At 43.3% G+C, this 1,147,306-nt stretch overlaps 5 protein-coding genes, 1 long non-coding RNA gene, 1 other non-coding gene and 1 pseudogene across 12 annotated transcripts; 4 read left to right on the forward strand and 4 right to left on the reverse strand.

The window, feature by feature from the left end:
* Nucleotides 1-630: 630 nt before the first annotated feature.
* LOC128351826 (uncharacterized) lies at nucleotides 631-59,693 on the reverse strand. The gene is made up of 5 exons (XR_008320064.1): nucleotides 59,588-59,693; nucleotides 44,186-44,262; nucleotides 41,509-41,623; nucleotides 875-989; nucleotides 631-741 (listed from the first exon to the last, which is right to left on the reverse strand). It is a non-coding gene; the product is annotated as an uncharacterized LOC128351826 (long non-coding RNA).
* Nucleotides 59,694-137,028: 77,335 nt separating this feature from the next.
* Nucleotides 137,029-847,221, reverse strand: LOC128350372 (glypican-5-like). Of its 2 annotated transcripts, XM_053308592.1 has the most exons (9): nucleotides 846,390-847,221; nucleotides 791,958-792,119; nucleotides 665,586-666,280; nucleotides 589,686-589,819; nucleotides 585,735-585,794; nucleotides 582,789-582,914; nucleotides 430,538-430,658; nucleotides 318,082-318,232; nucleotides 137,029-140,850 (listed from the first exon to the last, which is right to left on the reverse strand). In XM_053308592.1, the coding sequence occupies exons 1-9, from the start codon at nucleotides 846,580-846,582 to the stop codon at nucleotides 140,660-140,662; spliced, it is 1,833 nt and encodes a 610-aa protein (XP_053164567.1). In that variant the 5' UTR covers nucleotides 846,583-847,221; the 3' UTR covers nucleotides 137,029-140,659. The 2 variants fall into 2 exon arrangements, with proteins under 2 accessions (XP_053164567.1, XP_053164570.1); XM_053308595.1 differs by lacking the exon at nucleotides 585,735-585,794.
* On the forward strand, nucleotides 301,806-306,826 carry LOC128350373 (uncharacterized). Its single transcript, XM_053308596.1, has 2 exons — nucleotides 301,806-302,283; nucleotides 305,827-306,826. Exons 1-2 carry the CDS (start codon nucleotides 301,839-301,841, stop codon nucleotides 306,456-306,458), a joined length of 1,077 nt encoding a protein of 358 aa, XP_053164571.1. The 5' UTR covers nucleotides 301,806-301,838; the 3' UTR covers nucleotides 306,459-306,826.
* Nucleotides 847,222-871,687: 24,466 nt separating the features above from the next.
* Nucleotides 871,688-871,929, reverse strand: LOC128352712 (small nucleolar RNA U85). Its single transcript, XR_008320606.1, has one exon. It is a non-coding gene; the product is annotated as a small nucleolar RNA U85 (small nucleolar RNA).
* Nucleotides 871,930-930,510: 58,581 nt separating this feature from the next.
* Nucleotides 930,511-1,015,901, forward strand: OTOS (otospiralin). 5 transcript variants are annotated; one of them, XR_008320479.1, is made up of 5 exons: nucleotides 930,511-930,998; nucleotides 935,187-935,385; nucleotides 940,410-940,494; nucleotides 940,939-941,033; nucleotides 970,453-970,649. XR_008320479.1 is itself a non-coding variant. In XM_053313225.1 (5 exons), the coding sequence occupies exons 3-5, from the start codon at nucleotides 1,011,771-1,011,773 to the stop codon at nucleotides 1,015,287-1,015,289; spliced, it is 270 nt and encodes an 89-aa protein (XP_053169200.1). In that variant the 5' UTR covers nucleotides 970,654-970,666; nucleotides 974,397-974,473; nucleotides 1,011,742-1,011,770; the 3' UTR covers nucleotides 1,015,290-1,015,901. The 5 variants fall into 5 exon arrangements, 3 of the variants coding, with proteins under 3 accessions (XP_053169201.1, XP_053169200.1, XP_053169199.1); XM_053313225.1 differs by lacking the exons at nucleotides 930,511-930,998; nucleotides 935,187-935,385; nucleotides 940,410-940,494; nucleotides 940,939-941,033; nucleotides 970,453-970,649 and adding exons at nucleotides 970,654-970,666; nucleotides 974,397-974,473; nucleotides 1,011,742-1,011,828; nucleotides 1,012,229-1,012,255; nucleotides 1,015,105-1,015,901; XR_008320480.1 differs by lacking the exons at nucleotides 930,511-930,998; nucleotides 970,453-970,649 and adding an exon at nucleotides 932,476-932,515.
* A 1,076-nt stretch (nucleotides 1,015,902-1,016,977) lies between these two features.
* On the forward strand, nucleotides 1,016,978-1,022,573 carry COPS9 (COP9 signalosome subunit 9). The gene is made up of 3 exons (XM_053309373.1): nucleotides 1,016,978-1,017,132; nucleotides 1,018,694-1,018,766; nucleotides 1,022,326-1,022,573. The coding sequence occupies exons 1-3, from the start codon at nucleotides 1,017,070-1,017,072 to the stop codon at nucleotides 1,022,361-1,022,363; spliced, it is 174 nt and encodes a 57-aa protein (XP_053165348.1). The 5' UTR covers nucleotides 1,016,978-1,017,069; the 3' UTR covers nucleotides 1,022,364-1,022,573.
* A 16,717-nt stretch (nucleotides 1,022,574-1,039,290) lies between these two features.
* On the reverse strand, nucleotides 1,039,291-1,048,917 carry LOC128351966 (adiponectin-like). The gene is made up of 3 exons (XM_053312069.1): nucleotides 1,048,658-1,048,917; nucleotides 1,044,437-1,044,667; nucleotides 1,039,291-1,042,297 (listed from the first exon to the last, which is right to left on the reverse strand). Exons 2-3 carry the CDS (start codon nucleotides 1,044,651-1,044,653, stop codon nucleotides 1,041,759-1,041,761), a joined length of 756 nt encoding a protein of 251 aa, XP_053168044.1. The 5' UTR covers nucleotides 1,044,654-1,044,667; nucleotides 1,048,658-1,048,917; the 3' UTR covers nucleotides 1,039,291-1,041,758.
* A 10,432-nt stretch (nucleotides 1,048,918-1,059,349) lies between these two features.
* On the forward strand, nucleotides 1,059,350-1,061,170 carry LOC128351734 (importin subunit alpha-5-like; annotated as a pseudogene).
* The last annotated feature ends 86,136 nt before the right edge of the window (nucleotides 1,061,171-1,147,306 follow it).

Raw genomic sequence — 1,147,306 nt, forward strand, 5'->3', positions numbered from 1 at the left:
CCAGCACTATTCTTTGTTCCGACTGTTAACATTCCCAGCTCAGTGTTTTAGCAGACTTGGTGTATGTGGTACCTCACATCTTTATTCCTTCATTAGAGAGGGATTTATTCAATTGTGTTGGCACAATGTTGTGTCATGAATTCTAAGTTCTGAAATCAGTGTCTGGAGATCATGTAGGTATGCTGCAATATGGACATATTTTGTGCAAAAGTCCATAGCAAGACAGTTGTCAGAAGCTAGACGAGACCCTAGATTTACATCAGACTTTGTCCTGCTGCAGTCACTTCATTTTTATTTAGGGATTTTTAGCTCACCTTTCAGGCCTTAATGGGTGCCCACTCAAAGATAGCTCACCATCACTTCCACCACCAATCAATGCAATGCAATATTTATGTGCCTGCCCAGGCACATACTTTATGTACCTGCCCAGGTAATTTACCTGCACAACTGATACCTTCCCCACCTCTTTCTTTCCTGGGTTGATCCAGAGTACCAGTTTTTTTCACAGTTCAGTGATTTTTAAATAACCACTAGTCAAATCTACAGATAACTTGATTTCCTGGTCAGATTTATTTATGTATGCTTTTCAGCAAAAAAAAAATAATAATAATAATAATACAAAATCTCAAAGTAATTTACACAGAACGAGGAGGAACCCTCTTCCCAAAGGGCTCAGTCATACCACCAATAATCACTGGAGGGATGCTGTGCTGGGGGTGAATATAGTCAGTTGCTTTCCCCCTGCAAAATATACAAAGAACATCACTTTGAATGTTGTTTCAGTTAGCAGATGTGATCAGTTCAGATGATAACATTTTTAGGAAGCCAGATTTTAAAATCATAACTAAATCAAAGTCTTTGGGCATGTGTTTACCCTTTCAGCTGATCCTGTTTCCTATGGATCCTGTTGTACACTGCGAATCATGGAGGGAAGATTGGTCATCTCATCAACCCCATCCCTCTATCAGCTCATCTCCCAGTGAAGTTTCCTGTGGGAGAGCAGTTTTTAAAATCAAGTGTCATATTCCAAGGGGGAGGAGGTGTGTTCCTGGCCCTTTTATACTCCAGAATAGCAGGGTGAGAACAGCCAAAGCCAGCCTCAGAGTAAGCCAGGGGAGGAGGGTACCTCATTATAGGCTTGCCAACTGTCCCGATCTATGCGAGATGCCCCATATTTCAGGGAGGAAATGTGTGTCCCATTCGGGACCACTCTCCCCCCACACTTTGGTGGTGGGCAGCAGTGGCATGCATGGCCAGCATCAGTGCCGCTGCCACCACCTACGGCTCCCAACTCCATCCTCCCCCCCCCAGGTGCAGCACACATGCACATCCAGCAGCAACCCACTCCAAGCCCTGCCCCCTCCCTGGTCTCACATCCTGCTTCCTGCCATGCCTAACATGGCGGCCAAACTGGAGCTGTTCCCTGCAGCTCTCCCTGCCTCACCTGCTCAACCCCACTGCAACCTGACCAGCCTAGAACCATCTCACTTCTGCTCCCTTCAGGAGAAGACAGAAGCCCCAAAGGAAGGACGCTGCACTCTCTGCTGGACTCCAAAGGGCCATGCAGGCAACCAGGTAATGCGGCATCCCAACATCAAGGTCACATCACTTTGTTCAGAATGGATCCTTTAATTCTGGCTCTCAGAAACCTGAAAGCATCCCTACATAGCAACAAAAGTGTTCCAATAAATGCAACAATCTTTCTCACACTGTGAGACAAATAGTACACCAGAGAGCCAGACACCTGTCCTAAAGATATGGAGCCAACATATTTTTCTGGAAGAAGTATGCGTTCTGGGCTACTTCTAGCCAAACACTTTTAGAGAATTGGTTCCCAGTGGATTGCTGTGGTGTATGTCTGCTGCTGGAGTTTTGAACTTTTAAACTTTTGCTTGACAACATACTGTAATTACCATGTTTCCTTCTGCATCTGTGCTGCAGAATCCTCCCTTGTGCGTCAGACACTGTGGCTGGCTTAGTAGATCACAATAACAGCCCTTAGGTAGATATCCCATATGTTAGCTAACTGTTCAGCTGCTAGCAACATGTTCTAACCAATGTGTTGATGCACTAGACAACGCTATCTTAACATAATTATTTTCCTGGGTGTATTCACCAAGATTCTTTAAGTAATCCTTCATCTTTAAAGTTCTTTTAATCACTAACACTTTCAGAATCCTCTCATAATGCCCTTTTTCATAGATAAGATGGCCTGGGAATATTTTTCTCCAGATCCCTTAAGGAATTGTGGCTGGAGATGACTGAATTCATAGTTTAATAGAGGCTGGAGTGTTCTAATGAGCAATAATGCAAGCTGTTGGGATGTGGACTTCATAGAAGGCCTACATCATTAAACAATACAGGCTGCCCACTACCCATTAGGTAACACAATTCACAATGCACAGCTAGGGTTGCCAACTTTCCAGGATTAGCCTAGAGTCTCAAGGAATTGGCATGACTTTCTAGATGACAATTGAAAGCAATCCTGGAAATTTTAATAACTTGATATAGTGGGGCGGGGGAGAGAATGGGAAAAATGAGAAATGATCTATACTCCTTGTATAGATAATTTTTGACTAGTGTCTTTAATTAATTAATTAACAGATCCAGTATGTGTGTCTCTCTGTGTGGTTTAATTTCTCTCCCAACTTCCCTTTATTCTTTTTTCTTCTGCCAGAAGTACTGAAATAGGTATGTGGGTGCAGTAGCGGAGCCAGGCCAATGGCAGCCCATGTTCAGCCACCATAGTGGCCTCGTTCACCCCGCTCCCTACGTCTGATGTCAGACATGGGGGTTAGCCATGCCTCCCATGTCTGATGCCAGACACGGGGGGTGGGGGGACACATGGTCTGACTCCCTAACAGGCCTACACAGCAGGGTTGCCAGAACCTAAGGGGTATACTCATGAGTCAAATGGGCCGTAAGCCAGAATTTGGCTTTTTAAAAGCCAAATCTGGCCACCTAGCTACACAGCCCCATTCAGAAGCTAGATTGGGGTCAGTGCTGCATTCACAGCACGGCCAGATGAGACGCTCCCTGAGGGAGAGTCACTCCGGGCCATGAAGTGAATGCAGAGCTGGACATTTAACTCACGAATGGTGCCACATGGCCCCGCTTGGGAGCTAAACCAGCCCCCCCACCTGATATCAGATGCCGGGGGCATGCTGGGGCCACAAGGCATGGCCCCTGAGGGGCAGCGGCCCAGGTTCTTTGAACCCGGTCACCCAATGGTCGCTATGCCCCTGTGTAGGTGGGTATTCTGGGTTTGCAATAGAAAATATTTATTTATTTTTTATTTAACCTATTTAAATAAAACACGAGCGTCTGGGTGGTTTACAACAAAACAATAAAAACAACAAATAACAAGGTTAAAACGTTACAATAATTTAAAATTTAAAACATTAAAACTTTTAAAAATCATCAAAGTATGGTATTTTATTATTTTTGTTTCATTTAGCATATAAATATGCTAAGTGAAACAAAGATTAAAATGTGTATTGCTTGTTTATGAAATTTATTCCAATAATATGTTAACAACATCAAAAAGGAATCCTGCTGGATCAGATCAAAGACAATATGCTTCAAAGCTTGGCATTCGTTGGTCAATAAGTGCTTCTGGGAAGCCCACCCAAGGGCATGAAGACAATCGCCGCCCTCTTCTGTTGCCCTTCCAGCAACTGTTATTCAGATGTAATATTGCTTCTGAACAGGGAGGTTCCACATACACATTATTACTAATAATCAGTGGCAGACCTCTCCTCTGTGAATTTGTTGAATCCCCCTTCAAGACCATTAGGCTAGTAATAATTGCATCCTGTGGCAGTGAATTCTATACAATAATTATGCACTGTGTGAAGAAATACATTCCTTTTTCTTTCCTGAATCTTTGTCCAATCAATTTCAGTGGATGACCCTGAGTTCTAGTATTATGACAGAGGGAGAACAAAAGAGATGATGATGCAGTGCAGCTGAGATCAGGCAGCAGGTTTTTCTTATTAGTAAGTTGTCATGGTGGTAGAAGAAATAAGGTGCCTAGACTCTGCCTCCAGAGTTTCCTGTTTGAGAGCCTCAGCAACTTACGATGAAATTTTGAAAATGTGATGGTGTTAGCTGTCCACTGGTCCTCAGTTTTCCGTGGGCTTTCAACAGTCAGTGCCTTTGAATGCTTCTGAAAATATCATCCCTAATTGCTTCACAGCTTTAAATGCAATAAATTAAACTGACATGGCAAGAATGTTCAAGTTACACGAATATATGACTACTCTTAATATTTCAAAAACAACAATCTAGCTTGATGAAAGGAGAATAAAAGCGAACAATAATCCTTTTATGTTTTTGTGGAATATTATATGGATTAGGTAAACTAGCTATGATCTGCCCCCAGTTAGTTTCCTTTGATTCTCAACAAGTCCTTTCATGTAGCGGAGATGGTGGAATTGCCAAGAACCTACAAAATATTATATAGTAAGAATGATGTTGAATAGATGTGCAAGTTGACTAGAATAGTACAAATCAGGTTCTTAATTTAGTGGCTGATCCCACAAACACATTGATAGGCCCATGTATAATAAGCCTGTGCTCATTCAGAAAATCTGGACTTGAATTCGACCCAATCCTAATTTGACAATATCAGATCCAGATTCTATGGGTTCTAGTGATATCAGATTGGATTTGGAATTCAAATTTGAAACTTGCCACAAATGTGGGGAAGGAGCTAGGGGCCTCCTGTAGACAACTGGTGATTTTTAGCACACACACACCTGCCCATTTCTCCATTCATCTCTAGGGGGCAAATCCTATTCTATTTTGCTAATTCTGAAGTATTTCTGAAATTAATTTTGATATTTTGGAATTAATTCCAACTTTACTGATCAAATATTTAAAAACAGGGGAAAAAATCAGATTCAGATTTTACCAACTTTTACTGATTTTGGCCAATTTCAGATAAAATCCGAATGTTTGAATCTGAATTTGCACAGGCCTAATCCTTAACACAGCTGTAAAGTCTTATGTAGTCTGTGGATGACTAGGAAATGTTTCTGTGACTACAGTTAATATAAGCAGGTACTCAACAGAGCATATTTTGGAACAGCTAATTTGGTTTTCAACAAAGTTCCTCAAAAGATAATGTCAGTATCAATATGTCAGTATGTATCTCTTTTTCTCATTAAAATTCTATCACACACATCGTATCACACTGAGTTCACTCTTTCAACATTTCAACATACAATTGTATATACACACACACACACACACACACACACACACTTTACATACAGCTAAAGCAATACTGGCTGCAGTAAATTCATATAACTATTATTTAAAAATAACTGAGGGCAGCTTCACACGATCACCTGGCAGTCCGGTTTCTGATAGTAATTTCTTCTAAACCCACCAACCACTAGTTTCCAAGCCCTCCACCCATCTTTTGTACAACATTCTTCAGCCAACTCCAAATCTCAGTTACAGAAGTTGGGTGGAGGGCTCAGGAACTAGTGATTGGTGGGTTGGATGACACACCCGTGGGGAGTGTGCACTCCCTGGGATCCAGAATTTCCGGTGATGGTGCAAAGCCCCCCTGAGTGTCACTGTGATGCTGCTTTGTGGCAGGTACTCTTCCTCATCATATTCAAATGAACCAATTATTCTGGGCAGTCTCCTATATGCAGATTATTTATTTATTTATTTATTTATTTATTTATTTATTTATTTAACATGTTTTTATATTACCCAAAACCTACGTCTCTGGGCGGTTTATAACAAAATAAAAACAGAAAGTAAAACATTAGTTAAAACAAAAGCAAAAAATTTAAAACATTACAACAATTTAAAAAATTTTAAACAATATTTTATAACAGCATTAAAACAATCAAAACAGTATCAGTTAAAAGCCTGGGTGGACAGATGTATCTTTAAAGACTTTTAAAAAGCTGTCAGAGATGGGGAGGCTCGAGGGAGCACATTCCAAAGCCTCAGAGCAGCAGCAGAGAAGGCCAGTCTCTGAGTGACCACCAGACGAGCTGGTGGCAAATGCAGACGGACCTCTCCAGATTATTTCAGTGGGTGGTGGGGTTCATAACGAAGAAGACGTTCTCTTAAATACCCAGGGCCCAAGCTGTTTAGGACTTTATAGGTTATAACACCTTGTATTTTGCCTGGAAACATATTGGCAGCCAGTGTAGCTCCTTCAATACAGGAGTTATATGGTCTCTCTGAGATGATCCAGAGACCAACCTGACTGCTGCATTCTGGACCAACTGTAGTTTCCGGACTACATACAAGGGCAGCCCATGTCTTTGAATTAGCAACCATTAGACAACTGTGGATTGCCCACAAAACAAATCAATTCTTTACTTGTTCTTGTTCAATTCTTTACTTGTTCTATCACTTGGTTGCAAAAAGAATTTTTTCTTCATTCTTTGAATGAAGTATACTGTATCCCACAGATCAAGTTATGGCAAGCAGGATTGGCTTCACAAGCTATGTTTAAGTTGTCCCTGAATCTGCATCACTCTGTATTTCTGGCCAGTCAACTTTATGAAATACATGGATGTGTTCTCTTTTGAATGTTGGTACCCATAAAGTTCACCATCAGCCACACTGGTTCTCTGCATTCTACCAAAAAGGTTTGCCTGTTCCTTTCTGAGTTGTGCTGCATCCTTATTTATAGGATGCTCCTAGCATGATCTAGACATTGGGAAAAGGAGCATCCTAGTGCTGTGCACATACACCTCCTCTTCAGTTTTTCCCTTTTGTCACATTGAGGCTTTGCCTAGGGATATTCTAGTATATATTTATAGCATACTTGTAGGTGAGGCCTGTTGTTGACCTATCAAAGTCATTATGTGTGGTTTACACTTTTAGGAAAGTTCAAGAAATTATTATTATTATTATTATTATTATTATTATTTTGCATTTATATCCCGCTCTTCCTCCAAGGAGCCCAATTAAATATATGCATAGGGTTTTTGCAAAAGAACAGTTTGAAATGTGTAATTAAATATATTAAATTAAATATATGTAATAGAGTGCTTGCAAAAGAACAGTTTGAAATGTGTAGGATTTTAACTTCAAACATTATTCATTTTATTGAATAATTACCATATATGGTACTTTTGAATCATAGTAAATTTGAATCTGAGAAAGATCTAATTATCTTGGGCATTATGTCATTTTGGAATAATTGATCTGATTATTGAGTGCTAAAAATATGTTGAGAACAATTACAGTTAAAGTATGATGGTTATATTCAGAATTTCTTCTTTAAAAACCCCAAAAACTTTCACCCAAGAATATTTCAGTGTAAAAACGTGGCAGGACTGTTCATGCAAATTTTAGTCTCTGCAGGTAATCAGGAAGTATGATATTCAGAATGTCTTCTAAAAAACACCAAAAATTATTGAAGCTTTCAGCAGGCATACTCCAGTGTAAAAAGTACTGTATTCCGCTAATTTCAGTAGCAGGATTTGTGGTATCACAGAAAATTTGGAATCTGTGGGTCATCAGGAAGTATGACTTTATTTCCAACCAACCAACCAACCAACCAACCAACCAACTCTTCAAAATATGTAATAGATATTTAGTTGAGGGAAATCTCATTTTTTATTTAAAAATGCTATCCTAGCATGAAATCTAAGTTAAGACTTGAATCACAGGCTTTAAAAGAATGGCTTACAATGCTATGCTATTTTTCTATGATGGTGAAGAATTTACAGTATGTAAAATAAACCTTATATGGGAAAAAATCATCAGTTACCATGTAAATTAAAAAACACAAAAAGGTTTTGTGAAAATGTCTCAGCTTGTGCAGGTAGCCCATGTCAGTTGTGACAATCACTTGGTGCTATCAGACATTGCTCCTGAGTGGTCCTTTTCTTTGTTGTAAATATGGATATAAGTGCCTTTATTATGGTGTGCATTTCCTTAGAATTTATTGGTTATTATTCTGTAATTGAATATGCCCCCAGTTTGTTCCAAGTGACATTTTTGTCACAAATCCCACCCTAAGTATGTATACTTGATGTGCAGAAATTTTTTCCTAAGTATTTGGCAAGATGATACAGACAACCAGGTTTCCTAGAATGAGAGAGCTTGTCTGTATGTATGAGTGTTTTATCATACCAGGAATAAAACATTTGCTTTTGATCATCAGTTACTAGAGCAGATAAAGTTGAAACCTAAATGATTAATTTTCATAATACTGTCTTGAAAACTGCATTGTAGACACTGTCTGAAATTCCGTGTCATGATAGCAGAGATTCAACGGTTGCTGAATGCTTTGTAAGATGTAGGATGGAGCTGACATATATGCTGACATGGTATGGATTGTTTGACATTAATTTAGAAGCTGTCAGTCAGAAGGGTATATTGACACAAAATCAGACATTACATCCTCTATGTGGCTCCATAACCAGGAACTCTCAGACAGCTCCGTGTGGAACAATTTGCTGTCTAAATTATCCATATGCCTCATTCAAAGAAAAATCCAAAGATAAGTGTTCATTGCCTAGATCAAAACTTATCAAAATACAATGGGTAGGGATATTTACTCCAACTTTGATTTTTGAGCAGAAAATAGCCATATCAGAGCGGTAGGCATTTTTCTTGAAAAACACTTTGATTGTGTATTAAGTTACGTTTTTTCAATCCTATCTGGCCAGACAGTTTTCTGAAATAAGTGACTTTGGCTTTGTTTTGTCTTTTTCATTTTGAGAATGCTGGTGTGCTTTCCTTGTTTTCCCTTGCTGCTGCTGCTGCTTCTTATTTTCCCTTCCAGAATTAGCTACACTGATGGTCCCAGCCAATTGTGGATTGTCTTGGATGATTTCATGGTGCTGTGTAGCCAATAAGCTCTGGCAGCACTGGTCACTCATTGAGGTCATTCATACAATCAAAGGAGCTATTCACATGACAATTTGGGAAGGTGGGTGGTGGTGGTGGTGGGAAGACTGGGAAACCTTCCCTTCCCTCAGAACAATCCTTTGGACATTGCTGGGAGTGCGGACCATGCTTCCAGATGAGCAGCACTGCACCTCAGAAGTTTTTTCTGAGGTGTGAATTCTCATTCTATCATAGCAAATGAATTTTTTTCAATTAAACAACTCTCATGACCCCACTTTCACTTTTTCACACTCTCAATTACTATGAATATGAGGAAGTAGTCAATTTAGCACACTTCACCTTATGAAGACAAACCTCAGAAATTCACCAAAATTCACTCCTCTGCCCAATCACTCTGAAATTGGGGATGGGTGGTAGCCTCCACCCATTAGGCACTATCTACCAGCCCCCCCCACTCCTTTGGGGCAGATCCACTTTCTGCCCCCAATCTGCCCCAAGACACCAAAACTTCAAAAATTCCCAAAAAACCAGCCCTCTGCCCAATCCCCCTGAAATTGGGGTGGTAGCCTCCACCCATTAGGCACTACCACCCCACCCCACTCTTTTGGGGCAGATCCACTTTCTGCCCCCAAACTTCCCCAAAGTCACTAAAACTTCAAAAATTCCCCAAAAATCAGCCCTTTGCCCAATTCCCCTGAAATTGGGGTGGTAGACTCCACCCATTGGGCAATACCACCCCACCCCAAAATTTTGCCCCTGGGCCCCTTTTTAACCCCCCTAATCGATTCAGATTCGGATTAAATCAGAATCTGAACCGAATCAAGGGTGATTCGGGTGGCCCATATTCTGGCACAAAACAGAACAGGGGTGATTCGGTTCGGGTCCCGAACCGAATCACTGAATACCCGAATTGCACACCCCTAGTCCCAGCCTCCAGGTATTGCCCAATGCACCACATGCTGAGATTCCTTGAACTGTGGGCAGTCCGAGGAGATACACAATCCCAGCAGCTGGGTTAAGGGAGTTCTTGCTCCCTTAACCTTGGCTAAGAGCCTGGCTTAAAAGTGTGGTTTGGCTGGGTGGGAATGCCAGGATTTGTGCAGATCCCGGCAGTCCACATGAGCAGCCTAGGCCAGGCTCGGATGCTCATGAGAATAGCTTCAAAAACTGTGCTCTACCCTGGTTTGGGAGCTGTGTGTGCTCCCAATTTTTGGTTTTGTAGAAGCAAGTTAGCAGGAAATCCTGGGTAGCTTTTCCTCCTACTTTGCTTCCACACAACCAAAAATTGGGGAGCACACACAGCTCACAAACGCCTGTAGAACACAGTTTTTGATTCTGCGAATGACCTAAATGAATTAAAATGTGGACAATCACGTGTGAAGGCTGCTGTGTACTACTTATTTAAGAGGCAAGCTCAGAAAGCCTTTGGCTGATACAGACCATGTATCAAACTAGAAGCTGAAATAGTTTCCGTTTTGTAGTAGAGGCCTGTTTGAGTGTTTGGTTCTATGTGATCTTCTCAGGGCCTGTACAGTCCTAGGTCCAGATAGGCAGGCCTCCAATAAGTTGTTTGCATCACCAATCTGAGTTTTTTTGCCTTGGCCTTTCTGGTATTTTGTAAGCAATAAATAGTTAAGTTATTAGAAGTAGTCTAGAGTGTGCTGCTGTTCTCATATACGTAAAAGGACAAATTGCCTCTGGAAGAAATGAATGATCTGCTGGATGTGCCTATATTCTTCATGTATATATGGAATAATTTACTGTTGTCTGAACAAGTCCTTATTTATTTATTTAAAACATTTATACCCCACCCCTCCAGTACACTATATAAATATGATACAATACATACATACATACATACATATTTTGTTTTATTGCATGTAGAATTTGCCAAGAGCCTGACTACTTTGTATTAGGTTTTTATACAGTGTTAATTATTGTTTATTGTATTTTTTTTGTCATTGACTGTAATAAAGAATCTATCTATCTATCTATCTATCTATCTATCTATCTATGCAAAGGTAAAGGTAAAGTGTGCCATCGAGTCAATGTCGACTCCTGGCAACCACAGAGCCCTGTGGTTGTCATTGGTAGAATACAGGAGGGGTTTACCATTGCATCCTCCTGCGCAGTGTGAGATGATGCCTTTCAGCATCTTCCTATATCGCTGCTGCCCGATATAGGTGTTTGGGAAACATACCAGCGGGGATTTGAACCGGCAACCTCTGGCTTGCTAGCCAAGTTATTTTTCCACTGCGCCATTAGGTGGACAGCCTATATTTTCCAGGAGCTACACATGGCTGTGTAGTGGATCTATGTGGGTTATGCCATGTAGCCTCCAGGAACTAGGTGCACTGAATGAAAGTACCTACTTATCTCACAAAGGCAAAATATGACATGCTTACTTGCATCACTGTTTCTTTTGTTTCTGATTAAGGAAGCCTAACGTCAGGACTTTGGCTAATAGGTAGGACTTTATATACATACATACTTGCCTATTGTAAAGAGACTGCAGATCTAATACTAAATTTGATTGATTGATTAAGTGCCGTCAAGTCAGTGTTGATTCTTACTGACCACATATGATCTGTCTTCAACTTGGCCTTTAAGGTTTCTCAGTGGTGCATTCATTGTTGTCATAATTGAGTCCATCCACTTTGCTGCTGGTTGTCCTCTTTTTCTCTTTTCTTCAACTTTCCCCAGCATTATGGACTTCTCAAGGGAGCTGGGTTTTCACATAATGTGTCCAAAAGTATGATTGTTTGTCTGTTTTCCTGGCTGTCCATGGTATCTTCTCCAGCACCAAAGTTCAAAGGCGTCAATATTTTTTCTATCTTGCTCCTTCAAAGTGCAGCTTTCGCATCCACAGATTTTCACAGGAAAAACCATTGTCTGAACAATTCTAATCTTTGTAGGTATAGACACATCACGACATCTAAATATCCTTTCTAAGGCCTTCATTGCAACCCTACCAAGTGCTAGTCCGTGGCATATTTCTTGACTGCTGGATCCTTTACTTTTAATGGTCGATCATAAAAGGCAGAAGCTATCCACCATTTCAATGTCTCCATTATCAATTCTGAGGCTGCTTGCTGTCCTCATTGTCATTAGTTTAGTCTTCTTTACATTTAGTCATAGTCCCATTTTTTTCACTGTGCTCTCTGACTTTCATTACTAGAGCTTGCAGATCACCCACATTCTCAGCTATCAGAGTGGTGTCATCAGCATAGCACAAGTTATTGATGTTTCTTCCTCCAACTTTAAAACCACACTCATCTTCTTCCAATCCAGCTTCTCTCCGTATATGTTCAGCATATAAGTTGAATAAATAAGGAGAAGGGATACAGCTTTGCCTTACTCCTTTGCTGATCTGGAACCATTCTGTTTAACCATGTTCCATCTGGACTGAGGCTTCCTGTCCTGTGTATAGGTTTCTCATGAGAACAATGAGGTGTTCTGGGATGTCCATTTGCCTATGGATATTCCACGACTTGCCATGGTCAACACAATCAAAGGCCTTTCTGTAGTTAATAAAGCACATATTGACTTCTTTTTGGTATTCTTTGGCTTTCTCAATTATCCAGTGTGAATCAGCAGTGATGTCTCTTGTTCCTTGGCATTTTCTGAAACCAGCTCGAACATCCGGCATTTCCTTTTCCACATAGGGCTCTAATCTGCATTGTATGATTGCATTATTACTAAATTTTGTGTTTTACAAAATAAAATTTAAGTTTGGAAATTGTATATAATTGTATATTATAAACAATTGTCTATAATATTTCTGTTTTCTATTTCTCCATGTCAACGTCATCAGGAGAAGGCATAACCTCCCTAAATGCCTGCCTGGAGGCAGTGACGGGCTGGATGAGAGGTAACAAGCTGAGACTGAATCCAGATAAGATGGAGGTACTTATTGTGCGAGGTCGGAACTCGGGAGATGATTTTGATCTGCCTGTTCTGGATGGGGTCACACTTCCCCAGAAGGAACAGGCACGCAGTCTGGGGGTGCTTCTGGACACAAAACTCTCCCTGGTGTCCCAGGTTGAGTCCGTGGCCAGAGGTGCCTTTTATCAGCTTCGGCTGATATGCCAGCTGCGTTCATTTCTTGAGATAAATGACCTCAGAACAGTAGTACATCTGCTGGTCACCTCCAGACTTGACTACTGCAATACACTCTATGTGGGGCTGCCTTTGTACGTAGTCTGGAAACTGCAGTTAGTCCAGAATGCAGCGGCCAGATTGGTCTCTGGGTTATCTCGGAGAGACCATATCACTCCTATCGTAAAACATCTACACTGGCTGCCGGTAAGTTTCCGGGCAGAGTACAAGGTTTTGGTTATAACCTATAAAGCCCTAAACAGCTTGGGCCCTGGTTATTTAAGAGAATATCTTCTTTGCTATGAACCACACCGCCCATTGAGATCATCTGGAGAGGTTTGTCTGCAGTTGCCACTGGCTCGTCTGGTAGCTACTCGGGGATGGGCCTTCTCCATTGCTGCCCCAAGACTTTGGAACACACTTCTTGTTGAAATAAGAGCCTCCTCATCTCTTACAACTTTTAAAAGGGCAGTCAAGACGCATTTGTTCACCCAGGCTTTTAATTAGATGCTGTTTTAATTGTGTTTTAATAGTTTTAACTTTTTAATTTTAATTGTTGAAATGTTTTAATCTTTTATTGGCTGTTTTTATTGTTTTGTAAACCGCCCAGAGAGCTTGCATTTTGGGCGGTATATAAATTTATTGAAGAAAATAAATAAATAAAATAATTATAATTGTAAATATACAATTGTAAATAAGGCTTACACAATTTATGTGTTTCTGCATGATATTGAGATGTTCTTGATATACCAGGACCAAAAGTTTGATAGACTGGCATATATGATTAAATAGCAGTGTCTGAGAATATGCCAGTACTGCACTGCCCTTTCTATAATTCCATGTTGCATGGTTGAATATGCAGCTGACATATCTTGGCAGCGAATCTAATCTTTTAGCCCAAGACAAACAGATAAAACACCAGGATTTTATTCTGTATTTTTATTTAAGCCTAGATGTTGAATTGTGTTGTACCTTTCTTAAGGAAATCCCCCCCACTCCCAAATTTCTCATTGAAGACAGAAAGGAGGATTGTTGTGAGACTCCTGTCTGGATCAGACAGAGATGTTTCTGTCTTTGCTGAGATTGCCTAAGTTCTCTGTGTTGCATTTTATACACAGTCTGTCTGAATGTGATTACTTTTCTTAAAGATCAGTTCTTAGTGAATTATGTTCCCAAGATCCTGCTTCTATTACATTACCACAGGGAGATTTGCCTCTCTGAGTCAAAGAAAGTCTGGTTAGAAGGACCTCAGCTTAAGAGTATCTAGCAATTAGTGACAGTTACTAATTGTATTTGTAGAGCAAACATCTTGGAAAATGTGGCATGTTACACTTCTACTGTTAATCTTTTGCTTTTGTTACATTTGCTCCTGGTTTATAGGCCTCAGAGGAGGATAAATGATCAAGGCATGCACTTTTATTGTTGATTGTCTGTGGAACGATACACATACTCAGCACTAAACAAAAGTTATTTTTCATGGAGAGTAGAGTGTTCAGACTTTTCAAGGTCAGGAGGCTTCAAGAAAGAGGGCGTGCAATTGTATCTGGCTCATTACTGCCAACTTTCCTCTTTTTAACTAAAATTGCACATTGAGATAGCCTGGGGTGAGGTCCTCAGCAGCTTAAGATGCCTGAAGGAAGAGCTTATGTTGAAGCAATTCTATTAGCATCTTTGTTTTCAGCACAGTTCAGAAATAGGAAGTAGAATAAATCCTCCTCTCCAGTTTCCTGAATCTTGGATAAAGACATGGGATGTGTGTGTGTGTGTGCACACGTGCGCGCACACCCAACACACACACTCAGGAAGCATTCGATAAAATAGAGTGAAGAAGCGTCCTCTTTTTAAGTGGAAATCTCTCATAAGAATATTGGATGAATCCCACTAAAGAAAGCTTATAGCTGAAATGCATTGGGCACATCTGTGCATGTTAATAAAGATGTTTGTCTATATTTCTGAGCATCTTAAGACTGGGGCTTTCTGACTGGCCATTGAGTCTTGGATAACAAAATTCCTAGTTATCCAAACTCACTTTATGTCCCACATTCCCATGTTAAACTCTATACAAACAGTTCAGCTGCTCATATTATACAAATGTTTTAGATATCTCCCTCCTTCAATGATGCTCAGACACTTGGGATGGAGTAAATATAGTAACAGGATGAGTCGACTCTCATGATGATGTAATACAGCTAATTTATGTCCCAGAGAAGTACTAATTCATGATACAGTTGTTTATAGGTACACTGAGGGGGTGAGGTGGGGTGGAATCACAGTTAAAACTAGAGCCTCTTAAGGATAAACATATGGTACACTAATTACATTAATGAATGGGCAGATATTTCCAGGCTTTCATTGAATAAGGACTGTTATTTTGTGTATGCTGAGCATGATAAACATTTTCTAAATAGTAATATCATAATAAGGGATGCAGTGATGTGTATGCTTTTTGGGTCAGCCACTGCATCTTCATTAGACGTATATACGTTGTTTGCATAATGAAGCCTTGATTCACGACTCTTGTCCCTCGGCAATTCTGTTATACAAATAATAGTCTCAACTAGAGTTGTTGCTGCAGTGCAAGTTCATTTATCAAGATGGCCTGGGGTATAATAAAAACCTCCAGATTATAAGAATTTCAGATAGGAATTAAATGTATATTGTTGCTTATTTATTACATTTGTATCCCTCTCCAAGGAGCTCAGGGCAGCTTACACAGAATTGTTCCATTTACAGATAACTGTTTCTCCATAACATCTCTGTGTGGTATGGCAAAGTAAAACAGAGTTGCCAAAAGCTACTTGTGAAATGAGTAGCTGGGGTAGGATTTGAACCCAGGCCTCAGTCCATCTGACACTCTTATCCACTAAAACCTATTCATTAGCAAAGCTATGCACACAGAGATTTATATTGACCCAGGTCTGCATGGAAGACAATGCAACTGACTCGCTATGGAAAATAATCCTCTGCAATTCTTTTTATGCAAGTCTCATTGAAATAAATGGGAGATTTGCAGGAACATGCCCATAGGGATTTTGCTCTAGGTGTTTTAATTAACTGCGGTTCTTTTAAAATGATTGCATACTTCACTGTAATGCATTTTTGAACAGGGTTTGTAGAGAAATTCCACAGTTATAGCCAGAACGATTCTTTAAAATGTTGGGGAAAGCTAAGAAACCCCACTGTTTGTCAAACTTTGACAAGCAAAAATAGCTAACATTTGTTCCTTTCAGAAATACAGCCATCAATATCCCTTCCTTTCTCCCTTAAGCTGGTCCCATTTCAAGCAAAAAGGAAAGTTTCTTCAAGGAGACTTGAGAAGCCTTAGCCTTTTGTAAAATTTGAACACTAGGGCAATGTCAAAGAAAAATGAAAAACAACAACAACAAACAACCTATATTGCCAAAGTAGATATTAGATAGTGCCTAGTGCCAAATATCTGCTTTCTGAATCCCCCAAAGATAGCTCCATTCAGTTGGAAGGTTGTATCACTGATTAATTAAACACAAAGGATGCCTTGAGAGGGTTTTTTCCCCCTTCATACCACGTGATTGCCCTTTGCTTTTGTGTATTTTTCGCCTCCCGGTATTTGATTTTAAATCTGATGAGGAAAGTAGGAAAATTGATATACAATGGTCCTGAATTATTTGCTCAAATCTTTCTGTATTTAAATTAGGTTATTTGAATAAAAATATTTTATTCAAAGTTGTACACAATTGTTTAGATATCAGTAATACATTTAGAAAATATTAACCAACTGGCCAACATCCAGACAACCTTCCAGCAACTCCAGATTTTTCTGTTGGATGAAGGCAGGGAGCTTTCACATATATGCTGATGAGATCTGAGCTGTCAGTAACTGAACAGGAGAGAGATCTTGGAGTTGTGGTGGACAGCTCATTGAAAACATCAACTCAGTGCACGACAGTGATAAAAGAGCAAATTCCATGTTAGAGATCATTAGGAAGGGGATTGAAAATTTAAAAAATGCTAATATTATAATGCTCTTATACAAGTCTGTGGTGCGGCCATATTTGGATTACTACATACAGTTCTGGTCCTCACATCTAAAGAAGGGCATTGTAGAACTGGAAAAGGTGCAGAAGAGGGCAACCAAGATGATCAGGAGCCTGGAGCACCTTTCATATGAGGCAAGGCTACAGCAATGCATCTGGAGCTCTTTAGTTTGGAAAAGGGGCAACTATGGGGAGACATGATAGAGGTGTATAAGATTATGCATGGAATAGAGAGAGGGAACAGAGACATTTTTCTCCTTCTCTCACAACACTAGAACCATGGGTCACACCATGAAACTGAAGCTTGTGAAATTTAGGACCAACAAAAGAAAGTACTTTTTCACACAGCATGTAATTAATCTATGGAATTCTTTGCCATGGGATGTGGTGATGGCCACTAGCTTGGATGGCTTTAAAAGGGACTTAGAGAAATGGTGGCTGTAGGCCACCTCCAGCCTCAGAGGCAAGATTTATCTCAATACCAATTGCAGGGGAGCAACAGCAGGAGAGAGGGCATGCCCTCACGTCTTGCCTGTGGGCTTCTCAGAGGCATCTGGTGGACTGTGTGTGAAACAGGAGGCTGGACTAGATATCCAGCAGGGTAGAGGGGGCAGTGCTGTCATCATACTGCCTGTCCAAGACTCTGCAGGTTGCTATCCCTTGCATCAAATCATTGCACTGCAGCACCTCCTTTATCCTTTGAGGCTCTAGGCAAGCCTCACCATATGGGATCATCCCTTGGCTTTCCCCTGTAACAGGAAGGCTAAAAGGTTTCCTACCTGACGTAGACCTTGCCTCAGTATCAAGGTCTCCTTGTTCTGGTGCTTCTCCTGGCTACCAGCTTGTCTTCTGCTGCCTGATGGCCTGACTGTAGCCCGCTGGCCTGATCCCCGAACCCTAACAGATTGCCTGACTCTCCCAGTCCTGGATATGTGCCCCCTAGTGACTGCTGCCTATGGCTCAGCTCCTGACTGATGTGATTTTTTCTGATCTCCTTTTCTCTCTGAGAATTCCCCAACCTAAGAGCAGCTGCAGAGAGAAGAGGAGAATGCCCCAAATCACCCTTTCTCCTTCATGCATGCAATAGAAAAACATTTTGTGCGGGTGGAGGTATTTATTATCTCGGCCATTGCATTTGCTTCATTGGGAAGGTGAAGGAGATATTTCAGTGAATCCCTGGATGGAGGAAAGATGAATGTCAACAAATTAATGAATTAACAGAAGAGCAAGAAAGAAGAGGTATGAAAAGGATCCACACAGTGTGAAACAGCTGAATTATCATGCTTCTTACTTATTTCTCACAAAGGTGGATCTAAGACAACTTTGATCACATTATCACAGAAGCATGGGATGTGTTTGGGATTTAAAGGAAAATGTCAGCAAGCCTGTTTTTAGCATCAGGCAGCTTACTGTACTAAACTAAACCATGAACGATTAAATCTTTAAAAATGTGCCATTGAGTCGGTGTCAACTCCTGGCAAACACAGAGCTTGTAGTTTTCTTTGGTAGAATACAGGAGGGGTTTACCATTGCCATCTCCTGTGCTGTATGAGAGGATGCCTCTCCGCATCTTCCTATATCACTACAGCCTGATATAGGTGTTTCCCATAGTCTGGGAAACATCCCAGCGGGGATTGAACCAGCAACATCTTGCTCCCTAGGGAAGTTACTTCCCTGCTGTGCCATTAGGTGGTTTAATAGCTAAGAATTTATCACCTACATAAAAGTTTCCATATAAAGAAATGAAAATAAAACAAATGGATATATTTCATAAAGGTGGTTCTGTTGCTCTGCTAAAGCAAAAACAACAGCAAAAACAACAGCAAAAACACAGAATTCTCTTGTTTTCCCAGTGGATATATTTATCAGTTCAATGGGAGCCCAATGATAGATACAAGCAGAATGGAATCCCCCAGATTCAGTGGCTTATTCAGCTATAGCTAGCCAAGCTATTCCTTGTACAAAATATGAAGGGCTGAATCAAACATTAGTGATCTCCCAGAAGTATCACTGGGCAATTTCCCCCTGTTTTCTTGCTCCACATGGAAGTAAATTTCCCTGATTTCTCAGGTTGAGGCAGTGGCAGTAGTCAGTGGCCTGACTACTGCAATGCACTCTACACTGAGCTTCCTTTGTATATAGTTCGGAAACTGCATTAATACAGAATGCAGCAGCCAGGTTGGTCTCCAGGGTTGCCCAAAGAGATCATATTGCACTCATTTTAAAAGAACTACAAGGGCTGCCAATAAGTTTCCGGGAGAAATACAAAGTGCTGGTTATTACCTATAAAGCTCTGAACAGCTTGGGTCCGAGGTATTTAAGAGAACGCCTTCTTCTTCATCAACCCCACCTCCTGTTAAGATCATCTGGGGAAGTCTGGTTGTGGTTACCACCAGCTCGGTTGGTGGCCACTCAAAACCAGGCTTTTTCGAGAACTGTCCCGGGACTCTGGAATGCACTTCCTAATGAGAGTTTCCCCTTCTCTGAATGTTTTTAAGGAAAACGTAAAAACATACCTGTTTGGTCTGGCTCTTAGTTTATAGTTTTAAAGCTTTGATTTTTAGAGTTTTTATTGTATTTTAAATAGTTTTAATTTTGTTAATGTTTAAATGGTCTTTATATTGGGAAGCGCCCAGGTAGTTTTCTCTCTCTATAGGACAGTATACAAATGTACTAAACAAACAAACAAACAAATGAATGAATGAATGTGTTCATGTAAATGCATAGTTTCCCATGCTATTGCAGCACTTCCCTGGGGTCTGCTGTACTGGTGTACACAGATACAACAGATGTATATAGTAGGAACCTTGTAGACACTCTTGGAGAAAACTGACTATATAGATCCATTTCAGTCAGGCTTCTGGCCTGGCTTTGGAACAGAAACTGCTTTGGTCACCCTGTGGGATGACTTATGTAGAGAGAAACAGGGGGAGTGCAACCCTGTTAATTCTCTTGGATCTCTCAGAAGTTTTCGATACCATTGACCATGGTATCCTTTTGGACAAGCTGGCTGAGTTGGGTGTGAGAGGCACTGCATGGAGGTGGTTCCATTCCTACCTCAAGGCCCATTCCCAAAAGGTAGTGCTGGGGGACTACTGCGCAACCCCTTGGTAGTTATGCTATGGGGTTCTGCAAAGTCCCATTCTTTCCCCTATGCTGTTTAACATCTACATGAAGCTGCTGGGAGAGGTCATCAGGAGATTTGGCTTGAGGTGTCATCAATATGCAGATGACACTCAGTTGTGTCTCTCTTTTTCATCAGATGTAGGTGAAGTGGTGACTGTCCCGAATCTTTGCTTGGATGCAGTAATGGACTGGATAAGGGTGAATAAGCTGAGACTCAATCCAGACAAGACTGAAGTATTGTTGGTTGGTGGTTTCTCTGCCTGGGTTAATGATGTTCAGCCTGTTCTAGATGGGGTTGCAGGACCAGGTTTGCAGTCTGGGAGTGCTCATCGATCCAGCATTGTCACGAGAGGCTCAAGTGGCCTCTGTGGCTTGGAGCACCTTTTATCAGCTTTGGCTGATACACCAACTGCAACCTTACCTGGACAGAGATAGCTTGGCCACACTTACTCACACTCTGGTAACCTCTTGCTTAGATTACAGCAAATGCATTATACGTGGGGCTGCCTTTGAAAACAGTCCGAAAACTGCAGCTGGTACATAATAGAACTGCAAAATTATTAACTGGGACTGCACATTTTGATCATATTACACCAGTGCTTAATGTGTGGATCCCAGTCTGTTTCCCAATTCAAAGTGCTGGTTTTAACCTTTAAAGCCCTGAATGGCTTGAGACTGGGTTACCTGAGAGAGTGCCCTGCCCCATATATCCCCACCCGTAAGAACATAAGAACAGCCCTGCTGGATCAGGCCCAAGGCCCATCTAGTCCAGCATCCTGTTTCATACAGTGGCCCACCAGATGCCTCTGGAAGCCACAGGCAGGAGTTGAGGGCGTGCCCTTTCACCTGCCATTACTCCCCTGCAACTGGTACTCAGCGGCGTCCTGCCTTTGAGGCTGGAGGTGGCCCACAGCCCTCTGACTAGTAGCCATTGATAGACCTCTCCTCCATGAAGTTATCCAAACCCCTCTTAAAGCCATCCAGGTTGTTGGCTGTCACCACATCCTGTGGCAGACATTTCCACAAGTGGATCGCACGTTGTGTGAAACAATACTTCCGTTTGTTGGTCCTAGACCTCCTGGCAATCAATTTCATGGAGTGACCCCTGGTTCTAGTGTTAGGTGAGAGGGAAAAGAATTTCTCTCTCTCCACTTTCTCCACACCATGCATGATTTTATAGACCTCTAACATGTCTGCCCGCAGTCATCTTTTTTCTAAACTAAAAAGCCCCAGGTGTTGTAGTCTTGCCTCATAAGAAAGGTGCTCTAGGCCCCTGATCATCTTGGTTGCCCTCTTGTGTAGCTTTTCCAGTTCTACAATGTCCTTTTTAAGATGTGGTGACCAGAATTGTGCGCAGTACTCCAAGTGTGGCCGCACCATAGTTTTGTATAATGGCATTATAATATTAGCAGTTTTATTTTCAATCCCCTTCCTAATGATCCCTAGCATGGAATTGGCCTTTTTAACAGCTTTTTAACTTTGAGTTGACACTTTCAATGAGCTGTCCACCACGACCCCAAGATCCTTCTCCTGGTCAATCACCAACAAACAGCTCAGATCCCATCAGCATATACTTGAAGTTGGGGTTTTCTCGTCCCAATGTGCACCACCTTACACTTGCTAACACTGAACCGCATTTGCCATTTTGTCGCCCACTCCCCCAGTCTGGAGAGATCCTTTTGGAGCTCCTCACAATCCGTTTTGGATTTCACTACCCGGAAGAGTTTGGTGTCATCTGCAAATTTGGCAACCTCGCTGCTTACCCTTGCTTCTAGATCATTTGTGAATAAATTAAAAAGCACCGGTCCCAGTACAGATCCCTGGGGGACCCCACTTCTTACTTCCCTCCATTGTGAAAACTCTCCATTTATACCTACCCTTGGTTTCCTGTCTTTCAACCAGTTAGCAATCCACACATGAACTTGTCCTCTTATCCCTTGACCGCTAAGTTTCCTCAGGAGTCTTTGAAGAGGAACTTTGTCAAAAGCTTATTGGAAGTCTAGGTATACTATGTCAACTGGATCACCTTGATCCACACTTGTTGACACTCTCAAAGGCAAGATATACCTTTACAGAAGCCATGCTGGCTCACTCCCAGCAGGGCTTGTTCTTCTAGGTGCTTTACAATTTTATCCTTGAGGATGCTTCCATCCTTAGGCTAAGCAGCCTGTAATTTCCCGGATCGCCCCTGGACCCCTTTTTGAAAATCGGTGTTACATTTGCTACTCTCCAGTCCTCTGGTACAGAGTCCTATTTCAAGGATAAGTTATATATTTTAGCAAGGAGGTCGGCAATTTCACATTTGAGTTCTTTGAGGACTCTTGGATGGATGCCATACGGCCCTGGTTATTTGTTAGCTTTCAGTTTTCCAGACAGTTTAAAACATCATCTCTTGCCACGTCTGTCTTCACGGCAGAGGATACTGAGTATATATATGTTCCTGAACCAGGCTCTTTAGGGATGGAGGCTAGAGAGACTCAGCTCTCTAGCCTCCATCCCTAAAGAGCCTGGTTCAGGAACAGATATATACTCAGTATCCTCTGCCGTGAAGACAGACGCAAAGAACTCATTCAGCTTCTCTGCAACCTCCATATCCTCCTTAATAATCCCTTTCACTCCTTCATTGTCTAATGGTCCAACCGCCTCACTGGCAGGTTTCCTGCTTCTGATGTATTTAAAGAAGTTTTTGTTATTCCCCTTGATACTTTTGGCTAAATGTTCTTCAAACTCTCTTTTTGCCTCCCTTATTGTCACCTTGCATTTCTTTTGCCAGGGTTCGTGTTCATTTATGTTTTCTTCATTTGGACAGGCCTTCCAATTTTGGAAGGAAGTCTTCTTCCCTTTTATGGCTTCCTTGATGGTACCTGTTAGCCATGCTGGCATCCTCCTGGAATTAGTGGTACCTTTCCTTTGTATACCTTTGGGTATACAATCTAACTGGGCTTCTAGTATTGTGGTTTCAAGTAAACTCCATGCACTCTAGAGCGAAGTGACTCTCTTGATTTTCCCTTTCAGCTTTCTTTTCACCATACTCTTCATTTGGGAGAAGTTTCCTCTTCTGGAATTCAAAATGACTGTGTTAGACGTCCTTGGTGATTCTTTCCCCACATGTATGCTGAATTTGATGGCACTATGGTCACTGTTCCCTAAAGGGTCAATGACACTGACATCATGCACCAGGTCCTGGGTGCCACTCAGATTTAGGTCCAAGGTCGCCTTCTCTCTGATTGGTTCTAAGACCAACTGTTCTAGGGCACAGTCATTTAGCGTATCTAGAAATTTGACCTCTTTGTCCTGACCTGACTGTGAATTTACCCAGTCTATGTGTGGGTAATTGAAGTCACTCATGATTACAGCCCTGCCTGTCCTTGACGCCTCCCTGATTTCCTCCTGCAACTCCCAATTAACAGCATTGCTTTTAATTTTGGGTTTTAAAATTGTGTTGATGTTTGTCATCATAACGATCAGGTAGTAACAGGCTTTCCTTTCCTGTAAAGAGTGAACCAGAAGTGTACCCTGTTCTGATTGACAGGCTAGGGATTAGCCACTCAGCTACAGTGGCTGTAGGCTAAAGTGGCTCAGATACAGTGGCTAAAATGGTTTAAACAGGAAAAATCATTAAAAACAGATTCAAAATATTCCTTGGAAGACAAGGATTTACAAAGCCTTTTAAAAACTCATAGGGAGAGAGACTGGTGAAGCTCCTCTGGGAGGGCATTTCAAACATGTAGGACCACTACTGAGAAGGCCCTGGCCCTAACCCACACCAACCAGAACTGTGTCAGAGGCAAGGCTGAGAGTAGAACCTGTGAGGAGGAACAATGGATCCTGGTAAAATCATATGGACGAATGAGGTCTAACAGATGCCCTGGTCCCAAGCTGCATCAAGCTTTGAAGCATCTCACCTGAGATGAGATTCTAAATGCTCCCTTGCCCCACAACCCTGGTGGGTTCCAGCCCCCTTGTAAGCTTCAAAAGAGGTACGGGGATGCTTCTTGCAAGCTCTGCAGGGAGTATGAGAAGAGGTGTTCCTTGCAAAGCTTGGGGTTGCCCCTGGATGATGCCCCAGTAATCTGCTGTCTGAGGTGACTGCCTCATGTATCCTCATGAAAGAAGTGCCCCAGCTTTAAAGATTAAAACTATCACTTTAAATCTGGCAGCCAGTGTGAAGCTACCATAGGATAGGTGTAACATGTCTGTAGGAATGAGCACCCACAAGCATCCTTGAGGAAGCATTCAAAACCAGTTAGTTACTTGTATTATTATCAGGTGTGTAGTTGTAATTGAGCAGATGGGTTCAAGGAACCCAGCCCCCCTGAGGGTCCCCCAGGTCCACCCCTCACTATTTTCTTCATTATCTCCCTCACTCTGATGGGCAACCGGCAAGAGGGGCCATGGGCCTCCTCTCCCCTAGCTACATCCCTGATTATTATATTAAGCATTTCTTCCCCTCCCCTGAAGATTGTTATGTAAGATAGTTGTAGAAGGCTGCTGTATAATATCTTAGCCATACTATACATTCTTAACCTCTTTTTTTCTTCCCAGATATCTTTTCAGCCAGTTAATTGCTATTCTGCTCTCTCAGCTTCCTTCAATTTGTCTTCATTTCTCTCATATTGCTATGCCCATAACTTAATACAGTTTTTGTAGGAGTTCAATGGGAAGAGGCTATCAGCGCTCTGCTTTTATGATGGGATGCCTCTGCTTCTGGAACCTAAAATTACACTGACCTTTTGAGCAACTTCATTGCATTGCAAAGTCACAGATGATTCTGTCTTCCAGTGTAATATCTAAATGTCTCTTAGAATTGCTGTTGAATAACTGTGCAGGGTCTTGTTTCATTAGCCTACTTTGGTTGCTTTGCTTATGTTTAAGCTGGCCATTTCATTTTTGGCTCATAATTACATTTGTTATATTTCTAAATGCATTAGCACTTAACATAGATTCTGCTTTGGAATCATTTAGATATTTTTCTTATTTCCTCTAGAATACTAGCAAAAATGTCAAAGGGAAACACAGAACCATTTTTTCGTCGTGTCTCTACTGTAATATACAATTTGTTTTCCTTTAAACAACCAACAAGCATTTTATTCTTGCCCTGATATTTTTTAAAAGATCTGAAACAACATCTCTCCCTCTTAAGAAAATAGTTATGAGAATGGGTAGGTGTGTTCTAGAAACACTTTCTAAAAGTTAAAAAAGGAAAAGCTTCAGTAATGGAGAGTGATGGGGGAAGGACTGGAATTTATTTATTTATTTATTGTATTTTTATATCGCCCAATATGCACATCTCTAGGTGGTGTACAAAATTTAAAATATTTAAAAGTCACAGATTAAAATACATGACACAATTAAAAAATAACATAAAAGTTATTAAAACAAATTATTAAAATTATTAAAATTGATACTAATTAAAATACTGCGAGAACAGGAGAGTCTTGAGGGTCTTCCTGAAAACAAACAGAGAAGGAGATGCTCTTATTTCATCAGGGAGCATATTCCAGAGCCCTGGGGCAGCCACAGAGAAAACCCAGTCCAGGGTCACCACCAAACGAGCTGGTGGCAACTGTAACTAGAGCTCTCCAGAAGATTGTAAAGGGCAGCAGGGTTTATGACAAAGGAGGCACTCTCTTAAATAGCCTGGACCCAAGCCATTAAGAGCTTTATAGGTAATAACCAATAATTTGTACTTCGCCCAGAAACATATCAGCAGCCAGTACAGTTCTTTCAAAACTGATGTTATCTGATCCCTTCATGTTGTCCCAGAGACCAATCTAGCTGCCGCATTCTGTACCAATTGTAGTTTCCGGATTACTTACAAAGGTAGCCCCATGTAGAGTGCATTACAGTAGTCAAGCCTGGAGGTTAGCAGCATATATACAACTGTTTTAAGGTCATTCACCTCTAGAGATGGACATATAGTAGCTGATGTATCAGCTGAAGCTGGTAAAAAGCGCTCCTGGCCACTGCCTCAACCTGAGAAACCAGGGAAAGCTTTGGGTACAGGAGGACTCCCAAGCTACATACCTGATCTTTCAGGAGGAGTGTAAACCCATTCAGAACAGGCAGATCTAAACCATCATTTGGGTCCTGGCCCACCACAGTCATTACCTCAATCTGATTTGTATTCAAATCAAACATATTTGAGTTTGTTATTCCTTATCCAGCCCATTACTGCCTCTAGGCAGGCATTTAGGGAAGATATGCTATTTCCTGATGAGGTCAGCATGGAGAAGTAGATCTGGGTGTCATCAGCATATTGATAACATACAGCACCAAACCTCCTGATGATTTCTCCCAGTGGTTTCATGTAGATGTAGAGGTTAAAGAGCATTGGACACAGTATGTAGCCTTGTGGAACTCCACACTTTAGTTCTCGCTTAGAAGATCAACAGTCTCCAAATGACACCATCTGGAATCTACCAGAGAGGTAGGAATAGAACTATTGTAAAACTGCCACCCAATCCCACCTCTCTTAGGTGGTCCAGAAAGATACCATCATCAATGGCATTGAAAGCCACAGAGAGATTCAAAGGGATCAGCAGAGTCATACTCCTTCTGTTGATAACCAGTCGGAGATCATCCATCAGGCCAACCAAGACAGTATCAACTCCATAGCCCACTCAAAAGCTGGTTTGAAATGGGTCTAGATAATCTGCATCATCCAAAACTGCCTGGAGCTGAACTGAACCACCACCCGCTCAATCACCTTGCCCAACCGTGGACTATTAGAAACAGGTCTGTAATTAGCTAACTCTGAGGGACACTGCAAGGCATTTGTCCAAACATAAGCAAGAGACACAATGGCTTTATACGTCAATGGATCATATGTAACATGAAACCAGAGTTTGGGGAACCTGCAATTTCAATTTGGAACTGTAAATCACACCACAGACGTTTGTCAAACCATGGCCAGCCAAACTCCAGTTGCAGGGGAGGGTAGCCCCTCTCTGCTGCTCAGCCGCTGAGGCTGGTCCCTGCAAGCTCCACAGCCAGACTGCGGGTAGAGTATTGGCACAGCAGGGGAGTGTCTGCGATTGCCCACAATCTCGAAGGGGGCATACCAAACGTAATCTTGCTTTTTCAGAGTGGCAAGGAAATTGTATTTAAATCCCTTTAAATGCCCTGCTCTGCCATGTCATGGCAGCGCTTATTCTGGCAGGGATGGCACCAGTGACTCTTCAAGAGCCCTACACCCTGGTAGACTTGTGGGGAGGGGGTACGGAGGGATATTTCCCCGTTACTCTGGGAATGGAGGGGAACACTGAGACTCCCTAGGAGAGGATATGTAGATGAGAGAGGGTACTGTGGGCGTGTCCCATCATAACCTTGGATGATGTTGTGAGGGGTCACCCGACCAAAGAAGTCCATCGAGACCCAAGAAACATCCTGCTCCACTGGCAGGTTGCTACCAGTGGGCTTGCCTTCTCATGAGAGGGCCAGTCTTCTGAGGAGACCAATGCGGCTGTGAAGGCTCTAGTCACCCCGCGGACTACAAACTCAAGAGTTGAGCCACCCCATCCACCCTACTCAAGGGGGCCCTGCTTCTGTGGACTCCTGACTCTCCATGGTAAAAGATAGAACAGATGCTTGGCAACCTCCCCTCCCCCATTCCCTGTGAAGACTTTTACGTACCCAAAGGTGATCTAGATGCTCCATGTGCCATAGCCTGACCGCATGCACTGAGCGGGGAATCACTGGGATGGACCTTAAAAGCCATTCAGAATTCAAGGGCCCAGTCTGGCATCGAACAGTATGCAGATCTGCTGGTGTGGGGAATTGCGGAACAGGGGAGCCCCCATTTTCAAGTGACTCTGGGAAAGCAGGGTCACAGTTTCAGGGCACTGGCAAAGTTGCACCTGTCCACATGGGCAGGTGAATTGGCAGGGGGCACTGTTTAATAACTACTTGGTGGCAGTTGCCAAGACTTGGGAAACAGTTGCCGAGATACCCGTCCCTACCACTTTCTTCCATAGTGCTTCCTGGATTGATTTAGAGCCCCGATGGTTGGCTCGCTCATGAGAAACATCGGGTTCTGAGACAGAACTTTAAGCCCATTCAAAATTCCTGGGTCTGTTTTGGCATTGTGCCGTATGCAGATCTACAGGTGCGAGGATTCAAGGGAAAGGGGAGCCTTCATTTCTCACTGCCCCGGGACAGTGGGGTCACCTTTCAGGGGCACAGGCAAGGGTGCACATGGTATAATGGGTGGTACGCATGAGAGTACCACTTAGTCTATTTGACAATGTTCCCAGATGGCCCTTCTCATGAGTCAGCATAGGTAGCAAATCCCCCCCTCCCGGGAAGGGGCTGGGCCCCCTTTCCCCAAACCTTTCTGTGTAAAAAGTAGCAATTGGCGGCTCCAGAATCCCTTCTTTGGGCTGCTTTTAACACCCAGCCAAGAGCATCCCTTTCCAAAGCATTTGTGCTGACCGGAGAAACAACGGTTCTGGAACGGACCTTTAAACAATTCAAAATTCCCAGGTCTGGTTCAGCATTGTGCTGAATGCAGATCTACTAGTGTGGGGATTTGAGGGAGAGGGCAACCCCAGTTTCCCACTGTCCCGGGCAGGGGCGTAACTATAATAGGGCAAGGGGAGTCAGTTGTCTGGGGGCCCACTGCCTTGGCGCCCCCCCCTGAGGCAAGTCACATGATTGACTCCCCCAGCTGTGCACTCACCCAGGCTTCCTTCAGTTGTATTCATCCTCCAAAACTGATGTGAGTGTTAAGACCTGGAGCTACCCGAACAGCATGTCATTCTCTAGTACCATTAAATGACTTGCATCGTCCACAATTTACAAAACCTTAAAAAAAATAATTTAGGATGATGTTCTATTGTGGCACATAGGTTTATATATATATTACTATGCTTTTTGTTACCACTATTCAGACTCATTCAAGATTTCTTTACTTCACGAGCTGAGCTTCAGTGAGGGGGTGCATTTTAAAATCTTGTCTCTGGGCCCACTACGACCTTGCTACACTCCTGGCCCCGGGACAGTGGAGTTGCCCTTCAGGGGTGCAGGCAAATAGCAATAGCAATAGCAATAGCACTTACATTTATATACCGCTCTATAGCTGAAGCTCTCTAAGCAGTTTACAATGATTTAGCATATTGCCCCCAACATTCTGGGTACTCATTTTACCAACCTCGGAAGGATGGAAGGCCGAGTCAACCTTGAGCCCCTGGTCAGGATCGAACTTGTAACCTTCTGGTTACAGGGCGGCAGTTTTACCACTGCACCACCAGGGGCTCTATAATATGTACAATATGTGCAAAGGAGCAATATGTGCAAAGGAGCACATATCCACATGGGTGGGCAGACTGACAAGGTGCACGCTCTGACAGCTACTCGGCGGCAGTTGCCAGGACCAGGACAGCACTTGCCAAGGTACTTGGCCCCACAGCTTTCCTCCATAGAGCATCCTGGCTTGAACTCGAGCACCAGGTGGTCTTGCACTCTCACGAGGGAGTGGTCCTTGGAATAATGGGTGGCAAATGCTCAAAAACCAACCAGTACATTTCAAATTAATTCTCATGGACAAGAAGGGTTGCAGAATGCAACAAGAGCACCTCGGATCACCCCTCCCACTCCTCACAGATGGTTCTTCTCATGCGTAAGCCTAGGGACCAATAACTACCCCAAAGGGAAGGGGCCAGGCCCACCCTTCTTCTACCTTTCTATAAAAAAACCCAAGGCATCTGTACAAGGCATCTGTACACCACCTTGGCATCTGTACACTGCCTAGAGATTAACATATCAGGCAGTATAAAAATATGATAAATAAAATAAATAATAAAAAACATAGAGCTTGGCTGCTCCAAGAGCCCTGCTTGGGACTGCCTTTTAAACCCAATCACACACACACACACCCAGCATGCCAAATTTCTCCCTACCAGTGCTGTGATGAGGTGCCCTGCTTATGTTGCCACCTGGAGTATTTGTGCTTGTGAATATATAGCACTGTCGCTTACTTCTTAGGGAGCAAAGCACTTGGCGCCTGTGCTGTCATCCCATCCCCTTTCCCTCCTGCTTGCCAGGTGAGGGGAGCAAGAGACAGAGCTGGAATAGGGAATGCCCATTGAGAGGATGGCAAGGCTGCAATGGGACATGGCCACATCTTTGTTGCTGGGCAACTCCATAGCTGCAGTGCATAGGTGACAGGAGGGACAGTGCTGGTTCTCCAAGAGGTGGCCAGCAGTAAGCACCACTCGCATAAAGCAGCCACATCCCTGGGTGGGTCTACGCTGCCCCTATGATTCTGGTTTGAAAATCGGTGTGAAACTATGGTCATGGCAGTGTTCACTTTGGCAGCCGAACCAGAGGTCTTGGCTTCAAACATTTGTGCAAACCAAAAGTTCAAACTGGAGTTTGCAGAGACAAACCAGAGGTTGCTTTTGCCGCAAAACTGCGGTTTCATTCACTCAGACGTACAGGAGTTCCAACTTCTGCCACATTTAACTCCAGTTTGGCATTATGTCTGAAATGGACCAATACCTGTTAAGAAACTGCAGTAAAGTGCTATTTGGGATAGATCATACAATGAAGGATGGGCTGCGCAAAACATTGGTGATACTTCTAGGTACAAACCAGGCTAAAAGTGTTTGGACTGTATGTAACTTTAAAAATTGAAAAATCAAAACAAAATGCACTACCACAGCTAAAAACCTATTTCACCTCAACTCAGAAGCAGAAGTCCCCTGAGATCATTCCTACTTAGTTTCTTCCATGCAGATCCTTAAATCTGAGCTGCCACATTACAATAGGGTCTGTTGATGTCTCAAGAGAAAGAAGGAGATTGTTCAGAACTCTAGCTGAAAAGTCTTCCTACATGTCCTACAGTTTTTAAAGACAATGGTGTGCTTCTTTCACAGTGTTTATTCAAGCACCTGTTTTCTAACTAGGTTAAAAAAAAAGCAGGCTTCAGCATAAAATGTATTCCAAACACATATCAACCTTTACAACATCTCAGTCAGAACATATATATATATTCTGGACACAGCTATCCTTTTATGGTGTGATCAATTGATATCACTGGCTTTTCCTTCCTCCGTGCATTTGGGACTAGGAGCCATCCGCCAGTCTCTTTTACATGATTTGTGTATGAATATCAATTCTTGAGTGGCAAAGAGCAGACTACATATGATTTATTGTTAGTTTACATACAAGGATATTCTCAGAGACTGCAAGGACTGCATTTTTATTCCAATGCTGTTTTTTTCTGGAGCCTGAAACCTAATCCTCTACAAATATTGAAGTACCTGGTTGATTTTCAGACTTTACTAGACCTGGGTAAGTGGGTGGAGAGCTGGTCTTACAGTAGCAAGCATGACTTGTCCCCTTAGCTAAGCAGGGTCCACCCAGGTTGCATATGAATGGGAGACTACGTATGTGAGCACTGTAAGATATTCCCTTTAGGGAATGGAACTGCTCTGGGAAGAGCATCTAGGTTCCAAGTTCCCTCCCTGGCATCTCCCAGGTCCCCTCTCTGTCATCTCCGGATAGGGCTGAGAGAGATTCCTGCCTGCAGCCTTGGAGAAGCTGCTGCCAGTCTGTGTAGACAATACTGAACTAGATGGACCAGTGGTCTGACTCGGTATATGGCAGTTTCCTATGTTTCTATATCCTTGCTGTCTCCTCACTCATTATTTCAGAGACCTGAGATTCTTAGGATATATGTATTGTGTGGTCTCGTGAGTTTGTATAAGTATCGTATAAATATTTTCTCCAAAATCCAAGAGTTCAGTCCAATCTATGCTCAGACATCTATACCTAGATTCAAATATGTGAACTTATGATGAATGAAATAGAGTTGACACAGATCTGGAAATGGGTAATATAATACACATTTCCCATTCCTATCTTGCAACCATATCCTATGACAGTCTATATAAGGCATTCCACATAAACCATATCTTGTAGCTCAGTGAGTGAGGCATTTCCTTTAAGTTCCCTTATCCAGATACAAATAGACATCTGCCCAAATCCTACCCACACAGTGCATCACACAGACTTGTCAATGCCTTCATTGACTTGTGAACCCTTCTCCCACTCATCGTGGGAAGGCAAATGGTTTATATAATCAACTAAAGCAGCTTTGGAGAGTTGTTTGATTAGAATTATTAGTGCAGTTTTCTTGAACTTTCAGTCTTGTGGAAAGAGTTGGATGCAATACATATCTTCTTTAAAATTAAATTTTCAGTATGGAAAATGAAGAGTCAGATATTAATAGCAAAGAAGTTTAATGTCAAATGGTATAGCAATAAATACAGTATCTGTAACATGATTGCTTCCTTAAGTATAGCTTTCGTGAAACAGGAAAGTGCAGATTTCAAATTCATACACATGTAACAAGTGACCTGATCCAGAGACTGCTGCATGCCATGATCTTTGTACTAAACAGAGGAAGTGCCTCTTCATCCCCAAATGGGTGATTGGCCTTTTTGGAGCTGATATCATCACCTCTTTGGTGTGGTGTGCCCACAGCTCCAAGATGGAATGAGCACTGTGTAGAGCCCAGAATGCTGGATTTGTCATTCTACCCTCCCCCACCAGTACCTTTTGCTCATTATTGATCAGTGTATTTATACTGGGTTGTGCATACATGTTGAAATAGACATTTATCAATAAATCTCATTTTGCTTCTTCTAACTATAGTAAATAACATATGCTGTAAATTGCCGTTTTTCTGTTCTTCTATTTCACACTCTTGTAAATCTCGACAAGTACTTTAAAAGCATTCATTTGGTTTATTGTAACTTGTTAGCATTACATGTAAGGCAGAAATTAATTCCTTCATAATTTCTCCACAAACCATTTGCTACGAATAACCTATCAACAGTTCATTTCTGTATTGACAAAGTCCATGTCACTGGCCTGTTTCACCCTAGCCATAACTGACAGGTTGATACTGATAAAGTTAATTATTTGTTGATAATTTCTAGAAAATACTCCATAATAAAATTATATTCATTCATTCATTCATTCATTCATTCCATTTTTATACTGCCCTTGTCTCAGGGCGGTTTACAATTAAAACAAAACCATTAAAATCAACTAACAATTAAAACAGAGATTATAAAACACCATCAAACAACAAATAAACAATCAAAACAGTTTTAAACCCTGAAAAACCAGGTTACAACATTAAAACCATTTACAACAATTTAAAAACTCTGGATGGCCAGCAGTCATGACAGCTATCTGTTACATCAGGGAGGCGATTCTCACGGTCGGGCAAAATCAGGCTAAGGGAGCCTAGCCCAGTTTTGCCCATGTGTGAGAACCACTCAGCCTGCAGCCGAGCCTGGTCTCACCAAAGTGGGTACCCTGCTGAAGTTACCCTCCCCTAAGCCCCGGCTAGCGGAGTGAGTGCTCTGCTAACCTGGGCTTTCAGATCGTGTGTTGCCACAGTGAGGCTCCGCAGCGTGGCAACGCACGAGTAGACCCCTGACCGGGAGGCTAAAAAGCAGCCTCTCGGCTTGGGTGGTCTCTCCAGCATGCCCTGCACGCTCGCACAGGGCCTGCTGGAACTTCCGGGGGCCACGCAGCCCTCGATCCCCACAGCCCCCGTTGGCTCTGTGATGGAGCCGGCAGTCATGTGCGCTCTGCGGGCGCTTGTCTGCGGGCCCACTCTCCCCGCTCAACCCCATCTGGCGGTTCCCACTGATCATGGGAACCACCTCAGGATATCCTGGAGATGATGTTGGAAAGATAATGTAGGAATTAGGTACAAGGCTTCTCTACACCACCTTTTTTTTAGGAAGGTTAGTTTTCTGGCTAGCATCTGAGTTAGCATTTCATGCTGCAAAGGAATCCTGTGCTTTTAGGATTAAGACCTCTCAAAAGGAGAGGAGGATGATTTGGTTTTATGTAGAGTTGGTCTTCTCCCAGTGAGCTGGTAGGCCAGAGGCATCTGGCTAAAAGGCAAAGCAAAGCTGTAGGTTGGAGAGGTAAGCTGAGATCAACAACTATGTGTGCAAAAAGAGTCAATGAATTATTTGAGATTGGAGCAGAACCTGTCTCCAAGATCTCCCCCATGTGTTAGGTCATGTGATCAGAGCTACATACCTGATAACCATGCCTTTGTGCCAGACAGCCTTGTTGCAACTGGCAGCATTGATGAGCTATTCTGACTCCCTTTTAAAAAAATTTTCCCCCCAATATACCACCCCATACAAAAAAGTCCCTGGGCAGTTTACAATATAAAACCATTAAACCTTAAGATAATTAAAATAATTTAAAATACCATAAAAAAACTCCAGAACCAAAGTTTTAAAACTATGAACTAAAAGCCTGACTAAACAGGTATGATTTTAGGTCCTTCTTAAAATATTCAGAGAACAGGAGACTCTAATTTCATTAGGAAGTGTGTTCCAGAGTCCTAGGGCAACTCTAGAAAAGGCCCAGTTTCGAGTTGCCACCAGTTGAGCCGGTGGCAACCGCAACTGGACCTGCCTAGATTATCTTAACAGGCAGTGGGGTTGATGAAGAAGAAGGAGCTCTCTTAAATACCTTGGTCCCAGCCATTTTTCACGTTTTATGAGCCTTGTTCATAAGTCATAAAACTGTGGATGCTGTGCCCAGATACAGTACCAAGGTATTCAGCATTCTCAAATATTGTTTTTTTACATTTAATATTGACTACATTTTTATGCCACTTTTCTACCCAAAGCATAACAAACACAGAGAAATATCATTTCAAACACTATTCAGATCATACTGTATCCTGACAAAGTGAGTTCAGAGTGGCCACTAAAATTACAGTGGAGGGCTGAAAAATTGGCTCAACATCTGGCAAACTCTTGCCTACAGAAAAAGTGTCTACTGCTTGGCAAAGGGCTGCCAGAGAAGGGGGTTGCTGGATCTAAGGGGGGGGGGTCCATAACCTCAGTGCCACCACCATAAGAACATAAGAACAGCCCTGCTGGATCAGGCCCAAGGCCTATCTAGTCCAGCATCCTGTTTCTCACAGTGGCCCACCAGATGCCACTGGAAGCCACAGGCAGGAGGTGAGGACATGCCCTCTCTCTTGCTGTTACTCCCCTGCAACTGGTACTCAGAGGCATCCTGCCTTTGAGGATGGAGGTGGCCTATAGCCCTCCGACTAGTAGCCGTTGATAGACCTCTCCTCCATGAAGTTATCCAAACCCCTCTTAAAGCTATCCTGGTTGTTGGCTGTCACCACATCTTGTGGCAGAGAATTCCACAAGTTGATTATGTGTTGTGTGAAAAAGTACCTCCGTTTGTTGGTCCTAGATTTCCCGGCAATAAATTTCATGGGATGACCCCTGGTTCTAGTGTTATGGGAGAGGGAGAAGAATTTCTCTCTATCCACTTCCTCCACACCATGCATAATTTTAAATAAGAAATTGTGAGGCATCAAGAAGGCTATGTATCAGGTCTCTCCCATGTGAATATCTGAGGGTGTTGAGACCTGAAGAGACTTCTAACCCATGGGGTATGGGGTTCTCTTGTTTCTGAGGTATTGAGTGTGGATTCTATGATAGCAAATGAGATTTTCAATGAGACACCATGAATCCACTCTAATATGCTATCATAGAATCCACACTCAATACCTCAGAAACAAGAGAACCCAGAACCCCATGGGTTAGAAACCCATGGTGGTGGTTGGCACCCTATGTGCACTACACCACCACTCGCTCTGGGCCACCCCAGCAGCCCCCAAGTGCACTTATGGGGCTGCTGAAAGCTCCATTATAACTTATTATGAGGAAAAACCTTAAAGACGCGTAAACTTCAACAATTAACCAAAAATCACCCTTTTCCCCAATTCCTTTCAAATAATTCAGGTAGCTTCCTTGCCCACCCTAGGAACTACCACCCACCACACTCCACTCTACGACACCCCTTTCCCCCCGACGTGAAGCTATACATTTGCTGCAATCCTCATTATTCTCTATGAGGAATTCAAAAATACTTTAACAATTCACCAATAATCAGAGGACTGTCCAATTGCCTTGGGATTTTTTGGGTGGTAGGCACCCCTGCCTGTCTACAACCCACCCCGCTTTTGTGCCCCTAGGTGCTCCACAATAGGGGATATGGACTGGTTCGGGTCCCATTATACTCTATGAGAAAAATAATTAAAATATTTCAAATATTCATAAAATATCATAGGGGTGTCTGATTGCTTCAGGGTTTGCATGGTTGTTGGCACCCATGGGTGCTCCACAATAAAGAATAATGGCCTGGTTGAGTCCCATTATATCCTATGAGAAAAAAAATAAAAATATTTTTCAAAAATTCATAAAAAATCGTACGAGTGTCCAATTGCTTTGGGGTTTGGGTGACAGGTACCCCTGGGTGACAGCTACCATCCTAGCTACTTTTGGATCCGAACCGAACCAGGGGGTGGTTCGGACAAAACCAAAACCGAACCACCCCCTCCTGGTTTGGACCCGGTTCGGATCCGAACCGAACCAGATGAACCAGTTTTGTGCACATCCCTAATATTCTTTGATGCACCTGTATAGTCTAGTTTTCATTATAATCAGCCTTGCATACAATAGGCTATTTATACCTCATCCTACCCAGGAAAGACGATCAGACGAAGTGCATTCCATGCCAGCCCATCCGGGTTCTTCTATTCAGCAAAAAGACAAAAGAAATATGCCTCTGAGACACGTTTCGGGATATAAGTATCCCTGACTCCATGACCCAGTGTGTTCCCCTTTCCATCCTACTGGGGACTCCATTGTGTGCTCCCTTGTGCTTTACACTGGGGACTCAAACTGCAAGACATCTTTGTTCTCCCTTTGTGCTTTACACTGGGGACTCCACTGCCACAAATATTCCCCTCTCCAATGGTGCCACCTGAGCGGAAATCACTACCTACCTGGCCAATTCGCTGCCCTCACGCCAAGGCTCAGTCCATTGTGCCTGGTTTTAGATTGCTTCCCCTGCTGATCTATCCAGCTGGCCTCACGCTGGAACCTTCCTCATGAGGAACCCACTAACTCCTTCAACTCTTCTGCTCCCCACTTTGCCTCCCTAGATGGATGCTAGTCTCTAGCTACCCGAGTCAAATCTTCGTGAGGACAGGTGATATAACCTCTTGCCCGCCTCCTTTAGGGCTGAATCTATCCTTTTCTCTTATTTCTGAAAACGTATTTCCGCTATCTTAAAGTAATTCTCTCTAGCCCACCTGGGAACCTACACATAATTCGGAACTTCAAGCTAAATGTGCCTTACAATAGTCTTTTTAAATACATATTTGTATTGCTTTTACATTAGGACCACCTAGTAACTTAGTTGTACTATCTCTCTCTCTCTCTCTTTATTTTATTTTATTTATTTGATTTCTATACCGCCCTTCCAAAAATGGCTCAGAACGGTTTACATTAAAACAAAACTAAAATCAATTAACTATTAAATTTTAAAAAAACTGTATAAACAACATAAAACCATTATTTAAAAAATTAAAACAGTTTTTAAAACCCTGGAAAACCAGGTCAAACATTTACAGTTTAAAAACCGTGGAAGGCAAGGCCAAAAAATAGGTCTTAAGGGCTCTCCTGAAGGCCAATAATTAATTCAGATTACAGATTTCTGCTGGAAGTGCATTCCACAGTCCAGGAGCAGCTACAGAGAAGGCCCGCCTCTGAGTCACCACCAGATGTGTTGGTGGTAACTGAAGACGGACCTCCTCCGATGACCTTAACGTGTGGTGGGGATCGTGAAGAAGATGGCGCTCTCTAAGATAACTCGGACTTTTATTATTTTTCTTTCAATAGACTCCTTTTTGATTTTATTAAAACCTCTCTCTCATGCCAGTTTCTAGAGTTCAGACGCTTGCACAAATTAAAACTGCTTGGAATTGTCTCTCCTTTTGAGCTACATTCCCCTGAACTGGGGGTGCTGACCAAATACCCCGAGGCAGTTCCATCAACAGCAAATAAAAGAAAACACATGATCAGTGATAATTCTACAGGACTATATTAACCTGTAAGAAATAATTTCTGTGTAAGAAATTGAATTTGGATGTGGTGCCACAGATCTGAGAGAAGGGACTTTAATAAATACTGAGGGACTGCATGGAAGACTCCCATACTTAATACTAATTTAAAAATGGTAATGTGTGAAAAAGCACAATACCAAGGAGTTAATGTAATCATCATCAATTAAATTAGCATATGCCCTATTGAGATGGATAACGGAGTACTTACACTAATTTATCTCTAGCCATTTGCAAAATTACGTGCTTGGCTACTCTCCAAATATGCAAAAGAAGTTAAAAAAATATTCTATGGGAAATATCAAACATTTAACATTGAATTCTTAGAGACTGAATTGATGGGAGTCTGACTGTCATCACAGAACCAGTGAAATAATGCCATTGTAGCAACCATTAGTGGGGCTGAGATATCAATGTTGGGACTGGTGAGACTATTACATTTTGCAGAGGCTCTCTGAGTGACTTTGTAATAACTAGGGACTAATGGGTACCCTAATATAATGAAAATGATGTATTACAGTTGGAAACATGATCAAAGACCAATCTCTTTCCCTTTCCTAACTCCCCACCCACTCAACAAAAATGAAGAAAAGGCATGAGTAGGGGGTATAAAAACTTGAATCAACAGGAGAGCTGGTCTTGTGGTAGCAAGCATGACTTGTTCCATTAGCTAAGCAGGGTCCATCCTGGTTGCATATGAATGGGAGACTTGATGCATGCACACTGTAAGATATTCCTCTTAGGGGATGGAGCCACTCTGGGAAAAGCAGAAGGTTCTACATTCCCTCCCTGGCATTTCCAAGATAGGCCTGAAAGGGACTCTTGCCTGCAACCTTGGAGAAGCCACTGCCAGTCTATGTAGACAATACAGAGCTAGATGGACCTATGGTCTGACTCTGTATATGGCAGGTTGCTATGTTTCTCTGTTCCTAGCAATAAATAAATGTGAAAAGCTTAAGCAGCTCTGAATACCAAGTGCATCAGTTTCAGGGGCCTTGGCATATTAGATCACAAGATTCTAGGCCTAGGAGAACTTTATAAAGTCACATGTTCTATCCTTTCAGCCTTTAAGCAAGGTGGATTCATTAGATGAACTTAGGTTATATTCCTTAGATGGAACATTGTCTTTTGCCCAGAATATCTCTGTATGATTCAGGAAATTGTCAGTAGGTTTACTAAGGGAAGTTAAACCGGATCAAAGGTGTGACTTACATATCTAAGCTTGTTAGGCAGTCTGATCAGTCAGCCATTCACTCAATATTTGGCATATACATCTGAAAACCTTTGCAGACATTCTGGTACAAGTTTTTTTTAATAACAGAAATCTGCCTGCTTCTTATACAACCTGCTTGGGGGGGTTGTGGACTCTTTTTCTTTGGAAGTTTAATGATGGATGGGCCATTTGATACAAAATAAGATAAAGAAATAAAAATATGATAGATATTTATCTATCTATAGAGATGGGTGAACTTCCCTAATCTCAATTCAAAATGGGCTCATTTGTTCTGGGCTCATTCCTTCTGAGCATTTTCAAACAATTCTTGAAAAATGTTTTCTAAAATTACAGAAGGATGTGGCCCATTCAAAATGTTTTCCTGCTGGCTCTCTATCCAACAACTTGGATTCCCTGCAACTTCCCTGCAACTAGGTCTCCTCCTCCTCGGCTTCCTCTTGTGAGCCTCTTCCCCCAAATTTATCTGGCTGCAGCAGCAATGCAGGGAGACCAATAGGACACCTGGAGGTCATTCACACAATCAAAAACTGTGTTCTACCTGGGTTTGAGAGCTGTGTGTGCTCCCAATTCTTGACTGTGTGGAAGCAATGTAAGAGGAAGACCTGGGTAGAAGTGACTGTGTGAAAGCAAAGAAGGAGGAAAAGCTACCTAGGCTTTCCTCCTACCTTGCTTCTACACAATAACTTCTACCCAGGTTTTCCTCCTACCTTGAACATAAGAAGAGTCTTTTTTTTAAACAAAAAGCTTTTTAGCATCTTGGCTAGGAGGCTTCTGGCACTGGAATATAAGCTATACGCTGAATCTCATCTGAATCCTTTGCACCCTTGAATTTTAAAGAATGGCGTTTGCCGAACCGGATACTGCCCAGCTCCCATCGGCCATTCACCAGGAGTCATTTTAAAAGCTGCTCTGCAACCTCTTTGATTTTAAGTGCCAGCAGTCTGGTTCCATCTTGGTTCAAGTGCAGCCCATCCCTTTTGTACAGGCCTTGCTTGCCCCAAAATGTACCCCAGTGCCTAACAAATCTAAACTCCTCCTCTCAGCACCAACATCTCATCCACGCATTGAAACCCCTCAGCTCTGCCTGTCTCACTCTACCTGCGCGTGAAACAGGTTGCATTTTGATAAGGCTACCTTGGGGGTCCTGGACTTCAAAATGCTACCTATCAGCCTAAATTTGGCTTCCAGGACCTCCCGACTACATTTCCCCACATTGTTGGTGCCGACATGCACCACTACAGCTGTCTCCTCCCCAGCACTGCCTAAGACCCTATCTAGATGCTGCGTGATGTCTGCAATCTTCATACCAGGCAGGCAAGTCACTGTGCGGTCAACACATGGGTCACAAACCCATCTCTCTATACCTCTGATGATTAAATCACCCACTACAAGGAGGCCCCCACCCCCCGCAGGAGTATCCCTGTGTGAGAGGGTATGGGCTCATCTTCCACAGAAGGGATCACTTCTAAAGGAGCATTTCCCTCTTTCTCAGACTGATGTCCTTTCCCCCCCGAGACCTTCATTCTCCCCGACAGCAGAGTAGCTGTCAGCCCTGGAGTGGGATGCCTGAAGGTCTCATCCACATGCCTCTCTGTCTCTCTGAGCTTCTCCAGATTCTCCAGAGCTTCCACACAACTGAAAATTGAGAGCACACACACCTCCCAAATCCAGGTAGAACACAGTTTTTGATTGTGTGAATGACCTCCTGCTCTTTGGGCCTTCATTGGGCTCAAACATCTTGCAAAAAGGAAATTTCCACTGCAAAGATTTCTAGGAATTGTAGTTTTCCAGAGCTTCTGAGTCTTCTTAATAGTCCTGAATACAACTGAATGTTTGCATACCTCGGAAGTCTAGGAGAGAAATAACCTCAAGGACCTTTAGGCCGAACAAACATTTTAAATCTATGTAATCAAGTTTTTCATTTGTCTAGGCAAACTTGAAACTACGTCAGTCATTCTTTTAAAATAAATGCATATTTATAGATTAAATATTTTAATCTATATAATCAAGTTCCTCATTTGTCTAGGCTTGAAACCATGTCAGTCATTCTTTTGTAAATGCCAATTAAACTTCTGAAAATAAATATTGTAGACAAGACATTTCACTCCGTTTGCCTATACGTTGACATTAGGCATTTAGTCTCAGAGCAGAGGTCACTAAGACAGAGAATATCAGTATTCAGGAACGAAGAAAATAGCTTTTAATTAGATCCTTACCTCAAGCCACAGCTGTGAGGGATGATTTACAGGTATCCAATGATACCCCCAAGATACATGTTACTTTTTGTGTAGTAACATTAAGCTACACAGTTGCTGATTGGATGGTGGAACCCTGGAGGCAAAATGAAGATTGGTAATTGTAGTTATTTGCTTAGCATCATGGGATTCATGCACTTGATACTTGCTCTGTCTAATTTCTGTGCAATTGAAAGAATATCCTCAGGAATCAAGCACATTGCACATTTGTTTGTGCAACTGAAATGTTCTAACATGCCCTGACATTCAGTATTTGTTGTCATGCAGTTTTAAATAAATGGATGACATTTCACAAAAGTATTTTCAAGCACGCAAGCATATTTGTACAAGGGAGAGCTACACTTTTGTCTGTTAAATTACAGCAAATTATATCCAATTACCATTTTCATTGTCAAATATGTTATGGTATGCCAATTTAAAAGCAAAATACTGTCAAAAGAACTGAGAATATGTTACAGATTTAGTGAGAAAGCAGCTTTAGGTGAGAAAGAGCATCCTAGCTTAGTTAAAATATCTGTTTACATATTTTGGGAAAATGTAATATGATTTAAGCCTTTGCAGGGCTGGCTTAAACAAACACATGGGATCCTTATTTTCCCTATGTGATTCATGCAATTTAGGAAACAGGACAGAGAAATCTTTAAGAGTACCAGGCTGCATTTCCATAACCACGGTGAGTTGTGCCACTTAATAGTGCAGGGAGAGCATTATCTATATATTTATTTCTCTAAGACGTACCCGTGGCTAATCCCAAGTGTGGCAGCTCTCATGAGAGTTCATGAGCAGCTGCTGATTAGCCACAGGGATGGGGAGTTGCGCCGGCTGGCTAGAGGGGGAAAAAAAGATGGTGGGGGCTGGCAGGCAGAGAAAACAGTGGCGGGTGGAAGGAGGCGATGGAGGAGGGGAAGCAGCAGCCCTGGAGGGCAAGCGGTGGCCAGGCAGGCCACAAAAGATAAGTGGCGGCCAGGCTGGCCGCAAGGGAGAAATGGGGGCCCAGCTGGCCAGCTGCAAGGGAGAAGTGGCACTGAGGGAAAGGGTAAGCCAGGCTGCCAAGGGAGAACAGACTGGGGGGGGCAAATGAGAGGAGAGACAGGGAGAACTAGGGGCACAGATGCTCTGTGCCAGGTCAGCTAGTACATTTTAATGGTTCTTGGCATCAACGTGCTCATTGGCAGAGGTGCTTTGAGGACCAGGTCACAGGGATCTGGCCCAGTCCTCAACCACCTGGCGAGGGCCTCCAAATGCTCCCCTCCGTAGTGCTGGCAGCAGTGGCCATCTGTGCAAGCTGCCGCAGTAATGTGTGAATTGTGGGTGGGGACGGGGCTGCTTTGCAGCCGCCGCAGGACTTGGGAGCAGCCACTAGGCTTGACCACTCGGCTTCCTTGCAGTACTCATGAGGAACGATGCTCTGGAACTCCTCACAGTTCTTAAGGGCCACTGGGCCAAGAGGTCGAGCCCAGCGACTGCCACCAGGTCCAGAGGGGTGGGGGAGGCCTGCTTGGCTCACCCCCACACTTCCAGCCATGCCCATGGCATGGCTTGAATGTTTGAAGGGGCGGTGGCGTGGCAGGAGGTAGGAGGCTCCCCAGACCTTGGAGCCCCGCTAGACCTTTCGGCGCCGGTTTGCAGCAGGTAAAACTTACATCTTGGCCTCTGGATATCCCACAACACACCGCACCGCAAGCGTGGTGCACTGATGGGATCCTCTGTCAGACAGGTGCTCTGGGCACCATCTTTGTGTCTTTCAGGCTGTGTGCAGCTCAAGTGGACACACAGTCCCAGCAGTTGGGTCAAGGGAGCGCTTGCTCCCTTAACCTCGGCTAAGAGCCAGGTTTAGGAGGAGGGCAAGGTCGGGCGGGAGCACTGGGATCCACATGGATCCTGGCGTTCCACATGAGCATCCTAGCCCAGGCTAGGATGCTCATGAGAACAGCCTCATTTTATTTAAAAAGCTAGCACATCAAGGAGACAGTCTGACCAAAGGTCTTCTCTCTGACATACTAACATTTTATATGCAGGGAGCATGGGAGACTACTCGAATATGCAACCCCCTCCTCAGCAACAGTCAGAGGTGGCATGTTCAAGAAGAGTTGTTATGTATGTTTCTTCTGCACATTTGAATTGACTCTTGAACATAGTGGCCAACATCAAGAGCAACGAACTGCATGCGGAATGAACAAAGTTGCACTAGCGCAAAAGGATGACTTAGTTGCACTAGAAATTGAGATTTGCATAATTGTGCTGTTGCACTATTGCACAAAAGTTCTTAAAACAAATAAGGTGTTATGTAGTTGTGCAACTGTTGCTTAACTGCAAGTATGCTTGTGGTTGTGCAATACTAATCTGGAATGCAAGCTAACAAGCAGTTAGTGTAACAGCTTTGATCTAGTGCAAAGTCCTTCCAAATGTGATTTGTTGCTCTGGATTTTGGCCAGTAATTCCAGTCCTATTTATTTAATATGCTTCTTTAGATTATTCCCAATAATATAGAAAGATCTCATTGACAGATATTGTTCGAAGGTAACAGGATCCTTCCATTTCCTCAAAGCACCCTGAAACGACATGCTAATTTTGAGCTCCACCACAAAGGAAAATACTGTGATGAATCTGGTCATGTGACAGAATAGCAAATACTTACAGCAGTCAACAGGATAGTGACAAGGAGAGGAGTTTCTCCATCCTATATAACTCCAGATACAATGCAGTTTGAGTAACCTGAAAAAAAAAGGCTCTGTAAGTTCCATCATACAATTTCTTATATAGCTTTTGCAGTTTCACCATGTCATCTTATATCATGGTGAGCTACATCTCGTGCTCTTCTTCAATAAAATGACATGGAACATCATGAGTGATATAATACGTGGCTCATCAAAATCTGAAGTTACAGTATCTTCATGAATGTGATCTTCATATGTAAGGGTCAAACCAGCTTGTTGATGATACACATGGCTTTCTGCTGCAGTTAACCGATGTAGCATTTCACAACTAAACAGGAAAACTGGGACCTGGGACCCATTTCTGAGAAAATTGGTAAGTGGTGTCCTCTCTTTGGCAGATGATGCAGCCCTGGTCTTAGCATATGTTACAGTCCCATAGTGTGGCATTTCTTCCATGACACCCCCCCCCGCCACCTAAGGTTGGTTCAGACATCGAAATTCTGTCCACACAAATAATCCCTGGTGACTCAGGGATGTGGCCACATGGGGAACAGAACATCTGGCTAGTTACAGCTATTGTTTCTCAGGTTTATATGAGTGTAGTGACTGAACAATGTGACCATGCTCATGTGAATCACATGAAGCAATGGCTGTAACTGGAAAAACACTAAATCAGACATAGTTCCTCCATGTTGCCTTGGGCTATCTGTTTGAAAATCCATCCAAAGTCTAAACCAGTCTTGGGAACCTCATCGGGAACACTTGAACACTTCTGCTATTCCCTTTCCAGATCGGCTACCATGCTCCCAGGCTACTTTATAGAGTATACTTCCTCCCTATTCCTACATTCTGCAAACACCATAAGAACATAAAAACAAAAGAACAGCCCTGCTGGATAAGCCCAAGGCCCATCTAGTCCAGCATCCTGTTTCACACAGTGGCCCACCAGATGCAACTGGAAGCCTACAGGCAGGAGTTGAGGGCCTTTTTCACAGCTGCCACACATTGAGTCGACACTTCCAACAAGCTGTCCACCACAACCCCAAGATCCCTCTCCTGGTCAGTCACCAACAGCTCAGGTCCCATCAACGTATACTTAGTTGGGGGTTTTCGTCCCAATGTGCATCACTTTACACTTGCCAATACTGAACCACATTTGCCATTTTGTCGTCCACTCACCCCATTTGGAGAGATCCTTTTAGAACTCCTCACAATCCATTTTGGATTTTACTACCTGAAAGAGTTTGGTATCATCTGTAAATCTGGCCACTTCACTGTTTACCCCTACTTCTAGATCATTTATGAATAAATTAAAAAGCACCAATCCCAGGACAGATCACTGGAGGACCCCACTTCTTACTTCCCTCCATTGTGAAAACTCTCCATTTATACCTGCTCTCTGTTTCCTGTTCTTCAACCAGTTAGTAATCCACACATGTACTTGTCCCCTTATCCCATGACTGCTAGGTTTTCTCAGGAGTCTTTGATAAGGAACCTTGCCAAAATCAAGGCTTTTGGAAGTCCAGATATACTATGTCAACTGGATCACCTTGATCCACACACTTGTTGACACTCTCAAAGAACTCCAAAAGTTTGGTAAGGCAAGATTTACCTTTGCAGAAGCCATGCTGGCTCACTCCCAGCAGGGCCTGTTCTTCTAGGTGCTTTACAATTTTATCCTTGAGGATGCTTTCCATCAATTTGCCTGGAACGGACATTAATCTAACTGGCCTATAATTTCCTGGATCATCCCTTGATCCTTTCTTGAAAACCAGTGTTACATTTGCTAATTTCTGGTACAGAGTCTGATTGCAGGGATAAGTTATATATTTTAGCAAGGAGGTCGGCAACTTCACATTTGAGTTCTTTGAGGACTCTTGGATGAATGCCATCCATTCCTGGCAATTTGCTAGTTTTCAGTTTTTCCAGACAGTTTAGAACATCATCTCTTGTCAACTCTATCTTTTAAAAAAAATTTAATAAGACAATACATAAACATGAATAGTAAAACTGATACATAATAACACCCATTAACCATCCTTCCACATATGTAAATAATTAGATGGAGGAGAATGACTAAAATTATCTTGATTTGTTAACAGAATGAAATCTGACCATATCATGAAAAAATAATTAGAATTTGCTTGACCCGCTCGAAGACGAATAATATGGGTCAATTCAGATATGGCAATATGCCACATAGACTGATATCAAGATGTCAGAGATATGGTTTTATGCTTCCAGTATTATACAATGGATAATCTAGCCACAGTTAACATAAAAACTATAAGATCCTTAGAAAATAATGCCAAATTAGCTCCCAAAAATACATTTAATAGAGCCAATTCTGGTCTCATATCTAACCTCTGTTGTGTAATTTTACCCATTTCTAAAAATACCTCTGTCCCAAAGCAGAAAATACTGGGACAAGAACACCATAGATGGAAGTATGTCACCCTATTTCCACAGCTGTTCCAGCATAGAGAGGACAAACTCTTATTAATGTGGGATAATCTAGAAGGGGTCAAATACCACCTGTGAAAGAGCTTAACAAAGTTCTCTCTAATTGGGAAGAGGTAGAAAACACCGGCTTCTATTTCAGTATTCCATTCCATTGTGAGTCGCTAATAGTTTGCTGTAGGTCATTTTCCCAGGCCAAATTAAGGCCAATTAATGGATCAGATGTTTGCATTATTAGAATCTCGTAAAATCTAGAAATAAATCCCTTAGAAACTTCTGAAGCCTTTAATATTAATTCCTCAAACATAGTCAAATTCCTATTAGCCTGCTTAACTATATCAGGATGTAAAATAAAGGACAGAAACGGAAGAAAATTTAACCAAGAGTAAGGCTTAGTCATAAACTTCTCCCAAATTAGTTCTAAATCAATTGGCTTAACCAAATAATAAAAATTCTTTAATCTGTTTGCAATACCTCCAAAGACACCAAATAATCGAGAGGGTGAGTCTAAAGCTGGAAATTTATTATTACTACAAATGGCTACAAGGGGGAATATGGGAGTGGGGGATTTTATGCCATTTCCCCCAGATCTTAAAAGTGATTCTTAAAAATGGATTTATAACAGATGGACTCTTGGATGGATGCCATCTGGCCCTGGCAATTTGCTATTTTTCAGTTTTTTCAGACAGATTATCTCTTTCACTTCTATCTGACTAAGTTCTTTAGTCTCCATCCCCGAAAAGCCTGGTTCAGGAACAGGTATATGCTCAGTATCATCTGACGTGAAGAAGGACGCAAGGAACTCGTTTAGCTTCTCTACAACCTCCATATCCTGCTTAATAATCCCTTTCATGCCCTCATTGTCCAATGGTCCAACTGCCTCCCTGGCACGTTTCCTGCTTCTTATGTATTTAAAGACATTTTTGTTATTCACTTTGATGCTTTTAGCTAAATGTTCCTCAAACTCTCTTTTCACCTCCTTTATTGTCACCTTGCATTTCTTTTGTCATAGTTTGTGTTCTCCCCCCACCCCTTTATTTAGACAGGCCTTCGAATTTTGGAAGGAAGTCTTCTCCCCTTTTTTACCTGTTAGCCATGCTGGAATACTCCTGGAAATAGTGGTACCTTTCCTCCTTTTGGGCATACAATCTAACTCGGCTTCTAGTATTGTGGTTCTGAGTAAACTCCATGCATTCTGGAGTGAAGTGGTTCTCCTGATTTTCCCTTTCAGTGTTCTTTTCACCATACTCCTCATTTTGGAAAAGTTTCCACTTCTGAAATTTAAAGTGTCTGTATTAGAATTCCTTGGTGATTCTCTCCCCACATGTATGCTGGATTTGATCGCACCATGGTCACTGTTCCCTAAAGGGTCAATGACACTGATATCCTGCACTAGGCCCTGGGTGCCACTCAGGATTAAGTCCAAGGTCGCCATCTCTCTGGTTGGTTCCAAGACCAACTGTTCTAGAGCACAGTCATTCAGCGTATCTAGAAATTTGACCTCTTTGTCATTACCTGACTGTGAATTTACCCAGCCTATGTGTGGGTAATTGAAGTCACCCATTATTACTGCCTTGCCTCTCCTTGACGCCTCCCTGATTTCCTCCTGCAACTCATAATCACTGTCAGCGTTATGATCAAGAGGGCGATAGCATGTCCCCAGTAGCACATTTCCTTTCAGTTTTTGTATTGTCACCCACAGGGTTTCTGTGGAGGACTCCCGTCCTAGGTTTTCTACCTTGTTAGATTCTATGCCTTCTTAAACATACAGTGCTACTCCACCTCCAAGGCGCCCCTCCCTGACCTTTCTATAGAGTTGATATCCAGGGTTAACAGTGTCCCACTGGTTCTCACTGTTCCACTGTGTTTCTGTTATGCCCACTCTATCTATTTCTGTGTTGGCAACCAAGCACTCTGGCTCATCCATCTTGGCTTGGAGGCTTCCAGCATTGGCATATAAGCATCTATATGCTGAATCTCTCACCTGATGTATGCTATCTTTCTTTTGACTCTGTTACCAGCTAGCATAGCCTTCTGCTGTTCTTTATGCGGTACTGCTCTGTCCCCTTCTGTATTATCTGAACCTTTTACACCCTTGAACCTTACGGGATGGTTTTTCCGAACCAGATACTGCCCAGCTCCTGTTGGCTATACCCCAGGTGTCATTTTAAAAGCTGCTCTGCAACCTTTTTGATTTTAAGTGCCAGCAATCTGGTTTCATCTTGGTTCAAGTGCAGCCCATCCCTTTTGTACAGTGCCTAACAAATCTAAACCCCTCCTCATGGCACCAACATCTCATCCACACATTGAAACTCCTCAGCTCTGCCTATCTCACTGAACCTGCGTGTGGAACAGGTAGGATTTCTGAGAATGCTACCTTGGGGGTCCTGGACTTCAATACGCTACCTATCAGCCTAAATTTGGCTTCCAGGACCTCCCAACTACATTTCCTCATATCCTTGGTACCGACGTGCACCACAACAGCTGTCTCCTCCCCAGCAGAGCCTATCTAGATGCTGCATGATGGCCCCAACCTTCGCACCAGGCAGGCAAGTCACAGTGTGGTCAACATGTGGGTCACAAACCCATCTCTCTGTACCTTTAATTATTGAATTGCCCACTACAAGGAGGCCCCCACCCCCCAGAGGAGTATCCCCTGTGCGAGAGGATATGGGCTCATCTTCCATGGAAAGGGGTCCCTTCTAAAGGAGCATTTCCCTCTTCCTCAGACCGATGTCCTCCTTGCCCAAGACCTTCATTCTCCCTGACAACAGAGGAGCTATCAGCCCTGGAGTGGGATGCCTCTACCACATCCCTCTACAATTTCTCCCTGGCATCTCCAAACCTGCTTGCCATGTATCATTTCACCAATATAGTACAAAACAGTGTTGCAGGAGTCAAGGGAATTACCATCCAATCTCCAGCATTACTGCAACCCTCATTGTAGAAATCCCTACCCTGACTATTAATAAAATAAGGTATTTAACATATTTATATACTGCACTTCAACTGCATTGCCAGAGCAGTTTACAACAATATCATAAAAACCACAATAAAAAGCACAAAATAAACAATTGCAGGAATTAAAACAGCAGTAAAACTAGCAGCTAAAATGTTTGACATCTGAAAAGCACCAGTCCTTTGAATTGTACTCGAATGAGGGCTTTGAATGAGGGCTCTGGCACTCATTCGGCCTCTGTGCATGTGTGGAGGCCATTTGTGTAGTCAGCATGATGTTGCTGACCATGCAAATTGCCTCTGTGCATGCGCAGGGGTCACATGAGTGCTTGAGTCAAGGCACTGCTGTGCGGGATGCTCGGTGGAGTGCCTCTGCTCGTGCCAGCTTGCAGGTGCCAGATCCAGTGAAGTTCTTTGTTCTTTTGACACAGCTGAGAGTCACCCAGTCCCACACCCAGTCCCAGTTAGTAATATGACATCTGTATTTTGAACTATTTGCTAGGGATTTGCATTAAAGATACTTTATGTCTAATTCTGAGTTTGGAACAGAACACAAAATCCTTGGAACATCCCATCAGAAGAACCAGTTGAGTCAGTTGTTGCGATGGAATGACCCTGTTTCAACTCAGAATGTTCCAAGCACCATTTTGGACTCCAAAATGGCTCACTTCTGGCCTCTGCACAAGCGCAGCAGCCATTTGCCTAGTGGTGCTGACTAGGCAAATGGCTGCTGCATGTGCACAGAGACCAGAAGAGTCCAAAATGGCACTCAGAACATTCTGAATCAAAACGGGGTAATTCTGTTCTGAGTTTGGAACAGTCCTTTCATTTGAAAGGTGTTCTGTTCTGAACTTGGAACACTTGGAATGGCCTGGTTTGCGGTCAGCACATGCCAAATGCAAACCGTTCTGCACATCCCTGCTAATTGCATTTTCTTCAAAGGCAGCTCCACATACATCCCATTACTGTGGCCAATCCTGGTAATTAACAGAGTTTGGACAACCAGGAAGTTGTCTTGGAAGTTATCAGAGCCAGTGGACAAGCTGTCTCTCTCCAGGACAGGCCACAGCTGGCACACCAGCCTCCGCTTGAGCAAGGCATTCTGTGCTACAGAGGTTACTTGGGCCTCTAATGACCAAGTTGGATCCAGGAGCCACCAAACTATGAAACCTATCCTTTAGGGGGAGCTTAATCTCATAATCCTGATCAAGTGAACCATTCACTCAAAGAACCTCCATCTTGTTGAGATTGACCCTCAGATAATTGGTTCTCATTACTGTCTCTAGACATTAGGGCTGTTTCATAGCAGGGAATAGGGTAGGAGAAGCCTCTGACCAGTGGCAGATGGTGAAGGTGGCGCTGGTGGTGGTCATAGCAGTGAGAGGTACCTTTAAAATTAAATTAGAAAGTGTTCACCAGAGGTACCGCCAACATCTGCAAGCTGCCGCAAGCAGTATGCTCTGCATAGCATCCCATGCGGTGGTGCAGTGGCTCTGGCACTCATTCGGCCTCTGTGCATGTGTGGAGGCCATTTGTGTAGTCAGCATGATGTTGCCGACCATGCAAATTGCCTCTGTGCATGCGCATGGGTCACATGAGTGCTGGAGTCAAGGCACTGCTGTGCGGGATGCTCGGTGGAGCGCCTCTGCTCGTGTCAGCTTGCAGGTGCCAGCAGTACCTCTGGTGAACTCTTCCAAATTTAATTTTAAAGGTACCTCTCACCACCCACAGTGCTGCCCTCACTGGCTGCCACTGCCTCCAACCCAAATACAAGAGTCATGAACACTCCCGATTGGCCATCGTGAGAATTCTATGTGCAATTCTACATGCAAGAACAAAGCTAGTCTCCTTCGTTCAGACTGGGAGATTGATTGCTGACCCCCACCTCTTCTGCCCAGCCAGAAGATCAGATTTGCTCTGCTCTACTCTTGCTCGGCTGCCTTAGGAACAGAGGGAGCTGCCATATACTGCGTCATTGGTCCAGCTAGCTCATTATTCTCTCTCAGCCTTATCTTGGAGATGCCAGGGATACAAAGCCAGAATTACACAACACAGGCAGAATCCCCAATTCCAGTCGAATCAGAGACGTTTCTACCAAAGCATAGAAGGAGAAACTGCAAGAAACCTAGAAACACCAAATAAAGAAGAAACAGTGCAATTCTGGGGGAAATTATGGGACAATCCAATAGATTATAATAAAAAAGCAGACTGGGTGAAAGAGGTCGAAAAATGTGACCAACAAATGCAAGATCTAATAATAACACCAGAATTAATAAGTGAAAGAGCAAAGAAAATTAAAAATTGGACTGTGCCAGGCGATGATGAACTGCATGGCTTTTGGCTTAAACACCTAACAAGCCTTCATAAACAACTATCAAAATATTTCAATCACATTTTGCAAGGAGGTGATATTGAACAATGGCTAACAACTGGGAAAACTCATCTCATAATGAAAGACACAGCAAAAGGTGTAGTTCCAAGTAATTATAGACCGATAACTTGCCAGCCAACCATGTTCAAATTATTAACTGGAATAATAGCAGATGAAGTGATGCAACACTTATTAACTAACAAACAGCTTCCAGTTGAACAGAAAGGAAATTGACCGAACACCAGAGGCACAAAAGACCAGCTGCTAATTGACAAAATGATTTTAGAAAATTGCAAGAGAAGAAAAACAAGTCTAAGTGTTGCATGGATTGACTACAAGAAAGCCTTTGACTCATTGCCTCACACATGGATACTAAAATGTTTAGAAACAACTGGTGTCAGCAAAAACATTCAGATATTTATTTATTTTAAAGCAATGAGCATGTGGAGTACACAGTTAACAATCAATGGTGAGACACTTGGACAGGTTAGCATTAGAAGAGGTATTTTCCAAGGGGACTCACTATCCCCTCTGTTGTTTGTAATCGCCATGACCCCACTTTCACAAATACTAAGCAAAACAGGCCTCGGATACCAAACATCTAAAACATCAAGTAAATAAACCATCTGCTTTACATGGACGATCTGAAGTTGTATGGAAAGTCCCAGTCAGAAATGGAATCATTGCTAAACACTGTCCATATATTCAGTAGTGATATAGCAATGGAGTTTGGACTAGACAAGTGTGCTGCATTAATAATGAAGAGAGGAAAAATAACAAAAACAGAAGGAATAGAACTGCCCAATGGAAGCAAGATCAAGAACCTGGAAGAGAAAGAACATTACAAATACCTGGGCATTCTCCAGGCTGATAACATCGCACACACTGAAATTAAAAGAAAAATTGGAAGTGAATACATCAGGAGAGTTAGAAAAATCCTAAAGTCCAAACTCAATGGCGGGAACACCATAAAAGCCATAAACACCTGGGCTATACATGTTATCAGATACACTGCAGGAATAACAGACTGGACCCAGGCTGAGCTAGAGATCATAAGACCAGGAAAATAATGACCATCAATCATGCTCTGCACCCCTGCAGTGATGTAGATAGGCTATACCTCCCTCACAGCTCAGGTGGAAGAGGAATGCTGCAAGTCCATCAAACAGTAGAGGAGGAGAAAAGAGGCCTTGAAGATGCACTTAAAATGGTCAATAATGAGAAACTATTCAACACCAATGAAACAAAGCAGGCCTACAAGGAAGAAAAAGTTAAGAACCGAGCAGAAAAATTGAAAAAATAAGACACTGCATGGTCAATATTTGCACAATATAAGTGGAAAATCAGACATCACCAAGACCTGGCAATGGCTTAAGAATGGCAACTGGAAGAAAGAAACAGAGGGTTTAATACTGGCTGCACAAGAACAGGCACTAAGAACAAATGCAATAAGAGCAAAAGTCGAAAAATCCACCACAAACAGCAAGTGCCGCCTTTGTAAAGAAGCAGATGAAACAGTGGACCACCTAAGCAGCTGTTGTAAAAAGATCGAACAGACTGACTACAAACAAAGGCATGACAAGGTAGCAGGGACGATACACTGGAACATCTGCAAAAAATACAAGCTACCTGTAGCCAAAAATTGGTGGGAACCATAAAATTGAAAAAGTTGTAGAAAATGAAGATGCAAAAATATTACGGAACTCCCGACTACAAATACAATACACCAGATATAACTGTAATTGAGAAGAAAGAAAGAAAGTTGAAATAATCGACATAGCAATACCAGGGGATAGCAGAATAGAAGAAAAAGGAATAGAAAAAACAAAACAAAAAACAAAATACAATGATCTACAAATTGAAATTGAAAGGCTGTGGCAGAAAAAGACCAAAGTAATCCCAGTGGTAATTGGCACCCTAGGTGCAATTCCAAAAGAACTTGAAGAGCACCTCAACACCATTGGGGCCACAGAAATCACCATCAGCCAATTACAAAAAGCAACTTTACTGGCAACAGCCTATATTCTGCGACGATATCTATAATAACAGCAACAACATTGATAATAAAATTCTGGTATCCCAGGTCCTTGGGAAGGACTTGATGTCTGGATAAAACAAACCAGTCAATAACACCTGTCTGACTGTGTAAACAAGAAATCATCATCATCATCATCATCATCCTAGAGCAGCTCCATCCCCTAAGGGAAATATCTTACGGTGCTCACACATGTAGTCTTCCATTCATATGCAACTAGGGTGGATCCTGCTTAGATAAGGGGACAAGTCATGCTTGCTACCACAAGACCAGCTCTCCTCCCTTGGAGCTGTGGCCTTCCTCCATGATTGCCTGATTAGCTGCACCCGTGTGCATTAATTACCATCAGCCAAGTCTCAGAGTCTCTTGTGAGAGGCGATGCTCTGGGTTTCTGGAGCTTATAAGGAAGGAGAGCGCACCAGAAGCTCATCCAGCAGTGAGGCTGACAGTAGGTGGCCAGCCTGTAGGTGACTGGTCTCTAGGTGGCCGCCAAAGCTGGCCACCAAAAGGGTCTGGCCTTTGATGCCAGGCCTTAGGTGTGGGACTGAGGAGTGGGGCAGAGTATATTCTTTTATGGATGTTTTAGAAGCTGAAGCTGTTGTTTAGATATCTTGTTTCTGTTGTTTGAGTCTTAGGAGAGATTAGTCTACCATATGTCTAGGCTTGTCTGGAGATGGGGAGACAGGGGCACATGTCCACTGATTATGGGGAGGCTATTCTATTTGTGGTGGTGAATAGTAGAAGTAAGATGGCAGGTCAGCAGGCCATTACAGGGGAGGGGGGAATAAAAAATCTAATAGCTGTTTCTCCTTCTGGCTGTACTGCCAACTCTTTGATCTCGGGAAGCAGTGCCAACAACCCACAGAGCCTCACCTTGCTCCTTTGTAATGCCAGGTCAGTCCAATATAAACCACAAATCATCCATAATCTGATTATGGATGAGGGGGGCAACTTGGTAGGTATGTATCACAGAGACTTGGTTGGGGGAGGCTGGTGGCCCAGTCTGGTCCCAGGTTCTCCCTCCAGAATACTCTGTTGAGGAGCAGGTGAGAGGACATGAGCGAGGTGGTGGAATAGCTGTGGTCTTCAAGAATAACATCACCCTTACCAGGATCCTTGTCAAAGTGTCTGACCAAATTGAATGTGTGTACAGTAGTCCCTTGCCAACCACGAGGGTTCCGTTCCTGGAAACCGAATTTGTGATAGGCGAGACATAGACTTTAATGGGAAACAGGGGATTAGGGGAATTGCGAGAGTGAAAGTGCCCCAAAATACCAAAAAAAGTGAAAAAATCCCCCTGACCCCTGGAAATGTCCCCAGACCCCTGGAAATGACCCCTGACCTCCAGAAATGACCCCTGACCCTCAGAAGCTCCCCATGACCCCAGAAATTGACCTCAAAACTGCCCAAAATTAAAAAATAATGGCACCAAACCACAAATATTTGGGTTGTGGTTGGTGAGGGTGGTGACAATTTTCCAATTACAGATACTCAAATACAAAAACTGGCAAAAAACACAACTGGCAAGGGACGACTGTACTTGTGGACCAGGGAGAGACTGGGACTTTTGTTGGTGTACTGATCATCCTGCTGCCCAACAGAGTCCCTAACTGACATTGAGTCTCCCAGGCTTATGGTGGTGGGGAACTTCAATGTTCATTTCGAGACCAATTTGTCTGCTGTGGCTCAGGAGTTTATAGTGGCCATGACAACTATTGGCCTATCCCAGGCAGCCTCAGGACTGATGCACGTTGCTGGCCACATGCTTGATCTGGTATTTTACTAGGGATGTGCACGGAAACACGGAGGCGCGGTCCGGCACTGGGGGGTATGGAGCTTTAAGGGGGGGTAGTACTTACCCCTCCCGCCGCTTTCCCACCTCTGGCGCTCGACTTTATTGCAAGGTTTTTGGGGCGGCAGCGTTCCTCCCTGCTGCCCCTGCCTCCGTCATTGCCCGGCAAAACAGGAAAGGGGCGCATGTGTACACTCAACTTGCTGTTTTTCCGGGCAATTACGGGGGCAGGGGCGGCAGGGAGGAACTCTGCTGCCTCAAAAACTTTGCAATAAAGTCTAGCGCCAGAGGGTGGAAAGCGGCAGGAGGCGTAAGTACTACCCCCCGCCGTTAAAGCTCCATACCCCACCCCTGCCAGACCGGCCCCAATCCGGACCAGTTCAGAGGCCTCTACCACGGCCCCGGACCGGTCCAGTGCACATCCCTATATTTTACTCTGATCAGGGTGGTGTTCCATGGGTGGGGACTCCTGTGATTTCCCCATTGTCATGGATGGACCACCATCTGGTAAACGGGACTCACAATCCCATTCCACCTCCGCAGGGGTGAGAGGTCTATTAAGATGGTCCTCCCAAGAAGCTTATTGGATCCAATAAGATTCCAAGAAGCCTTGGATGGATTTAGTGTTTTCTCTGCCAGTGATCCTGTTGAGTCTCTGGGGGAGAACTGGAACAACAAACTCACCAGAGCAGTAGACATGATTGCTCCTAAGCGTCCTCTCTTGCCCACTTCAGAATTGGCTCCTTGGTATACAGAAGAATTATGGGAGCTAAAGTGTCAAGGTAGACAACTGTAGCGCACTTGGAGGAAGACTCGACCCAGATCTGACAGATTACAACAGAGTACATTTGAAGATCTATGCTCAGGCAATATGTGTGGCAAAGAAGAAATTATTTTCTGCCCATATTGCATCTGCAAACTCTCATCCAGTGGAGCTGTTTAGAGTTATGAGAAGGCTAGTTCATGCCCTTCCTCCCTTGAATCAGAATTTGGAACCCTCAATTACCCATTGTGATGTTTTAAATGAGTAATTTGTGGATAAAATCTCTCTTATTTGGGTCAACTCAGACCGCACAATTCTTGCAGAGTCTAATGCAGAGGTGTCCAGTAACTCCTATTATGTGTTTTTTTGGGATCAGTTTCAGTATGAATCCTGATGATGTGCATAAGCTGCTTGGAATGGTGTGGCCCACCACCTGTTCTCTTGACCCTTGTCCGACATGGCTTATACTATCTGACAGGGGGGTTGTTGTAAAAAGCCTGGTAGATATTATAAATGCTCCTCTAAGGGAGGGCAGGATGCCTTCCTGTCTTAACGAGTCAATCATTAGACCTTTTCTGAAGAAGCCTATATTGGATCCTTCAGGTTTAAGCAACTATAGGCCTGTCTCCAACCTTTCATGGTTGGGCAAAGTAATTGAGACGGTGATGGCCTCCTAGCTCCAAACAATCTTGGAGGAAACTGATTTTCTAGACCCATTTCAAACTGGTTTACAGGTGGGCTATGGGATGGAGACTACCTTGGTCAGCCTGATGGTCCTGATGGATGATCTCTAATGGAGAATTGAAAGGGGGAATGTGGTCTTTTTGGATCTCTTGGCGGCTTTCAATACTATCAACCATAGCATCCTTCTGGACCATCTGAGGGGGGTTGTGAGCGGGAGGTACTGCTTTGCAGTGGTTCTGCTCCTACCTCTTGGGGCAAATTCCAGATGGTGTCCTTTGGAGACTGTTGTTCTTCAAAATGTGAAATTTTATAGGGCATTCCCCCAGGGCTCCATACTGTCTCCAAAGCTCTTTAACAACTGCATGAAACCACTGAGAGAGATGCTCAGAAGATTTGGTGCAGGGTGTTATCAGTATGCTGATGGCACCCAAATCAATTTCTCCATGTCAGCATCATCAGGATAAGGTATAACCTCCCTAAATAACCTTCCACTGTGATCAGCTGGATGGACAAACTGAGACCGAATCCAGATAAGATGGAGGTACCTATTGTGTAGGGTTGGAACTCAGAAGATGATTTTGATCTGCAGGTGATTTTGATCTGAATGGGGTCACACTTTCCCAGAAGGAATAGGTCTAGGGAGTGCTTCAGGATCCAAACCTCTCCCTGGTGTCTCAAGTTGAGGCAGTGGCCAGAGGTGCTTTCTATCCGCTTCGGCTGATATGCCAGCTGTGTTTCTTGAGATAAACAACCTCAGAATATTGGTGCATATGCTTGTAACCTATAGATATGACTACAGCAGTGCACTTTATGTTGGGCTGCCTTTGTACGTGGTCTGGAAACTGCAGTTGTTACAGAATGTGGTAGCCAGGTTTGTCTCTGGGTCATCTTGGAGAGCCCATATTACACCTATATTAAAAGAACTATGGGCTAGCAATACTTTCCCAGGCAAAATACAAGATGCTGGTTATAACCTATAAAGCCTGAAACAGCTTAGGCCCATGGTATTTAAGAAAACATCTTCATTATGAGCCCTGCTGCCCATTAAGATCATCCAGAGAGGTTCATCTGCAGTTGCCACCAGCTCGTCTGGTAGCTACATAGGAATGGGCCTTCTGTATCACCTCCCCGAGACTCTGGAATGTGCTCCCTGCTGAAATAAGAGCCTCTCCATCTCTGACAACTTTTAGAAAATCTCTAAAGACACATTTATTCACCCAAGCATTTAAACTAGACTTGCTTTAAATTGTTTTAAACTTTTAATTTATGTTTTCATTTGTTTTATGTTGCTGTAAACCACCCACAGACGGACGTTTGGGGTGGTGTACAAATAAACTAGCTGACCTGCCGCAGAGCATCTGTACCCCTAGTACTCCCTGTCTCTCCTCTCTCCCTTCAGCCCCAGTCTGTTCTCCTCCTCCCAGTCTGCTTTCCCTTCCCTCCCCATCCGCTGGCCTGGCCGGCACCCAGCCAGGGGAGCAGCAAAGTTGGAGTGGGCCCAGAGACAAGATTTTAAAATGGCACACCCCCCCCAAAGTCCAGGGCCTCCGCACACCCCAGGCCCTCAAGGATTAAGTCTGATATTTCAAAATAAGTATGCTGCCTAGAAATACATTTCACTGAATACACACACAAACTTCACAATATATAGTGATATACATTGAGTACTAAAATATTTGTGCTACTTTTAATTCCTAGAACACACTAGAAACACTAATTATTAAAATAGGACCCTCGCTGCAGATTAGCAAAGGAGACTTTCAACCATGCAGTGTGAGCCTATGTATGTTTTCTCAGAATTCTGAACAAATTCAGTAAAGTTTGATTGCAGGAAATTTTTCACAGGAGGCTTTTAAAGCCCTTTAACACACATCTCCTCTGGAATGGAGGTGCTGCATTCACATGCTGGCCAGATTTACCCTGAAGTCCTTGCAAGTTATTGGCGAGCAGTTCACACACAAGAAAAATAAAATAAAAGCACAACACGTGCTTCACAGTTCTCACACAGACCTTCTGGGTTGCAAAACAACTTGAACATAAGTGCATTTATAAATGAATGAATGAATGAATGAATAAAATCAATATAATATTGTTTGTTCCAGAAGTTTTTATAATTTTTTTGCCATGAAACAAGCCACTTATAGGACTTTTTAGATAGTTTTTTAAGCCAGCAAATTTTCCAAGCTGTTTTAAATTAAATATTCAGAGACTTCTCAGTCTCTCCCCCACCCACATATCAAAGCCCTATGGCAAGCAGATCCCTATATATCCGGGGGGGGGGGGGGGCGGGTTTGACCACAAAAAGGAGTTCATATTCTACCTGGCAAATGCTGGGCTGGGCAGAGGGTCTGCTGCAGAGAGCTGTGTGGGCCACTCTGCCTGCTTGCTTGCCTGCCTCCTTCCTTCCTTCCTTGCTTGGGGCCTCCCTGCAAGCCTACTCCAGTTCAGGCTTCACGGAGGCCTACACAGAGGCCTCCCTGTAAGCCCCGCCCACCCGCTGATCAGCTGAGAGGCAGGGATCAAAGGAGCTCTTTGCAGCTTGCCTGCTGCTTCGATTGGGTGGCCAGGAGGACAAGCAGGAGAGAAGGCAAACAGAGCAAGTGGCTGAGGGGCCTTGGGGCTGGGCAGGGGGCAATGGGGAGTCATGTGAGGTGTCTCTGGGGGGGCCCCAAGGCAGTGGGGCCCCCAGACAATTGTCTCTCCTTGCCTAATGGTAGTTCTGCCCATGCACCCAGCGCTTTCCCTTGTTGCCGGCTGGCAAAGTGGCGGCGCTTTCCCTCGCCACCTGGCAGCGGGCACTTTCCCTTGCCACTGGCCAGCCCAGCAGGTGCTTTCTCTCACCACTGCCTGGCCAGCCTGGTGGTGGCGCTTTCCCTCGCTGCTGGCTGGCCTGGCAGGCACTTCCCCTTGCCGTTGGCTGGCCCAGAGGTGGTGCTTTCCCTCGCTGCCTTGTGGCACTGCTTTCCCTTGCTGCCAGCGGCTGGAGGCAGCATACTCGTGGCTGTCTGGCAGCTGCTCGCAAACTCTCACGAGAGCTGCCACTCATGGGATTAGCCACGGGTATGCCTTAGAGAATTAAATACATAGATGAATGAAGAAATTAAGATAAGCGGAAAGGAAAATGTTCTTTTGCAAGCAAGGTACAGAGGCGGGAGGCACAAGGAGTGCTTCCCCTCCACCCTCACTCTGGAGCTGGGTTCTAGCCCATCCCCAGATGACCTCTCCCAGCTTGCTTCTTTGTTTTGTGAGTTGGGATAGCTAAGCCACAGGGGACATTTTAGTCTTTACTACACAATGGAGTGACAATGGAGCAGGTATTACCAGCTTTACCATTCCCCAGCTTGTATTTTTTCCACATTTATTAACAAGTTCACCTTGACATGACTGCTTTAGCAGAGTATGGCAAACATTAGCACTACATACAGCACAGTAAAAATAACAGTGCAAATAATGAGCCATGCCTAGTTCTAGTAGAAAGTGTATACTTTAGAATATTTCCATTATTTAATCTTGCCTTCTTGTGAGGGAGATTATAATGCATTTCACGCTGGAAACTGATGCTGCCACCCAGGCAAAATGACTCAAACTGGACTTTATCACTCTTTTCTGTGGAGGAAGTAATTACCATCATGTCATGGTTGTTCTATTCACACTGAAGTGTGACTCAGCTAATTATTACTATTCTCCAGCCTCATATCTCTTCAGTCAGTTACTTGGACTAACCGACATCATTGATTTGATAAGTGCTCTGCTGGATCAGGGCCTAAGTACATGAGTAACTGTAAGGGCATCGTTTTACAAGCTCCTAGTGACTTCAGTGGACATTGAGTCAGGCCCATTGATCTCCATGAAGCTACATATGTGCTCGAATTTATGCACATGCTTAAGTGTTTTGTTGGCTTGAGGCCATGATATCTGCTTACTGGCACTTGAAGGTTCTTCATTTCTGGAGTAGCTTCTTGTTCAATCGGAGCATTTCCAGGGAAATGTCTAAAGGGTATATCGAAGGCTCTACGGCAGTTTTAGCTAAAGTTATAATTCCATTTTGCTGCACAGGCTGAAGATATGCTACTGTATATCTGTAACATTTCATTATGCCATAGATCTTTCAACAAAGATCTTTCAACAAAGGTTTAAGCAATGCTCCTGGAATCAGCTAATTGCAGAGCAGATCTATGAGCAAGAATGCCTTGGAATGAACAGCTTCAGGACTAGGAGAATGAAAACTAGAGACCACACAGGATTTCACATGGAGCTTGAACTATGGGTTTTTGAAATGACAGTCACTGACCCAATCTGCACACATTCACTAGATTGCCAGCACAGTTCCTACATATATAGGTTTGTCAGCATGACTGTAGCCCTGTTTTTTGCAATGTCCTGAACTACACAAAGACTATTAATGTCTACTTTGTATGCATGGAAGAACTGAGCCGACAGTCTAGTCATGTGTGGGGGTTAAAACCTGCCTCCACAATCCTGCTCTCTTTATGTGCATTCATTGTATGCTCTTCAGACATCTGAAGAAGGCTACACTAGGCACTTTTTTCATATGGGGTTTCTAAGCACAAATGAACTGCTGAATGTAACTTGAGATAGCCGAAACAAATTTGCTCTCAAATATTCTCACAGAATTCTGTTCTGCAAACTTTAATGTCAAGTATTCTCCAAGAATGCTCTGACCACACAAATATTATCCGAATACTTGGCATCTGTATTTGACACCAATGATATGATATGATTTTGTTACTAGGAAGGAGGTCATTTTTTGAAATAAGCAATAAAATAAAATAAAAATGGCACTAATATTGCAGTTGCTGCAGAGAGGCTGCCACCATTTGAACAGCCAGTACGAGAAGGCATGAGTTACTTTAATATGCATTGAAGGATATGGGTCCGGCTGAGCTGTGGGCAGCAGGACTCAGAAGTTGGGACCAGAAGAGTTAGGTGGACAACCAAGAACCAGGAGGCAGGAGATGAGGTCACAATGAGAATTATGCTGGGGGCAAACAAAACAAAACAAAACAAAACAAAACAAAACAACAACCAAGGTATACTGATCAGACTCATGCAGCAAGCCATAGGCCAAGAAAATCCAGATCTAAGTCTAGCAGGCAACTCAGACGCCAGGGGTCAAGCAGTATGCCAAAGGTGAAGAACAGAATCCAGGGTAGACAAACAAAAAGCCACGGGTCAAGTGGCAAACCAAAAGGTCAGAGCCAAAGTTCAGGGAAGCCAAGTTGTCAATCTGGAGAGAACAGACACCACATAAGAACCAAGGACACCTTGAAACTGATGCAATGCTTGCTTCAGGCAGAAAGCTACTTATTGGAAGAATAACTGAAGAATAAGCTACTTGCAATTGAAAGCTGAAGGCTGAGCCCACTGGGTGAGGCTTGCCCAGGACTTAGAGGCTCAAAAGCCTACTGCAGTGCTGCAGGCTGTCACAAAGAGGCAGCAACATGAAAAACCTCAGCCCAAGTAGACCATAACAATGTGTATCCAGAAGTTTTCACCCTGTAGTGTGCTCCCCGAAGGGGTTGGGGGTGGGGATGTGGAAAAAAGCTTCCCAAACATTTACTGAAAGTGGGAACTTTCACAGGGGGCAGGATGGCAAACATGTTTACATTCAAAATGCAAACTGGAATTTTAGTTTAAAATTTTTCTTTTAAAATTTGAACACCTGCCATATTCTAAACAGTTGTGAATATTCACTTCAGTTCTAGTAAAGTCCCTGAAGTGGGACTGAGTGAAGAGTGAAAGCTTAGTAAAAGCATTTGGGATAGCTGAAAGGGTATGAACAGCTGGATTTTCTGTGCTTCCAAAATTTTGACTTTGTAGCTTATTTCTTTTTCAGTGTAAATCACAAATGACTTCTACCCTCTTTTCAAATATGCCAAATGTGTGAGATCAGTTATGCATAAATTCTGTACCCCTCCACACATGCCTTCATCAGTTCATGCACTTATAAATGAATGCCCACAATCCTTTGTTCTGTAACATCAAAGGATACTGGTAAAGATACTACATTAATGATTTTTTTCTGTTGTTGGCTATTGGAACTGGCAACTCTCATAGGTATTAATAAGATAAGCCTTTGGCTTTGGGTAATTTTATTTCCCTCCCCAGTCCCGTAAAAATTGAGTAGAATTGGACTGTGTATTTAGAAGTACTAGGAAACTGGCAGTTATATAATTCTCATATTTAATAAATTATAAGTCAATAATCCTGAAGAATATGACTTTAAACATGTCATATAATGGAGCCATTAAATATTAACATTTCCATAATGTTTATCTTTGTTTGTATTTGTATTTACTGAGGGCCTAAAAATATCATCTTAATTATGTCTTCCCTAAACATTTCCAGTGAAAATGACAAAAGCCAAATAAAATGAACATTTTACTTGATGCACAAAACTCCATATCATACCTCTGTTTGTCCATGTATGGTATAAATTCTTTACATCCATTTAAATGTTGAAAGCATTATGACCCCCAAGAGAGAACTTATTTCTTTGGCCCGGCACTAATCGAGAATACTTCAAATGGATTATTTTATTATTAAGAAGGCCCCTGTGAATTATGATGCAGATTTTTAGCTATCTAAAAATGGTAGACTTTCTCTCTCTCTTAAGTGCTTCTGCTGTCTATGAAATATGTAGGCTTTAATGAAAATAGAGTTTGGCTGTAGTTGCATTTCTTTCAATAAAAATGTATATCAAGATGGATGTACATTCACAGGTTAAAAATATTTTTCTTTAGATGGCCATTAAGAGTCAAAACTAGACATCAGACTAGGTGTTTTAAACATTAAATAGCAGCCAGTTTGCACCCCCAAGATTTGGACTATGGGTGGAAGGGGGACTTTGACCCTCCCCCTGCTATGATCCCAATCCAGATAGAAGGTGGAGAGGGGCTTATTAGCCAAGGGGAAAACACTCCTATTGGCGCCAATGGGAGGGTTTTTTGCCATTGGAAATAATAGCCATGGAGGCATTTTGGACTGGAACCATAGTGGGCAAGGGTGGTTAAACCTTCTTTCTCATGGGGGGGGGCCTGATAAAGTTGCTACTTAGTGAAAACCAAACCAAACCAAACCACTACATACTTACAAAGCACATGGTTAAAGTAATGTTTTGTTTGATCCCCAAAATGTACAGTCATCCCTCTCCAATCGTGGTTTTGTCAACCACGGTTTTGTATATATACAAATGGATATTTGTGGTTGGGCTCACCTACCATGACCCAAGTATACACTATTTCTCATGTGAACTGGGTCATGATACTTGTGAGACCTGCAAGGCTTGCAACCAGCAGTGTGTGTGTGTGTGTGTGTGTGTGTGTGTGTGTGTGTGTGTGTGTGAGAGAGAGAGAGAGAGAGAGAGAGAGAGAGAGAGAGAGAGAGTTAACAACAGGGTTCCCAAGCATGCCAGAAAGGGAGGGGAAGGTGCTGTTGCTAAGCGGCCAAGACATGTGATGTTCCTGGTGGACAAGATCAAAGTCCTGGACCTCTTGAGGAAAGGCCAAAGCAACAGCACACTTGGAAGATTGTTCGGTGTAAATGAATCCACCATTCGCACGGTCGAGAAAAATGAGACCACATCTCTCTAAAAGTGTCCTACATGCCACAAGACCTCAACATCGAAAAGATGGAGAAGGCCCTGAACATCTGGATGGTGTACCAAACCCAGAAAAAAGTTTCTCTCAGCATCCGCATGATCTGCAGCAAGGCAAGGAAAATCTACAAGCATCTGGTAGGATCTGGAGAGGGAGAACCAGAGAAGTTCTAAGCAAACAAGGCTGGTTTGAAAACTTCAAATATTTCAGCCTCCACAGTGTGAAATTGGTTGGGGAAATTGCATCAGCAGACCAGGAGGCTGAAGCCACTTTTCCTGCAGGGTTGAGGAAACTGATCCAGGAAAAGGGCTATTTGCCTGACCAGGTCTTCAACGCTGATGAGACTGGACTCTTTTGGAAGAGGATGCCTGACTGCACCTTCATTGCCAAGGAGGAGAGAAGGGCTCCAGGATTCAAGGCTGCCAAGGACAGGCTGACCCTGCTCTTCTGTTCCAGTGCTTCAGGTAGCCTAATGGTGAAGCCCATGTTCATCTACAGATCCTTGAATCCACAGGCACTGAAAGGCAAGAACAAGAACCTCCTCCCTGTGTTCTGGAGAGCAAACATGAAGGCCTGGGTAATCAACACCCTCTTCATGTCATGGTTCAATGACTGTTTCATCCACAAGCTGGGGCACTATATGAGGGAGAATAACCTGGCTTTCAAAGTGCTGCCACAGCTGCACAACACTCCTGGGCATCCTCAGGACCTGCTGCTTGCCCACCCCAAATGTGGAAGTGCTTTTCCTGCCTCCAAACTCCCTGTTGCTCATCCAGCCTTGGGACCGAGGCATCACTCAGGCCTTCAAGAGCTACTACACCAGGTGAAACTCCGAGCACTTTGCTGATGTGATGGAGAGCAACCCTTACTTTACCCTGAAGGAAGCATGGAAGGAATACAGCATTACCCATGCTTTGACCTTCGTCAAGGAAGTGATGGATGAGATCAAGACCAGCACCCTGAATGCCTGCTGGAGGAGGCATGTGGAAGGAGGCCATGAAGGATTCCAGTGCTGTGCCTGCTGTGGAGGAAGAGGTTAGGAGGATTGTGACTTCAGCCAGATGACTTGGTGGTGAGAGATTTGAGGACTTCCAGCTGACTGACACGGCTGAATTCCTGAATCACACTCTGAAGAGCTCACAGAACAAGACCTGAAGGACCTGGCTGAACCATTCAGTGATGAGGAAGAAGGTGAGGGAGAAGAGGAAGTCTGCAGAGCCACAGTGAAGTTGACCCTGGACAAGCTGAACAGCTTCATCAAGCATGCCTCAAAGCTGGCAGATGAGGCAGTGGATATGGACCAGAGGCGTAACTAGGGAAAACGGCACCCGGGGCAAGCATTGAAATGGTGCCCCCCCCGTGCCCCCAACATACTACATTATACTTAGGTTTTTACTCACAAGCGCCCGCCGCTGCCGCAAAGCCAGGCCACAAACTGGCCGCCAGGCGCCAGCAAAGCAATGGGGGGGGGGGCGCGCGGGCAGTGCGGAAGGGACCGCTCGTGGGGGAGGGGGCGCCGACGCGCTCCCTTGACTGCTGCAGCGCTGCTGCACTGAGCAGGAAACATTTGTATTAACAAAAATTTTTAAAAAAAATTAAAAAATTTTTTTTGTCATGGCGGCGCCCCCCATGTGACCAAAAAAGATGGCGCCCGGGGCACGTGCCCCCCTGCCCCCCCTATAGTTACGCCTCTGATATGGACCCCTTCATGGAGAGCAGCTTGACATTCAGGTAAAGACTGAATGAACTGATGGGTCCAAAAAGACGAGGGATCCAAAAAGACTTGAGTAAGGAGATGGCACAGCTTACCCTGCTGATAACAGAGTCCACAGAGGAACCTGGCACTTCAGAAAAAGGCTGTCAGCTGGAGGAGGGGTGCAGGTAGCCCTTCTTCCCCATCTCCCCCTGACCCCCAGCTCCCTTCCCCTTGAATCCACCCCACCCATCCCACCTCATCCCTCCTACCCCTCCTTTTAATCATCATCCTGAACATGTGAATGGCAGTTGGGTTGGAGAACTTCTTCATTATGTTTTTTACTGATTTTTAGTGTAAATGTAATAATAATAATAATAATAATAATTATTATTATTATTATTATTACTTCTTTCAAACAGAGCTCTAGAACTCCCTTTGCATTACATGTAAGTAAATATGACAGCCACAAGCTGAAGGGGATGGTGGGTGGCGGGGGGTGGGGGAAAACCAAGCAGTCAGTTGTGAAGGGAACAGTGAAATAGATATGGCTTTTTGGGGCAATTAACCAGTCTGGGTCAGGACCAGCAGTAGACGGTCTTTGTTTTATTTATTAACGATTAGCTGAGCTATGCTGGTGTGTGCTATTCAACCAACCTTCCACCACAACTAAGCATTCTGTAGGTTCTTCCTGGCAAGGGGTGGGTTGATCCCCCCCCCCCCGCTGATGATTCACTGCTATCAATCAAAGATGCTTTTTGGATGCAATAATGCATCATATTATTTCATCCACTTGAACTCTACTGTCATTTAGATGGAACAGCTCATAAGAGATTGAGCAGATTGTGAGTGGTCTGTTGGAAGTCCTGTTACACTCATGGTGAGAGATTTACATGGCATTCATGTTACCATAGGCTGAACTAGCAGAAAAATGAGGCAGTAAGAAACTGTGTTCCCAGGACCACAGAATTTTGAACTCTTAATAGAGCTTTTAAAAATGAAAGATTTTAACAGAACTCAGAACTTTAAATAGAAAATGAAGTTTAGAATAACTTCACACACTTACAGAAAGCCATTTTTTCTCAAGCTTCTCATACCCTTGTGTTGTGCAGCTTCTAGAAGATAAGGGGAGAGTGGGATGCTGTGAGATAGTGGTGGGGAGTTCAATACAAAGTTGTGTGAATGGAAGTAGAAGCAGTGGCTGCAGGAGAAGCGGAGGCACCAAGCAGCCAGATGCAAAGTAGAGGTGAGCCCCACTTCCTGGGGTGTATGATCAGGCAAACAAACAAGCAAACAAGCAAACAAGCAAGCAAACAAACAAACAAACAAACAAACAAACAAACAAACAAACAAACAAACAAACCCCTTACAGTCAAGCCTGATTGATAAAGAAGAGGGAGAGGTACAGTCCTTCCCTAGGATCCAGCAGCCAACAGCAGAGCCTTGTTTCCTGTGCCTTGGAGCAGGGCTTAGCAGTGGAGAGAGCAGCTGAGCTGAGGAGACAGAATGAGTAGAGAGGGAGGGAGGGAGGGAGGGAGGGTTGGCTGAGTTTCAGAGTGGAGAGCCTGAGCACTGAACCGCGGGTTTCTAGTTCAAACCCACTTTATAATATCCATGAACTTTTTTTTCAGTACAGTTGGGATCTCTTTTGAATTTAGTTTTTAATATTGGGCCCATTTATTTACAGCTTCCCCTCCCCTTTTAAAAGAGAGCCTGCATATAATTGAACTGCCCTATTCCATGCATGTTCACTCAGAAGTAAGTCCCACTGTGTTCAGTGAGACTTACTCCCAGGTGAGTGTACACAGGCTATCAGCTAATTTAATAAATAACTGTGCTGCCTCAGACCATGCTGGGTAAATTGTATTGTCTGCAGACTGGAGGGAAGTAAGATATGCCTTGCCCCTTGTATTTTCCTATAAGGCTATTCACACACACATCCTATAGGGCAGTTGAGCCTGGGTTAAGCTGCACGTCTGAAGCTCTGGGATCCATGCAGATCCCGGCACTGCCAGCCTGCCTCACCCACTAGACAGGCAAATGCACCCTTAACCCTGTGGCAGGGATTGTGTGTTTGCTTGGGCTGTAGGCAGCCCAAGCAGACACAGAGACAGACTCCCAGAGTGCCTATCTCACATGGGTATCTTCCAATCCATGCTTGCCGCATGGTGCATTGTTGGATATCCAGAGACTGGGACCCAGTCAGAGGCGCACTAACCCCCAGACCTTGGGGACCCGGACTTGTCCTCCAAGGTTGGGGGGGCCTCCAAATGCTATTCCCTGCTAGATATAGGTTAGACACCCCTGCTAACTTGGCAAAGAGGCACATTTTAACATGGTGATTCTCTTTATTTAGCAGGGGGAGAGTAACTGGCCCTATCCACCCCCAGCACAGTACGTCCAGTAACTGTTGCTGGTATCTATCTTATGTTTCTTTTTAGATTATGAGCCCTTTGGGGACAGGGAGCCATCTTATTTATTTATTATGTCTCTATGCAAACTGCCCTGAGCCATTTTTTGGAAGGGCGGTATAGAAATCGAATGATTGAATGAATGAAATGTCTGGGGCTGGGAGCTTCCAGCAGCCACTCCGTGCCTGCCCCACCAAACCTCAATTTTTAAAAAGTATTATTACCACGGCTGAGGGGTGGCTGCTGGTGGGGGGGAGGAGTGGAGCAGTCCTTCTCCCTTCTCCCCTCCCCTCCCCACCGGCTGCGGGGCCCGGAGCAATGCTGGGCCCATCCGTTTGGGCCGGCGTCTTTTGCCAACTGCGAGGCACGCCTGCGCAGTTGAGAGTTCGTCACAAGCCCATGACGTCACGGGCTTGTGATGATCTCTCAACTTCACAGGCGTGCCTCGCAGTTGGCAAAAGACGCCGGCCCAAACAGACAGGTCCAGCATCACTCTGGCCCCTGCTGCTGGGGGAGATGGGAGGGGAAAAGGGAGAAGGACTGCTCCACCCCCCCCCAGCAGCCACCCCTCGGCCATGGTAATAATAATAATAAACACAGAGGTTTGGTGGGGCACGCTGCAGCAGTAATTAAAAAAAAATGGAGGTTCAGTGACAGGCCCCCAGTAGGAGGTTTCAGGGCCCTCACACGGGCAGGCCCCCCCGTGGCTGAGTGGTCTGGGCACCCAAATTACCTAGGTGAACCCCTGGACCCAGTGTCCTGGTCTCCAGAGATCCGCACAGCCAGAAGCAGCATGGATTGTGTGGGCATATGGTGGTGCACCAAAGAATGAACCTGCGATCACCTGGAGGAAGGTAAATGAGCCCTCCTGCCCACCCTCCAGATCGTGTGCATAGCCTTTATAATTTTTATTTTGATCAATTCATTCTTAGATTTCTTTCCTTTTCCTACTGCTTCTTTCCTTTTTTATTCTACTGTGTATACAATTGTGATTAACCCATTTCAACAATATTGAATGTGATAAATTGTAATTTTATATTACTCATTAAATATGCAGATCACATGCATAGGATTGCACTGTAAGTTATTTTTAGCAAAAGCTAATCATGGCTACTTCATTATCATATACTATGACCTTCCTTTTCTTTTTAAGTACAATGTGTTGAATTCATTGGGATGGTGATTTGGGAGTGCATTGTGCAAAGTTGCATTGTTTAGGGGAAAACAGAAAATATCCAGGGTAAACATGCAAAGTACTATTTGACAGTGAGGGAGGGTGCTAGTTTAGATGCATTATTAGGTAGGTTCCTGTTCTGGTGCTATCAGAATGCCATTTTAGATTAATTTCCCTGCATATACCAAATCTGAATGCATAATAAATATTTAAACAATCTAATTGCAGTAAATGGACTTTGGGGGGATTAAAAAGGACTAAATTATTTTTCATTAGTGTATAATATTATTTGCCCAGAACAATGCCATCAACTATTGCCACTAAACCAACTATAGCTGTAATCAGTTCATAGTCCTGCAATACAGTTGCAGTTCTTGTGTATTTGGAATAATAAAGTGTACGTTGCTTTAGAGAGGTTAACATCCTTCCCAGTAATTAAAAAAATGTTGCTTTTAAAAATGTATAATGATAAGCAACAGAGCTTTAAAACAAGAAGGAAATTTATTTTACTGGCTGACATAAGGAATGTTATTCAAAGTTGTCCCATTGAAATTAAAAGGACAATTACACGGTGCCTAATTTGTCCTTTTAATTTCAATTGGAATACTATGAGTAATTTTCCTCATCGTGTCAGCCAATATGTGAAAATCACTTTAGATTACACAAAATAATATTTAAAATACTTTAGATTACAAAAATATATTGGCTGACGTGATCTACAGCCATCCAGGAGAGCTATGGAGGGGTTGCAGATCTGTAAGCTGCCTTCAGTGTCCTTGCGCTGAAGGGAGGCTGCTTGCACAGCGAACTGAGAAGAAAGCGGGAAGGACGAGTGATTTTCCCATTTCTCCCCTCTCTCCCAGGAAGCCCTTCCGTAACCCTCAGGAACAGATTTATACAGGTAGAAAGGGCTTTAGGAGAGAGAAAAGAGACACAAATGTCACTCCCCTTCTCCCCTCACCTGTACAAAGCAGCTTTCAGTGCAGGGACACTGAAGGCTGGTTGTGGATCCACAACCCTTATTCTTGAAGGGCCCATAATGATACCCCAAATGCCCTCTTGCAGATCCTATCAGTCATTGCCCATCATAATATGGGGAAACAGAAGTTAAAATCACCCACAGAATGTTTTCTTGGTGACTGCTGGCTTCAGGAAACTCCCGAAGACTTGTGCTGCTGGCAATGTCATTTCTCCTCTGCACATTTAATTTGGAAAGGGATATGTTTTGAGTAGCTCTTAAATTAGTTCAATTTACTCATGTTTGATCCAAGTTGTATTTCCTGCAATTGACTCATGAGTCAGAAGCATCCCAAAACTTACACCAAAGCTGAACAAGTAAGGCTATAGGGGAGTGCAGTTTGCGTGGTCATGCAAATGGCCTCTGCAAATGCATGGAGTTCGCTAAAATATCCCCCACGTGGGCACAGAGGCCTGAACCTGGCCAGAGAAGGCTTGAACTGGGCCGCCGCTGGCCCAAGCTACTCAGAGAAAGGACAGCAGGAGTGGGGAGGAGCTGCCTCTGCCCCCCCCATGGCTGCCGCCACAGATTGTACTTGTGAGTACAGATTTACTCCCCTCCCACCCCTTCTATACTTAGGACAGCCCCCCTGCCCCTGTACTGGTAAAGGGGAATCCTCACCAGATTCCCTTTTACCAGTATAACTCCAAGCCTGTCAAACCAGTTCAGTCTGAACTTGACCTGGGTCCAGATTGACTGGGCCCAAACCAAACAGGGTTGGGTTGGCTCGAATCTGGGTGGATTTGAGTTGGCAAAACTGGTTTTGTGCACATCGCTGTATGGCTGCAATCCTATGCTAGAAAAGCCTATAAATTTTCCCCAGAAAAGCTGTATAACACAGACTGGTGGAACACCTCCCCACCACCACTGCATACAACTTATCTGTGGACCATCTCTAGTTTCTAGTCCATTTGGAACTAGGACTGTTCTGGCCCCTAAGGAGATCATACAAACCAAAGCATTCTGACAGACATCTCCTGCAAAACTGGAATTGTCTCCCCTATTATTTCACATGGGCTCCATCTGGACTGCATGAAAACGCAGGTAGACAAAGTTGTAGTTAATCTGTGAAGCCGGGAATCATGCTGCAGATGATTGACTGATGGGCTTCTGGGCAGAGGAACCCCCTCCCTCTTCCTAGTCCACCCAGGCTGCATCCCAGCAAGCTCCATTCTGCTTATGTCACCAGACTGTGGGCAAGGCATCAGCACACTAGTGAAGCTGCAACCACTGGCCATGATGTTAGAAGGGCATGCTCAGTGTGATCATGCCTGTTTTGGCAGTATTTGCCTGCCCTCGGAAGCGCAAAGACATCTTAACCCTTTCCTTGCACCATTGTCTTCCGCAGTAGGGAAGGAAGGGTCATGTGCCCCTCCTTCCCTCCTCTGGGAAGAGAGGATTGGGCTTCTCTCTTCCCACTTGTACTGGTTAAAGTTAGACTGCACAAGCATTCCCTCTACTTTTTCTCATATGTTCGCAGAATGAGTTTGTTACCAGCAGTGGCCATTAGTGACACACCCACACCAGCCCATTCTCCAGCAAATATGCCAGGTGATGCAGGCCCCCCTTCCCCATTTCTCCGAGAATTTCTATTTTTAACTCTTCCAGACCCCCATTCCTATCCCATATATGAGTGCTTATGTGTATGGATGTATAGGATGAAACTGCTAGGAATAAGTCAAGGTTATTTAGGATTTGCCCTTCCAATTTTTGGTAGTATTATGCAATTTTTTGTACAAGATTGAAGGGCCCAGCCCCTTCCCTTGGTTGCAAGCATGCTTAGTCTCGGCCAAACCTCATGAGTACAATCATCCATCCAGAGCAGGATTAAATCACACAAGAGATTCTTCTTGTGTGACAAAGACGGATAGTGCTCCAGAGCGGACCACTCTGTCATGTGAGTGTCCAGCCATAGAGACGCACAGGCAGGCTGGAGAGCTTTTACTGCCTGGCCCAGTTGACAGTTGCACCAAAGCCCCAGGAAGGGTCCCGCGGCAACATACCTCCCAGTCCTGGCGACTGTTTGGAACCAAGAATATAAGTGCTCCTTAAAAGAGTCTGGTCTCCCCACAACACAACTCCATGCTCAGTTTAGCTTTTCACGGTCTCTTGGCTAGCTATGGACCATTCAATTCTAATCCATGGGTGTCTTCTTTCAGGATGCCCCACTGTGGCTGGTTTGCATTCACTGCAGCGTTGGGCCCAGCTGGTACTGAACAGCTTGCAATGTAGGATTCATCCCTGGTCTCTCCTTGTCTGCCCACCCAACCTGAATCTGTTCAAATACCTGAAGCAGCCCAGACTACTCTGAAGTCTGGAAGGGTTGGGTACAAGGGGGAAGGTGCAGAGTATGAGTTCTATTGTTAACCAGTGGGGCCCCCTATAGATGGAAGGCTTACCTCATGATAGTGCAGTCAAAAGGAGAGCTGATACACATTGGTGTTTCTGTTTTCTCCGGTGGACTGCCCTCTCATGAGAAGGCTAACCTCTCAGCCAGCAAGCTGGTATGAGGATGAGAGTGTGTTGGGTCTTTCTCAGTGTTTTGTCCGGATCTTTTAGCCTAGTGGCACTCTTGTTTACAGTGAACCAAACCCCAGGATCTTTTGTCTGCCTTAATATATGTTGGAAGTGAAGGACTTTGCGCTGTCTCATGCCTCAATGACAGAGGGGGACAGACTAGTGAGTCAGAGGGCTAGAGGGGTCAAGATATTGGTCATTCCTCCTCTCTACTGCTCTGACACTATCCCTTTGATATGTAAATTGCCACTATCAGGGACTTCCTTTCTTCCTGCCTCCCTCCCTCCCTCCCTTCTTCCTTCTTCTCCCTAACACACATGCTTGCCTCTCTCTGCACCATGTGTGTACAGCGATGCAGACAGCATCTGTCTGCATCCAGCTAGCTAGCTAGATTAGAGATACTATCTCTCCACTTTCCTATCTAGAATGGAGTTCTCCAGTAAAGACTCCTCATATTGATTTGAAACTATGAACTGGCTCCAAGTTTCTTTTGGTTCGTAGCTGACAAGCATGCCTGGGCAGACTCTGCTGTGTTTTGCCTCTGTGCATTCTGCTGTAATAGAAGGGTATCTCTTACCAGAGAGAATTCCCAACAATATACATATTCCCTCCTAGGCAATCAATAAGATTTGTTCTTGGAGTATCAGATTACCAGTCCCACCCTTCCATGGTCCAGCAAATGGTGTCTTCCCTCAGGATTCTTGGGAATGTCCCTTGGTCTGATCCCCTCCACCCGCACCTTTGTGTACATTTAGACAAAAGAAACTACATACCATTTATAACAACTGAGAGCCCCAAGAATGGGTCTAGACTAAGTGTTAGGTCAATGCAAGGGCTCCTAATATCTGTGTCTATTCTCCTTTTATTTAAAGTGTGCTTTCTCCAATGCCATTCTGTCACTTTAAAAGCAGGAACTGCAGTGACGCAGCATCCCTTTTGCCAAGCAGTGGCAGGAGAAGCAAGGAGAGGGCAGAGGGCAGGGCATCAGCTCCGAGTGGTGGACAGTAAGAAACGTGACCACCTTAGTACTGATTCATTTATGGGCTGCTCTGAGCTGGCTTCTGGATTGTGGCAGGAGGAGCTTGTGCATGAAACCCATGTTATGGTGGCGGCAGAATTTGGACGACACAATGCTGCCTTCTAAACTCAGGTTTCAGCAGTGGAACTCATTACAAACCAAGGGTTCCAATTCAGGTTTGGGAGTAAAAATGGAGTCGTGATTGGGTGATGAAACTGAGGCTTCACGCTTTCGGACAATCACAAACTGAAACCTCTGGCATGCTTACATCTGGTTTGGCATTATGCCCAAATGGGGCAATTGCCTTCCCATCCTGAAACCTTCAGGGTTTACCTTTTGCCTCGTAAAGAGGCAGCATGAAATAGTCAGTTCTGTTGAACATTCACTTATTGCTGAGTAAACATGCTTAGGATTGTGCTGTATGTATTTGATGCTGTTATATAGCTGTTAATGTTTCCGTATTGATGATGAAGTTATCTATCTATCATATTTATATACCACCTGTGAAAGACTAGTGACTAAACATTTGATGCTAGTGCCTTGAAATATGAAATATTTTCCAACCAAAAATAATACTAGTTTCTTTAAACTTAACCTGTTGAACATCATAACTACATAAAATGCAAAGGGCTACCCTGTCAAGTTGTAGAGAACATTTTACTTTATGTTCATTCATTAGGAAAGTTTCTTAAGAACAACTTTTTGCTGGAGGACAAACTTTTGCATTTTTCTTTTTGGTGAGAAACTATACAGTGGCAGAAAGTTCGTGAAAATGTGAACTCTTCCTAAATCTTAGAAGGTGTTAGGAAGTATTAGAGCATTGCTCTGCCCTCAAAGATTCAGAGCAAAGGGAAAAATTGACAAAAAAGAGAGAGAACCAACTGCACAGAAATGTCAATTGCACTTATAAGATTGTGATAAAAGCGTTAGTGAAAGATATATCAATAAGACCAGTTTCCTTGCCTTGAGTGGAAACCTGTTGTGAATAATTGACATGGGCTAGCAGGAAGATGTTGCTGAGATTTTGGCATAAAGTGAAGGGATGGAAAAGCTAAGCCATGTTCTTGAAAGCAGCATTTCTTAAAAATAAACAAAACACACAAAAACAAACCAGGCAGGATTTAATTTTTACACTGCATAACCAAGTCTGGCCTTGAGTTACACTCACCAATGGAGTGTCTTGCCTGCTGAGAATTCTGTAGACTCCCCCACCAACAGTCCAAGAAAGCTGGAGGATTCTACTGTCTGAAATCTTGACTCAGGGACCCTGGCAGCAGGGCTTGGGCACCTCACAGTCTGCACCACAGAGACAATTCACAGGGAGATGGTCTGACTCCTGAGCCTTTCTGTTCCGCAGTGTGCCCCCACCCCCGACAATGGCAGGAAGGGCAATTGCAGGCTACTAGCCCAAGAATGATCAGGTGACCTGAAGAGCCAAGAGTGTCTCTGTTGACCCTTTACAAGAGCTCCTTTCAGCTTGGCTCCCCAGCTGGAATTTCTTATATTTGGAGAAAGGTGCTAAACTGCCTGGCCTGCTCTGGAATTGGACCACCAGATTTTCTTAGACTGCCTCTCAGATCCCAGTTCGTCTATGCTAGACCTGTGAAGTTGATCTTAGACTGCATCATCTTCTTTTGGCCCTTTGGAACATCATTTGCCTGCTCTGTAAGCTAACCACCATCTGATTTGACCTTTGTGGACCCTGGCAATCACATAGCAATCACACACCCAGAAAGAAAAAGGAGCTGCTGGCTGCTCCCCTCCATTTGTTGATTATCACCCTTTTATCTCTCATCTTAGCAGCTAACTTCCCTCACTCCTTCTCCTCCCAAATCCAAGGGAAAGTTAGCTGCTAAGGGGAATACTGTCTTATAGGTGATAAGATGACAATGTTCAAACAGCATATCCTCTTTCAATGCAGGTGTGATTTCTATTGTCCTGCTGCCTGTTGGTGAAAAGACCGTTCAGAATTTTCAACAGACCGAGATGCTGCTGCTGCTCTCACATGGGGTGTATTAATATATGCACAGGCTCTTATGCCATTTGGCTGTGTTTTATTGTTCAAATAACTGCAATTCCATGCATCCCCTGTAGTTGTGGTGATGGTTGTGCTGCTTCAGCTGCAAGACAGTGAGGTCATTCACACAATCAAAAACTGTGTTCTACCTGGGTTTGGGCGCTGTGTGTGCTCCCAATGTTTGGTTGTGTGGAAACAAGGCAAGAGGAAAACCTGGGTAGAAGTGATTCCGTGGAAAAAAGGTAGAAGAAAAACCTGGGTAGCCTTTCCTCCTACCTTGCTTTCACACAACTGAAAACTGGGAGCACACACAGCTCCCAAACCTAGGTAGAACATAGTGAGGCTATTCTCATGACCACTCTAAAGAGGGCTAAGGGAGCCCAGCCCGCTTTCGAGCAGTCACAAGAACCACCGGGCTTGTGGGCGAGCCTGGTAGTTAAGCAGCGGCTAGCCCGCCTAAATACCCCTCCCCTAAAATGAGGTTAGTGGAGCAAGCACTCTGCTAACCCCGTTTCTGTGATCATGAGTCGCCATAGCATGGCTTTGTGCCGTGGTGACTCATGAGGAGACCCCCAATCGGGAGGCTAAAACAAGCCTACTGGCTTTGGGGGTTCTCCCCAGAATGGCCCACGCATTCAGCAGGGCATTCTGGGACTTCCAGGGGCCATGCGGCCCCTGATCCCCACAGCCCCAACCGGCTCTGTGATGGTGCCAGTAATCATGTGAGCGGCCGATCTGATTGCCCAGGGCTAACCCCCTGATCATCTGTGGGGAGAGCGGGCTTGACCCGCTCTCCCCACAGAACCCTATTAGGCTCTATACAGCAATCGTGTATAAAGCCTCAGTTTTTGATTGTGTGAATGACCTCAGTGTTCCATTCCCTGTCCAGGGTAGCACTGCAAACCTTTCTTGCAGAAGTACTATTTATCTGAGCAGGGCTAGGATAGGCAGACCCAGGTCAGAACCTGATGGATCAGGAGTGGAGGCTGAAGGTATCTGGTAGGCTGGGGTGGTGGTGAAGCCGGGATGGAATCTGAATGTTATCAGGTTTTCAGCTTCCATTATTGATGTCACAACACCATTTTAGTGGTCAGGACAGTAGAACACTTGCAGTTAGTTGCTGCTGAAGTTTATCTGTCCATAGTCTCTTTTGTTCTAGTGCTTGCTCATGGCATCTTGCTGCCTTAAGCAGAGTACCAAATCACACTCCCTCCCTTTATCTTTTTTCTAAGAAGAGAAACTACCTCCAATTTCTTCTTCAAAAGCTTCTCCACTTCCTAATAGAAAAGGAAGGAAGGGGTTGAGCAAAAGCAGAGGGGTGCCATTTCCTGCCTCTGCAGGCCATTTGTGGGGAGGATGCTGAGTAGGCTGCTGTGATTTCCTTGATAACCGGCCCATGATTTGCTGCCTGAAGCTGCCATCTCTGTCCTGCTTCGCTGCTGTGTTAAATAAAGTTGCCAGTTGGTTTTGCACCTTCTGTGTGATGTTGTTGTCGTCATCCTCCTCCATACTAGGATGCCTGAAGTAAAAGCTGAGAAGGTACAAAGCTATGAGCATTGTTTGGAACAGGATCATATCATAGCATGTAAAACTGATCTTTCTAACAAGCAATAGCCAGATGCCTTTTTTACACATGCAAAATTCAGGAAGGAATTGAGAAAATATATGGGGCAACGTCATATAATCAGATTGGCTCTACATTCAGAGGATTTGGTCTTCATAAATGATGCTATAAACTGCTATTGCAAATCAGAATTAAAATGCAGATCTTGCATTTTGGCAAGGACTAGGCTACTGTCTCTTGCAGGTTGGTATATGAAAGCCTCCTTTAATCATTTTTGCTTTTACACCTAAATTGAATAAGTTATATAGGAAGATCCACTATAGAGTAGATTGTTCTGTCTCTCAGAGAAGAATCTACATTAGTGTTTTATTACCAGAAACATTGCAGTTTCATAAAATCTTTATGAAATGACAGCCCATAACAGAACCAGTCACTTTAAAGCAGATCTTCAGTGTAGTTAAACCACCAGTCTCTTTAGTGATAACTATTCTTATGTTATTGTGACCATAGTTGACGAACTGTCTTGTAAACTCTGGGAAATATCATCTCCAAGAAATAATGATTGCTTCATTTGTAAGAGTCACATTATCTATGGAATGCTATTTGTCAAAATTCTATTATCATGTACTCTAACAGAAATGGGCAATGTAATGAATACATTATAGGCCAAAAAGCCCCAGGCGACACAAACTTATATAAAAGGTTCATAATTTTTCCATTCAGTTTCATAATAGAGATAGAAATTTAAAATTATCTCACTGTTACTGGGCACAGTGTTAGCTCCCCATTCTTCAGCCTGTTGCTAATGTGTGACTTTATCCACGGGGCTCTGAAAGATGACTAGAACTCATGATAGCAGGAGCCACCATTACCATGACTGGTTGACATGATCCGCAGGTGATGGTGAAAACCGTGTCGGGGCTGCTGCGGACTCATAAGGCAGCTCCAATGCTGTTGAGAATAAGTGGCTGTGCAAGCAGCACCACCACAGTTATACCCAGTCACCACAATGGGAATAACTGCAGCAGCGCTACTTGCACAACTGCTTGCTCTCAGTAGTGTCAGGGCTGCCTTACAAGTTTGCAGCAGCCCCAGCATGGTTTGCAACGATTGCTGGCACACTGAGCATTATGTTGGCCAATGTTTGGACCTGGGGTTTTACCCTAACAACCACAAGGCCTTGCCTTCCACTCCATTGTTCAGCCTTGTGACCCTAGTCGATGCAGTGCCCTGCAGTATAAGTCACTGACATGGTGGCAGGGAGGCGCAAGGGGTCAGCTGAGTCATGAGGGCCCGGGGCACAGATTGAGGAAGCAATAGGCCTGGTTTGTGATGCCAGGCTTCAGCCTCACAACCAGAAAAACCTTGAATGCATGACCTGCAGACCCAAGATCCCCCAGAAGCTGCAACCCTTGAGCCAGATTCCAGTATTTTTACCCATAATGTCCTCATTCTTCATTGAACCTATTCACTAATGCAGGCAATGCACCCAGCAAGAAATAGCAGAGGCAACAGAGCACTAGTCTCTAGGCCAGAAGCTGTCCCTTTGAGGCACTGTAAGGGAACAGAACTTGGAAGGGATGGTGGTGAAGACCAGGGAATACAAAAAGGCAAGACTCAAGGTCTTTTTGGAGATCTTGTGCTTCCCACCTGATTCTACTTGTCATGACTGACTATGATTGGAATGTTCCCCATGGAATCCTTTCTTGTCCCATTAGCTGCCGTTCAGGATTAGGCACTCTAGCCAGGTATACCACACTTCTAATGCTCGCTCAGATACTTTTCTGTGAACAGCATTTTTTTCATCAAACCCAGAGCCAGTCCTAGGAAAAGCAGTGCCCTGAATGAGGAGTGGCTTTAGAGCTCCCCCACAATATTAGTTTATCAGTATAGCCATTCCCCCTGCCCTCTCCAGTTCACTGCAGACTGTACAATCAACAAATAGCAAGCCACCAAGCTTAGCTTGGCAACCACTCCAGTTAATGCCCTGGGTGGCTGCTCAGCCTGGCCACCCCTAAGTCAAGCCCTGACCTGACCTTATAGGTTTCTAGGCAAACATTCAACCTTCAAAAATCCAAGAACACAACAAAACATGAAGGAGATCCAGGAAATGAAAGATTTGGACAGAAAGTGCTGGAAACACCAATTCTGTAGAAAAATGGACTCCTCACCTACAGATGAGAAACCCTCCACGTGACTCTGACTTGTTTAGCTTCCTGGCTCCTTATCAGATTTGCTTATAACACAAGCACCTTCTGTGAGTTGAGAAATCTACTACTACTACAAATATGTATGAACCACTTTACAACAAATGTTCTCAAAGCAGTTTACATAGAAAAACAACAAACATAATAACTAAATAAGGAGGTTCCCTGTCCCAAAAAGCTCACAATCTAAAAAGAAACATAAACACCAGCAACAACCACTTGGGGGATGCTGTGTTGGGATTAGATAGGAATAGTTATGCTCTCCCTGCTAAATATAAGAGAATCACCACTTTAAAAGGCATCTATTTGCTTGGTTAGCAGGGAAATCCTATTTTTCTAATGTCCAGAACCATTGCCCTTGTTGCCTGAGTTTATCCCACTTCCTGGCAAAAGCAGCAGGAACAGATATTAAATTTAAAGTCATCGTAAGTAGGCAATGCTTGTCACCAGCCTTCATTTTCCTGATTTAATCTCTTATGAAGACAACAGAGGAGTGATTACTGGAGTCCATTACACTGGCAGACAGGTTCAATTCACAAAACTACTTTTGATGAGAAAATTCATGAGAAGATAGTTAAAAGTGGAGGCACCTGCTCAATGAAGGCATGGAAACAAATCAGTCCACAGTTTTAAATTCATTGGACTGGATCTCACGATCAGTGAGACCCGGTTTGGGGCGGTGAGCAGGGAGGGAGCCCTGGGCAGCCGGATCATCTGCCCACATGATTGCCGGCTCTGTGACAGAGCTGGCGGGAGCTGTGGGGAGCAGGGGCTGATTGGCTCTCGCAAGCTTGAGCATGACCTGTGCGAGCGCACAGGGCATGCTGGCAAGACCCCTGGAGCCAGGAGGCGGCTTTTCACCTCCCCTCCGGGAGTCTCCTCATGAGTAGCCGCGGTGCAGAACCGTGCTGCAGCTATTCACGATCAGAAAGCCCGGGTTTGTGGAGTGCTCGCTCTGCAAACCTGGGCTTTAGGGAGGGCTACATGAGCGGGTTACCCGCTCGTAAATCACTGGGCTCGCCTGCGAGCCCGGTGGTTTACATGATCAACAAAAATCGGGCTAGGCTCTCCTAGCCCGATTTTTGTTGATCATGAGAATAGCCCCATTCATTCATTCATTCATTCATTCATTCAATACCACCCTTCTAAAAATGGCTCAGGGTGGTTTACACAGAGAAATAATAAATAAATAAGGTGGATCCCTGTCCCCAAAGGGCTCACAATCTAAAAAGAAACATAAGATAGACACCAGCAACAGTCACTGGAGGTACTGTGCTGGGGGTAGACAGGGCCAGTTACTCTCCCACGTGTTAAAAGGTGCCTCTTTGCCAAGTTAGCAGGGGTAAATGAGCTTACAAAGAAGATAGATCTGTCAGTACTGTGTAAAATAGCAATAAAGGCATCTTACCATTCATTAAGATATCACCTTAAGTGGCGCAGCAGGGAAATGCTTGACTAACAAGGAGAAGGTTGCCGGTTTGAATTCCCGCTGGTATTATATTGGGCAGCAGCGATATAGGAAGAAGCTGAAAGGCATCATCTCATACTCTGCAGGAGATGGCAATAGTAAACCCCTCCTTATTCTACCAAAGAAAACCACAGGGATCTATGGGCGCCAGGAGTCGAAATCGACTTGATGGCACACTTTACTTTTACCATGCATTATCATTAGTATTTGGACTCGGTTACTATTGCATGGTGGTAACCATGGAATAAATATGAGACCCTGTAAAACAGTTACACATTTTGACTATGTTATACTCCTAATCTTTACACAATTAGCAATAAAGAATCACTTGATTCTGTCAGCCAGAACATTTTCTTGTTGCTTGGTTAATTCTGATAAGCATTGTGTCTTAATGTCTAACATCAGTCTCAGTCGATTAGCCTTCAGTTTATCAACCTAATTTTATCATTCAAACTATTTTATGCTCCATTACTAAAATGCTTTCCCTCCTCTGGCTCAGGACTGCAAGACATTAAGATGGGCCTGGAGTACAGGAATTTCTTGTCCTGGCTAGAGTCTTGGACAACTTCTGTTCTGCCAAAAATAAACTAGCATAACTTTATGGATTATGGGCTCTTGGGCCTAGCTCACAGTTTCTTCCTGTGATGTATGTAGATTTTTGTATATTTCTCCCCCATTTCTGCATTGCTTAATGAGGTCGATTGAAACTAGCATAAAACATACTATAATGAAAACCATTAACAAATGTAATATTAGTGACAGGCAGAAAGCACCATCTGATCAGTTTTCACAGTTCAGCTGCTGAAAACATTCTCCAGACATCATAACAAAGAAACACAAAGGCAAGCCTCCTCTGGTAGCTCACTCCATAGCCCTGGGCTTCTTCTGGAAAAGGCTCTGCTCATTTATGCCATTGTACCCATTTCTTTAGATGACAGGATTCCAAGCATTCTACCCATTAATTTTCAACTGATGGTGGATTCCTGTAGCGGATTATAGCCTTTGTCTCAGAGCAAGCTCACGTGAGGGAAAGAAATGCTGAATCACCTCTGCTGAGCTGCATGACTAGGTTTCTCCTAAAACTCTTCTATATTTTTGGTAGGTCAAACCATTCAAAAATGGCTGCCACCACCTCCCCTCTTTATTACAGAGCTTGAACCTCCCTGGGCATGGGGTGGAATCCTAGGGGAAACTCTCTTTATTTTGCTATTAGACAAGTACAAAAATCTTCCACATGCAAGCCTACACGTGGTGAGAAAACTGATAGCTGCTGAACACCTGAGGAGACGTGTTTGCACCAGAGAAATCCCCCATTAGCCATCACTTCCTGAGTTAAAAACCAACTCAGAGAGGCTTGTAAAATAGAAGAATAAAAAGAAACAGTTTTATTTCAAGTACTACAGATTGCTTCCATCTGAGGCTTACTCAGCTTTTAGTTACAGATAAAAATACTCTGTAGATTACAAGAATACTTCAAAAGCATCCTGAATGATGTTGGGGTGGCACACTTTAAAAACCTTGGTTACCCAGTTAAAGAACAGGTACGTAGGAAAATGCAAAAGCACACTTAAATGCATACAGATTCTTTTGCTATGCCCTAGGTGTATGGAGTGTAAGCTAGTGTTTCTTATTTCAATAACATTGTAGGTAAACTGTAATAGAACAGTATCAGGAATATGCAAAACACACCACAAAAGGAAGATAACTTCTAATGCAAAGTCTTACTAAACCACTTTCTCCTGCCCGAAACTTCCAAAGCCCAAACCCAGGCTTCCTTTTCTTGAACTCACCAAACCCTGGTTGAGAATTCAAGCCTCCTGGCTTTCCAGGACCTGCAATGTCATTTTCCTGCAGCCATCCTTCCTGGCCACATGTCCATCTGTAACAAAGAACTCTCTTCTTCCTCCCAACAGCTCTTTATGTCCCACCCACCTGGTGTGCTGATTGGCTGAGCCCTGGAGTTCACCAGCCTGTCAGGATGGTTTCACTTCTGTAATTCTTTAGGGAGAGGGGGGGACTGATCACTACCATTCCTATGAGGCCTTCTCTAAGATATGCATATTCTAAGTTGAGATGCATCAATCTCTTGGCTTGCATCGCAAGATCAGGTTGCTAAAAATAGGGAAGCCCCAGCTGCAAATCTGAATACTTCTAGACATAACTGGATATTTCAAGCACAGTTGAGCATATGAACCATTCACTCAGTGCATTCAGTGTTTATGTTTGATCATGGGAACCATGAACAATCAAGTCTTCACTTGCAATGCATGAATCAGTCAGTATAGCCAGCTCCCTGCATTGATTGATTGATTGATTAAGTGCCATCAAGTCAGTGTTGACTCTTAGCGACCACATAGATAGATTCTCTCCAGGATGATCTGTCTTCAGCTTGGCCTTTAAGGTCTCTCAGTGGTGCATTCATTACTGTTGTGATCGAGTCCATCCATCTTGCTGCTGGTCGTCCTCTTCTTCTCTTTCCTTCAACTTTTCCTAGCATTATGGACTTCTCAAGGGAGCTGGGTTTTCGCATAAAATGTCCAAAGTATGATAATTTTAGCCTGGTCATTTATGCCTCGACTGAAAATTCTGGATTGATTTGTTCTATGATCCATTTGTTTGTTTTCCTGTATGTCCATGGCATCCTCAAAAGTCTTCTCCAGCACCAAAGTTCAAAAGCGTCAATGCTTTTGCTACCTTGCTTCTTCGAAATCCAGCTTTTTCACCCATAGAGTGTCACAGGGAAAACCATTGTCTGAACGATTCTAATCTTTGTAGGTGTAGACAAGTCATGGCATCTAAATATCCTTTCCAAGGCCTTCATTGCAACCCTACCAAGTGCTAGTCCACGGCATATTTCTTGACTGCTGGACCCTTTACTGTTAATGGTCAATCCTAAAAGGCGGAAGCTATCAACCACTTCAGCGTCTTCATTATCAATTCTGAGGCTGGTTGCTGTACCCATTGTCATTCGTTTAGTCTTCTTTACATTTACAGTGGTCCCTCGACTTATGAAGCACTCGACATCCGAAGATTTCGACATACGAACGACAAAAAATACCGGAAGTCGTTGCCGGTTTAGATGCGGCTTCCTTGACCTACGAATTTTTAGATGCGGTTTCCTCGACTTACGAGTGTTTCCGGACCTCCGTGGATGCGCTTTTCGACTTACGAAAATTCCGACCTATGAACGTGCGTTCGGATCGGATTATCTTCGTAAGTCGAGGGACCACTGTAATTGTATCCCCATTTTTTCACTGTGAATACTCACTGTGCATGCTCCCTGTGCATGCTCCACTCCCTGTCCGTGCTTCCCTGTGCATGCTTCCCTGTGCATGCTTCCCTGCATACGCCATCTCAATTTCTTCCCCTTTTCTTGGTTATTTCCCGTGTGTTAATATCTAGACTATAAGCCCCTCTGGACAGGGTCCTGTTTTCTTGTTCTTTGAACAGAACCATATACATAGACGGCACTATATTAATAACAGCAACAACAACCAGAACACCACCACCGCTACTAAAGTACTTAGATTACAAGTAGTCACATCCATTGTTCAGCAACTTACAGTTCTGGCACATACAGCATGGTGGTTTCAAATCATTGCTTCAGTTTGCCTTGATGGTTCTTTGACCTTCCATTATTAAGAGCAGGCTGACTCCTTGTAGTCATTGCAGAATCAGAGAGGTTAGACCACAAACTTACTGAAGCGCAAAATAGATTTTGTGAGACCTAGGAAAGGGGGATCAATATTTGAAAAATTCGGAGAAAAAATATGACTAGCTTTTCCTAAAACATTTTTGCACGTAACCAGGGAGTGCTATTACTTAGTTGTGTATATTTTTCAAAGATTGGGTACTTGAGAACATAAATAATTGATTTCTCATTTTTGGAAAAGCAATGTCAACTGAGGTTTATATAACTCAGCTTGTGGCTTCAGCTTCACACAGAAACGTATTTCAGGGAAGGTGCACACATAGTCTGATATGTCTTTTGCTTTAAATCTTGCAGGCACTTCTTCAAACAGGCTGGTGTTGCAAAGCTGAAGTCATTTTCCTTCTGTCAGGACTGAGGATTGCTACTAGGGTGTAATTTCCAGGAGATGGTTCTGTGAGGAAGAGCTCATTTGTATCTTTGATATAAATTCTCCTTCATAATAATATCTCAGAGCAGCCTCTTTTTATTGTTTCTTGTTTATCTGCTTTTGTGTGGATTTCTGCCCGAAGTGACATGCCTGAGGGAATTATGGTCAAACTACACATGGTGTGAAGTGTGTCATTTGTGCTTTTGTTTTTTAAAATTAAAATATCAGCTGCAAATAGTGTTCAGGGGAGAGATCAGAACTGGAAACATGATGCATAGAGAGGTAGTATTTAAAGCTTACCCTCACATCATGAAAATCCCCCCTTGCCCTCCACATACAGCTTCTATTAGTCCTGGGAAAGAAGCTGTTATATGTGCTGAAGAAAGAAACATTGTTGGGTCAGATTTTTTATTTCTTCTTTGTGAATTTGCCACATTTCTGTGTACAAAGCAGCATGCAAACACACACAGAGATAGCTTTGTTTGGCTATTGCCCATCCATAAAGAAACAATGTGCTATCACAGTTCTTGGTTTCAGAGGGAATATGTTGTAATGTGTTATTTTGCCTTGTTCCTTTATATTGATAGAGACTTGTGGCACATATTTTAAAAGTGTTAATGTATCATTCAGGAGCTCTTATCAATGACTGGCTGCCGGTCCTCTTAGTCTGTATGTGAAAGGAATTGAAACGCAGTCCAGTTTGGTTAAGGCTTTGTTGGTATTAATTGTTAATATGGTACTGTCACTTTAAAAAGGAAAGCCTAGTGGAACCCTGGGAAAAGGGAGGAGGGGAACTCAGAATAGTTCTAGAGTTGGCCTAAACAGAGTGCAGAGCTTGTAAAGGTCTGCTGAACTGTGTAGCAATAAAGGTTTGATTTTTTTTCCACAGTCTCCTTGCATTGCGATGTAACATTTTGGCAAGCCAGGCAGGAAGGTGAATTTAACAGATTTCACCCCCAAGAGATAAACATTTCCAGTTCTAGTGGAGCAAGTACTATGAGGGAATTTCTGAAGTACTACAAGAGGGAATACAGTAAGAGGGGCCTTGTTAAGAATTGCACCGGCAAGAGGTATTATTGCTGGTAATGGTTTAGATTGAAAGCCTGCTTATGGAGGAGCAGCCAGTTAAAAGAAGCGTGTGACTCCTTGAGCATTTCTGGGCCAAATTTCTCTAAGATTACAAGCAAGAGCCATTTTGCTTTACTCAAATATGTAGTGTAACATTTGAAGAGTACTGAATAAAGAGAATTAGAAGATGAGGGCCTATACACATTATTGAATGTGAAAGATAAGATTGCGGTGTTCAGAATTGTAAAGAAAGAGAAGGGACTACAGAAGCAGTATCTTGAGAAAGTAAAACTATTAGATCAGCTCCAGAAAAAAAATGGAGATAGGAAACTTTTGGAGGAGATAAAGTGACCTGTGGGAGTGGAACCAAAACACAGGAAAGATTTTAAGATAACTTAAGATTTTAAGATAAGATAGGTAACCCTCTGCAAAAGAACAGATTGAGCTGATCGCTGGAAAGCGGGCTAAAGGAGCTCGCTTTCTAACAGTTGTGAGAACCACTGGGCTTGCCCACTGGCTAGCTTGCTTAATTTCCCCCTCCTCTAAAATGAGGTTAGGCCCATTTTCCTGATTGTGAGTTGCCATGGCGACTCACGAGGAAGCCCCCGACCAGGAGGCAACGACAAGTCTCCCGGGGGGGAGGCTTGTTGTTGTTGGTCTCCCCAGAATGCCGCGCACACTTACTTGTGATCCCTATTGGCTCCCTGTCGGAGCCGGTAATCGTGTGGGCAGCTGATCCAGCCGCCCGGGAGTGCAGAGTGCTTGTGTGCGGGGAGAGTGGGCCAAGCCCACTCTCCCCACCAAACCTTCCTCAGCTTTCCACTAGGGATGTGCGAACTGGTTCGAATCCGAACCGGGGTGGTTCAGAGGTTCGGATTTGAACCGAACCAGCCATCAGGTTCGAGCTGCAGGTTCGCATTCGAAATGAACCAGGGAGTGGTTCGGTTTGAACTGGATAGAACCGGTTTGGACACCCAAAAATTGGTAGGATGGTAGCTGGCACCCAGGGGTACCTGTCACCCAAACCCCAAAGCAATTGGACACTTGTACAATTTTTTATGAATTTTTGAAAATTATCTTTATTTTTTTCTCATAGGATATAATGGGACTCGAACCAGGCCATTATTCCTTATTGTGGAGCACCCATGGGTGCCAAAAACCACCCAAACCCTGTAGCAATAGGACAGTCCTACGATATTTAATGAATATTTGAAATATTTTAAATTATTTTTCTCATAGAGTATAATGGGACCCGAACCAGTCCATATCCCCTATTGTGGAGCACCTAGGAGCACAAAAGTGGGGTGGGTGGTAGACAGACAGGGGTTCCTACCACCCAAAAAACCCCAAGGCAATTGGACACTCCTCTGATTATTGGTGAATTGTTAAAGTATTTTTGAATTCCTCATAGAGAATAACTAGGATTGTAGCAAATGTATAGCTTCACGTCGGGGGGAAAGGGGTGTTGTAGAGTGGAGTGTGGTGGGTGGTAGTTCCTAGGGTGGGCAAGGAAGCTATCAGAATTATTTGAAAGGAATTGGGCAAAGGGCTGATTTTTAAGTGATGTTTGAAGTTTAAGGTTTTTCTCCATAAAGAAGCATGGAGGTGTCAGCAAATGTATAGCTTCATGTCAGGGGCAAAGGGGTGGCCTAGAGCAGTGTGGGGTTGGTGGTAGTGCCAGGTAGGGGCAAGGAAGCTAGCTGAATTTTTTCAAAGGATTTGGGCAGAGGGCTGATTTTTGGTGAATTGTTGAAGTTTACGCGTCTTTAAGGTTTTTCCTCATAAGCTATAATGGAGCTTTGAGCAGCCCCATTAGTGCACTTGGGGGGTTCTGGGGTGACCCAGAGCGAGTGGTGGTGTATGGCACATAGGGTGCCAACCACCCCCATGGGTTGCTAACCCATGGCGTACGGGGTTCTGTTGTTTCTGAGGTGTTCTGAGTGTGGATTCTATGATAGCAAATGAGAGTGAGTAGATTAATGGTGTCTCATTGAAAATCTCATTTGCTATCATAGAATCCACACTCAGAACACCTCAGAAACAACAGAACCAAGTACCCCATCGGTTAGAAACCCATGGGGGTGGTTGGCACCCTATGTGCACTACATCACCACTCGCTCGTTCAGGGTTTGGGTGGTTGTTGGCACCCATGGGTGCTCCACAATAAGGAATAATGGCCTGGTTCGAGTCCCATTATATCCTATGAGAAAAAAATAAAAATAATTTTCAAAAATTCATACAACATCGTACGAGTGTCCGATTGCATTGGGGTTTGGGTGACAGATACCCCTGGGTGCCAGCTACCATCCTACCAATTTTTGGTGGTCCAAACTGGTCTGAACTGGTTCGAATCCGAACCGAACCAGGGGGTGGTTCGAACAAAACCAAAACCGAACCACCCCCTCCTGGTTCGAACCCGGTTCGAATCCGAACCGAACCGGGCGAACCAGTTTTGTGCACATCCCTACTTTCCACACTGCTCGTGTGGAGAGCCTCACTGAATTTCACTAGCTTGGACTATCAGATTGAGGGTAGAGGCCAAAAGGGTTACAGTGAGGCAGAAATAATAGAAGCTGAAATTAAGGCTATTTCCCTTGCACTTCGTCTCAGAAGCTATCTGGAAGGGAAAAGAGACCTTTGCCTAGCAAAGCTGAGACACATCATGAGATCCTACCACCAGGCAAAAGATGCAACAGATAAAGAGAAATAGAAATCTGTTGCATCTTTTCCCAAAAGCAGTGCAAGAACCCCCAAGAGACACCCAAGATTTCCTAGTCAGACTAATGAATTTGAGACAAAAAAATTCTGTTTGCCTCACAGGAAGCAGACTCTGGCTTAAAGTATGACCCTGCCCTTGTATGGGGTGGGGTGGGCTTAAGATTGATAATATCTGGATCTTGATGCAACCTCACTTAAAGGATGGCCAGATCTATCACTGATGACCTTTTATTTGAAAACCCGAACATGGTTGTCAGTAAGGAATGAGAAAAGAACCAGAAATGGGGAAGCAGGGCCCAGGCTAAGACTGCAGAAACTTTGACTGTACAATACTTGCATCTAGAACCTGAGCCTGAGGGGAGTGCAGTATTACCACCCAAACAAAAAAGCAATCCCTTGCTGAATAAGGCAAATCAATTAATGTTTATTTCGATCAAAGATAACATACAGAGTTTAAAATAAACAAGCAATAAATACATAAAATATTACAACCAACTGGATCATGATTGTACCAATTGTCATATTTTTACTGCTGCTACACAAAGTTTAGCTACCGTGCAGGTTATGGTTTGATTTGTATCAGAGAGCATTAGCTTGGTATAGAACCCCTCCAATTTGTCTGGATACCTCTGCAATAGAGGGAAAATATATCTTGTGTGGGAGTCCTTATAGAAGGGGCACTATAACAGGACATGGGCAGATTCTATTAGCCAATGGCACTTTGGAGTATCTACCCTGCTGGAGTGTGGAGGGGAGAACATTATGTCATGCCTTGAAAAATTCATTTGGCAGCCCGGGGAAGGAAAGCAATAAATAACTCGCAGGTTCCCATACAAAATTTATTGCCCAGTCCCTCGTGTACCGGGTCAATCCAGCTGAATGAGATGAAGGAACTGAAAGCCATTCTTGAAGAAATTAAAGAGGTTAGCATTTAAGTCAACCTTTTAAAGCAAGCTGTTCAGAGTGCCAACCAATGTCCAAACTATGGGAATATAAGAGACACTGATAGCCCGTATCAAAGAAGGGGTTTCAGAACCTGCCAACAGACTGGTCAAGGGGACACATGCAATTGTTGTTTCCAGTGTGGAAGTGAGGGACACCAGCAGTCAGGGAGTCGTGCCAGGAGATTACCTCAGGAAATTACTCAGGCGGGAAACTTCAGAAGGCCAAAGGGACCAGGAGTAACCACTCAGACAGCATGGTCCCAGAATCAAAACAAGCACATGGCTAGGATCCTGCCTGTACAGCTCGATTTGGAAAGAGCTACTTATGTTTGCCATCTCACCCCCCAAACATAAAGCCAGAATGGTCCACTTGGTGAGAGAGAAATGTATTATTTGGTGTTTCATCAACCAAGTCAAGACCCCAGCTTTGTAGGATACGGGTGCACAAATGTTCATGGTGTCTAGCCAGTGGGCAAAGGATAATCTTATTTATTATTATTTATTTATTTGATTTATATACTGCCCTTCCAAAATGGCTTCCAGGAATTCCTCTGAGGAAGCTTGGAGAACTGCTAGAAACATACAGCAATCTGAATCTGAAAGCAGTAAATGGGATTCCAATACCCTATGAGGGATGGACCGAGGCCCAGTTTCAGTTATCCTTAGATGATGATATCTTGACAGTTCCCATGCTTGTCAGTTCATATGAAATGGAGCATGTGATCATTGGCTTAAATGTTAATGAGGAGGTTGTAAAATGTCATAGTAGCAGTTCAACCAGGAAAGCACCTACATCCAATTTCCTCAGCAGAATGAAGCCCACATATTGACACTGGAAAGGTGGAGACTTTAGTAAACCTCATTAAAGGAAACAATTCTGGTCAATTATGTGACCTTAAGGTAGGGAAAATGGATGTATGGATTCCTTTTTTTTTTTTTTTTTAAAGACCATATATGTGGAATGTTGGACCCATGTACAACCTCGCCAGGAAAGCCTGACTACTATATTTGAAACAGACCCAACTGCATTGTGGCCTGAGGACCTGAAGAAACATTGGTCTGGATGGATACCAAGAAAAGAAACACCCTACCAAATAAATATCCGAATTAGTAACCCTGTAAAACATGATATCCTCTTAAGAGAATGAACCCCACTGGGAAGCCTCTACTAGATCAAGTCTGAAACCCCAGTGGATATTCAGGGACTGAAAATATTTCAAGTAACTTCAGACTCAAGTGCCAATAGCATAGGCCTACACATTCTGAATCTCATCAGATGAATGGAGAAGAGGAAAATACATTGTTTGAACCAACAACATTTCCCTACAGAGGGAAATGGCCCAAAATATGTTGAAAGAAGAATCAGGAACATTTTTAAGAGATGAGGGAGACATGGGACAAATCCCCACACTACAGATGCATATAAATCTCCATGACTAACAATCAGTTCAGAAGACATACATCTCAACCCCACACCCATTATATAAAGAAGTAAAGGAATATCTGCAAGACCTCCTTAGCAAAGAATACATTACAAAATCAAAATCTTCACACTCATCTCCTGTGGCCTGTGTTTGGAAAAAAAGATGAGAGCCTCCATCTCTGTGTGGACTATGGGGAATTGAACAGGAAGACAATATCAGATAGACAGCCTATTCCCCGAATTCAGGATGTGCTTAACGGATTAGGGGGGGAACTTGGTTCTCTGTTTTGGACCAATGAAAGGCCTATCACCAAGGATACATCACTGAACAAAGTTGACACCTGAATGCTTTCATCGTCCCCTAGGGGCTATTTGAATGGATCTGGATCCCATTTGGATTGGCTAATGCACCTGCAGCCTCCCAGATGTGTATGAAGGAATGCCTAGAAGGACTCAGGGATATTTGCATTCCATACTTAGACGATGTCCTAGTTTACAGTGGTAATTTGAGGAACATGTGGAAAATATGAGAAGGGCGTTACAGAAGCTACAGAAATATGGCATCAAACTCAAAGCTTCTAAGTGCAATCTCTTTAAAAGAGCTGCACTATTTGGGGAAGGTTATAGAATGGATCCTGCTGACACTCTGGCACTTCGCACCCTGGCAGAACAAGCTCCAAAGACCCTTGGGGAACTTCATAAACTAGAAGGGTTTCTTACTTACTATCGGAAGTATATGTCACCTGATCCTAGGGAGGCAGTGGATGTCCTGAATCAGGGGCTGGAGGCCGTGATGGGTTGGATGTGTGCTAACAAACTGAAATTGAATCCGGATAAGACGGAGGTACTGTTGGTCAGTAGGAGAGCCAATCGGGATGAGGAGATTTTACCGGTTCTGGATGGGGTTGCACTCCCCTTGAAGGAGCAAGTACGCAGCTTGGGGGTACTACTGGACCCGGCTCTGCTTTTGGAAGCTCAGGTGGAGGCGGTGGCCAGGGGTGCCTTTGCACGGCTTCGGCTGGTGCGCCAGCTGCGTCCCTTTCTCGAGAAGGCAGATCTGGCCACGGTTACCCACGCCTTAGTCACGTCGCGGCTGGATTACTGTAACGCGCTCTACATGGGGCTGCCCTTGAAGAATATTCGGAAACTGCAGCTAGTGCAAAATGTGGCAGCTAGAATTTTATCTGGAGCTGCCCACTGGAATCGCATCACACCCATTTTGAAAGAGCCGCACTGGCTACCAGTTTGTTTCCGGGTCCAATTCAAGGTACTGTTTTTGAGCTTTAAAGACCTTAAAGGTTTGGGCGCTGGATACCTAAGGGACTGCCTGCTCCCAAGGGTTGCTGCCCACTTCATGAGGTCATCTGAGGGGGCTCTGCTCCAGGTGCCAACAATGAGGGAGGCTCAGTTGTCGTGCACTCGGGACAGGGCCTTCTCTGTTGCTGCCCCCAGACTCTGGAATGCTCTCCCAGTGGCTATTTACTAAGTCTCCATCATAGTTTTTAGAAAGTGTGTTAAATCTTGGCTTTTTACCCAGGCTTTTAGATGATTGTCTCTATTGCTGGTTATTTGTATATTGTATATTGTATTTTGTATGGTTATTTTATGCTTGTATTTTAAATCTTTAGTCAGATTCATGTTTTTATATTTTAGCTTAATATTTTAATTGTGTATTTTTATAGTCTTGTTTTAATTTTTCTGTGAACCGCCTTTGGATTGTTTTATGAAAGGCAGTATATAAATTTAACAATAAATACATAACTATCCAAGATTTTTCTTGAATAGCTAAACCTTGGTATGACTCGTTAAATTCTCCTTTAGGATCTGACATGAATGATTCTCATAGAGTGATCAAAAAGGCAAAAAGAGAGCAAGAACACAATGGATTTCAGGGCCTATGCCCTCCAAACAACCAATCACTTGGACTGAACATCATCAACGGGTATGATGATTTGACCATCTAGTGAAACTCAGATGTGTCATTGTCCCTTATTTTACATGCAGATGCCTCCAACAAAGTACCTGGTGCAGTTCTCTTATCAACGACAGGAAGGCTGACTCATGTAATTGGGTATGGGTCAAGGACATTAACAGCAACAGGGAAAAATTATCATATACACTCAAGGAAACTAGAGTTTCTGGCCCTGAAGTGGGCAGTCACAGACAAGTTTTGAGACAATCTATATTATGCCCCCTCTTTCACAGTGTACAATGATAATGACCCATTAACAGATATTTTTTATTTCTGCAGGACTCAGTGCCAGAACTCCTTGATGGGTAGGAGAACTGGCTGGCTTTAATTTCGGCATAAAGTATCACCCAGGAAAATCAAATGTGAATGCTGATGCATTATTTAGGATGCTTATTGCTATGGAGAGTTACATGACACAGTGTACTAAAGAAACAACTACTGATATTGTGGATGCCATTTTACAAACTGCAAATAGGCAGGAAGAGGGCACTGTATCTTGGGTGATGGCTGTGACCTGCAATCCGGTGGTAGTGGATGAGTTGAGGAAGATGTGAACTGTAAGCTGCATCGGATCTCATGGTAAGAACTCCAAGCAGCCCAGAGAACTGATCCTGACATTTCTTGCATTCTATGTCATAAGACCTTGGGGCAGAAGCCCACCAACTCTGCCTATACTAAGGAAAGTCTTATTTTACTGTGGGAATAGCATTGATTGTATGTGAACTCTATCCTACTACCAGTAAGTCTGGGAGGACAGCAGTGGACAAAATCTTCAATTATTTTATTCTGCAAATTTGTTTTCCCAAACGACTACTTCATGATCAAAGTGAAGAGTTTGAAAACCATCTTTCCAAAAGACTTCAGCATTATTGCAACATCAGCTCCTCCCATATGGCACCATATCATCCTCAAGGTAATGTTCAAGTAGAGAGAATGAAATGTACACTTCTGGCTATGTTTCACACTTTGCCAGATAACCAAAAAGCCAGTTGGAAAGACTCCCTTAACAAGGTGGTCCATGCCTACAATTGTACACAGCACGAAGCCACTGGATTATCTCCCTTTTATTTGTTGTTTGGGAGATCACCATACTTAACAATAGACAATGCATTTGGGCTTTCTGTCATAAGCCCCAAGTCTGACATGGAGGAGTCCTAGGATGAAGCGGTCATCGACCCTGAGCTGGACTCCAGGGGCTCTTGAGGTGAAATGGTTATGACCCCTGAGCCTGACTCTGACCCAGAGGACTCACAGGACAAGGCAAGCTTTGAGGGTTCCTCACCCCCACAATGGAAATGCCAGCAACACACCCTTGCATGTGTCCTCTGAGTCAGAGGATGAACCCGAAGTACCCCAAACCTCACCAGCAGCCACCCAGCTCTGCTGCAACCAGCGCTTATGATATAGGGCACAACCCCTTTAAGACATTCCAGGCTCGGGTGGGGCTGCAGTATAGGCTTTGTATTTAAGGCCTCAGTTTGCCTCCACCATTTGTTGAAGCAGCTATGTTGTGGGTGTGTGTTAACTTGCTCCTGGTTTTCCTGGCCTCTGACTCTACTTGTTTTTGGACTTCAACCCTGCCTGGTCTTAATGGACTGCTCTTTGGCTTCTCACCTTTTGCCTGTTTTGACTCAGACTTGCCTGCCCCTACTGGGCCCCTCTTTGGCTCCTGATCTCCTGCTTGTTTGACTTTGCCTTGCCTGCTCTAATGGACTGATCTCTGGTTCCTGACCTCGTGCTTGTTTGGTTTCGCCTTGCCTGCTCCCAGGTATGACACTTCTGTCAAGCACTGCATCATCATCATCAAAAGGACACATTCCTTATATAGACAGATGGAAACAGCAGCTGAAAGAAGCATATCAATTGGCATCACAATATTCTCAAACATCTGCTCTCCAGGGAAAATGCTGTTATGCCCAGGGAGTACATGATACTATCCTTAGTCCGGGAGTCAGAGTGGTAGTTTGGAATATTTCTGGAAGAGGAGGCCCTGGCAAACTGAGAGCTTATTGGGAAGAGAAAATACATGTCATGCTCCAGAGGAAAGGTGATAGCCCTGTACATGCAGTGCTAGAGGAAAATAGCAATGGGGACACTAAGGTTCTTCTCTGTAATCTATTACATCCCTGCCACCTTTAACCACAGAAAGAAGCTTCAGTCACCCATAAATTACAGAACACATGGGAGATAGCACTCTTGACCAAAATACACAAACCCTTTCTCCTCCTGATGAACTAGAGCTTACTCCTGCCACCCCTGACCTTTCCAACACTGCAGATCAACCTATCAATTTACCTGAAGATGTAGAAATGTTGGAATCTTCTGCAGCACCTGAGGTTGGGAAGGTGCTAGAGACAGAGTCCAGTGTGAGAGAAACAGACCCCACCCATGACCAATTATGAATGTTCTCCTACCAATGCCTTCCTTCAACTGTAACACACATGGCTTGGTGTTACCCACAAAGTGACCTGCCATGTTATTGTCCAGTTCCAGTATTTTATCCTGGTTGACATGTACCAATGTAAAATGTGGGGTATTCATTTATTTTGGGTGGAGTGTAAAAGGAGTTGAAATGCAATCCAGTTTGGATAAGTCTTTGTTGGTGTTAATTGTTGACATGGTACTGTCACAATAAGAAGGAAAGCCTAATGAAACTCTGCGGAAAGGGAGGGGAAAATGCCAGAATAGTTCTAGTGTTGGCCTAGACAGAGAGCAACAAGCTTATAAAAATATCTGCTGAGCTGTGAAGCAATAAAGATTTGATTCCTCCCCCACCCCCACAATATCCTTGCATTGTGGTGTAATATGTATGTGCAGTGCCAATAATCCGTGAATTGGTTTGTAGACTGGTTTTAAAATTCATGCCTATGTGCTGTAGAGAACCATGGGAATTGTAACTCTGTAAATGAGGGATCAGACTAGAGATATCTAAAAGGGTATTCTTAGCACAGTTTCCAAAATTAAATTCCTAGAATGCTTTGAGGATACAGTGATAGTTAAATTGATATAAAACAGATATACGTTGTATGTATAGAGAGCCAGCATAGCGTAGTGGTTAGAGTGCTGGACTAGGACCGAGAAGAGCTGAGTTTGAATCCCCATTCAACCATGAAACTCGCTGGGTGACTCTGGGCCAATCATGTATCTCTCTGCCTAACCTACCTTACAGGGTTGTTGTGAAGATAAAAATAACCATGTATACGTCTCTGAGCTCCTTGGAGGAAAAACGGGATATAAGTGTGAAAATAAATAAATAAATGTTGATAGATGCTTATAGGAAAGCTGCCCCAGACATATTTAGCCCCCTGTCCCACCTTCTTGTATCAGAACAAATTAGTTTTGGCAAGTGTTCAAATCGCCTCATACTCTGAAATGCTAACACACACACACATGAAGTAGAATACCTGGTCTACCTTGTTGTAGTTTTTTGTATTTCTAAATGGCCTTTGGAATAAAAGTCTTGTCAGTAATGAAAGCTTTCTTGAAATCGTTTCCCTTCATTTTCCTTTAAATTCAATGGAATTTATTTTCAAGTAAGTGTCTTCTAATGTCAACTAAGTTTGAAAGATTCATTCTATTTGTAAATACCTGAGGAAGAGCAATTTGTTAACTATTCCTAAATAAACAGAATGGCAATGATATCCATTGTATTTCCAGTGTTAGGTTTTGCAAAGCAGCCTTAAACCACTAGACAGGTCTTCACAGAGCACACAGAAGTGAACACACCCACCCACATATTCTACTGAAACATCTGTTGTCAATCCCTAGTTTTAAAGCACAAAGAGGGTAAAGACAACTGGAAGCAGCTAAGCAACAAAACCCACCAGTTGTATTTTGAGATAATAAAATGTATCTTTTGTTCCAGAAGTAGGGCTCTTGCCTTAAACAATTTGCACCTGGCAAATGTTATTGTTCACGATCCTTCAGAGAGTCCTTAGAGTATAGAACACATTCAAAGCTAATGTTTCAATTCATTGCCCTTTGCTACATAAATGCAAGTGATTTAAGTGAAAGTCAAACATATGCCCACTGGGATTTAATAATGATAAATTATTATAATCCTCTTAGTGGTGGGCAAAATGGGATAGCAACCACACTCAGGAGAGCCTGGGACTTTAAGAACAGTTTATAATGGTGGACAAAAGTAAAGCAAGAAACCCGCAGATACAGAATGAAGCAGAGAAATGTGCAATGATTGATATTCTCAAAAAGAAGAAAAGGAAAGACAATCACATAGCACCCAGAAAGATATTTTTGTGGTTTGAAAGGCTTTTAAAAATAAAAGCAATGGGTTTCCTTTAATAACGTGCCTATTTTGCAAAAGAAGGTAGGGTGGCAAAGTGTGCGGGCAAGAATATTGGAAATAAATTACAGTTGAACGCACATGTATTTTGTGATACAAAAATTTAAATCTTGAAATTGTTCCTTTGTCTGTTTTGTGTGTGTGTGTCATGGGATACAGTACTGTATTTTGGAAGAGGTGCCATGTTTTCTGAGTAGCAGACCAACATGACAGAGGTCTCATCTGCTGAGCACCATTGATGTACAATATTCACATACATTGAAGCTATTCGCACGGATGTGCAAAACCAGGCTCAGGAAGCCCAGCCCAGTTTTGCATGCATGCATGTATCACTGAGATCCTGGTGGAGCTAACCAGACCCCAGCGATGCTGCAGCGGCAAACCAACCCACGGAGCCACCATCCAAAATGAGCACTCTCCTAACACCGTTTCTACGGTTGTCTGCCAGCCATGGCTGCTTGGGTGCTCCAGGGGTGGCAATGTGTCCGGCACCCTGATCTTCGGAGCTACTGATAGTTGCCGGTAATTGTCTGGGTGGGTGATCTGACCGCCCAAAGGAAAGCACCAGATTATTTGTGGGGAGGTAAGCTTTTTAAGGCTTCCTCCCTGCTAGCCCTCTTGCCTTTTCTCACTGCTCATGAGAAAGGGCTCATTCTAAACAGTACGAATATAACAAACTTATTGCAGCTTCCTGGGATGTTTTCTCCCATTTCCTGCCTCTCCCTTAGAGTTTTGGGATGCACATCAAATGTTGGTTTAGTGTCAAACACTGCTGTACCTGCATTCTACAGAGATGGTGAAGTGCATATTGCTGGACATAAATGTGAGTGATAAGAACATAAGAACAGCCCTGCTGGATCAGGCCCAAGGCCCATCTAGTCCAACATCCCGTTTCGCACAGTGGCCCACCAGATGCCACTGAAAGCCACAGGCAGGAGTTGAGGGCATGCCGTCTCTCCTGCTGTTACTCCCCCGCAACTGGTAACCAGAGGCACACCGGCACCGAGGCTGGAGGTGGCCTACAGTCCTCCAACAAGTAGCCATCAATAGACCTCTCCTCCATGAAATTATCTAAACCCCTCTTAAAGCCATCAAGGTTGTTGGCTGTCATCTTGTGGCAGAGAATTCCACAAGCTGATTATGCATTGTGTGAAAAAGTACTTCTCTTTGCTCGTCCTAGATTTCCTGGCAATCAGTTTCCTGGGAAGACCCCTGGTTCTAGTGTTATGAGAGAGGGAGAAGAATTTCTCTCTATCCACTTTCTCCACCCCATGCATTATTTTATAGACCTCTATCATGTCTCCCTGCAGTTGTCTTTTTTCTAAACTAAATAGCCCCAGGTGTTGTAGCCTAGCCTCATAAGAAAGGTGCTCTAGGCCCTTTATCATCTTGGTTGCCCTCTTCTGCACTTTTCCAGTTGTCCTTTTTAAGATGTGGTGACCAGAATTGTACGCAGTACTCCAGGTGTGGCCACACCATAGTTTTGTATAATGGCATTATAATATTATCAGTTTTATTTTCAATCCCCTTCCTAATAATCCCTAGCATGGAATTGGCCTTTTTAACAGCTGCCACACATTGAGTCGACACTTTCAACGAGCTGTACACCATGACCCCAAGATCCCTCTCCTTGTCAGTGGCCGACAGCTCAGATCCCATCAGCATGTACTTGAAGTTGGGGTTCTTCGTTCCAATGTGCATCACTTTATACTTGCCAGCATTGAACAGCATTTGCCACTTTGTCACCCACTCACCCAGTTTGGAGAGATCCTTTTGGAGCTCTTCACAATCAGTTATGGATTAGACTACCCGAAAGAGTTTGGTATCATCTGCAAATTTGGCCACCTCGCTGCTTACTCCCGCTTCAAGATCATTTATGAATAAATTAAAAAGCACCGGTCCCGGTACAGATCCCTGGGGGACCACACTTCTTACTTTCCTCCATTGCAAAAACTCTCCATTTATACCTACCTTCTGTTTCCTGTCTTTCAACCAGTTAGCAATCCACACATGTACTTGTCCCCGTATCCCATGACCGCTAAGTTTCCTCAGGAGTCTTTGATGAGGAACTCTGTCAAAAGCTTTTTGTAAGTCCAGGTATATGATGTCAGCTGGATCACCTTGATCCACACACTTGTTGACACTCTCAAAGAACTCCAAAAGGTTGGTCAGGCAAGATTTACCTTTGCGGAAGCCATGCTGGTTCACTCCCAGCAGGGCCTGTTCTTCTATGTGCTTTACAATTTTATCCTTGAGGATGCTTTCCATCAATTTGCCTGGAACTGATGTAATTTTCTGGATCACCCCTGGATCCCTTCTTGAAAATCAGTGTTACATTTGCTACTCTCCAGTCCTCTGGTACAGACAGAACCTGATTGCAGGGATAAGTTATATATTTTAGCAAGGAGGTCGGCAATTTCACATTTGAGTTCTTTGAGGACTCTTGGATGGATGCAATCTGGCTCTGGTGATTTGTTAGTTTTCAGTTTTTCCAGACAGTTTAGAACATCATGAGCCAGGTGTCATGACCTGTGAGACCCGGATCGGGGAAGTGAGTGGGAAGAGCAGGCTAAGCCCGCTCTCCCCGCTCACCAGCGGGGAGGGAGCCCTGGGTGGCCGGATTGACCGCCCACACGATTGCCGGCTCCGAGACAGAGCCAGCGGGGGCTGGGGAGCTCGGGGGCCATGTGGCCCCCGGAAGCCCCAGTATGCCCTGCATGAACGCGCAGGGCATACTGGGGAGACCCCCGAGCCGGGAGGCTGCTTTTCAGCCTCCCATCCAGAGGTCTACTCACGCGTAGCCACAGCGTGGAGCCGTGCCACGGCTACTCACGAGCAGATCGCTTGGAGTTGCGGAGTGCTTGCTCTGCAAACCCGGGCTAAGGGGCGGGCTACAGGAGCCGGTTAGCCGCTCCAGAACCACTGGGCTCGGCTGCGAGCCTGGTGGTTCTGACGACCCGCAAAAATCGGGCTAGGCTTTCCTAGCCCAATTTTTGTGATCATCAGACTAGTCCCCATCTCTCGTCACTTCTATCTGGCTCAGTTCTTTAGCCGCTATCCCCAAAAAGCCTGGTTCAGGAACAGGTATATGCTCAGTATCCTCTGCCGTGAAGACGGACACAAAGAACTTATTTAGCTTCTCTGCAACCTCCATATTCTCCTTAATAATCCCTTTCACTCCCTCATTGTCTAATGGTCCAACTGCCTCCCTGGCAGGTTTCCTGCTTCTGATGTATTTAAAGAAGTTTTTGTTATTCCCACTCTCTTTTCGCCTCCCTTATTGTTGCCTTGCATTTCTTTTGCCAGAGTTCATGTTCCTTTCTGTTCTCTTTATTTGGACAGGCCTTCCAATCTCTGAAGGAACTCTTCTTCCCTTTTATGGCTTCCTTGACAGTACCCGTTAGCCATGCTGGCATCTTCCTGGACTTAGTGGTACCCTTCCTCTTTTTGGGTATACAATCTAACTGGGCTTCTAGTATTGTGGTTTTGAGTAAACTCCATGCATTCTGGAGCGAAGTGACTCTCCTGATTTTCCCTTTCAGCTTTCTTTTCACCATACACTTCATTCTGGAGAAGTTTCCTCTTCTGAAATTCAAAGTATATGTGTTAGACTTCTTTGGTGATTCTCTCCCCACATGTATGCTGAACTTATTGGCACTATGGTCACTGTTCCCTAAAGGGTCAATGATACTGACATCATGCACCAGGTCCTGGATGCCACTCAGAATTAAGTCCAAGATTGCCTTCTCTCTGGTCGGTTCCAAGACCAACTGTTCTAGGGCACAGTCATTTAGCGTATCTAGAAATTTGACCTCTTTGTCCTGACCTGACTGTGAATTTACCCAGTCTATGTGTGGGTAATTGAAGTCACCCATGATTACAGCCTTGCCTCTCCTTGACACCTCCCTGATTTCCTGCTGCAACTCACAGTCACTGTCAGCATTTTGATCTGGAGGGCAATAGCACGTCCCCAGTAGCATGCTCCCTTTCAGGCCTTGTACTGTCACCCACAGGGTTTCTGTGGAGGACTCCAGTCCACCTAGGTTTTCTAGCTTGTTAGATTCTATCCCTTCCTTAACATACAGTGCTATTCCACCTCCAAGGCTCCCCTCCCTGTCCTTTCTATAGAGTTTATATCCAGGGATAACAGTGTCCCACTGGTTCTCACTGTTCCACCATGTTTCTGTTATGCCCACTATATCTATTTCTGCATTAGCCACCAAGCACTCCAGCTCACCCATTTGGCCTCAGAGGCTTCTGGCATTGGCATATAAGCACCTATACGCTGAATCTCTCACCTGATGTATGCTATCTATCTTTTGACTCTTTGACCAGCTGGCACAGTCTCCCATCTGCTCTTTATGCAGTTCTGCTCTGTCCCCTTCTGTTTTATCTGAATCCTTTGCACCCTCGCACTTTAAAGGATGGCTTTTGCCCAACGAGATACTGCCCAGCTCCCATCGGCTGTTCCCCAGGCGTCATTCTAAAAGCTGCTCTGCAACCTTTTAAATTTTAAATTCAGTCCATGCTGTCCTGCATTTATTTGTTTATACATGATATTTCTGTCCTGCTTTTTGATCCATATAGGTCCATAAATCATCTTACAAAAGATATTAGCAGTATAATCAGAAAATAAAATGGATTAATAACAATACAACCCAAGAAAATTAGCAGAAACCAACAGCAGTTAAACAGATAAACATGAGTAAATCTATCCCAAGCATCGTCTGAAAAAAAATGTCTTAATCTAAAATCTAAATTTAGAAGGGACTTTACACATTAGGCTTTCTAGGAAATGAGTTCCATAGCTTTGGTGCCAACATTGAGAAAGCTCTGAGGTAACACCTTCTACATGGTAAGGTGTGAGGCAAGCCCATGTGTGTCTACCACTATGCAAATGAAGCCACATATGCCCTGGATGATATGCCCTTTGCTCATATCCCATCAAAAATGCAGTTGAGAAGACTAATAAAAACTAGGCATATACATATTGGGGAATAATAATAATTAGCCGACCCCACACAGAGCATCTGTGCACTCTTTGGGGCTGGCTGTTACCTCTCCCCCTTCTGCCCTAGTCTCTGCTTCCGGGCCCAGCCACCTCTCCTCCCCACTGCCACTTCTGCCCCCCTCCCCACTTTCTGACTTTCTTCCCCCCCTCCTGAGCCTTGCCTCCGTGGCCGGGCTGGGCCCGCCACTTCTGGCCTCCATGGCCGGGCCACGGTGGCGACAACCAATCCTCCTGGGGGTGCCTCAGCCAATAAGGTGCGTCTGCCGCCCAGCCAATCAGCTGGGCTCTGGGACGCACATTCCAAGGCACACCCAGGAGAATTAATATAATAATAATCACTTGTATATGACTTTTTGAGAGTGCAAAGTGCTTTACACATTATCTTGATGTAAATCTCACAACAACCTTGTAAGCTGGTGATTTTTCTTATCTATTTATTCCCCCCATATTGCAACTGGGGAGTTGAGGCTGAGAGGGAGGGGCTTGCCTAAGGCCCTCTGGTGAGGTCATGGCAGAAGTGACATTTGAACAAAAGTTCTGAATGAACCACAGCTCATCCAAGAGTTGTGTGTGTTCAATGCACAATGGCATTGCGCATGTGGAGGCTAAGCAGCCAACAACAAATTCAGGTGGACAACTTGTTACATGAAGCTAATGGCATGGGGTGGGGCAAAGAGTCATGCAGCCCGAGCACCCACACAACCCTGGCGTTGGGGTTAAGGGTGCGCTTATGCACTTAACCCTTGCTAAAGCCTGGGGTTAAAAGTAGGGTAAGGCTGGACAGGAGTGCCAGGACTGGGAGAAATCCTGGCGCTGCACATGAGCAGCCCAGCCCAGGCTTTCTATAGCCTTTCTATGTGATATTCCTTGTGAAGAAGCATGTTCTATATAAGGAAGCATAGTAAGCCTGTGCTTGCCTTCCTCTGTGTCTCTCCAGCATTTTCCTTGCTGTCTTCTCACCTCCCAGTCCTATTTTAGAGCCTGCTAATTAGAGCATATTCCATCCCTTTGTGTTCTTATACAGAGCAGCTTGACACTGCAGTACTCTGCTGATTGCTTTGTGAAATCAAAGCATTGGTCTGGGGGTGGGGGGGTTGTATTTCGCAGGTGATAATTGAACATGTATTCACTTCCATCAAAATGTTAAATATTAGATTAATGAAGTTGGAGTGATTATTATTTTTTTTTTAAAAGAAAGACTTCCCAGTGTTCCTGATTCTGTGCTCAGTGGCAAAACAGAAATGTAAGAAGCACTGGCTGACATCTAGATTAATGCTGCATGCATGCAATGGATGAGGGGCAATTTTTTTCAATAGCAAATTAGAGTGGATTCATGGTGTGTCATTGAAAATCTCATTTGCTATCATAGAATCCACACTCAGAATACCTCAGAAACAACAGAACCCTGTACGCCATGGGTTAGAAACCCATGGGGGTGGTTGGCACCCTATGTGCACTACACTACCACTCGCTCTAGGCCACCCCAGCACCCCCCCCCAAGTGCAGTTATGGGGCTGCTGAAAGCTCCATGTATACCCTATGAGGAAAAACCTTAAAGATGCGTAAACTTTAACAATTCCCCAAAAATCAGCCCTCTGCCCAAATCCTTTGAAAAAATTCAGGTAGCTTCCTTGACCCTACCTGGCACTACCACCAACCCCAAACTGCTCTAGGCCACCCCTTTGCCCCCCGCGTGAAGCTATCCATTTGCTGACACCTCAATGCTTGTCTATGGGGAAAAACCTTAAAGATGCGTAAACTTCAACAATTCCTCAAAAATGAGCCCTCTGCCCAATCACTCTGAAATTGGGGTGGTAGCCTCCACCCATTAGGCACTACCACCCCACCCCACTATTTTTGCCCAGATCCCACGCTATGCCTCCGAACTGCCCCAAAGACACTAAAACTTCAAAAATTTCCCAAAAATCAGCCCTTTGCCCAATTCCCCTGAAATTTGGGTGGTAGCCTCCATCCATTGGGCACTACCACGCCACCCCACTATTTTGCCCCTGGGACCCATTTTTCATACCCAAATCGATTCGGATTCAGATTCGGATTTTATCCAAATCCGAACTGAATCGGGGTGATTCGGGTAGCCCAGATTCGGGCACAGAACAGAATGGGGGTGATTTGGTTTGGGTCCCAAACCGAATCATCGAAAACCTGAATTGCACACCCCTATTTACAATGGCCTCCAAAACGTTTCGGGCACAAGCCTACTCTCCTCCATGAAGTTATCCAAACCCCTCTTAAAGTCATCCAGTTTGTTGGCTGTCACTACATCTTGTAGCAGAGATTTCCATAAGTTGATTATGCGTTATGTGAAAAAGTACTTCTGTTTGTTGGTCCTAAATTTTCTGGAAATCAGTTTCATGGGATGACCCCTGGTTCTAGGGTTATGTGAGAGGGAGAAGATTTTCCCTCTATCCACTATCTCCACACTATGCATGATATTATATACCTCTATCATGTCTCCCCACAGTTGTCTTTTTTCTAAACTAAATATCCCCAGGTGTTGTAGCCTTGCCTCATAAGAAAGGTGCTCTAGGCCCCTGATCATCTTGGTTGCCCTCTTCTGCACCTTTTCCTGTTCTACAATGTCTGTTTTTAGATGTGGTGAGGATGCATTCCATCAATTTGCCTGGAATGGACATTAAGCCAACTGGCCTGTAATTTCCCGGTTCACCCCTGGATCCCTTTTTGAAAATTGGTGTTACATTTGCTACTTTCCAGTCCTCCGGTACAGAGCCTGATTGCAGGGATAAGTTGGTTTTTTGGGGGTGGGTGGGTGCAAGGAGGTTGGCAATTTCACATTTGAGTAAAAGGGAAGAAGGAAGTCTTCCTTTTATGGCTTCCTTGACTTTACCTGTTACCAATGCAGGCATCCTCCTGGACTTAGTGGTACCCTTCCTCCTTTTGGGTATACTATCTAACTGGACTTCTAGTATTGTGGTTTTGAGTAAACTCCATGCATTCTGGAGTGACGTGACTCTCCTGATTTTCCCTTTCAGCTTTCTTTTCACCATACTCTTCATTTTGGAGAAGTTTCCTCTTCTGAAATTCAAAGTATATGTGTTAGACTTCCTTGGTGATTCTCTCCCTGCATGTATGCTGAATTTGATCGCACTATGGTCACTGTTCCCTAAAGGGTCAATGACACTGACATCACTCACTAGGTCCTGGGTGCCACTCAGGTTTAAGTCCAAAGTCGCCTTCTCTCTGGTTGGTTCCAAGACCAACTGTTCTAGGGCACAATCATTCAGCATATCTAGAAATTTGACCTCTTTGTCATGACCTGACTGTGAATTTACCCAGTCTATGTGTGGGTAATTGAAATCACCCATTATTACTGCCCTGTCTCTCCTTGACATCTCCCTGATTTCCAGCTGCAACTCAGTCACTGTCAGCATTTTGATTTGGAGATTGATAGCATGTCCCCAGTAGCACATTTCCTTTCAGGCCTTGAATTGTTACCCACAGTGTTTCTATGGAGATTTTCCTAGATTTTCTATAGAGATTATCCTAGATTTTCTACCCTGTTAAATTCTATCCCTTTAACATTTCCCCCTGACACAATCTTACCATGCAGCACTCTGACCCAATAGTGGCAGTTCTCCTCCCCTTTCCCTTTCCCCTTCCCTTTCCCCTTCCGCTTCCCCTTTTCCTCCTCCTCCTCCTCCTCCTCCTCCACCATACCATTTTCCAACAAAAATTCTCAAAGCGGTTTAAATAGACAAAGAATTCTCTCCATAATCCTCACATGAGGCTGGCCTGATGATGAGCTTTGGCTATTGATGTGTGTCATGTGTCTGATGGAATGAGACGTATAGTACTAAACATAACAATCACATCAGCAACTCAATGATCAAATGATCAACCATAGATAGAAGCCACCTTTACTGCTGAATGAGAAACTTTGTTGTCTCCCAGTTTTGTTCTGTCTGAGCCATGAAGTGCACTGACATTTCTCCTCGTCATGAGTAGCTGTTCAACAACTGGGTCTTTAACATAACAAATGCCAGGATGATATTTTGTCATGTTTTTATGATGTAGAATCACTGTTTCAGTTATAATGTTATTGGCAAATGTCTTTGTGCTGCCCATTCCCCTTCCGTGCATTTAGTTTACTTAGTTGGAAGGCCATCTCAAAAGGAGATGGTGAAAAGTGCTTTGAGGATTTCAGCTTCCAGCAGTGGTCGGCACCCTAACCCTGACACCTGGCTTCACAAGTACAGAATCTGTTCTCTTGAGTCCAAGTTGGGAGGTGTAAAAGAAAAGCAGAAGTGTTCCACGGAAGACAGACATGTGAAAGTGGGTAATCCCTAGGGCATTTAAAGATTACCGCCTATATATTTTAAATCATATCATTAATCAGGTCTTTTAAAGGCTAATCCCCTATCCCCAACATGAGCTTGCCAAGAGAACACTCAGGGAGAAGTGAATTGCTTTTAAAGAGGCTGTTAAGATATTTTGCAACCATGTTATTTAAGAGCATTTAAAACATTTTAAACAGATTGTCTGTGGTTGCCAGTGGACAGTACATGTGGAAATGAATGTTGCTCTTTCAGAAATTAAGGTATTGTCTGTTACCCAGTCATTGTGTGTGACAGATTTATGAGGTTCAAATACAGTGCTAGTATTGTATTGGAGAGGGGCCATCGTCCAGTGGTAAAAGATCCCAAATTCAATCACCATTATCTCTGTTCAGAAGGGAAAGAAGCCTTGGAGAACTGCTCCGCTCAGCAGACATTACTTGGCTAGTTGGACCAATGGTCTGACTCAGTATAAGGTAGCTGTGTATATTCATTTATTGATACACTAGTATTTTTAAGCCCGTTAAAATAACGGGTGCTAGACCACCTGCCAGCTCGCCTTCCTTGCTGCGGCCGCGGCCGCTGGCTCCCCTTCCCCGCTTCGTCCACCGGCTGGCCTTGGCCGCCGGCTGGCCTCCGGCGCCGCTGCGGCCGCTGGCTTGCCTGTGCTGCCGCTGCGGCCGCCGGCTCGCCTCCGCCGACTTCCCCTCCCGGCCCCCTCCCGGTTCCCACATGTCGGCATTTGAGCTCCATACGGCTGCTTCAGCGGCAGGGCCGGCCCCGCCGCTGCCGCCTCCACCCTCCCCGGTCCCTGCTCCTCCTCCTTTCGCGCGGAGAGGCAACATGGCCGTCTGGTGCCTGCGGCCATATCTTTCTCGGATGTTCTGGGCATGCGCTCCGCGCATGCCCAGAACAGCCAAGAAAAACACAGGCAGACACAGGATTACACCTAAGCCTTTTATTATAGAGGATTGGTCTCCTATGAAGAACGTACTTGCCACCGTAATTTAGGAGATATTGAAGCATCGACACATGCCAATTTTATCGAGATATACGGCATAAATTCCTCCTTTTATGAGATGTCATCCAGGTTGTACAGATTCTTTTTATCTTGATTATCTCTTAGCTGAACAGAACAATTCAATAGGATTATAATGTGGCTAAATTCTGTTCAATAGCCAATAAAATTTGCCAGGAGCTCATTAAGAACCCAATTTAGTTGTTCTGTTTTGATGATTAACTCTGTATGTAACTATCATTATACTGGTCTGTGACTGTAGTAAAGTACTTGATTGGCTACATTGGGGCTCTTCACACAATGACTCCAATGTCCGTTTGGTAGAAAACAGAGTTTCCTGCTGCATGTGTGAAAATCAAAATCCAATTCTGAATTTTTCCCTGAAATAAAAAATGTTGCACTTGTATACAACATCTGTCTCCTAAGTAAAAAATAATTGGCATATTCTGTACTATGCAAAACAGCCAAGGTGTTTGCTTTAGCACTCCTTGTCTGTCCTACCTGCATTGAAATGAAAATGGTCATTTGCTTATGGCAGAGGTTCCCAGCCATATGTCCTCAGAGGTGTCGGACTACAACTATCATTTCTTCCAGGCCCAATGGCCAAAAGTCTACCTCTGAGAACCCCTGGTTTTGGGGATTATTGGCATCAAGGTTGTATGCCTTCTTGGTCAGTTCCCTATGCCATCCACTGATGGAAAGCAACAGCAACCTCAAGTTGTTCAAGGGGCCCTGCTTTTGTGTATAACTGGAGATAGTTAAGGAAGTCTGTAGCCCTTTTGATCGCTGAAAGCCTTGCAACGTTGATGGCTTCTCAGTAGTTAACTGTTTAGGGACATTATTTTACTGTTAATTAGTATCCATATGATCTATCCTTGGATGTGCCTGCAGAATTTGTTAGTTTTGCTAAAGTAAAACATGTGGAATCTGAAACAGCAGAATAATAAAATAAACATTTACATAGAAAGGGCAAAATTCATGAGGAAGACTATTGTTCATCTCACCTTTAAATATCCCTAAATCAGAAAATATTAGCTATGGCTGCATGGATGGGATTTGCACTATTTTAAAAGAGATTTAAAAAATTAATTTCATTGTTGTTTGTTTATTATGTTTATTTATTAAAATAATATCTTATTAAAATAAGAACTATGTTAGATCTTATTTTAGAAATGATTATCAGACTTTTGTAGTAATTATGCAAGACCTTCGCAACAAAACAACACATATTCATATAAGACCAGTTGCAACAGCTTTCATTGGGATCGATTTTTGCATTCTTTCTATTTATTCATCATTTTTCCATTTTACTTTTTATTTATCATTTCCCCATGAAGACAAAGAATAAATTCAACAACATAAATAAATGAAATGAATTCAACAACAACATAAACAACAGCAACAACAACAGTTATTAAGAAGTCAGCTTTCACTAGTAGTCATACTAAATAAAGCTACTATTAAAGCACAGATGTTCTATGCCAAAATAGAGCAGAACAGAAAATAAATCTCCCTATACCCAATGTGTATAGCCTTACATCTTCAGGCTATACACACTAAGGCTCTTCACACAAGCAGTGTGAAGTGCCAAAAGTCGCAGTCAGGAACTGGCCAGGGGTCCAGGACCTTCAGAAGGCCCACAGTCCGGGCCAGAGGCCCTATTCACATTCTAACTCAATTGAGAGCTTTGGTGGCAGTAACAGTGGTGCACCTAGGTAATTTTGGATCCTGGATCTGAAGGACTTTGGAGGTCTGGTAAGTAATGCTGTCAGAGAGAGTGACTTCCATGATGTGCAGTTCTCTGTCACCAGGATGAGGCCTGTTGGTATGTGAGAAGCCTTCAACGTCCCTGCACTGAGGACTTCCCTCCAGAAATCCTTTCTATGTTTATAAATCAGTTCCTGAAGGATGCACAACCCTTAGGAACAGATTTATACTTGTAGAAAGAGTGTTTGGAGGGAGGGAGCAGAAAATTGCTCCTGCCTCTCCCTCCACACCCAGTCAGTGCAGGGATGCTGAAGCCTTCAGTGCAAGGATGCTAAAAGCTTCTTGTGGACTCACAACCTTCCTCCTGGGGGCAGAGGGTTGGATATTATGTAAGCCACCAAACCTAAACCTAAACCTTTATATTATAGAAAGACAGGCCAGCTGAGCAGATGGGCTGGGTGGGGAGAAGACAGATATATCCCCCCCCCTTTCAGAACATGTTACTGTATTCTTTTTTTCAGCAGCACTTATATTTTGGGCCAATTTATAGATACTACATACTGAATGACTGCTGTAGTAAAAATTCTAGGAATGCATGCCAAAAGCACAAATCACATTGCTTTTTGAAAAAAGAGAATTACTGATCTGTGTCATTACATTTTTACAATTATACTATATGAAAATCGTAAACACAACAAATGGTCTTAAAATATGAGCTTCCCCCATTTATTGTTGAATGTAAGAGCATGCCCTTAAATCTTGCCAAGAATCTTGTCCTACCATTGAAATCTCAAATGGTGCCCCTGCAACTGGATGTGCCAGAAAATGTTCAACTGGAGCATTTGCTCCCCTGCAACTGGATGTGCCAGAAAATGCTCAGAAAATGCTCATACACTTGGCACTGAAATATGAATTAAGCATATTGCTTAATATCTTGTTGGCTTTTTATGGGGTGACTTGCAGGAAAACATACCATGGGGATGCAAGAGCAGGCAACATACAAACCAGAATATATTCTCTCCCTCCTTCCCTCCCTCTGGAATGCCCAAGCAGATTGACATTTTGTGGAGAGAAATACTGAAGATAACTCCTGCTCCTACAGTGAATGAGCCTGGTTTGGAAGACTGTGAAATCATTAGGTCCATGTCATTAACAGTGGTAATCACGCTGAGATTTTCAATAGTGCATCTGTTCCTATAGGGGTTTACGTGATTTAGCATTCTGCCCTAGGAGAATAAGTACTAAACCATCTATTTTAGCCAAATGAGGAGTAGGTCAACACAGAATCAAAGCATTGTTGTCCCCTTGAGCAGTAACCCGTGATTTCACAGCAGCTAGAGGCAAAAGCTACAGTTCCCTCCCCATAAATAAAACAAAACAAAATAAAATAAAACACCTTTTGTTTTATATGCTGTTCACAGAGAAGCTGGAAGCAAGCTGGGCAAAAAATTACACAGTCTAATGGAAAAGTAGGTGATTTAATATTATAATAAAATGGCTGTGATGATAGTTGAGAATCAGTGGGAAAGTTCTTTCAATAATCAATCTGTAATAAAATAAAACATGGAGAAATAAAAAGTAAGCCTTTCAGCAGCTATAGACAAGTAGAAGTAAAGAAGGAAAAGGTTTCTGTATATTCATTTTAATAAATGGGACTAGTTGACTCATATGCTTTGTAATGTTATATGAACCGCAGAGACATCCATAATAAATATTCTGAGGATTTAGTTATGTTTCCTATGCTTTTCTTCCATGGGCAACTCTAGAACTAGTTTGGGGAAGGGGGGCAAAGGGGGGGGGAAAGAAAAGTATTAGGGGAGCAAGAATTGTACTATATATTAAATACTAATTGATGGGAAGCATACTTAAGGACAAAATTGTTAAGCATATAGGAGAAAAAGTGTTGTTGAAGGAGAACCAGCATGGCTTCTGCAAGGGAAAGTCTTGCCTCACTAAACTTTTAGAGTTCTTTGAGAGTGTCAACAGGCATGTGGATAAAGGTGATCCGGTTGACATAGTATACTTGGACTTCCAAAAAGCTTTTGATAAAGTTCCCCAGCAAAGGCTCTTGAGTAAACATAGCAGCCATGGAATAAGGGGATAGGTTCATGTGTGGATCGGTAATTGGTTGAAGGACAGGAAACAGAGAGTAGGAATAAATTGACAGTTTTCACAATGGAGGAAGGTAGGAAGTGGGGTCCCCCATGGATCGGTACTGGGACCAGTGCTCTTTAACTTGTTCATAAACAATCTAGAAGTTGGGGTAAGCAGCAAAGTGGCCAAATTTGCAGATGATACTAAACTATTTAGGGCAGTGAAATCCACAATGTACTGTGAGGAGCTACAAAAAGATCTCTCCAAACTGGCTGAGTGGGTGACAAATGGCAAATGTGATTCAGTGTAAGCAAGAACATAAGAACATAAGAACAGCCCTGCTGGATCAGGCCCAAGGCCCATCTAGTCCAGCATCCTGTTTCGCACTGTGGCTCACCAGATGCTGCTGGAAGCCACAGACAGGAGTTGAGGGCATGCCCTCTCTCCTGCCATTACTCCCCTGCAACTGGTACTCAGAGGCAACCTGCCCTTGAGGCTGGAGGTGGCCCACAGTCCTCTGACTAGTAGCCATTGATAGACCTCTCCTCCATGAAGTCATCCAAACCCCTCTTAAAGCCATCCAGGTTGTTGGCTGTCACCACATCCTGTGGCAGAGTTCCACAAGTGGATCACGCGTTGTGTGAAAAAGTACTTCCATTTGTTGGTCCTAGACCTCCTGGCAATTAATTTCATGGAGTGACCCCTGGTTCTAGTGTTGTGTGAGAGGGAAAAGAATCTCTTTCTCTTCACTTTCTCCATACCATGCATGACCTTATAGACCTCTATCATGTCTCCCCGCAGTCGTCTTTTTTCTAAACTAAAGAGCCCCAGGTGTTGTAGTCTTGCCTCATAAGAAAGGTGCTCTAGGCCCCTGATCATCTTGGTTGCCCTCTTCTGTACCTTCTCCAGTTCAACAATGTCCTTTTAAAGATGTGGTGACCAGAATTGTACGCAGTACTCCAAGTGTGGTCGCACCATAGTTTTGTATAAGAGCATTATAATGTTAGCCGTTTTATTTTCAATCCCCTTTCTAATGATCCCTAGCATGGAATTTGCCTTTTCCACAGCTGCCGCACATTGAGTCGACACTTTCAACGAGCTGTCCACCACAACCCCAAGATCCCTCTCCTGGTCTGTCACTGACAGCTTGGATCCCATCAGCATATACTTGAAGTTGGGGTTTTTCGTCCCAATGTGCATCACTTTACACTTGCTAACATTGAACCGCATTTGCCATTTTGTCGCCCACACATCCAGTTTGGAGAGATCCTTTTGGAGCTGCTCACAGTCCGTTTTGGATTTCACTACCCGGAAGAGTTTGGTATCATCTGCAAATTTGGCCACATCGCTGCTTACCCCTGCTTCTAGATCATTTATGAATAAATTAAAAAGCTCCGGTCCCAGTACAGATCCCTGGGAGACCCCACTTCTTACTTTCCTCCATTGTGAAAACTCTCCATTTATACCTACCCTCTGTTTCCAAGTGTAAGCAATGTGCATCACTATGCACACTGGGGCAAAAACCACCAACTTCACACATATGCTGATGGGATCTGAGCTGTCAATGACTGACTAGGAGAGAGATCTTGGGGTCATGGTGGACAGCTAATTGAAAGTGTTGTCTCAGTGTGCGGTAGCTGTGAAAAAGACTAATTCCATACTAGGAATCATTAGGAAGGGGATTGAAAATAAAAATGCTAATATTATAATGCCCTTATACAAATCTATGGTGCAGCCACATATGGAGCACTGTGTACAGCTTTGGTCACCGCATCTTAAGAAGGATATTGTAGAACTGGAAAAGGTGCAGAAGAGGGCAACCAAAATGACCAGGGGCTTGGAGCACCTTCTTTATGAGGCAAGGCCACAGCATCTGGGGCTCTTTACCTTGGAAAAGAGGTGACTAAGGGGAGACATGATCGAGGTGTATGAAATTATGCATGGAGTAGAGAGAGTGGACAGAGATAAATTTTTATCCCTCTCTCACTACACTAGAACCAGAGGTCACCTCAAATCACCCCAAGTGAATAACCCAAATCGCCCCAATTTGAGCTTGAATTGATTCAACTTGAATCAATTTGCACATCTCTGTTATATTATAGAGGTAAGATAATTAATGTTGTTAGTTCATTTACCTTATTAATGAATCTTGATTCACATTTTCAGACATTCAGAAAATGGGCTGGATCCTTCTTAGAAAATACTGTCTGTAGTGACCAGCCACCCCTAAAGAGTTAACCAGAAGTGAACCCTGTCCTGACTGACAGGCTGGTGAACTCCAGGGATCAGCCAACCAGCACACCAGGTGGGTGGGACCTAGAGGGTCATTGGAGAGAGAGAAGGGTTTCTTTGTTAGAAGAAACTAGGCTGGAGGTGAGGGAAGCATGGGTGAAGTGAGGAGCAATGCAGTGTTGCTCCCTCATGGTCAAAAGCTAGCCCGGAGATTTCTCTCATGGAATGACCTCTGCAGCCCCTTGAAAGACAGGAGGGCAGGAAGCTTGAATTCTCACCCAGGATTTGGTGAGTTCAAGACAAAGAAGCCAGGACTTTGGCTTCTGGAAGTTTAGTTTAGGGAAAGTTTGTTTAGTCAGACTTTGCATTAGTCTTTCTGTTTTCTTTTGTGGGTGCTTTGTATATCCCTGATACTAGACTATTATTGTTTATCTGCAATGTAACTAAACTAAGAAACACTAGCCTTCACCCATCCAGCCAGGGCATTGTAAAAGACTGTAACTTTTAATTGTGCTTTTGTATTTTCCTACATCCGTGTTCTTTGCAACAATTTTTAAAGTGTGCCACCCCAAATTCATCCGGGGTGCTTTTTGAAGTATTTTTGTAACCTATTGAGTATTTTTACCTGTAACTACAAGCTGGGAAAGCCTCCGACAGAAGCAGTCTGTGGCACATGAATAAAACTGTTTTTCTTTTTGTTCTTATTTTTTTATAAGCCTCATCCGAGTGGCTTTTTAACTCAGGAGAAAGGGGTGGGGCTGAAAGGGGGCTCCCCCCCCTTCTGGTGCAAACACGCCTCAGTCTCAGTCCACTTGGATCAGTTTTTTTCACCACATGGAGGATTGCACATGGAGGATTTTTGTGTACTTTTCCAATAGCAAAATAAAGAGAGTTTCCCTGGGATTTCCACCCCAAGCCCAGGGAAGGTCAAGCTCTGTGGTAAAGGGTGGTCGCAGCCATTTTTGAAATACCAGAAATACAGGAATGTTTAAGGTGAAGCCTTGCTCAGAAAGCATAGAGGGGATTATTCAGCATTCCCCCCCCCCCCACATGGGCTTGCTCTGAGACAAAGGCTTTTAGTCTTTTTGGATTAGGTCAAACCCTCCAGTCTGCTTTCCAGGCTAGTTTTCTTTTCCTGTTCAAGATCATATGGCAAGAAATGCTGGGGTGGGGAGAGGTCAGTTCCAAGCCCTGCACCCATCTGCACACATGGTCTTACCCAAACCAGTTCCTGGCGAGAAAGATATCTGAGGGGATGGCCTGGCTCCTGGGAGACTAGAGGACTCTTCTACCTACCCTGTTGCACTGGCTTCTACTGATTGTTCTGAGGCAGAAGAGAGGGTGAATGAGACTTCTTTACACAATGGAGGCCTTCAAAAATAATTAATTCAGGCTATAGGTCCACAGTATACTATGACAGTATTGTCTGACACTTTGCTGTACAGTGTGGTGAATGGGGGAGCAGGAAATATTTTGGGGAGTGTCTGCTAACCCTTGGAGTCATCTCTGTTCCTTGCTATTGGTTTGCTCCAAGCACCATCAGGACAATTGAATATTGCTCTAGTGGAATATCAGGCTCCAGTGGAATACCTTCCTGCTTCAGTAGTACATATCCTGAAATTAGGGCTTCAATGGTTTATCAATTATTTGGTTAGATCAATTAAATTTAAAAAATTGACAACAAATTCAATTAATTGGGTAGCATATTTTAAAATATATATCATATTCTATATAAGGACTTATAAACAATGGTAGATGGCAAGCACCATCTTAAAAAGAAGCAGCCCCGATTTTCTCCCATGCAGGAGGAAATGCTTCTTCTAAGATGATGTCTGCGGTAACACACACATGCATTGTCGAAAATGCATATGCATCACCTCAGTCCAAGTCATTGTGGCATAATGGTTAGAGCGCTGGACTAGAATTGAGGAGACTTGGGTTCATTCAAAACCCTGTTTAGCCATGAAGCTCATTAGGCAGCTTTGGGCCAGTCACATTTGCCCTGTTCAGGCCTTCAGGAGAACATTGCTGAACATGCTTTCAGGGCTACAAACAAGTAGGAAGTCCTGCCCCCAGCCCATCACTCACTCTCCCAGCCCCACTCTTCACATTTACTGCAGCTGAATGAGATGAATGCTGTAAACATGATTGTGTGCCTTCTTGGGAGACCCACCTGTGTTCCACCTTGAGACTTCTTAGAGGAAAGGTGAGATAAAAATGTAAAGTTGTAGTGTCGAGTTGGTGTCAACTCCTGGCGACCACAGAGCCCTGTGGTAGTCATTGGTAGAATACAGTTGGAATTACCATTGCCATCTCTTGCACAGTCTGAGATGATGCCTTTCAGCATCTTCCTTTATTGCTGCTGCCCAATATAGGTGTTTCCCATAGTCTGGGAAACATATGAGTGGGGATTCGAACTGGCAGCTTCTTGCTTCCTAGGCAGGTTGCTTCCCCGTTTCGCTATTAGGTGGTGAGATAAAAATTTAATTAGTGTAAATGTTTAAAATATACATTATTTCTTCCTAACGATTATTTTACTAAAATGCAAATTGAATTAATTGATTGACTAAGATTTCCTTAATTGGGTGACCTCAAATAAATAATGAAATATGAAGCCGCATCAATATAAATCCAAGCATTTTGATATCCACTTATCTTGTTAATTTCATTTTCCAGCTCATCTTTGTCCTAAAGTACAAGTGTAGTTGAATTCCCAGCTGGATAACTTAGCTGCACCAATATTTCAGAAAAACATGAGTTATATTGGTCTATGGTATAAATATTTGCTTCAGGATGGATAATTAAGCCTCTAAATTGCACATCCATATTCCTTTTGTGGAAGAAAATGAATGTCAATAAGCACCTAACCAATATTAATCACAACACTGTATACACTGCTAGGAGGCAGGCACAGCACATCTATTCCATTAGTGTGGTAGAATTGTCATAACTGGGAATCTTGGGCATAATTTAAAACAAGTTTCTGGCCCTCTTAGATTTGTACTATAGCTTGGAAATGTCATGGCAGTGAGGGCAAAAAGTTCATAAGGGGCCCAATTATGGCTTCAATGGACAGGGGGAAAGGCTCTTTTGTAGGCTAGTCCTATAGATACACAAAGCTACAATGACACACACATTTTCACATGCCCAAATAGTCACAGTAGCATACTATGAGAGGTAAGTGGGACAAGCACTTGGAAGCATAATTTGTCTCCTTACATTTTGTACATTTGTACATTTTCCCTAGGAACATAAAAAGTTATTGGTCAGAGCATTGGTCTATCTAGCTCAGTATTGTCTACGCAGACTGACAGTGGGGCTATTCTCATGATCTGCAAAAATCAGGCTAGGTTCTCCTAGCCCGATTTTTGCAGATTGTAAGAACCACCGGGTTCGGCTGCGAGCCTGGTGGTTCTAGAGCGGGTAACCCTCTCAAGAACCCCAGCCCTAAAACCAGGTTTGCGGAGTGAGCGCTCTGCAAACCTGGTTTTCTAGATCATGAGTAGCCGCAGCGTGGCTTTGTGCCGCACCTACTCATAAGGAGACCCCGTAGGGGAGGCGAAAAGCAGCCTCCCAGCTCCGGGGGGTCTCACCAGCATGCCCTGCACGCTCGTGCAGGGCATGTTGGAGCTTGCGGGGCCGATTGGCCCCCACTCCCCCCAGCTCCTGCCGGCTCCATCACAGAGCTGGCAATCGTGTGGGTGGCCGATCTGGCTGCCCAGGGCTCTCTCCCCGCTCACTGCCCCAAACCAGGTCTCACTGATCGTGAGACCCGGTCCAGTGTCTTCTTTAAGGTTACAGGCAGGAGTCTCTCCTAGCCTTACTTGGAGATGCTAGGGAGGGAACTTGGAACATATAAATGCTCTTCCCAAAGTGGCACCATCCCCTAAGGGGAATATGTTACAGTACTCACACATGTAGTCTCCCATTCAAATGCAAACTGTGGGGGAACCTGCTTAGCAAAGGGGACAAGTCAAGCTTGCTACCACAAGACCAACTCTCCAGCTTTTCTATCCTTCACTAAGCTGCAAGCCCTGACCTTTAGAGAGAGATGTTTGGAGCTCAATCCAGACACTCGGGCAAGTGAATGCGTAACTCACTTATTAAAGCCTTAATACAGCCAAGCCTCCAGATTTCTCCTTTCCCCATATCCCTTAGACTACTAGTAGAAACCCTGTGCAGGCCGAGGTTAGGAGTCCCGCCAGGTTAATTCTAAACAAATCAGATAAGTTACCAATACCAACACATACAGCTGTGGCTCCTGAATTCAGTAGTTGGCAGACAATACAGAAACTGCGCTCTCATATGGAAGCCCAGACCCCTAAATCTCATAGGGGTGTGTGTGTGTGTGTGTTTGTGTGTGTGGTTTTTCTGTGGTGAGGCAAATGTCTCCCTCCATTATCTCACGCACAGGGCTCCTCAAATGAGTTAATGACTCTTAATCAATCAATCAATTTATTTCCTTGGGAATATGATCCTTTTTTGATGAGTCTCTTGCAGTGCTCCTTAATGGCCTTTCTTGCTCAGGGTGTGTGTAGGAGAGGCCTCTTTTCTAGCTCCAGCTGTCCCCGCTTAGTCCTGGAGCACTAAAAAGAGAAGTTTACTTTGGCTGGTCAGAAACTGGAGAGCGGCTTGTCCTAGTGCAAACCATTTGCAAACCAGCTAACTGTGTGCACAGTGGGATAAATATAAACACTGATGGGAAGAGATAAAGCCATTTCCATAAAGGACTGTTTATTATGACTCTCCTGGACTTGATGTGCCATGCTGCATTTCTTGCACCATGCAGTTAGTTACTGTGCAGGAGAACAGTTTGAAAGGGCAAGCATTGTTGTGTGATACCTTTTCCTCGTAGACTGAGTCATTAGGGAAGTTCCTACAGGTATAATAGGTGCTCTGCTTGGCTCACAGAGCATACAAGAAATCTTTCCACTCCCATTACATTCCAGACAGCAAGAAACCATCCATTAATTAACTGGATAGCTGTGCATCCTATTCTTTCTTTGATCAATAAGTCATCATCATTCACAAAAGCTGTTAGATCCAGCAGCCGCAGCTTTCCAATTGCCAGGAATACCCTCTATTCAGAAAGATAATGCTCACTTTCAAGTAGGATAGAGTTTCTTGTTGCTGTATAGAAATATAGGCAATTGCCTCCAACTCCCATCCTATTGCTGAAGCAAATGAGTTTATTTTTGTCTGCTAGTGTATGGTATAAACCATTTTTGTTCCTTGTCACCAAGGCGAGAAGAGAAGAAGAGAAGAGGAGAGGAGGGCAGTTTCGCTATTGGCTAGATTTCAGAGCTGTGTCTATAATGGACAGCATTCCCCTCTATGAACCATATTTTTCCTTCAGAAAATATTAGCAAAATATTGCATATTTGTTCATCAGGGTCTCATTAGTTTTTGAACATTCTTTTGGCGATAGTGTAAAAATGCTGGCCTCCAGTTGGTTTTTTTAAAAAAAATAATTTTTTTTAAGATGGTCCAGTGTGTTTTGACTAGTGGTTTTTCCCAGGGGCGAAGGGTCTTCATGGGTCTTCTCAAGATTGTTTTTTGTATACCAGAATAAGGCACATGAAGCTCCTCTGCTCTGAGGAAGACCAGTGCTTGGAATGCAGTGGGCATTCTTCACAACATAACATACGACTTTTAGGGCATGCCTCTTTCTTGCTCCCCTGTTTGTTTGTTTTTTAAATGCTGTCCTGCATACAGTAAAATGTCCCCTAATTATGGAAACTCTAAGAACCATCAACAGTGCTCATCTACCCATCATCTTAGGGCCAGGGACTGCATGCACCCTTATGAACCTGCCAGGGCCCTCCATTCTACATCTCAGGCCCTGCTCACGGCCCCACCGTTGATTGAGATCTGGTTGGTCCACAACCTTTTCAGCTGTGGACTGTTGGCTTTGGAATGCATCTTGGAGAAGCTTTGCCATGCTCCCTCCCTTGGAGTTTTAAAGAGGAACTCATTTTTTTAGAGAGGTGTTTGTCCGTTTCTAGTAGGTTTTAAATCTATGAACTTGGTTTTAATTCGGTCATGTTTTTAACTGAATTTTATTGATTTTATATTATTTTATTAGTTTTATTGCCTGCAAACCACCCTGCACAGTATTGCGGGATACAAAATATTGTGAATGAATAAATAAATAATAAATCACACAGGGAAGAAACTTTTTTCAGATTGATTGGTTCAGATTTTGCAAAAGCCCAGTAACTGCTACAATGTGACAAGACATTTGCTGAATTATGAGGGTGTCTGCTGCTTTCAATATATGCATATATGTGCTCGCCGTTAGTAAGTGACATCCAGATGAGTTTACTCATTAGAAGCCCCACTGAAAATAGTGGGACAAGTTAGTCATGACTGAAACAAATAATTTAGTGAGACGAATTAGACATGATTTAATATGTGATTTGTATAGCATCAGTTCTATAAAACAAATATTGGAAATTAGGAAATATCCCCTGTGTGGGAGCTAACTTTCGCGGACAGCTGGTCCATTATTAGAAGCTCCTTCTGTGATCAAAAGGAGCTTCCAGTGACTCCAAAGGAGTGGACATCTGCTGTTGAAAGTTAGGTTTCAGCCCTATGATTTTGCTGTATTAGGCACACTGACATGTTTTATCTGAACTCAAGAACGAAAACAATTCTGCAACTTTTTTTGGCAAATTGGCAATTATGAATGACTGGAAACACAAAACTTGTGCAATTGCAGGGAGAGGAGAGCTGGTCTTGTGGTAGCAAGCATGACTTGTCCCTATAGCTAAGCAGGGTCTGCCCTGGTTGCATCTGAATGGGAGACTTGATGTGTGAGCACTGCAAGATATTCCCCTCAGGGGATGAAGCCACTTTGGGAAGAGCAGAAGGTTTCAAGTTCCCTCCCTGGCTTCTCCAAGATAGGGCTGAGAGAGATTCCTGCCTGCAACCTTGCAGAAGCCGCTGCTAGTCTGTGAAGACAATACTGAGCTAGATAGACCAATGGTCTGACTCAGTATATGGCAGTTTCCTATGTTCCTATGCTCATATTTAACCATGTTTAACATGTAAAAATGTTTAACATGTAGCAATGCAACTTATGTAGAGCATTAACAAGTACTAGCTGACTTGGCATAGAGCATCTGCCCCCCTAGTTCTCCTTGTCTCCGCCCCTTCAGCCCCATTTTGTTCTTCCCTCCCAGACCCATTTAGTTCTCCGCCCCCATCCCAGTTTGTTCTCCCCCCACCCATGAGCTTGTTCTCCCTTAGTGATCAGTCTGCCTGACCGTCACTTCTCCTCCGTGGCAGGCCGGCTGGGCCGCCGCTTCTCTGTGGCCTCTGCCTCCTCCTTCCACCCACCTGTCCCCGCTGACACCTCCTTCCACCTGCCTGTCATTGTTTTCTCCGCTGGCTGGTCCCCGCCACCATTTTTTCTCCCAGCCAGCCGGCCAGCGCCACCATTTTCTTCCACCTGTGGCTATCCGGCAGCTCTCCAAAGTCTCGCGAGAGCTGCCACACATGGTGGCACACGTATGTCTTAGAGAAATATATATATATATAAAGTTTATAATTTTAAAAATCAATGGCAGCTGACATGCTTTAGTGTGTACGCATACCAGCCATGGGAACAAATTACTACATGGACAATGTAGTAATTCCACACCCTGGACCTGGCCAGGTTGCCAGGTCTAGATGGTGAAAAAAAGTTGATATACTTAACCAAAAGAAGTGGAAATAGAGGATGCTTTCCACAAAAAAGGGTCTCCAGACAGTTTTCACTTTGCATAACATTTGCATATGTTTATTGGTATTATATATGCATATTTTGACAAAAATTAGATAATTTGCGAATAAATACAGCTCATCACTGAGAAGTGGGCACCTGCCAGGCCCATGTATCCACACTCCTGCATCATGTGGCTCTGCAATTTGCAACGGAAGCAGAACCTCCCCTCTGGCTTCCCCATTAGATGGATGGTCACTAGGTAAGGGAAGCAGACAGAGGAAGAGAAGCTGCTCATGAGAGCAAAGTGTTCCAGCTGTTCTCCAGAACTTTGAACACCACACCACATGCAAAAAAAGTTGTTTGGTCCCCAAAATAGTCTCTATTCCTCCTAATGCAAAAAAAAATTAAAATAAAAAAATTGCTCTCCTCCCTACAAATGGTCACATGTCCTCTATAAAGGTTCCTAGTTGGCAACCCTAATAGAATATTGGTAAGGGGGGGATTTGAAGGAGGCAACGAGGGAGGTCTTTTAATCAGAAGGAAAAAGGAATAAAGGTAGAAGGGCTAGCAAAGGCTCAGAATGATGGCAAATGGATGATTGCTTGTAAGAAAATGGGGCTATGGACAGGAACAAACGTCACTACTGAAAGGCATGATGCCTGAATTTAAGGGCCCACAAAATAGATTGACGGTGGATAAAACCAGCAGGATAAAATTCAGGCAAAGTTTCCTTAATGAACTCTCCTTCTCCAGGGACAAACTCTTATTTCAGATATTTGCCTTAATCATAGTTTGTTATGTGAGTTCTGTTTATTGAATATATATATGGAAGATATTTAAAATCTAACCCCCCCCCCCTTTTTTGGCACATGAAGACAATGGGGATAGAATTCTCCACAAGAACATGCTATCCAGTTGGTTAATCTTATATAGAGTGACAGTGCAGCAATATTTGTTTATGTGGTAAGTGAAAGGACCATATTTATAGAATCCTAAAAGCAAAGGTTGTTAAAGTTTGTTGTATGGTTTTGTTCTGTCCAGTTAGCATATTGAATGTCCTAATCTTTGTTTATATATTTAGATTTATATACTACCTTTCATAACAACTATCTCAAACAACTCTGAATAACAGTAAAACTAATAAAAACTAATAACTAAAACAGTAAAATTCACACAAAACATCAACCATAAACAGACCAGTAGCTGCAATAGCCAAATCCACCTATCATCACATCAAAAGGTGTTTTTAGGTATTAGCATTTGCAGATCAATTGAAAACCAGTTTCTCTTCTCTTATTTTCTTCTTCCCCATGCATGACTGTGGAGGAGATAATACTGCAGGTAAGGGATCCTGACAGATAGCTATTTCAACAAGCTGCTCTAACCATAACCATGCAACATCACTACCTCCTATATCAAAGGGGGAGAAAGAGTTTCTAGTGAAATTAATCTCAAGTGAAATTGGGAGCAGATGTGGGGGACTGGAATGACATGTGGATAGAATTTTGGGGTAAAGAGAGGAATTCTGATAAAATTAGCAATATTTCTTGCGTGTGCATGCATGTGCACATCTACATTGATAATCTATTTCCTTCATATTGGGGGAGTCATATGAACATATGACATTACTTTATATGGATTCGGGTCATTTGTCTATCCAGCTCTGACTGGCAGTGGTTTTTCCGCAGGGGTGTCGCTACCAGTGTTCAAAGGTTTCCAATGAAAACAGGCCACCATGCCCCTAGGGGCCCTCAGAGTCCTGCCATCTGCCCCTGTGACCTGACGCCACGGCTTGCCTCCAGCCCTGCTGCTCCTCACTGCTGCTGCTTTTTGCTTCTGCTGCTTGGTAGCTAGTTTGCACAGTGGTGGTGGGGTGTTCCATGGCTTCTCTCCTCACTTGAATGAGAAGATAAGCCATAGAATCCCTCAGCACTTTGTGAGCCAGCTAAGAAATGAAAGCTGCACATGCTCCCTGATGCCTAATCCCGGCACACATATGCTGTCCATTTTGTAGCCAGTCATACTGCAGTAAAGGGTTCTATGCCTTCTCTCCTTGTTTGATCGAGGAGAGAAGCCATGGAACCCGCCCCCCACCCAGCTGCATGAACCAGATTCTGAGTGGCCTCATTACTGACCTTGCTACACCCCTCAGATAAAGGTTTTCCCCAACTTGGAGATTTGTTTACCTAGAGATGACAGATGTTGGACATGGGACCTTTTCCCTTGGATCTGCTCACCAGGGACCTCCCTGCTGAACCTGGGAACTGTGGTTTGAGGTCTGGTCCAAATTCGGTGCAGCGCTTCAAGGCGGTGCCAGCGGGGGAGCGGGGGGTGGTAGCTAGTGGCACCTTTAAAAGTATAGACACAGGTCCTTATCCACATGACTGCTGATCCAGGCAGCTTCCTCCTGCTGCTGCAGCAGTGCTCCCCCAGCAGCGTGCTTAGTGGTGGTGAGGCTCCATCATTCACCTGGCCTCTGCCTGTGAGGACCTGTGTCTATACTTTTAAAGGTGCCATTCACCGTTCCCCCCCCTCCCCGCTCCAGCGCTGCCTTAAACCATTGGACTGGAACTTCAAGACGGGTGCTAACTGAACAAAGAGGCACCTCTTTAAAGTGGTGGGTCTCTTTATTGAGAGAGGGGGAGAGCAATTGGCCCTATCTAGCCCCAGCACAGCACAGTGGCTGTTGCTGGTGTCTTTCTTATGTTTCTTTTTAGACTGTGAGCCCTTGGGGGACAGGGTTCCACCTTTATTTATTTTTATTTCTCTATGTGAACTGTTTTGGGAACTTTTGCTGAAAAGCAATATATAAATATTTGTTGTTATCAAGGTTTGGTCGAACCGGTTTGTTGGACTGGTCTGAATTTGGACCAAACCTCATACTGTGGTCTGCGCACACCCATCTGCCTTTAGCTCAGACCAGCTGAGCAGCTGTTACTGCCTGAGTAGCTGAATTTAACACATTACCTTGGGAAAATAAATGCTTCTCTTTTTGACTTCAGAACTAGAATTCCAAATAGAAATTATTCAAGCAGGGACCAAAGATAACACTTTCTGCGTTGTTCACTATGATGTTTGTGTTTATATTTGAGCTTCAACCCGGGGAACATCATTTCTTGTTCCTGTAGATGCTTACTATTGGAGAAATTGTCATGGTACAATTTTCCCACCAATCCTTCGAAAATCTTTACTTAGAATAGACTAACCAAACTAGCAATTTGTCATGCAATACTCCCTAATCATGAGTAAAATTTCCCTCCCAGGGCCCCAAATCCTTGTGCAGAAACAAGGTTGCTATTGCTTAGAACAAGCTCTGAGAATCAATGTAGAAAAAACAAACAAACAAACCGCGTAATCTTTGAGAATTCCTGGAGAACAGGTAAGGTGCCAGAAGACTAGAGACAGGGACAGCATATGTTCATCTTCAGAAAGAGGGGAAAGGAAGAGTTGGAAACTACCAAGCAACTAGCTTGACACTGATACCCAGCACTATCCTAGAAGACATTATTAAGCAGTCTGTCTATGGGCATTTGGAAAAAAAAATCTGGTGAGAAGTAGGAGCCAGTATGGATTTGTCAAGAACAAATCATGCCAGACTAATCTCATCTCTCTCTCTCTCTCTCTTTTTTTACATTTAATAGTTTAGCAGAGCATGAGAATACTGTGGCCATAGTGTTTTTCGATTTCAACAGAATTGACCATGTAAATTGGGCACTAAATTGTGCAATAAGTATCCACATCAGTGTACTGCCTGCCCTCTAGCAGGGTGCCAACACACTGAAAGTGTGTGTTTTACAGTAGCCATGATGTGCTTGTAACATCACAAGTTAACCAAAGCCTTTTATAGTAGAGGCACACCAATGCTGGTGTGTGATTGTGTCTAATGATGGCCTCATTTTCTTGGTGTTTACTGAATCATAGGAGAAAATGGGTCTTGCAGCTAGAAGTTTCCAGCCTGAAGAAGAAAAGCTGTATCTAACTCCTTGAGACTGTTTAAGCAAGTTTGCATGATGTTTTGTAACTAGAACAATAGAAGAAAAAGTTGCATCGTCTTAAAAAAAATAAAAATCAAGAGCCATATTAAAGTAGGTGCCTTGCCATTTTAGTATTCTTTTTAAATATTTGCAGAATAAATAAATATCACTACTAAGTTTGTATAGGTATAGTGGGGTATACAGAAGCAAGAAATAAAAGCCACATATATTAAAATCAAGTTCCTAATGTGGAATATAACGGGTGGGGGGGACACCATGACTCTTAGGATAGTATAGTAAGGCTAGTGGGAATAAACCTCCTGAAGTGAATATAATCTGAATTTCAGAGTAAGTAAAACAGTTTTAGAGATTGTGACAGCCACTTAATTAGAGGATAAATGCAGAGCCTTCAGTTTAAAATGTCTTTTCTGAGGCAGCAGTTTGTAGAACAAGCATTCTTCTTCCCTCAGCAGGGGAGAAACTATACCAATACCTTTTGAATTAGGTCATAACATCTCTCAGGTCCAGCTATTCCATTGAGTTCATTTTGCACAGGCAGTGAGTTAAGAGTTTTACATCTAACTAAAGATCAGTCATTGGTGGGATTTGTTTGGCGGGGGTAGGGGGGTGGGGGGAAGGGAGGGGGAGCCTGGCCATAGGAGACATGTTGTGGTAACAAGGCTTATTCCTTGTGCCAGTATTGAAAGCTCTGCGGAGTCCTGGGGGAAAATAAGACTTCAAGAAGGAGAAAGCTGATTTAGGAATACGTGAATATAGAGCTGTGCAAAGCTGAGTATTGTGTCAAAATTTGCTTATTCATTGTTGGGGAACTGCAAAGCAAATCCCATGAAAACCCACAAATATTTATCTATTTTTGTCCGAATCCTGGACCCTAGTCATAGATCCATTACAGCTGTGCAAAAGCCCATAAGACTTATTTTTAAACCTCCAGGGAACTGTGCAGAATTAGCTCAGAGGGCACAGGGACAGCTCAGGATAGTCATCCTGAGCCTTGGAAGAGAAGAGGCTAGGGCCCCCTTCAGACACAACGGCAAACTACGGGTCGAATAGGCAATCACAATCAAGTCTGGCAAAGGGGTGCTGGCAAAGGGGGAAGGACTAGGTGTGCAGGCTTCCTCCAACCCTGTGAAGACAGACTGTACCAGCCAATGGGATGACAGCACACTGGAGGAGCTTCCTCCCTTAACTCCGGTTTGGGGTGAAATCCCAATTCAGCTGTAACAGTGGGAGGGAACAGACTCTTGGTTGTGTGAATGGAACTCACTACAAACCAAGGGTTCATTCCTCATTACAAACCAAGGGTTCATTTGGAGGCAAAATTGGAACCACGGTTCAAATCATTTGGACATCACAAACCTGAGGTGAGTTTGCCTCCAGTTTGGTGTGATGTCTGAAGGTGGCCTGTGCAATTTTTGAGCTTGTCCAACCATTTCAGGGAAGGTTCCAGACTAACCAAGCTAAAGGCTAGAGTCACAGAGTCTACTGTTTTGCCAGTGCACTGGAGTATCTCAACTAGAATTTGCTACTGAACTGAGATGAATTTGGACAGTCCTGCCCAAGAATTGTGGTAAGTAAGGCATAATTTCCTAGCCTTGCAGACAGTTGTAAGTGGCTCATTTACACCCCACCCACAACTGCAAATTGGAATGAATGAGGTGTGGTTGCCTATTCCACAAGACTAAGGCTTCCAGGGAATACCCTTTCCTTGCTGGGGATCACTCTTGGGTCATACCTAACATATTGACTGATGGAAATGAACTGAGTCACCAGTATATCAAAAATCCCCAAGAAACATACAAACTCCAGCAGATGATATGATTTCTGATTATTTATTATTTGTTATCATACAGACATTGGTGTAACTTACAAATCATCACAGGATCACAATTTTTCAGTGTTTTCTTCCTAGTCATTGCTACGACAATATTAGTCTTGATTGCTTTAAAAATTTAAATTCCACACTCAGAATACACCAGAAATTGTTGATCAGTTTGCTCAGCAACATGTCACTGTTTGAAAATGGTGAGGAGATAAACTCATCTTATTTGGAGCATTAAATATTAGCAATGAAATCAATGTAAAAATCTTTAAATGGTCAAATTAATTTCTATAAAATGTTTTTAAAATAGGCCAGGAAATAAATTTTAGATATATATGCCTAAACTGTAATGCTGCATGTCATTGTGGTCTCAGTCCCATAGAATTCTAAAGCCAGAATTCAGGGAGCATTGTGTTCATTCATTCCAAAAGTGCTTCTGTGTATGTCTTGAGAGCTTGATTCTTTTCACTTTTGACAGCAGACCCTTGCACATTAAAGTTATAAACTGCTTTTGAAAACTGGTGCAGAAAAGTTGTTTGTAGGGTATGTTTAACCATATTAACTAGTTTCACAGATGACAGTTCATCTTTTTTAAAATTATAAACATTAGATGTACTGATTTCATGGATGAGCCTTGAAAGCTGCAATTTTGACTTGCTGTCATAAAATTTTTCAGTGACTGACTACCAATAATGCCTTGGTGTCTGCATTTTCTGCTAGTTGTAGTCCTGCAATCAAAAACTTGTCCTCTTGCTCTTTCTTACCCATAATAGTGTGTCAGCAATGATTCAGATTGTGGTCTCCATGTTTGTGTTAACATAATGCCATACAATTCCATCTGTATGCCCATGATAAAGTTACAGTAGATGGGGGCTATTTCATTCATACAGTCCAATGCCAATGGGAAACCATTGGAGTTTGTCTACATGTGCACACACCCTTTCATGGCACCCCTGCATCAACTACTACTAAATTCTTCTCAAATTGTCCCAAACAAGATATAGGTTGCCTTCACCCAGGACAGAGTTGCTAATAAAATAGATTTCGTTGTTGGTGGTATAAAATACTTTTTTTGTACTTCCAAACTGGTGATATATTTAAAAAGGAGGAAGTAGAAGACTCTTTGGGGCAGAAGTTGAGGTCAGCCTTGTGGTGAGCTGACAGCACAGCCAGAATCCATGCTACATACCATGCTATGCAAATGCCCTATAGTATTTATTTTGGCGTAATGGGTGTACAGATTTTGACACAACTGCAACACGGGAAGGCCAATAGTCTTATAATATACTTGGCAGCTGCATGTGGGTGGTGATCACCATTATTTTGTGGCAGCCACCCCTCACCCCTGCCCAGATGTGCCTTTAAGATATGTCTGAGCAGAGTAGAGGGGAAAAAGGCATCTGCTAGGAGGTGACCAATGACCACCCATATGCGGTCTGGGTTGCTGCTTTTTGCTGCTTGCAAAATGTACTGTTGTTTTCTCAAAAACACAAAAGAAAAATGAGTAGCAAATATGATTCATTATGCAAAATGAATAAAATGGACCCTATTAGGTCGTTCATTGAGTGTGCAGAGCTGCATCCTCCATCCACTGCCATCTGGTTGATGTGCAGGCAGCTGTAACCATGTGCTTGGTGGGAAGATCTTTGTATGTTGCAAAGTGTTTAGAGCACCACTGATGGGCATAAGGATCTCTGCAGTCTAGGGAAGGTACTTTCCAAGACTTAGAAGAGGTAGGAGTGCTCAAGAATGATGACAATGGGGCAAGTAGGAGGGAAAGATTCCCCAAGCCTTATTTGTATGCATAGCCTTACCTGACAGCAAAATGTTGATATTTACTATTGTAATAGCAGTGTGAAAAATTACTATAGATATCATACTGTCATGTGAAAAAGAATGACTCAATTGATTCCATTAACTGTTAGAATTAGATTAGGCAACACAAGACTTGAAGACATCTGGGCCTATTCTGGATATTTAGCTCTGTAAAAAAGGCAGGGAGGAAATGGTGGCCAGGTGGAGGAGCTAAGCCACCTCCTCTTGAACCGGTGGCTTTGAGAGATAGGCTACATTTGCATGTAGCATGAAACCAAAGGTCACTGGACCTGTTGCTAATTTTTCTAACCATGAATTGCTTCACAGATGTTTGTCTAACCATGGTCTGGCAACCTCTATTTTCAGGGCAGGAGACCCCCTCTATCTTCCTGATCCGCTGAAGCCGCATCTCAGCAAGCTCCATAGCGCTTGCACTGCGAGGGTGTGAGCAAGGCATCAGCACATCCCAAGAGCAGCAGCCACTGGCTACAAACTTGAAAGGGGCATGCCGAGCACGATTGTGTCTTTTTGCAATGGTCTGCCCATCCTCAGCAGGGAAAGGGCATTTAAATCCCTTTAAATACCATACCATGCAAGCCCTTCTTCTCACAGTGATTGCACCGCTGGTATTGTAAGAGCCCCCAAACAAAACTGTCTTGCACAAACACATTTTTTTTGTGGGGGGGGGACTTATTTTCCTGTTACTCAGGAAAGGAAAGGGAGCATGATGACTTCCTAGGAGGGGGTATGTATATGAGGGAGGACAAAGGATCCTGGGATCTGGCCATATGTGACCACGGATGCTCATGCGAGGGCTCACCCCTGCAAAGCTGTCCATGGAGACCAAACCATACTACTTTCCCTGTGGTGGCTTGCCACCAGGGAACTAGCACTCTCATGAGAGGGCGGGTCTACTAGGGAGGACCTTACACTCACTAAAACCTTTGGTCTTCCATCAAATTGCATGCTCATGAGTTGAGCTCACCCAACAAAGAGCCCCACACTTGAGTGGGACCCCACACTCTCTTGTTAATGATAGAACTTTTGCACAGTGACCCCCTCCTCTCCAGGGAAGCTTTTCACACACCCAAGGGAGATTCTGGTGCTCCAGACTGGGGAAACACTGGGGCTGGGGACAGATTTTACTCTGATTCAAAGTTCCCAGGATCAGTCTGCCGCTGTGCTGTATGCAGATCTTCTGCTGCAGGGAATTGTGGGAGAGGGGAGACCCAATTTCCAATGACCAAAGGAGAGTGGGGTAACCGTTCTGGGCAAAAACAAAGATGGACATGTTCAAATGGGTGGACGGGCTGGCAGAGGGCATGCTTTTACAGCTTCTTCATGGCAGTCACCAAGGCAGTCGCGGTTGGTGGGGTACTGGTCCCCGCAGCTTGCTTGTTTAGAACAACTTGACTGGGCAGCATCTGCCATCTGGTTCCCATGGCCTGACACTGTTGTGAAAGAGTGGCCCATGGGAGAAAGGATTGTCATCACACATTAATAGCTATTCTGCCCAACACCCCTGTCCCCACAGACAGTTCTTCTCATGAGTTGTGAAGGGGTATCCCCATAGTCTTACACTCTCATGAATGAGCAGTCTGCTCAGGAACAGCATCTGTCATCATCATATATGTCGAATTGTTCCTTTCATTGGGGCAGTGTTGAGAAGTAAACCTAGGGACCACACAGGTACCCACAAGGGGAAGGGACTGGGCTTCCCTTTCCTAACAGCTTTATACGAAAAACAGTCATGAGGCATTCAAGAATTGCTTCTTATGGCTGCCTTTTAAACCTGACTCCGGGCACCACCACCCTGCCATATGTTTCTGCCCCAGTGCACTAGTGAGGTGCCCTGTTTATGATGCCACCTGGAGTGCATGTGCTTGTGAACATACATCTTTGTCACTCAGGGAGCAAAGCACATTGTGCCTGTCTTGCCTTCCTATCCAAAGCACATTGTGCCTGTCTTTCCTGCCCATCCCCTTTCTCTCCTGATTGCTAGGAAGGGGGAGCAAGGGTCTGAGTGGGAAGAGGGCATGCCCCTGTGTGAAGCTGCCATTTGATCGGTTGCCAAGCGGCATCCCTGTTGCCGGGCAACTACTTCACTGGATCAGAGATAGGGGGCAGGCAGGGTGAGTGCTCAGAGAGATTGCCAGAAATAAGTGCTGTAGGCATGGAGCGGGTGCAATCAAGGGCACGTCTACACCACCATCTCTATTATTACCTCTCCAGAAAGAGAATGAAACTGTGGTTATGGCAGCATTTGAGTTCGGCTGTAACGCTGACGCTGAAAACCCAAGGTTATGGTGGCAAAATTCACTACAAACCAAAGGTTCATATTGGAGTTTGGTGAAACCACCATTGAATGCATTTGGATGTAACCAAAATGTGCCAAACTATGCTCCATTTACCTCTGGTTTCGCATTGTGTGCGGATGCTGCCATAGTCTGGTAGAGGGCACAACTATTAAAGGTGGTGTTAATGTTAAGGTTAAAACGTTGAATTGCCTCATACGCTGCATTGCTTCAGTACAAGACCATTGCAATTAATGGAATTAATGGAGTTATTTTCCTTTTTTTAAAACATTCCTTTTACTATAGTGGAAATAATTTTGCTTTCAGCTATGTCTGTGCACAATGCATGGCTAAGGACCGAATCAAGCTGGTTTTGATTTTGGATTCAAGCTTTCAATCCTGGTAATTAATATCCTCCCAGGCCATTGCTATGAGTTAACTCACACCATCACCCAAGTGGTCCTTAGGCCTTAATTCCCATGGCACAACTATATGTGCACTGTGTTCTAAATGTGGGTATGTTAGAATTGACTTTTTCAAGAGTATGGGGTCCCTAAAATGCCCATGCTGCCACTGTTTAAAATGTATTTTGAATTTATAGTTTAAATGGTGGCATTCCAGTCATAAGAACATAAGAACAGCCCTGCTGGATCAGGCCCAAGGTCCATCTAGTCCAGCATCCTGTTTCACACAGTGGCCCACCAGATGCCACCGGGAGCCCACAGACAAGAGGTGTGTGCATGCCCTCTCTCCTGCTGTTACTTCCCTGCAACTGGTACTCAGAGGCATCCTGCCTTTGAGGCTGGAGGTGGCCTATAGCCCTCCAACTAGTAGCCGATGATAGACCTTTTCTCCATGAAGTTATCCAAACCCCTCTTATAAAAACAGCCCTGCTGGATCAGGCCCAAGGCCCATCAAGTCCAGCATCCTATTTCACACAGTAAAGCCCAAGAGATGCTGTAGAAGCACCAGGGGGTTGTAGGGGCACCATGTTATGTATAAAGACTGGGACAGAAGCAAGAGAATGTTCATGGGGCAACAAGCCCTTTATTTGGGCCCAAATCCTGCCTCTCTCTGTAAACCTTTCAGTAGTTTGCGAAATTTAAAACAGAGAAACTAGAATCACTGTCTTGGGTCTCATGAATTAACTAAAACCAATTTACATCTACCATGGAGGATCTCTTCATCTGTAACCAGTCAGGATCAAAAACAAATGGAAAACATTCATTTCCATTTGAAAACACTGTATGTATAATTAGCTGGCAAATGTCCAGTGTTGGGATTCTTGCTAGGAACTTCAGTGTTCATCTGTTTTGAAATAATAGTCATGTCTATCAGATTCAAAATTTAGATTAGTATTGTGGCCCTAAATGGTTTTTGCAGTTGTTCCAGCCAGTGATGCTATCATTTTGTTTGTTATATTTGTATCCCACTTTTTTTTAAAGCAAGGTGCCCTTAGTGGCCAAAGATGACAACTTCCCCTGCAAGACTCATACAACTACAATGTTAATTTGTGAATTTTCACAGGCATCACTTTGAATACATCTAGTGCAGGGATTCTCAAACTTGGGTCCTCAGGTGTTATTGGACTTCAACTCCCATAATCCCCAGCCTCAGTGGCCTTTGCTTGAGGATTATGGGAGTTGAAGTCCAATAACACCTGAGGACCCAAGTTTGAGAATCACTGATCTAGTGCAAAGCACTTGTGTCCATCCACAGTACACCTTACCCTTAAAAATGAATGTAGATGTGTTTAAATCAGTGTGACTCTGTTTTCATGAGTTCAGTAAGAAAATTCTTGAGACTCCATCACTGTTTCTCTTGCAATCAGCAGAAGAATCGCTTAATTGTACTTTTCTAATAGTACATTTGTGTTGCTGTTTGTACTGATAGTACAAACAGCAAAACATCCCATTACAAAGTAAATCAGGCATGTTGCACAAGTGTAATTGTGGGTAAAAGGTTAACACAGCCATTTTAAAAGCCTACTATGTGAGAACATGGTTCTAGCAAAAAAGTATTTTGCAAGTGTACAGTTGCAAATAATGTATAAAATTAGCAGTACATTCCTTTTTTCCAAGGTAAATGTTCATTGCTTAGAGAGCAATTCAAGCTACTTAATAGGTGCACAGAAAGGGCATAGTGGACAAATTATATATCCTCTTCTAACAGACAAAGTGAGCAAATGTTAATTGCTTATACCATGCAACAAATGACTTCTAGCATGGCAGCATTACATTAGGTGCAATAGTATAATTGCAAATGTTTGTTTAACAAAAAAGATAAAATGTAGAGATAAGCTGCAAACTGTGTAGTTTTGCATGATGGCTTTAATGCATTCTGCATAGAGATGAAATAATTGATGGTTGTTCTGGAATGGAGTTCCTGTGTATTTCATGAAATTGTTTAGCTGTAATGTACCTACCTGGTTTGAGGTATCATAGCCACAAACCAATTTTTGGAGAGCTCCATGCCCACAAAGCACCCCCCATTCACTTTTCTGAAAAGGAGAATGCTTGGCATGCAGCAGAAAATTCCTGCATATATATTCCACAAAAGGAAACAGGAAGCACCAGTCTGTAATTCTCAATAGGGCTTTGCACTGCGGCCTACAACTGTAGAGTTAGAGGCATGCAAGATCGCTCTTGACAAATTTTATTTGGATTTGGGAGCCAGTACAAAAACTGAGGAGCCAGACAAAGCAAGCTTGACAAAATTATTGGACACAGCGATGGACATCATGGGGTGGGGGGGAAGATATATGGGCTTCTCTTTATTCCCTTTACAAGTAACATACTTGGAACATAAACTGGGCTGCCTGCGACAAATAAAGATTGTATTGAATAACTCTGAATATCTAGGTACCACGGTTAAATTTCTAGGCACTATGCTTCCGTGGTAGGGATGTGTATGGAACCGGGGCCTGCCGGTCCGAAGGTGGATGGTATAACTTTAAGGGTGGGGGAAGGGTGCTCTTACCCCCTCCCGCCATGTTCCCCCCACCAGTGCTGTGTATTCAAACCATCCAGCAAGGTGGCAGCTTACCTCCCTGCTGCCCCATTGCTTCCTCGGACTGGAAGTTCCCAGAAGTTCCCAGTGTGCGTGCCCATGTTGTGCATGCGCATTCTTGCGTGCACATGTATGTGTGCACACGCACTGGCAACCGTGGAAGCAATGGGGCTGCAGGGAGGTATGCTGCTGCCCTGCTGGACCATTTGAATACACAGTGCCATTGGGGGAAACACGATGGGAGGGGTAAGACCACCCTCCCCCTGCTCTTAAAGTTATCCCCCCCACCAGCTTTGAACTGGCTCAAACGCCGCTCCGCGGGACTGGTTTGGCGCTCCTAGAATGGAGTACCAAACGGTTCAATGCACACCCCTATTCCCTGGTGCCTGAGATTTGTGAAGCCCTAAGGTAAAAGCATTTGCTTCAATCCTGCAACATATACACTGAGGTTATACACACGACCTCCTGGCTGCCACTCTGGAGGGCTGCAGGGATGAGCGCGGACCATTTATGCCTTTGCTGTGCCATGTGCCCACCTGAGCAGAGGCACAGAGAAGAGCTGGGAGCGGGAGGACGTCCCCCTCCCACATCCCTGGGTGCTCCTAGTGCGGCGGGCAGCTGCTTGCGTTAGCGCTCCTGTTTGAGCAATCTTAATATGTTATTAGCTGCTCCTTCTCCCCAACTCACTGCCGGAAATGGTGGCAGGCCAAGGAAACCCATCTGACTTGGCGGCGATCATGCACACGATCAGGACTTAACCTCAGTTAACAGCTGGGGCAGAAAGGGCTAATGGGGGTGGGAGTGCAGGGATCAGGACAGGCAGCCAATCCCAGGCTAGGCTGCCCTAGCCTGGGCTAGGCTGCTCGTGTGTCCTGCCTTATTCTGTTGTTCATGAACCATCTTAATATGTTACAAGCACCAGTCTCCAAGGATGGTGACTGTGCAGTATATATGGAAACCTTTAGCATTTAAAATAAATCAATGAAGTATCAAAGTCAATTTTAGGTCACAAACCCTGTTTCAGCCAGTTCAGTGGGATGTGAAGAGTTTTAAGTGGCCTGGGGCTTGCGTTTGCAGTGACCTTGAAATGGATGCTTCTCTTAGGCTGGACACAGTTGTTTTTAAGACAGTCCTTCTTCATAAAGGAATTGCTGCTCATGATGTCTACACAAACTCATCCCACTTTGCTTCTGGAAAAAGGTTTTGCAAGCTTTCTTGGTATTGTTTCAAATATATAGATCAGCCACAATAAATGTGGTTACACCATGGGATGCCACACTGATCTCAAAATATCTTTAAAAACTATGGCCTGTTTGCAGCCTTGTACAAAGTAAATGTTCAAAGGGGCCAATCTGGATATTCATCATGGTTCTAATGCTACTGATGCTATCACAATATTACAAAGAGTAGAGGGCTAATACCAGGGATACAGCAAGCATTCCACCAGGCACTTAACATTCCGCACATGCTGCCATATGCAGTTTTCCTCTTCCAGTAGATATTTGAAAGGTTGGGATATTTTGGAGGTGATAATAATCGAGCAACTTTTTATTTTTATTTTTCATGTCCATAAATGAAATGTTCTTGTTCCAAAACTGATAGAAGCCCAGTGGAAAAGATTATTATTATTTTGAGAAAAGTGAGACATTTCTGAAATCTCAAAGAAACTTCTTTCTTTGCATGTTGTATTTTATTTTAAGTACAGTTGTGCCATATATAATAATTCCTAAGGGTGACCTCTTGACTAAATTACTCAGTCATGTTAATTTCAGTGGGACTTCCATTGAGTAATTTAGTCAATAGCGGCCAGTGTGTGAAGAATTCTAGAAAGCCTGTCACTCTCACCAGCTAAGTCTCCCATCCAGCTAGAGTGACCAAAAAAATAAATTTTAAAAATCGGGTATTGTATCTTGAGCACAGTGGTGCTCAAGATACAAAGAATGGCTGAAAGGTTATAAGATATTTTTTAAAATGCTACTATGTATGGTAGACTTTTGGATCTGAGTTTCTACTGAGAAACCAGAGTTTCTACTCTGAGTTTCTACTTCTAATCTTCTGGTTTCAACTGTATATGATGGCTGGTTCCTAATAAGCCTTCTAGTTTCTGAGCTTTTTGAACATAGGAGCTTATGTACAATGCAGTGCCCTGCAGATCCAAGAGTGAGGCACACACACTGCTTCTGAGCGACTGAATGGCCTGTTCTTGTAGCTTGCAAATGTAAGGCTGTTCCATACCTCTCAAGAGGGTCATCACTGCTGCACTGCTACAGCTATTGGGAATAATGAAAGCAGCTACACAGTTGCAATGACGCACTCCTTAGGAGGAACGGAAGAGCCCTATATTTGCAAGTGGTGAGAATGGGCTGTTCACTGGCTCAGAAGCAGCATGCATGCCCTGCTCCTGAATTTGTGGGGCACTAAAGAGTGTGGCTGCATGCAACATGGAACCAGGGTCCAATGGATGCACAGCTCCACACCTCCCCTCCCCCCTCTCCCATCCAAATTTGGACATAATGAAGAGTGTTCTCTCTGCAGTCAGTGAGACTGCAGAGAGGAAGGGGAGCTAGCTGTCTGGGCTTCCTTCTTGACTGAAGGACAGCCCGCACAGCCAATCATGCCAGAGTTGAGGGAGGAGCTTCCTCCCTCAACTCCAGTTCCAGTGGATGCAGCCTGCAGCTCCATATTCAGACATACCACAGGCTGCATCCAACCCTGGGTTGCGGCGATGAAACTCACTACAACCTGAGGGTTTATATTGGAGTTCCAAATTTTAACCCTTGGTTTTGTGGCCAGGCCTATCTCCAGTTGCCCGCATTTGGATGTAATGCTTGCAGAACCGCTAGCTCCTTCAACTGTGGGTCCGCATTACAAGAGAATGTGGCCACTGTCTCATATTTCCCCATTAGATTAGAAAATTAAGGCATAATCTAGATCAAAACAAATATTTTGTCCCATTGCTTTGAGTGCATGCTTAATTTTCCCACTGAAATAATCCAGACAAAAGTGCTTATGTTTAGTATTGTGTCCATACCTTTAAAAATGGGAACAAAGTCCTCAGGAATCCAATGATAAGAACTCAATTGCAGACTAAAAGCAGTGCTCTATCTTGCATACACCTATGTATGCTTTGCTCATACAGAGTATCTTGCACTTAAGAAATGTGTGCTTTGAATGTGTCATTGAAGTGAATAGGGAAGCCCTTAAGGGCAAGCAATTCTGTATGCACACAGTTGTCTGGTTGTGTCTTACACTTTGATTCTAAACACATTTGCTTCCTAGAAATGGCACATTAAACTAAGCCTATCTTTTTCAAACCAAATTCCCAAAGGAATTTGTTTTTTACACACAGACATATATACCAAAGGCAAATATTTTACATTATATCTTAGAAAACTGTACATTGTAATATACTGCATCATGAAAACAACTATTCAGCTATGTGAATGACTAGCTTTGTTAGTAAATATAAATCTGAGACATAATGATTGTTATCATTGTTAATTCTACTCGGATTGTATTGTATAGATTTTCAATGGCATTGTAAAAACAGTTGTCAAAAATACATGTATAAGCCCTCTCCTTTCTAATGGTGGTATGGTAACTTCTTGTCAGGCTGTAAAACATATCCATTGAGTTAAACAATGATTAAAAGCCCTTATTACAATAAAACCAAGGGGTGGGGGGGAGGGATGAAAATACATAAGAGGCAGAAAGTAGCAAATAACTGTATTTATCATTCTAGGTTCTTTCATATTTTTTTTCTATTATAGCACAATAAAACATAAATGTGAACTGGTAATTGTTTATAGGACACACTGTACTTCAGAGATCTACAATGCAACAATATCCATCTTGTCTCTGATAGCTGGGTAAAAACTTTTGCCCCAATTCAGCAAGGGCAATCTGTGCATAGATCCTTGCTGGATCATGCCCGGTTTTTGCAAAAGAGTTTTGTTGCTTTGAGTGGGGGGGTGGGAATGTGAGACTTCTTGCTGGATCTAGGTCATGGGAACATCTACAACACCTGGTGGTCAGGATCTCAGCTGACAATGCTGATCACCCAACATGTGATGGATATTGATTCCAGGCACTGCCTTTCCTCTTCAACTGGCAAAGACCTCATTGTTGTATGTGAGCATTATAGGGAAGCCAGAGGGAGCCCACCCCTTTTACCATTTGCAATACTTCTCTTAGTTACTGTATTTACAGGGCTATATAAGGAAACCATGGTTTTGCTAAAACTGAGAGGAATAGAGTTTGTAATTTCTTTAAGGGCTGTCTCCCTTACCTCTCCTGCCCCTATAGTTCAAGCACTGGTAAGGATCTCTGGACTGGTGTTTTGCTTTTACACTGTGCAGGCAAGAGATTCTTGAACTAGATAACTTGTGTGTATCTGTCAAACGCTCTCCCTACCCAGCAATCTTTCCATTTGTCAGACAGTAATATAGTACAGTCTTAAGTATTTGGTAATTAAATACATGGGTGGGAAAACACATTTGCATGTTTTAAAATAACTTGGAAGTGTTTCTACATTTGCTAAATGGTTAAGGCAACTATACGGATACATTAGACACAGCATATTCTTTCATATATTGCTGTCTACATTCTAAACATTATGAAAGAAAACAGATTCAAACATGCAATGATTTTCTTGAACACTTAGGAATTTAATCCAGCTGGTAGACAGTGCTGTTGTTTGCTTAATTATATATTGTGGCTGATCCCTAGTGATATAACTTATTTTAATCTGTACCTGAAAACTGATAATTCAATGAAACTGATATGAATGAGCAAACAAATAGACAACAGTCCATTATCCAATGAAGAAAAAGGGGGAAATTCCAACATATTAATTTACAACTTTAACATTCTTAATTGTATCTATCACAATAACTTAATCTACTCAGGTCTCCTGTCTTCATCCTTTTTACATCTTGAGTAGATAAGGTGTTATCAAGAACCATCTCCAGGCACCATGTACACACTGATGCTTGCTGTTAGCCAGTCCCAGACTAATGTTTAGCATTTATACTAACATACCATAATACTAGAAGTGCAGCGCACCATTTAGAGAGCCATTTAACTTTGTTTTCACTTGGATAAGGCTGTAGGTATAAATGACAGAGAGCAGAAATTCTTGCACAGTTACTGCAACATAATGCAGCTATGACAAAGAATGCCACAAAACTGCAAGGGCAGTGCTAATGAAGAGCAAGGAACTTGAAGCTCGATTGCCCGTAACTTTGTCCTTTGTGTTTGAAGGAGCTGATTTTACAGTGGCTGTAGTTGTGGTGTCCATCTGTTTCACAGTTGCTTTGGGCTCATTCCTATCACCTGGATTAGATCCGAGAACATCTGGGGGGAAAGCAAAGAAACAACTTTATTTGCTTGCTTACGTTATGCTGGAAACAAAACTATCGTTTTCATAGTACTACCACCTCTATCGTCTGTCACCAGGAAATGGGGCATGCAGAAATGGAAGCCCAAGAACTGTGCATGCCTAAGGCAGGGTGCTAATTTTTTAAATTTTTAAAATTTTAATGTGTTATTAATGTGTGTTTAATCTATTATGATTTTATCTTTTTATGAATTTTAAATGTGATGTTTTATGTTTTTAATTATGTACACAGCCTAGAGATTTTTATACTAGGCAGTATATAAATTCAATTAATAGTAACAGTAACAGTAATAATATAATAATAAATGCCATCCTGCTTGCATGGACCCTCCCCCCCAAAAACAGAGGGCAAGAGCACATCTTGCTACCTCACTGGCCCCTCAATAATCTGCTTCCTGAGGTGACTTCCTCACCTTGCCTCATGGAAGGGCTACCCCAGCACGCAGCATATTTTTAAACTTGTTTACTCAGAAGGAAATCTCACTAAGCTCAGTTGAATTCACTCTTTAAAGTTTGTTTAGGACTTTATGTTTGGGTTGTAATCTTAGGTAAATTTATTTGGAACTAAGTCCCCTTCAACTCTTTGGGATCTACTTCTGAGTACACATGCATAAGACTGGTTTTTTAAATCTGTGATTCATAAACCAGCTAAAGTCAACTATATGGATTTAATAGCTTAGTGTTACTGAGTGCAGTTGCATTCCCTTCAAGTCAGAGGCAAAACATGCATTGATTTTAATGATCTGCATTACAGCAATTTACTTCAGGGTCACTAAACCAGTTTAATCCAAACAGCCCAGATTAACTAGTTAATGGATTTGTCTGCAGGACTCATCAGAACATGTGTGGTGGAATAAACCGAGTCTTAAGAAAAGAGCCGGTAGAGATCACTGCTTTGTCATGTTCTAAACTTTCCATCTTCTATAGTTGGGTTATTATTTTCCAGAGGATATTCACCAGTTCTTCGGTCATTAGCCTTCCAATAATTAGCTAAAGTCAATAGAGCTTTTCACACCTGTAAACATTTGAAGAGTTATCTTTGAGAACTGCTGAGATTTCAGTCATCTGGGAACTTGATTTTAGCTAATCCAAATGCAGCTCAATCCTATGCATGTCAACTCCTATTTTGATCAATGGGACTTACTTGGAAGTAAGTGTTTAGGTTTTCAACATCTTCTGTATATATAATTCTCTCAAACGTACCCGTCGCTAATCCCATGCATGGCAGCTCTTGCAAGAGTTTGCGAGCAGCTGCCAGTTAGGATAGTGATGGGGATGGCAGAGAAAATAGCGATGCCGGCTGGCAGCCGCAGCAACAGGCCGGCTTGGTCAGCGGGAGCAGGAGGCAGTAGCCCAGCCCGGCCACCGGGAGCAAGAGGTGGAGGCCTGGCCAGAGGAAGGAGGTGGCTGCTGCCGGAAGTTGGCGGGTGGGCAAGAGGAGGTGGCGGGCTGGCTTTCCAGCTGGCCCACCAGCCAGAAAGCTCTGGGGGGGGGGGCAGAGAAGGGAAGGAGATGAAGCGGGACGGCTGGCCAGCCTGCCAGAAAGCACCGGGGGGGGGCATGGTGGCCAAGAAGCGGGTGGCGGGAGAAGTGGGCCGGCTGGCCAGCCAGAAAGCCAGGCAGCCGGGGGGGGGGGGAGGCAGTGGTAGTGGAGGGGCCAGCCAGAGGCGCAGATGTTTTGTGCCCAGCCCAGCTAGTTTGTATGTAATTTGGAAATAGTCAAACAGTACACACACACTTTAAGAACATCATGACAAATTCCAGAGAAATGGCTTTTAAGTCAATTGTCTGATGAGAACATCTGCAAATTTTGCAAATGTGATAGAAAGTCTTAAGTTACACGTGACACATTTGTGAAATTCAAAAATTGCTTTTCTAATAATTTTAGCTCTGCATTTACTGGCAAACTAGGTTGTAAATCCTTATAGACTGCTTCCTTTGGCTGATTCTTATACTGCATTTAGTGTTCGAGATGTATTTTGAAGAGGTCACATGACAGATACACATGGAAAAGTTAGGTCATGTGACAAAGAACTTTATAACAGACTTTGATAATCAGATACACTTTTTCCAGCTAAATCAGTGAGAAGTTGTCAATGGAAACTGCTAAGTGGGCAAAGAAGCACTTTTTAAAGTGGTAGCTCTCTTATATTTAGTGAACAGGGATGGCAATTGTGCTCTGTTCAACCCCAACACAATGTCCCTCCAGTGGCTGTTGCTGCTGATCTACCTTGTGTTCTTTTTACATTGTGAGTTCTTTGGGTACAGGTAATCATCTTATTATTTAAGAACAGAAAAGAAAATGAGATTTGTTGTTGTTGAAAAGAGATATATAAATAATAATTCTTCTTAAGGGATTAGAATCTCCCAGGGAGAGTTTACACAGATAACCAATTACAATTTAAGAATTTACCATGTACAGGTGAAACTTGAAAAATTAGAATATCGTGCAAAAGTTCATTAATTTCAGTAATGCAAATTAAAAGGTGAAACTGATATATGAGATAGACGCATTACATGCAAAGCGAGATGAGTCAAGCCTTAATTTGTTATAATTGTGATGATCATGGCGTACAGCTCATGAGAACCCCAAATCCACAATCCCAGAAAATTAGAATATTGTGAAAAGGTTCAACAGTCTAGGCTCCAGGTGTCCCACTCCAATCAGCTAAGCAATCCATAACACCTGCAAAGGGTTCCTGAGCCTTTAAATGGTCTCTCAGTCTGGTTCATTAGGAATCACAATCATGAGAAAGACTGCTGACTTGACAATTGTGCAGAAAACCATCATTGACACCCTCCATAAGGAGGGAAAGCCTCAAAAGGTAATTGCAAAAGAAGTTGGATGTTCCCAAAGTGCTGTATCAAAGCACATTAATAGAAAAATATGTGGAAGGGGAAAGTGTGGAAGAAAAAGGTGCACAAGCAGCAGGGATGACCTCAGCCTCGAGAGGATTGTCAGGAAAAGGCCATTCAAAAGTGTTGGGGACTTTCACAAGGAGTGGACTGAGGCTGGAGTTAGTGCATCAAGAGCCACCACACACAGACGGATCCTGGACATGGGCTTCAAATGTCGTATTCCTCTTGTCAAGCCGCTCCTGAACAACAAACGACGTCAGAAGCGTCTTACCTGGGCTCAAGAAAAAAAGAACTGGTCTGTTGCTCAGTGGTCCAAAGTCCTCTTTTCTGATGAGAGCAACTTTTGCATCTCATTTGGAAACCAAGGACCCAGAGTCTGGAGGAAGAATGGAGAGGCACACAATGCAAGATGCTTGAAGTCCAGTGTGAAGTTTCCACAGTCTGTGTTGATTTGGGGAGCCATGTCATCTGCTGGTGCTGGTCCACTGTGCTTCATTAAGTCCAGGGTCAAAGCAGCCGTCTATCAGGAGATTTTGGAGCACTTCATGCTTCCTTCCGCAGATGAGCTGTATGGGGATGCTGACTTCATTTTCCAGCAGGACTTGGCACCTGCCCACACTGTCAAAAGTACCAAAACCTGGTTCAATGACCATGGGATTACTGTGCTTGATTGGCCAGCAAACTCGCCTGACCTGAACCCCATAGAGAATCTATGGGGCATTGCCAAGAGAAGGTTGGGAGACATGAGACCAAACAATGCAGAAGAGCTGAAGGCCGCTATTGAAGCATCCTGGTCTTCCATAACACCTCAGCAGTGCCACAGGCTGATAGCATCCCTGCCACACCGCATTGAGGCAGTAATTGCTGCAAAAGGGGCCCAAACCAAGTACTGAATACATATGCATGCTTATACTTTTCAGAGGTCCGATATTGTTCTATTTACAATCCTTGTTTTATTGGTTTCATGTAATATTCTAATTTTCTGGGATTGTGGATTTGGGGTTCTCATGAGCTGTACGCCATGATCATCACAATTATAACAAATTAAGGCTTGACTTATCTCGCTTTGCATGTAATGCGTCTATCTCATATATCAGATTCACCTTTTAATTTGCATTACTGAAATTAATGAACTTTTGCACAATATTCTAATTTTTCAAGTTTCACCTGTACATACTAATTGGATTACTTCCAACAATCATCCCAGGAATGACAAAACATCGTCAGATCATGCTGATTGTTTCCCACTGAGGATAATGGAGAACTCTGTATAGTCTAGTATTCTATCAGAACAATTGCCATATTGGTATAGTTTTTTTGCCACTATACTGAAGTGTATAATCAAAGCTATTGACATTCCCACTATACATAATAACGTTTAAGTGATATTTTCATACAGTATAAACTGATTACACAACTGCAATGGATATCAGAAACATCAAGATGTATGTGTACTTCATGCATTCGTACTCACATGTATGGTCACACACTGTCCTTAGTGAGAACAGACAATAATAAACATGAAAGTATTTTTTCCAGCTGGATGTATAAATCTACAGAATTTTCATTTCAGAGCAAATTTCTTCTGTGCCCAACTGCAATTCCCTTTTTAATCAAATTTATTCACTGAATCAGAGACTAATTTTGTTTTGTGTTTGTACAGCCATACTAAAATCCTGGTCTGCATCTGGACACCCAAGCACCACTGCAATAAATAACAATTATTACCCGTAACTGCTCAGAAAACCATATCATAAATATGCCATTTTTAAAAATGCATCAGCCCTATTATAAGGCTAAAAATTAAGCTCTGAACGTTAGAAGTGAATTCCTGGCAGAAACTGGTTAGGTGGCAAGGATTCCAGAAATGTAAATGTAATCTGAGATCACTGAGTGCAAGCCAGTAGCTTCAGAGAACTATCAATAAACTCTCTCTGGATCATAAAAATGAGTTTATTCTATTTGAAAATACAATCTCTCAGCCATATAAATCATGAAAGAAGTGCAGTGTTCCCCCTCAGCTTTATCATAATATCAACATTCATCTGGGGAAAGACTAATGGCTTCTAGAATGTACTCAAGGTTTGCTGCAGGTAATGGCTGCATAAGAGAACAGGACAGCTGCAACCTCTGCTTCATGGCTGAGAATTTAGTTACAGACACACCTTCCCTTTCAGTGATATCCCATGCTGGAGTTCACACAAAGGAAAAAAAGTCGGCAGGAAATATTTAGGAGGGAAAAAACGCAGTATTAGGAGAACAGTTAAGAAAAATGGACATCCTTCAGATTGTCATTAAAGTAAATTGAGAATAAATCATGGGAATAGGTGGTTTTGTGACAGCCCTTGGTCCCCCTTTCCATCACTGTCATCCTCCCTTTTGACTGCGGTAAAGGCACAATTTCTTCACAGCCTCTTATATCATCTGGGCCTGCTGACTTCAGCTCTCTTCAGCTGGCTGATTAAATAAAGACCTCTCTCTGCTAAACCTTTCCCTCTCTTTCACTTGGCCATGTCCAGCATAGTAACATGATTGGCCTCTAAAAATTGAGCAGGTTGGAGTGTATTAATTCATTTATTTTTCTGATATTGACTTAACCAAACATCTAGATACGATTGAATGCTATCCAAAAAGAAGAAGAGGAGCCATTGGCTTTTAAAAGCCTTCTCCCCTCAGTGCTGACTGCTTAATGCACTACATAACAAGCGTTAAATAATACATTAGGAAAACCTGCAGTTAACCTTTCTAAGGAAAGAACGACAATGTTCATTTTCTCTTTCACTGTGGTTCCATAGCAAAGATTATTCCATGTGATGGTATGCACAGCCATTTAGAATTTGGAAAGGTAGAAGGTTAGATGTGCCAACAGGACATTTTGTAAATCTCTCTTTAAAAATTAAATAGGTAGTGTTTGATAAAGTATTGTAATCAGGCAGGGCTATCCTTTCATAGTAGAAACCAACTCTTAGCAGGTACGCTATGTTTCATTCATTTTTGATAGGAATTTTATCTGAGACAGAAAAGGAAGCTTCCTCTCTTAAATCCTGGACACATCTGGGGCTCTGGGGATGAAGCCACAGCTCAGTGGTAGAGTGCTTGCTTTGCAGGCAGGAGTACCCACATTCAATCCCTGGCATTTCCAAGCAGGGTTAAGAAAGATCTCTGTCTCTGGACAGTCACTGCCAGTCATTGTGGACAATACTGAACTGGATGGACCATTGGTCTGGCTTAGTAGAAGGCAGCTTCCTAGGTTTATACGTTTATAAATACAGTCAAGTATTGGGTGGTTGCCTTCTTGGGTGGTTGCCTTCTGGCCCTGAGGTTTGTAAATTTTAAAATTTTCAAGACAGAACATCCTCTCTCATCACCCCAAATCTCCAAAAGTCTTGGAGAGCCTCTGCCAGTCAGTGTAGGCAGTACTGAGGTCAATGGATCAAGTGTCAATATAAGGCAGCTTCTGATGTTCCCTATGATTGTTCAAGAGAAGTCCTTTTGCATGTTGAAATGACTTGCTTGGAATAGCATAGAAATGCTCAAACCATGCTGTTTTTATGCTGCATCTTAGATAATGAAGCTATTCCCACCATCTATAGAAAGCAGGCTAAGGGAACCTAGCCCATTTTCTACTGATCGTCGGAACCACCGGGCTCGCGGGTCAGCCCGGTGGTTCCAAGGTGGCTAGCTCCCCTAATTCCCCCTCCCCTTAAATGAGGTTAATGGAGCAAGTGCTCCGTTAACCTCATTTTGTTGCTTGTGTGCCACAGTGGCGCACGGTGACTCAAGAGTAGACCCTCGACCAGGATGCTGCAACCAGACTCCTGGCCTTGGGGCGGGGGGCATGTCTCTCCAGAATGCTGCATGCAATCGCTTGGGGCATCCTGGAACTTCTGGGGGCCAGGTGGCCCTCGAGCCCCGCAGCCTCCACCGGTTCCATGACGGAGCCAGCAGTTTTGTGGGCAGCCGATCCAGCTGCCCAGGGCTTGGAGGCTGCTCGTTTGCAGGGAAGAGCATCATGAGAAGAGCTTCCCTGTCACAGCTAGCACTAAACCTTGTGTTTCTAGAATAGGAAGGTCACTGTAATGTTATTTAGAAAGGAGAGACTCTTCAGTTTAAACAAACACAATTCTTTGATTGAAGATCTCTCTTTAGGAGAGAGCTCAGCTTGCTTGCATTTAGCACACACTCCCACATGCTTCTGATGGGCCAGACTCAGACACTGCTAATCAATAACGAAACCAAACTCTTAAAAGAGCAGTGTAGTATTCCCACAGTCACCAAGACTTTTGCTCTCTATTCTTTATGCAGCATATGTGCAGTTAATTGACAACTGAAGTGTTCGTTTACATAAGAAGTGATGGATCATTATGTTAGACAAGCGTATCAGCCCTGTGGGGTTTGGAAGAGAGATGCAAATTTTGTTTTGAATAAAAGCAAACACAGACTAATTGTAGGTGCTGTCAGCCAATTCAAACATTCTCTGGCTGAAAGGGTTGAGAACCACTTGCCTCAGTGATGGTGGGTTTTGACATTGTCCAATGTCAAATGACATTCACTTTTCTGCAGATGACTCTCCACCTGAAAATGGAGATGGACAAAATCCTGTGATGGGACAGTCCCATACAAGGATGCTTGAATAAGTAATGTGTGTTTCATCTTAGCAGTGCAGGAAAGAGACATGAAGGTCATTCTTACAACCAGCTGCAGCAGAGCAGGAATGGGAAACCCTGGGTTGTGAGGTCTGTGTGGAGCCTTGGTATCCTTTCCTGCCCTGTAGCACCAGAGCAGGGCTTCCTTGTTTTTCAGTCCGTGCTTTAACTGAGATTAAAGGCAGGGGGCAAAGACCCATCTAACCTTTGCAGCCCCAATCATGTGTGTGATCAGGGCTGTGTTCTGCAGCTCCTTGCAGCCGAGCGCCCTGAAGATCACAGAGTGCTGATAGAGAATGGCTGGGCGCAGTTGGGAGCTGCAGCATTGCCACAGGCAGCCTCTCAGATTCCTGCTCAATGCATTGTGGAATACTGGAGGACTTCCTTCTCCAGATCCCCAGTGTATTCAGCTTCACTGCAACAATCGTGTGGGTGCATGGCATGGTGGAGTGCTAGGGTAAGTGTGGGGGAAGGCAGGTATATTCCTGCCTTCTTCCAGCCCTCCCTTGCCACCAGGGATTTTGGCAGTGTGCACGACCTCATGGTCTAACTACGGAACCTGGGCAGGTAGATATTTAGAAGAAAGGTCTCATTGTATATTTAAGGGGCTGGGAAGAAAAATTGGTGAACTTTTCCTGGCTTAAAAGCTGTTATCTTTTATGATGTGGCCATCTTTGTATGAAATGGAAAGGATTCCAAATGTTAGTGTCTACAGAGATTTTCTTCAAAAGATATATAACATGCCATAAAACTACATTAGTCCACGACATAACTATGTTACTCCACAATTGCCTCATTGTATTTTAACAGGACAATTCTGCTCTAAGTGGCTTATGAACTCAAGGCTATACGCACCTACGTTTCACAGGAACTGCTCACACGCCTATTTTCATATGAAGCCCCCCTTCCCATTGCTGAAAGATCTATTCTGCATTCTCTGTTCATTTATTTGGCGGCAGTCTATCCTCCACTAATATAAAAACCAAGATAGTGATTGCTTTTTGAGTTAAAGATATACCAGAAAAACATATACCTTAAAATATGTTATCAGTAACTTAAAATATACTGCAGCAGCTGCTGTGTGTGAAATGGCAGGTTGTGTGCTGCAGGGTGCCATAGTGTTCATGCACATGCATTGAACTACATGTAAATTAGAGACAAGATGCACATTAAATTTTTTAAATAACATTTAGAATAGCCACCCACTCACCCAGATATTTTACTTCTAGAGACCCTAGGGAGGGAACTGAGGAATTATGCATAGGATTGGGCAGCACAAGTTTGTGCCACAGCCTTGCTAAGTTATCACAAAGAGAATAAAAGCCATATGACATTTCCCAATCTAGAGGGGAAGGCAAGCACCTGTTTATGGTGATATTCAGTAACTTGATGAGCCCTCATCTGATCAAAGAGACTGTTTTGGTTGACAGCTTTGTGGTCAAATTAAAGAAAAGTGCAACCTGGTGGAACAGGCTCTTAAATTACAGTAGATTCTGCACCACTGTTATTACATTTTTATCACCTTTGGTATCACTAGCTGAAATTGCTTTTACATATCCAAAACAGGAAGCCCTCAAAACAAGGTAATAACTGTGAAATGTGCAGTTTTCCAATTGTGCCAAACAGTTTCCAAATGATGCATTATCCTGACATAATGACCAATACTAATTATTTTCAAATGTGGCTGTAGCAGACAAATGGGAGAAATGAAAGATTACGCCTCTTAGAATGAAAGTGGAAATTAGAGAACCCTCAAATGGTCATGCCTGTAGAATTCATAATACAGTTCTGGGGTCCTAATGAATTCTTTTCTGCAGAAGAACTGGTAGGGGTAGACACTTGATATTTATTAATGCAGTAGCATGCATGATTAATAAGCATGGTTCGGATGCTTCTTCTACTAGTTTCAAGCTTTTCACCTTCAGAAAACTTTCATCTTTTCATCTTCAGAATTAAAGTAGAACATTCCCAAGGCCTGCTTCTATATCAGTAATCATTTTGCCCCCATATGGAAAGATATACAGGTGGACCTCATTATCCATGGGGGTTCCATTCCTGCATATTACAGCGGGTAATGAAACCACAGAAAATGAGGCATTGAGTCTATGGGATTGTGGGGGTTAGGTTCCCAGAGTTTTGAAAAAATAGCTCCAAATTGCCAGAACACACACATGAAAGGCTAAATGCTAAATAAAGTGTCCTACCATGCTCCACAGGCCTTCAGGAGTCCAAGGATGCACCCCACGCCACCGTCCAAAAGTCTTTGAAATTTCACAAAACACGTTTATTTCAATTTTTTTAATGAATGAGCCACAAAATGGCTCTTCTCCACAAAATGGCAGCTAGAAATGACCTCCAAGATCATAGACAGCCACTCCCAACCCGTGGGCATGCGGAATTAACCCCCTTTCTGCCATTTTGTTTTTGCATATGCCAAGGTCGGGTGTCTATTACCTACAGTGAGGTCCACCTGTATAAACATACACACATATATTTATAGTGGCTGACATGATCAGCAGCCCTCTGATGATGGAACTGGAACAGATACAAGTGGGGGGGGGGAATCTCCTTCTCTCTGCTTGGTCTGCTGCACAGGAATGCTGAAGACTCCTTGTAGATCCGCAGCCCTCCTTCTGTCACTGGAGGGCTGCACATCATGTTGGCCAATATATTCATAAATATAGACTGGAGTAAAGGCTTCCAGTACTAAAAGCCAGGAGTAGAAATCATGAGCTCCAATTACAAGGGCAGAACTCAATACACAGGAGTTGTCAGCTTTCTCCAGCTTTTCTCCAGCCCCATTCAGACATATATGAATGTGTGAGGAAAAGATGAGATCATGCTATCAAGTCCCCTGGCTGTGCTGAACATGTAGTTGCCAGAGAGCGTTTGTCTGCGCATGGTGAATCAAAACATGTGGAAGATTCCTCAAGTGATTTGGAACCCTGATGAATCAGGAAACATTGGCAGTAGGGGTAACAAGTGCCATCCTGCTGTGCCTCACACATTCAGTTTTGCCTGAACTGGGTTTTATTAGTCAAGATTCTGCCAGATTATCTAGGACCAGATAAACCAAATATACAAGCCTTATTCACACATTATGTTCAGGGCATGTTCAAGCTGTGCACAGATCTGTATGCATGTACAGTTTTTCACACATTATGCACACACAGTAATGTACTTCCTATATTTAGCTTGCATTTCAAGGGGCTGTACCTGGGTTCACTTTTAAAGCAGCACACACAGTCATTCACACAAATGCATGTACATTTGTACAGACATCTGTATGCATGTACAAAATAATGAAAAGAGCTGCAGCTAAACACTAATGTCAATACAAATACTTCAATGCAGATGATAAAAAAAGAAATAACAATATAAACATCAAGACTACTGCTTTAACCATCAGAAATGCAATCATACTGTCTGCTTTGTTAAATGTTAGCCATGAGTTTAAGGATGGGTGTTGACAGAACAAAATACTAGATGTTCCCCAAGTATAGTATATTAGAACAAAAAATGCTCATTTTTCATTAACTGGAAGAATGTAGATCAGAAAAGAGGAACAGGAAAGATGGGGAAGAGTAATGTTTATATTTTCTTTGTCAGTTGCACTGTGCAATGTTTTAACATTCCAAAATGAGAGTAGCTGACATGAAGAAATATAATCACTCTTCCTTTTTAAACAAATGTTGAGTGAATTGTAAAGATGGCACTAGATAAGCACTAAAGAAAATCAAGGCCCATTCTTTGTACTTTCCTAATCAGTTTTTTATAAATTGTTTTTTAAAAATAACTTTTTAATTGTAATTTTTTTTTAAAAAATCACAAACTTTCCCCCCCATGAACCCCAAATACAACGTAGTTTTAATACAGTAAATGGCATACATAAAATAATCAGGAAACAAAATCTACAAAAAGGATGACAAAGTGAGTTGCAATCTGTAAATGGATCAAATAACGGAGCAAAGAGAAACAAGGCATAATGCAGTGAACACTTTGCATAATGAAAATAGACTACAGAATTAATGAAGAAACAGATATTACAAGCCTTTAACATCTGTAAATAGTGTTGTATTTTTTGGGAGAGTGATGCTTATCTATCAACCATTGTGGTATACTTTATTTAATGGACTGATGGAAAGTGGAGAGGTCTCTGATTCAACTCTATCATTAATAAGGAAGAAAAAGAGAATTGCAGTAAGGGAATCCTGGGAACGGTTATATGCAGCCTCCAGAGTGAAAGACTCGAGAGCATTCTGGACAATTATGTCAGCCAGTTTTAGTGGGAACTCCTCCAGGCTGGGGTGTTACATTTGGGCAGACACCTGGGTGGCACATTTTAAGACCCTTTACTTGGCCAATGATACCAGGGATACATCCCTTTTGCTTCATTTAGACTCTCCCCCTGCTTGGTCTCCTGTCACCACCCACGAAATTGTTAGCTTAGTGTCCCAGTTAAAATCAGGCAAAGCACCTGGACTAGATCTGATCCCTGCAGAGCTATTAAAAGATCTGATCCCTGCAGAGCTATTAATTGAGTGGTGGGCCCTGGTATTGGCAAATCTTTTCTCCTATATCGATCGGGTACAGGCCTGTAGGGAGGCCAGCGGCGATCCATGTTTACCTGCCGCGGTGGCTCCCCTGCCCCACCCCCTGCATTTGATGTCAGATGCAAGGGGTGGGGCAGGGGCACAAGGCATGGGCCTTATGGGGCGCAGCCTGGGTTCTTTAAATCTATTCATGCAGTGGTGGCTCTGCCCCTGATCAGGTAGCTCGCATACCAGGAGAATGGGGTACTGCAGTTATTGTCCCTAACTATAAGAAAGGTCAGTCCATCTAACTATCGCCCAATAAGCTTGCTGAGCATAGTTAGTAAAATGTATGCCAGACATCTCTGTAACAAGCTTATTGATTGGGCGGAACAAGAGAATATGCTTAGGGATGAGTGTGCTGGGTTCCAAGTTGGGCGATCCACATTGGACCAGGCCTTGGTTTTACAGCATTTAACTGAAACCCTCCTCCTCTCTATATGTATCATTTATTGATTTTAAAGCTGCTTTCAACTCCATCCCTAGATCACAACTCTAGAGAAAACTGGCCAACACCTCCATAGATGCATGATTACTCCTGCTCATCCGTATGCTATATAAAAACACCTCACTGAGACTGAAGTGTAATAATAAAGGTCATCTGTCCAAATCTATAGCCACACAGAAGGGGGTTAAGCAAGGATGAATCCTTGCTCCTTTTCTGTTTAATTTCAATATCAATTTTTTAATTCCCCTTCTGGATAATCTTAACCTTCACCTGCCTATATTAGCAGGCAGACCCATCTCAATCCTACTTTATGCCAATGATGTGGCTATATTATCGAGGACATTGGTTGACATGAGGAAAGCGCTGCAATGATTTACACAGTTCTGCAAAGATGAGTCCCTATCATAAATACTCAAAAGACTACATTTGTTGTATTTGCTGAAAGGCCGGGTGTAGAGTTGAGCAGATTAGGAGCTATAAGTACTTGGGCACAGTATTCCATGCAAATGGTACATGGGGTACACAAGAGCATTATAATATTATAATGCCTTTATTTAAAAAACTATGGTGCGGCCACACCTGGAGTACTGCATACAATTATGGTCACCACATCTAAAAAAAGACATTGTAGAACTGGAAAAGGTGCAGAAGAGGGCAACCAAGATGATCAGGGGCTTCCTTATGAGGCAAGGCTACAACACCTGGGGCTTTTTAGTTTAGAAAAAAGAAGATTCCAGGGAGACATGATAGAAGTCTATAAAATCATGCATGGTGTAGAGAAAGTGGACAGAGAGAAATTTCTCTCTCACACACATAACACTAGAACCAAGGCTCATCCCACAAAATTGGTTGCCAAGAAATTTAGGTCCAACAAACGGAAGTACTTTTAAACACAACACATAATTAACCTGTGGAATTTTCTGTCACAAGATGTGGTGTTGGCTACTAGTTTGGATGGCTTTAAGAGGGGTTTGGATAACTTCATGGAGGAGAGGTCTATCAATGGCTAATAGTCGTAGGGCTATATGCCACCTCCAGCTTCAGAGGCAGGATGCCTCTGAAAACCAGTTGCAGGGGAGTAACAGCAGGAGAGAGGGCATGCCCTCAACTCCTGCCTGTAGGCTTCCAGCGGCATCTGGTGGGCCACTGTGTGAAACAGGATGCTGGACTAGATGGACCTTGGGCTTGATCCAGCAGGGCTGTTCTTATGTTCAGATCTATTCCACCTGCAACCTCAAACTCATGGCAGTAATTCAGTCTAGATTCCTTTGTGCCATATTCCAGGCGCCTAGATGTGTTTCAAATGCCATCCTAGGCTTAGAGGTGTGTCTAACCAGAGTTGTGGCCCAGGGGTGGCTTCACACATTTAATTACTGGATCAAATTATATTTTTGCCATCAGGGTCTGGCCCCCCTGGTATTGAAAGATGAGTTCCATTCCAATTGGTGTAAGCGACTCCATGACAAATTGGGCAGATACAGTCTCTCTCCACAATATCTACTCTGATTGGGACATGATGCCACCAAAGAAATTATTAAACACCGTATTATGGATATGGAGAAGCAATCTGATGTACGTCTTGTTAACCTTAGTAGCATTCCAAGTGGCTTCTCATACTACCCTCAGCCAGCACCATACCTTACAAATCTGACCACTTTAAATCAGAGGAGAGCGTTTTCATTGGCACTGTTTAATGCCGTGCCTTCTGCCATTCTGGATGGCAGATTTAAGAGAATACTGCTCAGGATCTGGCTATGTCCATGTGATTCGGGCAGTATCGAGTCCATCTCACATGTGCTTTTATACTGTTTATATTATAAGGACATTCACATTGCCTGGATCGAACCACTTATAAAAAGCATGCCAGGTTGATCAGAAGACTATTTACATTTCCTTCCTTCTGGAAGACCAGTATACAGCAGTTACAGCTAGGGTAGCAAGATTCCGTGCTGCAGACTGGGACGGGAGTAGTTGATGAATTATAACTGAGACCTCTGTATTTATATGTTTTGATACTCTCCTGTTTTTGATTTTATTTTACTCTAATTTTATTTTCAATTTTATTTTTTGATTGCTGGTCACTGACTGTAATAATAAAATCCATTCATTCATTCATTCTGATTCAGCTCTGTCCGTAATGATTTTTCTTTCACATTAACTCTTTTCAGCAATGAGGAAGTCCCATGCATTGCCAAATCTCATGATTTTGATGGACCTTGGACTAGTTCAAACGATATGGCTGGTAGCACACATGAAGAAGGGGCGTGTCAAGAGTGTGCCCATCAGGATGCCCTCCACATCCCATGCCTCTTGGTGGGTCCCTACATCGCACATGGGGACTGTAAATCTGAATGCCCCCCAAATACATGCTCCAAGAATAAGTTTAAACTAGTACTTGGAGGCTGTATCATTTGAACCAGTCCGTTTGCAAATTGCTAAACCTCCCTGAGTTTCTTTTCCCTTTGCCTTGCATGCCACCTTTCCAGTTTGGGGCCTCTGCTATTTCCAGTCACTGTTGTGCTAAGTAATAGAAAATACCATTAACAACAGAGGTGATGCAAATTGTCTTCAGGTGACACACAAAAGTTATTCATAATTTATACTTCTGTCTTTTCCTTGCATATGACAAAGCGCAAGGCAGTTTCAATGTATACCCATGTTGAAAGTTAAATCTTCTTTGAGGTGGCAAGAAAACCTACAAGTGTTTTATGTTTCTATTGATATACAACTGCTAGAGCAAACAATGGTGATTTTCATGAGGTACAATAAAATTATATTAGCTTTAAAAAATAAAAATAAGCCCACATAGATAACTATTGTGTGATAAAAATGCCAATTTCTTTTTCTTTCTTTTGGAACTGATAATTCAAAACCACAACCAAGAGGCTGATAGTATGCCAAATTGTGCATTGTGAAAACAAATAAATCAGATCTCTGCATTGTACAGAATCTATATGAAGGGCAACCTGAAATAAATGGGCCCAGAAGAAAGCAAATAGGGCATGGAATGTCTTTGAAACATCTGGCTTGTGAATACAGGTTATTGACATTTCAGATTTGGATATGTAGGGTTTGCTGTTATTTTATTGGACAAAGATACAAGCATATGTTTGCAAACTAACAGCCATTACTGTATGTCCTGACATATAATGTAGGAGCCATGATAAAACATGATGTTCCCAATAGCTGTATTGTACCTTCCATTTGTAAAGAAAAAGCAACCAAAGATCACAATGTAACCAAGCTCCTGACATCACGGCCGTGAACTGTGAAGTCTAAACATTCTCTTATCATAGAAAAGGCTCAGTTCCTCATCCTGCATGCATTCAACCACTCCATAAAATCCATTACATTTAATGAGTGTTGTGGGGGTGGGTGGGTTCCAGGAATGTGGGAGGGGCTTCTGTGGTTACACAGAAATGCCTGCTGCTAACTTCAAAGACAAGGCACTCCTGCCAGCCTAAGCACTTGGAAATGATCACAGACTGAGCACTAAATACATCTGCTAAATATCACTCTACAGCTATGGGCTGCAATTAAGAAGGGAAAATATTAGTAATAATTGAAAATGCTATGGCTGTTGACTGGGTCCTGATGATCTCATTAGCTTTGGGCCAAAACCAGGCTTCTCTTCAGATAAAGTGGGATGGACATTGCTTGTGTTCCTGTTAGAGACATATTTTCTTGTTAATTTTTATTGCTAGATGCAAAGGTCAACTAAGAAGGGTAATTAAATTGTTTATGGAGACCATTTTGGATTGGGGAACAGAAGTAGTTCCTACTTCATTTCTGTCCCTTTCCCATGTTTTCCAGTGTTTGAAGGTGAGAAAACAAACTTACACTTGGTATTAATTATCTGCAGAAAATGATCACAAAAAAACCCCAAACCTACAGTGTTAGAAGTTTAACATTGTGTATATATCTGTTCATGGATTTAATGACCTTGCATTTATTATTTATTATTAAATGCATGCTAACTGAGCAAAGTTAGCACCTCCCTAAGCTATTTGTGGATGAGCAGTATATAAATCCAATCAATCAGTCAGTCAATCAATCAATCAATCAAGTCTGCTGGATTACAAGGCTGTTCTCATGAGCAGCCAAACCCAGGCTAGGGCAGCCCAGCTGGGTTAGGCTACTCATGTGCAGCACTGGGATCAACCCACCTTTTGACCCAGCCTTTAGTGAGGGTTAAAGGCACAAGCATGTTCTTAACCCCGTGGCTGGGACCATGTGTTTGCTCAGGATGCTTCCAGCCCAAACAGACACAGGTGCCTAGAGTGCCTGTCTGGTGAGGGAATCCCTAATGCACCACTTTTCTCATGATGCATTGTGGGATTCCTGGAGGCCAGGATGCATTGTCCCAGCCTCCAGAAAGTCGCATGGCTCCTGGGAGAGCCACTCATGTGCGCAGCTGAGCCCTGTGGCCAGGAGGCAGCAGGAAGGGCAAGAAGATCATTGGTGGGGTGGGTGGGGGTGGGAAGGTAAGTTCAGTGCAGCCTTCCCCCCCGCCTGCCCCACCTCTGGTTGTATGAATCTCTGCCCTTTATCTCTGTCTACATGCTTGCTGTCTAGCAAACTCCAAAAGTAGGAGTTTCTTTTGTAGAAGCCATGTTTATTTTTCCTCAGCAAGTCTGTTTTTAATTATTCCAGCTTTAAAAAAGTGTTCTATAAATTTATTTGGGACGATCGTAGGGTAATGAGCCTGTAATTTCTTAGCTCCTCTATGAATCTCCTTTCTAAAAAAACCTGATTTTATTAGCCACTTTCCAGTAGGGAGGACAATTTTAGTGACTAATGGCATATTTTTATTAGATTAACATTTTGCTTTTGAGTTCTTTAATAACACTTGTGTGTTTACCCGAGGCTCAGCTCTTGGCTATAGTTCTGAATGAAAAAGGCAGGTGAGTTCTGGGTTGTTCTTGGCCTCCCCCGCCCTCACTGTGGTAGCAGTTGTGTCTCTTGAAAGATACCTCAAGAAATTGTTCCAAAGAGATAATAATGTAAATACTCACTGAGGAAAAGCAGACAAAGGAAATAATAGAGGCTTGGGAATTTGGTTTGATCTACAGAAAATAGCTCCATTAGTAAGGCAGACGTTCTCAACTATATTGTATAGCAGGTTGAAGACCAGCTAGAGTCTGTATTTTACAGTATACAAACTGCTGATACATTCACTATTTCTGAGCCATCTTGGATCATTTTTGATAGGAACAGAGAGAGACAGTTCTCTTAGATGAAAAGCAGAAGTCACAAGCCCTTAACAACACTGTCAAGTGCTTTGGTTTGTGTGTAGGTATAGAGATAAGTCTTAGAGGTATCCAGTTGCCAAAACAAGCCAGTCTAAACATCCTAGTCTTAGACTTAGAGGTGACAGGTAGGATAGATAAATCTTTTTGGGACCTAGTCCATATTAATATGATAGATTAACATGGGGAAAAACATACCTGAGCTTTTTATTGCATCTGTTAAATGAGCTTGCAGAAACTATTCACTCTAAGGTCAAAAGGAAAAGTTAGTTCTCTGAATGTGGATTGTGTGTTTACCTTCAGTGAGAGGTGACATAATTAAAAACAATCATTCAGAAAGAAAATGTTTTTGAGTAAGCAAGTTCAATGCTGGATCTAACCTAATGAAAAGAAAGCATCAAACTAAATCAGGCAGGCTGTGGCACAAAACATTTAGCAGTGGGTTTTCTCAGGCATTAGTTTGGCAAATATTCAGCGTGCATCTCCGTATTTCACATTGACAAGTTTATCCGGCCAACCAGAACCTTAGCTCTATCACAGTTGACAGTTATTGACAGAGGGGTTGATTAGCACCATCAGGCTGTTGAATATCTGTATTGAGAAGAGCGCATTTCATGTAGCAACACTAAACCGGTTAGAAACATTATCTTATTAATAGCGTGCTGTGAAACCAATGAACCCTTATCTCATCCAGTCGGATGAAGAATACCCAAATCAACACAGATGTAATGAAGGTAAACAAGCAAGAAGAAGAAAAAATAGCTTTATTTTGGAATAAATGCTTTATAGAATAAGGCCACATTCAATACGTTGCTGTTTTCTACACACTGATATTCTTGCGCAATGCTTATCTAGGCAAATGAAAATGCAGTGGGGGTGGCAGGTGGATGTGAGGCATTACCATTTCAGTTATTCATTCCCACTTTTGGAATGAAGAACTCTAGAGACATTGAATTAACGACACAGCAAATTTTCATTTCAACTCTACATATGTGGGGTGCAATCTATAACAAGCTAGTGTGCCTGGACCCCACTGAAGCAAATTGGTAGGGCTATGTGAAGCTTCAGGTGCCAATTTGAGACCAAGCTGAATCACACGCAGTTTGATCCAGGCTGGATGTCAAATTGGGTCTAATTCCGTCTGCTTCCATTGCACTTTGATTCAGTCCAATTGGCCCCTCTCTCCTCTTTCTGCTCTCCTGATCCCTTCACTTATTTACTCAGCAGGAGATAGGACAGAATTTTCTTTATTTTCAGTCTGGCAGTGAGGGAATCATGTCGTCTGTGGCCTGACTCCCAGTACAGTCTCTCTCTCTCTCTCTCTCTCTCTCTCTCTCTCTCTCTCTCTCTCTCTCTCTCTCTCTCTCTCTCTCACACACACACACACACACACACACACACACACACACACACACACACACACACACACACACACACGCAGCAGCCCCTGCAATGACTATAGTTCCCAAAACACCTCACACCTTTCCCAGGACTGCAGGGAGTCATTTCAAAAAGTCAAGCCATGGAAGACACTTCTTCCTCACTGCTGGAAGTGAAAATAAAGGAAACCACATCCTGTGAGATAACTAAGCAAAGGGATTGGGAACATATCAAAGCAGGGGGAAGAAAGAGAGGACAAAACATTGGTCCTAAACAAAGCAATGCTATGTATGAATTTTCCCAGTGCAGATTGGATCCCTTAGAAGTACTGAATCAAATTGGAGGCCCCTTTGAAGCACTGAGGTGGCTCCCAGGTTTTGCAATGCTTTACATCATCCTACAAATTGGATTTAAGATACAATTCAAAACACTTATTTGGGAGTAAATCACATCGAATTCTGTTGCATATACTTCTAAACAAGTGTGTCATTTAGGGAAATGGGGGCTAACTGCTCCCTCTCCCTTACAGGTGAAACTCAGAAAATTAGAATATCATGCAAAAGTCCATTAATTTCAGTAATGCAAATTAAAAGGTGAAAGTGATATATGAGACAGACGCATTACATGCAAAGCGAGATAAGTCAAGCCTTAATTTGTTATAATTGTGATGATCATGGCATACAGCTCATGAAAACCCCAAATCCACAATCTCAGAAAATTAGAATATTACATGGAACCAAGAAGACAAGGATTGAAGAATAGAACAATATCGGACCTCTGAAAAGTATAAGCATGCACATGTATTCAGTACTTGGTTTGGGCCCCTTTTGCAGCAATTACTGCCTCAATGCGGCGTGGCATGGATGCTATCAGCTTGTGGCACTGATGAGGTATTATGGAAGACCAGGATGCTTCATTAGCGGCCTTCAGCAATTCTGCATTGTTTGGTCTCATGTCTCTCATCCTTCTCTTGGCAATGCCCCATAGATTCTCTATGGGGTCAGGTCAGGCGAGTTTGCTGGCCAATCAAGCACAGTACACTGTATACTTTTCAGAGGTCCGATATTGTTCTATTCTTCAATCCTTGTCTTCTTGGTTCCATGTAATATTCTAATTTTCTGAGATTGTGGATTTGGGGTTTTCATGAGCTGTACGCCATGATCATCACAATTATAACAAATTAAGGCTTGACTTATCTCGCTTTGCATGTAATGCGTCTGTCTCATATATCAGTTTCACCTTTTAATTTGCATTACTGAAATTAATGGACTTTTGCACGATATTCTAATTTTCTGAGTTTCACCTGTATATTTCAGAACACTTGTGATTATTTGTTAGGAGCACAATACTGTATATGTGGTTATTGCAAAGTCTAAAAGAAACCACAATAAATGTTCTTACAATGCACTGTTTTGCAGTTTAATCTTGATTATACCCTGGAGCAGGCCTTTGAACCTTGGTATGAATTTTGCCTTACCCTAAAAACCTATAACTCCTTGCTTTCAAGTAAATATGCATAGGATCAAGCTGCAAAACATTTATCTGTGTGACAACTTCACTGATTTCAGAGGAAGTAAACCAAAATGTTCTCTGAGGCTGTTCTCATGAGCAGCCAAGACCGGACTAGGGCAGCTAAGCCTGGGCTTGGCTGCTTGTGAGAACCAGCAGGAGACCAGCGGCTCCTGCCATGCCATGGCAGCAAACCCATCTATGGAGCCCACCAGTTAGCCAAGGTTAAGGGCACAAGTGCACCTTTAACTCAAGCTAACTGCTCATGTGTGAGCGCCGACTACTCCCAGCCAGTGCTGGCACAGGAGCGGGGTCTCAGCTGTTGCTGAGGAGATCCCCAAAATGAACCATGCACTCACATGGTACATGGTGGGATTTCCAGGGGGCCAGGACCACTTATCCTGAACCCCACACCTCTGTTCCTGGGGCTGCAGTGGACTGTCGGGTGCATGATCCACACACCCCTACCTGCCCAGACCTGGCAGCCGGATCGTCTGGAGGGAAGGCAAGCTTTTACTGACTTCCTTGTTGCTCACCCTCAAGCTCCCTCATGCGAATGGAAGAAAAGGCTCTCTGTATTTTATCTGGAGTTGCTAGTCTTCCAAGAAAATATCAGCTACCAAAGAGTGACTTCCTGCTTGTGGCGGTATCACTAAACTGTTAGTCTAATCTACCTCCCAGGGTTGTTGTAAACAGGAGGAGATGTTTGTGCTACCTTAAAGTCTTTAGAAGGAGAATGGGATAAATAATGATCTCTTCTTTGAATCTGTACTTTTCTGGCCATTTGTCCACAGATATTTTAAGGTGCAAATTCATTTCCCTATTCAGACAAGTGGCACTAATATTGAGGAAATCAAGCAAGTACCCAAAAGAAATCAAGAAATGAACCCAAAAGTGTGTGTAGTTACGGCATGTATTATAGCACCTGCTTATTACTGGCTTTGTTCAGATAAAAGTGATATCACACATATTTTTGAAGTAAATCAGTTATTACCAATTTCCATATCAAGAAAGGACTTTATAAGGCAAAGGAAAGTGTTCGTGAATGTTACAAGAGCTGACACTATACTGTCTTCACTTTGTTGCCCTTGCTCTGTTTTATTATGCAAAGTGTGTCAATGGACACCTCAACACATAAATTATGCAAATTTCTATTAAGAGTTTAAGAAATGCAGATCAATCACTTAATATATGGAGCAAATGAGGAAGAAAAAATCACAAACCTCAGTGTATGAAACAAATGACACCTAGATATGGTACTGAATATATGTTGCAGAAGTTAGCTGCCATGAAATGCTAAGATACTTGTGTTGTTATAGTTGATCCTTCACCTGATCTAATGAGTCTCAGTGAGGGCACTTCATAATTGTGGGGCAGACTGTGGAAATACTTCTCTTGTTGCCCTAATGTAGCAAACAGTGCACAGATGGTATAATAAAGAAGTCTTGTGTAAGAGCACAGAAGTTATAACAGATGTAGGTGAAGAAGCAGATACCTACATAGATAGGGGCCAAGATATTTAAAGCTATAGGAAGCCAATGCATCTGATAAAGCCCTGGCAGATTGTGCTGCTGCAGTTTCCTGAAAACTCATCAGTGGTAACTGAGAGTGAAAATAGCCCTTGATGGACTGATGTCAAATTCAAAGAGTAGTTACTGGGTCTTACCAGATGCACAGCACCCACAGGCAATAAGGACTGCAAATTAGCTTACCTCAGTCAGATCTGAATTCAACTTCAGTTGTCTGACTCATAGAACCCACTACCAGGGAGAGAGTTAACTGAAGACTGTGCAATTCCACTTAGAGCTGATGAGCATCTCTTCCAGGGGCATAGCCACCATTAAGCAAACAGGTTCAAAGAACCTGGGCCACCAATGAAAAGGGCTGCCAAAGCCCACAAGGGAGCATGGCTTGGGCTCTGGAGGAACCCAGAGCAAACTCCCCCATCTCACGCCAAGTGAGCTCTCAGCTTGTCATTTCAGGCAGCTCCGGCTACCTGATAAGATGTTTTCCCCTTTCTCTCCCTGGAGGAGAGAAAGGGGAAAACATCCTATCGGGCAGCCAGCGCTGCCTGAAATAACAAACAGAGAGTTTGCTCAGGCTCTCAGCAGCCCGGTCCACACACCCTTTTCACGTGACGTCATGCTCAAAGGGGGCATGACCCAGGCTTCCGAGAGCCCAAGCGAGCTCTCTGTTATGCAGGACATAACATAACTGTTTTTTCCTGCATAAAACAGTTGCACTGGATGCTGATATATTTCCAGACAAAATACAAAGTGCTGATTATTACCTTTAAAGCCTTGAACAGCTTGGGTCTGGGTTGCCTTAGAGAGCACCTTCTTCTGCATGATCCCCATCTAACATTGAGGTCATCTGGAGAGGTCCGTCTCCAGTTACCACCAGTATGTCTGGTGGTGACTCAGAACCAGAACTGCTTATATATTGTTATGAGCAGTGAGGCTATTCTCACTCGCACAAGAAACCGGGCTAAGGGAGCCCAGCCCGGTTTCCTTCAAGCGTGTGAACTGCTGGGACTCATGCGGCTTCCGGCAGTAAGCCTGTTTAATCCCCCCTTAAATGAGGTTATCGGAGCAAGCACTCCACTAAGCCCATTTTTGTGATTGTGAATCACGAGGTGTGGATCTGCTCCATGGTGACTCCCAAGGAGACCCGCAACCAGGAGGCTACAACAAGCCTCCCGGTGCCGGAGGGCTCCCTAAAATGCCTCGTGCACTCCCATGGGGCATTCTGGGACTTCCAGGGGCCAGGCAGCCCCCAATCCCGACCACCCAAACCGGCTCTGTCTTGGAGCTGGTAATCCTGTGGGTGGCTGATCTGGCTGCCCAGGGAGGGCTGGGTGCTTGTGTGTGGGGAGAGCGGTTTAAGCCCACTCTCTCTGCCAAGCCCCTTCCAACTCTCCGCACTGCTCATGTGGAGAGCCTTCGTGTGCTTTAAATGGTGTTTGTTTTGATGTCTTTTTACACTTGTGCACCACCCTGAGCCTTTGGATGGGTGGTCTATAAATGTAATAAATAGTAATAATAATAATAAAGTCTGTTCCAAACACACCTACAAAACGTCCACATGTGTACACTTGTCTGTATATAGGCAGTGCTCCATGTGATTGGAAACTGAAAAAAACAGGGTTCCATGGAATGCTGTCTAAATGTGCATATTCTTGTTCATGCAGAGGCATGCTTCCGACATGCTTTGAATATACATAAAGTGGAGCTGAGCTTAGGGTCTCCTGCTCTACACACTTTCACTGTGCATGCAGAAGATGGGCAAGTAACTTCTGTATAGAGTTATAGACGTTGTTGCTAGCAGAACTCTGAGTAGCAGTCAATAAGTTGTTTGGCTAATAATTCTGGAGATACTGGGGTAGGTGTGGGGGGAAATGTCACCAAACACCTGCTTATTTTAATAATTCAGTCAAACAAAGGAAGACATTTGATGGATTCCATGATTCATTGGGCAAACTGCTATTTTATTGGCCTCAGTTAAAGGTGGGGGAGGGGATAATCAAGAGTGTTGAAGCGGGATGAACTTTGCTGTCAAGGCCACTCTCTCACAGGTAAGCCAAGCTGTCTGGTATGATAAAAGAGATTCTGCTTTCTCAGTCCTTCCAGACTGATTGACTGATAAGGTAGAAAACCAAATTTAGCTGAGAGCAGAGTAAACTAACAAATTGTTAAGAGTGGGCCTGCATGCATTATAGATATCAGCAAGTAAACTGTTGTACAGTTGCTATGTTGATAGTAAAAGTTATAAAACAAAGGTCTGTACTTTGTTTGAAATGAATTCTGTTTTATTAAGGTTAGAGACCAGACGCTCTGTGTAATCTATCTTCACTCACTTCCCAATTTGAGGTAACTCTGAATTTGTGGTATGGTTCTAAGAAATTGTACTTTTTTGGAGAAGCAAATAAGAAGGTATGTGTGAGGAAATGAATGCAATATTCTAGGCCCACACTGTGAACTTCATAGCAAGATATTCCCACCCCATGAAAGAGAGAATCGAAGCAATTAGTAAGGTTTTTCTCATGACCAATCCTGGGGCGGGGAGGGCAGTGGAGGGTGGAAAGGCAGGGATGAACCTACCTTCTCTCCAGATGATCTATGTATGTTGGTGGACTGCATGGACACACGATGGCCACACGATCCACACTACTCTGAGAAGTGCAGATCTCTGGAGGCCCCGGCAATGCATCCCAACCTCCAGATAACCCACAATGCACTGCACTATGAGCACTGTGCCTTGGGGGAATTCCCTGTGAATCTGGCACTCTAGGTGCCTGATTCTGTGTGCACTCAGGCGGCATGCAGCCCAAGCACACACATGCTCCGGGCCCCGGGGTTAAGGACCAGCTCATGCCATTAAACTCTGGCTAAAAGCCAGGGTAAAAAGTTGGGCTAATGCAAGGGCAGTACCAGGATCGGGATCGATCCTGGTACTCCACATGAATAGCCCAACCCAAGCTGAGCTGCCCTAGTCTGGGTTGGGCTGTTCATGAAAACAGCCTTAGTGAGTTCCTGTCACAGTAAGATAAACAACTGATTTTTTTCCATTGTGTTATACACAACACAATATAAGGACTTCTTAAAATGTAAGTTGTACGAATATCTATTAAGGGGCTTTGCAAAATGTAGATTTATTTGAAGGAGAAATTGACTAGAGACTTGATGATGAAGATGAGAGAGATTGATTCTACCCAGTCTTTTTTTTTTTTAAGCTTTTTTGATTCTTCACCAACTATTACCATTTTCTCTTCTTCCTTTCCTCTCCACATCACTTGACCAATTTGTTCTCAATGTTTCAGTTTTCTTCTTTCAAATTATTATTTTAAGAACATAAGAACAGCCCTGCTGGAGCAGACCCAAGGCCCATCCAGCCCAGCATCCTGTTTCACACAGTGGCCCACCAGATGCCTCTGGGAAGCCCACAGGCAAGAGGTGAGGGCATGCCCTCTTTCCTGCTGTTGCTCCCCTGCAGCTGGCATTGAGAGGCATCTTGCCTCTGAGGCTGGAGGTAGCCATTAGCCTGGTTGTTTGTCGCTTTCCCATCTGGCTTTCAACCTTGGCCTCTGCTCTGTGTGATAATGCTCTGTGTCAAATCTCTAATGGCCTTCTATGTATTACTAAAAAGGAATCTCTTCTATTCTTATTCTTGGTCGTTCATCTGCTTTTAAAACAGCTAATACAGCTCTGCTTTTCAGTTCTCTTCAGTATAAGGGTTTGATGGTACTAGCTTTCCCCAGTTTCACTCCTATCTCACAAATTGTTCTTTTAGAGTCACAACCGTATTTACCTGAATCCAAGATAGTTTTTGATTTTAACTCTTAATTGATTTTAATGGTTTTTATTTTAATGTAAACCACCCTGAGCCATTTTTGGAAGGGTGGTATAGAAAGCAAATAAATAATAATAAATAAGATGAGCCCCCCCCCCCACCAATTCGTTCCTGTTAAATATATGGGAAATATATAATTCAATTGTCTTGAATTTTTAAACTTCCTATCTTTTAAGTCATCGACTTAGATTCAGAGTCACCTTCTGTTCTGGTAGATGGTTCTTGCTTTAATGTTCTTGATACTTAATGTTCTTGTTTTTCTTGCTTTAATGTTCTCGGTGGCTCTTTTTCTTCTCCATTTCTTCTTAGGGCTCTTAAGAGTTCAGAGGTTTGGCCCCTTCTCTTTACATGTCTTTCTTGCAAACTGATTGCTTCTTTTGGCTTGCAATTTCTTTATGTTGACTATATCCAGTTCCCCCTTTCTGTTATCTCCTTCTCCTCTTTTCCAGGAGTTACTTCCAGGAATTATTTCCAGGAATTACAGCTCTGTCTGGTTGTTGGATCATTCATTATCTTAATATGAAGAAATCAAAATGTATTGTGTTTCCTCCTAAGCCTTCACTTTGCCTTCTCTTTCTCTTTTAATTGGAAATGCCACTCTTCCATCTTTTCCATACGTTTATTATTTATTTATTTATCATATTTTTATACCACCTGATATGTACTGTACATCTCTAGGCGGTGTATAGAATTTAAAATATTTAAAAGTAAACACAGATTAAGATACACAACACAATAAAAACAAGAGCATAAACAGTTATTAAAACAAATTATTAAAAATTATTAAAAATAATTCTAATAAAAAGCCTGCGAGAACACGAGAGTCTTGAGGGTCTTCCTGAAAACAAACAGAGAAGGAGATGCTCTTAATTCAGCAGGGAGCATATTCCAAAGCCCTGAGGCAGCCACAGAGAAAGCCTGATCCCTGGGTCACCACCAAACGAGCTGGTGGCAACCGTAACTGGACCTCTCCAGAAGATCATAACAGGTGGCAGGGTTTATGACAAAGGAGGCACTCTCTTAAATAGTCTGGACCCAAGCCATTAAGGAGGACCCTGCATCAAACTCCATTCATCGAACGCTAATCTTCTTATGAAACCTTGACTCCCTTGTGCTCTTTCTAGAGCTGATCTGAATGAGGACTAAAATTTTAGCGACCCTATTCACAGAAAAATAATGGGGGGACTTTTTGGCAACTGGGTGGTTGAAATTCTAAAGAATGGGGGTGGCTGGGTAGCTTACTGGAACTTGGTGGTGGTAGAGCTTCTTTCTTTCTGTTTTATGCTGCACCTCTGTGGGGAGCGATGGCTGCAGCAATGCTGATAATTTTCCTGGCTTCTTCTTGTCTTTTTCTTTTTAAAAATTTGACTATGCTGCAAAATAATGCTGTGATGTGATGTAAAATCATTCCTGGTGCATTCTTGGGGGTGCAGGGAGATGGCCTCCTGGGCTTTTTTGGCATCTCAAAAGAAAAAGATGTTTTTGTTCTTCCTCTGGTTTGTAGAATGCTCTGATTACTTTCTCAATATATTGAGCTACAGTTTGTTGTTTTTTTAAACAAAACACAAACACAATTGGTCTTGGTGTATATATTTATCTATGACCATATTAAAGTATTCAGAAAACAGAAAACAGAAATTTTAAAATCTTGCTCCAGTAAGTCCATAGGCCTATAAGACTCCCCCAGAAGACAGGTGCTCTAGGTGCCCGACTCTGTGGCCGTGTGGCCTGCAAGCAGCCCACATGGTCACAGGACCGTGGAGCCTGGATTAAGGGAGTGCTCACATGCTCAGACTAAAACGCCGGGCTAGGCAATGCTGTCCCACCAGGATCAGGCCCAATTTTGGAGATTTTCACACACAGCCTAATCCAGGATGGGCTTTACTAGCTTGGGTTAGGCTGCACATGAGAACAGTCTCTCAGTGTTAGATGCCTCTTCAATCACCTTTGGAAAGACTATAGTGAGGTTATTCACATAATCAAAAAACGTGTTCTTCCCAGATTTGGGAGCTGCGCGTGTGTGCTCCCAATTTTCGGTTGTGTGGAAGCAAGCTAGGACAAAAACCTGGGTAGAAGTGATTGTGTGGAAGCCAGGCAGAAGGAAAAGCTACCCAGGTTTCCCTCCTACCTTCCTTCCACACCACTGAAAATTGGGAACACACACAGCTCCCAAACCTGTGTAGAACACAGTTTTTGATTGTGTAGATGATGTCAGTGTTTCCTTCCAACTTATGGGCCCCACAAAACATTGGTAGGGACATCCTTATTGATCCTCTAATGCAAGAAACAAACCTTAATTGAATTAAAATGCTTTCCAGAAACTTTTGCTCCTAAATTTCATGAAAGTTCACAAGATTTTTGATCTCATTCATTTAATTCCCTTAGATAGAGTAACAGACCTAACTTTGCTAGAAAAACACACACATTTTGAAGACAATCCTATTATCAAGGCAGAGATGCCAAAACAATGCAAAGTCAGAAAGGAAAAGGTATGAGAAATGTATTATTTAGCAGTATTACTTAAGAGCATCTCTGTGGTGTAGATCACCAGGCTAGGTGATGTGCCAGAAGCAGCATAGCCAACAGCATCACAAAGGAAGGCTACAGATCAATGGCAGAGCATGTTTTCCTTGCAGGAAGTCCCAGGTTCAGAGACTGCCATCTGCAGCTGCAAGGATTTGAAGCAGCACCGCTGGGTGGTGGTGGTGGGAACCTTCCCGATAGCAAGTTACTGCCAGCCAAACTAGACCACAGTACAGGACTAGACTGATCAATGGTCTGACAGCATAAGGCAGTCTCATATTTAAGGTGAACCCTGTCAGAGATGAATGAGAGAGGGTACGGCTAAGATGACTAAGAAGTGTACAGAAGTGTACATTGATTATTATTTTTGTTGCTATTGTTTGTATTACTATTTTATCACTTTTCAGGAAAAATGTTCTCAAAGTATTTTACATAGGAAAAAAGAAGGTGGTGGTCTGATACAAATGTGTCCCTGTGTTTCATTAAGGGAGGGGTTAATTAGTCAGTGTACCACTTTGGATGATAACTTGCTGGCCCATTAGGAAGGGGTTGTGCCAAGACTGTGCCCATCATAATATATTCTGTGGATGTCCTGATGCGCTCCCAGAACAATGCTTTATCACAGGGGTGTGTGTGCTGTTCAATCTTTGGAGCATGTGTAGAGCTGCCATTCGGAAGAACACCTCCCCCCTCCACACACACACACACACACACACACACACCATAAAGGCACTTGCAGGAAGGGTGTTAGGACATCCATGGAAACCATGATGGACGTGCTCTTGGCACATCCCCTTTCAAATCACATGGGTTGGTAAGGTATTGTCCAAACTGGCCAATTGACATAGTAACCTCATTCATTGAAAACATGTAAAGGGAAGCAGGCCAGCACCCTCAATGTGTGGAAGACAAGGACTGAAAAGATCTGATGACTTTTTGCCTTCTGAGTCATTGTTACTCATGTGGATGGCTGCTTTATATTTTATGCCTTTCTTCAATGCAAGTTACTTCTGTATAACAACATTCTATCCACACACAGAATCTCACACATCAGTGATGATCTCACAGGCATTTGGGAGCATGGGAGTATTTTGTGATGTGTAAATGTACATGAAATCTTGCTGCATGGCAATGGTGATCTAAATGTGGATTCTGTGTTGCTGCCTATGCAGAATAACATTTCAGATAGAAACTTGTAATATATGTAGCATCTCTCTCTCTCTCTCTCTCTCTCTCTCTCTCTCTCTCTCTCTCTCTCTCTCTCTCAATGTTTACAATACAGCTGGTATAGAATTTTCCAGCTTTGTGCTTCCTGGAAACTTCCCTGAGGGATGGTGCAGTCATTATTAGCTGTTCTGTACTTGCAGGAAAGATTTACCCCCTAATCTCTGCATAACAGATTTTCACACTCCTGCATTCCCTGTTGGAAAGGCCACACAGTTCCCTACTCATTCTGATAGTTAACTCATAATAAACGCACCACATAATTGTACAAAGTTGTCACTTTTTCTTTTCCATGAGGAGTATGGCAGAAAATGGCTTATATATCCATTCCTCATAGCAAAATTTATTTATTTTGGTTGTAGGGGGACTGACCTCTACATTACAACCTGCATGTGTGTACAATCATTCAAAGAAAATGGCAAATACTGGATTCAATGACTTGGGGAATTAAACTGCAATATTCAGCTTTAAAATGCTGAGTGAAAACGTCTTGTTGTTGATCATGGGGCATTCTTGGCAGAATGACTATAGAACAGCTATCAGTACTGATGAAAGCTGCAAGTGATAGAAGGTTGACAGGCCCCCCAAAACCCCAAACTGTTGAGGGCCAGAAATGCCTAATTGGTCAAGTAATAAAATGCCAAGCTTGCAGCCCAGGCCAGGCAAAGAGGAGCACATGGGTTCATTAAGCTGGGCTTGTGGAAGGGAAGGGCATTTCCTTCTATTTTTTCAACCCTTGGTCAAGTATGCCTACAGACTTGTCCCCTTAGCTAAGCAGGGTCTGCCCTGGTTGCATATAAAAGGGAGACCAGAAGTGTGAGCACTATGAGATCTTCCCCTCAGGGGATGGAGCCGCTCTGGGAAGAGCAGAAGGTTCCAAGTTCCCTCCCTGGCTTCTCCAAGATAGGGCTGAGAGAGATTCCTGCCTGCAACCTTGGAGAAGCCGCTGCCAGTCTGTGAAGACAATACTGAGCTAGATAGACCAATGGTCTGACTCAGTATATGGCAGCTTCCTATGTTCCTACGTTCCTATGTACTACTAGGACTACTACTATTTATATACTGCTTTTCAACAAAGGTTCTCAAAGAGGCTTACATAGAAAAATAAATAATAAGATGGTTCCCTGTCTCAGAAGGGCTCACAATCTAAAAAGAAACACAAGGTAGACATCACTGGAGAGATGCTGTGCTGGGGTTGGATAGGGACAGTTGCTCTACCCTTGCCAAATACAAGAGAATAGCCACTTTAAAAGGTGCCTCTTTGTTCAGTTAGTAGGTGTATAGCATCCCAGTGCTAGAATTCTTGACCATGGTATCACTAGGATTGTGGATGGGTTTGCAATAAGCCACCATCACAAGGAATGTGTACCATTTAGACCCTCTGCTGTTAGTTGTTTTCCTTTCAAAGTGTGCATAGCAACACATTTATATTACCAGACAAGGATATTAGTCATCTATTGTCTTCTCAAGGGCATGGATAACTCTTTCCCCATACAGTTTAGTTTCTTTCCCTCTCCAGACATTCCTTCCTCCACTGCAGGATAACAGATGCAGGGACAGTCACTTTGAATCTAGGTTAATTTGCTAGGAGATTGCTTGCTACAATTAAGCACATTTTTTCTTGGCCAGAAGGCTTTTACCATTTTCCATCAAGCCAAATTGCACTGACATGTATCTGCCACAAGCTTATAGAAAATATTCTGGCTTTACCAGGAGGTAAAGTTTTGCTCACAGTTCTGAAGGGAGTCTGCAAAATTAAAACTGATGGAGGACAAACAGAGGAAATTATTTTGCAGTTGATTTTGGTAGTCATGAGAAAATTCCCAGGTTTAGCAGGAAGTCTGTACTACAAGATCAGGAATGTGACTTCTTTAACCATCTTAGAGATGCTCAAAATAACCTTGAATAAACCTTTAAGACATATAGTTATAACTGAAAGTAAGGAGTTAGCAATTCTTTAAAATTGCTTGTTTCTTTATATATTAAAAATAAGGAAGGAAAGAATAGGTCAAAAAAGGAAGGAAAATAATAAAAGATGCAATCCAGCTCTATTAAAATCAATCTGAGTCTTGTCAAGGGCTTCAATAGTACGACTGAATCCTAGATGTGATCCACAAATGTTTAATGACCCCATCCATGACCCCTACTAACTTGGCAAAGAGGCACCTTTTAACGTGGTGATTCTCTGTATTTAGCAGGGTGAAAGTAACTGGCCCTGTCCACCCCCAGCACAGTACCTCCAGTGACTGTTGCTGGTGTCCATTTTATGTGTTTCTTTTTAGATTGTGAGCCCTTTGGGGAGAGGGATCCATCTTATTTGTTTGTTATTTCTCTGTATAAACCACCCTGAGCCATTTTTGGAAGGGTGGTATAGAAATCAAATTAATAATAATAATAATAATAATAATAATAATAATAATAATAATAGGACAGTGAAGAAGATGCACTTAAAATGATCAATAATGTGAAACTATTCAACACCAATGAAAGAAAGTTGAGGAGAAAGAAAAACAAGTGAAAATAATCGACATAGCAATACCAGGGGATAGCAGAATAGAAGAAAAAGAAATAGAAAAAAATCACCAAATACAAAGATCTACAAATTGAAATTGAAAGGCTGTGGCAGAAAAAGACCAAAATAATCCCAGTGGTAATTGGTGCCCTGGGTGCAGTTCCAAAAGACCTTGAAGAGCACCTCAACACCATAGGGGCCACAGAAATCACCATCAGCCAATTACAAAAAGCAGCTTTACTGGGAACAGCCTATATTCTGTGACGATATCTATAACAACTGACAATAAAATTCTGGCATCCCAGGTCCTTGGGAAGGACTCGATGTCTGGATGAAACAAACCAGTCAATAACACCTGTCTGACTGTGTAAACAAGAGATATAATATAATAATATAACCCCCAGTGAGGCACTACCTTGGCGTGGTTGTGGGGCTTGTGTGCTCTGAGGAAGGTGAGAGCTATGCCAGAGGTCCAACCATACTGGACAGGTCTCACCAGAGGAGCCAGACAAATAGTGCCTCTCCCATCAACAATATGGTGAGACGTAACTTTTATAAATCTATACCGGATTGGTCATCGCCCGGGTCAAGAAGGACCTCGCCAGGTGCTATAGTCCCTGGACATCTGGTGGCAAGTGGGCAACAGGACTCAGGATCTTCAGTCGAGCAACCAGGGCTGAAGACAGCAAAGTTACTGGAAGAAATGTTGCTTAACCGAAAAAAATATACGAAAAATGCCAACAAGGAAATAATGATCTGCTATTACAAGTCTAGTCCAACTAGAAGAGGTTATTTAAAAAGAATGTACCAAATTTGGAAAGAGAAGCATCCAGATACAGAAATAACAGAACAAAGGCTAGCAGACCAGAGAAGATACATAATAAGAAATAAAGTATTCACAGGAGTTGAGCTGGAAGAACTGCAAAGAGCAACACAGGCTCAAGATATGGAAGAAGAATTACCACCAACTGAAGCAGTTGCTCAGGCGCAGGTGGAGGAGGTGTTGGAAATCAAGGATGCCACTGTTACTGAACTGTTTCAAAATCAAAACCAGGCAACCACCCCTTTGCCTTTACCTCAAAAACCCAAATGCCGTTTAACAGAAAAGCAACAAGCACTAAAGCAAAAAATAACTGAGCACATGAACCAAACAACCACCAGGGTTCGACTTCCAGCTCTAAAAACAGTTGCCAAAAAACAACTTGCTCATGCATTAAAAGATGTCAATGCTGCACTTGCAGAAATAACAACCAATAATTTGCAAGAAACAAACCAACTAATGTACAGTGCAGCAACAATAACAACACAAGAGCTCGGATATAAGATCAGTGGACCTGTCAAAAAAGAAAGCAGTACATCACCTAAATGGAAGATTAAATTAGAAAATAAAATCTCCAGGCTTAGCTCAGATGCTAGTAAATTGAAAGATATGAAAGAGAAGAAGCTGAAGAATGAAAACACCAAACAGCATCTGATCCAAAAATACCACCTAGATTCAAGGAAAATTAGAGAAGTCCTGGAAATAATAAAGCAGCAAATAAAAGCAGTGTCAAAGAAGATTAGCAGGTATGAAGCCAGAATTACACAACACAGGCAGAATCTCCAATTCCAGTTGAATCAGAGACGTTTCTACCAAAGCATAGAAGGAGAAACTGCAAGAAACGTAGAAACACCAAATAAAGAAGAAACAGTGCAATTCGGGGGAAATTATGGGACAATCTAATAGACTAAAACAAAAAAGTAGGCTGAATGAAAGAGGTCAAAAAATGTAACGAACAAATGCAAGCTATAATAATAACACCAGAATTAATAAGTGAAAGAGCAAAGAAAATTAAAAATTGGACTGCGCCAGGCGACGATGAACTGCATGGCTTTTGGCTTAAACACCTAACAAGCCTTCATAAACAACTATCAAAACAGTTCAATCACATTTTGCAAGGAGGTGATATTGAACAATGGCTAACAACTGGGAAAACTCATCTCATCATGAAAGACCCAGCAAAAGGTGCAGTTCCAAGTAATTATAGACCGATAACCTGCCTGCCAACCATGTTCAAATTATTAACTGGAATAATAGCAGATGAAGTGATGAAACACTTATTAACTAACAAACAGCTTCCAGTTGAACATAAAGGAAATTGCCCGAACACCAGAGGCACAAAAGACCAGCTGCTGATTGACAAAATGATTTTAGAAAACTGCAAGAGAAGAAAAACAAATCTAAGTGTTGCATGGATTGACTACAAGAAAGCCTTCGATTCATTGCCTCACACATGGATACTAAAATGTTTAGAAACAACTGGTGTCAGCAAAAACATTCAGATATTTATAAAAAAAGCAATGAGCATGTGGAGTACACAGTTAACAATCAATGGCGAGACACTTGGACAGGTTAGCATTAGAAGAGGCATTTTCCAAGGGGACTCACTATCCTCTCTGTTGTTTGTAATCGCCATGACCCCACTTTCACAAATACTAAACAAAACAGGCCTCGGATACCGAACATCTAAAACATCAAGTAAAATCAACCATCTGCTGTACATGGACGATCTGAAGTTGTATGGAACGTCCCAGTCAGAAATCGAATCACTGCTAAACGCTGTCCATATATTCAGTAGCGATATAGCAATGGAGTTTGGACTAGACAAGTGTGCTGCATTAATAATGAACAGAGGGAAAATAACAAAAACAGAAGGCATAGAACTGCCCAATGGAAGCAAGATCAAGAACCTGGAAGAGAAAGAACCTTACAAATACTTGGGCATTCTCCAGGCTGATAACAACGCACACACTGAAGTTAAAAGAAAAATTGGAAGTGAATACATCAGGAGAGTTAGAAAAATCCTCAAGTCCAAACTCAATGGCGGGAACACCATACAAGCCATAAACACCTGGGCTATACCTGTTAGCAGATACATTGCAGGAATAATAGACTGGACCCAGGCAGAGCTAGAGACGCTGGATCGTAAGACCAGGAAAATCATGACCATCAATCATGCTCTGCACCCCCGCAGTGATGTCGATAGGCTATACCTCCCTCGCAGCTCAGGTGGAAGAGGAATGCTGCAAGTCCATCAAACAGTAGAGGAGGAGAAAAGAGGCCTTGAAGAATATATCAAGGACAGTGAAGAAGATGCACTTCAAATGGTCAGTAACGAGAAACTATTCAACACCAATGAAAGAAAGCAGGCTTACAAGAAAGAACAAGTCAAAAACCGAGCAGAAAAATGGAGAAATAAGCCACTGCATGGTCAATATTTGCACAATATAAGTGGAAAATCAGACATCACCAAGACCTGGCAATGGCTTAAGAATGGCAACTTGAAGAAAGAAACAGAGGGTTTAATACTGGTTGCACAAGAACAGGCACTAAGAACAAATGCAATAAGAGCAAAAGTAGAAAAATCAACCACAAACAGCAAGTGCCGCCTTTGTAAACAAGCAGATGAAACTGTGGACCACCTAATCAGCTGTTGTAAAAAGATCACACAGACTGCCTACAAACAAAGGCATGACAAGGTAGCAGGGATGATACACTGGAACATCTGCAAAAAATACAAGCTACCTGTAGCCAAACATTGGTGGGACCATAAAATTGAAAAAGTTGTAGAAAATGAAGATGTAAAAATATTATGGGACTTCCGACTACAAACAGACAAACATCTGCCACACAATACACCAGATATAACAGTGGTCGAGAAGAAAGAAAAACAAGTGAAAATAATCGACATAGCAATACCAGGGGATAGCAGAATAGAAGAAAAAGAAATAGAAAAAAATCACCAAATACAAAGATCTACAAATTGAAATTGAAAGGCTGTGGCAGAAGAAGACCAAAATAATCCCAGTGGTAATTGGCGCCCTGGGTGCAGTTCCAAAAGACCTTGAAGAGCACCTCAACACAGGGGCGTAACTATAATAGGGCTAGGGGAGAAAGTTGTCTGGGGGCCCACTGCCTTGGGGGGCCCCCCAGAGGCAAGTCACATGACTGACTCCCCCAGCCGCGCACCCGCCTGGGCTTCCTTCCGTTGTATTCATCCTCCGAAATTGATGTGAGTGTTAAACACACACACACACACACACACACACACACACACACACACTATTGAGGGGGGGACCATTTTAAAATCTTATCTCTGGGCCCACTCCAACCTTGCTACGCCCCTGCCTCAACACCATAGGGGCCACAGAAATCACCATCAGCCAATTACAAAAAGCAGCTTTACTGGGAACAGCCTATATTCTGCGACAATATCTATAACAATTGACAATAAAATTCAGCCATCCCAGGTCCTTGGGAAGGATTCGATGTCTGGATAGAACAAACCAGTCAATAACACCTGTCTGACTGTGTTAACAAGAAATAATAAATAATGTATATGATCTATGCAGATTTACTCCTTCATTAATCTGAAGAACCAGCTTTCTGTTGTGAAAGTAGGGGAAACAAAGTCTTCTAGTCATGTTTTGATGGGCATGAGTACACAGTGGTGTTATACTACAGTAGCATTTTATGTCTAGGTTAACATGGGGCCTACAGTGATGACAGTAGGCTCTCATCACTAGATGAGAGATCATCTAGTAAAGGCATGGAATAGAGAAGTGGCATGCTCCTTGGTGATAGGGCTTGCAATCTACATTAGACTGACCAAACAGAAATTGAGTTAATGGGGGTGGGGGAGTGAAATGTAATGTCAAGAAAGTATGTCCACTGAAGCACAAACCAATAAAGAAAATGACTGTGCAATTATGAAGGCAAAACAAGCTATGGGGTGGATTCTCTCTCTCTCTGTGTAATGAAAATGAGATGAAGAGCAATCAAAGTAGTTCAGGCTAAGATGGAATCACCACTCCTTACAGAGTGTTGTATACTAGGGAGGGGGAAACATTATTTACTCATGTTGAAATGGTTCCCTCTTTTATAAATATATATAAAAATATTTATTATTATCTATTTATTGAATTTATATACCGCCTAGTATAAAAATCTCTAGGCGGTTAGCCTTACCAAAAAAAAAAGCTACGTATACTTGGTAAGCATCTTTCTAAAAAATGTTGGAATAATAAGTTTTATTTGTTTACATTTTAACATGCGTATCTTAACATGTGGCCCCTCGTGCGGCCCCTTCAGGAGCTACTTAGGCTGGCGCTGCATTCACAGCACAGCCAGGAGCAGCTCTTCCCTGCCTTAAAGGCCGCTCCTGGCCATGCCGCAAATGCAGCGGCCATTTAACTCTCAAACAGGGGCCACGTAGCCCTCGCTCGGGAGCTAAACCAGCACCCCCGCGTCTGATGTCATACACAGGGGGCGTGTTGCGGCCATGAGGCGTGGCCCCTGATTGGGCACGGCCCAGGTTCTTTGAACCCGTTGGCCCAATGGTGGCTCTGCCCCTGCCTCTCTGTCTTCTTGCCAGGTCTCTGGCCATCTCTGCCTTCCTTCTCTCCCTGAACTCTCTCAGGTCTCTCTCCTTGCCTCCTCAGTCCCAAGCAAGTTCTCCAGACCAGCTCTTTGTTCCTTTTCTATCCAAGCTCTTTTAGAATATTTTCCTCTCTGCCTTTGGCCTCCCTTCTGGTTCTTCAACCAACATCATTCTCTTCCCGATTCCCCCTGGGTCAATTTACTGGATTCTGCCAATAAACAAACCACCCCACACCACTTCCTTTCCCCATACCCCGCTCTATAATAAACACACACCAAACAGTTATATCAGAGATAAAACAATGAACGCAGACATGTGCACATCTTGAGCTGGTTCACATGTACAAATTAAATGCAATTAGCACTAACTGGAGTTAAAATCCCGAACAGCAATTCACGCCGCAGACATACAACTCATGTTAGTCTAACTGGAGTTGAAGGAGAGGAGAACCCGAAACATCAAGATCAGATCTGAAACAGGCTGTGGCTGTAAAGGGCACAGGTGTCATGAAATAGTAGCTGTTTTTCTGAGTTTTGAGAACAGTTTGCTGGGATGACTCAGAAGTAATTGATTCAGTTCAATGGGCTTCCTCTTAAGTAAGTGACAGTTCTCTCTCCCTGCCCTGGACTGCTCTGTTGCCTTGTAGTAAACAAATGAGATTGCACAGAAGTAAATTATTTAGTTCAGTGGGCTTCCTCTTAAGTAAAAGTGCAGAGAATTACAGCTGTAGAAGTGTGGCTTGCTTTTAATTTTACTTTACTGGGAAACAAAATACTTTATAATGCCTTGAAGCAGCAATTAGTAGGAGGTTTGTGACTCTTTAAATTTCATGACACATGTTGCTGTTGCCAGACAGAACAGGGAAGAGAGGGAAGGATGTGGGGGCGGGACTGAATCTCCGAGATGTGATTGCTGTCAGACAGAGGTGCTTAACTTCAGTTCTAGGTTCGGGAGTACAGATTCGGTGGCATAACTGCTGTTATTGGAGGAAACTAAGATAGGAAAGATCTTGGGTACAAATTGAAGTTAGTCAGGGGAGATTGGAGTTAACTTTTTAGGCTTAACAGCGGTTTTTCATGTTTGGACATACTGCTGTTACAATCGCTGTTAGTGTTAAATACAATTAAGCTGTATGTGTGAACTAGTCACTTGTGCATCTGCATAACATGGGAATCCCCTTGTTAACTTCAAAGTCAAACCGACTTTTTACTCAAGAAAACAACTTTTATTTGGACTTTTAAACCTGTGGTTGTGATTTTCTTGGGAAGCTACCTGCTTTATAATCACACTTAAAAGGTCTCACAAGGGGATAAAAAGTTCTCCTTGTAACATTACTGATTTTAAGGTGTATTAGAGGGTTGTTGTTTTTTTAAAAAAATGTTTATTTGTATGATAATGTTATTTTATTAATTTGATTGTAGTACACCTTGAATGCTCATGTAGAAAGGCAGGGTAAAAATCTAACACAATGGAAGCTTTTGAGAATTTCAGAACTACACTCCCTCCCCCATCTCCACTAGGAATCCTGAAATCTGTAGTTTTCATTCTTTTGGGCTCAGTCAGCCAGGAGATGTTAAAAGTACAGACGCCCTGTCAAATCATAGTGGGGCAGTGACACATAAAGTGTCTGAGGAGATTCTCACGATCAGCAAGAAGTGGGCTAAGCGAGCCTAGCCCACTTTTTGCTGATCGTCTGCTGCCACGGGAGCCGTGTGGCTCCTGGCAGCAAACCCTCCAAATGCCCCCTCCCCTTAGCCGAGGTTAGTAGAGCGCTCTGCTAACCTGGGTTTTGCGGTCATGTATTGCCGTGGCGCGACTCCACGCCATGGCAACACACGAGGAGACCCCCCATCTGGGATGCTGCTCCCGGGCTCGTCGGTCTCTCCAGCTTCCAGGAGCAACGCCGCCCCCGATCCTCACAGCTCCTGCAGGCTCCATGACCGATCTGGCCACCGATCCTCCTCCCAATCTGTCTGCCCAGGGCTGCAGCAGTGCTCATCTGCGAGGAGAGAGGGCTGAGCCTGCTCTTCCTGAAAACCTCATTTTTGCGAGTCTCACCAATTGTGAGACTTGCCTCTCTGTGTTTGCTCTAACAGCAAGGAAACAGAGCTAAATTTGTGGGGACCTTGCTGGGGAGCAGTTTAATTCTTTTACCTGCATTTTTAAAATTTTGCTAATTGGGCAATACCTCTGCTAACTGGGCAAAGAGATTCCTTTTCATGTTGTGGTTCTCTTACAAATAACAGAGGGAGAGCAACTGCTGGTGTCTCATGCTGGTGATTTAAGATTGTGAGCAATCGTGGGACAGGGAACCAACTTCTATTTTCTTTTGCTATGTAAATCACTTTGAGAACATTTTGTTGGAAAATGATATAAATATTTGTAATAATAATAGTTTTTAAATTTGCATATGATCTGTTGATTTGTTCTATATATATGTTCTTTCCTTTTTTTTGGTCATGGCCTTTGGCTATACAAATTTGGCTACAGATGCCAGTGTTTTCGATGTAATGAAGAAAAGTCTCCATTGTTTGGCAATGGGCCTCCATTGTGCAGCTGAGACCCAAAGCTGCTGCCAATAGTTTCCCTTTTCTTCTCCAGTGCAAGTTTGGAGAAGTGCAGCAGAGGACGAGAGGGATACTGGTCCAGGAGGGACTACAGATGGCTAGCTAGAAGCTCCTAAATGGGCCTGGTCTTTCTGCCCTTTCAAAGAAATGTTGGGGAAAGCCCAAGCTTTTCTCATACATCTTTGTAAAGGCTCTGAAAGTTCAAGCCCATTCTGAATCAGTATGGTTGAGTTGGACCATCTCGAGACAGCACCTGTCGGTGTGGCATGTGATCCAAAGAGGATTTTGTTAATCATTTATGGATATGCCCTTTGTTCTCCAAAATCAGGGGGGAGATGTCTGAATCCAGTTTTGGTAGCAATTTTCATATACTGGACATTCAACGAAAAATAGTGCAGGAAAATCATTTTTTACCAATGGGATACTCACTAGGAAATGTTCTGTGAACACAGAAAATAGGATGAAATCATTAGTTACTAGCTTAACCTGTGCCGAGCATCTGCGCACTAGTGCTGGATTCCTCCCCTCACTGCCTGCCACAGCCCCCCTCACCTCAGAGATCTCTCCACCCTCACCTGATCCATACTTCTGCCTGTCCTCCTCCATCTCATTGCTGCCATCCCCCTCACCCCTCTTGGTCGTGGCTGCAGCATTGCTGGTGCCTATTGGCCAAGCTGCACCCCGCTATCCCCAGAGATCTCCCCACCCTCACCCAAGCCCCGCTCCTGCTTCTCCCACAGGAGGAGTAGCGGCAGCAGTTGACCAGGCCCTTGCTTGCTGCTGTCACCACCATAGCTGCTCATTCCCCTCAGACCACTGACAGGCCTGTCCCTTGCCTGCCTGCCTCCCTCCACCAATGGCCTTGGTAGCCCCAAACAGCAGCAGTGGTTGACTGGGTCCTTCCTTGCTGCTGCCGCCGCCATGGCCACTTGTTCCCCGCAGGCTGCTGACTCGTGCCCATCCATTGCCCTTCCTTCTTTCTCTCTTCCCCTCCCTTCTTTTTCTCTCTTTCTCTCTCCTCCACTCATTCTTCCCCTGTCTGTCTGTCTGTCTGTCTGTCTTTCTTCCCTCCCTTCCTCTCTTCCTGAGTTAACAGATCTTGTTCATCTTGTTTCCTCATCTAATTCACACAATGACAACCTCCTTCTCCTCTTTCCTCTCTCACAACCACTCTCTTCACAGACCCCTGCCATCTATCTATCTATCTATCTATCTATCTATCTATCTATCTATCTATCTATCTATCTATCTATCTACCTCTCCTCTACAGTCAAGAACATCTCCTGACCAGTAACAGCTGCATTCCAACTGACCTTAACCATCATCACAGGCTCTTCCTCCTTGCATATGGAATCCACACTGCCCAATCACCATGGTGCCACAGGCTCCTCCTCCCTATCTGCATATGGAATCTCCACTGCCCAATCACCATGGTGCTTCTGCTCTCACAGGCTCCTCCTTCCTATCTGCATATGGAATCACCACTGTCCAATCTGCATGGTGCTTCTGCTTGTGAACTCTCGCAAGAGCTGCCACACACAGGATTAGCCATGGGTACGCCTTAGAGAATTATGTGTATAGATAGTTTTTAATGTGACTTCAAACTGAAGTTCCTATCAGTGGTGAAATTTAAATTTTTACATACTGAAAGAGATATTTGTAGCAATTCCATAAACAACACCCTGAACCAAAGCAAGTTTGAGTGGCACTTACGTCTAGGTAAATGTGTTTAGTTTCAGCATCTAAATCTAGATAATGAAGTTAATATATTTGAGCTTCAGTCTACATACACTTCCTTTAGCATATGGATTGCTTATTATTTTGCCCTGGTGATAGCATTTAAACTACTACAATTAAAAATATAAGCTTGTTTTATAGCTAACGAAAAGTACTCGTTTAATGGTTCTTGTGCTTATTTCATTTTTAAAAGGACTGTCAGAAAATAAAACCAAAGCAAGCAATAAAATGAGACTAAAACCCTGCAAATATTTAAACGTTAAAAAGATCTGTACCATAATGAGATCCTCTAATTCTGTTTGAAAGGTACAGAAGCCAAGTAATCTTCAAATGGAATATGTTTTGTAGATTTGAGCTTACAGCAGGGTGCTGCTTTCGGCTGAAGATCAGGCCTTCATGTAGAACACTGCCAAGTCCTGTGAGGCAGCATACAGGATCAGCTGGTACCTGAATGCCAGTCCATAACCTCTCTGTACTGATTTTAGCCACTGTCTATTTTACTTGCCTGCTTCACTCTCAGCTAGTTATCCAGTCCTACATATTTTAGTCACCCCTTTCTATAGTTTACATATTTTACATTTTATCCTCTCATAGACAGAGGCATACAACCTTGAATATAAATGTAGTGATCTTGTACTCATACTTTTGCTTCTGTTCTCTCCGTATTTTAATACATTTTACTATAGTAATTATAGTTTATAACCTCTAGTAATTATTAGTAATTTTATAGTAATCATTTTATAGTAATTATAGTTTATAATTTTATAGTAATCATTTTATAGTAATTATAGTTTAATGCAATAATTTTAATGTAGTAATTTTAATGTAATATGGGTTTATTGTTTTATAATCTGCTCTATCCTAATGTATGTTTTCCCCATAATTACTGCCTCATGCTATCTTATGCTGATCTTGGACCGTAATAAAGATGATTGATTGATTGTTTTGTAGATTATATTTCCATTCCAGATATGGATTATTTTTCCATATCACTTGTCATTCTAGATTTAGTTTGGCTATGCAAATCAAATTTTCTTTTGTCTTTGTACAGAGAATGCTGTTGTAGACATAATATGCTTTCACAACACATAGATATCAACACACAGAGAATGAAAATAGAATTGTTTGGATTTCCCAATCCACTGCACCTTTCCAGTCTAACTTGTTTCTTGTACAACCAATGTAGAAGCAATGAAGATGAGGGAAGGACAATTTCCTCTCCATCTTTGTGGGGATGTAGGAGTTTCTTAGTCCTTCTCATACATTTCCAGAGCACAAGCCAATGCAAGGTCTGCTTCCTTAAGGAAAACAGTAGTGTTTCCCACTTACTGCTCTTGGAACATTTTTCTGAAGGTAGAGCTGCCAGAATGCAAATCAGATGGATGCTTGCTACCAACCTGTTAGGCCGCTTCATCTCAGTTCATTTACCCACTGCCAATGGTGTGTGCTGAAGTTGCTATCATCCCTCTTCTAGGACCTCCTCCCAGCATAAGTCTGGTCGGAATTACAATGAAGTCAACTCTCCAAGGGCACAATAAATTGTTCATCTCCACTTGAACTCACAAGTCAGTCTCTGATTTGTCTGTTCATTTGCAGATGAATTGAGACTTGAGGCTCTTCCAGATGACATTAAGCACTACTGTTCCTTTGCTGTTCCAAGTGGGATTTTACTCAGCTTTCACTTCAGGGGGCTTGTGTTGTCACTTCAGGTGCAAACTAACACTCTGTCCATATGCACAGCAGGGTCCATGCACAATTTTAGCAACTCCACCTGATGGCCAGTTCATTCTTTCCAAAGAGAACCACAATTCACAAAGGTAGATCAGTAAAATTGTGCTTGGAACAACTCTGGACCAGTACTGCTTTATGTCAAATGGAAGAGACTATTAAGATCATCTGGGGAGGTCTGGTTGCAGTTGTCACCAGCTTGGTTGGTAGTGACATGAAACCGAGCCTTTTCTAGGGTTTCCTCAGGACTTTGGAACACACTTAATGAAATTTGAGCCTCCCCTTCTCTGCGTGTTTTTAAGAAGGACCTGAAAACATACCTATTTAGTCAGGCTTTTAGTTTATAGTTTTAATGTTTTAGAGTTTTTATCTGTATTTTAAACTGTTTTACTTGTGTTAATATTTTAATTGTTGTGTTTTTAGATTATGAATCACCTAGAGACTTGTGTATGGGGTGGTATTTAAAAAAGTGTTAAATAAATAAATAAATAAAAGTAAGAGACCTTGATGGGAGATGAAAGAGAGTCAGGTTGCATTTATACAATCACGGTAATCTTGGTTAAAGAGTTAACTAGGATCACTGAGCCCAGTGGAGCTGTTTGTGAGCACTCAGAATTTCTGGGCAATTCTTGTTGCTGTGATTAGCTCATATTTAACCAGGATAGATAACCAGGATCTGCTGGCTTACAGAACACAGTTTAATAGTTAGCTACATCCAGATGGTGCCACTCTTGTTAAATATACCTGGAGAGTGTAGTGCCATTAATTTTAAAATTGTGAATCAAGCACAGCAAGATCCATCTCAAAATCATTTGTAGATTATCTGATTCTGATTCTTCTTCATCATCATCATCATCATCATCATCATCATCATCATCATCTTAATGCAATACAAGGCTTCAGAAACATGTAATGGAACACCATATCTACTGTTGCTAGCCTAACCTGCAACATGATAATATTTTGCTCATTTCCAAGCCCAGAGCAGAATAAGATTGGCTGTTATTCAACTTTTCCATACTTTCCCAGGCTATTAAGCATAAGTTACATTCTAAATATATATTCAAGAACAGATTGTGCCTTAAAGGTTTATTTTGGTGAAGAGGCCAAGTCACAGCATCCTTCCACAAGAAGCTGGAGGAATAAGGGAGATATGCATATTGCATCAATCTTATGGGCAGTTGCAGACCTTTCTTCACAGCTCCTATCTGGTGCTTGGGATCTGCTTGAAGAACAAAAAATCTGATCTAGTCATCTACCACAGGGGAAATGTATGTGAGAGATTCCCTCAGCCCATGAACAAGCATGCAAACTGTTTGTAAAGAGATTATGGTTGATCTGATAAAAAGAGAAACACAAGTTGTTCTAGTAAGAACTAATCTGCCTACTTTCCTTTCACTATCTCTACAACTGGACTAAATTTGGTTCAAATAGAGGTCCACAAGTTAGATCTTTTGTGCCTCAAAAGTTTATGTGTCCACCATTTTGAATTGGGGTGGTTGACATGATTACAAACTACACCATTGAGGTGTCCCTGTGTGTTGCTCACTACAACTGTACCGGTTCACAAATCAGTCCACTTGCACCTCAAAAGTTCATGTGTCTGCCATTTTGAATGGGGTGGATGACATCATCACAAACTATGCCATTGAGATTTTCCTCTGTGTCACTCACTACAACTGTATCTCATTTGGTTCAAATTGGTTAGACAGTCCACAAGTTAGCCCACTTGCGCCTCAAACATTCATGTGTCCACCATCTTGGATTGGGATACAGGGCATCACAAACTATGCCACTGAGGTTTACTCACGTGCCCATACAACTATAGCAAACTGGTTCAAATTGGTTAGGTGGTTCACAGGTTAGCCCAGTTACACTTCAAAAGTTTAGGCATCTGCCATCTTAAATTGGGGTGGATGACATCAGAGACTACGCCATTGAGGTGTCCTGATGTGTCCCTACAACTGTATCCAAATTGGTTCATATTGGTCCAGGCGTTTTGAAGTTGATGAGGGGCACATACACACTGACACACAGAATGCCAGGTGATCTCATAAGCAGAGGCGTAACTATAGGGGGGGCAGGGGGGGCATGTGCCCCGGGCGCCATCTTTTCTGGTCACGTGGGGGGCGCCGCCATGACCAATATATTTTTTTTAAAAAAATTAATTCTTTGTTAATACAAATGTTTCCTGCTCAGTGCAGCAGCGCTGCAGCAGTCAAGGGAGCGTGTCAGTGCCCCCTTCCCCACGAGCGGTCCCTTCCGCGCCGCCTGCGCCCCCCCCATTGCTTTGCTGGCGCCTGGCGGCCAGTCAGTGGCCTGGCTTGGCAGCGGCGGCGGGCGCTTGTAAGGAAAAACCTAAGTATAATGTAGTATGTTGGGGGGGCGGTGGGGGGGGCGGTGGGGGGGGCGCCATTTCAGTGCTTGCCCTGGGCACCGTTTTCCCTAGTTACGCCTCTGCTCATAAGTCTACTGGAAATTAGGCTAATGAAGTGTGACTGTAATGCATTAGGAACATAGGAAGCTGCCATATACTGAGTGAGGCCATAGGTCCATCTCTCTCAGTTCTACACAAACTGGCAGCAGCCTCTCCAAGGTTGCAGGCAGGACTCTCTCTCAGGTCTATCCTGGAGATGCCAGGGAGGGAACTTGGAACCTAGATGCTCTTTCTAGAGCGGCTGCATCCCCTAAGGTGAATATCTTAAGTGCTCACACTTCTAGTCTCTCTTTCCTGTGCAACCACGGTGTACCCTGCTTAGCTAAGGGGGCAAGTCATGCTTGCTACCAAAAGACCAGCTCTCAATGCAGTCTGCTGTTAGATGAGAAAGGATTCTGAGGAACAATGGACAAAGCTTTTCTGCCAGATGAGTTAGGTCTCTAACTTCCTTCATTCCCCCAAATGTTTTTAATATCCCTTTCTTTTTCCCAATCTGCATATCTTTTAAAAATTGTATTTTCTTTTGCTCTGTGTTACCCTCACTGCTCTCCCTGGCAGTGGCATATAGCACTGAAGCCCTCCCTCAAAAAGTGCAGCACTTGCAGGGGGAAACTCCCTAAAATGGAAGCCCACAACCGTTGTGTTCTTCTTCGCCATAGAAAAGAACACAAAATGGAATCTTGCATGAGAAATTCAAACAGGCAATATGTACTAGATGGCTGAGATCAAAACAGATCTGGATTGGTCATTTGTCATCTGGCCACGCATGTGCACTCATGGCCTGGCCACACAGATGGCCAGTGTGCATGCACGGTGGCCTCCAAAATGGCTGCCACCAGGGTAGAAAGGCCAGGTATGGGCTGAAAACAGCCTGAAATGGGCCATTTGAGAATGAGGGTAGGCCGGTGGTGGTGGGGAGGAACCTCAGAACCCCCTCCTGCAGCCACAGTAGTATCCAGAAGCCCCACAATGGTGGTATGTCTGCAATTTAAAAAAACAACAAACCTGCCCCAGCCTGGTGGGTTTGGCTTGACCTCATGCTGAACCGTGCCCAATCTGGCTTGAGGGCATGGCTTGACCTTGACTTGACCTTGCCAGCTCGCACATCCCTACAGTCATGGGTCAATTCACAGAATACTATCTCTGGCAATACAGATGCTTCATAAGGCAGTACAGGAGCAGGACAATGTGGGGCTTCTTTGCTGGTGCCAGGCACTTCATCTTCCCCATCTGGGCTGGAATGATTTGAGCTGGAAAAGTGTGGGTGCATGAAGGGCAAGTTGGAAACAAGCACAATTTGTGACATTGTACAACTTCATTACTGATTATGTTGCACATCTGTTAAGGCATCAGCCTTAGGTTCCAACTTCTGGGCTTTGTGGATTTTGGGTAAGATTATAATCCAGTCATTTTAGATCAATTTTAGTTAAAATCCCAAAGTTTTGGAAATTGATAGATGTTAAGGACACTGTTAGAAGTCCTTATTGTTACGACTTGTAAAAATGGCCACCAAAGATAGTTTTTTCACATATATCTCACAAATGGTTGCTGCAACGGGGAAATGTTAAATACAAACACGTTAAATTGTAGAGCATCAAATTCTCAATAAAAATGTTGGACTTTGCTTCTTTGTTTTTAGTTTCAAGTGTATGAAGATGCGTGGCTGTGTCATCCTGGTCAATATTATCTTCATCTGCTTTAGACAATTCTGATGGGTTTGCATTTAGGCATGACTGTCCATGAGTGATGGAAGAGTTTTCTTTCTCAACTCCAGTTCCATGGGGCCCAAACTATGGTGCTAGCGTTCAGATGTAATGCTGGTACTGCAGAAATGGAGTTTGTTGCGGTTAAACTCCACTCAGACAGAAGTTTTGTCAGGAGTTTTGTGAGGGAAACCATGGGTTGCTTCTCCCCGCAAACTCCATTTCCCCAAATTTGGACATTCAGGTTAGGAAACCAGAAGTGAAGGGACCTCCAATTTCCTGCAAGGTCCTGGCTGCGAGCCCGGTGGTTCTTGAGCGGGTAATCCGCTCAAGTAGCCCGCCCCTTAAACCAGGTTTGTGGAGCGAGCACTCTGCAAACCCAGTTTTTGGGATTGTGAGTAGCCTCAGCGCAGCTCTGCGCTGCAGCTACTCACAAGTAGACCCCTGGCGGGAGGCTGAAAAGCAGCCTCCCAGCTCGGGTGTCTCCCCAGTATGCCCTGCGCGCTCGCGCAGGACATACTGGAGCTTCCGGGGGTCGCGCGGCCCCCAAATTCCCCAGCCCCCATCAGCTTTGTCACAGAGCCAGCAGTTGTGTGAGTGGCTGATCAGGCCGCCCAGGGCTCCCGCCCTGCTCGTCTGCGGGGAGAGCAGGCTTAGCCTGCTCTCCCCGGTTAGCTTCACAAACCGGGTCTCACTGATCATGAGACCCAGCTCATATACTTTAATGGAGCAGGAGAACATAAGAACAGCCCTGTTGGATCAGGCCCAAGGTCCATCTAGTCCAGCATCTTGTTTCACAAAGTGGCCCACCACATGAACCTTAATAACTTTTGAACCACTGTTCCAAACTTCATCAAACCAATAAAGAATTGCCTTCCTAGACAAGTCAGAACAAATTCCTAGACAAGTCAGAAAAAATTACATCAGTTATTTCATCAAAATCTGAAATAAATATATGTGCATGGGGGGGGAGGGAGGTCAAAGTGTCATTTTCCAGCACTTTTTAACTTGCTGTAGCTGTTAGATCAACCGCACAGTTTCATGTTATTATCCCAACAGATGTCATATTTATAAGCAGATACACACACACACACACACACACACACACACACACACACACACACACTTGCCTTAACTAAAGGGGCACTCCCATGCCCATTTAATAACATCTCATCTGGATCGCTACCAAAGTAAGCAGGAAGTTGAATTTTTCAAATCTATTCTTAGTGACTGTGAGATATCTTTTACTACGTTATGCATTGTCCTATAATGGCTGACAATGAGTACAGACAGGTACTCATGAATATAATTACCATTTGATAACAGGGATTATATTCTGTCCTGTATCTGCACTTTCCCTCTTGAGCAAGTGTGGTTGGATGAGTAGTATTCAATAGGATTGAACTTATCAGTGTTTTGCCCTGACACCAATTGTTCCCTCTGTAGCGCCTTTTCAATGATTTGCATTAGAAGTAGAAATAATTCCGCCACTACACCCTGGAGATTAAAGGGACGTGATTTGTGTTGCAGTCAGAGAACACGAGATACACTTTGCTAATTGCCGATTACCAAAACAGCACAGGCATGAGCCGTAAACGGGAAATAGCATTAGCATCAATATCACATCAATAGAGAAAATGAAACGGCAAACAGAACTACAGCCATAGCTGATGAGCCCTACTGTGACATTCATTATTTATTGCAGCAATGAGGGTTTGATTTTATTCAAATAGCTGAGCTGACTCCCTTGCTTTTCATAAATATGGGCAAAAGTAAAAGGAGCAAATCTCTCTCTCTCTCTCTCTCTCTCTCTCTCTCTCTCTCTCTCTCTCTCCACACACACACACACACACACACACACTTACTTTCATTCTACTAAGCGGTATTAGGATACTTGTCCAGCAAAGATATCTATCTACACACACACACACACACACACACACACACACGGCTTGATGCACCTAAGCACTAGCTTGTGACATTGTTCAGGGCAGTTTATATTGCACACACAGTACAATGTATTCAGTATTGCACATACAGCTGTGACACACAAATGGTTTGTTGTATGAACATACCAGCCATAGGGAGCAGTTCAAAGTGGCCCATTTTGTGTCCATACACAGTGGCACAATGATCATACAATTTATTACATGCAAAACAGTAAAACATTGTAAACTAGTTCTTAAAATCATATTAGCAGAGGGCTGCAGAATTTTGACCCTCCTGCAGATGTAGGACTACAACTCACATCATCCCTGACTATTGGCTATTGTGGCAGAGGATGATGGGAACTTTAGTCTCCAGAACACAAAGTTGTGCAATCCTGATATTATGGTGGCAAATAGTGGTATTTTGATAAGGTTTTCGCTCCAATCACAAGCTTAAATTCTTCTAATAAAACACCTTTCTAGCTTAGTAAGCCACAGGCAACTTCTACTAGCTTGTGATTCTGTGTAGGACCAGTGACCTGCAGCTTCCTTTCTATACAACTATCAATACTCCTCTATACAGGGTACAAGCCAATGAGCCAATGCGTGAGTAGTTTACAAATCCATATTCCTCACTTGATGACTATGGTGACTTGTATGTGTGAGGCAGCCATCACAAATCCAAAAAGACAGCTAGAACGTTCACGTCTCCTCTCATCTCCTCAGACACAATGCTTTTCATTGGAGTCAGTTCACATATTGAGCTGTGAGTCATCAAATGCTGAATAATAAAGTGCTGAGATACCACTTAAGATATAGTTACTTGTATGTGTGGGCCAGGATTTCTGTCACATTGCTGTATTCACTGCAGTACTAAAGTTGACATGGCTTGACTTGGGACCTAAGACTTTGTAGGCTTGAGATGATTAGCAAAACTGGCTGTTACGAAAAGATAGCTGAGTTTGGTTTTCAGGGATTACTTTCAGTTAACTCTGATTCACAATAAACACCTAACAGGGGCCCATAGTAACAAAAACTGATTTTCTTGGAAGACCCATGATCTTTTTTTACTGGAGACTCCCATGAAGCTACACATCTCCTTCTTAAAGAGAGGTCCTATAATAAATTGCATGAATGTAGGTTCCAAAGAAAGGGGTAGTCCTTTGCCAAGGTATAAATGAGTTCACTTTGATTATTTTAAACATTCCTTAATCTCCACGAGTATGCCACTTGCTTAAAAACCCTGGGGTTTTTTGAACCATGTACCTATGTATGTATCTGTGGCTGAGTTCAGATGTAACACAAAACCAGAGGTCCCTCCAGTTTCACTAACTGAACATCCGAATGTGGTGAATTGCAGTTAAAGGAAAAAATGGGCCCATGGTTTCCCTCCCCAAACTCCATTTGTCACCTTCAGTTATCTCTAAGCTTCCTTGTCCCAACTTCCGGTTTGGTGTTACATCCAAACATTGGCACCACTGTTAGCCTTCTCCGCAACCAGAGATGAGGAAGGAAGCTCCTCCCTTGCTCCGGCTGCTATTGGCTGTGCGGGCTGTCCTTCATGAAAGAAGGAAGCCCGCACAGCCAGCTCCCCCACCTCTCTGCAGTCTCACTGACTGCAGAGAGGCCCTGCTTCCCAACAGCCAAATGCAGACAGGAGAGTGGGGCGAGGGGGCATAGAACTGTGGGTCCACTGGGCCTGCAGTTCCATGTTGTCTGAATGTGGCCTGTCTGTCTGTCTCTCTGTATGTCTGTTTCCATAGAGGCTGAAGCTTGAGTTGATGAGAACTCAAGCCCAAATGAAGGCCAGCCGGTTTCTGATAGTGTGAAGAGGCCCTAAGGGTTGATTCACCTGTTAAACAATCCTACTTATTTTCTCTTCCTTTAAGCTCATGTCAGAGATCCACTTGTATGAGTAGTGTAATATACAACATGAGAATTGATGTATGACAACAGCAATTTCCTTGATTTATTAGGCACGTTTTGGAGCTCCCCTGATCATAGAAAGTTGCTGCTGTCCTGTTGCATTTGTTCCCTACTGTACTGCTCATATAAAATGGGAAGCGCATCAGAGCAATGGAAACCAGTTGGTGAATGTAATGTGTACATTTGCTTTAAATATATTAGCCTTCAATTTGAAAACTTCCTGTCTACAATACAACTTTGGGTTCAGTCAGTACTCCAAACCAGCTGTTTTAAGTGTGTGGGGGAGGAGTATGGACATGCCCATCTTCCCCTTAGCTGGAGCACCATCTCCTAGGCAGTGGGAGGTGGTGGTGGTGGTGGCGGTGGTGGGGTTCACACAAACTGGCCCTTGCATGATTAGGAAGTAGTGTGCTGGGTTTGGGCACTGAGACATGTGTGTCCAATCTCCTACTTCATGCATTTAAGATGGTCGATTAGGAGCATTGTGTGAACTGCCCTTCTGTTTCTAAAATAGCAGATCCTCCCAAGCATGCTAAGCAAGTCTGTGATTTCATATATTAAATAAAACATGGTCAAAATTTTTCTTTCCTGTGATTTCTCTCCATTCTACCCTCAGTCAGGAGGGGCAAAGACAGAGTTCCTCTTCTGACCATCATTATATATGGGAACAAGAGGTGTCATATCATATCCCCTCCCTCCCAGTTCTAATCTGTTTTGCTGATCAATGAACAGCAAGATCTGTGTTACAGTGAACTGGGTATGCTACTGTTATAAGCAGACTGCCCACTAAATTTGTGGGTTTGTACAAATGGGAGATGGGCTGTTAAAATATATTGCACCCAACTACTGCTCCTGCAGAAAAATGGACTAACTGTGGATACTTCTGTAATCAAATCTTATTGGATTACATCTGCAGCAAGAAACAAGCTAGTGATGGTGTGTGTACGCGCCTGTGTGCACATGTGAAGAGTGGCAGACTTGCCAATTGCAACAAAGGATTAAAGCGAGAAAGAAAATGTATAGGCAAAAATGGAGAAATTACATAGAGGTGAAATTGTTTGACCTTTTTTCTTAACAAGAAAATTCAATTGTTGATATCCTGATTCACTGCCTTGGCAGAAAACAGGATAGCACAGAGAAAACACAAAGTGCTTATTAAATACACTTACAATACCCAAATGTTACAACTGTTGTAACTCACCCTATTGAAAGCAACACAAGTTCTGCCATCAATCAATAGTAGAGGAAGGAATATCTGGGCCAGACTGTGATGTAAAATAGTCTCTCATTTATGAAGCAAGCCCTTGAAGCTTATACTTCAAGTGACAGGCTGTGGCCTTAAAGAAAAATATACTGTATTTGTATTTGCTGAATACCATTCAGTTTTTAACATGGCCTGGAAACTGCAGGGGAAAAGAGAGCTATATGGCTTGGCATGCAGTTTCCTTACACATGTGGTTATGGATTATATATATATACAGTATAACACACTTTATCACCCAGAGAAGTAGTGCTGATTACCCTTCAGTGTTTTTAATTTTCAGCTCATTTGATGGGAATTCACACTATTGCAATACAATATTCCAAAGATCAAGGAAGTATGAAGTAAAAATTACTTTTTTAAGCCTACTTTCCTTAAGAAAAGTAAGCTTATGAGATCACCGAGCATCCTGTGAGCCTCTTCTCATGATTATAGAGAAGGGCTCCAGAGCGGGATGCGGGGGGAGCGGGTTAGACTTACTCTCCCCGCAGATTATCCCACTTGCATTGCTGAGTGCGCTTCCCGCACGCCCGGATGATTCCCCACATGCCAAGGCAGCGGGGAGGATCGGGATGTGTTGTCCTGTCCCCCAGAACTACCAGGATGCACAGCATGAATGTGCGATGCATCATGGGGAGCCCCCTCCCCTCCCTGGGCTCCCAGCTGTGGTTGCCACATGATCAAGAAAAGAAGGTTAAGGGAGCGCTCGCACCCTTAACCTCATTTGGTAGGGTGGCTATTTAGGTGGGTTTGCCACCATGGAGCCGCCAGGAGCAGCCCGATCCTGGCAGTTCACACATGCTTGCAAAACCGGACTGGGCTCCCTTAGCCCAGCCCACTTTCTTGTGGTCATGGGAACCTCCAGGAGCCGTGCAGCTCCTGGTGGTTAGCCCACTTAGGTTCCTCCACTTATATGAGGCTAGTGGAGTGAGTGCTCCACTAACCCCATTTTGTGGATTGTATGTTGCCGCGGCGCAGCACTGCACCATGGTGACACACAAATAGACCACCTGACTGGGAGGCTACAAGCAGCCTCCTGGCCTGGGGGGTCTCTACAGAATGCCCCACACACTCATGTGGGACATCCTGGGACTTCTGGAGGCCAGGCAGCCCCTGATCCCAGCTGCCCCTACTGGCTCTGTGATGGAGCCGGTAGTTATTTGGACAGCTGATCCGGACTAAGAGTGGGCTAAGCCCCACAGAGTCCAATAAGGTTCTCCACACTGCTCATGTGGAGAGGACCCCCCATGTGTGTGTATCTGTCTGTCAGTTTGTCCATGTGTGCATCCCCCTGCTATCAACTTTGCAGTGCCTGGAGCAATATGAACAAAATTGGGTACAGCTGTAGGGACACATAGGGAAACCTCGATGATGTAGTTTTGTGATGATGTCATCCACCCCTATTCAATTTGGCAAATGCATGAATGGTTGAGGCACAAGTGGGCTAACTTGTGGACTGCCTAACTGATTTGAACCAAATTTGGTATACTTATCATGAGTGACACATAGGAACACCTCAATGACACAATATGTGATGATGTCACCCACCCCAATTCAAGATGGTGGATGTGTGAACATTTAACGCTGAAGTGGGATAATATGTGAAGATGGTAATTATCAATTAAGATTATAGTGAAAGGTAAGCAGGCAGATTAGTTATTACCAGAACAAGTTGTTTTTGCTTTAAAACTATCTCAGCACTCTGAAACTTTGGACCATTTTTTTAAAAAAGTTTCAAGAAAATTCCAAAGATTCAAGGAAGGAAGAAAAGGAAAGAAAAATTATCTCAATGTACAAATAAACAGGTAGGGTTCCCTACTAACTGATCCAAAGAGGCATCTTTTAAGTGGTTGTAGCAGATTTAATCCAGACTTTTTCTCAAGGCAAGCTCACATGAGGGGAAGAAAAATGCTGAATCATTCCCTCCATGATTGCTCAACAAAGACTGTTCCTTTAAACTTAAACTGATTCTTCAGTAGCACTGCCACCACACCCACTTTTTAACAGAGTTTATTCCCCCCCCCCACTTGGTGTGGGTGAAATTCCAGGGAAACTCTCCTTCTCTTTACCAATGGAAAAGTACAAAAAACTCTTCCACATGCAGATTCTATGTGGTGAGAAAACTTGGTAGTGAGTGGCTGAGCAATCAAACTTGATATGTGCTTGCACCAGAGTAAAACCCCTTTTCCTGAGTTAAAAATCCATTCAGAGGCAGGTAAAATACAAAGAAGAAAAAGAGAAAAGCTTTATTCAAAATACTACAGACTGCTTCCGTCTGAGGCTTTCTCAGCTTCTAGTTACAGGTAAAAGAAATATTCATTAGTGCAAGAATACTTCAAAAAGCACCCCAGTTGCAACGAACAGGGATATAGGAACCTTTAAAAGCCCCTTTAGGTTACCGAGACCTTTAAAGAGCCCTGGATGGACTTGGGCACAGTTTTAGCATTTCTTAGGTTACAGATAAACAAACTTAGAACAATTGTAAGGATTTGCAAAGCACACCAAAAGAAAGTAATCTAACATGAGCTGACTAACAAACTGTTCCCTGGCTAAACCCCTCCAGAAGCCAAAATCCCTGGCTTCCTTCCCCCTTGAACTCATCCCAAACTCCAGGAGAGAATTCAAGCTTCCTGCAATCCTATCTCTCAAGGATCTGCAGATGTCCTTCCATGAAAGAATTTTCCAGGCTAGCTGTTAACTATGAGGCAGCAAAACTCCCTTGCTGCTCACTAAGCCTTCCGCCCATCCTCTCTCTTCTCCAGCATAGTTCCTTCTGCCCAAAGACATGCTTCTCTTCTTGCCTCATGACCCTCAAGGTCCCACCCACCATGTGCTTAGTGGCTGATCTCTAGCCTGTCAGTCAGGACAGGGTATACTTCCGGTTCACTCTTTACAGGAAGGAAAGGAAAGGCTGTTACTGCCTGATTGTTATAGTGGTGATTCTCTTATATTTAGCAGAGGAGAACAACTGGCCCTTTCCAACTCCAGGACAGAATCTCTTCAGTGGTTGTTGCTGGTCTCTACGATATGTTTCTTTTAGACAGTGAGCCCTTTGGGGACAGGGACCATCTAGTTTATTATTTATTTTTCTATGTAAATTGCTTTGAGAACCTTTTGGTTGAAAAGCAGAATATAAATATTTGTAGCAGTGGGAGCAGGGGAAGGAAAGCTGGATTGTGCCTGCTCAGCCCAATCCTGATAGCTATGCCTTTGAGGTTCCATTTGCACAAGGTTTATGCAGAATCAGTATCCTTCATTTTGTGGCGTTTGGCTTGTGCAGGGCTGCTAGTTTGCCAGAAAGCTGTTTCTCCAGCATTTTTTCCAAAGCAGATGAGTGGCAAATGTTAATCTCAGGCCATGTTAGGACTGCCACTGAACGCTGCCCTGGTACGGCCCCCCCATCCCTGTTTTCAAGGGCTGTCAGTCTTGTGACATCAGGCTCCGCCTCAGAAATCTCAGTTGTTGGGAGGCATCTCACCTGGCACCCCTAGGCACACATGTAGCCCCCTGTGCAAGGTCGGGGGGGGGGCAGTCAGCACAATCCCAACTGACCTTCCATTTGTTTATTCTATGACATCCATGCAGGGGTCCTGAACAGTAACAAATATTATGGGCACTACAGCTAATTTTCAGTTTGTTTTAAGAATTTATTGCTGTAGTATATTTTCGTACATGTAACAGTTTAATCTTTTGAATAATAATTGGGTTAGCAGAAACAGGATTTCTTCAGTAAACAGATGTCTGATGAATCTGACTGTTACAGAAAACTTCAAAGCAGAGATAAACATGAATAAATTGATCCAAGGCTACTCAGAGCCTACTTTGGGAAATATATTTGCAGGGTTGATGAAAACAAAGGTGGTCAACATTTTGTGCATTTTAGGTGAAAGCAAAGCTTGTGAACATTTTGGTTAGACTGGGAAGCAGTTAACCCATTTATACTGACTTTTGATTAAAGGATAAGACTGTGAAGAATGTATTTATTCCAGTTTTGTTTTAGTTTTTGGCTAAACTGTGCATATTTTCTTTAAGTCCCACCTCCAGCCTTGAGGATTACTAAGCATTCCCTCGTTTAATTGTTTGAACACATATAATGGACTGTATCCAAAGTAGCACAAGCAGACCCTGATCATGCTTTCTTGCCCCCCTTCCCTCCAGAGCATTCTGTGTCCCAGAAAATCTGCTCTTGAGGGTCAGGGGAGTTTCCAGGGTAATGTATAATGTAGTATTTCTAGGCAGTGTACACAATTTAAAAAAACAAATATAAAACAGTAAAAACAAAGCAATTTCACTGAATAATTTTTTAAAAACAATTTCATAAGATAAACACAATTTTAACAGTTTAAAATTGATTTCAGTTAAAAGCCTGAGAAAACAAGTGTTAGGGTCTTCCTAAAAGAAATCAAAGATGGAGATGCTCTTATTTCACCAAGGAGCATACTCCTTGAGGCAGCCCCAGAGAAGGCCCAAGTCACCACCAAACAAGTCAATGGCAATCATAACCAGACCTGCCCGATGATCTTAATAGGTTAATAGGGTTTATGACAAAGAAGGCACTCTCTTAAGTACCCTGGACCCAAGCTGTTGATGGCTTTAAGGGTAATAACCAGCACTTTGTATTTCACTTGGAAACATTGTATTGGAAACATTGTATTTCACTTGGAAACATAGTACTTGGCCAATTCTACTTGGAAGCCAGTAGAATTATTTTAAATTTGGTGTTTTATGGACCCTTGGGGTTATCCCAGAGACCACTCTGGCTGCCACATTCTGTACCAATTGTAGTTCCAGACTACCTACAAAGCAGCCCCATGCAGAGTACATTACAGTAGTCAAGCCTAGTGGTTACCAGTATATGCACTAAGTTCATTTACTTCCAGAAATGGGTGTAGCTGACATAGCCAAAGCTGATAAAAAGCACTCCCGGCCAGTGCCTCAACCTGAGAAACGAGGGAGAGCTTTGGGTCCAGGAACAGTTTCAAGCTAACCTGATCTTTCATGGGGAGTGAAACCTCATCCAGAACAGGCAGATCTAAACCATCTCTTGGGTCCTGCCCCCTCTCCCAGTCAGTACCTCTGTCTTATTTGGATCCCACTTCAGTTTGCTATCCCTCATCCAGCCCATTACAATCTCCAGGCAGGCATTTCTGGAAGTTATGCCATTTCTTGATGAGGTCGATATGGAGAAATATATCAGCATATTGATATCACCCTGCATCAAACCTCCTGATGATCTCTCCCAACAATTTCATGTAAACACTAAAAAGCATTGGAGACATTATGGAGCCTTGTGAAACTCCACACTTTTGTTCTGGCTTTGCAGAGCAGCAGTCTCCAAGTGACATGATCTGGAATCTACCAGAGAGGTAGGAAAACAGTAAAACAGTGCCAACCAATCCCACCTCCCTCAGGAGACCCAGAAGGATACCATGGTTGATGAGATCGAAAGCTGCAGAGAGATCCAAAAGGACCAGCAGAGTCACACTCCCTCTGTCAGTAGCCAATTGGAGATCATCCATCAGGCCAACCAAGGCAATTTCATTCCCATAGCCCACCAGATGTGTAACTATAGGGGGGCAGGCAGGGCACGTGCCCTGGGTGCCACTCTGGTGGGCCATGTGGGGGGGGGCGCCAAAAAGTGCCATGACACCACCCCCCAAAGTGCCATGACCCTTCCCCACAAAAAAAATTTTTTTTCAGGACGGAGTCGTCTTGTGCCCCCTAGGATGGCTTGTGGGGAGTGTGAGCGCGGTGGTGGTGGGCGGCGGTGGATCGCCTGCTCAGCCATGGTGCCCAGCGGAGGAGGAGGCCGCGGGGAGCAAGAAGATGACGGCAGTGCGGATGATGAGGAGCGCTGTGGGTGGCAGAGTCAGTCCCCTGTGGGTGGGAGAGAGCAGCCCGGCTGCTACCAGAGCCGCTCAAGGGCAGGCGGTGGCGGCGGGCACGCCATGATGGCTTCTCCCCACACCAGTCGGCAAGCTGCAGTTCCAAGCCGGAGGCCGCGCCTGTTCCTTCTCCTCTCTCCAGGCGCCACCCACACCACGCTCGGAGGTGAAAGGGAGGACCCGCATGCAAGTCCCGCCTGGGATGGCCCAGGAGTGAGCACGGTGGTGGTGTGGTGGATCGCCCAGTACAGAGCGACGCCGAGGCCTGCCGTCTGGCCCGGCATCGCTTCCCAACTGCGAGGCGCACCTGCGCAGTTGGGAAGCGACGCCGGGCCAGACGGCAGGCCTCGGCGTCGCTCTGTACTTGGCTCGGCGATCCGCCGTGCCACCGCCCACCACGCTCACTCCCGGGCCATCCCGGGCGGGACTTGCATGCAGGTCCTCCCCTTCACCTCCAAGCATGGCGTGGGTGGTGCCTGGAGAGAGGAGAAGGAACAGGCGCGGCCTCCGGCTTGGAACTGCAGCTTGCCGACTGGTGTGGGGAGAAGCCATCATGGCGCGCCCGCCGCCGCCTGCCCTTGGGCGGCTCTGGTAGCAGCCAGGCTGCTCTCTCCCACCCACAGGGGACTGACTCTGCCACCCACAGCGCTCCTCATCATCCGCACTGCCGTCATCTTCTCGCTCCCCGCGGCCGCCTCCTCCGCTGGGCGCCATGGCTGAGCAGGAGATCCACTGCCGCCCGCCACCACCGTGCTCACACTCCCCACAAGCCATCCCAGGGGGCACAAGACGACTCCGTCGGCGGCTAGGGCACAGGTATAGGGTTGGGGGGGCGCAATTTCAGAGGCAGAGCTTGCCCTGGGTGCCGTTTTCCCCAGTTACGCCTCTGTAGCCCACTCAAAAGCTGGTTTGAAATGGGTCTAGATAATCTGTAACATCCAAAACTGCCTGGAGCTGAGAGGCCACCACCTGCTCAATCATCTTGCCCAACCATGTAAGATTGGAAATGGGTCTGTAATTAGCTAACCCTGATGGATCCAATACAGGTTTCTTCAAATAAGATCTAATAATAACCTCCTTAAGACAAGGAAGCATCCTGTCCTCCCTCGGAGAAGCATTTATAACACTTACCAGACCATCTCTGATCATTCAGTTACCAGGTGAAGTAAGCCAAGTTGGGCAAGAGTCAAGAGAACAGATTGTAGGATGTACAGTCCAAAGCAGTTTGTCCACATCTTCAGGATTCACAAACTGAAAGTGATGTGTGTGCGTGCGAACATTCAATGAGATCAGTCCACCTGCTGATTTTTAATGAATCTTTAAGTTTTTAATTTTAAAAAATCATTAAAAATCAACAGGTAAACAGACCTCATTGAATATCTGCCAATTTTAATTCTATCATCATGTAGGAACTCAATTAAGTCATTCACACAATCAAAAACTGTGTTCTACCCAGATTTGGGAGCTGTGTGTGTACTCCCAATTTTTGGTTGTGTGGAAGCAAGGTAAGAGAAAAACCTGGGTAGAAATGATTGTGTGGAAGCAAGGTAGGAGGAAAAGCTACCAGGTTTTCCTCCTAGCTTGCTTCCACACGATCACTTCTACCCAGGTTTTCCTCCTTTCATGCTTCCACACAACTGAAAACTGGGAGCACACATAGCTTCCAAACCCGGATAAAACACCGTTTTTGATTGTGTTAATTACCTCCAAGTGGAATTTCTGGGCTTTTGGCCCAGCCATTCAGAATATATTAATATTTCAGAGTTTCTCATTGATCCTTATGGGGACATTATTATTTAAATTGGAAATTCTGGTGCAGTTCCCCTTAGTGGTGGCCCATATTTGCTCAATTGTAGATCCACCCCTTACCTGATTGCTATCATTTCTGTGATCAGCAGGCTGGGGTGCCCCAACCTGTTGATCATGACAGCAACAGCAGTCACGCTTAGGACATTTGCCTCTTCAGACAAATGCCCTAAGTGTCTAGAAAGCCAGCAGCAGGATAATTGACACACCCAGAGATGTGCTGGGGGTGGGTGGGTGGTGGGACTTCTAATTCCTTTTTCCTGCTGCACACACTTACAATGAGCTTCACTACAAATGTCTGAAAAGGGATATTATCTAGACAAATTGCACAGTGAGGTTGCTCAATAGACTACTGTGGTTTCCCAAGGCCTCATATGCCCAGTTTCAGCAGTGAAATATTCTTGTAGTGCACGAGAAAGCAGAGCTACCATTACATATTTAGATAAGCTCAATTAAAATAGAAATGCAGTCTAATTTTACAAGGCTCTGTTGAAGACCCCAGTCATCATTTCTGTATCAGCTACCTTCAGTCCAAATGTATCCTTCAACATTTAACTGCATGGCACAGTGTAAAATAATCTACTCTTACTTGAAAAGCCTTCAGATAACTTTCCCTTATCTTGGCTTCATAGCACTGTCCTTGTCTCTGGATTTGTAAAAGGGCTATAGTGTGTTTGTCTCATTCCGCAAAAACACATGAGAGAATGGTTTAGTGAAGATTAATTGCATTCCTTTTGACGTGGGATTCTTCACGAAATGTGTTTGTTCTCATCATTCTGTCTTACTCGAAATGACAGTCTTCTGATAAACATGCAGAGTTTGTACAATTCATCAGGAATTTAGACAAACATTGTCTCAAACTTCCCATTTACTCCTCTTCGTCCCACAGGTGTGCTCCAAATATCAGTGTTTTGACACAAAACGCAAGGCCTTTTTTGGGAGTGGGTGTTTGTGCTAAGCTTCAACAAAACTTAGAATAGCAGTTGCATACACATCTTGGAAAACAAAGCCAAACTGAAGTAAAGTGCACCCAAGTTTAATGGCCTGAGGACATGTTATTACAGGACAAGAGACTGAAGTTTATATGACCTGACCATTTGTTTGTTTGAATATATGACTGACTAATTTTTCAATTATAACTGGAGGGAGGGTGTGGGGTAGAGTGAGGGTCAGTAGAGTTAAGAGACTGAAGCATGGAGTGGCAGCTGCAGCAGCATTCACTTCAACGTGGGATTCTCACTTCAGTGTTTTCATTATTCGTTTATTTGAAATATTTGTACCCATCCCTCCAGTGTGATACTGCTCAGGGCATCCAACAAAGACAATAAAGCAGATGAAGCAATATAAAATAAAGAAAATTCAGTTAAAACCTAGACCCAGATAAAACCAAATTTACAGATGAAAAAGCTACTGAAAACAAAGAATAAAAACAAGAAAATACCTCTAAAAATATGGGATTTCATGTGTTTCTTAAAAACCCTGAGGGAGGAAGAATGATGAAACTTGTCCAGGAGGGCATTCCAAAGTCAAGGGGCAAGAACCGAAAAGGCCCTGTAGCTTAGTCCCCACCAACTGGATCTCAGTCAATGGTGGGTTTGTGAGAAGGGCCTGAGTTGTGGAATGGCAGATTCATATGGGAGAATGTGGTCCAATAGATACTCTAGGCCTAAACCATGTAGGGCTTTAAAGATCAAAAATGGCACTTTGAATCTACAGGTGAAACTCGGAAAATTAGAATATCATGTAAAAGTCCATTAATTTCAGTAAAGCAAATTAAAAGGTGAAACTGATATATGAGACAGACGCATTACATGCAAAGCGAGATAAGTCAAGCCTTAATTTGTTATAATTGTGATGATCATGGCGTACAGCTCATGAAAACCCCAAATCCACAATCCCAGAAAATTAGAATATTACATGGAACCAAGAAGACAAGGATTGTAGAATAGAACAATATCGGACCTCTGAAAAGTATAAGCATGCATATGTATTCAGTACTTGGTTTGGGCCCCTTTTGCAGCAATTACTGCCTCAATGCGGCGTGGCATGGATGCTATCAGCCTGTGGCACTGATGAGGTATTATGGAAGGCCAGGATGCTTCATTAGCGGCCTTCAGCTCTTCTGCATTGTTTGGTCTCATGTCTCTCATCCTTCTCTTGGCAATGCCCCATAGATTCTCTATGGGGTCAGGTCAGGCGAGTTTGCTGGCCAATCAAGCACAGTACACTGTATACTTTTCAGAGGTCCGATATTGTTCTATTCTACAATCATGACAATTATAACAAATTAAGGCTTGACTTATCTCGCTTTGCATGTAATGCGTCTGTCTCATATATCAGTTTCACCTTTTAATTTGCATTACTGAAATTAATGGACTTTTGCACGATATTCTAATTTTCCGAGTTTCACCTGTAGACTGGAAGCAAATTGATAACCTGCCACAGGATGGGTGTAATACTCGTGAAATGACTAGTACCCACAAGCATCCTTGCAGCAGCATTCTGGATCAGCTGAAGCTTCTGAACTGTCTTCAAAGGAAACCCCATATATTACTGCTTTGCAGTAAACAAATCCAGATGTCACCACTGCATACCATTTGCACACCACCACTACCTGTACCTCCAAGGACAGTATTGGTCTCAGAAACTGTGAATTTGGTCTCTTGCGGAGTGTGATCCCATCTAAGACCAGATCTACCTCATTCTTCAAATAAAGTTTTACCAACCCAAAGCACCCTAATCTTATCTGGATTAAGTTTCAGTTTACTTGCCCCCTTCTAACCCAGAACAGCCTCCAGACATCCAATGCCTCCCTTGTATCTGCTGACTGAAATGATATATAGAGCTGGGTGTCATCAGAATATTGATGACATCGCAGTCCATTACTACAGATGACTTCTCCCAGTCCCAGTAGTTTCATGAAGATGTTAACAGTGTGTGAGTCAAAACAGATCCCTGTGGTACTCCATAGTCCAATGGCCATGGAGTGGAGCAGGCATCTCTCAGTACCACCTTGTGAATATGACCCTCCGGGTAAAACTGGAACCACTTTATAACTGTGCCCCTACATCCCAGCCCAGAGAGACAACTCAGGGGGATACCATAGTCGATGGTATTGAAAATCGCTGAGAGAGCCAGGAGAATCAACAGAGTCACACTCCATCTGTCTATCTCCTGTCAAAGGTCATCAGGGTGACCAAGGTAGTTTACTTGCCATACCTGGGACAGAAGCCAGACTGGAAAAGGTATAAATAATCAGTTTTATTCAGAGCCACCTGAAGCTGAGATGCCACTCAGGTCTCAGACTTTCAAGCAGTCTGTTCACTTCCTCAGGCAGCACAACCTGAAATTTAAGAAGACCAACGGGTTGACGAGGGTTCAGTTTAATGGTCTTATGGGCCCTCATTTAGAAGCCCTTGAACCACTCAAAAAAGCTCCACTGGCATTTAGTGGATATAATTATGATGTAGTAAGATTTCTTTGTCAACGATACTGTTGATATTTCTTCAGTAGAGAATACTCTTCTACCTGGTAGCACTGAACACTGTAAGAGGGGAGAGCAAGGAATAGGCTAACTAAATTGTTTTGCTTGCCTCCCCTCCCACTGATGGTGCAGGCTAAAGACTGGACTGTAACCTTCATGTCCTCCAGCGGGATGGGCTAAGAGAGATGGTAGAATGTGTGGATATATTGGTTTAGACTGCTAGGAGCAGGCTAAGGTGATTCAGGATTTGCCCTTTTGGTTTTTGTTAGTTGGTTCTATTTTTTGTACCAGGAGGTTGGGGAAAGGTGTCCAGCCCCTTCCCCAAGGGGAAAGAATGCTTAGTCTCAGCCAAACTTCAAAAGCAGAACAGTCCATCCAGAGCATGATTTCATCACAAAGAGATGCTTTTCATGCAACAAAGATAGATCCTGCTTCACAGTGGACCACTCTTTCATGAGAGTGCCTGGCCATAGAGTCACGTATGTGGGCTAAGAAGGCTTTTACCATCCAGTTAGATTGAGAAGTGCCATCTAAGCCCCAGGCAGGGTCCCACAGTAACATCTCTCTTTGTCTTAGTGAATGCCACAAACCGAGAACATAAACACCCCTTCTAAGAGTCTGGTCTCCCCACAACACATCCGCACTCTCAATTTGGCTGTTAACGGTCACCTGGTTAGCCAGGGACTGCTCTAATCCACAGGTGTCCAGCCCCAGGGTTCCCCGCGGTGACTGATTTGCATCCGCCACAACGTCGGGCCCAGCCGGACCTGACCACCCCTCAAATATAGGATTCATTCCTAGTCTTTTCTAAGCTGCCTACTCAAAGCTGCTTGGACACCTGAAGTGACCCAAACCACCTTGGAAGTCTGGAGGGGTAGAGTGGAAAGGGGAAGGTACAGAGCGTGAGTTAACCAGAGGTACCAGGAACCTCACATCGGGGGCAGGGGGAGGTCTATATTTGAAAAGGGTACCTCATGAGGGTGCAGTCAAATGGGAGACCTGAAACACTTGGTGCTTCTGTCCTCTCTGGTGGACTGGCCCTCTCATGAGAAAGCCAATCTTTGGCTGGCAAGCCACCATTAGGCCAAGCAGGTGTTGGGTTTCGCTGAACTGCATGGCCTGGGTCTGCTAGTCTAAGAACGTCCTTAGTTATGGCATACCAACTCCCAGGGTCCTTTGCTCGCCATCATATATGAATACGATGAATATGAAGAGTGCTCATTTACATAACTGCACCTAGGAAGTTCATCTAAACTTTTTCTCGGGTACTGGATAACTGGCCTTCTTCTGGTCTGACACCCAGTGTCTTCCCTGGGAGTATTAGGCACATCCTCCCCCGTCTCTCACCAGATAATCTAAACTCCATTGCTAACATTAGAGAGACCAATGATTTGTCGTAGACATACATTTACTTTGCTTTATTAGCGGGTAAGATTTTTATTAGTGCTTAAGGCTCTTTATTAGTGAAAAGTGTTAAACTTTATAAATCAATGTTTTGACATGCAGGTTGACTTGTGTGTACATCTGTTAAGTGGGAATGCCCACTTACCCCTTTGTTTTTTAATTTCCCCTCAACATTTTGGACTTTTACTGTGTATGTAATTGTCTCAAACAACCCTGCCAGCTTATCATCCAGGGGAGGAAGAGGACCCCGCTCGTAACAGAGGCAGGATTCGAATGAGCAGCTTCCTTTTTGTAGGGCAGTGTCTTAGTCCCTATGCTACACTAGCTTTGGAGAATAGAGCATCTGCTGCTGTAAAGGTAAAGTGTGCTATTGAGTGGGTGATGACTCCTGGCAACCACAGAGCCATGTGGTTGTCTTTGATAAAATATAGGAGGGGTTTACCATTGCCATCTCCCGTGCAGTATGAGATGATGCCTTTCAGCATATTCCTATATTGCTGCTGCCTATTTAGGTGTTTTCCATGGTCTGGGAAACATACCAGCAGGGATTTGAACCGGCAACCTCTGGCTTGCTAATCAAGTCATTTCCCTGCTGTGCCATTAGGCAGCTTATCTGATGCAGTAGCTTTGTGTTTATAATGTGTTTATACATGGATAGTGTGAACAGGCATCACAAAGGTGCAGAAGCATGAAGCAATCATACAAGCAGGCAGTGGTAGTTTGAAAACAACATCAGTACCAACACCGGTACTTTGAACCTGCTCCTCTCTAGGTACCTCATACCAGCTCTGTCACACGGGGCAACACTGATTTCAGATTCAAAACCTGACAATGTGATTCAGTGACAAAGCATTTATTGTTTTTGTCAATTGTCTATTATAATCTTTCCCACAGAGAAGAACAGGGACAACCTTGTGACATTCCTAGTCTCATGCCAAGGTTCACTACTGGAGCCCCCATTACACACGGCTGAAGGCTGTGCTTTGACTGTATATCAAACTGTATGTGATTAGGCAATTTGGGGTGGCCTGCATGTTGCTTGCCTTTACATGCATGTGTACTAGAGTCAAGATGTATCTACCCTCATTGTAGATGGGGGGAAAAAAACAACACCCTATCAAGACACCAGGTTGTAAAAAAGACCGCATTTGGAATTATTTTAATGACATTTCTCAACCTGTGGTTAAGGCAGGTATGAGTTGTAAAATGCAAACAGTAAAAACTTTTATTTGTTGAATATATCCAGAATATAGTGCATAATTCTGGATATTCTTCAGAATAGTGGCCCACACACTATACAGGATAATCTCGGTGGCTGGGGCACTGCTCACATCTATGTCTGTGTTTAAGCACCACAGATGTTGATGTGCTACAGGCAACTCCACCCTGATATAAAGTTGCGCAAATGCAGTTGCGCAACGCCGACTGGAAATAATGGATGTTGAATTGTGCAACTGTGTTTGCGTAACTTTATGCTGGGGTAGAAGTGCCTGTAGCGCAACACCATGGGCAGTGTTTACACAGATGCAGGGGCTGAGGAAGGGCCCCAACTGCCCACATTACCCTGCGTGGTATGTCAGCCTGTTGTTTCAGATATTGGTACAATTTAAAAGTCTGTTTGATGATAGTGGTTGTCACTGTCTCGAAAATGGACGGTGGTCCTAACACCGTCTGGAAAACATATCCCCCAGATAAGCTTGATTCAGTAGCTGAATTGGAGATGATTCACCTTCCAACAATTTCACAACTATCTGCTTCAGTTAGCTTTAGTACTAAACACAATTACCAAGTCATCATTCTTTCTTGATGTAGCTGCCAATCTGAAAATATTCAGATTGAAAAATCATCTGAATCTGAAAAAAACCACACCAAAATAAATAGTTGCTTAAGATATAAAAAGGTCTTTCTCATGACCAGCTCTACCCAGGCTAGGGTGGTCCTACCTGTGTAGAGTTGGCCGTGAGAAGCACCGGTATCAGTTCAGATTGTGGCGCTCCTTGACCGGGTAGCCCTTTTAAAAATCCATGGTAAAAGTGAGGTAGGAAGGTGTGCACATGCTCTCCTACCATACTCCCTGGTTGTGTGAATTATCAGACTGCTAGCAGCTGTTCCTGGGCTGCCATCCACCATGTTGTCCATAGAGGCTGGGGGAAAGAGCGACTCAGCCTCAGGAATTCCTACAATGCTCCACACAATGGAGGATTCCTGAAGGTCTGGATCCTTCCCCAGCCTCTTCATTGGTGCATAAATCACTGTAATGCTGATCATGTGGGTGTGGAAATGGCTATGCCTGCATGTACCCCACAGTCGTGTAGGAGGAAGATAGGTTGTATCCTGCCTTCCCCCAAGGCCTCTCTGGCTCTGGGTATGATGGTCATGAGAATGACCTAAGAATGTGTATCTGACTTCCAAAAATAAAACCTACTTCTGTGTCTGAGCAGTGAAGAATATGTATTAAAATCATATCAAACAAGAAGTATGCACTCTTATTAAAAAAAAAATGCTTAAATTGAGTCTTCCTGACAAGTGGTTTAAATCATGAAAATTGCATTTTCCTAACTAGTGATTTAAAGCATGACTTTAATTGATTTGATTTAAACGAAATCCACCCAGACTGTAACAATTACAGTAAGCAAACTTTACAATGTACTCAGTTCAATATAAAAATATTTATCTTGAGATAAAACTAAGGTAAGCTCCATTACTTTTAACAAATCCTTACAAACATTTTACCTAAAGAACCAAACAAATGGCATTCCATTACCCACTCAAAGTCACTCTGCCTACGTAAGAGGAGTCCTGTTGGATCAGATCAAGACCTATCCTGTTCAGCATCCTGTTTTGCACAGTGGCCAACCAGAATGCCTCTCCAGAGCCCATGTGCAGGAGATGAACGCATGCCCCCTCTACTGCCAGTGCTCTCTTGCAAATGGTATTCAGAGGCACACTACATTTTCCAAATGTTTGGTATACCATTTGAAAGACACAAGGTTTTCCAAACCCTATCCTTTTCAGTTGGTATATAATTCTTTTTAAAGATCTAAATAGGAACAGAAGACTACTGTAATCCAGCTCACTTTCTAGTCAGTACAATAAAAAAATGCCATGCCTGTTTTAGCAAATGGCAGCAGAAATGCAATACAAGGAGCAAAAACACTAATACAGAAATCAATATCTATTACAGTTTAAATCACATTTTGGTCCTTTAGCAATCCTTTAAAAGCTATTGCTGATCCTGTTTGTATTAGAAATCATTTCAGTATCTTTCAGGCTTTTAATTCTCTTACTTGAAACATTGCCACGTAAAAGCCAAGCTGCCCACACCATACCATCTCCTCCCTGCACCCTCTAAACAAGATGTAACCAGTAAACAAATCATTGTCTTTGCTACATATTTAAGGGATAGAAGACAGACATCTTAAAAGATGTGGCTATTGGTATTCAGACCCTATTGAAATGTTATGTTTTTAGATAGCATTAGTAGACAAGATCTATTATTACTGCTTTCTGTATGAAAAGTTACACGGAAGTCTGGCAGAAGCCCGGGGGCCATGCAGACCCCCTGGATTTTTTTTTAATTTTAAAAAACAACAGTCTCCTTGTCTTGCTCATCATCTGGCTTCCTTTAAACATTCTAAAGTTCAGAAAGACTTGATTGATCCTACTGCCATCACCTCAATTGTTTCAGACCTTTTAAGGTGCCACACATGCTCTTCTGAATGCTACTCTACATCTGGTTACTAGGAGTGAGTAGCAATACCAGGCATAGGTAGGCACAAATTTATGGAACAATCATAGAGCAAGGCCGCATTAACACGTAACCTGAAACCAGAGGTTGCCGAATGTGCGGTTAATTTGTATTTATTATTTATTTAGTACATTTCTATACTGCCCCATTCAGAAGTCCCTGAGTAGTTACATAGGAAGATAGGAAGCTGCCATATACTGAGTCAGACCATTGGTCTATCTAGCTCAGTATTGTCTTCACAGACTGGCAGCGGCTTCTCCAAGGTTGCAGGCAGGAATCTCTCTCTCTTGAAACCTTTTGCTCTTCCCAGAGTGGCTCCATCCCCGAAGGGAATATCTTACAGTGCTCACACTTCTAGTCTCCCTTTCACATGCAACTAGGGTGGACCCTGCTTAGCTAAGGGGACAAATCATGCTTGCTACCACAAGACCCGCTCTCCTCTCCTTAATTCACAATCTAAAAGCAACCATTAAAACATTAACACGATTAAAACAATTTAAAATACAAATAAAAACTCTAAAACCCAAAGCTTTAAAACTATAAACTAAAAGCCTGGGTACACATTATGTTTTCAGGTCTTTCTTAAAAACATTCAGAGAAGAGGAAACTCTAAGTGCGTTAGGAAGTGTGTTCTAGAGTCCAAGCGTTTTTGAAACTCTGGGACTCTGTGTTTTTGGAAGCACATTCCAGAGATTTTGAAACCATAAATCGCATTGCAGACGTTCGTCCAAACTGGTTTCAGGGTAGGGAGCCACTCTGTCTTCCACCGAGGCTTCATCCCAGCAAGCTCTGTAGGACCCGTAACGCCAGGCTGTGGGCAAGGCGTCATATTGTCTGCAGGGCTGTAGCCCTTGGCCATGAACTTCATGGGGGCGTGCAGAGCACCATCATACCTTTTGGGAATGGACCACCCATTTGGCTGGGAAAGGGCATTTAAATCCCTTTAAATGGCATGCAAGCTCTTCTCCTGACAGCAATGGTGCAGCTGCCCTCATAAGAGCCCTGCATCAAAATAATCTTGCACAAGCACAATTACTGGCAACCGGGAGATGCTGAGGGGCATTATTTTTCTGTTACCTCAGGAAGGGATAGGAACATAGGAAGCTGCCATATACTGAGTCAGACCATTGGTCCATCTCACACAGCTAGTCTCCCATTCATATGCAACCAGGGTGGATCCTGCTTAGCTAACGGGACAATTCATGCTTTCTACCACAAGACCAGCTCATGATGACTTCCTAGGAGGGAATATGTATATGAGGGCAAAGGATCTTGGGGCCTGGTCCACTGTGACCAAGAATGCTCTTGCAATGACAGATCCCGGCAAGGCAGTCCAGGAACACCCAAGCATACTCCTGCCCCCGTGTTGGCTTGCTGACCAAGAATTAACTCTCTCTCATGAGAGGGCCAATCCACTGGGGAGGACCAGAGGCTCAGTGAGACTGCACTCTCATGAGTTAGGCCATCCAAATCATTGGGGTCTCGCTTGTGTGGAGCCCCTGTTCTCTGTGGTAAATAATAGAATATTTACACCATGTCCTCTCCTCTCCAGGCAATCCTTCCCAGGCAACTACTCCCAAGGAATAGTGGCCACTCCATATGTCTGGGCCATACTGGGTGGGCAGACTAGGGAAACATTGGGATTGGGGTAGATCTAGGGATGTGCTAGAACTGGTTCAGCCCCTGCATCCAAACTGGTTTGGTGGTATGGGGATCAGTTCCTTTAAAATCCAGATAAGCAGGTCCTTACCTGCTCCTCTACTGTCCCACCACTTTTCCAAGCACGGCACTCTGTCCAAAAGGCTGTGTGTGCTGCAACCACACAGTTTATGGTGCCACCACAACTTCACGAGCTTGTGAACATAGTTCTTTATTGATTCATTTATTGATTCATTTTTGGAAAGCAAAACACATAGTTTCTGTCTTGCCATCCCATCCCCTTTCTCTAATGATTGCTGGAAGGGGGGAACATAGGAACATAGGTACCTGTCATATACTGATTCAGACCATAGGTCCATCTATTTCAGTATTATCTACCCAGACTGGCAGCAGCTTCTCTAAGGCTGCAGGCAGGAATCTCTCTCAGCCCTATCTTGGAGATGCCAGGGAGGGAACCTGGAACCTTCTGCTCTTCCCAGAGTGGCTCCATCCTCTAAGGGGAATATCTTACAGTGCTCACACATCAAGTCTCCCATTCATATGCAACCAGGGTGGAGCCTGCTTAGCTAAGTGGACAAGTCATGTCTGCTACCACAAGATCAGCTCTCCTCTCCGGTGAGAAAGAACATGCAACAAGAGACACAGTGGAAAGTGACTTTTCCCTTTGAAAGACTTAGAAGCTGGGGATGGGACAAGGCTGCATCCCCGTGGCCAGGCAACAGCTTGAGGAGTGCGGAGATGGGGCGAGGCAAGTGCTCGGAGAGGTGGCCAGTGAGAAGTGTGTCCGGCAGGGAGAGGGTGCATTCCTGGGTGGGTCTGGGCCGTCCTCTATATGATTTCGGTTCCAGAAACAACACAAAACCCCGGTTATGGTGGCATCTCTGTTTGAACGTAACACTGTTGCCTTCTTCGACGCCTCAGGTTGGAGCAGCGGAACTCACTACAAACTGAAGTTTCAAACTGGAATTTGTTGAGGGAAACCACAGGCTGCTTTTGCTATGAAATTTCAGCTTCATGCATTCAGATGTACACAAATGCCTTTTGCCCCCATTCAATGCTGGTTTGGCATTATGTGCAAATGGGACATCTAATAGGATAAAAATAATAAAGGAAATCATGTGACTTGCCCCCAAATGGAAAAAGAGGCGAAGCACAGCTCAGCTAACTTAATTTGTTAGAGCTAGTTTCCAAAGCTGCGTTTCAAGGCCTGGGAAGTAAAGAATGCCTATGCAATCTGAACACATTAGTCCAAACATCAAGATAGCAAGGGGGCATTCACTCTATGACTAGGAAGTTCCAACTGCACTGGAACATGGACTCTGAATCTCCTGGGCAACCAGATTCTGCCTTTTAATGAGAAACCCCTTCCCAAAGAGCAAAGGATACCCACTATCTGTAATGGAAGTTACAGATAATGGAAGCTGGAATGAGTGACAGCTAGAGAGCGAGAAGGAATGTTCAGCAGAGTAGAGTGAGTGACAGGCGGGAGTGATAGTTAGGATAAAGGTTGACTGAAAGAGGCTGATGAAGAAAAAAGCAATAGAATAATAATACTGGCTATTGTATAGGTTATTTATTAGAACACAGGGACATAGGAAGTTGCCATATCCCGAGTCAGTCCATTGGTCCATCTAGCTCAGTAGTGTCTACACAGAGTGGCAGTGGCTTCTCCAAGGTTACAGGCAGGAATCTCTTTAAGTCCTATCTTAGTCCTTGAAGAAGAAGGCGCTCTCTTAAACAGGGGGACAACTCACGCTTGCTACCACAAGTTCAACTCCCCTCCAATGGCCAACATGATGCTTAATGTCTCATTGATGCTGCAGACTATCCCAGGGCTGCTGCGGACTTGTAAGGCAGCTCTGACATTGTTGGTCCACACATCACTGATCACCCCCCCACCAGCACAGCATCAGGGGGCGGGGCCAACACTGGCTCTCTTGCAACCTCTCCACGCTTCCCCATCAGTGCAGGGATGCATTTTAAACTTCAGGTATGACAGTGAGGTAGGAAGGACCTCCTTTTCACCCCACTGGTGAACCTGCAGATTAAAACACATCTCTGCAGCAATGGGGAAGGACGATGGGGTGCCCAGGAGTGGCAGGCAGGTGAGGGGACACCTAGGCAGTGCCGCACTCACTGCTCTATTGCAGAGTTGCTGTCTGAGGCTGTCATCTAACCTCACCTCATTAGTGAACCAACCCATTTGTCACAATGGGAGAGACAGCAACAGTTCTCATCCTCAACAGCGTCAGGGCTGAATCCTGATTCTGCAGCATCAAGAAGACACTGTGCATCATGCTGGCCATTATATTCTCTGTTTGTTAATGACTGCAAGTTCCTGCTGTCATGTCCTCTAAACATAAATCCTGTACTCTTTTTCTAAAATGGTTACTTGTGGTCTGGATATATTCTGAATTTAATAATATAGCCCATCCCATGTTCCTGCCAGTACTTGATATATTCTAGGAGAGTCCTGCTGATTTCTAACTCAGTAGTATAGTGGCAGCTATTTATTTTGGGGATAGGTCTTAATCTGGCTTACTAGTTGACCCCTGGGGGCCAGAGCCTTGAGTACATGGGCAATAAACTCCTGAACTAATTGAACAGCTTACATAATTTCATTTCCAGGCAATCAAAACACATGGTCATTGCTGTGTGAAACGTGAGGCATGAAATATACTCCTTCAACCCTGTTGACTGTCCTCTGTTCTCTCTGTCAGGCAGGCACTAAATGGTTACCAGTAGGGATGTGCACGAATCAATTTTTACAATTTGATTTGTGCCTGAATTGAATCACCCCGATTTGTTTTGTGTCCAAATATCCCCCCAATCACTCCAGATTCAATATGGATTTGATTCAATTTGGTTTGGATTCAGATTGATTTGGACCACTTATAAAGGCCCTAGGGGCACCAGATTAGGGTGGTGGGCGTGTCCCCATGGGTGCCACCTACCAGCCAAATTTCAAGGCAGTGGGGCATTTGGTTGATTTTTAATTATTTCTTTTAGTTTTTACTGATTTTGTATAATTCCACCATAGGAAATAATGGGGATTTGAAGTTGTCCTATCCTAACCCTAACATGGATCCCCAACTTCCATTTTTGAAAAAGAGCTAAGTTAGACCTTGTGGAAGTGGAGTTATGGAGCAAAATGTGCAGTCACTATTTTTCAAGTGTTTGGATTCTTTGGAGTATAATAACTTTCCCTCATAATGAATCCCTATGAGGATTCATTATACACCGTCATTTCTTCTGTTCATTTTGACTGTCATTGGACAGTGCCAGCTGTCAACTGCCATGTGTCAACTACACACACACACACACACACACACACACACACACACACGCACACACAAACAAACTAGGGTACTCAGTTTATTTTTTAGGGATTTTGAAGTGTTTAGATTCTTTGGTGTTAGATTCTTTGGTCTCTTCATTACACACCTTCATTTCTTCTGTTCATTTTGATGCCACTACTTTGGGGGTGGGAAATTAGTGGCATCCCATGTGCCAACTACCCCCAACATGCAAGCCACTGCATACTCAGTTTATATTTTAGGAATTTTTGAAGTGCTTAGACTCTTTGGTGTGTAATGAATCCTCTTAGGGATTCATTATGAGGAAAGGTGATTAGACACCAAAGAGTCTAAACACTTGGGGGGAAAAGCCTAGAACATAAACTGAGTAGTACCTCACTGCCTTGTGAGTGGGAGGGGGTGTAGTTAGCCAATGGCAATTGACAGTTGGCACTGTCCAAAGACAGTCAAAATGAATAGAAGAAATGAAGGTGTGTAATGAATCCTCACAGGGATTCATTGAGGAAAAGTTATTATGCACCAAAGAATCCAAACACTTGAAAAACAGTGACCACACATTTTGCTCCATCACTTCTACAAGGGCTAGAACTTAGCCTTAAAAAAAAAAAGAGAAAACTGGGAATCTGGTGAAATTTATAGGAGGAATCCAAATCTCAAATCAATTTGAATTGACTCTGGCACAATTTGATTTGGACCCAAATCTTGCCAATAGACCACAGGGGCAATTTGTTCCGTCTCCAAATTGCCTGAATCAGCTAGATTTGAGTCCAAATCTATTTGTACCCAAATCAATTCACATAGGCCTAGTTACCAGACTCCAATTTGCCTCAATGCCCCAAGGTGCCATTCACAGCCTGAAATCTGCCTGCCACAGTAAAAAGACATATGAGAGACGACTGCTTCAGACTTGAGAATGCAGATTGAGTGGATCAGAGTACGGATATGCAACAGACCAATTTGGTTCTGTGAATTAGCTGTCTTGAAATGGGTGCATAAACTATAAAAGTGAGTCATTGCATGCAGATGTTTGCATGAATCCATTCAAAACACACAGCATACTATTTTGTTCAATCAGTCGGTCACGAGGTGGGCATTTTCATCTTTAATGGTTTCTCTGGACAAATCATAGTCAAACTCTGAACCTGTTTTCACAAGGGGCATTAATTTGCTTTTCATTTCCTGTATGTGTAAATTGGAATGCAATGCCTGAGTTGTTAGAATGTACATTTAATCTAAGATTGGCTCCTTTCTATTTTCTACCCTGAATCAGCAGTGCTAGTAAGTGATGCAACCCAGGTTACAATGTGGTTCTAGCATCGTGTGTGTGTGTGTGTGTGTGGTGGGAAGGACCTACAGGATACAGAATTTGGATTATACCAATTATAGTTTAGATAGCTGTGTTAGTATATAGTAAAAACAATAAGGGAAACTGGTAGTACTATGTAGAATGTCAAGAGGTTTTAGCAATATATTTGAGCATGAGCTTTCGTGGGCAACAGCTTTATCAAATGCAAAGTAGGAACCCACAAAATATCTCATTAAAGCATCTTGACAGTTAGTCTACATAGTCTACAAGTTTTCCTTATTGTTTTTACAACAGTTATACTGTCTGTGTTGCAGCGAGTTTTGGTTTGGACAGTAAAATGAAACAAATGTTTGTGTTATGCTTTCCTTATCCTGAGCTCAGCTTCCCTACTGACTTCACAAGGTTTTGACTAAGCTCATTAACAATGTTTTTGAAAAACATTAACAAATAATATCCAATTAAAACAAAAAGACAAGTGAATAAATTGTATACATCAACCAGTGCAATAAACCTCTTATAATTATGTGTTTTTAATTCTTATAATCTGTAGGAGGTTAAATTAATCATTACTATAGAAGCATATTAATATTGGACTCTAGTGACATCTTTCTGCTGTTCAATATGCCTTGAGGAATCATAAAAATGATTTTTACAACCACTGGAGCTGGCTTGGATTGTAAGCAGTCTGCAATGAAACCAAGATGAGTTTCACTTAGAAAAATAACCACTGGAAAGATACTATAAAATTGCATGTTAATATTTATTAAATATAATATTTATTGTAATATGCAATTACATTTAATTGCATATTAAATATTTATTTTTGAAAGTGCACATAAGCAATCAGGACATCACCTCTTTATGAGAAATGAGAGCCTGGGAGCAGACATGACAAATTAGAAATGAATCCTTCTCATACTTCGTTCCAGCCCTTCACCCTTCACTTAGTCAGGCTATTCATTTATTTATTTTATTTAACATATTTGTATACCACCCAAAACTCGCATCTCTGGGCGGTTTACAGTTAAAATCATTTAAAACTGTAGTAGTAGTAGTAGTAGTAGTAGCAGCAGCAGTAGCAGCAGCAAGTTTATTATGGTCTAAGACCAAAGATACATTTAAGAATAGAACATTTATAGTTTACAAAATATTCAAGTTGCTAATACAATCTCTATGAAGTTTGGCTGCAACAAAACAAAACTTGGCCACATGAATAGAGATAACAAATTTAAAATTCCACAGCAGCAATTCCAAGTAGAATTGGTTCGTATGGCCAGGACAATACTTTAAGAGAGGAGCAATGAATTTAATACTGGCAACCCTATAATCAAACAATTAAAATCATTTAAACTTTAAAATAATTTAAAACCAACATTAAAAATTAAAACCGTAAATCTAATTAAAATTAGATCATTAGTCTAACACAGGCCTTGTGTTTGTAAATGATAAACAACTCGTGGTCAGAGAAAAAAACAGTGTAAACACCAACTGTGCACATACACAAAGCTATTAGAAATTCTTTAGTTGCTATCCAAATTTTGTGTGTGTGTGTGTGTGTGTGTGTGTGTGTGTGAATGCAATGTTTGGAGGCAATGCAAGTTGGGAGCTAAAGGTGGAAGGCTGGATGGTGGTACAGGAGGTGTACACAGACCTCCTGTTTTTCTAGTGTCAAGCTGTTGATACCAAGGAGTAAGAGGAGCTTTCTGCTGTCCTATGGGGGCACTTCCATGTGGAGGTATTCTGCCAGTGGTGGACTGAGTTGATCTCTGTGTGTGGCACATTGGTACATCTTGCTTATTAACACACACACACACACACACTTTGGATAGCAACTAAAGAATATCTAATGGCTTTGTGTATGTGCACAGTTGGTGTTTACACTGTTACTTCTCTGACCATGAGTTGTTTATCATTTACAAACACAAGCCCTGTGTTAGACTAATATTAGAAATATGTAGGCAGCAAACCACCTGCTGTTTCCAGGTAATACATCCTTCTAATTAATTACCCACAATGTTTTGGAGTACCTGGCTATTATAATGGGAAAGGTCCAATGCATGTGACAAGGTGTTTCAGATTCTCAGCCAAAATGGTGTCTAACTGAATCTGAACCCAATCCCAAAAACCGGCTTGGAGAGGTTGAACTAGAACTGAACCCAGACCTAAATTATCTTGGTTGCCTTTGGAATAGAAACTGGGCCCCCTAAACACAAAATGTGGCAAGGGGTTCAAAGTAACTGATTCAATAAGCAGGCATTCAACTTTCAATTGGATGATGCATAACTGCCAGGGAAGATATGGACCAAGGAAGTGTAAAGTGATGCATAATGAGTTTCCAACTGCCCAATAAAACTTCATCTATTTTTATTCCATCTCCTGAATGCTAACTACAGCTGTGCCAAAGCCCCTCTTTAACAAAGGCAGATATTTAAGGTTCAAAAGAATTGTGCAGACTTGAATTATTGGCTCACAGGGCACAACTCAGGGAAGTTCCCAAGTCTTGAGAATAAGATAATCCCGGAGTACATCTAACCCAGGGAGGCTCCCCAACTTGAATGAAAAAGAGAGCTGTGCAGTCCCTGGTTGCATGCAGTGACCTTTGGTTGAGGGTGCTGGGAGCTGCAATCAACAACGTCTGGGATTCCTTGTTACAGGGAACACTGCATCTAAACCAGGGAGGCTCCCCAACCTGAATAAACTTCCGAGTGCCTAGGCATCATTTTTAGCTGCGGTTTTGCAGACCTCTCCTGTGTGGGAGTGTGCCCTTTTTCTTCCTGTTACCCCTTCTATTTATTTGGGGTAAGGCTTTCTGTTCTTTCTTTCGTTTTTTGCTTAGAGAAGGTGGAACTTGCATGGAGGGCAAGAGAGCAGTGGAGGCTGGATGCAAGCCCCATTGCAAACTGGTCCCAGATTCAAGGGGACCCAGCTGAAAAATGGCCTAGATTTTTTGAGTGAGGGAGTTTGTATTGTTCAGTTCCTTCCCTTCAAATACACTGTTCCTGTTGAAAATCTGGAACTGTATCTCCTACAGTGATGTGGAGGCAGCTAGCATAATGAAATATAACAACAGGAGAAATTGTGCACTTGAACCGCCTGACCTACATACCACAATAGTGGATAAACATCATATAGCCCTGCTGGATCAGGTCCACACCCATCCAGTACAGCATCCTGTTTCACACAATGGCCCACCAGATGCCTCTGAGAAGCCCACAGGCAAGAGGTGAGGGCGTGCCCTCTCTCTTGATGTTGCTCCTCTGCAACTGGTATTTAGAGGCATCTTGCCTGAGGGTGGAGGTGGCCTATTACCAGCCTAGGAGGTGGAGGTGGCCTACTACCAGACTAGTAGCCATTGACAGACCTGTCCTCCATGAATTTGTCTAAGCCCCTTTTAAAGCCATTCAATACTGGACATCACCACATCCTGTGGCAGAGAATTCCATAGATTAATTACATACTGTGTGGAAAACGTACTTCCTTTTTATGGTCCTAAAATGCCTAGCCTTCAGTTTCATGGGATGACCCCTGGTTCTAGTGTTGTGAGAGAGGGAGAAAATTTTCTCTGTGTCCACTCTCTCTACTCCATGCATAATTGTATACATCCTGTAGTCACCTCTTTTCCAAACTAAAAAGCCCCAGATGCTGTAGCCTTGCCTCACAAGGAAGGTGCTCCAGGCCCCTGATCATCCTGGTTGCCCTCTTCTGTACCTTTTCCAATTTCACAATGGTGACCAGAATTGCACACAGTATTCCAGATGTGGCTACACCATAGATTTGTATACGGCCATTATAATAATAGCATTTTTATTTTCAATTCCCTTCCTAATGATTCCTAGCATGCAATTTGCCTTTTTCTCAGCTTCCGCACACTGAGTTGACACTTTCAATGAGCTGCCCACCATGACCCCAAGATCTCTCTCCTGGTCAGTCACTGACAGCTCAGACCCCATCAGTGTATATGTGAAGTTGGGGTTTTTTTGCCCCTAATATTTTTTGCCCCTAACTTTACACTTCCTTACATTGAACAGCATTTGCCATTTTGTTCACTCAACCAGTTTGGAGGGATCCTTTTGGAGCTCCTCACAATCTGTTTTGGATTTCACTATCCTAAATAGTTTAGTGTCATCTGCAGATTTGGCCAGTTTGCCGCTTACCCAACTTCTAGATCATTTATGAACAAGTTAAAGAGCACTGGTCCCAGTAGTCCTGGGGTACCCCACTTCTTCCCTCCATCATGAAAACTGTCCATTTATTCCTACCTTCTCTCTCCTGTCCTTCAACCAGTTACCAGTCAACACATGATCCCCTTATCCCGTGACTGCTAAGTTCCCTCAAGAGTAAGGGAATGAGGAACTTTCTGAAAGCATTTTACTATGTCAGCTGGATCACCTTTATCCACATGCCTGTTGACACTCTCAGAGAACTCCAAAAGGTTAGTGACGCAAGACTTGCCCTTGCAGAAGCCATGCTGGTTCTTCTTCAGCAAGGCCTGTTCTTCTATATGTTTAACAACTTTGCCCTTATGTATGCTTTCCATCAATTTGCCCAGCATAGAAGTTAAGCTAACCGGTCAGTAATTTCCTGGATTCCCCCCTGGATCCCTTTTAGAAGATTGGAGTTACATTGGCTACCTTCCAGTCCTCTGGTGCAGAGCCTGACTGTAGGGACAAATTACATATTTTTGCTAGGAGATCAGCAATTTCATATTTGAGCTCCTTCAGAACTCTTGGATGGATGCTATCTGGCCCTGGCAATTTGTTAACTTTTAGTTTTTCAAGACAGTTTAGAACATTGTCTCTCATCACCTCAAATTGGCCCAATTCTTCAGCCTCCAAACTTGAGAACCTCAGGATCAACAATACATTAACAAACTACAAAATCTATAACACATATTGTTAAAGATAGAAGTGATAATAAAATATCAGAAAATGCAGCACTGTATTTAATTGTTTGCAATATACAACCATGGCTTTATTGCCCTTTTCAGAGAGATCTAGTAGAGTGGGGTTACAGTGGCAGGCGCTATGCCCCGACTGCACATTCAATTGATTTTGAGGAAAAAACCCTTACACATATGCTGTAAGTGTGTAGGCTTTCCCACACAATGGGGAACCCTGCAGAGTATGTTGATCTCAGAAAGATTGTGTGCTTAAGTTAAAATCATCAATATAATATAATTATAATAAAGAATAATAATTTTATTCTTTTTATTGAAGTACTTGAAATTATATTTCACACCAAACATTACCCTTTACTTTTTAAAGTATCACACATAACATTAGATTTCAGTGGAATCTAATGGAATCCTTTTCAATCCTTGTTTATTACTCCACCATTTTTTCTAGGTATAGTGGACTCAGAGGCGTATCTAGGGAAAATAGCACCTAGGGCAAGCACTGAAATTGTGCCCCCTGTCCAAACATCTGACACCCATCTTTCAGATAACTTTACCATAATATCAGCTGAAAAAGACAAGTCAAACTGGTTAATCTTTTAATATTTCAAAAACTATTTAGCAATTGATGTAGTCAGATCAAAAAATGCTGGAAAACTACAAATTTCAGTATGCTGAGGCTCATGAAATACCCAAATACTATGTGGAGGTGTACTTGGAAAACTAAACAGAAGTGCCTGTCTAATTCTCTACAATGGATTGTAGCATCACTATTACATAAGTTTTAAAAATAAATGGGGAATTTGACTTTTCCCAGATACTCTGAAAATAATTAAAGGATATGCAGAGTAAACTGTATTCACTGCTTGAAATATATTCTAATATTTCAGAAAGACATTTAAAATGAGAGAAAGAGAGCAAGAAACTCCCAGTGGGCCTTAATACTAAGGATTTCACACTGATTCAAAGACAAACTCACCATTAATATTATTGACATCACATTTAACTAACTTATCATAAGAAGCAAAGTAAGAGCAAATGAATACAATCCTAGCTCATAAGCTTCAGCTCAGTATACACAAGCCCTGATTCTCTGTACATAGTGCCAATCTGAATATGTGTACAGTGACTTATATTATATTAATTTTTTAAATTTTTTTTTACCTGTAGCCCCTTTGGGGGGCTTCCTAAAATCCGTGGGGGGGGTCTTCAAAGGTTTCCCTTCCCCCCACTGGCCTCTAGGGCCTCACAGGGACCATTTAAGCATGTGCAGTGGCCATATTTTAAAATAAAAATTTTCAAAAAAGTGGCAGCTGGAAACAAAATGGCCACCATGCATGCTCAAATGGCCTCTGCGAGACCTGGCATGCCCTAGGGCCTCACAAAGGCCATTTGGGCATGTGCGGTGGCCATCTTGTTTTCATTGGCCATTTTTAAAAAACAAATTTAATTTTAAAAAATGGCGCCCCCTTCAAGTGGCGCCTGGGGCCCTGCCGTGCCCTGCCTGCCCCACCTTAGATACGCCCCTAAGTGGACTAGAAGGGGTACTAAAAGTTCATGAAGAGCCTGATACTTTGCCCTCAGTTACCCTGGCTTGCGTCCTTCTCCTAGAGCCCAACTATTTCACGATTTTCTTAATCTTTACATATAACTCCAGACATTTCCATCACACAGCCCCAGAATGCATCTTTGGATAAGGGGGTTCACAAAAAATGAAGCTGTCAGAGTTTCTCAAACTTGGATCACCAGGTGCTTTTGGACCATAACTCCCATCATTCTCAGCCAAAGGCCATTGTGGCTGGGAAAGACAGGAGGTGTAGTCCAACAACAGTTTGAAAAAGCTAGAGGTACATAAGAACAGCCCTGCTGGATCAGGCCCAAGGCCCATCTAGTACAGCATCCTGTTTCACGCAGTGGCCCACCAGATGCCACTGGAAGCCTACAGCAGGAGTTGAGGGCATGCCCTCTCTCCTGCTGTTACTCCCCTGCAACTGGTACTCGGAGGCATCCTGCCTTTGAGTCTGGAGGTGGTCTATAGCCCTCCAACTAGTAGCTGTTGATAGACCTCTCCTCCTTGGAAACCCATAGATGTTTAGGGGTTCTCACAACTTATCCCTTTGGAAAATATAGTATTGTTGTGTAAATATTAAAGCAAATGTAACTTGGTGATGGCATTAAGGGTAAAGTGTGTTGTTGAGTTGGTGTCGTCGACTCCTGACGACCACAGAGCCATGTGGAACATAGGAAGCTGCCATATGCTGAGTGACACTATTGTTCTATCTAGCTCAGTATTGTCTTCACAGACAGGTAGCGGCTTCTCCAAGGTTGCAGGCAGGAATCTCTCTCAGCCCTATCTTGAAGAAGCCAGGGAGGGAACTTGAAACCTTCTGCTCTCCCCAGAGCAGCTCCATCCTGTAAAGGGAATATCTTACAGCACTCACACTTCTAGTCTCCCTTTCATATGCAACCAGGGCAGACCCTGCTTAGCTAAGGGGACAAGTCATGCTTGCTACCACAAGACCAGCTCTCCTCTCCAGCTCTGTGGTTGTGTTTGGTAGAATACAGGAGGGGTTTACCATTACCATCTTCTGTGCAGTATGAGATGATGCCTTCCAGCATCTTCCTATATCGCTGCTGCCCGATTTAGGTGTTTCGCATAGTCTGGGAGACATACCAGTGAGGATTTGAACTGGCAACCTCTGGCTTGGTAGTCAAGCCATTTCTCTGCTGCACCATTAGGTGGTGATGGCATTACCTCAATTCATTTATTAGTCATGATCTCCCAGGTGAGTCAACTTGACTATAATCACAGTTGTCTGATCCTGCAGGCTTACTTCCCTCATAGGAAATGTTAAACACAAGGGATTAGCCTGGTCACAGTATGAAGTGTGGATGCGAGTCTGATCAAGAAGACAGACTTATCTACCTAATAAGCCTATTCTATAAGAGGAGCTGCCAATACACTGTGCAGCAGGCAACTGAGAGAAGATACATAGGTATTGATTGGCACCTTCAGGGGGTGAGAAGAAGCCTGATTATGGTTCTCATGAGAACAGAGCCCACCCGTCATGGCTGCCAGTAATAACCTTCATCTTGTGGTACCAGCAGCACAGATTTTTCAGTGAAGCGCTGCAAAGAGTGACAAAGACTTTTCCGTAGCAACAAAAAAGCCCACCATTTTAAAAATAGATCAATTAAATTAAACCCCGACCCCACATTTTGTGGCAGGTGGGCCTTTGTGCAAAAGAAAAATGCTGCCGACCAGAGTGACTTCTTGTCTCCAGAGCTGCCTGCTCAAAAATGCAGAAACTAATTCTTATTGACGTGTTAAATGTCACTTCGTCACAATGTGTGATATTCCTCCTTGCATGTGAAATAAACACATTGAGCAGCTGCAGACATTTTGTACTACTTATATTAAAATGTTCAGTTCCTGAAGGGATAGGGAAGCGATTCCAAGTGTGTAGGAAGGGAAGGAGAAGAAGAGGGTTAGACACATTTGCATGGTGATAAGAGCTTTAAAAAGCAGGCTGAAATAAGCAAGATGTTATTTTTGTGAGCAAAACACCACAAACACAGTGCCTATAATTATAAATAGAACACATGCCAGATATGTTGTATGAACTAACATTTCTGTATACTGTACTCTGATTTTGCCTTAGAGACATGTGCTGGAAATATTTCTCAAAAAAGGATTCAGTACTCTCCCCTACCAAGTCTTATGTACTTGTACTGGTATAGAACAGAAGTTATTGTCAGAAAAAATTGTAGGAATGATGTTTCTGAAATATGCTCCTGACTCAGGAGCACCAAGGAACAATGGAGAAGTCTGATCTGCGTTTTGTGGTTCTTGTGGCAAACCACTGAGGTTGCAGAAAGAAGGTATTTTCTGAAGTAAAGGTAAAGTTGTGCTGTCGAGTCGGTGTCGACTCCTGGCACCCACAGAGCCCTGTGGTTTTCTTTGGTAGAATACAGGAGGGGTCTACCATTGCCATCTCCTGCTCAGTATGAGATGATGCCTTTCAGCACCTTCCAATATTGCTGCTGCCCGATATAGGTGTTTCCCATAGTCTAGGAAACATACCACTAGGGATTTGAACTGGCAACCTCTTGCTCCCTAGGCAAGTTACTTCTTTGCTGAGCCAGTTTAAGCATTTTCTCAGGTTCTTCCAGTAGTCCTCCATCTATCCATGCGTCCCTTGTCTTGGCTACAAATATTTATGAGCCAGCCATTGGTCTTTGCCTGGGCAACAGCCAGATTCTGTTCTTGACTGTGAGACTATCCAAGGTGCTTTCCAATTCCTGGTATTCTACCTTTATTGCATATTTCTCAGTGTCTAACCCTTCTCAGAATTTATCTGAGAGCAGGATAGTGGGAATGCACAAAACCAAACACCACATATAAAGTCTGAAAATGCCCTCCCACATAGCACTTGTATACATGTGGGTCGGGTCTTCTCTCCCTTATTTTTCAGGATTCCTGATCACTTGGTGAAAGCTGTACAGCTGTATGCACTATAACTAGGTTTTGATTTTTGTAAATTACTACAAAAACTAGGTAGGGGGGTTGGACATAGAATAATTGACAGAGTCATTCAAAAACAAATCAAATATATATACATTAGCCCTCCTTTTTTGAGGATCACAGTTTGGATGTAAACTGAACAACAATACTTGTGAACAATAGTAAACACAGAAGCTGCAGTCTTCCAGTTACAATAACACACAGTTCCATTAAAATGAATAGGACATGCACACGCATAACTGGGTGCTGGGTTTTTTTTAACCACTAGTGTCTAAGAACTACCCAGTGCTTGCTTCACTTTTACACTGATGGTCCAGTCTCTCTTTTGCACTGTGGAAGGATCACTCATAGGATTAGGCTTTATGGGTTCTACACCAGCAGAAACCATGGTGCAAGTATGGTAGCACCACTCAGATTTGTTGGAAAGTCATTAACGCTCGATTTTTTATTTCACTGTATGCCATTCTACTCCCCTAGAAGCTGCAGAAATTGGGATATATATGCTCCAGATGTTTCTAGGAGCAATGTGAAATGTTCTAATATGGGCAGAGCCAACTAGCTCTATCCTTTTTGCGAGGTAGAAAGAAGGGAAGCTTTACTGCTGTCGTAAAAATCATAGCTCCGTTTATTTTTTTTAATGTTACTATGATATTCTTGTATTTATATTTTTTATACCAAGGCTTTTTTAATGGCAGGAATGAAATAATGTAAGAAATTATGTTTGATATCCTGAAGCGGGGGGAATACCCCAAAATGATGATAAAATGATTTAACAGAAGTTGGGACAGAGGTGTGTTTAATGTAGCAATTATTTTATGGGAATGATTGCAAGAGATTAGTGTGACATGCTACAGGGACCTATCATGTACAAATGGCTAAGGGACATGGAATATACTGTACAGATGGCACTGGAATTAACATGGAACAGAACAGAGATTTGGGCTAATGTCTCTGTATTTCATGCACATAGGAACACTGCCAGCAGAGGAGAAAAATATTTGGGGGGGGGGCGGTATGTGTGAAAAAATATTTGGGGGGGTATTGTGATGGTGGTTTTGATTAATATTCACAAATCCTTTGAAACTGAACTTTCAAGCCCTTTGAAAGTGAACAGTGACTTCTTGAAGAGTCACTGACTTGTCTTGAACACCATCTGGTCCTGTTGTTTTGGATAAGCTTCAGCTGGTGCAGCCTGATGTTATGGGTGGGATACTCTGCAGTGCAAGAGTGACATCATGCACTCTTGATTCTTGCCCATCTTGGCCAAGTTTGAGATGGTGAGTGGTCAGAAGATCATATATACATCCTTGACAATTACCAGCTAGTTTCTAATCTCCCTTTCTGGGTGAGATGATTGAGAGTGTGGTGGCTTCTCAACTGTAGAGTCTTGGATGACATGGGCCATCCTGACTCATTTCAGTCCAGCTTCTTCTCAGAGTTTGGAACAGAAACTGCCTTGGTCAATGGATGACCCTCTCCGGGAACAACAACTTCTACTATGACTACTACTACTACTATGAATATATATTACACTTCAACAAAATTCTCAAAGTGGTTTACATAGAAAAATAAATAATATATAAAGGAACTAGACAGGGGACTGCATTCCTGTTGATTGTGCTTAACCTCTTAGAAGTCTTTGATACCATTGACCATCTGGATATCCTTCTAGATTGATTTGCAGGGCTAGGGTGGGGTGGTCTGTTTCTAGACTGGTTCCAGTCCTACCTTGGGGGTTCAGAAGTTGGTACAGGAGCGGGCTATGTTGCACATGAGACTGCCTTTGAAGAATATTCAGAAACTTCAGCTAGTGCAAAACAATGTGGCCAGAGCATTATCAGAGGCCAGGTGGTGTGACCATATCACCCCAGTTTGGAATGAATTGCACGGCTGCCAGTTCCGAGTCCAATTCAAAGTGCTGGTTTTAACTTAAAGCCCAAACAGCTTGAGCTCTGTAAACCTGAAGGACTGTCTGTTCCCAGCAGAATCTGCCCTTCACATGAGATCAGCTGAGCTGGGTGGGCAGGGCTCTTCCATATGTCAACAGCAGCTGAGGCCACTTTCTCATGTACATGATTGTTTTCTTGATGATTGTACCTGGATCTGGAATGCCTTTCCCAGAGAAGTTCATATTCTCCCAATCTGTTCAGTTTTCTACCACCAGTAAAAGTCCTTGCTCTATACCCAGATGGGATCATCTGCTCTTTAAAGTGATTCTGTTTTTATACTTTGAGTATTAACTGCTGCTTTTGAACATCTGTTAATACATTCTATAACTAACTAACTAACTAACTAAAGAACCTGATATTCTGATGCAATTTAGTAAGCATGTTTGACTAAGTATTGTGTTATAAGCGACTAGGTAGTGTGACCATATTCTCCCCAATTTTGAAGCAGTTGCCAGAGCATGGTGCAGTGTTCAGTGTATGGCTAACTGGATGGGAAAATACCTTAAAAGATGCTGCATATCAAGAGAGAAAAATAAATATTAACAATAAGACTAGTGATAGCTTGTCAATCAGCAAATGTACTTCTTGTTGTGACACTAGATTGTAAAGGTGCTGACAGAAGGATGTCCCTAGCTGGAAATTGCTAGGAAAGTATATGTCAGTCAGTATGATTTTCAGAATGGGCAGACAAACGTCCATGTTACTGAGTTTCTTGCATTCATGGGAGAGTTTCACATTTTTTGATCTCTCAGCAAACATTGACTTTGTAAAAAAGTTAAAGCCTGCCTGATAGTTAGGCTAATGGCACCTGAGGCCATATCTTCAAGATGTATTTTGCGGTGTGTGTGTATGTGTGTGTGTGTGTGTGATATTTCCTTAGGGTTCAATATTTTTAGCTCTCTTGCCCAGTTTAAGTTTCCAACATAACAGGCTTTGCTGCCCAATCCAGAGTTCTTAAGGATCTCTCTTCCCTGTTCATACTAAAGTCATATATGCCATGATTAGAATAGGTTCAGGGCCAAATCCCACATTGGGCAAGTTCAGACATTGTACAGAACCTATGTTAACATTTTGTCAAAACAGCAGTCAAACCATTTGTTCCAATGGAACAAAACCTGAAATGTTTCGAGTGTTTTGGCCATAGGGGCCAATGCAAACAGCCCATTGCTCCCCATGGGTAGCCCCTAGGAACACCAAAGTTGGTTGTGTGATAGAGCATGATGCGTACTACCTACCACTTAACCCACAAAAGAAATGAGCAAGCAAGCAATTTTAAACAAATTTTTAACCTTTTACCCAAATCCTCATAGGATCTGTCAAAACATTTTGACTCGAAATGGCTTGTTTTGTTCCAAGCTCAAAACAGGTCCTTTATTTAAAGGGTGTTTTGTTTCAGGCTCAAAACACTTGCAATGGCCCATTTCAAGTCATCAAAAGGTTCCAGATCCCTAGAAGTTGTGTTGCCAGAGTTGCAAACAGCTGCTAATTCCAGTTTTGTACTGAAAAGCAAAGTTTTAAAAAATCTTAAAGAAGCAATGTTATTATTATTTAAAATATTTATCTACTGCTTCTTAACAAAAGAGGTCACAAAGCACTTTACAAAACAAAAGGAATAAAGAAATTGTTCCCAACCCCAAAGGGATCATGGTCTGAAGAGAAATATATCAGCTGAAGGGATGCTACGTTGGGATAAATAAACAGTTGCCATCCCTGTGCTAAATATAAGAAAACCATCATTTTAAACGGTGCCTCTTTGCCCATTAAAATAAAGGTAAAGTTGTGCCATTGAGTCAGTGTTGACTCTTGGCATCCACAGAACCATGTGGTTTTCTTTTGGTAGAATACAGAAGGGGTTTACCATTGCCATTTCCCATGCAATATGAGATTATGCCTTTCAGCATCTTCCTATATTGTTGCTGCCCGATACAGGTGTTTCCCATAGTCTGGGAAATCTGCCAGTGGGGATTCAAACTAGCAACCTCTTGCTCCCTAGGTAAGTTACTTCCCAGTTCCACCATTAAGTGGCTGGTTCTTTGCCCATTAGCAGGAGTTAAATACTTCATTTATTTATACTTACAGCTGACCAATGACCGTAATAAAGTATATTGTATCATATCGTATAAGTTCTTTAAACTAGAAATGCCTTAATAATTTTCACTTTGTCTTGTATAAATATATTGGGTTGTATTCAAGGAAAGTTAGTTATGACAAATTTTTCAATGGAATTTATTAGACTTGAGCTACAATGAACTTGTTTCACAAATACAACTTGTGTACTTCTTACATTTCACTTCTAAATACAGGTGGTCGTCGTTATCTGCAGTTTTAGCACTCACGATTTTGCATATCTGTGATCAGGCAATTTTTATACGGCCTTGTTATCCATGGTACACAGCTTCGCGTATCCGTGGTTCAGCCACACAGTTCTGCCCTTACATAGTTGTGCTCTTGCTGCACATGCTTGTGGATTGTGAGAGGAATTTGGAAGAGAACAGTGAAGTGCTTTGGTTTGCATGTTTGGGGGGGGGGGTTGTGCTTCTAAAAGCCATTTGGGGCAGCACTCAGTATCCTTGGGAGCCATTGGGAGCCTTCAGGAACCATTGCTCTGGAGCTTCTGGGGGCATTTCTGTGGAGCCTTTGGGAGCCTTTTCTGAGCCATTCCCATGGAGCATCTTGGAGCCATTTTCTGGAGCGTTGCATTGTGCTGCCCTTTAAAGATGCTAATTATCACTTTTATAAATTTAATTTTAATTTTGATGCAACTTTATTTTTAATTAAAAGTTTCAAATTATAAATTCTAACTTTTATAACTACAGTACTGTATCAATCAATTAATTAATTAATTAATTGCTATTAAAATTCAATTTTAAAATAAAAAATTGATTTTAACTATCCATTGAAATTGATTCTCTCAATCCTGTGTGTGTTTATTTGAATTGGATTTAATTTTGTGCTGTCCTCTTTGGCCAACCTACCACCCAATCAGGCAAAGGGCCTTGCCCTGCTAAGTGCTGGTCTTCAACAGTGGGGTGAGGAACCATCATGGTTACGCATTACTGGAGAAGCTGGGGGGCATGGCTGGAGGAGCTGGAGACTGGGATTGCGGGAGAGCTGAGGTGGCCACGGTACAGTGCTCTACTCCATCCTTATTTCTGCTTTTACCCTATCTTTTTGGTGATTTTTCAGTCATTTTCCTGGGCTGCAGAACCTAACCCTTCAATTCCCATTGACTTAAGGTTTTATTATCTGCAGTTTTGTTATCTGCAGTTGTAGGCCAAAACGGAACCCCAGCGAATAACATGTTCCACCTGTTGTTCTGCCTGCAACAGTGTCAGTATTACATCTTTTGATTCTTGTAATATCTTCCATGCCCATGTAGTTGTTGACATGATCCATCCAGCTACTTATATAGTGCAGTTACCCCTCACTGTCAAGCCCCAAATGTTACATTTAAATACAATGCAATTGCCATTGTATTCTATCATTAGCATTAGACCTACATTCATCCCAGAGAGCAGTATTTCCCCTTTTTAATTTATGTGTAGTCACAATCTAAGTACAATTTAAAACCTCCCTGCATGCACTCCTAAAAGACAGGTAGTGTGAAAAAAATATGATGAATTACCCTGCTTAATATTTCATTTTCTGAAAGGTCAGGGAGCAATTTTATATTTATAGAAAACCAATAATTATGAACAGTCTTCATAGATGGAAGTGGAGTCTCCAAGGCATTTGTATGCACTTGGATTGTACCGTGCTGTCCTTAACGGAGTCACTTGATAATGTTGGCTGATGTAGTCTCTCACCTATTAAGCATTAACAAGGATAGTAACTAATTTACTAAATAGAAGCCCTAATGATTCACTAAATTACAGCCATTCCTACCTTTACACGCTGGCATTTAAGAGTTCTATATTGATATATTTTAGCATCCCAGCCTGCTAGAGTCATCTTCTAATATGCTTCATGCTCAAATCAATAAATATTAGTAACAATCATAATGCCACTGATAGGAGCTGTTCACAATTTGCAGCATTTGCTTTGTGGCTCAGGGCTGCAACTTAAAACTATCTTAAGTAAAGTCATGCAAAACGTCTCAAGGTAGGCTTCTTCTCTCAGGATACAGTGAAACCAGAGCAGTGAAGCCATATTCTGTGCAGAAATAAGTGCTGAAATAATTCATTTAGAATCTGTAAAAATCCATGTAGCTGTCTGTAGCAGTAACATAGTAATGTTGGCAGTGGCCCATGACTAGATTTTTTGGTGCCAACCTGTTGCTAACCCACCATAGCCCCTCGTCCCCCACTGCTGGCCTCTGCACACTGTCTTGCCTCCCTTTACCAGCTGTGATAAAATATAATTATATCACCACCTCGGCATGAGCCCACCTCAGCAAAACAAGTGCTGGGGTAGTGACTTCATTATGCTGTGTCATGGCCAGGAAAGGGAGGCAAGCTGTCAACAATGGTGGTGGTTAGCCATTACTGTTGATGCCAGGGCAGGTGGGCAGGGGGCTGTGGAGGCCAGCAGCAGGTGAGTGCGGTGTCCCCCCCCCCCCGGTCCCATTGACCCATGTGCATAGCACACAGTTGCTTAACTATGGATCTGTTCCTGGTCTACAGAAAATCAACATATCAATTCAAATTTTGATTACTTTTCTTTGTACACAAATTCCTTCAATAGGATCTGCTATTGTATCTTGTATACACTATTGTATACAAGATTGTACCTGTATGCTATTGTATCTTGTATACACGGAATTCACTCACATTTATATAATATTGCATAGCAGGCCTTGTGCCCTCCAGGTAGAACATAGAGTTCTAGCATGTTTGCTTCATGGCTCAGTATTACAAAAATGAAGCTGATTTAGTACAAAAAGATTTGAAATGTTGCCATGAGTTGAAAGTATGGCATAAAAAGGATAAAATGTGAGAAGACAACCATTGTGAGAATGCTTGTAAACATAAGAATAAAAACTTATTAGCAAGTATCAGCTTATAATAAGGCATTATAAATGGATTTTGCCATGGCCACTACAATGTTTAGATTAGAATGTAGAATTGGTGCAAACACACTATTTGCAATGCAATCCACTTTGGGGGCAGGAGCCAGACTAAGTTAGACAAGGCTAAGCACCACTGAAATAAATGAGATAAGCTAATCATTAAGTCCCATTAATTTCAGGTCTGGATGAAGACCTGAAATGATTTTAAAATTGCCCTTTGATTTTAAAATGTAGATTTATGAGACAAATCTAGATTTATGGACAACAATGTATATAGCCATCATCTGTTATACTGCTAGCCGATCACCATGGCTGGCACTGGCTAACTGGGAGGCTGGCTAGTGTTTAGCATGAAATTGGCTGGATGATCTAGAAAGCTGATATCCGGGGGTGGGGGGTGGGGGGAGGATGTCAAGCAACTATCTTAAGTGGTTCACTCTTGTCAAGGAGCCACATCTAGCCTGAAATTCAGTGACTGGACAACAGTTTTATACTTATGGATGCTTCTTGTGGCTAAGAATCAGCAAGGGAAGACTGAGCACTCTGTTAGTAGCAATTCTGGGAATGAATGAAAGGTGTTGTTCTATCATCCTTGAATCAGATTGTTGGTCCCCCACCCTACAAAAAAGGGAGCTGAAGGATGGATTGCTCAAGAGAGGACAACACAGCATGATGTTCTATTTCATATCCTTAGCATGGTGTTCTATTTCTGGGGTTCCCAACCTGTTGTACTCCAGATGTTGCTGCACTACAACTACAATAAATTGTGGCTGGGGATGATGGGAGTTGTAGTTCAGCAACATCTGGAATACCAGGTTGGGAACCTATTTGATGAGAACCTAAAAGGCATAAAGAAAAAGAGATCTACTTATGTTAAAATTCTCTTTTCACAAAACTCTGCAAAAATAACAGCTATTATGATAGGAACATGTTATTAAAAAAACAACAACTTATGCCATGGTAACCAAAAATATCATTGTTCATAAAGTAGGGATTTGATAATAAAATACAGATTATTCTTGCAGAAGAATAAGCCTTTGACGCTGAGAGATGTTGACAAAAACTGTGAAGTCTGGGAAAGCATATAGCCTACATAAGTGCTGGTAGACAAATTACAATGCAACTAAAAGTAGATAAACAAGAAGGTGTCATGTATATATCATGTAAAGCAAGTACAAGCATTCAACATGAAATATAGACAGTAGCCTATTGCAAGTCGTATCTTGCCAGGTACATATCAATTGTCCACCTCTAAACAGGACCAGGGGATACACATCTTCTAAATGATACAACAGCAAAATAGTCCCATAAGCCTCACCTTGTATCTCATCTTCCAATATAATTTAATCTATATGGGGCCAATCCTATTTCCATTCAGAACTGTTTTTAGTATCTGTAAAAAGGGGCCATTTATTTAGATGACACTTTCTACAATTCTAATCATTAAATGCATTGAATAATTTTAGAAAACATAAATTTAGAAGCACCTAAGACAAACTGATCAGTAAAGATACAATCATTTAGTTGATGGCATCAAAAGATAACCAATATCTCTTTTTCATGATACATGATTATAGGGTACACAGAATATCATATCTGATATAATTTATAAACCACTTATTAACATAATTCTAAGTCATTAATAATAACAATTAAATAAATAAATTTAAAATACAATTAGGAAAGAATGAAGACCATCATTATTCTGGCTTAAATTTAAAATAAACTCAGCCCAGTGCCCTCTGAAATGAGTCTTTACTTGCCTCCTAGATGCCAGTAAAGAAGCCAAGCAAACCTCCTTGGGCACTGAGAAAGCTCTAGATCTTATAGCTACCTGAGACACTTTGGGTGGCAGGGGCACATGCAAAATAGTAAGGTAAGAAGAGCCCTGCTGGAGCAGGCCCAAGGCCTATCTAGTCCAGCATCCTATTTCACATAGTAGCCCATCAAATGCCTCTGGGAAGCCCACAGACAGGAGATGATGGCATTTCTCCTCTCCTATCATTGCTCCCCTGCAGCTGTCATTTAGAGGCACCCATCACCTCCTCATCACCCCCATCACCCTCATCACCCATCACCTCCTCATCACCACCACGGCCCGCCGTGGCTGGGTATCTTAGTATTTTCGGCCCTTTTGGGCCTCTGTACGAGTACGCGGCCACCATTTTGGCGGCCACTGCGCATGCGCCAATGCCCTCTGTGAGGCCGGCCTCGCAGAGGGCATTGGAACATGCGCGGCAGCCACCAAAATGGCAGCCGCGCGCTCATATGGAGGCCTCAGCAAGCCCCCCAAAGCGGCTAAAGGTATTTAAATTATACTTTAATTTTTTAAAAAATTTGTGGACCGGTCCAGAACCGGACCGGACTGGGGGGGTGTTAGACGGGGGCCAGACCAAATCGGTCTGGTTCGGTTCGAGGCCAGTGCAGCCTAGAACTGAACCGGGCCAGTCGGTTCCATGCATACCCCTTGCAGGAAACAGTCTGTTAAAGATGTAAGCCATAAGGACAGGCTTGAAGGAAGATTTGAATTGGTTTGATGAACAAGGATGTTGCAGGCATAAGAAGCACCACTAGAAAAGGTATGAAGATGGAAAGCAACTGATGAATTTGTGCAGAGTGGAGGGAACAAAAATGGGCATACCAGGTGACCAAGGAGGAGTTGAGCAGTAAAGGATGAAGACGAATGCCCTGTTCAGGCATCGTCGAAGTGGAATGTTTGGGCATCCCAGTGTTCTGCACCATGGGAAATATCTGTCCATGAGTACAGTGTTTACATGCTGTAACTGTGGAAAATGAGTGGGTGGGACCTCTGAGAGTGTCCGCGCAGGGTGGGGCTTGCAACCATGTTCTTGGGAATGCTTATGTGAACACAGAATTCCTAGTTTCTTTCCTCCCTAAAGAAGGCTGTAGAGAGCTTTAAACGTATGGAATAAAAGCATGAAATTGATGTAGACTGTGACAAGTCTTAAAAAGAGTGAATGATCATAGCTATTGGAGAGAAAAATGACCTTGGCATCCATTCTAGCCAATGCTTTACATGTGCTCTTCACCTGACTCTGTCCTTTCTTCAACTGAATTGGAATTCGCAGGGGGCTTGTAATCAGTCACCTGGGACAGCAGAGTAATTGGTTAGAAGGCAGCACCTTCCCCTGCCAGTCCTTAAAACAAATTAGAATTCAAGTGCCTGGGCTGACCTACACTGCAAATCAGTCTAATACAGAATAATGAATTAACAGTCTAATAATTTAATTAGAAAAGTTGACTAGTCATCAGAGTGAAGAAGGCTGGAAATCAGCTGGATCCCATGTAATAACCTTTCCCAGTTGACAGCTCATCAGTCTGTACCATTAGACTTTTCATTTAATTTCCCCCCTAAAAACTACCTTAGAACAAGTCTGACCATGAGAAACAGTTTTCATCTTGTGGTACTTATAATGCATATCCTATTCTAAAAATAGATTTTTCTAGTATCCAGAAAAAGTAAGCACTTACGACTACACCCAAGCTAAATCAAATGATTCATTCTGATTATTGACAGATGTAGCATTTCACATCATTTCGGTATCTTCCATGGGAAAATACTAGGCGCTCGTTTTCAAGACAACTCTTCAAATGTCCTTAAGATTTCTCACTGTTTGTCTACAATCCAACTGCAAGCGGGTGGAAGAGCTCTGTGATGGAGCATGAAGTCCCAGTTTCAATCACTGGCACCTCCAGGTAGTGTAGGGAAAGACCCCTGCCTGAAACCCTGGAGATATGCTGCCGGTCACTGCAGACAACACTTAGCCAGAGGGATGGTTTGATTTAGTACAAGGCAGCTGCACATGTTCATATACAGTATATGCTCATCTAGTCCAAAGCAAAACACCCTAACAATGTCTAATCTTAATTTCATTGCAATGGATTGTACAGTTATTGAAAGGATACTTACACAGAAAGGATTTGGATATCTTTTCAATGTGAAAGCTTCTAGCATAATGATACAATGAGATAAAATGAAAATGAAAAAGGGAGGAGGAGAAGGAGCTTCTATAGACAGGTTGCATATCTTAATCCCATGGCTTTCTGCTGCCAAGAAGGAATCATTTTGAAGGAGCAGCTTCTATGGACGAAGTCTGTAGAACCAGCCTCTAAATTAATTTTTCATTTAGATGTGGAATATGGAGGGTGTGTTCATTTACTTTTTCCACATCAAGCGAGGAAGCATCCTTTGTGTTGAAACAGTGTATGTCAAAATTTCTTCTTCAGTTAACATCATGCTTCACTACCTGTCCCTTGACAAAGCCCACCCGATCAGGGTTAAATAATTTTTAAAGCTTTCTTTGCAGCTGCTTGCCAGAATTCTGCCCACACACCTGCAGGGAGCATTAATCAAGGGCACCAGCCTACTCCTGCAGGTCTATTGCTCTTAGCAGCTTTATGAATTAATTGTTACAGCAGGGATCTGGCTGGTAAAGGCTTCTAGGAACAAAGGGTCCAGCTGCTTGTAGTGGCAACAGAATTTATATCAGCTCTAGTGCTTTCCAGGGGAGCTGCCCTTACCAGCCCTCTCTTAGAGCAAGCTCAGTTCCTACTTTTGTGATTAGATTATTCATGTATTTCTGTACCATCCAAGTGCAGCAGTTTGATACTGTTCAGAAACTCCCCAGTCGCTGCTGGGTTACAAAGAGGATGAAGCACATGGCTGTTCATGAAAGCCCATGAAAGATTGGTTTACCACTTTGGATCCTTCGTTCCTGTTTCCCTGGGTAGAGTTGTTGCATATCAAATTACAGGGGCATTTGTTGTAGAATCTTCTTTTCAATCATTCCCATATGCCGTATTACTGTACAGCCCAGCAAATTAGAAAAAGGCTGCAGTTTGATTATTTAACATTTGCTGCAAACATAATGAGCCTTGACACATGGTCATTTTGGTGGTAAGTAGTGTGGTGGTGAGTGGCACGAGTAGGGGTGAGCACAGACCACAGTTTGAGGTCCTGTCCAAATCTGAACCAGTCTGCAGTCTGGCAAACCAGTTTGGCCAAACATCAAACTGGTTGGATAGTTTAAGGAGGTGGGGGCGGGTTATATTCATATTCATATTTACCATGCCAGTGTCCCAAGTGCCAGGATGCCTGGGTACTGTAGTTTTTCAAGGCTTGTGAGTCGTCATTAGGAATTCAGCAATGTTATTATTCAAAGTGGAGTGTTAAGGAAAGGGGAGATTTGGGGAATAAGGACAGCTGGGTGGGAAGAAGGGGAGGGGTAAGCAACTTCTGAAATGGGACTAGCTCAGGCAAGTTACTTCCATTTTTTAAAAGGGTAGCTCAGCTTATTTTACAAGTGAATCTGACATGAAGGTCAGGGAAGTTGCCCTCACTAACTAAAACTAGGGACTGCATCAAATACAGAGCCTATTGTCACGACCAAAGATTCCTGGGTATGAGGGGGTTAGCCCAGGAATCGGTGGTCATCTGAGGCACCAGGAGTCTTTCCAACCCAACAGCTCTAAACCTGGGTAGCCCAAATCTGTCATCCAGGTTAAAAGTGTGGTAGAACACAAAGAGATACTACCTTTTTCTTTTGGTTGCCTGCAGCACTGCTGTGTTTCAAAGTTTTCCTGAGAGCCAGGGGCCATGTTTGCCAAAGAGTGTTGTAGTTTGTAGGGCCAGTCAGAGTGGAGCTGCTGCAGTACTGTGGGAACCTGATCATGTGGGGGGTTGGGTAAGTAAACCCAACTGGGGGCTTGGGTCATTTGGAAGGCATGGAGTTTGAGCATATCGCCCATATGGTCATGAAAACAGGCTCAATATCTAGTTTTTTCATTTTAATTCTATTTTATGACCAAAATGGGGGAGGAGATATGATGAGTAGCAATCTCCCCAAACACTCTGAATTGTCTGAATACCATTTTTCAAAACCAATGTGGTTATTGTTTCTCTTAGCTGCTCCTGTTTTTGTGCTATTTCTCCCATGGAAGTTTTCATACTCAGCTTTTAGTTCGCACCTCCTCTGGAATGGAGCGGGTCCATTCACATATTGGCCAAATTTACCCTGAAGTCCATGTGAGCTATCAGGGAGCACAATCCGGGTATTTTTAAATTGTATGTTAGAGTGTAGCCAGATTTATAGCTGGGGTAAACAAATCCACTTTTTGTGTCTGGGTTTTCTTGGCAAATTCAAACTTGCAGTAAAAACTTACCTGTGGTAAAGCCTACTATCTGGGAAAGCTCCTGGTTACTGCTTCTTTCTCCTTCTTAGACAGGAACATAGGAAGCTACCATATACTGAGTCAGACCATTGGTCTATCTAGATCAGTATTGTCTTCACAGACTGGCAGTAGCTTCTCCAAGGTTGCAGGAAGGAGTTTCTCTCAGCTCTATCTTGGAGAAGCCAGAGAGGGAATTTGAAACCTTCTGCTCTTCCCAGAGCGGCTCCATCCCCTAAGGGGAATATCTTACAGTGCTCACACTTCTAGTCTCCCATTCATATGCAACCAGGGAAGACCCTGCTTAGCTAAGGGGACAAGTCATGCTTGCTATCACAAGACCAGCTCTCCTCTCAGACCAGTTCTCTTTATACACAAGGGCTGTCTCAGAAATTAATGATTGCATGTTGGATATTATCACAGTACTATATAACCAATCAGTCAGGGATGGCACTGGATTTTGGAACTGGGCAGTTTGGAAATGAGCTTCCTCAGCTTGGAAAACTTAGGCCGGTTATGAAGGAAGCCAACAAATCCCTTGTCTCACTTTAATGTCAGTCATCCTGCTGGTGCTTTCACTTCTCCCTCATGCTCCCTTACAAAGTAAGTTTAGGGATAAAGTGGGGAGGAAACAACTGGTGACACGAAAGGTCCCCACCTATGATACAAGTTTTTCTTAACTTTCAGATAATTCTTGGAAAGATTCACTTTCCTGAGAATTCTCTCAGAAAGACCAGCTGCTTTCCAAACCAAAATGGGGCTTAACACAACAACAACAACAACAACAACAACCCATCACTAATCAGTTCTGGGTATGTGATGATGACACAAATGAAAGCAAATTAAGTCAATTGAGAGGAAAGAAGAGAGAACGATGTAAACAAAGAAGCAAACTTTTTTTTTTTTTTGCAAACAATGCCAACAAATCATTGAAAAATAAAGCAATTGTTGACATGGCTGAAAATATACCCTTCACATGGTGAGTAGTTTGGGTTGATCCCAAATTGAAACCAATGTGATATGTTTAAGGATACATACTATTAATGTGAGTAGGAATTGGGGATATTTTCATAAGCAAAGAGTTTGGTAACTGACATAGAAGAATCTGGAAATGAAGAGTGGTTCATTCTGAGAAGACAATACAGAAAAGAAATTGTAACCAGAGTTGCTGGGAGTTATAGTCCAAGAACAGCCAGAGAGTCTTAGGATGGCCACCAATGTGATAAAGTCTATACTTATTCTACATAAGAATCCTGGAATGTACATGAGCTTCCTTCTTCTCTAATGTTGTCTTCTCAAACTGAACAAGCCTCAACTGTGCAAGAATTTATTTATGTTAAGGGGGGAAACTGCTTAATTATGTAGATTACATATGCACAAAAATCTCTGTTGGAAAAGTGCCCACTTTGTATTAAAAACATAAAAGAATGAGCTGCCTTCTCAGAATGATTAGCAGAGGGCTGACACTTTGTACATTGCCTGAGGGGAGTAGTGTTGTGTAACACTCACAACAGGATTAAATGTGTTTTTAAAATTAGCATCAGAAATCAAGATTGGAATTTTAAACTTCATATTTTTCCTAGCTTAAATTCCACATTACCCTCCTTTCCATGGATCCTGCAATGTTTTGATTTGACTTATACAGTAGATACATGTTAAATTATTCATTGCACGTGTAGCCAGTAAATACATTCTTTTTCTGAACGATGCATATAAATGCATTGTTTTCTGTAATTTGAAAGAAATATTAGGAAGCGGGATGCAGTGCAATAGATGGAAGTGCCCCCTTCATTTTTAAACCTCTTCTCTAATTATATCATTTGATACAAAGTTTAGTTCAAAATATTTAGCTCTCTCTGGACTCTTTCTTGTTAGAGTCCACTAGATAAAGACAATGGTGCAGCATTTGAGAAATTGTGTCTGTTTAAGAAAAAATCCATATACAGACATGAAGAAAAACTTCCATGCCCCAGTGATGAAAGCTTTCTTATTTATATGCTGTTTGCATGGGTTCCTACCCACTAACCTAGAAAAATAAATAGCATCCTAAAGTGCTCAGAGAGAAGTACAGCAAAATACCATTAACTGTAAGAAGCCCTAACAGCTTCCTTGAGAGACATTCTGGTATCCATTACCTTCCTCTCATCCAATGCAGTTCTTGTTGGTTATAATTAGGTGCACTTTAGATTTATGCCAGAGTGCCTTCCAGGACAAGAGCAGATTCTTACTCTTGGGCAGCTGGTAGAGCAGACAATATCTATGAACTACCAAATGAGTAGCCTTCTCGACACCAGCAGGTATTTTATGATTGAACACTTCCTTTTGTAGTAAAGCATCCATCTGGTTTGCCAGGACATCTGCAGCCAAGATGGTTTTGAAAGAATGTTTTTCTGTTTGGTGGCCACTTCAATATTTAGGGCACATTGTACCAGAAAGTATTCCTGCTTAAGCTTCATTGAAATGAATGGAAACAATGCAAGAACTTTGGGGGCATGTGTGTGAGAAGTTCCCAGGAGAATGTGTCTTTGCTAACTACATTATCCTAACTACGTAGAGGGTCAGTTTGTCCACAGCATGAAGCCAGTTGTTGGAATACATCATCAATATATCTAAAAGAGCTGGGACCAATGACCAAGTGTGACAAAAAGGAACAGGTTATATAATGCACTACAATGGTACTCAGTAGTCCTGTCTTCTTGTGGAACATGATTTGAGCTCCACATGATATCCTGACATTTCTAAAGGAATGGGCATACTCAATGAGACTTGGATGACTGTTCTCATTCATATCAGTGAGTGTGAATGTCCACATGCATTGGGTAAGAATTGTGTATGGGAATAACCACAAAATTCCTTCAGATGGAACATACATGGGAGCGGTTTCAGGGTCGGTAATTGCATGCAATAATCCGTCAGTAACCTCTACTGGGAATTCAATCTTCAGGGATCTTTCCAAAGTTCTAATGGCTTGGTTCACACATAATGGCAAACAGGAGCAGAGGTTGGAATGGGGCAGAGGGCTCCCAGTATGTATGAACACCAGTATATACGAATGCACGAAACTGCGGTTCCACGGCAATAGTGAATGCTGGTTTACCTTTCCAATCTCCAAACTGAATGTTGCACAAAGGTTCACCGCTGAGACCTCTGGTTTGGCAGTCAAAGCTTTATGTCCGACACTGGATAGCGTCATAACCACAGTTTCCTGCTGATTTTCAAAATTCAGTCATAGAGGCAGTGTTGCAGACTCACTCAGGGATGTGGTTGCTCTACGCCAGCAGCACTTCTTGCTGGCCACCTCTTGGAGAACCATCTCCACCCTCCCAGTCACCTAATCAGCTATGGAGTTGCCTGGCAACATGGACACTGGCACGTCCCATTTGCAGCCTTGTCATCCTCTCAATGGGCATTCCCTATTCCAACTCTGTCCCTTGCTCCCCCGCACCTGGCAAGCAGGAGGGAAAGGGGATGGGATGACAGCACAGGCACCAAGTGCTTTTCTCCCTGAGAAGCAAGTGACAGTGATGTGTGTTCACAAGCACAAACACTCCAGGTGACTACGTAAGTAGGGCACCACATCATAGTGCTGGATGAGGAACATCTGGCATGAGTAGAGAGGGTTCCCATGGTTGGGTTTAAAAGGCTGCCCCAAGCACGGATCCTGGAGTGGCTGTTCTATTTTTTTCACAGAAAGGTTGGAAAATGGGGGCCCAGCCCCTTCCCCTTGAAGGTTATTGGTTCCTAGGCTTACTCATGAGAAGAACCATCTGTGAGGAGTGGGGGGGGGGTGTTGCTCTGAGGTGCTCTTGTTGCATTCTGCAACATTTCCCATCTTTGAACACTAATTTCAAATTTACGGGGTGGTATTCAAGCGCTTGCCACCCATTATTCCATGGACCACTCTCTCATAAGAGTGCCAGGCCATCGGGGCTCAGTAACTGTGTACGGATGCTCAATGGTGAAAAAACACAGGGACGGGTGCTTCAGCGAGTGCTGCCCCGGTCCTGGTGACTGCGGCCAAACAGTTGTTAAACCATGTGCCCTGTCAACCTGTCCACCCATGTGCATCCTTGCCTGAGCCCCAAAATGGCGACCCTACTGTTCTGGGGCCATTAGAAACCGGGCCTCCCCTCCCCTTGCCAGGAAATCTGCATACAGTGCAACACTAGATTGTGGCTGGGGTTTAAAGGTTTGTGGTTGGTGTCTCTCCCATCTGCACACGCAGGCAGACCCTGACACAAGGGGCATCAAACCCTGCTATGGGTGTGCACAAAGCTTTATGGAGAAGGGCGGGTTGGATGCCCCCCACAAGCCCCCCTATAGAGGGATTAGCTTAACCCATGAATGTTTGGTCCTGAAAGAGACCGGGAGCAGACACCCCTTGGTCCTCCCCAGTAGATAGCCCTTCTCATGGGAGGGATAGCCAGCATGAGCAGGGCACCCCATCGCTTGGAGGGAAGTAAATTGTTTGGGTTGTTTTTGTTCTTGCTCCTGGACGGGTTTAAAGGCAACCCCAAGGAGGAATTCTGTTTTTTTCACTGAAATGTTGGCGAAGTGGGATGGGGGCTGCCTCTTCCCCTTTGGAGATTTGTGCTCCCTGGGCTTACTCATGAACAAGGGTCAACAGGGTCACCAGGGTTGGTCACCAGGGTCAGTAGTGCTCCAGTCTTAGGAGAGTGTACAACTGCTCAAGACAAATTTGTCCAACCTGGGGCGGACCACTCGCTCATGGGTGTGCCAGGCCATGGGGGCATACGCCCATGGACACAACCCATGAGAAGAACCATCAGAGGGGAGGGGAAAGAAATTCTGAGCAAATTCATTCATTATGCCTGATGGCAAAACATCTCTTCTCCCACAGACTGTTTCCTCACAGAAGTGCCAGGTCACTGAAGCTCTAAATTGAGACAGGTTGCTGTGTGGAGGAAAGCTATGGGGAGGGATACACTGGAGACTACTTTCCTTGCCTTGGCAACTGCTGCCAAATTGCTGTCAAGGTGTGCCCCCTGCCAGTTCATCTGCCCATGTAGACATTTGCACTCTGGCCAGTGGCTCGAAATGGCGACCCCACTGTCCTGGAGTCACTGCATAATGCAGGCTTTCCTCTTCCGTGATTCCCTCTGCTGTCAGATCTGCATATGGTGTGATGCTGGACTGGGCCCTTGAATTCTGCATGGGTTCAAAGGTCCATCCCAGTGTCCCACCCTTCCAAAAATGGCCCAGGGCAGTCTACACAGGGAAACAATATACAAACAAGATGGCTCCCTGTCCCCAAAGAGCTCACAATCTAAAAAGAAACATAAGATAGACACCAGCAACAGTCACTGGAGGTACTGTGCTGGGGTGGATAGGGCCAGTTACTCTCCCCCTGCTAAATAAACAGAATCACCACTTTTAAAAGGTGCCTCTTTGCTTAGTTAACAGGGCATTTAAAGGGATTTAAATGCTCTTTCCCTACCAAGGACAGTTTGAGCTCTCCAAAAAGGCATGATCATGCTTGGCACACCCACTTTGAGATCATGGCCAATCGCAGCCGCTCCGTTGACATGCCAAAGCTTGCCCACAGTCTGGCCGTGGAGCTTGCAGGATTGGCCTTAGTGGCCGAGCAGCAGGGAGGGGGAACTCCTCTTCTGGAACTGGAGTTTGGTAGGCAAACATCTGCAGTGCGATTCACAGTTCCAAGTTGAAACTGCGGGTTCACTGACCCCCAGTTTTATGTTACATATGAACCGGGCCAAGAAGTGGAAATCTTTTCAATGAGTTATCTGAGCTGAATTCAGCAGCAAGAGGCACAATGGTTTTGAACAAAGCTACGCTTACCTCCAACCAAAGCGGGCCTGGGCTCATTAAGTATATACAAATAAAGCAGGAGGGGTATATTTACCTTTGCTGTTTTCATAATACACAAAATGTTATATACTTTTAATTGCTAGTTAATCAATGCATTGCAAAATAAATGAATCATTTCAGTTTCACTTAGCTCTGATGCAACTTAAAATAGCATGAACATTATATGCTCATTTTCCCTGGAGGCCTCTGCAGTTGTAGGCCATTTCAAGATGAAACAATTTACCCAGAACCCTTCATTTCAGCATAATCAAAAGCCCACAGTAGAATATATGTGTAGGAATTACAAGAGAATTTTTTTTAAATAAAAAGAACATCAGTTGGGAAACTAGAACATAGAAGAACAACCACTTTGGGGGATAACTTTCTCTTCCAATTCACTATACAGTGCCAGGATTCCTAAATAACACATTGCAGAGAAATGTACAGGCTTCCATACCCGCCAACACAGAAAAATATGATAGTTTTCTGTCATAAGTCCTGTTCTTCAAGAGAGAAACTACAGACCTTCCATTTATACTCTTCTTTTTGATATTGTGCTTGTTAAAATGAATGTTTTTATTTGGATTATTATCCTACAGTGTCTTAGGGAGATTTCATCCACATTTCCATCCATATTTCAATCATCCATATTTTCATTATTTAGCCACTTTATTGTGGTCCAATGAAAAAGATAGCTACAAGTTAACATATAATCATGTTTAATATGAATATGCTACAATACCAGCTGACCCTTCTTGATCAGACTCTTGCAAAACTAAAACAGATCCAAAACAATGAATTGGAATTGTTACATTCAAAACAATGACCCACTGCAATTCTATCTTGTAGGAGGGTAAGGCATTTTAAAATTGCAGAACACTCTGCCCCAATCCATGCTGCATCACTGAAGCACAATAACCATGTACTGTCTTTCTTGATTTAACCCATGTGAACAAAATGGTCCCACATAGGGCTAAATCCTTACAGCCATCATTTGGGGCTTTGTTCATAGTGAACACTGCTTTGCTGAATTGGGTCATTCACTCCAAAGAACCAACAATGTGGTACCCCACTGCCTGATGTCACCCATATTACTTTTACATTGCTGGTGAATACAAATCAGGGGCATAGCAACAGGGGGCTTTTGAGGTTTAGAATAACACATTTAATTTTTTAAATTTAAAATACTTATAAGACACTTATCTATAAGAAAAATTCAATGCTGAGTAGGGATGTGCAAATCGATTCAGGTATAAATAAATGTGTACCTGAATCTAGCTGATTTGGGTGATTTGGAGACAGAACAAATTGCCCCTCTGGTCCATTGGCTAGATTCAGGTCCAAATCGAAGCATGCCAGATTAGATTTGAATCAATTCGAGATTTGGATTCCTCCTATTAAGTTCTCCAGATTCCTAGCTTTCTTTCATTTTTTAAAAGTTAAGCTCTAGCCCTTGTAGAAGTGGAGTTATGGAGCAAAATGTGTGGTCACTATTTTTCAAGTGTTTGGATTCTTTGGTGTATAATAACTTTTCCTCAATGAATCCCTATGAGGATTCATTACACACCTTCATTTCTTCTATTAATTTTTACTGTCTTCAGACAGTGCCAAATGTCATGTGCCAACTCCCCCCCGCACAAACACACACAAGGCAGTGGAGTATTCAGTTTATTTTTTAGGAATATTGAAAAGTTTAGATTCTTTGGTGTCTAATAAAATTTCCTCGTACCTGAATAACTTGTACCCAAATCGATTCACATCCATACTCAGCATGGAAAAACATACTGGCAGCATTGTACCCACTTGCTCACCAAGAAGTAAACTAGCTTCCACATTCCAATGTTCTGGTCAATGAGTGCAAAGCCAGTGGAATGACAGGCAAGGATGATCTATATTATTACTATTATTTAAATGAATTTGCAAAAGTAAATGTTGTTGTTTTACTATTTAATACAATTAAATCATTTTAAACATCTTAGTACGCATATTCCCAATGTTCTACAACAATACCTTGCTCCTGCACCACAAAAATTCTGGCAATATACCAGATACAAATAATAGAATGTTAGCACTCGGAGGGCCTCTGTTTGAAAGTTGAGTTGCCCACCAAAGCAGAGTCAACCACCTCACAAGGCAGACTGTTCTACTGTTAAACAGCTCTTACAGTTGAGAGTGTTCTTCTAATGTCTACCCTAAATCTGTTTCCTTGTAATTGGTCCTAATCCTGTCCTCTTGGGCAATAAAGAACAAGTGTGCTCTGTCTTCTGTATGACAGCCCTTCAGATATTTGAAAAGGCTGTTGGATCCTTTTTGCCATCTCTTCTCATACCCAGCTCCTTCAACTGTTCCTCATAGGACTTGGTTTCCAGTCCTCTCACCATCATTGTTGCCCTCCTCTGAACCTGTTTTATCAATATTCTTAAAATGTGGTGTCCAGTACTGGGCACAGTATTCCAAGTGGGGTCTGACTAGTGCAGAATAGAATGGAACAATTATGATCTGGACACTATGCCTTTGTCAATGCAACCTAGGATTTAACTATCTTTTTTAGTGGCTGTATCACACTGTGGTCTTATGTTCAACTTGTTCACTAGGACACCCAAGTTCCTTTTCACAGGTGCTGCTCCAAAGGCAGTTTTCTCCATCCTATACTTGTGCATTTGATTTTGATTACCCAAATGCAGGACTGTCTTTACAACTGTTTCTGTTTAAATTAATTTTGTTGGTTTGTGCCCAATATTTGAGTCTGTCTAAGGAACACTGAATCTTAATTCTGTCTTCTAAGGGCAAATTCACATTTGCCAAGTGGTTAAGTGGCAATGCGCACTTAATTAATTGGGAAGCTTTTCATCTGTATTGTCCTGCCAAGGGACAGAGAAGATTTAATTACTCTACCTTAGATGAACCACTTACCAAATGGTTACCTGCATTCTCATAATCTTGATTCACCCTGCATGGGCTCTGTTCATTACTCTATATATTTTAAAAGGTTTTTGAGGGGGGAAATGTAACTATTCAGAAGATTAGTACCTATGTACAGTGTGCCCAGGTACAGAGGGTTGTGGCTAGACATGGCCCCAGCCCCGATGTGCTCAGTAGCAATGCCCTTCTGTTGTCCCTAAATTCTATGCTTGCTTGAAGAAGCAAGTTGGTTGGCCAACATTCCAGATCTCTCCCCTGATAAACAAGTGCTGAACCCAGGGACAGTAGGGGGATGGCCACAGAGTAAGTTGACGTTGGGAGCCATGGCCAACTCTCATTTTTCCATTCCCCCTTAAACTGTATACAGGAGAACCTCGATAGTTGCGGGGATTTCGTTCCCCACTGCAACTGCAGATATTGAAACCATGACTATCGAGTCATTGGGGCTATGGGATTGCAGGGTTTAGGTTCCTGGGGGTTGGGAAAATAATCAAAAATCGACTAAATTTTGGGGGAGGAATGTGGGGGAAAGCTGCCTACCATGCTTTACTGGTCCCCTTTAGTTGAGATGTGCCCTGAGTGGCTGAAAATTTGCCAAAAATTGTGGGTTTTTAAATATTTTAATTTTAAAAACAAAGCTATTTTGAGGCTCCCAAACACAAAATGGCAGCCAGAAATTACCTCTGAGGTCATTTCCACCCACCCCCAACCCACAGATACGCGGAATTAACCCCTTATTTGCTGATTTCCTCCACATATACCAAGGTTGGGTGTCACCCGACCACGGATACACGAATCTGCAGATGTGGAGTCCGTGGATATCAAGGTTCTCCTGTACTGTTTATGCAGGTAGAGGACAACTCTACAAATGAACAGCTTTCTGAGCGGTTACAGGGGCATACCCATCACCTCTATTCACCCTGCATGGGTTCTATTTGTCAGTCTGTAGTTTTAAAGGTTTTCAAGAGAGAAAATTTACATCTACAGATGTAAGCAAAGCTAACTTAAATCAAAACATTGCCATCAGTTTGATGGAAACCACTTTTCTTGCTATCAGCCTAGATGAGAAAATCATAAGCATGCTACCCTAATGGTGTTGGACGCTTCCCATTTCTCTTGTGAGAAGTTCTACAGGTACAGAAGCAATACTCTGGTTTTGTTTTCTTTGGATTAGAGAGTGCTGGAGACTTAAGGTGTTTTAATATTATTTGCTTTATTGGTAAGTATCAAAATAGAGCATAAGTGGAGGTAAGAAACATGCAGATTCCAGTCAGGCAGCACATTGACTGCCTCATATGAGATCCTCAAAGAGAAAACCTACATCCCATGACATGCTTTCAGCCTTCATAAATAACACCAACACCCACACCCACACCCTTGCCCTCGATCTTTAGCTGGAGTGGGTGGAATGTATCACCTTTCCTGAACTCTGATGGTGCTCCCATCTAAAATAAGGCTGGAAACAACATTTCTGTTTAAAGAAATTTGAATGTATGTCTCTCTAGCAAGGGGAGAGCAACTGGTCCTATCCAGCCCCAGCACAGCATCTCTCCAGTGGCTGTTGCTGGTATCTGCCTTATGTTTCTTTTTAGATTGTGAGCCCTTTGGGGACAGGGGACCATTTCTTAAAATGTATTTCCCCTTGTGGACCATTTTGTAAAATGTATTTCCCCTTGTCGATCGCTTTGTGAACTTTGGATGAAGAGCGATATATAAATATTCATAGTAGTAGTAATAGTAATCGTATGTATCATATTTGTATACTACCCAAAACTCATGTCTCTGGGTGGTTTACAATAAACACAGATTAAAAACTAATTTAAAACATTAAAACAATTTTAGGGTTCTTCCCAAGGAGAGAGTTTCACCCAAGGAGAAACTGCAAAGAATTTCCTCAGATTGTTCATTCACATTCCATTAAGGAAACGTTAAGTTAGTTCCATTAAGGAAACTATTTACAAGCAATCTGCCCCACACAAGAATCCTTGGCCTTTAACTGTGGCAATATATATGCAGCACACACTAGTTCTACCTGCTGAAAAATGGGGGAAATGGTTGCACTTCCCATGTTGTATGCATCTGGGCTATGTTTGGCTGTGGTTGAAGAAACAGCTGCCCCAGGGCCTCTCAACACTGGCAGGCCGAATAGGACAGCATATGAATGAGAGTTCATTTTGTATTTAAAGTAGAAGTTGGGTACATGCCCTTCCTGCAGTTTCATTATATTTCATTCATAAATCATCATTAAAGTTATGCACATGCTTCCTCTTCACTCACTAGCATTCAGTTATGCAGCTCTTTGTTTAAATAAAACCTCCACTTAAGGCAATATTAAAATACTGTGCCAGGAACATAGTGAGCACTTGCTTTACCTAAAACCAAAATTAAAGCAGAAAGATGGGAAGAGAAGGAGGAGGAGGAGGTTGGCCTGCTATGAAGCTGTGGTGTCCAAAATGTATTTTAATGTGTAAGGCAACTCTAAAACAAGGAGCAGCTTAAGACCCTCAGGGGATTCTGGCAGCCTTAGAACTAAACTATTTGTACGTTAAAGACATGGTGTGGCCCCATGAATTATTTTGTTCCTTGTAAATGGCAGGTGTGGAAAATCCGTATTAGGTCTGTATCTCAGAGAGAGGGGCCCTTTAACCCCTTCCTTTTGAGCTACAGTCCTGATGAAACTTGCTCCCCTTCAAAACTGCAATTGGCTCTGGGAGGGAACTTGCCATTGGTGGTAATGACAACTCCCTCCCTCCCCAAGGTGAAACTTATGGGTTCAATTTTCATTGGGATTGTGGTACAAGAGGAAAGGTTAACCCTTTCTCCTCATGCTCAGTGGTCCTAATCCTAATTCCTCCCTTAACTACTAGCTATTTCCAGAGGAAAAAAGAAATAACCAGAGCCAAATTATTTATTTATTCTAGCATGTAATTTGGCCCACATTTGAATGGTGTGGTGGGAGAATCTGAGGTTTCCCCGTTAAGTCCAAAAGCGGCCTGTGAATAGCAGCCACATGAAGGGACTAATCAGGATTGGGACTGCAGAAAGAGGAGAGTTTTCAATTCATTTCCCACATTGTGATCCCATTAAAATTTATCCAGGAGCCTATCTGCTCAGGATGGAAGCTGTTACTGGCACCACTTTTCATCAGGATCATACTGCCAAAGAATTAGTCAAATCCTTCCCACCTCTGTTCTGATTGGCCAGCTGCTTTTCCTATTTAAAAATAAAAACACAATGGCAAACTTTTACATAAAATGTAGTTTGGCTGTGAGTCAGAATATAAAGAAAGAAGTGGGGTAGGTAAATGAGCATCCCATTCATCCTGGCCATTAGGCCTGTGGGAAGCAGTCCTACTTTGCTATGGGAAACATCATAGAGCTTCTGCAGTCTTTTCTATTTGCTTTGGGTCCCCCTTTGATCTGTTTTAATGGAGCCTACTTTGATTTGAGTTGAACCCTTTGACCACTCAGAACTTTGCTTGCAATCACCCTACTTACTAGGACTAGCAGGGATCATGAAAAAAGCCTTTATTCTCCCTCTTTCCTCCTGGCCATGAAGGAGCGAGCAGTCTCCCTCCATGGCTTGATTTAAGAGACACATTTCCCCTCACAACAATCCCACCAGACAGCACCTCACAGTGGGCTGAAGGGAGCTGAAGTAGTTCAATGTAGCCTGAACCTGAATAGTTTCCTAATGCTTCACAGTCCTACTGGCCATATTCACTTCTGACTGGGCTGAGCTGAGCAGGGTGGGGAGGTGCCGTATGTCCCCCACAATGGTGGTGCCCCACGAAATGATTCTGACAAAGGCTGAAAACAACTTATCTTGGAGGGAAGACAATATTTGTAATGCACACCAACCAAATTAAGACCTGGATAACTAGGTGTAACCTGAAGATTTCCCCATCTTCTACTATGTAAGTTGGTCCAGATTTGTCTCTCAGTACTGCCTCACAGCTGTGAAATGCCTGTCCTAAGATTTAGTAGTGCGAAGCAGAGAGCAAATTCCAATCTATTCCATTCAGCATGCAAGGTAGCACATAAATAAAATATACTCTGTGTGGACCTTTCCCCTTGTGAATTGTCTGATCTTCCCTCACTTAAGGCATGAATACGATGTCTTAATTTAGCCTATTACCAATACTCTCTGCAAAGGTCTGTAAAATGCAAATAAGAGCTCTTATCAAGTGGTTTATCAACTGAAAAATAGAGAGCTGGAAAAACAGGCCTCAAAACTGTACTTTCCCCCGGAGAGAACCGGTGTACCAATTGGATTCAGCAGGTAGTGGACTGGCCTGATGTGCCAAGTTTGGAGCAGAGGGCTGGTCTACCTGCTAACCCCAACTGGTAGACCAGCTCATCATGAAAAAACAATGCCATTTTGAGGCCCATTTATTATTTTCATTCATAAAGGGTTATAAAGATTGGTGCCAAAAGCCTGGTTTTCATTTCAGGCACACTGTATGTATGTTAGGTTTTCAGGCACACTGTTTGTATGTTAAGCATAACTTATAGTGGCTAGAGATTTTTAGGGGGTGGGGGAATACTAATCCAAAAATATCCACTCACAGAAGCATAGACTCACAGCCCAACAACAGATGGTTGGGCACTTGATCAGATGATCAGTGCTATAAGTGTTGCTAATCATCCACTCAGTACTGTACTGTGGTTCTGAGAAACAGATGTGAAGCCTTGAGTCATCATCAGAACCTGCATAGTTTCAGTAGGAACTGGCTTCGATATGCAGGTTATCCTCAGGGGATCAAGGTTAATGTTAGAGGTGTGCATGGATCAGATTCTTCTATTCGAGCTTGAAACGAATTGCAGAATCATCAGATTGATTTGTCCAAAAGAGTTGGCTTGGCTGTCTGTCTTGGCAAATCACCCTCGAATCGCTCAAATTGATTAAGGTGATTTGAGTGCCATTTTGAGGCCTGTTTTTCTGGGGAGAGCTGGAAAAATATTCCTCAAAATAGCATTGTTTTTCTGGGGAGAGCTGGTCTACCTGCTCCTACGTAGCTTGCTGCAGCAGGGAGCTGCAGCATCACAATACATTCCTTAGTACCCCTTGTATGCTCCCTATCACCCCTCATGTGCTAGGCTATGTATATGCTGTCACCGTGCAAAGGGTGCTGAGGAGTGCCACAGTTTCCTGCTGAAGTGAATGGTGGGGGAACAGATATGGGTCTGCTCTCCTCGCTCTTAAAGGTTCCCCGCTGTACCTTCCAAATCTGTGCACAAATTGTGATTTAGGCACATTCCAAACTGAATCACCCTCGATACAACCCAAATTGATTCGAGGTCAAATCTAATTGCACATTTCTAGTAATGTGTATATGCCCTACTGTTCTACTGAATCAGCATCAAATTTCACACCAGAGATAATGTCAAGAACCATTTTGGCAGAGAGACTACTCAGAGTGCAATTTAGTCTGCTCTCCATTCTATATATGGTGGAAGAAAACTGAAATGTTGCCTTTATTTATCTATTTGCATGTATAGTTTGCCTCCTTCCGAATTATGCCTGGCAAGGATTTGTTCAAGACCAAAGATACAATTAGTTCAGACAGATATGTGTGCAGTCTGAGGGGACTGATAAAGTCAGCATAGGGATGAAAGGATTTTCTATAGGAATTCATTTATTGTCCTCCAGTTTATTTTGTTCCACTCCTGAATTCTTGTTTAACCAATAGAATTTCTAACATTAATTCTAGAACTGAAGGATGTGTAACTTGCCTCAGCTTTCAGCACCTTAAGATTTCCCCCTCTGTGTTACTGATGTGAATGTGTACTCGATTCCTTTGTGCAGTGGTTTATTATATGCACTGATAAAGTACTACACAAATCTTGATGCAATCATGCATGTGATGACATCAATGTTGCTTTTTTGCAGTGTTTTATCAATGTGCACTGGTAATGCAAAGACATGTATGCACTGAAAACATTGGAATCTGCAATGAACTGTACATCACAGGGTTCTGTCCAAAATTCAGAAAAAAAATAAAATAAAAATAAAGCAATGGATAATTTCTGTGCATTGGTTCCACTTTGGAAATGAGACCAGTGGAAGTAAAATATTTTAACAAAATTAATTTTGCAGTAATCCCTAGGTCAGTGCAGGAGGCAGAGACCTTCAAGGTGGAAAGGTGTGCACACCTAGCACAAAATGGCAGTAAAAGGTGACATGCTTCATAATTTTGCATATATGTGCCACTAAAGCAACGAACTGGAAGCAAAGACCCAGCCAGAGAATGAATAATGTAAATCAAGATAATCCATTTATTTCTCAATCCGCTCAACCCTGATGGCTGAGATGGACATCTGTTGTTGAAATCCCATCTCTATCTCATTCATAGGTGCCCACAAAGCATCATGGTAGAGGCAGCTATCACAAACTGAGCTTCAAAAAGAGAAAGACAGATTAAAGGCTGGTTCAGATGCTACTTTCTGAGCGGACACACTCCCATGTGATAAAACCCGAGTGTGCAGTCTCCTCCCCCACAGCATGCCATTTCTTAATCATGAGAGTGTGTGCTTAATCTGAACCACCCCACTATCCATGGGTCCAAATACTACTTTAAAGTAGTGTTTGGACTGAATGTTGCACTGGAGGAGGGGAAAATGTGTGGTCATCGGCGTCGCACACCCACATCTGAATTACGCTGAAGCAGGGCCAGTCAGAAAGTATTGTCCATACTGGCTCGAAGTGAGACACAGATATTATCTGCACCAGTGTTCCCTCTAACAGGGATTCCTAAAGGTTGCTGACTACAACTCCCAGAATCCCTAATTGCAATGGTTTTTGCTTGGGGATTATGGGAGTTGTAGTCAACAATGTCTGGGAATCCCTGTTAGAAGTAACACTGATCTGCACCAGTGTACCCTCTAACAAGAATTCCCAGATGTTGTTGACTACAGCTCCCACAATCCCCAGCCAAAGGTCATGGCAGCTGTGGATGCTGGGAGTTCCCAACATCTGGGAATCTCTGTTAGAGGGAACACTGATCTGCACTTGCTGGTTTGTATAAGATTTTATCATCACACACACAAACACTCACAGCACATGCAGCTTGAGTCTGCAAAATGGCCACAAATCGCAGTGTTTGATATGTAGCACAGATATATGCGTGGTTTAAGGTTTCAAATAATATCTTAAAGTGCTCACAGATAGCCCCCCAAATGGGTCAAAGGGGACAAACAACAAAGGCCATATTATCCCACTTATTAAACTGTTGGTGCTACATTAGCCACTATTATACTATGTTAAAAACAACCACCATGCTACATTAAATCTAAAAACCTTGAGAAAGTTTGTATTTCCACCACCAGACAGCATGGTGCAGTGGTTAGAGTGCTGGACTAGGTCCAGGGAGACCCGAGTTCAAATCCCCATTCATCCATGATACTTGCTGGCTGACTCTGGGCCAGTCACTTCTCTCTCAGCCTAAGTATGTAGTACTTACACTCTGGGCTCCTTGGAAGAAGAGTGGGATATAAAATGAAATAAATAAATACATTTCTTCATTGAAAAATATTTTTATACATCAACAGCTTTTTACTCTTGACTAACAAAGACATCTCTAAAACAACCAAACTACTTGGAAGCAAAACACTGTGCACAAAACAGAACAAGGCTTTTTGTACTTTAGAGCTGTCTAAATGGTGGCATGTATATAATTTCCCTCACACTGTGTTGCCTTCTTGTTTCTCTGCTTGTTTAAACACCGTAGGGCTGTTAACCTGTAGAGAGTGACTCCGGAGCTGGCAATACAAAGGCACTTAAAGATATTTTAGTTTCACACATGAGTAGCTGAGGCTTTTAAATAATGGTAACATGCACTAATTGCAACAGAACAGAACATTTCCCCACTACTGTCTATGTATTGTATAAGTAACAACAACAGACAGCAAAGGCTGTCATTTCCTGAGGACTTCATACGGTAAAATAAAATAAGACAGCAGCAGAAGCTACACATAATTATCTTATTCTAAAGTGTTCCAGGGTACATTCTGCATATTCAGCTATTCACAGGGAATAGATTGATAGCAATACATCCAACTTCTTCTACAGTTTGTTCCAAGTGGTCTCGTAACGGAATTCCCAACCACTGGCCAACATGATACTCAGTAGTAAGTCAGCAGGAGAAGGGCTGCACGTTTGCAAAAAGCTTTCAGCATTCCTGTGCTGAAAGCTTCTTGCACAGCCAAGTGGGAGGGGAAAGGGGCAGTGATTTTTTGCTTTCTCTCCCCCTCATTGCAAAAGACCTTTCCACTTGCATAAATATGTGCCTGGGGGTTGCATGACCTTCAAGCACATATTTATTCAAGTGGAAAGGTGGTTTTGGTTTATTTGCAATGAGAGGAAAGACACCAAAATCACTCCTCCTCCCCACCTGCTCAGCTGCCTTCAATGCAAAGATGCTGAAGTTTCTTTGCAAATAGGCAGCCCTTCTTCTACTAACTTACTCCTGTGTATCATATTGGTTACTTTTAGCACAGTGAAGGCATACAGAGAAGCATTCTAAGTAAGTAATTTTCACCCACCCACCTGGGGCTCCATTACTCTGGGAGTCCAGCACAGCTAAGATATCAATATCTTTCTGGGAGTTGTAGTCCAACAGCATCCTGGGACCAAAGGTTGGGAACCACTGCTGTAGTCACTGCTATTCGTTATGTATTTGTATCATCACTAGATCCTTCTGGTGTTTTCTGTGGGTTTCCCCCCCCCCCATGTCTACCTAACAATTTCATTTCCACATTTTACTGCTTAGCTTGTTTATCCAGTGTTGAAAATTTCAACATTAACAAAGTAATGAGGTCAATGATTATTTGGTGGGCTTGGGGTAGAGAAGGTTCACACCAGTCAGACCTGTAATGTCAAATTGTCTTGAAGAATTGGGTCACTCAGTTCATTTTATATTCTGTTAATAAGTCAGTTTTCCACACATTTTAATGTTTTCAAAAAATAAATAAATTGTGAAATAAAACCAAAAAGAGATTATTACAACAAACCAATTTATGGAACTGGAATGGTGGCATATATTCCTTATTTCTACATGGTCTCTCTCCAGCTGGTACTCTAAATCACTATAGTCCTCAAACCACTTGATCCAAAATATTGGATCATGAAAACCAATGGTTCTGTCTCAGAGTAGGCAACCTGAAGAATTAAATGGGAGAATTCAAAAGCTGGAAAAAGTGGTACACCTTCACTTTATAACTTTCCTTGCAGGAAGCTCTGATACTCAACTATCAGTTAGTTGCCCAACGTACCATGTGAAACATACAATTATATGATGTGAAGAAATCAAAGACAGGACTGAACTGCATCCTAAAATATCAATTCAGCCAAGAGAACTAAGCTAATAAGTCAAAATGTTTCCTTAGGCAATAATCAAATTTGTTCAGGAGAACTGCAACTGCAGACTGTAAAAGCATATCCCTTTCTTACAAGGCCTTTTCCAGGATTCAGAATGTCTTCAGAGCTAAAATTATACCTATGTACAAATGACATTCAAAACACAATGTAGTTCTCTATCAGCTTTAAAATAAAGTTAATTAATGGCAACGATGTACAGTGCACTTGGAGAAGGGCACTTGTTTTGTTTATGTGTAGACCATTCCAATATATTTTAGTTTTTGCAAGAATGGAATGATGAAAAATGAAAAGAATGAAATTCTTTTCTTTTAAGTAAAGCTGATAAAAAGCAAATTTCTGGTTCATGAAAAACACCTTCTCACTTGCTGCCTTATTCTGAAGTTGAGTAAAATTGAGGATCTTTTGTCAAAGTGAAAAACTGCAGAAATTTCCAAAATTGGTATTTCACTCACATCCCTACACTCCTGAATAACAATATGGCAAGACTCAGAAGCTATCAGAAGAAGAGTGGACAGTATGAAGAGAGGCCCAATGAGGGAAAGAAATGGTCTCTAAAGTATGTTGGGTTGGGCCTCTGTCTCATCTGATTTTAGAAGTCAAAACACCCTGAATTGTACACTCAACACTACCATTGATGGCAAAATAGGGTTTGTGTGGCATGAAGAAAAATCACCCTATCTATTTGGTAAGCCACCACACACAAACAGCTTACCACATGGCGACAGCCAGCATACGAAACAATTCAAAGCAGCATCCATGTGGCAGCCATACAATTATTTTAAACAAAACCCTATTTCAAAATCAAGGTGCCCATGAGCATATGCAGCATTAAACAAGGGAGGAGGCGCCAAAACTAAATATTCACAGGTGTTCAAAACAAAAAAAATAAATGTTCATCAAAATATAAAAAGATACAAATTGCAGTCACATATGCCAGTCTGATTAAAATCAGCCAACACTTCTGTTTGTAGTTGGATTTTGAAAGTGGGTAGTTCCATTAAAATATATATTTGCATAAGGCTGAAAGGTTTTATACAAATCCAACAAAAACAGAATGTTAAAAATGTTTTAAAAATAAGCCTGCTTCATAGTTGAGCCTGCAAATGATTTGGCCCTTCTTTCAAAGTTGCGGTTTCAGTGGATACAAATAAAAGATGACACAACAGCACGATACAACTGTGTTGCATTATCCACAACTCTCCAGGATATCAGCAAAATAAAAATACAGGAACTTTCTCTCAGAAGCCAGAGGTTATTTTGCTATCTGGAAACCATTTGTGCATTTTGCAGATTTAGGGCTGCTGTTACTTCCCAGCAGCTGAATCCATGCAGAGCAGTTGTGAACAGAGATACCTATTAAGAAGATGCACACTGCTGTCCACAGGATACTTTATAATAAGCTGTTACAAAGCTGCTGTGTCAAATCCTGCTCTCATGACCAGCTGATATCAAAGGGCCATTAAAATATAAATCGAGAGTTTCATCCAGTAGGACATTTTCCTAATATAATCTATGGTATGTCAAACTAATCTAGAGTGCTTCTCTTCCTTCCTCCAAGATATGTCACTTCAATTATATTTTATTTGGCACATCAAGTTACATACAGGGTGTCATCAAACCTAAGATGCGTTTAGATTAACTCCTGAATAGCTATCAAGAATGAGTCCCATTTACTCTTTATTTTTTCTGTGCCGTTTGTCATTACGCAGATCTTCCAAAATGTTCCATCATCATTTTACCTTATTACAGAACCAGGGTGTTTATTTTTTACAAGACAGAGGTTATTATTATTTAATAGCAGTATTTATGACTAGACCTACCCCTCAGATTTCAAAGGCTTCTTACTGACAATTTCCCCACTTTTCAATTCCTTCTATCAGTCACTGCTTATTTAGATGCACCATCTAAACTCCCCTGCACATCTGAGGGATTGTGGTAAGGAAATGGGGCTGCTGCATGTGCCCTAATCATAAACAGCTTTACTGAACATTAGTTTTTATTGCCTATATTTTAAGAGAGCAATCTGCCTATCCTAAACACCTTTGGTTTTAAATTAGAACTAAGATGCTTAAGATATGAAAATTCAAAATGAACCTACTGACCTTTTGGGCCCTGTCATACTACCACATTCTCTCCTATATTAATTTTGACTTTAGAAATTAGCCTCTGTGTAGACACATTTTGCTTCAGCTTTCACCTCCACATCAGCCTAAGGGGTGATGCATATACCTTCACAAATCAGTATCAGATTTACCATATGATTTGTGAAATGAGAGAGAACAAGGGAGGGAGGGAGGATCCTCTTAATCCTTCTGGCCAGCAGTCAACTGTGCAAAGATACAGACACTGTGTTTCTTGTGGGCAAAAGAGTGACCTGAAAGACTTCAACTCTTTCTATCTGATGTGTGCCGCAGGGTTCATCGTTATTTGAATAGGAAGTTAAAATGCAGAGTTCCAAGCTTAATACCAGCAAAAATACTGACTGGATGGTTACCAAAAAAACACAGAGGTCATTCACATGGCCAAGTGGGCGGGGCAGTGGGTGGGTGGAAGCGAAGGCTGGTTGAACTCCCCTCCTCCCCCCCAGACGAATGTTTGACCTTGCTGGGACTGCAGATTGTGCTCCCAAATAATCTGTGCTGTGTGGTGAAATGAGGAGCTCTGGAGCCGGACTGCAGATATCCCACAATGCACTGTGTGACATGCATGATGCATTGGGGGATTCCCCCAGGAGACAGGCACTCTAGGGGCCCATCTCTGTGTCCCCTGGGGCTGAAGGTAGCTCCAGCAAACACATGATCCTGGAGCTTGGGTTAAGGACTCATCAAGCCCTTAACCCTGGCTAAGTGCTAGGTTTCAAAGTGGGGCTAGGCGGTGCTGCCCTGACAGGATTGTGCCTGATCCCAGTTGTTCTCATGTGCAGCCTAACCCAGGCTGGCTTCTTTATCCAGGGTTAGCATGTGCATGAGAACAGCCTCGTAGTCTATTATGCAACTGAATTTTTGAGTACCAACAGAATGACAAAAACACAACATTACCAAAAAAATCAAGCTGATTTCTGGTTATCAACCATGGGTTGAATTTTAAATGCTTACATATCTGACATTTTTGAAGCAATCTCCACAATATTTGTATAGCTCATAGTGCTTCTCACCTAGTTAACTTGTGCAAAGTTTTGAGGCAACTGGACATACGCTTTATATTTCATGAGTCACACAGCATAAAAAACCATAGTGAATGCACATAGGAAAACAACTGACTTTTTTATCTTATAGTGGATGACTGTGCCACTATAATAATGTGAAGGCATCTTTTTGATAATTTTATTTATGGGTGTAAAAAACTACAATCTGGATTATCTGACACAAGTATTCATCTATATCCAAAAGAGTATGCGTGCTTTGCAGGAGTGTACCATGGTACAATGTTCCATAGCTGCAGCAGTTGGAGGTGTTGCCTCTTGGCCGGGGTGAGCAGTGGGGTGGAGGAGACCTTTGAATAGTAAACTTGCATTCTATTGGACAAGACTTCCTCATGTATGACAGAGAAGATGGCTTAGGCCCTGGGTATCTAAGAGAACGTCTTCTTCATTATGATCCCCACCGCCCATTGAGGTCATCCGGAGAGGTCCGTCTCCAGCTGCCGCCTGCTCGGCTGGTGGCCACCCGGGGACGGGCTTTCTCGGTTGCTGCCCCGAGACTATGGAATGTGCACCCTGCTGAGATACGATCCTCCCCATCACTGACAATTTTTAGAAAGCATTTGAAAACCCACCTCTTCACCCAAGCCTTTTCTGTTCTTTAAATTTTAAGGTTTTAATTCATGGTTGATTTTTATATTGTTAAATTGTTTTTAAGTTTTTGTATATATTTTAACTTGTTTTATACTATTGTTAACCGCCCAGAGAAGAAAGTTTGGGGCGGTGTACAAATGTAATAAATAAATAAATAAATAAATAAATAAATAAGAAAGATTGCAAGCCATCACTGATATTAAAGCATTGTTGCTGCTTTAAGTGTAGTAGTGGTCCTAGAGCTGAGAGAGGAACAACAGCCCCATTGCCGATCAACAGTGAAATGTTCCCTGGTCTCACAGGAGATGAGAGTTATATTAACACTTGGGAGGAAGCAGGAAATGGGTGTTGGCTAGGTGGCAACTTTTAAGGGGGAAAAACTGACAGCTCAGTGAAGATTCCCTTAAAACTTTGCTGGATGCTTACAAGTCAAACTGGAGAAGAGAAGAGGGAAATCTGGATGCTGAAACAGCATCACTGTTTAAATGTACCTTCTTCTATAGCACATCTAATAGAGAATGTTCTCTTTCTTCAATTCACAAGAAGTTGTTTTTTAAAAAAAAATCATCTGAAAAACAGCATTGTGATCAGAGGCACTATAACCCCAAGACCTTGGGGACCTGGTCCGGTCCTCCAAGGTCCAGGGGGGCCTCCAAACGGTCAGGGCTGGGGGCCTCTGGCAGCCACCCCACACCTGCCCAACCAAACGTCCATGTTTATTATTATTATTATTATTACCGCTGTCCTTCTCCCTTCTCTCCCCTCCCTCAGCAGTGCCAGGAGCTGGAGCAACACTGGGTCCATCTGTTCGGGCCAGCGTCTTTTGCCAACTGCGAGGCACGCCTGTGCAGTTGGAAGATTGTCGCAAGCCTGTGATGTCACAGCTTGAGGCGATCTCTCCACTGCACAGGTGCACCTCACAGTTGGTAAAAGACGCTGGTCCGAATGGATGGGCCCAGCAGCGCTCCAACCCCCGCCATCACCGGGGGAGGGCAGAGAGGTGAGAAGGACTGCTCTGCTTCCCCCTCCAGCAGCCACCCCTTGGCCGTGGTAATATTTTTTTAAAAGACCATGGAGGTTTGGTGGGGCATGCGGCGGCTGTAATAATTTTTTAAAACCACAGAGGTTTGGCAACGGGCTCCAAAAGGCAGTTTCAGGGGACTGCACGGGGTGGTGGGGCTGCGGCTGGGCGGTCCGGGTGCCCAAATTACCTAGGTGTGCCCCTAATTGTGATGCTTTAATAATCTGCAGGTGCTGCTGACTTCCTTCGAGTTCTATTAAGCCAGTAGCTCTGCGATTACAAAGGTTCTGCTACAGCTGCCATCTACCATTCAGCTATTTGCTCAGAGGCAATTGCTACTTTTCCAGCTAAGAGGACATGCAGCTGATTGCAAGGTTGTCCTAAACCAATCACATTGTATTATCCCACAGGAGTTATTCCACTTGTTGATACATTTATGCCATGAAGCATGAAGATTAATAGCCTCGGTTAGCATTAATTGTGGTGCCTGGAAGGGACATCTTTGCTTCCATTCCATTTATTTTTGCCTGACAATATCAAATTTCTTATTTGTCCCAGACAGCTCATTTGAGAGGAGCCATATTTTTTGTGTGAAAGGTATTAATGCTCTTAGTAACTACATATTTCAAATCCCTCTGCCTTCTTTTCAGTCTCCTGTTCCAAAGAAGGGATGGCTGTTATGATCGATCCCCCGTCTCAGAAATAAGAGTCTTAGAAGAAGGAATCTTCAGGTGTTCAGATGCCACAAAAGATTTTGTATTAGAAAATCATAGAACCTGTACTTGATTCCATGAGGGAGCCAGCTAGGTTGGCATTATTCTATGCAGCCACCTGACCAGGGGGGTAGCAAGGTTGGAGTGGGCCCAGAGACAAGATTTTTAACATGCCCCCCCCTCACTGAAGTAAAATTTATAACAGAACCCAAAATTATTTTTTAAAAAGTTTTGTAAATTGTGGACGATGCAAGTCATTTAATGGCACTAGAGAAAGACATGCTGTTCTGGTAGCTCCAGGTCTTAACACTCACATCAATTTCAGAGGGTGAATACAACTGAAGGAAGCCCGGGCAGATGCGCGGCTGGGGGAGTCAGTCATGTGACTTGCCTCTGGGGTGCCCCCCAAGGCAGTGGGCCCACAGACAACTGTCTCCACTTGACCTATTAGAGTTACGCCCCTGCACCTGACACTGAACTAGCAATGGATAGAGTAGGAAACAAGGGGTTGAAAATCTAACTAGAAGATTTGTGCATTTCCTAGATGGAATGCCCTACTACCACCTAAGAGCTTTTTTCTGCCTGTCATATCTATATATTTAATTCTCTAGGGACATGCATGCCCAGGATTTGGTGGCGGAACTCTTGCAACACGTTGCGAGAGTTCCGAAGTGAGGACTGAGGAGGAGAGGGGGAAGAAAGTGCTGGTGGTGGCTGGCCTGCGGGTGGAGGAGAGGGGAGAGAAAGCTGGCGGTGGGCCATAGGTGGGGAGGGGGAGAAAAAGGTAGAGGTGGGCTGTGGGTGGGGGGAGAGAAAGGCGGTGGTGGGCCGTGGGCAGGGGGAGAGAAAGGTGGCGGGGGGGAGAAAGGCGGAGGCGGGCAGCGGGTGGGGGGAGAGAAAGGCGGCGGGCAGTGGGGGGGGGAGAGAAAAGCCACGGCGGTGGCAGGAGAGTGGGGGAGAGGAAAAACTGTGGAGGCGGGGCCCATCTTGGCTGCCCATGGCTCTGTGTGTGTGGGAGGAACATGAGGGGAGGAGGGCTGGAAAGCGCGGGGATGGAGGGAAGGAGGAAGAGAAGAGAGACCAGGGCAGGAGGAAGAGGGAGGGGGAAACAGCCAGCCACAAAGCCCCGCACAGATGCTCTGCGCGGTGTTGGCTTCTATACTTTATTATACTGGCACAATGGTGCCAGTATAGTTAAAATGAGGAGTACTTTCAACATTCCATCATTATAAGGGTTGAACATTTTATTGCTTATAAAGCTATCTACCCACTTCAACAAAGGGACAAGAGACACCACCCCTCTGCATTCGGTGCAAATCCATTACAGCAGTTGAGGTTTTAACATTGTGTAGTGGTTAGAGTGCTGGACTAGGACCGGGGAGACCCAAGTTCAAATCCCCATTCAGCCATGATACTTGCTGGGTGACTCTGGGCCATTCACTTCTCTCTCAGCCTAACCTACTTCACAGGGTTGTTGTGAAAGAGAAACTCAAGTATGTAGTACAGGGCCAGACCGAACTGGCCTGGTCCGGTTCCAGTTCACAACCCAAGGAAGACAGAGGTACCCATGGTAAGGGGTCATACTTAAAGTGACGTGATAGATCTTCCTGTTCTGGGTGGGGTTGCACAAAGGAAAAGGTACGTAGCTTAGGATTGCTTCCGGACCCAGATCTCACACTGGTTTCTCAGGTTGAGGCTATGGCCAGAAGTGCTTTCTATCAACTTCAGCTGCATCCGATTTTTTATGCAGCTGCCTTTGTATGCAGTTCGTAAACTTCAGTTGGTTCAAAACACAGTGGCTAGACTGGACTCCGGGGTGTTTCAGAGAGCCCATATTATGCCTGTTTTAAAGCAATTGCATTAGGTTTCCAAGCAAAATACAAAATGCTGGTAATTACCTTTAAACCTCTAAACAGCTTAAGATTGGGTTACTTGGGAGAGCGCCTCCTTCTGCACGATCCCCACTGCACATTAAGATCATCGAGCGAGGTCTGTCTCCATATACCGCCAGCTTGTCTGGCAGTGACTTGAGAGTGGGCCTTCTCTGTAGTCGCTCCTAGGCTGAGGAATGCACTCCCTATAGACATTTGTGGTTTAACCAGCCTTCAAAAGAGCCCTTAAGACACATTTTTTAAGACAGGCTTTTAGTAATCTCTGAATTTAAATTTTAAATTGCTGTTTAGATTTTTTAATTGCTGTAATTTCTGAATGTTTTAAATTTTTAAATTTCTGTTTTAATAGCTGGTTTTGTTTGTCTCTATTTTTGTGAACCGCCTGGAGACCTTGGAGTCATAAAAACATAAGAACAGCCCTGCTGGATCAGGCCCAAGGCCCATCTAGTCCAGCATCCTGTTTCACACAGTGGCCCACCAGATGCCACTGGAAGCCTACAGGCAGGAGTTGAGGGCGTGTCCTCTTTCCAGCTGTTACTCCCCTGCAACTGGTATTCAGAATCAGATGGTATATAATTTAATTAATTAAATAAAACTTAGCATTGGAAAAGTTAGCCTGGAATACAGAAACAGTGATTAATCAAAACAGGGGTGCTCAATAAAGCAAGCACTCTGGTTCACATTATTAGAAGAGGGCATTGCACCCCCAGCCCCAATGAAGACAGGACACGCTTAGTTGGAGTAAAACAGGGCCACTTTATTAATGTACAGCAGAATAAGACTTGCAACGAGGTACCTAAGTATCTAGAGTGCGGGTACTCCTCTCATGTGGGACCGCCTCCTAGGGAGGGCCGTCCCACACCAGGGCGAAGGGCCGGGTACTGAGTCGGTCAGGTGCCATGTCCTGACTTCCTCTCACTGCATGGCTTTTCCCCGCTTGGGGTGGGGGGCAATGCAGTCCACTCCCAACTCAAGCTGCCAAAGCTCTGAGTTGGTGAGTCAAGCCACCCCCCGAGCATGGGCTCTTCTCAACCCTCCAGGCCCCCTCACCCCAAATGGCCCTCCATCTGAACACCGTTAATCTACCTACCTACCCAACACCCGCACTCTCCTGCCCCTGCCCCCCCTACCTCATTGTGCTGGTGCTGTGGCGGGGACAGGCAATTTGAGGTTGACAGCCCCCTTACAGCTTGCCATTACTCAATCTGGGCTTGCACAGCACATTTGCTGTTTCTAGCTTAGAATCATGGGTTCAGAAGTGCCCACAGAATTTATTTACAAATGGAATGCAGTTCTGTGCATGGACTTGCAGCAATGGCAGACTGAGATTATGACTGCTTGCAAGTGCCTACTACCTTGGGCTGTAAAGAAAGTCCTTACATAGGGAGCCGCAAAGAGATGCGCTTGCGCGCTCTCTCTCTCTCTCTCCCTCTCTCACACACACACACACTTACTTCTCCTCGGCTGTGCAGAGCTGCTTGATAACTGCAGTCTGAGATCATGGTGTTTGCAAGCACTCATCTCAGGCTGCAAATTACACTCCTGCCCTCCTCCTTCTTTGCTTCTCTAGCCTTCCACAACTTGTTACACACACACACACACACACACCCACCCCAAGTTAAGAATTTTTTCCCCCTTCAGGGAGATGTGGAAGACAGGGGAGTGGAGGACACAAGAAATGGTTGGGCTGTTTGAGAAGCCACCAATGGCTTTCGGGGGGTGGGGATGGGGGAAGAGTATTCAACTTGAATAGTTGAGCAGCCCAATTGATTTGTGGGTCAATCAAGCAGATTATCATACATTCCTCAGTGGAATGATTTGAAAGCTGGACGGTTGTTGAAGCTCTGTTTTGCAGAGAAATTTCCATGGAAATGAAGGACATAACAGATAAATTAATGTTTGCCAGGCTATTTAATGAACTCATGCAATAAATAAATATCCAGATTATTTTAATCATATTCGACAATGACAGAGGATTCTGTGGAATAATCCTTCCCCCTGGCTCTCCAAGCTGAAATAGCTTCAGTGAGATGCAGTATTAGGAAACTGAATGTAGACGGTGCTTGGAAAATATGGCAACTAGTGCAGTCCTTCACTCTCCCAGTTAATCCTGTTAAACTCCTATACCGGGGTGGATACTCTGAGACTTTCAAGCTGTTGTTGGACTACAACTCCCACCATCCCCAGCCACAATAGCAAACACACTCTAGTATGAATTCGATGAGCCCCAGCCCTCCTGAGCTTGGAGCCCAGTAGTGGGTGTGGGATCATTCTTGATGTCATGCTGTGCTTCTGAAGTACTTAAAAAAAAAAAAATTCCACAGTGCAGCTTGAGTGGGGGATGACCCACCCTTCTCACCCTCCCAGCATTAGCTGGGATACTTCTGTGTCACAGCATGCTTTCAAAGTGTTCTGAGACATTTGGAAAGGCAGTGTCACATGAATGAGCTCCATATCTCCTACTACATTTCTAGCTAAGGAAGAGAGTGGAGGATCATCCCTGCTGCACTTTAGAAGACTGCAACTATTTTGGAACAAGTGGAAAATTCAACCAAATTTGGTCCTTACTGTCTAATTTCATTTAATGGAATGAATGTGATTGAATAAATGAAGGATGGAACAAATGGGGGCTTAAACCTGCTAACTGGGCAAAGAGGCACCTTTTAACGTGGTGATTCTCTTTATTTCGCAGGAGGAGAGTAACTGGCCCTATCCACCCCCAGCACAGTACCTCCAGTGACTGTTGCTGGTGTCTATCTTATGTTTCTTTTTAGATTGTGAGCCCTTTGGGGACAGGGATCAATCTTATCTTAATTATTATTTCTTTGTGTAAACCGCCCTGAGCCACTTTTGGAAGGGTGGTATAGAAATCATCATCATCATCATCATCATCATCATCATCATCATCATCATCATCATCGACATAGCAATACCAGGGGATAGCAGAATAGAAGAAAAAGAAATAGAAAAAAAATCACAAAATACAAAGATCTACAAATTGAAATTGAAAGGCTGTGGCAGAAAAAGACCAAAATAATCCCAGTGGTAATTGGCGCCGTGGGTGCAGTTCCAAAAGACCTTGAAGAGCACCTCAACACCATAGGGGCCACAGAAATCACCATCAGCCAATTACAAAAAGCAGCTTTACTGGGAACAGCCTATATTCTGCGACGATATCTATAACAACAGCAACAACATTGACAATAAAATTCAGCCATCCCAGGTCCTTGGGAAGGACTCAATGTCTGGATAAAACAAACCAGTCAATAACATCTGTCTGACTGGGTAAATAAATAAATAAATAATAAACAATGACAATAAACAAAATGCTGAACTCAGAAAAATCTCACACATCTCACCTGTGCTTTCAAGGCACTGAGCATGTCAAAACTTCAATGTGATGCCAAAGACAAGATCCTGCTCCTCTCCTAATAGTCACAAATTTTGGCTGGCGACCAAAGCAAGCCAAAACCTGTGGACTAAGATACTACTGTTACTACTACGACTATTATATACTGCTTTTCAATGAAAAAAGTTCTCAAAGCTGGTAACATATTATACTGATTTGACCAATAAAGCAATGTTCATTGGCAACTCTATTCCAGTGCATCTCTTAGTAATCTGAATAATCCAAAAATTCCAATCTCTTGTTTAAAAGACCAATACAGATGCAAGTAGAGTTTCATGCAGAGATGCATGTAGAATTTCATAAGGTGGGGTAAAATACAATGGCAGAATAACCTAGCGGCACTCTCCCCCACTCCACCCAAAGTGAGGAATACACTTACAAAAAATGTATAAGTATATATCTTATATTAAAATTAAATAATTTAAATCAGAAAAAATAATAATGTGCAGGGAGATCAAGTTGTGTGACAGAGTATTACAGAAGGAAGATGGAGTCAAATAGTTTAATGATATGAGTCCTACAAGTATATAGGGAAATTACCTCATAGAGCTATATGTTAAATCAGATCTAAATCTTTCAAATATTTCTAAAAGTAACTGCTTCTGAAAATCTTACAATCTTTTCATATATCACGCTTAATTGGCTTTTATATTTTCTTCTTTCATAATTCAGATGCAATACGGAATGTACATTCAGTTTTAAAATAGGGTTCTTCTTCTTTTTGTCCTGCATGGGCCATTAACTATAGGCACTAGATTTTACAGCAAATTCTGTATGACATGAGAAAGTGGAAACATGGCAAACGAAGAAAACTAGAGCTTCTGAAGAGGGACGATATTTTTAAACCAAGGTTTTGTCAGCTTTTGTCAGCAACCTCTTTCTGATTCTGGTGAGGAGGGGCTGTGAATATGAGTGAAATGGGTGATCAAAACACCCCTGTTTTGATCGCCCATTTAGAGAAGAGCAGGAAGCATGACCCTCACTCTAACTTGGTTTTGTGATTATGCAGATTCAATTGGCTATGTGGCACATAAAGTTCAGTACACGATCTGTATTTGGTGGAGATCACTTAGGAAAAGATATAGGAAAGGAAAATATGCAACAGCAGCAGAGATGGGAAACAATGGCTGTGCACATCTTCAAACAGCATTGGAAAAAGATACACATAAGGGTATGAGGGGGATATTTTGCCCCTCTCTAAGCTGCTCTTTTATTCCAAGAACATTCATGGATCAACATTTGATTCAAATCTAGCTAAAATATATGGGAACTGCAGTTCCTTGAACCACAGGGAGTCGTGAAAATTAGAAAACGGTGTCAAAGCCATTTCCATGGGACCTTCCATATGTGCTTTTGTGATTATTTCTATTTCCTTCAAAACCTCATTAATTTGAAGCACAGTTGCTGCTCCCAAGCAAGAAGCCTGGGCCTGACTTCACTCTTCACAACATATTACAAGCAGGCAATTCAGTGCAGCCTGGAGGTAAAGCAACATTGGCTCAAAAAGCAGGACTGCAAAAATGAAAACTGAGGAGTGAACACACTGTATATTTCAAACATTTAATCCAAAAATTGGGTTCACACTTTAGCTTGTAAATATATAGTGATTCATGAGGCACATACTCCTGAAACTGCAGCATGCAACAGTTTTAAATAACAAAGCAGTGATAAAGGTAGGGATGGGTAGAACAAGGTCTGCTCCGGCAAGTTTTGGCAGAAAGCAAAATTAACTATATTAATCCACCAAAAAAATTTGGAGTGAACTGCAGAAACCATTCTGGTCTCCGTAATTCATTGTGGTCATTAATCTCACTCTTTTATCATGGAAAGAGGAGCAGACTCAACAGCAAAGGAGAGAGAATTTTCAAGACAGCTAAGAGCAGTAGCAGTCAGTGAGGGCCGCGCTGGGGCGGGGGGCGATGAGGAGGAGAGATGCCTTTAAAAATAAATGAACAGGTGCCTACTGATGTTAGGGCAGGACCTGCAAGCTGCCTCAAGCAGCAGCACTCCACCCAAGATCCAGTAGAGCATGGCCCTGGTGGGGCGGGGCAGCAGCATGGCCCATGCGGAGTCTCTGTGCACAAGCAGAGGCCAGGGCCACGATGCTGTCCTGCAAGTACGCCGGGCAGAGTGCCACTGCTTGAGGCAGCTGGCAGATGCGGCCCTAATGTTGGTAAACACCTGTTAATTTGTTTTTAAAGGCGTCTATCCCCATCCCGCCCCCAGCACTGCCCTCACCAGACTACTGGCTAGGAGAAGATAAAAGCACTGCCTCCTCTCTTATTTAGAAAGGCACTAGAAGCAAAGGGCAACATAGGCAGCTGCCATATACTGAGTCAGACCATTGGTCTACCTAGCTCAGTATTATCTTCACAGACTGGCAGCAGCTTCTCCAAGGTTGCAGGCAGGGGTCTCTCTCAGCCCTATCTTGGTGATACCAGGGAGGGAACTTGAAACCTTCTGCTCTTCTCAGAGTGGCTCCATCCCCTGAGGGGAATATCTGACAGTGCTCACTCTTCTAGTCTCCCATTCATATGTAACCAGGGCAGACTCTGCGTAGCTAAGGGGACAAGTCATGTTTGCTACCACAAGACCCGCTCTCCTGGTCTTTAGCACAATGTGCTCTGCAGCCCATGAGAGAAAATATCTGAAGAAGGAAGTGGTGGAGGGGGATCTAGTGTAGATTGGAAGCTGTGCTAAATCCCACTTGCTTCCAGAATATCTCTAAATCCGGTAAGGGAATGGTGTTCAGCCCTTCACGGTACTGGAAACTTTTCATCATGGTGTGTGAAGTCTGCTATGCAGCCCAGAAGGAAGATCTCCCAAGGAGTAAGGAAAATGTCAAAACACCACCTCTTGCTGCCTTGGAAAGTCATCAGAAGCAGTCAAAAAGGAAAGTCATCAGAGAGGTCTATCAATGGCTACTAGTCGGAGGGCTATAGGCCACCTCTAGCCTCAAAGGCTGGATGCCTCTGAGTACCAGTTGCAGGGGAGTAATGGCAGGAGAGAGGGCACGCCCTCAACTCCTGCCTGTAGGCTCCCTGTGGCATCTGGTGAGCCACTGTGCTAAACAGAATGCTGGACTAGATGGGCCTTGGGCCTGATCCAGCAGGGCTGTTCTTATGTAAGCACTGAGGTCATCTGAGGAGATCCGTCTCCAGTTACCACCGACTCATTTGGTGGCTACACAGAGACGGGCCTTCTTGGTCGCTGCCCTGAGATTGTGGAATGTGCTCCCTGCTGAGATACGATCCTCCCCATCTCTGGCAATTTTCAAAAAAACACCTGAAAACCCATCTCTTCACCCAAGCTTACTCAGCATCCTAAATTTGGGGGTTTTTAAAATCTGGTTTATTTTAAAATTTAAAACCTGATTTCAGGGTTTTTAAATTACTGTAATGGTTTAATTGTTGTTTTAAAATGTTTTTAAATTGTTAGTTGTTATATTGTTTTTTAATTTGTTTTAGCTCTTTACTGTTTTAGTGGCTTGTTTTTAACTGTAAACCGCCCTGAGCCATTTTGGAAGGGCGGTATATAAATCAAATAAATAAATAGAGAAATAAATAAATAAATAAATAATAAGCAGAGGTAGTGGTCTAGCACAGTCCAGATAGCTGTACTAGACAGCTCCCTCAAGGCTTCCATGTCTGAGAAGGGGAAGCAAAAACATCTTCCTTTCCCTGTCTTGGAGGCCTCCCTTCAATTATGGCACAGGTTCAGAACCCACTGCATAGCAAAAAAGCAACAGATGCTGGGTCTGTTTTGGAAATGCTTCCACCCCTACAGGCCCAAGTTTTGATGGGTGTGAATCTCTGTCCCATTCCTTATATATCCACAACATTCTATTTACAAAACAGTTTGAAAGAGGCTGCTTTCTTTGGCATTCATACTATGTGGGACATCCAAACACTGAAAATGCTATCCTTGCAAGACATTTTTGTATAGATTCAGTTAGGGGGCCTGGACTGGCTGGGTTCCTCACACATGGGTTGAGGAACATTTTCAGATGATGATGCAGAGTAAAACTTGGCAGGTGACTGCTGCTTCCTGAAGCCAAGATGTGCAGGAGAGAGTGTCATTGTTTATTGACAGCTATACACCATAAATATTATCCCTTTTGGCCTTATGCTGTGTTATATTAAGAGAACTAATACATTAATTTAGTCATCCAAAAAATTTCAGTTTAAGAGAAGAGTTAGGATGCTTTCTATTTTTGCTCATGCTTTAAAAAGCATTGCAATTGCAAGAATATATGCGATTGTACAATGTATTTACAGTTTATATGGCATACAAGTTAAAATGGGCACCTTAGCTTTTAATTTCCATGCTTTTTAAAGCATGAGTGAAATTGAAAGCACCATAACTCTCATATTAAACCAAAACCAAAGGGTTTTGAATGGATTAATTCACAAACTTTTTGAAAAGAAAAATCTGATTGGGCACTGAGGGAAAGAAAGTTTAACAGTGGCCCTTACGCGTGCTGGCTACGTGGAGCCTCCATATTCATATGATATACTGCTTATGAACAGAAAGTTCATATTCAAAGACAGACTGTCACCAGCTTGTGTTTCCTTGCACGCACACTTCGCCACCTTGCTGCTGCCTCATATTCCTTCTGATGTCCATTTGCCACCTCACCATACCTTGTATTAGGGGTGTGCAAACAGGTTCAAATTCAAACTGGCTTGACTTGAACATGTCCAGTTTGAGGGTTCAACATTGAGCCAGCCTTGAACCAAACCAACACCCCCAACCAGTTTGGGGTTTCTGGTTAATTTTTTTAAAAAATTGGAACTCACTGCCTCTGGGGGTGCTGCCGCGGCCATGGGGAGGTGGTCTCCAGTGGTTCCCCTTTCCCCGCCAGCCTCCCCTGGTGTCATTAAACCAGTTTGGGTGGTTTTCGATGACCTGGCCATAGAGAGGCCCATTGTGCATGCATGGTGGCCTCCAAAATGGCCACCACAACTATACAGAGGCCTGGAATGGGCCCCAAACCACCTGAACCGGGCCATAATGACACCTGGGCAGGCTAGAAGGGGAAGGGGAAACCTCCGGAGATCCTTCTGACACAGCAGCAGTGCCCCCAGAAGCGGTAAGTACCAGTTTTAAAAGATTGTTTTAAAAGTAGAACCCCCGAACTTGAACCAAACTGGGGGTTTGGGCGTGTTCGGGTGTGTACAAAACCAAACATGCCTGGTCCAGTTCAAGTCTTTTTTGGACTCAAACCAAACCAGGCATACTGGTTTTGTGCACACCCCTATCTTGTATGTCCTCTCAAGGCCCCTGCCACCTTGCTGCTGCCTCAGTGAAGAGAGAAAATAAAAGCCCATAAAAGAAAAGCAGGGGAAAGGGAACATTTTCCTTAACTCTAGAAGTGCCAGAGTGTTCCTAGACTCGCCTTATGGGGCAACTACATTCATAGCAGGAATTCACTCTTCGGAACTTGCCAGGACTTGCTTCTCTTGGCTCTGGCATTAGAATTCTCAGTGGGCAAAACTGATGATCAGTGCCCTTAATTCATTTTACTCTGTTATTACGAGGACTTCAGAGACTAAGCACTCAGGAAATACTGGATCATTTTGTTTTCAAAACATAAGTTTATACTCTAGCAATATACCTGATTAAAAAAACAAACAAACACCTAAAGGGAAATTACACACACACCTCTGCTTGGGCGTCATTCACTCACTTACTGACATGAAATTCCCAGACTCCATTCTCTCCATTCATGAACTCCATTCTCTCTTTCATTCTCTCTCTTTCATTCATGAACTCCATTCTCTCTTTCTCAAAAAAGAGAGAATGAAAATTTCAAAACAAAAGTTTAATTTGCTGGAAAATGTAGAAAAACTCTCCCATTGGAAAACCATAGGGAATGATACCTTTTGACAAATTTTAGCAGTTTTCCTGGGTACTTTTTGAGACACAAAGTCCAGGCACTCACTGAATTATGAAGCAACAAACTATATATTTTTTCCCCTGTTCACTGCATTTCAATCCATGTTGGATTTGTACGAAAATGTCTTAAGAATTCCAAAAACATGAAAAAACTTAAGTGCTAAATAGACAAACACAGTTTTCTAAACACAAACTCTTCTACACATCAACTAACAATGAGTGAAGGGATAGTGCATGTTCATTTTGTGCTGCAGGAGGAATGCTTGCAAACTGCAAGCCCATTTTACGTGTGTGTGTGGACACACTTCTCATGCACAGCCTAACCCAGACTAGGGATGCCCAGCCTGGGTTAGGCTGTGCATAAGAACTACCAGGATCCATGCTGATCCTGGTGGTGCCTTGGCAGCAAACCAAGAAGCCTGCCAGTTAGCCAAGGTTAAGTAAGGGTGCACTCGTGCCCATAACTGTATCTAACTGCTTGAGTGTCAGTACCAGCTTGTACACTTGTACAATGCATGGTAGGATTTTCCGGGGCAGGGGCAATGTGTCCTGACCCCTGCACCTCCATGCTGCCAGAGACAGCAGCAGGATCATCTGGGAAAGATAAGTTCCTGCAGCTTCCGCTGCCGCCCACCTTCAAGCCCTCTCATGGGATCATGAGAAAGGGCTCACTATGTTATCTGATGGGAAAGAAGGTAGCCAACAAGTGAAACCCCTCTTTTTAGGAGTTGATATTTATACTCTTGTATGTCAATCATTTTTCAATGGATCTGCACAAAATTTGGAGGGGCGGTTTCTCTCATCACCTATCTGACATCTGCAGATGATCAGCCAGATTTGACAGATGGTTTTGATTTTATGACCAACAGAATGATCAGGGCTTATAATGGTAGAAAACATCTCACTAACTATACCTGGCACTACCATGCCAGTATAAAAACACCTTCAAAGAATGAAGAGACATCACAATGCTGAAATTAATTCTGACAAAGGAATGTTCTGTTTTACATGTAAGAATCAGAGGAGATGAAATACTGTAATTTATAGAGTTGCTGCTGAGTCATCTTATGAAATGAAAATCTGAGGCAAAAACATTTGTGATTTCTGTTTAATAAAAGTATCAAAGAAATGTCAAGGGAAGCATCAAGAGTTTTCATAAAATTAGCAAAATGTCTCAATTGTTCATATGTCACATGGAATCACATCTAAAAGCCTGCTTCTCTACAGCATGCTTGAGCCTCAGAAGTATGTGCTCCCCCATCTCAGCCCATGTGAGCCTCCTAGCATTTCTACTTCCAATTTAGCTTAGAAAGAAACCAAGATTGGTCATGAGGTCCTGATCTTTATTTATTCTAACCAACTTGCTTAAAATAAACTTTGATATGAAACTCACTTTCAACATTGGGCTCAAGGTAGGAGGGAAGTAAAAGACCAGTACACACCAGTGAAATGCTTCATTGTTCTAAAGCCAGATTTTTACGAAATCTGGAGGGTTCTAATCTTTGTTCAAAAAAAGAAGAGAAAAGCCTTTCCAGTTTGGAGTTAGTGGCAATACCATACTTCTCTAAGTCTCTCTCGCAACAAAGGAAAATAATAAATTAACTTTTAACAAAAATTACATTTACTGGATGTACAGGTTTTTCTACAATCTAGTCTGAATTCTGGAGTAGATATTCTTTGCTCTGAAAATGTTTTCTTCCTACCCACCTACTTAATAACACAAAACTCCTTATTGTCATGGTTGCACAACTGTATTAAATCCCATCTTTGCCATCAATATGCTGAAACATATAGGAGAGATCTGATGGACTTTTGTTTTTGCTTTGAGGGCTGTTATGCTGCCTATACTGAAACAACAAGGATGATTTAACTCACAGCAGTTAGGGGGGAAACCACCCAGCTGATAAAACCTATTCAGCCCTATCCCTTTACTAAATCCTTGCTTTCTCAGTGATCTATTTACTGAATTGCTTTAGTCTCAAATTATCTTGAAGGAGTGGATAGGCAGAAGTTATGAATATAGAAAGCGACCTTCTGCATGAAAGCATGCAGGTGCTCTTCTCAGAGCGTCCCCATCCCCTAAGGGAAATATCTTACATTGCTCACACATGAAGTCTCCCATTCAAATGCTATCAGGGCAGATCCAGCTTAGCAAAGGGGACAATTCATGCTTCCTGCCACAAGACCAGCTCTCCTCCCACTCCTCCCTCTCTCACAATATTAGAACCAAGGGTCATCCCATGAAAATGATTGCCAGGATATTGAAGACCGACGAAAGGAAGTACTTTTTCAAACAGTGCACAATTAATCTATGGAATTTTGTGTCACAGGATGTGGTGATGGCCCCCAGTTCTTAGCAAGAATGGGAATAAATACAGTGACACTTAGAGCACTACCACTGGTCCTCTCAGTGGCCCCACTCAATGGCGCACCTAGGTCATTTTGGAGCCCGGACCTGAAGGGTTTTGGAGGACCTCCCCACCATAGGGCCCCCCCACAATGAGCCCCCCCTTTTTTTAAAAAAAAGAAACCTGTCACAAGTCTGCCATCGCCCCACTGCTGCCTTGCTGCACCAGTCTTTGCCATTTTCACTGCCATTTGCATGGCCAAAGGGACACGGGCTTGCAACACTCGATACCCCCATGGCACAGATGCACCCAGATAGACAGGCCCACCAGCAACAGCGCCCGCCACCGCTACCATGGGGGAGGCCTGCTCGGCTCACCTCCCACCCCAAGTCATGTAAATAGCGGTGAAAATGGCTTAGATCAGCGGGGTGGGGCAGCGTTGGGGTGGATGCAGGGTGGGCGTGGGATGGCGGTAAGCCTCTGGGGAAGCCTCCCAGAACATTTGGAGGTTCCCCCGGGGACAGGAGCCCATGGACCAGATCCCCAAGGTCCGTGGGAAAGATTGCCTCTGGCCCCACTACTTTCAGGTTTCCAGTGGCTGTGGCACTGATATCTTCTATACCCATAAATACTGCATATCACATCAGCCACTGAAAAATAGGTGGCAATAGCTATTAGCTTGGATGTCTATTAGCTTGAGTTAAGAGGATCAGACAACTTCATGGAGGATTGGCTAAAAGCTATTAACTATAATAGCTAAATGGACCTTCCAAGGTTCAGAAGACACATGCCTCAGAATACCAGTTGCTGGAGCACCTGAACCTTTGGCCTGATCCAGCAAAGCTCTCCTTAGATTCTTATGACTCTAATTGTAGATGCTGGCCCTTGGATGAATTCTGGCTCTCCTCTCATGAGGCTAAAGCCAGAAACAGAAATAAAACAACAACAACAAACAGAAATCACAACAGCATTAAACAGCTGAGCTGTTGCTGGATCAAGCTGAGCTGTTGCTGGGTCTGAGCTACTGTCCTAAGAACCCACTGCTGTCCTAAGAGCAGAGGCGTAACTAGGGAAAACGGTGCCTGGGGCAAGCACTGAAATTGCGCCCCCCCCCGTTGTGCCCCCCGCCGCCCCCCCCAACATACATCTGACTGACACACATGTGTTTTTTCCTCACAACAACCCTGTGAAGTTGGCTTGTATCTCAAGCATCAGAATTATGATGCAATGATGATACATACTACATTATACTTAGGTTTTTCCTCACAACAACCCTGTGAAGTTGGCCTGTATCTCAAACATCAGAATTATGATGCAATGATGATACATACTACATTATACTTAGGTTTTCCTCATAACAACCCTGTGGAGTTGGCTTGTATCTCAAACATCAGAATTATGATGCTAAAAGCCCATTAGTAATTCTGCATTTGCGTATCTCTTTTTAAAAAAGAAATGTCTAATTGAACTCCAAATTGACAATTTTTTACCCATTCTGGTCCACCTCATGCCATCCTTTTAAATCCATGTACTAATTGTAATTCCATTAAAGCAGATATAATTTTATTAGTATTCACAGTTCATCAAGCTAGCAATAATGGCTGTTATTGTTGAGTTTAGAGAAAAATAAAAACTGCAAAACAATTTGTTTACTCCGATGTTTAACACAACTTGTGAACAAAACTTCCATGGCTAAATGTGGGTTTGTAAATCTAAGATTAAATACATGCTTCCATCAATATGTATACACACCATACACAACATGAAGGTGCACACCACACATTCAGAGACTACCACAGGATTTAAAAACCAACCATATAACATAATCCTTGAAGACAGAAATACATATATCCATTTTGGGGTTAAATATAGAGGCTATTTAGAATTCACCAAAACCAAATTCAAGCATTCACAGAGGAAATAAAATATTTCTAACTCAGAACCATATATTCCTTAGGACCTTTAAAAAAAATTCCCCATAAACTTAACCCTAACCCTAAACCATTTTTGGTGCCCCCCATGTGACCTGCTGGGGTGGCGCCCAGGGCACGTGCCCCCCCTGCCCCCCCTATAGTTACGACCCTGCCTAAGAGCTAGGGTAGTGCAGAACATTCCAAGTTCAGAACAGGCCGCCCCCAATGTTCCGAACTCAAAACAGAACACCATTAGGGGGTCCTGCTCCAAGCCCATTCATTTGGAATGTTCTGAGTGTTCTGGATTATTTATTTATTTATTTATTTATTTACCCAGTCAGACAGATGTTATTGACTGGTTTGTTTTATCCAGACATTGAGTCCTTCCCAAGGACCTGGGGTGGCTGAATTTTATTGTCAATGTTGTTGCTGTTGTTATAGATATCGTCGCAGAATATAGGCTGTTCCCAGTAAAGCTGCTTTTTGTAATTAGCAGATGGTGATTTCTGTGGCCCCTATGGTGTTGAGGTGCAATTCAAGGTGGTTTGGAATTGCACCTAGGGTGCCAATTACCACTGGGATTATTTTGGTCTTCTTCTGCCACAGCCTTTCAATTTCAATTTGTAGATCTTTGTATTTTGTTATTTTTTCTATTTCTTTTTCTTCTATTCTGCTGTCCCCTGGTATTGCTATGTCGATTATTTTGACTTGTTTTTCTTTCTTCTCGACTACTGTTATATCTGGTGTATTGTGTGGCAGATGTTTGTCTGTTTGTAGTTGGAAGTCCCATAATATTTTTACATTTTCATTTTCAACAACATTTTCAATGTTATGGTCCCACCAATTTTTGCCTACTGGTAGCTTGTATTTTTTGCAGATGTTCCAGTGTATCATCCCTGCTACCTTGTCATGCCTTTGTTTGTAGTCAGTCTGTGCAATCTTCTTACAACAGCTGATCAGGTGGTCCACTGTTTCATCTGCTTCTTTACAAAGGCGGCACTTGCTGTTTGTTGTGGATTTTTCGACTTTTGCTCTTATTGCATTTGTTCTTAGTGCCTGTTCTTGTGCAACCAGTATTAAACCCTCTGTTTCTTTCTTCAAGTTGCCATTCTTAAGCCATTGCCAGGTCTTGGTGATGTCTGATTTTCCACTTATATTGTGCAAATATTGACCATGCAGTGGCTTATTTTCCCATTTTCCTGCTCAGTTCTTGACTTGTTATTTCTTGTAGGCCTGCTTTCTTTCATTGGTGTTGAATTGTTTCGCGTTATTGACCATTTGAAGTGCATCTTCTTCACTGTCCTTGATATATTCTTCAAGGCCTCTTTTCTCCTCCTCTACTGTTTGATGGAGTTGCGGCATTCCTCTTCCACCTGAGCTGCGAGGGAGGTATAGCCTATCTACATCACTGCAGGGGTACAGAGCATGATTGATGGTCATGATTTTCCTGGTCTTACGATCTAGCGTCTCTAGCTCTGCCTGGGTCCAGTCTATTATTCCTGCAGTGTATCTGATAACAGATATAGCCCAGGTGTTTATGGCTTGTATTGTGTTCCCGCCATTGAGTTTGGACTTTAGGATTTTTCTAACTCTCCTGAAGTATTCACTTCCAATTTTTCTTTTAACTTCAGTGTGTGCGATGTTATCAGCCTAGAATATGCCCAAGTATTTGTAATGTTTTTTCTCTTCCAGGTTCTTGATGTTGCTTCCATTGGGCAGTTCTATTGCTTCAGTTTTTCTTATTTTTCCTCTGTTCATTATTCATACAGCACACATGTCTAGTCCAAATTCCATTGCTATATCGCTACTGAATATACGGGCAGTATTTAGCAGTGATTCGATTTCTGACTGGGACTTTCCATAAAACTTCAGATCGTCCATGTAGAGCAGATGGTTGTTGTTGTTGTTGTTATTATTATTATTATAGTGAGGGTGGCACTGGGGATAGCAAGAGTTATCTTTACCATTAAATTAATGGAAGTACTTACAGGTACCTTTAAAACTGAATTGATTGAAGTGCTCTCTTACCACCAGTGGTAATGTTGGCACTGTACAAGCCATGGTGGTGATGCTCCGGCCGGCATCCCACACAGTGGCAATGCTTCTCCGAGCAGAGCTCGCCTAGCTTCTGAGCATGAGTGGAAGCCAGGTGAGCTACTACAACAAATATTTATATACCACTTTTCAACAAAAGTTCCTAAAGCGGTTTACATAAATAAATAAATAAATAAATAAATAAATAAATAAATAAATAAATAAATGATGGTTCCCTATCCCCAAAGGGCTCACTATCTAAAAAGAAATATATGATAGACACTAGCATCAGCCACTGGAGGGATGCTGTGCTGGGGTTGGATAGGGCCAATTGCTTTCCTCCTGCTCAATAAAGTGAATAACCACTTTTAAAAGGTGCTTCTGTGCTCAGTTAGTAGTTCCACTCCAAGATGTGCTGCCATCATGCAGGATGCTGGCCAGAGCACCAAAGCAGCAGCTTGAGCAGTGCCGGCATTACTGGTGGAGGTAAGAAAGAGCTTCAGTTAATTTCATTTTTAAGGTACTGGTAAGTGCTTCCATTAATTTAACGTCAAAGGTACATCCCACTGCACCCCAGTGGCATCATCACTACTTTCATTTTAAAAAGAAAAGTTGGAATGTTCTGAACGGAATGTTCTGAACTTCCCGGGTGTTTTGGTTGGAACATTCAGGCCATTTTGCATTCTGTTCCAAGTGTTCTGTGCTTGGAATGGAACACAAAGCCCTTTCTGAGCATACTTCTTCTAAGAACTTGCTTTCAGCTACCGCAGTTGCTTCTGTCTTAGCTGTTGCCTCACTACTGAGCTTGAGGAACTAAGTAATTCCTTTCAGCCCAGTCAGTCCCCTTCCACAGCCCAGCTGCACTTCCAACTGTAGAACAGGACAGCAGAATGCATTTCATTTCGCAAGGGCGATATCGCCACTGGAAATAAGCTTTTGTAAGAAATCATTTCTGGACATTCATAACTTTTTTGAGTGATTACATTAGGACCAAAATTACTTCTGTGATGCAGCAAGATCATGAAAATTGACACTTCAAAATGGGTACACAAAATATCAACATGTTGAGTAGCCCAGCTCGTATTAGGTGAATAGGCATTGGGTCAGCAGGGAGATTTGAATAATGAGAACACATTGTACAGTGCACAGATGGACCTTTCTTTACAATCCATTTATTGTGTAGTACATGCACATTTGCTTTTAGTTTCCTGGGCACCATCCTCATACCTTCGATTGAGGCTGCATTTCAAGTTTGGACTTAATAGGTGGACTCTGTGCCAGGGTTATCACATTTTCTGAGCAAAGTACAATATTTTGTACCTAGGGAAATGCACATCTTTGGTAGTTGTGAGAGTGGACTTTTCTTGTGATATAATTAATGATAAACAACAGATCATTTCCCTTAATATGCCTGCAACATTTGTAAAAAGATAATCTTTGGCAGCTGTGCGATTTCTACTGTATGACCTTCCATACGATGTCATCCTTTCTTTAAATAGGAAATTCTTAATGCATTTTTGACTCTGGAGGGTTTTGTTTTGCTTTCCCTGTCCTGCTTTGAAACACACATCTAGCGAGAGAGTATAAGCAATGGAGGTGAACAGCAGTTTATTTCCCCACTGCCTATATTACATGCAGATGAGATACAATGATACGAACAAATTTGACTGACTGTATAGAGAGCCCCTAAGCATTCTCTTGTTCTATGGAGACAGCTGCCATTTTACGACAGATGTTCTCTTTATTATTTGGGTATTTCTAATGCTCAATGCCATTCAGAGGAGGAATAAAGGCAGATTCTGCACAGGGAAGTCTGTTGCTATAATATTTACGTAATACTGAAGAAGATGGACATTTAGGGGAAAAAGAGAGATTGTTCTGAGAATTTTTTTTTTAACGTTATAGGAAGTCCACACAATACCTTAGGATGGATGCAGTTCAGGATTGTCCTTCAAGTCATACTGTAAATTTATATCATAAATTTTGTATTCTCCCACCACCACTTTTTTGGTCTGTTATGATTTAATCTGTTGTGTGTTTAATCTCATGTTTTAAAGTTGTGTTGTAAGCTGCCCAGAGAACAATTTGTTATGGGGCAGCTAACAAATAAAGTTTCTCTCTGTCCCTCTCCCTTCTTCATGAGGAAGTTAAAAGGATTTTCTTCCAAGCAATTTATGGCAAATGGGATATTTATTAAGAAAGGTCTGCTGCATCAGTGGGAGTTACTTCCAAATAAATAAGAATGGAGTGGAAATGGACTGTGGTTGCATGGACAAAGGTTCCCTTGGCCATTCTCTGCTTGTGATGCATTAGAAATGAAATGTTTGCAAGCTGTGTTCTTCAGTTATATGGCACAAACATTTAGTTACAGAGCGAACGGCTTCAGACTATGGGGTTGCAGTGGATTAGTGAGTCAAAAAATCTGAGCTGTAGGAATGGGATCTGGTGGCAGGCAGTGCAAGTGAGAGATATGTTCTGCTTCCTTCTGTTGTCTTCAAATGTTTCCCCAGCTGACCAGGATAATATTTATTTCAAGATTCTGGGATTAATTCCCCCAGAACTAATAGAAATGCTTTGGAGCTAAATGCATGCATAGAAGGTTTTCTTGTTTGGTGCTTATTATGGACAGGCAACTGAGTGATCAATATTGATCAGTATTTATATACTGATTCTGCTCAGACTTGCACACCTGAATATCTTTACCCTTATTATCCATTAAATATTTGTAAAAGTTGGGTCTTTTTAACTCCTCTACACACACTTTTGTGAGACCATTTCATTTTACTTTTGTGCATTTTCATTACCTTAAATCACTCCAATAAAAGGAAAGTTATAGAAAATCTCATTTATACTAGGCAGCTTAAGCCTGCATCAATTTAAATTTACTGCAATAATCAGTTCTTTTTGTGATGGTGCTCCACCTGGGGACTTTGGCAGGTTTAGGAGTATTGTGAGCCAGGTCAGGAGAAAAGGGTGGAATTGGAAGGCACTACTGCTGACTAGAGATTTGATGTGTTGCTGAGGCAAGTTAGAAATAATCAAAAAGATGGAATGTCTTGACGTGAAGGATAGGACAGGGAGTAGAGGACATCTGAGATATATTGATGATATTTGAAAGGTATGCTGAGAGTGGCAGGGTGTATATAAAGCCTTTTTTAGAACTCAGTTTTCTGTTAGAAAATATATTTGTATTATTTGTCCTGGTGACTTGCTTGCCCTGCCTTGTCCCATTCTTAATTTCAAGGAAGAAAAAAGTGCAAAGTGTAGGCCAAGGGAAGACATAACACAATAAGGTTTGTAACTGAAAGAATGAACCACAGAAAACCTGAGTCTTTCATGCTCACCCTACTCTTTCCTCATCCTTCTCACAATGATGGTAGGGGGAAGTGTAAAGCTTCCATTTTTAATAAGCCGTCATTTCATCCCCCCCCCCGCCCTTTTGTCTCCCTCCTGCTTCAGAGTGAGGATAATGGGAAAGATTCATTTGCTCCTGATGTCGGCACATATGCAAATTTGATTGGCTTTCTGGCACTATTACATCATGTGCTTACTTACAGTGGTTGCTGCTAGTGTCTACCCTGTTTCTTTTTAGATTGTGAGCCCTTTTGGGACAGGAAGCCATCTTTTTTTATTAGTTGTTATTTTTCTATGTAAACTGCCTTGAGAACTTATATAAATATTTGTAGTAATAGAAGTATTATTGTTATTGTAACGATTTTATAAATGTTGTGAGCCGCCCTGAAAAGTAATGTACTTCAGGAATGGGGTATAAATATTTTAAATAAATAATAAATAGTAGTAGTATATGATCTCTTACTGGATGCCATCTTGCAATGAAAAAGCCCTTTTGAGTAAAATAAATAAATAAATTGGTTCCAAGCATTACCACATGAAGCATAACTCTGAAAAGATGCAAAAAATCAGTAAAATATTAGAAAGTAGGAATTGTTTTCTGTGAGCATCTCTCCCCCCAATAAACATGACACAGGGAAAACTGGCACTCATGAAAGTTTGGTGTAGCACTACGTGTGTGTGTGTGTGTGTGTGTGTGTGTGTGTGTGTGTGTGAGAGAGAGAGAGAGAGAGAGAGAGAGAGAGAGAGAGAGAGAGAATGAGGGAGAAAACGAGAGAGCAAGAGTGAGTGGTAGTGGTTGGAGTGCTGGAATATGACTGGGGAGACCCTACTTCAAATCACCATTCAGCCATGATACTTGCTGGGTGACTCTGGGCCACTCACTTCTCTCTCAGCCTAATCTACTTCACAGTGTTGTGAGGAGAAAGTATGTAGTACACCGCTCTGGGCCCAACAAACCACAACAAACAGCAAGTGCCGTCTTTGTAAACAAGCAGATAAAACAGTAGACAACCTAATCAGCTGTTGTAAAAAGATCGCGCAGACTGACTACAAACAAAGGCATGACAAGGTAGCAGGGATGATACACTGGAACATCTGGAAAAAATACAAGCTACCAGTAGCCAAAAATTGGTGGGACCATAAAATTGAAAAAGTTGAAGAAAATGAAGATGTTAAAATATTATGGAACTTCCGACTACAAACAGACAAACATCTGCCACACAATACACCAGATATAACTGTAGTCGAGAAGAAAGAAAAACAAGTCAAAATAATCGACATAGCAATAGCAGAGGATAGCAGAATAGAAGAAAAAGAAATAGAAAAAATAACAAAATACAGAGATCTACAAATTGAAATTGAAAGGCTGTGGCAGAAAAAGACCAAAGCAATCCCAATGGTAATTGGTGCCCTGGGTGCAGTTCCAAAAGACCTTGAAGAGCACCTCAACACCATAGGGGCCACAGAAATCACCATCAGCCAATTACAAAAAGAAACTTTACTGGGAACAGCCTATATTCTGTGACGATATCTATAACAACAGCAACAACATTGACAATAAAATTCAGCCATCCCAGGTCCTTGGGAAGGACTCGATGTCTGGACAAAACAAACCAGTCAATAACACCTGTCTGACTGTGTAAATAAATATAAAAAAAATTAAAAATTGGACTGCTCCAGGCGATGATGAACTACATGGCTTATGGCTTAAACACCTAACAAGCCTTCATAAACAACTATCAAAACAGTTCAATCACATTTTGCAAGGAGGTGATATTGAACAATGGCTAACAACTGGGAAAACTCATCTCATCATGAAAGACCCAGCAAAAGGTGCAGTTCCAAGTAATTACAGACCCATAACCTGCCTGCCAACCATGTTCAAATTATTAACTGGAATAATAGCAGATGAAGTGATGCAACACTTATTACCTAACAAACAGCTTCCAGTTGAACAGAAAGGAAATTGCCCGAACACCAGAGGCACAAAAGACCAGCTGCTGATTGACAAAATGATTTTAGAAAATTGCAAGAGAAGAAAAACAAATCTAAGTGTTCCATGGATTGACTACAAGAAAGCCTTCGACTCATTGCCTCACACATGGATACTAAAATGTTTAGAAACAACTGGTGTCAGCAAAAACATTCAGATATTTATAAAAAAAGCGATGAGCATGTGGAGTACACACTTAACAATCAATGGTGAGACACTTGGACAGGTTAGCATTAGAAGAGGCATTTTCCAAGGGGACTCACTATCCCCTCTTGTTTGTAACCACCATGACCCCACTTTCACAAATACTAAACAAAACAGGCCTTGGATAACAAACATCTAAAACATCAAGTAAAATCAACCATCTGCTGTACATGGATGATCTGAAATTGTATGGAAAGTCCCAGTCAGAAATCGAATCACAACTAAAGTCTGTCCGTATATTCAGTAGCGATATAGCAATGGAGGAAAAATAACAAAAACAGAAAGAAAAGAACTGCCCAATGGAAGCAACATCAAGAACCTGGAAGAGAAAAAACATTGCAAATACTTGGGCAATCTCCAGGCGGATAACATCACACACACTGAAGTTAAAAGAAAAATTGGAAGTGAATACATCAGGAGAGTTAGAAAAATCCTAAAGTCCAAACTCAATGGTGGGAAGACCATACAAGCCATAAACACCTGGGCTATACCTGTTATTAGATACACTGCAGGCATAATACACTGGACCCAGGCAGAGCTAGAGACGCTAGATCGTAAGACCAGGAAAATCATGACCATCAATCATGCTTTACACCCCCGCAGTGATGTAGATAGGCTATACAACCCTCGCAGCTCAGGTGGAAGAGGAATGCTGCAAGGCCATCAGACAGTAGAGGAGGAGGGAAGAGGCCTTGAGAATATATCAAGGACAGTGAAGAAGATGCACTTCAAATGGTCAATAACGCGAAACTATTCAACACCAATGAAACAAAGCAAAGTTGTCGAAAATTAAGATGCAAAAATATTATGGGACTTCCGACTACAAATAGACAAACATCTGCCACACAATACACCTGATATAACTGTAGTTGAGAAGAAAATAAAACAAGTCAAAATAATCAACATAGCAATACCATGGGATAGCAGAATAGCAATAGCAATAGCAATAGCACTTACATTTATATACCACTCTATAGCCGAAGCTCTCTAAGCGGTTTACAATGATTTAGCATATTGCCCCCAACATTCTGGGTACTCATTTTACCGACCTCGGAAGGATGGAAGGCTGAGTCAACCTTGAGCCCCTGGTCAGGATCAAACTTGTAACCTTCAGGTTACAGGGCAGCAGTTTTACCACTGCACCACCAGGGGCTAGAAGAAATAGAAGAATAGAATAGAAGAAAAAGAAACAGAAAAAAATAACAAAATACAAAGATCTACAAATTGAAATTGAACGGCTGTGGCAGAAAAAGACCCAAATAATCCCAGCGGTAATTGGCACCCTGGGTGCAGTTCCAAAAGACCTTGAGGAGCACCTCAACACCATCGGGGCCACAGAAATCACCATCAGCCAATTACAAAAAGCAGCTTTACTGGGAACAGCCTATATTCTATAACGATATCTATAACAACAACAACAACAACTATATTGATAATAAAATTCAGCCATCCCAGGTCCTTGGGAAGGACCTGATGTCTGGACAAAACAAACCAGTCAATAACACCTGTCTTACTGTGTAAACAAGAAATAATAATGTGTGTGTTAGTTACAGCAGGAATAGACATAGGACACATTTGCACATGAAACCGGACCAGTGGTTAATTTTTCTAACCTTGAATCGCATCACAGATGTTCAACCAACTGTAGTCTGGCAACCTCCGTTTTCAGGGTAGGGGAGCCCCTCCCTCTTCTTGATCTGCCAAGGCTGCATCCTCCATAGTGCTCAAATTGCCAGACTGTGGGTATGGTGTCAGAAAGTCTCCAGGGTGGCAGCCATTGCCACAATTTTGAAGGGGGCATGCCAAGCATACTTGTGCCTTTTTGGAATGGTCTGCCCACCCTCGGCAGGGAAAGGGCATTTAGAAAGGGCATTTAAATCCTTTTAAATGCTATGCCATACAATCCCTTCTTCTTCTAGCAATTGTACCACCACCCTCATAACAGCCCTGAAACAAAATTGTCTTGCACCAGCACAATTTATTGGGGGGAGGGTCTGGGGGCACTATTTTCCTGTTACTCAGGAAAGGAGAAGGAACATGTCTTCCTAGGAAAGGATATGTATATGAGGGAGGGCAAAAGATCCTGGGATCTGGCCCACTGTGACCAAGGATGGTCTTGTGAGGGCTCACCCCAGCAATTTGGACATAACAGAATTTCAGCCTCTGCCCTGTTTACCTATGGTTTTGTGGTATGTGCAAATGCAGCCATCAGGTCCAGGCTATAGTCAAGTTGGCAGATCTAGGTTGGTGAATGCTACAGCCAAAGGAGAGCTGGAACAGTCCAGGTGTTTTCTCAAGATCAATATCTTTCTAAAAAATGAGAGGGCTGGAGGTCCTTCCCCATAATCCCATCATAGGTAGAAAGGAGTGTTTTTAGTTACTCATTGCTAAGAGAAAGGCACCCTGCTTGAAGCAAGAAGCCATGGCTGTACAGGGAACATGACAGGGAAAACCTTATTGGTACATGGGACTGTGGCAAAAAGAATGAAACCGTTCCAAAACTCTTGCAATACAAACATGCAGCTCTTAAGAAACCATTTTGTATTCTAGCTAGTTCACCTGATGCTTACACATAAAGCCAGCTACAATGCTCATGAATCTGTACTGCATCACTCCAAATCAAGTTCTAAAGAACATTTAGAAAGGTCCTTAGCAAGTCACCCAGGTACAGCAGGGAAGTAACTTACTAGGGAGCCAGAGGTTGCCAGTTCGAATTCCCGCTGGTATGTTTCCCAGACTATGGGAAAAATCGATATTGGGCAGCAGCGATATAGGAAAGATGCTGAAAGACATAATCTCATACTGCATGGGAGATGGCAATGGTGAACTCCTCCTGTATTCTGCCAAGAAAATCACAGGGCTCTATGGTCGCCAGGAGTCAACACCGACTTGACGGCACAACTTTTTAGCAACATAAACTCTAAACTTGTTTATGTTGCTAAAAAGTTGTGTCGTCACGTCAGTAAGTGGATTAACGCTTATTAGTGGAATAACACTTATAAATTTTGCTTTAAGATAGAAAAGAGACACCATCACCAAAGATAAGCACTGTTATATTCCAGCTGGGCTACACTAAAACAGGTTGCAACAGAAAATGCAACATGTTCTGGGAAAGTGGCTTACAAAGAAATTCCAAGGTGTTATCAATGCACTTTTCCTGGTGACAGTAGCCTGAATGGCTTTTGGAGAGCCACTGTTTCACAGCATACCCAAGTTCAGAGAAACAGTATGGTACTGAGGGGGCTCAAACTTAATAGGCTTTGAAGTGATATTATAATAGCATAAGCCCTAGATGAATGCTAAAATATAAGCCTTTTTGATTGATAAATGTAGGATCTAAATTACATTGCTGCAAATAGACATCTGAGGTTCAGCTTTGTGTATATATATGAGCTGTAATTATGCAAAAGAGAATATATTGTGTTATGATTAGTAGCTGTTTTTAGGTTATTAACTATTTTAAATGCAGAGACTAAAAATCTTAAATATCTTAAATTTGGTACAATATTACAAGCTTATACTGATTTATTTTAAGTGTGTTTATTTTTCTTGCAAATATAAAAATGAAAATGATATGGAAGAGTGCTTAGGCACTCACAGGGAAAGAAAGGTCCATTGTAACTAATGGGACTTGCATCCAAGTCATGTGTATAGGGTTCTGGTGTTGAACTATATGTAAAGAAACTGTAATATACTTTTCCTAAGTAGTGCAAGCATTACTTCAGGCTAATGAATCAATCTTTAATAATATCACTGTCAAAATGTAGTTTTAGGAGCAAGGTGGGAGTGCCTTTCTGCCTCATCCATTAGCATTTTTCTTTGCTGAATGTTACTTAAGAATTTAGCAGTCAAACAGTTGATGAGGGGTATTTAAAGGCATTAACACTGACAAATTTCTCTAGTTACTTTCCAGTATAAATCTCCTTAAGTGTCTAGTGTCTTAACACTTCAGAAGACTAAAGACCTTGCATTCTGAGACTTTAATGGGAAAATGTTAACATACAATGCAACACCCTGTTTTGTTACTGCACATTGTATATGACCCCAAGAGAGAATTCTTTAATGCCACAGAAGCAATTTAAGCATTTCTATTAACTCAGGGCTTGTTTACATGATTACCTACCCTTGGAGAGAAATCTTTAATTCACTTCAGCCTTAGGTGCCCTTTAAACATTATCCCGGTTGCATGGGTACCATTTCCCCCCCCCCCATTTCCCCCCCATGTAGTGGGGACAGCATTTAAATTACCCAGCTACATGGGCAATGGCCAGCCACATGGGTCTTTTAATGGAATTGGCACACTCTCCTAGCAAGTTGGAACCTGTGTGATCAGTCCCCACCCATGCTGAGTTTCGTTTCAATTTACAGAATTGCTTTTCAGACCATATCAACAGACACATACTCTTAAAATACACAGAATTACATAGGTCAAACAATAAACACATCTAAAAGTTATATTTAAAACACATACACAGAATATGCAAAAACTAATATTGTTTATTGGATGTGATTTTTTATATATATATATATATATATATATATATATATATATATATATATATATATATATAACATTTATACACACACACGTCTTCAGCTGATTGGTCATCAGAATCAGCATGACAATCAACAGCCATTGATGCTAAAATAAATTTGACCTAATTATGGGGGCATTTACATTGAATAAAGCTACTCTTTGGTTCTCTCTTTGCAATAAAAATGTTAACTTCCCCTTGACACCCTCTACCACATCTGGATGATTTAAATATTACCCCAGCTGGATGTGAGTTCAGTAGCATAGGCACCATTGAGCCAGGGTGTGAGGTGCACCCAGGCTGCTGGTGCCTGCGGGCTGCTATTCTTGCTGCATCTCCTGTTTCCAGGGCACTTGTCCTCACCTTCATATCCCTCCCCATGTGCTCACCCCAACTCCATTGGTGAAGTCTCCAATCCCAGTGAGAACAGGTGGCCCTTTAAAGCAGGCCTGTTCTCACTGGCAGTTGAAGCGAGTGTGGCCAGGCAGACAGGAAGTGGCGAGCAGGTGGGGGGCAGAGAATGAGCAGCAAGTGAGGGGTCATAGGTGGCCCCCCAGGCCACCTCCAACCTTGCTATACCACTATGGGAGCTTCTCACACAGTGGAAAAGTCATTTCTACATTACTTAAAGCATTCCTCATTTAAACTGAAATCTGAACCACTGAATGATGGGGGGAAAAACAGACAAATACAGCTGTATATGTCAAGTCTTTCTATATACATCTTTCCAACTTTCATCTATTTTCACCTAGAGACAATTTGCCAAGAAGACAGTCACTTGGAAATAGGATGGAGTTCATAACGCACAGTGTGTAGAGGCATCTGCGAATAACAGGAGGCTTGATAAAACACTTACATGAGCCCTGCATTTGTTAACAACTCAAGGACTTTGCGAGAAGGCGAACAGCAGATATGTCTGTATCTCAGTTGTTCCACTTCAGAATGAAGATGAGAACTCACTTCATGGAATGCTTCTCTCCCCCCGCCCTCCAATTCCTATACATAGAAAGCTAGCATAAAACTTCCAATTGAAGGCTAGACTATAACACTTATCCCTGACATCTTGTTTTCCATGGTTTTTTTAATTCAAATAATAAAATAAAACAAATAAAATAAAATAAAATAAAAAGTGCTTCAGATTTGATGTAATCCTTACAGCCACCCTGTAAGGTAATGAATTATCATTATATCCATATTGAAGTTGTGGAGCTGAGGCTTGCTTAAGGGCACCAGTTCATGGCAGTGGCAAGCTTTGAACCAGGAAAGTCTTGAGTTGTAGCCCTGCTTTTTAGCCACTACACCACATCAGCTCTGTATGAAGGAATATTCTTATGAATCCCCACCTGCATTGTGAAGGAGTACAGTTAAGAAACCAGCCCACTGCCTCATTTATTCTTTGTGAGAATTAGGCTGAGAGAGTTCCTAGTTTAAGATACTGTGCTCACTCACGCAGAGAAACAATATGGCCTAACCATTAACTACAGGAGCACCTAAGTCTCAGAGCACCTTCTCTCTGTAGCCCTCTTCAGGTATTTTACAACTGGGCACGCAGTGTGCTAAACTTGGGTATAGGGCAAATGGGAGTTCATCAAGTGCCAATGCATCCCATACCCACTCCCCTGCTCTCCCTGCGCTCAGTGCTTGTCTGTAGAGGATGCAGTTCTCGGGGAGTCACAATCAGCTACATTGTTGGGAGTCACAGTCAGCTACAGGGCAAAGAGGAGATGGATGAAAACCGCCCCTCACCCATAGCGTGTGCTATGCATCCATGATATGGTTTTGAGACAAGTTTTATGTTTATGAGATAAGTAAGATTATAAGACAATGGTGTGAGTTTGCATAAGAATTGGTGTTAACATATGTTTTAACTTTTATTATTTTATAAAACTCCTGATGAAAGATCACAAATCCAAAACGCATTGGGCTAATAAAAAGACATTTTTTAGGCACTTTGAGAATTTTCTTCTTCTTCTGGGTGTCTTCTTTTTGTTGTTTGAGATATTAAAATGGTCACATTACTGGACCTCAGCCATAACACAGAAAACAAAACAAAATAGAAATAAATAAAAGGAAATGCAGCGATGTTTTAAGCTTGTTCTTTTGCTAGGATTGCACAGGGAGTTTTAAATTGATGATTTGATTTTTAACAAGATGCAGAGAGTTTGCACATGGTTAGTCAATAGTAAAGTACTTTACATAAATGCTTTACAAATGGTGACAGTAATTACAATTCCAGCAAATGGTTATTATTCTGCCTGTTCTAAATTTTCCAGACTAAGTAGAAATTTCATGCATACTGAGTAACTAGTTCAATTCATTTTCTCCCCCCGCCCGCCCAAAATGATTTTATAAGGTAAGAATAATATTAATTTCAAATTACTATTCAAATGTTATATGCATTCATTTATCACAAGTTACATTTTAAAGAAAGTGAGGCTGCACAGTAAGCATATTCTGTGTTTGCATAATCCCTTAGAGAAATTTATTCCACCAATTTGCTATTTGCATATTTCTTACAAACCTTCATTTGATGTAATCTGTTCATTGATTTTTTTTCAATGTACATATGTATTTATTCACACATATTTTAATGTTTCATTTTTGCCAGTGAATACTTTTTCAAGTTTGCAATATTTTTACAAATTTTGCAACATAGGTTTGGGACTGATCTACAGAAACAAAAGCTCTGTTCAGATGTCCCTGAGACTGCACTTGAGAGCCCCACATGGGAAGCCTAATCCCCTACCCTAAATGCTATCAGCATTTGTGTGCAGACAAACCCATGAAGAGACCTTCCCTGTGATGTGGAGCAATGAGTTGCTGCAGCACTCTGATCATGCGTACAGCATCTCCTGCTTGCATAACACCTGAACAGGGCTAAAGAGTTCCACCTATCCCTAGACATTGGGATACTTTATGCAACCCAATTTGTTCTTCTCAAGTGCAGTATACTACAACTACAAAATATTTATATACCGCTCTTCACCCAAAGTTCTCAATGCAGTACAGTAGTGTTCCTTTATCCACTGTCACAAATGATCATCCTCCAGTCTATGGGTAAAATATTTCTACCAGATTAATGAGGCAAGTACAGATGAGCAAAATACAAGCTTGCTATAAAAGAGTTAAGAGGACTATGAGGCAGAGTGGGCCCTTTGAGTAAGTCAGGTATTGTGGTTGAGTTAAAAGGTAGATTCTGAGACTGAGACTCACACGCAGCCTAATCCAGTAGCGGCTCGTGAATGCACCGCTGGGGCGGTGGCGGGAGGCATCTTTAAGGGAAAAGAAAGTCGCTGCTTACCTCCGCAGCATACCTCCCAGCAGCCCCTGCGGCGGGGAATCGCCGCCACCACTCACCTGGCATAAATGGAGCAGCCAGGTGAGTGGCAGCGGCGATTCCCCGCCACAGGGGCTGCTGGGAGGCACGCTGCGGAGGTAAGCAGCGACTTTCTTTTCCCTTAAAGATGCCTCCCGCTGCCCCCCCAGCCGCGCATTCATGAGCCGCTACTGGCCTAACCCAGGCTACAGACCCCCAACCTGGGTTAGGCTGCACTTGAGAACTGCCGGGATCGGGCCTGATCCTGGCAAGGCAGCCCCACCTATCCCCGCCATTTATCCTGGCTGTTAGCCGAAGTTAAGGGAGCAAGCACTCCCTTAACCCCAGCTATTTGTTTGTGTGCAGGCACGGGCTGCTTCCCGCCTGACCGCTCACAGAGATGGGTGTCAAGAGCGCCTCTCTGTTGCAGGATTACCCCAATGAAGAGGCATCCACAGAGGCCGGGGCAATGTGTCCCAGCCTCAGATCAATCTGCCCTGCTCTGCACGGCATGGAGCAGGGCTAATCGTGTGGAAGCGTAGAGCGCGCTCCCACCAAAAAAACAACGATCATCTGAGGTGAAGACAAGGTTTGGGATGCCTCCCCACTGTATGCCAGCCCACCTGCCCAGTAGGTCATCTGAAGGGCCCCTCTGTAACAGAAGTAACAATGTCACTTCCAGGAGCAAAGGCTTCCATTAGCATGAAGGGATTTACAGGTCAAATGACATTTTATCTATGATGTGTGGGCTACTCAATAGTTTTCCTTTTTATTTGCAAGGTTATTACAAAAAGCCACAAGCTTTTTGGTAGATTATAAGAGTTTTTGTTCCTCACACTCATTATTTTTTTATGATGAGTGATAAAAACATACTTGCTTTTCTGGCAAAATACCAAACTGTTGTAACGACGTAGTTCCCCAACTGCTTGCTTTTTCTGTAGCTAACAGCTCATTTTTAAACCATGCCACAAACTCAATGAATTTTTAGCTCAATGAGTCATAAAGAAACAGGAATAAAGGATGTGAAAGTGTGTGTGTGTGTGTGTGTGTGTGTGTTTTATAAGAGAACCTGTTCTATATTCAGAGGGCAAAGATGTAGTAGGGTTGATTCTTAGATACCAGATTACCTGGTCTTGATTTGCAAGTGGAACTAATACATTATAAATCTTCTGGGGTTTTTTAAATTTCAGAATGTCTGTAGAGTGCCATGCATGTCAGCAGCTGTGGCTTTCAGTTTCTGCATAAGCAGCTGCTGCTTTCAGTGTCTTCAGTTCATTCATATATTTTTCACTCATGTGTGCTACTGATGTACAGGTGCACATAGACAGAACATTGCAGAGAGATATGCAATCTTGAAGTGATTGAATGGATGGTTGTGTCAAATTTCCTTTTCTGTGGTATTTATTTTACTCACGCACTAGAGTGCACATGTGCATCAGTAAACGTGAACAAAAAGAACCTTGACAATGCAGTCATAGAGACAGTCACCTCAGGATTGCTTTTCGGCAATGTTTTATCAATGCAGATCTGAGCATCTGTAGACAGAGGGCAAAAGGGATGCAAATGAACCAAAAGAACTGAAAGCTATGCAAACTGTGCATGGTCTAATTTCAGAATTAATCTTACAGATTATCCTGGATAAACCAGAATTCAGGAGGAGTACAATGCAGGACAGAGTAAACGCATGTAACAGAGGACCAGCAGATCAGATGATATCTTTTTCTCTGGTCCAGCAGACTACATGGAGAAGAGCTTGCAGGTCCTCCTCACCTATTCAGCACGCTGCTTCTGTCCCTGGCCATCCTGCATGTACATAAGGGGACTGAACATCTGGATGTGACCTAATCACATGGTTGAGTTACTTCTTTAATGTAGTAAATCAACAGCCTGATAAGACGGGATGCGGATGTTCCAGGTGGGGACAGCACACTATGTGGGTAGGAAGGAGCTGTGCACACTCCTCCCCATGCAATGGGGATCCAGATCAAGGCAGATGTATTGCCTGGCCCAATAAAGCAATAGAATGAAGGAAAGGTGATCCTTTCTAGTACTTAGAGGAGTTGCAACAGCTGCACTGGATGCATAGAACTCGGATATGCTGGCTTTGGCTGCTTGTGTTGAGGTTAGGAGAGGGAGGGGCCGGTGCAGCTCAGCATTTGAGCAGATGGTACCCTAATGCCCAAAGTATCAGAGTCTACAATCAGGAACCACTTACTTGAGAGTATTTCTACTGTTATCTCAGTGCAAAGACTGCAGATTTAAATCGGGGATCACAGCCACAAAATGTCATGTTGTTTGGGACAATAGTCGTGCTAGCTTATTTTATCTTACAATTGCTTTTTTGTGATTAGCACTGTGAATAGTTAGTATCTCAGCAACTATCATGAGTACAAATGATACGTTTAAACCATTACTTACTCAGTAAGTAATGCAAAGCTGTATACAACAGAAGAGTCTGCCAAGTCTGTTATTTAAATTACTGGGATAATTTTTAAATTCTAGAGCTTTTAATCTGTATTTTTAATTGTTTTAATTGTTGTGTTTTTTAGATTGTGAACCATCCAGGGACTTGTGTATGGGGTAGTATGAAAATGTGTTTGTTTAAATAAATAAATAAATAAATAAATACATACATACATACATACATACATAAAAACTGCTAAAATTAAAAGCTAAATACCCATTGACCTCATCACAGTTACCTTTCTCACCACTCAGATAATCCTGTAGTGAAAAATGCTATGAAAACAAACAAAATCTTACTAAGCTCCTGAAAATAAATCCTCACAATAGCAGCAATTTTTGGCGCTATGCTGACCTAAGTCTATTTTAAAAAAATATCCTTCTGAAAAGTAATAAGAACCATTCAATAGAAAACTAGCATTTCAGAGCCCATGAGCTCTAAGTATTGTCTAAGAGATTGATTTCTTGTTAACAGCAGGGCTTGTTAATTAAATGATTTTTCAAAACTTGATTCTAAACTCTCCTCTCATTTTCTCTGCCAAATTCCCCGGTGGAGAAAATGGGAGGGGGGAGGGGCAATGTCTCAAATTTGATGGGTGTGGGGGGAGAGAGTGGGAAATTCTGATAGATTTCTCAGCCCATTGGATATCACCACTTCCTTCTAAAAGCCTGTTTGGAATGACACAACAGGCTGGTTCAGGTCATCTGTCCAAGTGGTGCCCTATTGCATGCAGTGAAACAAGAGTACACCCCTCTTCCCCTGCCCAGGATGCTGTCCCTAGCTCTGCATAATTACATGGGGCTGGAAGATCCAAAGCAGCCCCTAACTGCATGGTTTGAATTCAATTTTAAATAGAAAAAAGAAAGAAAGAAAGAACGCTATCGCTGTCACCAAAAGCAATAAGTTGCCTCCCTTGAAACCTTACAAGGATTTCTTACCCACCTGACATTTCTCATCCACCCCCATTTTATTACTCCCCATTTGTATCCTTGAATTTCATCAAAATGGCTTCTAATATCATTTCTGGACCGATTCTAACCTGATGTAATCCTTTTCAAATGAACTGCCAACTGTGGGCAACGCTTTTGTTGAAAATAGGCTACAATTTCCTTTTTGAGAATATTTTATGACTTTCAAAAAAAGTAATAAAAGGAAATTAAGGGCCAATTATTACTCTTGTTGGCTTTCTAGAAGTCAGTGTTTCTCAAGGTTTTTGGAGTCATGGACCGGTACATTATTTGTGTGCAGTTTCCCGGACCAGCCGTTAGTAAGGGGGGTCACCCCCTTCACCTCCAACCCAACCACTTGGCACTCCTCCCCCCCATAATTTCGGGCAGCTCTCTGGAGCTCATTTCCAGGCAGTCCTCACTGCTGGATAATGTTCATATCAAGGAAGTGAAATCAATGTTATCCAGCAGCAAGGGTTGCCTGGAAATAAGCCAGAGAGCTCCTGCCGGCCCCCAATTTTTGGGCGGTGATGGTTTTTATTAGTGATGCCTCATGGACCGGTACCCAATACCTTGTGGATTGGCAATGGTCTGCAGACCAGTGGTTGAAAAACACTGTTCTAGATCACATTTGCTTAACTTCCATGCTGCAAAGCTTATTTTATCACTGAAAGCATCTGAACATAACTTCAAATAAAAGCTTAAGTGCTGCCAGAATCTTATCCAACACTTGTTCAAAGGTTGATTTTTTTTCTATTACATTACTGCTCTCACCTTCAGCTATGTGTTATTCTATTGTTGGTTTTTTTATAAGCTCAACTCTAGAGGCACACATATAATTCTGAACAGGAAAGCTAACCAGGTAATATTTGCTGTGTGTGGGGTGGTTTTGTTTTAAAAAAAAAACAAAAAACCACTGCCTTGATCAAGAAAAATGTGTTACACTCTCAGGAAGCACAAAATCAGGAAGTGGGAATTTATTTACCTGAAATGAAATATAGATTGTGGACTTCAGGGATATATCCATTTGGAAGACGAACAAACTGTAGAGTTGACATTGGGCACTTGGGTATAAGAAAAGAGGATTTATCTTCAGTTTCGAGTTGTAATTCAATCAAAGTGTCCTCCTCATAGGGTATTTTATGTCCTGGCATGATTCCCACATGATTTCAGTTTTATTGGCCAGCAGGAGCAAGCTCAGAAAACAGCAACAAAACAGTTCCTGGGACTGGGGCAAATGAACAGTGAAGACATAGCGGTGTTGCCGTCCTCAGATCAATTACTCTGGTAATGAATTCTGAAGGACTAGTCAGATGGACGCGGTTTCTGGATTGGAGACTCACAGCCCAATCCCAACCATGTTTACTTGGAAGTTGTTTATAATTCATAGGGATACATTCCCAAATTATGCTTAGATCTGCAGCCCTCAGGGCAGAATTACATGTCCTTAAAAATCTCATTTGCCGAATTAAAACAAATGGAGAACGACACTTGTAGGGATGGGTTAGTCACAGTGGGTGGGTGGGGTGCTTAAACCCTTCCCATGCCTGCCACCAGGCTGCTGCATATGCTCTGCTGGCCATTTCCCTTCTCAGTCACACACATTTTGGAGTTCAGCAGAAGAAACTGAGTTGACATGGCCTGGAAGCCATCTACAGGAGACAGTACAGGGGAAAGTACTCCTGCCCACCCTTTGCCTCTGCATTATAATTTCAAAGCAAACATAGGATTGGGGCCCTCGTGTCCCAAAGCAAGTAGTTTTATCCTTGAGCTGCATAACCTGCAAAGCAGGCCCATACTTATCAGAGAAGAAAAGCATTAATCTCTTATTCTTTCTCTCTCTTAAATTATTCTCCTGCGTGCATTGGAATTTGTACATAGGCATCAGAAAACTACAAGGGACAACTTTTATAACAAACGAAAGGTGACAATCAATGGAACAGGCTTACCTATGAGAATATGAAGTTACATATTTGGACCATTAACCCAGTACTACTATCTCCTCTGGTAGTAGCTCTCCAAAGCCTTTTCTACCCTTGCTCCCTATTATCTTGCTCTCCAAGTCTGAGATAGATGGTTCCAATACTGGTAGAAAAGCTGCAGGTGTAAAAGTGCACGTTGCTCTACGATATGGTGTTTTCCAGAGTATCAGTCTAGGCAAACATCTCATCCTGCAGTTAAACTGTTCATGGACTGTACCACTGCAGATGGCAGGTGTGACACTGTGTGGCGGGATGCTGCCCCATCTAATAAGGCTGTTCACACAAGCAGTCTTACCGGGCTTGCGCAGCCCTACCAGGATAGGGCTGCTTGTGTGAAGCACCTGGGATTGAAGCTGTCCCACTGGGTAGCCTGGGGTCCCCTCCCTGGGATTTTACCCAGGTAGAAGGGCATGAACATGCCCTTCTCCCTGGATTCCCGGTTGTGTGTCTGCTCAGGCTGCAGACACTAGAGCACCCGGCTTGCGGGAGAATCCCCCAATGAACTGCACTCCTCACCCAGTGCATTGAGGGATATCTGGAGACTGGGCTGCATTCAGCACTCCAGAATGGCAGCTCTGGGCAGTGCAGCTCATGTGGGCATACGATCTGCATGTCCCACAGAAGAATGAAGATCATCTGGGGGGAAGGTAGGTACTATCTACCTAAAATAAACATGCCAGAAAGAAAAATTCTATTCCTATCCCCTTTTGTGTGTGTGTGTGTGTGTGTGTGTGTGTGTGTGTGTCTACAGGCAAGCATGGGATCCTTCACCAGCAGTATGAACAGTCCGACATTTTTTGTGTAGCCTGCTTATTTGTATAGGCTGACCATTATCGATCCATTAAGATAGAAGAGGTACCACTGTAGCTGTTCAGCCGGGGCAAAAACAAAAAAACAAAACCCAGTTCATTCCACCCAATGCATGTGTATGGAAATGCAAACATGATTGATTGTGACTACTACTTATTGGCATTGATTTGCTGAAATAAATAAATTAGCATATTTGAGAAAACTTAGACAAAATCATAGGAATGGCTGAAATAACTTCATTTCTGCAGATTTTGGAAACTTCCCCCAGCCCCACCTGCCTGACGAATGAGTAAACTTTGCAGATGAAGATGAAATTGGATCATCTGTTATGGGGGCTTGATAGTTAGTCCCCATAAGAGCACCTTCCTTATGAGGCAAGACTATAGCACCTGGGGCTTTTTAGTTTAGAAAAAGGACGACTGCGGATAGACATGATAGAGGTCTATAAAATCCTGCATGGTGTGGAGAAAGTGGATAGAGAGAAATTCTTCTCCCTCTCACATAACGCTAGAACCAGGGGTCATCCCATAATCTAGGACCAATACAAATGGAAGTATTTTTTCACACAATACATAATCAACTTGTGGAATTCTCTGTCACAAGATGTGATGACAGCCAACAATCTGGATGGCTTTAAGAGGGGTTTGGATAACTTCTTCTTCTATATAATTTTTTTTATTTGAACATTTAAAAAGACAAAAACGATGACATAGTTATCTCTCAAGCTTCCAAATACAGTAATTATATACAATTTGTCACAATAAATATCCATAGTTCACCTCATCCCTTCTTCCAGCTTTGCCCTATAACAAAAATTACAAAACAGTATAAGCAATTGATAAGCCAACCCTCCATGTAAAAAAAGCGGGGGAAAGCTAAACCTAGAGTGCGGATGCAAACCTTGAACTATATTAAAGTTTATAAAAGGCTCCCAAGCTGTTACAAATGTTTCTAATGAAACATTCCGCAGGTAAGCTGTCACCATAGCCATTGAAGTATATTTCCATAATTTTAATAGCCAATCATCTAAGGTCGGAATTGTCAGTAACCACCAATTAGCAGCATAAAAAATCCTGGCAGCAGTAATCATGTATAAGGATAGCTCCATATATTTAGTAGGTATAGTGGATTTAGTCATGTTTAACAAAAAGAGTTCAGGTGAGTAAGGGAAATTTGTTTAGAATTTGCTGCATACAAGTGGATTTCCCCCCCAGAATCCCCCTCCCCTTGCCTCGTGCAAGTGGGAGGGTGTTTGTCCCAGCCCGGGATTCACAAGCCCAAGAAGAAGCCTGATTGGTTGGCTGGCTCGTGGTGGGCGGGGCTTGCTGAGAGGCCGAGCGTTTCCCCGCTCTGGCCTCTCAGTCGGCTGTTTGTTTCCGATTAGGAAGGAGCTCAGTCCGGGAGCTCCTTCCTCGAAGGCCTTAGTTGGGGGGGTGCGCCCGACAAGCGGGCGAGGCGGCATTCGGCGGCGTTCCGTCGAGGGGGCCATAGTGTCAGCGGTGGCCCCGCTGGTAGGGGGGTACTCCCGGGACTGCTCCCGGCTGGGTTGCAGCTGCAGCAGCAGCGTCTTTGGGCCTCTTCAGCGCGGCGTCGGCACTCGGCTTCCTGGGCGTGGTTCTCCTTCTGGGCGTTTGCCCTTTTGGTTTGTGGGGTATTTGGGGGGTTTCCATCAGCCTGGGTGGCTGGGCAGCGGCCCCTTTTCCGTTCCCTGGAGCACTACTTTTGATGCCAACATTCTTTTATTTGTTTGGTGGGTAGCAGGTGGGTGTTTGTGCTCATCGGTGCCCTGGTGGGCCTGGCCTGGTTGAGAGTCAAAAGGCCTTTTCAAGCCTTCTCCTTGGGTGGGGGGCTCTGGTGCTTTCCTGGATAGGATTGAGTATTGTTTTTGATTCAGGACAAGGGCTTGGCTTTTGTTCTATATCCTTGCTACCTTCATTCTGTGTGTGGTTGGCGCTTTTTTTTTCTTTCTTTTTTTCTTTTCTCCAACCCCTTTTGGAATCCCACTATTTGGAGGCAGTATGCCGGGGAAGGCCAAGGGCAAGAAAGGGGGGCGCCCTGTTAAGCAGCCCAAGAGGCCTGCTCCCCCGCAGTCCTCCTCGGAGGAGGAGGATGAGGAGATGACTCTGATACGGGGGTTAATTAATAGGATGGAAGCTTTAGAGAAAGCAAAAGCAGCCCCCTCCGACAAAGGTGCGGGTCCTTCAGGTGTGGGGGGGGTGCCTCCTCCTAAGGTCCCTCGGAGGACCAGGGGTTCTGTGAAAAGCCAGCTGCTAACTTCTCTCTCTAGTAGGCTGGCTGCGCTGGAAGAAGGGCTGAACCCTGCTGGACCGGGCCCTTCTGCTCCTGCGTTACCGCTTCCTGAACCTGAGTCTCCAGTTCCGGAGTCGCCTTCACCATTGCTACCTCCGCCTGCGGCACCAGTTGTTCAGCCTCCAGTGGATACGGCTACTCCTTTGGCCCAGGGTGAGCCTGCAGCACCTACACCGCCCGGCGTCACCGGCCAGTGGCTTTGTCCCTGGACGATGCCTGCCATGGGTGGATGGGGCCCAGCTTCTTACTGGCTCCCATATACACAACCTTGGGTGGCGGGTTCCCCGCCGGTTTTTCCTGGAGTTATTGCAGGCTTACAAGGCGCTGCGGAGCAGGTCTGGTTGGGCAACCGGCCCTCCAGCGGGTCGCTCCCACTCCCGGGGGTGGCCTCCTCTGCTGGATCTGCCACGGGGGTGCAGGCGGGTTATTATCCGATGGGGATTCTGCCGTCACCTCAGCATGCGCCCTATGGTAGCATGGGCCTCCCGTTAGGGGATCACTTACTCCCTTCTACAAAAGAAAAAATCCTTAAAGGTGAATATGTGGACATTTTTAGCTTGTTGTTCAGGGAACCTGAGGTTGAGCATAAAGAGGGGGGATCTTGTAAGGAGCACGAAGCCACCAAGAGAAAGCCGGTCGAAAAGACTTGGAATAATTGGCTTTCTGGCTTCACGATTTATATGGGGGTTATTGTCCAAGCCCAGCCCGCAAGGGGCCCTGCCCTGTTAAAATACATGGATATAATTCACAGGGCGGTCTCCGACTTTGCTGGATCTTCCTGGGTACGGTACGATGAGAGTTTTAGAATGAGGGCTGCCCTTGACCCCACATTGCCCTGGGATGCTCCGTTGCAGGAGTTGTGGCTGGTTACTATGTCTCCAGCCCGGCCCATAGAGGGAGATAGGTCTGACAGTGGGCATTTGCTTTCTAAACCATCGGGGGTTTTGCCCTCAGGGAGTCCTGGGCAACAGTGGGTTCAACCCCACCTTGTTTGCTGGGAGTTTAACTCCAATGGCAAGTGCTCCTGTTCCCCTTGTCGGTTTAAGCATGCCTGCGGGGTCTGTGGGGCGAGGCACCCCAGTTCCTCCTGCCCCAGGGCCAAGTTTGGGGGTTCCGGGGCTAAGTATAGGCAGGGGAGCAGTAAAAAGGGTGGCCCTCCTCCACCCGCTCCGAATAAAGGGTCCTAGCCCTATCAAGGTGAAGGTGCTTGAGCAGCTGTTGCTGGACTATCCTGACCAGTCAGCAGCTTCTTATTTGTTATGTGGCTTCCGGGATGGTTTCAGAATTCCCTCTTCGGCCCGGAGGGGATTAGGCAGTTCTCGCAATCTGAGATCAGTGGTTGGTAAGGAGGAAGTCGTTGTTAGGAAAATTGGTAAGGAGGTGGCTGCGGGCAGGGTGATGGGGCCTTTTGCCAGTCTCCCCTTCCCCAGCCTTAGGGTCTCCCCATTAGGGGTGGTCCCTAAAAAGGTTCCTGGTGAATTTAGGTTGATTCACCACCTTTCTCATCCCAGGGGGTCCTCAGTAAATGATGGCATCCCTGATAGCTTATGCTCTGTACGTTATACCTCATTTGATGAGGCCGTGGAAGTGGTCAGGGGTAGGGGCCCCGGGGCCCTTTTGGCGAAGTGTGATATTGAATCCGCCTTTCGCCTGTTGCCGGTACATCCAAATGACTTCGAGCTGCTGGGCTTTGCATTTGCTGGCCAATTTTATTTTGATAGGGCTTTGCCTATGGGCTGCTCGATTTCCTGCGCAGCATTCGAAACATTCAGCTCCTTTTTGGAGTGGGCAGTTAGGCGCCAGGCGGGTCTTCCCTACACGGCTCATTTTTAGATGATTTTCTTTTTACAGGCAGGGGGAATTCGAGGGAGTGCCACCATTTACTTCGCTCCTTCATGGAGCTAACAGACCGGCTAGGTGTCCCTTTGGCACGGGATAAGACGGAGGGGCCGGTCACGTGCCTCGCCTTTTTGGGGATTGAGTTGGACACTGTTGCCGGTTGCTCCAGGCTGCCTCAGGCCAAGCTGCGGGTTTTATTGGACATGGTTAGGTCCCTTGGTCGCGCCCGTAAGGTCTCCCTTAGGGATCTCCAGGTTGTTTTGGGTCACCTCAATTTTGCCTGCAAAGTGGTGGCTCCGGGCCGGGCCTTTTTGCGCCGGTTATGCGACCTGACTGTGGGCGTTAGGGCTCCCCATCACAGAGTACGAATTACGGAGGGTGCCCGGGCCGACCTGGCTCTTTGGGAAGCATTTCTCACTGATTTTAATGGGGTGTCTTTCTGGCGGGATGTTAGACTTCTGGAAACCGACCTGCAGGTCCACTCTGACGCTGCAGGTGGAATAGGTTTCGGGGTTTATTTCAGGGGACGTTGGTGTTCCGCCAGGTGGCCCGAGGACTGGTTCAGGCAGGGGGTTTCCCGGGACCTGACTTTCCTAGAGCTCTTTCCAATTGTGGTGGCCGTGCATATTTGGTCCGCTGAGTTTGCCAACTCCTCAGTTGTGTTTTGGTGTGACAATCTGGCAGTTGTTCAGATTGTCAATAGTCAGACTTCCCAGTCCCCGAGGGTCATGGTTTTGGTTAGGGCATTGGTATTGCAGTGTCTGCGGGCTAACATCCTTTTCCGGTCCCGCCATGTTCCGGGTATCCGGAATGACATAGCTGACGCTTTGTCTCGTTTTCAGTTAAACAGGTTCAGAGCGTTAGCGCCCGAGGCCGCCCTTCACCCGGAACCCATGCCAGCTTTTCTGTGGGAACTTGGCAGGCGGAGGCACAGCGGGCCATAGCGGCATCTCTGGCGCCTAGCACCAGAGTGAGCTACACAGCCAAGCTTGAGGCTTTCTCTCTTTTTCGAAAGACTGAAGGTTTGGCGGAGGTGTGGCCGGTCCCTGTAGAGCAACTTCAGCAGTTTTTGGTCTTCCTCCGCAGGGCGGGGCGTGCGGTATCCACTTTGGGGGGCTATCTTGCCGCGTTAGCTTTTGAAGCCCAGGTTTGTGGGGTTGGTGATTCCTCCTCCGACCCGCGGGTGCGGCGCATGTTGGAGGGTTGGGCTAGGGGGGAGCCGAGGACTAGGGACCCCAGACGCCCTTTTACTCTGGAGTTGGTGGCTTCAACGCTGGGCCACCTAGTGGGGTGCTGCTCTGGCCCATGGGAGGTGTCGCTGTTTAGGGCTGCACTGTTGGTTGCCTTTTTTGGGGCCTTCCGTCCAGGGGAGTTGCTTCCCCGCAGCGGGTCTTCCCCCAGGGACCGCTGCTTGCAATATTCTGATTTATCGTTCGGTGACGGGGAGGTGCGTTTGCTCCTTCGTCGCTCCAAGACGGATCAGAGGGGCAGAGGCCAGACGGTTCGCCTCGCGGCGGCCGGGAATATCAATGTATGCCCCGTGGTGGCCCTGAGGCAGTACGCTGGGCTGGGCCCCTTTTCGGGGGGATGTCTTTTTACCCGCAGCAATCAGACTCCTCTGACGCAGTATCAATTCTTGGCGGTGGTGAGGAAGGCTCTGTTGGCCGCGGGGGTTGCGCTCCAGGGGCTTACTCTACATTCATTTCGTATTGGTGCGGCCACCACCGCTACACGTATGGGGCTTCAGGAGGTCGAAGTTCAGAGGATTGGACGTTGGAGGTCCGTGGCGGTCAGGCGTTATGTGCGCTGACAGCGGACAGGTGTGGGCTCTACTGACCTGTTGCTTTCTTTTGGCAGGTGCTGGCGGGGCGGCGGTCCCGGTCCGAGTCCTGATGTGTGGCCATTCGTTGGTCTTCTGGGCTTTCAAGCGGGCCAGCACCACCCGCTGGGGATCCCAGTTGGGTTTAGGAAGCAAGGCTTCAGTTTATTGGTTGGGCATGAGGGGCATGCTCTGGAATCAGTTGCTTCCAGCATTGAGGGAGCATTTAGATAGGTTTCCCATTCCCGACATCCTGGTTCTTCATTTAGGGGAGAATGATTTGGGCCGGCGGCCTGGCCTCGCCATCCTTCAGCAAGCCTCCTCGGATTTGTCTATTTTGCGCAGCTGGATGCCTGGCGTGCGCATAATATGGGTTAATTGGCTCCAGCGCAGGGTGTGGCGGGGTGCTCATTCTTGCCTTAGCTTGGAAAAGGCACGCAGGAAGATTTCAGCCGCAATAGGTAAAGTGGTTTTGGCGGCCGGGGGGTCTGTGGTGCGGCAGCCAGATATAGCTGCTCGCTTTCCCGAGTTATTCCGCCCTGACGGGGTCCACCTGTCTGAGAAAGGTTGTGATTTGTATCTGCATAATATCCGGGAAGTGCTTGCTGAAGGTTTGGAGGGGGTGGGGCAGGAAGGTCAAGCGAGGGCTAACCTTCCTGGGTGGCGGTAACAGTGCGGGCTGTGGGTAAGGAGGTCTAGATTTCGGTGAGCACCCTTGGACATTTTAAGGTGGATTGGTCAATTGCTTCCTTGTGGCCTGTGCGGCACGGGAAGAATTACATTGCCAAGAAACCTGCTTCAGGACTTCACCTACCTTTGGGCTGTGCGGTCCGGGGAGGTAAAGATCTGAAGCTGTCCAGATCCCCTCTTCTAAAAGGGGTGGTTGGCTTTGAAGGAATTGGGCGGGAGCTACCTGCCTCTTTCCTGAGCCAGGGTGTGTCGCCCTTGCAGGCGATGGGTAGGACGTTTTGAATCCTAGCCCACGCCTAGGTGCCCGCACTGTTTTTATGTTGGTGATTAATCACCTTGTTTCCAGTCTGCCACAAATGTTGTTATATTAATAAAGCGTGGCCCGTTTCTCCCATTAAAAAATGTCTCTGTGTCTTCTTGGGCTGGGGTCTGGGTACAATTGTTGGTCTTTTGTGCAGGTCCACCACATGTGGTAAAATGTCCCCGGATGCTGTTTATATTTCCAACAATTTCCTGGGTATTTACTGTTGTCATGGCCCAGACCTCCGAATCAGAAGAGTCAGAGGAGGAGCGGGAGGACTTGGCTGGGAGAGCAGGCTCAGAAGCACAGCAGGAGGACTTGGCTGTGAGAACAGACTCTGAAGCTAGGCTGGAAAAGCCAAGTCCTCCTGCTGTGCTTCTGATCCTGCTCTCCCAACCAAGTCCTCCTGCTAGTCATGTGCACGGACCGGTTCGGAGGCCATTCTAAAGGCCTCCAGACCGGTCCGGACACGGGGTGGTTTTGGTTCAGGAAGATGGGGTGGGGGGTTACAATAAGGACGGGGGGGGCTTTACTTACCCCTCCCAAGAACGGCACCGTATTTCATTGAGCAATCGGGCGGCAGGATATCTCCCTGCCGCCCGCTTCATTCCCCGCTCGGCGCGGCGGCTCCTCCTTTTGAATTCAGAATTGGGCGGCAGGATATCTCGCAGTCCCTGCCGCCCCCTTCAAAGCCCCGCTCGGCTGGCAGCCGCCCCCTTCAAGCCCCCTGCAGCCCCCAAGACCCTGCCGCCCCTTCCCTTCCCATTGCAAGAGGTCGGCAGGAGAACTCCCCTGCTGTCCCCTTCCCCTTTGCCAGCTGGGCTGCAAATGGCTTCTTAGAAGCCATTTGCAGCCCAGCTGGCAAAGGGGACGGCAGGGAGTTCTCCTGCCGCTCGTTTTAGAAAAAACGGCAAAGGGGAAGGGGTCGGCAGGGGAGTTCTCCTGCCGACCTCTTGCAACGGGAAGGGAAGGGGCGGCAGGGGTCTTGGGGGTTGCAGGGGGCTTGAAGGGGGCGGCAGGGACTGGGAGATATCCTGCCGCCCGATTCTGAATTCAAAAGGAGGAGCCGCCGCGCCGAGCGGGGACTGAAGCGGGCGGCAGGGAGATATCCTGCCGCCCGATTGCTCAATGAAATACGGTGCCATTCTTGGGAGGGGTAAGTAAAGCCCCCCCGTCCTTATTGGAACCCCCCACCCCAGTGCCGGACCACAGCTCCGCGGTTCCGTGCACACCCTATCTCCTGCTCCTCCTCTGACTCTTCTGAGGTCTGGGCCATGATACCTGTCCATCTTACTGATAGTCATAGGAGTTATATACCAATGGAAATACATCTTGTACCAGTTTTCTCTTAAAAGACTATTTGCTGTAAATTTAATATTCACTTTCCATTGGTATTCCCAATTTTGCATATCAATTGTTTTATTTAAGTTTCGCATCCGTTTAATCATACAATCTTTAACTTCTTCTGCTTCTGTGTCGTATTTCAGCAACAACCTATATATTAGCCCCAATAAATGGTCAGCACGTTTGGTTATCAATATTTCAAATTCTGTTAAATCTCTGAGCTTTCCTCCTTGTTTTTGTATCTCTGTCTGCACAATCAAGATAATTTGTAAGTACTGGAACCATGAAAGTTCCTCAGGCTATTCTCGTGTAAGAATTTGGATTGATTTAGGTTTTATATTTCCAATGGTTAAATTGTGCAAGCTATATGCCTTCTCTCTCCAAAAGTCATATTTATTAGCTTTTTTCTTCTCTATGAAAGAAAATATTCAAAATAGATGCCAGTGTTGATATATTCAGGCTAATCCTTTTCTTATATTTATCCAAAACATTCAACAAGCTGTTTCTAATTATATGGGATTTTATCTCTGGTTTGTTCCTTTTTGTAGTAATCCATAACAATTTATGTAATCCTTCTAGTAAATATGATTCCTCTAAGTCCATGAATGAACCATATGGTACTGTAATCCAATCTGAAATCCATGTCAAGCAACTGGCATGGTAATACAATTTCCAGTTAGGAACAGCCAGTCCTAGCCATTACTTGACATCTTGCATAATCTTGAACTTGACTCTTGGTTTCTTGCGAACCCAAATAAAAGAGTTTATATACCTCTGCCAAAGATTCAATGTTTTATTTTCAATCCTAACCGGAATCATTTGAAATAAAAAGTTCATTTTTGGTAGAATATTCATTTTGACTGATGCTGTCTTTCCTAACCAAGAAAGATTTAAACTTTTCCATATATCTAGCTCTGTTAGGACAGATTTCCACACTGGCAAATAGTTGTTCTTAAACAAATCTTCGCTATTTCCAGTTAGGTTTATTGGATAACTTCATGGAGGAGAGGTCTATCAACGGTTACTAGCTGGAAGGCTATAGACCACCACCAGCCTCAGAAGCATGTGAATACCAGTTGCAGGGGAGTAACAGCAGGAAAGAGGGCATGCCCTCAACTCCTGCTGTAGGCTTCCAGTGGCATCTGGTGGGCCACTGCATGAAACAGGATGCTGGATTAGATAGGCCTCGGGCCTGATCCAGCAGGGCTGTTCTTATGTTTGTTTCTTATGTTTCTTATAGTTTGTGAGATGCACTGCTAAATGGCAAAACATTATGGTTTCAAAAGATGTGTTTGTTTTATACAATTACAACTTGAGAACCACAGTTTTAATTTGCTTTCTAAATTTAGTGCAAAATAATTCTGCTTTAACAATATAGTAGACTTTTTTTGCCCTAAATTTAGAGAATAAATTTTTTAAAAATGTATTTGGCATGTTGCAGTGGCCAGGCAATGTGGAAATTTCTAGATTAAAAATACACTCAGGGAAAGTATAAATGAGACTTTGAGGCTGCTCTCACATGCATCCTAATACAGACTAGGCATGCCCAACACAGATTAGGCTGTGTGTGAGAACAGCCAGGGTCGAGCCTGATCCCAGCTGGCGAGCACCATCTGGATTTAAGCCCGGCTGTTTGCCAAGGTGAAGGGAGCAAGTGCTCCCTTACCCCCAGGTGTGAGCATGGGCTGCTTCTAGCCTGGCTTCACACAGAGACAGGTGCTTAGAGTGACCATCGGGTGAATCTCCCAATGCATTGAGGAATTCATGGAGGCTGAGAGTAGTCATCCCGGCCTCAGATCAACCCAGCCTGCTCTGCGCTGCACAGAGCAGGGCTGATTGTGTGGGAGTGCAGAGTGCAAACCCACTGAGCAATGAAAGCAGGGGCGTAGCAAGGTTGGAGTGGGCCCAGAGTCAAGATTTAACAGTGGGCTCCCAGTGAGTGCCACAACAGAACATCATCCTAAATTATTTTTTTAAAGGTTTAGTAAATTGTGGACGACGCAAGTCATTTAAGGGTACTAGAGAAAGACATGCTGTTCTGGTAGCTCCATGTCTTAACACTCACATCAATTTCAGAGGGTGAATACAACTGAAGGAAGCCTGAGTGGGTGCGCGGCTGGGGGAGTCAATCATGTGACTTGCCTCTGGGGGGGGGCCAAGGCAGTAGGCCCCCAGACAACTGTCTCCCCTTGCCCTATTATAGTTATGCCCCTGAATGAAAGATCATTTGGGGGGAAGGCAATGTTTGGGGAGCCTTTCCCCCACCCGCCCACCTGGTAGATCGTGTGAATGGCCCCATTGTTTAAAACTTGACATTTCATTTCCATGAAGGAAATTTTCATTTTCATTTCATTCAAACTGAAGTGATTCAGGTTCTCAGCATGTTACCTGATTTTTTTTCACCATAGCTTTCATCTTCTAATGACAAATGACTGATGGTACCATGTTTCAAATTAGAAAAGGGAACACTTTGATAAGGCCTTTACAAAAACATTCAGTCAACTCAAAGATAATCAATTCATATTAATCGGGGTTTTTTGGCTATTTGTGGTTTGCCAGATTATTTTAATATTCAGTTTGTATTTCACATGTTTTAGTAACTGACTTCTATTAGATTTCTGTGCATCAGTGGTGTTGTTCCTTGTTGCCAATGAAGCTCTCTGAGAAAATGGTTTTTGTTCTGAAAGCTAAGAAAAACATTATGGCTCAGCACTAAGCAAGCATTCATATACAAAGTTTATTAACTGAAGCTTCAGGATATTAAAGCCATCTGTAACTGCAATTATGGTGCCACTATGCTAAAAAGTACTGCAGTGATAAAAAGGTATTATCAAAAGACTTTGGGCGGGATCCAGACTAGTCCTGCTGAAATTAATGGAAATTAATGGAACTTAAGTTTAATAATGACTAAATAGTGTCACTAATTTCAATGGTCCTTAGTAATTTCTAGCTTAGTCTGTATCCCCTGTGACTAGAAATCTATTATTTTAAATGGAAATATGAAAAAAAAACCACCCATGATCCCCTTCTTTGAAGGGAGATATTGGGCATTTGCTATTTGCACCACAGATTCTTTGCTTGTATGTGCTTGTATCCAACAGTGTTCTATAAGACTTTGCTTTCCTTCTCCTACCACTCACTCATGTGTGTGCATGGGCACTTGTGCAGATGGCATAATGAATGTTAAGGGGAATGGGAGATCTGTGTTCTGGCCAAGCATGAGTAAATTACGTTGGGCAGAGAGGGAGGCTGAATGGGTACCTGATCTCCCCTAATGTTCCTGCACTACCCCTTCAGGGGATGGAGGAAAGTCCTATTGAGATGCTCCATGCACAGGTGCTTCTCCTGCAAGTGCTGATGGCTCATACTCCTTGTACCTGAATTCAAGGGATCCTATGCAGATGTGACACTAGCATATTTACCTACAAGACAGAGAGAACTTGAATAAAAGCATGCTTTCTGTAGCTGTACTGGAATATGGCAGTTTTGGAGGGAAGGTTGCAAAAGGTCAACAGGACATGAATATTGTGCTATAAGGCAGAGCTCACCACTGCTCATGTGTCTGGCACATTGGTAGGCTTAATCCATCTTTTCAACACTCAGCTATAATGACTAATGAGGCCTGTTAGATCATTTCCTCTGAGCTGTGGGTGTCACTTAGAAGTGGGTATCTCCACTTCCTTTCCTCACATGGGATGCTGCAATAGCTGTTGCCTCTCTTTGCAGCAAAAGGCAGTAGTAGCAGGGGATAGGATTAGGTAAGCATTCTGGACATACAGCTGCTACCTGTATAAAGGAAAAAAATACAGAGCAGCATCCAAGTTAAGGTTTGGTATCGACTACAGCAGTGTGAAATTACTAAGCCAATGTATTTCCTCACTGGAATTGAAGCCATTTCCATATCAACCATCTTTGCTCTATTTTGTTTGTTTGTTTTTCTTTTTGGTGGGTTTCCTCCCTTAATTTGTGTGCCATTTTCCTTCACCAACTTGTAAGCTGTCTGACTTGAACATAAGAACACCCCTGCTAGATTGGGCCCAAGCCCATCTAGTTCAGCATCCTGTTTCACAAAATGGCCCACCAGATGCCACTGGAAGCCTACTGCAGGAGTTGAGGGCATGGCCTCTCTCCTGCTGTTACTCCCCTGTAACTGGTACTCAGAGGCATCCTGCCTTTGAGGCTGGAGGTGGCCCTCCGACTAGTAGCCGTTGATAGACCTCTCCTCCATGAAGTTATCCAAGCCCCTCTTAAAGCCATCCAGGTTGTTGGCTGTCACGACATCTTGTGACAGAGAATTCCACTAGTTGATTATGCGCTGTGTGAAAAAATACTTTCGTTTGCTGATCCTAAATTTCCCAACAATCAATTTCATGGGATGACCCCTGGTTCTAGTGTTATGTGAGAGGGAGAAAAATTTCTCTCTATACACTTTCTCCACTCCATTCATGCTATTATAGACCTCCATCATGTCTCCCCGCAGTCATCTTTTTTCTAAACTAAAAAGTCCCAAGTGTTGTAGCCTTGCCTCATAAGAAAGATGTTTTAGGCCCCTGATAATCTTGGTTGCCCTCTTCTGCTCCTTTTCCAGTTCTACAATGTCCTTTTTGAGATGTGGTGACCAGAATTGTACACAGTACTCCAGGTGTGGCCGCACCATAGTTTTGTATAAGGGGATTATAATATTAGCAGTTCTATTTTCAATCCCCTTCCTAATGATCCCTAGCATGGAATTGGCCCTTTTCACAGCTGCCACACACTGAGTCAACACTTTCAATGAGCTGTCCACCACGACCCCAGGTTCCCTCTCCTGTTCAGTCACCGACAGCTCAGATCCCATCAACGTATACTTGAAGTTGGGGTTATTCGTCCCAATGTGCATCACTTTACACTTGACAACACTGAACCACATTTGCCATTTTGTCACCCACTCCCCCAGTTTGAAGAAATCCTTTCGGAGCGCCTCAGAATCTGTTTTGGATTTCACTACCCAAAAGAGTTTGGTATCATCTGCAAATCTGGCCACCTCACTGCTTACCCCTGCTTCTAGATCATTTATGAATAAATTAAAAAGCACCGGTCCCAGTACAGATCCCTGGGGGACCCCACTTCTTACTTCCCTCCATTGTGAAAATTCTCCATTTATACCTACCCTATGTTTCCTGTCTTTCAACCAGTTAGCAATCCAGATATGTACTTGTCCCCTTATCCCATAACTGCTAAGTTTCCTCAGGAGTCTTTGATGAGGAACTTTGTCAAAAGCTTTTTGGAAGTCCAGGTATACTATGTCAACTGGATCACCTTGATTCAAACACTTGTTGACATTCTCAAAGAACTCCAAAAGGTTTGTGAGGCAAGATTTTCCTTTGCAGAAGCCATGCTGGTCCCCACCCCCAAGCAGGGCCTGTTCTTCTATGCACTTTACAACTTTTTCCTTGAGGATGCTTTCCATCAGTTTGCCTGGAACAGACGTTAAGCTAACCATCCTGTAATTTCCTGGATTGCCCCTGGATCTTTTTGAAAATGTTACATTTGCTACTTTCCATTCCTCCAGTACAGAGCCTGATTTCAGGGATAAGTTATATATTTTAGCAAGGAGGCTGGCAATTTCGCATTTGACTTGCTACAAACTGTCTAGAAAGCAAACTCACTGTGTTGATAATGGGACCCGATTCAGTTTCACTGCTGGGGGTTCTCCAAAGGGCCACATGTTGCCATGAGAGATTAGACTGGCACTCAGGAATCTACCTTCCCGGTGTGGCTGTTGTCAGTCCCTCCCAGCCATGAAGGGAGCATCTGCCTGGCCACTACAGAATAGCAGAGCACTGTCACTTGAAGACAGTGAGTCATCGCAGGATCAAGGGCAACTCACACGCAATCTTGGCCTGAGTTCTCACAAGACTTGCCCCACCTGCTAAGGTTTATATAAACCAGAGCTGGCCAGGGATGAAGGGCTAGTCCAGGAGAGCTGCAGGAAGAAGAAGCATTGTGACTCCCTTGGAGAGCTGGAGGCCACAGTTCCCTGGGGCAGTCTGTGAAAGGAAAAGATTGCTGGATGGTGGAATAATGCTCTCCCAGTGATCATAATTCTGAGGCCATCTGGAACCCTCTTTACACGAGGAGGTGGAACATTGCATCCACTTAGGAAAAACAGAAATACTTCTACTCAAGAACCTAAGATGCCAAATAACTGGGGGACGGGAGAGGTTTTAAGTAGAAAATGAAGCTCTTTCTGAACAGAATGGTCCATTTATAATGATATGACACTGAAATCATTTGTAAAGACTGAGTCAGAAACAAGATTCCTCATGAAACACAGGATACAAAGAAGGCTGTACTCCTGGAATGATGTGTGATGTTGAAAATTCTAATGATAGAAGCAGAGAAGAATATTGGAGAATTCAATAGTATGATAATTTTCAAGGAAGCTGGAGACCTGTGGAGATGAGAATCCAGTAGCTGTGGCATGCTGCCAGCAGATGTTACTCTTGGAATATTGATGGAATCATCATTAGAAAAAAAATCACCAGCTGTACTATTACATATTTGGATACATACATGCCTAAGTGTAACTAGAGAACACGACACATGGGAATGAAGACTGATTAAGATGACAATTTATACAGTACATTGGTGAGAAGAGGCATGGAAGTATTAGCCGATAAGAACATAATGAGGGCTAAAGGGTTCCTGACATGCAAAAAAAGACTTCTAATGATAGCATTCATGAACAATGAGAGAAATACATTAATTTTCAACAGCTGTTGAGCTGTGATATAAATCAGGCAGGGAGATGTCAAGAACGGGGGGGAAAAACCCATGCTAATTCATCTGCATATCAAAAGAGAATACTGAAAAAAATGTTCATAATTTTTGAAATGCTAACTCATGCTTTTTCCTTGGCTGTTACATATGCATGCGGCTTCAAAACTGGCTTAAAAAACAACTGGTTTAGTTAGTTCCCACAATTCTGACACATATATTCATACATACAGAAAAGCCCAGACAATGGCAATATCTTAAGACATGCACAATCCCCATGAAATATATTAGTGATCTTTCTGCCTCCCTGATTCCATTGAAGTAATGCATAGTTACACATCTGAATGTGGGTGTTGTCCATCCACATTGCATCATTTTTCTGTTTAGGTTTGACATGAATATTCAAAAAGAATTTTATGTTTCCTCCCAAGATCTGAAACATCTGATCATTTTCAAGGGAAGCCAAATGAGTCCCTATATGACAAGTGAAATTTCTCAAGCGAGTTCTATACATCCCTACTTTCAACTTTCCAACTACAGGATGTTCCAAATGCACATCCCCACCCCATCCTTCACCAATAGTCAATTAAGCATAACTGGCTCCATTGCTTCAGCAATGGGGACATGTTCCCTCTTCCCCAGAACACCTGCTCCCTTGTGGACATCTTTATGCCTTTTCATAAAGGCATGGAACTCTCCAAAAGGGAAGCGTATTTTGCAGGTAGCAAAAATATTCATAAACGTGTGTTTTGGCTGAGCAGTAGTACTGAATGTTTAAATGGCATATTATTGCAGACAAATATCTGAATACTTGAAATTGTGTTTATCTTCTCAGCTATATGGATTCAAATTAAATATACTCATGTGGACCTGTATATGTAATTAACTACATTATGCTTAAATATCTAAATGGTGGTTTTAAGAGCTAATAATTGCCTTGGCTATAAAGGCTTATTTGCAATTATAGTAAACAAAATACTGGCTTTCTACAAATCTTAATGGAAGAGATCAAGCAAAGTAGTGAAATACATTGATAATACTTTTAGATTCATGGCATTAAGGGAAAAAAGCTTGATAAGTGGAAAGTGTTGTGGAAAGAAATGTAAAAATGTTTCTCTCTATATTAATTTAGCAAGCAGTTTTACTCTAAATTGGATTCTGTCGGCACTTGTGGAAAGGGCAGTCAATGGACCATCCAGTCCAGTTTTGACAATGCCCCTGAGAATGTACAGTACTTTGCTTTACTACTGCATAACTACAAAAGGTTAAATGTACCGTCAAGTCAATTTCAACTCCTGGCATCCACAGAGCCCTGTGGTTTTCTTTTGGTAGAATACAGGAGGGGTTTGCCATTGCCTCCTCCCATGTGGTATGAGATGATGCCATTCAGCACCTTCCTATATCACTGCTGCCCGATATAAGATTAGTGGGGATTCGAACCGGCAACCTTCTGCTTGTTAGTAAAGGTGTGCATAGAACCGGCTGGCCCGGTTTGGTTCGAGTCTGAACTGGACTCGAACCTGACTGGCACAGTTTGGTTTTGCACCCCCTAGAACCCCCGCCTATCCAGTTCGGTCCGGGGGGGGGGTTCGTGATTAAATTTATATATATATACTTGTTAGTCAAGCATTTCCCCACAGCAGTGGCTGCAAACCAGCCTTAAAATAAAGGTTGGCACCAACATTTCTAAAAAGTGAAATACGAAACCAGTTTCAGGGCCTCTCCATGCTGAACCAAAATGATAATGGATATTAACTTGTCTAGAAATTTCTAATTTTGCATTTAATTGTTCTAAAAGATGAATGGTAAGATTGCTGAGAAATTTTTCAGAACTTATCAGCTCATTTCTCCTAAAAGAACATAGCCCATGCACTTAATGACCTCTTTCTTGTGAAATTCTTTGTGTCCTCAACATCTGATTCCAGATAATCCCCCAAATCCTTCATTCAGATTGGGGAGTGTTCTGATAAGAGCGGGTGGTAGAAACCCATGTTCTAAGTAGTGCTGACAAGTTATTTTTTTAATTTCGCAGAGGTAAGGGGGAGCAAAGATTGTGGGAGTGTCTCCGGCTGCAAAATATACTCATTCACAACTCAGTACCAATTTAGATGGACCAAGATTTGTTGCATTATGCAAAACTGATGCTAAATGAAATTGCTGGAGTTTTGAAAAATCATACTACGGCTATAGCAAAGCAGCCCTTTAATTAGATTACTCCCCTCTCCCTCTCTTAATTGCATCAAGATATGCAAAACAGATTTACAGCTAGCGGCCTAAACACATAACAGTACTTTAAAGTTAATTACAAAATACCATTATAATTTTCTCAAGATGGAATTGCTGCTCTTAATGTTACAAACTAAAGCAGTCACTAAAATTTATCCGGACAATATTTTTAGTGGAAAAGGTTCCTTCCAAATAATTGCATCACTAGTTATGAAATATCTCCACAGCTGTATTACATGACAGGGAGAAAGAATGTACAGATACTGTGCTGCTGAGATTTACTGTGAAGCAAGTTTTAAATGCATTTTCATTTCACATTACAGGGTGTCTGTAAGACAATAGTCTTGGTATATTTTGGCAAAGCAATAGCATATAAATAGATTAGTAGTCAATTAAAAAGTGCTTAGAAACACCTGGCTGCTATTTAATTTGTACCACTTTGAAGAGAAAACATGTTACTTAAAACATTTAGCAAATACAATATGAATTCCTGGTTGAAGAACACAGAAAGGCAAACATGAAAGACTTCAGAGAATGAACATTAAAATGAAAATGTATTATTGTTTTGACTGCAGTAATACCTAAGACGAGTAACTGGTGATCCTTGAAGAACCATGAACAATAGTTCCCGCCCTACAAAACTGTATACCACTTTAGTTAAACCTTTTGCTTCAACAAAGATAACCACAGTGCATAAAAATGAGTAGGCCATCAAATCCTTGTGAGAGCAGGAAGAACATCAAGAAGAAATAATGATATGGACAGACTAGACAGTAAGCTTTTGGCACATGACACAACTATATTGGACTTCTATGTCCACTTGTTTCTACTATGTTAAAACCAATAACACTATAGTTGGGAGAATGGTTGAGATGCAGTTCTATCAGTGAGCTATGCAATGAAATGATGACTCAGACAAACACAGCTTTGGCAATTTTTTTGAAGTACCTCAATGCAAAATTATTACCCCTACCTTTTGCGTGGCTCTTGTCACCAGACCCTTGACATCCGTCCTCATCATCACAATCTCCACTGGATTCCATCTCTTCATTCATTCTGTCTCCACTGCCACTATCCCTGATGGCCCATCTTTCAGATTTCAAATTTGTCTTCTCCATCTCCAGCTACAATGCAAAATTAACATCAGTGATGGTTTTAATGTCTTCCTAGAATTCAATTCAAACAGCAAAAATTATTAAAGCACTTGTGTCAGCCTTAGCTTCCTCATATCATTGACCAAATGTTTCCATTAGAACCTAAAACATAAGAAAAGCCCTGCTGGATCAGGCACAAGGCCCATCTAGTCCAGCATCCTGTTTCACACAGTGGCCCACCAGATGTCTCTGGGGAACCCACAGGCAAGAGGTGAGGGCATGACCTCTCTCCTGATGTTGCTCCCCTGCAACGGGTATTGAGAGGCATCATGCCTCTGAGGCTGGAGATGGCCCACAGCCACCAGACGAGCAGCCATTGATAGACCTGTCCACCATGAATCTGTCTAAGCCCCCTTTAAATCCAAGCTGGTGGCCACCATGGCAAAGAATTCCATAGATTAATTATGTGCTGTGTGAAAAAGTACTTTCTCTTGTCGGTCCTAAATTTCCCAACCTTGCGTTTCATGCAGTGACCCCTGGTTCTAGCGTTGTGAGGGAGGGGAAAAAAATTCTGTCTGTCTACCCTCTCCACTCCATGCATAATTTTATACACTTCAATCATGTCTCCCCTTAGTCACCTCTTTTCCAAGGTAAAGACCCTCAGACGCTGTAGCCTAGCCTCATAAGCAATAGCCTCATTTATTCCTACTCTCTGTTTCCTGTCCTTCAACCAGTTACCGATCCACACATGAACCTGTCCCCTTATTCCATGGCTGCTAAGTTTACTCAAGAGCCTTTGGTGGGGAACTTTATCAAAAGCTTTTTGGAAGTCCAAGTATACTATGTCAACTGGATCACCTTTATCCACATGCCTGTTGACACTCTCAAAGAACTCCAAAAGGTTAGTGAGGCAAGACTTTCCCTTGCAGCGACCATGCTGGTTCTCCTTCAACAAGACCTGTTCTTCTATAGGCTTAACAATTTTGCCCTTAAGTAGGCTTTCCATCCATTTACCTGGCACCGAAGTTAAGATGACTGGCCTGTAATTTCCCAGATCCCCCCTGGATCCCTTCTTGAAAATTGGAGTCACATTGGCTACTTTCCAGTCCTCTGGTACAGAGCCTGATTGCAGGGACAAGTTATATATTTTTGCTAGGAGATCAGCAATTTCACATTTGAGTTCCTTCAGAACTCTTGGGTGGATGTCATCTGGCCCTGGCAATTTGATAATTTTTAGCTTTTCAAGGCAGTCTTCTCTTGTCACCTCAAATTCGCCCAGTTCCTTAGCCGCTAAACCTGATAAACTCAATTCTGGAGAAGGTATATGGTCAGCATCCTCCGCCATTAAGACAAATGCAAAGAACTCATTTAGCTTCTCTGCGGTCTCCTTATCCTCCTTAACAATCCCTAAAGTCTCTCCATTTTTTATCACTTAAAATTAAAAACAGCACAGAATCACTGGATTGTAGATGGAGGTTATTCAACAGCTCATAACATAGGTTCTAAGCATTTTAGCTTCCTGGACACACACCTGGGTCAGTGGAATCTCATTTCTCCCTCTCCAGGTTCACCCTCTCATTTTACGGTTGCTTTCACCACTAATATATTTACTGAAAGTTTCATTGGATTCTAGCAGATTCAGTTGGCTTCTAACTGACACGCTTCTCAGCCTTGAGATAGCATGGGCATGTAGTCAGCATTTTCTGCCAAGTGCTTCCTCTTTTGCCCGACTTTCCAGAACCAGAAAGTGCACTCACCAGAGTGGCAAATTAGTAAGGAAAACCTGAAGATGAGAAGCTCTAGGTATGGCTTCTTTCTGTGGAACCACAGCATGCCCAACCACCAGGGCAAAACACATACACTGTAAGATTTATTGATAAGGGGGAAACTTTAATAGTATTGATAAGTATGGATAAGATATTAGCTTGCCTTGGCCAAGGTTTTAGGCTTTAAAAGAGACAGAATGCCTGTCCTTGCCCTTTTGTTCAACTTACTGTACAGGGTAGCTGTTACTCACAGGAAGTTCCTAGATTAAGATGTCCCAACCCTGTCTAGCAGGTAGACATTGCTCCTGAAGTATTAGGCATCACAACAGAGACAGGACAAAGGGGGATTTCCACACGGTCACAGAAAAACAAAAATAACAGGTGCCACACAGTTGATGTAAAGGCAAATAAGTCAAATTTGGGAAAACCAAAATGTTAGTAACAAACCAGGTTTGTGAACAATAGTGAATAACCAATCAGGGGTACACGTAAAATGAGGAACCTGGATTTTATCCAATCAATGTCTATCTATCTGTCTGTTTGTCCGTCTATACCACCTGATACATGCATCTCTAGGCGGTGTACAAAGTTAAAATATAACAAATGTAAAACACAATAAAACAGTTAAAATTCACAAAACAAATAAAAACAATCTCAGGAGATAAAAACACATTAAATAGTTTAAAATTAATTTCAGTTAAAAGCATGAGAAAACAGGTGCATCTTGAGGGTCTTCCTAAAAGCAAACAGAGAAGGAGATGCCATTAGTTAAACAGGGAGCATGTTCCAAAGACCCGGGGCAGCCACAGAGAAGGCCCGGTACCAAGTTGCCACCAAACAAGATGGCGGCAGCCATAACATGACCTCTCCATATCATCTTAAATGGCAACAGAATGACAAAGAAGGCACTCGTTTAAGTACCTTGGACCCAAGCTGCTGAGGACTTATAGGTAGTAATATTATTATTTCTTGTTTACACAGTCAGACAGGTGTTATTGACTGGTTTGTTTTATCCAGACATCGAGGCCGTCCCAAGGACCTGGGATGGCTGAATATTATTGTCAATGTTGTTGCTGTTGTTATAGATATCTTTGCAAAATATAGGCTGTTCCCAGTAAAGCTGCTTTTTGTAATTGGCTGATGGTGATTTCTGTGGCCCCTATGGTGTTGAGGTGCTCTTCAAGGTCTTTTGGAACTGCACCCAGGGTGCCAGTTACCACTGGGATTATTTGGGTCTTTTTCTGCCACAGCCTTTCAATTTCAGTTTGTAGACCTTTGTATTATGTGATTTTTTTCTATTTCTTTTTCTTCTATTCTGCTGTCCTCTGGTATTGCTATGTCGATTATTTTGACTTGTTTTCTTCTTCTTCTTGACTACAGTTATATCTGGTGTATTGTGTGGCAGATGTTTGTCTGTTTGTAGTCGGAAGTTCCATAATATTTTAACATTTTCATTTTCTACAACTTTTTCAATTTTATGGTCCCACCAATTTTTGGCTACTGGTAGCTTGTATTTTTTCCAGATGTTCCAGTGCATCATCCCTGCTACCTTGTCATGCCTTTGTTTGTAGTCAGTCTGTGCGATCCTTTTACAACAGCTGATTAGGTGGTCCACTGTTTCATCTGCTTCTTTACAAAGGCGGCACTTGCTGTTTGTGGTGGATTTTTCGACATTTGCTCTTATTGCATTTGTTCTTAGTGCCTGTTCTTGTGCAACCAGTATTAAGTCCTCTGTTTCTTTCTTCAAGTTGCCATTCTTAAGCCATTGCCAGGTCTTGGTGATGTCTGATTTTCCACTTATATTGTGCAAATATTGACCATGCAGTGGCTTATTTTTCCATTTTTCTGCTCGGTTCTTGACTTGTTCTTTCTTGTAGGCCTGCTTGGTTTCATTGGTGTTGAATAGTTTCTTGTTATTGACCATTTGAAGTGTACCTTCTTCACTGTCCTTGATATATTCTTTAAGGCCTCTTTTCTCCTCATCTACTGTTTGATGGACTTGCAGCATTCCTCATCCACCTGAACTGAGAGGAAGGTATAGTATATCTACATCACTGCGGGGGTGCAGAGCATGATTGATGGTCATTATTTTCCTGGTCTTACAATCTAGCATTTCTAGCTATGCCTGGGTCCAGTCTATTATTCCTGCGGTGTATCTGATAACAGGTATAGCCCAGGTGTTTATGGCTTGTATGGTGTTCCCGCCATTGAGTTTAGATTTAGGATTTTTCTAACTCTCCTGATGTATTCACTTCCAATTTTTCTTTTAACTTCAGTGTGTGCAACGTTATCAGCCTGGAGAATCCCCAAGTATTTGTAATTTGTAATTCTCTTCCAGGTTCTTGATCTTGCTTCCATTGGGCGGTTCTATTCCTTCTGTTTTTGTTCTTTTTCCTCAGTTCATTATTAATGCAGCACACTTGTCTAGTCCAAATTCCACTGCTGTATCGCTACTGAATATACGGACAGTGTTTAGCAGTGATTCAATTTCTGATTGGGACTTTCCATACAACTTCAGATCGTCCATGTACAGCAGATGGTCTATTTTACTTGATGTTTTAGATGTTTGGTATCTGAGGCTTGTTTTGTTTAGTATTTGTGAAAGTGGAGTCATGGTGATTACAAACAACAGAGGGGACAGTGAGTCCCCTTGGAAAATACCTCTTCTAATGGTAACCTGTCCAAGTGTTTCGCCATTGATTGTTAACTGTGTACTCCACATGCTCATTGCTTTTTTTTATAGCCGAATGTTTTTGCTGACACCAGTTGATTCTAAACATTTTAGTATCCATGTGTGAGGCAATGAATCGAAGGCTTTCTTGTAGTCAATCCATGGAACACTTAGATTTGTTTTTCTTCTCTTGCAATTTTCTAAAATCATTTTGTCAATCAGCAGCTGGTCTTTTGTGCCTCTGGTGTTCGGGCAATTTCCTTTCTGTTCAACTGGGAGCTGTTTGTTAGTTAATAAGTGTTGCATCACTTCATCTGCTATTATTCCAGTTAATAATTTGAACATGGTTGGCAGGCAGGTTATCGGTCTATAATTACTTGGAACTGCACCTTTTGCTGGGTCTTTCATGATGAGATGAGTTTTCCTGGTTGTTAGCCATTGTTCAATATCACCTCCTTGCAAAATGTGATTGAACTGTTTCGATAGTTGTTTATGAAGGCTTGTTAGGTGTTTAAGCCAAAAGCCATGCAGTTCATCGTCACCTGCCGCAGTCCAATTTTTAATTTTCTTTGCTCTTTCACTTATTAATTCTGGTGTTATTATTAGATCTTGCATTTGTTGGTCACATTTTTGACCTCTTTCATTCAGCCTGCTTTTTTATTATAATCTATTGGACTGTCCCTTAATTTCCCCCAGAATTGCACTGTTTCTTCTTTATTTGGTGTTTCTAGGTTTCTTGCAGTTTCTCCTTCTATGCTTTGGTAGAAACGTCTCTGATTCGACTGGAATTGGAGAATCTGCCTGTGTTGTGTAATTCTGGCTTCGCATCTGCTAATCTTCTTTGACACTGCTGTTATTTGCTGCTTTATTATTTCCAGGACTTCTCTAATTTTCCTTGAATCTAGGTGGTATTTTTGGATCAGATACTGTTTGGTTTTTTCATTCTTCAGCTTCTTGTCTTTCATATCTTTCAGTTTACTAGCATCTGATCTAAGCCTGGAGATTTTATTTTTTAATCTAATCTTCCATTTAGGTGATGTACTACTTTCTTCTTTTACAGGTCCATTGATCTTATATCCAAGCTCTTGTGTTGCTATTGTTGCTGCACTGTACATTAGTTGGTTTGTTTCTTGCAAATTATTGGTTGTTATTTCTGCAAGTGCTGCATTTATATCTTTTAATGCCTGAGCAAGTTGTTTTTTGGCAACTGTTTTTAGAGCTGGAGGTTGAACCCTGGTGGTTGTTTGGTTCATGTGCTCAGTTATTTTTTTGCTTTAGTTCTTGCTTTTCTGTTAAACAGGATTCAGGTTTTTGAGGTGAAGGCAAAGGGGAGGTTGCCTGGTTTTGATTTTGAAACAGTTCAGCAACAGTGGCATCCTCTATTTCCAACACCTCCTCCACCTGCGCCTGAGCAACTGCTTCAGTTGGTGGTAATTCTTCTTCCTTATCTTGAGCCTGTGTTGCTCTTTGCAGTTCTTCCAGCTCAACTCCTGTGAATACTTTATTTCTTATTATGAATCTTCTCTGGTCTGCTAGCTAGCCTTTGTTCTGTTATTTCTGTATCTGGATGCTTCTCTTTCCAAATTTGGTACATTCTTTTTAAATAAGCTCTTTTAGTTGGACTAGACTTGTAATAGCAGATCATTATTTCCTTGTTGGCATTTTTCGTATATTTTTTCCGGTTAAGCGACGTTTCTTCCAGTAACCTTTCAGTCTCCAGCCCTGGTTGCTCAACTGAAGATCCTGAGTCCTGTTGCCCACTTTCCACCAGATGTCCAGGGACTATAGCACCTGGCACGGTCCTTGTTGACCCGGGCAATGACCGATCCGGTATAGATTTATTAAAGTTACGTCTCACCATATTGTTAATGGGAGAGGCACTCTTTGTCTGGCTCCTCTGCTGAGACCTGTCCAGTATGGTTGGACCTCTGGCATAGCTCTCACCTTCCTCAGAGCACACAAGCCCCACAACCACGCCAGGGAGTGCCTAATAATAATAATAATAATAATAATAATAATAATAATAATTATTATTATTATTATTATTATTATTATTATTTCGGTTTCTATACTGCCGTTCCAAAAATAGCTCAGGGTGGTTTACAAAGAGAAATAACAAATAAATAAGATGGCTCCCTGTTCCCAAAGGGCTCACATTCTAAAACGAAACATAAGATAGACACCAGCAACAGTCACTGGAAGTACTGTGCTGGGGGGTGGATAGGGCCAGTTATTCTCCCCCTGCTAAATAAAGAGAATCACCACGGTAAAAGGTGCCTCTTTGCCCAGTTAGTAGGGGTAATAATTAACCAGCACTTTGTATTTTGCTCAGAAACATATCAGCGGCTAGTGCAGTTCTTTTAAAATCGGTGTTATATGGTCATTCAGGTTGTCCTGGAGACCAATCTGGCTACCGCATTCTGTACCAATTATTTTCCCTGGACTATGTACAAAGGCAGCCTCAAGTAGCATGCATTACAGCAGTCAAGCCTAGATGTTACCAGCAAATGCACCACTGTTTTAAAGTCATTTACCTCCAGAAATGGGTGTAGCTGACATATCAGCCGAAGCTGATAAAAAGCACTCCTGGCCACTGCCTCAACCTGGGGAAGAGTTTTGGATCCATGAACACTCCCAAGAGACATACTTGATATTTCAGGGGGAGTACAACCCCATCTGGAACAGGCAGTTCTAAACCATCTCTACTAGCTGGGCAAAGAGGCACCTTTTAAACATGGTTATTCTCTTGATTGAGCAGGGAGTAAATGGCCCTATCCACCCCCAGCGCAGTACCTCCAGTGACTGTTGCTGGTGTCTATCATGTTTCTTTTGGGATTGTGAGCGCTTTGGGGACAAGGATCCATTTTATTCGTTCATTCATTCATTCATTATTTCTCTATGTAAACTGCTTTGGGACCTTTTGTTGTAAAGTGGTATATAAATATTTGTTATTATTATTATCATCTCTTGGGTCCCAAGTCAGTATCTCTGTCTTATTTGAATTTAACTTCAATTTGTTATCCCTCATCCAGCCCCTTACTACCTCCAGGCAGGTATTTAGGGAGATTATGCAGTTTCATGGTATGGATAAATAGATCTGATATGGAAGTTGATATGCATGCATAGATCTGGGTGTCATCAGCATATTGATAACAACACTCTGCCCCAAATCTCTTAATGATCTCTTCTGGCAGTTTCACGTAGATGTTAAAGAGCATCTTTCATGTATTTTCATGTAGATGTTAAAGGCCATTCTTAAGGACTAGTCATCTTCAGCTAGCTGAAAAAGCAAATTTCTCTTCTGTCTTCTGTCACTGAGATTGTGGTAAGCACAATAAATTTTTCTGTGTATTGTTAACTGATCAGATGTGTGTGACCATTTTTCCTGTGGGCTAAGTGTGCAAGTGGTTCTGGTGGACCTAGCTATTTACTTTCATTGCACTTCTGCTATGGTAATGGCTATGTCCCAGTAGATGATAGTGAAGTTTCTAATATTAATATTTTAATTTCTTACAGCATGCACACAAAAGGTGCATTACTTTTCACTTAATTCCCCCCCCCCACAAGATGGGTGGTCCCTGGTGGTGCTGGTGGGCGGAGCAACGCTCTAGGTGGAGTGATGTCACGGGCTTGAGCTGATCTATTTGAACTGCACAGGCATACCTCATGGTTTTCGAGGGCTGCTGGGCCGGTTGGACAGGCCCAGAGGCCATTCCACCTGCTACTGCCCCGGGGGAGGGGCTGCTCAGCTCGGCTCATCCCCCACCCCCGCACATGGCAGCTAAAATTACAGAAAAGCCATAGTTTGGTGCAGCTGGGCCTTGAGGAGTTGGGGAGAGGCCTTGGGGGGAGGGCTCACAGCAGCAGCAATCCAGGTGCCAAAATCAGCTAGGTGCACCACTACCCCCCGCTGCCCCTTTGTTGTAGATTTTCCCATCCCCATCCCTTTACTTGTAAGGCTGAATCCTCATCGGATTCCCCTTTACAACTATTGTCAACCTGCTGAACTGCTTTGGTCAAATGGACCAGGCCGGCAGGCCAGTTCAACCGAACCTGTTTGGCAGCATGCGATTCAGTTTGAATTTGAACTGAGCCATGAGTTCTGCTTTGTGCACACCGCTATCAGCTACCATTGTCTAGTCTCTTGTCTACGGTTTCAGCCGGGCTTTCCCTGCAAAACTAACACTTCTGGGCATCTCTTGTGGTCCCTCCCAACACCTCCAAATGTCCCTACTCTCTTAACAAGAGCTTGCAGAGGCTCTATGCTTATCCACACATTCTCTTAGCAGGCCAAAATATATTAATAGATTATCAGCTTAAGGACAGTTTTTACTTCTCCTTTTTCTCCATCAGAAAAGAGATGGAAACCACCAGCTTTGCTTTTGTATAAGACTTTTCATAAGTAGCTCTGATGTGTCCACTAGCTTTGTGAAATCTCTCTAGAGACTGAACAATGATAGCCACTGGAAGAACTGGACAATGCATTCTCTTGTGCCTGCAACATTCAAACAATGGAGGAGGTAGGTGGCAAGATTTGATACATACTACATCCTTTGACGTCTATTTGCATTACACATCACTCAATGAGTCAGTGCAATCCTCTTTGGGAGATAACAAAAGCATGCATCAACAACAAATGCTCTTTTGTTTTGGAAGGGGTGAAAAGGCAATTATTCAGCCCTATTTTTAAAAGTTCATGGTGTCACTTTATATAGGTTATTTCATTTATGGGTGTGGTAAGCATGGTTTCTGCAAATGAGAATATCCAATTGTAGTTCAATTTTATTTTTAAACAAGCAGCTTGATGTTCATCATTGCTATTATTCATGAACTGAAAGTCTGATGTCATGCAGACATGGTAGGGCAAACTTGCCTTTTACAAAGCTTTCTACACATTACAAAGGATTGCTTAGTTGTCTCACAGATTTCCATTGTGTTTTGGCTGCATTTGAACTATATACATCCAGTGTACTAATGCCTTCGAATGAATACAGGCTTCAGTTTTACAGATCCAACGAAAATAAGGGTTTCAGTGAAAAAAGAAGTATTTATTCTCTTTGAAAGGTAGAAAATCTTGTTAGATTCATTTTTGCACTCATGGCACAAGTCTTGACCTTGACTCAGACTGAATAATATTTGCAGTCTGATTTTAACCATGTTCATTCAGAAGTCCTACAGAGCTCAGTGGCACACACTTAATAATTTCACATAGGATGGCAATCTAAATGTACTCCACTTGCACCTTCATTTATGCATGTGTACATCGCAGCGGGAAATGACTTGCCTAGCAAGCATGAGGTTGTCGGTTCAAATCCCTGCTGATATGTTTCCCAGACTATGAGAAACACGTATATTGGGCAGCAGCAATATAGGAAGATGCTGAAAGGCATCATCTCATACTGTGCGGCAGATGGCAATGGGTGTGGCTCCTCTGCTGTTTGCCATCTGCTGCTGCTGCTGCCGCCTGTGGGACTTCTGCCTGCCAGCTCTGTTACAGCTGAGTGTTGGCAGGACTGGGGTTCGGGGCTTCCATCTGCCCGCCCCTGGGCTACTTAAGAGACTGCTAGTGGCTGGGACTGTAGCTGCCTGCTGCCTGTTCCCCGTGCCCAGCAGAGGAGCAAGACCATCCACGAGCAAGAGGCACAGGGTGAGAGCCTGTGCTGGGTGTGGCTCCTCTGCTGTTTGCCATCTGCTGCTGCTGCTGCCGCCTGTGGGACTTCTGGTTGTTTTGTGGGTGGGTGGATATTTTGGGTTAAGTATTGTTTTTATTGCCCTGAGTTTTGCCAGGCCTAGTTGACGAGATGTGTTTGGGCTCTCCTGGGGGGGGATAATGCAGGGGTTGCGCCTGGCAGCCTTGGGGCAGCTATTGCTGTAGTGGTGGGGAATAGAAGAATTGGCGCTGCCAGAACATCTGGCCGTTACAGGGGAAGAGAAATTAGTAATTTAGTAACTATTTCTACTTCCAACTGTTCTGTCAACTCTCAGGCCTTGGGGAGCAGCACCAACAACCCACAGAGCCTGGCCTTGCTCCTTTGTAATGCCAGGTCAGTTCAAAACAAGACCGAAATTGTTCATGATTTGATCATGGATAAGGGAGCTGACCTGGCATGTATAACTGAGACCTGGTTGGGGGAAGCGAGTGGCCCAGTATGGGCTCAGCTTCTCCCTCCAGGTTACTCTGTTGTGGAGCAGGTTAGGGGAAGTGGGCGGGGGGGGGGGGGGTGGTGGAGTGGCTGTGGTCCATAAAAATACTATCTCCCTTACCAGGGCCCCTGTGAGACAGTTGACCTATATTGAGTGTGTATTCTTGAGGCTGGGAACTAGGGATAGATTGGGGATTCTGTTGGTGTACCGTTCACCCCGCTGCCCAACTGACTCCCTAACTGAGCTGACGGAGCTGGTCGCGGAGTTGGTGTTGAAGTCCCCTAGGCTCTTGGTGCTGGGGGACTTCAATATCCACTGTGGGACTGGCTTGTCTGGTGCGGCTCAGGAGTTCATAGCGGCCATGACAACTATGGGCCTATCCCAATTAATTTTTGAACCAACTCATGTTGCCTGCCACACACTGGATTTGGTCTTCTGTTTGGATCAGGGGGGTGTTCCGTGGGTGGGGAATCTGGTGGTTACCCTATTGTCATGGACGGATCACTACCTGGTTAAGGTTGGTATCACGGTCACAATCCACCCCTGCAGGGGTGATGGACCTATTAGGATGGTCCGCCCAAAAAGGCTGCTGGACCCAGCAGGTTTCCAAAAGGCCTTGGAGGGTTTTGATGTTGGTGCAGCCGGTGATTCTGTCGATGCCCTGGTGGGAACATGGAATAGAGAACTCACCAGGGCAGTAGATACTATCGCTCCTAAGCGTCCCTCCAGGCCTGCTTCTAAGATGGCCCCCTGGTACACGGAGGATTTGCGGGGGATGAAGCGTCTTGGTAGGTGACTGGAATACAAGTGGAGGGGAACTCGGCTCGAATCTGACAGGATGCAGCATAGAACCCATTTGAAAACCTATGCAATGGCAGTGCACGCAGCAAAAAAGCGTTTTTGGTCGGCGCGCATTGCGTCTGCAGGTTCACGTTCGGCAGAGTTGTCCCGGATGGTGAGGAGTATAATCTCTGCTCCTTCTGCCTCAAATCAGCTCCCAGAGACACTCTGCTGTGACGCCTTTAGTGGGTTCTTTGCGAATAAAATCTCCTGTATTCGGGCCGACTTGGACTCCACTATTTCTGCAGGGTCTGTGAGGAGGTATCCAGCAATCCCTCTTGCAGTGTTAGGTTGGATCAGTTTCAATCTGTGACTCCTAATGATGTGGACAAGCTGCTTGGAGCAGTATGGCCTACCACTTGTTCTCTGGATCTTTGCCCGACCTGGCTGCTTCGATCTAGTGGAGAGATTGTTGGAGATGGCTTAGTTAATATCATAAATGCATTGCTGGGGGAGGGTAGGGTGCCTCCTTGTCTGAAGGAGGCAATAGTTAGACCTCTTCTTAAGAAGCCTACCCTGGATCCCTCAGCGATGGATAGTTATAGGCCAATCTCCAATCTCCCCTGGCTGGGCAAGGTAATCGAGAGGGTGGTGGCTAACCAGCTCCAGGCGGTTTGGGAGGAAACTGATTATCTAGACCCATTTCAAACTGGCTTTATTGCTGGCTATGGGGTTGAGACAGCCTTGGTCGGCCTGATGGATGACCTTTACCGGGGAATCGACAGAGGGAGTGTGACCCTGTTGGTCCTCTTGGATCTCTTGGCGGCGTTTGATACCATCGACCATGGTATCCTTCTGGGTCGCCTGAAGGGGCTGGGAATAGGGGGCACTGCTTTGCAGTGGTTCTGTTCCTATCTCTCGGGTAGATCCCAGATGGTGGAGCTTGGTGACAGTCGCTCCTCAAAGCAGGAGCTCTTATAGGGAGTCCCTCAGGGCTCCATTCTGTCACCAATGCTTTTTAATATCTACATGAAACTGCTGGGTGAGGTCATCAGGAGATTTGGTGCTGGGTGTTATCAGTATGTTGATGACACCCAAATCTATTTCTCCTTTTCATCTTCAGGAAATGGCACCCACTCTTTAAATGCCTGCCTACAGGCAGTAATGGGCTGGATGAGGGAGAACAAATTGAAGCTGAATCCAAGAAAGACGGAGGTGCTCTGTCAAGATATATCACTGTGAGATGTTGTTGTGTGTATAGCTTTAAGTAATAAGTGCAAGTCACTGTGGTTTCAGTAAGTGGCGACTGGCAACATGTGAGGCCAACTGACAGGTGATGAGGGCTCAAGTACTGACCTAGAGTGATTGGCCAAAGCCAGTATAAGAACAAGGCTCAAAGAAGAGCTAACTGTCCACAGTGGTAAATGCTGCACCACTGTGGTCCACCCGGCTGCTATACCTATGCTGTATCTACGTGCCTGATGTATATATATGCCTATGTGTAACTGGACTTACTGAGCTGATATATCATGTAAGTGTCCTCTACCACAATATATTCTTCAGTTTGAAAGTTACCTGTGTCGGGGTGTTTTTTGCTAAGCCTAGTGGGGTACAAGTCATTAACTCTGCAATTGAGGCACAGCACCAACATGCTCATGGGGGCTCAGAATCTGAGGAGTGAGTTAGATCTCCCTGTGCTGGATGGAGTCACACTCCCCCAGAAGGAGCAGGTGCGCAGCTTGAGAGTACTCCTAGACCCAGGCCTCACCCTGGTTTCTCAGGTGGAGGCCATGGCCAGGAGTGCTTTCTATCAGCTTCGCCTGATTCGACAGTTGCGTCCATTCCTTGAGGAGGATGACCTCAAAACAGTGGTGCACCAGCTGGTAACCTCCCAGCTTGACGATTGCAATGTGCTCTTCGTGAGGCTGCCTTTGTACGTAGTTCGGAAACTTCAATTAGTTCAGAATGCGGCAGCCAGATTGGTCTCTGGGGTAACCCGGAGAGACCATATTACACCTATTTTGAAACAATTGCACTGGCTGCCGATATGTTTCCGGGCAAAATACAAAGTGCTGGTGATTACCTTTAAAGCCCTGAACAGCTTAGGCCCGAGTTACCTTAGAGAGCGCCTTCTTCTGCGTGATCCCCACCGCACATTAAGGTCATCTGAGGAGGTCCACCTCCAGTTACCACCAGCTCGTCTGGTGGCGACTCAGAGGCGGGCCTTCTCTATGGCTGCTCCGGGGCTGTGGAATGCACTCCCTGCGGAAATCCGTAATTTGAATTCTCTGTTAGCTTTCAGGAGAGCCCTTAAAATGTATTTGTTTGGCCTGGCTTTCCAGGGTTTTTAAATTTTAACCCGATTTGGAGGCTTTTAATTACTGTAAACTGTTTAATCCTATTTTAAAATGTTTTTATATTGTTAATTTTATATTGTTAATGTTTTTAATTTGTTTTAGTTTTTATTGTTTTAGTGGCTTGTTTTAATTGTAAACTGCCCTGAGCCATTTTGGAAGGGCGGTATATATATATATATATTTTTAAAGGTAAACCCCTCCTGTATTCTACCAAATAGCAATAGCAATAGCAATAGCACTTACATTTATATACCGCTCTATAGCCGGAGCTCTCTAAGCGGTTTACAATGATTTAGCATATTGCCCCCAACATTCTGGGTACTCATTTTACCGACCTCAGAAGGATGGAAGGCTGAGTCAACCTTGAGCCCCTGGTTAGGATCGAACTTGTAACCTTCTGGTTACAGGGCGGCAGTTTTACCACTGCGCCACCAGGGGCTCTGTGACAACCACAGGGCTCTGTGGTCGCCAGGAGTTGACATTGACTCGATGGTACACTTTACCTTACATCACAGGATAACTAAGCACAGGGCTATTTTCATGAATGTGACTGTGCAGCTTTTTAGCACAGTGGGCTGGTTCAGAAGACTCAACCTATGGTTTGTTTGGTCATGAATATGACCTAAATATTCCTGCACATGTGCACTCCCCCTCTCCTTACGCCTCTGCTCACACACCTCTAACTTCCTGGTAAGTTTAAATAACAGCTCCATGTGTTGTCTGAACCAGGAGCTGCTGTTTAATTGTGATTCGCATAAGCCAGTTTTGGATGCCACATGAGCTCTATTGCTACGTTATTTATAAAGAAGGGAGGGAGTGTGCAGGTTCAGGAGTGTGCTTTCTTCCGCTCACTCGGTGGAGCATGGCCAGTGCCTGGAAGGGAGGGACTGCATCCCCCCCCCTCCCATTCGGTGAGCAAAGGGCCGGCTGGGTGCTTCCTTTCTCTGTCTCAATTGCACTCCCACCCCATTGTCCATTGATCACCTCGGGACACTCATCATAAGCAAAACCTTGTTATGTCTAGATTAGAGGACAGTGGAATCCTTCCTAAAAGACAGTGAACTCTGAATCCCGAAAAAGGGATATTGAACAACACAGTAGGATTAGAAGTGAAAAATACTGACATGGAAGAAGAGTGGGGAGTTTGCCAGGAGACTGTCAGTGATAGTTTATTGTCTTTCATTTTGTGGAAGGCTTTAGGATTACAAAACAGCCAGAGCATGTAGCATCAGGTTTTTAATCTTACACTCTCCCTCACTGGAAATAGAAATAGCATGTCCAGATGCACTATCCTCTATCTTCACAACAAGGCAGGGGCTCATTGTGATCTTACAGATGAGAAACTTCAAACAAATACTGATCAAGCCCAGGCTTCGTTGATATATGGGACCTAATAAAGTACACCGCTTAGTTGCAAAAAGTAAATGTTGCCTGAAATATTACAGGGAAAGCTGATATATCTACACATGAGAGTAAGCCAGCGGGATAGTGTTGAACCACATTAATAGCCTGTAATGAAAGGATTCTATAGTCATATCAAGCTGTTCCATCACCTATGGAAGACTGACAGGTAGTGTATTTTCCACTCACAGATTGTTCTGGTGCTCCTTGGGGGCCTTAAAGTCATCGGTTGGCATCCAGAATTGTGTATCACAGCAGGCCAATCAACCTGTAGTGCTGCAGGCTTGCAGTAAAACGCTGGCAGTTTTGTGCTTTTGTACAAGAGTGCAAATACTTCTGAGTAATGCACCCACACTCCAGAAGTGCTAGTTAGATGGGAGACATGTTGCCAATGGTCAAGCAATGTGTTTCCAATCTGACTAGTGCTCCTAGAATGCAAGTCACACTAATTGAAGTATTTGTGCTCTTGTGCAAAAGTGCAAGAACAATACAAATACAACAAATATTTATATTTGTTGTTGCTTTTCAACAAAAGTTCCCAAAACAGTTTACAGAGATATAAATAAATAAAGATGGCTCCCTGTCCCCAAAGGGCTTTTGTTATAATCACACATTAGATATACACAGGAAGTAGGGGTGTGCAATTTGGGTTTTCGGTGATTCAGTTCGGGACCCGAACCGAATCACCCCCGTTCTGTTCTGTGCCCGAATCTGGGCTACCAGAATCACCCCTGATTCGGTTCAGATTAGGATTAAATCCGAATCTGAATTGATTCGGGTATGAAAAATGGGTCCCAGGGGCAAAATAGTGGGGTGTGGTGGTAGTGCCCAATCGTTGGAGGCTACCACCCAAATTTCAGGGGAATTGGGCAAAGGGCTGATTTTTGGGGAATTTTTGAAGTTTTAGTGTCTTTGGGGCAGATCGGGGGCATAGCATGGGATCTGGGCAAAAAGAGTGGGGTGGGGTGGTAGTGCCTAATGGGTGGAGGCTACCACCCCAATTTCAGAGTGATTGGGCAGAGGGCTGATATTTGGGGAATTGTTGGTTTACGCGTCTTTAAGGTTTTTCCCCATAGAGAAGCATTGAGGTGTCAGCAAATGTATAGCTTCACGCGGGGGGCAAAGGGGTGGCCTAGAGCAGTGTGGGTTTGGTGGTAGTGCCAGGTAGGGTCAAGGAAGCTACCTGAATTTTTTCAAAGGATTTGGGCAGAGGGCTGATTTTTCACTCTGAAATTGGGGTGGTAGCCTCCACCCATTAGGCACTACCACCCCACCTCACTCTTTTTGCCCAGATCCCACGCTATGCCCCCAAACTGCCCCAAAGACACTAAAACTTCAAAAATTCCCCAAATATCAGCCCTTTGCCCAATTCCCCTGAAATTTGGGTGGTAGCCTCCATCCATTAGGCACTACCACCCCACCCCACTATTTTGCCCCTGGGACCCAAAATTCGAGCTGACCATCACATCAGACCTTTTTGCATTCAAATCAATGGAGGCAAAAAGGTGGGAAATTCAAAGAGATGTCAGCCCAAATCACCCGAATTTTTCGGGCCCGAATCAGGGGTGATTCGGCTCGGGCCCGAAAAATATTGGGGGACATCGGGGGTGATTCGGTTCGGACCCGAATCACCCGAAATTGCTCGTTTCGGGCACAGATTGATCTGTGCCCGAAATCTTTTGCACATCTCTAACAGGAAGTAATTTAATTGCTGCCTAATACATATAGTTTGGCTTCTTCCTTCTTTCCTAACATCTTTGACTTTTAACATTTTTGGGGACAAGGCGGCAGAAGATGCACATTTGCTTTGGGGAATGTCAACAGAACAATGTTGTTCTGTTGTTCTATCCTTCCCAAACAGCTAACAGAAGATAGAACTCAGATCCTGTGTACCCTGAATGACTTAATATCCTGAGCTAATTTTGATAAATAAAAGACAATATCCAGAGTATAACAGGAATAGACACGTTTTGTGATCCAGGAGACTCAATGGACATCAAAGGATGAAACCACTATAAGAAGGAGTCTCTGGACATGGCAAATTAGGAAGCTTTGCCTAACAAGCAGATATTTGCTCAAGAGCCACCCCAGAGTTTGCTACTAAAGCCGCGGGGCTCAAAGCAGGAACTCTTTCCATGGACAGGGACTGTTGGTGACTTCTGCTGCATAGTGAGAGGTCAAGACTTCCCCAGCCATGGTGCTCTCACTCTCCACCTTGCTCTGAGCAATCGACCACCAGCCTGCTTGACCACTTGAAGACTGCATCACTTCCAAGCTCCTGATATCCAGCACCAGCCTTCTTGCAGCTGAAGCCTGCACCGCTCTCAAGCTCCAGCAATGAACAAATCCCTTGAAGCCCTCTTGGTGAACCTGTTGAGATGCCCAACCAATGCACAGCCCAGCCTGCTTCCCCGCTTCCCTCTTCCCTACTAATCACTGCCATTCCCTACCTGAGCCCTCCCTTCTTCCTTCTTCTCTCTCTATTTCTCTCTAAATTCTTTATTAGGATTTATTAGACAGCTGCAATTACTGATTGCACACACATATGATGGCTAGGCACACTGAATCAGAGACATGTTTGACTGTTTTGAATTTTATCCTGATGAGCAACTTTCTATAATAAAGCCCATTGAATCATTTAGGAGTGTTTTGGGGTCTTCTTTCTACCTTCATGTCCAGACTATACATGGTCACCGTATAAAAAAACTGGTCACTTTGAGACACTGATGAAACAAGCCTAATTTCATATGCTAGCTCCAGAGCATATCTAGTACACAAATCAGGCTTGGTTCACACAACACAGCCACTGGAGGGATGCTGTGCTGGGGCTGGATAAGGCCAGTTGCTCTCCTCCTGGTCAATAAAAAGAACTGCCACTTTAAAAAGGTGCCTCTTTGCTCAGTTAGCAAGATCACTGGCCCTTGACTGTGAGCCTGCAGCAGTGGGAGTGGCATAGCACTGCCTGCATTATACTAGACTGGATGTCAACCACTGTTTTGTAGAAACATGCCTCCTTTTTTTTTTAATAAGCATGCCCATGCAGAAGCTTCCGGTAGAGCTGCCTCAGTGCATCAAGGAGAGGGCACAGTTCCTCTACCCCTCTACTATCCTCTACTATCACAAAAAAAGCTATCGTGATGCATGGGGGTTGGTGCATCATTATTCAGTATTATTATTATTATTATTATTATTATTATTATTATTAATTTTTTACATTTATATCCCGCTCTTCATCCAAGGAGCCCAGAGCGGTGCACTACATACTTAAGTTTCTCCTCACAACAACCCTGTGAAGTAGGTTAGGCTGAGAGAGAGGTGACTGGCCCAGAGTCACCCAGCTAGTCTCATGGCTGAATGGGGATTTGAACTCGGGTCTCCCCGGTCCTAGTCTAGCCCTCTAACCACTACACCAGTTCATATAACCTGGGCTGACTTCTAATTGGTCAAGTTTGTTGTGTGGATACCTGGGGATGAGAATTGTTACTCTGCAGCTTTCAGTGATTAGCTACTCTTGCATGTCATGACAAAAATCTCATTGGGACGGGCCCCAAACATGCTCAACCAGCTACAGATATGAGCTCCAATGTGTGTATTGAACTCTACATGTGAATTGATCTTCCCCATTTACTTAAATATTGGAGAGCTGTGTGCATTCAGTAGGATGTACATAAAGAGCTATATGCACAGTGAACGGACACTGAAATATATATCATTTATTATTTATTCGTCATATTTTTTACCTTCTGATATGGCCATGTACAAAATTTAAAATATATAAAAGTCACGGATTAAAATATATTACACAACAAAAAGATAAAATAATTATTAAAACAAGTTTTTAAAATTATTAAAATGAATTCTAATTAAAAGCCTGTGAAAACAGGAAAGTCTTGGGGGTCTTCCTGAAACAAAACAGAGAAGGAGATGCTCTTATTTCAGCAGGGAGCATATTCCAAAGACCTGGGGCAGCCACAGAGAAAGCCCAGTTCTGGGTCAGCATCAAACGAGCTGGTGGCATCCATTACCGGACCTCTCCAGAAGATCGTAAGAGGCAGCAGGGTTTATGACAATGGAGGCGCTCTCTTAAATAGCCTGAACCCGAGCCATTAAGGGCTTTATAGGTAATAACCAGTACTTTGTATTTTGCTCGGAAACATATCAGCAGCCAGTGCAGTTCTTTTAGAACTGGTGTTATGTGGTCCCTTCATGTTGTCCCAGAGACCAATCTGGCTGCTGCATTCTGTACCAATTTTAGTTTCCGGACTACGTACAAAGGCAGCCCCACATAGAGCACATTACAGTAGTCAAACCTAGAGGTTACCAGCATATTTACCACTTTTAAGGTCATTCACTTCTAGAATTGGATGTAGCTGAGGTATCAGTCAAAGCTGATAAAAAGCACTCCTGGCCACCATCTCAGCCTGAGAAACCAGGGAGAGCTTTGGGTCCAGGAGCACTCCCAAGCTATATGTACCCGATGGAGCTTAGAGGAACTCCACACTTTAGGTCTCGCTTAGAACAGTCTCCAAGCTACACCATCTGGAATCTACCAGAGAGAGAGGAATGGAACCACTGTAAAACAGTGCCGCCCAATCCCACCTCCCTCAGGTGGTTGAAAAAGATACAATGGTTGATAGTATCGAAAGCCGCAGAAAGATCCAAAAGGATCAGCAGAGTCACACTCCCCCTGTTGATAGCCAACTGGAGATCATCCATCAGGCCGACCAAGACAGTCTCAACCCCACAGCCCTCATGAAAGCCACTTTGAAACAAGTCTAGATAATCTGCATCATCCAAAACTGCCTGAAGCTGAGAGGCCACTACGCACTCAGCTTGCCCAACCATGGAAGATTAGAAATAGGTCTATAATTAGCTAACTCTAAGGGATCCAGTGTAGCTTTCTTCAAAAGTGGTCTAATAATAGCTGCCTTAAGACAAGGAGGCATCCTACCCTCCCTCAGAGAAACATTATAGAAGATAATCAGAAAAGTATATAGGGAAAGTTTAGGGTTTAGGGAGCTGCATGTCCATTTCTTGATTCATGGATGTATCCATAGACTTTTGGCCTCGGGGTATGGCATTGGTGGGCAGCTGCCGAGGGAGCAGAGCCCTCATAAGGTCTCACTGCTGATCTTAGAAACCATCTCTGCGTTGCCCATAGCCTTTATGTGGTGGATGGAGTGACTGTCTTGGGGTTCACTCAGGTAGGAGAGCAACTTGCCAAGGACTCCTTGAAACCTGGAGTCAGCCCTGCTGAAATGTTCAATATAATTCTGAGAACAGCCTACAACAATAATGGAAAAAATGGAATTGTTTACTTTTGAAATACTTGAAATTGGAGTAGCTTTAGAGTAGAAATGAGATGGTTCCCATGTATAGCCTACCTGGGGCTATACATGGTGTATAGTAGGGATTCTCAACATTGGGTCCCCAGTAGTTACTGGACTTCAACTCCCATAATCCCCAGCCCCAGTGGCCTTTGGTTGGGGATTTTGGGAGTTGAAGTCCAATAACATCTGGGGACCCAAGGCTGAGAATCCCTGGTGTATAGCACCATATAGGCTATACATGGGGGATAACCTACAAGAATTCAGTTTGATTAAAGTTAGCTAGTAAAACAAGCTTAAAATATTGAGAGACTTTTTTTAAAAGGTCACAGTATAGTTTAACATGAATATAAGAAAACATTTGTATTTAAATTTTCCAATAACTAGTCATTGCAATTTTTGTTGAGAACAAGCAAGAACTGTGATCAACTTGTTAATGATCTACAAAGATTCTGAGTGAAATCCTGGCTCTCATTTGCAGAGGCTTTCATGAAGACCAAAAAGACATTTGGCATGGATAATTTAGTAACCAAAAGCATGATCTTTTAGCAAGACTTTGGCAGTTAATTTTCTTTTTAATATGCTGTAGCAAATTATGTGTTGGCATCTAGTAGGATGAGCAAATGCTGCTGCTGACTTGTGCACAAATGATGTAAAAATGCACCCTTGTGTAAAGTCATAAGTGACTCAATCATGTTTGTTAGAAATGTTATCCATCCAGTTGTACACTGCATCCAAGACTACATAGGCAGATGCTTGAGCATTTGCACTCACATTTAATTAGTTCAAGCTGTCCCTTCTGCTAAGTCAAGGGTTCTCGACCTTGGGTCTCCAGATGAAGATGGACTACAACCCCCATCATCCCCAAATACAATGGACCAATATGACTGGGGATGATGGGGGTCATAGTCCTTTATAATTTGGGGATCCAAGGTTGGCAACTCTTGTTTTAAGTGTATAGAAGCAAGAGCTGTTTTATCAATCTCCTGTAACACAGCCTGTGTACTATGTATGAGTGCTAATTCTACAAAATCCATTGTACTTCTCTTTTACTCATCAGGCATTCTAACAGGTAAAACAAGAGGTTCTTAATAAGGGTATTCACACAACTGGGAGGTTGGAAGGTGGGGAGGGTGGGTGGGGAAAGGCTGTGCTAAACTTACCTTCACCCCAGACAATCCTTTCATGTTGGTGGGAAGAGCACACCGCGTTCCCACATGATCTGCACTGCTACATGCAGCGTAGACCTCTGGAGGCTGGGAAAATGTGTCCCGGCCTCCACAAATCCCACAATGCACCACACGATGAGGCTGCCATCTCAGCGTCACCAAGCCTTTTATGCACCATGCTGTACAGAGTGGCTTTACTTGAGTGGCAGAAGACCTTCCTTACATGCAGAAGGTCCAGGCTCAATTATCTCGGACAGCAGACATTACTGGGATAGATGAATAGGTGGTCTGACTTAGAATGAGAACATATGAAGCTGCCTTATACTGATTGGACTCAGTATAAAGCAGCTTCATACATTTTAGCTCAGTGTTTTCTACACTGACTGGCAGTGGCTCTCCAGAATTGCAGAGGATTGCTCTCCAGAATTGTCCTATCTGGAGATACCAAGCATTGAACCTGGAAACTTCTACATATAAAACATGTGCTCTACCACTAAGCTACAACCCCATGTTAGTTTGTTAGCCACCTTAAATATCTTACTGACAGGAAAGTGGGTTATTATAAATAAAGGTAAAGTGTGCCGGCAAGTCTATTTCAACTCCTGGTGCCCACAGAGCCCTGTGGTTTTCTTTGGTAGAATACAGGAGGGGTTTTCAGCATCTTCCTATATTGCTGCTGCCCAATATAGTACCAGCGGGGATTCGAACCAGCAACCTTCTGCTTGTTAGTCAAGCATTTCCCCGCTGCACCACTTAAGGTGTACTAATGTAATAATAGCAGCAGCAGCCATAGTTAAATGGAACTTCCATGTTCAGTTGCAGTATTCCTCTGAATATCAAAAGTGGGGGGTAGACAACAAGGAATTGCTGTTGCCTTTGTTCCCTTTTTGTGTACTTTCTGGCAGCATCTGACTGGACAGTGTTAGAAACAGAATGCTGAACAGAATGCTCTTTGGTTTGAACCAGCAGGGCGCTTATTATCAAACTGAAATGAAAATGACTCACATCCAGTAGTGTGGTTGTCAGTGGGCCTGTGCAGGTATGAGGGCAGAGAAATGTCTGAAATAATGCTAGATCAGGTTTAGCCTGTGATAAAGTTGTACTGCTGAAACATTCACACCTGTCAGCTTTTAGACTTGTAATAGGAGGCAAGAACATTCGGTTTGATCAGACCTAGGAAGTGTGAAATGAGAAGTGTCTGCAATCAGGAGGCTCGTCTCACTCCATCAGTCCCTGAATGGCACCATTTTGAGAAGGCATGTTCCAAAGGGTTAAGTGAGTAAACAGTGGCTCCCTCCAATTTGTCTGATGGAAGCGAACCAAACGTTATTGCTTTGTACTCAGACAGCAATTACCTTTCTTGTTTGCTGAAGAAAATGCTCATGACATGCTCTAGTGCATGTTAATTCTGTTTCATGTTCTTGGATAATTATCTCTCTCAAAGCTCTGCATTAGTGCAGATCATTTTCATGACAATATGAAAAGTTTGACATTTCTTCTTCAAGACTGGGGGTGGGGTGTGTCTCACTATTTATAGCAGCAAGATCTCAGGCAGTGTCAAGTTAATAAAACCACACAACACTATGCTGAGCTACTAAGAAAATGGATGACTTTGAATGTGAACCTTGAAGTAGTGAGAATAAATTTCATTTAATGAAGATGAAAATATACAAATCATTGTTTATGCAAACTTCCTTGGTCTCAGTCTGGGAGTGGAAATCAGCTAGGCCTACCAGAGTTTATTCTACCAATGTAGCACAGGATACATGTATACATATATGTACAAATGAGATTTGCTTCAAAGAATTTATCTTTGTGCAGCAATTTGTACGTTATGATTGAGCAACTATTTTTTCTTTTTGTCTTATCCTTCCCCCCTCCATGAATGAGCTATGTGTCATGTGTCAAGCCAGGCAGGAACTGCACTGGCAGCAGGCACCTCGGTGGTCGGGGGAGGCCCAAAATGTACTTTCCTGGTCATCAAAATAGCTGCTGCAGTCAATGGCTGACATCCAGAACAATTTGCACACTTGTGAAACAAGTAGGTTTGTGCTAGCGTAAGAAGTTGCACACAAAGAAGGGGGATTTGTGGAATTGTGCTACAGTGCTCATGCACAAAAGTTCCCACTGAATTAAAAAATGAGGTGTGCCACAGTTGCACAACTGTTTCAAAACCCCAAGCATACAAGTGCAACACTAGTCTGGAGTGAGCTCCAATCTTAGTACAACTAGCTAGAACAATGGCTACTAGTCTGGTATCTATGGGCCACCTCCAGCCTCAGAGGCACAATGCCTCTGAATACCAGTTGCAGGGGAGCAACAGCGAGAAAGCGTTCCCTGTGGGCTTCCCGGAGGCATCTGGTGGGCCACTGTATAAAACAGGATGCTGGACTAGATGGGCCTTGGGCCTGATCCAGCTGAGCTGTTCTGATGTATAACAGTTTTGTGCTAGCCCAGCAACCTCCCACAAGTGTTCCATTCCTCTTCATGCCAGCTGTTATTCCCACATGACATGGAGAATAGATGGCTTGTGTGAACTGAGAAAACAGAAAAGCAGCGTCACCTTTGGAGAGCCAGGTCCAAACCCCACTTAGCCATAAACTCATTGGGTAACTTTGGGCCAGTTACTTTCTCTTAGGCTAACCTACCTTATGGGATTGTTGAGCAGAAAAAATGTTGAGGACATATGCATTGCCCTGAGCTCCTTGGGAGAAGGGTGGGATAAAATATAATAATATTATATTATTATTTTTATTATTTTTTATTATTATTTATTATTACTATAATATAAACCTCACTGACTGACATGAAACTGCCAGACCAAACAACAACAAAAGAGAGGAACATGCCTTTTCACAGGTAGGTTCCAGAACTTGCCCAGACTACCAAAAAAACCCCAAACCCGGAAAAATGCATTACTTTATCAGAAAATCCAGGAAAACTCTCCCACTGGAAAGCATGGGGAACAATACCTCATAGAGATAGCAAAAGACTAGAGAGATAAGATGTTAATATGCTTGCAAACAGCAAGTCCTCACTGACTCACTCACTGACATGAAACTCCTAGACCAACCCACGAAGTATAGAAACATGCCATTTTTGCAGATAGGTTCCGGACCTTGCCCAGACTACCAGAAAAATATTTAATGTCCTAGAAAACGCAGGAAAAACTCTCCCATTGAAATGTATGGAGAATGATACCTCATACAACTAGAAAAATACTAGAATCACCATGAGATAAAACATTCACACTCTTGCAGAATACCAACCTTCACTGACTAAGCTGTTCTCATGGGTAGCCTAGACTGGGCTAGGCTGCTAGTGTGGAGCACCAGAATCTGCGCAGATCTCAGTGTTCCCACCATAAGAAGAACATAAGAACAGCCCTGCTGGATCAGGCACAAGGCACATCTAGTCCAGCATCCTGTTTCACACAGTGGCCCACCAGATGCCTCTGCGGAGCCCACAGGCAAGATGTACAGTGTATGTATGCCCTCTCTCCTGCTGTTGCTCCCCTGCAACTGGTATTGAGAGGCTTTGTGCCTCTGAGGCTGGAGGTGGCCCACAGCCATCACACTAGTAGCCATTGATAGACCTGTCCTCCATGAATCTGTCTAAGCCCCTTTTAAAGCCATCCAAGCTGGTGGCCATTAGGGATGTGAGTGGAACCGGTTCAGAGGCCCTTTATTGGCCTCCAAACTGGTTCGAAGGCGGTGGGGGTGCCACTCCCTCCTCCGCTAGCATCCTTTGTTTCAAAAGCTAATCAGGATGGCAGCATACCTCCCTGCTGCCCCGTTGCCCCCATTGGCAGGATATGGCTGGAGGTCCCCAATGTGCCCATGCACGTGAGCACATGCCAGTGCATGCAGGTGCGTCGGGGACTTCCAGCCATATCCGGTCAACGGGGCGGCAGGGAGGTATGCTGCCACCCTGATTAGCTTTCTAAACAAAGTACGTTGGCAGGGGAAAATCAGCGGGAGGGGTAAGTGCACCCTCCCCTGCTCTTAAAGTGGCACCCTCGCCACCTTCGAGCCTCCCTGCCACAGTTCTGTGCACATCCTTAATGGCCATCACCACATCCCATGGCAAGGAATTCCATAGATTAATTATGTGCTGTGTGAAAAAGTACTTCTTCTTGTTGGTCCAAAATTTCCCAACCTTCAGTTTCATGGGGTGAACCCTGGTTCTAGTGCTGTGAGAGAAGGAGAAAAAATTCTCTCTACCCTCTCCACTCTCTACCCTCTCCACATAATTTTATACACTTCAATCATGACTCCCCTTAGTCGCCTCTTTTCTAAGGTAAAGAGCCCCAGATGCTGTAGCCTAGCTGCATAAGGAATGTGCTCCAGGCCCCTGGTCACCCTGCCTAACCCCACTCCCTTAACCTGGCTGCCTGGATCATGTGTCTCCTTGGGCTGCATGCAACCCAAGCAGACACAGAGATGGGCACCTAGAGCACCCGTCTGATGGGGGAATCCCACAATGCACCACACTCATGGCATGGTGCATTGTGGGATATCTGGAGGCCAGGATGAATCATCCTGGCCTCTGGAGCTCTACACTGCGTGGCGCAGCATGGATTATCTGGGAGCGTGGGCCGTGCTCCCAGCAGCATCTCTTTAATCGTCTGGGGAGAAGTTGAGTTGGACTGCCCTGTCATGTGAATGGCTCCACTGACTGTCATGAAACTCCCAAATCGAACCACAAAAGAACAGCAATTCCTGTCCAAATGTCTTCAGTGCCAAAGAACGCACAGGTAGATCATTTCCCAAACCAATGTGAATGGGGAAGAGAGGCTGCAGCTTGTGAGGCTCCATATGAACGTATGAAGATGCCTCATCCTGAGTGAGACCATTGGTCCACTGAGATCCATTTTGGAGCATCTGAGAGCCAGAAGGTGTCAGGTAGACATTGTCCTCAGCCCTGCTGATATAGATCCTTTAAGGCAATCCTTGGGATTTTAACTGCAGCTTTCTGCATGCAAGATATGCAGTCTATCATCATACTATATACAACACATAGAACATACTAAAATATAATATAAAGCCTTTAACTGTGAACACATCTAAAATGCATGTGTTTGCATCCTGCTACACATTACTGCTGCTAAAGATGCCTGATGAAATAAAATTATATCACTTTGTCTCTAAATACTTGGTATGAAAGTTTATTATCTCGTTACTATGCAGACATACTAGCAGAAAATGTAGTCAGAGCAAACAGATTCAATGCAGCCAAAGCTACACTGAATACTGTATTTTTCCAGCACTACTTTAACATGTTAATAATGATGCACAGCCCTGTGAAATAGCTGCATTGGGGGGGTGGGGGAAAGTATGATAGGTTTGGGAATTTTTGCTATTAAATAAGCAATTGTTTATTGTGGAGAAATAATGCAGTCCTAATAATCACCAGAATTACAACAAATCCTTCCTATTTATCCTACTTATTTAAATATTCACAAATATCCCATTACACACTAACTCTTTAGACAAACACACAGACTGTATGGGAAGTCACAATTATTTGTTAAAACAAAAGATCATTTATGCAAACAAGATGAGGGCTTCCATACAGTTAACTTGTCAGTAATATTAAAGATCCACTTCTACATTAGCTGTCTTGGTTTAGCCTTAGGCAGTTCTCTCACAGCTACTCATTAAATACCAAGAAAGAGATGGCACATAGAGATTATGATTTACATTTAAAGTGTACTTAAAATTTCTAATGTTTACCATCTAGTAATAGCCTTCCTTCTTCCCCAGTAACTTGGGGCTTATCTCAAAGTGATTGCTTAGTCCTGGGTTTCTGCATGTTTTACACATGTGTGGGTCTGCTGGACAGAACACTGGGTAATAATAAAATCCCTTGACCACTCTAAAAGGCTGTGATACATGTAATGTCTTTTAGCATGTACCTGTGCCCTACATTGTAAAAACACTGGTGTGTTAAAACATATATGTAGATCAAGGTACACACCTTAACCATTTTGCTTCCTGCTCTAAGTTACATGTTGCCTAAATACAGGGAAATGCACTTCTGATTAGCAAGGGCTTCAACTGGTAGGTGTCCAACTAGAAAAATGTGTTAATCTCACAATGTGTGAAGCAGGCGTTTCTGTGTTCTTCTGAGATCAGTGGCACATTTGATTCCTGTGGTTAAGAGAGTGCAAGCTTCCCAACACATGCTGCTGCAGCCTCATCCATCTGCACTACAGCTGGAGTTTAAGGTGGTGCAGCATGGCTGACACAGTTTATATGCTAGCAGCAGCAATCCCAGTATGGAGTTCTCTTTAGTGACTTCCACTTATGCAACCCCATTAAAGTTATTGGTAGAACTAGTCATTGCATCACTGAATGAATACTGGCACGACAGCTGAAGCATTAAGTATTTTTGCAAAAACAGAGTGTGTTTAGCAAGATTATTGAAGCATATAATGATTACCAGAATTGAGCATATATTGATGCTAATTAAAGGTTGTGTAAAGCAAGGAAAGGAAGGAATGCTGGTTGTTGTTTTTTAGCTTAATCACATAACCTAGTTTAATTCGTACTGCACTGGTTAAAATATGCATTTCATTTAATGATCTTTACACTATGTGATTACAGTTGGACTAAAAGCAGAAGCACATTAACAGTAAGAAATCTTGAAGAAAAAGGCAGTTATAATTAAGGACAATGGCCAACATTCAGAACAATTTTCACTTTCCCTTGGAAACAATGGAAGTAGCACTGCACAGAATTTCTTGAATCTGTTCAATTTGTTGTAGGAGAGGACTGCTTTTTACTAGGGATGTGCAGAAACGGTTTGACTATGAACTGGACCACAACATACCGGTTCAAGCTGGTTTGTTGAACTGACCAGCCCAGCTGATTGGTTCGATTGAACTGATTCACATACCCATGGCTCAGTCCAAGTTTGGTTCAAATTTGGATCAAACTGTGCCAAACAGTCCATGCACACCCCAACTTTTTACTTGCTTTGGATTCTCCCATGCTGTGTTGAATAAGATCACTTAGGAGTTATCTAGTTCTTCTACCAATGAATCAATATGTTGAAATGGTGACTGTGCATAACCCCCCACTTCATGAAATATACACTAGAAATATGTGTCTAACTGGAAGTTTTACAGTGCATATTTAACATATAATTCATCCGATCGACCAGGCAAATTTTAAAAACAGGGTCAATTAGTCTTCAACTAAGACCTATGTAAAAGACACACCGCAGGAGGACATGTGCAACCAATTCAACCTCATCAGAGTTACAGGGGCAATATCTCTGCTCAACCAGAATTCTACTGTATCGACCAGCTAATAGTTCCGAAGGGAGGCATTCATACATGCCCTCGAGAAAGCCTATCTATGTTTAGGGAAGGTAAGGAAGAATAGATAATCTATTGGGCGAGTTCTTATCACACCCCTAGGCAGGTGAAATACCCTAGATGTCCTCAACGGATCATTCTGAAACTCAATATCCCAGTTCCTTCATTTAATCAGTTCTTTGGCCCTGTCCAGTCTCACAGAGAGGACTGCTTCTGGTGAAAGACCGTAGGTATGGAGTTTCCTTAAACAGTTCTCCCAGCAACTTGGACTAGTGCCTATATGAGGGAAGAAGGCCTGAGGGTGTTTAAGTTGACTCTTACCCAGTTTATTAATATTAAATACTAAGCTCTGGTCTCTATCAAGATGACACACAATTCCAGTCTCAGAGTGGCATTAGAAATACATTTAGAGGTCAGAAATAATGCTCTTAAGAACCTGGCTTGAACGTACTCCAAAACGGTATAGTTAGCTCAAGCGCCCCTTAACCCCATTTCTGAGGTTGTGTGACTGCTCAGACTGTTCGCAGCTCAAGAGGACATAGAGATGGGTAACTTGAGTGCCCATCACACAGGAGGTACCCCCAATGCATGGCACAACAAGTGGGATATTGTGGGACACGTGGAGGCCGGGACAATGTGTGCAGAATCGATCATGTGGGAGCATGGTCTGTGCTTCCCATCACCATTGACTGATATCTGGGGTGGGGGAGTAAGTTTGGCCCAACCTTCTCCCTGCCCGCCCCCCCCCGGCCTCCTGGTCATGTGCATAGCTTTCACCAATCTCAATTATGATGTGGATACTGCAGGTTCTCTGGAGTGGTAAACATATCCCAGATCCTTCTTATGTCCACATATATTATAATATCACACACACACACACACACATCAGACCATGGATGTGAAAACTCTTGTACATGCTTTTTATAGAAAATATGATACAGCTGGATGCACAACGTTTTACACAATGGTTGACATTTGTGAGAGCAAGGGTGAAATTGACAGAGTCGCTGATCCTTGCAGGGAATTCTGCAGAGGATTTCCTTCACTGCTCAGTAGAAATTTAAAAGGTGTTTTTTTAAATCTATTGTCAATTTCACCTGTAGAGTGAAGGGGCTTCTCTAGACTCAAGCTTTGTAGTGACAGGGACTACACAATGAGCAATATGAGCTTAGAGATATGCCAGCAAAAGGCCACAAAGAGCAGTTGTGAAACTGGCAAGCTTTTCTCCTACCACTGCAGATTGTCTGTAGAAGCTCCTTCAGTGTAATGGTAAATTTGACTGGGGGAAGGTGGTATTGCAAATTTCCCCTGTAGAGGGAAGGCTATTTTCCCCAATTGCTGAGGGATTCTTAGCTAACTTACCATGTTCACTAACATACCAGGTCTGAAGCTATACAGATACAAAGGAAAGCTACAGGTTCAGGTGGGTTCTATGACATGGTTTCAGATCTAGCAGATTGGGGGCCTTAGGAAACAAACATATAAAAAATAGGTCAGGAGATAGTGTTGGGAACCTGTAAGTACCCATAAAGCTGTCTGTATTGCATTGAATAGGAGGTGATAGGAGATCTGTTCACTCAGCAACTCTGCATTTAACACATGGATTCAAGGTCTACCCCCTGGCAACTTCCTAAGACTTCTCTGAGAGATTTGTTTCACAGGATGGGAACCATTAATCAAAATGAATCTTGACACTCTGCCTGTTCCTGGAAGCTGCCCACCCTAAAATTCCATATCACTGTTGACCGTTTACCATTTTCATACATTTAATTAATTTTGACATCTGTAAATATAACACTTGCCCTTTTCTTGACAAAGAATCAGACAGGTGGGCAGAAGAAAAGAGAGTGAGAAAATTATTGTTTAAAACTTACTGAGTGGCAATTTAAGTACTGTCTGCTTTAGTCATTCCTCCTAAATTTGCAGCCTACCAGCTTAGTTTTGCAACTCTCATCCTTGTAAAATGTTCCTAGACAGCCCACCTGCTCTCATGGCTCTAAGCTCTGTCTGGTTCTTACCCCACTTCCTCCTTTCTCCACCTCCACCCTCTCCCCTAATTGTTTCAAAGCTACTGACTCATCACTCATTCATTCAGTGAATTCCCCCAACCCTGCACCTAATTTTCTGAGCTCTGAACCTGCCAGTACTTGTCTTAAGATTTGCTCCTGCAAATATGCAATATGGCTGTACAAGCGTCCAACTGAACTCACAAATGGCAGAAGCAATCTGGGAAGGACTGTGAAAAGTTGTTTGGTTTAACATGCAGAGCTACATACCTTATGGTTTCTAGCAATTCCCTCCCCACACCCACACCCTAAATTCAACCTTTCCTACTGTGTGTGTTAGCTCAAGATAATACTTGAAAATAATGTCACTGACTGTAATTTCCTATTGGATTGCTCCAGTTATTTCTTCATTCAATACATGGATGAATGGAGAGATAGGCAGATTAAACAGATAGTACAATGTCCATACAACAGTTAATGAATCAGTGTATTTTAATAAGGGAAGCACAGCCTAATTCTGCTCATTAGATAGCTCAGGATTTTCTTCCTACTCCAATCTGATTGTTTTTATTCCAGAGGAATTATCCTAAAATGGTACAAGTTGAGGTATACCATGAATGTATGCATACACAATTCAGGGGTGTGTGTGTGTGTGTGTGTGTGCGCGCGCGCGCGCGCGCGCACACACACACACACACACACACACACACGTGCTGGGATAGCTGATAATGGTGAAACCTTAATAAAGAACCTTCTGGTGCCAAGTTTTATCATTGAGAAGTCTTGGATTAATATGAAATGCACAGCTGAGGTACCTGTGGTTTGAAGTGCTTGAGAGACTCTTTTAATTGCCACAATCTGTTGTGCCTCTCAGATCTGTTTGGAAAGGTGTTCAGCAAGGCATGTGTTTTGTTGATGAGCCACTCTATGTCTTGTAAAGCAGAAATGTTTTGGCTTGTGTCAGATGTTAGCACTGCTGATACTTAAATGTTAGAAGAGGAAATGAAAGGATGAAGACTGTATGATAACAAAAAGAGAGGCACAAATACAAGAGCGGTTGTTTGAAGTAATGGCATGGGATAGGTTGTTGTTTTGTGTGTGTTCTGTCCTCTATACTAACCACAACCAGAAGCTAGAAACTGCCAGCACAACATTTTTTGAAGCAGAGTGAGCCAAGCTGCCCAAGTATGCTTTGTCCCCAAATCATGTCTGTTTGTATTGGCAAACATGCTTTGTTTGCTAGATTCTCCCAAGCTACCAAACATGGTTTTAGGGTTATCTTTTAAGATAAATACATAGTGTCACCATATCTTGTGTCAGAGAATTCCATAGGTTAAGTATGCATTGTGTGAAAAAGTACTTCTTTTGTCAGTCCAAAATTTCTTGGAAAATTTCTAGGCCCCTGATCATCTTGGTTTCCCTCTTCTGCACATTCTCCAGTTCTATAATGTCCTTTCTGAGGTATGGTGACAAGATCTGTACACGGTACTCCAAATGTGGCCACACCATAGGTTTGTATAAGGGCATTATAATATTAGCAGTTTTATTTTCAATCCCCTTCCTAATTATTCCAAGCATGGAATTGGCCTTTTTCACAGCTGCAGCGCATTGAGTTGACACTTCCAACGAGCTATCCACCATGACTCCAGGAGCCCTCACCTAGTCAGTCACCGACAGCTCAGACCCCATCAGTGTAGTATATGCGAAGTTGGGGAGTTTTGCCCCATCTCTTTACACTTGCTAACACTGAACTGCATCGGTCATTTTGTTTCCACTCTCCCAGTTTGGAGAGATTCTCCTCACAATCACTTTTGGATTTCACTACCCTAAATAGTTTGGAGTCATCTGCAAATTAGGCCACCTTGTGGCTTACCTCAACTTCTAGATCATTTATGCATACATTAAAGAGCACTGGGCCCAGTAGAGATCCCTGGAGGACCTAACTTCTTACTTCCCTCCATTAGAGAACTGTACATTTATACCTACCCTCATTTTCCTGTCTGTCAACCAGTTACCAATCTACACATGAACCTGTCTCCTTGTCCCATGACTCCTAAGTTGTCTCAAGAGTCTTTGGTGAGGAACTTTTTGAAATCTTTTTGAAAGTGCAAGTATACTATGTCAACTGGATCACCTTTATCCACATGCCTGCTGACACTCTCAAAGAACTCCAAAAGGTTGGTGAGGTAAGATTTTTATTTGCAGAAGCCATGCTGGTTCACTTTCAGCAAGGGCTGTTCTTCTATATGCTTAAATAATAATTTTATCTTTGAGAATGCTTTCCATCAATTTGCCCAGAACAAAAGTTAAGCTAAAGCAACTGTAATTTCCCAGATCAGCCCTGGATCCCTTTTTGAAAAACAGTGTTATATTGGTTACTTTCCAGTCTTCCGATACAGAGCCTGATTGTAGGGATAAGTTGCATATTTTTTCAAGGACGTCGGCATTTTCACATTTGAGTTCTTTAAGGATTCTCAGGTGGGTGCCATCTGGTTAATTTGTTATTTTTTAATTTTTACAGACAGCTTAGAATGTCACCTCTCATCACCTCTATCTGACTCAGTTCTTTAGCCTCTGTCCCTGAAAAGCTTGGTTCAGACACAGGTATATGCTCAGTATCCTCTGCAGGGGCGTATCAAGGCTGGAGTGGGCCCAAAGACAAAATTTTTAAATGGCCCCTCACTGACACACACACACACACACACACACTCTCTCTCTCTCTCTCTTCACAATATATAGTCATGTGACTTGCCTCTGGGGGGGCCCTTGAGGCGTGGGGCCCCCCAGGTAGCTGCCTCCCCTTGCCTAATAGTAGTTACACCCCTGATCCTCTGCCATGAAGACAAATGCAAAGAACTCATTTGGCTTCTTTGCAGTCTCCATTTCCTCCTTAATAATCCCTTTCACTCCCTCATAATCTAACAGACCAACAGTTTTCCTGAGAATTTATCATTCTCTGGAATGTTTTAAAACTTCTGATAAGTATTTAGTTTACAACACCATCCATGCTAACCAAACTGCATTTGACTGAGTTTTCCTAGCTGTTTGATGGCATGTGTCAATGTTTTTAAGCTATGTATTTATGTACTTGTGATAGAAAAAATATAATTAAAAATATGCTAGTTTGAAAAATCGATGTAGTTCTGGTGAGTATTCTGGGAGAGACATTTTTAATGGAAGCCTTTTACATCTCTGTTGACATGTCATACTGGTTTCTCACAGTTTTGTTTTGTAATTCAGTTGTTTCTCCCAGTCTTTACTTGCATTTCAGCAACACATTCACTCATGGTTTTATTCTTATTTCAAACACCAGCTCTTCAGATTAAAGCTATGCTTCACTCAGTAATGAACACCTTTTCCCTTAGATGGAATTGTGCGTCTATAAAAGAACCCAACACACAATCTACAAATAGATTTTCTTGCTTCATTACGGGGATCTTGTTGACACTTGGGCAGCACATTTTCAGTGGAGATTCCAGTTCCTCATATATAAACTTGAAACCTTTGATCACTACAGAGAGTCATGTGACTTGAGCCCACATACAATAATTAACTATTCCAGCCCATTTTCAGCAAGTAGTTATACAAGACTTAAAATATCAGCCGAAGATTGGTGGTGCTTTGCCAGGACTACATTTGCAGTTATGTGCCAGAATAATCGTTGGCACTCAAATACTACGAGTGTGAAAACAGAATTTCACAGGTTGGAATAAAGAGAAAAAGTAGTAGAGGGAACAATAAAAACTGTAAACAATATGAATTTAATCACAAGTGAGAATATGCTGCTGGCTGATATTTATTATTTATTTATTTATTAAAACATTTTTATGCCGCCTAAAACTTACGTCTCTGGGTGGTTTACAATAGAATTTAAAAAAAGAAAAACATTCGTTAAGACAAAAATGGTGGGGGGGACACACACACTACAACAATTTTAAAATTTTAAAATAATATTTTAAAACAGCATTAAAACCATTAAAACAACATTAATTAAAAGCCTGGGTGAAGAAATGTGTTTTTAAAGACTTTTTAAAAGCTGTCAGAGATGGGGAGGCTCTTATTTCACTAGGGAGCGCATTCCAAAGCCTCGGGGCAGCAGCGGAGAAGGCCCGTCCCTGAGTGGCCACCAGACGAGCCGGTGGCAGCTGCAGACGGACCTCTCCAGCAGATCTCAGTGGGGTTCATGCAGAAGAAGGCATTCCCTTAAATACCCAGGGCCCAAACTGTTTAGGGCTTTATAGGTTATAACCAGCACCTTGTATTTTGCCTGGAAACATATCAGCAGCCAGTGTAGCTCCTTCAATACAGGAGTTATATGGTCTCTCCGAGATGACCCAGAGACCAGTCTGGCTGCCGCATTCTGGACCAGCTGTAGTTTCCGGACTACATACAAGGGCAGCCCCACATAGAGCGCATTACAGTAATCCAGTCTGGAGGTTACCAGAAGATGTACCACCGTTTTGAGGTCATTCATCTCAAGAAACGGACACAGCTGGCGTATCAGCTGAAGCTGATAGAAGGCACTTCTGGCCACTGCCTCAGCCTGGGACACCATGGAGAGGCTCAGATCCAGAAGCACCCCTAGACTGCATACCTGTTCCTTCTGGGGAAGTGTGACCCCATCTAGAACAGGCAGATCAAAATCATCTCTTGAGATCCGACCCTGGACAATGAGTACCTCCGTCTTAGCCGGATATCTAGGGGCTACATCCTCAGATGATTCTGTAAAAGAGATATCTCTAAATGAAGTCAGTGAAAACATTCATGAAGTTAATTCACTCCAAAAAATAGGTATATGGCTTTTCTGCATCGTGGGTAGGCACACTTCTGTGTAGTCAGTATATCTGATAAGCACAGTATATTGAAAAATACCATAGCTCAATGGCCCCATATTCTAACTTGGATGTCTCCAGTTAAAAGATCACAGGTAGCAAGGTTGGAAAAGACCCGGGCTGACATGCTTTGTTTGTGCAAGGAGATTGCATTAGCACAAGGTTGTCGTGCTAGCTAGTTGTGCTAAGTCTGGAGCTTGCATACAACAGCAGCAACAAATATTTATATACTGTTTTTCAACAAAAGTTTCCAAAGTGGTTTACATAGAAAAATAATAAATAAATAAGACCAGTGTTACGCTATCACAAGCATGTCTGTACTCACGCAACAGGTGCACAACCTGTAGCACACCTAATATGCTTAAACGATTTTTCGTGCAATTGTGCAATTTTGAAAATCCCTGTAGCTTTGTGCAGTGATCTGCTTGCACTAGAGCAGCCTTGTACAAGCACAGCATTAGTCTGGATGTCAGTCCTGAAAAGTGGCTGCTACCAATCAAGGTTGACAGTCCTGGATGAGATACCCATTCATTTGATTCCAAGTGAGCTAATTTCTTATATCCTATATGATTATATAGGTAAGTTTGAGGTTCTTCTGGCTAACTACCTTGTGCTTGGCTGAATGCCCTCCCCCCATTCTGCTCAGTTCAGATTGCAGAATAATCTGTCATAAATACAAAAATATAATTGAGTATGCCATGCATACAACATTCTTATTAAGGGCAAGATGGTAGCATGCAACATTTCATTTTGTACTCATGAGATGACCAAAAGAAGTGTGCTAAGTGTGTGTTGAGATATTTTACTATACACTGCTAAGTCCTGCTGCAATCTGAACCATAGTAATTCACTGGGAAATATTTGAAATAGTTTTTTAGATTGACTTCTTGAGTGGAAAAGGGTTCTAGAAGTCAGGGATCTAATAACAGATAGCCAGTCCATATTAGTTTTCAAAATTGTGTTTGATTTCCTGAGGGCAGATTAATATAGTTCTGCAGCAGAGAAATGAAGAGTGTAGCCAGATCCTATGCATATCTACTCAGAAGTAGGTTCCACCAAGTTCAATGGGACTTTCTCCTGGGTAAAACTTGTAGTCTTAGTTTCTTCATCACTCAGACTTTTTATCTCTTTAGTTGAAGCACTCTAGCTTGGAATGTGTGAAAACTTTGCACTTTCTTTTAAAAGATCTTCATTTCTTTTGTCATTTCTGATAATGTGGGTTTACCCTTTAGGCTCACTTTGTATTCATCAAGTATGAGCAAAGTGGTCATTCCAGTTGGTCTCCAAATAGCAGCCACTTGCTCCTCCCTGATGTATTCATGGGGGGAAACTAATATTCTCCCTCAATTCTTGCCAAAGGAACAAAGCAGACAATGTATTATATCCTTCAAATGTTCCGAAGATTTTTTTTAGAGAGAAAATTTCATTTGAGGTAACATTTACACTACAAAACCTGCCAGCTTAACTATCATGGTTTCTCATGAGGTAACCCCAACTTCCTCATAGAACAGATTAAATATGGGAAATGTAGATATATGCCATAGTTGGCATCCTCACTAATGGTGCGCATGTGCAGCGAAGAAACCACACACACATAGTGCAGATAATCACACAGGGGTGGTTTTTTTTTTTTTTTTTGGCCAATCCTCCCTCTCCCCAGAACAGAGGTGGGCAAACTTGACATTTCTGATGTTGTTGGACTACAACTCCCATCATCCTCAGACACAATTTATTGTAGCTGGGGAAGTGGGAGTTGTAGTGCAACAGTTAGTGGGCCAAGTGTGCCCACCGCAGCCCTAGAAGCATGCCATACAATGTGGAAGTCAGAGGGTCACACAGCCCTCAGGGACTTACTTCTGGGTAGCACAGAGTGCTTCTGAGAGGAAGGTGGATTGGCAAAAATGGCCCACACAACTCACACTTCAGAGGTGGAGCTACTAGTGGTGCATGCGTGGTTTCTTTGCTGAAAGTGCAGAGTATTAGAAACAGTCTTCTTGGCTTGGGTGTCCTGCACATGTACCAATGGAGAATAGTGTGATGATTACTTTATTTAACAGCATACTTTTGCACGCAAACACATTTCAATCTCTCAGATAGTGCGATACAGAGCAGGAGGTATACTAGCATTCTGTCAGTATACCTCCATGGCTGAGGCCACAATTGTGTATGTCCAAAGCTGCGGAGGGTTGAAGTGGACAAATCAGCTAAGATATTAAAAAGTGCAACTGATCACATTTGATGCAACAATCAATTAACCTGAACAGACAAGGAGCAATCAAGTAATGCAACCCAATGACAGATCTGAATAATAAAAACCATACCCTACATACTTCACAATCAAATCTCCATGATCTATCTAAACTGATCAGCAATGAAGTTGAATTAGAATAATGATGTATTTGTACGATGTGATTCAATTCTTCTGAAGTGATAAGAATAGTTTGTAAAACTAATGTTCAGATTTCTCAACATGCAAAAAGCTTTGTTGTAGGAAAGATGTGTGTTGAGCAGGGGTTTGTGTGCTGAAGACCTCCAAGATCCAGTCCAGGTCTAACATGCTATGATTCTGTGAGTCCAGACCTCCTCCTTCCCTCCAGCTATATTTTAAGCCTCCACTCTTGACTTATTGAAGTAAATGCCAAATAATGGCTACCACTGGCTGAAAAGGCAACTCAGGCATCGACAAGGAAAAGAAAATGAAATTCTCTCAGGTGGTAAAAAGATATGACCAGTGTTTCTTCATTGCTCAATGAATAATTCCACTAGCTGTGAAATGCAAAAATTTTCCTTTCACAAAGAACCTGAAGCCAGCCTGCTGGGTTAATTAGCTTATTTGCTGCTTTTGGAAATGAGCCCCTTCAAGCAGAAACTAGAAAAATCAATACGGCTTAGACAAATGATCAAGTGTGCCGATACGGGCACAATCTGCTCCCTTTAAGTCTAAGCTATTCCACCAGCAGACTGTGCTCTACCCTTATATCACTTGAGACTGTGTGTCATCACCCAAGAGTTTTTGGCATGACTTTCGATGCTCATGACAGAATTACTTAAGCAAGGCCTTCTTTTTAACTCTTCTTTGACATTTACATAACCTTAAACATGGTCTTATTTTATCAAGGGCACATAAAATCCACTTTCCTGCAGTATTAGTGGATCTTATCCTGTGCTTTTGGCAGGCACAGCTCAAAGCTGAATGCAGAGTTGTGTTTTGTTCTGTGTGTGAGACATACCCAAAGAGCTGTGATTAGGGCTGTTGCTATTCTGACTGGATGGTGATATCTAATATAAATTGTCTAAATTGGGGTTGATTTGGAATTCCCCACGCATTTTGAGCTTGCTTTTCATTTTCTCAAAATACCCTCTTTTCAAGCTCACCCTCCCCAGCATTGCTAGGGACATTTTCATTCATTTCCAGCAAATATTTGAATTATGTGGTTCATGACCCCCAAACCTGCCGCTGGGGAGAATGAACTCAAAATAATTTGGGTGTGTGTGTGCTGAGAAAGCTTCCTGTAAAGAGAACCAAGCTCTTTGAAACCACCACCCCAAATTCTTCTCTGCTCAAAAAAGTGTTTTGTATCTTGCCAGCATGCTGTGGCTTCAATGCTTTTTCATATCAAGACTTGGGGGAGAGGAGGAGGGATGAAAGACTGTGCAATTAACATTTGGTTAACTGAATTTCCAAGTTACACATGAAACCACTCCTTTAGGTTGACTTGTTTATTTTATTTTATTGGGGGATTATTATGCAGCATGAAATGCAATTGTATTCAATTTTTTCTAAAAAAAAAAAAAAGTGCTTATGATTTTCTTACTGTAGCTTGATCTTGTTGATTTGAAAAAGTTTGTCCATTAAAAATGACACTTAAATTATAATCAGAGAGCAAAAGCCATAAGCTAACTTCAACCCATTTTGGTGCTATGCAGGATTTAAGGGTAGGGGTGAGTGTGTTATTCAAGAGTGGGGGCAAGCAGTGAGGGCTTTTTGAGGGGCAGGGAATTTCCTGAGCTTCAGATTGGCTCAGAAAAGTATCTGATCATTGGGGTAAGACCTCAATTTCTGAGCAAATTTGAGGCAACCTCTCAGAATCACACACATCATTCTCTAGTGATGTCTTCATATTATGCATGATCATATTTGCCACATCATATATGACTGGCTTGTCCATCTCATATTTGCACAAGAAAACATGATACCACGTAACTATCTGATGCAATATGACTGGTATTTCAATTTCATTTCCTAACTATTAATATTCATTTCTGGTTTTAAAAAAAGTATAGGATAACCACTTGATTCTGGTATGGCTCTGAACATAATGAAGCACCATGATGTTTGGCTGAGCTGGCAGTTACCATTTGTAGCACAACAACAGGCTGAAACCAAAGCAAGAAAATGTTAATGCACAATATGCAATGATGATTTGCTACTGTGATCTTCCTTGCCTGCAGTGCTGGATGGAGAAGAGATGGTCTGTCAGGGTCATCTAGCTGAGCATCCTATGAACAACAACACTTAAACTTCCTCTGAGAGATGCTCATCCCAGTTTTCTGTTAAACAAACATTTCAAAGGAAAGGGCATTTGAGGGTAGGCTGCTCCATTGTCAACTCTTCTTACAATAAGCTGTCACTGCCTACATTTGAGTACCTAACATTGGAATCCTTTCCTTTTTATCCTTTCCTCAATTATTCTTTATTTATGCCAATCTTCTGTATTGTTGGAAAATGTGATCATGTGGCCGTTATCAATACCCTTTCAGTGAGTAATCTAAACATGCTTGGTTATTTCAGCCTGACTTCATAGCTGATAGGGACCAGTATTCTCTCTAATTCCATCTGTGTGAGGAATACAGCCACACGTGCTGATAGCTGCAGTGCGCATCTGCTTTGCCCCAACTCTCTATGAGGGCACGAAGCTTCCCGGCTTCCCCTGCAGCCATTGGCTGAGAGGCTGCCAGGGGTGGGGCCAGGCTGTCCTGAATGGCCCGGCAGGGCCATTCCTCTTCAGTCTTGCCGAGAGCAGCAACCAGGCAACATCTCTGGTGCTGCTCTCGGACCACGAGCGCCAGGCCATGTAGGAGCAGGGACAATGGGGGCTTCCCCTGGAGCGGCAATCAGCCCAGTGGTGAGCAGCATGAGAACTGGGAAGTGCACCAGCCCTGCTGCGGCCTCCCAACCACAGGATGATGGGGGCTCCATGGCAGCCACCAGCGGATGGACGGGGAAGCGTGGAGGCCTTCCCGATCAGGCTGAGTCGGCATTTGGAGTTTTTACGCTCCTGAGGATTGGCCGGGTGGGGGGCGGCCACTGGGGTGGCCTGGTGAGCTGTGTGTGGGGTTGGGTCTTTGCCGGCCCAGCCAGGTCTTGTTCCACGGGCTTTGGGGCTTCCCACAGAAATTTTCCCCTGCCCGGCCAGGGCCCCTCCCTGTGGCATTCAGAGCTCTTAAGCTCCTGGGAATTAGCTATTAGGCCTTTGGGCTCTTGAGCAATCAGAGCTCTTAAGCTCCAGGTGATCTACTGCATGGGGGGCGGGGTTTGGCCTACTTATTGGCCTGGCGAGCTGGGTGCAGGGTCGGGGTTTTCCAGCCTGCTGAGGTTTTCTAGCCTCGGGATAGTGGCCTTGGCCCCCTTCTTCCTGCACGCCTGAGTCATCGGGTGCAGAAGGGGTTAAGGGGCCTTATAGGTTGGTCCTTCTAGCGGCTTATTTGGGGGTGGGGGCTTCAGCCTCATTAGTTGTTTTTTTTTAAAGGAGGGAAAGCAGTGCTACAGCCAGCCCATTCTCTACCTTTTAGCAAGGGTTAGTGCAATGCCTCCCAAGAAGGCCGGAGATAAGACCGAAGGCCCAGCTAGTAGGCTTGCGTTCCTTGGGATAGAATTAGACACTGTGGGCGGCTGCTCCCGGTTGCTAGGGGAGAAGCTGGAGGTCTTGAGAGGGCTGGTTTACCAGAGTTTGGGGGCCAAGAAGCTTACTCTCCGCCAGCTACAGGTCCTCCTGGGTCATCTGAACTTTGCTTGCATGGTGGTGGCCCCGAGCAGAGCCTTCCACCTGTCTGGCACCTGTCTGATGCCTTGGTGGGCCCTCAGAAGCCTCATCACAGGGTTTGGGTCTCAGTGGGTATGCAGGTGGAATTGCAAGTCTGGGCTTCCTTCCTTGATTCTTTTAATGGGGTTTCCTTCTGGAGGGGGGAGCAGCACTTAGAAGCAGGCGTGCTCTGATGCGGCGGGGGGCCATGGCTATGCGGCAGGGGGCCATGGTCTACTTCAGGAGACGGTGGTGCATGGCTGCCTGGCCCACAGATTGGGAAGCACAGGAAGTAACTAGAGATCTTACACTTTTAGAGTTTTTCCCCATTGGCATGGCTGTGCACATTTGGGCTGGGGATTTTGCTAACTCAGTGGTGCACTTCTGATGCAACATTATGGCCATGGTGCATGTCGTAAACTCCCTCACCTCCAAGTCATTGCAGGTAATAGCAATAGCAATAGCAATAGCAATAGCAATAGCAATAGCAATAGCACTTACATTTATATACCGCTCTATAGCCGAAGCTCTCTAAGCGGTTTACAATGATTTAGCATATTGCCCCCAACATTCTGGGTACTCATTTTACCGACCTCGGAAGGATGGAAGGCTGAGTCAACCTTGAGCCCCTGGTCAGGATCGAACTTGTAACCTTCTGGTTGCAGGGTGGCAGTTTTACCACTGCGCCACCAGGGGCTCATGTCCCTGATCAAACCCTTTGTGTTACAGTGCCTTCACAATAATATTTTGTTTAGGACTCACCACGTTCCAGGCGTGGACAATGGCATTGCGGATATGCTCTCTCGTTCGCAGGAGGTGCGTTTCTGTCAGCTAGCCCCTGGGGCATACCGGGAACCGGATCCCATGCTGTCTGGGCTCTGGAGCCTTGGCGAAGAAAAGCCCACAATGTCATCTGGTCATCCTTAGCTCCCAGCACCAGGGTGGCATACAATAGGAAGGTCAGGTTTTTCCTGCACTTCAGGTCTCAGGTAGTGTTGGATGACTGCTGGCCTGCCCCACCCAAGCACATCATGCAATTCCTGGTTCACCTTAGAGCCTCAGGCCTGTCTTCCACCACTGTGGCAGGCTATTTGGCAGCCCTTGCCTTTGTCTTCAAGGCAAGGGGCCTGGGCAACACCACCCTCGATTTCCAGGTAAACTGTATGTTGGAGGGCTGGTCCCAGGCCAGCTCGCCTGTACCCGACTCCTGGCGCCCATTAATGCCCGATATTATTGAGGCCCTGATAGGTTTTCTGCCTGCAGTCTGCGGGTCCCCCTTAGAAATCTCCCTTTTCTACGCTGCCATCATTGTGGCCTTCTTTGGGGCCTTTCGGGCCTCGGAGCTTTTTGTTAGAGGCAGAGCAGGGCCTAGGGAATGCGTTGTGCAAAGGAGCGATTTGGTCATCTTTGCCCAGCACATGACATTGAGGCTTTGTTACTCTAAAACTGACCAGAGGGGCTGGGGCAGCTGGTCACCCTGCACCGGGTGGCAGGCACAGTGATTTGTCCAGTGGCGGCCCTTGAACGCTATGTCTCCATGGCTGGGACTGCACGGGGGTACCTTTTCCAGCATGAGGAAGGCTCACCTCTCACCCAGTTTCAGCTCTGGGTGGTGCTACTATGTGCCCTGAAGAAATGGGGCTGGCCCATGAGGGTTTTTTTCCCTTGCACTCCTTCCATATTGGCGTGGCATCCACCACGGCCAGACTGGACCTCACAGAGCCCGTGGTGCAGAGAATTGGGCGCTGGCGCTCCAAGGCCTATAAGACTTACATGCGGGATCTCAATGTTTGATGTTTACCTTTTCTCTTTCTCTCAGCAGGTCCTGCTAGGCCACAGCGGACTGCCAGGGTGTTGATAGTGGGACATTCTATTGTTTTTTGGGGCCCACAAGCTGATCCGAGAATCCAGATGGGGAACTCAGCTTGGATTGGGCAGCCGAGCATCTATTTCATGGATTGGTACGAGGGGCATGGTTTTCGGCCAGCTCTTTGCTGGTCATCCATGAGTTCTTGGCTTCTTCTTTGCCCTCTGATGTCCTCCTGTTGCACTTGAGGGAAAATGATTTGGTGAGCAAGACAGGGAAGGCCATGTCCCAGCAGGCAGGCAGGGATATCAAAACCATTAGGTCCTGGATCCCAGGTGTGAGGGTGCTCTGGTCCAATTTGTTACAGCGTAGAGTTTGGCAAGGGGCCCTGAAGCCTGGCCAGGTGGACAAAGCCCATAGGAAGGTTAATCAAGCTCTGGGCGCTTTCGTGCGGGCAACAGGGAGCACGTATATAGCACACCCTGGCATATATTTTTCCCATCCCGAGTTGTTTCGGGGGGGGGGGGGCATTCACTTGTCACCTGCTGGATGTGACATCTTCATAGGAGACTTGCAGGGAGGATTGGTGGGGTTTTTGGACGTTTGGTGGGCAGGAGAGGTGCCAAGCTGAGTTGACCCTCACAGTGGCAAGAGCAGTGTGGTAAGCTGGAGCAGTACATTTTCTGGTGAGCACCTTAAAGCAAAGGTATGACATCAGGAGGAGTCCTTGGCAGTCCATAGAGGCTTCACAGCTCAAGAAGAGCTGGCTCTAGAGTTACTCCTTCCTGCAGGGTTTCACTCTCTTTAAAGGGCCTTCATGGCTTGAAGGGGGTGAGATCCAGGCAGGCTGCTTTGACACAGGTTGGCTAAGATGGCAGCAGTCACACAGGGATGATGCTCGCCCGCTCTCCATAGGGAATTCACTGGGATCCGTAAATAGTAAGCTTCCGGACTGCAAGGGGGCGGGGTTTGGAGTGCCAATCCTCCTCGTGATGTTTAACTCACATTTAACTCCATACCCCGTGTCTCGTGTCTTCATTGGTCTGGGTGCAATGAGTTTTGTTCTGGGTGGCAGTATCAAGGCAGTGTGTGTGCACATGCATTCAGACAGAGTGGGACCTTCCTGATTAAACCTGATTGGGATCGAAAATTAACTGAGCAGACATCAAAAACCATTGAAGCACACACATATGCACATGACTTAGAGGGAACACTGAGGTTCATGCACAGGTTTAGTGCCAAACCGGTTTGGGTGAGGTCTGAACAGGTTCGGTGCCACTGGGGGAGGGGGGAGTAGCAAGTGGGACCTTTTAAAACGTCCTTACCTGCTTTCCACCACCCCATGTAGCTTCCTGCTGCAACTGTGCTCCCTCCAAGAACTTGCGCATGGCAACAGCACACACACGGCCTCCGTGCATGCCGTGCCACATATGGGTTGTTGGGGGAGAACCCATCAGGAAGCTGCATGGGTCAGCAGAGAGGTGGTAAGGACCTGCTCTCCTCCTCTTTAAAGGTTCCACTCACAGTTCCACCCACCCCTCCCCAGAGGTGCCAAACCTCAGTTCATGCACATCCCTAATACTAGGTGCAAGGAGTGCAGACAGCAGGCATGCTTGAGGAACAACTCCACATTTAATGTCTTTGCAGAAGAAATACAATTTTTTGCATGGGTGGGGGGAGAAAAATATGTTTTGGGAAAGGAAGATATGGTTTATTAGGTTTGGTTGTGGTTTAGTAAAACGAGGCAGGGACTCATCAAATGCTTAGCAGGAATCTGTACCCCTGGTTGGTGCATTCCAAATGTAATCTTCTTTATAAATATTCTTTAAGCTAGGCATAAATAACTTCTGAGCCATAATCCACCCCCAGCACAGTACTTCAAGTGACTGTTGCTGGTGTCTGTCTTATGTCTCTTTTTAGATTGTGAGCCCTTTGGGGACAGGGATCCATCTTATTTATTTATTATTTCTCTATGTAAATTGCTTTGGAAACTTTTGTTGAAAAGCAGTATATAAATATTTGTTGTTGTTGTTGTTGTTGTTGTAAACCAGCAGTTATTTATGTCTTGCCCACCAGTAAACATCCTGGCTTTGCTACCTGTTTGAAATGGCAAAGAGAAGGTTACATTACTACTACTACTACTACACTGTTTTTCAACAAAAAAATTTTTACAAATCAGTTTACACAGAAAAACAAAAATAAGAAGAGGTTATCGAGCACCTGGCAGGCCACAATACAAGGCTGATGGGCTTAAAATGAGTCGACGGGTCATGGATTGTACAGGCCTGCTCTAAGTTCACTTCCATTTTTAAATTGCACTGGAGCCTAACTCAATGAGCGACCTTGGACCAGTCTTTTAGCCTAACCTATGCAACTCTTAGGAACATATTTCGTGATGCACAGTTAGCTTCAGAGGGAATAAGGAGATCATTGAAAATTGCCCCTTCCCCTGCTCACACTACAGCATAGCAGTAGTCTGGATCACAGCACTGCAGTGCTAGTGTAGATGTCAGCCAGCAAGAGTTACCTCTGAATAAACCTGGTTAGCACTATAGTGTGCATGTTCAACACAAAAACCTACTAGGGATCTCAGCAAGAATTGTTAAGGACACAGGGGCTACATATTTCATTCTTACTTAAAAATAATAACCATATCATACATAATCTTGCAGGCACAAAGCTTATTGAATACAGCATAAGATTCCAAGGAAAAGCAGTCACCATTTGATTTATACTAGCAATATCATGTCCTCCCTGCATGAACTTCAGAAGTACAAGATAATAGGCAATGAATCTGAGGAAGGATGGAGGGATCCCTGGTTAACTGGCTCAGTTTCAATAAAATGTGTAAGGATGAAGCAAACATTTCAGGTGTGATTTCAAATCTCACTCTCTGTATAGCTAAGAACTGCAATATGTCATTATCGGCTAACATTTTAAAAAATGATTCACTTTAGTTATTTGAAGGCAAATGTAATAAATACAATGAAGTGCCTTCTACAATATTCTTTAAATTTTTCATATATGGGTGCTATTAATTGCACAACTCCCAACAGCACCGTAAAATTATATTCAAAAAGTCAAGAGGCAGGGATACTTTAGAAATGCTAAAAACCTTGTGCATACACAACTCAGACATGAGAGGAAACTCAACTGTCCATGTAACCAGCATACAGTTTTCTTCAGGCTGGCTAGCTGATTTTAATTACAATATGTTCTTTGAAGTCCACAGCATGTTCTGGGGTGGGTGGGTGAGTTTAACCCATATGTTTATTGGGCCAAACAATGTGTTTATGATTTTGATGTTTAGCCCTTCACTAAAAGAAATTAAAAAACCTAATATTTGTTGGTTCTACAAAAAGTTTAAATGGGCTCCTTTTCTTTATTTCTAAATTACTTTTCATGTTAAATGAAGCTCAGATGCTTTGTGCTTCCCGTGAGTGGCTGATGCATCAACATCTGCAGGAGGAGTAGAACCATGAAAATGGTTTGCCTCTGGAGGCCTAGTTTCCAGAGAGATTTGGGGGATTATTTAGCTTCTCCAGCTATCTGCCCTGTCATAACCTTATTGACTCCTTGAACAGGGAGTTGTCTTAAACTGACATGTTAGCTCATTGGAACCTCTTTTCTCACTTTCCATGTAGAAATCAGTGTTCCCATGATTTAAGGAGGTGCCAAATGTGCTGAAGTAGCAGAGACCATGACTTGGGTAAAAGCACAGGATTATGTGTGATCAATCCAATCAAATATGACTTAGAGCTCATTTGAAGGCAGTGAAGAAATTTGTCACCACTTGTCCACACAATCCTGCATAAGCGATGGTTGGTTGGACAATCAGGTGACCATTTGTGCAACGGTATTTGTGCAACCATTCATTTCTAGACCCCTTTCTTCAGAAGACTCAGAATCTTCAGTTGCTTTTTGTGACAGTTTTGTAGGGTGTTTGCAGAAAGAATTGTTCACATCCACTCTGAATTTGAGTGCATACAGTACAGAGTATAGTTTTAAAAAATCCTGACCCTATTAGTTATTTTGTGTAACAATCTTGTTAATGTCTGTATGCATTCATTCGTAGGTAGTTGAACTTGTGGATTGTCATGCAGTTACCTTTTTCATTTTCTGACTGCTCTATTTTTATCCCTGTTGGTTTCAATGAGGGAATGACCTCCATTTCTCCTGCCCATCACTTTGCGGGTTTCCAGTCATTATGCATGCACAAATGAATAGCTTTATTACAATAATAGATCAGACATAAACACAACAAATTACAAAACATTCAGATAAGAAATATATCATACAATACACCAACAAAGCAAACGTTTTATGGTAATATCTAAAAGGCAGAAATTAATTGTTGGTGGATCTTAACAGTGGCCACACAAAATTTAGCAACCATATGTGTAATAGAAGATTTCTTATCTGCAAGAAATGTAGAATTCATAACGTAAAATTCATCAGTTCAGCCGGGGTAATGTAATAACAAGGGAGTAATAAGACTATGTCGACTGTCATTATAAAAGGAACAATATAGCAACATGTGGTGGATGGATTCAACATCACCCAAATCACAAGGGCAGATCTGACTGGCCAGGGGAATTTCCCATTAAAAAAACTGCCGATGGTAAGGCATCATATCTTGATCTAAGGAACACTCTTTCATGGTTGGGCAAAGACAATAAATAAGTGGCTAGTTCATGGCTGAGATTGCCAAGGCAACCTCTTATGGTCTGCAGGATGACACCTAGGTCATTCTGATGCTCAGTGTCCAAGATCCTCTGTTTGAGGATCTTCTTGGCTTGATTATATCCTAATAGTAACAAATATTCTAAAGAGAAGCCAAGTGATGAGAATTTTGTCAGCAGTGCTTGCGTCCAGGAAGATCATTATACATTATTTTTTTCCAAGGTTTTGAGAATACCTATCACACGTCAAATTTCACGTAGCTATAATGAAGAAGACACTTTTTAGAGGATACTGAAAGAGTCATACGTACTAGAAGCGTGACATTGGTTTCTATGCAGAACCCAGATCCAGTTATCCTCTCCAGAATGGCATGGTTTTTAAACTTCACCCCTCTCCGAAAAAACAGAACAAAACCCCCAGAAATATGTAAAAAGAAACACTGTGCAACAGCCCTGGCAGGTCCCTAAGGCTGATGTTTCACAGCACAGAATGTTGGGCACTGTCTAAATTGTGATTATCAAATTGTCCTAGTATAAATAAAAGAAAGTAATTCTAAACAGAACTGATGGAGCCTCCTTCCCCCTGGTTTCCACATGGTGAAGCTTACAACACTCCCCATCTCTATCCCCTTAACCTTTCCCATGTAACCCCTTCCGTGTACTATAAGTTTGGTTTGCACTGGACTGTAAACACATGAGTTCTAAAGCAATGGTGCTTCTAATTTGAGTTTGAAAGAAAAACAACCCCATTGGGATAAGAACATAAGAACAGCCCTGCTGGATCAGGCACAAGGCCCATCTAGTCCAGCATCCTGTTTTACACAGTGGCCCACTAGATGCCTCTGGCGAGTCCACAGGCAAAAGAGGACCCCCTAGGGACCCCCACAGGCAAAAGAGGGTCCCCTAGGACCCCTTCCCATGCACTTTGAATTTAATCATTGGACACACACACACACACACACACACACACACACACACACCAATCTCATATGCCTCCTTCCCTTTCGAAAGTAGGCTAAAAAACAGACACAAACTTTTCACATGCAGCAATTGAGTTTCTTTACCACAGCTACAAAGTGTTGTATAGGTTAAAAATGACAATATCCAGGAATCCAACTCTGTGCACACAACAATCTGTACTGAATTAGGCTCATGTATGCATACCCTAAAAGATGGTCAGATTACTCAGCTTTGACAGAATAATCACCTGTTAAGAAGAGGAAGGGGGCTTTGTTATTTAACAGATTTATTTCCTGCTTTACCACCAATTCAAGGCAGCTTAGTTACAAATACGTTTGAATCAAGCTTTCAATTCCAGATGGATGGACTGTTCTAGAGCAGAAACTCTAGAACAAACCAGTGGGTTCATATTCTTTGAAGCTATCCTCCAGTGATCCCCCAGCAATGGTAGAAAGGCGAAGAACAAGCCCTTCCCAGAAGCACTCATTCTCCAGACCAAGCTGGGAGAAGAGCAGATAACAATGTGAGTCAGGTCAGGACTGCTCCTGCTACACAATTCTACCCACAGACAGCTGGCTTGATGCCAGTTAGAATCCTCACAGGAGGACTTGCCCTTCTCTCTTGACAATATTGGTGGCAGTTCTGGCCATCTCCTCCCCAGCAGCGAGGCAAAGAACAAGCCCTTCCTGGAAGCACCTACCCACAAACCACTCTGGAAGCAGATAAGATAACAGAGTCCAAGTTAGGGCTGCTCCTGCCGCACAATTCTTCCCACAGACAGCTTTCCATAACCCTTTCCCCTCTTCAGACACCTTCACACCATGACTAGTGCTGTCCATCAAGATTGTGGGCCACCTATATAGCACACATAGGCATAGCAAGCGTTGTGCACAGGAGCCCTCTGCTGCTCACAAAGACTTTGGGCTGCTGCCCGCAGCGAAAATATGCAGTTACTTAGCAAGTTGATGAGGGTCTCTAAATATTAAACATGCTTTACATCTAGATATTTCACCAGCTGCCATACAGCTCTAAGCATTAAATATTTAAAAAGCTGCCTTTCATAGCTGCTGAATGCCTACATTTTAACTCTTCATGAGGTTTTTCCGTTTTCCCTGAGTAAACCTTATGAGAATGCAGTGAGCTGTTAAAACAAAATTAAATTTTTTAATGGCTAGATATTTCTGCTTGACTAGAATGGTATGAGCAGTGCTAATGAAGACACACCCAATAAGAAGAGGAATGGAAGAATTTGGTAGTACCGGTTGTGGATGAAGTAGATGAGCAAAATAATATTTTTGAGGGGGGAAAATTAATGGTAGATATAAAATTTTGGTTTATATTTGGTTGGGGTGTGTGTGTGTGTGTGTGTGTGTGTGTGTGTGTGTGAGAGAGAGAGAGAGAGAGAGAGAGAGAGAGAGAGAGAGAGAGAGAGAGAGAGAACACAACTGTGCAGGCTTGAATGGAGCAAAGCAGACCAAGTCAGAATCAAAGTGAAAAGGCATCTAATTGGGTGCTGATGTCTCACTCTGGAGATCTGAACAGTGAACATGCTGCTTGGTAGTAGGGATGTGCACAAAGCGTTTCAGCACCTCTGTTTCAAGGTACCAAAATGCTTCCCCCGCTGAAACATTTCAGTGGGGGTGAGTGAGCTCTTTAAAAGAAGGAAAGCTTACCTGTTCCTTCATGGCCCCCCGCCATCAGGATTAAATGTCCCGCAACTCGGCTGCATGACTGTTCCTAGCAGCGCCATGCTGATACTCAAGATGGTGCCTGCACATGCTCAGATGCTATTTCTGTGCCGATGCCATCCTGTACGCTGCTGGGAGCAACCCTGCAACTGAGCACTGGGGCATTTAATCCAGACAGTGCCACGCTGAGGTGGTGGCGGGTGGCGGGGGGTGGCATGAAGGAGCAGGTAAGACCTGCTTTCCTCCTCTTAAGGTATTGACATGTGGCATCCCCCAGGGGGCTATTCTCTCACCCTTGCTGTTCAATGTTTATATGTGGCCTTTAGCAAAGCTGGTGAGGAGTTTTGGGCTAGGGTGCCATCAATATGTGGATGACACCCAGCTTTTTCTGCTGATGGATGGCAGGGCTGAAGACACCATAGCCCAGCTGACCAGGATCTTGGAGGCGCTCATAGACTGGCTGAAGAAAAGTCATCTACGGCAAGGGTGGGGAACCTTGCCCCTCCAGCTGTTGTTGAACTACAACTCCGCTGGGGATGGTGGGAGTTGTAGTTCAAAAACAGCTGGAGGGCCAAGGTTCCCCACACCTGGTCTATGGCTTAATCCGGATAAGACTGAAGTTCTGTGGCTGGGCCCAAAGAGGTCAGGGGGGAGTTTCCAATTACCAACCCTTGATAGTGCTTGTTTGATACCTCAGCCTACAGTGAAGAGTCTGGGTGTGATTCTTGATGCCTCTTTGAATATGGAGGCTCAGATCATGGAGGTCGCTCGAAAGGCCTTTTTTCAGTTACGCCAAATACGGCGGCTAGCCCCTTATCTGTCTCCTCCAGATTTGGCCACTGTGATCCATGCAACAGTCACTTCTAGTTTAGATTATTGCAACTCGCTTTATGTGGGGCTGCCACTGTGCTTAACTCAGAGATTGCAACTGGTGTAGAATGCAGCAGCCAAGGTCCTTACTAAGGCACCTTGGCGAGCACATGTGACACATTTGCTCTTTCAGCTGCACTGGTTGCCGGTTGAATCCCGGGTTAGGTTTAAGGTATTAACTTCAACATTTAAAGCCCTACACGGTATGGGCCCTCCATACCTCCAGGACTGCCTTGTTTGATATGTCCCTCACTGGGTCCTGAGATCGGCCACAAGTAATACCTTGGTGATCCCAAGCCCTAGGGATATTAAACTGTAATCAACAAGAGCCAGGGCCTTCTCAGTGGTGGCCCCAGCTCCATGGAATAGTCTCCCGGATAATATCAGAGCCCTCCATGATCCATTGGCTTTCCGTAAGGCATGTAAGACTGAAATGTTCCATCGGGTATTTGGTCGCTGAGATATCTGGTCGTAGAGTGATCTTGTAATCCATGGTTACTATGTCATGTGGAATGAGTACTGTATGGGGTTGGGATTATGACGTTATGTAAGATGTATTTTATAGAACTGTGTTGCTGTGTATGTTATTGCTTGTAAGCCGCCCTGAGTCCTATGGGAGTCAGCGAGTCATATAAATCTAACTAAATAAATAAAGTGTTTGCTCTCTGCCCCTCAGGATGTACACGAAACAGTTCATGCACATCCCTACTTGGTAGGAGTACATGCTGTTGCCTCCACCAATGCTCTACTTGTATATTTGTAAATATTACTGAAATGCCATCCACCTCCAGTGCTTTCTCCTTCAAAAGGAAACCAAACAGTGCCACTCTCTAGGATTTCTTGCTGCTCAGGGAAGTGGAGAGTGTGCACAACACCACTAAAACACTTAAATGGAAGTTGAAGATTTTCTTATTTCAGCACATCTTCCCCCCAACACTCACTCACTCAAATATTTTAAAGACAAATAAAAACAGAATGCACGTCACACATATAGAAAAGTTCATAACCCTTAAATACATCCTTGGTCAAAAACTTCCTCACTGCTTCTAGAAGACATCCAGACCCTTTTTCTGGCAGAACTTCAGAGAAACACCATCCCTGGCTTGGGCAGAGGCTACCGAATACAAAGCTCTACGTGCAAACATTATGTATCTCTGACTCAGAGGACATAACCATTACTTGGCAGCAGGGATTGCACTGGAACTTTACAAGGAAAAAAATGGTCTCAGTACATAGGGCTCAATCCTTTTATGAGTCTGCAAATCAACTCCAGTATTTTGAATTGTGCCTGTGTCGACCCACAGGAGGCTGGAGGGTGGGAGCAAAGAGTATGAGACAACTAAGTCTTTGCCTGTCTCTTTTCACATGGTTGGAAATTCTGTAGGCTTAGCTCATGGAGGTGGCACAGATTTGTGCCCACTGTTCTTGCTTCCCTCCTCCATGCGTTCATACAGAGCTTAGGCACATACAAATGTTATGTGTGTGGGCTCTCGTCATGCCATCAGTGACCTTGCTTTTTGTACATAGCTTATTTATTTACTGATCATATTTTTATACCGCCTGATATGTACATCTCTAGGCAGTGTACAAAACTTAAAATATTTAAAATTGCAGATTAAAATACATTACATCATAATTTATTATTAGAACTATTATTATTAAAACAATTTATTATTAAAACAAGTTTTTAAAATTATTAAAATGAATTCTAATTAAAAGCCTGTGAAAACAGGAGAGTCTTGAGGTTATTCCTGAAAACAAACAGAGAAGCAGATGCTCTTATTTCAGCAGGCAGCATATCCCATTATGTACTATGAGAAGAGCAGATCTTCCCCATTCCTCTACTTTGCTTTTTCATGGGTTTGCTCTATCCTGTTTTCCACTCCTTCTAAATTCCAGTTTAACACAAACTTCTTCACTATGAGCCCCACTGCTCATTGAGGTCATCTGAGGAGGTCCGTCTCCAGTTACTGCCAACTCGTTTGGTGGCTACACAGAGACGGGCCTTCTCGGTCGCTGCCCCAAGATTGTGGAATGCGCTCCCTGCTGAGATACAATCCTCCCCATCTCTGGCAATTTTCAAAAAACATCTGAAAACCCATCTTTTCACCCAAGCTTTCTCAGCTTCCTAAAATATTTAGGTTTTACTCTCTTGTATATTTTTAAATTGTTTTACGTTTTTGTATATGTTTTTAACTTGTTTTATGCTATTGTTAACCACCCAGATACGAAGGTTTGGGGCGGTGTACAAATTTGATAGACAAACAAACAAACAAACAAACAAACAAAGCCATTTTGGATTATATTGCCTGTCCAAATGTGCAATGAAAGACTTGTTTACAACCTGTTTCTGCTTCACATCAGGTGGAAGAGATGGAATGTCTGAACTTCCCATCACAATGAGTTGCATTTAAATCACACAGTTCATAATCATGTGGTAGGGTGGAACAGCTGAAGTGGTAGGAACGCCAGGTGATGGGAGGAGATGTGCATGCTCTTACCCTTGTTATTTGGCAGGTTGGTTAGGTAGTATCATCCAAACTGGTCCAATGACTTATTAAAAAAAAGTTCTAGAATAGGAGCATGCATAATTTGCCAAAACTTTCAGTGTACCTGCATCCTTTGCCTGGATTGTGCTACTGATGAAGAAATGAACACAGACACTTAAGCATTGCAACACACACACATACACAAAACACTGATGCAATTATGCAGATTGCACCATTTTGTGCTGTTTTACTGATACATATATTAGAGTTGTGCATAGCATCAGGCTGACAATTCGACCTGATGCAATGCAGACTGTATCGGACAATTTTTCATTGGATGAGACTGAAGACAAACTTGTCTGAACATTTTTCTGACAACCCAATCCAATCTGATCAATTACAAGGGTGTCCAGCACAGCCTGGGGAGTTGCAGGGGGTGGGGTGGGGGTTCTTACCTGGCATCAGAGTATCATGTTTCCCTTCTATGGGCAGCAGCAGTTGCATTTAAAAAATGCCACTTTCATTACCCAACAGATGGGCCTTAATAAGAACAGATCTGCTGGGTCATGCCCAAGGTTTATCTAGTCCAGCATTCTATTTCACACAGTGGGCCATAAGTTGCCTCTGAGAAGCCCACAGGCAAGAGGTGAGTGCATGTCCTCTCTCTTGCTGTTGCTCCCCTGCAAATGGTATCCAGAGGCATCTTGCCACCAGATTAGCAACCATTGATAGACTCCAGTCCAATGAATTTGTCTAATACTCTTTTAAAGCCATCCAGTCTATTGGCCAATGGCTATCGCCACAGCCCGTGGCAGAGACTTCCATAGATTATGCCCTGTGTAAAAAGGACTTCCTTTTGTCACTCCATGCATGATTTTATACACCTCTATTTTGTCTCCCTGTAGTCACCTCTTTCCAAACTAAAAGGTGCCAGATGTGTCCTTGCCTCATAGGGAGGGAAGGTGCTCTAGCCCCCTGATCATCTTGGTTTTCCTCTTCTGTACCTTCTCCAGTTCTACAATGTCCTTTCTGTGGCATGGTGACAAGATCTGTAGACAGTACTCCAAGTGTGGGCACAAGATTTGTATAAGGGCATTATAATATTAGCAATTTTATTTTCAATCTCCTTCCTAATGATCCTTAGCATGAAATTGGCTTTTTCACAGTTGCCGCACATTGTGTTGACACTCGCAATGCGCTGTCCACCATGACCCCAAGATCCTGGTCAATTACTGACAGATCAGACCCCATCAGTGTATATGTGAAGTTGAGTTTTTTTCCCCATTATACATCACTTTACACTTGCTAATTTTGAACTGCATCTGCCATTTTGTTGCCCACTCTCCCAGTTTGGGGAGATTCTCCTCACAATCTCTTTTGGATTTCACTACCCTAAACAGTTTGGTGTCATCTGCAAATTTGGCTACAAGCACTGGTCCCAGTACAGATCCCTGGGGGACCTCACTTCTTACTTCCCTCCATTAGAGAATTGTCCATTTATACCTACTTTTTGTTTCCTGTCCTTCAACCAGTTACCAATCCACACATGAACCTGTCCCCTTATCCCATGACTGCTAAGTTTTCTCAAGAGTCTTTGATGAGGAACTTTTTGAAAGTGCAAGTATACTATGTCAACTGGATCACCTTTATCCACACACCTGCTGACACTCTCAAAGAATACCAAAAGGTTGGTGAGGCAAGATTTTTTCTTTGCAGACACCATGCTGGTTCTCCTTCAACAGGACCTGTTCTTTTGTATGCTTAACAATTCTATCCCTGAAAATGCTTTCCATCAATTTGCCCGGAACATATGTTAAGCTAACTGGCCTGTAATTTATTGGATCAGCCCTGGGGCCTTTTTTGAAAATCGGGGTTTACATTGTCAACTTTCCAGTACTCTGGTACAGAGCTTGATTGTAGGGATAAGTTACATATTTTTGCAATGAGGCCAGTAGTTTAACATTTGAGTTCTTTAGGGACTCTTGGGTGAATGCCATCTGGCCATGGTGATTTGTAAATTTTTAAGTGTTCCAGACAGTTTAGAATGTCATATCGCATCACCTTTATCTGACTCAATTCCTTAGCTTCTGTCCCAGAGAAACTTGGTTCAGGCATAGGTATATGCTCAGTATCCTCTGCCATGAAGATAGATGCTTCTTGTCTAGCTTCTCTGCAATCTCCATAATAATCTCCTTAATTATTTCTTGTTTACACAGTCAGACAGGTGTTATTGACTGGTTTGTTTTATCCAGACATTGAGTCCTTCCCAAGGACCTGGGATGGCTGAATTTTATTGTCAATGTTGTTGCTGTTATAGATATCGTCGCAGAATATAGGCTGTTCCCAGTAAAGTTGCTTTTTGTAATCAGCTAATGGTGATTTCTGTGGCCCCTATGGTGTTGAGGTGCTCTTCAAGGTCTTTTGGAACTGCACCCAGGGCACCAAGTACCACTGGGATTACTTTGGTCTTTTTCTGCCACAGTCTTTCGATTTCAATTTGTAGATGTTTGTATTTTGTGATTTTTTCTATTTCTTGGTCTTCTATTCTGCTATCCCCTGGTATTGCTATGTTGATTATTTTCACTTGTTTTTCTTTCTTCTCAACTACAGTTCTATCTGGTGTATTGTGTGGCAGATGTTTGTCTGTTTGTAGTCGGAAGTCAGGGTTCTCCATGACCCCTCCCGATATGGTATGAATTTGATTCATATTTAATTTTAAACACAAAAAAGTTATTCAAGAGGGTCACACAGACACAAACACAGATACACATAGACCTGGTGATCTCATAAGCTTTCTTCCCTTTGCAAAGTACATGAAAAATATAGAGCTCTGCAATAATTGATCCAGTGGAATGGATTGCAAATATCATTATCCAGTAACATTTTCACAATCAACTTCCTATCTCCCTCTCACCTCTGCTTCCCTGTTTGTTTTCAGGACTTATGCACTCTTGGGGTAGTCATGTTGAGTATCTGTCTATTATCAAGTCAGAAATTTCTGCAAAGGGGAAAAAAATACAGATCAGTGTTGTCTACTAAGCTAAGAACCAGAAGAAATAGATTCTCTGTAGACACAATTCTTACCGCCAGTAATTCAAATATATACAAACCAATTTGGGCTTATGAAGTATGGTGGTAGTAATAAAAATTTACAAAAGGATCAATGATAGTTTCTTGTTGTTGTGGGGAAAAAATCTTTACAGTGTACTATAAGAGGTTGTGCTTGCCAATGCAGATATTAGCTCTCTATGAATTAGCAAAAAGCAGTTACATATATCTTCCCCCTCCTTTTTTCATTTTTTGGACTCCTGCTTGTGCTGAAGGAGGGACCAATGTTATTACATTGCCCCATGGGGTTTGTTTAGTCCCTTCCATGCTGTGGATAAGACTATAATAGGTAAGAAATATATTTCTTCCTCCTTCCAACACCCCAGTGGGACCCATCTTGTACCTCCCTGAAGCAAACATTTGGCCAGGTCTAACATAGTTGAAAAAGGTCCAGTCACAATCATGCTTTATAGACAGAACAAACAAAGAATAAAGGATGAGAAGACTGCAGTCAGAAAAGGGCAATGTTTATATGAGGACATCACAATTTTCCAGTCCCTTCTGAAATTATTGCTTCTCTTAGCAGTGTGAAGCGCCATAAAGGGGTTTGTGGGGAGAGCAAACTTGACCCGCTCTCCCCACACACAAGCAAGCAGCTCGCCCTGGGTGGCTGGAATGGCTGCCTGCATGATTACTGGCTCTGTCACGGAGCTGGTTGGGATGGTGGGGGTTGGGGGCCTCCTGGCCCCCAGAAGTCCCATAACAACAACAACAACAACTTGATTTCTATTCCGCCCTTCCAAAAATGGCTCAGGGCAGTTTACAAAGAGAAATAACAAATAAGATGGCTCCCTGTCCCCAAAGGGCTTACATTCTAAAAAGAAACACAAGATAGACACCAGCAACAGTCACTGGAGGTACTGTGCTGGGGTGGATAGGGCCAGTTACTCTCCCCCTGCTAAATAAAGAGAATCACCACAGTAAAAGGTGCCTCTTTGCCCAGTTAGCAGGGTGTGTGTTATAAGTGTGTGGGGCATTCTGGATAGCTCCCCAGTGCCAGGAGGCTTGTTAACGCCTCCCTGTGAGGATCTACTCAAGAGCTCCATGGCATGGAGCTGTGCTGCAGTGACACCCCCCCCCAAAAAACCCTGGGGTTTAATTTTGAGTTAACCTCATTTAATGGGGGGCATTGTAGAGGGCTCGCTGCTGGGAGCCATGTGGCTCCCATTACAGCACACGGCCATCCAAAACTGGCCTGGCCTCCCTTAGGCCAGTTTTGGCTGATCATGAGAATAGCCTCATAGTCTGTCATCAAGAACTTGAAAATTTCATCTGTGATCTCTCTTACTTCTGTGACAGATGAACTAACTTACAAGGTGACAGAAGATTCAAATTGCCCTTCTTTTCTGTTTAAAGAAATGAAGGCAACCTTAGGCTAGAAAGCTACTTGAGATGTAATCAGATGTAATTTTTTCTAGTTCCATTGATTTAAGTCTTTAGACTGTCAATGGACTACCACGGTTTCAAAAGCTTAATTGTTTGGGTTTTAATAAATTGATTAAGTCTGCATATGAACGATAATTCTGATTGAAAAGCACTGAAAATGCCCATTCATATCACAGTAGGCACCATCATGGAAGAGGTATTCCCTTCTTTGTGTGCAAGAAGAATACCTCTTTTAGGATGACATTTGCCACCTATGGTTTTTAATGTTTGAATGTTAAAAATAATTATTTTTGTTTAATGATGCCTGAATAATTAGGGGCACATTTTTAACTGATCAAAAGACATTTAATTTGTTAATCTTACCTATTAACTGACTAAAGGTTGCAGGCCTTGGACAAATATATTTAGGATGAGGCTGTACATATAAATTTTGCTTTACTATCCTGCACCCCCTTACAAGTTTTTACTGTGGATCAGAAATGGTGGGATGGGTGAGAGGAGGAGAAATTCCTTCTCATAAAGACACTCACTTGTAATAAAAACTTGTTGCTACTATAAACCACACTGTAATTTCATGGCAATAAGGAAGGGGTCAATTGGAGTCATTTAGATTTTTGGCAACCACTGTTTCATGTGCTTTACAAGTGAATGTATTAGCTTAGAAAATTGTAGTCTTCCTTATTATAGCATTCACTATGTAAGCTAAATTACAGAATGTCAACGTTTGAAACTTCTAAACAAAGAATTTGCCATTCTCAGAAGTTAAATGCCATGTTTGACACCAACATTTCAAAAGCAGTTATGACATTTTTTTTTACAAAGATGACAACTGTTTTCACCAAGCTTTAGAAAAACATTCATTAACTTATGTACTTCTTAACAACTGACGCAATTCAGCACTTTGAGTGGGAGAGAGGAGGGGTAGCTATTTGCCATTAATCTGTTTTCGAGACAAGTCCTCTTGACTCATTCTGAAAACAGTGGGAAAAGAGGCACAAATACAATTTCTATTGCTTTATATCTGGTGCAGTCTGTATGCTTACATGAGAAGTGAACCATGCATTACTTCTCTACGCTTACTTAACAGAGTTTTGAATTCAATTTGTACGTAGTGCAGTGAGATTCTTGCATGTATTCAAGACTTTTACAAATCTTACCCAGGGCCGGACTGGGGGCACTGAGAAGGTGGTAGAATGTATGTGGGGAGGGTGCCAGGTTTTGAACAGAATGGGTGGGCTTCACCATACCTTTTTGGCTTCATTTAATAATTAATTTTTTCTGTTAACTTTTGATATCTGACCTCTGTTTTCTGTTACTTATAGGTTACTATAAATACTTCAAATGAAGTATCACTTGCAACTATTAGGAAAGCACAATTCTATACTAATAAGATAGTTTGGATATATGTGTTCCCATGTAGCCCAGTTCATGCAGGATAGTTAGAAAATGAAGTGGATGGCATCTGAATTCACCCTATGAGTCACTCCACAATCTCCCCTTCAGTCCTACAATAGCACTCTCCCCAATAGTTCTCTCCCCCCACCAATTTCCACAAGATGCCTGCCCTATCACCCGTGTTCCCTCTAATTCTTACCATTAGTGAGCAGAAAGAGTTTTGTTCTGGGCAGCACTATCAAGGCAGTGTGTGCACATCACTCTCTCACATATATATGTAAATAATGCACCACGCACAGTGTGGCGCACAAAAACATTTTATTATTATTTATTATGTATTTGATTTCTAGACCGCCCTTACAGAACAGCTCAGGGCGGTTTACAAATACCACAATACAGTTAAAAATCAATCAATAATCAAAACCAGAAACTTTTAAAAAATACAATAAGACAGCTAAAAACAAACAATTAAAAACCTTATAAGAAGCCCAATACATAAAGAACCCTTTAAAACAATTTAAAAACCCTGGAAGGCCAGGACGAACAGATAAGTCTTTAGGGCTCTCCTAAATGCCAATAAAGAATTCAAATTACGGATTTCTGCAGGGAGTGCATTCCACAGTCTAGGAGAGGCTACAGAGAAGGCCCGCCTCTGAGTTGCCACCGGATGAACTGGTGGCATCTGGAGCTGGACCTCTCAAGATGATCTTAGAGAATGGTGGGGATCAGACCGAAGAAGGCACTCTCTAAGGTAACCTGGACCTAACCCCCAGCCCCACACCTCTGGCTCAGACTTTACCAGAAATAAGGTCTCCAGGATAGCTGAGAAGAGATAAGTATCAGCCTCTCAAGCTATATTATTTTAAGGCATATAGTAGAACAGGCTCATTTCACATGGGGTTATGAAATCTCAAGGCTCCTCTCTGTCCCTTACAGATACATGTATACACATGCTACATGGAAGATGTTGAAAGGCATCATCTCATACTGCGCGGGAGATGGCAATGGTAAACCCCTCCTGTATTCTATCTAAGACAACCATAGGGCTCTGAGGTCACCACGACTCAAAATCAACTTGATGGCACACTTTACCTTTACATGTCCAGAACTCGTGTTTGTGTGTGTGTGTGTGTGTGTGTGTGTGTGTGTGTGAGAGAGAGAGAGAGGGGGGGGGGGGGAGGGGGGTTGTATGTGTATCCTTTAAACTATGGTGTAAGATATAAGTAAGGTTTGCATTTCATAGAAATTCACGGGCCAAAATGAACAACCACCTTCACAAAATTCTTCTTACTCCCCTCCATCTCATCACTGAAACTTACACAAGATTACACCCAGGCTTTTTACTTAGTGCCAATTAGTCTCAAATAAGTACTATAGAGGATCTGTCTTCACAATTACTAATGCAAATTATATTTTCCACTTCACTCTAAGTGTGCATTGAAACAGTGAGGAGGGAACACAAACACTTCTCTCATTCCTCAGCCACTATGGCTGCAAGTACAAGGTAGTGGGTGGGGGAGGGGAGGAGGAGCTAAAAAGTTCACATTAAGTCATCTTGAATATGTGATCTGAGCTGAAATTTGGATCCAGGAGAGAGAGCACGTGCCAGATTTCTAAAAGGCTGTCCTTTATTTTGGGGGCAACAGCCTCTTTAATGGAAGGTCATTTCAAAAGTAATCTTTTGAAAGTAATGGCCAAAACATGCTTTTTCTCTCCCTTAGGTGGCTGAGAAGGGCAGGCTTTATTTAAGATGAGTTTCTCCAGTGGAGTACCACACTAACAGGCAGGTAGGTAGGAAGGAAACAGGAACAGTAAACAGTACAGACAGTTTACTGAAGAGTACATCCGGACACATTTTGAGTAAAAACTCTTCTACGGGGAAGTAGTTTAGAAGGCATAATATGCCTTGTAAGCTACTTCTCGTACAGCTGTAGCAGATTTGGTTCAAACTGATTAGGCAGTTAAGTTAGTCCACGTGTCTCAAACGTTCATGCGTCCGCCATATTGAACTGGGGTGGATTATATCACAAACTATGCCATTGAGGTGTCCCTATGTGTACCCAATTTGGTTCATACTGGTACAAGCATTGCGAAGTTGATAATGGGAGGGAGGATGGGAGGCACGGACACATATGTGCGTGCGTACGTAAACACAGAATTCCAGGCGATATCATGAGGTCACTTTCCTTAAGGCAAGTAGGCTAAAAAGGACAAGGCACATATACATTTAATTATCTGTTTTCCCAGTGTTCTTTTTCATACTATTTCTAAATGCCTGTGGCCATTAAGTTGATAGGCCAGCCACAATTTGAAGCAGTTCCAGCAAAGCTGTGTTTTCTAAGTAAGCATTATGAGACAGGTTGGGGAGGAAATGGAAAACCTTGTGGTTCTGTCTCCTGAAATGTAACCATCAGGTTTGGCAAAAGTATGCACAACAGCCCCACCCGCCCCCCCACCACCACCACTGTGGCACATGAACCAGTTAATGGACAGGATTCCAGACCAACTTAGTCACATGAAATTAATGGACCTTAAGTTAATCATGACTAACTTGTCTCATTTATTTCTATGGTGCTTAGTCATGACTAACTTAGCCTGGATCCTGCATACTATTTTACATCTTAGAAATGGCAAAAGGCTAAGCTTTTGAAACTTCAATCAAGGAAGCATATGCTAATAAGAGGTCCCATTCCTCATGCTAATGAAGGATAATTTCAATCTAAATGCTGGTAGACCAAGTAGGAGTTAATGAGGCTATTCTGACGATCATCAGAAAGTGAGCTAAGGGAGCCTAGCCCAATTTCTGGTGCTCGTTGCTACCGGGCTCATGGGTGAGCCTGGTGGTTCCATGGCAGCTAGCCCACCACACTACCCCTAACCCTAAACAAAGTTAATGGAGTGAGCACTCAGTTAACCTTGTTTGATCGTGTGTCAGCCATGGCTGCTTGCAACCACAGTTGACACATTGGTCCCAAAGACAATGGGTGGAAAGAAGAGGGGAGAGGCAGACAGAGTTTGCAGTCTAAGCAAAGGAATCATTCTCCCCCCCCCCGCCAAAAAAAACCACAACACCACACAGAACAAAATGGTGTAATAGGGATATGCAGAAACTCTGAAAAATTAACTTATATAAAAAAACTCAGGCTTCCCTTGAAAAATCCAGATGTTTCTCCTGAGGTGGCAACACTAAATCCATTTTCAATTTCAGTTTTCTCAGAATTTTGGTAGCAACCGTAGTATCAGATTTCCCAAAATGGAATGTTGCCCTTTGTAAAATGAAAGCTACTGGTGTCAAATTGACCAATGTTGAGCCTAGTTCATTACACAGTTTGTGTGTGGACCTTCTACAGCAAGGACCTTCTGTAGCTACCTGTACAGGAGTGAAAGGTTTTCATGTAATGAGATGGTAGTTCTGGAAGAGAAACAAGCATGCAGCCTTCTATGGTGCTCAATTTTCTGGAATGCAATGACTGTGAGCACAAGCCTTAAACTCCTGACTTGTTAGGGCTGCAAGGGGTAATGTTCTCTCCTGGCTTCGGGAGGGGTTTGTTCCATCAGCCCTAAAAGAGGCGGTGGTCTACCCTCTATTGAAGAAGCTTTCTTTTGACCCTGAAAATCGAGATAACTATCATCTGATCTCTACTCTTCTTTTTCTTGGTAAGATTTTGGAGAAGGTGGTTTGTGCTCAGATGATGAAAGTCCTGGAGGAAACTGTTTTTCTGGACCCTTGCCAATAAGGTTTTAGGCTTCAGCATAGCACAGAAACAGCAATGGTCGCCCTGTTGGATGACCTTGCTTAAGTGGGCTGGGCCTTGGGAGTCCTGTTCTTCAGTGGTTCTGGTCCTATCTCACTGGGCGATTCCAGGCAATGAAGATTGGGGGCAAGTGTTCTGCACCCTGGCCCCTTTTTTGTGGGGTTCCACAGGTCTCACTTGTTGCTCCCATTCTCTTTAGCATCTACATGAAGCCACTGGGTCAGATCATCTATCAGTTTGGGATAAGTTTTCATCAATATGCTGATGATACTAAGCTTTATATCTCTACCCCTGGCCAAACAGGTGATGCTGTCCATGTGCTGGCTCAGTGATTGAAGGCTGTCAGGACTTGGATGGGCCACAATAAGTTCAGACCTAATCTGAGTTTATCTCTTGACAGGGTTGCGCTTCCCTTGAGAGAGAGATGGTTCGTGATCTGGGGGTTCTTCTGGACTCACAGCTCCAGCTTGAACAGCAGGTGTAGGCTGTGGCCAGGGGTGCCTTTGCCCAGCTTCAGCTGGTTCTCCATTTACTGGCTGAGAGAGGTGATCCCTGAGATATACAGGTGCTAAGCCTATAATAGCAATAGCAATAGCAATAGCACTTACATTTATATACCGCTCTCTAGCCGGAGCTCTCTAAGCGGTTTACAATGATTTAGCATATTGCCCCCAACATTCTGGGTACTCATTTTACCGACCTCGGAAGGATGGAAGGCTGAGTCAACCTTGAGCCCCTGGTCAGGATCGAACTTGTAACCTTCTGGTTACAGGGCGGCAGTTTTACCACTATAACTATAAGGGTTTACTATAAGGGTTTTGTATGCCATTTACTGCCTTTTCTCGACTGGCAGGCCCTGGCAACAGTAACTCATGCCTTTGTAACCTCTTGCTTGGATTACTGTAACACACTCTACCTAGAGTTGCCTTTGAAAAATTATTCAAAAGCTTCAACTAGTCTAGAATACAGTGGCCCGCCTCCTCATGGGTGGCCATAGGTTTGATAGTGTCACACCTCTTTTATGGTCACTGCACTGGTTGCCTGTTCACTTCTGGATCCAATTCAAAGTGCTGGTTCTTACAAAGAAAACCCTTACAGGCTTAGCACCTGTATATCTCCGGGATCACCTCTCTCGGCCAGTTGTACCCTGTCCTGTGAAGTCTTCTCAGCTGGCCCTCCTTAGTGTCCCGGGCCCTGGTGTAGTGTGTGGTGCCTGGGCCTGTAGTAGGGCCATCTCTGTGGCCACCTTTCTTCTTTAGAACACTCTTTCCCCCACCCCCAGATTCGTTCAGCCCCCTCTTTAGTTGCTGTTAAGGCCCTTCTTAAGACCAACCTGTTTCACTAGGCTTTTGCCCTTTTCTTTTTTAAAAAAATTGTTATTGGTATTGTTCATCGCCTAGAGTCTTTGAAGGAGCCGGTATACAAGAATTTTTAAATAAATTAAATAAATATCCTTTGGGCTTTCCTATCTGTTCTCTCTATAATATTTAAATAAAACTAATATTGTATATTTACTCATTTACCCGGCACCCGTGGTTGGGTCCTAGGGATGCAGTTTCTTTATTCATGGGCAAAAAAGGGGCTATTTTTTAATTCTTGAGTGGCTGAAAATGACTTCTGATGTCATCTCCTGCTGCCATCTTATAGAGGTGAGCCATTTTGTGGCTCTTTTCTGCAAAAAGAAAACCCACCCTCAAAAAGCAACACAAATCAGAGGATTTGAAGGTTTGGGGAGCATTGCTGGAGAACAAAGTACTGTATTTATTTCTGCTCCCCCACCCTGCCTTTTCTTGTGATTTTCAGCACACAGCAGTATGCTTAGGAACCTAACCCTCCAATCCCCAAAGGGTTAAGGTTTCTTTATTCACGGTTTCATTATCCATGGAAATTGGCAGGAATGGAAGCCCCATGAATAGCGAGAGCCAGCTGTACCACCCAAAACTCACATCTCTGGGTGATTTACAATAAAACACAAATTAAAACAAAATTATAGCTTTAAAATATTAAAACAATTTAAAATGTAAACAATGTTAAATTCTATTAGCCTAATTATATTTAATGATTTCTCGAATCATGCTGATGGGTTTGCTATTCTTTGGCCTTGTTCTTATTGGAGAGGAATGTCTCTTACACTATTCTTCAGTAATTTTGGTATAATTTCAGTAGCAAACAGACTAGGAACCATCTTTTTAAATGCATATATTTGAGGGTTTAGTGTTATACGTTAATGCAATTTTTTCCAAGTGATGGGGGGGGGAAATCGAGCAATCTATCAGAAGAGAGCAGTATGGAAATTACAGGAACATGACTGAAATTCAGATAGAATGGGAAGGGAGAGAGCCATATGTCCCTAAGTAGTTGATAGGCTAGTTTGGGAGATTTTTCATGACTTCATTTCATTAGATTTTTTAAATTCTTCCATCTGCTTTAGCTTGTTCCTCCTGAAACTGTGCCCTGAAGGTTGGGGGATCATCAGGGACATAGTTTAGGGACGATAATACATCTGAGTTGGCCCACTTATAACAAAATTATAAGGGATACACAAGCATGGCCCTTTCCCTCTCCTGGTGTGCTTTCTTCCTCCTCCCAATTGTGTGGTAGGGGTTTGCCAAAAGCATCCCCTCACATGCATTAATGTAGTTTTAGATGACATTCAAGAGGGTGGTTCAGATAAACCATCTCTCCATGTGGTTAAAAGGGGAACATGCACCAGGATAGGGAATAGGATATTCTCGTGCATGACTTGTGCAGTGGGTGAGTTGGCTCAGACTTGAGCTGAACTAGCTCCATATTTTATTGCTGGGTGGTTGTGTACAACTTTTGCCACTTTATTTTACCTTGATCAAAAACAAACAAAAAACCCAACCTGAATTTGCCAAGACATGATATGTTTTCTGATTTCTCTCTGCCTGTCAAAGTCCCTGTGGAACTTTGCACTATTGTGCATTCCCTAATTTTAAGTAAAACTTCGCTTACAATAGAAATCTTAAATTTGGATTTCAGAGGTCAAGATGTTATCTCTCACAGCAAGTGCTAATCTTGGTTTTGCCTCTGGCAATATTTAACTTTTGGGTCAATAAATCTTCCTGTTCTTTTCAGTGTGAGTCAATATCTGCTTAATATTTCATTATATAACTAACTGTTGAGAACCAAATAAATTTGCTTCCTGAGGCTGTGGAAAGTGGAACAGGGGTAATACAAATGACCTGTGAGAACTTCTGCAAGAGCGTTTAAGTTTACCCACAGGTGGAATAGCACACATTTCCATCTTACTCCAAATTATATCTTTTGGTTATTTATTATAAATACGGAGCGAATCTACTGCCATGGCCACCACTGTCAACAAAAGACAAATAACTACCAAGTACCAATATTTAGTTCTTGGGGTATTTTAGGCAACAACTCTCAAATTACTAACTCTAGAGTTTTTACTGAGATTTGTCCTAGCTGAACAGAATAGCTCATCAATGGTGAGAACAGCTAATAATTATTATTAGATCCAGAAACTGCAGCTTAAAATGCTATTGTTATGCCCACTGGCTATTACATTGGAATAAATAACAGTACTAATACATATGTCACACATACTTCAATCAGTTTAGAATGTCAATGCCAGAGAAGAACCATCTTAGTGTCTTGATGACTTATCTGCAGATAATCTCTATAAAACAATAGTAAATCTTCTACTTGTGTAAATGGCTCAAAGTCTTATCTGTCTGTTCAAAAACATAGATAACATAGATTCCCCCCACCTTGTGACCCTGTGTTAAACCTTGTCCATATAATCACTCTGGCCTTGAGGACAAGAAGCAGGATAGCAGTGGATGTTGTGAAAGGCTAAAATCCTGTCTCCCATGCATCATTAAATCAATGTTCTGGAGTCCACAAAACCATCTTATGCCACATAAAATGGGTAGTTTTTAAGGAGTATCTGCTGTTTTTCCTATAGAACACAAAGACAGCTACCTCTGAAATTTTCTGCTCTACTCATATCTCTTTTGTGGTATGGGAGCTGCAGCCACCTGCATGGCTTCCTCCCTTATGGCTGTAGTTGCTGTGCTGCAAAGATAATGTAAGAATAGACATTTAAATACCTGTTTAGGAGTAAGACTGAATTGGCTGTATTAATGTAGTTAGTGCACAAAAACAAAAAATAAAACCCAAAAGCCCCCAAAGAGAAAACACTTTATCTTAATATACCTTGGTTTTCACCATCACCTGTGTTAGCTGCCTCCTAGTGGATGATACCTTGAACACCCTCATTGCCATGGAATGATGCTGCATCCCAGGGCTGCACAGTTATTCAAGAAACTGCCCAACAGGAGGATGCTGAGATTGCAGCTCTTGGCAATAACGCAAACAGTAACAAAAAATAAGGCAACAAATTCTCTCTCTTTCACAGACACGCTGGGATTCCAAAACAAATCAATGCCCTGCAAGGGTAACGCAAGCCATTGTGTTGGTATTGACTCCTGCCGACCACAGAACCATGTGGTTGTCTTTAATAGAATACAGGAGGGGTTTACCATTGCTTGCTTCCTCCCATGCAGTATGAGATGATGCCTTTCAGCATCTTCCTATATTGCTGCTGCCCAATATAGGTGCTTCCCATAATCTGGGAAACAGTGAGAATTCGAACCGGCAACCTCTGGTAATAATCAAGTCATTTCCTCACTGCACCATTAGGTGCCTAAATTAATGGTACAGGTACTCAAATAAATAAAAATGTAAGTAATTAATATGAATGGGGTTCCAAAATCGATGGGGGGGGGTAATACCCCTAATTACTTGTGTCTGTAATTGTGTACTTGCAGTATATTCTATGAAGTTTTTATTCATTTGACCTTGACCTCTCTGATTAATCTCTATTGGTCAGACAAATGATGAAGCTCAGATAAAATGATGTTCCTGTACCAAGGTGGTCAATGAATTGTTTGAATTTTGTGCAAAATAAAAGCCCTGTTCAGACAGTATTTTAAAAAAATTGAAGAACACTCACATGCAGTGTTCCCCAGAGTACACTCTGAAGCCCTGTACTGTCACTGTTCACAGTTACAGTGTTTGTTGGCAGAGATAAATGCTGTGCTCATGGACAGATTCTTCCATTCTCTTACAAGTCTTGCAACTGCCAGAAGGACCGTAATGTTTCAAATCCTCTTCCTGTATGTACTATCTTACATAGCCAAATAAAACTAGTTTTGGTTCATAGGGTAGTTCATATCCAGCCATATGCTTAATCTCAAAAATTACTTCATTCTAAAAGTTACCAATAATTGGGCACGATCAAAACATATCCATGTTTCATTCACACTGAATCTCCAACATCATCAGAAAGAAGGTAGATGTATTTAATGTGAGATAAAACCCTCATGTTTCTGACAAACTCCCACAGGGCTCACACAAAAGTGTGGGGAAAACCCCCGCCATTTTCACTGCCCTCAAAAATAGTGGAGGAAATGGCAAGGGATGGGGGAGAGTTTCAATCCAGCCCTATGTGAAACAATGAGGAATTCTGCAAAACCAAAGGAGCTTCAATAAACTGTTTCTTCCTTCAGAAAGAAACAGTTGAAGATGTACCTTTTAAATCAGGCCTTTTATTTAACAAGTTTTGAAGTTTATATTTTAAATGTTAATCACTTTAATATTTTATTGTCATTGGTTGTTTTAAATTGGTTTTAATGTGCAAACTGCCCAAAGATGTACTGTATATACTGGGACTAGCAAAATTTCTCTAGGAAGAAGTGGAGTGGGTGGTGGTGGTCATACATCCTTAAGTTGCCACCAAATTCCAGTTTAAGCAAGTTTGGAGGTTTCTGTTTGGGAAAAACTGCTGAGATGTCAAAAGAGTTTTGACAGAAGTTGTAACATTTTTAAGCAGACTTTTTTAAAAGGCAAAAAAAAAAGCTCCACCAGCCCAATTCCACAGCTTCATTTGCAGGTAGCATAACTGGGGCCATTTCAGGGATGAGGGACAATATGCTTGGGTGGTCTCATGAGTTGTGGCAAGAAGGCTGCAAGCCTAGGGGCCGATTCCACCTGCCCCATTTCAGCCCAAGCTGAATGCAAAATTCAAGTTGATAGTTCTTAGGTAAGAACTTTTAGCTCAGTCCTAGATCTTATGAAACTCTAACAGAGGTACAACAGAAGGGAATTACCCAGATTTCCCCCCAGTAAAAGTGCTATAGTAGCTGAAGGGAGGGCAGCAGGGATACCCTCAGAGGAACTGTACACATTTATTCAGTTTTCATTGTGAACTGGGCCTTCTGCATGAACACCTGTTCATACAGAAATCCTGCTTGCTCAATGAGTCAGCTCAAATGATTCAGTCCAGCAACACATGGACAGAAGGGGATATGCTGAGAGTACCAGTCAGGATGTCCTCCATGGATGTCCAGACACCCTTCTGGTACACCCTTGATCTTGTGTGGGAGCTGTTTGTCTGAATGGCCCCTAAATTGTGCTCCAAATACATGTTCAAACAGGGCATTGCAGTGACCACAGAGGTCATCCTGAAAGAGGCGTTCTCAGTACTCTTGGCATGCCCCTTCCTGGCCTACATCGTTGCAACTGGCCCATTGTGTGAACTGGGCCTCAGTATGATTGGGTGCTCACAGAGAGGGCCTAGTTCATACCTCAGGGTAAGTAGTGGTAGGAAAGGCTTCCTGACTTTTCCACTATGCTATTACAGCATTGTTAAAAACTAGCTAAATATGTGAACTGGGGTAAGTCTCTAGATTTAACTGCTCTTTTGCTTGCTTTCATCTTTATAAGCTTCCTTGAAAATCAAAGGCAAAATGAGGCACGGAGGAGCTTAATTGCATCTAAAGTAGTGATGAGTCACACTGTTCTACTTATTTAGTACACAACTGTTTGTGCCCCCAGCAGAAAGGATCAATGGGAAAATTCCCTGCCTGGGAAATGTGATGTTTGTGATTAATCCGTTCCTTAAACCAGGTCAGTATTTTAGGATGTCCTGGGTTAATCACAGGTTAGTCCAACCCAGGACTTGGATTAGACCAGAAAAGCAAGAGATGTTCTAGAAAGAAGAATACCAGTCTGTTTGTTGCTGTGTGCAAAGAAGGAACTTGAACACTAAGCCCTGCATGTGCTATTCTGCATTCTGAGAACCACTCCTCAAGGTCCTTGACCATCTAATTACTGCAAGAGAGTCCCATGCTGAGAATGAGGAGCCCACCATGCAGATTGTACATCCCCCACCAGCCTGGCCAAAAGGCTTCGTCTAGGACCAGCATGAGCTGAAAGCCTCTGTGTTTAGGGATGCTGTAGATAAGAACCACAGCAAGGATTTAACCAGTCTCTCAAATTAAATACCTTGCATATCTGCTCTTACATGCAGATCTGCAATGCTTCAGTTCAGGGCAGATTTTGCATGTTAGATGTGATGAATGGGAGGATCCTCTAAAAAATAATAATAATACTTAGTGAGAAGCCTGTGCCTTTTGCCCACAAAACTAGCCCCCCCCCCCGGCTTCTCCTAATGCACTCCAAATGGAGTGTACATTTATTTCCTATACAGGCTTTTGTAGATCAAGTCCTTATTTGCTTTCATACAATTCCATGAAGTGTAGTCACCAAAGGAGAGCTCTCACATAGCACCTTTTAGCACACCTTATACCTTTGTATTGGCATGAAGATTCTCTGATTATGGGAACACCAACAAAGGATCATAGAGCTCAGTTAGCTAAGCATTTCCCCACATAGTGTCACTGGCCTTGCTATACTCCATCTTTCTAGTTCTGAGGGGCAAAAAGAACGTCAAGACAATTTAAAAGCAAATTGCATGGTCTTGCTAGCATCTAAAAAGAGAGTCTGAAAATATCAATGGACACAATAGGAATTTGTTTGCAGACAAAAAAACCCTGACAATTATTATTCAAGAAAATAATTCAAGAAGATGATACCACATTTCGAGGAGACACAAAACCCATATTAGGGATGCGCTTGAAGCATTCCAGCAACTCTCTTTTCAGGTGCCAAAATGCTTTGAGTGGCCTCATCCGAATCATTTCAGCTGGAGATGAGCAGACATTTTAAGGGGAGGAAGGCAGGTTGTAGCTGCTCTTCTGTTGCACCTTCGCTGCTGCCTGCCACCCCAGAGTGCAGCTAGCAGCTAGGCTCTCTATCTGCCTGGCTGCATTTGCTTAGGAACAGGAAGCTCCCTGTTCCAGGCAGGAAATGGCGTCTGAACATATGCCGACACTGTCTTGAGTGGTCAGAACTCAAGATGGTATTTGCACATGCTCAGACTCCTTTTCCTGCTAGGAACAGGGAACTCCTGTTTCTAAGCAAATGCAGCTGGGCAAACAGAGAGCCTGGGGGCTTGATATAAACAGCGCCACTCTGGAGCTGCGGGGGGCAGTGAACGTGCAACAGAAGAGTAGGTACAACCTGCCTTCCTCCCTTTAAAGTGTCTGCTCCCCGCTGCCTCGCATGTGCACAAAACACTTCGTGCACAACCCTAACCCATATGACAATGATCTCCCAATTCCACATTTTAAAGATTGAGATTTAGAGGAAAATAGCTAATGCAATTGGCCAGGATAGGGAGGGTAACAAAGGAGACAATCTGAATTACAGAATGCCCTAACCAGAAAGAATGTATCTTAGAGAGTACAAATGGTGAGGAGTCAGGTTGTAATGATGTCCATATAAGCACAGTGCTGAGGTAACCGTTGCACCAGCAATAAGAAAGAAGTTTAAAAGCAATGTCAGTTATTAAGGGTTGATACATCCTCATGAATATGGAGAAGGAATGTAATCTTACCTTTCCTGTTTCATTCTTGTATTCTCTGTCAGCCCCTTTTGTAACTGGGCACTTATCTCCCCTATAGTGAACAGAGCTTCATTATGTGGAAGGCTGCAGAATTTTAATGAATTGCAAAATATAGCTAATTATGAAGGGCGAAAGCATCTTCTGCTCTTTCTCATGCAAATAAGACAAATTAATTGGCGTTCAGGGGCTTTAAAAAAATGCACGAGGCCTTGGAGGGAACCACTGGAGGCGGGGGGCAGCAACTCAGTATCATGTAAATGGTAAGTTAATAAAGACAAACAAGGGTGTTTCAAATATGTTGGACAATTCCTATTTAGACCTCTGGGAAATGTAAGACTTTGTTTTTAAAAGCAGTTCATTTCTTGTACAAGTTTCTCATGCTTAGGGATATGAACCTTGATCCAAAATGCCTCACACACAGAAGCAGAGTGTACCCCCGCCACACACACACACACACACACACACACACACACACACACACACACACACACACACACACTGATACTGTGAGATTATGAGGGCTGTCAGCTCCTGTTGAGTGGTCAGGAAGTGTGGGAGCAGGTGCCTGAGCTCCTGCAGGACCACCTCTGTCTCCACATTTCTTCCACTGGATGAGGGTGTGGGAGGAAGGTCAATGGGCAATTTATAGAAACCAAACGACCACCTTAGGGACAGATATTGGGTGAAATAGTTCCCACGCTGTGTTGTGAACACATCTCCTTTCCAAGTGTCCCTTTTATGCTGCAATCAGTTGAACCCTGATTAGGGATGCACAAACAGCCCTCGGCTCAGCCCCAAGAGGACTTTTTTGCACATGTTCCAAGTATATGTGGGTAAATCTTCAAGGCGTTGGAAGCAATTGATGCACTTCCTCAAATGTGCCCACCTCTGCTGCCACCTCCAGCCTCCCACATCCTTAAGTCATCTAGAAGTTTGCCTTGGGACAAGGGGAAGGGGCAGAGTCAGCAGCTGCTCCAAGCCCTTTGGGTGGTCACCAGCTCCCCTTCTTCTTTTCCCACAGTACCTAAAACCTATTCTGGGGCAGTGGGGAAATGGAGGTTGCAACAGAGATGGCCACAGTGAGTAATCCAAGCCCCACTGAAGAACCCTCTCCATGGCCGGTCTCGGCCTCCTAGTTCCAGCAGCCCCTTCAACAAAGTCTTGCTCTGTGTACCTTACCCAGTAAGAGAAGGGCTGGAGTCTCAGTCCAGCTCTGGCATGGAAGAGACCCTCTGCTGGAGCCTGGAATACCCACCATCACCAGCTCGACTGCCCCGCAGTAGGTTTCTGGGTGCCTTGGGGCAGGGGGAAAGGATGATGCCAAGAGGGGGGGGGGGTACCCAGATCAGGCTATGTTCACCCTGATCCTGCTATCAATCAATCACATAGGAAGCTGCCTTATACCAAGTCAGACCATAGGTCCATCTAGCTCAGCATAGTCTACACAGACTGGCAGCAGCTATCCAAAGATTCAGACAGGAGTCTCTCCCAGCCCTACTTGGAGATGCCAGGGAGTGAACCAGGGACCATCTGCATGCAAGCATGCAGACACTCTTCCACTGAGCTATGGCCCCATTCCCTAAGGGGAATATCTTACAAAGTTCACATGTAGCCTCTCATCCAAATACAAACCAAGGTAGACCCTGCTTAGCAAAGGAGACAATTCATGCTTGCTACCACAAGACCAGCTCTCCTTCTCAGACCAGTTGAAATATTTTGACCACCATGATCAACTGTTCATGACATCTCTATCCAAAATAAATACTCAATCCAAACATACCCATAGAATTATATAGCATATGGATAGTGCAGTCAGGAGTACTGTATGATTTGGGGTCTTTCCAAAGAGTTCATTTGTATGCTGTTGGCTGACTCAATATTATCATACAAGATATTAACAGTATATATATATCTCTCTCTCTATATATATGTATATGTATATAATTCTCTAAGACATACCCGTGGCTAATCCCATGTGTGGCAGCTCTCGCAAGAATTTGTGAGCAAGGGGAGGGGGAGAGGAAAGCGATGGAAGCAGGGAACATAAGGCCAACAGACAGGCCAGTGAATGGGCAGGCAGGCAGGCGAGTGGAGAGAGAAAGTGGTGGCGGCTGCTGTGGGGGGAGATAAAGCAGTGGCGGTGGAGGGGCAAGAAAGCGGTGCGGGGAGAAAGCAACAGGCAGTCAGAAAAAGTGGGTGGCCAGGTGCCAACACTGGAGGGAGGAAGAGAAGGGTGGAGGGCTGTGAATGAGGGAGTGGGCCAAGAAAGAGGGAGAACTAAAGGCACAGATGCTCTGTGCCCAGGCCAACTAGTTACAAAGTAATACACTAGTGATTCGCCAGGAAAAAATTTCTATGCACCCTTGCCATTCTTCACTTTCTTGGACCTACCTTGTTCATCTCTCACTTTCCACTGTTCACTCCTTCGCTAACTTATCTCACTGATTACAGCCCACTTCTTCACTGTAGATTGTCAGTAAAAATGGAATTCATCTCTAACCTTCCATTCACCTTTTATTCTACTCCCTTGGCCACTGTTCTTTGCTCAGACTACACATTTGCCTGCACTGAGATCTTGTTCACAACTCTATCATTATACACTTCTATAAGTAACATAAACTGCCTATGACCTGACTTGTGACACAGGATCTGTATACTTTTGGGCTGAATGGTGGATTGTGGGCTGGTGGAAGTCTATGGGCCTATTCTGACAATCAGCAAAAATCAGGCTAGCCTCCGCTAGCCCGATTTTTGCTGATCGTCAGACTCACCGGGCTCGCAGCCGATTCTAGTGGTTCTAGAGTGGCTAACCCGCTCTTGTAGCCCGCCCCTTAGCCCGGGTTTGCGGAGCAAGCACTCCGCAAACCTGGGCTATCTGCTCTTGAGTAGCCGCGGCGCAGCTCTGCACCACAGCTACTCATGAGTAGACCCCCAACCGGGAGGCAAAAAGCCACCTCCCGGCTTGGGGGTCTCCCCAGTATGCCCTGCATGCTTGCGCAGGGCATACTGGGGCTTCCGGGAGCTGCATGGCCCCCGAGCTCTCCGGCTCGGAGCCGGCAATCATGTCGGTGGCCAATCCGGCCACCCAGGGCTCCCTTCCCGCTCACAGCCCCAAACTGGGTCTCACGGATTGTTAGACCCGGTCCTATATCTGTTTAGGGCTGCCCTTCACCCTGTTTTCCATCACTACCTTTTCTGATGTAGTCCATGGTGGAGTGTGTGTTTGTGTGTAAATGTTTTGCAGCCAGGTGCTCAGTCCTACCTCCTTTTCATCTATCCCTAAAGCTTCAAGTGTTAATTGCTGTTGAGGAATCAGTTTAATGTTTTCATCAGTATGGAACAGATCATAAGGATATGCTCATGAGCAGCCCTACCCCGGTTAGGGAAGCCTTACCTGAGGAGGGTTGCTCGTGTGCAGCATGAGGATCAAGGCCAATCCTGGCACTGCCTCCCCCACAAGTCCATTTTGTACTCCAGCTTTTACCTGGGATAAAGGGAGTGAATGAGCACTTTACCCCAGGTATGGGAGGTGTATACACAAAGTTGGGCACCTAGAGTGCTTCCTGGGGGAATCTGCTCATCACACAGTGCATTGTGGGATTCCTGGAGGCAGGAAAAATGGGCCCCAGCCTCCAGAGATCTGTACTGCTTTGTTCAGTGTGAACCGTATGGGTGCGCAGTGGGACGCCAACGGAACTAACAGTGATCATCTGGGGCGGAGGGGGGGAGGTAGGTTCCACCTTGTCTTCTTACCCACCCATGAGATTAGGCTTAATATCTGACAGTGAATGCTATACATTTATTGTGTGTATGTGTGTGTGTGTCTGTGTACATACACACACACCGACAATGATCAGCAGATTAACAGATTCAGTGCAACTTCCCCCTTCTTTCCTCAGGAGAGTTAGGAACATAGAAAGCTGACATATACTGAGTCAGACCATTGGTCTATCTAGCTCAGTACTGTCTTCACAGACTGGCAGCAGCTTCTCCAAGGTTGCAGGCAGGAATCTCTCTCAGCCCTATCTTGGAGATACCAGAGAGGGATGCTGGGGAGGGGACTAACTCCCCACACCCAAGGGCTTCAGATGTGTCAAATGCCTTCCTGAGGAAAGGCTGGTGAGAAAACTAAGACTTTTAGACACCGCCCCCCTCAGAAGCAGAAGGGGTTGTGATTGTCTTGAGGAAGTATTCTGCAAGCTGAGAAATTTCTCAATGCTTTTGTTCAAACCCCACGACCACCACCACAACCACTCAATTCCCTTGGCTTAACCCACCTGGTTGTCTATTAACTGCCCTCTGAGTCCACAAACATTCTGCTAGGGATGTCCTAAACGACCAATTTTGGGTGATTCGGAGCTGAATCGAATCACCCATGATGAGACCGGATAATTTTCGGACCTGAAACGAATCACCCCTGTTTCGGGTCCGAATTTTTCGGGTGTTTTGGGTCTCCTTTTTGTGCCCTAGAAAAGTGCCAGCCTTGTCTTCTTCTTCCCCCTCCGTTTTCAGTTTGACGTCTCTTTGAATTTCCCGCCTTTTTGGCTCCATTGATTTCAATGCAGAAATTGCTTTCCTTTTACTTTAATTGAAAAGGTCCTGGGGCCAAAAGAGTGGGGTGGGGTGGTAGTGCCTAATGGGTGGAGGCTACCACCCCAATTGCAGAGGGATTGGGCAAAGGGCTGATTTTTGGTGAATTTCTGAAGTATTAGTGTCTTTGGGGCAGATAGGGGGCATAACGTGGGATCTGGGCCAAAAGAGTGGGGTGGGGTGGTAGTGCCTAATGGGTGGAGGCTACCACCCCAATTAGGTAGTGCCTAATGGGTGGAGGCTACCTCCCCAATTGGAGGCTACCACTCCCAATGGGTGGAGGCTACCACCCCAAAAGAGTGACTGGGCAGAGGGCTGATTTTTGGTGAATTCCTGAAGTTTACGCATCTTTAAGGTTTCCCCCCATTAAGTATAATGGAGGGTGTATCGCTTCACGTCGGGGGGAAAGGGGTGGCCTAGAGCGGTGTGGGGTTGGTGGTAGTGCCGGGTAGGGACAGGGAAGCTACCTGAATTTTTTCAAAGGATCTGGGCAGAGGGCTGATTTTTGGTTAATTGTTGAAGTTTACACATCTTTAAGGTTTTTCCTCATAAGTTATAATAGAATGGAGCTTTCAGCAGCCCCATAAGTGCACTTGGGGGGTGCTGGGGTGGCCCAGAGCGAGTGGTGGTGTAGTGCACATAGGGTGCCAACCACCCCCATGGGTTTCTAACCCATGGCGTACAGGGTTCTGTTGTTTCTGAGGTATTCTGAGTGTGGATTCTATGATAGCAAATGAGATTTTCAATGACACACCATGAATCCACTCTAATTTGCTATCATAGAATCTAAACCTTAAAGACATGAACTTCAACAATTAACCAAAAATCAGCCCTCTGCCCAAATCCTTTGAAAAAATTCAGGTAGCTTCCTTGCCCCTACCCGGCACTACCACCAACCCCACACCACTCTAGGCCACCCCTTTCCCCCCCGACGTGAAGCGATACACCCCCCATTCTACCTAATGGGGAAAAACCTTAAAAATGCATAAACTTCAGAAATTCACCAAAAATCAGCCCTCTGCCCAATCACTCTGCAATTGGGGTGGTAGCCTCCACCCATTGGACACTACCACCCCACCCCACTCTTTTGGCCCCAGGACCCGTTTTTCTTACCCGAATCGGGGATGATTTGGGTGAGCAAAATTCGGGCACAGAACAGAACAGGGGTGTTTCGGTTCGGGTCTGAACCAAAACACCGAAAATACCGAATTGCACACCCCTACATTCTGCTCTATTGAGTTACAATGGGCCAGTTGGGAATACATACAGTTCTTAACATTTCCACCTCTTTTGGAAAAAGACCTCTCTAAATGCTAGCTTGGAATCAGTAATGGGCTGGATGTGGGAGAACAAACTGAAGTTGAATCCAAACAAGATGGAGGTACTTGTTGTGGGAGGCAGAACTTAGGAAGTGGTTTAGATCTGCCTGTTCTGGATGGGGTTACACTCCCCTTGAAAGATCAGGTACTTAGCTTGGGAATGCTCCTGGACCCAAACCTCTCCATGATATATCTGGTTGAGGCAGTGGCTTCGACTGATATGCAAGCTATGTCCATTTCTCAAGACAAATGACCTTAAGACAGTGGTGCATATGCTGGTAATATCCAGGCTTGACTACTGCCATGAGTTCTACATTGGACTGCTTTTGTACATAGATTGGAAACTGGTGCAGAATGTGGCATCCAGGTTGGTTTCCAGGGCCACCCATAGAGACCATATGACTCCTATTTTAAAAACTACACTGGCTGCTAATTAGTTTCTGGGCAAAATACAGAGTGCTGGTTATTACCTATAGCCTGAATGGCTTAGGCCCAGGGTATTTAAGTGAGTGCTGCCTTCTTTACGAACCCCTCTGCCTATTAAGATTATGGGGGTCCAGTTGCAGTTGCCACCGGCTCACTTGGTGGTGACCCAAAATCGGGCCTTTTCTAGGGTTGCCCTGGGGCTCTGGAACCCACTCCCAAATGACAGCAGAATTTTCAGATCTCTGATTGTTTTTGAAAGACTTTTGAAAATACACTTGTTTTATCAGGCTTTTAGTTCATGATATTTTGAAGTTATAAAGCATTGTTTATGGTGATTTAAATCTGTTTTACATGATTTTTAGGTTTTACTTGCTATTTTTTTAAAAAATTGTAAACCACCCTGAGATTTTATATAGGGTGGTATATAAATGTGACTCATACATACAATGTATGCAGACAGCAAGGGATGAATTGCTCCAGGAGCTGTGACTCCTTGTGATTCAGCAGGAGTGATAAGAACAAAGGTCTCTGCATTGATTCTTTCCATCGTAAGAACTGTAAGGGGTCAAGGCTATGGAACTCAGAACCACATATGAAGGCAAATTCCTTTTCCATATGGTTTATAACAGGGTATATATCTGAGTAAACCACATGCCAGATCAGAATAAAGACTTGAGTTTTACAGATGCTGTACTAATAAACTAATTAATTAATTCACTAATTAATCTTTGTGGCATCCCCCACAAGGCAAGTACTGGAGGGGAATTTCACATTTTAGAGAACAGGAAGAACGAACTGTCTAGATATAATAAATTCCAACATTTAGGGGAACTAAAACCTCAGAAAGGAAAATGAAGATGAAAGTGATGGAAGAATGATAAATGCTATGCTTTTATCAAGGTAACACAGTTCAAAGCAATGTGAACCACTGCTAATATTAACTGAAGGGAAAAGAGAACGCCCTACGGATATTACAGCTGGCTTCAAAAACTGATTGATTTGAAAAGAGCATTTTTTTAAAACAATTTTTTGATAGACATGGAGGAGAGTGGGTTTCTGTTTTGTTGGGTTTTTTTTTTTTAAATGACAGACTGTGAATCATGAGCAGGTTGCACGGTAGTAATGATTAACTAAATAAAATGTGAAAGGATGATGGCATGACTATGATAGAAACCACTAACTAACATCCTGAGCCTTGCAAAACAGTGACCCTGATCCAGTAGCTGCTGGCTCACTTCAAAGTTTGAATAGTTTCATTGATTCATAAGACTCAAGATTGTAATATACAATATACTGGAAGAGGACCAAAGCTTTAGTGCACACATAGAAGTGTTTGTGCGCGTGCGCACATGTGCACAAAGCCTCCTCTCAGTGTGCTTCTTCAGCCTCCTCGTTGGGGTGGGGGGGGGACTCTGCATATTCAGTGAGCTTGCTTTACAGAAAAGGAGCAGAATGCACAAGCATTTGAGCTTACTTGAAGAACAGCTCTGCAAAGCTTACATACATTCATCAGCAGGGTCCATTCTCATAAACTGACGACAATATGATACTTCAAGGGCCCTGATGGCCAGGGAGTTTCCTGATCTGAACTAGTATTTTAAGGGTTTAAGGTATCCTTGTTTGTCTGCAAATGTGTCCAATGACTGAAGGGGACCATTGTGGTGCACACCAAATGAAGAACAAAGGTATCTTTTCTTAAAATTGTAGTTGGGAATGCAAGAGGAAGAAACAAAGCACTAAAATTGATTGCTGTTCATTGTTTGGTACTACTAGTAAGAGAAGCTCACTACTCACACCATCACGATGTAACCAGCCAACTTCACTCCTATTATTATACAGTGCTGAGAAAAGCCTTGTAAACCCCAAGTAGAATAATGAGATTCAAGCTGCAAGGTCTTAGCAGGATACCCTTGCATAACTGAAACCAGTCTTTCCTAATGCAATAAAAGGGCATGAATTAATCAATGCTGTGGTTCTTGAGACACAATAAGGTACAAAGTGGGAACAATAAGACTAATTCAGGATCAGTGTGTGAGATAGTAAGTGAGCCCCTAGTGTCCTAAGCACAGTTAATGGACTAATCACAATCAGGTGCCTAACTAAATGGATAACAAGAAAACCAGCCTGTGAAGGAAAGCTGCATGACTGAGTTTGGGCATCTGGTCTTGAATCATGTCATGGGAACTTATTATGCCATGATCACAAGAAATTCCAGAGGACCTATGAAAAATTAGTGGTTAATGCTAATGTTTTTGGACAGGGTTACAAAGCCATTTCTAAGCAGCTGGGGTTCTAGCCATCCACAGTCAGAGAGTCTACAATTGGAAAAGGTTGAAGACTACAGTGACTACCCAGGAGCAGCCATCCTGCCGAGATCACCCCAAGAGCAATCCGGAAAATCATCCACAAAGCCACAAAAAACTTTAACATCTAAAGATCTGCAGGACTCTCTTGCTGTGGCTGATGTGAGAATTCATGCATCAACCATCAGGAAAAAGATGAATGGAAATGGTGTTCATGGGAGGATAGCAAGGAAGAAACCACTGCTCTCTAAAAATAACATTGCTGCCCAGCTTAGGTTTGCCAAGGAGCATTTGGATGACCCACAAGGAGAATGAAATTCTCTGGACAGATGAACCCAAAATTGAGTTTTCCAGACACAATCACAGTGTTTGATGAAACCAAACACCACTTTCCAAAGTAAGGTCTTCATTCTGACTGTCAAGCATGGTGATGGAGGCATAATGGTTTGGGGGTGCTTTGCTGCATCAGGACTTGGATGGCCTGCCATGATTGATGCAACCATGAATTCAGCTCATATCTGAAAATTCAAGGGGACAATGTCAGGCCACCTCTTCCAGAGCTGACGCTGAGCCAAAAGCGGGTCATGCAGCAATACAGTGACCCTAAACACTCAAGTGTTTAATTTCTATACAGCTTTTCATTAAAGTTATTCCAAAGTGGTTCGCAGTATAATTAAAACAAAGCACAATTAAAAGTACAAATATATTAAATTTAAATCATATTTAAATGTATGGTTTGTGAACTGCCTAGAGCATTTGGACAAAATATGAAAATGATATCTATATATTGAGAGAGAGAGATTGAGTTCTGTGCTTAAAAACCTATATAAAACAGTAACACACAAAACACAGAGCAGCAACAGCAAAAAGCAGTTGCCCTTAGGGAAGGGCTGACCCTGTAGACAGCTCTCTACGATGATATTGCTGTTTGTGGCTTATATAAAAATGCAATGTCTTCCACTGTCTTCTCCATTTTGAATGTAATTATTTCTCATAAGTCTGCATGCTATCAGCTTAAAATGACAAAGAAAAAGATCCCTCTCAGAATTAGTTCAGTTTGGCATGAATACGTTGGGGCAGAAACTACATTTTCATCTTTATCCTGATGGTGGCTTCCAAATAATGTGGTTAATCTTCAAATGCTACAGCATCAGAGAGCTTATGAAGACTGCTCTTTGCTGTGTGTGTGTGTGTGTCTTTAAATGTGCACATCTCAAGTCCCCGGTGTCTAAATTCAAATTTGGTTTAATGGACTTAATTCAATTGAAGGGCAAGTGCCACATATTCTGCAGCACACTTCAATCTTATATGCCAGACAGAGCTAGAGTAATCACTCATAATGCTGTCGATTAAAAAGGTGTGTGGTTTTAGACCTCAGGCCTGCACTACCAGGGTCAGTGCCATTGAGAACAGTAGAAGCAGCATTAGTCCCATCAGGATAAATTAAACCTTCCTAGAAATGATTACAAAGCTGATGTTGATTAAAGGAAACACCATGGAATAGCTCAGGTTGCAAATTTAAAATCATAACCTCTGAGGGACACATGAATGTCAAATAGATTACCTTGCAAGATGGTAATTTATGACAAATGTAATTCTCTCACTCAAAGTGTGCCCTCTGCAGAGAAATTATTCCATGTCTTTTCCTGCTAACAGAGAAGCTTCTCTCGCTTCCAATGAGCTCCAGAGCAGGCCTCCAGTCTTTTCAGTACTGTGCCAACACCCTAGAAAAAGCTAATTGGTACCTACTGTTCATTGTTGCTTCTCTGAAGAGGATTCCTGCTGTAGCTCAGAAGTGGGTTGATGCCCAACAGCATAACTACTGCATACTCCTGTTGCACGGATTATAAAATTAATCATTGCAAAGTTCTTTGAACATGCAAAGCACGCTATAAATGGCAACCTATAATCTTCTCAGATAAGGAAAAGCACAGCAGGTGAGATTTTTAAGCCAAAGCAGAAATACTGTAACTAATTAACATTCTTGAGCCAAGTTACTGAGGATTGCTTACTTTTGACTAGAGAGAGATCAGGGTCACCATCACAGTATGGATTTACTACAATGCCTGTTATAAGCCTGAAGCCATATGAACATCAATGTATATCCAATACATTGATCAAAAGCACCACTAGGCTCCGATGTGCACACAGAGCTCCTGGTACAAATAAAGGTTTCCCCTTCACCTCCATGTAAAGATAGCTCTGTGCATCTAGTGTGGATGAGCATGTGAAACTGTCCCCAACACTGACATGAAGGGGGAGGCCTCTGCTTGTGTAGAAGATTCGTATACACACCAGAGCCGGCACTGGAGTTATAATATATACTGGTTTGGGAATAGTCTCCAAAGACTGTGGGCTATATGTTGCCATGCAATCAGCGATTGGTTTTAGGAATCTTTCCCTTATGCTTTGATAATTACGACATTTTTTAATCGTACCCTTCTTCCAAAGATCGCAGAGCAGCAAACACACTTCCTTCTACACCATGTGTCATGGCCTGGTCTCAACCAGCCCCACGACCTTAAGCTTCACCACTGTGACCAAGTAACTTTTGTATTTTTTCTGGCTGTGTCTACAAAAACAGCCTTCCAAACCTCTGTTTCTATCAAAGTTAGCTAGGGTGGAACAGCTTCTAAGCGTGGGGTGGGGAAAACAGACAGAGGCTACAGTTTGTTTAAAAAAGAAAAAAGAAATTTTAGTTTTAAATAGTTCAATGTAAAACAATGGTTCTTTTGGAAAATTTAGTACACAACAGCAGCAGTTTGAGCACAAGGAACAAATAAAATATGAGGGAAAAAATGCATTCAGTCTAACTTGCATCTAATACTGTGCCTTAACATAGAACCTTACCAGGAGTTTTCTTATAAGCACCTCCAATCAGCTTCTGCAGCAAGCCTCGCTTTCCCTTTTCTCAGCTTCAGGTCTTGATCTTCCTTTCCAGTACTGGAGGTCCAATTCCAGACTGGTCCTTCAGCTGCTTTGAGGGTGATTCAGTTCTCAGGAGAGTTTTGAGCCTAACTCTCCCAGTCATTTCTCATAGTGGTATGCACGGAACCACGGGGCGCGGTCCAGCACTGAGGGGTGGGGTCTACCTTTAAGGGCGGGGGTAGAACTTACCCCTCCCGCCGCTCTTCCCCCTCCGGCGCTGTGTTTTAAATTGAAGTTTTCGGGGCGGCAGTGTTCCTCCCTGCCGCCCCTGCCCCCGCCGTTGCCCGGAAGAAGCAGTAATACAAGCACGCATGCACGCGTCACAGCGCGTGTGCCTGTCGCCGCTGTGCGTGCGCCACATACGTCACACGCACGCTGCTTGTGACGTATGCGGCGCACGTGCGCACCAGTGACAGGCACACACGTGCCATGATGCACACATGCGTGCTTGTATTACTGCTTCTTCCGGGCAACGACGGGGGCAGGGGCGGCAGGGAGGAATGCTGCCGCCCCGAAAACTTCAATTTAAAACACAGCGCCGGAGGGGGAAGAGCGGCGGGAGGGGTAAGTTCTACCCCCCCGCCCCTAAAGGTAGGCCCCCCCTCAGTGCCAGACCGCCGGACCGGTCCGTTTCCAAACCGGTTCGGAGGCCTCCAACATGGCCTCCGAACCGGTTCGTGCACATCCCTAATTTCTCAGCTCTAACTTCAGTAGCTCTTCTCAGCACTTCTCTCCTGGCTCTTCAAGACTCCAACTTGAACTAACTCCAGCTTCAGTCCTTCAGCTCTCCCTCTTTTCAACTCTCTGACTCCTTTTATTTTCTTCCACCCTCCCTCCAAATTTCTCTAAACCAGCCAATCAGGACAACTCAAGTTCTCTCCATTATTTTAAAGCACACCCGATCAAATCAAACCCTCTCTTCCCTCCAAAGGTTAACCAGTAAAACTCTTTTTCCTCCTGAACCTAACTGTAAAACAGAAGCTGTGAACTTTTGATGCCTGCACAGCTTTTTAACACTGAATATAGGGAATAAGCAAATAAAATCGCAGTACAGAAATCTGTAACTCAAAAAGAGGTGGTTCAGGCCTCATTCCTTCACACCATGTTATCTTGACAACAACAGTGTGGGCTGTGTGAGGAATAGTTTTAACCTTTACTTTTACAGGCTTTAACAGCCTTGTTATTTTAAAGACGCACACACAGATGGGACAAGCAGAAGGATCACAAAAGTAAAGGTGTCAACCTTTTCACTAGTAATGCTCCTGTGGCAAGCAAAAGTGTAGTGAGCAATATCTTTCCCATCAGTTCATCACCATGCTGGGAAACGCTTCACCTCAAATCCTGCTTGCCATGCAGGACTTAAAGGCAAAGAAGCCTTACCTTAAAAAAAAACTACTTGGCTCTGTTCCTGAAGCTTTCATATCTCCATCATTACTTATAAGTTCTTAAGTAGCCTTCATTGCTCAAGAGAATTTATTCTTATAGAAAACCCAGATCCCCAAGTAGATCCCCATTACATTTAAAATGAAAGATGTACAAGCAGGTATGAGTTTTACAAGCCTAGCCTAGTACAATAACTACTTTCAAGCCTCATAACAAAAATCTCTTTTGAAGGTTTACCGTCATCTGCATGCTTCATTTTTATTTACTGTACTCCTGACTCATCTTGTTAACTGGCCCACTGCCAGGAGCAGGAGCAAAAGCAAAGGTGCCGAAACACCTAAGAAGTGCTAGTTCTCATATGATAATCATTGCAGCTTTGTAGATTCGAAAGACAGAGAGCAGTCATATGCACACATGCACCTGGCCCCCCAACAAATGCAGTTGCTTGCTTCCCTAGATTCATGAAAACTCGTTTAAATTACCTGTTCATTCATCATAGCTCGAGACTTCTCAGTCAAGTTGAAAAGCACTGCAAACTTCCCCAGCCCCATCCTGTTCACCTTTTGTTTCCTGGATATAAGACAGTTTTCCATCTCAATCTCACCTCCTCCTCTGTGACTTTGGTTTTGCCTGTGGTCTTCAGCAGTCAATCCTGATAAAGGTCACAAGAACTCTAAAATGTAACTATAGTAAGAGTTCAGTTCCTCCTGCTTACGCATAGTATATGGCTCTGGATGACAGTTTTCACCAAAAACAAATCTAAAGGGAAAATATTGGAACTGTCAATGGCATCTCTCTCTCTCTCTCTCTGTAGCTGCCTGTGTACTGCAACTATCTATATCTGATTTAATAAATATATGCTCTGTTAAGTTTCAAGGCACAATGTAATGACTAGGGATAATTACATTTTGCGATAAAATTGTAGATGTATAATTATAAATGTATATGATGTGTGAAGTGCAGATGCTGTTGGATGGCTGAAATGCAAATGTAATAAACACTGAACAGTCTCCCAGCATGCCAGCTCTTCCTGTCTACCCAAGCCCCTGTGGCTGTCTGAGTGTTGCCCAAACAAAGTCCTCCCATCTCCAGTTCTTTTTGTAAGAAAGCTAGGCAAATAAAAGCAATGTTTGTTTTTAACTGTACAAGTGTCCATACCCTTGCCAATTATATTAATATAAGAAAGCATACCTATAAGTCAATCCACAGACGGCAAGCAATCATATTTGCCTCTGGGCCATTTGGGGACAAAGTCCAAGACAGGAAGATGAGTTAAGAAGCCATTACTAAGAAGCATAATTAAGAAGCATAACTCTGAACATAATCACAAGTGATGTAAAACAAAACTATGATGGCTGAGTGCACAGGCTCCAACTGTCCCTATTTCCTGGAATCTGTCCCCAGTAAATCATTGTCCCTATGTTTGCCTCTTGGGATGCCTTGTTCAGATCCCCATATGAGTTGCTAGGGTTGTAATTTTTCAAGATTCAGCTCCCTTCCCAGTCCCTTGAAATTAAACGTCCAAGTGGGTGGGTGGATGCATCGTGTCTCTAGCAGACTTGTAGGTAAATGAGTACACAACATGAAGGCACTTAAGTAGTGCACAGCATATAGTGGGTGAAATCCAGTCCCTTGCAATGGGCTGTGTAGTAATCCGTGGTATGAAAATAGTTTGTTGCAAGTCTATCCCTATTTTGCTCTGCAAAAACGTACAGGTACAGGCTTGGCTCATCTGCTTTGGTAATCTGAAACAATGTCCTCTGTAGGCACTTCATTACCTGCTTTCCATATGTGACATGCTTGTAGTCAGAACGGTATGCCATGCCTCCCAGTTTATTTGGTCAAACCCCTACACATTCACAAGACAGTCCCTGTCCTCATTGGTGAAAGGGTGGAGGGTATGTGAGTGGCTGAGGGCAAAATCTTGTGCTAAATTTATGCTGAGCAATCTTGTGCTTAATTTATGAGTGTTTAGATGTTGGTTCAACTCCCCTGCACTGGCAGATCCTGAATATACACCACTGCTGTAATGTCACAGATACCTGAGAAAAATCCAGAAATCAGCACCAATCTCCTGGTGGTTATTGAAAGAAATCTTGGAGATTTTAATGGCTTAATATTGTAAACACTGGGGGAAAACGCCCCAGAAATGGCCATAGGCAGAGTTGGCAGGCTACTCTTCTTTCCATTAAGTGGAGACACAACATTGCACTAGTGATGCTTGACTGAGACTAGTGTCAACGTATAGAGCAGGGATGGCCAACACTTGTTGGACTGCAACTCCCATTGTTAATCAATTGAATTTATATTGCAACTCCCAATACAGTAAATTGCAGCTGTGGATGATGGGAACTGTAGTCCAACAATAGCTGGAGAGTCTCAAGTTGCCTGTTCCTGATATAGTGCTAGGAGAGAAGGGAAGGCTTTTCTCTGTGCACCTGAAAATCCTACAGGAAGGAGGTAAGGGAATAGGAATTAATGTCAGATGGAATGAGGTTGGCCAGCTTCTGCAACATCTCCAGCCTTAAACAAAATCTGCATTTGAAATTCATCTTGTAAGCCTGAAAAGAGCTGACTCCAGGTTTGGAAGAGATCTTGGGAAGGATACCTTCAGTGGACCCTCCTCTTGGAGTTCGTTCAGCCTCTCCTTGTCACTGTCGCCATTACCCTCTCCCTGTGGGTTCAAATCATCACCACAGGTAGCAACGTGAGCAGAGGCTGCTGCTCCTTTTCCCTCTCTCTTTTTACTCATAGTGAGCTTGGAATGGGCAGTGACAGCAAGGAGCAGCAGCACTAGGGCTGCTTTTATATGGGGTGGGTGGGTGGTGGTCTCTAGTTTAGAAAAAGATGACTAAGGGCAACTAAGGGGGGACATGATTGAGGCATATGAAATTATGCATGGTGAGCAGAGGATGGTTAGAAAGTGGTTCTCCCTCTCTCATTGCATTAGGAGTCATCCAATGAAGCTGATTGGCAGGAGATTTAGGATGGACAAAAGAAAATGCTTCTTCACACAGTGCATAAGAGATGTACATATCAGCTGGTACAGAAATATGATAGATAAATATATAAATAAAGTAAGTAAGTAAGTAATCTATGGAAACCACTGCCAGAAAATGTGGTGATGGCCACTAACTTAAATGGTTTTAAAAGAGGATTAGACAAATTCATGAAGGACTAGTTTATCAATGGCTATGAGGACTGATGGCTGTAAGCTACCTCCTGGTTCAAAGACAGAATGTTTCTGAACACTAGCAATGGCAGGAAAAGGGTCATACTTCATCTCCTGCTAGCGGGCTTCCCAGAGGCATCTAGTTGGCCACTGTGGGAAACTGGATGCTGGACTAGACAAACCTTGGGCCTGATTCAGCAAGGCACCACTTATGCCTTGCTGAATCAGGTAGGGTCAAGCAGTGAGCTGAGTTGCCAGCCCTGATCCTGAAGTCAGATATTCAAAACTGAGTATTTCAAGAATGCTTATATTAAAATATACATCCAGAGGTGGTAAGATCCATAAAAGGGAATTGAGACGCATCTTAATCAGTTATTTTTAAAAGCCTATGTAATGAAAATCTAATTGATGCAAACTTCTAATATCAACTACCTAGGTCAGGAGACTTTTCTACTATCTCAATTTTGTTGAATGCCATTTAAAATGGTTGATATTTTGGTCTTATGCTATTATTTTAAATGAAAATATTTCAAATTATGCCAGGTTTTAAACATCAGCAACACTTCACTACAGATCAATGTACCTTCCTATTTCACCTTGATGCATGGTTAAGTGAAAGAATACAGGAAATGTCATACATTGTCTTGGCTTTATTTCATTCTGGGCACTGCTTAGCAAGACTTATTTCTGCTAATCATAATTCATAAAAACTACACACAATTGCTAGCTCTGATAAAGCGGAGTTACTCCTGAAAGAACTGTATTATGAAGTTGATCGAGAAGGCTCCTCTGATGGGGAAAAAGCTTTTATATATGTGGAATGATTAATTTGAATAATCATATCCAAATATACAACACGTAACAGACAGATGTCAACTCTGTGATTCAACCCTCAATTATACAATTTAACAGTTTATAATTTAATGATGTGTTCAGTAATAAAGTGAACAGTGCAAGATAAAATTAATGTTGAGTGTGACATCCAATATAAATGTCAATGCCTGAGCTCTTAATTTATCCTTCCTAGAAATCCTGAATGTCTGCTATTTGTGGCAATGTGAGACAATCTGAGGCACCTTTTAAAAATGGTGATTCTCTTTAATGAGCAGGTGGAGAGCAACTGGCCCTATCCATCCCCAGCACAGCATCCCTCCAGTGTCTGTTGCTGGTGTCTATCTTAAGTTTCTTTTTAAGACTGTGAGCCTTTTGGGGACAGGGAGCCATCTTATTTATTTATTTATATCTACGTGGACTGCTTTGGGAACTATGGTTGAAAAGCGATATATGAGTAATAGTCATATTAGTATGTGGCATCAACTATAACTAGTTAGTAACCACTGTGCTGCTCAGAACTCCAGTGCTGACTAGTGAGGGCACTACATAAATAGCCACAGGTAGCATCTGCTCAGGTGAGAAGTGATGGGGAAGAATGGCAGTTCAGTCCCCAAATAGCAGAGCAAAAACCAGTTTGGTGATAAAGCAGCAAAGCAGTAGTCACTGTGAGACACTGCAGCTGAGAGCTGATGCTGCCAGGGTCCTAACTCCAACAAGAAGACCGGGCGATCTGGGCCTAGTACTTCGTAACAAACCTCCAGGACAAGGGGGCTATTTGCTTATGGCCCCTACAGGTCCAGGTCCAGCAAGGCAACAGTGGCAATAGAGTTGGGGAGAAGACTTTTAGCAGCACTGTTACTCCAATGTCTCCAAAAGCCTCCCCCACTGAGCTTCCCAACATCCAGGAGCAACTAAGAGCATATGTCACATGAAGCCTACAGGACAACAAACATCCTGTTTATGGAAGTGTGCAGATGAAATTAGTGAAAACTTCAGAATTAAGGTGTGAGATAATATTTTAATTGTTGCCCATTTTTCCTAGGTAAACTACTCAGAGAACTTCTGGTTGAAAGGTAGCATATAAAAAGCATGTGTGTGTTTAGCTTATTTATCTATACTATGCCGCCTTTCCCCAGCAATAGGTTCTTGGGATACCTTACTTAAAAATGAAATTGCTATAAATTATAATGCTTTTCACAGTACATCTGTGAAACCAGGAGAGCTGGTCTTGTGGTAGCAAGCATGACTTGTTCCCTCTACTAAGCAGGGTCTGCCCTGGTTGCATGGGCAAGGAGACAACATGTGTGAGCACTGTAAGATATTCCTCTTAGGGGATGGAGCGGCTCTGGGAAGAGCACCTACATGCTTGCATGCAGAAGGTTCCAAGTTCCCTCCCTGGCTTCTCCAAGAAAGGGCTGAGAGAGATTCCTGCCTGCAACCTTGGAGAAGCCACTGCCAGTTTGTGTAGACAATGGGGCTATTCTCACGATCAGCAAAAATCAGGCTAGGAGAGCCTAGCCCGATTTTTGCTGATCGTGTAAACCACCGGGCTCGCAGGTGAGCCCAGTGGCTTTCAAGCGGCTAGCCTGCTTTTGTAGCCCTCCCCTTAGCCCGGGTTTGTGGAGCAAGTGCTCCGCAAACCCAGGCTTCCCGATTGTGAGTAGTGTCACGCCCTTGATCTCAGACAGTGAGGAGGAAGGGGAAACTGTCAACTTTTTGGCTGATGCAGGGGTGTCTGAGGGGCAAAGCCCGGCTGTCAGTTTCCAAGAAATGGCTGAGGCGGATCCGGCTGATGATTCAGTGCAGGCATAACAACCTGAGACAGCAGAAACCGTGACGGACCAATCAGAAGAGGAGCTATGCAAGCAACCTCCACTGACTCCACAACAGAGGCGTGTTACAAGACGAAGAACACAGCTATAAACTATCAGGAGCAGTAAACACCTCTTGCAGAGGGCTGATAAGCCTTGAATTCCTGCCAGCTGGGAGCTCTCAGCTTGTACTATAAATTACATCACCAGCTTTCTATTGACTGCTGGAAAGCAACGTTTGTCAACTTTCGTGTCGACAGCTTGCAGCCAAGCCCGATAAAGAAGAACTGTTCCAAGCCGTATCTTGTTTCTGCAGCTCAGTTTGGTACTGTGAACTTCCCTGCCAGGTGGCCAGATACTGACAAGTAGCTGCAGCGTGGCTCTGTGATGCAGCTACTCACAAGGAGACCCTGGAGGGGAGGCGAAAAGCCACCTCCCGGCTCCAGGGGTCTTGCCAGCATGCCCTGCGTGCTCGCACAGGGCATGCTCGAGCTTCTGGGGGCCGACCGGCCCCTGCTCCCCCTAGCCCCCACTGGCTCCATCACAGAGCTGGCAATCATGTGGGCGGCCGATCCGGCCACCCAGGGCTCCCTCCCTGCTTGTGTGTGGGGAGAGTGGGCTTAGCTCGCTCTCCTCACGCACTCACAAAACCTGGGTCTCACTGATTGTGAGACCCGGCTCAATATTGAGCTAGATGTTCCTATGACTGTGTCAGAGAGACAGAACTTAAGCCATGCTAAATAAGAAAATCTCACAGAAACCTGAAGTTCCACAGCATCTCTTATTCCAAGGGATTCAAACTAACATTCCACATGAGCACTGGGGCATTTATGAATGATTGCAAAGAATGCAATATATATATGTGCCAGATTGATTCTGTTATCCTTGGTTCCTCTACTTGAAGGCTGCTTGACACATTTCTGCAACTCTCTCAAGAGAGACACTAGTCACGATTGTGGATGCTGGAGAGTTGATAACTCTCCAGAATTGCCCAGATTCCCTAGGAATTGCAACCAATCCCCTGGTGGACTAATGAAGCAGTCCTGGAGACTTTAATGGCTTGATATTGGGAAAAGTCATGGGGCAGGGGGAGTCCCAGTCAGAATTTACAGCTCTAGAATGTTGAAAGGATGAAAACACTAACATGGAAAATAGTCACACATGTGGGAAGAGGCCTTCAGTGAAGTCTGGATAGTAAAAGCAATAATATTAAAAGGATTTCTTTCATGGCTGTATTCAGATTACTCAGTGACATAACATGCTCTGAAGGGGCCTGTGTACAAGAACTAAATAAGAGCCCCATCAGATAATTTCCCCAAAGGGAGCAACGGGGAACTCAAAAATATTAATACCTTCTGAATGGCTGGGCAGAATACCCTGAAATTTAACATGGAGTTCCTACATGATGATAGCATTAAATATGTGGATGTTCAAGGAGATCAGTCCACTCATGGATTTTTAATGGATTTTAAAAAAAGTTTTTAATTTTTTTAAAATCAAATTGGCAATTCAGGCACAGCTCTCCCTAGTGGTGGCCTATGTTCATTGCTCGCATTACTCAACTGACGATCCACCCCTGGATTACTGTTTGAGGATCTCTCTGAACCATATGCCATAACATTAGAGACTGTTTTCACAAAAGCCATGATTCTAGATAACTCAATATTAGTTGTATTGATTGATTGATTGGATTGGATTTATATACTGCCCTTCCAAAAATGGCTCAGTTTTTCACTTAGCACTTTTCAGAAAAATTCCATGGAGAATCAGTACCTGGAAGGGAAGTGAGACTGCAGTAGCAGGTCCCAACATTTGGACCTCCACACATTTATCTGCTCTGTGGTTATAGCATATACATGCTGCCCTAAATTCCTTGGAGAAAGGGTAGGATAAAATACATACATGTTAATCTAGTATAAGAAACATATTTGAAATATGCAGACATGAACACTCTCTTGAATTACATCCCTGTGCTCGGGGGCATATCCAACAGTCAGCAAAAATTGATTTTATGTGCACTTTTTAGTAGCCAAAGGAATACTACAAAACTGGAGGGCCAATTCTCACCCATCGGTACACCAATGAAGACCTCACCATATTTATTTATTTGAATTTACTGCATGCAGACACTTAGTCACCACATAGTCACTAGATGGACTGAATATTCCAGTACCTAAGCATGACTGCTCTCTGGTTTATTTATTCATTATTCAATTTATATGCCACCTTTCATAAAACCTATCTCAAAGGCAGTTTACAAAGTTCAATAAAATTCCCCAAAACCACATTAAACTATTAAAATACATTAATATTGATTTTATCAATAAGACCATAAGACATAAAAACACCAAAAAGCAACAGCCATTAAAAAATAAAACAAAAACTGAGTGGCCTGGAAGGAGAGACTGGCAACCCCTGAGGGGTAAAAGTCTGAACAAATAAAAGAGTTTTCAGTTGCTTTTCAAAAGCAGCCACAGACACGAGAGAACAGACACCCACTGGGAAAGCATTCCAGAGCCTGGGGGCAACAATAGAGAAGGCTGTGTCCTGCATGCATGACAACTGAGCCACCCTCAATGTCGGCACATGAAGTAAAGCACACTCTAATGACTTGGATGGGTGGGAAGAAACCATTGGGAGCAGACGGGCCTTCAGATAACCTGGGCCAAGCTATTAAGAGTAATAACCAGCGCCTTGAATAAGTGTAATATGTTCTGAATGAGGGGTGCAGACAGAACCCTAGCCAATGGATTCTGCATAAACTGGTTTCCAAATATTCTGCAAGGGCAGCCCTACATAAAGCTCATTGAAATAATCCAACCATGACATGACTAATGCACGGGTAACTGCGGCCAGATCTGTCTTCTCAAGGAAGAGATGCAGTCGATTGTAGAGATCAAAATATAATTGACATAGTATCAGCTCCCATAACTTGCAGGTTGCATTGTGGTCACCCACCTACTCATGCCCTTTCTCTTCCCTTTTTTGTTGTTTGTTGATAGTTTTGATTTCATTTGTAATCGCTAAACACCTGGAAAAGTATACATTTTTTAAAAAAAAACAAGGTTTCATGGCGGCTTGTACAGAACTGCTTTCTCTGCAGTTTTAGTTTATCTGAATTAAAATGTTCAAATAGGCTCACTTTTCACACATGTTTATTCATTTCATATTGTGCAGATTCCCCTTTGAAACTTAGTTTGAAAGCATGTCTTCAAAGGAAGAGATTTCAGGATAAAAAAGTCTGTTTTGTGTCTCTGTGTTTTGCTGTCTGATATTAGGATTCTAGGTTTATAAATTAAAGCAGATCCTCTGTTTTAAGCAACATTTCTCTGCATATTTATTATTATCACCACTATGGATTAAGATGAAATACAAATTATTTAATAACGATAGAGGCTTAACCATAAATTTCCAATAATGTGATGCATGACAGTTTCTGAACTTGGCCTTCAGAATTAAGATTGTACCATAAAATTAATGAGAACACTGCAGAGCTAAATTAAGATAGATCATTTATGTTAAGAATATGCTTTTAAAAATAAACCAAATACACTGGTTTTATTTAGATATCTCAGAGCTAAATTGTCAATTGTTACATTTTCCCATTATCAGATAACATATCACATTACCACTTATAGTAGGTGTTTGGTAATTTTTCAGTTCACTAAAGAATTTGCACTGATCATTAAAACCAAATGTAAAAAACCCAAAACATTAGAGATCTTCATTCTAACCAATAATTGATACAACCTGCATAATATAACATTGATACAATAACAGCATTATATTATTTCACTAGGGGCAAGGTGGGGGGCTTTAGAAATGTCCCCTCATAATAGTCCAGTCCTCAGCACCATGGACAGTAACCTGGAAGCATAGAAGCCGCAGGCCTCAGAGGCCCCACATCCCCAAAGACTGCACACATCAAGGCACACTCAGAAGAACAACCACATACCAAAGACAGAGAAGCCCTATTCAAACATTATGTTCAACACTTGTGCAATCTCAGTTATTTACTTCATATTTTATGTTGAACACAGGTACAGTAGTACACTTCTCATTTGTACCAAACATTTGAGGAACCTGTACCTGGGCTGACATTTAAAATTTATTTATTTTTATTTATTTGTTGTTGAATTTATATACCGCTTTTCATTAAAAACAATCCCAAGGGGGTTTACAAAAATTAAAAAAACATACAATAAAATGACAAAATATTAAGCTAAAAATATAAAACAAATCTAATTTAAAATCTATAAATTACACGCATAAAAACTATACACGGGTAAAAACACATAGAAGCAGCAATAGAAAACAATCATGTAAAATGAATACAGGTAGAATCATTCATTCAAAAACAGCTTTTTAAAGGACCTCTGTAATGTACAAATATATGGTTAAAGAAACAGGTGTTCAAGATAGCAGACATCTCAATGTAAAACATCAGCCTTGTAGCACTGAGGCTGTTTCACATCAAAACATTTGCTTGAACACCTGGGTTTTTTTCGAAAACATATATTGGTGCATTGAAGAAGTCTCAAAAAAAAGCTTGTGAATTGTGGAAAATGCATATTTCATTGTCATTATATAATCTCATTCGCACAAAAACATGTATACAGACATCTGAACGCAGGTACAACATAGTGAGGCAGTTCCCAAAATCAGTGGGAGCCGCCTGGGGATGGTGAGCGGGGAGAGCGGGCTTAGCTCACTCTCCCTGCACACGAACAGACAGTCTGCTCTGGGTGGCCGCAGCGGCCACACACACGACTGCCTGCTCCGTCATGGAGCCGGCGTGGGCTGGGGAGTTCGGGCACCGCGCGGCCCCCAGAATCTCCAGCATGCCCTGCACGAGCGCTTTTCAGCCTCCCGGTCGGGGGTCTCCTCATGAGTAGCTGCGGCGCAGAGCCATGCCACAACAACTCACACTCCGCAAACCCAGTTTAATTGCTGGGCTACTTAAGTGGGTGACCCACTTAAGAACCATCGGGCTCGCTAGCCCGAAGTGAATAGCTTCAGTGTCTGTTTGGGGCTACTGAGAGATTTTCAACATGGCTCTGTTCCATGGCCAGACTTCAGACCACTCAAGCAAAGATTCCATACCCAGCTACCACATATTCCACCTAAGATCCTTATTTCCTATGCTGTAAGTCACCTCCTGAAATGACAGAAGAAACTCTAGAAGCATTGTAGTGGTATTAGAGCATCAGGTTACAGGCCAAGGGTCTTCCACTTCAAGTCTAGTCCACTGTTGAGGGGCAGAACCTTCACAGTAATCAAGCCTTACTCTAATATCAAACTGGGCAATGTCTCTTGACAAAATACTGCCTGTGATACCTATGAGTTCTCATGTGTTTTTAACCCTCCTAACCATAATGTGATCCTTGGTGCTGTCCATGTTGCTTCGGGACCCTGACCAGTATCGCCTGTAACAGGGATTCTCAGATGTTGACTACAACTCCCAGAATCCCAAGCTACAATGGCTTTTGTTTGGGGATTATGGGACTTGTAGTCAACAACATCTGGAAATCTCTGTTAAAGGGAACATTGACCCTAACCCCAAGTTTTTTCCTGTTGTAATTCTTATATTCTATTCTAAGGAGCCTCAACAGTTGGATTATAATTGGGGGTTGGAGGGGGGACAGTTAATTGAATGAAAATGCACATGAGTCATATAAAATTGTGTATTTTTTTGCACATGCACAAGCTCTGAAGTTTCAGATTACAGGCAGGAGTTGAGGGCATGCCCTCTCTCCTGCTGTTATTCCCCTGCAACTGGTACTCAATGGCATCCTGCCTTTGAGGCTGGAGGTGGCCTATAGCTCTCCAGCTAGGAGCCGATGAAAGACCTCTCCTCCATCAAGTTATCCAAACCCCTCTTAAAGCCATCCAGGTTGTTGGCTATCACCACATCTTGTAGCAGAGAATTCCACAAGTTGATTATGCATTTTAAAAAATACTTCTGTTTGCTGGTCCTAAATTTCCTGGCAACAAGTGTCATGGGATGACCCCTGGTTCTAGTATTATGTGACAGGGAGAAGAATTTCTCTCTATCCACTTTCTCCACACCATGCATGATTTTATAGACCTCTGTCATGTCTCCCCACAGTCATCTTTTTCTAAATAGCCCCAGGTGCTGTAGCCTTGCCTCATAAGAAATGTACTCTAGATCATCTTGGTTGCCCTCTTCTGCACCTTTTCCAGTTCTATAATGTCCTTTGTTAGATGCAGTGACTAGAATTGTATGCAGTACTCCAGGTGTGGCCGCACCATAGTCTTGTATAAGGGAATTATAATATTAGCAGTTTTATTTTCAATGCCCTTCCTGAATGATACCTAGCATGGAATTGGCCTTTTTCACAGCTGCCGCACATTGAGTCGACACTTCCAATGAGCTGTCCACCACGGCCCCAAGATACTGGAGCTTCCGGGGGCTGCACAGCCCCCAAGCTCCCCAGCCTCCACTGGCTCCATCACAGAGCCAGCAGTCGTGTGGGCGGCCGATCCGGCCACTCAGGGCTCCCTCCCTGCTCATGTGCGGGGAGAACAGGCTTAGCCCGCTCTCCCTGTGCACTCTCCAGAACCAGGTCTCACTGATCGTGAGACCCGGCTCCTTGTGTGGGTAATTGAAGTCACCCATTATTACTGCTCTGCCTCTCCTTGAAGCCTCCCTGATTTCCTCCTGCAACTCCTAGTCACTGTCAGCGTTTTGATCTGGAGGGTAATAGCACGTTCCCAGTAGCACATTTCCTTTCAGGCTTTGTAATGTCACCCACAGGGTTTCTGTGAAGGACTCCAGTCCACCTAGGTTTTCTACTTTGTTAGATTCTATCCCTTCTTTAACATATAGTGCTACTCCACCTCCATGGCACCCCTCCCTGTCCTTTCTATAGAGTTTCTATCGAGGGATAACAGTGTCCCACTGGTTCTCACTGTTCCACCATGTTTCTGTTATGCCCACTATATATATTTCTGTGTTAGCAACCAAGCACTCCAACTCACCCATCTTGGCTCAGAGGCTTCTGGCATTGGCATATAAGCACTTATACACTGAATCTCTTCTCTGGTGTATGCTATCTTTCTTTTGATTCTTTGACCAGCTGGCACAGCCTTCTGTCTGCTCTTTATGTGGTTCTGCTCTGTCCCCTTCTGTTTTATCTGAATCCTTTGCACCCTTGCACTTTAAAGGACGGCATTTGCCGAACCAGATACTGCCCAGCTCCTGTCGGCTATTTTTCAGGCATCATTTTAAAAGCTGCCCTGCAACCTTTTTTATTTTAAGCACCAGCAATCTGGTTCCATCGTCATTCAAGTGCAGCCCATCCCTTTTATACAAGCCTTGCTTGCCCCAAAATGTATCCCATTTCCTAACAAATCTAAACTCCTCCTCCCGGCACCAACGTCTCATCCACACATTGACACCCCTCAGCTCTGCCTGTCTCACTGTACCTGCAGGTAGGATTTTTGAGAATGCTACCTTGGGGGTCCTGGACTTCAATACACTACCTGACAGCCTAAATTTGTCTTCTAGGACCTACCGACTACATTTCCCCACATAGTTGGTGCTGATGTGCACCACCACGACAGCTGTCTCCTCCCCAGCACTGCCTAACAGCCTATCTAGGCACTGCATGACGTCCACAACATTTGCACCAGGCAGGCAAGTCACGTGTGGTCAACACGCAGGTCACAAACCCATCTCTCTATACCTCTAATGATTGAATCTCCCACTTCATGTCTTAACAAGATATCTTTAGGTCGTTTATATTAGTAAAACTATTTGGTGCCCTGATAACAAGGACATGTTTATTTTGATCGTGTCTTTACAGAGAAACATCAGTCCCAAATGGCAGCAAACTCTAAGTTTAGGACTTCATCCAGGAATGCTTCCACTACAAGCAAGGCCAAATTCACTAGATTTCCATTTATCATTCATTTTGATTAGGTTATCTTTCTCAAATGCCACATCAAATATGGTGTTAGTGCAGTGGAGCACAAATCATGCTTCTTTATATTATCCAATTATTACCTCGCTTGTCTGCCAGATCACTCCCATAAATATGCCTTTTTGACAAATTTGACTAAGAAAGGCTTCATTTGTGGGAGTATTAGGAGGAACAAACAAATTAGAACAGAGAGCATCCAAATGACATTGAATACCCTCATAAGTGAATGCCTCATACTCATTAAACATATTGCTATGTCAAATTGTTATAAAACAAAGGCAATCAATGCATGCCCTTCTGGCCATACTGGGTCTGCCAAACCCCTGTCCCTCCCCCTGCATTCCAGAGTCTGTTTTTTCTCATCACAGTTTTTACCTTACAAGTTCCAGGAGGACATGAGAAAACAGGCCTGGAGACAAACATTAATGGACTGTATATAGCCTTTATGGAATCATTTACACATTCCTGCTATACAATGTACATGTTCAAAGGAAAACCTCTGGACAATAAAAAGGACACACTAGATGCCCTGCCAGTTTCAACCATAGACTCACTTATAGTCAGTATGCTGCTCCTATTTGCCTCCATTTTAAATTCCATACTGCCCCTGACCATATTGCCCCAGATCCTCTTCAACTACCTTATGTCCCAGTGTTGACAACAGAATTTCTACTTTAAATCAAGACTTTCTCTAAGATGACCACTTCCTGTAGACATCAGTAAACTCTGTGCCTACTCTCTAGATGGTTGAAGTAACCCAATTTTGCTGACTTCCCATAAGAATGTGGCTTCATTCTGGCATTCAGCCATATATTGGCTCAGTTCACATCCCCAACCAGTAGGCAAAACTATAGGTTATGCAATTAGCTACAGAAAGCATTCCAAATAAACAATTTCCCCTCCATTGCTTTCTGTACTCTTCTTGTATATTTCTGATATGAAAGATGTGCCGTCGAGTCGGTTACGACTCCTGGCAACCACAGAGCCATCTGGTTTTCTTGGTAGAGTACAGGAGGGGTTTGCCATTGCCATCTACTGCAGTATGAGATGATGCCTTTTAGCATCTTCCTATATCACTGCTGCCCGATATAGGTGTTTCCCATAGTCTGAGAAACCTACCAGCAGAGATTCAAACCAGCAACCTCTTGCTCCCTAGACAAGTTACTTCCCCGCTATGCCATTAGGTGGCTTACACCAGAGTAAAATGGTGTAGCAGCCAACTGCATCAGACTGATGTATATTCAATGAAATATCATTCTATCCTTAATCAACAAACTCTAATAATACATTTAAATAATGCTCATTTTTTCCTTGATGAAAATTTCATCTAGGGCCACATCCACGTAATGATATCTTATTTTAGCTGGCTACAAATTAAGGAAGGGAGAAACAGAAATCAAGTAAGACTAATCAATGCAAGCATACCATAATTAAGTTGTAGTACTTGCTGACAACTCTAGCTATAAGCAGAAGATAAATTCTCAATTCTCAAGCAGGCAGAAACAGCATCACGAATCACAGCAGGTGCTGATGCTGCAACAGCCTGGCTGTCTAAAAACTGTGGGAACATCTGCATGCCAATTTATGGTCTGTGCATGTGTGGGCAGGGAGGGTATGAGATCCTAGAGTACATCCCATATTGTTTCTCCTACCCATTCCACTTGCCAGATTGGGTGACTTCTCACTTTTGGTGAAGGCAAGAGGGAATTCCCAAAGGAAAGGTAGCAACATTTTCAAGGAGCATCCTTCATTATGGGCAGAGATGAACCAGAAGTGTGGCTCACTGCTACTTGAATGTGCCCTAGGAATTTTGGCCTCTGCAAATGCAGCATCTCTGGCATACCCTGTCTGCAGGGTCACAATTCAAGAAGAGCAGAGGGACAACTTCCCCGGCTCCCATGTTTCGCATCATATGCAATTATTAATCAACTCTCTCTCTCTCTCTCTCTCTCTCTCTCTCTCTCTCTCTCTCTCTAACACATTGGCTACTTGCTATGAACAATTAAATGGTTGTACATACGAGATATGGACATCAAAGTCAAAAGTCCCTTGACTGGAAAAGGAGGCAAATTTAGTTTGTATTGTTTGCATTGCCACAATTACTAAAACGATTAAAGCCAAAACAATCATAATGTCTTTTGACTAGGACTGAGATAGGGAGCATTTTCATGAATACTTTTGGCAGTGGAAAAATGTTATTCATCTGTTCATTTTTCGAGAGTCTTGTTGAAAGGGGCCGAAGAGTACACTGAGTAAGAGTGACTGCACTGCAGTTTAAAAACAAATTCTCTCTGTTGTTTGCCCTCATAGATACAGCCATGTAGTCAAATATGACTGACTATGTAGGATTGAGACAAGCAGAATGTTTACTTTGTGATTGTGACCATGATTGGCTCAGATCACTCCAAGGACTGAGAGTAGCCCTCAAGAACCAGCAGCAAAATAGCTGCAGTTAGGGATAGGAGAACTACAGTATGCCTGCAAACAGCCATGAACAATCATGTGCACAGTACATTTACAGCGTCTAGGAGAAATTTCATCTCCCCCGGATCCAAATCAGCAAACATTTGGTGAGGCACTAATCTTGTCTCACTCCCCCAAATCTGAAATGAAACCCATTTCTGCTAGATTGACCTAACGTACACTGGAAGACTTGGAGCAACTGGGATTCTCATCCTCCATCTTCCCTCTCTAAAAAATGAATCATGCTTTCTTAAGAATGCAATGATCAATCTTGACTTTCTGTATTTCACTTTATAAACAGGCTCTTAAAAACTGGAAATGAGCAATGAACTTTGGTAGAAGGAAGCTGATCAATTATTCCTCTGATGCTTGATCTTGTGACCTTATTTTCTCCTTTAAAGACTACACTATAAAGCAAGGGAGCTTGTCTGACCTTTCCTTGCACTTATGGCATAGTCATTTTTTCTAAAAAGAATACATGATTTATTATACAAAAATAAATGGCATCAAACTGCTTCACAGTTTCCAGTCTCATTGTATAATATAATTACAGTTAGATAAATTCTTCAAGAATGGCTGAGTAGCCTAATATTATGACCAACTTCATTCTAAACAGTCACAAAAGGAATTGGGTGGAATAAGAAAAAAGATAAAGATTCTGCTTTCTTGGCATGGCGTGCAAATTATCCAACAGAGGTTTATGAACTTCCAAAGGTCTGATAGACAGGAAAAGAAGAGTTTAATTATCCTGCCTAAGCTACATGATTGGCACCGCCCACTGCTCATCTGAGTAGGTCAGAGGCGTAACTATAGGGGGGGCACGTGCCCCGGGCGCCATCTTTTCTGGTCACGTGGGGGGCGCCGCCATGACCAAATTTTTTTTTAATTTTTAAATTTTTTTTGTTAATACAAATGTTTCCTGCTCAGTGCAGCAGCACTGCAGCAGTCAAGGGAGCGCATCAGTGCCCCCTTCCCCACGAGCGGTCCCTTCCGCACTGCCTGCGCCCCCCCCATTGCTTTGCTGGCGCCTGGCAGCCAGTCAGTGGCCTGGCTTAGTGGCGGTGGCGGGCGCTTGTGAGGAAAAACCTAAGTATAATGTAGTATGTTGGGGGGGCGGCGGGGGGCACGTGGGGGGGGGGGCGCCATTTCAGTGCTTGCCCCGGGCACCGTTTTCCCTAGTTACGCCTCTGGAGTAGGTGGTAAGGACTTAGCACCGAAAACTCTCCCTAGAAATTGGGGGAGGGCTGGGTGATGAAGTGGGATGAAACTGCTTCCTTGCTCATTATGAAATTTCACAGTGGCACTTATCCCAATGGTTGAAATGCTGATGCTCTTCCTGCCAGCTGGTGGCTACCACTTTATTTATTAATCCCTGCCACCACATATTTATATACCACACAAAACCTGCAATTCTGGGTGGTGTACAACAAAAACAATACAAATTAAACAAAATTAAAAATGATTAAAATATTAAAATAATTAAAAACCCAACACTAAAAACTATTAAAACTGTAAATCTAATTAAAAGCCTGGGTGAACAAATGTGACTCCAGTGCCATTTAAAAGGTTGCCAGAGATGGGGAGGATCTTCTTTCAACAGGGAGTGCATTCCAAAGCCCAGGGACAGCAACGGAGAAGGCCTGTCCCCAAGTAGCCACCAGACAAGCCGGTGGCAACTGGAGACAAACCTCTCCAGATGATCTCAACGGGCAATGGGGCTCATGGCAAAGATGATGTTAAATACCCAGGGATAAGTTGTTTAGGGCTTTATAGGTAATAACCAGAATCTTTTATTTTGCCTGGAAACTTATCGGCAGCCAATGTAGCTCTTTCAACACAGGAGTAATATGGTCTCTCTCCAAGATGACTCAGAGACCAACATGGCCACCACATTCTGTACCAACTGCAGTTTCTGGACTATGTACAAAGTCAGCCTCAAATACAGCCCATTGCAGTAGTCCAGCCTGGAGGTTACCAGCATATGTACCACGGTTCGAAGGTAATTCATCTTAAGAAACGGATGCAGCTGGCATATCAGCCAAAGCTGATAGAAAGCACTTCTGGCCACTACCTCAACCTGGGATACCAGGGAGAGGTTTGGATCCAGAAACATTCCCAGACTGTGTACCTATTCCTTCCTGGGGTGTGTGACCCCATCCAGAACTGGCAGATAAAAATCATCTTCCTATTTCTGTCCCCGCATAATAAGTACCTCTGTCTTATCTGGATTCAGCTTCAGTTTGTTATCCCTCATCCAGTCCCACACTGCCTCTAGGCAGGGGCATATCTAGGGTAGGGCAGGAAGGGCACGTGGCCCGGGTACCTCTTGAAGGGGGGGCACCATTTTTTAAAATTTTAAAATTTTAAAAATGGCAGCTGAAAACAAAATGCCCACCATGCATGCTCAAATGGCCTCTGTGAGGCCCTACAGGGGGGAGGGGAACCTTTGCAGACACCCCCCACAGCCTTTAGGAAGCCCCCCATAGGGGCTACAGGTAAAAAATTTTTTTAAAAAGTCACTGTACACTTGTTCAGTTTGGCACTATGTACAGAGAATCAGGGCTTGTGAATACTGAGCTGAAGCTTATGAGCTAGGATTGTATTCATTTGCTGTTACTTTGCTTCTTGTGATAAGTGAATTAAATTTGATGTCTTAATAATATGGCTCTTAATGGTGAGTTTGTCTTTGAATCAGTGTGAAATCCTTAGTATTAAGACCCACTGGGAGTTTCTTGCTCTCTTTCTCTCATTTTAAATGTCTTTCTGAAATACTAGAATATATTCCAAGCAGTGGAATAGTTTACTCTGCATATCCTTTAATTATTTCCAGAGTATCTGGGAAAAATCAAATTCTCCATTTATTTTTAAAACAGATGTAATAGTGATGCTACAATGCATAGTAGAGAATAAGACAGGCACTTCTGTTTAGTTTTCCAAGTACACCTCCACATAGTATTTGGGTATTTCATGAGCCCCAGCATACTGAAATTTGTAGTTTTCCAGCATTTTTTGGTCTGGCTACGTCCACTGTTAAATAGTTTTTGAAATATTAAAAGTTTAATGAGCTTGACTTGTATTTTTCAGCTGATATTATGGTAAAGTTATCTGAAAGATGGGCGTCAGATGTTTGGACAGGGGGTGCTATTTCAGTGCTTGCCGTAGGCGCTATTTTCGCTAGATACGCCTCTCCCTCCAGGCAGGCATTTAGGGAGGTTATGTATTCTCCAGATGAGGTTGACATGGAGAAACAGATTTGGGTATCATCAGAATACTGATAACACCCTGCTCCAAATCTCCTGTTGTTCTCTCCCAGCAGCTTCATGTAGATGTTAAGCAACATCTGAGACAATATGGAACCCTGAGCGATAACATATGAAAGTTTAGATTTTGAAGAACAGCCTGCAGGAGACACCATCTGGAATCTGCCATAGAGGTAGGAGTGTAATCACTGCCAGGCAATGCCTCCCACCCACTATCAAAGTCACCCTATCCTAACCCTAGCAGGGATCCCTTGCTTTCATTTAAAAAAAAAAAAAAAAAGCTAAGCTCCAGCCCTTGTAGAAGTGGAGTTATGGAGCAAAATGTGTGATCACTATTTTTCAAGTGTTTGGATACTTTGGTGTATAATAACTTTTCCTTATAATGAATCCCTATGAGGATTCATTGTAAACATTCATTTCTTCTGTTCATTTTGACTGTCATTGGACAGTGCCAACTGTCAACTGCCATGTGCCCACTATAAACACACACACACACCCACACACACACGTGCAAGGCAGTGGGGTACTCCGTTTATTTTTTAGGAATATTTAAGTGTTTATATTATTTGGTGTATTCATTGCACACCTTCACTTCTTCTGTTCATTTTGATCCCACTGCTTTGAGGGTGGGGTGGGGAATTAGTGGCATTCCATGTGCCAACCTCAAACCCGCAAACCACTGGGTACTCAGTTTATATTTTAGGAATTTCTGAGGCGTATCTAGGGTGTTTAGACTCTTTGGTGTGTAATAAATCCTCATAGGGATTCATTATGAGGAAAGGTTATTAGACACCAAAGAGGGATAACCCTTAGTGGTCTCCTTTACAGGTACTGGTAACTTTTAGACCCGCTTAGCTTCAGCAAGGAGGCTATATCAGGTGTTCTAAGAGCATGTCCTGGGCCTCTCAATTCCCTCAGAATGGTGCTACATCACCACAAACAGAGGAGCAAATTTTGGGGCAACAACATCTGCTCAGCCCTAGTATGGACCAGTGTTCCCTCTTACAGGGATTCCCAGATATTGTTGACTACAACTTCCCAAATCCACAGCTATAATGGCTTTTGCTTGGGGATTCTGGGAGTTGTAGTCAACAACATATGGGAATCCCTGTTAGAGGGAACAGTGGTATGGACCCTGCCTCATCAAACACCTGTTGTAGCAATCTAATCTCAGGATTTTGCCTGGACATCTGCTCATTTCATTCTATGCTTTCTCCTTAACCTGTTTCAACTCTGAGGTGATAAAATGAGGCAGATGACCTTCAGCTTCTGTTCTGCTCTAGATAATGAATTATCCATCTATTTAGTTTTATTTATTCCACATGAGTGTATAAATGGCACATTACAGAATTATATAGCTCTCAAAGAGCTTACAGTCAAACGTTGAAATTGGAAAAACAAAAGAAAGAATGGAGACCAAGTAAATGCTGTTAGACATACTTAAAACTTGGTTATATTGTAGTTTGAGGATTAAAAGGATATGCCAAAATGCTAGGCAGAAAATGTGAATTGTGGTGCAATTTGAAGGGCAGGAGAGAGGTGGAACCATGTGTAAGGGAAAGAAAGGGAGAATGGGCAGTGTTGTTTAAGGGAACAGGAATTCTGGGAACCATTCTCTGGCAGGTCTAACTCAGCCCTTTTATATTGATTTGTTCTTTAATTTTAAACTGTACCTTTTCTTTGCATATCTTTCCCCCCCCATCTTAGAGAGATGCTGAAACAATACCACTCTTTTTCTAATTTGGCTCATGTTGTTAACTATGACTCAATACTGTATAACACTCTGATTTATCAAGATTAATTTTCCCTAATGTAAACAACAAAACATATACAATGGCCCATCTGGGCATATAATTCTTGAAAGCACTTGCAAGAAAAATGGCACCCACATATCCAGATATACAGCATATGAATAATAAATAGCCATTTTAGGATTATATATTTGCCAGCACATAATAAGATGACATGTAGGATTTACACAGAAATTCAGATTTTTGTTTTAAACTGTTATATTCATGTTTAATTGAGACAGTATTTTACAAGATCTGTGTCTTGGGCAGGATTTTCCTGCTGTTTTTAACAGTAAAGCACATTAGTAATCCTTAGTTTAATTATATCTGAAGTTCCTATATTTTTTTCTACAAAATAAACTGAACATCTGTAGTTCTCAGGTATATATAATTCAACTGATTGCACTAGAAAGTATATGTACTAAATATATTTCATACCAGCTGTTGAATTAAGAGTCAGCTATAGAGCCTTTAAGTATATTACTTTAATAGAATAACAATATGCACATGTGCGTGCAGTTTCATTTCTCTGATTAACGTCAGATCTGTATGTCATTATGAGATGTGCTTTCATCCAGAAATTCTCATTCAGTTTGGGTCACTCTCTTTGGGATGCTGGATATTCCACACTGTCAGAGAGCAAAGCAGGATACAGGTGGCATAGCTGAGTGGTAGCAAGCATGACTTGTCCCCATAAGCTAAGCAGGGTCCACCTTGGTTGCATATGAAAGGGAGACTAGAAGTGTGAGCACTGTAAGATATTCCCCTTAGGTTATGGAGCCACTCTGGGAAGAGCGTCTAGGCTCCAAGTTCCTTCCTTGGCATCTCCAAGATAGGGCTGATAGACATTCCTGCCTGCAACCTTGGAGAAGCCACTGCCAGTCTGTGTAGACAATAGTGAGCGAGATGGACCAATGGTCTGACTCAGTATATGGCAGCTTCCTATGTCCTTATATCCCCTCAAGATAGAAGTCCATTACAACAGGCTTTGGAAAGCAGCAGATGGAATTGACAGGCAGTGATATAGTCACAAATTCAGAAGCACAAGCACTCTCCATGACAGGACCCATAGACTTATCCCATTGGCCAAAGACTACATACCCCTTTAGATAGATGCAATAATTTGGGGGGTTCTGTTATAAGTCAAGGACAGTTTCCTAATCTGACAGAGCTTGAATCTCATGTGTCTTCATATTCACCTTGAAGACCAGCCTGGATTGTCAACCACAAAGGTGGAGGATACTCCTTGTAACAGAAAAGGTAAGAGGTGCCCTTTTGACTACACTGCTAAATTTTGGTCTTGCTTTTAAATGACAGCAGATTCAGTGACTGCAACCCTGTGCAGTCACACAGGTCTAAAAATCTTTTTAGTGGCAGTAGATGCGATAGACTGAGGGTCAACAGCAGCCAAGCCCTTACAGGGATCAATACAGCAATCCTATACACAAGGAGCTGGGTCCTTGTATACTGCCTTGTATACTGCCAAGAGGAAGAACCAGAAATTAACAATAGGAAGAAATATATTGTAAACGGTGTTTTATAAGAAAGTACTGGCAGAACCCTGATTGCTGGAGGTTACTACTTATCTATTGTTTTGTATTTTGTCTGGTCAATGACTGAAATAAAGTTTCCATTCCATTCCAACACCCACATTTACAAAAACAAAAAGGCTTTTGAGAGTAAATTCACTTCACTTTTTTAGCCTAGGCTAATGACCCAGAGGGTGGTCTTCCTTTCACTTCTTCCATGACAAATACAACATCCAGTTGCATAATAACTCTGATTTCTTTATAATTTGATTAAATAAATAAATAACATTCATTTTAATGCCTAATGATATATATGGACTCACAGTTATATGATTCATGTTGTAATAACTCTTTTCTAAATAAATATTGAGGCTGCCTGATCCTGGTGCTTCCACCCCCATTAGCCTGACTTTTAACCCCCGGCCCTAAACCATGATCAGAAGGCACAAGCACACCCTCAACCCCAGGTTCAGGATCGTGTGTGTGCTCTCACGGGATAATCCACCAATGCACCATGCCCATCATATGCTGCATTATGGGATTCCTGGAGGCCAGGACTCATTTTCATGGCCTCCAGTGACCCACACTGCTGGGAGCAGTGCAGACCATGTGGGTATGTGATGGTGCACTGGAGAGGAGCTCCTTGCTTGTCTGGAGGGAGGAAAGGTTCAATCCTGCCCTCCCCCCACCCCACCCCACCCCGCCCACCATCCCTGCCCCGTTATGGTTGTGAGAATGATCTTATTATCTTCTTGTGTGCAAATCAAAGCAGTTCATTCCTGCAGTGGAAATAATCCCTCTAGCTATTATTATTGCTAAAACCTCTATTGCAAGCCTCCTGGAAGGAAAAGCCAGACCACCCATTTCACAGTAATTAACAAAGAAATTGGGCAAGGCAGCTTTCAACAACCTAGCTTCATTCTGTAAAAGCAAACAGAGGCTTACTGTACAGAAAGGACAACTGAGATTAGCATGATGAAACCCTGAACAGGTTGCCTACACAACACCTGATGTGATAAAGCTTCTTGCTATTCCTTGCTATTCTTCTTGCAATTAATTGATGATGTGTATACTAATGGCTGGACTAATTTTTCAACCGAATTGGTTTTGCCATAGAGCCTTCAAGGAGCAGTAGATCTTTGCAGTTCTGAACAAAATTCAGAAGGACAACTGTTTAGGACTGCTTGACATACAATGTCTTCCCTATCACAAACTTCAGTGAAATCAACCCCCAGACCACCTTACTAGGAACTGTAAAGGAAAGAAACATTCCAAGATCTTCAAGGAGCCCACAACGTGATGCTTCAGTAACCAAAGACTATCTTTGGAAGCAGGAGTTACAATGAGAATAGCTTCGTTATTCACTTTAAATTAAAATAGGCTGGCTCACAAGGCACGGCTTTACTGGATTTCTCTAGTCTCTTTTATATATCATTAACAAAATGTACATACGGTATCTTAAGGAAAAAAATAAAATAAAATAAAATTAGACCCAGGAAACCAAATCTAAGCTTCTCTCTGGATTGTTAAAATGAGTCACTTCAGCTTGATGGAGCATATAATAATAAAAAGAACTGAAATGATCTTAGGAACGATGGCATTGAGGCTACAGCCTACAGGGCATGTTAAGAGAGAGACTGCCTATGGATCTAATTAAAATGCATCCAGGAATAAAACAAGGGGAAGAATCTATTCTGCCTAATTAGTAAGAAAGAAACTTGTACTGCTAAACTGGTGATGTAATTAGATATGCCACATACTGGGTTAGCTGGACAGAGTGATCAATCAGATATTATTGCTTGCAGTAATGGTGGAAAAGGGTGTGCCATGTAGGAGGTTTAAAAAAAGCAAAAGTATGGATGTGCATATCTCTTTCTGATGTCATGAAACAAAGGGAACTCTTTGGATTTGCATGACAAAGCACATTTCTTGCTGAGCTTAACATTAATATGACCAGTATTCTGTTCCTTCCACAACTCTCGTTTGAGTCAAGAAAATGAAGTTATCCTAGTTTGTGTACTGTGGCAACACATTCACACGTTTTCATGTGTTGTGGGCAGAACTTCATTGAAGCATTACTTTCTCCTAACCATCAATAAAATGTCACAGGAGAGGTGCTCTTGTAAGATGTATGAAGTGTGGTAGGTATTATATATCACATACCTACAAATACCATTTGTGGAATTGGTGTTTTGCAAGCAGAAGATACTGGCTTTTTCAGAAAGTTTGTAATGTTGATTGAGCCCTCGCTTTTAGTCTGTTGAGCTGAATCTGCTTTTTTAAAAAAATTCTATAAGTGTTTTCATGTTTCTATTTCATCTTTAAACATTTTAATATTGTGGCAATAGAACAAAAGGATTGTATTGTTTGCCAGTTCTCCAGGGTCCTCCTGCAGAGAAGTGGATATAATTTTTTAAAAACAATAAGAAAATAATTGCCATGTTCTAGAGATGAAGGCCAGGATCCAAAAAGCACATAAGGCATATCCAAAAGTTTGGGCCCAATTACTTGCACAATGGTATTTTTTACTTCTTCTCTTTGAACAGTATGTTCCCACACCATATCACAAGCTACTTTTAAAAATTCCCCACTTTCCCAAAACATTTACTATGTTGCACGAGAGGCTGCTGTTTGAGAAACACCACTCCAAAACCCTCTTGGGCATACAAGAGGCATACAAAGCCCCCTTGGGCATACAGTCAAGTTGTCCTTTGTCACCATGAAGGACTCTTTGATAACCCACTTTCAAATCTCAGACACAGAAGGGAAAGAAAGTAATCTGAGCCCCAAATTTGATGCCCACTATTCCTTTCTGCAATAATCAGCACAATCAATATTACAGTCAGTAGCAATTGTCAAATGTTATCTGTTACCATATTCTCTAATCGTGAATGATTAGGGAGGAGATGCTAGTCTGTCATTATGAACTCTGTAGATGCCATTATCAACATGTTCGCAAATTGGACAACAAAATATGCTTACACTAAATGAAAAATCGATTGCTGTTAAATGTGGTAGGTTGCTCTGACTAATTTGGATTGACACCATCTTTGTGACTTGCAAAACAGTGCATGAAAGCAAATAGCATTATGGAACCATAATATTATTCAGTACTGACTGAGTGGAGTTTTGTGTAGACAGCCACACACAACCCATAGGGCTAAAGTGATTCACTGATGCAGCCACACATTCATCATGTTTCTGGCATACCTACCGGAAGAAAATCTTTTCTTCTGAGTTAGGAAAATTAAAAATTATCTTCAGCAAAACTTTATATGATACTTTCTCTAGACCCACAAGTTCCAACCTAGTCCTGCCTTAGATCATGTAAGATGTTTCAAAATCTTAGGACACTAAGCCATCATAAATTCATTGCAATTTAACCGAAACCTATTCAAAGCACAGAGTATAATAAGTTCAGCACTACTGGAATCATGGGCCACAATCAACCTTATAAGCAACTCTATTATCTATCTATCTATCATATTTTTACACCACCCAAAACTTACGTTGCTGGGCGGTTTACAACAAGATTAAAAAGTAAAACATTAATTAAAAACAAAAACAAAACAAAACAAATTAAAAACAAGAAATGTAAAACACAATTTAGAATGTTTAAAACAATATTCTAAAAATAACATCCAAAACTCTAGGGCTTGGTGCAGTCTTACTTGGTCAGTTGACCAACACCTTTTAAATAATTTGTTGGATTTAGATAGTCATATGGATAAACTTTGTTTCATTGTGCATTCCACAGAGTTTCAAGCATTGTGTTTCAGTTCCAAATCTCTTATTAGACCAAATTCAAAATTTTTCACTTTTCACAATTTCTTTTGTGAGTACTTACCTGATTAAAGTGCAGCAGTTTATCAATTAAGTTACTGATGTGTTGGTCCAATCCTCTGACTTTCAATTCTGGGTTATTAATTTGTGCCTTCAGTCCACTGGTAACCACTCTGCTAGTATAACTGCAAGAAAAAAGAAAAATAATAATAATTGTACTTAGGGAAAATTTCCTTAACTTTTCAAAGTCAAGTCAACTCACTTCTCTCTCAGTCTAACCTACTTCACAGGGTTGTTGTGAGGAGAAACTTAACTATGTAAACTGCTCTGGGCTCCTTCGAGGAAGAACGGAATATAAATGTTTCTTTTTTTTAAAGTCTACTTTGAGAAAATTGCCCAAGTCAAGTATACCCAAGCCAGTCATTTAAATGAAATGCAGGCTTGGGGTCTGAGAATTTGATGGCAGCAGCATCACTGGGGCAAAGAGTCCTCAGGGCCATTCACACGACCTACCGGGTGGGTGGGCAGTGGGAGGCTTCACACATTTTGCCTTCCCCCCAGACGATCAAGCTGTGCTTGGTGGGAATGCGGAGCATGCTCCTACACAATCAGTGCTGCTCCATGTAGTGCAGGGCAGGGTGGAGTGCTCTGAGGCCAAGACCTGTCATCCCAGCCTCCAGGTATCCCACAGTACATTGCACGCTGGGTGCGATGCACTGGGGAATTCCCCAGGGGACAGGCACTCTAGGCCCCCATCTCTGTGTCAGGGCGAGCTGCAAGCAGCCTGCGCTGACTTACGATCCTGGCAGCCAGGTTAAGGGTGCAAATGCTGGACGAAGAGCCAGGCTTTGGTCCTGGGTTTGGCACCATGGTGCTGCCAGGGTCTGCATAAATCCCGACAGTTCTCGTGGGGAGCCCAGCCAAGCCTGGGCTTTGCTGCTGGTGAGAACATCCTCCTCATGTTGTTGTTTGGTTGGTGTTTTTTTTTACTACCCTGCAGGTTGGAAAGCAAAGAGAAACCAATTCCTTATGAAAGTTTGGCTTAAGATTAATCTGCCAGCATAAATGTTCTACATTATGTGTGAACTAGTATATGATCCTGTTCAAGAACATGCTTGAAAACTAGAGAGAGGACATTCCCAACAGTTGGCTGTCCATATTGCATGAATATCTCCAGCATGGGAAAGCCCATTACTTACTAGGTATGGATTACACACACACACACACACGCTTTTTCTATGTGGAAGTTCAAACTTCACTGAAATAAAGAGGAGGCAATTTAGAGACTGCTGTTGTAGTCCCATTGAGCTCAGTAGGGCAACACCACTGCAAATAATATCTGAGTTATTCTGTAGTATTTTGTTTTGTTCTTTCATTATTCAAATCAGCAGTGGACCCTTGAGCCAGCAAGTCTCTCTTTGATGAATGATATACATTGCTTTGGTTGTAAGTTGTATTTGTTGGAGATGGAGTTCCAGTCTAGTGCATCGAACTTTTGCACCAACTATCCTGATGACCACTAGGGGCACTGTGAGTAGAGGTAGTTAGTGAGGGTCTTCTTACCTGTCCCTGCTTTGCCTCTAACTCTATGATCCCTGCTGTGACTCCTCAGGTACTTCCTGTAGAGAGTCAGTCCTCTTCTTTTCCTCTTAGAGAGTAGATGGAAACATCCCTCTCCCACTACCTATCCATTATGTAGCAAATAGATAAGACTAGGTCTTTCCTATCCAAAATGTACTTCACCAATAAACCTATCTAGTTTAGATTGTACAACAATCTCCGTGTGTTGTTCAAATAACTGCATCAACTAAACTCTGCACTCTACTCTGTAACTGTCATGGGTAGCTTCCTTTCAGTGCTTTGCTAAATAATTACAAACCCCAACAGTATCTTTCCATTATACTAGCTTAACCTGCACAGATCATCTGTGTACTAGGACTTTGTGGCTCTTCTTGCCTCCCGCCACAGCCCCTGCTTTATTGTTTAGTGTCAGCCAGTCACTATCAGCCGCCCCCTCCCTGCGACTCGCTCACTCACCCCCTCTCCACTGCATGTTCACCCCTCCCCGCCACTTGCTCACTCACTCAACCCCCCTCACTGCTTGCTCGCTCACTCACTCTCGCCCTATCCGCTCCTCTTCCCTATCTGCATATGGAATCCCCACCGCCCAATCACCATGGTGATTCTTCCCTGTTACCTCCGATTGATAAAGACCTGTGTGGGTGATAGATGGGCTCATTTTATAGGCTTAGTCAGAATGTTGGAGGGGGGAAAGAATGGTACCAATGGGGGGTGGGGGAGAAACAGGAAGCTATAAATTTCAGCTTGTTTGGTGAAAGAAAGGCTGAAAACTTGCTGCATGCACAGCCAGTATTGTCTGAATGCTCAGAAACACAGCAGCCACTGCTCATCAGAGGACAAAGAACAGCAAAATGTTAGGCATACTGGCTCCCTTTAATTTGCAGTGGGAAAATTGTCTTTGATCCAGGGATAGCTGCAAATCAAAATAATTGTTGGGTATTGATAATCATCAGTTGATCATCATCAGGTTCTAATACAAAAGGAAAGCAGGCTTCTGCAAAGACTAGATTGCCTCTTCATGTTCTATGGGGAGATATTGCCTGCAGGGGTTTGCCCATGTAATGCCAAAGAGATGGAAACAGAGGGGTATGCCCTCCTTTTCTGTAATTTCTCTTCTGAAATGTGCGAACAAATAATTGCTCCTCTATTGGCCACCCAGCAGTGCAGGTCTGCTTAATTTTATGTAAAATATTTTGCAACAGACAATTTTTTTTTGAGTGTCCTTAGAAGTGACAATGTACTTGTCAGTGGCAGTGAAACAAATGGTGAACTGAAAAGCTTGTTCTTATGGAGGTTATCTTAGGGCACGATGACTACTAGTTCTCTATTGGTTACTATGGGGTTTTGTTTAAGCAGGATGACTATATTTTTTCCTTTTTCTTAATTTTAATCCTCGTCCCTATGGCCACAATCAAATAAGAGTCAAGTACAAAGAGAGCGGGGGAATGACTTGCCTAGCGAGCAGGAGGTTGCTGGATCAAATTTCCGCTGGTATGTTTCCCAGACTATGGGAAACACCTATATCGGGCAGCAGCGATAAAGGAAGGTGTTGAAAGGCATCATCTCATACTGTGCAGGGGATGACAATGTTAAACCCCTCCTATATTCTACCAAAGAAAACCAAGGGCTCTGTGGGAGCCAGGAGTCAGCACCAACTTGAGGGCACAACTTTACCTTTACAAAGATTAGATGAAGGAAAGCATTAAATAGTTCTTTGGGCTTACCTTTAGTGCAATCCTACTTGTCCTGTGAGCAGGTTAGAACTGGTTCCATTAGAGGTCAGTATAGCCCACTCATCTCCCACCAATGATACACTGTCATTTGGCTGCCACTGCTCTCTGCACATGCCCAGTCAAACAGCACGAGTGTTCATTTCTAGGAGAGATCCTCCACACCTCATACTGCAGCATGCAGTATACAACTGCTTCCCATCTCCTTCCCAGGGCTTCAGAACTCAATCTCTGCAGAAGCAGAAAGAGAGCTGTATGCAGGAAGCCCGAGGCAGAGGTTTCCAGCCTTCGCTTCCCATAGATGTACAACAGCCATCACCCCAGCCACAGAGGTCAAAGGCCATTGTGGCTGGGGATGATGGGAGTTGTAGTCCAACAATATCTAGGAAGTTGGGAAGGGAACCCTGACCTAAGGAGAAGCTGGTAGCTCAATGCAGAGGCCTCATGAGTGGGTCTTGACTGAGTATGAAGGGAAAGCAGTTTCTCAAAACACCAAGGTAGTACAGTGCAGAGTTATACTGACCTCTTCAATGAGTGGCTCCAAGTCTGCTTTGCTGTGCAAGGACAAGCAGGATTACACTCCTTGTCTGCAGTATTGAAAGAACTCTAGCCTGCACAGGCTATTTACAAATATTTACAGTATAGTCTATTTACATCTATGCCATTCACCAAGTAAATTCTGTTTGAGCAGGCAAGAGGATAATTCCTTAAAGGTGGTACAAGGTGGAAACATCCTTTAGCATCTTTTCCAATTGTTCTCACCTTTTAACTGCTTAGGACATCTATCAAATGATCAGGGCATCATACTCATAAAACAGAATCACAGGCTTTTCCTTTTTTTGGAAATGCAACCAAATAAGAGGCAATGCCCTTAAGCACCCATCCAAGAGGATTCACTAATTTTCCAAGTCAATGAACCTGTGAGAGATTTTCAATATCTGATGGTACAAATCCCACCCTAATTTAATTATGCATCTTTCGCTAGATCAGCATCACCTTTTGCATAGTACTTAGGTTGTGCCATTTTGAATGTCTTCATATAAATTATGTGTGGCTGGCTGATTCAGTCTGAAAAATGAAATTGAAATCCTTTTTCATTGTTTTGTACAGGTCATTCCTAACATTACCCCCCACTGCTTGGCATAAAAGAATTAAACAAGAATATCCAACAATTTCCTTTGCTATAAATGAGACACAAAGACAGCTGGTACGGATATTATTAGAGAACCCAAGGGAGCATGCTTTTGCCAGGCATCTAGTTATATTTTACAGTAACTAAAGAGAAGAGCCAGCCTCTAAAGAGAAGGTGGCAGACTGCTCCTGTACCATATTCCCACCCAAACAAAAGTGCTCTGTTCTAGGGATTTACTGATCCAATGATTTCTGTTATCAAAGTTTGATACCAGATTAATCATTTTTAATATGTGTTCTGGGCAGGTTTTCTGCAGGTGTATAAGGGCCCTAGTCTAGTATACAAGAAATATCTTGCCTATACACAAACACCTTAAATGACATCATTGTCCATTGTATTTATACAAATATGACTTGTTTTATCCCAGATGCAAACCGATGGGAGGCTATATAATGTCTGTTGTCCAGACATTATATTGCTCTCGTACAATGAATGTAGTGTGTACATAAGTATAAATCTGTACAGAGGTAGTGTGTACAATTCAGGTTTTAGTCAGGTGTGTACCAGTCAGGTTCTTCTAGTGAGGTTCACTTTTAAAATGAACACAGATACAGTTATTCACACAAAAACAAGTACAAGTGTACCAAGATACAACATAACGTCTGAATAGGGCTAATGGCTCAACATAATGTGGAGACTAGAGATGTGCCCGAAGCATGGTTCGAAGTGTGGGTCAAGCACTCTGAGGGAAATGAGGAAGGGAACTTTAAAGAAAAAGGAGAGCAGGTACTTACCTGCTCTCCACTACCCCTTCCAGATTCCTGCTGGGGCAGTGTGTGCCCCCCAAATCCCCACACACTATAAATACACACATGGCTTCTGTGCATGCACAGGTGCTATTTGTATGGTCAGCATGGTGTTGCTAACCATGCATATGGCACCTACTCACAATTTACCATTCTTACAAGTTGATAATTTGGGGGGCTCCAGCTGTGTAGGGCAATGATATTTGGATAAATAAACATGGAACTTATTTAAAAGCAAAAGAATAGAAGCTCAGTTGGAATGCGTCCCAAGATGGAGAAAAGGTGCCACCAAGTTCAGGAGGATGCCAGCATAGCTAACAAGCAGAGTCAGGGTATCTATCAAAGGGAAGAAGACTTCCCTCAGAAAATGGAAGTCCTGCCCAAATGAAGAGAACGGAAAGGAACATAAACTCTGGCAAATGATCCTAAATCTAGGAGCATGCTGTTCCTTCAAGGTAGGCTGCCACCAGTTGAAGACTGATCTAAAGCCACTGACCAGGCTTAGACATAGCTTCAACAACCTAGAACTGTCTGGCTTGGGACTTACAGTCACTGTACAGCCAGAGTCCACACAACCCAGGTCTAGTCAAGAAGATTTTATTCTGAAAAACAACTCAACAGTAGCGAATGACCTTACAAGGCACATGGGGAAGAGTTTTGCAAGTAACCCTCCAGAACCTGTTAAATCAGACTAAAGCCACTTCTAAGTATATTAACTTTATTAAGAAACGAGGGTTGCACATAGAATAAGGAATGGGGAGAAAGTAGGTTCAAAGTGGAAGTAAAGAAAGGCACACAGGAATTCAAAAGAAAATACAAAAAACATTTACTAACTGACTAGCACTGAGTTTTACCTTAGTCTATAAGTAGGCAGGTCCTTGGCTGAGAAAGTGTTAATCTCTACAGCTTCTCCCATGGAACACCCATTTGCAGATTAAAAGGGGTGAACACTGTCCAGGCCTTTGTCCTCTAGCTTTAAAGCCATGAGAGAAGGGGTGATCTGGGCTCAGGCAACTGTGGGTCTTGCACCTATCCGTAGTTCAAAGAGTTTGCAGGACAGGAAACAGAGGGTAGGAATAAATGGACAGTTTTCACAATGCAGGGAAGTAAGAAGTGGGATCCTCCAGGAATCTGTACTAGGACCAGTGCTCTTGTTCATAAATGATCTAGAAGTTGGGGTAACCAGTGAATTGGCCAAATCTGCAGGTGGCACTAAACTACTTAGGACAGTAAAATCCAAAACAAATTGTGAGGTGTTCCAAAAGGATGTCTCCAAACTAGGTGAGTGGGTGACAAAATGGGAAATGTGGTTCAATGTAAATAAGTGTAAAGTGATGCATGTTGGGGCAAAAAAACCTCAACTTCACATATACACTGATGGGGTCTGAGCTGTCAGTGACTGACCAGAGGAGAGATTTGGGGTCATGCTGGACAGCTTGTTGAAAGTGTTGATTCAGTGCATGGCAGCTGTGAAAAAGGCCAATTCCATGCTAAGGGTCATTAGGAAGGGGATTGAAAATAAAAATGCTAATATTATAATGCCCTTGTACAAATCTATGGTGCAGCCACATTTGGAGTACTGCATACAGTTCTGGTCATCATATCTTAAGAAGGACATTGTAGAACTGGAAAAGTGGGCAACCAATCAGGGGACTAGAGCACCTTCCTTATGAGGCAAGGCTGCAGCATCTGGGGCTTTTTAGATTCAGAAAGAGGCAACTACAGAGAGAGATGATAGAGGTTTACAAAATTATGCATGTAGTAGGGAGAGTGGACCGAGAGAAATTTTTCTCCCTCTCTTACAGAACTAGAACCAGGTACCATCCCATGGAACTGAAGGCCAGAAAATTTAGGACCAACCAAAACCTTTTCACACAGAGCATAAATGATCTATGGAATTCTCTGCCATGGGACGTGGTGACGGCCACTAGCTTGGATGGCTCTAAAAGGGGCTTATACAAATTTATGACGGACTGGTCTATCAGTGGCTGCTAGTCTGGTGGCTATAGGCCGCCTCCAGCCTGGTAGGCAAGACACCTCTGAATACCAGCAACAGCAAGAGAGAGGACAGGCAGTCACCTCTTGCCTGTGGGTGAGAAGAAGCTAGGGATGTGCACAAAACCGGTTTGCCTGGTTCGGTTCAGATCTGAACCGGGTCCGAACCAGGAGGGGGTGGTTCGGTTTTGGTTTTGTCCGAACCACCCCCTGGTTCGGTTCGGATCCGCACCAAACCGGTTTGGACTGGTTCGGATCTCGAAAAGTAGCTAGGATGGTAGCTGGCACCCAGGGGTACCTGTCACCCAAACCCCAAAGCAATCGGACACTCGTACGATTTTTAATGAATTTTTGAAAATTATTTTTATTTTTTTCTCATAGGATATAATGGGACTCAAACCAGACCATTATTCCTTATTGTGGAGCACCCATTGGTGCCAACAACCATGCAAACCCTGAAGCAATCAGACACCCCTTTGATTTTTTATGAATATTTGAAATATTTTAAATTATTTTTCAAATAGAGTATAATGGGACCCAAACCAGTCCATATCCCCTATTGTGGAGCACCTAGGGGCACAAAAGCAGGGTGGGTGGTAGACAGACAGTGGTGCCTACCACCCAAAAAATCCCAACGCAATTGGACACTCCTCTGATTATTGGTGAATTGTTAAAGTATTTTTGAATTCCTCATAGAGCATAATGAGGATTGCAGCAAATGTATAGCTTCACGTCGGGGGGAAAGGGGTGTCGTAGAGTGCAATGTGGTGGCTGGTAGTTCCTAGGGTGGGCAAGGAAGCTACCTGAATTATTTGAAAGGAATTGGGCAAAGGGGTGATTTTAAAGTGATTTTTGAATTTTACGCGTCTTTAAGGTTTTTCTCCATAAAGAAGCATGGAGGTGTCAGCAAATGCATAGCTTCACGTCGGGGGGAAAGGGGTGTCGTAGAGTGGAGTGTGGTGGGTGGTAGTTCCTAGGGTGGGCAAGGAAGCTACCTGAATTATTTGAAAGGAATTGGGCAAAAGGGTGATTGTTGAAGTTTACGTGTCTTTAAGGTTTTCCCCCATTAGATATAATGAAGGGTGTATTGCTTCACGTCGGGGGGAAAGGGGTGGCCTACTGCGGTGTGGGGTTGGTGGTAGTGCCGGTTAGGGACAGGGAAGCTACCTGAATTTTTTCAAAGAATTTGGGCAGAGGGCTGATTTTTGGTTAATTGTTGAAGTTTACGCGTCTTTAAGGTTTTTCCTCATAATAAGTTATAATGGAGCTTTCAGCAGCCCCATAAGTGCACTTGGGGGGTGCTGGGGTGGCCCAGAGCGAGTGGTGGTGTAGTGCACATAGGGTGCCAACTACCCCCATGGGTTTCTAACCCATAGGGTACAGGGTTCTCTTGTTTCTGAGGTATTGAGTGTGGATTCTATGATAGCAAATGAGATTTTCAATGAGACACCATGAATCCACTCTAATATGCTATCATAGAATCCACACTCAATTCAAAAATCACTTAAAAATCACCCCTTTGCCCAATTCCTTTCAAATAATTCAGGTAGCTTCCTTGCCCACCCTAGGAACTACCACCCACCACATTCCACTCTACGACACCCCTTTCCCCCCGACGTGAAGCTATACATTTGCTGCAATCCTCATTATTCTCTATGAGGAATTCAAAAATACTTTAACAATTCACCAATAATCAGAGGACTGTCCAATTGCCTTGGGATTTTTTGGGTGGTAGGCACCCCTGCCTGTCTACAACCCACCCTGCTTTTGTGCCCCTAGGTGCTCCACAATAGGGGATATGCACTGGTTTGTGTCCCATTATACTCTATTTGAAAAATAATTTAAAATATTTCAAATATTCATAAAATATCATAGGGGTGTCTGATTGCTTCAGGGTTTGCATGGTTGTTGGCACCCATGGGTCCCATTATATCCTATGAGAAAAAAATATAAATAATTTTCAAAAATTCATAAAAAATCGTACGAGTGTCCGATTGCTTTGGGGTTTGGGTGACAGGTACCTCTGCGTGCCAGCTACCATCCTACCAATCTTAAGGGGTCTGAACAGGTCCAAACCAGTCCGAACCAGTTCGAAACAAACCACTCCTGGTTCGGTTCGAATCCGAACCGGTTCGCACATCCCTAGAAGAAGCATCTGGTGGGCCACTGTGTGAAAAAGTATGCTGGACTAGATAGGCCTTGGGCTTGATCCAGCAGGACATTTCATATGTTCTTAAGCATTTTAAAGTGTACTCAGATATAGTTTGGAAAATAGGCCAGAGAGTCTCTTTATGTTCTGGTGTGATGTATTCCCAAGACCAGTCCCAGTTAGTAGCTATATTTTGCACTAACTGCAGCTTTCAGCCACTGAATTTCCTAAGTAATCTGTTTCATCAGCCATCACTCCACAAATAGTCCAATTTCTTGCCTCCATGAAAATGAAAATCAAGATTTGCATCACAAAAGTTTCTGATTAGTTTTACTACATCTCTTCATTAAATGCCTCACTGCCTTTGAAAAACCTAAGTCCATGAACATATTAGTTTAAGTTGCAGAAGTAGCAAAGGAACGATTTTGAGGACTATAAAAAGACATAACCATACTTTAGTATCAAGTGAAAGAATGTGATTTTGCTTGCAATAGTATCATATAAAGCAACATCCATTCCTTTCAAGCTGTGTGCCCTTTCAAAATTACTGGGGAAAAGAATTGTCCATCCTTTCCTAAACATATGCAGATTCACAGATTTAAATCCTTTGCAGCTCCTTTTATGGAGGCACTCCTATTGATTAGAGAGATACTGCTCTGGAATCGGTAATTTGAAGACTTACCCTACGATATGTATAATTAAGGGTGTTTAAGATAATAGCTTTAAAGCACTCATGGGGAAAAAGGTAATGCAAGTGAAGCACAATGATATCAAAAGGCAGGTATAAAAGGACTACCATTATTTTCAAGAAAGTATTCAGCAAAGTTCAAACAAACAGCAAAAATAATAACGAGAGAAAGATAAGACAAAAAGGGCAAGGACAAAGAAAAACAGATAAATCTTTTTTAATTGTCTGTCTGGCAGATAATCAAAATGTTTGAACTTCCTAGAACAACAAATCAGGAGCTTCAACAATGAACCCTATTAGCTCGATTATAAATGCTCATGCTACATATAAAAACAAAAATGCTCCTGGCTCTTGAAACTGCTGCAAACAGGTATCATTACGTGATACTTGTCCTGTATTGTTTTATGACAGCACTCAAGAGGAATGATTGCTACTGATTGTGTTTTTCTAATTGTCTTGAACTTCAAAAAAGCAAGGACTGTCAGGTTTCTGGCCAGAATATGTGGCTGGCAGGCTGCATCATTTGGCTTGTTGGTGAATATGCTGGGCAGGCCTCAAGGTCATCCACACGACCAGCCGGAGCAGCAGGTGGGCAAGGGGGAAGGCTGGTTGAACTCACCTTCTCCCCTAATCTAAGATTAGCGCTTTACTTATCTAAAGATTAGTGCTTTACTGTTGCTGGGAGTGCGGAATGTGCTCCCAGACGATCCACACTGCATGGTACAGTTCAGCACTCCAAAGACCAGGATGACATATCCTGGCCTCCAGATATCCCACACTGCACCATGCGACATGACCGATGCATTTGGGAATTCCCCCAGGAGACAGGCATTCTAGGCACCCATCTCTGTGTCAGCTTGGGCTGAAACCAGCCCCAGCAAACACATGATCCCGGAGCCCGGGTTAAGGATTCACTCTAGCCCTTAACCCTGGCTAAGGGCTGGGTTTAAAAGCTGGGCTAGGCAGTGCTGCCCCACCGGGATTTGGTCCAATCCCAGAAGTTCTCACATGCAGCCTAATCCAGGCTGGGCTTCCTTAGCCTGGGTTAGGGTGCACGTGAGAACAGTCTATTTTAAATTACCTGCTCATCAGCTTTTGCTTAAATGGATTTAAGAACTATTGATTCCCGCTGATGATGATGATGATGATTCAAGGCGATATATTATCATAGATGAGTATTGGTACATAGAACTAACTTTTTTCTGTCTAATGTTGTTCTACCTGCCTCTGTCAAACTATTGGTAATTGAAGCATTGTTAATACATACTTCTTGAATTTATTTACACTAAATTTCAGAACATGAAGGAAATCTTAACTCTTTTTCCATGGATTTTGCTGGAACTAGGAATGCATCACTGTTTAGACTCGCACTACTAAACCAACCTACCTACCTACCAACTGACCAATCCTATTCTTCATCCTCTATCACAGGAGTTCCCAAACCTGCGTCCCCAGATGTTGCTGGCCTACAACTTCCATCCTTTCCAGCCACAATGGCTTGGCCATTGTGGCTGGGGATGATGGAAGTTGTAGGCCACCAACATCTAGGGACCCAGGTTTGAGAATCCCCGATCTATCTTATGTTTAAATAGATGAGGGCAGGTTTTTGTGGTTGTTAGTTCTGCAGAACAAGACATGAAGAGCAGACAATTGCTCTATTCAGATGTTATAAACTTGGGTACAGCGTACACATGGGGGAGACTAGAAGCATGCTAGCAAGGCCTGATCCTTACTCCTGGGTTGTTCTCGTGTCCATTACTTGTCTCCAGAGACAAATTCAGGATGTAGTGAGTTTCTATCTGAAATTCTAGAATGCCAAGAGAAATGGTTCCTAAGTTCAGCAAACGAACATGGGGATGCCAGGGGGAGTGGCTAAGGAGCTCGCCAACATAGGGCACAGGACTAGCTAGTGCACTGCTGTTTTCTTCCATCATGGGTAGAATGTATTTGGATTTATAGAACTCAAGTAGGATTAATGGGTAATATAAAGAGCTTTTTAATATAGGGACACTTCCTTTCTCAGACATGATGGATTCCATGTATGTATGAGGATTGTCTGTTGCACCCATGGAACATTCTCCTATTCACAGAAAAAGATAATTCCTTCATTTGCATCAAACCTGCCACCTGCAAATAAGAAACACTAGTTCATGGCCTCAGCTTATATTTCAAGCTTTCAATGGTTCCAACAATTGCTTCAAATTCAGCCATATGGGAACGGACCAAGAATTAAGATAAATGGAATTCCGTTCTTATCCATATCTAGGCTTCATGGTTTCTTGCTGGATTCTTCTGAGAACAAAGGAGATTTCTGGGCAATGTAAATAAGTTTGTAATGCAGTTGGATTTTTCCTGTTATGAGGCAGCTTGTAGTATCCATTTCAATGCTGCAAAAAGCACATTTCTGTCTCTTACTGTAGTGTGGCCTTTGTTTGGACGACACTCCTTGTATTTGGCTTCCTCCTGCTGTAAAATTTGCATTTGGATAGCAGATTCCTACATGAGCTTTTGCAGACTAGAACACCATTGATTAGTGAACAAAGGTAAAGCTCATAACTTTCAGTGAATTAATTGCAGTGACTCTTCTGATCACATTGTTAGATCTCACACCAGAGTTAGTGGCCAGATGTGAAAAGTAACTCTGTAAGGGTGACACCATGCAATCTGATCTTCTACATTACCAAGGCCATGTGAATCTGGATGAGAGTGGAACAGTTTTACAGCAGCTGCCACTGTGCTGCATCAGTATGAACACAGCCTTTGTTTTCAGCTGATAAACTATCAAACCAGCTAGATAGATTAGGATAATATTCCTTCTTCAGTTTTTGCTTGGCCACATATATGCATGCCCTAGGCTTGGCTGTAAATAAGGAGTCCAGAATTCATAAATCCAAGTTTATAAGAAAAGTATCAAGAATATTACAAAAGGAGACCACAAATGGGATAACTGAGCTTAAAATTTCATACATATTCAATATTATATTTCTGTCTCTAGCAAAGACCAGTAGGGACATTTGGAAAAGTATACTGTCATTCAATAAAAAGGCATCATTTTTCAGGGCTTTGTATTTGGTATCTTTCACAAGTACTACATTCACTTTGAAAAGGTGGTCAAATCTAAATGAACTTGGCTGCTACAAAAAATCTGAAAAGGGGGTGATTTGGAAAGTCAATTTACTTGGCCAACATTTTTCCAATGTTTCTGCTGGTATTTGGTGAAGATTTATGGCTGATGAAGATTGCGCTCCCTCACAGTTTAGATTGCCATCCTTTTGCTTGTTTCTACAGGAGTTTTCCCAGACAGCAGGCTTTACCATGGGTTTAGTGCGAGGCTTTACTGAGAGTTTGAATTTGTTTTTTTTTAAAGATGCAAAAATTGGATTTTTTTTACCCTGGACATGAATCAGGCTAGGCTCTAATGTGCAATGAAAAACCCGAATCATGTGTGAAGTGCTGCTCAATATCTTGCACAGACTTCAGTGTGAATCTGGCGAAGACACACCCTCCATTCCAAGCTAAAAGCCCTTTCTGGAGACAGACTTAATTCTGGGTTTATTATTTCTAAGGATGTGCACAAAATGGATTTTGCATTTCATATAGAGCTCAAAATGAAACACAAATCCTTGAAATGTTTTGGTTGAGCTCAAAATATGAACTGGTCAAGCTCAAATTTTTGTGTGTGTTATAAGTGTAATTTTGGAGGACATTTTTGGGGTGGGGGGCCTGGTCTACCGATTGGTATTGGTGGGTAGACCAGGCCTCCACTCCAGACTTAGTGCATCTGACAGCTTCAGAGGACTGATCTTCTGAGTAGACCAGTCCTTTGAGGCAGGCCAATGTGCTACGTCTGGGGTGGAGACCTGGTCTACTTGCCAACCCCAACCGGAAGACCTGTTCTCCCTGGAAAAACAGCCCTCCAAAATGGCACTCAAAACACTAAAATCATTTTGAGCCGAAGCGGGCTAGTTTTGTTTCAAGCTTGAAACAGGCCCTTTTATCCTTTATAAAAGAGTGTTTTCTCTCGAGCTCAAAATACTCTAAATGGCCCATTTTGAACTTGAAATGTTTTGCACATCCCTAATTATTTCACAATGTGTTGTAGTTATAACTGAGACCACAATTTACACACACACACACACACACACACACACACACAGAGATGGGGGGGGCCTTTAAAATTCCTTTCTGACAACATCACATTTTCAATACTTATACCCATACTGAAGAAAGAATTGTTGAAAATAAGAAAAATGAATGGAATTTTCTTGCACTGAGTAAATTGTATACTGGCTGATAAAGTGCAACATTCTGCCTGACTTGTAATGAATGTGTGCACAGTTGTGCTAGAGTGCTCCTGTGCAAGATATTAGGATTTTGCAAACGGTTGTGTGATGTGTGATGGACAGTCATAATTTCCAATGGCCATCCATCATGCAACTGCATTTGCATAATTCTTGTGCAAGACTGCTCTTGCACAACTGTGCACACATTTAGTCTACAAGGCAGACAGAACACAGAACACTATGTCAGTCAGTATTCTTTTGAACCAGAATTCAAATACCTTCCCTTACCACATGCAAGTGTCTCAGAAATCTTCGTCCTCAGGACTGTAAATTTAGTCCTTAAAAAAGAAACAAGTTGCTCTAGTAAGAACTAATCAACCTATGTTCTTTTCACTTTCTCTACAACTGGGCTAAATTTGATTCAAATCGAGGTCCACATTAGATCTTTTGTACCTCAAATGTTCATGTGTCTGCCATCTTGTATTGGGATGGATGACATCATTACAAACTGCACAATCGAGATGTCCCTGTGTGTCACTCACTACAACTCTACCAAATTTGGTTCAAATCGGTTAGATAGTCCTCAGGTTAGTGCACGTGTACCTCAAAAGTTCACACGTCCACCATCTTTGAGCGGGGTGGATGACATCATCACAAACTACACCACTGGGGCATCCCTATGTGTCCATATAGCTGTAGTAAATTTGGTTCAAATTGGTAGACTGTCCACAAGTTAGTGCACTTGCGCCTCAAAAGTTTATGCATCCACTATCTTGAATCGGTGTGGATGACATCATCACACACTACGACATTGAGGTGTCCCTGTGTGTCACTCACTGCAACTGTCCCCAGTTTGGTTCAAATGGGTTAGATAGTACACAAATTAGCCCGCTTGCACATCAGATGCAAGCCTTTCCCTCTTGGTAAAGTAAAGTGTGCCATCGAGTCAGTGTTGACTCTTGGCAACCACAGAGACCGGTGGTTGTCTTTGGTAGAATACAAGAGGTATTTACCATTGCCATCTTCTGTGCGGTATGAGATGATGCCTTTCAGCATCTTCCTATATCGCTGCCGCCTGATATAGGTGTTTCCTATAGTCTGGGAAACATACCAGTGGGAATTCAAACCGGCAACCTCTGGCTTGCAAATCAAGTCACTTCCCCACTGCAACATTAGCTAAATTATGACATGGCATTTTCAGAAGGAATAGCTGGGGAAGAAAGTGGCAGTCAACAGGAAAATGCTACTGCCAGCAAGTAGCTCTGTTTGGTTTTAACAAAAGGTAAACTTAAACACTTTGGCTGTGTGTTTGTTCTTTGGTAAATACCAGTTTCAGGGGGCCCAATCTGGACTGGGACCATAATAAGGAAAGGGTTGCATTTCCCCTTCCCTCAATGTCATGGTCCCAGTCGGGATAGAGGGGCTCCCATGGCTGCTATTTACACACACAAACACAAAGATGCCAGAGTTGGGAATACTGTACTTTTGAACAATCTGGAGCAGGGGTGGCCAAACTACAACTTTGATCATCCCCCAACCATGATGAATTGCAGCTGGGGATGATGGGAATTGTAGTCCACCAACAGCTGGAAATCCTCAGGTTGACTACTCCTTATCTGAAGGTTAGATGAGGCTAGCTGAGCTGAGCTGACTGCTGGCTTATGAGAGTGGTTGCCTGGAATAGATAAATCTTTTGGGAATGAGAGGTAACTAAGGTGAATTTTTGAAGACCGAGTAAGCCAACACCTGATTTATGTTGCATGGCAGTGAGCTGCATATTGGATAAAGCAAGATGGACTGTGCCTGTCGAGCTGGGATTGATAGGCAGTAGGTTCAGTTGTATCAACATGAGGAAGCACTTGTTCACACAATGGATACTTAACTTATAGAATTGATGACCACCAGAGATGATGGTGACCACTAGCTTAGATAACCTTTTTAAAGGATAATCCTCAAACCATGGGGGTAGATTTAGCTGTAGCTAAACCAAGCCTCTATATATTCAGAAGCAGCATACTTTGAACAGGAGGTACTGTGGATCAAGAAGGCAGGATGGCTATTACAATCACATCCAGCTTGTATGAGCTTCCTGGGACATTAGTCTGGCCATGACTGGACATGCTGAGACATCTGCTTGATTCAGCTAAGCAATTTTTATGTTTGGTACCTGAAGTCACCAGGTCAAACCACAATCAGCAAAAAAAAAAAAAAAACCCAGATGTCACTGAAAAGCCCTAAGTAGGAAGTGGTCAGCTTTTAAGCTCACCTACTGGGAATGCAGAGACTGCAAAGTTACATGATTACTCTCTCGATCATTTCTCATTAAAGGAGCAGAAATTCCATACTGTCCATCTAGTTCTCCATACATTAGAGGCCCCTGTGCTGGCTTTTGCCCTGGCCATGAAGGTACTTATTATCAAAAATTAATATGCTCCATGTAGACAGGGATACTCAGCAATAATGATGTGTAATATATTTCCCCAAAGGATGCTTGAAAACCTTAATGAAAGCTCTCCTTTAGGCTAATGATGAACATACAAGGAACTGCTTGTGGGGGGAAACATTTAATCAATGTTTTTACTAGTTTGCATTTTGAAAACAGCATCCCCACTGCCCACATCAAAAGAAAAAATAAAGAAATATGAGAAATTGGAGGATGGTTACATGAGCTCCGCATAGAACTTAAGCATAGTAGGGGATTACAGTCCTGTGGCTAAGCAATATCTGTGTTACATCTGCCCAGGGAAGGCCAGGCAAGTCCAAACCTGAAACCCATAAAAATGGAACACAGGAGTGTGTGTGTGTGTGTGTGTGTGTGTGTGTGTGTGTGTGTGTGTGTGTGTGAATAACACTGGAGACTAAATATTATGGGGGGGGGAGAAACCCTCCAACTACTTCTCTTAACGATCATGCAACTATCAAGAGCTTAACTGTGTTACAGTTGATGAGAAATAGATTGCCATCATCTCAGAGATTCAGCCCAATCACAGATACATTTCAAATACTGGACTCAGAGTCTGCAATCTGATCTCTGTAGCACATGTATGGAGCCGCATTGTCTTCATGTATTCCATAGAAATGTAATCATCACTGTTAATGGAACTGAATGCAGAATGGAGCTGTGGACCAGCTCCAATAATGATCAGAGAGCTGACCCAAGCTCAAGTCAGAGTGCTCTAGAAATAAACTAGCCTGTTTGTCCAAAAATCAGAAAATAGCTTGGGTTATTTCTAAGGCAAATTTGATTTCACTCCTAAACACCTACCACACATCCCACCACCTTATTTCAAGCAAAACATGCCTGTCCGGGTAAAAGGCTGCAGGAGGCTCCCTCCCTCCCTTTCAACTCTGGCAAGCTGCATGAAGAGTTCAAGTGATTTTTGGGCAATGTCGTTTTCATGAAGGCTCATGAAAAACACTACATTATTAAAGAATGACTTCTTTCTATGACACATATAGCACACTCTGATGTGGGGGGAGAGATCAAGATCAGATCTCTCTTCTTCCACAGTCATCACTCCTGCTCTAAGTTATGCTTAAAGAAACAGGAGAAGAAGTTATTTGGGAGTAGGTGAGCCAAGAATACTGAAGAAATTGGCTGTTTGCAATTCTCACCTCTCCTTTGGAGGCAAGCATTATGACCACACAAAGCTCATTTCCAGACCTGAGCTCAATGCATCCCTAGTAATCATTGCATTAAGTCTAAGTATTACATTAATTAATGAGAATTCTCTGCAAGTCTGGTGTGTAAGCACTATTATCTGCAGAACTGGATGGTGTGTCAACATAGAGAGAGAAGCACATAAAACATGATGACATTTCAGCTGAACAGTAACTGAGGTACAAAACAGTTATGGTAATTATTTTTCTTTGGACAACATCAAACTCTTCATCAAACTGAATAATAAGACAGTTACTTTTAGTTGTACAGTGAGAAGTGCTAGCTACAAACAGTCATACCAAGACATGAAATGACTCATGGCAGCTGCACCACAAGGAATACCCCTGCTAACTGGGCAAAGAGGCACCTTTTACCGTGGTCATTCTCTTTATTTAGCAGGGGGAGAGTAACTGGCCCTATTCACCCCCAGCACAGTACTTCCAGTGACTGTTGCTGGTGTGTGTCTTAAGTTTCTTTTTAGAATGTGAGCCCTTTGGGGACAGGGAGCCATCTTATTTGTTTGTTATTTCTCTTTGTAAACCGCCCTGAGCCATTTTTGGAAGGGCGGTATAGAAATCGAATTATTATTATTGTTATTATTATTATTATTGTGTCCCTGAAGCTGCCACGACACCCCCCGGGCCGCTGACGAAAGTCATCCAGTCATCCCCGGCGTCTGACGAAAGTCATCACCCCCCGGCCTCTGACGAAAGGAGCGAAAGTCATCCAGATTTCAAACACTTCCTGACAAACACTTCCACCACCTCCCAACCTGTACAATAGACTATGTACCTGTCATCAGAGCTCCAGTGTACCTTACATCCAACTACTAAAGATTCCTTGTGCTTTGTAAAGTGCCATGTACATAGGTGCTCTTATCCCTGGACTTCTGGACTGAAGTCCAAGGCCTCCATACCCCCTGGGAGCCCCCAAATCCTTTTTAATCTGTCCTGGGTGGTGTGGTTGCATTAAAAATATCTTTAAAATACTGTGTACGTGGGTGAGGGGGACCTCCAAAGGCCTTTAGGTCCAGGCTTCAAAATTACCTAGATGCACCTCTGGCCATGTGCATCTTCTGTTTGAGGTAAAGCCAAGCAACGTTCTCAGGTATGCACTGAGCCACATTTAACCCATCTAGCCATATTCAACCCTGAGTGTGGGAGAGGATGGCTTTGCCTCTGTCATCTTGAGGGAACGGAGAATGAGGCTCAGGCTGGTTTAAGCCAACTGTGCAGTGTTGTGCTAATGAACCAACAGGTTTAGTGTATGTCCATATCTATTCAGGATGGCATCTCCAGCATTCCAGCAGCTGCAGCAACCCACCCCCTTGCCAGAATGTATATACATTCTATAGTGGAGATTTAGCTGGTTGCTTTTGGGGGGCACAATCAGATTTAGTGGTGATCCAAAAGGGTACCCAGCATTTTCACAGGTGGTGAGAATGGGAGGACTTTTGGTGATTTTCAGAGTTGGGTGATGACTTTCTGGAAGGTTTTCTTGGGGTTGGGGGGGAGGGTTGTTGCTTACCAACAGTGGCAATGGAAGAATCATTTTTCCTTATTCTGTACAGATTATTGTGGCAGAAATTCCAGAATATCCCAGGAAATTACAGAGTTCATAGCAGTTTAGAGTTGGAAGCAGGGGCGTAACTATAATAGGGCAAGGGGAGACAGTTGTCTGGGGGCCCACTGCCTTGGGGGGGCCCCAGAGGCAAGTCACATGACTGACTCCCCCAGCCGCGCACCTGCCTGAGCTTCCTTCAGTTGTATTCATCCTCCGAAAGTAATGTGAGTGTTACAACCTGGAGCTACCAGAACAGCATGTCTTTCTCTAGTACCCTTAAATGACTTGCATCATCCAAAATTTATAAAACAAAACCATTTAAAAAATAATTTAGGTGTGGCACATAGGGGTGTGTGTGTGTGTGTGTGTGTGTGTGTGTGTAAATATAAATAAATAGATAAATAGATAGATAGATAAATAAATAAATAAATAAATTTTACTATGCTTTTTGTTACCACTATTCAGCCTCATTTAAGATTTCTTTACTTCATGAGCTGAGCTCCAACCTTGCTACGCCCCTGGTTGGAAGTCCAACCAGTCTTCTAGTCCAACCCAAGGTTCACTTCCAGAAACTGCTACAGCATGCCTGACAGATAGCTGCCCAACCTCTGTTTGAAATCCTCTACATTATCGTCTAGCACAATTCCTAGTACATTTTGGGTAAAAAATAAATAAATCACGACCCCTTGTGGACCCACAAGGGCTGCCATATTTGCTCTCCTACTGGAATGCACTGAAATTATGCCATTTCACAATGTAGCATCATTCCCTGGAGCATTTCTGAGTAAAAACAACAACAACAACAACAACAACAACAAGAAGAAACCAACAGCTGCTTAGAGCTGGCCACCAGGAGACATACAGCACTCCGAGCAATGCTGCTGCCTGTATAAGCAACAGTCTCAAGTAATTAAAGAAAGGAAAAAAGCCCAGCTGTGCTTCCCATGCTGGTAAACAATACCCTGGAAATGTTCAGAAATTCATTCCCAGTCTCTGCTTTGTTCCACACCCCCAAACCCCTTATTGTAGTCTTCTTGGTTTTGCCAGAAATAAGACTGGAGATGAGCAGTTTGGGCTCCTATCTCTGAATTGGCCTGGAGAATGTAGTGTGGGGAGGAGAGGACAGGCAATTATTTGGTTAGCTGTCCCTATTTTATTTGCATATTTAGGACACAATTGGTAGGCTCCGTGTGGGTGAATAAGGGAGGATAGGCTGGTGAGCCTTCCCAAACATCAGCATGGTGAAAGAAGACCCCTCCAAAACCCCCAAACAAACATGTGGTATAGTGGTTAGAGTGCTGGACTAGAACTAGGGAAACCTAGGTTCAAATCCCCATTCATCTGTGAAACCCACGGGGTGACCCTGGGTCAGTCACTTTTCTCTTAGACTAACCTATCTCACAGGGTTGTTGTGGGGGTAAACATACGCTGCTCTGGGCTCCTTGAAAGAAGAGTAGGATTTTTAAAAAAATTTTTAAAAATGAAGTTATAAAATCAATTTGGAATACCCTTGGGGCTCTCATGGTTTCAATGACTTCCAAGGCTCACGAGTAGCAGGGAAAGATGAGCCCCTGGTGGCGCAGTGGTAAAAAACTGCCGCCCTGTAACCAGAAGGTTACAAGTTTGATCCTGACCAGGGGCTCAAGGTTGACTCAGCCTTCCATCCTTCCGAGGTCGGTAAAATGAGTACCCAGAATGTTGGGGGCAATATGCTAAATCATTGTAAACCACTTAGAGAGCTCCGGCTATAGAGCGGTATATAAATGTAAGTGCTATTGCTATTGCTATTGCTATCTGCTGACATTGCCAGGAGCTCTTCGGCATACCCATAAAGGGTATGAGTGTTGAAGAGCAAGTAACAGTATATTGTTCTTATGCAGAGGTGGCCATCCTGAGTCTTTCCAGCTGTTGGTGTTGTTAGAAGTGCAAATTCTATAGCATTGCTCTCAGCAATGCTTTAACCTTTTCTAGCAGTAACTCTTCTCTGCAGTAACCTCTTCTGGCCACTAGAGGCATGAGGAGTTATGTTAATAGGCATCTCTTAGTCAGTTAAGAGTAAGAGTTGTTCAGTTGTTGTTGAAGGCTAGTGCCTGTTGGGGTATGTTGTTCTATGTCTCTCTCAGTATGTGATGTTATAGCTTCTTAAAAAATCTTTATTTTTTATTGTTGAACTCAACCTACTATCTCCAAATAATCTCTTGGGCTGAACCTCGTTACCGGCAGAGCACACTCTGCTGTGTGAGGACTTTAACGTTTCTCTTCACACCCTCAACTGTTGGACTACAACTCCCATCATCCCCAGCCTCAATTAATTGTGGCTGGGAATGATGGGAATTGTAGTCCATCTGTTGGAAAGACTTAGGTCAACCACCTCTGCTCTAATGCTTGGAGCCAAGTGTGAGGTCACCTGAAAAGGGGCTGGAAACATGTCACCCCATTTCTGAAGTCACCCCAGTAGCAGGTGTATCCATGCTGATGGGAAAAGAGAAGAGTTTGCTGTTCATAGGCTAGGTATGTTGCAGATCACATAACAAAGGGATGGCCCTTTGTTCAATCAATGTAAGGTGTCTTGTGCCTTCAGCAGCCAATCCCAGATCCTTCTGGTGTTTGCATTTATTACATGGTTGAAAACATGCATTTATCAGATCCATAGGTTTCATTTTAAAATTTGTACTTTCTTTTATAAGTACATCTTCAAAAACAATGCATGAAGCAGCCCTTGGTGTCAGACTGAATACAGCAATTCCTAATGAACCCTTTTGCCAGGATGAATTTCACTAGCAATGAGAATGCAGGACCTGCGTCTGTTCAATTGTTCTCACCAAGGACTCAAGACTCAAAGTGCCCTCTCTCTGATAAGCAGCAGTAATTAATCTCCCAGCTGTACTGTAAAAGGAGTGGAAATGAAAAGTCTTTTATTGGCATTCTCATTATTTAATGATAATTAGACCCTAGAGTGCCATAACTGCCCCCAATTTTTATTTTACAAATAGCAGGCAGAGTCATTGCTCTTCCTACAGCTGTCTTAAAAATCTGTTGCCAACCCCCAGTTGGATAGGAAGTCAGAAATGCAAAGGCACAGCCTTGGTGTGTGTGCTGCACAAAAATATACACTCTCTGTGCATGCACAAACACTGGAATGTCTCAGTTAAATTATCTTTAGTTAAATTATCTACCTTGCAAATCTAATTGTTAATAGTTCTTGCTGATTGTGTGTAGTAACATAGGGCATTTGGCCCTGGATCCTGCATGAGACACAAAGAAAAAGAGCCTGGACTACAATATATTACAGGGTATCATCCTGAAACAGTTCATGACCTCAAGCATAACATGTATTAATCTGCATGACCTTTATATAATTAAATAAATCAAGTAGTACAGCTGTAAGGTAAAAATTTTACATCCTCGCTGTATTGGTGTTTCCAGTATCAGGGAAAAGCCAAAATCTTTTATTCGGACAACATCAGAACTCTATCATGTAGAATGATGTGGTAGCTAATTAGGAGCATAGGAAGCTGCCTTACAATGAGTCAGACCATTGGTCCAGCTAGGTCACTATTTCTACACAGACTGGTAACGGCTTCTCCAAGGCTGCAGGCAGGAGTCTCTCTCAGCCCTATCTTGGCGATGCCAGAGGGGGAACTTGGAACCTCAGATGCTCTTTCCCGAGCGGCTCCATCTTCAAATGGGAACATCTTAAAGTGATCACATGTAGTCTCCCATTCAAATGGAAACCAGGGCAGACCCTGCTTAGCAAATGGGACAATTCATGCTTGCTACCACAAGACCGTCACCTTAAGTGGCACAGCGGGGAAATGCTTGACTAACAAGCAGAAGGTTGCCAGTTTGAATCCCCACTGGTACTGTATCAGGGAGCAGTGATATAGGAAGATGCTGACAGGCATCATCTCATACTGTGCGGTAGGAGGCAATGGTAAACCCCTCCTGTACTCTACCAAAGAAAACCACAGGGCTCTGTGGGTGCCTGGAGTCAAAATTGACTTGACAGCACACTTTACCACAAGACCAGTTCTCCTCTTAGCCATACAGTGAAAAAGGCTAATACCACACCACCATAGCAATATTCATCCAAGGCATCTGCACTTCAAGTAATGTTTTGTGCTGTAGCAGCTACCCTCTTAGTTTTGGTTATGGTCACAGGAAGTGTCCAGTTAGCTACTCTAAACCCCAAAGCAGAGATACAACACACCACAGTTTTGTGTGTGTGCAGGGGCATCGCTAGGGAGGAGTGGGCCTGTCTTCGCCCTCTCCCTGGCGGCCCTTCAGAGTGAGGGAGATAATGAAGAAAATAGGGAGGGGTGGATCTGGGTGGCCCTCAGGAGCTGGGGGAATGGGTTCTTTTGAACCCATCTGCTCAATTATAGCTATACCCCTGTGTATGTGTGTGTACCCATCCCTTCTGGCTTGCTGCACCCAGTGTGACTTATTTCTTCTGGCTTGCTGCACCCACTGCTAAAGTTACCCTGTAAATTAGGAGGATGCTAATATCAGGCTGCAGCATTCTGGGCCAACTGAAGCTTCTGAATGCCCAAGGAGGGCAGCCCCACATAAAGCACATTGTCAAACTCCATTCTTAGAGTTATCAGATCATGGATAACCAAGGCTAGGTAAGACTGTTCCAGGAAAGGTCTTAAGCCACAGCTAGCATACTTGCCAAAGTTGGTCCAAGGTGCTCCTAGTCAGCACAGGACATTCTGAAATAGTTCCGGATCAAACAGGATCTCCACTGCAAAACTGCTTTTTAAAGGGGGAGTCCATCCCCATTTAGAACACCTAACCCCATCAGTTGAATCCCTAACCAAAAATAGCACTGGCTTCAGTTTTAGCTGGATCTCCCTCATCCAGTTCCTTACAGTGGTCAAACACTGGTTCCTCTCTTCTTCTAGAACCCAGTGAAAACAAGAGAGAGAACTGGGTGTCATCAGCATGCATGACTTCCATCAGTATTGTATCATGCTTGTGACCCCATTAACGACTTAGACATGTTTCCTCTCTTGCTGCATTACATTATGGCTTTATTTGATTATCCACTTCCTATGACCATTGGTTTAATATTAGAATGTAATATTTATTGCTTTCTTTGCTTTCTTAAAGGAAGAACAAAGGCTTTCCATAGAAGTGACACAGAAGGCTTGAATCCTAGCACACTTCAGGACCATGTACTTCCACAGAAGCTGATTTCAGAAAAAAAGACCCATATTTTGATTTTAGTGCAATGGCTCAGATATAATAATAAGAGTTTTAATTGTGTACTTTGTAATAAAAGCACAACAAATTTTATGAATGATATCCTATGAAGCTCAAATTACAATGGGAATCATTCCTAACATTCTCCAAAACAAATCTTCCAAATATTTTCTGAAGAAAGCCTACTTACTTACCTGGAAGTAAACCCCATTGAAGTCAGTGAGCCTTACTTACCAGAATATTAAGAACACCTCTCTGTCTGAATTAGAGCTTCACAGGGTCCAGAGTTTTACATTTTTATTTAAAAGCACCCAGTCTTTATGCTAAGCTAGTTTAATATTTTACCTGTCAGGTCTATATACCTGGGTGTCTGTGAATGTCATTTTAGCAAGCAAGGCCCCTAACTAGGATGCCAATCTGATATGCATTAGTTGCCTGTGGTTCCTATCTGTAGTTAGCATAGTCCTAAAGTACAGATACTTTGAGCTTCTGGCAATAAATCAGTAGCTCACTCAAGGCGTTGCTAATATTTCTACTAAATGCTGACCTTTAATATTCAAAGAGAAAAAGAAATGATGGCTTTTAATTTCTATAAGAAGAATGTGAAATAATTTCCTGTCATTTCTAGGCACTCTTGAGACACCAGCCACAAAAGGGTTTCATTCACATTTCAGTTTTCATACAGTTTCTATAACAGCACAGCCATTGTTAAAGCACAATTAGCACCAAACTACCATTAGCAGATAAGTGGTACAAATCAGAAGTACATCCAAAATGGAAACTTTTTTAGTATATCTTATTTCTTTCAAATGTATAGGATGATTTCTCAGTCTCCTTATTCTCATTTGATACAGTAAATATGTTTTGTTATTGTATTCTGAATCGACCTAAAGGGGAAAAAAGCTTTTATATATCCATTAATATAATGCTTTGAATTATAAGACATCTATCTGCAGAAAGCCCAACTGAAATCTGGAGCCATTTCGGGGAAAGAACCAAAACAGTACTGTAGCTGCAGTCAGTAAGAACATTATTTCAGGGGGTGAAGGAAGATTTCCATACATAATGGAGTCTAATGTACCAGTTTACACAAACAATATTTGTTAAATAAGTTGTTATTTTGCTAAATGCTGCCATGAATGCTAGGAAACATGCTGAACCTTGAGCTCCCCCTAGTGTTGAATAACTTCATAACCATTAGGATCACCACATTTTCTTTTGCAGAAGAGGCTATTGTGATCAATATTTTCTTAGCAGAACGTTCTTTTCAGTGCCTAGCTCTTTACAGAAACAAGTGTGGAGTGTTGTACAGTGCAGAGAAACCTAGTTAATGGCAATAGTTCAACCCAAATGAATATCTGTGTTAGTAGGGTTGTCAGCTAGGGACTTTTATAGAGGGCATGTGACTATTTTAATGACTTGTTTGCATTAGGAGGAAAAAGAGACGACTTTGGGGACCAAGCAACTTTTTTTGCAGGTGTGCTGACTCTGCTGCTTATCATGGGGAGAGCAACTGGCCTTATCCAGCCCCAGCACAGCATTCCTTCAATGACTGATGCTGGTGCTACTTTGCGTTTCTTTTTAGATGTGAGCCCTTTGGGGGCAGGGGAGCATCTTATTCTTTATTTTCCTATGCAAACCACTGTGAAACCTTTTGCTGAAAAGCTGTATTTATATGTTTGCTGTCGTAGAGAACAGCATGCACCATTGCACCAGCATGCAAAGAGGCTGGCTGGGCAGCTAGCTGGCAGCCCTGCCTCGAGCCAAGAGGTGAAGTTGCTGGCCTGGCCGGGGAGAGCGAGCTGGGTGACCCAAGGGGGAGGAGGATACAGTGGTAAACCTAACCAGGAGGTGAATTTACGGTTAAGAACTCTGTACCTAGACAGCAGATTGAGCAGACATACAGCTCACCTGGTATTCGGCTTCACAGTTGTGTGCTGTATCTGTTCTCAAATTATCCATTTTTTAATCAAAATATGCATATATAATACCAATAAACTATGCACATTTCATGCAAAGTGGTGAATTTTTGGAGACTCTTTTGGTGAAAAGCATCCTCTATTTCCACTTTTTTGGTGATGCATATCAACTTTTTTCACCATCTGGACCTAGCAACCATATATACAAATACGATGAGTATTTATATACTGCTTTTCAACCCAGGTTCTCAAAGCTGTTTACGTGTGTGTGTGTGTGTGTGTGTACACACACACATACACACACTCCCTGGATCAATTACGATCACAATCTAAAAAGAAACATACAATAGACACCAGCAACAGCCACTGGAGGGACACTGTGCTGGGGATGGATAGGGCCAGTTGCTCTCCTCCTGCTCAATAAAAAGAATCACCACAAAAAAGGTGCTTCTTTACTCAGTTTGCCATATCTAGAAGCAGGAGAAAAAAGTAATCAAGAGCAAATAAAGTAAGAAAGGAGAAAATGTCCAATTACATGCTGAGGAATGCACTCCAGTCTTTGCCTCCACAGATTCATCTATACATGTCCCATTTTCATCCTGTTTTTCCCCCAACATGGCCTTAAAGAGAAACTGCAACCCCCTCAGATGAGTAGGAGAAGGTGCCCAAATGTGCTGGGAGGGAGGTCGATGATGCAGCTTCACAATGTGTGCACATTCTTATCAAGTGCAAGTGTGCTGGGCCAGGTAAAGGAAGTATTGTCCAAACCAGGCCCTAGTTATTAATCATACTGTTACCTCTCACTTGAGCAGTACTTCCACTTCCATGCCCATTACAACACGGGCAACTTCTTTGCAACAAGCTGGATTTTGCTCTTCAAGTCAGGTAGGGGTTTCCCACTAAAATTACCCCTCCAAAATGGCTTTTTAATCTTGAAAGGGCCAATTGCTACACTGGCATCTTGGGGTTAAATAGCTGCTAAAGTAAGTGTGCCGCCAAGTCGATGTCGACTCCTGGTGCCCACAGAGCCCTGTGGTTGTCTTTGGTAGGGTACAGGAGGGGTTTACCACTTCCATCTCCTGCGCAGTCTGAGATGATGCCTTTCAGCACCTTCCTATATTGCTGCTGCCCGATATAGGTGTTCCCCACAGTCTGGGAAACATACCAGTAGAGAATCGAACCAGCAACCTCTTGCTCCCTAGGCAAGTTACTTCCCCGCTGCACCATTAGCTAAGGGGTCTGGAGAAACAGTGCAGAGGTAAAGGGTTAAATATCTCTACTACGCAGCTCACAAATAAACTTTATTTATTTATTTATTCATTCATTCATCACATTTATACACTGCCCAAACCTTCATCTCTTTAGACTAACTACATGCTGAGACATTTGACATTATGTTTACTATGGTCTCAAAGAGAGCAGCAGAAACCAAGTGCAGCAGGAAGTGCAGCAAGAAGGAGCAGAGAGAGGATGACTGCGGAAAATGCATGAAATAATTGTAATAAATTGCAAACTATCTACAATGTTTCATTTCGTATTACTCTTCCTGCTCTCTCTTATCCAATGTACCTTTTTACTGCAATCCTTTTTGTATTTCTTCAGAATCAGATTACTAGATTTCATCTAGGTTTTCTTTCCTTTTCCTTTATTAGAAAGGTCAGTTCTCAAACAGCTCCCCCCTTGACTTTCCCTTTAAAACAATTGTAGTAAATAGTGTCCAGAGAAGACTGTGATGCTGAGCTACCATTGAGTGAAATTGTCTGAGGAGTCAGCGTTTCTGTCTCAGGAGGAGAGGCAATGGACTTCTCAACAGAAAAAGAGAAAAAAAGCTTTGGTGGAGATAGTACTATCCAGGTTTATACTGTTTGCAGTACGAGTGATAGATTTTCCAGCTTTGGCCTTTAGAATAATTTTCAACTGTGCAGCCAGGATTATATAAGAACTAGCTTAACCCATGCAGAGCATCTGCGTGCTAGTACTTGAGTGCTCCCCTCACCCCCTGCCACAGCCCCCCTCACCCCCCTCTATCTCTCGACCCTCACCTGAGCTGCACTCCTGATCTTTCCCCTCCATCCGGTTGCTTCCATCCCCCTCACCCCATCTTGTCACGGCTGTAGTATTGCTGGCACCTATTGGCCAAGCTGCAGCCTCCTATCCCGAGACCTTCCCACTCTCACTCAAACCCTGATCCTCCTCCTCCTCACAGCAGCAGCAGTTGACCAGTCCCTTCCTTGCTGCCACCATGGCCGATCGTTTCCCTCAGGCCGCTGACAAGCCCGGGCCCATCCCTTGCCTGCCTGCCTGCCTCCCTTCACCAATTGCCCCAAGCAGTAGTGGTTGACTTAGTAGCCCCAAATAACAGCAGTGGTTGACTGGGGGCTTCCTTGCTGCTGCTGCTGCTATGGCCACTCATTCCCCTCAGGCCACTGACAGGCTCAGGCCCATCCCTCGCCCTTCCTTCTTTCTCTTTATCACTCCTTTCTTTTTCTCTCTTTCTCCTACACTTGCTTTTCCCCTCTGTCTTTCTTTCCCCTCCCTTTTTTTCTTTCTTTCTCTCTCCCTTCCTGAGTTAAAAGATCTTGTTCATCTTTTCCTCATCTAATTCACACAACGGCAGCCTCCTTCTCCTGAAGGAGCTCTTTCCTCCTTCACAACCCCTCTCTTTGCAGACCCCTGCCCACTATCCTCTCCTCTACAATCAAGAACATCTTCTGACCAGTAACAGTTGCATTCCAACTGGCCTTAACCATCACAGGCTCCTCCTCCCTATCTGCATATGGAATCCCCACTGCCGAATCACTGTGGTGCTTCTGCTCTCAAAGGCTCCTCCTTCCTATCTGCATATGGATTCCCCACAGTCCAATCAGGTGCCTCTGCTCATGAACTCTCGCGAGAGCTGCCACACACAGGATTAGCCATGGGTATGCCTTAGAGAATTAAATATATAGAAGATTTGTACAGTTCTCAGCCTGTATAGGATATAAAATATATACAAGAAAGAACCCACAACAAAATGCTGCAGTATATCACAGTGTGCATGTGTTACTTCAGCTGTTGAAAAAACTAAAATTAGCAACCAAGGAATATGATAGATAGATAGATAGATAGATAGGTAGGTAGGTAGGTAGGTAGGTAGGTAGGTAGGTAGGAAAGCCAGGAGTGCCTACTCTAACTTGGATCTTAATTGCTAATTTTATTTTTTCGGTTTTCTGGGTTTTTGGTTTGTGTGTGTGTGGGGGGCACCGTACTCAGTCCCAGCTCCTTTTGATTCAGCCCTAACATTTCAAGAGTTAATGGATGATGTGCGGTCAGTTCAATATTTTTATCAGTGTTTGCTCAAGTTATAGGGAGGAGAAGGGATAATGGAATAGGTCATATCTAATGGTGAATGTTGTTAGTGTATTGTGCGACTCTGTGTGTGCATTTTTTGATGTATCTGCGGATCACCCTCAGTTTGCTGGTACCTCCCACTCGCTCACAGGTGCTCCAGTTATGGGTCCATAACAATCATAACATTTTCAGCTCCTTCTGAAGCAGTATACAGATATATCCCAAACCCAGAATAATCCTGTAGAATTTGGTATTTGCGTTAGTAGCAACCAGTATTAAGTCTGGAAAAGGTAGAGTGCTCTTATGAAATAAAGACTAACCAAGAGAACTGAAATATGTAGGTAGAAATATGATGAACTTGTAACCTTGACTGGGTACTAATTTATGCTGGCATTGCAAGCAATGAGGTAGCAAACAGCACCTAACCAGAACGTTACTGTGGTACCATTAGCTATTTCACATGACTCCTATGGCACAGCATGGCATCATGGGAGTTGAGCCTTGCTTCAGTTTTCCTCCCTTGCAATGTCTTTCCTTTCCCGCAAAAAATTTTAAGTGAGGAGTTTCTCTTCAAACTTTCCCTTTATTTATTTATTTTTACATTTATATCCCGCTCTTCCTCCAAGGAGCCCAGAGCGGTGTACTACATACTTGAGTTTCTCTTTCACAACAACCCTGTGAAGTAAGTTAGGCTGAGAGAGAAGTGACTGGCCCAGAGTCACCCAGCTAGTATCATGGCTGAATGGGAATTTGAACTCGGGTCTCCCCAGTCCTAGTCCAGCACTCTAACCACTACACCACGCTGGCTCTCCTGCTGCTCAGTGATATAGCATCTGCTTTGCACATAGAAGGTCCTAGATTCAATCCCTGGCATCTTTACGTAGGGCTGGGAAAGACCACATCCTGGAACACTTGAAACCCACTGCCAGTTAGTGTAGACAATACTGAGCCAGCATCCTATATAGTTGTATACCAAACTATTTTTGAACTGCTATTGTCAGGAAAAAATATTGATCAATACTCCAGGAGAAAGGGGGAGGCTGTTCTACCTAGAACTTTAAAATGCACCTGGCCTGATTCAAATCTCAAGCATACAGTGGATAGATCACATAATGGACCATATTCCAGTGTGGATAAATCTGAGTACACCATACATGAGGAGAATGCCTGTAAGCTCCACCTCCCTGCTGACATGTTGCATTTGTCTGAAACAAACACAATATTTGTAGAGAGATTCTTCCCAGAATGCCGGCATGCCCCAGTATTCTAATCACAGGAGAAATCTCTCCATGGAGAACATATTTTGTCTCTTCAGGCAAATGCTGAAATTGTTGAAAGCTGCTGGTGAGCAAGGGAGGGCAGAGATTTTAGCGCCCGTCATAGCAGGAGCAGGGCTTACCAGTGTGTTCTCAAGGATGTTGCAGCCATGTACATCCTTCCCACTTTCACAATACCTGAGCAGGGCTATGACTTTTGAAAGACAAAAGTTGATTCTTGGTGTGGATAAACATGGAATAAAACTAAATAGAGAATATTCTTTGGGAAGCTTTTGATCCTGCCAAACACCGGATTTATTCAAGGAGCCTTTACTATAGAGAAAAAGAGTGCTGCTGCTTTTTCTAAAGGATACTGGGAGAATACATAAGTACATGTGGACATCTCCCTGACATACTCATTAAGGGTTGTATGAATCTTTAGTCTTGCTGCTGGCTACTAGGCCGTTTCCAATCTAATAAAAGTTGTATGGGAAGGAACGGACTATACAAAATAAATGATACTTGAAAGGATGTTTGCTGTGATTCCTCATATTTAGCATTCTCTCTTATTGTTCATGTCCATCTCTTCATTTATGAGCTCCTCTGTAACATCGCTCCATGATATCTGCTGATAATTGCAGACACTGATAAGGCAGAGTCCTGCTAGCAACTGGTCTGTTGGCTCCGTAATGCAATCTCACTCACGGACACCTCCTAAAAGGCAATCCATCAAAAGAAGAAGCAGTTTCCCTCTTGTCCTAAGGGCATAGCCAGGGTTTTATTAAAAATGGAGGAGGGGTATACCAGTGGAAATTGTTCTGAAAAGGCTTCCTCACACTTTTTATTTTATTTTCAGTACTGAAAAAGTTTTTGTTCCCTTCACTCCCTTTGCTGATTGCCATAGAGGGAAAAAAGATAATAGGGGTGCGGGGAGGAAAAGAGCAGCAATCAATGCCAATAGGAAAGAAGCCGATGGGAAGAGCTCATCCAAGATCTGAAAACTGAAACTAGTTTTTGAGAAGTGTAGTCACTGGCCAATGTAGCACTTCGCAAGCTCATGGGCTTCCCACTGGTGACTATAGTGGATAGATCTCTGTATGCATGTGATACTCTTTCAACTCCCCTTTCTTTGCAGTCAAGAGGTTGCCTCAGTGGCTCATAGTCCTTTTGTGGGGAAACTGTTGAACTAGAGATTTTAGCTTAGATTCAAAGGTGGCCTTCCTTCAATGAATTGAAGGACAGTTTCCAAATCAGCAGAAGAGGATTGCGTGAGAAAAGTGGTCAACATCCACACTAACCTTACAAGGATGCTCCAGATTTTTCTGTTACATAAGGAGTGTAGGTTGGAAGAGTGATTTTCAGCTATTCCCCTCTACAGCCACCTGTGCCTCCTGAAACTATCTCCTAGAGGGCCCACCAATTCTCAGGAATGTAGTTTCAGGAGGCAAAGGTGGCTGCAGAAGACGGTAGGTGAAAATCACTCTTCCAGAGTGGGGAGATTGCCAAAGATCTCCCCTTCCTCCTCATGCAATGGAAAAACCTGGCATGCCCACAGATGGTTAGTCTGGAGTTTGGCCACTGACTTCAAATCCAGAGAACTTTTTTCATTTTCAAGCTTCTGTGCAAGACTTTGCACAGCTCTTTCAAGACATAAATAATAAGGACTAATAATAAATCAAAATGTTTGACTAAGATCACAGTCCAGCACATGAATCTGCCTTGCCCTGTGTCAGGCTAGTAGTCCATGGAGCCCAATATTATCTTCAATGACTGTCTGTGGTTCTCCAATGCAGAAGTAGTTCAAAGTTTCAGGGTGCCATCGGCAACCCACCATAGGCCCTCTCCTGCCTGCGTGTCCCTAAGGTTTGTGATGGAGTTCACCTTGGTGGATGTGATACGGTGGGAGAGAGTAAATGACAATGAAGTTATTCTCTTGACCAAAAGACTTTATGCTGGTTGTGGTCTTCCTCCTCCTCCACCACTGCCACTGCCACCTATGTACAGGGAGGCCTTCTATGGGCCCTTCCTCCTCAGCAGTTGCCTAACTATGCCAAGCCCTGACACCACTCTTGCTCCAAGATCTCAGGAAGAGGCTATTCCTAGGCTGGCAGTCAAAGAACTTCTTACCTGGAGATGCCAGAGATTGAACCTGGGATGTTTTGTATGATAATTGTGTATGCTGCCACTGAGCTATGACACCTCCTTAAAATAATGGCCTCAAAGCCAGCTCCAGCTTTGAGGGTGCCCTTGACACCTTCAGAGTTGGAGGTGTTGGGGTCCATCCCCTTATCATGGGGATGGATATGAGTTTCTTTCACTCCCAGCTGACCTGCAACTCCAACATCATTCTAGATTATTCTCACCTGCCATGTTTCTCCTTCTTCACAAAGCATCATAACACTATATGGGGAGCTGTGGAAGGGGGGAGAAACATGGTAGGCAGCAGCCATTGGCTAGAACGCTGCTGTTGCTGGCCTGCTGAGGATGAAAGAAACCTGTGTCTCTTGCCATGGTAAGGCAGCCTTCCTAATCGATAGCTGACTGTTGTTGCCTGGGCCCAATCCTCCCCGAAAGGCTTGGAAAGGCATCAGTAGTACCTTCCTGGGCACTGAGCGATTGGAAGCTGCCCAATAGTGTTTTGTGCTTACGCTGGCCTTGTCAGGCTCCAAATCCAAATCTGTTCACAAAGCATCTCTCCACTGCTATGTTTGTAAGATGGTCATTTTTACTTCTGCCCATATGTATGCATTTTCATAAAGAGACTGCAATGAATGGACAATAATGTCAGTGGTGGCTTGAAGAGGTAAGATATAGCAAGATTTAGAAGGGAACTAGGAAAGGGGAACCTCTATACAAAGTGCCTGAATACTAAAATCACAGAAGCAAATTTTAGAAACTTGAGTACAATCACAAATACTGGTATCTGTGTGCAGCCCTAATAAGAAGAAAGCAAATCAGGCCTTTTCATGAAAGAAAATATTTATTTTATTTTGTGAATTTCAATTTGAGCTTACTGAGAGTGAAAGTTCCCTCTCATGGAAATTTCATCCTTATAATATATGCATCTTGGTGCTACACTATCCACAAATGAATCTGAATTAAAAGATTAATTCTTTCAGGCTAGACACAGGCCTGCATACTGATACAAAGCATTTCCTATGATTTGCTATGGCTAACAAGAAGTAAAAATTCCACAAACCTACCACAGAACCATCTATTCATTCTGTGCAATGGTTTTACTGACTAGTCCTCTCACATTATGCTACAATCTTATGTGCCTTGAAAAGAACTGCAACACACATTTTGGCCACATTTGGCCACATTTGCAGAACTGTGGGTCCAATGGACCTGCGATTCTGCTCCCCGCCCCTTCCCCTGCTCTCCCATCCAAATTCAGACGTAACAGAGAGCTCTCTCACTCTGCAGTCAGCGAGAATGCATAGAGGAAGCGGAAAAGGTTTCCTGGGCTTCCTTTTTACTGAAGGACAGCCCCAGCAGCCAATAGCAGCCAGAGCAAGGGAGGAGCTTCTTCCCTCAACTCCGGTTGCAGAACAGACACAATGCTGGCCACCACTAAACCAGAGGTCCAGGTGGCGAAACTCACTAAAAACTGAAGGTACAAATCAGAGTCTGGGAGGAGGAAAACCATGGGTCCATTTTCAGTTGGAAGTGCAGTTGCCTACATACACAAATTGTACACAAATTGTACACAATTGTAACCGGAGACCCCTTCAACTCTGGTTTTGTGTTACATGAGAATGCAGCCATTGCTTGACCTAACTGACCATAAAAAGAGTACAAATAATATGGGAGATGATACATCTTAATGAATATATTACTCTGTCAAAGATGATTCTTGTTTGCATTGGCATGTGTATTTTCTTTAACACACACACACACACACACACACACACACACACACACACACACACTACACATGCCAATACAAACAAATATCATAACAGTGCTATATTCCATTAAATGGTGCTTAGATGCCTATCCAACTGATTTTCCAGTGTAATCAAATTCTATTTCTGATTAACCTACTTAGCATCCTTCTTCCACCCTTCCTGGCCACTCATCTGGAGATGGAAATTATTGTAGTTTAATGTTGTGTAGCATCTGTATAACTGTGTATTAATCATTGTCAGAAAAGAGTAAAGATAATTAGTTTCATTCTACATGGCTTAAAAAAAAAGGTAGTTGTCCAAATGGGGACTCATGCCTTTCATTCATAGAGTCAGCACATATACAACAGCGAAATGTCATTATTCAAATTGCATTCTTTCAGAAAAAGAGATTTAAAATCTTTGATAAGATGTGTGAGCAGGTTTGAAAGTTAATGGAATCATTTGTATTTTATTCATTTGGTTTTGTGATAACAGCCTTATTATTGTAATGTACCTACTTGCAACACAATAAATATAAAACAGTCACACTCCACAGTAAATTCTAGCAAGTTCTTCAGTTTAATATATATATATTTTAAAAAATCAGTGTTTCACAACAAGAGTAAATACATGATAAAGGGATGAAAATGGCCATGAATTCCACAGACATGATTCATTTCAGAAAATGCAGATTAATCACATAAGATACTTATTTACATGTTTCAGGCAGAGAATTAATTGTTGTGTTAAGATAGGATACCTACTGTGTTTACCTGAATAAAAGATGGCTCTGAATTTAAGATGTCACTCTTAAAATACAGGTTAAATATATTTATACCTGTATTTACCCCAAAGGAAGATGACTGAATTTAAGATGCAACCCCCCCACCCAATTTCTAAAATAAAAAACTTGGAAAAAACCTAGTCTTGGATTCAGGTAAATACAGTACTATCATATTCCAAAGCAGGGCTGGTCTGGAAGGTGTATCTCAGGGCTGCACAACTTCAGCTCTTGTTGGACTACAACTCCCATCATTCCCAGCCACAGTAGCCAATAGTCAAGGATAATGGGAGTTGTAGGCCAACATTTGCAGGATGGCTGAAGTTGTGCAGTCCTAATGCATCTCATCTGACAGTCACGCACCATCTTAGAGAAGTTCATTTGCAATATGCTAGTAAATGAAGTGTCAAATGTCATATATCTTTAAACAAACTATTTTTGCTGCAGAAAACCTATGCAAAATGTGCTTCTGGTATTCAAGAGGAAGCACTTCAGGAGATACAAACTTATGTGAAAAGCAAAGCCAACAGCTAGGGACCAGGCTAAGGCAGAATAGCTCTTTTCTGCTTTACAACACAAGGGGGCATTCAACAAAAAGTGAGATTGAAAATCCAATGGGCTGATTCACATGATCACTTTAATGTTAGATTACTTATAAATCTGTGATTCCTGAGCCATGCATGGTCCCACAGCACCACAGTGTCATGCAAACTCTTTTTTTTTTTTTTGGTCAATCCCAGACCCATGCCACAATTGACAGACATTTAAACTGAGAATACTAAGCTTAGATCTGAATTCAGTTGGTCAATCCTGTTTAAATGTCACTTGGTTGCGGCATAGATCTAGGATCGGCAAAAATGTCGGCGTTTGCATGATACACACTGCGGGACAAGCACAGCTCAGGAGTTCAGATTTACTAGTAATCTAACATTATAATATGGTGTGTACCAATCCAATATGATGTATCCAAGTGGGCAAGATTTAATTGTTGCATTATAGGATATGCATGGTTGGGAGACAACATGTGACTTTTTAAGGGTATAAGTTGCTTTTGGACCAATCTAGTTCACATGATTTGGATATGGTTACCTACAAGCTCCTGCCTGTTGATGCTAAGTCCAAACATTCTTTTGCTTATAGTGGACAATGCGGTAAAACACAGTCGCTCACATTGGAAACAAAAATAAGGAACTGAGATTTGAATAGCTGTCCACAAAATAGCTTTCTCACCACATTAACATTCATTCATTCATTCATTCATTAACATATTTTTGTACCATCCCAAACTTGCATCTCTGGGTGGTTTAACATTAAAATCATTTAAAACAGTAAAACAATTAAAATTGTTTAAACATTAAAATCATTAACATTAACATCAACTAAAATCAACATTAAAAATTAAAACCATAAATCTAATTAAAAGCCTAGGTGAATAAATGTGTGTTCAGTGCCTTTTAAAAAGTTGCCAGAGATACGGAGGCTCTTCTTTCCTCAGGGAGGACATTCCAAAATCCAGGGGCAGCAATGGAGAAGGCCCGCTCCCGAGTAGCTGCCAAACGAGTTGGCGACAACCGCAGACGGAACCTCTCTAGATTATCTCAACAGGCGGTGAGGCTCATGGTGAAGAAGACTTTGAGGAGATTCTCACAATCGGCAAAAAGCAGGCTAAGGGAGCCTAGCCTGCTTTTTGCTGATTGTGTGCTGCAATGGGAGCCATCCGGCTCCCAGCAGCAAACCCCCTAAAGTACCCCTCCACTTAGCTGAGGTTAATGGCGTGAGCACTCCATTAATCTTGTCTTTTTGATCGTGTGTTGCCGCGGCGTGGGGCTGCGCTGTGGCAACACACAATGAGACCCTCACTGGGAGGCTGAAACAAGCCTCCGGGCCCCGGGGGCCCCTCCAGGCTGCCCCTGGAACTTCCAGGTGCCATGTGGCCCTCGATCCCTGCAGCCCCTGCTGGATCCATGATGGAGCCAGCAGTCGTGTGGGCAGCCGATCTGGCCGCCTAGGGCCGCAATTGTAATTGTCTGTGGGGAGAGGGGGCTAGGCTTGCTCTCCCTGCAAACTCTTTTAAGGCGGGTCTCACTGACTGTGCAACTCGCCTAGTTCTCTTAAATACCCAGGGCCTAAACTCTCTAGGGCTTTATAGGTAATAACCAGCACCTTGTATTTTGCCTGGAAACATATCGGCAGCCAGTGTAGTTCTTTCAACACAGGAGTGATATGGTCTCTCCAAGATGACCCAGAGACCAACCTGGCCACCACATTCTGGACCAACAGCAGTTTCCAGACTACAAACAGAGGCAGCCCCACATAGAGTTCAGTGCAGTAGTCAAGTCTAGGTTACTAGCATATGTACCACCGTTTTGAGGTTGTTCATCTCAAGAAACAGACACAGCTGACATATCAGCCAAAGCTGATAAAAAGCACCTCTGGCCACCACCTCAACCTGGGACAACAGGGAGAGGTTGAGATCCAGAAGTACCCACAGACTGCATATCTCTTCCTTCCAGGGGAGCGTGACCCCATCCAGAACCGGCAGATCAAAATAGTCTCCTGAGTTCCGACCCCACACAATAAGTACCTTCGTCTTATCTGGATTCAGCCTCAGTTTGTTATCTCTCATCCAGCCCATTATTCTATCCAGGCAGGCATTTAGGGAGGTTATGCCTGCTCCTGATGATGTTGACATGGAGAAATATATTTGGGTGTCATCAGCATATTGATAACACCCTGCACCAAATCTCCGGATGATCTCTCCCAGCGGTTTCATGTAGATGTTAAACAACATCAGAGACAATATGGAGCCCACAATATGAAGGAACACCATACAAAAGTTCAGATTTTGAAGAACAACAGTCTCCAAGAGACACCATCTAAAATCGGCCTGTAAGGTAGGAGCTGAACCACTGCAAAGCAGTGCCTCCCACCCCCAATTTCCTCAGACATTCCAGAAGGATACTATGGTTGATAGTATCAAAAGCCGCTGAGAGGTCCAAAAGGACCAACAGAGTCACAATTCCCAATTGGAGATCATCCATCAGGCCAACCAAGGCAGTCTCCACCCCATAGGCCACCTGAAAGCCAGTTTGAAATGGGTCTAGATAATCAGTTTTCTCCAAGACTGCCTGGAGCTGGAAGGCTACCACCTTCTCAATCACCTTACCCAGCCATGGAAGGTGGGAAACAGGTCTGTAGTTGCTTAACTCTGAGGGATCCAAGGCAGGCTTCTCCAGAAGCGGTCTAATGATTGCCTCCTTAAGACAAGGAGGCATCATGCCCTCCCTTAGAGAAGCATTTATAATCTGTGCCAGGCCCTCTACAACAGCCTCCCTGCCAGATAGTATAAGCCATGTCAGGCAAGCATCAAGAGGGCAGGTAGAAGGCCGCACCATTCTGAGCAACTTGTCCACATCCTCAGGAATCACAAACTGAAATTGATCCAGGGTCATCACATAAGAGGAGCTGCTGGACACCTCGACACCAGATTCTGTAACAATGGTAGAGTTTGAATCTAAGTTGGCCCAAATATGAGCTATTTTGTCCACAAAAAACTCATTTAAAACAGCACAGCGAGTTATTGTTGATTCCAAGTACTGATTCAAGGGAGAAGAGGCACACATTAGCCCCATCATAACCCTAAACAACTCCGCCAGATGTGAACACGTGGACATAATATGGGAGGAAAAGAACCGCTTCCTTGATGCATGTATCACCTGAGCATAGATCTTCAAATGCACTCTACGTAATAATCTGTCGGATTCAAGTCGAGTCTGCCTCCACTTGCGCTCTAATCGTCTACCTCATTGTTTCAGCCCCCATCCGTATACCAAGGGGCCAGTTTCAAAGTGGGTTGGAGAGGACACTGAGGAGCAATCATGTCCACTGCCCTGGTGAGTTAATTATTCCAATTCTCTTAACCTTTCCCCAAACCCTCATAGGATCGGAAGCCAGTGCCAGAAAATCAACCAGCAAGGGAAAAACAGGTCTTCAAAACAGCACTTGAGACGTTGACATTTCAACTCAAAATGGAGTTGTTTTGTTCTGAGCTCAAAAACAGGACCTTTATTTAAAGAGCGTTTTGTTTAGAGCTCGAAACACTCGCCATTTCAAGTCAAAACGTTTTGCACATCCCTACTAGTTTCAGCCTTCTCCTTTCTCAAAGGCTACAAAATAGCTACAGGTGGATGGATCTTACTTCCAGTTTCATTTTGTAATTATTCCATGGGATGCCTCTGCCCCATCAGCTGCTTCTTCTATCTTCCAGTTTTAGATTTTATTTATTTATCTATCAAATGTATTTATTGTTTATTTATCAAATTTATACCCTGCCCAAACTTATGCCTCTGGGTGGCCAGAGACTTAAGTTTCTCAATTATATGGAGAATTTCTACAGTTAATTTCAAACATTTTGCTCTTTGCACTTTTCATTCTTTTCATTCATACAGGTAAGCGATACACATGACCAATCATGTGCATTAAGATACTGGAAAAAAAATTTTTAATGGTACAAAGACCACTTATTTATTTTAAAACAGGAGTACATATCTGCACATTCGCCTCCCTCCCCTTTTAAAAAGGCTGTTTTAGAGGCAGGGGTGGAGAAGAAGTGTCTTCATTGTGCATAGTGTCCCATTTAAAGCCTGACTGGTTTGCAAGTGCTCATCTAGTTCCCATGCAAAACCCTCTCTAGCTTCCTAGTGGTCATCTATATTAAGAAAAATGTATACAAAAAACACACAGGTAAGAGGAACAGAGAGCTACAGCAATAGCAAGCTGCAAATATGCAGCCACCTTTACACATTCTAGAAATCAAGCTAGAAAATGGCAAAAATCAAATGTATTGGTACCACTCCATAACTACATGATTAATTACTGTGCAATTCAGACATGGCTGCACAAGAATAAACATTTCATGAAACGGGGGAGGGGATGAAAGAAGGCAAACATTCTCAAACAAATAAATAGGCCAGTTTTGGGGAATGTTGAAAACAAAAATGAGAAGCAGTGCCCTGTTTCAGCTTAGCCCCATTAATGAGCTGATACTGTAGTTGGAATCCTTCCAAAGATTCTTCTGTCCACCCTTTCTTTCATACATCAAAGTTTTTCCAAACCTATTAACAACTAACAGCTGTTATAAGTTCAGCAAGTAAACAAATGGGTGACTAATAAATTTTCTTATACAATTACTTAATCAGGCCTAAATGGAAAGGTCAAACAGTAAAGCTGATCCTAAACTCAGGCTGCATTTAAAGTCATATGAGCAAACTTTTCCTTTAACAATGAAGATGATGAGCTGGTGAAAAACTAAAGGCAATTAGTTGTTCAGTCCAGTGACGGGAGTGCGAACCACAACATGAAATGAAGCTACAAGATTGACAAATATTTCTAATTCCTGATGCAGCAAATTATATTTTCCAAGTTATTTCAGTTTAGTTCTATAAGTAAAGTTCACCAACCTTTCATTTAAATGTCTTCTTAGCCTAGACACCAGAAGGTGGTAGCATTTCAAAAATAATAACAGTTACAATATTTGGACGTCTCCCAGAATCATCTTATGTTCAGAGTTATGGATCAGTAGTAGCATTTCTCTGCTGAAATCTGTACGTTAGGGAAATTGAGAGTCAGGAAAATGTACTGCACTGTTATGATTTCTGATCATTTATCTCTGAAAGGCATATTAATACCTGCCTGCTTTGGGGCTTTTTGTAATGCTATGCTAAAAACCTCTGGGGTTTTTTGGACTCTGCAATGCAGTGAAAATGTTACAGGTCATGAGAACACTTCTCCCCTGGTGATAACTTAAGACCTAAGCCTTCAGGACTAAATGAGTGTGTTTTAGAATATATTAATTATTAAACCTTTCAGTCTTGGATCTGGTAATTTTCATGAAAGAATTCCTCTCTACTGACAATAAATCTGATGTCTGATTGGATCTGCAATTACAGGATGTAGCCAAAGAATCCATCTGGCTCATGTTAAAAGCCAAACTTTGGCTCACCCTTTCTCAAATTCCTATCAAGGTATTGGAGTTATATTCATGCAAATGTTAACAAAAGTGTTCCCAATATTTTTGAAATCAACAATAGTGTTTTTATAAATGAACTCAAATATTATGAGAATATTTTCCTCACAAACACAAACTTCCAAACAGGAACTGAGCATTTACCTTGTGACTTAAATATACTATCCCTAAAACAAAGAGAGCCATCTTAAGTGGTGCAGTGGGGAAATGCTTGACTAATAAGAAGAAGGTTGCCAGTTCGAATCCCTACTGGTACCTATATTGGGCAGCAGTGGTATAGAAAGATGCTGAAAGACATCATCTCATACAGAAGGCAATGGTAAACCCCTCCTGGCAATGGTAAACCAAAGAAAACCACAAGGCTCTGTGGGCACCAGGAGTTGAAATTGACTTGACGGCACACTTTACTTTAAACCAAAGAGACCATGATATTCAGTAAGGCTGACCAGAAACATTATATGCAAAGCAAGGTAGGCAAACTAGGAATAGTTTTTGGATCTCTGGAGGACACTTTGAGTGACCACTAGGGTTAGCTTTTTTGGTCAGCTTGGCCTTAGCCCTCACACATAGCCCACTGCACATGCAACTGTACTGTGATTAACAAAACACCAAAGCTATGTCACATTTGTGGCATCTATATCCTAGGAAAGACTTTGGGATAGGTATCCTGGCTGGTGCCTCTGCTTAACTCTCCTGAGCAGAAAGGTCCCCCCTTCTGGTTTCACCACGTTTTCTACTTTAGCAGGTTCACTATTCTTCTTCTGCAACAGCATATCAGTATAACTATTTTCCATTCTCCCAGGGGAGACAGGAAGGAAAATTTAACCAGAGATGAACATATATGAACAGCTATACTGAATCAGGAAATTGGTCCATTTAGCCCAGTATTTGTCTGCTCTGAGTGGCTGGAATCAAGAGTTGCCAGAACCTAAGGGGTATACTCGTGGGTCAAATGGGCCGTAAGCCAGAATTTGGCGTTTTTAAAGCCAAATCTGGCCACCTAGATCCAGACTAATGCTACAATTAACAAAGATGCAGACTAGGGATGTGCAAAACATTTTCATGTTGAAATGTTTCAACTCAAAACGTGCCATTTTAAGTGTCCTGAGCTTAAAACAGACCCCTTGAAATAAAGGGCCTGTTTCAGATTTGGAACAAAACCCCATTTCAATTCAAAATGTTTCAATGTTTCAAGTGTCATTTTGGAGGCCTGTTTTTCCCTTGCTGATTGGTTTTCTGGCACTGGCTTCCAATTGGCATGTGATCTCCTTGGTTCTTGGTTGGCTTGTTGTTATACAAACCAAGGGTTGTCATGGACAACTGTGCCCCCATTGGCACATTTATTGTATGCTTCTCCAGTGTTGTTCAAGGCAGGGTTGCAAAATGCATTGCAGATTGCAATGCAAAACTTATGTGCAGTCTGTGAGTGTAGCTTGTTCTGGCCATAGGGAACAATGGGGAAACTAGAAACTACAGGGGTTTGGGGGGAAAGGCTAAAAATTTGTTTAAATTTGCCCACTTGGCCATTTATTTTGTAAGTTGGATGGTAGGTAGCACCCATCATGCACTACCACACAACCCATCTTAGTGTCTCCAGGAGCTACCCATGAGGAACCATGGGGTGTTCAATTTCTGGAATGTTCCCTATGGCCACAACACTCAACATGTTTCGGGTTTTGTTCCGTTGAAACAACCAGGTTGATTCCTGTTTCAATGAAACGTTCCACCATCTGTTTTGAGCTTGAAACAAACTGCAAAATCCATTTTGTGCACATCCCTAATGCAGACATGAAAGAAGGCTCCTGCTGCTGTGCTCTTGGTCTGCTTCAGCAAGTAATGGATGGCAGGTAGTTTTGCAGCATTCCCTGTAACATACATGGACTAAGCGGTTTCATAGCAGAAGACATACCACAGGTTGTGCAAGTGCACCCTGTTGCATCAGTGCAACACAAATCTGGACTGCAAGCTCTCAACTTAGTGGAACTAGCTAGCACAATATCCTTGCAATAGTGCATCCTCCAAGAGGGTGTCATGTTCTTCCCGCTCAATGTCTGTCAGATGTAGGGGGCTTTCCTTTGGGCCTCGATAGGGGCATTTTTCTTCTCCTCCAAGAAGGTCTTCTCAAAGTCAGGTCCAGGGGAGTCCTGACAAACCAGGCTCATGACATCAGGGTCTATTGTACTCATGTCACAAACCAGTGCAACAGGTCCAAGGCATGGTCTGAGGACATAGGACACTACCACTTTACTAAAGCTAAGCAGATCTAAGTCTAATCAGTATATAGATGAGTGACCATTTGGGAACCCCATGCAAGCAGCCTTGAGTCCCAGGAGGGAAGAAAGGCAGGATATAATAAATAAAGTTCTATGGCATTGTACTGCCACAGCAGCTATTTTACACACTCATCCTAAACCCTGCTTTACCTGCAGTATGTCCTGGGCTCAGGTTGCAACCACTACAGCAGCCAACAGAGGCCAAAATCCTGTTCACCCGTGAAGTTCAGCCTTAAGGAAGTCATCATTTCTCAGTCTATCTTAACTCACAGATTTGGTGAAAGGATAATAAAATGAAATAGGAATTACAACATCGTACAATGAAAATTCAGGCATTAAAATTAACAATAATAATGGCTAACATCCAGACCTGCGTTGCGCTAGTTCAATGAATGAAGGTGCATGAACTAAGGAAGTTTATGAAGCAGCACAAAGTTGTGGTATTCTATAATGTTGCACAATTGCTAGTGGAGGCCCTACACATGCAGGGTTGTGCTACAAAATTGTGCAGCCTCATGTACAATATGTTGCACAACTTATCAACATCATCTGCTCGTGCAAGAACTAGTCTGGAACAAATGTTCCTTTCCTTGCACAACATCAAGGAAGAATGTTGTACTACATCCTTGCACTAGCTCAACAGCATTATGCTAGTGCAACACCAGTCTAGATGATAGCCAACATCATCATGCATTTCATCTACATCTGAAGAAATTATGAGCAAACCAGCTTGGTTGCAGAAATAGAATCTTTCCATGAACTGAGGATGCCATTCTATGTGTTTTATTCTTTCTTGTTACCTGAGTAGCTTAATTGACTATAGGAATGAATCCTGATTTACAGTGGAACAAATGAAGAAAGAATTGGGTCACAGACCATTACACAATCAGTAATAAAGATAAGGCTCATCATAATGTGTTCTTTTCTGGCTTATTGGTCCTAGTTACTTTTAACATCTTGGAATGAAAATCTACTGATGGAAAATTAATGGCTATAGTTTGATCCAGAATGGGTTTATGCATCCAGAATACTCAGTGAATCAATGGTTGTTTCTATATTCTAAAATAAAAACACACAACCTCAGTTAATGTAAATGTCCAATGCTTAATAGGCAATTTGGATGAAGATATTTTGTGTATAGGTAGGATCACTTAGCTGAGCAGAAATGCAAAGGCTGACATTTTGTAAACAGTTGGGTCTCTCAAGGCTGCTTCCTGTTACACTCTCCCTAAATATATGCATGTTTATGATCAGATAATCCTACTATAGCCAGTTCCAAAGAGTAGCAAGGCTTAGGGTAGCAAAGGGTGGGATCATGAGGCTGGTAGGATGCTGGACCAAAACAAAACAATGGCATTATATGGTCTATTTCTTCCTTAATCCTCAATGGCACTGTGCAACCAAAGCACTAGCATGGGACAAAGCTGTCTCTTAGTTATACCATTAGATAGTGGTGTAGAGACACTGAAGGCAGTCCTGGGGTGAGATGTGAGGTGGCAGCCTGCCACCACCTGCCTTCATGGCTGTGGCCACCACCCCAACCACTTATCACTTGCCACCATTAGTCTGCCTTTGCCATCAGCACTCCCCACCTCCATGCTGACTATGATCTGTTGATGTCACCATGCTGGTATGCTGCCCCATGCCAGCATGAGAATAGGCCTGCCATAAAGGGACTGCCTGTTCTCTCTGGGATGGGGCAACTCCATAGCAGATCAGCAATGTGGCTGGCAGTGGTGTGTGGCAAGTGCAGGGAAGTGGGAAGGCCAGCAGGCAGCCCCTCGAGACCTGAGGCCTAGGGCTATTGACACCACCATACTTCAATAGTGGCTACATTACTGCCATGTTTGGAAGCAGAGGGTTGTTTTTTTAGGTTTTTTTTAAAAAGAAAAATATATTGACATGAGTCTTGGCTTGCATGCATGAGTCAGCTAGTTCAGAGTATGGCAGCTAGATTAACTAGCATATGTCACTCTGATCAAATTTCATCTGTGTTGAGCTCATTAGAGTTCATTAGCTCCCAGTTTCCAGGCACCATTCGCTGGTTTTTACTTTTAAATCCAAATAGATTCAGAGCTGGTACATGAAGAACTGCCTTATCTGATGTGACCCTGCCCAAATGTAAGCATTCCATTTGAAGGGCCTTCTCCAGATACACCTGCCTGCTGAAATTAGGCAGATGACAACCAGGAGGGGGCCTTTTCAGTGATAGTGCCCTGTTTATGAAACATTTTCTTCAGGCAGGCTTGAGACACACTGAGGTGCTTCACATGATTGGTGTGAAGCACCGTTCAGGGTAGTACAAGGAGAGCGGGCTTAGCACGGGGCATTCTGGAGAGACCCCTGGGGCCGGGAGGCTTGTTTCAGCCTCCTGGCAGGGATCTCCTCTTGTCTTGCCCGATGCAGAGTCGTGCCACAGCAGCACACAATCAACAAAATGGGGTTAGCGGAGCACTCACTCCGCTAACCTCGTTTAAGGGAAGGGGTAGATTTTGTGGTTTGCTGCCAGGAGCCACACAGCTCTCGTGGCAGCAGATGGCCAGGGTAAATCGGGCTAGGCTCCCTTAGCCCGATTTCCCCTGGTCATGGGAATAGCTTCACTAACTTAAAAAAAAAAAGATGATAGACAAGTAATGTTATCCTCCAAGGCTTTTACTTGCTGATTGACGGTTGCTATTCTGATTGGTGGTGGCTGATTATTATTATGGTTTTATGCAGTTTCCCCTGCTGGTACTGCTGTTTTGAGTTGTGTTTCTATTGGTTTTAGTTTAGGACACATTTTTGTAAACCTCTTTGGGTTTTTTTTTTTTTTTAACAGCAAAGCAGTATATTTAAACAAACTAATTAAAGGAGTCATCTGGAAGAGAACTCCTGAGTATGCTCTCAGTTTGTGTGCCCAACCCCTTCTGATCCTTGCTGGTTAAGGAGGCCAATGGTGGTTTCTTGCCCAGAGGCCACAGAAAAGCAACCATGAGGGCACCACAACTCTTTCCATTATACTCACATGCAGCTAAGCATTTTCTGGCTTGGTAGAGTAAATGCAAATACTATGAGGAAAAACAGACAGATAAAGCTGAATCCCATCTAGTACTTCTGCGAATGGAAGAAGTTCCCTTCGTGCAAAGGGGAAAGGCAAATTTTGTCAGTCCTCCCTTCCCTCTGCAGGCTCTCATGTCCCCTGAAAACATATCCCCAATGGCTGGGATCAAGAGGGACCATTCATGGAAGTACTAGTAGACAGAAGTACTTCCATAAAAACCAGGGACCCTGTAGTGACATACAGCATCCCAAGAGTGTATTCTGAAGACCTGCTCCTGTGCCAATGTGCTCAGGAGTTCCATCCCCTATGCAAATAAATGCTGAAACTGTGGACAGTGGAGGGGCAACACTTCTGAGCACACTGATGTGGGGGTGGGGCTTCAGAGTGTGCTCTTGGGGACACTTATGTCAGTCCTGCTGCATCTCTACATCTGAATAGGGAGCTCTAGACATGCACATTTAAGACAAATCTGTGAAGCAGCTGCTGGGTTGTGGGCAAAGCAGAAGGGCTGCTTTCTGTCATAAACAATCATAGAATTTAAATGGGTTGTTGCTTTGAGCCACTGCACCCCTTTTGTGCATAATGACACCTCATCTTCAAATATTAAGTTATTCTTCCATTCGTAATCTGTGGTGCAAACATTGCCAAGCATACTTTGTGATAGATGATAAAGAAAAGACGTTTCCTCCTCTTGCTACGGTCAATGCATTTCCTAACATTTGAAAATGAACCCCCCACCCCACCCCACTGCCAAAACAACAACAACAAGCCCTCTGAGGCTCTGGCTAATTATAATAATTACCTGATAGAAAACTAACTAATAAAGTGTTCAAAGAAGAAAACAGTGGGAGATTATAACTGCTCCTCGGACAGGCACTTAATCTACTTGCCTACCCTCTATATAGGCCTCAAGAGGTCTTGGGGAGGCTGTAATGGTCAAAGATAGGAGGAGGTACATTTGCTGTTGGTAGTACAAGGTGATCACATAGGGACGCTATACTGCCATGGAGAAGATAAGTTGGGTGGGGACATGGTTTCTGTGAGAGGTTCCATTTAGGTAAGACCACAGATCTCGTCCTGCCACAGCCTCCTTGAACTGAGTTAATTCTGGCTGCTTTACAACCCCTAATAATGAAGTTTTGGATTGTATCATTAACATGCATTTATTCATCGTTGCTTTCTGTTTATGCAAAGTATACCTCACCATTGCTGACATTGGTGGGAAAGGCACATTTACTAACAAAATAAATGACAAGCAACATGATTTCAGAATGAACTTGTGCATAAATATTGGAGGGGCAAGGCTGATGCCATAAATAGGTTTCCTTCATCCATAGTGCTGGGGCTCAGTGAAGAAGGCAGGAGATACCCTTCCATGCACCCAAAGGGGAGGAAGCAGCTTCTTTTCCTGTCAGCAGGGATGGGATAGTCTGGAGTGAGTCTCCTGCTTAAAAGCCTGATTGTGCTTCCCAGTGGAAATTTGTCAAGATGTCCACACTTGTAACTGGAATGAGGTCTCTATCTTTCATATACAAATCAACATTAACCAAGAGTGAAGCTGCCATATGCAGTTGTATCATTTTTTGTCACTGCCTGCTCCGAGATCCTTTATTAGCCACCATAAAGAGCTAGGGAGCTACAGACTGCCCAGCAGCCAGGGTGAAAAGAGGTCCCTGCCCTTAAGATTCAAACACATCTGGCACTACCTGTCCTTGTTAGGTAGCACATTTCTGCGGAGAGTGGGTGGCTATTATAGTCACAACAGAACCTGCAAGGGACAGCAGTTAGAGAATTGCCTGAGCAGCAGCAGATGGAACACAGTTTATGTTTACTTTGTTTTGGTTTTCTATTGTGTATTATTTACTTTATTATTTATTTCTTTAATTTATATACTGCCTGACTCCAAAGGCTCTTGGTGGTTACAAAAATAAACATAACAAAAACAAATAAGACAAACTGTTAAAGCAATTTAAAAAAATCAAACATTACTAAAAGCCTGGCTAAAAAAATGTGTCTTAATGGCTCTTTTAAAGGCTGGTAAAGATGTTAAACCACAAATGTCTATAGGGAGTACATTCCATAGCCCAGGAGCAATTACAGAGAAGGCCCGTTTCCGAGTCACTGCCAGATGTGCTGCCGGCATCTGGAGATGGACCTCTCTCGATGACCTTAATATACAGTGGGAATCATGCAGAAGGTGGCGCTCTCCCAGGTAACCCGGTCCTATTATGATTGTAAACCACTCTGGAGTCTTTGGACAAAGGCAGTTGTAGTGACCAGTCTCCCCTCCCTCTAAATAGTTAACCAGAAGTGAACCCTGTCTTGACTGACAGGCTGGTGAACTCCAGGGCTCAGCCGATCAGCATACTGGGTGGGTGTGACCTAGGGAGCTGTTGCCAGGAAGAAGGAAGCTTTTTGTTAGAAGAAGCTAGGCTGGAGGTGCACAGGAGTACATGTAGCCATGGATGTTGGCTGCAGGAGAATAACTCTGCAGATCCTTGAAAGACAGGAGGGCTGGAAGCTTGAAATCTCAAGAGGAGTTTGGTGAGTTCAAGGGAAAAGGAAGCCAAGGCTAGTGGCTTCAGAAGTTTAAGGCAGGAGAAAGTGGTTTAGTAAGAGTTTGCATTAGAATTTCTGTTTCTTTGGTGTGTGCTTTGGCATATTCCTGATACTGTTCTATTATTGTTTACCTGTAATTGAAATAAGAAACACTAGCTTACACTCAATACACCCAGGGCGTTGCAAAAGCCTCTGTAAACATTTAAGCATGCATAAAGACAATTGATTTTTGTAACTTACTGATGCTATTCCTACAATCAGCAGAAAGCATGCTAAGGGAGCCTAGCTCGCTTTCTACTGATTGTGGGAACAACTCACGGGCGAGCCTGGTGGTTCCAAGGCGGCTAGCCAACCTAATTCCCCCTCCCCTTAAACAAAGTTAACAGAGTGAAGGCTCTGTTAACCTCAATTTTCTTCTCATGTGCCACTGTGGCGCACGGCAACACATGAGTAGATCCCTGACTGGGAGGCTGCAGGCAGCCTCCTGGCTTCAGGGGTCTCTTCAGAATGCCACACACACTCCCGCGGGGCACACTGGAACTTCCAGGGGTCGCATAGCCTCCAATCCCCAGAGCCAGCAGTCATGTGGGTGGTCGATCTGGCCACTCAGGGCTTGAAGGCTGCTCGTGTGTGGGGAGAGCGGGCTAAGCCCACTCTCCCTGCAGATAATGTCCTGGCACTTCACACATTTCATGTGAAGCACCTCACTAAGTATTTTAACTGTATGTAAAAGCTGAGAAAGCCTCAGACAGAAGCATAGTAATTGGTGTTTTTTTTAGTTCTTTTCTTTTTACAAGCCTATAGTCCATAGTAATTGGTTTTTTAAAAAGTTCTTTTCTTTTTACAAGCCTCGCTGAGTTGGGTTTTAACCAAAAGGGGAGGGGTGAAGCAGAGGGGTGAAGCGGAGGGGTGAAAGGGGAGTTCTCTGGTGCAAACACATCCTCAAACGTTTAGCAGCTATTAATTTTTTCACCACGTGTAGGCTTGCACGTGGAAGATTTTTGTACTTGTCCAAGAGCCAAATTAAGAGAGTTTTGTCTGGTTATCCCACCCCGAGCCCAGAGTTTCTGTAGAAAAAAAGGTGTGTGGGGGTGGGGGTGGGTGGCAGCATTTTGAACCTACCGAAATTACAGAATAGTTTTAGGAGAAGCCTAGCCAGGCAGCTCAGCAGGGATGATTCAGAATTTCCCCCCCTCATGTAAGTTTACTCAAAGGCTTTAATCTGCTACAGATTAAGACAAAGGCTTTAATCTGCTACAGCAGTATATACATGTGAAAGTAAATTTAAACAATATCCACATGTGGGGATATTATGTTGCCCCAACCCAGTAAAAGACAATCAGTGCACAGTAAAAAGTTTCAGTTAGATTATTTTATTGGATTGGGTCTTGTGCACACAAAAGAGTAATGTAAGAGGGAGCACCCCGAGCCGTATACTCTGGGGGAGGGAGTGACCCCAGTCCAGAGATTCTAATACATTGGTGGGCTGAAGAAATATTGCTGCAATTAACAATTTAAGATCAACCACGGATTAAAACCTTAATTTTTTATTTTTATGTTTTTAAGGGAAGGAATCATTATGCAGAGCAGCATACCCGGGCACCTGAATATACAGACCTATGTATTCAGTGGTTTTACTGTGTTCTAAATCAAAGCAAACATTTTCAGTTTTCTGAGTGATCTTAGCTCTTTAGTCATAAAGGACAAACAAACAAGAACAAACCTGAATGTAAGTCCCAGCCACCATCCAAACAAACTTAAGATCAAACACAATTGCCTATGTTTAATAGTGATGTCTGCATTTGAAAGCATTTAAAAATTCAAAATCTCAGATTTTCTCATGCTTCAAAGAGAGCAGCCAAATCAATGGGGTGTGTTTGGAATTAATGTATCCAAATGGAATCTGTTGATTGGCAGAAAGGGGGATGAAGCTGACAGCCAAATATTTTCTGGGATTGTTTCAAAGAAGTCAAACAGTACTTGGATTAGCAGTCTCCCTTGAGAGTGGCTGTGTCATTGCTGATTAGGTTCTTAACATGATCCTTTAAAAATATCATTATACTATTCTTAATGTGTTCCTTTTAATTTAATAATTAAATAAACTGTAATAAACTCATTCATTCATTCATTCATTCATTCAATTATTATTATAGAGACAAAGAGCCTAGCTAAATCTTAGTTTTTGATAATGTTTTCCCCTGATTTTTTAAAAAAGGGGATTTCCACAATGCTAGTAGACTGATCATCTCCGTATTGGACAATTCTTCTTCAGTACATGAAAAGAACATATTTTCCTAAAGATTACCCCAGAAATGAGAAATACCACAAAGAGTCACTTGTCTTGTTGACTCTATCACAAACTTCCAGATTATCTAGGTGAACTTCTCCACTTGCTGACATGGATCCATACTTTCTTCAGAGCAAAACAAACTGTACGTGCTCACAAGGGCACAGGGAAGGCATTTCCAGTGGAATATTTGAGACTAAAACAAATAGTGTGCAGCTTCACAAAGACATCGGCCAAGTTTCGAATCCTCCTTCTCTTGAAGAGAATAAAGGGAGGAAACCAACATACTCTAACAACTGTTTTTCTGATTTTCTGTCTCCTTGTGCTCAGAAATCTCCCCCCCACAAAAAAACCATGGAAAATGAGAAATATATATATATACTTTAAAGAAAGCAAGAAATAAGTCACAAAATGTCTCCTGCTGAGAAAATGATGGCTGGAAATGACCTCCACGGTCATTTCTGACCCTCTAGGAACCATGGATATGTTGTTTTTAAGCCCTTAGTATCCGCTGATAATGAAATGTGGTGTCAATTAGACACCTGCGAATAAACAGAACTGCAAATAGTGGTTCCGCAAGTAATGAGGTTTGCTATGTCATCTGGATCACCTTTATCCACCTTCCTGTTGACTAAAGATGTGCAAATTGATTTGAGTCAAATCGATTCGAACTCAAATTGGGGTAATTCATTGAATAGAATAATCCTTATAATAAAGGGCTTGATTCGAGTTCAAACTGATTCAACTCTGATTCAACTTAAATTAATTTGAATGATTCGAGTGCCACTTTTTCTGGGGGGAGATGGTCTACGAATTGGGGTAAGTGGGTACACCAGCCCTCCACCCCAGACTTAGCATGTCAGCCCGCCGCAGAGGCCCTCAATTGGTAGACCAGCTCTCCCCAGAAAAAATGGCCTTCAAAATCACTAGGATCAATTTGAGTGATTTGAGGTTTATTCATCAAAAGATCTGGCCAAACTGGCTGTTTCGATGAATTAATTCAAGTATTTTGCTATTTGATTTGAGCTCCAATCAAATCGCAGAATCTGATTCATGTACATCTCTACTGTTGACTCTCAAAGAACTCCATTGTTAGTGAGACAAGACTTGCCCTTGCAGAAGCCATGCTGGTTCTCCTTCAGCAAGGCCTGTTCCTTCCTATTCTCTTCATTTGGACAGGACTTCCATTTTCTGATGGAAGTCTTCTTCCCTTTTATAGCTCCCCTGATTCTACTTGTTAGCAATGCTGGCATCCTCCTGACCTTGGTGGTACCTTTCCTCCTTCTTGGTATGCATTCCAACTGAGCTTCTACTATTGTGGTTTTAAATAAGTTCCATGCTTTCTGGAGTGATTTGACCCTCCTGACTTTCCCTTTCAGCATCCTTTTTACCAGTCCTCTCATTTTTGAGAAGTTTCCTCTTCTGAAGTCCAACCCATCTGGACTTCCTTGGCAATGCTCCACTTGCATATAAGCTTAATTGGATCACACCATGGTCACCATTCCCCAATGGTTCTTCAGCTGTGACATCTTGCACCAGGTCCTGGGCACCACTCAGGATTAAGTCCAAGGTTGCCTTCTCTCCAACCAACTGTTCTAAGGCACAGTCATTTAGCTTGTCTAGAAATTTGGCCTTTCTGTCAATTCCCAAATATGAATTTGCCCAGTCTATGTGAAAGTAATTGAAGTCACCCATTATTACAGCTCTGTCTCTCCTTGACACCTCTCTGATTTGCTTCTTCAGCTACAGGTTACTCTCAGTGTTTTGATCTGGAGAGCAATAGCAAATCCCTATAGTAACACATTTCCTTTCAGTCCTCGTATTGTCACCTATAATGATTCTGTGGAGGATTCCAGTCGTCCTAGGTTTTCTACTGTTGAATTATATCCCTTCTTTAATCTACAGTGTTACTTTCCACATATAGCTTGATACGGACCATGAGCAAAAATATAATTAGCTAATAATTAAGAAATATATTTCCTAAGAAAAATGTAACAGTTCTATTACAGATATACAAAATTACATAATTAGATAAAAATGTAGTGACCTAATCTGTTTATCCTCTGAGTTAAAGGTAAAGTGTGCTGTCAAGTTGGTGTCGACAGCACACTTTACAGAGCCCTGTGGTTGTCCTTGGTAGAATATAGGAGGGGGTTACCATTGCCATCTCCCACACACTATGAGATTATTATTATTTTTCACATTTATATCCCGCTCTTCCTCCAAGGAGCTCAGAGCAGTGTACATGGTTATTTCTATCCTCACAACAACCCTGTGAGGTAGGTTAGGCTTAGAGATACATGACTGGCCCAGAGTCACCCAATGAGTTTCATGGCTGAATGGAGATTTGAACTCGGGTCTTCCCGATCCTAGACCAACACTCTAACAACTATGCTATGCTGGCATCTTCCTATATTGCTGCTGTCCAATATAGGTGTTTCCCATAGTCTGGGGATTCGACCCGGCAACGTCTGGATTGCTAGTCAAGTCATTTCCCCACTGCACCATTAGGTGGCATCCTCTGAATTACTAGGATGAAATATAGACATGCATGTGATATTTACAAGTAAATATCAAATCAGTATGCATCTTGACTATTGTAACTGTGCCAACTAACCACACACATCCATATACCAATGCTTTATTTGGCTATACCCTCTTCCGGCCTCTATGCATTGATTGTGGATCTGGAAGTGTGGTCAATGGGCATGGATAGTGAATTCATTGATATGGCATGGGGCGGGATGGCCAGGAGTGCTTTTTAGCAGCTTCAGCTGATATGCCAACTGTACCCATTCCTAGAAGAAAGTGACATTAAAACAGTGCTGCACATGCTGGTCATCTCCAAGATTGACTACTGCAATGTGCTCTATGTTGGACTGGTTTTGTATGTAGTCCAGAAACTGTAGCAGAATGCTGTTGCCAGGTTGGTCTCTGGGATGTCACAAAGAGACCATATTACTCTTGTTCGGAACCAACTCTAATGCCTGCCAATAGTTTCTTAGCAAAATACAAAGTGCTGGCTATTACCTATAAAGCTCTTACTAGCTTGGGGCACAGGGTATTTAAGATAACACCTTCATCGTTATGAAGGTGCCTGTTGCCTTTTAAGATTGTCAAAGGAGTTTCATCTGAGGGTGCTACCGGTTTGCCTGGTGGCGTCTCAAAGAAGAGCTTTCTCCCTACATGAGGGAGCATGGGAAGGCATATATGAGCCTGGGAGGCCTGTTTCTGATCTCAGAAGCATACAGGAGGGAAAAGCACCACACCCACATATAGGAAGGAAGGAAACAGGAACTGTGCAATAGCAGTTTATTAAAGTGTAGATCCTGATGCCTTTCAAGCAAATATTCTTCTTCGGGGAAGTGGTTTACACAGCAGAATATTCAACTTGTAAGCCGCTCAGCTAAGTATTCTGCTTTGTAAACCACTTCCCCTGAAGAAGAGTCTTTACTCAAAATGCATCAGAATCTACCCCTTAATAAACAGCTACTGCACCATTCCTGTTTCCTTCCTTCCTGTTTCTGATCTTATGACCACCACCACCACCAGTATAATCCTAGTGGCCAAATAATGTTTGCACAGGCTCAAAGAAAACCAAGTATCACTTTATATCTGTGTTACAAAGGTTTATGTTATTGTAGAGATGCTGCAGAGATTTGGGGATGTTCACAATTCATCCTAAATTGAGCTGTGGGCATCAACAACCCCACACACATATCGCGTCTTGAGCTGTGGACATCAATTCCACCCCCATCCCACTGCACATACATCCTGTCGCCCATTTCTAAGAAGGGAAAGGGAGCAAATATAGCTGAAGGAGCAAAGATAGACTCCGGACATCTGCCAGAGAAACACTTTCTTTTGGAGGCCTCTTTATTTCTCACTGCAACTGACATATAGGATATCTGTTTCAGTGTGTCATGAAGTGGATGTTTAAATGGTGCCTACCTATGGATTCTGAAGTGAGTTGCTGCTGCTATGGAATACATGATGAGCTTACGAGTTATAACTCCTTATGGAACAGTTTCTAGACTACATATTTCCTTTTACAGGAAGTGACAGCCTAGAGAAGATTTTATATATGAAAAGAAATAGGATGGTGATAAATTCAAGAGAGACCTGTAGGACATGACTCTTGCACATGAGAGATGGAGAGTTAATTACATTTAATCAATGATCACTCCAATGATACAAGCAGATTTGAAAGACAGGGACTCTCAGTAATTCTACAAATCTGAAAGATTTCATATTGCTAGAGGAAATTAAAAACCAGGACATTATTTTAAAATGGTAAATGCAACCTAAATTTATATATTATGTAGAATCTGCACATACACTACAGCACATATATCCTAAGCTGCTCATTTCAATAGCAGGATATTTGTAAATCAAAGCACAACCAACAGAAAACATCTGGTGATATTTGGCAGGGAGGAAAAGGTATATTAAAGGGACATCTTGCTTCATACAAAAAAAAGGGGGGGGTATGGGCACAAAGGTTCCCTGGGTATAAAAATTAATGCATCACCCTCAGGCATCAGATTACTGCAGTGCCAGCAAAGCGGCAATATGTCCTTCAGCCCCCTGCTTTTAAAGGGGGGGGAGAAAAAGAGGAGGAAGCTCACATAAGGGGGGGCTGCATTTGGTAACCTGCCTCAGAGTCCTTGAGCTGCTACTGCTTCTCCCAGCACACTCCATATAGGGTTTTGAGGTCCTCAAGGGTTGGCCTTGGACCCTTTGATGACCCTGAACCAGTGCCTGCTCATGCAACTTATGTTGCCGAAAGGTGGCCCAAATACCATTTGGCCATAGAGCACTATCATTAATACCCAGTTTAAGATTTCAAGTGTTATTATGACTGAAAGATGGTATGGATATTCACTATTCAAGCATTATGGATGGATGCCAAGAACAGATGGAACATTTTCAGTTGGGCCACGAAGAGTATGCCCTACAGCAGTCACGACTATATATTTAACATAAGCATTATTATGGCAGCCATTAGTATGTTTTTGATTGAGGTGCAACCTTTCCTTTCTTCCAGCATAAAGTCTAGTGAAAAACTGTGTGGAGGGGGAAGTAAAAATTACTTTGAAACGACAACATTGCACCTTAAAACTCCTTGTGATTAAAGCATTTTCCCCCTTTTGCAATGCTGACATTCAGCTGCTAAAATCTGCCAAGTTAAAAAAAAATTCCACACCTAATTTTGCTTCTCATAGTATTTCTGTGTACAGTCTCCCTTCAGCCAGCTAGACACTACACTCTATTAAGCATCCCCCCCCTTTTTAGAGCAGGGACTCACAAAGGCTTAATAGTAATAAAGAAAAGGGTGCCTTTCCCTCACCACTGAATAACCACAGTCCCCAGTCCCCACAAACATCTGGAATTAAAGAAAATAGATCCCAGATCAGAGGGTATAACTTCCAGGCAGGCCTGTGCCCTAGTGCTTCTCATTTTAGAAATTACATATTGCTTTAAACTGAGTAAAGTATATACTGAATGTCTAGGTTTGTTGTTAGAAGGAAGCATGAGAATTTAGGAAGGAAAGGGGCAAGATGAAGAAACAATCCCAGCCTGTCGGCTTCTCACAAAGCAATAAGGAATGGGAAATACAATTCTTTGTGGCATTCCTTTGCCTTTTGGAGTTCCTTCAATATAACTGCTTCGAAAGTTTGAACAAGTTTCTCAGAGGCGCTCAGCTCCCACTGAGGCACTAAAATAAGAACCAGATGTTTCAGAATGCTGAGAATCTAGCAGGTTAGGCATTGTGTTAGTTCAATAGAATTTACAACAGCTCAGCAAGCATCATCCCAGCCATGAACAGAGATGGGCAAACCTCACCCAACTTGATTTGGATTGGGCTCTCTTAGCCTTTTTAGACTATTTCTGAGAATAGCTTGGGCTTTTCCCAAGAGTTCTCTGAAGGTTCAGAAACACCTCGGCTATTAAGAATCAAATAATTAAAAATCAAGATGGTAAACCCTGATTCATTCCTTTTCCCTGGTGAGGCTTGGAGGCCTTTCTACTCCTAAACCATTGTGAGGCCCTTCAGCTCTCTCCAATTTCCCCCCAAATTTATCTTTTATTGGGATGGTCCTTGGGCCTTACCAACAAGAACTTCCCAACAAAAAAGATATCTAAGAACTGAAGTTTTCCAAGGCTCCTGAATTCTTACTAATGGCCCACAAACTCTGGGAAACACTAATTCACAGGGATTTTTCCAGAGAGTTGGTGCAGCTTTTCCCCTCACACCACACATTACTGTTGTGAGAAGATAACTTTGGAGGAAAGTGAAAGAAAAGGGGGCAACTCTGAATAGGCCAAACCTATTTATGAGCGGAGTCATAATTCAAAGGGATTTGGGTTCAGATAATAAAAAATGTGCAATTTCCCAACAAAGGCATGTTTTTCTCAACTCACCAATTCCAAAAATCGGAAACATCACTAGTGAGGAACCAAGGCACTGCTGGTTCATTGGAAGGGTGGTATAGAAATCTAACAAATAATAATAATAATTTAGCTTTTACTTCCTTATCTTATGATGTGGGCATAAACTGGATTCTTGCTCAGAATGTCTGGTGCTATTTTTAAATTTTCATAGTCTCAACTAAAAATTCCTGCACACAGTATTCCTGAACTAAGATTCATACCAAGCAGAAACAGTTGTCATGAACAGTTTGAAAGGAGGAGGAAACATGTATGTTAACATTTCTGTGCACAACTCCTCTAACTCCTATACTGTAAAAACACAGATAACAGTTGAGTCACTGGTAACAACTGCTTAATACCACAAGATACCTCGGGAATCACGTTCTTCTAAACCAACCTGCCCAACTGTCTCAGAGGCCCTGCTTTGGGTCCCTAATTAATCTGAAGGGTGATAGATGGGGGCCCATGACAGGACCTTTTCGGCCATTATATTTGTGGAATGCTGTCTCAGAGAGGTACATCTGGTGCACAACTTGCATTGTTTTAGCACCAAGTAAAAACTTTTAAATTTGCCCAGGCCTTTTAATGTATTATCTTTTATTGGCTCCTGTTGGTTGCTGCCTATTTATTTAGGTATTTATTCACTTATTTACTTATTTATTTATTTTTAAATTTATATACCACCTTTCATTAAAACAATCACAAGGCGGTTCACATAGAAAAAGTTAAAACAAGACGATAAAAGTTACACAATTAAAATATTATGCTAAAATATAAAAACAGATCTAATTAAAAACATTAAAATAGATACATAAAAATAACCATACAATATACAAAGCAGCAGCAATGGAGACAATCACATAAAAGCCTGAGTAAAAAGCAAAGTCTTCACATGTTTTCTAAAAGCCGTGATGGAGACTGAGGAGCGAATAGCCACCAGGAGAGCATTCCAAAGTCTGGGGGCAGCAACAGAGAAGGCCCTGTTCTGCGTGCATGACAACCAAACTTCCCTCATTGTTGATTCTGCTTTTATTGTGACTTGCTTTTAGTCAAATTTTATATATAGTCATATAGACTATTTTATATCATCAAATTTTACATATTTTAATGAATTACTATTGTTTATTTTAGCATAGTTTGTCACTCTTTGCTTGAAGAGTAATTCTATGAAGTAAAACAAAAACTAACTAACAAACGTGGTTGCCTAGGCCTCATTTTGCTATGGCAGCAAACAGAAAAGAGTTTACTCTTGCAAATATTGCTTTAAAGATTTATTAGTTAAAAACCTTCTGATTTGTAGACTAATTGTGCCAGTGACCAGTTTGTAGCCAATAGTTCTTGTACGATCAAGTCATCTTTAAACTGAAACCTCCTACTGATAAATTCATTGTGCTATGTCTCCTGTACAGCATATCCAGTTTCCTTTTCATACCAATCAACATTACGGCTGCAATCCTATGCACACTTGTTTAGGTGAAAGTCCCGTTGAATTGAGTGAGACTTACTTCTGAGTAACATGTGCAATGTTTAAGACTGGGCTGTAACCTTTTATCCAAGGTAAACAAGGCAAGCTCTTTCAATCTCCATCTGTCTAATCCTTTTGCAACTGTTTTTAATGATAAACAGTATTTTTAAAAGAAGATTTCATGTCAGATTCCAGAACTCTTGGGTTTAGTACATTTCCAGAAGTACTATTCATCATTAGAAATGGTGCCAATGCCAGCAATCATAAGAAAAACATTCTACCAGCTGTATTTCAGTTTTACTACATAATGAAATTAGACATGCAAAAAGGGGGTGTGGTGCAAGATGTAAGTGGTTTTATAATGAAATGAGAAAATGGAAGTTTTAATTGGAAGTGTGTATGAAGTTCAACTCCACACCAATTCTTTCAATGTTGCATAATTGTTTTTCGCTTTCTTTTCAAGGTTACACAGCCCAATCCTACATGTTTGCTCAGAACTAAGCCTCACTGAGTTCAGCTGGACTTGCATCTTAAAAAGTGTGTGTAGGATTGCAGCCATAATGTTTATTAGTATTACACAAAAGCAAATTGGGTATGCTGTTTCCAGACAGAGGGAGAACCAGAAGCATGGTGGTTAAGAGCCGCCTCCCCACCAATGCCAACATGCTCCTTAGCCACATCCCCTGTTTTCCCTGAGGTGCAATGTTTGTCTGACAAGGGCACTACTGAGTCTGGGAAGACTTTCTCCATATGATTCAGATTGCACAGGGTTCTAAGTCATGTGGAGGAAGTGTCCCTGCATCCAGTGGTGCCCTCCTCAGACAAACATTGAACCTAGGGAGAGCACAAGGTGTGGCTAATCAGTATGTTGAAAGCAGGGGGTGAGGCTAGCCATTACACTCCCATCACCCCCTCTAATCTGGGCACAGCCCATCCAGTTTTTGGACACCTGCACAGGGTCAAAGTTTCTTACAGAAATAAGATAGTTGTTCTAAACCAAAAGATCAGATGTTTAAAGAGGAGAAAAATATCCTTTGAACCAGCTTGACCCATTTATTTTTTGAGAAAACACACAGTGGGAATAAGCAACTCTGGGTTCCAGAATAGGCACCAGAAAAAAACTGTGCATTTAAAAGGTAAGATTTGAACAGACCAGATGGAGGTCACGTTTACTAAGCTCTGTAGTAGAAGTTATGCATCCTTGAGTTCTCATCTCTTCAGCATTTGCATTTATTAAGATCATTACAGGCAGACACACAAAGATAATTTCATCTTCTTTTTTGCCAAATGTGAAAGGTTGAAAGATCTGACCCTGCAATTGTCATTCTTCACTCAGGACAGCCCTGAATATTCTGGCTTATGCCCCAGATGAATTACTTTCTTTCACATACTAAACAAATCCAAACAAATCACAAGAGCAAAATCAGTTTCCATATACTATCAATGTGGTGACCCTAAACAATTCACAAAACAACAAATAAATTACTCCTACTACTAATTAATATCTCAGATTTACAGTGTTCAAAGCATATTCATATTCTCATATTCATATACACATATTCTCACAGCTATACAAACTTTGCATGGTAGAGTTGGTACTTTTTAGGGATGTGCAGAAATTGATTTTTTTTATTCGATTTGTGCCCAAATCAAATCACCCCTGATTTGTTCTGTATCAAAATCAACCCCCCATTACCCCAGATTCTATTTGTATTTGATTCGATTGATATGGATTCAGATCAATGTGGACCACTTAACAAGGTCGTAAGGGCACCAGATTTAGTTGGTGGGTAGGCCCCCATGGGTGCCATCTACCACCCAAATTTCAAGGTGGTGGGGCACTTGGTTGATTTTTAATGAATTGTTTTAGTTTTTACAGATTTTGTATATTTCCACCATAGGAAATAATGGGCATTTGAAGTTGCCCTATGCAAACCCTAATATAGATCCCCAACTTTCATTAAAAAAAAGAAGAAGCTAAGATTTGGCCCTTCTAGAAGTGGGGTTATGGAGCAAAATGTGCAGTCATTTTTTCAAGTGTTTCTGTTCTTTGATGTATAACAACATTTCCTCTAATGAATCCCTATGAGAATTCATTGCACACCTTCATTTCTTCTGCTCATTTTTACTGTCATTGGACACTTCAATTGCCATGTGCCAACTACACCACCACCACCTGCAAGGCAGTGGGGTACTCATTTTATTTTTTAGGAATATTGACGTGTTTAGATTCTTTGGTGTCTAATAACTTTTCCTCATAATGAATCCCTATGAGGATTCATTATACACCTTTGTTTATTCTGTTCATTTTGACTGTCATTGGACAGTGCCAACTGTCAACTGCCCTGTGTCAACTACACCCACCCCACCACCCCACACACACTGGGGTACTTAGTTCATTTTTTAGAAATTTTTGAAGTGTTTAGGTTCTTTAATGTCTTCATTATACACCTTCATTTCTTCTGTTCATTTTGACCCCACTGCTTTGCAGGTGGGGGTGAGGAATTAGTGGCATCCCATGTGCCAACTACCCCCTAACCCATAAGCCACTGGGAACTCAGTTTATATTTTAGGTATTTTTGAGGTGTTTAGACTCTTTGGTGTGTAATGAATCCTCATAGGGATTCATTATGAGGAAAGGTTATTAGACACCAAAGAGCCTAAACACTTGAAAAAATTCCTAGAACATAAACTGAGTAGTACCCCACTGCCTTGCAGGTGGGAGGGGGGTGTAGTTGGCACATGGCAGTTGGCAGTTGACAGTTGGCACTGTCCAAAAGACAGTCAAAATGAATAGAAGAAATGAAGGTGTAATGAATCATCATAGGAATTCACTGAGGGAAAGTTATGATACACCAAAGAATCCAAACACTTGAAAAATAGTGACCACACATTTTGCTCCATAACTCCACTTCTACAAGGGCTAGAGCTTAGCTTAAAAAAAAAAAAGCTGGGAATCTTGGGGAATTAGTAGGAGGGATCCGAATCTCAAATCAATCTGAATCGAATCAGGCACAGTTTGATTTGGACTCAAATCTAGCCAATCGACCACACGGGTGATTTGTTTTGTCTCCAAATCACTCGAGTCAGCTAAATTCAGGTACAAATCAATTTGTACCTGAATCGATTTGCACATCCCTAGTACTTTTATTCTTATACTGCATACAGTGAGAGGGGTATAGCTGGGGCCAAGACCTAGAACTTGCCAAAGGCCATCCAGGTTAGCTCATGGCTAAAGTGAGATTTGAAGCAGAACTTCCTAGTTCACACAGTTTAATCTCTTTGCCACAACTCCACAGTAATCCTACTATAAAGTGCATGCATTTTCTGAAATCATGTTAGCACATGATTTATTTTGCTTCCAGTTCTCTGGAGTAATGATAGGCAAACAGTACCGATTTGGATGTTGGGGTAAAGTGAATTCAGTAAGCTGGAGCAAAATCTACTTTTTAAAAAGTTGTCCAGTTTTTTGCCTGCTAAATCCGTCTCTATTGCACTTCAGATTGCATGTTATCAGTATGGAAACATCATTCTCCAGCTGGTCGGAATATTTGAAGGAGCTTCTCATTAGCAGCAGGAGACTCCTACCCCACTCTCCTTGTCAGATCTCACCTCTTTCCTAGAGTTACAGAAAATTACTTTTCTTTTGGGAGCCAGCACATTATTAGCAACATATCATGCATACAAGATTTTTTGATAAAGTAGGATATTGCCTGCAGCATCCTTTTATTAAAAGGCTTAACCCTACAGTATTCAGATGCATTAATAAAATACTAGTCCATAATTATTAAAAAAAAATCCAAGATTTCAAACTGTCTTTAATCCTCTGCCACAGCAAACAATTCCCATTAACAGATGCTATTTGAAATTCCCATGTTTGGGGCTATAAGTGTTTACATGGAACATGAGACTTTCTGCATATAAACAGGGCTTTCAAACAAGAATTTCATAGAATTATAGGAAAGAAAACAATTCTGCCATACGGGGTGGGGGGGTGGGGAGAAACGATAATCTAGTATAAAATGGAAGAAATCTATTTCTGATAGTGTCAGTGCCCCACTAAAAGCTCCGTAGTCCAGTTGCTCTTACAGATGGCTAAATGCCAAGAACGCATGAATGCTAGCCAGATGTCTTCAACAAATGGTTTTAATGACAACGTTCATATGACTATCACTTGACAAATTCCCATTGTGCATGCCTCACATTACTCTCATGATGTAAGGTAAATAGCATTAAGCCACATTCTACAGAGAGAGTGAAATGAGAAACAGCAAAATCTAGTGGTTTAGTCAAGCTGATACAATTCAGTCAAGCTGATGTAGTAAACATTGCACAAAACCAGCTTAGAAATAGGCTTCTTTTCTGGGCCATGACACTTCCTACAGTTTTTCTGAATTTAGTTACTGGTGGCTGTAATTCCAAGGGGCTTTAGTCTCTATTGTTTCTTGCTGGCAGTGACATCTTAAGATACCAGCAAGATAAGTGAACATAGTTACCCCACTGTAAAAGTTGATTGTAATTCATAGGTATACACTCATCCATTATTGCTCTTCTTTATGCATTAAACTGAGGAGGCCCTTACTACACTTAGCCAGAAACTGTATCCCAATTATTAGTTCCACACTGACCTAAGTTGTTCTTTATCTCAACAACGTTTCTACTGCAGTAGTAGAAAGCACAGGTGTGTGTGTTTTTAAACTAGCAAGAGTGTTAATTTTAAATCTGTTCAAACATAACATTTTGGATCAGTTTGGATTATACTTCTAACAGGCCCATGCAATTAAAAAGGGGACATGTTGAAAGCATGCACATGTTGAAATCTTTCCTGGAAGCCCTGACATCTTCCAGTGTATTGTATAGTGAATGGTTCTCTGAATCACCATTGTATATGTGTCCCCAACAGTAGCGAGGCCATATGTAGAGCAGCAGTTCCTAGTATTTTAGCCGTGCATAGAGCGGCAGTTTGGACAAAATGCCCCACAACTCAAGTGATAATAGAATAGGCCCAGAGGATGTCAGGATGGGCACAGTTTCAGCATGTCCCCTTTCTCAACCAAGTGAGCTGGTTTGAGGAGAGAAGCACTGTCCAACTGGTCCTTTGAGGGATGCTTATGAAAGTTACCACATCTGAATTTCACCCTGGATTTGGGGGTTTTGAACGAACTGATTTTGTTTGCAGAACAGCACTGCTGAGTCTTTCTGCTTTTTATTTCTAGAATGTGCTCGGCTGCTAGATTGAATTGTTTGCCACCAATTTTAGTTTGCATTATTTTTGATACAGATTACTAATAGGAAGAGCACATATGCATATTGAGCAAATCACAGTGCAAAAGGAGCTGCTTGCAGTCATGTGATTACCTCAACATACACCAATTTAGAAGTTAATTTTATAAATTCTCCAAGTTAAACCAGAAGGCAGATGGAGCAAAATGCCAGGCAGAGCCAATCTACAAAAGAACAACAAGACAGTATTGGTGGCAGGGGGCATCTGCTCATCCCTACACATATTTAACACCCTACCTCTTACTCAGGACTAAGGCTGCAAAGAAGTTGTTGGACAACAACTCCAATCACCCCAGCACAGTAGCCAGTAGTCAGGAGTGATGGGAGTTGTAATCCAACAGCAGCTGGGGGGCTAAAACTCTCCTGGGCCAATATTCCAAGGAGAAGCTTCTTACAATTTGATGATTATTTTGCTCAAAACTTGTATAGCTCAGTACTTAGAAGATGAATCCATTCTGCCTAAAGATGCTGGCAAAACATGCTGGGTTTGGCCCTGGATATCAACTTCAGGAATTCATAATGTTCACCTCAAAAGATGAGGCGCGAGATTAGAAGCTCTTGAATTAAGTTCCTGCTTGGATTAAACTTGAACTGAGAAAAGAATTCCCAATTTACCCCTTACCTGCCCACTCAGCTTCCTAGCACCGAACTCTATCCTCCAACCCCTCTTCCTCCATCCTTTTAATATTCAACTTATCTGCCTGGCATGATGATCCCTGCTAAATGGGCAAAGAGGCACCTTTTAAAGTAGTAGCTTTCTTATCTCTAACCATCTGGTTAGGGTAGGACTTGCAACCACAACTCATCTCTGCAGGGGTGAAGGACCTATTAGGTTGGTCCACCTGAGGTGGTTATCGGATCCAATAGGATTCCAAAAAGCCTTGGAAAGGTTTAGACTTGGCTCTGCTAGTGATTCTGTTGATGCTCTGGTGCAAATATGGAATAATAAACTCACTAGGGCAGTAGACACCACTGCTCCTAAGCATCCTCTCTGACCAGCTTCAAAGTCAGTCCCATGGTATTTGGAAGAACTACGTGAGCTGAAGCAGCAAGGTAGATGACTAGAGTGCAAGTAGATGAAGACTCAGCACAAATCTGGCAGATCACAGCACAAAGCACATTTTAAGATCTATGCTCTTAAAATTGCTCTTTAGAGTGGTTCTTTTCTGCCCACATTGCTTCCACAAATTCACGTCCAGCAGAAATGTCTAGGGTTGTGAGGGACTAGTACATGCCCCTTGATTTTGAATTTGGAGCCATCAGTCACTTTCTGTGACCTCTTCAATGATTTTTGTGTGGATAAAAATCTCTTGTATTCAGGCCCAAATAGATTCCAGTTATCACAGAGTCTACTCTGGAGATGTCCAGCAACTCCTTTTATAGGATTATATAGAATACTTTCAGTTTGTGACTCTTGAGGAAGTGGACAAACTTTACGTCCTACAACCTGTTCTCTTGATCCTTGTTTATTTCATCTGGTAATTATATTATCAGAGAGGGTCTGGTAAATATTATAAATACTTCTCTGTGGAAGAGCAGGATGCCCCCTTGTCTTAAGGAGGCTACTATTGAAAAAATAGTAGAAACCTGCATTGATCCCTCAGAGTTAGCTAATTATACACCTGTTTCCAATCATACACTGTTGGGCAAGGTGACTGAGTGGGTAGTGGCCCTTTAGCACCAGGCAGACTTGGATGATACAGATTATCTAGACACATTTCAAACTGGCTTTCAAGTGGGCTGAGATTGCCTTGGTCAGCCAATGCATTATCTCCAATTGGCTATCAGCAGATGGAGTATGACTCTGCTCTTTCAGTACCATCAGCCATATCTCTGGTAGATTCCAGATGGTGTCACTTGGAGACTGATGCTCTGCAAAGCAAGAACTAAAGTATGGAGTTCCACAAGGCTCCATATTATTGTCTCCAGTGCTCTTTAACATCTACATGAAACCGCTGGGAGAGATCATCAGGAGGTTTGGTGTGAGGTGTTATCAATACGCTGATGACATCCAGATCTATTTATCCATTTCAACATTATCAGGAAATGGCATAACTTCCCTAAATGCCTGCCTGGAGGTGGTAAGTGGGCTGGATGAGGGATAACAAACTGAAGCTGATTCCAAATAAGATGGAGGTATGGGCTGTGGGGGGTCGGGACCTGAGAGACGATTTAGATTTCCCTGTTCTAGATAGGGTTATACTCCCACTGAAAGATCAAGTAAGTAGCTTGGGTGTACTTCTGGACCCAAACCTCTTCTTGAATTCTCAGGTTGAGGCAGTGGCCAGGAATGCTTTTTATCAGCTTTGGCTGATATGTCAGCTAAGCCCATTTCTGGAGGTAAATGACCTTAAAACAGTAGTTCATATGCTGGTGAACTCCAGGCTTGACTACTGTAATGCGCTCTACATGGGGCTGCCTTTGTACATAGTCCATAAACTACAATTTGTGCAGAATGTGGCAGCCAGACTGGGATAACGTGAAGGGACCATATAACACCAATTTTAAAAGAATTGCACTGGCTACTGCTTGGCTCCATGGCCAGTGGCTTGTGGGGTCCCACAGGGTTCAGTCATGTCCCCCATGCTGTCTACATGAACATCTACATGAAGCCACTGGGAGATGTCATCTGGGGACTTGGACTGAGTTGTCAGCAATATTGTTTTGGTCCACGCCTGATTTACAGGTGAAACTCAGAAAATCAGAATATCGTGCAAAAGTCCATTAATTTCAGTAATGCAAATTAAAAGGTGAAACTGATATATGAGACAGACGCATTACATGCAAAGCGCGATGAGTCAAGCCTTAATTTGTTATAATTGTGATGATCATGGCGTACAGCTCATGAAAACCCCAAATCCACAATCCCAGAAAATTCGAATATTACATGGAACCAAGAAGACAAGGATTGTAGAATAGAACAATATCGGACCTCTAAAAAGTATAAGCATGCATATGTATTCAGTACTTGGTTTGGGCCACTTTTGCAGCAATTACTGCCTCAATGCGGCGTGGCATGGATGCTATCAGCCTGTGGCACTGATGAGGTGTTATGGAAGACCAGGATGCTTCATTAGTGGCCTTCAGCAATTCTACATTGTTTGGTCTCATGTCTCTCATCCTTCTCTTGTCAATGCCCCATAGATTCTCTGTGGGGTCAGGTCAGGCGAATTTGCTGGCCAATCAAGCACAGTACACTGTATACTTTTCAGAGGTCCGATATTGTTCTATTCTGCAATCCTTGTCTTCTTGGTTGCATGTAATATTCTAATTTTCTGGGATTGTGGATTTGGGGTTTTCATGATCATCACAATTATAACAAATTAAGGCTTGACTTATCTTGCTTTGCATGTAATGCGTCTGTCTCATATATCAGTTTCACCTTTTAATTTGCATTACTGAAATTAATGGACTTTTGCACGATATTCTAGTTTTCCGAGTTTCACCTGTATATACTAAATATGCTCATTAGCGAGCATACAAAATTAGGCCTGTCTCATAGTGTCACCAAGTGACCAAGTTCTTTTATATAGTGACCATGTAGGATCTGGGCGCAAGGAAGAAAGGAGATCAAACCAATCCTATATGATTCAATGGGCTTTATTGAGTATAAAAGAATAACGACATCAATCTAGCTGAGCAGAAAGCAGAACATTCTATCAATATTACTAATGGTATTTCAACCCTAGCCAGCACCAATATTCACCCAGTGTTCCTAACTAACATATGTGTGTGTATTAAATCTCCCTAGATTCTAATACAATTCAGATACAGATGGAAAAAGGGGGGGGGGGTAAGGAAGGCTGAGGGCTGGCATGGTTTGGGGAGATCAGGGATTAGTAGAGGGACGAGGGGAAAGGAGAAGAAGGGGAAAAGATGGAGGGATCCAAGGCTTGTGTGGTGGCATATTACCCGGATCAGAGGCTTGAGTACGGTGGAGCTTTCAGCTGAAGGAGAGAAGCTTTTGGCTGGAGACAGGAGCTTTTAGATTAAGCATGCAGTTTGCTCAGAGCATGGCTGAGAGTCAGAGCACCATGGCTGGGGAAGTCTTGACTTCTCACTTCGCAGCAGAAGTCACGAACAGTCCCTTCTCCCATAGAAAGAGTTCCTGCCTCTAGCCCCGCAGCTTGGGCAGCAAACCCTTGGATTGCTCATGAGCAGATCTTGCTTGTAGGCACAAGATTGCATATAGGCACAAGACTGCTAGTTCTCTGTCCAGTAAGCTTCATTCTTTATAGTTGTATTTTCCTTTGATCTCTCATAGAGTCTTTTTGAAATCTCCTCATCTTTTCCTGGGTCCTCAAAAAGGTGACAACTTGCTGTTACCTTCTGGATATCATCTTTTAATTATTCAGCCAGTCCAGAGAGATCTTAATCTCATCTTCTGTTAGCTGCTATCTTGAGGAGGGGACATTGCCCAAAGCAAATCTGCATCTCTGAGTTGCAAATGGGCCCCTTCTCTTGTCCCAGATTTGCTAGCCTGGTCCCAAAAGGTGTTAAAAGTCAGGAGTTAGTGAGAGAATTAGTTCTATTTGTGTGAGACAGCAATTACATTATTTCTTGTGTACCTCTATCTAGTGTGTAATTATAACAAGAGAATATTTAAAGTAACATAAAAAGGGGTACATGTGTGAGACGAGTATCAATACATTTGACTGAGGGAGAAGCATCCTGTCAGTGAGGAAAAGGGATAATTTCAGCAGTGTGAGACTGGTAATTAAGCCTGACCCATTGAGTCTCTTGTGAGTTCCACAAACACTGAGAAACAATGCAAGATTACTCCTGCCTCTACAATTCATTTACCAGGCATTACCCAGGCAGATCTGGGTGTCAATTCACCCTGAGTCCAGGCATTAATTCCTGTCTTAATAAAATGGAACCAGACACAGGCCTGAATTCCACATACTTCTGGGTTGGTACCTCTGAGTCTAAGGTTGGGGTACATGTGCCCCAACAATATGCAGATGATACTCAGCTCTATCTCTCCTTGTCACCTGATCCTAGGGAGGTGGTGGATGTCCTGAATCGGAGGCTGGAGGCCATGATGGCTTGGATGTGGGCTAATAAACTGAAATTGAATCCAGACAAGACAGAGGTAATGTTGGTCAGTAGGAGAGCCAATCAGGATGAGGAGATTTTACCGGTTCTGGATGGGGATGCACTCTCCTTGAAGGAGCAAGTACGCAGCTTGGGGGTATTACTGGACCCGGCTCTGCTTTTGGAAGCTCAAGTGGAGGCGGTGTCCAGGGATGCCTTTGCACGGCTTCGGCTAGTGTGCCAGCTGGATCCCTTTCTCGAGAAGGCAGATCTGGCCATGGTTACCCATGCCTTAGTCATGTCACGGCTGGATTACTGTAAAGCGCTCTACATAGGGCTGCCCTTAAAGAATATCCAGAAACTGCAGCTAGTGCAAAACGCGGCAACTAGGGTTCTATCTGGAGCTGCCCGATGGGAGCACATCACACCCATTTTGAAAGAGCTACACTGGCTACCAATTTGTTTCTGGGTCCAATTCAAGGTGCTGTTTTTGACCTTTAAAGCCCTTAATGGTTTGGGCCCTGGATATCTGAGGGACCGCCTGCTCCCAAGGGTTGCTGCCTGCTTGACGAGGTCATCTGAGGGGTCTGTGCTCCGGGTGCCAACAATGAGGGATGCTCAGTTGTCGTGCACTTGGAACAGGTCCTTCTCTGTTGCTGCCCCCAGACTCTGGAATGCTCTCCCAGTGGTTATTTGCTCCTCAGTCTCCATCACAGCTTTAGAAAGCATGTTAAATCCAGGCTTTTAATCCGGGCTTTTATATGATTGTCTCTGCTGCTGCTCTTTCTACTTTGTATTTTGTATTGTTTTTATGCTTGTATTTTAAATTTTTTAATCAGATTTGTCATATTTTTAGCTTAATATTTTAAAAGTGTCATTTTTATAATCTTCTTTTAAAATTCTGCTGTAAACCGCCTTGAGATTGTTTTAATGAAAGACGGTATATACATTTAACAATAAATAAACAAAATAAAAATAAATAAGTGAAATACAAAGTGCTGGTTATTGCGTATAAAACCCTCAATGGCTTAGGTCTAAGGTATTAAGAGAACTCCTCTTTGTCATGAACCCTGTCACCTATTGAGATCATCTGGAGAGGTCCTGTTATGGTTATCACCAGCTCGTTTGGTGGTGACTTGCAGCCGGGCCTTCTCTATGGCTGCCCCATAGAGAATTTTTGGAATATGCCCCCTGTCAGAATAATAGTATCTCCATTTGTTTTTAGTAGGACCCTCAAGACACACCTGTTTTCTCAGGCTTTTAACTGAAATTAATTTTAAACTGTTTCATTGCTTTTATTCCATGAAATTGTTTTAGCTTTTTTTGTTCTGTTAAATTGTTTTCATTGTTTTTACTCTGTTTTACATTTGTTGTTATAAATTGCACACACTACCTAGAGACACACTTATCAGGCAGTATGTAAATTTGTTAAAGTAAATACATAAATCAAGCAATAAATATCTTTAGCAGAGTGGGGGGAGCAATTGACCCTATCCAACCCAAGCACATGGTCTCTCCAGTGGTTGTTGTGGGTGTCCATCTTGTTTTTCTTTTTAGATTGCGTTAGCCCTTTTAGTGTTTAGTGAGCCCTTTGGGGACAGGAACCATCTTGCTCCTTTTTCTATGTAAACATTTTTGTTCAAGAGTGGTATATAAATATTATTAATATTTATAAGCAGCTACTGAGAGTCAGAAAGGAGGAAGATAAACAATTTGCACTCCCTGATGGTGGGAGGGGAAAAACCCCTTCCCAAAGACCCTCTTGCTTCAAGGGCTTCAGCAAGGGTTAAGTCCTCCTCAGGGTGCAGTCTCTACCTCTCTCTACAGTGTCTCCATTCTTTTGTGCAGGTGGAGAGGAGGCTACACTCCGTACAATTCCTGGTGGGGGAAAGTACCAAACACCCACCAAGGATCTTGACTCCAATGGTCTTCAGCAAAGGTTTGGTTCCTCCCACCACCAACAGGGGCTTTCAGGCTTACAGCCTTTTTATCTTCCTCCCTTTCTGCTCTCTACAACAGTCTGTTGCCAGCCAGGAAAATGGGGTTTAAGGGGAAAGGGAGAAATGAGTTGGAGATTTGAGGGCTGGATTTGGAAGTCATCAAGAGACATTGGAGCAGAAATCAGAAACATCTGTCCAGTGGTGTGGGAACAATGGAGTAAGGGAGGATAACTGTCTCTCAGCCATAAGGGTCTGGGGGGGCTTCCAAGGCACTGCCTCACCCTTGGCCAGGGCACCCATTTGCCCTCCCCTGCACACGGCCTTCGAATGAAGTGCTTGCCAGCTGGGAGCATGAGGCATACCCCTCTCCCCCAAAGCCAGTGTTTCATTGAAACATGGGCTGGGCTAGTGGGGGGTGGGGGTGGGGGCAGGAAGCCCAGCCGGTCAGTATTCTAATGCAACACTGACTGGGGAGGATAGGAGAGGGTCTGAACAGGCCCTCTTCTGGGCAATAGCCCCTGACCTCAGATGTAGGAGGTGTGGCCAATACCTGGGATGGGGCCAGTCAGCCCCTGCAGAGTTCCCCCAGTCAGCACTTTGTTGAATCACTGACTGGGAGGGTGGCCAGAACCTCAGGGGTATACTCGTGAGTCAAATGGGCCGTAACCCAAAATTTGGCTTTTAAAAAGCCAAATCTGGCAACAGAGATTTCCCTTCCCTGCCTCCACGTGGTGGAGCCACTGGCAGGACTCTGTAGGCAAGCTCCCTATGCCTCATAGCTGTCTTTAGACCAGTATATCAACTAAATTGAGCACAGCTCTCTCTCTCTCTCTACACACACACACACACACACACACACACGGCCAAGTTGCAAGTATCATTTTGGAACTTTCTAATTGCAGCCCTGTATAAACACCAATGAAAGTGGATTACATGTTTTTCAGGAAGTCTCCTAAAGCTTAATGCAAATGAAATATTTTTGCTGGAACTCCATCATGTTGTTACACTATTTATTATCTTTCCATTCCTGCCCACTCTTACCACTGGATGCAACACATTAAAGAATATTTTGAGCAAAACTGCAACTGCAGAATGGATAGAATTCAAAAAGGGAAAACAAAACATGATTTGAAGATATTTTTCATTGAAAACTTTAGCTCTGATATATAAAGGGTATTCAAATGACTGATGTGGCATGCAGGTGGGAGGAAGGCTGTGCAAAACTTACCTTCCCCCCAGACAAGCATCCCATGTTGGTGGGAAGCGAGGACTGTGCTCCCACACGATCTGCACTGCTACACACAGAACGGATCTCCAGAGGCTGGGACATGTTGTCATGGCCTCCACAAATCCCACAATGCACCGTGTGATGAGTGTGGTGTATTGGGGAATACTCCCATGAGACAGGCACTCTAGGCACCCATCTCTGCACGCGCTTGGGCTGTTAGCATCCCGAGCACACATACAATCCTGGCAGCTGGGTTACAGGCATCTTTGCGCCCTTAACCCAGACTTGAAGCCAGGCTTAAAAATAAGTTTAGGCTGGGCAAGAGCACTGGGATCTGTGTGGATCCCAGCACTTCACACACACAGCCGAACCCAGGTTAGGCTGCCCTAGCCTGGGTTAGGCTGCGTGTGAGAACAGCCTTATAATCTTTAACAGACAAAATGTCTTACAACTCTTCTGGTGTTGACATAAAAGTTGACCCATTCTTTCAATCCATGTGAAAATAAGTTATTATGAATTCCAGTTTCCATACTAGTAAAGAAAGAGAAATAACTTATCTTTCTATTCTTTAACAAAGAACTGTTTCCTGGCTTGATCTAATTCTGTCTAATTGGTACCAAGATAGCTGTGATCCATGACCTCATGAATAGAAAGGTGTGATTGGTTTGCTTGCTAAGGAAGGCAAGGCAGGATAGTGTATGAATATACTTGTATTAGCTTGGATCATGAGCAAAATCCTTTTGGATTTAAAGATCCATTTTAAAGATTTAAAGGTTTGGAAAAGTGAACTCGATTTTCAGTTTGATAAGAGAGCAGCACTAGCCAGTAAGGTAGGATGCTGGCAGGAATTGCTCACTGCCATTGCTGGGCAATCAAGATGAGAGGGGAATATCTGCCTTTACCAAGGATCATGGGAGATGGCACAGTACAAGTGTATTGGTCAGCACTATGCAGGTATGGGTGGTTGGGAACGGGCTAGGAATCCCTGCTGAATGTTGAACCTTTTTCTTGCCCCTTCCCTTCCAGCCTCAGAACAGGAAAAAAAGAGTTTCGGATACTTCATTCCCCTTCTCCCCTGTGACCTCCATGTCCCCCTGGGATCACCAGTGAGGCTATGGAGGCAACACCTATTCAGATGTTGATATTACCAGCCCTGTTCACTTCAATCATCATCAGCTTCCTTCCTCAGTAGATCATAACAGCTGCTGCATGTTTCCCAAGGGAATGAACTCTAGTCTTGTGAGAGTTCCCCTGAGACTGCTTGAAACTGGGAGTCTTTCAAGGGTGACTCTGTCATCTTGTGATGGACATGCTAGCAGGCCCGTGCTCCCATGACTACTCAGCAAACAGCACTGCCACCTCCATCTCCTTCACACAAGACATCAGGAAGGCCCTGAACATTCCACAAGCATGGGCGAACATGGTTGCCTGCTGGAACAAAGTTGCTTAATCCCCCAACTGAGATCAGTGATGAGTGGGGGCAGGGAGGTCTTCATTCTACCCAGCAGAAGTCATTGTCTTTCGTGTTGCTTACAGAGCCACAGCCTACCTCCACTGCCACTTTTCAAATAGTTGGTAAGGATGTGATTTTCTTTCCTCATATAGCAGTTGCAGGAAATTTCCACCCATCAACCACTAACTGCTGTAAGAGACAAAGATAAATTACAATAGCAATAAGCAAAGTAGGATGATCACATAGGATGCCTGCATGTGGAGCAAGCATAGCGTAGTGTGAGGAGCCAGCATACCATAGTAGTTAGAGTGCTGGATTAGGACAGGGAAGACCTGAGTTCAAATACCCATTCAATCATGAAACTCACTGGGTGACTCTGGGCCAGTCATGTATCTCTCAGCCTAACCTACCACACAGGGTTATTGTGAGAGTAAACATAACCATGTACACCGCCCTGAGCTCCTCGGAGGAAAAAGCAGGATATAAAAGTAAAAATATATAAAATAAAATAATAAATTTGCAGTAAAAGTGTCCTTTTTAGGATTTTTGGGTGGGAGGAAGTGATTTAATTCTTATAAGTGTACAAGTCGTGAGTGTATACATTTTCTGTCTGGAATCCCAAGATTATTTGTTCTTTCATTTTGTGATTAATTGAATTCTAAATTTACAGCTCCCTTGCAGGTGTCAGTGTTAAATTAAAAATAATGCAAATGTTTGCAGGGCCTCTTTGAGGGAAACAATCTATTACAAATCGACAGAGATGAGATGGAACAGAATGGCAAACATCTGTGCTGTTCTTGTGTTGCTGGCTATGGAGTTGCTTAATTACTCTAAGCTGGCTTCCTTCTTGCCATCAGCATTTGTAGAGTGGGAAAGGGCCAGTGGGGTTCCTAAAAATCATTCAGCAAAATCCCAGCTGGAATTCCTAATACCCCTGCCTTTGAGAACCTGATTCTGCTAGCCAACAATTTAACAATAGAATTACAGGCTTTCCCCTGCTGCTTATGTATTAGCACAAAGCGTGTTTTCAGATGTAGGGTGAAGAGTTACAAAGCAGCATACATTTCTTTGCTCCGTGACCATCACAAATACTGATGAAGGAAACTGAACTAAGGATGCTTTTAAAATCCAAAATTCATTCAAGTTACTTATATTTCAGCAAACAGGATATATTAAACCCCATTATCGTTTTCCTAAAGCTACTAGCTTGTTCCTTTGAAATTCAAGCACTTAGCAGATAACAATTGTGTCATTGCGATACATCTTTTCTCTCCCAGAGCCCTTGGGAAGACTTCAGATCCCAAGAATGACTGTGTGGTGCAATGAAGTATGTCAGAGCAACAAGACAGGAAGGGGGGAAAGCTTTCTAGGTCATACATGGCAGTGCCACCACTACCTTTCTCATGGCATCTGCTCTAGAGCATGCTAGGGCAAGAAAAGGGTGTGTGCGTGGGAAAGATCTTCCCTACTCCCCACCTAGTAGTGATGCTGCTGCTTCACCCACTGCCAAGATTGGCATGTAAAAGGGAGGGGGTTGATAAAGAGCTGGTAAGGGAGAGAAAGTACGTGCCCAACCAGTGAAGAAAATTGTCACCCCAGGAGAGCACCAGTCTGTGCCAGGTGCCAGCAACACCCCCTGCATTGGCACAGGCAGAAGGGGCATGGCCGGCACACAATATCAAGTTAATTTCCAATTCAAGTTAATTTCCCTACTTAAGCCAAAGCATAGTCACAAGCAGGGGTCAAGAAATGTTGATTCTGTTCACCAGCTAGACAGAATTTTTTTTAATTCGTCGGGCTATGTTGGTACATTACTCATTATGATTATTTTCACTTGTCACAGACAAATAGGCTAGTGGATTTCCTGAGTCCTGGTTAGGGATGTGTGAGCCAGCTCAGTTCAAAGACTCGACCAGTTTGGTTACCCCAGAGTGGTAATAATGGGTGACTTCAATTACCCACACATAGACTGGTTAAATTCACATTCAGGTAGGGGGAAAAGAGGCTAAATTTCTATAGAACAGTTAGTCGCTGAAACAACCAGAGAGATGGCGACCTTGGACTTAACCTTAGTGGTGCCCAGGATCTGGTGCGAGATGTCAGAGTTGTGGAACCATTGGGGAACAGTGACCATAGTGTGATCCAATTTAGCTTTCAGTATATGCAAGTGGAGCATTGCCAAGGAACTCCAACACTGATGTGTTAGACTTAATTAATTTTAAAAGGAAACCTCAAAAGTGAGGGGGACTGGTAAAAAGGAAGCTGAAAGGGAAAGTCAGGAGGGTCAAATAACTCCAGAAAGCATGGAACTTCTTCTTTTTTAAAAATACAATTTTTTGTATTTTTTTGTATCTTTTAAAAAAATACAATAATAGAAGCTCAGTTGGAATGTATACCAAGAAGGAGGAAAGGTACTAACAAGTTCAGGAGGATGCCAGTGTAGCTAACAAGTAGAGTCAGGGAAGCTATAAAAGGGAAGACTTCCTTCAGAAAATGGTAGTCCTGCCCAAATGAAGAGGACAGAAAAGAACATACACTCTGGCAAACGAAATGCAAGGAGTCAATAAGGGGTGGAAAAAGAGAGTTTGAAGATCATATAGCTAGAAGTGTCAAGGGGAATAACAAAAAAAAATCTTTAAATATATCAGCAGCAGAAAAACTGCCAGGGAGGTGGTCAGACCCTTAGATGATGAAGGCATGAAAGGGTTTATTAAGGAGGATAAGGAGATTGCAGAGAAGCTGAATGAGATCTCTGTGCCTGCCTTCATGACAGAGGTCACTGACCATATTCCCTCTCTGGAACTGAGCTTCTCAGGCTTGGAGGTTGAGGAACTGGACCAGTTTTAGGTGACAAGAGAGGATGTTCTAAATTGTCTTGAAAAACTAAAAATTAACAAATCTCCAGGGCCAGATGGAATCCACCCAAGAGTTCTGAAGGAATTCAAATGGGAAATTGCTGATCTCCAAGCAAAAATATAGGACTTGTCCCTATAGTAAGGCTCTATACCAGAGGACTGGAAAGTAGCTAATGTGACTCTCCAATTTTCAAAAAGGGATCCAGGGAGGATCTGGGGAATTACAGGCCAGTTAGCTTAATTTCTGTGCTGGGTAAATTGATGGAAAGCATACTTCAGGAAAAAATTGTTCAACATAAAGAAAAACAGGCCTTGCTGATGAAGAACCAGCTCTTGAGTAAACTTAGCAGTCATGGGATAAGAGGGCAGGTTCAAGTGTGGATTGGTAACTGGTTGAAGGACAGGAAACAGAGGGTAGGAATAAATGGACAGTTTTCACAATGGAGGGAAGTAAGAAGTGGGATACCCCAGTACGACTGGGACCAGTGCTCTTTAACATGTTCATAAATTATCTCAAAAAATGGATAAGCAGTAAACTGGCCAAATCTGCAGACGACATATATTTAGGGGAGTGAAATCCAAAACAGATTGTGAGGAGCTCCAAAAGGATCCCTCCAAACTGGGTGACTAAATGGCAAATGCGGTTCAATGTAAGCAAGTGTAAAGTTATGCATACTGGGGCATAACCATCCAAATTTACATATACACAGATGGGAGCTGAGCTGTCGGTGACTGACCAGGAGAGAGATCTTGGGGTCATGGTGGACAGCTCATTGAACGTGTCGACTCAGTAAGCGACAGCAGTGAGAACAGCAAATCCACGCTAGGGATCATTAGGAAGGGGAATGAAAATAAGAATGCTAATATTATAATGACTCTATACAAATATATGGTGTGACCACATTTGGAGTATTATGTACAGTTCTGTTCAGCATCTTAAGAAGGATATTACAGAACTAGAAAAGGTGCAGAAGAAGGAAACCAAAATGATTAAGGGCCTGGAACACCTTCCTTATGAGGCTAGGCTACAGCATCTGGGGCTCTTTACTTTGGAAATGAGGTGACTACGGGGAGACATGGTAGAGGTATATTACATTATGCATGCAGTAGAGAGAGTGGACAGAGGTAATTTTTTCTCCCTCTCTCACAACACTAGAACCACGGGTCATCCCATGAAACTAAATGTTGGGAAATTTAGGACTGACAAAAGGAAGTACTTTCCCAAACAACACATAATTAATCCATGGAATTCTCTGCCATGAGACGTTGTGATGGACAGTAGCTTGGATGGCTTTAGAAGGGGCTTAGACAAATTCATGGAGGACAGGTCTATCATTGGCTACTAGTCTAGTGGCTATAGGTCACCTCCAGCCTCAGAGGCAAGATGCCTCTAAATACCAGTTGCAGGGGAGCAACAGCAGGAGTGAGCACATGCCCTCACCTTCTGCTTGTGGGCTCCCAAGAGGCATTTGGCGGGTCACTGTGTGAAACAGGATGCTGGACTAGATAGGCCTTGTGCCTGATCCAGCAGGTCTATTCTTATTACATTCGAGGGCTCAGTTCAAGCCAACCCCCCTGGGCTGGTTCAGGCCCGGTTCAGGGGTGTCAAATATGTTATAAGTAGTTATTTTAAAAAATGACTATGTCTATTTGCATGCACATCAGACCGGCACAACACAATTTGAGGCATAAGGCAGTTGTGGCTCTACCTTTCCAGCCATCTGTCAATGAAAATTGAATCTATACACAACTACTATTCCAGTGACAGTGAGTCCCCACCACCGCCACAACTGATGCCACTTATTAGTGGCATGACATCTCCATTTCTGTGGGATCAATACAATTGATGGGCAACATCCAAAGCTTTTGTGCAGTGGTGGATGTCATTACAGTGCTCCTTCTATGAACAGATGAAAAGACCAGATTGTGGAAGGACCTTCGTACGACCACAACTCTCCTCCTGCTTGTGGAAAAAGCTTCTGTTGATGGCTCATCTCCAGAACTTTGGATGCTGTCTACTCTAAATCCTGATTGAAAACACAGGGAATACTTTTTCCTAGAATATTAATGATTAATCCTAGGATTATTATTTTTGTTCATTTTTGAGCTCTTAAAGTTGTCATATGTTCAAGCTGTAATATGTTCAAGCTGTAATCTGAAGTCACTGGACACTTTTTAAAACTAAACCTTCTCAAGAATGCAGGAACAAAATATAACTAATAGTGTTGACCACATTGCAAATACATTGGTGTCAGTTGCCCAATTCCATCTCAAAACATTAAAAAAAGCAGCTCAAAACTCATGCTGATAGTTCACACTTTATGGAAATCATATTGTACATGCTTCAACTTCAACATGCACCTGTTGGGTGGAACATATGAAGAGATTTATGTCCAGCTTGCTGTAACTTATGAAGGAATGAGGGTGGAAAGGGAATACTCTTCTGCTAAGAAACCTGATCTGTTCCAGATCAGATTCCAGTAATGAATGAAGTTTTAGTCAATTTAATGGTCTATTACTTTTGAATTTCTCATGTTCATACAGGATTCTTCTTACAGTTGATTGAAGGAATGAAATAAAAACACAATACGTCATTTTTTTTGTTTTTATTTCCAACTAGCTAGTGAATTAATTCAGTTGGAGCATGGTAGTTCCAGCTACACAAAATTTCATTTTAGCAACTGAATCAGATGTGTAATCTTTAATAAGATCAAAGATAATTGCATTAAAAATGCTGGCACATTTCAAAAATAGATATTGATTTGCGGGGGGGAGATGGAAAGAAAAAGCTGAAGTATAACATTTTGCCATCTGGAGTAGTGACTTTCAGTCTAGAAATTCAGAATTCAAAAATCAGTGATGCTTCCATGATACTAAATCATTTTTTAAAAAGGAAGGGGAGGAGAAAGAATACTAGATACTATACTGAATGTTTGTATTATTTTATTATTTTAATTGAAAATATATTTGCCAAAATATTTTTATGAATTCCAGTTAGCTCTTTTAAGGAGTTTTAGACTTTGGCCCAACTCTGAGATTGGCCACAGCTGGTGGGCAAGGTGTCTCGTTCTGGCAGGCATAGAGCAGAGGACTAGAAACTGAAGGTGCAATCATAGTGGCCAGGGCTGGCTACCAGATTGGGCAAATAAGAATGAGACCAGACAAGACAGCATAGTTACTCCAAGTGACAAGTTGCTCAGACTAGAGAGCTGGCCTGAAGGCAGGGTTTGTATAGGGGGATAGGGCCATAGCTCAGCAGCAGATCACCTGCTTTGCATGCAGAAGGTCCCAAGTTCAATCTCTGGCATTTCTAGGTAGGGCTAGGAAAGACTCCTGCCTGAAATGTTGGAGAGTCATTGCCAGAATACACAATAATGAGCTAAGTGGACCAACAGTCTCACTCCGTATAAGGCAGGTTCCTATGTCTAGGGCCTCACTGACCTGTGAAGCCTGGTATGCATGGAAGCCAGGTGAGTGCTGGAAACACTGGGGGGAGCGCCGCTGCACCTGGAAGCTAACTGGAGTGGCCATTCTGCCAGTAAGAAGCTGCTAATTTACTTTTAAAGGTGCCTCTCACCACCCCCCCCTGCCCACGGCGCCACCCTCACCAGCCCTCGAACCACCCAACTGGTTTGAACTCAAGTGCTGAATGCACCGAACCAGTATGAAGACTCACAGTTCAGTCTGAATTCAGACCGGACAGCGAACATCTTCCTGGCCTGTTAAGGGACCAGAGCTCTAGAAGCACCAGAGACAGGGCACCAGGGACCAGTAGGTTACAGTGAGAAAACTCCTTTTAGCCAAATCACTCAGCATTCTCTGAGGTTGTTCTCACATGAAGTCTAACCTGGGATAGGGACATCCAACCCGGGTTAGGCTACGAGTGAAAAATGCTGGGATTGTGCCTGATCCTGGCGGGGCAGTGCCACCTAGCCCTGCTGTTTACCCCAGCTGTTAGCCAAGGTAAAGGGAACAAGCACTCCCTTACTCAGGCTAACTACTAGTGTGGTGCTTTAAAAATGACCAGGTCCCTACTAATTCCACAATTTTCAGCACCAAACGGGGGAGATGTACAATCTGTTAGTAGAAGAAATGTTTAGTATCAAGGGAGCATATTATTATTATTATTGATAGAGCAGTAATAATAGCAAGTGACCTTAAGTGGCGCAGTGGGAAAATACTTGAATAACAAGCAGAAGGTTGCCGGTTTGAATCCCTGCTAGTATGTTTCCCGGACTACTTTTATTTATTTAACACTCTTCTATACTGCCCAAAACTCACTTCTCTGGGCGGTTTACCACAAGCAAACAAAAAGTTAAAACATTAGATAAAATAAATGACTAAAAAACCCCACCTTAAAACGGTAGTTAAAACAAAATGACATAGTAAAAGTTAAAACACTACAACAATTTAAATTTTAAAACAACATATTAAAACGAAGTTAAAACTGTTAAAAGAGTATTTAATTAAAAGCCTGGGTGAATAGGTGCATCTTTAAAGACTTTTTAAAAGTTGTCAGAGATGGGGAGGCTCTTATTTCAGCAGGGAGCGTGTTCCAAAGCTCTGGAGCAGCAGCGAAGGCCCGTCCCCAAGCAGCTATCAAACGAGCCTGTGGCAACTGCAGACGGACCTCTCCTGATGATCTCAATGGGCAGTAGAAGTCATAATGAAGAAGACGTTCTCTTAAATACCCAGGGCCCAAGCTGTTTAGGGCTTTATAGGTTATAACCAGCACCTTGTATTTTGCCCGGAAACTTATCGGCAGCCAGTGTAGCTCTTTCAATACGAGAGTAATATGGTCTCTCCAAGCTGACCCAGAAACCAACCTGGCTGCCACATTCTGAACCAGCTGTAGTTTCTGAACTACACACAATGGCAGCTGCACATAGAGTGCATTGCAGTAATCCAGTCTGGAGATTACCAGCATATGTACCACTGTTCTGAGGTTGTTTATCTCAAGAAACGGATGCAGCTGGCTTATCAGCCAAAGCTGACAGAAGGCACTTCTGGCCACCCCCTCAACCTGGGAGACCAGGGAGAGACTCGGATCCAGAAGCACCCCCAGACTTTGTACCTCTTCCTTCCAGGGAAGTGTGACCCCATCCAGAACAGGCAGATCAAATTCATCTCCCGAGTTTTGACCCCGCACAATGAGTATCTTATCTGAATTCAGTCTCAGTGTGTTATCCAGCCCATTATCAACTCCAGGCAGGCGTTGAGGGAGGTTATGCCCCCTCCTGATGATGTTGACATGGAGAAAAAGATCTGGGTCTCATCAGCATACTGATAGCACCCTACACCAAATCTCCTGATGATCTCCCTCAGCGGTTTCATGTAGATGTTAAACAACATTGGAGACAATATGGAGCCCTGAGGGACATCATACATTTAGTTTTTGAAGAACAACAGTCCCCGAGGGACACCATCTGGGATCTGCTCGTGAGGTAGGAGTGGAACCACTGCAAAGCAGTGCCTCCCACCCCCAACCCCCTCAGACACTCCCTGAGGGACACTATACAACAGATTTTGAAGAAAAAGTGTCTCCAAGGGACACCATCTGGAACCTGCCCAAGGGGTAGGAGTGGAACATGGGAAACACCTATGGGAAATATCTATATCAGGCAGACAACACCTATATCGGGCAGCAGCAATCTAGGAAGATGCTGAAAGGCATCATCTCATACTGAACGTGAGGAGGCACTGATAAAGCCTTCCTGTATTCTATCTAAGAAAACCACAGGGCTCTGTGGGCGCCAGGAGTCAAAATTGACTTGACGGCACACTTTACCTTTTATAGCAGCAAACATAGGTGAGGTGTTAGCTTGGCTTCAGCATGGCTGGTGAACTTTTAAAAAATGGTATAACCTCTGAACTATAATTCATTACTATTAATTTATAAATATTAATTTATTTGTCATATTTCTATACCACCTGACATGTGCATCCCTAGGTGATATAAGTAAGTTAAAATACAATATAAAAACAGGATAAAATGATTAAAACAATTGTGCTATAAAATTAAAATTAATGAAAAGCCCAAGAAAACAGGTGTGTCTTAAGGATCTTTTTTTAAAACCACTAGAGATGGAGAAACTTTAATCACAATAGGGAGTGCATTCTAGAGCCCCAGGGCAGCCATAGAAAAGACTCTGTGGAGTAGCCACCAAACAAGCTGGTGGTGGCTGTAGCTGGACCTCTCCATATGATTTTAATAGGCGGGAGAGTTCATTACAAAGGAGGCTCTCTCTTAAATACCCTGACCCAAGCTGCTCGGGGCTTTATAAATAATAACCAGCACCTTGTATTTTGCTCAAGAACTTATTGGCAGCCAGTGCAGTTCTTTTAAGAATATGAATAAAACAAATATTTATATAAGTTTGATGTTATATGGTATCTTCAGGTTATCCCAGAGACCAGTGTGGCTGCCAATTCTGTACCAATTGTAGTTTCTGGACTACATATAAAGGCAGCCACATGTAGAATGCATTACACTAGTCAAACCTAGAGGTTACCAGCATATGTATTACTGTTTTAAGATCATTTTCTTCCAGAAAATGGGCATAGCTGACATATAAGCTGAAGCTGATAAAAAACACTCCTAGCCACTGCCTCAACCTCAGAAACCAGAGAGAGTTTTGGATCCAGGAACACTCCCAAGCTACATACTTGTTCTTTCTGGTGGCGTGTAACCCCATCCAGAACAGGCAGATCTAAACTATCTCTAGAGTTCTGACCCCACACAGTCAGTACCTCTGACTTATTTTGATTCCATTTCAGTTTGTTATTTTGTTATTTTTATTTATTTAATTTGCATTTATATACCGCCTTTTGTTAAAAAGATAACCCCAAGGCGGTTTACAAAAGTTAAAAACATACAATAAAAAGACAATAAAAACATCATGTTAAAAGTATAAAAACATATAAAAACAGGCATAAAACAATACAGGCATAAAACAATCCAGCCCATTATTGCCTCCAGGCAGCCATTTAGGGAAGTTATGTCATTACCTGATGAAGCCAATAGAGAGAAATAGATTTGGGTATATTGAGAACACCCTGAACCAAATCTCCTGATGATCTCTCCCAGCGGTTTCATGTAGATGTTAAGGAACATTGGAGACCAATTGCTCTGAAAAGAGCAATTTCAGATCTCTACAAAAGGCCAGAGTCCTACTTTCTACCATATGGTTCCATTTTCACACAAGGTCAAGTTCCATGGTTCTGATCAAACTCATCCTATGACAAAAGGTCTAAGTTCATAATTTCTAGATCAACTCTCAACTTTCAGTATCAAATGATGTGTGTTAAGGAAGCATAGATCCCATCATCACAAAAGTGATATTCCTCTACATGAAAGAATGTTCTCTGCTTGGGTACAGAAAGTGAAAACCCACAATTGACATATATGTATCGGGTATGAAAGGTGAAGGAATAAAGGAAAGGCAGGAATAAGGTGAAGGAATAAAGGAATAAGGATTCTAGTCAACCAGTATTCCAATAAACAATTAAAGGTCAAGAATAACATGTTCTAAGGGTTTTGTTGTGGGACAAAGAATATAAGAGAGGGAAAGGGTGGGCTAGGTAGTGGACCACTGAGTCCTGATGTAGATCAGCATGAGCAAGCCAAGTCAGTGGCAGGCAGGCTTTGTGTGTTTTACCATGAGCCCATTGTCAGGCCAATGCAAATTCAGCAGCTGGCTGGCAAGTTCTTCAACTGAACTTGAGTGTGCTGAATGTTAGAGCCTATATGAAGCCAGATGGGAAGAGAGATGAGACAAGACAGGCAGGTATATTAATGGAGAGTGAGAAGCTCACCTCTTGGAGAAGAGGGAGTCTAAGGTGAAGTAACTTGTTTTCTCGAGGTCTCGGGACAAAACAGGGTTTATCCCTGCTCCAAGAAGATGTTTATTTAATTCCTGAACTGCCATGGCTTTATATTTACCATTATTCTGCACTACCATTTAAAGTATTTTAGAATTGGATGAAATGGATGAATTCCTTGTCAACACACACACAGAGCGAGAGACAAATCTAGGGATAATAAATCATCCTTGTTTTATTAAATTTGCAGTATATACATCACAGACTCAAAAGTGCTGTCTATGGGAGATGGGGTCAGCAGCAATAAGCAAAGACTATACATGTATGTCCACACTTTATATTCATTTTTGATACAAACTACTGCTTATCAATATGCATATACAAATAACTTTATATATTCACAAGATGCCCATCATATGCCTTCTCCTCCCACTTGGCACTGTAGCTAGGATACAACAAACTGGCCTGAAATTTGGGATTCAAATAAATCCAAATATAAATGACAATACTTGCACATTTTGTATACTTTTTTTAAAGCTCTCAAGAACAATTTATGGGCCTGAAATACTTCAGTGAACTGGTATTTGGATGGTATTTCCATTATGCAGGAACTGAAATACTTTATCACCTTAAAATATGACTCTCTGAAGATTTCAAAGTGAGACATAGCAGACTCACTATAAGAGAGAAGAAATGAGGATAAAGAGGAAACCACGGAAAACTAGCTTAGGATCAGAGCAGACATGCTCTTATAAAATGACTTAAGCCACTCAGGGACATATCTGTCAATAGAATTCTATACACACTCATGTAGCCATCTGTTATAAATTTTTCAGCATGCTTACAGCTGTGCCAAGGAAAAGAACTCACTATATAAGCTCCCTGTTACATGCATGATATTGCAACATCTAATTTATCCTAAGAGACCTACATATCTGTGTCCATGTCAAGCTGTAGACACAAATGCATAGTTTATAGTCCACTACTGGAGTTGTCTATCAACCAAATTTAAGCCTCCCCTAAGCATCTGTGTAGCAGACAGGTGATTCTTTAAGATGGGACCTACAGTCATGGCTGAGCCAGCTGTGACCTGTAAGGTACCACCACCTTGCACAAGTCTATCTAATCCTCATAAAGAAATGTGTTCCAGCAAAGTGTTTTTAGAACTACTCATGCTAAAATTTATTTTACCTGTTAAAACCACTAGCTGTAGCACATTGCTAGACTCATCATCTACATCAACCGGGATGGAGCCACCATTGGGCAAATGGGTTCAAAGAACCTAGGCTGCCGCCCCCAGAGGCCATGCCTTGCAGCCCTAGACAGCCCCACATGTCTGACGTCAGATGTGAGGAGTGTTATTTTGATCCCAAACGTGGCCACGCAGCTCCATTTGGGACCGAAATCAGCCCGCGCTACATTGGCAGAGCGGCTGGAGTGACTCTCCCTGCCTTTTAAAGGTCCATGCTGTCCAATGCAGCGTGGGCTGATCTTCCTCCCAGATGGGGTCACACAGCCCCGTTTGGGAGGGAGACCATGCCCTCACATCTGACGTCACATCTGATGGCTAGCCACCCCCTGCATCTGATGTCAGACGCAGGGGGCAGGGCCAGGGGGCCGTGTTGGCGGCTGAACACAGGCCACCGCCAGCCTCCCTCCGCCACTCTGACATCAACACTCAAATGGAACAACCTACAAAGACTCTGAGAGGTACAGTCACTGTCAATCTAATAGTCACCCAAGAATAGGAGTGATCCAAAACACGATTCATCTGTCTGAATTGTGGGCACCTCCCTTAAAAATCGAGGGCTTACACAGCCCCTACAATAAAGGAGACAAGGTCTGTACCTTCTCCTCCACTTGCAGCCACTGCTGCCATCCTGGTGTTCCCCCTATGTCTGTGTGCCAATGGGATATCTCCCAGTTGCCTTTGTGTGGCATAAACACACAATGGCCTCTGCACACATGTGGTGTCTATTTGCATGGTCACCAACCATGCTGGCCATGGAAATAGCTGCCATGCATGCCCAGAGGCCATGTGCATGCTGGCACCATGCAGGGGCAGCAGGGAGACAGCCCACCAGCAGACAGGAATAGTTGGGGGGGGGGCGCACCAGCATGGAGAAGGAGCAGGTATGGACCTACTCACCTCTGCTTTAAAGGGGCTGTGTAAGCCCTCGATATTAAAGGGAGGTGCCTGCGATTTGGATAGCCAGGCACATCCCTATCCCAGAAGCCAGGAGAAGAGGACAAATTTACCCAGGGTCATCTTTTTAACAGCCCATGAAGCTCTTCTCATGATCTGTGAGAAGAGCTTTTGTCAGGTCTAAGCCCACTCTCCTGCAGACTATCAGAGTGCAGCCCTGGGCAGCCAGATTGGCCGCCCACATGTCTGCTAGCTCCGTCACAGAGCTGGTGGGGGCTGTGGGGATCTGGGGCAGTGTGCCCCTGGAAGTCCCACGATGCCCCGCGCAAGTGTGCAGGGCATCCTGGAGAGCCTCACGGTCAGGGTTGTACTTTTGTGTCGCCACGCGCTGCAGTGACACACGAGCAAAACAATGAGGTTAATGGAGCACTCCGTTAATTTTGTTTAAGGGGAGGGGGAATTAGATGGGCTAGCTGCCATGGAACCACTGGGCTTGCCTGCGAGCCCGGTGGTTCCAATGATCACTACAAAATGGACTAGGCTCCCTTTGCCGGCTTTCCAGTAATCATGGGAATAGCCACCATATCTGCCAGCTTGAGGGATTTCGTTGTCTGTTCATCTTGCTGAAGTAATACCACCCCTGCTACCTATCACAGATATTTAAAGATGGACACACTGCATGGATACTTGCTCTTTTCATCAGTGAAATAGTGCAGAGAAACAGTAGGCTAGGGAAAGAGCACTAAAGGTTCATCATCTTTCCTGGTCATTTAAGACTATGTGAAGTGAAGTACACGCAGCTCTTTCACTATGGGAAGTTAAGTGCATGCAGGATATAATCATATTACATGATACAAATGTCAGTCTTCCAAGGGGTCCAGTAATTTTATGAAGGCCACTGAGGCAGGAGGGGGATGTCACCAAGCTGGGTCATACAAAATGCAAAGCCATAGTCCAACACTATGCGAACAAGTTCATACACTTTCTTCTCCATCTGTGTTTCCCCTTCATATGTTTGACTTCAGTTTGTTACTTTCCCATTTTGCGCAAACCATAGTTCCTGTTTCATTTGAACCAGCAAGCCATGGTTTGTACCTGAACTCCAACCAATATTGCAAGCTGTGATCTGATGCTAGTTTACAATCCTGGTTTGGAGGACAAGTGCAAACCACAGTTTGCTGGTTCAGATGTACTGGCAAACGACAACCAAAGCAGAAAATAACTAATTTATTATTTATTTTATTTAACACACTTCTATACCGCCCCAAACTCATGGCGCTGGGCTGTTTATAACAAGCAAGCATAAAATTAAAACAGCAGTTAAAATAAATGACAAAAAACCCACCTTAAAACTTTAGTTAAAATAAAATAAACAACATAGTAAAAGTTAAAGTTAAATTTTTAAAACAGCATTTAAAAAAATGATAAACCTGTTAAAACAATATTTAATTAAAAGCCTGGGTGAATAGGTGCATCTTTAAAGACTTTTTAAAAGTTGTCAGAGATGGGGAGGCTCTTATTTCAGCAGGGAGCACATTCCAAAACTCTGGGGCAGCAGCAGAGAAGGCCCGTCCCCGAGTAGCCACCGAACGAGCCGGTGGCAACTGCAGACGGACCTCTCCTGATGATCTCAATGGGTAGTGCAGTTCATAACGAAGAAGAGGTTCTCTTAAATACCCAGGGCCGAAGCCGTAGGGCTTTATAGGTTATAAACAGCACCTTGTATTTTGCCCGGAAACTTATCGGCAGCCAGTGTAGCTCTTTCAATACGAGAGTAATATGGTCTCTCCAAGCTGACCCAGAAACCAACCTGGCTGCTGCATTCTGAACCAGCTGTAGTTTCCGAACTACACACAAGGGCAGCCCCACATAGAGCACATTGCAGTAATCCAGTCTGGAAGTTATCAGCATGTGTACCACTGTTCTGAGGTCATTTATCTCAAGAAATGGATGCAGCTGGTGTATCAGCCAAAGCTGACAGAAGGCACTTCTGGCCACCCCCTCAACTTGGGAGACCAGGGAAAGGCTCAGATCCAGAAGCACCCCCAGACTGCGTAGCTGTTCCTTCTGGGGAAGTGTGACTCAATCCAGAACAGGCAGATCAAACTCAGTCATCTCCCAATTTTTGACCCGCACAATGAGTACCTCTGTCTTATCTGAATTCAGTCTCAGTTTGTTATCCCGTGGAGGCGAGCCCCTGCCAGCGGCCAGGTGAGTGGCGGAGGCAATTCCCCGCCGTGGGGGCTGCTGGGCGGCACGGAGCACTGGCTACGTTTACCTTAAAGAAGCCGCCTGCCGCCCCCCCAGAAGGAGAGTTCACGAGCCGCACCTGGTCGCCGTAGTGATACATGATCAAACAAATGGGCTTAGTGGAGCACGCGCTCCACTAACCTTGTTTAGGGGCACGGGAATTAAGTGGGCTTCCTTAGCCCAGTTTCCACCACCCATGAGAATAGCCTCACCATCTCCAGCCTAGCATTGTTTAGTGCAAACTGTTCGTTAACAAGAAAATACTAAACATGTCTTCAAGGAGACTGTGATAAATATATCTACAACTGCAATGATGCATCCAGTGGAACGGCCAAGCAGATCAGATAAATGCTTTGCCAAGAACATTAAAAGCTCATATGTCCTTGTGATCAGTAGTTTACTTCATTATAATCCTCAGACTGGTATTCTTTGGTCTGAAATTATTTCAAACACAGCTGAATTACCTGTAAAATTCTAAGCAGAGCTCTCCCACTGCAAATACATCTGAGGAATTTGCTAAAGTTTTGATTTGCTACTGACCTCTAAGTTAGTTTTTTTTCTACCAACTGGCCTGTTTTCTTCTTTTCTGGTTTATTTTTAAATGCTAGTAATGAAATTCCTTTGAAATTCAAATTCATTTGTCTATTTAGATTTGAATTTGCACAACAATGCCCCTTTCAAAGAAGGTGGGGAGGGGGACAAGACAAATAGGGTTTCCCACTCTCTCCACACAGGGTACCAGTGTCAAGCCATGTGAAACCATGGTAACCATCAACTTAAACAACTTTGGGTTTAAAGGAAAATAAATTAGTGCAACAATCTCTTCATCATTTGTGTTTTATCAACATAGTAAACAACATACTTCATCCTATAACAAGATTTTTCATTTTAGTGAAGGAAACCACTGACCATTTAAACAAGATATTCACAATCTACAGGTGGTTGCCCCCACAGGAAGTAAATCTGTGCCAGAGGGGAGAAAAGTGGAAATGTATCTCTAATAGTGCAGGGCAAATGTTGCCTGCAAGATCTGATATTTTGGGGGCCCTTGTTAGGATAAGAAACAAAAGAAGCAACTATACATAGATTGGCACTGCAGGAAAAAACTATTGTCTGTGGAAGAAATGGGAAACGACAGGGGACTAATTAACTGCATAAAATCGCTAAAGCTGTAAACACAGACAAAAGCAGCCTTAGGAAAGTGAATAATTGTTAAAGGTTCTAGTGCACACTGTTAAAAGACATCTGCAATCAAAAGTCTCAATGTCGGGGGCGGGGGGGAGAGTAACACTATGTATTAAAACACTGATGGTACAATTCAGAACTCCTTAGAGAGTAAAATGAAAAAATCGTATGAGAGAAAAATGAATTTGTTTAGGAAGATTTAACATCCTGCTTATTGAGCTATTCTTATAAAATATGAAACAGCTCTTTGTCTTAATCTTTGATTTCAGCCATTCACTATGTGCCATCTTGCTTATTCATATGATTGCTATAATCATAAATGATTTCATTCAGTCTTGATTTCATATATCCAGAATCTGTTTCCTCAACAGCACTCTTTTTTTCTAAACCTTTTGTTTCACATTTTTCAAAATAAAATAGACAATATAATTTTTAACATCAACATACCAACATTTTCACCTTGGACAGAAATACCTCAATAAAGGCATCTCATTGTCAGAGAAAATATTTTAACAAATATTAAAAGCATTAAATACAAAGTTCGGCTTTCCGTATCGCATTATGTATCGTTAAAATATTACAACATAAAAATTACTTTTAATCTTTCTGGTCTAATATGTGGCACTCTTCACATCATTCTTCCACACCTTCATTGGACATGTGGACAAGGAGAAGGATTGTGCCCAACTGCTGCATGTATAGTATACAATGTGAAAGGTAGCTTTATGCACATTCAGCTGTTTGCACATAGGCCCTCTACACAGTCAGAACCCAGATTCTGCAGGACTGCATGGGAAGCCTCTTTTGCACCATTCATTCATTCATTCATTCATTCGATTTCTATACTGCCCTTCCAAAAATGGCTCAGGGTAGTTTACACAGAGAAATAATTAATAAATAAGATGAAGCCTGGGGGTGGGTGGACATAATTCCATACCACTTCCATACATTTTGTGAATGTGTGGGGGAAGGGCACTCTCCTCTTGCACTTCTTGTGGAGCATAACTAGCAGTAATAATCTAATCTTTTCTTGTTTTTAGCCTACTTTCCTTAAGGAAAGTAAGCTTATGAGATCAGCTGGCATTCTTTGTCCATGTGTCCCTCGCCCCATCAACTTTGCAATGCCAAGACCAATATGAAGCAAATTGGGTACAGTTGTAGGGACACACAGAGATACCTCAACGGCATAGTTTGTGGTGATGTCATCCACCCCAATTCAAGATAGCAGATGTGTGGAAGTTTAAGGCTGAAGTGGGCAAACTTATGAGGATGATAATTATCAATACAGATTATAGTGAAAGTAGGCAGATTAGTTCCAACCAGAACTAATTTCCGCAATATTCTACAACTCCACCCCTGCCCTGAGCCTTAAATTTCAGAACTGAGAGAGCTCTCCAAATAAGATTGTTTCCTATGCTTAACATCTCAAATATTAATATCTGAATGTCTTATTTCTGTTTTTCCTCACTGGGAAAAGTTATTGCTTCATGAAATAGACTTCCTCCAACTCAGAAGGCAGAAAGACAGAAAGGGAAAGGGAAAAGGCATTTCTATAATCTCCAAGATTGAGATCCTCTGCAACTTACCAGAGAGTAAGTCCTGCTGAGTGCAAGGATCTTACTTCTGAGTAACCATGCATAGGTATGAGCGGTTTTTAAAAAAGTAAACATCCACAGTCTCATATTGTTGATCTACAGGTGGGTTTTTTTATGAACTACAGTACAACTGCTTCTAAGAAATTGTGTCCCTTTAGTTTTTAGCATACTTTCTTAAGGAGAGTAAGCTTATGAGATCACCTGGCATTCTCTCTGCGTGTGTTTCCCACGCCCACCAACTTCACAATGCCTGGACCAATATGAACCAAATTGGGTAAAGTTGTAGGGACACATAAGGACACCTCAGTGGTATAATTTGTAATGATGTCATCCACCCCAGTTCAAGATGGTGGATGCGTAAAGGTTTGAGACACAGGTGGGCTAACTTGTGAACCTAACAATTTTAACCAAACTTGCTACAGCTGTAGGGACACACAGGGACATTTCAATGGCGTAGTTTTGATTATGTCTTCCATCCCAATTCGAAATGGCAGACATGTGAATATTTGAGGCACAAGCGGGCCAACTTGTGGAACATCTAACCAATTTATTTATGTATTTATTTTATTTAACTTATTTATATATCACTCAAAACAAGTCTCTGTGCAGTTTACAATACAACAATAAAAGGTGAAAAGAACAAAACAATTTAAAACTTAAAACAATGTTAAAACCATTAAAACCATCAAACTATTAAAATAGTATCTTATTAAAAGCCTGGGTGAACAAATGTGTCTTTTAAAAAGTTGTAAGAGATGGATCTTTTAAGATAGGAGTGATATGGTCTCTCAGAGATGACCTAGAGACCAACCTGGCTGCCACATTCTGGACCAACTGCAGTTTCCAGATTACGTACAAAGGCAACCCCACATACTGCGGATTGCAGTAGTCAAGTCTGAAGGTGACCAGCAGATGTACTACTGTTCTGAGATCATTCCTCTCAAGAAACGTACGCAGCTAGGGTATCAGCCGAAGCTGATAAAAGGCACCTCTGGCCAATGCCTCAACCTGGGACACCAGGGAGAGGTTTGTGTCCAGAAGCACCCCCAGAATGCATACCTGTTCTTTCTGGGGAAGTGTATCCCCATCCAGAACTGGCAGATCAAACTCATCTTCTGAGTTCTGACCCTGCACAATAAGTAACTCTGTCTTATCTGGATTCAGTCTCAGTTTATCTCTCATTCAGCCCATCACCTCCTCCAACCAGGCATTCAGGGAGGTTATGCCTTCTCCTGATGATGTTGACATGGAGAAAAAGATGTGGATTTAATCAGCAGACTGATAACACCCAGCACCAAATCTCCTGATGATCTCTCCCAGAGGTTTCATGTAGATGTTAAACAACATTGGAGACAATATGGAGCCCTGAGGAACATCATATGTTCAGTTTTTTGAAGAACAACAGTCCCTGAGGGACACCATTTGGGATCTGCTCGTGAGGTAGGAGTGGAACCACTGCAAAGCAGTGCCTCCCACCCCCAACCCCCTCAGACACTCCAGAAGGACACTATGCTCGATAGTACTGAAAGCCGCCAAGAGGTCCAAAAGGACCAACAGAGTCACAATTCCCAATTGGAGATCATCCATCCAGCTGACAAAGACAGTCTCCTCCCCATGGACCACCTGAAAGCCAGTTTGAAATGGGTCAAGTTCAGGGTTTCATAACCTTAGGCCCTCAGATGTTGATGGACTACAACTCCCATCATTCCCAGCCATGTCCATTGTGGCTGGGGATGATAGGAGTTATAGTCCATCAACATCTGGAGGCCCAAGTTTAAGAAACCCTGGTCTAGATAATCAATTTCATCCAGGACTGCCTGGAGTTGGGAGGCAACCCCACCCTCTCAATTACCTTGCCCAACCACAAAAGGTTGGAGACAGGCCTATAGTTGCTCAACTCTGAGGGATCCAATTCAGGCTTCTTCAGAAGAGGTCTAATAATTGCCTCCTTAAGGCAAGGAGAAATCTTGCCTTCCCTCAGAGAAGCATTTAAGATCTCTACTATGGAGGGATTTACTGTGGAATGCGCTCCCTGTGGAAATCTGTAATTTGAATTCTCTATTAGCCTTCAGGAGAGCCCTTAAAACGTATCTGTTTGGCCTGGCCTCCCAGGGTTTTAAAATCAGTTTTAATATTTTAACCTGGTTTCAGGGTTTTTAATTACTGCAACTGTTTAATTGCTGTTTTAAAATGTTTTTAAATTAATTGTTGTTATATTATTTTTAAATTTTTGTTTTAGCTCTTTAGCCCTGAGCCATTTTGGAAGGGTGGTATAAAAATCAATCAATCAAATAAATAAATAAATACTAGGCCTTCTACAACAACTTCCCTGCCAGATAGTATAAGCCATGTCGGGAAAGTGTCAAGAGTACAGGTGGCAGGCCGCACCGCTCCAAGAAGCTTGTCCACATCCTCATGAGTCACAAACTGGAACAGATCCAGCCTAACCACATAAGAGAAGTCGCTGGACTAGTCATGTGCATAGACCGGTTCAGAGGCCATTCTAAAGGCCTCCAGATCGGTCCGGACACGGGGTGGTTTTGGTTCGGGAAGATGGGGTGGGGGGTTCCAATAAGGTCGGGGGGGGGCTTTACTTACCCCTCCCAAGAACGGCACCGTATTTCATTGAGCAATCGGGCGGCAGCATATCTCCCAGTCCCTGCCACCCCCCTCAAAGCCCCGCTCGGCTGGCAGCCTCCCCCTCCAAGCCCCCTGCAGCCCCCAAGACCCTGCCGCCCCTTCCCTTCCCATTGCAAGAGGTCGGCAGGAGAACTCCCCTGCCGTCCCCTTCCCCTTTGCTGGCTGGCCTGCAACTGGCTTCTAAGAAGCTTTTTGCGCGTGTGCGCAAAAGGCTTCTTAGAAGCCATTTGCAGCCCAGCCGGCAAAGGGGACGGCAGGGAGTTCTCCTGCTGCTCGTTTTCTAAAAGAAAAGTAAAAAGTTTTTTACTTTTTTGCACGCACGAAAAAGGCTTCTTAGAAGCCATTTGCAGCCCAGCCGGCAAAGGGGAAGGGGACGGCAGGGGAGTTCTCCTGCCGACCTCTTGCAATGGGAAGGGAAGGGGCGGCAGGGTCTTGGGGGCTGCAGGGGGCTTGGAGGGGGCGGCTGCCAGCCGAGCGGGGCTTTGAGGGGGGTGGCAGGGACTGGGAGATATGCTGCCGCCCGATTGCTCAATGAAATACGGTGCCGTTCTTGGGAGGGGTAAGTAAAGCCCCCCCGTCCTTATTGGAACCCCCCACCCCAGTGCTGGACCGCAGCTCCGCGGTTCCGTGCAAACCCCTACGCTGGACACCTCCGATTCAGATACTGCAGTTGTTGTAGAGTCTAAATCCAAGTCGGCCTGAATATGAGAGATATTATCCACACAAAAACTCATTAAACACATCATAACGGGTAACTGATGGTTCTAGATTCTGATTCAAGGGGGGAGGGGCACTTACTAGTCCTCTCACAACCCTGAACAACTCCGCTGGATGTGATCTTACGGATACAATATGGGCTGAAAAGAATCTCTTCTTTGCCACCCATATTGCCAGAGCATAGATCTTCAAATGTGCTCCATGTTGTAATCTGTCAGATTCAAATAGAGTCTTCCTTCACTTGCACTCCAGTCATCTACCTCGCTGTTTCAGCCCTCGTAGTTCTTTTGTATACCAAGGGGCCAATTCTGAAGTGGGTCAGAGAGGACGTTTAGTAGCGATCATGTATACTGCCCCGGTGAATTTGCTGTTCTGATTCTCCACCAGAGCATCAACAGGATCACCCGAAGAGCCAACATTAAATCCCTCCAAGGCTTCTTGGAACCTTACTGGATCCAATAACCTTCTTGGGCAGACCATTCTAATGGGTCTCTCACCCCTGAGAAGGTGGGGTGTGACTACAAGTCCAACCTTAACCAGATGGTGCTCCGTCCATGACAATGGGGAAATCACAGGAGTCCCCACCCATGGAAAACCACCCTGATCAGAGTGTGACCAGCAACATGCATTGGTCCCGAGACCCCTTGAGATAGGCCCATAGTTGTCATGGCTGCTAAGAACTCCTGAGCCACCCCGGACAAATTGGTTCCAGAGTGAACATTGAAGTCCCCCAGCACCACAAGCCTGGGGGACTCTAACACCAAACCCGAGACCAAGTCCATCAGCTCAGTTAGGGACTCCATCGGGCAGCGGGGTGATTGGTACAGCAACAGAAGTCCCAGTCAGAAACTTGGTTTTCAATAGAGTACACTGAAGGGAGAAACTGGGACCAGACTAGGCCACCAGCTTCCCCCAACCAAGTCTCTGTAATACATAACAGGTCTGCCCCTTCATCTAGAATCAAATCATGGATAGTTTCAGACGTATTGTCCAGACCTATTCTGGACAGACCTGGCATTACAGAAGAGCAAGGTGAGGTTCTGTGGGAGGTTGGCACTGCTCCCCAAGGTCAAAGAGCTGGCAGGGCAGCCGGAAGGGGAAACAGCTATTAGATTTCTGACTTCCCTTCCCCTGTAATAACTCATTGACCTGCCAACTTTACTTCATCTATTCCCCACCACCACCAAAATAGCCACCCAATAGTCAGTGGACACTGCCCATCCCCCCATCCCCAGACAAACCAAGACACATCTGAACACCCAGGATTTAAAAACAACAGAAGCCAACATAATACCACCTGGCCCTTGTCCTCATTGTCCCCCAAAGTGGCTCCTCCAAAGGGGCGGTGGTGTCCCCATCAGTGGTGGGCCTGCCGCCACAGGGCAGCAGTCCTTTTATAAGCCCAGAAAGATGGCTGATCTGGGTAGATGGTCCTGAGGAACTGCTAGCCTCGATCCCACACAGACTCACCCACATGGCAGCAGCCACAGCCCCATATGTTAGGGGGCACGCAGGCTGGCAGGCTGACAACAGCAACGTAGGGTCTCACCTCAGGGCAGCAGCCATCTCTGGGAAGCAGATGTTAAGGTGGGTTCTTCCTCCCTGCAAAGCTTCTGGACCAAATTTGGTACAGTTGTAGTGAGTGACACATGGGGACACCTCAGTGGCATAGTTCGTGATGATGTCATCCACCTCGACTCAAGATAATGGATGCATGAACATTTGAGGCGCAAGTGGGTTAATTTGTGAACTGCTTGACCAATTTGAACCAAATTTGCTACAAGTGTAGGGGCACATAGGGATGACTCAATGGCATAGTTTCTGATGATGCACCACAATTCAAGATAGCAGATGTGTGAAAGTTTAAGGCTGAAGGGGGCACAAGTAGGCTAACTTTTGTTTGAGGCACAAGTGGGCTAACTTTTGGCCCATCTGATTTGAACCAAATTTGCTATAGCTGTGGGTGTAGTGGGCTGAAGGGGGCAAACTTCTGAGAATGCTAATTATCAATTCAGAATATCATGAAAGTAGGCAGATTAGTTCTAACCAGAATAACTTGTTTCAGCAATACTCTACTCCTCCACCCCTCCCCTGATCCTCAAATTTCAGAACTGAGAGAGCTCTCCAAATAAGATTGTTTCCTCTGCTTAACATCTCAAATATTAATATCTAAATGTCTTATTTCTGTTTTCCCTCACTGGGAAAGGTTATTGCTTCATGAAGTAGAATTCCCACTTCATGAAAGGAAAGTAGGCAGGTTAGTTCTTACCAGAACAATGTGTTACATTGCAATACTACTATGATGAACATATTCTACTTAGTTCAGTTCAGAAATGGGACACCAAGCATGAAAATCTTTGGAGAACACTGAAAAAAACCTTAATTTTACATTCTGAGCAGAAGATCTTTTGGAGAAAATAATGTTTGATTTGTATTGCATTTGCGCCTTACAGGACAGGCATATTTGTATTATAAGCTAGTAATAATTACAATGTTTGATGACATCACTAGGGAATTTTCAAACAAATAATATTCTAAAATGGTGAATACTATTTGCTGGGGATGTGCACGAGCTGTTTATGCACCACCAGTGGAGTGGAGCATGGTTCCGTTAAAAAGCAGGTAAGGAGCTACTTATCTGCTCATCACCACCCCACCACTTTTCTGCTAGTGGCGCCTGCTCTCCAAATGGCTGCATGGGGGTGGTGGGTTCCCTGCAGCCTCAGAATGGTGTCAACATGCAAACGGTCAGGAGCAATGTTGAATAAAGCAATAGAAAATGACATGCAAAAACAATAATTTACTTCATTCTGTGGGTCAATATGATCCTTTGAAACTATGACAGTTTGGATCTATCTCAAACACCACATAGTCTGGGCTGGTCAAGCTCAGCTGGTGACCTTGACTTTTGGCAACTGATTGCAAATGCAGCTAAACTCATTTGGTTGAGTCAGTGTGTGGCCATCAGTCACAGCAGTGTGAAGATTAGCAGAAGCAGGATAAAAAAAACATTGCTGCCTTTCATTCAAACAATTGTTGAAGCCTCCAGACTTCATCAAAAGTTCCCTCCACCCTTCTCAAAACTTCTGTTTGCATTGGATTTATTTACTATTTCGAATTAGAACTATTTAGACGGAGCCAGCATGGTGTAGTGGTTAGAGTGCTGGACTAGGACTGGGGAGACCCAAGTTCAAATCCCTATTCAGTCATGATACTTGCTGGGTGACTCTGGGCTAGTCAGTTGTCTCTCAGCCTAACCTACTTCACAGGATTGTTGTGAGGAGAAACTCAAGTATGTAGTACACCGCTCTGGGCTCCTTGAAGAAGAGCGGGATATAAATGTAAATTATAATTATAATTATTATTAATAATAAGAAGAATAATTTTGGCTTTTGGCTTAAACACCTAACAAGCCTTAATAAACAACTATCAAAACAGTTCAATCACATTTTGCATGGAGGTGATATTGAACAATGGCTAACAACTGGGAAAACCCATCTCATCATGAAAGACCCAGCAAAAGGTGCAGTTCCAAGTAATTATAGACCGATTACCTGCCTGCCAACCATGTTCAAATTATTAACTGGAATAAAAGCAGATGAAGTGATGCAACGTTTATTAACCAACAAACAGCTTCCAGTTGAACAGAATAGAAATTGCCCAAACACCAGAGGCACAAAAGACCAGCTGCTGATTGACAAAATGATTTTAGAAAACTGCAAGTGAAGAAAAACAAATCTAAGTGTTGCATGGATTGACTACAAGAAAGCCTTTGACTCATTGCCTCACACATGGATACTACAATGTTTAGAAACAACTGGTGTCAGCAAAAACATCCAGATATTTATAAAAAAGCAATGAGCATGTGGAGTACATATTTAACAATCAATGGTGAGACACTTGGACAGGTTAGCATTAGAAGAGGCATTTTCCAAGGGGACTCACTATCCCCTCTGTTGTTTGTAATCGCCATGACCCCACTTTCACAAATACTAAACAAAACAGGCCTTGGATACCAAACATCTAAAACATCAAGTAAAATCAATCATCTGCTCTACATGGACGATCTGAAGTTGTATGGAAAATCCCAGTCAGAAATCGAATCACTGCTAAACACTGTACTAAATTCAGTAGCAATATAGCAATGGAGTTTGGACTAGACAAGGGTGCTGCATTAATAATGAACAGAGGAAAAATAACAAAAACAGAAGGAATAGAACTGCCCAATGGAAGCAAGATCAAGAACCTGGAAGAGAGAGAACCTTACAAATCCTTGGGCATTCTCCAGGCTGATAACATTGCACACACTGAAGTTAAAAGAAAAACTGGAAGTGAATACATCAGGAGAGTTAGAAAAATCCTAAATCCAAACTCAATGGCGGGAACACCATACAAGCCATAAACACCTGGACTATACCTGTTATCAGATACACTGCAGGAATAATAGACCGGACACAGGCAGAGCTAGAGACGCTAGATCGTAAGACCAGGAAAATCATCACCATCAATCATGCTCTGCACCCCCGCAGTGATGTCGATAGGCTATATCTCCCTCGCAGCTCAGGTGGAAGAGGAATGCTGCAAGTCCATCAAACAGTAGAGGAGGAGAAAAGCAGCCTTGAAGAATATATCAAGGACAGTGAAGAAGATGCACTTCAAATGGTCAATAACGATAAACTATTCAACACCAATGAAACAAAGCAGGCCTACAAGAAAGAACAAGTCAAGAACCGAGCAAGAAAATGGAAAAATAAGCCCCTGCATGGTCAATATTTGCACAATATAAGTGGAAATCAAACATCACCAAGACCTGGCAATGGCTTAAGAATGGCAACTTGAAGAAAGAAACAGAGGGTTTAATACTGGCTGCACAAGAACAGGGACTAAGAACAAATGCAATAAGAGCAAAAGTAGAAAAATCAACAACAAACAGCAAGTGCCGCCTTTGTAAAGAAGCAGATGAAACAGTGGGCCACCTAATCAGCTGTTGTAAAAAGATTGCACAGACGGACTACAAACAAAGGCATGACAAGGTAGCAGGGATGATACACTGGAACATCTGCAAAAAATACAAGCTACCTGTAGCCAAACATTGGTGGGACCATAACATTGAAAAAGTTGAAGAAAATGAAGATGTAAAAATATTATGGGACTTCCGATTACAAACAGACAAACATCTGCCACACAATACACCAGATATAACTGTATTCGAGAAGAAAGAAAAACAAGACAAAATAATCAACATAGCAATATCAGGGGATAGCAGAATAGAAGAAAAAGAAATCAAAAAAATAACAAAATACAAAGATCTACAAATTGAAATTGAAAGGCTGTGGCAGAAAATGACCAAAATCATCCCAGTGGTAACTGGCGCCCTGGGTGCAGTTCCAAAAGACCTTGAAGAGCACCTCAACACCATAGGGGCCACAGTAATCACTATCAGCCAATTACAAAAAGCAGCTTTACTGGGAACAGCCTATATTCTGCGACGATATCTATAATAACAGCAACAACATTGACAATAAAATTCAGCCATCCCAGGTCCTTGGGAAGGACTCGATGTCTGGATAAAACAAACCAGTCAATAACACCTGTCTGACTGTGTAAACAAGAAATAATAATAATAATTATTATTATTATTTTCAGCAGTTACAACAACATTAAAGAGTGTTATTGAAGGAATTAAAGAACAAAACCTCTTATTTCCTATTCTCACCCATAACTGACCCACCCCTACCATCTATATCCCATGAGTTTTACATATAATGCTACTCAATGAACCAGGTTGCAAACCAATAGATATCTACACCAATGCACACTAACAAAAACAAAAGAGGGGAAAATATCCAATAATCCACAGGGGAAGAAAGGGGAAAGGAAGGCATGAGCAACCTATCTGATCTTGGAATTCCTGTGTACATATCGTTTCAGTTAAATCCATATATTTGACATGTAATAAAGCAAGGGTAACCTGAACACATCAGATAATAATGTAGCAGAAACACAGGCTTGGATCCCAACTTCTGTTCTGATAAAAATAGCTCAGTTGACAGAATGGGTTTTTACTGCCTTCCCTTTCCCTGTTGACAGAATGCGGTTTTCCCTGCCTTCCCCTTCCCCTTCCTATTCCTCAGTGCCTCCTGAAAACCCACTCCTGGGTGTTGGCTACAGTAGGCTATTCCTCATGGAACAGGAAGGAGCTACAAAAACTGTCCCTTCTCTAGTGCAAATGGGAGTATTTTCTGTTCATGCAAGAGCAATTTAGGATCCAAGCCATAGAAAATGTAACCTAATCAAATACAATATCCAACAACATAAAGACTGAAGAGAAACAGCATCACTTAAATGAATCCTTGTAATAATTAAAAGATAGCAAATATTCCTGTGGTACTTATCAAATTTTATCCCTTCCATTTTTTTAATTGGAAAACCACTTAGTATTAAATGCTTCTGACTTGCTTTGACCTTTTGAAAGTTTCAACTGATGTGCCAGTTTTTCCATTACCAGTAGCTCCCAGGCTTTCACACCAATTCCTTAATTGCAGTAAAGGATTGCCTTTCAAATGTTTAGCAACCTCTTTTTCAGGTGCAGTTAGTAATAATGTGATCATGTCTTTTTCTAAAGAACATTTTGTATGGAAAGCCATTCCTCTCTTGTCTTATGGGGCCGGTGCAGTTTGATTCAACAAATCCTACTCTTCCTCCCGTTCCTTATAAAACAGCTCTGGGAAACTCAAGACCCTTGTGAACTTTCACACACAGAGCTTGATTGAATAAATCTCTAATGATCATCTCCTGCTTTGATGATGATCCTAAAACTACTTATTCTGGCATAAGCCTACTACCTTTCACAGAGAAAAAGGTCTGGGAGGACAGCCTTGAAATAGATTGACACATTCACGACAGAGAAAATTGCAATTCCATCCCAATAAATCATGTTTGCCATAAACTTATTTTAATAGTGTGCAGTGATCTTTTGATCAAACATTTTTACAGGCCTCTAGACCTTTGAAATTCTAATATTTTCAGTGAAAAACTGGAGAGAAGCTGATTTTTAACTGAGCAGCTGTTAGCCTCCTCAACAGTTGAAACTGCGGCAGGGGGGATGAAAAAAGATCTGGCTCCCTTCACACATATTTCCTCTTTGGACAGTGGCCCATACAGGTGACCTTCGTTATCCATGGACTCCATATCCACAGTTTCGTGTATCCACAGGTGGTCTTAGAGACCCAGTTTCATTACCCACGGGTAGAAAAATAGGCAAAATTTGCCTATCCACAGTTTTGAGTGTCTGGAAATGACTTCTGGCCACCATTTTCCAGCAGAGAGACATTTTGTGGCTATTAAAAAACAATTTGTGGGGGCAAACATTTGGTTTGGGGAGGTATTTCTGGAGACCTGGAGAATAAGGTACTGTCCTTTTCTTCTCTTATTTCTGCCCCCTTTGATTTTTTGGCCCTTTTCTTTTTTGTTAGAAACCTAACCCGCCCCCCCCCCAATTCCCACTGGCCCATGATTTCATTATTCATGGTTTCTGTATTCATGCCTATAGGTGAGAAAGGAACCGCTGTGAATAATGAGGGCCATCTGTATTCTTTATTTGGCAAAAATATGTATTTTTACAATGAGCTATTTTCCTGACTGTGCAGCTTTCAGATTTTTGTAAATATTTTTTTTAAAACCCCAAAATGAAAGTGTTTCCAATAATTATAACTATCTTTTTCCTTTGGTAAAACATTGTTTTATTGTTCATTATTGGGTGCAGAAGCCATTCCTCAAACATTTTAATTTGGGGTTTTTGATTTTTCCTGGAAACAGACAAAAAATTGTATCCTTCATAAACCATGCAAATGCTGAGAAGAGAGAATTTGCTGGGTAACCCCATGTACTCCAGATCTCAGAGGGCCATTTATTGTTGCAATAGCTGGAAATATATGTCTGACAGAGACTGAGGTCGTACACACAACTTCTTTTCTTGGAGCCGGGGAGGGCCAGAGGCAATGCAAGATTGCTCCTGCCTTTCTGAACATGATGGTGGCTGCCGCCCCATACCATGCTCACAGAAAAGCACTGCTGTGACGAGCAGTGCAACAGAGAGGCTGGGGGAAGAACGCCCAGACTCCAGAAAGCCCACAATGCACTGCACTGCTCACATGGTGCACTGATGGCATTCTAGAGGCTGGTGTGTGCCTTCCCCCAGCTTCTATGGTAGCTTGGGCTGCGGCAGCCCAAATGGGGCTACAGGCAGTCCATGCTTCCAAGCAACTGGGGACTGAGGTACGCACCCTCTTACCTCAGTAAAGGCCTGGGAAAAATTCAGCACCAGAATCAGCCTTGGTCCCAGCACTTCACACAAGCAGCCCTACCCCGGTAGGGCTGCTCGTGTGAACAGCCTTAATGTTTTTGTAATGAATTGCTATTCTATATTTAAAAGTCATTTTGTGATGAAATGGCTATTCTTTCAGCTCACAGTGAAGACATTTGCTACAACAAATGGACAATATGATCCTTAAATGAATCTAAATGTACAAACATCATTCAGACCTAATGAACTCATGCCCTTGCCATGGGAATGCCACTAAATTTTGGTCAATCTTCCACACCTGTTGACATGCTTCATCATTTCGGGCATAGCCATGATCTTGTCAGTGGCCAGCAGATAAATAAAATGGAGGCATTGTGACAATGTGATAATGCTGACCTACCTAGTAATAAATTTACTACTGTAAATTTCACAGTAGTGGGAGAATGTAGGCAGAGAAGTCACGTCAAAGATGCCAGTTTACATAGCATCTCCAAGATCAGGGTAACTTGTTCATCAGCTCTCAACTCAACTGGTTGTGCATGTTTTTGTGTGCTTTGAGTCATAAGATCACTGAATCATGTACTCCAGGCTCAAAAATACAAATGAGGTGAGGGGCTTGTAATGCTTACCTCAAATATGACCTCATAATGGTTCCCTGGCTCAAATGCAACAGCCAGATAAATGGATAGGAAGGAGTTTGGAGACTCTCAAGTGGGTGAGAGAGGTGAAAGAGGCTTGTGGGGCTTGGAAGAAGAGTAGGGGCTTGGAAGGTTCATTGGAAGAGTTGAAGGAGAGACTGGATCCTGTCACATGCTGGTCTCAACTGGGGCATGATGGATTTCTGACTTGACTTGTAAGTTATTTTCCAAGTTTCCAGTTTTTCTCCAAGCACTAACTGGGCAGTTATGAAACTAACTGGCAAGGGGGTGAGGGTGAGGGGAGAGCTCCATCACCAGCCAAGATACATGAAATATAATGGCCAACATTCAGATCAATGAAGCACAGGTGTCACGTGAAAGCACTGGTGCTGTTGCTGCATGCCAGGCTAATGCAGTACTGGCACTTACATGCAGGGGAGGGGCCAATTTTTATGACCTCTCCTTTCCCCCAAAGTGGTTTGTGCCACCTAAAAATATATCCTGAGTAAATATGTCCTGATTACCAAGCCAGGCAAAGCTCTTCAGTCAAATATATAGAATACCAAGTGCTTGACAACCTCCTGTTTCTGTAATACAAGCACACTGCATGTACAAGCAGAAAGCTAACTGTAATAATCACTTACTAGCTGACCCTGCACAGAGCATCTGTGCACTCTTTGGGGCCGGAGGTTCCTCCTCCCCCCACCTTCTGCCCCAGTCTCCTCTGCCCGCCTCCTCTCACCCCCATTGGGCATGGCGTGGCTCTGCCACATGCCCAGCCAGGCTCCCGTCGACGGCGCTGCTCCACCACCTCTTTGTGGTGGCCCAGCCGCCGCCTCACCCTGGCCGGCCCGGACCTGACGCTGCTGCCTCCTCACCATGTCTGGCCTGGGCTGGGCCCACCCAGCTGGGCTCCTCTCGGAGACGCAGCTCTGCCACCTGCCTGCTGCTGCCTCCTCCTCTTCTTGGCAGCCTCTACCTCCTCCTCACCACTGCCACTGCCTCCCCACCGTGGCCAGAGCCACCACCGCATCCCTGCCGCCCACTTCTGCCCCCTCTTCATTCCCCCCTTCATGGAGACCAGGCCTGGGCCTGCCTCTGCCGCCGCATTCCCACACATTTCCGCCCGCCATTCCGGCCATCTTAGAGAAATAATTATATAGATAGATTTATGTGGACATTTTGATACAGCGAACACCTGCATACACCTAGGAAAGGTATTATAAAAGATACTGGCCAACATCCTAAAACTGCATTTGTGCAGCTAAAAAAAGGCAAGTGCACAGCACTAGTATTTCATTCCTCAACTGTTACTGCACAGGCGCAGGAGAACAATTTTTAACAGTCCCCCCTTCTCCTGAAGTGCTCCATGCAACCTGGAAATAGGTCCCTGAGGGCTGTGAGATCCTCAAGGACCTACTTCTGAGTCTCACAGAGCACTTGAGGGGGGGAGGGTCAGAAAAAAAATCACACCTCAGAAGTCTCATTTGAATTTGGCCACTGGATCACACACAAACCATGGTAGGGAAAATAGTTAAAAAGGCCATAGTAGAAAGATAGCAGAAAACTGAAACTAACATAGGGCTGGTTTTCTGGTATGGGTGTGTGTTTGTGTATGTGTGTGCGTGTACGTGCGTGCATTTTAGAAGAACCATCTGCAGATAACCTTTATCAGTCCAGACATACTGTTAATTAACTGTAGTCATTCAATTAATAAAATAAGTGCCCAGTAATCCTGCAAAAACTTCAACATTTAAGAAAGAAGGGCCCTATAGAAGAGTTTTTTTTTAAAGGAACGCTATCTTTCATATAAAAACAATTCAAAGTAAACCTATTATTATAACATGTAGGATGTACAGATCCAAGAAAAAACTTATATCGACCTATGTGGTGCTGCTGTTAAAAAAAAAAAAGCAATTAGATAGACATCTCTTTGTACACACTAAAAGTCTGTTTGTAATCAGCTGCCTCTGCAGGCGATAAGAGAGTTTTGGGTCTTTTGCCAAATCTCAATGTGTGGCCACCATATGAAAATAGCAATTTTTTAAAAAGGCAAATACTGTTCACAGGAAAACATCAGAGATTTTGCTCATGTTTAACAAAAAGGCACCAGTGACAATATGATGTTTTCCAGAAAGGAATGATCAGTTAATATGCGGCATTTTCAGGGAAGTGGGGAAAAGATAAGACGCCCACTTGAGATGGGGTGTTAAAAACAAGCCAGCCCTCAAGGAGTGAAAGCAAGAACTGAGAGGCTAGCAGTGATGATTCCAATATCTACAGCAAGATAAACTGGTGGCCGATACAGCTAGCGCTCAGTATGGATTTCCAAATTCACACACGCATACAGACACACACTTCCAAGAGTGGAGAAAAATTGCATACACACCTTAAGGTTCCTTTTCTTCATTAAATTCTCCCATTCCAGATGTGGGTCGGATGGCAATTTGGCAATGCCTCTTTCCTTCTTGCCACTCATTCTGAACATGCAAGAACAGCTGTGCCAAATCCAGCCACGTGTAAGCAAACATTAGATGAGATGTTCCAGTAGGAAAAAGCAACAAATAACAGACTTGGGATGTGCATGAGCTAGTTCGGCACCTCCTCTGGGAAGCACCAAACTGACTCAGGTGCCACTGTTCTAACCAGGTTTCAATGGGGCAGGGAGCAGCTCCTTTAAAAGCAGGTAAGGAGTAGGGATGTGCAAATTAATTTGGGCACAAAACCATTTGTGCCCAAATCTGGCTACTACCCTTTTCCCTTTTTTTAAAAAAATGGACATAGGGGTGATTTAATTATTATTTTTTTAAGTTGGCACGTCTTTAAGCTTTCCCCCCATAGGGAATAATGAGGATTTTAGCAACTCCATAACTCCACGTGGGGCACCAGAGTGGCCCAAAGTGGGTTTTGGTGTCGTGCAAATAGGGTGCCAACCACCCACAAGCCCATGGGGCAATGGGTTTTGTTGTTTTCAATGTCTGAGGTGTCCTGAGAGTAGATTCTCTGGTAGGACATTTCACTAATTTCTTTGAAATCTGGGTGGTAGCAGGCACCCATTGGGTACTACCACCTGTCCCATTCTTCTGCCCCTGGAACCCCTTTTCTGCCCTGAATCTGCCACAAAGACATGCCAACCAAAAAATTGTTAAAAATAACCCCTTTGCCCAATTACTTTGAAATCTGGGTTGTAACTTCCTTCCACCCATTGGGCACTACCACCCACCACAATCTGCTCTGAGCCACCCTGCTGCTCCCCACATGGAGTTATAACTAAGGCCGCTGAAATCCCCAATAACTGTCTATGAGAAAAAGCTTAAAGATGAGCTAACTTCAACATATTTTTTTAAAACCCCTTTGCCCAATTTCTTTGAAATTTGGGTGGTAGCTTCCACCCATTGGACACTACCACCCACCCCACTCTTTTGCCCCAAGTATCCCTTTTTTGCCCCAAATCAATTTGGATTCAAAAATTTGGGTACAAATTGAATCTGGGGTGGCAGATTCGGACCCGAAAATCGAGGGGGCAGATTCGGACCCGAAACTAAATTAAATCCGAATCCGAACTGAATCAAGGGTGATTCGGGTGGCCCATATTTGGGCACAAAACAGAACAGGGGTGATTCGGGTCCCGAACTGAATCACCAAAAATCCGAATTGCACACCCCTAGTTTCTTCTTCTATTCCCCACCACCACCGGAATAGCTGCCCCACATTCAGCGAAGGCACTCCCTGCCTCCCCATCTCCAGACAAACCCACACACATTGCAACTTCAACCCAACCTCAGCACAACTTAAAACTGATTAAACAGAAGCCCCACTATTAAGAACATAAGAACATAAGAACAGCCCTGCTGGATCAGGCCCAAGGCCCATCTAGTCCAGCATCCTGTTTCACACAGTGGCCCACCAGATGCCGCTGGAAGCCACAGACAGGAGCTGAGGGAGTGCCCTCTCTCCTGCCATTACTCCCCTGCAACTGGTACTTAGAGGCACCCTGCCCTTGATGCTGGAGGTGGCCCACAGCCCTCCGACTAGTAGCCATTGATAGACCTCTCCTCCATGAAGTCATCTAAACCCCTCTTAAAGCCATCCAGGTTGTTGGCTGTCACCACATCCTGTGGCAGAGAGTTCCACAAGTGGATTGAATGCCTCCCTCTATACAAATGGTTGGACAAGTGTCCAGCCTTCACCCTTGTTTCTCCCCCGAAGTGGCTCCCCCAAAGGGGCGACCCCCTTTGGTGTCACCCCTTCAGTGGCGACCCCGTGGGTGGCGGGTCCACCGCCACCAGCAGTCTTCCTATATAGGCTGAGCAGCAAGCTCAGAAGGTGGGACCAGGAAGAACTGCCCAGTCACCCTTACAGCCCCAGTCCTGCAAAGCCTCTCTGCAAGCAGTCCTGGGAGAAGGCAGATGGCAACCAGGGAGGGCAGAAGAGAAGAGGTAGCCAGGCAGGCACCCCAGTCTCACACCCTGGGGAAGATGGTATCCTCTTCTCCCTCTCTCCAGCAGGCTTCTCTCCAGGAGGATTCCTTTGAACCAAGTCTAGAACTGGGTAGCAATAACTGGGTATTTCCTCAGTTTATTATTGTTCTTTCATCAAAGGCAATATTTATTGTTTGTTTGTTTGTTTGTTTGTTAAATTTATTTACCGCCTTTCATTAAAGCAATCCCAAGGCGGTTTACAGCAAAAGATTTTTACAATATGATATTGTAATCTGGACTGCTAAAACATATTTGGCACTGACTGTATAGTTCTAACTGCAATAAATGAATTTACTGTAATGAAAACATTTGTATTGAATGGTGTGATCCAATGAACACTTTTGTAGATATCTTGACATGATTTATGGTTCAATGAAATAATTCAGGGCTGCACAACTTTGGCCCTCCAACTGTTGAACTACAACTCCCATCATCCCCAAAGCTGGCCACCAAAGGGGGCCGGCCTTTGGTGCCGGCCTTCGGTGTAGGGGGGCTGAGGGTTGGGCTGCACTCTATTCAGTTTAACTGTTTGAGGAGTTGTAGTAGTAAGTGTGCCAGCTTTGTCACTGAGACTGGGTAATGTGTTTGGGTCTGCCTGGAGATGTGGAGACAGGGGGCGCCTTCATTGAATGTGGGGCAGCTATTCCTGTGGTGGTGGGGAATAGAAGAAGTAATGTTGGCAGGTCAGCAGGCCATTCCAGGGGAAGGGTAGTCAGAATTTAATAGCTGTCTTCCCTTCTGGCTGTCCTGCCAGCTCTTTGACCTCGGGGAGCATTGCCAACAACCCACATACCCTCACCTTGCTCCTCTGCAATGCAGGTTGGTCCAAAATAAGCCAGAGCTCATCTGAGATTTGATTATGGATGAAGTGGCCGACCTGGTATGTAATGTATTACTGAGACGTGGTTGGGGGAAGTAAGTGGTCTAGTTTGGTCCCAGCTACTTCCTCTAGTATATTCTGTAGAGGAGCTGAGGAGATGTGGGTGGGGAGGTAGACTGGCTGTGGTCTATAAGGATGACATTTCCCTTACCAGGGTCCCTGTCAAGGTATTGGACCATTTTGAATGTGTGTACTTAAGTTTGGGGACCAGGGATAGACTGGGACTTTTGTTGGTGTGCCGATCGCCCCGCTGCCCAACTGAGTCCCTTACTGAGCTCACGGACTTGGTCGCAGGACTTGCTTTGGAGTCTCACAGACTTTTGGTGCTGGGGGACTTCAATGTTCATTTTGGGACCAATCTGTCCGGGGCAACTCAGGAGTTCATAGCGGCCATGACAACTATGGGCCTATCCCAAGTGGTCTCTGGACCGACGCACACTGCAGGTCACACGCTTGATTTGGTCTTTTACTCTGATCAGGGTAGTGTTCCGTGGGTGGGGACTCCTGTGATTTCCCCATTGTCATGGACGGACCACCATCTGGTTAAGGTGGGACTAACAACTACTTCCTAGGGATGTGCAAAAAATTTCGGGCACAGAACGATCTGTGCCCGAAACAAACAATTTCGGGTGATTCGGGGCTGAACCGAATCACCCCCGATGTCCCCCGATATTTTTCAGGCACGAGCCGAATCACCTGAATTTCGGACCTGAAAAATTCGGGTGATTCGGTTCATGGCTGATTTTTGGCGATTTTTTAAAGTTTTAGTGACTTTGGGGCAGTTCGGGGGCATAGCATGGAATGTGGGCAAAAGGAGTGGTGTGGTGTGGTAGTGCCTAATGGGTGCAGGCTACCACCCCAATTTCAGGGGGATTGGGCAAAGGGCTGATTTTTGGTAAATTTCTGAAATTTTCATGTCTTTGGGGCAGATTGGGGCATATTGGGGCAGAAAGTGGGGCCTGGGGCAGAATAGTGGGGTGGGGTGGTAGTGCCTCATGGGTGGAGGCTACCACCCCAATTTCATGGTGTTTGGACAAAGGGGTGATTTTTTGAGAATTTTTGAAGTTTTAGTGACTTTGGGGCAGTTTGGGGGCAGAAAGTGGATCTGCCCCAAAATAGTGGTGTGGGGTGGTAGTGCCTCATGGGTGGAGGCTACCACCCCAATTTCAGGGGGATTGGGCAGAGGGCTGATTTTTTGAGAATTTTTGAAGTTTGGGTGTCTTGGGGCAGATTGGGGGCAGAAAGTGGATCTGCCCCAAAGGAGTGGGGTGGGCTGGTAGATAGTGCCTAATGGGTGGAGGCTACCACCCATGCCCAATTTAAGAGTGATTGGGCAGGGGGTGAATTTTGGTGAATTTATTTTTATGAGGTTTGTCTTCATAAGGTGAAGTGTGCTAAATTGATTACTTCCTCCTATTATTCATAGTAAAGGAAAGTGTGAAAAAGTGAAAGTGGGGTCATGAGAGCTGTTTAATTGAAAAAGAATCTCATTTGCTATGATAGAATGAGAATTCACACCTTAGAAGTTTTTTCTGAGGTGTGAATTCTCATTCTATCATAGCAAATGAGATTTTTTTCAATTAAAAAACTCTCATGACCCCACTTTCACTTTTTCACACTTTCCTTTACTATGAATAATATGAGGAAGTAATCAATTTAGCACACTTCACCTTATGAAGACAAACCTCATAAAAATAAATTCACCAAAATTCCCCCCTCTGCCCAATCACTCTTAAATTGGGGATGGGTGGTAGCCTCCACCCATTAGGCACTATCTACCAGCCCACCCCACTCCTTTGGGGCAGATCCACTTTCTGCCCCCAATCTGCCCCAAAGACACCCAAACTTCAAAAATTCTCAAAAAATCAGCCCTCTGCCCAATCCCCCTGAAATTGGGGTGGTAGCCTCCACCCATGAGGCACTACCAACCCACACCACTATTTTGGGGCAGATCAACTTTCTGCCCCCAAACTGCCCCAAAGTCACCAAAACTTCAAAAATTCTCAAAAAAATCACCCCTTTGTCCAAACACCCTGAAATTGGGGTGGTAGCCTCCACCCATGAGGCACTACCACCCCACCCCACTATTCTACCCCAGGCCCCACTTTCTGCCCCAATATGCCCCAATCTGCCCCAAAGACATGAAAATTTCAGAAATTTACCAAAAATCAGCCCTTTGCCCAATCCCCCTGAAATTGGGGTGGTAGCCTGCACCCATTAGGCACTACCACCCCACCCCACTCCTTTTGCCCAAATTCCATGCTATGCCCCCGAACTGCCCCAAAGTCACTAAAACTTTAAAAATTCACCAAAAATCAGGACTTTGCCCAATCCCCCTGAAATTGGGGTGGTAGACTCTACCCATTGGGCACTACCACCCCACCCCAAAATGTTGCCCCTGGGCCCCTTTTTACCCCCCGAATTGATTTGGATTCGGATTCGGATTAAATCCGAATCCGAACCGAATCAAGGGTGATTCGGGTGACCCAGATTCGGGCACAAAACAGAACAGGGGTGATTCGGCTCGGGTCCAAGCCGAATCACCCGAAAACCCGAATTGCACACCCCTACTACTTCCCACCTCCGCAGGGGCTATTAGAATGGTCTTCCCGAAGAGGTTATTGGATCCAGCAGGATTCCAAGAAGCCTTGGAAGGATTTAATGTTTGCCAGTGATCCTGCTGATGCCCTGGTTGAGAATTGGAACAACTTGCTCACCAGGGCAGTAGACACAATTGCTCCTAACCATCCACTCCGACCCGGTTCAAAATTGGCCCCTTGGTATATGGAAGATCTACAGGGGCTGAAGCAGCAAGGTAGGTGATTGGAGCGCAAGTGGAGGAAGACTCGACTTGAATCTGACAGATTACGACATAGAGCACACTTAGATCTATGCTCAGGCAATACGTGCGGCAAAGAAGCAATTCTTTTCTGCCCTTATTGCTTCTGCGAGTTCACGTCCGGCAGAGTTGTTAAGGGTTGTGAGGCAGCTAGTATCTGCCCCCCCTCTCTTGAACCAGAATTTGGAAGGATCAGTCACCTACTGTGATGTGTTTAATGAATTTTTCGCAGACAAAATCTCTCAGATTTGGGCTGACCTAGATGGAGACTCCACAATTAATTTGATGTCTGAACTGGAGGTGTCCGACAACTCCTCTTATACGATTCGACTGGATCAATTTCAGTTTGTGACTCCTGAGGATGTGGACAAGCTGCTTGGAGCGGTGAGGCCTACCACTTGTCCTCTTGACCCTTGTCCAACATGGCTTATTCTATCTAGCAGGGAGGCTGTTGTAGATGGCCTGGCAGAAATCATAAATGCGTCTCTGAGGGAGGGCAGGATGCCTCCTTGTCTTAAGGAGGCAATTATTAGACCTCTTCTAAAGAAGCCTGCACTAGATCCCTCAGAGTTGAGCAATTATAGGCCTGTCTTCAACCTCCCATGGCTGGGCAAGGTAAATGAGAGGGTGGTGGACTCTCAGCTTGAGACGGTCTTTGAGGAAACTGATTATCTAGACCCATTTCAAACTAGTTTTTGGGTGGGCTATGGGGTGGAGACTGCATTGGTCGGCCTGATGGATGATCTCCAATTGGCAATTGACAGAGGAAGTGTGACTCTGTTGGTCCTTTTGGACCTCTCGGCGACTTTCGATACTGTTGACCATAGTATCCTTCTGGTATGTCTGAGGGGGTTGGGGGTACAGTGGTTCCGCTCCTACCTCTCGGACAGGTCCCAGATGGTGTTGATGGGAGATTGTTGCTCTTCAAAATCTGAGCTTGTATGGTGTCCCTCAAGGCTCCATACTATCTCCAATGCTTTTTAACATAGCAATAGCAATAGCAATAGCAATAGCACTTACATTTATATACCGCTTTATAGCCGGAGCTCTCTAAGCGGTTTACAATGATTTAGCATATTGCCCCCAACATTCTGGGTACTCATTTTACCGACCTCGGAAGGATGGAAGGCTGAGTCAACCTTGAGCCCCTGGTCAGGATCAAACTTGTAACCTTCTGGTTACAGGGCGGCAGTTTTACCACTGCACCACCAGGGGCTCATTTCTATCATCTACATGAAACCACTGGGAGAGATCATCAGGGGATTTGGAGCTGGGTGTTATCAGTACGCTGATGACACCCAGATCTACTTCTCCATGTCAACTTCTTTAGGTGATGGCATATCCTCTCTAAATGCCTGCCTGGAAGCAGTAATGGGCTGGATGAGAGACAATAAACTGAAGCTGAATCCAGATAAGATGGAGGTACTTATTGTGCGGGGTCAGAACTCCAGAGACAATTTTGATCTACCTGTTCTGGATGGGGGTCACACTTCCCCAAAAGGAATAGGTTCACAGTCTGGGAGTACTCTTGGATCCACACCTCTCCTTGGTTTCTCAGATTGAGGCAGTGGCCAGGGGTGCTTTCTATCAGCTTCGGCTGATACGCCAGCTGCGTCCGTTTCTCAAGATCAATGACCTCAAAACAGTGGTACATTTGTTGGTAACATCCAGATTTGACTTCTGTAATGCGCTCTACACGGGGCTGCCTTTGTACGTAGTCCAGAAACTTCAGTTGGTTCAGAATGCGGCAGCCAGGTTGGTCTCTGAGTCATCTTGGAGAGACCACATTACTCCTTTGCTTATGGAGTTACATTGGCTGCCGATAGGTTTCTGGGTAAAATACAAAGTGCTAGTTATAACTTATAAAGCCCTAAACGGCTTAGGTCCTGGGTATTTAAGAACGCGTCTTCTTCGCGATGAACCCCACCGCCCATTGAGGTCATCTGAGGAGGTCCGTCTCCAGTTACCGCCAACTCGTTTGGTGGTCACACAGAGACGAGCCTTCTCGGCTGCTGCCCCAAGATTGTGGAATGCGCTCCCTGCTGAGATACAATCCTCCGCATCTCTCGCTATTTTTAAAAAACATTTGAAAACGCTTTTTTTTTAACCCAAGCCTTCTCAGGTTTTTAATTTAAAAATACTGTTGTTAATTTTATGGTTTTTAAATTATTGTATTGTTTTAACTTTTTATATGTGTTATATGTTTAACTGTTTTAACGTTTATGTGTTTTAATTGTTGTTAGCCGCCCAGAGATGTAAGTTTGGGCAGGATATAAATTTAATAAATGAATGAATGAATGAATGAATATTTAAATAAATAAAAATCTCCAGCCACAGTGGCCTATAGTTAGGGATGATAGGAATAGTAGTCCAACAACAGCTGGAGGGCCCTAGTTATGCAGCCCTGAATGAAAGAACTTGATTAATCCATTCCTTGATCCAGGCTAGCTCTTGAATGGTGCTTTAGTTACTTTTTAGTCTAGTTCTGGACTGAAGGTGAGGCTGACAAACATCAAACAGTAAAAGTATAGAAAGTAGTCTGCATTTGCCTTTCTGAAAATAATACATTTCATTAAATCCTTAATTCTATGCACTGCCTGATCCTTGTGTGTCACAACTTTGTTTCCTCTGGATTCTACACTGGCGACGAAGGTGGCTAAGAACCTCTCCTTAACCAAGCAACCAAAAAACAAAAAACCCAAACTCTCTCTTCTCAACAATAGAAAACAAAAGAGAGAAGAAAAGGCCTCCAGGACACAGAGAGGATGAAAGGATGGCAAGGGACAGAAACAAAGACCCACCATTCTTCTAACCAGGTATTTTTGTCCTTCCATCTCCTGGACTTCTGAATAGGGATGTGCGGTTCGGTTCGGATCCGGACCGGTTCGTCCGAACCGGTCCGGATCCGGCGGCTCGATCCCGGACCGAATCGGGCCCTCCCGGGGACCGAGCCGGACCGAATTCGAGCCGGTTCGGTACCGAACCGGCTCGGGTTTCCCGAACCGGTTCGGGAACGAAATTGAGTCTCTGGAGTGTCTCTTTAAAGTTCCAAGTGTGTCCTCCATTTTGTGTCTCCTTCCCGAAACTTTTGCTCCTCCTTGCATCCATTTTGTGATGCTATTTCCAGGCATTGTATTGGCTGCGCTATTGATCCTTGATTGGCCAGAATGAGTCCTTTGGTCTGGTAGGCTGCTTGGCTGTTGCACTGTTGAGAGCTGGCACCCTGTTGGCCGTGGGGGGAGTGCAAAGGTGGGGGCTCCCAAAGGAGGGAATTTCAAACCTATATAAACCCAAGCCTCTTCTCTGGAAACTTCTCTTGGCTGCAGTTGTGGGATCATCTCTGAGACCTGCTTGCCCTTTGCTGGCTGCTCTGGTGTCTCTGTGAGTCCTGACTGTGTCCTGTGTCTCTCTGTGTGTGCTCTGTCTAATCCTTTGTCCACCAGCCCTTTGTGACTCTCTGTGTGTCTCCTCTCTCTGTCTGTCTCTTCTCTTGCCTGTATACTGTGTGTTACTTCACTTTACTTTCTTCTTAATTTCCCCCAATTTTCCCTGTTCCTTGTCTGTCTGCTTTTCTCCCCCCCTCCCCCCCCCTTTCCCTTCTCATCCTTTGGGCCTACCCTCCCCCACTCCCACCCACTGCATCCTCATTGCTTTAAATCTTCTTCCATTAATTATTGCTCTTTGTCCTGCCTTGTTGTTGTCCAACTTTTTGATTTTCACATTGCATTCCATTGGTTTCAGTTATATATTGCTTGCTGGTTTTGCTTAAATTGTACCATTTTGTTTGTTTCTGCTGACTGCTGCTGCCCTGCGAGTTGGTTCCCTGAATCCCTCCCCCCCACCCCCAGAGGATTCTGTTGTTGTTTCTTGTTGTCCCATATAATCAGTTTTGGTTCCCTGCTCCAAACTTGCCCCTCCAAGTCCAACCACACCCCACCCCAACCCCACCCCATCCAGCCTTCTCCCAAGTTTGCTGCTGCCAAACCGAGTCCAGTTTTCTTTGCTTGGTTCCACTTATTCATTTGCTATTATTAATTTGCAGCAATTGTGGTTTCATTGTCTCTGTTCACTTAGTGGCCCCCCTCAGAGTCTGTGTTTGGTTCCCCCTCCCCACACCCCCACACCCAAGTTTTTTCTGCTGGTTATAGTCTTTCTTTTAATTTTTTTTTTAAACTTCTGGCTTGTGTTCTCTTGATATATATTGCTTTATATATTTTGCTACCCTCCTCCTCCTCCTCCCCCCCCTGCCTGCCCCCCCCCACCCTCCCTCCTCCCAGACCCTACCCTAGCCCAGGCCCAGCTCCTCCCCCAACCACCCCATCCAGCCTAATCGCTGCTGCTGCCCGAGTTGTTCCAGTTTCTCCTTTGCTGTTTGTTGTTGCCCCCTCCCCTTCCCCCCAACACCCCTCTGCCACACACTAGCCCCCAACCACACACACCCTCTCTGCTCCCCCCACCCCACCTCTTTTTCTCCTTGCCCCTGACTCTCTCCACTCACCCCAGGCCCCCTGCCACACACTAGCCCCCAACCACACACAGCCTCTCTGCTCCCCCCACCCCACCTCTTTTCCTCCTTGCCCCTGACTCTCTCCACTTACCCCAGGCCCCCTGCCACACACTAGCCCCAACCACACACACCCTCTCTGCTCCCCCCACCCCACCTCTTTTTCTCCTTGCCCCCGACTCTCTCCACTTACCCCAGGCCCCCTGGCACACACTAGCCCCCAACCACACACAGCCTCTCTGCTCCCCCCACCCCACCTCTTTTCCTCCTTGCCCCCGACTCTCTCCACTTACCCCAGGCCCCCTGCCACACACTAGCCCCAACCACACACACCCTCTCTGCTCCCCCCACCCCACCTCTTTTTCTCCTTGCCCCCGACTCTCTCCACTTACCCCAGGCCCCCTGCCACACACTAGCCCCCAACCACACACAGCCTCTCTGCTCCCCCCACCCCACCTCTTTTTCTCCTTGCCCCCGACTCTCTCCACTTACCCCAGGCCCCCTGCCACACACTAGCCCCCAACCACACACAGCCTCTCTGCTCCCCCCACCCCACCTCTTTTCCTCCTTGCCCCCGACTCTCTCCACTTACCCCAGGCCCCCTGCCACACACTAGCCCCAACCACACACACCCTCTCTGCTCCCCCCACCCCACCTCTTTTTCTCCTTGCCCCCGACTCTCTCCACTTACCCCAGGCCCCCTGCCACACACTAGCCCCCAACCACACACAGCCTCTCTGCTCCCCCCACCCCACCTCTTTTCCTCCTTGCCCCCGACTCTCTCCACTTACCCCAGGCCCCCTGCCACACACTAGCCCCCAACCACACACAGCCTCTCTGCTCCCCCCACCCCACCTCTTTTCCTCCTTGCCCCCGACTCTCTCCACTTACCCCAGGCCCCCTGCCACACACTAGCCCCCAACCACACACAGCCTCTCTGCTCCCCCCACCCCACCTCTTTTCCTCCTTGCCCCCGACTCTCTCCACTTACCCCAGGCCCCCTGCCACACACTAGCCCCAACCACACACACCCTCTCTGCTCCCCCCACCCCACCTCTTTTTCTCCTTGCCCCCGACTCTCTCCACTTACCCCAGGCCCCCTGCCACACACTAGCCCCAACCACACACACCCTCTCTGCTCCCCCCACCCCACCTCTTTTCCTCCTTGCCCCCGACTCTCTCCACTTACCCCAGGCCCCCTGCCACACACTAGCCCCCAACCACACACACCCTCTCTGCTCCCCCCACCTCTTTGGACCGCTGCTACTGCTGTGTCCTCCCCCCACACCTGAATCCCCCCTCCCTGCTGCGCTGCGCTTCTCCTCTCTCCTCTTTCTCTCTATCATCTCTCTTTCTCCTCTCTCTCTCTTTCTTTTCTCTCTCTCTCCTCTCTTTCTCTTTGTCCCTGCCCCCCCTCTCTTTTCTCTCTCTCTTAGTCTTTTCTCTCTCTGCTCCCCTTCACTTTCCACCTCCTCTCCCACAGCTGCAGCCGCACACAGTAGCCTACCCACCTGGCGGCTGCCATCGGTTTTTTTTTTCTTTTTATAGTTTTTGGTTGATTTTGTCTCTGCTTGGGGGTGAGTTGAGCGACACAAATAGTGTTGTCTCCTCACTTCTGCCCCTCCATCGTTGTTGAACTACCCCGGTTGCCTGTGTGCCTCGTGCGGCCGCCCTGCTGTGTCTCAGCCCAGGGTGGCTGGCTGGCGGCGGCGAATCCGTGACCAGCAGTGAGTGGCAGGAGAAGGACCGGAAGAAGAGGGGTTAGTGCGTGTGCGATTGTGCACCTTTTGTTGCCCCTTTCTCTCCCTAGCTGGCGGTTTTAAATAGGGACACCCCTATTCTGAAATGCATTTGGGTGTGGGGAGGAGGGAGGGAACCTTGGAGAGGAGATGTACTGTTGTAAAACTTGTGTCTTCATGCCCATGCCCAGTAAAGAAATTGCTGCTGTGTGTTGCGTTGCATTGCATGCGTCTTGCAGGTGGTTTTTGAACAGGTGCCTTCCAGAGTGCTTCCTTGCCTCTGGGGCAGTCTGAGTGGGGTCCAGGGTTCTGATGCGATGCTGCCACTACATGCTGGGCCCATGCCATGCCAGAGTGCTTCCTTGCCTCTGGGGCAGTCTGAGTGGGGTCCTGGCTGGGCTCTGATGCTGCCACTACATGCTGGGCCAATACACACGTATGATGATGATCATGATGTTCAATCCATGAGGCTGCCATCAAGTGTTTGCTGCTGCTTGCTTGCCATGGCATTGGGCAGGCAGAGTCACAGAGTGGGTGGGTTCAACCTCTGTGTTGGTGTGACTGGGTTCTGGTTTTGGTTGTGTGCAATTTAGAGTCACTAAATAGGCTGCATTGAGTTTGATGCTCCCCCCACAGGAGCATTACTTGAGAACCACCCCCCAGAACCCACACTTTGTGTTCCAGTTCACTAAATAAGGGTTTCCTCCTTTGATCTGCAGGTTCCCAAGCGTTGACTGCATCCCTCCCCCACCCCCGGTAGGTGCTGTGCCCTCCCCCCATCCACTCTCCCCCCCCCAAAAAAGCTAAAAACTTGCCACCCACACCACAACTACTCCACCCAACTGCCCGTGCCACCCTCCCACACCGGGGTTCCACCCTTTAACCCCCTATTTTTCTAAAAAAAACCCCTCCCAGACCCATCTCCCCAATTGGCTTGGTGGTTGACTCCCAAATTCAAAAAGGACACCCTCCCCCTCACTTCGATTGGCTTCCCCCCCCATATCAAAAAGTCTTCCTTTCCCCCCAATTGGCTTCCTTTTTTGAAAACAAACTTCCCCCCCGCCGCCTCCAAATCAGCTGCCTTTTTTTTGGCCCCTAAGCCCCTCCAAATTATTTTTTTGACCCTGTCTGGCCTTCCTCCTAAAGTCTCCCTCCTTCTGACCTAGCAGCATGTCTGAGCGCCGTGTGGCGGGCAGGGCTCGCTCAAGGCTGGCAGGCAGAGGTGGGAGAGGCCAGGTGCGGGGTGCGCCTGCGGCACGGGGAGGGAGAGGACGCGGGGAGCCTGAGGACACCCCAGTTCTCCCCATTGGAGAATTCTTTGCTCCGGCCCCATCTTTGGTGCGCAGGATTCAGTTCCCCACGCCTGCTGCCGCCAATCGCGGCAGAGGCAGAGGCACCGTTAGGGCTGTGGCGGGTCCCTCCTCGCCGGCGGCACCAGGTGCTGCTGAGCTACCGCCAGTTGTTGAGGTGGAGGAGACTGTGGAGTTGGAAGAGCAGGTAGAGGGCGGTGAGGACCGTGCGGCTGGCAGCGATGCAGCCAGGTTCTCCCTCCCTCTGGGGCCCCTTCCCCCTATCCTTTCGCCGCTCAGTGGGGCCCCCCCTCGTGAAGCCCGACACTCTGGTGGGGAGCGGTCTGGCGAGGTGGTGGAGGAGAGGCCTGCCTCTCCGATGCCAGTTGAGCCGGGCCCTTCCTCCGCTGTGGAGGGCGGAAGGGGCGGGTTGGGTGGCAGCAGTGGGCAGGCAGCGGCGGCCGCCCCCCCCCTAGGACTGCAGCAACCCTGCGAGAAACGGCCTAGGACAGCGCCCAGGGCGCAGGAGGCCAAGGGCAGTGGTGCATGGGTGCATTTTGAGGTCCCTCAAGATGCCCCATTCCACGCCCGCTGTGTCCACTGCAGGATGCTTGTCAGCCGTGGAAGGGACCCTGCGCACCTGGGTACGACGCCTATGTGGAGACACCTAGAGCGTCACCACCCAGGTCTCAGGGGACAGGCTGGCAGCGCTAGTGCGCCTTGTGCATCTGCCACTAGGGCGGGCAGCGGCAGTGTGCCAGCCAGCAGGCAGGCTACACTGCCCGTCCAGCGGTGGACGCAGTCCTCGGGCAGCCAGCGTATTGTTCGCGTGGACCATCATCACCTCACCCGCCTCATAGGGGAGATGATTTCCACCGATGACCAGCCGTTTCAGGTGGTCGAGAACAACGGCTTCCGCCGTATTCTCCAATACCTGGCTCCCGAATACGTCATCCCCTCAAGGACGACGTTCAGCCGGAACGTGGTCCCCTCCCTGTACCGCTGGTGCAGGGAGCTCGTGTCGGCCGAGCTGCGTGCAGCTCCGGCCGGGACAAGCGTGCATTTCACGACTGACCTCTGGACCAGTGTCAGTGGGATGCACGCTTCTTTCCTGGCCCTCACTGCCCACTGGTGGGGACCGGAGAGTGAGGGGACCTCCGCGGGCGATGCTTCCGGGTCCGGCGCGGCTCCCGATGCACTACGGCACAGGTGGGCCGTCCTGCACGTGGAGACGATGGACACGAGGCACACCGCGGAGGAGGTGGCGGCCGTACTCGACCGCCAGATAGAGGAGTGGATTGGCGGGTGTCCACACCTCTCCCGCGGCTTCATTGTCACCGACAATGGAGCCAACGTTACCGCCGCTGTCGAGACAGTCATGGACTGTGTGAACATACGGTGTATGGCACACACGCTCCATCTGACCGTCAGGGACGCCCTTGGCCTTAAGGAGCTGAGGGCGTCCCAGGAGAAGGGGGCCCGCCCCATCGCAGGTGCTGTTGCTGCCACGGCCACGCTTGTGGATAAGTCCCGCAAGCTGGCCGCCCACTTCCACCGCAGCGAGAAGTCCAGGAGACTGCTTCGCCAGAAGCAGGATGACCTTGGCCTTCCTCGCCATCTCATCCCTACGGATGTGGAGACGCGGTGGAACTCCACCTTCCTCCTGTTCCAGCGCCTGTTGGAGCAGGAGAGAGCCCTTGTCGCCCTGGCGAGGGACGAGTCCTTGGATGTCTGCGACTTCTCGAACGCAGAGTGGAAGCAGATGTCCGAGGCGGTGTCGGCACTCGAGCCCTTCCAGCTTGCCACGAAGGGCTTGTGTGGCGACACCACTCCCTTGAGCCAGGCGCTGCCCACAGCTGTTGGTCTCGAGAAGCTGATGGGTGGACTCCATATCTCTCTGACCACGCCAGAGGGTCGTGCTCTGGCTGGGAGGCTGAGGTCTGGGGTTGACAAGCGGCTCGTTGATGTGCTGGGAGACAGGGAGGAGTATGTCCTCGCTTGTCTCTGTCACCCAGCCCTCAAGGGCAATGCCGTGAGTGCTGACGACTTGCCCAGGTGGAAGGGCATCCTGGTCGAGAAGGTTAGGGAGGAGGAGGCCGCTAGGGCCCGCAGAGACCAGGGTGTTGGTAGTGGTGCGGGGGCAGCCCTCGCGGCCCAACCCGCACCCAGCAGCAGCATGGGCGGCCAGCCGGCGTCAGCTTCCCCTTCCCCTCCCTCTTCCCAGTCCAGCAGCGCGGCATCCCAGGCGGCACCATCGCAGCAGCCATTTGCTACCGACTCGAGATCCGCCCAGTGGTTTCAGCGGTTCTGCTATGGCGCCATGCCTGGTATGCGGGAGGCTCGACCTGCCAGGCCCCCCTCCAGTGCTGAGCAATGCGTTGCGCAGTACTTGGAGGAGCCTGTGGAGGGAGACGGCGTGGACTGCGCACAGTTCTGGGCGAGCCGCCGCCAAGTCTGGCCAGACCTGGCGGTGGTGGCTGTGCGCCTCCTCTCCTGCCCCCCAACCAGTGTCCAGAGCGAGCGGGTGTTTTCACGTGCCGGGGACGTGGTGACACCCTCTCGCTCCCGCTTGGACCCTGGTCTGGTGGAGCAGCTGGTCTTCCTTAAGGTGAACCTCCCCCTGTTGGGCTACCCCAAGCTGCAGTTTGAGACGGGCGAGTGATTACCGTGGGTTGCCCCATGGTTGGTCACCTGCCTGGCTCGAACTCTGTGCTTATCCCTACCCTCCCCCCTTCCACCTCTAGCTGAGCTGACGTGACAGATGCTGAGCCGTGCCAGCCAGTCGCAGCGTGTAGTGTGCCCACACAGAGATGCAGTTGTAGTAGTAGTTGTAGTGCTGCGACTGGCCAGATGTTTACAATGCCCACGCCCACCTAAAAAGAAACCCAATGCTGACCAGCACAGGCCCTTTATCTATCCACCTGTCAGCATTTGGGGACCTGGCGTGGGCACGGCACACCCCCCCAAAGTAGCATAGCCCACGGAGTACTAGACTTAGCGGCAGCGGCGGGTATACGTTCAAAAATGCAGTGTAGATATGTAAATACTGTATGTAAATAAACATGTAAATAATTTTTTCTTTAAAAACCCCATGTCAAAATCAAGCCTCAAAATTATGCAAAAGAAAGAAAAAAAGGTGACAAAGGGAGAACAAAATGATGAATGCCAAATGAATTGATTTTATTGAAAATGTCACCAGAAATCATGTGTGGGGGGCTTGGTTTACATGGAGAAGATGATTGGGTGATTTTTTGAAATGAAACGAATGAATTATTATCATCTTATGTTCATCTTGATTGTGGTCACTGTTGATGTTGGCTGATGGCAAAAAACCCAAAACCATCAGAATAGCAATGAACTGGCTGCCAACACAACATATTGATTGATAACTGTGCAGGGGGGGAATTGGGTCTGTGTGTGTGTGTGTGGTGCAGGCTCAGTCTGTCTCTTCCTGTTGTGTGTCTGTCTGTCTGTCTGTCTGTGTGAATGGATGCCTAGCACTGTCTCTGTGTGTGGATGCTTTCTGTGTGTAGTGTGGTGTGTGTCTGTCTACATGTTTTTTTTCCTCCCCCCCATGCCTCCCTCCATCCTTCCCCTCTCATCCTCTCCCCTTCCTCTTCACCACCTTCCATCCTCCCTCCCTTCCAGCCCACCACCGCCTCACCTGCCCCCAACCCCGGTCTGGCAGATGATGAGAGTCTGGTCTCTCCCACCGAAGCACACACGTGAGCACGTGTGTGCACAAATATGTGGCTGACCAACTCTGAGCCGGACCCTCCCCCCTTCAATCCCCTCTACATCCCTCTCCCCCTCCCCTTTCCTCCCCCCTGCCTCCCAGCCTCCCTCCCTGCCTCCCTCCCCCCTCCTAGCTAGCAGCGCACACATACACACACAAAACACCTGTGGTGGCAAACACCACCAGCACACATGCACTCACACTGGTGCCACCACCTCTGCCTTGGGCCTCTGTGTCCTTGAGCAGATATGTGGTGGTGGACCAGAGAAGCATTTCTTTCCAGCAAGGCAAAAGGCATGCACTCACTGCACACACACACACACACACACACACGAAGAGGTGAAGACGAGAAGAGGCAACTTCTAGAACCAGCAGCAGCAGGTGAGTGTCGTGTAATTGTGTTGCTTCCCAAGGCCACTGCCCATGCTCAATGCTCAGTCTGCTGAAACTAAAGAACTAGCTACAATCACCCTTCCTCACATACAGCTCAGCTCAGCTCAGCTCAGCTGCACAGCACACTGACTAACTAGACACTACAGCTGGTGGTAGAAAAAACAGAAGTCTAGATTCTAGAAGATGTCCTGGTGGATTTTAAACTTTCAAATCTGTGCTAGGATTGCCTCGCCCGCCTCCTCCTCCTCCTCCTCCTCCTCCTGCCTGTAATTGTGCCCTCTCCCCTTGCAGTTGCGCCGTCGTGATGGGTTGGTGATGTGCGTGCGCCGTCTACTTGTTAGCTCTCTCCTCCTCATGTTGGCTGGGCTTGCCAGGCACTGGCTGGCAGCAGCTGTTGGCTGTGTGCTAGGCTCAGGCTGTGGCGCGCGTGACTGGACTGGGAATGTTATTGTAGCGGCAACACTGGTTGTGGTGGTAGCAGTAGTAGCTGTTGTTGTTGCTGGGCTGGTGGCTGCTGGCCTGTGCTGACTCTGCGCACTTGGTCTGGTCTGGTCATTGGGATGCAGATGTAGGGTGTGTGTGCATCATCCATGGGGAGCATCAGAGCAGAGCAGAGCAGGTTGGCTGGCTTCTGTCTGTCGGGCCTAGTCAGTGGCAGGCACTGAGTGAGGCGGTGGTTCCTTTGGGCATCACGTCACCCATCATGCAGAGCGGCAGGTCTGCTGCTCTGCTGCTCCGCCTCCTGCTTCTTCTCTGTGTGTGCTGCTCTTGTGCTTAGTGTGCTGCTCCGCTGCTGCTGCTGTGCTGGCAGGCAGCACAGCAGTGGCCTTTTTGTTAGATCAGAGAGTGGGTGTTGTCTCTCTGAGTGTCCTCCTCTTACTTGCTTGGATAGGAGTGGTGGTAGTAGGTAGGCATTAAGATGGACTGACTAGGTGTTACGTGTTAGGGCGCCCAGAGAGAGGGGCCAAAAAGATGGGGTGGCAATTGTTGGGTTGCTCCTAGTATTATTGGTGAATTTCTGAAGAATTTTTTTTTTCCCATTGGCTAGAATGGGGGTTCGGGGCTGCCCCAGACCCGCCTCTGTGGGGTGGCAGCACCGCCAAAGTGGGTCCGGGGCCATGGCAAAAATGCCCTCAGTCCCTCCCAGCAATCCCCGTAGAGATAGGAGTGATGGTTCTGTTGTTTTTCTGAGGTGTTCTGAGTGAGTGTGGATTCTGTGATAGCAAATGAGAGTGGATTCATGGTGTCTCATTGGAAATCTCATAAGCTATCATAGAATCTACACTCAGAATACCTCAGAAAAACAACAGAACCATCACTCCTATCTCTACGGGGATTGCTGGGAGGGACTGAGGGCATTTTTGCCATGGCCCCGGACCCACTTTGGGGGTGCTGCCACCCCACAGAGGTGGGTCTGGGGCAGCCCCGAACCCCCATTCTAGCCAATGGGAAAAAAAATTTTCTTCAGAAATTCACCAATAATACTAGGAGCCACCAATTGCCTTGGGATTTTTGGGGTGGAGGACACCCATGGGTGGCTACCACCCACCCCAGCTTTTTTGCCCCTAAGGGCTCCACATTGTGAGTTATGGGCAAAAATTTATTTTTTGAAAAAAATTTGTAAAAAATCAGAGGAAGGTCCAATCGACTTGAAATTTGGGTGGCAGGTAGAACACAATGTCCCCTTCAAAACCAGCCACTTTTTGTGATCCGAACCGGTTCGGTTCGGATCCGAACCGGTTCGAAACCGAACCGGACCGGGGGGGGTGGTCTGGCAAAACCAAAACCGAACCACCCCGGTCCGGTCCGGACCCGGTTCGGACCCGAACCGAACCGGGAGAACCGGTTTTATGCACATCCCTACTTCTGAACTTTTCTTCCTAGAGATCTCATACTGTGTAACACAGATCTTCAATAGTAGCCTGCTTTTGAGCACAGCAGCCATCTTACCCACTGTATAGTCTCTTAGCTCTGCCTAAAGAACTAGAGTGGCAGCCATTTTCTGTGCTTCTTTTATTCAGTGGCACAGCATACTTTCCCAACAGTGAATGGTTTTTCTTCCAGTTTTATGAACTTCTGATTTCATTATCAGAATGCTTCCTGCTTTTCCTGAGTTTGCTGTTCATGACCCCTACTCTACTCTGGGGCCCAGATGGGACCACTGGCTTGTAAAACTGGAAAATCTGTTTCTTGTGATTAAGGAAAATGACTCCACCACTAAGCGGGCGAAGCTGTTAACATTTTGCTGGCAGTAAAGTTCACCAGATTTTCAAAACATAACCTGATACTGGAGATAATGATTATGAAAAGTAAAGCTAGCACTCACCAAGTATTTTAAGCCCTGCAGAAACATAGATTTTGAGCAGTATCTCTTCCAGGAAGCATGCCAAAAGGAAGGAGAAAGTATTGATGCATATCACACCCTTCTTTGTCACCTTGCACGGTCCTGTGCATTCACAAATACAGACAATGAGATAAGGGCACAGATAATACAAGAATGTTTATCAGCCAAACTTTGGCAACAAATTATATGTGAACCCCAGATGACCCTCACCAAAATATTGGACACTGCTTGAACAAAGGAAGTGTATGAGAGCCAGCATGGTGTATTGGTTAGAGTGCTGGACTAGGACCGGGGAGACCCGAGTTCAAATCCCCATTCAGCCATGATACTAGCTGGGTGACTCTGGGCCAGTCACTTTTCTCTCAGCCTAACCTACTTCACAGGGTTGTTGTGAAAGAGAAACTCAAGTATGTAGTACACCGCTCTGGGCTTCTTGGAGGAAGAGTGGGATATAAATGTAATAAATAAATAAATATGAACAACATGCCCAACTGACTGAACAAGGAAGCCGTGCCCCACAAATGGAAACTGTACAAAGGCTTCAGAGACACCCCAGTTACAAGCAATTGAGACACACCAGTTGCAAAACACTCTCTCCGGCTATTCATCCATCTTCAACCATGCAGCATATGCCTGAGCAGACAGCCCAATGAGTTAGTTACACAAACAAGTTTGTAGATCTTATCCACACAAAGGTGTTTGCCCTGCAAGGGGCACAACTTGCCATGCCTTTGTGAGGAAAACCCACTATGCAAGAGTTTGCATATCCTCACAGAATACCTCATGTCTTCGCCAGCAGGGTCATGGGCAAGCAAATGCTCTTCAGGCTGATCTCCCTAGAGAAGATAACTCATACGTCTATATTGTCTGTTCTCCAGCCCCTTATCTACTTCTGAAGATAAGGGTCTGCCTCATCGCTATAGGAGGACACAAAGTTCATGTTTTAATTGATACAGGACTAACTATAAATGTGACGGCCCAGTGTGACCACGATGCACTTCCTCAGAAACTGCTGCTGTTGCACTCAACAATGAACGTGTACCTCTATGCAACTCAACTCCACTGCATCTGTGTGGCATGTTCCAGGCACATTTTACCTCCCAGGACACATCTGTTACACGTCCCAAGTATGTTGCACTTAGTGGTGATCACGTATGACATGACCAGTGCCTCAGGACTAATCACAATGTTCCAGACTATACTCCCTAATCCACTTCCTTTCAACCTCCACCAGTGTGAGCACATGTTTCAAAGCATCAGAAAATTGAAAGGGAAGCAAGTGAAACTTCACACTGATGAAACAGTTCAGCCAGTTGCCCTGCCATACAGACATATTCCTTTCCATATTAGGAAACTGGTTGAAGAAGAGTTAAGACACTTGGAAAAACTTGATATCATTGACTGCATGGATGGCCCTAACCCATGGGTCTCCCCAATAGTTGTTACCCAAAAACCTAAACAGCCAGGCAAAATCAGAGTATGTGTGGATGTGTGCCTCCCCATTCGAGAGAGACACATTACTCCCATTGCGGATGACATCACTGCTGATCTTAATGGAACCAAAGCTTTCTCCAAGCTTGATCTTACTGATGGTTACCATCAACTTGAACTTGATACATCATGACATTTTCAACTCATCTGGGCCTTTGCTGCTATAAATGCCTCAGTTTAGGCATTTCTTCTGCTGCAGAGATAATTTCAGAATACAAATTGTGAAGTGCTAACTGGACTCACAGGTGTGCTTAATTTCAGTGAAGATATTTTGGTATTCAGCACCACAGAAGAGGAGCATGACTCTTGTCTTTTCTGCAGTCTTATAGCATTTGCAGGAGGAGAATCTGACTCTTAACCAGATCAAATGTGAATTTTTTTTTAAAAAAAACACCTTGGAAATTTTTGGCTGACCCCCCAAAAGCTTCTGTACACAATGCTTCTGTAGCTACCACTTTCACTGAAGTTCGTAGCCTTTGGGGCCTTGCAAATTATTGTGGCAGATTCATCCTGCAGCTTGGCACAATTTCCCAGCCTCGAAGGGATCATACCATGGTATGCCAATAAGAAGCCCTTAAAGATTCTATAGATAGTCGTATAGCATCTGTATGAACTTAGTTGGTAGCCAACTGATATCATTTAACTCCATTGCCACAACTTTACATCATGGTTCATGAAACTGTATCTGTGAAGTACTTTTAACACTCAAACATAATATAAATACTATTATTCACCATATTGACCACTAGTTCCCATATTTCCTCAAGTTAGTGCACATGTGCCTCAAAGGTTCACACATCCATCATCTTGGATCGGGGTGAATGACATCACCACAAACTATACCATTGGGACATCTCTATGTGTCCATACAGCTGTAGTAAATTTAGTTCAAATCAGTTAGACTGTCCACAAGTTAGTGCACTTGTGCCTCAAAAGTTTGCATATCCACCATCTTGAATTGAGTTGGATGACATTGTCACAATCTATGCCATTGAAGTGTCCCTGTGTGTCCCTGCAACTGTTGCAAATTTGGTTCAAATCGGTTAAGCGGTTCACAGATTAGCCCACTTGTGCCTCAAATGTTTATGTGTCCGCCATCTTGAATTGGGTTGGATGACATTGTCACAATCTATGCCATTGAAGTGTCCCTGTGTGTCACTCACTGCAACTGTAAGCAATTTGGTTTAAATCAGTTAGAGAGTCCATAAATTAGCCCACTTGCACCTCAGATGTTCACACGGCTGCAATCTTAAATTAGCGTGGATGGCCTTATCACACACCATGCCATTTGGGCATCCCTATGCATCCCTACAGCAAATTTGTAGCAAATTTGGTTCAAATCGGTTAAGCGGTTCACAAGTCAGCCCACTTGCGCCTCCAAAGATTATGCATCCGCCGATCGGGGTGGATGATATCATCACAAACTATGCCGTTGAGGTGCCCCTATGTGTCCCTACAACTGTACCCAATTTGGTTCATATTGGTCCTGGCGTTGTGAAGTTGATGGGGAGGACACATGGACGCACATAGAAAATGCTGGGTGATCTCATAAGCCTACTGGAAAGCAGGCTAAAAATGGAATGATGCATCATAACAGAATCCATGCTGTAATACAACAGGACAATTGTGGAAGCTTGGATACCTAAGCTCATACAGCACATCTTGAAGCCATTCACATGCGCAGGCAAAACCTGGCTAAGGAAGCCCAGGCTGGTTTTGCCTGTGCATGTGTACTGCCAGGACTGGACCCGATAATGCACCACACACTTGCAGGCTGCCGGCAGAGCTACCAGCAGCAGCAGGTAATCATCTGGGCTGGCAATCCGCCCACTGGAGCCCTTGGTTGTCTGCGGGGAGGTAAGTTTTTTAAGGCTTCTTCCCCACTAGCCCTCTTGCCTTTTCTCACTGCTTGTGAGAAAGGGTTCTTTCTGTAAATAACTGGAATGTGTATGGCTTCACTACACTAATCTGGATAGTGAGTTATTGCTGTTCTCCTTCATTAAAGCTGTGGCCTGTTCAGTCCCAGCTGTTGCCATCTACAGCTATTTCTTCCAGCTGCAATATCATTCATTACCAAAGCAATTCTAACTATCTCTACAAGAATAAGATTCCATCTTAAAATTAAAACATGAGGTGTTGATATATCATTACCATGGCACAAGCAGCACAATTAACTTGCTCACTGTCTTAAGGCCAGTTTAATATTCACTAATAGGCCTACCTTTGACCAACTATACACTTCACGAGCACAAAGTATTAGCATTAGAATGCATGAGCCACAAAAACTGCCTTGTTGGACTGTGGACATCATTCTTTGACCTTATGTAAGCACTGGCTGAAATCTGACCAAATTTGCTCAAGGAAGTCCCACCAAAATTAAACATACTAGTAAGGTATGCCTAACTTGTTCTTTTAATTTCAATGGAACTTCCTCAAGTACATGTAGTCAAGTTAGGAACACAGGAAGTTGCCTTATACAGAGTTAGCCAGTCTTCAAAAAGGATTAACGATTATGCATCTAAGTGAAGTCACAATTGCCAGGATCTACAACATGCTCTCTAGGCATACTGCTCACTGAGTATTGGTAGCATTGCACTACAGCAAAGCAAAGGATCCATGGGGGCTGATATGTCTCCTGATGTCGTCTACAGAGTGACTGCTAAACAACAATCTTCTCTTCTGCTTCTCTTCCCAATGTGGGGCTTGATTTGGTATTAATGTCCTATTCTCTTAACTTTTTATTTACATGGTACAGTTGTTGAGATTTTTATTTTATTTTCTCAAAATTTATTTGTAACCATCATGGCCAGACAGATCTTTGACTGAGAGATTATGTGCAATTTCTCCCCTACCTGTTACTTATACTAAAGCTCAAGGTAATGTGTGCTGTCGAGTCGGTTTCGACTCCTGGGACAAGAGAGCCCTGTGGTTGTCTTTGGTAGAATACAGGAGGGGTTTACCATTGCCATCTCCTGTGCAGTATGAGATGATGCCTTTCAACACCTTCCTATATCAGTGCTGCCCGATATAGGTGTTTCCCATAGTGTGGGAAACATACCAGGGAGGATTCAAATGGATGCAAAGAAACAACTGGGAAAGCAAGTGAAATGACAATGTACCTATTTGCCAAATTCAGCTTGGTGTAAAGATCCATGCATCGAGCTATTACTATTTCCCATTTTTAAAAACACACAGATTAAAATGAAAAATCAATTGGCTCCATCCTTGCTTGCTTTCCGACAACCCAGGCAGTAAAGCCCTATTGATTGCAGCAGACCTTTGATTTCTGACTTTTTCACTGTTTATGACTTTTTGATGCTGCTATCTATATTTCTTTTTATGAAGCATATGAACATAGGAAGCTGCCATATAGTGAGTCACACAACTGGCTCATCTGGTTTAGAAGTTTTGGGACCCAGGACGTTGGACTACAAACTCCATCATACCCAGGCACAATGGTCTTTTGTGGCTGGAGATTATGGGAGTTGTAGTCCAACAACATCTGAGGACTCAAGGTTGGAAACCTCTTATTTAGTTCAACAGTCATCATACACTGACATTCTACTTTCTTTAAAAGGGGGGGAAGGGAGAGAGGGAGAGAGGGGGAGGGAGAGAGAGAGAGAGAGAGAGAGAGATGTGGGAAAGAGTGCCTGCCTATCTGCATACAGCTAAAGGCAGCAAAAGGTGTCATGTTCTGCATCCATGACAAAGAAGTGTGAAGTCCCAAAGAATGGTTTTGGCTAGGGCTATCCCAACCATAAGGGCAACCATTTAGGGTGCCAGAATCCCAGGGGCTTTAATAATATAAATACCGGGAAGAGGCCACTGTCTTCACTTCTGAGAGATGTGCACAGAGTAAGCGTAGGAGCTAGCTTGCTGACTGGTATTGCCTCCCTACCTTCAGGGACATGATCCTGCTGAGTTTCTGTCTCCTCTGTTGCCTGGGCCATAGACGCAGTTATAAAAGGGAGGAAGAGTAACAGGCATTACAAATGAAAATGAGAAAAATATCCCAGTCAACTTTTGATCATTCTGTATGCTATTATTACGCTGCTCAGGCTATATGACACAAGGTAGTGGGGGATGATAATGTTTAATTTACCCAGGGCGGCAAAAAAACCTAATTAAAAACACAAGCAACTCATGCTTAGATCAGCCCGGATTTGGCATAAGCTCCACATTTCCTTCAGATCATCAGGACAAGTTTCAATTTCTAACTTTCTAGTAATTTGAATTGTTTGGAATAAGCCTGTGTTGGAGAGGTAGGACATACAATGCACTGTAAAATGTAGAGGTTTTAATTTAGAGTTGAATATTATCTCAGTAAGTAGTAAATAATTTATTCTTTGGCTTTTACCTGAGGCACCTTCAATTAGTTAATGAGGCTTTTACCATCATAAATCAACTTCAAACTACAAGAGGCATTTGGCACAAAATGAGACAGGTGAGTTATATCTGTCTACATTCATCCTGACAAAAGCCCTTAAGGGAGAAACAGAATGCATTTGCAGAGAAAATATTCCTAAAATCGATAATAGCACCTTGCTGGACACAGGGAAGTGGGGGGAAACCCCAACACCCTACTTTTGATATGTGATTTGCATAAAATAGTGAGGTTTAGAAATAACCATACATGCCTTTCTTTTCATTCATTCCATCTTCAGGTACAATCACATCATTTATACTAAAGCGTTGTGACACTTTAAACAGTAAAGAATTTATTACAGTGAAAGCATTTGTGCACTTAAATCCTCTTTATGAAGTGTTATCCTCAGTTGGCAGGTGTGTGTGCATTTATGTTTTCTCTCTCTCACTCTCTCTCTCTCCACACACCCACCCACACAAACACACAGTGAGAAAGCAGGGAGAAGTAAATAAGCATAAAGTAATAAGGTCACATAAGCATGAAACACAAGAGACATAATGAAGGTGGTGGACATTTTTTCCATCATTTATAGATGCAATGGAAAAAACTTCATATCCAAGATGTCCATACGTGAGACTACTGTTAAAAGCACAGCAACAGGGTCAGAAACATGTGACAAGCTCATCTCCATGCACAGTACATTTGAAAAGGCAGCAATGCCGAGAAAATGGCAGTGAAGACCAAAGAAAGGCCTGTGCATGCTGAGGAGGTAGGAGAAGAAAGAGTCTTGTTTATGGTGAGCAAGCAATTATGGTGTTTTGGAGAGCAAGCTTTCCATATTACACACATATAGAAAGCTATCAGTCAGAACCAAATCAAAACATCCCCCTTAAAGTTCAAGGAAAAACATATTCCTGGGGCAAACAGAATTCATTACACTAACTTGGACCTCAGTACAAACAGATGGGTAAGATATCAAATATTTTCAGTTACCTGTTCTTTCAAACCTATAGCTCATGGACCTTAGGGAAATAGCCCCCCCCCCCCCATACTCAAGAAATTGTGATCATGGTGCTTTCCAGATTACACCCTACGACAGTGTCACTATGTGTCGGTTAAGTGTGCTTCCATACTGCCTGTGTTTCGACATCACTATCCCTGCACTAACAGCAAGCTGCTGTTCACATTTCCGATGCCTTCGGATTTCATCCTTGCGGTTTAGTCCTACAACGTTGCATGTGCGTTGCAAAAAACAGCTGTATTTTTCCATTGTAGGAGCGTTGTGCAAGCTATTTACATTTTCAGAACGATCCTGCCACATCAGTGAGGCCATAAAAGCCAATGGAGGTGCCACAATAAACAATGTTCCCAACACAGATTTAAAACAAACTGTGTATGTAATGAGTTCAATCATATGAACAATGATTATGTGAAGTTAGCAGCATATCACAGTTCTGCCATCATAAAGCAACAAGGCTGCCATAACTTTCACTTGTCTTGAAATGCAATAATGTGCAAGTCCATGAAAATGCTATATTCAACGTACCCTCAAGCTGCTCCCCTGGAATGTAGATCTTTTAATCTCACATTCTTAAGAGAATGTAGATCTCTTAATCAGAGGAAAGAGCCACTAGCACCATAGATACATTGCTGACACCAGTCTAGGGCCGGTTCAGACTAGAATTTTCCTCCCTGAACTAGCCCATATGATTAAGGATACACTGAGAGAATGTGCACTCTGATGTATTTTCCAGATTGTTTGAACTGCTGATCTACACATGGTCCTAATTTAAACTCTGAGTTGAAATGCAGGGTTTGATCAGATTTCAAAAATATATGGTGTGATCAGATTTTAAAATATATATTAATAATCACTGTCATCATCATCATCATCATCATCATCATCATCATCTATTCTGCACTCTACAGTTTCAAAGTACTTGACATATATTATCACAGAGATCTGTACAGCAGTGCTGTAAGGTACATTTTAATATACGCCAATACTGAAGATGGGGAGTAGGACTGAGAAAGACTTACTTGAAGCCACCTAGGGAGTTCATAGAGTACTGTACAGGCAAGATATGGACCAGGGACTTCCTGGAGACCTATCCAGGCATCTATATTATTATTTCTCCAAGACGGGCCATGCGTGGCGACATGGTAGGAAGGAGGCGATTGGCTGAGTTTGCAAGCAGAAGCACTTGATTGGGCAGTGAGGATTCCATATGCAGAGTTTGCAAGCAGAAGCACCTGATTGGGCAGTGGGGATTCCATATGCAGATAGGGAGAAAGAGCCTGTGAGAGCAGAAGCACCATGGTGATTGGGCAGTGGGGATCTCCTATGCAGATAAGGAGGAGGGGCCTGTGATGGTTAAGGTCAGTTGGAATGCAGCTGTTACTGGTTGGAAGATGTTCTGGATATAAAAGGATAGCAGGCAGGGGTCTGCAAAAAGACAGGTTGTGAGGGAAGAAAGAGCCCCTTCAGGAGAAGGAGGATGTCGTTGTGTAAATGAACAAAATCTTTTAACTCAGGGAGGGAGGGAGAAAAAACATGAAGGGAGTGGGAAGAAAGAATGGTGAAGAGCGAGTGGAGGAGAGAGAGAAAAAGAAGGGAGGGGGAAGAGAGACAGAATGAAGGGCAAGGGATGGGCCTGAGCCTGTCAGCAGCCTGAGGGGGATGAGTGGCCATGGTGGCACTGGCAGCAAGGAAGGGTCCAAGCAACCTCTGTTGCTGTTTGGGGCTACTGAGGCCATTGTAAGAGGGAGGCAGTCAGGCAAGGGATGGGCCTGGGCCTGGGCCTGTCAGCGGCCTGAGGGGAACGAGCGGCCATGGTGGTGGCAGCAGCCAGGAACTACCCAGTCAACCACTGCTGCTGCTCCTGAAGGGAGGAGCAGGAGCAGGGCTCGGGTGAGTGTGGGGAGGTCTCTGGGGATAGGGGGCTGCAGCTTGGCCAATAGGCAGCAGCAAGGCTGCAGCCATGACCAAGAAGGGTGATGAGGATGGAAGCAACGGGATGGAGGAGGATCAGGAGTTCAGACCAGGTGAGGGTGGGGAGATCTCTGAGGTGAGGGGAGCAATCAAGTACTAACACGCAGATGCTCTAGAGCATGCAAGAGTTCCAGCATTGAAGCGGAGAGAAAGAATGGCTGCGGTCAGGATGCAGAGGTGGAGGGCTGGCAGGCAAAGCCCCTCCAGCCAAAAGAGGTGGGCGGACGGTGGGCGAAGCCCCGCTGGCCAGGAAGAGGAGGCGGTGGTGGGGAGAAATGATGGTGGTGGTGAGGAGGTGGGCAGACGGCGGGCAAAGCCTCACCAGCCTGGAGGAGAAGGTGGGAGGCAGTGGTGGGATGGCCTGGCCCTGGCTGGCCCAAGCGAGCTGCGGAGGGGGGGGAGAGCGAGCGAGCGAGCTGCGGGGGGATGTCACAGGCTCAGTATACAACTGCACAGATGCTCTGTGCGGGGTCAGCTAGTTATCATTAAAAAGCTGAATGCTAGTACAGCCGCCCAAAAGCATTCTGCAAGCCCTGCCTGGCAAGTCACTCACCACCCATCCATGCTCTTCCACCATGATGGTGGGCGTTTCTGTGCTTGGATGCCCAAGGGTGCTAATTAAGGAAATGCTTGTCATCACGTTTATAGCGTTTGTCTCTTTAGACAAACACTATGGTAACTAACGGTGTGCACAAAACCAGAAAACTGGTTCAGTTTGAGTAGAACCATGGCCAGGTCATGACCCAGCCATGCAGAGGGCCAGTGCTGTGGTGGCCTCCAAAATGGCCACCACCAGGTCATAGATGCTCGGAATGGGACAATAATGGCCTGAAATGGGTCATTTGGGATCAAGGGTAGGCAGGAGGGGGGACTTCAGGAGACCCCTCTGCAGCCACGGCAGCACCCTTGAAGCCTTGCAATAGCAGTAAGTCTGCCATTTTTTCTGTTTTAAAAAACCAGACTGTTCCACTGGGTTAGGCCTGACCTTGAGCTGAACTAGACCTGGTCCGGCTCAAAGGCAAGCCCTCAAACCAGGACAATTCAAGTGCAAGCCGTCTCATACATCACTAGAGCACAGGCATGTGGACGAGCAATATGCCGGAGCGATGTTCAGAGCACTTTTGGACAGCTGTACTCACGTACACCATTGCTCAATCTCTTAATTGCTATATTACTGGTCCCATTGCACCCACACACCTCCAATAAGACACGAGACACAAGATAATGGTGAAGAGCCAAAATTTATTTAAAACTTTAAAACATAACTTAAACAGAACAGGGATTTGACTCTGCAACCCGTACAGTGCGGAAGCTAAAGGCTTGCCATTTCGGTGCAAGCCTTACCTAATTTCCCACGGGTGACGTACCTTGGCTCCAGGCAGCCAAGTTGTCCTAAGGCAGAAGCTGCCCATCTCAGCCAATGTAAGGTCAGGTCTCTGCCCACAACAGCACCCCACCACCAAGCCTTTCAAGAAGGTGTCGTTTGACAGAGTAGAGTGTGCCTGATCAGATTTCCCTGCTCCGCAAAGCCACTAGGGAGTTAACCAGAACACTCTGTTGCCAAACATGTACCCAAAGGTGCTCACCAAACCTATGATGTTATTTCCCACCTGCCAATTGTGACCAGGAATTGCAAGATCCATTAACTAACTACACAGTACAGTAAGAAGCAGGAGAAAAGGGGTGTGCACCAAAAGCCAATCAGATGAATACCCCAAAAATTCCTGCCCAGCCCCCAACAAGGCAACCAGCAAACCCAAACTGCACCATGGGGAGGGAGGGAAGGCACTCGCTACAGACGGACTGAGGGGAAGGATGCTGGAGAGCCTCAGGCCGTCTCTGAGCCAACAGCCTCCCTGCACGTCTCATGCCTTCTTGGCTGAGAGGGGCTGAAGTAAACAGGCCATGATGCCTATCCAGGCGGTGAGCAGCCGGATTCTCACTTCATGGTTAAAGCAATAGGGTTAAAATATGTTGTTAACGTGGAAAGGCTGAAAAGAAGGCAACAAAACCTTTCTAAAAGCTTGTCAGGTTTTCTTTTCAAACCATTACTCTTATGGTTGCAAAGTCAATCTTCCAACTGTTTCTTAAATAGTAGCAGTTGTTCATCCCAATTTAATGTAAAATTCAAAGTACAATTGAATGCACGAATTTGTTCTACAGAACTTAATGGCTCTTTAATGACTGACATGTTTGACTATTTATGAAAACTGTATCCCACTATTTCCTGTCATGCTTATGTGGTATATTGTTTACAAATGATATATTTGTTTTTCCTAAAGAGCGTATCAATTAGTGGATGCCATAAATAAATATTGTTCACTTTGCAGACAACTTTATGAAATCCAAGAAGGGACAAGGAAAGGAAAACCAGGAACCTTGCCAGTTTCTATGGGTGAATAACCTCAGAGCTGAGTTCACAAGCAATCTATCCAACCAAATTAACATGGATGATCTATTTTCTGATACAAGAGCAGGAGAATATATGAATATATATATGAATGATTTAGAATTATGTGTCCCAGGGGTTCCCACCTGTGGTACTCCAGATGTTACTGAACTACAACTCCCATCACCCTCAGCCACAATAAATTGTGGCTGGAGATGATGGGAGTTGTAGTTCAGCAACATCTGGAGTACCACAGGTTGGAAACCCCTGATGTATCCCAACTGATAATTACGTTCTTCACATAAAGTGTTGGAAATTGATATGTTTCAGATAGCCGACATCTCTTTCTCCAGGCTTTTACTTCTCACTCAATGTGTGGAATACGTCCTAAAAGAAGATAAATCCACGAGGAAGGAACTATACTCTTTCAAAGCAGTTGGAACCATTAAGAAATGCTCAGCAGTTGGAGAGGGAATCTGCAATATTGTATGTTCTCCCAAACACACAGATGTAGAGACATGTTGCCAGATTTCCTTTAATTAAAAATCCTAGGAAAAGCACAAATAACTAGCATGAGCTTCCATTGTCAACAGCCTACATCCTAACTAAGAACTGTACTCAGGGAATGTTTCTCTGTACACATGGAAGGAAGGAATGATGATCTCCCTTCCCTCTGCAGCCACTTGTGCCTCCAGGTACATATTTGCTACAGGGGGGAGGGAGATTGCTGCCCCTCCCCTCCAGGTACATGTGGAAGTGTTTCTCATGTGCAACTCTTAGTTAGGATATAAGCCACTATACTTCTTATCCTGTCATTGGTTCATTAGCATACAAACTTTGGCCTAAATGGATATCCTTTCTGAAATATAGCAAATTGATTTGCATAATTAATTTATTGGATACATTGTCACAAGCTGTGATGACTGCCATGGACTTAGAAGGCTTTAACATGGGATTAGATATATTTATGGAAGTCTATCGTTTGATACTAGTCTGATCTAGCAGGACTCTTCTTATGGTCTTAGTTTCTCCATCACAACCCTTGGCTGTATTTTAAATTTGCTGTGTTGTAGTGTTTTCAGAGCCTTTTCACTAAGTGTCACTTTAGTGCTGCTGGATCGCTAGCACCCCTATAGCAGCAGTACTGGGGGCAGGCGGGGGGAGTATTAATGCTTAGAGAGATCTTGGAAAACAGACAGTCCTTCATTAATTCTCTATGGTATAGAGGAAGAAACGATATTCTTTCAATTCCATGAGAGAAATAGTTACTTTGAATAAGCAAGCAACCATAGAAGAAAGCTAGAACAGATCTGTGCCTAAGAGGCCAATACAGTGATGCCTCACTCCTGCAAGTGACTTCATCAATGCTGCCACAGCCCCTTCTACAGTGGACATATAAATGGATCTGCGAGAGCTGGCACATTCTCTCACAGTCAGCTCAAGTGATTTTTTTTAATGTTGCCCTGCCCTTTTTATTTATTTCTCCATTACTTTTATTTCCCTCCTTTCTTCCATGGAACCTCCATGGTATATAGGGTTTTACATACCATGTACATTTTCCATCTGGTCACTGACCAGATCCAGACCAATTACCTTCAACAAAGGTTGCTACATCATGTGCCTTCAGGCCCACTTATCTAGAATATGATGACTGGAGTGAAGATAACCTTCTGTTTGTCTTACCAATGACTGAAATGTACCCACAGATAGTTAGGTACAATCTTTTTCTTCTACCACATATTTTTCTTTAGCTCATCCTGTATTTCTTTGACCCATGCTTATGACAAGCAACTGCAATAAGACTTCTAATACTGGCAGTTGGCCATGCAAAAGATAGAACATCCACTTCATATTGATAGTAAGAAAATAACAAGTTGTTCTGGTAAGAACTAATCTGCCTTCTTTCCTTTCACTATAATCTTAATTGACAATTACCATCTTAACAAGTTAGCCCACTTCAGCCTCAAACATTCATGCATCCACCATCTTGAATCAGGGTGGATGACATCACAAACTACACCACTGAGGTGTCACTCTGGGTCCCTACAAGTGTACCAAAATGGTTTCAAATTGGTTAGGTGGTTCAGGAGTTAGCCCACTTGTGCCTCAAAAGTTTACACAGCTGTCATCTTGAATTGCGGTGGATTACTCCTTAGTTGGATATTTTACCATTGTTTTAATTATAATCTTATTCCTTTATTTTATTTACATTTGTTATATTGATACTGTTATTTGTATTCTTTATGTTCTCTTTTCTGGTCAATGACTGTAATAAAATTGAACTGAAACTGAACTGGAGTGGATGACATCATCACAAACTAAACCGTTGAGATGTCCCCACAACTGTATCTGATTTGGGTCATGTTGGTACGGGCATTGCAAAGATGATAGAGAACACACACACAATGCCGGGTGATCTCATAAGCTTACTTTCCTTAAGGAAAGTAGGCTAAAAACTATGTTTTATGCATATTCAAACAGAAGCTCTGTGGCCATTTTTCAAGGATGCTTGTAGCTTTTTCCTGCACTGAGCAGGGATTGGACTAGAAGAACTCCAAGTTTCCTTCTAACTCCAAAATTCTATGATCCTATGAAAAAAAAAATGTATAACATATTAAGCCTTTCACAGGACTACCTGGAAATGTAAATAATTAAACCTAGCACCGTCTGCATGCAAAGCATGCTCTGTACCACTGAGCATATTAAAGATGTGGTGCTCCCAACTTGCCTATGGTGTTTTAAAGTAACTTCCCCCTGAAAATTTTATTTGGACTTTTGCATATTTTTGCTCAGCAAATGTATTCCTTTTTTCAGTCTAGCAATCGTTCTTTGACTCTAATGTACATCTTGAGGTTTTCCATCTAGAATTGCTAGCTATTCATTTACTTAGCCCAATTCTGATATCATGCAAAACCTCAGATAAATGTAGCTGAGGTAGGTGTTTCTGTTTGTCTGAATGTGTGAAGCTGCAGTTCTGTCACCCAACCGTGGCTCCATTTTTTGCTTCCAAACCTGAATGTGAACCCTCAGTCTGTAGTGAGTTTTGCTGCTGAAACCAGAGGTTCCGAGGCACCATTGTGCTGTCCACGTTCTGCAGTGGTTGTAATTTGGGTTTTGTGAGAAACCTCCTTCCATGACCATAAAGAGGTTAGCTCAGAGCAGCTCAGAAATGTGTCCATTCTAGGGTGGCTGCGTCTCTCACTGGTCCGTCTCTCACATCTCTCTCAGAGCAAATACTCCAGTCCTGCCATCACCTCACTCCTCCTGCCACTGATTAGAAACAAAGACACTGCGGCCCTAGCATTCCTGCATTTAAAAGGAAAGAGCCTGATCAGAATAAGACTGGTTTCTCCTGCTTGCTTTGGACCTGATGAGTTCCTAAGCAAGAAAAGACTGGGAGGAAAAGACGGAGACAGCTGGTCAAAGTTCTCAAACGTTAGTGTTTATGTTAAGGAGACATTAAACCCCACATTAGATTGTGCCGTCGAGTCGGTGTCAACTCCTGGCGACCACTGAGCCATGTGGTTTACTTGGTAGAATACAGGAGTGGTTTACCATTGCCTTCCTCCCATGCAGTGTGAAATGATCCCTTTGCCGTTGTCACTGAAGTGAGCACCCGCCTCCAGCACCTCCACCAGGCTGCTGACCAATATAGGTGACTACAAAAATATATTTATTAGGCACAGTCTTGGAAGCACACCAGCGGGGATTCAAACTAACAGCCTCTTGCTCCCTAGGCAAGCTGCTTCCCTGCTGCGCCGCTGCAGCTGACAAAAACAGATTTCTGTACACACACAGTGTCTTCCCCTGTGCCAGTACAGAGCAACAGCTGAGAAGCAGAGGCAATAAGATAAGTTTTCTGCAGATATACCTGGGAGCATTTCCCCCAGACAGCTGAGGGGTGAAGAACCAGCACTCCATTTTTAAAGTGCAAAAGTCTCAGAGGCTGCACCTACACACAGTGCAAGTTCCACTGAAGCTAATGCAGGAACACTACCACATTAATCCCACCTGTGGTCTCCTTGCTCTTGATCAGTTAACTAAAGAATGACAGTCTTCTTTTATGTGTGTGATGTGTGTTTTAGTTAATGGCACTGAAATTCATAGTGGGTGTGGGTGCTGGCATGTGTGGGGAGGCTAGAAACTCAGAAGTTCATTGGCCATAGAAAAACTAAGGGTTCAAGAGATTTTAAGGGCAAAGCCTGTCTTGCTTCTGAGAGGAAGAGGGTAGGTTTGGAGGATTGTTAGTGCTACAAGCGATCAAAGCTGGGACTGCTTGGGCACCCTCTAAAGCAGGGATTCTCAAGGTTAGGTCCCCAGATGTTATTGGACTTCAACTCCCATAACCCCAGCCCCAGTGGCCTTTGGTTAGGGATTACAGGAGTTGAAGTCCAATAACATCTGGGGACCCAACGTTGAGAATCCCTGCTCTAAAGCACCCCCTAGTGAGGTGCCTTGATGGTATTGTGGTAGCAGGCACGACTTGTCCCCTTAGCTAAGCAGGGTCTGCCCTGGTTGCATATGAATAGGAGACTTGATGTGTGAGCATTGTAAGATATTCCCCTTAGGGGATAGAGCCACTCTGGGAAGAGCAGAAGGTTCTAAGTTCCCTCCCTGGCATCTCCAAGATAGGGCTGAGAGAGATTCCTGCCTGAAACCTTGTAGAAGCTGTTGCCAATCTGTGAAGACAATACTGACCTAGATAGACCTATGGTCTGACTCAGTATATGGCAGCTTCCTATGTGCCTCTCTGTGTGTGTGTGTGTGTGTGTGTGTGTGTACTTAGAATTTCTATCGTAATGGATATGAAACTTCAAAGGAAAGAAGAGGCAGATGTACAAGGAACCCTTTCACGGACCTAGCAAGTGATCTGGGGCTTTCTGAACCCATTCTGTTGAAGGAGTTGCGCATGTGGTTTGACCAGACACCAGTACATGAAGTGCCTGACTTGGTTGAATATGATATGTATGTTTAAAGTGCACATGCAACAAATTACTGCCTTGTCTTGCACCCATCACAAATGGCAATATTGATCATACATTTCTCAAGGTATAGCCTGCCCCTATTTTTATGAGGTCACCCAGACTGATGCAGTGCAATCTGCTCCTACCAAGGAAACTTTCTCTGAAGTAAAATGGCCCCACTTTTCAATTGGGTGTCCCATCTTCTGGAGTTATCCTCAAGATTCTCAGTCCAGCTATACTTCACCTGTGTTCCCAAGATCTTCTTGCAACCCATCACCCAGGAAAAGTAATTTAGCAGATGCTCGGTTTCCTTTATTCCCTTCCCTTCCAAGAATTGAGGAACCATTTCCTCACTTGTTATTCCAACAATGAATGGATGTGTGTGTGAAAAGGAGTCCCCAACAGACAGAGGCAGGAACCCCCAGTTGTCTATGTTTCACCAGTATCGGTGGGAAAAGTAGGGCCCAATATCTTGTTGCAACCTCAGCACCCTGGGAAAGTAATTTAGGAGGTGCTTGATTTCCTTTATTCCATTTGCTTCTGGGGACTAAGAAACCCTTTCTCCCCTTGTTATTCCAACAATGACTCTGTGTGTGTGTGTGTGTTGGGGGGGGGAGAGAGAGAGAGAGAAGGAATCCCCAACAAACAGGGGCAGGATCCCCAGGTTAAGTCTATCTTTCACCAGTACAGATGGGAAGGTAAAAGGTAAAGTGTGCCATCAAGTCGATTTCGACTCCTGGCGCCCACAGAGTCCTGTCATTTTTTATTTTTTTTTGGTAGAATACAGAAGGGGTTTACCATTGCCTCCTCCTGCGCAGTCTGAGATGATGCCTTTCTCAATTCTCTCTTCCCAGGGGAAGGAGGCCCTCAAGTCCCTTCCTCCCCAGCTGGGGAAGACCATTTGTCTTTCCCAAGGTAGATTAAAAGAGGACCCCCCCCAAAAGGTGTATAAAGGGATCCATGTGGAAAATTCCCCCCCCCGAATATTGAACTTGAGTCTGTCAAACGTTCCAGATGGCAGCCTATGTTTAGCAACACTGCATGTGGATCCCCCCAGCAGTGGCAGCTGGTGAGGGTGCCAGCAAGAGGTACCTTTAAAAAGTGATTACTGGTGGCACTACCAGCACATGCAAGCTGCCACAAGCAGTGGCGACCCACCCAGTATGTTTGTAGCAGCTGTGCAGTTAGGTCAAGGCACACACTCTTCTTAACTGTCCCTTCTCTTGTCCACCCTCCACCCCCTCCTTCCCATTTCTCAGTGAGTCTTCTGTGTTTCTCCTCCAAGATTCTCATCCCATCTGGAAGAGCCCCTTGTCATCCTGAGGTAGTGCACTAATTGTGCATACGTGTGGTTGTGTAGCTTACGAATTCCAGGAAAGCCACTGCTATAAGGAGTGGCAGGAAAGAGTTAATGTTTTCCCCCCTGCCAAGGGTGAACAATCAATGCTGAGAAGACACAATTGCACAGAGCATGCCCCTTCTCATATCGTGGCCAACAGTTGCTGGGTGCCTTGCATGCCATGGGCATTGCATACTGAGATGCAATGCCCACAGTACGTCGATACAAGTGGAATGGAGATTGCAGGGATGGAGTCTCGACCAGCTATGAAGAGGGAGGGATTATTCTGGAAAGCGGCCAGAGGTAATGAAACTCGAGTTGTTCAATCATCTGTGGCATGATTCTTGGGTTCTGAAATTAACCACAGGTTTAACTGAACTTTTGGTGCTACTTCTGAAGAAGCTCTTATTCCTTTGCACATATAGAATTGACCCTTCTATCCAAATGAATGGAGAAACCTGAATATACACATACAATTTGTGCCTATCACTGTATTTTCAGGGCTCTGCACTGAGGCATATAACCATCATACACATGTGTTGTGGTCATGACTAAGTGACTACGAGTTGTATACTTTCCCATATCTTGCATTTTTCTGCTTCAATGCCTGTGTTTCCATTTTCTGCTTGTGTCGCTAATAAAACAGAATGGGAAAGTAGCTACTGTTCAGTTCCATAAAAAACAAAATTGACAGCTATTCTGTTTGTCACAAAATTAGTCACTCAACATGTTGCAGTTTAAAACTGGAAGACAAACGGACTGACGTACATGATAAATGCAAATTATATATTAAAAACATTGATATCATTGCCACAGTTACATAGAAATACATTTGTACATGTTGCCAAAGTTATTCTTAAGAACATAAGAACAGCCCTGCTTGATCAGGCCCAAGGCCTAACTAGTGCAGCATCCTGTTTCACACAGTGGCCCACCAGATGCCTCTGGGAAGCCCACAGGCAAGAGGTGAGGGCATGCCAGCATGGGTACCCAGTTACCCATGAGAGCTCGTCAAACCAGCTCATCAAACCAGTACCCAAGGAGAGCTCATCAAACCAGCATGGGTACCCAGTTAGGCCTTGTTAGTGGTGCAGAGGTGCATTGGCTGCAATACCGGGGAATGAGGTGGAGTCTTCTCCTACCACTGCTGGACAAGTATGGTTAAATGGGGGCCTTGCATACTTGAGTGATTCATTCAGGTGGGAATGATATTGGCTTATTGTGTGATAAGCATCGTAACCTCCCACCTCGGGAACATGATCTATAACATATCTGCATGCTAAACGAACCATGCCAGCACAGTGGCTGACCACGCCAGGTCAACTACTGCTGACAACACCCCTGGAGGACCCCCTGGACCTGGAGAAGACCCTCTGCCGTCAAGGACCCATGCCCAGAGGCTGCAATTGGCAGAAGAAGACTGGCACGGCCCTGCCGGCCACACACAAGGTGAGGCTGGGATCTGTCCCTCCGTTGGACCTTTTGGACATTCCCCTCACTGAACTCTTTTAACCAGACTCTACCCAAACCTGTAGGAACTCGCGTACAGTCCTATATTCTCGCTACCATTGCAACCACACATTCGTTAGTACGCGGCCGTGCTTTATCGGGAAATTCTATTCACTGTTGCTTTTGTAAACCATATGTTAAACATTCTCTAATAAAAGTCAATCTGATTTTACAGGCAGTTGAGGTTCTAAGAAACATAACGGCCCAATGTTCTGGGTTAATGCTGGTTTGGTCTGGACTGCACTGGGAAGGGTCGGGGGACTGTTTTACTCTGACTGAGCCAAAAAGCAGGTGAATCAGAAAATTTGAATATGTGGTCAGGGTAGAATTCAATGTTTCAATCAAGCCAGGAGGAAGGTTAACCAAGAGGTCAGTAGGGCTGTGGTGGCTTGGGGGAGGGGCGTGTAATGTGCTTCTGCATCCTGACATTTGGGCCCATGATGATACTTTTTATCAGGGTGATGGAGTTCATCTGCCTAATCAGAGGAACGATTTGTTCTATGGGACCTGCAGCAAGGTATTAGTAAAGTTCTAGAGGGGTGGGATAAGCGGGGCTAGATTGAGGTTTGCCCTGCTTTTGTGGCAGGTGAGTGCGGGTTTGGGTAAGTTGTCTACATTCGTTCTCTGACTGGAGGACCATTTAAGGCAAGTAGGCAAGCCAAGGAACAGCCCTTGCAGGTTTTTCAGTCCTTGGGCTGGGATATGCCCCTACTCAGAGGCTGATGGCACCAGGCTGAATCAATATTCACTCTTTTGCCCTGTGGTGGGCAGTCCTTCTTATGAGGCTGACCCACAGAGGGGGTACCCACACACTAATTGTAAATACCTCATTGCAGGTTATTGTAATTTATTAATAAAAGTGGCCCTAGTTCATCCAATCACATGTGTCTTGTCGTTATTGGGTCTGGGTGTGCAACCACTGTGCCATCATCATCAATACATTTAAAATGTCAATTTTAAATACATCAAGAGCTTCTTATATTGAATTTAGGTCACTGGTCCAGTTGGATGTTTAATGAACATAAGAGCAGCTTCCCACAGTATCTCAAATAGAGGTCTATCCAGCTTTTTCACTAAAGATGATATGTACTGAACCTGAGGCTGCCTTCGGATGTAGTATGAAACCTCAGGTAGATGAACCTGTGGTTAATCTGTGAGCCCGGAAATCATCCTGCAGACCATCATCGAGCCATGGTCTCACAGCTTTTGGCTTGTGGGCAGAGGGTCCCCTCCCTTTCCTGGTTCACCAAGGCCTCATCCCAGCAACCTCTGAAGTGCTCGCATCACTAAACTGCAGGCAAGGCGTCAGGGCATCAGTAGAGTGGCAACCATTGGTCATGATCTATGAAGGGGCATGCCCAGTGCAATTGTGCCTTTCCGGCAGAGAAAGGGCATTTAAACACCCCTTGCACAGCTGCCCTTGCAAGGGCCCTGCAGCCATACAGTCTCACAGAAGCACAACTACTAGTTCAGGGTATGCAGAGGGGCATTCGTTTTCTGTTGCTCTAGGAAGGGGACCACTCTATACAGCTGGTGGGAGCAGCACAGTCCATGGGAACCTTAATAATACAGGCACTGTCCAGGCATCCAGGGAAATCAATGCCCTGCTGGCCGACCACACTTCACATGCAACTCATTAGAGAGGAAGCCTTACTGGACAGCCACACTTGATGGGGTGCATTATTAATAAAAGGGTTCTTTTGCGTTATTAATAAAAGGGTTCCCTCCCCTTCCCTGGATGGTAGCTTTCAGAATGTCTTGTATGGAAACTGCAATTAAAGGTCCTGCATGCTGGGCAACATGCCAAGTTGCAGGTTTGTGCAAGTAAAAGAAGCAAATAGGCAGATACAGACAGGAGATTTATGGGGATACATGTTGTCTCTTTCTTTATCTGACTAGACAAAACGAAGGTTTCCATGGACCGGGTTTCTGCACTGGGTCAGCACATTGGTATTTCTGCCAAGCAATGTGGTATCAATCCCCTGGCATGTGTTATATTTGTTTGGAAACAACCAAGTTGCCCAGTTCCTGGTGTCACCAGGGCTCCATGTATTTGGGCACATACTTCTGCAGTCCTCTGTTGCTGTATACCTCTCCCTGTGCCTGTCTTGTCAACTCATCATTTTTGTGCAGATTGACAAAGGGGGGATCATAAGATGCAGTGGAAAGTGGGCTTTCCCCAATGTGGTTCTCTCCATTTAAATGCATTGAAGCTTGGGATGCAGCAATGCAGCATCCCTATTACCAGGCAACAGCAGGAGGAGTGCGGAGACTGTGAAGGGCAGGGCAACTAATTGGAGAGATGGCCAGTGAGAAGTGCAGCAGGCATAGAGCTGATGTGTTTCTGGGCTGCTCTGAGCCACCCTCTCTATAGTTTCGGGAATAATCACAGCAAAAAACTCAGGTTACGACAGCAGCGAAATTCGGATGGCACAATGACGCCTTCAAAACTGAGGTTCCAGCACCAAAACTCACTACAAACCAAAGTTTCTGATTATGGTTTGGGCTTGACTACCTCAGGCCGATTGGGTGACGAAACTGCAGTTTCCCATCACAGAATCAAACCTCTGGCACAATTGCCTCTGGTTTGGCATTATGTCTGAAGGCAGCCTGGGACTCCAGAACAGAAGAGCACACACCTTTTCTCTGAGTTATATCCCTCTCCACTAGAATTAAAGTGCAGGATCCAGACTAGGGTTGTGCCAGCATTCTACAAGAAGATAGGATGTCTAACTGCTTGCATGGCTTCACAGTGTTGCACAACTGTTAGTGGAAGACCTTCTCCAGGATATATATGAGATTGTCTGGGAGGCAATGCAACATGTTGAGCAGCAATTAGCTAATGTCTCATGTTGCATTAGAGATAGCAGAACATCTTCCACTAGCTCAAGAACTAGTTAGGAAGAGATCTTTATGCAGTGTCCTTATACTAAATGTCCCCTGCTAAATGGGCAAAGAGGCACCTTTTTAACGTGGTGATTCTCTTTATTTAGCAGGGGGAGAGTAACTGGCCCTATCCACCCCCAGCACAGTACCTATAGTGACTGTTACTGGTGTCTATCTTATGTTTCTTTTTAGATTGTGAGCCCTTTGGGGACAGGAATCCATCTTATTTATTTGTTATTTCTCTGTGTAAACTACCCTGAGCCATTTTTGGAAGGGCAGTATAGAAATCGAATAAAATAAATAAATAAATAAATAAATACATACATACATACTAGCACAGCAACAGTCTGCCCAAAGTTTCTGTTCCACAAGCAAAAATGCCCAGGATAAAACCAACATTTCCACAGAAATGTGGGTGGTGACACTGGAATGAGCTAGTGTTATTTACCACTGTTTTGCAATGAGAAATGTGTGACATCTGGTGGCAGTGTAATTACATTCCTTAAAAATATAAGCACAAGCAAATATTCAATAGTTTTGCTTCCCAGACCATGTATTTTAAAATGCCAAATTAAGAATTCCTAGGCTCAGTTGTTTGATTAAACTTTAGCTGCTGTATTAAGCATGTTTACATTCTTTAAAACACAAAAATACATTGGTCTTAAAACACAAAAATACATTGGTCTTAAAACACAAAAATACATTGGTCTGAGTACTGGAGTAACCTTTCTGAAAAGCTGTTGTGATTTTTGTCCTTCAGACTGAAACATGTCCATGTGCTCTCAACTAGACAAGAACCTTTTATGAAAGAGACTTTTGTCTCCATTAGACACATTTTCCTGGTAAGGTAAAAGGAACAATAAATGAATCAGAAGCAAACAAGTCTGCAAAGAATTCCTTAAGGATCTGTAAACAGAATGCACAGCAAGAAAGCACACACTGAGAGTACCAAATGTAAACACACTAAAGCTTTCCATGCTGTGATGCCATCAGGGACAGAGATGATCTTCACAAAAGCTGCAAAGGTCATACAGCATTTGTTAAATTGTGTATGGCTGACTCTGTCATCTCAATTTATATTAATACCAAGTCAAGTAGTGGTTCAGCACAGAATCTTGAGATGTGGTATCCATATAGAGAGCCAGCGTGGTGTAGTGGTTAGAGTGCTGGACTAGGACCCGGGAGACCCAAGTTCAAATCCCCATTCAGCCATGATACTAGCTGCGTAACTCTGGGCCAGTCACTTCTCTTTCAGCCTAACCTACTTCACAGGGTTGTTGTGAGGAGAAACTCAAGTATGTAGTACACCGCTCTGGGTTCCTTGGAGGAAGAGCGGGATATAAATGTAATAATAATAACAATATAAATACATTGGTCCTAACCTGGTACTATAGTATGGCCTGTCACTTGTGGCAGCAGGATCGTGTGCTTCCTCCCCCTAATCCCTGCATTTTCAAAATCTCCCAGCCTTCCTCCAAGATCTGAACCATGATTAAGGGTCTTAACCATGATTAAGCTCCAAATGATGGTGGACAAAGGTCCAACCAGGTCTCCTTTAAATCAGGACTTGGTACCCAGCTTCAAACCTAGTTTTAAATCATGTTTAAGATGGAACCTTAGCTAACATCAACCATAGTCAATGGATAGGCTCCACTAAAACAGTATTGACCCTAGATTATTTCTTTCCGGGTTTTCTACAGGGGCATATTTGCACTTGCCTGCCCCTCTTCATAACTATTTCTGACTTATTTCATAAGAAGTCTAACATTCTGTCTACACATTAATGATTGCAGCTGCAAATGGGGAGTAATTACAACATTTTCTCTTTTACTAGTTTTGATGAATGATAGTAGTCCAAAGAAGTTTAGCTATCACCCCTGGCAGAAATCAATGACAGAAGCTAACGGATCTTTCATGCTTTTAATCTATCAACTGACAGTTACATTTATCATATGGGAAACCAAGTATCTGGTCATTTAAACGAAATGAATACACAAGTCTGCACATAAATAACTGTATTGCTCATGAACATGCGGTAATCAGACTAAATATCAAAAGTCTTCAAAATAAAGGAAATTACAACTTAAACTACCAACCTTTCATGCCTATCTACTTTATTGATCTCCAAGGCTATGCATTCTCTATCTCCATACAAAACAAGAAAACACTGTAATCAGCCCCTCCTTAGAACTGTAAAAATGTCTAAATCAACCAACTGAAAATAGAAACAGTAGTTTGACTTAAGAGCCCAAATTAACTGTCAAATATTTGTTTGTCCTAAGTAAGCTTATCCTTAAGCGCCAGCCAACATCATCCTTCACAAGGCAAGTAAACATTTCTTTCCGCTCCCACTCACTGATCTTGGAGGACCAGCCATGAAATACAAGGCACCCAGAAATATGGTACACAATATTCTGTGATTAGGAAGACTGTACCTCTTTAATGTAGTATAAAGTTTCAGGAATTATGCCAGAGTTACCTTCAGCAAATTGAGCCTTCATGTCTTAATGGACTGAGTGTCAGATCCAGTGAGAGCCAGCTATGAAATACAAGAACCACTTGAACCCCATTCCATTTTGAAGCCATTTGCATTATAATCCAAGATCACTTCCAGGTTTTTAACTCTTTCATCCTGGAGAGAATCTATCTATGTGGTCACTAAGCGTCGACACCAACTTGACGACACTTAATCAATCAATCAATCAATCAATCAATCTTTCATCAATGGCAAAATGCAGTCTGGATCAGAAACAAGTTCACTGCTGCCACACAGAGTTGCTGCAAGGTGCAAAATCCCCCTCCTAGAGCAGTCTGGGTGGCATGGAGTCTTATACTCCCAGTCTACAGATCAACTATTAAACATTTAAACTAGAATAGGTTAAATATAATATTATATTGAATTATCCACACAACATTTAACAAATAAAATACATCTAAGGGAGCATTGATAGGATAACTGGAAAAGCTGCACATATCAAACAGAGCTCACTCCCAAGGGGTGGGGGGGAATCACAACCGTAATTACCTTTCCACAACATCCTCTCCATTCCAACATGTTGAGCTGTCTTTCATCACAAGATCCCCATCGCAGAGTCGTTCTGTTAAAGAGGCATAAAGAGTTCTGGATCGTTTCATGTAGCTGATGAACTCCCTAGAAATTAGGAAGACAACATCAGCCATACACATTTATATTCTAAATGACTTCTTTCTGAGTCTTAACACAGCAATAAGCATGTGTATAGAATGCCTACTTTTGAACAACAGGCTGGCACTATCTGTAACAGCATTAATATATTGAGGTCTGAACCATGCCATGTCTACAAATGCATGCATTCAAATCCTGATGGCTGCTTCTTGTTACGAAGAGCAACTTTTGGAGAGAGTGGTTTTCATTTGAGAAGTGGTGGTGGTGTGTGTGTGTTTAATCCTTCCACCTCCCAGCAGACTGAGGGTCAGGAGTGGAGGTGGTGGGTTTCATTAAGGACCCCCTACATTTGTCCCCATAAATTCATACACTCGGCTACAGTATGAAAAGGGAGGAGATCTGGTCTTGTGGTAGCAAGCATGACTTGTCCCCTTAGCTAAGCAGGGTCCACCCTGGTTGCATATGACTGGGAGGCTTGATGTGTGAGCACTGTAAGATATTCCCCTCAGGGGATGGAGCCGCTCTGGGAAGAGCAGAAGGTTCCAGCTCCCTCAGTTCCCTTGGCATCTCCAAGATAGGCCTGAGAGATTCCTGCCTGCAACTTTGGAGAAGCTGCTGGCAGTCTGTGTAGACAATACTGAGCTAGTTGGACATATGGTCTGACTCAGTATACAGTAGCTTCCTATGTTCCTATGTAAAAGGGTGGCTGGGGGGAAGTGTTAAGCAACCCTTCACCTTGTCACTGTTTCTCTGCTTCAAATCCCCTCTTAAGCTGCTTTATAGTGCAAGCAGCAGCCATCATATGAGAAATATATTTCTCATATTTCTTACATGACAGCTGCAAGAGATGACTGCAATAAATATGAGAAAGAAATAAATAAAATCAGAGTTTAAATACACATTGCCTGTAGCAGAGTTTGGCCCTGAAGTTGTGAAATGTGTGCATCTCAAAAGGCAACACATGGAAGTAGTGCATCATTCAAAGTTTCATAAATAATAACTGTAATCTATGCAACTCACCTCTAAACAAATTTGTTAAGGATCAAGATACCTGAACTTTTCAAAGGAAGAGTTTTCCTCCTATAACTCAACAGCATTAAGCCTATCACAACCATCAGGGTAAAGGTGAATCACTGTTGTTTGTGAAACTCGATGGAGAAGGCTACTTAATCCCACAGCTAATTTCTAATTCATAACTAAACACAAATCATGTCAATCCAGGTGTCAGTCCATAATCTACTGTTCCCTCCACTTTGGCATTACAAAAGGGAATTCATAATTAAAGCTGGACAATTTGTTGTGGAGAATAAAGTCAATATCTAGTGGGCAGAAGCTGCCAGATTTGCTATTCTTGATGTAAAAGGAAAGTAGTTCTGCTGAGGAACCACCTAAGGACATTCTAAGAGTGGAGTTTGTATTACATCTATATTGTGATCTATAAAGCAATGGCTATTAACAACCATTCAAACAACCTGGCATTTCCTACTTTCATTCAGATACCAACATCTAGGAGAGAAACCATCTTATATTTCTAAAACTGTAACAGCTAGATATTTCTCAAACATCTAGATCTTATAACCAAGGTAATATTTTGTTCTGTGAGTAGAAAAAAGATGTAGAGAATGATCCAGTCCCTCTTGAACTGATTCTCTTGTGCATGCAAGATTATGTTTATATCTCATAGCAGTGCCCTCACATCCCACACCCCAGTGCCAGAGCCGTGTGCAAGCACAGTTGCATGGAGTGGAGGAGGCTGGATCATGCCTACAGTACAACGATTTATTTTGCTTCTAGTCTAGAGAAAGGGTCTGGCTTATAGATGGCAGGCAGCTAGAGGAGACCTTTTATCAGCAAATAGAATAAGTGACAGGAAAGTACAGATCTTCCATTAATGTAATTCTTAAAGGTAAAGTGTGCCATCAAGTCAATTTCGACTCCTGGTGCCTACACAGCCCAGTGGTTTTCTTTGGTAGAATACAGGAGGGGTTTACCATTGCCATCTCTCGCGCAGTATGAGATGATGCCTTTCAGCATCTTCCTATATCACTGCTGCCCGATATAGGAAGGATTCAAACCAGCGGGGATTTGAACTGGCAACCTTCTGCTTGTTAGTCAAGCATTTCCCCACTGCACCACTTAAGGTGACTAATGTAATTCTTACTAATAGTAAGTAATTAATATATAGTAATAATAGTAATTAATATATAGCATTTACATAGCACTTTCCAGTGTTCAAAGTGCTTCACATGAATTATCTCAATGTACGTAGTCTTTACAATAATCCTATAAAGTAAGTATTATTATTCTCATCTTGTAGTGAAGGATGAGATGGAGCAGTTTGCCTAAAGCTACCTAGTGAATTCAAGGCAGTGGCAAGATTCAAACCAGGAAGCCTTCATTTATAGCTCAGTCTCTTAGCCACTATGCTAGATCAGCTCTCTAATGTCATACTCCATTTTGAAGAGTGATATGTTACTTTTCAAATTAGAAGAAAAATAATGGATTATCAGAAAAATATTCTAGAAGCTTTAGATCTGGAATTAACCTTAAATAAAGGCCTAAGGAGAGCATATTCTGGGTATGGGACTGAATGAAAGGTAAGTTTAAACATTAAAACAGTTGTTCAGCAAACGTTCTATTGATTTTTCCCATCAATATTTGGTCTTCAAGATCAGTGCATCTGAATTAAGAAATTAAATATAAAGTTATATTATAGTACTGTGGAACACACCATTGCAGCCCCCAAAAGAAGGTCAGGTCCTTAATATCAGAGAGCTCATTTTAAAATGTAGAGACAAAGCATGTCGGCTTTTTTTCCATTCTTACCGAGACATTTTTTTCAAACTTCTGGATTTGTCATTCTTTGAAGCTTTCAGAGGCAGAGAACTGGAATGGGCCAGGGAGAATAGTCAGAAGAGGGGGAAGGGGGAGAAGCAGGAATTCAGGCAAATGAAGAAAGAAATGAGAAACAAAAAGTAATAAATTATTGAAAAGAAAAGATAATCAAGAACATGCACAGGATTATATCAGGAAAAAAAAGAATGCAATCAAAATATGCTTTAGCCTGTTACAAAAATAATGGCACAGTCCATCCAAAGATTAACTCTGGCTAGCCAATGCCCCCTGATTGTAGTGTTTCTCTAAAATATATTAAAAGAAATGTGTCTGAAATAAAAATGTATACCACTACAGAATGAAGCTTTAAATTGATGAAAATAAATCTACTGAAGTTGCTGTGGTATCCGAATGTCATATAAAGAAGAGTTATTGTATACATGTGAAAACAAAGTAGGACAAATGATTTGTGGACGAGAAATGCAAACAAAGAGTAGTATAGATGGAGAAACATTCATTGTCTGGGGAACAAAGCACTAGATGTTTTTCCTTAGGAAAAAACAAACACACATTGCCACCTTAAGTACTTTGGAAAGGCAAGGTTAAAGAAACAAATATCTGTCTAAGCACACCACAAATTAAATGACTTCACTTGAATGGTAAGAATTTTTCAAAACCTTTCAGCTCTCAGGTTTATTTTAAAGAAAATGGCTCCCAGGAGTCCCTATAGGAAAACCTATGAAAAGTGGATTCTTATAATGGTCCAGAGGATCTCCTTATACTACTTAAGTTTCTTTAAAAAAATTAAAAAGAGCCACAGTAATAAAAATACAGTGAAATCCTGTCAATGTAATACCTCAGCTATTCCCTTCCCAATTAAAGTCCAATTACTATGCTTTTAAAACAGAATATATTTCCAGTCTGTGTTTAGTGGAAGGATGTATTAGAGTGGAGCTCAGATATTACAGTCAAGTGTCTTGTGTTGCTAAATGTCCTGAGCTAGGATTGTACAATGCTTTTCCACCGTCAACAATAAACTCTACATTCATGGATTAGGGCATGGGCTCTTGTGCGTGTATCCTGGCTGCCCAATTCTTGAGACCCCAAATGCTGTAGTGTGCTTTATGTTGAAACTGCTGGGTTAAAAGAAAGCAGCATTTTCATCTCTGAATTGTGTTTGGTAAAGGAAAAAGAAAAGCTAGCATCTGCTGCTCAATAGACGAAGTAGTAGGTAAGGTTGTACAGTGTATGTGCATGCACAGCTAAGAATAAATTGAAATATCATGCAATTTTTGTGCAGATTTCAGTCATGCTAGCATTGTTCCTAAAGAGCCAAGTTTTAGAGTTAACATATGGGAAATGGAAGAATAATTTAATGGGGATAAAATAGGGGGAAATAGATATTTGAGGATATATCAGCTACAACAAAAAAAGAAACTGAGCAAAAAAAAAGAAAAGAAACACCAATCTCAAATTGTCAATCTCAAACCTTAGTACATGATAGAAGAACAAGAACAATCTAATATTTTATTCTTTATCTATCTAGTGCTCACTAGCTAATCACTCATTTGGACTACCCAGTGATTGACATTGGCTACATCCAAGAAGTGCCTTCAAAGTGCCCCCAAACCATGCTTAGTGTATCAGCATTGCCAAGAAGTGTGGCTTGTGCAGGAGCACAAAACCCAGTAGTAATAGGCCTTACTGTCCCCAGGTTCTTCCAATAATTCCCACAAAAAGGGCCCAGAGCTGTGATTGCTAGGGATGTGCAAATCAGCTCGAGTTAGAGCCAGTTCAAATTCAAACCAGCTTGGTTCAAAGGCTCAACCTAGAACTGAATGAGACCTGGCTCAGTTCTAGGCTGAGCTGAGCTGGCCAAACTGGTTTGGGCCTGGTCCGAGGCCACAACTGCGCACTAAATTTGTTCAAAGATTAGTACTCACAGTGGCCACGGCGGGGGCAGTGGTGGCTCCCCCGACCGCAACTGGCCTCCCCACGAGTCCCAAGGGCTGGTCCCAAATGGCCCATACTCATGTGTGGAAGTCAAACAAATGGCCTCCACATGCGCAAAGGCCCGAAATGGGCAGAAGGAGGCCTGGACCATCCCTGGACTGTCCCTTGGGAGTTGTAGGGAGGCCAGTGGGGTTCTGGAGAGCTGCATCTTCTCCCCCCGCAGCTGCTGAGTACTAAATTTTGAACACATTTAACATGCAGTAGGGGCTTTGAACTAGGCCTGAACTGGTTCTAATTTGAACAAAGCCAGGGCCTGGTTGGGGGTGGGGGTTGGCATGCCAAACTGGGAAAACCAGTTTTGTGCATACCCCTACCGCTTGTTTTAATTTAGAGATATTTCCTTACAGGGAATAGGATGGAAATTTGGAGATAGTCCGTGAGACAGAGGATCAAGGAAGATGAAGCCAGTTCCAGTTGTAACCTATTTGTCCAAACTGTGCTTATTGCAGTTCAGTATTGTTCATTCTGCAATACAGAACTGTTATTTATTTCTCTCAAGTGCCAGTCCTTGTATGGAACGCAAAATAGTACAAGAGCTTCCTCTCAGTAATTTACTGCTTTGCTGCCAGTGTTCTCCTGCTCCAGTATCCCACTGAAGGCTCACAGGCCTTGGGCAACTTCTTCAGTTTTCCCTCTTTCTCCCTAGCTCACTGCAGACAGTACACTCAACTCTGAGCCACCAAACTCAGCTCAGTGCCTCCTGAAGGAGGCACCCTGGGCAACTGCCCAGCTCATCCAATCCTAAGGCCAGGTCATCCAATCCTAAGGCTGCACCTCTCAGGCATTTATGATTTGGGCCCTAATTTTGAAATAAAGTTTTATAAATAGTAGGCGGAACAGCAATATGGAGCAGATTACCCTTCTTTATACTGAGAGCTCCTATATATTATCTTAAGGACTAAATGAATTTACTGTAGAGCTACAGGAAACATAAAAACTCTATTCACACATTAGACCCATGTTTACTTCCTAAGCCCTTGTATTTGAGAGGGCCTGAACCCAGATTCACTGTTAATTTGAACCTAAGTACAGTTGTACAGTTGTTCACACAAAAACATATACATGTGTACAGAGACTTGTATGCAAGTATAACATAATGCCTAAATAGGAGTAAGAAAATTTCTGAATATCTGGTCTTGTCTTTCTTCAGACTGAACTTAGGCCCATCTCCTGTCTTATTTAAACCAAGCTCTTACACTGTGTACAATGTAAACTTGCCAGTGCAGCACCAGCCTAGGCTATAGACATCTGTATCCAAACAACGCATGCACAGGTGAGGCAATCCTGTTGCATCATACCCCATGGGTCAGTTCTTCTTGCTCCTCAGACTTAATATTTCAATCTGGCCTTGCACTGGTGCAATGTAAAACAAAATATGGCTCTAAGAATAAGCAATACTGTTAAGAAAGTACATAATGATTTTTGTCATGAACCTACAACTGAACAGGAGTCTTTCAACATGCATACCTCAGTGAATACCATTTCCAGTGAGGTAGACATGTTAATCTGTTCCAGCAAAAAACAAAGAAGAATCTCATGGCACCTTAAAGGATAATAAATGTATTGTAGCATAGGCTTTAATGGATTACAGTCCACATCATGCATCTGTTGATGGACGGTAGTTCATGAGGAATGAGGAGAAGCTCAGAAAATTTTCCAAAATTTCTCCTGGAAGGAACCCTTGAAAGTTGGAGACAATTTCAGTTTCTTTCTTTACAGTTTCTTTTTGGGAGCAATTCTGAAATTCAGAGAGGCTATAATAAAACATTTGTTAATCTTCAAGTTGCCACAAGAGTATTTGTTGTTTTCCATGAATGCATAATGGCAGTGAACATCAGAAAGCACAACTTAGTCTTTTTTTAACCAGAACTACTGGACAATAAAAAGCTGGTGTGACTTTATGAGCAAATTTGTCTGCATCAGAGTTACCTCCTTTTATTGTTTAGAGTAGTAGAGTGTGCCATTGCAAGAGACGGCATTTCAATTATTTCCTTTGCTTGCACTATATTGTCTGGTAAAGATTTCACTTCTCTTTCTTCAGGCTGTCCACACACTTTATCTACCTGTAACAAGAAAGGAAGAAGAAAAAAATACCACACAGTAAGGACTTATTTGCATGTAATTTGAGAGTTGATTAATATAAGTCCTAGTTATGTAGAATCAAGAAGGGGCAGAGCACAGGAGTGTCAGGCTAGCAAGGTCCTGTGCCATACAGGAATTGTTGTGTGCCTGCATGCCATATGCAAACACACTCCACAGATGTGATTTGTCCACCATACGTGGTACATACCCAGAGCAAAGTCTGATGCTAAGCAGATCTAGCTCTGGTCAGTGTATGGATCTGAGGCTCCCTAGGAATCCTATGTACACTGAACTGAGCCCCATCAGGGAAGAAAAGTGAGATGTAATTATGACAAATAAAGACATGAAAATAAAATAAAATAAAATAGCCATGTATGGGCATGCAAGTGAAGACATCAGGTCATACAGCACATTTCATATATTGTGAAGGGTACACATGAGCCCAAGACTTGCTCCTGCTCCCCTCCATATGTGGAAACTACAAACTAGGCCATGTTAAGTAGCACTGAATTGCGATGAAGCAGTGAATAATTATTTTAAAGTGTGTGCTTATAGTTCCTATACAAGCAGAAATTCAGCTACATATTTCTAAAACTAAGTTATTAAAATGCAGGATTGAAATGAAAAATCTGAAAATAATATTTTGATGAGTTGTTACATTGATTACCTTGGACATTACGATATCAACAGCGGTAAAAGATGTCATGTCATGTTCATTCATTCATTCATTCAATCAGTTTTTATATATCCCAAAATGGCTCAGGGTGGTTTACAATGAAAACAAAACCATTAAAAACAATTAACAGTTAAAACTGAGATTATAAAACACCATAAAACATCAACAATTAATCAGAGTAATTTAAAAACCCTGGAAAACCAGGTCACAACATTAAAACAATTTACAACAGTTTAAAAACCCTGGAAGGCCAGGCCAAACAGATAGGTTTTAAGGGCTCTTCTGAAAGCCAATAAATAATTCCAATTACAGACTTCTGCAGAGAGTGCATTCCACAGCCCAGGAGCAGCTACAGAGAAGGCCCACCTGAGAGTCGCCACCAGACATACCGGTGCTAACTGGAGACGGACATCTTCAGATGACCTTAATGAGCGGTGGAGATCATGCAGAAAATGACAAAATATTTTATTACCATGTGGTTTTGCCACTGTGGCACACCTTCAGGAGCTCTGTCAGTTGGGAAACGTGATGATAATGGAAACTAACAACACACAGCACTTTTATGAACATTCATCACAAAATGGAGGGAAAGAGGATTAAAGATCTTTGTGAAGAGAATGAGAGCATCCCCTTCTGAATTATTCTATAAGATTTCAATTTTTACCAGAGTTTGGAAGGTATCTAATCAGTGGACATTCAGCAAAAGACACGCAATATATGTGCGGAAATTACCACAATACATTTTAAATATAACAAAGCACCATTGCTGCATATTAATTTGCTTATGAAAAGCTCATCTTGCTTTCAGATCATTTTAATATATTGAAACATGCATGACTAACAGAGCAATCACTGATTACAGACACTTCATTTTACTATTTCTCCTATCCAATTGTAACTCTCACAATAATAATAAAAAATCTTATACCAAGAAGGCATGGAAACAAAGTGTCCTATTAATTTCCTAAAGAAACAATCAACTCAGTTCTAGATTTTCCAAACATTATTTGAGACATTTGTATCTCATCTTTCCATGCAATGGATGTGCAAGGCAGCTAACAAAATCCATCATCATAATAATTAGATAAAAATTAATTTAAAATAATATAATGATCATGAAACAAAATCACAGCAGATACAAAGCAATAAATTGGCAGCCCAGTAAAAGGTCTTAAGCCACCAACATGTTAGAAGCCTAGCAAAAAAATATGGCTTCAGCTGGTGGCAGAAGGCCATCCTAGTATGTGTGTGAGAGGTGTCAACCTTCAAGACACATGTTAACAATAAAACTAGTGCCTTAGTTGACAGCTCTATCAATTAAAGCTTGCAGCCCTAAATTTTGCAACATTTTGCTGAAAGTACATTTCGACCCACCCCAAAGTTCCAACAATAAAGTTTGGTAGTCAGCAATACTGACAATCCAGAGAGACACAAATTTCATGACTAGGCAGCTCAGTCCTATGCTGCCACATAGCTGCCGTGGCACAAACAAAAGCTTGTATTACAAAAGCAAAAGAGGCACCCAATCATGGATGTCATTCACAACAATCTAGTTCTATCCCCATTTAGATTAATAAAGTCACAATCTCACCCCTATTGAATGTTTATTGTTGTAGTTGCAATGGCGTAGCAGCACTAGGGGAACAGAGCTTCTCCTACCACTCTTATGATGTAATACATGGTAACCTGGTGTTCTTGGCTCCCTCTTTAATTTGTCAAATTTCCTACCCCAAGGTTTTTACATTGCAAAGTTCTTTTCTGCAGAGGCTTCTCCAGAGAGATGGCCCAAGGCAAGGGTGGAGCTGAATTTCCTTGCACCAAGTCCAATGCACCACTACATAGCTGAACATACTTCTGGGATGTCAAGTCAAAATGGCCCGGGTCATATGTAAGGTGGAATAGTGGGTTCAGCTGTGGTTCTGTGCCCTTCCTCCCCTCACTCTCCTGTACACATTCATACGTTTGCGAGAACAGTCTCTCCGCAGTCAGTGAGACTGCAGAGATGCAGGGGAGCTGGCCGTGAGGGATTCCTTCTTTTCTGACAGACAGCCTTCACAGCCAATAGGAACCAGAGTGAGGGAGAAGCTTCCTCCCTTAATTCCTGTTTTAGAGAGGTTAAACTGCATGCCAGCATTTGTATGTAATGCTGGCACAGGCAAACTAGAATCCAAGCAGATAAAACTGTGTGTGTGTGTGTGTGTGTGTGTGTGTGTGTGTGTCTGTGTCTGTGTCTGTGTCTGTGTCTGTCTGTCTGTGTGTCTGTGTGTGTCTGTGTAAAACTAATTCCCCAGTTCTTACATTCAGGCTTGGGACCTGAGGTGAAGGAACCTCCAGTTTCCTGTTAAGTATGATCTAGGCCTAAGTGTCTAAAACTTTAGATAACCAGTCAGGAGGAGATTTTCACTCTGTTAGAGTAAATTTTAAATTTGTAAAAATAAAAATAAAATTGTCTATTTTTGAGGCATTTTTGGTTCTGATCTCTTACTATATGACAATCCTCTCCATGCCTATTCAGAAGCAAGTTCCATTGAGTTCAAGGGGACTGACTCCCAGGTGACTGTGTATAGGACTGCAGCCTAAAGGTATGAGAAAGGAAATATTAAAAGTGGACTTTGTTTTTAATTATGAGATCTTACAGTAAAACAAAGTTTTTGTTTTTAAGCTATATGATTTCATATGGTCTTCAGTATCTCAAAATGTGGCATCTATATTGAGGCTTTTAGGTGTGTGCAACCTGGCTCAGTGTTGAGTCAGTTTGACATTGAGCTGGTTTGGTCTGACAGGATGAGGTCGAACCGAACCACCCCCTAGTCAGTCCGACCCCGGACTGAACACTCCCGGGGATCGGGGATCTTTGTTAGGTTTTTTTTTTTAAGTACCTTTACTCCCCTCTGGGGAGTTGCTGGAGGCGGGGGTGGTGGTGTGGGTCTGCAGAGGTTTCCCCTCCCCCCACCGGCCCTCATATGCCCCCTTCCAGCCAGTTTGGTCGGCTCTTCAGCCAGTTTTCGGCCTCCTCCCAGTGGCCATTTTGGAGACCGTGTAGGCTGAAAACCAGCCAAAGACCACCTGGACAGGTGAAGAGCCAGCCAACCCAACTGGAGGGGGGCATATTGAGGCCTGGTCCGGACTCGAACCAAAATGGGCCAGCCCATTCCATGCACATCCCTAGAGGCTTTGCTATGTGATATTTAAATTCAATTAATTTATCAATTAAAATAGATGAGTAACCAACTAAACATTCTTTAATAAGTCTGCAAATCTCTTCTACACATTCTACGTGCTACTAATAAAAGACAAAACTGAAGATGAAGAGTTCATATTCCAGATACAGCTGTGATTCCTATCAAATAATACTATTTATGTGCCATGTATTTTCCTTGGCTATTTTGCTTTTCATGCCAGGAACTGGTTGATAATTGTAACATAATATTTTCACCAGTACCTTTGTCTGCTGACTTATCTAAACACTAGAGGCTCATGCCCCCGCCACACACACACAAACCTCATTCAGAGAGGATTTCAGTGAATTGAACCCAAATCTAAAATATTTTAGTGGCCTTGAACTTGAATTACACCCATAAGAAATACTGAAGCTATTCACACACGCATGCAAAACTGGGCTAAGGAAGCCCAGACTGGTTTTGCACACACGTGCGTACTGCTGGGATCAGGCCCGATCCCAGCAGCACATTGGCAAACCTGCCTATGGAGTCTCCCTCTAAAATGAGGTTAGGAGAGCAAGCACTCTCCTATTATTGTTTTTTTTTTTAATGGTCAGCCAACCATGGCTGCTTGCATGGAGGGGAAGGCAGGGGGTATTCCCATAACACACCATGGACATGCACAGTGCATTATGGGAGCTCCTGGGGGTGGGGCATCCAGCACACTGACTCTCAGAGCAACTGACAGCATCCAGTAATCATCTGGATGGGCGATCTGCCTGCCCAGAGGAAAGGACATGGTTGTCTGTGGGGAGTTAAGCTTTTTGAGCCTTCTTCCACTCTAACCCTCTTGCCTTTTCTCACTGGTTGTGAGAAAGGGCTCATTAACTAATTCAAAACTGGTTCTGTAACCAGGCATAGGAGATTCCTTTGTAGACTCTTTCCTCCTCCAACTATACTACTTGGAGAAACTGAATTTCCAAGCGAGTCATCTGAAAATGAGAGAAAGAGGAGCAGGAGAGATGGTTAGGCAGAGCCTGGGATTGGGGTGTTTCGGTGTTGTCCAGCATCAAGGTCTCAATGTGAAAGATTCTTGAATTGTGGCTGGAAGCTTCTTGAGTTTCCTTGGGATTCCAGATCCTTCTTGATGCTATTTTCTCAACCATAATAGGCTATTTTTCTATTTTTATATCCTGCTATATGTATTTTCTTTGTAAAGACCTTGATAAAAGTTTGTAGTCATCTTTCAGAGTTGCACTGCAAGCAAAAGAGTTCCATATAAATATATCTTCTGGTCCAACACCAGTTAAATACTGGTTTTGAAAATACTGATGAACCTGGACCAGAACCAAACACTTAAAGGGGAAAAAAGATTCAACTCCCTCTGACATGTACCGCTCACCCTTGGCAATTAATACAAATAACCACCATTCTAAGCACTTTACCCATAGAAGAAAAAACATAAGAAAATCTCAACTCAAGTCCTTTGAGTTCTAACAGCATGAGAGACCTGAAAGTTTTAGGTCACATTTAATATAACTAATATAATCAAATAAAGAGAAACATGTAATAAGCTTCTAAACTTGGTAACCTCATCTCTCTAAAGAAGCAGATCTTTTCCTCCTCTATTCAGAGAACACAGTCTTTAATTCCTCAAAGGAAAGCATTGAAACCTTAAAGACCAGCAAGACACTGAGAGGCACTCAAACATGGCTTTAGACATGACTTTTCAGCTCATTTGCCCTAGTTTTCTCATGTACACCATCTACAATTAAATGGAACAGCATCCATCTAGACAGTTTTTGGATTCCAATTTCTTCAGTTAGTTGCACCAGTTAAAGGGGATTTTTGCTCAAAGGAAGACAGAGCATCATGCTGCACATTCCTGATCTGAATCACAGGAAATGGCTCTATCAGATCTTCAGGTGAGATCTTCAAGAGGAAGCTGAGACAGCTTGGGAAAGATGGATTTGTCTGCAGAAATTTTTTTAAAAGTCACACTTGGCATCACAGACTTTTCCTATCTATAAGTCAGGTTCTCAAGCTTTTAGTAGCTGCTGATTACAGTATTCAGGTGTGGGAAGGCAATTTTAATTAGTAGGCTTGTATCAGCCTTTAAAACAGCCCTTAAGATACATTTTTTAAAGCCTGGCTTTTAGCAATCTTTGCATATTTTAAACTGTTTTGAACCACTGTGGTTTTAATGGTTGGTTTTATTGTGTTCTTATTGTTGTGAACTGCCTAGAGCTTTGGAGTCAGGTGGTATATAAATAAAATAAATAATAATAACTACAATGTTAAAGATGGTCTTTCCTTCTCACAGTAGTCATTTTCAGACTTTATTCTGGTGGAAAAATTAATGTGGGTAGGTGAAGGGTGGCGTCAGCAGGGTGGCGGTTCAATCCCAACCCCCACCCATTCATTCCAACATCTAAGACAATCAGAACAGAATCTACAGCTTCAGTGTCAGCTATACACATCCATTTCTCCACAGAATAACATATGAAAAGGGCCAATAAGTGGCAGCTTTTGTTTATCTTTCAGCTCCTTCATACCTCAAAAAGGCACCTTTAATAAAATTTTAACATGAAGAAAATGCCTTTAGTTTTGATTGATTGATGTGAGTTCAATCAGAATAATTCTCTGCAACAGCTAGCCTCAACCTGAAGAATTTAGAAAAAAGACTTCCCTTAATTTTCCAAGAAAGAAGCTCCTTTGAAAGAACCTGACCTGAACAGTATGCTTTTGAAGCCTAATCTTAAGCATGCTTAGACCCATTGGTTAAGGCCACAATCTTAAATGTAGTTATTTGGAAGGAAGCCACACTGAGATTAGAGGGATTTGCTTCTAAGTTAAGCAAACAAGTAAGCACACACTAGGTCAGACTGTGGGTTTTTATTTTTTCTTAATTGCAAGCTTTTGTGGTATATGAGTGTTATATTCAGATTAATTACCCTCTTATGAGGTATTATGATTGAATTTAGAAGACTCTTTGCTCATGTTTCTTTGTGTGGAAATAATAAAAGGAATGTCTAAATTCCTTCCTAATTTTCATTTCAGCTAAGAGAGAACCTGAGGTTCCAGTACATCTCTGGCCTAATTTAATTAATTTGCTAAATGTTGAGACAGAAATTAAATTAAAATTGAAACCTTTTGCATTGATTTCTTCTTGTGGTTATCTTTCTAAAGAGTTGACTAATATTTTTGAGAGCTTTTAAAAAGATTTATTGGATTGATTCTCAATAGATTTCCTCTTGTTTACTGGTCTATGGTAATTATGCCCTCAGGCATACCCTTTGCTGATTGTCAATATCCAAAGCCAAATGTCACCACTAACAAGGTAGGAGCTGACAGTCAAAAATGATTAGTTCTTGATCTTAAGGGTATCCTTGTTCAGGCAGTCATTATCCATTTTAGCATCCTCGAGTCATATGATCTATCATCTCACCACATTGATGGGATTTATTTTATACACCATGCCTGGAAAAACACCGAGCACTTGTAAAATAGGTGCTGCCTGCAAGAATTTCAAATACATTTTAATCTCTCTGCAGGGCTGGCTTGGCCCCTAAGAAAATCCTATGAGATGAGACCTAGGAATAGCATTTAATATCCAGCCCTGCTACTCTAACATAACTCCTACAGATCTAAAACACTAACGTGAGTTTTGTCTTGGACTGAAAATAGATGTGGATTCCAACCATTGTGTCTTCTCTTAGGACAGATATCAGATTTGTTTTAGATGCTTTTTTTACATCAGTTCCCTCTACTGAGGGATACACTGTAATTGTGTGAGAAGACCACTAGCCACCACTGTTTCTGGTGTGCTAGTTGCTGCATAATCAAGCTATCAAGTGTCATTATCAAATGATCAATGTAGCCACATGAATCTATCTCTAAAGTTGAACTTGCACATTATGTTCATCATTCTGTTTCTATACCACTGCCATGGGATGATTTGCATGTCTACAACAACCATCACAGATCAAATACCACTTTTTGGGTTTTCATTTTATCTGAGATCTCCTCAAAAGCTATTTTCTAATAGAGGAAAACTACACATGTAAAGATTGTGAATTACCAAGTTTTGCAACCAAGTGTTTTGAAGTGTCATTGAACTGTGAAATTAGAGGAGAAGGAACAAGCCTTTGTTATAGTCTGGCTGCATATTAACAGTCTACCCTACATAACAAGATTTTGTTGCCCCATTTCCCAGGAGTGATGGGTCAGTACATAGATCATCTGAGGAGGTAGCTATCAAATAATATCTTGATAGTTGCTTCCTGCAAATGGGTTCTTCTTAACTCTGTCAGAGCACCTCTTCACAGGCGCCTTAAGTCTTGGGCCAGGACTAAACTCGGCGAATCTGAAGTGCTGTATATCCTAAGTGAGTGAGTTTATAACATTACCTTAAGATTGCCTCTGAAGTTTTGTTTTGTTTTTTGCCTTAACTTATTTCCACTTCAAAATTTAACTTTTGTTCATATAAGGCAATCTCTGCTTGTGAGAAGAAATGGTTACATTGACATACTTGAAAATAGAAATACCCCATTAGTATTAAATCATTATTGAAAGACACTTGACCTATTCAATATAGAAATATATGAGACATCTTAACCTTATTTATGTACACATTAGGTGCTCAGCTGAGGACCTAAGGTATGTGATAACTGTGTTTGTTTTTAAAACTACAATACCTTATTGATTTGACCCAAAGGTCAGGATTTAGAAAGCAAGAAAGATGACACTCATGTTTCTCCAGGGACCTAGTAATCACCCTGAGTACAGGAAGTCTGATCCTCAAAGCAGCAGTCATACCATTAGAAATTGTCCCAATTAGGCTGCTAACCTCTCCGCCCCCACACTGCACACACACACACACACACACACACACACACACACACACACACTGGTATTCTAAGCATCAGGGTGTTTGACTACCTTTGCATCTGAGTTCAGCTGTCTGTCTATTGTGGAAATATTATTAACAATTTTAATACTCCAGGCAGTGATTGATCAGGGTGTGCATGTATGTTAAGCACTATACTTTGATTCCATAGCACATGATGCCTAAAAATCTTAACTAGGGCTAAGCTGAAACACCTGCCCAACAGTTCTGTTCCTAGCCTGCAAAAGGCTCCTCTTTTTGGCCATTCTTCACAGGATAGTTCAAGAGGAGATGAAATGAAATTGTTGGCAGCATGGCTGTGCCACCATCCATAGCACACTTCATATTTCTGGCATTCCTGGCAACACAGTAGTGATAGGAAAGGTAGCATCACAGAGTTGATTTCTTTGATTGGCTGTTGCTTTGGCACTTTAAAAAATACAGCTTCATCAAGGAACAAGTGAGTTATAATGTAATTAATTACATTTGCCTATGTGCCAACATTGAGGGCAAGCAGAGTCAGTTCAGAAGTGAGGGCTCTGAATTAGAATTGTTTGCTCTCTGTGACATCCTTACACAGTAGGGGTGTGCAATTCAGATTTTTGGTGTTTGGATTCAGATCCAAATCGAAACACCCCCGATTCATTTCGGCTCTGAATCTGGCCCTTCCGAATCACCCCCGATTCGATTCGGATCTGAATTAATCCGAATCCAAATCGATTCAGATTTAAAAAATGGGTCCTGGGGCCAAAAGAGTGGGGTGCAGTGGTAGTGCCTAATGGGTGGAGGCTACCACCCCAATTGCAGAGTGATTGGGCAAAGGGCTGCTTTTGGTGAATTTCTGAAGTTTACGCGTCTTTAAGGTTTTCCCCCATTAGGTATAATGGAGGGTGTATCGCTTCATGTCAGGGGGAAAGGGATGGCCTAGAGCAGTGTGGGGTGGGTGGTAGTGCAAGGTAGGGGCAAGGAAGCAACCTGAATGTTTTCAAAGGATTTGGGCAGAGGGCTGATTTTTGGTGAATTGTTGAATTTTACGCATCTTTAAGGTTTTTCCTCATAAGGTATAATGGAGCTTTCAGCAGCCCCATAACTGCACTTGGGGGGTGCTGGGGTAGCCCAGAGCGAGTGGTGGTGTAGTGCACATAGGGTGCCAACCACCCCCATGGGTTTCTAACCCATGGGGTACAGGGTTCTGTTGTTTCTGAGGTGTTCTGAGTGTAGATTCTATGATAGCAAATGAGAGTGGATTCATGGTGTCTCATTGAAAATCTCATTTGCTATCATAGAATCCACAATGAGAACACCTCAGAAACAGCAGAACCCTGTACGCCATGGGTTAGCAACCCATGGGGGTGGTTGGCAACCTATGTGCAATACACCACCACTCGCTCTGGGCTACCCCAGCACCCCCCAAGTGCAGTTATGGGGCTGCTGAAACCTCCATTACACCTTATGAGGAAAAACCTTAAAGACACGTAAATTTCAACAATTCACCAAAAATCAGCCCTTTGCCCAATCCCTCTGCAATTGGGATGGTAAACTCTACCCATTAGGCACTACCACCCCACCCCACTCTTCTGCCCCCGATCCCACTTTATGCCCCAAATATGCCACAAAGACACTAAAAATTCAAATATTCACCAAAAATCAGCCCTCTGCCCAATCCCTCTGCAATTGGGGTGGTAGCCACGCCACCATTTTGCCCCTGAGACCCAAAATTTGAGTAGACGTCACATCAGACCTTTTTGCATTGAAATCAATGGGAGGCAAAAAGGTGGGAAATTCAAATAGACGTCATTGCTCAAAATGGAGGGGGAAGAAGAAGGCATTTATTGGCCACAAAATGGAGGGCCGAAACAACAGATATTTTGGAGCTGAAACGGGGGTGATTCGTTTTGGATCCGAAAAATTTCGGAGGGCTAGAAGGGTGATTCGGTTTGGATCTGAATCACCCGGAATTGGCTGTTTCAGGTACAGATCGTTCTGTACCCAAAATGTTTCGCACATCCCTATTACATAGTCAAATCTGATTGATAGCGGCTTTCAGTTCCTTTAGTTTATTTGCATCTTTTTTACTCTTCTAAAATTCTAAATGACCATGTGAACCTTTGATCACATGTACTTCTGTACATTGGTGAAACACAATTAAAGAAAGGCTTGCAAGAAACATAGATAAGGAATCTGAAACCTCGGATTCCTTTTTTTGCAGTATTTTATCAATAAACACAACTACACATGATTGTTAATAAAGCACTGTACAATAAAGCATTGATGAAATAAAGCATTGATGAAATTATATGTAGAATTATGTTAATGTTGCTTTTAGGCAGTGTTTTATCAATCTGCACATGCACATGCACTGTGTGTGTGTGTGTGTGTGTGTGTGTGTGTGTGTGTGTGTGTGTGTGTGTTGGGGTGATAAAGAATGAATGAACAAAAAACAACTGCTGAACTGAAAGCAGCAAAATAACGACAATAATAAAATAAAAATAATAAATGAAATTATTGCTTAGTTGAAACTGAACAAGCCACAACTCAAAATATGGAGACAGATGAATATGTACAAGATCTGGAGATAGGTAAATAAGAAAAAAATGGACATCTGTCATAGCCTTATGCATAAATGATTGTCCCCACATTCAGGTAGTGTGGGAAAATACACTGGCTACAGTGCATTGACTAGGCCCACGTTCCTGTGCTAATGTACTCCACAACCACACCCTGTTCTTCCATATATGCAGAACTTGTCTCTGCAGAGGCAGGCACTGAACACGGAGAGTTCAGTCATCTAGATCCCTAACTGCCCATGCTTCATATATTTCAATATTTGCCTCTGCATACAAAAATGTTGAACTTTCTGAGGATTAGGGGCATAGCTGTGGTATTTTTGGTTAATCCATTCATTGATTCAGGCCAGCTTTTGAATGATGCTTTAATTACTTTTTATTCCAAACTTGGAGTAGAGGTGGGGCTAACAAACAACCAGCAGCAAGAGCACTGAAGGCAGACTGAACTTGCCTCTCTGTAAATATTATCTATCTCGTTCAACTGTTAATATTCCTAATTCAACTCAACTGTCTTGTCCTTAGGAACATAGGAAGCTACCATATACTGAGTCAGACCATTGGTCTATCTAGCTCAATATTGTCTACACAGACTGGCAGTGGTTTCTCCAAGGTTGCAGGCAGGAATCTCTCTCAGCTCTACCTTGGAGATGCCAGAGAGGGAACCTGGAACCTTCTGCTCTTCCCAGAGCAGTTTCATCCCCTGAGGGGACTATCTTACAGTGCTCACATGTGATCTCCCATTCAAATGCAACCAGAGTGGACCCTTCTTAGCTAGGGGGACAAGTCATGCGATACCACAAGACTAGCCCTCCTCTTGCATACCACAACTCTCTCCTCTGGGTTCTACAATAGCCAGAGAGTGTCTTGGCAAAGGGAACAGGTCAGGTGTGGAGTCAGCCGAGTGGCGGCCTGGGTCCAGCCCCACCCTGCAGCCCCTCTGAAGGCATCCCATGCGCTTGATGTCATGTGCACGGGGTGTGCCCCAAATGAACCTCCAATCCACCCGGGCTACTGGGAGCCCTGAGTGAGCACTTGCCTATCCTTTTCAGGCAGTGTTTGCTGCCTGCAATGATATGGAAGTGTTTGGGCTCTTCGGAGCTCAAGGCCACGCCCCCTTTGCCTTTTCTCTCTCTGGAGGGAGAGAAAGGGGAATAGACACTTTCAGGCAGCAAACGCTGCCTGAAAAGGATAGGCAAGTGCTCACCCGGGGCTCCCAGTAGCCCGGGCTGGGGTGGGAGGGGGTTCATTTGGGGCTCTTCCGGAGCCTGAGTCATCCCCCCCCCGGGGACTTCGGTGGCTCCTAACATTGCTGGTCCAGGTTATTTGAACCTGTTTGCACAACGGTGGCTATGCCCCTAGAACAGGACTAGCCATTGCACATTGCAAGACAAGAATTATGCACATCCATTTGTACATGGATATGTACAAAAAGGCGATCTTTCATAGCCCTATTCAGAAATGTTTGTCCTTGTCATCAGTGAATGTGGAGAAAAGAGAAACAATGGTTTGTGGCAAGCCCTGTTTACCATGCCAGCATACCCCATGACCATACCCCAGGTCCTGTACACAACAGCACTTGTCTACAGAGGCAAACAAAATAAAAGTCTTGAAACCCCCACCTAAGTTGATCAGATATAGGTCTCTAACGTTGTGTTCTAGGTCTGTACTGGTGCCTCCAAACATACATGCACAAAAGCTTTCCTCCTGCAAAAGAATTATCTGTTAATTCATTTCATGCTTGAAATATTAGACTGATATACTCTGCAAGTGCCAGTGTTCTGCTGTCCAAAGGATCCATGATGTCTGACCTTCCAGAAATGGGATTGGAATTCACGGCTTGTTCAAAGCAGACAGTGAGACTATGACATTTTCAACTAGTGCAGTCCATTTCTGTCTGTCATGAGATAATCACAGTGATCATATCATTCTGGGCAGTGGGGGGGAGAGAAAGCTGTGTGAGGTGTATTAAAAGGGAAGGTTGCACAAATACAAATGAAGAAACCTTACTTTCATTTTATAATGAGTATATACAGTATAGTGATAAATACACTATAGATTGTATGACACTTCCTTGCCTTTGAGCTCTAGGAGGGCTTTTGAAATGGCAACAGAATGATTATTACAGCCCTTTGTGTGGAGCAGATCCTCTAACATGCAACCTTTAAAGGGAAGTGTAAACAAGCTTTTACAAAACCTAATATCAACAGAAGTTATCCCACAATATGATGTCTCTTGGATAGAAGAAAGGTCACTAAAAAGAACCTGGAAAGGACAGAAGAAACCACAGGACTCTGCCAGTTAAGTTTGTTTTCAGAGGGCACCAGGTCACCCATTCTAGCAACATGAACTCCTATATTAACTCTCAGAGGGATATCTTTCAGAGTCTACACCCCACTAATAACAGAGTTTTCCACTTGAAGCAGCTACATAAGATCCTTTTGCCAAAGAAAAGTAAAGTAGTATTTTTACCAGGGACCTTACACACAGCAGGATTTACTATGAGTTTACTGGGAGGCTTTACTGTGAATTCGGTCCCAAAAAACAGACACAAATAGTGGATTTTTTTAACCCGCATATAAATCAAGCTACACTCTAACACATGTGCGAAAACCCAAATTGTGTGTGAACTGCTCCCTGATAACTCTCACGGGCTTTGGGATAAATCTGGCGATATGTGAACGCACCCCACTCCATTCCAGAGGAGATGTGAGTTAAAGGGCTGTAATAGCCCTGTGTGAAAAACTTCCTGGAGGTTTTTCACACCTGGCTTTTAGGTCACATCTCCTCTGGAATGGAGGTGTGTGTTCAAATATTGGCCAAATTAACCCCAATGTCCCTGCGAGCTATCAGGAAGCACTTTACACACAATTTGGCTTTTTCTCATCGCATGTTAAGAATGTAACCCAATTTATATCTGACATTTAAAAATGAACTTTTTGCATTGGGTTTTTTGGGCAACTTCAGACTTGCAGTAAAGCCTTGCAGAAAACCTGTAGTGAAGCCTGCTGTATGGGAAAGCTCCTGGAAGGAAGATAATTTTCTGATTTCTTTAACTTTAAATATAGGGGTCATCATACATTTGCTTACATGGTGATATGCATGGATCCTCACTTTGTTTGGGGGAATACCCCTCCCAGTGCTCACCAGACACATCTCCCGCTGCACCATGTGCCATCCCAGCCATAACCTCCAAGGCAGTATGTCCCTTAAAGTCAAGCTTTCTCCTGCGATGGTTGGGACAGTGTGAGTGGTGTGGTGGGAGGTGTGCAAAATGGATGCTGGGAAGGGCATTCCTCCAAGTACTTTCCATGCAAAGCAAGGGTCCACATTGATCCTGCGTGATTCAGCTCCACTGTAGCACAGGCAAAGTAACCTATGCAAAGCCCTCCAAGTGCTTTGCTTTTGCAAAAGCGAGTTCCACTTTACATGCAAGGACTGCAATGCTTTTAAAAAATGCCAGGAAAATATCTTTAGTCCCTGGACTGAGAATCATGCCCACCTGTGCATTAAAATATGGCAAGCCTTGTTCACTGCCACATTTAATTGCCCATCTCAAAGTAGAAGTGATAATACAGAATTACAGTTTTAAGGTTGTATTTTTATTTAAAAGAATGAAATATAAAATTTATTCTGTTCAATTGCAGGTAATTAAGCCTACAAGAATCAGCTGCAGATTGGATATTCAATCAGAAATTATTAAAGTTTTTTTAAATAGGTAAATCATTTCATAAGCAATATTTTATAGGCAAATTATTAGTGAAAGGTTTATAATCTTTTAAATTGATTACAAATATGATATGTTATACACTGTTAATATATGACTTGTTTGGGGATTGTTTTATATTCAGAGTTGTCTTCTTTTCAGGTAATTACAGTAATTAGGGATGTGCACAAACAGCTCATGCAGGTGTGTGAGGGGTAGGGAGAGGTTCCCTTAAGAAGCAGGTAAGTGGGTCATTACTTGCCCCGCGGCCACCCCACCACTTTTCCAGGTGGTGCTCGCTCTAGCAAAGGCCACACATGGCTGTAGTGCTGTTCCCTGCAGCCTGTGCACATGGCAGTGGCACGCACATGGCAGCCATGTGTGTGCCACAGCCACATGCAACCTTTGCAAGAGCGAATGCTGCACCTGGAAAAGCAGTGGGCGGCAGCGGAGCTTACCTGCTTCTTAAGGGAACCACAATCCAACCCACCGATCGAGTTCAGCTTCAGGCACCCAAGCCAGTTCGGCAACTCCCAAAGGAGGCACCAAACAGGCACATCCCTAACAGTGATTCTGAAGATGACCATGCATGAGAGTTTGACTTGAAGCGATAAGTCAGTCACAAGCATTTGGCTAAAATACCTACACTGATCTCCACTTCATTTTCGGCACTTCCACACAACACCTGAAATCATGCTGATTTGTCATCACAGAAGTCCATTTCTCCCTCATTTACAGAATAGAAGAGTAAAGTTAAAATGAAGTGCAGCTAAGCAGAATGGTGGCTTATGGGGGTGGGGTTTCCAGGCTTTCAAATCAACCCCAAATCAACAATTTCCTTAACTTCTCCATCTAAAATTATCCTACTTTTTGCAGGGTGGCTTTCAGATTATCATAGACTTATGATATTCTGCCTCTAAATTTTCAGGGAAGTCCTATAATTAAGTAAGCAAGGTTGGATGCTGAGAAGAAAGATACTATTTGGACAGGAACAGATAGTAGTAAATTTGGATGAAAACTGCTTATTATGCACCCATGGTGCTCATTATGGCTCCCAAGTCCATTTTGTTTCAAGCTCTATATTTGTCCCATTCTTTGTTAAATCGAAGGCAACAAATGTCTATTATATATTGTATATAGCCAAGGGATCTTGTCATTATTCGTCTGTACATAAATCATTACTTCTTTGGTGGCACATTGTGAAACGTTTGAAGTTCATTCATATGCTGTCTGGCCCATGTCTGATACTTCTTTGTCGACGTAATGTTTTTTTTCCTAGGAATGAAATTATGTGTATATGTTTTTCACATAAACATACATTTCATAATGAGCATTCCAAAAGCAAAGAATGGTTCTTGACATCATTGAAGAAAGAACAAATTGAATAAAGTTTTTTTGAGTTGGAAAAATGAGAAGATGTTGGGCACGTTAACAACAAAGAAAAAGGCATAACTTTTCTACAAAACAAAATCCTGACAGTGGTGTTGTCAATTAAAAGAAAATGTGAAAAGCTTGGATGGAATTAAAAGAAAGGGATTCTTTTGACAACATGGGGACCTATAATTCCATTAAAATGTGTGTGTGTGGGGGGGGGGGTGGGATCATGACAATGATACCAGACCCAGGAACATTGGAAAGAGTGCCCTTTAGATTTGGTTCTGGTCAGATGTGTGTTAGTCTTCCAGCAACCATCTTGGAAGCAATATAGGGAATGTGCTGTGCAAGTGAAAGAGCATCTATTTAGTCTCATTTTCTCCACAACATTTGGGGTTGGAGGAGGCAAGTGCAAAGCAGCTAGTTGACACCTCTAACTGAACCTATTCCTGGAGAGTTTTCTCCCAATATTTTTCACAATATCAAGCTCTTGTATTGCTTTCAATAGTCATCTTGAGAGTACAGTAATGTCAATTTCTGGATACTCCGGGCCAATTTTGGAGGGCTGGCAACCCTAATAGCAGTCCTTCTGCAAGTAGAAGACACTTGTGTATGCAGAAGAATGTTCTTTCACAAGGGCATCTTGGGTTTAGAATGAATGCAGACCAGAGAGTTCTCTTGTTATGTATTAGCCTTTTGAGAATACTGTGTACTATTGCCGTGTGGTTTAGCCAGAAACTGAGTAACTCTATAGAGCTTTCGTTTATACACCACTGAATTACCAAGGAACACCTGGAGCTTTCCCTGACAGGTGACTTTACTGTGGCAAGAAGTGCCTAAAGTTAAGCTGTTTTCAGCACTGAACCAAAAGTGCTACTTTTTTAGAACACATACAATATGGAATAACTGTGAATTGTCAGGAGCAAAGCTGAATAAATGCCATAGGCTGTATGAATGACACCAACTTCGGTCACCCTCCTGAGGTTGCTGAAAATGGTTACCTTGTATGAACTCCCCACTAGTGTTATGAATTACCCACAGGAATTCACCAGGAGAACATTGTCTGACTCAGCCAATCCGGAATAAGAAACTCCATCCTTTGTCCCTAATTAGCGTCCCAGACTTACCCAGAAAAAGATGAGTGCTCTCTCTGAACTGTATCATGATTAGCAAAGCCCCAGATTCTTTAACCTAGCAACCATCTTTCTGCAATTCATAACTTTCATGAATTTGTCTCCAGGGTGTTTTCCGGACTACAAGATTTACAATAGTTAAAGTGTTGCAAAATGCAGCAGAATCAGTTTGAAACCACAAGCACAGCGGCTTTGATGTAGTTTTCTATGCAACATGATAGGGTTTTGGCCATCCATATTGCCCGCCCCTGCTAGGGATGTGCACGGAACCATGTGGGGGTGGCTCGATGGCAGTGGGGGGGTCACACTTTAAGGGCAGGGGAGGGTGCACTTACCCCTCCATCCACTTTTCCCCATCAGCACCCAGTATTTCCCAAGTCCTACGGGGTGGCAGCATACTTCCCTGCCGCCCTGTTTGCTCTTTGGTCGGAAGTAGATGGCACACATACGCCCGCTGGGCACAAGCGTGCACACGTTGTGAGCACACGTGTGCCCGCTCAACATGCACACCAGTGTTCGCAACGTGCGGGTGCACATGCGCCAGTTACTTTCGGCTGAAGAGCAAACAGGGCAGCAGGGAAGTACGCTGCTGCTCGTAGGACTTGGGAAATACTGGGTGCCAGAGGGGGGAAAGTGGAGGTAGGGGTAAATACACCCTCCCCCACCCTTAAAGTGCGACCCCCCACCTTTGAACTTCAAACTGCCCAGTGCTCGAACCTGTTTGGAGGCACATAAAAGGGCCTCCGAACAGGTTCATGCACATCCCTAGTCATGACAGCGGATTTTCCAGGCAGGAGGTATCCATATTCCACCTGGATCACAATCACTGCCCCCCTCCTCCATTTCTAGCCAATAGGGTCACAGGGGGAGTGGGCAACCACTGTTGCAACAAACTCTTTTTCTTTTCAAAAATTTCTTGGTGCTTTTGTTCAAAGGTTCAACAAGGTTCTCCTTTACGGAGGCAGAAGCACCAAACACATGGAGCATGAGACCAATGGGATCAAAAGCCAAGGATGAAAGTGGAAATGGAATGGAGTGGAAATACATTAGATATTTATTTTTAAAAGATTAAAAATTGACTTTACATATCATAGACAAATGTGACCAAAACATAGGGATGAATGAAATGAAAAACTGAGAGGCAGCAATATATCAAGAAAATATATTGTGTTGCTATACATATCAACAGATCCTCGATCTGCTGAATGAGCCAGCAAATCCACAGCATGAATGTGTCAAAAAAAAGAGAAATCTTTTTGAAAAACATGAGCGATCGAAATCAAAAGCCGAAAGCAGATGAGAAACGAGTTGCACCTTTGCACCATTGTGGGTTGCACCCTTGCATAAGAACTCACGTTGACATGAGCAGCAACATTATTTCAGGAATGGGTGGAAAGGGGCTGTAAAAACTGGCAAATCCAAGTGAACCATCCAGACCACACCATGTTGCAATGCATGGAACATGAGGCAAGCCTCCGTACAAGAGAAAAACACAGCACTTTCCTGCAACAGTTTTACAAAATTATTTGGCCCAAACACATCAATAAAACCCAAATCAAGGCATTGGAAATATGGATGGCACCCTGGTGATAGTGCGACCACGATGTCACAACATGAGAAATGTGGAGGGGTGCTTAATGGACATGTTGTGAAAGTGCTGTAGCGTGTCATCTGGAAAACGCCCTGCACTCTGAGCTCTGATTGAACTGCACCCCTCTGAAAGTGAGCCTCCAAGAGTGAGTTATCACTGCATGTCTTGGATGTAAAAATAAAACTACTAACAATAGTGGGAAGCTTTGATTGTCCTGAGTGACACTTACTGCCAATCTCGGAGAGGTAGGACAAAAGAGTTGAATTGCACCCAACTCTATAGTTCTTAGTTATCTGTAGTCATATTTATATCCTTCCTCAAGCAATCTGATCAAGATTGAGATTGTGCATATTAGGTTGGTTTTATATATATATAGATAGATAGATAGATAGAGAGAGAGAGAGAGAGAGAGAGAGAGAGAGAGAGAGATCGATCCCCGTAATATAAGCACATCGAACAAATACATTGAACAAATACGTGTGTGTGTGTGTGTGTGTGTGTGTATGTATATGTATATGTATATGTATATGTATATGTATATGTGTATATATATATATATATATATATATATATATATATATATATATATATATTCTGCTGCTCTCTTTTAAAAAATCTTACAGTTAGGGCTGAGAAAAAATTACTCATGTGTTTTCAGTTCTATTTCATTTACAGGAAAATATACCTGCTTTCACATTTGGCCTCTCTGTAGTAGCAGGGGGTATGGTGAACCAGTTAATGAAAAGTGGTTATGTGGACTAATTTAGGAATCTTCGTGAATTCAGTCACATCTCCCCTTTTAAAGTCAGATTTGGTGAGTTTGACTCTGGTACTTTGTTGAACCATTTTGGATTGTAGATTGTGTGCCTTTACAGGTCCCTAGCTCTTGTCTCTACATTGCAAAACGTGTTGCAAACCCAGAGTGGATCAAGATGGGAGGGCTCCATTTGTGGTCATAAAGGCTGCTATGGAAACCAGGGCTTCTCAGCCCTGACATACAGCTCTAATATAATTGCTACTGAGTCAGCACTATTTTTCATAAGAGCATCCAGGAAATTAACCCACTTAGTCCAGATTATTTTTGGAACAGTTTTGGGTAGGATCCACATAAGACAGAGAAGACAGGAGTCAATGTGAAGAACAGTGGATGACATGCAGACTAATGTTATATATGCTGAAAAATGTTTCATGCATGCAACTGGAAAGGGCAGTTTTTGCCAATCCCCCCCTTCCCTCTGAGGCCTCTATGTCTTCTGGAAATATATTAATGAGGGCTGTGGAACCTTCAGGGATATACTTTCAGGAGGCACAATGGACTTCAGAAGGAAGGGGAGACTGTCTGAAATTGCCCCTTCCCATTTTATGCGCAGAACATTTTTCAGCACAAACATTAAGTCTGCATGTCAGTCAATGTTAATAACAGACTGGCAAGAATGTGGTAGTGTAGGATTATCTTTCAGTAGACAGTGTAGAATGTGTGTGTGAATAAGTTCCATTCCCTCAGAAGAAATAAATAAACTTTGAAGGAGGAACTAAAAAGGAAGTTGACTTGAGTTGCAGGAGATGTATGCAGTTGGTTTCTAGTGCTTGAAATATTAGAAAATGTCAGAATGATATGAATGAGTAAAGTTTGTATTGTGCTTTGACATTCTACAATACACTACTGCTAAAGATTTTAAGAAGATAAAAAAGATATGTACCTGAATGTGTTCTTTGAAAACAAAATAAGTTTAATTCCTGCAAGTTTCTAACAAAAACCTAAAACATCTGAGTTGTACCTTTGTAGTTTCTTGGATGACAGCTCCAAATTTAAGCATTCCTTTGCTCAGTGCCTGTACAAAATCTTCTTTCAGCCCATATATCACTACCCTCTTTCAAGAATTTATAGCACACTAAGATAGGCTGCAGGGTTTGCACAAGATAACCTGAAATGATTCCTTATGAGAATACTGAAGGGAAACCACGAAGGCACAATCTTCAGTCAGACACAACAGAACTGCATCTGATTTAAACATACTGAAGAACTGCCCCAGCATTATTTTAACAAGATTTGTTACACATATTTTCCCATACAGTCATGTTTTTCAAATAGTATAGTTTTCTCCAATAATTTTCTAAAATTCAAAAATTCAAAATGTGGCATCAGCCTGCATCAATCAAGGCCCCCTCATGTCAGGCAGAAAGGGGAACACATGCATATAGTCCCATGCACGATCAGTGAGGGCTATTTCAGATTGCACAAAAATAAACCCAGACTTCTATTCAAAAGGCTTGTGCAGTGAGTTAAAGGATGTGTGTAGCTGTTTCCCTCTCACCTTCCTTTTCTATCTGCCTTCCTCCTTTTCTTGCCTTTTCTCTTCCCCCGTCTTTATCTGCCTTCCTTCCTTTCCCTCTCTCTCCCACTTTAACTCCCTTCCTTTCCTTCTTCCTTCCTTCCTTCCTTCCTTTTGCTCTCTCTCTCTTTCCTCTTCCTTCCTTCCGCCTTTCTTTACCCCTTTCCCTCTCCCTCCCTCCCTCCCCTAATCCCTACCTGTCTCCTTCCTTCCTTCCTTCCTGCCACTTCTCCCCTCCCTCTTTCCCTCCCTCCTCTTTGTTTTATTTTCCCACCTTTCTTTCACCTATCCATGTCCCCCTCTCCTTCCTTCCTCATGTATGTACGCTTGGCAGGGAAATTATCCTAGAATCACTTAGGTGGTCTGCAAATAACATAGATGCTTCCTCCTCCTCCAAACAGAAACAAAACAAACAAACAAACAAAACCCACAATAACCTCTATACATTAGGTCCAGGCTCTGGAAAAACCTAGCTGCACCACTGAATACACCACCTTAAGTGTCGCAGCGGGAGAATGTTTGACCAACAAGCAGAAGGTTGCCAGTTTGAATCCCCACTGGTAGTGTATCGGGCAGCAATGATATAGGAAGATGCTGAAAGGCATCATTTCATACTGTGCGGGAGGAGGCAATGATAAACCTCTCCTGTATTCTACCAAAGAAAACTTCAGTGCTCTGTGGGCACTAGGAATTGAAACCGACTTGACGGCACACTTTACCTTTACTTTACCACTGAATACACTTTAAACCTTAGGTTCAGTTCGCTGTTTATTTTAAGCAATTTGGTTAGAAAAAACCAAGATCAGTCAGTTTGGATGTCACAGCAATCTTAGCTTGTTTCTAGCCACAATCTGATGCAGAATTCTTCAAACTCTCACATGAACAGACAAAATGGGGTGGGTGTATTGTGTGTTTGGAAACACTGGGTCACATACTGACTAGTCAGTCATGACTAAGTACCACTGAAATCAGTGGGGCAAGTTATTCAGGAATAACTCAAATCCCATTGATTTCACTTGAACGTATACCCTAATTTTGTATGTAACGCATTGTGCAGAAACAAGGTTTAATCATGGTTGTGTAATGTCTGAACTGACCCAGTCACAGCTCCCTGCTAGCTGTACCTGTATGACACACATTTCTGAAAAAGCATGCTTGTCACATTCCCATTTACATTTTAAAGTATACTATACACCTGACATCTAACATTTTTACCTGAAGACATAATATGTGAAGAGAGGCCTCTAGCCCAGAGGACGCTTACTGATAAATTATTTCCACTTATCATCATACTACCATGACCTTTTATACTCATAATTATGCAGCATACTAGCCTTGTAACCTCTCCCATTCAGTAATGCTTCCATTCTTCCTCCCAAGTCTGATTTACTATGTACCTTGCAGGTCGGCCATTTCCTCCAGCTCCTTGCAGTCTGAGTTGCAGCTGGGTGTACAGTAGGTGCCCACAGTTTCCCAAGTAAGTTTCTCTCAGCCTACTCCCTACATTAACTTCTGTTGACAGATATCTTGTGCAGAAAGAGGGCCCAAGTCAAGCAACAGTATTCTGGCTGGTGAACTATGATGGAGGGACGGCAACACTGGCTTCCATTTTCAATACAAGATTAGCTGCTTTCTCTGTCTCATCAGCTACAGGTGTTGGACAAAAGGGAGGTATGGAAGAAAAGCAATTATGCTGATAAAAACCAGCAATCTCATAGCATGGTTATGTGTTTTAATTCTCATCTGCAGAGACACAATTGCTGCTTCAGCTGCCATTTCAATGTGAGAAGTTCCTAGTAGGGGTGTGTGAAGCTTGAGGCTGATATTTGAAACCAAAGCAAGAGGGTCCACTTTGGCTGTATTCAGCTCAGTTTGACCCACACTGAAAAGCTGACCCACTCGTGCCCAACTGGGCCAAATCAGGCCTGATTCGTCTTTGTCAACTTTGTCAGCCCTTCTCTTGATGTGCTCCTCAACAGTCCTTTTAGTTACAATGAAGCCAGGTACAGATGCAGCATTACACTATCAGTGTGCTGGAAGAGTGTTTAAATTCATTTTCCTATTGTCCTGGGGAAAGTACATGGTTCTGGAAATCAACCTTTTCCAGGACTGTGGTTATTGCCAGATGGGGGTGAGGGGAGAAAATCATGCGGAGGGCTGTTGAAATGACCAAAGTAGGCTGAGAAGTTCCAAGAGCTTTGCTAGTCAAAAGTTCCAAATCGGGCTTGTTCAAACGACCAAGGCAGCTCTCAAATCTAATCAGGGCTGCTTCATAGAGACCTAGTCCCTAGTACATCTCTTATCAGACCATCTTCTGTCTTCAGCCTTACAAACCATCTGCCTTGAGCCTTCTGATCTTCTAAATGAAGGGAATCCTACAGGGCCCCTTTAATCTTCTATTTCTGTGCCACCATCAGTCACCCTCCCTGCTGTTACCTGTAGGGCACCATACCAAGGAGAACCAAACTATGAAAGACTCAGTTATGGGATTGGAATGTGGATGGGGTTTTGTCAAAAGAAGGTAATAAGCTGGGATCCAAAGTAACTGTTTAAGAACATGAGAACACCCAGGGGGATTTTTGATCTTCCCGATTTTAAACAGGAGTCCTCCTCACCAATTCTAAAATCACTGCTATATCAAGAAACACTTGCCTAAAGTTCCTTTAGGTGCACAGAACTAGTTGTGTGATTATTTGGTTCTTGGCTCATGTATATTTGAAACACACACACACACACACACACACACACACACACACACACACTCATATCCGGGCCCATCTTTCCCCACAAACTGTCCTTATACATGCATATATTGTGCATGTATATTGTGCTGCAATAAGATTGCTTTCAAATGCAGAAAATTCTTGAACAAATGAGTAGGTTGTACTATTTTATTATCACATCCACTGGACCGTGTTTTCTATTTGTTTCACTCAATATCTGCAAGCATTTCCCCAAAATGCTTGTATGTTAGTGAAGCTAACATACACATTCTGTACTTTTCGCTTTTCAATTTAGTTGAGCATCTGCATGTCTGGGCCATCGCCACAGAACAGCACAGTGGAAAGAAAGACAGAGACTTGTCATTAAAAGAACAGCAGGAGGCATATATCAAGTACTTGAAAATATGGGCAGTCATTTTCAGCAACCTTGGCCAAAAAATACAAAATACTATTACAGTTTCTAATGTTTAACAATAGGGCTGCTCTCTACTGTGGAAAGCAAGGAATGACAACTTTTCTTCTTCAGTCTTGTAAACATTTTGCATTTCTGATCATGCACTCTTTCTTACATTCACATGCTGATCATATCCAAATGGCCCATGATTTTGAGAAAAACGTAAAGTTTGTCTGAAGAAAAACGTGTATATTAGATGCCAGAAATTTATGAGCTTCCAATCCTAGGTCAAGTATTCACTGCTTCCTTGAGTTCATAAAACCCAGATGTTTGTATATGAAGTAACGGTGCCCCTTTGGTAATCTGTTTTGTGGTCCTACAAGCTAAAGAGTTCAACTTCTCCCTTTCTCCCACTGCAGTTTCTGTAACTGACTGGGAATGCAATTCTATCTGAGCAGTCCAGTTGATAAGAACATATACCCTATGCAGATGTTCCACTCCATTTTTTTTCCAGGTGACATGGATTGCACCATGCTGCCACCACGTGTCACAACCCAGTCTCAATCAGCCCCATGATCCTAAGCTTCACCAAGTAGATTTTTGTATATCTTTTTCCTGGCTGTGTCTACTAAAACAGCCTTCCAAACCTCTGTCTCATTCAAAGTTAGGTAGGGTGCAAAGGCTTCTAAGTGTGGCGTGGGGAAACAGATAGAAGCTACAAATGTGAAACTTCACAACAAGAAAACTTTACTTCAATTCAAAACAATAGTTCTTTTGGAAAAATTAGTACAAAACAGCAACCATGTGAGCGATAGTATAATAACCACTGCGCCCCTCTGGGCTTCCCCCATCCCTTTTCTTTGCTAAATCCAAAACCCTGTTTCTTGAAAGCCTTCTTTCTCTAGCCTACCTGGAGTTCATCTAATTCGGATACCAAACTAAATTGCCTCTTTCCAAACTATCTGGTTTATCTCTGTGATGTATTTTAGTAATAATATTGCCTTAACCAACTCTTTTTCCACTGCACCCCTAAAAACCCTTTGTGAATCTCAACCTACTCTCTGTCAGTCTATTTCCCCAGGACCAGAATTTTGCAAAAAATTATTCTGAAGTGGGACTGCTCCATTCTAGTCTTTTACACAAGCATGAACACAGTTAGAGGTGTACGCCACTCACCCCGGAGCAGTTCTGTTAACAGGATGTATGAGTCCTTGGTCTTCCAATAATACTGTTGGTTTTGTTTTACAAAAAAGTATAGTGAGCAAAAAGGAAAGGAAAAGAAAGTACATTATAGCCAGACATCTCCTCAATGCATTCCTTTTAGATTTATTTCTAGGCATGTCCAAAAATGTGAAGCAAATCTACTCCAGTGTCCCCACCTTTCCAGCAATTATTATTATATGTTGTGCATGTGTGGCTAACGTTTTGTGACATTAAATATCCTTGCAATAGCAAGTTATAGAATCACCTCTTCCAACTGACAATGTCATCTTAGGTATGTTCTGTATCCAGACCCTGTACATCACCACTTATAATTATACCCATATACTTCTCTTATTTTAGTTGAAGGTACTGAGAATTCTGATGGTGATCACCAGCCTTCTAATGGATTGAAAGAACCTAAGTTCCCAGGGTTTAATGATGATTAAATAGCTTTAATCTTTGGTACAACCATGACTTTAGATTGTAAGTCCTTTGGGGACAGTAATAACTGTGATGAGATTGCTTTAAACTGCCATGAGATCATAAGACACAGTATGATAAACATTCAAACTAGTAAATAATGAAATATGCAACACATTCTAAAACTGAATGAAAATATTCAACTTTGGTAATAAAAGAATTCAAGATTGCATTGATAAAAATTGGACAATATGAAAATAAATACAGCACACCACTGTGAAACTGATGACATGACGTATTCTCAGATGGGGCTTTTAGCTTGCTTCTCCACCGGAATGGAGGGTGTGCTGCTAATGAAACTGCTCTGAAACACTGGCAACTCAGCACTAAATTGGGGTTGTGTGGGGAACCAGCAAAACCAAGGTGAACAGTTCATTGTAGAATTTATTTGTATAAAGCTCAAACCTTGAAAATGACTGACAGCGAGTGTGAAGTTCAAAAATAGAGTCATGTTTATTTTAGAGTTTAGGGGTTGAGGAGATGAAATCTTGATTAAGAGGCAACACAATATTTAACTAGCAAAACTAACAAGACTAACAAACAAATAGGACTGTGTTGAGGCTCATGAAGAAGCATTTTAATTTGAGATCTGAATGAAGTCCACTCAAGGCTGACCAGAAAAATGGTCTTAGAGAACTATTCTCTAAGAACTATTCTTCTTTCTCGAGAAGAACCATTCTTCTATCTCAAGAAGGCAGATCTGGCCACAGTTACCAAACCCACTCCTTAGTCACGTCACGGCTGGATTACTGTAACACGCTCTACATGGGGCTGCCCTTGAAGAATATTCGGAAACTGCAGCTTGTGCACAATGCGGCAGCTAGGGTTTTATCTGGAACTACCCGCTGGGATCCCATCACACCTATTCTGAAAGAGCTGCACTGGCTGCCAGTTTGTTTCTGGGTCCAATTCAAGGTGCTGCTTTTGACCTTTAAAGCCCTTAATGGTTTGGGCCCTGGATACCTGAGGGACTACCTGCTCCCAAGGGTTGCTGCCTGCTAGACAAGGTCATCTGAGGGGGCTCTTCTCTGGGTGCCTACAATGAGAGAGGCTCAGCTATCATGCATGCAGGACAGGGCCTTCTCTGTTGCTGCCCCCAGACTCTAGAATGCTCTCCCAGGGTCTATTCACTTCTCAGTCTCCATCGAGTTTTGAGAAAGCTTGTGAAATCCTAGCTTTTTACCCTGGATTTTATATGATTAACTCTACTGCTGCTGCTATAAATTTTTTTGAATTGTTATTTTGTGCTTGTATTTTAAATCTTTTTAGTCAGATCTATGTTTTTATATAATTAGCTTAATATTTTAATTGTGTAATTTTTATAGTCCTTTTACATTTTGGTGTGAACTGCCTTGGGATTGTTTTAATGAAAGATGGCATACAAATTCAGTGATAGATAGATAGATAGATAGATAGATAGATAGATAGCTTTGGATTTTAGAGAGAGCATGAAAGGAGGGGAGCAAGATGTTTTAGAGCAGAAATTAGCAATATCTAAGTCCGTCCTGGGGTGTGTGGACCCTTGTAGCTCAACCATTGTCGAGGGACCTCTCTCCTCCAGGACAGGCAGGAAGACAAAAGGCAGGAACAGGGACCCAAGTGTCCAATGCGAGTCTGGGAACCAGGCAAAATCCAAAGGGGACATGATTTTGGGAGACCAGTATCTTGCAGCCAAACATCCTGCACAGACTGGGCTTGGGAAAAGGGCCTATCTGAAGGCGACAAGCGGAACAGGAGCAAAAGTTCACGCAAGGCAATATGGAGTAGCCAATGCCCAAACACACAACTGGTGAAACTGAGGAAGACACACACTGATTAATTGTGTCTTGACTAGAAATAGACAGCATCTTGTCCTGAGGTAGAATGCTGACCACACCTTTCTATTGACAAATGTGGCAACAGGGATAGAAAAAGGAGTACATCCTTGTCCTGTACAGCTTTGATGGGTGTGATAGATCAGAAAAAAAAAGTGAATAGGTTTGAGAAACCTGGGTGGGGTGAAATGAAATGAGCGCATCAGAGCTTACCTCATTCAGGAAACCTTGGGAGTGACTAGGAATGTTTTAACAAGGTTGCTTCCTGTAACCCAAGCCAGCCATTAACACTTTGTTAGAGAAGAGCTAGTTACCTCTTATCTGTCCCTTCCAGAGAAGGTGATAAGCTTGAGCTTAGAAGAATAGCACTTAATTAACTTGTGTCCACTCCAATTTCCCCATTTGAAAGGCAGGGATAGTCCTCCTGCAGTCTCCAGTTAAACATGACCTAGAGGCACTCTTTCCCAAGCCATGTACCAAGTGACATGCCCTATGACTTAGCATACATGAACCAAATGGTGAGCCTACAATCCCGTGAGTTCTGGAAAGCAAAAATGGACACTATGGGCCTGTAGCTCCAAACCAGGTATAGGGATGCTCCTGGGAGCCCCATACAGAGGCACTTCAAATGATCGGTGTGAAGCACTGGGAGGGTCAGTGCAGGGAGAGCAGGCTTAGCCCACTCTCCCTGCACATGAGCAATGGCTCATTAGTGGGCAGCTGGATCAGCCACGCAGACGAGCAGCTGCTGTGGTTGGGTGCTCCTGCACCATCTGCAACTCTGTTGGGAGCTCCAGGGATAGGGGGAAGGTGAGTCCCACCTTCCAGGGGTCCTCCCTCCCCTCCCCCCGCCCCATGTGTGCCAGCTGAGGCTGCAAGCAGCCACAGTTGACACATGGTCGAAAAATGAGGTTAACAGAGCACTTACTCTGTTAACCTTGTTTAAGGGGAGGAGTTGTTAGGTGGATTAGCTGCCAGGGAACCACCAGCCTCATCCGCAAGCCCAGTAGTTCCCACGATAGATCAAAATCAGGCTGGCCTCCGGTAGCCCGGTTTTGATCAATCATGTGAATAGCTTCACAAGCTATCTTGGTAATAGTGTGTCTGCATTTTGGCTGGATTAGTGTCAAAGTCCTTGTGAGATATTGGGGAGCACTTCACAGATGATTCAAGTTTTTAATTGCTTATTAGAACCTAGCCCAATTTATGTCCAGGGTAATTTTCCCCCATGTTTCATGTTTTTGTCATTTCATGTTTTTTGTGATAACTCCCATGGGGGTCGTGGAGGAGGATTCCTCAGATAAAGACCCAGAGCAGGGGGAGCAGGCTAAAACTCCAGTTGACTCAGCAGAGCCAGAGCTGGTACGCCTGCGGGCCCCTCTGCCTCCTTCCTTCCCTCCCTCCACCTGATGAAGGCTCCCAGGCCGTTGAAGTCGAGGTGCCTGCCCCAAATCCCTGACAGCAACATTTGAGCACAGTACAGGCTCAGAGGGAGGAACATCATAGGTCGGATAGGCTGGCCAGTAGGAACAGGTGTCCCAGCTCTGGCTTGACTGCATCTCCCTGACAAGGCACAGCTGGAGTGATGGGCAGGGCTTTCACCACACTGCCTATTTAGAGCAGCCTGAAAGCTGGGTCTGTGCTGGAAGCAATGTATATGGTGACTAGCCCTGATCCAGAAATCTGGACCTGTTGATTGTTTTCTGACCCTGATTTGTGTTTATCCCTGTTCCTGTGGAATTCCCAGTGTTGACTTCTGGTAATGTTTCTGACTACTCTCTGTTCCTGTCTGTCGGCTATCCCTTCCCCTCTGAAAAGAGTGGTTTTTGCAGCTGCTGGGCCGTTGGCTAAGGCAGGTCATTACATTTTTGTTGTTTTTTCATTTTTCATGTTTTTGCCGTTGGGTGGAGTGGGGGGATTTGAGCTTGTAGTCAACCTGCGGTAAAGCCTGCTGTCTGGGAAAGCTCCAGGTGAGCTTTACGTCTGCTCAGTCTGCAGTCTGGTGCAGAGTTCTGAAGACCACTGCTTCTTAAATGTAAATTAATATCCTGGTTAGGTTTACCACACACACAGTCCTCTGTCCTCCTCTCCCATGGAATACCAAGGCTGCTTTCCACAGACAGGCCAGCAACCTCACCTCTTGCCTCACCACAACGCATACAAAAAAAAATTATATGGCCCCCCAAATAGTCTCTATTCCTCCTAAGGGGGGGGGGAGGTTATTTGGTCCTCAAAATAGTAACATGATCTCTATAAATGTTCCTAGTGGGCAACCCTGTATATAGTTATTCTAAATAATGTAATAGATTTGGTAATCTTATAGTCTGAAAAACATCAGTATGGGATAATTTATTAGAAGTTTAAATAAGCACACACAAAACCAAAAATTCCCCACATCTTCTCAGAAGTATGGCCTATTAAAGAAATTTATTTCTCAAAAGGACAATCTTTTACAGTTTTAAACTTCATCGTTAAGCACCTTTCCATTGCTAACCTATGTGGCTGGTAAGGCACTGCATTCTACCTAGCAATCTTTCATGTTTAGTTTTTTTAAAGCTTGCCCCAGAGGGGATCCTGTAGGGAGTGTGGGGGTGGAGTCAGAAAAGAAATAGAGAGAAAGGAGAAGGAGAAAAATGGGAGTTACTTCTGAATAAAGCTTAGTCAAACATAAGATTACTTTGTGTATACTGTTACTACTACAAATATTTATATACTACTTTTAAACAAAAGTTCCCAAATGCTTCACGAGGAAAGCAGCTATAAAACATAAGACTATTCACACAACTGGATGGGAAGGCAGGGATTAAGTTGCCTTCCCCCCAGATGACAATGGATGAATTCTTTGGTGTTCTGCCACAGATCCACACTGCTCCCAGCACTGCAGATCAATGGAGGTCAGGAAAACGGTGAGCTCTGTGCATTGAGGGATCCCCCTGGGAGTTGAGTGCTCTAGGCACCAACTTTGTGCATGCTCAGTCTGTGTGTAGCCCAAACATCCACACAACCCTGGCACCGGGGTTAGGAGCATAGTCACATCCTTAAACCCCAGCTATAGGCTGAGGTCAAAAGTTGGGTTGGGTGGGAGGGCAGGGCAGGGCCAAGATTGGGCTCAATCTCGGCACAACACATGGGTAGCTTCAGCCTGGGTCAGGCTGCTCATGTGAATAGGCTTAAGGTCTATTTCAGATATTTTAACATTTTGGACTATCTGGAAACATTTCCAAGACAGTATACTTCTATACATTGGAGCCTAATGTGTAAATCAAAGAACACTGATACTGGTGTAAAAGTGAACAGGACTACAACAGCAAAATCAATGAAGTCAATAAAGCTACATCACTCTAATTGGTCACTGAATCTTTTCCTGAGTTCCATTTAGGTAATTCACTTCAATTGTTTTAGTGGTAGTGAAGATTCATCATTTTATGGGAAGGTCACTCAGGGTAGACTGGTTTCTCACATTACTTTCCCCAGCACAATTAGTATCCATGGTGCAACAGTCCATCACACAAACCACCACCTTGTGTGTTACATGATTTCCTCATCAAAAATATTGGGAGAAGGCAAATCATGTGAAATAGCATTCAAATTATGTTCAGCAAGTAGTGACATAATGTCATAAAAGAGCTATTTGTGCACAAGTTCCAAATAAGGCAGAACAATGTGTATATTATAGATTATATTAGAGATCCCCAGAGCTCATAAGCAAAATGAAGGGAAACAATTAAAGGCAATATCAGGAGAACAAGCATATGAAATGTCAATAGTAAATAAACACCAGGAAAAAAATGGGGGATAGGTATAAAGAAGGGTTGGAAACAATAGATAGCGATTTTCCCTCTACATGTTGGCTCCGTCAAAATGAATGGGAGTTCTGCAATTCAATTGTGTTTGTTTGAAACTCCCATCTATGTTAATAGGCCTTGTGCATAAGTTGGATTCGTAAATTGAGCTTAACGAATGGTCATAGTTGCATGGGACTATCACATGCTGTTGATTTGCCATCTATTGTGATAGGTGGATAGATGGTAACTGTCTTGGCATTGGTAACTAATTGTTTGGAAAGCATTTTTTAAAAAAATTTAAACCTGTGGTTATGATTTTCTTGGAAAAGTGCCTGCTTAATAACTGAGCTTACAAGGTCCTGCAATGGGATAAGGCTTCTCCACATAACAGCACCATTTACCTCACAAGTGCTTTGAGGAGTGCATTATCAGACTACTCTACCTGCCCCACCTCTCTCTCACACACACACACAACCTACAGCTGAGGAGAGGTGGTAGATGTGCATATGAAGAATCATCAGTTCATAATTTGAAAGAGAGAGTAGGGGAGAAAAAGTGTGCACTGCATATTGGCTGAAAGCAGCTCAGGGGTGCAGGACCTCTCTGTGGGGATCTGATGTAAGGCAGCACATCTACTGGCTTGTAGAGGGGCCTGCTGTCTTCTGTGATTTGTGCTCTATTTGTATTTTTGTAAGGGAAAAAACCACTAGAAAAACATTGGAAGTACATCTGCTGGTTACCTCCATACTTTACTACTGCAATGAGCTCTATGTGGGGCTGCCTTTGTACATAGTCCGGAAACTGCACTTAGTCCAGAATGTGGCAGCCAGGTTGGTCTCTGGGTCATCTCGGAGAGACCATATCACTCCTATCTTAAAAGATCTACATTGGTAAGTTTCCAGGCAAAGTACAAGGTTTTGGTTATAACCTATAAAGCCCTAAACAGCTTGGGCCGAGGGTATTTAAGAGAATGTCTTCTTTGCTATGAACCACACCGCCCATTGTGATCATCAGGAGAGGTTTGTCTGCAGTTGCCATTGGCTCATCTGGTGGCTACTCAGGGATGGGCCTTCTCCATTGCTGCACCGAGGCTTTGGAATACACTTCCTGCTGAAATAAGAGCCTCCCCATCTCTTACAACTTTTTAAAGGGCAGTCAAGACATATTTGTTCACCCAGGCTTTTAATTAGATACTGCTTTAATTGTGTTCTAATAGTTTTAACTTTTAAAATTTTAATTGTTGAAATGTTTTAATCTTTTATTGGTTATTCCATGACTGCTAAGTTTACTTAGCCTTTGGTGGGGAACTTTATCAAAAGCTTTTTGGAAGTTCAAGTATACTATGTCAACTGGATCACTTTTATCCACATGCCTGCTGACACTCTCAAAGAACTCCAAAAGGTTAGTGAGGCAAGACTTTCCCTTGCAGAAGCCATGCTGGTTCTTCTTCAACAAGGCCTATTCTTCTATATGTTTAATGATTTTGCCCTTTAGTAGACTTTCCATCAATTTACCTGGCACCGAAATTAAGCTGACTGGCCTGTAATTTCCCAGATCCTCCCTGGATCCCTTCTTGAAAACTGGAGTCACATTGGCTACTTTCCAGTCCTCTGGTACAGAGGCTGATTGTAGGGACAAGTTATATATTTTTGCTAGGAGATCGGCAATTTCACATTTGAGTTCCTTCAGAACTCTCGGGTGAATGCCATCTGGCCCTGGTGCTTTGTTAATTTTTAGTTTTTCAAGACAGTTTAGAACATCTTCTCTTTTCACCTCAAATTCGCCCAGTTCCTCAGCCACTAAACCTGAAAAACTCAGTTCTGGAGAGGGTATATGGTCAGTTTCCTCCACCGTGAAGACAGATGCAAAAACTCATTCAGCTTCTCTGCAATCTCCTTATCCTCCTTAATAATCACTTTCACACCCTCAGCATCTAAGGGTCCAACCACCTCCCTGGCAGGTTTTCTACTTCTGATATATTTAAAGAAGTTTTTGTTATTCCCCTTGACACTTCTAGCTACATGCTCCTCAAATTCTCTCTTCGCATCCCTTATTGTATCCTTGCATTTCTTTTGCCAGAGTTTATGTTCCTTCCTGTTCTCTTCATTGGAGCAGGACTGCCATTTTCTGAAGGAAGTCTTCTTCCCTTTTATAGCTTCCCTGACTCTACTTGTTAGCCACGCAGGCATCCTCCTGAACTTGGTGGTACCTTTCCTCCTTCTTGGTATACATTCCAGTGTTTCTAGTACTGTGGTTTTAAATAAGTTCCATGCTTTCTGGAGCGATTTGATCCTCCTGACTTTCCCTTTCAACTTCCTTCTTACCAGTCCCTTCATTTTTGGAAAGTTTCCTCTTTTGAAATCTAATGCATCTGTGGTGGACTTCCTTGACAATTCTCCACTCACATATATGCTGAATTGGATCAAACTATGGTCACTGCTACCCGATGGTTCTGCAACTCTGACATCTCGCACCAGGTCCTGGGCACCACACAGGATTAAATCCAAAGTCGCCATCTCTCTGCTTGGTTCCGCGACTAACTATTCTAAGGCACAGTCATTTAGCATGTCTAGAAGTTTGGACTCTCTGTCATTACCTGAATGTGAATTTACCCAGTCTATGTGTGGGTAGTTGAAGTCCCCCATTATTACTACCCTTTCTCTCTTTGACGCCTCTCTTATTTGTTTCTCCAACTCCAGGTAACTCTCAGCACTTTGATCCAGAGGGCGATAGCACATCCTTAGTAACATATTTCCTTTCAGTCCTCATAATGTTACCCATAATTATTCTGTGGAGGACTCTGGTCCACCTAAGTTTCCTAGCTTATTGGAATCTATCCCTTCTTTGGTATACAGCACCACTCCTCCCCCAACCCTACCCTCCCTGTCCCTTCTATAGAGTTTATATCCAGGAATAATCGTGTCCCACTGGTCCTCACCATTTCATCAGGTTTCTGTTACACCCACTATATGTTTTCATTAGTAACCAAGTACTCCAGCTCACCTATCTTGGCTCGGAGGCTTCTGGTATACAGACACCTATATGCCATGTCCCTCACCTAGTGTTAGCGTGTGCTATCCTCCTTACCATCATTTGACCTATTTGGCAAGATGTCCTGTGTTTCCTTCCACTCAACTCCTGGCTCTATTCTGTCCCCTTCTGGTTTATCCGAAGCATGTTTGAATTGTGCCATCACTGCCAGGGGTGAATTTTTAGGAATGTTTATGTGTGGATTTTTTGTGAAATGACTTCTTAATAGGGAAACCCTTTGTGTGTGGATTCATTGTGTGTGGATTCTAGGTTGTGAAATAATTTCTTCATAGGGATTCGCTATGAAGAACTCATTTCACAATTGGAGAATCCACAACACATAAAAATTCCTAAAAAATCACCCCTTTGCTCAATTCCTTGGGGGTTGGGTAGAAGCTGGCACCCATGGGGCCCTGCTGCCCAACCCGCTTTGGTGCCCCCTAGCCCTTAAATATCAGGCTGAACCACTCTAAATTTGAATCAAATCAACACAGATTTGAGGGCAGCAGATTCAAGCTCTAATCAAATAAGGCTGATTTGATTTGAACTTGAATTGAATCACAAAAATCAATTCATGCACATCCCTACAATTCATATTTCAGGGAGCAGAGCTGATCTTGTGGTAACAAACATGAATTGTCCCCTTTGATAAGAAGGGTTCCCTCTGGTTTGCATTTGAAAGGGAGAAGTGGGAGCACTGTATGTGGGAACACTGTAAAATATTCTCCTTCGGGGATGTGGTTGCTCTGGGAAGAGCACCTGCACGCTTGCATGCAGAAGGTTCCAAATTCCCTCCCTGGCATCTCCAAGATAGGGCTGGGAGAGACTCCCACCTGCAAACTTGGAGAAGCCACTGCCAGTCTGTGTAGACAATACTGAGCTAGATGGATGGTCTAACTCGGTATAAGGCAGCTTCCTATGTTCCTATGGTTCTGCAAGGTTCAATTTTGTCTCCAATACTTTTAAGCATCTATATGCCAATACTGGGCAAATTCATAAGCAAATGTGAAGTGATTTACACTATGATATATTTTGCCTTTTCATCAGGTGACATATCTGACCAACTTGTCAGATTTATGATGGACCAGATAATGAGATCATTCTCATGACTGGGCAGGTGGGGCAGTGGCCAGGCAGGCCAGGCAGTGTGTGTGTGTGTGTGTGGGGGGGGTTTTCCAAACTTTGCCTTCCCTGCAGATGATTCTTAGAAGTCTGGTGGCAGCATGGTCCATGCTCCCACACGATAAGCCCTCCTCCGTGCTGTGCAGAACAACTTGTCGTCCCGGCCTCTAAAAATCTCACAATGCATCGTGCGAGTGCACTGTGGAGATTCCCCCAACGATGGGCAGCCACTCAACAGTGTTGCAGTGCCAGCGGAGAGCAGCCGATGCTGAAAGGCTTTCAGGGGAACGTGGTTAAGGAAGTGTTTGCTCCCTTAACCTCATTTAAGAGGCAGGTTTCTTTGGCGGGGTTGCCTCTGAGGCGCTACCAGGAGCCAAGCCCGGGCTTAGCTTCCCTAGCCCAGGCTTGGCTGCTCATGAGAACAGCCTCAATCTGTTTTATCTGGGTGAAGTTTATCAATATCCAACCATAATTTACACAGGAGAGTATAATATTGTAACATGTGCTCCCCATTTCATACATGCAATCTCATGAGTTATGAAGGCTTCTCATTGCATGTCAGAAATGACAGAAACAAACCACATGTATCACGTTAGTGCAGTGATCAAGCCAAACTGTAGAAAGGGCTTGACTGTTTTGAAAAAGTAGTGAATTGATTGGCACCCATTAGCTTATTTTAGTTCCCTTTGTTTATGCTATTTATGTTTCTGGCTGCTGGTATTTGTATTTATAGACAAAAATGGCAGTATAGTATGGATTAATTATACATAACTGAATGAACAAATGCCCTTTTTACAACGTTCCTTGTCCCTGAAATGTAGTGTGGGACCTCATATATGTTCAAATTAATGGATATAGAGGTTTATAAATAAACCCAGGAACTAGGTTTTAAAATAAAGGAGTATAAGGAGTATAAAGCAGACTGTAAAGTGTTAGCAACTTTAATTGTAAATAAATCAAAAGTGCCATAAGATGTATTTGTAAGAAACAATGGATATCTCAAGTCCAAATGTGTAAATATTGTTCATTTTTCAAAAGTAGCAAGTGCATAAACAGCAGTATTTCTGTATGTCTCTGTATATCTTCTGTTCATATGAGCCTTGTATCAAACTAAACATTGTAATACCAACCTTATAATTACCAAGAGAGAAGTGATTCAGGTAAAGTATGCAAAATGTCATATTTCCTGAATGCAATTTTCATAGGATTGATTCTGAAGAAAATTGCATGTTACGGCCAAACCAGAGATTACGGATGTGCAAGCCTACTTGAAATCAAGCCGGCTCGAAGGCTCGACCTTGAGCCAAACCTGACCCAATTCAGAGCCGGCTCAGAGCCCTACTGGCAAAGGGGAATCTGGTGAGAATTCCCATTTACTCGTAAAGGGGTGAGGGGAGGGGTTCCCTAAAAGTAATGGACAGTAAAAATTGAGTACTTGCCACTTGCTCTGGCAGTAGCAGCTGCGGGGGGAGGGGTAGTCAGCCATGGGGAGGTAGCGGCAGCTCCCCCGACCCCCACAGGCCCACCCTAGAGTCTCCTGGGCCAGTGGCAACCAGAATGGTACCCGGTTTGGGCCTCTGCGTTGGCACACAGGCCATTTTTTAACCTCCATGCACACACGCTGGCCATTTGTGTGGTGATGCAAATGGCCTGTGAATATGTGTGGAGGGGAAAATGGCTTCTACATCGGTGCAGAGTTCCGAAATGGCCTGATCTGTGCCTGAACCAGCTAGGGGGAGGCTGGGAGTGTTGGGGGAGTCTCCACCACTCGCTCTCCATGGCCGCTTCACTCGCCACTACTGCCGGAGCGACTGACAAGTACTCCATTTTTACTATCCTTTATGGTTAAGATAACAACCCCCCACCCTTACCGGTAAAGGGAATCCTCACCCAATTCCCCTTTGCCAGTAGGGCTTATAGCCAGCTCCAAACCAGTTTGAGCTCGAACCAAACCAGGAGCTGGATCGAAGGTGCCAAAACCAAGCTGGTCTGTTTCAAATTTGAACCGAATTGGGAAAACCAACTTTGTGCATATCCTTACTAGAGATGACACTAGATACATGTGAACTACTCTCCTGTAGATTTTCTAAAATGAAAAACATTCTTACAGAGTGAAATTTGGAGCAGATTTTAAAGTGGATTTTAACCACACACTCAAAGCTGCTTTTCCTGCCACAGGGAAACCTATGTGGGGACTCCATGTCTTTTTTCTTATCGGTTAGAAAGTAATTAGAGGGAAACAGTTTTGAGTGAAAAAATAACAGGGAAGGAAAGAGTTCAGCAGTCCTTCCCACATCTTCCAAGGCCACTTTTCATTTAAAAGGGAAAGAAAGAACAAACAAACCAGAATTCATGAGTGTCTCATGCAGTGTCTAGATGGCCCTTAATCTGAAAATTTTACCAGTTATCCAAAATAAGTGCAATAATGGGTGACTTCAATTACCCACACATAGACTGGGTAAATTCACAGTCAGGTAATTACAAAGAGGTCAAATTTCTAGATAGGCTGAATGACTGTGCCCTAGAACAGTTGGTCTTGGAACCAACTAGAGAGATGGCGACCTTGGACTTCATCCTAAATGGCACCCAGGACCTGGTGCGTGATGTCAGTGTCATTGACCCTTTAGGGAACAGTGACCATAGTGCAATCAAATTCAGCATACATGTGGGGAGAGAATCACCAAGGAAGTCTAACACAGACATTTTGATTTCAGAAGAGGAAACTTCTCCAAAATGAGGAGTATGGTGAAAAGAAAACTGAAAGGGAAAATCAGGAGAGTCACTTTGCTCCACAGTGCATGAAGTTTACTCAAAACCACAATACTAGAAGCCCAGTTAGATGTATACCCTAAAGGAGGAAAGGTACCACTGAGTCCAGGAGGATGACAGCATGGCTAACAGGTAAAGTCAAGAAAGCCATAGAAGTGAAGAAGACTTCCTTCTGAAATGGGAAAGCGTGTCCAAAATGAAGAGAACAAAAAGGAACACGAACGATGGCAAAAGAAATGTAAGGTGACAATAAGGGAGGCAAAAAGAGAGTTTGAGGAACATTTAGCTAAAAACATTCAGGGTAATAACAAAAACTTCTTTAAATACATCAGATGCAGGAAACTTGAAAGGGAGGCAGTTGGACCATTAGACAATGAGGGAGAGAAAGGGATTATTAAGTAGGATATGGAGGCTGAAGAGAAGCTAAATGGGTTCTTTGTATCCGTCTTCACGGCAGAGGCTACTAAGCATATAACTGTTCGTGAAACAGACTTTTGGGGATGGAGGCTAAAGAACTGAGTCAGATAGAAGTGGTGAGAGAGGATGTTCTAAACTGTCTGGAAAAACTGAAAACTAGCAAACCGCCAGGGCCGGAAGGCATCCATCCAAGAGTCTTCAAAAAACTCAAATGTGAAATTACTGACTTCCTTGCTAAGATATATAACTTATCCTTGCAATCAGGCTCTGTACCGGAGGAGTGGAAAGTAGCAAACATAACACCGATTTTCAAAAAGGGATCCAGGGGTGATCCAGGAAATTACAGGCCGGTTAGCTTAATGTCTGTTCCAGGAAAATTGATAGAAAGCATCCTCAAGGATAAAATTGTAAAGCACATAGAAGTAGGGATATGCGTTTCGTTTCGGATACAAAACATTTTGTGCGCAAAACAGGCCATTTCAGCTGTTTTTTTAGACAAAACAAAACACCCAATGCTCAAAACAGAAAATTTTGTAGCCAAAACAAAATGTCCCTGTTTCGGATACAAAATGTTTTGTTGTTTCGGCTATTCTGGAACTCCATTTTGCAATTGCAAAAAGTCTTTCTCCTTCAGTCTCCTTTTTGAGTTTTGACATCTGTTTGAATTTCCGGCCCTTCCAGCCCGCAGATTGGCCAGCAAAAGCATGGGCTGATCTGCTGGAAATTGCCTCCTTATTCCTTTTAAGCAAATTTAAGGGTAAATTTTACACTCACTGGCCAGTGGGTCAGTGTGCATTTCATTGTTGCTCTTTCACACTGTTGTGTGTAGATCAATTGCATTTTGGGTAGGGGTGTGCAATTCGGGAATTCGGTGATTCAGTTCGGGACCTGAACCGAATCACCCCTGTTCTGTTTTGTGTCCGAATATGGGCCACCCGAATCACCTTTGATTCGGTTCGGATTCGGATTTAATCTGAATCCGAATCTGAATCGATTGGGGGGGGTAAAAAAGGGGCCCAGGGGCAAAATTTTGGGGTGGGGTGGTAGTGCCCAATGGGTGGAGTCTACCACCCCAATTTCAGGGGAATTTGGCAAAGGGCTAATTTTGGGGGAATTTTTGAAATTTTAGTGACTTTGGGGCAGTTCGGGGGCATAGCATGGGATCTGGGCAAAAGGAGTGGGGTGGGGTGGTAGTGCCTAATGGGTGGAGGCTACCACCCCAATTTCAGGGGGATTGGACAAAGGGCTGATTTTTTGAGAATTTTTGAAGTTTTAGTGACTTTGGGGCAGTTTGGGGGCAGAAAGTGGATCTGCCCCAAAAGAGTGGGGTGGGGTGGTAGTGCCAAATGGGTGGAGGCTACCACCCCAATTTCAGGGGGATTGGGCAGAGGCCTGATTTTTGGGGAATATTTGAAGTTTTGGTGTCTTTGGGCAGATTGGGGGCAGAAAGTGGATCTGCCCCAAAGGAGTGTGGTGGGCTGGTAGATAGTGCCTAATGGGTGGAGGCTACCACCCATCCCCAATTTCAGAGTGATTGGGCAGAGGGGTGAATTTTGGTGAATTCTGAGGTTTGTCTTCATAAGGTGAAGTGTGCTAAATTTATTACTTCCTCATATTCATAGTAAGTGTGAAAAAGTGAAAGTGGGGTCATGAGAGTTGTCTAATTGAAAAAAAATCTCATTTGCTATGATAGAATGAGAATTCACACCTCAGAAGTTTCACCCCAATCTGCCCCAAAGACATGAAAACTTCAGAAATTCCCCAAAAATCAGCCCTTTGCTCAATCCCCCTGAAATTAGGGTGGTAGCCTGCACCCATTAGGCACTACCACCCCATCCCACTCCTTTTGCCCAGATCCCATGCTATGCCCCCGAACTGCCCCAAAGTCACTAAAACTTCAAAAAATCCCTCCAAATCAACCATGAACCGAATCACCCGAATTTTTTGTGCCCGAAATTCGGGTGATTCGGCTTGGGCCCGAAAAATATCGGGGGACATCAGGGGTGATTCGGTTCGGCCCCGAATCACCCGAAATTGCTCGTTTCTGGCACAGATCGTTCTGTGCCCAAAATTTTTTGCACATCCCTAATTTTGGGTGGGGGGGATGTGGATGTGCATGACTTTTGGAAATCTGCCTGATTTTCCACAAATCTCTGCTGTTTTTGATGTGTGATGTTGATGTTATTTGGGGTGGATTTGGGGCAGAAAGGGGGCTTTGGGGCAGAAGAGTGGTTCAGGTGGTAGTGCCCCAATGGGTGCCTGCTACCATCCAGATTCCAAAGGAATTGGGGAAAGGGCTGATTTTTACAGAATTTCTGAAGTTGACATGTCTTTGGGGCAGATTAGGGGCAGAAAGGGGACCTGAGCGGCAAAACAGTGGGGTGGGTGGCAGTGCCCCAAGGGGTGCCTGCCACAACCCAGATTCCAAAGGAATGGGGCAAAGGGCTGATTTCTTAGAAATTGTTGAAGTTTATGCTTCTTTAAAGTCCCCCCCCAGGGAATAATGGAGGTTTCAGCAGACCCATAACTCCACCTGGGGGGCACGGGGGGGGGGGTCTGGGAGCGAGTGGTGGTGTAGTGTACATAGGGTGCCAACCACTCCCATGGGTTGCTAACCCATGGGGTGCTGGGTTCTGTTGTTTCTGAGGTGTTCTGGTAGCATATGGGATTTTCAATGAGAAGCCATGAATCCACTCTCACATGCTACCAGAGAATCTGAATCTACACTCAAAACATCTCAGAAACAACAGAACCCAGTACCCCATGGGTTAGCAACCCATGGGGGTGGTTGGCGCCCTATGTGCTCTACACCACCACTCGCTCTGGGCCACCCTGGTGCCCCACAAGTGCAGTTATGGGACTGCTGAAACCTCCATCATTCCCTATGGGGAGGAACTTGAAAGATGTGTAAACTCCATTAAATCTTTAAAAATCAGCCCTCTGTCCAATTCCGTTGAAATAATTCTGGCAGTTTCTTTGCCCCCACTGGGCACTACCACCCACCCTACTCTGCTCTGGGCCACCCCTTTCCCCCCAACATGAAGCTGAACTTTTGTTGAAACCTCCATTATTCCCTATGGGAAAAATCCTATACTTCAAAAATTCACCAAAGATCAGCCCTTTGCCCAATTCCTCTGAAATTTGGGTGGTAGTTTCCACCCATTGGGCACTACCACCCCCACCCACTAGTTTTTCCCTGGGGGCACTTTTTAAAATCTAAAATGTTTTGGATTCCATCCTTCCGAGGTCGGTAAAATGAGTACCCAGCAGTAGGGGGTAATATGCTAAATCATTGTAAACCGCTTAGAGAGCTCCGGCTATAGAGCGGTATATAAATCTAAGTGCTATTGCTATTGCTATTGGATTCGGAGTTTGCAATTTCGAACAAAGAACAAAATTGGGGTGTTTCGGATTCGAGCCAAAACAAAAAACAAAAACGGGGGAAAAACCGCACAACCCTACATAGGAGAACAGGCCCCGCTGGGAAACAATTAGCATGGCTTCTGCAAAGGTAAATCTTGCCTCACAAAACTTTTGGAGTTCTTTAAGAGTGCCAGCACATTTGTGGATCAAGGTTATCCAGTTGACATAGTATACCTGGATTTACAAAAAGCTTTTGAAAAAGTTCGTCATCAAAGACTGCTGAGAAAACGTAGCAGTCATGGGATAAGGGGACAATCACATGTGTGGATTGCTAACTGATTGAAGGACAGGAAACAGAGGGTAGGAATAAATGGAAAGTTTTCACAGTGGAGGGAACTCAGAAGTGGGGTCCCCCAGGGATCAGTACTGGGACTGGTGTTTTTTGATTTATTTATAAATGATTTAGAAGTAGTGGTAAGCAGTGAGGTGGCCAAATCTGCAGATGATACCAACTCTTTTGGGTAGTGAAATCCAAAACTGATTGTGAGTAGCTCCAAAAGGATCTCTCCAAACTGGGGGAGTGGGCGACAAAATGACAAATGCGCTTCAATGTTGGCAAGTGTAAAGTGATGCAGATTGGGATGAAAAACTTCAACTTCAAGTATACGCTGATGGGATCTGAGCTGTCGGTGACTGACCAGGAGAAGGATCTTGGGGTTGTGGTGGACAGCTCATTGAAAGTGTCAACTCAATCTGCGGCAACTGTAAAAAAGGCCAATTCCATGCTAGGGATCATTAGTAAGGGGACTGAAAAGAAAACTGCTAATATTATAATGCCCTTATACAAAACGATGGTGCAACCACACTTGGAGTACTGCATACAATTCTGGTCACCACATCTTTAAAAAGGACCTTGTAGAACTGGAAAAGGTGCAGAAGAGAGCAACCAAGATGATCAGGGGCCTAGAGCACCTTTCTTATGAGACAAGGCTACAACACCTGGGGCTATTTAGTTTAGAAAAAAGACGTCTGTGGAGAGACATGATAGAGGTCTATAAATCATGCATGGTGTGGAGAAAGTGGATAGAGAGAATTTTTTCTCCCTCTCACATAGCACTAGAACCAGGAGTCATCCCATGACATTGATTGCCAGGAAATTTAGGACCAAGAAATGGAATTTCTTTTTCACACAATGCATAATCAACTTGTGGGATTCTCTGCCACAAGATGTGGTGACAACCAACAACCTGGATGGCTTTAAGAGAGTTTTGGATAACTTCATGGAGGAGAGGTCTATCAACGGCTACTAATTACAGGGCTATAGGCCACCTCCAGCCTCAAAGGCAGGATGCCGCTGAGTACCAGTTGCAGGGGAGTAATGGCAGGAGAGAGGGCATGCCCTCAACTCCTTCCTGTGGCTTCAAGCAGCATCTGGTGGGCCACAATGTGAAACAGAATGCCGGACTAGATGGGCCTTTAGCCTGATCCAGCAGGGCTGTTCTTATGTTCTTCTTACCCTCCCCCCCTTTAAAAAAAAGGCTTATTTATAAATTCATATCCCAGGCTTGTTCACTTCGGACTTCAGTATACAAAGGTAGGAATGAGACTCTATGGATGGAGTCAGAAGAACAGAGGCAGAAATCTGATTCCTAATGTCTGTTCCCAACTCCAGCTTTGTGAAGTTCTTAACTTACAAGGAATGGACAATTTGGAAGTATTCAAACTGTAATGAAAAACAGCTTCACCTGCTCTCTAAATTCAGTAATATTTTTGTTATTCCAACCCAATATTTTACAGAGTGTACTGCTATGCAAGAGCAGATTTCAAATCAGAAAGAGAAAGGCAATATGTCTTCTGCATTTTCTAACTCCCCTTAACCAGAAGAGCAAACAGAACTGTGTCACCTATAGTGACCTTATTCATATATTTTCCTCCTTTGTGCACATGGAATAAGTTAGCAGTGATACCATTATACAGCTGTGTTTGAGTCTACAAAAAGATGGAACAGAATATAAGGAATGTTTGAATCAAAGATTGGCTAGTCACAGCTTGAATTGTACATAACTTATTAAAAACACTTTTCTTAGAGAACTTTGCAGAGTAGCTTGAAACCAAAATGTATTAAAAAAATACAGAAAAGCAAATGAATTTCAAAATTGTCTAAGGGTTTTGGGCAGCATCCTTATTGATTCATATCTTTCTAAATCTTCCTGGTTGGCCATGCAGCATGTTTGAAATTCTTCACGTGAACCAATACAACTTCTTGTCTATTCACAGACTGTTTCTATTGAGATTCCCAATCATAGCTCCCTGCCCTTAAGATGTGAAACAAGATGAAAGTTCATCCTTGAGCTGACATTATCCATGCAACCTAGATTTACTGCATTTTCCCTCAGATATAGTGGAATAACAATGCATTTAAAATGTTTATAATGGAGCCAATGCTATTCTATAATTTCATTTCAGTCAGCTTCACAGATTACAAAACATGGGAGGGACAGGAGAAAACACAAGTGATTCACACTTCCCACAGTCATCTTTCCTGAGTAACTATGGGTTGGGAAGTCTGACATTTACCTCTGGAGACATACATGAGCTCCTGTATCTTTTCTCAGACAATGATCAGCTGTAGACTTCAAATGCTACAAAGGAAATACAAGCCATCTTTTCTCCTCCTCCCCACAATATTTTGCAAAATGCAAAGCCAGCCTTAGATGTGTAGTAAAATATTTGCCATGAAACAATTACTTCTCTTGAGGGGCAGGGGCATAGCTAGAGAAGAGAGGGCCTGTCCCCAGCGGCCCTTTGGAGTGAGGGAGATAATGAAGAAAATAGGGAGAGGTGGAGCTGGGGGTCTGGGTTCTTTGAACCCATCTGCTCAATTATAGCTACACCTCTGTTGAGGGGAGAAAAACCTTGCTAGGTACCTGATCCTTGAGCCATGAGAGAGTAAGGCGATTTGCCTTGAGTCTCAAGTACAGAGTCCCAAGGGTTAGAGATGGCCCAGTGCCTAAGGCAGAATATCCAAATGGCACCCCACCATGGTGGTTTAAAAACAACAATCGACAATTTGTTTTCCGCTAATGGTGTGTTGTATGCCAGAGAATAAACTGGGCATCATCCTATTAAGCACAACTCAACTTCCAGACTCCCCACTTTCTCTTTCCTCTTAGACCAAAAGAGGTCTTCAGGCCCATATTAAGAAGTTTTGCCCAGGAGCTTTATACAATCCTTTTTAACATAAGTTATCTTACCAGCATCTCTGTGGATCCTGAATAAGTAATTCAGGTTCAACAGATAACACAAATGGTATTCCTAAGTCTGCCACCTGAGTTAAGCCACTTCTAGGGATGTGCATGAACTGAGGTTTGTGCACTGGTCCAGTGCCAAACTGGTTTGGAGAAGGTCCAAACTGGTTCGCTGCCACAGGCGGTGGGAAGCGGCAAGGGGGAACTTTAAAAAAGAGGAGAGATTCCTGCTGCGATGGCCCTGCTCCAAGTACCCACACATGGCATTCCATGTCCATGGTCAGCGACACCATGTGGACCATGCATGTGTAGATGACAAGTGTGTGCTGGCACCATGCATGGGTTCTTGGGGCAGCACTATCACAGCAGGAAGCTGCCCTCCTCTTTATTAGATATCCCACTCACTGCTCCCCACCCTGTGGTGCCCAAGTGGTATGGACCTCATCCAAACTGGTTTGGTGCAGAACCAATGCATGAACCTTGGCTTCTGCACATCCCTAGCCACTTCATCCTTCCTATTGCATTGCTAGGGGTGACAGCTCTATTTTGTATATTGTTATTAGATTTGTATGCGAGCAAACCATTACATTTCAAGGCAGTAAGTAGATGATGCAAAAAGAACCCCAAACAAAATAATAAACTGAATATAAAAATCCTAAATAAATATCTTATTTAATAAAATCCATACAATAAATTATAAAACATCCATTCTTATACAGCAATCGCACTCATACGCTATAAGCATTTTCCCTTGCACTATTAAAATCATTACAAATAATCCATCCCCATGTAAAAAGATCTCCTATAATCAAATGTATGTGTGTAAATCCAGTCTTGTAATTGTGATGTATGTTTAATTATTTAAGATTTGTATATTAAGATTTTAATTTTATTTTGGGTTCTGTTTGCACCATTAATTTGTTTTTTGACCCTCAAAAGGTTTTAACCTGTCAATCATCCCAAGACAGTTTACACTCAAAGACAGTTAAAAACAATTAAATTATTATTATTATTTCTTGATAATATTAATTATTTCTTGATAATAACACAGTCAGACAGGTGTTATTGACTGGTTTGTTTTATCCAGACATCGAGTCCTTCGCAAGGACCTGGGATGGCTGAATTTTATTGTCATAGATATCATCGCAGAATATAGGCTGTTCCCAGTAAAGTTGCTTTTTCTAATTGGCTGATGGTGATTTCTGTGGCCCCTATGGTGTTGAGGTGCTCTTCAAGTTGTTTTGGAATTGCACCTAGGGCACCAATTACCACTGGGATTATTTTGGTCTTTTTCTGCCACAGCCTTTCAATTTCAATTTGTAGATATTTGTATTTGGTGATTTTTTTTTCTTTTTCTTCTATTCTGCTATCCCCTGGTATTGCTATGTCGATTATTTTGACTTATTTTTCTTATTATTATTAATGATAATAATCAAGAAATAATAATTCAATTTCTATACCACCTTTCCAAAATGGCTCAGGACGGTTTACAATTAAAAGCATCCATCGAAACACTGGATGAAAAAATGTGTTTTTAAGGCCTTCTTAATCACCTTCATCTGGGACATGTTTCCACCTAGCCTTGCTGTATAGAGGTATTAGCAAAACTGGATGGATGGTGGAGGGTTTTAGGGGCAAGCTAGATGGAGCTGCTACTTCAGAGCAAAAAAAATGAATGCTACAGTTTGAAAAGACTCAGATAGTCTATCCCTGCCTCCCTAAAGCACTCTGAGCAGGAGCGGCAGGCACAGTTGAGCAATCAAGGCAACAGGTGGCCTTAAAACAAGATGGCAAATAAAGAATGAATGTTATACATGCTGCTGAGTAAAAAGCAAAAGGGTTTGTCACACACATTTGGAATGTAATCAGAAAACAAGGAAAGCAGAGTCAAACATGTCAGAGGTGGTGATGGAATCGTTAGCAGCATTGGCAAAAGGTTGAAGAGGCAGGTGAAAGAGGTCAGATGAGAAAGGATAAGCAAGACCAGGAGGAAAGAAATGCTGGGAGTGGGGAGGAATAAGGTTCATGTACAGAAACCTTTATCAAGAATGACAGAGAACTCTATTATCCCATGTAATAGCTCCTCTAGGGAAGTGCCAGAATCAACACCTGGAATGTTTAAAGCTAAACAGGACAAAGCATAGATAGAGGATTCACTTCAAAACCTATTGATCGTTTTTAAAGGAAAACTAAATAAATGTATAATGGACAAATACATAATAAAGACAACCAATAGCACTCTTCCATCATCCTGGAAGGTCCTGGAAGGTTCAGTACTATGAACCTGGGCATGAAATTCAGAATAGTGTAGCCAATCACTGAGAAATTCCAGGGGCAGTGATACAAGATTTAACTTCCTTTGAATGCAACACACTGGGGACTTATGGGGTCTTCGTAACAGCTGCTTTTATTTACAGGTAGAACATACTGGAAGAAAACAAGCACTGCTACAGAAGGCAGCAAATCTGCTAAGCTTTTATGATATTCTTCAAAGGCAGCCCCTTTTCTGAATGCTGCTACATCCACCAAGTCACAGCTCTCTCCAAATGCAAGTCTGCCAAAGGTTCCAAACTGTTTCTCTACCCCTCCCACCAGCTCTCAACACTAGATTCCAGGTCCCCAGAAAAAACATCCCCCAGGCTCTTTTGTCAAAGTTTCTGGACACACATTCACAGTGATCAAGAGGACCAAACTCAGAACAACAGGAAGAGGAGAAGATAATCCTAAACACAAATTGGCATTTCCATTCAGATTTTATTTATTTATTTAACATATATATATTATACCGCCCAAAACTTACATCTCTGGGAAGTTTACACCAAGATAAAAACAAAGGTAAAACATTAGTTAAAAACAGAACAAGAAATTTAAAACACCACAATTTAAGATTTTTAAAACAATATTCTAAAAACAACATTAAAACAATCAAAACAATATCAGTTAAAAGCCTGGGTGAACAGATGTGTCTTTAAAGACATTTTTAAAATTGTCAGAGATGGGGAGGCTCTTATTTCACTAAGAAATGCATTCCAAAGCCTCAGGGCAGCAACGGAGAAGGCCCATCCCTGAGTAGCCGCCAGACGAGCCGGTGGCAAATGCAGACAGACCTCTCCTGATGATCTCAAGATTAACTTGCACTACTGCAAGGCTTTTGTACTACATACATATTCCAGACTAGTATTGCACTCCTGCAGTGAAACATCTTCCTCAGTCCACATATGCTGCAGGCAATTATGCAAAACAATGCTTGCACAATGCTTGCACAATGCTTGCAATGTTTGCACAATGTTTGCACAATGCACAATGCTTGCACAATGTTTGCAATGCACAATGTTTGCACAATGCACAATGTTTGCACAATGTTTGCACAATGTTTGCACAATGCACAATGTTTGCACAATGCACAATGCACAATGTTTGCACAAATCAATGCTTGCACAATGCTTGCACAATGCTTGCACAATTGGATGGAGAATGCAAGACTGAGCATCTGCTCAGCTATGTGACCTTCTCGCATGTGTGCATCTTTGTTCTTTGCACTAATACAGAGTTAGATGGGATGACAGCTGATAGGTTTCCTCTCTGTGATGACTTTATTATTTTTGTACATACACACACACAATCACAGCTTGCATTCTTCTAACAAATACATTCCTAGCTAATAGGGATACCACCAAAGGCTGAAAATAATGACTTTAAAATGCAGATTTCCCCAGCTTACAATACTCAATAGTGTGGTGTAGTGGTTAGAGTGTTGGACTAGGATTGAGGAGACCTGAGTTCAAATCCCCATTCAGACATTAAACTCATTGGGTGACTCTGGGCCAGCTGCATATCTCTCAACCTAACCTACCTCACAGGGTTGCAGGGTTGTTGTGAGGACAAACATAACCATGTACACCAGTCTGGGCTCCTTGGAGGAAGAGTGGGATATAAATGTAATAATAAATAAATTGTGAGTTTAGCGCCTTTCTCTCAAATTCTTACCCCATCAGTAATATATTATGACTATATTCCAATTTTGCACCTGCCTGGTTGGAATTAATCAGACACCCAAAGCCAGGAGCTGCTGTGAGTGCATGGCTTCCTGCAGGCATAGCTAGAGGCCTTGGCCTAGGAAATGTCATTTTCCTCCCTCACACTACAATTCCCAAGTGGTATTGAGAGCATGTACAAGTCCAAGACACTGTGAGAAAACTGTCTCCTCAAACTACAGTGACCTTTCTTTCAGGCATTCTGTGAGGATTAGGGGTGTGCATGAACCCCAGAACATGGTTCGGTTCGTATTTGAATCAAATTTGAACTGAACCGCATTCCCCCAAACCGGTTTGGTCAAACTGACTGACCAGTCCAGTCCAGTCAATTGAACCGGTTGAACACTTTCAGACGTCCTAGTTCTACCACATGACAAAAGCTAAGGATACCATATTTTGGGGACACATTTGGCGTGCAGTTGTAGTGACTGAGCGGGAAGAAACATGTAATTGAGCAATTCCATATTATGTTAAATTGTTTTGTTTTTACTCTATTTTATATTTGTTGTTTTAAATTGTGTACACCACGTAGAGATATGCATATCAGGTGGTATATAATTATGTTAGATTAAATAAATAAGGTTCGAAAGGGTGGCCTTTTGAACCTGTGAAATGGGTTTGTGCTCTATCTTACAGTTATTGAAAGTACAAAAAACACAACAGCTGTAAGTACACTCAAAGTGGTATATAAATGATAACTTATAGTGGAAGTCCCAAATGACAGGTCCCAATACACATAACTCTACTAATGATATCTTAGAGTCTAAAGATAGATAAAGAAATTAGAAGGAAGAGAGAAACAGAACAGACAATGTATTATGCAGGGAATGAGATCAAATGAAACTATGTACAAACTGGAAGTAAATTCACAAAATTACAGTATATGATTCTCCAAATCACAATGTGTCAGAAGAACAGGATAAAGGCACAACAGCAGTATTTGCAGGAAAATTCCTTGTTTCTGACTTTCAATCCATTAGGCTGCGAGGACATAAGGATGGAATGTCATATTTTAAAAGTTTCACTTCAGAAGACTAGCTGATATGACATACGCATGTCCCACAAAATAAATATAAGAATACTGACTGTATTAGGCAATGAATCTTGTTGGCAACCAAACAGTTAAGAAGACCAAAAAGAAGCAAGAGAATTAGCTGATGCTAAAACAATTTTATGGTCCTTTCCACTTGACTGGAGGTAGTTTGTATGGCTGACTGGAATCTATTCAATGCTGTCAAACATCTAACACTCCCATCGCTAGGCGCCTTACAATGAATAACAAGCAGCCTAGCTGCCAATATGCTGGAACTGCATATTTCATCAGGGACTGGACTCCAACCCAGCAACACTCTAGATTCATTGTCTGATGCCTTCTTAATTTCTAAGACCAACAATTTACCACAACAAAGAGAAGTGTCAAAAATTCCAAAATGCTAGAACCACTAAAACTTCTAGTATACAAATGTAAAGCCCAGCCTCAATCAAATGCACTAACACATCTGCTATTTGTTTATCTTGTTACCTGGTAGGTCGACCAGGGAGGAGGCATTCATCCACCCATTTGATACAGGCTTTTTGGCCTCATGAACATTTATTTTGACAATCAATGGACTTGCGGTCCAAGGATAAAATTGCTTCCTGTATCCTGAATGTCATCATTTAGTGAACTCATCAGCCAAGTTAGCTTTCCTGTTGTGTGCTGGGAATCTCCATTGTTGGAGGAGGTAATTTTTCAGGGACTGGTACTATAGTAAATCTTGAACCAACAAACTTGGATTTCTCACATCAGGGCTGAGCATCAGCCAGGGCTGACTATGGGAGAAAATTGAAGAATACAACTGAAACACTCTCAAAACAAATTTATACTGAAGTTTCCTTTCTAACACATAATTCAGTTCAACAATTATGTTCTCTTGCAACAAATTCATGATGGAATATGCCATTTTATTGGAAATACCTAATGAGTGATTGGCTGCTACACTTACCTAAGAACACAAGAACAGCCCTGCTGGATCAGGCCCAAGGCCCATCTAGTCCAGCATCCTGTTTCACAAAGTGGCCCACCAGATGCCATTGGAAGCCTATAGGCAGGAGTTGAGGGCATGCCCTCTCTCCTGCTGTTACTCCCCTTGTTGCCAGCACATGGTGACTGTCAAGACTTGGTATGCTTAAGGGAAAGAAGTGCGTGGACTTTGTTTTTAGTCTTCTCCCAAAGCCTTCAGCAGTGCTTCATGACGCAGTTTGACCAACTGAATCAAATTGTTCATTACTGACTGGAAAGTACTCTTTGTCACTATTAATTCACCCTGCACAAAGCTATATCGTTCACATGATGGCTATTTCCTTTTCAAATAAATTGAAGCTTTGCTGTTCATTAGTCTCCAGTTGTATGATCTATCTGAAGCTCCGCATTCCCAGGCTGTTTTCCTCAAAATGACTGTTATGGACAATACGATTTTGCTCCCTGAATAGCAGCCTTTATTATAACGATTATAACTTTTTGTCATTTTCTGAATCTAAACCAGGATGTGTGTGCACATTGCCCACACAACATACAATGTGCAATGTGTGTGCACATTGCCCACACAACATACAGACTGTGGGCAATGTGCATACGTGCACCAGGCACTTCCGGTCTGACACACACCAGGGCATCAAGGAGGTATGCTGCTGCCCCGCGGGACTGTTTTTAAACACAGCGCCATCAGGAAAAATGCAGCAGGGAGTAAGAACACCCTCCCTGCTCCTTAAAAGTAACCCCCCTGCCGTCAAACTGGCCAAGCTGCCGGACCTTCAAACCGGTTTGGAGGTCAGTAAAAGGGCTTCTAAACCAGTTCATACACATTCTTACTCTCTTCTTCCCAGAAGACCCCAGGAGCCCTTTAGACCCACCCAACTTGCTAACCGATGGGGTCATCCCCTCAGGTCTACCTAATGTCAATCAAGGCAAACCCCTTTCCTCAGTTAACCCTATAATTGCTGGCTGGCTGCCCACTACAGTGATGATGATGATGATCCTAAATTCATTCAGTTAATACACTTTTTTACTCCTGTAGTCATTTGCATTTGTAGACAGGAGTAAGGTTCTTGGCTTGGCTTGATTATAGATACCCTGCACAACCCTACCTGAAGTATTACTCTCAAATCTCAACCATATTAGAAGTTGAAGATAATAAATATTGCCATCCCTGAATAATAAAGATTTCATTAAAAAATTATAACTTTTCCTACTACCATAGATATTGCTTCACCTACAAACCTTGCTTAATTCAGAGTGCCTCTTTAAGCTCCAAGAAATCCAGGCAAGAATTACTTTATCCATGCAGCTTCTTGAAATTAACATATTTTAATAAAATGACCAAAAAATAATATATGATTTCTTTCTGCTGTAATTGGATGCAATATATTGTTGATAATTTTGAATTACTAGCCTGTCGGATGCCAAAGTATATCAGATGTCTTCTCTACAATTAATTTTTACTTTATATCTTTGTCAAGATCGATTCTTATGGTCTGGCTTTTCTTTTCACAAAGTCATCTTAATCCCACTCAGGGAGGGAGGATGTAATTTACTCTCTGTCCAAAGCTGTTTAGTACTGACAAGTTATAATGAGGCCTCTGTATAAATGAACACTGAAACCTTGCAGGAAGTATGGGACTTCCCTGATAGAAACTGTGAAATGGCACTGACACATGCACGGATGCCATATGCATGCTGGTGCCATGCAGGGGTACTTGGAATGAGTGCCCCCAGCAGGAAGCTGCATGGGGCAGTGGAGAGCATCTAAGAACCTGCTCTCCTCTTTCTTAAAGTTCCCGCTCCCCTCCCCATTGTGCCAATCCAACAACAACAAATATTTACATACCACTTTTCAACAAAAGATTCCAAAGTGGTTTACATAGAGAAATAATGAACGAACGAATGAATGAAGGAATAAAATGGATCCCTGTACCCAAAGGGCTCACAATCTAAAAAGAAACACATGACAGACACCAGCAACAAGAGGTAGTGTGCCAGGGGTGAATAGGGCCAGTTACTCTCCTCCTAGTAAATAAAGAGAATCATCATGTTAAAAAGGTGCCTCTTTGCCTAGTTTGCAGGGGGAAACCAGTGCTCAAACAGCAGTTCGTGCACACACCTAATGCCATAACCAGGCACAGCAGAGGAAAAACAAATGGTACAGAGGTGAAATCAGCTTAGATTATCAGGTGCTAGCATTTGAACCTTATGAGATTCTTCTTGAGACAGAGACGTTCAAAGCAAAAAAAAAAAAGGAATAAGATCTATCTTATATGTCCATCTTTGGCTATTGGACTTTTGGAATACTCCAAGAACAAGTTATGAGTGCTGTGCTCAGCAATTTGCGTTGAATTAGCTGCAGCCCATTTGACTCAGACTTTACTTCATTTTACTGATGACTGCTTGAGAAGTAGTGCTGGGTAGCACTACTTCAACAAATTTAGAAAAGTAGTCTATCAGTACAAGATATGAGCTGTAATCAAGGTAAAAAAGGTCAGTTCCAACCTTTTGCCAAGGTCGACTTGGGAGGACAGAGGGCTTAAGTGGTTCTGGTGGATTGGTTCGCATTCTGGCACAGATATCACAGCATTAAACTAGGGATGTGCAAAAAATTTCGGGCACAGATTGATCTGTGCCCGAAACGAGCAATTTTGGGTGATTCGGGACTGAACCGAATCACCCCCGATGCCCCCTGATATTTTTTGGGGCCGAGCCGAATCACCCGAATTTCAGGGCCAAAAAATTCGGGTGATTTGGCTCATGACCAATTTTTTGGGAATTTTTGAAGTTTTAGTGACTTTGGGGCAGTTCGGGGGCATAGCATGGGATCTGGGCAAAATGAGTGGGGTGGGGTGGTAGTGCCTAATGGGTGCAGGCTACCACCCCAATTTCAGGGGGATTGGGCAAAGGGCTGATTTTGGGGGAATTTCTGAAGTTTTCGTGTCTTTGGGGCAGATTGGGGCAGAAAGTGGGGTGGGGTGGTAGTGCCCAATGTGTGGAGGATACCACCCCAATTTCAGGGGGATTGGACAAAGGGCTGATTTTTTGGGAATTTTTGAAGTTTTAGTGACTTTGGGGCAGTTTGGGGGCAGAAAGTGGATCTGCCCCAAAAGAGTGGGGTGGGGTGGTAGTGCCTAATGGGTGGAGGCTACCACCCCAATTTCAGGGGGATTGGGCAGAGGGATGATTTTTGGGGAATTTTTGAAGTTTTGGTGTCTTTGGGGCAGATTGGGGGCAGAAAGTGGATCTGCCCCAAAAGAGTGGGGTGGGCTGGTAGATAGTGCCTAATGGGTGGAGGCTACCACCCATCCCCAATTTCAGGGTGATTGGGCAGAGGGCTGAATTTTGGTGAATTTCTGAGGTTTTTCTTCATAAGGTGCAGTGTGCTAGATTGATCCATTCATCATATTCAGTAAATGAGAGTGTGAAAAAGTGAAAGTGGGGTCATGAGAGTTGTTTAACTGAAAAAAATCTCATTTGCTATCATAGAATGAGAACTCACACCTCAGAAAATAAGGGAATAACATCCCTTCAGAAAAACTTCTGAGGGGACGGGTGAAATTGGGGACGGGTGGTAGCCTCCACCCATTAGGCACTATCTACCAGCCCACCCCACTCTTTTGGGGCAGATCCACTGTCTGCCCCCAATCTGCCCCAAAGACAACAAAACTTCAAAAATTCCCCAAAAATCAGCCCTCTGCCCAATCCCCCTGAAATTGGGGTGGTAGCCTCCACCCATTAGGCACTACCACCCCACCCCACTCTTCTGCCCCAGGCCCCACTTTATGCCCCAATCTGCCCCAAAGACACGAAAACTTCAGAAATCCCCCCAAAATCAGCCCTTTGCCCAATCCCCCTGAAATTGGGGTGGTAGCCTGAACCCATTAGGCACTACCACCCCACCCTACTCTTTTCCCCCAGATCCCATGCTATGCCCCCGAACTGCCCCAAAGTCACTAAAACTTCAAAAATTCCGCAAAAATCAGCCCTTTGCCCAATCCCCCTGAAATTGGGGTGGTCGCTTCCACCCATTGGGCACTACCACCCCACCCCAATATTTTGCCCCTGGGACCCTTTTTCCCCCAAATCGATTCGGATTCGGATTCAGATTTAATCCGAATCCAAACCAAATCAAGGGTGATTCAGGTGGCCCATATTCGGGCACAAAACAGAACAGGGGTGATTCGGTTCAGGTCCTGAACCGAATCACCGAAAATCCAAATTGCACACCCCTACATTCAACCCACTTTTGGAGCGGTGTATCCAGCCCTGGCCACCACACAGGCATTTTGGCTCATGCTCTACATTTTGTGATTCCAGGATGTCCCTCATTTCATTTGTGCAGAACGTCTTGCTGTAAGAAGGCAGGAATTAGCAGTCTGGAGTCTTTCAATAAAAGGCCCTGGTTTACTGTGAGGTCTCGCAGAGACTGCCCAATATGGATGTAAGGAGGCATCTGATTTAGCTTTTTTGGGCCAGCCTTCTTGGCAGTGGATGATGTCATGGCATAAAGTCTCATCTGCCTCTTGCTTGAGTTTCAAATCATGCAGACATCTTTCAATTCTAGGCAGCGATTTTAGAATAGAGGCAACAAACTCATCAATGAAAAGTTGCTCTTGAGCGTGGTCCTCTGGTCACATCTCAAGAAGTGGAGCCCTGGAGAGGGCATCAGCTGAAGTGAGATTCTATCCAGGTACATGGGAGATTGTAAAATGAAACCACATGGATGCGGAAGCATTGGATCCTCAGTGGCAGCTCGTCCAGGATTTTGCACCCCAACAATGTGTTCCTGGAAGAGGACTCTCCCTAAGCTGTAAGGAGAGGCATCAGCCGAGACCCTTGATGGCTTTATTTGGATTGTAGAGGTCCAAAAGTGGGGTTACACTGAGGACATTTTTAATCTCTTCAAAAGCCATTCTTTGTGCCTCACCCCAATGCCATGATTGTTGGGGGCTTAAGAGGTCTCACAGTAGTTTTGATTTCGCTGCGAAATGAGGTAGAAATTTCCCCAGGTAAGTAACCATGCCCCAAAACTGTGGATGTAACTGATGTTTTAAGGTTCTGACATCAGGGCAATTGCACGGCCATTTCCTAGATTTGGCCGAACCCCTGTATAATCAATAATCTGGCCCAGGAACTTGATTTCTGTTTTTGAAAACTTACATTTATCATTAAGAGTGATTCCAGAGATCTCAATCCATTTCAGGACAGCATGGAGTCATTGATCATTCTATGCTTGTGTGGATCCAAAAATGAGGATATCATCCAATTGGCACAGGACCCCTTCAAGGCCTTCCAGGAGTTGGGACAACCATTTCTGGAGGTGCTGAGGTGCTGAAGAAGTGCCAAATAGCAATAGATGAAAGAAAAAGCGTCCAAATGGTGTGATAAATGTAGTTAATAAAGCAGATTCAGGATCCAGTGGGATCTGACAAAAAACTGATTAGGCATCCAGTTTGGAGAAAAAATTGCATCACCAAGTTGTCCTAAAGTGTGTTCCACACAAGGAAGGGCATGCTGTTCACGGAGGATGCTTTCATGGAGTCTCGTAAGATCAACACAGACCCGAACTTTCCCATTTGGTTTGCGCAGCACCATCATGCCTGCACACCTGTCGACTGGGATGTCTACTCTTGAAATGACACCCATCTCTTGCATGCATTCCAGTTTGTCCTTTACTCTGGGCAATAAGGGCAGATAATCTCTGCATGGTGTTACTAAGGCAATGGGCTTTGCATTGTCCTTAAGTTCAATCTTATAGTCACCCTACAGTTTATCTAGGCCCTGGAACAGTTTCGGGAATCTTCTCTGGATGTCTGCAGCTGGATCAGTTCGCTGTAATACTCTCTACCCTCTTCAGCAGCCTAGGGCCTTGACTGCTGGGTGGCCTAGAAGAAGCATCCAGAGGCCATCCACTAGGTATCTCTCTTGAGATACAGTGTCTCAGTACAGTAAGAGTACAGTATATAGTGTAAAAATTAGATATAGTGAGAGTACAGTAGTGTAAAAATTTCCTTTCACATCTAGCCAAGACTGGCCCTTTCAATATCTTGTGGGGTTCTTGAAGTGTCAGTGCTTGTAAGTTCCTATATATTGAGAGGAGGATCACTGTTACATCTGCCCCAGGATCCATTTTAAATTCTACTTGTAGGACTCCTATAGTAATGATGGTGGTCCATGGTGGTTCTGTTGGAGTGTCTCTGTCAATGGAGCCCAGGAAAGCTATTTCTAAGTTGTTCACTCTTCTTATGATACTGTTGCAAGCATTGTTTTAGAGTGGCATAGTGCATACTTCAGCATATTGCCTTATTTTTCTACACTTCCTCCATATTGTATCATGAGCAGGAAACTCTCTCCTCCTGCGAGGCGACTTGTCACACCATAGGCAGTCTTTTGCATCCCTGGCTTTCAGAAATCCTTTGAACCCCATCCCTGTTGGCATCTTGGATTTTTTAGCTGGAATCTGGGTTTGTTATTTATGTGTGGCATCTAGGATGACTTTCTGCTACCCTCCATAGCTTCGACTGTGGTCTCCTGTTTGAAATCATTTTCAAACAGGAGGAGGGTCTTTTATGTAGGAAGCCTGGACTGGAGAGCCTTAGCTTTGGCTGTCTCTAGGGTGAGATTTGCGTCATTCTGTAGTGTCTCTGACAGTTTGCTGTTTCTAAGCCCTATCGCCAATCTGTTCCTGATGAATTCTTCACTCATTGCTCCATATCTACAATCCACAATTCATATCCTCATTGCTATATCCTCATTGCTCCATATCCACAATGTTGGATCAGGACATATAGAGCCATGATAAAATCAGATACAGATTCCCCAGGCTCTTGCTTATGTGAATGAAAGCAAACCCATTCAAAAATAACACTACACCAGGGTAAAAAGTGTTTGTCACATGCTCCTTTTGCTATGTTTCATCTGGTCATCTGTGAGTCCCTTAGAAATAATTATGTCCTCTGCAGCTGAGTCCATAGTATACAAAAGGGTATTCACTTGTTGCTCTTCAGGCTGTTTATCCAGGTCAGAAGTTTGGGCAAACTTCTGAAATATATTTATCCAAAGAAGCCAGGCTTCAGGGTGTTTCAAATCAACTAATGCAGGGGAGTTACTTGGAAGCAGGATGAGGTGGCCATGACTGCAGCAAAGAGTGGTAGAGGCTGGATTGTACTCCCCCTTGGAAGTCCTTGTAGGCCAAACTTTTTCAGTGGTAGGCCTCTGTTCTCAGGTGGCTGGAGCTGTACTATGCAGAAACAGGAGCAGGAGCTGGTTGTCCTACAGGGTTAGTAGACTAGATTCTGTGTCTCCCTGTTTCCATAAAGAAGTCTGCAGTGCCCTTTAAACAGTTATTCCCCACTCTGACATCATGTGGAGATAACAAAGAGCCTGGACACCATGTGGAGCTGAAACAGAAACTAACTTTAATCTTCCCTTTCCAAACCTTCCCTTTCTCCCCACACAGTGCCACCTAGTGGCCCTGAATTATTTACAACTGTTACCACAGATTGGGCTTTGGTTCTGTTTTCAAGCTTTATAAAAATGACATTTCTTTTGCCATGTCACAACACTTTGTTTTCTCATACTTCCCTCTCTAGTTCTATTCGGATTTCATTGATCCCATTTAAGGCAAAGAACAGATAAGTCAAAATGCAAAAAAATCCAGATCCAATCTCAGTATATGTTTTCACCAGCTGGGATCATGCATGCTATACCAGTGTTCCACCACCTTTTAAAGTGGTGATTATTCTCTGATATTTAGCAGGGGGAGAGCAACTACTTCTATCCAACCCCAGCACAGCTTCTTTCCAGCACTTGTTGGTATCTACCTTATATTTCTTTTTCAATTGTGAGCCCTTTGGGACAGGGAGCCGTCTTATTACTATTATTATTATGTTGTTGTTTACACAGTCAGACAGGTGTTATTGACTGGTTTGTTTTATCCAGACATCAAGTCCTTCCCAAGGACCTGGGATGGCTGAATTTTATTGTCAATATTGTTGCTGTTATTATTACAGATATCGTTGCAGAATATAGGCTGTTCCCAGTAAAGCTGCTTTTTCTAATTGGCTGATGGTGATTTCTGTGGTCCCTATGGTGTTGAGGTGCTCTTCAAGTTGTTTTGGAATTGCACCTAGGGTGCCAATTACCATGGGATTATTTTGGTCTTCTTCTGCCACAGCCTTTCAATTTCAATTTTTAGATCTTTGTATTTTGTGATTTTTTTCCTATTTCTTTTTCTTCTATTCTGCTATCCCCTGGTATTGCTATGTTGATTATTTTAACTTGTTTTTCTTTCTTCTCAACTACAGTTATATCTGGTGTATTGTGTGGCAGATGTTTGTCTGTTTGTAGTTGGAAGTCCCATAACAAACAAACAAACAAACAAACAAACATAATATTTATTCAGTCCTTGACCAGCAGTTTTACAAATGCAGACATTACAAACATAAACTAAACATTAGCACATGTTTTGCAAAGAATATAACAGTATTTAGCCACAGTTCTAATTTTATCTTCATCACATAAAGAAAATAAAAACCTCAATAAGACATCATCTGCTCTTCCATTAAAATTTATCAGGAGGGGAGAAAGTAGCTTTCCTCTGGCTTCATCATAAGAACTACAATGTAAAAAGGCATGTGCTATTGTTTCAACACAGCCCTTATCACAAGGACATACACGATTTGCCAAAGGAATTCCTGCATATCTGCCAAATAGAACTGCAGACGGAAGAACATCTAACCTGGCCAGCGTCATGGCTTGTCTATATTCAGGGATCGTAACTACCTGGAGATAGAGGGCCAAATTAAATCCACTCAGCTGGTCACCCAAAAACGATCTTTTAGATATCTCGGAAATTTCATATTGAAACTCAGTATCCATTAGGAAGTCCCATAACATTTTTGCATCTTCATTTTCTACAACTTTTTCAATTTTATGGTCCCACTAATCTTTGGCTACAGGTAGCTTGTAATTTTTTTGCAGATGTTTCAGTGTATCATCCCTGCTACCTTGTCATGCCTTTGTTTGTAGTCAGTCTGTGCAATCTTTTTACAACAGCTGATTAGGCGGTCCACTGTTCCATCTGCTTCTTTACAAAAGCGGCACCTGCTGTTTGTTGTTGATTTTTCTACTTTTGCTCTTATTGTATTTATTCTTAGTGCTTTTTCTTGTGCAGCCATTATTATTATTATTACTATTATTATTCCATGTAAATTGTTTTGAGAACTTTTGTTGAAAATCAGTACTGTATATAAATATTTGTAGCAGTAGTAGTGTCTGCAGAAGCTTCCTGTTGTCTTCCAGGCACAATTCAACGTGTTCATTTTTATTGATAAAACCTAAATGGCATCTAACAAAGACCACCTGCTTCCATGTGTCTGTATCTCTGAAATCAACCAAGGGCACCCTCTTAACAATACCATTCAGAAGTGTAGGGCTGACTTTGCTGGGTTAGAGTTAACTGATGAACTGCTGGGGATTTTTAATGGTATTTTATTCTAAACGGATTTTATTCTGTGTAAACATACATCTTGGAGCACATACATTTTTCAAACTGGATACCATGAGAATTTCTGTGGTATGGTGGTTAAACAAATGAGGAGTGCATGATGAATGGGAGCCAACTTGACTCCAACATACAATTTTACAGTTGAGTGTTTTGTATACTCCAAGCAAGGCCAAAAAAGAAAACCAAAACAGAGCCAGCCAGAGTGGACAACCAGAGTGACTGGGAGAAACTGCATGTTAAACTTAATTCAGAGTATCCTCAGAGTAAGGTACACACAGAAATCAAGCTGCCACTCATAGCTCAAAACGTTCTGCATTTCAGTTTTGCTTCCCACAGTTCAAAAGCTTTACAACCGACTCTGTCTAATGTTAAGACATTTTTTATATATCCCCTGGGAATACAGCAACCAGATTGCAGAAGTTGATGGCATAATTATGTCAATCACAAAGTATTCTGTGATTACAGCTATAAAGAATTGGGACTGAAAACCTCTCTAAGAACATTCAGTTGGATGAATGGAAGAACTAATGACTCCATTAGCACAAAAGTAATTCCTTCTATATATAAACTTGCTTATGAAGGATTTAAAGCAAGCAAACAAACAATGTTTGTTTCAGTATTTTGTGACCATCAGTGGGGCCAGAGAACTAATCTCCAAGACTGCCAACACAAAACATGTTTACAGCAGTAAATGCATTACTTGAGAAGCAAAGCATAAGAAATGCCAAAGGATTATGATATTGTATCTGTATCTAAGCAAACACTTCTTTCTGGGGGGAAAGAATACATAGGAATTCCCTCATGATCCCCATAAATACCACATTCAGCTTCTCCTTCATTTACCTTTATTAGTGGTTTAAATATGTAAAATTTACAATTGTTAGTCTACTCTATAGCAACTTTGTGATTTGTCTGAGTTAGCCCAGTAAGTTGGGCAGAGGGGGTTTTTAAATATAAAATTTTTCAAATAAAAATCCCCATTTGTTGCCTCAAATTTGCCATTTTGTTGCTTCAAATTCACCCAATTTGAAGATAACCTTTTGAAGTGCCTCACAATCTGTTTTGGATTTCACTACCCTAAATAGATTAATGCAGGGTTTCTTAACCTTGGGACCCCAGATGTTGATAGACTACAACTCCTATCATCCCCAGCCATGTCCATTGTGGCTGGGGATGAGGAGAATTGTAGTCCATCATCTGGGGCCCAAGATTAAGAAACCCTGGTTAGTGTCATCTGCAAATTTGGCCACTTCGCTGGTTACCCCAACTTCTAGATTATTTATGAACAAGTTAAAGAGCTTAGTCTCAGTACAGATCACTAGTGGACCCCACTTCTTATTTCCCTCCACTGTGAAAACTGTCCATTTATCCCTACCTTCTGTTTCCTGTCCTTCAATCAATTACCAATTCACACACGAACCAGTCCCCTTATTGTGGTACCCCTCATGACTGCTAAGTTTACTCAAGAGCTTTTGGTGAGGAACTTTGTCAAAGATTTTTGGAAGTCCAAGTATACTATGTCAACCTGATCACCTTTATCCACATGCCTGTTGACACTCTCAAAGGATTCTAAAAGGTTAGTGAGGCAAGACTTGCCCTTGTGGAAGCCATGATGGTTCTCCTTCAGCAAGGCCTGTCCTTCTATAGGTTTAACAATTTTGTCCTTAAGTTTGCTTTCCATTAATTTACCAAGCATAGGTGTTAAGCTAACTGGCCTGTAATTTCCCAGATCCTCCCTGGATCTCTTTTTGAAAACTGGAGTTACATTGGTTACTTTCCAGTCCTCTGGTACAGAGCCTGCTTGTAGGGACAAGTTACATATTTTTGCTAGGAGATTAGCAATTTCACATTTGAGTTCCTTCAGAACACTTAGGTGGATGCCATCTGGCCTGGTGATCTGTTAATTTTAAGTTTTTCAAGACAGTTTAGAACATCCTCTCTCGTTACATCAAATTTGCCCTGTGCTTCAAACAATAAGCCTTTCACACAATTAACACTCCCACTCCTATGTAATGGAAGTTTATAACCATTAACTTGGATCAACTTTTCAGCCTTTTTTCTATATGTCACAATGAGTTCACTAGATGACACACCAACAGCCCTTTGTATTACATTCTTAATTATCTGTTCTTTTACAATTCTAGGGTGTGCTATATTACAATTCATTAAAATCTCCTTTTTTATGGACTCCCTATACCACCTAGTTTCCACATAGCCTCCACAAATTCGAATTTCAGTATCTAAAAATGATAAGCATTCCTGTTCATGAATTTGTGAATTTGCCCAGTCTATATGAGGGTAATTGAAGTTACCCATTGTTACAGCGAGGGATGTGCATGAAATGAGGTCCGTGCATAGGTTTGGCGCCAAACTGGTTTGGACAAGGCCTGAACCAGTTTGGCACCACAGGGAGGGGAGTGGTGAGCGGGATCTTTTTAAAAAGAGTAGAATAGGTCCTTACTTGCTCTCTGCTGCCACATACAGCCTCCTGCTGCATTGGCGCTACCCCCAAGAACCCATGCGTGTGTTCTTTAACATACAGTGCTACTCCACCCCCAATCCGCTTCTCCCTGTCCTTTCTGTAGATTTTCTGTCAAGAAAAAACAGTGTCCCACTGGTTCTCGTCATTCCACCTGGTTTCCATTATGCCCACTATAGTTATGTTATCGTTAGCAACCAAGCACTCCAGCTTGCCCATCTTGGCTTGGAGGCTTCTGGCTTTGGTATAGAAACACTATATGCTTATATAAACATCTATATAAACTCCTTTGGTATATAAACACCTAGTCTTACTAGGCATTGGCGAGTGCTATCTCCTTCACTGTCATTTGATCTTTTTGACCAGCTGTCATTTGTTTCCATCTGTTCTACTCCTGGTCCTACGCTGTCCCCTTCTGATTTATCTGAAAGGTTTGCACCCTTGCACCTTAGGTGATTTTGCTTGCTAAACGAGCTACCACACAGTTCCTGTTGGCAATCCTCCAGGTATCATTTTAAAAGTTGCTCTGCAACCTTTTTGATTTTAAACACCAGCAGTCTGGTTCCATCTTGGTTCAAGTGGAGGAGAGCCTGGGGGTCTAGGGGAGCCAGGAACTGGGGGAAACTGAAATGTGACTGCAGAAATAATGCTTAACAAGTGTTATACACATTTATTTCTACCATATACAGTAGGTGTCCAGATCTTGTAAGATTTACTGGAGTCAAACACAAGTAGTGTTAGAGCACATGGAACAAACAGCATTCTAACACAGCTGCTGCTGGATTTACAGCCTAGAAACCTGTTATTCGGCCAGTTCAGATGATAATTTCAACACATGATTAGATTCATCTACCCATGTACAAATGATCATCCACATGGAAAACCATACATTCTCTACCCTTGATGTAAGCACTAGATGTAATGTAGGATTTAGAATATGGGATAGTCACTATGATGTGACTAGATGATCATCTGAATTGCAAAGTGGTGTTTCCCTCCCTTAACCACAGAGTTTGAATTGTAAACAGCAGAGCATTCAAAACTGGATCATCTAGTGATGTAGGCGGGACTTACTTTTGGCACAATGTTTTTCTTCCTGCCTGAGATGGAGAGTTGTGAGAGAATCCTTTTAATCTCTGCTACACTAACTGACACAAGTGGAATAAGTGCTGCTCACAAGACAAGCATGCTCTTTTGAAGTTTCACTCACTTTCCAGTATAAAATAAATATGGAAAATGGTGTGTGTGCACCTATGTGTTTAAGTTTCAAACATGATCCCCCCCTCCCGCTGTGACAAGAAAAAAGGGACAATTCTACCCACAAAGCCTTAAGGATGACCCCTGGTCCCCTGTCTTCACATCCCCACCTTTCACATCCCCACCTACAACCTCTTCAGTCACTTCCCTCCCACTGCATTTCTTCCTGGTGGATCTGGCAGATCATTTTGCCCAGGAAGATCCCAGTCAAGTTGGGGGTGAAAGAGAGGGCCCAAGGTGGGGTGGGGGTGGGGAACCAGAGATCAGGCATGTCCTTTAAGTTATAGAGGTCACATACCTGCTGTGTCCCTAGTTTCCCATTCAGGTGAATGGGAAAATAGGGACTTGTTGGGAGGTATAGGTCATACTTGGTCCCTTTCCTTCTCTTCCCCACCTTCCAGAACCCCAGTTACAGCTGCAAAACAATGTCTTTTCAGTCTCCAGCAGAAATCTGGGGTTGTGGGCTTGGAAACTGTGAGGATCCTATAAAAGAGCTTTTCCCAGTTTGGAGCTCACTATGTTCCTATCTATCCTATCTAAAGATGCTTAGATCTAACTGTCTAAAGCCACTTGACCATCACTCACTCATATGAAATTCCCAGACCAATGTACAGAAATCAACTATCTAGTTTTTGCAGGTAGGTTCCAGACCTCACCCAGACTACCAAACAACAACAAAACCCAAACCCCACAAAAATGCATTACTTTCCCAGAATATGTGGGGAAATTCTCCCATTGAAAAACATGGAAAAGGAAACCTCATCGAGATTGGAAAGGCGAGAATCACAGAAAGAGATAAGTAGTTGATATTTGGAAGAATGATTCCAAACTGCTTGCATTATATATATACCTGGGATGCACCCTGAGATCGCCACACATGCCCATTTAATATGTGTACTTCAAGCTAGCAGACAGGTAAGCATGTCTCCATAGAAGACAAAGGAACCAAAGCTTTCAGTTCTGCAATGGAAAACAATTGTATTTTAACAGCTGATCACTGTGTATGACTCTATCATTCTAGGAAGCTAGAACTAAAAAATTTCTCTAAATTTAGGGTTCTCTTGCAAGGGCAAGATGGGGAAAGTGCCCCATCCCCACTGTAGACATCCATGTTCTCCACCCTCTGCCCTATAGAGTATGTGGGACTACATTTCCCAGAATGCTCCAGAGATCCTAGAAAATAGCTAATTCCCCCATTTAAGTGCAAAACTGTAAACAATCTTTTCCCATACCTTCTCACTTCCCTAAACTGTTTTCCTTCCTCCAACTATTAAACAGTTTCTCTCTCACCCCAAAATATATTTTCTCCCATTGCAAATGTCTTTGCTCTCCCCACAAAAAAACCCAAGTGAGGAGTTGCTCCTCAAGCTTCCCCAGCCTGTCCACAGTCCACACCCCTAGATTTCTTTTTCTTCATATCCCATCATTGTCTTTAAAATACCCTGGGATATCCAACTATACCTCTTTTTTTAAGCACTCCAAGACCTTCATCTTTGGGCTAATTTACTGTAGCTGTGTGGTTCATAATTGAATGAGTCCTGGTTTACACTCCTTCCTTGGGTTTGTGCTTCCTAGCTTCCTGCTCCAAGAAGCATACTTTCCTTTTCCCCTGGCTCCACTGCTTACTCCTTGTCCCTGCTGCTATTGGGACCCATATTTCCTATATCTCCCCCATCTCACACTTTGGCCATCTGTCCCCAAATCCTGCCCCCTTCTTAGCCAGCTGGTGGTTCCACATCCTTTATGGACCTGCTGGTTTCTGTTCAGTAGTAGGGATGTGCGTTTCGTTTCAGATACAAAATGTTTTGTGCACAAAACAGGCCATTTCGGCTGTTTTGTAGCCAAAACAAAACACCCAACGCTCAAAACAGAAAATTTTGTAGCCAAAACAAAAAGTCCCTGTTTCGGATACAAAATGTTTTGTTGTTTCGGCTGTTTTGGAGCTACATTTTACAATCGCAAAAAGTTTTTCTCCTTCAGTCTCCATTTTGAGTTTTGACATCCATTTGAATTTCCAGCCCTTCCAGCCCGCAGATTGGCCAGTGAAAGCATGGGCTGATCTGCTGGCAATTGCCTCCTTATTCCTTTTAAGCAAATTTAAGGGTAAATTTTACCCTCATTGGCTAGTGGGGCAGTGTGCGTTTACCCTCATTGGCCAGTGGGGCAGTGTGCATTTCATTGTTTCACACTGTTGTGTGTAGATCAATTGCATTTCGGACGGGGGGGGGATGTGGATGTGCATGACCTTTGGAAATCTGCCTGATTTTTTCCAAAACTCTGCTGTTGTTGATGTGTGATGTTGATGTTATTTGGGGTGGATTCGGGGCAGAAAGGGGGCTTTGGGGGCAGAAGAGTGGTTCAGGTGGTAGTGCCCCAATGGGTGCCTGCTGCCACCCAGATTCCAAAGGAACAGAGCAAAGGGGTGATTTCTCAGGAATTGTTGAAGTTTACACTTCTTTAAGGTCGTCCCCCCCAGGGAATAATGGAGGTTTCAGCAGATCCATAACTCCACCTGGGGGGCACTGGGGTGGCTTGGAGTGAGTGGTGGTGTAGTGCACACAGGGTGCGAACCACCCCAATGGGTTGCTAACCCATGGGGTGCTGGGTTCTGTTATTTCTGAGGTGTTCTGAGTGTATATTCTCTGGTAGCATATGAGATTTTCAATGACAAACCATGAATCCACTCTCATATGCTACCAGAGAATCTGAATCTACACTCAAAACATCTCAGGAACAACAGAACCCAGTACCCCATGGGGTAGCAACCCATGGAGGTGGTTGGCACCCTTTGTGCTCTACATCATCACTTGCTCTGGGCCACCCTGGTGCCCCCCAAGTGCAGTTATGGGGCAGGAATTATGGAGGTCCATCATTCCCTATGGGGAAGTACTTTACAGATGCGCAAACTCCATTATATCTTTAAAAATCAGCCTTCTGCCCAATTCCTTTGAAATAATTCTGGCAGCTTCCTTGCCCCCACTGGGCACTACCACCCACCCTACTCTGCTCTGGGCCACCCCTTTCCCCACAACGTGAAGCTATACTTTTGCTAAAACTTCCATTCTTCCCTATGGGAAAAATCCTATGCTTCAAAAATTCACCAAAAACCAGCCCTTTGCCCAATTCCTCTGAAATTTTGGTGGTAGTTTCCACCCATTGGGCACTACCACCCCCGCCCATGAGTTTTTCCCAGGGGCCATTTTTTAAAATCCAAAAAGTATCGGATTCGGATTTTGCAATTTCGAACAAAGAAGAAAATTGGGATTGGCTGATTTCGAACAAAGAACAAAATGGGAGTGTTTCGGATTCGGGCCAAAAACAAAACAGAAAACAAAAGAGAACGCACAACCTTATTCAGTAGGGAGTCAGCTGAAAATGTTTTATTTATTTATTTATTTATTTTTAATTCGATTTCTATACCGCCCTTCCAAAAATGGCTCAGGCAGTTTACACAAAGGAATAACAAATAAATAAGATGGATTCCTGTCCCCACAGGGCTCACAATCTAAAAAGAAACATAAGATAGGCAACAGCAACAGTCACTGGAGGTGACTCTTCCCCTGCTAAATAAAGAGTTACCACATTAAAAGGTGCCTCTTTGCCCAGTTAGCAGGGGTTAGCATCTGTTTTGTTTGTGTGTTCTTTGACTGATGCTTCTCAGTCATGTTGCAGGCAAGGCTAAATTGATTTGTGCTTAAGTCAGTCAATAATGCAAATGTTAAACCTACACTGGCCAGAACACATTTTAATTTTCTCCTTCATATTCTGTCCACATTAGCAACATTTGCACATGCTCCAATTAGCATGAAAGAGGCTCAGACAGTGATAGTAGTTATGTATGAAAGTTGTTATAAAGCTACTTTTGTGTATTTGTGCTATTATCCACTCCTGAGCTTTTGGGGAAAGGCATAACAAGCAATCCAGAAAAAGAAACCAACAAAGAATATGTGAACTATGGTGGTTGGTTGGTGCCATAGAATAAAACAGGAAAAAGCCTCACAAGCTTCAAATTCTGAACACCAATGCCAAGGAAGAGAACATAGGAAGCTGCCTTAGTCATATCATCTGTTTCCATCCAGGTCAGTATTGCCTACACTAACTGCTAGCAGTGCCTCAGATTTCAGAAAGGCATCTTCCCAAGGCCTACCCCGGAAAGCCAGGGCCTAATGTTCCTTCTAACAGGGATTCTCAGATATTGTTGACTACAGCTCCCATAATCCCCAAGCATAAGCCATTGCAGCTACGGATTCTGGGAGTTGTAGTCAACAACATCTGGGAATCCCGGTTAGAGGGAACAGTGCCAGGGCTGAACCTGGGACAGTCTGCATGCAAAGCAGCAGGAGCTCTGCCACTGAGCCACAGACATCCTTGCAAGAAAGAAAAAGCTCAAAAGTGGTGGCAAGAAACACCTGTTTTCTCCGGCTTTTAACTACAATTAATTTAAAATGGTTTAATTGTTTTTATCCTGTGGAATTATTTTAATGCATTCACTTTGTGAATTGTTTTAATGGTTTTTATTCTGTGAAAGTGTTTTAATTGTTTGTTTTTATTTCTATATTGTAATCTGTATTATGTACACCACCTAGAGATGTATATATCAAGCAGTATATTTAACATTTTTAAACATAATTTATTTTATTTAACATAAAAAGGGGGTGCTTTGTCTTGAATATAAATATACATATGATAAATAAAGAAAATAAATAAAGAGAACAAGCTAAATCAACTAATCTGGCAGCACTGAGCATGTGGGATTCCTAATATGACATACAAATTAGATTCCAGCAGATGAAACAAAAAATAATGACTGTGATTGCTGATGCTGCAGACCATAGAGGACCTACATTAGCTGAAGTAGTTGGGCAGAAGCCAGCGTCATTGAACAAATGGCACTGTATGTTAGAGAGAAATGCACAGAGCAAGAGAATGGTTTAATATCTTAATGGCAACCTTTCACATGTACCAAGCAGGTAAGTCAGGGAGCTCACTTGCCTTAAACTGAAAAAGTCACTATAGTCGACTTTTGTAGTTCAACATAAAGCACTCCCCCCGCCCCCCGCTTTTTGCTTGCAAGTGCAACTAGCACTTCTCTTAAGTACAGTAAATGCTTTACTTAACCTTTTCCCCCAGCAAAGTAAAAATAGGCAACTTTCCATTATTCATTGCCAAGTGCTCAATTTGCTAAAAAGAAATTCTTTATGTTAATGCACAGCCTTCACCAAGCTATTTAAAAAATGTTAACTGTTTCCTGAAAAGAGCACAGTTGTTAGTTAAAGCTGCCTCTGGGTAAATGAAAACTACCAGCAGGGGTCTTTTATTGAAAGACACTTTCCATAACCTTCATATTTACTGCTGAATATCACCAGGTGCACAGTTTGTTTCAGAAGTGAATTTCTTATAAGACAGACACATTCCTGAAACAGAAATATAACTTGACAAAAAGCAAAGAAATGCTATATATTTACTTTTGATTGATTGATTGTTAAATTTGTATATCGCCTTTCATTAAAACAGTCCCAAGGCGGTTCACATAAAAATTAAAACAAGACTATAAAAAAACATAAATAAAATATTAAGCTACAATATAAAAACATTAATCTGACTAAAGATTTAAATACAAGCCTAAAATAACCATACAAAATGCAATATACAAAAAAGCAGCAGTAGAGACAATCATATAAAAGCCTGGGTAAAAAGCCAAGATTTAACACGCTTTCTAAAAACTGTGATGGAGACTGAGGAGCGAATAGCCACTGGGAGAGCATTCTAGAGTGTGAGGGCAGCAACAGAGAAGGCCCTATCCCGAGTACACGACAGCAGAGCCTCACTCATTGTTGGCACGCGGAGCAGAGCCCACTCAGATGACCTTGTCAAGCGGATAGCAACCCCTGGGAGCAGGCAGCCCCTTAGGTATCCAGGGCCCAAACCATTAAGGGCTTTAAAGGTCAAAACCTTGAATTGGACCCAAAAACAAACACTGGTAACCAGTGCAACTCTTTCAAAAAGGGTGTGATGTGATCCCAGCTGGCAGCTCCAGATAAAATCCTAGCTGCTGCATTTTGCACTAGCTGCAGTTTCTGAATATTCTTCAAGGGCAGCCCCACGTACAGCATGTTACAGTAATCCAGCTGTGACATGACTAAAGCATGGGTAATGGCCAGATCTGCCTTCTCTAGAAATGGCAGCTGGTGCACTAGGCGAAGCTGTGCAAAGGCACCCCTGGCCACCGCCTCCACCAGAGCTTCCAAAAGCAGAGCTGGGTCCAGCAATACCCCCAAGCTGTATACTTGTTCCTTCAAGGGGAGTGAAATCCCATCCAGAACCAGTAGAATCTCCTCATCCCAATTGGCTCTCCTACTGGCCAACGTTAGCTCCGTCTTGTCCAAATTCAGTCTCAGTTTATTAGCCCACATCCAACCCATCATGGCTTCCACCCCTCAATTCAGGACAACCACTGCCTCCCTAGGATCAGGTAACAAGGAGAGATAGAGCTGAGTGTCATCTGCATATTGCTGACAACTCAGTTGAAGTCCCCGGATGACCTCTCCCGGTGGTTTCATGTAGATGTTAAAAAGCATGGGGGACAAAACCAAACCCTGCAAGACCGCACAGGCCAATGTCCATGGAGCTGTCCCCCCAGCACCCCCTCTGTCACACATACCAGGTCAGCATGCTCATCCACAATCAAATCATGAATGAGAGATGTTACAGAGTTTATCTACATGCCTGAGATAGGAAAGTTAAGGATGTTAGTGCTGCCCCCCGCCCCCCCCCACTCATTTCTTTAAATTAGGTAAAAGTAAAGTGTGCCGTCAAGTCAATTTAGACTTCTGGTGCCGACAGAGCTCTGTGGTTTTCTTTGGTAGAATACAGGAGGGGGTTACCATTGCCTCCTCTGCGCAGTATGAGATGAAGCCTTTCAGCATATTCCTATATCGCTGTGGCCCGATACAGGTGTTTCCTGGGAAACATACCAGCAGGGATTTGAACCCACAACCTTCTGCTTGTTAGTCAAGCATTTCCCCTCTGCACCACTTAAGGTGGTCCTCTTTCAATTAGACATGATCTTGAATGAGTTCTGGAATTCTGTCAAGAAAGAACTTTCAGATAATTTGTCTATAGTGCTACACTGTGTGGAGTGTGGTGGCTATGTGGAATATGGATGTACAAAAATGCCCAGAGAAAAAATAAAACTATATCTCAATCTATTATCACGTGCATATTCTTTTTTTTTAATGTCTGCAGTTTATGCTTTCACTCTCTAAACTCAAAACAGTTGTTAAGTTTGACCTCTTTGCTCTCAGTTCTAAACATTTAACATTTTCGACTCTATGTCATCTGGGTACAAACTATTTGGACTAAGCTTTGGTCCTAAGATTTTAAGCAATTGTAAACAAGTTGCTTAAGCCTGGCAACTTCCTCTCTCTTGTTTCCTTTCTTCTTCTACTTTTAAACAACAGCAAAAACAGCCACAAGAAGCCCAAATGTGGATTGGGGCAATGGGGAAGGGGCTAACCTTTTCCTTCCCCCACTATCATTTTTTCATAGCAGGTGTGTGTGTGTGTGTGTGTGAGAGAGAGAGACACACACACACACACACACACACACACACACACACAAAATCAGCACATGACTGATTTTCTGGAGTAAAGTGGCACAGGGAGTAAAACTCTGTGGTCCAGATTGGGATCATACCCCTACTCTAGCTGTTCTTTATTAAAGAGAAGTTGCAACTCTTAACAGAGCTAGCTTTTCTTCCATATCTCAGGCTATAGAATAACCAGAGTTGAGCACAGAAATGCTGAATGTCAGAATATGAGGTTGGAATTCAAGAGACAATTTTGATCTGCTGGTTCTGGATGGGGTCACACTTCCCCAGAAGGAACAGATATGCAGTCTGTGGGTGCTTCTGGATCCAAACATCCCCCGGGTGCCCCAGGTTGAGGCAGTAGCCATAGGTACTATCTATCAGCTTTGGCTAATACACCAGCTGCATTCAGAGGCGTATCTAGGGAAAATAGCGCCTAGGGCAAACATTGAAAATGCGCCCCCTGTCCAAACATCTGACACCCATCTTTCAGATAACTTTACCATAATATCAGCTGAAAAATACAAGTCAAGCTCATTAATCTTTTAATATTTCAAAAACTATTTAGTAGTGGACATAGCCAGACCAAAAAATGTTGAAAATTACAAATTTCAGAATGCTGGGGCTCATGAAATACCCAAATACTATGTGGAGGTGTACTTGGAAAACTAAACAGAAGTGCCTGTCTAATTCTCTACTATGCATTGTAGCATCACTATTACATAAGTTTTTAAAATAAATGGAGAATTTGACTTTCCCCAGGATATGCTGAGTAAACTATGTCACTGCTTGGAATATATTCTAGTATTTCAGAAAGACAGCTAAAATGAGAGAAGGAAAGCAAGGAACTCTCAGTGGGCCTTAATAGTAAGGATTTCACACTGATTCAAAGATAAACTCACCATTAATATTATTAAGACATCACATTTAACTCACTTATCACAAGAAGCAAAGTAAGAGCAAATGAATACAATCCTAGCTCATAAGCTTCAGCTCAGTATTCACAAGCCCTGATTCTCTGTACATAGTGCCAAACTAGATATGTGTACAGTGACTTGTATTATATTAATTTTTTAATTTTCTTATCTGTAGCACGGTGGCCATTTTGTTTTTGGCAGCCATTTTTTAATTTTAAAAAATGGCGCCCCCTTCAAGTGGCGCCCGGGGCATGTGCCCTGCCTGCCCCACCCTAGATACGCCCCTGGCTGCATTCATTTCTTGAGATCAATGACTCAGAACTGTGAAACATATGCTTGTAACCTCCAGACTTGATGACTGCAATGCGCTCTATGTGGGGCTGCCTCTGTATGCAGTTTGGAAACTGCAGGTAATAAAGTATACACAAGCCAGGTTGGTCTCTGGGCCATCTAGGAGAGACCATAGTAATCCTATAGTAAAAGAACAACACTGCCTCCCAATAAGCCAGAGAAGGGATGGGCCTTCTCTTTTCTTCCCGGAGACTCTGGAATGCACTCACTACTGAAATAAGAGCCTCCTCATCTCTGACAACTTTTTAAATGTCTGTAAAGACTTATTTTTTCACCCTAGCTTTTTATCTGTACTGTGGTCTTAAAATGTTTTAAATTGTTTTAAGTGGTTTTCATTTTAATCTGTTTTACGTTGTTCTAAACTACCCAGAGATGGAAGTTTGGGGAGGTCTACAAATTTGAAAAATAAAAATAAAATAAAGAACTATCCATGTGATTTATTTTTCATTACTTTTTTTTTGTATATTAGCCTCATCCTTGTTTGAAGCCCAATTGTCATGTTGAAAAAAATGCTAAGTAGAGCTGGCTACATCATTCAGTCATTGCAGTATTTTCTGGCCTAGACTTCAATCTTTTGCAAAGGACATGTCATTTATGTTTTTCTTAATCACAGCATTTTAAAAAAGATGAAAACTTCATTGGCATAATTGTATTCTTCACTTTAAAATATTCTTTATTCAAGAAATATTGTAATACTCAAGGACTCATCATTACTGTATCCTTAGCACATATTCAGAATATTTATCTGGATCTTAAGAGCCATGATCAGTGCTCTCCTTAGATAACAGGGCTTTCCTGTCTCCTACTGAAGACCCTGTACCTTCCCACAAACCACTCCTGGTGGGAGGGGATCTTCTGGATCCTCCAGATCAAATGATGTGGTATGAGGAGCTGAAGCTGTGGCAGGACGGACTGGCAGAATTCTCAGATCCCATTATGTGAGCAGAAAGGTCTTCCATTCACACAAATACTCTGTTGAATCCAAGCTATAGTAAGCGAAGTCTTGAGAACTGAAATTAATGTTCTAGAGACTTTTGTTTAAATGTACCTATTCCGCTCATAATCTCACTTGATTATAAACTCTAATACAACTATTATTATTATTATATTCGATTAATAATATTGATAATATTGATAATGTTTGATAGATAAATTGAGTTTTCTGGAGGGAAAGATATGACTTTAAACAAATAGTTTAGAACCTAGTGATTAATATGGGTTTGTATTCAGGCTGTCAATTAAACTCTGAATACATTCAAATACATTTGACTATTTTAACTTCTGCCTTTAAAAAAAAAAGTATTTCAGTACCTCAGTTTAGGGTTTTTTTTTACTGAATGCAAGTTTTTAAAAAAAGCCTGTTGAAGGAGGAAAGTCATTTTTTATTATCTTACTCTCCATTCTCCATACTGTAACATATCAGAATACCACAGCCCTAGAATACTAACAAACATGCCTTTATGTCACAACATTCACTATAGAATATTAGAAAGGATATTATCCTTTTTTTTAAAGTGAGGGGTGTATCCCGCTCCTACAGGAGGTGCCCATTTTTAAAGTGTTTGTATTTTTTACTTCTGTGCAACAAACATGGCTACTAACATTCTAATTTATAAATAGTACTTCCCAAGGAGACTCTTGATTATCTTTTAAAAACAATCTCTTAGTAAGCTTTCTAGTAATTGTGCAATATTGACCAGCTAGGGAGGGGAGGAGAGCCTTGCTAAGTAACAGTAAGCAAAAATAAAATGAAATAAATCCAAACATGCAAAATCATGACCGAAATTTCCAAAGAATGCAGGAATATAGTACTTACAGTAGCAGACAGTTGTGGTCCATTCAGCTGTGCATGCAAAATGGCTTCATTGACTGAATTCCGGATACTCAAAAGTGCCAGCTCCAGATCACGAGATCCAGCCATTTCATTAGTGAGATATTCCAGGGTATAAATATATTCCCTCCACTGAGCATCCAGTTCAGATACACTGGCAAAACATCCCCTCATTACATTTAGGCAATACCCTTCACAGGGTCTAATTAGCGTCAGGCCTTGGCAATGTGGGCAGTACTGCATCTTCACTAGTGCTCTGATGCATTCCTTCGTCAAAGTGGCATGTTCAGTAGCATTCAGCACTTCGATGCCCATACCAAGGGCCTGATTAAACATTCTGTTTGCCCAGAGTGACTTTGCCAGTTCTGTAACTGCTTCTCTAGAATAGACTCCAAATGGATTGATGTCTTGCCGTGTTAGTCTCAAGCACTCCGTATACTCTTCTGACAAATCTGTAATTCCTGGGTTTATTAAGCGGCTGTAAACCAAAGGGAAGAGGCTGTCAAAGAACCGGGAAAATGCACTTTCTACTGTGGTCTGAGCACCCAAAAGGTAGAGAGAGATGTCCGTAAAGAGCTCCTTGACAGGCTCTGCTGCTTCCTTTGACATAGATCTGTAGACAGTCTCAAACAGAGAAGTTGTATGGTTCTCAGCAAAGCGAAGCAATGTCTCAAAGGCCGCTGCAAAAACAGAGACATTACCGGTGAAGTCAATTCTTCATTACGATAGCTCAGCAACATGGACTATAAAATATTACTAGTAGTACATTATTGTTCAGGTCGTTTAAGAGCTTACCAGACATTTTGCTTCTGCTCCAAAGATTACTGCACTTTAAGGGGAAATTTCCACTGACTGCAGTAGGTTTGGGGGCTGCTTCAGACCTTGCTTGATACTGACAGGAATTTTAGGACTCGAGATCAAAGTCAGTGCAACTTAAATGACTAGATGTGCTTCAACGCCATATCAGTTTCATTCACCAAACTCTTTTGGAACCTGGGCGGTCCGGTTTGGGTGGGGGGGTACCTTTAAGAGCAGCGGGAGGGTTTACTTACCCCTCCCGCCGCTTTCCCACTCTGGCACCCATAATCCTTAGAGTAATTGGGGCGGCAGGACACCTCCCTGCCGCCCCTTCCCCGACATTGCTTGTAAAAAGCCCCCAGGAGTCCTTTGCATGCGTGGTACCCCCCCCCCCCCGTGCCAGACCGCAGTTGGTGGATCCGTGCACACCCCTAACTAACTGGAGGTGGGAGGGAGGCATCTCTCAGAAACTAAACTGACACATATCTGATATTTCCTGGAATAAGATCCATGACTGAAAAGTAACATTTGAAATAGCCCTCAACCAGGTGCTTATGCAACAGTAGCAAGACTAGTTCACTTGCATTTCTCTGGAGAATAGGCCTGTGCACATTCAGAAAATTCAGATTTGGATGCGACCCAATCTGAATGTGACAATATCAGATTCTATGGGCTCTGGTGATATTGGATATCAATTTAAATCCAGATCTTTCCCCTCCATTGAGGTCAATGGGGATATCGGGAGTGGGGGCACCCAAAATCACAGGTTGGTCCTAGAGCCTTGAAACTTGCCATACATGTAGGGAACGAGTCCAGAGCCCCCTGTAGTGAATCTGAAGAGAATTGGTCAGAGGATTGAATGTGCTGCATTTTTGAAAGTTTTATTTAAAATGGCTGAAATTTGGCTTATTTCAAGCCATAACTTTACAAAGACTTCTGAAACTGAAGCCCTCCTTGGACCATCATTCCACCAGCATGTAAATTGAATGAATGAATGAATGAATGAATGTGGAGGAATATGCTTGTTGTTTTCTTGAAAAGGGGTAACAGCATAACCCTTTTGCCTCCTCCTTTATATTTCTGGAATGGATGGGCATACTGTTATGAACTCTGTCACATGAGATTCACATTGGCAGGACTCTGTAATTTTATTCAAAGCTATGGGTGAATCCCCTGATTTTTGGTGAATTTTTGAATTTTTTTCTTTTAAAAAGGCTAAAAATGATGAATAATGAGTTGTTTCAAGCCAAAACTGTACAAAACATTCTGGATCTGAAGCTCTTCCTTGGACCATCATTCCATCTCCATGAGGAGGACAAAGGACATTCTTTGATTTTATATTAATTTTTTTCTTCCCCATTGTAGGAACAGACAGACCTTTTAAACAGGAATAAAATGTATTGTAATGTAAACCGCCCTGAGCCATTTTTGGAAGGGTGGTATAGAAATCAAATCAAATCAAATCAATCAATAAACAAGGACTTCACACCTTTTAATCTCTTCACGGCTAGAAGAGAGAGCAATTCTTTCTAGCCACTAAAAAACATTCAAAGTACTTTCACTTTTACAGACTGTGCTTCTGCAATGGGAAAGACAAAAATTACTATATAATCAAAAGAATGTCCTTGTTCCTCCACATGGGGTGGAATGATGGTCCTAGTGGGGGCTTCAGAGCCAGAACCTTTGTTAAAGTTCTGGCTTGAAACAAGCTAGTTGTAGCCCCCCCCATTTTTAGTTTTTAGTTTCAAAATTCCCCCAAAATCAGACATATTACCCACAGTCTTGAAAAACAACAACACAGAGTCCTGCCAATATGGACCTCATATGTGTCATATTTCATAACTCTATGCCCATCTATTTAGGAGATATAAAGGGGCAGCGGCAAAGGGGGTATGCTGTTATCCCTTTTCATGAGGCAAAAGGCAGATTCTTCCACATGCTGGTGGAATGATAGTCCAAGGATCTTCAGTTCAGAAGTGTTTGTTAAGTGCTAGCTAGGGGTGTGCATAAAACCAGAAAACCTGGTTCAGTTTGAGTAGAACCAGACTTGAATCAAACCAGGTCCGGTTCTGTGCACACTACAGCCAGGCCTTGTCCAAACTGGTTTGGTCCCAGCTCGGGGGGGCGGGGGGGGAGACAAAAAATATTTTATTACCAAAACAAATCGTTTATTTGCCACCATTTGGGGCCTTTGGAGGGTCATGACCCTGGCCAGTGGGCATGTGCGGCTGCCTCCAAAATGGCCACCTTAACAGTAGAGAGGCCAGTAATAGACCAAAAATGACCAGTGGAAGGCTTGCAGAAGGGGCAATGGGGAACATAAAGAGAACCCCCCATGGTTGCAGTAGCACCCCCAAAGCCATACAATGTCTTTCCCCACCATTTTTTGTGGTGTGGGGTGGTTGTTTGTTCACCGAACTGGCCACGGACCAGACCAGCGGGTTCTGCTTGACCTTGAGCTGAACCGGGCCCAGTCCATCTTGAGGGTCAGCCCTCGAGCCTTGCCAATTTGAGCACAAGCTGGCTCAACCTCGAGCCAGCTAACACACCCCTAGTTCTGGCTTCAAACAAGCCAGATATTATATTTAGCCATTTTTTTCAAACTTTCAAAAATTCACCAAAAATCAGGAGATTGGCCAATACTCTTCAAATTCACTAGAGGGGGGCATGACCTCCTTGCCCACATGTATAGCAGGTTTCAAGGCTAGAGAGCAACCTGTGACTTTTGGTGATCCCCCCCCCCCGATTTCCCCATTCACCTCTATGGGGGGAAATCCTATTCCATTTTGCAAATTCTGAAATTCTGAAGTATTTCTGAAATTAATTTCTATATTTCAGAATTAATTCTAACTTTATTGATTATTATTATTATTATTATTTTAAAAAATCAGAATCAGAATTCACCAATTTGGGCAATTTCAGGTAAAACCCAAGTTTTCAAATCTGAATTTGCCTACTGGAGAACTAAAGTAAAAAAGTAAAATACATGAAGGAATGGACAAATTTGCATCTAAAAGAGGCCCCTGGTCATCTTGAGAAGCAAGTTCTGAGCAGCAAGGATATAAGGATCCCCATATCGCAAACAGAATCATGTTACTGTAGTGAACAGCCAGCCAGCAAACTTCTGGGTTAATGGTGCCGCGGGCTGATTCCCTCTGATTGGCAGTCTGGAACCCTGAGCCAGACTCTATCTAAGGAAAAGATGGGTGGGTGGGCTTCTGGGAAGAAGGAGGGTGTGCCCTGAGTGAGAGAGATGTAATGGAGTTTGGTAAGCCTCTCTCAGGTGAGTTCTGCCTGTCCCAGGACCAACAGCAGGAACGGCAGGGTTGGTTTCACTAAGGTCCTGGTGAGTTCCAAGAGAACGGAGAAGCCCAGGCTGAGGTTTCAGAAGTTAGAACTAGGAAAAGTGTTAGTAAGAATTGCATTAGGGGTGTTATTTTATTTTCCTGTATGTGTGTGTGTTGTATACCCAGTTACCCATTTTTTGGTAACCATTAAGAAAACAACCTCATTTGAAACCATTATGCTTTAAAATACTGTGTGTGTGTGTGTGTGTGTGTGTGTGTGTGTGTGTTTAAAAAAACCAGTAATACATTGGTTTATTCTTGATTTAAACGTTATCTTGGCATGTTTGACTGGCTCTGGAACAAGGGGAATCCCCTGTTTCATCCCACCCCACAAAGGACTGCTATTTCCCACTTAAAGATTCAAATATGTATAGCCATGTTTTTATATGTTCCTGCTAGCACAGTAAATTGGGGACTGGGGGATTTCACTCCATTTGATCAGCAAAGCCCTATTACTTGAGCGGTTGGTGGTAGTGAATTCAACCTACCAGGGATTCCTTTAGTTAATTTAAGACCGGGTCAGCCCACGAGGCACAGGGAGAGGTGACTAAGCTAAAATTCCTCTCATGTGAGGCTTGGTCCCTTTTGGTTACATTTCAGACATAATGTGCATTCCAATTTCTGATTCAGAAGCAAAGGTTTTATGACATCTTAATAGCCTGACAACTCAGACTGGAGTTACTTTGCCTCCTGCTGTACTGCTCCATTGGTCCCTTAATTCATTTACCATCCTTTTCATGATACAGCTGTAGTTTTGTCCCACAAGAAGAGGGAGACTGTGAAAGGATGGACAAGTGGAGATGCTGGGCAGGTGGCAAAATGACTCTATCCTCCATCACTGCATTGGACATTTTAAAAAGGTGCAGGGGTGGTCACAAAGACAACATTTGACAATACTACTTCTATCCACATTAGAACTTCCATTGCCGAATACGATAGATATATAGAATATAAGGTGGTATTGCTGGATCAGAACAAAGGTCAATCTTGTCTAGCATTACGTTTTCCACAGTGGTCAGCCAGATGCTGCTGGGAAGCCCAGAAGCAGAATATGAAGGCAAATAGCCCTCTCCTGCTTTTGCTTCCCAGTGGTTGATATTCAGAGGCAATTATCATGACTGGTAAACATTGAAAAATGTATCCTTCATGAATTTATCTAATCCTCTTTTAAAGCCATCTAGACTAGTGGCTGTTCCTAGAAGCAGTTTTGATGAAATCTGATGATTTATTGGAGTGGGGAAAACTAATCAGGAGAAATTTCAGGGAGTGGGTGATAAACTATTAGAAAGTCTGGAGGGAAGGTGTTGACTGCTGTTCAGTTGGGGCAACAGCAGGTGCTATTGATTTGCATTTAGGCTACGCCAGAAACAGAAGCAGCTCTTTTCAGCAACCAGTTGACTGCCATTTTTATTCATGGAATGATCCTAAATTTCCAAGAAAGATAGTGATTGGATGTTGCTCTCTGCCAGGAAGAGATCTAGCGCTTCCAGGGATGCTTCTCACCCAACTGCAAGAAGGGGGGGTGGGGGCTCAATGTTTGCAAGATAGCAACACCCTTACCCTGCATTCAAATATCTGTATACTCATACACGTTTTTGAGTGGATGATTTAAAAAATGAACCTGGGTATAGGTCCCTCAAGTGCATGGTACAGATAGGGACTAGGGATGTGCCTGGTCCGGAGCAGTCCGGACCGGCACCAAAGGGGGGCCTTTCTTTTAGGGCAGGGAGGGCTTATTTACCCCTCCCGCCGCTTTGCCCCCTCCAGCGCCCGTATTTCACTGAGTAATTGGGGCGCTGGAAACCAGCCGCCCCTGCCGCCCCCCCCCCGCGAGCAGATCAGGGCCAAAAGTAAACTACTGCCACCGTCGCCCGCCCGCCCACCCTCCCAGCAGCCCTCCCTCCCTCCCTCCCTCCCAGCCACCCGCCCGAGTCCTCACCACATGTTGTCCGAAAAAAGAGAGGAGCTCGCGAACAGAGCTCCTCTCTCTGCAAAGGCTCGGCCCCAACTGGGGCCTTGGGTGCGGTTCTGCCGGAGGCCCAGTCTACCCGCCGGGACGAGGCCGGGTAGACCGGGCCTCTGATCGCCGGAGGCCCAGTCTACCTGGCCTTGTCCCCTGCCGTCGGGTAGACCAGGCCTCCGGCGGAACTCCCAGGCGTCCTTTGCGGCGCGTGCCCAAAGCCCCAGTTGGGGCCGAGCCTTTGCAGAGAGAGGAGCTCTGTTCGCGAGCTCCTCTCTTTTTTCGGACAACATGTGGTGAGGACTCGGGTGGGCGGCTGGGAGGGAGGGAGGGAGGGAGGGCTTCTGGGAGGGAGGGTGGGCGGGCGACGGTGCCAGTAGTTTACTTTTGGCCCTAATATGCTCGTGGGGGGGCGGCGGGGGCGGCTGGTTTCCAGCGCCCCAATTACTCAGTGAAATACGGGCGCTGGAGGGGGCAAAGCAGCGGGAGGGGTAAGTAAGCCCTCCCTGCTCTTAAAGGAAGACCCCCACCCGGACCCGGACAGGCCAGGTCCGAACCGGTCCGGACAGTTCGGAGGCCTTTAGAATGGCCTCCGGACCGGTTCGGACACACCCCTAATAGGGACTATACTTCTGTATCTACATTCAACATAGTGTGTGAATAACTGCACCTGCATACAAATCCATGTCTATGTACACATATCTGGGCAGGGATATTCCTAGAGTGGATTCCCAAATACCAGCACGGGTGTGGGAAGGAACAACATTTTACTAAGCTATATGCAGCTTCCGGAAATTCTTATGAAATAACGGGCGACTTAGAGAGCATTCCACACTGGCCGCCTGCTTCAGAAGCCGAAATAGCCTCCCTATTAGGAGTTTAATGAGAGTTTGAGTAAAATATAAAAAATGGTTGGAATCTAAAACTCTGTTATGGTTATCCCCGATTGAAGCTCTAGTACGTAAAGAGGTAAATATGCAATTGCAACGGGGTACCTATAGGGATTTGTTATGTATTCAAGAAAAGGACTGTAAGTTAAAAAGTTTAATTGAAGTACAAAACTTGGTTAGTGATTGGTTTCAGTACCATCAGCTAAATGAAGTTTATAAGAAGGATCTTAAAGTTGGATTTGAGGATCAGATGTCGAGATTTGAGAAGGAGTTGTGTGAAAATGATGAAAAATTGGTTTCTAAAATGTATCACCCCCATTTTGAAAGAGCTGCACTAGCTGCCGGTTCGTTTCCGGGTCCAATTCAAGGTGCTGGTTTTGACCTTTAAAGCCCTAAACGGTTTGGGCCCGGGGTATTTGAGGGACCACCTGCTCCCAAGGGTTGCTGCCCACCTGACGAGGACATCTGAGGGGGCCCTGCTCCAGGTGCCGACAATGAGGGAGGCCAGGCTGTCGTGCACTTGGGACAGGGCCTTCTCTGTTGCTGCTCCTAGACTCTGGAATGCTCTCCCGGTGGCCATTCGTTCCTCGGACTCCATCACGGCTTTTAGAAAGATTGTAAAGTCTTGGCTTTTTACCCAGGCTTTTACATAATTTTACTGCGGCTTCTGTGTGTTTTTATCTGTTGTATTGTTTTTATGGCTGTTTTTATATGTTTTTAGCTTGATGTTTTTTATTGCTTTTTTATTGTATGTTTTAATTTTTGTAAACTGCCTTGGGGTTGTGTTTTTAACGAAAGGCGGTATAGAAATGTAAAAATAAATAAATAAATAAATAAATAAATATAAGCTCTTGCTTTTGGAGGAGACAAGAGATGAAGTGGTTAAAATGACTATGGTAAAATGGGCTCAAGATGTGGGGTATAATATAGAAATGGCAGCCTGGGAAAAATTATGGAAAACTGATTTAAAGTTCACTGCATGTTATGTTTTAAAACAAAATTATTATAAAATGATGTATAGGTGGTATTTGACACCTAAAAAACTGGCATTAATGTATAAAAATGCTTCAAACAAATGTTGGAAATGTGGACACTCTGAAGGAACCTTTTTTCATATGTGGTGGACCTGTAGGAAGGCTAAGGCCTTTTGGGACATGATATATAATGAGTAAGAAAATTTTCAAAATGACATTTCCTAAGAAGCCAGAATCCTTCCTGCTGGGAATAACGCAAGGAGTGTTTTCTACAACCAACTTAACATTCTTTATGTACGCTACCACGGCAGCCAGAATCATATATGCACAGAAATGGAAGAGTAATGAACTGCCCTCAAAAGAAGATTGGTTGATAAAAATTTTGGAATATGCGGGGATGGCAAAACTTACAGTACTGATAAGAGACCAAAATTTGGAATGCTTTAAAGAAGATTGGAAACCATTCTTATTATACTTAAAGAACTACTTTCCTAATATTGATTTTACAACAGGGTTTGAAACTTAGTAATTTAGCAGGTTGGGTAGATCAAAATCGTGTTTGTAAGGTTTAGATGTATGTTTTGAATTATTATTATTATAGCAAGGGTTAATTTTATAGATGGTGATTCACAAGGAGGTGTGAGCGGGAAGTCAATATTTGTTTAATGTGTTGTGAATGTTAAGATATTGTTAAAATCAATAAAAATTTAAATTGAAAAAAACGAAAAGAAAAGAAAAGAAGAAAAGAAAAGAAGCTGAAATAGCCTACCTATTGAACCAGTCTAAGTCTGGTACAGCCCCGGGTTCAGATTATATCACCATAGAGTGTTTAAAGGAAAACAGTGATTGGTGGATACCAGTCTTGGCAGCCCTTTTTTCTTTTGTGGATCGAACAGCCCAGATCCCCGAGAACTGGGGACTTGCCATCGTTATCCCCATTTATAAGAAGGGTCCCAAAGATCAACCGGCTAATTTTCGTCAGCCTTCTGAGTGTCATTGGAAAGCTGTATGCCAGGCACCTATTGGGTCACTTCATGGAATGGCTTGATGCCAATCAAATCCTGGCAGATGAGCAAAATGAGTTCAGGGCAGGTAGATCCACCACGGACTCGATAATTGTCCTTCAACACCTGGCCGAAAAATACTCAGGGAAATCCCCAGGGGCACTCTTTACTGCTTTTATTGATTTCAAACAAGCTTTCAATCAGATTTCCAGGAGCAAATTATGAGAGAGGCTCGCCCAAACAAGTATCGACAGGAGACTTCTCCTGTTGATGGTTAAATTACACGAGAACACCACCCTCAAAGTCAGGCTAAATAGGAAAGGTCAGGTGACTAATTCAATTTCAACCAGGACTGGGGTCAGGCAAGGGTGTATTTTGGCCCCGGGACTATTTAATTTTTATATTAACCCCCTTGTGGAACGCATGAGGAAATTGGACTTTCACCCACCTAAATTAGCTCAAAAACACGTTAATGTGCTACTGTACGCTGATGATGCTCCGTTGATTTCTAGGACGAGGGTAGGACTTAAGCGGATTTTGAAAGATCTGACCAACTTTTGCAATGACCACAAACTGTCTTTGAATTATGACAAAACCAAAATCATGGTCTTTGCAGCTAGACCTAGGATGCTTACATGGATACTTAATGGGCATACTTTAGAGCAGACCAGACAATTTAAATATCTTGGAGTTGTGTTACAGGCGAATAGAAGCACTATAGCACATAGGGATTATGTTGTTGCCAACGCCCAGAAAGCCGCCTCAGCAATTTGCTCATTGCACATAAAGAAATGAGCTCACTCGCTGCAAGTAGCTTTAGAGCTTTTTAAGGCCAAGGCTCTTGCCTTGCTCCTAGTGGGAGGCACGCTAGGGAATAAAACTAATTATCCGAAGTTGAAGACAGTACAATCTAAGTTTATTAGGTCTCTTCTTAGATTACCATGCTCAGTTTCAAATGCTGCTATGAGGCTCAAGATCAGATGGCCATCTGTAGAAGCGAGACTCTGGAAAATGGTTTTCTCTTATTGGCTTAATCTAATTTTTCACCCTATGGGCATTGCTCCCTTGATACTGGAGGATGGTTTTACGACCCGCTGAAAAAAGGATATCAATACAATGTTAGTGTACTTGGGTTTTTCCCTGCCCCTGATTAGAACTCTGGGCCACAGCAAGGCCAAAATTGCCATAACCCAATGTATCTGGGACATGACGAAGCTGGGGGATGTTGCCCAAATAGGTCCTGGCCTATTCCTAGGAGACCAAATCAGTAGCCATTTCCCCGCTGAATATTTACTTAGGATCTCTAACGAGGATCATTGTAGGGCTCTTTCAGCGGCTAGACGTAACGCCCTTCATTCGGCAGTATTGGAAGGACGTTTTGGGAAGGTGCCCTATGATCAAAGATTATGCCCCCGCCAGAACGGTGAAGTGGAGACTACAGAACATCTGATGCTGAAGTGCAGATTTTATACTGAATTAAGGGGAAAGCTTCTCTCCCCACTGCTAACTCATTACAATTCTAATTGCCCTTCTGGCAAGGACAAGGTTCTTTTCCTGGTTGCTGCTAAGTCAGAGTATGCTTACAGGAGAGTAGCAAAATTTTTATTCATAGCAAGCAAGATTCGGTTTAGAATGATTGAGGCACGAGATGCCGGGTTGGGTACTTCAGATTAACCGGTTCTATTTGAATGAAATTAGCTGTGTATATGGTATCTGAAGGTATTAATGTTTTATGTATTTTATGTTTTATGTATTTTATCTATTTCATGTATTTACTCCTGTTGTTTCTTTTTCCTTTGGTATTTATGCTGGTCTTGGGCCGAAATAAACCAATACATACATACATACATACATGTCTATGTACAGTGTACACAGATTGTACAAGTGTTGAACATAATGTGTGAATATGTGAACATATAATTGACTAAACTGAGCAGGTCAAGGACATCACAGGGCATCATGTCGATCATATGAAACAGACTGGATATTGTTACAATACTTAAACCATTGCCACTCTAACAACTTTTATGAGACTATAACAATTTATAACATGGGATCGTTTCGAAAGCTTAGCCCTGAAAAAAAAAAGATTTAGAAAGTTTTGCTCCCACATAGAGGCTTGGTTTGCCAAGTTTCAACTTGAAGCAGGCTTTTACAACAGAGCTATAAAATTCTGAAAATAGGGTTTCTAATGGAAAGACTGACACTGTGATAACTGTAATATAGTTAACAGCAGAATTCTGCTCCAATATAACAGTTTGCATTTGCCAACACATCTCTATTTAACCCCCGCCCCCGTAAGTGAAATCCCCCCCTCAAAAAATGTTTGATGGGGGCGGGGAAGCCAAGTAATCATTTAAAACAAACATGTCAATAATGTAAAAATAAATTTTACAAGCCGAGGCATCCTGTCATATACACTTATATTCATTCATCCCTTTCTCTCATTATTAAAGATTCTTTGTGGAGGCAGAGATTCTTTTTGAGAAAAAGAATGATTGCATTCCCTAGCAATCATTACTCAAAAACAGTTTAAGTGGTTTTGTCAGAACCAGTCAGAAACACCTTATGTATGGAAGAAACAGTATTGTACCAATGTAAGGGACTGTATGTCACTTTATGACTGCATCATCAAGTGCTGCCTTGGGGGATGGAAGTCTTTCATCTCTCTCATACTGCTTAAACACAACACTTTTCACTGGAACCAAATATCACGTTCAACCGCCAGTCACAAATGTATAGCTGCAAGTCACCAGAGGTCTGTCTGTCTGTCTGTCCCTCTCCCCCTCTCCCTCTCTCAGCTGGTAATACTGGACCCAGTCTGTGTACTTCCCACAGCCCTTCTGCAAACTAGGCCAAGTAAATATCCTGAAGAAAAGGAGCCCTCTAGGATGCCATGCCAGGCTGGATGCTACAGGCCAGTTTGGCAGTCTGAGCACCTTAAGAACATAAGAACAGCCCTGCTGGCTCAGGCCCATGGCCCATCTAGTCCAGCATCCTGTTTCACAGAGTGGCTCACCAGATGCCTCTGGAAGCCTACAGGCATGAGTTGAGGGCATGCTCTCTCTCTTGCTGTTGTTCACCTGCGTTTAATTCCCACATGGAATTAAATAACCTTGTCAAAGAGGAAAACAGACTCCTGCCTCACCTAGCCCTGTCTTGCTTCACTTTGTCTTGTCTTATCCCACCTCACCTCACCTCATCACATTCTGCCTTTGACTTGCTGTTGGACTGTTTGTCTTGGCACTTGAGCCCAGCTTGAACTTGACTTTGCATTCCGCCACTGGCCAGCAGCCTGTCTTCCCCAGTACTCTAGAATACTAACCCAGATGAATCAATGGTCTACTCTATAGGGTAGCTTCATATGACACAATCATCCACATTTTTGATAGGGGAAGTCAAAGTATTTCCTGCATTTGGTCTGCTTCAGCTTGAAAGGTGAGGCTGTGCAAGCGTTTAAAATAAAAATTGCTTTTAAAAAGTGGTAAACACTTCTTCATATTGTTTAACAATATTACATGTTGCTTTGTGTTGTCAGAGGAAACAAATATTATCCTTTTCGACTATAGCTCTAGGAAACAGAACTGAAATCCCAACACATTTGAGTTAAAACTAGATTTCCTACTAAATACATGTACTTCAAACACTACCTGAATCACAATTCCCCATTTGGTTGGGCAAAGAAAGAGAGAAAACAGTCATTCTTTTACCATCTGTAATACTAAAGGCATGTTATTTTTCCATAGTTAGAAGGCACCATGAAATGATTTGAGACAATCAAATTGCTGGAACGCCTGGGTATTCCCAGCCATCCAATTAGGAATAATGATGCTATGTTCAGATGAATAAACTCTGTCACAAGAGAGAATTTCTGCTCTGCTTGTAAAAAAGAGACAACTTACCATCTTGTTTGGGGTTTTATTAGTAATATACTTAAAATATACCACCCACGATAAATGATTTATCAATCCAATGCTCAACCTTGTTAGAAAGCGAGGCAAATCTGTCTGGGCTGGCTAACTTTTATGCAGTCATTTGAAAACTCAAAAATCATACATGAAAAGGTGACTAAAATATACATTTAGTTTAATTAGAGGCCCCTGAGACCTGCCTCCTGGACATTAATTAGGCAGACTGCACCCCATGTCTCATTAAAAATGCATAACATTCTATCAATTGATCATGTTGTCCAGTTTCCCTCTAATGAGAGACAGCATAGCATAGTGGGTAAGGTACCGAGAGATGATCCAGGAGGCATCTAGTCAAAACTTTGCCTCTTATCAATCAAATCAACCAAAAGTTGCTTTTACACTAGCTGTTTTTCCTGGAATTGTCATTCCTTATTCACTACTCTTTAATGGAACTTCAAAAATAAAATAAAAAGTCACCATCACTGAAGTCCAGTGTGTTCTGTACTGTCCTCCCTTTCTTTTTCAGACTCAGTTCATGTCAACAAAATGCAACTACTGCACCACTATTAAGGCGCTTCAGGATTTCTGTGCCCTTGCCAGGTTCAGTCTATTTTAATGCTTCCTGTTAATCATAACTGGGAATTAGTTATGAGAGGTCTACTAATTGCTCCTTGAAAAGTCTCTCTAAATTGCCCAGTAACAGCTTCCATTCTCAAGTGGCGGGTGGGGAAGGCTCTTTTCAGCCCACTTTTAAAATAATAAAATAGTTGATGTCCCTAGTTTGTGGAACACGCTCCCTGTGAATATTAGAGGATTATCTTTCTTGGAGGCCTTCAGGAGAGCTTTAAAGGCCCATCTTTTTAGCCTGGCTGTTAACGATATCTATTTTTAATTGTAATTTTAATCTATTTTTAATTGTGTTTTTTAAAATCTTAATCAGCTTGTATTTTTTATTTTAGTGTCAACCGCCCTGAGCCATTTTAGAAAGGGCGGCATAAAAATTGAACAAACAAATAAATAAATAAAATAGTACAGTTTTGCTATAGATTCCCATAGTAAGTGGCCAATGTTCCACACAGTAAAATGCTGACATTAGGAACTTGCTGGGGCTGCTTGCAATGTGAAAGGCAGTCCCAGTGGAGTTGCGAAAGTGGAAAGTTGATCAATAACCTAAAATGGTGCATAGGCACTTCTACAGCACTACTTCCATTGAAAACAATGGAACAATGTGCAAGCCTGCATGCTGTTTTAGGTCATTGCGCAACCTCCTTTCTCTGCAACTCCATCAGGGCTGCCTTTCACGTGGCCGAGCAGCCTTAGCAGGTCTCTAATGCCAACATTCCACTGTGTGGAATATGGTCCAGTGTTTAGGACTGCAGTCTTCATTCTGCTTTACATGGGGGTAAAGACCCTTGATCTATCTAGCTCAGTATTGTCTTCACAGCCTGCAGCGGCTTCTCCAAGGTTGCAGGCCGGAATCTCTCTCAGCCCTATCTTGGAGAAGCCAGGGAGGGAACTTGAAACCTTCTGCTCTTCCCAGAGCAGCTTCATCCCCTGAGGGGAATATCTTGCAGTACTCACACATCAAGTCTCCCATTCATATGCAACCAGGGCAGACCCTGCTTAGCTATGGGGACAAGTCATGCTTGCTACCACAAGACCAGCTCTCCTCTCCATGGAGAGCTAACCACTACACCATGGAGAGAATATATGCAAAGCATTCTGAACAGTCAAAATGGGTAATGTAAATGCTTATTATTACTACAGGAGAACCTCACTATTCGCAGAACTGCTTTTCACGGTTACATGTATCTGCAGGGTGTCTAAGACACCAGTTTCCAGTATCTTATCCCTGTATCTGTGGTTCCTAGAGGTCCGGAAGTGACCACAGAGGTTACTTTTGCCCTCCATTTTGTCTCAAGAAGTCATTTTGTGACATTTTGTGATTTTTTTCAAAAATCAGACCTTTTTCTTCCTTTTTTGTGATTTTCTGAGGCACTTCTTCTTTGGGGTACATTCCTGGGCACATGGGGGACCCACAGAGCATGCCACAGTAAGTTTTGGGCTGTTTGGGGTTCAGTTTTGAACATTTTTGGGCTGTTTTTAAAAAATATTTCCTCCACCCTGGAATCCAACCCCCCTTTTCCCATAGCTATAATATCTCATTACTTGCAGTTCCATTACTCACCGTAGTAGGTGAGGGACAGAACCCACACAAGTAACAAGGTTCTCCTGTATTAATGTTGTCCCTACTAGTCTTAGCTCTAGTATGTTTAAACTACACACTGAAGTTGATGGTCCTTGTACCCAAGCACCAATGTATTCTTCTGAAGCGTAATCTTATCTTCAGAACAAACAGGTTCCTCCACTGCTAGAAAAGTGGATGCAGCCTAGTGTTCCTATTATATAAAATCTACTTTTAAGAATAAAAGCAATGCCAGAGGCATAGAGATACATATGACAGATACAAAAGGAAATGTGGAGGTGGAAGAGAAGGGAAGAAATTATGTATTGCATATGGTTGAGTTATGAAAAAGAGGATCAGAAATAAAAACTAGAAGACCAAAATGAATAGGCAGATAAGAGGCAGAGAAGAGATGTACATATCAGGTGTTATAAAAATATGACTTCCAACAACGGTTTTGGAGGAGAAAAAAGTAACAATAACTTCCATGCATAAGGAATAGTATGTGGTGACACATTCTGTTGGGATTTCACTCTAAATCCTTTGAATATTACTATACGACACAAGATTATCTGAGTATATTCCCAAATTAATCCAGCTCAAATTATTTATATACTTAGTTATTAAATGTAGTTTCTGCCTTTCCTCCATTACTCATATAATAGTTTTCTACCCAGGCACTGACCAGATCCAGACCTGCTTCACTTTAGCAACCTAGCTATATCACATGCCTTCAGACTACACGAACATAATAATGAATGTTATTGTGATATTTCGTTTCATTAGCTGACATCTTGACTAATGAAGCACAAGTGCTTCTAAAGTATTCCAGAGTAAATGCCACACAGGTGCTAGTGTGTGTGTGAAGGAATTTCAATGACATCCTCTTCCTCCAGAAGCCCAAAAACATGTCCCTGAAGACTGTGCAACCCTCAGGAATATATTTTCAGGTGACATAGAGTGCTTCCTGCAGAAGGGGGTCATCAAAATGAACCAGCAGTGGAACTGAGTTAGTTGGATTTTTCAGAAGCACCAGTGCTTCATCAGGTAGGATGTCTTTCAGTATTTACTCAATATGCTTTTTCAAATGAATTGGTAGCAAATCAGAGATGTGACCAAATCAAAATAATCCTGCAAGTTTAGACTCTTGTTTCATTTACATTCATTTGATCAGATAGCTCTCTCTTTAATGTTAAACTACAAGGGCGAATTAGCACATGTGCATGGTTTCTCCTTTCGAATACGAGAAGAATACAAATTGCAGCAAGTCCTTATCCAAGCCTTTGAATTTTTAAAATATACATGTACACTGGTGAATATTTCATGAAAACAGGTCAAAGTCATCCTCCAAGGAGAGACCTGTTCAAACATTTTATCATGTGCTCACAGCACGCTCGACATTGCAGCTGATGTTGCGTCTGTGCTGGCCAAACAAAGCTGATCAAACACAGCTCACCTCTGGAAACTTCACGTCTCAACTGCTGGTCTTTTAAAATTAGCTCCTGGAGATGAGCCAAATCATGACATGATTCCACACTTTCTTTGACTGTGCATTGGAGGTACAAGGAACCTCCATGCTGAGCAGCTAATGAGTGCATACCCTAGGGGACTCAGCTGACTTCTGACAATAAAAATGAAACAATACTTAATGCATGACACACAACAGATTACCACTCTGCAATTCCATATTTTTCTCCTATTCAGAATTCTTTAACACAAAACACCACATTCTCAAGGGATGGAAAGATTCTACTTCAGAGTCTTTGCTTCGCTTAGGATATAGACAGATAGAAGTGTATTTATCTGCCCAACCAACTGATAAAACCAGAGAAAGGTTTTGATTCTGGATTCTCAGTGATCTAGCTGCACTTATTTCGGAGTTAAGCTTGATTTATACCTGTGCAAATCATAACCAGGTGCACAGCATTTTACAGTTACAACTTTATATGAAAAAGGTGACAACGACAATGCATTGACACTTAAATCTATGATCTTGGAAAACTGTGGGTGAGGGGAAAGATAAAGGACATCTAGGTGAAAATAAGTGTTCTCATAAAACCTGCAAATGACTTCCATATGATACATATCAATAAATAAAGATATGATGATGAATAAAATAAATAATATCAAGAAAAGGAAACATTTTATTTCAGTGGAGAAAGTAGATCACAGGCTTTGTCTAGATGGTAGAGGGATATTCATGATACTGAGTTTTTAGGAAAATATAACACAGCCACAACAGCATTGAAGCATTATAAGTTAAAAGGTTAGCTCAGATATAAAAGGCAAGCTCAGAATGGCATCACAGGGCCATAAACATTTGCTGCATATTCCCATGCAAGTGAAGAACTTTGATGGATCTGTTAGAAATATTTTGGATATTTAAATATCCCCAAAGTTAAAGATCTGCCTTTCATTAGAGATCTTTTCTGAGTTTATAGTGGAATACAACATGCATGATCAGGCAACTCAAAATCGGCTTAAATTGGGACTAGTGCAGTGGTACATGAGGCACACATGTATCACCTCACCTTAAGTGGCACAGCAAGGAAATGCTTGACTAACAAGCAGAAGGTTGCCCGTTCGAATCCCTGCTGGTACTATATGGGGCAGCAGCGATATAAGAAGATGCTGAAAGGCATCATCTCATACTGTGCGGAAGGACACAATGGTAAACCTCTCCTATATTCTACCAAAAATTAACGCCAGGAGCTGAAATTGACTTGACGGCACATGTTACATTACTTTACCAAAAGTACCAGTCTGACAAATGTAGAAGAAAACATTAGCAGTGACGAAGTAACAGCCCATGAACAGCCCATTTTGTGATCTTGCCTGAGCATCTAGCATTGGATTCCAGGCTTTCTATACTATGCTGATTACTATATCTTCTGGCCCATTACTAAACTTCTGTTAAAAACAAAAACAAACAGCTGACATAAAGAGTAACAAAGTACAGGTGCTGTGTGAGAAGCACTGGTGTTGTTGTTGAGTTCCCAACTAACAAAGCACTGGTACTTACATGGAGTGGCGCAAATGTCAACTACCTCCCAGAAGCACTATGTGCCACCAAAAATACTTGTCTGAGGGCTGAGCAACCCTCAGGGACATATTTTCAGGTGGCACAGAGCACTTTCAGGGGAAAGGGAGGTGACTCATCAGGAGTCGCCCCCTGCCTGTGTGATTACTACTGCCGTGTTAGTCAAGCCCATCAGCAATCCCAGTGCTTCTCAGGTAGCACCATGCTTTGTTAGTCTGGATGTCAGCCCATGTACCATGTATGATACCTAATGTTATTGTCTTAAATGTCAGGAAAACTAATGGCTTGTTACAGTTTAGCACAGTGCTTGCATGAAGAGGGTCCCCATAGAGAACATGAGGCTATTCTCACACGTGGTGGAAACTGGGCTAAGGGAGCCCAGTCCAGTTTCCACCACGCATGTGAACCTCCAGGAGCCACAGGGCTCCTGGCAGCCAGCCTGCTTAATTGCTCCCCACCAACGAGATTAGTGGAGGGCATACTCCACTAACCCTGTTTGTTTGATCATGTGTCTCCCCCGACCGGGAGGCTACAACAACTCTCCCAGCATTGGGGGGGCTCCCCAGAATGCCCCACACACTCACACAGGGCATGCTGGGACTTCCGGGGACTGGGAGACCCCCAATCCCCACTGCCCCAACCAGCTCTGTAACGGAGCCAGTAATCATGTAGGCAGCCAATCTGGCCACCCAGGTCAAGCTGCCTGTTCATCTGCAGAGAGAGCGGGTTAAGCCCGCTCTCCCCTTAGAACCCTCTTAGTCTCTCCACACTGCTCCTGTGGAGAACCTTCATGTGTACCATGTGAAGTAAGCTGGAAATATTATTTTCTGTGGGGAAAAGGGAGCTGCGGGGTTGATGCAGATTAGGGCCATGCTATGCAGTCAGGTGTGGTTGGTTTTTTACACTTCCCCCCTGCATCATTTCCCCAGAAACCACCACCCCCAGCTATTACTGAAGCAGTTTATTTGCAGAAAATAGTAGCTTTGGTAGCAATTCTGGCGGGCAAACAGCACAGGAGGAAAGGCTCACACATGACAATCTGGATCTGTATTTGCTTCCGCTGGCTGCTTTTTTCATTTTACAAAGAGATGCCTCCAATCTGTTTATTTAGAAGGTTCCTATATCACTTTACATTAAAAGTAATAATCACAAAGTGCTTTACATGCAAAGGAATAAGATGATTACTTTTTAAATACATCAGATGCAGGAAAACTGCCAGGGAGGCAGTTGGACCATGAGAAAATGAGGGAGACAAAGGGCGGATATGGAGGTTGCAGAGAAGCTAAATGAGTAATTTGCATCCATCTACATGGCAGAGGATACTAAGCTTATACCTGTTACTGAACCAGGCTTTTTGGGGATGGAGGCTAAAGAACTGAGTCAGATAGCAGTGACAAGAGATGATGTTCTAAACTGTCTGGAAAAACTAAAAATAGCGAATCGCCAGGGCCAGATGGCATCCATCCAAGAGTCCTCAAAGACTCTTCCTTGTGAAGAAGAGTGAAATTGCCAAACTCCTTGCTAAAATATATAACTTATTCCTGCAATCAGGCTCTGTACCGGAGAACTGGAAAGTAACAAATCTAACACCTATTTTCAAGAAAGGGCGATCCGGAAAATTACAGGCCGATTAGCTTAACGTCTGTTCCAGGCAAAATGATGGAAAGCATTCTCAAGGATAAAATTGTAAAGCACATAGAAGAACAGGCCCAATGGGAAACAACTAGCATGGCTTCTGCAAAGGTAAATCTTGCCTCACAAACCTTTTGGAGTTCTTTGAGAGTGTCAACAAGTGTGTGGATCAAGGTGATCCAGTTGATATAGTCTACCTGGACTTCCAAAAAGCTTTCAACAAAGTTCCTCATCAAAGACTCCTGAGGAAACTTAGCGGTCATGGGATAAGGGGACAAGTACATGCGTGGATTGCTAAATGGTTAAAAGAAGGAAACAGAGGGTAGACATAAATGGAGAGCTTTCACAATGGAGGGAAGTAAGAAGTGGGGTTTCCCAGGGATCTGTACTGGGACCAGTGCTTTTTAATTTATTCATAAATGATGTAGAAGTAGTGGTAAGCAGCGGGGTGGCCAGATTTGCAGATGATACCAAACTCTTTTGGGTAGTTAAATCCAAAATGGATTATGAGGGGCTCCAAAAGGATATCTCCAAACTGGGTGAGTGGGTGACAAAATGGCAGATGTGGTTCAGTGTTGGCAAGTGATGCACATTGGGATGAAAAACCCTAACTTCAAGTATATGTTGATGGGATCTGAGCTCTTGATGACTGACAAGGAGAAGGATCTTGGGGTCGTGGTGGACAGCTCATTGGAAGTATCAACTCAATGTGCGGCAGCTGTGAAAAATGCCAATGCCATGCTATACAAAACTATGGTGCAGCCACACCTGGAGTACTGCATACAATTCTGGTCACCACATCTAAAAAAGGACATTGTAGAACTGGAAACGTTGCAGAAGAGAGCAACCAAGATGTTCAGAGGCCTAGAGCACCTTTCTTATGAGGCAAGGCTACAACACATAAGAACATAAAACATAAGAACAGTCCTGGTGGATCAGGCCCAAAGCCCATCTAGTCCAGCATCCTGTTTCACACAGTGACTGACCAGATGCCACTGGAAGCCATAGGCAGGATTTGAGGGCATGCCCTCTCTCCTGCTGTTACTCCCCTGCAACTGGTACTCAGAGGCATCCTGCCTTAGAGGCTGGAGGTGGCCTATAGCCCTCCAGCTAGTAGCCGTTGATAGACCTCTCCTCTATGAAGTTATCCAAACCCCTCTTAAAGCCATCCAGGTTGTTGGCTGTCACCACATCTTGTTACAGAGAATTTCACAAGTTGATTGATTACATGTTGTGTGAAAAAGTACCTCCGTTTGCTGGTCCTAAATTTCCTGGCAATCAATATCATGGGATGACCTCTGGTTCTAGTGTTAAGTGAGAGGGAGAAAAATTTCTCTCTATCCACTTTCTCCACACCATGCATGATGTTATAGCCCTCTCTCATGTCTCCCCGCAGACATCTTTTTGCTAAACTAAATAGCCCCAGGTGTTTTTTTCCTAAACTAAGTAGCCCCAGGACATTCATTTGACCCACATCCTGTGTCTCAGTTGGAAGCCTACTCTGTTAAGCGCAGACCCAGCTTGAGGAGGTGAGCAAGCTTCTCTAAATAGAACAACATCTAGACTTTCCCCCCTTCAAACTAACAGGAGGAGGGAAGGTTTTGAAGAGCTGGTTTCTCTTTAAGGTGTGTGTGTGTGTGTGTGTGTGTGTGTGTGTGTGTGAGAGAGAGAGAGAGAGAGAGAGAGAGAGAGAGAGAGATTTGCCAGGGCTATCTAACGCCAGTGTTTTTGTTTGTCCCTGACTGAAGGGGGTGGAGTCAGCTAGGGCTGTGGGAGGCCCCATATTCCTTTGACATTCCTTTGACCCACATCTTGTGTCTCAGTTGGAAGCCTACTCTCTACATAAGAGGTGAAGCCCCAAGAGCATAGCAAACAGGGATAGCAAACAGGATGTTGGAGTTTACATGAGTTTAGCAGAAGTGTGAAGATGAGCCTGGAACAAGCCCCTGTGATCACAAGGAGCCCTATGGAGAAGAGAAGGTAAGTACAAATCCCTCCCTCATATTATTGAGAAAGGCTGTTTGGATAGTTAAATAGCTGACCATTACAGCTGAGACCTATCCTTCTAATAAACTATCTCTAAATACTGTAAACAACCAACAAAACCAGTGTGAAGATAGAAAGTCAGCAGGCGAGGGGGCACTTCCCAGTATATTGCACAGAGAGCAATATATTTGCCCCATGGGCAGAAGTCATGGGTGTGTGCTCAGTGCAATGAGCTCCTGGCTCTCAGGGAACAAATTCGTTCCCATGAGACCAAGGTGGCAGATCCGGAGAAGCACAGAAAAACAGAGAGGCATATGGATGATACCTTCAGGGATGTGGTAGAGGCATCCCACTCCAGTGCTGATAGCTCCTCTGCTGTCAGGGAGAATGAAGGTCTTGGGCAAGGAAGACATCGGTCTGAGGAACAGGGAAATGCTCCTTTAAAAGGGACCCCTTTCCACGGAAGATACTTCTCCAGAGGGTGGGGGCCTCCTTGTAGTGGGTGATCATGCAGCATCTAGATAGGCTCTTAGGCAGTGCTGAGGAGGTGCACGTTGTGGTGCACGTTGGCACCAATGATGTGGGGAAATATAGTTGGGAAGTCCTGGAAGCTGAATTTAGGCTGATAGGTAGTGTTTTGAAGTCCAGGACCACCAAGGTAGCATGTTCATAAATGCTACCTGTTCCACGTGCAGGTACAGTGAGATAGGCAGAGCTGAGGGGTTTCAATGCATGGATGAGACATTGGTGCCAGGAGGAGAGGTTTAGATTTGTTAGTCACTGGGATACATTTTGGGGCAAGCAAGGCCTGTACAAAAGGGATGGGCTGCACTTGAACCAAGGTGGAACCAGACTGCTGGCACTTAAAATCAAAAAGTTTGCAGAGCAATTTTAAAATGACGCCTGGGGAATAGTCGAAGGGAGCTGGGCAATATCTGGTTCAGCAAATGCCATCCTTTAAAGTGCAAGGAGACAAAGTCTTTGGGCCTGATCCAGCAGGGCTGTTCTTATGTAAGTTTTAGGCAATATCAAATTATGTTAAACAATCAAACAAACAAACAAAAGAGGGGGTCCCCACATTCAGCCATCATTCTTTCCTTCTGCAGCCCCAATGCGGCAAGCCATGCTGTTCTGGAGTGTCCCTCCACCTCATAAGAACATATTTTGGAGGAGTCTGAGTGGCTGTAGAGAGGCACATGGATGGTTTCAGAGACACAAATTCAAACATATCTAACACTTAGGATGGGAACATTCATGTAAAATAAACTCTCTTTTTCTTTCAGAAATCTAGCCTGTGGGACAATAAAGCTCAGCCTCCCATGTATTTTGTCTCTTCTGCCTCCCCAATATACAGTTTTTTCTGGTGCCACCACTGAGCGGGAGTCAGGAAAGCTGTTCAAGGAATAGCAGTTAGGATCCAAAACTGCTGTGTCTAAGTATGTGCATGCTCATGTGTTTTGCTGCTGCTATATTAACACTGGAATGCTATTATTCTCTCTTTAAATTCATGTATAGAATATGTCCCAAGTGTAATGGCCATACCAGGCAAAAACAACTCTCTTTTAAATCTTAGACTATACAGCAGGGGTGCAGCTAGGGGAGAGGGGCCCCGTGTTCACTGCTCTCCACAGCGGCTCCTCAGAGTGAGGGAGATAATGAAGAAAATAGGGAGAGGTGGAGCTGGGGGGGCCTGGACTCTTTGAACCCATCCACTCAGTTATAGCTACACCCCTGCTATACAGTCATTTTGAAAGAAGATGCATTTCTCAAGGCATATATTTGTTACCAGAAAAAGGGGGGTTGAATACATTAATGTATTTGCAAAACATTTTCATTTCCCGTAAAACCTCAAGTCTGCATTCTTTCCAGCTCTGTTAACTGCTGACAGCAACAAGTTTATAACAAACAGAGTTTTATTTTAACAATTCTCTATTTAGAGCTCCTTGTTGTTATACTATTATTTTAACACTAGCAGACCCTAACATTTGGATGTAGCTGCTCTGGCATATGCTGGCAGCACATGATTGTTTTAAAGAACTGGGCCATTACATTTACAAAGCAGTTCTAGGTTTATTACACTCTTAGGCTGCCATGGATGACAAAGACTCATCATTATTAATTATTACTATTATTATTGATTCGATTTCTATACCACCCTTCCAAACATGGCTCAGGGTGGTTTATACAGAAAAATAACAGTTTTGATCTTGGCACTAGAGGCCCATTCAAAACAAAACAAAACTTGGCAGTAAGAGAATTTTGATTCAGTAGTATATTAATAATCCAAGGATACCTCACCATATGATGCAGTTAATGTTGGTTTTGTCCAGATATTAGGGTCTGGCTTTGTGGGTCACAGATGGGACCCTGTGGTGCTTCAGCCCACAGATACCCTGGTCCCTCTTCCTAGAAATGTGCATGAATTAATTTTTTCAATATGATTTGTACCCAAATTGAATCACCCTTGATTTGTTTTGGGTCCAAATCTGGCCAGCTGGTACAGGGGCGATTTGTTTTGTCCACAAATCTCCCGAAACAGGTAGATTCAGGTGAAAATCATTTTGTACCAAATCAATTCGCACATACAGCAGGCTCAAGCAGTGATTCTCTCAGCAGCTGGAAGGGGGTGAAAACAATTAACTTCTCTTTTCCTCTATCAGGAAAACAGGGACAAAAAGTAGAGGATCCACACCAGGCAGCAGGCAGACAAGGCAAAGCAATGGTCCTCTGGCTCTTTTGCTCTCGCGCTCTCCTCCCACGAGGCAGAAAGGTAGAATGGTGGCTTCCTGCCTCCTTAAGTACAATTGAAAATCCCTCCAAACTTCCCCCACCCATGTCTCTTCTTTGACCCTCCCCCTAGCCAATGAGGGGTCAGTCACCCCTGGCAACACAAGATTTGAATGGAAATGAGCCTATCTGGAACCATGGGGGAATCTCCAGCAGTGTTCCCTCTAACACGGACTCCCAGATGTTGACTACAACTCTCATAATCCCCAAGCAAAAGCCATTGCAGCTGGGGATTCTGAGAGTTGTAGTCAACAACATCTGGGCACCCCTGTTAGAGGGAACACTGGTTGTCAGCCAATCATTGCACACTGTAAGTCACCAATCTGAAGCTTGGGCGAGCGGAATTTTTTGAAAAAGTTTCCTGACACAAAATGGACACAGCAAGAGAGATCACCACAAAATGGAGGTCTAAATCTACAAATCTTTCAGGTCAAAAATCTGGTTGATTTGTTTTGTACCCGAATCTGGCCAGCATGCACAGGGGCGATTCCCCCACACACACAAATTGCCCAAAATAGGTAGATCTGGGTACAAGTTGTACCGAAATCAATTCACACATCCCTACTTCTTCCCCCATGTTGTTTCCGATAGGCAATGATAATTCTGTGTGTTCTTGCCTTAGGATATATCCACTATACAAATAAATGTACCCAGAGTCATTTCCTCGTACTACGGATCTATTCCATGGCAGGAACACATAGGATTATCATTCTCTATTGGAAAATAATGTCCTATGCTTTGCTGCACATACCACAGGATTGGACCCAGAACTGCATTACTGGTGCAAGAGGATTTTGGCCACCTCTGGAGGTTAGCTCTTGCCCTTCCACTGGAAAAGAAGCTACCCTCAATCGGGACAGATCTGATTATGCGGTACAGGAATATAGGGAGCAGAGTGAGGCTTCATTGCATCCATCTATGACTCACAGATCAGGGCCTAATATTTGGGTGATTCACATGAATTGCATCAAATGCAACTTCATGGTGGGAACAGAATAAAATGCACATACAACCCCTGCTAACCCCTGCTAACTTGGCAAAGAGGCACCTTTTAATGTGGTGATTCTCTTTATTTAGCAGGGGGAGAGTAACTGGCCCTATCCACCCCCAGCAGCATAGTACCTCCAGTGACTGTTGTTGTTGTCTATCTTATGTTTCTTTTTAGATGGTGAGCCTTTTGAGAATAGGGATCCATCTTATTTATTTACAGTGGGTATAGGAAAGAATCACCCCCTTTGACAGACCTTAAATTCTGGTTCCCTTACATCCTGAAATGAAAACACAAAGAAAATTCCCTTCACCAGATGTACTTATCCAATGCAACCTATAACATCCAACTGAAAAACATCACAATTACAGTCCAGAAAAAATGTCAGAAATAAAAAACAAGAATTACTGAGATTGAAAAAGGATCACCCCCCCCCCATGTCAATATTTTGTTGAACCACCTTTTGCTTTAATAACAGCCTTGAGTCTGTTGGGATACTTCTCTATCAACCTTGCACATCTAGACGGAGCAATATTTGCCCACTCCTCCATACAGAACTGTTCAAGTTTGGTCACATTGGATGGTAGGTGTTGGTGGACTGCTATCCTCCCTGGATCCGGTCGGCCCTCCAAACTGGATGGAAGAGCAAGGAGGAAACTGGTAAGAGAGGTTACCAAGAGGCCAATGGCCACTCTGAAGGAGTTAAAGGACTTCATGGCAAAGAGTGGTTGTTCTGTGCATGTGACAACAATTTCACGAGCGCTCCACAGATGTGGCTTGTTCGGGAGGGTCGCAAGGAGAAAGCCACTTCTCAAGAAAGGCCACATTAAAGCTCGTTTGAACTTTGCCAGAAGGCACCTTGAAGATTCTGATGCCAAATGGAAAAAGGTCTTATGGTCAGATGAGACCAAGATTGAACTATTTGGCCTCAACACCAAACAGTACACCTGGCGTAAATCCAATGCAGCTCACCATCCACAACACACCATACCTACAGTGAAGCATGGAGGTGGCAGCATCCTGTTGTGGGGGTGTTTCTCTGCCTCAGGGACTGGGGCTCTCGTTAGGCTAGAAGGAAAAATGGATGGGGCAAAATACCGTCAGATTCTGGAAGAAAACCTGCTACCCTCTGCCAGACAGTTGAGGATGGGCAGAAGATTCACCTTTCAACATGACAACGATCCGAAGCATACAGCAAAATTGACCACACAGTGGCTGAAGGAGAAAAAAGTGAATGTCCTCATGTGGCCCAGTCAGAGCCCAGACCTAAATCTCATAGGAAATCTGTGGAGAGATTTGAAGATAGCAGTCCACCAACACCTACCATCCAATGTGACCGAACTTGAATAGTTCTGTATGGAGGAGTGGGCAAATATTGCTCCATCTAGATGTGCAAGGTTGATAGAGAAGTATCCCAACAGACTCAAGGCTGTTATTAAAGCAAAAGGTGGTTCAACAAAATATTGACATGGGGGGGGGTGATCCTTTTTCAATCTCAGTAATTCTTGTTTTTTTATTTCTGACACTTTTTCTGGACTGTAATTGTGATGTTTTTCAGTTGGATGTTATAGGCTGCATTGGATAAGTACAGCTGGTGAAGGGAATTTTCTTTGTGTTTTCATTTCAGGATGTAAGGGAACCAGAATTTAAGGTCTATCAAAGGGGGTGATTCTTTCCTATACCCACTGTATTTATTATTCCTCTGTGCAAACCGCCCTGAGCCATTTTTGGAAGGGCGGTATAGAAATCAATCAATCAATCAATCAATACAAGACTGTCAAAATGCAGCCTATGGTTATGACTGAGAAAATATTTCACTGTTCTATTGGTATAGGACCAGTTGATATTATTTATGCATGAAAAATCAGTGTTGTTTGGGAATTGACATCTAAAGGCCATGGAGTACTGTGCAGCCCTATACTTTGTATGTTTACTAGGAAACATATGCAATTGTTTTCAATGGAACTGATTTTCAACAGTTTGTTTAGGAGCACAGCCTTAAACTAATGACATAATTTTAGATTCTCAGATCAATGCATCCAAGTCATGAACTATACAGTCTTTTATAGCTGTGTGGCCTTGGAAATACATAATTAGACTGTACTAATTTGTGAAGAGACTGACTGATATTCATATTCTATAACTGGTTTGACTTAGTGAGCTTAAGTTTGACTCGTACCCCTCACCAACCTCATCACAATTACACTTTTTCAGAGTGTCATCTCTGGAATGAATTCCGCTCTATTATACAGAATTCCCTCTTTGAGGAAGCCAATTTGGTCTCAGATTTCATCCTGCTGCATCAGACTCAATTGACCACAAAATTGTTGTAATGTGTGTGCCCCCCCCCCCAATTTTTGTCTTAACAAATGTTTTATTTTGTTGTTATTTTGTTGTAAACTGCCGAGAGGCATAAGTTTTGGGTGGTATAAAAATTTTTTTAATAAATAAATAAATAAAAACATCATGAATCTAAATCTATTGTTGGCACCGAAGTGGTGGGATTTTATGTTTAGTAGAGAGGTGAATGAGTCTGGATCCCTTTGTCAAAACAATCTCACCCAAAGTAATGCTAATGAATAGCAAGGCATAACAGCATGGTATAGTGATTAGAGTGTTGGACTAGGGCTTGGGAGACCCAAATACAAATCCCATGAAACTCCCTGGCTGACTCTGAGAGTCACTTCTCTCTCAGCTTAGCCTACCTCAAAAGGTTGTTGTGGGAATAAACATAACCATGTATACTGCCTCTGGGCTCATTGAAGAAAGAGTGAGATATAAATGTAAACAAGCAATGAAATGGCTGCCTGTCTTGGGGTTCCAAAGCTGTTTTGGGGGTTTGGGTCAAATTTTATCCACCGTGTCTGTCTCTGCATTTCTGCAAACTTGGCTCAGTGCTACATCTGTAAATACATCAGCATATTACAAAGACACTGAAGGTTTCCAGTATTCTCTCCTAGAAAGGATACACCACATAAAATTGCTGAAGTACCCATTGTCCAAGGAAGTGCGGAATGCAGTTTACCTGCAAAGAACCAGGGCTTAAAAATATCTCTAATATAATACCAAAAAAAAAAAAGAAATAGGAAACTTCTCAAGACTGATGCAAGCGTTAAAACCTCTACCTAAGGTCACTGGAAAATATCTTCAACTGATTTTAAAAACCTGTTACTCCATCCACTGGCCCAGTGTTTTCATGTTAATGCCAGAAGATGTTTGAACTGTGCAGCACTGCAGTGGAAATGTTTCCTGTGTCCATACCCATATAAAGGGCTGGCAATAACTTTAATAATATTATCCCTGGTACATGGCACATCACATCCAGAAATGCTTCACAGTGGCAAGTCTCCATATATAGGAAATGTAATGCTTCAATCAGCTGGGTTAACATGCTTGGAACCAGGGACCCATCAAGAAAAGTTAAGTAAAACAAGAGCTCTGTCTCCTCATGGCTATGGAAGGACTGCAGTTCAAAGTTATTTGAAGCTTGCAAAGTTAGACAGCCATCAGCAGTTTTCTGTGAATTTGAAAATAAGGGCAAACACAAAATTAATGTTAGGGCCAGAGTAGATGTGATGAAGGCAGCTATGTTTCTTTCACCATGTATCTCCCTTGTTTAAATTGGGGGAGGTACTAACTTAAGCCAGCAAATGGTGCTGACCTAACAAGCCAGAGGGTTCCCAAACTATGGGAAACACCTATATTGAGCAGCAGCGATATAGGAAGATGCTAAAAGGCATCATCTCATACTGTGCGGGAGAAGGCAATGGTAAACCCCTCCTGTATTCTACCAAAGACAACCACAGCACTCTGTGGTTGCCAGGAGTCGGCACCGACTCAATGGCACACTTTACTTTACTAACTTTAACATCAAAAAGGGTATGCATTTAAACCCTTTCCCCTTCCCACTCTTCTTAACTCTGTCACATCAGACACCTTTCTTCCAGCCCAGCTCACTTTCAATAGAGGATATGAGAAAGCATACAGACGTAACGTAGGAGAGAGGGGAAAGTTCAGCTACTCTTACCCGCACATTCCTTTTGCTGTTAAAATTAGACCCCACCTCACCTCCTGGTTCATGCAAGAACAGAGAAACATGCAATTCCACAAATACATCTCCACTGGCCATGTCTAATTCGGCTCATAGAGGAATTATTTTACAATTTGGAATATACTCCTGTAGTCTTCCTTTTTTCCTGCCTTTTAGATAAAATCATTCTTGGCATTCCAGATGTTATATCGACACACTAGAGACCATCATTCTTAGATTCTTATGCACCAAATTTGGAAGCACATTCTGAATGATAAGTAGAGGCTAGCTTACATCAGGCAGTGTTTGGAAATATTGTGATTGCCCTGGGAGTCTGTAGTTGCTTTCGGAAAAGCAAAGGCAAAGCCAAATTGTATACTGGCACGAGGCAATAAGAAGGATTACATGGAGACAGAGTTCTTTAAAGTTCTGCCAGGCTAGTACGTTCTGAATTTTACTGACAGCTGTATGTACTCTATATACAAAACCAGCATCTGACATCTGTCCATTAAAAAGCTGATATGCATTATTAAAAAGTCAAAGAGGAGTCGAAAAATAGCTCTGAACTCAATATAAACACAAACTTGATTTACTTTGGTTACAGAAAACTGGGGATAAACAGCTTAGTCATGTAGTAGTAGTAATTTATTTTCAGTCACTGACCAGCAAAAATACAGAAAAACAGACACATATAATAATATTCATTAAAAAAATTTTTAAACCTCAACTCAGTTTATAATAACTGTCTTCAATAGATAGGAATACTCAACGATTCAGCTACATAGCATGATCTTACTAATTCTACTAGCAATTAGGCATAATTTGGTGACTACATAAGAAATCTTATCATCATGGTCCGACAGAAGATAACATGTGTAAAAATAAAAAGAACAGTCCAGAAGATTGGATAAATATGTAATATACACTTTATGAATGTAAAAGCTACAGTATAGCAACACATGATCTCTTTTTTCAATGGCTCCTGAGTCGCAGGGGCAGAATCAAGTTGCAGGGGCAGAATCGCTCTACGAATAGGACTTTATTAAATATGCCTTCAAGCACTGCAGTGTGCAGAACATTGAACCATGCCTGGGTAAACACCCTGCGATACTTAGCTATCGGGATGTGGTAAAGATATCTGGCAGCTTAGTCTTGTGATGAGCTTTTCATTATTATGTACCATCCAAAGACTGTAGCTCATTGGAAGAGCATTGGGGAAGGACTGCAGCCCAGTGGAAGAACGTCTGCTGTGCATGTCACAGCTTCAGTCCCTGGCATCTCTGGTAGAGCTAGGAAATATCCATCTGAAGCCCTGGAAAGAGCTGTTGCTAGTCAGTCACAACACTGAGCTAGATGGACCAAGGATATGACTTGGTATAAAGGCAGCTACCTATGTAAAAGTAAACGTGTGTTGTGTGAGTTCATATGAGCACTGTGTAAGTTCTCATATTCAGACATATCTCAGTCTGGATTTTGTTTTGGAGTCATACACTAGCCCTGTTCAGACATTACTCAAACTGGGTAAAGAACACCCAGGTACAGGGCAAATCAGAGCATGTTGTTGGCTAGCCCCATCCTGATGTGCTCTTAGCCATGCTCCCAGCTCATCCTCTTGGTTGCCCAGCATTCCAAATCATGGAGAAAAACTCCCCCTGGTACAGCATTTGTCTCTACAGACAAATGTTGCATCTGGAGAGTGCTAGGGCTACTCGTCAGTGCCAGGGGTCTACCTGGTGAGCTCCATTTCTCCTGTATCAGGATACACTGTACCCAGTTTGAATAACATCCAAACAGAGCTTCTATGGCATCTCATCACATGGTGACTGATTTATATTGAATCTACTCCACAAGATCACTGTATGCTCTGACTGCCAGCATTTACAGATAACTACTGAATTGTTCTTACAGCAAGGATATACTTGGATTTTAAGATATGGTGGTGCCTAGAATTCTCATTGTATTTAGCTGCGTATGGCAATGTTACCTTCTCTTACCATATATCTATTGCAGCTTCATGACTGACACAGCTTAGGCTCATTAGAAGTCCAGGACAAACAAGGCCCTAAACCAAGTTTTGCTATATTCCTAGTTAACCTGACAAGCCAAAATTTATGTTTCCATGTGAGAGATCTATTTATTTCAAATAAGACAATATAACGGTGACATTATACGCCTATTCCCCTACTCCAGATGACAATTTTAGGCCTCTTTAATGCGTAAATTAACAAATACAAGATCTTCCAACTTGAGCAAACGTGTTGCAATGTCCATACATAATCAATGCTCTATTTTCAGGCAGCTGGAACCACTCAAGATTACATACAGTAACTGAAACTAAATAACCAATCCTAGGGAAGGAGAAGGGGTGGGGAGGAGATTAGTAGCTATTCACAAAATTAACCATTTAAAAATAGGGTTTTGCCTCTCTCATTTCCTCCTTTGCCTTAATAGTTGGCTGTAACTGGTCAATATACATAGCTTCCTTAATAATACGTTTTATTACATTTCCTTCATTAGTCAGAATGAACACCTTGGTATGTACAGCTCTTCCTTTATGTTTCTCTTTCATATGCTTAGCCCAGGGTTTCAAATAGGGGTGTGCAGAATTGGTTTGTTTTAAACCGGCCCAGTTTGGCCGGTTCAAGCTTGAACAAGACCAGCTTCCCAAAACGGGGGTGGGGGTGCACTGGTCCGGGTTTGAACTGAACTGGAACCGGTTCAGATCGAAGCAGTTTGGCCTGGTTTGAACAGTTCGGGTGGCTATGTTTGTAAAGGGGAATCTGGTAAGAAAAGCAGATATCTAATGCTAAGGAGGTTGAAAGGGTGAGAGGGCAATCGAGAGAGAGGGCTGACTCCCCCAACTCCCTGGTGTTCCCCTCAGCAGTGCGGGATGGCAGGTTCCTGGTTCTGGCCTCCGTGCATGTGCAGAGGCCAGAACCAGGCCCCCGCCGGCTGCACTACTGAGGGGGAGGGCCGGGGGAGCCATTGGCACTGGTAAGGTGCCCTCTCGCCCGCCTCCTCACCCACCCTTTCAACCTCTTTAGTGTTGAATTACATTGAATTCGAAATGAACCACCCAGAATGGTACTGTGCACACTCCTAGTTTCAAACAATCTTTATTATGCAGCATATCTGCTAAATGCTCTTTATAACATTTTATAAGGGGTCTCCCCCAAGGGCGTACCTATAATAGAGCAAGGGGAGACAGTTGTCTGGGGGTCCACTGCCTTGGGGGCCCACAGAGGCAAGTCACATGACTGCCTCCCCCAGCTGCGCACCTGCCCAGACTTCCTTCAGTTGTATTCATCCTCCAAAATTGATGTGAGTGTTAAGACCTGGAACTACCAGAACAGCATGTCTTTCTCTAGTACCATTAAATGACTTGCATCATCCACAATTTACAAAACCTTAGCACATAGGTTAATTTTTTAATAGTAATAATTTTTTTACTATGCTACCACTATTCAGCCTCCTTTAAGATTTCTTTACTTCATGAGCTGAGCTTTAGATAGTGAGGGGGGCATTTTAAAATCTTGTCTCTGGGCCCACTCCAACCTTGCTATGCCCCTCCCCAATATAAAATTCCACACATACAATCTTATGCACTGTTCCCTTGGTTTGACACCAACCCTCTTCATTATCACATATCAAACAACCCCACCCCCTCTCACATTTGTGTCATAAAGTCTGGACTTGACCAGATGCTGTTTATCTTAAAGTCATGGGTGTGGTGCAAATTACCTAAGCTTTTAATCCATGTTTTCTTAGGCTCTTTTGTGGTTGCCAGATGAATCTATCAGTCATATAAGGAAATTGAAGTACAGGTAACCCTTCTTCAAATTGTTTTCTCTTTGATCGATCAGTTGGGAGATTATAACTCTTGTTGTAAACCGCCCAGAGACGTAAGTTTTGGGCAGTATAAAAATATGTTAAATAAATATTTTAAATAAATAATACAACCATTCTTTTTTTAATTAATTCTTCAGCTTTTCTTCTAGAGAATTCCACCTGCTCATCTGATGATACTCCCACAGGTCTCTGTATAACATTCAATACTGCCCTTTAATCACCTGTGGGTGTGCTGACTTACTATTCATTCTTAACTCTTTCTGTTGGTTATCTATATCATCTGGTCTCAGTGCAAGACTGAAGATGATGATCTCAATGTGTGGTGGGGCTCATGACAAAGAAGACATTATATTGAAGATATTGGCTAACAAGATTTGTACTTGATTAAACATAAACATATATATGAAAAGAGGAAGACTAAAATATATCCCTTTTAAGAAAAGAGTTACTAATTTTTAGAGCAGATATACACATTTGGAGGCAATTATTAGAGGCAATTATTAGACCGCTTCTGAAGAAGCCTACCTTGGATCCCTCAGAGTTGAGCAACTACAGGCTTGTACCAACCTTCTGTGACTGGGCAAGGTAATTTAGAGGGTGGTAGCCTCCCAGCTCCAGACATTCTTGGATGAAACTGATTATCTTGGCACATTTCAAACTGGCTTTCGGGCTGGCTATGGGGTGGAGACTGCCTTGGTCGGCCTGATGGATGATCTCCAATTGGGAATTGACAGAGGAAGTGTGACTCTGTTGGTCCTTTTGGACCTCTCGGTGGCTTTCGATACTATCGACCATAATATCCTTCTGGAGCATCTGAGAGCATTGGGAGTGGGAGGCACTGCTTTGCAGTGGTTCCGCTCCTACCTCTCGGGCAGGTCCAGATGGTGTCCCTTGCAGACTGCTCTTCTTCAAAATCTGAACTTTTGTATGGTGTGCCTCAGGGCTCCATATTGTCTCCGCTGTTGTTCAACACCTACATGAAACCGCTGAGAAATCTTTCAGGAGATTTGGTGCAGGATGCTATCAGTCTGCTGATGACACCCAAATCTATTTCTCTGTGTCAGCATCATCAGGAGAGGGCATAACCTCCCTAAATACCTGCCTGGCGTCGGTGATGGGCTGGATGAGGGATAACTGAATCCAAATAAGACGGAGGTACTTATTGTGAGGGGTCGGAACTCAGGAGATGATTTTGATCTGCCAGTTCTGGATGGGGTCACGCTCCCCTGAAAGGAACAGGTACGCAGTCTGTGGGTGCTTCTGAATCCAAGCTTCTCCCTGGTGTCTGTGGTTCAGGTAGACGCCAGAAGTACCTTCTATCAGCTTCGGCTGATACACCAGCTGCATCCATTTCTTGAGATGAACGATCTCAAAACAGTGGTACATCTGCTGGTAACCTCCAGACTGGATTACTGCAATGCGCTCTATGTAGGGCTGCCCTTGTATGTAGTCTGAAAACTACAGTTGGTCCAGAATGTGGTGGCCAGGTTGGTCTCTGGGTCATCTTGGATAGACCATATTACTCCCGTATTGAAGGAGCTATACTGGCTGCCAATACGTTTCTGCGCAAAATACAAGGTGTTGGTTAAAACCTATAAGGCCCTAAACAGCTTGGGCCCTGGGTATTTAAGAAAACATCTTCTTTGTCATGAACCCCACCGCCCATTGAGATCATCATGAGAGGTCCATCTGCATTTGCCACTGGCTCGTCCGGTGGCTACTCAGGGATGGGCCTTCTCCGCTGCTGTCCCAAGGCTTTGGAATTCATTCCCTAGTGAAATAAGAGCTTCCCCATCTCTGACAGCTTTTAAAAAGTCTTTAAAGATGCATCTGTTCACCCAGGCGTTTAATTAATATTGTTTTAAGGGTTTTAATGCTGTTTTAAAATATTGTTTTAAAAATTAAAATTATTGTGATGTTTTAAACTTTTTGTTTTTTATTTAACTAAGGTTTTACTTTTTCTGTTTTTGTTTTGTTGTAAACCACCCAGGGATGTAAGTTTTGGGCAGTATAAAAATATGTTAACTATATAGATAATAAATAAAATAAAATAAATTTGGGGGAAAGGGATTATAACTTCCTTTGAAATATGATTTGTGTTTAACATGTATGGCTGCTCCTGCTGACATTCTTTTAAATTTCTATTACAGTCTAAAAATAGAAATTTAAAAACAAGCCGATCAGACACTCAGAGTTATGGCTGTTTTGCATATTCCAAAAAGGCATCTCCTGCTGGCAAAGGATTGTTCTACATGTCAGAATTCCCTGCAGCTGGAAACCTAGCATGTCAGCTGAAAAGTATCTCATAATTTAAATGAAAAAAGGGTTTATTTTCTATGTGGAACATGAATTGTTTTTAAAATTCCTTGTTCCTGTTCTACTATTATCTTCTGACATTTGTGTAGATACATATGCTAACCATAATAAGTTATATAAACAAATAACTCGTTCTGTTTATTATTCTCTATACTGCATTTCAACATAATTGTATATTATTTTACATACTGTAATTGGATAGTGGTGTTTATTCTTGTAAAAGTGAGCAGCTTAGAATAAAGCAAATTTGTAGGGAGCAGAGAAAAGGCTGGAGTCCAGATGTGGCATAATCTGTGGGATGCTATGTTTCCTCTTTGGGCAGGGGGCATAGAATATCAGTACATTAAAGGCAGAGACTTTTCTCCTGGAAGAACTGCAAACCCAGACTGTTAGAAAACCAAGGAAATGTCACTGTGGCACACAGCATATTTATTCATTTAGTATTTACGTAATTATCACATTTATATACTTCTCTCTCTCTCTCTCTCTCTCTCTCTCTCTCTCTCTCTCTCTCTGCAGTGTTCATAATCCAAATTACAATATAAAATAAATCTTCACAGAATAAAAACATTTTAACAGTCACAGAGTAAAACAATTAAACAGTTTAAAATTAGTTTTAACTAAAAACCTGAGAAAACAGGTGTGTCTTAAAGGTCTTTTTAAAAGCAGTCAGAGATGGAGAAGCTCCTTGTTTGGAGCTGAAATCGGCCTGCACAACACTGGCAGCGCGGCCAGAGTGACTCTCCATGTCTTAAAGGCAGGGAGAGCCACTCCTGGTCTCACTGGCAATGTAGAGGGGCTGATCTATCTCCCTTCCAAACATGGCCGCGCAGCCCCGTTTAGGGGAGAGATTGGCCTGCCCTGCATTGGCAGCACAGCCGGAAGGGCTCTCCCTGCCTTTAAGGCAGGGAGAGTCGCTCCAGCCCATACTGCCCAACACAGCATGGGCCGAACTCCCTTCCAAACAGAGCCGTGTGGCCCTGTTTGGGAGGGAGACCACATCTCCCACGTCTGTCATCAGACACGGGTGGCAGGGCCAGGGGGCTGCAGCGGCCACCGCACTGGCACATGGGCTGCCACCAGCCTCCCTACACTGCTGTTCAGGCCTTGACTGGGTAAGGCACTGAAAGCAGTTGAGAACATCTACAACTATAGCAGAACAGGCAGGCTTTTACAGTCTATATGGAAGGCAAAAGGCCCAAAGACAAGGTACAAGCTTGTGAAGTGAGCAAGAGAGGAAGGATACTGAAAGGCTGAGCACAGCAGGGCAAGATAAATGACTACTTATTCCTACACAAATCCTGCTGCACTTTGAGGTCATCCTCTGAGGCCTTTTCTAGGTCCCCTAGAATAGGTGGCCGGTGACTGGATAGAGGGCCTCTGCTATGGACCACTCTCCCTGAAAAGGTTTGCCTGATGCTTATTCTTATGTCTTTTCAGGAGCAAATGAAAGTAGTATTATTTATCCACATCTTTCAAATGTTTCAAAGTAATATTTAACTGTTGTCAAATCTGGTGGTATACGTTTTTATCATGTCTTGTAATCATTGTATGGGTTTCACTTTTTGATCAATTTAAATACTATTGTATGCCAATCCTAGGGCTAGGTATAAACAACACTGAAAAAATTCAATAAGAGATGAGGAGTAGGTATGTGGCAAGATGCAGGAAAGTAACTTAGCAAAAACACAACGGAGAAGCCTCAGTGATCACTTCTCAGACAGAGAAACTGAAGCATGCAGTCAGAGTAACGCTGCCACCTATTAAGATCATCAGGGGAGGTTCATCTGAGGGTGCCACCGACTTGTCTGGTGGTGACTCGGTGACAAGCCTTCTCTGTATTTGTCCTAGGGCGGTGGAACACACTTCCTGCTGAGATTAGAGCTGTTCCATCCCTGATGACTTTTAGGAAACAACTGAGACACATCTCTTCAGCCAAGTTTTTTAGCTGAAGTTCCTTAGTTTAATTTAATTGATTGTTTTAACTTCAGTTTATATATGTGTTTTAAATGTATTAAATTTTTGTTTTGTTGTAGTAAATCACCTAGAAACTTTGGTAGTGGATGGTTTATAAATGTGTTAAATAAATGAAATAATAAATAAATAAATCCCCATTATACTCATGGAAATGCCCCACTATACTCATGGGAACTGGCATTGTGTTAAAATGGACTGCTGTCCCATGACCCTGTTTTGTATTCCAGCATCTACTGCTGACATTCATTTGGATATATATACCTCCCTGTGCATGAACCTTTAGACAGTTTTAACATTGCTCTCCTACATTCTCATTCAGACTGAAACAATGCACTTACCAGAACATTTTAGAAATGTTGCCAAAATGTTCAGTGAGGAATTTCAAGTTGGCACAGTTTGATTTTAGACTGCTAGGGGAGGCAAAACATTCATGCTGCTTTCAATGTAATTTGACATGTAAAAGAGTGAGACATAAATATGGCATCATCGTTGGGGTATGGTACAAAACAATAGCCTCATTTGCTGTAAGCTGTTATGACAATTATTCTCTAGCATGTATAGGCTGCCATAAGTGTCAGCATGGTAAGGTGTCAGTGATGCTAATGTACCTTGATCCATCATTAAGGACTGAAAACCTTTATCTTTCACTGCCTACACATGGTTTTTTAGCAGTGATTTTTGGAAGACATGATCACAGCACAAACAGTTCCAGAATTCTGAGAATATATAGGAAATAACTAGCTGGCATTTGTCTTCAAAAGCTAGAATATGATTTGTGATTCAAGGAAAGAAATACAGAGGACTCTTTAAAAAAAAAAACACCACACCCTGTAATATAGCAAATCACAACCACCACCATGTCAATTGTTCATGTATGCAATATCTACACTGGTAGATATTTTGTCCAATAACATACCAGCTTCCTTGTGATGTCCACTCACTATTGCAAACTGGAAAACTCAATGCTGGTACACACATGGCACCTGCCTTATCTCACTCCTTTTGAGTCAGCTCCTTTTGAAGTCAGCTCCTTCTCAGGTTTTTATTTATTTATTTTTCATATATTCATACACCACCCCAAATTCACGTCTCTGTGCGATTTACAGCAACAGGTTGCCTTTCCTACAAACGGTTTTGCATTACCCTTCAGTCAGATGCTTAAGCCTCACCATCTCACTGAAAGAAAGAAAAATCTGACACTGCAAATATCTAGATCCTTCTCCCCGCTCCCTCTTACTCAAGGAAGGAACTATAATTGGGTGGATGGGTTCAGAACCCAGCTCCTGCAAATTGCATGGCTTACCCCTCCTCCTGAGCAACAACCAGCCTCATTGCCCAGCTGGCTTCATTGTCCACTGGGTATTTTTGTTCTCTCCCAAACAAGAGAGAAAACAATGCCGCTGGCTGGGAAATGAGATCCAGAGGGCCATGCTGGACCTTCCAGGTGCTGGCCACACTCTCTGCATGCGATGTCACACACAAGGGGTCATGGCCAGCACCCTGAAGGACTAGTGTGGACCTCTGGACCGCATTTCCCGGCCATTTTAATTGTCAGCTGGATATCTTCTTCTATCTCTCCCTCTCTTGGAATGAGAGAGAGAACAAAGAATAGATCTGACAACAAAGCCGGCTGGGAAATGAGGTCTGGAGGGCTGTGCTGACCCTTCCAGGTGCTGGCCATGCCCCCTGTATGTGATGTCACATGCAGGGGGTGTGGAGGCCTCATGTGAGGGACCGCTGGGGAGAAGGGCAAACACAAGCCTACTCTCCCCTAGCTATGGACCTTCCCTCTCCCCCTCTCACTGAAAGGGGCTGACCCCACAGGGGGTACTGGACAGCCAGAGTGTGCAATAGCCACATGTAAATTCATACAAGCATAGGCATCATTGCTTTATTGGTGGAAAATATTCAGGGATGGATTATTTTTATTTATTTATTACATTTCTATACCGCCCAAAACTTGCGTCTCTGGGCAGTTTTATGGCATGCTGAGGCCCTATGCTATGTCAAACAGAAAAGGCTGCATAGCATTATGAAAAAGTATTATTCTAACAAAGAGTTCAATGAAAATGGAAATAATAAAGCTTCATTTTACTTTAAAAATTGAAACAAAAAATAAACAAAAGTAATTGTTTTGTAGCAAGCCTGCCTGCATTAGAAATACCTTTAAATAAAAATACATTGTGGGGAATCTGAAATTTAGTCTTTTTTTAAAAAAAATTGAGACACCTCTCATAATGTGTGGCCCTAAGTTGCAGCTTACTTAGCCTGTGTGTAAATCCAGCACTGGACAGATGATATAATCATGGGCAGGGCCTAGATTTGTGGGCTCTGCATCACTGTGCTGTACACATGCTATGCTGTATACTGGCCAATGTCCAAAGATGTGCTATATTAAGTTATTACCTTTTCCTCACAAAACATATGACTGACACCAGGTCTGTGAACAAATCAGCCCTTACACATATCTTATAACAGGAATCCCAATATGCTATTGGAGTACAACTCCCATCATTCCCAACCACAATGGCCAAACCCAAGAACACCTGGGGACCCAAGGCTGGGGATCATTTTATTTATTTATTTATTACATTTCTATTCCACCCCATCCAAAGGATATGGGTGGTGCACAACAAGTTTAAAGAGACATAAAAACACCATTCAAAACACACTGCTTAAAACAATTTAAAAACCATTCAAAACCATTTAAAACCAATTAAAATAATAAAAACAATTTAAAAACCTTGCTATGCCAGGCCAAGCAAGTACATTTTTTACGGCTCTCTTAAAGACCAAAAGCAAGCCTATATTGCAGATATCTGCCGGGGGTACATTCCATAGGCCAGGAGCAGCAACAGAGAAAGCCCGGTTCTGAGTCACCACCAGACGTACTGGTGGTAACTGGAGATGGACTTCTCCAGATGACCTCATCGTGTAATGGGGATCATAAAGAAGAAGGAGCTCTCTAAGGTAGCCTGGACCCAAGCCATTCAGGGCTTTAAAGGTAATAACCAGCACTTTGTATTTTGCCTGGAAACATATCAGCAGCCAGTGCAACTGTTTTAAAACAGGCATAATAGGTCTCTCCAGGTTACCCCAGAGACCAGTCTGGCTGCCGCATTTTGAACTAACTGAAGTTTTGGAACTATGTACAAAGGCAGCCCCACATAGAGCACATTGCAATAGTCAAGCCTGGAGGTTACCAGCTGATGCACCACTGTTTTGAGACAGTTTTCTTCAAGGAATGGACACAGCTGTCGAATCAGCCAAAGTTGATGGAAAGCGCTCCTGGCCATAGCCTCCACCTGAGATACCAGGGTAAGGCCTGGATCCAAGAGCACTCCCAAGCTGCGTACCTGTTCCTCCTGGGGTAGTGTGACCCCATCCAGAACAGGAAGATCTAACTCGTCTCTCAAATTCCAATCCCCCACAATGAGCACTTCCAACTTGCCTGGATTCAGCTCCAATTTGTTATCCCTCATCCAGCCCATTACAGCCTGTAGGCAAGCATTTAGGGAGGGAATGCCATTTCCTGAGGATGAGAATGAGATATAGATTTGGGTGTGATCAGCATGCTGATAATAAACTGCACCAAATCTCCTGATGACCTCACAAAGCAGTTTCATGTAGATGTTAAAAAGCACTGGTGACAGAATGGAGCCCTGAGAGACTCCATATAATAGCTCCCATTTTGAAGACCAACCATCACCAAGCTCCACCATCTGAAATCTGCCTGAGAGACAGCAGCAGAACCACTGCAAAGCAGTGCCTCCTATCCCCAACTCCCCCAGGTGATCCAAAAGGATCCCGTGGTCAATGGTATTGAACACACCAAGAGATCCAAAAGAACCAACAGAGTCACACACCCTCTGTCGATTCCCTGGTAAAGGTCATCCATCAGGCCAAACAAGGCAGATTCAACCCCATAGCCTGTTCCAAAGCCAGTTTGAGACGGGTCTAGATAATTGGTTTCCTCCAAAACTGCCTGGAACTGGTTAGCCACCACTCTCTCAATCACCTTGTCCAACCATAGAAAATATGCTTGATATTTTGTTCAATAGAAGAGATTATTGATAATAGCAATATTCTTAACTATATCAATCTTGAGCAAAAAAAAAATTCCTTCATTATATATAGTAAATATATGATAAATATGGAGGACATTTTGCATCACTCAAAGAAACCAGGATGATTCAGACAATCCAGGGGGTTCTGCAAATCCAGGGTCACATGCTGGTCTGGCAGGTGAAATTTTGTCTGATCCAGCCCACTAAAACAATATTTTAGGTTCAATTATACAAATTGTTTCCTATTCACTGAAAAACTACAAAGGATTTTCCCAAAAGTGATGCCAGATTTCCCATTTGTATGTTACCATTTCTCCATATTAACATTTGCATGCATTATTATAGACTTGGAGTTTTCAAATGTATGTTGAAGATGATATGAAATTACATATTCCAGGAGAAACTACAGGAGACCTAGTCCTCAATGGGAATTGCTCATTCCCCTTCTAATATTTATAATAATAATATCATATTTCAATGGTGTGCATGACATGTTATACACACAGAAAGCAAACTGTAAAAAAAAATCTCATTTTAAAATCTTTCTCAGGGGTCCATTATCTTCTAATGTTGAAGGGAAATTCTGATAAGTGCAAGTTAGTTTGTGTGCGTACACACACACACACACACACACACACACACACAACACATGTTTTAATACATTGTCAACATTCAAGCAGGTGTAGTTGATTACAGTACAGCACCCCGAGGAAGTAGTATAAGTAGACAAGTTCTGCTAAGCCATTTCTGGACTCTGTAAGTAGGAGACATATTAATACACTGCAATGCATTTGTTCCATCATGACTAAAGGTGGGAAATATTCCAAGTACCAAGAAATGGTGCCAAGAGTTGCTTATGCTACCTTCAGGCAACTAAAAGCTGTAAAGAAAGGTTAAAAAAAAAAGTCACAGCTAGACAAGTCACCAGATATTAATAGCAGGGAGGAACAGATGCCACCATTAGACAGGGGGCATTTAATGTTGTTGGTGTGCCCGAGCTCAAACAGATTGCAGATCAGACACATTGGAGCTTGGAGAGAGATTGTTGGGTTTTCCAGATGCACTGTAAAGTGCTCTCCGCTGCCCACTTCACAGAACGGCAATCATGATGGATGCGAAGGGGCTATGCCTCATAATGGCTGCATGTTGGTAAGAGAAGCAACAGGGAAGAATTATGCCTCTCAAATGCAATGCCCTAGGACTGACTAATTGGTACCAAGCTGGCCTCTGTCATGCTGCTGCATTATATATTCATATATTTTCTGGCAGAGAAACACTCTCAAGTTGCCAGTAACTTTGGGGTAAAGTATTTTATTTGCATCTCTCCAGTGGATTGTAGGCTATTAGGAAAAGAAAGACAAGGGCTTGTTGTTGTTGTTGGTAAAAAGAATGATTTTATTCCGTCTCTCTTTAAATCCCATCTAGAAACAGCAAAAGAGGAATATGATCTTACTGAGATGCAAGGCTTTCTAAAGACTTCTGGGAACCTTTTCATTAACAGAGCAGCGAGCAGACGAAAATCTCTGGAGACACACTGCTTGACCCTCTGATTATAGAGTTCAACTGGCAGTAAGGAAAGTAATAAGCTTGCTCCAGAAGGTCGTGAACCATTTCATGATTTCCAGCTGAATTGGTTAGGTGGTCCACCATTGACCCGTTCCCAAACTCTAAGAAGAAAAATAATAACAAAAAACGCTCTGAACTTAATAAAGCCTTCTTTCTCTCACACTCCCAATAAAGTGGGGGGGGGGGAGTAAAAACGTTGCTCTCCTGCTTATTTGCTCTGTGCCCAATATCTAGATACATCTAAAATCTGACTGAGGACTGTGGAACACACAATGAGGGAGAAGAGACAGTTCTACTTCTATAAAACTCCAAACAGCTTATAAAAGAGGAAGTAAGTGCACATTTATCATCAAGTGAAATCTGAAGAAAAACATATTTTCTGCAGAGAATAGCAATAAGGCAACTCTGTGTCCGTCCCCACCCCCAACAACTGAGAGTTTCTAACCCAGGACTGCCAGCTGGCTCAGAAACCCAACACCATGTGCCCATATGCCAAGATTCCAGATCTCAATTGCATGGTGGGGGAAAAGGATCATCACTCACTGTGGCAGCCAAACACTGAATGGAGCAATTTTCACAGGCACTGTGTTTCTAATTTCATCAAAATAGTAGGCCACAAAAGCTCCTGTGTTGTCTCTTGAGGTTCTGAATGGCTAATATGAACTGTATTCCTAACACTGTAAGACCACTAGTTTCAACCGGCCCACCCTTCTCAATGCTCGTTTTGTATCAAGCAAAATCAAAACCACTAAAAAAACACACACCCTACCATCAGGGATTTGTTAGTTTTTCAAGCAGAGCCTTGATACAATGGAAAAGAGCACTGAGCATCAGTAAGAAAACCCTTTTGAGCTGGTTTATAAGGAACTTGGGGAAACTGACTTTTTAAAGCTTCTCTTCTCAATAAGCCAAGCTTAACTTCTCTATGCATTTATCAGGTGTTTACTTGTTTCAATTAAAAAAATAAAACAGGAACAGGTCAGTAATTCATATGAAAACAGCATACGTTTGTCTCTTAGGCTGGTTCAGATGATACGTTATCAGTTATCAATTAGAAATGGGGCACGCCAAAAGTGTGCACATTGTGATGCTTTCTGCTGACACTCTGATGCCCAGCACATCCCTTTGTTGCATGGTGTGATGAAATGGGGGTGGCTCTATGCTTTCCTGGGATCTACCCTCAGTAGACAGATTGCTCTGATCTCAAATCTAGGAGCACACCGCTCCTTCAAGGTAGGCTGCCACCAGTTGAAGACTGATCTAAAAACATTGACCAGGCTTAGACACGGCCTCAACAACCTAGAATTGTCTGGCTTGGGACTTACAGGCACTGTACAGCCAGCGTCCACACAACCCAGGTCTAGTCAACAAGATTTTATTCTGAAAACAACACAAGAGCAGCGAATGACCTTACGAGGCCCATGGGGAATAGTTTTGCAAGTAACCCTCCAGAACCTGTTAAATCAGACTGAAGACACTTCTAAGTATATGAACTGTATGAAGACACAAGGGTTGCACACATAATAAGGAATTGGGGTGGGGGGGAATAGGGTGGAACTGGGAGTAAAGAAAGGAGTACAGGAATTCAAAAGAAAATAGAAAAAGCATTTACTAACTGACTAGCACTGAGTTTTACCTTAGTCTATCAGTAGGCAGGTCCTTGGCTGAGAGAGCATTAATCTCTACAGCTTCTCCATGGAACACCCATTGAAAAGAGTGAACACTAGCCAGGCCTTTGCACTCTAGCTTTAAAGCCATGAGGAAGGGGGTGATCTGGCTCCAGAGACTGTGGTTCTCACACCTGTCCATAGTTCAAAGAGTATGCTAATTTCCTCCCCTCTGGGTGGTGAGATGCAAAGTGGCCATGTCTCCTGTGTCAGATAAGATTAGGAAATTGATGAACTCTTACTTCAAGATGATGGGAGGTCTCCATTTGTCACACATGGTGATGGGTGTGTGTGCATTTAAATGGCAGCTCTAATGGATCAACCGCTTCCCCACCCCATGATAAAAGAACATATTGGGAGGGCATGCGGGCATCCAAAGATGACGAGGGCTGCACTCTCAGGGCATCCCCTTCCTAATCACATGCGCCAGTACAGAATTGTCTGAACCGGCCCAAAGATGGTTTTCTTCCTAGCTCTAGAATGAAGTGATTGGGTTGGACTTACAGCTTTGCACTGACAGAATTACTGCGAGAGAGATTTGATCGTTAGCTAGACATGGGTGATGAAATTGCTGTTGGTTGCAGTAATTTCATAAAGAGTAAGCAGGCACAGACCATCAGTTCTAAATCAACCAATAATCTTCCTTCCTCCATTGTCAGTTTCCTATTTTAGCTTGTAAAGAATTATAATAGTGTGATTCAATGGTGTTTTGAAGTCTTCTATATTACTGAAGGCAGTGCAAGCACTAATTATTGCTGCAGCTAAAGCAATAAGGCCAAAATGGCACACTCCTCCCCCCTCTCCCAAACTGCAGCTCAGTTTTTAAATGCCACACAGAGATGGAGAATGAAGGCAAGATAATGGCTCATCTTCACCAGATGGCAGAGAAGATTCATGGCCAAACTCTGAATGCGGGCACAGACATTGCATAACCATAGTCTGCACTGCCACTCCTGTCCCCTGCCATGCCATCCCATTGGGCACACTGGTGGAAGGGGGAGAGTGGCAGCATGGGTGATGGGAGCAACAGATGCACAGGCAGCTGACCAGTGGGAAGAGGGGAGGGGCAGGCAAGCAAGGGACCCCAGACCCTTGGGAGCTGTGTTTCACAGACACGTTGAAACACCAATAGCTCCACCGCTGCTCAAGTCTGCTCCTCAGCAGCCCACTACCCAAAGTTACCATTCCATGTTTCTTCATAATGGCCACATTCACACGTAACGTGGAACCGCAGTTGAATGGGCCAGTGGTTCCACAGACCTTACGCCCAAATGCAGGCAAATTGGGTTTGGTGCGATGACAAAACGAGGGTTCAGATTTGGAACTCCAGTCTGAATCTTTGGGTAGACAGTTTCATCACCACAACCCCAAGGTTCCATTTAGCCGGTATGTCTAAATGCGGAACCACAGGCTGCATCCCTTGGAAATGGGAGTTGAGCAAGGCAGCTCCTCCCACAACTGTGCAAAACAAAGAGGAAAGAGCCCACCTGTGACTAAGATGGAGATATATAAAAGTCATATATTGCAAAAGACAAATAGAAAAATGTATTGATATTCAATAGAGAAATAATAGGATAATTTCTTATATCTTACAGTTGTAAGAAAATTAATAATTAAACCAAACATGACAATTCAAATTGAAACATAAATAATAGCATATATAATAATGATGATGATGGTCAAGGCATCTGGACAAGATATTTCTGAAACAAGGCAAAAGGGGCTTGCTCAAGACCTAAATGACGTAGGTAGGACTCTCAGCTGGCACAGGAAGATGTCTGAAACACGGCTGCCAAAAGAAATTGTGGATGATGTGGTCTCAAATCAGTCTGTTCAGAAGTTGAAAGGTTTAGGATTCCAAAAATAAGTCCAGCCAAGTGTAGCCTCAGTGTAGCCACAGTAGAATATAGGTGTAATCAGTCACAGGCTACGCCCCCACATGCCATAATAGAAATGCAAAGTTCATATATCAAAACTTCATGTGTTGTACGGCTCTATAAGCCGTTCCACGGAGATAGCTTCAACAGCCTCCTCTGCCAACAATAACACCAGTACCTCACTCTTCAAGAGAGGAAAGAGCCTCTCAGTATTGAGTCTCATGAAACTCAAATGTTGGGGAATTTAAGACTGTCAAGAGGAAGTACTTTTTCACACAGCGCATAATTAATCTATGGAATTCCTTGCCATAGGATGTGGTGATGGCCACCCGCTGGGATAGCTTTAAAAGGGGCTTAGACAGATTCATGGAGGACAGGTCTATCAATGGCTACTAGTCTGATGGCTTTGGGCCATCTCCAGCCTCAGAGGCACGATGCCTCTCAATACCAGTTGCAGGGGAGCAACAGCAGGAGAGAGGGTATGCATATACTATACATCTTGCCTGTGGGCTCCCCAGAGGCATCCGGTGGGCCACTGTGTGAAAGAGGATGCTGGACTAGATGGGCCTTGTGCCTGATCCAGCAGGCTGTTCCAATGTTCTTATAAATGTAAACCTATAGTGACAACTAATAAACAAATAATTCTTCCTTTATGAAAGAAATGGTTTATTGATTTAAAAAACAAACAGGGAAGATTGTGCAAACCTATTGCTTCTTAGCAAGAAGTAGGCAAAATAATACAATGAGAAATAACCAATACAGTCATTCTAAAAAAAAAAGAAAGAAAAGAAAGAGTTTGTGAGAAAATATATTGTGTAAAAAAATTTTTTTAAAGGAAATGACAAAACTGAATTCCTTTTTAAAATACCTCCAAAGTTCACAGAAAAAAATTGAATATGAGCTATTTGTTAGACTCCCAGGGGACAAGGTGGGCTCCTAGCTCTTCTTGAACTCCAGAATGACTGGAGCACCCCAAAAAGGTCAGCGTCAGGAACAGCCAGGGGAGGAGGTTAGCTTGTCACCTGAGTCCTCCTCCTGGCTTACTGCATTCAGCCAGTTCCCTCTCCTAGAAAACTCCTGGCTCCCATACTCAGAAGCAGCTCTGCCTTATCAGCTGCCTTGTCTTTAAATACCCCAGTGCAGAGCTGACAGGGCTTAAAGCCTACTTCCAGCCCCACCTCCTTCCTGACCTTGCTTCCTGTTTCCTGCCACACCCAGCCTAGCTGTCTCCCTGGAGCTCTTTCCTGCAGCTCTCTCTGCCTTGCCCTCTCAACCCCACTGGGATCAAACCAGCCTGAACCCTTCTCATCCCCACTGCCCACTGAAGGGAACGAAAGCCCCACAGGAGGAATGCCACACCCTTCTCCAGACTCCACAGCGCCACCAGGTAATATGGCATCCCAACACTATTAAACGAAAATTTGCAAAATGAGAAATAATTTCCAAATTCCAAATGTATAGACACTACCTGGTGGCGCCCCTGGTGGCGCAGTGGTAAAACTGCTGCCCTGTAACCAGAAGGTTACAAGTTCGATCCTGACCAGGGGCTCAAGGTTGACTCAGCCTTCCATCCTTCCGAGGTCGGTAAAATGAGTACCCAGAATGTTGGGGGCAATATGCTAAATCATTGTAAACCGCTTAGCGAGCTTCCAGCTATAGAGCAGTATATAAATGTAAGTGCTATTGCTATTGCTACCTGGTTTGAAATGAACTCTTTGGAAGATAAATGGGAGCTTAACAACTTGGAAAAGTAAGAGGAAAGTCATTTATTTTGTTCTTCATGGTAGGGAATGAATTAATATTTTAAGATCTCCATCAAATGTTGATGTCTCATTTACCCAGTGTTTTCAGTACAATTTTGGTGCTGGTCCAAGAGCATCCTAAATTCCTTACAACAGATCCTTAACTAGACAGCCCTGTTACGCACCATTTGGATGCTGTAATGCATAGAAGTAGAACACACCTGTTAAAGCAAACCCAGACCTGTCAACATTACTCTTTGGATATGTTTCATTGATATGGCAGGTCTGGTCCTCTTGTGTGAGTTCAGGGTCAAGTACATGTAACACTGAGTTATAAACCCAACAGAGGAGTCCGATTCAAACATTGAATAATCCTGTAACTTACTAGACTACCTATTTAATTTAATTTAAGCAACCAGCCCCACCACATTATTATTTGTCCAGCCATATTGTTAGTCGCTTTTCTCATTTTATTGTTGCTATGATGGTTAGCCAGCTTGAACGATTCCCTTTTACAAGGGGAAAAGCAGGAGATTAACTTTTAAATAAATAAATAAGTTCCCGCCACCACCACCCCCAGTCTATGCCGTAAACTTTAATAAGCAAGGAAGGAATCTGAAACAGGCTTGGAAAGAGAAGCAGAAAAGCCGCTGTGCAGCTTCTGCTGCTGCAGTGCCAGCTCAATCATCTTTTTCTTCTGCTTCTGCTTGGAGGTGGAAACAAAACACAGGCACACACAAAGGGGTGGGAGTGAGTGAGCAGACCACAGTAGCACCCAGTGGTCTCATTTATCCCAGTTATAACTTGCCTTATTTCCAGAGGCATAACTAGGGAAAATAGCGCCTAGGGCAAGCACTGAAATTGCGCCCCTATCCAAACAGGAATGATGGGACTTGTAGTCAACAATATCTGGAAATCCTTGTTAAAAGGAACACTGTACCATCTAGACATGGTTGTTGATCAAAACCTGAAAACATGAGCCATCTCTGTAAAAGACTTAGAACAACAGTCAGGAGTTATGCGAGGATTCCAAGTGTCATTTTCTCTGTCTCATCTCATTCTTTTTTAAAAAACTTGACTTTGCCCTAGAGGATCACCTGCCCAAATAGCCACTAGCAAAATAGGGGAAGAAGAAGATGGGGTGGGGGGGTGTTTCTATAAACCAGTGAATGATTCCTGCCAGCCTTTGTCTTATGATGACTGTTGGCTCATGATGGGGTATATGTGCATTCACCACACCAGTGCTGGGTAAATGACACCAAGAGGGAGGAGGATACATTAGTTTGCCACAACAGACAGAGGCATTTGCAACAGGAGCAGACAGCCAAGTTCTGCCAGGGCCAAAACCAGCCCCTGCCAGACTAAGAAATCATTGTAATTTGCCCCTTCCTGTCACAAGCAGTGTGCTGTTCTTTTACTATTGACTCTAACTCTCAAATAGCCCAGTCATGTATGGAAAATTCAGGGTCAATTTACAAGAGACACATTTTCTACATGGAAGTTTCTTCTGTGCAGGTGTTGTGCAGAAACCCATGTGTAGTGACTGCCAGGGGCATAGCAAGGTTGGAATGGGCCAAGATGAGATTTTAAAATGGGCCCCCAGCCCCTCAAAGTCCAGGGCCTCCACACATCCCAGGCCCCCAAGGATTTAATTCTGATAGTTTAAAATAAGTATGCTGCCTGGAAATACATTTCAATGAATACACACATGCACACTTCACAGTATATAGTGATATACATTGAGTACTATATATTTGTGCTACTTTTAATGCCTAGAACACAATAGCAACGCTAATTATTAAAATGGCCCCCTCGCTGCAGATTAGCAAAGGAGACTTTCAACCATGCAGGGTGAGCCTATGTTTGGAGGCCAGGAGGTTTTTCACACGAGGCTTTTAAAGCCCTTTAACGCACATCTCCTCTGGAATGGAGGTGCTGCATTCACATGTTGGCCAGATTTACCCTGAAGTCCCTGCAAGTTATTGGAGAGCAGTTCACACACAAGAAAAATAAAATAAAATAAAAGCACAACACATGCTTCACAGTTCTCACTCAGACCTTCTGGGTTGCAAAACAACTTGAACATAAGTGCATTTATAAATTAATGAAAGAATGAATAGATAAATAAATATTTGTTCCAGAAGTTTTTGTAATTTTCTGATATGAAACAAGCCACTTATAGGCCTTTTTAGATAGTTTTTGTTTTTAAAGCCAGCACATTTTTCAGTCTGTTTTAAATTAAATATTCAGAGACTTCTCAGTCTCACCCCACCACCCATATCAAAGCCCTATGGCAAGCAGATCCCTATATACGGGGGTAACCACAAAAAGGAATTCACAGCCTACCTGGCAAAAGCTCTGCTGGATGGTCTGGTCTGCTGCAGGGAGGGTCTTCTGCAGGGAGCTCTGCCAGCCTCCTTCCTGGCTTGCTGGGGCCTGCCGAGTTCAGGCTACAGGGAGGCCTACTCAGAGGCCTCTCTGGAAGCCCCAACCACCCGCCGATCAGCTGAGAGGCGGGGAGAGAAGAGCTCTGCAGTTTGTAGGCTGCTCTGATCCTAGGCCTTGCCGATCCTAGGCCAGAGCTGGAGGCAAGTGGCTGAGGGGCCCTGGGGCTGGGCAGGTGGGCAATGGGGTGGGGGTGGCAGGAACTGGCATGGTGCCCCCACCTCAGTGCCACCTAGGGCACGTGCCCTGCCTGCCCCCCCAGTTCCGCCTATGCTTATTTCCATGAAGGAGCTTGTGGCAGTGTGCATTGAATTCCAGGCAGCCTCCAACCCAGGCACAGGTACTTAAGAAGCTGCCTTATTCTGAGTTGGCCATTGGTCCATCTATCTCAGCACTGCATACACCAGGGTTCCTAACCTTGGGTCTCTTGATACTGTTGTACCAGCCACAGTGCCTGAAGGTTGGTCTACTCTGACTGGCAGCAGCTCTCCAGGGTTTCAGAAGAGGAGAGCTGGTCTTGTGGTAGCAAGCATGACTTGTCCCCTTAGCTAAGCAGGGTCTGCCCTGGTTGCATATGAATGGGAGACTTGATGTGTGAGCACTATAAGGTATACCCTTAAGGGATGGAGCTGCTCTGGGAAGAGCATCTAGGTTCCAAGTTCCCTCCCTGGCATTTCCAAAATAGAGCTGAGAGAGATTCCTGCCTGTAACCTTGAGAAGCTACTGCCTGTCTGTGAAGACAATACTGAGCTAGATGGAACAATGGTCTGACTCAGTATATGGCAGTTTCCTATGTTTCTATGTTCCTAGTAATGTGTCACAAAAGAAAGGACTTTTGGGGTTTGAGGCAAGACATTCAGATGACCCCTTAAACCATCTATCGTTGGGTCTCCTTTTTTTTTTTTTTTGGAGAGGAGAGCTGGTCTTGTGGTAGCAAGCATGACTTGTCCCCTTAGCTAAGCAAGGTCTGCCCTGGTTGCATATGAGTGGGAGTCTAGAAGTGTGAGCACAATGGTCTGACTCAGTATATGGCAGCTTCCTATGTTCCTAAAACAGGCAACTTTCACAGCCTTACCTGGAGAGCCAAAGACTAAAACTGGGACCTTCTATATGCAAAGCACATGCTCTACCACTGAGCTACGGCCCCATCCCCTGACCACATCTTTCATTCATTCATTCATTCATCATTTATTTAAAACATTTACTATACTGCACACTCCAAAGACTCCGGGCAGTGCAGAAAAACATGCAAACAAGGCAACATTAAAAATTATATTCTAAATTTAAAACTCAAGTAACTAACAAAAACAAATGACATAAACTACAGGGCAAAAGCCTGATGAAAAAGAAAAGTCTTCAGTAGAGATCTGAAGATCAGTAAGGAAGGGGCTAAATGAATCTGAAGGGGAAGAGAGTTCCAAAGAAGTGGGGCAGCAACACCTTGATCTACTAAGCTTCATTAACGTTACTGCATTATATCAGGGCCTATGATAGGGGGGCACAGGGAGTACATCATACCCAGGCCTGGGGTTCAAAAGGGGGCACGGGAGCCAAAGTATTAACTGTAACCTATATTACACATCATTGCAACAGTTCGTAGCTTATCTACATGTCAATGTAGACAAGGGACTACATGTCAATTGTTCCTTCTTACCCTAAAAGTTTCCCTTCACTCCTTCCCCTGCCAGTCTTAATCTCAATGTTCTCCTTCTCCCTGGTATGCAGAACATTCCTGGGAACAGTTTTTCCTTCTCCCTGCTTCTCTTCTTGTCATGTCACACCACTGAAAGCCTGCATCAGGGTTTTTGTCTCTGCAGCAGGCTTGCTAAAGGGGTGCACAGTGACCGGAGCAAATTGTATGTTCTGCTCACTGTCCATTTTCCCTTTTCTCCTCGGAGCATACCTTTCACTTCTGTCCTTTATTCACCGGCCCCTGACTTTGAGCTTTCCCTTCTATCTGTTGCAAAGAATCCACCAGGGAGCAGTTCTGCCTTCTACTCTCTGTACCTTTGCCTTTTCTCCTTCCCTCCATCTTCTTAGCTGGTGGGAAGGGTGGGAGTGGAAACCATAACCATGACTAGTCAGGCCTATCTAATGGCTACTTACTCCCACTCTCTCTGCCTTTTGCAAACACAAGAGACATGGAATGGAAAAACAGGAAGTGTGAAGTCAATACTCCCTGTTACTCTGTTCCCCTTGCCTCATCAAAAGTGGGGAAAGTAGTAGTGGCAACAGGATGGTGTGACAAAACAGTGTACTCTTCTTAATGGGTTAAAGGTCTAACATGTTAAGAGGTGGAGTTAAATAAAGGAAGGACTGCCTCCCCTCATCTTCAGTCTGTGTTATTCTAAAATGGCTGCTGATCTTTCTTTGCAAACACTACATAGTGTCAGAGTCAGCAAATAAAGAATAATTAGAACCCACAGCAAAGGGGAGGGGGTGGGGAGAGGAGAAATTTCCATTGTTTGCTGAAGGATACAGCCAAGTGAAAATTTGGAAAGGACATAAGTTTGGAAAGCTATGGATCCTTTAAGAAGCATGGCCTATCTTGGCTTAATGCAAAAATCACAGGAACACCAAGTGAATGCTCCTATTTTTGCTATGGGAAACACTGCAATTTTTTCACCTTGTGGTTGTCACACACTAAACTTATGTGGAAATGATGCTGCTGAATGCATACCTGAAGCAATAACCTTTTTCGGAACAATTCAAACTGCATACCACCTATTCAGTTCCAGTCCTAAGCAGTGGGAATTGCTACAAAACTGTATTGGTTGTTCTCTTCATGGTATGTCTGAAATAAGATGGTCAGATCATGTTCAATGTGTAAAGCCTTTTGCAGCTCACTTGCCTGGCATTAAATTGGCACTGGAAGACCTCCTAGAACTAAATTTGACGGCCAAAATGAGAAATGAAGTCAGTCAATGGGAGACTACATGTGTGAGCACTGTAATACATTCCCCTCAGGGGATGGGGTAGCTCTAGGAAGAGCACCTGTATACTTGCATGCAGAAGGTTCCAAGTTCCCTCCCTGGCATCTCCAAGATAGGGCTGAGAGAGACTCCTGCCTGTAACCTTGGAGAGGCCCCAGCCAGTCTGTGTAGTCAATAGTGAGCTAGATGGACCAATGGTCTGACTTTGTATAAGGCAGCTCCCTATGTTCCTATGAGGAAGCAGCAGCAGGTCCCCAAATCTTTCCCACTGTAAAACAGAACCTTAAACTAATCACGGAGCATTTGCTACTAAAAAAGAAGCAGCACAACTGGGATCCTTTTAAGACTTCCCTTGCCTGTCCCCCGACCCACAGTTCTAATAAAAAGCAGATTGATACCTCCAAGGAGTTGACTGCTCCTTTCTATGGACTACACTGCCTACAGAAAAAAATTTTTTTTAAGAGGACAATCCATGGGTGGGGATCAGAATTGTGCCAGTCTACTCTTGCCTCTGTGCATTCACCCAAACCTGTGCCCTGCACCTACATGCATAGGTTCTTATGCAATCTATATCCTGGACTTTTCAGGAAACCACAGTGTGCAGATAGTCTAGATATGTACAAACTCTGTGCATGGGTCCAGATGAAAGCCCTCACCTCCACCTGTTCATCCACCCTCTGAATGTTTCTGAATGTAGATCATATCGTTTGACAATCTTCCATGCATATATGCACACCACAACTTCCCAGCATGAGCTACACACACTGATTTATATAAATATACACCGATTTATATAAATGCAATCTACAGGTAAGAACTCAATCAATCAGGAAGGTAGGAACTGTGTAATTTCCTCCATGGAAGGAAGTTCCATGTGGAAATTGCATAAGGGTTGCAATTTTTGTAAGTGCTTTTTGTTAATAACAAATTGCATAAGAATTCTTCTTAATAAGAAATGTAATTAAGAGCTACCAGTAAAATGATGATACTTCAGGATAACTAGAAATAAAACAATTGAGAGTCATAGATTTCCACCCACCCTCTATTGAACAAATAATAATCCACTATATACGCCTCTCATAAAGTAGGAACATAGCATGAATCAGGTTATCTGAAACAAAATGAAGTTACAGATGCTTCACTGCACTCATACCAGAGGTTTCCTTTGAGCAGTCAATGGATTACCACTAGATTGATGACAAAAGTAAATCTCAGTATATCATCCTGTTCCTTGTTTTCAGGAGCCTCCAAGGGCCTGTCTCATCCAAGCCCTCTGAATTAATCTCATCTTGTGTTTCAGCCAATTTATCATGCTCCTCAAATACTGGACATCTCTTGCTGTCCCACTTCTCAGTTTCTTCCTGTTGCCTGGTATATTTCATAACTCATGTCATCAAGTTTGGAGCAACCTCCCTAAATATATAAATTTTGTCTCAGAATCTCTCTTTTTAAAAAGGGTATAGTGTTTCTATTAAAATTCCCTCCCAGAATACGTTTTTTGGTGTCATTGCTACACAAAGAAGCTAACTCGGCACTGTTTTCTGTTCACAGACATCGGCCATGTTCACAGACATGGCTTGAGTCACACTGAAATGCATCTTAGGTTCTCAGTGAATGAAATGGCTGTGGAGATTTTTGGTTGTTTTCCCATGAAAACACAGAAAAGATGATTTTACCAAGTTTCAGCTCTTTCACACTGCAAAGGGCAACCTCCAGTTGCAACATCAATCATATAAAAGCAAAAACCCCAAGAAAAGTGCATATGTAAGATTTTCTTTTGAAAATAAACACACAACAGACCTATGCGATTTTATTATATCCATTTTTCCTGCATGAAAGACAAGTGTTTGCTTTAGATCAATGCCAGGTAAGTTAAAGAGAACTAGAAAGCCATATTTAGCATTACAAAATGGTAGCAAAATTAAACAATATTTTCAGCAATCAGTTTTAAAGGAAAAATGTACATGATAAGATTATAAGGCATATTTCACTTTCATTATAACTCTATTTGAGCTAGCAAAGCCGCACAAAGCTAAACAAAAAGCAGGCTTCACCATTAAATCTAGCACCCAATCTTTCCTGTACTCATTTATCCACATCAACAGCTATTCACATCATCCCTGAAAATCTAATACTTTTGTAGCTCAGCAGTGTTTGCATAATAAAACCGCTTAATCAATCTCTTCTAAATAAAACTGGAAAAGAACAAGTTGACTGTTTATGCCAGTGTGCCTGGTCCATCAATCCAAAATAATTTACGTGTGAGCAAGGCCCATTTATTGCAATGGAACTTATTTGAAAGTGTGATTAAGGCTGTAGTCCAAGGATTCACAGAATCTTTTTAGCTGACAGAAGATACTTCCCACTTGACATTACTGTAGGATGGAGCCTTTCTGCAATAGGAAGCAGTCAAAGAAGCAAAAGAGGTGAGATGAACTTAAAGTGATACCAAGGGAGAGTGTACTGATGCCATGAAATTGTCCAATGGGTTTTGAGCAGTGGCAACAATTGCAGGGATTTTTTTTAATGTAACAAAAAAGCTGCTTCCTTTTGCATTAGAAAGGCTGATATAGGCTCTCAATTAAAATAACAGCAGTATTGACCATACAAAAACCTACAACTGTCACCCTGATGAAGAAAGCAGTCAAGACCGAAGGGACAATTTTTCATTCCAATACTGTACTCTCTTTCTAGCTGCTTGAAACTCACCTCTTTTTGCTTTTTTGCAGTGCAGAGAAAGGGAAATAAATACTCTGGAGCTCAAAAGAAACAAGAAGTTAAATTCAAACTTGTAGGAGGATATAAGCAATCAAGCCATTCTATGGGAAATTTTAAGATTGAAAACCAGCACCTAGAATCATGCCCTGCAGACATAAGGAAGTCAATGCAGATACTGGAGCACTGTTCTAATATATCCCAAAGATATTCTTCCAGTTGTGGAAATGGCATCTTGAGCAGCCAAAGTTTCCTCTTCTCAAATATCCAAGTATTTTAAGGTTTTCTTTCCTGCAGCCCTATTCCCTTAAGACAGGTTCCTTGACATATACAAATAGAAGAGAAAGGGTTTAAAAACAACAACTCCGATGTCTGCAATTAACCTGCTGCCATTTAAAAAATGAGGAATGATACAATAAAACAAGGAATAAAACAATAAGGTGTGAGCTATGAAAGATTCATCATATGTGTCAAGGAAAAGAATGTTTAATCCCAATTATTTCCCCAGCTTCAGAACTTTTTAAATATATTTCAGTTTTGAATTTTTTTTAGCGTTTCTGTGTGGAGCAGGGGGGAGAATAATGTGAGTAAAGGAACACATTAAAAAGGAAGAAGTTATACTCAGTTTTAAATATCGGCTAACACAAACACAGTCAACCCTTTCACAAAGCTCTAAAACATTTAATGATTTATGATTCAGACTGAAATTTCATTGAGAACACACAGCTCACCATTTCGTTCCACCAACAACAACCTGAGAATGGACATATTATAAAAGATATTATTTCTAATTCAAAAAATGTTCAAGTAATTCATAAACAAATGAAGTACTTGAACTTCATTTTCTTTTAAAAAAAATTTTAAATTTTAAATTTTAAGAATTTTTCTTTTTTAAAAATCAGAAAAAGTTATAGAAGCTAGCTATATAAAATCCAAGACTGAGCTGGAAGCTCTCCAGTGGGAACTTTTATCTCAAATTTGTGGTGGGGGCAAAACCTCTATGAACTTTGGGAGGTATGTTGAGAGACAAAACTCCCTGCTGCCACCAGACCATTTATTCCCCAAAGCCCTCAGAACAATATGACGTGACAATGCAAAATCCATGAAATGCCCCGCACACAATTTCATGGCTGGTAAACAGGGTTATAAAATTGAAGGAGGCATTTGGAGCCAGTCCTAAGTCCCACTGAAAGGACAGGGGAAATGCTATAATTGGGCAGATGGGTTCAAAGAAGCCAGACACCCAGCTCCTGAGAGCCGCCTGGCTCGCCCCTCCCCTGAGCTCTGGCCAGCCTCATTCCCAGCCAGCTTTGTGGTCAGTTGGATATTTTCTTCTTCCTCCCGCTCACTCCAAGATCCGGAGGTCCACACTGACCCTTCCAGGTGCTGGAAGGGACACCAGTTCTTTGGAAAGGACTGAGTGCAGTCAAGGCTCTCTTTTAGCAGGATCTACTTCAGGTCACAGAACATAGCTATAAACACCAGTGGTCATATTCCCAGCCTAAATACATGTCTCGCGAAATTCCAAAAGTACCCTCTGATCATTATTTATGTATTCATTATTTATTTATCATTTATTTAACACATTTTTATACTGCCCCATACTCCAGTCCCTAGTTCATGAAGAAGATGATGTTATCTTAAATATCTTGAACCCAAGCCACTCAGTGCTTTATAGGTAACTAGTATTTTTAAGCCCGTTATAATAACGGGCGCTAGTTTTTTTTGCCCCTTTAATTGTTCTTCCCTTCTATTGGGTTTTTTTTAAAATTTCTGTCTCTCTGTCTTTCTTTCCTTTCCTTCCTTTTCTTGCTCTCCCTTTCCTTCTCTTTTTTCTGTTTTTTATTTTGTTGTAATTCTTTTTGTTTTCTTTATCTTTATTCCTTCTTTAATGGGCGTGTTCTTTGGGGCTGTTGGGTTGTTGTTTTTACCTTTTTCTTTTTTTCTTTCTTTTGTTTTTCTCCCTTTACTCTTCACTTCTATCTCTTTTATTTTTCTTTCCTCTCTCTCTCTTTTTGTTCTTTTCTTTCCCTTCTCTCTCTCTTCTCTCTTTTTCCTGCTTTTTTAATTTTATCTTATCTATTGTTCTGTCTCCCTTCCTCATTCCTTGTTTTCTCTTTCTCTGTGTCTTTGTTTTCCTCCACCCTTTAGCAAGGCTCCCTGGCTTTCTACCTGCTATAGGGGAGAAGCAGCAGAAAACAATCTGAACAGGATTGTGCTCGATCTGGATGTACAGGGCTTGTATGCAGCTTCTGCAAGCTTCTGCCTCTCAAGCCTGTTCCTTGGGCGGTGAACCCCCTTCCATCCCAGCAAGAATGTTCACAGATGCAGAGAGCTTCCCCCAACTCAAGCCCCTGCAGAAAAAGTCCTCTGGATATTCCAGGAGTAAAAGGAAGTTTCTTCCCTCTTTTGTCATTGGCAGGCTATGCAGAGAGAAAAGGAGGACGACGGATGTAAAGGAAAAGGCGAGGGAGGGGAGAGGCGCCCAGTGCTACTTTGCAAATTGCCATTCCATTCACTCCTAAGTCCGCTTCCAGTAACCCACACGCAGAGAAAGTGAGAGGGGGAGGGAATGGCGGCTGTGGGTGCTTTTTTTATTACTCATTTGGCTCTTGGGCGGGGGGACGTTGTGTGTGTCTGTTTTTAACATGTATGCTTGTAGCTTTGTTTGTTTTGGGGAGGGGTGTTTGTGTGCGACTTTGAGTGGTGTGCTTGGGCGTCGGGCTGGACGTGCTTTTGCTGCCTTTGGGCTCTTCGTGGCCGGGCTGGACCCGCTGCCGCTGTTGCTTCTTTCTTGGCAGGCAGGCCGACCCCGCCACCAATGCCTCCCTGCGGTTGTTCCGGGTGCGCCATCGCTGCCTCTGGGCTCCCGGTTGAGTGGTGAGTGCCATTGCCCTCGGCTTTTTCAGGGCGGCATTCACCCCCTCCCGCCACCCACTGCCGCCCGCGGCTCCGGCCGGGCCCTCCACCCACTGCCCCCCGCCGGTTTTTTGCTTGTCCTTCTGCCTCTAATGCTCTCCCCCTTCCCCACATTCCCGGCTTGCTGGGGCGGCTCTTTCTGGCCACCCAAGATGTTAGGCGGCTCCTGCCGCTCGGTCCTCCTGCCGCCGCTAATGCTTTCCCCATTCCCCGCATTCCTGGCTTCCTGGGGCGGCTCTTTCTGGCCACCCAAGATGTTTGGCGGCTCCTGCCGCTCGGTCCTTTGCCGCCGCTAATGGCCGAGGCGGAGCCAGTCTCTCCCTCCTCCACAGTCCCGGCTTCTTCGGGGCGGCCGTTTGTGGCCGCTCAACATGGCCGCCGGGTGCTGGCGGTCGTGTCTCCCTTGGACTGTTCTGAGCGTGCGCTCCGCGCACGCTCAGAACAGTCGAGGCACGAACGCACGCTTGGTGTCCGTCCACGGACGGACACCAAGCGTTTTATTAGAGAGGATAACCAGTACTTCATATGTATTTATATTTATATATACATATATACACATACATACACTTATTTACTTACTAGCTGGACCCACACATATCATCTGTGCTCTAGGACTTTGTTGCCCTCCTTGCCCCCCGCCACAGCCCCTGCTTTATTGCTCAGTGTTAGCCACCCACCCTCACTCACCCTTTCACACCGCTTGCTCATCCCCTCCCCACCACTCACTCATTTGCCCCCCTCCCTGCTGCTCACGCACTCTCTCCCCCTCTACCCCATCCTCTTCCCTATCTGCATATGGAATCCCCACTGAGCAATCACCACAGTGCTTCTGTTCTGTTACCTCTGATTGGTAAAGCACTGTGTGGGGTTCAATTTTTATTCCACCTTTCATAATGCATCTGTAAATACATACTGTATTCTGCCTGGAAACATATTGGCAGCCAGTGTAGTTTTTTTTTAAATGAGAACAATATGATCTCTTCAGGTAACCCTGGAGACCAACCTGGATGCTGCACTCTATACCAGCTGCAGTTACCAGACTATGTACAAAGTAGGCCCAATGTAAAGAACACTGCCATAGTCAACTCTGTTTTAAGGCTGTTTATCTCCAGAAATGGACATAGCTGGAATATCAGCCAAAGCTGATAGAAAGCCCTTCTGGCCACTGCCTCATCCTGAGAAACCAGGGAGAGCTTGGGGTCCAGAAGTACTCCCAGACTACATACCTGCTCTTTCTGGGGGAGTGTAACCCTATCCAGAACATGCAGATCTAAGTCACTTCCTAAGTTCTGATCTCCCACAATGAGTACCTCAGTCTTGCTTGGATTCAGACTCAATTTGTTATCCCTCATCCAGCCCATTACCACCTCCAGGCAGGCATTTAGGGAAGTTATGCCATTTCCTGATTAGGCTGAAATGGAGAAATAGATCTGGGTATCATCAGCATATTGATAATACCCTGCACCAAATTAAGGCTGTGCATGAATTGCGATTCGAAGTGAAATTCATTTTAATGAATTGCACACCTTTTAAAACCCCCACACCTTTTAAAACAGAGGAGATCAGGTGTATAACTGCTCGTCCGCTGCTCACTGCCACTTCCTGAATTGGTGGCACTCCTCCCACCTATCTTCGTGCACTTGTGGCACTCTCCCCAGCTGCCTCCACACGATACCAACACACACATGGTCTCCATGCATGCACATCGGCCATTTGCATGGTCAGCATGGTTGATGACCATGCAAATGGCCACCATGCATGCACAGTGACCATGTGCATGCCAGCGTCATGCAGAAGCAGCTGGGGAGAGCACCATCAGCATACAAAGGTAGGTGGGAGGAGCGCCACCGATACAGGAAGTGGCAGCAAGTGGCGGACGAGCAGTTAAGTACCTGCTCTCCTCCGTTTTAAAAGGTGCAGGGGATGTGTTACGAAACATGCTTCGGATCACAGTTTGTGTACATCCCTACACCAAATCTTCTGATTATCTCTCCCAGAGGTTTCATATTGCATTGGAGATAGAATGGAACCCTGCGGGAACCTATACAATAGCTCTCAGGCTGAAGAGCAACAATCTCCAAGTGACAGCATCTTGTGCAAAGCAGTGCCTCCCACTCTCAACCCATTCAGGCATTCCAGAAAGATACCATGGTTGACGGTATTAAAGCCGTTGAGAGATTCAAGAGGATCAACAGAGTCACACTCTCCTTGTTGATTTTGGAAATCATCCAGCAGACCAACCAAGGCTGTCTCAACCCCCATAGCCCACCTGAAAGACAGTCTGAAATGAGTCCAGATAATCTGCTTCTTCCAAGAAGAAGAACTAACCATGGGAGGCTGGCCTGTAAATGCCTAATTCTGAGGGATCCAATGAAGGTTTCATCAAAAGTGGTCTAATAATTGCCTCCTTGAGACAAGAAGACAGCCTCCCCCCCACCCGCCACCTGCAGAGAAGCATTAATGATCTTAACAAGACTCTCTACAATCACCTCCCTGCTAGACTGTATAAGCCATGTCAGCAAGAAGCAGAGGACAGGTAGTAATGACAAAGTGTCCAAAGCAGCTTGTCCACATCCTTTGGAGTCACAAACTGAAATTGATCCAATTTAACCATACAAGAGGAGCTACTGGACACCTCCACAGTAGAATCTGCAGTAACTGCTGAGTCTCTTTCAGATCAAATAACAAAGATTTTATCTCTCCTGTTAAAAATGTCACAATGAGAAACTGAAGGATCCAAATTCTCATTCAAGGGAGGAGGGACACGTACTAGCCCTCTCACAACCGTAGACAACTCTGCTGGACATGAGCTTGCAGAAGCAATGCGGGTAGAAAAGAATGCTTACTTGATGCACACATTGCCAGAACATAGATCTTCAAATTAGAGGTGTGCAGGAATCTCCCACCCCCCAATTAGATTCAACTTCAAATCAAATTGCAAAAATTTGAGTTGATTAACTGAACCAGCTGGCCACTGCCAGCTAGTTCAACGAATCAGTTCAAAAATTCACAAATCTTCCATAGGGAACAGTGGTGAACTCGAATGAACCTATTGTTCCCCATAGGTAGGTCCTAAGGACACCAAAGTTGGTTGGGTAGTAGGGCATGAGGGGTACTACCTACCATCCAACCCACAAAAGAAATGGGCAAGCAGGCAATTTTTACTTTTTAAAAAAACTTCCCCGTATACTAATTATAATTATAAAATTATTTTAAAAATTAATAACTGCCCGCTTGTCCATTTATTTTGTGGGTTGGGTGGTAGGTAGCATCCATCATGCTCTACCACCCAACCCAGTTTGGCATCCCTAGGACCTATCCATGGGGAACAATGGGGTGATTCAAGTTCCCTATTGTTCCCTATGGGCAAAATGAGCAAAGTGCACACATTTAACACCCCTGCCTTGAAAAAGAATACTGCAGAACAGAAGCACACACAGCCCCTCCCAACACAGAACACTACATTTTGCCACATAGTCCAAAGATTGTCCAAAAAAAGAATAACTGACTCAGAATCTACTGCCACTCACAATGCCTGCGCTGCAGTAACATCACTAGCTCAACTTGCTCTCTCTCACACACAATTATGATTCCGTACTTACTTTCCAGCATTGCAACTGCCACAATAGCACCCTTAGCAGCATCACACATAACCATGAGATCAACTACAGCAATGTCTTCAGCCATATTTTGACTAAGCGAGTACACCTTCAGTGCAGATCAGATCAGATCAGTGAGTGAAGCACAAGCTAGTCCTCAAGGCCAGATATGGAGCTCATCAATTTGCATCAAATTGGGGCTAATTTATTTATTTATTTAAACATGTTTGTATACCACCCATTATTGAAATCTCTAGGCAGTTTATAGCAATAAAAGCAAGAAATTTTAACAGCTCGAACATAAACAATCAAATTAGAACACCCTGATTCTAATGTGAATCAGCTGCTTTATTTTAAGGGTGATTCAAATTGATTTTGGCTTAATTTGAGCCAAGGCTCGGTTTTGGAATATATAAACAAAACACCTCTGAGAGTGGTGCAGAGCTGATTTCCCTCCTTGGAGCAGTGGAGCACCAAGGTAATTTGGGCACCTGGACCACCCAGCTGTGAGGACATCCCCTGCATGAGGCCACCCTCCAAACCTCATTTGGGGCGCCCACCCCACCAAAGCTCCACTTTTTAAAATGAACGTGGCCAAGGGGGAGTGGATCAGTCCTTCTTCCTCATGGGCTTGCGACGATCTCCGCACCTCGCATTTGCTTAAAGACATTGGCCCGAATGGATGGGTGCAGCGTCACTCCTGCTCCCACCCCACCACAGCCGGGGGAGGGGGCAGAAGGGAGAAGGACTGCTCCGCTCCCCCCACAGCCACCCCGCGGCCACAATAAGAGGTTGGTTTTTTTAAAGTGGAGCTTTGGCGGGGCGAGTGCAGGGTGGCTGCCAGAGGCCCCCAGCCCTGGCTATTTGGAGGCTCCCCCAGACCTTGAAGGACCGGACCAAGGTCTGGGGGTTAGTGTGCCTCTGTTTCATTGCTGGGAATAGGCTTCAGGACCCCCAGGTATCAGGACATGTTGTCCAGGTAGGCTTCAGTTCCTTTTTTTCTTAGTTTAGAAATTAATCACTGTTGAATGTCTGCAGAATGCTATAAGGACTGAGAAAAATGACACATGGGAAGTCCTCTACCACTACCTTTCTTTCTTTCCAGCCTCAAAATCCAGGATGACAAGTGCCATTTGTGTCATATCAGGCTAATTTATGAGACTAGTCTTATTTTATACTGGCACTGTAATACCAATATAGTAAAGATGAGGATTTGTTTCGACATCTATCTATCTATCTATCTATCTATCTATCTATTTTTACTAAACGTACATGTCGCTAATCCCATGTGTGGCAGCTCTCATGAGAGTTTGCAAGCAGCTGCCTGGGGGATAGCAACGGGGATGGGGAGACAATGGCGGTGGCAGCTAGTCAGCTGGAGATGAGCTGGAGGTGGCGGCAGTGGGCCAGCCCAGCCAGCAGGAGCAGGAGGCAGCGGCAGGCAGCTCAGCAGTAAGAGCATGGGGTGTTGGCAGGCCGGCTTGGTGGAAGGAGGAGGCAGTGGTGGACCAGCCTGCAGGAGGAGCTGGCCACTACCAAGAGTGAGTGGGAGGTGATGTGCCGGCTTTCCGGCCAGCCCACCAGCCAGAAAGTGTGCAGGGTAGGGCAGAGAAGAGGGCTGGCCAGTTGGCCAGCCCACCACCCTGAAGGGTGGGGTGAAGGGAGAGGAAGCCGGCAGGCTCACCAAAAAACGCAGAGGGGGCAAGAAGCAGGCAGGGGTGGGAAGCAGCCGGTCAGCCAGAAAGCCAGGCGTGCTGACAGGGGGCGAGAAGCAGCAGTGGTGGGTGGGCCGGCCAGAGGTGCAGATGCTCTGTGCCCGGCCCAGCTAGTTCTACCAATAAAAGGCTTGAACACTCTATTGATCATAACATCATCATTATTATTATTATTATTATTATTATTTACATTTTATATCCCGCTCTTCCTCCAAGGAGCCCAGAGCGGTGTACTACATGCTTAAGTTTCTCCTCACAACAACCCTGTGAAGTAGGTTAGGCTGAGAGAGAAGTGACTGGCCCAGAGTCACCCAGCTAGTATCATGGCTGAATGGGGATTCGAACTCGGGTCTCCCCGGTCCTAGTCCAGCACTCTCACCACTACACCACGCTGGCTCCATCTAAACCATCTCCTTGAAAGTTTGCAGACATCAGCTAGGTGACAGGACACCACCCCTCCAAATCTGGTGCAGATCTGACGTAAAACAACTGAGATACAGTAGTTTAAAAACCGAGTCTTAAACTCTAGAAAACAATTGTTGGCTATGGCTACATTCTTTTGACATTAGATAACATATCTTATAATTTTTAATGACTCTTTTTAATGCTTTTAAAAATATTTGAGTATATGTTAAAGTCCAATCCTGTCTAATATTTCCTGAGTTATTTATTATTTATTTATTTATTATTAAAACTTTTATACCGCCCTTCCAAAAGGCTCAGGGTGGTTTACATCAAAACACCATTAAAATCAATTAATAATTAAACAAAAATTATAAAGCATAAAACAATGACTAACAATTAAAAACATCATAAAACAACAATTAAATAATCAAAACAATTTAAAAACAAGTTTTAAAAAGCTGAGAAAGCCTGGTTGAAGAGATGTGTTTTCAGGTGTTTTCTGAAAATTGCCAGAGATGGGGAGGATCGTATCTCAGCAGGGAGCTCATTCCACAATCTCGGGGCAGCAGCTGAGAAGGCCCGTCTCTGTGTAGCCACCAAACGAGTTGGTGGCAACTGGAGACGGACCTCCTCAAGTGACCTCAGCGGCCGGTGGGGCTCATAGCGAAGAAGACGCTCTCTTAAATACCCAGGGCCTAAGCCGTTTAGGGCTTTATAAGCCGTTTAGGGCTTATATAAAGCCGTTTAGGGCTTTATAAGTTATAAGTTATAAGTTAGGGCTTTATGAGTTATAACTAGCACTTTGTATTTTGCCGGGAAACCTACTGGCAGCCAGTGTAACTCCATCAACAAAGGAGTGATGTGGTCTCTCCGAGATGACCCAGAGACCAACCTGGCTGCCGCACTCTGAACCAACTGAAGTTTCCGGACTACGTACAAAGGCAGCCCCACGTAGAGTGCATTACAGAAGTCCAGTCTGGAGGTTACCAACAAATGTACCACTGTTTTGAGGTCACTGATCTCAAGAAACGGGCACAGCTGGCGTATCAGCTGAAGCTGATAGAAGGCACCCCTGACCACCACCTCAACCTGAGAAACCAAGGAGAGATGTCGATCCAGAAGTACTCCCAGACTGCGAACCTGTTCCTTTTGGGGAAGTGTGACCCCGTCTAGAACAGGCAGATCAAAATTGTCTCTAGAGTTCCGACCCCGCACAATAAGTACCTCCGTCTTATCTGGATTCAGCTTCAGTTTATTCTCCCCCATCCAGCCCATTACTGCTTCCAGGCAGGCATTTAGGGAGGATATGCCAACTCCTGAAGAAGTTGACATGGAGAAGTAGATCTGGGTGTCATCAGCATACTAGTAACACCCAGCTGATCTCTCCCAGCGGTTTCATGTAGATGTTAAAAAGCATTGGAGAGAGTATGGAGCCTTGAGGAACACCATACTTAAGCTCAGATTTTGAAGAGCAACAATCTCCAATCAACACCATCTGGAATCTGTCCGAGAGGTAGGAGCGGAACCACTGTAAAAGTTATATGCCTATAGTTATAAACCTATAAAGCCTATAGAGTTATCCTCTCTAATAAAACGCTTGGTGTCCGTCCGTGGACGGACACCAAGCGTGCGTTCGTGCCTCGACTGTTCTGCGCGTGCGCGGAGCGCACGCTCAGAACAGTCCAAGGGAGACAAGACCGCCAGCACCCGGCGGCCATCTTGGGCGGCCAGAAGTGGCCGCCCGAAGAAGCCGGATAAGCGGCGGCGGGGGACACTGGCCGAGGCGGCGGCAAAGCTGCCGCCTCGGCCAGAGGACGCGGCGCGGCCAAGGCGGCGGCGGAGCCATGGCCGCGCCGCCGAAGCCGGGTGGGGGGAGGCGGCGGCGGCGGAAGCCGGCCGAGGTGGCGGCCGAGCCGCCGCCGAGGCCTGGCGCCGCCGCCGCAGCCGGGCGGCTTGGGGCCCTTGCCTGGCCGGGGAGACCGGCCGCGGCATAGAGGCTGGTGGCGGCGCCGCCACAGCCGATATCCACCTTCCCGCCCTCCCAGCTGCCCGACTTACCCTTCCCCGCACCCCCCCCCAAAGGAATAAGGGCCTCCGCGGCCGCCGGAACTGCCCTCCCGCCCTCCCAGCTGCCCGAGCCCTACTCACCCGAGTCAGCCTGCAAGAGCCGGGCGAAGTGCAAGCATGTTTTCAAAAGGTCCAGAGAGGAGCTCGCGGACAGAGCTCCTCTCTGTGCTAAGTCTCTTCCTCTCTGGACCTTTTGAAAACATGCTTGCACTTCGCCCGGCTCTTGCGGGCTGACTCGGGTGAGTAGGGCTCGGGCAGCTGGGAGGGCGGGAGGGCAGTTCCGGCGGCCACGGAGGCCCTTATTCCTTTGGGGAGGGGTGCGGGGAAGGGTACGTCGGGCAGCTGGGAGGGCGGGAGGATGGTTATCGGCCCCTTCCCTTCCTAGCGCCCGTTATTCAACGGGCTAAAATTTACTTGTAAGCCTATAAAGTTCCTATAGTACAGACCTGACTACTGCAATGCGCTCTATGTGGGGCTGCCTTTATACATAGTTCGGGAACTGCAGTTGGTACTGAACATGGCAGCCAGGTTGGTCTACAGGTCATCTCAGAGAGACCACATTAGTCCTATACAATAAGAGCTACACTGGCTACCAACAAGTTTCCGGGCAAAATACAAGGTGCTGGTTATAATCTATAAATCCCGAAACAGGTTAGGTCCTGGATATTTAAGAGAACATCTTCACCAAGAGCCCTATCACCCATTGGGATTATCTGGAGAGGTTTGTCTGCGGTTGCCACTAGCTCATCTGGTGGCTACACAGCGACAGGCCTTCTCCATTGTTGCCCAGAGGATTTGGAATGTACTCCCCATTGAAATAAGAGCCTCCCCATCTCTGACAACTTTTTAAAGGTCTCTAAAGACTTATTTTTTCACCCAAGCTTTTTAACTGTACTGTGGTTTTAAATAGTTTTAAGTAGTCTTCATTTTAGTTTGTTTTATGTTGTAAACCATCCAGAGATGGAAGTTTGTGGTGGTCTACAAATTTGAAAAAATAAAATAAAATAAATAAAGTTGATGTGACATATTATTTGAATGCTACCTGTAGCATGCTGCATCACCATCTATGATCTTTTAAATATTGCTGTAACTAACAAAACACAAAACTCATGGCCTTTGGCAAGCACAAAATGAGCAGGATGTAGCCATGACTAAGTCCCATTAACTTAATGGGACTTAAAATTAGTCATGAATAACTTGTTTCAAGTATTTAAATGGTGCTTAGTCATAACTAACTTAGTCTGGTTTCTCCCCAGTGTTCTTGTAAGAAAAGTCCCCCATCTGCCCCAAGACAATTTCTGCATTTACTGCCAAGACCCACACTGTGGCAGTGAACTTTGTAGGTGCCGTGAAAGAGCTCTCTCTTTCTGATAGTGGCATCACATATGGCATAATCAACTTCTTCCCAAATATGGGGCAGTTTCAGAAGCATGATTAAATGTAAGACTAGATCTTTTGTCCAGAAAAACTTAGAAGCCCTGGTGTATGAATGGAAGTCCTTGCTTCTCTGAACCCTAAAAGAGTTATTTGGATTGTTATCAATGTCTCTTCTTGTTCCAGGACTTCAGTGGTTCTGTTAATCCATCATAGCTGTTGATACATGCTATATTTTTCAGCCAACGGTGTTACAAGGTCTATGAAGGTTCAAAATTCTAAGAGGATAAATAAACTGCAATTATATTTCTAAAGATGGGGATACCAGACATCTGTTCTGTGACTAGATAACGAGTTAGAAGCCATAGAAGTTAACAGTAGCCAAATTAGACATTGTTTCATTCCTCTAACAGACTAATCTTTTCTAATCATTATTGGATCAGACTGGATTAACTGAACAAGCAGTGCTATGATATTCACAAATGCAATACTACACATCATACTTCCAGCATCTATATTAATTTTGATTGTGATAGACTCTCAGTTTAAAAGGCATATTTCATAAGTATATTGCAGAAAGCAACCGGTGTGAAACATCACTCACACATTACTTATTTACACACCTTTAACACTGCAAAAGTGCTACAGACATTAATTCATCTTACTGGTATTTGCTGTGTGACTCCACAGGAGCATATGGATTTCCCATATTTGGAAGTGTTTAACCCTAAAAAACCTTCAAAGTCTGCAGGAAAAAAGCCCATTCCATCTGTAGATGTTTTGTTGAATAGATTGCATTCAGTAATCATGTTATTTTGCAATGGCAGAAAAAGTATTGGAGCACTTCAGTGACAGATTCATGATGAAACAGGAAGCAGATGCAACAGGAAACATCTATGACAGATGTTGCAGGGATACTCACTCTCAATATGTTTGTAACACCCTTAGACTTTCATCAAGAATTACTGTCCAAATCCCCTTCCTACATCACCTATTGTTGAAGGCTCTACTCTGTTGACTGAATTTTGTATTCTTTTACCCTAAAATTCCCTACCCTGTACTTAAAAAAGATTTAAAGATATGCTAGGCAAGCACTAACCCTGCTCACTTGGCAAAGAGGTACTTTCAGAATGGTAGTCCTCATATTTAGCAGAGGGAGATCAACTGACCCTATTCCAAGTTCAAATGGTTCCAAGTTCAAATTTTAGGGGGGCATAAACTAGCCCCCTCATAACTTCACTGGACATAAATTTGTGGAAGCAATGCACGCACAGAAAAGAACCAAAAAGTGCTCTGTGTTGTGATCTGTCAGATACGCACCAAGTCTTCTTCCACTTGCTCTCATTGTCTACCTTGCTGGCATTTGATGTTCTTCTGAATACCACGGGGCTAACTTTGAAGCAGGTCAGAGAGGATGCTTAGGAGCAATTCCGTCTACTGCTCTAGTTAGATCATTATTCCATGTTTGCACCAGAGCATCGACAGAATCACAAGTAGAGCCAACACTAAATCCTTCCAAAGCTTCTTGGGATCTTATTGGATCCAATAATCTTCTCCGGCAGACCAACCTTACAGGTCCATCATCCCTGCAGAGGTGGGTTGTCCTTGCAAATTCTACCTTAACCAGATGGTGGTCCATCCATGACAATGGGGAGACCCATGGAACTATATGTTCCATGGGTAAAATATGTTACTTGCTCTTGATGCAGGTAGGTAGGGCTTCAGCTGGTGCAGATGATTTCTAGTCTGCCTTAGTGAGGCAAAATGTTAGGGGTACATGTTGCAAATGTAAATTTGTCCATAGATACATACATTTATGTTTCAACCTCCCCCACTTCTTAATATAATACAGTTAAAAAGATGAAATCTCTCAGGAGAAGTAAAAATTCTCAGCTTTTGAAACTTCATGAAGCAACTGGGGTGGGGGATGTCTTTTAAATTAAAATGGGGATTAATTAATTAAATTAAAATTTCAGGTTGTCATGTTTGGATTTTAAAGTTCTGAGGGAATTCTTGGATTTGGGGTACTTCCAGTGTGTGTGTGTGTATGTCCCTGCACACACACACACACATGAGAGAGAGAGAGAGAGAGAGAGAGAGAGAGAGAGAGAGAGAGAGAGAGAGAGAGAGAGATTAGTACAAGATAAGCATTTCAAGCCAAGTGTTTTACTTTACTCAACTAGTAAATTTTGAATGGTCAACATATAAGATTTCTTGAAATGTTCAGTCCTGATACAAGCACTGATGTCAGTAGTATTCTGCACCACTACATTCCTCACCTGCTTTTGAGTATAATATCATTTGGCTGTTTTATCCCAATAATAGTCTTTTAACTGGACAATATTCTGCATTATATATTTTTCCTTCTGCTTTGAGTCTTCATGTTTTATTCCTTATTTACAGAAATACTGTCAGAAGTTCATGGATTCTCTTCCCTTATTTGAAAAATTCTTGACTCCTCTATTTAAGTCAGCATACGACCAAGTCACTATGGTTTTAATTACCAGTATTCACCCTCCGTTTTTAATTATTTTGTTTTGTTGTCTTTGTTAAATTAAAAAATAATTTTAATGAGCCAATGTCTGGTCAACTGCCAGAAGCATGTGCCTTTCCTTTTAAACATATGTGTTAAGTTCTATGAGATCCACACAAATGCGTATCTTTTCATGGAGCTTTGGCACTGCTGCTAGTCCTGCATCCAAGCCCATAGGTTCATCTACTGGGGAAATGACACCCATCTTTTCCATGCTGACTAATTTATCTTTGACCTTCACTTGTAAAGGCATGGAGACCCAGCAGAGTGCTGTCAAGGCAAAGGGCATGGCTGAGGGCTTCAACTTAATTTTATATTTTCCTGAAGGTTTGCCCAATCCTGTAAAAACACAGGGTTATGCATCAGGAATCCATATCATGTTTTGTGTAAAGTTGTTAAGTCACTGTGCAAGTCATAAGTGATGTAATGCAGTCAATCCCAACAGGGGTGTATTGAAGCCCTGTATCACATATACAGGATGATGTAGAATCCTGCCCTCCTTTTCCAGCATGGTTTGAGACTGTCCCAAGATGTGCAAAGGGTTTTTATTGACACTCCGCAACACTTTGGATGAGAGAATTAAACATCCATCTTGGGATGGGCCATAGACTTCCACAGGAATGGCAGTAACTGCAGCTCCTGTATCAATTATAAATTGAATTTGTTTGCCATTCAAGTTGATAGTAATTTGCCTCTGCCAACAAGGATGGGGTGCCTGGAAACAACTTCCATTGGCACAGGGGCGTAACTAGGTTGGAGTGGGCCCTGAGACAAGATTCTTAAATGCCCCCCCCCGCCGTCACCGCTTACCTCTCCTTCCTCTGGCCCAATGCCTCTGCTAACTATCCCAACTAGTTGCAAGGTATAGATAACACGAAAGCAGAACCAACTAATACAACAGAACAAGAACTTTAATTATTGCACATATCCCAGTTACAAGGTGTGCATAACAGGACCAACTAATACAACAGAACAAGAACTTTAATCATTGCACATATCCCACTTACAAGGTGTGCATAACAGACCCAACTAAAAACAGTATCAATTTAAGAACAGTAAACATTGCACACATCCCAACAAAAGTTTAAGGGTATGAATGACAGAACCAACTATTCCAACTGTATCAATCAAGAGCATAACATTGCACATATCCTAACCAAGACATCTCACACCACCATCCAGTACTTAATGCATTGGCTTCTTTCGTGATTTCACTTCAGCAAAGTTGTCTATGGTCTTTTGTATATCCAGTTTCTTTGCTCTTTCGTTTTCAATAGATAGCAGAGCAAGGCCACTGAGTCTTTCCTGAGACATGGAACTCCTCAGATAGTTTTTTATGAGCTTCAGTTTTGAGAATGATCTCTCAGAAGATGCCACTGTTACTGGTAGGGTCAGGAAAAGCATATATGCAGTGCAGACATCAGGGTAACTGATGCAAAGGCCACAATTGTCAATCATCAGCAGTTCAGCAACTTCCTTTATAGTTGTTGTTTTTTAAAAAATGTCTTCTTTCAATAAATCTCTGAACTGTATTAAGTATCTTGGAAAAGAGGTAGTCAAGTCTGTGTCATATTTTGTGACCATAAGTTCTCCTGCTTCAAGTAAGTCCTCATCAGCTGCTGTTGCCAGTGTTGATGGGTGAAGGGCATTGAAGGTAGTGACGACTTCATGTAGGCCCTCAAAACGTAGTTTCAACTGTGAGGAAGCTATGTCCAGCACACAGAGGAACACATTTACTCTGAAACTGTCCTCTGCATTTGTTAGCCTTTGATCCTCACATAGCTCATCATGAAACCTCGTCACCTTTCGCACGCGTTGCTCCTCAAACACCTGGGATATTCCCCACTTTTCTGACATTTTTGCTGCAGTTTTGCGGAGGGAGACATACTTATTTCTGCTCTCTTGCAAATTAGTGTGAATGGTTTGGAGATAGGTTGCTGCTTTGCTGAGGTCAGTTTGTGGGGACTGCAGCAATTTTGAAACAGTATTAACAGGTTCTAAAATGTTAGAGAGCAGCACAATGAGGAAGACAAACTGGAACTTCTCCATTTTGGATTTCAGAGCTTTGGCTTCTGTGATTTCTTCTTTTTTCTTGCTTAGGAGAATTATTTCAGTATGCACTTTGAGAATATCTGTGAAACAGCACTGAATTGCTACTAGAGCCTCATGATGTGAAGATCATCTGGTCGGACAAAGTTTCTTCAGTGTTGTTTTTGATTGAGATGTTAAGAGAGATAGTGTGTGCCAGCGTTTAATGCTGTGTGCAAAAAAGATGTAGGTTCTTTCCACAACTCCAAAGAAGTTCCTTACCTCTAGAACATTGGACATAGCATCATGCAGAACTAGGTTCAAGTTGTGAGCAGCACAATGAACATAAGTTGCCTTTGGTTGTAAAGCATGAATTCTAGCTTGCACACCACTGTAGACACCACTCATGGTTGCAGCTCCATCGTAACCTTGGCCTCGCAATTTTAGGATGTCCAGTTTATTGCTTTCCATAGCATTCAGAATACTTTGCGTGAAGCCAGATGCAGTCTGATCCTCCACCACCAGAAAGCCCAAGAATGATTCATGTATTTTTATTTCAACTGGCTGATCCTTTTCGTTGGTCTCAACAGAAACGAAGCGGACTACCTGGCTGAGCTGATCTGTCTTGCCAGCATCCTGCATTGTGTCTATGATGACAGAGAAAAATGCAGCTGTGTTGGCATCCTTTATTATTTCTTGTTTGATGCTTTGTGAGAGTATATTAATCAGTTCATTTTGAACAGCAGGACTCAGGTACTTTATGTGTCGCTCTGGAATATTTAGCAACTGTTGCAATACAGGATCATATTTTGCAATTATTGTGATGATGGAGAGAAAGTTTCCAAGGTTTCCACCAGAGCTCACATCTTCCCTGTGACCTCTAAATGCCAGGTTGTACATAGCCAGGGTCAATGTGACATTGATGATTCTATCAAGTACTTGCCTCCAGAAGTTTGCCTCTTTCATAATAGCAGCTTCTGCTTCTGCTGACACTGTTTTTTTCAGCCGCCAGTGATCTAGAACAGTGCTACACTCCTGATGGCCAACACCACCTTCATGGAGTTCTATCTTCCTACCTAGATTATGCCAATCACAAACTCCTTTCACCCATGCTCCCTCTCTGTCCTGAGAAAAAAGCCAGCATGGTTGACAGTAGGCTTTGTCTGAAGTTGGCGAGTAGCACAGCCATTTCCGCTGCAGTTTTAAGCCACTTTTACTCAATCCTGAATAAAAAAACTTTTGAGAAACGTCTGTTTGTCTGGCTGTGCCGTGGAAATTGACCTGGTGGTTGGTATGGCCCATTTGAGATAATAAAGCTCTTTTCATCTGTAGTAAGGGGTTCACTGAAGAGTGCTTTGTCAGTAGGAAATTCTTTGGAGATCAAATCAACATTGAATTTCTTGCCAACACATTCTCTTGTCTCTCCTTCATGTCCTTTCATTTGAATGTCTTCACCTTGCTCAGTAGGTAGTGACTGCTGTGCTGTCACATCCGCTGCAAGTTCACTTTGTTCCTTCTCTACAGGACTTGATCCAGTGCAGATTGCACTCACTGTTGCTGTTTCTGCTGTCTGAGTCACCTTATCTTCCTCCATTGAAGTGCCTTGGCTGGTCTTCGTGAAAAATGATGTGATCTTGGGTAGCTTGGCCTCCTCTGCTAGCCTTGCTTTCTTCAACCCACATTTTTGAGCACCACTCATCTTTTCTGTTTAAGACTGGAATGGGCCTGGCTGGCACTTGGAGTTTCCATTTCTGGTGTAAGTAAAATAGGAAGAATCACTAGCCTACTCAGCAATATCCCACCAGAGACCAGCCTTTGCAACACAATTGCAGTACAGAACAGCATCATAGGTTACATGAGCCATCAGCAGTGCCACATACATTTCTTCCCCCAGGCCCAAAGAAGCAGATAAGGGAGACACTTAAAAGAGGCAAGCAAAAGAGACATGCAAAGTCAACCCTGCACCAGAGACCAGCCTTTGCAACACAACTGCAGTGCAGAACAGCATCATAAGTTACATGAGCCGCATACATTTCTTCCCCCAGGCCCAAAGAGGCAGATAAGGGAGACACTTAAAAGAGGCAAGCAACAGAGACATGCAAAGTCAACCAGAGACCAGCCCAGTGCAGAACAGCATCATAAGTTACATGAGCCGCATACATTTCTTCCCCCAGGCCCAAAGAAGCAGATAAGGGAGACACTTAAAAGAGGCAAGCAACAGAGATAGGCAAAGTCAACCCTTGCACCAGAGACTAGCCTTTGCAACACAAAGCGGGGACCATGCGGTTGGGGAGAAGAGGGGACTTGGCTGGGGACTATGTGGGTGGGGGAGGGGGAAGGAGACCAGAGGACCATGCGGGTGGGTGGGCAGAGAACAGGCTGGGAGGGAAAAAAACCCCAACTGCATTGCATTAGCCCCACCGCACACATTTCCCCTCGCCCTCCTCACTGTCCTCCTAACTAACCTGAGGACTGCTCCTGCTCTTGCTCGTGCTGCTCCTTCTCCATGTCGAGTTAGGACAGTTGCTGTTTTTGTTCACTGTTTCTGAGTGGTTTATTTGCAGGCAGTTTGTTTGCAGGAGTCTGCTTGCTTGCTCAGCCCGTGCGTTCTCCAGGCAGCCAGCTGATAATCCAGCTGATAATCATGTGACTCTCTCCACGTGACCACCACAGACAGCCAATGGATGGGGTAGGAGCTGGGTGGGGAGAGCCTCTGAGGGCCCCCCCCAAGGGTGGACTCGCGGAGACAAACAACAAGGAAATAGCGCCAGAACAAGGAGGAGAAATTTTTTTAAAATGACTTCAAATGGAAGATCGGGTGGGGGAGAGCCTCTGAGGGCCCCCCCCAAGGCGGGGGCCCCTGAGACAACGGCCTCCCCCTGCCTAATTGTAGTTATGCCCCTGCATTGGCGGTGAGACCTTATTGGCCCGACTGAAATGATCACCTCATAGATGGTTTGCTCATGAAAGGGCAGCTTATTGTCATCCCCAAATAATTTCAGAGGGATATACTAGGACCGTGAAGACCCAAGTTCGAATCCCCATTCAACCATGGAACTCACTGGATGACTCTGGGCTAGTCATTTATGTCTCAGCCTAACCTACCTCACAGGGTTGTTGTGAGGATGAAAATAACCATGGAAAACCACTCTGAGCTCCTCAGAGGAAGAGCAAGATATAAATGTAAGTAAGTAAATAAATGAATGAATGAAATTCACAAAGGCCATCAAGGCATTACTAAGTGCAGAGTGAGAGCATAGCAGGCTATTTGATGGCTTGGACTGAGTATGCAAATAAAAATGTTAGTGGGCAATTGTGAGACCTGTATTAAGAACAAGAAAGCAGAGTCCTGAACCTTTAATTTCAACAAAGCTACCTGAGAGACCCTGGAAGCAAGTAGCTAGACTTGTTTGTCTGGCAAGGGAATACATATGTTATGGGTGATTATTTTTCCAGGTATATTGACCTTGCCCTGCTTACTCACCTTTCATCCTCTCAGGTCATTAAAAAAACTGAATGTTATTTTTGCTGGAGTTCCTGGAGACATGGAGTTCCTGAGCTCCTTATTTTAGACAATGGACCTCAGTATGTCTCGGACATCTTCAAAGTGTTTGCAGAGATATACGACTTTGGACATTGTACCAGTAGCCCCCACTACCCTCAAAGCAATGGGTAAGTTGAACGTGCAGTACAAACTTTGAAAGGGTTGTTGAAAAGGTGGGATGATTCATATTTATGTCTGGTGGGGTATAGATCTACTCCCCTTGCTTCAGGATCTTCACTGACAGAACTTCTCATGGGTTATCCGCTGAGCAGCCCTTTACCAATGTCACCTTCCAAGCTTCAAGCCCAGTGGGCAGATCTGAAAGACTTTCAATGAGGGGACACGGAGCAGAAGCGACAACAGCAGCATAATTCCAATGTTTGGCACAGAGTTCAGCCATTATCAAAGTTGCTTCCTGGGGTCAAAGTTTGGGTACAAAGTTCCCAGGCATTTGGAACTGTGCAGGGGGAAGCTACAACAACTAGATCTTAGATCATAAATACTCCCAGAGGCAGTGTCCGCCAGAATCGTGTTTATTTTCAGAACATTTCACCTTCAGATGGAGATACATTGTCACAATAGCCATCTCCAGTTAAGCCAGTAGTCCACGAGAGAGAGGCTGATGAGTAAAACAGAATGGGAGTACAAACCCAGTCAGGGAGATGTGTCATACCTCTCCAGAGATTTAATTTGTGATAGCACAAATGCCAAATAAATGATTGGAGAACATTTACTTTCACAAAATGATAATTTTAAATTAAAAGGGTACTCTTTAGGTTTAAGTGGAAAACCATTTAAGATTTATAAAGATGGAAGAAGGGAAGATGTGGCATAATAACCTAAAGCACTCAAAGGTTTTTCCATGTTAAGAGGTGGAGTTAAATCAAGACTGCTCAACTTTGCCCCTCCTGCAGATGTTGGCCTATAGTTCCCATAATCTCTGGCTATTGATCATTGTGGCTGGGGATTATGGGAGCTGTAGTCCAAAAACACCTGAGGGGCTTAAGTTGAGCAGGCCTGAGTTAAATAAAGGAATGATTGCTGCCCCTAGGAGGCTTCTTCTTCAGTCTGTGTTCTTCCAAAATGGTTGCGGGTCTTCCTTGGCACACACTACAACCCCCACTGCCCAAATAACTGAATAATTCAGATAATTGATTTATACTGTCTAGTAAATTTAAATTATAGGTTTTGTTCTGTATGATAGAAGAACAATTTATGGACTTTGCTGATTTGAATCTTATGACAACAAAAAAGTTGATATGAAGACCTTCTGAGTGTCAAAAGAGCTCCCCCTCCCCCAATAGAAGATGATCAGGTGATCAGGCTACTAACAAGCAAAAGTTGATTATAAAAAGTAGATAACACCACATAACAAATCTAAGTTATTATATGAAGGATTGATTGTTGTGGTCACAACATTGTTGATTGTGACTGAGGCTGTACAACCAGCTAAACTGAATTGGAGTCTATGATTGCTTTGAGAAATATGCAAAGACAAAGTTCTTCATCAGAACGGCAAAAAACAGGGCTGCCAAAAGTATTCTCTAGCTTGTTGTAGCAACAGTCTGGAACTAGAATCTGCTACAGCCACTGGAACGCTTCTGTATCAATGTGAGGTGGTTTAGAGGCTACATGCTTTACATCTTTTTTACTATCTGGTAAGTCCCACTCATACTTGTTAGATGCATGTACAAGTCATCAACTCTGGAGAAAGTTCAATAAGTATTGATAGATACATGCCTCATGCTCACATCTTTCTCCTAAGCTGTTACACACCTGAATGCCCCAAGCCATTTTGTAGTTACATTCCAGAAAAGGAAGAGTTAAGAACTGTAACTTCAACAGCAGACCTATGGGGCAAGAAAATCCAAAATGATTTAAAGCATCCCAACGTACATTGAATCCACTGGTATGGGCAGCACAGTTATTGAAAACTCAAAGTAAAGCTCAAATTGCTAAACAATACTGATTCCTGGGGGCGGGGGGGGAGGTATCATTCTAGCATGCAACTAGCATGGAGCTGATTTGCGTGAGAGGGAAAGCCACTTGGGGTGGAGCTATAATTGAGTGGATGGGTCAAAGAACCCAATCCACCCAGCTCCTGGGCACTGCCTGGCTCAACCCTTCCCCTACCTTGCTCTGGCAGCCTCCTTTCCCAGCCAGCTTAGTTGTCAGCTGGGTATTTTTGCTTCTTTCACTCCCTCATTCCGAATGAGTGAGCGAGCAGGTAAGAAATGAGCTCTGGAGGGCTGGGGTGGCCTTTCTGGGTACTGGCCATACACCCTGAATGTGGCATCACACACAGGACATGGCCAGCATGCAGGGGGCGTGGCCAGCACAGCCCTCCACAGCATATTTGCCAGCTGGCTTCCTGGTCAGCTGGATGTCTTCTTCATTCTCTCCATCACTCCCAGAAAGGGAGAGAAGAAAAAACAAAACCAGCCAGCAATGAAGTCAGCTCGGAAATGAGCTCTGGAGGGCTGAGCTGGACATACCTCCTGCATGTGAAATCATATGTGAGGGCTGTGGCTGGCACACATGAGGGGCTGGCAGTGAGAGGGGTGAACACTAGGGATGTGCATGAACCGGTTCGCAGGCCATGTTGGAGGCCTGCAAACCGGTTCACTGGTCCGGAGGTCTGACAGACCATTGCCGGGGGTGTGGTTTGCTTTAAGGGCAGAGGGGTTGTACTTAGCCCTCCTGCTGCTTTCCCCCCTCCAGCGCTTCATGTTCAAGTAAAATCTTTGGGGCGGCAGTGGTCTTCCCTGCCCCCTTGTTGTCTGTTAAAAGCAGAAGCAACTTCCGCGCATGCGCCCGCTGCCACAACTGCTGCGCACATCACGCATGTCGCTGTGACATGCACAGCGACGGAGGCATGCGTGAAAGTTACTTCCGCTTTTAACAGACAACAAGGGGGCAGGGGCAGCAGGGAGGACCACTGCCACCCTGAAGATTTTACTTGAACATGGAGCGCTGGAGGGGGGAAAGTGGCGAAAGGGGTAAGTACAACCCCCCCTGCCCTTAAAGCAACACACACCCTGGCATTGGATCGCGCCTCTGCAGTCCGTGCACATCCCTAGTGAACACAAAAGCCCACTCTCCCTAGCTACTGCCACCCTTCTTCAACCCACTAGGGCACATACACCCTGAATATCCCCCTCCCTAGATATTATTTATTTATTTTTCAAATTTGTTGACCACCCCAAACCTCCATCTCTGGGCAGTTTACAACATAAAACAGATTAAAAAGAAAAAACTTAAAACAATTTAAAAACACATTCAAGTTTAAAAGCTTGGGTGAAAAAATAAGCCATTAAAGACTAGGCATGTGCCCGAAACGTTTCGGAGGCCATTGTAAAGGCCTCCGAAACGTTTCACCGCTGGGGCGGTATTCGGTGTTTCGGCACCGGCGGGGGTAGTACTTTAATGGTGGAGGAGGGTGTACTCACCCCCCCCCCGCCGCATTTCCCCCGCCGGCGCTCTGTAAACTTCAAGTCTTTCGGGATGGCAGCGTTCCTCCCTGCCGCCCCGTTCCCCCTGTCAGCCGGAAGTGGCTGGAAGCTGCAAGCACGCATGCGCCCATCGTGTGAGTGCACAGCAGACGGGCGCATGCACGCACTTATGACGGGTGGGTACATGCACTTACGCACGAGGGGTGCGTGCACGCTCGCACGACGGGTGTGTGCATGCACTTGTGATGGGCGTGTGCATGCTCGCACGACGGGCGTGTGCACGCTTGCAGCTTCCGGACACTTCCGGCCGACGGGGGGAATGGGGCAGCAGGGAGGAATGCTGCCGCCCCGAGGGGCTTGAAGTTTACAGAGCGCTGGCAGGGGAAATGAGGTGTGGGGGGGGTGAGTACACCCACCCCCGCCCTTAAAGTACTACCCCCGCCGGTACCGAAGACTTTTCATGCACATCCCTATTAAATACTTTTTTAAAAGTTGTCATCGATGGGGGAGGCTCTTATTTCATCAGGGAGCACATTCCAGAGTCTTGGGGAAGCAACAAAGAAGGCATCCCTGTGTAGCCACCAGACGAGCCAGTGGCAACTGCAAACAAATGTCTCTGGAAGATCTCAATGAGCAGTGCGGCTCATGCTGAAGATGTTCTCTTATATACACAGGACCTAAGCTGTTTAGGGCTTTATAGGTTATAACCATCACCTTGTATTTTGCTTGGAAACTTATTGGTAGGCAGTGCAGTTCTTTTAGTATAGGACTAATATAGTCTCTCCGAGATGATCCGGAGATGAGCCTGGCTGCCACATTCTGTACTGACTGCAGTTTTTGGACCATGTTTCAAGGCAGCACCACATAGAGCATATTGCAGTAGTCAAGACTGGAGGCTACTGGCATTTGCACCACTGTTCTGAGGTCATTTATCTCAAGAAACGGACACACCTGGCATATCAGCCGAAGCTAATAAAAAACACATCTGGCCACTGCCTCAACCTGGGATTCTCCCAGATTGCATACCTGTCCCTTCTGGGGAAGTGTGATCACATCCAGAACTGGCAGATCAAAATCATATTCTGAGTTCCAACCCCAGAAACACAATAAGTACCTCCATTTTATCTGGATATAGTCTCAATCTGTTATCCCTCATCCAGGGCATCACTGCCTCCAGTCAGGCATTTAGGGAGGTTATACCTTCTCCTGATGATATTGACATGGAGAAATAGATTTGGATGCCATTGGCATACTGATAACACCCTGCACCAAATTTCCTGATGATCTCGCCCAGCAGTTTCATATAGGTGTTAAAAAGCATTAGAGACAGTATGGAGCCCTGGGGGTCACCACATTAAAGAGCAAGGTGAGGCTCTGTGGGTGGCTGGCAAGCTCCCGAAGGTTGAAGAGCTGGCAGGAAAGCCAGAAAGGGAAACAGCTATTCGATTTCTGATTTCCCGTCCCCTGTAATGGCCTGCTTACTTGCCAATGTTACTTCTTCTATTCCCCACCACCACCAGAATACCCACCCCATAATCAGTCGATAAACCCTATCTCCAGACAAGCTTAAACACATTATAAACCAATCTCACACAAGACTCGAAACAACAGAAGCTTTCTAAACAGCAGCCTCAACTTTTAAAACAGCCATAACACTATAGTATAAAATAAAATATAAAATAACCACCACCACAGAACCAGAACACACACACACATGTCCTGTGCCAGGGAGACTGGCCCTCACCCCCACTGTCCCCCGAAGGTGGCGACCCCACTGGTGGAGGGCCTGCCGCCACAGGCAGCATTCCTGTATAGGTCCTGAGTTGGCTAGGCTGGCAGATGGTATCCAGGAACTGCTGGCTCACCCGGGCCCCAGTCCTGCATAAACTCCCCACAAAGCAGCCGCCGCCACAGTCCCACAGGCCATCCCTGAGACAGGCAGCAGCAAACAGACATCAATACAGGCTCTTACCCTGAGCCATCTGGGAAGTAGGCGGTCCCTTCCTCTCCTCTCAGTATTTTAAATATCAGTCCAGGTGTTTCAGCTCTGTATTCCTCTCTTTCTTTAGACACGATGAAGGAATATTTGAAAAGTGTTATTTATATCCAGTATTAGCAAAATTGTGAAAGCTTTTATGATTTAATTAAAAATCTCCAAACTGCATATTTCAGGAAGAGTTTATAATTAATATATGTATAAGAAATAGCAGCACAGGATTTTGGCATGTAGGTCAAAATCCCTGCCCAAGGCCCAAGGCCTTTAAGAGTTACAAGACAGCAACTTGACAGCTACCACTGCATCTACATAGCAGGAAAAACTGTAGCTGCCAAATGTCTACTTATCTGGCAACGGTATAAATGCATAGAGCCTTTGCCAGGGGGGAAAAAGCGGAAAACCTATCTGGTGGTGAACCAACATTTGTATGATAATAAGCCTGTGGGGGTGGGGAAGGACAATATGAAGAGACAATATGTATGATAATAGACAGATTTTAAATCAAGACTTAAATGCACACACTCTCTGAAGATGTTCTTGTCTGCATGAGGAATGGATGATTTGTCTTGTTCTGCCTAAATCGATAAAGCAAGCGACACAGGTAGAAACCATCACTTTTAATGACAGTAGCTTTCCCAAATGTAATTGTACACAGTGGCTGATAATCTCTGCTAAAGCTCAGACACCTTTCCACGTGAAGCAAGTTCCATTAATCTAGCAGCACTTGCTTTCATTTGAGAAGTAGTGCATGTAGAAAGAACTGACAGAACTTGTTTATCAATGTCTTTAAACAATTCATCCATAATTACTGATTTGCTGACCCCAAACTTAATCATGTTGCTAACCATGAATCTCCTGGTCTAGCACGACTTTCTAGGCTCACAGTTATGAAACTTTGGCTGCCTTCAGTCACACCTACACTTCTGTCTTCACCAGAGCAAATCTCCCCCCTCCCCTCCCCCCTACTCCTTGAAACAAAGCTTTTCTTGTGGCAATCAGTCACATAGGTCACAAAGATGTGAACATGTATGTATTCCCCTTACACTAACCTCCTTTATGTGGAGCTGCCTTCTTCAACAGAAGTTTGTGGTTCTGGGATATAACACAATCTCTCAGGCTGCAGTCCTATGTACAGTAAGTTGCAGGGGAGTAACAGCAGGAGAGAGGCCTGCCCTCAACTCCTGCCTGTGGCTTCCAGCGGCATCTGGTGGGCCACTGTGTGAAACAGGATGCTGGACTAGATGACCCTTGGGCCCAAACCAGCAGGGCTGTTCTTATGTTCTTATGTTCTTAACTTGGGAATAAGCCTCATTGAAATAGGGACGTGCTTATGACTAAGCATGAACAGGATTGGGCTGCATCTGTGCCTACCTTCCATTATGTTCAAGCTGGCTTACTGCAAAAAAGAGTTACACAGAAACCAGAGCAGAAACCACCATAAAAGCTACTGCTAAACACACATAGGTATACACCACGATTTTCACCCATGAAAGATTTCGGGGGAAGGGGCAAAGACTGGTGTGGCAGGGAGCAAAATGGTTCACAAAACCCTCTCTTGCTTATTTATGCAATTTATTGCTTATTGGCAGCTGCTTCTTCCCCCAATTTTTTAGGAGGCTTTTCCCTTGAGGAGATGCCAGCCAGTGAGGACATTATATCTGCATGCAGCCAAGCAGATATGGCTATGTGTCATTATGAAGTCAAATAAGAGTGAAGACAGGAAATATTGCTCTCACACTGAATAGGCTTCCTGATGATGCCATATAACTCATCAAATCTGGCTACATGGTGTCATGAAGTCAAATGAGAGAGAGAGAGAGAAATGCTTCCAGCTCTCCCTCTGAAAGAGTGAACATTTTATTCAATTTCATAGTCTCCCTCTGATACATCACTGAAATTTGATGGAGATAATTTTTTAATCCTTTTAGCATGTTTTAGCCCAGGCCTAAATATTTTAATACCACACATATAGTAAAAATGTGAAAAACACCAACCAAAAAAAAGCAAGTCATTGCCACACTTCCTCTGAGAGCACATTTCAGAAGTTTGGGGCAACAGCTGGAAAAGCCTTGAACCTAGCAGATACATCTAATTTCTCCAGTTGTGGAGAGGCTGTGCACGGCCTTTATACAACTGTAGGGATGGTGTATAGTAGATTGGTGAAGAAGGGTGGCTATGTGTGGAAAACAGCTTCAAAGTCAGAGCAGTCTCCATGCAATCAGATTTTAAGAGGTCCCTAGGCAGCTGCTTGTTTTACTCCACACAGAGCAGGAAGAGTGTGGAATTTATGATGGCATATCCCTATAGCATAGGGAATTTTTCCTGCCAGCATTAAGAGGCATTCCTGCTAGAACTGCAACCATTCAATTGGTTTCCAGGCAGAATACAAAGTGCTAGTTATAACTTACAAAGCCCTAAACAGCTTAGGCCCTGGGTATTTAAGAGAACGCCTTCTTCGTTATGTGCCCCACCGCCCATTGAGGTCATCTGAGGTCTCCAGTTACTGCCAGCTCGCCTGGTGGCCACACGGAGATGGGCCTTCTCGATTGCTGCCCTGAGATTGTGGAATGTGCTCCCTGCTGAGATGCGATTCTCCCCATCCCTGACTATTTTTAAAAACATCTGAAGACCCATCTCTTCACCCAAGCTTTTTCAGCTTTTTAAATTTGTAGTTTTAATTTTATACTGTTTGTAAATTGTTAAACGGTTTTAACCTTTTATATTTGTTTTAATTGTTTTTATGTTATTGTTAAGTGCCCAGAGATGAAGGTTTGGGCGGTATACAAGATAGATAGATAGATAGATAGATAGATAGATAGATAGATAGATAGATAGATAATACAGTGGAACGAGAATAAGTAAGCTCTTCTAACGAATACCACAACAACTATGGGTGCTCATTATGACTGGGTTTCTTATCTTAAAGTCTTCAGGGCGTGAACCAAACCAAAATTTGTATTTTTGCTTTGTTTTGTGTTTTGATTTTATGTGTTTTGTTGTGTTTTTATTGTATGTTTTAAGGTTGTATGGTGAATTGCCCAGAGAACCATTTGTTATGGGGAGGCTAACAAAGTTTATTAATTATACTATATTATTATCATTATTATCACCACCATCATCATCATCTTTATGGAACCAATAAATGGTATCAGTTAATTAGATAAATACATTGGAGGGCAGGTAATGAGCCAGATCAGTCAGACATGGGCAACAGGACCCTGGACAGCTCCAAGGCCACCAACATTTTCCATAGAGGGTCAGACCTAGGCCTGAACTACACAACACACCCAACTGAGATCTATTATAAATTCAACTGACCTATTAAAAAAAGGTAAATATAGCTGAAGAGGAGGGGCAATGAGGATCAGGTCTGTATCCTATCAAGGGAAGGGGGTTTAAACCCCTTCTGCTGTGTAGTTTTTGTATAGGGGGAAAAGATTAGTGGATTATTTAAACAGAAAATAGCATTGGAGGAGAAGAGTCAGCCCCGTCCATCACTGCTCAGCACTGTCCTCTGGCTGTGCTTACCTTTAAAAAAACTCATGTAAGATTGGGACCCCAGACGGAGCTTTCACGTGCTGGTGTAGGCCTTGAATTCAAGACATGCCTCATGTTCTATGAATGCTCCTTAAAAGGGACCTGTGCTTGCATTTGGAGCTACTGTGCAAACCCTACAGCTTTCAACTTTGTACTTAAAGCAAGCAGCTAAATGCTATTTCAGCTGTCTTAAGATGTCAAAATTTAGGATTAAGGTAGTATCCTTTTTTAAAATGAGGACCATTCTGCTGGATTTAAACTATAGCAACAAAGGATGCCAGGCAATTTTCAAATACTATCTCATGACTGTCAAATCTGTTAATTGCATTTCAAAAGCACAATTCTTGCAATGTATTTTTTTTCTTTGTTAATTTGTGGCTTAACTAATGTTAGTCGCATATTAGAATTTTTTGGTAAAAGGATGAAGTGAAAACACTTCTGAATTAGATATCCTTTGGTGAATCATAAGTAACTCCACAACTTTTTTCTTTCACTTTTTGTTCTGTTCTAACCACTACTTACTGTTTGATTATTGCTTAAAACCTTCCAATACAGTGCACTAAACCACAGGGCAGAGTCATCTATATATTTTTCTTGTCTCTATACTTTATAAATAATACTATAAATAGTATACTATTAAAACACAGAAACGGTTGTGTTTTACTGGTGAACCAATTGGTCACTATATTCTACAGGCAGTATGGAAATTATCAATGAATTAATCCCCTGGCCACACAGCAAGCCACGATCTACCACTCTTCCCAAACTATGTGAAAATGTAGGAAAGTGGAGAGTGTGGCAACTAATATTTAGCTCATTCAAAAGGGTTGGATAGCACACATGACTAGAGTTCATTGTGGTTAGACCCATTCAAGCACCACTAAACTCTATAGTGGTCATGTGATTCCAAACTATAATATCATGACTATCTCAATTTTTGTTCTAGACCTAGATGAGAAAGAATAAGACAGACTTAATCAAAAGCACTGAAACTTAACACCTTAGCAACCTTTTCTTTACTGCTCTGCTTCTGCACCTTTAACAACAGCCAGAAATAAGCATGCTTTCCATCAGTTTGTAACCATGCTGCAAAAAACTCCAAAGTTTCTGGGAGTCATAATCTGGGAGGTCACCTCCTAAGTTTCTGGAGATCTGGATTCTATTAGAGTCTTAGGAACAAGCCTAATTTAAAATAGTTATCAAAGGAAGGCACTGATATGACAGGTAGTTGTTATGATGTATGGAATTTTAGTTACAACTAACCTTTCCCCCGCAAAGAGATATTCACATTGCAGACCTTAGAGTGAGTTTAATATGGTAGACCTAGGTATTGAATAAGAATGGGTTTAAATGAACAATAAGGCCAGGGGGAAAAAAGGTTAATGAATACTATTTAGTATCTACAGATGACACCACCTTAAATAAGAATTTACATGAAGCTTGCAACATTTTACATTTGGATTTTGAAGGTGCATTGAAATATGCTGTACTTATTGTATTTATCCTGCTAATGAACCACTAAATGAAGTTTGGCTCTCATTATTGTAAAGGATAATGAACTTTCAAGTTCCAACTGCAAAGAGACACTGATTTTCTCATGAGTGCTGCCAGCAGTGACCTAGGTGGATTCTTTAATTACATTAATCTATAATTCTGGCATAATAATGAAAATTTGAAACCAAGATATTACTGTAATAAGTGCTATTCTCCTCAGAGGGGAAAAATAGGCACTTTATAATAGGAGATAAAAAGGGTTCAAGAGAATAATTCACTGGATTATCCCACCTCCAGTGCTGGCACAAAGCCACCCCGCTAATAAGATTGCCAACTGATCAGAAAAATCCATGCCTGCTACTATCTATCTGTTAATTTCAAAATCAATGTTAATAGGCACCTCTAAGAGTTTTCCAAAATTACCTAGTAAAAATTAAGACAAAAATACACCCGCTAACACCATTCTAAAACCAGGGTGGTGAACTTTAACTATTACGAGTAGAGTTTCCACACCTCTCTGTCTTAAACAACTGTGTTGCAGGAATAATTCCACAGGTGAAGCCTTCCCCTCATTGAATCCCCTTGCTGGGAAAAGCCGAACCTGTTTAAATCTTTGCCTGTCATGAAATTGTGAAAAGCAGAGTGCTTCTGTCAGGAAACAACACAACATGAGCTATCTGAAAGGATACTATTGCAGGGCTCAAAACCTTTGCTTCTCTAGGAAAAGTTAATAGAAGTTTTCTTCCGATCAAAGATCAGTATACTTAACCGTGCACACATGAATTTTTGCTTTTAAAGTTAGACATAATATTACCTGGTGCTAAGTTTGATTAAACCTCCATCGTGAATATGTGGGTGGTATACCCTTTCTTCCCTTCTCTGCATCCAACACGCCAAATGTTGAAGTTTGCATTCTGTGCAAAAGGTCAGAATCAGCACTCCAGCAGGGGCCCTGACATTTACGGTAGAAGACACAAACACTTAAGCAAATCCAAATATAATTTCATTACCAGGAGCACAGATCAGTAGCCACACTCAGATTTTAAGTAATAACCAAGATAAAACCATGTGCAAATAACTGCAAAGGTTTTCAGAAAAGCTCGATGCAATATTTGAGAGGAAATTTCAGTTATCAGCTATGTGGAAAATGGGTATAGTCAGACTGGTGTTTGTGACAGGTGTTGGAGCAGCATCACCACCCAGTCAAACAAGCCACTTGCAAGACTCTCATTGTTGCTACAGAGTCTGTTACACATGCATCTTTGCTGAGGACCAAACTAAACTAGATGCAACATCACATCTTTTGTATGTTTGCCCTTCATGATTTTTGTTTGTTCAGTAGCAGCCATGGGGACTGGGGAAATCAGGACTGTGGAGGAAGGCTTTAGGTCTTTTCCTCTGCAGCTGTTCCAGTTTGGACTGGGACCCCCATGGATATAATTCAACACACAAAAAGCCAAATCACATGGTTTATGTTATGTCAGGTTTAGTCCACAACCCAATATTGATGGGAATTAAACAGGTAACATAGGAATAATGCAAAGCGGAATGAAGAGTATCAAAGAACTGCAAAGTAGTCTCAGATTACTTTGTGCTTGAGGAAGCAAGACCTAACTGCAGGAAGTTAAGGACATGTCTTAAGTGTACAGCTACATGCGGAGGGGAAAAGGGACCCTGTGTGTGTCAATGGTGGAAGAGATACATGATAGAAATAATTATTAATTTTAATAGCACCTTTAATAGCACCCCCTGCTAACTGAGCAAAGAGGCGCCTTTTGAAAGTGGTGATTCTCTTTATTTAGCAGGGGGAGAGTAATTGGCCCTATCGACCCCCAGCACAGTACCTCCAGTAATTGTTGCTGGTGTCTAGCTTATGTTTCTTTTAGATTGTGAGCCCTTTGGAGACAGGAATCCATCTTACTTATTTGTTATTTCTCTGTGTAAACAGCCCTGAGCCATTTTTGGAAGGGCGGTATAGAAATCAAATAAATAATTATAATTATAATTTAGACTAGAGAGTGCTTCACAATTTTTATCTTGCTGAATCCAGGACTTTGAATCCAGGACTTCCAGGTTCACATTTGACTCTCAGATTTGCATTTACTTTCACATGCTCTCATTTTAAATAATAGAGCTTAAGGCCATCAGAGTCTAAAAGTAAGTAGCTGTAAATATGGGCTACATGTCTGATCCTCAGACTGTAAGTCTTGTACTAAGCAGTTACTTCATCTGCAGCATGGACATGCTGGAATGGAATGTAGGAGGACACATCCCCCTACATGTCACCAGTGAAAATAGAGACATTCCTGTGGATGTATAGGAGATCAAGCAATCTGGGAGACATTGTCAGAAACACCACAAGCATGTGAACAATGGAGCGCAGAAAAAGTGCATGCGGATGACATTATTCCAGATTACCAGAGCAGATGAGCCAGGCTCATACTCTGCAGCATTTTGCAGATGAAAATAGGGATAGCCTTGTAACAACCAATTCGCATATCAAGGATTACAGCTTAAGCTCCCATCCACTACTACACATGGTTGAACACTGGATTCCATCTGCTATAAGTTGTGAACTGTGCAGTGCCTTAGTGTTGTGCACTCACATGCAGATGCACTAGAAATACAATGCATCCTTCCACCCACTTGGAAATCTAAATTTTCTAGAGACTTGGGGAGCAAGCTGAATCCTGAAGAATGACAACTGTAACAATTTACAAGAAAAGGAATGCTCAAAAGTCAAAAATAGGAATGGTGATTTACCAAGGAGAGATTCCAGAAAAGGCAGACTATGGTAAGTAGAGACAGTTGGAAGCTATGGCACCATTGCCCACCTGATTATGTGTACAATGGGAGTAGAGTATGCATCAATTAGATAACCAGCAATCCTTCCAAACCACCCAGCAGCTCTGCCCTAAGTGATTGCTTTACACCAATTTTGTGTTATCTCTTAGCATTTGACATATTGGACATCCTTCCAGAGAGGAGAGCAGGTCTTGTGATAACAGGCATGACTTGTCCCCTTTGCTAAGCAGAGTCTGCCCTGGTTTGCATTTGAATGGAAGACTACATGTAAGCACTATACATATTCCCTTTAGGAGATAGGGCTGCTCTGGGAAGAGCATCCGCATGCTTGATGGAGAAGGTTAACATCCCACCAGGTGCCACTGGAAGCCTACAGGCAGGAGCTGAGGGCATGGCCTCTCTCCTGCCGTTACTCCCCTGCAACTGGTACTCAGAGACATCCTGCCTTTGAGGCTGGAGGTGGTTTATAGCCCTCCGACTAGTAGCCAGTGATAGACCTCTCCTCCTTCAAAGTTCCAAGTTCCCTCCCTGGCATCTCAAAGATAGGTCTGAGAAAGACTCCTGCCCACAACCTTGAAGAAGCTGCTCTCAGCCAGTGTGTAGACAATACTGAGATAGATAGTCCAATGGTCTGACTCAGTATATGGCAGCTTCCTAGGTTCCTATGACACACAAAACCAGTTAAAATTTAAGCATATAAGCTACAAAACAAGTTGGAATGTTAACATAACAGAAAACATGTAGGCACACACAGTAATACTTTGTCTTAAAAAATACAGAAGGAACATCCTGGCATAAACCATATAGCTCTAGGTCTCCCCCCTCCCACAAATAGATTATAAAGCTAGATAAAAACTATCTATTGCTGCAAGTGATGGCAAGGAATTGAACAAGTTTAGCTAGAGCCAGGAGTCTTCAGATGAGATTTATGTCAGCCTTCTAGGAATAAATTGTTATCTGCTTCACTCTTGTCTAACTCCACCAGGTGTGACTCCTTGAGCCTTAATCAAAATACTCGCAATTCACACCAAATACATCTACCAGTACAATAAACCACTATCTTGATAAATGAGAGGTTACAGAAACCTTCTTTCCTAATTTCTTTTAAGCCACCCCATTTCGGAGCCTCCTTTATCTTTGACATTCACTTCTCGACTAATTTTGAACTGATAGCTATCTTCAGATTTTAGAAGATAGTTTAGAAGTATTTTTTCTTTAAAAAAATTTAAGGATAAAAAGGGGAAAAAACCTTACTGAAAATATCAGTGCATTAACCTTTTTGCAGGACTGGAGATAAGTTATCATAATATGTGCCTCAGTGCTATGAAATATCACTTGCATATCAAGCTACTGTTAAAGAAAGAGGGTCTGGGACAGATATATGTTGTCTACTCTAACTTTGAGTTTCTTTGTTCTTGATCTTCTTGTTTCAGATTCATTTGTAAATAAAATGCAATAAGCACCTACAGTGTTTTCAATCAAATCTTTTGCTTTGTTGAATAAAGTATTTTGTTCTAATCTTTTCAAGGTGAAGGGTTTTGGTTTTTTTGAAGTGCCTCAGAATCTACTTGCACAAATGCTCAATGTGTTCTGTTGCAGATAGGGTTATAAATATCAGGGAAGTAGTGGGTGCATCAAGGAAGGCAGCAAAGTGTAATGTGTGATATTTTACGTTGGTACTCTTTAATCTCTGCAGCCCCAAGTGCCTGGAAAAATGACTAACTCCTTTTTAGGAATCTTGTTTTGTGGGCAGTGGCAGGTTGCCAGGAGGCTTCTCCATAATCTTGTCATATTTGGATTTCAACCAACTGCGATTCACAAGCCGTTTAGCAACACAAACCTTTTAGAAGCCCAATGACACTTTAAAAAAAAAAAAAAAGCAAAGCCTAACTTGTGGGAACAGTTTAACACATCCTAACGAGTTCTATTAATTCATTTGTGAGTTATTCTATATAAAGATATACAGCTGATACACAGTTAACCCATTGGTTCCATCATGGTATGGTCTACTTCAACTGGCAATAACCCAACATGGTCTCACCCAATAGTCTTTCCCAGTCCTGCTACCTGAGATCCACTATCTGGAGACACCAGAGATCAAACCCAGGTCCTTCTGCACACAAAGCATGTGCTCCGCCACTGGACTATGGCCCCTCCCTCATCTTATGTAATCCTCTCTAATAAAAGGCTTGGTGTCCGTCCGTGGACGGACACCAAGCGTGTGTCCGTGCCTCGCTCGGATGTTCTGGGCAGGCACGGAGCGCATGCCCAGAACCGCCAGAGGGAGACAAGGACACCCAGCACCCGGCAGCCATGTTGGGTGGCCAGAAGCGGCCACTCCAAAGAAGCTGGAGAAACGGAGGAGGGGAAAACTGGACGAGGCGGCGGCAGAGCCGCCGCCTCGGCCATGAGCAGCGGCGGAGGGGAGAAACTCGGCCCCAGCAGAGCCAAAAATGCCAGGGCCAATGGTGACGGAGAAAAAAACAACAACAACAACAACAACAAAAGGAATGGGGAATGCTTTGTAAACAGGAGGACCGAGACACAAAACGGAAGACGGGAAAGCTGGCCGAGTTGGCGGCGAAGCCAAAAACACTCACCCACCCTCCCAGCTGTCCAGAATCACCTTCCCCACACACAACCCCAAAATAAACATTTGAGTGTCGCCCCTGCATGTTGCCCTCCCGCCCAACCAGCTGCCCAAACCCACCTTACTCACACCAGCCCATGGCAGTCAGAAGAAAAAACTCCATTAAAGAAGAGAGGAGCACACAAAAAGAGCTCCTCCCTGTGCTAAGCCACTGCCCAGACTGCCGCTATGAACGAAATGGACGCCTAATGCGTAATTTACGTTCATTGAAACAGTATGGGCAGCAGCATAGCTCAGGGAGGAGCTCTTTGGGTGCTCCACACATCCACTTTCTTTTCCGCCATCAGCAGATTCAGCACACTTCCCAGCCATGGGGAGATTAGACACACCAAAAAAGTTACACTAAGCACTACACTAAATCCCAAAACACAAAAAGTAACACGCAGCACCACACACACCCAGAAGACAAAACTACGCAAAAAGATAACACAGACTGGAGCAGCGGCCAGTGGCGTGCCCCACATCCCCCCCCAAAAAAACCAAGAGAGACCCCCACCCACAGCCAAGGGCGGGGGGGGGGGAACCGTTATTTGTGCTCGCACCCACAGACTGACAGCCTAACGGTCGTCAGCAGTGGACTCCTGCAGTGCCATTAGCATTAAAGCAGCTGAGCAAGATAACCAATAAAAAAAGGAAAGACACATACTCTAGAGAATAGCCCTACTCTACAGAACAGCATAGAGGCAGAGAAAAAGGCAGAGAAAAAAGGCAGTCTTAACACACTCAGGTGAGCCAAAAGAGAGCATAGACGGACCTCCCCTACATCCCAGCTGACTCTGCCAACCCCCCCCCCAAAAAACTGTCAAAATAATCAAAAAAATTATAAACAAAAATAGCCCATCACCAAGCAGAAATAAATTGACACTGCTGTGCTGAGTACACCAAGCCAATAATAAAAACAAAACTCTGAAGGGAAGACTGCCCTAGAGTAAATTACTACAGAAACCAGAAGCCAGTAAAGAATCTTTAAAAAAAAAAAAAAAAAAACCTCTTGCAGAAATCATAAAGCACCCAAGAAGCTAATTAACTAATAAGACAAATATTATAAGAAAAAAGAAGCAAAATAAAAATATCACCAACAAAAACCAGAAACAGGACAAACATGTCATACAACAAGAACTGAAACAACAAAACAAAAAGAAACGAAAAATATAGGAAGAAATAATAGCACAGCAGATGCAGCGTAAAATAAATAAGGCCACAAGAGAAAAACAAAGACGAGCAACAAGATCAAATGAAGAAAGAAAAAAAGAACATGACAGAGCTAAGGAAAGACGCAAAGAAAGACAGGAAAAACAGAGTCCACAGGAACAAGAACAAAAGCAAAAGCAAAACGCAGAGGCACAAAGAGCAGGAAGAAGACAAAAGACTGCTGCAGACCAACAAACACAGAACAAGGAAGCAAGTGCAACCCAGCACACAACAACATTTCAAAGTGACATAACAAAAAAAAAAATAAAAATGAAACTGCCACACACATATGTCCAAATTTATAACAAACCAAAGACAATGACAAAACACAGAGTGAGATCCAAGAACCCAAACCCAAAAGACGGAGACAAGAAAGCATTGACACACAACAAAAAAGGGGGAGACAACAGAACACCAGAAACAACTCAACAACAAAAAAAGCCTCAGGAGAGAAACAAAGAAGAGCAAATAAAACCATGGAGGAGAATAAAAAAGAACATCAAAGAAACGTGCAAAGACGAAAAGAAAAGAGAGCAAGCCAAACTCCAGAGGAACAACAAATACAACGCAAGCAAGACCCAGACAGAAAAAAAAGAAGAGAAAAATATACACAAAACCAAAAGCAACAATGAAGACAACCAACATGTGCAGCAATAAACACCACACCAACAATAAACAACATAGCAAACATCCAGGAAGACAACATCCAACCACACACATGTGGAAACTTAGACTAGAAATGTGAATTCTGCAATGCTAAGCATTTCAAAGGAGAAAGACCCACAGACCGTAAATTCACACAGTGCTGCTTAAAGGGAAAAGTCAGCCTACCCCCTATTAAAACCAACCCACTCATCCAGCACCTGATGACGGGACAACATGAACACAGCAAAAACTTCATGGAGAATGTCCGATCTATAAACAGTGCACTAGCATTTGCTTCCATGGGAGCAAACATAGTGCCACCACCAGGCCATGGGCCGTACTGCTTCCGAATACACGGCACAATTTGCCACCAAGCAGGCATGCTGCACCCACAGCAGGCCCAAGACAGACAATATGCGCAACTATACATCTTAGACCCCACAGAGGCCACAGAAAGAAGATTACATAATAAATCCAACACAAAAATCAACCCACAACTTATGCAAGCTCTAAGTACACATTTTGCAGAAAACAACCCCTTTGCTGAGGCTTGCAAGATGCTATACCAAGTAGAAACAGAGTGCCAAGAGGATGCAGAACAGACAGGTGAAGCACTTAGGGAAGTAACCATGACCATAGTCCAAGACCGAGAAAATGACCAAAGACGTTACAATGCACCGCAGCATAATGAGGTCGCATTTATATTCAAAAATAATGACGGAGAGCCACCACTGGAAAGAGACCTACTAATTCACTGTAAGCCTAGAGCAGGCAACCCAGACCATAACATTACACAAAGAATAAGTGTCCTTGATCCCAACCTAGAGCCCATGGTATACCCATTACTATTCCCCGGTGGAGAACAAAGCTGGGGGATAGACATACCTTTACAACTTAGGCCACAAGCCTTAAAGAATTTAACAAAGCAACCATGTGCACCAAGAGTACGAGTCAGCCAGATGCAGTACTATGGCCACCGTCTATCCATCAGAGACAACTTTAACGCCTTCCTAAATGCAGGCTGCCTTACGCAGCAATACATGGTTGATGCATATGTAAAAACAGAGGCCAACAGACTCAATTTCGTCCAACACAATCAACCAAAATTGCGAGTCGAAAAATACTCAGGATTGATGGACCACTTAAATGAAACAGCCAATACAACAGGCCAACTTCCAGGAAAGACATTTATTTTGCTGTCCTCATTTGCAGGTAGCCCCAGAAACATGCTGCAGAATTATCAGGATGCCATGGCTATTGTCAGAAAATACGGAAAACCAGACCTCTTCATTACAATGACATGCAACCCAAAGTGGAATGAAATTGAAGACAACCTAGAACAGGGCCAAACTGCTGCAGCAAGACCAGATATAGTGGCAAGAGTCTTCCACCTGAAACTTAGATCCCTGATTGATGACATCTGCAAAAACCATATATTTGGCTCACCAACAGCCATTGTATATGTCATAGAGTTCCAAAAAAGAGGCTTGCCACATGCCCACATATTGCTCATCCTAACTGAACACTATAAGCCAAAAACTGAAACATCCATCGATAACATAGTATCTGCAGAAATCCCAAACATTGAAACAACACCACATCTGCATGAAATAGTAACAAAGCATATGATCCACGGTCCATGCGGTACTCACAATCGACATTCACCATGTCTGTCGAATGAAAAATGCACAAAAGAATTCCCAAAAGAGTACCAAGACCAGACAATTGCAAACATCAACGGATACCCCAAATACAGAAGAAGAACTCGGGAAACAGCAAAACACAGAGAGGAAAACCAATAGATAACAGATGGGTTGTGCCATATAATCCATTTCTGGCCCTAAGGTATAACTGCCACATCAATGTCGAAGTCTGTGCATCAGTCAGGAGTGTAAAATACCTATTCAAATATGTATACAAAGGCCACGATTGCGCAAAAGTGGAACTCCAAGAACCGGGCACTTTGAACCATGATGAGATCACAACCTACATGGATGCAAGGTATGTCAGCGCCCCAGAGGCAGCATGGCGACTAAATGGATTCGAGATGCATTACCAATCCCATACAGTACACAGACTGGCAGTGCATCTCCCAGACGAACAAGCAATAATTTTCAACCCAGAAGACATTGGCGCAGCAACCAACAGAGCAGCAAGCCGTGAAACACAACTAACAGCATGGTTCAAATTAAACCAGCAAGATGAGAAGGCAAGACACATACTATACACAGACATCCCAGTATATTATGTCTTTGACAAAGCAAACAGCACATGGAAAATTAGACAGCGTGGGGCAGAAAAAATGATTGGCAGAATGTATTCTGCGAATTTGCAAACAGACCAGGAGCGCTATTGCCTGCGCCTCCTACTGCTGCATGTGTCAGGAGCAACATCCTATGGAAACCTCAGAAGCGTGGATGGAATTGAATACCCAACTTTCCAAGAAGCAGCAAAAGCAAGAGGACTCATAAATGATGAAACAGTGTGGGAGAGCACACTCGAAGACGCAGCACAGTACAACATGCCCACGCAAATCAGAGAACTCTTCGCCTACATCTGTGTCTTTGCATCCCTCCAAAACATGCAGGAGCTACTTACAAAATATGAAGACTACCTCATCGAGGATTATGCCCATAAACATCTACAGCACAATAAAGAATACACAGTCTGCCGTGACCTCGCCCTGCAGGAAATTGCAAAAATTTTAACACTCCATGGAAAGAGATGCACAGACTACGGCATAATACCGAGCACCTTACAGAAACATACAACCAAGCCTATGAAAACCAGACAGCAGAACATATGTCAAAAACCTTCAATGATGAGCAAAGAGCAGCCATGGAAGAAATTATAACAGCTAGCCAAAACGATAAGCTTGAACACCGCTGGGTTTTTTTTGGACGGACCAGGAGGCAGTGGAAAGACATACTTATACAAAACCATACTCAACACAATTTGTGGCCAGAATGAACTCGCGCTCCCTGTAGCCTCCACAGGATAGCAGCAAACCTTCTACAAGGAGGCAGGACATATCACTCACAATTCAAACTGCCAGTACCACTACTGGAAAACTCCGGGTCTAACATGCGCCTCAATTCCCAAGATGCAAACAACATCAAAAAAGCCAGAATAATCATTTGGGATGAGTCAACGATGGCACCCACTCAAGCAATAACAACAGTAGACAACCTGATGAAGGAAATCATGGAGAACAACAAACCCATGGGTGGTAAGCTTTTTTTACTTGGAGGAGATTTCAGACAGACACTTCCCATAGTACCGCATGGGACCCAAACCCATATTGTAGAGGCCTGCATAAAAAACAATACACTGTGGCACACATTCAAGATCCTGAAACTTCACAACAATATAAGATCAAAAGACCCAGAATTCAGCAAGTGGCTAATCACAGTGGGCAACGGAGAAACGCCACACATTGAGAAACGCCACACATTGAGAAACGCCACAAGAAAACATCATTGAGATCCCATCAAGCATCATATGCAGAACAGATATCGTGAGAGAAATTTTCGGAGAAAAAATACAAGTGCAGAACATCCAAGACATAGCAAAAAGATCCATCCTTTGCCCAAAAAACAGTGATGTAGACAGCATCAACGACCAGGTGCTCTGCATATTAGAGGGTGAACCAATAACTTATCTCAGCTCAGACTCCATAGATGACACCACTGAGGAAGATTCCAAAAACTACCCAGCAGAATTCCTACATGACCAAACACCCGCAGGAATGCCAAAACATACACTCACCCTGAAAGAAGGCGCAATCATAATGCTACTAAGAAACCTAAACACAAAAAAAGGCTTATGCAATGGAACCCGCCTAATTGTCACACACCTGGAAAAAAATATCATACTAGCAGAAGTTATTACAGGATCAGCACAGGGAGACATGGTCTTCATCCCAAGAATTGATTTGGCACCAGCATGCACTGACCTGCCATTCACCTTAAGAAGACGACAATACCCTGTAAAATTAGCATTCGCAATGACAATCAACATTGTCATAGCATTCGCAATGACAAGGACAAACCCTGGAAAAGGTCGGAATCTATTTGCCTGAACCCGTGTTCAGCCACGGACAATTATATGTCGCGTTATCAAGAGTGCAAAGTTTTAAAGACGTCGTGGTCAGGGTGCTGGAAGGGCCAGAAGAAGGAAGACTAATACCAGACTCAGAACAAATATTCACCAAGAATGTGGTGTATAAAGAAATACTATAAGGGCGGAGCGGAAGAAACCAAGAAAAATAAAGAATATTTATTACACAAAACATAGCCTCATAGCCTCATAAGTATGTAACAACAAAATAAGGGAGAAGAAAGAAAAAAATGAGAAGGGGCAAGGGAGAGGAAAGAGCCAAGGGAGAGGAAAGCAAACAGGGGCAAAAAGGAAAATAAACAAGGACAAGAGAGCGGAAAAAGGGGGGAGGGTGCAGAAAACACAGACAATGAGCAAAAACCAGAAAAAGAAACACAAAAACAAAACAAAAAACCAAGGAAGAGAAGGCTAGCACCCATTATTATAATGGGCTTAAAAATACTAGTAAATAAATAATGTCTCTTATGTTGACTCTGACTGTAGGACACATACATGTTTATTTGCCATAACCAGTTCACAGAATATGCTTTACCATCCTGTGTGGGTAATACTGCCTGGGTCTATGCTTGCACAGAAAAACACAACTGCCTACAGTCCAATACAGGGATAAGTGTTCTTAAACCCACCAATTTCAATGGACTAAAGCACATTTAACTCTATATTTGGATTGTGGCCACTGTGTGAACCAGCAGATCATGGATATTGCCAACAAATTTCTAAGACTGCTGCAGCTTCAAGAATTGCCACCAGTATCATGGAAATCACTGCTGATCCACTGGTTCACATGTTGCTCAAATACAAGGAACTGCTCATTTAGAGAGGGGGAGAAAGTAATGTGCAAATGTGTTAGTTTTAATTTAGGAGGAACAATTGTCCATTAGAACAGACATCCCCCCGCCTTCACCATCAAAGGCTTCTTCCCTTATTATCCCTTATTGACACACAGACCAGGTCAGCGATGCAATGACTTGGTTTTGAATTCCTTTGCTATTTTAAGGTCAAGAAGATTAATGCCTTACTGTTTTAGTTCCTAGATGAGATCCAAAATGGGAATTGTGGGGCTATAAAGGGATTACTGATTTATTATACTCTAAGAGTTCATGGCAATGTCTTTATTGATTCTATCAGTGCTGGAATAATTGTCTTCTTCACAGATGAAAACATTAGACATCAGCATTTAAAGCTACTTTGCTGTCTGCTGCCCAAGTCAGTGCCTCCTGTTGATTTCATTATTTGCTTCATTTGAATGATTTCATAGGAATCATTAAAAGGGTTCTAGAACTACAACAGAAGCAGAAAAAGCAAGAGGCATGCTCTCGATGCATAGTGGTAGGATATCAGATTTTTCAGACAATAGTTAAGTTCTCCATCCATAGGTACAGAAACACAACTCGGAAGCACTTATTTGCAAACCGCTTCTATTCATTTTAGCCTAAGTCCCAATAGGCCTGCAAATGAATACATTAACACTTCATTCATCAGTGATGTAACTGGTATGTGGGCAAACTAATCAGAGCTCCACTTAAACCCAACAGCCATTGCTAGGCGCTCCCCCTCTAGTAACCACCAGCCAACAATAAGGCTATATGACACATATGAATAGATAAGCATCTATTTCAAAGAAGATGATTACATAAGTAAATAGAAGATGGGGAATGAGGCCTCAGAATACGTCCTAATATTTCAGTGGCAGGATTTTTCTGGAGTGTGGGTTAGCAGCACACTTGAGAACAAATTGTATAAATTTACAGATAAAACCAAATTTTCAATTTGTGCAATTTGATTACAATTTGGACAAAATTAAATTACAAAATTACAAGTTGCAACACCAGAAATAATCCAGCCAGCATAGCCATTTGATTTGAATTCCCCAAACACATGGAAGCCACAGCACAGATCAGATAGGGATGATAAAACCAAGATATGACCCCATGACTTCCATAAATGTTTCATTTACTTCCTTGAACACAAACAGGCTCTCCTCTACTTTACCCGCCTTATTTCAAAAAGCCTGACCAGCTATTCCCTGAGACACTTAACTTAGTATCCATTATGAATCCGTTCAGGCAATATTCCAAAGTGCTCCATTTAAATGCATTGGTGGGGAGGAGTTTGGGTATGCATGTCCCTCACCTGGCACACAGCTAATTTAATATTAAAGTAGTATTTAACTACTTGAATGTTGTAGATTTGTTAAATGATATATGTAGTACATACTAAAAGAATTTATTTAAGATTAAAATAGTATGGAAACCATGCAATTAGATTATTGTTTGATGGGCAGGAAACACATCCCTATCAACATTTAAATGGGCTGATTCAGAGTGTCAACTGAATTAGCTTTGTTAATTTTTTTCCATGCTACATCATATGCAGAATATCACTTCTAGGATACCTGTTGGGATTAATTCATCCATATGGACCTATTCTACAATAATAGTGGGAGGTTTGTGGGTTATGCCACTACATCTTCCCTTTCCTGGCAAGGTTTAGCCTACCACATTGAACAATAAGTTGTCCTGTTAAAGACATCCAGGATTTTGTGAGAAGTAAGGTGCTGGGAGATGAAATACAGACATGAAAATTTAATTTATACCACATTCACTGGTGTAAGGCAGACATGACATTACTACATGATTAAATCCAATTTGCATTTTGTATTATTTCCTCAAATATTTGAAAAAAGTTATTTTCAATAAAAGCTATTTTCAATTAAACATTTCCCATTTCCCATTTATGCCCTCCCAAGGTTTTTCTGTTTCTAAACTAGTGGCACAGACTACTTGAAAGATAATTGAATTTCCTCTTTATTTGCAAAAGAAATGTCAAAATCATGAACTTTTCTTCCAAGATTATTAAAAAAGAATGTCCACATTAGAACTGAGGCAGCAACATTGGGGGGAATGCAATGCATTGACAATATACTCATCTATTTGTTTTGCAACATATTAAAATATGTCAGCGAAGTAATGACTTCCTCTCAAACATACCTTTCAATGCTTAGTTCATTACCTGTGGCTACTTTTATCGAGCTGGCCAACAATAATAATAATCTTCCACTGACATATTAAATGGTGCATGTAGAAATGGCCTTAGGGGACAGTTTGCAATTGCATGAAAATAATAAAGCCCTAAACAAATTTGCCAATTATCCAAACTTTCTTTTGGAGGTGGAGACAAGGTCAATAACACACTTGAGAATGTTCTTTAAGCATGTGCGCTCTCTCGCTCTCTCCTGCTCTCGCGCTCTCATTCTTTCTAAAAAGGCATACATTATCAGGACTGAAAGTAATCTTGGTTGTTTCTATTCTGTGTCAATTTTTGTTGAAATTCCAATATTTAAAATGTGTCTGTCTTCCCTTGTGAATAAACCACATTTTTCTGCTGCTGTACTAACTTGACTGCTATGACATACCTTTTAATACTTAAATTTGGACTAATCGGGCAAATGGAAGCTATGGCTCCAGTAATTCTTCAGGGAATGTATTGGGCATGTGGTTTCAGTAATAATATTTAACTTGGACTTTCAAGAGTTCAACATTTTACATTTACTACCTTGATGTAATCCTTACAAGCAGCCAAATAATTACATATATACACATATTGGGGGGTGGTACTGAGACGGGGCTGGCTTGCCTAAATCCAGATAATGAGTTTGTGGCACAGATCTGAAGTCCTGATTCGCAACTCAGTCTCTTAGTCACTAGGCTATACCAGCAATCATATCACCAGTTTAATCAGCACACATTCTGAATTTCAGGCTAGTAAATAATTGCTAACTTCAAGAGACCATCAGGTAGCATTTTGAAAATGGTAAGGAAATAGGCCTTTATCGTGCAGGCAGATGGACTAGTAATTTTTTTTCCTTGTTGGCTGCTATGCTTTATCTATCGATCTATCTATCCCCCCTGATATGTGGATCTCTAGGCAGTGCACACAATTTAAAAAACAACAAATCTAAAACAGATTAAACACAATTAAAACAATTTCACAAGAGTTGAATATTTATATAACTCTTTTCAACAAAAGCTCCAAATGCGTGTGTGTGTGTGTGTGTGTATGGCTCTCTGTCCTCAAAGGGCTCACACAGGGGCATAACTATAATATGGCAAGGGGAGACAGTTGTCTGGGGGCCCACTGCCTTGTGCACCCCCCAGAGGCAAGTCACATGACTGACTCCCCCAGCCGCACACCCACCCGGGCTTCCTTCCATTGTATTCATCCTCCAGAATTGATGTGGGTGTTAAGACCTGGAGCATGTCTTTCTCTAGTACCATTAAATGACTTGCATCATCCACAATTTACAAAACCTTTTAAAATATAATGTAGGATGATGTTCTATTGTGGCACATAGGTGTTTTTATTTATATATGTTTTTTGTTACCACTATTCAGCCTCATTTACGATTTCTTTACTTCATGAGCTGAGTTTCAGTGAGGCGGGTGGCATTTTAAAATCTTGTCTCTGGGCCCACTCCAACCTTGCTACGCCCCTGGGCTCACAATCTTAAAAACAAACAAACACACAAGACAGACACCAGAAACAGCCACTGGAAGGGTGTTCTGCTGGGGATGGATAGGGCCAGTTGTTCTCCTCCTGCCAAATAAAGAGAATTCAAAAAGGTGCCTTTTTGCTCAGTTAGCAGGAGACAGCTAAAACAACTTCATGGGATAAAAACAATTAAACAGTTTAAAATTAATTTCAGTTAAAAGCCTGAGAAAACAGGTGTGACTTGAGGGTCTTTCTAAAAGACCCTCAAGACAGAGATGGAGATGCTCTTATTTTGACAGGTAGCATATTCCAAAGCCCTGGGAAAATTCCAAAGCCAGAGAACGCCCGGTCCCGAGTAGACAAACAACCTGGTGGCAACCATAACTGGACCTCCCCAAATGATCTTAATAGGTGGCCGGGTTCATGACAAAGAAGGTGCTCTCTTAATTACCAAGGCAATGGGCCCCCAGACAACTGTCTCCCCTTGCCCTATTATAGTTACACCCCTGAAACCAGGGTGGACCTGGCTTAGCAAAGGAGACAATTCATGCTTACTGTCACAAGACCAGCTGTCCTCTCTCGCTAGTAAAGCACTGAAGAACTCATGAAGGCACAGATTGCATCTCACTGTTACCCCAATTCTCAGAATTAAGCAGAGATTCCTATTAGGAGTAATGCAATGAATTTGGGAAAGGATTACAAAACATCCAGAGAGGTAGCAAATGATAACTAAAAGCTATGTAACCCACTTTGATAACTTTTGTTAAGTGGTATATAAATATCTGTAGCAGAGGCAGTAGAAAAAGTAAAAAGAGGAAAATGAAAGGGATAAGATGAGGAACCCTACCTGAATATACGTAGAACTATAATTAATCAAGGCAAAAAAATCAACATTTTGGGAAGTGTTGAAAAGTGCCTCCCTTTTTGGTGGCATTGCCTCAAATGGGGCAAAAAGGAGTTTTTATAGGGAAGGCAGAGATCATATCTCCACTCCCATTACATGCATATATGATAAGGGAAGCAAATAGTTGCAGCACTTCTCCTGTGATATAAACACATGCATTTGTCATAAGCATCTACTTTCATTTAGAGCAGCTTTACCCAACCAGTGTGCAATGAGACACCAGCTGGTGTGCCATGCTGACTTACTCTGAGTCAGCTCCAAATGGTGACTCGGACTACTTTTGGAGCTGATTTAAGCATCAGGAGGAATGCAAGGGATGTATCCAGGAGGGCCACAAAGTTGGGGAAGTGAAAATAAATGAAAATTGTGCAGCAGCTTTGGCACTGCAAAAAGAGGTGGGCCATGTGTTGGGGGGCAGTGTGCCCCCAATAATTTTATTAATGTAAGAATACCTTGTAACTAAAGAGGTTGGGGAACACCAATCATAGACTATTAAATTTAAGGAGAGATTCTTGTTCGTCCTACAGTGTTTTATTTCTTTTTCCTGTAAAAATTCTCTATTTTTTTCTTGTTATACCAAAGACGACTCAAGTCAAAATAAAGTTTACTTTTGGCTTAGAGAAGCTTGCTGTGAGAAAGTCTGAGAAGAAGGCATGCTTAGAAGTCTGCCAGTCAGCCCAAGTTTAACATGTAATATGATGAAACTCAACTACAGACAAATGAACTGACCTGCAGGTGGCTTGCAGAGATAGCTACATAACTGAGAGATAATTACATAGCATCTACAGAGATAACCAATTAGATGAAATGCAATTATGATTTAATGAGGTACTCTTTCACATTTAAGAACACACATTAGATTTGCTGTGTGGTCACTTACGGAAGTTAGTGATTCTGTAATGTACCCCTTTGAGTATGATTTATGCCACAAATGTGCCTCTCAAAATTATGAGAGGCTTCCATTTTCTATATCTAGGATGTCATTTTGTAAATTCTATTGGTATAACATGTACCTAAAAAAAATTACAAATGTTCAGACTGCCTCTCATTTTATTTTAGTTCTTCCTATGGTTGCTGATGCTGTTTTTAACACAAGAAAACCTAGAAACAGGACATAATGAAGGGAAACATTTTTTAAATTGATGCAGATTAAATACTCATGGAAATAAATAAAACTCGGAATCAACGAAACTGGAACCCATGCCCAAATATGCTACAAATGAATCTGTGTTTAGGGATTCCTGCTTATCCAGACAATACTCAGTGAATTTTTAATTTAAACTCCTTTTTTATTTAAACTCATCTTTATGTTGGCATTGCCTATCCATCCATGTACTTGCAGCCAGGTTCAAGGTACTCAAAATAGGCTGAGGTCATTCATATAACCACAAGGGGGTGGGCTGTGGGGAAGGCCTACCTACATTCCCCCATATGACCATTTGCCCATCAGTGTTCTGCCACCCATGTGCCCAGCTTACCCAGCAACATTTGGTCAGGGGAGCAAGCCGGGGCTGCCAGACATCCCACAATGCACTGCATAAGCAGTGCTGTGCATTGGGAAAGCTCCATGCTGCCTGGCCGCTCCTTCCCCTGGCTCTATTATAAAGATGGGTGCCAGCAGCATTGAGCCCCAGTCAGCCAGAGAGTGAGGCAGGGGGTTCACATTTGTTCTCCTAGGCAGGTGCGTAACTACCGTTAGGCAAGGGGAGGCAGTTGTCTTGGGGCCCCACTGCCTTGAGGGGCCCCCCAGAGGCACATTACATGACTCCCCGCCCGCCCATGTTGCAGCCCCTATGAATTATGTTGAGTCTCTTGTAGATCGGCAGGAGCAGAGAGTAAAAAAAATAGATTCAATGTGAACTAGATATTCACCATATTCAGGGGATGTAAGTGTGAGTGCACGATCTATTGTGAAGTGTGTTTGTGTGTGTATATCAGCAAGGGGCCCATTTTAAAATCTTGTCTCTGGGCCCCCTCCAACCTCGCTACACCCCTGCTCCTAGGTAAAGGTAAAGTGTGCTGTCGAGTCGGACTCCTACCTCATTTTAAACCTGGATAGCCGATCCAAGATACTCAGGGGAGTAGCAGCAGGATTAGGAGCAATCCTGGGCCCCAGATGACCAGCCCTGTGTTGGCTAGCCCTGCCCAACCCAGGTAGGGCTGGTCATGAGAAAGGGTTCACTGTGTGCCTGCAGTTTTCTCAAACTTTATTACCATTCATTCGCTCCTGCTTCCCGATTTCTTATAGATCAGGTGCTGCATTTGTGGATCCACCAGTTACAAATATACAGAAAAGAAAATCTTGAAATTAACCAATATATCAATTTGGGTTTTTTTGTTACATAACAACTAGGGGTATTTCAAAGTGAGGCATAGACTTGCTTATACTCCTAATACTGCAGTCTTGAAATATACTATAATCAAATGTATCATCACCATCATAATAAAGCACTTGTGGAGTCCAGTGTAGGATGAGCTCCAATGCCAATGTGCTTTCATTAAACTAGATTTTTCAGCTTGCTCAAGCCATGGGTCCATTATATGGCAGGCTAGCTATCTAGCCCCTAATCTGTGTGCTTTGTTTCATATTTTGATGTTAAATATCCTTAAAATAAAGTTTCCACAATTTGATAGACATTGGAATGCTGGCACAATTTGAGGTTACAGGCTAAGGCTAAGCTGAATCTATTTCCCCTCTGTAGTTTAATGGCTTGGTGGTTGGTACATTCTTGGTAAGCTAAGCAGAGCAAGAAGAGAAGCAGGGCCTGTTGCTTGACTTTTGGATTGAGAGATTCTGTCATGATTAATATGGAAAGGTCAGTCTTAATTTAAACTTCAGCAAACTGCACATGAGCCTTCTGTCAATGAACTGCATTTCATAGCATCCCCAAAATAATCTTATTTGCATAGTCAAGAGGATAGCTGATACAGCTGATACAAGGTCAACTGTACTCAGGTTGCAGACTGAAGCACAAGCTTAACAGGCCATTTGTCCACAAAGTAATGCATTTATTAAAGCTGCCTGGCATATATCATGAATTTTCTTTAGTTTTGCATGCTGAAGACATTTAAAAGGTAGGAAATTCAGGAATATAAAAGATAGAAAGTCCAATTTCGATATGCAGCTGAAGCTGAAGATTCTCTGAGATTTATCAAGCTTGTCCTTTTTAACATACACAGAGTTTGGGAAATACTAGCAAAGAATCAATGTCAATACATTGTTGGAGTTATTCCAAGCAAGTATAGAATGGATGATTCAGTCATGGAACTGAGAAGACCATATGAAATCAAAAGCCAAGAAATATTCTCATTTCAGAAGATGAGAGTTCTTTTCTGAAGTTACCCGATTCAATCTGCTGCTTTTTAAAAAATTGGGGACCATTAGGTCAAAGCTAAGCACTCCCTTATCAGTCCCTTTGATTTCAAAAGTGTTTAAGCATATGCAGAACTTTCTTCCATGGGAGTGTAAGTGTTTTGGCTGCCTCATGTTTTTTATATTTGTTAGAGCTTTATAAAATAAATCAGCTTCCTCAGTATTTGTTTTTGACTTGCATCAATAAGATATCTACAGAAGAAATGTCCAAGCGAATATGAATAGTCCCAATAAAAAGAAGGCCTTAGTCCAAATAACCAAAAAGGTCTTTCATATTCCATATTTCTATGAAGACTCTCCACAAACTCATTCATTGCAAGATCCATCCTGCCTTCCACCTAAGGAATATTTACATTTTCCCAGCATATAGGTAGTATTGCATGCAGACGAACCTCTCCTGACGATCTCAATGGGTGGTGTGGTTCATAGTGAAGAAGACGTTCTCTTAAATACCCAGGGCACAAGCTGTTTAAGACTTTATAGGTTATAACCAAGACCTTGTATTTTGCCCGGAAACTGATCAGCAACCAGTGTAGATCTTTTAAGATAGGAGTGAGATGGTCTCTCCGAGATGACCCAGAGACCAACCTGGCTGTCTCATTCTGTACCAACTGCAGTTTCTGGACTACGTAGAAAGGCAGCCCCTGTCTCCCATTCAAATGCAAACTAGAGTGGATCCTGCTTAGTAAAGAGGACAATCCATGCTTGCTACAACAAAACCAGTTCTCCTCCCATAGACCAGATAGGCAAGCCACCAAATTCTCCTCCAGCTGTGGGAAAGGATAGAGAGAATGTAAGGATATAATATACATGAGGGGAAACTTAGACAGCTGGTTCATTTAACTACATTTTGATTTTTTAAAAAAGTTATTAAGTCATCTGATATATTCTTCACTCACATTAAAAACTGCATCTTTGAACCTAACATCTAACACAACTAAAAGGAATGCAGTGTGTTTGCCAACATTTTTGTTCCTGAAGTTTCACACCTGTGAATACTCCAGGGCGTAGACAATGTCTTTGTCCAAATCCTTCTTTCAAAATGAGCTTGTGAGTCTGCGGAGGTCAATTTTCGAACATTACTTCAGATCTCAGAAGCACCTCTCTCAAATCAGGTTGTCTCTAGTCTAGTTTCAACAGAATAAAAATTTAGAATAAATTGTTCAAGTCATTTATTGGCCATTACCATGTTAGATCCGTTGGAATACTTTGGTAAGTAGACAATTTATATTGCTGTAGTAAAACACATTTCTGAGTGAGATCACATTTATGTACTGAGAAAGCCTTTGCTGAGCAGGAGCAAAAAAAGGAGGAGAGCTTCTACTTAGTCTAGGCAGAAATACTAATCCTGCCCACCAAAGCTATCCACCAATGGATTTTGTCAAAGTGGTTATTTAAGAAGAATCCTCCACTCAAGCCAGACCCTTCCTGTAGTAGTGTGCATGGTTCGGTTCGGGCACACTGTTAGAGCCCTCCGGACCAGTTCGGAAGTCCGGCGGTCCGGATGGGCGGGGTACTGTTACATTAAGCGGGGTGGTGGTAGTACTTCCCCCCCTCCCCGCCGCTCTTCCCCCTCCGGCGCTGGTCCTTTTAAAAATCTTCTTGGGGCGGCAGAGTTCCTCCCTACTGCCCCTGCCCCTGTCATTGTTCCTTAAGGCTAAAAGAGACTAGAGCTAGCGGTGCGCATGCACCCTGTGTGGCGTGCGCGCGGCAGCGTCAGAGACGAGCACCGTGCAAACGAGCACGCGCGCGTTTGAAGTTTACGCGTCTTTAAGTTTTTTCTCCATAAAGAAGCATGGAGGTATCAGCAAATGTATAGCTTCACGTCGGGGGCAAAGGGGTGTCGTAGAGTGGAGTGTGGTGGGTGGTAGTTCCTAGGGTGGGCAAGGAAGCTACCTGATTTTTTTTCAAAGGATTTGGGCAGAGGGCTGATTTTTGGTTAATTGTTGAAGTTTACGGGTCTTTTTCCTCATAATAAGTTATAATGGAGCTTTCAGCAGCCCCATAAGTGCACAGGGGGGTGCTGGGGTGGCCCAGAGCGAGTGGTGGTGTAGTGCACATAGGGTGCCAACCACCCCCATGGGTTTCTAACCCATGGGGTACAGGGTTCTCTTGTTTCTGAGGTATTGAGTGTGGATTCTATGATAGCATATTAGAGTGGATTCATGGTGTCTCATTGAAAATCTCATTTGCTGTCATAGAATCCACACTCAATACCTCTGATTGCTTCAGGGTTTGCATGGTTGTTGGCAGCCATGGGTGCTCCACAATAAGGAATAAGGAATAATGGCCTGGTTCGAGTCCCATTATATCCTATGAGAAAAAAATAAAAATAATTTTCAAAAATTCATAAAAAAATCGTACGAGTGTCCGATTGCTTTGGGGTTTGGGTGATCGGTACCCCTGAGTGCCAGCTACCATCCTACCAATTTTCAGGTGTCCGAACTGATCCGAACCAGTCCGAACCGAACCACCCCCCGGTTCGGTTCGGGTTCGAACCGAACCAGGGGTGGATCCAAACCTCCGAAACCGGTTCGCACATCCATAGTCCCTGCTTTCCTGACCGAGGAAAAGAGAATTTTTTTCACCCACTTCCTGCTGCTGAGAATCACTGGCTGCACCTGCTGTCCGTACAAATTGATTTGGGTACAAAATTATTTGTACCCAAATCTACCTGTTTTGGGAGATTTGTGGACAAAACAAATCGCCCCTGTGCTAGCTGGCCAGATTTGGACCAAAAACAAATCAAGGGTGATTTGATTTGGGTACAAATCGAATTAAAAAAATCAATTCATGCACATCCCTATTGTAGAAATCTATATTGGCCAACTCTTTGCAGTGAAATTGAAAATCAGGATCACGGGGCCAAATAGCTGGAGGAAGAGTATAAAATGAACAGATTAAAAGATGACCACAATGCCTTTCTAGGACTGGCAATTAGTATTTTGGCACTCCTTACAGTGTGGTCAGAAGACACTTCCAGGTTAAAAATAAATAAATCTCAGAGTTATATACCCACATCTGCTCCTATATCACTCCTATATTAGTCATGCTTGATAATCAAGGTATAAATTCTCGATTTTCATCTTGGCCGTGATCTACAAGTTCAATCATGTAAATAAATATTGTTACATGGAAAGCTGCCCTGTGATGAAATAATCAGAAAGGTGTTTGGTTGTTAATCCATTTTCAAACTGAGTTTTATTTTAGAAATGTGGTCCTTTCATCTAAGCCCAAAACAGATTTACCGAAAATTAGGAATGGTGTCAGCTTTTCAGATACACTCCTCTTCTCTATGCAGAAATCCATCACCAGAGTTCAAAGTCTCCAGAATTTACAAATGAACATGTCTAGTTCATACTGCTTGGCTGCATTACAAATCAAGCACCATTTATCTGAGAAGTTCTTCTCTAGATTGAAACATAAAAGGAGATTTGTATGTGCACGGTCAGCATTAGGCTATCCAGACTACTTTGTATTTGTATGCACAAAGGTTCTTTAATGTTAGCCCCTTACTCTCAAGGATACTCTCATTGGTTGCTGTGAAAGTATACAAACTACAAAGCCAGCTGTTTTGTAGGCATATTGTCATGGTGCATAGGTTCTTTAACATTAAGCCTCTATTCATTATGAAACTCTGATCACATAATTCACAGCAATTAATGAAGTGCTAAGTCCATCATGCTGGGGAAAGTCAAAGGAAAGAGAAGACCAACAGCAAGCGGGATTGACTCAATCACAACAGCAATGAATGCACCACTGAGAGACCTTAAAAGGCCAAGTTGAAGACAGATCATTCTAAAGAGAATCTATCTATGTGGTCACTAGGAGTCAACACCGACTTGACAGCTCTTAATCAATCAAGATTCATGGGACCAGACCACCTGTCCAAGCAGCCTCTATTTGGTGAGTATTTCCTTCCTTTGAATCAAGGCTCTATTATTTTTTGCAAATATTTTATCCTCTATCCAGATCTATAGCCCTCTCCTGTTCCCACATGTTTTTGTTTTGAGAGGGGTGGAGATGGTTGAATTTCTGTCATCATAGCCGGTGCTGAGAACTACAATATAAGTTGTGTGCATGAGGCATAATTCACACACATGAACCAACATTACAAGCCAAGAGTAGACTTTTAGAAACAGATAAACGTTTCCCCGAACACTCATCAAGAATGTTCCTAAAACACTGAACTGATTCCAAATTGAACTAAGAAGAGTTACCCATTACTGTCTCCATGTGAGTGCAGCATTTGTGCCAAGGGCCTCAGGCCAGCCTTGTGCTCAATAGGTCAATAAGGAGAAGAGCTATACTTAGCAGAATTACACATGTGGAAATGCGGGCTGTAACCAATTCTATGAGTAAGAGCCCTAGCATTTAGGAAGCATGGCAACCTATTTTGAAGCAGCAGTTTTCACTCTCAGTCTTCACACAGCAAGTAATGGAAACCCAACTGAGATCTCTCTGTTTTTAAATAGCTCATTGATTTTGGATTCAGTCCATTCACAGCACTGTGCTTGAACCTCATTTAGTAATTAACTACAAACCAGGATGGGTATCTTCAGTCAAAACCTGCTTGGTTTTGAACAGGTCATTACAAATCAGCATTACTAATCAAACTTTCCCTGGTTCATCCCAGGCATTCTTCTGAAGTTTGTAAAAGTATAAGTGTATGTCACAAAGTATAGAACCGATTTCATTTAATGTTGCAGTTGTTAGCCTCAATGGCCAGCTAATCCAATGGCCAGTTTGACTTCTGATCATGACAGACTATACATGGTTGACGGGCAATTAAATATGGAGGTTCTCAGTTACTTGGGATCAAGGACCAGACTGGATGATGCTCCTCTCTACATAAGGGGCTGAAGCAAGAGTGAGCAGCTATTTCCTGCCCACCTGGCATGCCACATGTTCACATGGGGATGGAACATCTGAGTTTCACCAATCATGTGACTGACTACTTTATGGGGCATGTGAATGTTCCATTAGCATGTGTACATAAGGGGGCACACTGGGTGTGCCCCCTTATGTGGGGAGGAGCTACGCATACTTGCTCCTCTCCACATAATGACTCAGCATATTGTTAAATCTTCCTGTGCCGATAAACTACTAGCAAAAACTGTGTGGCCAGGAACCACATAAAGAATACCAGTTCACCAAAATATGCTTCAGAAGAACAACACTGACTGCTCTAAATATTCATTATTTTAAAAACAAATTGAAATCACAGTGAGGAACAGCTTTCATATTCTAAAGATCCATGATACTGCTATATGGTAAGCCTAGTGGAAGTACATAGTGCAAGATGAAACAATGTGACACATAGGTAAAAGGAGATGTCCAGTTATTTAAATTTTAACTTTCCCCTGAATTTCTTTGTGACCAGATAAATCTATTAATGTTAGAGTAGAACCATTTTCCTTGTTCCTGCCTGTCTTTCCCTTTTTGTGTCTAGAGAGAGAGAGTAACAAGGCATTTCAGCCTCCTAAAGAGGTGTGTTTGTACTTGTTTACAGTTATGGTCAATAGACCCTAGAGTATGAAACTGCCAATAGTGATCTTCTCCTAAATGGCAGCCTCTACTCCATCAATTAGAGTGACACGTGCGTGTGTACACACACACACACACACACACACACACACACACACACACACACCATTCATTCTTCTAGATGCCATTTAGGAACTGGAGTAAATACATACCTTTTGTTTAAGATATATTGTGTTCTATACCACACTACTGCAGTCATCATAAGGAAACTCATAATTTCTCCCTTCTTCAAACAGAAGAGAAATGCAGCAATAAAATCTAATTTGTCCCAAAGAGCTGAGTTTAAGATAAAACCATTTCCTCACACCCTAATACCTGCACTTTCATCAAATTAAGCCTGGAACAGGTTCCAAAAGAACCATGTCCTGCAGTCTGTCCCCAAAGAAAACACAATTGATACAATTACCAGCATTTGGATTCTCATTACCTCAAATTACCCTCAGCATAAAAATGACAGGAGTGGGATGAAGCCGCTCTGGGAAGAGCAGAAGGTTTCAAGTTCCCTCCCTGGCTTCTCCAAGATAGGGCTGAGAGAGATTCCTGCCTGCAACCTTGGAGAAGCCACTGCCAGTCTGTGAAGACAATATTGAGCTAGACAGACCAATGGTCTGACTCAGTATATGGCAGTTTCCTATGTTCCCATGTTCCTATGAGCCAGCCACTCTCTCTGGTTTCACACACAGCACCCGTTACTACTTCATTCAAGTATTTGGGAGTAGAGGTTTCTTTTTGGTGTCCATGAGCAACAAAGTGTTGTCACACCCTCGACACTTCTTTCAACAGCAGCTTTTAGTCCCCACAGCTGTGCCATTAGAAGCCATTAACAATAAATCTTCCTTTTCGGGAATATCCTCAGAAAGAAATACCATAAATGGCACTGGATACTGCATGATAATGTGAGGAAGTTCATGATGTACTTCAACCTGCCATCATAATGTGGTGAGATGATCAAGGTTCCTGAACCTCTTTAATAGAAAAGGGAATGTTGTCTAGTGCCACTCATATAAAGGGTGAAAGGAGTGGCACCTTCTGATTTTCCCTTTCTACACACAGTAGCAGCCCAAGACCTCCGTGCACTTGAGGCAGAGCACCAAACGCGACCTCCCCCATCATGCAGCGTTGTTGTTGTTGTTGGCAGCAGTAATAGCTACATCTTCAAAAGCTCTGTAAAACCACATGCATGAACACTCCCTCCTACACACCCTAGAACTTTTCTCACATGCTGCTGCTAGGATAATAATGAAAGGAAGAAAGCAGAAGAGGCAATGATGAAATATCAACTGTCACCTGAAGTGGCACAGTGGAGAAATGCTTGACTAAGAAGCAGAAGGTTGCTGGTTTGAATCCCAACTGGTACTATATCGGGCAGCAGTGATATAGGAAGATGCTGAAAGGCATCATCTCATACTCAGTGGGAGGAGGCAGTGGTAAACTCCTCCTGTATTCTACCAAAGACAACCACAGGGCTCTTGGGTTGCAAGGAGTTGAAATTGACTTGACGGCACAACTTTACTTTACTTGAGACACTATAGTGTCCTGTACTGTACTGCCCTTTCATCATTTCATCTTCTGCTCTTGTCTCTTTCATTGCCACCACAGAAGCAGAACATGAGGGAAGTTGTGTATGCCTGGCAGGAGGAGGACTATCTTAGATGGTTGTGCCATTGCTTAGCAAAGAGCTACTCTGACTGGGGTAGAGGAAGCCATATGAGACAGAGGGGTGGTGGCATCTTGCTGCTGTGCTGTCACTCCAACTATCCATCACTTTAGGCACCTGCCTCACCTCATGGAAGGCCTGAATCCATTGATACGACTGTTAAAAAGTACAGAAGTCCTGTCCTCCTTTGTACGTGGGAACACTAGTGTCTGAGGATGCAGCAAATCTGGCTCATGCATCACCTGTGTGAAACCATCAGTGGCAAGTGCTGAACAAATGAATGGCAACCATGCACAAAGATAATCCATTGCAAGACCCCTTTTATCTGTGAATCCTGTTATCCAAGGCACCCAGGTATCGTATGTGGATCTAGTGGGCTCCAGGGGGGAAAGTATTGAAGATAGAAGTGAGCAAAAATGAAGATAATTTAAGCTGAAAGTTTAACTATACAGGTGAACCTCATCACATGCGGTCCCAATACATGCAGTTTTGCATATCCACAGTCGGGCAATGAAGACCCATCCTGGGTATATGCAGTAGGGAAAGGGTTAAGATCTGAGTATCCGTGGTTCCTAGATGGCTGGAAATGACCTCTGAGTTCATGTCCGGCCACCATTTTGCGGCTCTTCTGTTAAAAAAATTTTTTTGGCAGAAAATTTGCCCAATTGGAGTTTTGGGGAGGCATTGCTGTCCAGCCTGAAAACAGAAAGAATGGTAAATGGCTTTTTTGCTCCTATTTCTGCCCCTTTTTGCCTTGTTCTGCCTTTTTATGCCCTCCAGGAACCTAACCCTTCAGTTCCCATTCACTCAATGACTCGTCCGCATATGTCAGCCAGATAGGAACTCCTGCGGATAACAAGGTCCACGTGTACAATGTCCACTTCCATGCAATGCAAGTCACCTATTCAGTGGTGGTATATTTTAAAAAGCAACAACAACACATACTCCCTGCAAAGCCTTGTATGCGCTCAGACTTTTAGAATGAACCTATGCTTTGCTTTTTGCTTTTTCTGAGCACCACTTCAGCTATTGCTGAATAGTTCAAAAACGAGCAATCTATCCCTTCTCCTGCCATGAAGCATTTGCAAAATAGTGAAGGACAATGTTTTAAAAACCCAAAGAGTTAGGCAAAATTTCTCCATTTTTATTTTTAACTGGCTTGGTCTTTCCAAGCATGCTAAGAGAAAACTTTATTACTGGTCCACCCTCCACCACAAGTTCTAATCTCAAACAGACCCAGCCTGGGATAACTCATCCATCAGTGCCAGCCTTCACTGCTTCCAGATTCCCTCCTCCAATGAATCTTGTACAGTGCATGCCAATCTGTGTAGAGTGTATGCATGTACAGATCTGTATGTACACACATTCAGCACAAGTAGCACACTCACTATCTGTTCTCTGCATTTGAGGGGGCCTTTACCCAGGTTCACTTTTAAAATGAGTGCATATATAGTCATTCACACAAAACCTGTCCATATGATGTACTGTAATGTCTGAATAAGGCTCTCATGTTTTCCTAAATTTACCAAGTTGTGAGGAGGAGGGAGACTAGCAGCAGAGATGAGTAGCAAAAACTGATAGTGCTCCCTAAATTTATTTTGAACGTATTACATTTTTATCCCTTCCCCCAAGAAGCTCAGGATAGCATAGGACATCCTTCATTTATGACATAAGTTACGCAGAGAATGTGAGGCTGGCCCAAGGTCACCTGGTGAGGCCATAAACAAGTGGGGAATCTAGGACTCCCTAGGAAGAACATAAGAACATAAGAACAGCCCTGATGCATCGGGCCCAAGGCCCATCTAGTCCAGCATCCTGTTTCACACAGTGGCCCACCAGATGCCACTGGAAGCCTACAGCAGGAGTTGAGGGCATGCCCTCTCTCCTGCTGTTACTCCCCTGCAACTGGTACTCAGAGGCATCCAGCCTTTGAGGCTGGAGGTGGAAACTAGGACTCTAGGACCCTTGAACCTAGGACTCCCTTGTCCTAGTCCACCACATCATGGCAGCTCTAAGTTCCCATACTGCTGGCATGAAAGCTTCCAAGTATGCTTGAAATCTCTATAACTCTATAACTCTCCCCACTCCAGTCTTTCCTTCCATGTGGTCTTGGACAGGAAGAGAAAACTTTCCTGGAAGGCAAACAGGAATATTTGGCACAATCCAAAAAGACAGTATTTCCTAAGAGGAATCTGGTCCATTTTCTGAATACGTCTGAAAATGTCAAGCAAGCTTATTAATAAGGTGACTAAACTAACATCATTATTGACCTTACCTCAATAAGTATTTAATGGACTCGATCTCACGATCAGTGAGACCCGGTTTTTCTTGGTGAGCGGGAAGAGTGGGCTAAGCCCGCTCTCCCCGCTCAAGAGTGGGCAGGGAGCCCTGGCCAGCCGGATCGGCCGCCCACACGATGGCCGGCCCCGTGATGGAGCCAGCAGGGGGGGGAGTGGGGGCCGCGTGGCCCCCGCGGCCCCCGCAAGCCCCATTATGCCCTGCGCGAGCACGCAGGGCATACTGGGGAGACCCCCGAGCCGGGAGGCTGCTTTTAAGCCTCCTGGCTGGGGGTCTACTCGCGAGTAGCTGCGGTGTGGAGCTGCGCCTACTCACGAGCAGATAGCCCGGGTTTGAGGAGCGCTTGCTCCGCAAACCCGGGCTAAGCGATGGGCTACAGGAGCAGGTTAGCCACTCCAGAACCACCGGGCTTGGCTGCGAGCCTGGTGGTTCTGACGACCAACAGAAATCGGGCTAGCCTCTGCTAGCCTGATTTTTGTTGGTCGTGAGAATAGCCCCAATGTCTGGCAAAATCCTTGCTCCTCTAATAATGTTTTCCCCACCCCATGTTCCCACAAACTAGTTGTTCTGAAGTCACTGTTGTAAATCTGTTGGCTCGGCTGACCCGGCAGGATTTACAATCCCTTCAGGTCTACTTCTGTGAGTTAAATAGAAAGTCTGGAAATAAGAGTAGCAATTTAGCTGCACGAACGAAAGTGAAAAATGAATCACAAAGAGTAGCATAAACAAAAATAAAGCCCCTTGAACTAAACTAGGAACCCCTCTCTACGATAACTGAGTAATAACTGAAAATAACGGAACAAGGAATGAACAGAACAAGGACAGGCTGAAACACAAAAGGGTGAATAATTCTTAAGTACGGACACTGTCTGTGATAGGCAACGTTGCTGACAGTAATCTGTCCCAGAAACAGCATCTGCTTAATACAGGGCTCAAGATAACAGGCAACCAGCCAGGCTTTCCTGACTCAGCATTTCTATTTCCTCTCCTGTGAGATCTTGCGCCTGCATGTCTCCCACTGAGCCTTTCTCTTGAGACGTCTTCTTAACACAGGTGAAATTCCAGCTTCCTCCTGATCAGTCTCCTCAGCCCTCATCTCTGTCAGCTGTTCAGATTCCTCTGCTGCCTTTCCAGCTCAGCTTCAGAATCTGTTCTCACAGCCAAATCCTGCTACTGTGCCTCTGAGCCTGTACTCCCAACCAAGTCCTCCCGCTCCTCCTCTGACTCTTCTGACTCAGATATCTGGGCCATGACAGTCACCTCTGTTACTGAAACTGGGAAGTGAATAGTTTGGTTTGGCTTGCAATCTCCAAACTGGAGGAGTATGAATTCTGAATCCACCTAGAATTGCTATTTGGAAGAAATATACAATGGGCATAATCATGACTAAGCACCATGAAAATCAATTTGACAAGTTAATTAGACTCAAATGCCATTCATTTCAATGGACTTAGTCATGACTAACTTTGCATACTACCCAAAATTTACACCCAATGAACCCAAATGCATGGGAGTAATTTTAGCTCCAATTTAAGTTGTGTTCCATGCACCAAAAGCAATATGTCATTGACAAGTTGCACCAATTCAGTCAGCAGAGCAACAAATAAAAGCAAATCAATCTAAAAATATGTTTTAAATGCAACTGATTTATTAAGTGTTTGTCCCAGCAATTGTTTGCTAAAGTTGCAAATCGTTTTATAAAATGGGAGAATTCAGCAGCAGCACTAAACCTAACCACATGTATGAAATGGGCATTAATCCAAGCACAGTGATATATGTGTGCAGATGTGATGAATTTAAAGTAGACTTATATACTAATTGTTGTATGCAACTCTGGCAGCTGTTAAAAATTGTCCCATTTCAGCCCTAATGGCAAAACCATTTAAATAGTTTTTAAGCTATATTTTTAAAAGGTTAAGCCCTCAGAGTCAAAATATTTTAAAAAGGTGTTTGTAGGGCCACATACTTCTAAGAAAAGTATTATGTCAAACAATTTTCATAGTAGTCTGCTGGCAATCACTCCTTCCTTTAAAGTTAAACCAATACCCAAGTCTTTCAATTAACACTCACAAAATGGTCCTGAAAGTACTATTTTTCATTCATTTCAATGCAACAGAAGATTACCACAAGAATCTGCTTATTAGGCTATCATGATTAGTTACATGAGACCTTGTCATCCAAGAGAAGGAGGAAAGGATGTCTATTTAGGACGCAAGATGCCGAGCATGGAGCTTATAGCGGCTTCAGTGCCAGCAAATTAAGCCAAGGTTATACACAGGTGAAAATTCTATTGTCCATTTGTTTTTAGAATTCTGTACTTGTGGATAAGGTTCCCATTTTATCTGGGAAGTACACAATGAGGGCTTAGCAGTGCTAGACAAGGCAGACTATTTTAATCATCTATGTGTTTCTTTACCTACACATTTAATCCACATTATGCCCAAAGGCTCAAGACAGGTTACAACAACTGGAAACATGCAATAAGAACTCTTAATTTAAAAAAAACTTAGATTGGATCCCTTGTTTAAAAGGGATTTCTGTCTTCTTGGAAGACAGTCAAGCCTGAGGTTCATTAAAGCTCTGCAGAATTGCTAGAGAGCATGAACCATCACTGAAAACAGCCCTTGCCACCCAACCAACTGGTTGGTCAATGTTGGTCTCAACTTTCCTTTGATCTCAGGACCCAATTCTGCCCTCACTACCACCCCTCTCCAAAAATTTTGGCCCTCAGACTGCTTCTCAGTGCCAAGTATGCATCAACACATCTAAGCTGCTAGACTGACAACTGATTCCTTTTACCTGGCCAGCTCTTCATACATTCCTCCCAAAATTGCAGTGTTCCTACTCCAGCCTGGTGAGCCACCATATCCAAGTCTTCCACACATTTCAGTTACCACTGGTCAGACTAGAATATTTAGGATGAAGAAAGGCATTTTAAGTAAAATGGAAGTGGTTTCACCACTTTTCTTGACTTGAAGATGAATTATAAGGTTAGGGCCAAACTCTCTCCAAACTGGAATTCAAAGAGCATTTCAAAGTTCTTCCAAGGAAAAACTGGAATTTTTGGGGTTCCTCCCAAGGAGAAAGTTTGGAGGATTTTCTCAGGCAGTTTCTGCACGCTTCTGTGATATAGTCACTTCTACCTAATCTTCTTCCCTCTTTAAGTCACATTAAGTTAATCACATGCTTGGTGCTGATGTGTTTTTTCTTTCTTATCTAAATAGCAGCCATGGGGGATCCAGATTGGAACCATGGGATGGGAGGAAGGGAACTTTAATATTTTGCCCTGCCACAGTTCTGATCCAAACTTGGTCTCCCAGATCACAGTTCTGATCCAAACTTGGTCTCTCTTGGTCTATTAGGGATGAGCACAAAAAAATTTTTTGGGCTCAGTTCGAACCTGGATGGATTCGAACTGACCTGGCCCAGCTCGGTTTTGGTTCCAGTTTAACTGGGCCTGGTCCGGTTTGAACCAGTTCAGGACTCTACTCGTAAACTGTGCAGTCACAAATGGCCTCCACATGTGTGCAGAGGCCCAAATCAGGCTGCCACCAGCGTGGGCTACACCGGGGGAAGCCAGTACTTGTAAATACCAAATGACTCCCCTCCTGCCCCCTCTAGATTTAGGGAAGCCCCACTGCCTCTTTACTGGTAAGGGGGAATCCTCACCAGATTTCCCTTTACTAGTAGAGCTCCAAACTGGCTCAGTTCAAACCGGGCCCAGTTCAACCCTGAACCTATCGAACCAAGCCCGACTTGAACCAAGTTGGCTCACACACCCCTATCTGCTATTTAGAGAACAAAGAACAACCTAATCAGTGCCAAGCATTTGCTTAATGCAACATGTCATCATTTTATTTTATGTATATGCCCATCTTTAATTGTTCATGGAATTCAAGACAGCATTCATACATGTGGTTCCAAATAAGTCACCCACCTATAATGTCTTAGCTTCTGCAGGGTGACTGCACCATGTGTTCTCAGACCATACCCTGAGATTCTATAGTTTGGCCTCTTGTTTTGGCCAATAGATAGCACCACAAGTAGGGTGGCCAGATACAATGGAAAACAGGGACTCTATAGCAGAGGTTTTAATAGCTGCCAAGGAAAGGAACATCTAGCAGGTTCCCACCAAAATGTACAGTACCTTTATGTTTTTGACCCACAGGGCAAATAGCAGTTGGAGGGAATTCAGATTGGAAAAGTGGCATTGAAGAAAGGGCTAATCCCATCTCCAGTGTTACAGGCCTGATTAGAAATGAGGATCTCCATAACCAAATTCATCCTTTTTGTTACTAACAATTTATTAAACATACATTTCCACAATTTAGCATTCAAAATCATGCAAAGTACAAGAAAAAGAAAACAGCAGCAAAAAGAAATGGATTTAGCCTCACAACTTATTACAACTATTCACTCAGATCATACATCTAGTTTATAACCACATCAATACGCTGATAACCCTTATGTCAACAACAACAAAAACCCCAATAATAATATACTGTAAATAAAAAGAAAAGGGGGGGGGAGCTCTAACTGCAGTTCCAGAGTGTGCCACTCTCCAAATGAGCAGTGGTGACTCTAGAACAACTGGTTTTAGGGAAGCAAAGGAGTGGCAAAGAATATTAGGGGAGTGAGAATTTTGCTATATATTAAATACTTACAAAGGTAAGGAAATTATTATTGTTAGGTTATTTACCTCATTAATGAAGCTTGCTTAGAATTTTCAAACTTATTTGGGAAACAGGCCAATAAGAGGCGGGGAGAATGATCACGTGCGAGATGGCCACTGGGTAGGACAGCTTTTTCTCCTACCTTGATAAAAAGCCAAGGATTGAATGTAGTCATGACGTGCTTGTCCTACCCAGCTGCCCCTCACACACACAATCATTCTCCCTGCCTTCTACCTTAGTGTTTGCAAGCAGATGACTGAAAATTGGGAGCACACACTGCTCTCCTACCCAGGCTGGGCATTTCTCCTACCCCCACATTCTCACTCTCCTAATATCCTTGTTCACATTCTACAAGTGTACTGTCTTCTTTGGATTAGGTCAAACCTTCCAGTCTGCTTTCCAGGCTAGTTTTCTGTCCATGACCCATGTGGAAGGACAGACTGCAGTGGGGAGACAGGTTAGTACTAGGCTAGCTAAAATCTGCAAAGGAGATTTTACCCCTGCCTGCACACATGGTCTCACTCAGCTCAATTCTTGGCCAGAAAGAAAGCCAATTCCTGGCCTGGCTCTTGGGAGGCTGGAGGAGTCTCTGAACTACCTGGCTTCATTGGCTTCTGCTGCTTGTTCTGGGGTAGAGGAGTGAATGAATAAGGCTTCTTTAAATAACAGAGGCCTTTTAAAGCTAGCATGTCATGCTTTCCTCTTCTGCTTCCTTTCCTTTTTCAGTACTAGCCCAGCACAAGGGAAGTGAAAGGGTGTGCATGAGCCAGGAACAGGAGCTGGAAATTTGTGTATGTCTCAGCTGCACACACATCTTGGGAAGTGGTGGCGGCTGTTGCCACCACCACAAAGAAAAGAGAAAGTATGCAAAATGGGGAGGATGCATTTGGCACCCTGCCTTGGGCATTGAGGTCTTGAGCTCCCACCTGAAATAAATACATTTGAGGACAAGTCCCACAATTCCCAGTGATATTATACGAGCAAACACAAGCACATTCCACATGGCTTCATCAGAGGGAGAAATGAGACAATGAAGCCCCTCTGCAGTTGCTGGCTAGGGCCAGCTGCCATTGGGCTCCTCTTCTCCCAGAACTGTTCTATGCAGTGGTCACAGGGCCTGAATATCCTTAATGTTTCCTCTTCTCTCCCTACAGAAAGCCAATGTCTTGTCAAGCAATATTTTATTCATTTCTATTAAAATCCTAAAGCCCTGGAATTCAGGAGGCTACACGCTAAAATAAATGTTCTAAGTTATTGTTTAGTAGAATGGGTCTTTAGAAGGTTATCAACACACTGAAAAAGGTTAAGGGAACATAAAATATGAAATACCAATATTCCTACTAAATATTAATGTCCTATAAAATGCAAATGCAAAAGGGGGGAAAACCTCCTACACCACTAGTAGGTCATTTGTTGTTGAAAGTATAGCATATTGTTCAGGTATTAAATTGCCTCATTTGATATTCAGTCTTCAATGGTTCCACCAGCAGAAGTCTCATGAAACAGTGAATGAGGCTTATGTCAGCAGAGCAGTTTGAGGCACGCAGCCTTTAATGTCGTATAATGATGCGACACAACAATAAGCCAAACTAAATGCAGGGGAAACTACTTCAGGATAAAAATGAGGCACCCTCGTTTGGGAAACAGAATGTTTATACAGTGTCATTTGAAGAAAAGATTTAGAGACCCTTTTGAAACTTCACACAAACCAGAATGAATAAATGGGCCTTTGAGGCTTTTAGAAGGTAAAGCTGAAATTCTGGCGTGTTCTCACCTAAGGTGGACAAAGCAAGTTTATAACCATTTACAATACAATAATTTAGACGGCTATTTCTGGAAAATGCTTGTAAATTCAGGCTACTTTGAAATGCCTAATGACCGATTTCACTCAGTCAAGCAATAAAGCTGCTTGACTGACCTCAGGGTCTGACAGGTTAATCTATCCTGACCTTTGCTTTATTCTATAATGATGCTGAAAGATCACTTGAATAACTCACTGTCATTCAACAATGGCTCCATATTTCCCCTTCAGCACAGCAGAGAGCTCAAATGTGACTTAGTATCCCACATGGTTTTAAAATCTGGAACTAACACATTGGTTTTTTCCAAGGCTCTTTGTAAAAGAAAACAAATTGCCTTCCCTCTCCCCTATCAGTGTGCAGCTGAAGATATCCAATAGCAAAATCCTACCACCCTATTCGCAATTCACAAATAAAAAGCCTGGGGGACCAACAACAGGGAAGAATCTTGACTTCATGCTTTGCTTATAGGCTTCCAGAAAGTATCAAGCTGGTCTTCTACATACATTTAAGGCCATTTGCTATTTTCCCATCAATGATTAAAAAAGAAATAAAAACCAAGATACCACTGAATTAAGCACCTTTTTGTTCCAATCAGAGGAGGAGCAACAAAGCAGTACATCTTGGCCTATTTCAGATTCTGCTTTCCAGATATTTTGTTTAGCACAAAAGCACCAATCTGGATGCACAGAAAGTTTTACCCCAAAAATATTACTGTATTTACTCAAATAGAAGATGATGCTGAACCTAAGATGACACCCTTAAAAACAGAGGCGTATCTAGGGAAAATAGCGCCTAGGGCAAGCACTGAAATTGCACCCCCTGTCCAAACATCTGACACCCATCTTTTAGATAACTTTACTATAATCTCAGCTGAAAAATATAAGTCAAGTTCGTTAATCTTTTAAAATTTCTAAAACTATTTAGCAGTGGACGTAGCCAGACCAAAAAATGCTGGAAAACTACAAATTTCAGTATGCTGGGGCTCATGAAATACCCAAATACTATGTGGAGGTGTACGTGGAAAACTAAACAGAAGTGCCTATCTAATTCTCTACTATGCATTGTAGCATCACTAATACATCAGTTTTAAAAATAAATGGAGAATTTGGCTTTTCCCAGATACTCTGAAAATAATTAAAGGATATGCAGAGTAAACTGTGTCACTGCTTGGAATATATTCTAGTATTTCAGAAAGACAGTTAAAATAAGAGAAAGAGAGCAAGAAACTCCCAGTGGGCCTTAATACTAAGGATTTCACACTGATTCAAAGACAAACTCACCATTAATAGCCATATTGTTAAGACACCACATTTAACTCACTTATCATAAGAAGCAAAGTAAGAGCAAATGAATACATTCCTAGCTCATAAGCTTCAGCTCTGCATTCACAAGCCCTGATTCTCTGTACATAGTGCCAAACTGAACATGTGTACAGTGACTTATATTATATTAAATTAAATTTTTTTAACCTGTAGCCCCTTCGGGGCACTTCCTATAGGCCGTGGGAGGGGAGCATCTGCAAAGGTTACCCCTCCCACCGCTGGCCTCTAGGGCCTCGCAGAGACCATTTGATCATGTACTGTGGCCATTTTGTTTTTGGTGGCCATTTTGTTTTTTAAAAAAATTAATTTTAAGAATTTGCGCGCCCCCCTTCAAGTGGTGCCCAGGGCACGTGCCCTGCCTGACCTACCCTAGATACGCCCCTGCTTAAAAAGAGAGATTAAAAACTTGTATTTTCCTGAAAAGATGACTCTGAATTTAAGATGACCCCCTGATTTTTAACATCATATAACTTGGGGGGAAACCCAAGTCTCAGATTCAGGTAAATACAGTAGCTTCTAACTCATTATATAAAATACTCGGGGCCCCTTTGTTCTTTATCAAAGAAGCACGTGCCTCTGTAAAGATTTAACAGTTGCTCACTTCCTGCCTGCAACAGAGGTGGAGACACTTCTCACTGCCTATATCCCATAGAAATACATATTGAAGATCCATGACAGGTTGCAGCTAACTCCAGTCCATTTCTGATGTTCAAAGGGCTTAAAAAATCAAGTAGTGACCACTGCACTGCAGGGAAGAAGCCATTGCATACCAGGTCTCTAAAGGGTAACCACTTGTGCAACCCTTCTCAACCATGGCAACACCTACTCTGTGTATGTAATTAGTTAAGACAGGCATTTTATACCATTTTGTTTTATAGAACACATTAAAAGGGCAGCATTGCAAAGCAGAAAGGCCCAAAGTCAAACAAGTGGAGAAGGCAAATGTATTAACAGCAGTAGCATAAAGCCCAATGTCTTTCAAGCAAATAGTTTTTTTTTAATCAGGAGACCATCTTTAAAAGATACACAAGACATTTTATTTAATGACAATTTACACTTGAAACAGCTTTTCTCTTTCTTTTTTTCACTCAAAAGAGGACACTGAAATTACAAAACCCACAAGTCTTTATCACAGAGTTTTAGTGGAGGAGAATCCTATCAATTGCTAGTACAATGAAATAAAACCTCCATGCTTCTGAATCCCAGACGCTGCAGACAAACCATGGAGGAGTGCTGTTTCCTTCATACTATGTTTACAGCTTTGTAGAAAGTCCTGGTTGGCCATTTTTGGAAATTGGATACTAGACTATATAGATCAGTGATTCTCAAACTTGGGTCCTCAGCTGTTATTGGACTTCAACTCCCATAATCCCCAACCAAAGGCCACTGAGGCTGGGGATTATGGGAGTTGAAGTCCAATAACACCTGAGGACCCAAGTTTGAGAATCCCTGATATAGATCCTTGGTTGATCCAGGAAGGTTGCCCTTACAATTTACAAAGTTCCACCATAGTATAATTTAGCATTCCTACCTTGAAAAGCTGTGATGTGACCAACAATCATATATTTCAGTTCAAAGTTTAGAGTCTGGATATTTTCCATCCTCTCCCTCCGAACAGCTGCCTGATAGCTTTCTTCCATCTTCTTAGTGCAACAAGTTGGTGCTCTGTGTTGACAAATCTGCAAGTTGGAATCTATTGCAAGACAAGGAAAGGGATACAAAAATCATCTTCAGTAATATCCTCAACAAACCGTTCAAATAACATGTCTTACAAGCAAAGTAATGTTCTGGCAGAATATACTGGAATACATACAAGTCTTAAGGAATGAAATGTTCAAATTATCTATGTACCTCAACAGTTAAACTTCTGACTGTGTTTAGCGAGTCAACTAAATTAAGAGGACTCCACAATATCCAGGGACAATTAATGCCAGTGCTTGAAAAAAGGAGTCAATTAAATTGGGAGCACAATTTGTATTATTATTATTATTATTATTATTATTATTAAAAATATTTCTATCCCATCCACCCTTCCAATGTAGTATTGCTTGGGATTGCTCACAACAACAAAACAATAAAAATAATATAAACTTTAAAACAATAAAACAAATACAATGCAGAACAATGAAAACAGACACAATTTAAAACCCTGTAATAAAACACATTATAAAGCCTGTTGGGAAAGTGGGTTTTAAGTTTAAAAAAAAAAATCCTAAGGGAGGGAGCATGGCAAAGCTCTTCTGAGAGGACATTCCAGAGCCAAAGGGCTACAACCAAAAAGGCCCCACCTGTCTCTTGTCCCTGTCAACCGAATCTCAATCAATGGTGGGGCCATGAGCAAGACTTGAGATAATGAGAAAAGGGCTCTGGCAGATTTGTATGGGTGAATATGGTCCAACAGATACCCTGGGGCTTATAAGGTAAAAACCAGCACTTTGAATCTAGCCTAGAAGCAAACTGGCAGCCAATGAAGCTGCCACAGGATGGGTGTAATACTTGAGAAGTGACTAGTGCCCATGAGCATCCTTGCAGCAGCATTCTGGACCAGCTGAATCTTACAAAATTTCTTCAAGGGCAGCCCACGTAGAGTGCATTGCAGTAATCCAATCTGGATGTTACCACTTGTCTGAGATCAAGTCCGACTTCTCCAAGTAGTGTCGCAGCTGGCTTACCACCTGTACTTGGTAAAAGGCATTCTTGCACACCACCACCACCTGAGACTCCAAGGACAGTGTTGGGTCCAGAAGCACCCCCAAGCTGTGAAGATGGACTTTCAGGGGGAGTATGACCCCATCCAAGACCAAATTTACTTTGCCACTCGGATAATGAGTTTTACCAACCCAGAGCACTTCTGTCTTATCTGGATTAAGTTTCAGTCTGTTTGCCCCCAGCCAATCCAGAACAGCCTGCAGACATTGGTTCAGGACATCCATTGCCTCCATGGTATTAGCTGACTTAAATGATAGGCATGGTAGAGCGGGGTATCATCATCATATTGATGACACCACAGCCCATACCCACAGATGACTAGGGATGTGCGAAACGTTTCGGATACAAAATGTTTTGTACCCAAAACAGCCTGTTTTGGGTGTTTTGTAGACAAAACAAAACACCCATTCTCCAGATCCAAAAGTTTTGTATACAAAACAAAACGTCCCTGTTTCGGCTACAAAATGTTTTGTTGTTTCGGACCTCCATTTTGTGGTGATCTCTGAGTCAGTCTCCATTTTGTGTTTGACATCTCTTTGAATTTCCCACCCTTCCGGCCTTCTGATCAGTGACCTAAATCATGGGCTGACCTGCTGACAATTCCCTCCTTGTTCCCCATTGGCTCTTTTGCTTCTTCCCACTCTTTACTGACCTCACATTGGCCAGGGGAAGGGTTGCTAACCCATGGGGTGCTGGGTTCTGCTGTTTCTGTGGTGTTCTGAGTGTAGATTCTCTGGTAGCATATGAGAGAGGATTCTTGTTTTTCACTGAAAATCTCATATGCTACCAGAGAATCTACAATGAACACCTCAGAAACAACAAAACCCAGTACCCCACAGGCTTGTGGGTGTGGGGATGGTTGGCACCCTATGTGCACTACACAACCCCTCGCTCTGGGCAACCCCAGTGCCCCGCAAGTGGAATTATAGGGCTGCTGAAACCTCCATTATTCCCCATGGGAGAAATCTTAAAGACACGTAAACTTCAGCAAATCACAAAAGATCAGCCCTTTGCCCAATTCCTTTGAAATAATTCTCGAAGTTTCCTTGCCCCCATTGGGCACTACCACCCACCACACTCTGCTCCGGGTAATCCCTTTCCCCTTGATTTGAAGCGATACATTTGCTGGAATCCCCATTATTCCCTATAGGAAAATTCTTAAAGATGTGTAAACTTAAAAAAAAATTCACCAAAAAAAATCAGCCCTTTGCCTAATTCCTTTGAAATTTGGGTGGTAGCTTCCACCCACTGGACACTACCACCACCACCCACTCTTTTTGCCCTGGGACCCTTTTTAAAAATCCAAATCAATTTGGATTCGGATTCGGAAAATTTGGCTACAAAACAGGGCTGATTCGGATTCAGAAAATTTGGGTACAAAACAAAACGGGGATGTTTCGATTCGGATACAAATCGAAACAAGAAAATACCAAAATGCACACCCCTACAGATGACCTCTCCCAGACATTTAATGTAGATGCTAAACAGCATAGGGGACAGAATAGAATCCTTGCAGCACTCCATTGGCCAATGGGTAGAGCAGGTGACCCCCAGCACCAACTTCTGCATATGGCCCTCAAGGTAGGACTGGAGACACCATATCACAATAATTGCTTTACCATCAAGAAAAGAAAAAAACCCTTCTGATCTATTTTGTGTGCTTGTTGTTCAGATTGTGTGTGTGTGTGTGTGTGTGTGCGCACGCACGCACGCACGCACGCACGCACGCACGCACACAAACACATATTCTCAACCTGGTGAAGTCAACTTGGGTCATATGACCATATAATCATTTCAACACATCTCCTAATCACTATGACTTTGGGCACCTCTTTGAAGAAGTGAGAGTTTGGACCAAGTTCATGGAATCCAGGGGAACCTAGTGGGCCTCCAGCCCCTGTTAAAGCAGCACAACAGTCCTTATACATTCATGCTGTGTTACAACCAAGTCAGGGACTGTCCTTTGAGTAGGAACACCAGTGGCTCCTGGTGTACCTCTCAGTTGTACCTTTATCCCATATGTGCCGGGAACTGGCTGAGTTTGCTGGTTCTATGCATAACAGGAAATCGCATCAATATTTGTCATTGTATAGCACTTTGTACTTTTTCTGTGTATGCTACATATTTTATAGGTTAAATGACTAGTTTTGACAAATAGGCCCATACTTTATTTAGAACCTTAGCACCAGATAGTAGATACTGAAGTAAATGTGAGTAGGATTAATGAATTGTATATTCACCTTCAGCTTCAAACTACAGAATCCAGTATGTAGTATAGGCCTAAAGGCTTATGTTGCAAACTATTGCCCATTCTATATGGTGAAGAAAAGAATTTCTGCAGGTGTTGCTAGCTACATATAATGCATTGGATTTGGTAAGAATATTTATCTTCACAAAAACTATTAATCTTCATAGGAAAACAGAAGGAACAGCCACTGAGATCTTAGCTGCAGCTGACTGCTCCTTGCCCCATTAATTCCCCGAACACACACACAGAAGGTTGAAGAAGAGAATGTCTGCAGATTGAGGGCCCAAAGGCTGTAACAATAATTCCTAAACAGAAACAGCACAGACTTTCAGAATGCCAAACATACAGAGCATTTAAAGACAAACACTTATTAAGCTGCATTCTTACATGGTTTATTTAAGTCAGCTTGATCATCATCCTGTGAGATTGGAAATGTCACATTATTCAATATTAGCTTTGGGGCAGAATTTTTAATTATATTCAGCTTGCCTGGATGCTGAAAATAGTTAGGGGTGATTAGTAAAGGCTTGCAATCTTTAACAATTTTGAAAAGAGCACAATAATTTTTTGCTATTAGATCTTAATGCAAAGCATACCCCCATCAAACAAGGTGCAGGCATGGGGAGGAGGGAAGAACCCAGACTGTATAGCAACTGAATGGCACATTGCACTACCACTGCCAAGGAATGCAAACCAGATTTCAAGCTGGGGGGACATCTGCACACCAGCTTCTCAAGCTGCTGGGTCAATGCATTCAATGACCCAACTTCTTGTAGATGCTCCCTTTGGGGGCCAAATTAGAACTATCCCAAATAGTAACCTTGCTAACTTCAATAGGGAACCTTGCAAAGGTAAACTTCACCAAGAGAAATCTTAGAATAGAATTATGGTCAGATTCTTACAAAAACAGACACCCATTTCACCAAGAAATGAGATCACACACACCCATATACACTGATACAGAGATCAGAAAAACAGACACCACTGTGAGGTACAACCATTCAATACAGAACTTATTTCAGATTGTTATTGTATAAAGTTACACCTTCATTTGTAATTCTGTCAAACAGCAATCTAATAATTGATTGTCAAACATTCAGATATCACAATGGAAACTCTGGGTCAGGGGCATAGCAAGGTTGGAGTGAGGGACAAAAAGTGAAGTTGGGCCCCCGTCTCCTCCTTCAGAGAGACGGGAGGGAGCAAAGAGCATTCTGCTGCCCAGCTGGCTGGGTCCCCTACCTTAGGGGCCCAGGGACATTTTGTTCTCCTCCCATTGTTCAATTGTAGCTATGTCATTGCTCAGTTACAAACAGATACAAATTCCATTTCCAGATATTCACAAGGATAAACAGATTATGTGGAGCTTCAAAGTTTACTGGACAATTATAAATATACATGATAGAGTCTTACATCCTGAATTATAGAAACCAAGCCAGGACAAATATTAGTAATAAAACATTAAACACATTATAAACATAACAATTTGTAAGTATATACAAATGTATATCCTTTTAAGTACATAATGGTATAATTCTTGCCAAACATGTTTTGACCCCACGTGGTCTTTTTCAGTGGCATTACAAGATGTATGAATTGTTCCAGACTTAAGACTTATTCTGCAGGCTTATCAGTACTACTCTTTCAAGAAGAGAAATAAAACACCATAACTCAGATGCACTCCTTCCCCATATATATAAGCTACAAACTTATGCTAAATTTCATGATGTTGTTATTTATACTTAATACTGTGTTTATTGTAACAGATTCCATTCTACAAATATAGAATTTAGACCAAGAAGTCCATAGAGGGGGTGGTTTTCAGGGGAGAGGTGTGGTTTTTTGGGGGGGGTTAACCTGCAAAAAATAAGTTAACACGGGGTGGGGGTTACCACATGAAGTTTGTAATGTATTTGTATTCTAGATATTGGTACTGACAAATTGCAACTTATGTCTAAAGTGTCAAACAACCGGTATAATTTTTGTACTGCTACCAAACCCAACCTGTAGGGTCAAAATGCATTTGTGTATTAGCATTCTTTGTCAAGATTTGTTGTTTTCTTATAAATGAGAGTTTATTATTGCATTATTATCTGTCATGACTTCTTTATGATCTGCTACAGAACAAGGGATTTGTTGTCATTCCTGAGTGGCTTAGGTCCGAGTTATCTTAGAGAGCGCCTTCTTCTGCATGATCCCCACCGCACATTATGGTCATCTGAGGAGGTCCATCTTCTGTTACCACTGACATGACTGGTGGTGACTCAGAGGCGGGCCTTCTCTGTAGCTGCTCATGGGCTGTGGAATGCACTCCTGGCAGAAATCTGTAGTCTGAGTTCAGTATTGGCCTTCAGGAGAGCCTTGCAGGGTTTTTAAACAGTTTTTAAAATGTAAAGTTTTGACCTGGTTTTCCAGGGTTTTAAAAACTGTTTTAATTGTTTTAATAATGGTTTTATGTTGGTTTTACAGTATTTGAATTTAATAGCTAATTGATTTTAGTTCTGTTTTAATGTAAATTGCCCTGAGCCATTTTTGGAAGGGCAGTATAGAAATCAACTATAAATAAACAAACAAACAAACAAATAAATAAATAAATAAATAAATAAAATAAATTCTGCTAGAAGAAAGCCTCTCAGGGTAAGAATCTGTCCTCCATTCTTTATAAAGCAACATAGACATCATGAATACTGCCACTATAGGGATGAAGAAGAAGATTCCAGGTCATATATAACAGTCATCAATATTAAACAAAGTAATGCTGCAAGGCAAAAGCTTCTTATTTAGAATCTAGAATAACAACCATTACTTTTGAAGAGCTATTCCCTTACACAAAACCCATAACCGGCATAAAGCCAACACAACTGCTAAGAGGCTGCTCTTCATGTTTTTAAAAAAAATCAAGTCCACCTACAGGATATATCACCAATTCCTAAGTTGCCCTTGTGACACAACCCACTTTCAGTGGTTTAAACAGGACCTTTTATGAAACATAGGAAGCTGCCACATACTGAGTCAGACCATTGGTCTATCTAATTCAGTATTGTCTTCACAGACTGGCAGTGGCTTCTCCAAGGTTGCAGGCAGAAATCTCTCTCAGCCCTATTTTGGAGAAGCCAGAGAGGGAACTTGAAACCTTCTGCTCTTCCCAGAGCGGCTCCATCCCCTGAGAGGAATATTTTACAGTGCTCACATTTCTAGTCTCCCTTTCATTTGCTAAGGGGACAAACCATGCTTGCTACCACAAGATCAGCTCTCTTCTTTTATGATGCAAAAGAAACAGAACTGCTGACACCATTCCTTTGTTTCACCCCAGGTAACCAGAATCTAGGAAGCAGCAACCACTTAAATAAATATCATTGCATGACTGGGTGGAAGGCATCATGGGAGAGATAGTGAGAGAAGAATTTCTAGGACATAGGTGGTAGGTTTACTGAGGGGTTCTAAAGGGTGCAGGATGAAACTGAAGGAAAGCACATAAACAACAGCGCAGACTTAACTCAAAAGGCCACAATCTTACAACTGAAATGCACTGTGTAAAGAGAATCTATTTAAGGACTGGTGTCATTGAAACAGACCTCTCACAAGCTCCTTGCAGACACAGGGCTCCTCACAGACACAACTGGCTTTTCTCCCCAAGGCCATTCTCCTCAAAGATCCCTGCCAGAGTTCCTTCAGATGACCAACTTCCATAATCAGCCATTTTTCTCTCCCCACCCCACCCCCACCCCACTTTTCAAGGTTCATGAAGGATGACACTGGGAACCAATGCGAGGAGTGTGAGCAATGCATCAAAGATGTCTTGCCTTCAAATACTTGGCTGTCATAATGACCCAGGACATAGTATATGGCAGTTCCTATGTTTCCTGAGTCAGACCATTGGTCTATCTAGCTCAGTATTGTCTTCACAGACTGGCAGCGGCATCCCCAAGGTTGCAGGCAGGAATCTCTCTCATCAGCCCTATCTTGGAGAAGCAAGGGAGGGAACTTGAAACTTTCTGCTCTTCCCAGAGTGGCTCCATCCCCTGAGGGGAATATCTTGCAGTGCTCACACATCAAGTCTCCCATTCAGATGCAACCAGGGCAGACCCTGCTTAGCTATGGGGACAAGTCATGCTTGCTACCACAAGACCAGCTCTCCTCTCTCCTAGAGGGTAAGTGGGTAAGTAAAGGTAAGGGATAAGTGTAAAGGTAAGGGATAAGTAGGTAAGTAAAGATAGACCCACTGCTCAAAAAGAACAGAAAAGCTACCATCAAGCATTGTGCATTCCCCAAAATGCTAGAACCTCCTTCTAAGTTCCTCCTCTCAGAGTTGGGTGAAGAGTCAGCAGGAAGCATGTTTGTTAGCCATTATTTAGATAACAAAATAACTAGAATGTTTTATATAGTCTGTATCTGGGTAAAGAGTAACAGTTCCACAAATATTTAGATATTTTAGTGGAGAGCAAACCGAACACAAAGCAACAATACGATGCGATGGCATGAAGCCAAATTTAGGTTGTATCAACAGGAACTTTACATTTCTAAGACTTGGGAAGATCACACAACTTGGGAAGATTACTGTGCACTGTTTTCATTTTTAACCATCATTCTTCTTGAACTATAATGGAAAGGATTCATTTGGAGGATTTTGAAGATGCTAACTGATGCAGAAGAAAAGTCATATAAGGAAAATATGTTAGAAGTGGATGTGTGCCTGACCAGAGGAGAAAACGTTAGCAGTTTTCCATTATTTAAGAAGTCAGAAAGAGGAGGGGGATTGTTCAAGCAATATTAAAGGATGGATAGATAAATATAGATCTATCAATATACATGCTTCACAGAGGAACATTTTAAAAATTGTGATCCTTGCTTCAAAAGGACTTCTAATCTACAAAACTAAAATGGGGGAGTCAACAAAGATAAGGTTAAGAAACAAGTCCCAATGATACATACATATGGACCAATTAGGCAATACATTAAGATGCAATCTCTCTTGTGCTTATTTTCTGGTGCAGAAATAACAGCTATGGGGCCATGTTGTGTTGGGAGAGAACTGTATCTCTTCCTCTATCATCACACTCAAAGTTATGATTGCAGCCTTCAATTACAGCCACTGCAGCCTACCAAAATAAGCTAACGATATGGCAATCAATCAGAATTTATCATTCTGAGAGGCAACATTTTACATATAAAATTAAGAATTTTTAACTGTTCAATTGACATTCAGCTGTTTGGGTAGGGACCATAGCTCAATGCTGGTAGAGCACATGCTCATGCAGAAGGTGTCTGATAAGCCCAGACAGGACTGAGAAAGACTCCTCTCTGAAACCCTGGAGAGCCAATGCCAGTCTGTAGAGAATAGTGTGCTGGATAGTCCATTGACTATAATATAAGGCAGCTTCATATGTTCACGCATTTTCAAAATGTCATTCATAATTCAAGTTTTACTTTCAGAAGATATGCAATCCAAGTAAAGTCCACTTGGCTATTGTCCTGGCTCACTGGCTGTTGGACTGCCCATAATGAGTGTGAGTGATAACTAATCAACTGATTGTCAGAATGCACATGGAGTTTAGCTCAGTGGCAGAGCAGCTACTTTGCATGCAGAAGGTATCAAGTTGGTATTGCTAGGGAAAGTTGGGGGAAGATCCAAAGTCAGTGTCCACATTAATGAGCTAGATGGACCCATCATCTGACTAAATACAGGACAGTTTCACATGTATATATCCATGCTGAGTGTCTGTATACAGTTCACTCAAAAGAATCCTGAGACATTTCCCCCCACAATTATCCATCTGTATACTTAGCAGCATGGGGAAAGAGGAGAGAAATGGGAGAAAGTAGCTTAATTATTGAACATAAGTTGCAATATGGAAACCCTATTCACACATTGTATGCACATTGAACATAATCTGGCAGAACTAGTCTTCTCTTCTGCCAGTCTACCAAGGTCTGAGGCAGTGGTCTTCCCTCATCAACCTATGACCATAGATTCTTTTTAACTGAAGGTTATGAACCTACAGTATATACAAAACATACATGCCAAAAAAAATATTTTAAAATGTTGGCTCCCCTGTATTTTACAGGGGGAGAGCAACTGTTCCATTTTTATGACAAGTATTGATATACCACCTTTCAACAAAAGTTCCCAAAACAGTTTATATAGATATATATAAAATAAAATAAAATACAAATGGCTCCCTGTCCCCAAAGGACTCACAATCTAAAAAAGAAACATAAGATAGACACGAGCAACAGCCACTGGAGGGTTGCTGTGCTGGGGATGGATAGGGCCAGTTGCTCTCCCCCTGCTAAATAAAGAGAATCGCCACTTTAAAAAGGTGCCCCTTTCCTCACTTAGCAGGGGACAACTCAGTTAGCAGGGGATTATACTTTCTTCCATCTCCACATTGCTTTGTGAACAACTTTGTGAACTTTTTGTTGAAAAGAGATGTATAAATGAAGAACAACAACTGAGAGGGCCAGTCTCTGCTGCTGCTTCAAGGAGCTGGAGGGACTGTCCTGCTCTGTAGCCTAAAAAAAAAAAAGACATACTAAGGCTTCAGTTGGGCCATATGTTCACACATCCATACAGAACCCTATAACTTTACTACTCTCTGGAAAATCCACAGGGTGCTATTCCAGAATCACTTTTGCTTTCCCCATAATCCCCTTGCTTTATGGTTGCCTTTAAAAGTAAGAGCGGATGGAGATTTATTATAGTTCTGTGTGAAATGCAGGCTGTTTTGATTTCCTCAAGTATGACAGGTTTTTTTTACTCAAGCAAATCCACATTTAATAAAAAGCAAGGAGAAAAATTGATGTTCTCATGGATTTATCAGTATTCTTGTAATGATCTTCAGTGCTGCAGTGCAGTGTTCCCTCTAACAGGAATTCCCAGATGTTGTTGACTACAACTCCCAGACTCCCCAAAGGCCATTGCAGCTGGGGATGCTGGGAGTTGTAGTGAACAACATCTGGGAATCCCTGTTAGAGGGAACACTGTGGCAGTGCTGTAATGTTTAGTCAATAAAGCTGAACCATTATAATTGTGTTGCAACACTCAATAATCAACTCTATTGACTATGCTGGCACCGGAGATTCATGTTGGTTAGTTTAGTACAGGGTGTCAAACTGCGGCCCTCCAGCTGTTGGTGGCCTATAACTCCCACCATTCCCAGCCACAGTGGCCAGTAGCCAGGTATGATGGGAGCTGTAAGCCACCAACAGCTAGAAGGCCATAGTTTGACACCCCTGGTTTTGTACAGGTGATATTTGCTTTTTGCTCCTTCTCAAGGTATGGTATTTAAGTGCTAGTTAGTTGCATTATCAGTTTTGTCTCCATGCTCCTTGCTCCCAGAATTGCTGTGCAAACGTATCTTCTGAACAACTGTGTATGTGAATGTTTCATATTAACTGATCGCTATTTCTCAGAGTTGCCACTTTTCAGTCTACCATGGTAATGGGAATTGCCCTTGAGAAGAGGCAGCTGTGCCCATGGAAAGGTTAATGCAGCAAAAGTTGCCTTCCTTGATCAGTCCAAAGTCAATCTAATCCAGCATTCTGTTTCTAAACATTAGAACTGTCTGCCTATTCCTATCTTCTGCTCTTTAATCAATAACAGACGTTACATTGTTTATTGGTTAGCTCTTACTGGTCTTATTGCAAGTTTTATCATCAGATTTTTGTTGTTTTTACTATAGGGGTAGAATTTTATTTTAAGGGAGATTAGTTAAAACAAAGATATGGATATACCATTGCCTTATCCTTATTGCTAGCCACACAGTGTTTTGTGGGGTTGGCCCTCCTGCAGATGTTGGCCTACAATTCCCATAATCCCTAGCTATTGGCCACTGTGGTTTGGGATTATGGGAGTTGTAGTCCAAGCACAGCTGGGGGGGCCTAAGTTGAGCGGGCCAGTAACAGTCGCTTTGTGATTTAGTAACAGTTACTGTAAAATAGTAACATTTATGTTTTGAGACTAAATGGGAGGGGGGGAGCATGAATTGTTTTGATACTCCTGGAGAGAACTAGTCCCTTTCTCTTTGAACATTGAACAATTCACTTTGGTATGACTTAGACTTGCATGCTATTGCTTTGCATGCATGCATTTTAGAGAGAAAATATTCTGGCTATAGTCAAAAAGAATTCCCAGCCAGACACTTAACACACATCAGTGGAGAACTAGACTTCGGTTGTCTTTGGGATTATGTTTTAGTGCACACCAGATGATTCTGAAGAGAGACTTCACTGAAATTTAGTAACCGATCCAAAAGCTTCATTTTACATTTCACACTGGAGTTGCCTATTCTGCTTCATATTTAAAGACCATTCACACACCCAAATCAAGTGGAAGCTAACATGTCAACATGAAAAGGTGACAAAGATAAGGAAAAAACCCACCCCTTTCATCAGCAAAATGACTCTGTCATGGTCCCTATGCATTATACTATGAGGATGGATGATCTGAGAGAAAACTAAATGATATCAACAAAACTTCTGGCCTTGGATACCGTCACAGCAGTTTATCTTCTGGAATGTGCTAGATTCCTAGACAAACATTATTTCTTTTCTAGCCTTTACACCAGAGGCAGGCAATCAATTTCATGAAGGTCTAGAAAGTCATGACATCTGTGGCTGCAGATTCCATAACCTGGCTACTTTTTGGTGCACAAAAGCGCTAACCTTTATAGTGTTTGTGTCCATGGGTCATAAAATATGGACTGCAGACAAGTCTAGATGCAGCTCCTAGTTTACAATTCTATCCCAGCTTATACTTTAATATGTAGATTTGAATTATAATACCAGAGATGCTTGCAAAATTCTCATTTAAATTTTTCCTTGGTTTTGGAATCCTGATTTAGGGTTTGTTGCCAAAATAGAATGGATGCCCATAGGAATTCTCCAGTGTGCTGGGTTTTTGGAGAGTGTGTTGCATGGAGATTTTGGAGAGTGTGCTGCATGAACAATTTGCCACAGAGTTTAGTTCCTTCACCTAATTCATGCATCACCCCTCCACCATTACTGATGCATTATGGATTTGCAAACATGGCCGGTTCGATAGTTCTAGGTATAACCACCCCTGAACTGTACTGGCCCCTGTTTGGCCCGATCTCGGACCGAACAACCCCAGTTCAGGTTCGGGGGTGGTTATACATAGAACTATCGAAAAAGTTTTAAACTTTTTTTAACATAATTAAATTCACCACCACTCAGACCAGGGGCTTCTCCAGAAAGACCCAGGCCACGCAGAGGCCCATTGGGCATGCACAGTGGCCTCCAAAATGGCCACTGCCATGGAGAATAGGCCTGGAATGACTGAAAGCTGTCTGAACCAGGCTATTTGGAATTAAATGGAGGCTGGTGGGGGGAGAGGGAACCTCTAGGGACCCACCCCCATGGCCATGCAGAAGCCACTGGACCAGGTGACAGTGAATTTAATTATTATTTTTTGAAAAATCATTAATCCCCCCAAACTCAAACCAAACCAAGGTGTTGTTGTTCAGGGGTGGCAAAACTGAACATGCCCGGTCTGGTTTGACTCCAGTCCGGACTTGAACCAAACTGGGCAACCCAGTTTTGTGCGCACCCCTCTTATGCACATATATACATGTTGCTTCTTTACAGTGTTACCAATGTACACATATGTCTTAATAATATAAATATGGAAAACGTTATAAATGAACTGCAAAGTTGCAGCAAACCCTGCATGCTCCAATTATGGAATGGTTTTAGAAATTTCTCCACTAAACCAGAATTCAAGAGGAATGGAGGCTATCACAATACCTTGATAAATTCCACTCTTATTAAGTGACTGTTTCATGGTGTGGATAAAATTAGCCCTTTTGGGCAACCACTGTGAGAACCCTCTTCTTGCCTCCTGCAAGAGTCTATGAGACATGCATATGGCTCCTCTGTACTCCTTCATAACTGGCTAGCAATCAGATGGAGATCAACTCTATGTGATGAATTAAGGCCACATGTGCTATACCATATATAGATTTATTTATTTATTTATTTATTACATTTTATATCCTGCTCTTCCTCCAAGGAGCCCAGAGCGGTGTACTACATACGTGAGTTTCTCGTCACAACAACCCTGTGAAGTAGGTTAGGCTGAGAGAGAAGTGACTGGCCCAGAGTCACCCAGCAAGTATCATGGCTGAATGGGGATTTGACCTCGGGTCTCCCCAGTCCTAGTCCAGCACTCTAACCACTAACACCATGCTGGCTCTTTTTTATCTGTTTTTCCTTGCATATCACTGCCATAGCAAATACCTCTGTATTAGCAGCACCATCAAATATGATGTTTGTCATGGAAATGTTTTATACGATGCTAAACTAGGAAGTAGAACCAGTGCTATATCTTACAACCATAGCAAAGATAGGTCTCTCATAAGTAGATAGCAGATAACTTTATAATGGTCAAAGACCAGCATTTCTCATAAGCAGATAGCATTTTCAGCGGATGACTGTAACATGTTGACCAACTCTCCGCCATGAAAGGAGGATGCAGCAGCTGAAAACATCAACTGTTTTAGAATTGGGTGTGTCTTTGTACAATGTGTTAGATTACTTTAGAATAGTTTCCAAACTGAAGTGACAAATACACATCTGACATCTTCCGTTTTAAAGGTTAACAGTATATTTGAACAGACTGCAGAGAAACCCATCATACAAACTCCCCAAGCTTTAGACACACTTATTAAAAAAATTATTAAAAGAATAAAGTGCAGCCTTACGTAAATATCTCAAGTGCCATGGCCAATTCTTCCATAATATGCAGGTCAAAATATTATCATGTAACCTCCTTTGCTTCCATAAAAATGGCTAAGAATAAGAGAATTTGATCTGCTTTTTGTGTGGACTTTAGAAAATATATTTAGCAAATGGATGTGTAAACACACGATCTCGTCTCGCTTCAATATGCACACTTAACACGCACTAGATTAATGGGAATTATGCATACATAATGAACGGACAATAGACCCTTCATGAATAGGGTCCTTGTTGGTATAATGAATACATTTAACTATTTATGTTTAGAGATGATGATTATGTTTAGATATGCTGAACTATCCAGCTTAAGTAGTTGCTGAACAGAGCTACTGTGACCCACCAATACTATCCAATTCAGGAAATCTAATTTGTCTGTCAAGACTTTGATGGGTTCCATCTCCCAAGAAAAGTAACCTCTCCAAAGAAAGGAAGAACCAGAACTGCTGCCCCAAAAAGACACTTGTATGGCAGAAGTAATACCAAGTGGTTCAATGGAGGATATGGGGAGCCAAAAGAATAGATTAATAAAAAAATATACAGGACCAAAACAAAGTCTTAATTATGTTTGGCTTATGTTACTACTCCACCCTTGTGATCCTGATATAAGTTGCAATCATTGGACCAAGTTCACCCAATGAGCTTCTTGTCCACTGCCAACAGAGCAAAGAGGCACCTTTTTAAAGTGGTGATTCTCTTTATTTAGCAGGAGGGGAGTAACTGACTCTATCCATCCCCAGCACAGCATCCCTTCAGTGGCTGTTGCTGGTGTCTAGCTTATGTTTCTTTTTAAGATTGTGAGCCCTTTGGGGACAGGGAGCCATTTTATTTATTTATATCTGTGTAAACCACTTTGGGAACTTTTTGATGAAAAGTGGTATATAAATATCCATCGTATTCGTGGGGATTTGAACTTCCCATTACACCTCAACTAGCATGTGCTACTGGAGTCAATCACTACAAGCCCATTTGAATCAAGTGTGTACTTCACTAATTGCTTACAGCTGAATCAGAGATCAAAATATAACTCTGATTCTATGTGGGAAATTACACAACTGAAGACCTCCAGGAGCATCAAACAACCAAGAGGCAAGTTAGAGAAATAAATTTTACTGCTGTCATCTGCAAGGGAGATGGCATTTTTGTGATGCCATCTCCTTTACCACAAGTCTGGCTGTGTATGTCTGCATTGTGAAGTTTCCACAGAGAAATGAAACATCTCTATACAAGACTAAATAGAGATAATTAATTTGGCACCACCACTGGAAACTGATCTCTTTCCAGAAGGGAAAATAGATGCAGTTTTATTTAAACTTAAGTGCCAGATGGAAAGCATTGATGCCAAATATGAACTGGGTCTGCTCTGCAGTGTTGCTTTTTCACCAGAAATGTGATACCCATTCTGTGCTTGGTATTATAGAAACATAAATTGCATGCAAAGTATTCCCAAAGTACTCATACATGCCACAGAATTAGGCTGTAAGCTCAGCAGCCAGGTCCTCCGGTGTGTTTCTACAATACTTGTGAGATTTGGACTGCAAGTGCAAGTAATTCATAAAAACCGACACATTTGTGAAGCATTCAACATCATGTCTTGTACCTAGAAAAGATGTGGTATGCCATAGGGATGTGCAGAATGTTTCAAGTTTGAAACATTCCAACTTGAATCAGGTCGTTTCAAGTGTTTCGAGCTCGGAGCGGAATGACCCCGTTCCGAGTTAGAACATTGTGAGTGTTCCTAGCAGCACCAGGATGGGTGGTAAGGGGCAGTGGGAGGTATCTTTAACAATCACCACTTGGTTAACATTCAGACCGGCCATCCCCATGAGCAGCGTTGCCCCACTCATCGTCTTGCACCAAGACTGCCCTGTCTACAGCACTCTTCTGGTCTCTGCACATGCACAGCAGCCATGCAAATGGCTGCTATGCATGTGCAGAGGACAGAAGAGCATGGGAAACAGGGCAGCATTGGTGTGAGATGTCAGGCACTGCTCACGGGGACTTGCAGGTGCAAGCAGTACTGAGGTAATTATTTTTAAAAGTACCGAGGTAATGTTTTCCCCCCAATGTTTGTCACTGAATCCACTCCCATTTTCTAACAGAGAATCTACTCCCAGAAGAACACCGTAAAAACAACAAAACCCAGTGCCCCATTGGCTTGTGGGTTTGGGCGTGGTTGGCATCCTATGTGCACTACACCACCACTCCCTCTGGGCCATCCTGTGCCCCCCAAGTGGAGTTATGGGGGCTGCTGATATTCCACATCATTCCCTATGGGGGGAAAGCTTAAAAACACAAAAACTTCAGAAATTCTTTAAAAATCATCCCTTTCACCAATTCCTTTGAAATCTGGGTGGTAGCTTCCTTGCACCCATTGGGCACTACCACCCACCACAACCTGCTCTGGACCACCCTGGTGCCCCCCCCCCCGGAGTTATAACTAAGGCTGCTGAAATCCCCATTATTCCCTATGGGGAAAAGCTTAAAGATGCACCAACTTCAAAAATTATTTTAAAATAATCTCTTTGCCCAATTTCTTTGAAATTTGTGTGGTAGCTTCCACCCATTGGGCACTACCACCCAACCCACTTTGGCTACAAAATGGAGGTCTGAATCTCCAAACTTTTCAGGTCCAAATCTGGGGTGATTTGTTTTGTACCTGAGTCTGGGCAATCAAGGACAGAGGTGATTTATTTTGTCTACAAATCACCCAAATCAGCCAGATTTGGGTACAAATCATTTTGTCCCTGAATCGTTTCACACATTCCTAGTCGCTGCCCATCCTCTCAGTGCACTGAGCAGCTTGCCTGCCAAACTCCCGGCTGCCTCCAGGTCTAGTACGGGAGATTCTGTTCTCCCTCACTGCCATTGGTTAGTTTTGCATAACATATTACTGAATCTGAGCAGCAGAACAGAATGATATCAAAGAAGATGTGGGCATTCATTTTCATAATGAGTGGGAAATTGAACAGAATCAGGGCAATTTGATGCTGTTTTTATCAGTATCTACGGGGCCTGGCAAAACTGAATTGCATGTGGATATTTAATTCCTTTGTGCCCATTTGTTCTTGTTTTGAAGGGGGGTGGGCTTACTTTGTAGTTCAGTTGTGTTTCTTTTTTTAAACCATTTTTAAAAACTGTTAAAGTATAAGCATGCATATGTATTCAGTACTTGGTTTGGGCCCCTTTTGCAGCAATTACTGCCTCAATGCGGCGTGGCATGGATGCTATCAGCCTGTGGCACTGATGAGGTATTATGGAAGACCAGGATGCTTCATTAGCGGCCTTCAGCTCTTCTGCATTGTTTGGTCTCATGTCTCTCATCCTTCTCTTGGCAATGCCCCATAGATTCTCTATGGGGTCAGGTCAGGCGAGTTTGCTGGCCAATCAAGCACAGTACACTGTATACTTTTCAGAGGTCCGATATTGTTCTATTCTACAATCCTTGTCTTATTGGTTCCATGTAACATTCTAATTTTCTGGGATTGTGGATTTGGGGTTTTCATGAGCTGTATGCCATGATCATCACAATTATAACAAATTAAGGCTTGACTTATCTTGCTTTGCATGTAATGCGTCTGTCTCATAAATCAGTTTCACCTTTTAATTTGCATTACTGAAATTAATGGACTTTTGCACGATATTCTAATTTTCCGAGTTTCACCTGTAAATATGAATGGGGCAATTAATGTCTGAAATGCAATCCAATTTTAATGAATGCAGATTCAAACAAAAATGAATGGAATACTAAACCAGAAACACATTTCTTGGACACACCTCTATTAAACAGGAACAGGAAGTTTGAAAAACTGTGCATAAACTTCTCATTTTGTCAATGGTTTGGTGGCTGCTAGTTATTTTGATGAATCAACGTTAATTTTTTGTCACCATAAATTTGCACATTCGAGTTCAAACTGATGTACTGAAATATTAACCATCATATGGTGCATGTGTTCATGGAATAAAAACTGAATTGTAAAAACAGTTTGATCAACTGAATTCTGTATGTTTAACATAATTTAAGTAAGATGCTTTTTGTAAATAAAGGAAAGCATTGTTAAATTTCCAGGTTATATTTTACTTAGAGCTTTGCATCATCATGATGTTATGCCAGCTCTAAATGATTAATTTAACAGCTCTTACTAATTTTAAATTTATTTCACTGATTTACAGTGTGGCCATTAACACAACAGCTCTCTTTCCGTTTATCATATTAATGCCTTTTTATAAGCACTGACTCTGAGAAGAAACCCCATTATGTTAGCAGAGGGCTGGACAGCCATATTCTATCATTGTGAGGGGAAGGGAGATATTTTATTTATCCAGAAATGCCAAGTTTCTAATACTTTGTTACGCTCCATAGATTTCATCTATGAAATACAACTATAGGGAAATGAATCTAGGAAGAGCTGCCAACAGCATTTAAAGGTTCATATTGTCCACTCAGATCTTGAGTAAAACAAAATTCACATCCTATACACAGTTAAAACTTCCAGTTCTTATGACAACACTGGTCCGATGTATTAGATACCTTCATCTTTCTTGTGGAGTCCAGTTGTGTCTTTTATGTTTTGAATGGGTGGTAGAGCTTTGCTCTTTTATTTAAGTTCAAGCTGCGCAATATGGAATTACTTCCCTAATATGCAACTTTAAAATAGTTTTAAAGATCCATCTGTTCCAAACTGCCCTTTATCATTCAGAAGAAATGTAATGTAATATTTTGTGAGCATTTTAATCTGTCATGACTACAGGTTTTCCAGATAGCACCAAAATACCTATTCTTGTTGAACCACCTACTTGGTTTGAACCCAAGATCAACAATCATTGCTATATGGATAAAATTTCTGCTTTCCCTCTTCTGCACTTAATTAATCCGCATCTGCTTGCAGAAGATGGCCTAAGGTGTAGAACCACAGATACTTATTTATTATTTGTAACTGAATATTGTGTAAGAGCACTTTAATCTTGGATTTCTGATTAAAATTATGTTCATTAAGGTTTATGTGCAATTGTTCTTATTGTAAGATGTTTAAGGTGGGTTGAAGAAAAAAGGGCTCATCCTACCTTAGTTTATTTACTGCTTTTATTTAAGTTCTGAAAAGAATCTTCACCTGTCCCATGAATTACTTGCAAATCACTGGGCTCAGTGCTATTTCTCTGAGGCATGGAGGTAGGGAACTGAAAGTCTCCATCTGTTAACAGTAATTCTATACATGCAAATGTATAAAATGGGCTGCACAGAAGAGAAACCATAATATGGGCAGCTGGTCTCAGGTTAGAAATTCAAAGAAGTTCTGAAGACAACAAAAGGTGCAGGAAAGAATATCCCCACAAGGAAAAAGCCCTGTATAGATTCCTCTAATATTACATAAAGAACAGTTAATATTGTATTTTGATAGGATCATTGCAACCAAAAGGCCAGTGAAAGGCAAGGGTGGGGGGTGGAACAGAATGAAAGGTAAGATGCTTAAATTACTAATGCACAGGCCCTGCTTATAATGCAGATTTGGTAGACAGTCTAAATACTGCAGAAGTAAAACTGGCCGAGCTGTTGGGGATGATCAGCTATTCCAGTACTATTTATTGCCCTGCGTTCATAGACAGAGAACATTCTCACAACTTGAGCTGCCTGAGTTACCCCAGGCAGCTTATGTCATTTGGAGGACCAGGAACCCTCTGCTCCCAGTTGCTCCAGTCAAGAGTAGCCTGCCATGTGTACCCTGCATTTCTGCTCTGCATTGACCTGTAGGTTCGTAGGTGATCATCTGTGTAATCACCATTGGATAGCTGTGCTTCCCCCTGGCCTGCTGCCATTTTGGGCAGCGAGGCATGACTTCCCCCTGGCCTGCTGCCATTTTGGGCAGTGAGGAAGGAGTGACTGCATCAAGTGGAGCGGCTGCAGGAGCAGAGGGAGGCTGGTGGCCCATGTTCGGCCACTGCCACAGCCCCCTGGCCCCACCTCCCGTGCCTGACGTCAGACACAGGGGGGTGGCTAGCCATGCTTCTGTATCTGACGTCAGGTGAGGGGGAGTGGTCTCCCTCCATGCTGCCCCATTTGGAAGGGAGATTGGCCCATGCTGCATTGGCAGCACAGCCGGAGCAACTCTCCCTGCCTTTTAAACAGCCGAACACAAGCCAGCCCAGGTTCTTTGAACCCGTTCACCCAATAGTGGCTGTGCCCCTGAGCGGCTGCTCTATTTAGAGCAGTCATTCCACTGCTGGTGCGGGGTACACAGGGATGTGGGAGGACTTCTGATCCCAGCTCTGGATTCTGCTGTGGCAGTGCTCGTGTGGGTGTGCAGTGTGGCAGAGCCCGAGACAGCTACCACTAATCTGCGGGGGGAGGCAGGCAAGTACAATGCTAAGGGTGTCTGAACGACCTCATGGTCTCAACATTTCTGGTATTATCAGCTAACATCTTGCATCAGGGCCAAGAAAGAAGTGACTCAGGAGATCCAACACCAGACCTAACTTTTTAAAAAGGGAAAACACAGCTAACAGGAGATCATTATTTTGATTAAACCAATGGCATTGAGGGAGGGGTCCCCCCCATGCCATTTTCTGGTTCTATGTCTGGCTCTGGTTCTAGATCTCCTTCTTCAGAGCAGCTGTCAGATCCACAATGGGAAAAGGCATGATTCAAGTACTTGTCTCCCCGCATTACCAAATAGCAACTTTAGGGAATTCACATGGGGGAATTTGTGTGCGTGGGGTTCACTCTTAAGGCACAATAACCTAAATTAAAAGCTAGTCCACCTAAAGAGTGTTCAAGGTGGTATAATCAAAACCTTCATCAGCCCAATGTTACAAACCATGACAAACCATGACAATGTTACAAAACCATGACAAATTTCTACTGTACTCCATCCGTGTCTTAGTTCAGACACATTTATCAGGTAGTATTTATTTATTTATTCATTCAATTTCTGTACCGCCCTTCCAAAAACGGCTCAGGGTGGTTTACCCAGAGAAATAATAAATAAGATAGATCCCTGCCCCCAAAGGTCTCACAATCTAAAAAGAAACATAAGATAGAAACCAGCAACAGTCACTGGAGGTACTGTGCTGGGGGTGGAGAGGGCCAGGTAATATTCCATTTGCATGTGGAAAAGCAACTACAGTCCTCTGTTCCAGCATGTATGAATCAGGTGCTCTACCCAAGTACTCAAATTGCATAGCTCATTGCCCACTGGGAACATTAGTTTTGAAAGGCAAGAGGGAAACAGCTAGGGATTGCCAATAATGTTCTCAGTATCAGCACCAGAATTATTTGGGGAATTAATTATATTTAATTAGCATAAGCCATGCTTAACGTTTTGGTTCAGAGATGCTCTAAGAGCTGAAACTCTTCAATAAGTTCTAGGCTAACAAATAAAGTTTATTATTATCATCTTTATCAGGTAGTGGCCAGCATCCAGACTGGGACTGTGATAGCTCAACAAGAGAAGCTGTGAACATTTTCAAAGTTTGCAGAGCTGCATGAAGTTGCAAAACAGTACTCCACAATTTGTAAAGCCACTAGTGGAACATCTTCTCTAGGGCATATGCAAGGTACTGCAAGGGGTCAACATCTTCTACTACTTCAAAAATTAGTCTGGAACAGACATTCATGTCTTTTTACAGTCTCATCATGTCCTGTCCTGGCACAAGCACAATAGTTCTGTATGATGTTAGCACTAGGGATGTGCATAGTCTGGACCGGTCCGGACCGGCACCGAGAGGGGGTCTCCCTTTAAGGGCGGGGGGTAGGACTTACCCCTCCCGCCACTCTTCCCCCTCCAGCGCTGTAGTTGAAAGCGAAGTTTTTGGGGCGGCAGCATTCCTCCCTGCCGCCCCTGCCCCCGTCGTCGCTTGTTAGTCTCTGTAATAGTAGCACGCATGTGCGTGCACGCCACCTACGTCACACGCACGCTGTGCCACCTGTGCCACACGCGCCGGAGGGGGAAGAACGGCGGGAGGGGTAAGTTCTACCTCCCCACCCCGCCCTTATAGGTAGACCCCCCCTTGGTGCCGGACCGCCGGACCGGTCCGGCTCCGAACCAGTTCGGAGGCCTCCAACATGGCCTCCGGACCAGTTCGTGCACACCCCTAGTTAGCACAACACTAGTTTGGATGTAGGCCTCTAATAAAACAGTGTTTCTTTAAGGTCTTCAGTTTTTTGAAATTCTTAGATACATTGCAGTATATAATGGTTTTCCAACAGAAAACCTTACCCCAGTTTGAACACATTTCTATATTATTATTATTATTTTACACAGTCAGACAGGTATTATTGACTGGTTTGTTTTATCCAGACATCGAGTCCTTCCCAAGGACCTGGGATGGCTGGATTGTATTATCAATGTTGTTGCTGTTACTATAGATATCATCGCAAAATATAGGCTCTTCCCAGTAAAGTTGCTTTTTGTAATTGGCTGATGGTGAATTCTGTGGCCCCCTATGGTGTTGAGGTGCTCTTCAAGTTGTTTTGGAATTGCACCTAGGGCGCCAATTACCACTGGGATTATTTTGGTTGTCTTCTGCCACAGCCTTTCAATTTCAGTTTGCAGATCTTTGTATTTTGTGATTTTTTCTATTTCTTTTTCTTCTATTCTGCTATCCCCTGGTATTGCTATGTCGATTATTTTGACTTGTTTTTCTTTCTTCTCGACTACAGTTATATCTGGTGTATTGTGTGGCAGATGTTTGTCTGTAGTCGGAAGTCCTATAATATTTTTACATCTTCATTTTCTTCAACTTTTTCAATTTTATGGTCCCACCAATGTTTGGCTACAGGTAGCTTGTATTTTTTGCAGATGTTCCAGTGTATCATCCCTGCTACCTTGTCATTCCTTTGTTTGTAGTCAGTCTGTGCGATCTCTTTACAACAGCTGATTAGGTGGTCCACTGTTTCATCTGCTTCTTTACAAAGGCGGCACTTGCTGTTTGTTGTGCATCTGATCTAAGCCTGGAGATTTTATTTTCTAATCTAATCTTCCATTTAGGTGATGCACTACTTTCTTTTTTTACAGGTCCACTGATCTTACTTCCAAGCTCTTGTGTTGTTATTGTTGCTGCACTGTATATTAGTTGGTTTGTTTCTTGCAAATTATTGGTTGTTATTTCTGCAAGTGCAGCATTGACATCTTTTAATGCCTGAGCAAGTTGTTTTTTGGCAACTGTTTTTAGAGCTGGAAGTCAAACCCTGGTGATTGTTTGGTTCATGTGCTCAGTTATTTTTTGCTTTAGTTCTTGTTGCTTTTCTGTTAAACGGCATTTGGGTTTTTGAGGTGAAGGCAAAGGGGAGGTTGCCTGGTTTTGATTTTGAAACAGTTCAGCAACAGTGGCATCCTCTATTTCCAACACCTCCTCCACCTGCGCAACTTCTTCAGTTGGTGGTCATTCTTCTTCCATATCTTGAGCCTGTGTTGCTCTTTGCAGTTCTTCCAGTAACCTTGCAGTCTCTAGCCCTGGTTGCTCAACTGGAGATCCTGAGTCCTGTAGCCCACTTGCCACCAGATGTCCAGGGACTCCAGCACCTGGCACGGTCCTTGTTAACCCGGGCGACGACCGATCGGGTATAGATTTATTAGTTACGTCTCACCATATTGTTGATGGGAGAGGCACTCTTTGTCTGGCTCCTCTGGTGAGAACTGTCCAGTATGGTTGGACCTCTGGCATAGCTCTCACCTTCCTCAGAGCATGTAAGCCCCACAACCACACCAAGGTAGTGCCTCACTCATTATTTTTTATTTATTATTATTATTAATATGTATGCCCCTCCCCTCCAGTGCACTACTGTTTGGGGCAGCTTACAGGATTGATAAAATAGATACAATATAGCAAAATTAAAAAGTTAACAAGTTATAAGATCAGGCTAAAACCACAATTAAAATGACAAGTTTTAAAATTTTGAAATTAATAGTTATCACTAAAAAGATAAACACTAATAAACATACCAGCAGGGGTGTAGCTATAATTGAGTGGATGGGTTCAAAGAACCTGGGCCCCACAGCTCCCGAGGACCCACCAGCTCCACAGCTCCTTATTTTCTTCATTATCTCACTCACTCTGAGGGGCCGATGGGGAAACATGGGCTCCTGCTTACCGGATACAAACAGCAGCTAAAATATTTAAAAGCCTCTCTACAAACATGTGTCCAGTTATTTTTAAAAAACACTGAGGTGGGTAACACAGCAAAGCAATTCCAGGAGTGTCACAACTGAAAAGGCCCTGCTTCTAGTCCTGGCTAGCCGGATCTCCATTAGTGGAGAGAACATGAGCAGGGCCTGAGATACTAGACAGAGGGCACTGACAGGTTCATATGGGTTAATGGGGTCCAACAGGTACCCCGGTCTCAATTCATGTAAGGCTTTAAAGGTCAAGAAAAGGTGAGAGGATGTGGGCAGGGGAGGTGGGGTAGCTGTGGTCTATAAGAATATCATTTCCCTTACCAGAATCCGTGTCATGTATTTGGCCTAGGTTGAATGTGTGTACCTAAGTCTAGGGACCGGGGATAAAATGGTACTTCTGCTGTTGTACCGATCACCTTGCTGCCCAGTGGAGTACCTAATTGAGCTGACAGACCTGGTTACTGCGTTGGCTTTGGAGGGGCCCAGGTTTTTGGTGGTGGACGACTTCATTTTGGGACTGGGTTGTTGGGGGCGGCACAAGAGTTAGTAGCGGTCATGATGACTGTGGGCCTATCCCAATTGGTCTCTGGACTGACACATGATGCTGGTCACATGCTCAATTTTTGTCTTTTGCTCTGATCAGGGTGGTGTTCTGTGGTTGGGGACTCCTGTCATCTCCCCATAGCCGTGGACAGATCACCATCTAGTTAAGGTAGAACTTACAGCCTTGGCCCACCTCTGCAGGGGTGAAGGACCTATTAGGTTGGTCCGCCCGAGGAGGTTATTGGATCCAATATGATTCCAAGAAGCCTTGGAAGGGTTTAGGGTTGGCTCTGCTAGTGATTCTGTTGACGCTCTGGTGCAAACATGGAATAATGAACTCACTAGAGCAGTAGACACAATCGCTCCTAAGCATCCTCTCCGACTTGCTTTAAAGAGAGCCCTGTGGCATTCAGATAAACTACAGGAGCTGAGGCAACGAGGTAGATGACTAAAGCACACGTGGAGGAAGACTCAGTGCGAGTCTGATCGGGTACAACATAGAGCACAATTGAAGATCTATGCTCTGGCAGTATCAGCGGCAAAGAAGCAGTTCTTTTCTGACCGCATTGCTTCTGCAAACTCACTTCCAGCTCAGTTGTCTACGGTTGTGAGGGGGCTAGTATGTATCCCCTCCCCCTTGAATTTAAACTTGGAACCATTGGGTACTCACTGTGACAATTTAATGACTTTTTTGTGGATAAAATCTCTCAGATTTGGGCTGAGCTGGATTCCACAGTTACTGCAGAATCTACTGTGGAGGTTTCCAGCAACTCCTCTTATGGGATTAAAAGTGTGCCATCAAGTCAATTTCAACTCCTGGAGCCCACAAAGCCTTGTGGTTGTTCTTTGGTAGAATACAGGAGGGGTTTACCATTGCCTCCTCCCGCACAGTATGAGATGATGCCTTTTAGCATCTTCCTATATCACTGCTGCCCGATATAGTAACAGCGGGGATTCAAATCGGCAACCTTCTGCTTGTTAGTCAAACATTTCCCACTGCACCATTTAAGCTGACAGTTTATGGGTTTAGATTGGATAATTTTCTGTTTATGACTCCTGAGGAAGTGGGCAAACTGTGCGTCCTACAACCTATTTCTATTGACCCTTGCCCAACTTGGCTTATCTCATCTGATAATTATATTATCAAAGAGGATTTGGTAAATAAATATTATAAATGCTTCTCTGAGGGAGGACAGGATGCCTCCTTGTCTTAAGGAGGATATTATTAGACCACTTTTGAAGAAAGCTGCATTGGATCCCTTGGAGTTAGCTAATTACAGACCTGTTTCTAAACTTCCATGGTTGGACAAGGTGATTGAGCTTGTGGTGGCCTCTCAGCTCCAGGCAGTTTCGGATGATACAGATTATCTAGATCCATTTCTAACTGGCTGTCACGTGGGTGATGGGGTTGAGACTGCCTTGGTCGGCCTGATGAATAATCTCCAACTGGCTATCAACAGAGGGAGTGTGACTATGCTGATCCTTTTGGATCTCTCTGCAGCTTTTGATAACATCAACCATGGCATCCTTCTGGGCCACCTGAAGGAGGTGAGATTGAGTGGCACTGATTTACAGTGGTTCTGCTCCGACCTCTCAGGCAGATTCCAGATGAAGTATGGAGTATGAACTGAAGTATAGAGTTTCACATGGCTCAATACTGTCTCCAATGCTCTCTAACGTCTACATGAAACCGCTGGGAGAGATCATCAGGAGGTTTGGTGCTGGGTGTTATCAATATGCGGATGACACCCAGATTTACTTCTCCATGTCAACCTAATCAGGAAATGGCATATCTTCCCTAAATGCCTGCTTGGAGGCGGTAATGGGCAGATGAGGTATAACAAACTGAGGTTGAATCCAAATAAGATGTTAGTACTGACTGGGGGAGGTCAGGACCCAAGAGATGGTTTAAATCTGCCTGTTCTGGATGGGGTTACACTCTCCCTGAAAGATCAGGTATGTAATTTAGGAGTGCTCCTGGACCCCAAGCTCTCCCTGGCTTCTAAGGTTGAGGTGGTGGCCAGGAGCGCTTTTAATCAGCTTTGGCTGATACGTCAGCTATGTCCATTTATAGAGGTAAATGACCTTTAAACAGTGGTACATATGCTGGTAACCTCCAGACTTGACTACTGTAATGTGCTCTATGTGGGGCCTCCTTTGTACATAGTCCAGAAACTACAACTGGTACAGAATGCAGCAGCCAGATTGGTCTCTGGCATAACACGAAGGGACCATATACTGTAACAAAGATTTTGAAAGAACTACACTGGTTGCTGATATGTTTCCTGGTGAAATACAAAGTGCTGGTTATTACCTATAAAGCCCTTTTGGATGATACAGATTATCTAGATCCATATTCTTGCGTCCAGGCTATTTAAGAGAGTGCCTCCTTTGTCACAAACTCTTCCACTTTTTATGATCTTCTGGAGAGGTCTGGTTACAGTTGCCACCAACTTGTCTGGTGGCAGCTCAAAACCGGGCTTTCTCTGTGGCTGCCTCAGGGCTTTGGAATATGCTCCCTGATGAAATAAGAGCATCTCCTTCTCTGTTTGTTTTCAGGAAGACCCTCAAGTATTTCCTGTTCTCACAAGTTTTTAATTAGAATTTTAATAATTTTTTTATATTGTTTTATTGTGTTTTAACTTGTGATTTTTAATATTAAAATTTGTACACTGCCTAGAGATTTACATATCAGGCAATATTTTTTTTAAAAGAAAAAGAAAAAAAGAAAAAGAAAAAGAAGAGCACCTTGAAACTAACCCAGAAGTGGACTGGTAACCAATTAAGCCACCCAAGGATGAGTGTAACACTCATGAAGCAACTTGCACCCATGGCATCCTAGCAGCAACCTTCTGGACCAGCTGAAGCATCCAAACCATCTTCAAGCTCAACCCCACATAGAACAGATTGCAGTAGTTCAATCTGGATGTCACCAAAGCATGAGTGACTGAGGTCGGGTCCAGCTTCTCCAAGTAGGAGAGTCCATTTCTACTAGAGTCCATTGGTTGGAAATCTCCAAATGATACTAACAGCAGCTTGATGGTGGGAGGAGGATTTTGATTGGGGAAAAATGACCCACAGGAACAGGTGATTCTCCCAGGCAGCCACACCTGGAGTACTGTGTACAATTCTGGTCACCACAGCTAAAAAAGGACATTGTAGAACTGGAAAAGGTGCAGAAGAGGGCAACCAAGATGATCAGGGCCCTAGAGCACCTTTCTTATGATGCAAGGCTGCAACACCTGGGCTATTTAGTTTAGAAAAAAGGCGACTACAGGGAGACATGATAGAGGTCTCTAAAATAATGCATGGTGTGGAGAAAGTGGATAGAGAGAAATTCTTCTCCCTCTCACATAACACTAGAACCAGGGGTCATCCCATGAAATTGATTGCCAGAAAATTTAGGACCAGCAAATGGAAGTATTTTTTCATACAACACATAATCAACTTGTGGAATTCTCTGCCACAAGATGTGGTGACAGCCAACAACCTGGATGGCTTTAAGAGGGGCTTGGATAACTTCATGGAGGAGAGGTCTATCAACAGCTACTAGTCGGAGAGCCATCTCCAGCCTCAAAGGTAGGATGCCTCTGAGTACCAATTGCAGGGGAGTAACAGCAGGAGAGAGGGCATGCCCTCAACTCCTGCTGTAGGCTTCTAGTGGCATCTGGTGGGCCACTGTGTGAAACAGTATGCTGGACTAGATGGGCCTTGGGCCTGATCCAGCAGGGTTGTTCTTATGTTCCCTACAACGCTTCTCAGAGCACAAATTTAGCCACTGATCTTTCATGCAAGATACAGTTTGATCAGTCACTTACAGGCTAAAGTGCTGTTTTGTTCTCCTTCAGTCAACCAGCTATTCAAATGTATAAAAGCGATCAGTGATTAATAAAACATACTCAGATGTATTTCCAAATCAGGGGAATTCAAATAGCTGAACTTACATCATACATCCATGACATAAGCCTGAATTCCAAGAGCTTTGCCTTACTGATGAATAACGTAGATTAAACGACAAAGACACTTGAATTTCGATCAGAATTCAAATTCATAATTCAGAAGATCAAGTTTTTTGTCCCACTCGTTCTGATGGGACAAAAGCTTCCAGAGCAAATAAAGCACGTATATATGTACATCTGGCATATGAAAGAATTAGGACTTTGATAGAATGCTGCTGTGTGCAAAATGTGCTTCACTTGTATAAAAGATATATTTCATTACAGAAAAGAACCATGTAGGATATCAAGCATATGATCCATTATATAGAAATAAAAGAAGTTTTACAAACATGGATATAGAGTCTGCTCAATTGATAGATCATAAAATCCTACAATAAGAGACAATAGCAAATAAGATAACTAGAAGAAGAAGATGATGATAATGATGAACAACTTCCAGCTTTCTAATTCAAAAACTTCCAGCTTTCTAATTCAAGAGACTTTGTGGACTGGTGTGTGTGTAATGCTTTCAACAAAAACAGTTCTAAAAGTGGATTTCATAGAAAAAAGAAGAAGGCGGTTTCAAAAGGCTCACAGTCTACTGTGTTTCTTTTTAGATTGTGAGCCCTTTGAAACCACCTTCTTTTTTCTATGTAATCCACTTAGAGAATTATAATGTGCCATGACACCAGTAACAGCTCCTGGAGGAATGCTGTGTGTCTATGGATCTATAAAATAGAAGTTGTTGCTCTTTTTCCTTTACACCCGTAGCCCTTTAAGATGCTTGAAAAGATCTGTTTCTTTAAAGCCATCTTTCTATCCTATCTGAACTTGTATTTTTTTTTTCTTTGTATGCTGCCTTTCTGACAGAGGCTTCCATGTTTTCTGTCATATCTGTACTGCTGTCCTGAGGTGTTCTTTAAAGTCTTCACAGGGCCTAAGTAGATAATTTTCCCCTACCCAGTATCCAAGATGTACATCATGTCAACAAATCCATAATGGCAGTTTCAAAGTTGTTCCATGCTGAAGTCTTTCCAGCAAACACAATGGCCGCATTTGCACATAATGTGAAACCAAACCCATGGTTAATTTTTCTGTGAATCACATTGCAGACATTCATCCAACTGCAACCAGGCAACCTCTATTTTCAGGGTAGGGTAGCCCCTCCCTCTTCCTAGTCTACCTAGGCTGTATCCCAGCAGGCTCCATAGCACTCATGTCTCCAGGGCAGCAGCCAATGGCCACTATCTTCAAGTGGGTGTGCTGAGCAGGATTGCGCCAGAATGGTCCACTTGCCCTTGGCAGGGAAAGAGCATTTAAATCCCTTTAAATTTAAAGAGCATCTAAATCCCATTTCACCCTGCTAACTTGACAAAGAGGCACCTTTTAACATGGTGATTCTCTTTATTTAGCAGGGGAAGAGTAACAGGCCCTATCCACCCCAGCACAGTACCTCCAGTGACTGTTGCTGGTGTCTATCTTGTGTTTCTTTTTAGAGTGTGAGCCCTTTGGGGACAGGGATCCATCTTATTTATTTATTATTTCTCTGTGTAAACCGCCCTGAGCCATTTTTGGAAGAGCGGTATAGCAATTGAATGAATGAATGAATAAATAAATAAATGCCATGCAAGCCTTTCTTTTGATAGCGATTGCACTGCCACCCTCGTAAGAGTCCCACAACAGAACAGTCTTGCACAAGCACAATTTCTGGCGGGGGAGGGGAATGCAGAGGGGCACCATTTTTCTGTTACTCAGGAAAGGGAAGGGAACATGATGACTTCCTAGGAGGGGATATGTATATGAGGGTCTGGCCTGCTGTGATCAAGGATGCTCTTGTGATGGCTCACTCTGGCAAAGCAATCCATTGAGACCAAACCACACATCTGTCCCTGTGACTCACCAAACTTCAGTCTTCTGTTGGACTATGTGCTCATTAGTTGAGCTATCCAACAAAAGGGGGGTCACTTGCATGGGGCCCCCATCCCCTCTGGTTAATGATAGATCTTTTGTACAATGACCCCCTCCTCTCCAGGAAAGCCTTGATGCACCCAAAGGAAATGTTGATTCTTCATGTCTCCAGGCACAGCCAAGTGGGCAGACTGGGGAAACACAAGAGCCAGGGACAGATCTGAGTTCTCATTCAAATTTTCTAGGTGCAGAATGGTGCTGCAGGATACTCAGATCTGCCGCTGTAGGGAATCATGGGAGAAGAAAGCCCCAATTTCCAGTGACCCCAGAGCGGTGTCGTAATTCCAGGCAATAATAAATATGGACATGTTCTGATGGGCTGGCAAAGGGCCCGCTTTGATTGCTTCTTCATGGCAGTTGCCAGGATAGGGAGATGTGTTGCAAAGGTACCTGTTACTGTGGCTTGCTTGTATAGAGCAACTAAGCTGGGCAGAATCTGGCATCCAGCCCACATGCATGTCTCCATGGTCTGACACTCTCGTGAGAGAGACGTCCGTGGGAGAAGGGAGGTCATTGCACATTATTAGTGATTCTGTCCAACGCTTCTGTCCCCAGACAGTTCTTCTCGTGAACTGTAAAGGGGTATCCACATGGATGGCCTTACACTCTCGTGTATGAGCAGTGTGCTCAGGAATAGTATTCATCATCATCACAGAAGAGAAATATCCCCTGTCACTGTTGGCAATACTGATCCTGCTGTCTGGCCCTTCTCATGAGTAAGTCAAGGGACCACACACATACACACAAGGGGAACGGGCTGAGTCCTCCTTCCTCAACATCATTGCCATTCAAGAAGTCCTGGTTGAGGGTGCCCTTTGAATCCAATCCCAGGAATCTCTGCCATGCTATATGTTCCAGTCCCAGCATTCTAACAGGGTTGCCATGTTTATGTGGCCACCGCGACGGCATGTGCTTGCGAACATATTATTTATTAATCATCATCATCATCATCACCACATTTATATCCTGCTCTTCCTCCAAGGATCCCAGAGCGGTGTACTACATACTTGAGTTTCTCTTTCACAACAACCCTGTGAAGTAGGTTAGGCTGAGAGAGACGTAACTGGCCCAGAGTCACCCAGCTAGTTTTCATGGCTGAATGGGGATTTGAACTCGGGTCTCCCCGGTCCTAGTCCAGCACTCTAACCACTACACCACGCTGGCTCTGGATCAACACACATATTGATCACTTCATTTTTGGAGAGCTAAGCACTTAGTGCCCATCTTACCATCCAAACTCAACTCCCTTCAGTTGTTTCTTGAGGGAGAAACAACTCTCCCTTGTTTCTGCCAGGAGAGAGGAACAAGGGACAGAGTGTGAAGAGGGCATGCCCCCTGTGACATTCCCATTTGACAGCCTTGCAGGTTTGGGATGTGACATGTTGCCAGGCAATTGCTTTATTAGACCCAAGACAGGGAGGTGGGGCAAGTGCTCAGAGATGGGGCCAGCGAAAAGCACTGCAGGCATGGATCGGGCGTGATCCCAGGCAGGTCTGGGCTGACCTCTCTATGATTATAGTTCCACAAACTGCACAAAACTGTAGTTATGGCTTGGGATGAGGGGTGGCGATGCCCCTGTTGCCGGGTAACAGCTTTATTAGATCAGAGGCAGCGGCAGGGCAAGTGCTCAGAGAGGCAGCCAGCAAGGAGCACTGCAGGCATGGAGTGGGCATGATTCCAGGCAGGTCTAGGCTCTCTATGATTACAGTTCCACAAACTGCACAAAACTGTAGTTATGGTGGTGTCTGCATTCAGATGCAATGCTGCCACCGCAAAACCTCAGGCTGGGGCAGCAAAACTCACTACAAACCAAAGATTCAAACTGGAGTCCAATGAGGCAAATTGCAGGTTGCCTTTGCTGTGCAACTATTATTATTATTATTAACATTTTATATCCCGCTCTTCCTCCAAGGAGCCAAGAGCAGTGCAATACATACTTAAGTTTCTCCTCACAACATCCCTGTGAAGTAGGTTATGCTGAGAGAGAAGTGACTGGCCCAGAGTCACCCAGCAAGTATCATGGCTGAATGGGGATTTGAACTCGGGTCTCCCCGGATGTAGTCCAGCACTCTAACCACTACACCATGCTGGGAATGCATGAAACTACAGTCACATGCATTCAGACATTCACAAATTCAAACCTCTGCCCCATTTAACTGAGATTTTGCCTTACATGTGAATACGGCCAATGTCAATGACTATATATTAGAACAGAGGTGGGAGGGGGAAAAATAAAAAAGCTTCCAGGGATGAAAATGCATTATAAACTTTCTGAGTTTATGGTATGGCACAAAAAGATATAAAACATTCTTTCCTTGTTTGGCACAGAACTCTTAACTACTGCCTCTCTTGTAACTGTTTTGGAGCAAGTTACTGCTGACTGAGCAAATAGTTACTGCCAAGCAGTCTACACAGTCTATTGCTCAGCTCAGAGAAATAAAACTCAGAGGACATAGGAACAGAAAGACTTCCCTCCGTGTGGGGAAAACCCACCACGCATCTGACTGCAGAACAGCTTATCAAAAACTAACTAGAAGACTCAATAAATTGACAGTCATAGCTTCTATGGTGCTAGTGGGTGGAAAAGAAAAAGTAATAAAACAACCACCATACACATTGATGTGATGTTCTTGATATACACCAAATCCTATTTTAAAAAAACCAGACAATTTGTCTGTTTTGATATTAATGAGGAGCAGTCCACCACCTGATCTGTTACCAATCTGGCAAGATACTCACGTAATAACTGAGCCACTTACAGGTTAGTCATTTTGCATGAAATTAGAAATTTGATACTTGTACTGAGGAATTTAGAGTATTTTATATTAACTCTATGCAGCGCTGGCTGCTAAGGTGTCCCCCACCCCGCACCCCGCACCCCACACATATACTACCCCTTTTTGCATCTGAAAGACAGACTGGCAGGACAGCATTAATCAGCTAAACCAGATTTATTACTTTCTGTGATCCATTTGTTTCTGCAATCCTGAAACAATAGGTAAGGGAGACACAAAGACCTACAAGACTCAGGGTCTAACACGCCCTGTCAGCCCTGATCCTGAGTGATGGGCCATGACTGCTTTAAAAAGTTACACAGGAAGATCCAGTCATGGCTCTCTCACATATGATTTAATTTGGCCTTCAATAAGAGAGGTAGCTTCTAGCTTGCAGGACTTGGCATTAGTACCATAATCTTTAAGTGGAGTTGCAGCTTATGGTCCAGTGTTTTACTTCAGTTTTTTAAGTTCCCAAAGTGTGTAGCACTATGACAAATGTAACATTTAAGTAGACTGACTTACAGCCCAAAAACATGCTCAAAAAGAAAGATATCTAGGAATAAACTGGAAGGACCAGATATATAGGATGGTAGAGACTAAACTGTAGCCACCTAACGGTGCAGTGGGGAAATAACTTGCCTAGGGAGCAAGAGGTTGCTGGTTCGAATCCCCACTGGTAAGTTTCCCAGAATATGGGAAACACCTATATCAGGCAGCAGAGATATAGGAAGATGCTGAAAGGCATCATCTCCTACTGTGCGGAAGATGGCCATGGTAAACCCCTCCTTTATTCTACCAAAGACAACTACAGGACTCTGTGGTCTCCAGGAGTCGACACCAACTCGACGGCACAACTTTACCTTTACTTTAGAGACTAGACTAGTTCCAGAAATAGGAAACAACCACAAAGTTGATCATGCTACCTATAAAACCTTACCTCCAATGACAATAGCACATTCAGAAGGTTCTCATCACCAAATCTCAGCATACAAGGTGGTGTTTATGGAAGATGAAGCAACCTTAAGTAACCTGGACCCTTGCTACACATGACTTGGATTTAGCCTAGAAACACACTGACAATTAATGAAGTTCTTGCAGTAATGGTATTATATGTTCCATTCAGCTAACACTGGCCAACAACAAGGGTTCCATATCTGAACCAGCTCAAGAGGTACCTATGAAGTAGTGTTCCCTCTAAGGAGTGCACATGTGTGCACACTCACACGGTTTTTGATGTCCGCTCAGTCAATTTTAGATCCCGCTCAGGTTAAATCAGGAAGGCCCCACTCTCAGTGCATGTGCACACGGACTTGATACTGCCGCCCAGAACAAAACTCATTCCCCACGCTGTTGAAAAGGGAGAACACTGATAGGAAGCTGCCTAATACAGACCATTGGTCCATCCAGCTCACTATTGCATACATTGACCGATAGCAACTCTCCAAGGGTTCCAACAGGAGTTGACGGGACTATAATAGGAACGGGTCAAAAGAGAATAAGAGGGGTGAGCTAAAGAGCAAAGGTCTTGGTAAAGAGTTTCTGCTCCATCAGTGGAAGACTGCAAGGAAACGGAAAAACATGTTTACCTTAGTTAAACTTTCTGTTACTGCACTATAACCTATATGACTTGGACCAGTGCAGGGTTGTGCTGAACTGCTGACAGTACTGTTTGAAAGTGTGTAAAAGGCTGTAGTCTGTGTCCAACCTTTGCTTTGAGCTGTACATCTGCCCCTGGTCACACCTAAGCATTGCTATTAGCTCTGCTTGAAATACAATGGGGGGGGGGCTCTGTAAACTCTTGGTTCTTCTTAGCTGCTTTTAATAAAAGCCTGTCAAAAGGTACCCAAAACAGAACATGAAGCTTGTTTCTTCCACACAGCCCTACATGGCGATGCCGGGGATTGAACTAGGACCTTCTACATGTAAAGCAGTTGCTGTGACCCCCCTCCCCAGTTTCCGGGCTGTCTTTAGGGGTAGCCCACACAGTGTATTATAGTAGAATCAAGAGGTCATCAAGACACACACAACAGTGCCATGGTTGCTCTTTTCCAGGAGTGGATGCATCTGGGTGCTTTCCAGACTAGACCCTACAAGGGGGTCAGGATGTATCTCGGAAGTGTACTTCCATACTTCCTGCATCACAGGGACACCACAGTCCCTACACAGACAGCAGGGTACCATCTACATTTCCAATGCCTTGCTTTGAATTTAATCGCTGCAATATAGTGCTAGGACATCATACATTTGGCGTGAAAAAGTTGCTGTTTTTTCGGGTTGTTAGTTGCTGCAAGACTGCTCCCCCTGCTGTTTACGTTTGGAATGCAACTTGCCCAAACAGAGGCATTTTGCTGCTGATGAGCAGCTAGTCTAGAAAGCACCCTGGTGTTTGAGCTAAGCTAATAAAAAGCACTCCCAGCCATGCTTCAGCAGACCCAGATCACAAAGACAATGCTGTTGCTGCTCTTCTGCGTTTCCATCTTATGCTACTCTGGTAACACAGGAGAGGAGAAGCCATATGGGACTACACAGGAACAAGGCCAACTGAGTTAACACTGCTCTCCAATGACTGCATGGTGTTTCCATGTCACTGCTTTATTGGAGCAGCATTGGTTGGGACCAAGGGGAAATGGTAAATGCATCAGTACCATGATGTAAGAACAGTATTTTGACTATCTTTGCTTTAAGTGACTTCAGAATGCTCTCAAACAGGAAGACAAACTTTTATTCTTCAAGCTATCCATATTTTAACAACATTTTAGAGTACAGAGTTTCTCTAAATTTAGCTTTTCCCCAATATAGCTTTTCACACCCTGCAGCAGGGTGGCATCACAAGCTGAATGTACCAAATTCTCTTCTATCAAAGACAGAGTTGGATGCCACTAAACTTTACAGATGAATTATATTTTTGTGGCAAGCAGGACTGCTACAACTTCTGCACCAACAGAAGATCAGCACATTTTATACCAGCATTTCAGACAAACACATTTGCAATAAGTTTTAGAACTTGAGTGCCACTCATTAGTGCTTTCATATCCCAAGCCAAAACACTTTCTTGCGTACAAGAACTTTCAGCTAAACACACAACATATCAGCAATAACAATTCTGAATTCAACAGAAAAATTCTATACTCCTAAGAAAACTTAATATAACAGTAGGAACTAATTCTAAGAGTAATTCCCAAGTTCTTAATGTATTGTTTATTAGCAACTTCGGTTTTCGTTATCCAAGTATTGGAGTGGAAATATCTACAGCACACAGACTTTAATTCAGACCCTCATTTGTCAGCTAGCAAAATTAGTTCTGTATAAATGTGCTGTCCAGATGTTAATTCAGGGCACCTACAGAAAATCTGATAACTGAACATTAGAACTTGCCAGAATGTTCTGGTTGAAAATAAAGGCCACTTGGTAAAGTGTAGTTAAACCAAAAATAAGTATTTCAAACTTCATTGCTATTCACTTCTTGAATTTGTACCCCACTCTTCCTCCAAGAAGCTGAAAAAGGCAGTACAGCCCAAAACCACCCTATGGAGGCAGATTCGGCCAAGAATGTGGCTTACCCAAGACTTGCCTCACTGAATTTCAGAGCCAAGCAGGAATTTGACCCTATGATTGTGAAATCCAGAGTCAACATTCTTGCACACTAGGATTGCCATATCTACTGAAGCTCAGTCTGGAAGATAAAGGGCATTGCCTGGTAGATTGGCAAAGACGATAGCAGCTGGGCAGTCAAAGCCAGGCTGTACCTGTTGCCTTAGGGCAGAGCCCAATGAGCATGAGAGTAGGTGACATGGAGAATAGCAAGGCTCTCACACCAAACAAAGTGGCCTATGCCCTTTCAAGGACTTTATTCCTTCTCCTAGGGATTCTGAGCATGTGGTTTAGGCCTCAAGACGTGGCAACCATACACCACATTGGCTTCCTAGTTCCTTCAGTTTATTTCCAAGACATTCTCAAGATGCAGCACTGGTTTGGCCAAGTACCCTGAGAATCCTTGACATCCAGGCCAAACCAACATGTGCATGCAATTGGTTTGGCCTGGTTGTATTATATTTTATAATTCTTAGGAGGGAAACATGGTATTTTGTTTTCTGTACTTTTATACTGCTCTCACACACAATGACCCACAAGACAATTCATGAAGCTAAAAGCCACATAAAACAATCAGAGCTGTGTAAGAAAGCACCAGACTCTTAACCACATCCAGTAGCAGCTATCACCACCCTAGTTCAAAGGTTTCCCTAAAAGTCTTCAGAAAAGGCAGGCAGAGATAAGGTCAGGCAGCCTCCTTCTAAAGGGTGTTCCGAAGTTATGGCAGCAAAACAAAAGAGATCCCAACTCTACCGCACTTCTGGAGAAAAAATGGAATAGACCTTAGTTGTTGACCCAAGCATGTGAGTAGGCACAAATGAGATAAAGCATCCTTCAGATATTCTTTCCCAGATTGGCTTTGAAGGTGAGCACCAGCACCTTGAACTTCAGTACCAGCACCTTGAACCCCAAAAAGGTCTGGTCACTGATGCAGCTGGAATAACATTAGAATGATATGTTCCCTCTAGTGAGTCCCAGATAGGAACTTGAGTCTAAAGGTTCTGAGCTATCTTCAAGGGCAGCCCCACTTAGAGCTCATTACAGTAGTTCAGTTTGGATGCTACCATACCATGCCACAGAAGTATTCAGGTTTGTCTTTTCAAGGAGGGGGCACACAACTGGCCCACCAACATAAACTGAAAAAAGGCACTCCTGGTCACCACAGTAACTTCAGCATAAGCAGCAGAATACAACCTCAGCCAGAACAGGCCTCATCCAGAAAGGAGCAGAACATCCCCAATCAGTGGCATTACCATCTTGTCTGGATTAAGTTCCATTTAACATTTTGTGGTTTCAAGATACATAGCAAGCAACACCTGTGACACTACATCAGTGCTCACTGTGCTTCTTACAGTTATTATTTCAGAGCTTCTGCTCAAGTAACAGTATTGATCCATTTTTTGCCCATGCTCTCAGCATATTACGATCCTTAGTACGGATTTTGACAGCTCAGTGGAACTAAGATGTTGTGAAAACATCAGAGTGTACAAATTACCCTTTGAATGAATTAACATGCATCTCATATCCATTAAAACATTAACAGAGATTCCAGAAAGGTAGCATATCAAAAATATTTGGACATATAAAATTTCACGCAAGGACAAAAAGAGAGAGACACCAGTGAATAATGTTATTTCAGAATAGGGCCTCAGATACATTACATCATGCAATTCAAGATTCTATCTCCACTGGAAAGAAAGCAGGGGTTACTGGACAATTACTTAAGTAAAGATAATTGACTTATTTCAGCTGATGGATCTGGCTCCTGAGTTCTACAGAGCTTTAAGATATAAAAAAAGATTAGTAAGACAAGTTCCAGCCAGATTTGCAAATGCAAATATGCACATCAGGTTTTCCATGGTAATATTTTATTTGCTGTGCTCTCTCTTAATACCATTTCACCTTAATACTGATCATTTTAAATGATATGATTCATTCCTTTTCACTTTCTGTATACTATCCATCTCATTGGTTATGCATGGGAAGAATGAGGTGCAGAATTTTCTGCTTTGTCAGTCATAATCCTTTCCTCCCCCAAAACTGATTTTGTTTTGAGACTGTCACCAGCATCATATGTGCAGAAAAAATGTTTAGAGCTAAAAATTCAGTTTGCAAACATTGCATTCACTCTAAACTCACATGAAATCAATAAGATGTTTATGCATTACCCCTACTACTAGGCTAACAGCAAGGTTTTATTTCCTTCAGCTGTCTTTCCATCACACTAGGAACCAAACTAGATGCTATAATACAAGGCAAGAAAAAGTGTGTTTTAAAATGAAAATGCACCTTCTGGAAATGTCTGTGGGGAATGGAGAGAGCTGATGAACACTCTGGACTTCTGACCTCCCCTCAAGATCAGAGGAGCACCTAGGTAATTTTGGGGCCTGGACCTAAAGGCCTTTGTAGCCCACCCCCCCAAAACAAGTTAAGCATTGTTTTTTAACATGTAGGTTCTTGAGGGCACAAACGTCACCACCCTGGACAGACTAAAGAGGATTTGGGGGCCCCCAGGGGGTGTGCAGGCCCTGGACTTCAGCTCCAAAATCCAGGGGTAAGAGTGCCTCTGCTCGGGATCACCCCCAACCTCACCCACCCCATGGATGGAAAACCACTGGGTACATTTTACAATGCACATTTAATTAATCCATAGATTTATATAAGAAAACACAGGTGCTCACCTCATAAAGCAATGTTTAAAGTCCTACATAACTTGGGCCCAGCACTCTTCAAGGATTATCTCCTCTCTATCCACCAGAAGCCCCAATGCGAGTCCAACGACACCATCTAAGCAGGTACATGTGAAAGGGCCTTCTCTAGTGTTGCACCTAAACTGGGACCCCCAGCCCCAGAAGTTTGCTTGGCCCCTTCCCCAGTGACATTTTGCTGCAAGCCAAGTCCTTTTCATTCTGAAAGGCTTTCAGTCTGACCAGTATGTAGTATTATATTGTCAGCACACTTGTGCTCAATTTACTTTTTACCTGCTGTTCTTGTTAAATGAGGTCTTTTATAGCTGCTTCCCTCACAAAAAACCCAAAGTAGTCATATATAGATTTAAATAAGAGTTTAGTCAGAAACAACTCCATTTTCTCCTTCTCCTTTCCCTCCCTTTTCCTGACTCTACCCGCCACATTCTCTATCAGATGCCCACTGGGACAAACTTCTAAACAAAAAAAACATAAACGATACTAGACAGAATACATGTGGTACATTTGGGTTATATTGTTTTTAAATTTTCCTGTAAGAGGCTTTGGGCTTTCAAAGTTTTTGATACAGGAAGATGGGGCTGTAAATATCTTAACAGAAGGAACAGAGCTTTTCTTTAGATTTCCTGATGTGTAGAGTCCATCAATACAACATTCATATATACTATCCTGGGGGAGGGGAACCACCACCACAACCATACAGTTAAACAAACTAAGAACTTGCAAATTTAGGAAAGGGGTAAAGACTTCAATTAAGAAAGCATAGGAGATACTGTTGCCCAAGTGTTGTTACAAGCATGAGAACGGATACAGTGGTGCTCTTTGGACTGGACTTCCGGGCAGAGGTCCAGTCCCCTGCAGGCCTGGGAAGCCTCAAAATGCTGGCCTGGGGGACCTCTAGATGCTGAGCATGCAAAATGTGGTGTATCTCTGCAAGTCAGTGGGAGGTATCTTATTCAGAATCTCTTCTAAAAATAAGAGTTTCCAGCTTCCCCCTGAGTATGTCCTGGTGTAAAAAAAATAGTGCATTGCCACTTCTCTGGTGGTGTTGGTGACAGTAGCGGCGGGTGGGGTGGGGGAGTACCAAAACGCCTTTAGGTCCAGGCTCCAAAATTGCCTATGTGCACCTCTAATCGGATACAGTGAAACATAATAAATGTGAAGCAAGGATCAATATCACCTTTTGTACACTTTTCCCTACCCTTAATTAAAGGGCATGTCAGCCAAAGTTTAAAAGCACATTAACATTTCACATCTGTAGCTATTTGTTATTTTCTGGGGAACTAGATAGTTATTTTCAAGGGAGCCTGCTTGAATCAAACAAGATGAGACAAAAGGAAGAGTTCTCTGAAAAGGGTCACCATTTGTATGCTGTGGAAAACCGACACAAGCATATTGCAGAAAACAGATACAGAAAACAGGCTTCTAGTTACACCCTTGCAGTATCCCTGTTCATACACAAAGGGCTATGGTGTACCAAGCAGCAACTTGTGAACGAGGTTTCAGTTTCAAGTCACCAGTCCACGATTTACATTTCACTTTTCTAGTAACTATCGCAAGGAAAATGCTCGTGCAAAAGATCCTAGAAATTCTGCCACCACTGTCAGCATGGGTTTTAACTTTTAAAAAAATATATATATACAATATACTAAAAGCAAAATCACATCAGATGATACCGTGCCTATCCCACTGGAAATCAAAACAGGGCCTCCTACAAAGAAGGCAAAGGCTTCTGCATACTTGGGAAACTCCCTAGGTACACAGAATTACATCCATTTGTAAATTAAAAAAGGGGAAATAGCATGACTAGGACTGATCATATTCAAAGGTCCCCAAGAGTCACAAAATATTGAAGGTTTCAAACAAATAGCAGAACATGGGGTGGGAGAGAGAACTGGCCTGTTTGAGCCTTTTATAGTTTATAGCCATAGACAGATAGATAAAGTTTACTATGGTCATAGACCAGTTAATCTTTACATTTTACAAAATATTTGATTAAGTAATGCAGGCTTTACAAAGCTTACATACAGTAAAACAAAATTTGGCCACATTAACAGTCATCCCAGGTTTAAAATTGGACAGCAGATACTCCAAGGAAAAAAGATCGGTGTGGCCCAGACAATTCTTTTGCAAAGGTAAAATAAACTTAGAACGACTATCCCTATAAAATTCACAATAAAGGATTACATGAGCAGTGATCTCTATTTCACCTGCACCACAGGGACAAAGGCACGCCGCATAAGGTACCCGCTTGTATTTTCCCTCCAAGACCGCGGTAGGAAGTATATTGATGAGAGCCAGGGTCAATGCTCTCCTAAATTTAGATACTAGAATGTTATCTAAATAATCGGCAGGTTTAAGATTAAAACCTTGAGGGCCTATATAGAGCCCTCTTGTCAAGCGTGCAGATTCCTCTTGCAGCTCTATATCTAGAGCTCGTTGTTTGATAAATTGAATAGCCTGATCGAATCCTCGCCCTATAAGTTCTTCCTGGGATGTACCAAGAGGTTGCAACTTTGTTTTTAATGCTGTTTTCCATTTGGATGTAAAGCTATCAGCTAATACTAGTGGGGCAAGGCCGGTAGGAAAAAATACCAGGTTCAACCAAAATTTGAGTATACACAGCCAAATTTTCAGCTTTAACGTGGTAACCCCAGCCTCTCTTCGGAGAGCAGCATTAGCAACAGCACAGGAAACTTGGAGAATAGCCCTTAGAAACTTTGTCTGGATTACTTCCAAAGGAGTAAAGTTGCCCATAAGGGCCAAGCTGTGCACCATAGAGAATCTGAGGGTATACCTTAGCGACAAAGAGTTTAATGGCCGCTGGAACAAAAAGGGCACCCCTTGAGAAATGAAAAGACTTAATGGCATTTGCCGACTGCTGTGCACTATGAGCGACAGTATTAAGGTGGGCTTTACGGCCCCCACTAAAGTGGAAGGCCACCCCAAGATATTTGAACACCCTCACCTGTTCAGTTCTTTGCCCATTTATAGACCATCTAAAGTTCTTTGGGCACTTTGCAAACACCTGGACCTTTGTTGTGGAATAGTTTATCTCTAAGGCCTCCTTAGCACAGTAAGAACTCAGAGATGCTAGGGCACGCCTTAGCCCTATTTTAGTTTGTGAAAGTAGCACTATGTCATCTGCATAGAGTAGTATCGGGACATGTCTACTCACCAATTTAGGAGGGTGAAGGGCTTATAGCCATGATCTTCACTATTTTTCAAGGGTAAGGTAAAGTGTGCTGTTGAGTCGATGTGTGCTGTTGAGTCGATGTTGAGTCGATGTCTGGCACCTACAGAGCCCTGTGGTTGTCTTTGGTAGAATACAGGAGGGGTTTACCATTGCCATCTCCTGTGCAGTATGAGATGATGCCTTTCAGCATCTTCCTATATCACCGCTGCCCCGATATAGGTGTTTCCCATAGTCTGGGAAACATACCAGCGGGGATTCGAACCAGCAACCTTCTGCTTGTTAGTCAAGTATTTCCCTGCTGTGACAGGGAAACATGAAGGGAGACACCCTTCAATGTGCCATCTCTTACTGTGCTGACCTCTGCACAGATCTGCATTTTTCTCATTGCTAGGAGGGCCCTTTAAGAGAGATGGAGCCCTTTCTTAAAAGCTCTAAGGAAAAAGGAAGGGCTACACTTTCCAGTACTCTGTGTACACTTTCCAAGATGGTGCAGGGGCTCAAGGGGGTTCCATTGTTATGAATCCCCAGTACCCGTGGCCTCTCCTCCCACCCTGCCACTAGTATTGTATTGTTGCTATTAGCTCTATGCATTACCTCCTCACCTATGCTTGGCCTTATGCCAGCGTTGTTTATATCAGGACTGTGAGAAGAGGAAAGTGGCCCACGAAAAACAGAACATAAGATTCACTAAAGTGACCTTGTTAAATTCCAACTGTGGCTTCAGAGAGATTAGAATAGAATTTTCCTTCTCTTCTACTTGCATCTTTGTATTAGGACCCAGCTTAGAAGAAAATTGGTTACCACATTAGGTACTCTCATGTTGCAAATGTTTAAGGCCATGGCAGGCATCCTGTGTATATGAAAGGGGCTTTTTTAAAAAAAGATAATGCTATTGCTCCATCTCCTCTCCTACCTTCCCTCCTGTCCCACATTAATGGCTATGGTAACTGAAATTTGCCAAAGGACCAGAAAGAACAAACAAACTAGGAGTGTGTGAACCAGCTCAACCTCGACCTAGAGCAGGCCTCCATCCCTGCCGTCAAACCAAACCCACCAGGCTGGTTCAGCCCTGGTTTGGGAGTGCCCGCGAGGTTAATTTTTTTATTTAAAGAAAAGGAGTACTTACCACCACTGAGGGCTTCGGTGGCCTTGGGGGTGCTGCTGTGGCCATGGGGGGCTCCTCTGGCAGTTCCCTCTCCCACCGCCAGCTTCCCCCAGTCTCCTGTGGACTGTTTCGGCCCTCTGTGATTTCACAGCAGCCATTTTTTAGGTCTTTGGGCATGTGCATGGGTCATTTGTGTGGCCGGCCATGCAAATGGCCCACATGCATACATGGCAGCCTTGGAAGTGACTGTGGTGCACACATAAGGGGCCAAACTACACTGTGGGAGACCGGAGGGAGGCTAGCGGAGGGAGGGGGAACTGCCAGAGGCCCCCACCACCACCACCAATGGCCACAGCAGCACCCCACGAGGCCGCCGAAACCCTTGGTAGTGGTAAGAATTCATTTTCTTAAAAAACAAAATTTAACATTACTGGCACCCCCAAACTGGTTCAAATTTGAACCGAGCCCCAGTGTGCCAGAACCAAACATGCCTGGTCAGGTTCAAGTATGGTTCTGACTCAAACTGAACCAGGCAAACTGGATTTGTGCACATCTCTAAAACAAACAACCTTGTGGATGTGTATTGCTTATCAATCAAGGCTGAAGACCAGAATGACAACTACCTTCAGAAACATCCTGTATCAGCAGTGCGGGTGCCAAAGAGAATGACTATCATGTAGAAATACCATGGAAGCAGAAGGAAAGAGTGGACAACTTCTGAGACTGGAATCCTGAGGGCTGGCCTCAGTGGTCCCTCTAATTTTTTTCATCTCTGTTTGGAATGAGTTTTGTTCTGGGAGGCAGTATCAAGGCACTGTGTGCGCACATGCATTCAGAGTGGGGCCTTCCTAATTCAACCTGAGTGGGATCTAAAATTAACTGAGTGGGCATAGAAAAACTTTGGCAAAAGAGCAGCACTGCACAGTGAGAATGGTCATCTCTGAATGGTGCCAAGGAAGCTTCACACAGGCCCAAACAATTATTTGGGAACCGCACCTAGCATTGATGGAAGCTGCCACTGGACAACAAAGAAATTTGCTTCATAGTATCCTGCAGGTGGGTACTAGGGTTGGGAAGATACAACACTGTGTTGTAGACCTCACTTATAATAATATTATAATTTCTCACCACTGCTGTGCAAGGGAACCCTAGGCACAGCAAAAGAGAAAAAAGTTCAGCTGCCAAACTGGAGAGACCAGTATCCATGAGCTTTTGCATGCTTCATTTCCTTCTTCAGAACACAGGCCTTCTTGTCCCAGTCTTATGTCTGAAATACTTGGAGCAATGTTGCAGAATAGAAAACAAATGGGCAAGGCTTTTGTGGTAACACTCGCAGAGCTTTTTTATTTCTATAACCACAAGAAAAAAGTAAGACACTCCAATGGTTTTTCAGAAGCCTGACAGAGCTGCGTTGCCTCTCTAACTTGGGTGGAATGTAAAACTCTAGTGGATAGGTCCTTTCGAGTCACAAGCAACAGGAGGGGCTAATAAAATAAGAAACAACAAACAACTTTGTTGGTCGTCCCATAACAAATTGCTCTCTGGGCGGCTCACAACAGAGGATTCAAAGATACAATAAACACATATTAAATCATATCAGACAAAAAAAGAAGAAAATACAAAATACAGTACATAGCAGCTTAAAAACTCATTTTAAAATTAGTTAAAAATCAGATCAGACCTTCCTTACTGTATTAGATCTGTCCAAGTGAATTGGGAGGAATACGGGCTTCTACCCCATATTCAGTGCACACATCTTGGACTATATTTGAAATTCCTACATTAATTCTGTAGATTGAAGAAAACTGTTTTCATTGCCAACTTCTGGAGAGACCAAGATGCCTCTCCAGAATGCAGAATGTTCATCGGCGTGCCCCCTTTCTTCTCTCTGGCTGACATACTATGTGGTATTACACACATGGTCTACTGTAATGTTTGCACAGTGGCACAAGAGTGCTGTTGCACAAGCACCAAAATTGCACAAACGGAGTTGTGCAACAGTAGGGCCATTATATATAAGGGCTGTATTAGAGCACAAGCTTGGCACCCAGAAGGTCCAGTTGTGCCACTCCAGTTGTGCAATTTTTGTGCTTGCACAACTGCGCAAACATTACCAGTGGTATAGTCACCATTGGACAGCGGGGGGCGGGGGACAAATGCCCCTGGGCTGTCAGGGTCTGGGGGCACCATGGCAGCCCCTCTCCCTCATTCAGCTGGCAAACAAAGCGCTCACCAGCTGCGAGCACAGGATATGGCCCCTCACCCACTGCCAGGGCTGCCTCAAAGCAGGGGCAACTGGGACAGTCTGCCCCAGGCCCCCATAAAGCAAGCCACCCAACTTTGTACACACATGCACGAGTCTTTTTAGAGGGCCCTGCAACATCACACCTGTCCCAGGCCCCATCAGTTATCTGGGCAGCCCTGCCCACTCCCAGTGCATTCACTGGCTGGGTGCTTTTCTCTCTAGCTTGCTCGGAGTGAAGGAGAAAGGAAAGCACCCAGCTGGCAAAGGGTTGCATGTCCCACCTTCTTGGTGCTGGCCATGCCCCCTGCATCAGTGTGCATCTGGCATCAGCGGAAGCGGGTCAGCAGGCAGCATTGAGGAGCGGGGTGCCAGCCTGCCAGAGGTACTTCCCCCCCCGGACTTCTGCATGGAAGTCTGGTCCTCCACAGCCCCTGGGCCCCCCAAATCCTCTCAATATTATGCAGGGTGGACACCGCCACCTGCCGCTGGCCCGTGCTGCGCTGGGTGGCCAAGCACAACTGGGCTGTGAGGGCTGAGTGCAGCCAGTGTGTGGCCTGCTTGTGGCCCACTGGATCTCCTCCCGCTCATGGCCAGGGGCTTAGGGCTGAAGGTGGCCAGCCCAGGGCCTGCCTTTCAGTCCCATGCAGTGTGCAGCTATAGCGATGGGGCAGGGCTGGGCTGGGCCTGGCAAGCAGCCTCTATCCATGTGCTTCTGCTCAGTCAGTATGCGCACATTTGACAGCATTGGGCATTGAGCATCCTGCCGCCTGAGACGTGTAAGGGAGCAAAGCGAGCCATGAGGGCAGCGAGGCAGTAGCAGAGCAGGTGAGAGGCAGGCAGCCACTGAGGCTATTCACACGATGGGAGAAAACTGGGCTGGCGGAGGCTCGCCCGATTTTCTCCCACTGTGAGAAGCACCCGCTTAAGCAGCCCTGCCCTTAAACCAGGTTTGCAGAGCGAGTGCTCCGCAAACCCGGTTTTTCTAATCATGTGTTGCAACAGCTCAGCTCCCCGCCGCAGCAACTCATGAGTAGACCCCCAACCGGGAGGATCACAAGCAGCCTCCCGGCTCGGGGGTCTCTCCAGCATGCCCTGCGCACTCACGCAGGGCAGGTTGGAATTTCAGGGGGCCACGCGGCCCCCGATCCTCCTAGCCTCCACCGGCTCCATAAGGGAGCCGGCAGTCATGTGGGTGGCCGGTTCAGCTGCCAGGAGCAGACTGACTGCTTGTGTGGGGGGAGAGTGGACTAAGCCCGCTCTCCCTGCTAACCCTCTGGAGTCGGGTCTCCTTGATCATGAGACCTGCCTCGCTGACTCTCCCACTCATCCTCAGAGGCTCCAGCGCTCTCCTAGCCCAGGCCAAGAAGCACCGGTGGCAGCAGCAACTTCAGGGCAATGTGTAAAGGGATGGTGCTTTTCTTGCAGGGGGTGGGGCCACCCAAAGGGCCATGATCCAGGCCTCAAAATTACCTAGGCCACTGGCAACCCCCAACCACTGGCAACCCCCAACATTAGTGACTGTTACATTCCACTGTGTGCGTAATGTTGCACTGCATGTCAGTCACTGCCGCCTGCATCAATGTAAACACTGAAATAAATATTGAAATAAATAGTTGTACCACCTGGAATGAAAAAGGATTGACCTGATCATTTCAAATACTGAAGCAGACTTTGGATAGGGCCCTCCCCATGTGTGGGGCCTGGGGGCAATTGCTTCTCACTAAAGAAGGCCCTGTCTAAAGGTGTAGAGAGTACGGTGCCCAGCTGCTCAGGGGCTGGCCCATTCATACACTTCAAAAGAAATAACTTCTGGTAGTTGTGCCCAAGGTGGCAGTGAGTTCATTCCACTTATCAATTCAGGAGGTTGGCCATTTATAAATTAAATAAATAAATAAAAGTCCCAGGAAAACTGCAGCCCCACAGGGCAAATGGATGCTTAGAGGGTGCTTTTAATCAGAAAAAACAAACCAACCAGTGGGAGTGGGGCAAGCTTGTAAGGGACAGGGGAAATCCCGTGTCACTACCCCCATATGGCTGCTTTTATCCCTGGGTTCAGTGACACATGGGTGAGGCTGGTGGCAGCTTTTCCCTCCAGGCAATCCTGCTGCAGGCCCATCCATCTCCCTGCACCCCCAGAATAGCTGGGAGAATGACAGTCTGGGCTGCTGTTGCTCTGAACTCAGTGGGCAGAGAAAGGTGGAAGGAAAGCAAAATCAAACAGACTGAAGGAAGAAGCAGGTGGGGACTAAGGAATGGAGAAAGATGGAAATTGGGGAAGGGGGAGGAAAAAATGTGTGCTATAGCACACAGAAAGTAAAAGAGGGGGTTAGTATAACATTTATTACAAGGAGACATTAAAAACCAAATGCTTTTCCAGAGATAATGAAGAAATGTGGCCCACTTGATCAGACAGAGATGTAGTAATGGCCAGAGTTGCTCTTATCCCTGGACTTTGGGGCTGAAGTCCAGGGCCTCCGAAGCCCCTGGGGTCCCCCAAAGCCCCTTTAGTCTGCCCCGGGTGGTGTGGTCGCCTGGCTAAGCATGATGATGCTTAATTTGCAGGGGAGGGGGGCCTCCAAAGGCCTTTAGGTCTAGGCTCCAAAATTACCTAGGTGCACCTCTGGTAGTAGCCCTTGGAATGGTTTGTCTTATGTGCCCCTGCTGTAAAAACAAGAATGGCATTTTCCAATTCTGGATGAAGCCATAAATAGCGGGTGGGGAGGGAGAAGGAAGAGCATCAGGACTTGGGGGAGATCATCTGGGGATTGATCACCTGAAGTTTCCCTGGACTGTCCATACAAACAGAATAGCAAAAGGAGAGGTGTGCCCCCAATCACCAAACATATTCACAATAGCATTAATCCATACGTGCTAATTTGCATAACATTGAGCCGGGTGTCACAATCCATGAGACCCGGTTTTGTCAAAACTGTGGGGAGAGAGGGCTAAGCCCGCTCTCCCCACAGACGAGCGCGCAGGGAGCCCTGGGCAGCTGGATCAGCCGCCCACACAATGGCCGGCTCCAAGATGGAGCCAGCGGGGGCTGGGGAGCTCAGGGGCCGCATGGCCCCTGGAAGCCCCAGTATGCCCTGCGCAAGTGCGCAGGGCATACTGGGGAGACCCCTGAGCTGGGAGGCTGCTTTTAAGCCTCCCGGCCGGGGGTCTACTCACAAGTAGCCGCGGCGTGGAGCCGCGGCGCGCCGCAGCTACTCATTAGCAGTTAGCCCGGGTTTGCAGAGCGCTCACTCAGCAAACCCGGGCTAAGAGGTGGGCTACAGGAGCGGGTTAGCCTCTCCGGAACCACCGGGCTCGGCTGCGAGCCTGGTAGTTCTAACGATCACAAAAATTGGGCTAGGATTTTCCTAGTCCAATTTTTGTGATCATAAGAATAGCCCCTTGGAATGACCTCAAACTGGGTTTTGGTTAATATGGGAGCGGCGGCGGGGGAGACACCTATTTATCTCCTGCCATGGGGGAAAACAGCGGGAAAGCAATTCTGAATGGCAAAACATCAGGGGATATGGGCCTCCCACCGCCAGTGCCACTGTTCCAGTTAAAGATGGATCCCACCCCAGCTGCTTTGAAGTACATAAAACAATGTAAGATATAACTGAAGACCTCCTAAATAACAGAAGACATCCTAAAGACCTCCTAAATAACAGTTTGACCTATAGGTTAGGCTCAGAGATTATTTATCCAAGGCTACAGTAAAAAAAAACCTAATTGTGTAGTGGGAAAATGCTTGACTAACAAGCAAAAGGTTGCCAGTTCGAATCCCCGCTGGTACTATATTGGGCAGGAGCGATATAGGAAGATGCTGAAAGGCATCATCTCCTACTGTGCGGGAGGAGGCAATGGTAAACCCCTCCTGTATTCTACCAAAGAAAACCACAGGGCTCTGTGGGCGCCAGGAGTTGAAATCGACTCGATGGCTCACTTTACCTTTTACTCAACAAGACTCAGAGTTGAAGGAATGAACCTCTGTTTGCCCCAAGCCCAACACTTTAACCACTATTATTTCTTGTTTACATAGTCAGACAGGTGTTATTGACTGGTTTGTTTTATCCAGACATCAAGTCCTTCCCAAGGACCTGGGATGGCTGAATTTTATTATCAATGTTGTTGCTGTTATTATAGATATCGTTGTAGAATATAGGCTGTTCCCAGTAAAGCTGCTTTTTGTAATTGGCTGATGGTGATTTCTCTGGCCCCTATGGTGTTGAGGTGCTCTTCAAGGTCTTTTGGAATTGCACCTAGGGTGCCAATTACCACTGGGATTATTTTGGTCTTTTTCTGCCACAGCCTTTCAATTTCAATTTGTAGATCTTTGTATTTGGTGATTTTTTCTATGTCTTTTTCTTCTATTCTGCTATCCCCTGGTATTGCTATGTCGATTATTTTAACTTGTTTTTCTTTCTTCTCGACTACAGTTATATCTGGTGTATTGTGTGGCAGATGTTTGTCTGTTTGTAGTCAGAAGTCCCATAATATTTTTGCATCATCATCGTCATCATCATCATCATTATTATTTACATTTATATCCCGCTCTTCCTCCAAGGAACCCAGAGCGGTGTACTACATACTTGAGTTTCTCCTCACAACAACCCTGTGAAGTAGGTTAGGCTGAGAGAGAGAAGCAACTGGCCCAGAGTCACCTAGCTAGTTTCGTGGCTGAATGGGGATTTGAACTCGGGTCTCCCCAGTCCTAGTCCAGCACTCTAACCACTACACCATGCTGGCTCTGCACTCTGGCACTACCTCACTGTTGCTTAGTTGCCATCTAACACAGAGAGGTTGTCACACTGAACATTGCTTAATCTCAGCACACACACACCCCCAACAACTCTACTGAGCAGATTTCCTCTTTGCCCCTTAACGCCTGATATGCTCTTTTTCATCCGGTAAAGAAGAAAGCTGTAGCATTTCCATAATGCCACCATAATAAATCGCTGCTTGTCACTGCTTTCCAGACACTTAGTTAAGAAGTTGCCATAAGAGACAAATGGTCTGCTCAAGCCAATATCCAGCCTGGAGCAATAGGAAGCTACAGATGCTTCAGGGAATAAGCAGCAAAGTGGACAATATTACAATATTTCTAGCAACTTAGTTACTTCCTAAATTTATACTTAACTTGTTGTAGTGGACCTTCCCCTCCAAAATGAGGATAGATCTCTTCTGTACATTTTGATTCCTGCTAATGTACTTACAAAATACACTTAACACACATTCACTGATGTAATGTAAATGTTTAATCATTCTGAGGGCCATTCCAGAAGATAGTTTGCTCATGCAATAAATGTGCAGCTGTTCCTCAGTTGTTGTAGGGGATCCAAACATCCTTCTCCCAGCTAGCATGTCTGTTTTGTGGGGAAACTACTTTTTATGAGCACTCAAGTTGCAGTATTGTGTTGCTGAGAAAATGCAGCATTTCTTCCCTCTCTTCAGCTAGTACACATACCACTGCAGTGAGTGCAACACATAGACATGATTGCATGAGTCACAGGCACCAATTGGACAGTGCCTGTAACATTTATCTGAACAGTAGCCAAATTCCCCAGACAGCCACTCTGGGACATTTTTTAAATGTATGTATAACTCTTCTGAGCACTCTGCAGAACTCTAGCATGGAGTACCTATGTAGTCCTTTAAAACAAAATCTGACAAAGTTATCGTTTCTCCCTGTACCAATGCCTCACTATTACATCAGTGTGTGTGTGTGTGTGTGTGTGTGTGTGTGTGTGTGTGCGCACATACACAATTCTTTGCCAAGGTTAAGATAAGAGCACAAGAAAAAGCCCTGCTGGATCAGACCAAAGCTTCATCTAGTCCAGCATCCTGGTTAATGCAGTAGCCAAGCAGGGGGATCTGGGAATCCCACATGTGGGGAATCACTCTTTCCCATAGGTGTTCCCTAGCATGTGGTGTTCAAAAGCTTGCCACCTCTAATCCTGATGGAACTATACAGTGATCAAGGCTAATAGCCACTGACAGCCCTATCCTCCTTGCATTTGTCTAATCTCTTTTTAACGCTATCTGGATTGGTGCCTTCACCACATCTGGCAGCAGTGAATTCCATAGTTTAACTGCATGTTACAGAAAGAAGTACTTTCTTTTGTCCATTCAGAAAAGATGGTTTTACCCACCTGCAGCAAGGTATCTGCTCTTATGAATTGCCAGGGGATGGAATACTGCACCACTGACACAGGATCTTAACTGCAATCATTGCTATGAGGGTGGCTGGAACTTGGAAGTAGTTATCTGGAAAGGCCCTGAGAATTCCTAAGATTGCAACCTCATGCACAGTTATTTGTAAGTAAGCTGAATTTAATTCAGTATAAACATACACAGGACTGGGCTGTAATTCACTTTCGCACTGAGAAAATGGGATGTCTTCTGTTCACTTGCTTCAAACTCATTGCTTCTTCATTTGAATGTTGCCTTTCAATTTATGAGTAGGGAGTTTCTACTCTTAGCCATGTTTTCTATGTCCAATGTACTTTGTAAACTACATAACACTTACGCCAAACTGAGCCATTCCAAATTTAATTCCAGTTTTTTCCTACACAACTTCCCCAAAAGGTTCAGAGTAGTTTACAACAATGAAGCTACTTTTAAAAGTGAATATGCATGTTAAAATAACTTTTCAAATCTCTACTGCAGAGATCAACACCATCTAAATGAAAACATGAAGAGGTCACTACTGACTTAGTCAAACTACTTTTCATTTGAAAATGCTTCAGTTTTCCCATAACATAATTTTGTTTTTAAAGAGAGAAGCAAATGCTAGAACAAATAGCATATTACAAACTTCAGTAAAAGGTGCACAAGCTATATTTGATATATGTACAGACAGTTATTGTACTGAAAGGTAGAACTGCTACTTTTAAAAGTTTCCTTTTGACTTCTCTGCAGAATGTGCTTTATTGTGGTCCACCTGTGACCTAGTTAAAAACTGCTGCTATAAAATTTTTTCCACTTTGCATGAGTCTTGCAACAAAGTGGTCTGGGTTAAATTCTCTCCTGGCATCCCTCCAAGAACTCAGTAGGCTTGCACCTAGAGATCATTTGACTCTGCACTCCTAAGCTGTTTTCTAGCAATGATCTCTTTTCCTTGGACCAAACGATCCTAGCAAACTAAGCTGCAACAGATCCCCTCTTCTATGCCTGGTGGTGGGCCAAGAGAGATCTGTTGACAGCCTGCCTGCCTCCTTAGGCAGACAGAGATTCATCCACAGGCTGGCATAGCCAGGCTTGACTACAACAATGTACTAACCAACTTCCTAGAAAGTATAAAAACAGAGAGCAGAGACTTGGGGAGGGGGTGTTTTTCAGTTGGATTGCTGCTATACCCCAAAGTTCATCGTTTGGTTTCATAGGAAGAGTCTCTCTTTGTATTTTCTGTGTTTTGTCACCTCAGAGAGGGACTTTGAAGTGAACCCCTGCTTTCCCCCCCACCCCACCCCCACTGACGCCTGCCTGCTTTTCCAAAAAGGGGGGTTGGGAGCCTGTGATGTTTACACTTTATATTTAGTCACATGACAACAATAGACAAATATTTGCAGAGTACTATTCTGAAGAGGCTGGTTCAAAGGCAAGGTGAAAAGTACGGGCATGGGGGGACAGAGAAGAGGACTCCGACCCAAACAAGAGGATTTCCACGAAGTTTTACAGCAATCTCGCCCCTCCTCGGCATTGTACGTCTTTTTCTCCCTACTTAAGCGCGGGGCACCGAGCGAGCAGGACTGACTATGCCAAAAGTGAGGAGAGCAAGTTCACGCAGAGCTCGAAGCCAAGGCGATCCTCTCTGGCTCCCGGAATGCTGAAGTTGCCTCGCTCGCTCCGCATCCATTGCAACTCACGCGGAGTCCCCTGCACAGCCCAGCTCCCTCACCCCCAGTCTTCCTCTTTGCGTCTCCCTGTTCTGTCAAGCTTGCGATCAGTTGACCTTATCCAGATACCCAAGTGGAGTAGGGGGCTTAGTACGTCCCACGCAGGGAGGGCTCCAGACTCCTCATTAAAACTGCGGAGGTGGCGGGGGGGGGGGGGGAGAGAAGATGTTAAGAGTACTAACCGGCTGTGGGAACATCGGGAACCAGCTTGAGGGGACCGATCTGTCGGATCTGAAACGCAGTCCTCACTTCGTGGCAGCTGGGATTCTTGATTCCAGACACCCCGCTGAATAGTCCGGCAGCCGCTGTCGCTAGCAGCAGGAGCCCGAAGCGTCGCCGGCACAAGAGGACCCCAGGGCTCCTGTCACCGGCCATGTCCACATTCCCCACCAGGGACAGAGATAAGCCAAGGGACGCCCAGCACGTCCCCAGAAAGCAGGCGGAGGTGGTGGTGCTGGTGCTGGTGGAGGAGGAGGAGGAGGAGGAGTGGTGGGCTGCAATGGGTGGCACCAAGCGAGCTGTGAGAGCGAACTTGCTCTGGGCAAACTTGGGGGGAGCAGCAGCGGCAGGGGGTGGGGGTGGGAAGAAGGAACCGAGGAGGAGGAGGAGGAGGAAAGCGACCAGCTCCGCTTTAGAGACGTGCGCTGGGCTGGCGCGTCGGAACCTTGAGAGCAGCAACGTTCGAACCTTGGAACGTTGCGACCCTAAAACTGGGCTTTATTTCCGCCCGAACCACGGAACGTTCGAAGTCCGAGACCCTCCGCTAGGAAAACTCTGATGCCCGAAACGCGCCTTGCATTCCCTCCTCCTCGTCTTCTAGGCTATGCTGACTCCCACAAACGCGGGAGGTGGTTGGGGTCCTACCGCCCAGCCCTCCTTGCACTACACAGCAGGGTCTGTGAGGGGAACAGCCGATCTGCTCATTGGCTTGCGCTATAATTAGACTTTAAAAAAAGAAGAAGAAGAAGAAGCCACCCCTCTTGAGAGGGAGCCTCCTTTTAAGCTGCACTGACACTGCAGATACCGTGTAGAACCGTCGCGCAGGCCAAGTCTGCTATTACCCAGGGGGCGTGCAGTGGGTGCCGCGGGAACTTCCCAAGGACTGTGGGGCATCCCCTGCTGTGTGGCTCGCCTGACACCTTGGCAGGCGCGAGAAGAAGGCTGTTTGTTCGCCAATGGACGGAAGCGCCCGCGTCAGATTATTCTGGGGAGCTTGCCAAAGGAATCGGGGGTTTTATACTCTGGCCCGGTTAGGTGCAGGTCTAAACTAAACACACGCGATTACTGCAGGTGCCAATTCTTTTTCCTTTTCCTTTTCCTAACTCCCCACTCTTCTTTAACAGCTGATGGGACTGTACAGGTGATCTCGTTTATCTCCAGCCATGCCACGAAAAGTTTCACCAGCTTATAACTGTAGGGCAGTCCGCAAAAGAAAAGGTTGTTTAAAAACCAACTATCAGTCCTAAACAAACGGAGTAATAGAATGATAAAAGAGTAATAAAACTGAGTAATAGTAGCCATGATGAATTCAGCCCTGAAGAGAATAAATGTTTGCTTGCATGCATGAAATCACATTTCAGAATTCTAAACTCAGCGGCATTTATAATATGTCCACATATACAGTGCTGTATAATTAGGGTTGCCTTTTTTCTGACCAGGATCATCCGTTTTTAAAAATACAAAAACTGCATGAGAGATACTGTAGAAGCAACAAAGACCTTTGCGGTAGGCTTAAAGCCTTTATTGCATTGCAACATAGTTAGAGGTTGTTGATTTTTACCCACAATAGGTAAAACAGCAGAGCACTAAGGAATGAGCACACACTCCAGTTACAGAGTAGGTAGCAGAGGGTGGTTTGGATATTGCAGCTATTTAAAGAAAACACATGGAGATCCTTGTATGACTAAACACTAAATATGTATTGGTTAAATACACTTAGATAGGAAAGACCTATCTCTAATCTAAAGGACTACATAGTGGATAGGTAAGGAGTGAGAGAGATGTTTCCATCTGCTCTCTAGGAGGAAAGGAAGGATTGTGGCTCAGCACAGGAAGTGCTGCAGAGTCAGTTCAGGGGTCATAGAGTAGGGACAGATAGGGAGACCCTGACTCACTGTCTCTACTCCCAATGCCCCTAGTGGTCATTAGGACAGTTGGTGCAAAAGGTCGATGCACTGGAAGTTCATCTCCAACAAACATAGCATAAGCAGAGGCTTTGCTGGATTATTGACCATTTCATCAGATGCATTGTGGAAGTGTAACTAAGTTATGAAAACCTATGCTACAATAAATGTGTTAGTCTTTAAGGGGCCACAATATAATTTCTTGTTTCTGCAACAATAGTCTAGCCTAGCTACCCCTCTAGAAGTGGTTTTCCCAATAAGGACATGTAATAATGGGGAAAGCTTCCATTTTCACCTGATGAATTCTGCAAGTCATGGAGCTGTTAAAGCATGGGAGGCAGTCTGGCCAGAACAAAAATATAACAACCCTAATGTATACTAATTATATGAACAGCTTAGTCTGAGCCAGGGTTCTGCTTCTGTAATAGTGATCAGTGGTGCCAGGACTCATTTGGGAAGAGGAGACATGGAATTTAAACTACTGCTATTTTTGTAATGATATAGTGCCAAGAGAGTGCTTGGCGCTGTACAAAGCACAGAAACGAAGGGCTCCCTGCTTAGAAGGTTTTCTACTAGAGCAGGGGAAAGGTCAGAGAGTCATAGTTAGTAGTAGGGATGGTTATGGGAGAGTCAAACAGTGATGGAGATGCAGGTAGGATTGTTTAGAATCAGAAGTATTGCTGATAAATAACACATTCCCCATTCTAACTTGCACATCTTCCAGACACGGGTATTCCATGTGCTACAGTTAATAAGAAGGCTATAACCACCCAAACCACTCCACACACACTATAACTAGGGAGTCTTAACTTTGGGTCCCCAGATATTGTTGCACTACACCACACATCATCCCCATTGTGGCTAAGGATGATGGGAGTTGTAGTCCAACATCTGGGGATCCAAAGTTAAGACTCCCTAATTTAAAACTATCAATTGAGATCAATCAAGGGGAAGAGGACACGTGATGACCAGGTCACTTTTCATAGCTAGGAAAGCAGAACCACTTTCCAGGGCTCAATTTCAGCTCGCTGCTATGCAGTAGTGAAGGTCTGGTGTATTTTTTAGTGCAAACTAAATGAGCTTTGGTCTGGAAACTGGGTTCACAAATTGTGTCATGCACAAACTGGTTTACTGAGTAAAATGGGTGTTTTACACAAATTGTGCCTCTGTTAACACAGCTGTGATAGAAAACCTTGTATAAATGCAAATATGCTTTGGGTTACTACTGCTGATAAGCAGTGAATAAGTGTGGCTGTATGGCTTGTTCTGCTGGGCATGAGGAAGCCACATGGTGAGCATATTCTGGGATTTCATTATAAAACACTTCCAAGGTGACTCTAACATCCAAAGGACTTGACTGCAATTTCTTGATCCAAAGCCTCAACTTGAAGAAAACTGGATATCTAGATGAAGTCATCCCAAAACTGACAGCCTCCTGGAGGCAGATCAGAGCCGAGAAGCAGAAATCAAGACTCTGCTAAAGCAAGTTTGCTCTTCTTATGTAGCCAGTACATACACTATACTTGCTAAGGAGCTGCTGTTGAAAACAGGCTCATCACAGTATGACCTCTCCGCCTGAAGGTTTCCATACCTTTACTAGAGAGATTTGAGTGTCAAGACACTCAAGGATGACTCCTGATTTTCAATTGATGACCCCTGAATCAAGTGTCCTACAATAGACCCCACTCTTGGCAAGAGACCTGCCCTCCCCCCAGTGACAGCTCACCACTTGCTCATTTCTGCAATGCTTTCCTTAGGGTCAAGATGTGTGTTAGGACAAGTGTGGGATTGGTGGGTGCATTTGTGCTGAATAAGCAGCAGCTGTTTCATGATGGGTTTGTAATTAGTTAAGGGCCAGGCAGGAATAAAATGGCTTTCATTGAACAATCTAGAGTAGCTGCTCCCACTTAGTTGCCCTCCTACACTCTCTCCCTGCAGCTGGGTTGAGTCACTTCTTGGTAACTGTAACTTCATTCAACCTACTCCCCCGCTATCCCTATATATTAATCACCTGTCTGCTTCCCTATCTCTCTTACTGTGGTTCCATGTACATTGACAAAACTGCCAGGGCCTCCAGTCTAGATCTGGACTATGGTGTAGGGAGAGGGGAAAGAACCATTAACATTTCCTCATGGCCTCATACACAGCATTCTTCCCACCTGCATAGCTGCTGTTTCCCCCAGGGAAGAAAAGCTCCCATTGTCATCAGTATTATATAAGAACCTCTGAGCAGGAAAGTGGGCACAGCACTGAGAAATCATTTGCCGCATAAGCACAAGACATTTGGGTGCCTGAGCCACCACATCCAAATAGTATCCCTTCCCCACAAATTATTAATACATAGTCCTGAGTGAGTGGTTGTTTTATAGTTGCTTCCCTCATACACACAAAGAAATCTTGTGGATTTAACTAAAGGGTTTTTTTGTATGTATTTGTTTATTTCGGCCCAAGGCCAGCATAAATACAAGAAAAAGAAGGGAAACAACAACAACAACAACAATAAAATAGATAATATATATAAAACATTCAAATAAAAACAGTTAATCTGAGTGCACAACCCAGCATCTTGTGCCTCAATCACTCTAAACCGAATCTTGCTTGCTATGAAAAGAAATTTGCTACCCTCCTGTAAGCGTACTCTGACTTGGCAGTAAGCAGAAAAAGGACCTTGTCCCCATCAGAAGGGCAATTAGAGTTATCATGAGTTAGCAGTGGGGTGAGAAGCTTTCCCCTTAATTCAGTATAAAATCTGCACTTCAGCATCAGATGTTCTGTGGTCTCCACTTCACCATTCTGGCAGGGGAATAATCTTTAATCACAGGGCACCTTCCCGAAGCATCCTTCTAGTACCGCCGAACTAAAGGTTTATTCAGCAACAACTCCATTTTCTCCTCCTACTTTTCTTCCCTTTTTCTTTTTGGGTCCTCCCCCACACTCTCTACCAGATCTACCTTGGGACAAATGTCCAAACAAGCAAACTGCAAAAGATAACTGGATAGGATACAACAGTGGTCCCCATTCATTTTAATGGGGTTATCAGGAATACTTCCCAGTGATCAATGAGGCAAATCTGTCTGTCTGACGCCCAAAGCATCTGCCTTACCTTAAAGCTGCATCTGCACATTACATGTCAACCAATACATCTTCTGGCAAAAGGTCAACTGTGTAAAATGGTTGTATTATTAACACACATTTATCCATTGTTTTAAATGAATAACTACCACCTGTGGCAAAAGGAATATCTGTAGTATTGGTTCCTCTCACTCATGTAAACCTTGTAGCACATCTATTGTCTTTTCCCACCAACGGAAATATCGTAATTAAGTCCTGATGGCCATGGGATCTATTTCCTTACTGGTAATACTGTGAGGTTGTCAGGTCTTTAGTTCTAAAATGCAATCCTATGTGAAAAATGATACACCACTAAAGCACATGATTGGGTGATCTCTGTTCATAGCAATTAACACCATCAGTAGCATATCTATTGTGGTCAAATTATCTGCAATTCGATGAAGTATTATGATTTGCATTCTTGACATGTCAGAATAAATGGCTTCATCATTATTTTCATTTCTAATCCTAAATATTCCCTAAGCTCTAACAATATTTTAGAAAATGAAGTCTTAAATATAAACCAACAGGGATTCTGTTTGGGATTTATCCAAGGAGGGTGAAGGCAATCCAGTGCACTGAGCTATCACATAGGCTAAAGATATAAGCCCTATCTAGACATTATGCTGTACATGCATACAGTTTTCTGTACACATGTAAGTGCTTTTTTATGGATGAATGTACATGTGTTCCTTTAAATAGTGAACCTGCCTACAGACTCCCTCAAATGCAGGGTATAGATAGTAATGAACTACTGTGCAGGGGTTGAACATCATGTGTTCTGTAGTGTATTTGTATATACTGAACACAGATTGTACATGCATTAAACATAACATGCAAAAAGGGCTATAGTCACAAACTGAATGCCGCTTCCCGCCTCCGCGCCCGAGCGGTGGGTCGGGGTGCGTGGTTGTGCACCCGGCCTGAAGAGGCAGGCACGGCAGCGCCATCTTGGCCCCCTCCACATGGCCAGGGCCTGGCCAATCAGGAGAGGGGGCCGGGGGAACGAGTTAGCCTGGCAGCCACCTCATGGGCCGGGGTGGAGAGGGACAAGTGGTGTTGCGCCTGAGGTGGGTAAGACCAACCAGAAGGGCAAGGGAGTCACCATCACCCTGGCAGAGGGGTCTGATGAGGGCCTTTGCCCGGTGCGGACCATGTAGGATTTCATGGTGGTACGTGGGAAGGGAGAAGGCCAGTTGTTCTGTCATGTGGACGCTACGCCCTTGACACACTTCCAGTTCTGGGTGCTGGTTAAGGAGGCTTTGAGGAGAGCAGGTCTAGACCCACGGGTTTATGGCACCGACTCCTTTCGGATAGGGACGGCATCTTCTGCGGCTGCAGTGGGGCTGCCCGAAAACCGCATCTGGGACTTAGGGAGATGGCATTTGTCCACATGTAGCCACTACATTCGCCCGCTGCCGAAGTGATGGCCCGCAGAAATAACACCCAATTTTGTCTTGCAGATGGTTGGGCGCCTCCTTTCCCTTTGCAGATACTCATCTTTGGGCACAGCTATGTGTTTTGGGCTAGTCGGCGAGCTCGGCAGATTAGCTTGGGTACCCAGTTGGGCTTGGCAGAAGTGGCGGAAGTGGAGTGGATGGGGTGCCGAGGAATGCTGTGGAACTTTCTACTTCCACTTCTAGATAAGTACATCATCGCAAAGGGGGCACCACACATCTTGGGTGTTCACCTGGGAGGCAACGACTTGGGTTTGTTGCAAGGCAGGGCCCTGAATCTGCAGGCAATCAAGGATTTTTGGGGCCTGGCAGCCCCATGGCCTGAGATGAGGTTGATCTGGTCCAACCTCCTCCCAAGGACATGTTGGAGGGGCCAAGGGGGGCCCTTGTGCTTCAATAGGGCACATAAGAAAGTAAATAAGGTGATTGGGAGAGCATTCACTGCCTTGGGGGGACAGTAATACAGCACCCTGACAAACGAAAGCAGGATGCGACCCTGTATAGAGGGGACAGAGTGCATCTCTCCAACCAGGGGAACGAGGTGTTCCTCCAGGACTTGCAACGTGGTCTCCAAGAGGTACTAGCGGGGTGGGGAAAGCGGGGCTAAACAGAGGTTTGCCCCACTTCTGTGGCAGGAGAGTGTGGGTGTTGGGTAGGTAGATTCAGGGATCGGTGTTTGGCTGGAGGGCCAGTTGGGTGAGGGGGGGGTCAAGGAACAGCCTTTCAGGGCTTCGACAGCCCATAAGGTTGGGAATGGCCCCCACTCAGGGGGTGGGTGCAGCTCACCGGCTCAGAGCTTTGACGGCTTGGGTTGGGAGGGTGTCGGACCACCCACACATCCCTTAGCGGGGTGGAGCAGGGGTGTAACTATAATAGGGCAAGGGGAGACAGTTGTATGGGGGCCCACTGCCTTGGGGCCCCCCCAGAGGCAAGTCACATGACTGACTCCCCCAGCGCACACCCGCCCGGGCTTCCTTCAGTTGTATTCATCCTCCGAAATTGATGTGAGTGTTAAGACCTGGAGCTACCAGAACAGCATGTCTTTCTCTAGTACCATTAAATGACTTGCATCGTCCACAATTTACAAAATGACCACTGTTCAGCCTCATTTAAGATTTCTTTACTTCATGAGCTGAGCTTCAGATGGGGGGGGGCATTTTAAAATCTTGTCTCTGGGCGCACTCCAACCTTGCTACGCCCCTGGGGTGGAGCCCTGTGGTGAGAGGAGGTCAGGACTTGGCGCCTGACCAAATCAGGACCCGGTCCTTCCTCCTGGTGTGGGGTGCCCTTCACTAGGAAGGGCCACCACGCGAAAGGAGTACCCGCACTCTAGTTAATTGGGACCCCGTTGCAAGTGTTGTTACCTCTGTACGATAATAAAATGTGGCCCTTATTTACTCCAGCTAAGTGTGTCCTGTCTTCATTGGGGGCCTGGGGGTGCAAAGGCACCTTACTACATAAATAAAATCCCACCCATCTTTTCATCTCTCTCTTAAGTGCTTATCCAAAGAAAGAAATCATTACATTGCCTTCAGAAGAAACTCCTACTCAGTCTTTAGCTTGTCTTCTGTAGAACATTTCTACAGCTGATGGGGGAGGTTGCCAAAAATGCCTTTCTATTAATCCTCTGTGTTTGTATTTGATAGACAGACAACATGATTAGGGCTACACTTCAGGGTAACTGTGCAGCTTGGAATGGGACAAGGCAGGGACGAAGAAGACTTTGTAGTTCAAGGGACTCCTAACTGCAGTGGGAGTGCCTTGCTCCAGTTTACACAGGGTTTTGGAGCACATGTAGAGGGGCAATTTGGATGAACATCCCACACATATTACTAAAGGATGTGCTGAGAGCGCGACAGTACATCCCCCAGTGATGTCAGGGTGGGTGTGTTCTCACTGTGGCCCCAGTGTTATTATGCTTGCTTATTGTAGGGATCTAGGTTCATCTGAACCAGCCCTAAGAATTGGGTTCTTGAAACCAGCTGTTTCAACACTAGCAAATATTTAAATGCAGCATAGTGTTACCACATTAAGTGTACAGGAAGAGCTCCCTAAGAGTTGTTCAATATATATCTTCTCCTTTTCCATCAAGAATTGATTATACAGTCCTGGAGCCAACAGAGGGCATTGTGAGCATGCACTAGGACCTCTCATGGACCTCTGGGAGCTTGCCAGATAGGCCTTCCTCAAGCACAACCTTACTCTTGTGCTTTTGATCGCAGCAGGCTTCAGGGAAGTGGTGTTCCTGGATAGGAGTGGGAAAGAAGTAAAGGCGCTTGAGGAAAAGGAAGAAGAACAGCAAAGCTGCAATATAAAACGTGTTTCGCACTTGCTGAAAGTGCTTTGATTTCTGAAGAAGTGAAAGCAACGGTACAACAGAGACTCTTATTTTACATAATTATCCATACTTGTGATCTCTAAAAACCTTGGCTTTGTTGATTTCATCAGCCATTAGACCAGATTTAAGAAATGCTCAAGATTCAATTTGTTCCTGCTGCAGTCAAAGAACAATAAAAAGCCCACCTGTAGCCAATTTTACCTTTGAAAATCCCCATAACTAGTAACGAATGGTACAGGGAATAATTTCAAACTGTAGTCAAACTATCTGCATCTGATACTGAAAGGTTAGCAGTGAACATATTCAAAAGTATTTTAAGTACAGTACTTTAAAAAACATTTAGTTTCCTTTTTTTTTACTCATAAAAAAAAGAAAACTGAGGAAGAGAAGAGAGTATGTTCATTTTTTTAACTTGTTTATAAAAAAGCACCACATTAGAGACAATAGATTGTGCTTGCATTTAAAGACTACATATTATATATTTTATATGATTTGTTAGGAACATAGGAAGCTGCCTTATACCAAGTCAGATCATTTGGTCCATCTAGCTTAGGCTCATCTACAAAGATTGGCAGCGGCTTCTCCAACGTTGCATGTAGGAGTCTCTCTCTGTGTGTCCTATCTTAGAGATGCCAGAGAGGGAGCTTGGAACCTTCTGCATGCAAGCATTCATATGCTCTTCCCAGAGCGGCCCCATCCCCTAAGAGGAATATTTCACCGTGCTCAGACGTAGTCTCCCATTCAAATGCAATCAAGGTGGACCCTGCTTATCAAAGGGGACAATGCATGCTTGCTACCACAAAACCAGGTCTCCTGCCATGCTTTATTCTTCTAAAACAAGTAGATGCTCCTTTATATGAACACATAACCTCTAGTTCAGGGGTGTTAAACGCAACTACGTTGCATTTCACTACATTGCTGAGCCAGATTATCTGTCTACAAGAAAGACAGCAAGTACCATTTCACGTAAACAAAGGAAAAAAGCTACCAAGATATGGGATTTGGAATTCTGCATTCACACACACACACCACTTTCTTAACTCTGCCGTTTATAAAATAACACCTAAAATGAGGTATCTGGCTTTCAGTAGTAATTGTAAATTCCTAAATGGTACTGATTAGGTGCAACCCCTGCAGCAATAGGGCTGCACTGGTGGTTGTTCCACCAAACCACTGCAGTGAGTATATGATTGTCAATTTTTGATTTCAAGATTCCAATGCTGTGGTGGGACCAGGGGTGGGTCTAAGAAGTCAGTGGGTAGATTCCAGCAGGGGTGAAAATTATAGCACTGTGACTAAAGCTGGCAGTAGTGGGCTGGGCCTGTGGGGTGCATGCACAGGGGAATGGGTCTGAGAGGAATCCCCCTCACTAAGTTGAGTTGTTGCTCTGCCACTGCCAACCCAGTCAGTTTGGACTCAGCAGATCTCATGGGCACAGCTATAGAAGAAGCACACACAATAACTTGTCAGTCTCTGGTGAAGATGAGCTGGTTCTGGAACTTAAGAACCTTGGGTGCTTATCTTGGTGCACAGGTCAAGCTTACACTCTAACTGAAAATGGTGCTGTTCTTATTTTTGGAAACTAGGTGGGAGGCCAATAAACTGGTCAGATTGGTGTTTCTTTTCCTAGTCAGTTGAACATCCAAAGGATGCATCCATAGCAGGATTTGCATCCATAGCACGATTTTTCACATGATCGATTGACATTCATGCAAGTATGCACTAAAGCCAAGATCACAACCCATGATGCCTTGTCACCCTCTGTTTCCATTTAATTGCCCTAAAGATGGTTTATTCATCTATATCTATATATATCCATATTGAAAGAAAATGTATTGGAAAGAGCATCTGTGAGACCTAAGAGATGTATGGCAGCATCACACAATCATCTGTGACTAAGTACAAAGTAAATTCAAGGGAACTGGAGATTCCCACAGCGTATGCGCTTCTGGCAGGTGTGTTGTTTCAACCTGTTGATGCACCCAGTTACTGACTTGCCTGAGACTCTACCAAGAATTTCCACCCAACTTCAAATCTAGGTGTCAAATTGGGCAGAGATTCTCAGTAGAATCTCAGGCAGAAGTCAGCAAAAAGGCACATCAGTGGGTTTGGATGACAGGCCCACTAGGAGCGTGAATGCAGCACGAACCTCCAGTTTCCTCATACTTACTTTGTACTAAAGTGTGATTGTATAAAGCCACCCTATGTCTTTGTGGTACGCAAAAGGGAAATACCTCTTCAGGTTGTAGGAGAGTTGATATTTGGATGCATACATTGCAAAAATGAAGGACAGTGCATCATTGCACTTAGATGAGTTAGGCAGAAGATGGACTGCTGTTCACTGTTGCCTCCTTATTCCCTGTCCCTTTGAGATCTAAAAATGCAATTGGGGCAGGATAGGGTAGGCAATGACAGGTCCACTGAAAGTAGCTCACTTGTTTCCCTTGCCCTCTACTGCACTGTTTATTTGCAGTAAGACAGAGTTACATTTTATTTATTTTAAACTAGTAGGTGAGACCTGCCATTGAGCGGGCAAAGTCATTTTGGATAGATTACACCTAATTGCCAGAGGTGCTCTTTCCCCTGGACTTCGGGGCTGAAGTCCAAGGGCCTCCACACCCTCTGGGGTGCCTCCAATTCCTCTTTAGTCTGTCCTGGGTGGTGTGGATTGTGCCCTCAAGAAACTGTGTAGAAAATGATGCTTAATTTGCGAAGGGGGGGGGGGGGGGCTCCAAAAGCCTTTAGGTCCAGGCTCCAAAATTACCTAGATGCACCTCTGCTAATGGCGCAGTGGGGAAATGACTTGATTAGCAAGCCAGAGGTTGCTAGTTCGAATTCCCACTGGTATGTTTCCCAGACTATGGGAAACACCTACAGTATATCAGGCAGCAGTGATACAGGATGATGCTGAAAGGCATCATCTCACTCTGCATGGGAGATGGCAATGGTAAACCCCTCCTGTATTCTACCAAAGACTACAGGGTTCTGTGGTTGCCGGGAGTCAACACTGACTCTACAGCATACTTTACTTTACACTTCTAGGAAAGTTCAAGAAATTAAATATATGTAATAGAATTTTTAATTAATGTTCTGGCAAAAAGGGAAGTATAAGAACCGTTTGAAATTTATTTATATCCTGTCACTTTCTGCGCGGTAGGGAGAGGCTTGCAACAATACTTTAAATACTAATGTGAATCTTTGTTTCATGCTCCACTCTGTTAAGATGCAAGCCTTTAAACACTGTATAGATTTATGGGCATCTTCAAATGCTGCATAGATTTATGAACATCTCTTAGGGTTGCCAACTCTGACTGAAGTAGTTTTCCTGGAGATTTTCCCCACCCACTGTTTCAATCTTTTCTATAATATAGATCTCCAGGATTGCTTTCAATAGTCACATGGAGAGATGGATGCCGATTCCTAGAGACTCCAGGCTAATCCCGGAGGAATGGCAACCCTAAGCAATGAAGTATTCATGTTTGTTTGATGTGGTTAGGTTTTTGAACTCAGACATGTAAGTGTTTGCAGAACTAACAATGGGCTTTATACCCACTAAGATATAAAAGGCTGACTGGGAAGCCCAGAGAAATGTTATGACAATTATTAACATAACCCATGCCCTCCAATATTTCACCAGTAAGAACAGGGACATGCCTGTGATTGTGCTGGGGGCATAGCCAAGCAACCTAGACGGCATGGCAGACAGTTCTTATATTAAGCAGGAGGCAAGTAACTGGCCCTATCCAACCCCAGCACAACATCCCTCCAGTGGCTGTTGCTGGTGTCTACCTTGTTATGTTTCTTTTTCGACTGTAAGCCCTTTGGGGACAGGGAACCGTCTTATCTATTAGTTATTGGAAACTTCTGTTGAAAAGCAGTATATAATAGGAGGAGGAGCAGTACTGACAGCAAGCATGCCAGAAATTGAAAGCAGGCAATGAGGTGCACACAGAGCATGTTATTCCAGATTACTAGAGCAGATGAGAAGCATGTTGCAGATTCAGTTAGGATATTCTTGACAACCAATTCTCGTACCAAGAATAACTGCTCAAACCCTTCACCCGCTTTATACATTGCTAATAACGGAATTCTACCCCTTGTATTCTGTGCACTACATAGCACCTTAGCACCCAATTACTTGCAGGTGTACAAGACACAATGCATCCATCTGCCCACTTGGAGATTTAATGGCTAGAGGCTCTGGGGAGAGAGCTGAATTCTAAAGAATGGCAACTCTAACAGGTCATGTGGAAAACACTAAACAAGGAATCCACAAGAGGCAAAAATAGGGACAGTGATTTACTGGGGACAGATTCCAGAAAATAGAGATGGTCTCTGGGAAATAGGGACCATTGGAGCCTATGATTACCAGTCATAATCACAGCATACCAGTTGCTTGATCTTTATCAAGGCAATTATTGTTTTTTAATGAATGCAAGAAAAAAGAAAATAAACCAACTGGGTGAGGGATGGGGGGCACTGACTGAATCTAACTTAGAATTTCTTTAGGCACTAAGGGGCCAAGCAAGATATTACACACAGTTGCATGTCAACATTCTTTGGATTCTCTCTCTCTCTCTAAAACAGTCTTAGGAAGCAGGAACATAGCAAGCAGCAATATACTGAGTCAGACCATTGGTCCATCTAGCTCAGTACAGCCTACACAGACTGGCAGCGGCTTCTCCAAGGTTTCTGGCAGGAATCTCTCTCAGGCCTATCTTGGAGATGCTAGGGTGGAAACTTGGAACCTTCTGCATGCAAGCATGCAGATGCTCTTCCCTGAGTGGCCCCATCCCCTAAGGGGAATATTTTGCAGTGCTCACAAGTAGTCTCCCATTCAAATGCAAACCAGGGTGGACCCTGCTTAGCAAAGGGGACAATTCATGCTTATTACTACATGACCAGCTCAATCAATCAATCTGTCAGTCAGTCAATAGCAATAGCAATAGCAATAGCACTTACATTTATATACCGCTTTATTGCCAGAGCTCTCTAAGCGGTTTACAATGATTTAGCATATTTTCCCCAACATTCTGGGTACTCATTTTACTGACCTCGGAAGGATGGAAGGTTGAGTCAACCTTGAGCCCCTGGTCAGGATCAAACTTGTAACCTTCTGGTTACAGGGCAGCAGTTTTACCACTGTGCCACCAGGGGCTCATGCGCCACCAGGGGCTCAATGTTCCACTCCAAATTGCTCGGCTCCTTAGAGGAGTTATATGTATCCATACGTTTTGTGTGGGGGTTGCTAGTTCTGGACAGAAAAAGGCTAGCAGTGAAAACATAGAGGAAACCCATCCCTTAAGAACATAAGAACAGCCTTGCTGGATCAGGCCCAAGGCCCATCTAGTCCAGCATCCTGTTTCACACAGTGGTCCACCAGATGCCACTGGAAGCCACAGGCAAGAGTTGAGGGCATGTTCTCTCTCCTGCTATTACTCTCCTGCAACTGGTACTCAGACTTCTGGTACTCACACTTCTGACCTCCCGATGTTTGTTTGGTTTCTGTTTTGTTCAAGTATTGCAGAACAGTTAATAAGCATCTGCACACAAGATCTAGGTTGGCTCTATTACACTGAGGAGTTCAAGCCAAATTATAGCTCTAACTTGCCGAATGTTCACATTAACTTCACTGGGAATACTTCCCATTCCTACATATTTTATTCAGACAGTGCACGTTAACTTCAATTGGAATTCTGTCAGAAGAAAGCAAGCAGGATGAATGGCACTGCTGAATAATTCACCTAATGAATAATGTCTCTCTTTAAAGTGTTCTTTATTCTAGAAATACCATTCAGCCAGTTATATTTAATAGTCAATCACTGGTTCTCTTCCTATTTAATTTAGTCAGCCTTTTGCTTTTGATGTAGCTTCACTCATTACATGGCAGCAAATATATGTTTGCCACCACATGTACAAAGAGCAGGGAGCACTGATGTGTAGCTAAAAGACATACATTACATGACGAGAGACACATATTTATTTCAGATGTCTTAAAGTCACACTTTCAGCACTCAAAGGGTTAGCTTTTGGAACATGCCAAGTACTTTGCAATGCTATCATAATTACGGAAAGGTAAATACAGATTTAAATTACATTGGTCTGGAAACTGATTTCTAACACTGTAGTCAATTTGCAACTTGGACAGCATATATAGAGTGTCAGAGTTTTTATGTTTTTGTCAAAAAGCTGGAACATTTTTGCTGTTCCCAGGACCAGTGAACTCCACTGTTTGAGATGTACTGTGTAATAATCACCATCATTATTTCTAAAACTCTCCCGAATTGCAAAGTACAGGTGCACAATGCATATTTGCATGCACAGCTATGTAGTTTGCCAAGAAGTTCCATATCCCATAATGTCCATCATACACACAATGCCTTCTGAAGGATAAAGTGTCAGTTCAGATTTAAGACTGACTATTCTTGACTGAAACCATTTCTGGAGCCCTGCCCCCACCCCAGGCAATTTTTTCTCTCATGTTATTCACATTAAAATCTCCAAGACTGCTTTCAGTATTCACTTGGAGAGTGGTGCTGATTCCTGGAAACTTCCGCCCAGTCCGGTCCAGGAGAGTTGGCAACCCTAGTTCAGATGCACCTAGTACAGTTCACTACCAGCAATGTGAGTAAGTTACAACTCTTCAGTAAAAATCAAAGCAAGCTTTTATCAGATAAAATAACCATATCAATAAGGTTTACTCACCTTAACTAGGTTCTGCCTGCACCTGTCTATCACTGCCAGTGTAGCATCTTTCAAATGGACTATCTAGGTTCAGCAGGCCTATAGGTTCAGCAGGCCTTAGCTCTATAGACTCAATACATTTATCTTGCCAGTCACTGGGCTAGTAAAGTGCTCACTCAACTGGTCAGGTAAAGGAAGCTGCCTTGTATCAGTCAGACCATTGGTCCATCTAGTTCAGTATGGTCTACACTGACTGGTTCTCCAAGGTTTCAGGCAAGGAGTCTCTCCCAGCCCTACTTGGAGATGCCAGAGAGTGAATCCTCTGCATGTAAACTGATGCTCAGCCACTAAGCTATGGCCCTATCCTCCTAAGGGTAATATCTTACAGTGATTACATATTGGGGCTATTCTCACGATCAGGCAAAATCTGGCTAGGGGACCCTAGCCTGATTTTGCCTGATTGCGTAAACCACCGGGCTCGCAGGCAAGCCTGGTGGCTTAAGAGTGGCTAGCACGCTTTAGTAGCCCTCCCCGAAGCCCAGGTTTGCGGAGCGAGTACTCCGCAAACCTGGGCTTCCTGATCTTGAGTAGCTGCAGTGTGGCTCCGTGGCATGGCTACTCATGAGTAGACCCCCAGAGGGGAGGCGAAAAGCCACCTCCCGGCTCCGGGGGTCTCCCCAGTATGCCGTGCGTGCTCGGGGGCTTCTGGGGGCTGCGCAGACCCCGAGCTCCCCAGCCCCCGCCAGCTCTGTTGCAGAGCTGGCAATCGTGTGAGCGGCTGATCCGGCCACTCAGGGCTCTCTCCCCACTCACCATTCTAAACCGGGTCTCACTGATTGTGAGACCCAGCTCGTAGTCATCCATCCCAATACAAACCAGGGTAGTCCCTTCTTAGCAAAGGGAACAAGTCATGCTGGCTCTCACAAGACCAGCTCTTCTCATTTGCAGCAATGGCAGTGTTTTCTTATTAGAACTTTGGACACATAGTCGTTTGCCAGTGGCTCCAACAAGCCCTCATCAGCTTCAGCATTGCTTCAGCATCTCAGCAGCTGCAATACTTCCTAGCATGCCTTTCTAGCAACCATCAGTTACAAACCATGACTTTCTGTGATACATCACCAGAAACACCCGTACTCTCAAACAGGAGCTGATTAGAATTCATTTGTAACACAATGAAGCTATTCCCACGATCAGTAGAAAGCAGGCTAAGGGAGCCTGCCCCACTTTCTACCAATCGTGGGAACCACCAGGCTCGCGGGTGAGCCTGGTGGTTCCCAGATGGCTAGCCCGCCTAATTCCCCTTCCCCTTAAATGAGATTAACTCCATTAACCTCATGTTATTGCTCATGTGTCACCACAGCACGCAGTGACACATGAGTAGACCCATGATTGGGAGGCTGCAAAGCAACCTCCCAGGCTCAAGGGTCCCCCCCCCCAGAATACCCCATACACTTCCCAGTTCCCGGATCCCCGCAGTCCCCACCAGCTCTATGATTGGAGCCCTGGGCAGCCAGATCGGTCACCCACATGACCACTATGATGGAGAGCAGGCTAAGCCCACTCTCCCCACAGACCTCATTGAGGCACTTCACAGTAATCGTGTGATGCACCTCATTGAATGGAGTTTGCAGTTTCAAGCAAAGTTTGCCACCATCAAATAGCACACCCTAATCTGTGTGGCAAAGAGGAACAGTATGCCAGTAGTGTGCACAGAACCGCACCTCAGCAGTTTGGCACCGGGCGGTGGTTCTTTAAGGGCAGGGATGCACTTACCCCTCCCGCCACTCCCCCCCCACCGGCTCTCCTTTTAAAAAGCAGTTTGGGGGGCAGCAGCGTACCTCCCTGCTGCCCCTGCCCCTGTTTTTGGCTGGAAGTGGCCGGAATTACAGTGCACGTGTGCGCACGTCACATGCACCTGCCTGATGTGTGCCCACCCATGCATGATGTGCACCTGCCCGCTCGACTTGCGTGTATGTGTGCACAGTACTTCTGGCCACTTACGGCCGAAAATGGGGGCAGGGGCAGCAGGGAGGTATGCTTCTCCCCACAAAAAACTGCTTTAAAAAAGGATCGCCAGTGGGGGGAAAGTGGCGGGAGGGGTAAGTGCACCCCCTGCCCTTAAAGAACCCCCCCATGCCAAACTGTCAAACTGCACCATGTTCAAACCAGTTTGGAGGCCTCTACAATGGCCTCTGGACCAGTCTGTGCACATCCCTACAGTATGCCTCTGCTTGACCCATGGCTTAGCACCAAAGGGAATGTTACCCCTGGACTTCGGGGCCGAAGTCCAGGACCTCCACACACCCTGGAGACCCTCTTTAGTTTGTCCTGGATGATGTGGTTTGTGCCCTCAAGAACCTACATGTTAAAAAATGATGCTTAGCTTGCAGCGGTAGGGCCTCCAAAGGCCTTTAGGTCCAGGCTCCAAAATTACCTAGGTGCGCCTCTGCTTAGCACCACCACCACCATTTGAGAAACCCCCATCCTCCAGCCATTTCATTCAAGACTGGTGGGCTGAGGCAGTGCAATTTGGTCAGATTTCTCCGTTTCAGCCCATGCTTGCACTATGTTGAGGGGCCAGATTCAGGGTGAGAGTACAGTGTTCATTTTGTCTTTCTTCCACCCAACCAGTAATCTTCTCAGTTTGGGGTTGGTCGGTCAGTCAGTCAGTTCTTTTGCTATGAATTTTGGATTGATGTGGCTGGGAACACATTTGATCTAGTTCCTTGACTGGCCTTTGAGAGCTTTGGGATTGGGTTAGTCTGTGTGCTTGCTTTTGCCTTCCTGGTAGCAAATAGCCCTGCATAGTACACTATGAGGCGAGACTTACGATCAGTGAGACCCGCCTTAAAAGGGTTTGCGAAGAGAGCAGGCTTAGCCTGCTCTCTCCACAGATGATCCTCAGACAGCCCTGGGTGGCCGGATCGGCTGCCCACATGACTGCTGGCTCCATCATGGAGCCAGTGGGGGCTGCGGGGTTCGGGGGCTGCGGGGCCCCCAGAAGTTTCGCACGAGCATGTGAGGCATCCTGGAGAGACCCCCAGGGCTGGGAGGCTTGTTTCAGCCTCCTGGCGGGGGTCTCCTTGTGATCAAATAGATGGGGTTAGCGGAGCGCTCGTTCCACTAACCTCATCTAAGGGGAGGGGGAATTAGGAGGGTTTGCTGCCGGGAACTGCGCAGCTCCCTTGGCAGCACACGATTGGGCAAAAGCAGGCTAGGCTCCCTTAGCCCGCATTTGCTCGATTGTGAGAATCTCCTTACTGTTTAAGACTATTGTTTTTTTGTTTGTTTCCAGTGTCACAATTGGCTGGGGCACTTGGCACTGGGCAGAAGACATTATCAGGGTAGAGGTGGAGGTGGGGTCCCGTCCCTCTGTGATGGGCCCCTTTCAAGGACTTTGTGGATAGGAGTTTACAGGCCAATTTACCATGACAGCTGGTATGGCACCTAAACCCCAAGTTGATGGTTGGCTTACACCAGTTTTCTTCCCAGGCATGGTGTATGTGTGTGTGTGCGTGTGCGTGTTAGAGTTTCAGTGCAAACCTGTGTGTGGTTCCATGCTTCAGGTCCAATCACCATTCTGAGCAGGTGCAACTATTTCACTAAATGATGTTCTCTTCTACTTCTAGAGTCTTTCTTTGATTGACCCTGAAAGGCTGTTAATGAATGAAGTATTTGGCTAAAGATCTGCTATGCCTCACCTAGTTTCTTGAATCACTTCAGGAGTTTTCCCCAACTACCCAATTAACTTGTATCAATTGAAACAAGCCCATGCAGTCCAAAGAGGTGTAAATAAGAGTGCTAGCTCTGGAAAGTGTCTTTTCTTCCTGCCTGTCACTGTTTCCATACTTAGCATTAATCCTTTCCAATTTTAAATGAGCATTTTCAGATGTTGCATGGAAATTTGTCAGTCAACTTTTTATTTTTTAAACACCTTGGATATTTCCCAATAAAAAGAGAAAGCTTTCCAGTGAGAATGCATTTTTGAAAGGAATTTCCTGTCCATCTCTAACATGCAACCTGAATGTTGTCAATCCAACATCTAAAAGTGGTTTAAATAAATTGTTTCTATGTGCTATTTTGTTCTGTGAACGGTTCTCTGCTACACAAAGAGGCACATCTGCATCAGCCACCCCCCCCAACACATCTTTCTTTATAGTGCCAGTAAAATCCAACTTCAGGCAGAAATAGTCTTAAAAATAGATGTGGTATACCCCATAGAGTAAGAAGTCCAAAACATGTCAGGATTTTCAACTGGCTTCTGGGCTGTGCCCTTTACAGCAACTGGATCTGCAGAAATAAGCAAGTGATAATGGGCTGGTTTAGACTATACTAGGGGTTCCCAACCTGTGGTACTCAAGATGCTGCTTAACTACAACTCCCATCATCCTCAGCTGCAATGTAGTATGTCTGGAGATGATGGGAGCTGTAGTTCAGAAACATCTGGAGTACCGTAAGTTAGGACCTGCTGTACTCTATACCTTCCCCCCACAAAACCAGCCCATGAGATTAAGAAAGAGGTAATGCCTAGAGCACACCTGTCCTGGCATCTTTCCCAGATGTTCTGACATCCTCCTGGTTTACTCCTTTATCACCACTCTACAGACAATCCCAATACTTGTTTGAACCCCACCCCCTGCCACACACACACACACACACAATAAAGGAACACACCAAGAGGATGTCACGATGCCCAGGAAAATTACCAGGACAGGTGTGCACACAGTGCATCACCCTTCTTAATTGTGTGGGCCAGTTCAGGATTGGGGGAGGAAGTATCATCTGAACCGGGCCAATATTTATCTCCATGTTGTGAAAGGTTTCATCTGCCTATTTCTGCATACCAAGCTGCTGATAAAGAAACTAATCAGTGATTGCTTTGATCAGAAGTGTTATACTATGCCCTTTGGGGGGCATTCCATTCCTATGATTATGTGCAGAGATAATGGGGCAGCAGTATCTGTCTAACATATGTGCATAATTAAAACTTCTTTAGATGGGCATGTACATACAGCAGTATGTACTCTACAGACATCTCTCTCTAAGGTGTACCTGTCACTAATCCCATGTGTGGCAACTCTCATGAGAGTTTGTGATCAAGCTGCCGGCGGGGGGAGAGGAAAGTGGAGGCTCCACCGGCGGAAAGCCTTGCCTGCCTCTGAGGCTGGAGGTGGCCTATAGCCCTCAGTCTAGTAGCCATTGATAGATCTGTCCTCCATGAATTAACCTAAACCCCTCTTGAAGCCATCCAGGTTTCTGGCTGTCACCACAGATTGTGGCAGAGAATTCCATAGGTTGATTATGTGTTGTGTGAAAAGGTACTTCCTTTTGTCGATCCTAAATTTCTTGGCAATAAGTAAGGCACGAAGCCTGACCGCCAGCGGCCCATGTGCAGCTGCGGCGGTGGCCCCGCTCATCCCACGCCCTGTGTCTAATGTCAGACGTGGGGGCTAGCCACGCCCCCTCATCTGATGTCAGACACAGGGGTGTGTAGTCTGGCTCCCGAATGGAGCCCACCAGCTCCCTTCAGGAGTTGGGAGGCAGGCCTGCGCTGCATTTGCAGCACCGGCCATTTAACTTCTGATGGGGCCTCATGGCCCCTTCAGGAGCTAGTCAGGCTGGCAATACATTCACGGCACAGCCAAGAGTGACTCTTCCCTGCAGGGAAGAGCTGTTCCTAGCTGCACCACAAACACAATGCTGGCCATTTAACTCCTGAAGGGGCCACCTTAAAAGGCCGGGAAGAGTTGCTCCTGGCCGCACCGCGAACATGGTCCCCGCTCGGGAACTAAACCAGCACCCCTGCATCTGATGTCTGACGCGGGGGGGGGGGTGTTGGGGCTGCGAGGTGTGGCCCCTGATTGGGCGCAGCCCAGGTTCTTTGAACCAGTTTGCCCAATGGTGGCTCCGCCCCTGCAATCAGTTTCATGGGATGACCCCTGGTTCTAATGTTATGAGAGAAGGAGAAGGATCTCTCTATCAACTTTCTCCACACCATGCATGATTTTATAGATCTCTATCATGTCTCCCCACAGTCGTCTTTTTTCTAAACTAAAAAGCCCCAGGTGTTGTAGCCTTGCCTCATAAGGAAGCCCCTGATCATCTTGGTTGCCCTCTTGGGGATGTGCCATTTCAGCAGCCCCTGAAAATACTACATTTCACAACATATCCTGGGCCTTTCCCAGGACTACAGGGAGGAAACATTCTATAAGGTTTTAAAAATAAACTAACAGAATCCATGCTGCAGCAGCCTCTATTCCCTCACCACCAGGAGCAAAAAATAAATAAATGAAAGCCTCTCCTAATTTTGGCCTGTAAATACTAAATAAGAGGCAGGGGAGTGGTGAAAGGGTGGGTCAAAGCTTCAGCTCTATTTGAAGCAATCTCTTTAAATTGGGACAAAGTGAACTGGCCTGCCCTGAACCATGATATTGGTGACCCATGAAGAGAATCAGTGGTGATTCACACAGTCTTGTGCCCTGATTCTTCTAGGCCTGGAATTACATAGATCAAAGAAAAGAAGAAGAAGAAATAGAGCCATATGAGCACATAGACTAGAGAAATAAAAATAAGTGCAAAATAAATTAAACCATTCTCTCAGGGGCATTGTTAGGTACTTAAAATATTAGGGGCTGGGCCCAAAGCTCCCTCTTTTGATAAACTCAATCATACTCCTCCCCCAAGATTAGTTATATATATATATATATTAAAGTCTCTAATATTATAATACAGCACCTATGATGCAAGCAGCAGAGAGCTAGGTGACGCTAGGCTGCTCACTTCCTTTCTGGAAGAGGTTATGGATTCAGGACTCTTACCAATTCATTGAGGGCCTGTGCCCCAGTGATGCCCCTAGGTAGGACAAACAGCTTCTTGCATTGCACTGATTTAAGGCCTATTTGATCATTGCTCTGGAAAGTTTCCATACACTAGTATACTCATAAACCCACCTCACATATTGAGAACCACCATCCTAAACTGGCTGATATATGGTTATAATGTCTTCAGAGTTCAAATTCTAGAAAAAGGACTCCAACAATACACTCTCTGTATGTGTTTCTAGGGATGTAATGAGAAGAGGATGATTTGTTTTTTTCCATGAAGGAATAATTATCTTAGCATGGTGCCTATTTCACTCAAGAAATCCACACATCCAAATGAAAGACCCTTCCTCCCCTCCAAAGACAGTTTAACAGTTACCATAAAGTTGTGAGCAGAATTGTGAGAATGTTTGTCATTGTTTCATTTTTGGCAGTACAAAATGATCTAATTTTTGTTTGTCTAGCTGGACACTGAAAACGAAGGATTTTTAAACCATGTGTCAGAATTTGAACTTAATTAAAACTAATTGCCTGCTGTACTGTAAGTGATGCTACTGGATTTTCAAATAGCTCTTGTTACCATGGGATGGTTTACTTAATGCCATTCTCTCACATGATGAAATTTTTTGTCCTAATTGTACTGTGCTAGTTGTTTATCACTCTTTCCTAGCTTGCTGTGTTTCTTGGAAGGTCAACTGCTTTGCAAAAGTCATAGGTGAGGATCAGGAGTTTATTATTAGCACAAAATAAAACACATTGTTATAATTTGTCGATAAAATCAGCACATTTGAAAACAGAACATCAGCAGAAGCAGCAGCAGCAAATGAAAAATCTTGAGAATTCATCCTGCTTAAATCACTCCAAATGAATGGTTACAAAAAAGTGCAATTCTGTTTATTATCTTCTGAGGAAATACAAGTGTAAAGTTCCTTTTTCTAGTAGGAGCCTCCTTCTTGTTCTTACCAGCCAGCGCGCGCACACACACACACACACACACACACACACACCCCTATACAAGGACCTTCACATATAGTCGGCCAAAGCAAGGCACAGCTGCATCTCAGCCTTTTCATGATACTCCCTCAAGTCCATTTTTAGCACAGTATCACATCTGTACATAACAGATATAGGGTAATTAGCTTTGGTGTGCGGGATAGCAATGCTGCTATTTCTCCACCCACCCACTCACGCATCCCTTTTTTCAAATAGTCTGATTCAGTGCATATGCAGAAGAACATCTAATCACCAAATATTACAATAAATACGGAGTAAAAGTGACCTTTCAAATTCTCCACCAACTCAGTCATAGGAACATGGGAAGCTGCCTTAAACTGTGTCAGTCCCTTGGTCCATCTAGTTCAGTGCTATCTGTACTGACTGTCAGTGGCTCTTCAAGGTTTCAGGCAGAAGTCTTTCCCAGTCCTACCTGGAAATAACAGGGAGTGAACCTGGGATTTTCTGCATGCAAAGCAGATGCTCTACTATGAATCAAATCCTTAAGAACATAAGAACAGCCCTGCTGGATCAGGCCCAAGGCCCATCTAGTTCAGCATCCTGTTTCACATAGTGGCCCACCAGATGACCCTGGAAGCCTACAGGCAGGAGTTGAGGGCATGCCCTCTCTCCTGCTGTTACTCCCCTGCAACTGGTACTCAGAGAAATCCTGCCTTTGAGGCTGGAGGTGCCCTATAGTCCTCTGACTAGTAGCCATTGATAGACCTCTCCTCCAAGCCCCTCTTAAAGCCATCCAGGTTGTTGGCTGTCACCACATCTGGTGGCAGAGAATTCCACAAGTTGATTATATGTTGTGTGAAAAAGCACTTCTGGTTGTTGGTCCTAAATTTCTCAGCAATCAATTTCATGGGATGACCCCTGGTTCTAGTGTTATGTGAGAAGAAGAAGAATTTCTCTCTATCCACTTTCTCCACACCATGCATTATTTTAGAGACCTCTATCATGTCTCCCTGTAGTCGCCTTTTTTCTAAACTAAATAGCCCAGGTGTTGTAGCCTTGCCTCATAAGAAAGGTACTCTAGGCCTCTGACCATCTTGGTTGCCCTCTTCTGCACCTTTTCCAGGTCTGCAGTGTCCTTCTTTAGATGTGGTGACCAGAATTGTACACAGTACTCCAAGTGTGGCCGCACCATAGTTTTGTATAATGGCATTATAATATTAGCAGTTTTATTTTCAATCCCCTTCCTAATGATCCCTAGCATGGAATTGGCCTTTTCACAGCTGCCGCACATTGGGTCAACCCTTTCAACGAGCTGTCTACCACGACCCCAAGATCCCGCTCCTGGTCAGTCACTGACAGTTCAGATCCCATCAGCATATACTTGGTTGGCGGGGGGGGGGGGGGGCGGGGTTGTCCCAACGTGCATCACTTTACACTTGCCAACATTGAACCACATTTGCCATTTTGTCGCACACTCCCCCAGTTTGGAGAGATCCTTTTGGCACACCTTACAATCAGTTTTGAATTTCACTACCCAAAAGAGTTTGGTATCATCTGCAAATTTGGCCACCATTTTTGCCGACCAAATTTGACCAGACAAGCAACTGGGCAGCAAACAGGCTGTTCAGTGGTTTAACCAAGCAACAAGTTATCAATGTTCTTCAGATTCTGGTTTTGTTAAAAAACAACAACACACATATAAAAGTTTGAAACTGCTGAAAAATTAAAAGACTAGTATGATCAATGTGGCAGTTTTCAAACTTCTTTTCTCGTGACCCAGCTGAAGGCAATCCCTTATCCCCATGACCCAAAGGAATAATTTATCCTCATGAGAGTTTTCATAAAATCACAGAGGGGCAAAATGTGCTAGGGCTTATTGACTGATTTTTGCAACTTATTTCTCCACCGCACTGAGCAGAAAAGCATCCTTATTAGCTGATTGGCTACATTCAAAACTGCTGTGCTGTGCATGTGGTGTCAAAGTTTAAAATACAGCAATCTTACTGGAAACAAGCGATTACGGTAGGCCTATATCTTATGTGCTCTGAGCTTGTCTTATGCCCATACCCCTGGGACCTGACCCCCACCCCTTCTCTTTGGAATACTTTGCAACTGGGGAGAATATGAGGAATGGGAAATGTTGGTCTGCCCTTAACAGCAAACACACATTATTCTGCACAGACCACAAAGATTACAGTCCTGTTTATAAGGAATGGAATGAGGAAAAGAACCTGCCAGTAACAATTAGCCCCATAGCTGAATGACTGCAATGTTAATTTTAAAAGGTTGAAAATTATCTGTATTTTAAGATACCATAAAAAATTTAATTCGCAAAGGATCCAGTGCCTAATATGGTCAGCCCTGCTATCTTGGCAAAGAGGCACCTTTTAACATGGTGATTCTCTTTATTTAGCAGAGGGAGAGTAACTGGCCCTATCCACCACCCAGCAAAGTACTTCCAGTGACTGTTGCTGGTGTCTGTCTTATGTTTCTTTTTAGATTGTGAGCCCTTTGGGGACAGGGAGCCATCTTATTCATTTGCTATTTTTCTGTGTAAACCGCCCTGAACCATTTTTGGAAGGGCGGTATAGAAATCGAATAAGTAAGTAAACAAACTAACTAACAAATAAGATCTCACAACCCAGTACTGGGGCATGATTCACACTTTGAAAACCGCTAATCAGATGCATAAAGATTTCCACAATATAATGTTATGAGGTAAACTAGCATTTTGAGGGCATACCATGGGAAGAGTGAACCGGTCTCCAAGTGCCATGCCCACATTAGCCCTGTCATGGCCAGCACTACCCACAAACAACTGAACACTGTCATGAATGTGTGGTGGCCCAGCCTCATTGCTTTTCATGTTGGTTAGTTGCTCTGCAGGCAGCTCTTAAGGTAAAGGTGAAGTGTGCTGTTGAGTCGGTGTCGACTCCTGGCGACCACAGAGCCCTGTGGTTGTCTTGGGTAGGGTTTTACCATTGCCATCTCCCGCACAGTATGAGATGATGCATTTCAACATCTTCCTATATTGCTGCTGCCCAAAATAGGTGTTTCAAATAGTCCGGGAAACATACCAGTGAGGATTTGAACCAGGAATCTCTGGCTTGCTAGTCAAGCCATTTCCCCACTGCGCAATTAGGAAGAGTACTTAAAAGCAGATGTTATGCTGGCCAGGAGCTGTTTCGTATGTTCTTGTGCCTTTTTGGGATATGTTGGTACTTGTCAGTTTTAACTTGGATGGTTTTGTAAAGAGGAATTTGACAGGAGAGTAAGCAGAAAGCTAAAGCTGGGGCCAATTAATTTTCCAAGGGAATTGTATCATATTTGATGCATTGATATGGTGGATGTTGAGGTTGTGGAAGGGGTAGGCTAGGGGCTCAAAGTATTTTGAAATCTCTTTTCCAAACTCCAGACCCTCTCAAAAGGCTCCCTTGCCTCTCACACAGCAGAACCCCTGCTCCTTCAGCTGATGAACAGGAGCAGCTGAAGGAGCAGGGGTTCTGATGTGTAAGAGGCTAGGGGGTCTTTTGAGAGGGTCTGGAGTTTGGACTAGAGATTTTAAAATACTGAGTTGGTATCGGACGGTTCTACTGAGGGGCAGGTTAACCTTGTTGCTCTGCATTTTGTTTGTACATTTAAATACTGTAACCATATTGTGTTGCTGATACACTTGGGATCTTATTATTTAAGAGAGTTTCTTCTTCTACATGATTCCCACCACTTCTTAAGTTCATTTGGAGAGGTCCATCTGCACTTGCCACTAGAGATGTGAATGAATTGGATTTTGCAATTCAATTCAAGCTCAAAACGAATAACAAATACTCAAATACAGTCATTGAATGGCCATCCACTGGTGGCCATTTTGATGAATCAGGTCAAAAAATTTGAGTGATGTGAATTATTCAACCATAGGGAACAATGGAAAACCAAATCATTCCATTGTTCCTATATGTAGGTCCTAGGGACACTGAAGCATATTGACTGGTAGGGTATGATGGATGCTACCTACATAGCCACCATCTTGGATCGGGGTTCATGACATCATTACAAACTACACATTTGAGATGTCCCTATCTGTCCCTACAGCTGTAGCAAATTTGGTTCAAATCGGTTAAGCGGTCCACACAGTAGCCCACTTGCACCTCCAACATTTACACATCCGCCATCTTGAATTGGAGTGGATGACATCATCACAAATGATGCCATTGGGGCATTCCTATGTGTCCCTACAGCTGTAGCAAATTTGGTTCAAATTGGTGAGCAGTTCACAAGTTAGCCCACTTGCACCTCAAATGTTCATGTGCCTGCCAACTTGGATTGGAGTAGGTAGCAAATTTCATTCAAATCGGTTAGGCGGTTCACAAATTAGCCCAGTTGCACCTCAAATATTTATGTGCCTGCCATCTTGAATCAGGTGAATGAAATCATCACAAACTATGCCATTCAGGTGTCCCTACAACGGTACCCAATTTGGTTCATATTGGTCCAGGAACTGTGAAGTTGAGGGGGGGGGACGCACACATGGACAGACACACACACACAGAATGTTGGGTGATCTCATAAGCCTACTGGAAAGTAGGCTAAAAACCTGAAAAAATAAGGGAAACAGAGAGAACCTGGCAGGCTGGGCACCAGACAGAACCAGCAGCCTACAAACAAAAAATGGATCTACCAGGCACACAGCATTAGCAGCAGAGATGCAGCTACTACTACTACTACTACTAATAATAATAATAATAATAATAAGCACAACATCCCAGTTTTTAAAGTCACTGGGGGCTGGCTACAAGCAAAAATAAGAAATCCAATTAAAATAAAATTCCAGGCAGCACCCAGTTAAAGCCACTGGGTGGGGGCTGCTGGTACAATTTTTTTAAAAAATAGAGGAAAAAATCAGTACAGTATATCAAAGGAGGCTGGCTACAAGCAATTGGTGGTGGTGGTGCTCAAATTCCAATGAGCACCAGTACAAGTCACTGGGGCTGCTGTTAGAAAATAAAAAAATTGAAGAAAATAAAAGCAGTTGCTGGTATCACTGTAAATTAAAAGGATGGTTTAAAAAATAGAGAGAATCAGATAAGCCTCTGTCTCTCTCTCTCCACTCACAGGAGCAGGCAGGCAGGCTCAGACCAGCACCAGCAGCAATGTCTGCTCTCCTCTCAGTGCTGTTGCAGTCTCTCTCTCTGATCCTTCTCAGAGATACCAAAATGGCTTTCTGTCTCTGTCACCAAGCAGTCCCTTAAATACATTTTGTTACTCTCTCCTATGGCCTCCCAGCTCCCTGCTCCCTTCCCACAGCCAATGGGGCACAATTGCCCATGCCAACACTTAATTTGAACGACAACAAGCCAACCAAGAAACAAGGAGATCTCATGCCCATTGAAGCCAGTGCCGGAAAGCCAATCAGCAGGGGGGAAACACAGAGAAAAAATGGCGCCTGCAACTCGAATCACTCGAATCAATTAACGTTGAATGTGGGGAAATTTGATCTCGAATCAGGCCCTTCATTTTAGGGACAATTTGATTGAAGGTCAAATTATTCAAATCGCCCCAATTTGGTGTGAATCGATTCACATACAAATTTAATAGCACATCTCTAATTGCCACCAGCTCATCTGGTGGTGACTTGGAGTAAGGCTTCCTCTGTAGTCACCCCCAAGCTTTGGAACACACTTCAAGCTAAGATATGAAGCTTGCCCTCTCTGCTGGCCTTTAAGATACATATTTTTAAACCCGATATTCTTATGGTTAATTAATTGATTTTTAATTAATTTCATTTAATTATGTTTCCATTTCTGTATTTTAACTGGTTTATTTTAACTGGTTTGTAAACTGCATTGAGATTTTCAATTAGGCAGTATATAAATATAATAAATAAGCAAACCTAACTGAGCTTTCATCATAGGATGGTCTGCAGAGCACACCAACACCACAGCATTGCAACTTGAGAGAGCTGTTAACAACAACAAAAAGAGCAATTTTGTGAGTGTCACGCATGGATGCCAAGCATGGATGCCTCCCAGAGTTTTGCATGGGAACATGATAGTAATCATAAATAGATCAGCATCACATTGAAAAGAGGCATTCAGGGTCATTTCCAGAGAACAGCGGTGGATCGGATCCATTACTAATATGCATTTCTGATAAGGACCTTAAGACCATTTCTAGGTTAGGCTCACTGAGGGCATCGTGGAATACCTGTTATCCAGCTTAAATGAAGCTTCTTTTAAATCTATGACTCTAACTTCAATACGAAAGACATATATGCCTTCATATCCACCTTCTGTCCTCCTCTCAACTGATTTTAGATGTAAGGAGATGCTGTCAAATACTGAAGGCAACAGAAACTTGGGAACTATGTTGCTTACATGGATGTTTAGGCATGTTGAAGAGAGATAATACAACCTGGGGCAGTTAGAACAGTAATATTCATAGGCAACTGCATTACAACCTATCTAACCATCTTCTCCAAATTTAATCATAAGTATTGAACTACTAGATCCAAAACTCACATGCAGGAGAAGCTGTTTGTTCAGCTAGATAGATCATATATTGCTTTTAGGATAGTAGTTTCTCATGGCCAAAGTAACAAACTACTGTCCAGTTTTAAAAGTGACTTGTCTTGGCAGTGAGACTGCTGCATCAAAGACAACAACTGAATAACTGGTTTCATGCATTTTTTCCCCCATGCATGTAATGTTTGGTTTTTAGCTCTTGCCTCTGAGGTTAATCTGAATTAATCACTAATGTAGGAGGTTCTCTGATCCTATAGTGATTAGTGTGTTGCCTCTCTTGCTTGGACCCAACATCTTACACACAGTTCCTATCCATGGCTGGAACACCAACTTGATCTGAAGTATTTATACGCTGCAAGAATTACTTGAGTGCAAGGGAAACCCTTTCTCTGCCACAGCCAACTCTGACCAGCCAGGGAAGCAGACAGCTGTCCAGAGTAGAGTGGGTCCAGATGGACTAGTACCAAATTAGGAAGCATAAACAATTACAGATTAGGTCTGTATAGTGAAACATCACCACAAAGTACCCCAGAGAGAGCAAGACTTTTCAAAAGAAAGAAAGAAAGAAAGGTTTATTGAACAATCACAATGCAATAACCAGGTATTGAATATTGATTGATGTATTAAAATTTAAGGCTGTGCTGGAATAAAGGAGGGGGAAATGGGGAAAACTGTAGTGAGGCTGCATGCAGAAAAAGGGAAAGAAATGAAGACAGGAATAGGAACATAGGAAGCTGCCTTATACCAAGTCAGACCATTGGTCTATATCTAGCTCAGTGTTTACACTAACTGACAACGGCTCTTTAGTGTTTCAGACAAACTCTTTCTTTGCCTCAGTTTCTCAGGAGACTGAGTCTTCCCAGGCCTCTGAATAGTCCACTGGAACTGCTTGTCCCAGAACCTTTATCCACTGTGCTGACAACTAAGCCTCATCAAAAAGGTGGCAGTGGTCCCCACCTTTCACAGGCTCAAAGCACGATATGCTGGTTTTGTAACCATATCACCTGCCTGAAATGGAGGCCAACCATCAAAATACTCACATAGCAGTGTGAGGCCATGACTTCGGAGGTGTGGGGAGAATACTCTGGGAATAACTGCTATGTTACAATATCTTACCTCAACATCTTAAAACAGACTTACCTTAGAACTCACTTCTACCAAGGGAATTGATGTATAGACCCTTGACTCTACAAAAAGGATGCTAGAGCAGAGATCCTGGTAGGAAACTGTAGAAATAAGAACATGACTTTCAGTCATCGACTTACAGAGAACAGCTTTCCTTCAATGGTTGAAGGAAGACTGCTAGTCATAAAAATTAGAGCTCTAGTATGCTGACATTTTAAAAATGAATATTAGCCCTGTTTTGGTTATATTCAAGATGATCATTTTTCATGGGCTTCAATATTAAACTGACACTGTTTCATTATAATACTGAGGACAAGAGAAGTTATTTCCTGCAACAGCAGCTATGAGGCAAAACTTGGGTTCTGTTTGTAAATGCCATTTGAAAAGAATAGTCACCTATTTTTCATACTGCTTGTACAGAGACATCACAATTTTTGTTCAATTGCCTGGTATATCTTGTTGCCTGTGTGTCTTTTTCTTTGACAGAATGTATGAATATAACTCTGCTTTGGGAACACTGGGAAAATACTGTGCAGTTAGCCATTTTTTTCTGGCAACTGAAAGAAAGCTGATATACTTAAAAAGATGACTCATGCATGCTTCTGAATTTCATTTCCTCTAAGTAAAGGAGATTGCCAATTCTTCATCCAAGGCCAAGATTTTTTGATCATCTACCTGTGATATATCTAGCCTTTATCTAAGCATGTTCAATATCTTTTACAAAGCCAAGTTTCTCTTTCTCTTTCTCTTGTTCTTTCTTTCATACATGCAAAGCAAGGACTTGCACATTCACTTACCATGTTAAAGTCAGTAGCTAATATACAAGCTAAGAAAATATGCCTAATATAAACCTTTTCGGTGTATTTTGTTGGGCTTCTGTTTGTATATTGTGCTGGTCAGTGACTGTGATAAAAGAATTGATTGATTGATCGATTGATTGGCTAATATAATAACCTAATAATAATAATATAATATAATATAATAATAATTATTATTATTATCTAATCAGCTGTTGTAAAAAGATCGCACAGACTGACTACAAACAAAGGCATGACAAGGTAGCAGGGATGATACACTGGAACATCTGCAAAAAATACAAGCTACCTGTAACCAAAAATTGGTGGGACCATAAAATTGAAAAAGTGGTAGAAAATGAAGATACCAAAATATTATGGGACTTCCGACTACAAACAGACAAACATCTGCCACACAATACACCAGATATAACTGTAGAGAAGAAAGAAAAACAAGTCAAACTAATCAACATAGCAATACCAGGGGATAGCAGAATAGAAGAAAAAGAAATAGGAAAAAATCACCAAATCCAAAGATCTACAAATTGAAATTGAAAGGCTGTGGCAGAAAAAGACCAAAATCTTTTAATTGGTGCCCTAGGTGCAATTCCAAAACAACTTGAAGAGCACCTCAACACCATAGGGGCCAGAGAAATCACCATCAGCCAATTACAAAAAGCAGCTTTACTGGGAACAGCCTATATTCTGCAACGATATCTATAATAACAGCAACAACATTGACAATAAAATTCAGCCATCCCAGGTCCTTGGGAAGGACTCGATGTCTGGATAAAGCAAACCAGTCAATAACACCTGTCTGACTGTGTAAACAATAATAATAATAATACAAATTGAAATTGAAAGTCTGTGGCAGAAGACCAAAATAATCCCAGTAGTAATTGGCACCCTAGATGCAATTCCAAAACAACTTGAAGAGCACTTCAACACCATAGAGGCCAGTCAATAACAACTGTCTGACTGTTTGAACAAGAAATAATAATTAAAAAAATGTGGCGAGAATTGTGTACACTGCCCTGAGTCCTGTGGAAGAAAGTTAGGATAGAAATGTGGTAAACAAATAAACTGCAGATTTACCTTTTCTCATTTGCAGATTTGGAGATAAACTGTAATGTGCAAATTTCCCTTACAGAAAGTTTCTCACAGACACAAATGCAGCCAGTGTAGAGAGAAGATGATGAATTATAATCATAGGGTCTGTCTGAAAGCATTAGTTCATCTTTTTGATTGAAAACATTTTAATAAAGCCTAGCAATGGGGACTGTATACTAGATAATATTTTTCCCATTAATCATATTCAGTTTTCCCAAGCAGACAATGAGCATAAAATATATGCTGAGGGCTCTGCTTAAAAGTAATTGTTTATGTTGACAGCAGAATAATTTAATTCCTCCATTAAGCCTACACAGATTCCTTTCTAAAAACCAAGAATCCTACTTAAATAAATGTCTAATAAACAAATAAATCAATCAACGGAATAAATGTACTGCACACCAGTTCTCATCTATTGTGAATGGACACTACAAATATCTTTTCAAAGAATGACCTGCTGAGAAATAAATTTCTGTTTTCACTATATTCCAATAGACAAATGCTCTAATGTGATCCGACATGTCAATAGATACTGTAGAAATAGAAAAGTATTACTATGATGCAGTTTTCATGCTATATCTTTGATTTCATTGTAAGCAATAGGGAAGGGTTGGTCGGTGAGGTTAAAAGTAGTAGGATTGGGAACCTTTTGGGAACGTGTACAGTTGTGGAATTATTGATGGCAAGTTGAAGTGACGATGCACAAACAGGTACCTTGGATTTCAGGAAACCTATTTTAATAAGTTCACAGAAGAGCTAGGTAGGAATCCATTGGCTAGAAAAGGGAACCCAAAACTGAGGACGAATTTAAAGGTGAGCACAAACAATTTCTCCAAGAAAGAAAACTGGGAGACATCGAAAACAACTAATGTGGCTACACACAAAAAATGTAGTGATACGCTGAAAATAAAAAAGGACATGTATACAAAATGGTAGGAAGGACAGGTCAACAAGGATGAGTACACTTGAGAATCCCAAGCTTTTAAGGCTAGTGTCAGGAAAAGTAAATCTCAGAATGCTGAGACTGGTAGCGATGCTAAGCACAACCAGAATGGGCTTTTCCAGGTAAATTCAAAGAAGAAAGACATGGTAGGTTAAACAATGGGCGACAAAGAGAAAGTGGAGTTGTTCGACTCCTATGTTTTCATCTTTCCCCCAAAGAATACATTGGTTATTAATGGCTTCAAAAACCTGTAGACATTGTTGGATTCCCATGATAATTAAAGTTTTAATTATAAAAATGGGGAGGAGTTGTTGGCCCAGATCTTTAAATACCTAGCAATGCCCTGCCTAGCTACCTTAAATCACACCAGGCAGGCAAATCTGTATGTGGTCTACACATGGGTCACAAACTGATCTCTCTGTAACCCTAATTATCGAATCACCCACTACTAGGAGACCTGCACCCACTGAAGGAATATTCTCTGTTTGAGAGAATATAGGCACATTATCCAGGGAAGGGGACCATTCAAAGGGAGCATTTCCCTCTTCCTCAGACTGATGTCCTCCTTCCCTTTCACCTTCATTCTCTATGACAGCAGAGGAGCTGTTAGCCTGGGAGAGGGTTGCCTCTATCACATCCCTGAGGGTCTCATCCATATACTTCTCTGCCTGTCTGAGCTTCTCCAGGTCAGTCACCTTGGCCTAAGAGCCTGGAGCTACTTGCACCAAGTGTACACCCACAACTTCTGCCCCTCAGGCAGAAGGTCATACATGATAATCATACATGCAATACAGTCTCCTTTACTTTCCAGCATATTTCACAGTAAGAGATTCTACTTTCCCTACTACTACCAAAATCCAGAGGTTTTCAGTATTATCTTAAACAGAAAGCACAATTTGGACAGCTGTGCTATTTTAAACGATACCTTACCTATCAAATAGTATCATATGGCTGGTTTCATGGTGAGGCCTTCTGGGCTTGTCCCTTACAGAGTATTTTTTGTCATTCTTTTCATGTGGCAAATTTGTTTTCTTAATGTGCCCTCATGTAAGAAAGAGCCATAATGACTGCTTTCATGTAAAAATGTTAGCTTTCCAGTGCTTTCACACACTGGAAAGCTAACATTTTTAAAGACATGGAGGTCATTCACATTATCACAGCTCTACTCGGGTGGAGCTGGTTGTGAGAAGTGCTGGGATTGTTCCCAATACTACTGCTCCTCAGATGGGTAGCCTGGGTTTTGAACCCAGGCAAAAAGTGAGGGAGGAGGGTATGTTTGCATCCTCCTTCCTCACCACCTAGTTGTGTGGATACTTGGGCTACCAGCAGCCTGAACTTCCACAGAACTGAGTGGAAGGAGTGCCTGACAGCAGGTAAATCCCCAATGCACCACGCTCATCATGTCATGCATTGTGGAATGCTGGAGGACCCAGCCTGCATTTTCCCTCTCACCCTCGCCACTCCTAGAGCAGTTGCATGCTGGTTGTGTGGGTGCATGGTGCTTTGGAGCACAGGAGCAGCTCCAATTGTGTGGGAGCTCCTGCCTTCACACCAACCCTCCCCAGCCCCAGCTCATGGGTCATGTGAATGACCCTATGATCATTTCCCCCCTCCTACCATGGAGGTGTACACGTTTACTTTGAGAAATTGAGAAAGTCATATTTATGTCAAATATGACTATGTAAATTGGGTCTTACAATGGTGATGCAAGAAGTCCCATTTAGTACTAATCTATTTCATTTTTAAAAATTACATTTCCGTTCTTATAGTGGGCAACATATACCTGACTGAGTTATTTAAAAGGCCAGACCGAAATGATCTTCACTGTATTCAGTTGACCAGAATTATAGTGTCAATCAATGTTCCTTCTATCAGGGATTCCCAGATGTTGTTGATTACAACTCCCAGAATCCCCACACAAAAGTGATGGCAGCTGGGGATTCTGGAAGATGTAGTCAACAAGATCTGGGAATCCCTGTTAGAGGGAACATTGATTGACACTATAATTCTGGTCAACTGAATACAGTGAAGATCATTTCGGTCTGGCCTTTTAAATAACTCAGTCAGGTATATGTTGCCCACCACCAGTGCAAAAGATTGCCAGGAGTTACTGCAGGGAGGAAGCTAAGGTAATCCCTTACCACTTAACATAATGTAAATGCTCATATATCAACAGCAATTCCCAACAATAAAGAGGATGTGCAGGCAGGGTGTTTAAACTCTTCCCCTGCTTAACTACTCAAAGAAGCTTCTCTCTCTGAGCACTCTTTTCTTCAGAAGAGTTAGAGAAGTTATGTTAGAAGTATGTTTGGCTGGAGAAACAGGACTATGGGGAGGTAAGCCACAGATGGGGTTCTGCATGCCTCACCTGCAAGCACTCTTTGATTTTTTAAAATAAAAACTGCACTCTCCAGTCACCACTTTCTGTGTAATTGGGGTAGTTTCATAGCTACAGAAATCTGCTACCCTCACATCCTGTTTGGTCCTGAGTCTGGGGAATCGGGCAAAAGTCCCTCTCCTATTCCCCTTCTGCTGCTCTTACTTTTTCCTGTCCCTTGGAAATTCTGTCCTCCTGAGAGGAAAAACTACTTGCTCAGAAAGGTAGGAAGGATCTCCGCAAGAGTAGTTCTGTTAGAGGCAGGCATTATACGGTACACTGCCTTTAGGTTATTTCTCCCATTGTTCAATTATATTTCCGTTGATGCATTAACTTCCACATTTCAAATAAGGATGAAATAATAGTGCAACAAGCACATACATTTTGTTTGCACCACTATGCATTAAGAGCAACCTAACAGCAGTCAACAACCAGGAGAGACTAGTCCAGTGTATTGCTTTGAAAAGTGCAAGGAACTCTGTTTCTCGTCTACTTGTATCTGCCACCTGCATGCTAATCCACATTTTCCTAAACCTTCCTTGGTCTAAGCTGTTACCCAAATCAATCTGGAAGCTTCTTGTTCTTCTTTTTTTACACTTCTCAACAGGTGTATCATGATATGCACAGCTGGATGGTGGTGTTAACTGGGATTTATTTTGTTTTTTTAAATGTACAGATTTATAAATCATGTCAAGTCTGGAGGAGACACTTGTATTTTAACTATTACTGAATGTACAAAATACTGTATTTCTTGATCTGATACTCCTACAGTCTTCCTACTTTTTTGGGTTGCCTTTTATTCTGTAGCCCATGTTGAATTTTCTGTGGCTCAAGGAATCTATATTCCAGCACTACATGCCCACTTAATGAATTACAGATAGTCTTCCAATGCCATATTTTGAGTTAGTGAGAAAAATCTGTGTCCCATCCTGTCCCCTTTGTTCCTAACCTTCCATGCCAGGGCTAATGTCTCTAGCACAGAAACCCTGTGCAGGATGTAATGAGATGCAAGTCTTCTCTGCATCCATGGTTACTATTTACTAACAAAACTGATGATGTCAGAAATTTAATTAGGTTGTTTCTTGCAAAGGGATTTTAAACCATGAAATCATTATAGTGTCTAATCTTTTCTTTGTTTAATTTCTATTCCTCCCCCTCCCCTTTTTTAAAAACCAGAACCTTAAAACACCATTATTTTCTCATAGAAAGCCAAGAATTCTCAGCGCTTTGCCAGGCATAATATACTAACAGGTTTAAGAGTAATTAACACACGCTATCCCATACACTGCTATTTTCCCTTCTCTAAGCAGCAGACTGCACTGGCAATGTTGTGCTCGGGGTGTGTCAATGTTTTCATTATAAATCCTTTCTTTCAGGATTTAGACCTTGGCTGTTAAAAAAAAAAAAAAAAAAGAGGCTCCAGGCTAAAATTTTTGACATATGAGCTTGAGCCAAAGTTGTTAACCAAATTTGCTATAGGAATGCAAAAAGAGACTAGGAGGGGAGGATATTTTATTGGGTCAAATGCTTCCTTTTTTGCAGATCTGGAAACCAAATCTATGTGTCACTTATATGAAGTTGTCACTTCCTTTTCTAAAATAACTCAGGCTAAGTGTATGCCCAGTGTATCACTACCTACCAGCAAGCAGCCTTGAATGTCTTTTAAAAAGAAAGCCAGATTGGTCTCTGGGGCAACCCGGAGAGACCATATTATGCCTGCTTTGAAACAGTTGCACTGTCTGCCGATATGTTTCCAGGCAAAATACAAAGTGCTGGTTCAAAACCTTTAAAGCCCTGAACAGCTTAAGTCTGAGTTATCTTAGAGAGCGCCTTCTTCTGCCCAATCCCCACTGCACATTAAGGTCATCTGAGGAGTTCCGTCTCCAGTTACCACTGGTACGTCTGGTAGTGACTCAGAGGCGGGCCTTCTCTGTAGCTGCTCCTGGCCTGTGAAATGCACTCCTGGCAGAAATCCGTAATCTGAGTATTGGCCTTCAGGAGAGCCCTTAAGAATGATCTGTTTGGCCTGGCCTTCCAGGGTTTTTAAATTGTTTTTAATTCATAAAGGTTTGGCCTGGTTTTCCAGGGTTTTTAAAAAAATTTAAATTGTTTTAATCATGGTTTATGTTGTTTTTACAGTGTTTGATTTTAATAGATAATTGATTTTCGTTTTGTTTTAATGTAAACCACCCTGAGACATTTTTGGAAAGGCGGTATAGAAATCAAAATAAAGACCCTTAAGATGCACCTGTTTTCTCAGGCTTTTAATTAATTTTAATTAGTTTCATATAATAATTGTTTGGATCATTTTATCCTGTTTGTATATTTGTTGTATTTTAACTTATGTATACCACCTAGGGATGTAGAAATACGATTAAATAAATAAATGTGTAAACCTTACAGTTTGGAAGATATTCAAACCAGAAATGATGTACATTTTTGAAAGAGAATAAATAACTAGCCACCAGACTGCTAAGGGACAGGATGAAACCTGCATATTTGTAGTCTTTCAGCTCAATCTGATATGTTACTTAGAAGTAAATACCACTGTTTAATGGGATTTACTCCCAAGTAATTGTGCATGGGACTGCATCTTTCAGAGCGAGCCCTTTGGAACAATGCACCAGAACTGAGCAGATATTTTAAGGCGGGTGTCATTCTGCTCAGTAAAAACTCCTGATTTCCTGTTCCTAAAGATATGCTATATGGAAATTAGAATTAATTGAACTCTCAGGGAAAGGGAAATAAAGAGGTGCATGCCAGTAGCTGGGTTTTAAAAGACCACAACTTTATGAAAGGGACATGGCAGAACATGCAAATGATTAAGACCAGTATAAAGAAGATAGCGATAAATAACCCTTCAGAATAGTGGTTCCCAACCAGGGTGCCTTCAGATGTTGTTGAACTACAATTCCTAGCATCTCCAGCTATAGTTTATTATGGCTGGGGGTGCTGGGAGTTGTAGTTCATCAACATCTGGAGGAACCCTGGTTGGGAACCACTGCTTCAGAATGAGATGCTCAAAGAGAACAGTATGGAGAGCCAGCCCTGGTATAATCCAGCTCACCCTTGAGCTGCATCTGACAAATTACCTATACTCCTTGCAGGGTGAGATAGGCAAGTTCCCCAGAAGGTTGCCCCAACAAAATGCTCTTCCCCAGCAATCCAAATTCCATGAGCCTATAAATAGTAAGACCTTTGCTATAGAAGTATTCCATTAGCCAGCCTGAGACCCACCTGTGCTTCTCGCCCTGAGGAGGACCTTCAACAGCAGCCTCTTTGTTGTCATGGGGGGTGGGGGGAGATCCAATGAAAGAGATGTTTAAAATTCTAATTGATAGGGATATGATCATACATAAAAAAATTTCCCGAGAGGAGAAAAATCAAAGAAATAACTTCAAAGTTAAATAAGGTAGAAAGCAAACCCATGAGAGAAAATTGGCAGAGAGTAACCAGGGATCCAAAGAATGTTTTTTTTTTTCCCCAGAGAAAAAAGCTTTGAATATAAAATGGATGAAAGGCAGCTTGGCAGAAGACCGAGATGCAGAAATATCTGAAAAATTAAGCAAGATACAATGACAGTAGTGCTGCATTAGATTCCCATGACTATCACCATCAAGGAAATGAAAATTTAAAAAGAACCATTGCATGACTTCCATGAGAACAAGGCTTGGACCCTCTGTTTTTATTGAACAGCTGCCTTTCGAAAACAGCCCAAATTTAACATCCCCCCCCAAAAAAAACCAGGTGCTATGCTATGGCACATATCAAGGAGTCTCTTTTGGAAAGGACTGAGCTGAGGTAGAGATCTTTAGACTATTACCAATACGCAGCTGAACTCCTTGACACAGTTACGCAGTAAATGGAGCACATCCTCTTTCTTCCACATTTGGGCACGCACTCACAAACATGTCTATGATTTCCATTTCCTCATAGGTTGGAGCATGAGAATTTTTATCCAAATTCCACATTTCATAGAAAGAAGTAAATGGTCAGTTGTTTTCTAAAATAGCAACAGTTGTTTGGGAGTTTCTCAGGGTCTGGCAAGCCATTTGTGACTGCTTGTCACCTCCTGAGAGATGGATATATTTACAGAGTGCAGATGAAGCAGGCTCATAGTAGCACCATCACATTCAGGCACCAGCTCCTCGTGACACTCAAAATTTGAATGAATGGCTTGCATTCCACAGAATCACAGAACTGTAACTTTCATAGATCATCCAGTGAGTGTCCTGTAAGCAGAGCAGGATCCTCTATAGATGCAAATCTGGACAATTCTTTGCAAACAAAGACAGAAAGAGAAAGACTCTCACACTGAATATGGCAGCACTTTCAAGAGACTATTAAAAATTCAATAAGTAATTGAATGCATATATATATATATATAAAAATATTAGAATCTGTTGTTGTTTTAATGTTTTAACAAAAATCTTGGGTTGTTTTAGTGTCAACCAACCAGATACAGTTGTCTTGGTTGGTATACAAATCTGACAAATAAATAAACAAAATACGAATGATTCCCAAAGTCCTGGCTCATGACAATTCTTGCATAACCTTTCTGCACAACCTTCTATATTTGCTCCATTATATACGGATAATGCCTCACAAGGATCCTTGGTATGCTTCACTGACATAGACTCTACTATAAGACTGGAGCTTGTGTCAACAAAAAAATCTCATACTTGATCACCAAAGCTAATACCTCAACTGACAAAATTTGTCCCAAACATCAGAACTGCTGACAGTTTTGGGTGAGGGGAGGGGTGCAATCACCAAAGGAAGAGGAATGCTAGAGGGCTTGCCGAAAGTCTATGCTGAGACACTGGGAGAAACAGGATGCTGGGCTGGATAGTTCTTTGGCCTCCTTCAGCTGCGATCTCTTTGTGTTCCAGTGAAAACAACACAGGTGCCAGAAGAAACTAGGTAGGGCAAAGTGCCAGGTGTCCCTTAAATACTTTCCCTTTTGTGTGCAGACAGCAGAATACTTAAGATACAAAGAACAGAAGTGTTAACCAGTGTGTATCCAACTTGAGGGAAATGTGGTTTGTTGTTGTTGTTGTTGTTTTTGCTCAATTTATTTATTATTACATTTTTACACCACACCAAGCAACACAGGGCCAGGGTTGTCCCTAGGGCCTTCTTAACATGAGAAACCATGCAGCCGCAGGTGGTGGTGGGGAAGAGAGGGCCTAGCCTACCGGCCCACACATGCCTCCTCCAATCAGCAGCCACTCAGGGGACAGGGAGAAAGCATACCACTACAGGTGGTTGGGGGGAGTGGAGAGAATGTGTGCATGGCCCAGGTGAAGCCTGCAAGCAGCACTCTTCCTCTTCACTAGGGATGTGCAGAACCAGTTTCTCAAACCAGTTTGCTGCAAACCAAGGCAGTTCGATCTCGGACTGAGGGATAAGGGCAGCAGCGGGGTGGGGGGGAGGCATCTTTCAAAGTAAATGAGAAGGTCTTTACCAGGTACTGAAGCTGCCTGGAGCAGTGGCACGGTGCTCCCCCCAGCAGCCTGCACAGTGGCAGAGCAGCTCTGGCACTCACCAGAGACCAGGTGAGTGCCAGAGCCACTCTGCCACCACACTGGCTTCTGGGGGTGGCACCAGTGAAGACCTTCTCATTTACCTGAAAGATGCCTCTGCCCACCCCCCACCCCTGGTGCCACTCTCACTCCTCTCGCTGCTAAACTGGTTTAAGCTGGGATGGTCGAACTGATTGGCCCAGCTGGTTGGTTCAACCAAACTGGTTTGTGGACCCATGGTTCTGTCCCTGCTGCAAATCTGTGTCTTATGCATCTCAACTGCCAAACCTAGTATCAAACCCCAGGCCTAGTAGTAGTATCCAACCACTAGCCATTCTCAGGAGACTTCACTTTCTGCTGACATGGTGCTCTTTGCTCCATGTCAGAACCAGAGAACCTCAGCTACAGCCCGTCTTGTATTCAGTCCATTGGATGACCTGGCAAGAAGCTACTGGAGCTCCAGTGCCAACAGTGACTCCTGTTCTTGGACCCAGCAACCATTGTGGTGGTGACTGCCTCCTCCATCTCTACTGTTGCCTTAACACAACATCATTCTGAGGCATTGTGGGGGGAAGGGCTGGGAGCATTTCACCCCACCATGTCTGGAGCATTTCCCCCACAATGCCCCAGAAGAGATTTAGTAGCAACCCTATCCCACCTAACAGGCACAACTCATGTAAGGTATAGCTCTGTAAAACCATAGTGAATATGGTATGCTATGCTTAATTTCCCATCTAATCCATTATCATTACAAAGGCTCATGGTGTATTTAGGTGACTTCCTAGCTTTTGCAATTGCTTACCAATATCTACCTTCTCCCAGATAACTTAGTGGTATTGCTGACAGCAGTATTTGAGCCATAATAAAAATGCATACAGTTTTTCATGAAACCCCAAATCAGTCAGCTTTTACTTCCCCCGTTTCCCTCCTGACTGCAAACAGTTCTTTGCCTGGCAAATAAATGGCCATGTCGCAACAGGGAAGTGAGAGAGTAGGAGTTTGAGGTCAAAGGTTACATTCTACTCCCCGGGAATATATTTTTATAGGTTGATTGTCACCCATGTGATCAGCTGACTCAAGATTTGCCAAGCAGCATGCTGCTCACAAAGGAATTGAAAGGGAGAACCTCCTCCAAAAACTCCAGGTGGGAGAGGGAATGAGCAACATTCCTTAGACTTTGTTTTTGTTTTGTTGGCAAAAATATATATATTTTAAAGATGTTGAGGAAGAGGCAGTAGGAGAGACCTGGAGCAAAGGTCTAGGCAGAAGGCAGAGTGGTTTATTGTCATTTCTTGCCCCTGTGAAATTCCATTCAGTATGAGGATGGGTAAATAAACATAGAAGGAGACGTTAAAATGGCATAATGTGGAGAAAGTTAAGCCTGAAAAAGAAAGAAATTGGCAGCTCAGGAGGTCACATTAGCCTTCCTCTGATGACATTTACAGGGTAATGAATGCACTGCAGTGTGGAGTAGGATTGTGGCAGTGGGCTCCAACCCCAATCTCATTCAGCAGAATGCCTGCATGGTCTGTAGCTGAATTACCTACATTCCCAGTGGGAGAAGCTTCTTACACAGAGGTGCTCTTCCCCCTGGACTTTGGGGCTGAGGTTCAGGGCTTCCACACACCCTGCCCCCCCCCCATCGTCTTTTGTCTATCCTGGGTGGTGTGGTTTGGGCCCTCATAAACCTATGTGTTAAAAAATTATGCTTGACTTGCAGCGGTGGGGGCGGGGCGGCTGGAGTTGGCTTTCTCCAAAGGCCTTTAGTTCCAGGCTCTAAAATTACCTAGGTGCACCTCTGGCCTTACAGCACAGATGCGATTCTTAGGGGCCACGGAGGCTATGTGTGTTTGCAAGCAGAGTCAACAGGCTTCCCATACTCACAGAGCCAGTGTGTGTGTTCCATTCTTCCATTGGTGGGATGCTGAAGAGTATCTAAGTCAGTCTGAGTCAGGACTGGCATAAGCACAAGGCACCTTTGAGCATATCCCAACTGCTGATGCCTATCCTGGTCCCTGGGAAGGTTTGGGCTCAGCCAGCAACTGGTGACAGCTGGCTGGGTGCCTCCTCCCCTTACCACGGTAGCGGAGGTGGGTTTCTTTCATTCTTGGAGGGCCAGTAGCAGCAACCACCACATTCAAGCTCATTTTATTTTTCACCCACAGTGCCTCATGCCACACTGCAGACAGCAAGCATCATTAAAAACCGGGGGGAAAGAACAAGTCAAAACAGACAGCATAACCAACTAAACCATATCAAATGTTTGCTAGAACAGAAGGGTTTTTACCATTTTTCAGAACACTAGCAAAGTGGGAGCTGATTGAATCTCATGTGGCAGGGAGTTCCAAAGGCTGGGTGCCAAAACAGAAATGGCCCTCTTACATGTTAACACCAGCTGAATGGAACACTGAAGAGCATATCACTTGAGGCCTACTTGATGGACAGATTCCTATGGAGAGTTCATCATTTGTCCTAGGGTCTACTAAATACCTTTGATTATTGTCTCATGAAATCAAGACCAGTTTAAGCACTCCACATGTGACCAGCCACTTTAGTAGAAATTCAGATTGCATTGACACAAAGGACTGGTTTGGAATATACATCTGAGTGCCTGTTCATATCTGATTAGGAGCGTGCATGCACATGTCTTGCTCCCTCTTCCAGAATACCTTTACCCTTCTCATAATCATGTGGGGGATTCATCTGAATCAGTCACCCCTCACACACAATTTAATTTAAAACGCGTGTGAGGGGACAGTTCAGACAAACCTTCCCCACATTATCATGAGAAGGGGAAGAGCCTTCTTGGTGGGTGGGTGGGTAGGGACACTCAGACATATTGTCTGAACTGGTATCATTAATTTATTTTTATTTATTTTTACATTTATATTCCGCTCTTCCTCCAAGGAGCCCAGAGCAGTGTGAACATAGTTCAGTTTCTCCTCACAACAACCCTGTGAAGTAGGTTAGGCTCAGAGAGAAGTGACTGTGCAAGTATCATGTCTGAATGGAGATTTGAACTTGGGTCTCCCCGGTCCTAGTCCAGCACTCTAACCACTACACCATGCTGGCTCCAATGAATCCATAATGAATGAGAAATATGAGTTATATATTCATTCGCACCAATTGCAATTTCACTGCCAACGCTCAAACCATATCTGGCAAGCTTGTCATCACGTGCAAACAAAGATTTGTTCATGACTCGAGAAGATCCTTCCATTTGATTGCATACTACAATTTGGGGTCCCCCTCCACCCCCGCATAATGTCCAACCGCATGCAGAATGCTTATGTAAATTAGCCGACTCTCTTTTTAGTCTAGTGTCAGCATGAACTGAGTCAGAAAGTAACATGGAAGCACAACAAAAACTGAGGAATGTGTTGCAAGAGGAAATGAAGCTCCAATAGACGTACATTAAATTGTTAAATTATTTATTTTATATTAGACAGTATGATGAATGCAGAGCTATGGAGAGAGTGAGGAGACAATGCCACTGCTTTTTGAATCAGGAATCCTATTTCAAGTCATTTTGTAGGACTTGTTAGTCCCCACTGAAACTTAATTTCATGGCTAATAAGCTCAGATAGAAATGCAGGCATGGTTATGCTTCATTTGAATCCTTCAGCTTTCTCTGTGGAGAAGAACTGGGCACAAACTTATTCTGGATTATTATTATTATTATTATTATTATTAAATCTGGGTGTCTGAATGAGTATTGATATCCAAAGTGGTTTTTAGTTTATGTGTAAGTATATGCAAATAAATAATTCCAATGCACTGGTGATATAAAACACAAAATGGTATCTTGCACTTTTAGAGGGAACCAAACCTTCTTGTGTCTTTCTCCCTAAAAGTGGCAGTGGGGTCTTTTAGCTTCATTTCTTGAGTTCAAAAGAGTGCAGGAACACGCACATTATCTGAAGCAATAACTATTTATTTTTTGCGGTTAGGCTTCTGCTTAGCAGTATTGTTGGCTCTTTCATTCAGCGAGAGCTTATTGGTATTCCAGACCTGAGACCACTGTCAATTAGAGTCTTCTTAGCAAGATGAGGAGAGAAGGGTGGGGGGACCCTTCGGCTGCCTGTATTCTCAGAGCCCATTTTTCTTCTAAATACCCACAACTAGGAACATAAAAGTTACTTAAAAATAAAGCCATGCATTTAAGAATCATTAAGTTCCAAACAGAAAAAAAAATATTTATTAACTGTCTTGCTTTTATATTGCTGTAGGGCCTTAGCTTGCCTAGATTTCAGTGCTTACATGGTTAGATGAAATGAGCTCTCCCTCTTTTGAGCAGTTCTGAAAGAGAGAGGCTGCACCCGGTATTCCTCTGCTGTCATATCAATGTTTTTGTGCACTAAACATGAGCACAAAGATGAGTATCCAATCTTTCCTTTTTAAAATTTAAACTGGCTCATCTTGAGGTGTGGTACTCCACAGGCAACTCTTTCCAGAATGAATAAATCTTTCCTTTCACTCTATGGTACATTAAGCTGCCAATGCAGCAGGTGGTGAAGTGCCAAAGGGATTTTGGCTTTCATTTAACCAAGGATGGATGTAGAAATATGTAAATGGTGACAACAAAATGCCACTGCATGTGCAAAATGGTCCCATTTCAAGTCATTTTGCAAGACCTGTTAGTCATCAATGAAAGTTAATTTCATGGTTAATAAGCCCAGCCAGAAATGCAGGAACAGTTATGTTTAATTTGAATCCTTTCAGATTTCACTATGGAGAATAACTGAGCATAAAGGTTCTTTGAGTTGTTCTTTCTGATTTTGCTTCAAAATTGACCACTGTATAAATATTCTAAATATGTTCTAATCAGGCACACTGCAAGTCAAAGAATTTCTTTAACAATGTATATATCTTGGGTTGTGTTATCTTGTTAATGTCATGTCTGACCGATAAACATTATTTTCATTATTCTAAAAAACACCTTCATTTTTTTGTTTGCACTGTTGATTATATTGTATCATTGCATTAAAATAATCTTAAAGAATGGACAAGATTTATGCAATGTTTTTGAATGACAAATCGTCAGGTCCTAGACCATTCTGAGGCCACCTTAAGTGGCGCAGCGGGGAAATGCTTGACTAACAAGCAGAAGGCTGCCAGTTTGAATCTCCACTGCTACTATATCGGTCAGCAGCGATATAGGAAGATGCTGAAAGGCATCATCTCATACTGCGTGGGAGAAGGCAATGGTAAACTGCTCCTGTATTCTACCAAGGAGAACCACAGGGCTTTGTGGGTGCCAGGAGTCAAGATTGACTTGACGGCACACTTTACCTTTAGACCATTTTCGTCTTTTTTGACAGCAGCACTTCTTTTTGTCTTTGCATTATCTATATCTATTTGTAAATTCTGTTATTACTTTTCTGTTTCTTAGAATCTTACTGCCATGTAATGTTTAATGCACGTTCAATCTGTGTACAGTGTATACACATATAAATCTGTATTGGTATCAGTTGGTGCAGGCACCACCAGTGGAGCAGCAAGAGGCACCTTTAAGTCTAAATTAATAGGTGCTTACCTCCACTCTTGCTGCACCTGAACACTGCTTGGAGCAGCAGCCACTGCAGGGGGTGCTGGGCAGCATGCTGGTGCTTGAAGCAGCATTGTAGTGATCAGCCACCCCTCCCCTAAAGAGTTAACTGGAAGTGAACCCTGTCCTGACAGACAGGCTGGTGAATTCCAGGGCTCAGCCAATCAGCACACCAGGGGGGTGGGACCTAGAGAGCTGTTGGGAGGAAGAAAGCAGTTCTTTGTTAGAGAGAAAGGACACATGTGGCCAAGGAGGATGGCTGCAGGAGGATGACTGCAGCTCTTGGAAGATAGAACTGCAGGGGCTTTAATCTCAACTGAAGGTTGGTGATTTCAAGAAAAGGAAGCCTGGGCTTTGGCTTCGGGAAGTTCAATCTAGGGGGAAGTTTGTTTAGTCAGACTTTGCGTTAGAAGTTCTATTCCTTTCGTGTGTGTGTTTTGCATATTCCTGATACTGGACTATTATTGTTTACCTACAACATAATTGAAACAAGAAACACTAGCCTATGCTCCATACCCCTAGGGCGTAGCAAAAGACTGTACGCATTTAAGTGTGCTTTTGCATTTTCCTACATACCTGTTCTTTGAAACTGGGTAACCAAGATTGTTAAAGTGTGTCTCACCAACATCATTCCGGGTGCTTTTGAAGTATTCTTGTAACCTACTGAGTATTTTTATCTGTAACTAAAAGCTGAGAAAGCCTCAGATGGGAGCGGTCTATAGTACCGGAAATAAAACTGTTTTTCTTTTTATTCTTTGCATTTTACCAGCCTCTCCGAGTTGGTTGGTACCTCAAGAAAAGTGGGAGCTGAAGGGGAATTTTTCTCTGGTGCAAACATGTCCTCAGACGTTCAGCAATGACCAATTTTTCTCACCACATGTAAGCTTGCACATGGAAGATTGTTGTACTTGTCCAAGAGTAAAATCAAGAGAGAATTTCCCCTGGGATTCCAACCCAAGCCCAGGAAGGTTCAAGCTATGTAATAAAGAGAGGTGGTGGCAGCAGCCATTTCTGAACCTACCAAAAATACAGAAGAGTTTTAGGAGAAGCCTAGTCATGCAGCTCAGCAGGGATGATTCAGCATTTCTTTCCCTGCTGCTACAAGCGTTCAGGTGTGGCAATAGTGGAGGTAAGCATCTATTAATTTACACTTAAAGGTGCCTCTTGCCAGTGCACTGCACACCCCCTGGCAGCACCCGCACCAGCCACTACTGATCTATGCATGCATATAATTACTCACATATTATTTTGAATACCCATACAGTAGTACATTTCCTATTTGAACCTGCATTTGGCCTATACCCAGGTTTGCTTTTAAAATCTACGCACATTCAATTATTCACACAAAAACATGAACATGTGTTAAGACATCTGTATGCATGTTCAATATAATGTCTGAATAGAGCTATAATGCAGATATCTTTATGTTCATATTTTTATATATTTGTTTTACTATCTATCTATCTATCTATCACATTGCTATACTGCCTGATATTTATTTTATTTATTTTTACATTCATATCCTGCTTTTCCTCCAAGGAGCCCAGAGTGGTGTACTACATACTTGAGTTTCTCCTCACAACAACCCTGTGAAGTAGGTTAGTCTGAGAGAGACGTGACTGCCCAGAGTCACCCATCTAGTATCATGGCTGAATGGGGATTTGGACTCGGGTCTCCCCGGTCCTAGTCCAGCACTCTAACCACTACACCATGCTGGCTCTTTATATGTACATCAATAGGCAGTGTACAAAATTTAAAATATTTAAAAGCTACAAAATATATAATAAAAACAATAGAATAAAATAGATATTAAAACAAGTTTTAAAGTTGTTAAAATTAATTCTAATTAAAAGCCTGCAACAACAGGAGAGTCTTGAGGTTTTTCCTGCAAACAAACAGAGAAGGAGATGATCTTATTTCAGAAGGGAGCATATTCCAAAGCCCTTGGGCAGCCACAGAAAAAGCCCGGTCATGGGTCACTACCAAATGGTGGCTTCCGTAACATTTTTGTATGATTATCAAATTTAATTCCACCCCCACCATCAAATACCTAATGCATTGCTTAATGCAGTGTTCATTGTAAGGCCTAGGAACAGGGGCAGCCCCTATCAACCCTAAGTGCAGCTCCCTAAATGTTTATTAGGACTGTGTGAAGCTTTGGCCCACTGGTACCATGTGGAGGTGACCTTTGCCACCATGATCATTCCCAGCACTGGTAGAGCTCCTTTAAGGGAAAGGACTCCTTTAAGGTTCTTCTTGAATCCCTGCACAACCTAATGACACAGTGGGGAAGCAACTTGCCTAGGAAGCAAGAGGCTGTCTGTTCGAATCCCTGCTGGTATGTTTCCCAGACTATGGGAAACACCTGTATCGGGCAATAACGTTATAGGAAGGTGTGATGACTCCCATGGTGGTCATGGAGGAGGATTCCTCAGATGAAGACCCAGAGCAGGGGGAGCAGGTTGAAACTCTGGTCAACTCAGCAGAGCCAGTGTTGACAGGCCTGTAGGTCCCTCTGCCTCCTTCCCCCCCCCCCCGATGAAGCCTCTGAGACTGCTGAAGTCAAGGTGCCTGCCCTTTATCCCCAACAGTGACGTTTGGCCAGAGTACAGGCTCAGAGGGAGGAACACTGTAGGTTGGAGAGGCTGGCCAGAAGGAACAGGTTTTTCCACTCTGACCCGGCTGTATCTCCCTGACAAGGCTCAGCTTCAGTGATGGGTGGGACTCTCAGCACATTGCCTATTTAGACCAGCCTGAAAGCTTGGCCTGGGCTGGAAACAACATCCATGGTGATCAGCCCTTACTGTCAGCAACCTTGACCTGGAAATCTGGATCTGTTTGTTGTGACTGACCATGCTTCATGTTCACCTCTGATCCTGACAACTGTGGAATTCCCAGTGCTGACTTCTTGCAATGTTTTGTGACTAAGCTTTGTCTCTGTTCCTGTCTGTTGGCTCTCCCTTCCCCTCTGAAAAAAGTGGTTTCATAGCTGCTGGGCAGTTGGCCAATCAAGTCATTACAGCAGGTGCTGAAAGGCATCATCTCATACTGCATGGGATGAGGCAACAGTAAACCCCTCCTGCATTCTACCAAGTAAACCACATGACTCTGTGGTCCCAGGCATCGACACTCACTCGATGGCACAATCTTTCCTTTCCTTTTGAGTCCCTGCACCATCTTGGAAAGTATGCATGGAGCAGTGGTGCCTTTTTGTACAGGCTTTTGGGTCAGGAGCCTCTCGCTCCTCCATGTGTGGTGATCTCAGCAGCGTCGCCTGGAGCTTTCCCACACATAGATCTAGCTCTCGGGGTAAATCTTGAGTGAAGCCACTTTGAATTACACTCACGGCATGAGGGAAGCAGCCCCTCCCCTCTGCTCTCGGGTTTATTTTTATGCAGGTTCACATGTTTTCCTTCTAGCCAATTGGTGGCGGGGAGAGAAAGTATATGTGTGTGTTTTGGGAGCTCCATGGAAAGGAACACAAAACTGCCTTCAAAACCTTGTGTCCTAGACTGGGAGCATTTGTATACTCTAACAGATTTCATCCCTTTCCCCCAACACGTGTGTTGGAATGTGCACATGTGTGTAGGGATGTGCACGAACCGGTCCGGAGGCCTCCAAACATGTTCGAAGGCGGTGCCGGCTCGAAGGTTCAACACCGGGTTGGTGGTGGTTCTTTAAGTGCGGGGGAAGGTGCATTTATCCCTCCTGCCGCTTTTCTCCACTGGCGCTCCATTTTTAGGGCAATCCATGGGACGGCAGCATACTTCCCTGCCGCCTCATCTCCCGTTCTTGGCCGGAAGTGGCCAGAAGTAGCACCTGTGTGTGCAGCCATCGTGTGCACTACTTCTGGCCACTTCCAGGCAAGAATAGGGGATGGGGCAGCAGGGAGGTACGCTGCCGCCCCATGGATTGCCCTAATAACAGAGCGCCGGCGGGAGTAAAGTGGCAGTAGGGGTAAGTGCACCCTCCCCCAGTGTCGAAGCGCACCTCCATGGTTCCATGCACACCACTAGTGGTGTGCTTTACATCAGTTTGTTGGTAAAGCCTCTTTTTTAACCATCGAAAACCTTAAGCAAGCAGACTAACATTGTTCAAAAAAGTCAACATGAGCATACACAAAGGTTTTGTAACAAGAAATTTCAAAGAGTTTGCTTCCTGAAAACTGGGTTTTCCACTCTTCACATCTAGGCAAGGCAGTTCTATTTGCATTCCTAAAAAGTGCTTTCCTCTTATCATGTTAATTATTATGTAAAGATTCTAGTCATTGCCTCAACCTGGCATTTGCTGTGGTGTTTTAAGAAAAACTCACTTAAAACTAGGATTTTAAACATCCAGAAATACATTGGAACAAGCTAGAATTCGGAAGACAAAGCCTGATTTGTGTGTGTGATGCTTTGAAAGATCTCAAATGGTCTGGGGTAAGTGGCCGGTGTGTGAATGCACACACTCTCTTCCAAAGAAAATTTGTGGTAACAGCCCTGTTTGGAAATCCTCCAGGAATCTCCTTCCCTCCCTCACAGCATTCCGGCTGGTAAGAGGAGTTGGTGCACTGGCCTTTTAAGCAACTGCTAGAGCAGAACATGCTCCACTATCTTTGGAGTTTCCCGCCTGACCTCATTGGGCAGTCAGCCATGCTGAGACTAGAAAGAGAAGGCTCAGTGATTTCACCTGGAGCTGAGCATTCTCTGTTCTAGCAGTCCATGAAAGGACCAGCACACCAGTTCCTCTGGTCTGCGCAAGGGTGTCTGTGAATCTGTGTGTCTGTGAGAGAGAACTTCACCTACTTCTTCCAAGGATTCTTGACCCTCAGATATGCAGATTCTCCCTCTCTCTTTCTCCCCCTCCCTCCTTCCACTTGTCTGTCACTCTTTCTCTCTCTTCCTGACTTTCTCTCACTTGCTTTTCTTTCTCCCTCCCTCCTTCAACTTTCGTTTGTCTTCCTCCCTCTCCCTCCTTCCTTTCTTTCACTTGTCTTTCTTTCCTTTTTCTCCTCCCTCCCTCCTCCATGTATGGACACTTGGCAGAGAAGTTGCCCGAGAATAATTTAAGTGCTCCATAAATAACATGCAACCTAATGGCACAGCGGGGAAGTAACTTGCCTAGGGAGAAAGAGGTTGCTGGTTTGAATCCCTGCTGATATATTTCCCAGGCTATGGGAAACATCTAAATGGTGAAAAAATTGGACTACAACTAAATGTAAAGACTAAACTAATGACAATGGGTACAGCACCAGCCTCAGAATTGACAATGAAGACATTGAAGAGGTGTATAGCTTCTGCCTTTTAGGATCGACCATGATAGTAAAGGATCCAGCAGTCAAGAAATACGCTGCAGACTAGCATTTGGTAGGGTTGCAATGAAGGCCTTGGAAAGGATATTTAGATGTGGTGACATTTCTACACCTACAAAGATTAGAATTGTTCGGACAGTGGTTTTCCCTGTGACACTCTATGGATGCGAAAGCTTGACTTTGAAGAAGCAAGATAGAAAAAGCATTGACGCTTTTGAACTTTGGTGCTGGAGAAGTCTTTTGAGGATGGAGTGCTGGGAAGTGTTAAGTGTAGCCTTTCTAAGTGCTTTCCCGATAGAGTTTTTAAGAGAGGGCTCCATTTCTCTTAAAGGACCCTCCAAGCGCTGAGAAAAGTGCAGTACTGTTCAGAGGTCAGTACAATGGGAAACAGCACTCAAATTGATTAAAAAATTTTTTTATTTTTTTTTGCTAAAGTGGCCTCTACCTGAAAAATAGTGAAGATCATTGGCCTAATGTTCCTCAGAAATGAAACTGTAGAATTGTCTGGATTTCTAGGGCTCAAAGTCTTTGCCTAGGAAGAATTCCAACAAAAAATATGTAACTTCCCTACTCTGTCAATTTGAATTAATTGAAGGACAAAGTTGTCAGGCCTTACATGAGTTTTTACAAAATGCTGACACAGATTTGAGTGGGCTAAGTTTCCACCCAATAATGCAGACCTGTTGTTGCCTGTCTTACTGCAAGAGATAAAGTTAATTAGCTACTGACAGCACGAGGAGGCCTTTGAGAGATTACATTCAACTGTGCTTTTTAAATGGGAAACAAAAAGCAGTATATTGAAATAACTGCGTGAAGTGGACAAAAGATGCCACTGTAACAGATGTTGATCCTGGAAGCAAACGAAACTTATTAATTGCAACCTTTCTTAATTTGAAGAGTGACTGCCAACAAAATATAAAGCAGGAAGCCCAGCAAGGAGGGTTTTGGAGTCTTCTGGCACAGTCTCTGAGCGCACAGTCTCTGAGCTGGAGATCAGGGTGTGTTTCCTGACTCAGCCCTGGTGGCAATTGAAGAGGGCTCAGTTTGCACAGAGCAGTTGTTGTAAGAGGCACCTTTCAAAGTGGTGACTCTCTTGTATTTATCAGGGAAGAGCAATAGGCTCTATTCAGCACAGTCCCTCCAGGGGCTGTTGCTGGTGTCTACCTTATGTTTCTTTTTTAGATTGGGAGACCTTTGAGGACAGGGAATGGTCATCATCTCCTCCGTCTTCTATGTAAACCGCTTTGAAATCTGCATGTTTTGAAAACTGCATGGCCTACATGTTTTGTAGTGTCACGCCAGTGTTTTCTGTTGGCCCACACTGCTGCGGATGTCTGTTGTAAACCCGCCACACTCAATGAGACATCCATAATTTACGATGCAGCAGCAGGTGAAGAGATGTCTCCGGTTACACAGTTCTTTCAGGCAGGCATGAGGTTTTCATCCAGCATCTGTAAAAAGCACAAGAGAACAAATCACTACCAAGCACCAAGTTCAACCTGTATTCCTCCACAACCAAAGTCGCTCACCAGATTCCAGAGATCCCAAGTCCATGGCATCTCGGAAGGGGTATCAAGGCCGTTAACAAGTTGTCTCCAGCAGCGTGGCAGAGTGAAGCTGCAGAATTTATAGCAGGTTGCCAGCTGGAATCAATCAGCGCTCTGCCCAGTCAGCCGCCTTCATTCAGTATTGTGCATGCTGCAAGCGACTGCTGCATCTCAACTCCCTGACTTGGACACACCGCTTCTCGCGCCAGCATGCCCTGGGAGTTAACACCGGCTGCAAGATTTCCTCCTGGGATTTGCCACTCTGCTCTGCCTCCTGCACCAAGCCCTCCTTGAGTGCCTCCTCACTCTGATCACAAAGCTGGCCCTCAGGATCCTCAGGTAATTTCACTGCCTCCCACTCCTCTTCTGTGTCCTCCAACAAAGGCCTGACAATGTCTAAGTAAGTGCTGGTGATCTTGCGCAAGAGCACAAGTGAGCGGATACTTTAAGTTAACAATGTAAGCTGTGATCCTGAAGCGCCAGTGCTCAACGTTAAGTATTTGTGCACTTGATCTCTTGCACAAGACCTCTTAGACACCTGCAGCACTGCAGGTCAATCAGAAATGCAAGTATAAATACTGCACAACATGTGGGCCAATAATGATAATGATAATAATACGCCTCTGATAAGGCAAAGAGCAACTGTGCAGAATGCAAATGTCCACTGAACACTTGCTTGATTGTTAAGTCTCATTCACAATACCTTTCCTGCATCAGCTTGTACATCCATTCGGCAGCTGAGCGTTGGAGTTCCAGAGCATCAACCTTTTGCACCAACTATCCTAATGACCACTAGGGGCATTGGGAGTAGAGGTAGTTAGTGAAGGTTTCCTTATCTGAGTGTGTTAGAGGTGAGACAATTAGCAAGAAATCAGACCATCTTCTAAGCTGATATGAGAAAATTCTGTCCCTTTCCCACCATCTCGCCTCACCACCTTCCAGATTCTCCAAATGCACTTTTTATTCACTACTCCATTTCAAACCTGGTGCACTGCATGCCAGAGCAAATGCGGAATAGGAAAGATATAATGCCACCCATTGATCACTCACTGTCACTGTTGTTCTTACTAATGGCGGGCCAAATAAAGGGTGCATTTGGAGGGGTGGTGGGAAGGGGATGTACTTTTCTGGGTGCAAGCTTGGAAGCAAGCCTTGGAGATGTTGGAAGTTTGCTTTTGCTTTGGAAGGGACTCTTTCAAGTCCCCTGAATTCATTCCCAAACCCAACCTGGGAGAACTCTGCCAACTTCTCTTCTAGAAATAAACTAAATTGTTGAGGGCACAATATTCTGACAGTACACTAATTAGGTTGTGCTTAGTTCAACCAATCCCACTACACTGGGAAATCAGCTAATAGTTACATGGAAGCATTATTCACAGCATCTCACTTGGGAGAAGCTCGATGTCTTGCCAAAATACAAATGGCCATGGTTTTTCAATCCCCATAAACTCAGCTGCTGAATGGATGTACCGGTTGTGAGCACAGGATAAAACTCCGCAAGTGTCTGAGATCAGCGCTGCAAGTTTTGACTTCTAGTCCTAATGAAAAGTGCCTGTTCTTTGCAAAGACACAGAAAACAATGGAAGCGCATATTTTAACAGGCTTCACATTTCCTGTTCTTAAAAATCACATTTCTTCTCTGAGTAATCATTCTTTGGGCCACACATGTATAGTCACTATGTATAGTTTTACAGCAAAGTTTGGGTGGCTGATAGATTTCTTATTCACACAGCACTGGAACTGGCAAATTATGTTTTTCCGGAGCAGGGGAAAGGAAGAGCACTAAATGTGTTGAAATGATTTGGAATGGCTGGTAATGGAAATGTTTACACCCCAAGTAAGCAGCCTACAGGAGTAAGTCTCAATAATTTAAGAAAGATTTGCACTAAGGTGAGTGTGCATAGCATTATGGCATTACTTGGAAACACACACTCTTGAAATCAGTGCAACTTGTTTCTACTGGATGTTTTAGAACTGGGTTCTTGGCAAACATTTGTTTTTATACCCAAGGAAGTCACTTAAAGGAATGTTATGGATCAGAGAAGTCACTTTAACATATACACCCAGGAGAGAGATGTAAATTAAGTGTAAATACTGACATTGTTCAATTAATCAATTAATAATTTTTAAAGGAAATTATTACAAAGTGACTTTCCTAAGGAAGCAGAAGCTGGCTGGGACAATCTTTCTCCAAAGGCAAACATGTCTGATCCTCCTCCCGCCCTGCTAACCCACAAAATTATTTGTAGGTGTTCTGTTTTTGAATGTAATCTGGGTGCTTTCCAGATTACACCCTGCAACGGGGTCAGGGCATTGGCGGATCTCTAAAGTGTGCTTCCACACTTCCTGTGTGGTGACACCTCAGTCCCTACTATGACAGCAGGGTGCCGTTCACATTTCTGATGCCTAGTTTTGAATTTAATCACTGCTATATAGTGTTATGACATCGTGTATCCATCATTTTTTCGGGTTGTTAGTTTCCGCGAGACAGCTCCCCCTGCTGTTTACGTTTCAAATGCGATTTGCCTGAACTGAAGCATTTTGCTGCTGTTGAGCAGCTAAACTGGAAAGCACCCTGCACTGATGAGACAAGAAAGACTGAAAACTGTAGGGCAGCTCAAGAAATTTGAAACAGCTGTTACATCTAGGAAGCCCATTCTCATCAGTGTCAATCTGTGTCACCAGCCAAGGTTTGGACAGAGAAAACAATAGGGTTTTTTTTTACTGAAACATTGCCATAAATTATTTCCCATATTTAAAGTTAGAGCACTTCTAAGTAGATAGTGCTTTAGGACCATAGGAACAAAGGCAGCTGCCTTAGGCCAAGCCAGACCATTGGTCCATCTAGCTCAGTATGATCTACACAGACAGACAGCGGCTTCTTCAAGGTTGCAGGCAGGAATGTCTCTCAGCCCAATCTTTGAGATACCAGGGAGGGAATTTGGAACCTTCTGCATGCAAGCATGCAGGTGCTCTTCCCAGAGCAGCCCCATCCCCTAAGGGGGATATCTTACAGTGCTCACATGTGGTCTCCCATTCAAAAGCAACCAGGGTGGACCCTACTTAGCAAAGGGGACAGTTCATGCTTCCTACCACAAGCCTAACTCTCCTCCTTAAATGAAAAGAAATTTAAATGAGAAGAGACTATGAATGTTCCGATGCTGAATGCAAACCCATTCTTTCCTCACTCTTCTGCTTTCTTGCTGACACACAGACATCAAGAAGAAATATTCAAGATGAGATCATGTCATAACAATCTCCATCTGACTGTTACCATATGGTATTGGTGGTTTTGTTGGCTCAAACACTAGAAGCAGATTCAATTTTCCAGAAGTTCAGTGGCTCAATTTGAGAAAATAAAACAAAAACATTTAAATTATGGGACCAAGTTCATCCACAGTTTGGTTTCAATACAACCAATGGGATTAAGTTTCAAGAATGAAATTGAGATTCTTTTTTCTTTCTTCTTTTCTTTTGGTATCTGTACACTGCATGAGCCCTTGGGTTTTTTTGTTTTTAAAATAAAAATATCGAGAATGAAGTAGAATCTAATGCTTATTGTATGGATCAAAACAGATTTATGTAAACGAGATTTGGCACTTTTTAACTTGCTATTTTGTTTTAATGGAATCTAATGTCATGCAGCAAAAACTGGAAATGTAGAATGAACAAAATCTGTGAATCTCTTTTGAGATTATTATCTCTGATGTGCTCTACTCAGAAATGCTTTTGCCATTACACCAATATGTCAGCCTTTCCTAAACAGCTTCATGGACTCTGATTCAGCAATGAGTCTATATTCATAGCAGCAGCTTTTCAGTGGTGGCACCGGGGGAGGGAAATGAGGGGGGCACAGAAGGGGCAAATTGCATTTATGGATGGGCAAGCTATGTCCCACTTATTACACTTCTGATACAGAAATGGGGGGATGGTAGGGGCAAGCTGCATGGGGGGGGGCATTTGCCCCCTCTCTGGAGCCACCCTTGGCAGCTTTGAGCATGAAAAACATCTGTTCTATTAATGTACATAGGAACCATTGGTGAAAAAAACCCTACCATGTCATAAGTCATTTTTGCATCAGGCAACCTGAGTGAGACACATGAACAAGACAGCAGTTCATCTAGGTCGTATGAACACAGATAAGGAGGATACATCTTTTGTTGATTTCCAGTGTAGCTGTGGTTGCTAATGATCCTCACTCTGCAGCAAGGGAAGGAGTCTGGAAGGGGAATAGTCAAGAGCAGCACACAAAGGGCTTAGCTGGAGCTGCAACTCCATCAGATCATTCAAGTTGCTGACTTGGAACTATCTGAGGTTCTCTAGCTCTAGCTTGCCTTGGCCTTCTCACCACATCACTCCTCCTAGGTTCTTCCGTGAGGTCAGGACAGGGAATGGGGCCATACCTCAGCGGTAGAGCATCTGCTTTGCATGCAGAAAGTCCCAGCTTCAATCCTTGGCATCTCCAGGTATGGCTGGGAATGACTGTTACCTGAAACCTTGGAGATCTGCTGAGCATTGTCTGACCCCGTGAGATCATGCACACAATCAAAAACTGTGTTCTGCCCAGGCTTGGGAGCTGTGTGTGCTCCCAATTTTCAGTTGTCTAGAAGCAAGGTAGGAGGGAGACCTGGGTAGAAGTGATTGTGTGGAAGCCAGGTAGGAGGAAAACCTGGGTAGCTTCTCCTCCTACCTTGCTTCCATACAATCACTTCTACCCGGGTTTTCCTCTCACCTTTCTCCTACATAACTGAAAAATGGGAGCACACACAGCACCCAAACCCGGGTAGAAGACAGTTTTTGATTGTGTGAATGACCACAGTGTGTGTCCCCCATACTCCACAGTGTGCATAGTCAACTACAAGAGATTTTGCTACCTGATCAAGGTAAGAGGATGGGGGAGTTATCATGTGCGAGGCTCGCACTGAGTAGGAGGACTCTATCCTACCCAGTAGCTGTACACAGCTGTTTAATGAGGTAGAAGGAAATGCCAGCCTGCCCAGCATGAGCCTCATACACAATCACTTCTCTATCCACCTAACTTGCTTTTTACTTGCAAATGATCACAAAACGGGAGTGTGCAGAGCTCCTGAACTTGGGTAGGACACCAGTCCTATCCAATTAATGATCATGTGAACTAGCCTCGCACAAGAGGACAGTTGAGTTGACAGCAGAAGAAAATTCTGTATCTGGTACTGAGCCCCTGCTAAAACAATCAGTAGCACTGCAGACTTGTGATGAAACTGCTACATGGAGAGAGGAGAGCGGGTCTTGTGGTAGCAAACATGACTTGTCGCCTTAGCTAAGCAGGGTCTGCCCTGGTAGCATATGAATGGGAGACTTGATGAGTGAGCTATAAAATATTCCCCTTAGGGGATGGAGCTGCTCTCGGAAGAGCAGAGGATTCCAAGTTCCCTCCCTGGCATCTCCAAGATAGGGCTGAGAGAGATTCTTGCCTTCAACCTTGGAGAAGCCGCTGCCAGTCTGTGTAGACAATACTGAGCTAGACAGACCTGTGGTCTGACTCAGTGTATGTCAGCTTCCTATGTTCCTTGTTCCTGTGGCCTCCCATTTCCAGCCTAGCCAGATGCCTAGCCAGAGTTGGAAGGCTACTCTACATATGAGGTGAAGGCCCGAGAGCATGGCGAACAGAGCATAGCGAACATGGATAGCAAACAGGATGTAGGAGTTTTTCAGGAGTTTAGTGGGAAGTGTGTGGGGGAGCCTGGAACAAGCCCCTGCGATTACAAGGATCACAAGGAGCCTGGTGGAGAAGAGAACATAAGTACATATCCCTCCCTCGTATCTTTCATATTCTTGGGAAAGGCTGTTTGGGTAGTTAAATAGTTGACCATTACAGCTGAGACCTATCCTAATAAACTATCTCATAAACGGACAATAAGCTCCCTAAATACTGTAAACAGCCAACAAAAACAGTATGAAGATAGAAGGTCAGCAGGGGAAGGGGCACTTCCCAGTGTATTGCACAGAGTGCCACATGTATGACTATTTGCCCCATGGGCAGAAGTCATGAGTGTGTGCTCGGTGCAAGGAGCTCCTGGCTCTCAGGGAACAAATCCGTTCCCTTGAGACCAAGGTGGCGGATCTGGAGAAGCTCAGAGAGACAGAGAGGCATGTGGATGAGACCTTTGGGGATGTGATAGAGGCATGCCACTCCAGGGCTGGTAGCTCCTCTGCAGCTAGGGAGAATGAAGGTCTTGGGCAAGGAGGACATCGGTCTGAGGAAGAGGGAAATGCTCCTTTAGAAGGGACCCCTTCCGTGGATGATGAGCCCATATCCTCTCGCACAGGGGATACTCCTCTGGGGGGTGGGGGCCTCCTTGTAGTTGGTGATTCGATCATTAGAGGGATAGAGAGATGGGTTTGTGACCCGCGTGTTGACCACACGGTGACTTGCCTGCCTGGTGCGAAGGTTGCGGACATTACGCAGCAACTAGACAGGCTCCTAGGCAGTGCTGGGGAGGAGACAGCTGTCGTGGTGCACGTTGGCACCAACGATGTGGGGAAATGCAGTCGGGAGGTCCTGGAAGCCAAATTTAGGCTGATAGGTAGCATTTTGAAGTCCAGGACCCCCAAGGTAGCATTCTCAGAAATGCTACCTGTTCCACGCGCAAGTACAGTGAGACAGGCAGAGCTGAGGGGTTTCAATGCGTGGGTGAGATGTTGGTGCCAGGAGGAGGGGTTTAGATTTGTAAGGCACTGGAACACATTTTGGGGCAAGCAAGGCCTGTACAAAAGGGACGGGCTGCGCTTGAACCAAGATGGAACCAGACTGCTGGCACTTAAAATCAAAAAGGTTGCAGAGCAGCTTTTAAAATGACACCTGGGGAACAGCCGGTGGGAGCTGGGCAGTATCCCGTTTGGCAAAAGCCATCCTTTAAAGTGTGAGGCTGCAAAGAATTCAGATAAAACAGAAGGGGACAGAGCAGAACCGCATAAAGAGCAGACGGGAGCCTGTGCCAGCAGGTCAAAGAGTCAAAAGAATAGCAAAGGGTCGATGACACTGACGTCACGTACCAAGTCCTGGGTGTCACTCAGAATTAGATCCAAGGTCGCCTTCTCTCTGGTTGGTTCCATGGCCAACTGTTCTAGGGCACAGTCATTTAGCGTATCTAGAAATTTGACCTCTTTGTCCTGACTTCAATGTGAATTTACCCAGTCTATGTGTGGGTAATTGAAATCACCCATAATTACAGCCCTGCCTCTCCTTGACGCCTCCCTGATTTCCTTACCCCAGCATGGGTACCGTCAAGGAAGCCATAAAAGGGAAGAAGACTTCCTTCCGAAATTGGAAGGCCTGTCCAAACGAAGAGAACAGAAAGGAACACAAACTCTGGCAAAAGAAATGCAAGGTGACAATAAGGGAGGCAAAAAGAGAGTCTGAGGAACATTTAGCCAAAAGTATCAAGGGGAATAACAAAAACTTCTTTAAGTGCATCAGAAGCAGGAAACTTGCCAGGGAGGCAGTTGGACCATTAGACAATGAGGGAGTGAAAGGGATTATTAAGGAGGATATGGAGGTTGCAGAGAAGCTGAATGAGTTCTTTGCATCTGTCTTCACGGCAGAGGATACTGAGCATATACCTGTTCCTGAACCAGGTTTTTTAGGGATGGAGGCTAGAGAGCTGAGTCAGACAGAAGTGACAAGGGATGATGTTCTAAACTGTCTGGAAAAACTGAAAGCTAACAAATCACCAGGGCCGGATGGCATCCATCCAAGAGTCCTCAAAGAACTCAAATGTGAAATTGCCAACCTCCTTGCTAAAATATTTAACTTATAGATCATTTGTGAATAAATTAAAAAGCACCAGTCCAAGTACAGATCCCTGGGGGACCTCAGTTCTTACTTCCCTCCATTGTGAAACCTCTCCATTTATCACTACCCTCTGTTTCCTGTCCTTCAACCAGTTAGCAATTCACAGATGTACTTGTCCCCTTACCAGGATTTCCTCCTGCAACTCCCAGTCACTGTCGGCATTATGATCCGGAGTGCAATAGCACGTCCCCAGTAGCACGTTCCCTTTCCGGCCTTGTATAGTCACCCACAGGGTTTCTGTGGAGGACTCCAGTCCACCTAGGTTTTATAACTTATCCCTGAAATCGGGCTCTGTACCAGAGGACTGGAGAGTAGCAAATGTAACACCGATTTTCAAAAAGAGATACAGGGGCGATCCGGGAAATTACAGGCCGGTTAGCCTAACGTCCGTTCCAGGCAAATTGATGGAAAGCATCATCAAGGATAAAATTGTAAAGCACCTAGAAGAACAGGCCCTGCTGGGAGTGAGCCAGCATGGCTTCCGCAAAGGTAAATCTTGCCTCACCAAACTTTTGGACTTCTTTGAGAGTGTCAACGAGTGTGTGGATCAAGGTGATCCAGTTGACATAGTCTACCTGGAATTCCAAAAAGCTTTTGACAAAGTTCCTCATCAAAGACTCCCGAGGAAACTTAGCGGTCATGGGATAAGGGGACAAGTAAATGTGTGGATTGCTAACTGGTTGAAAGACAGGAAACAGAGGGTAGGTATAAATGGAGAGTTTTCACAATGGAGGGAAGTAAGAAGTGGGGTCCCCCAGGGATCTGTACTGGGACTGGTGCTTTTTAATTTATTCACAAATGATCTAGAAGCAGGGGTAAGCAGCAATGTGGCCAAATTTGCAGATGATACCAAACTCTTCTGGGTAGTGAAATCCAAAACAGATTGTGAGCAGTTCCAAAAGGATCTCTCCAAACTGGGGGTATGGGCGACAAAATGGCAAATGCGGTTCAATGTTAGCAAGTGCACAGTGATGCACATTGGGATGAAAAACCCCAACTTCAAGTATATGCTGATGGGATCCGAGCTGTCGGTGACGGACCAGGAGAGGGATCTTGGGGTCGTGGTGGACAGCTCGTTGAAAGTGTCGACTCAATGTGCGGCAGCTGTTAAAAAGGCCAATTCCACGCTAGGGATCATTAGGAAGGGGATTGAAAATAAAACGGCTAACATTATAATGCCCTTATACAAAACTATGGTGCAACCACACTTGGAGTACTGCGTACAATTCTGGTCACCACATCTTAAAAAGGACATTGTTGAACTGGAGAAGGTACAGAAGAGGGCAACCAAGATGATCAGGGGCCTAGAGCACCTTTCTTATGAGGCAAGACTACAACACCTGGGGCTTTTTAGTTTAGAAAAAAGACGACTGCGGGGAGACATGATAGAGGTCTATAAAATCATGCATGGTGTGGAGGTCTAGGACCATCAAACGGAAGTACTTTTTCACACAACACGTGATCGACTTGTGGAACTCTCTGCCACAGGATGTGGTGACAGCCAACAACCTGGATGGCTTTAAGAGGGGTTTGCATGACTTCATGGGGGAGAGGTCTATCAATGGCTACTAGTCGGAGGGCTGTGGGCCACCTCCAGCATCAAAGGCAGGATGCCTCTGAGTACCAGTTGCAGGGGAGTAATGGCAGGAGAGAGGGCACGCCCTCAACTCCTGCCTGTGGCTTCCAGCGGTCTTTGACACATTTCTCAATGAAATTAGTCACTGCTACACTAGTCATTTCCTCTGACTTGAAATCCTTTGTTCACTCACTTTTTGTGGAGAATCCAGATGATATTGTCAGCCATTGCAATCCATTTTCTGTGTTGGCTTCCCACATTTTTTGAGATCTAATTTGTGGTTCTTTTTTCTAATAAAATGCTATTGCAGCACCAGCCTGTCAAGTGTAGACAAAGTGCTATGAAAGCTTTTCGGGGCTCCTGTGCCTTCCTTATGAATTAAACACTTCCTGTTTGTAGGTTCAGCCCATTTTGTTCCTCAGTGTTGAGCAGAACAATGGGATTAAATTATTATTAGCTTGTTTAATTATCCTTTGAACAGGCTCTTTTAACTGGCCTATGTCAGTTTCTGTTCCCTTTAGGGGGTGGAGTTTTAATTACAAATTTGAAACACACACACACACACACACACACACACACACTACTTATTTCCTCTCTTTTAAAGAGCAAAATGGTGTTCCTGCACAATTTTAAAATGAAAAGAAAAAATAAGAGGAAATTAGTAATCGAAGCTCCCTCCCCCGTTCCCACCCCACTCCAGGGTCAGGAAATAACACTTGGGCAACTAACAGGCTATTCTCCCCTAATTCTGCTGCCCTGCTCAGCAGGAAGCAATGAGACTGGTTGAACTTCTAAGCAGGGATCTTTGCTGAATGGGACACTCAGGGGCTCTAGTATGGGAAGCAACCTGCGGAAATGTATGCCAGTTCCAGTTCTCTTGCAAATGTTACACATATTGCTGCTATAGCCCAGTGTCTGGCATATTCCGATTATTTTGCTGATCTGTTGTTGCCTTGTCGTGTGAGCTGAAGTCAAGTAAAGGAAGCCAAATCACAGCAAACTGGGAGCCTGTGGATTTTTAAGTTTCCTCTCAGTGGTGTCCTGTGTGTATATATGTGTAAAAAGGTAATATCGTATGTACCCTACTTCTGGAGGAGAGGAAGTGCTCCATCTTTCACAGTGGGAGTGTGTGTTATAATATAGCTTCATTGTTGGCACAAAGTGAAGCAGACTGTGCTTTCTCATCAGGGGGCTTTTTCACACAGTTATGAGCCACTGATATTCAATACGATGCGGCCATTGCATGACCGAAACACCAGGGTTCGCTCTGCTCTGCAGCCTGTTTTCTTTCTTCATGCCCACCAATCCTGGGTGCAAAAGTGGTCCAGACTGGAAACAGTTTCTGTCTGTTCTGAAATTATTTAAGTCTCTATTCCCCCTGTTGTAGGTGGAAAGGAATAAGCATTCTTTCCAGTTAAATATTTCCCCAAACACAACCCCAGCTAAAATGATAAACAGGGAGTTTACTGATGAGGAAAACTCACTTGGTAAAGTGAATAAAGGACAAGTAAAAATTCATCAGTAAAACACAGCAAGGGGGTGTGAGAAGGCAAGAGCTCATGCTTTGACAGAAAGCTGGCTTCTTTAGAACTCAAAATTAGACATTGCCCTGCCAAAACTGCTGGCACACATCCTCACTTGCAATCACTTGGCTTTGCTGAAGTCTCCCATTGCTGAAGATAATTTAAAACTTCCTGAGAACAATTTCATTCACTACTTTGTACTCTGGATTGCAGAACATTTACTAATATATTGGATAGCAAAGCAACCCATATGTGCTCTCTGATGCAGTGAGATCTAGTCACAAACTTAAACTTTTCTTCATTCTGCATATCCAAGAACATAATTAGGATGCTAAATGTCTAGCATCTACCAGTGTTATAATACATTGTTTTCTACATATAGGCCTCAGTTCAAACAAAGATTGCTTAAGACATCTGGAAAAGTGCAATTAAAATAGAACTTACCTGGAGAGTCAAACGTTTGAATTTTAATCTTGTGTCGATGCTCAGATGCAGTACCAATCAAGCTGCAAACAACACCTTTATGCAGGATTAACTCAACCCCTAAGCTACAAACAAACAAAAGCAGCATTTTAAGACCCAGGTATCCCATGTAGACAGGAAGCTAATGGAGGTTAGCAAAGCTCTGCCAGATTTTCAACAAACTAGCAGGAAAGAATAAATCAAGATGAAAGGCTTCATAATCCTTCCACATATGATTGTAAATCAAGAACAATTCCATAAAAGCAAGATGAGTTTTGTTAGCAATATATGCTTCATCACCTGCCTTTCCCCCACAGGATAAATATTTGAGACAAGATAAGCACTCTTACTAAGATCTCATCAGCTATTTACACCAGTATGCTTAGATACACAAGTCTAGGCTACATTTTGGAAATTCTAAACACTTAACATAATGAATCATAATGTTTAACCCTTCTGAACACCCAAACAACAAATATAAATATATTACAGACCTGAGTCCTGCCATCTGCTGCCCCAACTGGTTCCTGTACAGCCTGCCACTGCCATGATTACAATTCTAAGGCACAGGTAATGTACAGATATGTCAGCAGCACCAATAAATATGCCACCATGTTATTTAGTACAGCATATACAACCTGCACAATAATCTTGGAAGTGGCAGTAAGCAAGAAATACAAAGCAAGAGATACAAGACAGAGCAAGACATACAAAGGACAGTAGAGGGCTCTGTTAGGCAGGAGTTCTCAATCTGGGGTTCCCAGACGTTGTTGTTGGACTAGAACTCCCACCAACTCTTTGGTCATTGTAGCTAGAGAAGATGGGACCTGTAATCCAATAACATCTGGAGACCCAAGACTGAGAATATCTGCTGGTATGGCTTGTTAGCTCAGAGGTTAGGATCCAATACCCAAAGCAATCCGATCTAGATTGCCAGCGTGGTGTAGTGGTTAGAGTGCTGGACTAGGACTGGGGAGACCCAAGTTCAAATCCCCATTCAGCCATAAAACTAGCTGGGTGACTCTGGGCCAGTCACTTCTCTCTCAGCCTAACCTACTTCACAGGGTTGTTGTGAAAGAGAAACTCAAGTATGTAGTACACCGCTCTGGGCTCCTTGGAGGAAGAGCAGGATATAAATGTAATAATAGTAATAATAATAATAATAATAATAAATAAATAAATAAATATCAACTGAAGCAAGTGTATATGGCCTCTATGTTGGATGCAAGACATCTCAGATAGTACTGCAAAATGAATACCTGACAAAGGAAACAGGTGAAAGCAAACTCAAAAAGAGTAATAGAGGGTTTGAATGGTGCTGGGGCTACTTAGGAATCCTATTAAGAAATATCTCATAAGGCAACATGAACATTCATTTAATCTGGTTGGAAGATGATTATAATAACATAAGAGCAGCTCTGCTGGATCAGGCTCGAGGCCCATATAGTCCAGCATCCTGTTTCCCACAGGGAAGGCATGGCCTCTCCCCCGCTGCTGTTCCTCTGAAACTGGTATATAGAGGCATCTTGCCTCTGAGGTTGGAGGTGGCCTATAGCCATCATTTGAGCCCCACACTCCTCACTGTACCCTATGTCAATGCCTTTTCCCCTCAGCTGGAAAACTGATTTCCCCTCAATGTTTTTGCACTTCTATATAGACAGTGGTAGAGTAAGCATGCTGGTCGCTGACAAATATTGAGATAACTACCATCTTTTTCCTCTAGAAGGTGGCAGGAAATGAACCACGTTCACTTCCTGTCTCATTGTAGACTAAAATGGGTGCAGATTAGCAGCAGTGGCCATTGAAAACATAATCAGCTCTGCTGATTTCACCATTGCCTTGCCTGCATAGGCATGGTGAAAAATGGTTTAAAAATGAATCCCTTCCAATGCCACTTGCCCAGTCATGAATTCTGCTTTTGTAGCCATTAGCACAACTTAATCTGCTAGTGCACCACTAGTCTAAACCAGAGGTTCCTTTCTTTGCATAACTTCTCTGTATTACAACTTTACACTAGCACAAGAACATTACACTAGTGCAGCACTGGTCTGGATGCAGACCATTACTTTTACAAGGAGTGAATGCCATCATAATGAAATCAGATGAGCTAAAACACTGAGCTATTTCTCTAAATCCCTGCCTAACCTGTTGGAACACTCTTAGAAGGCCATCATCCTTTAGTGGAAGAACTTTCTGCCCACAATTGTCATTCATAGCTTATGTTTAATAGATGAACATGAACCACAAACTAATCCAGTGATCATCCTTGTGCCAAGAAGGGTAAGGATTTCCCACATACTCTTTAAATCAGATAGAGTATTGATTGTTTTTAAGCCAGTATTTGTTTAATTATGGATAGTATCAGAATGCATGATGAAGTTCTTTAAAACTAAGAAGAAATCCAAGGGATAGTTAATGGGCTGGTCTGAGGAAAGCCTGGTGGAACAAAGGTCATACTACATTAATGTCATGTTACTAGGAGAACTTTGGACTGAATGGGTTCCAGATTACAATCAATGGGACATTTTAATGAGTTTAGAATTGGAGTGTAAAGCAGCAGTTCTTAAATTCTGTATTCCATAACAGTTCCAGTTTGAGGACAGGCCAAGGAGGCAATCCACAAACCACATCCTTTGGAAGGATTCCATATACTTCAGTGAAAGTATTTTGTAGTAAATAGTTTGTTGACTGTAGCCCTTCAAATCAGTGGTTCCCAAGCATTTTACTAAGAAGATCAATTTAGAACAGTTCATACCCACACACATGTCCCTGTTTTCCCATTTGTGAAAATAGGGACATGTTGGCAGGTATGCAGATGTCTTTGTTCCAAGCCTACTTGCCTTTCTCCCCCCTCTGTTCCTAGTAGTCACTTCATGCCCTTTAGTGGCTTCTTGCCACTGTACTCACTTGCACATTCTGCTGTATTGAAATCTGCCAGAGGCTAAAGAAGGGAGGTCTACTCTAATTATTTAGCAGTAACTCCTTTAAACCTGCATTAGATTTTAGAGCTATACTATCTTGACCTACTTTCCAGGTTAATTTTCATTATCTTTAAAAGTTTGTTCACAAGCTTATTTTTAATCCCTTTCCTTCTTCCCTAGAACTGTTTGCTGCCTGTATTGGTTCTATTAGTATTTGGCCAGCCCGTTTTAAACACATTAAAGTTATGCAGTGTGTGTCTTTTAAAAAAGAAATCAGATCGTTTACACTAGGTCCCATGGAAAAAGCGTGTCAGTGTTCACTGATTCTTCCAGTAGGTTAGGTGGCCCAGTTGTGGCCATCTCATGCTGAGAATGTCATGTTAGTGGGTAGCAAGGAGCCAACCTTATAAGACATAGGCAGCCTAGACACTGGGAAGGATCCTTGCTAACTTATTATATTTTTTATTTATTTTTATTTTTTACATTTGTATCCCGTTTTTCCTGTGGGGAGCTCAGAGCAGTTTACATGCTTATTTTTATCCTCACAACAACCCTGTGGGGTAGCTTAGGCTGAGAAATACATGACTGGCCCAGAGTCACCCAGTGAGTTTCATGGTTGAATGGGGATTCAAATTCGGGTCTTCCTGGTCCTAGTCCAACACTCCAACCACTACACAATGCTGGCAAAGAGGCACTTTTTAATGTGGTGATTCTCTTTATTTAGCAGGTGGAGAGTAACTGGCCCTATCCACTCCCAGCACAGTACCTCCAGTGACTGTTGCTGGTGTCTATCTTATGTTTCGTTTCAGATTGTGAGCCCTTTGGGGACAGGGATCCATCTTATTTATTTGTTATTTCTCTGTGTAAACTGCCCTGAGCCATTTTTGGAAGGACGGTATAGAAATCAAATAAATAAAAAATTAAAATTAAAATTAATAAGTAATGGTAAGGGCTGTTCAGCAATAGAATAGTCTGCATTGTGCAGGGCTGGATTCTCCTTTGCTAAAGGTTTTCAAGCAGAGGCTGGATGGCCATCTGTCAGAAATGCTATAGCAGTTTTCTCTGGCTGACCAATGGGTTGGACTAGAAGACTTCCGTCTCTAATGATTCTAAGGCCAAAGGTATAGTGCAAATGCTATTAACGTATGGAAGAGGTTGTGTGTGGACGGGGACTATGATATTGTTTGATGGCTTCTAATTTTATTAAACTATAGCCTTCCTAAGAATCCATTTCTGGCACACTTCTGGAAATAGGTTGCTAAAGATATAATGGTTCTTTCAGAAACATCCATTGTGACCTATGTTGTGTCATGATATGGGTATTTGGGCTGCTAGACATATAAACACATTGCTATCCAGAAGATCTCTCTTTGCTAAGGTGACCAGATGCAAAAGGGGACTGAATTCTGTTTTTAATAGTTGTCTAGAAAAGGAAATGTTGGCAGGTGCACTTTATGTAGAGGTTCAAAAAGTGGCATCTACTGGGCTTGACATAGACCATTCAAAAGTACGGCACAGGATGCCTTTCTATCTGGCCACCTTACACTCCCTCTTCATTTTAATAGACTCTTGATTGCCCCATGCTTTTTAAAAAAGAATGCTTTTTAAAAAAGAATGAAAAGAAAAAAGATACTGGCCTCTACTATGTACATTTGTTCATAGCATAGTTCCTAGAGGCCAAATCTTACTAATACTAAGAATCTTGGATTGAAATATTTTGGTTTACCTTTATCAATCCACACCAGAGTTGATTACAAAATTGTGCTCTATTTGCAAAGGCCAAAAAAAGCACAATTATGTAGGAATTTTTCTTTAAATCTATTGGCAGCTTGCAGAGACCTTTCTTGAGATGCTTAATGTCAATACTGCATATGTTGCTAAGTAATAACATTATCTCAGTTCCTTAAGATCTAGCTGCATGCTGGGTGCATTGGACTATAAGCCAGTAGTAAATATGTTCCAAATTTCCCACAGCTGCCCCCTAATTAATCATCTCTGTTCTGAAGAAATGACATACTCCAGATATCTAGCATTTGGCATTTTGATACCGTAGTACAAGGGATCATATATGGCAACTCTCAAATAACTTAATCTCTGGAATAGCCCCATTTAAAACCTACTGGAATACTTTGAGAATAAGTTGTTCAGAAAGCAAAGCTGCAGCTTTCTTTGCCAACTTATTACTTGGTGAAGAACGAAATTATTACTTGGTTAAATCACCACTAAGCTTAAAAACAAACAAACAAACATGTATTCTCTAGTATAGTACCTAAGAACTGAACTGCAAATCGAGATTTCTTTGGTTTGAATCTCATTTCTACAATGAACTCACCAGATGGCCTTATTTATTTTATTTATTTTTATCTGTTTAACATATTTATATACCACCCCAAACTCATGACTCTGGGCTGTTTATAACAACACAAATTAAAACAAATTTAAAACAGTAAAACACTAAAACAATTTACAATTTATAACCAATATTCAATTCTAGAAATCTGATTAAAAGCCTGGATGGACAAATGTGTCAGCCTTTTAAAAAGTAATCAGAGATGGGAAGGCTCTTCTTTCATCAGCGAGTGCATTCCAGAGCCTTGGGAAGCCCTGTCCCTAAGTAGCCACCAGATGAACTGGTGGCAACTTCTAACGGATCTACCCAGATGGTCTCAAGAGGCAGCAGGGCTCATAACGGCAATTCACTTAAGCTAGTCACTCAGCCTCAGGTCACAAATAATACTTACTCATCTTACAGGGTTGACATTAGGAGTCCAAGACAATGTGGTGTAGTGCTTAGAGTGTTGAAGACACTTGGGGAGACCCAGGTTCAAATCCCTGTTCAGTCATGAAACTCACTGGATGATTCGGAGCCTGTTGCTTATTTTTCAGGCCAACCTACCTCATGGGTTGTTATGGGGGTAAACCTAGCCATTTACTCCACTTTGGGCTCCTTGGAGGAACAGCAGGATATAAATAAATACACATGAAGTGCTTGGCACTCTCAATATACTTTCAATGTACATTTTTATGTATGTATTTTAAAAAGTTAAATTAGATCTGTTTTTATATTTTAGCATAATATTTTAATTGCATAACTTTTATAGTCTCGTTTTAACCTTTTCTATATGAAACGCCTTGTGATTGTTTTAATGAAAGGTGGTATATAAATTTAACAATAAAAAATTAAAATTAAAAAAGTACCACGCCAATGTGAAGTATTATTAGTATGTATGTGGATGGGTATGGGGCTGTAGCTAAATAGTAGTGCATCTGCTGTGCATGAAGAAGGTCCCAGGTTGAATCCCTGGCATCTCCAGGTAGGACTGGGAAAGACTCCTGCATGAAACCCTGGAGAGCTGGTCTTGTGGTAGCAAGCATGACTTAGCTAAGCATGGTCCACCCTGGTTGCGTATGAATGGGATACTTGAATTGGGAGCACTGTAAGATATTCCCCTCAGGGGATGGAGCTGCTCTGGGAAGAGCAGAAGGTTTCAGGTTCCCTCCCTGGCTACTCCAAGATAGGGCTGAGAGAGATTCTTGCCTGCAACCTTGGGGAAGCCGCTGCCAGTCTGTGAAGACAATACTGAGCTAGATAGAGCAATGGTCTGACTCAGTATATGGCAGCTTCCTATGTTCCTATAAGAGCCACTGCCAGTCAGTGTGGACAATACTGAGCTAGATGGACCAATAGTCTGACTTGGTACAAGGCAGTAGGGATGTGCGAACAGGTTCGAATTCAAACTGGTTTGATTCGAAGGTTCAAATTTAACCAAATAGGGCATTGAATTGGCAATGCTGGTCCGAGTTTGAACCAAACAGGGTCTGATTCTATTCAAACTGGTTCAAATGGGTTTGAGCCTCTAAAACTGGGTTGGGTGGTAGGCACCCATGGGGGGTAGGCACCTCAAAGCAATCGGACACTCCTACAATTTTTAATGATTTTTTGGGGGGGGGGGATATTTTTCTCATAGGATATAATGGGAACTCAAACCAGCCCATTATTCTCTATGTGGAGTACCTGGGGCACAAAACTGGGGTGGGTGGTAGGCACCCATGGGTGCCTACCACACACCAAACACCAAAGCAATCGGACACTCCTGTGATCATTAATGATTTTTCTGAAGATTTTTTTAATTTTTGCATTTCTCCCATAGGGAATAATGGGGATTTGAGGATGCCCCATTCCCCACCTTTGGAGGGGGTGCCAGGGCACCCCAAAGTGGGTCTGGGGCTTCCGCAGGTCTGGCTCCAACTCCCCTTAGGCAGCCCCAAGTTTGTAGGATTTATTGGTTTTTAAAAAAATAATTTTTAAAAGAATGTTTTCCTTTCATTGCAATGCATAGGAGTCTCTCCGCATTCATATAAGCAGAACAGTGAGAGTGAAACTAATTGCTGTGAACTCTGAACTCAGAGTTCACATCAATTAAGGTCACAAACAGTTCTACTTATGAATGGGGAGATACTTCCCCAAAGGTGGGGAATGGGGCATCCTCAAATCCCCATTATTCCCTATGGGAGAAATACAAAAACTGAAAAAATCTTCAAAAACTCATTAATAATCACAGGCGTGTCCAATTGCTTTGGGGTTTGGTGGGTGCCTACCACCCACCCCAGTTCCGTGCTCCTAGGTGCTTCACATAGGGAATAATGGGCCGGTTCGAGTTCCCATTATACCCTATGTAGATAGAATCTTTTAGAACCGGTTTGAATTGAGTTCAAATTCGAACCAAACCAGGGGAGAGGGTTCAAGCAAAACCAAAACCAAAACCAAACCTACCCAGCCTGGTTCAAAGCTGGTTTGAATTCAAACCAAACAGACCAAGTCAGTTTTGTAAACATCCCTACAAGGCAGCTTCCTATATCTTATGTACTACAGCTTCCTATATCTTATGTACTACAGTCCATTTGCTGGAAAAGTAAGATTACTCAGTGTAAATAATTGTTAAAATCATCATTCCCTTACATTCTCTTGCCAGCATTCTCAGTTGTCATATGCCTTCATTTGAGCAGGAGTGGGAGTGGGAATGGTTCTGCACTCAAGGGGAAAACTCTAATTTTAGTCTTAATGACCAAAATCTGTGAACTGTGCACAGCCCATCTGAAAGATCACTTTATTCCTCCATAAGAGAAATCATGCAGTGTTCCTCGGTTATTAATGTGAAAGCCTGAGACCACGGCACTATAAGCAGCATAAGACAGAATTGCTGGTATAAACGTTTCAGTCATGTTGCCTTTTTAACTTTAGCTGTTATACAGCAGCAATTACCATTGGAGATTGGGGATTATTTGTCGGTAAACATCATGGTTTAGTATTCAGTGAAGAGAAGCGAGAGCACACAAATAATGTATAAACACTGTATAACTCAGAGGAGGGTTAGATAATCAAAGGCAAATTGTGGGTGCAAGTGTGTTTTTCAGGGCAAAGCACTTTGCAACTCCATTTACATGCTATTGAGAGTAACCTCCATGAGTGGGTTGTGATGGAAGTCCTCTTGCTTATATCACCCCACTTCCACTGGGGTGGCAGAGGTGAATAGCTCTTCATTCGCCTGCCTGCATGTGCATAAAGCCGCATAATAGTGAATCAAAATAAAATTATTTGTCTGTATGGCCTCTTGGCATAGGGCCTCTACCCACTGGCCACACATCTGCTGACATTTAGCTTGCTTACCTCTAATTTATCTCAGTCAGCAAGGGTAAATCCTGCCAAGAATATCCCCCTCGCTTCATGAAATGGTCAACTATGGAGCAGAGCTTGCAAAGGAAGCCTCCAACGGGTTCCATACCCTAAAGAGGCAACTATCTGGTGAACCCAAAATAAGAGGTGCGATCGTAGTCACAGCCATCCCCCCCCCCGCCCCAACTGGCCCGAGCTCAAGTATATGCAGCCAAAGGCCAATCTTTTATTTCAAGAATGTTTTAAATATAATTATATAGCCTATTAAAAGATCACTATAAAAACAGAAAACATACAATACTAAAACAACTAATACAACATCTAATCTAGGCAGGGAAAAACAGTACAAAGCAGTAGATAAAATACCAGATAAGCTCATGGATAAGATTCTTTATTTATTTGTTTCTTTGTTTCTTTGATTTCTATACCGCAGGAGCCATTGAGGCCAAGCTCTCCCGACCAGGGCCAGGGCCTCTGCCAGCCAGTCACCCAACTCCCAGGGCCATCCTCCTCAATGGAAGGAGGGCAGGCCTGGGGGAAGTTCTGCCTGGGAGCTGAGCAGAAGGGAAGCTGAGGCAGCCAGCAGCAATGGTGGGGGGGCACCAGCTGGAGCGGGAAGCTGAGTAGGTATGTGGGTATGTGTAAACATGTGCCACCGCAGAAGGGCACCGCTGTGAGTGTTGGAAATTCTCTGTGGTGAGAGAATCCCTTTCTCATTATAGCAGAGTGCACAGAGGCACAACACAGTGGATTTAGTTAGGCATGCATGTATCCTGAGAGTAAAGTAACTTGGAGCCAATTCATAGTTTCAAATCAATATAAAAGGCATTTATTAAGGAACTCCATTCTAGATAGGAAAGTGAGGAGTTGGGATCTCTAATCTATCTATCTAGCTGGATGCAGATGGATTCTGCATCCTCTCTGCACATATGGTGCAGGGAGAGAGGCTTGCCATGTTGCAAGGTAGTAGGCAGGTAGGGAAGACAGAGAGGAAGGAAGTTGAATCCCTGAGATTAGTAATCTACATTTCAAAGGGATAGCCTCAGAGCAGTGGAGAAGTGATGACCAATGTTTTGACCCTCTAGCCCTCTGATTTACTAGTCTGTCCTCCACTGTCTGAGGCAAAGAGACAGCGCAAAGTCCTTTAACTTCCAACAGTGAGAAGGGAGGCTGCCCCTGTTCACTATGTGAACACGGGCCCACTTTCCCCATGCTACACTCCTGCCCTTGATTGTCTGTGGTAGCTGCTGGTGGTTGTAGTTAGTACACTACCTCACCAGCTACAGCTGCTTCTGACTGAGCATCAGGTGGGTAGAGTACTGCCTGCATATTTCCCCTTATATCTCCACAAACAGAGTGATAAATCTACTGAGTAAACCATTGAAATCATGCACCTAGTCCAAACTGTTCTTAGGAAGTTTAGTACCTTTGGAGTGAGATAGTAGCTATTTTGTGGAGACTAATTAGGGATGATTGGTAACAGGCCTCAGCAGGAGATGCCGCCTGCACCAGCTCTTTTTAGCACCTACAGTGACACATTTGCTGGTACACCCCAAGCAGCATGTAGCCGGGTGTCCACTTGCTTTCTATTCTTTGTTATTTGAGTTTTAGAATTCTCTCTCAGTCAGCAGTGTGGAATAACTATTGTGCCTGCTTCCAGAAGGGACCAATTATTGCACTGGAATGTAGATGTACTTCTTGCTGGAACCCTTCCTTGTGGATTTGTTGCCCTTTGATTTTTGTACATATAAATGAAAAATACTAGGCAGTTTGCAAAGTAGCCTTGTGTTCTCCTTGTGTAACCTTGTGTTCAGACTTTCAGAGTCTGACAAGTGAATATCTGCTTAGTTGCTGAGGGATCTCTGCTGCCTGACTTTGCCTTGTATTTCCTGTTTACAGGATGGCTACTCGGTTTGGTTTTGTAAGAGGCACACATCATGGAGGGCCAGATTTTGCTCTAGCCCAGAAATCTTCACCCTTTTCAGAATCTGGGTCCCCCTTTATCCTTAACTTACAATTTGAGACTATCTATCTATCTATCTATCTATCTATCTATCTATCTATCTATCATATTTATATACCACCTATGTGTATCTCTAGGCTGTGTACACAATTTAAAAGACATGTCCATGTTTTCACCATACATGACAGAGGCACCTTTTACCATGGTGATTCTCTTTATTTAGCAGGGGGAGAGTAACTGGCCCTATCCACCCCCAACACAGTACCTCCAGTAACTCTTGCTGGTGTCTATCTTATGTTTCTTTTTAGAATGTGAGCCCTTTGGGGACAAGGTTCCATCTTATTTGTTTTATTTCTCTTTGTAAACCGCCCTGAGCCATTTTTGGAAGGGCGGTATAGAAATTGAATAAATTAATAATAATAATAATAATAATAATAATAATAATAATAATAATAATGTCAGCAGGGGTATAGGAAGCCCTATAGCAGCCTCTGTTCCAGACCCTGGCATCAAAGCCCCTCTCTCATATACTATCATGTGAGGCGGGCCTGGCCCCTCTGCACCGCCCACTGTCTTGCTGCCGCCTACTTTTCCTGCCTCCGCTACCTTCCTGTGACTTTGCACTGGCTCTTGCCTCAGTGAGCAGGCAGTTCAGCTGCACACAAGAGAAGAAACGGCCCATGCATTCACCATCTCACCATGGCAAGAGCCGACTAGGAATTGCAATCAGCACGCATGCACACTGATGCCATAATCAGGGCACATGTGTGCCTGTCACCATTCCCAGTTGGCTCAACAAGAGGGCGGATGGGCTGCTTTGCATGTGAGAGATAGCAAGCAACTGATCTGCCTGCTCTCCCCAGCAAGAGCCAGCACAAAGCGACAGGCAGGTAGCTGTGGTGGAAGCAGGTGGACATGGGCGTAGAGTCCATTGGATGAGGGGGTGCAAATAACCCTGGCTCAGAGTGTCAAGGGGCCCACAAGGGCCCTACCACCTTGTCCCCGTGCCACCATGCTGCCATTTCCCATTTACCCTTGGTGGTGGTGGTGGTGGTGGCAGGCCTCTCTCCCTTCCCTGGCTGGCACATGGGCCTTCCCATTCCCTGGTCAGCGTTCCAGCTTCTCTCCTGTCTGTGCACGGGCCTCCCCATTGAGTAGGGAGAGTTCTACATGCCGTGCCATCACAGTATGCAATGCTATCCCTACTCAATGGGGAGACTCACAGGTGTGAGAGAAGCCGGCATGCTGGCCAGGGAATGGGGAGGCTTATGCACTGGCCAGAGAGAAGCTGGCGTGCCAAGAAGCCTGACCGCCCACTGCCGTCACAGGTGAATAAAGGAGGAAGCACGGTGGCGTGACTGGAAAGTAGGGGGCATGGCTTCAGCAATGGGGTGTGCAGGGACCCCCCCCATCTTTGTCCCCAGGCCACCAGGAATCTCCCTATTCCCCTGCAGGTGGGGGATGCAGCAGAGAAGGCGGAGGACACCACATTATAATGGAGGGGGGAGTGAGGATGCAGCAGGGGGTGAGGGCGGCCCCTCAAGAGTAGGTGGTTCATGTTCTTCAAACCTGTCTGCCCAATTACAGCTCTGCCCCTGCATGTCAATCTTCTTCTCTGTCTAGAGCAGGGATGTCAAACTGTGGCCCTCCAGCTGTTTTTGGACTACAACTCCCATAATCCCTAGCCACAGTGGCCAATAGCCAGGGATGATGGGAGTTGTAGGCCAACATCTGCAGAAGGGCCACAGTTTGACATCCCTGGTCTAGAGTGACCACATGCAAAAGTGGACAGGGCTCCTATATCTTTAATAGATCTATTGAAAAGGAAATGTTGGCAGATTCTGGGGGATGATGGGAGCTGCCAGTTGGCAGCTCCAAAGAAGCGTTTGACATACAGGGTAAGAAAATCCATACCTGCTGACAATCCTTCTTTTATACAATTATTAAAATGAAACTTGTCCTCTACACTTTGGTGTGTAAGTCACCTTCTCGCTTTCTCTCTCTTAATTATCCACTAATTCAAGAGTTCTCAAACTTGTGCCACCAGATTTTGCTTGTTTACAACTCCTGTCTTTCCAAGCCATATTGGCCAAAGGCTGGGGATGATGGGAATTGTAGAGCAGCAACTCTGGTGACCCAAGATTGAGAAACCCTGTTCTAATGTTTCTGGTCTCTTTATTAAAATAAACCAACCAACCAAACCAAAGAGGTGTTGGGTACAATCCACCAATTCTTGAGGTGTGACTCACTTCCAGGTCCCAAAGCACCAGCTGAAGACCAAAGTTGTAACCTACATTGCCATAACTTGATTGAATTCAGTGGCATACCTCCAGCACCAGTCAATCCATGTACCTTATTACTATGGCTCCAGTCTTTGTTTCTTAGAACAGTGAGCTTGATGGAAACCCATAGACCCAGAATTTTTTCTGGAGCTACGAATGCATAGTTGTGGGGAAATGGTAGAGACTGTCTAGTGCTCTGAACCAAGCATGTTGTAACTTAAGAAAAGTAACAATTGGAAATAAAATATTTCAATAGGACTTTTAAATAAATGCCATTTTTCTGCAACTTTTCCCTCATCTTGCCATGCATAAGCAAGAAATAATCACTTCTCTGACAGAAGTCTGGAATAGCAATAGTTTTTAAATATGCTAGAAAGATAAAGCACATTACTATTCCCCCTCATAACTTATGCTTTTCGTTCCACGAATAATCTCATTCCCAGTCTGACTCACTAGTACTCCCCCAGAATCCTTCACTTAACACACACCTAGTGTCTTTCTGAGCATCTCACATAGCATATCAGCTAGGAACAATATGAATGTATACAACTTCCTTTATTACTATTCAGGCCCTGTACTTTTGGGTTCTGCATTAGACCAGAGCAGCTGGACAAACAAAAAGGTCCAGTGTTGCCCTTTTAACTTAAGTCCCAATTGGTTAAATCCTTGGTTATCACAAGGCTATTAACATATTTAATAAAATAGTAGATGCCATTAAGCATCTTGACATTTATCACTGCTATCCCTTAAATTAATAGTCCTTTCCACCCCTCATATACCACAAACCTGGCAAGACAGATAAATAGAATGAATTAGGAAATGTCAACATTTGAATAGGCGATTGTTGCAGGGACCTTTTGATAATTTGTTGATGGATCAAAAACCAGGCAAAGCAGCAGGTTGTTGAGCTGAAGAATAAACCTTGGCTTTATTACACACCATGGTTTGGGATGTGATGCCCCTTGATTACGATACCACCTGGGGTGACCCGGGGTGACATTTGAACAGGGAAGGGTGTCTGAGTTGTTAATTCCCAGTCCTATCTGCAAAGTGTTTACAACTTGCAGTGCTGTTGTAATGGGAAGATGTCAATCTAGGAGGCAGCATTAGTGGCATTAGCCTGTGACAGAAATAAGCTGAGTGGCCTCAAAGAAGGGGTTCTCTCTGAACTACAGCTTTTCATCACAATAAGTGGTTCCCTAACACTTCCTAAGGAGGTTCTTCCCTTGGGTCTTCTTTCATTGCTGACACCCTCCATTTTTACTTCTCTTTTAGTAGGTTTAATCGTTACCCCCTTACATCCTTCTGTGATTTGTGTTTATTTTTTAATCTCCCAGGTTCAGTCCCTGACAACTCCAGGTAGAGCTAGAAAAGACCCCAAACTGAAACCCTTGAGTGTTCCTGCCAGTCAGTACTGTATAGGCATATTGAACTAGATGGATCATGGGTCTGGTTCTCTAAAAGGCAGCTTCATAGTCCCCCTTTACTCCCATATGAATTACCATCTAGTAGCCTGAATAAGGCTGCAATCCAGTGCATAGTCATCTGGGAGTAAGCCATGGGACTCAGTGCTCTTTCTTCTGAGTAAACATGCTTAGGATCACACTTTTAGTCTCTTACTTACATGTTGTCATTCAAGGAGAGAATGTAGTGTCAAGAAATGCAGCTCTGGCCTGCTTGCCATTTGAAAGCCCTCAATCTCCTTATTCCAAGGTGTTGCTGATGCAACCAGCACAGGGCTGGGCAAACTCGGCCCTCCTGATATTGAACTATGACTCTGTGGCTGGGGATGATAGCAGTTGTGGCCCAACACATCGGAAGGGCCAAGTTTGCCCAGCACTGCACTAGCACAAGAATAATGGAGATGCTCCCTAGGATGGTTCTCTAGGATGCCAACACAAGGCAACTCCAACCTGGTCTGCTTGGAACACCCTCAAAGTGCTGGTACAACAGTCTAGTGACTGCTACTGCTCCAGTCCAGAGGAAGAGGAGATGGAATCCTAAAGCAGCAGCTCTTGTTGGGTTTGTGATTATTTAGCAGAGTGCCAAGGAAGCTATTACTCCAGTTAAGGCTACATAAGAGAGAGAGAGAGAGAGAGAGAGAGAGAGAGAGAGAGAGAGAGAGAGAGAGAGAGAGAGAGAGATGTTTCAATCTTCTCTCTAGGAGGAAAGGAAGAGGACTGAGTCACTACAGGAAAAACCTGAGGAGTCAGAGCAGGGGTCATAGAGTAGAAGCAGGCAGGGACAGGTACGGAGACCCTCACTAACTACCTCTACTCCCAATGCCCCTAGTGGCCATTAGGATAGTCGGTGCAAAAGGTTGATGCACTGTAACACTGTAACTCCATCTCCAACAGCTCTGACAGTCCCATACCTCTTCTCAGGCTCTGCTGTCATTGAGCAGCACATGTTAGGCTTGGACTGGAAGTGTGTGATTTCTGTAAGGACTTTTTTTACATGCGATGGCTTAGCTAGAAGACCTGTGTGTCCATCACTGTACCAACCGGACAATGTTGCCTCAGCAAGTGTTTCGATTTTGGGTAAACCAATATGCGTAATCAAGTCACTAACCCAAGTAAGTGGTTAACTGCGTTCCTAGCTTTGCAAGGACACCCAACCACCACTGCTTAGATCAGGGGTGGGGAACCTTGGCCTTCCAGCTGTTGTTGAATTACAACTCCCATCATCCCCAGCCACAATTGGCTGGGGATGGTGGGAGTTGCAGTTCAAAAACAGCTGGAGGGCCAAGGTTCCCCACCCCTGGCTTAGATGATGCCTGTGATACCACAAGTCAGGCTCGGACTGGCCCACAGGGCAACAGGGCATATTCCCAGTGCGCCCCACCCACGGGGCGCCCCTGCGCCCCGCCACACTCAGCAGCAGTGAAAACTCCCACCCTTAAGTACCCATTCTGCTCAAAACCCGGTGACCTCCCCACATACAATCCACCGCCCTCTCAGTGCCCCCAGTCCAGCCCTGCCACAAGTTCCTCTCCTGACCGGGTGTGCAGATTCCACATACACACCCACCCAAGCATTTGAGGAGTACCCCCCCCACACACACACATCATTTTACTGAGGTCACCCAACCTTGTGGCCTATACCTCCTGCTCGAAAGTGTATTTTCCCATCAAACCTATGTTCCCCCCAAAAGGTGCATTTTCTCTCCCCCCACAAACAAAGCGAGGGGTTACTCCTGACTGGTGTTCTTCTTTTGATCACTTGTGTCATTTTGAAAATCCCATTATGTTAAAGTGGGTTTCTTTCCCTTTGGTGGCTATGTATTCATTCTTAGGAGTGTTTTTTTTTTTTTTAATGACTGCATTTGCTTAGCAATGAGGCTAAATCTGGCCAGTTATAGGGGAAATGGAATAAAATGAAAATGGAATATAATTAGCACTAATGCAGATTTAAGGGGAGTGGGGTAGCACTGTCCCTATGGATTAGAATGTTCATCTTGAAAGATCCCAAGTGCTAATTGCTCCTAAGAACATAAGAACAGCCCTGCTGGATCAGGCCAAGGCCCATCTAGTCCAGCATCCTGTTTCACACAGTGGCCCACCAGATGCTGCTGGGGAGCCCACAGGCAAAAGGTATGTGCATGCCCTCTCTCTTGCTGTTACTCCCCTGCAACTGGTACTCAGAGGCATCCAGCCTTTGAGGCTGGAGGTGACTAGTAGCTGTTGTAGTACCTCTCCTCCATGAAGTTATCCAAACCCCTCTTATAGCCATCCAGGTTGTTGGCTGTTACCACATCTTGTGGCAGAGAATTCCACAAGTTGATTATGCATTGTGTGAAAAAGTACTTCCGTTTGTTGGTCTTAAATTTCCTGGAAATCAATTTCATGGGATGACCCCTGGTTCTAGTGTTATGTGAAAGGGAGAAGACTTTCCCTCTATCCACTTTCTCCACACCGTGCATGATTTTAAAGACCACTATCATGTCTCCCTTCAGCTGTCTTTTTTATAAACTAAAAAGCCCCAGGTGTTGTAGCCTTGCTTCATAAGAAAGGTGCTCTAGGCCCCTGATCATCTTGGTTGCCCTCTTCTGCACCTTTTCCAGTTCTACAATGTGCTTCTTTAGATGTGGTGACCAGAACTGTACGCAGTACTCCAAGTGTGGCCGCACCATTGTTTTGTATAAGGCCATTATAATATTAGCAGTTTTGTTTTCAATAAATACTCACTCTACTCATGCAAGTATGGAATAGCCACCCACACACATTCCCATGGTTTTCCTAAGGTGTTTGGGGGACATATAGTCTACTAACTCCCCAAGACTGGCCTTTGGCCTACAAAAGCCATGGAAACTTACTCTTCTTGGAATGTGTGAAGAAGTCCTACATGCACCTTGTATTAATCCTTTCCAAATAGTCACAGATGTGATATCAGAATATATCCTCAGCTAGTGTAAATCAGCATTGATCCAACAAGTACAAGGAATATGCATGCTTAGGTAGATTATTACATCCTGTAATTACTGGGCTTTCTCTCTTTTTAACAGTATTTGATTATCTTGGTTGTGGAAGGAGAAATATTACTATTGATGAATTACAGATGTGGGCAAAATCTTCCAAGCCACATTTTCTTTAGTTGCTTTATCATCATTTATTCCAGCTACCATGAAATATATAGTTTTGTAGGGACATGGATTGGAATGCCACATATTAATAACGAGCTATGATTATGTATTTGTATGAAGAGGGGAAGGTACTTGCTTTTCTTCCAAGTTGCATACTTTTTGACATCTGCCATTGGAAAGCAATTGAAGACTGTTCATATTTTTTTAGTTGCATAAAGCTGTTCAATGGCAAAGTTCCCTGGAGATTGAATTAAAACATTGAAACCCACAAACATTAGCTATTGTTGTCTCCTCTTCAGAAAGATGCACTTTTAGATCATAAGCTGTGTTTGAATCACTGATATAAACCTTTCATTCAGAGCCTGAGTTCTGCTGGCACAACAAAGAGCTCCTCTTAGAACCAGCTCTACCCTCCAACACTATCCAACCCTTGTCTAGTTTCTCCTCCTCTCCATTCCTGGCCTCACCCACTTTCCAATCTCCTTCCTACCTGGGCTTTGACTCTGGGTCCCAATCTGGCATTGCAATCATAGGCAATCCTTGCCTCACCAGATACAGGCACATAGCAACAATTGCATCCTTGAGACAATGATGTAATTGTGTCTCCTGAAACATTTACAGGGATTGGACTGCTTCACTCTGGTCCAACAGCTGGATTCATTTGAACTTTAGATAAAGTTCCATAATTCAGCTGAGATATAACAAGCACTTTGTGTGTCTGTTTATGCCACAGCTAACATTTGCCTATTTGGATCTTATTTTGGTTTTTAAAATCTTAATCCAGAATTCCCTGAAAACAAAACTGAACCATCACTTACTGTAGAAGGCTCCATCCCAAAACACTGGAACAATCCTGTACTACTGCACAGTATAGGATTGCTTTTCAAGAACATTTGGATGAATTCAGAAAACTGAACTGCCCTTCAATTGCCTGTTATCTGAATAGGATGGGAGATGGGGAAAGGAAGTTTTCTAAATCTCTGCCAATATATTTGTCCAACAGCCCCTCTCTGTTCATCAACTGCTTGAAGAGATCTTGCTGTTTCTTTCTGTTGGGATATGCAACAGCAGCAGCAGCTTAGATTGCTGTATAGTTTGCATGTAATCTACTGTAAAGCCAGAGGGGGGCACTATTGTTTCCTCTGTATTGGTTGGGCTAGCTAGCAGTTTATATTATTCTCCTTCCTGTTCCTGTTTCTTCTGTTCTTTATGTACGAATCAGCATGTTTTGCACTGACCTCTTAGTGTCTTTGCCAAGTAACGTTCTCTTTAAAACCTTCCACTGGTGTTTGCTCTGTACTCCACATGGACAGAACACACCGACTCTGCAACACTTGCATCCATGCATACGTGTGCAAAACCGGGTGAAGGAAGCCCAGCCAAGTTTTGCACATTCGTGTGAACCACCAGGATTGGGCCCAGTCCCCGCAGCAACGCAATGGCAAATCCGCCTAAACAGCCACCTTTTAAAAGGAGGTTAAGGGAGCGATGGCTGCTTGCAGCCATGGCTGTCACACTGCAGGGAGCCTGGGGAGGGGAGGGGGATCCCCAAGATGTACTGTGCACTCACGCAGTGCATTCTGGTAGTTCCAGGGGCCGGAACAACACATCCCAGACCTTCCCCTCCCTTCTGCCTGCCACACGGATAATCGTCTGGGCGCATGGAGAACACACCCAGCAACACAAACGGGATCATCTGCGGGGAAGGTAAGTATAACCCGCCTTCCCTGTGGCCCTTGCTCTGGAGTCCTTCTCACTAATTGTGAAAAGAGGCTCAGTTAGTGGTGATATTGGAATGGCAGAGCATATGGGATCTATATGGAAGCGGAGGCCATCTTGGTTGAAAACAACTCCTGCATCCTGCCAGCTTATCACCAATCCTACCAGAACCATTGGACAAATAACGTTTTCTCACATGAAGTGATTAATCCTGGATTCATGTGAATATATGAAAAAAGGAGAAAGAAACATTTTGCATCAAGACCATTATGTCTGAATATGCCTGGATAAAAATGGGCAAACCCTTCAAAACCAACTTTGAAGTATTTGATGAAAGTAAAAAAAGAAAAGAGGGGAGAGATCTTAACAAACAATTTCTTTGCCAGAAAATAGGAGTGCAAATTTGCATGTTTGCACCCTCGTGTTTGATTGGAAGAGAGAGCATTTTGGCAAAATGCTCTCAGTCAATCAATGACATCATTCCTTGACCTGACAAAGAGCAAGCGGTTTCTTGTGGGCCACCTGAAGAGAAATGGTGGGCACAGCAAAGTTTGTTATATCTCACAAGCCAGTACCATAAAGCGAGAAAAAGAAACAAACAAAATTCACATCTTTGATGAGCCTAACCAAGAGAGTTTTCCAAGTTAAAAATAACAATAATAATAAGCCCTCAGCCTACATATTTACTATGCCTTAGCTGAATTGTGAGGTCCTGGTTATGGAGCACCTTGCATCATTGTTGCTCCCTAAGGAAGACCAATGATGCTCAATAAATCAATATTTGAAGCTCTTTTATCTCGTAGCCTTTGGAAGCTACCATGAAAACAATATATTTCCTTTCTGTTATTTTAGATGCACAGGTCTGGATGTCTAAGCATTAATATACCTTGAACTATTATGCCTGCAGAATATTTAACACCAAAAGCAGCAGATGCTGAATCCCCAAAGCTAGATAGGGATAGTAAAACTGGGTTATTTGCACACTTTCTTAGTCCCTAAAGCCTGTTTCAGCCAGCTGTATTTCACAGGCAATCACCTGGAAACATGGGCTGAAGACAAACTTCAAAGAACTATTTTGTGATAAAACAGCAAGACTCGTCTTAGCTCTGACAGAGACCTTCAGCTGCAGAGGTTAAGCAGATACAGTTGCAGCCAGACTTAAAGAATGAAGGCTGAAATGAATGCCAAGATTTGCCCCCTTTTCCCATCTTCAGATCAAGAACGGGTGGTCTGCTGGGTGCTTTGACTGGGCCCCCAAGTTATTTTGAGGTTATCATGGCTAAAGGCTAATTTAAATATCTGATGTCTGAGACTGCAGTCCTAACTACAATTATTTGCTAGCAAGGTCATTTTCGGAAGAGTTCCCTAAATTGCATCTTGCTCAGGGATGATGGGCTCACAAGGTAGCCTCCTCCTCAACTCTTATGAATAAGAAATCACAAAATCTTATTTGAACAGCCTGAAGAAGCTCTAGCCAAACATTACAAGGTCCATAGTGTTACAAGGTATAAATTATCATAGAGAAATAACCCTTATTCCAAACATTTTGTTAGCTGGATAGTCCATACTGTGGTGAACTGATGTATTATTAATTGCCTATTATAAATTCTGCTGTTTATCTGAGAACTGTAAAATGACTTTTCCAAGGAGAGCTGTGATGAAACAAAAACAGACTATTTCTGTTGGCTATATGATGTCTTAGATCTATCAGGAAAGCAACTCTTTGAAAAGAAATAAATGTGATACTAGAGCAGGTATGGTCAACTTGAGGTTCTCCAGGCAGCTATTGTTGGACTACAACTCCCATCATCTGCAATTTGTTGTAGTCAACAACAGCTGGAGAGCCTCAAATTGGCCATTTCTGTGCTAGAAGTGTATCCAGTGGAGTATCCAATGGATCCCTATGGATCCATTGTGTATCCAATTGTGTATCCAATGTATATCCACATTGATCCCTATTGTGTATCCAATATATATCCAAATTGATCCCCATTAGATCAGAAAAGTAATGTTGGCATTGCATAATTCCTGAGACAGAAAGAAGAGAGGTTACAAAGACAAAAACAGAGAAGAGACCTCAAGGATGTGCTGAAATTGATTTATTGGCAATATCCCAAGTCTTGTGGTTCTTTTCAGGGGAAACTGGTTGTTTCCCCTGAAAAGGGGAACATGATTGAAGTGTGTAGAATTATGCATGGAGTGGAGAGGGTGAACAGAGAGAAATTTTTCTCCTTCTCTTACAACATTAGAACCAGGGGTCACCCCATGAAACTGAAGGTTGGGAAATTTAGGACTGACAAGAGGAAGTACTTTTTCACAGAGTGCACAATTCATCTGTGGAATTCTTTGCCATGGGATGTGGTGATGGCCACCAGTTTGGATGGCTTTAAAAGGGGCTTAGACAGATTCATGGTGGACAGGTCTATCAGTTGCTATTAGTCTGGTGGCTGTGGGCCATTTCCAGCCTCAGAGGCACAGTGCCTCTCAATACCAGTTGTAGGGGAGCAACAGCAGGAGAGAGAGCATGGACATACCTCTTGCCTGTGGGCTCCCCAGATGCATCTGGTGGGCTACTGTGTGAAACAGGATGCTGGACTAAATGGGCCTTGTGAGTGATCCAGCAGGGCTGTTCTTATGTTCTTATGGTTTAATCCATTCAAAGGATCATGTGCAACAACAGTGCTATCCTATTGATATTTACGCAAAAATAAGCATTCTGTATTTCTTAGTAAATCTGTTCAAGTCTGCAGCCTAAGGTCGTATTTTGGATGGTGCAGAAAACTGTTTAAGTTATCTTTTGACTGGAGTAAACCAATTGGCCTTGTTAAAATATTCTTCAGTGCACTTGCATAATACCTGGAATGTTGTATTTTAAAAACTGTGCTTAGTTCAGGTCCTCCCTCCTGTAATTTTAAACTTGAACCAATGCAAAAATAAATCAATGAGGGACGATGGCAGAAATAAAGAATGCATATCGCTTAATGATTCCCAGAAGATTTTGTCCTGTTTAGACTTGCAAAAATTAAGACTCGGGTAATGTATCATCTAGAGATACTAGAAATGAATATTGGGGAATAGGAGGATCCTAATTAAGTTAAAAGAAAATATAGACAGAAGAACAAATGTGTCTTTGTGATGGACTGAACTAGAAAAAAATACTTGGAGGTATCTCGCAAGTCTGTAGGGGGATTGCTTTCACTGTCCTGTCAACTGAGGTGTTGTATTAGATATATTGTATTAGATATATGCCTTCCAGTATGTTTTAATGAAGAAGAATGATTGAAAGAACATCAGAAAATAGAACTGGGATATGTGGCAGGTTGCCAAGCTTCCGTTTTGCCTTGCACTGGCATATAGAGACAATGACTAACTGTAGCTCTGCACTGCTTACTGTATGTATCGTGCTGGTGTATTAAAATAGATGAAATTCACAGAAACAAACATATATATCGTTTCCACGCTATGACTAGGGAAAAGCGGACGAGTTGAGTTCCAAGCACAGCCAATAATAAGAGGCAACAATATGATAACTGGAGACAACAACCACATGATGAGTGATAGCAATTTCATACATTCAGGCTGTCTGCAATTATGATGCGAATACCTCAATGCATGAGCTCATCCCTAATCAATGTCTAGGATTTGGCATAATGCTATAAAACATAATCTTATAGATGTTTTTCTGCCTAGGCAGGAAACTTACAGGCCCTGTTTTGATTTGTGCCTTAATGCTAATACTGTCAGGATCTCAGGCAATAGACAAGATTTCAGCCAGGGATGAGGTTTAAAGTTTTCTCTGGTAATAAAAGCCTGTCAGAAATAGATTCAGTGGTAAATATTCATTATACGGGAAAAAGAGAAGCCCATATTTCCTGATGCACCTGGTTTTTACACGGCAGGTGGCCAGCTGCATGCCATTCTGCCAATTTCATCCTTGGGAGCAGTTTATCTCTGAAATCCAGCACCTTGTATACTGGGAACAACACAGCCAAACTGCACAGAAATGGGATTTCCAGCTTTAAAGATAATCTGCCTGATTCCACCTTTGACCCATAGTTAATATATGCCCCCAAACTTTATACTTGCTGTTCTAGCCATTCTGCAAGGCTTTAACAATTGCTTTCTTTTGTATTGCCAGGATCAATGATTTCATTCTCTTCTCACTTCCTCTTGTAGAAGAGAAGAATCCCAGGTCTGAGGAATTGTTTTTTATTGGCCTTTGATGTTCAGGAGGTCACGGAAACTGCACAAGCCCTTATTGCCATTGGTCTTGAACCTGCCCTGCTGCTCAGATCCTTTCTGGCTCCCTGATCCTGGTGGCTATATTTTTCATTTAGGCAATGGTAATTGTGCACACAGGAAATTAAAGTCTACAGTGAGTAGGTGGTTTTTACACTTTTCTGCTCAGTGCAGGATATTAATTATTACTTAACATCATCATTTATTATTTCTTGTTTACACAGGTGTATTATATTATTATTATTATTATTATTATTATTATTATTATTATTATTATCTATTACATTTCTATACCGCCCCTTCCAAAGGCTCTGGGCAGATAGGGGTGTGCAGAACTGGTTTGACCAATTCAAGCTTGAACCAGACCGCCCCCTGCAAAAGGGAGGGCAGTCCAAGTTTGAACTGAACAGGGCCCAGTTTGGATCGAACCAGTTTGGCCCAGTTCAGCCAGTTTGGGATGCTTGTAAAGGGGAATCCAGTAAGGATTAGAAATAGTTTAGAAAACTATTTAAAATACTTGTTCAATAAGAATGTGAAGTCAGAAAATTGGTGAGGTGAACAGGGGAAGGGGCAGAAGGACATTCCTTAGGGTTAAGCATTAAGAATTTAGATACAAATTTGGTACTAACTAAAACTTGCTCCAAAAGGACTCTGAAGGGACTAAGTCTAACAAAAATGCAGCCAAACAAATGGATCATAGAACAAATCAATCCAGAATTTTCACTTGAGGCACAAATGACTAGGCTCAAACTATCATACTTTGGACACATTGTGTTTGTATTTATTTGTTTATTCGATTTCTATACCGCCCTTCCAAAAATGGCTCAGGGCAGTTTACACTGAGAAATAATAAATAAATAAGATGGATGCCTGTCCCCAAAGGGCTCACAATCTAAAAGAAACATAAGATAGACACCAGCAACAGTCACTGGAGGTACTGTGCTGAGGGTGAATAGGGCCAGTTACTCTCCCCCTGCTAAATAAAGAGAATCACCACGTTAAAAGGTGCCTCTTTGCCAAGTTAGCAGGGGAAACCCATTATGTGAACACCCAGCTCCCTTGAGAAGTCCATAATGCTGGGGAAAGTTGAAACAAAGAGAAGAGGATGACCAGCAACATGATGGATGGATTAGATCACGACAGCACTGAATGCACCACTGAGAGACCTTAAAGGCCCAGTTGAAAACTGATCATACTGGAGAGAATCTATCTATGTGATTGCTAAGAGTTGACACCAACTTGACAACACTCACTCAATCAATCAATCAATCAGGCAAGCAGGAAATGCTGTTTTGATGTGTGAAGGACTGTGCATGGTCTCTTAGGAAGCCATCAGATAGGACTTGTTCAGTTGCCTCCCGAGGTCTAAAGCTCGAGTCAAAGTCCGCAAACACGTCCATTCACTTAAAGTGGCCTTTGAATCGAGCCTCAAGCAGTGTAGCAATATACGCACTGCAGAACAGGTGACTACTAAGTGGAATATCACAACATAATCCTGCAGCTGCTTCTTGAAAATCCCTTCATGGGTTTCAGAGCACTCAGGCAGCTATGGAAGCCGGAGCATCTGATTGCCGTTCAGGGCTTGCGGACCACCCACCTACCACTCTGAACATCCCCCTTTGTAAGGCAGCATTTCAAGCCCTCCCAAGTGCTCCAGTTCAAAACCATTCCGCAGGACAACTCATTCCATTCTCAAAGGCCTCTAGAATAAGTTGCATGGCGTTCCAATTCTAAACCTCTTTGCTTGAAGTGGTAGCTACAGCCCTGCATGGTACTAGACAGGCTGTTAGTATTAAAAGTATTAAGAAGACAAAGAGGAATTTTAGGGTGGGATTTTTCAAAGCAAGTTAGGAGCCCAAACTCACATGCCACACAAACATATGCTCCTAAGAGCTGCTGAAAAGACTTTTCTCCATTTCCAGTTTATTTAAACATGTCCAATGCTTCTGCCTAACACAAGGTTGGCCAACCTTCTGGGGAACTAAAGTCCACAATATGCGCCTTTGGGTGGTTTTGCTTCTACTCTGCTGAGATGGAGCGGCAGAAAGGGGTGTACACCTGACTTTATACCTCAGCCTTTAACCAAGGAATGCCATGACTCCAGTTCCCTATGCCACTTATGTGCTCCTGGTTTAACAAAAGGAACTGTGAATAGAAAGACTGGTGGCTGAAACTGTGAACCATTCAACTGTGAATCATTCCTAGCTATAAAGCCCTAAATGGTTGAGACCCTGGTTATTGAAGAACTGCATTCTTCTACATGTACCTGCAATTACCTCAGATTCCCCCCCCCCCACTGGAAGATAGTTCAGGAGAAGAGACAGGGAGGAAAGACCATGTGACCCAGACCCCAGGTGACAATGCATTGCTAGGACTCCCACACCAGGAGAACCAGGGAAACTAGCCCTGTCTCCATTCTCTGATTTGAAGCCGTCATTACCCCAGCACTGACTAGTGACCCTGAAGACACAGGACCAGCTGCAGACCCCTGCCCCAGGCTTGTTGACAGGCCAGAGCCTTAGAGAGCTCCAGAGATAGAGAAATTCCTCTTATTTCCAACCCCCTCAGAACCTGAGCCCCCAGGAGAGCCAGCTCTTCCCCTTCTATTGTTCTCCCTGATATCTGCATGTCAGGTGAAGCAGGATCAGCTGGAGAGGAGAAAGGGTTCCAGACTCCAAGCTAGAGGGCTGCCCCATTAAGACTGCTGCTTTCCAGGCAGGGAGGCGTGGGAGGAGAGCTGGTTTGGGAGGAGAGCTAGTCTTGTGGGAGCAAGCATGACTTGTCCCCTTGGCTAAGCAGGGTCCACCCTGGTTGCAATAGAATTGGAGACTTGATCTGTGAGCACTGTAAGATAGAGCCACTCTGTGAAGCGCAGACGGTTCCAACAGAGGCGTAACTATAGGGGGACAGGGGAGGCATGTGCCCCGGGTGCCATCTTTTCCGGCCACGTGGGGGGCGCCGCCATGACAAAAATATATATATATATATTTTAATTTTTTGTTAATACAAATGTTTCCTGCTCAGTGCAGCAGTGCTGCAGCAGTCAAGGGAGTGCGTCGGTGCCCCCTCCCCCATGAGCGGTCCCTTCCGCGCCGCCCGTGGCCCCCCCCCCATTGCTTTGCTGGCGCCTGGCGGCCAGTCAGTGGCCTGGCTTCGCGGCAGCGGCGGGCGCTTGTGAGGAAAAACCTAAGTATAATGTAGTATGTTGGGGGGTGGGGGGGGGCACGGGGGGGCGCCATTTCAGTGCTTGCCCCGGGCGCCGTTTTCCCTAGTTATGCCTCTGGGTTCCAAGTTCCCTCCCTGGCTTCTCCAAGATAGGGCTGAGAGAGATTCCTGCCTGCAACCTTGGAGAAGCTGCTGCCAGTCTGTGAAGACAGTACTGAGCTAGGTAGACCAATGGTCTGACTCAGTATTTGGCAGCTTTCTATGTTCCTATGAGGAGAAGCCCAGCAGAGGTAGACTGAGCTCAGAGGTATTTAAGTGCTCCGTCTATCTCAGGCTGTTAGATCAACATGTCCCATGAACGTGTCTTTTATGCTCTCCTCAACCTTGCTGCCTTGCTTAATCAGTCACCAGCTCTCATGGGTTCTGTGCTTTGGAGCAGGACTGGACATGCCCCAAGGACCTGTCAGCCCAGATAGAGGTCCCTGAGCACTGCCAAAGCCAGTGCTTAGAAAATTGGGCAGGGCCCCTTTAACAACAAGTCCTTCCCCAGGGAAAGGGTGGGACCAATCCACTCTGCTTGGGCAGCAGCCATAAATACTGACAGTCAGTGCCAATTAGCTGCTGGAGCAACATTCTTCTTGTTGGTATCTTCAGCTCTCATAGGTTCTTGCTTAGAGCTACCTGAGGTCCTGATTCTTCTTGGGGCTGTCCCAGGTCTGTGTCTCTCCCAGAAGATTTCTGCCTCAGTGGAGACCCTAGTTCAGGTTGGAAAAGGATAGTTCTCTTTACATGTTCTGCTCAACACCTGAGGCCTTGCTCTGTTTCATAACTGAAGGAGTCTTGATGACCTTCCATCAAGAAGAAGACTTTTTTGTGATGGTGCCATAACCCTGTGGAATGTCTTCTCTAGGGAAAACCACATAGTCCCCTTATGATGTAATTTCAGATACCTAGCCAAGACCTGACCTTATAAGTAGGCCAGGTTTGCCTTAAACAGCTGTGACCTGTAGTGAATGATGTGTTTGGCTTCTGCTACTTTTATAATGTTTTGTTTCTGCTGCTGGACTTTTGCTTTGTTTTGTAAATATGTAGTTTGGTTTTATTGATTTTATTTTCTTGTAAAACACTTTGAAATATTTTTTGTAAGAGAAGTGTGTTTTGCAGTTCCTTCCCTGGGGTTGAGAGGTGCTTTCCACTGCCCCTTTGGGTGACTTGACACAGCTCCACCATTGAAGGACCCACTTTAATGTACAGCCATATCCTCATGTACAGCTCAGCCCAATAACATGTTCAGTCAGAAGCTAGTTCCACTGAATCAATGGAATGACTTCTCAATGAGGGTCAAACTACATGTGATGCTAAATGTGCTATTAGGATGTCTGTCTTTTTTTAAAAAAATTAAATGGCCATGGAGGTGCCTAACCTTAACCAGTTAGGGTTAGGGTTTAGACTGGGCCTTCAGTGTTTGGGGAAAGGGTATTTAAACCCTTTCCCTCCACACTGTGGCCTTAACTAAAACCATCTCCCTCATAGCTGCTATTAGTTCTGGGAGGGAAGCTGCCACCATAAGCACCAATGGGAACTTTTTTCCTGGGGCAAACAGCAGACCTTGGTGGGGTGACTTTTCGAAAGACCACAGAGAAGGGGTGAAATATCCCCTCTCCATATGCTGTAGTTCCAATCCTGATCCTCCTCCCCATAGCTTTTTTTTTTTTTTAAGAAGACTGAAGTCCTAAGGATGTGTTTAGCATTTTGTAGTTTGACCCTAAATATTCTTGCAGTACTGACTTGGAAGAAAGTGCCATTTCAATAAAACATGCATAGGATTAAGCTGCACATCTCGGCTTCTGAGACAAGTACTTCTCCAGTCAACTTAGTCGCACATTTTTGCCACTTTAAGTTTTGCCCTTCTTGAACATGAATGACCCCAAAGTGTCCAGTGTAATTCCAATGAGGTCTTGTAAAACAATATTAATATTACCTTATCCATCCTAGAAACACACCAATTCGTCCAAGAATTGCATTGCAGTAGAGCTGGAAAAGTGTTATTTATGAAGAGTCAGTTTAAAGATAAACACATGTAAGTGTCAAATTTGGCAAAAGTGACTCCTGAAACTGAGAACTCAGGTTTCCCAGTGATGTTAATGCATGTCTGTCTTTCCCCCTTGGTTATTATACAGGGCCATTAGTAGGGGAGAAAAAGAGTGCCTTCTTTCCAAAATCACCTTCTATACTGACTGGACAGCATAAACTGTTGTGTACAGCATCACTGTCTGTTGCCATGGCAGTGTGGTCAATGTCAACCTTATGACTTCACTCCAGGAGAGAAGACAGGATACAGGAAATAAGCCCCTAGTTTAAACAAATACTACTTGATTAATAATTAGGGAATATTAGGAAGGGCTCAGAATGAAACAATCTGGCAACAGATTTGAAATCTCCCAAGGTTCATAGGAATCTCATGCAGTGTTGGTTTTGTCTGTTACACATTTTAAAGGATCATTTGTTTTATTTTCAATTTTAGATTCACTTTTTGAGCAGCCCAAGACCAAAGTTATTAGGATCAGAGATAGTGTTTCACTATGAATGGAAAACAGCAAGGACTTGGATCGACTGCAAGTAAGGCATCCTAAATAAAAGTTGCTCTCAACTGCTATTCTTATCAGTGCTTATTAGAAGAACTGGAGGTGTCATGCAATGCACTGTAACTTTCCCGTCATAAAAGTACAAAGTAGCAACCAACGTTTGAGCAAAGGTATTGAGTGTCAGTAATGATGATGAGAAAATTTTGGCTGGGAAAAGACAGATATTGTTGGACACATGTTACCAGCAGTGCTAGTGTGGAAATGTAAGATCCAGACATATGCTTTCTAAAATTATCCATGAAACTAAAACCGAGGGCAACATACTTAAAATATTAGTGGTGCTTGCTTGCATGCAGGCAGTCTGGAAAGGGCCAGCAAAGTGCTTACCCACTGTATCGCTGCCTGGAATCTGCCTTTGATATTAAGAGTATATAACCACTGGGTTTTGACACCACCATATCCTATCTCTCTTTACTCCAATCACTATTGCCTCCCATGCATTTTTGATGTCGTACTCACAATGCCACTTGGCATAACTTCAATGGATCGTTTTTCATAAAGCAAAATAACCTACCCCCCTACCCCCCCCTTTTTTTTTGCTGCGTAAGGAAAAGATTTGGCATATCCACAGTATATTTCTTATACCAATAAAACTCTAAAGGATACAGAAATGAAAAAAGGACAACTGTTAGTAAAATTTCAGGAACAGTATCAGAGCTTCAAACACTGTAGCCCACTCCAGAAGGTTAGATTGGCCCTATGTATATTCAGTGAATGTATGTGCCCTCTCACTGTATGCAAGTTTATTGGCTCATTCACATGGATCACAAATTAGATACATAAGAACAGCCCTGCTGGATCAGGCCCAAGGCCCATCTAGTCCAGCGTCCTGTTTCACACAGTGGCCCACCAGGTTAGTGTTATGCGAGAGGGAGAAAAATTTCTATCAACTTTCTCCACACCATGCATGATTGCATGGACAATCATGAGGGGACACCACTATCATGTGTCCCCTCAGACATCTTTTTTCTAAGGTAAAAAAGCCCAAGATGCTGTAGCCTTGCCTCATAAAGAAGGCGCTCTAGGCCCCTGATCATCTTGGTTGCCTTCTTCTGCACTTTCTCCAGTTCTACAATGTCCTTCTTAAGCTATGGTGACCAGAACTGTACGCAGTACTCCAAATATGTCCGCAACTTAGATTTGTATAAGGACATTATAATATTAGCAGTTTTATTTTCAGTCCCCTTCCTAATGATCCCTTGTCACCCATGTGGCTGTTCTTATTCAGATCACACTAAGCAGTTTTTCTTTTCAATCACCATCATTTTGGGTGGCAAATGGGACAACAATCTAAGTCATAAATACGAATCCAATTTCCATGCTTGTTTCAATTCAATTGTATTAAGAGGGGGTTCCCCCATCCTGGGACATTTACACATAGGCTTTACCACGTGTTTATGGGGAGGCTTTACTGCAAACTTTAAGTTGTACCAAAAAACTGACATAAATAGTGGATTTTTTTTTACCCCAGATATATATCAAGCTACACTGTAATGTGCAGTGGAAAACCCAAACTTTGTGTGAACTGCTCCTTGATAACTCTCAGGGACTTAAAAGTCATAATTCCTCTAACTTAAGTCCTGCTCTTCAGCCCCAAAAGATATGAGGAAGACTGGAGAGGGAAGAGCTCTCTCTCTACATTCTCAGAACTCTTTTTCCCCCTTTCCCCAGCAGTCTTTGGACTTTTCCAGATAACACGTATGAATCACGCTGATAATAGCTTGTGAATAAGTATAAATTGAGAGCTTACAGAAGATACAAACACTCCTGCAGATTCTCATCGTCTTTCTTTCTGTGATATGACAGGAATGTCATATAAGTATCAGGTGTCTTGCATTATTTCTGGCCAGTTATAGCTTTTTGTGATTAACTCACTCACATTTGCCAGACCAGTAGTTTGAAAATGGGTGAGTTAATCACAGAAAGCAAAATCGGACCAGCAGGGAGTGCAGCATAAATAACACAAGGAGCCTGATTCCTGTGTGACGTCCCCATCAGATCCCAGAAAGAAAGATGATGGGAATTGGCAGGAGTGTTTGGATCCCCTGTAAGCTCTCACTTTACACTTATTTGCAAGCAGTTTTCAGAGTGATTTATACTGCTGTCTGGAAAAGCCCTTCAGGTGCTGAAAAAAGTATCATAGTGAATGTACAAAATGAGTCTGGCATGATATGGGACAGTTTCCAGGGTTTGCCACTGGTATTTGTAATGTTCCAGAGCCAAATACCTGTGCACTGCAGCTCAAACAAATTGGCTGAAACAGGTGGTTTGATTTTTCTAGCTCAAAAGTGACATGACCACATAGACCTTGCTGGGAGATGTGTTACGATTCTGGCTTTAGGACAGGGATATTCTATCGTACATTATAGATGGACAGATGGATTTGTTTTTAAAATGAGGAAGTGTCCAACAGGCATTATAATCAAATATGGAATATGAAAACCCACAACATAAACAACAGTGAGATAACAAAACTAACAATTCATCAAAACAGCAGCAAACTACCACAATGGCATACCAGTTTCTGCCCCACCCCTGCAAAAAACAAAGTCTTCATATAGATTTTTGTGCAAAATGGATTCTGTAGGGGATCTGTGAAATAACACAAAGCAGATATAAGAACTCTAGTCCACACACAAAAAAGAGTGCCGCCTAACACTGATATAATGCATGAGATTGCATGGTAAATGTACCCTGGAGAACATGACGCAAAGGCCTTCGGCAGCAGTCACTTTCCCAGCTAGATGTGTTGGGAAGAGAATGGGAGTCCAGGAGGTCTTGTGGTAGGTATCACATTCGGTCATTAGGCCAACACTTGCACTTTGAATTGTTAAATGCAAATATTTGCAAGACTGCATCGTGCTTTGGGAAGAGGAGACCTGGGCGAGTTAGTAAATTGTCTTTGGTAAGCCTCACAGCCTTTAAAAATCACAATAAAGTACTGGATAGTTAAATGCAAATATTTGCTGGACTACTTCCTGCTTTGGGAAGAGGAGATTTCATCAAGTTTCTGGACTAGACTGAAGTGCCAAATACAGCCTTTCAAAGTTACGATAAAGCATTAAATGTAGATGGGTGTGAGCTCTACTGGGAGATTTCAGGTGGGCTATAGGATTTGTAAGGTGCCTTCTTTCCTAAGCCTCTTGGATAAGAAGTAGGCCCTCAAGACACACCTGTTTTCTCAGGCTTTTAGCTGAAATTAATTTGAAACTGTCTGCTTGTTTTTATCCCATGAATTGTTTTAATGTTTTTGTTCTGTGAAATCATTTTGTTTTTACTTTGTTTTATAGTTGTGTTTTAAATTGTGTACACCGCCTAGAGATACACATATCAGGCAGTATAGAGATAAGGGGAAAGTATTCATAGAAAGAGTTTAAGCAGACTTTCCCCGGCGTTCTTTGTGCATTCCTTCATTGCTGTTTCACTGGCTGACAACCTGACTACCCAAGCACACGTGTTTCTGCTCTTGCAGTATCCTTGTGGAGCACAGGCAGAGTGAGGAAATTTCGCCCACTTGCACAACAGCTCACATGCTGAGGGGCTGGGTGAGTTGCGCATGAGCCCTACTCGTATCCCTGGTGTCTCTCTTTGTGCATCTGCTTCAGTGGTCAGGATGTCTACCACTGATAGCAAAGTCTGGAAGTCTGAGAGACATTGGGGGCAAAATTTGCAGAACTCCATAAGTTTTCTACCCCAAATTAGAAGTCCATTCTCGTGACAGCAAAGAGGATTTGGAAAAGCTCAGTGCCATACTTAGAGCAAAGGATTAAATATTGTGGTCTGTATTTTCTTAAATGTGCTATCGTGGTGTCCCAGCTATACTGCTGAGTCATGCAAAACTGAGAGATGGTCAGCTCTCTAAGCTGTGACACAGTCCAATAGCTAATGAAGACAGACCTTGGGCACTAATGGGCATGCAGTGCAGCATGACTGCAACCTGTATAGATCGTTCAGCCTGCACCACAAAACACAATTGCCTGCCAGGGTAGCATTGCTGTGTGACTGGGACTCGTTGTGCTTCTGCTTGTGTACCCTTGTAAAACCTGCTAATCCTATATGTTTGTAAATAAATGGCTTATTACAGATGCAGAAGTCCCCAGTGATCTCCTCTCCTCTCAACGAAATTTATCCTGTAAACCAGGCCTGCTCAACTTTGGCCACCCAGCTGTTCTTGGACTACAACTCCCATAATCCCCAATCACAGTGGCCAATAGCCAGAGATTATGGGAGTTGTAGGCCAACATCTGCAGGAGGGCTGAAGTTGAGCAGGTCTGCTGTAAACGTTTCCCTGCTTCAGCTATCTTTCCCCCCATCTCCCCCCGCCATCTGGGGGAAGGGGAATATGGAATATAAGCAAGTTCTTGGTGAGCTATTTAACCCTGGCTGGACTGAACTCAAGTGCTCTGACAAAAAGTTGACTGGACATTTGAGCCAAGTTATATGTAATAATAGACACTAAGTAGACCTTGTTGTTGGAAGTAGACTTTTGCTGATCAAAATGGATTTGAACATCATTCAATGCTATTTTAGTTATTTTGTTTTTCTTTTATAACTTTTAGAGTTCCTTTCTACCTTCCTGCTTAAGCTTCTATTTTTAATATATGGCTCCAATTGCAAGATTCCTAAAGGAACGGCAAATTGGTGACTCATTTATGGCCTTCAGCAGGTGGTCTGTGCAATGTTTCATATTACTTAGAAGCCAAGGAGCTTTTATTATGCAAGGCTATAGGATCTATAGGCAATGTTTCAGCGCATTCTAGGCTTGATTAGATGTTAGTAACAGATTGCATCTCATGAAATTTGTACTTTGGAATGCCCCAGAAGAGCTTCGCCATGCTCCTCCTCTCAGTGATTTTAAGAAACAACTGAAGACATATATTTTTAGAGAGGCTTTAATATATTTTATCCACTGCTTATATCTTGTAGGTTTCATAGTGTTTTAGCTTTTTATTGATAACAATTTGAAATTTTTAAGATTTGTCATTTTAATTGTTGTTTTAGCCTGGTCTTCTAACTTTTTAAAATTAATTTTTATTCCAATTGTATCCAGTTTATTAATGTTGTAAGCTGCCCCAAGCAGTAGTGTGCTGTAGGGGAGGGGCATAAACATTTTTATTAATGTTAGGATGTTATATTGTTAGGATGGAGAGGTTTTTCTTACAAGCTTGTATTAGAACAGTTTTGGATTATACCTTGAAAATGATTTTTTTTAATGTAAAACTCTCCCTCTCCCTCTCCCTCTCCCTCTCCCTCTCCCTCTCCCTCTCCCTCTCCCTCTCCCTCACACACACACGCACACACACACAACATGAAACACAAATTGAGATCACTTTTGGGAGAGGGCAGGACTAGCAGTATGAAGTGAAGTTAACCCCACTGCTGAGGACCTGCCGACCTGGATCCAAATTCACAGGGGGAATTATTCACAGGGAACTGCACCCTTGCACCCACCCACCCCCAGATCCACCCGGAACAGAATCACCAGCAGAACCAACTCTAAAGCCCTCCAAGGTATCTTGGAATCCTATAGGATCCAATCGCATTCTTGGATGGACCATCCTAATAGGTCCTGCTCCCCTGAAGAGGTGGGTTGTGGCCACAAAACCAACCTCTATCAGATGATAGTCCATCCATGACAATGGAGACAGTCTAGGATTCTCCACCCATGGAACACCACACTGATCCGAGCAAAGGGCCAAACTGAGGGTGTGTGTTGGCCCCATGACCAAGTGGGATAGGCGCCATAGTTGCCATGGTCGCAATGAACCCCTGAGCCAAACTAGACAAGCTAGCCCCAAAGTGACCATTGAAGTCACCCAACACCCAAAGCCTGGGTGATTCCAATACCAACTCCACAACCAGCTCCATCAGCTCATATTCTCAGTGTGGATTCTCTGATAGCAAATGAGAGTGGATTCATGGTTTGTATTGAAAATCTCATTTGCTACCAGAGAATCTACACTCAGAACACCTCAGATACAACAGAACCCTGTACCCCATGGGTTAGAAACCCATAGGAGTGGCTGGCACCCTCTGTTCACTACACTGACACTTGCTCTGGGCCACCCCAGTGCCCCCCAAGTGCAGTTATGGGGCTGCTGAAACCTATGGAGAAAAACCTTAAAGATGCGTAAACTTCAACAAATCATCAAAAACCAGCCCTCTGCCCAAATCCTTTGAAAAAATTCTGATAGCTTCCAGAATGGGTGGTAGCATCCACTCATTAGGCACTACCACCCCACCACAATCTTTTGGCCCAGATCCCACTTTATGTCCCAAATCTGCCCCAAAGACACTAAAACTTCAACAATTCACCAAAAATCAGCCCTTTGCCCAATTCCTCTGCAATTTGGGTGGTAGCCTCCACCCTTTAGGCACTACCACCCTACCCCACTCTTCTGGCCCTGGGACCGGTTTTTTTATCTGAATCAATTCGGATTCAGATTAATTCGGATCCGAATCGGATCTGGGGTGATTCAGATGGGTCAGATTCAGACCCAAAAACAAATTAGGGCACTTTCAATTCGGACCCGAATCAAAACACCAAAAACCCAAATTGCACACCCCTACTACACAGAGTTTTTCAGTATTGCAAAGCTATGTGATCATAATGCTGTTCTGGAATGTCTGGTTACCTCACTGGAAAACCTCTGCTGCCAGAGGTAGCCCTATGCAGTTAGCTTTGACATGGTAATGGCAGAACCCTTGCACTTCCCAGCAAGGCAGCCTGAGGTCCAGGTTGGTTCCTGCTTGGACCATACAGAATTTCTGGCTGGAACAAGGCTATGCTACAGTGTGCTGGGCAGGAGCTTAGCTATAATTGTTCAAGGAGTAGGTGTGAGTGAATGTCCCTGGGGCTCCGTGGAAAGGAAGCTGTCCCCCAGTTGGGTGACAGCTTGTTCTTTGCTCTGCCCATCACCAAAGGCAGATTACCGCAGAGGCAATTGAGGCATTTGTCTACAGTAGCAAATCCTGGAGGAGCATCAAGTTAAATCACATGTTAAACTTTTTAAAAACTTTTAAAACTGCTGCTGTGTGGTGGTGAGAGCTCCTAGTGGGCGCAGGGTCCTGGCTGCTTAGACAGCGGCAAGAGACCTCCTCACACGGGCCCGCCTTCCTCCCAAATGACAGAGGTTGGCCCTCTGTGCATGCACAGACGGCCTGAATCAGCCCAACCTCTGTCATCTGGGAGGAAGGCAGACCTGTGTGAGGAGGTCTCTTGTCGCCGTCTCTGCCGCCCATGCCCAGTAGCAACTGCACCTGGTCCGACAGGATTTGGGAGGTGGATGCCTACTAGGAGCTCTTGCCACTGTCCCTGCTATGCTGCAGCTGCACTGTGGCAATTGTTAAAAGTAAAAAAAGATTTAACTCCCCCTTCCCCCCACCCATTAGCAAATCTTGGCTGCCTATAGGTTAATCCACTGCTGCCTATCACAAGGGGAAAGGTGCAATGCTATGTGTTGGGGTGTGGTGTGGAGCCCATCTTCACTTCTTGTCCTATGAGACTATGTGTTGGTTGATTGTTCCATAGTTGCCACTCTACATGGGTCTATATAGAGATCTACCCATATAGACTCAACAAGCTACAACTCCAGTAAAGATGCAACACCCTTCCTTCCTAGCAGGAGTTGCCCTCCAAGTAGAGTAGCAACCACCTAATGGTGCAGCAGGGAAACTAACAAGCAGAAGGTTGCTGGTTTGAATCCCCGCTGGTATGTTTCCCAGACTATGGGAGACACCTATATCGGGCAGCAGTGATACAGGAAGATGCTGAAAGGCATCATCTCATACTGCGCAGGAGGAGGCAATGGTAAACCCCTCCTGTATTTTACCAAAAGAAAACCACAGGGCTCTGTGGGCACCAGGAGTTGAAATCGACTTGACAGCACACTTTATCTTTAGGGTAGCTGTGCAGCTTAGCTTTATTCTATAAGCTGCATGTTCCTGCATTCTGATGAGAAAGACCAGTTTCCTTAGATCAGGGTATCAGCTGATTACATGCTGATAAATTTGTGTTTAATTTTTTGCCAACGGTGCCCATCATTCTGCTGTTAAAATGTGTTTGCTCTTTTAATATAGGAGAGAGGCTATAGTAAAGATAGCTCTCAGAAAGAAAGGGAAATGACACTTTATGTCGTGTTGCTGCTCTTTGGTGCCCTCTTCTGGCACTTATATAGCTCTGGCCCAGAGAACTCAAGGCTTCCCTTTTCTAAACTTATATTTGTTCTTACGAATGCCATTAGACATGGTTCCAGGAGAAAATGGAGCTGAAATGGATGAATATTACTAGATAAGTGGAGCACACAAAAAAGGTACTTTTAGTATAAGTGCATATCATTTAACCAGAGATCATAATCCCTTTAATTTTAGCTGCTGTTTTGCTTTTGTGATCAAGGGGATAATCAAAGTTGGAAACAAACTGGAAGAATGGGAGCCACCAAGTAATTAGGATTGTTCCTCTGTGGATATTGCCTACATTACATCACCCAAAAACATGACAACACTTTAGAATGGGCTGTAAGCCCCAATCACTGGCTGACATTCAGAGCAAGGAAGCCATGGTGCACCAAGAGAGCAGTCTGACAGAACTTCCCAACTAATTGCACCAGGGCAGTGGCAATAACTTTCCTCGGGACATTGTCTGTGCCAGTTCCTGGGGACATATTTCCAGGTGGCACAGAGGGCTTCCTGGGGAAGGGGAGGGTGTCAAAAATGGCAGCTTCCCCACTGCACTGGTGCAGTTAGTTGGGAAGTTGTGTTAAGCGGCTCTCTTGCTGCACCAGTGCTGCCATGCAATCATATCAGGCACTAACCCATGCAGGGGGGATCTGTAATAGGGTTGGATCTGTAATTGACAGGTTCAAAGAACCCACCGTGACCTGCGTCGGAGTGCCACAGAGCATCCGGTGGAGCTGCTGAAGTCCCCTGGCCAGGGCTCCTGCCGCTGCCTCCCTGGCAGCTGGCTCAGCTCTGCTCCTCCTCCTTCCATCAGCCAGGCTCCCGGGCAGTTCATTGCCTCCACCAGCTGACACCTTTGGCAGCCAGCCGGGCTCTGCCCAGTTTCCTTTCATCGACCTGGCCACTTGAAGAAGGATGGGTTGAGTGGGGTGGGGGGGTGCTGTGGGGAGAGGGGAGGCTACCCACATAGTGAACATGGGCCCACTCTCCCCTTGCTACACCCCTGAGCCAATGTGATACACGATACGCAACAAAGGATGCTACCAAGCCATTCCAGTATTCCCTGTCCACTTAAGCAGGATTTATTAATTGCTTGACTGCACAGCTGTGACTAGACAGATAAACTCAGATTCTCTGGGATATATATAAATGCAGCATTTTTAGGACCCTACTGAAACTGAAGAGGACCCTGGATTCAAATCCTAAGCTTTGAGCAGAGCCCAAGTATCACTTCTCCGGGGTGGTACAAAAGTTGTAAGATAGGCCCCCTTCTCCCTCCTCATGAAAGGCCTTGTCCAGAAAGATTTAAGGATTGCCCTTTGGCTTCCTTTAGTTCTTCTTTAAACTCTTCTGGCAGCTTGATTTTTATGTATAGCCAGATATAACAGTATGGCATGTACGTATACATGAATGATAACTGCCCTTTAGATGCTCTTCTCTGAGCTAATGTCAGCTTCTAGGAGCTCTGGAGACTAGAGGTCAAACTCACTTGCTCCTATATGTTCTGGGGTTTGCAAATCCTGTCGGCAGCACTGACTCCCTGCGACTGTCCTTGGGATCCTCAAAGTTCCTGATTATTATGGTGCTCATCCCTTCTTCCTGCTGCCACTTTCCCCTGTGGGACCTGCTGATCTTGAGAGAGCATGTCTCAGAGATAGATGTGTGCCTCCCTGTCTCCCAAATGACATGTCCTAGAGCAGGAGTGCACCACTCAAATGCCCTTGAGGGCCAGAACCAACCATCACTTGGTATGCATAGGCCTTGGGCAATATTCAGCACATTATTAAATTTAAATGAATTATTAAAAATATTAATGAAAGTGAGGGGGCAGAGGGTAGGAAGCGGGGGGGAGGTGAGGGGAATGAGGAATGGTGTCAATGGGCTCTAGCCCAGGAGCAGGGAACATCTGGTCTCAAGAGGGCCTGCATTGAGTTGCTACTGTTTGTAAGCAGGACAGGCCAAGAGCTCTTCATGGCTCCTTCTGTTGCTGCTGGATATTCTACCTGGACCTGCCAAAAGGTCACAGTGGGTCAGATCTGTCTCTGGGTCTTATATTGGGTAGGCCTGTCCTAGAGTTTCCTGTATAAACACACTTTTTTTGTTCTGGTGGACAGCCTACACAAGCAGCAAACTCTTTAGAATCTTGCTTGTTCTGTTCTAATCTGCTTCTGATTGGTGACAGCCATTGTCACAAGATCTGGACACCTCATAAAGATACAGGGAAATAGGTCTGCACACACAATATTTTAGAAAAGGGGTAGGCAACCTTGGCCTTCTAACTGTTGTTGAACTACAATTCCCATCATCCTCAGCCACAATAAATTGTGGTTAGGGATGATGGGAGTTGTCGGTCAATAACTGTTGGAAAGCCAAAGTTGCCTACCCCTTTTCTAGAATAATCCACAGTTTAGTCTCAGGTTTTTTCCCCTTGTGGTAATAGGCATGCAGCCTAGGCCAGCCTTTCTGGATCTCTGGGTCCAGGTAAAGCAGGGCTGCACAACTTCAGCCCTCCAGCTGTTGTTGGACATCAACAGCTGGACATCATCCCCAGCCAATAGTCATGGATGGTGGGAGTTGTAGCCCAACATCTGCAGGAAGGCCAAAGTTGTGCAATCTGGTGTAAGGTGTCCCTCCCTCCCCCATGCTGGGCCTTGGCTTTGGGTTGTGCATTGTCAGTTCCCTTGCTGTAAAGATGGACCTCTATCAAGAATGGACAGCCACCACCAAATTAATGACACATGTTCAGGGGTAAGGTTGAAGGCTCCGTGCACACACATCATTATTGATATATTCCCCCAACAGACTTCATTTTCTGTTATTAGACTATGAGAAAAGCTAGCTTGAGAGTACACGCTGTCAGTCATGAGCTGTAGTGGGTAGCTGATGTTGCCTACAATTTCTGATTGGGGGAAAATCAAATTTTATTTGTTTGTTTGTTTGTTTGTTTGTTTATTTGAAACATTTAATATACCGCCCACTCCGAAGACTCTGGGCGGTGTACAAAAACATGGAAAGCAAGACAACATTAAAATTACATTCTAAATTAAAAACTAAAGTAACTAACAAAAAAGAAAAAATCCAAATAGGTAAACTACAGGGCAATAGGTAAACTAGGTAAAATAGGTAAACTACAGCCTGGCAAAAAAGAAAAGTCTTCAATAGAGATTTAAAATCAGTAAGGAAGGGGCTAAATGAATCTGAAGGGGAAGGGAGTTCCAGAGAAGTGGGGCAGCAACTGAAAAGGCCCTTTCATGGGTCCTAGCACCCCGAACCTCTAGGAAATCAGGGACTGACAAAAGGGCCATCTGAGGTGATCTGACCAGATGGGATGTAACTGGATGGGAGGGGCGGGTCTGTAGGTAGACAGGCGCCAAACCCCGCAAGGCTTTGAAGGTCAAAATCAGGACCATAAATTGAACTCGGAAACGAAGAGGCAACTAGTGCAGCGACTGCAGGAGAGGTGTTACCCTGTCATATTTTCTGGTGCCCATGAGTAGGCAAGCCACTGCATTCTGGACACATTGTAGCTTCCCGATCGTCCTCAAAGGTAACCCTAGATAGAGAGCGTTACAATAATCTAAGCGGGAGATAACAAGGGCATGGGTCACTGTCATTAATGCCTGCCGATCAAGGTAAGGGCGTAACTGGCGAATCAGATGAAGCTGGGAAAAAGCACTTCTGGCCGCAGCCTCCACCTGCTGTTCAAGTAGGAGGCATGAGTCCAAAAGGACCCCCAAATCACGAACAAGCTCCTTTGGGGGCAGCGCCACCCCATCTAGAACAAGGTTCACATCCAGCTGTTGGCTGGTATGAGGGCTGAGTAAAAGTTGTTCAGTCTTATTTCACCTAGATATTTGTTTTGCTGCTGCTGCTGCTGCTACTGCTACTACTACTGCTACTACTACCACCACCAATAATAATAATAATAATGGCCCGATAATTCAAGGTGGTGGTTTTATTCCTGCAGCCTTAAAATTGTACTCAGCTAAAGTAATACCTCAACTTTTGTATAGTGTTCAGTTAGGCCCTTACAATAATTTTGCTGCTTTAGAGAGCATACAGACAGGTTTTTTGAGAGCTCTTTTTGGCACATGGAGATGTACCACCAGTGTGGTTATATGCATGGAGGCTGGCCTAGTAAGGGTAAAGGCATGGGCCTGGCTTCAAATTATTTATTATTGGCTAAAGATACATATGTGACTGGTAGGGCTAATTCCCATGTTTCTCTCGGTGGACCCACAGTCAGCCTGGTGCCTAACAGTGATCAATAAACTTTTCTCTATGGGATTATCCCCTGAGCTGGTATTAGAGCTGAACTTAGTGAGTGCTAAAAGAGTAGTCCACCAGAGATTAGAAAACATTGAGATTCAAAATGATTGGGCTTGTTTGCCCGGGTTTTATAAAGTTATAAAGACCAGAGTTGGTCTTTCTCCTGCTTCATATCTGTACAACATCACTTTTAGCAAGTTTCAATGGGCTCTTTCGAGAGCCAGAGTCAGTGCTTTTGTATCTGCCTTATTGACTGGGGGATTTCAACATCTTCCCCTGGAGGCTCAAATGTGTCATTGTGATTCTGGTGAAGTTGAAACAGTAGCTCATATTTTATTATATTGTAAATTTTACCAGGAGTTCAGACATTAATTTTTCCTATACTGTCCAGATTGCCAGGCCAATCCGATGATCATTTAGTGAAGTTTCTACTTTCAGATAGAGTCTCCTCTGTCTCTAATACAGTAACAAAGTTTTGTTATATTGCCTTTAGAGTATGCACTTCCCTGACTGTTATGAAGGGAAGTTAAATTGTGTATGTGTTGTATATTTGTGTTATGATTTGGTCAATGACTGTAAATAATAAACTGACTGTTGGTGATGCATTTAAAAATTATCCCTTGTCTACTTTTTATTATGTATTGTACATTTATCATAAATTAATTCCATGACTGAGGCTGCTGTTCTCAAAATACTTATTTTTGAAGTTGAGTCACTTCAGACTTCATTAATAGGGATACAAGCTTAAATGGTTTGAAGTTCTCTATTCTCTCCTACATTTCTAGACAGAATGTTGCAATTACCACTAACATGGAAAAACTCTGGTAGATTCTTATGGTGATTCAGCATTAAAATAAGTCTTCTATTTAAAATGCTGTCATCTAAATCACATTAATGTTCTCTGTCAGATATTAGCACAAAGTACAGTGGGATATTCAATGCAGCTGTGAAAAGAGGCAACGTGTGTGTGTGTGTGTGTGTGTGTGTGTGTGTGTGTGTGTGTGTGTGTGTGTGGTTATATATATGCTCCATGAAGGAAGCCAAGCTTTGGCATCAAGAAAAGTAAAATTACACACTCAGAATGTGTCAAAGAAGTGCAAATTTGCTACTTCATACACACATGCTCAAGTTGTGAATTTTTCCCTTAGCCTTTTAAAAATGTTTTCCATGGAATTGTGTGATAATAGGAGAAGATGCATAAAAGGCAATATTAGTAAAGAAATGTTGTACACAGAAGCTCTGTTACCTTAACATTACATCTTTTTAACGGCATGTCAACATCTGTAAGGACTAGGGGTGTGCATGAATGGTCAATCGCTGAAATGGTTCACCTCAAACTGAGCCAGTTTGGAAGTTTGATCATGGACTGGGAGCAGTTTGTTCCACGATCAAACTGAACCAAGCCTCATTGGATTTCCATTTACAAATATTAGTCACTGAACCACCAAACCAGTTCGGTCAAATGGACCAGACCCGCTGGTCAGTTTGATTGAGCTGGTTTGGCAGCACTAGGTTCAGCTCAAATTCAGTTTGGATTTGAGCCGAATTACAATTTTTGAGTTGTGCACTGCACACCCCCACTAATTCCTCTTATGCTCTTATCCCTGAAGTATAATCATACTATATCCTAGGGCTGTGCAAAACTTTGGGAGCCTATTCAGGCTTGGCCTGTTTTGACCCCCTTAAGCCTGAAGTGAAGCACTGTCAAGGTTTTTAAGGTTTTGGAATTTTAAGGTTTTAATTTGTGGTTGATTTTTAAATTGTTAAATTGTTTAAAGTTTTTGTATATATTTTAACTTGTTTTATACTATTGTTAACTTCCCACAGACGAAAGTTTGGGGCAGTGTACAAATGTAACAAATAGATAGATAGATAGATAGATAGATAGATAGATAGATAGACAATAAATCAGGACTCACTTCATGCAGCCGGAATGTTGATGGCATCTGGCCATGGGGGCCCGTACCACGCAGGGAGGGAAGGCCAGCAGCAGGAAGCCGGTGGCTTTGTCCAGTTCCATGCCCACGAGTTTCCGTTCATCCACATTGTCCTTGCCGCACCTGGGGAAAGATAAAAACCACAGCTTAAGAAATAAAGAGGTAAAACAATTGTTTTAATGTTGGTTTTAGAATCTTGTTTTTTAAAAATTTTTAAATTGTTGTGTTTTCAATTTCTTGTTTTTGTTTTAAACTAATGTTTTACCTTTGTTTTTTACCTGTTGTAAACTGCCCAGAGATGTAAGTTTTGGGTGGTTAGATAGATAGATAGATAGATAGATAGATAGATAGATAGATAGATAGATAGATAGATAGATAGGGGTGAAGTGGAGTCAAAGCAAAGCAAAATGAAGGAGCAAGCAGCTGAATTCCATAGCTTGACTTTAAAAGGGAGCCTTTCTCCTCTTTTCCATGGAGTCCCAGGAAGAGGTGTCGACTCTCCCAGTTCTGTAGCCTCAGAAAATACTACAGATCCCAGGAGCATCCAGTATTCCTAGGATATGGTAAACAAAGAGAACCACTCTTCTGCATGCACTACAAATACTACTACTGGTATTTGCATGTAGAGGAGCAGTTTGGATGAACCTCCCTACACAATTAGAGAAAGACTTCTCAACATGCTGGGAGGGAACAGGACATGCGTGTTCATGTCACATGTCCTTATTGTAGGTGGTCAGGCTGCTAAACAAAGTATAGGTCTTAAATAAAGGAACGGCGTTCCATATGCACATGTGTCTACAAGTGCAGTATGTTCCCCCATCCCAGAAAATAAAATATTTCGAGCCTCACTTTGAATTTATTAATGGCACCCTACCCAATGCCTTTTTGAAGGAGTACAAGGAGAGAAGATTTGGTTACGATGATTATTGAGATGGTGCCAGTTTCATTTTTAAGCAGCATAAGGAATGTTCAGCTCCTAGAGCCCAAAGGTTAAACATTTGTGCTCCATGAAGTCTTCTATTTCTTTTAGAACAAACAACAGTACCAAGTTTGGGGAAGAAAATCTTATAAAAAGTTTATCTGGCTCATGTGGTAAAGCTGCACTCATCACATGCTTCTCTCCTTCTGTAATAAAGTTGCCTTGGTATGCAGGAAAGGCCCCAGTGAGACAATTCAACAGCAAAGGGTGTGTATTTCAATGGCGGGGGGGGGGGCGGAATCAAAGCTTCTTACGGAAGTTCACACACAGATAGTAAGCTAGAAGGGGGTTGTTTTTCCCAGCTGCAGATTAGATACATAAAAAGGAAGGGAAGCATCACTTGCATCTAGACAGCAATGGGATAAAGATGGAAAGCCAAGTTTAGGAGAAAAATGGACCTTGAGTTTCAGATAAACAGATTAAACAGTATAGGGATCTCACTTCTTATTTATTTTTATGTTGTGCTCCCAGAGAACCAATTCTCCTAAGAAGGTTTCATTTCTAGTGCATTTGTTTTCCTGAAAACTACAACTGGACAAGAAGCCCTTTTCACTATCGTTTTTAGAGAGGAGATAGCAGATCTGGGGATACTGCTAGACATCACAACTAACTAAGTGTGCATGCTTCAAGCTGCTCTGTGAGGACACAGTGAGAGCACCTCTACTGCTCTGTTGCATTCAGAATATAGGAACAATGGTGCATGAGTGCTAATATTTCAGGATGCTCCTCTGCGCTTTGGAAGTACTCTGTAACAGCAGAAACATGCCCCTCAAGGCAGGGGTGTGTTTTTGCTTTTATAGAATGCTCCCGAAGTGTGGGGGTACACTCCCAAATATTTATGCTCTAGCACTCTTGTGCAATTGGTGCTCATGTTCATCAGCGTGCCATGCAGCAGTGTGGGTACTCTCACTGCATCCCCGTAGCTCCTTGAAGGAGTCAGCGTGGTATAGTGGCTAGAGTGCCGGACTAGGACCGGGGAGACCCGAGTTCAAATCCTCATTCAGCCATGATACTAGCTGGGTGACTCTGGGCCAGTCACTTCTCTCTCAGCTAACCTACTTCACAGGGTTGTTGTGAAAGAGAAACTCAAGTATGTAGTACACTGCTCTGGGCTCCTTGGAGGAAGAGCGGGATATAAATGTAAAAATAATAAAAATAATAATAATATATACTTAGTTGGGATGTTGGCCACTGTTTGGGCTCTTCACTTTTATCATACAGAAGAAAGGTTATTGGCCTCAACCTATTTTTTTAATATGAGAGGGAGAGGGAGAGATCAAAGCTTTCCTCAAGTTCACACTGTGAAGAGAATGAAATTTTGTACAGATAGCAATAATTATTTATAGAGGAAAATATATATGTTCTAGTTGCAAAAATAAATACATTCTAGTTGCATTATTCCATTTGCTTTCCTTATTTAAAGCCTGATTCATTTAGTTTATTGTAATATTAAATCTGAGTCATGTTCGTTACTGCTTTCATTTTTATAATGGGGGACTTACCTGTAGCATGGCGGCGGCAGCAGCTGCAGGAGCCTTTTTTTGTTAACCTTTTAAAACCATTTAAAGTATGGCAGCAATGGAACAAGTCTCTCAGCCAAGGACGTTGATCTGTCATCACTTTCTTAAGTCTATCTGGTCCACAAATGGGAGCTTGGCAACTGATTCTGGCACAGAAACATGAGAACCAAAGGTGGGGTGGGGTGAGCCGTGGATGAGAAGACTGAGCCAGACAGTGATTAGATACCAGATCAGCTAGGCAAGGATTAATGGGGTAGAGTAAAAACACATAGAGGCTGTTCACACAAGGAACTAAGCCCAGACTTGGCCAGCCCAACCTGGGCTTGACTACTTGTGTGAAGCACCAGGATCGAGCCCAATCCCAGCACTGCCTCGACCCTAAGCTGGGTAATTTACCTCAGGCTTTAACCTGGGTTAAGGTTGCAAGCATGCCCTTAACCACAGGTCTGGGGTAGTGTGTGTGCGTGGGCTGCCTTTTAATTATATTAAAAGAGAGACATAGAGCTGGGCAGCAAGAGCACCTGCCTGAGGGAGGATCCCTCAATGCACTGCACTCCTGGTGAGGTGCACTGAGGGATGTCAGAGGACTTCCTCCTCCAGCTCCCTGTTCTGCTGCCCATGTGCCGTGCGGCTCATCTGCCATGCAAGCAGCAGAGCTTGTAAAAACTGACCGTGTATGAGGTGGAAGGCCCTCTTCCCCACCAGCAGTTCGGGTCATGTGCACGACCTCATAGTTGAGGGTGGGCTAGTGGTCAAAGACTAGGCTGGATGAAAAAGCCTATGATGCTACTCAGTAGGACAACTAACTCAGAGTGAGGAGCTGGCTTGGCTACAGGTTGGTGCATTTCACATGGAGTTCAACTTAATCTATTCAGACTGTGGGGTCAGTGGAGAGTGTTCAGGCCAGTTCTGTAGTCTTGAGCTCACACTTGATATAAAGGACCTAATCTGCATGGTTTCTTGAGCAGCAGGAGCACTGTTGGCTAGGGATGTGCATGGAACCAGCTGGCCTGGTTCAGTTCGAGTCTGGACTGGACTCGAACCTGACCAGACCAGTTCTGTCTGGCACCCCCTTGAACCTCCCCCCCACCCCCGCGATTCGGTTTGGTCCGGGTGGGGGTTGCAAACATTTGTTTTTCTAACATTAAAAAAAATTTTTTTTACCTTCTCCCCTTCAGGGAAGGTGTTCGAGGTGAGGTTCTTTGGCCCATTCAGGCCTCTGAAGTTCAGTGTGGTGGCCATTTTGGATGCCACCACGCATGCGCAAATGGCCTCTGCAAGACAGTGGGTCATGCCAGGCCTTGCAGAGGCCATTTGCGCATGCATAGTGGTGTCCAAAATAGACACCTCACTGAACTTCAGAGGCCTGAATGGGCCAAAGAACCTCGCCTTGAACACCTTCCCTGAAGGGGAGAAGGTAAAAAAATGTTCGTGAATTCCCCTGAATAGTTGGGGGGGGGGGTTGGTCCTGGGCCGGACTGAACAGGGGGCTGTTTGGTTTGACCCCGGACCGTCAAACTGAACTGGCTTGACTTTGAACCCATTTGATGTCGAGTTGGTTTGCACATCCCTACTGGTGGCACAGGAGGGGAATTGCTTGAGACTGGTTTCTGGAGGCACTGGTTCAAGACCACCTCCTAGTGCTTTACAAGAACTGAGTCTCATGCTGCATCAGAAGCCCTTACAGCTTTTGAAACCCCTCCTCCTCTTCCTTCTCCTCCATCACTACTATTACTATTTCTACTATACTACTTTTCAACAAAAGTTCTCAAAGTGGTTTAAATAGAAAAAATAAATAATAAAGATAGATCCATGTCCCCAAAGGACTCACAATTGAAAAAGAAACGTTATGTAGACACAAGCAACAGCCACTGGAAGGATGCTGTGCTCGAATTGGATAGGGACAGTTGCTTTCTCCCTGCTTCATATAAGAGATCCACCACTTTAAAAGATGCCTCTTTGCTCAGTTAGCAGGGGTGAATTCTTGAATTCATGACAGCTATTTGAGAACAAAAGCTCCAAGCTCCCTTGGATCTATGGAATTAGTAGTGCTTTGGATCCTGGCCAGAATTAATAATAAACACATTCTTGTATAATAATAAATAAATAAATAAATAAATAAACACATTATATATCCAGCATTCAGCAACATCAAACGGCTACTTCTGTCCCTTCTCAGTGACAACAGGGATGTGTCCAGACAAGTGTGGACCAATCGACACAAATAGGAACAGCCCTTTATTGGCATGATTTTCAGCCTCAACTTGCTTGTTTTGCTGCCTCAGATCATAGGATTTGAGGCTGTTTCTAACAGTCGAAATAATACAGACATGTTGTGCAATCCACCAAGCAGGGAGTGCTATTCAGCACCATGTTCTAATGCAGTCTGCAAATGATTGAAACCAACAGAGGAAAAACTGGGAGTTGAAGAATAAAGCCTTCATTATTGAAGTAGGGGAACCTGGAGTCAGTGGCAAGACAATCTGTTTCCTATTTTCTTAGATGCAAACCCACAAAATGCACCTTGAAATTCTTTCTGATCCTATCAAGGCCACCCTTGTTGAGTAACAGACTGAGGGATATGTATTAGAGATCATTGGGGAATATGGTGGTGAATTGCAACTCTTGTTTTGCACTGAGATCTGAGAAAATAAAATGCCAGACCTCCCATGTTTTAATGCAGGTCTCTACCATTGAAATGTTCTTCGTCTCCAGTGAAAAATATTTGTCTGTACACTTTGTTCCTTCCAGTTAACATCACAAGGAACTTCCATATGCATACAGGCATGCCCAGGGAACAGTTTAATCAGCATTTGAGTGGGTGGTACATGAGGTTTTTTTATTGACCTTTCAAATGTCCAGGCAAAAAGGTGTTTGGTGCAGCAACTGTTTGGTTCAGATTATGTAATGGTTGCAATATAATTGAAAACAGGCATTTTTCATCATTTGAGACATATTTAAGAGGACAATTGTTTGGAAAAAAACAGCTGCTTCCCAAACATGTAACTGCTCCCCCCTAAATTGATCAATTAAAAATAGAGATGTTAGCAAAGTTCCCTAAGCTTGAGCTCAGAGATGAATTCTTGGGACTTGGAAAAGTCCCCTTCCTTCAAAAGGAGGGTAAACTTTCCTACCCCTGAGAGTTCTTTTGTGATCTTAGAGAAGTCCTCCACCTGCCTTGTTCTGGGCTAAGCCAGGAAGAATGCTGGAGCATAATGGAGGCTGGACAGCTCCAAATGCAGGGAGTCAGCACCTCAGAGTGGAACAGAGTCACAGGAGCTGGGTCATGCAACATTAACAGTATGTTGCTCCAGCACCTTTCTGAAGCAGGCTGCTGGTTCTTATGGCCCAGGCTCAGGCAAAGGGAATTTGTTTGTTTGTTTGTCGTATTTCTATACCACCTGATATGGAAATCTCCAGGTGGTGTACAAGTTAAAACATAATATAAAAACCAATATAAAACAGTTAAAATTCATCAAACAAGTAAAGAAATCTCAGTGAGTAAAAAAAACCATATTGACTCTGTCCCTTCCCTAGAGAGGGCTCTGTGTCTTAAAGAGGCCTTACTTGATTTCTTAGGCACTACTTGAGCAATCGGGGCTGGGGGGGCTTACACTAAGACTCACAGGATCTCAGAGGCCTCCTCTGAATCAGAGGACCAAGATAGGGCTTGTCCTTAGGTCATAATGTTTCTCCTGGTGTGGGGTAGGGGTGTGCACAAACTGGTTTGAATGTCTGGTGGTTTGGCCAGTTCGAAGGTGGGGGGGGATATCTTTAAGGATGGGGGAGGGTGTTCTTATCCCTCCCACCATGTTTCCCCCACTGGTGCTGTCTTTCAGAACAGTCCGGCAGGGTGGCAGCTTACCTACTTGCCACCCCAGTGCCTCCTTGGACCAGAAGTGGCCAGAAATGCCTGGTGCACATGCACACATCATTCATGGACACGTGCACTTCACACACATGCATGTGCACCAGGCACTTCTGGCCACTTTCGCTCTGAGGAGGCACTAGGGCAGCAAGGAGGTACGCTGCTGCCCCACTGGACTGTTTTAAAAGACAGCACCAGTGGAGAAAATGTGGCAGGAGGAATAAGAACACCCTTCCCTGTCCTTAAAGTTATCCCCCCCTATCTTTGAACCAGTAGGTTCCAGTTCCATGCAAATCCCTGGTGTGGGGAGTCCCAGTGGCTGTCATAAATCTGTTAGCTTGACTAACCCAACAGGATTTACAACCCCCTTCAGCACTCCTTGGTGAGATAACAGAAAGCGGCAGCAGAACTGCACAAGTGAAAAATAAAAGGCTCACAAGAAAACAGTAAATAAATTAAGTCCTCCTGAACTGAACTAGGTACCCCCCTCTAACAATAACTGAGTAATAAGTGAAAAGAGAACACAGATCAAGGAATGAAAATAGCAAAGGATGACAGAAGCAAGGAATTAACAGAACAAGCAGGAAAACATAAACAAGACAAACTGGAACTTGGACAGAGTTTAAGAATTCAATTAGCACACTATCTGCAGCCAGCAAGGCAAATGCAAATAGCCTTGAGTGATTGAGAGTACCAAATATATAGGGCTCAAGAGAACCAGCAGCCAATCAAGATCCCCTGAGTCAGCACTTCAGCTTCCTCTCTAGTGATCTCCTGCGCCTGCGTGACTTCCACTGAGCCTCACTCTTGAGTTGTCTTCTCAAGACAGGTGAAATCCCAGGCTCCTCCCCATCAGAATTCATGTCTGGCAGCTGTTGCAAATCTTCAGTTCCAGAGTCTGGGCTCCCTGCCAAGTCCTGTTGCTGTACCTCTGAGCCCTCACCAGCAGGCGACTCTTCCCATTCCTGCCCTGACTCTGAGTCCGAAGTCTGAAGCATGACAGTGGCTCAGTGTGTCCTAAGTCCTTCCCACCCTGTCCCATCCCTAGAACTGTCATTGACATCCTCTCCATCAGCCTCCTCACCTTTTCCTTACTGTTCTCTTCATTGTCATTGGGACAGTGGAAGCAGCTGCAGCAGCAGCTGTGGCACGTTACCCAGGTGCATTCCACCAGCAAGCCAGATGAAAAGTGGCTTCTTCCCCTCTTCCCATTGTCACTCTAATTGCTCTGTAGCAATTCTTTGCCAGAGCAAAGAAGCAATGGGAGATGGAATTTTCCCTCAATTTCTAAATATTCCCAGTCTCAAAGGATGATTGTGGCACCAGAGATGAGGAAAAAGTCTCCCAATCCCTTGTAGCAGCACCACCATTTTTAATCTGGTGTGCTGATATGGAATGTGCCAGGATGATGGGAGTGGGGGAAGGGAGAAAGTTTCCCTCCTTCCTTTGCAGTTCTGCTGCATCTTCTTTCATAATGGTGGTGAGGAGGAGGAGCAGCAGCAGCAGCAGCAGCAGCAGCAGGAGGGAAAGATGGGGAGTCTTACAAAGAAGAAATTGAGAACATCTTTGAGCCACCTGGCTTGCACAATGATCCAAGAGGGGAGTTCTTTGAGGGAAAAGATCTCAGATCATTTCCAGGCTGGTTCAAGGTAAGTTCTGAATCATTTGCAAATTTCTGTTAAATATCTAAGGGATGACTCTGAGTTTCTCTCCAGCAAATACTGAACTTTTGGGGGCTGTTTTTTCCTATTAAAATGGGCTCACTTTGCTTTGTCAAGCAGAAATAATGGAAAACAGGAAGAAACAATATGCATTTCCTAGGAATCTTCTAAAGTGACAGTATGTTTGAATGCAATTTGATAATTTGTTGTAATCACTTGAAAACATTTGACAGTTGGCACTTAACAGTGGGAAGAGAAAAATGGCATCATGAGTATCACAAAACTGTTGCTGCTTAGAAAGTATATTCCAAAATTTATTGTTAGGGGTTGGAGTTGGTTCTTACTGTTAGTCCTACTTCTGTACCAATATACCACAACAGGCATATTAGCAACCAGTGGTGTATCCTTCCATCATCATCGTGGCTGGGTAGTATCTCAGACCAAAGAGATGGAATAATGAAAGATATGATACAGGAACCAAGTACTGAGCTTGCCATCATAGTGCTAAGAGAGGCTCAGATGCAGTTATGGTGAGAAAGGTACCAGTGTAGCAACATTCATGCCATGCTATCCGAGCAGAAGTGAAGTTGAGGGCTATAAAGGTGGTTAAGGAAGAGCCCTTCTTACACATAGGGGCTATTCCCACGATTGGGAAAAATCAGGCTAGGAAAGCCTAGCCCAATTTTTCCCAATCGTAGGAACCAGCGGGCTCGGCTACGAGCCCGGTGGTTCCTAGGCAGGTAACCCACCTAAGTGCCCCTGCCCTTAGCCTGGGTTTGTGGAGCAAGCACTCCGCAAAACCGGGCTCCCTGATCGTGAGTAGCCGTGGTATGGCTCCGTGCCGTGGCTACTCACAAGTAGACCTCCGACCGGGAGGTGAAAAGCCGGCTCCGGGGGTCTCTCCAGTATGCCCTGCATGCTCACGCAGGGCATCCTGGGGCTTCCAGGGGCTGCGCAGCCCCTGAGCTTCCCAGCCCCCGCCGGCTCCGTCATGGAGATGGCAATTGTGTGGGCGGCTGATACGGCTACCCAGGGCTTTTGCAGAGATCGTCTGCAGGGAGAGCGGGCTTAGCCCGCTCTCCCTGCAGTTTCAGCAAAAGCGGGTCTCACGAATCGTGAGACTCGCCTCATAGTCTACTGTAAGATGCTTGGAGTGTGTGTCCAACCAAGGCTCTAAATCCTGCACTTTTTTTCCTGATTTGCTTGCACTCTGCATCTTCCGTAAATCTCGCAGTCCAAGTCTTGCTATACAAGCGTACAACCTAGGCTGCAGTAATTGTCAGCTGATCCCCCACAGGTCAGCCCCTGCTCACCTGGGTCTATAAAGTGCCAGCCTCAGAGCTTGTTTGTTGAGCAGATGACAACAGAGCATTTGTTCTTCTGCATGCAGAAGGTCTGAGGTTCAATTCCTGGCATCTCCAGGTAAGGCTGGGAAAAACCCCTGTCTGAAACCTTAGTGAACCACTTCCAGAGTAGAACGGTATTGAACTAGATGGATCAATGCTCTGATTTGGATAAGGCAGATTCCCACAAATCTATAGGGCCATTTACACGTTACGCTCAACACCTGTATGATGAGTGTACAATGTAAACTTGTACACTGGTACAGTTATTAACACATTATGTTGAATACAGGTACAGCAGTACACTTCCTATCTGTCATTTGAAGGGCCTGTATATTTCCTATCTATCTATCATTTGAAGGGCCTGTATCCAGGTTGAGTGTACACAGGTACACTCATTGAATGAGTGTACATTCATACACTCATACACAGGTACACTCATTCAATAAACATATATTTGTGTACATCCATACACTCATCTATATACTCATACAGCATAATGTCTGGATCGGGCTTATATAGTCACTAAGAGTAGCAGAAACAGAATCCAGCAGTCTTGCCTTGCTTCTTTCTCTGGAGCTCAGCTTTCATCATGGCCCTGACCTCGCCCCGTCTTTCACCCTTTAGACCCTGATCTCCCCTTTCTGGAAATCAACCTTGCCTGTTTGGGATCATGTCCTTGTCTTGGCACTTGACTATCTCGAATAAGACCCAGCTAGGTACGGCAGATTGCTTAATCATCTTGTAACTGTAAAACAATTCTGGACAAACAAGAAAAATAAAGACTTCAGCCTTTGTTGTTCAAAAACATTCTTCAAAAAGACAAATCCTAAGACAGCTGCAGTGAAGTATCACAAAAATAATGCAAGTCATTAGACAATTAAATTATGGCTCCACATTATTCATTTGAAAAAATTAAAATTAAAGACTTCAGTTTTCAGTGTTTAGAAATGTTCTCTATAAGATGAATCCTTACGTCTTACTACACTGAAAGCTTACTACATTGAAGTTTTGTACATATAATAGAAATCATTAGGCAATTAAATTCTGGTTCCATGGTGCTTTTTCCAGAGGTTATTGGTCACATCATTTCTTTTACATCATTAAATGTACATCATCAATACCATTAAGTGAATAGTCACTAGGTTTCAAGGGAATGGGTTTGATTTTGCAATCAAACTAACAGCCACTATAATCAATTTCTACTCTAGAGGATAAAAATGCATAGAAAACAAAATATTTTATGTTGGTCCCTAGCAATGTTGCTGTAAAGAATTTTAAATGGATAGGTGGAACTATCACATTGATTCTAGTGACCTTCTAAATTATTCAGCTTGGCAGTACAATATGGACAGGAAAAAAATGTCCCCAAACTTTCTGAGGATGGTATTCATCCATTACTGCTCTGAGAGAGTTTTGATAAACATAGAATGTGTAAAGATAGTATTTTATTGGACCAACACCAGTTACTGTAAATGGTATTACACATTTCCAAGTAAAAAACATTTTTTTCAGCAGCATATTCAATTTCAGAGCAAATGTCAAATTGATTTTCTTTTACATTTACCTGTCTAGAACAGGTGTATGCACTCCTGTGTAGCATGTCAGGTGAACTCAGAAGTTTCCCCCGATTTCTGGTCACACTGCTTCAACTCAACCTTTGCCCAAGATTGACAGCTGTAGTTCAAATCTCAGATTAACGATTGTGTGCAAATGCCAGGTTGGCATGAAGTCAACCTGAGATCTCTGATTATCCCCCCCAAGTTCACATGACATGCTACACAGGACAATGTGTGCCACTGAGATACCAAGTTTTCCTTTACCAGACATGCGTCAGACAGTGTGAACTGACCAGACAGTGTGAACTGACCCCTAATGTGTGAATAATTGTATTTGTATGAAGTGGGGTATAAATGTAAGAAATAAATAATCCTAAGATTTCTGGCAGAAACAGATATTAAAGTCACATGGAGGGACATAATGATCCATATCCACAATTGACATCAAAATGGTTCTTTCCTCTGGTTGATTGCTGGGTTTTTCAGTGGTGCTAATCCCATGGCTAAGAATTCCTTTGCTCTGAAAACACTCCTATTTATGTTTGTGTTTCCAACCTCAACTCTTCCAGAGCCCCATAGCCTTTAGCCTGAGCTACAATTATTTCTGCTCTGTTCAAACAATGTATCTTGCCTAAAGTTTGACTCAGATATCTCTCTGTCAGCAGAAGAGAGAGTGCTGCTTATTGCAAGTCAGCTCTGTCTCACGGGCTTTTTGTCATGCCCTTTGACCCTATGACATTTTCCTTTAAGCATCTTAAGAAAAGACAAGGAAGGAGCAGTTCCAGTTCCAGCTATATGCATAGCAAAGGGTGGGTGCAGATCTGACATCTGATTTAGATATGACATCTGTAGCTTGATACTATAATATACTTGGTGAGATATGTGGTCAAAATACAAACATTATTCCAAAAATACAGCCAAACCAGAAGTCATCATGTTTCCGGCAAGCCAGATTTTTAAATGCTTGCCCAAAACATGTTGTACTCGTATATCATCGCATCTGAACAAGCAGATTCCCTGTGGATCCTGAACATGGTGAACAATCTCATAAATTGGTTATTAGGATCCACTGCATTATTTCTTTCTGAATATAATGGATTCCATTGTCTCTTGGATGTAGACAATTAAACAAGAAAAATGCAAAAATCCTTATATACCAAAGTCCAGGGAAACTTTCAAGATGAAATAGTACAATGGCCTCAGGCCTGGAATGTAATCCCAGAAGTTACCAGTAGTGTTGATTCTGCCCATCTCCCTGTTCTAAACAGTACTCATATCAAAATCAAGCGAATTACACTCAAATAAAACTGACACATGTCTCCATTGTAAAGAAACACTCAACTGTGCTTGGCTTCTAAGTTTAAAACATGTTGAATAATGATGGGTAAATTACTCCTCACTTTGATTAAGAACTGGCTCCATAATTATAAGCCCCCACCCCGCCACACACACATATTCAGAAAAAGCATGAGGCTATTCTCACAATGGGGAAAAACCGGGCTGGGCTTCTTTAGCCTGGTTTTTCCCCATTGTGAGAACCAAAGTAGCCTCCCCTTAGCCCAAGTTAGCAGAGCGAGTGCTCCACTAACCTGAGTTTTCGGATCGTGTTCTGCCACGGCGCGGCTCTGTGCCATGACAACACATGAGGAGACCCCCGCCAGGAAGCTGCAAGCAGCCCCCCAGGCTTGGGGCTCTTTCCAGGCTGCCCTGCATGCTCACGTGGGGCATCCTGGAACTTCCGGGGGCCACACGGCCCCTGATCCCCACCACCCCGTTTGCTCCGTGACGGAACCGGAAGTTGTTTGGGTGGTCGATTTGGCCACCCAGCTTCAAGCGGCTGCTGATCTGTGGGGGGAGTGGACCAAGCCCATTCTCCCTGCAGAACCCTCTCAGATGCTTCACACCGATCATGTGAAGCACCTCCATGTCTGATTTCTAAGCATTCTCTCCCCCAGCACTAAAGCCATCTTTTTAGTTTTGCTTTCATTCTTGTGGATAACAAAAATGTTTCAATGTGTTCTGTCCTTCGATAGTTCATCTATTTTCCATCATTATCCTCCACAGTTCAAGTGGAGCTGTGCATATTCTGCAGAAGCTCTCCAAGGCTGATGTTTAAGGCTTCAGGAGACCATGCAGTCCTTTAGCTATGAGCTCAGGTCACTGCTTGTCAGTCTTAGGAGCAAGGGACTTCCATAGTCTCAAAATTTGTCTAACTTCCATTTAGGGAAATGCCCCAATCAAAATGAGCTGAATCCCAGGAAGATTTCCTTTGTACCCTCTCTGGGCAGGTTCAGATTACATGGAGACTCAGTGGTGTGCTAAACCACTAGTTCCTGGAGTGTGCTCAGGGTGTCGGGATAGCTATGCTGACATTGGGTATGTTTTCTGAACCCACTAAAGTCAGCATATTCAACTCTACGTTTGGTCTGAAGGCCAATGAGGCTGTTCGCATGAGCAGCCTAACCCTGCTCTGAAGCCTGGCTCTTAGCTAAGGGTAAAGGAGCAAGCACTCCCTTAACCCAGCTGCTGGGCTTGTCTGTCTCTTTGGACTCCACAGGGCCTGAGGAGACCCAGAGATGGGTGCTTGGAGCACCCATCTGATGGGGGAATCCCCCAAGGCACCGTGCTCGTTTCGTGGTGCCTTATGGAGATATCCAGAGGCAGGGAAAATGAGTCCTGGCATCTGTTGATCCACGCTGCCGGGAGCAGCATGGATGGTCATCCGTGTTGCTCCTGGCAGTGTGGGTTGTGTGGGCATGTGGCTTGCACACCTCAGGGACAATGAGTGATTATCTATGGGAAGGTAGGTTGAACCCTCCTCCCCCTCCGCCCACAAATGCAGTCATATGAATAGCCCCAATATCTATAACCATATTCAAATCTTGCAGATGAAGACTTCCAGACTGGATGGATCATGCAGACATTGGTGGATTTGAATGACATGTCCAGTGTTAGCATAGCTGTCACAAAACTGAAAGTCGTGAACAGTTTAGCCACCGCCAGTTCAGCACTGCCACTGATTCAAGTTGTCTGAATCTGCTCTCTGTAAACCTTCCCCCTAGCCCTAGTTAAAGCTGGGGGTGTCATTCCTACCACTCGCAGCCACCGATGGGAGGGTTTAGAGAGGATGTATAAATAGAACCTGCCAAAACTTTTAAACATTTATTCTTGTCAGGGGGCCTCCCTGGGCTTGGGACGTTCAGTGATTTCACAGCTCCTTTGCTCTAAGTGCTCAGACAGTTCCTTGAGTTGTGTACTGTACCCCAGGGACTACATAGTTCTCTACAGTCTAAAAAATCTTCCTGGAGGACAATTGCAGTGCAGTGATTTGTATCTAGGACTTAGGCAAAAATGGACGATATTTTAAGAGGCACCTAAAAATACTAGAAATGCAAGCAAGGTTTTTCCATGTCAAGCCTGGAAAAGAACTGGAAAGGAAGGAGCATCTTTCCCTGTTCATTCCACCGCAGGGTCTTTTCCAGGGGCTGTTGCTCATGTTTCTCTTGTCTTGTTTGTTTGTTTGTTTGTTTGTTTAGTTTAACGATTGTGAACCCCTATAGGACAGAGAATCCCCCTACCTTCTCTGCTACATAATCTGCTTTGTGAACTTTGTGTTGAAAAGCAGTATAGAAATAGTCAAAATAGACAAATAAAATTTAGGGGTGAAAGAACTTGAATAATTTCCAAGTTAATCTGAGGCAAGTGGGGGAGAATTTGCCCATGCTAGAGAATGCAGTGGCTATGTGTGTGCTGAATCTTATTTTCCATTCCAAACCAGAAAATAACTTCTCAGCGTAATAACGTTCAATTAATAGTACTGCAGAGCTGGACAAATTTGTATTTTGAACCACATAATCATTAACTTCAGTGACATCTTTAATGCTGAATATATTGATTATTTTACAGGATAATTAAACTACCTGGATTATTGTATTTGCATCAAGAAGATGGAGAAAATGTGTTGTTGTTTTTTAATGATGGTGGTTTGATTTTATGACAGCATCATAGTAAGACTAAAAACCACTGATGCTCCTCTGACATGATATGGACTGAATTCACCTTTCATTATTGTCATACAGGATGAGTATCCCTTATTTGAACTGCCGTGGCCTCACAGAAGGCATTTGTGCATATGCGGCAGCCGCCAAAATGACAGCCACTCGCTTTTACAGAGGGCCAAAAAGGCTTCACTTACCCAGCTGCGGCAGTGATGAGGAAGGCCGGCAGGGGGAGAGGGAACCCGTGTGGACCCCACCCCCAATGGCTACAGCAAGCCCCCCAAAGGGGCTACAGGTATTTGCTTCATGTTTCAATTTTTAAAAGGGGGGGGAGTTCATGGACCTGCTGGACCAGACCCGGCGGTCCGGTTCTGGTCCGATGGAACTGGGGGTGGTGGTTTGGTTCGACCACAAACTCCCAAACCCCTGGGCCGGACCACCGGACTGGTTCCGCACATCCTTATTCCTGTCCTTGATTTACAGTTCGGTGGCGGCGGCAGCTGCTGCTCCAGCTGCCGGGCTTGTTCTCCCCTGCTTGCCTTCATCTCTAGTGCCAAAGTGAGCTAGCGAGCTGAGGCATTTTGTTTTTTGTTTTGTTATGAGGCGCTCAGCCACAATGAGTCGGTGCTGCGGGTGCACGCCGTGGTTGTTTCCGGATTTTTGAGCATTCCGGATTTTCGATGTCCGGATTAAGGATACTCCACCTGTACTCCAAATGTTCCTCAATAGGAGCAAAAACCTTCTTAAGTGATGGTCTGATGGACTGCAACTGACCATTTTCTCAACATGGACAGTAGTTACCAACTCCAAGCACAGCTGTTCAGCATTATGCTGCTTCAGAGTTTGCACTTTTCTCTCCACTGTATCACATCTGAGTTCAATAAATGACAGATCTGAAGACTAGAGAGCCCCATAGAAATACATTAACGTGCTATTGAGCTTCTTCAATAAACAGCATTTAACCATCTGGAAGAATCTTTAAATTAGTGTTCTGTGACAAAACCTTGGCTGATCAAAAATCAAGAGAGGAAAGATTAAATACCTGCAGACAGGAGCACAGAAATCTTAGCAAGGAGACATTTTGTTGAACAAGGGGAAATGTAAGGAACCCAGGGATGAGGCATAATGAAGAAAACCCATAAAACCCACAGACCTTGGATTTTAAGCAAGAAGATATTATTCAACAAATTAAAAATAACCAGGAGACTGTCAGAAGACATAAAATAGCTTTCATAAGCATTCACTAAACAAGGGATGGCCAACCAGCAGCCGGCAGACCAGATGAAGTAATTTCATCCAGCCCCTAGAAACTGTAATCAAGATTGTAAAAGTTTGCTGACACTTTTGCTCATAAGGAAAATAAAGTTGTTTCCAGTGCTGTAACTGAGAGAGGGATGAGAAGAGAGAACCCATGCATTAATGTTGCATCTCTTTGCAATCTTAGGGTGCATAAACAGAAACAGTGTGTCCGGATCACGACAAGTAACCATTCCACTCTGTTTTACACTGATCAGACCTCACGTGGAATACTGCAGGGTTCTGGACCCTCCATTTGAACAAGGATGTTGATAAACTGAAGTGGCTTCAGAGGAAAGCAAAAAAGATGGTGAGGGGTCTTGAGATCAAGTCCTTGAGGAACAATGGACGGAGCTGGGTAGGTTTATCCTGGATAAGATCAAAATAAGGTGAAATATGATAACTGTCTTCAAATATCTGAATGGCTGTCATACAGAAGGTGGTGTGGACTTGTTCTCTGTTGCACCTGAGGGCAGGACTAGAATCAATAAGTTGATATTACAAGGAAGCAGATTTAGGCTAGACCAGGGTTGCACAACTTTGGCCCTCCAGCTATAGTTGGACTACAACTCCCATCATCCCTGACTATTGATCACGTTTGCTGGGGGTGATAGGAGGTGTAGACCAACAACTGCTGGAGAGCCAGAGTTGTGCAACCCTGGGCTAGACATTAGGAAGAACTTCTAAACAGTAAAAAAAAAATTGTGTGTGACAGTGGAACGATCTGCCTTGTACAGTGGAAGGCTCTCCTTCACTGGAGGTTTCAAACAGAGGCCAGACAGCCATCTTCAAGGCTGCTGTAGCAGGTTCCTGCACTGAGCAGGGGGTTGGTCCTCTATGATTCTAGTGTGGGCCACTAGAGTCATCACTTTGTACATAAAAATGAAGTCCTAATTTCTAGATGGTGCTGACTTTATTAAAGATTCTGATCATCCTTGAAGAGATCCTGAAGGGAAAGATTCTGATCATCCTTGAAGGTGTGTGTTGTAGGGGGGAAGCTTTCTGGAGAATAGAAATGGCCCCCAAGGCAGATGTTGGACTTCCCTGATCAAAACTACACTCTCAGGGTCAAATTAGATGTGGATATAAATGCATGCTTAGAAGGCAAGCTTCAGAATGAAAGCACCTTTTACTTCTTGACAAAGGGATTTGGGCTGCCCAGTCCTGACTACGGCCACATCATGCACAGAGGGGGAGGTTAACTCATTCATCTTCAGCTATTTTTCTGCTGAAAATGCTTCCCCACAAATTTACCCCCAAAGTGGCTCTTCGTAGCAAATAGCTGTGGGGGCAAAAAGCCACTTTGAGGGAGTGATTTTTTTGGGGTGATAAAATACATTTGCTTCATTTGCAGAAGGTCCCAGCTTCAATCCCTGGCATCTCCAGGTAGGGCTGGGAGAGATTCCCACCTGAAACCTTGGAGAGCTGCTACCAGTCAGTGTAGACAATCCTGACCTAGAGGGACCAAAGATCTGACTCAGTACAAGGCAGTTTCCTATAGTCTTATAGTTAACCTCCCTCCATCTCTCATACTGTGATCCTAGTCAATGAGGCGCTTCTCACAAACAGTGGGAAGCACCAAGAGGAGGTTTGTGGGGAGAGCAGGCTTAGCCCGCTCTCCCCGCAGACGATCAAGAGGCAGCCCACATGACTGCTGGCTCCATCATGGAGCCGGTGGAGGCTGCAGGGATCGGGGTGTGTGCAGCCCCCAGAAGTTCCAGGATGCCCCCCCTCCTATCTTGATCTTTATAAACACACTACTGCTGATCGGGAGCACTCACAGCTCTCCTACCTTGGCTGGGTGCTCCTCTGACTCTGTTTAGTGTTTTAAGAACAGCCCTAAAGCCTTTCAGATCATCTAAAGTCTTTGTGGCAATTCACTAAAGACATCTGCAGTGTTGTAAAAAGCATGAGAGATTCTTCACATTATGAGGCAAAGGACATAATCTGTTGGGAATCTATGAAAATATGACTCTCAGGGTCATATTTTCAAGAGGTACAGTGGACTTCAGAGGGAATGGGAAACAGCAGAAAATTGCCTCTTCTCCATGGTGCCATCACTGCATTACTCTAGATGTTAGCCACTGGCTCTGTATTTCAGTCGTGGCTACATTGTTCTGGCATTTCCTTCAGCAAACACATCAAGTCTGAACCACAGATCCAACCTTAAGCACCCATGCATGCTCATCAGGAACTTGCATCCCAGTCAGGGACACCAGGCACATGTGCATGATGTTTAAAGACATGCACCCGCTCATGCTTAATGGGCAGAAGTCAAGACTGAGCACCAATGAAATCAATGAGACAAGATACTCAGAACTCCTGTTAATCCCTTGTGGATGCTGTCCAATGTTTTTGCTGTGAGAATCACCATGTAAAGTGTGGAGCCAGTCTGACTAACAAGGGACAGAATGCACAAGGAAAAGAAATTGTCTGAAGCATTCCTTAAAGTATAGAATATTATATGTATCATATTTTAACTTTCATAATATAAAATATTATATTTCTGATTAAGAAACACAGTGAAGAATATCTACATTCCTTCTTTGTTTTCTTCAAATTAAAACCTTGTACTATTTCCCTCCTGTCATGAAGCTACTTTAGCCTCAGGCCCTGACCTCTGATCCTGCCTCTCATCTTTTTCTAGTTAACAGTAGTGGGAAGGGAATATTTGCAGTGTATCCTTTCAAGCCGTGTAGCCAGTGTTTTTTTTCTTTCTCCCTCTGTAGCCAGTCCCAGTTGGTCCCAGGTCCTGGAAACCAGGGTGAGACCTTTAAAGGTTTTCCCACCCTTACTGTTTATATTGGTAAGTGTCTCCCAGCACAGCATTTTGACAGATCCCCAGATTGTTTTCCACATATTTATTTATCTTAACTGATTGACATGAGCCAGCATAAGAATAAGTTATGAAATTGTTATGAGGCAATAGCAGGGGAGCGCAGCAGTGATCTCCATCTTGTTAGGATTCCAGGCCATGTCCCTATACAGGGGGCCATTTATCACTGTCTCAAGAAGTTATTGAACACGTTTTAACAAATGCACATTCCCCCTGAACTAATTCAAGCAGCTAATTTCCGGTATCTGTGTAATGAGTGTTGGTAATTGTATATTAATCATTCATCATCATCACCATCATCATTATCGTTGTTGCTATTGTTGTTTTCAATTGATTATATGTTTCGTATAACTTTCTGTTGAAAACAACTCTGATTTTAATTCCACTGGTTGATTAGCCAGTTACCAACCATCCTGTTAATAACTGCCTTCTAGCTGTTTGGTTTGGCCCTTAAGCACATTGGCCACAATCCACCTGGTAGCCAAACATGCAGTAGTGATTACTCTGCATTTTCTTCTTCTTTTTCTCTCCAGCTGTTCCCACCCCAAAGGCGAAGCCATAAGCCACATCGTAAAATGTGTGTCTGTATGTACGTGTTTTTGGTTTTGTATGCAGTATATCTGTTTGGCTGAGGACAAACGTTTCTGAAGCAATCCCCCCACCCACAAAAAACCAACAGTCTGTATGAGTGAACCCTCTGTTGTCCAAATTAGGGGCACACTGGATCACAGCTGGTAGATGGAAATAAGCTCCATTTAAATCATTTGGACATTTCCAAAGAGTGGTTAGCATGATGCACAGCCTCAACAGGAACTGGAGGATGTTGGGGCCCTGCTGCTGTGGACGAGGAAGCAGATGTGCTGCTGGTAAGGATGGTAGCTGCACTACCAGCATTCCCATAGTTTCTTCCATTGCAGAAAATTGGAGAAACTACACTACTATTGATAGCACAATCAGCGTTCTTTCCAGTGGTGCTACTGTTTCTGTGTCCACATCAGTGGCACCTCAATACATTCCTATCCCCACTGAGGCTGTGCATCGTGTCAGCCAATGGAATGAGGACCAGGATGAGGGTCTGCATGAGCAACTGGCCAACTCCAACACTGGCTGGGGGCCCCAGGGCTCTGAGGCTCTAGTGAAAGAAGAAAGTGGCCACTAATGCAGCTGCCGGAGAGCAGCACTCTGAGCTTCCACTACTGCCATTATGGTAATCCTCCACTAGGGTCTAGAGGAGTTTATCGTAGCGGTTGCTCAGAGTGCTTTTTAGCAGCTGTGCTGGCAGCCATCATTTTCCTTTTGCTATGCAATGTCCCGGTTGCATCTAGTGTGATGCAATGGCAGCACAGTGCATTATGGGTACAAGAGCGGGCGGCCACCCACATGGCTCAGCTCTCCCCCTGCCATCACAGAGGGCATTTGGTAAAGGCATCTGAGCAAGGACCTCATGAACCTGGTGCCAGCACTGACCAGGACATTGCAAATTAAAGCAACAGAAGGAGAAAATGTTGTCTACATATATTAATATATTTTTCTGGCTGCAGCTCCCTAATCCACATCTGTGGTAAAATAAAGCACAGCTGCTCAGACCTTCATATTTCCTTTTTTAAAAACCCATATTTTTTCCAGCACTGAGATTAGCGTCATTAGTGAGTTCTGTATCAGAAAAAAACAACATATGGAGGGGCCCTGAGGTATTTGAAAGGTGCATCTATGAGATCACTTAATTTGATTGGTTTCCATTTACACACTTTAACTCCCCTGTTGAATTCACAATTGGGGGGATTAAGCAGCTAAACAAATTGATTTTTCTTTGCTATTTTAGGGATTTATGATGAGTAAAGTGTGGATTTTGATACTCATAAGGAATAGTGAGTAGGTTTTCCAAAAAGACCATTGCCTGCATACCAATAGAGACGCATGGCATCAGTTTTTGAAGCTAAGGGCCACAACTTTATTAGCTCAAACAGTCAAATTAAAAAAAAAACCAGCAACAGAATTGGACTCTGCACCCTAGTTTACACTGTGGGAACTAAATGCCTCAGAGCCCAAGATGCAATTCCTTTCTCTAACTCTTGTTGGGCAACTACGGCACAGCTGAAGCAATCAGTACCACAGCATTGCCATCCCCAAGCTACTCGGTCTTAGGGTGCTCACCAATAAGCTGCCCTAACGATCCTCAGACTTGCACTATACTTGTCATTGTGACCATAGGGAACCTAACTTACTACAGATAACAGTATGAAGTAGGCAAAAACTCTCCCTCACTGGCCAGTCAGAGGAAGAGTCAAGCATTCTTACCTGGCTGCCAAAAGGATGATCAGCCAAAACTCTTCAGGGAGGGAGGTGGGATGAGACTCTAACACCTAGTGAATGTCTGGGTGGGAGAGAGTTCCAAGAACTTCCTAGCCACACTCAGACAGACCCACCACCAAATTACCCCACAACCTCATGCTTTATTCAAGGTTGGGTGGGGCAAAACAGCCACACTCAAGAGATCCTTGGTGAACAATGGCACTTCCCCAAGTAAATAATGTCTGTGAAATGCAGCAGAAAAATAAGAAAGGTCAAAGAAGGAAAGTCTAATTGCTGGAAATCAGAGCCTTGGGACATGTAGTAATGATGTGCAAGGAGTAAGTAATATGCAAACAAAATGGAGGGGGGGCGGTGGATACAAGAAATGCAAATAAATGTGTAGCTACATGATAGTGATGGTGTATCTAAGGCAAGCCAATAGAACCAGAGTGATGGAAATTTGGGTGATCCCATCAGATCTCAGATTGTAAAACAGTGAAGGGTAGTATGGATGGTTTTAGAAAAGTGCTGAGATTCTTAATTGTCTTTAGTTCATCTTCACAAGTTAGCCCACTTCCACTTCAAACGTTCATGCATCTGCCATCATTAATTGTGGTTCATCATGCACACACTTACTTTTCTTAAGTAAATAGGCTAAAAAGTCTCCCTGAAAGTCGAGAAGCAAAATGTGGATGGGGCAGAATCTTTTGCCCTCAATGTGCCAGTTTTGACATTCAGGGATTTTTTAAAATGTCTGGAAGCAATAAAAATGGCACCTCCCCACTTGCAGCATGAAGTGGTACAATCCACTCCGTCCCCTCAGTGTTTGACCACCTCATTTTGCTGCTTTTGGTGACCAGAAGTAAATTCTATTAAAATACATGGGACTTACATCCAAGTAACAAGACTTAAAAGTGGGGCATAAGAAAGATAAATGTGTGCAAGCATTTTAGATTAAGGATTTGATCTGAGACTCCTATTTCATCTCTACCACACGCTCATTCTGTCTTGTTTTCAAAAGACTTTGAAATAACTGTACTGAAACTTCTCCCAAAAATGTGATCTTCCCTTTTCATGCTGCTGCCCAAACAAGTCTGACTGGGTGGCTGGCATATTCTGGTTGGCATGTCCCATTCCAAAGCAAAAAACAATCACAACAGCTGTGGTTAGTGAAGCGGTCAATCTGCTTCTGTGATTGAACCAAAAAATGAAAAGCAGGTCATCTTCTTATCGTGAAGGTTTTTCATAACTCTACCTTAAGTCATTTATGTTAGAATCAATAGACCAAGCCACAGTTGTATCTCATGGTCAGCAGATCTCTGTTCCCTCTTCTTGCATGTTTCCCTCCCAATTTCCTACTTTTAGAATCTTCCCCACTAAAATTCCTTGCTTGATTTTTTTATAGATCTTTTGATCATACTTTTCAGAATATAATTCTTCTGGGTTGTCATAGGGGCTGAGGAGCTGTGGAGAATTATTACAGCTGACAAGATATTCAGCTGGGGACAAATGTTCTTCATTAAGTAGAAGTTCAATTTTCTGCTTTAACAAGCTTCCTGTGTAGACTGTGCTTACATGAAAACAGCCTCATTTTCATATATGGAAGTCCATATATACTTGAAGTCCACAAGGTACTTGTATTATTTGGCACTCTCTTGTAAGTATCTGGGTTTTCATGCCCTTGCATAATTGTAGTGAAATCTATTTACTCTGTATACCTATTCAAGGTGTTCAGAGTACCAACTGATCCAGTTTTGCTGGAAGAGTTTCAATTATTGGTGCCTGCGGATGTAGACAAGGCATTCAGTGGAGTTTGGCCAACCACGTGAATTCTTGACCCTTGCCCTTCATGGCTTATTAAATCTACTAGGGAGGGAATTGTTTGTTTGTTTTACTAGCTTTATACTCACAGTTCCTTCATTTGAAAACAACCCAATGAAAGCTTGATCAATCACTAAAAGGAGCCTAGAATGGAGGTAAAATAACATTACAGAACTGAGTATTGTAATAGGATTAATGTACGCAGTCAAGACCCAGGAGATATCATCACCCTGTCCGCTCAAACAATAAATGCTCAGATTCAGCTAGGTCATGGGCAGCCAGTAGAGGATGTGTCCGAGCCTGAGGTTGAGACTTAGAGGGCCCAACAGAGAACTGAGAATGAGGGAACAGACCAGGAACTGGGATCCTGCAAGCCAGGAATCAGATTTGAAGGCAAATGTCACAAAGGGGCAGACAAACCAGGAGTCAAGATCAGGGGACAGGCCAAGAGTAAGAGCTAAAGCTGAGGGTTAAAGTAATAAAGACAAAACAAGGGCAAAAGACAAGTGGAAAGTCAGAGCCAAAGCCAGGGGCCAAGCTGAATGTGGGTCATGGTCAAGAAACACAACACACTGGCACCAAAAGGACCTTGAAATGGAGGCTCCACCCAGGCAGGAATATTCTTTTTGTCCTCGAAGGATCAAATGAACAGCCTGACAGAGTAACATTAGCAAGCAGGGCTACTGTAATTCAGCTGATTGCCATACGGGGCAAAAGTGTGCATGTTTCCTGTCCCCAGTCTTTAACCACATGTAGTTCCTGACAAGATCAGGAACTACAGCCAACTCCCTCTGAAAGCTTTTTTGGATGAGGATCATTCACAGGTCACTGTCAGCTTCAGCCCTGTATATGTGTATGTGATGTGTATGCATATCTTTATTTTTAGATTGTGAGCCTTTGGGGGACAGGCGGTCTTCTTATATATGTATTTTCCTATGTGAACCACTTTGAGAACTTTGGTTGTTGTAGTTGTAGTCATCGTAGTCACTGCAGTTGTAATAGTCAGGGGTGTAACTATAATTGAGCGGATGAGTCCAAAGAACCTGGGGCTCCCAGGTCCTGAGGGTCCCCAAGCTCCACCCCTCCCTATTTACTTCGTTATCTCCCTAACTCTGAGCGAATGCCAGGGAGAGGGGCAAACACAGGCCCCCTCTTCCCTAGCTACGCCATTGGTGGTGGTGGTGGTGGTGGTGGTAGTAGTAGTAGCAGTAGTAGTAGTAGTAGTAGTAGTAGTGTGAGTGTGTGTGTGTGTAGAGACAGGGAGAGGGAGGAAAGGGAAAAATGCATTTGGGAGGGGGGGAGATATTTGAAAGAAAAATTACAGTGTATTTCATATTAATGTTCCCAGCCTAATTATACATAGAAGTGAGCCTGTGACAAACTGCTTTTATGTATTTTGTCACTTCTAGAAACTCAAGTCCTCATTTGTCCAGGGCATAAGCAGATTCTCATTTTTTCCTGAGCTTCCACACCCTTCACCAAGCAGCTTCCATTGCAATCATTATACAGTCTCTATGAAGCATCTGTGAAGTACTTCCCAGCAATTGCAAGACAGTTCCCCAAACACGGAGGCATTCTGTCCCAAAGGAAGTCCAGTGCATTTGTTATAGCATCCGGAAATGAATACAACTGAACTAAAATAGTGCAAATATGCAGATTAGCCTAGAGATACACATGTCTGGTGGTATATAAATATATGATAAATAAATAAATATTAGGCCTGTGCATGGGCACAAAATTCAGAATCGGGTCGGTCTCATCCAATCCCAAAAATGTAGGTCCAGGGTCCGTTGACCGCCTCCAAAATTTGGGGTCAGAGTCAGGATTTTGGACAGGATAAGGGTCAGGAACAGGTTTGGGGTCAGACAAAAATATTTAAGAACATTTAAAAGTAACTGTGATTCTCATTATGAACCTGGAAGAAAACTAACACAACACCAGAGAGTCGTAGGGGAAGTGAGGTAACATCATTGAGTTTAAAGGGGAGTTACCTCACACCAGAGAATTGCAAAAGAAACTTGGAAATTGGCTGGTGGCTGCAAATGTTTGTGAAACACTGGCTAAAAAACTTGATTTTAAAAAAAAGATACATACAGGTGAGCGGGCAGGCAGGCAGTAGTGATGTGTGAGCTGGATGTCAACCTGGTTCAGCTCGAATCCAGACCAGATTCACCGGTGGGTGAAATGGTTAAAATCCATCTTTTAAATGAAGCCCCACTGGTGTGCACAGAGGTGTGCAGCCAGCCTGGACTCTCAGTTTGGAAGGCAGCGGGGTGGTTGGAGGAGCCCTTGCTAGCACTGCCGGCGCCTCCTCCTGGGTATCTGCCACTACAGTGGCCACCCATGCCACCGGCCAGGCTTCATTTAAAAGATTGATTTTAACCATTTCGCCCACGGGTGGGGCATTTGGAGGAGCTCCCTCCCGAGTATCCTGAGTATCCTCCTGAGTATCCACCACTGCAGTGGCCAACCTGCCACTGCTGCCATTGCTGGGGCTTCATCTACAAGGTTTAAAAAAGCACACACACACACACACACACTCTAAAGATTTTAAAAGGGAAACCTTGTAAGACTTGGAGATCCCCTGTATTTGTAAATTGAAATCCTTGCTGGATTTCCCTTCACAAATATACTCCCCCCACCTGAGCCAGCCCGTGAGCAGGTTCTGCTCTTTGGGGGCTGGTCCGGTTTGACCTTGGACCACCTGGACTGGGCTGGCTTGATGTGAGCCAGCTCTCGCATCTCTAGTGTGCAGGCAGTTAGAGGGCACAAGATGCTCCCCTGGCTGCAATCACTTACTAAACCCTAAACACATCTTCTTATCATTTGGAGCTCTGGGTGGGAAGCTCCAGATTTTTATGAAGGGTTTTGGAGAAATCTGATCCAAACTGGGATGCTTAAGTTTGGGTTCAGACTCTCTCTGAACCCCTCCAAATTTGGTAAAATCAGACATGGTCCAGTTTTGCCGATCTGATTTAGTACAGGCTAATGCATATGCATCACTTGATAGTCCTACATTTGAATAATGTACACTAGTCTGAATGAATCTGAATGTGTAAACCAACTCCACTAAAAGGCACTGTAGTAAAGTGTATTTAACAGAACTGTGGGAACTGAAAAAGTTAATAGTTCCAGGAGGGGCCCACCAGAGGTGTCTGGGAAGAAGGACCTCATTGTGGTTATGTGACTACAAGATGACTGATGGTATCAGAAGCTCCTGAGGTTGTATGTATTAATTTGCTAGTCTGTTAAATACAGGAGTCTGTTAAATACAAGAGAACCTTGTTAATTGTGGATCTGGCAGCCATGGTTTCACATATCTGCGATCAGGTAATTTCCTCTTGACCTCAGAAATGTGAAAAAAAAATAGGCACTTAAAGGGTTAAGACCTGCATATCTGCAGGTCAGGGGTGGGCAGAAATGCAGGTCATGGGTGGGCGGAAATGAGGTTATTTCCACCCGCCATTTTGAAGACAGGAGGTGGCTCCTTTTTGTTTTAAAAATAGGAGGGGGGAATGATATTTTTCTTGGGGAAAAACATGATTTTTTTAAAACTTTGGGAGTCATTGTTGGATAGCTGGAGATACACAGAGCACAGTAGGCACTCCCCAATTTCCCCCACTTTCAGTCTTTTTGTCCCATTTTTTCCAGCCCCCTGCACCATTTTTGCCAGCCCTTCTGCACCATTGCCTCAGGAACCTAACCCTGCAATTCCCATTGCCCTAATGCCCCATCATCCGTGGTTTCACTATCTGCGCCCCTCCACAGAACAGAACCCCTGCGGATAATGGGATTTTCCTTTAAACTCCATCAACTTCATCTCAGAAGAAGTAAAGTTTTGTTGAATTGTGAAGGCTAGTTATAACAGGTACGGTGACTGAAAATCTGTGAGAGCTCTGTCTCTGGTGCTAGATCTGCAATGGGGTGGTTTGGTAGGTCGCTGGGAAATCTGGTTCATGGGGAGTGTGCACTCTCCTGGCATATGTGTTGTCCAAACTTGACCACCTCCAGTTAGCCCAACATGTTCCATCGATTTGTAACCTACATTTGAAGTTGAACAGAAAATGTCAGGCGAATGTCGGATGGAAGGTTTAGGAATGGAAGGTGTGTGGGTTTGACAACACACTTACCAGTTGATCCCTGGGAACGGGATCTCCTGGTGATTGCCTGAACCTGTTTGTACCTAAGTTATCACAAGGTAATTATGCATTATGTGAATCAGCCCAGAGACTTTGGTATCCCCACAATAGCATCCTCACAATTCCATCCTCATATATAGGTGACAAAGAAATTCACTCCACTGTAAAGCTATGTGCTCTGGACTCTTTCGCAGATTGGGAGGATGTGCCATTAATTCTTAAGGGTTAACGTGATGAAGAAAATTACCCCCCCAAATGAAATGAAAAGGACCATGTCTGAAGAGTCAAACAATTCCTAATTGTCCTTTTAATTTCAGTGGGACTATTTTGTGTAATTTTCCTCATCAGCCAATAGCTTTAGATAGGATGTTTGAGCACTGGATACAAATGTAACAGCTGTGGTCACTTGAGGCTGCAAGAAAGCAATTCAAGTATTTCAGAGACGTTTCCCTGTCTGTCTTGTGTAAATATTAGCAATTGCAGGCATCCATCTAATTTTCTCATGGTTGTAAAGACAACTACAAGTATGTGAAAGATGAGTGAGGGATGGAAAGGGAGGAAGTCCCTTCATAATTCAGATTAATAGCTAAATTACAGGAATGGGACTTGTTTGCTAAGAAATATCTCTGGTTATAACTGAGCAGTGGGAAAGGACAGTGTAAGTGTGGTGGAAATAATGAAGCGTGTTTATTGTGTTTTGATTAGGCATAGTATTGATTACATGAGTCAGGTTTATGCTCCTTTACTAGTGTCAGTGGGATTCGAAATTGTGCTTGTTCAAGCTACAGGAAGTAGTGGTGAAGTTTGTTCCTGTTTGTATGTTACAGAGGAAGAGAAAAGAGATGACTCCAAAGATAAGGAGAGAGAGAAGAATCCAGTGTCTGCTCATGTTCTCTTGGAGATGAGAAACTTGGGTTCACGCCCTAGCTTAGCTGTAGGCAAAATGGGTGTTCTCTTTAATGCTTGGGGAGCTTCCCCATAATGCAAGGTGATTCAGCAGCCTCAGGAAACAAGGGCATCATGGGGTGGCAAATGCAAGCACCCCACCTTGTGGTGGGTGGGGCCTCACCTGCCGGCCACGGCTGCCCACACCTCCTCTCCATTGCGGCCTTCATCTCCCCTGTTTTCTCCTCCTTGCTGGCCCTAGGCCCTGCACCCTCACCCAGAGTTGGTGCTGATGTCACCACCAAGTTTGGTGCTGGATGGAAAGAGTAAGAGAGAACACAAGTGCCAATGTTGGACCAGCAGCTACGACGACAAGCAGGAGAATCCAATGAGATGTTGTGGCTGCATCAGCACTGAGCATGCCTGGAAAGTGGGGCTGGCTCAGGGCGGTATCTGGTCTCTTGAGGCAGGGGGTGGGGCAGCAAGTGAGAGATGTCAACACTGGCAGTGAGCCCTGCTTTAGAGCTGTAGCAGGAGCCAATGGGCTTCATTCAGCCGCAAAGCAAGGAGGAGGAAGGGGGAGCAGGAATTACAGTCAGTCAGTCAGGGCTTCCTTGGACCACAAAGTCTATAAGTATAGATATCCAAGACAGAGCCAGATGTAGACAGAGAAAGAAGAAACTAATTATTGAGTGCTAGGAAGTGATGGATTACCCATACTAGCACCTGTGACATTACTCTAGCAAAGGTCAGAGTCAGGCTTGGCCATTTTTATCTCTGAAGTATATGTGTAGCATACTAAGTACCTTTTCAAGAGATGTGGAAACGTAGTGGCTTGTGTGGACGTTGCTCACAAGTGGATGGATAGAATGAAACTGGCAGAACTTCCTTCTCCTTTACTTCCTTGTCCTTTGGAACACAGCCTGAAGGAAGTTTTTTTGTTTTTGTTTTTTGGTGGAGTTTCTTCATTTTAAAATTAGCAATCTGACAGGAATAGAAAGTGGTACTGCTTTAACTAGAGCAAAAATCTGCATCGTTTGTATATGGTATTATGATCTGGGAAACCTGCAGTGTGGTCTGGGAAATCAGATAATGTAGTTCAGAAGATATAATGAAGTTTTATTTCTTTATTTAAGATGTTGAGGTTTGCAGGTAAAACCTCACGAAGTGGTGTGGCTGTGCAAAATCCATTTAAACAGTTCAGCATCAACAGAAGAGCAACAGAGGAGCTAAACCAGGATATAGATCTTAAACACGACATACACTAAAAAGTTCATAGTATACAACGCAATGTTGTTTTTGTTATCATCATCATCATCATCAATAATAATTATAATTATTATGACACAAAGCAGCTAGAAATTGAAGCATGCTTATTCCTTATGGATATTTAATGGTGTCAAAGTATGGAAAGAACCATGGGTCTGATGGCCTGGAAGAGTCAGATCGGCTCTGCAGGAAGTACTCTGGCTCAGAATCTTTTCACCCAGCGGGGAAGTTCTCATACCTTTGGCTGCAGATTCCTGCCCAGCAACCCACTGATTTCAGTAGATTTGTTAGCCAGAAAATCATCTGAGGAACTATATCTGGAATTCAATATCTGGAATTCATTAGGTTTGGGGCATGCCAAAAGATGCTAACAGGAATTTCAGATAAAGGGAAATAAGTGCTGCTGGAAATGAAATAACTCAAAGCATAGCCAACTTTATTGAAGTAAAACTGAACACTGATGAAAAGTTGCTGGCATTTTATCCACTAAAATTATTGAATGATGTCATGGCAGATGAGAAACTGAAGTTTTTCCATTCTGTGATACTTGCTGACATTTCTTTTCTAGATCTTACTTTGCAATACAGAGACATAGGAAAAGACAAGCAATTACAAAAACTGAAACTAACATAACTACTCAAGCACAGATAAAATCAGATGACTACAATGCTCTAAAGTCAGAACAACAGATTGTCAAAGATTGAGCAGTCTGTATGCATAACACAGTGGTTCTATTCAGATGACATGATAGAGAATCAGTACTTAAGACATGAAACAGAGCTGCTTGTTGAACCTGTTCCCAAACTTCATGCATTGGTCAGGTGTTCTGTACAGACCAGCCTACACACAATTATTTATTTATTTATTTATTTATTTATGTATTTATTTAATTAAAAACAGACTTATATTCCACTTTTAAACACTGGTTCAGATGTAACACAGAGACAGATTTATATCTTGGCTTAACACAATGCTTCTGAGCCTTGTGAGCATCCCCCCCTCCCCTGCCTATGCAAGAGTTAGTAGAATTCTATTTCTGATCCTGGTTAGGAACAAACTAGGATGATTTGTTACATCTGAACTGGGTGAACCTGGCTTATTCTAACCATCGTTCCAAAATAAACCAGGATCTGAAATGGATCCTTGTTTATTTTTGGAACTGTTCTTCTTATTTATTTATTTAAAATATTTATACCCCACCCCTCCAGCACACTACTGCTCAGGGCTGCTCACAGCATTTATAAAATAGTTACAATGTAAAATCAGATTCATAAAATTAACCAAATTAAGTTTACAAAAGTTAAAAATCCAAGCTGAAACCACAATCAGAATTAGTTTTTTAAATGTCAAATTAAAAGTTATTTAAAAAGCTTAAAACTAAGTATTATAAAAACTAAAGAACCTACCAGATATAAGCAACAGGTGAAACATTAAAAAGTCTCTTTTAAAATATGTTTTTAAGTTGTTTTTAAAAAACACTGAGGGAGGGAGCATCTTCAAGGAAAGTGTTCTAAAGTAGAGGGGCCACAACTGAAAAGGCCCTGTCTCTAGTCCCTGCCAACCAGATCTCTGTTAGTGGTGGGGCCATGAGCATGATGAACAGAGGGCTCCAGCAGGTTCATATGGGCAAATGCAGTCTGACAGGTACCCCAACCCCAAGCTGTGTAGAGCTTTAAAAGTCAAGACCAGCACCTTGAATCTAGCCTGGAAGTGGACGGTTAACCAATAAAGCTGCCGCAGGATGGGTGTAATACTCAAGGCCATCCTTAGAGAGCCCTGGTGGGGGGTGGATCCCGACAGAAATCAGCCAGTGCAGGCCCCCTTACTGGTTAATTCTAATGGGGGTTAAACGATCAGGGCCTGGGGCGGTTGCCCTGCTTGCCATGCCCTAAGGACAGCCCTGGTAATACTCATGAAGCAACTTGCACCCATGAGCATCCTTGCGGCAGCATTCTGGAACAGCTGAAGCTTTCAAACCATCTTAAAGGGCAGCCCCATGTAGAGCACATTGCAATCTGGATGTTACCAAAGCATGAGTGAATGAGGTCAGGTCTGACTTCTCCAAGTAGCGTTGCTGTTGGCATACCAGCCATAGCTGCCAAAAGGCACTTCCGTACACCACTGCCACTTGTGCCTCCAAGGACAGAGTCAGGTCCAGAAAAAACCCCAAGCTGCAGACTTTGAGGCACTTGACACAGGGTTCTATGGGGAGAGCGGGCTTAGCCCACTCTCCCTGCAGATGAGCAGCTGCTCATAGCTGGGCAGCTGGATCAGCCACCTACACAGCTGCCGGCTCCGCCACAGAGGCAGTGGGGACTACGGGGATCAGCGGGTTGCGCGGCACCTGGAAGTTCCAGGATGCCCCACATGAGTGCGTGGGGCATCTTGGAGAGGCCCCCGAGCCCGGGAGTCTACCCGTGTGACACCGTGTGCTGCAGTGACACACAAGCAAAGGAATGAGGTTAATGGAGTGCTTGCTCCATTTACCTCATTTAAGAGGAGGGTGTTCTAGGCGGGCTAGCCGCTTTAGGAGCACAGGTGGTTCCCACAATCTATAGAAAATTTCCAAGATTAACATTGGTCATGGGAATAGCCTCTTTGTCTTTCAAAGAGAGTGTGACCCTGTCCAAGACCAGATTTACCTCACAACCAGGGGCGTATCTAGGGGTAGGGCAGGCAGGGCACGTGCCCCGGGCGCCACTTGAAGGGGGGCGCCATTTTGTAAAATTAATTTTTTTAAAAAAATGGCTGCCAAAAACAAAATGGCCACCGTGCATGCTCAAATGGCCTCTGTGAGGCTCTAGGTAATGCCAGGCTTTGCAGAGGCCATTTGAGCATGCGCGGTGGCCATTTTGTTTTCAGTGGCCTTAAAAAAAAAAAAGATTATTTTTAAAAACGGCCACTGCACAGGCTCAAATGGTCCCTGCGAGGCCCTAGAGGCCAGCGGGGTGAGGGGGAATCTTTGCAACCCCCCCAGCCTTTAGGAAGCCCCCCAAAGGGGCTACGGGTAAAATAATAATAATAAAAATATAATATAAGACACTGTACACATATTCAGATTGGCACTATGTACAGAGAATCAGGGCTTGTGAATACTGAGCTGACGCTTAAGAGCTAGGATTGTATTCATTTGCTCTTTCTTTGGTTCTTGTGATAAGTGAGTTAAATGTGATGTCTTGCTAATATGGCTATTAATGGTGAGTTTGTCTTTGGATCAGTGTGAACCCCTTAATATTAAGGCCCACTGGGAGTTTCTTGCTCTTTCTCTCATTTTAACTGTCTTTCTGAAATACTAGAATATATTCCAAGCAGTGACACAGTTTACTCTGCATATCCTTTAATTATTTACAGAGTATCTGGGAAAAGTGAAATTCTCCATTGATTTTTAAAACTTATGTAATGGTGATGCTACAATGCATAGTAGAGAATTAGACAGGCACTTCTGTTTAGTTTTCCAAGTTTAGTTTTCCAAGTACATCTCCACATAGTATTTGGGTATTTCATGAGCCCCCACATACTGACATTTGTAGTTTTCCAGCATTTTTTGGTCTTGCTAAGTCCACTGCTAAATAGTTTTTGAAATATTAAAAGATTAACGAGCTTGACTTGTATTTTTCAGCTGATATTATGGTAAAGTTATCTGAAAGTTGGGTGTCAGATGCTTGGACAGGGGGCGCAATTTCATTGTTTGCCCTAGGCACTATTTTCCCTAGATATGCCTCTGCTCACAACTCAGTTTTACAAACTCAGCTTTATCATTTTTCCAACCCAGATTTACCAACCCAGAACACTTCCATCTTATCTGGATTAAGTTTCAACTTTTTTGCCCCCATCCAGTCCAGAACAGCCTCCAAGCCCTGGTTCAGAGCATCCACTGCCTCACCTGGTGTCTGCTGACTTAAAATATAGGTAGATCTGGGTGTCATCAACATATCAGTGGCACCACAGCCCATACCTACGGATGATGTCTCCCAGAGGTTTCATGTAGTCTGTGGTTAGAATAAGGCAGGCTTGCTATTTCAGATGTAACAAATGTTCCTGGCTTGTTCCTAACCAGAATAGGAAGTCAAATACTTCTAATTCTCATGTGGGGGGTGGGGGTAGGAAGGAGTGCACCTGAGGGTTGGAAATGTTGTGCAAAGCCAAGATATAATCATGCTCTGTGTGAAATCTCAACTGTTTTCAAAGCAGCTTACAATCAGATTTTTTTTCAAGAAAGGGTTGTTTCAAAACCATTGTAAGGAAGAACAGAATAGCATCAGATGCATCAGAACAAGAAATTCTGGTAAGAACTAATCTGCCTACTTCCCTTTCACAAGTTAGCCCATTGCTGCTTCAAATGTTCATGCACCCACCATCTTGGATTGGGGTGGATGACATAATCACAAACTACGCTGTTGAGGTATCCCTATGTCTGTACCAAATTTGGTTCAAATAAGTTAACAAATTAGCCCACTTGTGCCTCGAACATTCACGCATCCACAATACTGAACTGGGGTGGAAGACATTATCACAAACTATGCTGTTGAGCAGTTTTCCCTGTAAGGTGCATGCATATGTGCTCATTTACAAGTTTTTTTAATGTCTACTCAGTTAATTTTAGATCCTGCTCAGGTTGAAACAGGAAGGCTGCACTCTTAATGCATGTGATACTTGATACTGCCGCTCAGAACAAAACTCATTCCCCACACAGATAAAGAATATTAGAGGGAACCCTGCCGTTGCGGTGTCTCTACAACTGTAGCAAATTTGGTTCAAATTGGTCCAGATATTGCCAACTTGATAGGGAAACACAAATGCATACACACACAGACAGCTGGATGAATCATAAGCTTACTTTTCTTAAGGAAAGTAGGTTAAAAAGCAGGTACAATCAGTTAAATGCCTCTGCAAATAGAATAATCTGGACTGGTGTGTAAAATGTAATGTCAGGTGGGAGGCAAGCGGTCTGGCAGTCATGTTCCAGTATCAGTATCTATTAGGTTGTCAGCCACTGTTTTTAAGGGAGATATAGAACAGGATCATCTCTGACCATACTCCTAAATAAGCACATCCTCCCTTTCCTCAACCCTCATCTGGATTTTGGGTGGATTTCCACCCCCACCTGTGTGAAAGTGCCTAAACAAGCAAACTACTGCACTCCCTGCTGTGTTCTTGTGTCAAACTCTTACCTGAACTCCGGCACATAATATATCCACAAGTATGGCCCTTCACCACTTAGGGCAGAAGAGAGAGACCATCCTATGTTCCAGCTGAGGTGGCCCCTCTCTCCCCCGACTTCCACCACAGAGTGACCAGGGACCCTCTTACTCTAGAGAGAGAGAGAGTGAGGCTGGGGAGCTGCCACCATCCAGCTCCTTTGTTCCAGCTGAAGCAGACCCTCCTTCCTCCAACTGCCACCACAGAACGGCCAGCTACCATCTTGCTGTTAGAGGTTGTTGATTTTTAGCCACAATAGGTAAAAATCAGCAGAGCACTAAGGAATGAGCACACACTCCAGTTACAGAGTAGGTAGCAGAGGATGGTTTGGATATTGCAGCTGTTTAGAGAAAACACATGGAGATCCTTGTATGACTAAACACTAAATATTTATTGGTTAGATACACTTAGATAGGAAAGACCTATCTCTAATCTAAAGGACTACATAGTGGATAGGTAAAGAGAGAGAGAGAGAGATGTTTCCATCTGCTCTCTAGGAGGAAAGGAAGGATTGTGACTCAGCACAGGAAGTGCTGCAGAGTTAGTTCAGGGGTCATAGAGTAGGGACAGACAGGGAGACCCTGACTCACTGTCTCTACTCCCAGTGCCCCTAGTGGTCATTAGGACAGTTGGTGCAAAAGGTCGATGCACTGGAAGTTCATCTCCAACACTTGCTCTGAGGTGAGGAAAGAAGGAAGAAGTGAGACCAAGGCCCATGTAAAGATGTGAATGTATGGCTTGATATATTGTTCTTCATTTAAGTTTTTTGTAAACCACTTTGGGAGGTTCACCTGAAAAGCGGTATATAAATGCAAAATATTTTTTTAAAAAAAATCAGGGGGCAGCTTCTGAAAAGGCCCTTTCCCAGATTGCCGTCTACCTAACCTTAATGGTGGCAGCACCTGGAGAAGATCTCCACTGCAGGTCTTAGTGCATAGGCAGGTTCATGTGAAATGAGGTAAAATGATCATCCTTTTCAAATATGCTCCATAACAGCTATATTTATGCCTGCCAGGGAAACCTTGTGAATGAAGAAAAATTGGGGTGAGGGGGGGGAGGTGATCTAGGAACAGGGTACAGAGTCTGTTTGCTTATTAAAATGCTTGTATCTGCCTTTTGGCCTCAAGGCATAAAATCAGTTTTTTAAAAAAAAAAAAACCCAGTTAAAAATCCATAAAGTAATGAGAAACAATAGACTAAGGGGTCAGGAGTTGAAAATCCAAAGAACACCACAGGGGGCTTAACCAACACCACAAAAGAGGGGGACAACCAGGCCTTTTAATCTGAAACGGTTTTGAATCACTGCTGATATATATTTTTTTGTTTACTTACCGTTCTTTTATTGTTATTGTTTGCCATTATTTTAGCTTTTATTCTGTAAGCCTGAGAATGTTTTCACGTTAGAGGGTGGTTTTCACATTGGCTGACATCCAGACCAAGTTACTCATCATACTACTTAATTTCAAAGGGACATCCATTGTGTAATTTAGACAGGATGTCAGCAACAAACAAATAATGTCCCTCAACTGGGTAAACAACCACAATGAACAATAGTTCTTTTCTTCCCTAATATGTACTTAATGTCCTATGATTGGGTCATCAAGGGTAAAACAAAAAAGAATAGACCCACAACAAAATGTTGCAGTATTACGGTGTATCCTTCCCTGATGTTCAAGTGTTACCTGAGCCTGTGGCTGAGCCTGGTGAAAAAACGGATGTTAGTAACAAAGACAGGCGTGCCTGGTCTAACCTGGGTCTTATTTCATATGCAAATGTCTGTGTCTTCAGTCTCAGCCTCTGGGCTTCAGTCCCAACTCCTTTTCAAATCCCCTTCCCCTTCAGAAACACAAAGCTGCGAAATTACTGGTGAGAAAACAAAAATGTTTTACACACCTTTCTCCACTGAAACAGAAGGGCATTTTGCTGTCTGGAGGAGTGTTCAAGCTGATAAATGTCTCACTTTGTTGTTGTTGTTGTTGTTGAAGCCCTCCTCACCCTCACCATAGAGTTCCATTACCTCTGCCTACCTGCTTGCCTGTTAACTGTCTAAACTCACACACATTCTGAGGCTATTCCCACAATCACCCAAAAGCTGGCTAAGGGAGCCCAGCCCACTTTGGGGCAATTGTCAGCTGCAACATGCAGCTCCCGGCAGCTAACCTCCATAACCACCCCTCCCCTTAAACGAGGTTAGCGGAGTGTGTGCCCCACTAACCCCATCTATCTGATCGTGAAACACCACGGTAGACTTCGCGCAGCGGCACCTCATGAGGAGACCCCTGCCAGGAGCCTGCAACAAGCCTCCTGGTCCCGGGGGGCTCTCCAGAATGCCCCCCGTGCTTGCACGGGGCATCCTGGAACTTCCAGGGGATGCACAGCCCCCAATCCCAGCACCCCCTGCTGGGTCCATGATGGAGCCAGCAGTTGTGTGGGCAGCCGATCTGGCCACTCCGGGCTATAGGCTCCATCATCTGCAAGGAGACCAGGCTAAACCTCCTCTCCCCACAGACCCAACAGAAGCTCCTCTCACAGATTGTGAGAAGAGCTTCTCTGTCTTATTGGGTAACATGGGGACAGCTGGGAGTTGTTGTTTTTTTGTTACCCTTAGGTTTTTTCCTTCAGATTTTTTTTAAATCATCGACATATCTGTGGGTCACCCCACATCCACCAGTATCTCCCACTTACTCAAAGGTGCTATGGTTCTCTGTTCAAAGGAATCCCAAATTTCAGCACTTTGGGAAATAGTATATAGATGTCAAGCAACAACTGTACACTATCTTTAGACACATTACAGGTTTATTTGATCAAACGTCCAGGTACTTTCCAAGTGATTACTAGAGGTTTATACAGTTTGTGCTGGTTTCACCACATATGCATCTGCACTCAAAATGAAACATGAAATGAAAATGAAATATAGTCTTTTTGAATAAGTTATGTACAAGAAGAGTTCTGCGCAGTGGGGAAATGACTTGACTAGCAAGTCAGAGGTTGCCGGTTCGAATCCCCGCTGGTATGTTCCCCAGACTGTGGGAAACACCTATACTGGGCAGCAGTGATATAGGAAGATGCTGAAAGGCATCATCTCAAACTGAGTGGGAGGTGGCAATGGTAAACCCCTCCTGTATTCTACCAAAGACAACCACGGGGCTCTCTGGTCGCCAGAAGTTGACACTGACTCAACAGCACTTTACCTTTACTGTCTTGATTTACAGGGAGGTTTATCAGAGTCTTCTAGCAGGGCCAGAAAAACCTAGTAAAGAGACTTTTCTAAACCTAATAAAGAGCCTTTCAGAGTACTTTCCTTGCAATGAGTGCACATTTCCAACATCATTTTTACATTTTTTAGTCCAAAGAATAGTACCAAAGAATAGCAGAATAGATGAAAGATCACATTTGGTTCAGAGTTCAGCTTGGTGGATTTTTCAACCATTAATAGGCCCTTGAATTTGCCCAGTTTCATTGGGAACTGGAGCTGGCCATGTCTGCTGGTATGACCAAGATAAAAAAATGTGCCACAAGCATGTATTTAGCAGCCAACTTGGTGGCTCCTTCTGAAGATGAAGTATAGTGAAGAGAAAGCTTTCTTTTAGGGAATATGATGGGTGGATACATAGTACTGCTGGGAAGGTGCATATCGCTCACTCAGCAGAAAACGAGATCACTGCCTGTTTAGTACTAATGAAAAGTATCTGTGTTGTACCAATGGTGTGCTCTTGGAGTGTATTGCTTTGCTTTCACAAATCATAACAGTAGGTGGCACTAATAGACAGCACACCAAAAATCTATTGTACATTTCCATCACTCTTTATAACATGATAGATTGTAGGCAAGAGGGGTTTCTAGATGGCAGTCAACCATGGAATGCAGGGACATAGCAATGCTGCTGGCGGCCCATGCTCAGCTGCCACCGCCAGCCCACGGCCCCCTAGCCATGCCCCTGATGTCAGACACGAAGGGGGAGTGGTCTGGTTTGTAAATAGGGCTGTGCCCCTGGACATAGCAGCCCAGGTTCATTGACACCCCCACCCATGCACCATGGTGGCTCTGCCCCTTGTGAGATGTTAAAAACTTCCACACAGGTTCCAAGTACAATCTCTGTACACACACTGCAGCAAGTTTCCATTCTTCTTCCTCGCTTGAGCTTATATTCTGTGCAAATACTGGGCAGGGTACCAAGGAGATTCTGAGAAGAAGCTATCTTCTTTTTTTCATAACTAGTTTTGTAGCAACTGGTGAAAAGGGTGAGCTTCTCGGAATAGCACTAGCACTAGCACTTACATTTATATACTGCTCTATAGCCGGAGCTCTCTAAGCGGTTTACAATGATTTAGCATATTGCCCCCCAACATTCTGGGTACTCATTTTACTGACCTCGGAAGGATGGAAGGCTGAGTCAACCTTGAGCCCCTGGTCAGGATCGAACTTGTAACCTTCTGGTTACAGGGCGGCAGTTTTACCACTGCGCCACCAGGGGCTCTTCTGCGCCACCAGGGGAATGCAAGAGCTGGCTGGCAGGTGGTACTGTGGAAATCCCATGAGGTTCCTGCTCAGCATGTGTACACAGAGTAAGATTGCTCGAGGAAGGAGTGTGGAAGCCTGCCGCATTGTGTTTATGTGGAGTAAGATTGCACTTGTGCCAAAGGTTTTAACAGCCTGCTGTTCATTGCTATATGGAAAGGCTTTAAAAGTCCCTTCAAAAATCCCAATATTACATCATCAAAAACACTTATGTGAAGGATCATAGTGGATAGGGTCATCATTAGGGGGTGGCCAATGGGGCACAGACCCCCACTGAATGGCTCACAGCCCTGAATCTCATCAGCCACCTCTCTCCTCCATGACTTCTTCCAGAAAGGAGGTGCAGCCATGGAGGCACCTGCACAGAGCATGGGGGAGAACTCCTAGCCTCACCTGGCTATCTATACTGCTTCCATATTCTATTCTATTCCATTCCATTCCATTCCATTCCATTCCATTCCATTCCATTCCATTCCATATAATATTACAGATTTTTTTAAAAACATACATAATTATTATTGTGGTGTGGGGTGTTGAATTTAATTATCAAAAGAGGGCTGTGGGCCTGGGATCTTTTAAGTACCTAGCAAGGCCCCGAGTGAAAGACATATGTGAAAGTCATAAGTTGATTGTCCTGTAATGTGATGTGTAATGTGATGTGTAATGTACACATCACATACTATCTCTGCAGAGAAATATCAGTTTTGCTCCATTATGTACTTGGGACACACACTATCTCAGAGTGATATACATCCCAAAACAGACTTGGGGAAATATATTCGGGAAGCACCAGAGCCTCACAACAAGGATGCACTTTGCCCATTTTAAGACTCGCTGAGTATTACTCTAAATTTGTTAGACAATTTGCCTCAAACATTGTTCCATTGCTGCTTCTTTTTAAAAAGAATGTAGCATTTAACTGGGATGCATCCTGCAAGGCTAGTTTCCAGATGATCAAATTGGCCATCGCTGCAGGCCCTGTTCTCACTTCTTTTGACACGAACAGGCACACTATTGTAACCACTGATGCTTCTGAATCTGGTCCGTGTGCTGTCTTGACCCAGCAAAAAGAGGACAGGGAAGTTACAGTTGCCTTTTTAGGAGACCACCTAAAAGACTTTAAGACTTTGTTACTAGATTTTAAACCAATTCAATTTTTGGCTGGTATAAAGGGGAGGGATGAGTTGTATAAGCTTACCCAGTTCCTTCAGTGGTTCCTTTTGACAATGCAACCATTTCTACTTACTTTAAAATGTTGATAACCCACACTGTTAAACCTAAATTCTTTGCAAATACTAATACCAAATAATACCAATTCCCTGCAATTAAACCCCCTGCAATGCAATACAAGCTCAGCCTTTTCTGATGTAGTTGTCCCCTGTCATGACTCATCCATTTTTCCTGGGAATATTTTGCAGTGTTGTTTGCATTTGAATTGGTTGTAGTTTATATTGTACACTCTATTAGGTACTTTTATTAGAAGCAGCAGTTAATACATGAGAAAAATGCATAATAAATAAGAAATAATATGAACCATTTTGACAACAATATTATTTTATAGCTATCCCTTAAGCTTATTGCTGATATTTGATATTAAATTATGATTCTCTGTGTGAAATACCACTTTGATTCACTGAAGCTGGGGGAAGATTGCTTTATGTAGGCTATCTTTTGTGAACGGTAATGAAATGTGGTTATTCTTGGACAACATAAAAGCATTAATTATGCTTCATATTTAAAGGGTAATCATTATTGCTTTCTGGCAGGAAACCAATGAATGGCTTCTGATCACTTTATACTAAAGGTATAAAGGTATACTAAAGGTATAATCAATGATGTTTGATTAATCCAAAAACCAATTATTTGGAATGCTTAATAGTAAAGCTTATTGCTGTAACTGTACCATGAACGTGATAGCATACTTTGTTCCTATGAAATAGTCAAAGTGCCTTGTAGACATTTTCTCATCTGTCAGCCACACCAGTGGGACCAGAGGGATGTTATTGAGGTAAATAGATGAGCAGGTATGAAATTGGAATTCAGCCAGCTGGCAAAATAATACCAATAGCAAAAGAAGTTGAAAGGAACAAATGTCTTCAGGATTCTTGGTATTTATTGAAAATGATTAGGTTGGATCCTAAACATTTCAAACTGCAGTGCTCTGTTGTTCATTGAAAAGCTTCTTCCATGAAGATATAGGAAGTGTGCTTTTGGAACGACCCTTTCCAATCTCAGAAGGGCTTCTTCTGCAAATGGAGTTCTTCTTCCATTAACAGAAGGGGCTACTGGCCACAGAGTGGCCACAGAGCACCATGATGATGTGAAAGGTTAGGATCTATCCCAATATAATAGAAGCTTAGATAAATGTATAGACCAGGTTAGAAGAGGTACCAACGAGTCCAAGAGGACACCAGCATCAACGAGAGCTGGTCTTGTGGTAGCAAGCATGAATTGTCTCCTTTGCTAAGCAGGGTCTCCCCTGGTTGCATATGGGAGTCTACATAATGGGAGTCTACATGTGTGAGCACTTCCCCTTAGGTGATGGAGCCGCTCTGGGAAGAGCATCTGTAGGCTTGCATGCAGAAGGTTCCGAGTTCCCTCCCTGGCTTCTCCAAGATAGGGCTAAGAGAGATTCCTGCCTGCAACCTTAGCTGGTGCCAGTCTATGTAGACAATACTGAGCTAGATAGACCAATGGTCTCACTCAGTATATGGCAGCTTCCTATGTTCCTATGAATCTATTAAAAAAGAATGTAGAATCCTTTAAAAAGTAGAAACTCTGTCTAAATGAGAAAATTCTGTTGGTATAGGAGCAATAATTTCACATTTTAAAGTTTACATTTTTCATCTGGAGTTTATAGTGACATGTTGATGTATATATTTGTATGAGACGAGGTGCTCCATAATCGTAATGGAGCCAACTTAATGAAGCCTGACCCTTTGTGATGGGGTAAACAGGTACACTTTCAGTCCTAGACCATTGTCTGGATAACGGCCCCCAGAAGTACAGAATCGGACAATTCCTACCCTATGTAAACCAGAAATAAAAGACTTTAGATTACTTTTTAACTGTTAAGGCTGAAGTACTTTATATTTGCTTGCCCTCAAAAATATATATGCCATGTATTACTTTACAGCACTGGATGTGTACCTCTGCTGATTAAATGGGAAGTACTTAATATATCAGTAACCATTTTTGCCCCATTTCACTGGATTGCCTTAGGAACGTTCCTGATTGTTCTGAGCTTATTATAACATAACACTATTTTATAGGTGTCACTGCAAAAGCAATTCTGTGTTTAGGAAACAAAATAGACCATTATGTTTCTCCAAAGGATATTATATTTTGGAGACTTGGCTGAAATGTTCTCCTTGGCAATCTCTGAAAGGCCAACCCTAGGACAAGGCATCCATTGTTAACCATTCCAGTTGTTGTTGTTTTTCCCCATCCAGAAACATCAAGTGCCATGATGTGGTACTTCCCAGTCCTCAAGAAAACTTCTGAAAGCTTCCATTGATTCCTTCCTTCTAAATTGTGACTTAGATGTTTGCTGGAGTTTCTCAGAGAAGCATCAATAAAAGTGCATCACTTCAGAATCACTTTAATAGAATGCATGTGCCAAACTCCTATTTATTCCAACCATGTGAACTGATGGGGTTGATTTGGATTATACTTCATCTGACTTGCCCTCCTTGAATGATGACATGTTTGTGCTGCTGTAAGCATGCATGTGCTTCCCACCTCCTCACATGTGGGGGCACTGTTTCTAATCATGTGTGGGGCATTAATATGAAGTACCCCTCTACATGCACTATAAAACTAAAACTATAAACCTAAAGTAATAAAAGTCATTATAAAACTATGCACTAAAAAACTAAAGTCATATTGGAATGTTTGCAAGGGGTGGTTTGGACTCCTAATGATTAAGGAATGGTGCACTGGGAGAGACATGCACATTCATGGCATTCTCACATCTGCATATTGTCTGAACTAGCCCAAGTGGGGAAAGTGTTAACTTATGGAAGTCTGTAGCAGTACTGATTAAAGCCAGTTTAGTCCAGTAAATGGAAGCTTAATTTTAAGATTTGTACAGACGATCAAGCAATAAGGTCATTCACAAAATCAAAAACTATGTTCTACATGGGTTTGGGGAAAGTGTGTGCTCCCAATTTTCGGTTGTGTGGAAGCAAGGTAGGAGGAAAACCTGCGTAGAAGTGATTGTGTGGAAGCAAGGTAGGAGGAAAAGCTACCCAGCACACACATCTCCCAAACCCATGTAGAGCACAGTTTTTGATTATTTGAATGACCTCAGTGTCTGTTCTGAGGCATGATAGCATAATAAGGCTATTCACATGAACAGCCCTACCCCGGCTTGGGCAGCCCTACCTGGGTAGGGCTACTCGTGTGAAGCGCCAGTTTCTAATCCAACCCCAGCACTGTCTCCACTGACAGCCCAAATTTTTGACCTGGGCCTTTACCTGGGTTAAAGAGCGGAAGCGCACAGTCAGGGATTGTGTGTATACCCCAGGTCCAGGGTCGTGTGCATGCTCAGGCTGTGTATTCTAGAGCACCTGCCTTTCATGGTGTATCTTGGGATTTCTGCAGGACTCATTTTCCAGGCCTCCAGATGTCCACACTGTTTATTATTATTATTATTATTATTATTATTATTATTATTATTATTTATTAAATTCGATTTCTATACCGCCCTTCCAAAAATGGCTCAGGGCGGTTTACAAAGAGAAATAACAAACAAATAAGATGGCTCCCTGTCCCCAAAGGGCTCACATTCTAAAAAGAAACATAACACACACACAGAGTCACTGGAGGTACTGTGCTGGCGGTGGATAGGGCCAGTTGCTCTCCCCCTGCTAAATAAGGAGAATCACCACGGTAAAAGGTGCCTCTTTGCCCAGTTAGCAGGGGTTTGGAGCAGTGCAAATCATGTGGGTGCATAGTTACGCACCAAAAAGGAGATCGAACTATTATCTGGGGGGAAAGTAGGTTCAAACCTACTTGCCCTCCCTCCCTCCCACCCTGCTCCTGTTATGGTCTTGAGAACAACCTTAGTGTCTGTCTGAGAGGGCATGCCCTCAGCTCTTGCCTGTGGACTTCCCCCCAGAGGCATCTGGGAGGCCACTGGATGGTGGACGAGAGAGGCCTTGGGCCTGATCCAGCAGGGCTGCTCTTATGCTTCAGGCCCAAGTTCACCAAGTGTCATAGCTGAGCATTTATTTCACCCCAGGTCTCCCAGTTAAAGACCAACACCCTGCCTCCTACTATATCACTCTTAATACCACAAAATTATCCATGTGTTCTTCCTACCTTGCTTCCATACAACCAAAAATTGGGAGCACACACAGCTCCTGAACTGGGGTAGAACACAGTTTTTAATTGTGTGGATGACCTCAATGTGTGCTTCAGCCACAGTTTCTCAACTTATTTGAGAACACTGAAATTATCCAGATTCCCACATGTTACTCACATTCCCTGATGTCGGAGATGGTCAAATACTGATGTTCCCCATGACATCAAATATATGCAGGGCTCTATGACATGACATCTAAATATATGTCAGGGGAAGGCTGGTCCAGTAGCTTTCCAACTGGTTTAAAACTGCAATGGATCCGCATATCCATAGCAGAGCAGGGCAGGTATATTGCTAGATTAGCAGACCACCATTCGTCTAACAAGAAATTAAAGGCAGCCATAGTTAATAACAAAACCAGGAGGTAAATCTATTTTGAAATCACTTAAGGCAGTATTTCCTTTGGCTTAAAATTAATCTTCTAAAGCTTGCTTTAGACAAAACATTTTATATGTGGAAACTGGTTCTTAAGTACAAAATAGATATTGCTTCTCTTAAATGTAAATGGCTCTAGCCAATCAGTGCCCATTATTATTTCACAACTTCATCATAACTGGACAATCAACTAGAGCATAATTGTATGGGAGAACTGCATTTTCCTAGGAACCAAAGCACGATCTTAGTCAAATTTGCTTGGCTTACAATTGCACATGTCTTGCGTTGTCTGTAAAAGTCCTTAGCAATGGGGATGTAGTGTCAAGTCTCAATGGGATCAGGCTTCAAGATATCATGTTCTGGGATCTAGGGGTGTCTGGCTGCCCATTGAAGTGGCCAAAAGCTAGTGTATGGTCTTAGGGACTGGCCAACCTAAGGCTCTCCAGCAGTTGATGAACTACAACTTCCGTAATCCCTAGCTGTTGGCCATTCTGGCTTGGGATGACAGGAATTGTTCTCCAACAGCTATAGAGTGTCAGATTGGTGAACCCTGATCTAAAATGAATGGGGCAAGTTACAGAGCAGAAAACAAGGATCAAAGTGGCCAGAAGCAGGTTCATAGTCAAAGTCAGGCAAAAGTCAAAATCCAAAGCAGCAATTGATGATCAGGAAGGACAGAAGCAGGTACATCATTATAAGAAGGTAGAGGTGATGATCCAAGGCAGCAATCAGGAACTTGGCTGAGTCCTCGCTCTAGAGAAGAGTGACTTGGACTGAGGAGCTACCTCCAAGACCAGGACTTTATAAAGCCCAGTGCACCAGGATTGACTTTGGGTCAGCTGACTAAATATTCAGGCAGGTGGTATTGCAGCCTCAATGGCACCCTTGAAGCCCAGAGCTCAGTGCACCAGGCTTGCAGTAGAAAGAGAACATTGATGGCACATGAGATAAACCACTGGATTGGATGCTTTCCTCCCAGTGCCTCATAATGTTCGGATCTCAGCTTGACAAGCAGTCATGGACAAATCACTCAGTTCCCTGTCAGTAAAATGGGAAACTTATAGAAAGATGTGAGGATGCATAAGAAGGGACAAAGTTGTTACCTGTCCTGAGACAAAACTAGAGTAAGAAGACTAGGGGTGTGCATGGACCATTTGATGCCTAACTGGTTTGCCTCAAACCCAGCTGGTTCAGCTGCTTGATTGTGAACCGAACTGGGGGCAGTTCGGTCCATGATTGAACTGAATCAAGCCTGGTTCAGGCAAACTGTTTTGGCATTGAATGGGCAGCTGGGTGGGAATGATGAGAGGAGTAGTAAGGGTCTTACCTGGCTTTTGCTGCTGCCACCACTTGTCCCCCTACCCCTGGTGCAGCCCAAGTGCATGTGATGCTTTGTGAGCAAGACGCCCATGTGGCGGTGGCACAGTTCCAGCCTTCACGGATGCACAGAGGCAATTTGTGCATGGATGCAAGGGGAGGGGGGACCAAGCAGCACCACTAGCTGCCATGCTGGCCAGATAAGACCCTTACTACTTCTCTCATAGTCGCCCCCCTCGGCTGCCCCTTAGAGGTTGGATTCCCAGGACCCCCACCCCATTACTTATAAAGTAATACTTTACAAGTTTTAGCTGCTCGAACTGCTGAACCGGTTCAGTCAAACGGACTGGACTCGTTGCTTGGTTCCACGAAACTCGTTTGGCAGCACGTGGTTTGGTTCGAATTCGATCTGAATTTGATCCAAACTGTGTTTTTTGGTTCATGCACACCCCTAAAGAACACTCCCACTAACTTCATTGGTGAGAACTGCAGCAAGCTCTTGCCTGAATTAGTGACTTCTATTTTTATTGTGCTTTTACAAACTTGGCTTTGCAGAACTGAATCCAGCTGTTTACAACACACAGATAATCCACCTCTCTGCTGAAATATTTATAAGTAACTTTAAACAAAGAAACTGCTTTGTAGGTGATACCCAGATGGAGAAGACTACGTTCTTTCAGCCAATGCGGTGTTATTGAATACTGCAGTGTCTGCATGGAGCTGTGATTGCAACTTTGCCAGGCTTGCGTTTTCTTGGAATTTCTAATCCCTGGTGGGTCATGTGACAATAAGCCCAGAATATTAAAGTGATGGGCTGCTGTTTGTGTTGTGAGCTAGCATCGCACAACTGCTGCTACAGATGGACCCTGGGAGACTAGCAAATGCGTGTGCTTTCAGAACATTTAAAATGCTGTGTGGTACAAGAGAGTACAGAAGGTACTCTTTGGATGGGCTCCAACAAGTGTGGAATTTGATTTGGCCTGCTGAGCTAGGAATTTATGTATAACTTCGCCAAGCAAGTGGAAAGCCAAGTCAAGGCTTCTACTCCAGAGATTCAAAATGAAGAAGCAAAATAAAACTGATCAATTGCCCTGTAAGCCAGTGCCATTTTTCATCCATCCTGGGCATAGCTGTAGGTACAAAGAGACTGATTTCTTCAGTTTTTATTTATTCACATTTAGCTATACTACTTCATTTATAACTTCTCAGGCTCCATTTAGCTTTAAAGCTTGTAAATCATATAATCAACTAGTATACTAAAAAAATCAATCAATCAAGAAGCAGTTGTTCACATTCATCAATACAATCTATGAGGAAGAAGTTGTGATTTCCATAAAGTAATTCTTCCATTACAAAAAGAAAAATAAGAATCAGGTGTCATCAGACAACTTTGCACTTCCAGGCTGGAACTAGGCTTTCTGGCAAAGACAAGACCCCTATTCAGATGTCATGTTCAATTCACATACAATCTGTGTACAATGCATGCATGTACAGTTCTGTACATGTGTACAATTATTAACACATTTTGTTCAATGCTTGTACAGCAGTGTACTTCCTATCTGTGCCCTGCATTTGAGGGGGCCTGTACTAGATTTACTTTTTAAATGAATGCAAATACAGTCATTCACACAAACACATGCCTACATACACATACAGCATAATGTCTGAATTGGGCTACCACTGATGCCAAAACCAGTTCTTCTATTTGATATAGTCAGAGAAATAATTTTCCTGCAATATATGTTGGTTTTTGAACTTTCCATATGGTTGGGGCCAAGCAGAACAAGACTGAAGGAAATGAACTTATGGTTACAGGGTGGTGGGTCATTAGCTGACTGGCCATTCTTTTGCGAGCTAATTACTGGGTAATGGGCAAAGAGGACATTTTGTACCAATTAACTGTTCTGAATGAGTGATGCCATGAAAAATCTAGCAAAAGGTATGTAGGACCCACGGGAACGTGGGAGGCTAAAAGTGACATCTTGACAGGGATCCATTTTCCTGTAGAGGAGAGCTGGTCTTGTGGTAGCAAGCATGACTTGTCCCCTTAGCTAAGCAGGGCCTACCCTGGTTGCATATGAATGGGAGACTAGAAGTGTGAGCACTGTAAGATATTCCCCGCAGGGGATGGAGCTACTCTGGGAAGAGCATCTAGTTCCAAGTTCCCTCCCTGGCTTCTCCAGGATAGGGCTTGGAGAGAGAGAGATTCCTGCCTAAAACCTTGAAGAAGCTGCTGCCAGTCTGTAAAGACAATACTGAGCTAGATAGACCAATGGTCTGACTCAGTATATGGCAGCTTCCTATGTTCCTGGCCTTTGGGTATTCCTCAAAGCACTGCGTGATGAGTGTGGTGCATTGGGGAAATCCCCCAGCAGTCGGGTGCTCAAGATGCCCGACTCTGTGCGTGCTTGGGCACAAACATGGCCCAAGCACATACATGACCCTGGCACCAGGTTTAAGAGTGCACTTGTACCCTTAACCTTGGCCAAAGGCCAGGGTACAAAGCAGGGTTAGGCAGGTGGGCAGTGCCAGGATCTGTGGGGACCGTGGCACTGCGCACGAGCAACCTAAGCCAGGCTGGGTTGCCTTAGCCTGGGATAGGCTGCTTTTGAGAACAGCCTTATAGTCTCCTTTCCCCTCTACCCTGCAAGGGGTGTGTGTGTGTGCGTTTGTAAATGAAGCTGCTGTGAAAGAGCAGGCAAGATGCTAAGTGGGAGATACAAGTTAGGATTTGAGCCAAGGCAGAAAGCTGCCACATCTCAAGATGCAGAGTTTGGCTTCCATGATGTAATGTGCTACTGAGTGCTAAAAACAATCTGTCATCTTCCCAACTCCATCCAATGCTCCACCTGCATATCTGCAAAGCCTGCAATGACTCTCCTTCCAAAGAAAACCAGAATCCAAGGTCTTCTTTGGAGTCCCACCGCCCCTTGAGATCATCTGGAGAGGTTTGTCTGTGGTTGCCACCAGCTTGTCTGATGGCTACTCAGGAATGGGCTTTCTCCATTGCTGTCCCAAGGCTTTGACATGCACTCCCTGATAAAATAAGAGCCTCCCCAAAGGCAGTTAAGACACATTTGTTCACCCAGGCTTTTAATTAGATTTACAGTTTTTTTAAAACAGCTTTTAACATTGTGTTAAATTTTAAATTGTTTTAATGTTTTCATTTTGTTTTCATTTGTATTGTTTTTATTGTAAATTGCCCAGAGATATAAGTTCTGGGCAGTATATAAATATGTTAAATTTAAAATCATCATCATCATCATCATCATCCAAGGTGCACTAGAAATCCCTGGAACTTCTCGCTGCTCAGGGAACTGGGGTAAGCGAGGCACCATAACAGTTTGCTTGCTGAACAAGAGTCTTGCAAGCCTTATCCAAATCCATATGTTCATCACTTTCAGACATCCTAGTTCTATCACATGACAAAGGTAAGAGTACAATATTTGGGGGACACATTTGGGGTGCATCTAGATGAGCAAGATGAATTTAGACTTTTGCTTATCACTGTGAAAGGAGGGGTTTTTTAAACAATATAGTAAAGTGATGTAGGGCGATCACATAGCTGTGCTTATCTAATGGCATCAGTTACAGTAATGTTTAAAAAGGTTGTTTTTCAGAAGTTTTCTAGCAATAATGGCACAGTCACCCTCAAATGCATGCAGGAAAGGTTTGCTGAAAGCAGCAGGTGCAAGTCTGAATCCATCTTAGCTTCTGCCCAGCTTACAATGAATTTTGCAGCTGCTGGGGTATGAATCAAATTGGAGTAGATTGCCTGAAGAGGCCCAGCATATAATGGACTCTGCAAATAAAATTGTCCAGCATATAATGGACTCTGCAAATAAAATTGAAGTTCAGCCAGCAAATGGTTCCAGTGAAGTCCATTGTATATTAGCTCCCCTTCAAAGAACCTAAATTTGTTTTTTAACAATGATTCACATCACCTCAATATTTCGTGCTATTCATTCTTTGGGTGTACTGAGTATCAACAAGATCCATTGCACTAACTGAGAAACCTCTTCCATATCAGATTGCAACACAAAGGACATTTAAATGGCAAGAGACATTTTTAAAAAGCAAGCAATTCGAAACAATGGGCTGGTTTGAATGAGGTTCCCATTGGCATACGTATTAAGGACAGGATGTACCAAGAGCAAGCCTGTCATGATGTTGGCAAAGGATGTTCTGACACACTTTCTGCACAATCCTTTTATCGTGTGAGGAGTTGTTTACATTGGTATATTGGAAATGTGTAGGGGGGCAATTTAGAGGGACAGCCCCCTTTTGGTCACACTGAGAGCACACCTGCCATGACGTCACTGGAGCTGGAGGGCTTCCTGATGCACTCTAGGGGTGTCAGCTTGGCACGACCCTATCCTTATCAGTCTTGGTGGGCATCTCATAGGAACATAGGAAGCTGCAATATACTGAGTCAGACCATTGGTCCATCTTGCTCAGTATTGTCTAGCAAGCTGGCAGTGACTTCTCCAAAGCTACAGGCAGGAAGCTTGGAACCTAGATGCTCTTCCCAGAGCAGGTCTATCCCCTAAGGGGAATTACAGTGCTCACACACTTCTAGTCTCCCTTTCATATGCAACCAGGGTGGACCCTGCTTAGCTAAGGGGACAAGTCATGTTTGCTACCACAAGACCAGCTCTCCTCCCATTTGAACCACCCCCAGAGATTCACATTTTCTTGTTGTCTGTGCATGCACACAATTTATGTAGACTGCTTTATACAAGAAATTATAACCCAAGTGGTTATAGAATACAACTTCATTTATGCAAAAGGCTCAAGAGTGGGAGCATTTGGATACTCAAAAGCAAGAATATTCCCACCCATCTCATACATGCAGGGTTTTGTGTACAGATGTGATATTTCACAATTGTCACTAAAAAGTTAATTATGGGTCCTTTTTAAAGCATGCTTTCAATTATTCTAATGGACATTCCCCTTGTTTTCCAGATGGCAAATAGCTGGATATAAGACAAAGTAATAAACCTCAGCACTTTACTAGCTCTTTCTCCAACAGTGCTGGGAATTCATTCTGGGATACTCTGTATAATGAAAACCAAAGATCACAAAACTAATTTTGTCCCAGTGTGCACTAGCATGTGTCACAGCTCCAGATGGCTTCTGTCAAGGCTGGTGCACTGTCTGAATAGTAAAATTGAAATTATTTAGGACTGTGTGATGTGTTGAACATAAGGAGCGGAGACCACTGCTGCTGATAAAGAGCTCAAAAGGAGACATATTGTAAATTGCAGGTTAAACTTCAGGGATCCAGGATCCCTAAACTATCTGCCAAAAGAGCAACAATAAAGATGAGTGGCACTCTGATAGCACTGTGATACTTGAAGATTTCCCTCTGGAGGTTTTCCTGCTGTACATGGAAGTACATGTGGCTGTTGGCCCTGGTATTATGCCTTGGAGTGGGAATCCTTTATAACTGCATTCTTTTTCTTTCTGTCTGAAATTTCTTTTTTCAAGATACATCCCTTTAGCAGTACTTTATAGTCAGGGTTCTTGAAATGGAACACTGATGCTCTAATGCGAGAACAGTTGATGGGGATGTGCAAGCTTTTGCTTACCATTTGCGGTGTGTTTTCAGTGTAATATGGGCAACTGGCTGGGGATTCTTGAAGTCCCCATGTTTCCCATAGTCCTGAGATGAAATTTAATTTGGTTATGATGTCAGGGACCTAAAGAACACTGAGGATATATGTGCTCCATGTCTTGCCTTTTCTTTAATCTGCTTAAAGCTTAGGTTAAGTCGTAATTGCCCCTAACTGAGCAATTCCTCTTTGGGCATCTGGAAGAATAATGTCTCATGCAAGTTGGTCCCACTATGCTACGATGTGTCCCAGCCTCCAGGAATCCCACAATGCACCGAGTGCCCATTGCAACACATTGGGGTATTCCCTAAGGAGATGGGTGCTCTAGATGCCCGTCTCTGTATACAGCTAGGCTTGAAGCAGCCTCGCTTGCACACGAGCAGCAAGCCAAGGTTAAGGGAGAGCTTGGTCCCTTAACCTCGGCTAATGGCTGGGCTGAAAAGCTGGGCTAGGCAGCGCTGCCATGCCAGGATTGGGCCTGATCCCAGTGGTTCTCGCGTGCAGCCTAATCCAGGCTTAGCTCCCCTAGCCTGAGTTAAGCTGCGCGTGAGAACAGTCATAGTGTATGTGAAAACGATGGAAGTGATGTTGAGCCCGAGTCACTGTGGACTTTGTAGGTACTTTGATGGCTATAGTAAACTGCTTCTGAGAATGGAAAACACAGGCAATGTGCCTTTACCAACTTGTACCTTTACGGCAGCCACCTAATGGTGCAGTGGGGAAATGTCTTGACTAGCAAGCCAGAGGTTGCCGGTTCGAATCCCTGCTGTTATCGGGCAGCAGCGATACAGGAAGATACTGAAAGGCATCATCTCATACTGCGTGGGAGGAGGCAATGGTAAACCCCTCCTGTATTCTACCAACGACAACCACAGGGCTCTGTGGTCGCCAGGAGTTGACACCAACTTGACAACACACTTTACCTTTACCTTTAGGCCATGGACCACCAGTCAAATCGTTATCAAGGCTTCCGCCATTCATTTAGATTTTATTTGAGTTTTCTAGCCATGAGCTTATGGAAGCATGCATGATGGTCAGCTGAATGTGCCCAGAGGTGCACCTAGGTAATTTTGGAGCCTGGACTGAAAGGCCTTTGGAGGCTCCCCACTGCAAGTTAAGCATAATGTTTTAACACGCAGTTTCTTGAGAGCACAAACCACACCACCCAGGACAGACTAAAGATGATTTGTGGGGACCCGGGGGTGTGGTGGCCTTGGACTTTGGCCCCAAAGTCCAGGGGTAAGAGCACCTCTGAATGTGCCATTACTGAATGTGCCATTGACTCAAGATCAAGCCAGCATACACTGTCCAAAACCAAACAACAAACCAGACATGGCTGAAATAGCAGCATTCTGCTAATCAATTGTCCCTCAAACCATGTTATGGGCTTCTGGAAGATACACTCCCCCTTTTCTGTGCACAGGCTCTCAGTAAAGTGGAGAAGGAGTGATGCTTTACTAGCTATGACACAACATTAATTACAGAACTCTTTCCATCTGGTCTTCTGAAGCATCTGGTCCTCTGCATCTTTCAGTTGTGAAGGGAAGCAGCAAATCTGCAGCATTACCTGAGCAGTCTCTGAATGATAGAAGCAGCAATGTGCCTAGCTGTGCATTTCTCTGCTGCTTTCCTTGCTGGGAACACCGAAAGCTGCCTTCTACCAAGTCATACCCTTGGTCCATCTAGCTCAGTATTATCTACACAGACTGGCAGCAGCTTCTCCAAGCTTACAGACAGGATTCTGTCTCAGCCCTTTCTAGAAATGCCAGGGACGGATCTTGGAATTTCCTGCATGCAAACATGCAGATGCTCTTCCCAAAGCAGCCCCATCATCTATGGGGAATATCTTACAGTGCTCACATGGATGCTTTCAAGATTGCATGCTACCACAGTGTCACGACGTATCCCTTAAGTGTCCTTCCGTACTGCCTGTGTCTTGACATCGCAGTCCCTGCACTGTAAGCAAGGTGCTGTTCACATTTCTGATGCCTTCTTTCATGTTTTATTGCTGCATTTCAGCCCTATAATGTTGCATCTGTGTTGTATTTGCCAGTTGTAGGAGGCAACGGATTTCAACTGCGATTTTAAATGTGCCCCACAAAACATTGCAGTTTACACCACTTTTTGTGGTGTAAAGCCCACTCTCTGGAAACCACCACAACATAGAAGCCATTCACACACGCACCCAAAACCGGGCTAAGGAAGCCCAGCCTGGTTTTCGTTGATTGTGTGTACCACTGGGAGCCGCACGGCTTCTGGTGGTGGCATGGCAGCAAGCTCGTTTAGGGAGCCTGCCACTTAGCCCGGGTTTTGGGTGCAAGGCCGGGCTAAATGCTCGTGTGTAGGTGCCGTGCGGCTTTGCATGGCACCCACACACAAGTAGCCTCCCGAGTGGCATTGGAGGCTCCTCATAATGCACCGTGCGCTTGCATGGTGCATTATGGAAGCTCCAGGGGCCTACTGGCCCCTGAAACCCCTTGCTCCTTCCCTGCTACCGGCAGAAGCTGGCAACCGTCTGGGCCGCCCAGCAACATGGATGGGATCATCTGCTGGGAAGTGAAGCTTTTCACAGCTTCCTCCCCTCAGCCCATTCAAGCCCATTCTCCAATTGTCTCCCATTCAAATGCAAACCAGGGTGGACCCTGTTTCGCAGAGGGCACAATTCTTGCTTGGTACCACAAGACCAGCAATCCTCCCATGCTCTAAACTAAAGCTCTTTGCTGCCCAAAGTGCAAAGAACAGCAACTGTTCCTCCTTTCAGGGCTGTCCTTAGTGAGCCCTGGTGGGGTACAGGGCCTGAGGCAAATCAGCCAGTGCAGGCCCCACTTCCAGTTAGTTTGAATGGGGGCTAAAAGTGTTGGAAATTCTCTGTGGTGAGAGAATCCCTTTCTCATTATAGCAGAGTGCACAACACAGCGGATTTAGTTAGGCATGCGTGTATGCTGAGAGTAAAGTAACTTGGAGCCAATTCATAGTTTCAAATCAGTATATAAGGCATTTATTAAGGAACTCCATTCTAGATAGGAAAGTGAGGAGTTAGGATCTCTAATCTATCTATCTAGCTGGATGCAGATGGATTCTGCATCTTCTCTGCACATATGGTGCAGGGAGAGGAGCTTGCCATGTTGCAAGGTAGAAGGGCAGGTAGGGAAGAGAGAGAGAAAAGGAAGTTAGTCCCTGAGATTAGCAATCTACATATCAAAGGGATAGCATCAGAGCAGTGGAGAAGGGATGACCAATGTCTTGACCCTCTAGCCCTCTGATTTACTAGTCTGTCCTCCACTGTCTGAGACAAAGATATAGTGCAAAGTCCTTTAACTTCCAAAGAGCAGGGCCTGGTGCTATCACCGTTTGCCCTGCCCTAAGGACAGTACTGCCTCCTTTCCTGAAAGAGCAGTGGGAAAATTAACTAAAGTTGTGGCTACCTAGCTCAAAAGCAATCCATATTGCCATTTATTTATTTTTAAGACTTTCTGGCAGAAAAGATCTGCTCTTGTGGAGAATAAATTAGAGTGCTGGGCAACCCAATCCATAACCCCATTAAACCATACTGCTAGAATTTAAGATGATTTATGACCCGATATTAAGGCTTGCTAGTCTTAGATAGATAAGGTACTACAAGAGTTTAAGACTAGGGCCCTGGTTTTACTGACTTTGTGCAGTTTGATAGAAGTGAATTGATTTAAAATGTGAGTACTTTGATTCAAATGGAATCATGAATTGGATGTACCAAATATTAACTGCTAGATTGTATTTCTACTATTCTTTGTCCAGGAGTATTTTACACGTAGATCTTATTGTTAATATTTCCACACATGCTGGATAATGCTAAAAAATATGTATATGTGCAGTTGACACTTGGATTTCATATAACTGGGATGGTAAAACTGGAATACTGTCATGATCCTTGTCCTAGAGCAGTAGACATTACGCCTGCATCCACCACATCCATCTTTTGCTAGGCATTTGGATCACACTGTAAACATTTCAAGATTAAGATGAAAAATCAGATTGGTGTGCACAGCAAGTGACGTTCCTTCCCTTACGAACTCCCCTCCAGTCTCCTTCAAACAGTGCAGCTATTTTGTAGCAATAGGAGCTCATTCAAGAGTTTTAGGCTGACTCAGAACTACAGACGTCTACTGATTTTAAGTGGGAAAGAAAGTGGGAAAATATCATTTCTGAAGTGAGACGCTAAAATCAACCACAATAGTAAGTGTTTCCAAGGGATCAAATTCCATACAAAGTTTAGGCATAATTAGAAAAAGTAAAAACAAAAAGCAGCATTTTATTTTTAAAATGCTCTTATAATTTAAAGACAATGTGTACAAATTATATTTATTTATTTATTTATTTATTTGAGAAGGTAAATATGCAGGTTGCATTTTTCTTGCTATATTCTGATTTATTTATTTTTTGTTCACACAAATTATATTTCAGAAACAAAAAATCATAACCTTGGAGAAAAAATGAAGTTAATCTTTGTGGGGATAGTTTGTTTCTGCATGTTGATGAACACACAAACAGGTATCTTTATTGCTATAGAGAGACGTATTTATTTATTTATTTATCAATGAATAATGAAAGAATATATCTTCTTTCATCAGATTTCTCTTATTTTCTTACTGCTGTTTGTTCTGATCTATCCACTGCAATATTCTCTAGCTATTAGATAGCAGCTGACTACAATTAACATCTACAAATATTATATCTATATTATATCTATTAACTATAGATACAGATAACTATTAACTATAATATCTATTAATATTATATCTATAGAGATATAAAGGGAGATTAAAAAAACAGGAAATTCTTTATTAGGTACTTTAGAAACCAGATGTTTAGCTTAGCTTGCTAGTTTATGGGTGATAGAACAGCTATTTGTAATTCAAACATTGGTGATGAATCTCTTATTTATTTACAGATGCTAGGCCTATCCAGGATGAGGAAGGTAACATATATATTTATCTTCTCCAAACCCATGCCCCCAGTATCTTTAAAAATGGAAATATTTGCTGTAACAGTTTTATCAAGAGTTCTGTGATGTCAGGGAAGAGACTTCTGATTTCAAAGAGATTGTGATCAGCTCTGAGAAAACTACATCAGTTTTAGATTTAATTTTGACATCCAGACTAAATTATTCATTGATGCTATGAACAACTTATCCCATTAATTTCAATGGGAATACTCATGGGTAATTTGGTCTGGGTGTCACTCAGTAGGTATCAGATTTAAAACTAAATAGTGCCACAGTAGAATGAACCAAATGACAACGTTCACATGAAAAGAAACACAAAAATAATGGTTTTCTTTTTGAGGTGAACTTTGTGATCCTGTGAAGAGGAAATGGATTCTAAGGTAAATGACAGCACCAAAGTGCAGTGCTACTGAATTGAGGAAATTTCTGTTGGACACAGCATGAATCAGGAATTGCCTGTGCAAAACAATGCAGCATGAGAGTTCCCCCAGCTGCATCCAGCACTTAAGGTTGTGTGGACCTGTATGCACTGTGTCGAACAGATGGTCATTGATTTCTCTGGCTTGTGGCCGTTAAACAAACGTTTGGCATGGTTTGATTCCATCTAAATTATAAGCCACATACAGTTGAAACCTGCTGTGTGACATAGTTTAGCTTTCTGAGTTTGGATTTGTACCACATTTAAAAAGCTAATCATAATCAATAAGTGAGAGTTTTCCTTTCTTCCTCCTCCTCTCCAGATTGCATCATAAGCTCCCCTCACTTTCCAACCAAGTGTAGGAGAAATCCAATGTTCACTCTACTCTTAAGCAAGTTTGCTCAGAAGTAAGTCCCACTGAGGCCAGTGGGAATTACTCTCTTTAGGCAATGGGAAGGAACCAGACTTAGTCATGACTCTGCACTATTGAAATAAATGAAACAATTTAGTAATTAATTTCAGTGGACTTAGTCATGGCATCCTGCCTAAGGTGTTTAGGATCACAACCACCATCTAAGTAGTGCTATATTTCACATCAGGCAAATAGCTCTAAAATTGTGGGTAGATGTGGGACCCTTTGCGGGCGGGGGGTGGGGGGGTGTTAATCCAAAAGCAATTACTTTCATTAGGATCAACCAAAATGACACAAATTTGTGAGCAGCAAACTTTTGATTTCCCCCAAACTCTTCATCAGGCTGGATGACAAAGTATGAAATATGTGGGGACAAAGAAAACTGCACCCAAACAAACACAAAAACAAATCCCCCAAAACCTGGGTACAGTGGCACACAGGGGTGTGCAGAAACTGGTTCAAATTGAACCAGGTCTGATTCAAACTGGCCCAGTTTGAACTCGAACTGAACTGGCATCAAAAAAAGGCAGCTGGTCCAAATTCAAATCAAACCGGTACCGGTCTGTTATAGAACAGTTTGACTTGGTTTGATGGGCTATGTTTGTAAAGGGGGATCCAATGAGAATTCTCCTTTACATGCAACCACGGCGGCCAGAATAGTGTATGTGCAGAAATGGAAGGACAATGAAATGCCCTCAAAAGAAGATTGGCTGATAAAAATTTTGGAATATGCTGAGATGGCAAAACTTACACTACTGATAAGGGATGAAAACTTGGAATGTTTTAAAGAAGATTGGAAACCATTCTTACTATTCTTAAAGAACTATTTTTCTAATATCGATTTTTCAGCAGGGTTTGAAATTTACTAATAATAGCAGGTCGGGTAGAGTAAAATCGAGTTTGTAATGTGTAGGATATATGTTTTGAATTATTATAGCAATGGTTGATTTGTATAGCTAATGATTCGCACAGATTGGTGAGCGGGAAGTCAATATTTACTTAATTAGATATAACGGGATTGTTAAGATATTGTAAAAACCAATAAAATCTTAAAAAGCAAAAAAAGAGAATTCTCCTTTACAAGCAAAGGGGAATGTCTACCTGTAAAAGGTTTCTAAGGATGGCCGAGGGGTGGGGGCAAGAGGGTACCTTACCGATGCCAGTGGCAGCAGTCCTCTAAACCCCGGCATCCCCCCAGCAGTGTGATCTGCACAGTGGCAGCCCAGTACTGGCCTCCGTGCCACTGCTGCATGGGCCACGCTGCTGGGGTGAGCACTGGGGTTTAGAGGAGCCACCACCACTGCTGCCAGTAAGGTGCCTCTCACCACCACCACCCGGCCACCCTTAGAAGCCTTTTAAAGGCAGGATTCCTCTTTGCTTGTAAAGGGGAATCCTCACCGGATTTCCCTTTACAAGTATAGCCCATCGAACCTGGTCAAACTGGTTCAACCCGGTTTGATAGAATGGACTGAACTGCTGGTTGGTTCATCTGAACCAGTTTGCAGACTAGTGGTTTCATTTGAATTCAGTTTGAAATTGAACCAAACCAAAAAAAAACAACCCTGTTCCATGCACATCCCTAGTGGCAGAACCCAACACTCTGTAGTTTATAAGAATTTTAAGACGTCATACAGGTAACTCCCTCCTGTATTCTACCAAAGACAACCACAGGGCTCTGTGGTCACCAGGAGTCGACACCGACTTGACGGCACACTTTACTTTACTTACAGAATTATGAATGTTTGAAGCTTTTTGTTGTTGTTGTTGTTGTTGTTTTTAACAATGTCTGCTGTTCCAGATAGATGATTGGCATGTGCACAGCTCAGGGAAACAGTCTCAGCACAACATACTTTATTACATCAATGTAACTGTTCTAAAGGAAACTAGTTTCATTTCATGAATGAAATGTGGCCATTGAGAAAGTTTTTATGTCATCTTTTGTCTATTCAACAAAATGTTATGCTTTAAAGTAATTGTGCTATTTTATGTTAGACCCCTACAGACCACCTGCACGTATGCCCTACTGGCCTTTCATGAACAATGATTTCTGGGAATATGTAGAGTACTTCCGGACCCTGGGAGCATACCACAGAATCAATGAGATGGCCAGGACCTTCTTTGCTCACCACCCACTTGGAAATACTCTTGGCTACGATGTCCCATATCATGAGCACTAGTTCAGTTTGGCTAATCCCTGGGCTTAGCTAATTGTTGAGTGTTACTGTTGCCAACAACCAGCAGAAATGCTAGCCTTACACCCATAGTGTTGCAATGCTTCTTTTCTATCAAACACATAAATTCTGTTTCTCTTTTTAAATATTACTGATGATGCCAGTGAGATGACTTCTTTTGTAGACGATCTATGGGCAGGTTCACACAATCAGGAGAATGTGGGCTCAGCAAATGTCAATCTGCAATGTCAGGTTGGCAATATGCTACCCCACATGAAGCCCAGATCAAAAAACTGGGCTTCATGTGGCCTCAGCTTGTCGAACTGGGCTTCACACGGAGTTAGTGTGTTACCAGCTCAACATCGCTGATTTTCCCAGGGCTAACACAATACGTTCCATGGGAGTGCACGCAGCACAGGAATCTGTATTCCCTGTCGAGCCCATATTCCCCTGACTGTATAAGCCAGCCCTATATATTTAATATATACCTGAAAAATGCATAAAGTATTCTTTGATTACAATGTATTTTTTAAAAATCTTATGTATACATATTTTGGATAATATTCTATATTATGGAAATACAGATGTTTTATTTGCTTGTGTGAACAAAGTTTTCTAAATTGCTTATGCCAAAACTAAGCTCTTACTAAATAAAGCTGGGGAAGAAAGTGTTTTTATTGGTAGATTTTTGCAAGACATTTCCATGCACCATTTCCTTTTGCCCTGACGTTCAACCTACCAATTCAACAGACTGCTGGAAAAATGAGAGATGTAGATGGCTTTTTTTCATCATGCAAAAATGCATCTGAATTAATTCATACTGCAAACATATTTCCATGTAGAGAAAAATATGGTTCTTACAGGTAGAACTTCCAATGGTAATCACATATATGCACATTTCACAGTATACATGCTAGGAAGGAAGCGATAGCCAATTGCATCAGTAGGTCTCAGATTTGAACTTGCATTCAATCCTTCTCTGTAACAGAGCAGGAGGGAGTGGGGAAGTCCATGACATTCAAGAGGATGCACAGACCTGGGAGTTCTGCAGAATTACTCCAGATGTAACTATCTCTTTGAGAGGGCATCAAATACAAGAAGGGCAACATTGAACATGTAGACTAAGAAAACATTGCTTCTGTGCATGCATAGAATACATTACTCATTTCCTCAGTGAGTAACCACAAAGTATGGCATACCTAGAGTAATAACGATGACAGAAAAATGTCTAGAATCGGGGTTCCCAACCTGTGGTAAACCAGATGGTGATGAACTACAACTCCCATCACCCCCAGCTACAATTTATTGTGGCGGGGGGTGATGGGAATTGTAGTTCAGCAACATCTGGAGTACCACAGGTTGGAAACCCCTGGTTTAGAACAATGTCCCGTGTGCGGCTTTCATCCAGCTGCAGGGATCGTAGCTCTTTGCCTTCGGAAAGTCTGAAGTTCTACCCGTGGCATCTCAGGAGGGGTTGGGAAAAACCCCAGGCTGAAAACCTGAAGCGCTACAGCCAGTCAGCGTACATCCTACAGGCTAGGTGGATCAAACGGCCTGTCTCAGTAGAAGACAACTTTATACGTTTGCACAAAAGCCTCTCCCACGGCGGGTCTGAGAGGTGAACAGCAGCAGCAAACTCAGAGCCGCAGCGCGTCTCAAGCAATCGGAGCTACTCCACAGACTCTACATTCCTCCAAACGCCTAGAGCGGCCGCACGACGAAAAGCGGAAGCCTCCTCCTGTTCCTACCGGATGTATTTTGGACGCTGAAGCTTGCGGGAGGCGCGATGAAGCCAGCGGTAGATGAGATGTTCCCCGAGGGCGCTGGGCCCTATGTGGACCTTGACGAGGTGAGGAATCGGCGGCTGCCATTGCAATTAGAAGGAGGGAGGCCGCTTTACCACACGCAGGAGAGCAGAACCGTGTGGTCTGTGGAACTGTGTGGCCTCCGTTTGCTTACAGCTTGTTCATCCCGGAGTGGCTCGCTACGCCGCTGGATAGTAAATGGCATCCCTTCAGATGCGGTGGGGATGGGGGCTCATAAGCGGTGTTGCCTGTTACAAGGAATCCCCGATGGTTTTGGCTAAAGGCAAAGTGTGCTCTCGAGTCGTGCGACCACACAGCCCAGTGGTTGTCTTTGGTAGAATACAGGAAGGGTTTACCATTGCCGCCTCCCAGTATGAGATGATGCTTTTCAGCATCTTCCTATATCGCTGCTGCCCGATATAGGTACCAGTGGGGACTTGAACCGGCAACCTTATGCTTGCTAGGCAAGTCATTTCCCGCTGTGCCATTCGGTGTTGACTACAACTCCCACAATCCCCAGCTGCAGTGACATTGGGAGTTGTAGTCAATAGCATTTGGGATGCCCTGTTGCAGGGAACATTGCTTATAAATCGGTAGTGAATATCCCGACTAATTGGTCATGACTAACGTGCCCAGATATCAACTACTGAGTTATGACTGACTTGCTCCATCCGTTACAGTTGCATTATTCCTGAGTAGCTTAGTCTGAATATCAGCCTCTGTAAGACTATTCCAAGATAATAAGATGTCTTTGGGGCTGGAGTTATATCCAGGTGACTTTTATTTTTATTATTTATTTATTTTTGCATGGAGGTGGGTGGATCTGTTTTGGTGGGGTTCCCCCGTCTCTCTGATCAGTGTTCCCTGTGCATGCTGCTCACTGTCTTTCTCAGTGTTTCAGAACTGTCTGTTTAGGCAGACATTGAGTATGGCTGTTTGGTTTTTTGCTTTTGCAGTGTTTTATCTGTCACTTCTGTTTTTTATGGCCTTTGTGGTGGTGTTTTTACCACTGCTTTGAACTGCTTTAAATTAAGATTGCTGTTATAAACTGATCTGAGCACTTCTATTGTAGAAATGTGGAATAAGTAAGGGTGTTAGAACCTTCTACATTAGGTGCTGTTGTGGTTTTGCTTTTAACTGTAATTCTCACAAAATTTTACTGGAAGCCAAAAGCAATTGCCATATTCTGTTTTAATCCAAATTAGCTTGATCCAAGCAAAAATCAAAGTGCATCTGTAGGTGGAAATGCATATGAACGTTTTGAGAAATGAGCTAATCCAGCATTCTTAAAGCAAGGCCCTTTTGGTGATGCTTCTCTACCACTATTATCCCACAAGTTCCTGAAAGTTCATCTCCTAATGTGCATAAGGAAATTCTGTGAAAGTCTCTCCTTCCCAATTATTTGCTTCCTTGCACACTACAAGGACAAAATAAGGCACAGATTAGTTGCATTGTGCTATATTTAGATGGCAATGGAGACAGATGATTGGAACAGAAAATTACAGAACTTTATATATGTAAACTTAAGATCCAAGATGATAGGGTATGTGGAACAGTTAAATAATTACTTTCTATTGTCGCTATGGACAAAATATTGTTTTTCAGGCTGGAGGAAGTACAGGTCTGTTGATGGATTTAGCAGCTAATGAAAAGGCCGTGCATGGAGACTTCTTTAATGGTAAGTGTTCCATCTTGATTTAAAAGCTGCTTCTCCACAATTCTTTGTTTCTGGTCTAATAGTCATTAAAGCAAAAAGCTGTCTTAAGGATTAAACCAGTGAATGAAAAAGTTCTTTCAACACCTAGAAGCCAGTGAGATTTTCTAGGAGCCAAATGGAGGATAAACCTTCTTAATTTCTGTGGCAACTCACTTGCCAGGCCCGATCCACACCAGTGGCTACTGGGTAGCAGGACCTTTGAACCTCTGGTTTAAAAGCTAAATGTGGTAGTATCAACATATGGTGAACATAGGAAGCTGCCATATACTGAGTCAGACCATTGGTCTATCTAGCTCAGTACTGTCTTCACAGACTGGCAGCAGCTTCTCCAAGGTTGTAGGCAGGAATCTCGCTCAGCCCTATCTTGGAGAAGCCAGGGAGGGAACTGGAAACCTTCTGCTCTTCCCAGAGCGGCTCCATCCCCTGAGGGGAATATCTTGCAGTGCTCACACTTCTAGTCTCCCTTTCATATGCAGCCAGGGCAGACCCTGCTTAGCTAAGGGGACAAGTCATGCTTGCTACCACAAGACCAGCTCTCCTCCTTAATTTCTGTGGCAACTCACTTGCCAGAACATATTAAAATCCTTCTATGGAGGATCTCTGAGCCATTGGCCATTAAGATCATGCTGTGTTCGTGTAGCAAGAATGAATGACTGAGGTTCCACTTAGTAAGTGTTGTGCTCTTGACTTGTGATTTGGTAGAATATTTGGTAGAATCTGTATGGTAACATCTCCACATGTGGAGCTGCTATGCTCATACTGTCATGAAGAATCATTTCTTGGCAACTTCCACTGTGCTTTAGTAAGGACATGAGGGGATAGGCAGACCTGCACAGATTTGCTTACCACAGAAGGAACTTTCTCTGCCATTCTCCTGTACAGAAGAGTTATGGTGGTTCCCGCTGAGGAACTTCTCATAAGAAGCTCCAAAGCCCAGCACAGTGTGAGACTCCCCTCCCACACACTTATCAACTGGCATGTGCAGACATGGGGGTAGGGGAGGGATTGGTCTGAGCACAGATAACGTCTCGTTAGCAACCATGCCGCTGCCATGCAGGCGGCCTGTTTAAAGGCCATTCCGGAGGCGATTTTGCTGTACTGGGGGGCAGTGAGTGGTATGAGCAGTGAGTGGCGGGGAGCCAGTAAGCACATTAAACAAACTTTCTTGCCACTCCCCACCCCTTTGGTGGATTCCCCCACCCCTTTAATTGTAAAGGGGAATCTGGTGAGGTTTCTCTTTACAAGTATTGCTGGCCTGAACCGGTCCAATTGAACAGACTGGACCAGCCGGTCAGTTCGACCAAATAGGTTCAGGGGAATGCAGTTCACTTTGAATTGATTCTAATTCAAACCAAACCACATTTTAGGGTTCGTGCACACCCCTAAAAGGCTTTCACTGGTGGTGCCAGTGGAACCTTCCTCCCACTTTTGCTCATATCATGGACCCGGGGAGTGGGGTCCGGAGCATGGTAAGGGTTGAAGCCTCCCTATCCCTCCTGAGATGGTCCTGATCCATGGGGAGCTCTAATCCGGCTGCAGCTTACTATGGTCAATCCAAGTACTGTACATCGGGGTCAGTGATACACTTAACATCACATACAGTTATTTATTGATTTATTTTATTCAATTGATATATCTCCTTTTCTGATGTGGCTCAGGGCAGTTTATATTAAAATCAAAAACACAGAGTAAAACGATTAAAATCAAGAAACATTTAGACCATATTACAACTAGATATTAAAAGCCAGGCTGAAGAGATGGGCTCTTTAAGGTTCTTCTGAAGGCCTCGAAGGAAGACAGTCCTCTTATATCCACAGAGAGCACGTTCCACAACCTAGAGATGGTAACTGAGAAGGCCCAGTCCCAGGTCGCCATCAGATGAACAGACCCCTCTGATGATCTTAATAAGCAATGGAGATCTTGTAGGAAAAGGCATTCTCTCGGGTAGCCCAGACCTAACCTATTTAGGGCTTTATAGATAATGACCAGCAGTTTGCATTTTGCCTGGAAACATAATTGGCAGCTAGTGCAACTGTTTAAGAACAGGCATAACGTGCTGATAATGAATTTCAGCTGAGATTTCCCAAGTCTGAGCATTAAGATTACTTATATTCTTTAAACAAAAAATAAAAATTGGACAGTCACAAAATTAAATCCAAAACATAGTATATGTATTAGACAGATATGTACAGTGGATGATAAAATTCGTTTTCCGTATTTGTTGAAAAGCAGCATATATATATTTGTAATAGTAATAATATAGATTAAAACAGAATACCATATAACATTCTTATAAGAAAAGTGCAGATAGTATAATTTCAGATTAGCAGCTCTGCTGACACATTCTGCAATTGTCTATTCAAGTATAGCGGGAACTTGGCAAATTATACATGGGGCAGGATCAGGATCACAGTTGGGTTAAAGTCTATTAAATAAGTAAAACTTTATTTTTGCTGCCTTTTCTCTTCCTTCATCAAATCTCAATAGGTGTGAGATTGATCCATGCCCCCAAATCTCACTAGGTAGGTTTATCACATATAGTATGCCAAAGCTGATTTGCTTGAAATAATCCACTTTATTTTGTACGTGGGTGAGGCCTGTTGTTGAGTGAGCACAGTCATTTTACATAGATTACACTTACAGAAAAGTTCAAGAAATTAAATATATCTAGTAGAATTTTTATTAATGTGCTTGCTGAAGGGAAGTAAGAGAACAGTTTTGTTATAGGATTTCAACTTCAAACATTCATTTTATTAAATAATGACCATATGTGGTAAATTTAAATAATAGTAAATTGCAATCAGAAGATCTCTCTCAGTTTTTCTTGGACATGAGGTAATTCTGAAATTATTGATCTGAGTATTGAGTGTCAAAAATCTGTTGAGAATTGTTATATTCAGAATTTCTTCTTTAAAAATACCTAAAATAAAATAAAATTCAACTTTCTCCAAGCATATTCTGGTATAAAAAGTAGTGTGTATAGCTAATTTTAAGTAGTGGGATTATGTATGCAAAATTTGGTATCGACACACACTTATATACTGCCCCAAACCTACACCTCTAGATGTAGATGAAGTTATCAATTTGTTACTGCTGCTGGGGAATATAATAATAATTAGGTTAAGGCCATGGATATTCTGCCTATTGAATCGAACCATTTCTTAACCAGCGTCTATTAGATTGTGATATGTTGTAATTCCTGGTCACCAATATCTAAGCCCACCCACAAATTAGTAATTAAGTAGCCTATGATGGATTATTAAACAGAAGTAAACTTCTGAGTTTAAATATGGGTTACATTTATCTAGCCACATACTTGCTGATAACAGGCAAATGTTATGACAATCTGTGCTTTATGTTCAGTTGAATCTGTTGCAAATTTTAATTGGATTGGAGTATATTTCCTTACTGGAAAATAAACTTGACATTATTAACTCTTCAGAATATAGATTTCCCTAGAATAATGAAGATGCATAATGAGCCCCTGTATTGTGTTAATTGGCTTTTTTCATTTTGCTAGGTTTTGAAGATATGTTTGATGATGATGATATCCAGTGAAGTTCATTGTCCAGCTATGCAGTGCTAAATACTTGAGTTTCTTGAAGCAGTTGACTTGTATTCAGTATAGATTCTCTCTGAGACATGAAAGAACACCAAGAAATGGCTAAAGATGGATGAAGAGGAGAATTGTGGGGCTGTTTACCTTTAAGAAATGTGTAGATGTGGAGTTTTACAGGCTTGCTTCAATAAAGTCTGAACAGAATCTTCTATGTATGCATATGCAGCCCACCAGAGGCAATTGTGTTCTAAAATCTTGTTTTAACATTATTTGGTGAGTTTTATGGGCAGATTAATTCACTTGTTTACATTATTCACCCCTGCCTGTTTATGTTGCTGCTTATTGCAAGAATTAGGGGTGGTGGATATTTAACATTCTATTGTTAAACTCATTTACTTGCAAGTGACAATTGGGAGGATAGGTAGAACCTGTTTCCAAGTCTGCAAAGAATTTCATAAAAGAATTTCATTGTATGGATCATGGCCTTTACAGAGAATCTTGATAACTACTACTGTTGTTCCTAGTTTTCATTTGGAGTTACTATCCTCCTCATGGAGAAACACTGAAAAGAACGTATTGTAGGAGGCTTAAGTAAGAGAGGGTATAGTTGGGGCTTGGAGATGTTTAATTGCATTCTGAAGCCTCATTTAGGTCATTACTCCATCATGCAGGGACTGCAGTTTTGAGAGAAAATGATTGGACGTGGAGGAGGAGATGGTCTCTAGGGCATGCAGGAAACAAGCCATGAATACTAGAAAACTAATATGCTAGTACTGAATTCAAGACACATGAGTGACGATGCAGTCTACCACCTGCCATACTAGAGAATATAGATGATACCAAAAGGAAAGGCTAGACTTCAAAGCTGAGGGTGTTTGTATAAAATATTCCTTTACATTGCTGCTTAGTGCTACTTCAGCAGTTTCCTGTAATGTCGTGTGAAAAGCATAACTGTATGCATCAGCGGCAAGTACCCATTAATGTTGTTTGCATGTGCCCAGGAGGAATATTGACTTCTAAAAATTTTTAACACCTCTCTGTAATGTCGCATCCCAAATTGCTTTGAAACTCCCTCAGATCTCAGAAATTGTTATTGCTAGAAACAAAGTCAAAAGCATTCAGTTTTCTGGCCTGAATTCTTGCTGTCCCACTACCTTCCTGTGAATGACCTTTTCTATTTCTAGTTGGTGGTAGCTTTCCAATGAGCTTTGAAATCTTGCAGTGTTTGAACAGCAGTAAAGAGAACAAAATGTGGATTGTGATTAGTGCTGAAACCTGACAAGCAGTTGAGGGGCTCCTAATAGATTTTTTTATACCCTCTGTTTCTGTAGTATTTGCTAGTTAGACCCTTACCTCTCTACACATTCAATTCAAATGCAATTTTTGTAAACACTTAAAGAGCATATCATCTGTGTGCAGAATGAGTTTTGTTCTGGGTGGCAGTATCAAGGCAGTGTGGGCGCACGTGCAATCAGAATGGGCCTTCCCTAGTTAACCTGAGCGGGATCTAAAATTAACTGAGTGGACATTAAAAAATTGTGAGCGCACATGCGCATGCCTTAAAGGGGTGGTAAAAACCAATTTTCTCTGTAGCTAGGCATGGAACAGTGTGGTTGTGGGCCAGTTCACAAATTCTTTCCTGACTACCAGTTGAGCTGGTGAGCCCAATATTTTTGCCTGGTGAAAAATATTCTCAAAAAGTGGGATAGTCTTATTTTAGAACTCATTTGTCTTTCTGCCAGTGTGTGGTTCTTTTATTTTTGCAACTTATTCTTTCTTATGTAACCTATGACAAGGGTTTTCCATAAATACTGAATATTCTTTATGGAATATTCAGCACGCTTCCTTCAAAACAGAACAGTGTTTAGATGAATATCTCAATTGTGCTCATGTTGCTTTCTCAGTCTGTGAAGAAACTGGCTGTTTCTTTAGCACGTTCTAAAGGCATATTTGACTCTTCAGAACTGAGGCTCTGGTACAATGGTATTTTGTTCTTCTGTCTATTGATCCCAGCTATCAGCAAAGTTGGGTGAAGAATTAATGCAAAAGCAGATAAGTAGTAGTACAACTGAAAACAACTCATTACTAGGAAGACCTATGCATCTGAATGTTTTTATTTTTAGATATATAAACATTTGTTAAACTCATTAGAATGAGAATTCCACAAATGTTAATCTGCTGGGAGTTGGGTTAAATAATATCTGCCATCGCTATCATCCAAGCAACAAGGGGTGTGAGCACATAGTCCACAGGTTAGTCCACTTGCACCTCAAACGTTCACATGTATGCCATTTGGATTGAAGTATATGACATAACAAACTATGCCATATCCCCAGCATTGAGGTTTCTCCATGTGCCCCTACAGCTGTAGCAAATTTGGTTCAGATCAGTTAGGTGGTTCACAAGTTAGCCCGCTTGCACCTCAAAAGTTTATGCATTTGCCATCTTGAATTGGAGTGGATGGCATCATCACACACTATGCCATTGTGGTGTTCCTGTGTGTCACTAAAACTGTACCTCATTTGGTTCAATTCGGTTAGACCAGGCTTCCTCAAACTGTGGCCCTCCAGATGTTGCTGAACTACAACTCCCAGCATCCCGAGCCACAATTTATTGTGGCTGGGTATGCTGGGGGTTGTAGTTCAGCAACATCTGGAGGGCCGCAGTTTGGGGAAGCCTGGGTTAGACAGTCCACATGTTAGCCCACTTGTGCCTCAAACGTTCACGTGTGTGCCATCTTGAATTGGGGTAAATGACATCATCACAGGATATGCCATTGGGGCATACAGCTATAGCAAATTTTGTTCAAATCGGTTAGGTGGTTCACAAGTTAGCCCACTTGTGTCTCAAAAGTTTAGGCATCTGCCATGTTGAAGAAATTCTCCTGTAATGCTAGGGTTGTTTATAGGCAGGGACCATACCGTTCCATCATATTCAAAGCTTTATTGATCATGGTACCGGGTCTCCATCAATCACCAGGGTGAGAGATAGTGATGTGCACGGAACTGCGCCACCGCAGTTTGGCGCTGGAGTGGTGGTTCTTTAAGGGTGGGGAGGTGCACTTACCCCTCCCGCCGCTGTTCCCCCACCGCCGCTCCTTTTTAAAACCAGTTTTGGGGGCAGCAGCATACCCACATGTGCCCGCCTGTGCACGCCATACGCATGCGTGTGCGGTACTTCTGGCCTAAAATGGCAGGGAGGTGTGCTGCCGCCCCCCAAACTGCTTTAAAAAAGGAGTGCCGGTGGGGGGAAAGCGGCGGGAGGGGTAAGTGCACCGCCTGCCCTTAAATAACCACACACACCCCAGTGCCAAACTGCACCGTGTTTGAACTGGTTTGGAGGCCTCTAGAATGGCCTCCGGACCAGTTCATGCACATCCCTAGTGAGAGAAGAAGAAGCCCACAAAATGATGGTTACAGATTATATACCAAAGCCTTATCGGTTATGCAAATACATTTGGTCAGAATGAGTACCTGTACACTACATCTTCAGAACAGCATTAACCAGTCACGGTACTCTAGGCTAGATACATTTTTTGCACTCATAGCATCTCTCCCAAATATCACAGAGAGAGAGTAAAACTTTGGTTAACTTCTCCATCTTTGATTTCCCCCCAACAGCCATCTTGAATCAGGGTGGATGACATCATCACAAACTATGCCGTTGAGGTGTCCCTATGTGTCCCTAAACTGTACCTGATTTGGTTCATAGTGGTCCAGGTGTTGCGAAGTTGAGTGGGAGACACACACGGAATGCCGAATGATCTCATAAGTCTACTGGAAAATAGGCTAAAAATGAGTATGCAGTAAGAACAGTTGTCTCTTCATAAAGCAGATTGTAAGAGAGTTTTCGTTAATCTGACAACTCAGATTCAAGCAATACAATAAAGGAAAATAACTTCCCTCGTGTTTAACTGAATTGGTCCCTAACTTACTACACATAGGCTGAGATCTTCCTGCTTTCTCCAGCCTCCTTGGCTGTGGCTTCCCATTTCCCCAGCAGCTTCCTCCAGGTAGTCCTGGGACAGAACAAACAACAAGCAAAAGCTTTCTCGTCTCCTTCTTGTGTCTCTGTGTATAGTTCCCATCCAGTCCTCGGGGTTGGTCCTTTTGATTTTCCTGGGCTTTCCCCTTATTAGGAAAGGCCAACCCTCCCAGCAATTGCTCTAAGTGAGGCCTAGTCCTCCCTCAGATCCTTCCCATCACTACAGTATTTGCATAGCATTTCACGTGTATTACCTTCTTCTTTTCCTAGCAATCCTCTAAGGTAAGTAGCTCTTCATATGTCCATTTTGCAGCTGAAGCTGAGAGGGAGTGGCTTCCCTTAAGGCTGTCTGATAAGGTAATAGTAGAGGCAACATTAAAACCAGGGAAGTCCTGATTCATAGCTCAGACTCCTAGCCACTGTGCTAGACTAGGGCTCTATGGAGTGGAGCAACATGGTGTGAAGATAGAAAAGGAGATGGGTATGCAGCAGGAAGGAAAGGGGGGAAAGAAGGTAGCACTTTGGGGCACAGGGGAGACAATAATATGTACTGTAGGGTAGAGAGAGAAAGGAAAGGAAGGGTAACATGAACAAACTACAGGCTACGTTAATAATGTACGTGGCCCTGACATGTCAAGTTAAATAGCTGCAGGCACCTCAGTCTAGATTGGGTCTGGGAGCATCAGGGAGAGGGAGAGGTTTTAAGCCCATGAAGTCTGGAGCTGGATTCCATCACCACCCCACTGGGCTGTTATATGCCCCCACTGCTCCCAGTGCGTGTTGTATTAAGAGTGGTATAGTAGGAGGCAGGGTGTTGGTCTTTAACTGGGAGACCTGGGATGAAATAAATGCTCAGCTATGACACTTGGTGAACTTGAGCCTGGGGCATAAGAGCAGCCCTGCTGGATCAGGCCCAAGGCCTCTCTCGTCCAGCATCATCTTTCATACAGTGGCCCACCAGATGCCTCTGGGAAGCTCACAGGCAAGAGCTGAGGGCATGCCCTCTCAGGCAGACACTGAGCCGGGTCTCACGATCAGTGAGACCCGGTTTCAGAAGCTCAGAGGGGAGAGAGGGCTGAGCCTGCCCTCCCTGCACACGAGCAGGGAGGGAGCCCTGGGTGGCCGCATTGGCCGCCCACATGATTGCCAGCTCCGTGATGGAGCCGGTAGGGGCTGGGGGCAGCGGGGGCTGATTAGCCCCTGGAAGCTCCAGCATGCCCTGTGCAAGCATGCAGGGCATGCTGGAGAGACCCCCGGAGCCACGCCACAGCTACTCACGATTTTAAAAACCAGGTTTGCGGAGCACTCGTACTTATGTGGGTTAACCGCCTGGGAGCCACCAGGCTCGCCTGGGAGCCCGGTGGCTCCTATGATCAGGCAAAATCAAGCTAGGCTCCCCTAGCCCGATTTTGCCTGATTGTGGGAATAGCCCCCCTAAGGTTGTTCTCAAGACCATAACAGGCAGGGAGGGAGGGAAAGCAGGGTTAAACCTACCTTCCCCCCAGACGAAAGTTCGATCTCCTTTTTGGTGCGTGATTATGCACATGATTTGCACTGCTCCAAACAGTGCAGACATCTGGAGGCCTGGAAAGTGAGTCCTGCAGGAATCCCAAGATACACCACACAAGCCGAGTGTTCTAGAATACACAGCCTGAGAATACACACAGCCTTAGACCTGGGGTAAAGGGTGTGCTTCCCAAAAACTTGGGCGGTCAGGGGAGGCAGTGCCGGGATTGGTTTCAAAACTGGTGCATCACATGAGCAGCCCTACCCAGGGCTTGCCAAGCTTGGGTAGGGCTGTTCATGTGAATAGCCTTATTATGTTGGTATGTCTCAGAACAGATACTGAGGTCATTCACACAATTGAAAACTGTGTTCTACTCAGGTTGGGAAGCTGTGTGTACTTCCAGTTTTCGGTTGTGTGGAAGCAAGGTAAGAGGAAAACCTGCGTAGAAGTGATTGTGTGGAAGCAAGGTAGGAGGAAAACATGGGTAGCTTTTCCTTCTACCTTGCTTCCACACAATCATGTCTACCCATGTTTTCCTCCTACGTTGCTTCCACACTACCAAAAATTGGGAGCACACACATCTCCCAAACCTGGAGAGAACACAGGTTATGAGGCTATTCTCACGCCCAGCAAAAATTGGGCTCGGAGAGCCTAGCCTGATTTTTGCTGGTTGTGTAAACCACCGGGTTTGCAGGCAAGCCCGGTGCTTTACAAGCAGAAAACCTGCTTACGGAGCCCTCAGCTCATGAGGAGACCCCTGACCGGGAGGCTAAAAAGCAGCCTTCCGGCTTGGGGGTCTCAAAAGCAGCTTCCCGGCTCGGGGGTCTCTCCAGCATGCTCTGCGCGCTCGCATAGAGCATGCTGGAACTTCTTGGGGCCGTGCGGCCCCTGATCCCCACAGCCCCTGCTGCCTCTGTGATGGAGCTGGTAGTCATGTGGGCGGCTGATCCGGCTGCCCAGGGCTGCAGCAGGGATTGTCTGCGGGCTAAGCCCGCTCTCCCCGCAAACCCTCTTATGGCGGGTCTCACCAATCGTGAGACCCGCCTCTGTGTGAATGGTCTCACTATATTCCATATTTACCATACCTCACAGATTCTTAAGAGGATAAAATTGGGTAATATGATGATTTGTGCATAAGGCTTCATTTAAAGGGCCAGTCAAATTCCTTGAAGAACTCCTATGTGAAATTCGCTCTGTTCCTAACATTATTTTTGTTATGCTCTGAATTTTTTAGCAACCTACGTGTGTGCGTGTGTTGCTCATTACCTGATTTGTTTAAACAAGAACACAGTTCTCACAGCTTGGAGGGCTTTGGGGATTTCCTGTCAGACAAAATCTTTTTTCCCTCTCTCTCCATCTGACCAGTCCTTGGCTTTCATTAGCACAAACAAGCTAAATCTCTGACCCTGCAAAAATTTATGTACATACATAATGTTGTGCCTTGAGAAAGTAATCAATAGGATTTAAGCTGTGTGTTAGACCTTTAAAAGAACAAGGGCTACCAGAGGCTGTGAGAACTTTACACTTACTTAACAGTATGTAATTGTATCTAATAATTCAGTGGCAGATGAATCTTAATTTCATAGTGGAGCTAAAAATAATGGAATAGAAGAAAATAATCTGCACTGATCATACTTAGGAATGAATTTAGTGTACAACTTTTATTTTTTAAAGACAGGTGGTAGGTACAGGATTTCATAACAATCAAGGGGATCTGGAGCAATGAAAGAAAGGACACATTACTAGATGAAGGAAGCAGGGGGGACAGTTGTCTGGAAGGGGAAGTCCATTAAGCTGGAGCCATATTGTGGCATCGGTTGGGATTCACACAGACAAATGTATACCAACTGGAGCAACCCCTCCATGAGGCAAGGTGTATTGGTCACCTCAGGCAGCAGATTGTGGCACTAGTAAGGTGGCCAGATGCTTTCTTGCCCCCACTTTTTAAAAAGGAAGAAAGGGAAGAGGGTGCACATAAGGGGGGGGGCAGCAGCATTTGGCACCCTGCCTCAGGTGCACAGAGGTCTCAAACCACCACTGTGCACTGACTATGTACAATACATCTTTTTCTAGGATGACCAAGCGGCAATCAAGGATGAGACATAATGATCTAGAAGAGGTAATTTCAGAAGATGCAGTTTGTCACATCATTTTAATTCATTAATTCTTATTTATCTTATTTTCAAAATGTTGCTTTTCAGAAATCCTCTCAGAATGGTGTACAATCTTTTTTAAAATATTAAAAACAACAACATAAAAATGGGCAGCAAAAACCCCCACCAAAACTTCCAGAGAGAACCACAAAAATCTCCCCAGGAATGGCATATTAAATGACATTAAAGGCTTGTCAAAACAGGAAACTCTTTCATCTTTACTTGTTTTCCAAGACTGAAAAAGAAGTACTAGGGATGAGCACGAGCCAGTTCAGCGCCTCCTCTGGGAAGCACTGAACCGGCTTCGGTGCTGGCGTTAGAATCAGCTTGATGGGGTAGGGAGTGGTTTCCTTAAAAAGCAGGTAAGCAGCTCCTTACCTGCTCGTCCTTGCCCCATCGTTTTTCTGGTGGCGGTGCTGCTCTCCAAAAGGCTGCAAGCGGCTGTGGCGCTGTTCCTTGCAGCCTCCACACGGCTTCGTCATGCACATGACCATGGCACATGTGTGTGCTGACGCTGCACGGAAGCCGCAGTGAACAGCACCACAGCCACGCACGGCCATTTGGAGAGCGGGCGCTGCCACCAGAAAAGCGGCGGGGTGGGGACAAGCAGGTAAGGAGCTACTTACCTGCTTTTTAAGGGAACCACTCCCCACCCTGGCAACTGCACAAATGGCTCGTGCACATCCCTAGGAAGGAATAAAGGTGCCTGTCAAAGGAAATAACTCCACTGTTTGGGGGCTGAAGCCGAGAGGGCCCTGTTCCATGTACTCACTCACCAGTGCCAGTTCAGATGGTACTGAGATGTATAGCTCAGCTTTTTCAGCAGCTCTCAATGGATTGTCAAGATATTGTGGAAATTCAGACTGCTTAAGCCGTAGCAGTTATGTATATCCCACTTTTCCTTCCTAAAGGAAGCTGGAAGTGACTAACAACAAATGCAAAATATCAAAATAATAATCAATATGACAAAATGAGTTCTATATATTTTTAAATTAGATTTATAGAAAGCATGATCAAACAATACATTACACCCGTTAAATTCTTAAAAATCAAATTAAGAGCAGCAGACAAGATAGAGGTAGCTAAACACTGGAAATCCTCAAAGGGTCTATGCATTGAAAATTGGTTCACTAGGGTCTGGAGGATTGTGTTATCCGAAAAGCTAATCCATCAAATCAGGTTAGCTAGAGGAGTAACCAAACAAGACAAGTTTTTGGAAATATGGTTTCAATTTATTGAATACGTCAATAAGGGATGGTCAGTTTGTAACTCTCCATCCACTCAAATCAAATTTTGGAATGATGTTCTTTCTTGAATTTTGTTTTCAATTGTCTCCTATCAAGTTATACCTGCATGCTCAGCAACTGACAATTTCTTAACACTGGTCTTGCATATATCCTCAAATGGCTCTTAATTTCTGGCTTATATTTGAGTTTTTATTGTTTGTTCTTTTCCATTGCTGCACAGTTTTTACACATATGCTGAATTTGTTGAAAATAAAATAAAATTTCCAAAAAAAAAAATCAAATTAAGATTCCAATCATTAATATGTTTTGGTTGGTTTGACTTACTATCCTCCTGCTGTCCACTGTTTGAGTTTAATTGAATTTATGATTTTCTTTTATTATGTATATTGTATTACTCTATCTTTTGAGCACTGAGGTGCCTTGGGGGCAAAACAAAATGTAATGTATTAATAAACAACAATTCATACACAATGAAACAATTACAATCACATCAATCACACAATAAATACACTAATAAAACAGCTTCAGCAGCACTGGATTTCCCCTTCTGTACATCTCTGAGAAGGGCAAAGACTTCCCCCACCCCCAGCATTTGGAAATGGTTACTACTAGGTCCATGATAAATATTTGTTCAGCCATGGTTTTCATCATGTTATACATCTCATATACCAATACAATGAAAAATGGCACAACAAGAATTTATTGATCTTGGAGCCTAGAAGATAGGCTTTTAATGTTTGCTGTGTGTAAAAAGAAGATAAATGGATTCCTGCAGCTAAATATGGCACAGCTACAGGGTCACCTTAAGTGGTGCAGTGGAGAAGTGCTTGACTAACAAGCAGAAGGTTGCTGGTTCAAATCCCTGCTGGTACTATATAGCGGTAGCGATGTAGGAAGATGCTGAAAGACATTATCTCATACTGTGCAGGGGGAGGCAATGGTAAACCTCTCCTGTATTCTACCAAAAGAAAACCACAGTGCTCTGTGGGTGCCAGGAGTCGAAATCAACTTGACTGCACACTTTACCTTTACAGGGTGAAGGTGCTAGGAACTGTACATGGCTTCCATCCCATGACGCTTGCCTCTTTGTCAAAAGCAAAGGCCTGCTCTAAAGGTGACAGATGGCCGTGCCTCTTTGCCATTAAGTTTGCAAGACCTTTCTGCGGTTCTGTCAGTCTATTGATTGTACTGTGCTGTGCAAGCTGCCCTGAACAGAAAAACCCAACTGGGTTGGATAGCGGTTCACTGAAGCACAGCTGGATAGTACAGTCATTAAGAACAAGACCCCCCACTGCACTGAGGAATTGGGGGCAGCAATTAGAGCATTCTTTGAAGGGTTCCTGTTGAGAGATGATTAAAAGTACTGCAGCTGGCACTGCTGAAAGACAGGTAGGTCACAGTTCAGACTGCAAAAAACATGTTTCCCTTTCATATTAGTGGGGAAAGCACTAGGAAGGAGTCTCTCACCTCAGTCAGACACATTTACTTCTCCTTAGTCAATAATCTAGACCTTGATAGCAAATTGGAATATTTGACAGGACTGCAGTGTAAAAATGTGACAGTGTGAACTCACTTTGGTATCTCATGTGATGCTGGTATGTACTAAAAGCCTGATGATACTTTGTTTACTGAATTAAGCACCTCGTATCAAAAATATACAATAACTTCTGGATTCTAGACATGCAAATGCCATATTTCTGTAGCTGTGCACAGAAATGTGGCCAATGTTTTACAAAAGCCAAGCAAACAAACTAAAGACAAATGTATTTGTAAAAGGAAATAAAATTATCTTTAAAGCCATGTGATGCTCTGAGATGCTACTCACAATTTTTGAATAGTCTATTGGCCCTTGTTTTTGAATAAAGCCCTCTATGGGCTTTTAACAGCAGCCTGCTATACAGAAATCCAGCAGGTAAAGCTTTCCCCACCACTTATCTCCATGTGAGGAAAGGTTCCTCACCTATTGTTTGGACACCAGGCAGCTGTTAAAGGAGCAGGAGTAGTCCCAAAGGAGCGGTCCTATTCTTCAGCCTTTTGAATTAGAGGTCCTGCTATCTAACCTAACCGTTAGGTACAGGTAATGGTTACCTTTACCTAACTGCAGTGGCGCCTTAACAGCTACAACTGTAGTTGTTCCTTAACAGCAATTTGATCTGCAAGTTACAATCTACTTTATGAAGAGACTGTTGATCTTATAGCATAATCTTATTTTCTTTCAATGTAATAATAAGCCGTTGGTGAAGAATGCTGCTCTTTATTTTGGGTCTGCTGTAGTCACATGCAGGCCGAGGACTGCTCAGCCCTTCTTGGGAGGGTTTTACCACTTAACCACCACCACCCCAGGAACCTTATACAGAGAGTGGGTTTTCCTACATTAAAATAAAGTGGGTCCTGGCAGCCTACTGTGAATCTCTTATAGACAAGGATTCAACCCCAGTGAACTCCCTGCTCCTCCTCTGGCTCTGGTAGGAGTCATGACAACAATCAATCGATCAATCAATCAATAATGACAACATGTAATTCACATGTTTCAGTCAGTGCATGTACAATAGTACACTTGTTATCTGTACCTTGCATTATCCTGTGTCCTGGTTAACTTTTGTATCCTGGTTAACTTTTGTAGAGAATGCACATACAGCCATCCACATAAAAACATAAATGTGTTCAGTCACCTGTACAAATGTATAATGCAATATCTGAACGGAGCTAATGAAATTTGCCAAAGGCTATCCAGTGAGATCCATTTGTGAGTTTGGAAGCACAGGTTTCCACATACAAACCCAATACTCTAGCAACTGCATCACCCTGGCTTTTAGGCTCCCCCAAAACTATTTACAGTGCAATACTGTTATAGCCACCTAATGGCGCAGCGGGGAAGTAACTTGCCTAGGGAGCAAGAGGTTGCTTGCTGGTTCAAATTCCTGCTGATGTGTTTCCCAATTGGGCAGTAGTGATATAGAAAGATGCATCATCTCATACAGCATGGGAGATGGCAATGGTAATTTTTTAAAAAATTAATGTGTTATTAATGTGTTTTTATCTATTATGATTTTTAACTTTTATGAATTTTAAATGTTTTATGTTTTAATTCTGTACACCGCCTAGAGATTTTTAGACTAGGCAGTATATTAGATAGATAGATAGATAGATAGATAACCAATCCCTCCTGTATTCTACCAAAGAAAACCACATGGCTCTGTGGTCTCCAGGAGTCGACAATAATTCAATGGCACAACTTTACTTTTACTGTTATAGCACACTCCAAATACTTTTACTTTTAATTCATTATAATTTCTTGTGTTTTTCTTTCATTTATCCTGAGCCCCTGGTGGCGCAGCGGTAAAACTGCCGCCCTGTAACCAGAAGGTTACAAGTTCGATCCTGACCAGGGGCTCAAGGTTGACTCAGCCTTCCATCCTTCCGAGGTCGGTAAAATGAGTACCCAGAATGTTGGGGGCAATATGCTAAATCATTGTAAACCGCTTAAAGAGCTCCAGCTGTAGAGCGGTATATAAATGTAAGTGCTATTGCTATTGCTATCCTCTCGATCATTTGAAATTGTACAAAGTGAGCCTGACTTCCATTACGCTACAAACTTCACAATTTAGCACAAAGTTAAACCTAGGTCATCCATTTTCCACCAGTCCATCCAACTGCCTACAATACCTTCAACCAGCATAAACTCTAAGTGATGCCTGATTTCTGCTGCATTCATAGGAGTCTGAATAGAGCCCTATTCAGACATTAAGTTGTACATGCATTGTACATGGCTGTACACGTGTATGTATTGTGAAACATTCCTCTTTGTGTATATATGCTTTGTATATATACTGTACGTTCCTTTTAAAAGAGATCCTGTGCACAAACCTCTCAAATGCAGGCTAAAGATAGGAAGTATACTACTCCTGGGGTTTGAACATAACATGTGCATATAGATCTGTACTTGTGTACACATACACAGACTGTACATAGACTGCACATAACATATGGACAGGGGCAAAGAGTGTTTCTTTACAGCAAGACCCTTTGCTACAGAAAAAAAGGGATGCAAGCCTATATGGACGAAGAAGCCATTGGATAATAGATGAAAAAGAAACCACTGGATAATAGATAAAGGGCTTGCACGATTTATAAAGCCTTTGGGGCCTATATAGGCCCCAAATACCTCTGTTACACAGATGGTGCTTTTGCAGTGTACTGCAATATTGTGAGGAAACACCTGAGCAATGTTTCTTATGGCAATAACCATAACACACAGCTGTCGCATTAAAATGTCCAATATGCATCAAGAAGCTCTGCAAGTGTGGCAGATAAACCATCACATAGGTTCAAAAGATTAAAGCCAGGATAAACTGGTCCTGAAACAGCAAAGCATTGTATTTTTGTAATGAAATTTAGTTTCAACAGCCTCTTTGCACTTCCATTCTATGACTTGGAAATGAGTCTGTTTGAGAAACTGTATGAAGGAATGATTATTTATATCCTTGCACCATCTTGTGGATTCTTGTGGTACTTATGCCATTGTTCCTATGAAGGGATCTCAATTCCACCCCCCCACCCCACCCCCATCGTATTTTGCCATACATGACCACATACTTTGGCTAAGTTGAAATGGGTCAGTGTCAGGAGGACCATTTCACATTTCAGTAAGCAGGAAAATATTCAGCAAGGTCCAAGGGATCACTTGCGGATGTATTTCAGGTTAAATTGTGCATGTAAATACACTGTAGAGTGCATTTTAAAAGTTAGGATTCTTTGGTTAGGATTTCTTTTTTTAATACATCTCATAACGGCTGACTTACAGAGCAAGGATGCAACCGTGCAGCAGTAGAGCAGCTGAACATAACTTTCCAACTAAATGGACTAGTGCAGTGGCAGGGAATGGCAAAGTTTGACACCTTCCCCTTCCCTGGAATCCCTCTGTGCCAGGGGCGGAGCCACCATTGGGCAACAGGGTTCAAAGAACCTGGGCCACTGCCCCTCAGGGGCTGCGCCTTGCAGCCCCAAGATACACCCTGTGTCTGACATCAGGCATGGAGAGTGTGGTTTAGCTCCCGAATGGGGCCGTGCAGCCCCATTCGGGAGTTTAATTGGCCAGCACTGCATTTTCAGTGTGGCCGGAGAGACTCTGCTTGCCTTAAAGGAGGCTCCATTTGGGAGTTAGATGGCCATCGCTGCATTCGCAGCATGGCCAGGACAGAGTGGCTCTCCCTGCCTTTAAGGCAGGGAGAGTCTCTCCAGCAGCGCTGCAAATGCCGCGCTGGCCGATTTAACTCCCAAATTGGACTGCGCAGCCCCATTCGGGTGCTAAACCACACCCCTGTGTCTGATGTCAGACACGGGGTGTGCGGCTAAACGCTCCCTGCATCTGATGTCAGATGCAGGGGGCAGGGCGAGGGGGGCCATGGCAGTGGCTGAACATGGGCCGCCGCTGGCCTCCCTTTGCCACTGCTCTGTGCCACCGGAAAATATGTCCCTGCAGGCAGCACAACCCTCAGGGACATTTTTGGGTGGTTTAGAGAGCTTCCTGGGGAAGGGAGGACATTTTAAAAAGCTGCTTCTCCACTGCACCAGTGCAGATAGTTGTGTTAGGCTGCTCTCTTGCAGCTGCACAGGTGCATCCTTGCTCTGGATGTCAGCCAATGACCATAGAAATGTTATTAACACACCTCAGTCCTCAGAACCTCTTTTAAAAAAAAGAAATCAAGGAGGTGAGTGCCTTTTGTCGCATATACCTAGTATACAGGCTCATTTACTTGCTTATATTGAAGCAACTAGTTAGGGATTGCAAAAATTCAAAGCAAGCATGAGATTTTAAAACTTTTTAAAATAATGCTGAAAGACAAAAGAATGTTTGAGATATTTTAAACAGTGGAACTGAAATCTGAAAATATGTTTTGACCTTTCTTTATTTGTGCTAATTAAAAAATGAAAATTCTTATGCTTGTTCTAAATTATTTTTTCTGTTCCCAAAGTAAATGACCAAATTTGAAGAGGAAATATGTCACAGAGAAGGAGAGGGAAAGGGAGGGAGGGAGGAGGAGAAGAGAGAGAGAGTATAACTCTGCGGTACTACTTTATGGCACCATCACCAGACCCTCAGCAAGATGTAAAACATGCTTCTAACATGCTTGAAGTAAATTCCAGAGAGACAGCTGTGTTAGACTGTAGAAGAAAAGGCAACAAAGATCTTCTGGCACCTTACATAAAGTCTTCTGGTATCTTCTGTCTTATGCTGTAGATTAGGTTTTATGGACTGCAGACCCCTTCATCCGATGAATGAAGTGTACATAGGTGAATATATTTGTCTGTATCCAGGAAGGCGAAAATGTTCTCCCACTGTTTTCTGAATGTTGGCATTTCTGGTGTCGGATTAGTGTTCATTGATTCTTTTGAATGGAGAATGACCTGTTTGTCCTATGTAGACAGCAGAAAGGCACTGTTGGCGGATAATGACATATATCTTCTAGGATAAGGAAGTGAATGAGCCCTGGATAGGATAGGATACGATAGGATAGGACAGGATAGGATAGGTCTGGCATTGTCAGAATAGATATGAGGACAGAGTTGATATTAGGGTTTGTGTCAGGGTCTGGTCCCTGTGTTTGTGTCTCTGTTATATAGTTTGTTATTGCTGGTGAGTAGCCTTATAAGATTTCTTACTGTCCTTTCTTACTGTCGATAAGAAAGGACAGGTGGTGACTACCCAAAGGCCATTAAAGCAAACGTCATGTTCCAGGATGGGCTGTAAGTCACTGATGAGATGTTGAAATGGCTTTAAATGTGAGCCCTAGGTGACAACCAGCAGTATTCTGTATTTTTTGCTTATGGGTATGACCTGTAGCAATATGTTCTTGGGTACCAATCTAACTCTGTCAATCAGTTTTGAGGGTTTTTTTAATGGGTGAATGCCTGTTATAAATCCTCCAGGTGAGTCCCTGTCCAAGTGTAGTTGTATTGTAGGACCTGGCTATAGAGAATGGATCATGTGGTATGTTCTGGGTGAAAACTGAAAGCATGTAGGTATGTGTAGCAGTCAGTGGTTTCCAGGAAAGGTTGGTGCTTAGAAATCCATCATGTAGTTGCATGGTCATATACATAAAGTGATCCTGCTCCACTGAATGGTTCAAGTTCATGTCAGTGGTGGAGTGAACATTGTTGAAGCCCTTTTGGTATTTCTCAAGGGCTTCTTGCCCATGGCCCAGATGATGATGATGGTGTCATTGATGCTAGATAGAGGAGAGGCATTTGAGGACAGGAACGGAGGAAATGTGTTTCTAAATCAGCCATGAATATGTTGGCATACTGTGGTGCCATATGCTTTCCCATGGCAGTGCTGTTGACCTGAAGATATAAGTTGTTGTTGTTGTTATTTACATTTATATCTTCAAGAGCGGTGTACATGGTTATATTGTGACCAAATGTGAAATAATAAGTAGAGGATGAGGACAAAGTGGCAAAGCTTGGTAGCCCGATTTGCTGTAGTATCAACTGGAATAATATTCCTGGTAACTTGTAGTCTATCTTTGTGGAACATGTTGGTGTATAGAGCCTCAACATCCCAGGGTGCAAGGATGGTTTTTCCTCAGAAATTGTCAATAGATAATAATAATTTCCTCACGGAGTCAGTGGTGTTCAATTCAGTAAGAATTTTTATAACTGGAAATGGGACTTCTGTACTCCAGTTGTGCTGTTATATACTGTATGAAAACATGAGGTTCTCTCACAAATAACAAGATGGATTGCTGCATAAAGTGTATAAAAATGGGCTTCATCTGGAGGTTATAACATGCACACCAGTCCTCAATCTCTTTCCAGTTCTTTAATCATAAAACATTTCTCTTTACAGTGTGATCTTTCAGTTCACATCTGCTAAGCAGTTTAATGCTGGAAGAAGAGTGCTTTACTTTTGTAATTTCCATAAGTCAGCACTGTCATGTGTTAAGGGGTGTGAGGAGAAACATTAAAATCCTCACACAGCAGAGTAAGCTCTGGTGGTAAAGTTTATCCCAAGAGATTATCTGAAGACAGTGGGTTGAGTTCAAAAAGCAAAGATTTATTAAGAAACTAAAACATCACATTATGAGAAAGACATAGAACAACATACCCAAACAGGCACTAGCCTTCAACAACAGAACAGTTCTAACTCATTCTAACTGGCCAGGACAGACCTATTAACATCACATCATGCCTATTCTGCTGTTCTGCAATACAAGTGTGATGTCTGCTCACTAATGGTTGAAACCAATGTACAGATATGTTATTAATATGGATATGTTTAATTGTACCATTGTCTTAGGTGTTCTGGTATTGGTCAAAGATCGAAATGAAGAATGACTGACAGATCTCATCATGCCTCTAGTGGCCAGAAGAGATTACTTCAGTGCTAAGAGCAATGCTTTAGAATTCTCACTTCTAACCTTATGTACATAGGAAGCTATTTTATACATTGGCCTCTCTAACTCAGTATGGCTAAAATGATAGACACCAGCTCTCCAGGGTTTCAGCCAGGAGTCTTTCCTATTCCTACCTGGAGTGGAGATCCTGGGACTGAACCTGCAACCTTCTACATGCAAAGCAGATGCTCTACCACTGAGCTTTGGTTCTGTTCCCCATATAGCTTAGTTTTAGAAAATAAGTGTGAGAGCTATATTAGTGTGATTCCCTTCCATTGCAAGCTCTAATTAGTGTTCTACATCACAATTATTCAATAATTCAATTGTTCTCCAAAATCATGATAGGCTTTCATTGACTCTAGTCCTACTGGACTTCAGTGTAGTGTTCTTATTTTTTATTTTTACATTACTATGCCCAGTGGGGCCTCCTGTGCTGACTGTGTTCAGCGCTCTCAAATCTAACATTAAATTGAGTTTTACTAAATCCAGCACTGACATTTCTCTCTTTACGTTTCATGGCCTTTAGGATATTTTATCTTAGTAAGGCCATTTCTGATGGATTTAGATATGTGGTTAGCTTTGGGCAAACTGTCTGGAAAACAAAACATTCCACAATTTTTTTCTTGTTATCATAAAGGAAGACTATCAGGCAAGTTTCTATCCAGAGATCTTTGCGTGTGGCAGAGAGTGCAGGTGGGGCAGGGGAGAGAAATGGTATGTGAATGCCACACACAAGTAAAAACACATGGGAAACGCATAGGAATTCTCTCAAAAGAAAATCAGTTTTGTAATGGCTGTATCTATAATGTGATGGATGGGAAAAGAACAGTGAGGGAAGGTGGGCTGATGGACAAAACCAGCATGAAAGTTTTGGATTGTGAATAGCAACAATATATGCTATGAAAAGCATTAATATGAAGCATATAGCCTAAGGTTCACTGCGAATGTAGACACCGTGGTATTTATTTGTTTGTTTGTTTATTACATTTCTATACTGCCCAAAACTTGGTCCAGACTCTGTTTTATCAGTTTTTCTTTGAGCAATCTGCTTTCAGGACAAAAGAAACACCAAAAAAAGAACTCTGTGAACAATATTATTTATTTACTGTATGCTGGCTTGGAGAAGCCAAACAGAAAAACTAAAGAAACAGGGACATATATTAAAATACAGCTGAGAAGGCAACTCAGCTGAATGAGAACACATTCTGAAAGCCTTGGTATTATTATGATGTTCCGAGCACTAATTGCTGTCATGCTTCTATTAGCACAGAACAATAGCTGACATGATGCTCAGTGGTGTGGCATGGCGTGGGACTGTGGTGGACTTGTAAGACCCTGACACTGCAGGGAATGAGGAGTTGTGCGATCAGCACTACCATAGTTACTCTCACTTATGACGGAGGGAGTCACTGCAGTTCCCTGATTGTGCAATTGCTCGTTCTTTGTAACATTGGGGCTGCTTATGAGTCTGCAAAGGCCCCAGTGTGGTGTGCAGCAGAACTGTACCACTGTGCATCATGTCAACCATGATTCTACTACCACATCATTGATGTGGTAGTAGAAGCTCCTATCTCCTAGGCTCCTATTTACGAAACTCCTATTTGCCAAACCCTAAGTAAACAGCACTCATTACAAAAGTCAGCAATCTGGATAATTATCTTGGATCACTGCAAACTGATGCCTGATTCACTCATGCATGTACATCACCTGATTTATCTGTACTTGATCACCACATACTTAGTGATAGCCCGTTGAAAGTATGAACTGACACCATTGAAAAGCATTGTGGTTTAGGTAATATGAAAGCTTTGTTTGTGGGGTTATATCTTCAATGGCCCATTTACACATACAGGTCATCACATGATATTGCAATTACTGAACAATAAAGAAGCATGTGTGAACCAATCTATCGAAATTGATCACCTCCCCCATGTTACCAAGTGCTCACAGTTTCCAAGCAATACAGATGCATGTGTGAACTAGTCTGCCTAAATTCATCAGTTGCATTGTGTAATCTGGTGTTGACCACATGCTAGTGGTGCATTAGAAAAATGTTATCTGCCTCCAAAAGGACTCTTGGCCATTCCTCCCTCTTTGCCACAACATTCTAAGGCACATAATCCAAGTCTGGGTAGAGCAAGAATCCCATGAAAGTAGAATCATTAACATTATCAGCATAGACACCATTGTTTTCTTCTTCTCCATACACCTGAAGCCACACTTCCTCCCCAGCTTCCACATGGAGCAAAACAGAACCAGATGCCTGGTCAACATTGTTTGTCTGGAACTGGTCATAGGTGATTATTATTGCTTTGTCCTTTTTGTACAAGCTGACTTTAACATCTGCCACATACACAGTAAGATGGTATGCAAAATAGTACACGCCGGGGATGCTGCACCGGAACTTCCCTGTTGTTGTGTCATAGGCATTTTGCTCATTGTAGAAGACCTTTGAAAATTTGATGGGAATGCTGGGGTGGGGGACTCTAGTGGTTAAACCCACACTAAAGGCAGATCGATACATGCTGGCACTGTCACCTTTTTCCCCTTTCATTCCTGGGAGTCCATTTAGTCCTGCTACTCCTCGAGGGCCTTCGGCACCAATAGCTCCTAGATTTCCACTGTCTCCTTTTGGGCCAGTTGCACCTACCAAGTAAATGGGTTCTCATTAGGGTTGAAAATCCTCAATGGGTTTCATCCATATAACCTTCATTTGAAAGGGTGAGGGAGTACTTACCTTTAGGACAAAGCCAGGGGCGTAACAAGGCTGGAGTGGGCCCAGAGACAAAATTTTAAAATGGGCCCCTCGCTGATACACACACACACACACACACACACACACACACACACACACACACACACTTCACAATATATAGTCATGTGACTTGCCTCTGGGGGGGCCTCGAGGCATGGGGGGGCCCAGGCAGCCGCCTCCCCTTGCCTAATAGTAGTTACACCCCTGGACAAAGCACTGAATCAATTCTGACTTTTCAGTAGGCATTTCAAATCTGCTCAAATAATTCCCAGCACTATTAGGACTGCAAACTCTACTGCTTTCTCTTCAGTAATCCTTGGAGGGGGAAAATCACACACCCAGATGTGGATATGGAGAAAATTTCAGTTTCTCCTTGGGGAACCAAGAAAACCCTTAAATAGGGAGAGGATGGCTGACATTCAAGCTAATGCTGCATTGACACTCCAGCATTTTCTATTGCTCAGTGGCGAGGGGAGACCTTTGGCAATCTTTCTATCCCTCTGCAGTCACCTCTGCCTCCTGGAAATTATGTCCCTGAGAGTTAGGTGATCCTCAGGGACATAGTTTCAGGAGACAGAAGTGACTGTAGAGGGAAGGGAAGATAGTTGAACATCTCTCCTCCCCCATTGTACGATGGAATGTTCTGGCTTGCAACAAGTCAGGTTTTACCATTTTAAGCAAATTTAAAAATCACCAAAAATCATGGGATTGAACAATTCTCTTCAAATTCACTACAGGTGGCCCTGACTTCCTTCTCCACATTTGTGGCAAGTTTTAAGGCTCCAAGATCAACCAATGATCTTTAGTGGGGGTTTTTCAATTTCCCCATTGACCACTATGGGGAATATCTGAATTTATGTCAGAATTCAGATCCAAATTCCAAATCCAATCTGATATCACCAAAGCCCATAGGATCTGAATCAGATATTGGATTGGGTCAAATCCAAATCCTTATTTCATGAACACACATAGGCCTATTGGTGCAGACGAGACTGGACTGTTGCAGTGCTCTCTGATGGGAAGCTGCATTTAAAGACAGCCTGGAAGCTTCAACTGGTGCAAAACGTGCCAGTCAGAACAAGACAGGAACAAGATGATCTGAGCATGTCCTGCCTATTTTGCTCCAACTGCACTGGCTACCCGTTTGCTTCTGGACTCTATTTATAGCACTGGTTTTGACCTTTAAAGCCCTAAACAATCTGGCATCTAGTAACATTAAGGACCACCTTAGTCCATATGAGCATGCCTGAGCTTTGAGATCTGCTATTAGGGTCCTGCTCTCTGGCCTACCATTATATAGAGATTTGGCTGGTGGGTACAAGAGGCATGGACTACTTGGTGTGGGCACTACACAGGGGTGGATTAAGCTTTTTGCTGCCCATAGGCAAAAAGGCTTTTGCCGCATTTACCTTTTTTAAAAAAAAGTTTGCCTTTTTTTAAAAAAAAAGGTAAAAGGGAGGACTTTCTCCCCCAGCATTGTTCTCATCTACTCCACCCTTGCTGCAGCCACCACTGCCCACAGAGAGGGGTGGAAAAATTTGAGGAGAGGCAAAATTTGCTGCTCCTCAAATTTTGCTGCCGTGGGCAAATGCCTACTCTGCCTCTCCGTTAATCCACCACTGGCACTACCATTGTAGAACTCTTTCCCTAAAGAGGTTAGGCAAGCTCCCTCTCGCCTCATCTTTAGAAAGATGGTGATGGCCCAAAGAGGAGAGGAGCTGGCACATTCATTTGGCATGCATGGTGATATATATTTTGATCTCAGCTTTATCAACTCATTGGAGTATATGGATTTCACCAATTGAACCTTATGCTACAGTATTAGCGGCTTACATAAGATTGAAATAACTATTCTGTTTCAGTCAACATTTGCCACAATAACTGTTAGCTTAAAGGGGCTACATTTATCCCCCAACGGACAGCACAATCCCATTCATGTTTCCTCAAACATAAGACCTATACGTCAAAAGGGGCTTAGGCTTAGATATGCGTGCATAGAATGGCTGCTTTAGGGTAATGAAACCTCTTACCTTGATCCCCTTTCTCCCCCTTTTGACCATCCTTCCCATCTCGTCCATCTCTCCCTGGAATTCCATTGTGGCCTGGGTAACCTGGAGCTCCTGCCATCCAGTTTGCACAGGATCCCCTAGGGGGCTGAGTATCTTCTTGAGCAGCTACTTCAAGATAACAGCAAAGTTTCACCAGCAGCACCAGTGAGCAAAAGAGGAAACTTGACACGTGCTTCATTTTGGAACCTGGAACTAATAATTCACAAAACAAGAAACAAAGGTGCTGCAGAAGACACACACTCAACATTGCCACAGTCCCAGGCATTCACTCAACCCTGGTGCAATAGGGCATATGAGCGCAATTTACTAGAGAATTTGCAAGCAAACCACCCCCCCCTGCAGCTGACATCAGATTATTCATTCATTCATTCATTCATTCATTCATTCGGTTTTTATACTGCCCTTCCAAAATGGCTCAGGGCGGTTTACAATTAAAACCAGAAACCATTAAAACCAATAACAATTGGATATAAATATTAACACCAATTTAAAAACATCTTTAAAACAATTAGACTATCATAACAACTAAAACCCTGAAAACCAGGTTAGCATTAAAACAATTAAAACTAATTAAAAACCCTGAAAGGGGCTAGGGGGCCGTGGCAGCGGGCTGAACTGGGACCACTGCTGGCCTCCCTCTGCTGCTGCCAAAAGCTGACAATTTCTAGCTGGAATTAGCTAAAACGAGGGGCCAGACAGCTGATTTGCATATACAGTATGTCTATTCAAGGTAAGACATATGCCTGATCTGACAGTTTTCTTGAGTCATCTTTTACTTTTCCAAAAAGGCAGGAAGCTGAAAAAGTACTCAGCTCCTTTTAAATATATGGTAAGAGAATGTTGTGGGTGGGGCGGAAATGTTTTTACAAGAAATTGAAGAATAGTAACCCTCTCACGCAAGACCAGCCAGTGATCGACTGCCCTTTCCCACTCAGCTTTCCACTGTCTTCATCTTCCTCCCTATCAGGCAGGGGCGCAGCAAGGTTGGAGTGGGCCCAGAGACAAGATTTTAAAATGCTCCCCCTCACTGAAGCTCAGCTCATGCAGTAAAGAAATCTTAAATGAGGCTGAATAGTGGTAACAAAAAGCATATAACCTATGTGCCACAATAGAACATCATCCTAAATTATTTTTTTAAAAGTGTTGTACATTGTGGATGATGCAAGTCATTTATTGGTGCTAGAGACAGACATGCTGTTCTGGTAGCTCCAGGTCTTAACACTCACATTGATTTTGGAGGATGAATACAACTGAAGGAAGCCTGGGTGGGTGTGCAGCTGGGGGAGTCAGTCATGTGACTTGCCTCGGGGGGGGGGCCCCAAGGCAGTGGGCCCCCAGACAACTGTCTCCCCTTGCCCTACTATAGATACGCCCCTGCTATTAGGAACCCCACCTCACCATTTCATGAAGTGAGGCAAGATGGCACAGATTATTGGGGTGCCAACAGGGTGGCAAGATGTCTCCTGCCCCCACCATCAGAGTAGCTCTTTGGGACTGATCTAATTCTTGCAGACTTTGCAAGGAGCACCTCCCCTCACATTTGTTGCAAGCGCCTGTAAGAAGCATGAGGAGAGGAGAGGGGATGCTAGCAACCTTTCCTCCTCTCTGCCTGCTACAGTATGTCATTTTCAAAGCTAGCAAATATAGGTTTTGAAAGGGGGCTGCCCCCACCAGGGACATGAGGCAAGGCACCATATGGTGCCTCACCTCAATACCTTCGGCTGCCCCTGCTCTGGTGTCCTCTGGACCCTGCAAAAGATGCATCTGAAATTCACATGGAATGAAGCTCAAAGGGCAGTCAGGTGCAAGCTCAGACAGGTCCAGTCAGTGCAATTAAAAAAACAACAACCAAAAATACCCCCAAAACACTTAAACCATAGTCTGGAGCTTGTGGAGCAAGGAGTCACCTTGGGAGGTCTGACATGCAAGGACACAGCATCCCTGGCATGGGACCTACTACTTTGAAATCGTTCAATAGCTGTGCAGCACAACCCTATGCATGCTGTTCAATGGCATTTAATGCCAAGTAAATGTGTGCAAGATTTCAGCCTTAACGAGAGACACAATTGCAGCCTTAGTGACTGTAAGTGCATACTGTGCGTATTTGGGAAATGTGTGTTTATGACCTAATGAGGCATTCTGAGAACCCTTCTGCTAACCCTTTATGCAAGCTCTACCCAAACATATGCTAAGCCAGTGCTGCAGAACAGCATGAACGAACAAAATGACCTCTAGACTGTCTCCAGCAACATTATCTTCAGAGTATGTGTGACTGAGAATGTTTGGCAGATAATGGGGTACATATTTGGACATGACCTGCTTGTACCACTGCTTTGTCCTCATCACTAAGTAACTCAGGCGTATATGTTCAGATTATAGCACATAGAATACATCCTTCTTGGATTGTGCTAACTATGCGTTCTGACAATTTTCTGCTTCTTTTAATGAGCAACTCTGCATTTGAGACAATTCAATATCATGGTGCGTTTCAAGCCTTTGACATTGTGTTTATGTGTTCTGCAGAAAGCTCTTGCATGCATCCATGCATTCAACATAAATTGACATAATTTTTAATTTTTAATTTATCCAGATGAGCTCCACAGGCTTGCTTCTGCTCTTACAGCCTTTCTTACAGTTTTTTTCCCCAAAAAACATGCATCAAAATGGTATTTTGATTCCTATAAAAATTGAATGCATGTCAAGGATGCATCCAGCCAAACTGAGGATAATTTTTTTTTACAACTGATGCTCTGCTAGTTCTTATAACAAAATAATTTGTATCAAGAAACTCAGCAAATTCTTATCCACTGTACCTGGAAGAAAAACAAGCTGCAAGGACACACAATATGCTTCATATGCATAATACAACATTGGAAAGGAACTGATGGACATAATCATTAATGCTACATTCTTTTGCAAACTTGGTTGAGAATAAATATCACTGAACAAAGTGGAATTTTACTTCTGAGTAAATAAAATCTGCTACCCAGTTCATCGGGGCACTATTTTAGCCAGACTTTTGAAAAATTAGTTAATAATGCATGCATAATGCAAGCAGCCATAATCTTAAGGGCATCTCCTACATCTTCAGCTAAGGCAAAATTTGTTGTCTCTGAATATTCCTAAGAAATGTCCCTTCATCATCTGGATCAGCATGGGCAGATTTCAGCTTTTGCGGGATGACCTACTTTACTGAACTTATTTTCCCCCTAGAACCCCAAGGAGTTCTAAGAGATCCAGGATCAAAATGGTAGCTCATGGGAGCAGATGTACAAGTGCAGGTACATCTGAAGCAACAACGGTATCAGCAAAGACAAATCCACATGGATCCAACAAGTGAAGTGTGTGTTGTATGCTTCAGAGAAGGTTAAAGTGTTCTAATTATCACCAGGTATTTTGATTTGGGGAATTACAGATTTGGCAGTCAGTTAGAAGTTGAGGTATTTTACCAGTTTGGCACAATAACAAGGGAGGTACATTCCCTTGGCATGGCATTTAGATACTGTGTCTCCTTTTCCACCTCTTGGCCAAATTCTTCAATGTAATAATACAGACATACAGTTAAATCAGAATGCTTACATTAACAATATTATCAGATAACTGGCAGATCATCTCAAGGTAGTTCTGCTAATTAAGAAATCCAACCATTTTGTTCTAATACTTTTCTTATCAAATTTTTCTCTTGTTTATGAACTATTTTGAATTTATTTAGACCCACCACTGCAAACTGAGTAACGTGGCACCTATTAAAGTAGTAATCTCCTTATATTTAGTGGGGGGCGGTGGCGGGGGGGAACTGTCTTTATCCAGCTCCAACACAGCATTTTCCCAGTGGCTGTTGCTGGTGTCTACCTTGTGGTTTGTTTTTTAAATTATTATTACAGATTTTGAGTCCTTTTGGGACAGAGAACCATCTTATTTCTTTTTCTGCATAAACTGCTTTGTAACTTTGTTTTTGTTGAAAAGTGCTATATAATAATAATAATAATAATACATTAATAATGTCTGATTATTAATCAAACACCCAAAGAGATCGAACAAAAGAGTCATCTGAGAAGCAACTGGGTACGTAAAAACAACATCTTCCAAAAACAAGTGCATTTTAATTAGAAAAGTTATGATATATATTAAAGATGTCGTATGAACTCGCATTTGCTAACAATAACAACAAATGTTTCTTACCAGTTGGGAGGTGATGTCCAGAGTGGTTAGCAGTCACTTCAGAAAGGCAGTGGAAAGAATAGTTTGATCACTGCATAAGTTATCTCAGAGAGACACGTGGAACTGTCAGTTAAGATGCTGTCCTTTCCATCTGCTGCTGTGTGCCTAATTAATGCTAGGTATTTCCCATCTGTTTTCCTATTTTGTTCTTAATTTGGAATACTTTTAATTATGTTCTATTCAGAAAGGCATTTATCAAAAGCAGATTGCTATATCTGAGAAACTATCACACCAATGATAATTAAATTATGTTACAAAATCTGCAGCAGTTTTTGACTGTTCTAGATCTGCAGGAACAATAACGAAATGGTTTTCATGCCTTCAGCAAGTGATTTAAAGAGGTACCCTCTTAACCAGTTTTATCTGACGTCTTGCTGTTGTTTCGATGCTTTGTTTAATCACTTTATTTCTGTAAGTAAATACATATTTGGAGTCATGAAGAATTTCCCAGGCTGGATCTGGATTTTTTAATTTGATGGGGAGTGGAGTGAGGGTACTTTTCCTTCAACATGTGAATTGGCTGGGGGGGGTTGCTGGGGGGGTGGGGGAGGTTTAGAATTATTTGGGGCTATTTCGTCTCCAGGCAAGTTCTGCCAGCTTAAGCCCTCCAGTGCTTTGGATTACCACATTGATCCACACTGGTAGATGAACAGCCTTTTATTGCAATAGTGGTTGAACCATTTCCAGTGCAATGGAACATAAAATTCTCTATCTCCTTCCAACATGCCACATGTTCAGCCTTGGGCACTTGTCTAATTCTAGGATTGGTTCATGCAGCCACAGATTGGGCTTCTTCTTCTTTATCTAGTAGAATTGATGGGAAAACTGAATGTTTGATACTTGTTAAAAACAAACATTTTGGTGTCCCATATTTTAATATCGAAACTCTAATCATGTGGATGTATAAGAAGAAAAGATGGTGATTGAATGGCAGCTATTCATCTCCTTTGGAATGTTTCATTCAGTTCTTCTTACATTAAATAAGAATGGCTGCCAATAGTATTTCCAGCTTCCAATAGGTCATTTGGGGGAAAACTCCTTATGTTATGTAGAGAATGCATACCCTAATCAGGCAATGTTCTATCATCTTCTGACATTTTCATGCTTTTATATTTTGCCATGTATCTGATATGCCCATTAGTGCAGCTCTGGGCAGCCAACTCCCTTGGCTCCAGTGGCAAAATAATGTGTGTATGATACAATGGGTTATATTTGGCTGAATGGTATGAAAGCACTTGAAACACTCTGCCCATTCTGCCTGGTGACAAGCATAAAATCTCTCTGCCAAATTAGAACAGTGGTGTCAAATGTTATGATGATATTCACAAACAGCTGGTTAGGCTGGGGCTCCTTCTTGGACAAAGATAATGTCATGATGTGTGTGCAGTTACATTTCTTATGTGTATTCGGTTGTTATATTTTCATCCTGCAAATAGTGTTCCCCAAATGACTCAGATGCATCAATAATAAAATTGTTTGCAAAAACATATACAGTTCTAGTCTGCTGTGCTAGTAGCAGGCACTGTATGTAAATTAAAATGAGACACAGGCGCTGCTCTCAGGCTTACAATCTGAAAAGACTTACCAAAGGAAAGGGACTGGCAAGGAAACATAGAGGAGAGAGATTAGCTTGACAATCTCAGAACAGAGTGGTGAGTTTAGTTGTAAAAGGTCATTTATATCTATTTAAGACCAGAGTTGACTTTCTCTTGCTGGTGGTTTTTCTTGGATAGAAGTGGCGCAGCTAGCCAGCAACTAGAACTGTGCTCAGGCTCAATTATTGCCCCGATCCCAATAAGATCCAGGCCATGCTTGTGGCATGGCAGACTGCATGGTCTGGACTGCATCAATCCAATAACCGGCATTGTCATGAATTTGATTGATTGATTGATTGATTCCTATACTGCCCTTCCAAAAATGGATCAGGGCAGTTTATACAGAGGAATAATAAATAAATAAATAAGATGGATCCCTGTCCCCAAAGGGCTCACAATCTAAAGAGAAACATAAGCTAGACACCAGCAACAGTCACTGGAGGTACTGAGCTGGGGGTGAATAGGGCCAGTTACTCTCCCCCTGCTAAATAAAGAGAATCACCACATTAAAAGATGCCTCTTTGCCAAGTTAACAGGGGGTTTTCCTGGTGTAGTGGGGGACATGGTTATGCCCTATAGTTACAGGGCAGAGCCTTTTTCCCCCCACAGTAGCGAACCAGGGAAATGTTGTAATCTCATGCACAAGCATCAGAAACAGATTTATACAAATGGAAAGGGCTTGGAGAGAGAGGAGACACAGGAAAATCAGTCTGCCCTCTCGCTCCATGCCTGGTCCACACTGCAGAAAGAAGGATCCAGGGACACAGAAGGCTTCTTGTGGACTCACGTGCATACTTCAAGAAATGGAGGACTGTGCATTATGTCTCCCCCCCCCACCGAAAAACAACAAGAGCAGATACCAAACACAATCAGGGAAAGCTAACCAATAAAGGTGGGTCGTGGCCAGCTGTTGAGATAGCTCCTAAGAGTGGAACAGTCATACTTCCCTAGGTAGGGAGTTCCAGAGAACACGGGCAACCACTGAAAAGGTCCTCTCTCATGTGACCATGCAGTACACTTCTCAGGAAGGAGGCACACTCAACAGGGCCCCTTGTTCTTGTATGTCAGGCTGATTCTTGAGGGAGAAGGTGATGTGCCTAAATGCACCTTTCTGGGTTCTTGTCAGGGCTCTTGTTATAACAGTAATCAGAGGAGAAATATTTTCAAGGCTTTATTTTGCTCTGCTGCAGACAGAGGGTGCCAACTGATTCTCACCAAGCTGGGACCCTGAGATACAATTTTCATAAGTTTTTATACCTTTTAGTATACAGTTTATACAGTTTTCATAAACATTGGCCACACAACAATGTTTAAACAAGCTATACCTTATCAGCATGAATCACAGACTTCTGTCTCCTAGCTAAGACATCACTTAATCATTACAAGACTCTGAGTTTCTGTCAAAGTAAATACATGTACCTAAACACGTACACAATTATCACCTTATGTGGATTCAAATACATCAAAGGTCCTTCAATGTCCTCAGTCCCAAACAGATTAGGGCTCTAAAGATTAAGACCAGCAACTTAAATCACACCCAGAAACAAATTGGTAACTGGTACAGCTGATAAAAAAAACTGGAGTACATTCTGAAGGCCTTGTTCAAGACCAGACCATTGCTGCTGCATTCGGGATGAGCTGAAATTTCCTGAAGGTCCTTAAAAGTAGCCTCATGTAGAGCTGTAATGAGGGCATGGAGAGAATGAGTTGCTTGCCTCCTGCATGCTGAGCCACAGTGCTATGTACTGGAGAGAGTGTGTTGGTCTCTTTGTGGCTGCCCAGTCATGTTTTGTGTGCATCCTTCTGTGCAGGGTAATATCATAGGCCAAGTTCAGATGAAATAGGAAACTGGAGGTTCCTTCACCTCCAGTTTCCGAAGCTGCATGTCCGAACTCAAACTGGAGGTAAGGGCGAAAAGTGACATGTGGTCCCCCTTGCCAAACTCCATTCTGTACCTTCGTTCAGAGTGGAGATTTGCTGCCCCAACTCAGGTTTTGAAGTGCCAGTGCAACATTCAAATACTGGCACCTCAGTTTGGGCCCGAGAAGGACTGGATTGGCTGTGTGGGCTGTCCCTCACTGAGGGAATGCTGGCACCTCAGTTTGGGCCTCCCTGATTGGCTGTGTGGGCTGTTCTTCTGTCAAGAAGGAAGCCCGCACAGCTAGCTCCCTCACCACTCTGCAGTCTCGCTGACCCTAGAGAGGCCCCTCTCCCCAACATCTGAACATGGACGGAAGAGAAGGGGGAGGATGGGGCACAGAACTGCCCGGCCATATTCTGAACCTATTTGCCCATCATTATACATTGCTTGGGACTTTCTTTGCTACTACAACTACTACAACACATATTTATATACTACTTTTCAACCAAAGTTTTCAAAGCAGTTTACACAGGAAAATAAACATAAATAAAATGAATTGGAAATATCGGGTGTATTTGATGTGCAATGCAATGATAGGTCAGTGGTGGTGGTAAGAGCTTCCAGTTCGATCAGCATTGCAGTGTTGGCTCTTGTTTGCTACTGCTGTTGTTTTTCCATTCTCCTTTGCTGCTGGGAATGTATTAAACTGCAGCAGCATTACACTGATGTTACACTTCTGTTAGCAGCTATGTAGTAGGACCGTAGGATTGCACTGCCTATTTCCATGATTAACTGCCATCCATCCTAGTTCATTGAATGCTATTTGGACTGGAAGCACCACTTACATTTTAATGAATATTCTGGGTAAAATAAATATTATTGTTATTGCTTGCTTAGATTTTGGATTGCATTTACTCTGTGACTGAAAGTACAGTTGTGCTGAGCATCAAAATCTGGCAATGTGTTTGACATTTATCTCACTATGATTCTCTGGTTTGTTTGCTAAATGTCTTCATATCAGCAATAACAAATTATGTGTATTTATGTCTAAATCAGTTTCTGATGTTGTACCTGTTAATGTAATAGAGCAGATTGATGCCGTCCAGTTTATCACAGATTAATTGCAATCTTTACTGCCAGCACATGCCAGCATCTTATGACTGCTATTAATTTTGTCACCATTTTTATAACCTTCTTTCTGATTACTTTTCCAAGTGTTGGGTTTAGCAGAAATGGAGACAGTGAAACACATTGCTTTCACTCTATGTAACTCTCAGTATCAAAATGTTGGTCCAGAATGTGGCAGCCAAGTTGGGTCATCTCGGAGAGACCATATCACTCTAGGACTGAGAGAGCTACACTGGCTGCCAATAAGTTTCTGGGCAAAATACAAGGTGCTGGTTATAACTTATGAAGCCCTAAACAGTTTAGGCACTGGGGATTTAAGATAACTTCTTCTTCGCTATGAACCTCACCGCCCATTAAGATCATCAGGGGAAATTTGTCTACAGTTGCCCCCGGCTTATCTGGTGCCTACTTGGGGAAAGGCCTTCTCTCTTGTTGCCCCGAGACTCTGAAATGTGCTCCCTGTCAAAATAAGAGTCTCTCCATCTCTGACAACTTATAAAAAGTCAATCAAGACACATTTGTTCACCCAGACTTCTAATTAGATACTGACTCCAAACTGTTTTGATAGTTTTTAACATTATTTAGATTTTAAATTATTGTGATTTTATCCTTTTTATTTTGTTGTAATCTGTATTTTATTGTAAGTCTTAAGAGACATAAATTTTGGGTGGGAGATATATATATATGTGTGTGTGTATATATATATTTTTCAGCCCGTTATAATAATGGGCGCTAGATTCCCCCCCACCTTTATTCCTTCTTCCTGATTAAGGGCCAAATTGGCCCAAACAACTGCCGCAGCGGCCACAGACCGCCCGCCCTCCCAGCTGCCCGAGTCCTCCTCACCCCCCCCCCATGATTAAGGGCCAAATCGGCCCAAACAATTGCCGACGACGACCGCCCTCCCTCCCTCCCAGCTGCCTGAGTCCTCCTCATCCCCCCCCACATGATTAAGGGCCAAATCGGCCCAAACAATTGCCGCCGCCGCCCGCCCTCCCGCCCTCCCAGCTGCCCGAGTCCTCCTCACCTGCCCCCCCCACATGATTAAGGGCCAAATCGGCCCAAACAATTGCCGCCGTGGCCGCCACCGCCCTCCCGCCCTCCCAGCTGCCCGAGTCCTCCTCACCTGCTCCCCCCATGATTAAGGGCCAAATTGGCCCAAACAATTGCCGCCGCGGCCGCCCTCCCTCCCTGCTGCCTGAGTCCTCCTCAACCCCGGCCCGCATCAGTCGGGCGATCTAAGGCCATATTCTGAGAAGGAGAGAGTAGCTCGCAAACAGAGCTCCTCTCTCTGCAAAGCCTCTGCCCGAACTGGCGCTTTGGGCGTAAAGGACGCCTGTTGCGTCCTTTGCGTCCATAGTGCCAGTTCGGGCAGAGACTTTGCACAGAGAGGAGCTCTGTTTGCGAGCTCCTCTCTCCTTCTCAGAATATGGTCTTTGATCACCCGACTGACGCAGGCCTAACGGGGTGAGGAGGACTCGGGCAGCTGGGAGGGCGGGCGGGTGGGCGGCGGCAATTGTTTGGGCCGATTTGGCCCTTAATCATGTGGGGGCGGGGCGGGTGAGGAGGACTCGGGCAGCTGGGAGGGTGGGTGGGCGGCGGCCGCCGCGGAGGCAATTGTTTGGGCCGATTTGGCCCTTAATCATGGGGGGAGCGGGTGAGGAGGACTCGGGCAGCTGGGAGGGCGGGCGGGCGGTGGCGGCCACGGCGGCAATTGTTTGGGCCGATTTGGTCCTTAATCATGTGGGGGGGCAGGTGAGGAGGACTCGGGCAGCTGGGAGGGCAGGCGGGCGGGCGGCGGCGGCAATTGTTTGGGACGATTTGGCCAACATGGCCGCCCGTGTCTGGGCGGCCGTATCTTTCTCGGCGGTTCTGGGCATGTGCTCCGCGCATGCCCAGAACTGCCAAGAAAGACACAGGCGGCATGGGATCACACTTAAGGGTTTTATTATAGAGGATGTATGTCAAACAAGCAAACAAACATGCAATTTTATTCCATATTCTTTTGGACGTTAATGAACTCAATAGGCAATCTGTCAGGGGGTTAGCTAGGGGATAGGGGGCCCGTGTTCATCCCTCTCTCTGGCGGCCCTCCAGATTGAGGGAGATAATGAAGAAAATAGGGAAGGATGGAGCTGGAGGGCTCTCAGGAGCTGGGGGCCCGTGTTCTTTGAACCCTTTCACTCAATTATAGCTTTGCCCCTGCAATCTGTTCTTTCTATGTTACAAGCTATTTCTGCGAATGCTATCATATATTCTTCTTCATTATGAACCCCACCGCCCATTGAGGTCATCTGGAGAGGTCCATCTCCAGTTGCCACCAGTTCTCTTGGGCCTTCTCAGTTGCTGAGAAGTTGCCCGTCAGTTGCCCGTCTCCAGTTGCCACCAGTTCTCCTGGGCCTTCTCAGTTGCTGCCCAGAGATTGTGGAATGCACTCCCTACTGAAATATGATTTTCTCCATCTTTGACAATTTTTAAAAAGCATTTGAAAACCTACCTCTTCACCCAAGCTTTTTCAGCTTTTAAAATTGTTTAGGTTTTAATCTGTGTTTGATTTTAAATTGTTTTAAGTTTTTGATTATGTTTTAAACTTTTTTAATGTTATTGTTAACCGCCCAGAGATGGGCGTTTGGGGCGGTATACAAATCGGATTAAATAAATAAATACATCTATACATCAATACATAAATATGTGTGTTTGAGTTTAACAGTGTGTCAACTGATTATGCACACCAAGTTTCTGTTGCACTCTTACCATGGCTAACAAGCTTTTGTACAACCCATACTGGCAGTTTTCAGGAGATGCCCCTGTCTGTAACAAAGAATATTCATTTATTTTTATACCATTCAGTCTTCTGCTGGTTTTCCATTCTTTTTGTTTATACTGTGGCTCTGAAACTAGAACTATAATGACAATTCCAAAAATGTCAAAACTTTACTTTGAAGTGTTTTTATATTTTACTGCTCTAAGTGTGTTGGGCGGTAATTTAGCCTGCTAGATAATTATTGTCAGCAATTTGAGAAGATGTTTCTTGATTAGGCAACACTAATTATCTAGCATCCATGTGAAATCCTTGTTCTGTCTATCTACAAGACCTGGCATGCCCTCTCAGCAAGAAGGACATCAGCTATGAAATAAATACAGGCTCCGCCTCTGCTGTTCTCTATTACACTTCTAACTCTCAAAATAAGACCAGTCCTTCTGCTTGTCCCTGTACTGGATCTCTCAGATTCATACATAAAGAAAAATATGGGAAGAACTGGTCATGTGTTCATTCACCTATACATGATTGTGAACATTTCTAAATTGAGGACTAAAGACGAGATATTCTCTTGTAACTATAACTTCACTTTGTCCTGGACTCTTGACAGCCTTCTTTCTTTCAGTGGCTGGCTAAAGTTATAGATTTCTCAAGGAAAGGAACGTCTGCCCTGACATAGCAATTGCCTTGGGCAAGTGGCAAGAGCCTTTCTGTGTGTATGGAGCTTTTTTGATATGTTCCTTCAAAGAATTTTTTGATATGTGCATTCAAAGAATTCATCTGTATTGTTACCAGCTGAGCTTATTCTGCCTGGCCCCCAAAAGCCTCCCTGCTTTCAACTGCATCTCCAGGCTTGGGGATTGCACTTTTGCTATGCTCAGGAGCTGCACTGCAACGTGAGCTCCCAATTTATAGGATACATGCGGCACAGTCACTGCGGGCCACATAAAATGGCCAGGTGGGCTGGATTCAGCCCGCAGGCCTTGTGTTTGACATGTGTGGTGTAGGGTAATATTGAGTCAATACTCTCAGTGACCTGTCCACCACGACTCCAAGATCCCTCTCCTGGTTAGTCACCAACAGTTCAGATCCCATCAGCGTATACTTGAAGTTGGGGTTTTTAGTCATAATGTGCATCACTTTACACTTGCTAACATTGAACCTCATTTGCCACTTTGTTGCCCAATCACCCAGTTTGGAGAGATCCTTTTGGAGCGCCTCACAATCTGTTTTGGATTTCACTACCCAAAAGAGTTTGGTATCATCTGCAAATATGGCCACCGTGCTGCTTACCCCTGCTTCTAGATCATTTATGAATAAATTAAAAAGCACCGGTCCCAGTACAGATCCCTGGGGGACCCCACTTCTTACTTCTCTCCATTGTGAAAACTCTCCATTTATACCTACCCTCGGTTTCCTCTCTTTCAACCAGTTAGCAATCCACACATGTACTTGTCCCCTTATCCCATGACCACTAAGTTTCCTCAGGAGTCTTTGATAAGGAACTTTGTCAAAAGCTTTTTGGAAGTCCAGGTATACTATGTCAACTGGATCATCTTGATTCACACATTTGTTGACACTCTCAAAAAACTCCAAAACATTTGTGAAGCAAGATTTCCCTTTGCAGAAGCCATGCTGCCCCACGCCCCCAGCAGGGCCTGTTCTTCTACATGCTTTACAACTTTTCCCTTGAGGATGCTTTCCATCAATTTGCCTGGAATGGGCGTTAAGCTAACTGGCCTATAATTTCCCGGATCAACCCTGGACCCCTTTTTGAAAATCGGTGTTACATTTGCTACTTTCCAGTCCTCTGGTACAGAGCCTGATTGCAAGGATAAGTTATATATATTTGGCAAGGAGGTTGGCAATTTCACATTTGAGTTCTTTGAGGACTCTTGGATGGATGCCATCTTGCCCTGCTGATTTGTTAGTTTCCAGTGTTTCCAGACAGTTTAGAACATCATCTCTTGTCACTTCTATCTGACTCAGTTCTTTAGCCTCCATCCCCAAAAGTCTGCTTCAGGAACAGGTATATGCTCAGTATCCTCTGCCGTGAAGATGGACGCAAAGAACTCATTGAGCTTCTCTGCAACCTCCATATCCTCCTTAATAATCCCTTTCACTTCCTCCTTGTCTAATGGTCCAACAGCCTCCCTGGCAGGTTTCCTGCTTCTGATATATTTAAAGAAGTTTTTATTATTCCCCTTGATACTTTTAGCTAAATGTTCCTCAAACTCTCTTTTCACGTCCCTTATTGTCACCTTGCATTTCTTTTGCCACCTTGCATTTCACTGCCACATTCAACGTTAGTTGATTTTTTGTAATTGTTTTTATATGTAATTGTTTTATATATGTGGCACAGCTGGACCCGGCTGCTCGTGTCCTTTCTCTCCCCTGGGACCATCAGGCCTGCACCACCCAAGCTCCTTTGCTACGTTCGGGAGCCAGACCGCGCACCTCGTGTCTGACGTCAGACTCAGGGGTGGGATGAGAGGCACTGCCACGCCACGGCTGGACACGGGCCACTCGTGTCCTTTCTCCACCCTGGGACCATCAGGCCTGCAGTGCCCAATGGGCAGTGCTCCTTGAAGAATTCTGAATAGTGTTAAAAACACAGAAGCTATTCTAAAAGTTTGTCTAAATCAGAGATGGCAATTGGCAGATGACTCCATGGAGAGAGGACCACCATTTGCCCCTTGTTACCCTGACCCTTTTCTCTGTGCAAAAAGGTCTGTAATTTGACCCAAATCCTTTGTGGGGAGGGATAGAGAAGGCGTGAACACCCACAGAAAGCTGTCTGTGCAGCAAGGAGGTCACCTCTTTCCCATCTCTAGAGGGGTAGATGCCAAACGCAGCTTTGAGCATTTGTCCCCAGAGACGGTACCAGTGGCCTGAAGGTGTGGGCCTGGCTCATGCACTCTCTGAAATTGTCCTCACATCACTTCACAGAACCTGACCTCCTGCGGGGGTGGGGGAAATGATGGTGAGAGTGCTTTATGAAGACACTGTGACTCTGTTTGTTTCTTTGATAACATGACTGGCAGACACGTTTACTGCAGAAATCTCTCCATCAGATGCATTTTAAAACTAAACAAGAAGACATTTTGTTTACAGATGTTCTCTGCACAAAGGAGGTCCTTGCTGGCTTCTGCTCCCCACTCGACCACTTTGCCCAAAGTATCCCTCTGGGAAGAGCACCCAACCCAGTCCTCTCTCGGCTCCAGATCAGAGGCGGCAACACAAGAAGGCGGAGAAGAATGTACAGTTTGCAAAAATAAGCAAAAAGAGAGCGAGAGAGAGAGAAAAACTACCACACTGAAGATGCCCACCACAGACGAGCAAGATAGCCGGAGGAAGCAATTCAAGAACAACGGCAAAGACCTTGCACGAATGAGGAAGCAAAGAATAGAGGTGGACGTCCAGCTTCGCAAATCTCGGAAAGACAAACTGATCTTGAAGCGAAGGAACATCTCTCTCTCTTGGAAGACATCCTGTCTCCAGAAAAAGAAGAGGAAACTCTGGAAGCTCAGCTCACTTTGGAGGAAATTGTCCTTGTGGTCAAATCGGATGACCCCCAAGACTATTTGAAGGCCGCTTGGGGAACCAGGAAAATGTTGTCTAGGCAGAAGAATCCATCTCTTGATGAAGTCATCAAAGCTGGGATTGTTCCTAGACTGGTGGACGTTTTGTGCCATTATGATGTCCCGACTCTACAGTTCAAGGCTGCCTGGGCACTCACTAATATTGCTTCCGCGACATCAGAGCAGACCAGGCTAGGGGTGGAGGCAAATGCCATCCAGGCCTTTGTAGTCCTGTCTTCTCTGCATATGCACATCTGCGAACAGTCTGTGTGGGCCCTGGGAAACATAGCAGGTGATGGGCCTGTGCACAGAGATGCTATAATCAGCTTCAACGCAGTCCCTCCCCTTCTGAGTCTGGTGACGCCCACTACTCCCTGTGGGCTTTCTGAAGAACATCACCTGGACGCTGTCCAAGCTCTGTAGGAATAAGGATCCCCACCCTCCCCTGGATGCTGTGAAGCAGATTCTCCCCACGCTGACCTGTCTCCTGCAACATGAAGACAAAGAGATCCTCTCGGATGGGTGTTGGGCTGTCTCCTACCTGACAGATGGGTCCAATGACTGCATCCATGCGGTGCTGGAGACGGGGATACTGCCACGGTTGGTGCAGCTCATGGGTACTTCAGAACTGTGTATCCTGATGCCATCTCTGTGAGCAGTGGGCAGCATTGATGCTGGCCTGCTGTCGGTCCTGCCCCAGCTCCTACGGCACCTGAAGCACACAGTTCAGAAGGAGGTGGCCTGGACTCTGAGCAACCTTGCAGCAGGGCCCCCCAGTAAGATGTAGCAGCTGATCACCTGTGGGCTGCTGCCTCCCTTGATGGAGCTGCTGGGAAAGGGAGAATTTAAAGCTCAGAAAGAGGCCATCTGGGCAGTTGCCAACTTCACAACTGGAGCCACTGTAAAGCAAGTGGTAAAACTGGTCCAGGCAGGCATCCTACAGCCTCTTCTCAACTTATTGACTGTCAGAGATAGCAAAACCATCCTGGTGATCCTCGATAGAGAGCTGGTCTTGTGGTAGTAAGCATGACTTGTCCCCATAGCTAAGCAGGGTCTGCCCTGGTTGCATATGAATGGGAGACTAGAAGTGTGAGCAGTGCAAGATATTCCGCTCAGGGGATGAAGCCGCTCCGGGAAGAGCATGAAGGTTTCAAGTTCCCTCCCTGGCTTCTCCAAGATAGGGCTGAGAGAGATTCCTGCCTGCAACCTTGGAGAAGCCACTGCCAGTCTGTGAAGACAATATTGAGTGAGGTAGACCAATGGTCTGACTCAGTATATGGCAGCTTCCTATGTTCCTAACAACCTATTTGTGTTGGTGGAGAAGATAGGCGAGACAGAAAAACTGTGCCTTGCAATTGAAGAGCTTGTGGGCCTGGAGAAGATTAAAATGTTTCAGATGCACAAGAACAGCTAGGTCTATCGAGCAGCTATCAACCTCATGGATAAACATTTTTCAAGCATGGTGATGGAAACCCAACTCCAGAAGCAGACCAAGAAAGCAAGATGCTTCCTTTCTCAGCAGAGCAACAGGATTTCTATGACTTCTGAAGAGGGGCCTGGCTTCCCAGCCACACATCTGGTGAGGGGTTGCACACTCCACTTGGCTGTCAAAGCACTCAAAGAGACAAAGGTGTGGAGGGGTTTGTTTATTGCTCTGTCAATAAATTGCTGTACTTGATTTTTTTTTTTTAAGGCAGAGAAAGTATGAGGCTGTGGCAGAAGTGGCAGGACTGAACACATCAGTTTTAGGAAAAACTTAAAACAAATGTTTCAACGTAAACATGCCAGCTTCAGTCTTCGATACTCCACTGTTTAAACTGCATTCTTACATTTGAAAGTCTTTCCAATCAAATCAAGCAGAGACAGATACTATATAGTGATGCCTTCTTATCAAGAGAAGAAACAAAGGGGGGAGGCAGGTAAGAGAACAAATTCCTTTATACAACCCTTAATGACCGATGTACTTCCAAGTTTCTTTCAGTTCTTCCTTGCCATGAACCTCAGGCCTCAGTTTGCCTAAATGTGACGCTTCTCTCATTTCTTTGTGAGCATTTCTTTTGAGCACTTCAGAATACACACTTTAAATGGCATTGTTACTCCCTCCTGTTGATTTTTTCGATGTCTTGACCATGGTCTTTCCCTATTGATGTATTCTGAGTCTGCTCAATGTTCTTTAAAGCTGGAGAGTAGATGTCTCACAGGTTCTCCTATAGAGCACCCCACCCCACCATTCCACATAAGTGATTTTGTAGACAGCTCCTTTCTGCTAACAACTCCCTTCCGCCTTTTCACAAACTGGACAGGCTTTGGTTTCACCCTTTTTGTCACATCATCTTGGTCTTACTAACTGTTGCTTTACAGTCTTGGCTGTTTGGCAGACCACATTAGCCTCGATCCCTCGTTTCCTTGCACTTTTCTGGCACTGCCTAATAAAATGATCTGAAATCAAGGGATCTTCAGAACAGGCAGTCCTGCTACATATTTTGTCCTTCCTGATCTTCTGAAGGGGAATTTAGACCCATTAACCTCTGCCAGGTTTCTGGCTCTTTCTATGGCCTGCCCTCTGTATTCCTGAGAAAAAAATTGGCTGCCCTTTTAAAAATATTTTCCACCATTTGTACAGTATTATAGCTGTTTGTGGGTATGCTGATGTGCTATTTATGATTAATTATTTTTAGCTGGTTTCCTAAGCCATTGAGTATTGTATTATATTGTATTACATTTTGGTATTATATTACAAGGTGTTTGGTATGGTGTTCATATTTGCATTTCCATCATGGCTGCTTCCTCTTAGCTTTTCAAGCATGATGACAGACATATGACCTGCCATGGGACATTGCGTCGGCCATCTGTCTTTCCCCTACGCTCAGGCTGTAGAGAGGCATGAGTTGGCCAGCCATTGGTTGGAAGGCATGACACACTGCAGCCTCCGAGAACTCCTTCAGGGGCATGACTAAAATAAAAGATTTTTATTTTCAACCACTTCAGAGAAACACCTCTGGAGCAATAGGAAATGAGTGTCTATCCAGCGCAGGGTTACTTAGATTGGTTGTCTCTCCACAAGACCTTAAGCAAGTCACCTTTGCCTTCTTCCAAGCTCACACCACTAACCACCCACTGCAGAAGCAAATGATTTATATTCTTTTCTCAGGCAGTGGACTCAGCTGTAACTCATGGACTGTGACGCCATCATCTTAAAGGAATAGACCCCCCTTCATTTGTGCATAGCCAGCAACATGGGCATAACTATGATTAGGCAAGGGGAGACAGTCATTTGAGGGCCCACTGCCTTGATGGGCCCCCCAGAGACATGTCACATGACTTCCCATTGCCCACTCACCCAGCCCCAAGGCCCCTTAGCCAGCCCTCCTGGCTGGCAATCTAAGCAGCCAGCCTGCAAGCTGCTAGAGAGTGCCTTCTCTTACTGCCTCTCAGCTGATTGGTGGGTAGGCGGGGCTTCCAGAGAGGCCTCCCTGTAGGCCTCCCTGAAGCCTGAACTCAAGTGCCCCAGCACAGCAAGGAAGGAAGGAAGGAAGGAGGCAGACAGAGTGTCCATTGCTGGCTGCCTTTTACCCACCACAGTTCTCTGCAGACCCTCTGCCCAGCACAGACCAGCCTTTGCATGCTTAGTAATGGAGGCATGATGTGAATTCCCTTTTGTGGTTACCCCCCTCCGCCCCCCATATATAATGCCTGCTTGCCATAGGGCTTTGATATGGTGGGGGGAGAGACTGAGAAGTCTCTGAATATTTGAAACAGATTGGAAAATTTGCTGGCTTTAAAAAAACTATCTAAAAAGTCCTATAAGTGGCTTGTTTCATGGCAGAAAATTACAAAAACTTCTGGAACAAACAATATTTTATTTATATTTATTCATTCATTCATTCATAAATGCACTTATGTTCAAGTTGTTTTGCAATCCAGAAGGTCTGAGTGAGAACTGTGAAGCATGTGTTGTGCTTTTATTTTATTTTTCTTTACAAATGCCAAGCTGGTTGGGCATGTCCAAAAACCTCACTTACATGAGGTTACACTGTATGTCATCAGTCAGCATGATTCTGTAATGATATGAAATGTTAAGGAGGCCCTGCACATGCTGATTTGCCCCCCAGCCCCACACCCCACTAGGGATGACCCTGCTTCTGAGCACCTCAGAGACTGGTTTTTATCTCAGTAGAGAGACCACAACCAGCCCTACTTCCACATTGGGGAGCAGGGAGAATGACTTTTAGGACAAAGGGCGTAACTTCAGGAGATCCTTGAGCCCTGGCATGTCTCATCTATCTTAAAATTTTACCAAGAAGAGGCAGATTCCTCATTTCCCCACCCCCCACACACACCTCTTTTTCTCCTGAGGAATGGTGCTAATTCTTGCTCTTTTCTCTATTTCTCCCCACCTATCTTCTTTGCTTCAGTGGGACTTAACAGTCTCCTATAGGGAGCAAAATATGCTGGGAGCACAAATTTGTTTGGTTGGCTTTACATCCCTGAGCATGTGCAATCCTATATGCACTTACCAGTGAATGATCTCAGTCAGTTGAATGCAATGGAGTTTATTTTTAAGTAGACATGCTTTCCTTGCTAGTGAGCCCTTTAGGTTTCATTGAAATGTACTTCCAGCTAAATGTGGTTAGATTTGCTGCCTGAGGCTGCAATTCTCCATACACTTACCTGGGAGGTTTACACACAGCAGGCTTTACTGCAAGTTTACTGGAAGGCTTTACTGCAATGCAAAACAGTGGATTTTTTACTCCAGAGATAAATCAGGCTACACTCTAACGAGCAGTGAAAAACCTGAATTGCTTGTGAACTACTCCCCAGTAACTCGCAGGGACTTCAGGGTAAATCTGGCCAACATGTGAATGCAGCAAGCACCTCTATTCCAGAGGAGATGTGTGTTAAAAGGCTTTAAAAGCCTCTTGTGAAAAACCTCCTGCAATCAAACTTTACTGAATTTGTTCAGAATTCTGAGAAAACATACATAGGCTCACACAGTATGGTTGACAGTCTCCTTTGTTAATCTTTAGCGAGGAGATTAAAATGGAGCCTATTTTAATAATTAGTGTTTCTAGTGTGTTCTAGGCATTAAAAGTAGCACAAATATATAGTATTCAATGTATATCACTATATATTGTGAAGTGTGCATGTGTGTATTCAGTGTATTTCCAGGCAGCATACTTATTTTGAAATATCAGACTTAAATCCTTGGGGGCCTGGGGTGTGCGGAGGCCCTGGACTTTGAGGGGGGGGCATTTTAAAATCTCGTCTCTGGGCCCAATCCAACCTTGCTATGCCCCTGGTGGAAGTAATGAGATGTAATAGACTGTTCCCTTGCTCTTAAACTATGACCTATTCTTGGAGGCTACAAGACAAGGGGGTGATTACAGAATAGGGCTGTGTGTGTAGTAAACATGCTCAAAGTCCCTGAGTGCATATGCTAGGGGTGAATACTTGTCACCCTCCTGCTTGCAGTTACTAATGATGAGCACAGTTGCAACAACTGCCTGGAAAGCGTGGCAAGCTACCACTTTTTAAACATCAGAGTAGATTGATTTAAAATCAAGGCTTTTTGTGAGCTATAATCCATCACCAAGGGGGAAAAAGGCTAGTTTGAATTACTGATTTAAATCAAGGTTTCTCCCACCATATATTTCCTAAATGATGCATACAAATGTGGTTACCCTATAATATGTGAGCTGACAGATACTGTAGATAGAGCATTTAAATGATCTCAGAGAGGACATACTTCTCCCCAGGGTTACTAGAGTGTCACCATTTTTTCTCCCATATTGCATAACTTCCCTTCTTTGTACCAATCCCTTGCACAAGATAAGACAGCTAACGGTCCCAGAGTATTGCTGGCTACAGCTCATGTGTTTTTGGTCTGTAAGTTACTAAAAGCCAACCATTTATTTCCATAGGATAGATGGGGAGTTGCTGTAGCTCACTGTTAGAGCATCTATGTTGCACAGAGAGGGTTGCAGGTTCAATCCGTGGCACCTCCAGGTTGGGCTGGGAAAGACTCCTGCCTTAAACTTTGGAGAAGCCACTGCCAGTCAGTGCAGACACTACTAACCTAGATGAACAAACAGCTGACTTGGTATAAGGCAGCTTCATATGTAAGATGAACAGGAAATAGCCTTGGCCTTTTGAATAAATATTTTTTCATAATATGAGAACTGAGCAAATGGCAGAACTTAGGTAACTAAGAAGCATAAAAATAGGAATACACAAGATCACCTGGGTGGGCACATTGGATGATGTACAGATGGCATTTCCTGCAGCCAGGGGATGGATCCCAGTGCCTGCTGTGATAACTGGCCAGCATTAAGCCATAACTGCAATATTGTATATGACCTATTGTGCTGTATTTCTAGTTCTCCCATCAGCTGGGAGTTGCTAGGAGTGAATCAACCCCAATGGTGGCTTAATTGATGGTCAAGGCCCTGGTGTCTCTGGGTATCCTGCTGATACACCCAATCAGCTGTCCAAGGTACCTTAAAATTTAATACATGAAACACCCAATTGTTTCCCATGGGTAGCTCCTAGGGACACCAAAGTGGATTGGATGATAGGGCATGATGGGTGCTACCTACCACCCAACCCACAAAAGAAATGGGCAAGCAGGCAATTTTAAACAAATTTTAACCTTTCCCCCAAATCCCCATAGGATCCTAGGAGCTACCCATGGGGAACAATGGGGTGTTTCAAGTTTCCCCAGTTTCCTATGTTGAAACAACCAGTTTGACTGCTGTTTGAACGAAATATTCTGGCCATCTGCGTTTTGTTTCAAGCTGAAAACAAAATGCAAAATCCGTTTTGTGCACATCCCTAGTATGTGCGCACACCCACACCCACACCCAATTCTGAAACTAGAAAGAACAAGCCATGCCAATGAGGAATAATACAATTATAACATATTTTAAGGCAAAGCAGGGCAAAAATAAAACCTGTTCCGCACCTATGCTTGTTTTAAAGCCAGGAAAAACTGAAAATTACAAAACAGTTATCAAGCAGCTGTGCAGACAGAAAACAAATGGGGAAAACTCCCAACTGAGAACGCACAAGCTTAAATATTTGACTTTCATTTTGCAATCAGTTTGACTCAATTAGGGCTGCAGTCCTGTTTGCACTTACCTAAAAGTAAGCCCCATTGAAACCAGGGCGGGCCTTACATCCAACGAAACATGCATAGGAAAGTCTGCAGCGGCTTCTGACAGAACAAAGCATGTAATATACTTTCCTACATCCACCTCAAGCAGCTCTTCCCCCTCCCCCCACCACTGAACACAATCAAAACAGAGGCAACATGATTCAATAGTTTCGGTTAAACTTTTTTTTTTAATGCAGCTTCAAGATGTGAATACCAGCAGAGAATTTTCAGTTAAAGAGGACTGAATTGCATGTATTTAAAATCCATTATAAAATAGTGATTTTCTTTTGATGTGCTAATATTACTCTAAAAGTAAAGTGTGCCATCAAGTTGATTTAGACTCCTGGCGCCCACAGAGCTTTGTGGTTTTCTGTGGTAGAATACAGGAGGGGTTTACCATTGCCTCCTCCCACGCAGAATGAGATGATGCCTTTCAGCATCTTCCTATATCACTGCTGCCCGATATAGGTGTTTCCCATAGTCTGGGAAACATACAAGTGGGGATTCGAACCGGCAACCTTCTGCTTGTTAGTCAGGCATTTCCCCGCTGCACCACTTAAGGTGACTCAATGCTCTACTATTACAGATATTGAACTGACATCAATTTTATTATTTTTGTTTACATCTATAATGCTCTAGTTGATGTTTGTGCATATTTGAAAAGACAGATCATTTTGAAGAAAGGGAGTGAGAAGGAGAGGGGAATGACAGAAGGAGAAGGAAAGGGGAATGGTGATGGGCAGCGTAGCAGATCAGTTCAACAGGTCAACAGAGGCAGTCATTTTGTCACCTGGCCCAGGCAGCCATCTTAATTGATCACATTAGTGGGTTGCACCCCTGGAATGAATGGATGAATGAATAAATGACTCTTTGACAGAGCAGATACTAAAATTAAGACAGAATATGTTGGTATCCTTATAACGGGGATAAAAGATTTGTAATTGTCTGGCACCTCACTGGGATTCTTGAACTTGCCAATTCTGTAAAACCAGGCTTACCTGATCGTTTCAGTATGACTGAAAGCAAGAGTTAGTTTGGATGTCGAGGTTTAAAACTATGGTGCTAGACATTCTCAGTGGACATTTCATTATAATGGACATGAGGATAACCTTTATGTTGCTCTGTATTAAAAAGGGAAGCTAACATTTTTTTAAAAAATCTTGTGTGTTTGTGTGTGTTTGATGCCAGCATGTTTAACTGCCTGATTCTCCTATGGGACTTCACTCCCCTCTACTGGTGAACATCTGTTCTTAAGAATACAAAATAAATAAGATATAATTTTAGAGAGATAAACTGGGCTTTATTTGCTCTCAAAATAGCACTGCTTAGAAGCAATCATTTCAACTCTGCCGATAGCCCAAATGTTATGTTCTTTCTTTCTACAAATAAGTTATCAAAGTGGTTTACACAGAGAGAATAATAAGAAATGACGGTTCTCTGTCGCCAAAGGGCTCACAGTCTAAAAAGAAACACAAGGTAGACACTTGCAACAGCCACTGGGAAAATGATGTGCAGGGGCTGAATAGGAATGGTTACTCTCCCCCGCCAAATATAAGATAGCCATCACTTTAGAATGTGCCTAGCTAGCAGGGGTTCGATTTCAGAACTCTATTAAGAACCCTACAGCTAATGCAGGAAATCCGCTTGCTGTTGGTTACATTGGAAGCACCGTTACAAATCTGAGGCTTTCTGATCAGAGCCAACAGTTGACATGGAATAAGTGCACAGCAGTTGTGGGCATGTAAACACACAGAATCACATTCTGTCCTAACAATAAAGCTTCTTTGGCTTCCGTTTGAATACGACACAAATGCAGATCCCCTTTTCAGCTTGCTTTCAAATACAAAAATGTACACTGTGACCATGATGATTATCATATTACCTTCAGCCCTGTCAAACAATAGTGCCTGTCTGCAGGATGACAGGCGGGATTTTCATTTATTTTCTCCTCTCGGCATTACAAAGCGAGGGAATATCAGGGTTTCCCCCCTGTAGATAGTGAACTGTTTAATAGATACACGGTCCAAGCATGGGGTGGGGGAAGAACACACTGCCAGAGAGCCAGGGGAATCCAGCCCAGGCTGCAACTGTCTCTATTACCAGGGCGGGGGGTGGGGGTGAGGAGAAGAACTAAGACTAAACTGTAGGTGGCTTGAGGATATTTCTGGAAAGTCATTTATTGCCTATTGGGTCTCCTCTCCACTGGGAGATTTGCTGGAGCCAGTCAGAAGCAGAACAAGCAACATACTGAAGACAGGGTTGCTGACTAGCCCAGCACCCTTCTAAAGAATGAAGGGAGAGAGTGCTTGTGCAGTTAATTCTGGGACTTGCCGTTTGAGAGACAGGGAAATTTTATGTCTTTCTATATGACATGCTCTCTTAATAACTACAAATCCCAGGAACCTTTGTACCTATAAATGAAGAGAGGAGGGACAAAGCACTGCTCCATTCAGGAACAGTGGAATCGTACAGACCCAAAAGTAAGTAATGAGTTAGGCCTCCTAGTCTCTACAGATTGCATGCAGAAGAACTGAAACACACAGGGATAGGGTTGGTAGGACATTTCCTCTCTCACTCACTCATACTCACACTCACACACCTTATTTGGCAGTGGCTATAAATATACATGTAACGCCAGAAACATAAGCCTTAAAGGAAAAAAGGGGAAACTGAAAGAAGCTAAGTACATCAAGTCCAAAAAATATGCTTTAAAGTGAATTGATTTATTTATACGATTATTTATAATCGTATATATTTAGAAAATTTATAATTTATAAATTTATAAAATGTTTATTTTTATTTATAAAATGTTTATAAAATGTTTATAAAATTTTGTTTATAAAATGTTTGCAGGCATATTAGTCCATTACAACAACAATCCAAACATCAACTCTTTTACTGTGCCACACTATTTTAAGAGATACACAATTATAAGGAGAAGGTAGCCTTTACTAAAGCCAGGTTGAACTTAATGCCATCAGATACAACAGCAAGCCATATCTAGAGCATACCTGTCCCTGTTGTGGTTCATACTATCATGCAGTGCCGATTGTATAAAACTGAAAGGCAATTACCTCTAGGGCTCATCTTTAAAAAATTTATGTGGATGCCCACCAATAACACACACAGTGTTCTGTTTGTTGTGCAGTCAAGATAAATACATAACAGCTAATAAGACTGCTCATTTTCTATCCACAGTGATTAGTGTGGAGGGAAATATCTGAAGGAAAATGCTGTTGCTTGCTTTTGGGGGGCATTCTGAATTTTAAGTTGTGATTCATTTTGATTTGGGCAGGGGTGTAGCAAGGTCAGAGTGGGCCCAGAGACAAGATTTTAAAATGGGCCCCAAGACATGCTGTTCTGGTAGCTCCAGGTCTTAACACTCACATCAATTTCGGAGGATGAATACAACTGAAGGAAGCCCGGGCGGGTGTGCGGCTGGAGGAGTCAGTCATGTGGCTTGCCTCGGGGGGGGGGGGCAGTGGGCCCCCAGAAAACTGTTTCCCCTTGCCCTATTATAGTTACGCCCTGGATTTGGGCTTGTATGCTATTTTATTTATGTGTTTTTGTAAGCTGTTTTGGAGCCTTGGATTTTATTGCATTTTGATTAGTTTTTAGTTTTTATTTGTGCCTTTTTTGTATGTGCATTGTTTACTGGATTTATTCCATTTGTTTTGCTATGGTGTGATGACTAAGTGCAAATAAAATCTACTATTACAAATATCAAGTGGATAATACCATCTTTCATTATGCGATGACCCAGCTTCCTTGAGAAGTCTGTAATGCTGGGGAAAGTTGAAGGTAAGAGAAGAAAAGGATGACCAGCAGCAAGGTGGATGGACTTGATCACAACAGAAGTGAATGCACCACTGAGAGGCCTTAAAGGCCAAGCTGAAGACAGATCATCCTGGAGAGAATCTATCTATGTGGTTCCTAAGAGTCGACACCAACTTGACAACACTTAATCAATCAATCAATAAATACATACATACCACCTTTAGGAGCTACAAGCAAAAGGTTCCCAAAGAGTAAGCAATGTTGAATGTATTGCAGAATAAAAATGGAAAACTTCTTTTCATAAGTGAGAGAGTGGTGGCCTCTAACTTTCAGACTGTGTTAGAGGAAACAGATTATTTGGACCTATTTCAAACTAGATTTTGGGCAGGCTGTGGGGTTGAGACTACCTTGGTTGGCCTGGTGGATGATCTTCAATTAGGAATTGATAGAGAGAGTATTACTTTGTTGGTCCTTTTGGATCTCTTGGCAACTTTCAGTACTATTGACCATAGTATCCCTCTGGATTGTCTGTGGGAACTGGGAGGCGCTGTTTTGCAGTGGTTCCATTTCTGTCTCTCAGGCAGGTTCCAGATGGTGTCACTTTGAGACTGTTGTTTTTTGAAACAAGAGCTTTCATATGGAAGACTTCATTATGTGTCCAATGCTTTTTAACATCTGCATGAAACCACTGGGATCATGAGGAAATAGGGATGTTCAAACTGGCTCAACCTTAAGCCTGTTCGCCATCTAACTGGCCATTTGGGGCAGGTTTGGGGGTTCTGCATTTTTTTAAAAAAAATTCAACAACTCACCGCCTCCGGGGGTGCTGCTCCGGCCACTGCGGAGTATCCAGCAGTCCCCTCTCCCCTTGCCAGCCTCTCCCGCTGCTGGCCTCCCCAATGGTCTCCCCTGGCCCATTTCAGCCTATTTTGGTCCATTTTTGCACTGTTCTGGCCCTTTCTGATGTGGCTGCCACCGCATCAGAAAGGGTCAGAAATGGGCCGAAATGGCTTGGGGAGACTGAGGGGAGGCTGGTGGGAGGAGAGGAACCTGTAGCAACCCCTAGAAGCATTGAATGTTTAAAATATATATAAATTTTAACTGTGGAACCCCCAAACTGGTTCAAATTCTAGTTGAGCCAGGGTGTGTGTCTGTTTTGTGCACAATCCTATCAGGAGATTTGATGCAGGGTGTTATCAATATGGAGATTGCACCCAGATATATTTCTCTGTGACAACTTTATCAGGAAATGGCATAACCTTCCTAAATGCTTGCCTACAAGTGGTAAGTGGTAACCCCTGCAAACTAGGCAAAGAGAAACCTTCTTAATGTGGTAATTCTCTTTATTTAGCAGGGAAAGAGCAACTGGCCCTATCCATCCCCAGCACAGTACTGCTCCAGTGACTGTTGCTAGTGTCTATCATGTTTCTTTTTAGATTGTGAGCCATTTGGGGACAGGGATCCTTCTTTCTTTCTTTCTTTCTTTCTTATTTATTTATTATTTCTCTATGTACAGTAAGCTGCTTTGGACACTTTTGTTAAAAAGCGGTATATAAATTGTTGTTATAATGGGCTGGATGAGGCAAATCTATCTATCAAATTGAAACTGAATCCAAACGAGACGGATGTGCTCGTTGGGGGAAGGGTGGGGGCTTGGAACTCATGAGATGGGATGAGATCTTCCTATTCTGGATGGGGTTATGCTTCCCTATAAGGAACAGGTCACCAGGCTGGGAGTACTTCTGGACCCAAATCTCTCTCTGGTACAGGGGCATAAATATAATAGGGCAAGGGGAGACAGTTGTCTGGGGGCCCACTGCCTTGGGCTCTTTCTCTAGTACCATTAAATGACTTGAGTCGTCCACAATTTACAAAACCTTTTAAAAATAATTTAGGATGATGTTCTATTGTGTCACATAGGTGTTTTATATATAACACCTAACTATGCTTTTTGTTACCACTATTCAGCCTCATTTAAGATTTCTTTACTTCATGAGCTGAGCTTCAGTGAGGGGGGGGGCGGCATTTTAAAATTTTGTCTCTGGGCCCACTCCAACCTTGCTGTGCCCCTTCTCTGGTATCTCAGATTGAATCAGTGACCAAGAATGTTTTCTGTCCACTTTGGCTGATAGGCCAGCTGCATTCATTTCTGGAAGAGAAACCTTAAACAATGGTGCACATGCTGCTGACCTCCAAGCTGGATTACTGTTATGCCTTCTACATAGGGCTGCCTTTGTATGCAGTCCTAACACTTCATTTAGTTCAAACTTCAGCAGCCAGGTTGATCTGTGAAGGTGTCTTGGACAGACCATATTACTCCAGCATTAAAAGCATTGCACCAATGTGGATCTATTTCTGGGCAAAATACAACATGCTGATAATCTCTCTATATATATAATTCTCTAGGGCGTACCCGTGGCTAATCCAATGTGTGGCAGCTCTCGCGAGAGTTCACGAGCAGAAGCACTGTGGTGACTGGGCAGTGGAGATTCCATATGTAGATGAGGAGGAGCCTGTGAGAGCAGAAGCACCATGGTGATTGGGCAGTGGGGATTCCATATGCAAGTAGGGAGGAGGAACCTATAATGGTTAAGGACAGTTGGAATGTGACTGTTACTGGTCAGAAGATTTTCCTGATTGTAGAGGAGAGAAGATCTCTATAAAAGGATAGTGGGCAGGGGTCTGCAAAGAGAGGGGTCATGAGGGAGGAAAGAGCTCCTTCAGGAGAAGGAGGCTGCTGTTGTGTGAATTAGATGAGGAACAAGATGAACAAGATCTGTTAACTCAGGAAGGGAGTGGGGAGGGAAGAAGGACAGAGAGGAAGAGACAGTGGAGGAGAGAGAGAGAGAGAAGAAGAAGGGAGGGAAAGAGAGAAAGAAGGAAGGGCGAGCAACGAGCCTGAGCCTGTCAGCAGCCTGAGTGGAATGAGTGGCCATGGCAGCACCTACTGGCAGCAAGGAAGGGCCCAGGCAACCACTGCTGCTGTTTGGGGCTACCGAGGCCATTGGCGGAGGGAGGGAGCCAGGCAGGCAAAGGACGGGCCTGGGCCTGTCAACAAGTGGCCATGGTGGTGGCAGCAGCAAGGAAGGGCACAGTCAACTGCCGCCACCGCTGCTCCTCCTTTGCGGAGGAGCAGGAGTCGGGCTTTGGTGAGAGTGGGGAGATCTCTAGTGATAGGGGGCTGCAGCTTGGCCAATAGGCTCCACAATGCTGCAGCCGTGACCAGGAGGGGTGAGGAGCATGGAATAAAGGGATGGAGGAGTGACCAAGAGGGGTGAGGGGGGTGGAAGCAATGGGATAGAGGAGGAGGAGCAGGAGTGCAGCTCAGGTGAGGGTGGAGAGATCTTTGAGGTGAGGGGGGCTGTGGCAGGGGGTGAGGGGAGTAATCAAGTACTAGCACGCAGATGATCTGTGTGGGTTAAGCTAGTTACCTATAAAGCCCTGAGTGGCTTAGGCCCAGGGTACTTAAAAGAATGCCTTCTTCTATCTGAGCCTCACCGCTTATTAAGATAGCGTGGGGGAGTCCATCTGAAGTTGCCTCTGGCTTGTATGGAGGCAACTTGGGCTCAGGCCTTCTGGGCTTTGGAATGCACTCCCTAGTGGGGTAGAAGGCCCAGAAAACTCACCTGTTTAACCAGGTGTTTATTGAGGTTTTTAATTGCTTTAACTGTTGTAATGTTATAAGAAGTTTTTAAGTGCTTTAACTATTATAATGGTTTGTTATAATAGTTGGTTTTTGTTAACCGCCTTGAGACCCCATGATTTGGCTAGATAGAAATGTGATGGATGGGTGGATGGGTAGATGGATGGATGGATAAAATGTATATTATGTATGTTGGATAGTGGTGGTGTGGCACCTTATAAGTTTGTACTGGATCCAAAGGAATAATGCTTGGGCCCTGAATAGGGGGTTATCTGGAGCACTCTGATCCTTGCCAAAAGTTTAGCAAGTGAAATTAAAGTTTAAGGGATTATGAATTCATTTGTATGAGATTGCCATTAGTTACATTTGGCAGGTCTGAATAAATTTCCTACAGATATAAACAGGTTCAATATAACAACATACAAGCTGTAAGAGATCGTTTTAGTGCCATGGTTAAGTCCCAAAGAAGAGGAACATTTATACAGATATTTTTTAAATGGTCTGGTGTTTAGTGAGGGAAAGAAAACAATGAGTTCTGCTAGAAAGCCACATTTCAAGCTGAAAACAACGAAGGTATTATGGTATAGTGATAGGCTTTAGGGAGGACTAGACCTCAGTTAGAGTAACTGCTTGGAGGATGGGGTTCTTCAAATAAGGAAGCCCAAGAGAATCAAATCCCCATGGCCCAATCCAGAGTGGGGTCAGGGTTTACTGGACAACAGCTTATAGAGAAGTAGGGAAGGGGTGTGTTGGAGTTCAGTTCTTCCCTGGGGGGGCCTCTGAAGGAGTTCTGGTCAGCAACTACTGTAGGAAAGGAGGTCTAACCTTATTATCTAGACCAATTCAAACTGGCTTTAGACAGGCTATGGGGTTGAGTCTGCCTTGGTCGGCCTGATGGATGACCTTTACCAGGGAACTGACAGAGGGAGTGTGACTCTGTTGGTTCTTTTGGATCTCTTGGCAGTGTTTGGTACCATCGACCATGGTATCCTTCTGGATCGCCTGGGGGAGTTGGGGATAGAAGGCACTCCTTTGTAGTGGTTCCACTCCTATCTCTCAGGCAGATTTCAGATGGTGGAGCTTGGTGATGGTTGCTCTTCAAAATGGGAGCTATTACATGGAATCCCTCAGGGCTCCATTCTGTCACCAATGTTTTTTAATCTCTACATTAAACTTTCGGTTGAGGTCATCAGGAGGTTTGGTGCAGGATGTTTATCAGTATGCTGATGACACATAAATCTATTCCTCCTCCTCCTCCTCCTCCTCCTCCTCCTCCTCCTCCTCCTCCTCCTCCGGAAATGGCATCCACTCCCTAAATGCTTGCCTGCGGGCAATAATGGGCTGGATGAGGGATAACAAATTGAAGCGAAATCCAAGCAAGACGGAGGTGCTCATTGTGGGGGCTCAGAATTTGAAGGATGAATTAGATCTTCCTGTGCTGGATGGGGTTATACTCCCCCAGAAGGAACAGGTATGCAGCTTGGGAGTGCTTTTGAATCTAGGCCTCACCCTGGTATCTCAGGTGGAGGCTATGGCCAGGAGCACTTTCCATCAACCATTCCTTGAAGAGAACAATCTCAAAGCAGTGGTGCATGAGCTGGCAACCTCCAGGCTTGTCTATTGCAATGTGCTCTATGTGGGGCTGCCTTTGTACATAGTTCAGAAACTTCAGTTAGTTCAAAATGCAGCAGCCAGATTGGTCTCTGTGGTGACTCGGAGAGACCATATTATGCCAGTTTTAAAACTGGCTGCCGATATTTTTCCGGGCAAAATAAAAAGTGCTGGTTATTATCTTTAAAGCTCTGAACAGCTTGGGTCTCTGGGCTACCTTAGAGAGCACCTTCTTCAGTATGATCCCCATCATATGTTGAGGTCATATGGAGAGGTCTGTCTCCAGTTACCACCGGTACGTCTGGTGGCGACTCAGAACTAAGCCTTCTCTGTAGCTGCTCCTGGCCTATCGAATGCACTCCCAGCTGTTATTCGCAGTTTAGGCTCGCTTTTGGCCTTTAAGAGAGCCCTAAAAACGCATTTGTTTGGCCTAGACTTCCAAGATTTTAAAATTGTTTTTAGTATTTTAATTGGTTTGAAATGGTTTTGAATTGTTTTAAAATTTATATTGTTTTAAGCACTGCAGTGTGTTTTGAATGGTGTTTGTTTTTATGTCTTTTTTAAACTTGTTCTTATCGGCTACTAGTTGGAGGGCTAAAGACCACCTCCAGTCTCCAGGATGCCTCTGAGTACCAGTTGCAGGGGAGTAACAGCAGGAGAGAGGGCATGCCCTCAGCTCCTGCCTGTGGCTCCCAGTGGCATCTGGTGGGCCACTATGCGAAACAGGATGCTGGACTCGATGGGCCTTGGGCCTGATCCAGCAGGGCTGTTCTTATGTTGTGCACCTCCAAGAGCCTTTGGATAGGGCGGTCTATAAATGTAACTAACTAACTAACTAACAGCTTTAGGCTGGGAATCAACTGGGAGTTCCTTACCTGGAAGTAAGTAGGAAGGATAGGGACCAATTTAGCTAGACACGTCAGGGAATTTATTTTTATTTAAGTGCTTGGATCAGATTGCATGGGTCTAGTAGTTCCTGGGGAAGGATTTTACTTGAATAGAAGCAGCAATTCTGATGCCTCTATAGTTTTCCTTATCATCCAGTTTTTAATAAATCCTGGTTGTTGTTAAAGAGTGTCACTTCTTGATGGGTCCTGCCCTAGTCACACATTCCTGAAGGTTTAAGACTCCTCAAGCCTTTCTGTAGGGAGCAGTTTTCCACATTACACTCCCAGAATATTCCCTTGGAAGGGTGAATCTGTATATTTTTAAAATGGATGGTGGCAGGACTAATCACAACCCAGGACTAATCACAACTAGAGGAAGGATTTTTTAAAATCTCCCCCTGCTTTTAATCATTACATATGGATTTTCAATTATTCAGTATTTTTATTAGGAATGAATGCTTGAGCACATTAATGAAATTTGCTGATAACCCTGTTTTAAAGCATTGTCAATAAAAGTAAAGATTGGAAAATTATATGGGATGGACAGTGTGATCTCATGAACTCAAGAAATAATAATTAACTAATTGAAATTGAATAAGACTCCATTATTGAATGGTAGATTATTAACACACACTTTTAAAAAGATCTGCCATAGAATCTCTAGAAAATAATAGACAAAGTGAGAAACCTAAGACTTCGGTTGTTAATCAGATGAATTGCTAAAGATGACAACTAAGAAAACAAGTGTTACAGGATTATTCGATTTTAAAATGGTGTAGTTATCATGAACAACAACAACAACAAATATTTATATACCACTTTTCAACAAAAGTTTCCAAAGCGGTTTACACAGAGGAATAACAAATAAATAAGATGGATCTCTGTCCCCAAAGGGCTCACAATGTAAAAAGAAACATATGATAGACACCAGCAACAATCACTGGAAATACTGTGCTGGGGGTGGATAGGGCCAGTTACTCTCCCCCTGCTAAATATAAGAGATTCTCCACTTTAAAAAGGCGCCTCTTTGCCAAGTTAGCAGCGGGCGGGGGGGAGGGGTGTGACTCATGAAACCCACTGGGTGGTTTCACACTATTATCAGTCTCATGTACCCAGCTGTATGCAATTGCATGAACCCACACCAGAACAGAAACTAGAGGTTTACTCAGGGCCTCAAACTGAAATGTGTAACAAAGATTTGAAGATAGCTTTCCAAACCAAGTGCTGCTCCCATGGAGGTGGATGTTATGTCTGAATCCATGTGAACCAAGCCTGCACCCTTTGTCAGTAGAACCAATGGCTCTAAGGAGGTGCAGGGGAGGCTGGAATAGAATCCAGAACCTCATTGGGAGGTGCAGCCAGGGGGCATACTAATTCATTTATGCATAGGATTAAAGCCTTAGGAAATCCCTTCTGGCTGCTTCTTCTACACACTAAGAAAGAAAGTGCCAAAGAAAGTGCCTCTGAAATCAATAGAATTTACTTCTAAGTAACAAGTTCAGTTGACAGGACGGTCTTAAGAAATGTTCTAAGGATCAGGGTGCAGCATTTGTTGTGAGAGTAGTGGAGAGTGTTGAAAAGGTGAGAAATCGCAACCCTCTCTCTCTCTCTCTCCTGCCCCCTCCCCAAGTTAGTCTTTGATGATGTTTGCTCTATTCTTAAACTGTGGTTGCCTCAGAGGAGAACATGTGATACAGGTCATAAAGACAAATTAAGATTCACCAACTGTCTCTAGGAGAGACAATGGAGGATTAGAGGGAACCCCACCCTCCATTTGACTGATATGCAACATATTTAAAATAAAGCTGAGACAAGATTGTAGCCCTAGAAGGTCTCTTAAATAGATTCTGGGAGTGGTGCTGGGTAGTTGGGTAGGTGGGAGGGACAATGAATCTTCCTGCCTAGTGCTCACTGAACTGCAGCGGACAGTGAATTTGCCTCCTACTTCATGCTCATAGTGTATGCTGGGGTTTTCTTCTTTTTTGTAAGGGGAGGGGGATTTGTTGCATTGTGAAATAAATTGCTGATTTTCCATTGGGCTGCAGTTCCTCAATATTCCAATTTGAAATACTCTAACTTTGGGCTGGTCTAGATGAACAGCACGCTGCAGTCCTACACGTGATAAAGTTGGGGCTACTGGTGCAAACATGTCCACCCCAATGTCATTCAAGGACATGCCATTGTGATTGTGGCATGTCCTTGAATCACAAGTGTGGGCTGATCACCTGAATCATCCCTCTACCTGGAAAGTGTGTGAGCACAGGCTCCTTTTTATCGTTCTAGACTTTGGCCCCTAACTGGATCAGCAAGCAGAACTCTGCAAAATTTGGAATGATTTGCAATCCTAGTTTGGAAGTACTTATACAGACCATAGTGTACCAGTTTGGATGTATTAGCAAACTATGGTTTGATTGGCTAGTATGTAACGTATGAAGGTTAATTCCACATTGTGCATTTCTAGTCCTCATCAAACCACGATTTGTCTGAATGTAACCAGTGGCCTGGTTCAAACATAATGCAGAGCTTCGGTTTATTGCATCTAACCTATATTCCTTTTATCATCCCAATGCACACCATTGTGTATAAACTCTAGTTAGTTTGTGGCCATCTAATGAAAATCTGAACCCTAGGGTTGAAGTTGGCTTGTGTACCTGGATTAAACTTAACGTTATAGGCTGCTTCTCACAGAGATGCTAGCCCAGACCAGCCACGAAACACAGCCACTGTAGGTTGCATTAGCATTGCTTTCTGCTAGTCTAGGAGAGTGTGCCGTCAAGTCAGTGTTGACTCCTGGTGACCACAGAGCCCTGTGGTTGTCTTTAGTAGAATACAGGAGAAGTTTACCATTGCCTCCTCCCGTGCAGTAAGAGATGATGCCTTTCAGCATCTTCCTATATCACTGCTGCCTGAGATAGATGTTGCCCATAGTCTGGGAAATATACCAGCGGGGATTCAAACTGGTAGCCTCTGGCTTTGTAGTCAAGCCATTTCCCTTCTGTGCCATTAGGTGGCCTAGGAGTGGGTAGTAAATGGTTAATGGTACTTGGTGCATGACTGCTGCTGGAGATTAGTGCTTTAACAACTCCTTTGCTTTCTGTAGGGAGCCAAGGGCATTTGGAAAACTCTGAAAGCGGGCAAAAAGAGCCCACAGAACTCGTTCCAGAGGAACCTGTCTCCTTTGTAATCAGGGCCAATGCTTGGGATGTGTGTAGTGGAGTTAGGGCATGCAAGGAGCAGAGCAGCGCAGACCGTGATTGCATATGGGCACTTCCTGGGAGGTGAAGACCGGGGATGGGCCACTTATAAACCATGGTTTTGAGAAACAAGTCAAGACTTGTTAGGAGTCAAGGTTGGGAGAGAGGTGAGTGATCCTCGGCCCCTCCTGCAGAATGGTGCTGCAGATGATAAGTGGATCATCTGCAGCACCATTCTCAGAGATTATTTCAGAAAGCTTTGTTAACTGTTACCAAGGCTCCACCTAACATCTGAACTGACCCAGTGTGTTTCATGAACTCAGATGACCAATATCCAGTTTCATTTCTGAAATGCTGGGCCCACATACTAAAAAAAAAAATCATCTTATTGTTTTTAAACTTGAATTGAAATTCCTGCTGGGGCCTTTCCTCTGGTGGTGTTGGCCATTTTGGAGGCCACCGTGCATGCACCCTGGCCCCCAAGCCATGCAAATGGCCAGGGCGCATGTGCGGCGCCCTCCAAAGTGGATGCTGACACTGGATTAAGGACCAGAATGGCCCCAAAATGGGCTGAAATTGACTTTTGAAGAACAGGGGAAGGCCAGTGGGGGGAGGGGGAGATGGTACAGACCCCCACCACGCCAGCACCCCTGGACCCGGTGGTGAGTCCTAACAAATAAAATATTTTTTATAACCATAGAACCCTCGAACCGGCTCAAATTTGAGCTGAGCCTGAGGTCTGTTCAGGGGTCACAAAAATGAACATGCTGGTTTCATTCAAGTCTGGTTTGGACTCGAATCGAACCAGGCTAACTGGTTTTGTGCACACCCCTACTTTTTTCCTGGGTTTTTTATAAGACTCACACATCTCTAGTCCTACTTGATTTTACTATGTGCACGAGACATTTAAGAGTTACAGTCGTAAATGAACAGACACAAAACTCCTGTTTGGAGATTTAAGAAAAATGCTGGCAGAGTGGCTTTAACAGGTGGAGCAAGAAATTGTGGCTTGTGATTATTTATAGTTTCAAAAAATACAAGATTTGTTAATGAAGAACTTAAAAGTCAACTGTACCTCTTATCACAACCAAAATTAATTCAGTGCTTCCTCCCCCTTCTTGACTGTCAGAAAAACAGTAGTCTTAATGGTATGTTTTCCTCTTGTTTCCCCCCTTTGTTAAGTGGCTTTTAGAAATACTATCCAGTTTCAAAATTTTTGTTTCCCATAAAAGAAAAAAGCTTCAGAGCTTGCTCTCTTCTCAGTATGAAATAAGAAATGGAACAATGCTGAAAACATTGGTGAGAAAGCAGCCATTACAGAATACAAATCAAAAGGCTAAAAATGTATCTACAGTAAGCACTGTTGATTGAATCAGATGGGAATGACTGGGAAACCAGTAAGCCTGCTGCATAGGTATTTCCCAAATGCTTCACAGAGATTCCCTCAAGCAGCACATATTCTCCTGTTACAAAAACACTTATACTGTTACAAGAATGGCTACCTCAACTGCAATCATCTATGAACTGATTGGAAGCCAAGAAACTGAAACTCAATCCAAAAATGGAGGCCCTGGGGGCGGTGTGTGTGTGTTTGTAAGTGGTTCTGTAGGAAAGACCTCAAAATTTTCTTCCTTCATCATCATCATCATCATCATCATCATCATCATCCTCATGATCCTCATCCAATTTTAATTGCCAGTAGCAGTGTTCTCTCTAACCTTTTTCATCTCTGTGTGGAATTAATTGTGTTCTGGGTAACAGTATCAAGGCAGTGTATACACATGCATTCAGAGTGCCTTTTCTGATTCAACCTGAGTGGGATCTAAAATTAAATGAGTGGACATCCAAAAACATACAAACATGTGCACACTCGTATGCCTTAGAGGTAATATTGGCCAACAGTGTGTATGACACTTTACAGAGTAACAAGAAGACAGGTTCCCCTTATCAAGGAGTTTCAAATCTAAACTCCTAGTAGGAGAGGTGTTGCTAAGAGCTGCCACTATTTTTGGGAGCCGTGGAGGCTCCCCAGCAGCATCACAGCAGTTTTCAGGAGGAACTACTGCAGTGCTCTTAAGTCAATTGGTCCCTGGACTGTATGTAAGTCACTAAAAATGTACCATTGTTCCTAATGAGAGAGGCATTGCTAAGCACTGATGCTATTTAGTTTGGAAAAGAGGCAACTATGGTTCTCCCTCAGCAGGGCCTGTTCTTCTATGTGCTTTACAATTTTATCCTTGAGGATGCTTTCTATCAATTTGCCTGGAACGGATGTTAAGCTAACCGGCCTGTAATTTCCCGGATCGCCCCGGATCCCTTTTTGAAAATTGTTGTTACATTTCTGCTTTCCAGTCCTCTGGTACAGAGCCTGATTGCAGGGATAAGTGATACATTTTGGCAAGGAGGTCAGCAATTTCACATTTGAGTTCTTTGAAGACTCTTGGATGGATGCCATCCAGCCCTGGTGATTTATTAGTTTTTAGTTTTTCCAGACAGTTTAGAACATCATCTCTTGTCACTTCTATCTGATTCAGTTCTTTAGCCTCCATCCCCAAAAAGCTTGGTTCAGGAACAGGTATATGCTCAGTATCCTCTGCTGTGAAGACGAACGCAAAGAACTCATTTAACTTCTCTGCAACCTCCATATCCTCCTTAATAATCCCTTTCACTCCCTCATTGTCTAATGGTCCAACTGTCTCCCAGGCAGGTTTCCTGCTTCTGGTGTATTTAAAGAAGTTTTTATTATTCCCCTTGATACTTTTGGCGAAATGTTCCTCAAACTTCGCCTCCCTTATTGTCACCTTGCATTTCTTTTGCCACCTTGCATTTCACTGCGACACTCAACTTTAGTTGATTTTTTGTAATTGTTTTTATCTGCCGTGTTCGACTTTACTCTGCATTGTTAAAAAACTGTTTTCTTTGGCTCGGTGAGTGACTAAAATTTCAAGAAACTACTAAACTATGTATCTGAAGTAAAAAGTCATTGATTTGCGAAAGATTACTATAAAGAGTAGTACAAAATATTGATAAAGCTTCACGTAAAAGATAATTGTATGTTAGGATGTCTGACCTTGAAGATGAAATATTTTTCTCAGTCATTCCTTCTGTTGTGGTTATTTATAGGCTGTGGAACTGTTGTGTTTTACCTTAAAAAATCTAGAAGATTTTATTTATTTATAAGTAAATAATTTGCTTGTTGGGCTGTGCTTAAGGCATCAGTTGCCCTTAATCCGGCCCTGGAGCAACTCATTTCAGAATAAATGTGCGCAAAGCTTTGGTCTTGGAAATTACTGACAGCGAGTTAAGTGTAACAAAGAAGCAGGTTTATTTTAGGGTTCCAGGGTAAAAGAAAGAAATCTTGATTAGCAAACAACACAATAATAACTAGCAAAACTAACCAGACTAATAATATTAATAGTACTAAACTGAAGCTTACGAAGAGGTGTTTGGCTTTGAGATCTGAATTAAATCCACTCAAGGCTGACCAGAGTAATGGTCTTAGAGAACAGCTTTGGATTTAGAGAGAGCAGAAGAGAGGAGCCAGAGGCTTTAGAGCAGAGACTAGTTATAACTAAGGCCATCCGGTGGGGTGTGTGGACCCTTGTAGCTTGACCAGTGTTGAGGGACCTCTTTCCTCCATGTCAGCAGGAAGACAGAAGGCAGGAGCAGTGATCTAAGTACCACACAAGCATAAAAAACCAGGAAAAGTCCAAAGAGGTTCTGATTAGGAGACCAGTATCTGGATGTAGCCAAGCACACTGCACAGATCGGGCTTGGAAGCAGGGCCGATCTGGAGGCAACAAATGGGACGGGAACGAGAGTCCAGGAAAGCAAGATGGTATGGTCAATGCCCAAATATGCAATGGGTGAATCCAAGGAAGAGACACACGGTTTCGTGGTCTCAAGGGCTGAAATAGGCAGCATCTTGCCCTGAGGCGGAATGTGTCTGGTTCAAATTGTGCTGGGTGTGCTTCTACCAGCACATTGAGATGAATAGGTTCAGAAACCTGTTTAGGGTGGAATGCTATAGATGCATCAGAGCTTATCTCATGGTGAGGAAGGACCTTGTGAGTGCCTAGAAATGTTTCCTGGGCCCCAAGCCAGCCATTAATACTTTTGTTAGGGAAGGAGATAAGCCTGTTACCTCTTATCCAGTCCTTTCTGTGAAGGTGATAAGCTTGAACTGATCCAAAGTGCCAACTTAGGGTGAGAGCATTTGGCTAGTTCTGTAGAAGAATAGCACTTAATTAGCTCGTGTGGACTTTGGCTTCCTCACCTGAGTTGCAGTCAGGGAGGTGAGCAAAGAGATAGTCCTCCTGCAATCCCGAGTTATACTTCATGTAGAGCCACCTTTCCCAAGCTACGTGCCAAGTGACATACCCCATGAGTTAACTCATGTGAACCGAATGGTGAACTCACGATCCTATGGGTTCAGAGAGGAAAACATGGGTACTACATGCCTTTAGCTCCAATCAGGTGTAGGCTATCTACCCCCAGACAGGCTATCTGGGTAACACTTTAACAAAGCAAAGGCTCTGGGACATTTTCTTTCAGGATCTCTCGGTTTCTGCTGGTACTCCTGTTCACCAAGACATTTGGGCATTACATATCATTTGAAAATGTTTTCCAGCTGGCTGATCATCTCAGTAGCCTATGTGTAATTGACTGCCTTTACTTGGGTGCGACTGCATGTATTCCTCTCACAAGTTCTGCAAAAAAGATATGCCAGGATTGCTTTGTCTTTGAAGGTTTGTCCATGTAATTAACAGGAATTTGAGCCTCTGGAGCACACTCTTACGTTTTGCTATTTCTATACTGGTGCCCGCCAGCAATTGACCACACCCATATTGACTGTATTGCTGGGTAGATCCTCTCAGTTCTATGTCAAATATTTGTTGTAAGAAAAAATTCCAAAGGTGACTATCAGTAGCTAAATTTCTGTCAGTAGCAACTTGTTGATGGAAGGACTGTCTCATAGGATGGGGTTTATTTTGGGTCATTGTTTTGTTTGATTTGTATACAGTACAGCTGGTTTCTGTTGCCATACCTTTTGTTGCAATATGACTCTGGTCTATTGACCACAATAAAAACTGGATGTGATTTGATTGTGTGGATCTATCCTAAATAGCAGAGCTTGTGTTACTGAGAGAGAGAGAGAGACCAGGATCCTTGCATACCTTCAAAAGATATGCAAGGATCCTGGTATTCCTTTATTTTCTTTGTGTGTGTGACCATAAAAGAGGCTGCATGGCTAGAAAGAAGATGAATAGAAGAATCAAGATTAGGAAAAGGGGGTGATTGATGTTTCATCATTGCTGCTTTACAGGCATTGATGATGAGCTTAGGGGTTGCCATAGTGGCAGAGCAGATGCTTTGCATGTATGAGGTCCAAAATCCAATCCCTAGTGGTATCTCCAATTAAAGGGACATGGGTAGCAGCATCAGGAAAGCCTTTTAGCTAGGATCAGTTATAGATTTCATGGAGCTTTCCCAAACAGCAGGCTTTACTGCATGTTTTCTGTGGGGCTTTACTGTGAGTTCGAAGTTGTCAAAAAAAACCGAAGCAAAAAAAAAAAAAGGATTTTTTAAAACCCAGATATAAATTGGGCTATACTCGAATGCAGGATGATGAAAAACCCAAATTGTGTGTCAAGTGCTCCCCGATAGCTTTCAGGGACTTTGGGGTAAATTTGGCCAATATGTGAACACATACCTCTATTCCGGAGGAGATGCAAACTAAAAGCCTGGTGTGAAAAACTTGATGGAGATCGTTACTTCAAACTTTTTGGAGATCATAAGGCAACTCCTTATAATTATCTCCAGGGACTTTTACACACAAGGCTTTTAGTTCGCATCTCCTCTGGAATGGAGGGTGCGAGTCCACATATCAGCTGGATTTACCTTGAAGTTGCAGTGGGCTATCGGGGACCAGTTCACACAATTCTGCTTTTCCCTGAATTACTACTGTGCATTCTATCTTAGCCTGAATTATGTCCAGGGTAAAAATAAAAAATCCTCTATTTAAAAACAACAACACCCTGAGCTTGGAATGATTGGCTATTAAAACTATGGGAATACGCTTTGATGTCCAAGGTGACAGCTTATTTGTGGAATAACTTAGAAGAATCATCTACCTTAGCCTGAGAACCCTTTATAAACTTTAGCATAGCACCAGGTTTGCATCCACACCCAAGATTTGGCTTTTCTTAAGAATGGGGGTTGGCTTATTCATTATCTATCTATAGTGGTTCATAATTTTTGTTATCATTCTGTTTTTCTTTTTTATGTTAAATAAAACTGAATAAATATAAAAAAGGAAAAAACCCAGAATGATTACAAAGTTATCTCTTGAGCTTCCTAATACAATGATTATATATGAGTTAATACAAATAACAATCCAAAATTCCCCTCCCACCCTTCTTCGTCCTTATCCTGTAACAACAGAAGGCAGCACACATCCTGTCACAAGTGTTCAAATTCAGGTTACAAAGTTGTCCTTGGTTGCCATTTGGTTATCAGTAAAACTTTATTGTGTTGGAGAGGGAGAGATTCTGCTCTCTGTGTCACTTGTCTCAGTGGAGAATTGCATGGGCAGGGATGCAAGGAAAAGCCAACCCTGATCTGCACACTTGTTTCTTGATGTAAGAAATGTTTGTTACCTTTTGGAAACATTCACTCCCCTTTACCAGACTTTACATATGCAGATGTTGTTGGAAGATGCCTGGAAGCCTGACAATGGAGACAACAGGTTCGATGCAACCTGAGCCCTTTGTGTCTGAGCTGATTCCACAAGGCGTTATTTTTCTTCATCACAGAGAGAAAGCAATGATTTCTGCTTTGAACTTCCATAGCCTCTTAAATGTTCTGTGGTGGGGGGAAACATGAGGTGATGAAGGCAGTCACAAAGGCATACTCATTATAAAAATCAGCAAAGATATGGATCAGATTCAGCAGGTTCGGGTTAAGCGTTCTGTTGTATTGACTAATCAATCTTGCGGAATGCCGGCCAAACTATAATAAATAAATAAATAAATAAATAAATAAATAAAAGTGAAGGAAAGTGTCTCTCACCTACTCCTGGGATGTGATTGGAGAGAAAACCTGGAGTAAGCTGTGGGAATTCACACAGGAAGAAGAATGTGGAGAGGAACCGACCCTATGTGAACAGCCCATCTAATCACCTAAATTAAACAGCTGCAAATCTGCTGTGAAGCAGATTCGTTCTTTGGATACCCTGCAGCATGAAGCCATGTCTGGGTAATTCCAGGTTGCCTTCCTGTCAACATTTCAATACCTGTGCAGGCATTTGCTTTCTCTGAATTGGGCTTAATGACCTGGAAAAGATACTGGAACATCCCCCCACTACATATTCCCCAGTAATCAAACCTGCAACTCCTTGCTAATCTCTGAGTGTCAACTGTTCTCCCAGTTCAGCAATGTAACACGTAGCCATGAATGTGTAGATAAACTTTATTACAGTCTTTGACCAGTACAGGAACATGAAGAACTCATTGTCACACCCATAGAACAATAAGGCAACAATATAGTTTTAAGAATATACAGTATACAATTACATAGTAAATTATTCCACTACATTAGTCATTAGGTGTTGTATATTCATTGCTATTAAACAGAACTTAGCCATGCTATAAGTAACATTGGCTTGATGGTCTGACGAGAGAAATAAGATATATACTTCATCTTCTCTGCCTGGTACATCCTTAATCAGAGGTAAAATTAATGACTCATACAAATCCCTATAAAAATTGCAGTATAATAAAACATGACCCACATCCTCTATGTCTTTTGCACCACATGGGCAGTAAAGTTCAGCATAAGGAACTTTACCATATAGAACAGCCGAGGGCAATATATCAAAGCAGGCCAGTGCAAATGCTCTGTGATACTTAGGGGTAATTAGAGCGTGGCAATAATCAGCTGGATTAGTACTAAAGGCAAATCTGCATATTTTGCATAGTTTGGGGACCCTACTCATCTCCTGTTGCCATGTGTAAAGTATGCTCGGAAACGGGAAAGCATTCTCTTCCTACGGGTTATCTGCATCTTCAAGACAGGATGCCAGCTGTGATAATTGCAGAGCCAGTATTTGTCTTACAGTGGTCTCTGCCAATGGTCTGGACTGGCGGGAATTATTGAGACCAATCTAGGATTTAGAATGGGAGCTTTGAGTCAAATCTCAATTTGCAGGGGAGAACTCAAATTTCAATTTAGGCAGGAATTTACAGTATAAATCTAAGCAAATATATTTTGCTTAGCTCCAGATATCCCAGTCTCCAAAACAGGAGTATTATTCCTGTCACATTTTATAGAACTGTTGTAAGGAAGCCTGAAATAAATGTAATCCTATTAAAAGGAATAGAGTAAAGCGTAAGATAATTGAATAGCAGCAACCACCTATTAATGTTAGGGAAGAGGCAATGACATTTGCTAGTCTATAAAAGGGTTAACATTTGTTCTGTAGAGACATCTCCTCCTCTCTCCTTTCTCTTGTTCTTGGATTGGTTGTTTAGCTTTAGTTGCTAAATAGCTTATATTTGCTGTATTTAATTTTAAGAGTCTCCAGTTGTTTGAGATAGAGCATTGACAATGAGGTTTTAACATTGAAACATGTTTGCTTGAGTTTATAAGAACTTTGTTTTTATTTTATTTGTTTTATCTATGCTTTAAAAGGGGTCTTAAATCTTGCCTGGAGTAGGGGAGTATGCATATATCATCACCACTATATCATCTTATTTGAAATAAATGTATGTAAAAGGTTCTATCAATGTTATATACAGTATCTGCATACTGATGAAAATTTCTGTGTGATTCTCAAACATCTATAATTGCCAGTACTTGCTTATGGGTTTTGGCAGAATTGGTTCTGAAGAACTTTGGTGATGTCTCAAGTAATAACTGTAACTAAAACTTTAAGCTTACATAGATATATCTGGTTGTTAGCCCCTCCTCCCCATCTGCTTAGGCATTGATTTGTATGCAAAGGAAAGGCTAACTTGTTGCTTTCTAGGTGAGAACAACCCATTACTATTGCAGTTAACGGGACTGACTAAAGGTGATTCTGGTCATGGAGTCTCTGAGGAATACAATAAGTTGTGCGTGGGCATGGATTAGCCCCTCTTCTTTATTTCCAGAGTACTTTATGCATGCTTTATGGGAAGGTAGCACAGTGGGGAAAGTAACCTGCCTAGAGAGCAGGAGGCTGTTGGTTTGAATCCCCAGTGGTGTGTTTCCCAGACTATGGGAAACTCCTATCTTGGGCAGCAGAGATATAGGAAAGTGCTGAAATCTCATCTGCATCTCATACTGCACAGGAGATGGCAATGGTAAACCCCTCCTGTATTCTACCAAGAAAACCCATGGCTCTGTGGTTGTCAGGAGTCAACACCGACTCGAAGGCACAACCTTTCCTTACCTTTACATGGTGAGTATTTACTCATATTGAAGGAGCAGGTGCTCAGAATTTGGTGGTGTTTTGGATCATGGCCACAGGCTTTTAAAGACCAATGTGCATACAAGGACAACATGCTTCAAAACTGCCACTCTTCTAAAGCACTATGCAAAAAAAGTAGAGTTAACTGTAGATATTTTCAGATTCTTTTAGGAGCAAATGCTCCATATTTACTCACAAGATTTTCCCCTCCCACACCCCAGAAAACCTATTTAAGTTTTAAGATTGTCTTTCTGGGTTATTGGCTTTGTCAGAAATTTCTTGCCTAGAGTACAAGTTCAGTCTTAGATAGTTTCCCCTTCCACCCAGAAACAACATAAGTGTTTGAAAGATTTTTCCAGTGGACACTGTGTTTCGAACGCAATTACTGTAACTTTAGTGATGCACCATTTTCCAGTAAATGCAACTGGACTATGAAACTTACTACACCCTGTGGAGGATGGTTTTATTCCAAATGTAGGTAATTAGTACTCAGCAATTCCCTACATTAAAGCTAATTGCTCAGGTAGAAACCTTATATTATCTTTTCTTCCCATGTACCTTTTAAGATATTGAACGATTCAATATAATTGTATTACAGTCCCAGATGATGGGAGCTGTAGATTTTAATAAATGTAAATGTAATGTACCATGGTGCTGCCAGCATTAAACATCTATTGAATATGGAATAGTTCCAGATTATGCTTATTTAAGATTAGGAGTTACATAATCCGTTGATCTCATTGATCGATTCCTTCAGACAATACCCCCTGCCCCCTATCTTATATGGATATGTTTTATTGTTTGACTCAAGACTGACAAAAGACTGACTCAGAGCTAATGACTGAGTAAGGGTTCAAATGTGGGAAATCCAGATATATCCCAGCTTTATTTTAAGGGTATTTCCAAATGACAAAGTTCAGGATTTTCCCCCTTCTAATCTTGTCAAACAGTGTCCCTAACACATTCATTACCGAGAGGTATTGCCAGTTTTACATGGTGCTGAAAACCACCAGTGTGGTTCTTTAGAGATACTGAATTAGGCTCTATTGAAATGCTGTCTGAATAGTGGGTTTGTTGACAACCTGTGGTTGCTCCCACACTGCTCCAGTAATAAGAGTGTTTCAGGCATGGTATGTAATTCTGCAGTCTGTCCTAACTGTGGCGAATAATGTTGTCAATGCTGCGGTTGTTTGCTAATTGCTTGCTAATTGTCAGAAATGATTGGGTGATATTTCCTCAATGGTGAGTCTGTGATTTAACAAAGGGATGTCAATGCGCCTTGATAGCTGGCAGTCTCTCTCTACCCTCCCCTCAGTCTTGGAAGGTGATTTTTTTGAACTAATTGAAATGGGCACAAAATCATTTGGAGATGGTTTTGCAGTTTGGGATATGGGCAAATTGGACACAGAGTGAGTTGGCTAAAACTGAAGCAATCTTGGGATGCTTCTGCTCTTTGGGGGGAATCTGTAGGATTAGCAGCTCAGCTGCCTATTGAAGGAGCCTTTTTTCTGCTCATCTGATCTGAAAATAAATATTGCAAAGCTACCAACAGTCCCCAGGCAGGCTCCTCTCAAAGAATCTAAACCCTAGAGCGTCAGCACACCATAATCCATTATTGGAGCTATGCGGGATCAGTTATTGGGGGTGGGAAATACAGGCATAACTGTGCCAGATTAAGAGTCATCCAGAGGAATGGACAGAATCATCCAAGCAATGTTAAAATTCATTTATTTGTTTACATTTTATATCCTGCTGTTCCTCCAAGGAGTCCAGAGCAGTGTACTACATACTTGCGTTTCTCCTCACAACAACCCTGTGAAGTAGGTTAGGCTGAGAGAGAAGTGACTGGCTCAGAGTCACCCAGCAGGTATCATGGCTGAATGGGGATTTGAACTCGGGTCTCCCCGGTCCTAGTCTGGCACTCTAGCCACTACACCATGCTGGCAAATTGGGCTTGATCAGGTGATTGACATGCTATGAGCTGCCACCAACTGAAGAAAAAGGTTGTGGTGGAATCAAGAAATTAAGAAAAACGAAAAGCACCCAGTCCAGATGCAAAAGAGGAGACTAAAGTCCCATGGTGCTGTAAAATTTGTTTATTGGAGCCCAAGTATCGGCCAAAGCCGCCTTCAGGGGCAAACTAGGACACATAATAACATATTATGAATATTTAAAATATGCAGAAACTGAATTCTCAAAAAACAACAATGGAACAACCTAGTGTAAAAACTATAATCATTATACACTTACATATTTTCCAGTGAAATCCTGTCACAAAAACCCACTTCTTCAAAAACTGGTAAAAACCTGAGGAATAATTTAAAATAGAATCTTGGTTTTACAAAAACAATATTTCAAACAAACAAACAATTATTTATCATCTTAAGTGGAACAGTGGGGAGATGCTTGACTAACAAGCAGAAGGTTGCCGGTTCAAATCCCCGCTGGTATGTTTATCGGGCAACAGTGATATAGGAAGATGCTGAAAGGCATCATCTCATACTGCATGGGAAGAGGCAATAGTAAACCCCTCCTGTATTCTACCAAAAGAAAAACACAAGGCTCTGTGGCCACCAGGAGTCAACATTGACTCGATGGCACACTTTACCTTTACCTATCAAGCCTGAAGTGTGTGTTCTAGTCATCCAGTTCTCCAATGGGCATTTTCTATTGCTGGAGTATCTGGGCAACCAATAGCCCTCTCTTTAGGCAAGTTTTATGCCCACTGATCAATTCAAAGAACTAGAGAACACTGAATACTTTTAAGAACATAAGAACAGCCCTGCTGGATCAGGCCCAAGGCCCATCTAGTCCAGCATCCCATTTCGCACAGTGGCCCACCAGATGCTGCTGGAAGCCACAGGCAGGAGCAGGGGCGTAACAAGGCTGGAGTGGGCCCAGAGACAAAATTTTAAAATGGGCCCTTGGCGTGCGCGCGCGCACACACATACACACACCAAGTCATGTGACTTGCCTCTGGGGGGCCCCTTGAGGCGTGGGGGCCCCCAGGCAGCCGCCTCCCCTTGCCTAATGGTAGTTACGCCCCTGGGCAGGAGTTGAGGGCATGCCCTCTCTCCTGCTGTTACTCCCTCGCAACTGGTACCCAGAGGCACCCTGCCCCCGAGGCTGGAGGTGGCCTACAGCCCTCTGACTAGTAGCCTGTCAGTAGACCTCTCCTCCATGAAGTTATCCAAACCGCTCTTAAAGCCATCCAGGTTTTCTACTCCCTTTCTTCTATTGTTTCCTTGGATCATGACCTATGCCCTTTTTTTTTTTTGCTACACACCTGTCTCTGACCCCTCTGACCCCTCCTCTGGAACATGACCCCACACACTTGTGTTTAACTCACAGTCGGTTCTGGGATCTTTCCCCTTGCTCTTGAAACCAATTGTCTGGAGCTTGGCACTTGCCAAAGGCTGACAAGGGGGAAAAATCAGGTGACTGAAGCTTGAAGCTCCTATGTCTGTTGTTCTGTTTGGTTCATTTACATCTGCTGGCAGACTGCATTCAGGACTGTGCTGGCCCACATTTCTTTTTCACTGAAAGTGAAAGATTAAAATGGCACCCTACTGCTTTGAACTGGATCTCAGGTTTTGTCCTGGAAGGCAAGAAGGCAGGGTCCCAAGGACATCGCTCCCTTTGGACTCTGCTGCCCAAAGCAGACTGCTTGAAGTTACTTCATGGTTTTCTCTTTTATGTGAGATGGAGAGTGGAACCTGTTCCAAGATGGCCTGTGTGGTGTGTTTGGTTAATCCATTCATTGATCCAGGCCAGCTTTGAATGGTGCTTTAGTTGCTTGTATTCCAGTCCTGGAGTAGAGGCGGGGCTAAAAACAACCAGCAGCAAGAGCACTGAAGGCAGACTACACTTGCCTCTCTGTATATCAGGGAGCTCTTCTCACGATCTGTGAGGAGAACTTGCGGGTTGTCTGCAGGGAAGGAGGGTTAAGCTCACCTTCCCCGCAGACGATCTTCTGTCAGTCTTTGGGCCGGCGGATCACCTACGCATACGAGCGTCAGCTCTCCTGCACCTCACCCGGCAGCTCTGGGGTCAGGGTGCTGGGACTCACTGCTGCACATTGCCTCGCCTCCGAGACTCCCAATAATGCACCGTGTGAGTGTGCGGTGCATTACTGGGATCCCCCCTCCTCCCTCCGTGTGCCTGCCATGGCTGCAAGCAGCCGCGGCAGACACATGATCAAAAAATGAGGCTAAAGGAGCACTTGCTCCCTTAACCTTCTTTAACTAGGTGGCTGCTTTGGTGGGTTTGCCGCCATGTAGCCACCAGAATCAGGAGTGGTCCTGGTGGTTCACACAAGCATGCAAAACCCGGTTTTGCACGCTTGTATGAATAGCCTCCATATGTGTCTCATTAAACCATTAATATTCCTGATTCAACTCCACTGTCTTGTCCTTGCATACCACAACTCTTTCCTCTGGATTCTACAGCATGCACCTGCTAGAAGAAGCAAATCAAATGTGGTTTGAGGTTGAGCACATCCACAAGATGGACATTGGTCTCACACTCCTAAGCTTCATCTCTTCACTGTCTTTCTCTGCCACCATCATATGTCATTGTCCTCTTCCCCACCATAACTTGATATTCAACAGCTTCCCTTTCTGCTATGCAAATACCATTCCCCAGCAAAACGACTGCAGCTATTGTAGTGGGTTTTCTGTGCACTCAGTTTCCTGACTGTTCTAAAATTGGTAGCAGTAAAAACATGCTCTGTGCAAAGAGATTCAATGTAAAGGGAGGCTTTTGTTTTTCTGAAATAGATAGTCAAATATAATGCTAAGTAATACAATGCAAATTATGTACCATAGCCACCACTGCTGTTTGCAAAGGCAGGGAATGTACGTGACCACAGTATTCCACTCAGTTGGCTTTGTAAGCCAATCTAGTGGGGCTGTGCTTTGCATTGGGGACTGCTTTGGAGCTTCAGACGGACCCTCTATTTGCTTGGGACCAACTTTGAGGAATCCTGCATTGCTGGTGCTTTGGTTCCACCCCTGAAGCTACTTGTGGGTCAGGCAGGGAGTAGGGGAGGAGACAAACAACTTCTTGATCTTCATTCCCATCTGTGAGGAAGCAGGCAGCTATCTTCTGTGCATCAAAAATAATACCAGACTGGATCCAACTGACAGGAAAATTGTTGTGGCGGTGGGGTGGGGGGAGAGACACTGGGAAATCCAGCAATCCTGTTGGACCCACTTAAATAGTCATGAGCCACCTACCACCTGAGAGGTGCTGTGTCAGTTCTTTAAAAATTAAATGGCAAGTTTGCTGCCTCTTGGCTGCTAGTTGGAACTCAGCTGGAAGAATGGCAAAGAAGAACCCTACTAGTGAGCCCTGAAGGCTGAAGCCGCTACTGGAAGGTTGCCCTTCCAGGGGCACTGCTTATAGTTGAGAGCTACCAAGGCTTTTCAAGACCCCTGTACCTTTAATTAGGTCCTGTTGATCATGGCTGGGTGATTACCAGAGTGATGAATTGCCCTTACAGGCTCTCTTAATTGCCCCAATGTTTTTCTGTTCCCACGAGGGGGAAGGTGGCTTTTATTATTGAAGTAGAATCCAAGGGGAAGAGTCATGCTATGCAAGGACAAGGCAGTGGAGTGGAATCTGGAATATTAATAGTTTAATGAAATAGATATTATGTGCAGAGGCAATTTCTACAAATAATTTAACATTCTTCATGTATGCTTCTACGGCAGCCAGAATAATATACGCACAAAAATGGAAGAGTAATGAACTGCCTTCAAAAGAAGATTGGCTGATAAAATTTTTGGAATATGCGGAGATGGCAAAAATTACAACACTGATAAGAGACCCAAACTTAGAATGTTTCAAAGAAGACTGGAAACCATTTTTGGTGTATCTAAAAAACTATTTTCCTACTATGGACCTTACAGCAGGATTTGAAATTTAGAGAGAAAGGAAAGGAAAAAAATGCAGGTTGGGTAGACTAATTGTGTTTGTAAGGGTTTAAATTTATGTTTTGAATTATTATTATAGCAAGGGTAAATTTTATAGCGGTTGTTTCACGAAGAGAGATACGCGGGAAGTCCACTTCTGTTTATTATGTTTGTTATGAATGAATATTATTACTGTTAAAATCAATAAAAATTCAATTTGGGGAAAAAAAAAGATATTATGTGCAGAGGCAAGGGCAGTCTACTTTTTGGTGCTCTTGCTGCTGGCTGTTTGTTATCCCTGCCTCTACTCCAGGACCAGAATACAAGTAACTAAAGCCCCATTCAAAAGCTGGCCTGGATCAAGGAATGGATTAAACAAAAAAACCACAATCCACAAAATCAAAAACCGTGTACTACCTGGGTTTGGGAGCTGTGAGTGCTCCCAATTTTTGGTTGTGTGGAAGCAAGGTAGGAAGGAAAACCTGGGTAGCTTTTCCTCCTATCTTGCTTCCACACAGCTGAAAACTGGGAGCACACACAGCTCCCAAACCTGGGTAGAACACAGTTTTTGATTGTGTGAAGCCATCATTGTTTTTCTCTTAATTTCTGTATAGAAAAATTGTGCTATTACACTATAAACTTGAAAAGAAAAATAACAGAAGGAAAAATTAAAGCCTTACCCCTTTACCACAGAAACGATTGGGGAAATTAAGAAAGCTATAATTAAACTCTCAAATAGAATTACTAAGAAGCAATAAAACAGGACCTAAAAGTAAAGTTGTGCCCTCAAGTTGGTGTCGACTCTTGGCGATGACAAGAGCCCTGTGGTTGTCCTTGGTAGAATACAGGAGGGGTTTACCATTGCCATCTCCCGCACAGTACAAGATGTTGCCTTTCAGCTTCTTCCTATATCATGGCTGCCCGATATAGGTGTTTCCCATAGTCTGGGAAGCATACCAGAGGGGATTTGAACCGGCAACCTCTGACTTGCTAGTCAAGTCATTTTCCCACTGTGTCGTTAGGTGGCTTATAAATAGCAATAACAGGTAGAATAAAATCCATGCAGCTCATTGGCTTTGGGCCTGTTGCCGAACACAGTGAAGCACATTCAGCCATTTAATACTGCCAGTTGGTCTTGTTTTTGCTTTCTGTTTTGTTTTTTGCAACCCGGCTTCTGAGCTTGTCTCAGAACAGAACAGTCTGTAGGAGCTGTGAAAACACAGCTGTACCCAGGGACATCATTAGGTGGCAGCCCATGGTGAACAATAGGTCTCCAATGAATTGCTCAGAGCCCTCAATCTCATCAGCCACCTCCCTGCTCCATGACCTTTTCCAGAAAGAAAGTGCTGCAGTGGAGTCACCTGCACAGAGCACGGGAGAGGGTTCCTTGCCTCACCCTGCTGTATCCACCTTCATAGGTGCTGCATTATAATATCAGAGACTTTTAAGAACATACTCATTATTCTTGGGGGGTGATTGAGTTTAATTATCAAACGTGGAGTTGTGGGCCTGGGCACTGGATCTTCTAAGTACCTTGTTAGACCAGGACTGAATAGTCAGCCCCAACACGGAGGAGCAGCGAATCTGTCTAAAGACTGAGCCATCTACACTGGGAAGCCCCAATCTCACTCTAAGTGAGAAATGGAAGGAACTGCAAGGTGTTGGAGTTTTAACTTGCAACATGCAAAAAGCTTTAAGCCCAAAACAAAGCCAGCTCACTGGTCCTTCGTAGCTAAGAAGTGTTTTCTACACTTTACAATAAAAACAACACAAGGTATTCAAACAGAGAGTAAAGCTTTATTTCTTCCAGACTAGCGACACACCTGGCTGTAGTTTTAAAGGTATGTAACATTAATCCATGCTTCACTTTGCTCCAGATTTTACCAATCACTCTCCACAGAGGTCAGTTCAGAAGTCTAGGGTAATTCTTGATACACACACACAATCTGAGGAAATGGCAAAGGATTGAAGCCTTCCTCACCTATGCAAATGACTTGTTACAGGACTGAGCATTATTAGAACACCTCCCTTCCTCTCTTACCATTCCATCTGTTCCTTTTAGCCTGATTCTTCCTGTCCTCTTACCTTGTATTCTCCAGAAGAGGCCAATGTTGTGACTAGTGTACTTGAGGGAAAGTGGGGAGGAGGAGCTGGGCTGCCTGCAAATGCCAGCATGGGAACAAAAAGATGCATTGTGTATGGGCCAGTCTCTCAATAATGTTGCATCAGCTTGCACGCCCCTACTTCTGTGTCTTGCATGCTGTTCTGTTTCACCAAAGCAGCTTTGGGGAAACAGGATATTTTTCTACACAGTGCCTAATTGCTCACACTCTTGCATCTTCAGTTGTCTCTTAAGAGCTGATGTCAAATGTCTCGATGGTGTGTGTGTGATCATCCTATTATATACAGGAGTTTTAGGCTCCAGCCTAAGTAGAGCTGATTCATGTGGCTATTTTCTCTCTCCCCTTGGACATTCTGGAATCACAGACATAGGGCTGTGTCACAGACATAGAGCTGAACACAGGCCTATTAATTGCCCCACAGCTAGGATTCTTTCTACAATAAAACATTTGCATTGCTGCGACATTGTTTTTCTGTAATTAGCTTTAAGTGGAATTAAAATAAGATTTCACACAGTGCTTAATAGAACACTATATTACACATCAATGGCCTTTCCTATGATCAAGATCCTTCTATAATTTTTACTCATGAGTAAATCCTGTTCAGCAGAGGTCCTTTCCTATGGCATTTAGAAGTGTGCAGCCACCTAATGTGCAGTGGGGAAATGACTTGACTAGCAAGCTGGTTCGAATCCCCACTGGTATGTTTCCCAGACTATGGGAAACACCTATATCGGGCAGCAGTGATATAGGAAGATGCTGAAAGGCATTGCCTCGTACTGCGTGGGAGGAGCCAATGTAAACCTCTCCTGTATTCTACCGAAGAAAACCACATGACTCTTCTATCGCCAAGAGTCGACACCAACTTGAGGGCACAACTTTACTTTTAGGTCCTGTTGTATTGCTTCCTAGTAATTCTATTTGAGATATAGGAAGAAGCTGAAAGGCATCATCTTGTACTGTGCGGGAGATGGCAATGGTAAACCCCTCCTGTATTCTACCAAAGACAACCACAGGGCTCTGTGGGCCCCAGGAGTCAACAGTACAATTTACCTTTTACTGATGTTCAGGTTAAAAAAGAGAATATATAGAAACAAAAATAGCTACAGTAGATAAAGAATATTGTTGTATAGGATCTATGTTAAACTATTACATTATTAAAGAGGCAATTATATCTTTAGGACATATTTGAATTCAAATATTACAAATATTTATATACCACTTTTCAACAAAATTTCTCAAAGCTGTTTATATAGATATTAATTTAAATTAATTAAGTTAGAAGTCTCCTTGTCCACAAAGGGCTCACTATCTAAAAAAGGAAACATTAGACAGACACCAGCAACAGCCACTGGAGGGATGCTAAGCTTGGATGGATAGGGCCAGTTGCTCTCCACCTGCTAAATAAAGAGAATTACCACTTTAAAAGGGTGTCTCTTTGGTCAGGAGAGGGAGAGAAATTTGATTGTGAGCCCTTTGGGGAGAGGGAATAAATCCCCTGAGCTGGACGGTTTTACAGTAACTTTCTTAAGATTGTTGATTTTTAGATGTTATGTTCCATACATGTATAGGAGTAGATTTCCTATTCTGTATCTAAAACCTGTACAATCTTTTGCCATGAAATTGACAAGCAAGGATTTATATAACTAGAAACTTTTATATAAAGCGTTTAACTTGGTAATAGATTGGATTATAGATCCATGTTCTCCAGTTCTAACATGTTAAGATGTATTACTGGTGATCCCACTCCAAATCCTTTCATAGCATAAGTATACTCAAGGGATGCAGAAAGCTAAGCAGAACCCTTTAATGAGGAACCTTCTGAGTATATTGTATGGGATCGATATAGAATACATATGAAGCCTTCTCAATCTTCTTTAAAATCAGTTCCATTTTTGACTGAAGGGAGTGAAACAGTCTTTACAGTATGGAAAGTAAATAATTGTTTTAGATATAGGGATCTTATCAAAGAGAATCTTATAATGAAATTAGAAACAAAGCTGTAGGAAACAAATCCTCCTTGGGTTTAAATATTTTCAGTTTCAGGCATTGTTAGTATATCATCTAAGAAATTATGGTCAACCAGAGTTTAACAAAGAATGAAGGAACATTGAGAGAGGGTGAAAAAAAGGTAAAGTGTACCGTCAAGTCGGTTTCGACGCCTGGCAACCAGAGAACCCTGTGGTTTTTCTTTGGGGGAAAACATTTAGGTTATTCACAGGAGCAGCCTATCCGGGCTTGCACAGCCCTACCTGGGTAGGGCTGTTAGAGTGGTCCTGATCCTGGCATTCTTCACTGTGAGTGCGCCGTTCTACCCAAGTCCCCAGGCATATGAATGCTTGGGCTACATGCAGCCCAAGCATTCATAGATCTGGGTGCCTAGAGTGTCTGGCAGCAGGGAAATCCCCCAATGCTCTGCACTCCTTATGCATTGCATTGTGGAATTTCTGGAGGGGAGGCTGCATTTTGGTGGCCTCCAGATGGCTGCGCCATTGGCTGCAGCGTGGCTCGTGTGGCCGTGGCTGAAGAGGATGGCTAGATTGTCTGGGGAGAAGGTAGGTGTGATCCTGTCTTCCCTCCCCAGCCCCTCACAATTAAGTTGTATGAACAAGTTTATTGACTCTCAAAACTTCATAAAATACTAATACATACATAATATGATTAAATTGGTGCAGGATGTAGGAGGTAATGGCTGGCATCAAGGCTAAATTACTCAGTAGTACTAATCAGCAGTTACGCTTAAGGACTACTTAATGTTATTAGGATTACTTGGGAGTAATTTAGTCTGCATGTCAGCCAAAATTTCTGCTTTTGTTTGGGTGAACCAATGTGTGGTCACAGCAGTGTGAATTCTATATGTGAAGTAGTACTGGAGAACATCTGCTAACCCGCTTTGTGAAGGTTGGAAAAAATGTGAGACTTTTGCCATAATGGCAAAATCAACAGAAAAGGTCTGAATGGGTGGGGAGGACAAAGAATACATTTAAGTAACTATTCATTTTTGTCTAACTCATTGGTAACTATTCATTTTTGTCTAACTAATTCCTTTTTGCCAGGATTATATCTTCATTTCTTAATGTTGTAATGAGATATTTTAAAAAAAATTTTTTGCTGACTTATCTAGCCTGCAAGCAGATATCTGGCTTTTCATCTAACCCCTCGAAAGCATTTCCAATTCCTTCAGAAATATAATTAAATAATGCTGGAAATAAGAGAGTGCCATTGCAGGATTCTCAGATTTTTGTGTTGGTGTATGTTCTGTGGTGGACTGATCTTGTAGTAAAAGTTGTGCCATTGAGTCAGTGTCGATTCCTGGTGACGATAGAGTCCTGTGGTTTTCTTGGTAGAATACAGGAGGAGTTTATCATTGCCTCCCCCCATGCAGTATAAGATGATGCCTTTCAGCATCTTCCTATATCGCTGTTGCCCGATATAAGAGTTTTCCATAGTCTGGGAAACACACCCATGGGGATTTGAGCCAACAGCCTCCTACTCTCTAGGCAGGTTACTTTCCCGTTGCACCATTAGGTGGCATCGTCTTGAAATAACAAGCATGAATTGTCCCCTTTGCTAAGCAGGGTCCACTCTGGTTTGCATTTGAATGTGAGCACTGTAAGATATTCCCCTTAAGGGATGCAGAAGGTTCCAAGTTCCCTCTTTGGCAGGGCAGACAGAGACTCATGCCCAGGGGTGTAGCTAGGAGAGAGGGGGTGTTACCTGGGAGACCCCAGTCACCACAAACCAGACAGACAAGGATGATTGAAGGAAGCAATAGTCACCATTTATTGAACCAAAAACCAGCGCTGGTGACTTTTTCCGGTGCCTCGCGGCCTACCAGGAAAAACGCGCCAAATACCCAGTGCCTTGGGGTTTTATACCTTGGCATTGTTACACAGCTGGGCGTCCCCCATTCAGCCCGAGGGACCAATTAATTCATTACATTTACACATGTGTTTGCCTTGAGGCTGGACTTTGCCCTAAGTTTCGGTTCTTCAGCAAACAGATAAGCAAATTAAGAGAAGACACATCCACATTCCAAGAAACAGAACAGTTACAGTTTGGAATAAGCCTATCATTTGACGCCTATGCTAATGAAGTTTGCAACACCCGTACCCTCTTCCCTCACCCTGTCTGTCCTTGGCAGATAAGAGACTCCACAGTTTCAGCAGTAGAGAACAATAAGGAATTTTCCATCTCACAGGGGGGCCTGTTTTCACCCCTCTCCTCGGCAATCCCTCAAAGTGAGTGAGATAATGACGAAAATAGGGAGTTGAGTGGCGGGCCCCTCTGGAGCTTGGGGCCCCAGGTTCTTTGAACCCATCCACTCAATTATAGCTACACCCCTGCTCCTGCCTGAAACCTTGCAGAAGCTGCTGCCAGTCTGTGCAGTTGATACTGAGATGATACTGAGTATACAATACTGAGCTGAGTAGACAATACTCAAGAGTACACAATACTGACTCAGTATATGGCAGCTACATATAGAAGATGGATTACTTCTGGCACATTGGGGTAGTAGATAGAGTATTGATTACCAATGGGAAGATCTGGGCTCACTGGGCGCTTTAGGACCTGTCACAGGTTTCCACACAATCAGTCCACCTTTTCTCACAGAGTTGTGAGGATAAAATGGGGTGAGGAGAGAACCAGGTAAGCCACCCTGAACTCTTAGAAAGCTGCCTCATCCCGATTTAGGCCATTGGTCCATCTAGCTCAGTATCATATACACTGACTGGCAGCAGCTCTCCAAGGTTTGAGGCAAGTGCCTCTCCCAGTCCTACCTGGAGATGGCAGGAAGTGAACCTTGTGCATGCAAGGCAGCTTTTGTTCCACTGAGCTATGTCCCCACCCCCTAAGGGGAATATCTTGATTGATTGATTGATTGATTGATTGATTAAGTGCTGTCAAGTTGGGTTTGACTCTTAGAGACCAGTAGAATAGATTCTCTCCAGAATGAAAGGCTCAATCTCACAGCGCTCAAAAATAGTATCCCATCCAAATGCACACCAAGACAGACACTGTTTAGCAAAGGAGACAATTCATGCTTGCTACCATAAGACCCACTCTCATCCCATAAGACCACTTCGCCCTTCCAACTCCTTGTTGGGAGGATGGGATAAAAATGCAGATATGTCTAGAAGCCAAAGGTCCTTCAGAACATCAACCACCCCGCCCAGATTTCTCCAGTCCCATCAGTGATTGCTTTCCGAAATGGTGGGATGCCTGGGCTCAAGCCTGCCTTCTGACCTGAAAGGCTCCCGCCGCCTTAATTCTAAATATGTGCGCCTGTGCGTGGCAATAATCCCTCGTGGTTATGCCTCCAGAGGCAAGGCACTCTGCACGTGCTTCTTGCCTGGCGTCGCATATTTTCGGCCCTGGAGCCCAATTAACCCTTTAACCCCTCTCTCCCGCCCCACACCCCCTGCGGCTCTTTGGGGCACCAAATCCTGCGGCTCCCTAAACGGCTTTAGTCTAGACAAAGACTGCACCGCAGCAAAAGCCACTTCCCCAAATCCTTGGACGTGTTTGCGATCGCCAGAGACAGCAGCCGGGGAGTGGGTAGGGAGGGAAGGAAGGGACTGCGGGTGTTGGATCCAATCCGCTTTCCGCTGCTCGAAGAATCAGGACGGACGACCCTCCCTCGCCATCTCCAAGCCACTCACGCCCGCCATCCCTGGCAGCAGACGCTGGCTCTCTCCGCCGCAGCCTTACAAGAGCGGCGACGGCGACCCCATCCCCACGTGGAAACCGCCGTCTGGAGGGCTCGCAGGGCCAGGCCAGTTTAGGACTGAAAGAAGGGCGTGGGAAAGAGCGGTGTGGCAGCAGGTCCTCTCCTGCAAGGGCCGCTGCTGAAGATGGGAAGCTGGGCAGCCGGGACAGCGAGGCAGTCCCACCCCCTCCCCTGCTAGCCGCGGCAGCACAAAGCCTCCCTCTCCACGGCGGCCGCGGAGGGAACAGGAGCGGCGCGTCGGCTCCCCTTTGGGGTCTTGAGGGGGTCATCGCCCTTGCCCCTCCCCTGCCGGCCTTGGACACGGCTATGCCCTCTGGGATCTCAGCCTCTCTCTCGCTCCCCGGTTTTTGCATAGTCCGCCCGCCCACCTCTCTCCTGCCGGGCTTTCTTTCTTTCTTTCTTTCTTTGATGTGATGGGGGTCACTCCTTCGGCCAGGCTGGCAGCTCGTCGCTTGCAAGGCCAGCCCTTCGCCCGGCTGTCCAGAAGGCTCTCACAAGCCTTGATGTCAGGGTGGTGGTAACAAAGGCAGAGGCGAGAAAGAGCGGCGCAGGCGGCGGTGGAGCCTCCTGGGTCCACGGCCAGAACCAGCTAGCAATACCCGCGGCGGCAGCAATCCCAAGTGAGTAGTACTTTGCAGACGCGCGCCCCGGTTCTGTATCTGATTGGCACATGGGGCGAGTGCGCAGGTAGGAGGGTGCTTACTCTGCCTAGCCTGCTGTGCTTGGACTATACTATGTTATGCGATGCTATCATTTCCGATCTTAAGCGGCGCGAATTCCCATTGCAAGATACGCATGAATCGTTATCGGGGCCCGCCTTGAACCCTCCTCTTCCCACTCCTCTTCTGCATCTCTGGGCATTTCTCTTAGCAAGGATCCCGATGCTGCCAGAGAGAGCAGTCTCGTGTGGTTAATGTGGTCAGAGATATTTTACTCTATAGTTAATAAATTATAAGAGGCGTGTTCTTTGAACACCAAAGATCAAGCAACTGGTGCCTCACAGTGTATTAAGGATTTCCATTTTAAAAGTTAGTTTATCTGAATATTTGTGTTACCTTCAGTTCAGCCGGTGATTCTTTTCCTTGGAATGGAGAACTATAAAGATCTCAGTCATATGTTTGTTTTGTAATCGTAACTTTTAACTGGATGAAACCCCAGGGATTTTAGAACCCCAAGATTCTACATAATTAGTTCTGTTTCCAAATGCAGGAAGGACTTTTGGTGTCAAAAACTTTTCAGATGCAAATGTAAGTTTGTTAGATTGGTGGTGTCCTTTTAGCTTTTGCTTTGGCGGATCCAGACAAATAGGACTGAATGGATGGCATCAAGAAATGGGAAACTCTGTTGTGATGCAAGTATTCATCGTCGTTTTGATTTGCTGAACGTTGTCTGAAGTGAAAATGTTGAACATCACTTCTGCTTAGAAAAGAACAACCTGCTGAGATGATAATGGAACAATCAATACTGCTGTATTTCCTGAGATCCATGTCTTCTCACCATCTGCTGTGACAGAGTAGGCATCTTGTGTTTTCTTTGCGTTTGCAATGTGCAGCATTTTCCCGAGGAAGCTAATTGTTGCAGTTTCCTTGTGGGCATCATCTTCTAGGGAAGCTGGTATAGGAGTGCTCTTGAACAGTTCCCATTTGTTCCAATATGGCATACACAGGAGAACATCTTGGCTGATTGTACCCTTAAATAATTGATCATGTTTCCTCAGAAGTACTGGAGAAGCAAAATTCTTTCCAGAGTCTGGGATCCAGACTAATGAAAGTGTTGTGATAGCAAACTTGTGCGTAAAGATGAGAATTTAGTTTGCAAATACCGTTATAGAAGAGTGATGTGAGGATACATTTCAGACATGGGTTCTGCTCTAGATATTTTGTTTTCAAATGGATAGATCTGGTATCTCTTGTTGCTAGGCAGTGGGGAGTGTGAATTATGAAAAATATGCTGAAACTTGGGGTTTCGGACATCTTTGGATTTTAGTGTGTGGCTGGCATTCATTTTAATCATATTTATGGCTGCATTCTTGCACACAGTTAATTACAGACACATAAACATGACTTTAATAGGACTTATATGTGTGAAGTTGCATAGGGTTATAGCCTAAATTCTAAAGAAAGATATTGCCATTGGTTCATGAGTCAAAAATTCACAGGTTAGGATTCTGCCCCAATAGGAATCATGGAATTTAGCCACAAAGTGCTATTTTAATATTAATAGAGCAACAGGTTTGTCATAAGAACAGTGGCAGCTGATGAAATAAAAAGCAGTTGAGAAAGTATTCATCCTTTAGACCTCCTTATGATGCTTGGGTAGCTAGAAAATCTTTTTACCTGGGTGCTCCCTTTGCATCTCAGATTAATATTTTAAGCACAGTTAGTTGTACTTCTTCCTTGTTATCTTGGGGTAACTAACTTTATATGTGTGTAGGCTTCCCTTTCTGATGAATGAATGAGAAACTAGCAGAAAACTGAGTTATTTTCTGCAACCTATGTTGGCTCTATTTTTTATTCCTTTGAGAGGAACTGAAATAGATATAAATTGCTTCTGTCTTGGCTGTATCCTCATATCACTTCCTTAAGAACTAATAACGTCCTATGATGTCAGTAGAACTCCTGCAGAAGGACTTAGTTTAGTGTACCTTTGGATCTCTTTATTATTGCCTGCAACTGCATTATATTTATTTATTTATTGTTAGATCTATATACCGCCTTTCATAAAATTGTCTTAAGGTGATTTGAATATGCAGACTCTCTTTTTTCTGGCCATTGCTGATTTTAAACTGACTTTTGGACCATGCACAAGAATGGAGACACACAACTTTCACAACACAAGCATACACATGATCTGGAGGTCAATTCACATTTTATATAGCAAGTACATCAGTGCGGGCAACAGTGATGTTTGTATCAGTAAGATCGTCAGAGGTGAAGTTTGTAACCTGTAGTGGACCTGAGTCAGGAAACTATCATTGCCATGGCTTCCATACATGCATCCATTGCCTCTTTATGAACACAGACCTGTCTCCCTTGGCACTTTATAGCATTTCCCACTACAGCCACTGATGTATAGACAGTAGATACACCTGCCAGCTGAACTATGAATTGGCCATCTAATTCACATGTATCTTTTTCATTATGTACACACACACACACACACACACACACACACATGCATTCCCCTCTTTGTTCTATGCACGTAAATGCAGCTCAACAAATTTCAAACTGCTACTGGAGAAAGGACCTTCTTATGGTTTCCTTCCCCCCCCCCCACCTGTCTAGTGGAAATCTCATAGTCAGTTGACAATTCATGGAGACAAGACTGCAAGTAGATAAAATAAAAGACACGTAGTGCCAAATTTCAGATGGTATCTAGATGGAATGAGCCAGAAGCATAAAACCTATGGATCTAGTATTCTCCAAGCCAGCTCTTTGCCTTGAGTCCTGGCTCATCACAAACAGTCCCTGAGGCAAAGCGATTGTCACTCATAAAGCCCATGGATCTTAACAGGCTTCCCCAGAGTTACCCATGAGCTACCCTGCCGTGCCACACAAATTACTGAACCATCTTCAGGGCCAACCAATGTTGCCCTTGTTCTGATTTATTCATGCCTGCTACTGCATGCCACAGCAACCGTTTCTCTCCTATTCCGTTGGATCTAGCAATGTCATTATCACTGAGAGTAGTGAGTCTGTCATTTACCACATTTGCAGCCAAGGAGGAAAAGGTACAGAATTGGGGATTGTGATCTTTGGTCAGCAGAAAAAGAGACAGGAATGGCAAAAGTGGCAGGGGGATGCAGCGGTGGTTTTGGCGAGAGAGGAGTCAAGGTCAAGTCAAGGCATTAGAGGAGTTAAGTAGTAGGCAAGTGTGAGCTGCAGGAGGGCACTGAGGCCCATTGGGGGCAGTGTTGATGGATTTTGGCTAGCAATAATGGCACATCAGGGCTGTGTAGTTGTTAGAAGCCATCCACTGGTCTTCATATTAAATTCTTATGTTCAAGCAAGGATTCCATTCTAGTTTTTATGTGTGATTTATATGCAGAGAGAGGCAAAGATCCTGTTTCCCACCTGAATTTTGAATGGGTACAGCTCAGTTACAGGTAATCAGCAGGCCTGTACTTGTTGACAAGATCACCTGGTCTGGCTGGGCTGATGAGAGCAGCAGTACCTCTTCTGGCCATTATCTGGGTGGCACTGTAGGGCAGAAAATGCAGGTCACTAACTCCCTTTGCCTAAGAGCTGCCAGGTGGTACAGCAGAGGTTCACAACTCAAATGCCCCGTTGGACTGGAACCAGCCAAGGTCAATTTTCAGTGCATTATTACGTTAAAATTAATTACTAAAGATATTAAGCAATTTAAAACAATGGAAAAGCAATTATTAGTTTGTGGGTCTATTCCTCTTGTCTAGGGACCCACAATTTTAACTAAAATTAATGGTTAAATTGCCTTGGGATTGTTTTAATGAAAGGCATTATATAAATTTAACAATAAATAAATAAAGTGTGCCATCGAGTCGGTGTCGACTGCTGGTGACCATAGAGCCCTGTGATTGTCTTTGGTAGAATACCGAGGGGTTTACCATTGCCATCTCCCGTGCAGTATGAGATGATGCCTTTCAGCATCTTCCTATATCGCTGCTGCTCGATATAGGTGTTTCCCATAGTCTGGGAAACAGACCAGCGGGGATTCGAACTGACAACCTTTGGATTGCTAGTCAAGTCATTTCTCCGCTGTGTCATTAGGTGCGTGTTTTAATCAAAATTCGTGGCCAGAAAATAGACCCTGGCGCTGCTCAGTCACTGGGACACCCAGAGAGCATGCCAGCCCCAAACAAATGTCAAATCCTCTCCTCTCCCTAATTCCCTGTTGCTTCCAGGTTGCAATGCAATGCAAGGCATGGTTACTTAGGAGTAAGCCGCACTGGGAATATTTCTCAGTAAACATGCATAGGATTGTGCTGTAAGGCAGTTTTGGGGGGGTGGGCAGAGAATGCCTCTTTGGAGAAGAGGGAACTGACCTCAAGAGTGGCCCTCTTCCTTTCTGGGGTGCTATTGCTGCAGGATATTTCTAACTGTAGGCCAGCAAAAACGTTCCAGCAGGCCAGATCCGGCCCCCAAACCTTATGTTGTTTAGGTCTACCACTTCTCCAGCACCTTACAATGTTTCAGTTTTCTCTTGCTGTACTGTATGTATGCAGGTTTGGGAAATGATAATTGCAGTGTGAGTGTACAGGATTCCCCCCGCCCTCCATATTTATGCAAGAAAACTGTGTGAAGCAGCTATTCCTAAGTGGAAGTACTGATAGTAGCTTCCTTTTTCAAGAGGTAGAAATGATTTCTTCTTCTTTTCAGGCTGTTGAGCTGAGCAGAAGAGTTTGTCATGCTATGGAAACTGAAACATTTTAAGTTGGGCTAAAAATACAGAAATGCTGTTTCCCTTTAAAATTCGAAACCCACGATTGTTCATTTTAAGATGCATATGCTTGTCTGCCTTACATCTCCCAGGGTATAATAATTTGAGTTTTTCACTGTCCCCCACCCTTATCTAACCACAATAGGCAGTTTTACTGGAAGCAAGGGGAGGCTAGGCCAGTGATACTTCTCAGTTACTTTTAACCAAAATGAGCAATAGTATTTCTTGCTTCATCTCAAGAAGGTAAAGTAATTTATAATTTGAACCACTGTAGATCTCTTTGATCATTACAATTCCAGGTAATCTGTAGCCAGGTAGAGTGTGTCTTCCTTGGCACTGACATGCTCTTTAACCATACCCCTTGCTCTCCACTTAACACTTTCCTTCAGAGGCAAGCCCTAATCACAGGGGCCAAGCTCAAATGACACTTCCCTTACCCACACAACTAAAAGAAGCATGTGCCAAGAGTGTACCTGTTGTAACATTTGTGTGTGTATCCTGATGTCCTCCTGGCATGTGTCCTGATTAGTAGTGTGTCCGAACCGGTCTGGCGGCCATTCCAAAGAATGGCCGAACTGCCGGACCGGTCCGGCCCTGCCTGGTCCGGGTCCGGGTGGGGGGTATGCCTTTAAGGGCGGGAGGGCTTGCTTAGCCCTCCCGCCTCCTTGCCCCCACCAGCGCCCGTATTTTCCAGTATAGGGGCGCTGGAAACCAGCCCCGCCGCTACCGCTGCCGCAGCGAAAGAACTCCCAAAGGAACTGCCAGCCCTCCCGCCCTCCCTCCCAGCTAGCTGCCCGCCCACCCGCTCACCCGATAGGAAACGAGAGGAGCTCCGGCACAGAGCTCCTCTCGTTTGGAAGGCCTCCGGCATAATGGTGTTTTGCGCGCGCGCGCGCATGCGCGCGCCACAAAGCACGCCGTTCGCCGGAGGCCCGGTCTACCCGCCGGGAAAGGGCCAGGTAGACCGGGCCTCCGATCGCTGGGTAGACCGGGCCTCCGGAGGCCCGGTCTACCCAGCGATCGGAGGCCCGGTCTACCCGGCCCTTTCCCGGCGGGTAGACCGGGCCTCCGGCGAACGGCGTGCTTTGCGGCGCGCGCGCAAAACACCATTATGCCGGAGGCCTTCCAAACGAGAGGAGCTCTGTGCCGGAGCTCCTCTCGTTTCCTATCGGGTGAGCGGTGAGCGGGTGGGCGGGCAGCTAGCTGGGAGGGAGGGAGGGAGGGCTGGCAGTTCCTTTGGGAGTTCTTTTGCCGCGGTGGCGGCGGCAGCGGGGGGGCAGCTGGTTTCCAGCGCCCCTATACTGGAAAATACGGGCGCTGGCGGGGGCAAGGAGGCGGGAGGACTAAGCAAGCCCTCCCCGCCCTAAAAACAAGGCCCCCCTTCGGTGCCGGTCCGGACTTCTCCAGACCGTGCACATCACTAGTCCTGATGTCCTCCTGGCATAACCTTTTATTAGCTTAACCTTTTATTGCATCCTGTGAAACAGGATGTTGGACTAGATGGGCCTTGGGCCTGATCCAGCAGGGCTGTTCTTATGTTCTTATGGAGGGGCTCTTTGTCCAAATGGCAGCTCAACAGACAATCCAATCCAAATATTAGTTTAATCTAGGATTTGGGTCAGGTGTACAGGTGCTGTTCAGAGGAACAATCTTCCTCACACAATAAAGGGACTTGGTTGTGGGCATTGGGATATCTGCAAAAGATGTTATGATGAACATGCAGTCATTGTGTCCCCCTTCTAATCATGTGGGCCAGGGAAGTATTATCCAAACAGGCCCAGAGTGAGTTTCTTTCCATGATTTGGAAGGCTGGCTACTCAGCCTTCCAGATCATGGGAAGAGAAACTCCACTATCATCTGTATTTGACTCTGTAAACAAGCACTGAATGCAAGCAGCTGGGAGGAATCTGTGACCTTTCTGTGTGTGCACAGAAGTGCTTTCTGCTTACACATGGGGCTTGCTTACTTGCTGATTGATTGATTAAGTACCGTCAAGTCAGTATCAACAGCAACCATACAGCAATTCATAACATAGCAAAATGTATATACTGCTTTTCTGCTCATTGTCACTGTTCTTTCAGAAGTGGTGCTATACAACTTTCAGAGTAAAAGGGTCTTCTGAGGATGACTAAGCACCAACAGCTCCCTCTTTATATCTGTTAGTAAACTGTTTGATATTCACAGGGTAAAGTCCCTTTCGGTGAATGCCTATAGAAGACCTTGGATTTCTAAACTGTGTTAGTGATTTGGGGATATGGCAATTATTTTTGGATTAATTAACACAGGGACCATGGGTAATGATACGTTGCCGCGTATATGGCATTGTGTCCATTATTTTAGGTTAATTTCCCTTGTGTTCCTTACTGAAATATGTTATGAACCAGCTGTAAACTCAAACCCTCCTGTTGACAGGCTTTTATTACTTTAGGCAACATGGCTTTGTAGATCACTATGCCACAGCTTCACATAGCAGCATTGGATGTTCTTCTATATCAACAGGAAACATATGCATCAAACATGCTGGTTTCTGTGGTAAAGTCTAAAACTGGTTCATGTACTCTGTATGCCCACACCTGTGTGAGAGAAATACAGTACACCAGGTCCCCATTAATCCCCATTTATGTTATGGAAGAAACCACCAGCCTGGAAGCTTGACACATTTCCTGTGTGCCATGGGAGAACATGGGCATGGCTTCTGTGGTTCAAGAGGCCCAAACTCTGCTACATTCTGTCTTTTGATTTTTTTTGGGGGGGTGGGGTTGGGGCTCTTTTGTTTTTGGCTTTTGTACTGAATCTGAGTACCTCAAAGAAAAATGCATAACTTTTATTCCCTCTTACTCCTTGACATGTGTATGTAACCTAGACCAGAATATAGCCCTTGGTCAGAACTACAATTTTCAAATTGCCAGCCCCTGTCATAATTAGGAAGGCAGATTTCCATTTTATTTTATTTTATTTTATTTATTATATATTGCCCCAAACCTACATCTCTGGGTGGTGTAAACAAACAAACAAATTAAACCAAATAAAAGTGACTAAAACATTAAAATAATAAAAACTCAAACTATTAAAACTATAAATCTAATTAAAAGCCTGGGTGAACAAATATGTCTTCAGTGCTTTTTAAAAAGTTGCCAGAGATGGGGAAGCTGTTCTTTTAACAGGGAGTGCATTCCTAAGCCCAGGGGCAGCAATGGAGAAGGCCCATCCCAAGTAACCCTCAAGGAACTGGTGGCAACTGTAGATGAACCTCTCTAGATGATCTCAACGAGCGATGGTGTTCATGGCGAAGAAGACGTTCTCTTAAATAGATGGTCTCTTTTGGTGTTGGGTTAATCAATCCAAGCATCTCTTGTGGACTCATGACATATAACTTTTATTAGAGAATAATTAATCAAGGGGAAGTAGTAATCATCATGTTTATATAATTTTAACTACAGTTTCTCTTAGTTACTGTTGTCACTATATGTGCTTAACCTTTAGCAGGTCTGATTTCTGCTAATCTCTCCACTCATCGTTCAGTGTCAGGTTTACTATCTAATTGCTGAAGGAATCACTTTGGCTTTTATTCTCTGTATAGCATTTCAGATGAAACTGCAGGCAGATATCTTTCTTGACTGGGTCATTGACATCTGCAGTAAGCAGCATGTGACACTGGCTGATATCCTAACTAATGAAAAACTGGTGCAATGGGAGAAGCACCAGTGCTGAAGAGTTTCAGACTAATGCTACATTGGTGCAAATGTGTATGTGGAAATTCCAGTAACTCCAGGATGTTCTCTGTGACACCTGAAAATATGTCCCTGAGGGCTGTGAAACCCTTAGGGACATTTTTTTTGATGACACAGAGCACATCCTGGAGAAGGTGAGGGTCACTGAAATTCCCACATACACACTAGCACCAGTGTAGCGTTAGTCTGAAACTCTTGTCAAAATTTGCCCTTACTGCTGAGTCAGCAGTGGAGCTGCGCTTGTTGAACTTTTCAGAAGCACCAGTGCTTCTTTAGTCATCTTGTCAGTCATTGCGTTTAGAGTTAATTAATGATCAACATGCACATTTAAAAAATGTTTTTACTGTACTGAATGGATTCAATCAGTGTTCTTCATTGTAAGGCCTGGGGGGCAATGGCCACTACCATCAACCCAAAGTGCACCCCTGACTAACTTTTTATTGGATTTGTGTGAACGTTTGACTGAAGCCGAATACTCTGCACAGTCCTCCTGGCACCATGCGGAGATAATCATTCTCACTGTGCAGTGTTGCACTGTCCAGTGCGTGGTGGTGGTGAGTTCCGTCTTCTGGTCTTGAACCATTTTGGAAGGAGTGCATGCAGAGCTGGGAATTGTAGACCTTCCCAGTGCTTTCCCCATGGAGTTATTATTATAAGGCTCCATCTCTCTTAAATGTTCTTCCCAACACTGATAAAAAGTGTAGTACCATGTGTGGAGGCCAGCATAGTAAGATGTAGTTCTCACACTGAAGGTTTCTTGCCAAAGTGGCCCCCATTTGAAAAGCAATGAAGATCACAGGGTTAGATCCTATGGACTAGAAGAGTATAATTTATATTAAGACAAGAAAGCATCCTTATTATATTCCAGTTTCAACACCAGCATATTAAATGTAAAGGTAAAGTGTGCTGTCAAGTTGATTTTGAGTCCTGGTGCCTACAAAGCCCGTTTTCTTTCATAGAATACAGGAGGGGTTTACCATTGCCTCCTTCCATGCAGTATGAGATGATGCCTTTCAGCATCTTCTTATATAGCTGCTGCCCAACATAGGAGTTTCCCATAGTCTGGGAAACATACCCATGGGGATTCGAACCGGCAACCTTCTGCTTGTTAGTCAAGCGTTTTTCTGCTGCGCCACTTAAGGTGGCATCTGGTTAATGTTGTCAATATCATCTTTGTAATGTGTAATGAATGAGAATACAGAATATCTCAGGGGAACTTTAGGTTTACCCTCAGCTGTCACTAGTATTTATTTATTTTATTTATTTTAACATTTATATGCTGCTCTTCCTCCAAGAGCCTCACAAGGTTGTCATTATCCTCACAACAACTCTGTGAGTAGGTTAGGCCGAGAGATACATGACTGGCCCAGAGCCTCATGGCTGAATGGGGATTTGAACTCAGAACTTCCCGGTCCGAGTCCAACACTCTAACTACTCTGCCGTGTTGGCTCTATTCCAAGAACCTGTACAGAATTATAGGCAGCATGAGAGCATACGACTGGATTCTGAGCTCCCAGTGCTGTGCAAGGGGACACCTTCTCCACTTTTTCTAACATACATAGATAACAGCAACCTTTACTATAATTCCAGGTTCTGTTCTCTCAAGTCAACTTTGCCATCAGAGATGGCTCAAAGCATGTTAGTGACTTTGGTTATAAAATGCAGATTGCCTCCCTTTAATGATACCTAATGGCCAGGGGCGTAACAAGGCTGGAGTGGGCCCAGAGACAAAATTTTAAAATGGGCCTCTCGCTGATACACACACACACAAAATTCACAATATATAGTCATGTGACTTGCCTCATGTGACTTGCCTCTGGGGGGCCCCTCGAGGCGTGGGGCCCCGAGGCAACCGCCTCCCCTTGCCTAATAGTAGTTACGCCTCTGCTAATAGCAATAGTAATAGCAATAGCACTTACATTTATATACCGCTCTATAGCTGGAAGCTCTCTAAGCGGTTTACAATGATTTAGCATATTGCCCCCAACATTATGGGTACTCATTTTACCGACCTCGGAAGGATGGAAGGCTGAGTCAACCTTGAGCCCCTGGTCAGGATTGAACTTGTAACCTTCTGGTTACAGGGCGGCAGTTTTACCACTGCGCCACCAGGGGCTCGTTAATGGAAGCACTAGCCCTGAATAGAAGACAGAATTGTCCAGTGAAAGAGATTTGCGATAGGTATAGGATATAGAAAAGGTTGCTTGTCTTCACTTAGTATTAATATAACCATTATTTCTGTCGAAATGTATGCCATTTTGATAGACAGGGTGGAGAAAAGGATGGCAAGAAGGTGAATATACTGGAAGAACTGAGTGGAAGCTATTCCATAACAGTGAGGAATATCAGTGGTTGTAATGACTGTCCTGGTTCAGATATAGTGACAAATGAAGAGACAAAAGTCCCACAGTACTGTAAACATGTTTGTTTGAGACCAACGTGTTTTGATCAAAGCCTTCTTCAGGGGAAAAGTAGGACACATAACATAACAAATGTTAAAATATACCACTTAAAATATACCACTTTAAAAAACAGTAATAGTAAAATGACCTGTAGTGAAAACTGTAGTTCTTGTGTGCTTACATATTATCCAGTGTAATCCTGTTTAAAAAACCCTTCTTCAAAAACAGGAAACAATCTAGAAAATTTAAAATAGAAGCTCAGTTTTGCAAACACAGTACTTGTCCAAAAATTACACTGAAAAACAATGAAAAACATGTCAGTACTTGCATCTTGGACTAACCAAAGTTGATGGAGCACATTTGCTGTCCCCGTTGCATTCATCCCCGGCCCATCTTCTTCCCCCCCTCCCGCAGCCGCCTTCTTCTTCTTCCCTGCCCACTGCCCACCTGCTGCTTTCTTCTTGTTTTGCGCTGCCCACCTGCCACTACCGTTTCCTGGCTGCCCTCCTGCTGGCTGGCCAGTCAGCTACCAGTCGCGACTGCTTGGCTGCCTGCGGTTGTTCTGGCCACTTGCCTGCCATTTGCGGCCGCTCCAGCTGCCCTCCTGCCATTTGTGGCTACTTGCCTGTCTGTCGGTCATGGCTGTCTGGCCACCAACCACCATCTTCTTCAGCTGGCCGGCCGGCGGCCACCACCATCACCATATTTTTTCTCTAGCTCATCCCGTAGCTATTTGGCAGCTCTCCGAACTCTTGCGAGAGCTGCCATGCATGGGATTAGCCATGGGTACATCTTAGAGAAATAAATATAAAGATAATTGCAGGGCTTGACAAATCCCAGGTGCCAGGGAGTCCTGGTGCCTGGAAATTTAATTGTGCCACCTACACTACAATATTCAGGAGGTAGAGCCATTTAGTAAAATCTTTATTTACTTGCAAAGAGACCAATAATAAATCCCCCACAATATAAAAGAATAATGTTACGTCTAGTTCTTTCTCATGGAAATGTGTAGGAGCTTTATGACCTCATTTACCACAGGCCTGTGGCTTTGCAACAGGAAGCTGATTTTAATCTGAAGGGGGAAAAACAAATTGACTGTTAATAGCTACAGTTAGAGATCAAACTACTGCAGCTATATCATAAGAGCCCCTGGTGGCGCAGTGGTAAAACTGCCGCCCTGTAACCAGAAGGTTACAAGTTCGATCCTGACCAGGGGCTCAAGGTTGACTCAGCCTTCCATCCTTCCGAGGTCGGTAAAATGAGTACCCAGAATGTTGGGGGGCAATATGCTAAAATCATTGTAAACCGCTTAGAGAGCTTCCAGCTATAGAGCGGTATATAAATGTTATTGCTATTGCTAGTGCTATAAAGAGAAGTCCATTTACCCTTCCTTTCTGCAATGTCCAGTAATTTGGTTAAGTGTCTGTTGTTTGGCTCTAATTTTTGGGCTAGCTTCTAGATCCAAAGAAAAATGGTCAAGGCCTGTCATAATAAATCGCTAACGGTTTACTGTTCTTTACTGACACCTGTGAATTTGACACCTGAGGTGGACCTCATAGTAGAGTCTAGCACATTTTTAGTGTGTGGGCCTGTTCAAAACTGTCATCTCACATTGTAACAAGAATGTTAACTAGCTGTTTACATTCATTGGAGTTGAGCTTAATTCCATTTTAATCTTAATTCTGCTCACTTCCCCCCCCAACCACCCCCCCCGGGTAGTTTTGGTTTTTGAACCAGCTACTGTAGCTGTCTCTTTAACAGCACTTTCATCAGCAGCAGTTCAGAGGTGATAATTAGGGATGTGCGCGAACCTGTTTGGTGGAACCCCCACGTTTGAACTGGTTTGAACACATGGGCAGGGGTGGTTTTAAGGATGGGGGAAGGTGCACTCCCTCCGCTTGCCATGCTTCCCCCTCTGGCATTCTGTGGATAAATAAGCAGTCAGGGCAGCAGCATACCTCCTTGATGCCCCGTTATTGCAATGATCAGAAGTGCCGCATGCACATGTGCATGGCACTTCCAGCCCCACTTCCTGTCATTGCAACAGTGGGGCGGCAAGGAGGTACGCTCGCGCCCGGACTACCTATTTATCCACAGAGCACCAGAGCTGTAAGTGCGGCAGGGGGGTGGGTAAGTGCACCCTCCCCGTACTCAAAGCCATCCCCGCCCCACCATTGGCTCGAAGGGAGCCGGTTCCGTGCACATCCCTAATGATAATGCTTATCTGTTGAAATGCTTATCTATGAAATCACCTGTGGATTTCTACAAATTTAATCTCTGTTAAAGGGATGGGAAGTCCTTTATTTTTTGGCCAGCTAGCAATGCTATCTTCTACTTAATGTTTTCTGCCAAATATATTAGTTGCCTGTGGATACCAGATACATATACAAGTTTCTTTGTGTATTCTGTTTTTATGGGTTTTATTCCTTTTACCTTGCTATGATCTGATGACTAAATGCAAATAAAATATATGCTGACTATATAAGTAGCTGGTGGATACTAAAATATGAATATCAGTTTCTGATTGCTAACAAATATGCATATATGTTGCTGATGGACACCAAATATGTGTATCAGGTTCTGACAGACCCAATATATATATAAAAGTTCCAGATGGATACCACATTATGCTGGAGCAGTGTCCATGGCTAACATGTACAGAGTGCTTATATTCTAAAAAACGTTCCATGTGTAGCGCCTGGGAGGGTTCTACACACAGATGAGCAGTTGCTTGTTGCTGGGCAGCTGGATCTGCCGCCCACATGACTATTGGCTCAGTCACAGATCTGATAGGGGCTGTAGGGATTGGGGGCCACCAGGCCCCTGGAAGTTCCAGGATGCCCCACGTGAGTGCATGGGGCATCCTGGGGAGACCCCTGAGATTGGGGAGACTTTTTTTAGCCTCCCGGCAGGAGTCTCCTTACAAGTTGTCATGGCGTGGAGCCATACCGTGGTGACTCACAGTTGGGAACTCACTCACTCCACTAACCTTGTTTAAGGGGAGGGCTACTTTGGGCTATCTGCCAGAGAACCACTGGGCTCACCTACGATCCCAGTGGTTCACATGATGGGGGAAAACCAGTCTGGGCTCCACGATTTCCCCCCATCGTGAGAATAGCCTCCGTGTGTTTGGGAGGTGGTGTGTGTTTGTGCGATAGAAATTTACAAGTGTGAATTATGAAAATATGAAAATTTCATATTTTTTATTCGTTTCTTCAAAAACTACAACCTATTTTTTAGGTTGTAAGGAATTGCATTTTGAACTAATGGTTTTAAAAACCTTTTGACTGATCCAGCTGACAGACCTCAAACATTTCTAACATACTACACAATATTCTATAGCAGATCAAGGTAGGTTATAAATTAACCTCGACAAGTTTTTTTTCTGTGGATATAACCTCTGATGCTATAACAGTTTCAGTTAAAAAAAAGAATGCCCCCTCCCAAAGATGTAACAGGGGTGGGACTTCCTAAGACTGCAAACTGATGAATGAAATGACTTGGTGTGTACAGTGTCAGGTATGTGTTTTATTACAAGGTATTAATGATTATTTTTATGCACCATTTGGGAGGTGATACATCTGTATCTCCATAATGGTTTCATCTCACAGAAAGGAAAACCCAAAGGATCAAACTGGTCAAAAGTCTCAATGCAGACTTTAGATATATGTAGATGAATGAAGATGTAATTAGGTTTCTTATTTAATTAGCTGTCTTTAATTTGCTATGTTGATGGTATCTACACTTTCCTGCCAGGGTTGGAACTAGGCAATCCATGGTTTCAGATCATGGTGTGGCAGCTGTTTACAAACCATGGTTTGTCTGTGTTGGTTTGGGCATCACAACAAGCCATTGTTTGTCTTTGTAAATCATGGTTTGGTGTTCAATCCCTACAAGGCAGGGAGTTAAACATGGGTGTGTGCTTGCCCCACTACTATTTAACTACTATATCAACTCAATAGTTCAATTACCTTGATAAAAAAGAGTTCCACATGCCTAAACTAGTGCATAGGCATATCTCACTTCTTCTGTATGCCGACGACATCGTTATTCTTTCACAGTCTGCGATAGGGCTAAAAAGAGCCCTAAAATCTTTTGCACAATTTTGTGAGGAGGAAAAGTTGTTGATAAACTACCAAAAGACGAAAATAATGACCTTTGCCAGGAGAGTTAAAGATAATTGCTGGTATGTTAATGGTAATAAAATAGCCCAGGTCCACTGTTCTAATTATTTAGGAATAGCTTTTCACTCTTCAGGCCGAAGAGATGTTCACCTAGATTATGTTTCACAAGTAGCGCAGAGGAGTGTCTCGGCCATCATGTCTTACTATTATACCAAGGGAGGGTGATATGTCCCAGCGGCTTTGAAATTATTTGAGGCAAACGTAGTGGCGCAGCTGTGGTATGGTGCGCAATTGGGCCTTTATTCCAAATTTACTCGGATAGAGACTATTCAATCTTAAGTTTCTAAGATCAATTATGCAAGTCCCAAAATTCGTCTCCAATACAGCATTAAGATTGGAATTGGGAGTCACGCAAAGGGAAACCCAAGTGCTTTGCTTTGACCTTGGTGGCCTTTGCCATGAAGCCAAAAGCTCACTTAACCATATAAGTCAGCCACCACCCACCTCTTGTTCCTACTCAAGTGTGAGAAGCGTGAGGGCGAGTAGCAGCCAAACCAAAACCATCCTCCATGTATCTCCCATTTTATGCATCTCCCATTCCAAGCAGGAACAGGAAGTGGGCAGCAGGGAGGGTCTTACTTGGTTACTGCTCAGTCATGATGTCCAGAGCACCAGCTGAGCAGTGGCCGCATGTGTTTTCCTGAATAACCAGAGTCACGCATGGGACAGATTGCTTGACTGCTATTCAGTTGTGGTACCTGGAATGCCAGTCAGGCAACAAATGACCCCCCCACACACACACTTACCACCCAATCTTGCTCAGGAACGGTAGCAGCAGCAGATGACAACATGGTGTGTGTGTGAGGGTGTGTGAGAGTGTCTGTTTGGCAGCTACATGGCTAAAGTACTCCAGTGCACTGTGTCCAAGCAGTGTCTGAGAAGACTCCCCCCCCATGCCTTCATTTCTTGCTCAAGAGCAGAAAGTAAAAGTGGGAGGCTTGCTCTTTTGGCCTTGCGCAGCCCAAGGTACTTCAAGCATCTTGGCTACACAGACAGTGCCAAACAACCCCCAGCCTTCCTCCCAACATTAGAGCTAGGCAAGGAGTGAAGATCACTGTGCAACTGTTGGGATGATCTTTGTTCTTCTTTAGCTCTGATGCTGGGATGAAGGTGCAACTTGTCCTTTCGCCAGATTGTGGTGCCATAGTCCCCATGGCGAGTGTATCAAGTGAGATTCTGGAAGCTGGTTCTGACCTCAGAACCAGTTTACTCAGCTAGCCAGGTTTTATTTTGCTAGCTTTTTAATATATATTTGGGGGGATTGTGTGCCCTTTTTGGACAGGGAAACTTTCCTCTGTAAATGAGTTTGGGCTGATTTAGACAATACTTTTCAAGCCCATGCCATTAAAGGGGGAATGTGCAGGGGTGACATCAGGATGGGTAAATTATTGGTGCACCCACCTTTTACTTTGACTGGAAAAGTATAATCTGAATCTGCCCTTCAAGGAAGTTTTTGTTAAAAACAATATAGAAACATTTTAAGGTGATGATATAATAATGATGGCAACAATAATCTTTACGTTGGTTGTAGAGCATCATTAGCTAAGAAGTACTGAAATGAGTGAATGCTGAAGTACTCAAGATTTGTAAGAAGGAACTAAAAAAGAAAAGCAAATGCAAAGACCTCACAAGCAGATAAGTATTCGGCTTAAAAAAAGCGAGATACACTTCTAACAAAGTCACAGATTTGGAAAAGCCTTTTGAAACAGTGCTGAGAGCACTGTTTGGAAGCATCTCTCAGAAGAATTCCTCTTTGGAAACAACACTTCAACAGAAGTAGCTTATTATTCAGTTCATATCACAGACTTCTGCTTTAAGCACTGTTCTTTTTGCAACTACAAACTTGAGACGAAGAGGAAAACCAGCCATGGGAACATAGTTGCTCTTCTTGGTAACAGCCACAGAAGTTATGCACCTGGGAAGAGGACTAATGTGAGTGTGCCAGCAGCCCCTGCCTCACACCCTGGTGGTCTGCATATAGACCCCCTCTCCTCCCTGAGTAACCCCCTCTCCCTGAGCACAGTGTGTGTCAGCAGTGGCAGCTGCTGTGCCCAAAGAGAGTTTCTATTGAGGGGTGTGAGGAGAAACATAAAGTCCTCACACAACAGAGTTTGCTCTGGTGGTAAAGAAGTTTAGCCCAAGAGGTTATCTGAAAACAGTATATTGAGTTCAAAAAACAAATAAAGGTTTATTAAGAAACTAATACATTGCATATTGAGAGAGACATAAGAACAGCCCTGCTAGATCAGGCACAAGGCCCATATAGTCCAGCATCCTGTTTCACACAGTGGCCCACCAGATGCCTCTGGGGAGTCCACAAGCAAGAGGTATGTGCATGCCCTCTCTCCTGCTGTTGCTCCCCTGCAACTGGTATTGAGAGGCATCATGCCTCTGAGGCTGGAGATGGCCCTCGGCCATCAGACTAGTAGCCATTGATAGATCTGTCCTCCATGAATCTGTCTAAGTCCCTTTTAAAGCCATCCAAGCTGGTGGCCATCACCACATCCCATGGCAAGGAATTCCATAGATTAATTATGTGCTGTGTGAAAAAGTACTTCCTCTTGTCGGTCCTAAATTTCCCAACCTTCAGTTTCATGGGGTGACCCCTGGTTCTAGTGTTGTGAGACAGGGAGAAAAATGTCTCTCTGTCTACCCTCCTCATATTCAGATTACTTTATTTACGGTCAATGACCAAAAGAGAGATACAGTATACAATAGTAAATGACAAAATAGCATAATATCTTTAAAATAAGCTTATACATATATCTAAAAATGGCAATTTAAAAATACACTCATAACTTTGAGACTCTTATTTTAAAAACCACATAACAGCACTTAGCAACTATTCTGGAAATTACTGAGTCTTCATCAGCTAATAAATACTCTACAAGGAATCCCCGGTTTTTCCCTTCAGATTATTTAGCAGGGGATTAATTAATTGCTGTTTTACATCCTGGTAAAGTGGGCACTTTAATAGAATATGGGCCATTGACTCTGTGTCTACCCTCTCCACTCCATTCATAATTTTATACACTTCTATCATGTCTCCCCTTCGTTGCCTCTTTTCCAAGGTAAAGAGCCCCCAGATGCTGTAACCTAGCCTCATAAGGAAGGTGCTACAGGCCCCTGATCATTTTGGTTGCCCTCTTTTGTACCTTTTCCAGTTCTACAATATCCTTCTTAAGATACGGTGGCCAAAATTGTATGGAGTACTCCAGATATGGTCGCATCATACATTTGTATAAGGGCATTATAATATTAGCATTTTTATTTCCAACCCCACTCCTAATGATTCCTAGCATGGAATTGGCTTTTTTCACAGCTGCTGCACACTGAGATGACACTTTCAATGAGCTGTCCACCACAACCCCAAGATCTCTCTCCTGGTCAGTCACTGACAGCTCAGATCCCATCAGCGTATATGTGAAGTTGGTGTTTTTTGCCCCAATGTGCATCACTTTACACTTGCTTACATTGAACTGCATTTGCCATTTTGTCACCCACTCCCCCAGTTTGGAGAGATCTTTTTGGAACTCCTCTCAATCCATTGTGGCTTTTATTACCCTAAATAGTTTCGTTTCATCTGCAAATTTGGCCGCTTTGCTGGTCACCCCAACTTCTAGATAGTTTATGAACAAGTTAAAGAGTACTGGTCCCAGTCCCATTATAGACATAGAACAACATACTCAAATAGGCACTAGCCTTTAACAACTGAACAATTCTAACAGACTCCAACTGCCTTTAGAGACCCAAGTACTGTATTAACTTAACTCCTCATGCCTCTAGTGGCCAAAAGGGATTACTGCTGTGCTGCGTCAATGCTCTCTAATTCTCACTCCTAACAGTTTCTCCTAGTGATCAAGAATACTGTGTATTCCAAAAAAGTATTCTTGTGGGTTATGAAGAACAGGAACTCTTGGTGATGTCAAGATAAGGCAGTGTACTGGCAGCATATAGTATCTAGGCCAGGAAACACACAGTGGCAGAAGCAAAGGTTCAGAAAGCACTTCAAATCATAAAAGCCAGGGAGGCAGTCGTTCTATAGAGCAGCCCGTAGATCTTGTACTTGTATCTAGAGAGGATGGAGGATGTGGGTTGTGGGGAAGCAGAATTGATACTTAGGACTGCAAAAAAATAAAATAAAATAAATAGAGGGGATTTCATGGAGCTTTAGCACTAGTTGTCCTTAGCTTGGATATCAGCAGACGTTTCCTGTGAAGCCTGTAGGATTTATATTAGCAGCAGCCAGCTGCTGAAAGGGACAATAAACAGTACTGATTCCTGATTTCAGTAAAATACAGACAAAAGGGTTTGGTCTCCCAAGAGACTGAGTTGTAGGTTAGTTCTTTGAAACTACCTATAAGCTGTTCTGCTAGAGAATCTTGGTGTTGTGAAAGATCTGTTCCCCTGACATTAGGGATGCGTGGACAGTTTGAGGGGGGTTCGGTTCTATGTCAAACCAGTTCAGTTCGACGGTTCTGGGGTCGAACCAACACCCCGGTTTGGTCTGATGTAGGACTGACCCCCCGCAAAGGTTTTGGGGGGATTATTTTTTAACCTTTAGCCCCTTTGGGGGGCTTCCTCTAGGTCGTGGGTGTGGGTGTATGTCCGCAAAGGTTCCTCCTCCCCCTGCCAGCTTTCGAAATCACTGCTGCAGCCCATTTTAGACCCTTCCCCGGCCTGTTTGGGCCTCCGTATGGTGGTGCGGCAGCCATTTTGCCCAATGCCGCGCATGTGCAAATGCCCTCTGCAAGGCTTGGCATGGCCCAGGGCCTCACAGAAGCCATTTGCACATGCACAGCGGTGGGCAAAATGACTGCCGTGCCACGATACGGAAAAGGGTCTAAAACGGGCCACAGTGGTGATTTCGAAGGCCGGTGGGGAGAGAGGGAACCTTCATGAACCCCCCGTGGCCTAGAAGACCCCCCCGAACGGGCTAGAGGTAATTTTTTTAAAAATTGCGACCCCCCTCCCCCGGACCAAACTTGGGGGGGTGCCAGACTGAACTGGTCCAGTCAGGTTCGCGTCCGATCCGGACTGCCAGCAACCTTGGAGAAGCCACTGCCAGTCCGTGTAGACAATACTGAGCTAGACAGACTAATGATCTCACTGGGTATATGGCAGCTTCCTATGTTCCTAAATAGAATCTGGTATGTTAAGGTGCATAAACATATGCCTTTGCACAAATCTCCCTTTGCTTATGGATAATCCACTAGTTTTTATGAAACTATTCACAAAATAACCTGATGGGCACAGTCCAGCCAAAGTAAAACACAGTTCTGCACTTTGCATGCAGAAGGTCCCAAATTCAATCCCTGGCTTCTCCAGGTAGGACTGAGAAAGATTCCTGCCTGGAACCCTAGAAAGCTGCTGCTAGTCAGTGTCGACAATACAGAGCTAGATGAACCAATGGTCTGACTCTGTATAAAACTGCTTCCTATATTCTGCTGTTAAGTTTGTGAGCAACTGATAAGCACTGTTTCACTTGGATTGAATCATCTCTTTTTAGGGAAGGTCTGCTGATAGCTCCTACTATCAGCCTTCTTTGTTTGAAAACTGTGAGCATTATTCAGAGTATAGGACAAGATAACTATAAGCACAACCAAATGAAGAAAATCTTTGATTACTTTTGGAGTTTGATTTGAGCTCCTAATCCGTAAGTAAATGAAAATGATGACTGAGTTGCTGTACTCCCAGGCTTCTTAATCTAGTGTTTGTGTGATCTTCATGGGAATCATCATCATCAACAACAAAACTAATTTCAATTCTAAGTGGTGGGGGGAAACTTTATATGGCATAGGAACTGTAAAACTACTGTTGGATGAACTGTTTTCTGGTATCTGTTTTTTCAGTAATGTTGAAGTAGATGTACGTGCATTGCATTATTCTCTTGTCAACTTTTCCTCTGTTATCTGTTCCCTGTCAAAGATTGTGTTGACATGGTCGTTGGAGGCAGGGACCTATCTTATTGCCTGTATTGTAATGGACATTGATGGGGAGTATAAATGAATAATAAATTTATTAATCTTCATTATGTGCTCCACCGCCCATTAAGGTCACTTGAGAAGGTCCGTCTCCGGTTACCGTCAGCTCGTCTGGTGGCCACATGGAGACAGGCCTTCTCGATTGCTGCCCCGAGATTGTGGAATGCGCTCCCTGCTGAGATGCGATCCTCCCCATCTCTGACTATTTTTAAAAAACATCTGAAGACCCATCTCTTCACCCAAGCTTTTTCAGCTTTTAAAATTTGTAGGTTTTAATTTGCTGTTTTAAATTTTTAAACTGTTTTAACCTTTTATATTTGTTTTAATTGTTTTTATATCACTGTTAACTGCCCAGAGATGAAAGTTTGGGCGGTATATAAGTTAAATAAATAAATAAATAAATAAATAACAATAGTAATTGTAATCTCATAATACTTGTACTTATTTGGTGATTTAAATGTTGCTCAAATACACAGACTGGTCTTTTATCCATATCTTTACTTTGTCAGAGTGCTGGTCATGCCAACATGGTGTGCCACTTTTTCCTGAGGTACTTCATATGTCCCTACCCGAATCTTAAGATCTTCTTCAGAGGCCCTCCTCCAGGTGCCCCTGCCAAATGAGGTGAGGTGGGTGGCTACCAGGGAGAGGGCCTTTTCGGTGGTTGCACCCTGTTTATGGAATAGGCTACCCAGTGAGCTGCTCTGTTGTGAGCTGCCCAGAAAACAATTTGTTATGGGGAGGCTAACAGATACGGTTTGTTTAATTATTATTGTTTACACAGTCAGACAGGTGTTATTGACTGGTTTGTTTTATCCAGACATCGAGTCCTTCCCAAGGACCTGGGATGGCTGAATTTTATCATCAATACTGTTGGATATTATAGATATCATCGCAAAATATAGGCTGTTACTATTATTATTATTTTATTATTTTATTATTTTATTATGCTATTTACACAGAGTCTACCAGATGTTATTGACTGGATTTAGTACTTTAATTATTGGGCCCTTTCCAAGGGTCTAGGATAACTAAAGAAAAATTAAAGATATTGTTGTAGTATTCGTGCTGTCCAGAGTAGTGTGACATTCTGTAGCTGATGTGTTGTAATTTTATTGATGCCCAAGGTGTCGATGGTGTTCAAGTTCTTTTGGTACTGCCAAAATAAAATAATAATAATAATAATAATAATTAATAATAAGGCCACACTACTCGGGACAGCATGAATACTACGATGCTATCTTTAATTTTTCTTTAGTTATCCTAGACCCTTGGGAAAGGCCCAATAATTAAAGTACCAAATCCACTCAATAACATCTGGTAGACTGTGTGTAAATAGCATATTATTATTATTATTATTATTATTATTATTATTATTATTATTATTATTAATTCAGGCCCACCTTTCCTCCACATTTTTTTTTAAGCTCTGCTAATGAATTTTATGGTAAAGTTTCAGGGTATCTAGAGTCATGTCAACTCTTAAATAATTCTAGTAGGGGTGGAATAATAGGACTGTTGTTTTTTGAATCTCCAGGCATCTAAGGATAAGTTATTAGTTATATGTTTTCCATCCTGTTTTGAATGGTTTTTAGTAGAGGGCTAGTTATCTCCAAGTTTAATTGATCATTCAGTTACTGGATTGAATATCCAATTCTTTGTGTGTAAAGTTATTTGTAAGGAAAATCTGTCCTAATGTCTGAATAGCGTCATACATAAGTTTCATAGTTCCATTTTAGCTTTTAACAGTTACTGTGTGTATTTATGAGAATAATCCATCAGCTAATATTGTTCCTATTATAAAGTCAAAGTGTTAGCTGACATCATGACCAACAAAGTACTTGTGGAAGGATTTTATACTAGTGCAAAGTTGTTGCAATAGCTACTTGTGTTAAGTTTGGCACTCGCATTCCAGGTTAGTATTGTGCTACCATAATAGTTATACACCCTTTGGCACACCTCATTTGTTTCAAAAAGAACTTTTGCTCAAATGAACAATTCTTAAATCGCCTTTTTTTTTTACATCTTTGCTCATTACACAAGTGCTTTTTCGCCAGGATGTCAGCCACTGTTTTTATGATATGTTTCTTGTAGAAAGATTACATCCATGGCTGTTTCTTCATTTTTCAGTCTGTTTTTTCTTAATACATTATTTAGGTTATTTACATTCAACAATCAAAAACGTATTCATTTTCCTTTCTTAAAATCATACCCTACAACCTAAGGATATCATTTGCCTCCTAGCATAAAGAAAAGAGGGCAGGGGGGGAAACAAATACATTGAATAAGCAAAAGCTATCTATTCTGTTGAAATGTATTTAACATTCTGCAAGGTAAAGGTAAAGTGTGCTGTCAAGTTGATTTCGACTACTGGCACCCCCAGAGCCCTGTGGTTTTCTTTTGGAAGAATACAGGAGGGGTTTACCATTGCCTCCTTCCATGTAGTATGAGATGATGCCTTTCAGCATCTTCCTATATCACTGCTGCCCGATATAGGTGTTTCCCATAGTCTGGGAAAGATACCAGCGGGGATGAGAACTGGCAACCTTCTGCTTGTTAGTCAAGCATTTCCCCACTGTGTAAATTACTGGAAATAATACTTCTGTAGCTTTTAGCCACTGATTCACTAGGTGTGAATTTTGGCATGTATTTCATATTCAGAGATTGTTGATTACTGTTAGCAAATGCTTTAAGTTCTCTTCTGTTGCTGTCTTTGAGATACCTGTTCTGATTATTAGCAATTTCTCTTACTCTGATATACTGCTACTACTACTACTACTACCACCACCACCACCACCACCACCACCACTACTACTGATATTTATATACCGCTCTTCAACAAATTCTCAAAGCAGTTTACATAGAAAAATAATACATAAATAAGATGGTCCCCTGTTCCCAAAGGGCTCACAATCTAAAAAGAAACAAAGTAGACACCAACAACAGCCACTGGAGGGATGCTGTGCTGTGGTAGGCGAGGGCCAGTTGAAACTGTAAAAACAATGCTAGCCTCTTCTTTCTTTCTATTATTCACCCATTTCGTGTTGAACTCTACTGATATTTTAAATAGAAATTATAATGTACATTGTATCCCCTCTTTCACTATGTTTTACAGAAAGAGATCCTATAAGATCTGTATCTCATGAGCTTCCACTTCCACTTTGAGAAAAGTGTACCTCTTTCTTAGCACTGGCGGAGGAAGCCAGCTGGCGGCCCATGTTCCTCCTGCTGGTGCCCCCCCACAATGTCCCCTGTGTCTGATGTCAGACGCAGGGGGCATGGCTCCTCTCCCAAACTGGGCTGCACAGCGCCGTTTGAGAGCAAATACCGGCCAGTGCTGCACTCTTAGCGTGCCCAGGAGCTGCTCTACCTGCCTTTAAAGGCAGGGAGAGCATTCCTGGCTGCGCTGTGAATGTGGTGCTGGCTGGAATATCCCTTTAAAAGCAGGGAGAGCAGCTCCCGACCACTCTGTGAACACAGTGTTGGATGGTATTTACTCTCAAATGGGGCTGCAGTTTGGGAGCGGCCCAGTTTGGGAGTGAAGCCACACTCCCTGCATCTGACATCAAACTCAGGGGGTGTTGCTGGGGCATCAAGTGCGACCCCTGATTGGCGGTGGCCTACGTTCTTTGAACCCATTCGTTCAGTGGTGGCTCCGCTCCTGCCTCTTAGTTCTTTCTCTCTCTTTCTCTCTCTCTCTCTCTCTCTCTCTCTCTTCATGTGCCTTCTCCAATTAGGGGGTTGGCAGCCAGAAAAAGCCATAGTCTGTGGTCCCTAGAATCATGGATGATAACTTCTGTGTCCATTTCCAGCCATTTTTTCAGGTCATCATCTATCTATCCCTTCTTCCTCCTTCCTCTTGGTCTTTTTCCTGCTAGCTTTCCTTCTAGTGTTAGTTGTGGTATTTGATAATTTACTCCATGAGGATATGTCCACAATACTCCAGTTTATGTCTTTTGATTGTCTGTATTAGTTTATGTGTTTTTTGCTTTTTGAAGTACTTCTTCATTTGTTGTTCTGCTGGTGTATTTAATCTTGAGTATTCTACTGAGACACCAAATCTCAAAAGCTTCCAGTTTTTTGTGTGCTTCTTTCTTGATGGTCCAGGTTTCACATCCATACAGGAGAAGAGACCAGATGTAGCATTTCATCATTCTGATTCTGAGTTGCTGATCTAGTTTACACTCACAGAAGAAGAACTTCATTTGCTTAAATTTTGTTCTTGCTTGTCTTATGCAGATTAAGATTTCTTTGGTATGATCGTTATCATGATAAACGTTTTCCCCTAGATAACTGTAATTGTCTACTTGATCTAGATTTATGTTATTGCACCCCCAGCACAGCATCCCTCCAGTGACTGTTGCTGGTGTCTATCTGATTTTTCCTTTTAGATTGTGAGCCCTTTGGGGGACAGGGATCCACCTTATTTTTTATTTATTATTTTTCTGTGTAAACCACCCTGAGCAATTTTTGGAAGGGCGGTATAGAAATCAAATTAATAATAATAATAATAATAATAATAATAATAATAATGCCAATTACAAAAAGCAGCTTTACTGGAAACAGCCTATATTCTGCGACGATATCTATAACAACAGCAACAACATTGACAATAAAATTCTGGCATCCCAGGTCCTTGGGAAGGACTCGATGTCTGGATAAAACAAACCAGTCAATAACACCTGTCTGACTGTGTAAAATAATAATAATTAATAACATGGTGAGGGGAATTTTCATTTTATTGTGTTAGTCTTTTTTGCATTTATTTTAAAGCCCATTTCTTCGCTTTTTTGTCATTATTTCTGTGACTAGATTTTGTAGATCTTCCTGGGTAGCTAAAATGACTGTGTCATTACCATATCTTAGGTTGTTAATGCTGACACCATTTACTCTAATTCCCTCACCCCTTACGACTAAGGCATCTTGTATTATTTTCTCCAAATGGGAGAGAGGATGCATCCTTGTCTGCTTCCTCTTTTAATGTCTATCCAGTCTGTTTCTCCTTCTCCAGTTTTTGTTGTTGTTGTTCCAGGATGCATCCTTAATAATGTTAATATCTCTTATATCAAGTCCTATGCTATAGGACATCACTATTAGTATAGGAACACAGGAAGTTGCCTTATACTGAGTCAGACCATTGGTCCATCTATCTCAGTATTGTCTACACAGACTGGCAGTTGCTTCTCCAAGGTTTCAGGCAGGAATCTCTCTGAGCCCTAACTTGGAGAAGCCAGGGAGGAAACTTGAATCATTCTGCTCTTCCCAGAGTGGCTCCATCCCCTGAGGGGAATCTCTTACAGTGTTCACTTGTGGTCTCCTATTCAAATGCAACCAGGGCAGATGGTGCTTAGCTAAGGGGACAAGTCATGCGTGCTACCATAAGACTAGCTCTCCTCTCCTGTGATAGAGTCAACAGTTTGTCATGTTTGACTCTATCAAATGATTTTTCATAGTCAATAAAGCATAGAAAAATGGGTATGTTCATTTCAAGTGCTTTTTCAGCAATTTGTGTTAGTGAAAAGATTATCTCCCTTGTGCCTGCCCCTGATCTGAATCCAGATTCCGTTTTGCCAATCAAATTTTCAGTTTTCTTGTATATTCTGTTATGTTTTATTTGTGGCTAAAATATCACAATTCAGCTGTTCATTCCTATTTCACTGGAATAAAAAAATCTATGCCTTTTTGAAGACTATATTTTCACTACAGTCTGATTCTTAAATTGGTGTAAACAGCTGCTGTAGGTATGTTAAGAACTTGTTTTCCCTAGATCTCTTTTTTTTACATTGGGGGATTTTTTATATTTGTATTTTATTTTTATTACCCATTTCTTCATTCTTATCTTCTAAAACTTGGATTTTGGTAGTACAATATTATCAAATGGCATGCATTCACACATTTAATATCAGATTATATTTTTCTTATTCTATCTGAGGAAAGAATAAGTTTGTTTTCCTACATGGTATCTGCTTTCTTCATAGAAATACTTCTTTGCTTTCTTAAAAATCTGGATATCCCCCCCACGCAGCAGGTTTTAAGTGTTTGATTGTATAATTATTGTTTTAATTGATGAATTGATGCATTGTTATTTTAATTTATTGCTATTTTAATTTATTGTAAACTGCCCAGAGCTACTTAAATGAGGTGGCAAATAAATAAATAAAGCAATATGTTCTAAATTGCTTTCCCCAAAAAACCACTTTTTCCATTGGATTAACAGCCAAAACATATATACACAATATCCCAAAATACCAGTTTATGTTCAAATGATGATTAGGGGTAACGAAACTGCAAATTGATTGATGATTTAAACAACAACAAAACCTTGCCACTTATACTAATAACTACAATGATATATTACAGGGTTTCTTAACCTTGGGCCCCCAGATGTTTTTGGACTACAACTCCCATCATCTTCAGCCACAAAGGCCATATCTGGGGATGATGAGAGTTGTAGTCCAACAACATCTGGGGGCCCAAGGTTAAGAAACCCTGATATATTATGCTTTCTTCCAAGATATCAGCAAAGCCAGGTCTCCTGCATGGGAGATGGTGGAGGAGGTGGTCGATGAAGCAGCCACCCCACACAATGATTTGTATCTTAACCCACTTTGTCCTGGCATTCTATGGCTGCAAGCAACTTTTGTGGTTGGAAGGAGAGTTATGCTTATCCAAGTGGTCCTTCTACAAGTAGAAGGGGCCACAAATTCCTTCCATGAACTCACTTTCTGTCACAGAAGGAACTTGTAGCCATTGAGCACCAGCCCAAGGAGGGTTACGATCTAACGCCATGTCCTCAGTTGCTAGAACTGTGTTTAAAAAGAGGGAGATGGTACTTTCCTCACAGGCACAGCGCTGGTTCTTCAGCCCTGCCTGTGTTCAGGTCTTCCTACGTGAGAAGTTTATACTATTTTTGTGAGACTGGAGCTTGGTGTTTTTGAAGATTTGTTGCAAGCTTAGGAGAAATCTTAATAGAGACTGATGAAGAGCACAAACATGGTTTTAGCGTGACGTTTTCTCTTCCTTATTGTATTCTTTCCTTCCAGTTGTATTCTCCTCTTACCATATGTGCTCAGTTTCTATGTATTTGAGTGTTTTCATATATTTCATTGCCAACTGGAATCACATATGTTTATTACACTGCGTCAAGTTATTTGTCAATCTTTATTTTTAGTACTCTTTATATCTTGCTCTTACCTGTGTTCAGTAACAAGCAGGGGCTGTGTCAGATCCTGAAGCTGGGAGGTGGTGCAGGCACATCTTATTGAAAGATGCAAAGGTGTCATCTTTAGCAGTAGCAGTTTCTTCTGTGTTTATTCAGGGTGGAGCTAGCTCTATGAAAAACTGTTTTTCCTGTTCTGTGAAGATGGGCTTTCATTTCTTCCTTGGATTATCCTCAGAAGTCATCCATACACATTTATCTGGCTGAAATTAGCTAATTGTTAAGGCTGAAAGGTATGTACTTGCTGTTATTACCATATAGTTACGAAACAAGGGAACGTTGATGAAAATTTCACCTTCCTCATAGCTTACTAACAATCTTTCTGCACGCACACTTGGTTACTCTGCATATTGGCCAGCACATTTCAAAGAATCGCAAAATATTCTTAACAAGTCCCCTAAAATGCTCCCTTTTTTGCACCATGTCACTCTATTACTCTCTAGTTCCCTGCTGCTGTTGACAGCCGATTTTGCACATTTGTTTTAAAAGAGGTTTTCCTCCCTTGCCAGCTACACGATTCAGCTAATCAGAGATCATGTAACCATCTTGGCTTTATTTGTTTATTATATTTGTTTATTTATTTAAAATATGTATTTTCTCTTTTGTCCCAGTGGGTCTACATGGCAGCTTACACATCCATTTAAAAGCAAAAACAAAACAAAAAAAGCTGGGGGGGGGAGAGGGATTAAAACAGTCATTTGAAAAAGATGACAATATGGTGCTGTTTAGCTAAACAGATTTTGTTACATCACAACATCATGAAACTGTATAAGAGTAATGCTCCTAGCCCTTATTCTGAGAGCAATTTTGCCCAATTTTGCAGGCTCACCAAATTATTACTGATTTGGGTTTAGTTTTGCAGGGGCATGCCCCTCCCCCACAAAATGGGCTTTCCCTCTACTTCTGTTTTAGCACAGCCCTGCTTATTTGGGTCCTGGGAGCATAGATCTCCTGGGAGCATAGATGTGGGGTCGAAACTTTTCTGGAAAATTTCCCATACTTTATTTTTCAATAGAAATATTTCTATTTCTAAAATTTCAACTTGGTTACTTGAAACACTTGTGAGATGTAGTCAGGGGAAATTAATATGGCATATGTGTGTGTGTTTTTAAACTGTATGAATAGGTTAAAAAAACATGACAAATCAGATCACAATCTATTTAGGACATCAGAAAAAATCTATCATGGGGGGGGATATTTAATGCAAATATTATGCAAACGAGGGGGAAGTTTGCCTGGGGAAAGTTTCCAGAATTTTTTCAAAAATATCTGGAAAACCCACACCTCTGACTGGGACCACATTATACTCTTTATAGCTAAATCTAGTGGGCTTTTGATTTTTGAAAAAGGAACTTTCCCTTTCTTTAGTCATACTTTCTTCGGCCAGTCATCTTTGTAATTGTATGTGTCAGGCCACTAACCTGGTTGTCTTGGACATGTAAGGATTGTCTCCAGGCAACCAAGCTGGGATGTTGTGGTCAGCTGGAAGAGAATGGTTGTGAGCTAGTACCTTTTTTTCTGGAATTATTACAAGGCTGGAGTCTTTCCACTTTCACAGTAAGCACACTGTGATCTAAGAGAGAGGTTATCTAAGGACGGTTGTATTGACATCAGGACTATGAGGGCATGGACTTCATTTCCAACTTCTTCCAAGGTCCTCTTTCTGCTCCCCAAATTCCAAAAGGAAGCAGAGCAACATTTCTCTCTACAGTGACAACTAGCAATTGATGCTTAGACACTTACCTAATCAGCTGCTGATTCACAAAAGGATTTTCCCTTTTATACAGTGACAAAGCTGGATTTTTTCCTTGAGTTTTTTTTTTTTTTTTTTTAACTAAAGGGCTTGGCAAAGGCTTATTCAAAGTCCCAAGTACACAATATCAACTTGATCTCCCTTATGCAAGATAAACAAGAGAATAGCCTCATTTCCTGTTCCCATGTAAGTGGAAAAGAAGCTTAAATTAGATTTTAAAAATGAGCTATGTACTGAATACAAGTTTTCAATCTGCTATGGCAAGCAAATGAAAATTACTCTCCACTAATACCTCATGATGGAGCTATCCCTCCCTCCCCCATCTCCCTTTGCAAAAAGACCTATTTCTGGACAGCAAATGATGCAGCTCCACCTGTCAGGAGCCAAGGAAGCAAGATCTCCCCTAGTTGCAGCCAGGATGTACTGTAAGCCTTTAGTTGGTCTCACTCTCATGAGTGTTTTTTAAAAAATAAAAAATAAAATAAAAAATGGGATAGCTCATCACCAGAAATGAAATGAAAGCCAGATGAAACATGACATAATTGCTTCTGTAAGAGGAAGAATGAGTAAGAAGGAATGGAAAACTAAGAAAATAATGTTCTTTTATGGACAGCCTAGCTCTAAAGCGGCTTGTTTTGGCACAACACACGTATATATTGCTCCTTTCTTTGATCATCACATGGAAACAACTTGGATATCATTGTAAGGTCTGAAAGCCCACCAGGGACGTACCAAGGTTGGAGTGGGCCCAGAGACGAGATTTTAAAATGGGCCCCTTGCTACCTTCCTCTCCTTCTCTTGGCCCCATGTCTCTGCTGCAGAAGAACATTAAGGGCACATGTAATATAGTGTAGCAGATTAACAGAGGACAGGAGACTACAGTTACAAGGTGTAAACGACAGCAGAACCAAATAATACAACCGTATCTGAACAAATTTCCTTAATAAATATTTCTTAAAATAGCCTCCCAGTCATACATTTGCAGTATAGTGTAAAAATAACATTGGATTTAAACTATTAGATACTTTCACAGAACTACATTTGAAATGAAGAATGCTGTTCACACTTTATTCTATAGGAATGTAATGATGTGTGTGTGTGTGTGTGTGTGTGTGTGTGTGTGTGTGTGTGTGAACATTACGTGCCCTTCTTGCATGCCTTGCTATGGACACCTTTTCAAAATTAAGAGCCTTTAAGCGAAATGGAAACACTGCAGTTGTCCAGCCCACAAAACAGGAGCTGGACGTTGCGCCTTGCCTTCCAGGCAACAGCTCTTACTAGTAGTCTCACATTCTGTGAGGTGCAGGTTGCTGTGATACTAAATCAATGTTTGCCGATTTAAGCAAATGGTTGTTTTTTAAACCACCAAGTTCCTACTCCCCTGATCTGGCAATGACATCTTGAAAAGCATTCCCTAAGGATGAGGACAGTTACAGAAGAAAAAAAAAGCATTTAATTTTGACTTCCTTCATCGGAAGAAGCTACTTTCCATGCCTGTACTGTACAAGGCTGGCTTGTTAGGTTTTACACACCCACCGCTGGGAAGACAGACCCGGCAAAAGAGGCAGGAAGTGCGAGAGAAGGAGAAATGATCCGTACCTCCCTCCCCGCACAGTCAATGCCCAGTTTTTCTCCATTAATTTATGTGATTATTGCAAGGAAAGTTGTTGCCTCGGGCCTTGCAGCACATGCTTGTGTAACAGCCCCAAGAAAACTTTTCAGGAGGCGGGGTGGTGCTCAACAGAAGGTTGCTTTGCAGATCGCCCCAGGCTTGTGCCTTCTAGCTGTTCCTCAGCTAGACTCCCCAACACCCCAGCCAACAGCTGCCTCACAAATGATGACAAGTAGTTAACCTAATGGAAGGGAAAGGGGGGGAATCTGTGGACGGAGAAGTTGAGGGGCAAGGGTGTTACTGGCCTCTCATCGGTTTGGGCGGGAAAGGCTCCTCGATGATGCCGCATTGGCCTCTGAAGAGATTTAATTCTAACAAGGAAACAAACACAAATATTATGTGATTCATACTGCCCATCCATTCAATCCCTCAAAGGTGTAAAGGCATGAAAGAATTGCACACCTGAACGCCTGGCTTGGCTTCTCTCTTCCATGGAGAGGCCGCCGGCTGCGAGCACCGATGCGGCTCTGATTTGGGAATCTGGGTGCTGCTGCTGTGGGCTGCCCTGGAAGAGCTGGGCTGGCAGAGTGAGCATGGAGCTGGTCTTGTGTTAGCTTTAATTCCCACCATCCGCCGGTCACTTGGGCTGGACAGAACAGAGCAGGGCAGGGCAGGTTGTGGCTTCAGCTGCGAAGAGCAGTAGAGGGGAGTGGTAGAAAGAGACTTCCCCCGAGTCCTAGTACTTACTTATGCACGCCCAATGAGCAGCAGGAGGGGTGTTGCCAGTCTACATTTTAGAACTACAGATGATACATGTGATCGTGCATGCCCAGTCAGCGGTGTGTGTGTGTGTGTGTGTGTGTGTAGCTAGTCTACACTTTTGATGACACTTTAGAACTATAGACCACACACATGGAGTTTTTGCCTTTTGATTCAAAAGTTTTGAAGGCAGGGAAAGCCCCCTCCCATTGCATCCTCACCACACCACATTGTGCAAGGCCTCCTGGGGGGCCCTTTGAGGCAGCCGGGCCAGGAGACAACTGTCTCCCCTTGCCCAAGAAACAGTATGCCCCTGAAGCTAGAGACTGCTGTTTGACTGCAACAGTAATAAAAACTGTAGTCAGCTTCAGGAAGCATGGGGGGGAAATCTAACATTGAATCAAACAGCATTATCTATCGAAAATAGGTGTGTCTGACACAAACATTAAAAACAACCAGCAGTTTGTTGTCTCCAGCATGCCAGACACTTTCCTCTGAGAATGAGACATCACAAGGCACAAAGTCAGAGGTGCAGAACACATGGGAAGAAAACTGAGACAGAGTGTACTGTCTGCATCTAATTTAAGTCCATGGTTAAAGTCCCGTTGATGTAATGGTTCTGGATTGCACTCAGTCTGAAAGGTTCTCCCAATGAAAAGAACAGCAATATCAGGCAATGCTGCCTGAAACGTCTTGCCACCTTACCTGAAGAACAATGAGGTGGCACTTCACAGTAACTATTTCAAATAATACAATTGGAGAAATGTGACATGATCAATGACCAAGTATTTATGCAAATTGTGGTAATGAAATTTGTCACAATTGATAGAATAGTGGCAGTGATTTCTAACTCTTAATATGCATGATTCTGAGCTTCTTTCTCATAGAATCACAGAGGCAGTAGGTGTCTAGTGAGCCATCAATTCGGACAGGATATCTTGCATAACTAAACCATACCAGGCAGATTCCTGCCCATCCCTGCCAAGGAAAGGGATTTCATAACCAAAGCATCTTCTTCCATTGCTGAACTGTCCTCTATTCCCAGCAATGGTTAGCCAATGAGTAGGGAAACCCCATAAACCGGGCACAATCATCCAAATCATCTGTTCCCAGAATCTAATACCCAATTGACTCTGAACATGGAGGCTGGATTTTTAGTTATGATTACTTATAACCGTAATCATCCTGTTTAATAAGTGACAAACAAATCCTTAAGAGATTTAAATTTATCTAATTGGTTTTTGAAGCCATCTAAGCTGTCCTACATATTGTACTGGTGAATTCCATGAAGTATTTGTGTTGTGTGAGGAATGGCTTATTTTTGTTTACTCGAAACAGCCTGCTCATCAATTTCATTAGATGGCCCTGAATTTTAGAGAGAGAGGTAATAGTTTCTATTCACTCTCTGTGCAGTTTTCATAATTGGGTACACCTGCATCATGATTGTCCTTAAGACATTATTAAATGAAAAGTCCCAACCTTGAATTTTTGTTTCCACAACCCACTGGTCTTTGTAGTTTCCTTGCCTAACATGATGCACAATGTCATGGATCCATAATACCGCACCCTGGGGCTGCTGTGGAGTTGGAAGGCAACCCTGATATTGGTAAGACTGGGCAATTGCACTAGCAACACTTCCCTAGTTTTCCTCATTTATGATAACCTTAGAGCTGGAAAGTGGGATCATCCATGCAGTGCAACTGTGGGGATAATCTCTGCCCTCTCCCTATCTCCAAGGTAGGGAGACTGGAGCTTTTTTGGCACAAGGGTTGCAGGGTGCTCCAACTCCTTGGAAGCGAAGAGCAAAAACAAGCCTCACTGTCTTCTCCAGTATGGAGAAAGGGGTGAAGAAAGAGCTGGAGAGAGGGGTGATGAGCATCCCTGCAATTCTGCTGGTCTTTTGAAACTCTCTGAGTGCCTTTGGAGAGCAGCACAACTGTGGGTGATCCTCAACCCCTTTCCCACCTTCCAAGTTGGCTGGAACCCCCACTCCATCCACACAGTCATGTGGCAGAGGATTGTCCCCGACCTCATGCAGTATGTTGAAGGTATGAGGTTGGGGCCAAGGTCTTGGCAAATGTAAAATTTTAGTTAGCTATTAAAGCCAAGCAGCATTTGTAGAACCTTAATCAGTGCTGTAGATCTAAGATATGTCAAATTGGCAAATGAGTTGCCCTTCAAATGAAGCTATTTTATAATAATTGAAAAAAAGATCTTGCAGGTGGCAGTTTTAAAATGGTGGTGTCTCGTGTCCAGTGTGTGTGTGTGTGTGTGTGAATTTGGTGGCCCAGACAGCAAGGCTAAGGGCAAAACCTTACTACAGTGTAACTTGATTTATTATTGTTTATGGTTGCTGTAGAGAAAGCAAAATGAGAGATGAGGAAGGAGGGTGGAATAGATGTGCATTCCTCAGATAAAGTGTCCAGACCAATATTTAAGCCTAGATGTACAGTGGAGAAAAAGAAGAATGGGATGATTGGCCAGAGCAGTTTGAAACAGCAGCTGAGTTAAATGGTTGGGAGGACAGCCTTAAGTTAAAACTTCCTGAGCCTGTTACTTATGGGAAAGGCCAGGAGAGTGTACCATGGGCTGAGCAGAGAGATGAAACAGAATTATAAGCAACTGATCAAAGCACGAAAGAGTTGCCTCTTGAACCTGCTTGAGTGTACAGTTTGGGATCGAACTGTGTTCTTTAATTATAGGAAAGGTCCTACAGAATCACTGCAAGAAACTGGCATTACTTTACAGTTAGCTGTGAAGACTTTTTCCAGAACTAGTGCAGAGATCAGTTCATTAACAAGACTTTCTTGTTCGGCTGCACTTGTTAGATCTCCTTGATTTCTGAGAACCCAGGGCCTGCTACAGTTGGTATCATTACTAAGAATTATTTGGTGGAAATTCCTAATTTCTTCTTCACAGACATATAGTTACCACGAGACATTGGTGAGTCAGAAGATGCTAAGGCTGTTCTCATGACCCGAGCTGCCTGGATAATCCCAGGTGGCTGATGTCGTCTGAAGCGCTGGGAGCCCTCTACTCCTGGCTGCTCCAGTCACGGGTAGCCTGCCTTTCCAACTTGCCGTTCATTCTGCTGTGGTTCTACCTCTTCAGGCGATCATCTGGGTGATTACCACTGGGTAGCCGGGCTTCCCCACCACCCTCTGCCATTTTGGGCAGCGAGCTGGGGGCAAGGGGTGCTGAGAGCAGTTGCTGTGCTGCTGCTGTGGGACATACTGGGATGTGGGAGGACTTCCTCATGATCCCAGCTCTGGACTCTGCCGTGCCAGGGTCCATGGCGCATGCAGCACATGGGCATGCAGCATGGAGGAGGCCAAGATGGCCGCCACATCTGCAGGGGAAGGCAGGCGAGTTACTGCCTTTCCCCCCAGACCTCCCGAGTATGTGGCTGAGGTCACTCTATGACCTCAACGTAGAACTACGCATAACTAGTTTAACCAGGGCACTTAAATTCCAATTCCACATTACTTTAAGACCAGAGCAGATTACCTTTTTGGTGTTGCTGTTGACAGTACGACTCTGTCTGTACTTGGAGCTGAGATACATGAATAGTGTATCTGTAGTGAAATTTTCCATAGCACACAGAAGAATAGCACAGTGCATTCCTGTTGAGGTTTTTGGTTGGGGGTTGAGTGAGGCTTTTTATTTATTTCATTTCATTTCATTTCATTTCTATACCAGCCAAAACGCAAGTTCTCTGAAACATTTTGAATCTTGTTGCCTGAGAGAAGGACACAATAGGCACAATACACTTGATCTTAGCCAAAAGGCCAAGAAGCATTAGGTAAGTAGGTGGTAGGCAAGACTTGGACACCAGTAAGTTGTGAATAGCCTTATTCACACATTATGTTCAACACACAGACTGTACAATCGGTGTATTTTGTATGCACTTACAGACCTCTACACATGTGCAGTAATTTACACATTATGCTGAACACAGCATAATGTAGTCAAAAGCCCATTCACACAACACATTATGCTCAACACTCATACAATGAGTGTACAGTGTGCACAGGTACAGTCCTTCACAGGTTATGTTGAACACCGATACAGAAGGGCGCTTCTTGCCTGTACCATGCATTTGAAGGGCCTGTATCCAGGTTCACTTTTAAAATGAACACAGGTTCAGTCATTCACACAGACACATGTACAAATGTGCAGACATCATTCTGTACACTTGTACAGCATAATGTCTGTAGCACACTTCGTATTTGTACCCAACATTTGAGGGGCTATGCATTAGATTTACGTTTGAAACAAACTCATGTACAGAGTTAACATATTCCTCTATGGGACTGTTATCTAAACTATGGTGTACAGCACCCCTGGAACATGCTCACATGCTGTGATACCCTGCTCCCCCGACTCTCTGTGGTTACAATGTATGTTTGAAGAAACAAACGCTGTACTTGTGGGGAGATTCTTCATGTGATTGAAACACTGGCCTGCTCTAGCATAGGGGTGTGCAAGCCAGCTTGGTTTGAGCCGGACACAACAGGTTCGGGTCAAATTGGACCAGTCTCAGCTGGTCTGAGTTCATACTGAGCCAGCTCAGAGCTCTACTGGTAAAGGGGAATCTGGTGAGGTTTGCAGCAGTAATCCAATTACTCTTTCAGTAGCATCAGTTGTGGAAATGCATCTGGTAAGTGCTTGCATGTAAGTTGTTGCTGAGATACTTCTTATAATTTGGAAGTGAAAAGGGAGAATGGACAAGGGAAGACACGAACTTTCCAACACTGTATGAGTTGGATATCAAATGAGAGGCATGTGTGCACCTTCATGTCTAATCAGGGCACATGCGCCCCGCATTTAGTATCCAGTTTGCATGGCACTGGGAAGTTTGGTCTCGTCACTAGAACAAGGGAGGTGACTGAACAGTGCTGCACATGTTGGATATTGAGTGGGGAGGGAGGGTGAGGAGTGGCAGTTGACAGGAAATGCACAGGTGTTAGGGTCTGGCCGCGGGGCTGGATGAGTGCATGGTTGGGAGCGATCAGACCAATTGCCCTGCAAAAAAGATGGGGCTGTAAATACGTGGGAAGTGGAGAGGGAGAAAAACCCACGTGGAATGGAGTGTAGGTGCGTCACAAAAATAACACAATTTGAGGATATGAAATCGTGTCTAGGCAGTTGCTTTCTGAACTTATCTTGATAAACCAAGCTGTATTGAAAAGATTGGTTATTGTAGCATATAGACTGGCTTTTCCTCCAAACCAACACCCTTCTTTCTTACAGATCCTTGTAACATTGCATTTCTAATTTGAGGCGATATGACAATCAAACTTATTTATGTATTTGAAGTGCTCAGACAGGGAATTCATCTAAATCTTCTTGAGAAGAAGCTAGAGATGCTGCTTTGTCATGTGGCTTTGTGACTGGCAACTTGCTGTAAATTCCTCGCCTGCTGTGAGAGTAAGAAACAGTGGAGGTGAGGTCATTTGTGCTGTGGAGTGTGGGTAGTGAGGAAGAGGGGTCTTCTCCTTTATCCTCTTCTGATTTCATGCAGATCTACTCTGAAACACAGCATGCAGGAGGATAGTGTGAATGGAGCAACTCATCATTGCCTGCATCTCTTTGAATAATTTCAGTGAAGGTTGCTGAAACAAGCACAAGACAGAATTGAGATGGAAAATATCAGCAAGATAGAAGATTGGAAAACCTGGCAGATTTTCAGGGTTACAGCATCCTTCACTTGTAGATGCATTGCTGAAAATAAGTGAATAATGAATGAAGCAATACTCACAAAGGTATTGCTAAATGCCCATTTTATGTCCCAGTTTCTTAGTAAACAACAGATGAGCAAACTCGTTGGAGGCAAGGAGGAACATATTAGGGATGTGCAAAACGTTTTGACACTGAAACGGGCTGTTTCACGTATTTTGAGCTAGAAACAAAACTCTCCTTAAATAAAGGGCCTGTTTCGAACTCGGAACAAAACAACCCCATTTTATTTCAAAACATTTTAACATTTTGGGTGCCATTTTGGTGCCATTTCTCCTTGCTGATTAGTTTTTTGACCCTGGCTTCTGAGTGGCTTGCAATCTCCTTGGTGCTTGGTTGGCTTGTTATCATACAAATCAAGTGTTTTCATGGGCAACTGTGCCCCCATTGGCTAGAAGGAGGAGGGGGAAACCAAAATGAGGGAATTTTAAAATGTATTTTAAGGGACTGGGAGGTAGAGAGAGCTCTTATAGTGTGCCTCTCTTGAAGAGGACACATCAGGAGAGGAGAAAGCATTGGAGACTGCAACATCAGAGAACAGACTGGTGGTGGTGGCTTGGTTGGGCCTGTCTGGCCCAGTGGCGGGAGAGAGACAGAGAGTGCCTGCTCCCCTCCAACCCCCACTCCAAAATAAAGCCTGCTTATTTATTTGGCAGATTTTTAATTTTTCTAGCTTCTTTGTGTGCACTACAGTGTTATAGGCTACTGCATGTGGCAGACACACAGCATAAATAAACCACCCCTGATCCCACATCCCTTTAAAAAATACTCAGCTTAAAAGCTTCTTCTCCCCCACCCCCATCAGCGTTGGAGCTTGAATTAAAAAAACAACCCAAGATATCCAGGAGGGTCCAAGGCAGAGGCGGGAACAGAGTGGCAATCAGAGGAGGGGGGAGTTATGCTGGTCATGGTGGGTGACAGCAAGAGTGGCCTACACCCTGAGTCATCTGCACTACTGTGCCTGCTTACAGGCTAACCTTTCAGGAGGAGAGTGGTCCTACAGCACAACTGCCAGTAGCTAACATTAGGGGGGAGGTCCTCCCGTGTTAGGGAGAAGCTCTTACTGTGGCAGCTGAGGAGGAGGTGATTGTGTCAGTTGCTAGCCCAGCCAGATCAGTCTCACTATCCTCCTCAAATCCCCTTGGCAGTGTGACACCCCCACCCCCCCGTCTGAGATTGAGGAGGAGCAGGAGGAGGTCATTCCACTTCCTGGACCTTCTCCACTCTTGGCTGAGGATGGTGATGGTGGTGCCCCCAGAAGGAACCATCAGCAATAGTACCACCAGCACCAAAACTGGGCCGTACAGGCACCGGTGGCAGCATGGTGTGGGACCACTTTGAGCTCTGTCCTCGTGACCCAACCCATGCTGTCTGCACAAACTGTATGACATAGATCAGCAGGGGGAAGGACCCTAAGTCTCTTGCAACATCAGGAATGCTGAAGCACCTGCAAAGGTATCACCAGGGAGGCCCTGCTCTTTCTGGCAGCAGTAGGCTTGGTGTGCTCTCGATTAGCAGCAAGGCACCTGCTCCCAAGCAGGAGAGGTTGCCTGTATGGTGAGTGCTGTCAATGGGCAAGCAGTCTGGTTGCCCAAAGCCTCATCTCATCACTGAGACTGATCACATTGGTCAATCTCAAGAGTCATCATATTGCTGAGATGATAGCTTTGGACGACCAGCCATTCCAGGTAATGGAGAACACTGGCTTCCACTGGCTGCTCCTACTGCTTGCCCCCAATTATAAGATCCCCTCATGTGCTACCTTCAGCAGAGGAGTGGTGCCCTCTATGTACTGGACATGCAGGGAGGCTGCGTCAGGGCTCCTGCGCACAGCAGCACCTGACACAAGCATGCATTTCCCTGCTAATCCATGGTCCAGTGCCAGTGGACCACACGCTTCTTTACTGTCCCTCATGGTACACTGGTGGGGGCAAGAGAGAGGGGACATCTGCTGCTGGTGGCATGGGCAGCCCTTCTCATGTAGCAAAGCAGAAATGGGCTGTGCTGCATGTGGAGGTGCTGGACACTGACCACATGGCAGATGAATTGTTGGTGGCCATGGATCGCCAGGTGGAGGGATGGCTGTCCAGGCAGCCAAACCTCCACGGAGGGTTCATGGTGACTGGCAATGGTCTGAACATAGTGAGGGCAGCTGAGCAGCTTCAGTTTGTGTCCATCTACTAATCAATTTACAGTATAGGACTTTTCACATGCTACATTGTACACATACACATTTTTTGTGTGAATGACTGTATGTACAGATCAATAAGGGTGTATATGTTTTATGCAGACTGTATGAACTTAGCATGTGAATAAAGCAGTGCTGTAGCTGTTAATGTTGTGAAGCAAGTTATCTTCCATAAAAATAAATTTTAGGTAGAACAAAAGGCTGATGGAACACATCACTTTATATATACTCCTGATACTGGAAAGGTAATATTTTCTTTTCTTTTCACCTTTGGTTGATGTGAATAGCAGGTATAAAATTCCCATCAGAACCTGCTTGTCTTGAAACTGCTGATCCTGCAGACACTGATCTCTGCATCATCATCCCTCGGTAACCGTTACTTTGCTTTGTAAGGGTTTTTCCTTTTCTCTTAAAAGAGCATTGAAAAACAAGCACATCTTGTTTTTTAAAACTGAATGTCACCCTCCTTACAAGTTGCTTCAGACAAACTTTCGAGAAACTTCAGCTGACTTAAAATAAATACTCAGCACTGTGGCCTATGGACCTGGAACATAACATAGGAAACTGTTAGCACAGGATCTTGCTGCCGAAACAAGGATGTGTTGGAAATGGTTTATGAGCCAGGGTGAGATTTCCAGTTATATTTTAAGGATGAAATATTTATTGTTTTTAGAGCTGATAAATGGTCTGTATCCTATAATATAATTTGTGTTGAATATGTATCATACACTTATCATTTTCCCCCAACCTAATTGACATTTTAAAGTGCTAGTAGTGGGAAGACAAGGAATAATCTCAGGTTTGTGCAAGTATCTGTTCTGTAAAGGTAAAGTGTGCTGTTGACTCCTGGCAACCACAGAGCCATGTAGTTGTCTTTGGTAGAATACAGGAGGGGTTTGCCATTGCCATTTCCTGCACAGTATGAGATGATGCCTTCTGTACCAGAGTGAATATATGAATCAGTAAGGATGTCTTGCATGTCTCAAAGACAGCTAGCAGAGGTGTATGGCTACAGAATATGATTACACATAGGGCACTCAGATCCCTTTCTCTTAATAAGCCAATTTGAAATAAAAGTTGTATTCTGTAAAAGCTGTATTTGGTGATGCTGTCCTCACTGCAGCTGATGAAGAGAAAGCAAAAACAGGCTGTACAACTGGAAGTATTGTGTCCCCAAATCAATGCAAACAGGATGACCGAACAAAAAGGAAGGAAGGTGGGTTATGTTTGTATCATCATATGACAGAAAAGAACCTCCAGAAACCAAAAGGATGCTTAGAAAAGGGTGCTGACCCATTGTTTTGTCAGGCTGTACAGCCACAACAAGTAGAAAGGCACAAAGCCATCTGCATCATATACAGAAACAAATAAGAGAGAAGTATCATAGGAAGAGCCACCATACAATTTGAGACATATGAACTTATACTTATTGGCTGACATCCTGACTAAAACAGCACATTTGAAGCCAAGGAAATGTGCATGCAGCAACTGTTTTCCAGACTGAAGCGGTGCAGAGAGTTGCATGCGGGGCGGGGGTGGTGGTGGAGGAATTTTTGCAGATCTCTCCTTATCTCTGAAGTGCTCTGTGCCACCCAAAACCATGTCCCTGAGGGTTGTGCAGCCCTCAGGGACATATTTTTGCATGGCACAGAGTGCTTCAGAAGGCAGGGCAGATTGGTGAAATTTGCACCGCACCCCCATGTGCACAGCCACACTGCTTTAGTCTGGAAGACAGCAGCAGCTACATGTGTATGTCCTTTGCTGCACACACCTTCGTTGGGATGTTGGCCATTATTTCAGTCTCGAGCAGGGCTGCACAACTTTGGCCCTGCTGCAGATGTTGAACTACAGCTTCCATCATCTTTGACTATTGGCCTCTGTGGCTGGGGATTATGGGAGATGTAGTCCAACATCTACAGGAGGGCTGAAGTTGTGCATTGTGTGTGAGAAATATTTGGATGTAAGTGTAGTGAGGAAACCTGTTTTTCTAGCTACATCTTTATTTTCCAGCTATCTGTAAAATGAAAATCTCTCCCACAATACCATGAATGCATGCTTCTTGTCACATCAGGGGATGGGGCCATTGCTCAGCAGTAAAGCATATGCTTTGTGCCCAGAAGGTTTGTGGTTTAAATTCTGGCATCTCCAGGTAGGGCAGGAAATATCTCTATCTGAAATACTGGAGAGCTGCTATCATTCAGTCTTGACAATTGTAATAAACTGTTGGAATTGGGAGGTTGGAATTGTTTGTGAGACAGAATGTTGAGATATGTGGGAGGGAGGGAAGATGCTGGGAAGGTGGAAAATTAGGAAAAGGCAGTAAGATCTGTTCAGTTGGGATTTGAGGATAGTGAGGGAGAGGGATGGTAGGATTGTAGACTGGGAATATGTAGCATACTAGGTTATATGTATTTTGAAAACGAAGTCTGTGAAGGAAGGATTATTTCCATTCACTACCTCTTTTAATTTACTTGTTTTAATTGCTGAAATAAACCTAAGTTTAGTTGAAGTGGTGGTCTGCTTTGATTGTCACACACTTAGGTTTGAGCCTTGAGTTTCATTTTAAACAGTGTGTAATGTGGTAGTGGTTAGAGTGTTAGACTAGGACTGGGGAGACCAGACTTCAAATCCACGTGAAACTTACTGGGTGACTCTGGGCTAGTCACTTATCTCTCAGCCTAACCTACTTCACAGGGTTGTTGTGAAGATAAACATAACTACATATACTACATGGAGATGTAAAATTTCTGGAAAATTTGAAGTCATGAGAAAACCCAATTAAAAAAAAAAAAGAACACAGAAGTTTTATAACAACACCAACAACTTTATTTGTTAGCCACCCCATAACAAATTGTTGTCTGGGTGACTTGCAACACACATTAAAACGTGAGATAAAAACATACAACACATTAAATCATAACAGACCAAAAGGTGGTGGTGGTGGGGGGAGAAAATACAAAATACAATACAAAACAATATTTTAAAGACATTTTTTAAAAATCAGTTAAAATCAAATCAAAATTTTAAAGGCCTGAGTGAACAAAAAGGCCTTTACCTGGCATCTAAAAGAACAAAGTGATGAAGCCAGGTGAACTTCAGTGGGGAGGCTATTCCATAAACGGGGTGCAACCACTGGAAAGGTCCTTTCCGTAGTAGCCACCTGCCTCACCTCATTTGGCAGGGGCACCCACAGGAGGGCCTCCGAATAAGATC

Source organism: Hemicordylus capensis, chromosome 3 (assembly GCF_027244095.1).
Source record: "Hemicordylus capensis ecotype Gifberg chromosome 3, rHemCap1.1.pri, whole genome shotgun sequence".
Taxonomy (NCBI): domain Eukaryota; kingdom Metazoa; phylum Chordata; class Lepidosauria; order Squamata; family Cordylidae; genus Hemicordylus; species Hemicordylus capensis.

What these genes read in the sequence shown, in the direction of transcription:
- LOC128350373 (XM_053308596.1), top strand. Translation starts at nt 301,839, where the DNA reads ATGCCGGGGAAGGCCAAGGGCAAGAAAGGGGGGCGCCCTGTTAAGCAG. An exon ending in GGCTACTCCTTTGGCCCAGG is followed by an intron (nt 302,284 to 305,826) that starts GTGAGCCTGCAG and finishes TTCTTTTGGCAG; the next exon opens with GTGCTGGCGGGGCGGCGGTC.
- LOC128350372 (XM_053308592.1), bottom strand. Translation starts at nt 846,582, where the DNA reads ATGGCCGGTGACAGGAGCCCTGGGGTCCTCTTGTGCCGGCGACGCTTC. An exon ending in TCCCGATGTTCCCACAGCCG is followed by an intron (nt 792,120 to 846,389) that starts GTTAGTACTCTT and finishes GTCTTGCAATAG; the next exon opens with ATTCCAACTTGCAGATTTGT. An exon ending in GGAGAGGATGTTGTGGAAAG is followed by an intron (nt 430,659 to 582,788) that starts GTAATTACGGTT and finishes TTTTTCTTGCAG; the next exon opens with TTATACTAGCAGAGTGGTTA.
- OTOS (XM_053313226.1), top strand. Translation starts at nt 1,011,771, where the DNA reads ATGAAGTTAATCTTTGTGGGGATAGTTTGTTTCTGCATGTTGATGAAC. An exon ending in GTTGATGAACACACAAACAG is followed by an intron (nt 1,011,829 to 1,012,228) that starts GTATCTTTATTG and finishes ATTTATTTACAG; the next exon opens with ATGCTAGGCCTATCCAGGAT. An exon ending in GCCTATCCAGGATGAGGAAG is followed by an intron (nt 1,012,256 to 1,015,104) that starts GTAACATATATA and finishes ATTTTATGTTAG; the next exon opens with ACCCCTACAGACCACCTGCA.
- COPS9 (XM_053309373.1), top strand. Translation starts at nt 1,017,070, where the DNA reads ATGAAGCCAGCGGTAGATGAGATGTTCCCCGAGGGCGCTGGGCCCTAT. An exon ending in CCTATGTGGACCTTGACGAG is followed by an intron (nt 1,017,133 to 1,018,693) that starts GTGAGGAATCGG and finishes ATTGTTTTTCAG; the next exon opens with GCTGGAGGAAGTACAGGTCT. An exon ending in GCATGGAGACTTCTTTAATG is followed by an intron (nt 1,018,767 to 1,022,325) that starts GTAAGTGTTCCA and finishes TCATTTTGCTAG; the next exon opens with GTTTTGAAGATATGTTTGAT.
- LOC128351966 (XM_053312069.1), bottom strand. Translation starts at nt 1,044,653, where the DNA reads ATGAAGCACGTGTCAAGTTTCCTCTTTTGCTCACTGGTGCTGCTGGTG. An exon ending in GGGGGAGAAAGGGGATCAAG is followed by an intron (nt 1,042,298 to 1,044,436) that starts GTAAGAGGTTTC and finishes TTTACTTGGTAG; the next exon opens with GTGCAACTGGCCCAAAAGGA.